The sequence below is a fragment of the Dromaius novaehollandiae genome, chromosome 11, assembly GCF_036370855.1.
Source record: "Dromaius novaehollandiae isolate bDroNov1 chromosome 11, bDroNov1.hap1, whole genome shotgun sequence".
Lineage (NCBI taxonomy): Eukaryota > Metazoa > Chordata > Aves > Casuariiformes > Dromaiidae > Dromaius > Dromaius novaehollandiae.
Genome location: NC_088108.1, coordinates 23,540,862 through 24,660,885, shown reverse-complemented (window position 1 = coordinate 24,660,885; position 1,120,024 = coordinate 23,540,862). Strand labels below are relative to the sequence as shown.

At 50.4% G+C, this 1,120,024-nt stretch overlaps 47 protein-coding genes, 3 long non-coding RNA genes, 5 other non-coding genes and 1 pseudogene across 120 annotated transcripts; 27 read left to right on the top strand and 29 right to left on the bottom strand.

Moving 5' to 3' along the window:
- Nucleotides 1–10,110: 10,110 nt before the first annotated feature.
- Nucleotides 10,111–107,629, bottom strand: LOC112989772 (uncharacterized). 5 transcript variants are annotated; one of them, XR_010391106.1, is made up of 6 exons: nt 107,464–107,629; nt 50,230–50,322; nt 34,815–34,979; nt 20,303–20,367; nt 17,339–17,471; nt 10,111–11,332 (listed from the first exon to the last, which is right to left on the bottom strand). It is a non-coding gene; the product is annotated as an uncharacterized LOC112989772 (long non-coding RNA). The 5 variants fall into 5 exon arrangements; XR_003260902.2 differs by lacking the exon at nt 107,464–107,629 and adding an exon at nt 80,412–80,530 and having other exon boundaries at nt 50,234–50,322; XR_010391108.1 differs by lacking the exon at nt 34,815–34,979 and having other exon boundaries at nt 50,234–50,322.
- Nucleotides 107,630–108,577: 948 nt separating this feature from the next.
- On the top strand, nt 108,578–111,387 carry POU3F4 (POU class 3 homeobox 4). The gene has a single exon (XM_026111020.2). It carries the CDS (start codon nt 108,631–108,633, stop codon nt 109,711–109,713), a length of 1,083 nt encoding a protein of 360 aa, XP_025966805.1. The 5' UTR covers nt 108,578–108,630; the 3' UTR covers nt 109,714–111,387.
- A 56,065-nt stretch (nt 111,388–167,452) lies between these two features.
- Nucleotides 167,453–215,105, bottom strand: RPS6KA6 (ribosomal protein S6 kinase A6). Of its 4 annotated transcripts, none has more exons than XM_064518444.1 (22): nt 214,755–215,105; nt 205,029–205,088; nt 199,649–199,765; nt 196,537–196,618; nt 195,609–195,689; nt 193,879–193,958; nt 190,819–190,925; nt 190,473–190,510; nt 188,369–188,511; nt 187,412–187,482; nt 186,241–186,329; nt 185,484–185,548; nt 183,444–183,546; nt 181,767–181,891; nt 181,352–181,477; nt 180,656–180,745; nt 179,559–179,717; nt 178,969–179,130; nt 178,484–178,560; nt 176,572–176,689; nt 174,471–174,611; nt 167,453–172,885 (listed from the first exon to the last, which is right to left on the bottom strand). In XM_064518444.1, exons 1-22 carry the CDS (start codon nt 214,833–214,835, stop codon nt 172,760–172,762), a joined length of 2,241 nt encoding a protein of 746 aa, XP_064374514.1. In that variant the 5' UTR covers nt 214,836–215,105; the 3' UTR covers nt 167,453–172,759. The 4 variants fall into 4 exon arrangements, with proteins under 4 accessions (XP_064374514.1, XP_064374515.1, XP_025966743.2 ...); XM_064518445.1 differs by having other exon boundaries at nt 176,641–176,689; XM_026110958.2 differs by lacking the exon at nt 214,755–215,105 and adding an exon at nt 205,603–205,623.
- LOC112989727 (uncharacterized) lies at nt 214,124–219,282 on the top strand. Its single transcript, XR_003260887.2, has 3 exons — nt 214,124–214,316; nt 216,551–216,646; nt 217,386–219,282. It is a non-coding gene; the product is annotated as an uncharacterized LOC112989727 (long non-coding RNA).
- Nucleotides 219,283–266,856: 47,574 nt separating this feature from the next.
- On the top strand, nt 266,857–287,892 carry FRMPD3 (FERM and PDZ domain containing 3). Of its 2 annotated transcripts, XM_026111124.2 has the most exons (15): nt 266,857–266,961; nt 267,835–267,989; nt 268,077–268,179; nt 269,365–269,410; nt 269,557–269,661; nt 270,188–270,295; nt 270,395–270,526; nt 270,648–270,767; nt 270,880–271,016; nt 271,605–271,731; nt 271,814–271,903; nt 273,154–273,333; nt 277,320–277,464; nt 281,413–282,234; nt 283,055–287,892. In XM_026111124.2, exons 2-15 carry the CDS (start codon nt 267,842–267,844, stop codon nt 285,916–285,918), a joined length of 5,127 nt encoding a protein of 1,708 aa, XP_025966909.2. In that variant the 5' UTR covers nt 266,857–266,961; nt 267,835–267,841; the 3' UTR covers nt 285,919–287,892. The 2 variants fall into 2 exon arrangements, with proteins under 2 accessions (XP_025966909.2, XP_064374513.1); XM_064518443.1 differs by lacking the exons at nt 266,857–266,961; nt 267,835–267,989; nt 268,077–268,179 and having other exon boundaries at nt 269,403–269,410; nt 269,580–269,661.
- Nucleotides 287,893–295,188: 7,296 nt separating this feature from the next.
- Nucleotides 295,189–309,308, top strand: LOC112989673 (ribose-phosphate pyrophosphokinase 1). Of its 2 annotated transcripts, XR_010391102.1 has the most exons (8): nt 295,189–295,506; nt 298,254–298,437; nt 298,777–298,875; nt 300,765–300,889; nt 303,758–303,931; nt 304,665–304,824; nt 305,089–305,578; nt 307,202–309,308. XR_010391102.1 is itself a non-coding variant. In XM_026110988.2 (7 exons), exons 1-7 carry the CDS (start codon nt 295,385–295,387, stop codon nt 307,292–307,294), a joined length of 957 nt encoding a protein of 318 aa, XP_025966773.1. In that variant the 5' UTR covers nt 295,189–295,384; the 3' UTR covers nt 307,295–309,308. The 2 variants fall into 2 exon arrangements, 1 of the variants encoding a protein (XP_025966773.1); XM_026110988.2 differs by lacking the exon at nt 305,089–305,578.
- A 7,809-nt stretch (nt 309,309–317,117) lies between these two features.
- On the top strand, nt 317,118–324,549 carry RAB9B (RAB9B, member RAS oncogene family). Of its 4 annotated transcripts, none has more exons than XM_064518437.1 (5): nt 317,118–317,200; nt 319,949–320,018; nt 320,190–320,308; nt 320,396–320,507; nt 321,221–324,549. In XM_064518437.1, the coding sequence occupies exon 5, from the start codon at nt 321,266–321,268 to the stop codon at nt 321,869–321,871; it is 606 nt and encodes a 201-aa protein (XP_064374507.1). In that variant the 5' UTR covers nt 317,118–317,200; nt 319,949–320,018; nt 320,190–320,308; nt 320,396–320,507; nt 321,221–321,265; the 3' UTR covers nt 321,872–324,549. The 4 variants fall into 4 exon arrangements, with proteins under 4 accessions (XP_064374507.1, XP_064374510.1, XP_064374509.1 ...); XM_064518440.1 differs by having other exon boundaries at nt 320,369–320,507; XM_064518438.1 differs by lacking the exon at nt 317,118–317,200 and adding an exon at nt 318,002–319,172.
- A 3,541-nt stretch (nt 324,550–328,090) lies between these two features.
- PLP1 (proteolipid protein 1) lies at nt 328,091–332,201 on the bottom strand. 2 transcript variants are annotated; one of them, XM_064518435.1, is made up of 7 exons: nt 332,074–332,201; nt 331,504–331,690; nt 330,518–330,779; nt 329,607–329,775; nt 329,396–329,469; nt 329,245–329,310; nt 328,091–329,164 (listed from the first exon to the last, which is right to left on the bottom strand). In XM_064518435.1, the coding sequence occupies exons 1-7, from the start codon at nt 332,075–332,077 to the stop codon at nt 329,093–329,095; spliced, it is 834 nt and encodes a 277-aa protein (XP_064374505.1). In that variant the 5' UTR covers nt 332,078–332,201; the 3' UTR covers nt 328,091–329,092. The 2 variants fall into 2 exon arrangements, with proteins under 2 accessions (XP_064374505.1, XP_064374506.1); XM_064518436.1 differs by having other exon boundaries at nt 330,623–330,779; nt 332,074–332,200.
- Nucleotides 332,202–337,600: 5,399 nt separating this feature from the next.
- Nucleotides 337,601–341,615, top strand: LOC112989725 (glycine receptor subunit alpha-4-like). 2 transcript variants are annotated; one of them, XM_064518430.1, is made up of 9 exons: nt 337,601–337,703; nt 338,552–338,685; nt 338,775–338,842; nt 339,058–339,281; nt 339,361–339,443; nt 339,588–339,728; nt 339,816–340,030; nt 340,118–340,261; nt 341,065–341,608. In XM_064518430.1, exons 1-9 carry the CDS (start codon nt 337,621–337,623, stop codon nt 341,338–341,340), a joined length of 1,368 nt encoding a protein of 455 aa, XP_064374500.1. In that variant the 5' UTR covers nt 337,601–337,620; the 3' UTR covers nt 341,341–341,608. The 2 variants fall into 2 exon arrangements, with proteins under 2 accessions (XP_064374500.1, XP_064374502.1); XM_064518432.1 differs by lacking the exon at nt 339,588–339,728 and having other exon boundaries at nt 341,065–341,615.
- Nucleotides 341,616–343,339: 1,724 nt separating this feature from the next.
- GLA (galactosidase alpha) lies at nt 343,340–350,479 on the top strand. Its single transcript, XM_064518433.1, has 7 exons — nt 343,340–343,562; nt 344,183–344,357; nt 344,808–344,985; nt 346,549–346,640; nt 347,577–347,738; nt 348,299–348,496; nt 348,719–350,479. Exons 1-7 carry the CDS (start codon nt 343,378–343,380, stop codon nt 348,980–348,982), a joined length of 1,254 nt encoding a protein of 417 aa, XP_064374503.1. The 5' UTR covers nt 343,340–343,377; the 3' UTR covers nt 348,983–350,479.
- A 319-nt stretch (nt 350,480–350,798) lies between these two features.
- RPL36A (ribosomal protein L36a) lies at nt 350,799–353,192 on the bottom strand. Its single transcript, XM_064518442.1, has 5 exons — nt 353,055–353,192; nt 352,744–352,849; nt 352,544–352,611; nt 351,174–351,296; nt 350,799–350,870 (listed from the first exon to the last, which is right to left on the bottom strand). Exons 1-5 carry the CDS (start codon nt 353,055–353,057, stop codon nt 350,850–350,852), a joined length of 321 nt encoding a protein of 106 aa, XP_064374512.1. The 5' UTR covers nt 353,058–353,192; the 3' UTR covers nt 350,799–350,849.
- Nucleotides 353,193–354,260: 1,068 nt separating this feature from the next.
- BTK (Bruton tyrosine kinase) lies at nt 354,261–365,498 on the top strand. 2 transcript variants are annotated; one of them, XM_064518428.1, is made up of 20 exons: nt 354,261–354,797; nt 356,745–356,812; nt 357,007–357,180; nt 357,248–357,346; nt 357,439–357,507; nt 357,708–357,789; nt 358,530–358,658; nt 358,747–358,814; nt 359,164–359,345; nt 359,741–359,803; nt 360,057–360,111; nt 360,416–360,498; nt 360,584–360,711; nt 361,484–361,558; nt 361,937–362,108; nt 362,408–362,624; nt 363,294–363,358; nt 363,843–363,961; nt 364,096–364,253; nt 364,407–365,498. In XM_064518428.1, the coding sequence occupies exons 1-20, from the start codon at nt 354,272–354,274 to the stop codon at nt 364,476–364,478; spliced, it is 2,604 nt and encodes an 867-aa protein (XP_064374498.1). In that variant the 5' UTR covers nt 354,261–354,271; the 3' UTR covers nt 364,479–365,498. The 2 variants fall into 2 exon arrangements, with proteins under 2 accessions (XP_064374498.1, XP_064374499.1); XM_064518429.1 differs by lacking the exons at nt 354,261–354,797; nt 356,745–356,812 and having other exon boundaries at nt 356,937–357,180.
- Nucleotides 365,499–365,574: 76 nt separating this feature from the next.
- On the top strand, nt 365,575–366,951 carry TIMM8A (translocase of inner mitochondrial membrane 8A). The gene is made up of 2 exons (XM_064518441.1): nt 365,575–365,838; nt 366,104–366,951. Exons 1-2 carry the CDS (start codon nt 365,590–365,592, stop codon nt 366,263–366,265), a joined length of 411 nt encoding a protein of 136 aa, XP_064374511.1. The 5' UTR covers nt 365,575–365,589; the 3' UTR covers nt 366,266–366,951.
- A 1,167-nt stretch (nt 366,952–368,118) lies between these two features.
- On the bottom strand, nt 368,119–372,336 carry LOC112989679 (magnesium transporter NIPA2-like). 2 transcript variants are annotated; one of them, XM_026110995.2, is made up of 5 exons: nt 372,138–372,336; nt 371,702–371,758; nt 370,855–370,945; nt 370,543–370,703; nt 368,119–369,448 (listed from the first exon to the last, which is right to left on the bottom strand). In XM_026110995.2, exons 1-5 carry the CDS (start codon nt 372,274–372,276, stop codon nt 368,814–368,816), a joined length of 1,083 nt encoding a protein of 360 aa, XP_025966780.2. In that variant the 5' UTR covers nt 372,277–372,336; the 3' UTR covers nt 368,119–368,813. The 2 variants fall into 2 exon arrangements, with proteins under 2 accessions (XP_025966780.2, XP_064374504.1); XM_064518434.1 differs by having other exon boundaries at nt 372,142–372,162.
- On the top strand, nt 372,325–379,097 carry TAF7L (TATA-box binding protein associated factor 7 like). Its single transcript, XM_026110996.2, has 12 exons — nt 372,325–372,478; nt 372,691–372,771; nt 373,450–373,528; nt 374,677–374,810; nt 375,210–375,336; nt 375,516–375,574; nt 376,631–376,703; nt 377,107–377,223; nt 377,463–377,651; nt 377,738–377,850; nt 378,167–378,226; nt 378,619–379,097. The coding sequence occupies exons 2-12, from the start codon at nt 372,706–372,708 to the stop codon at nt 378,661–378,663; spliced, it is 1,062 nt and encodes a 353-aa protein (XP_025966781.1). The 5' UTR covers nt 372,325–372,478; nt 372,691–372,705; the 3' UTR covers nt 378,664–379,097.
- Nucleotides 379,098–385,951: 6,854 nt separating this feature from the next.
- DRP2 (dystrophin related protein 2) lies at nt 385,952–414,998 on the bottom strand. Of its 4 annotated transcripts, none has more exons than XM_026111106.2 (24): nt 414,498–414,998; nt 405,744–405,897; nt 401,376–401,504; nt 400,632–400,788; nt 399,289–399,409; nt 398,258–398,526; nt 397,598–397,744; nt 397,029–397,107; nt 396,129–396,189; nt 395,651–395,712; nt 395,278–395,352; nt 393,312–393,513; nt 393,018–393,103; nt 392,127–392,284; nt 391,827–391,993; nt 391,088–391,199; nt 390,570–390,706; nt 390,212–390,277; nt 389,373–389,438; nt 388,934–389,077; nt 388,016–388,253; nt 387,753–387,873; nt 387,523–387,609; nt 385,952–387,408 (listed from the first exon to the last, which is right to left on the bottom strand). In XM_026111106.2, the coding sequence occupies exons 2-24, from the start codon at nt 405,818–405,820 to the stop codon at nt 387,302–387,304; spliced, it is 2,868 nt and encodes a 955-aa protein (XP_025966891.2). In that variant the 5' UTR covers nt 405,821–405,897; nt 414,498–414,998; the 3' UTR covers nt 385,952–387,301. The 4 variants fall into 4 exon arrangements, with proteins under 4 accessions (XP_025966891.2, XP_025966892.1, XP_025966893.1 ...); XM_026111107.2 differs by having other exon boundaries at nt 385,952–387,121; nt 401,376–401,509; nt 414,498–414,997; XM_026111108.2 differs by having other exon boundaries at nt 385,952–386,710; nt 401,376–401,509; nt 414,498–414,997.
- Nucleotides 414,999–425,388: 10,390 nt separating this feature from the next.
- Nucleotides 425,389–444,199, bottom strand: CENPI (centromere protein I). Its single transcript, XM_026111102.2, has 21 exons — nt 444,097–444,199; nt 442,111–442,437; nt 441,688–441,825; nt 440,202–440,320; nt 439,530–439,637; nt 438,140–438,188; nt 437,783–437,829; nt 436,908–436,997; nt 435,496–435,624; nt 435,065–435,229; nt 434,671–434,791; nt 434,373–434,464; nt 433,913–434,030; nt 433,752–433,816; nt 433,163–433,260; nt 432,564–432,699; nt 430,503–430,627; nt 429,348–429,396; nt 428,955–429,188; nt 427,353–427,394; nt 425,389–426,562 (listed from the first exon to the last, which is right to left on the bottom strand). The coding sequence occupies exons 2-21, from the start codon at nt 442,307–442,309 to the stop codon at nt 426,431–426,433; spliced, it is 2,256 nt and encodes a 751-aa protein (XP_025966887.1). The 5' UTR covers nt 442,310–442,437; nt 444,097–444,199; the 3' UTR covers nt 425,389–426,430.
- A 1,525-nt stretch (nt 444,200–445,724) lies between these two features.
- TMEM35A (transmembrane protein 35A) lies at nt 445,725–450,135 on the bottom strand. Its single transcript, XM_026111058.2, has 2 exons — nt 449,739–450,135; nt 445,725–447,325 (listed from the first exon to the last, which is right to left on the bottom strand). Exons 1-2 carry the CDS (start codon nt 449,856–449,858, stop codon nt 446,939–446,941), a joined length of 507 nt encoding a protein of 168 aa, XP_025966843.1. The 5' UTR covers nt 449,859–450,135; the 3' UTR covers nt 445,725–446,938.
- Nucleotides 450,136–451,842: 1,707 nt separating this feature from the next.
- Nucleotides 451,843–460,035, bottom strand: TRMT2B (tRNA methyltransferase 2 homolog B). 2 transcript variants are annotated; one of them, XM_064518425.1, is made up of 12 exons: nt 458,979–459,923; nt 458,444–458,498; nt 457,856–457,975; nt 457,406–457,505; nt 456,977–457,047; nt 456,389–456,535; nt 455,551–455,645; nt 454,767–454,981; nt 454,540–454,641; nt 454,026–454,145; nt 452,739–452,838; nt 451,843–452,105 (listed from the first exon to the last, which is right to left on the bottom strand). In XM_064518425.1, the coding sequence occupies exons 1-12, from the start codon at nt 459,170–459,172 to the stop codon at nt 451,979–451,981; spliced, it is 1,446 nt and encodes a 481-aa protein (XP_064374495.1). In that variant the 5' UTR covers nt 459,173–459,923; the 3' UTR covers nt 451,843–451,978. The 2 variants fall into 2 exon arrangements, 1 of the variants encoding a protein (XP_064374495.1); XR_010391101.1 differs by having other exon boundaries at nt 452,057–452,105; nt 452,739–454,145; nt 458,979–460,035.
- Nucleotides 460,036–462,347: 2,312 nt separating this feature from the next.
- Nucleotides 462,348–464,077, bottom strand: LOC135329571 (40-kDa huntingtin-associated protein-like). Its single transcript, XM_064518426.1, has one exon. It carries the CDS (start codon nt 463,977–463,979, stop codon nt 462,906–462,908), a length of 1,074 nt encoding a protein of 357 aa, XP_064374496.1. The 5' UTR covers nt 463,980–464,077; the 3' UTR covers nt 462,348–462,905.
- A 1,453-nt stretch (nt 464,078–465,530) lies between these two features.
- LOC112989659 (probable G-protein coupled receptor 34) lies at nt 465,531–469,876 on the bottom strand. The gene is made up of 2 exons (XM_026110949.2): nt 468,505–469,876; nt 465,531–467,836 (listed from the first exon to the last, which is right to left on the bottom strand). The coding sequence occupies exon 2, from the start codon at nt 467,817–467,819 to the stop codon at nt 466,806–466,808; it is 1,014 nt and encodes a 337-aa protein (XP_025966734.2). The 5' UTR covers nt 467,820–467,836; nt 468,505–469,876; the 3' UTR covers nt 465,531–466,805.
- Nucleotides 469,877–473,945: 4,069 nt separating this feature from the next.
- On the top strand, nt 473,946–475,680 carry LOC135329569 (40-kDa huntingtin-associated protein-like). The gene has a single exon (XM_064518421.1). It carries the CDS (start codon nt 474,053–474,055, stop codon nt 475,130–475,132), a length of 1,080 nt encoding a protein of 359 aa, XP_064374491.1. The 5' UTR covers nt 473,946–474,052; the 3' UTR covers nt 475,133–475,680.
- A 177-nt stretch (nt 475,681–475,857) lies between these two features.
- On the top strand, nt 475,858–487,961 carry DKC1 (dyskerin pseudouridine synthase 1). Its single transcript, XM_064518420.1, has 15 exons — nt 475,858–475,969; nt 476,174–476,235; nt 476,660–476,746; nt 477,326–477,417; nt 478,015–478,199; nt 478,733–478,797; nt 479,380–479,506; nt 479,886–480,016; nt 481,041–481,184; nt 481,626–481,746; nt 483,194–483,312; nt 484,486–484,589; nt 485,030–485,096; nt 485,855–486,013; nt 486,567–487,961. Exons 1-15 carry the CDS (start codon nt 475,954–475,956, stop codon nt 486,633–486,635), a joined length of 1,548 nt encoding a protein of 515 aa, XP_064374490.1. The 5' UTR covers nt 475,858–475,953; the 3' UTR covers nt 486,636–487,961.
- On the top strand, nt 478,902–479,147 carry LOC112989776 (small nucleolar RNA SNORD17). The gene has a single exon (XR_003260908.2). It is a non-coding gene; the product is annotated as a small nucleolar RNA SNORD17 (small nucleolar RNA).
- LOC112989780 (small nucleolar RNA SNORD83) lies at nt 479,709–479,784 on the top strand. The gene has a single exon (XR_003260911.1). It is a non-coding gene; the product is annotated as a small nucleolar RNA SNORD83 (small nucleolar RNA).
- Nucleotides 480,178–480,312, top strand: LOC112989782 (small nucleolar RNA SNORA36 family). Its single transcript, XR_003260913.1, has one exon. It is a non-coding gene; the product is annotated as a small nucleolar RNA SNORA36 family (small nucleolar RNA).
- LOC112989775 (small nucleolar RNA SNORD17) lies at nt 482,124–482,369 on the top strand. Its single transcript, XR_003260907.2, has one exon. It is a non-coding gene; the product is annotated as a small nucleolar RNA SNORD17 (small nucleolar RNA).
- Nucleotides 483,626–483,701, top strand: LOC112989779 (small nucleolar RNA SNORD83). Its single transcript, XR_003260910.1, has one exon. It is a non-coding gene; the product is annotated as a small nucleolar RNA SNORD83 (small nucleolar RNA).
- A 459-nt stretch (nt 487,962–488,420) lies between the features above and the next one.
- On the bottom strand, nt 488,421–505,051 carry MPP1 (MAGUK p55 scaffold protein 1). Its single transcript, XM_026110947.2, has 12 exons — nt 504,747–505,051; nt 499,813–499,956; nt 499,391–499,469; nt 498,249–498,334; nt 497,201–497,269; nt 494,233–494,429; nt 493,507–493,613; nt 492,768–492,848; nt 492,335–492,415; nt 491,898–492,100; nt 491,303–491,377; nt 488,421–489,780 (listed from the first exon to the last, which is right to left on the bottom strand). The coding sequence occupies exons 1-12, from the start codon at nt 504,858–504,860 to the stop codon at nt 489,604–489,606; spliced, it is 1,413 nt and encodes a 470-aa protein (XP_025966732.2). The 5' UTR covers nt 504,861–505,051; the 3' UTR covers nt 488,421–489,603.
- Nucleotides 505,052–512,332: 7,281 nt separating this feature from the next.
- Nucleotides 512,333–540,386, bottom strand: F8 (coagulation factor VIII). The gene is made up of 26 exons (XM_026110981.2): nt 539,840–540,386; nt 536,496–536,620; nt 536,074–536,196; nt 535,299–535,511; nt 534,128–534,199; nt 533,522–533,629; nt 531,492–531,713; nt 530,972–531,212; nt 529,599–529,773; nt 528,514–528,607; nt 525,767–525,978; nt 525,268–525,418; nt 524,841–525,050; nt 520,934–523,391; nt 520,243–520,408; nt 519,161–519,367; nt 518,356–518,584; nt 518,036–518,218; nt 517,697–517,813; nt 516,707–516,778; nt 516,262–516,347; nt 515,630–515,785; nt 514,677–514,821; nt 513,613–513,761; nt 513,078–513,254; nt 512,333–512,813 (listed from the first exon to the last, which is right to left on the bottom strand). The coding sequence occupies exons 1-26, from the start codon at nt 539,986–539,988 to the stop codon at nt 512,658–512,660; spliced, it is 6,396 nt and encodes a 2,131-aa protein (XP_025966766.2). The 5' UTR covers nt 539,989–540,386; the 3' UTR covers nt 512,333–512,657.
- A 4,518-nt stretch (nt 540,387–544,904) lies between these two features.
- FUNDC2 (FUN14 domain containing 2) lies at nt 544,905–552,706 on the top strand. Its single transcript, XM_064518408.1, has 5 exons — nt 544,905–545,042; nt 545,785–545,935; nt 547,136–547,211; nt 548,730–548,864; nt 549,529–552,706. The coding sequence occupies exons 1-5, from the start codon at nt 545,024–545,026 to the stop codon at nt 549,604–549,606; spliced, it is 459 nt and encodes a 152-aa protein (XP_064374478.1). The 5' UTR covers nt 544,905–545,023; the 3' UTR covers nt 549,607–552,706.
- A 719-nt stretch (nt 552,707–553,425) lies between these two features.
- On the bottom strand, nt 553,426–564,781 carry LOC112989747 (cx9C motif-containing protein 4). Of its 14 annotated transcripts, none has more exons than XR_010391092.1 (7): nt 564,711–564,781; nt 563,967–564,022; nt 560,434–561,574; nt 560,162–560,332; nt 559,957–560,008; nt 559,693–559,875; nt 554,788–554,926 (listed from the first exon to the last, which is right to left on the bottom strand). XR_010391092.1 is itself a non-coding variant. In XM_064518410.1 (5 exons), exons 2-4 carry the CDS (start codon nt 560,539–560,541, stop codon nt 559,961–559,963), a joined length of 327 nt encoding a protein of 108 aa, XP_064374480.1. In that variant the 5' UTR covers nt 560,542–564,022; nt 564,711–564,777; the 3' UTR covers nt 554,805–554,926; nt 559,957–559,960. The 14 variants fall into 14 exon arrangements, 3 of the variants coding, with proteins under 3 accessions (XP_064374481.1, XP_064374482.1, XP_064374480.1); XR_010391094.1 differs by having other exon boundaries at nt 560,434–561,421; nt 564,711–564,773; XR_010391097.1 differs by having other exon boundaries at nt 560,434–561,376; nt 564,711–564,773.
- A 314-nt stretch (nt 564,782–565,095) lies between these two features.
- BRCC3 (BRCA1/BRCA2-containing complex subunit 3) lies at nt 565,096–571,997 on the top strand. The gene is made up of 8 exons (XM_064518407.1): nt 565,096–565,254; nt 565,520–565,640; nt 566,343–566,429; nt 567,382–567,470; nt 568,124–568,179; nt 568,791–568,922; nt 569,520–569,563; nt 570,505–571,997. The coding sequence occupies exons 1-8, from the start codon at nt 565,150–565,152 to the stop codon at nt 570,654–570,656; spliced, it is 786 nt and encodes a 261-aa protein (XP_064374477.1). The 5' UTR covers nt 565,096–565,149; the 3' UTR covers nt 570,657–571,997.
- Nucleotides 571,998–581,078: 9,081 nt separating this feature from the next.
- Nucleotides 581,079–596,939, bottom strand: GCNA (germ cell nuclear acidic peptidase). 2 transcript variants are annotated; one of them, XM_026111032.2, is made up of 10 exons: nt 596,697–596,939; nt 595,432–595,478; nt 594,739–594,802; nt 593,719–593,795; nt 592,545–592,988; nt 590,639–590,810; nt 587,886–588,030; nt 585,792–585,930; nt 583,366–583,570; nt 581,079–582,329 (listed from the first exon to the last, which is right to left on the bottom strand). In XM_026111032.2, the coding sequence occupies exons 1-10, from the start codon at nt 596,867–596,869 to the stop codon at nt 582,077–582,079; spliced, it is 1,719 nt and encodes a 572-aa protein (XP_025966817.2). In that variant the 5' UTR covers nt 596,870–596,939; the 3' UTR covers nt 581,079–582,076. The 2 variants fall into 2 exon arrangements, with proteins under 2 accessions (XP_025966817.2, XP_064374476.1); XM_064518406.1 differs by lacking the exons at nt 594,739–594,802; nt 595,432–595,478; nt 596,697–596,939 and having other exon boundaries at nt 593,715–593,795.
- A 930-nt stretch (nt 596,940–597,869) lies between these two features.
- On the bottom strand, nt 597,870–625,365 carry OGT (O-linked N-acetylglucosamine (GlcNAc) transferase). 2 transcript variants are annotated; one of them, XM_026111061.2, is made up of 22 exons: nt 625,130–625,365; nt 621,265–621,445; nt 619,996–620,239; nt 618,265–618,333; nt 615,182–615,298; nt 613,721–613,800; nt 611,443–611,638; nt 611,033–611,173; nt 610,733–610,833; nt 610,386–610,539; nt 610,183–610,284; nt 609,761–609,940; nt 608,304–608,462; nt 606,507–606,596; nt 604,760–604,885; nt 603,833–604,003; nt 603,514–603,630; nt 603,250–603,417; nt 600,684–600,836; nt 599,835–600,087; nt 599,541–599,664; nt 597,870–598,920 (listed from the first exon to the last, which is right to left on the bottom strand). In XM_026111061.2, the coding sequence occupies exons 1-22, from the start codon at nt 625,164–625,166 to the stop codon at nt 598,746–598,748; spliced, it is 3,138 nt and encodes a 1,045-aa protein (XP_025966846.1). In that variant the 5' UTR covers nt 625,167–625,365; the 3' UTR covers nt 597,870–598,745. The 2 variants fall into 2 exon arrangements, with proteins under 2 accessions (XP_025966846.1, XP_025966847.1); XM_026111062.2 differs by having other exon boundaries at nt 621,265–621,415.
- Nucleotides 625,366–625,816: 451 nt separating this feature from the next.
- TAF1 (TATA-box binding protein associated factor 1) lies at nt 625,817–664,563 on the bottom strand. Of its 4 annotated transcripts, none has more exons than XM_026110976.2 (39): nt 664,383–664,563; nt 663,258–663,375; nt 662,531–662,647; nt 661,360–661,479; nt 660,657–660,898; nt 658,299–658,517; nt 657,646–657,867; nt 657,259–657,460; nt 655,795–655,911; nt 655,235–655,402; nt 653,258–653,385; nt 653,053–653,160; nt 652,025–652,198; nt 651,750–651,923; nt 651,561–651,665; nt 649,997–650,197; nt 648,120–648,261; nt 647,165–647,295; nt 646,530–646,610; nt 646,002–646,151; nt 645,722–645,841; nt 645,373–645,548; nt 644,448–644,689; nt 642,347–642,560; nt 640,506–640,671; nt 640,126–640,337; nt 639,766–639,874; nt 639,462–639,560; nt 637,997–638,174; nt 636,482–636,549; nt 635,956–636,078; nt 634,656–634,748; nt 634,496–634,580; nt 633,923–633,990; nt 633,727–633,843; nt 629,346–629,444; nt 628,909–629,059; nt 627,924–628,101; nt 625,817–626,782 (listed from the first exon to the last, which is right to left on the bottom strand). In XM_026110976.2, exons 1-39 carry the CDS (start codon nt 664,506–664,508, stop codon nt 626,566–626,568), a joined length of 5,760 nt encoding a protein of 1,919 aa, XP_025966761.1. In that variant the 5' UTR covers nt 664,509–664,563; the 3' UTR covers nt 625,817–626,565. The 4 variants fall into 4 exon arrangements, with proteins under 4 accessions (XP_025966761.1, XP_025966763.1, XP_064374474.1 ...); XM_026110978.2 differs by having other exon boundaries at nt 660,657–660,730; XM_064518404.1 differs by lacking the exon at nt 629,346–629,444 and having other exon boundaries at nt 628,909–629,055; nt 633,723–633,843.
- Nucleotides 664,564–664,704: 141 nt separating this feature from the next.
- On the bottom strand, nt 664,705–677,718 carry LOC112989758 (rho-related GTP-binding protein RhoG-like). 2 transcript variants are annotated; one of them, XM_064518403.1, is made up of 4 exons: nt 677,579–677,718; nt 677,252–677,342; nt 671,068–671,138; nt 664,705–669,210 (listed from the first exon to the last, which is right to left on the bottom strand). In XM_064518403.1, exon 4 carries the CDS (start codon nt 669,187–669,189, stop codon nt 668,614–668,616), a length of 576 nt encoding a protein of 191 aa, XP_064374473.1. In that variant the 5' UTR covers nt 669,190–669,210; nt 671,068–671,138; nt 677,252–677,342; nt 677,579–677,718; the 3' UTR covers nt 664,705–668,613. The 2 variants fall into 2 exon arrangements, with proteins under 2 accessions (XP_064374473.1, XP_064374472.1); XM_064518402.1 differs by lacking the exon at nt 677,252–677,342.
- Nucleotides 677,719–678,393: 675 nt separating this feature from the next.
- ITGB1BP2 (integrin subunit beta 1 binding protein 2) lies at nt 678,394–683,361 on the bottom strand. Its single transcript, XM_026111099.2, has 11 exons — nt 683,156–683,361; nt 682,935–682,984; nt 682,791–682,847; nt 682,404–682,552; nt 682,200–682,309; nt 682,046–682,104; nt 681,862–681,932; nt 681,597–681,699; nt 680,788–680,907; nt 680,483–680,545; nt 678,394–679,451 (listed from the first exon to the last, which is right to left on the bottom strand). The coding sequence occupies exons 1-11, from the start codon at nt 683,217–683,219 to the stop codon at nt 679,197–679,199; spliced, it is 1,101 nt and encodes a 366-aa protein (XP_025966884.2). The 5' UTR covers nt 683,220–683,361; the 3' UTR covers nt 678,394–679,196.
- A 5,322-nt stretch (nt 683,362–688,683) lies between these two features.
- On the bottom strand, nt 688,684–704,382 carry NONO (non-POU domain containing octamer binding). Of its 2 annotated transcripts, none has more exons than XM_064518418.1 (11): nt 704,226–704,382; nt 703,852–703,981; nt 700,936–701,156; nt 699,613–699,914; nt 697,456–697,551; nt 696,131–696,327; nt 695,771–695,855; nt 695,037–695,139; nt 693,737–693,779; nt 692,949–693,058; nt 688,684–689,709 (listed from the first exon to the last, which is right to left on the bottom strand). In XM_064518418.1, exons 1-11 carry the CDS (start codon nt 704,346–704,348, stop codon nt 689,572–689,574), a joined length of 1,548 nt encoding a protein of 515 aa, XP_064374488.1. In that variant the 5' UTR covers nt 704,349–704,382; the 3' UTR covers nt 688,684–689,571. The 2 variants fall into 2 exon arrangements, with proteins under 2 accessions (XP_064374488.1, XP_064374489.1); XM_064518419.1 differs by having other exon boundaries at nt 700,936–701,129.
- Nucleotides 704,383–705,141: 759 nt separating this feature from the next.
- Nucleotides 705,142–736,954, top strand: ZMYM3 (zinc finger MYM-type containing 3). 4 transcript variants are annotated; one of them, XM_064518416.1, is made up of 26 exons: nt 705,174–705,297; nt 712,471–712,701; nt 715,155–716,051; nt 716,778–716,821; nt 717,222–717,294; nt 718,126–718,417; nt 718,834–719,011; nt 719,425–719,637; nt 720,295–720,445; nt 721,017–721,132; nt 723,142–723,228; nt 723,582–723,732; nt 724,309–724,481; nt 724,905–725,070; nt 728,918–728,976; nt 729,569–729,737; nt 730,337–730,452; nt 730,638–730,812; nt 731,373–731,519; nt 732,334–732,437; nt 732,850–733,018; nt 733,140–733,291; nt 733,716–733,830; nt 734,869–735,123; nt 735,210–735,327; nt 735,754–736,954. In XM_064518416.1, exons 3-26 carry the CDS (start codon nt 715,169–715,171, stop codon nt 735,950–735,952), a joined length of 4,305 nt encoding a protein of 1,434 aa, XP_064374486.1. In that variant the 5' UTR covers nt 705,174–705,297; nt 712,471–712,701; nt 715,155–715,168; the 3' UTR covers nt 735,953–736,954. The 4 variants fall into 4 exon arrangements, with proteins under 4 accessions (XP_064374483.1, XP_064374487.1, XP_064374486.1 ...); XM_064518413.1 differs by lacking the exon at nt 712,471–712,701 and having other exon boundaries at nt 705,142–705,297; XM_064518415.1 differs by lacking the exons at nt 705,174–705,297; nt 712,471–712,701 and adding an exon at nt 705,700–705,890.
- Nucleotides 736,955–738,910: 1,956 nt separating this feature from the next.
- LOC135329570 (gap junction alpha-3 protein-like) lies at nt 738,911–739,761 on the bottom strand. Its single transcript, XM_064518423.1, has one exon. The coding sequence runs from the start codon at nt 739,749–739,751 to the stop codon at nt 739,005–739,007; it is 747 nt and encodes a 248-aa protein (XP_064374493.1). The 5' UTR covers nt 739,752–739,761; the 3' UTR covers nt 738,911–739,004.
- A 309-nt stretch (nt 739,762–740,070) lies between these two features.
- Nucleotides 740,071–742,283, bottom strand: GJB1 (gap junction protein beta 1). Of its 2 annotated transcripts, none has more exons than XM_064518422.1 (2): nt 742,173–742,283; nt 740,071–740,922 (listed from the first exon to the last, which is right to left on the bottom strand). In XM_064518422.1, the coding sequence occupies exon 2, from the start codon at nt 740,908–740,910 to the stop codon at nt 740,071–740,073; it is 840 nt and encodes a 279-aa protein (XP_064374492.1). In that variant the 5' UTR covers nt 740,911–740,922; nt 742,173–742,283. The 2 variants fall into 2 exon arrangements, with proteins under 2 accessions (XP_064374492.1, XP_025966793.1); XM_026111008.2 differs by lacking the exon at nt 742,173–742,283 and adding an exon at nt 741,200–741,331.
- Nucleotides 742,284–744,270: 1,987 nt separating this feature from the next.
- Nucleotides 744,271–787,265, bottom strand: NLGN3 (neuroligin 3). Of its 4 annotated transcripts, none has more exons than XM_064518401.1 (8): nt 787,214–787,265; nt 764,953–765,705; nt 763,777–763,836; nt 755,541–755,600; nt 753,530–753,679; nt 751,659–751,844; nt 746,559–747,348; nt 744,271–746,199 (listed from the first exon to the last, which is right to left on the bottom strand). In XM_064518401.1, the coding sequence occupies exons 2-8, from the start codon at nt 765,428–765,430 to the stop codon at nt 745,362–745,364; spliced, it is 2,562 nt and encodes an 853-aa protein (XP_064374471.1). In that variant the 5' UTR covers nt 765,431–765,705; nt 787,214–787,265; the 3' UTR covers nt 744,271–745,361. The 4 variants fall into 4 exon arrangements, with proteins under 4 accessions (XP_064374471.1, XP_025966874.2, XP_025966875.2 ...); XM_026111089.2 differs by lacking the exon at nt 787,214–787,265 and adding an exon at nt 769,676–769,832; XM_026111090.2 differs by lacking the exons at nt 763,777–763,836; nt 787,214–787,265 and adding an exon at nt 769,676–769,829.
- Nucleotides 787,266–790,625: 3,360 nt separating this feature from the next.
- On the bottom strand, nt 790,626–828,892 carry MED12 (mediator complex subunit 12). Of its 4 annotated transcripts, none has more exons than XM_064518399.1 (44): nt 828,600–828,889; nt 827,492–827,596; nt 826,427–826,618; nt 824,492–824,651; nt 822,969–823,144; nt 822,586–822,696; nt 821,763–822,017; nt 819,377–819,523; nt 818,991–819,090; nt 818,376–818,512; nt 817,375–817,506; nt 816,792–816,918; nt 815,898–816,127; nt 815,354–815,434; nt 814,274–814,447; nt 813,820–813,964; nt 812,763–812,881; nt 812,468–812,611; nt 811,506–811,669; nt 811,118–811,249; nt 808,606–808,833; nt 808,257–808,401; nt 807,861–807,981; nt 807,102–807,203; nt 806,271–806,384; nt 805,826–805,989; nt 803,680–803,859; nt 803,426–803,497; nt 802,966–803,126; nt 802,715–802,876; nt 802,518–802,629; nt 802,183–802,272; nt 801,629–801,738; nt 800,874–801,009; nt 800,450–800,611; nt 799,512–799,889; nt 799,021–799,171; nt 798,627–798,832; nt 798,108–798,188; nt 797,641–797,858; nt 796,868–797,030; nt 793,921–794,025; nt 793,594–793,675; nt 790,626–791,071 (listed from the first exon to the last, which is right to left on the bottom strand). In XM_064518399.1, the coding sequence occupies exons 1-44, from the start codon at nt 828,696–828,698 to the stop codon at nt 791,028–791,030; spliced, it is 6,417 nt and encodes a 2,138-aa protein (XP_064374469.1). In that variant the 5' UTR covers nt 828,699–828,889; the 3' UTR covers nt 790,626–791,027. The 4 variants fall into 4 exon arrangements, with proteins under 4 accessions (XP_064374469.1, XP_064374467.1, XP_064374466.1 ...); XM_064518397.1 differs by having other exon boundaries at nt 793,840–794,022; XM_064518396.1 differs by having other exon boundaries at nt 793,840–794,025; nt 828,600–828,888.
- A 684-nt stretch (nt 828,893–829,576) lies between these two features.
- On the top strand, nt 829,577–834,016 carry IL2RG (interleukin 2 receptor subunit gamma). Of its 2 annotated transcripts, none has more exons than XM_064518394.1 (8): nt 829,577–829,743; nt 831,946–832,036; nt 832,142–832,326; nt 832,403–832,545; nt 832,635–832,797; nt 832,917–833,025; nt 833,098–833,182; nt 833,278–834,016. In XM_064518394.1, exons 1-8 carry the CDS (start codon nt 829,641–829,643, stop codon nt 833,476–833,478), a joined length of 1,080 nt encoding a protein of 359 aa, XP_064374464.1. In that variant the 5' UTR covers nt 829,577–829,640; the 3' UTR covers nt 833,479–834,016. The 2 variants fall into 2 exon arrangements, with proteins under 2 accessions (XP_064374464.1, XP_064374465.1); XM_064518395.1 differs by having other exon boundaries at nt 832,907–833,025.
- A 116-nt stretch (nt 834,017–834,132) lies between these two features.
- On the top strand, nt 834,133–834,705 carry C11HXorf65 (chromosome 11 CXorf65 homolog). Its single transcript, XM_064517943.1, has 3 exons — nt 834,133–834,157; nt 834,241–834,327; nt 834,413–834,705. The coding sequence occupies exons 1-3, from the start codon at nt 834,133–834,135 to the stop codon at nt 834,703–834,705; spliced, it is 405 nt and encodes a 134-aa protein (XP_064374013.1).
- A 1,670-nt stretch (nt 834,706–836,375) lies between these two features.
- LOC112989718 (sestrin-3) lies at nt 836,376–840,629 on the top strand. Of its 2 annotated transcripts, none has more exons than XM_064518393.1 (9): nt 836,376–836,582; nt 837,516–837,725; nt 837,812–837,994; nt 838,082–838,318; nt 838,406–838,517; nt 838,744–838,847; nt 839,287–839,477; nt 839,572–839,716; nt 839,810–840,629. In XM_064518393.1, exons 1-9 carry the CDS (start codon nt 836,517–836,519, stop codon nt 839,897–839,899), a joined length of 1,338 nt encoding a protein of 445 aa, XP_064374463.1. In that variant the 5' UTR covers nt 836,376–836,516; the 3' UTR covers nt 839,900–840,629. The 2 variants fall into 2 exon arrangements, with proteins under 2 accessions (XP_064374463.1, XP_064374462.1); XM_064518392.1 differs by having other exon boundaries at nt 838,744–838,862.
- Nucleotides 840,630–843,759: 3,130 nt separating this feature from the next.
- Nucleotides 843,760–866,600, bottom strand: FOXO4 (forkhead box O4). Its single transcript, XM_026111001.2, has 3 exons — nt 866,024–866,600; nt 854,173–855,414; nt 843,760–849,169 (listed from the first exon to the last, which is right to left on the bottom strand). Exons 1-2 carry the CDS (start codon nt 866,423–866,425, stop codon nt 854,191–854,193), a joined length of 1,626 nt encoding a protein of 541 aa, XP_025966786.2. The 5' UTR covers nt 866,426–866,600; the 3' UTR covers nt 843,760–849,169; nt 854,173–854,190.
- An 892-nt stretch (nt 866,601–867,492) lies between these two features.
- On the top strand, nt 867,493–872,181 carry SNX12 (sorting nexin 12). The gene is made up of 4 exons (XM_064518391.1): nt 867,493–867,723; nt 869,320–869,415; nt 869,627–869,751; nt 870,357–872,181. The coding sequence occupies exons 1-4, from the start codon at nt 867,559–867,561 to the stop codon at nt 870,457–870,459; spliced, it is 489 nt and encodes a 162-aa protein (XP_064374461.1). The 5' UTR covers nt 867,493–867,558; the 3' UTR covers nt 870,460–872,181.
- A 2,162-nt stretch (nt 872,182–874,343) lies between these two features.
- On the top strand, nt 874,344–879,885 carry SLC7A3 (solute carrier family 7 member 3). 2 transcript variants are annotated; one of them, XM_064518390.1, is made up of 13 exons: nt 874,344–874,564; nt 875,099–875,430; nt 875,851–876,259; nt 876,543–876,701; nt 876,811–876,991; nt 877,075–877,187; nt 877,563–877,785; nt 877,890–878,029; nt 878,118–878,220; nt 878,304–878,518; nt 878,623–878,789; nt 878,998–879,106; nt 879,239–879,885. In XM_064518390.1, the coding sequence occupies exons 3-13, from the start codon at nt 875,890–875,892 to the stop codon at nt 879,370–879,372; spliced, it is 1,914 nt and encodes a 637-aa protein (XP_064374460.1). In that variant the 5' UTR covers nt 874,344–874,564; nt 875,099–875,430; nt 875,851–875,889; the 3' UTR covers nt 879,373–879,885. The 2 variants fall into 2 exon arrangements, with proteins under 2 accessions (XP_064374460.1, XP_064374459.1); XM_064518389.1 differs by lacking the exon at nt 875,099–875,430.
- Nucleotides 879,886–881,011: 1,126 nt separating this feature from the next.
- On the top strand, nt 881,012–882,106 carry LOC112989715 (serine protease 23-like; annotated as a pseudogene).
- Nucleotides 882,107–884,475: 2,369 nt separating this feature from the next.
- LOC112989714 (nuclear cap-binding protein subunit 2) lies at nt 884,476–887,448 on the bottom strand. Its single transcript, XM_064518388.1, has 4 exons — nt 887,247–887,448; nt 886,877–887,058; nt 885,910–886,048; nt 884,476–885,237 (listed from the first exon to the last, which is right to left on the bottom strand). Exons 1-4 carry the CDS (start codon nt 887,331–887,333, stop codon nt 885,139–885,141), a joined length of 507 nt encoding a protein of 168 aa, XP_064374458.1. The 5' UTR covers nt 887,334–887,448; the 3' UTR covers nt 884,476–885,138.
- Nucleotides 887,449–887,524: 76 nt separating this feature from the next.
- Nucleotides 887,525–928,485, top strand: TEX11 (testis expressed 11). Of its 7 annotated transcripts, XM_064518382.1 has the most exons (30): nt 887,525–887,632; nt 887,712–887,824; nt 889,866–889,950; nt 890,824–890,868; nt 891,167–891,246; nt 891,730–891,810; nt 891,892–892,011; nt 893,486–893,566; nt 894,895–894,980; nt 896,847–896,904; nt 897,756–897,851; nt 900,226–900,307; nt 902,192–902,270; nt 903,805–903,956; nt 904,621–904,706; nt 909,027–909,164; nt 909,897–909,999; nt 912,632–912,756; nt 913,448–913,533; nt 914,193–914,246; nt 914,968–915,008; nt 916,271–916,357; nt 918,045–918,115; nt 918,649–918,765; nt 919,643–919,715; nt 921,279–921,428; nt 922,406–922,514; nt 923,533–923,653; nt 925,314–925,478; nt 926,364–928,485. In XM_064518382.1, the coding sequence occupies exons 1-30, from the start codon at nt 887,605–887,607 to the stop codon at nt 926,433–926,435; spliced, it is 2,784 nt and encodes a 927-aa protein (XP_064374452.1). In that variant the 5' UTR covers nt 887,525–887,604; the 3' UTR covers nt 926,436–928,485. The 7 variants fall into 7 exon arrangements, 6 of the variants coding, with proteins under 6 accessions (XP_064374452.1, XP_064374453.1, XP_064374455.1 ...); XM_064518383.1 differs by lacking the exon at nt 890,824–890,868; XM_064518385.1 differs by lacking the exon at nt 891,892–892,011.
- A 9,997-nt stretch (nt 928,486–938,482) lies between these two features.
- On the bottom strand, nt 938,483–1,003,464 carry DLG3 (discs large MAGUK scaffold protein 3). 5 transcript variants are annotated; one of them, XM_064518377.1, is made up of 24 exons: nt 1,003,317–1,003,464; nt 1,000,944–1,001,075; nt 998,300–998,427; nt 997,867–997,989; nt 976,730–976,783; nt 968,440–968,490; nt 966,964–967,088; nt 966,715–966,884; nt 965,458–965,594; nt 965,219–965,363; nt 964,845–965,004; nt 959,568–959,724; nt 959,372–959,474; nt 953,579–953,693; nt 949,610–949,786; nt 948,430–948,505; nt 947,675–947,774; nt 944,690–944,731; nt 944,203–944,253; nt 943,453–943,554; nt 943,179–943,351; nt 942,483–942,592; nt 941,393–941,484; nt 938,483–939,634 (listed from the first exon to the last, which is right to left on the bottom strand). In XM_064518377.1, exons 1-24 carry the CDS (start codon nt 1,003,330–1,003,332, stop codon nt 939,528–939,530), a joined length of 2,646 nt encoding a protein of 881 aa, XP_064374447.1. In that variant the 5' UTR covers nt 1,003,333–1,003,464; the 3' UTR covers nt 938,483–939,527. The 5 variants fall into 5 exon arrangements, with proteins under 5 accessions (XP_064374447.1, XP_064374448.1, XP_064374451.1 ...); XM_064518378.1 differs by lacking the exon at nt 947,675–947,774 and adding an exon at nt 945,351–945,396; XM_064518381.1 differs by lacking the exons at nt 997,867–997,989; nt 998,300–998,427; nt 1,003,317–1,003,464 and having other exon boundaries at nt 1,000,944–1,001,077.
- On the bottom strand, nt 992,582–994,887 carry LOC112989693 (uncharacterized). Its single transcript, XR_003260884.2, has 2 exons — nt 994,479–994,887; nt 992,582–993,607 (listed from the first exon to the last, which is right to left on the bottom strand). It is a non-coding gene; the product is annotated as an uncharacterized LOC112989693 (long non-coding RNA).
- A 307-nt stretch (nt 1,003,465–1,003,771) lies between the features above and the next one.
- On the bottom strand, nt 1,003,772–1,021,190 carry GDPD2 (glycerophosphodiester phosphodiesterase domain containing 2). 3 transcript variants are annotated; one of them, XM_064518376.1, is made up of 16 exons: nt 1,021,106–1,021,190; nt 1,012,630–1,012,779; nt 1,011,575–1,011,678; nt 1,011,405–1,011,498; nt 1,011,094–1,011,153; nt 1,010,433–1,010,531; nt 1,009,961–1,010,054; nt 1,009,360–1,009,505; nt 1,008,853–1,008,935; nt 1,008,176–1,008,326; nt 1,007,386–1,007,601; nt 1,006,312–1,006,463; nt 1,005,795–1,005,942; nt 1,005,461–1,005,543; nt 1,004,997–1,005,025; nt 1,003,772–1,004,656 (listed from the first exon to the last, which is right to left on the bottom strand). In XM_064518376.1, the coding sequence occupies exons 2-16, from the start codon at nt 1,012,741–1,012,743 to the stop codon at nt 1,004,604–1,004,606; spliced, it is 1,626 nt and encodes a 541-aa protein (XP_064374446.1). In that variant the 5' UTR covers nt 1,012,744–1,012,779; nt 1,021,106–1,021,190; the 3' UTR covers nt 1,003,772–1,004,603. The 3 variants fall into 3 exon arrangements, with proteins under 3 accessions (XP_064374446.1, XP_064374444.1, XP_064374445.1); XM_064518374.1 differs by lacking the exon at nt 1,021,106–1,021,190 and adding an exon at nt 1,015,608–1,015,806; XM_064518375.1 differs by lacking the exon at nt 1,021,106–1,021,190 and adding an exon at nt 1,014,341–1,014,472.
- Nucleotides 1,021,191–1,120,024: the final 98,834 nt, after the last annotated feature.

Below are 1,120,024 nucleotides of genomic sequence, written 5' to 3'. Positions count from 1 at the left end.
TAAGACACTGAGGATTTCAGTGAGAGATTGAGAACTCGGCCAAGGAGCCAAGTGTTTCAACTGGCCCCCTCCGAGGAATCAAACTTTCTGCTCATATAAACCTCCAGAAATATGAAGTGAAACTGCATGTCTGCATGGTGCTTTCCAGAGGTACTGAAACAGAGTTTTTCCTGTTCAAATTGTGCTTTGAGGAAATCTCATCATACTTCGTCAAAATGGCAGTGAATATGGCTCATGTCAATCCAAGCACCTACAAACTACCTTGAAGGAATGCACAGACTTCTTTGAGTGAACTTCCCATGCTTTGTTGTGCCCACTTAGTCGTACACTCCTGTTAGTCTTAGGCTGGAAAGTTAGTTCAGAGAGCACTGAGGAAGGTGAGGATAAACTTTGAGGTTATGCCTCTCTTGCACCATGTGACAAAATCCTTTAGAGTAACAAGCACTAAGAGTGAAACCCAGTAACTTCTCATATTAGCATCCTAAATATTGTTTGTTATTTGCTCTTTGATACATTGGTTTCTCTTCCCAAATTTGGGACAACATTTAACCAATAAGCCAAGCAAGTTGTGTAAGTAAACAAAAGGAAAAAATGGTGTCATCATTTATCTAGGTCTAGAAAAGTGCAACTCCTACTGAAATTAAGGCCTGGTAAGAGATCCACAACACAATTTATTTAATCACTTCTCCTAGGAATGAAGAAACAGCCCAATCCATGTTTTGTTGTACACTTAAGCTAGTGAATGGGTCATGCTGTAATTGTGTTAATACACTGAAACAAGTGTGGTGATTTTATGCTCTTCCTCAGGTAGTAAAGAGCAACAAGAGATGGAAAGCAGTAGATTTGGTTCACTGTGCTTGTTAGACTACTTGACATTTAGGTGGTGGTTAGGGTCTTCTGCCTAAAAGGCACAATATACTTTTCCCTTTCCTATGACAAAATAAGGGGTAATTTAGTCATCTTTGACAACACATGGGATTAGGTGAGAGGAAAGTTTTTGCACATTAAACTGGCATTTGCAGCTTCAAAGGAATTTCAAATAAGTCACAAAAGCAGTTCTCTGGAGATCACCCATCCCTTCCTTTGGGTGTGCTGTACAGTGCTGCCTGTTACATACAAGGACATATGCACAATCTTTGCTTTGTACAAAAATATTTGCTGTACAGTTCTCCTCTGGCAGCATAACACAGCCACCAAGAATGATGCTTGTAGCACTGCATCTGGGCAAAAAAAAAATGCATCAGTGCCAGCTGATCCAAAATTTGTTCACAGTAGTGAGTTACACTAAACCTCCCTTTCTCATGGCTGCTCAATGAAAGGAGTAGAAGAAATACAAAACCTTGTCTTACCTCTCAGGTTTTGGTACTACTCCATTGTTAGAGATAAAGGACACTAAACTCGTTAGCATTTGTGTTTGCTAAATAGGTTGCCTCAGTTCCACTTTGAGCCTAATGGTCATTTAAAAAAAAAAAAAAAAAAGACAAATGTCCTTATTTCAGTATCTGCCTTAGTTTTACATGTATTTCAGTGACTAAGGTGAGCCATTAAAAAGTTAGATATGTGCCATGTGAATCTTTCTTTGAAGCTGGAAACAAACAGCAGGCCTTTTACCTCATATGCATATTTGTGTTTAATAAGTAAAAATACCTTGTCTTTGAAGGCTACATAGCTTCCTTTCTGCTGCCACTAGAGGGAGAAACCTATTGTTGGGATCTCATGGCTTCTGGTCTATATTTGGAATAGAATCAGAAATATTTCTGTTATATGGAAAAATCTTGTCCCCTATGTGATAATCATGGATAATGCAATAGAGGTCTTCCAAAAATGAGGTGGGATGAACTCCCCCCACGCCTCCCCAAACAAACTCCAATTACAATTCTCAAACCTTGCAAATGTAAACACTACTGCAATTGTTCTTGCTTTGCTGGTAGTACAAATCCTTCCACTGTGTTTACTCCCATTGCATGCAGGGGTGGGGAGTCTGAACAGGAAGAAATCAGAATAGTGGGTTTTCTATCAATATAGGAACAAAGGATGTTTTCTACTGGCTTAAACTAATTCTGATGGAAATACTATAAAGTTAGCAGTAAGGAACACTGGAAATCCATTCTGGACTGAAAAAGTCCTGAAGTAGTTTATTTTAATGAAATAAATATTAAAATTCTGGATTTGTACCACCCTCTCCTTTTCTCATCCTAGTACAACAGAAAGATGCATATGAATGAGTACTTCTAATGTTGCTGTATTTTAACTACTTGAAGTAATAATGATTACTGGTTTTGATGAGTATTTATAGTAGTAACAAGGCCATTTTGGTTTGGAGTGCAAAACATTCAAACATGGGTTCCAAAACCATCAAATCCACCCTTCCCTGCCTAACTATGAAGTGTCTCATCTTCATACACTGAGTAACCACAGAAATGCACTTTCAAACATGGGCTGCTGGTGGCTAACAACGAGCAGCCAAACCTGGCTCTGGCTTCATGACGCACAGAACAGATATTCTTAGCAAGAAAAGAAATTCCTAGACAACAGAGTATTTACAGACTCAGGGCTTGACCACATTCTTCCTGGGATACTCACTGGCCTTTTTCACTACAGTGAGGAGCAGCACCACTGACCATGAAGCTTATGAACAAAGAATCTTTGCGTATCTTATGATTTAGTTGAGCTGCAAATGAAAGAAGTGTCACATTCCTAGAGAAAAACATACCCCCAAGTTAATTCCTTCCTAGGCATTAATGGCAGTCAAAGGGGCCCTGTTAATTAATCAGGGAATGCTTTCATTTGGAAAGGACCTCTGGAGGCCATCTGGTTCAGCCACTTGTTCACAACAGGGCCAACTTTCAAGGCAGGACCTCATTCAGTCAAGTTCTGAGTGTCTCCAAGGATGAATATTCCACAGCTGCTGCAAGCAACCTGCTCTAGTGTTTGATCACCCTCACTTTGTAGGATCTACTCTGTATAACTAATTTAATTTTTTTTTTGACACTTGTGTTTGTTGGCTGTCATCCTTTGCTGTCCACCTCTAAGACCATCTTCATCTTCTTTGTAATCATCAATAAAGTAGTTGCAGATAACAGCTAGATTTCCCCACACACACTCTAGCTCTTTTCCAGGCAGAAGCAGCTCAGTTCTCCCAGCCTCTCTTCGGTATCATACTATCCAACCCCCTGATCTTGGTTGCCCTCCACTGGACTTTCTCCAATACGTCTAGGTCTTTCTTGCACTGGAAAACCCAAAACTGGGCACTCCAGATGAGGTCTCATGTGCTATAGAGAGGGAAGTAACCACTTGAAATTATTGCTGACTATGCTCTTGCTGCTGATGTCTTCACTGCAAGGGCACATTTCTGGTTCATGGTCAGCTTGGCCACCTGGACCCCCAGGTCTTTCAGCAAAGCTGCTCCTTAGCCAGTTGGTCTCCAGCCTGTACTGTTGCACAGTTACTCCAAACCGGGTGCAAAACTTGGCACCTGTCTGTGATGACCATCACAAAGCTTGGGAGTGCATTTCTCCAGCCTGTTGACATTATACTGGAGCACAGTCCTGCTCTGACATATTGTCCACTTCCCCCAATTTGGTATCATCCCTAAACTAAACAAATTTACAGCAGTAAAATGAGAGGGACTGGATTAGAGCCATGTCATCTACTGCGCTCTGGATCCCTTAGTTACTGTGCAAGGGCCACTGAGGCCCTGAAGGGGGGAAGAGCTTCCCACCCCTCATCCCTCACTTCCCCAGCAGCTGCACATCCACGGAGCCAAGGCATCAAGCACCAGCAGCAGGAACAGCAGAGCTATTTGAGACCTGCTGCAATACCTCCCTCACTGAATGTGAGGTCCTTTTAGCACTATTTCTGTAAAAGAGGCTGGAAACTAAAATTGTAGCCATTACTAAAACTTTTTAGAAACAGTATTTTTGTTGTTTTCATCATTGTGAGGATGATTGTTTTTGATTTCTGGATGCTAAAAACTGCAGGTGTCTTTGTTCCAGCCAAGTAATTTTTTTCCTCCTGCAGTGGTTTTATATCAGAAAGCTTAAGACATCCCAGATTTTTCCATATATATATATATACACACACACACAAGATAGAAGACATTCCAGAGTAACTTTTCCATTCTAAAAGGATTTTCACCAGCCTTAAAACTTACCACATATGCAGTATGTCACTCAAACATTTCCTTTAATTGCAAAGTTTCTGTGTCAAAATCTGTTCCAAAACAACTCTACAATATGTACTTCATATAACCCTGAATTACAGGTTAGGCTACATTTTAAGTATGAAATATTAAATGAGATCATGATAGTTAAATCATTCCATTGTCATTCCAATACTGTAACTTGGGTTGGCAGACCTCATACTGAATGATGTCACCAGTTATACCTTGCTATAGTTTTGAACAGAGTCCAGTTTGTATAAATTAGCTTTAATGGATAAAAAGTGTTAACTTTTTTTTACCTCGGATCACACTGAATTATGCATTTTAAAAACACTAAAAAGCAGCTGATACCAATGAGTTAAGTGGCAGGTTAAAATATCCTGCAGTGACAAATGACTGAAATAGGGTTAGCAGGGTTGCACCAATGTGCAAGGCAAAGGGACCAGGCAGTGAGGGACACTCCTCAGCCCGCTGCACTTGGGGAATGACCGCAAAGTGCCACCGTGCAGGCTGGACGGACCATCCGAGCTATCCCTGAAACAGCAAGGGCAGCTGTAGGCTGGATTTCACCACTCTCCACACATTAAGTACTGTCCTACTTTGCACAACTCCCAGTGAAATAAATAACTCAAGAACCATGCAGCATAAATAACAGCAGAACAGTTAGAAAAATCATCTCAGCCTTCTAAAAATAGCTTATTTTTGGCAAAGCTATTCCTTCATGTCTTTCCTTGAGAAGTAGTGATGAACAGAATACTGATAGGAAGCCGCTAATAGAGGGTGCCTCAAGAGCACCATTAAGAGGCACATTTCTCCCAGAGCCTCCTGCTTTTCAGACAGCGAGTATTTCCCATCTCCTTTTCTCAAGGTTACAGCGGTGACTGCCCACTTTCTCCATTTTGCCCAGAAAGGTTTGCTCAATTCTGGTGCAGGCCAGGAGCCTGGCCAAATTCCCAGGCTCACATGGTGAATTGCAGCACAGCCCCGGCTCTCATTTTGGCTTCACTGGGAACGAAAACCACCGGCTCCTGACCGGGCAGCTACGCCTACCCCATGCCCATTGCCTTTCCTGGCTCATCTTGCAACTCTGCTGTTAACTTGCACATTCACAAATGCAACAGTTAACATCCTGACTGGGATTAAGCTCAGAAACGCACATCCTTGATATGCAAGATTTCCAAAATGAAGTTTCTTGATTCAAATGAAACTGTCCTCCTGTCAGCACAGGTCTCAAGTCAGACAGTCATACTGACTTCACACAAATCAGCTCTACTCCACTAGTTTGAGAGGTTTCAACAGCTTTCCTCCAAAACAGAAAAGACTTGAGATTCAGTCTATATCCAAAATGCAAAATAAAGGTTAGTTTCAAAGGCATTCAGGGTGGAGATGGGGAAACAAAACATCCTCCTTTCCTCCTGTGCACTGAAGCCACTGAGATTTTTAGTGCTGTCGGGACTTAACCCACAGACTGCTACAGGATGGAAGTTGTTGTCTATGCAACATCCTGAGCTCCTCAGAGGAGGAGCCTGGGCAACCAAAGCATCTTACCATCCCATGTTGTGCTGTTCTCTGAGTTCCCCGCAACATATTAATATGGAAAAAGTATCTGCACTGGTGATGTTTGAGCTACACGGGACATCGGGGATGGGAGTGACAGGAGTCAAATGCTGTGCTAAGCATACACATATAGCCAAATAAAAGGTCAAATCAAAGACTATCCACATTCAAGGTTTATTTCAGGACCCCTTCTTCCATCACTACTAGGGGATCCACGGCCCTTTCAGAAACAAGCTGTTCCTGCTATTGCTGGCTTTGGACAAAAAGCATACTGCTGCTAACCTCTTACATAAAGTGAGCAGACAAACAGCTGAATTGCTGACCCCTAATGGCCTTTTCCCTGGGATTTGTGGGTTTGCACAAAGACGCCAACATTTTACATGCGGTCCTTGATGGAGTTTGGAATTGTGCAGCGACGCTGTCTGGAGTGCACACTCTTAACCCAATTGTTTGTGTACAATGTTCCTCCTCTCCGATGCCAAACACTGTAGGTCTCCGGGTTTTTTTTTTGTTTTTTTTTTTTAAGCTGCTTGGTAATACACAACTTCGAAACCCTGCATATATCACTGTTGCCATTAACACTGTGATATAAGTGCAAGCTCATCTTTGTTATAGCCGATCCCGTTTTGGCTGAGCACGCAAAGCTCCACGGATCTAAATGCCCACATTGTTACACACTTCTTTGCAACCAACATGCAACTGTTGGGTGACCATACAAAAGAAAAAGGTACACAGCAATATGCATCAGGTTTACTGTATAAATGGAACATACTTAGCAAAATAAGTTGACTCAGCTTGAGTTTTGAAATAGATAATTGTCTTCATTGTTACTTGCAAATTGATTTATATATGTTTTTATAAATATTTATAACAGATTTTTATAGACTAATTTATTAATTGTCAACAGATAAAAGGTAGGTAAGCAAGTACCATTTTCCTTTGAGAATACATCTGAGTTTGCCAGTGGTTCTCTAGTGTGTCCATCTGCAGTGAAGTGGCTCATTTCCATCACTTGCAGGCTACGCTGGCCTGGCTGGCGACAGCCGAGACCCCCATTTCTGTTCAGCAAACCATGCTGCCTCTAGAGCTGCCCCCCCGCCCCCCAGGAGATCTGCTAAATCTACTCAGATACTACAGTGAAAGCACATACTGCAGCTGAGCATTTCAAAGACCACAAGCAACCCGTTCCTGACTCACTGAACATCCTCAAGTGTCCCTCCAGTCTCGTATCTAGGGAGAATCAGAATAACGCAAGTGATCCGGTAGTCAGAACTGGTGTATTTGCACAAACATGAAACAAGCTAAGGATGAAAGCACCAAATGCTACAATACACTAATTCAACAACAACAAAACAGCATTCAGGCATAACAGCAGGCACAAAAATCACCATTGTACTTCTGGTTTCCACCCATTCCAGCTCTGAGCTAAGAACTACAGTACATATTCTTCTGTGTTCCTCAACTGTACTAAATCCTACCTATGAATTTTTGTTTTAATTCAAAAACATACTAATTGTTGTGAATACACGAAGTATTACCTGGGATAACACTTCAAATGCAAATTAAAGGCTCTGTAAAATTATTGTAATGCAAGAGTACCATGGTTTATTAACAGCAGATTTGCAAGGTTAATTTTCAATTATGTATTTCTTATTAGTTTCCTAGCTGTCTTGCTATTATTAAATTTAAAGAGGAAGATACTTTCAATGTGTCCAGCTTCAGTGGCATTATTACTGATAATTATTCCTATTTTCCAATTTGTGTTATTCTCGTGTCTTGCAAAATTTGTAATTAATGAGCAAATAATTATAGCAGCACTTATTAGAGCTGCTTTAGTTAAAGCTGTGTCAGCTTTTTGCATTAGGCTCCCCATTTTTCAAGGGTTTATAACTCAAGCATAAAAATTCACTCAGGGCAGAGCCTTGTCATAAGAGCTGTCTGCTGAGCATGATTTTTTGTTTTTAAATGTTTCTAAGCAGCATTATGTGGTTCCTTTAAGTTATTGGACATTTTAAAGTCTTATACTCACAAGGGCATGAATTTTATAGCTCTCATTTTTCTGCACTACAATGCCTCTAAAATAAAGACATTTTATTTTAAGGTAAAGGCATTCACCTTTAAAAAAAAACAATGAAATAAGATGCATCGGCATCTCCAAAGACCAGAACCAGGTTTTTAGTGCCCAATGGTCATTAGCCTTACAAAGTAGACACAGAAAAGAGCTTGACATTCAGGGATGTTTATGCTGATCCCGACTCATTCATGCACATACTCAATTAAGGCACGTGAGTGGCCCTTCGGAGTCAACAGGCCTGTCCGCACACTGAGATGCGCACGCATTCACTGCCCAGATTCAGCAGAACAAAGCATTTCTTTGGACACAAGTTCTCGGCTGTCCCTATTCACTGGGAACAGTTGTCTACACGCTTTGGAGAACTGAGCCACCAGGTTCAGCTCTCCAAGATGCCGAGGGCCCTGACGGCCATGCGTGGCCAGGCTCTGCAGCCCCTCGCAGAGGCACCCAGCGGTGCTCAGTACCAGCCTGGCACCAGCCTTAGCCTCAACCTGCTGCTTCTCATTTGTCCGCAAGAAAAAACCCCAAAGGGGAGGAGCACAGACAGCAACACACAAGGTTACGCACACCCATGTAACCACCACGCTGACTTCCCCATCCCTCCCCACGCCTAGGAGCTCATGGACACCAGCAGCTGCCGCAGGAAGCACTGCCCCATGCCTGACATGGCACAACCACCCCTTCATCACAGCCCCTGACGGCTACTAAATAACAGGAAGGTGAATTTGGCTTTGCGGTCATTTTTGTTATGCTACACACCCCATGTATTCTGTTGCTTGCTCCTTTTATGGACTGCTAACAACCATGAGCACCTGACAACTCAAGTAGGGAGTAACAGGCCTGGAACAAACAGGTCCCATAAAATGTAGGTGCTACTTCACACTTAAACAGGGGTACACAAAAGCAGAAAGCCACAGGGAAAGAACAGATCCATTAGCAACCACACTGCTGTCACCAGCACTAGCAGAAGGGATAACAGGAGCCAGCAACAGGTCACTGCACAGGCACAGACACCACATCAGAGAGCACATACAGGAGAGCTCATCACAACTGCTTCCTCAAACACCCAACAGCACATCACCCTCCCAAACACTGTCAACACATGAGTTCATCACTACGCATTTTTCTGTATGCTTCCTCCTGGAGAGGTTTTTTGGGAAAATTGCCTAGCTCCTGGGCTCTGGGAAGCCAGAGTCCTGGAGCTGCTTGACCTGAAAACCAAGTTTAATTAAAGCAACACCACTGTAATTCAGCAAGCAGAGAATAGTAACCACTCAGCAGTGCTGCACTTATCAGGCTCAATTCATTTACTTAAACTTTAAAGAGCAGATTAAGACCCTTCCAGCTGAGGGCAGGGGGAAGCCCAACTCCCTGGGAGACACAGCCCAAGAAAGCCCAGCACAGCAAACACGGAGGCCTACCTGCATCAGCCACAGCAGCTCACAAAAAAGAGTGAGGCCCTCTTGCAAATCCGTGCAACTCCTCCCTTAGGCCTGCTCACCAGCAGACTAGCACATGGACTCCACACACCTTCTATTTATAGTCTTTTTACTAATGTTAGCTGAGGCTCTTCACACCCCTATTTGTATAATTAGCTCCTCATCTCCAAATTAATTCCTGCTGAGGGAAAACCATTTCCTCCTCCATTAGCCAATGCAGAATCACCATGCTGGAGCTGGCAGCTGACCCAGGTGGATGGGGGTGAAGGACGGTGACCACAGCTGCTCCGTGCTGGGTGTGAACCTTTCTCTTTGGTGTAAAGAGAACTTTTTGCCATAATGACTAAGGGGATGCAAATGCGCTTTCTCACTGGTGCAATTCTCGTATTTCAAGAGCCCAGTACTACCGTTAGCAATTCCACCCGTAGCACTTTGCAACCTCGGTGCATTACAGGAACGCTGATATCTTTCTTTCTGCAGAGCACGCATGCAGAGCATGGCCAAACTATGGCTGATGTTTTTATTCTATAATAAAACCTTGCTATATATACCAACTGTTCCTCCTCATTCTAGGTGCCTGTCTATCTTTTAGGTAAATATTTTCTCTTGCTGACCTAGTGTCGTGAGCTTCCCCAGTTAAGATTAGTTTGCTAAATCTAGTCAGAGGAATCTATCTGTGCTGATATTCCCTAGCTGCTGATGGCCTCACATTTTGACTGTAACCATGGTGCTGCTGGATTTATCATGGCTGCATGGCACAATGTGTATCTCATTATTCTTTCCTGGCAGCTTTGTATAGCTTTTATTTAGCTGTAAAAATAATTTACATTTCTTGAGCATCTGAATTAAAGATAAAATAGAACTATGACATCGAGGGCTGGAGATTTTATGCAAATTTATTTATAAAAATAAATCACACTACAAAATTACACAAATGTCTTCTACAAATTACCCATCTATTAAAAAATTAAATATTTTGTATCTTAAAAACAATGTCTTAACACATTATATAGTTGCAATGAGAATGGAAACAGCAGAAAACCCAAAGTGAAATTTAGGTCTGTGGGTTGCTGGTAAGATCAGTTATGTGACATGGAATTTTTTCACTTCTACATCACTGACTTGAAATTGCCCTGGGTCAACAGCACACGGTTCTCTTCATCAGCTGCTGCTGCTGACCTGAGAGGAAATTCTGGCTCCACTGATGTCAGTGAAACTCCTGGTTGACTTCACTGGTGCTGAGATGTCACTCTACAAAGTGATGTACGTGAAAAGCATCAACGTGACTAGTCCATCTCATAGTGACCAAGCATCCCCATCACACACACAGCCAGTTGGTTACAAATTTGTATTTCTGCCATCTTTGAAGTAACTTACCCAACTCTTTCCGTGTGCAGTGCACTCCCAGAAACAACCGAGGCCATGAAAAAAGTATCCAAATCTTTCCAGGATCCCAAAGCACGGGAACTGTTTAGCACTTGGTCCAAAAGTTGTGTTATTCAAATATTCTGAAATAACGTTTCTGGAAAGCCCTAACAACTTCCATCTACTTGCAGTACACCAAAACATCAGACATCCAGGTATCTTTTACTGTCTTTCAAGATTTCAGAATGGAATTGGATATATTTTAAAAAGTGGGATACAGGTTATGAGGGCTTCCCTGACTATAAAGCTGCTTTGAGCAAATAATTAAACACAAGTCAATTTGATTTCAAAATAGTCATCGATTTTGAATACAAATATTTCCACTTCATGAAACTTCTCTAAAAACTATTGACACTTTCTTTTTGCTCTAACATCACTCTTTTTTAACTCCTTCAGGTGCTTGGTTATTTTAACATTTTCTCCTCTTACACAAGGTTTCTGCATTATATTTGTGAAAAAACTGTAGTTGTTTTCTTGACTTTCCAATAAATTAATCCATACGTGTTCTCAGCTTTGATCAAGTATTTCAGTATGACAGCTCTTCTGCTTGGTGACAGCGGTATCCAAACCATATCAGAAACCTCTGTCCTTCTCATCCTTCTGCCACCACGAACTCGCCACTGTGCACTTCTGTTCCTGTTGCGCATTGTCCTAAAAAGGGTGGAGAATTATTTCCTAAAAAAAAGAAACACAAAAATATTAACTGGCAACAGACATGCAACAAATCGCCGAATGTTTTCATACTACAAATGAACTCCTGCAAAGATGGGAGAACTGCGCTACTACATTGCTTCTCTTGCTCACTTCAATGCTAACGCAAATTACCACACTCCCAGAAGCAGCACCGCTGAGAACGGATGGTGCAGCGCAACGCGCGCCCGCCAGTACCGCACGCGGAGCAGCCAGCCGGGACAGGCGGGAGGAGCGTTCGTGCCACGCGCCTCCAGCCTCAGCTCCCAACTCTTTCAGCCCAGTCTGTGTTTCTCCATCCACTTTTAACTGCAGATACTAAGGAATGGCTGGTGCCTTGGTGATCTGCTCCTCACTGATCTGCCGCGACGTGGCTCCTCTTTCATGAGTCCCCTCCGCACGCCGAGAAGCGCTTTGTGCAGAACCTCTGCTGAACGCTGCAGGCGATACCATGTGCTTTCTTTTGCTCTCCTTCCATGTGGAGGCCAAATATAACTCTTGAATCAAAAATAACACACAAAATGCCTTCTCCTTTAGTTAGAAAGTAGCTCTGCAGGGTGTTTGCTACACTGAACCTGTGTAAGCTGCATCACCCAAATTTCTGAGCCTCTGCCCATCATACTGGATATAAAAGCATCCAGCAGCACAGGATTTTGTTAAGTCTTGCAGAGCACTTGTAGACAGACAGAAAGTCAGCTGTACTCTCAGGCATGGTAAAATAGTTCTTCAAGTATTTCATGCTAACTGATGTGCAATTTTATTTTGTCTCTTGCCTGCCACAATATGTTGCTTGGCTTTCTCTGCATACAGCTGGGGTGAACCACAGGACAAAACCGCTCCCGATTTGCATTTCTGCCGGCTGCAGATTGCCTGCCATCCTGGGGGAGAGTCCAGGCAGCTGAGGAGTGCTGCTTACCGAGCACCCGAGGAGCTGTTTGAGTTTTAAAGATGATTTTTAATTATAGAGTGGGTGATTCAGCAGTTAAAGTACCGGGAGCAAAAATGATAACCAGAGAGCAACATTTATAAACAAGCTCCCTTCTAAGCCTTGCTCCTTTGCCTGGAAACTGCCATATCAGACAGGGAGGCAGCACTTTCGGGCATGCTTTCCTAAGGGCTGCTCCTAAACATTAAAGCCAGCGATTGCCAGGCTGGTTTGGAAACCCACACCGCTAACCCCTGGGGAGAGTGGGCGCCAGGTTTAGCCCAGGGGAGGACTCCTGTCCCTCAGCTGCTCCTAACCTGGTCTGTCTCTCTCCTTTCGCGGGGAAAGTGGCTGTGCAGAGCCACGCGGTGCAAACCAGCACCGCCATCAACCTGAAGGGTGGCAGGCGAATCCCGCTCCAACATCCCAATTCTGCCCTTCCAGTTCAGGCCACCGATCACGCTGATCTGCCCGCTCGCCTGCTTTCAGTTACTACTAGCCGATACCTCACAACTGCAAAGACCAACTGGGTTGGATGTTTGCTCTGCTTCTTCATTAACAGTTACGACACACTAAGTAAATTTGTTTCTGTGACATGACACATCACAAACACATGTGAAAAATGTAACTGGTTGCATCAAACTAAAATTAGGAAATAACATTAGCTGTCTTTGTTTATTTACTCATGCGAAGTTCAGACCTATCATAAGGAGTCTGAGTGCTGCACTGCACTTCAGAACGGCTGTAGGGTTTTCTCTTGGTTCAGTGCAGACATTGATTCCACTATAATTTATAAGAACTTAGTAAGATTGAAAAACTCGGTCATCTCCTAAATGTTATCACATATTCTACCATTACGGGGCATCTTTACTTGCTTGTAAGAAATGATACCTCAGTACTGCAGTGAGCAACAGATTCGGAAGCACAAGGAATACAGGCTCAGGTAAATATTGCCTTTGAAATTATAATAAACATCACATTATTTTAAATTTGTTGTTTTGAACTTCACCTTCTGAGAAATTATGTAGGATTTTATAGGGATGAAGCCCTGTATTCCAATAGACAAGATTCATAAAACAAGCCTCTGGAATTTACAAGGCTTAGAAATTTTCTACGGGTGGTTTTCACCATCCCACAAAATTCCGTAGAAGAAATGGAACATAATTCTCTATTACAGTCTATGGAACCATCTAAAACACAAATAAAAAGGGTATTATTTCTATACATTCTGGTGGATTAGCAGTGAGGGTGTAATTCTAATTTTATACATTTAGTTTATCGCAGGTATGGTATCTTTTCTAGTCAATTATTGTTCCACCAACATAACCAGCAGATACTGCAGTGTTATGGACAGTCTGATTCCCCAATACCACATTAATCTTGACATCTTAAGAGCAGCAACAATTAGCACAGAGTGAAAGAAAGCTCGTAGCTATTGATGTTCAACTTTGCATCCTGGCTTGTACTGGCCCAAAGATGAGGGCATCTAAACTATGGAGAAGAAATGGGGGGGAAAAAAAAGGAAAGAAAGTGTATGAATTAGAAATGTCATAATTAAGAAGAGACATGTTAACTGGAGACTGGTTTAACGAATATAGAATAGTTTTACATCTCAGGAGGGAGTAATACTGCTACAACCTCAGACAGGGCCTGAGGCCCCAGTCAGCGAGGACTTTATACGCCGAGCTCCCAGCGCAGACAGTTGGATTTAAGCACATGTTTAAGTACGTGGCTGAACAGGGATGCTTTGCTAGATCTCTATAAAAGCACAACCTTCCATTCTCCCAAACCATATGGGTTTGACTTCCCATATGGAGTGACAAAATAAAAATATATTCTAAAAATAGCTTTCAAAAAATGCACTGGCTGAAGGCTGTTTCCTGTGCTACAACTTGATTAGCCTTGTGTTTTATTTCTTCAGCAGCGATTTCAATTTATCTCCGATTTGGAGCATGAAAAGCTGCTTTTACAGTTGTAAGCAGAGGAGAAAAAAGCATCCGGGAAGCAAATATCGAGAGCTCTTCTGGCTTTATAGGAGCTGCAGGAACAGGGAAAATTATTTTAGAGCAGCAGAAAACAAAGTGATATTGGGAGATGATCTATCTTCGTAATCTATATTTACATTCTCTGTTAGACCCTCTGCGAGTGTAAAATGTTACATATTCTGTGCCAGGTAACCTAAAGGAGCCAAAAGGGGTCCGCGAGGACATGCTGTGCAGCAGGAGTCCCCACCAGCCCAGCGCCTGCCCCCATGAGCTGCGCACCGCTCGCGGCCGTGGCCCTGCCGGCTCCTCCTGCCACCCTCCCCTTGGTGGCCGAGTGTCGACTGATAACATCGAATGCAAAGGATTTGGCAGTGCTGGGAAAAAGTTGCTGAAGGTCTAGGCATTCACATTTGGACTCTGTTGGAATTTGTCTTCTTAAAATCATAATCTTTAAAAAAAAATACTGGAAATTTTAAATTCTCTGCCTCTCAAAACAGCACAGTGCCTTAATCCATGTCAAGAAGGGTCAGAGAGCAAACTGGCAGCGAAGCGCCTCGGGAGCTGCAGGCAGCGTCCGGAAACGGGAACTGCTGCCTTGGAGGAGAGGAGCAAGGAGAGGACGGTGCTGGCGGGAGCCTCTTACTGTCGAGTTCTTACATGAAGACTCATGAAACAGGTATCACAGCCACACTGAAAAGGTGTAATTTTCTCTCTCTCAGAGTGGGAGGCAGCAGGGGAACTGCACCATGGCACAAGCACAAGCCGCAAATGGGCCTCCCTGACAGCAACTGGGCTTTGAGCAAAGGGCTGCGCAGCCCTACACTTGCTACGGGGATTTTTTCATTTGGAGTCTGATTCCACAAGTTGTCCCAATAAGAAATATTCAGTTGGGGTCTGATTGATACAAAGCTGCTAGGACTCAAGAGGTTTCCCACGGATGCACAAGCTCTGCTTCTTAGCATTTTAATTTCTTTAATACCAGTGGCAATAAGAGCAAGGATGCCTGTCATTTATTATTCTACACTATACAAGTCTGCCCATATCGTACACATCACTGCAGCTCCGGAGAGCCTGGCAGCATGCTAACACGGGAATCTCAAGGCAAGGTAACCGTTCTGGTCACAGGCATGCATTTCTCCTTATTTGTGTCTTATAAAATACATAGATAGATAGACAGACAAAGATAAGTAAAAACAGTTGTGGCCAACTTACCAGGATAATACAACAAGTCAGGGCATCATTATGTCTTATTTTTACAGCATTTCAGTTTTTCCACATTTGGCAATCTTGCTTGTTTTTATGCAAATAATAAATGTGGATTTTATTCAGGCCTCTGACATTGCCTTAATAATGCACCCACCGGCAGAGCTTTCTATCCTGTTTGTGGGTTAGTATTTGTTGCTGTGGTGACAAAAGTAAAATAAAACAAACAAAAATTTTATTTGATAGAAAACTAGACTCCTCTTGTCGCACCTCGAGGCAGCAGAGCTCCTTAGCACAGAGCGGAGTAACGAGCACTGGTGGAGCTGAGATCTAGACGACAGAGCGACTCGCACCTCACAGTTAATGCAGAGAGAACGAGTAATAAGGAAAGGGCCAGCTCCTCAGCCGGCTGCTTGCACCAGCCACGTATCCGGACCAGGAAAAAAAGCAAGATTGATGGCAAGGACTCCAGCTCTGGATAGTGGTCAGGCGCTCTCAGTCTCCCATCTCCTCCTCCTCTTCCTCCTGGGTATACATCCAGGCAGCAGCTTTAACAGATGCTGACAGGCTGACAGAGTCCGGTTAACTTACTGCGCTCGCTGACACTCATTTCCAAGCTGCGATGCCAGGATGCATGGCAGTTAGAAATAAAGTTCTTTTTTTCTCTCTCTCTTCAGTTTATTAAAGCTTTAGGAATGACTTTTCAAATCTGAGTAAAAGCTCAAGATTTACCCTTAAGACAGACTTCTATAATATCTGTCTAAGAAATATTAAAACCCAAAGTGGGAAAATAAAAGAATATCAAGAGTGGGGAAAAAACTGATCTGTAAAAGCTTTGGAAGAGAAAGAATTAGAATCCAGCTTTTCACCAAAGATTTTATAGGAAACAAAATCACTTAGGAAAAAACTATTTACAAAATTCAAAGTATATGGCATCTGCTGTCTTGGTATAATAAGGGGTAATAAGTAACATCCACAGTCACAAGAAGTTAGTCCAGATACTTCTGTCAGCAAAACTAATTTTGCAAAAAGAATATTTCTTCTAGGAAGAATACTCTTCTTGTTTAAGATTACTTTTTACATTGCTAACAAGTCTCTTACCAGTAGATCGTAAGTGCCTCTTAAGTCAGGAATATGTTTAATGCTCTGAGTGCATTCCTGCAGTCCCTTCTCAGGAAAAACTATTATTGAAGTTCATGAGGATTTTGCCTGAGGAGGTTCACTGCAGGTATTTGATTCTGTGTTTGTAATGTGCATCATTACAGAAGCTGTTAATAATTATTATACAACACCAATCTTCAGAAAGATGATATAGGACTACTCTGACCTTTTTACCTTCCCTTCCATCTAGAAATGAGAGTGTGTTTTCAGTGCTTCATGCCCAGATAATAGGAGAGTCTGTCTGCCTCACAGGATTTGTTAGGTCCTCTAACTTCAGGAATTTGTCCTCCGCTCTTCCAAAAATTATCTGATACATCCTAAACCTGGGACCTACTCAGTTGGACAAATTATTTAAGACAATAAAAGTACAGAAGAATTTAACTTTAATAGCAAAGCAATGGATGGAAGACAAAGGCAACCAAAAGCGGCCCTCCCCAGACAGCACTGAGGGGTCCCACTTCTCTAAATGCTGCAGAGGAGGCAGATTTCCACAGGAGATGCTGGAAGATATGGGGCTGCGCTCTCTGACGGCGAACAAGAGGAGGAACTGCACGAGGATCTGGTATGGGAGACAAATGGAGAGCAAAAACTTTCTGACAAGTCACCAGAACAATCTGAACTGTGAAAAAGTCTCTATCGTCCCCTCAAAGATAAATCCAATTACATCAGCTACAGCTGAAGTTAATGACAAGCCTTAAGCTCATTTTGGCACCTCACCTGTACAGTCAAGGACCATCTGTCCTCCACGAATGTGCGTCTGTATGCTGCTGCTGTCAGACTGCATTGGTGCTGAGCCGCGAAAATGCCAGTCTTGAACAAGAAAGGCCCAATGATACCCTCTTCTGTGTTGCTGGGGAAGGAAAAAGAACAAAAAGTGCTTTTAGATCTAGTAAGAATTATACAACTGACAATTGGTAACACCTGTGTGAAACAATAAGCTGCTGGGAGGGAGACTATTGTCAAATATTGCCAGCCGACCTAAGCAGGCATGGGTGTACGAGAAAGAGGAGGAGAGAGGGCCCGTAGCCTTCGCTTAGCACAGCACACACCCAACGTCACACGATGGAGCCGAGGACGCACAGCCCTTCATTGCCGCGGCTGGATCCGAGCCACAAACACTCCTGCGAGAGGCAAGCCGCTGATGCGCACCGTCGGCACGTCCGCTTGCTCCGTGCCGCTTCCCGCAGAAAGCCCCACAAACAACCTGCCCCTGAGAGCTTCCCGCAAAATAAATACGGACTCCTAATTCCAACACAGTAATGCTCACTTTTGCAAAGGAAATATTTCAATGATGAAGAAAAAGGATGAGCCTCTAGCTTGGGATATTTCTGGGCAATTCTCTGATTTCTTTGTGCATAGGCAGCTCACTGAAAAATAGAGATTAGAGGTATCTCTATTGAGTTTGTGCATTATGAGAAGGTATCTGACAAATTTAAAAATCTAAATCCGCACCTAGAAAAGAGGTATTAATTCCTCACTTTTCTCTATTCTTTGTTCTAAAGGCTTCGTGACAATTCATGTCAAAGAGCTAAGTAAATATTTTCTTGCACTTTGTAGAAGATGATGTCAGGCAGTGATGGAAGTGAAATACTGACTTTATATAACTGTTTGTACCTCAGATAGAATTGACTCATTTTGTAAGATTATAGAAAATGCATTCTGTGATTATATATGCCCCTAGAGGCCTTGTGGAGGTGAGATTATGCATCGCACAATGTTATTTTATCAGGAAAAAAATGGACTAAGTAAATAAAAAATCTGCAGGATGTGACTTCATCATGCACTGTCGACATCTGCTTATATGATTTAAAGGATGTTACTATGAATATTATAGTTGCTAATGTAAATGATGAAGAAATCATAGGTCAATCATATAATAATAAATATTAGCATAGGTTTCCCAAGGCCAGAAATGGCTGAAATTGTGATTGGAATTATGATTTTAGTCTTGAATTATATGATACTGAAAACACTTTGGTCGCTGCTGCCTTCCTGGAACTGTTCCATTAAAGCCAGACAGATATGTTCTCCAATCTTTCTTATTCCAGAAATAACGTCACCTTTTCATAAGGATTATTTTTCTTTTATCCACATAGGCACCTACCTCATCTTGCACCCTGTGCTAAGTGATGACAGTAGAGCGGTAGGCTGAGCTGCACACGGTCGGTCCCTAGCCATTGCCACACAAGCCTGGGTGTTGGTCTAACTACGCAGCATCCTAGCGCTGCCATCTAGCTTAGACGCTTGCAAGTAGGGCAGAAAAGGAGGTGCACCTTTGCAAAGCCTCCTAACTCCGTACCGTGGGCACAAAACAAGCATCTAACCCAGCACTCAGCCGCGAGCCACTTTCCTCTTAAACACCAAAATAAAGTGCTCTCAAAATGTGTTAATGCAATAGATGATATATTACGTTTGATGGTCCAAACAATTTGGTTTAAACTGACAAAGTAACTGAAACTCACGGCACTATTTATGACCCCGCTGAATTACCCTGGACATACAGGAAGGCACAAAAAAAACGTGGCTGAAGCTTTAGCATAATTCATTTGGGAGTTATCTGGCAATACCTTATACAGCAAAACATCACTGCAGCCAGGCTGGCACTGCAAAGCAAACGCTTTCTTGGTTTTTAGCCCAAAGCCTTGAATAAACCCAAAAGCTAGGCCATGAACTGGGAGTTGCTTGTTTGTAAGAAATTATGCCTAGAGCTCAGGGACTGGCCTGAGAGACCTTCCCCCTCTGCTGTGCAGACGCCAGGGGTATCTAAACAGCTCCTGTCTCTCCCCCTCTAATCATTAGAAACTGGATCTTAAGAGGGTGAAGAGGCTGCTCGTCACTTTAAAGCATTACCTGTCATTTCTTCCCCTGCTTCCCTGGCTTCCTACAACCGGCCCTGCATTTAAGGCTGCATGAATTTGTCCCAGAGCAGTCTGAAAGTCAGAAGCTGCAACACGAAAATATTTTAAGCGATAGCAGTTCTTGGGTGATTACTGTATTACCTGGGGATTCCTGCCAACCAGAGCATAAGGGGGGCTTTGGAAATGCTGTAAAATCGTATTTTTACAGGGAAAAATACCCACAATATAATCCCATAATCCTATCTGAATATTGTGGTGGTTTTCCTTTAATGCTTGTTACTACTTACTGATGGCTAGTTCATAGTTAAATGGCCATGGTCTATCTGTTGTCTAATCCTGAAACACTCCATACAAAGAAATCTAGATATTCCATGAGTATTTTAGCAGAGTTACACAAAAGTCTAAAATTAGGTCATAAATTATATAATCTTGCAAGGAAACAACAAATTTAATGACTATGCCAAAGCAAAGATAAAAGCCGAGGAAGGAAATAGCATCTTTCTCATTAAATATTAAGGAACAGATCCTTCAAACCTTTCTAGTGATGAACTCTGTGGGAGTCTGGCATCTGTATTTGTGTATATTCTATAGAATATGCTTAAACGTCATATACAAGTACTAAATGTGATTTAGGGAGGACGCACATAATAAGTATATTTATAATGCATAAATACACTCCATCAAGACCAGAGAAGGTGATTAGTGACAGGTTCCTAAGAGGTTTAATCAGATATTGTGATGGCTTATTTTTAGTGTTGCTCCAGAAGGGTTTTTAATTATAGGACACTCAGAGCAGGTAGAGGCATCTCTTTTTCACACTTACAGAGGCAGCAGATATCACAGACTTACAGATCAGCTCTGTTCATTCTCAGTGGGATTCAAGAAACTCTGTAAAAGAAGAAAGATTACTAGGTTACAACAATGGATTTGACAATTCTATGCAACCTTTGAATCTCTTCCCTGATGCTACTGTGCAGTAGTCTTTCTTCTAACCTTATACAAGACAAATCGCTTTTTCATGATTTGATCTATTTAAACTAATACAGGGGTGAGATCTCGTGCATATTCCCCTTAAAAGTTTTACACAATTCCTCCGGGACTGATGGCCCACACTGATGTCCTCGGTATGTTAATTAGGCTGAACAAGAATCTCTGATGGAATATGCCAGATAGCGCTCCTGTCCTTGCTGTTGTCAAAGCTCCTCTGATAACCACGGCCGTTTTTTCAAAGATTTAAGTCATCTGTGGATTGACTATATAATCCGTGTTCTGAAGCCTGGGAAAACTGCTGTTGATGCCCTTGGCAAATTCTTATCCTAAAAAGGCATGAAAAAGAGTACCAAGTAATTTCAATTCCATAAAATATATTAAATGCATCACACAGGTATGTAAATGGGAAACTCCACAACTGTAATTTGCCCATTTAGAGCCTGATCTAAAGGCTATAAAAGTTAATTTGAAATCTTTTCATTGATTGTAATGGGCTTTAGATCAGGCCCATATTATTCTCTGCATATCGTGTTTGTTTCAGTGCAATACTGCATTTATCTAAAACATGAATTATGTGTATTATAAAACATACAGATCCACAGCCTATTTTACAAAGACAAACCTTGTGAAGTTAACTGAATTTAGCAACATATGTAAAATCTAAAAACCAAAAGAAACTGTCCCAAGTAATGCTTACATTTCTAAAATGTGAGATAAAAAATGGGGAGCCCTTCTTTTCATTATATACTAATGCAGTATCAATGTATTTTAAACGTCACAAAATCCAAACAGAATTTCTCATGATTTCTCATCTCTGACTGCAGTAGTTCACCAAAAAAATGACAAGCAAATGATTCAAAAGCTCTTGAAGAAGCAGCATTTTTTTCTAATTTGCACAGAAGAAAAAAAATATTGCAGCGCACATTGAGCAAGGGATAACAGTATTACAGTCGCTGCATGGAGAATTTAGCCACTCATAATTCTAAATCCTTCTCAAACACGTTATTGCTATGAGGTGGCTAATACCAGCCTCTACACAACAGGGCTCCCATAGCATTAACCATGAGAGATAGGCTTCCAGAAAGAACCTATAGCAAAGTAATTGTAAATCTCTAATGATGCATAAAACCAAGCTGAATCGGTCCTGAATTCTCAGCATAAAAGAAATGAACCATCGGAAGAACCAATTGTGGTGGCACTATAACATACCCCAGTGTGGAAACTGTTTATGGTGTTTGCTGCAGTGAAAATATTCCTACTAATATGCAAGCAATACGAATTCATTAAAAATGCCTGAATGATACAACTTCTCATGATACCATGTGTGACATGAAAAACAAATCATTAGCCAAAAGAAAATCGGATGTGTACCAAAACAATTTGCTGTCTTCTTTCTCAGTCATAGCCAGTATTGTGTAGAACAAATTCAGTGGGGTTTGCATGTTCGTAAATCAACATTACAGGACTTGCATTATGATACGGTGATTCTGAAGGGCAGGTAGGACCTTACAGAGCTGGGCTGCAGTGGAGCTTTACCCCACCAAAACCACCTGTCTCTCCCCGGAGGTGCCGACGTCCTGGCGTTGTTCAGGGCACACTCTGCGCTGCCTCTGACCCAGGCTGGACGGCGCGGGAAGGGGAGCAGCCTCCAGCCTCATCCCCTTCCCTGGCTTTGCTCACTCGTGGGAAAGCCCGGACGGGAGCCGGGCTTCGAGGAGCAGCACTCGCGTGGGTGGTGGCACAGCCACATCCGGGCAGGGCTGTCCCTACCAGCGTGCCAGTGTAGACCAAAAACCTCCCGTTTTCTCAATTCCCACTGGCTAAGCGGCCAATAAAATATTTACATCTGTAACTAACAAGACTATTTAATTCATTAATGATGCAATCCAAAAACTGTAACAATCAACCCAGCTCATTCCAGCAACCTCGGTGCACAAACCTGGACCTTCACCCATTAATCCACCGCTGTCTGCGGCAACGTGCTCCAGGAGCATATCAGATTGATTATCCGAGAGACCAGAAATCACTTACTCATGCACAGACAGGGACAGGCAGGCAGAGGCAATGCAAGTTTCACCATGCAGCTTTACCCACGGGCTTCGCAGGGCCATAAACAAGACTTTTATTTGAGATGAGAAGCTAGTTTTACTTTTGCGTCTAGAAGATCCTAAGCTTTTTCTAGACACTGCCTAGAGGTGTTGCATGGGATGACACTTTTCTAACGCCGGGGCACCTGTCCACTGAGAACTAGACTGACAATACCGAAACTGTTGTTTTTGTTTGTTTTATCATTTCACAACTCTAAGAGCCAGACATCTGAAAGCTAGGATACATCACCACACTGTGTCAAAATCAACAAATGCACAGATTTGAAATCTGCATATGTGGACAAAAATAGGGTATATCTGAAATTAATTAAAATTTCTAGGCACTACTCAGAGAACAGTATTTATCCATAATAAGCATGCATTAATATATATCATATTTAGTGCATGGTTTTCTGTGAAGGTGCAGTTTTCAAGTCTGAGGTAGGAAACGAAAGCTTAGCAGTGACTTTTTTATTTTAAAAAGCATTTTTAAGAATTCTCACATGAAAAATAAGAAGTAAATGTCACTGATTTAAAGCCAAACTGAACTGAAAGAATACGCAAGTGACCCCCCAGGGCTTTCTGCAGTTGCAATTGCAGCTAGGTGCATTACAGACTGCAGTTGCAGTATATGACGTACCATAACTACGTACACGTGTTACAGCATTCTCATAAGCCCTGCAGAAATTATGGGAAGAAAAGCGAACCAATTTTGTGGGGTATTTAAAAATAAGTAATACTGGTCTGACTCTGTTCCTACTGCAGTGAATGAGATTTTTTAACAGTGACAGCAGTAGAAAAGCAGTCAGGATAAAGATAAAAGGTGAAGAAATTAAATTTCCCTATTAGTTTAAGCATCCTCCTTGCACATATATGTAACAACAAAGTAATGGAGGAACAGATGAAAGAAGGGCAAAGCAGTGCAGACACGAGGGTGAAATGAGCTAGTTCACACTGCTATAAACTTCACTCACACTGGGGAGCTGCTGGCACCATGAGCATCCTTTCTATTTACTTCCATGTGAGGGGTCTTACCCTGTGTAACAGCCACCAACCACCTCTCCAGGTTTCAGCCACAAACTAAGAGCTAAGCTTTGTCCACTTGTGCTGGGGCAGCAAGGAAAAGCAGGAGCAAAACTGCCCACGGTGCACAGCCAAACACGCACAAGGCAATGAGCTGCCCCCTCTCCACCCCCAGCACTGCAGAGGCTCGAGAGCTCCACACACCTCTGAATTTTGGGCAGCATACAAGCTGCCCCAAAAATAAGCATTTGCCCTGCTCCTTTCTCTATCACACACCCAGATCAAGTAACTTTGAGAAATGTAAGAGAAGCTGGACAGTCACTCCTAGATTTCAAAGCCCTGGAAGTTTTTGCGGGTGTTCATTTGGAAAAAAAGTCCAAACTACTTAACCCATTGCCCCCCTAAGTGCTAGCAATGATACTCCATTTGACACCTCTATATTCAGAAGTTCCTCAATTTTTTCCAATCAAATCAGATCAGCTCTAATTAAATACAAACAAGAAACTAAAGTGAGATGACTCCTTTACAGGTGCCTACATTGATTAATAGATAAAGAATTCATACCTCCACCAAATTAGTTGACAAACTCTACTGTAATTTATTCCTTGCACATGAGAATCTGTAGCTCAGTGTGCTCGCATCAAGACCGAGCTCCAACTCCCTCTGAAGGCATTTTGTGCTGATTGGCTGCACCCACCGGGTATTTACATCCCACAAATCCTGTCCTCACATTCAAAGTTCCTCAATATGGCTTTCAGTTTAAAATAAAGAAACAATGATTATTCCTGCATAGAATACCATTATCCGTGAATCAGGTAGGCAATGCTGGCAGTTGCAAAAGAGCCACGTTATTTCTTGGTGAACTGTTCTGTTGGTTTTCTTTTCCCTTTATTTTCCCTTGATGTTTTCCTGCATATTACCCTGCTCTGGAAGACAGCAGCAAGTGGAACTTGGTTTCGCATATGGACTGGATTTTGCTGCAGCCGTGCACGTGTCGCTTCAAAATCAGGCTCTTCAACCCTGCAGCTAACCCAGAACAGGCCTGTCCACTAAGCAGTGCGTTGCAAGGAGAGCAGGACCCTCCCTGTCAGTCCCCAGTGAGCTTCCCAAGGAAATTCGGGAGGTCAGTATTGACTTCAGTTCAGAGAGACTTGGCTTCTCTGCCCGCCTGCCTGCTCTCTGCCATGCTATGCCAAGGCGTGGACCATGGCAGCTGACCAGGAGAACCAAAGCTGAACTCTGCTGCCCACGAAAAGGGAATTAGACCTGGGACAGAGACACCACTCTGCCATGGAAAAGGGGCAAAGCTGGGATATCCAGGTGGAGTAAACCCCTTAAAGAGGTGGGCTTGGAGGATCCAAGGCTTTCCAGGGGTCTGGCACAACTAGCGTGTGCAATAGCATCATGATTAACCAAGAAATGCTCCTGGGCTGGAGCCATTCAGAGATGGGCTCATATATTTGGAGATGGGACTGACTAAGATTATTTTCAGTGAGTTTATTTTTTAGAATAATACCGCCCAGGTTTGGGTATGAACCAGCAGCTGGCAGGATGTATATGTGGTTTAATCTGACTCATTGATTACTCTGCAGCTCAAATTTTGCGAGGGGCATCCAGACCTTGAGATGGATATCCCTGTGTTATATAAATGGAAATCAATAAATCTATTCAGAAAAACATAATTTCATTTTGCTTCTTAATCACAAATTGAGATACATGCATTTCTCCCTTCCCATTCCTCCCTGACTTAAATATATCCTGTGTTATATAAGTAATTGTTTTGAACCCACCCTAGGACACAGTCAGAGACATGACTCCAATATTATCAGTAAAACAAAGCAAAACAGTTCCATGTCCCTGCTGAGTTTGTATATACACTCTTAAATGAGCAGATTCTCTCATTATTCACTCTGATCTGGTCATTGCATGCTTAGTCACAGCTGCCACAACAGGTGTCCAAGCATCCTCCACCCTTTGTGTCACCAAATTTGCTTTCTAGAGTTTGTTGTCAAATTCCTCTGCTGCCTTTCTAGGGTGGCTTTGCTGTTCTCTCAACAGTGGCTATTCCCAGGTTCAACTTTGCAATTACTTCTGAAATCATCCAGGGCTGGCGGACTTTGGATGCAACAACTCTTCATCTTAAGCACCAGTTTTTCCCTACAATCTGGTATGCATCATCTCATCACACGAAACCAGTTTATCCATTAGCTTTGGCCATTCTGTTTTTGCCTGGGTCTTTCTCAGTTGTTTCTGAAATCTCCAGTGATCGCTTCTCCTAACAATTGCAATCTACAACCATGTATTGTAGAAAATATGTGTGACCTATACAGCATTTGGGATCTGACTCCTTCACTAGACCTGATTATCTTCCCTTATGTCAAACAACATCATGAGTTTCCACTGACTTCAGGGTTGCTAGATGAGGTCATGCCCTGGGACATACATTGTATTTAACATTAAAAATTCTTTGGAATTAACATTTATGGCCCCAAATACCCTCATCTGTTCACTTTTGCTTCTTTAACATCCTTGAGCAGTGGTTTGGGGCTCCCAAAATTCATTATGGGCTGTGGGACTGCTCCTGCCCAAGGCCCTTTCCTCTTACTGTAAATGTAGGTACTGCATTTTCCCACTGAGCCTACCACTCACCGAGGACCTTTTGCTGTTGAAAGCCTGGGAGTTCTTAAATTATCAGCAACGAACCATTGTGCATTAACAAAGTTTACCTGATACAATATTATATCAAACATTTCTTATTCTGTAACAAATGCTTTCTTAGCTGGAAGCAAGTCTCCTCTGACATTAAAGTACCTCTGCATAAAGAGACAATTTTATATGATTTTTTGCTATTGTCTTCAAAGAATATAGTATAGTTTGAGGGCAAAATATCCACAATTCAACCTCTTCTGTGTTTTGTAGGCACCAAAATTTAGGGCCTGATTTCCATGGTGCTATAATCCATCGGTCTCATTGATTTGCAAAGTCTGGTGAAGGAGAAACTAGAGTAAAAGCCAACTATGTAACTTACATCGATCCCCTGAAGTACTAAAAAGATTGGGCTAAAATACTACAGCAGAGGCTTTCTATAATTTCACTTCAATAAAATTACACAGGAGCAAGGAAAATATTCAGCTTTTGATTCACAGAACAAATAGATTCAATACAGCACTAATAGCATGTAGTTTGTTTTTTCCCTAAAAACCTACAGTGCGGGGATAAGACATGCATTTACGGCTCAGGTTTGATCCCTTTCAGATCAAATTTTTTTTAGCATACACTTACAGTACTGCCTTCCCTGCCCTACAGCATAGCATAACATCTCTATAGCAATTATAATTGCTTACATGGACATACAGTATTACAAAGATCTTTAATGCATCTCCCCCACTTTTAATGCAACTTATTAGCTGACAACCAAAACAAGAGGCAGTATCATGCATTTACTCAGATTCCTACTGGCCACCTACAATGTAAAGAATTCATCCTCTATAGTGTCACACTTTACAGTTCTTTGGACATATTAATTGTTTAACATGTGGTAAATTTACTGAAATTCTTGCTGCCTTAAAACTGAATAGAAAATTCATTTCCTCTCTTTGCTTATTTTTTCCTTGTTTCCTGTGTTACTTTAAAAGCAAAGTAATTACTGTTGACATGTTCTTCAGAGGGTTTTGCTACTCACTCTCACTTAAGTGTCCAACAGTAACAGTTTCATGATCAAGAAGGCAGGGGACTGTCTGCAGCTCCCGGAGGATTTCAACTCCTGTTTTGAAACTTCCCAGAATGGGAAATCTCGATGACTTTAATTTGATCACTTGCTAAATCAGAATGGCAGCAGCTCATCTCCTTTGCTACATGGGGCGAGTCTGACCATTACATACTGATCTTAAAGAAAACATAAATCTACAATAGATAAAAGGAAATGAAGAGAGGTGAACAGTGATTTGGGGGCGGGGGGACTGGAAGCCAGTGGACTCCAAAATCAGTAGTGCAGAGAATGTGAAGGAAATGAGCTGGGTGATAGCTGCCTCTTACCTCATTCTAATTGCTTTAATTTATGGCTTTACTTAACTTACTTTTTCCAGAAATCATTGGACAAAATAAAAGAAACCTTGAGGTGTCAGATGTTTCTTCCTCTATTCCTTGTCTCCTGAACTGCAACTCATCAGCAGACAACACTTAAAAAAAGGCAACAGGATAAAATCACTCCCATGTGATAGAAAGCAAGAGTTTTGAACTGACTTTCCATTTCACACTGCATTTCTATAAATGTAAAAGCTCAATGTTCCATATTATTAACCTCCTTCTATTCAAGGATCCGGAAAAGGTGGCTGTGTCAGCGACCCAACCTAAAGTTCAAGACCCTTACGGATGAAGCGATATTTTAGAGCACAATAACTACACAAAATCCTTATCAAAGACTGTCACAGAGTTGGAATTACCAGTGGTTATCAGTCAATAATTGTTAGAGTAACTGATGGGTAAGCGGCAACCCTTCACATGCAATTCTTCTGTGGGAATGAGAAAAGCAGCTGGAAAGAATTCATAACAAGAATCTTGTAGAGCTCAGAGAAATGTGATGTATAAACAGATTATTATTTCCTGTGGATACTGATGATAAATGAACTGGATTTGGTATGTCTAGGAAATATCACTACTCTCTAAGCCATCTGAACTCCCTGTGGTTCAAAGTAAAAATCTTTCCTGTAACTTATGAGAACTCAGCATAAAGCAAGCACTAAATATCTGGGTCACCAGAAATAAAAAGTTGAAAATACCTCTTACGTGCTTTTTATTCAGTTAATCTTTTCTGCAAGTTTTTAATGCAATGACTCATTGATTATTGCAAGGGGTGCTTTATAGGGCAAATTAATTTATATAAGAGAAACAGTAAGAAGTGCTAAGTAGCCAGACAAGTAAACAAAATGCTAAGTGTGTTGGTCATCTGGCTGAAAGGCAGCCCCAGGGGATTCCCATTTCTGTAAATCAGCTATTCCAGTGAGCACTACTAATACCTGCACTTCTCTTTCCTGATCTTTACTTATGCCTACAGCTTTTATAAAGTATGAAAAATCCAAATCGAAAAAGCAAAAATAATCAAGACTCTATTCTTTTGTCAGAAAGGAAGTTACCTATAAGATGATGATAGCTAATTATACGAGAAAACATAGAGTAAATGGGTTTTCCATTTAATTTAAAGAAAACTTCGATTCAGAGCATGGTCAATCGGTTCAGTGTAATGAATGGTATTTCTAGTACGACTGCAAAGCAGGAAGAGTAGAAAACCTATGTTTATGGTTAAACAGAGAAAAGGCTGATGTTTGGAAAAGCTGGCTGTATCCACCAAATTAATGTTAAGATGCTTTTATGGGCATGGGATATATCTAAAGATATTACCTGGCTTTTCACAGTGCCTACAAAAAAACTAAATTCTAATGAAACAGACATCAAAACATGGAACACACAGTGAAAACAGAGATGAAAAAGGAGCCCACATCCTCCTTGGCACATCTCCGGTTCTTCTTTAACTGAAGTCACGCAGGGTATATACCAGCGTATTTATGAACTCGGTTTACCAGTTCAGTCAGCAACAAATAAGGTTGCAGCTGCCCTTCAAGAGCTGCACACAAGGGGAGAGCTACTTTAAAGAAACAATATAATTCCTCGTGAGCTTACATTAAGACTAGTCACCTTGCAAATTATCTTGGATCACAGAAGACTTTGCACCACTAAAAGTATTCAGGAGATGGTGGAATCATAGCTTATGAAGAGCCCAGCCTCCCTGCAGTAACTGAATTGCACAAATCCAGAGTAAATGTTACCTCATATTTTGACCATACATGTAGCTACAGCACACAGGTATATCTTAGATCCTGTAATGGTTTTCAACACTGGGAAGAGTTCCTATCATGCTCATCTTTATGCAATAAGGATATAATACATTCTAAGGCTGTTTATCTGCATTAGTCTCATTTTATCTCTGTGAGACATGCCCTTTGTTGTTGACATCCTTGAAAGCAGAATTTTAGACTTTTGCTAGAAATACGCCATGAACATCAAGGAATGGTAACAGCCACCTCAGTTTGCAAATAAATATTTCGTATCATAGAGAAAGAAAAAAAAAGAATACCTTTATACACGAAAACTTTCCTAGAAATCACAATACCTCTAAGAAGGGGAAGATGCTAAATTCAAAAAATAAATTGGTCATTCAGATCTAGCCCGAAAGGTGCTATTAATTCATTTCACACTGCAAACCTCTAGGGACAACAGCCACATCTTCCACTGTGCAACTTGTACAGTCAAACTCCAAGCACATTGATGGTACTCACCAAGCACTAATAATACAAGACAGCCTGACTAAGGAAACTGAGACACGATGACCTTGGATAGAATAACTTCCATTTATGTGAGATACTTCTTACAGTAATGGACAGTTATCAGGCTACATAAAAACTGAATTAGAAACAGCAATTTGAAATATGGCATTTAAAAATAACATGGAGTTATTTCATTCCCTGGAGATCACTGGTTTCCCGAACAACTGGATGGATGATAATAAGCCATTGTGCATTCTTTTCCGCGTGTCACTGACCTAGCCCCAGTGGTGTCTGTGATACTTCTGTGGGAGGCTAATGCTGGTGGGTAGATCTTCAGCTGGAGTAATTCAGCCCTGCTCGCTGCATCAACATAAAACAGGCAGAGATCATCTTCCAGTGGAGACACACGAAACTCAGAAAGTTTCATTTGTTGATTTGAATAAAAAGAGAAAGAAAGATCCCTTTGCAACATCAACAAACAGGTAAGTAGGAACATACCCACAAATAGGAATTTGGGGATGACTTCAAGGACAGGAATTTGCTTGTTTGACCACATGTAAAGATTTCAAGGCCGAATTCTGTGATGAATGCATGAATTTTAATTTTTGACCTGGGACTGATTATATGATGAATTTCAAATGGCTGATGTCACACAGTTTTTTTCTTAGTTTGTTTGATTATTGCAACTGAGTGTGTGGTGAAAATATTCACAAAAACAGCTGCATAATGTGTTATTATTACATTGGTAAAATACTTTTAAAAAGTTTTAAATTGTATATGTTGCACTGTTGATCCTTGCAATGACTTACAAATAATGCATTTATACATCATTTAAATCATGCATTATAATTTATAGATTAGTTATTTTGTTTTGGTGTTAATCAAAATCTGAAGCTGTATGAATGAGCTTAGGAGATACAGATTTTTCATAATACGCTCTAATAAATTAATGATACTACATGATCTATCACAGAAAAAACTGCCATCTAGTAATACAATTGTACCTGTTTATTTAAATATTCCACCTCGTTCTTGTTTGTAAAAAGTTAGCAATTACAACACAGTTAAACTTGTGTAAACAGACAAGTCTGCACTGGATAAAACCTCCCACACTGAGCATCAGCTCAACCTCGTCCACTGACAGCGTAAATTCAGAGCCTTCTTTATTACAGCACAAAATAACATCCTGAGGAAGAGGTATTTAAGATTTTGTTCAAATAACTCTTGTAAAATTGGCAGGACGAAAATGACTGCCCCAAAATCCATCCCGACATAGCCACAGAAACGGTGTTTAGAGGGTGCTGCCTTTGCAGCACACGCAAGCAGCGATGCTGCTGGCTCAGCGCAGAGCATGGCACGCACAGAAGCCGAGCGGCACGGCAGAAAAGGAACCGCACTGCACGGGAACTCCCTCCTGGGTCTGTCTCTCCCTTCCTCCCAGGCTGGAAGCTCACACATGGTGTCCTGCGGCTCCCAGCCATCCCTGGAGGACGCACAAGGGCTCTGTGAGATGGTGGCACTCCTGTGAGGCAGCCATCTGCCTTGTTGTCCTCCAGAAGCTGAAATACATTCACAACTTCCTGAATTTAACATTTTTATTTAGACTTACTTTCCCATAGTTGTCACAGAGATCTTCTCAAAGCCCAATGGATGAGAAATGAGCCACCAGGTAATGTCTCCATTAATGCAGCGATACCATCAACAAAGTTTTCCTCATGTATACAGTTTAGGGCACATGCTGGACAGAATTAGCCAGGAGTTAATTGTCATTGGTTTGCCTTTGAATTGTGGTCAAGCAGCTTCGCTGTCCCCATACACAGGCTACGCTTGAGGAACCACCATCTGAACCTCCTGAACCCCAAAACGTAGCTGCCTGCCCAGGCTCCGCGTCAGCACAGTCATGTCGACTGCTCCTCACTGAACGTGCCGGAGTCACAGACTCCCGGAGACCGCAGGACAACGCAACGGCTACTCGCCGCCTGCTTGCTGCACAGTGCCATCTTAGTTAAATGCTGACACTACTTAATGTCTTTCTTATACATGGAAGACCTGCAGCAGCTGTTGATGAATGCAGTTACAGGATGGCCCATGTTAAATCTCAGATATTTGTATTTGTAAAGCTGCCTCCTGCCGTGATCCAGCTCGCTACGGCCATCTGGATTGGTGAGAAGGCCACTGACGACACGTGCAAGGGCCATGCGGTCCATGCTGGCAGCGGCGATAGATAGCAGGACACCGCGCGCGCGGGGTCCCGTCACTACCTCCCGGCTGCCATCAATCTCTTGCACAATCTGGAGGCCGTCAGGGCAGGCTGGGCGCTGGGTCCCCCGGTCCCGGCGGGGCAGCACAGGCCAACAGCGGCCCCTCTCCACCGCCCTCAGCTTAGGGGAACCGGTCTGCCTCGCCTAAAGTCAGGTTTTTTGGATAGAGGATGCACCTGCGCCTTCAAAACCAAGACACTTTGGAAGCAGAACTTCCTTCCTACAAAGAGAGAAAACCCCTTCACCTCTCACACCTGCCACTTCTAGCATTTTTGCTGCCTGGAACAAATTGTTGTTGCTGTTTTCAGGCAGAAAGGAGCAGTTTAGCCCAAATGATTTAGAAATATCATCATTTGCCTCCTTCCCTACAGATGGCAAACTCTTTGGTTTCTGCCACCACTAAACATACAAATAAATCATCAAGATATGATCTGCTAACATATTCAAAATGATGTTTGGCCTCAATTTTTTTTAGCTTCAAACATCAATTTCATTTCATAATGAATACATGCTTCATCTCATAACATTTCATTTTTCATACATTTAGCAAAATTGCTTAACTGATACATTTTTTTTTCCAAAACAGCTTTATTTCTACCCTAAAAACATGCAAATCAAAGACTCACACACTTACATAATGTGCAGAATTCCCTACTGTCAGTTCAATCACTAAATTATAAAATATTCATAATATCTACATTTTTTTACAAAATGAAATTGGTAGCCCGACTTTTTTATGTAAATCACGTTAAGATATATGGACAAAATTTTACAGGCATCTCCATGTAGCTATTTCCATTTTTATTTGCTTTCCTCTCCAAAGGACAGCCTCCCCACCACCCGCCCGCCCGCCCGACATGCAGGCAGCCTTATCGGAAACGTTGGCTAGGCACATCCCGCACTCACTTCATAAGCTTAATGCCCTTTGCAATTCTTGTCTGAACAGTTGTTAGTTGAAGACAAGAAGACTTATTTCTATTCATTCCCTGCATAATCCACCTTACGAATTTACACCTCACCTATCCACACATTCAAGGACCTAGAAATACAAAATATTTCCTACTGTGTTTTAAACCCACATCCTCCTGGATACAAGATAAGAGCTTAATAGCTTTGACACTGCACTGTTTTCATATTCATGCATAAGTTATGGATATAGCAACAGATCAGCACTTCTTTGTGATTCTCATTGGCTCTGGTTCGCTGCCTTAAACTGTCTGAGTCAAGGCCACGTTTTAATGCCATAGACGCTCTATTCAAATACCAGTATGACCACATTTTAAAAGCCACCCTGTACCACTTCATTGCCGCAGATGTCCTTTACATCTGGCAAGGGCCGTTTCTCTGCATGTCAACAGTAATTCAGTTTAACAGCTGTCTCTTTTGACAAGCTTAGTGTCAGACTCTAAAATGACAGGGTGACAGTTTTCCTTTTCTTTAACAGAACATAGTGCAAATTAACCATTTGAATGCAGGATCACTGAATGCGTTCAGAATACAGTTTTTAGAGGGAACTGAATAGGATTTAGGAATTGTTGGTATTATAACCAAAGCTGAAAACCTATAGGGTCTGACAAATCAGGGCACTTCTCGTGAAATTGAGATTTGTACCTGAAATCTAAGTGTTCAAAGCCCAGAAAACCTTAAATTGAGATGAAATAGACATCTAAGGTAAACACTGGGTATTTGCAAACTGGTGTGATAAGTACTTTTACTGCACGGCATAAATACACAAGAGAATTTTCTGTATATTTAGTTAAAGTGCTTGTTAATGCAGCAGCTAATGGTATCATATGTATCAGCTTTCAAACGTAGGCACACTATTTTCTACAAATGCCATACATACAAAAGCATCTCTCAGCATAATTTCTCCAGGACTAAAACTATGCCTGAGATAATACTGTACATCTTAATGATTGAAACCTTTAGCACAAAAAACTGCTTGTGGACAGTAACAAAGTGCCACCGTGATTTATGAGCAACCAGTAAACGTTACAAAGACACCACTTTAATCTGGTGCAAGAGTGAGCTTTATGAGGCTGGCTGTATTAGGCTCGCATAAAAGTGAATAAAAAAGATATAAACATTACACTAAACATATTTAAACTGCATATTGATGTAACTTGTATGGTGAGCCCCTTCACTGTGTTAATGTTATAACATGTCTGCCACAATGAGGATGAATGATATGCCCCTGATTTGGAAAATACAAAGTCCTAGCCTCATTCTATTGAAACCAATGGCAAAACCCAAAGTAATTTCAGTGGGACTAGACTCCAGCTCATAGGATTTATGTTATTTTAAAGAACTATCAGTATCTTTCTGCTGTTTGTTCCTGGGTGAGCAGTTATACCTAAAGCACTGCAAAAAATTGGTGATGAGAAGATGATACAGAGCGCTTAACATTTAAGTGCCTTTAGTAATTGTTTTTGTTTGCTTATTTATATGTTGTGATAAGTATTTGTATGTGTTATCCGTTGCCACAACATCTGGGCATCTCATAATATTTAGCAAGATTCACACTCAAATGCTTATTACTATCTCTAAAAGGCATGCACGTTTGTACGAGCTGAAATGGAAAATTTTCACAAACTGCTCAGTCTCACAATACAGCCATGTTCTTCCTCTTTTCTTCAGCTCTCTTTAACACATACCTGGTCATTTCCTGTGGAAGAAACCACTTATTCTCAGGCACTCGATAGCTGGGCCACTCGTAGTCGTGTGCTCCCACAGCAGATCTTGGTGGTTCCTTCAGCAGATCCCATGGGCTCTCCGTGGCCCAGCTTGGCCCAGCCACAGCTGGAGCACACCACCAGTGCCTGCAGCCCGGAAGACACAGTTGCATCAACAGCACTACTCTTGCTGAGCAAAATTTGGTAAAATTACCAGTTGACCTCCATAAGAACTGAGTGCTCTGCAGGAGCTGGGACAGACACGATGACCCAGCCAATCTCCTAGTGACTCATCTCACATCTGACATGTCCTATCTGTCCATTTTCATGGAGTTCATACTCTCATAACCAGAGGTAAGCCTCTCTAAAGAGGAACACACATCATTAGTATTTTATTAATATACCATGAAGCTAAGTCAGCTCCAATCACATATTTTTAGAGCAGCATCAGCCCCATGGGAGCACACAGGTTGTTAGGTTTGGAGGGGTAGGTTATTACTACTACTGCACACTTGTAGCTCAGCTAAACAACGTATATATAATCATTTAAAATACTTAACCTCTCTAGAATCTACTGCCTGAAACACTAATAATTCTATAACTTAAGCTAAACAGAGTACTATTCAGTTGTAAATTTTATGTCTACTATCTCCACCTCTTATGAAGTGTGAAAAGAGGCTTCATATCTGTCAGTCTTTTCTCAGAAATGACTTTCCCTGATTACTTAAACTTTCGTTAAATAAGCTTTCCACAAGCTGTAAAAACAGAACGCAGTAGGGAAAAAATTGGCTCTCTTTTAAAAGTGCTGCAAAGTCTCTTTTTGAATGAGTAATTAGAAATGTGTAAACTCTTTTATGGATATGTGAGAAGCACATACAAAAAATTTGACATTCCATGCAAGTATTTCTGTGTGCTATCAAATTTCATTGTATTTAGCAGAGACCAAAACTATACAGACCCAAAATACACATGCATTAGTGGACATGGGTTATTTGCCAAGAATGAATTTACATACAGTACAAGTAAAACATCCTAATTTAAATCTATGACAATGGATACTCACATTCTTAAAGAGAAATCAGAGTTGTTTGTCTTTCCTCTCATATTTATACAGATTGCAAAGCTGTTGACAGAGCACGATTTGAGCTGGGCCTTTCCAACTGCTTACTGTTATTTTTATTACCATTGTCAGCTATCTTTTTCATATCAAGAATCAAGCTTAGATGAAGATGTTCTGATTTTTTGAATCCATAAACAAAAAAGAGATGCGGCGTGACCTAGCAGTCAGGCACTGAGCAAGCAATAAGGAAACCTGGGTCCTATTAGCGGTCCTTGTCGGCTTACAGACCTCCTAAAAGGCCTTAGCTAAATCAGTGCTCTTTTCCATGTCCTTACTTCTCCTCAGCCCTTTGGCTGTCCTGCCTATTTACCTGCGAATTCCTCAGGACAGAGGCACACTTACTGTGTATGCACGCGCCCTGAGCTCGAGGCCGGTGTCCATGAAGGGCCTCTAGGCCACTCTGCTGTAACACGAGTCATAAAAGCAACTTTCATAAATTGCCACCATCCAGTCTCCGACAAGGTATCTGCTATGAGAGTACCTGTATTCAATCACAGGCGGGACTGCAAGAATATCTTTCAGTGCCTTATGGCATGGCATGAAGGCCTTATGGTATTGGAAATATTGGATAATAAACAGCAAAGCAGCAACATTTTTGCTGTTTTGACATCAACTGGACTGTACCTACACAGGCACCATGAAGGCAGGAGTGAAATACCTACCTAGGAACACAGACTCCTGCCTGGAGGCAGGTAGGCAAATGCAGTATTTCTGGAAAGGTTTGTCCATGCTCTCACCATGGACAAGTAATCCATCTCCAGATCAAACTCTGCAGCAAACACCTTCTAACTTCATTGCCTTAAGTCAATCCGTCTCCCTCCCCTTGAAGTCTCACTTCATCTGTGAGAAAACATAGCTGCATATGAATAAACATAACTACCTTTGACCCTGGGCCTTCTGATCAGCTCCATGGCAGGGGGAAATTATATTAATCTAAAGAGAAGGCGAAGACTCCTGTACGCGCTGCGAGGGAAGGTGGGTGCTACCACGGCACGCGCTCCCACACGTCCCCTCTGCCCCAGCCGCCAGACGGGCCAGGGTGGCTCCAGGACAACTGTCTCAGCGGAGGGGCCAGAGCCGGCTACAGACACTGCATGGAAAGCCTCCCCCCTCCAAATCGGTAGGAAGTTTGCTGGAAAAGCCAGTGGGTGTCATGCTGGGCACACGTACTGTGCACTATAAATAGTAATGTCTTCTATGCTTCTCTCCATGGAAAAATCTGCAGGAGGGGAAATAGTCTCAAATCTGTGTCGTTTTCAAGCCAAAGAGAACCAGACTCATTCTCTCCTCGGTGGGGAAGCTGTGGGTAGGGGGTATGCCCCCGTAACCCCCCGAAGCCCGCGGAGCCTCACGCATCCAGGTCCCCCACGAGCAGAGCTGCCCTGCCACCCCAGCTCCCCTCCGGCACGCGGGTCCCGCAGCCGCTGGGCCTCCCCCCACCGCTGCAAACCGGCCCCCTCTCCGAGGAAGGTCACCGCCGCGGAGCAGGGCCTACGCTGCGTCGTTAGGCAGGCGGCATTAAGCACCACATGGCTCCTCGCTCCCCGATCTGCCAGTGCTAAAGGGGAGCATGCCCCGAAGAGCAGCTGCTTCCCGGCGCCGTGCCCCGCAGCTCCACGCTCCCCTCTGCATCCCGCAGATTCACAGCACGGAAATATTTCCGCGGACTCCTGAGGAGAGCAAAGAGCACCACGATGTTCTCTCCCTTCTTGCTGTAAACATATTAGTGCTTTTTTTCCCTCCTAATCCCCAAGAGAGTGATTAGACGCACAGGACCCCACCTGCAAAGTTCAACTAATAAAGCTGACACTAAAGCAATGCCGTCACTCCTATTTCTCCACAACCCTAGTCCAAATAAGTTATCTGGCAAAGTACTCATATGTGCAATTTTGTACCAAGTCTGTCATAAAACCAACCACGGTGTGAATGTTTTCAAGCAGAAGAACAAAAGTGTAAGAAAGGAAAAGGCTTCACACATCTCAAGTGTGGATAATGTACTTAATATTCCCAGAAGCTATTAGATGGAATGATATGGGCAATTTATTGTTTTGCCAATGATTTATTTTGGTTTAATAACTTACAGAAGCCACAGCAAATCTGTAGTGCAACTTCAACTTCCTTTAAAGAACCCCACTTAACTTTCAAACACTTTAACTTTCAGGTCAGATCTCTGTCATATTGATAAATGGATCTATTTAAATTTTTATCACTGGAGAATTCTCTCTCTTGTGTCTTTTTGACTATCAGATTTCATGCACAAAATACAGAATACTTGTTATTTTTTGTTATCCACTACAAAAAAATAAATTGAGTCATGACAGAAAGCACAGATGTCACTGCAAAACATCTGTAATTTGTCTGAGGACGTGTGTGTGAATGCAGGGAAGGTCTCTCATTTATAGGGGTAGTATATAGTTTATATTCATTATTAACTTAAAATAGAGACATATCAACGCTCAGTTAAATTGTACAATTTCACTACTACCACATATTTCAGTTTTGACAATATGGTTGTCCTGCAAAACTTCAACTGTATCATTCCTACAGACATTTCATATGAAAAGAGGTATAATATTTCTAGGATTAATGTATAAAAACAAAGGGTGAAATACCCTATTATAGAATATATATACTAATTGCAGACTATCCCTGTGTTAACAAGTAATTAAGTCAAAGTATTTTGCACTCACCCTCATAAGGTATTACTATGCATAATATACAAGCCTCAAGTGAAGTTTAATCTTATTTGGCTATCTGACTTTCTTCATTAAGCAAACTAAGAAAAACTGATGCAAAGTCAACAAATTTTTAGATATTATTCTAAATAATCGCCTGGTTTTCCTGCCAATAATCAGGATCAAAAATATAGTCCTTATAGCCTGAAGTATGCTATATATGTTTAACCTTTACTTTAAAATGGTATTAAATGCTGAACGCTGTGGCTACTGTACAGATAGTAAAAACAGATACTGTAGGAATATAACAGTGTTTAATGACAAGTTACAAAGAGTTCTAGTGAAAGAAAAGCAAGAGCAAGAAAGGTTAAATAAACAGAAACAACAGTGCTTCCAATCTTTCTTACATTAACGTCAATAACTAGAAAGTAAAATTTATGCTATATATGATTTGATTTCCTGATCTGCGCATTAAATATTTACTTCTAACTATAAACTTATGTGAGATCCAAACAAAACCTAATTTGCATTATTAATGATGCAAGAAATGTGATGCTTAGTCTCTTAAGATTTGTAATAAAGAAGAAAATATGTTAGAGATTTACTTTGTTTTTCATTTTAAAAGGCAAGTTAAAACGATAAAACTTATTTAATTAACAGAGACTCTATTTATGAATTAGTTGTTCCTGCCAGCAAGAATGTTAAAAAAAAAAAACTGTCTGAAACGAGGCTGAGACTACAAAGAGTCCATTTTCAGCTTCAGAGTCTCAAGGGAAAAATCAAAGGGTTTCTTTCTTTCAACAGTTTGGGTGAGATGATATTTTGAGATGTTGACAGCTGCCAAACTGCAAAACCAGTGAAGAACTACCAAACTGAAATCGTTTTTATCTTTTTGAATTTTTCTCAATATTCAACTCAACCTTCTTTTACAGCTCACGACTGAATATTTCTACTCTGTTAAAAGGTTTTTCCCTGTTTGGTGCCTGTGTCTATTGCTTTGGGCCAAAAATGAACTCTCTCTTATCTACAAAATTGACCCAAAAAATATGGTTTCACTATTACTAGCTATTAGTATTGTTGCTATTATTATTGTTACTTTCAAGGGTAATGCTACAGTCTCTAAATCCATGATCACAGTGCCACCGTGTAAGGTAGCATGCACAGATAATAAATGAGCTAGTACCTGATCAAGGCAGCGGTTCTATTATTTAATGCCATAATCTCAACACGCATTGCAAGCAGGAAGAGCCGCGTACCCTTGGGAAGCCTGGCTGACTTCCTAGCTTTCTGCCTATGTGCCAAGCATTGTAAGATCAAGACCTGAAATCATGTACTTTCAAGTGCAAAATAAAGTAATGTATTAACTGCCATCCTTTTCTTATTTCTTATGTGCTGAATGTGAAACTAAATTTTAATGGTTAATCATGTATCTTTTTCACATTGAAATTTTTCCACTTTGTTTACCTACAAGATACTAGTAAAATAAAACTAGCCATCTTTGTTCTAATAACCAAAATAGAAGTTAAAACCTACTTTTAAAACTTGCCTTCTACTTTTTATAATAGAAGCCATTTATAAGATATAAAACAAGCTGGTCTTTAGTAAGTAATATCAATAATGTTCTTTGTACAGTTCATATTATTTTCTATTTCTCACTACACTGTTTCCGCTTCTAAAACCATTCTTTCTTTTGTAGTTCCTTCATCTCTATTGATCTCATGACCAGCCATATGGTGACTTCTCACCTTCTTCAGATGTCTGCCCCGCACTTCCTCTTAAAGCCATCTTCCCCCTCAACCTGTGCATTTCTTACTTCATCACATATATTCATTAACCAAATCCAAGCCCAGCAATCCCTCTCCTCTCATTGCTCAAGCTGTCAGCCTCAGAAACAGCCTCTGCTTCAGCTTCCCCTACTCACTTCTGCTTTCTTCCCAGTCTTCCCTCGTGTCTTCTCTCTCACTGTCACACCTGTCTTGAACATCAGCTCTTTAATCTTTCTCCAAGCAACCATTTCCCTTTCTAAACTAGTCCTTTAAGAATATGTCCCAGGGACCCTTCTGTTCTGGTCTCCACTTATTACCTGGCATCCTTCTTTACCTGTACTCTGGTAGCACCTGTCTCTTTTTGGTTTGTTGGGTCTACATCAAAGCCAGTTCACCCAACACCTGCCCAAAGGCATTCAGTTTAATATGCAAATCGTAAAGTGAAGTTTTGCCATTCAAGAATTGCAGAATTTGACCCATTCATATCACATCCCTTTTGGGGCTTTCTTGTTGAGGAAATTCAAGAGTCATTCTTTGGTGCAGGGAAGGCCAAGGTCTGGTGGTTGATGGGCCAACCATGGAGCACTGCGTTAGCAGAAGAACTTATTTCTGCTGTATTTTGCCATGATAGCACTGAGCAGGAACAAACATCTGAGCTTCTAACTCTAACCACTCTACAGAGAATATTCTGGATTTCTGTAACAGAGCAACTCTGTGCTCTGCTCCATAAGACCTGATGAAAATATTATTTGGAAATAGAACGAATGACTTCTGCTGACACAGTTCTGCTCCCGCTCCTCAGAACGTGCATCAGCTGTGCTTCAGGGCTGTTTTATAAAAACATTTAACATGTAATTAAAACATCATCCAAGAACCAAGGTTCAAGTATTGGTCACTGCCAACATTCACTATCTTTAAAAATCAAATTTATGTAAGAATTATCATGAGAACTTAATTCCCAGCAAAGTGAGTGATGTGAGAGAGAGGATAATATCCCCAGCCATACTTGCAGACCTATTCAGATCAATGATCCAGGAACTAACTCACAGTTACATGACAACCTAGAAGGAGTTTATATCAAAAACAAACTTTTTTTTTAAGTTTGTAAGCACCGAAGGCAGAACATAACTGCTTTGGGAGAGTTCCTGTCAACACTGAAAGAAAATCCAAAACACTCCCCTTACAAAGAGATCTATTCATATCATTAATCTCCTAAACTAGTAAGATACAATATACAAGGGCTTCCTTAACTCTGAAAATAATACAAATAAATACACAAAGATCACTAATTCAATACTTAATAAAACATACCAAGACTCTCAAAATGTTTCTCATTCAATACACACACATCTAACTAGGCAATCCACACAAGCGAAGCGGGTGTCACAAGGAGACAAGCATCAGTGGTGTCACGAGGAGACAATCGCCTTGCCCTCTTAACTCGTTGATTAAGAATTTTGTAACATGTTTGGAGGAAGAACCTCACATTGGCAGAGACTTGGCACAAAGCACAATGCCTGAATACTGCTCTCCCTGGGATCAACAGAAGCATTGCCACCAACTTTAGTGGGGCAGAGGATGGCCACTGGGTGCCCATCAATGCTGTCAGCTCATGGGCAATACTCACACAGCCTTCAATAGGTCAAACGAGACTTTTGTTTGCCCTCCACTATTCCCACAGCTCTTGCTCCAGCAACAGCCATTTACATTTGAAAATAAAATCTGTCACTCCCACAAACCAGGTACTTTTTTTTTCCTGTTTGAACCTGAATGAAAAAAATCCAAATCTCTGGATGTATGACATCAAAGCATGGTAGAAGGAAACTATTGGGATGGTGTTCTGGCATTAATGCAGAACTAGAAAGGAAGAGCAGATGGGCAATGAGGAAGCAAATCTTGTTGAAATATGATTAAGTGACACTGAAGATAAGGCAAACCATGAAAACTAAAGGGCAGGTAAGGGGATTTTAAGTGCAATATAAAAGGGGATTTGTGGCACATGTAATTCCCCTTTAAATGTTGATTAAACATAGATTGTTTTTTTGTCTCTCAGTTATAGTTACAGATATTTCACTCTGTCTCTGCTCTCTGCAAGCATCAGTGAAAGCTGAAGGTGCTTGGCACATTTGTATCTACAGTATGTTTATGTTTTACTCTTCCTCACTAAGTACATTTACAACTAAAGATGAAAACAGGAGGCATAAAGAGAAGAATATGCCATAAAGTATCTTTAGCGTTCTATGAAAAAAAGTTCATGATATTCTGGAAGATTAACATTTCATTGCAACCAAGCTCCAAATCAAGATTTATCAATTCATTTATGGCGAAGCAAGCCTGGCTTTAGATCACACCATGTTACTTACATGCCATTTGCCAGAGTAGGAAGTCTGTTGCAAATATTATGGGATTGAGGAACTTATTTTTTTTCTGTAAAATTCTTTGTGCTGATGCAAGCAATTGCATATTTCAATAAATTATTAATTGTGAGTGATTCACCATTCTTAGCATTAAGAGAAACAGGTTTATTCTACCTTTTCTGTATATGCTGGTCTCCATCAAATCTTGCTTTCACAATGTCATTTTGGTCTGAGGCTCATTTACAGAACATAAGTGGAACAGAGCAAACAGCCCTCCCGTTCCCTGATGGAACAGCCTGCTCAAGAGGTAGCATTTCAAAGCGCTTCGTCTCGTCATTTCTATTACTTCCTCTGCCTCTCAGAGAAAAAGATTTAAATCAACTCTTAAATTCAACAGAATCCATGTGAGAGAGAGGGAGAGAGGTATGGAAGACTTCTTGTCTCTTTGTTGGCCAATGCCACTGACTTTCACTGAACTCTTCTGCAACCTAAACTCCAAAGAGCTCCTCAGATACACCTGCTACCTGGGAACCTCTGGGGCAGCACAGCACGAAGGCAACCCTTGTCGGTAGATCCAGAAGATATATTGCTCATTCTATTTGAACAGGAACTTGAGAGGAAGTGGGAGCTTCTCTGTTTGCATCAGCACTCTAAAAAAGGAGCCCTCTGTACCAATCCTGCAAAATCTTTCAGCGAGACAGTCGTTACGGGGCAACAAGCTTCACAAATACTCCCCACACACATGCACAGACCCTATGCAAAGAGCGATGCCTGGCTCCCACTAACATTTCACCCTGCAGTTAACCTTTCAGATAGTTCAGTAAACAGAGATGACAACGAAAAGATGAAGAATTCTGATCATGAATAATTGTTTTTACATAAACTTTTCTTATAGCTCACCTAGTGATGTCATGAATAACTGACATCTAAGAGGACACAAAAATTAGCATTATACTGAGAGAAACATGTCATTCTTTGGAAATCAAATCTGTATTTTTTATTTTATGGGACATTGTGAATGAAGCTTATGGCTGAGGTTGAGCACCTGTGATGTGTACAAATCTAGTACTGCTTATGGCTATTTAGAAAGTTACACAATCCACCACAGTTTTAAAACAGAATTTAAATCTGTCAATTCTCATAACTTCCAAGAAGGCAAATTTACCATAAAGAGAACGGTTTCCACTTACTAGATTTTATATTCAGATCTCTGTTGCATGGGTTGCCACCAAAGAAGCCTTTTATGCTAGCACTTGATCAGTTGAAGCCTTCATTTTCATTTTGGTTAGATTTAACATGATAATGAATATTCCAGTGTTAGTTCTGGGTAAACCGATAGGGTTTCACCTCAAATACCCTCCTTTAAACATCTCATGCAGGCACACATTTGCCGAATGGTAAATAATTTAGCAGCAACAGCACAAGGACACCTGAGATTTATTCAAAATGCAGGCGTATCTGCCTCATTCATATACTGACCCATGTTTCTGGTCTTGTAAACAGCATCAGTAGTGCAGCAAAGAGAGTAAAGGCTTTATTACCTATTTATATCTGCCCCTTGCAGCTGAGAGCATTTAGAAAAAATGCACAGCTTCAGCAAACCGCCTGCCAGCTCTGGTGAAAAAATCCCCCCTGGGTGCACCACAGTCACCCATTAAGGCTCCATTAGGCTCGCCACTGTCCAGCCATTTAAAGTGGGATATGAACCAAGCCACTGCTCCGAGATGTGTGCGTTCAGCACTGGAGCGGCTTCATCACACACCAAGCCCAGAGATTTGAGGAATCCACTGGAACAATAACAAACACTGCCAATTACCAGTGTATTTTTCTTAAAATTTTTTGAAACTACAGATAATATTTTGCCTTTATTTGAGAATCTGGGTCATTTACAAACATTTACCCACCCTGTATGAGGTAAATTGTTGCATGCTCATTTTATAGGGCATGGAATGTGGATGAATTAATACCACTGCGAAAACAACTCGATTTCCTGACCTGTATTGCCGTATTTCACTCTCTATTCATAGCCCAACTAGGCTTGGGGGCAAGGGGGTAGATTTCCCAACATCATTGTTAGGGATCTGCTATTTCTTTACGCTTTTCACTGATTTTGCAGTTATTTGCTGATGTTTTTCTCATATTCTTCTTTTTGCCAGTTTCAAGTTTCCATTCCAAATACCAAATACTTTCCTCTTTTTTTACTGCTGTTAACACTATGCAGATCAAACAAACACAAAAGTGTTTCTTCAAAAAATAATCCTTAAGCATATCCTGTAGTTTAGTTCAAGTGACAGCTGAATATTTGTTTCATTAATAAGTAATTTGCAATTAATTCATGGAGTCATTTCTAAAAGAACATTGTGATGTTTCCATGGTTTTAAATTGGCAAAACATGAAAAATTTCAGTACAAATTGCTCATACGCATCCACTGGTATCCAACTTCTGATGAGGAGTGTCCCCTTGATGTGGGAACACAGCTGCCATTAATGGTAATGGGGAATCACTTACATACAACATGCAAACAATTGCTGTACTTTGGATTTTTCTTTCAGGTGCATGGGTGCTCACACTGCTTCCTTCAAATTATTATTAATGATGTTACTAAATTTAAATTTTTCCATTAAAGGCTCATAAACAACTCTTCCCCACACTGAAAGATAACACCCAATCTGCAATACAAATTGTTCGACTTATCTATTTTCAGTCAAACGGCTGGACAAACAAACGTGTGTTCTCCTGCCATCTGAAACCAAAGATGCTCCGGCTCGCGAGGGCTCTTGAGCTTCTAAAATCATTACAGGAGTTATGAGCTGCTCCGCTGCCAGCCGCAGGTGCTCTCCATGGACATCCAAGGGGATCCATTCTCAAGCCTACAAAGGTCAATCTCTGCCCGTGATGGGAAAGGTGCAATTCACAATGACATTTTATTAAGAATTAAATAGTAGTTTGACACCTTTCACAATGTTCTCTCAGACTCTTACAGACTGGCATAATTTGTGTGTAACACAGGAAAGCGTCTTTCATCCTGGACACCAGCACCACTTCCACTCTAACTCCCAGTACCTGATGTCTGGCCAACAAAGACCAAGGACATTTCTAAGCTAAAGAAACAATTATAATTGTTGCCACATCACCTTCTCGATAACCTTCCCCTAAAATTGTAGGTTAGAGAGTTGTCTGTAATCATTAATTGCCTGAAGGAGACAGACATAGTACGAAAGCAACAAACCTCTAATCAACAGAATGGTAGCAGTGCAGAAGAGAAAAATAATTCCTTAACAAGCAAGTTGCAATAGTTAAAAAAAAAAAAAAAGGAACATATAGTTAATACCTTGCAATTGCAAAATTAAAATATTGGAAAAAGTAAACATGATGAGTTTGTGAATACTTGGCAATGTGATTTGCTGGAACTATGCTATTTAGATGGAAGCATTTTCAGGTTTTGGTATTCAGCAGAAAGCAAATCATTTATATTAACAGATTGATATAGCTCTGCAGTGACACAAAACCAGTAAAATATGTACATATATATATATATATATATATACATACATACATATACATATATACATATATACACAGACACACACATATATATAATCCCAAATGTTTTTCAATTAAAAAATAAGAAAAAAGTTTACTAAAAAAAACGCCCAAAGATAAGCGATTCTAACTGAGATACCTAGATAGCTTACTTGTTGGTGTCTGAAAAGGGAAGTTCTAGTCCCTTTTATAAAAATCTAACCGGAAAGATGAAGTTAAAATTAGCATTTGAAAAATCAGTGCGATGCCGTAAGTTATGAGCTAAAAAAGTAATAAAGTTGGATAAGAGAAACTATAAATTATCTGGCAACAAAATCTGGAAACAATCAGCTATTTTATATCTTCCATCAATATACAGTGCTTTGTTACACAATGATTTCAATGATAAGATGTGGCTTTGCCTTGAATGCAATTTGCAACCTATTAGCTTGATCCAGTTTCCACTGAAGTAAATGAAAAGATTACCATTGACTTCAATGAGAGCTGGATTACACTGTTCACATTCACAGTGCAGAAAAAGATCTTAATGATTATTTATGCTAGAAACTCCAGTGTAAAAAGAAGAACTGGTGCAAATAGGAAGAATTTGAAGAGAAAAATGAGCATAGTGGATATAAAATATGATTCCAATAAAAATTGAGATTACTAATTACTCTGAATAAGCTTATAGAAATGCTATAGATTTAATTAAATTGCACAAATATACTTCCAAATCCAATTATAACAATGGAGCAATGATTACACAGTTGCATTAAGAGTTAAAATAAAATATTATACTAGATAAATGGGTATATTAGAAAGGCATTATTAGATTTTCTTGCATTTATCCACTGTAGAGTGCCACCAACCCTTGAAGCTAGGGACAGATAGAAAATAACAGATAGAGGAGAAAGACTGAGTTCACTTGCTAAATATAGCCAGTAACATCCAAGGTATTTCTGCTAGAAAAGATAAATAGAGTGATACGAGATACCAATACATGACTTGCACAACAAATCAAAACACTGAACCTTATTCACAGTCTTACAGCTCTACCAGAATTAGCAACACTTGTAAGTACGGGACCATAGCAAAAGTAAAACTGAAAAGGATTTACTGCAGAAAGTGGAAACATCCCAGAGAAAACACAACGTACCAAGAAAAAGCCAATTATTACAGCCATCAATATTCTGCAGTGGACTATCAGAGGACAAGAGATGCCGATTCAATTAGGAAAAAATACAATCATGCCTATCATTTGGCAGAAGAGCTATGCTTACAGATAGGAAAAGGAACACTTGCTTTATTTGTATGTTTCAATAGTAATTTGATACTTTTCCATCACGTCAAGAAATTAACACTCATTTTAAAATATGAATGTTTTCAGGCATCTAATATGCTGGAAGCTCATCTTGCCTCTCAGAGAAGATTAGAGGAAATAAATACACACACAGTTTCACAACAGGTCCTCTTCAGATTTAAAACTAAAATAAGTCCTCTCTTGCTTTGCTCTCTCCGCTCCTTTAAGTTTATACTGAACTTTAAATTAAAAAAAAAAATGTATAATATGCATCAAGTTTGCCAACTTCTGAAATCCATGGGAAATATTCACCAATTGCCAGACACTTGCAGGTGATGCTTACATCACTTACAACTTTACCTGTTTAAAAAAAGAAAAACAAACAACCAAAATAAAAGCTCACCATACAAATTGTATGGTTTTTTGTAAGAATTCCTCTCTGACAGATTGGTAAATGCTTCTTCGGGAGGTTTTCTATTAATAAACACCTGCACCTTACCCATATTTTGCAGTTAGAGGGAGGAGACTATGAATGAGTTCACTTTACACTGTCACATAGACTGTAGCTGCCCCTCTAGGTACATGCTGCAAACCAGCCTGATAGCATAATAAAAAAATAAAAATAAATATAAAAAGAAAAACAGCCTTTTATTCTGCTTTTACTGTAATATCGTAAAGACAATCAGAAACATCCACATGCCAGGATCTGCCTCTGCTAAGCAAATCTCATAGATGCCTGAATTTTCCAAAATGGACAGGATTTCTAGATATAGAAGGGTGAAATCTTTACCTCCTTCTCAATTAAAAGGAGTCTGTCTCCCTCCCTTCAGATGCTGAAATAAGGAAGACAACTATCCCTCCGACAGCTGTATTTTATAACACTCGGATGAAATGCCTTTTGATTTAAGGGTTGCGTGAAGGAAGAAAAAAATCCACATAAAGATTGCCAGCTCATCTAACCCAAATTTAATCACTCACGGTGTAGACAGCTATATTTGAGCTAGTCATCTAAAATCCCTTTAAAGTCAATGGTGAGAAACAGATGTTTTTAGGATGCAATTAATTGACTGGAAGGAAGGGGAATCTCTCATATACGGAAAAGAACTGTGGCCCAGAAGGTTCTGCATTTCTCCATTTACTTTACAGGGAGTTCAAATGTTCATACTGTAGTCATCCAAAGGTAGGTGAGAAGAACACCACCTAGGACATCACTGACTATTAATGAGTATCAATAATTTTTATCTTTCACTGTTCTTCCCTTCTATTTCTCCACCTAGTCTCTCCTGAGGTATCAGTTCAGTTTTTCATATTATAAGCCCATAAGCCCATGCATCAGTAAAATTAGCATTCATGTGATGGTAATGAAAATTTTTTGATCATGTATCACCTGGGCGAGAAGAACTGAGCCATCAGGTTTAGATAACACATCAACTGGTAGTTTCATGCCAATTGTCACAGAAATATTCAGAACTGAATAGATAAAACTTCCTACCCCTTCGCCACTCTCCCAAAGATACAACAGCCCTTCAGTTTCCAAGACTCTACGTAACGTCAAAAATGTACAAGAAACTTCTGATGGTACCATATATCCTAAGGAGCTGTGCTTCCATGGAGACAAAGAGAAGTGTTCCCCTTCAACAGGGCACGGAGTGCCTGTTGACTTGTTCTGCAGGTACTTTCTGAAATCATACAAATGAAATGCACTTTGCAAAGTTTAATCACGTTGCTTTAAGTAGAGGGGCACCAGCCAGTGGAGTCCCACAGCTGTTTTTCAGCCAACTCGTCCTGTCTCAAACGGCTCCCACATTTGGTAGCCACAAGACCCCTGCAGAGGTGACCTATATACTGTCTGAGGCAAGAACGAGAGGAGGGAAAGAACGGTTGATCTCCAGGTACTCAAATACTCCCTCCCATCCTCCTATCCCAGTCAGTATCTACAGAGGCAGGATTTGGTGCCTTGTCACTAGACAACATAGCAGGCTTTCGGGGAAAGAAAAAAAAAGAACAAACAGTAAGTCTGTGTTCATTATGCAAGACCCACTGAAGTCAAATTCAATTAAATTTTGCCAGACTTGAATAGTTTGGAGACCCCCAAATACATTTCTTTTGCCTGATCTACCACCCAATGGATAGCCACGTGCAATTTTGTTCTGCTGCTTTTACAAGCTGGTGAACCAGCCTGTTTCCTCTCACCCACCAAAGAGCGACCATTGTACTGAAGATCTTTGAGAAACGTGCAGCACTCTCTGACATAAGGGAGTAAGTTTTGTTTCATGTTTTCCTTATGCTGGGGCATTCATCTTCAAAGTGCCTCACACACAACCAGGGAGCCTCAGAAGCATATCAGGGGCAATTCAAAGAGCTTTACACAGAGCAGGAGGGGGTTCCTGTTCAAAGTTGCAGCTTTGCATCTGCCAGAGAAGAGCAGATTCAAAACCGAAGAGGTCACTTCACCTACCTGTAGTGGGCTCTCATATTCAGAAGACTCCAACTAAAAATAAGGGATATTTAGACAGTGTGGTAACCGAAACCCTCTAGGCAATGTTCTTTCTCTCTCTCCCTCACACACACACACACACACACACAGAGAGCACTGCCTCCCTTAGAAAAAAAAAAACAAAACTGTAGGAGACATAATGGCCTCCAGAAAACTTACTCACAGATTAGCTCCATCTATAGTAACCTCTTGGCTTGAGCATAAAAGTTTCCAAAAAGCTGGGACATCACAGATCTCCATTGTTCAAACCACCTGAAACAAAGAAAAGATATTTAGTAACTGTTCAATATATATTAGAATAGCAAAAACACTGATTTCTTTTAATTACTCAATTTAATGCCTTATAGAGGAAATATTCCACTTCTTTCATAAATAGCAATGATTACCTGTCCTATGGTTGGACCTGGAAGCCTCTGAAATTAAAGGCTCTGTGAGGATGGGCACCATCCGAACACAGAGTAAGACAGAGCTTCTTTTCCCAGAGTTTATGATCTACACAGGTAACACAGAAAAGTATGGAAGAAAATATTGTTCTCCTCATTTGACACGTGCAGAGCAGAGGCAAGGAGAGACGTAGGGTTCCTGTGCAAGCAGATCTACAAAGGTTTAATGATATCGATGATGTTAAGGAAATCAGAAGTGGATTTTTAAGTGAAGCAAAAGTATAGCAGCCTTGAAGATTCTCTACAAGGGTATTGCACCAGCTACTTCACTTGGGTTTTAAAACAATTTAGATGGAATCTTCCTAACTCCTACTTTTAGATGAGTTGTAAGTAGCTCTACATCTGCAAGGAAGTCTCATATTTGCTACTGACATCAGAGGGCAGTTGCATCTTAAGAGTTTAATCCTGTTGTCCTGAGCTGGAGGGCTCAACCCTTGTTTCCTCTGCCATCACAGGTCTGGCCCTGCCACCTCCCTATTCCTTCACTTACTACTGCAGATATTAAAAAAAAAATCTTTGTATACAGTTTCCCCCATCTGTAATAGTTCTTCAATATCTAATCTCTCCAAGGACGCTTTTTTCAATACCAGGTTAAAATGTGCAGCATACTAGATACTGGCCTCTAGTCTCTGTTCTCATACTCCTCTTATTTATACTGCAGGTATCTCATTAGAATCTATGAAGCCTTTGGGACAGTCTTTGTCTGAATGCTACTGCACATATACAGTTACACTACCCCCTGTATCAATTTTTTATTTATTAGAAGTAACTTTTTTTAAAAAAATGTATATCTTAAACATTGCCTCCACTGCCACATGCTTCATTTTACTGCAATGCTGACTGTGGCATTTCAGATTCAGTACATTTACTTCGTGTTGAGTTTATAAAAGCAGGCCAAGATGGATCATAAACGTTATGTCTGATTCCTCTTCTTATTTAACATGTTTTCCTCTTCTTATTTAACATATTTGGGGATTTTTTCCTTCTTCAACTTTTCATTTCTATTCAACAGTATACATATATTATTCCTTTAAAGCACCTGATCAAATATACTGGGATCTGGGAGATAATTTTCAAAGAGCTTAATGTACTTTTAATATAATGCATGTAATACATATATTCTATTGTCATGTACAGTTTAATTTGCTATGAGGCAGCTTTCAATAAAAACCAACCATATCAAGACCCTTCTGTGTTTAAGGCTGCCAGAACACACACTATACTATATAATGCACTTTCAGATTGTTTTAAAAATATGTATTTGCAGCAGAGTGCATGATTTTTTTCCATATTTTATTCTCACTCTGGTTGTTCTTGCAGTGACCTCACCTGGAGCAATGAGGCTGCAAGCCTTCCGTAGGTCTTCGCAGAAAGAGCAATTGGTTTATGCCCCATATGTTTCCCAGGTTGTGAAACAACATAAAAGTACAAATGAAGAGCCTCATACTATTTTTCTTCCTGCTGTGTGCAATGAAGTCAGAAAGTATCCCTTACTCAGAAAGTTCCTACAAATTACCTCAGTATACCTGAGCCACCAACTGTAATACAACATTAGAACTATTTTCTCCCCCCACTCACATTGTCGGCACAGCACTGCCTCTCTTCTCCTGCTGAGCTCCTCCAGCAGGTCTGTAATACTGTCTTTCTCCATGATGCCTGGTTTGAAAGAAAATCCTGAATGTGAATGAAACACGAACCTTTGCCACTAAAATACATGAGTTATTTTTTGCATTATCTTACATATTGCAGAAGTGACCCAATATATTTGGGGAGTCTAAAACTGAAATAGATTTAACACAGCTAAGGAATAATCACAAGAAAGTGTTCCATATTCGGTTAAGTATGAAGTAAAGCTATCTGTGTTTTTTTCAAAGAAAGCTGAGGCAACCTTCCATTATATACAACTACATCAATTATACACAGCTTTACTGGAAAAGCATTAACAAGTACGAAAGTAAAAACACAGAGCATTATTATAAAGTCCAGCAGGATGAAACTACTTCCTTATATGTTAGGTAAAATGACAGAATTACTAAAAAGAGGAAGATGGGAAGGAAGGAGGAATGGAAGAGGGATTTCATGGTGATATGTAACTTGATCAGACTCCCCGAGACAGTGACTTTAATCCCAGGACACTGTATGCTGCACATACATTTTTAGAAATCAGCCTAGCACCCAAGTCCGCATGACCTACCTAATTCTTAGATCCCTGATCTTAACTCGGTATTTCTATATTTCATATTTACTTCTAATGAGAAAAAACATTATTTCATAAATGTGAGATTTTAGAAAAAGTTGCTTTTCTTAAAGTCTGTTTAAATTGTTTCTGTACTACCCCAGATCATTTCAGACTATTTAATTCACTCTAGTTTTGGCCATATTTTCCTTTGCATGATAGGTGTCATTCATCATTATATTCCTTAAAAGTTTGATATCAAGTTCTTCATATATCTAATTTGGGTGTAATTCAAAGCTAGGGTAAATCATTACAACTCAGATGAAGTCAACAGAAGCACAGTGACTTACATCAGCTTTATGTCAGTAAATACTGACAAGATTGATCTCAAACTTTTTCAGAACAAAAGATTTTTGAAGATGGATTAAACAACATAAATGCTGAGCTGTTTTGCTAGACTGCAAATGGCATAACACATGCTTTGTGTGACATCTCTGAATTATCCCTTCGTGGTAATGTTGACATTACATGGTATTGACTCATGGAAGAAGCTTAAATGCCCTTTTAAGTTTTCAAGACTCTTTGACAAAGCACTATTTCATTAACAAAATGTTAATGGAATCTAGGAAGCTTGAATATACACTATAGCCTGCTGGTTTCAAGCAGCTCTATTCACTGACCAAGAGATGCGACTGCAATAGAGCAATATAATTCTTATTTTTAGGTCAAGAGAAAAGTGTGGAGCTTGAGCAGAACACTCATCAGTGAGCAAGGTGCTCCACTAAAGGGCTACCACACCTTCTGCTGGAGAAGGTCAAAATAGCACTACCATGAGAAAACACATAACACGGGGTAAGCTAGGATGGAGAGCAGGGCTGACTTTGGCTTGGAGCTAAGGCTTTTTGCTTGTGAAAAGGTGGAAGACGCAGAGTTCATCACTATGCATAATACATGCTCCGGAGTCACGTTTGGGAAAAGGGTAATTACGTGCCTAGAGCTAGAGCTGGTGCCTCTATGTATTCTGCTGATGACAGAAATGGCTCCCGAATAAGCAAAGGGTTTTGTATTTGACTGGTCTACCTCTAGGAATAGATCCCAATTTTCAGGTTCTTGATCTGACCCAGAGCAGGGATTGAGGGTGAGATTAGGGCAGCTCAGATCGCTGGACTGCTGCCTAGCTGAAGAGGATTGGCCTCTCACCAGTTTGTACTAGAAGACAATAAATACAACGAAATGCAACACTGAGCCCCCTCTCGTGGAAGCGGGGACTCCCGTGTTTGCGCAGTTTATTTTCAATAACATCACTCTAACAACTTTTTTTTTTCCTCGAGAAGAGACCTGCCCATCCGGGCAGGAAAGCTGCGCGTGGGGGCTCGCAGTGGTCAGCCTGCTCCCGCGTCCCCCAGCCGCAGGGGAAGGAAGGGCTCCCCACGTGTCCTGCGTCACTCACCGTGCTGACAGGGAAAAGGCTGCCGTGGCAAGGCGACGGCACGCTAGTGATTGATTTTCACCACTGCCAGAACCTTTCACCTGTGAACAGCTGCAGACAGACAGCAGATCCCGTCCCGATGATATGTGCCTGGCTGGCTGCTAGAGGCGATTTTCATCACGGCACGCAGCCTTCAGCTGTGGCTACATGCAGCCCGAAGCTGGGAATACCTGAGCACTGCTGAGCAGTGTCCTGCCATCCGAGAGCAAACATACTGTTGGACTCTGGGAAAAAAAATTTTTTTTTGAAAATGTGTGTTTTCCAGAGTCCAACAGAGCAACAGGCTGTCTGTGAACAGCCACCCAGGGGTCCTTTCACTGATACACTTACAACCATTTGCAACGCACACTGCGCATGACTGACTACTTGCTCACAACACCTATTTAACATCGGTAGATACCTACAGATACCCTGTAGATGCCATTTGTAAAACGAATCTTTGCAGGAAAAGTGACAGAACTTTTCAAAGGCAAAGTTCACATTCACGCACTGAAAAGTGTTTATAAAGTTAAGTGTTAAGAGCAGTGTTTATAAAGCTAAGCTCTTCTGCTGTTTTCTATATCTGCTGTTGTTCTAAGCAATAAGGAAGGTTGCTCTTACCAGAAGAGAATGTAAGGGAGGGGCAGGGAAGTGTTAAAACTACTTCCATTTGCTTGCTCTATGCGTTTGACAGCATTTTGTGTACCACCCGTTCCCACACTTCCTCCCGAACGCTCCACTTCCTTTCTCACACGGGCTCGCTCAAAGAAACAAGGGTAAGAAAACTGTAAAAAGAAATGAGAAAGAGCATAAATGCACAACCTGGTTGGGGCCCTCAAGGGCCAGCCTGCTACCTGAAACGGCTTTTTTTCTTTTTTTAATTGTTTACGTTTCAAGCTGACAGAGACCCCTAAAGATAGGCCAGCGCAGTAAACACAGACCTATGCGACTGCCCAGGCTGACCCGGAGCCTCCGGGGACCCCGTCCCAGCTGGCCGCCCCGGCGCTGCTGGCAGTGCTGCCTCCAGCCTGCACGGACTCAGGGCTGAGGATCAGAAAAGAAGAGAGACGTTCATACTCCCATACTCATACTGCAGGCTAATACGCTGCAAAGAGCATCTTATTTTGCTAGGTTTTTTTAATTTGAGTCAAATCACCTTTGCTTTTAGCTGTGTAGAATAACTACAGTCTTACTAACAGTCTGACACCCCAAAAAGAAGAAAACAGTCTTATACAAAAGGGTGGCGGGGAAAAAGGAGACAGTACCAGGCCAAATGCAAAGCACAGACAATTCATCTTTCCAAATAACCTTGGTCGCATTCACCAGGGGTGGAGGAAAGCTGCACCACCTGAAGAGCGCATGGCTGCACGGCACTGATCCAAAGGAGCACTGCAAATCCCCTGGTCACAGTGTTTTCTCCAAGCAGAAAGAAGTTCATCTTTTAATTCATCACCAAAGTACAAGAGAAAAATGCAGAGAGCATGGCCTTGGCAGGCAACACAGACAAAGCAGCACTCTGCTCTGCCCTACAGATGTGGCTGTTAGAGGACACTGCTTCAGCTGAGTTTCCCCAAGATTTTGATATAACTAAATTAAAAATAAAAGTTTGAAGCTCTTCAAGAATAAGTAAATAAAGTCCTAAATGGTTGCCATGGTAATAACAGGCATACCAAAACCAGTAAAGTTTAACCTCTGCACAAAATGAACAGAAGCATATAAGCAAAGGGTCCAGGTGAGCTTTTAGGGCTCAGAAGTCCTACTCCTATGGAAACGTGCCTAATAAAGATGAAAGAACATGTAGAACATTCCTCAAAGTTTTCATGCAGAACATCACATCTTTCAGGATAAAACAGCTGAGAGGATGCATGGAACAATCTAAATTCAAGGGAATTACAGAAAGAAAGACATTTCCATCTAGACAAGTATTCACTTAGCTGAGAACACTGCACTTTGTGATCTCTCTGGGGCAGTGAATTATCCACATGAATTAACAGAACTCCATTGAGCTCCAGCAACCAAGCAGGACTGGGACTGGCTGAAGATCTGCCCCATCACGTTCACGTCCCGTTGCCAGGAAAGCATCTCCCACCCTCCAGATAGCATTGCTCAAAACCCTGTGTGAATAACCACTTTATAACGCGAGACACTTATTATGCAGTGGGTCACTAGTAGCAGGGTTGAAAAAGGGACATTCAGATCTAAAGTCACAAGCCTCTATAGTCAGTGCTGAAAAAGTTAACTCTGTCCCAGGGGCTCTTGTAGACTTAGGAGTATCAACATGTTCTAGCATTCAAAGCAGAACAAATTGCCGCAGTATGTTAGATAGGGTTAGAGAAAGCTGAAAACCTTAAGGTCTTGCAAATCAATCTGTATATTACACAAAGGTTTCTCCTCTTTCATACTTGAGACAAATCTAGATTGCATTCTTCTTACCTTTAGAAAATGGTTTAGTGAAAATCTCAGGTATGTTCTGATAAAAGCCCCAATGAAAGCAGTAAGCACGGAGGAAATATGCATCTCTGACTGACCCCGCTTTAAAGACTCCTGTATTTTCCTGCCTCTGTACAAAATAACAATACTCTAGAAATATAAAGACAACTGGGAGGGAGAAGTTCTGCAGAACAAGCATTTCACTTCTAACTCTCCACTTCAGCCCCCTCATGATTACACAACTTTCTAGCATCCTGACAACTCAATATAGTTATACCCATACTTCCATTCAGCTGCCACATTTAGTCACAAGTTCTGTAACTGTAAATTAAAAACATTTTTTTTTAATTTCCTCAACTACATCTGCAATGGCATTAACATCAAATTCACCAGATGCAATTGGCACTACATGATAGGATTCTTCTTTTGCATTCAAAGGAAGGAGCTGAGCAGCAGCACGTGCCTCAGCCTGCCACGGCAGACAGAGGAGAATGTGGCTGGGTTACACTTGCGCCAGTGACCAGGCACCCATCTCACCTGCTGCTCTTCAATGGAGGGGGGCCTTACTTACTCCAGAAGAAAACCACCTGTGCAGCACCAGGCAGAGCTGATTTTTTCATATGATAAGAGGGTACTTACTATCTCTTTAGTGAAACAATTTAGTAAACAGCTTTTTTCTTTTAGTATCTGGGTAGGTCTTTAAGTCAAAAGATCAAAGAACTGAGAAAAGTTAAACAAAAACTGGTAAACCTAACATAGAGACCTTCCAATCATAAATATTTGTTATGCTTAGCATAATAGGCAACCTTCAATATACTGTTGTGTTTTGAGCACATTTAAACACCCTATAGGAATTCCTTTATGCTGCTGTTATTATTCCAGAAGAACTTCAGATGAGTTTGGATCCATCATCATTCATCATGTCAGCCAGTCTACGGATAGTTACACACGCTTGTCTGCTCAGTTTTATCAAATAGCTAGCCCTAGGTTTTATTAATTTTCACTGTTTGCAGAAATCATAGAGTTCTATGTTTATATTACATCCTAACTTACATCCATTTTCCATGAAAATAAAGCAGTGTTTTAAAGGCACATTAGGCCTTCTGGTACTGGTACTTCCATAAGAAGGGCATTGCAAATCTTCCATCGCTGCTTGTAGCTTGTATTTCTCCACTGGTTTTGTTTGCTGTTTACTGTTTAAACTCAAGGAGAAACATCTTTTTGTTGTTAACTGCATTCCCAAGGGCAAACAAGTGTTTTGTACAGTGGGTCTTTTTCTTTTTGGATGTCCAGCAATCCAAATCTTTTACTCTTCAAACAGTTTTACATTTGTGGGATCAGTAAATATCCCTACTCATCATGGATAAGCACTCCAAAAATTTGAACTTCTTTTGTCACAAGAGAGAGGGAGAGAAAACCAGTGGCAGCATAGTTATCATCAGCTGACAGTAAGTCAGGCAGCATGGGATTTTGCTCCCTCTTCCTTAAACCACAAAATTTTAAGAAGAGCTGACAGAATTGGCTGTCATGGAAAGAGGCATACTAAAACCAAATTCACGCATTCGTGGGCTATCCAAGCTTGATCCGTAAGGCTGCTGGTGAACTGGAAAACGTGATGTTCCCAGGCACAGGAATTTCACTCCAAAACATTTCCCGTGCAGTAATACCTGAAGCCAGGTAGAGAAAATTACAGGGTTTTAGTAGGATATTGCGGCAGTTCAACAAAGGTTTAAAAGTAACTATCGCCACAGACGCCACAGCTTTGTGCAGACGAACTGATACTGTGCAGGGAGCTGCAGTTAGGCAAGGTCTTGACAGACATGTTATTGCTCATATACACAAGGTTTTTGCAAGAAACAGGCTAAAATTTTAGAGGAAGGATGGAGCCATAAGATGTCTGATATCAGCAAAAGACTTTCGAACACCAACCAGCATGTGACTTTTCATAGTGTGCGTTTGGTGCAGCTCCAAACCTGATCCAGAAGGATCCCCAAAAGGGCTGCAGCCATATTCTTCTTCTCAGCCAGGGAAAAGTGGCTTTATTAAGGATATCATGTGGCTCTCTTGAGGGTACACAACAATCTCCTAACATCATTAAGACAATAGGCATGACTAATTAACTGCTAACCACAACAGCTTTCCAAAATGTCCTCCCCTCCCATAATTTATTTCATGTACGGTTTAGATATTTATACAAAATATCAATTTATATAGCATGCATACAATACAATTGTTTTTATAATATATATATATGAGCATATGTATGTTAAATCATTGTGATTTTACTTTTTGTACTTTGAATGGAGCCCCCCCTCACATTATTGGCAAAGCCACAATTGTTAATTTAGTATTTCTACTACAAACAGAGAAAAGGGAGAACGAATATTGTGTACATGCATATATATATATAATCATTGTATACATTTCCTTTAGAATATTATTTATTAGATTATACATAGCACTTCTTTCTCCCTCACTGCGTTTTCGCACTGTAAAAGTTGTGTAGAAGAGGCCAAGTGCAAATCAGAGCAAACGCTGGCGTCTGAAAGAAAGGCTCTAATTGCACCCAGACGCAGCACAGCCCTGCGAGCCCCATGGGCACATGTGGCAAACACAGCACCAGTCACAGGAGCCCACGCTTCAAAGAGACAGCAAAATTGGTGCAGAGGAAGCACCTGCTCAGGACATCAGCTCTGCTGGAGTGGCTCGGGGTCTGCAGCTCCAGCAAGCTGCATTTCCACGTGGATGGCTGCACCCTCGTTCCAACAGAAGGGATTAATATGATCCTGACACCCGCATCTCCAGCCTTCACAGTGGCCTCTGGCAAGTGCAAAACACAGAGAGAAATGCAGTGCTGCTCTCCCAGCTTTACCCACAGACCTCTCTCTTATCAGAAGTCCAAAATGTAAGGGACTGTTCCACTGTTCAAACCATGCTCATGCGTGCTCTCTTGGATTTCGTAGGCTTGTCTGCTTGTCCCGAAACACACACTCCCATGAGGGACTTAGCTGCTCCTTGGTGGTGGCCTGCTGTCCTGCTGAGCTGATTCCCGAGAGCTGACTCCTCCGCGTGAGCCAGCAACCCTGCCTGGCTGGGTGGGATATGCTACCCCTTGGCATGTCTTCGTGACCCCTGGAGCTGTTTCTCCCTGCTGCCTTGTTAGCTCCATGGGTTCCTGGGGGAATCTGGAGGTAGTACTGGTTTTCAAACACTTCCATTTGTAGCACTTTAATGATCTGTTGTACCCAAATCTGTGGAGATATTTACAGCATGAACATCCCTTGCTATTGCAATTCCTGTGATTCATTTTCAACTTGTTAACACTGGTGCCAGCTGCAACAAATTTTCCTTGGACAGTGAAAATAGGGGTGTGAGAGCATCCGTGTGTTCAGAAGCAGCAGCAGAAGCGACGGAGATGTGCACAGGGGTGGCAGCAGCACTGACACGGGTCTCAGTGCAGAATTGCAAGTGCAGGGAGCAGGTTTGAGTTCTGGGGGCCAACAAGGCCCAGTAACGAAGAATGAAAAAGCAGGTGATGAGCAATGGGGGAACAAGCACATCCGATGCCACGGCGTATGGACAGGTATTGCATGCATGGAGTCACTTGCACCCCCATCCAGGAGCCAACTGTGATAAAAAACAGCGATGGTGTTCAGGGTAGTAAAATACCCAATCCATTTAATGATGCTTTCAGTAAAATAATTTCTTTGAAGTCCCTCAGATTATGACAGCAATTAACTGAAGACCTGTCTTTACTTTTGTTGTTTTACCTACTCATATTCAAGATCAACAACACCACTGATAGTGCAAATTATTTCTCTGCATAAGCAGTAAAAGAATGTGTGTCACATATAACCATTCGAGTGAGCTTGCAAAATGACCTTATTACAATTATAGCCACAATGTGCAGTTTCTTCAGTGTGCCTGGACTTACCCTGATTTTTTTAATAGCTTCCATTTTGCAGACGTAAGACTGTAAGGCAATTCATTGCATTTACTACTGAGAGCATTTAGATATCTATCCTAGTGTACCTACAGATCAGACAGGTAAGGATTTCATCACTGGAGTACTTGTTCATAGAGAACAATACACACAAATGGAATTGTGAACTGTGGCTCCTCTTAATAAAACTGTTCCCAAAACACATCCCATTTCTGTACTACATATACATTCCCATATTCAAAAATCTTTATCTAAATGTACACAATGTATATTATTTATATTGTAGCTTATACATAACAATGCACATAGAAAAGCAAATATGACATCAAGTGGAGTAAAAGCAAATGTAATTTTTAAAAAGCCTAAAAATCTAACTGAGATATGAGTGAGTTTCTCATTAGAAAATGAGAAAAATAAGAAATGAGGAAGATAGTAACCATGAAACTAGAGATCGTTAATCTAAAAATGCCCTTGCAAAAAACTTTTTCAAGGTTTTTTGTTTGTTTTGTTTCTGTTTCTGTTTTTTGATTTGTTTTGTTTTTTGTTTTTAAAGTGAGCAAGAACGAGGATAAAAGGAAACTAATTCCACACTAAAAGGGCCTCCTACAGACCAAGCACGATGGCCTGCTGACTCCGGACACAGAGCTGTAACCTCTGCAAGAGTACAGGCATGTGAGTGCACACAGCCAGTCGAACAAGGTTCAAGCTAATGATTTCACATGAAGGCAGACACTGAGGATGTCTAAAAAAACGCAGCTGCAATTTAAAATCAACATGCAACTTCATAGCCGACCTCCGTAAAGACCGTAAGGAGGCCGCGAAGCAGGCAGCGACAGCCCCAACCAGCACGTACCTGCGGGTGCGGCTGCGCCCTGCCTCGGCCGCAAGCCGCGGGGAGCACCGGGACGCGGCACAGCCCGGCGCAGGGAGGGCCCTACGCGGGAATCCACTGGCCAAGACTGCATCTCCAGACCCAAAGAGGGCACAACAACACGCCCCTTACAAGTGAAAAAGAATGGAGAAATAGTCAAGAACTGGGATTTCTCTCCTTTGAGATTCTGGAATTTCTGTGAGATATTCCAATATTTTGACAAGTGCTTTTGTGCGGAAGGTAAATGGAATCTAAAGAAGATTCTTGCAAAACTGAAGTTACGAACACGTTTTATGGAAATATTTCATTTTAGTAAGATAAAGTTGTCATAGTCTGAGAATGCTGAAACAATCCAAATGTAACGATATATAAAATTAAACATGTAGTAAACATGATAACTACACTATAAATACAAAATGGAAGCCTGAACGAATTAAAACATTTCAACATCATTAAAATGAAACATTTCAACATTACACCAACGGAGATGAAAGTCAAGTGATTCATTTGAACACATTTTGTTTCAAAAGTGGTAATAATCAACAAAATTCCTATAAAAGTTTCAGTTTTATTAAAACTGAATTTGGATTCAGAGCTGTTGAAAATGTTTTGACTACCTATACCAAAGAATATTGCTGTCGTCCCCTCCTCCTCCGCAAAGGCAATGTAGGTAAACAGAACGGTGCTACTTAGACTTGCTGAAGGAAATACTAAGATCTATAAAATTTTCTGTAAAGCTGGTGGTCTAAGCCTATTTCTCAGCAACACTGTTATAAGGAGAGGTAAAGCAAAGCCATTGTTACCAAGACTTTCTTACTGTAAAAAAACATACTACCGTGCATTTACTGGTATGCTATGAAATATCATAAATCATTCTGACAACGTTATACTTGTCAAAATAAAGGCATAATATACATTTTGGGATAAAATAGCCTCAATCTTATTTATTTGTTTGCTCGCTTGTGCCATTTGGCTTTTCTCAATGGGTTTCCCAATCGTGAATTAGTGAGACTCTGCGGTAAATACATAACCATGTGCATATTCACAGACTTACACACCAGGACTATCTGCATATAGCACTGTACATTCATTCAAGAGAACTAAAAATAAAGCTTTCAAAGGACACTTCCATTTTCCTGCAATATTTTTTCTTTTTCAGTATTTTCCCCCTCCCCCCCTGCCAAATATTTCACTAATGCTCAACAGTGGCATGGTGTAAGGGAGTTCTGCATGGAAAGCTCCTTCAGCTGCTTAGCCCAACAGCATAAATTTGATCTCGTAATTAGTATTCAGCTCAGCATCTTGGATAGAAACCAATGTTACAGCCAAGAGGTGGTTTAAATCACATAAATCATAGATCAATGACAGAACTCTAAGCACTGGATAGATTACAAAAGTAAGCTTTAGTTAAAAATAGATTAACCATTTCCCTGCAGGAATTCCTTCAAAAAAGCCCTGAATATAAAACAAATAAAATTAAATCTGATAATTTTTTCTAATGTATGCATATACTAGATGAATTGTTCTTTCCCTTGACAGTTACACACTGATTAAAGAAATGTGTTAACATGCTATTTCAATGGAAAATATTGTAAATTGTGGAGACTTTAATTTTTTTAATGAGCCTTTAATAGCCAGAAAGAACATACCAGAAATGTTGTGTATAGCTAAGTTTATAGTAAATATCACAGCAACTAACAGATACCTCTTGACTTGCTGTTTTTATAAAAGGGGTAAAATTCCATCCCAAGCTAAGGAAAACGTTTCTGAAAAACGTTTTTTGAAGTATTTCATTTTTTTCTTTTTTAGCAAATAAAGTGCCCAGTCCTAAGAAGTGTCACAAGCCATCTGCCATCCTGGTTTAAGCACCCATCGGGGATACCCAGCATCCCGAAGGATTGGGCCCAAGATCACCAAATGATTACAGGGTCAGTAGGACAGGAGATACAGGGCTGAATCTCTTCCCTTTGACTAAGGAAGGAATGCAGGATTGGGTCAAAATCTCAGCCGGAGTAAATTAGCTTTACCCCAACGGGGAGGTATACTGAATGTACGCAGATTATGCCAACCAAGAATCTGCCCCATCTGCCCGCAAACTAAGAATATCATGATGCAAATAAAAGTATGTGCTTGCTTCTATATATTTAACCGTGTTTTCCTGCTCTGAGGTCAGACATCATGGTATTCATGAATAGCACGATGAAATTCAAAAGCAAAAAACTTTTCACCATATTGAGGAAAATTTGCATGTCCGTTTTGTTAGTTGCTGAACTCAAAACAAAAAAAATATATGAGCACCACCTCAGCCATTTCTCAGGTTAGAGAATTGTAGGACTCCAAGCCATTAAGGCTGGAATAATTTATCTGAATTCCTCACGTTGACTGGCAGGCACACAGAAGGAAGACAGCTTCTTTAAACACACACACGCTCGCATGTACACATGCGTGCGCGCACACACACACACGCACACACACACACATGCACAATTTGAGGCTGCTAAAACAACATCAAATAGATGAAAAGCAGCCTGAACATCAGGTACCTAATCCTGCCACCTTAGACACTCTTTTTACACTATTTAACTGCGAGTTAAAATTGGTTATGATAATCAAACAAATGATCAAACAAACCGAGAGAAACTCAAAATTTCCTAACCCTGGATTAACAAATTTTGATCAGATGGAGAACTGAACGGGAATTCACCTCAGTAAAAGAGCTGCACAGTACCTGTACTGGTAAATAACTATTTCAGCCAGGATACAGTGAAAACAAATTTCCTGAACATCAATATCTGGTTCTATATTTAACTCCCCATAAATCACAAAAATGTGAATATAATTGTTATCATCGTATCTAGAATTATAAAAATAAATAATACAGTTTTCATATGCTTTCAGATGTTTTCAAGTACTCTAGATCCGAAAAGGAGACTGTTTTTAAACTTTTAGTGCTGTATGGAAATTACTACCTTCAATTTCCACAGACTTGTTTTGTCACAAGATGAAATAAAAAAGCAAGCTGGTGGATGACTATGTGCGAAACACCACTCAGATTTCTGAACCGGAAGCCTGTGTGATAGAAGACTGCAATATATGCAATCAAGAGACGGATTCAGACAATAATAACTAGCACAGGCTCCAGGGCATAGCAGAAAGCGTCATTTACTGCAGACCTGATCCTTTAAACACCAGTCCTATGAGCAGTCCAGTGGAAAATAGATGGGACTGCTCATGTAAGTATAGACTATTCATACAAGGAAGTTTCCAAAGAAAAGACACTACATTGCTGTTTTCTAAGGTGCTGAAAAATGCATATGAAGTTTAGTATAACTAAAAAAAAAGAATCTCTTTTAATAAACTAAATTGTCAGTGAGATGTCAGGGTTAATTTTTAAAGGCACATTTCCCTCCAGCAACAATTCTTTTTAATTATTTCAATGTGAAACACATTATCAGGCATGTTTGTTCCCTGTTCTCAGCTTTTAGCGGCTGACACGAGATATGTGCAAGATGTTACATCTTCTCCCCTCACGCTCGCGCCCATAGGTGCTGAGTTCCCCCGGTCCCGGCCGCAGCGGCGGGTGGCCAGCACCTGCCTCCCAGCACGGCGGCCACGCTGCGCTCCAGCAAAACCCTCGGCTTGGCCTGCCGGCCTCTGGGGCCCCCCGCTCACAGTGCTGGCACCAAGGCCGGCCGGAGCGAAAGCTGCGGGATTGCAGAGTATGGCCCTGCACATGCAAGCGGAGTCACTGGACACAGCGCGGAGCCCGCGCTCATGTTGTTTTAAGGAGTATCGAGTGACTGTGGCCGGCTCAGCGAGGCCGTAATCCACCTCACAGCGTTCCACTGGATTTGCATGGGAATTTTTCCAGATTTTCTTTTTCTTTGAGGTTTAATAGTTCTGTTAATAGGTAACACAAATCAGACAAAGTCCAGTGAGAACGATGCTAATACACTCCAGTGCACAGGGCTAATGCAGGACAGGACAGCACAGGCTATTTCTTCAGGAGTTTATGAGAAGCACTTTTTATTTTCCTCCCAACTAGTAAGAGGCACTGTCCATAGACTCAAAATAAAATACCAGCTCAAAAATATGAGTGACAGTAGAAGAAGTCTAACAGTGGTTCCAAACTTAGGCATGCAGAAGAAAGTCTTTGATCAAAGGAAGGAGTGCAGCGTCCCACAACGCAGCACGTTTGACCAAGTATTTCAGACAGCAAAGTAGCTTTTCTATCTTCTAATGCAATTTCAAACTTGAGAGAAATTTAAAGAAAAATTATTCTAAAGTTCCGTAATATTCCAGAACTTCCGCCGATCTATTCTACCCTCACTTTGGTGGGAGGGAAGGCTAATCCTGCTCCTGAGGGTGAGGGGGAGAATGAGGCTGGAAAGCAAAAGGCTTTGGACCAACTCTACCAGATCGGCTGTAATCTAATGGTCTTTTTTATACCACCTACAGTAAAACCCACTATATAGCTAGTCATAAGATTAAAAGCTTTTCAAGTTGCTATCTTGGGAAATTTCTTTCAAGGAAATTACTACAAAGCCTTGTTTTAGTGTGTTCCCCTACTGTGCATCCTACTGTGTTTTTTTAATAAGGAAAGCTATCCATCCATAGAGGTGTATCCTGTTCTCCATGCTTGAGTGTCTAACAGCAGGCACATACAGTAGACACTCTGATGTTTTGCCTCTTTAATTTTCACTCCATAATGCTGGTGCCTGGTTTTCCTGACTGCACCTTCAGAGTAGTTTAATTATGGGTGTGCACAGAATTTTGAGAGGGGATTTCCAGTAAGAAGATTCAGCCATTACAAGCGTGCTTTATACATAAAGATATTAAGAAATTTATACCATAAAATAACACCCTAATATCCAGTTATTACAGGATGGAAGTGCCAAAAAATTACCAAGAGAAAAAATACAAATAGCTCATGACTAAAGCAGAGGTGAGTAGATATGGAGATGGTTCATTTGAGACTTTAAAAAGACAACCGTATACTAAATACAGAAGTATGGAAGATACACAACCATGCTTTCAAGTAAACAGGACACAATCATACGTTTCGATACACAAACTCCTAACAAAATTAAAATCACTCATGGCACTGAATTTATTAGGCCAGGGAATTTACCACTGACTTTGACGAAAATTTAAAAAACAAGTCAAGCAGCTCTCTAATAAAAGGTTACTGTACCTCTCAGACATCAAACTTGAAGCATATTTTTAAAACAATGGAGCAGGTACAGGTTATAAACGAGCACTGCTCCATTGACTTCAGCCTGGATATGAAAATTGATTCAGTGGAGCACCAACAGTTCTCACCAGCTGAGTATCTGTCCCTGTAATCACAACTAAAAAGATTTTCTTAGTCAATTAAAGGCTTGAAGTCTTTACTCACTCACACGAAATCCCCGCTGAAGTTGGTGCTAACAATGCATTCATTTCAGTCTTAACAAACTGCAGTCCATGTATCGCCTAGTGACACAGCTAGTGCTATATACTGGGATAGGCGCTTCCGCAGTCCTAAGGCATGGACAGAGCAATACGTACAGTTCCATACTGTCTCGCGTGGTCAGGAATAATACCTGACTATCCTCCGCTTCGGTTGCATTTCTTTAGTAGCTGACAAAAAAATTAGCACATTCATTATTTTTGCTACCGGGGTACGAGCTATACGAAGAAAACATATACCTACACTGACAGAATGGGAGTACTTTAATTTCCAAATTACATACATAAATAAATCAAACTATATAACCTGATAAATGAAAGATTATGAAAATAGTAATATCCTGCAAAATCTTGAAAGGCTTCATAATTCCTCAAACAATTATCTTCTGTCATATATTTGTGAGTAGCCCATGTAGTTCAAGAACAGAAAATACAAATGTGCTCCTTTAAAATTCATGAAACCACTCATTCTGTCATAAAAGCAGGCATCTTTCATGGCTACTTATTTCACACAGTCTCATAACTAATACTGACAGATATTTGGAATGCAAAAAAATGAGCACTGGACAAAGAACATTAGCTGCTCAATTCTTACATTTTAATGTTTAAAACAGAAAATAAAATCGCATATTACATACAGTTAAAGAATTTCTGGTGTAATTAAATTAAAATTTGTAGATAAAAATGAGATTGTACAAAGACTGGTGGTATACTGCTACCAGGATTGGGCTGTGCTGCATCCATGACAACAGGATGGAAGGTTGCTTTTAATACTATTATCTTACATACCCACAGCTGAATGCTAATGCAGCTATACTGAGGAAATCAAGTTTCAGATCTGTATCCACTGAACTTACATCCACTAGGCAGGGAGTTTAAAAGCCAGGCTAGAATACAAAGACTAATATTATAGCTCTGTCAACTCTCCAAAGGTCAGCTATTTCAAAAGGTATACACAAATATTAATTGTCAGGTAGTTCTGTACTGAAGACCAGAACCGAGGCAAAAACCATGGTTGTGACCGTAATTTTCTTCCAATTTTATTTTCTAAAATGGAGGTGCAGAAGGGAACAGAGAAGATTAACTCAAATTAGTTTATGTTCTATATACTGACACATGATGATTCTGCTTCATGTAAACACTGCCGCCAATAGGATTTTACTTGTTTTCCTCAACGAAGAGGGCTAGGAAATGTGTGGCAAAGCAGCTATGCGGCTTGCCCTTATTTTCCAGTGGAAACCAGCTGTTCAGCTGACCTGTCCTTATTCTGGCCAGGGAGGTCAGCTCCTGATTTCGACCTGCCCTGTGCCTTCGCAAGGAGTCTGTGCCTTATCCTGGGTAAAAGGAAACACCCCTCGAGGCAGCTCAGATACCTGCCCAAGCCCCTTCTAGCAAACATTTTTCCTCTAACTTCTTTATTCATCTTATTTTGGCTTTTAAAATACACAGAGGTTTTTACAAGATCATAAAGAACAAGTTATTATTGGGTTTCAAAATGGGCAGCTAGTTTAAAATTTCCCAAATAAATGAATTCTGCAAGGATCTCAGGGAGCTGTCTTGTAAAATCAATGCGTCTCTTTCTCATTGGTGCCAACCAAATCAAAATGGTTCAGTAATTCCCCAGGCTAAGAAACCCCCTAAAGCCTTGTTCTACTAGAAGTGATATTGTGTGAGTGGCAACACTGATCCATCTTACACAAGTTAAAGACAGCCTCACAAAACACCTCACACTCGCCATAGTGCACAGGTAATTTTCAGATGTCCTTACACTACCTATTTTTCTTCTCCACCCCTAGACACCTCTGGATGAAGAACAACGGATTATTTGAGCCACTGACCACTTTCCTGCAACAGGCTGTAACCCATTGCTACCCAAATTCAAATCCAACTTATTTATAAAACACTGGCTCATACCATACATTGTACAATTCATTTTTATGCGCAGTGTGAGATCGTTGCAGGAAACTCTCGCACCACCTCGTTTCACTAAAGTGTGAGGACACTTTGGCAGGAAAAAACGGTCAATTATTTTGTGAAAGCGGTCTTAGAGTTGCAGAGAAACAGAGAGAAAGAGAACAGAACCAAACAAAAACAATGAAAGGAGACATTTCTAGTGAAGGCTTCTTCAGAAAAGAAGGTACTACTAGCAGGAGACCAAACCGGCCACACTGGAAATGAGAATTCACTAACAAAACACTGCCAAAGTGCAGTTCTCGGGGAGGTCAGTTGTGCTAGTATCCACAACACTACGAAGAGTATCCCCCTCTGTTGAAAAATATGGCCTCAGTAGTGCATCAAAAAAGATGTTTTATTTAAGAAAAAGGAGGTAACAATGCTCAGAATGACAAAAGCATTGGCTTCTAAGTGGCAGAATGAGACAAAGTTGTAGCATTTTATGAAATTGTAATTGAAAAAGTATTCAGTTGTTAGTGGAAGTGTATTTAAAAAAAGCCCCCCACAGAGCTGTAATAGAAAATTAATCCTCAGAGCAGTAAAAGTCCCTGAGGATGTAGAAGGTACCACAAAGTTACCTACTGTCCCAGATTTTCTTGTTGCTTCCCTCTGCTGACAACAGTCGTCTTTTCTTTAGAGTATCTGATATCAATTTACTCAGACACCAGGGGCAAAAAACGATTTCACTTCCCTCATCTGAAAGACACTGATCCCCAGAATTAGTACTTCGAACAGATGCCAAGGTAAAATAGTGACACATTTTCTAAACTAATAACCACAGGTGGCCATAGCAAATTGTCCAGAGTCTCTCAGGGCTGCCCAGGCAGCTACTACTCTGCTGAATTTCTGATGATTCTGGTAAGGGCAACATCCTTAAGTGCAAAGTTATCTCCCGCCAGCCAGGTCTTGCTGTGTTCGTATTTCTAGAAGAACCCCATAAAGAAATGTCATTATTTTTAATGTCCTCTTTCAGATAATACCCATTCGGCTGCAGCAGAGAATGCAAGGGAGTAACTTCTGTAAGTTCATTTTCAGGTTAAAAATCTCTTAAAAGAAATTAGCCCCCATTTAGACATGTATTAAGCACTAAATTAAATTCATGTGCTACAAGAAATAACTTCAAAGAATGTATCTACACCACTTAATTTGGCAAGAGAGTCGGTCTCATTCCGCTTCTGTTTCTAGTTCTGGGAGCACCAATGGTGAAAAATGCCCACGGAAGCTGCCATCTGACCAGAAATGAACCAGCTGGCACCAGGGTATCCTACAGGTTCTTACTTACTCTGTACGTGATGAAACCTGCAGCTTCAGATAGGGCTGCCACCCTTGAACACAGTGTGAAATTTTGCCCAGCTAACAAATGTTTTCACGGACTTCGGTTCATTTGTTTTTCAAGAACTTTTTGCGTATTTTGATTATGCTGAGGATTTATCACATGAACACTTGCAAAAATGAACTCCCCAGAAGTGCCTGCTTCTACGCAGAGAAGAGTGAACATAAGGAATCTAATTTAGGTGCTCGGGTTGCAGCCCAGTCTCCCGATACAAGCCCTGGCAGAGGAACGGTCTTGCCAAGATGTCCCAGAGTGGCACTGACTCCAGGCAGCCTGGGCTTCCGACCACGGTTTCTGTTCATGCAGAGTTATGCTGAAGCAGCCCAAATCCCTCCCATTCGCAGCCCAGCTGCTTGTTCACGTCCAGCACCACTCTGCATTGACCTGGCACAACCATTTGGACATAGTGATGAGCCAGACGGGGGAAACAGCTTCAGCTAAAAATTCATCTATCTTGCTTTTTTGCAGGACATTTTTTGTTCAGCCAAAGCAGTTTCCTGCCCAGTTCACCACCAGTTATGCAAGCAACTGTGCCTGCACTACGAACAGACAGCAAGGGGAGGAGAAGAAGGAGGCGGACAGATAACGGAAGGGGAGCAGGGGCTGCTTAAACTGCCTCTGCAGTTGTAGAAATGCTTCTGGACTTGCTGCAAGCAGAGGTAGTGCTCTGCTACAGCCAGAGGCAACCTAAATTGGATGTCTAAAATTAGACAGCATAAATTTCCTCCCAACTTGGTGGAACAGTATAAAATGAAGGTGCCAATCTGACAGCAGAAACAAAGCCCCCTGTTTATCAGCAAGGACACCTATACCATGGGTAAGCAAGCCTCTATACTTTGTCCATCACATCTGACCTAGAATGATCACTCAAATGCAGCAAAGATCTCTCAGGCTTTGGACTGGATGAGGCTACTAACAAGGTACAGCAGACCATCAGCATCTAATCAGCAAACTTGGAGGATTGAACTGAGACCACCAATTTATTCCAACATAAACCACATAATGACCAAAGCACATGAGCTTGTTGCAGCCTATGAACCAAAAGAGCTGTCAGACCACTTTATCAGAGTGGTACTGACCAAACCAATTTATAACTTGATCAGCTTAACAGTGACATTGTATTAACAATTTCCCCATCTTCTCCAGCTACGTGGAGATAAGCGAACCTGGTATGGGTACACTCTTGCTGTTGGCTTCACTCTGCCCATCAGTAAGTTTGCGGAGCCACCAGAAAGGTGTCTTCCTCCCTGTGTTGTAGTAGACACAGCCCTGAGCCCAATCCGAGGCCAACGACAACGGTCAGCGTTGAAGCCACACACTGATCAGCTCACCGAGAGGCAGCTGGAGCAAGAACCACCACTGCCCTTCAGGGGTTCAGCTGCTACTTCTGCATGTGTCCCCACCTCCTGGGAATTAAAGGCAGCCTCTGTGTGCAGGTGATGCTGGGAGCAGTGCACATGGGGTGGCACGCCACTCACCTCCCTCTCCCCGCCCCACGTCTATTGACCCCTTCCCGCATCCCTAGATTTCTGTCTTTTTGGTTGCAGCGTTGCTGATGCTGTCGCTACTGGCCTCACCCTCACAGACACTGAACTCCCTCCTCCTTCCTCCCCAGAACAATCACAGCACCTGTGAAGACTTCCACAGAACATTTCTTTCCAGCTCCAAAAACAGAGGAAAATGAATGGCAAAAGCATCTAATATTGCCGTTAATCTATCATTTTTTATCATATTACTTAGATGCTCGAATGAGCTTCCTCACTCGGAAACTCCCCCTCTCAGGGCAGGTGCGCAGTTAATCTGGTTCAGGATGCAAAAAGCAGCCTGCAAAACTGTGAGACACCAAGCAGAACTTCACCTTTGATCTTCAGCTACTTCACTCCCATTACCACGGTTTCAGCAAAGACTGAGCACAGAATCCTGCTTTCTGCCTACAGGGGAAACTGGAAATGCTCTTTTTTTATCCCACAGCCTTTTTGCAAAACAGGCAAAGACTGAAAATATTAATGCATCTGAAAAGCTTCTGTCCTCCCAGTCAGCCCTAATTTGGGACCTGATTCATGCATGGAAAAGGACACAGTGGATCCTGGTGATCCTCCAAGGGGTGCGAGGATCTCCCCAGAAGACAGCTCTGGTGACAGGCACAGGGTGGTCCCCAAGCAGGTCACGCTTGGGGAATGGGACTTTGGTACATTCCCAGCTCCCCCTGTTTGAGCACTTTTCCTGACTGCTACAGGGCAGGCAGGAAAATGCACCGCAATTCAATGTGTTCTGGCAACACATCCAGCAGATTTCATTTCAGCCAGAGTTTCTTCCACTGATTATTAGACTTGGTACCTTTTCCAGTCAATTCTGTTCTTTTGGAAAATGAAATATAACACTAAACAAATTCAGCAACTCTTTAAAATAAATCTGCAAAGCAAGTTGTGTTCTGGATGCCAGTCTGATCGGTTGGAATAAAGATGCTCAAACCAATCTAATACTTCCTGTATTTGCATAGTTTGGGTGTGCAAATATATCATAGTCTGGCTATTTTTACTGGATGCTTTAAAATATATGTATATGATTTGGGTACGATTCTTTAGTGTTTACTTCAGAAAAATTCTGAGGTCGTACCGTTGCTTCTGAAAAAAATCATATACTCCCAGTCCAGTTGTTTTCCAGTTGTCATCAGTTAATGTTGTCTTCAGCTCAGGGGTTCAGGTTTCATTTAAAATGGTCTTGCTCACATTTTAGTCTTCTTTTCCTTAAATAGATATTTCTGTTTTGCCAAAGACTCACCAAAAATTACTTATATTTCTCTTACTAACACAGAAGTCTGACAAGACAGAAAAGTTATGACAGAAGAAGGTGAGACAGTCCACTGCTCGAGCTGATGCTGAGTATAACATCAATATTGTTATAGCTTCATAAAATCACAGAGTCAAATCCTGTAAATGTGGTAACACTCAGGTTACTCATCTATCTACGTCTGCAAAAGCAATCACTTGTTGCTGCGCAGCACTACACTTCAGTTAATAGAGCTAGTGCACACTTCAGCCTGCACAGCTATGTTTCTTACTTTCCTTGCCCTGCGTATCCGAAGAAGAAGGACATGGGTAAGAGGTAAACTGGATTCAACCACCAGCCACTGAGTTCAGATACATGGTTCCCATTTTTGACCAATTCTATGTTTTCCAATAATTTCCTGGCACGCTTTTCTCAGGCTGTTTGTAGTGTCGAGCACTGCTTTCCCTCCTTCCCCAGCTCCACGTCAAACATCACATATGGCACCCATGTGACAGCATTTGGTATGTGGGATCTGGCAGAAAAGTGCCACATTACCAGTAGCAATCACGGCAATAAACGGCACAATGACACACAAAGAAACGATTTCCAGATTTTTTTTCCTGGGATGTGGAGAAAGCATATGTATAAAACATCGCCTCTTAACTGCAACTCGCTGTGGTGATAATATAACATGAGTTCGCAGTCATATGTTTTCTTTAAGCCACCCGTTCCTCTCAGAAGGCTTAACACTGCCAGGTCTTGCGTAACCTTGACTCCCAGCGGCATCTCAGTGTACAGTGCTCCGTAGCGTACGATCTAAAGAGCAGAGAGCATATATCTGCTCCAGCTAAGTTGCCGCAGTTGAGAGTTGTTTGCGTTTAATATACACCCTTTAGCATTCTCTGCATTACGGGGGGGAAGGGAGCTATAAACACACTTGAAAAAAAAATGCATTGCTCACATTTTTTAAAAGCTGCCTCGGGCAGTTATAAGTTATATAAAGTTGCTCCTGTTCCTGTTGTAGCTATGCCAAAGTTATCTAAGGTGACTAGCATAAAATGACAACTCAAAACTTTGAAAACAAGTGTTTCTAAATGCAGCCTTTTCAAATACATAAAACTGGAACGTAACTGACAGCCCACAAACTAAGATATGATTTCCAAATTTCATTGTAACTAAGAATGCTATTTTAAGAATTTGTTTAAAAATACACAAAATATCTACACTTAAAAAGAGAGTAATTACTTGCAGGTTAGCAGAGTCAGAAAGAAACTGTTTTTGTTACCAGTAGCTCCACCGATGGACCTCATTTAGCCTGACACTTGTATAAAAAAAATGATGTATTTTGTTTTACTGAGCATTTATTTGCTGCACTCATGATTTCTAGAAATCCTTCATAATATATCACATTAGAAAGAGAAGATAAAATGAGAGATATTCTGGGGAAAATTACCTGCTTTTCTTAACATTCTTCTTCCCACACACACACGTATTCTCTATTTCCCACACACATTCAAAGCGCTGCAACACAAGTTTCAGGAGCTAAACTACAGGAGAAATCCAAAAGAAAGTATATTTAAAAATAACAAAGACAAAAATAAAAGTCTTTCCTAACCAAACGCAATGGTAAAAAGTTGTGCATTCTGTGTGTCTTTCATGAGAGAGAGAGAGAAAAAAAAGACAGGAATGATTAAAAATGTACCAAGAGCCATGAATGCCATTTTACTGTCATTTCCTTTGATTAACCTTCACCTGACCTCAATCCCTAAGGCAATTTCAGTTTCTTTTTGTTCTTCCATTTAAATTCTGCAGTACACCAGGTGAGTACACCGCTGTCACTAAAGAACATTCACAGAGAGCAGATTGTTTTTGGAGAGGATTTCATAGAAAATGCTTGCTCTGGAGAATCATCTGCAAAACCTTAAAAGGGACAATAACAGGTCACATCTACTCCAAAACTGGGATTTTACAATCCCCACAGAAATTACGGGATGACTTTTTCTAGGCGTTAGTTAAAATGCTGGTCAAAACACACCAGTTTAAGCCAAGCAAGGATCTCAGTGTTGCTGGCTGGCGCCGACTTACCAATGCTGTCATGGTGGCAGTCCTGACTAACCTCCGCGCTGCATCCGTAACCATGTCAGCTGCCAGCCCAGTCGAAACATGTACGTAACCTGTCCACTAGAATGGGAAAAAACACCAGCCAGCATGATTATAAACTCTTTGCAGAAGAAGTAGATCCTGTGTCTAGCGTTTGCACAGAAATCTTAGAGTGTAATTTTTAGTGCCGTTTTAAATCTCTCTATTTTTGTATGAGTCTCAAGATCTTGGGGGTTGAGTAGAAATCATGAAATGTTTTCATACTTAGATCAAGTTTGTTCATCAAACTTCAAATTGTATAATAAAAAATGGCAAAGTGGGAAAGGGGCAGAATGTATCTACAAAAATTATGTAAGAACCGTAAAATACATTTGATAATGCAATATTAAGGAAGTCTGACCTATTTAGTTCATCAAAAACTGGATTAAGGGACAAGCTGATCATCATCCATAAGAACTGATATGATGCTCAGGGTTCTCATAACACATTTTTAATCTCACAGAAAAATACATGATTGAAAGGTCAAAGCCTAGAAGCAAGGTGCACAGTTTTAGCTGTTAGGAACAACTACGAGCCACTGCAACACCTTTGTCTGGGATGTAGAGATACTCCATCACAAACAGTCTTTAATATCATTCCAAAAAGTATTCTACAACATAAGCAGAAACTACGGATTCAATGTAGGCTTTGCTTTCCATTGCTGTCAGCCAAATATGTGATCAGACTGGTTCCATAATAGCCAGGTTTAATACTATTTACCCCAGAAAAAATTGGGGGATCTTAAAAAAAAATTTTTTTTTTGTCCCAAACTGTGACACAAAGTGTCAACATCTTTTGCAAACTGATCATCCAAAAAGGTTCAGTTTGGATCATCTGACATATATAGATACAGATCATTTTGAAGTGATTGGTTTGGTCTGGCCTTTTTAATTTTCATTTTTTTAGTACTTATGGATTAAAATTTGAAATTAAATACCAACCTGTTGGGCTTCGAAATGCTACAACAGCCTAGTCTGGCAGTTTTAAAACTCTACTGTTCTAAAGGAGACAATTCATTAATACTGATGCTTTCTTGTTAATAATTTTACTCTCCGCAAACTGTCATTCCCTGACAACATGAAGAAGTTGCAACAAGAAAGTGCTGTTTACCTCAGTCATGATCCTTTTCTGAACTTAAATATTAATAATGTATTCATAAAATACTTAGTATCCCCCTCTCCCCAAAAATTCGGCTATCTTCTAATGCATTTATGAGAGTTATGCTTTCTTGTCATTTGTAAAGGACACATCTGGCTATTTAAATGAGCTCTGTGCACGGGACTAGGGTGTCTATTCAGTGAAAGAGTCTGCACACAGTTTTCCATCACAACATCTATGCTGAGTTCCAGTAAAATGGCCAGCGCTTTAATGACAGATGTACTCACCTGATAGAGCGCAATACTTAAATGGAGGAACAAAAGGATTTGAAACTGCCTTAGGGAGCGAGGTCAGGTGAAGGTTAATCAAAGGAAATGACAGTTAGATGGTATGCACGGCCCTTGAGATTACATATGTGTATTTTGTTGGGAAATATTTTACTGCGTTTTGCCTTCTATTTAGGAAGAAGCCAAAATAAAGTGCATGTATGAAAAAAATGCAGGAGAATCCAAGCATCCTCTTAGCCCAGTAGCGCTCTCATTGGTGTGAGTCAAACTTATCAGCTGAGAGGTGAGGAAAAAGAAAAATGACAACCACTATTACGTATGCTTCACTAGTATAAAACACAACTCACACCCCAGCTGGGAGCTAGGGAAATACAATAAAGCTGTTAATGATTAGAACCTATTACCTCAGCTCTCATTTACCTTGCTCCCATATTTATTCCCAATATTTAGTGGTCTTCTCTCAAAATGGGTGCCTGAGCTAATGAGGAAAAACTACAGCTGGAAAACACCGCAGAAGTCGTCTACAGAAATGCGTTTGTGTCTTGTAATGAATTTGATTTGGCCATATTCCTGACTCATTTGCATTTCCTTTCCAATAATTTTCATGCATTTGGATTTTTACTTTCAATAATACTTGCTAAAACTGTTTTTAAGGTTGCATGCATGTGAAAAGGAATTTTTAAATACAATCTCCTCAAATATTTGTGTAATTTATTATAGTATTGGTCCTCAATTAATTAGGGAATTAAACCAATACCACATGATTTATCCATCACAAATAAGCAACAAACCTTGAATTCTGATTTCTAGTTTTGATTAGAAACCCAAATAGTCAATAGGTCTCATGAAAAATTTTGACAACTATTTTTTATTCTTCTCACAGAATAAAAGGCAAAATTCATTGAATGAATTATTAATTATGAGTTATTCATCCAGCTCTACTAAAAACTAATCTGTTTCTTTTTTTAAGCATCAAAAAGGTCTTTCAAATATAAGTTGCAATAATGAAATATGGCAGCAGATCTTGAAATGTGCCCTTACCCAGTCTGCAGATATGTGAAAGGTTACAGTACCAGAGTTATTAATCCCCCATCACTCTGACAATTGATTTTGAACACAGTCTGTTGCAGTCTTTATAATGCAAGATCATAAACGTTCAAAACTAATTTATTGCTCTTTGTTCCACCTGGCAAAAATATACCATCAAACTGAGTTGTGTTGAAGCAAAGATGCAGATTAGTATTTAAGTCTTTTATTTTTATCCACATTTGTAAATTTCTTTGTAATACCTGTGTGTAGCCAGAAACATTCACAGAGAAGCAAAGAAAGAGGAAGAGATTATACTGTCTTTAATCAATAGAAAATATTTGTACACACAGCAATAGGTCTTTATTTTTTAATTAATAAGAAAAAGCCATTATTTAGATTTGTCACCACCGATATTTTTGTTTTGCACTCTTTGTTAGCTGGTATGTTTCCGATTTTCAAAGATACACTTGTAGAAGCACTTGCTCTATCTGCATACGTATAATACGTACCAGGCAAGGAGTCTCCACAAAGCAGTGAGGAATATGCAAGATCTGCCATCCTAGATACTTTTTAAAAATGACTGTTTTCTAAGCCTGAAGCAATTATATTCATACTGAAAATTCCCTAACCTGTATTTTCTTACATTCACCTATATATGTGACAGCTGTTACCTGTCATATTCATGCCAGAGAAGTATTAAACTCCAAAGTGGGACAAATCAGAAAAGGGAGGGAGGGAAGGCAGAAAGGAAGAAAAGGGATTTTGTGAGGTACTCCAAGCAAAGTGTAATAGGGTAGATATACTTCTGAAAACAAGGAAAGGAAAGCAAGGCCGCACCTCACCTCGGACAGATGCTTCTAACTGCCTGTATACTTTGTACCTACAAACTCAGCACTTAGAGAAAGGAAGCCCAAAACCACCATTGCATCGCTTGGGATATCTTTGCTATTTCTGAAGCATGCTCTATTTTTCTGCAAATGCAGACATTTTTACCAATATTTATGCGAACTTCTGGGACTCTCACAAGGCTTTAAGAGAACAAAACATGTTTTCATAAATATTTCTCTACTAATACCTCAGCTATATACTGTATTTTTTCCCGCTCATGTTCTTAAGTTTTATATACATTGCTCATTTGGTTTGTTCTTCACTTAACACTATCTAGTTTCCACGATTCACTTTGCACTGACGTAACACACTGGTTTGTGAGGATGAAGGGTTATTTTTTCAAGGATCAAAAATAATATATTACAAAGAAGTTTATTTTAAGAATAAAATCTTGTCCCATAGACTAAGCATTTCATAACGAACGAATTACAAGTTTTATAAAGTCTACTACTGAAGTAAGAAACTGAAACACAAAAAAGAGAGAGACATGGAGGAAAAACAGAAGAGTGTTTCAACATCAAAAATATGCCTATCTAGAAGTCTCTGTATCTCATAGCTGCTAAAGTAATTTTTCTCACTAGAAAGATAAACCTGTAAAATTACTGGTCTTTTCAAAATAAGTGTTATGACACTTTTTAATTTTACCTATTTGATAGTCCAAGAGTATAAGCTCCCTCTTTCCATTATCTGGAGGCAGCATCATTTAATTGTCCTGGCAAGTTTACTCCTTCTGAATTAATATTTTTACCACGATTATGAAGCGGGAGAGCTATCTGGCTGTCTGCTAGAACTGTTGCATTCATGACTTGTAGACATCTGTATGATATTGAAATTAATTTCCAGTATAAAACAGTTAACAGAATAACCCTAGATAAAGGCAACTATAACATTAATTTCATTCTTTTTGTTGGCAATGTTGTAAAGTCCATTGCTCAAGTAAAGAGCACTCTCCTGAGCCAGATACAAATTAATTTTACTATTCTTCTTCAAATACAGATTTTAAAAGTCAACTAAAGGCTACAACAGCTTTGAAACATTTCAGTGATTGTTTTAATTACCTACCATACAGCTGTGAGACACTGAAAAAGGGAGGGGTTGAGAGAGAAGGGAGAACAACACCTGGTGTATCAGCAATTGTTTTTCTGACATAAAGAAAAAAAATAGGTTGCAGACACTAAGACCAACAAAAAGTTCGAAGTCAGCACGGGTTTTTTGTAAGTACATTAATGTGGTATTTTTATTCTGGACTAAATGTTTTTACTCTGTCAATAACTAGTTTCACTGTCAGATAAAACCACCAAATCTCCAAACTTCAAATATATCAGTTCTGACATGTTTTAAATCTTGCTTTTCAACCCAAAATTGATGCACAAGCTGCAGTAAGTTCCTAACAGCACCTAAAGGGCTTTTTCCTAGGGTCTCCTTCTCTAGCAAAAAACTCACTGCACTTTTACATGCAACTACACAAAAAAAGCATATCTTTGCCATTCTGACCCTTGATAGAATTGGGATCTAAAGGCTATTAGGGCCTTCTGATGGCCTTTGACATCCTGGCTTCCAGCACCTCAGCAATCAGTCAGTGCTGAGGTAACAAAAGCACACTAAAATGTACAGTTGTCAACTCTATGCTACATCTGTTGGCCACGCTGTTAGGAAGTGTTGACCCCATCATTTCACTGTAAACAGTGCAGAAATCAACAACAACAAAAACATAAATGAAAAAGGAAACTGGATGTCAAAAGTCAGGTCAGCAGATTTTATTTGCACATGTGTCAGTAAAGATAGAAGGAATCACTGAATTAAATTAAATCAAAGCAAACCTGCTAATTAAAGCAGCTAAAATTATGTTTGGGAAGATGTGTGACTGGTTTCCTGCTTATCTGCAAATAAGCCTCCCCATAATATAAACATGTTTGTATCTCCGCTTCATTTATAATAAGTCTTTAGGCAGATTGTAATTAGTAGTTTGGGTTTCTAATAGAAGATCTATTGTGTTATAGAGAAATATTTTCCCTGACCACCAGAATACTTATTAGTTCAGCTTCGTTCTCAAGGGTTCTCACCTGTTCTTCACACACTGGTCAAAATCTTGTCTGAATCAAATTGTTTGAGTGTGTGGCTGAATACCATCATCTTCATAATGCATTGCTTGCAGCTAACCACAAATGCAGGCATAGTATTCAACTCCACCTACAAGCCAAATCAGAAATTATTACCAGTTTTGGTTGGATTTATTCTGTAGTTCACTGTTCACTTCAACTTTGAAAGAATGATCAAAAGGATCATGTTAGGGAGTAAAAGAACAGGTTCAAAACAAAAGTGTTGCAGAAAAAAAGATGAACTACAAAAAATGAACTTTCTGTTTCTGTTTTACTTATTCCCAAGATCATGATGCATAATTTTATACAAACCCAATTACATAGCTCAGTGGTTTACTGGCAAAGCTGTCCAGAAGAAATTACGTGGCTTTAGCTAATGTGTATGCCTACTTACAATCAAAATAAATCCATAGAAAATTACAAAACGGCCACAAATAACAAAAAAAACCTTGATATTAAGTCAAAAACGTATCAAAAGTGACATAGTATGAAAGCTGAAAAATAGTTCACCTTACATTCTGTTTTCACTGGATAACTAATAAACCATGGTGAGGGTATGGATTTGGTCTTTCAGATCACGCACTAATTATGCAGGCCAGGATTTAACATTAAGCATAAACATAGTTTCATTGGCTTGAAAAGCATGATATTTTCTTTTTGCCCTTTTCATAATTTTTTAAGGATTAGTTTGTATTGTTAATGGATGCATGGATTGAATTCAATGGGATTACTCAGATGCTTACAGTTACTCATGAGTTTGAGCACTTCTTTTAGATTCAGGGCTATAAGGCATTAGGCCACAGAGCTGCATGTGCATCATATTAATAAATGGCTACACAAATGGACTGTGATCTGTTACTGATACCTTGAAAAAGAAGACTGTCACCAATAATGTTGCAAAAAATGTCTGCATATTACTTAGCCTGAAAAATATCTATTTTTTGTTGAAACATTTCTAAACCAATAAAGAATGCCCTGGAAGGAGCACAGGCTCTTTTTGATATACATAGCATAAAGTGAAATTTCTAAACCAGAAACATAAAAAAAAAGTTTCTGGTCTTTTTTACTGCACAATAAATAATTACAGATTGTTGCATATATTTTCCCTGAAACAACCACTGGGCACAACTCTTAATCAGAGATTTTATTTGACACAGCCCAGAGTTCATATACTCACTTACCTCAAAGCAATTGCCTCCTAAAAATACATCAAATTGCAAATATGTTAAAACCCAAATTTTGCTGCAATTGCATGTGCCAGCACTAAGTCCTACATCAATAAGAAACCCCACTGATGTCAGCATGACTTGTGACAACACAAGATTTCCCTCCCCTCAGTACCGCTATAAAACTGGATCCTTGGTGAGTATATTTGAATTATGTGGATTATATATGATTAAACAGATTTGGATTAAATCACGGAATGGGCTGGCTTATCAAGAATATACTGAGGGTACCACATTGATGCACAATAATCAAGGTGACCTTATAGACTTATTATAGCCCATAGTAAACTCCCATCGACTTCAGAGGATGAGAATTTTTACTCTGCAAAGATCAGGCTGCAAGATGTAAGGAGTTAAAATGCTGCTTTCCTGATGAATAGTTTCCATGCTTTAAAATTATGATTCAGGCAGCAAAGAGCAATCTTTCTTGCAGTGGAAGCCGGTCTCAGCTAAACTCCTTGAGCTCTGTTCATTCATCAGCATGGAAAATATGGCTGACTGTGCCCTGTCCTAACATGCAAGAAAATCTGAATAAAAGAGCACAACATTTGCAAAAACATATATAAAACAACACCCACCAAAATGCCACCCAATCCAAGTCCGCCCTTCATTCTACTGTTACATTATCTTAACTATTTTTTTAAATGCTCTGAATATTGCTATGAAGCCTTACTTTTTATTACTGGTATTATGTTTAGTATTCATTTAACCAAGAAAAATAGCTTATCATTTGTTGTATAAATGTACAGTAAGGTTAAACATAAATGACAGACAACAAATTTCTTTCTCAGTGGAGTAGCTAAGAAAAGATCTGATGAAATGATTCTACAATAACTTTCAGCTAACTAGAGCTAAACTGTTAACTTCAAAAGCTTCAGACAATTTACAGGCTGCTGCGACAATATAAGGGTTTTTACAACTTGGAAGTGTGCGGCTTGTGGATGCTGATACACATACTCATATTTAATATGGGTAACATTTGGCAACCATAGCTACGGAGGTCATTCTGAGGGTAGGGAGTAAAAAGACCTAACAGATATTAAAAAGCAAAAAGAGCCAAGCTGCCAAAGAAGTCTGGGGGTTTGGCAGAGTAACGAACGAGTCATCAGCACAGCTTTCCTACAGCACGGCTTTCAGCTTCCCGTGCAGAATCCTATGCCTCTCTCCTTTGGATTAAGTAGCCCAGAAGTTCCTGAACCTGTATATAACTTTGAAGGGAAGGAGGGAAAGAAAGGGAATTTAATCGTAACAGTTACACTTTTCTGAAGTTTGCTGCAAGTTATGTATCTGCCAAGAAAGATTTTTAGCCCAAGATACCATATAAATTTTTCAAAAGGCTTGCTGGGGGTGGAAAGCTGTTATATAACCTTTTAACGCTTCAACTGTTGGGTACTGCGCTGTATCTCATATGATCGTGTGTAGTAAACATTATGTTCCGAATCTCTGCGTCAGCCACAGCTGACACAGGACCTGTCTTCTGCAGTCAAGCTGTGGTGAAGCATAAGGTCTGGGAACTTGTTCCCCTTTAACATCCATCCTCTAAACAAGTCCTCCACCTCTTCCTCTCCTCCACCAAAGACATTTTTAGTAAGATCACTATGCAGCTAATTATATTACCATGGCATCCAAGTACCACACAGTCACGAGAGCTATTTATTTTAACAATCCTTGGTTTTCTAGAGAAGAGTTTATAGAGAAACATCTTTACATTTGGAGAACTGCGGCACAAGGTCAAGTAATTTGTTCAGCATCACTGCAGAAGATCCACTGAGCAAGGGACTGCCCGGCGTCGAGCAGCTGCCAGAACGGACTAGATGCCACGGCAGCTGCTTGACCACGTGTGAGCCCACCATCATGCTTTCAGAGCCAGTTCTCAGGAGACAGTGCTGCGATTCCTGGAGGTAACCTCGAGCAAACTGAACTAAGTACCTATTTCTCACCTGCGCTCTGCAACCTCTAGCTATGCCCCTGCCCTTGCAGCAACACCAGGCTGCAGTGACAACACCAGGGCCTCGCCAGCTTCCCAGGGACTTCCCTGGTACAGTCCTGGTGTCTTCTACCACAAAGGCAAAGGAGATGTTGGGCAGCCTGCACCCAAGCAGGACTCAGCCTCAGACAGGAGCAGTATGGATGCCCAGCGCTGCATGTCGCTTGGACCCAGAGCGCTCCTGGCAGTGCTCTCTACCACAGTGTAGCATCTTCCACTGATTTACTAAAAGACTCTTCCAATCTTTCCATTCACTTTATCATCCCTTTTCCAAAAAGGTCTCTTTTTGTTCTTCTCATCTGAAACTTCATGCAATAGCTACTTAAAGCCCTGATACTCACAGAAGAATTGTATCTCTTTTAAGTCTACACAATTGAACAGTCTCTTGGGAACTTCTGTATGTATAAAGTAAACTGCATGGAAATAATGACAGGAATGAGAGCCACCGTATTTCTGTCAGGTTCCCAGAGTGTCCTAAGCGTCTGAGCAAAAGTGTCTCTTAGAAATGATCTTACCTACCACAATTTTTTCACAAACTGCTCTCTTGCAAGAATTATTTAAAGATGCGTTAAATAGAGGAAGTATGCATTAGCTATTCCTTCATTGATATAATCCTCTCCTTATCAATATGCTATCCGCTGAAGAAGTGGGGAATAATTACAAAGACAGAAGTCCCATGTTATTTGAAACATGAAAAGTCATATCTTATGTACTAAAAACACAAAATACGTTTTAATCAGCTGCTTCCTCAAACAAGAACCGCTTTAAAAAAAAGTCATGTAATTGTGATTTTATGAAACACTAGAATCTGATGACTTAAATGGTTCAAGTAGCAATCACACACACACACACACACACACACACAGAAAAAACAGAGGAACATAGCTGGCGATAGCTAAAACTCTGTAAACACAACCAGTTCAGACTTTGCCATGACTGTGTTGAAGCCTCAGTCCACACACTCAGCCCTTCTGTGTCCCCAGCGAAGCGAGGGGCAGGCACTTCGGCTGCACCACGCTGCACCCGCTTGACAAGGGAGCTGCGGACAGATACCTGGCTGGCATCAGGAAGGACAGAAAGCCGCGCCTGGCTCTTTCGTACTCCACACAATTGATAAAAAATACTGGCATTTGAGGAGAGAGAGAGGATTCAGATGCAGGATACCAGTCTCTGCCAATGGCTCACTATAGACAAGCTAACAAGGTCAAAATTGGGGGTATTTTCATTCGTAATAGTTCAAGACAGATCCAAGCATTTGATCGCCATTCTAGGTCACAGACCACGTGTCCATTTGCTGGGCAAAACACAGAATTCAGCAGCAAACGTCAGGGAATCTGGATTTTTCAAAGGGCCAACTTCACCAGTTCTCTTCTCCAGCCTTAGGCTGCAGTAGCACTGTGTGTTATTCAGACGGCATTCCTTTACTATGAGCCTCCTATACACGATGGTCTGAAATGAGCTATTATTTGCATGTATTTCCCATGTGGCTGAACTCCTGTGACCTTGCCTGAAACCTGACTTGCCTGAGATGGTTACTGGAGGGGTCTGATCCCCATTAGCCCTTGCAGAGGTGAGCGCTAACTCGAGGGCTCTTTTCTACACGCCATTCCTCCATGCAGAACCGAATTACTTCTCAGTTCCAACGCCTCTCACCGGGTTCCCTCATCTATTTCCATTTGCTCCCTCTAATAGACTCTTTAGTCACATCTGTGCTACTCGATGAGTTTGGTCATGACTTACTGCAGCCTGTGGTTTATGGGCCTATTACCTCTATTAGGTCAGTTTAAACCCTGAAGAGTTGTGTGTAATTCTTCGGTGTTGCTGTCTCTCACTACTCTGATGCTAAAATGTTTCTTTATATGCACTTGCACAGGATTCTCAGGAGATACTTACCAAAAAGCAACCATAACAAAAGCAGCAGGTCTAAACACACAGTGGAGGGTTTAGGTGGCACTTGTGGACAGCACACCGAGCTTAGTCTCACCTCCAACCACACAACCATCTCAACAGGCTTTATGGTGGAAACCGGCTCAACCACAGCAGTTTGACAAGTTCTTAATTTATTCAGTTAACATAAACTCACAGTACTGCCTCCTGCACTTGACGATCAACCAGCTGAACTACAACAACCAGACACTTATACCAGCATATCTTAATACTAAGATATATTCTGCCAAAGAAAAATCTTACTATTAGAGCTGAGGTCTGTTAAAAGTGAGAGTGGACTTCAAATAGTCAGGAGTAAAGGAGTCTGGCCAAAGGTGTTACCCATTAGAGAGCTCCTTTTTATGATAAAACTTGTTTAAACCTTTTCCACAAAAACACAGACATGTTATCAGTCTGCTCTATGGTATTTTATGTGCAATACTTGCAGTAGTAGAAAGATGACTTAATTAATATAGATAGCACAAAAAAAATAGCATATAATCATAAAAGAGAGAGCTGAAACCACAAAGGACAAGGGTTTTGCTACGGCTCAGCAATATTTTTGTTAAGTTTCCAGTCCCTCTTCAACAGTAGTTTTAGAGGAATAGCAGTATGCCAGATACAGTCATGGAGAGTCAGTGGTGGACACTGAGAGTAAAGAAAAACCTACCACAGAAAATCAGCATCTACATTTTAAGCCGCAGCAGAAATAGCTGCCTAGCTATTCATTAGAGATGGGATTTGCCATACACACTCTCTGATGCTCTGTTATGCAAGGTAGTACTATGTGCATTCTTTTCTTCCACAGAGATGTAGTCTAAAAGCATTCATATTTAGTCCTCCCATCCCCCTAAATCTTTTCCACAAAGGACACTGTCACCACCAAAGCTCTGCAACAAGGATCATTTATATATCTGACAACCTTTAAACCCCCAAAGAAAGGAAAAAGGAAGCAGTAAAGCTCTCTGTAGAGCTCTTTGGTGGAACAAGCAGAATTATGAGCAGCAGGAGAAATATGAGTAATTAAGACAACAGTATATCTATATCTTACAGCTGACAGAGTGAAGCTGCAAGTTAGCTCTGGGCAAGGTGTTAGCGGAGGAAAGAACTGAGCACAGTGTTTCTAATGTTATTGTTGAAAAGCCAGCCCAGGAAAAAGGCTAAAGGGACAATTTCATTAAAAAGAAGGAAGTAGGTTGGCTTAAGAGAGCAGTTAGATGCAGTCTTGTAACATTAAAGGAACAGGTCAACAGCCATCCGTAACAAGACAAGCAATCATTTTGGGAGTCAGCTAATGTGGCACTCTTACTGTTCTTAAAAGGAATGATCTTAAATTATCTATTGGTGGCTCATACAGAAAATTAAAGCTACAGAATTGCAGTACAGCACAAAACAAAGCACCAGGGTGGATCAAGGAGAGCAGAGGAGAACAGACACAACTTTGCTCAGCGAGCAGCCCAAAACTGGTTGTTTTCTGGCAGTCAATATTTATACAGGGACAGCTTACTACCGAGGATACAGCGTAACTACCACCAGTGTTTCAAACACTGTGTTACGGGGGTAACTCAGGTGCAAGTACCCGAGCTTAAGGATGGTTAGTTGTTCTTTCCGTGTGTTGTTTCAGCTCCAACCACTATTCGCGCTTCAGCTCCACGGAAGGGGCTAGATTCTCTCCTGCGCTGCAGCTTTTCTGACAAGTGCATAAACTCTATTTCACTCCTCCTTCGGGCCCCCCGTGCAAGGCATGCTCCAGTGATTCCCCAGCTGGCAGAACGGTCCTTTGTGGCTACAGCAGCATAGTTTATAGCAGCCCTGAGGCTGTGTTTTCCATCTAGTATATATAAGTGAATTAGTGCAAAATTTGAGCTTACACAAATCACGGAGCCAGCGCACAGTTTGTCATGGCAAGGCAGCCTTTTCTCATGACTGGAGCAGCAGTAATGAGGTGCGGTAAAGAAACTGTGGGCTGCATCCTTGGTTCCTGTATTAAAGCTGTTTTTAGAGCTGGGAAGGGAAGTGCTTTTAGTTGAGAGGAAAAGAAAAGACAAACAGCAGCTCCCATATGTACATAGATCGAATGTGCGGCCTGCTTAGTCACCTGGGGCCCGCAGCCAAAAGATCGATGTGTGGATATTCAGAGGAGAAGCCTTCCTCCCCTGCCTCCCAGGCTCCATCTGCGTGACAGAGGAGACGGGAATTACAGAGTGCAATATTTATGCTCAAGAAATTGCAGAGGGGTTGCTCCAAATTTACATTATGGTAAACAAGAGCAGCATTTGTCCAAATGATAAGAGCTGTAGCAAAGGCAGAGCCAGAGGGCACCAAATGCAGGTCACCAGCTGCATCTGCTGCTGCCACCCAAGAAGAGGAGCTGTGTGTCAGCAGCACGGGTGGAACGACACACGGGGACAGGGGACACTGGGAGGTGCCAAATCTCTTCCTAGTTTCTCAAGTGGTTGCCCCTGTGTGCATCTCACGACCGTTTAGTACAGCCAGGTTTCTTGCCACAGTCTTGCTGACTGCCCCTGCAGCTCATTCTTAGTATACATTTATTTGTTTGCACCATGCAGGTACCTAGAATTCCCAGCTCTTCTCAAGCATTTGTGTGGCCCTATCAACAGCTGCAGTTCTCCAAGCAGCACTAGCTTACCTAAAAAATACACCTGTAATGGTTTACAATGAAGCACAGCGTGGTGTATTCCCTGCTTTTTCCTTTCCAGCTTTGTCATAAATCTTAGCTGTGCAAGTGATGAATCATGCCATTCCTGACTATCGCTTATTTGGTGGAGAGAGTCTGAAACTAAGGGTTGTCTGGCTACAGACTATTCTGCGCCATGTTCTCTGACATAAAGAAGTACGTGTGCTTGTGTGAGGAGCTTGCACTGTCCTCTGCAACACAACAGTGGAGGGAGGCCTGCGCTTTGCATATTTCAAATCACAAACTCTAATGGCTCCTTAAAATACACACTTATATTCAGCCCATAAATCAAAACAGATACAGTCAAATCCTGCTTATAGATCTAAATCCTTTTTACACTCTTGTGTAGCTCCATTATGTACCTAAGGTGTCACACTGTTTATGTATTTCTGCCTCCAGCTTCAACCACATCCTAGCTCTGATTGAGAGCACCAGAGTGTGCAGCCCTTAAAAACTCAAAAATCAGCACTTCTATTTCCCACTTTCCTGAGCACTAAAATGCATCTAAAATTAGGAAAAATGACCTCCTGTCATTTTGTTGACTTGCCAATGAGTTTATTTACTCACTCATTCCACAGAGCAATTGTTTCATGGAAATGTAAAAATGTTTAATATTCCAGTGCGACACTAGACAGAATACCTGCAGCTCACCCCCGTGCCAAGCAAAGATAATGTCAAGACTGAAATCTCTCATAAGCTTCATTTTGTACAACGGTATCACCTTTAATAAATACGTCACAATTCTTTGGGATATAGATTGCTATAAAGTGAGTACAGAATTTCATATTATTATCATACTATAGATAGCATTGCCTTGATAAAGGATCAAAGATCAGGAAGACAAGAAAAATAAGGAAATAAAACCCAGCAAGAGTCAGTTCTTTAGCCAGCATAAATGGACACTGAAGTCCATGGAACTGTGTCCATCGGCAGGAGTTGATGGTCTGACCCATATGCTTACTGCTTGCAAGGATGAAAATTAAAATAATATGCCTAAAAACAGAGATGGGCTTTATTACATCTGAGAGAGGTTTGGATTGCCTAAATGTCTGGAGAAATTTTCAGCCTGCCATCATAAAGGCTTCAAGGCTGTTTACTCAGACTTTCCAATAGCTCCTTCTAAAAAAGGATGATGAGCAACCATCTTCAGTACCATAGATTTTTAATGTAATCTGTTTACAGTTTTAGAACAATTTCCAGAATAGCACGTTTTAAATGTCCTGAGCCTTTAGCATTCTCACTTTGATCATCTCCCATCACACTATGGTTCAGAACATAACGTGATGGAGCCGGGCTAAGGAATCTGCCAGAAATGACATCATAAAGCCAAGTGACCTGAAAAAAAAGTGTTTTACTTGAGCGCCACGGTCTTCTTGAACATTTTCCTTTTTTATTTTTTATATGTTGTAATTAATGTTTTACTTTCGCTGGATTTATTTTGCTTGCATGAAAGCTCACAACTAGTTCTCAGAAAAAACTCCTATTGCAAATAATAGGAACCATATCTGACCAAGGCAACCCTGCAGGGGGTCCTTAAATAACAACATTAAATGGTTCTTTTGGGATTTGGACAGATAAAATACTTAACACTTTCTTAGGAAGTTAACTCTAAACAGTAATTGTGGATTTTGTCGTGTGTGGAAGAGAGAGACTGGTCTTTGACAGAGTTTATATTACTACCCTGATATGAGCAGACAGCTGCAAAAATGAAGTGATATCAGTGATAAAAATATTCTTACTACATTTAAGCAGGAGGAATTGCACAGCAGTAAAGGGAAAATCCTGCTCGCCTCCAGGTATGCAAGTAGCCCTTATACATGAAGACAGTGACTGACTGAAATGTCACTACTGACCAGAGGACATAATTACGTAGTATGTGACTGCTTTAAATATTTTTAAATGTCTCACATTAAATTTAATGTATATAGTTTACATTCATTTTGAAAATCTGATCTACACAACAGCATGTATTGCCCTTTTAATTCCAGCCATGTTAGAACTGGCAAATAACTTGGCAAAAAAAAATGTTGTAATGATAGCCCCCTTTCCCTCTATCTGATGTAGAAATACAGAATTTCTAGTATTAAAAGTGATTAAATTTGGTGCATTTCCAACTTGTATTTTAACAATGCATTACCTCCTGAATTGCTGCATAAATATTAATAGACAGACTGATATGGAACTTTTGCCCGTAATGCCCTTGGAGAACCATAATCATGGCAAGTGGAGCAAAAGAGATGAGAGAGTGTACTGAAGATGGTGGCTCTATCCCCAAGCTTCACAGGGCTACCCTGGGTCAGCCACTTTCCATGCAATATCATAGCTAAGCAGTATCTCAAAGCCTAGGCTTTGCTTAGTAGGAGATGAAAATCCTATTGACATTAATGTGCCTGATGCTCATCCGAAATACAATAGAAAATTTTCCACTGATACCAAGAAGAGCTTCACTGATTTTTATCCAAATTAGCCATAGACTTAATTTTTGCCACCGTGCATTTTTAAATTTCCTCTGCAGATGTCTGCTAGTCCAATCACCTCAGGAATGATTATATAACATTTACCTACCTGAATTTCAGCCCTGCAATATAATCTCGTTAAAAGTCACAATTGTACTGACTACCACTTAAAAGAAGCCAGGTGGATACAGACCCACTGAAGTCATGTTCAGCCTTCTTGAAAATTGGCCAATTATTTAGATCCTGAATATGGGCTTAGGGGGCTAAAACTCAGGATACCCTTTTGGAAAACCTTTTTGGATCACCTCTGACAGCATTCTAACCCACAGTAAAACATGTTTGTGTTTTCTGAGAAGATGACACTATTGATGTTTGTCACTTTATGCGAGAACCTTACTTGAAACGTCTAAATGCTGCCAGTGTGAAGGGCAAGGAGAAAAAAGTTTTCTGTCTTACAACATCTATTACATAGCTGTATTTTGGACACTGGTGGACTACGCTAAGGGTTAAGTTAATTTAACTTTCACCAAGTTAGAAAGCTATGAAAGTTTAATCACAAATGAACTCCAGTGGGCAGCTGGTAGCTCACAGACAAATGTTCTCATTTTTATTCTTTATAGGCAGTGCTCAAATCATCATAAACCATATTTAAGGAGGGAGAAATTTCATGAGGGGAGGGAACTGTTCTATATGATAGAATAAGAGAAAAAGGCAACCTACTGTTTTAAAATTTAAATCCAACAAAATTACCAGAAATGCGACTGGAAATAGAACACAGAGAATTCATTATTTTGTTTCAAAGTTAGTTTATCATAAATCTGCCCTCTGACATGTAATAACTAGTAACGTTTCGAAGGTTATTTGATAGTAAGTTCAACAGTGTAGGTGACTGAACATGTGAGCTGCATGATAATGAGTCCCAAGGGAAATCAGGCTTTAGGATGCAGGGTGAAGCATCCCTAGGCTTGTATTCAAATGGAAAAAACATATTCAAAAGTTTATTGTTTATCTCATAAGAACATCAAATAATACACAGTCCTTCGACTCAAATCTATAAAGCACACTAGAGAACTATTTGCTGGGGGAAAAACGCCTGATTTGATCCAAATTCAAAATACCTAGAAGCTTGTACATTGAAATGCATAGAAGGATTTTGATATAAAAAGTGGAGGGGAATATTTTGGTTTGTTCTTTTACAGAACTGTGAACTAAGAAGTAGAGCAAGTCAATTTGGTCTTGCATGAGAACCTAAAAAGAGGAGCTGGAGAACATTAAAAATAGTTGTTTTCAAATCTTCTATATTTCACTGCAACAAATAGAGTTCTTTAAGTATGACAAATACAAATGGTACTGCTCATCCTAAATTTAATTTTAAAAGTATGTCAACGGTAATTGATTAATTCTTAGCATACAAACTAATTTAAAGCCAATAATGAGAGCAAAAGATTTTACTTTTTCAACGAGGAGATGTGGTGTATACATCACACTTCAGGAGTATAACAGACCCCACCTCTCAGTTAGTTAAGCTCTTAAATAATGAGTCTGATGCTGCCCCTACTGAAGCCCATGGTAGTTTTGTCATTACTGATAATAGAAACAGAATTGGGCCCATTAGCTGTGCTGGAAAAGCATGTAAGACAGAACTTTTTTTATATAAACTCTCTGTATCGCAAATGCCAAGGGCAGCCAGCATTCCAAGCCCTTAACTACACAGCTGCTGGCAGGCTGCCACCCAGCCTTACATAGCGATGCAGAAACCACCACAACATGCCCCGCGCTCCCAGCGAGCGCTGCGCGCGGCAACATGGGGTCACTTACCTTCTAGCTGTTTTCTCCGGGCACCGCAAATTTGCTACTTTAGTATTTCCGCTGATCTCTAGCATATGCATATTTCCTGACTTGGAAAAGTTTATGGGGAATGCATTGTGTTTAACGATTGCTGTTTGTGTTTGGATGTATCACGCAGAACTCTCTTACCGGATTTCCATCTTAAAAGAAACATCCGAGGTATTAAAAGTAATCAAATACGACTCATGCTGTTTAGGTGTACAACCCTACCTGTCAAGCATACTGGTTGCCTTCTTTTACCATAGTTACATATTCCTCTCTGTTCCAAGAGGCTGTTATTTCATAATACATTTTGGACATTGAAAGCAAAACTCGACTTTACTGCCAAGGTATCTTTCAATAACCAAAATCCATTTTCTGTAAGTCTTTTCAAACTGTCCTCTTCTTTATTCATTATGTAAATTGTTACATACCCTATACTTAAGTGGTGAAAAGTTAAGCAGCATGTATCTTACTTTACATCACTCTTAACAATTCTTAGAATTATGATGGCATTTTTCAGAAATATAACTGACAAAGGTTTGCTGACACACCACAAATTATAATTATCATTAAAACTCTAAATTCTCTATTGACAAAAATCAAGCGTTGAAATGCTCTTATCTTGACAAGCTCTAAATATACAAGGAGTGTTTGTTTATTCACTCGCTGTGCTAGTATATATTTCCAGCATGAACTGTAAATACCGTTTTCCATACCTTAACTTTGGAAAGACAACAGCACTTAAATATCTGAATATACGCACCAAAGGCAAGCGTAAATAAAAACAGACAAACAGGTAATAATGTCCTCTAAAATGCTGTTTACTATTCTTAATAGGGAATCACTACATGGAAGATGATTGGAACGAAAAGCTAAGGCAATTTCAAAAGTTACAAATATATATATATATTTAGCACTGATGAGTGCAACTTTTTTAGACTCATTCTTTGAAATATTGTTATTCAACATATTGTTATTCAACTTTTTAAAATGTTTATGAATGTAAGAAGTACCAAGAAAATCTGAGCTATACTAAAACACAGAAAGACATTAAAACATGGTCATGGCACTATTAGTACAGATATTAAATACAAATAGTATAAAACAAGGTGGCCAGACTTGTACTGAACTTTTATTATTATTCTGGAAAAGAGTTTAAAAATGCCCGTTACCACATTAAGTGAGTTCTGCTCCGTGCTGTAATATCAGAACGTGCATAAATCAGTGTGCTCATTTTCCTATCAAGCATAAAGCTTCTGTCTGCTAGTTATCAGAGGTATTTGCAGATATACACAGAGCAAGCCTATTCGGGGTCCTTCCTCTGTGTGGTCTTTTAGAACTGTCGTTATCAGCTTTCTGTTTATTATTGTGCTCAGTTTAAAGGGAATTTGCCAAGTGATCCCTGGACTCCAATCTTTAGGCCTGTTGTCAGGACAAATTAATTTCTGTGGAAACCCACTGTGCCTCAGATACCATCTAGGAAATGTAGGATTAATGGAGTCCCTGTACAACAAGCTTTGTAGTGTGGCGGCTGGGGGAGGGGAGCACGCATTGTGAGGAAGTGGGAACTAACACAAATAAAGCCACCGCACCTCGGCTTCGCTTGCGGGGGGCTGTACATTTTTTATTACAGAAACTAACATTAGTAATATTGGAAATACAGTACTGCAGCTGACTGTGAACAGGCAACTTTTTAAACAAAAAACTGCAAATGGAAACTATATACTGCCAAAGATGAGGGCACTGAGCTCTAATTAACAATATTTAAAATTTTACAAACTCAAGCTAGTCTCTTCAGTAGGTAAAAACAGCATATTCAAGGAAATAGCCGCCTGTGCATCTTAGTAGGAAATAATGAAACTCAATACATGATCTTTTGGAAAAGGGGTACTAAAGCAGGATTTGCTATAAGGCCAGGTCATAACTATGTTAACTGACATTTGAGGGTTTTTTTTCAAAATGTATATATTTCATTCTTAAAAAAATGTTGAACTGACACTGTTCTTGAACAAATTATACTTAAAAAGAGACTTTCCTATCTAGAAAAAAAAGAAGTAATCTATTTTTTTAATGATGCCAAATCAGAGCTGTTTACAGGTAAAGCAATATTCTCCTTCAGGTTTTTCCTTTGTCCACAATGTGGCATGAGAGAAGAGAAGAGCACTGATACATTTTTATGGATCCTTTTCTCATTTTCAGAAGGATGGCTGCCTGTGGTTAGATATACAGGTTTAATATCTAGCAAATTGGGAATCCTTACCCTTATTCTTTTCTCTTAAAAAATAAATCAGTTGAAAATATACGGGCTGAAGCTACTAGACACAGAGGGCCACATTCTACCTTGTATTACATCTGGTGACTCCCCTGTGCAATCAGCCAGTTGTAAATCAGCCCTGAAGTTAGCCTAAAGTGGCACTAAAACACCTAATGGATTACAAAAAAAATATGAAAGATACTATTCCTTTAAGGTCAAACGCTATACGCAAAATTTCACTTTCTAACATAGTGTTGTTATGCTATTAAGCTGTTAGCAGCAGTGTTAATTTTGCCACACAGAACAATCCATTTCCAGTGCACCTCTAATATCTTGTAAGACTGACAGATACAGATGATGAAGCTGCACCACAAGGCTCCTTTAAAATCTCTCTCCAGTTTCCAAATACCTCAGCATACACTGCTTTTCCTTCACAGGGCAAAAATAGGAGCAGTGTGAGAAATCACATCTTTTTGCATGTCACCACATTTCTTTGGAACAGCATTTATGGAGGAGATTCATTTTGGGAGACTATTTTATTAAGCTCAAACTCACCTGCTTATGAGACTGCTTTCTTTATATTAAATATTCCAAATGAGTGTATTCTTCCATAACTAAAACATTTAGATTAATCTTGAGAGACTTTTTATATGCCAGTTTTTACTATTACAGAAATTCAATTAACTCCATAATTATGAACACAATTACCATCGAGTGTTACATGTGATTTGGTGGTAGTAACTACATGGCACACAAATACACATTGTTTCATGTTTCAAAACTTATAGTAATGACAATAATGGGCAAATATTTCCAAAGATCATTCACGGTCTTCAGGTTACCTGCACTGTTTTACGTGAACAAACTATTTGTAAATAGACTGTTCACATTTTGGAAATTAAGTGTTTATTGCAGTAAGCATGTTATAGGCAACCAGTGGGCCAGATTCCCAGCTGATGGAAAGTTGCCCAAACTCTGACGATTCACCTTAAGTGCTGACCTGACTCAGTTAACTCATTCCACTACAAACTCAAATCCACAGCTAAAGGCAGCAAATTAAGCCCTGGTGATTTATGCATGTTTAAAAAAAAAAAAAAAAAAAAAAAAAAAAAAAGTAAAACATGCTGAGGGGAAGAAGGGAAGCTCTATAAAGTCTCTTAAAACTTTACATAGGGTCACTGCCAAAAAAGAGCTTCTGTGGGCAGGGGAAAGGCTGTATGCGATTGCCACAGCACTGCTCTAAAAGCCCTTCACAACAGGCAGGATGACCGGGTGTTTCAGGGTGGAGCTGAAGGGTCAAGAGGCATGATCTATACGCTGGTACCGACGCACTCCCGGGCAGTAACCATCATACCAACCCCCATGCAGGTTATTCTCGCAGCAAGCAGGGTGGCTGTGCGCTGGACCGCTGCCAGGCAGGCCATGAGAGCACTTTATTGCTCCTTTAGAAACGTTAAAGTGCGCCTGCTCTTATCCCACGTAATGAAACACCAGAATGTGGTCAGCAAGGGGCCTAAGGACATACATTTGGCTTTTTCCGATTGAGGTTGCTGAAAGCAAAGTTTAAGAGGTCCCCTGTAAAATGCAACCATGACATCGCCTTATTCAGAGAGATGGAGAGTTCAAAGTATAGCGTCACTCTCTCAGTAGACCTGTGTGTATCTTCACCACTTGCTAAGAACAAGCGCAGAAATACATCAGGTATCGTCACCACACAAAAGTCAGCATTCCCTTGCCGCTGTCACACAGAATTTGAATAGCTGTGGCACCTCCTACGTCACAGACATTTGTTGACTCCTCACTGGTAATCTGTTTATGCATGCATTGTAGTAGGTACCATACTCCTTCTGTACAATGCGGCTCGGGTTGCATCATTACCATACTATATTATAAAGAAGGCAAACTGTGTTTTTATCTGAGCTTAGATTATTTCAGGCATTATGCAAAATAATTCTGCTATCCTCCATGCAATCTTTTGCTCAGACCAAAGCAAATCTTTAGTTCATGTAACTCATCCTAGCTTCTTGAATATCCGTACTACTACACCAATTTACATCAGCTGAAGATTTGGCCCCATATACTCTTCTTAATCTGATAAGAACCCATTTTTGTTTACACAGTAACATCTACAGTGATCTCCAGCTTCACCACTTCAGTTCTTTGTATAAGTCTTTTCCACCTACAAGTAAGCACACAGATGGGCAAGACCCCTTCGATACAGCAACTAGGGCTTTATCAAGAGACAACTTTAACTGCAAAAGAAATCAACAGTGTTTTACTACAATTACTGCTCAAATAATTTAAAATCAGAATTACCCATGTGAGTTTTCTAAATAAAAAGTAATATGCAACCTACAAATCTGAATTCAAACCATGTTCATGTATAACATTCATAATGTAAAGCCCAGTTACAGCTCAGTCCTTGGTGGATACTAGTCAGTACTGCAAAACTATCGCACATATTATGCTAAAAAAAGGTAATGGATATAATAAGAAGAGGAGTCAAAACATTTCCAGACTTGCCAATGGTTAGGTCTTACCAGTGAAGTAAAACATTTAAGCTTTAATGGAAAACTATAAATGCAAATATGTATAAAATGAACCATAAAACAGGCTTCTTATGGAAGCATAACAATGTATGTTCTCATAACAATAATGGCACAAGTATTTCATAACAGGTGAAAGCCACTGTATCTTTGTACACATGCTTTCCTCACTCCTGGCACAATAGCCACGAAAAGGTCACCGATAACAGGAGTTTTCCAGACCTTGGGATATGGAATCTGCCCCTCATGAGCCTGGTTGCATCTGCAATCTTAGTCAACGAGTGAAACCAGCAGGGCAGACAGGAAGACGGCCAGACAGACAGACAGAAACAGAAAATACCACTGGGAACTGGAGAAAAGGTGCCTGATGGAAAGAAGACTTAACTGCTATATTTTGCCATATTTGAGGTTACACAGGATCGAAAAAGCTCTCAACTACAGTAAGGCTCCCTTGTCTTGCCATATGCAATGACTGTAACATCAGGCACACAAAGCAACCCCTCGGTAAGCCACGGCCCATCCATTCTCATAAGCGGAGCCACCTCACAGCACTGACGCATCCGGCCCACACCTCAGGCCTCCCGCCAGAAGGGACCCCCAGCACACGTCACGCCTGGCCCCGCACGCTGCCGACCTGCAACACACCACCTGCCACCACAACACGGACCTGGACTGTCCATCGCACCGACGTGCAGCATCAGAGGGCTCAAACCAGCAAGACCACAGTGCAGAAGCTCTCATTCAAAATCTGTGAAACCTTCCTCATGCCCAGGAGCCTCAGACATCTTTTTAAAATGCACTAGAATCGAGCTGCCATGTGATTTGTTTTCCAAAACAGTATCTCACTCTACTCCGTTGTGTAAGAAATGGAGTCCTTATTCCTCTTTAATATTAATAATGTGGGGAGCTACATTAACAGCTAAGTTTTAATTTCAGAAACATTCTGACATTCATATAGAACAGATTACAACCCCTCCAGACTACTTTTGTTTTAATTATTATTGCTGTTAGTAGTATTAGGATTAGTATCATTGCAGGAGTGATTAAAAGATCCTGGACATGTTATTAAAGTAGTCTAGAACTACTCCCTTCTTCAGCATCAAGATATATTCTGCAATTCTATAAATAAGAACCATCTTTTTTGAAATTAGAATTTAAGTATTGCCCATTCTCCTAAACAGAGGTACTTTTGGTATTAAATTGTACATAATAATTATTCCACACATTTGAAGCAGAGGCAAAAACATTTACTATTTAATGCTGAACACCTTCCAGATCTGCTCATAAAATGTGAAATTAATAGAAGGCCAATAACAAGCCAAATCCTCAAAATTCTCACGGAAGTCAAGGAGAGAGATATGTCATGGAAGCAACAGAATTAGTCCCTGCTTTCATTTTAAGGTGATTATTTGTGAAGCAGATGCACAGGGCTTATGAGTTTACAGAAAGGGCTGTTTTAGCTGTAATTTTGGAAAATGCATTTTTGTTTACTGAGATAGCACAGCAGTTTAACTACATATGTTTGTGCATCAGAGCTCTTTTCCATATTGTTCACTAAATAGAAATTCAAAAGAGTCTTAGGCATAGATTAAATGCTTTCAAAATCAATTCTAGACTGGCATATAAGTTAACCAGTCTGACCTTGTAATTACATAGTAAACACTTCTGTAGGAAACAAACTGTAGGAATATTTTATGTTTCAATAATTATTTGAGATAGTACCACATATAAAAATGAGAAACCATGGCAATATTTAAGGAAGTTTATCTACAGATAATTGGATGAGGTATTAAAATAGCACTCATTCAGGGTTTAGGGATACTATAATATTAAAATACATTAACAAAAGATGATATCCAGTACACAACTCATCCAAACTGTAACAATCATTTTGAATTTCACTTAGCATTGCTAAGTAGATAATCATATAATCTATTTCCTATCTGATTACTCTGAATTTTTAACTCTGGAAGCTTAACATCAAGACATACAATAGTCAAGAAAGCAGTATTAAGATACACAGTTATTCTAATGGCTAAAGAGCACCTTCCAAACTAACTTAGGAACGATACAAAATAGCGATAATATAGACCTAGTTGATTATATATTCCTGTGGATGGAGTGCGTATTTTACGCCCAACTACTAATGTGCCTTGCAACAGATTTTTTTTTCTTTCTTACTAGTGTCAACAGCAGTGCAACCCCAGAGCTTTCAAATAAGCGTTTGCATTAGTTTGATCATATAAGTGTGCTATCCAGTAATTAAACCCAGTTTGTATTTTGAAAGTGCACAGTGAGCGATATTCCACACAGAGCTAAACTGTATTGTATTTGTATCCATCATCTCTCAGTTCTGGGAAATCCATAAATTCATTCGTCAAAGGTAACAATACTCGCACAAAATTCCTTCTAAATCTTTTGAAATGGTTTGTTCAAACTCTTGACATAGCATTTTGCTCTAAACAAATTTCTAGACAACCTTGTGATTTTCCATCTCTGAAATAATACTGTTTCCCCTCCATGAAACTAGAACAGAGGGTCTGAGAGAGAGGAAATTATTAAGCATTCTAGTGGGTTTTTTCCAACAAAAACTAAGATAGAGGTCAATGAATAAGTATGTGCAGGCTGGAACTTAAATCCTCTGGGGTGACTGTAGGCTAATTAATAATTAATGCCAGAGACATGGTGTTTGAAATGCAGATGTGATAACTGGAGGCCTGGCAAAGCTGTTCAGAGGAAGCAGATTTGGATGCTATGGGGAATAGGCACTCCCTTGCCGGCTGGCTCTGAAAGCAGACCTGGGTGCAAAGCAGGGCCTATGGTTTAGATTATATTCCCCTCAGCTGTTAATTACCTGAACCTACTTTGAAGTTTTTCTCTTTTTATCCTCTGCATGAAAAGAGATTGGTTCAGCCAAGGGACTTGAAAAAATGATCAAATACACGGAGTAGAGGAGGGGAATAGAACTTCAGATATAAAAAAGATAAGGAAGAAAAACACTCAGTGAAACATACAGGAACATATTAGGAAGTGCATGAGTGTGGCTCCATGTTTCAAGCAAGTTATGCCGCTCTAAGTTATTTCAGCCATTAAGTAAACCCCTGCGCATTTTATGAATAGATCTGTTACAAGGGATCTCTCACTGTATATATATAGTTTACATTAATTATTTGACAAAAGTACCATAGGTGATTTTCTATGCTATTTTTAATTCAATAAAGTCATTTAAACCTTCTTATGTTTGGGGCTATTTAATGAGGTGTGCAACATTAACAGAATCACCAATGAGCTGTTACGACCAGAATTAAGATTTTGCGAAAATCACTCATTCTCGCGAAGCAGGGAGACGCACACGCGGAGACCCAGCTCTAAAACCACGCGGGAGCCTCGACTGCCGCGGAAGCCCAGGGGGGTCAGGTGCCTCCTAGCATCCTCTGCCTGGGGCTCTCCACGGGGGACCCCACGGCGAACATGCGATTTCCGTGGCAAACGGGGAATGGGGGTGGCACGCCGGGGCCCTTTACACGCAAGACACCAGAGGCTGGGTCTGTGGGGAGAAGGCAGGCCTGGGGGAAGGAAGGGAGGAAGGAAGGGAGGGAAGGAGAGCACTCCTGGTCGGGGGAGGCCGCCAGGCCCGAGACCTGCTGCTCGTGCGCCCTCCCCACTGGGCCCTGGCAACGGAGGCGAGCGGCTTCCCAGGGCTCGCGCACCCCCCACGTCCCCAGCGCCCCCGGGCCCCCACCTCCCGAGCGGCCCGTACCTCTGCACCGGGGACCTCGCCACCACAGCCAAGAGCGTCCTCACCGCCACCGCCGGCCGCAGCGGCGCCGGCCCCCGCCGCCCGCCCGGGCAGCCCGGCCGAGGGGCTCAGCCCGCCGCTCCCCGGCGGCCCGGCGGCTGCGGGGCGGCAGGGCGCAAGGCCGCGGCGGGCCGGGCGCTTCCCGCCCCAGGCGAGGCCGCGGGAGGGCGGCGGCAGCCCCCGCGCCGTTTGCCACCGTTGTGCCGGCGTCCGGCCGAGGAGCTGGGAGCGGAGACGGGGCAAAGCCCCCTCCCTGCCCCGGCTCCTCGGGGAAGCGGCGTCCCGGAGCAGCGCAGCCCTCTGCCCTCCGGTCAGGGACCTTGGGGCTGAGGGAGGGGCCCGCGGCCCTAACGGTCCCAGCCGCTTCCCACAGCCCCTAACCGCCTCTAACGGCCCCAACCGCCCGTAGCCGCTCCTAACCGCTTCTAACGGCCCCAACCGTCCCTAACCGCTTCTAACCGCTTCTAACGGCCCCAACCGTCCCTAACCGCTTCTAACGGCCTCAACCGTCCCTAACCGCTTCTAACCGCTTCTAACGGCCCCAACCGTCCCTAACCGCTTCTAACCGCTTCTAACGGCCCCAACCGTCCCTAACCGCTTCTAACCGCTTCTAACGGCCCCAACCGTCCCTAACCGCTTCTAACGGCCTCAACCGTCCCTAACCGCTTCTAACCGCTTCTAACGGCCCCAACCGTCCCTAACCGCTCCAACGGCCCCAACCGCCCCTAGCCGCTTCTAACCGCTTCTAACGGCCCCAACCGTCCCTAACCGCTTCTAACGGCCCCAACCGTCCCTAACTGCCTCCAACGGTCCTAACCGCTTCTAACGGTCCCAACCGTCCCTAACTGCTTCCAACGGTCCTAACCGTCCCTAACCGCTTCTAACGGCCTCAACCGTCCCTAACTGCCTCCAACGGTCCTAACCGCTTCTAACGGCCCCAACCGTCCCTAACTGCTTCCAACGGTCCTAACCGCTTCTAACGGCCCCAACCGTCCCTAACTGCTTCCAACGGTCCTAACCGCCCCTAACCGCTTCTAACGGCCCCAACCGCCCCTAACCGCTTCCAACGGTCCTGACTGCCTCTAACCGCTCCAACGGCCCCAGCTGCCGCCCAGCGGCCCCCGGGCGCGGGAGGCGCCGCCGCCGGGACACGACGGCCCCCGGCCGGGCAGCGGGGGGCGACGGCGGCTCTGGGGCGCCCGCGGGCGGCGGCGGCGGCGGCGGGGCAGCAGCTGAGGCCGCGGCCCGGTAGCCAGGGGCAGCCGGGGGCTCGCGGAGGCGCCTCGCCCGTTTTCGCGTGGCGGTGACAGATCGCTCCCTTTTCAGAGCGTCCCCAGAGGCTTTTTTTTTTTGACGGTCTTCCCCGCTCGTTAGGCTGCCCTTTCCCAGGCTGCCCTGACTGAACTTCCCCGCAACTTGAGTGAAACCCTTTGAAAAATTGGGGATGGGGGGGGACTTTTTAGGTTTTTTTTATCATTATTATTTTTTGGAGCGCAATCTCACATGAACTCAGGGCTCGCTGTGTTTAAAAATTACTCCGACGATGCCCGGGTGCACGGCGCAGGCATCCTGCGTTCAAGCCCATCGGCTCGGCCGGGCCCCCTCCAAACCCGGGGGTCGCTGACGTTCCCCCTCGCCGCTCCGTGACCTCCGGGAAACGAGCCCCGGCACGGCGCTCACCCACGGCTGCACAAAGCCCAGAGCGGAGTTAATGACTCCTCAGTGCTGAGGGAGCCGGGGAAAAACTGCTTCATCTCAGCCCAAACGTGCCTGAAACGCTGGTCCTAGCCCAAACATGCCGGCCGGGGGGTGTGCGGGGAACCGCGCCTGGGAGAGCGAGAGCGCGACATCGGAAGAGGATTTTAATGAAATCATAACATTAAAACAGTTTTATATTAAATCCTGCTAATTTTCTAGGTGAAGGCTGTGAAGTGAATGTGAGGAAGCATTAAAAGGGAATTGAATTTGCATTCCTTATGCTACAGGCACATGTTTACATGACCTTTAAAACAGAATTAAAGCTGTATCATCAGCAGCTGTAGGCAATTCACATTACTAAGGCAATCAAATCAGAAGGCTAAACTAACTATAAAACATAAATTAAACTGATAGAGAATCATCCTAATTCACTAGGTTTACTCGCAATTTACTTATCCACTACTAGTAATTTCTAAACAGTTTGCGGAAGAGGCGAAGTGGAAACGCTCGAAGGCGGCAGCTCGGCGAGGCGCTGCCCAGCGCGGCGGGGCGCGGAGCGAGGCGGCCGGAGCCCCGCGGAGGGGAGCGGGGCCTGCGGGCTGCTCCCTGCGAGCCCCCCGCCGACGCATGCCGGGCTGTCCCGAAGCTCCCGCAGCCCCCTGCTCTCTCCGGGACTTTCATAGCCGCCGTTTATTTTCTGAAATATGGAATAACGCGGTGGCCAATAGGTTGCACCGCTCCCTTCTGCCTCCCCCCGTCCCCAAAGGGGCACTTGCAAACGTCGGAAGCACAATATAAAAACCCAAATCGATACCGCCGGTAATTTCATTAAAAGTTTGCAGAGCGCCGGTTCCCAGCTCTGCTCCACCGCCACCGGTGCGGCGGCAGCGCGGGGCCCCGCCAAGGCCCCGCGCATCTCCCCGCGGCCCGGCTGCGCTCCCGCGGCAGCCCGCTCCCTCCCCTCCCCTCGGCACGCTTTGATTTATTCGTATTTATTTCTCCGAGGCAGCGGGAGCGCTTGCGAGGCGCGCAGCGGAGGGGCTGCGGCTCCCCCCTGCACGGCCGCGCTCATTTCGATGTGCGCGCTGCGTTGCGCCGGTTTAGCGCTCGCTGCGCTCTGCGCCCGTTCAGACGGGCTTCTCCGCCCGCTGCCCGGGCTTTAACCGGGCTTCTCCGGGCAAAAAGAGCTGCCAGGAGATGCCCGGGGACGGCGCGAGGTGGGGAGCGGGGGGGGCAAAGCCGCAGCACCGTCCTGCTGCGCGGCCGCCGGGGCACGCGTGGGCTGGGGCGCAGCCGCTGCACCTGCCCCGCGGAGCGGGCGCGACTCCCCCGCGAGAGCCGCGCAGCGCCGGGGCGCTCCGAGGTGCGAGGCACTGCGGGATCGCCAGCAGCGCCCCATCACTCCCCCCCCGGAATGGTAAAGCTGGGGAAATATATAGTTAAAACCCCCCACGCATTGAAATTACTCAGCGAGCTAGCAAACAACAATGCAGGTATTTGTCACCCCAGGACCAGAGCTGTTTGTCTTCACTGTCTCATTAGGCAGCAGAGGTTAAACAGCGCGCCGGTTAGTGCGTTTCCAAATCCGATCCGCTTCCCTTTGAACATGCCTGGACAGAAATCTGTGCGTTCAGGAACTGTGTTTTAGTTATTTTTAAAACCTACGCAGAGTGGCCTTCGATTTCGAAACGGAGCCAGGGTCTATTCCCGCCGTGTATAGGAGTTATTATTGCCCGCACATTTACACTGCTCCCTGTATCGATTCTGTTCCCTCGCAGAGGTTTCGGTGATGTGTGAACGCGCTTCGCGAGAAGCCCCCAGTTTCCCTCCGCTACGAAACAGCCGCGCTGCTACAGCCATGCCCGGTCCAGCCGCCCGGTGAGCAGAGTGCAGACGTAAAGGGAAGTGATCTGCCTCGTCGTGCACAGCCATCAGCTCCCCCCGTGACCCTAAAAACGGGCACGCAGGGAAGCAGCCGCCGCGCCCGCCGCCCGCCGCCCTCTCGCCCTCCATATTTCTCGCCTAAGCACAACAAAACCCGACGTTTCAAAGCGTGGATTTAGCAAACGGCAAGACCGGCTCCGTGGCAATAATGTGCGCTTTGGAGAGACTGCCCGGAATATTTTTTTGCTCTCAATTGCAAATTAACCAAATGTTCGATACGATACCTGCTACAAATTAACCAAGCCAGCAAAATAACAGTGACCTGAGCATGACGTGGTAGTGCACAAATGAACGACATTTCTTCCCCAGCAAGTACATTTTTCAAACATTAACAATGCACATGTGGAAAAAAAAATAGGAGATTCGAGCAGAGCAGCGAGGAGTCGCACGAAAACGATTTGGAAAACGCAGCGGTTAGAATACAAATGCTATTTACCTTGTGATTTTCTCTGCCCGTGACTTGCTTTATTGTCCCTCCCTAGCCTCTCTCCATAACGCAGAACCAGCCCAGGCAGCAGCAACGCTCCTTCAGCGCCGGGCTCGTTACTAAAGGGCTCGTGTTCTTAGAGATTTGGGGGGCTGCATTAATTCTTACATTAGGACTATTTTAATTTGCAATCTGTCAGTCCATCTCCTGGCTGCGGCTCGGAGATGGCAGTGTGCTGTGGCTCTCCCTCTCTGCACAGCGTTTACTCACGTTCAAGAACAGCCAACAGAGACCCCCCAAAAAAAAAAAAAAAAAAAAAAAAAAAACTAATTGAGCTTGTGTCGGTATTGGCTAATTTCTGCTAATACTCTGTAAATTCCTCTTTTCCGCCTAACCTTCCCCCATGCAGGTTGGCTTTGCACAAAGCATCTCCGGAGATGCGGAGCGCCGCGAGCCGGCGCGGGGCTGCGCTCGGCGCGGTGGCAGCGCCTCGCTGCGCGCAACGCGGCCGCGGCTCCTGCCTTCCGCGGGGGCCGGCGTGCCCTCTCCCGGCCCCCCCCCGCGGAGGCTGACTCGGCTTTTACATTTGCACTTGTTCCCACCGAGCGCGGGCGAGCTCGTCCTGGCGCTCAAGCGAACTTGTGTTGAAGGTGAAGTTTTCAATATAGAGGTCATGACACCGAGGCACCGCTTACCGCTCCGCGCTTCATGCTGTATTAAACACAATCAAAACGACCCCCTTTTAGGCCGTTTTTCCCCCCTCCTGCAGATGAACAATGAGGAAAAAAAAAAAAAAAAGAAAAAAAAAGTCTAAAATATAACAGAGTCAGATCCGCGCCGGTGGCGATAAACGCGCTCCTCGCGCTGCGCGACCCGCGGACGCCAAGCGCCGCTGCGCGGGGGCTGCGCGGGGGCTGCGCGGGGGCTGCAACCCGCCGCCTGCTCGGCCCAGCGCGGGGACTCGGCACAATCGCAGCTCCCGCGCCTCCACGCCGGGGCTTCTCGAGAGCGACTTCTAGCTGCCCCGAGACGGTAGCTTCCCCCAGCTATTGTGGGAGCTTTGTCACGCCAGGGCTTTAGCAGGAAAAAAATAATATACATATATATATATATATATATAAAATCCATCTATCTGCTGGGGAAACGTGGGTCTCCCGAGCGCGAAGGCACCTGGAGCCAAAGGGCCGGAGAGCACGGTGCAAACCCAGAAACTTTTTTTACTTTAATGGGTTTCAGTCTATGAAAAATAAGTTACAAATTCTTGCAACAGTAGCTTTGCATGTACTTATTTTTCTCCCATGTCCAGACGGGGTCGTCTATTGAATAAGGCTCTTTTATTCTGCATGGGGCAGGGGATTTGTGGCCATGGTCCCCCTTTTATTCCTCTCTCTATGGAAACCCAGATCATGGGGAGAAATATGCGAGGCTGAATAAAGAAAAGCAGCAGAAAGGACCGCTTGAGAGCGGCATCTGTTACACTTGGGAAGTTAGACTGACAGGAAAGAGCTAAAGAAACCCTCTCCAGCAGATTAGTTAGAACAGCAAGAAGATTTAACTATATGCAGATAAAAACACTTTAAAATAAACCATACTCTGCTATAGGCGAGATCGGAGCCTCCTCCGCCAGGAGCGGAGCGTCACGGCGCTGAGCTCTGCCTTAGACCCATTTGCAACAAATATTAAAATGGGACATTCGGGGTTTTATTTCCCTGCTAGAGACTCTGCCTTAATTAAACGGCGGATCCCAGCATCTATTTTCACGGGCAATGGGATTTGAAAAATTGTTTCGGAAGTTAAAGTGCAAATTAATTTTAAATAATTTAGCTGCGTTTTGAGATAGGGTGGATTTTTCTTTTTTTCTTTCCTTTTCTTTCTTTTCTTTTTTTTCCCCCCCTCCGGCTCCGGTGATATTTATTTCGAGACGCTCGCGAAGGCGGAGGGGGGAAAGGATGCTCGTAAAACCCTCCGTCTGCCCCCTCGCAGCCTGCCCCGCGCTCGGCCGCGGCCAGCAGCGCGGCTCTGCGCGCAGGGCCCGCTCCGCGCCCGCGAAGTTCGCTCCGAGGCGCCGGCGGCGGCGCGCAGCCCCCGCGCAGCCCCCGCGCAGCCCCCGCCGCCCCGGCCCCGCGCTGCCGCCGCTGCCGCACCCGCGAGAAATTATCGCGATTATGATTGTAATGAGGGAAGCGGTGCTGCTCGGCGCGGGAGGGCTCGGCGGAAAAGCTCACCTTGCCTCTACGCTTTTCCCCCATTTTTCCCGAATTTTCTTCAGATCTGTCTTCCCGGGGAAACTAATGCCTTAATGACTTTCTGGTAGCTGCAAGCCTTCTTTTATTTCTGCTAAATATATGAAAATGTATGCAAATTTAAATCAAGCTTAACCTAGGAGCTCTTGCAATATATTTAATGGAATTTCAAACCAATAAGGGGACTCTGATGCAGTCTTCTGCAAGTGCAAATATAATTACGCAGCTAGGTTACCTCCGAAATTATGCACGGAAAGGTCATTTTTTAACGGGGGGATTCGCGGAGGAATGAGGTGCCGCATTCGCTCGGCCCGGGCGCCGCAGCAGCGCCAGCGGCCCCCGCGGCGCCGAGCCGGGGGCCCCCGGGGCGGCGCGACCTGCGCGGGCGCGGAGAGCCCGGCCCGGCCGCGCCGCTTTGCCGGGCAGCAAATTAGCTCGGTTTTTTTAATTTTCCCATTTTTTCCCCTTTTTTTTTTGGGGGGGGGGGGGTAAACCGCGCACACCTGGCGCTGCGCGAAGCCGCAGCTCGCTCGTTTCTCCTGTATTTCCAACTTTGACGGGCGCGGGGCGGCGCCGGGGCGGCCCGCGCGGATTTTGCAGCGCGCTTTTGGGGCTGGTTCGGGTTTTTTTCCCCTTTTTACCCTAAGGGGGCGAATCGCACCCCAGGGCCGGGCCGCCCGCGGAGGACGGCGGTGCGGTGCGGTGAAGCGAGGCGAGGCGCGGCGCGGCGAGGCGCGGAGCGGGCCGCGGGGCAGCGCCGCGCTCCGCCGCGCTCCCGCCTCTCCCCGCGCTCCCGGCGGCGCCTTTAAGCGGCGGCGGCGGCGCCCCCCGCCTGGCGGCGCGGAAGGAGTTAAGCGGCGGCGGCGGCGCCGCGGCCCGGCCCGGCCCCCGCACCCGGCGGAGGGATTCACTTCCTGCTCCGGGCCCGCGCGGCCCGCCCGGCTTTCGCACCCCGCCTCGGGCCGGCGCGGCCCGCCCCCTCGGCTCCCATTGGCCCGCGCCGGCGCGGCCCCGCCGCCCGCGCGCCGCCATTGGCCGGCGCGGCCGCCCGTCGGCGGCGCCGCGGCCCCGGCTGCGGCGCCTGGTGGATGTCAAAGGCTGAAGCGGCGCCGCCGCCGCAGTATAACTCGTAGGGGCTCCTCGCCGGCCATGGCCACAGCCGCCTCCAACCCCTACAGCATCCTCGCCTCCAGCTCGCTGGTCCATGCCGACTCGGCGGGCATGCAGCAGGGGAGCCCCTTCCGCAACCCCCAGAAACTCCTCCAAAGCGACTACCTGCAGGGCGTGCCCGGCAATGGGCACCCGCTGGGGCACCACTGGGTGACCAGCCTCAGCGACGGCGGGCCCTGGCCCTCGGCGCTGGCCTCGGCCCCGCTGGAGCAGCCGGACGTCAAGCCGGGCCGCGAGGACCTGCAGCTGGGCGCCATCATCCACCACCGCTCGCCCCACGTCTCGCACCACTCGCCCCACGCCAACCACCCCGGCGCCTGGGGGGCCAGCCCGGCCCACAGCGCCTCGCTGGCCTCGGCCGCCCAGCCCCTCAACGTCTACTCGCAGGCCGGCTTCGCCGTGGGCGGCATGCTGGAGCACGGCGGCCTCACGCCACCGCCCGCCGCCGCCGCCGCCGCCATGCACCCGGGGCTGCGCGACGGCGCCGAGCACGGCGAGCTGGGCGGCCACCACTGCCAGGACCACTCGGACGAGGAGACGCCGACCTCGGACGAGCTGGAGCAGTTCGCCAAGCAGTTCAAGCAGCGGCGCATCAAGCTGGGCTTCACCCAGGCCGACGTGGGCTTGGCCCTGGGCACGCTCTACGGCAACGTCTTCTCGCAGACCACCATCTGCCGCTTCGAGGCCCTGCAGCTCAGCTTCAAGAACATGTGCAAGCTGAAGCCGCTGCTGAACAAGTGGCTGGAGGAGGCCGACTCCTCCACGGGCAGCCCCACCAGCATCGACAAGATCGCCGCCCAGGGCAGGAAGAGGAAGAAGAGGACCTCCATCGAGGTGAGCGTCAAAGGCGTGCTGGAGACTCACTTTCTCAAATGCCCCAAGCCCGCCGCCCAGGAGATCTCCTCGCTGGCAGACAGCCTACAGCTGGAGAAAGAGGTGGTGCGGGTCTGGTTTTGCAACAGAAGGCAAAAAGAGAAAAGAATGACTCCGCCAGGGGAGCAGCAGCCGCACGAGGTGTACCCGCACAGCGTGAAAACGGACACAGCCTGCCACGACCTCTGACTAGCGGGCCGGACTGCAGCCGCGCGGATTTGCGGCCGGGGTTTTAACTTATGTTGAAGGAGGGAACGCGAAATAACGGGAGACTTCGAGCCGGGGGCTTCCCGCTCACCGTCTGGGCAATATTTTTTCTCTCAAACCTTTTCGCTGATCAATACGTATTGTTTACTCGCAGACAAGGTTTGTTTTCGGTCTCCGCTTAGGAAGAAGAAAAAAAAAAAAGAAAACCCACGGGAAAAAAAAACAACAAAAAAAAAGGAAAGACAGATGTGTGCCTATGAATAACCTTCCAGCGCCTTGGTTATATCAGCTGTATTTCAGGTGAATCTGTTTTACAATAGACTAGTTTTGCATTTTTAAAGACTTATATAGCGTTTTTAAATGTCTGAGGTGTTTTACTACAAACTGTACACAATATTTGTGACCTAATTTGTATCGAATTGACCAGTCAGACCTTTCTCCCTTCCCCGCGCCCCGGGAATGTCAGTGAGCGAGGAAGAGGGGGCCGCCCGGGCCTTCCTCCGCGCCGGCCGCCCGCTGCCGGCGGCTGCTCCTCCGCCTTTTCGGGAGCTTCCTAAGGCGGTCGGGTTACAACCCCGACCCCCCTGCGCCCCCCAACAACGACAACTCCCAGGGACAAATTTTAAAGCGAGCCGAAATTAAGCATCGCAAACAAAACCGCGGCACTTGCCGGTGCTTCTCTTTCCGAAGATGGGTCGCGCTTTTTGCCCAGCGCCAGACTGCGAGGTCTGTAGTAAAACACCTTTGTAATCCCGCGCTTTGGCTTCGGAAATCAGTTTCTGTGTTTTGTTTCGGTAGCGAGGAGGAACGAGGGGGCTGATGCATTGCGGGGGGGCGGGGGGGGGGACAGAAAACGCCCGCATTTGGTTCACGCTGAGCTGCTTTCCGCGTCACAGGGAGCTGCCGGGGTCGTTGCAAAGCTTTGCTAAAAACGAGCAGGGAGGGAGAAAAAAAAAAAAAAACCCAACCACCAGGACGAATAAGTCAATAAAATGCGAGCGACATAACCATTTTTTGGCATAGGGAAGCGCTGAGCCGCGGCCGCCCCCTCTCCTCCGCCCGCCCGCCCGCCCGGGGCTGCGCACTTTCCCCTGCGCCGGGGCCCACGGCCCATGGGTGCGCGCAGCCCCGCGCAGGCAACGCGCAGCCCCGGGCCGGGCCCGGCGCGGCCGAGCCGCCAGGCCCCGCGCCCGCCCCGGCGCTCAGATTTTCCCTTTCGACATTTATATTTTTCCAGTATTTTTCAGTAAGCGCTAAAAGAGAAAAAAAAAAAAAAAAAAAACTCGACACTGAGGACCTGCCTATTTCTGCCAACTTTATAACTGTACAGTTTTGTATATTAAACGTTTTTTGGAAGTTATTAATTTAAAGAAAGATCATTTAGTTTATTCATTTAGTAACTGATGTATAATAAACGCTATTTTCATTAAAGGTTGCTTTTTTCAACTATTTTATCCAAAATTGCCTATTGCAGTTGCCAACAATTATTTATTTTCAATAAATTCCGCATTATGTTTAAAAAAAAAAACGTTTCAGAAAGAGAAAAAAAACCTAAATAGGTGTCGGAGAAAAAAATAACGAAACACCCGAGTCGCTGTAACGTTTGGTTGTCGACGAGTTTTAGTCAAGGGGTTTATATTGACGCAATATTTTATTGTTGTAAAAGGACAAATAATAATAATAAAAAAAAGGTTTAAATAAACATTTTTACAAAAAAAAAAAAAATGTCGCGTTGTTTGTGCGCGGGGAGGGGGCTCTCGGGGGAGGCCGGGGCTCCCCCCGGAGCCGGACCGCGGCCGCCCTGCCCGCGCCTCCCGCCGCCGCCGCGCTGCAGCCGGCCGCACCCGCGCAGCACCCGCGCACCTGCCTGGGGCCCGGCCGGGGCTGGCGGCGAGCGCAGCGGCTGCAGCGTAACCCGGGCTGAGCCGGCATACACGTACCTATATATATATAAATATATATATGTATGTGCATGTGTGTGTGTGTATATATATATAGTTCAGTATTTTATATACGCGCGTGTGTATGATGCTGGCAGGAGCAGCGAGCCGGAGCCCAGACGCGCTTTCGCGCAGGTCGAGCCCTGCCCGAGCGGGCGGTAGCCGCGGAAGTCCCGCGCCTGCTGCGCGCAGCCCCCGGCCGCTCCCCCGCGCGGGGCGGTGCTGGCTGAAGCCGAGCAGCCGGAGCCGCCGCGGGCAGCGGGGAGCTTTCGTCCGCGGTGGCTGCCGCGGAGCCGGGGAGGGTGCCCGGGGGGGGCTCCGCGGCAGCCGGCCAGGGCGGCAGGAGAGGGAGAGGTGCTGGGCGGGCGGCAGGGAAACGGCGAACTGCACTGCATCGCCGAGGAAATGTCCCTTTTCTCCCCTCTAAAGCCGGACCCGGGAGGAGGCAAGCGCAGGCCGCTCCGGGAGCGACTTAGGGGAGGAGAAAATTATCTTTTCCGACACGCAGCACCGTCCTCAAAGAGCCCCGAGCGGGGAGGCAGCGCTGCTGGTCTTCAGGGAGCGAGGACCGGGTCCCCGCGAACCACGAGCGCAGGCAGACGGGCGCTTTCCCACGTCCGGGGCGATCCCCACGCCGACGGCAAACGCTACACCCGGGCCTTGTTAGCCAGAGGGATCTGGAATGGAAACAGTGAGCAACGCTTTATTTTTTTAGCCATAAAACCTGATTTAATTTTTGTAAATCTTTGCAACTTCCAGCACAGCGCTGATGCCACAGTCTCGGGGATGAGTGGCCTGATCCTGCTCATGCACTGAGGCAGGAGACTCCAGTTGCCTCTGCAGCGGTCAAGGAGGGTTTGTTAGGCCAAAGCCCCGTGAAGGGGTCATGAGTGGGTTGCTCGAGTACAGACTGAGACACCCAGCCCTGATCACATCACGGGTCTTAAGGCGACGCTTTTTGCTGCCAGGCTCCTGCCAGCGCTTCAGCTTCACGCTGCTGCCTGCTCGCGGAGGTAAAGTCGCTCACGCCACGAGCTAGGCATCAGCCTGGGACAGCAAGCTACAACGATTTCAGAAAAGGATTAAAACAGAACAGGAAGGAAATATAGCAAAAAAATCACATTGCTCCAGTCAGTGCCAGGAACAAAATAAATGTGGACCAAGTAGCCTGTTTACCAAACCATGAGTAAATGATTGCTGTTTGTAAACACCCCCAACCCCAGCATGAGAAAACTCTTTGCATGAGAACATGCACTGAGTAGTTATGCTTAATCTTGAAATTCAGGGTCCTCAGAGGTAAAGCCTAGCTTTAAAACTAGCACTGGTTTGCAGGAGGGACAGAAGGCGTTTTACTGGAATTAGCTCGTTTTAGAGTCATTTAGCTGTTGTGTAAATACAGCTATAGACTGGTTTTGGTCTTGCGGGTTTCTTTAATAAATTGTGTTAAGCGTCAAAAGAGATACAATGAAAGACAAACAAACAAATTTACAAACAGAAGTACTTTCAAAGACTACCTGAAAGCCGGCAAAAAATAAGGAAGGAAAATTCCGTTTCAAGAAAATAAAATCTCTGCTCATTATTCCCTGTCTATCTCAGTAGTCCTGTGAGCAAAGGAAACTCTTTTGTGCCACCTAATGTTAAGCGGAGATCACTGTTGCCTTTGCTCTCCTGTCGCACACTGAGTGCGGGCAGAGGCCTGATTTCCGAGGGTGCTGAGCGCTCCGTTTCCATTCCCCTCCGCACGGGAACGCGGAGCCCAGCGCTGCATCCCCACACGCTCCCCAGGAGACCGAGCTGATGCTCGGAGTTGCCCCAAACCAACAGCAGAAGAGAAACTTCAGATCCACACTCACGGGCCATGGGCACTCCTGGATATATGAAATTATTTTAAAAAGACATCTAGAAGGGGTGGAAGGGACCCAGGGGCATAATCTTAAGAACCAGGTCTTGGCTGTAATAGTGTAAATCCGGAGTGAGTCCATCCAGGCTTTTTACAAACTGCCCATCACCATGCGTCTGCCAGAGCACTGGCTGCAAAACTCGGATTTGCAGCAGCTCCTCGCTCAGCTCTGCTCTGCGCCCTGATGAGGCCTTGTCTCCGCCGTCTTTCCGCAGGCATAGCTCCCAGTGAAGAATTAACATACCAAGAATTTATGGTGTGTACTTAGCAGCCATTAACACTAATGGAAGATACTAATTTGGTACTTAAATATCTCGCACAGTCCTTTAAAGAAGAAAGGGCTGAAAGAAAGTATTTCTCTGATAACAATGAATTACATTGCTTTTGTGATTTTAATGGAGAGTGTTAAACATCTTTAACAATTTTTGAGGCTGAATCTCCTTTGCTTTTTATGTTATTTGAAAAGAAGAGAACCTGCGACTTCCTTCATATTTAAATTTCAGATATTCTCAAGCTGTGTTCTCCTCCCCTTTAAAGAAGGCCGGTACCATATGAAGCTGTTCACTTGAAAGTAAAATTACTAAAAGTAAGCAGAGATGCTGGCCTCCCTTCATAGAGGTCCTTAGAGATCATTCAGAATATAGACCAATAAATCCATACCTAGATTGCATTTGACCAAGAGACTTTAAAAATCCTTCAAAGTGAAGTAGTTAGAATTTTTCTTTCTTTCTTTTTCCTTTCTTTTCTTTCTTTTTTTTTTCCTTTTTTTTTTTTTAAGTACTAATTCCATAGCTTCAGGTAGAGCAGACTGGAGCATCAGGTCGTAATGGGCCCTGCGTTCATATACCACTGATTTTTGTGGCAGATCCCCATCTAGACAGAGGTACATTTAAACATAGCTCATTCCGTCAGGAGCTAGGAAATGCGCGTGGTAGGGGGTGATGCACATTGCAGCCAATTGGCTAAGGGTCCGATCCCAAAACACAGACATAATTAATCATTTTACTCACGAGAGCAGTTTCCATTTAATTTAGTGAGATCATCCATGCAAATTAAGTTATTCATTTGTATCTTTGCACAATCAAATTTGAAGGCTCCATCCTAGAAAACTGTATATACAATATTTTAGGCAGGTGACCAGTCCCACTGAATGGCTGATATTCCTGAAAATACTCACAGAGATCGGGGCCTAAATTTGTACTTGCTTCCCCCTTTTTCTAAACTAGCATCCTGTAACCAATAGACCAGAAAGGCTCCACAGCAATTACATATTTAGGATATGTGATAGCTGTAGTTAAGATCTTTATGACTGATTGCAGGATAAAATTTACTTTAAATGTGCAAGAGCCCATTTTTAAGCCACACTCTTTCAGCTGGTTTTCATTATATATATTTTTAAGGATCAAAAGCAATTAGAGTGTACAAAGTCTAAATGGTAAATAATTTCCACATCAAGAACCTTATTAAAGCAACAAGCATCTATTTTTGTTAACACTGTAAAATACAGAAAGGGCCAAACTAAATAAATCTCTGTTTTAACACGCTAAAAAATAGCAAGACTTCTATTTCCACCCTGAGAACCTATATGTCAAATTTCCAACCCAAGATAGGTTTTGGTTGAGTTTTTAAGACTCGGGAAAACAGGGTAAACAAGGGGATTAAACTGCCCTATTATGCGGTGGGGATGTGAACGGTACCATAGTTTAAACACTTTGCACTTCTAAAGGGATTTGTATACAGATAGCTATATGCCATTGAATTTTACATCAGAGGGACCCTGCGTGGGTAACTTTGCTGATTCACAGTTAGTGCTATACGCTGTGCCGGGCTGTAAATATCTGTAGAATCAAGTCCTTAACTAAAATGGTAAAACAGTATTAAATCTTGGGAAAAGACAGAAAGGAGAGAGAGAGAGGCATAGCTGCCATTGTTAAAAGCCTGTCAACAGCAAGTTAAAAAGCTAATGGTAAATATCATTTATACTGGCCCTCTTTCTACTGTGGTATTGATTTCTAGATTCTGGCTCTGCAGCTTTCTGCTCTTGCTGCTCGATTTTATGTTAGAAAGTGATGCTTTAGAGCAGCGTTAAAACTGCACTAAGAAGTCTGGTTCTGCAAAAGTGTTTTTAAAAATACGAATATTTCAAGCAGGGAATGTCAGAAGCAAGGCAGCAGCCTTTCTCACCATTCATTATTATTAAGGCACCATAAATGCTTCTCCATTATTCTGCCACTCCATTTTTTTTTTAATTATGCCAGTCCTTGGCTTCTGTACCTCAAGTACAAATAATATTTACCCAACATAGAAATGACATTTTTGAACTGCAGTTGTTTTCTTTTTGGCCAAGGCATGAAGTTTTGTTTTTTGTATTTATCTTCAGACTTTGGAAAAAAGAAAATCAACCCACAGATCTTACTAACCATAAACTGCAGAAGGGTGAATGACTAAATCTTAACTCTTAGCTTCCCTCCCATTTCGGACTTGGTGCAAGTGGCAGGTAATATGAGCTGTGTGCAAGACCTCCCTCCCTGTTCAGGTTTTGTAGTTCTGTCTAGATTATGGGATTAGGCTCTGTTACATATATCTACAGTTAGGAACTTGTGATCTAGTTAAACCAGATTGAAAGCCTCTCAGCAGGTGTTTGGAATCAGACTCCACAACAGAAATTCTCCACAATTACTGTGGAAAACAGTAGCTTTCATTGCAATGCCCAATACTGGAGCAGGAAAAAAGAGAGTAAAATCAAAATCCCAACAGAAAACTCTTTCAGATAGAAAAAATTTGCCACATTTTTTCTTGCTAACACAAAAACAGACGCTGGTGAAACACTATTTCATTATATGTTGTTTCTGCTTGCTTCATTCAAACTGTATGAACGCATTGGATCCCTTAGGCCTAAGAAAGGCTAACCTCGTGCTAGAATTTGAGTTTGTACAAACCGTCCTGTACGTTTCATGAGGCATTACTAAACCTACAGGAAGATTATAGTTCTACACATTTAGACTCTAATGATTTAAACCTGTCTTACCTTTAATAGGCTTCCTCACGAAGGAAACTCAATTCACCAATGGCAGCTCTGTCCAAGCAAAGATTTTGCAGGGTCAAATCCTCCCGTACCATACGCTTTTGAAGAGAACAGAAAAATCTCTCAGCGTGATATACTGCACAAAGTGAACAAATAGAGGAATGACACACAACCTTATAAAACTGGGGGCAGCACTTACGTCCTGCCAAAGCCTACTCGTATGTCCAGAGGTTCTCGTAACCACGAAAGAGAGAGGATACAACACATCCCGAATTAGACAGCCATGATGACTTTAAACGGAAAAAGTAATACAGTTATAGTAGAGTCTAAGATAATTTGTTTGTCTTTGTGAAAAGATCGATATAGAAGTGAATACAAGATTATGTGACTGGAAATGCTTTTTTTCAGCAAAAAAATGCACTTGCATAATAAGACAGCTATATCAGGATTAGATTTAGAGTACAAAGCTTAAATTCAAAGATTTTTGAGGACTGGCATATGAGAAAAATGTCAGCCTGGGATTTCTGAGCTTTCACTTGAGCATGGTGGAGAACCTTTAGTTAGAGTTAGCATCACTTCAGCCTGTTCCAGCTGAAACAAGGAAAAACAGTGGCCCCTGTTTTGCCATAACTATCGCAAAATTTTCTGATTCAGATGAGTATATTACATAAGAAGCATAAGGTCAAGGGTTCCCCTTTCTGCCATCCCTACTGTCTTGTATCTGGCTCTGTGGATGTTCTTTGTTTTTGAGTTACAGCAGCTAACTCCAGACTCCTAAGCTCAGACAAAGCCTGAAGTGGGATGCTTGTTCCCCTCTCCAAGCCCATCCAGTCTGCCCTGCTGTAGCAGAGAGCTCCTCACTAGTGCATGCACTCTTGACCCTCTGTGCAGGTATTCTTTCTTTCCTAAGCACAAGCAGTGTTGAATCACTCCAGACGTCATTCCTGGCACAGAAATAGCATGCGTAGCAATTTAAATCCAATTCAGTAAAACACAGCGCCTGTTACAGTACCTTCATCCCAAGTCTAGATTAAAAAACCTAAAGTTTTTACTGCCTGATGTTTTATCCATTCGCTGTGCTGTGCACAAATTTCAGATGATTTCCAAGTGCAGCACATCTGAAGTTTCAAATCCATTGGGCACATTCCCGCTCTGTAACATCCTTAATCCTTGACTGTAAAATATTTTCTGATGTTTTATACAAAATAAAGCATGTAAAGTAAAAGAATACTGAACAACTATTTTAGCAGAAAAGTCTTGACAGAGTTTTCCTAATCTCCTAAAGAAAAGGAAAACACACATAGAGAATTCATTCTGGCATTGCTGCTTTACCTCTTGTGTATATTTTGCATAGGCCAAGCAGTGAAAAGCAGAGAGAGGAGAGTAGAAACCTAGTGTGGCCATAAGAGAGTTAAAGGAAAATGAGTTAAGTAGGTACTACTTTCCATCCACATTAGAATGATTGTCTTAAAAATAGATTTATGTCATGCCATTTCTTCTTCTTGCCCCAATCTAAGCCACAAAAACGTGGTATCAGAATTGTAACGCCTCATATATTCTAGGGAAGATAATAGTAAACTGCACTACTTTGACCTTTTCGGTATTTCTGCTGTTGGATTCACTAGCCATCCCCATCCTTCCTGTTTACAGCCTTGGTAACCTGTAGGGATGCAGTGCAGTGGGTAGCCAATGAAAATACAGAATATTGAAAAGGTTAAAGTCTATGTTTATGAGTCTATTAAATGTTTATAGTCTTTCACAAGCTATACTGGGCATTAAAATTATGATATCTCATTCTCATAACAAACACTGTAACGAGAACAGAAAATGGCAAAACATGAATCCATTCTGAAGGCAAAATTTGTAACGAGAGTACAAAAACAGCACAGTATTAATTCACTCCTTTGACAACAGTCGGAATGGACCAGATAGCACCACAAGCCTGAACCACACACAGTACAACTCAGAGACAAATTGCCCTGCTGGAACATACCGGTGGCCCATTTCATTCGGCGGCAGATCTCCAGCGCTGACCAGCAGTGGATGCTTCGGTGGAAATGATGAAACTTAAATGGAGGCTGGAAATTTCCTTCAGTCCTCAGAGTTTTAAACTAGAATATATAAAAAAAAACTATTTAGAGACCACTGATACAGAGCAGTGCTGCTGGGGATATCACTCCTGTTCCCACAAATTCCTCTAATCCCATTCAAACCACTGGGAGCTATCCATTTTGCTCTTGCACATAACACTGAGTTTTATAGGCCAATTAAACACTCTGCAATTTTTTTCCCCTTTTTCTCCATCCTAAATATATTGCATCTTAATTTCCACTGTGTGTTGTAAGCTCGCCACAGTACGTTACCGAGTGCCTATGAACATCGAGAATTTACATGACTTTCGGCAAGGTTCAAAACACACCTTCCATCCCCTGGCTTAGACCGTGTTATTAGTCCCCTGTACTGATCCGATCACATGAACACATGGAAAGACCTCTACCGCAAGCAGAGTTTTGGTAACCCAAAGAGGAGCTGGGACACTAGGGGCTTCACTATTCCTAAGCAATTTTACATGGAAATTGGTCAAATACAATTATTATTTATTAGCTCTGCAGTAGCACACCCCAGTCTCGGCCACGGAAGGGGATCCCTTTGCCAGAAGAGGCACAAAGATGCTGGAACTTCCCATCACATGTGCAGACAACCAGACGGACGGACGGACAGACGAGGGAGCCCGGGGAGACCGCGAGGCAATGCTGGCTGACACGAAAGGCAACAGTCATAACATCCCAGCTGTTTAGTCACCGACAATTTTCCTCTAGCACCACAAGGGAGAAATTTAAAGAGAAATTTGAAGACAAATGCTGCTGCTAATGACCAGGAATTTCTCCCCAGTGTGAAGGGCAATGCAGGAGAGAGTAATGGAGAAAGATGTTTCTTTGAACTACAACGGATAGTGATATCAAATCATAAATAGACAGGCACACATAAACATACGGAGGATCAAAGGAGCCACGGAAGGGCAGGCAGCAAGCTAGCAGCCAGGAAGGAGCTTGGAGGCAGGCCAACTGGCGCTCGCAGTTGTTTTAAAGGTCCCCTGAAAAGTGGGATAGCAGCAGGCATCAGTTCAACGCACCCCACAAATGAACAGGCTTTGATGGCCAGGGAGTAGCCAGAAGCCTCAACGGAGAGAAACAAATCTTTGTGTCCTGTTGGCTGGTTCTACATCTCAAAGTTTCTCTCAACAAAAGAAAGGCTAGAAGGGCTACCTAAAAATACAAGTGAATACTACTGCAGAATCCCCAAATCAGAGAACGCTACAAATGTTGTGGGTCCCACGGCTGCTCTAGACAGCTCTTTGTTCCCCAGAAGTCTATATTATGATATGACCAGGTATGAACACAAAAGACCAACTTCTCTGATACCCATGTAACTTAGGTACATCTATCATATTTCCTCTTACTCCATTAAACAACATCCATTTGGGGAACTACCCTCATTTTGCAAAGCTTCCTACAAAATTAATCTGTTCTGATGAATCAGGGTTCCCTAGCACTGCCTACTTGCATTTTAAAACAAATGCAAGGCAAGAGTTCAAATATGGAGAAGAGAAGCTGATGAACATCAGCTTTATCTGGATGATCCTGGCATTTTGCATGGTTGATGCTACACCAAGAAATAACAGAGCTGCTTCTCCACAGCAGGCCCTTGGGAAGCTAGAGGCTTCCCAATGACCTCTGGTGCCTGGAAAGGTAATGGACACTTGACAAACGTGCCATCAAAATGAGAGCTAGTTAACATGAAACAAAGCACTATAAAATAAATGAGGAGGGAATAAAATGAGTAGCACTTAAGTAGGATGACTGATGAGGGAGAAGCTGGAGGAATACTGAAGCTTGGGAGAAGAGCAGCAGACTAAAGAGCAAGGAGGGTTTTCAGACGGGGTTTTTTGAAAAGATCAAATGAAAAGAAATTTGTCAATCAAGTTACAAAAGGATACCTTTAAGATAGGCCCCAAATGGGATATCTGCTAAGAGGAAGCAGTATTCTGCAAAAGCATCTCTTGAGACGCAGAAAGGTATGACCCTACTCCCTGTCACTCTCCATTCACATGAACTCAGACATGGTACTGAACAAACAATGGTAATAACCTTAATGGTACACTCACGGGTCATGCAAAACTCAAAGTAGCATTTTTATTCGGAGGGCTGTCAATGTGAACCAAATCACAACAGCTCCGACCAGCATTCCATTAACTCTTGTCCTCAAGAGCTGCCAGCATCAGATTTTTTGAAAAAAGCAAGAAAATCATAATATATGATTGCAGAATAACTTGTTTCCTGAGGATGTTTCTTTCTGATCCCCATGACTCATATTTGGCATATGCTACACATTTTTTTTAAAGTCTATTCCAGATAATACCAAGAAGTGTTTTTAATAATAAACCATCAAGGTCTGTCACAGACTTTGGACTGGTTGAAACTTTTCTTTTATTTTCCTACTGGAGGTGATACCTGATTTACATCAATAACCTTGCCTCTGGGGCATTTTGGACCCACTGGTACTTCTAGATACTCTTGTGGCATCATGGCACGCTGTAACATGAACACCAAGAGCCACCAAAGTCTGTGCTCTGACTCTCCAGAGTTAATAGATTCATGTAAAAATGACATCCACATTTAACTGCAGGACTGATTTAATGTGGTACATCCTTCTGGATGTACCTTCTTGAAAAAGGATGTGCATTCTTGAAAAAGACTTGGAAACATCTGTGAGTGAAGAGGGTGGTCAAGCACTTACCACCTCGCTGTGGCCAAACAAGAAGGTATCACGCCTGCTCTCGATGCTCTTCCCTTCTTGTGTTGGATTGCTCCTTTCCTAGTGTTTCTCCCAATATGATACACCCAAATCACTAAGCCACCAGGCAGTCTGGAACTTGTCATCTGAGAAATTGTTTCTCTGCACACATCTTGCTGCAGCACCAGGACATTCAGAACTGGTCTCAGTCTCTGCTTCGGGCTTGAACTTTTCCATAATCCGCAGTAGGACGTGCACATATGAAAGCTGTTTTTTTTTCCCCAGCATTTCACAGTTGAAGTGCAATGCAGTTAGTTTTTTCCTAAGCATGTCATCAGTTGTGAGGAAGAAAAAACACAAATATTAAAATCACAAATATTGCTTCCTGAACAGCAATATGAGCTAGCCCTTACTCAGTTCTAACACTCATTTGTATTCGGTTTTAATCCAAAGAACTGTCTTTATTTGGGGGGGGGGGGGGGAGGGTCATATTCCAGCTTGAGCTTATATAAAGCAGTAAAGTTGGAAGCAGTCACAAAAGAAAAAGTAATAACGAGCAAGAACAGTGTGTCAGTCTCAGATTTTTTTCCTAACTAGTCTGCGTTGAATTAAATTGTAAATGCAGAATTCCTATTTCATCAAACAGTTTCAAAGACTTAGCAAGGAAATTTTCAGTTGTGCATAATCAGTTCAGTTTTTAGATAACTATAATCCCATAATTTACGAACTCAAACAAATACGGATGGAAGTATAAGTGAACTAATGGTTACTCTGTCAGATGTATCAAAACAATAAAATTCAAAACAATGAATTCACAGAAATACAAGTAATTCCCTCTAAAATTCACCTTTTTATTTGCCGTGCACGGTGCTGAGCAGATTTCTTGCTTACAGACGCCTTTGCGTTGGTGATATTGGTGAATTCTTTAAAGAACAGTGCATCATTATCAATGAACTTGCAAGGAAAGTTGAGTGCATTGAGAAATGAAAAACCTTGAAAAACAAAGTTACAGGAATGAATGACCGTCAGCTTTTCACTGACGGTCACACCACCTTTCACCGCAACCCAGCAGGGCCCTGCTCCTCCAGAGGGGTCAGGCTCCCAAGAACCATGAATCCAAGCAGCCTGAAAGGGCTCGTCCTACTGCCTAGAAAACTTTAAATTGTCACACTGAATCAATGTATTTACACACAAATTCTCCTGGCAAAAGAATAAATGTGATGCTCCTTTCTCTTAGTTGCAAATGTTGAAGATATCCATTCAGGAGGCAAAAAACCCAATCAAACAAAAAGCTTTGTGCTCTTATAGATAACCCAAAGAACACACTTCCCTGAAATACATTTTGTTTAAGAATAGCTGTGAAAATAAAATATGTAAAATCAGTAAAGGTATTATTTGCTACTATTATCCTCCAACAAACTAGTCAAGGAAATTATGCTATTTTTTCATTTTAAAAACACTTTGATAATTGGTAATGAAAATAACAGGTCATTTAAAATGGCAGTTATTACAAATATATGAAAGTAGTAAAAACAAGACATCAAATATAATGACGTTTGATATTTATTTTATTATCTATTATAGCACTAATATGCTTCTTTGTTTGTTTTATAAGAAAGCATTAAAAAACTATATGCATAAAATATTATATGTTGCAAGGATTAAAAACGTACCACAGGCACAAAAGCAGGATTAGTATCACTTAACTTTAAATTGCACATTTCTATTTAACTAATATGCTGTATCCAGCAGGGACTAAGTGAGACATGTAGACACAGAAAAATGGAACAGAAAGAATTACACACTTATAGAAGAAAAGGCACATGGTTTAGATAGGCTATTGCACATCTTAGGTGCTTTACCTCACCAACGCCTTATGGAAACCAGCCATTTCACAGCCATTTGGACCCAATCCCAAGAATCCAGTGTTATTTTTCCAACTGCATTTGCCATTTACCCCTTGCGCTGAAATACTGTGACGTTTCCCATGGAGGTGAGGTCCCTCCGTGGGGTTCGCTGGTGACTGTGGCTTTGCGGATGGCTTTCGTGCCTTCGCCACTCCGCCGGTCTTGAGGTGACACCTGAGATGTTGCTCAAGGGCAGTGAGAAGTTGGTTCAGGGAACAACTTTTCCGGCTAAGCTACTTAGCGTACTTGGAGCTGCTGTTTGTAACACTGGTCGTTTCTGGTTTTCTGTGGGTTTAATGGAGGTTTTTGTGTCCCAGCATCATCAGAATAGGAAATTCATCATCATTAAATGTGCTTTGAGAAGTAATTACTCTCACATTTGAGAAAACCAGCCTTTACAAATTTAATTAATTTTAAAAAAGAAAATAAAATCCCAAAGTAGGAATTTTCTTCCAAATGCCAGTATAAGAAAGGTAAAACTACCACTCCTTTCCATGCTTATACGAAAATATTTGGTCTCAGTCCTAGCACACAAATATTTTTGCTGTAAATTTTGTTTTCTTCAGCCTCTCCCGGCTTGTCACCGAGGCATGGAGAAGTGCAGACTGGCCATTAATTTTTGCCATCCTACTTGAGCATGAAAGTATTAGCACAATACGTCCTCACAGAAAATCAGTATACTGGTATGAATCAAAGCAATAAAGAGAATACAGCATGGCACTGAAAATGAAGAGTTGTTGAGCTGAGTAGACAAGCTTATGATTAGATAAGAATTGTACTCTCTGAATGGTGTTTAACATCTATGCAATGTATCCGAGCAATATATTTGCGCAAACATCTTGTGTTCCAGTAGTGAAACATATCATGTGAAATGAAAGTATGATGAAAAATACCAAGCCTCACAGCTCTTCTGTTGGCGACGCGTGGCCTCGCAGCAAACTTGCATATTCCTGCTTGCTCTCGCTGCTGAGCTATTGATTTTGAACCACTCTGATTCCCCCGGCGTCTGCCTGCAGATGCAGAAGAGAGGAAGCAACTGGGAAATCAGCAAAGCGGCAAGCTGAGCAGCACAAATTGGTAAAAATTATTTAATACTGGGAAGCTGATCTAGCCACCCCTTGGTAATACTGTCAATTAAGCATATGGAATTAATATTAATTATCAATAATGAATTGATGGCAAATGTAATAGTGAATAGAGAAAATAAGAAGAAACAGCACATTTATGATGCAAAAATGTTGGCTGTGACTGAATATTTCTTCTCTGAAATCTGTTTTGGTTCCATTAGGAAGTACATTCATAACTATATTATCTTAATATTTTAGTTGCAAATCAGCCTAAACAGATTGGTAAAAGCCATAAAACAAATGTATACACTGAAATTGTCTGATCCAAGAAGTTATACTCTTTCAAAAAAAGCAAATCAGAAAGAGAACCCATAGAAATAGTCAGCAAAAGCAGTCATCTCGCAAACAGAGGAAACTGGCAGCACTTGGAGAATACTTTAACGAGAGGCATAGTAAAATATCACTCCTAGCCCATGCTAATATGTTTATGCCTGCTAACAGGTTGCAGTAACTTTGTTCTTATGTTGGGAACAAGGGCCAAAAGGAAGAGGTAGCTGCATTCTATAAGCAAACAAATATTAACCTCTGATACAGGATTTGTGATGGATAAGCTATAATTAATGTTTTAAATCCATTTCTGAGTTCACTTCTGCACCCAAATTGGAATATTTGAAGCTTTCTAATATAAATTAGAGTAGCCCTGACTCTGAGAACATGGGAAATGGAGTGAGGTATTGGGGACTGTGTCTTTAAAAGTCTGGACAAAATGCTATTAAGCTCTTGTTAGCATCATACTGTGAAGAGTAGAACAAGACACAGAGCAACAGCAAGTTCCCGCAGGAAGCCCCATCACCGAACAAGCGCCGAACACTGCACACCAACGCAGGCAGAAGAAAAGAGGCACAAAGCTTGAAAGTGAAACAACAGAATGGAAAAATCTTCTTCAAAGGTGGAAAACAACTGGAGAAGGTTTAGATGGTGCTGTGTTTCGTACCTGCAAGAAATAAGATGCCAGCGAAGAAAAACAAAACTCTCCTGAGAAATAAGGCACAGCTGGGGTCTGGGACATGGAAGCTGGAGGCAGACTTGAAACCAAGGAGTCATTTCAGATCTTTTTCTTAAGAGAGCAACCACAAGTGGCGAGCACGGGGCACGACCGGTGCCCCAAACACGGGCCTGGGGAATGCGGCAATGTCCTGTGGGCAAGGGACCGGAGATGTCCCGCTGGGCACCAAGGGCTTGTGGCCCCATGCCCCACTCGGGGAGGCAGCTGCCTCCAGTCCCCGTGCTGCAGGCCTTGCTGTGCTGCAGCTGGGCAGAGGCAGGCAAGGAGGCTGCCTTTTTTTCCCAACATACAATGATTGAGAAAGCTGCATAAACAAGTGTATACATTTGTCTATGTATATATATATATATATACGTGTGTGTGTGTGTGTGTGTGTGTGTGTGTGTTTATACATATATATAAAAACTTACTGCTGCTGTGCTATTTCTTCCCCTCGCTGTGCTTCCCAAGGCAGCATGCTCATGCACAGCCTCTTCTAGCTTTTTTCTTTAGGGTCTGGACATGTTCACTGGAGGGAGGCAATACTGTGAACTTTGTTGTCATCCTCAAATTCTTTCCCAAATGCTTTGGCCTCTCAACCACGTGTACCCCAGCAACAGCAGCTCCTTTCCCCAGCAGAGTCGTGAACAGGTCTTCTCCCGTGCAGGCGGACATTCAGTTTTCCAAGCCGAGGTGCGGATAAGCTCACTGGTGTAAACCCTGGTTTTATCTGCCTGCTCTCCTTACGCATTGCATTTTCTTCAGTTCCAGTAATGCTGGTCTGGGCTCATATGTGCTGCTTCTAACTCTACATTTAAAAACACTGAAACCTTCAAATCTGTGAAAGACATTTTCTACTGCATATAGAAGATGACATTTTGGAGAAGATGCTTCTTCTCCAAGATGGTTCTTTCCTATTTAGAAAGATTTTCCATGTTTGTTTAACTAAACTGAAAGGTGACACTACTTTATATGTTAGGAAAGTATTTAATAGGAAAATTTTAACTACATTTCCTGGGTTTCCTAGGACTGCTCTTTAGCACATTAATGAGAACTCTTTGACCGACCATGTTTACATGCAGAATTTGAAAACAGGATTAAACTAGACTGAGCTTTTTGGATCTAGCGTTAATGTGGGAGACGTGAACTGGAAAAGAATATTCAAACATACCTGTTAGACCAGCTAATCAATCATTTCTAAAATGATTGTTAATGACAAAAATTTTATCTAGGCAATAGACTGGTTTTAGAAAAATGTTCAAAGTTATTCTAGAGCTGCATAGTAAAAAAATCACTGTGGTCAACCTGAAATGGGAATTTTGTTTGCTGGGTGCCCAGGACTAGTCAGCAAAGGATTGATAAAAGTGTATGGGGACTGCTGGAAGGAGTTCAGGGAGCCCCCAGACTAATTCTTCTGGGAAGAAATATGAAATCGAGATGGGCAGGGACAGTAGTCAAAAAAGGGATACAAGCAGCTTGTCTTTTCATTTGGCTGGGGTTTTAATCTATGTGCAGTAAGTAAAGAATGAATATTAGTTTAACCACTAGTTTTTCCAAAGAAGAAGGAAAATATCAGGGAGCCGGAAGGATCTGCATGTACCAACAGAGAAGTTTATGTTTGTCAACATTTACCAACCCTAAGAAGAGCTGAATGTACAGCTGGTAAAACAGAACATAGGCGCATTCTCACAAAATTGCATGGTCTTTGCCAAAATAACACCAGCTGGTGGTAACTGAAGAATTTACTTTCTTCTGGAAAAAAAAATAGAGTAAGACTGAGAATAATGATGATCTGACACAATGCACATCTGACTTTACTACAAATCAGAGCTGTGACTTCTTAGGTAACTTCTTTTCAAAGCATGTATCCTACTGCCACTCCAGCATGTTCTCCACTGAGATAACGGGGTCCTGAAAGCACAGCCAGCCATTTGAAAGTGAGAGAATAAAATAGCCAATTTTTTTCTAAAACACAACCCATCTCAGGTTCAAAGGAGCTGTTTTGAACTGTCAGACACTTAACACTCAATCCTAGATTCCAAAATCTACAATTACAGTAAAAACTTAAGTGAGAAAAATTAGGCTGCAAATATTCACTTAGCTAATTCCCTGCAAAATGTTTATGCTTACTTTCTGCAAATTATTCTTCTACATGAGCTCTCCAGGTCACACCACCAAGCTGGGCTGATCAGCGTCTCTAGAGGAAGCCGTAACCTATCTTTGGCTTTTGCAAGTAACAGGGAAGGCATTTTGGCATTAAGACTGATGCAGAGCTTAGGAAACAGCTGAATGAGGTTAGCTCAAAGCCATTCCATATCATGAAAATCTAGATGTACTTGCATCAGTCTCCTAATACAAGTCTCTGTACAAACATGTGGTCCCTTTCTTGAGGGACTTGCATACAAATTGAAGAGCTGACGAACTTCAGAAACCTGCGATCTCATAATCAGCATTATTACTTTTAAAGGCCTGCTCCAAATGCTACCCTCCATTTAACAGGCAAAGTGATACTACTGACGGTATTGGATGTAAGCTCTTGAGGATTTCTGGTGGCTGGGGTGTAATCGTGTAACTCAGGGTCAAATACTAGCTAATGTGAAAAGTTTTTAAATTAAAAAAAATATAATATTTTTGGGTTGTATAATAAAACATAAAAAATACAATTAAAAAACCATACCATTTCAGGATTGCCATTTCACTACAATGTTATTTAGAGACTGTGGGATACCAAAGGCCTGGTGCCTCCAGCGCTCATAAAGGGCATATATCTCCCAGCAGCAGCGTGCTCCAGCGATGCAAGGCCACTTACACACTTTTGCTTTTACAGGTTTTTAGAGCAGTGTATTAAAAGATGAATTGATTACTTTAGTTTAGTGCATAATTATCATTAATGAGACAATCATGGTTAGTTCTTTACAATATTTCTTTACAGGAACAATGAATCCCAACCAAAGCCCGGACTTAGGCTCATGCTCACCCAGTACAGAGCCAGACTCCTCATTCCCAAATTGTACATGAAGTGGAGAACTCTCCTGCACAGGGCATTTTTGCTTGAAATGCATAGAAACCCCCCCCCCCCCCAAAAAAAAAAGACTAGGTTGTCTGGGGGCTTAAGCTTTTCCACACCCTCAGTGTAAATCACGGATTTAGTCAAGCCACATACTTGGACTTTGTAGTTGGAACAGCTCTGGGGGAAGCTGCTACACCAAAAACAGTTGTTTAGGAGGGAAAAATTTCTCCCAAGTCATGGAATGAAAAAGGTCTAAAAAGAGAAAACTCCTCTTTAGTTTTACAGTGGAGATTTAAATTAATCACAGTGGCTATTATTATGAGCTGATCTGTGGCATTCTGCCCATCCTCCAACCTGTCCCAAAAGCAAGATGTTCAGGGTCACTTACTCAGACAAAGAAAGATTCTCATGAACGCAAAACCCAGATGAGGTGCTTATTCCTGCAAACTACTCGTCTGTTGTTGTTTAAGAAAAACAGTAATGCAAACTGAAGTATATCAAACTCATATGATACACACAGTAAAGAAATACATGCAAATTACATGTACTATTTTCATTTTGCTATTAGGGCTTTTTACAGGGAGAACCAACTAAAACACATTTTAAATTTAAGCCAGATTCTACCCAAAGCCCTTTGCAGTTTTTTGCATAAAGTAATTCATCTGCTATTGAAGTGTGCCCATAAATAGGTGCAACATACAAGCTATTTTAAAAGCAGTCAGCAAAATGACTTAAAAGTTTAGGATAGAAATTGAATAAGAATGTCATATCCAGTTCAAGTGGTGAGGGAAACCGAGATAGAAAAAATGTCATAATGGGATTTGAACAGGAGGACTTAGGCAAGCAGCAATTCCACTGGAAAAAAAATATATTTTTAGTAATGAATGATAAAATCCTTACTCTGTGACTTGTTCACAAAACATTTTCCGCCTGGCCGAGACACCCCTCCTGCTGCCCCATGTCCTTATCTCCGCCTGACGCTTGGGCGGGATCTCAGTGCGATACACCTTTGCGTGTTGCAAGTACCACTGGTTTTGCAGGAGCCTGGCAGAGTTATTGGTTGCAGGGGGAGGGAGCGGGTTGTTGCAGTAATTTTCATCTTCTCCCCTTGTACTTAGGAGCATTGCAACAGGTTACATTAGGCTCTGCTCTAAATAGAAATTATTTCTAAATTAAGCTTGTCAAAAATGCAAGTGTTTTACTAGCCACATTTATATAGTGTGAGAGAAAACGGCCATAAACACCTGTTTGGAATTCACCTTTCTCACCCAGATCGCAAAACAAGAAATTTTAGGCATCGATACCAAAAGGTGAGTCCTGAGCTGCCTTTGCAGAGAGCAAGAGCTCAGCCCACTACATTCCATTGGCTCCCCCTGTTGTTCACACAGACACAGGCTAACGTGGAGAAATGCAGAAAACAGCAAAGATTTTCCCTGTCTTTTGCTTTCAAAATGTGTATGTTTTTAAATAAAATCTGATTCAACATTTAAAAGAAAATATTTCAGAGCATCAAAAGGCAAGCGAGCATTAAAACCAAAGTTCGTAGGAAAAGCCTTATCTTGTACCAGAAAAATAGGAATTTAAAACTGGTCAGGATACAGCTTCACTTTACCAGATATATGGGCCAGTTTTACTGAATGTTTCAAGAATCAGAAGCTTCAGACAGAAATCAGTTTGCGCATTAAAAGCGGCCACAATTCTTCAACACTTACATGAGGCCAAGGGAAAATAATTCTAAAAATACGGGTGCTTTGACATTAACTTTAAATTATTTTTTAAGTAAATTGGTTGTAGGTTTATTTATAGCTCCAAGCCATTAGTAGCTCACACCACATGGAATAAAAGGGGGAGAAAAAAAGGCCTTCAGCTGGTGTAAACTGTCATAGTTCGAATGGAAAGGAATCGGGACCATTTATGCTTAGTAAAGGTCTGCTCTGGAGTACTGTTCAAAAATAACATGAATCCCTTCTCTTTAAGGAGAAGGACTGTCTGACTGTCATTCACATTGCCCTTTATTTTTATCCGTTAGACAAACAGAATGAATGATCACATTTATGCTGTAGACGGAAAGCAGACCCCACAGGCTATATGTTGGGAAAAGGACACTTTCTCTGGAGCAAGATAATACTTGAAAAGGTGAATGAAAGATTTTAGTAAAGGGGAAAAGGTCCCCTTAGGACCTTTCCAAATTCTGAGCTCTTCAGTAAAGTCAGCTTCATTAATCCATAGCTAGCTGTGAGTCCAAATGAAAAATTCATTAATTTTGTGTCCTATAATTTATTAGGTGTAGCAACACTCCTCCTCAGTGGAAGAACTGAAAGGAGGGGACAAGCAGTGATCCTTTATTCTCTTGGCAAATGCATGGGTTTGCAGAGGAAGAGCTGTGAGAAATTACACTTGCCTGATGAGAACAGCCCTTGTTTGCTCTTGCAGGGGCACCCTGAGTTGTCCAGAGGAAAATGTAAAAGTCAGTCAAAGACCTGAAATGGCCACAGCTGTAACCATGCCAGGACCAGACAACAGCTGAGACGCCACAGTGACCATTTCACTCCAAAGTGGGACATAAAAAGGGAATACACTAGAAATAAGGACAACAAAGTCTTTTATATAGTGAAGTAAAACACCACAGGACCTAGGCACTGATTTGTATCCAGCGTGCCAAAACTGCTAGATAGCTTTTATGCCAGTGTGATGGCATACTACAGAGTTTTTCCACAGTAAACTACATGAGAAAGACGAGTTTGGGTGCAGGAAGTGATAAGGGGCAGTATAAATGATTCTTTTCCTTTTCAGGAAAAATCTAAGCACTCCCATCATTTCACATGGCTGATATAAGGATTCAGTTTTATTCCCAGTAATACAGTATTTTGTCCTTACATGACCCTACCCTTCCCTTCCTGTTTGGAAAGGAATAAATAATTTTCCTTACTTTCTGCCAGGAAATGCAGCTCCTGAGTGAGGTGAGATGGCCCGTAGCCAGGGCTGCATGTCAGGCCAGCGGCAGAGCCAGAAGCAGAACGGTATCTCCAGACTGCTGGTACCAGGACCCTATTAACATTAATGGTTAATTAGTGTTTACATTTTCAAAGCAAAGTATAAACACATATCTGCATCAGCCAATACCAGCCACGATGGGAAAGTGAGGTTATTCAAAAGCAATTTCCTTTTCTTTCAGAGAGGCATCTCTAGTAGGTAGCACCATAAAGCAGAATCTGAATTGTCACCTCCCATGCTGTAAAAGTACAAAGCACAGTAGCAGCATTGTGTCACCAGCTACGCAGTAGCACCAGTGACTGTTCAGACTGACACGGAAGGTTAAATAATAGTAGTTAAAAAAAAAAACCCAAAACAAAAACCCAACCCTTCTCGGATTCTGCAGCAGCCGTATATGATTTCAATTATGGAAATATAAACTGCCTTGATAGCCACATGGATAAACTGTTTGAAGAAGCAAATTATTCATACCAGAATTAATTGTTCTTTGGAACACCAGAAAACTCTGAACAGCTGTAAAAAATGTTCACAGTGAAATCTGAGTCTAGTTGAGGTTAATCTGGGTTTAAGTTTCTTTACAGAAATTAAAATGGAGTTCAGATGAGCCAGAAGTCCATGAAATCAGCTTGTTTCTCATGCCTGTATCTTGCTTGCAAAAGCAATGCAGATGCTCTGGCTGTCAGCACCCTCTCTCCTCCCAACCCTTCCCCCCCACCAAAGAAATCTAAGGCAACCAAAAACCCCTCCTGGCCTATTTAACTAAGGCCTAGGATTTCCCTCTTTCTACCAATGGTATCTTCTGGAGACTGGCTAGCAAAACATCTCATTCATTCTGGGCCAAGTTATTCCACTTCAGGGATCACATAGATAAACAGTTGGAGGAAAGAGACACAGATCTGAGGATTTTTCTCAATTACTCAAAAAAAAAAAAATTACTGTGGGGGAAGAAAAAAAAACCTACAAACATTATTCTATCATGGATATTTCCAAAGCTTTTCTCATGTGGGTATTAGTATAGCAAAGTCTGTTCAAGGTTTCTTGCTGGATGGCTATGATAGGGAAAGAACAGCTTATACCTCTCATCAAGGGCTTCTTTCAGATGCTGGAAGTTAGGGAAATACTATGCAATCTGTTGTATGCCCCAAAAGACTGAGAAAAAAACCAGTCTCCTCCTCCCTAGGCCATTCCTGGAAGGAGACACTAGGGACCACAGACGGAGAGCAAGTTTCTTGAATAGCAGAGTTGAAGCCAGAAGACTTTGGAGTCTGGAGTAGGGAGTTACATGATCATCTATTTCTAGCTAGCCAGGTACCACTCTGAAAATAAAATATAAATATTGATTTTGCAACCCTAGCCATAAACTGAGTTCCTCTGGGCTAGTGGAAAATTACTATTGGGAACAAACAGAGCTGATACTGAAAAAAACCCATAGCAAATTATTAATTGTACCTATGACTATCAACACTTACAAAGAACATCTATGCAAGGGTTAGTGGGTTATATAAGGTGCTAATTCAGCTGCTTTAAGGAGGGAAACTTAAAAAAAAAAAAAAAAAAAAAAGGCATTCATCTGACATGGAAGGAAGAAGCCTATCCCACAGTGCATAACCTAAACTGTGCAAAAGCTAGAACTGTAAGTACTAGTCTCATTATTTGACAAGAACGGGAGATCATTCAGGCTCAGATGAGCATCACAGGGAAAAAGCTGGCAAGATAACACACGGTATACTGATTAAGCATAGAAAATACCACAGTAATATCTTTATTCCTTCTTCTCTTACAGTGGAGTTCAGGTTTTGATACTGTGACAAGGAAACATCTGAATGTAAAAGGCACCTGGGAAAACAGAAGTTGTCACTGTGGCTTAGATAATCCATCATAGTAACTTTTCTTCAAATAGAGCCATACACATATATATGTGTGTGTATATATATATATATATATATAAACACATACATATGTATATACATGTACAGTGTAGAGGAATTCCTCATGTAATTAAGAACATATTCATGACCCCTACCTATGTCCAATGTTTCTTTGAATCCTGCCATCGCTTAAACCCCACTGACCTCTTGGAGCAAGGCGTTCCAGAAGATAATTATACATTAATTTGAGAAATTACTTCCTTTGAAACTTTTATATTTATTGTCTTTCACTTTCCCTTTGTTGCTAAATAAGAAACTAACTAAATAAAATAACTTTAGAAGTTCTCATCAGTCACAAGCCACTTTGAAAGTGAAAGATCCAAGTTTAGTGATACAAGATGTGGAATCAAAGCTTGGTAATTTCAGCCTGTGCCTTTGGAGTGCTGGTACTGGAGACGATTCAGTGTGAAGTGTTTCATCTCAGCAGTTTTTCCTGTTACATTAGGTTCACAGTGTCCATGATCATGGGCTAGCACAAATTACATCTTTTGGAGCCCTGCGCTGAGCTACGCTAGAGACACCAAAAATGCCACTTTCCACCCAAACAAGTTTGCAGTCCCTGGAAGCAGGACACGTGAATGAGTGATGTACTAGGACCATCCACTTAGCAGGCAAGGTCGGCATTATCGTGGAATCATATGCGGGTACATGCTAAGATTTTTGGTAAAGCATAAATCACAGGAATTACTATGCAAATAGACTACATATGATTTTAAGCTGCACTTGTATTCTTCTCTGAAAGCTTAAATTGGAATTAAGTTTTGTGCCTGTCCTCTGTGCAAGGACAACTTTTAAACATAAAACACAGTGTATTTTATCATCAAAAGGATAAAAATATTCAGACTAAATAAAAATCATGAATAGAAAATTTGCAAAGATTGCCTTAGTGAAACACAAAGATAACTGAGGAAAACAAAACAACATGCAGATGTCGTTATCTTGCATCCATGAGGAAAGCCTCTGAAAACATACATACCAGTGGTAATGCCCTTTGGAGATTTATTGCTGTTCGCAGATCTCATCAGAATATTGCAAGTGCTACGCCTGTATTGCCTGCCTATAGCATTTTAATCTCCTGGATGATTTTCTCAAATGTAATTTATTTTGTAGTGTCCCACAGCCCTGAAGTTAGGTGATAAGTGCATTTCACAAAGTAGGTCTCACCTAGGGAAGTTATACACAACACTGTTTGGAAATGACACCCACACAGCAGCTCAGTAACTTGGATATTGTCACTCCCCTTAACTCTTAATCCTTTGCAAATAACAGCTTCGAGTTACAGTTGCCTGATACAATGTGAAGCATTTATTTGTATGCCACATCAAGCTAGGAAGGTAGATTGTGCATATGTGAGGGCACAAAGGTTGAAAATTATTTATTATGAAACGCAACTTTGCAAAGGCTTAGCCAGACACCTTTGATGTTTTTGAAGAGCACAGTCTAAGCTCATTTTTGGAATAAAGCAGCTAGCTCAATGATATCTTCATTTCTTGAAGACAGTTGTTCAGTCTCTTTTCTATACTGTATGTTCCGCATTAAGTCATTATCTATGCTGTTCACTCCATTAATTCTGCTAGTTTTATTAGCAAAGTTCTGCTGCCTGGTCCTGTAGCAGTGACAAGCATTTCTAAAAGCTAATCTGACAGATAATGACTCCATTAAGTGTTGAATACTAATTGGTTTACATCAGGGGCCTGAAATTAATTGATGTAAATAAATTAGCACCTGAGCATGCATCACCCCAGCTTTGGATTTTCCTAAATACCAATGATTTTTAAAGCTTGTATCTTCAGCAAAATGCAATGGAATATAAACAGACAGGATGAGTAATTAAAATGTGGCAACAAAATAAGACTATCACGATGAGCTTAACAAAGATTGTTTACCAATTGATGGAAAGGGTAGTGTCTGCCTGCAGAGTCTGTTTACACTGTTCTGACTTGTACAAAAGCTACTTTTTGACAGCTTCCAAAAGATATAATTATCATTAGTACTAATAATAGTGAAGCTGACCCACACACCATTACTAAGATTTAGTAAAGTTGTGTGATATACAGCGAATGTATGCTATTAAATGCAACAAACACTTCCCCCCCCTTAAAAGTCAAGGCTATAAGTCGTCAAATATTCAAGGAATTAATAATAGTTACTGTGTTTTAAAAGGAGCAAATCTCATTATAGAGGAGATTTGTCATTAGAATGATACAAATAATGACTTGTTTCTAAAGCTTAACTGTCCTGAGGCATCAGAGAGTAGCTACATATGTACTTTAGGCATTTCCAAAGCAGTTCATAGGTTGAAAGACACCAGCAAAGAGGATCTATTTTCATCTGCTGAAGTGCTACATTCACTTTCACTTTTATAACAAAAATAAAATCCACTATAAAGCCACAAAACCCTGTGGAGAATCCATGTGTCTTGGGAAAGCAGATAACACTTGGAGCAGTAAAGCAAATACGGCGTAAGGCAATATTCGGTTGGTGCGAGACGAGGCCAGGGCGTGCCGGTGTGTGCTGCAGCGGCCATGCAGAGCTTACGCGAAAGCCACTGGAGCCGATTGAAAGACACCGGTTAACTTCAGTGCGCTTTGTATCAAATTTATAATTACTCACATAAATTTCAGATCGGCTCCACAGATTATTTTTACATGCACCAAAGAAAGCTTTGTTTTGACAGAGATATCACCGCTATGAAAAAATTAAATGACTTAAAGTTGTCCTCCAAAGGATACAACCTAAATTTCCAGAGGCTGGCGTTTTCTTCCTGGGGGAATTGGGAAACACAAGGTTATGAGGAAGAAATTTGTTGAGGAAAATCTGTAAGGAAATCAATGCGCGTGTTCTTGAGATACACAACACGGTGTCTTCTATGGTAAATAATTTTTGGTACGATTTCATTTTAGTGAAAAGTAGAAAAACTGCTGTGACCAACCAGTGGGGATAATTTCAATCACACGCTACCGTTTTAGAATATTTGACTAACAACGTTAAGACGTAAATCATCCCCTGGAAGGACGCGTGCGTTGCGCCCGCAGAGCCGACGAAGGAGCCCGCTGCTCGCCCCGGGGCGCTCCGGCAGGCACGAGGACGGCCGCCCTCCCTCCTCTCCCTGCCATCCACCCGAACACCCCCGGCTGGAGCCAGGCCTGACCTTCCTCACCTGCGCTAAGGCCAAAACCCGGGGCTCGGCGCCTGCCTGGCTACGACGCTCCTCCACGACCCGTTGTTGTTGTCTTCCCTGCTGCATCCCTCCGACAGCCCTCTTTGATTGCGTGTCAATGGAGCGAGTCGTCGCAGACAAACAGCCCCAGCGCTGCGCTGCGGAGGTAATAACTAACCACGTGAGTTTGGTGCCCTACGCGCCGTTTGGGGAAGGGACTCCAAGGGATTATTTGGCGGGGGAGTGGTGGCACCGCACACCGCCATGGCTGCCACAGAGGCCGCGTCACACGCGCCACCTCGGCCATGGGGGGGACCCTGGCGGCAAGGCTGCCTGTCCCCCGCACCCCAACGAGCCCGCTGCGGCTCCCTTGGCCCCCCGAGGTGGCCTTGGGGACAGGGCGGCCCCACACCTCCCCTCCAGAGCACCTACCAGCACGGGGTCTCCTCAGCCACCCCCCTCCTGCACTGCGGCATCTCCTTTACCACAGGCGGCAGCGGCCATCTTGCGGCGAGGAGCCTCGTGCGGAGCCGCGGGCTCACAGCTGCCTCGTCGTCTCACCCTCTGAAAAGCAGCGGTCATAAAATCAGCTGTTTCTCGGGGGTAACACCCCGAAAGAGTCTCTTTCAGAGCTATTAACCGGTTTTAATAATAAAGGTAAAAAGGATTAAGGCATGAATAACCGTGAGGAGATCTAAGAACGTATATCCCCTTTGCCACTTACAATAATAAAACCAAGATACGACTCTGAGTGATTAAGCAGCTTTCAAAAGTTGCCTTAAGCTAACTAATAAGCCAGAAACGTTTAGTAATATCGTGTCTTATGACACACACGTCCTTCAAAAACGTCCATCCGAGAGCGAGAGAAGACAACTGGAAGCGTTGCCTCTTGGATAACACCAGGCAGCCTCTATAACCGTCCAGGTACTGGGCCCAAACCCGCTCCTTCGCCTCACGTGATTTACCGTTTACAACCCTTTCCGCACTTAACAAAGCAGCAGCGTCCACAGAGGCACCAAGGGTTCCTTCATTAAATACAAACGAACAGGGAAGAGCATCAGGTTTGCTCATGTGGTATGTTTTCCCCCCTGTTTAATAGTTCTGTTTGGACAAATTTAGTTAATCGTCATCATCCTCATGACAGAGGTGTACCGAAAGAACATGTTTGTTTTGAATGGAAGAAATACAGGTATGTAAAGATAGGAAAGCCAAGAGCACAGACGATGTGAAATGGTAGCAGAAGTGTTGCTGCTGTACCACACAGAACGCTCGCTGCCAGAAACAGTGATTTGTTTTTCTCTTCAGAGGTCATAGGATGTGATGAAATGTCATCTAGCAATAAGGTTATGGCATATGATGATGTGACCTCACTTGATTATCACATTTAGGAAAGAAAGAACTAATTTGTTAAAAAAAAAGAGCCAGCACAACAACAGCACTCTGCTGCCCACTCTTAAGTGAAAGGACTTCACGTGGACAAGTCAGAATCGCTCTTTATATAGCTGAGAGGATGCGTATAATCCTGCCGAAAAAAATCATCGGAAAAAATCTTGCACCACAGTCAGTAAAACTTTTTCCCAATTATTCTGCACACACAAGCGATCACAAAGCAAGAAACACATTATAGACGGCTAGAGGAAAGCTTTCCGTTTGTGAGGAAGGTGAGCGTCTAGGGCAGTGGTGGGGCAAGAAGGGGGTTGGTCTGGTTGTCGGTATTAGCTGGTCTTTGAACATTTGGAAAGTTTCTAAATTTCCTGCCTCCCTTAATAAAGGGCTCCGGAAGTCCAGAAGTGTTTTTACAAGAGACTCAACAGGAAAGAAAAAAAAAAGCAAAAGGAAAAATACAAAGAAGATAACTTCCAGTCTTGAGCACAAGCAGTAGATACCTTACAGTCTTATACTATCATCAGCCCTGTTTCTATTTTCCTTGCCAGCTGATAAAACTGTAAATGGACCAACTCAATTTAGTAGCTATCCCAAGCATGACCATCATCACAGAGTACCTCCACACGATGACACAGGACACCACAGGCGACTGGACCACGCACCTCCTGCACTGGGCAGTTCCTATCTGGAAGAGGGCACCAGTAGTATCAGCTAAAAGACAAGGAGTCATCACACATGTCTTTAGAGGCTTTCCCAAATGGCATCAAGCAGGAGAGAGGACATCCCATCAGAGGGACGAGGGTAGTTTCTTTTAAAGTCCCTGCTGGAGAGGACAGACAACATCATGCCATCTTTCAGCAGCCAAACCAGCAAAACTCCATCATTAAAAACAAAATTGGACATTTCAGTTGGGCCTGATGGCTTGAAAGCCATCTGCCCGGAGACAGAAAGAAGAATGACACCAAAGGCTTCATTTACCAAAACAGTTACGCAAAGGCACTGAAGATCTCGGTTTCTCTCTGGGTCCTGGATGGAAACACAACCCATGATACCTACCCTCAAACAGGGGCCTCCTAGCTAGAGCTCTAAATTTGCTTAAAGCAGGAGGTAAATTGAGCAAACGAAGGCAGAGAGTCGGAGTCCTATTCTGCAGGATCACAGTAAAAGGAACAAAAATTTGCAGATGAAGTCATCCTGGCTGGTACACTTGGTGGCTCTGCTGCTTAACCGAAAAATCTTCACTTTCTCCAAAATGGTTTCTTCCCCACAGTAAAGCGGCTTTGGTCGCTCACACTTGCTTGCACCTGGGCTTGGTGCACCTCTTACAGCTGCCACAAAGATGCCCGCGGCTCCTGTGCTGCAGTGGACGTTAACGTGGCAGCAGGTCACCCCAGCACCCCGAACACCCATTAGGGAAGGGGCCAATTAACCAGGCCGCAGCACCCGCCGCCTGGGCGCAGCCCAGCACCTCAGTGCCTCTCTGCTCATCGCTGCCTCCCACATTGAAACGAAGGGGATTATAACACTGCATGTTCTCATTGGCTATTGGCAAGACAAGCAAAGCAATTAGGCTGTTATGGCAATTTTATGGTGCTTATAAAATTCATTAGTGGCCCATTAATTAAATTTTGTCATTAATATCATTATTATTATCTTCTAATTCTTTTTCTGCTCAGGTTTTATTCACTTGGTCCTTTCCTTCTTGCTTTGCCTTTTTTATTTGCTTCCCAACATAGATGGCCCAGTGCAGGCCAGCATCAGCAGGAGACACCTTCTTCCAGAGACACACGTCTTCCCTGGGGAGATCTGAGCACAAAGGGCCTTAAAAAGGGGCTTCTGGACAGCTCTGGCATGCGATTTATCTGCAGCTATCTGCCCTGGACAACACATGTTTGTTCAGTTGCAGGATGAAAAAAAAAAACCCTTTTAAACAAAATCTCTTTTGCATGAATTTGTGTTTTGAATCAATGGATGACTTCTGCTCATTTCTCTCGGAAATTTGCAATGTTTCAAAACGATGCTGCTTTATTTATTTATTTACTTACTTATTTTTAAGCAGACATGCTGCAGATTTAAAACTATCATCTTGTGAAGTGGAATCCTCCCGCCTAGGTGATTTTTGGAGGATTATTCTTATTCAGAGGTTAGGAGTGAGAACACTTTTTCTTTGCAAACATTAGCCAGGGTTCTTTTTCTTGTTTGCCTGTTTGTTTTTTAACTTCACATTGGGAATAATCTCCGAGACACAGTTTCATAATGTTTTACACTAATTTAAGACTGAAATGTATTTTATTTGTATACTTGCCAGTATTTTGAAGTCTCCCTCCCAGGCTCCTGTCCTCTTTTGAAAGTCTCCCGAGACCCCTTTGATGCTCCTAGCATGAACGATCCCACACCCCAGAATGCAAGAGATTGTCTGAATTGGACACTTTCCCAGAACAAGTTTGCTGGTTAAAGGGCTCTGTTTATGATGAAATATAGCTTAGTCCACAGGGTCTTACCTTCAGTATTTTCAAACTGTTGACTTAGACAATATTAGCCAGTATCTTGCTTGAAATATCCCTCTTTCTCCTGTAAGAGAGACCAAAAGACTTTGTTATTTTCAATAAAATCCCTCCTGGGGCCCAGTGTGGCTTTGTTTATTTTGTCCTAGGTTTTAACTGAGTTTTGAAGCCTAGAGTTTACAGCCAGATGGTACCATAAATGGGGCTGTCTTGCCCAAAGATTTTGTCGTTGGATGCTGCCCTGCACCAGATGGGAGAAAACAACTGGGAGGTCCCATGCCACCATTGCGGGGCATCCTGCGTTTCTGCGCACACGCAATTAGCCACGAGCCATTGACGACGAAGCACAGCACCCAGGGATGCTCCGCTGGATGATTTCCGAGGCTGCCGTCCCCTGTGCTGGGAGCAGCAGTGATGCCTCGCTCCACACCCAGTGCAGAAAGGATGAATTTTGAAAGGAGCTGGTGCAGACATGGGGACCGTGCATGCAAGTGCTGGGTCAGGCCCTCAGCTGTACATAAAGAGGAGGAAGGTCATTTTGGTCAGGTTTGGAGCTTTTCATTCATTCGCTCCTTGCTCAGATAAAACTTCCATTAACCTTGCAAGTTTGAGTTTTTATTTTTCTGAAGCTAGATAAGCAGACCCGTTTGAATGCTCAGGGAGTCCTGTGTCCACTGCGCAGTGGCACTGGCTGTAATTCCTCACCGTATCCCTTGGCAGTGGTTTCTACTGAGCTATAATCCATTTTGTTCGCTACTTGCCAAGTGCCGGGCCCCAGAGCTCTGCAGAGGACTAGGGGAATCTGCTGGGATTTTCCCCAGACCGCAGAAAACTCTGGACTAACTTTCCTGCAAGCACTTACTACCAAACGAGCCAGTTATGAATTTGTTTTTGAAGTGTATTCCCAGGGTCTGAGGTGTTGTGTTTCATCTGCGTTGCAGGCATCATGTTACTGCAACCAATTAATTCAAAGTGGCCTCTTATTATGGCAGGGAAAGAGTTTAAAATCAAATATTGAAGCATACTAGCTGACAAAATCATATTGGAAAACAACATTTGGGCTCCATAAGCCTGACTCCATTCTTACACACATCATCAAAGGATTTAATCCTAATACGTATAACTTGCCAGTGCCCTGTCTCCGACACATGCCAGCAATATGGGCTTTGGAAGAAAATGTTCAGACAGGAAGCATTAAGTTGAACGAAAATCTGCTCTTGTAGCTGCTCAGCTTTTATCAATTGACATCATTCCTACAACCTCGCAGCCGCGGCGCTTCAGCAGAGAGGAATTGCCGCTCCCTTTTCAGTCCCAGTAAAGATGAGGCTCAGCCTCCACAACGCTGCGTTACGTCTTTGCCTGCCTCTTGGACCCACCTGCGGCTCGCGGAGCCTTCCAAGGTCTTGAAATGGCTGGTGGTATAAAAACAAAACCCATTCATCTTCATTTAGCCACTCCTAATTCACATTTGTACAGTGATTGGAAAATGAAAACTTGTTTCCCATAGCAGATTTTCTTCAGTAAGCAGAAGTTTAACAGTATTTCCTTTTGCTTTGACAAATGTCGCTATTAAGTTTTAAAAAGATAAAAATTATGATATGAATGCTGCTCCATCAGCGAATTCGGGAAGAGGAAAGTGCATGCGTAGGAGGGCGAGTGCTGCCTGTAATTCAACATTGTTGTTGGTAACATTTGATAAATCTTTCTTATATGTCATTTTAAGGGCAAGTTAAGGGGCCATGAGACTATTAAAGCATAGAGTGCATAACTGTTGATGGTAATAACAAAGTCATCCTTTTGACCGAAGTCATTTTAATATAATGCATTGTTAACTCAAAATCATTTGTCTTTGCAAACGATGACCTTTCTTTTCTATTAAGTCTTCATTGTTTCTAACTTTCTTCAAGATTAAAGCTTCTTTGTATTTAAATAATAGACAAAAACTGCGTAAAGGTTATTGCTTTCAAGTGTGGTTCTTTTAGGTGACTAATAGCATTTTTACCTATCACTTCATGTAAATTGTGAACTTATTGCATTATATTACTTGAAAAATAAAATTTCAGGAACAGAAGACGAGACCTGAGTTACGTTAACTTCCCCGCTCCTGGCGTAGCTGATGAGTAGCTGGCTGCACTGGGAAGTTCATTTAATGAATGTGTGCCACCGCTGCCGCCGCTTCCCTTCCAGAAAGGCCTGGTTGCTGCGGCCGGAGCAGCCCGCAGGAATTACAGCCCGGGCAAAGTTTGCCTTACGGGAATTCCACAGCTGCAATTGCCTTCATCCTTCATTTTGCAAGGCTGAATTGCACCAAAGGTGGTAATACAATAAGCCTCCACTGTTATAGCAGAAAAATTAAATTTGCCATTATTATGCCTTCACACAAATCCTTGTGGAAGAGCTAGCTTTTATTTGCATTACGCAACTATATTTCATATTGCATTGGTTAATACCAATGTCTTTAGAGGTCATCAAACTCAACAGTTAAAAAAAAATCTAAGAATTTACAGCAGTTAAATACAGCTAAATAATTAATGATGAAGAAATTGAACTTACCATTGAGATTGGATTAGGAACCAATGTGGGACCCCACTGCTGTAGAGCTGGCTTCCCCGGGGAACCTCCCAGAAAAAAAAGGCAGACTTTTTATTGCTTTCCATATCACTAATAAAATATGAAAGCAGAGAATACAATAAGATTTTCATATCATATTAATGACCTTCAGAATGCAATCAGACTAGCAGCTCTCACTGAGCAATTTGCTAACATAATATAAAATTGTTAATATGATATGAAGGTCACTAAGACAGTATAAAAATTAGTGTAATGACAGCAACTAACCTAGGCCTTTTGGCAGCAGGAACAATTAACTTGCAACTTCATTTTTGCAGCCTGTGCCTCCCATGCATGTGTCAAGCACAATATCAACAACATGCACTGCAGCCCCATGAGATTCAAGGGAATTCGCCTCTGCATGCCTTCAGCTCTCCGCAGCGTCGCTGGCTCAAAACCTAGTGTATGAAGAGGTGCCTCATTCTGCCCCTCCAGAACACAGTCTCAGGGTGTACAGACAAAAAGAAAGAGAAAAAGAAATTTCCTTCTGCAAAACTGAAAGAATCCTCCTAATAGGCCCTGTCATGCTGACCAGGTGCCTTGAGCTCCTTGGAGGGACAGCACTATGGTAATATAAAATACACTTCTAGAGGAGAAGACAGAAAGCTCTAGAAGACTTGCCACTGAGGAAAGCTTTGATTTAAGGAGATTTATGGGAAATAAAAGAATAGCTGTGTATCTAATACAACCAGGTATTCAAAAATGAAAATATTTCAAAATTATATTAAAGATTTTCTACTGAATAAAACTGTTGTTTAGCTCTGGTTTTACTACGTAAAGCATGAGAATTTCCATCAAAAAAGTTCTGAAGAACTTCAAAATCAAGGGTTTTTTTTAAAGCACTTCACTCCTCCAGAGTAGGATAACTTTGTTTTTCACCATGTAAACAACACTGATGAAGTGCTATGGAGAATGGCAGGTGAGCATTTTGAAAACATTCTTACGAGGTCTATTTAAGAAGTAGATCCAGCTGGAATAGAAAGTCTACCCGTAATTTCCTATGTAACCTTTAAGACTAAGGCCTCTTTTTTCAAGACTGTCAATTTGGTCTCAAACTAAAGGCTACCAGCAGAGGAGCACAAACTCCATACATCTTTGTGAAACTTAGGCATTTGCATCTCAACATTTGCTGTCACCATTTGTAGCACGCAGGAATGGAAGTGGCAGTGGAGCCCAGCACTGTGAAGCCACAGGTGTCCCCAGGGACAAGGAAAAACATAGGACTGGGACAAAACCAACAGGATTTCTTTTACCACGTAAGACTCCTCTTCCAGATCCTCCAGAGCTCCTGTCTTCACTGAAACCCACCTAAACTACTGGCATACACGACGTCCTACCTCAGGCCTTCCACAACTTAACTACTTGTTTCATGAAGAATCATCTCATTTTGTTAATTTTGGACTTGCTGGCTTCGTTTGACACCTCTCTTAGTAATCAGTCCTTAAGGGACTTTGGTGAGGCACCTTGTCAAAAATCTTTAGAAAATATTAATTACAGCACTTCAGAGTTTTCCTGTCCTCAGCTGGAGTTGTGTGTGTTATGATGAGGTAGGTGTAACTAAAGTAAAGACTTGATTGAAATTCCTGGGGTCAATGGGAAAGTCTCTAAACAGCAGGAATACGGCAAATCAGGGCTTTATTTCCATAAACATCACTTTTATATGTTTTTTTTTTTTTTTTTTTTTTACTGGCACGCTTTCTCCTATGTGCTGCAATCATTCTTCAGCTGTGCAGCGTGCAAGAGGAGGTCTCTTCTCCTGGAGACTCATTGTACTGAGTCAAAGCCCCTTTGTATGTATTTTATGTAGGAATTGATTGGTATTTAATTAACCTACACTTTATGCCATAGCCAATCTTTAATTAAATGCATCCTTAAGCATAGAATTTAAAGTGTTGCTAGAATGACTTTAAGTGCAGAAAGCTTTTTTATGTTTTCCTCATAAATGGGAAAAAAGGAATGAAGTAAATAGCTGCCTGAAAGAGGAGGTCTCTTCAGTCAGACGCAAAATTGTTTGAAGAGAGCTGCCCACCTACAGAAGGAGACTTCCAAACATTTCCCGTTGGATATGTGAATTTTCTGGAGGGTGATTCTAAAGCAGTAGCAAAGCTTTGAGGGAGGGAAACCCTTTAACTTCCATGATCTCTTTGAAACCTCAAAGTATCGTGCAGCCTTTGAAAAACAAGCTGCAGTAAAAACCCACGAGATATTACCAAAAAACTTTGTAATGCTAAGGAAAACTGTAGTGATTACTTTTAATATCTTAAGTAGCTAAAAAAGTATTTTTCAAATAAAAATACCTGTGAATGAACAGAAAACCTTCATTATAAAATAACTGAGAAGGAAAGCATCTTTCCACGCAAGCCAGTGTATGCTTTCTTTGCAAAATTCTATGCCTTTTTATAGAAAAACTCTGACCATGACAAAGTTTAGAGTCAGCTTATTTTCCATTGCCTTATAATTCTCATCTGCTGCTGCTTATCTGAACTATACTCCCCAAATACATGCAAACAGGTGTAATATTTGCTGTAAATGTAAAAATGCAAACATTTGTCCATAGCTTACGGTCAGAGAGCTTCATCCGCCGGCTTGGCCGGGCTGGGCTCCACGGCTTGGTGACAGCACCGCGCCGGAGCTTGGTGGCCACCTTCCCCCTCTCCCGCTTCTTGCTCAGGGAGAGACCCTTACATGATGTCAAGGCTGGGGAGAACAGCATTTTCATTAAAAAACCGGAAGGTTCAGCAAGCCTTGGCTGCAAAGCCAGAAGGCTTTCCCTGGGGAAACGCTGATGTGTGGATCATCCCAGAGCATCTCACCACCTGACTGCTACAGGACGTGAGTTATCTGGGGATTAAAGTAATGAAGATTGTCTGGAAAATATGTTACGCAGGTGAAAACAACGGTAATCAATTTCAATAAATTTTGAACAAGTGATCAAATGAATGATTTACAGATTTGGGCAAACAGATAGACAGGGACACAAGCAGCATAAAAACTACAGGAAAAAAAGTCTTATTTAAATCAATGCTGTTAATAAAATTTACAGTTATTCAGGTGCAGTCATTTTCCAAATCTCATTTATTTTTCAGTATCAATGCTGCTCATTGCACTGTACAGTGAAAATAAATGAGCTACCCTGCCCTGCGATGCAGTGATGGGGTCCAGGGTTTCAAGGATTATCATATAAATGTTTCTTCTTCTTTGAATAGAATCACCTCTTACAAGAAGTAAGATTTAAAGAGAAGTTTCTGCAGTTATAGCAGGAGCTAGATACGATCACCTGATTCAGGGAGAAGTTTAACATCAGAAAAATGTTAAAGTAAGAGAAATGCTAATTTTTGAAAGAACTTAAAAATATCCCAACAATGTGGCCTGCAGAATCATGGGCTATAGGCACAAAAGGTATCTATAGTCCACGATGGAAGAGATGGAAAAGATGGAAGAGACCTATTGAAGTGTCAATCATCAGTATGACACATCAGCGCAGCAACTAGGTTCAAAACATGACCTCAGAATGAAGCATCAAATTCTTTCAGTTAAACACAGTGTCAAAGAAAGCACTTCTTTTTTTTTTTTTTTTCCAATCTTCCACCCCATTTGGGGGGATAAAATCCATCTGCCAATTCTAGCACAAACACCTCATTCAACCTAAATTTTTCTCCACCTCTAAGGCAAAGGTGCAATAAGGCACAGTTAAAACGTGCATATGAGATGCTTTCCCATAGAATAATGTGGTGGCTGACGCGGGGCTGCAGGTCTACAGCGAAGCGCTTTCCTGACTGCCTCCTGGCAGACGTTGCCAGACATGCCAAGCACTTTTCTGTATATTTATACAGCAAAAGAGCTGCCGAAAAAGCAGCGATGCAAAGCAGTCTGCTATCCCTGGCTAGCCAGGGATCAGGGAAGCTGCGCATGAACCGTGGTTCACGCAGATGTTTCGGCTTTCGGGCATTCAGAGAATACCTAGGCATTGGCTAGAGCTAAGCTCCTCTTCTACCAATGAAAAACAGAAAAGTTAAGCATGATGTCATAAAAAAATTGTGCTGTCGTTTAATGATGCAATAGCGTCGCCTGTGCCAATTAAACTGCCCTCGGTTTCAAGTCTGTTCACAGGATTCAAGTCTGCTGACCAAAGAGCCACATATATATGATGGAGAATCCAGAAGAGTAAGTAATAACTAGAAATACCTTTCATTACTATATTTGTGAAGAGTGCTTATAGTTCAAAGTTTTCACTTAGGAAATTAAAATTTGCTTTTTTTCCATTTCATCTGATATAAAAAATAATTTTCACATACTGTGCTTATTCTATTAAGAACTTATCTATAATAGAAAGCAAATGTAATTTATATTTACATGCAGCAATGTTACTCTTATCAATATATGGACACACATGCACGTGCACAAACTTACGGTATTCTAGTTCATACAGCCTCGACAGAGTCCCTTTTTCTAGGATGCGAACGCCACACAGCAGTCAAAAGAAACGCAGCTCAGAGCCATGCAATATCACAAATAATCTATAGCTGATGAACGTTTCAAGCAGGCCAACGGAAATTATCCTTTTCAGAGGAATTTCAAGCAGCCCTATGTAATCCATCCCAACAGATCTGCACAATTTAAAAATTTCTAAATGGAAACACCGACTTGCAAAGTCTCACGCTGCCACTCCAATGTGAACACCAGAGGACTGAAAGCAGTGCAGCAACATATATTTTTAATGCTTGCAGTATTAAGGCCCTTAGCCCCCAGCCTAGACCTTACGTTGCCAACAAAGGCTTATTCTAGAAAGCCTATTTGAGCACAAGACCTAAATTACAGTCTGCTTTTTTTCTCCAGATATGGCGATGAAGTTTACGAGGCTGATGCAGAAGAAGAAATCCGGGATGAAGAAATAATGGGAAAAATGATTAAAAGCACAAAAAAGGAACCAGACATTTTAGAAGCATGCAGTAAGTCACCTGCTGCAGCCGGGTTTGATTCTTCTGAAGAGTTAAGAACACAACCAGAAACAACAGAAAAAACATGTATGTAGTACACTAAAACCACAGCTTACTATAGTCTGACAAAAAATGTAAAATTAGAATAGGGATGTATTAGAAAAAGAAAGAACCTTAAGTTTCTTAGAAACCAGATCAACACTATTGCAAAGCTCCTTGTGAATATCAAATATGTTTTGACCGTGTAAGGCTGAGTGTGCATATGCAATTCATAAAACATATCTGTATAAAATCATACCCCTCTCCCTGTTTCATTAAACCCTCGTTTTGTTCCAATTACCTGACATACAAAAAAGTCTCAGCAGCCTCTCCCACTGTTTTGCAGTACTTTGGGGTAACTCACCCAAAACTCAGCAGAGTTAAAGCAGAGCCCATTGAGCTTACCTTGGCAGCAATGCTGAGGCTTTATACAAATTGGGGCTTTCTTCTACAGCAGTGACTTTAGCCTCACTCATAACCTGCTTTCTATCACCATTTTAACTGGTTAGAAAACAATACAATTAGACAGTACAAATTCCAAGGATGGGCACAGTTAAGTTGGTGCAAATAAGCAGGTATCAGCCTACATTTCCCTCTTTCGCTTACCTCCCTTTCCCCAGTCTGCAGCAACCATCTCCAACTGAATGGTTGGATAAAATAATAAATACTTCCATTTAGATGGGACACAACCCATTTGCAGAACTGCTGAAAAATAGTAAATTTGATGTAAGGTGAGCAGGTAAGAAAAATGTTCAAAACAGCTGTAAAATTGCTGCAGTATCACTGGATTGTTCTGCCTCTTTCAGCTGAATTGTTGGGAATATTGTGGTGAGGAAAAAATGAAAGAGGAGCTGAGAGAAGAAGAGCTACATTAAAGAAAGGGCCCCAAATAGGATTTGTTTTGTTCTTTGTATGAAATACTCGCAGAGGACATTGTCTAAATTTTAAAGACTGAACTTCTAAGAGTATGAATTAGCCACGTATGTCTGAGCGTTGACCCAATAACTGTTGCAAATACAGACTCATGAGTACTCTTAGAAGCCTCCTCTACTGCTTGACAGGCTACTTTTGGATTTCTTTAGAGTTCTTAGCCTGTTCATTGCAACGATATATTAACATTGCTCCAGTAAAAAAATTTGTAACATTCTCTCAAATTGAGACACATTTTATAAAATGACGGTCAAGATGCAATGGTGAAAGAAACACAGTTATTTCCTCTTTTGAAAACGTTATTGCTTTCCAGTCCTAGATTTGTTTTTTGGTGAGCTGCCACCAAAGTCCCTGATCAAGACCAACCTCCTCTTTGCAAAACCTGCACATCCCAAACGCAGACCACAGACAAGACATTTTCCTCTTTTCATTAATAAGCAGGTATGTAGCTAACACAGAGCTTAGGTACTGTTTAGAGGAGCAGTATTTCTGTTTGTTTTCCTCTAAAGCTGATCATGGTTTGCATTAGACCAGAGAGCAGCCAGTGGCAGGATTTTAAGCAAAATGTAAGCAAAGTTCTGAAATTATAGATCAAGCTTCTCCTCCACCATGGAGAAGGTAATGCCTTCTGAAAACTCATTGCCATTCACTTCTCTCAAATTAGCACTGAAAAGTTAGTACTAATGGAAATCCAGGTCCTGCTATAATCTAAGAAACACCCACGATGTCTTTTAAGGTATATAATACAAGCAACAAAACATTGATACTGTGTGCAAGACAACATCTTTGGATGCAACTATATGGAAATAACTATTTTCTCTTCCTATAATGTAATTAACATTGCACATGCACGTTTTGCTAAAATGAAAAGTTTTAATTAACCAAAAATTGTTCCAGTGCTCAAAAAAAAAAAAAAAGAAAAGAAAAAAAAAAAAAGAGGAATGGACGAAACTGTACTTTTGAAGACATTTGTAGCAGGTCACTGAAGGTAGCAAAGTGGTCAGTTTGGGGAGGGGAGGGGACATAGCCAACTGCCTGAGCACCTTTTCCCACTCCGCTGTCTTCGAGCTCGAGGAGGGTGGTCATTACAGCAGCGTCCTACGCACAAGCGAACGGCTGCTGCTGAAATTCTCTCCCTATCCACAGGCAGCTGATTTTGTGATCCATGAGTCTCATCAGGCTCATCATCATCTCAGACATGTTTAGAGTCTGTGCTTTTGTCGCCATAGTAAACATTTTGCAACTGTCAAATACCTGATCTCTAGCAGTGAAAAGAGACCCATTAAATTGTCTTGAGGCACATATCTCAGCAGTCACCATTTTCTTTAAATGAAAATAGCGTACTAAGAACCTCCTGGATACCATTGTAGGTCCCATAATGCACACTCATTTCAGGGTATACTTTGTAATTTTCTTTGTATGATAGAAGGAAAATAATCACTTGAATTTTAAGCCCATGACAGCTCAAGTTTCAATATCTTATTATATTCCTGATAGACTTTTCTTTTCTGAAATTGAAGATCTTTATAGCTGATGAAATAGGAGAAGCGAAAGTTCTGGAAAAGGCCAATAAGGACGAATCTGCGAGAAAGCATTTTGTGCGTGTTGGTGGGATGCTCGCCCTGCCTGTACCCGTCCCAGGCCCGCTCTTCACCGGAGAAGAAATGTAGCTTGGCCCGTGCTGTAAGCTCACGGGTGCAGCAATGAAAGCAAGAAAGAGAATATTAACTTTCCTGTGCTCCCCGTTTCACTGCTGCTTTCTCCCAGGAACGCTGCCAGGGAATTCTGAGGAAACACCATTTAATTCAAATGTAAAGACTCTAAATAAATGAAATTATCTACATTTGTGAAGGGTTTTGTCATGCTATGATGTTGTCTGTTAAGCATTAACTGTATGCAATTCTGTATGAGATATAGACGATTTAGACAAAATCCCTAGCAAAGGGTGCAGATAACTCACAGGTGATCCCTCCAGGTTGCTATTTTTGGGGAGACACCATGCCTACCTGCGTGGATTAGACATGACTGTCAAAAGCTCTGATTTGTGCTCCGTAGGTGGGCAAAGCCCAGTGTTCAAAGCTGAACCTATCAACAGGCTGTCCGAAATCGAGCAGTTAAATGTTGCTAAGAGAGCGTGAAGGTATGCCGCTCACAGAGCTCGGCTGTGAGGAGTACGTTGCACGTAAAGACCTGCGTGCCCTTTTGCTTAACCTGCTCCTCGACGGCCAGCCCGCTGGCAGGGCAGCACTGGAGGAAGCCAGAAGTCACCAGCAAGGGGTTGGAAATACCTTAATCTGAGGGAGCTGCAGATGTAGCCAGCTTCCCACACCAAAAATCTTCAGAGGACAGAGACATGAGACTTCCCTGAGCAGAAAGGCTAGAGATAGACTTATTTTCATTTCATATGAAACATCTGAGGACTACATTTTGCTCTAGGAGAAAAGGGGAAAAAAGGAAAATAGAATTGGTAAGGAAAGGCAAAGGAAATAAAACATAGTTACGTATCAAAAGAAGTACGACAAAGACTTTGAAAGACGACACAGCTCACAGAAAGTTGCCAAGCGCTTTACTAGTGTTGAAGTCTTCCTTCCCAGACGGTCACCCTTAGGGAAGTGCTTCACGTAGCTCCGGTTTCATATACGACACCAACTTCAGGGTGTTCAATATTCTCATCTATGAAAACCACTAATCTTAAAAGTTGCAGAAAATATTATTGTTATACTATATTGCTCCCAGTGAGCCGTACCGCTCATCCCAGACAAGCCGTGCCGCCGCGCCGACTCTGCGGGAGGCTCAGAAGGAAGTCCCCGACCTCGCTGTTTTTACCCTAACTGCCTTCATTGTAAAGAGCTTGCAAAATTATGACCACGATTTGCACCTGACAGACAGCTGAAGACAGCTTTATTTTCCTCCGTATAAACGAGCTGCACTGTGACACCGCACGACGCAAACGGATGTAATTTAAGTGACAGAGAATTAGTATTCAGACTATAAAACTCCAAGGCAGAGGTTGCTCATTTTTCTCATCTACTATTAATTTCAATCTACCAGCATATGCTTAGGAGAAGATTGTTTTTTCCTTATGAAAGCTAGTTCAACACTTCTTGTTTAACCAAGAACTGTGAAAGTGTCTTCTGTAGCCACCTACTCCAGGGAAGAGCAAATCCTATTAGTCACAATTCCTTGATTAAAAACCCCAATCTGTTCAAATTACTTTCCATTTTAAAGCAACGTAAAAACGGCAAAACTCATTTTCCTCTGAGTGACACCTTCTGCAGAGTTCAAGAGTAACCGCACAGATTTTGTGTCATTATTTGCCTACTTACTAACATAGATGTGATGATTTAGGAGGAATTAACGTTACAGATGTACGAACAAAGCGTGAGCAAATGACGTTCTTCCCTATAAATCCAAACCAGGACATTTCCAACTGAGCCGAGTCGCTGCTGGAACGAGCACACTAGCTCACACAGAAAAGCGGCTTTCATATACAGCAGCGTATTCCCTGCATTTTCATATGGATTTTTTTTTAAAGGACATTACACAAATACTAATTGGTAGAAACCTAAAGACGGGCATTAAGTCACAACAAGCAAAGCGCCTCTCTTCTCACATTGCCCCTGTCGGCGTCAGAGGAATTGCTGAGCTTGGTAGGTTAATCTTGCTGCACTATTACTTGTTAACAAAATTCTGCATGAGGGAAGAACTTAATTTAATTTAATTTTGTCTTTAAATTGCTCTGTTGCTCGGGAAAGGTGCGTAGCCCGCAATGCAAAGGATTTACAAAGCTGCAACGCCCAAGCGCCGTGGGCTGGCTGTGCACGGGCTGCTGCGGAGCGTCACCGGTGCACCCTCATTTTATGACGTCATCTGCCGAGCAGTGATGTCATAACACAGGCGAGCCACGAGGAGGATGTCCGCAGTAGGAGCGTGAGTACCCGCCAGCGTGGCGAGCGGGGAAGCGTGCCCCGCTGGGGAGAGCGCTGCAGCCTTGCAGAACGCCTTAGGACGTGTGGCTTCGCGAGGGTGCCCTGCTTTAAGAAATAGCAGAAAAAAAGCAAAAAAAAAAAAGCCAAAAAACAAAAATCAGGCTTTGGACAGATCATTGATTATTGAGTACTCAAAATGACAAGCAGAAATTTATAGTCTTTCTCAGAAATATGTGCTACTCACTCATGTGAGCATACAGATCCATCTATGGTAATGTGATTCTTTTCTATACATGCCAAGAATGGGGAAAAAAAGTCAAAAAAGGGTAATTCTCAGCTTATGTAACTATTTCTGCAGCACAAAGAATCGCCATTTTTTGGCCAGTCTAGGATGACAGGTTATCAGACATAAGCTAGGAGATGCTTATGTGTCACCCTAACCCCGGAGTGTGACCTGACCGAGGAGCAATGCTGCACGCAGCCCCAGGGCCAGCCTCCGCCAACAGAGGAGCGGCATTCGGGGCTGGTAGCCACGTGTTGTAGTTGAGTTGGGACCTGGGCATTTTTCTTCCAGATTACTGTATATCATTCCTGAAACGCAAGTCCATCAAACCAAGTTCTCCTATAGAAAATTTTTCATACTATTAAATTTTTTTGCACTATTGAAAAGATATTGACAATACTTCTAGAAAAATAATGTTACTCAGAGCTCCCCTCAGCAAAGGCAAAAATGGTGCATCAAATATATTCCTTGTAAGAGACCCAAAACTCCAGGTATCCCAATTTCACTTAAGGAAGGGGTAAGATCGATGTGTACCAGAAAATCTGCTGCTCAAATCTAGTCTCGTTGTGGTTCCAACAGAAGATTTTTCCTAGGAAAGCACCTCGAGTACAACCATTTCTTTTCAAAGTGATGACAAACATTTCCATGGTTCCTGACAGCAGTAGAAGGTCGCTGGCTCCGTCCGCACTGTCCTGGTCTCTGCCACAGCTGAAAGGTCTCACTGAGCCGCTCACTTGGACACAATGATCCATGAAGAGACTCACGGCTTTCCTAGAAAATAAAGTCTGTCTAAATCATTTAAGCAGGATAACGCCTTCTTCCTTCACGGAAAAATGCATCTTTCAGGGCCTGTCTTATCTTTGTTATGAAAAAAGAAAAGAGGGTAAGAAAAGAGCGTTAAGGCAGCAGATATGGCAGCACGTACCCCACGGCAGGTATTTCAGCTACGGTTCCCGTCGGTCACTGGAGAAGCTCTGACAAGGGGCTTCCAAACTCCCCGGGTCCCAGTGTCAAGGCATCCTCCTGCCTGTCTCACCCAGCTGTTACCGTCTGGGGAAAACTTGTTATGTACAACCGGACTCATCGGCTGTCACACTCTTTCTCTGTGGCCACATCCACCTCCGCTTCATTCCCTGATGTTATGTCATGTATTCAGCCTTCGTCCCTCCTAGATGAACTGCGCAAAGAAGCCATTTTTGGCAGAGCTAACGAAGGGAGGATGAAAATATTTGGGGGGAAAAAAAGAAAGAGCGTGATTTTTCCCGATCCAAAGAAGCTTTTACTGAAAAGTAAAAAGCACATTTGCTCGGTTTAACCTTTCCGTGCTTCTTCCTCACTGACACACACAGCCCGAAGGGACGAGGTGAGTCACCCAGGGCATCCTCAAAGTCTCCACCGCTTCGGGAGGTGCCTCTGCTCCTCCTGCCTGGAGACCTCTCACCTCCCCCCAGACACGAAGCCCAACAGAAAGCTGTGTAAATGCTTAGAAATTGGAGGTCAGTTATTATGGACTTCAGATCATCCCTGACATACTTAAAAGAGTAGCCGGATATAAAAGTTCATCCCTCTCAAGCTGAAGGTGGTGGACCAGCAAAGAGGGGCACCCAGGAGTCTTGACACTTTGACATCTTACCTACAACTTCTCTTAAATTTAAAGGACAGACTTAATTCAACCAGGAATTCATTTCTTGCCATAAGAGATACTACTGAATTCAGCATCATCTTTCTGACAGATTATCCCTCTGGCCTTAAAGCACATCACACGTGAGAGCTGCAGTGTCAAGGCTCTACTGAAAGAGCTTTTTCCCAAGCCATCACCGGGTGTCGGGAAAGTCTTTGAGGACCAAACTGCAACAAAACAAAAACTTCCTGCCTCAAACGCATGCCCAGGCTGAACTCCGCTCATGTTCTCAGCCTGCACAGTATAGTCAGTTATTTACCTTGTTTTCTTGATATTTAGGATTAACTTATTACATTTCCAGATATTTCCCCACAGACATTTTCTTAAATAGCTTACGCTGAAATAGTCATAAACCTTTGGATGGTCCAGCTGATTGTTCACCGGATTTCTTTTCACTAGGGTAACTCTGTAAATTAGGTCTCCCTTCTCCAAAGTTTGCCTGGACGAATGGTTTCATTAATAAGAAAAGAAACAGAAATCGATTCAAGCATTCAAAAGGCTTTCAAGCAAAATAATTTCAAAGTAAAAAGAACTTAGGAAATTTCAAAAAGTAGAGAGAAGACTTCAGCTCTTTTCTATAAATCCTAAGAGTTTAAAAAATAAGGAAAAAAATAGAGCAGGTTAGAGAAACTTGCCACGAAATGCAAAGTTTCACAGCTGGATATAATGAAAAATATTTTTGCATTGGATTTTCAAGTGTTTTTTTCCCAATAGAATGATACCTGTTTACTTTTCCTCTAAGATTACTGTATAGCCTCATCCATCAAAAAACTGTTTGATGTTTTAAGTTATATTCCCCTTCCCTAATTTTATCCAAGTACTAAATTGCATACAGCTTTTTGGGCCCGCTTCCCAAATAACCACCTCTCCTTGGCATTTACACCTTTGGAAGGCTTTAGGGCAGGGATCCTTTCGTTGGTCATGTAGCCCCCTTAACGGCATCCATGCCTAGTCCTCTGCTCCTGATAACACATGCCAGTTATGAACCCTAAAATCAAGGACCTATGAGTGATGTATCTCCTTGCAGAAGAGCAGATGGGATTATATAAATGCATGTCTAGTTTTGCACATTAAAGGAAAGGCAATTTGGGAGGTGCTGCATTGAGCCCAGCGACTGCCGGGGCACCCCTGCAACAGGGTCTGTGAGCAAACGCATCTGCTGATACCCTATAAAGCGTCACAGGTAGAAAAGCATCCGATTCTTGGCTCCATCTAGTTTGTAAGGACGTTTGAAGGCACGTACTGGAGCATAAATCATTTACAGTATACCACTGATTCACGTGAAATTTAAGTTAGTTCACTCTGAACTCAAAACAATTACCACCGTGCTGATTCTGTACAATGTCTCTTCCCCTGGGAAGAAAGCATCTAAATCAAGTTCAAGCTTCAAGTCACAAAAATTAATGATGGATATTCTCATCTCGACGTGCAGGAAGTCGCACACATAAATCCCCACGTCCTGACGCGCTCCGTGTAATCTTCAGAATTACACGAGCCCCAAATTCAACGTTTAAATTAAAAGCTCACTTAAACTAGGAAAACCTCTCCGTTCTTGCGACTTATTCTTCCACTATTAAAGAAAAACATTAAAATGGGGAGAAAAATACAGGTCCAGATCAATTTATTTGCATCTGGTTCCTCTTCAAATGCTAACCACATTAATTTGGCACAGTTGCATTTTTTGCATACAAAACCATCACACTAATAATTTCAGATCTAATGATTTACAGGGGAAAGGAAAATATTTCTGGGAGAATGAACTGGGCTTGAAACAGCTCCTGTTCTCCATCAATATAGTCCTTAATGTGGATACTCGGATGCTATTTCTGGACCTAGTCATGAAGCCATGTGATGGGCAGTAAAAAGCAAGAAGCCTACGTTGTTTGGAAACTTTTCACCCGGCTGTTTTGTGCTTCGAAACTTTGTGAAACTTGTGCAAGTTTGTATTTCATAGCTTTTAGAAAGAGTTTTAAATACAGAGTGCAGACACGGGCGGCCAGAGCAAGCCAATAAAACCAGCCACTTGGTTTTAATGTCTCCTTTTTATGTTTTTTCCAGCCAAAATGCAAGATTCGCACTCCGCGAGGAAGAGTATGTTGCAGGTAAGAGCACGAGCGAAGAGCTGTGCTGAAATCCCTGCTGCTACCCGAGAGCAATAACGGCTCCACGGCAGGGGCTTAATCCTGCACGGCTTCCTACCCGCGGGCTTTGCCCTCCTGGTTAGGGCCACGGACTGAATAGAGGCACAACAGGCTCCAAAAACCAGTAAATAATTGGCCAAGCCGATGCCTATGGCTTGGACAAGACCTGATTTTCCAAGCGTTCGGAGTCCCAAGCCTTTCCCTCCTGAGGCAACATTACCGCTCGCCCCCGGGCCTTGCTACTACTTGAACTAGAGCAAAAGAGTTTAAAAAAGCATCTTTTCTGTATGGACAAGGTATTGCCTGCCACAAAAACATGAAGAGTCATTAGCCAAAATCGTAACCAAGCCAGAGCATGTGTAAGGGCTGCTATATTTATTTACAATATTATGCATGCATTACTATGCATTAGCAAAATGTGACTTACCACTTGTCTTAAGCACATTAAACAAGAAAAAAAACTTTCTCCAAACAAGCAGAATTTTTTTTGCATTGATTTTAAAAGCAACAAGAAATTTTTCACCACCCAAATACACCCAGGCCTGATCATTGTACACAAGTTACTTTCTTTGTCTACACCAGGCTCTATCTTTCTTCCATCTACATTTCAGATGATACTGAAAGTTTTAACTTGATGCCACAGCCCGGGATCAGCTTTCCTCTGGAGTTCCCGAAGCCGCGCCGGCCGGGCACCAAGCCCAGATCGAAGCCATCGGATTTGCAAGCCCATGAAGCCAATGACGTGAGTATTTAGGAGGGTCACCACATCTCCCCAGCTTAAAGGTCAAAATAACAGGGGCCACACGTGACTCCAGCTACTCTACGGGCTGGGTGTCGGCATTTGACTTGGGCATCCCAGATGGTCCAAAGTCGCAGAATTTGTGTTTATAAAACAAAGATAAATTTGGAAAAGCATCCGAGAGCATCTGGGTGGTGCCTTCCCCGGGGTTGGTGCAGCCGAGCGGTTTTCCCGCAGTAGACGGTCGGGGAAGCCGCGAGCCCCAGCCCAGCAGGGAGCCGGTTTAGGGAAGCCCGGACCCAAACACAATTCTGATTAATAGGCTATGGATCAAGAATAATAATAACCCACGGGTCATCTTTCAGCATCAGGACACCCCTGTGCCCCCGCACACCCGATCCGCCACTGCCAGGGCTGCCTTTCTGCCGAGGCCACCGCGCCGGGGACATGCCAGCCCCCCGTGGTCCCCGTCCTCGCCGCCGGCCCCCAGCAGCCCCCGGCCGCCGCTGCCCACCGCCCGTGGGAGGCACGCGCTCTTCTCCCTCTTCGGGCAAAAAAAGCCATCTCCCGCTCCGGCCACCAAGACGACCACGATTTCAGCTTTATCGCCGGCTGCTGCCAAAATCAGGCCCCTTCCAGCATCTGCTTCTTCCCAGGATACTTCTAGGACAAAAACTTCAGTTGCTTTAGAGAAAAAGAACAAGCCGAGGTCTCCGCAGGCTGAAATCGAGCCAAAGCCCTTTGCTCCTCAGCTTTCCCGGCCATCGCCGGCGTCTTCTCCCAGGACGCCCAACCAAGGCTCGGCCAATGTCCCAGCGCCGGCGGCAAAGCAAAGCCCGCGCAAAGGGGGTTTTACGCAAGCGTGGGGAGCGCCGGCTCCCTCGGCGGCGAGCGATGAGACCCGGCCGACGTCAGCTGCCTCCTCTCCGTGCCTCAAAGTCCTTTCGCTGAAGAAGGGATTCGCCGTGGTGCCGTTCCCCAGGCCGAGCCGAAACCCCGCGGCCGGGGGCAGCGCCCGCCCCGAGCCCCCAGCTGCCACCGATGCTGCCGGAGAAGCCACGGACCTGCCCGGACCCCCATCCGCTGCAGCACAGCAGAAGAAAGCTTTGAGGTCCGCACCCTTGGTAAGGATATTGTATCACCATATTATTAAGAAATTTGATTGAACTGAGGACTTTAAGCTTGTTTTTCTCCACGGGTGACCCCGGGTCTGCTGATAAGCGTCACCTCTCCCAAGGGTCCCGGCCCCCGACAGCAATAACCGTCCTGCGTGGAGACCGAACGCGGGAGCTGGTCCATCTCGCGGTCCCGTGGTTTGTGCTGCTCTCACGAACCCTCGGGACGGGCCGTCCCTTTGCCAGCTTAATCCTGCGTCTGATAATTATCAGGATTAATTTCTCCTCCTCCCCCAGCCACATTCCACGGTGCCTGTTCTCTCCTTGTGCATTAACACTTTTTTTTTTTTTTTTTTTTTTTTTTTAAAGACTTATTTCGCTTATTTTGGAGTAATGGAGAAAAGGACAACCCTGTTTTTCTGAAAGTAGCAACTTTGGGTGGGGGATGTCTCAGAAAATTTAAAGAAAGTTTAAAAGCTATTTTTATCATGCAGTTTTCAATTAAATAATTGCAAAATTTTTTTTTAAAGTCCAGCCTGCCGCTGGCTCCTAAGTGATGGGCAACAGCCCTGCAAGGCGCAGGCACGCGCAGCAAGGAGCTCAGCCGTCCGCAGGCACCAGCTCCTGCTCCTCGCAGGACGTGGGAGCAGGGGCAGCCCGGTGGCATCCAGCGGTCCCCTCCGTTCATTAAAACCTTCATCATTTGTCCCCCCCAAGTCCCAGTCCCGTGCGGGCAGAGCACCATGGTTGCCGCCAACGCGAGCCGCTGGCGCCTGGTCCAACCCTTGGCTGGAAGAGCCCAAACCCACAGCTATTCACCCACCTGGACGTTCATGGGGTTGGGAGAAGGAAACGCTTTGCCGTGAGGGTAGCAGAGCCCGGGAGCAGGTTGCCCGGAGAGGTGGTGGCACCTCCATCCTTGGGGCTGTCCCAAAGCCGCCTGGACGGGGTCCTGGGCAGCCCGCTGTAGGTGACCCCGCTTGGGCAGGGGGCTGGGGCAGGTGACCTCCAACGTCCCTGCCACCCTCCGCCGCTCCGCGCTCGAGCCCGACCTCTCTCCTTCCACAGCCTGGAGCCAAGTGGGTCCAAAAACTCTTGTAGAGAAGCGTCATGCGGTGGGAGCGTCGTGGAGGACAGCACAGCGCCGGGATCGCACGGCCACCACCGCCATCCAACGCCGGTCAATAAACCCACCGGCAGCGGCTGTGCTCCACCAACACCGCTGTTCCCATGTGGTTTACGGAGGGGACCCGGGTGCCGGGCAGCTGCCCGGAGGGTTTCCGCGGGGGAAGAGCCGGGGATGGGTGGGATGGGCGGCTTTGGGGAGGAGCACGCGGGATTCATGTCGATCAGCTCCTTCCTGCAGTTCTGCTTGAAGAGTTACCACCCAAGGAGGGTGGGAAGGGGGTTGCTCGGCCGTCGTGAGCTCGCGAATAAGAGTTGTGCCGTTTGCCTGGGCACGAGGCAGCTCCGAGGGAGGGAAAGGGGAGTTTTACTAGGAACACGTGCGAAACGTGCTGAGGGTATTTCCGAAGCGGAGAGCTGGGTACGGTGTTAGATAAGTCACTTACCTCCCCGGTGCTGTCCTCTCCAGCGGCTGCCAGCGGCCAAAGCTGCTTCAGGAAAAAGCGCAAGGCGAAGCGTCGCTGATGATCATCCTGTTTGCAAATGAGCTTATTGGGGAAACAAATTAAAATTCAATATCATAAAACACAACAAAGATAAAAATGAGAGAAAAGAACTGCTTGTTGAAGTTAATATTATCCTAAACATGAAGTTTCTCAGGGTCTGCCTTTGCTTCAGAGCCACTTTCTGAAGCTATTTGTTAATACTGAAATATGAAGATCTTGTCTCGAATGAGGCATCGGCAGCCCGGGGCAAGCAAGCATCCTCGCAACCGCGTTTCTGCCTCCAGCGCTTGCTCGACTCGAGCCAGAACTTACCAAAACCTGAATTCAAGAATTGCTCTGTAAACTTAATTTGGGCTTTAGCGGGGATAACACGACTTGTCCCACGCTGTAGCTGCAGGTTTGTGCTGGGGGGGGGAAAGTCGCCAAGAAGTAAGAGACACCCCAGACCGCAGCTCTCGCCAAGGCCCCGCAGGGAAACGGCGCTTGAGCAACGCCGCGCGTTGGGATCCAGCGAGGAGCCTCTGCATCCCGGGAAACGCCGTGCCGAACACGAGCGTTATCCCGGGGAAAACTGAGCCCTGGAAACAGCGCTGGGCAACTGCCATAGATCAGGGGCTGCTAATTAAATCCAGGCCTCTCACAGAGCTCTGTCGCTATATATACTATATATATATATACACACACGCACACATATACATACATGCATAGTATATATTATACTGTGTTAGTACCAAAGTGAGCCGCAATCTCACGCACAGAGGGTTTATCCTCATCCAGCCACCCCAGGTACCGCAGCTCTGGTTGCTTTGCTACTTCTGCAGCTAAAAACCAGTTTCCAATTAGAGACAGGTCAAGTTAGGCAATAGGTAAAACGGGACTCACGACCGTTTTCTTAAAACTAAGTCTTAATTTTATGCAAATAGGGTTTCAAACGCAGTAAAGCCGCAATACCACCAACACGCACCACGCCAAGCCCATCCGGCGGCTGCGCAAACCCACGGACTCTTTGCAAGTTTTATCTATACAGACTAAAATAAAGCAAAGTAAATAAACAAATAAATTAAAGCAAAGTAAATAAACAAATAAAATACCTTTGGTGGCAGTATCTCCATTCACTTTATAGCTTGGTGACAGAATCCAGCCCAGAACGAGACAAGTGACTTCACTGATGAATATTTTTTGCTCAACCAGTTTCATTCTGTACTTAATTTGATCACACTTAGTAGCTGCGGTGGGCGAGCTGAACATGTACATCATATTAAAATATAACCCTACCTTGAACAAACCTGGGGGAAAGGGAATCCTGTCTTCACCAGGAGAAGGTCTGGGAATACGCTGCCACACGCCTCGTACGACAGCACCCAGGGCTTGCAAAGTCCTTTTAAGAAAGGATGTGAAAAAGCAAGGTTTCTGCAACACCCAACTCTGCCTAATCCAGCCTTGCCACAATCAAAACTTGTATTTTCTTTGTATTTTCTTTTCCTCTACTTTCAAACAATTTAGGGCCAATTTCAAATTAAATTCAAAGGCCTTTCCCTGTTTCAGAAAATTAATCACTTTTGGCATTTATTAGTTATTCATTCCTGTTTAAAACACGTTTTATAATTCATTGAGCTACCTCAAAAATTAAATCCTTAACAGCCCAAGGCTCAAAATACGTTTAAATAAGAATATTAAGCACAGTAATAAATAGCGAAGAATTCTGAAATATTAATTTGGCCTGTAGCATTTCAAATGTTTATTTGCAATAATTAATCAGGGACCCAGTTTACGTTGCCTTTGTCAGGAGTTTGCTGGGAACTTTCAGCTCCGTTACTAATTTCCTCAAATTTGCCCTCCCCATGGCATACTCCATCAGCGGCGACTGTTTCCAGCACGTTTGAATTAATTCTTTTGGTTGTTTCCAAGTGCGACTGTTTTCACGGGACAGAAAATTGCCCATCCTGGTAAGGGAGAGAGAAAGGGCCATGGAGAGATGGAGGAGGAAGGAGGTAAAGGAAAATCCTCCGCGGATGGAAGGTAAATGGCCAGAAATAGTGCGGGACATTTGCTTCCCATGTGATGGATGGGAAAACGCCTGGACCAGGCGCTGCTTCCCTGCAGCGACATCCCGGGTGCAACTGTGCAACGGTGCCATTGCAGATAAATTATAAAAAGCAATTAAATTCCAGGACCATCCTCCTTGTTATATAACATCTCGTAATAATTTGTCTCTGATCATTTTCGTGTTTAGTAAGAATTAACAAGGTTCCTAAAAATCTCGGTCTGGCTCTTCGGCAGCGAGGAGGAAGGTTTAGCTGCCGGGGAGCAGCATGGTGCCGGGGGACCGGCGCGGTGACGGCGGCGGTGGCGGCAGCCCGGTTTAGCCGGGATAATGTCACCATCTTACGGACGCGAAGGGAAAGCGCAGCGGCGCGGGGCCCGGGGACGCCCGGCAGCCGCAGGTGCAGCGCGGGGCTTCGCTGCTTGCTTTGAGGTTAATCAGAAAGTACTAAGTCCTGAGGCTAATTTAAGTCTTTCTTAGATTATTTTGTGGTATTTATTGTAGTTCTGGAGTCACTGTAGCTATTTTTCCTAGTAGTAATTTTTCAAGAGAAGAGTGATGGAGGGATCACATCCTTTTTGTGCAGCAGCCCTGGGCTGCGTGTGTCTCAGTATTACAGCTTTCTCACCTACAAAATTACTAAATTCAGCCGCAAATCAGTGGAAGATAAAACATTATGTGTTTCTCACCCACCTGCTCGGTCAGATTTATTACAGAGATCCCCCCAAAAAGCCTCAGGGCTTTCAGCGTGTCCTGGTGCCGCGTTAGCAAACGCTCAGAGCCTCTGTGCTCTGTAATTCCCCCTCCAAAAAGCCTTTAACATTAAAAGCAAGCATAAACCCTCTGAATTATGAGGAATCTAGCTGTTCACAGCCACGAAGTGCAGCCGTCTCAGCAGGGCTCAGGACCCAGGGCTAACGATTTTCTCCGGCTCGGCCACCGCACACCTCCTGCCCTTGGTGCGAGGAGCCGGGCCAGCGTCGTGCAGCCAATGCACGAGGTATTTGGCCCTAAAGGCTGCTCCCGCAAGACCAGGAGGAAAACGAGCCGAGTGAAAGCAGCCGCAAGCATTTCCCAGGAAATCCAGGATTCCCTCCGCCGCCGGGCAGCAGAGCGGCTCCTAGCAAGCAAGCTCGGAGCAAAGCAAGGCTCAGCTCAGCTCTCCCGGCAGCGATATATAGTCACAGTATATAATCAGCAATATAAAACTGCAATATACATATATATATATATATAAAATTGCAATATGAAACTGCAATACAGACTCGTTGCAGTATATCCTGAGACTGATCCTTCTCCTCTTAGCAAAACTTCCCTGGCGGTCCTTGAGGTAGCGGTGGTGGCTGCCACGTAAAGCCACCCTGAACAATATTTTCAATAAAAATGGACATTTCCCATAGTCAACAAGTGACCCGCTCGCGTAAGGTGTCCGCGAAGAGCAGCCTTGCCTCGGCTATGTGTCACCTGGCCTAAGACAGAAACGCCTCACTAGACCCCGTCAAAGCACCGCTGCCAAACACCAGCGCAGTCCAAAGCCACTAAATTCAACGACCTTGTGGGAATCAACCGAAAAATTCTGGGGGAAAAAAAATGTTAAATAAAAATTTAAAAGATACATCCTGCCAAAATACTGATTTAACTGTCATTTTCAATGTGTGTGCTAGCAGACACCCAACATCACTTAATGCTATATGCTCATGCTAGGGCAGAGATGCATTTGAACGGGAGTGTGATACGGTAGCAACCAAACACACTGACCCCTTGTCCAGCTGAAACTGTGCTAAAAGAAAACGTTTATCGCCACATCCAATAATAAATCTTAACATCTACTTTATAACGACGAAGATTTAAGGTGCAGGAGGATGCGACGCCTCTTACTGCTGGGACAAAAAATTAAATCACTTATCTTGCAACAGCATATTGCGTGTGAGAGGTCACAAGCAAGCTGCGGTCTCCCTTCTCGGTCGCCTGTGATTTTATCATGTGGAAGTGGAGAAAATTGTGTGAAGCCACGCGAAGCCTCGCCTTGCACGCCTGGAGCGGCACTTTCGGGAGTGTACTCCACTACATTTTAAGTGCTTTCTCACTTTAAAACCTTTTCCCCATAAAAGAACAAAAAGTGGGAAAGTGCCTTTAATCTCTTAAGCTTTATGACTATGTCACATACAAAACAGCTTCCTCCACTTCTCCCCCAAAAGATGCCAACGCTGGCAAGAAAAGAAAACAGTACAGAATGCGTCTTATTTAATCCATTCCTAGTCTCCTCCTTCCAAACACTCTGCTTTTCCTTGTCCTTCGTTTCTGGAAATAGACTTTCACTGGTATCTCACAAATAAGTTTGGTTTTTGAGTTTTTCTTTTTTAACTCGTGCCTCGTCCCTTGGGAGCACACGTAGCCTGATCCCACATGGGCGAGGAAAATCCCCCGGGGTTTTGCTACCAAGGGTGCTCAGGGCTGGGGCGGTGCAAGGCCAAAGCAGGGGTCATGTCTCATAGTCGGTGTTTAGGAATTTATCACCGGCAGCTTTAGAGAGATGCTCTCACTCCCGGGAAAACGGCACCACGGCCAGGTACCACCGCCGAGCGGGGCAGCTTCAGGGAACGCCGTAGCTGCACTCGAACGTGCGGCGAGGAGCCCCACGGCCCCGCGGGGACAGTGCCGGAGCCGCTCGCGTTCGGGGCAGAGCAACACGCTTCTGCGGCAGCGCCTGCGGCTGTGCGTCCTTATACACACGCACCTATACGCACGTGCGCGTGATTAGCTGTAGTTCAGTCAATTCTCTTCCACTGGGCGCACCACAAGGCTTTTTTTTAAACAGACCTTCCCCTACAGCAATAAAGAGTTCAGTCGCTGATCAGGACGCTGCTGGTATCCGCTCCGGAGGTTGGAGCCCTGGTCCTGCATCCCCAGAGACATTGCACCTACCTGCCGCTGGGTCTTCATGGGATCCTGCTTCGCTTTACACCGCGTGTGACACCCACCTTCCCCACGAATCGCTCGGCTGCGGCATACACCCCGGGCGCACGGCTTTCAGCCCGCTCGAGGAGCCGCTGCATCGTTCAGTGCAGCTTCTACGGACTGGACCTCGCTGTCAGCACAGCAGCCCAAGATATTCTTTATTCAGTCTTTTTGTTAAGGGATATTAAGGCAAGTTTTGTACCCTACGTATGTATCAGTTCAGAAAAACTACATTCAATCCAAGTAAAACTTGCTCTGAAACTTGCCCGTGGTTTGGGCTGCAACGTTTATTTGCAACTGGGCAAGCACGAAGCCCGTGCACGCAACACGGGCAGCACGTGGCAGCAGTACCTGCTGCGACACAGTCCACAGAAAAGCCTATCTGCTGGGGCAACCATCACACCACCTTACAGCAGCCATCAGCTGAAGAGGAATTTAAGAGCTGACAACTGCAGAAGCAGCTTGGTTTCTCTACCATCTGTGTCCTGCCATCTTCCCACCAGGTCCTCACCACATCCCCCATCTTCTCCTGAATTCCCACGTTTTCAGCTCCACATAACCAGCCTGCCCCACTCCCCGCAGTTTCACAGTTCCTCCCGTCTCACCCACACACCTCCACCATCTCCTCCTCCGTTTCATCATGTCCCTCAAGAAGGGAACAGATGCCGACTGATCCGACCCCCCTTCGGGGAGCTTGCCCCCCCAATCTGCCAGCCGCTCAGCTGGCTGCAGGCGGGCAGGACAGCCTGGCTCACCTTTGCAAGGGACAGTAATTCGGACCGCTTCCCTCCGCAGCAACCTTCACCGCGCGCAGAGCAGGAACTGGGTAATCGCTCGGGGGTCAGCGCACCCGGGTCCCTCCTGAGCGCGCAGCCCGGACCCGGCAGGTCACCGGGGGCTGTCGGGGGCTCCAGCCACCAGGCAGGACGGGAAGGGCTTTAGAAGGGCCTTGCTGGAGCAAACGTAGTCCACGGACACTAGAGGGAGCGGGGTTACTTCATACGATTTTGGGAAAAACCTTTCTGTGCATTTGGAACAATACAATAACTGGAAAACAAGATATCTATAACCCACTTTGAATACAAACAGCAATACCAGTTAATGAATACCTTAGAAGCATTTTAAAACCATGTATTGCTATTTAACTTAAACATTCTTATATCCAAGTATTTCATATTCGTGTCCTGTAACGGGCATTACTAGCTATATATTGAGATGTGCAGGAACCTGGTAGCAAGGACGCCTGCCTCTGCAGGACCAGCTCACGTGGAGGACGGACAAGCCCTCGATAACCTGCAGCATCCATCAGCCCGGCTCAGGCGAGGGGCAGCGTCCGAAGGCACAGCCCGCTATCTGAGCGCCTACAGCCTCACATGGCAAACGCACATGCACATAGCTAACTTTCAGCGTTTGTGCGGGACGCTGTTTTTAATGCATTTACTCATTCCTGAAAGTACCACCTAATTTTCCTTTGCAGGAAGTCTATAAACAGTAAGCCAAAGCTGCATGAATACCTGAAAAAGAACATAGAGGAGGCAGATCATCCCACCCTGAAGTAATACATCAATCCTATCAGTGAATGTATGGTTTATTGAAAGGGTGCCATGAAACACTTTACTGGGAATATAAATTTATGAACAGCTCTTGATGTATCTGAGACTTTTGGCAAGGTTTACCACGTAATGCAATTCACAGTATATTCTAATTTAGGAATGTTTGCGTAATGTTTTTATATTAATTTAAAAAAAGTTGTTGAATTTCCAAATCATAAATGATCAATTTTTGTTAATTATAAAATATTATGAATTTGCAGACTTTTTATTCTAGTTCTCAAGGAACTGCCAGCTATTTAAAACTGTATCTTCATCATTATTCACAAAGTTTAACAAAAATAAATACAATTTTGAGGTTGTCTTTGGCATGTCGTAATTCAAGGCAATAGTATCTTTAGTAGCACAGTGCAAAGAAGGACAACATACCATACAATGCACTACTAGATTCAGCCTTACAAGAAGAAGAGAACGTAGTACAATGCAAACTTTAATGTCAATATATACAGAGCTTTAAAGAAAACATTTTTTTAAAATTAATGAAATAAATACAATATGATACAAAATCCACAATATGCTTAGAGAAAGAAATGACAGTTACAATATCTGTTAACGGGGACCTTTTGTATAGTTTTGTCTTTGAAGTACCTCAGAGAGCATGTAATTCATTGCACACTGTTTTCAATTAATGCCCTTTCATATATCGAGATTTATAGCCAGTCATGTGCCAGAATAGTTTTAGCTTTAATCAGAGTATCAGTGCAAGAATGCCAAAGTGCTTGGGATATTACGACAATGCAATTACTTAGCAAATGCTGCTCATAAACCTAATGCGAAAAACACAAAACAGGAACACTTTGTCCTGCAAAGGAGATCCACCTTCAGCATCTTTTCAGTTCACGCACACACATACACACACTCCCAAACAAACCAGGATTCAATGTTAATTATTCAACCCCCCTACTGGTAATAAGTTATTTCCCAAATCTTAATTATTAAGAGACATAACCAATTAGAATATAAAGATCCTCTAAAGCTTTCAAAACTAGAATTTTTATGAAAAAACCTGTTCATATTTAGGGAATACGAAAACCTCAAGGAAACCAGTAATTGATTAATCTGGGGGGATTTCTAGTTAGGTAAGTTACCGAAACGTTCAACTCAGCTTTAGCTGCACACAGGCTTTTTTCTTAATTTGTATTCATCCTTCCAGTCCCAAAGGAAAATGCAGGTTTATCAAAATTAACAAGAGAATAGTTTGGGGGAGTAAACATTTGGAAGAAAATACACTGAAATAAGGACAAACAGGATTCAGAGTGTACTTAACTGAAGAGGCGTTAATGCAGAAGGATGGAACATTACCAATGATAGCACATGCATGTTACCAATAGATATCAATATATACTCAAGAACATTTTTGAATAAATTTTCAAGGATCAACTTTTTTTTTTTTTTTTTTTTTTTTTTTTTTTAATAGAGAGTGCTCCCACAGCATTACATAAGGACTTTATCCTACCTAATGGCTTAAGACGCCTTCTGAAAACTTTAGAAAAAATCTGTTCCTTCCATCCTCCTTTCCCTGGCACAAATATTTGCAAACTTTTAATTCTGGATAGGACTGAAAAAACTTAAGTGCTACAGAAGTACATAAAACTCCATATCTGCAGTGATGTCTTAGCCTAATTCCATTGATACAAATCTGGATAATTATTGTGGTATTCTGTAATTCATTCAAACTCCACCCTTGCAAGCTATCTTCACTTTTCATTGCAACATTTGAGGACAGAGAGAAGAGTACTAGATGTAGCAATCTGTCATTGCAAACAACCTGTTTATAAGTATACTGCAAGCAATTTCCAATGGTTAAAATTGGCCAGAAATATTTTTGACTTTTTGATATTTTGATCAGTTTCTTCAACACATGTATAAAGTTTAAGCTTTGGAAAATAATTAAAACATGGAAGACAATTTGACACAACTGACCTGCGTGAGGCTTTGGATGCTTTCTCTAAATGCAAGCGAACATTTAAGCCATACAACACAGGCCTCAGTTAGACAGGATGCTTAGACCACCTACACCTTAGCGTCTTAGTGTGGTCAAAAAGAATTTACTACTTTCAAGCATAATGAAAAAAATACACAACTACCGACAACAGCGTTCAGACCGCAAAAGCCACAAAACAGTGGCTTAAATCACCCCACCCATGCTAATGCTCTCTGATACAGACACTCCTCATTAAGCACCACTGGCTGTTGTTGATGCCACTGCATACATAGCTTTTGAATATAATACAGGAATACAATAGAGTTCTTAATTTTTTACTGAAAAAAAAGATTATTTGAACATAACTGTAGTATCCACAGGGTGAAATGATCAAAAATGTCAGCTGCCTGCTCCAGCCACAGTTGATATGCATGGGAATCACCTTACTGTAGTGAGGACTGTATCAGGCTCTTTGTGAACTCTAAAACTAGCACTGATTTGCAATAGACATCACCAAAATTAATCAGAAGAGAAGCCATTTTGCTGGCAGTAGTAGAGGCCATATCCAAAACATTAAATCCTTTAAGATAGTAATTAGTTCTCTGGCAACTCCTCTAAATAAGGAGCATGCCTTCCCAATTTCTTCGCAACTCTCTAAAAATTTCATTCTTAAAGTTAGTATAATACTAAGGTGGTAACTAGTTTGGAATCTTTAACTGTGCAGAGACCGTAACAAAATGAAACAAAATTACACTAACCTTTTGCTCCAGCCAAGAGCACATTCAAATAAATGTAATTCCATTTCAAGTGCTTAACTGATCACTCAGGAGCAGATCATTCTACTTTTAATTACTTGATTGAACAAAATCTATCTTTGAAAAATAAAAAGATGGAAAATATGCATGGAATTCCAAAATATGAATGAGAAGATTGTTAAACACTATAGTAACAGTAGCCTGTAAATGATGGCAGACCTCTTCTGTATTCCTGTATATCCAAAAGATTCCAAGACTGACATGCTGAAATACTTACAGCAAATGAACCTTTCCCCCAAGACTAAGCATTAAGATTGGCATACCAGGTACACTGATCTGTTCAGACAAAGATGTTTGACCACGTGTTTTCCTCGTGATAGGACAAAACTTTGTAATGTTGCAGTGACCAAAACCTTACTTTTGTTCCAAGAGTACCACTTACACTAGAGGCTAGTAATGAGATAAAAACCAGCAGGGATAACTTTACAGAAGATGTTTTGAATTCTGTGCTAACAATCAGAACATCCATCCTGTCTGTGCATTTTTCCTCTTACCACCTCTGTTTTGCACACTGAGAAGAACTTATTATCTTCAGCTGCTTACAACTGCTTTTGTGCAAAATGCTTCTAAGGTGCTTATAACGTGGTGCTTCCGAGCAAGCTAAAAGAAAATACCAGTGTAAACACTGTTAAATGATTCATGAATAAAGCCATTAAAGACCAGCTGCTACCATATGGGAAAGCTGAAGACAACTCAAGTTTGACATTTTAGTTGTGTCCTACTCCTTGCATTACCCCTACCTCCAACCCATTTCTTTCTTCCTAACGTTTCAACCTACGTTATACCTTGACCAAGGGCTCTATTTTCACCATTTCTGCTTTTTCTTGGAGGGGATTCAAATTCTTTTGGCATTTATAAACTTACAAACAAAATTATACTGATAGGCTGCCGATAAGAGGTTTACACACATTCTTGCACACAAAGGTCTCTAGTAATGAAGAGAAGGATGAACCAACTACATAAGAGGCAGATTTCAGACTGAACAATAAGCTTTCTATGTAGCAGCTGTGTTCTTTGATAACTTTCAAGCATTTCAAACAGGCACCTCAAAATTAGGCACAAAATGGCCCCTAAAGCTTCCAACATCTATCGAACACTCAAGAAATTTAGTATGGGGTATGTTCTGCATGATACAAATAGCACACCTACGTTTGCTATATTAAGTCTCAATCTACATATATCCATACCTAACTATTTGGCCAGATAATTTCCATCTTCCCTCACCACAATAAAAGAAAGCAGCTTATCTAATAGTCCAATGCCATCAAGTACTTCACAGGTATAAGCAAAAGCCTGCCAGCATCCTCTGCATTTTAAGATCCGAGTTTGTTGCTGCTCTTGGTAGTTAGGCCAGAATTCTCCCGAAAGCTTTATTTTTTCTGTCTTAAAATGCAAAGTTATACCATTACAGATTTCTTATGATTGACTACAAAAGGGATTTGGGACTGAAATTCAATAATGAATCAGATCAATCTGAACTACATTTGATTTTTGGTCACTTGGATTCTCTAACTGTTCACAATCTAACTGTTGGTCACTAATATACTTCCTAATATTTTAAATGTGCATCATCCTACTATATCAGTACAATTGTACAGTAATGTCTAAAAACTGTGAAAATGCTTTATTTTAAGCTCATTGTCTCTGAATGCACTAGTTCCCAGTCTACTAGCAGATGCAAGTCACCACTGGTTTTGAGTCAGAAAACCTCACGATGATTCCGGCCCTGAGATTCGCTTTCTCTCTAACACAGCATTTAAGAACAGCTAAAGCCCTAACACCAAGACAGAGAGAGTGAGTGAGTGCTGGCAACAGGATATTTTCAGTAACTTGTGCAGAACTGAAATCTCTCTGGTCAGAATTCCCTTAACTGGGCACACTGCAAGTCTTATTTATTTTCCCAAGCTACCCCTACAGTTAGGCATATAGGATTTTGTATTTATGTTCTGTAATATTTGTACATGCGGCTAGAAATTCTGATAGAAGCAACGTTCCATAAAAATCAAATAAATAAAAAATAAAATCCACACGTGCCAAGTTTGCTATAATAAAGTGTCAGCTTGCCTCATATGACGACCAGAATTAATATTGGATATAGTCAGTAGAAATGACTGCCAAGGCAGCAGTAACATAGTCATCGTACAAATGGACAGGCAATATTATTAACAAAACATACTGGGTTGCACGGTGTCGTCTTGAAGTGATATCAATATTATTTAGATCCTTAATTTTGACAATTTACACACATACCTACTTTCTCCAGTTCAGTGCAGAACACAGTACCGTTCATGATAACCACTAGAAACGTTCATCTTATATGAGACCATTTGTTAACTAGTATTTCCTCTGGGCCACAAGTGATTAAATTAAGTTTATGGGTAAAGTGCAAAAAATTACACATCCTTTTTGTTTATATTTTCACATAAACTTATCAGTTATTGGCACCATGCAAACACAGACCTCCCAAATTAGCACTAATGCATTTAACACTGGCACAATACATTGGTCAGCTTTTCATAATAGTAATGAACAAGTTAAATGATTTAAGTTGAATGAATTAAGTGCCCAATTACAAAATAAAGAATTTGTCCTTCACAGTAGGGTCTAACGGTGTAAAGAAAAAAAAAAAAACTTACACTGACACTTTTTTATGTACAACTTGGTCATTGGCAACGGTCCCCATTTTTATGAACCCAGCAGAACTACACAGAATGAGAAATAATATTTGCAACAGATCTCAAAGGACAGTGTAGAGAAATTCATTATGATGTACCTGATGGTTAAATTAATTTAACAGATACGGCCTGTAAAACAACACAGTATGAACCTGTGGATTTTTTTTTCTTTTTAAAAAAAGGACTTTTACAGAATTCAAGTAGTGTAGCAGGAAACCGTAGATGCCTCTTGATCACAGGTCAGGCAAAATAGAGCCACTTATTGGATTTTTCCCTTGCTTCTGTTTGCTAAGGTGTCCCAGTGGATCTATAAGTCTGTTGATGTTAGCTTTTTCATGCTCCGTCGCTGAGCTAAACTCGAGGCTGCAACAGGCTCTAACACTGGCTGAAATGTCTTGTGATTCAGTGCAGAATATGTGGCAGCCATGGCTCCCTAGAGAACAATAAAATACATAAAGGCTGTAAAAATCACTTTTATCAGGAAATAAAGCAACAGAATATTAAATTCTTAATGAACTCTAACAGAAAACACAAAACTTATGACAGGTCAGAAATATTTTCTAAGGTTTGTTTCGAAAAAACATTTACTGCTGAATCCTTCAGGTTTCTAAGCATGGGTGTCTAACATTCCTTTTTATTCCCTCTGTATTTCTTTCGCATACCTTAGATGTAGCGATAACCTTTTAACGTGGGTGAGAATTAGTATCTTCTAAACAATGTTAGCATCAATTTATCAAAATCAGCCACTTAACTGGATATTCAGGTCCTGACTTAAAAACATGACAGAATTAAGACTAGCTATCACAGGTCCTTGTTTTTGAATCCAAAACTGAAGAATTCAGTGTGAGGAAAGCATGAGACAAGACAGTCACTAGACTCAAATCCGAAATGATTTCTTGAATAAGAACACCTGGAGACCTGTAGAACTCTTTCAGATAACTTTATCAGGTTATCATATGGCATAACCTACTCTAATCTTTGAGAACAGAAAAAAACCAGTAGTCTTCTCCCTTCCACATAGGAAAAAAAAATTTGTTCACCAATAATTTGTCAGCTTAACGTAACTTAAATGAGTATGTATGTACAAGTGAACAGAAAGTTAATTTCAAGAAACGAGTTCTGCCTATAGTTCCAAATAGGACCCAATTCATTGCATGTCGAGTTCTCTCTTTATCTCCTTATCCATTATCTGTGACTGGGAGGACCAATGCCAGGAAAAACTCTGACTACAACAGAAACAAATTTAAATGAAGTAAATTATATTTAGCAAGGAATTAATGAAAAACAGCCAACATCTGAGCTGTGATTAAACTTCATTCTTATTAGTCAAAATGTTGAACATAGAGACTGCAAATGCACTGATCGGAGTGTCCGTGGCTGCACCCAAGAGAATGCAACGCAATCTTTTGAAATCAGAGAAGAGTTTTTGGCAGCACCGGCTGGTTATTCTGGCATTAGATAGCAACAAGGAACTCGAGGATAAATAAGCGGGAGGAACTTCAAGAACAGCTACTATCCATACTACTTGCACTTCTCTTCACAATCTAGCAAGACTCCAAGCCCACAAAGTTAAGGCAAAAGTAACTTCTTTAGACAAGGAAATAGTTTATTAGATAAGCATGCCTACTTCATATTTATTTCCACTCACTTTACAAGGGTTTTCTCCCCTGCACTATAAGGAAGTGAATATTAGCCTATTAATCCTCTGGCATCAATGCAACTACGTAAAGAACAACTTCAGACACAGTCATTACATTAAAATAGATGCACTCCTTAACAGAAGTTTCCTAGTGCTATAAAAGTGTTCTTTGTAACATTTTCCTCCTTCATTAATCCATATTTACAGCTGCAGGCACAAAGCAAAGAATATTACACCCAACTGAAATCAGAATGGTAATTCGGCAGTGTTAATTACCAGAGGGCAGGGGAGGGCAGAGAGGGTGTCCTTTCTTAACTGGAAATTAAATTCATAAGTAGCAAGAGGAGGGCGTGGGGGAAAGAGAATTGGGTTGTTTTACCTTTACTAGATGCGGTGCATCTTGCCTGTTTAGCTGATAATGCGGCAACTGATCCCTACAGGCTATCCATGAATGTTTTAATACTTGCTCTGCTGTATACCTCTGATGGGGATCTACATGAAGCATATGGGATAACAAGTCCTAGATAAAAGTGAAAATATACGTACTATTCAGTTAAAATAATCTTACCTCAGATTTTAAAACATTAATTATTGTCAACAATGAAAAAATAGCCTATGTGGCAGGGATTAACACAATGCAAACACACACACAAAATCAACAGATGAAGTGGACCATTCTGTGCCTTGACACAGCAGAAGTCTGAAAACAATGTGTTGTACTATTTAATCAGTTTAACAGAGCAGGCCTTTATTGTAAAGAGACTTACTGTTGTTTGTGCTTCATATTTCAGTTTGTTTATAATTGATACCATCTTTAAAAAAATGATACCATCTAGCCTGATACTGGGCTAGAAATCCTGATCATTAAAATTCAGCAGAAAGATTTTATGGGAGAGAATTATCACTTGCAAATAGCCCTCATTTCTACTACACACTTGGTGTCTTATGACTATATAGTACAAATCTAAATCTCATATAGTGATACACTACTGAAGATTTTTTCCTTTGAGAAGCTATACGAAGAATAAAACCAAACAGAAATGAATACTACTTTTTGCCTATTTAAAAGCATTAGTAGTAAGCTATTAATTTCAATGTTGGTCAAAAGAAGAGCTGTATGGGAAGGGCACAGAATAAAAACAGGAATAGCTTGAAGGAAAACAAAAAGTGAACAAGCTGACAGAACGTCCCCTATCTGTTATGTAAAAGAAGTTAAGCATTCATAAATACACAGAAATGAACTATTTGCGCCAAGACAGAATCGCCCAACAAGTTTTCTGAATCACTCATATTGAAATGAACAAATACTGCAGTTCCAAAGGATTGGGAAAAGATCTAATATTAATGCCAATATATATAAAGGTAAAACCAGTGACTAAGAGATCTACAGACAAGGCCAACATCAAACCCAGAAAATACACACAGTAATTGATGTGCGATGCAGTCTTTAAATAAAGGGACAGCAGCATAACCAGGCTACCAAAATTTTTGGCAAAAAACATCCTGATATATTTGATTATTAGAATACTAGTCTACTTGCTGAAAGCAATAACATCAATATAATAGACATACTGTAAAGCACTTGAATTTAGTGCAGTAATGTTTAAAAGAAAAACTGTACTACAAAAAAATTCACCTATTTAATGGAAAACGAGCTAGCTATCAGTCCTAACAAAAAGATGCCATCCACTGACAGGATTTGTAAGAAACCTCACAAACACCTGGTTTCTGTCCAGTAAAAACAATGAATAAAAAAATACTAATGAACAGAAAAGCCTGTATTGTGACCTATCCTATTTAAAATCTTTATCATTGACCTGGAAGAGGCAGAGGGCACGCTCATCAAGTCTGCAGATGACACCAAACAAGGGGGCAGTAGTTGACACATTCAAAGGCAGGGCTGTCAAAGGGACCTAGACAGGCTGGAGGAATGGGCCAACGGGAGCCTTATGAAATTCAACAAGGACAAGTGCAGAGTCCTGCACTTGAGAAGGAGGAAACCTATGCCAAAATACAGGCTGCAGAGCAGCTTTGCTGAAAAGGAAGTCTTGGTAGACAGCAAACTTAACTTGAGCTAGGCTTCATCAAGTAGACTGAGGGAAGTGATTATCTTCCTTTAGTCAGCATGGTTGAAGGACTAGAGACAGCAGACAAACTGAAGCAGAGATGTTCCAGTTTGAAATTAGGAAAAATCTTTCTTATCATTAGGACAGTCAAGCATAGGAAAAGGCTGCCCAGACAGTTTGTACAGTCTCCATCCTTGAAGGCTTTCTAAATCCAATTGGATAAAGCTCCGAGCAACAAGGTCTCATCTCACAGCTGACCCTGCTTTGAGCAGGAAGTTGGACTCGATTACCTTTACTGCAGTGAAGCTTACAGATAACAATAGTAAGCAGATGTGTTAGACTAGGCTAAGTTAGGTACAAGTTCATTTGAATTCTACAAAAATACAAGGGGGAAAAAAAATAATACATTTACACCTTTGCTGCATCTGAAACAGTATCCCAGTTGCCTCCACTTAAAGAGAATTTTCCACTGCCTATCCGTACCAGAATCTCCTCAGGAGTATCATTAGGACCATTGGCAAATGGAGTATAGCTATTAAAAGAGAAGAGAGAGAGAAAAAGAGAAAAAAAAATCATATTATAAAGAATAAGAAACAAGAAATAGGTAAACACCTCATAAATCATTCTGCCTAGATATCCCACTGCTGACAGAAAAACACTACCTACTATTAAATACTTCTTATATCAGCTTTTCATCTTTGAAACTTTATTATTTTCTTTTTTCCATAACTGTGGTTATTCAGATAGAATAAACTGAAAATGAAAACTAAAAAGATGTTTTAAGTTAACAGTATTACAATAATGCATTCTAACCAGCAAAGGCCATCAAATAAATGCAAGTGATTTATAAACAAAAGTTAGGCTAAACTGCCAGAGTATATAAAGTAATACAAACCTAGAGCAGTACCCTAACAAGATGGCCTAAAAAAGTTGGAGTAATTTAGTGTCTGAGGTTACATGCACACATGTGCATTTAATTAGAGAGAATGAGCACAACGGACATGCACATGCATCTGTCTCATTTGGGAAAAACTACAACAAAATATTCTGGTTAGTTTTTACTAATTGAGTTTGGGAGGCATAAACCACAAGGTTGTTGGTTTTGGAGGCTTTTAATAGTTTACAGGATAACCTGTAAATTCAGGTTATTTTCTATAAATCTTACTGTGAAGAACACGAAAGAATTAAATTGACAAATCTGAAAACTTATCTTAATGACTTAAATACACCTTTTAACAATGCTGAAAGTATTATGATGCCTTGGTATCTCCTGTGGTCACAGGCTAGTACCAAGTTCAAATTAACTATATAAAAACTCCTTACTCACATTAAGTAGTTACATTGTAAGACCCTTTATATTTCAAATTAGCGTGACAACAATAATACAGCTCAGTGCATTTTATCTTAGTACTTTGAAAGTTCTGCATAAAACAAAGATCAGTCAAAATCTTCAGCAAAGGTTTAGGAACTATCCCAACTAGTTTAAATCTAGTACTTCAGCTGATGAACTTAACAGTGAACACAAAGGAAGGATCTGAATACATGCTGGACCACCTCCACCCCATACTTTTGACCTGTCATATCTTTGGTTCAGTTCATGATGTTTCTCAAGTGTGCAGGCAGTATACTGCCTAACATCTGCATGCTTGGACCTGAATCATGTAGAAAACTGGATTTTCTTGGCAAAACTGTAGTGGTGGTGGTGATTTTACATGGAAAAGTACAATACAATCAGGAAGAAGAGTTTCCAACAAATTGTATTTATCTATAAGACTAAAAGTCTGGTAATTCTTCTGTTGGATGGAACAGAATTCAGTGGCAGACTGATAAAGGTATAAATTCTATAAGTGCTTCACAGTGATTAGTGAGAGTTTAGTAGTGCTTAAGTGGCTGACCAAAGACTAGGTGTTTGGAGGTGACAGGCCAGTGGCTCTTATTAGGCAGCCACAGGTCAAGCCTGTGGAAGGAGATATGAGAAGGTGGACTACATGAGAACTGAGATGGGGAGGACAAAAGGCAGAAGGAGAAAGAAGAAAACCACTGTATATTTTCAGAATAAGTTCTTTTTCCTAGACTGGGGAGAGGCTATGGCATCCCCTGGTCATGTATTATAGAAGAGAGATGCCTTGAACCTGTAGGCTAGATAAGCCTAGTATATGCAAACACTTACAAATTAACAGGTTCCTCTTTCTTCCACTACAGTGTCTCTGTCATTCTGCATCCAAATCAATGATGCAGTATCTTATAATTTTAATAAATGCATGGATTCATGCAGCATGCTGGAATTTTACATATACACATGAAAAATATAAAAAATATTTCTCACCCTGCCAACATTGTGTAAAGAAGAACACCCAAGCTCCATATGTCGCAAGCAGCATCATATCCCTGTCGCATGAGAACCTATAAAAAAAGAGTTGAAGTTTTTAATCTATCTATATAAAAAAAATACCCTTACCTCTACACACATAATTTAAGGAAGGATAACTCAATGTCAGGATAATTTCAGAGGTTTGATCATTTGTTGCTAAATATATGGATTACAGTAGCTATTGACAGTAATTCAGGTTCCCAAAACACGATCTCTTAAGTTTCTTAGTAGGCTTGCATCTTATTTTTAAGGGTAGATTTTGCTATACTTAAAGCAGGTTTATTATAAACACATGCACCAGTCAGTGTTTTTGAAGTATTTATATTTAAGGAAAACTAGCAGAGTTTATTTTATGTTATTTTTTTAAAACAGTGCCACAAAGTTTAATTACTTGACACATCAAAAACAGGACAAAGAAAATGCATGGCAGCTTAAGATACCTCTGGCGCCACAAAGTTTGCAGTGTAGCAAGGAGTCAGAAGTAGTCCATTTTCTCCTCGAAGCTGTTTTGCAAATCCAAAATCACAAATCCTGATAGAATCAGCATTATTTGAATCATCCGTGTACAAAATATTACTAGGCTTAAGGTCTCGATGCACTACCTTTAAACAAAGAAAAATTTTAACATCTGTCATCTCAAAGTGCATATTTTACAATTCATAAAAACTACTCTCTAGTTTACTATACTTAACAGTTCTACACAATTACATCACTTTTTGTTTCATGTAACACAGGAATTCTATTTTAAGCAATCTCATTAAAGAAAATAAAAGCCTGACTTACAATGCATCTGGAACTAACATAAGTAATGTCCAAACAAGCAGAAGAGAACAAGTATCTGCTGTTTCATAAACTGTAAGAGTAAAAATGGTTGCCAGAACAACAGGATCGGTTGTTTATATCATTCACCTGTGTTAGACTCAGAAATCATCTTCTGCCTTAAAAATAATCCAGCCGAAGCACATAACAAAAAGCATTTGCTAATTATAAGAACTGTGAATGCAATTAGGTCATAAAAGAAAACACTCACTCCTTGGCAGTGCAGGTAGTCCACAGTCTTAGTTATAGTATATAATACAGCACTAGCCTCTCTTTCCGAGAAAAACTTCTGTCTGAGAATTCGATCCAGCAGCTCTCCTCCTTTCATCAATTCAGTGACAAGGTATATGAACCTACCATCATCATACACCTGAAGAAATTAAACAAGCACATACATATACCACACATTCATCCAGATCCCCTGTAATTATATATCCTGAAAAGCATGAAAACTACAGACTAGATTGTTAACCTATTCACTTACATGAATATAAAGCACAAACACCAAGCACTGTCAAATTTAATTCTGCAACTGAAGAGTCTCAAAGCATGAAGTATAAAAAAAACTTGTATGTCATCCTGTGAGATGGTGAGATAACAGATTACTAAATCATCGAGCCAGAATAACTCTTCCCCTCCATAAACTATTTCTAGCTGCTGGCATTTCGCATATACATGCCAATATGCAACTGCTTGTTCAGCATCAGATTACCAATACATTAGCTAGTAGTATTTTAAAGAAGAAGAAATATGACAGTCTCTAAAAATTACATTTCTCACATCAAGTTCATTAAACTTTCTTCAGTAATATTCTTCTACTTTTCCAGATGCTTACAAAGCCTTCAGGACGAGCACAACAAACAAGATCTGAATTTCAAGCCCAGAAATGACAAAAGAACTCCTGCAAGAGCAGGGCAGGCAAAGAAAGCCTTAGAAAAGTAGTCAATCACAGACTTTTCCTTCACTGGTCCCCCTGAAAGCCTTCTGTAGCTTGGTAAAACACAGGGCAAAATTTAGTTTCTTAGTTTGTTTTTCTTTTTTTCCTCTTTGTTCTTTTTTTTGGGGGGGGGGGGGGAGAAGCTATGGGGAGGGTTGGAGTAGAGAAGCTTGAGAAGACTAAAAACAACATTCAGAAAAGACTAACACCAAGTTAATGGTATATTTTGAAATACTCAATACACCACATGTGGTGTTCTTCCAATTCACTTCTCTGAGAAAAAAACTTGCAACCCCAATACATCACTATACATCTATATATAGATTGACAACTGTATAATAAGAGGTGGTGGAGAAAAGAGAAGTACATACATCTTTTAAAGTAATAATATTTGGATGTTGTCCATAACGCATCAAAATCTCAATTTCTTCAGAGGGATCCCTCTTACTTTTATCAATTATCTGTAAAATATAGTAACAGGAAAAATCTTGGCTAAGCAAAGTCTATTTCATGAAGAAAACTAATTTTTTATTTATATTCTCACTTCAGCAGGACAATCAAAATTCTCAGAGTTCATCACTTCTTACTAACCATGACTAATTCATCTACCAATTTCACATCCTATCGTCTTATTCAATTCTTTCTTTATTGTTACTATCAGTTAAGCCTGTATCATTAGCACAGTCTACGCTGCTCCAAAGGACAATGCAATTCACTGGACTGTCTGAAGTGTCACTGCTTCCCTGCAGCCCAGTTCCCACCTCGTACATCTCACTTATTTTACTCCAGGTGTGCTCATCGTTGTTCTATACTTTCAGGCTTCAAGCTTATAAACTCAAAGCCAGCATACTTCATATAGTTAACACACAGTTCTTCAGTGACAGAACTGCAAACACAAAAAACTATACAAGACCACACACAGTTTCAATGAATGAAGAATACCATGTTTTTCATTTCTCACAACATATAAGCAACTACAATAACAGAAAATTAGTGCATTTTAAAAAGTTTATTAATCCACTGCATAATAATTTCAGAAGTGTCAAAATGAAATTTATTTCAAGTACCTTTACAGCAAACTCCATATTTGTAGCTATGTGTATACATCGCTTGCAAACAGAGTAGGAACCAACACCGATGTCTTCTTTCAGTTCATATACATCAGTAAACTGTGCACTGTTTCCATGAAGTTGCTTAAAGCAAACAAAAACCACACAAGCTGTCAAATAAAGCTACAAAATGCTCTTTGCCATACTACTATTTCCAGCAGAAAAAGTTTCTTCTGCTTGCCCATGCTTTTTCTTTTGAATTCTGCCTACGGAAAAATAGAAAGCTGCTTTTTTAAACCTCTGGAATCAAAGTACCCTGTGAAATTATTTTAATAACACACCTTTTATAGTAGTCTTCCTAACAAGACAGCAAACACTAAATATTGGTCAGTCTTTGGCATTTCAAAATAAGGTTTACTTAAAAATGTTTTACCTGTACTATTGGCAGTATATTGGTGAGTGGTGAGATTTTATGATCTTCTACAGTAGTAGTTGCAACAAAACTAAATCCTTTGAAGAGCTGATGTGCATTTGCACTAGGTGGGACTCCTGGAGAATCTAATTACATATACATTTGATTAGCATGACACATCTGTATCCCAGCAAAACTTTTTTATTTTTAATTAATGTTCACAACAAGTATGTTCAAAGAAACATTTTGAAGGAAGGGAGGCAAACAAAAACAAAACTAGATGCTGAACAGGATTTCTATTCAGTTGCCTTTCTAGCTTCTCTTATTTCAATATCGCACACAGAATAAGTATTCCTGTGTTTCATTTAAGAGTTCAACATGCTACAGAACCTAATGTATGAATATATGTTTTTAGGAACACATTTCTTGAAGCACAAACACCTTTTATGAGAAAGAGCTAAAGATCATAGCCTAATGTTCAAGAATAGCATAATAAGGAAGAGTGCTAGAAATTTCAACTTCAGTGATGTAATGTGCAGATATGGCAGAAGTAAGATAATACAAGAATATTCAATTAATATTACTGAAAAACTAGAACCAAGTTTTTCCTGGATTATCTTACATACACCTCTGAAGTCACTGTTTGAAACTTCAGAATGTAAATAAACACACTGGATAATTCTGTGTACTCTATTAGAGCATGAATTGTAAACATTCGCCAAACAAATGGGATACCTCGCTTTAAATGTTGGATGCAACAGTAAAGATAACATTACATTCCCCCCCACTTCTCTACCTTCACATCAACACCCCCCGCCTTTTCTCAAGGGTAAAGTCAAATTCAGGGTGGCTAGTGGGTGGAGGAAGAGCTCAATGAAAAATTATTATAATGTTAATTTAAGATTTAATTTTAATAATAATAATGAATAGGCTCAAGAAAGTTATTTAGAGCAAGTCATTTTCAGAGGAATAGTGATCCTGAATAATAATCACTGTTGCAATCAAACCTAGTTTACTTTTAGTATTAAATAGATTTCTTTAAAAAGCACTGCATTAAAAAGTATTAGCACATGTCTAACTTTTGACCATAACTAGGAAACTACATTTCAGCTGGAAGTCTTCCTCTTTTCCTCTTCCTTCTTTCTTTGTGAGCAGAAGTTTAGCAGGATATCCCATTCCATTAAAAAACAAAGTGAAGAGGAACCCGCTGAGGAGAACACTCTCCTGCAAAGTACTGGAAATCTGTTGCAAGGTGTTTCTTTTGTTGTGTCAGTGGCTTTTTCCTCATGCAGACAAAAAGGAAGTTAATACTCGAGATTCCCATTCAACAAATTCTACTAGGTATTGACAATAAAAGGAAAAGGAAGCCTGGACGGATTAAGACAAAAATTAAGATTAAACCCTCTTCTCTTTATAGTAGAACTGGACTTGTGTTCTACTTCTCTCGCCGTTGCATCTAGGGAAGATAAAAGTAAGGAGGAGAAAAAAGAGGAAAAAAACCCCTGTACAATGTGATAAATGTCACAGTAACTTCTAGAAGGTCTTAAGTTTACATATTTCAGTTTTTATTTCATATAAAATTCAAACATCAACCATTTTAATTTTCCATTCCAATTCACAGATACCAAATTAAAAATATTAATTTGTCCCCTCTATCTGTGAACGTCATCAATTCATAACTAGAATATGTACGATTACCTTTTGGTGTTTTTGCTGTGAATTCTGGATCGAAACAAAAGGTATCTTCTGGTTTTCCAGAAGCAGGTTTAAATGGAGGTTGAATTTCTCTTCTGAATAGTTTCTGAAGTAGGAGGACAAAGTCATATAATGACAAGTGAATGAAACTTGCACGGGCACTGTCACTTTGCCAAGCTAAAGGCAACTGAAATGTCATTGTTATATTATTTACTATTCCAGAAAACTATTTTAATACAGAGTGAGTAGAAACAACACAAACACATTTGTAAAAATGGACTTATTTTTATGTACCTTTGATTTGAAATGCTAAGTAAAGGAGATGTTACCAAGCAAGTCAAACACGATACAGGGCACTTTTTTTTCTTTTGAATCTGCATGATCTACTAGATCTGTACTTTTTAAACTACTGTAACAGGCTGCCACTTGTCACAGCCCCCAGCAGCTCACTTTCAGCTTATTACAGAAAACATGGAACAGCTATTGTGCACTTTAACTATCATCATTTCAGACCTGGGTCACTGCTATTTAGGAGAGTTGTCAGCATCCTGAAAAGTCCACCCCAAGGGGAAGATATGAAAGACAGTCTTTACCTTTCTATTGTGTGAGAGACTTGTCCAACCAACTCTCAATACTATTCTAGTGTTTTCCAAATCTACTGAGTTGGGGAGAGGGAGTGGAAAGGCAAACAATCACTCCTCCTTTTCTTTTCCTTTACCCAATGTATGTTAGAAGAATCCTTTGCCCAAGAGATATCAGCAATACAAGTCTCATTTATAGTTCAGGAAGAGAAAATCTCATGTCAAACAACATCATGAAAGCCTCCGTAAAGTTCAGGGTATTTTGAGAACATATTCTTAGTACTTCTCTCATTCTCACCTCTTTCTTACTGTTCTCTTTATTTAATCTCCCTGCACAAGAACAAGCAACACATCTCAATCCTAAAAATCAAAGAGGAGGGACACGAACTCATCCCGAAGTAATAAGATAAAATATGGAAGCAACCATTGACATCACCATAGCTAATTAAATACGAAGCACTGTCAAACACAGGAAAATAAAATTGATGTTAAAAGTATAAAGCCTTTGAATTTTCCTGCTAGTATTTCTTTCTAATTCAGCCTCCTAAAATCAGTAAATAATCTTCAATCATATTAAAACAGCCTTCTCTTACTAAAAATATCTACATAAAACAGTAAAATTTTCCTATTACTTAACACACTAATGAGGAATTTGTTATGGTAAATGCTGTATAAACACAGAAGTCCCCTTTCTCAGAAGTAAATACAAGAAAAAGAGGAGGATAAGGACAACATGGTTTAAAGAAACAGTTAAGCACAGTATCAGTTAGCACTGTAGGCAGTCGTGTCAGCACAGCAACATCCTATTCGTTCTGTCTGGGTTTTTTTGTGGGCATTATAGCAAAGGAAGGTTTTCGGAGGGGATTTGATATAGGGTATCCTGGTTTTCTGAATGTTTCTGAGCAACATATCTCAAAAGCTTGGAGAATCACTGAGGAAAAGCATCAAGATGATTGTTAAAAATTTAAACAAGCAAGCATAGACTTAAACAGACTCCTGATCATCTTAGAACACCAGAGTCAATACTCAACTGTGAATAGAGTACGACTGATGAGACAGGAATATGTTATAGCTCTCAACAAAGAAGTCCAAGAAAATTATAGTCACAGTGAGTTTTCGTGCCCTGCACAGCAGCATAAGGCATACGCATAGTAGATGGACACTTATTCAAGAGAATGTTTCTTGCACACTGACGCACACCAGGACTGTCAGCATCCTCTCCTAAATGCAAGGATTCTAACAGACAACATTGCAACTCCAATTATTTAAAAAGTAAATGCACAATCTATAATTGTCTTAATACTCCCTACATCACAAATACTACAGCTCAAAAAGCCAAGTAATGTCATAGTACAAGATAGAACATAAGTCAGCAGTGTTACAGGGTTTGTGCCCTATTCAGAAACAAGTGCCTATATGCTGCAACATAAAACAGTGATCATTCAGATCATTGTGTACTTACATTCCAGTCAACAGTAGAAAAAAAAGGATGTCTCTTGATTTCTTCAACTCCATCTGAACCAGCGCCTGAACAAAGAAGATACTGCATTTAAAACACTTTTGGCTACGGTTTGCATGATTTGGCTATGTGATTGCATTAAAAATTAGCTTTTTCATTTTTAAAAACAATTGCGTAGACACAGTTATTCATGGTAATCAGAAATACAGAAATATTCCAAGGACGTAAAATACTTCAGTGTATGCCTCATCAGGGAGACGAACCAAAGCGTAAGAAGCCCACAGAGTCTCAGCAGTGTTTTGCTCCGACACTGTCAAAGCAACATCTCTCAGCAGTGAGACCGCTAACAGCTCTGTTTAAATACTTGTCATAGCCTCAGTTTTCATTAAACATATTATGTGCATACAGTACACTCAAACTGAGTGGAAGAAAGTTCAGTGAATTCCAATTTCTGAAGATCCAAGCAGTTTACAAGATAAAAAGAATGCATTTTAAAACCCTTTTAGAGAAAAACTTCAGCTGCTGAAGCTTAAGCAAGACGGCAGAATTCTGCATCCAGCACCCCGAAGAGTCACTGGCCCAGGAAAGTAGTCATTCATCAGACAAACCAAGAAGACATGATCTAAGCTAACAACAAATAGTATATAAAGTCTTACTGACCACCAGCATCAGGGCCTGAGAGTTTCCAGTGGCTATTTTCTTCAAACAACAATTTCAGCCAACGTGTTTTTATTTCAAAGATTCAAATAAATTCACCAACCTAATCTATTTGATGGGTTCCTTTTAAACAACATCCTCAGAAGACTTTGTGCCTCAGGGCTAAGGAACTGAGGCATTCCAAGCTTTGCTCTGTGGAAAAACAGAAGTAGTCAAAAAAGAAATGTATTTTACTAAAAATGCTCTACGTCGACTTAACTGTACAATTTGATCTATCAAGGATCTGTTCCAAAGTCTTGGACAGTATACACGTTTTAAATTGTTAGCTTTTCCATTTCACATTATACATGAGTGATTTTCCAATAAAAAAATGTATTTTCAAAGTTGTCTTCATAACACCAGTAAGTTATCATCAAAATATTTTTACCAGAATCAAGTCCCAGAAGAGACTCACCAAACCCCCAAATCCTTCTATTTTTTTAGTCCCTGAAGTTCCTCCTGAAGAAAGAGCTTCAGTGAGTAGCTCTTTAAGCCATTATAAAGCTGGTGCTGGTAAACATTACCAAATTTGTTTTGTGAAAAAATTACACTAAAGCCAGGAAATTACATGCAGAACTGGATGTTACATCATCTTTCACAGGTAATATCACCATAAACTCACATTCATGGTAAGTTCAAACTGTCTTTTGTTAAGAACGGAGCTTCTTTCTTGTTTCCTTTCTCAGATACTACCCCCTCAAAAGGCCCATGGCTCCCCACGTGGTCTAAACAAAATTCTTTTTTAGCTAAGCATAAATAAAGACCAGTAACTGTTTGCCAAACAGCTTTATTTACTAATGACCAGTTTACCCAGTTTGTCTCGTTGGACAGCTTGTGTTGTAACAGAGGTAATTTAATACGAAAAATGTGAGCACATTAGTATGCTCTTCATATACACAAAGCAACACGACTAACTATTGCTTAGAAAATAACGTATGCTGTAACAGCAGGAAGACAGTAAAGTCGTAAATAATGCTTTTCTAATCCACTGTACTGTTTTCATCTTTATTATAAACCTACAGTGAAAATACCAGTTTATCCTTACAATTTTAATTCCTGCAGATATTTAACAGTATTTCCATAATCTGGGATCCAAACACAATTTGTGTGGGGAGTTTTGGGCTCTTTTGTTTCTGTTCTAGTCTCAATGCACTCAAGCACATGGAGTTACAAACTTAAAACATGTTTAAAGTTACATTTTTCTGACTTTCCAAAAAATAAGAAAATATACTTACTTCAGTATCATATTCATAGTTTCATTTCGATCTTTACCTTGAAATGGTAGTGTACCAGTAAGCATTTCAAACTGAAAAGAACAAATGTTAATCTAAATCAACACTTTTTCCCCTAGTTACTCAAAGTGTAAAGTACTGTAGTCCTCCATATCACTACATGAGACATTCAATTGAACTCTTAAGGATTATCCAAAAAGTTCAGGTCAGTTTTTTTCCCTCACAGATAAATTACAAGATAATAATAATAATGGCAAAAATAATGTAATGATGATGTAGGAAGATTTTACAGCTATAACCTGAAAACCACTTAAATTAGAGAATCATAAAATCCCCTCTATAACCTAGTTTTATATGTTGCTCTATCATGAAAGCAGCAAGAAGGAATTCTAAAGCAATACTCTGGTTTGAACTGTAATGTCAGTATGCATATTTTGGCCTGATGTTAGACCACCAGCCTATCTAGCTTATGGGAAAGGCATAGGTGCTAGCATTACTGACTTATTTCACTATTCCACTCAAATATTCATTCTACAGACTTATACTGTAAAAAGTAAAAATTGCATTTTTACAAAAATGCAATTAATACTCCATCAAAACCAAGCCTTCTGCTTTTTTTCTTTTACTAAAGTACCACATGAAATAAATATACAAACTAAAGTTTCATGCTTATCATTGGCTGCAACTCTTTGAAACTGTTAAAAGAGTTTATATACAAACTCTGAAGTTACTAACAAGTACTCCTTCCAAGGCTGCGCAGGCAAAAGGTAAATTTTGTTCATATTAGTTACTATTTCAGCAGCAATTCAGTTATCAACTTCTCTCCTCCCTCCACCCAAGAACTGAATTCTTAGTTAAATCTGGACAAGCTTATTATGAGGAGGTTATTTAACACCCGCTTTCGACACCGGGAGCATATTTCTGCCCTCTAAGCACGGGAAGCAAGGAAGCATACAGTACCATGAGCACACCAAAGGACCACCAATCGGCACTCTGGTTGTGGCCTCGCCTGTTTACTACTTCAGGTGCCATGTATTCTACCGTACCGCAGAAAGAATAGGCCTTCTTTTCTTGATCTACCGATTCTTTGCTGAGTCCAAAGTCTACAACAGCATCACAAGAAGAGAGCAAGTAAAGAACTTTAGAAAAAAGTGCTGCATGCAGTATTGCAAAGTGAGAGCCTGACAGGTGTCTGACGCCTGACATCTAGAGATGTCAGATGTACTACACATCAAACCACTCTAAGTCATTAAATTGAGGATCAGACAACATTACTAGTCAAAATATAAGCAATTCAATAGTTAAAACATTATACATTTAGAACCTCGTGATAATCGAGAGTTCTCATTTTCTCTGTGTCTGCTAGAACACGCTGCCCACTTTATTAATGCAAAAAACCCTGCATACAAGTGAAAGCGAGTTTCAAAGAGAAGGCAGGCTGCATGGTCTGGTATTACTGAATGATGAATAAGTAAAATCAGACTAAAAATAATGTTGTTACATAAGGCAACACAGTTCTGCAACCTGAATCACAAGTTCAGTAAAGAAAACAGTCTTGCATGTCTGCTCATTTTATCTTCAGAATATTTTTTTCTCTTAAACGATGCTATTGAATAGATAGGTCCTTGTTAACCCAACTCTCAAGATGAGTCTCAAGGTTCCCCTTTGCAAAGGGAAAGCTATTCCTAATGAATAATCCTCTCAATTCTTCTTTCTACTTTCAGGAGGAAGTGAGAATTTTAGGATTCCTCATTGACCCAGAAAGCTGCCTCAGAAGCGACTTCCAAGCACCAACAGAGATGGAGAAAATAAAACAAAAGCAAACCCCCCAAAACTAATCTTTCATTTTAGTTCAAGTTGAATTCAATTTAAAAGTACCATGCAGAAAAAATTACGTCATTTAATCACCATTTCCTACATAACCCCTTTTAAAGCACTTGTGGACAATAAAAATCCTGCATTGATAAGGTTTCTGCGTGACACCAGGAAAAAGCAGTAGTTTTATACCTTGGTTTTGAATATCAGCATCATTATAACTAATATTCAAAAAAGGGGGGGGGGGGAGAGAGAAAGCAATTCAGATGCTAAAGTAGTCTAAGAGAATTTTAACTAGAAATCAAACATTTTAATATGAGTTTAGATGCTTTAAGATTTTTAAAGGAACCTCACAACTTAAAAAAAAAAAAGAACCTGTGATACTTATAATGAATATCCAGTCACTCCATGTTAGAAAATATCTAGGTAATAATCAGCTGTTTACAAGTAAAACTACTGTGTACATATATTCCAGTAAGTCTGTGAGACTTTAAATAACTCTTTCTAACTTGGGATCTAATAGTAATATTTTGATATCAGAGTACATAATGAATTTTACAATAAAAATATACCACCTTAATTGCAATTTTAAGAATTCAGTAATTCACAATAATTTATTTTTCCAAATACAGCATTCAGTCTTAATTTGGTAAATAAAAATACATCTTTCCTGGGAAATTATAACTGTTTCTATTTCTCCTACAAACTTTTATGCATTTAAAAGTAATAAAACAGAAATGCAAAAAAAAAGTTAACATTTCAGAAGTCTTATTGCGTGCTAAAATCTCTTCTACATCAAAAACATGTCTAAGACTTTTAAAAAGGAACAAAGTCAGCAATTTTTAGCCAGGGTGAATAACCTCTTGATCTTCAGCTAAAGGCATTTAACAGTCAATCTCGATACAGGTCACGTTCTGACCTGAAGAGTGGACTGTTTTTAGTTACTAAAACATCACCTAACCTCAATGGAATCTGCTTGGACATAAGGATCTGCTAAGGGACTAGGCTGCACAATCAGGGCCTGTAGCAGATATTCTAAAGTACTTCAATAAAAGTACCTGGTGATAGATAAATACCAGTTAAAAGAAAGGGATACAGATTTATTATAAAAAAGCTGACAAATAAAAAGCTTTCTAAACAACTAAACACAGGCTTTATACATACTCCAATCATCACTATTCACATCACTGCTTGTAAATATAAGCTTATACACAGATACTAAAGTGCTATGCTAATAAATGCTACCTACCTGTTAACTTGATATGTCCTGCTTCATCAAGCAAAATGCTGAAAATTAAAATTGACATTCACCAATACACATAAACAGGAATGTTTACATACAACATATAAAATATAATAGTTAACAGCTTGGATCTTGTCCAACAAAAAATACATCTTTTGACTTAAGTGTAATAATGTTGGCTTATTACATTAATGGTTTATTTTATTTATTTATTTTTTTTTAACTTTTTTTAAGATTATGTAAAAAACCAAGGGGTTTTTTTAGGTTTTTTTTTCTTTAACATCTTTATAGTGGAAAATGCAAAGCAATAAGCAAAGTACATGTAATAGTGGTAAAATACATTTTACTTTACTTTTCTGGCTTCAGGTCCCTGTATACAATTCCCAAGCTGTGAAGATGATCCAAAGCAAGGGCCAGTTCTGCGAGGTAGAATTTCACATCTTCCTCTGTAAACATAACCTAATAAGAACTGTATAGATTTACCTTCTGATCTTGTCTTCAGTTTTTAAAACTGTAATCTAAAAGAAAATACTTCTGTCTGCCTAAATTTAAAAAAAAACTTTCACACGTACCTTACGCACTGACAATTCATGAATTCGCCTAACACAAGTGATATGCAAGAATGGGCTAATCATCTGGTATACAAAAGAACTAGGCTTAATACTTAAAAGCAAACACATTTCTGCAGTTACTGCAAACCATTAACTTTCAAGGTAATAAATTTAAATTATTATATTTTGTCTTGCTGACCACCAGTGCTCCTTCTGGCACTACGTCCTACATAGACTGTTAGCTACCACCGCTTCCCACTGCATCATAAAATCTGATACACAATTCCTTTTATTGTGGCATTTTCAGTGGTTGACTGTCCCTGTCAATTCACATTACCAATATTTAGGAAAAAAAGGACACAAGATGAAACAGTGAAAATAATCATATGAAGAGCAGCAGTAAAAACTGCAGACCACCTAATTTGCTCTTTTCAGGAAAAAAAAAAAACTTAAAGAATGCTGTGAGATAGCAAAAAACTGACTGACCTTGCATATAGGACACTTTATAGAGCTGCATTTCTGCCCCATATACCCAACAGGTTGCTTCTAATATTCATATACATGAATCATAACTGCTTTGGCTCTTGTCAGGTTCTACAAACTATACAAATTAGCAGAGAAGCTAATCTTTACAACTCCAAATTTTAAAAAAGAAAAAAAAAAAAGAAAGAAAGAAAAAAAAAAAGGACACACACTGATTTATTCCTTATTTGCTGAAAACACCAGGAACAGGGAGAAGAAACACCTCAACTGCACAGTAAATAGTTAACAAGGCTTTTCTATAAATTAAGGTAATTGGATTTAATGGTTTAGAAATACATTGATTAGTTCTTTGAACTGCACATAAATATGCAATCTGCTTTACTGGCAACAAGAAATATTCCCAATTTCCATAGTAACAGGAATTAGTGCTGTGTGAACAACAAAGCTGTTATACAATAGAAACAGCACAGAAAGTTTCACCTTGATTTTATAAGAGCAAAGGTGATACTGCTTTTTATCTATGTGCAAAAGAGCAAGAGGAAAACTTGGATAGCATTAGTCCTTGGAACAGCAAAAATGCAAATAAAAAAATGCTAAATGGTGATCTGCAACCTTACAATAATAACTAACTTCATTTAAACTACCTTCTGTGTCAAATTAAGCACAATATAAATCAACTCTGTTAGATTTTACCCAAGAAATGAAAACTTTACTATGTATTCACTTCAATTCCACTTCCACAGCTGAAACTCTCATACCCACATTAAGACCAACAAAACTGTTCTAATAGCCTCATACTAAACCCATCTAATTTAAAACAGTCCTTGCGTGGCAAGTATAAAAAGCCATAGGGAATTTACCCTCACATGTACTGTCCATTGTCCACTGCGCATTATCATGCGCCTCCAAAAAACTGCTTTTCTTCCTACTAACAAGTAAAAAGGCCCTCTTTTTCCCTAGATATACACAGTGAGTCCTTAAAAGCCATCACAGAAGCTATCAGAAGTCTCCCAAAAACCATGCAGAAACTTAACAGTAAAAACAACTTCACAATTATTGCTTCTTTATTCCCAAAGGGAACACACACCTCTTCCAGCTGCCTAGCCAGTACTACTACAGATAGACTTGCATCCCTTATTTAAGGATCTTGCACAGTCCGTAATCCCAGATGCATTATTGCCAAAAGACTAGGTCCTGTTATACTAGAATTCCTCCTGTACTTAGACATCCTATACCAAAGCAGAGACTGACCTCTTCCCTACATAATGTTTCAAAACCCCTTTACAATTTTGCCAGTTCCCTTAAGACAGCTCTTAGCCTTTATTTTAACAGCTCATAGTTGATGAATTTTGAATTCAATTCTTAGAGAGAAGCACTGTTTCACCAAGGTCAGCTTTAAAAAAATTTTTTTTTGCAATTCTTCCTTCTGTTTTGCCTGTCCCCAAAATGAAGCTTGATTTTTTTTAAAAAAAGATATACAAAAACCCCCAAACCTAGTTCATGTCTTACAGATATGGGTGATACAACAATCTCTTTCATATCACAAATATCAGTCAGACATCCAGTTTTGCTGTATTAGAAAGTGTCCTTCTCTATGCATGAGAAATAAATGCACTTACACTAATGAAAACACTGAAAAGCTCTCTTACTGCGAAGTTGCTGAAAAAATTACCATTAAAAATTTAGAGCTTTAGGAAAGGTTTGCAGAAAGAAAAAAAAAAATCTTATTAACATGTTCATAATATTTAAGCTAACATATAATGAATATTTGATGACAAACACTTAAAAATAAATAAATAAGCAGGCTGCATCACATTCTCTGCCCTGAAGCTACCTCCCCAGAAATCAAAAAGAGAAATGAAAAATTACAGTTCCAGCAACATGCCAATACTAAGTAAAGAGGAAAGAATGCCTTAAAAAGAGTCAATATTCTCACTTTGTGAGATTGTTAAGATTTGTATCACAGCATTATGAAATTTTACAATGTAGCAGAAATCTCCTATATATATGGGCTTTCAGGATCACCTAAACCGACCATGAGCTTTGTATACATCTGCTTGCTTTATTGCTAAATCTTAACTTACTTCAGTTAGGTTTCCAAGCAACAAAGCATTTTGAGACAAAAGAACTGGTCTATGTAGATATTATAAAGGAAAAATTCAGGCTACTTATCAATACGCATTGATGATATCTCTTAAGGTTGTAGCCCATTATTCTAGAACACACAAGAAAAGCCCAGCTAAATTGCTAAAAACTTGACTGTGACAAGAATTACAGGGGAAACAGCTATAGAAAACAACCTTGTATGGACAAAAATAAAAAATAAAACCAAAAATCCCCATCTAATATTGAGTTGAGATAAAATTTTAGGTACTTACCTCTTTGGATAATCGTGTGAATACATCTCCTCCCCTGAGAAAATCCAATATTAAATATAGCTTCCCTTCAGTCTGAAAGGCTTTTTAAAAAACGCAAATCAATAGTTGTACATGACAAAGATGATCTACAAAACAGATTCTGAATGCTCTTACAACCTGAGGATTTTAGTATAATAGAATACTTTGGTTTTGCAACTGAAATAATTCATGTAAGTTTGTCATGTGCAGCTGAATTACTCAGTTTTATGAATGAATAAGCACTTCTTCACAAAAGATGATCTCAGTCATAAGAGATTATTAAATATTAGGAATAACAGGAAAACACCCAGACATACGTGAACTACTGTATTGTGGTTTTACTCAGTGAAAAGTAAAAACCTCTAGAAAATTCTAACAAGCTTTGCGCAAGATTTTTAAGTACAAAGTACCTTATCTACAAATTTTAAACACAGACACACATATTCATTCATTTACATTCCTTTTTAGCCATGTGATTTGAAGTAGACAGACCCTAATTTGGACACTACAAAAGTGAGAAAGACAAAGATTTTCTTAATGCAAGTTTTGGGTGGCATATTTGAACTGAGGGTTTGGGTGTCCTTTTTTATTTAAGGAAACTTCCACACAAAGTTGGAAGTCAGTCCATTAATTTATTGCAAATTCAATATATTTCAAGCTGATCACACTCTTATTTTTAAACAGGGGAAGCTATTAGCAAAGTTAAAGACCATCCCTCAACCAGCTAGTCACTAGATACCAATGCAAAAATTATCTATCAGTAGAGAATGCAATTGTAGAAACGATGGGGCAGTTTGCTAGTATAAAGACTGTGAAGTAAAGAATAGAAAGTAACAGATGCAAACTCCGAAAACCCAAAAGTGCCATACAGCTCTCATAGTATTTTGAAGTGTACTGCTAAGAAAATAACAGATCTTTACATTTTTCTCTGTCAGTAAAGACTCTGCATAGGCACTTGCATAGGGGCATATAATCATTTTAATAAGAACTTGATTTCATATTAACCACAAATGCATTTACAACCCTTCAAAAATGTGAACAAATTTTCTTGCTATTCGGTGCACCAAGAACATGTCAAATTAAACTTTCATATGACCAACTTAACATGTTCTTTAGTCTTTCACTGGAAGGAAGACCTGATTGGAACTCCATCTGAATAGAGGAGTATGTAGGTAGTGAAAACATTCCTAGAGATTTGCAGTTAAACACCATATATATTTGCATCCTAGTGGCAACTGAAGTGTCAAGCTACTATATCTATACAAAGGGAATCAGCGTGAAATAGTTTCAAAAAGACACTCAGAGTGGTCCGGGAATCCTAACACCAAAACTAACATACCATTGTAAAAGAAGAAAAGGTAGGCCTCAGGCAGAAAAACACTGGCTCTGTTAAGTTTTGCAGAGGCTATTCAGAAGAGCTGATGACTTTAGTGAAGAAAAAGAAAGTCTGTGTTCTGTACTCAAGTGCCATCATGGCAGAACGCTTCTTCATACAGCTTAGTGTAGTAACATATACTGGAAGCCAGCAATATCTAGCTGTCAGTGTCTTGTTTTCTTATTCTTCATGCAATCTTTGTATTAACTATATGCAGTCTTTCTTAGTTATACTTCACAAAAAGCTATGGTTTAATGCACACCACTCCAACATCAAGAACAAGATCAGTAATACCTTCAAGCAATGAAAGAAGCTGTAGCAAAAAATAAATACCAACCATAGTGCAGTTTGACGATAAAGGGATGATTTACTTCTACTAATATATCTCTCTCCATTTTTGTACGAACTCTATCTCGAACTGAGAAAAAAGATAAGACTCGTATTAAACAAATTTATGAGGTATAGTACAAATGGAGGAGAAAAACATACAGAAAGTTTTAACTATCTAAAGAAGAATTTTTTTCCTGTATGTTGCCTATTTTGTACTTAATTTTTACTTTTCCCACAAAACATGTTTTCAGACAGCAAAACTATATTTTGTTCCTCACCTGCTCCAGCTTTTTTTATTGTCTTCATTTTTTCAACATATCCCAATATTTCATGATAAATCACATTTCTTTCACATAACAAAAGTTCACATCTACACATCTAGCCAGATAACTTTAACCTCTGAATTAACTATTTCAACTGAATATATGTATGTTTTCAGTCTTTTAAGATCACTTTTTCCTCTCCAACTAGGAACATTCCATGTTTTTACCCAGTAGAGTTGCCTCCATTAAAGTGCCCTCCAGAAGCCAAAAACATAGGTTAGCTTGCTATGGCTCCCATAACGAGAGTGAATGGCTCAGCATTTTAACCACTATAGAGCACTAACCTAACAAAGATAAAAGGAAAATTGTTTATGAAATTAATTTGCTCTAGTATAATGAAAAAGGCTAAGTAGAATTAAAGAATGCAATTTAAACTATGAAAGAGTACACTTTATAATTAAAGCTACCTGACCAGATTTAAAATAATTCTTAAATGTAAATGTACAAATTATTCTAGAAAAAAGTCAGGCATCAATGAAAAACTATGAACTCATCGAGAAAAGAGATTTAAGATAGAAAACTACTTTAAAAAGAAGCATCTACAGAACTCATTTAAGAGATACATGTGCCCCTAATAAGCTGCTTTCTAAAGTTCTAATTAGATATGCATACCTTTTAAAGAAGCTTTTTTCAAAACTTTCATTGCATAAAGTTGCCCAGCATCAGGACCAATTATTTTCCTTACAAGGAAGACCTAGGAATATAAACATTGTGTCTCAAATCACTGCTAAAAATATTTTACGTAAAAACAACCTGACAAAAAAAACCTCACACAAAACACACATTAGTACATCTTTACTTTTAACTTCACTAATGCAGACAAAGAGATAGCATGTCCTCAGTCTCATCCCGTTCCCCCAGAACTCTGCACAATGAAGACTGCCAAATATTCACAGTAGGTCTTTTTGCATAAACAAGCTTGGTAATCAAATAAGCAAGTATAACAGAGCACTTGCAAACCTCCTGTTGGTTTCACACAGCTTTCAGCGTTCTTTCCGAAGTGTGCATCTCTAAAGAAAGAGCAAAATTGCATTTCCTTTTCTATCAGTAATGAGATACAGTATCTGACACAGGTATATACCCCAGCAAGTTCTCCTAAGCAGCGAGATGGGTCATAAACAATCTACACGCTCTTTTCTACAGTGAACAGTCTTAAAAGAAAGCATTTATCAAACAAGTACTCACATATCATGTGTTTTTTATATTATTTTCTTGGATAAAGACAACAGCAGGACAAGTCAGCCCAAGGCTGTTACCACTCATACTAACAGACTTTTGAGGTTTAGGGCCAGAGTCTCAAACACGCAACAGGTTATACTAGTGAATTCTGTAAGAGTGGCGAGACAAGGGCAAGGAAACCTCTCCATTTAAGGGCAGAGTACCCTTCCCCTCCGGAACAGCAACCCCAACAGGTTTTCCTACTCTTTTCTTTCCAGAAGAATTTTAAAGACATTCAGTATATGATTTGACACTAAGAGAAGCATAGCATTAGAGAGAATAATGCAGTATGAACACATGCATCTCCACTGACTAATATTCTAAATGCTACCGCTCTCACTTTACAAAACTTTTGGTATGTGTTTCTGTTTCTGAATTGTTATTAGAATAGCAATTATTATGAAAAAGGGGTTTGCAGTTAATATTGACAAGTCAAGAGAATGCCAAGAGTTATTTGAAATAGTCTCTCTGATCTTATTTTTATTCAGATTTTCATTAGTACTAGATTTATTTACATATATACAATAGAAATTAAGTATCTATAAATACATACACATACATGTACACATAAGTGTGTGTGTGTATATATACGTACATTATATATATTTTTCTAAATCAAAAGCTTTTGCATTCAAGAATTAGAACTTCATGCACTGCCACCAAGTTGTTTGGGGTCAGGGGGAGAAAAAAATATATATAATCATGCTTCCTGGTTATCAGTTGTTCTGTTTTTGAAGTTTTGCCAAATGACTGATCTACAGCACTGCTCTCCTGTTATCGTAAAGGGAACAATTCAAACATCACAAAGTAAGAAAACATGCAGATTAATCTACTAGCCACTGATGAATTAAAATGTAGCTAGTAAAGTAAAAAGCACTGGCAAACATTTAAACGCACAACAACTAGCAGCTTGTAACAATGTAAGGCATCCATGCACAAATTATGAATTCTAGCTAGTAAGGATGTAAATAGCTGCCACCGAAAGCCAGCAACAAACAGCATCTATTTAATCTGCAGTCAAAGTCCGCGTAATCCTACATCCGGCAGAGATGCAGTGGGCGGTTGTTCAACCGTTGACACGGAGCACATATTAAAGCACAATCGACATGGACACATACAGGCACAGTGATTCACCTAAGCTAATCAAAGCCCATCTGCAGCAGACTAAGCCCTCGAACGTTATCAAAGGCTGAACAAAGGAGCTAAACTAAGAGACTGGAGGTTTAATACCACTCCGCAGAAGCAAAGTAAAAACGGGTAGAGATGGATTGTAGTACTACTAGGTCAGAGGAAACAAACAATGTGTTTGCTAAAAACCCAAAGGGACATCCTTGGGAAATACGAGCTGGAGAGAGAAAAACAAACATCACAAAGGAAACAGCCATTGATCTGTATTGCTTGTTTTATCTTTCAAATAGAAAACAGCAAATATTATATAAATACAGCTCTGTTCAGAAGTGCTGCAATTCTTAAGCCTGATTCTTGAACCAGTACAGCCAGATTTTCAAAGCTCTGAAACAGACGGCTCAGCGTGCTGGTATGGTCCTGAGCAAAAGTGTTCCTTAAGCTCCAAAGTAAGAATCACTCTCTGGGTAAAGAATTAGATGTCTGCACCAAATATGCTGAAGCCTGGCAGCTAGCTTAAGACACCTCAAGTCAGGAGTAACAAATGCACAGAGCCTTTTAGTGTCTGAGGACCAGAAGCATACGCGGGAGTCAGCCACCAGCTTTACCAGATAAAGAAGTTTTTCTTAAACTGTACGATATTAAGAAAACCTTTTAAAGGCTATTTTTAAATCTATCACTTATTCACAGAATGCCTAATGTCTAACAATTTTTCCTTGTCATACAACCACATGCACAGGTTTGTTCCTGCCATGAGAAAGATCAAACCAGAAGAACAGACCAATTTATTTTACATATTTTTCCAAAGGAGGAAACAATTTTATAGATGTTGCAAAACTGTCCTAGGGTGGTTTAAAAAATAAATTAGCTAGTTATATGTTATGATTAATATTTTAATTAGTGTTTCAAAACCGTGTGAGACATTTGATTGCTAATTTCACTTCTGCAATGTAACATCAAGTAGCACATTACAAAAAAGTAATTATCACAACAGAAAAAAGTCACCTATCTTCTACAACCTCTTTGAGCAATTTTCCACTTAGTGTCCTTAGCTGTAGATAATCTTCTACATACAACAAAATAAAACATTGAAATACATTTCCCAGGTTATTTACTTTACTGTTACTTTGGATAAGATAAAGCTACCACAATCATTCCTCTGTATCTACATCAGTACAGTTTCCATATATTGAAAAAATAGTCAAACATTCACACTGTGTCAAGTACAATAATTAAAAGAGAAGTAGAGAAACCATGATCTCCTCCTAAAATGTCTATCCATGCTCATTACACAGCTGGTGGGTCCCAAGCATCCATCTAAACTAAAGAAGATGGAAGACTGTATTTTGGACATGAGATGAAAACAAAGTTTGTATCTTACCTTTCCAAATGATCCCTGACCAAGAACCTTAAGTAGTTCAAACTGTGCTGGATCTGCTTTCTCACATCCTTCTTTCACATGATGGGTAATAGGAATTTCTTTCACACTTCCCTCATCCTATTAATATTATTTCAAAAGAGGAAAAAAAAGAAAAAGAAAAAAGAACAGTCCCAAATTAATCCACTTACTAGAAGTGCATATGTCTTCTTTTTACTCTTTTAAATAAAATACTTAAAACAGTAATGAGGCCTCCAAGAAGCTGTTCAAAAACATTTTTCCAAGCTTTTTTATAAAAAAACAAAAAAAGGTGCATGTCTAAAATTTCAAAACTGAAGTCAAAGTCTCATCCAACTGAATAAAGCTCATTTCCTTCTGCTACAAATCCTGCAGCTAAAATAAGCAGGAGTCTTCTTGTAGGAAAGGAATAAACTCAGATTTTTAAACTAAGCCTGAGATGACCTTTCATGCTCCACCTTTATTTCACATGCCTTTAGTTTTCCCAGTGACTGCTTTCCTCATCCTTCCCTTGCCCAAGCTATTCTTAATGAAAGCTAAATTGAATTTCGTCATTTAAAGTAATTATTGCTTTTCACAGCAGCAAGTGACAAATATGGTCATCCACTACTGTAGCTAAAGGAACATGCATCATTTGAAGATATTAAATAATTATGAGCCATCTTAAGAACTCCAAGAATTCCTTTATCTAGTGGTGGAAACAGCTCTGAGGTGCAGCACCCATGGAAAGATGATCCAGTGTGAAGTCCTGCATAGAGCCGAGTGCAGTTCTGTGGTAAGGAAAAGATTTAGGGTTCTGCTGATTTTTGCCTGTTACTCTAACCTTTCGCAAGATAGGGCACAGCAGCTACAATTATGAAAGCACAAACATCCATGATGAAGACAAATCCGATGATGTACTGCAGCTATATAAAATTTATGGTGTACAAAAGAAACCTCTGGGAGCCAAAACAACCAAGATTTTGAAACAAGTATCCTGACGTGCTAAGGTCTACAACAGCAACAGCAACCTGAGCTGGAACATGGAACAGGAATGCTATCCCTCTGCCTTATTAAAAATATCAATCAATTTCTTGTGCAGAGCAAATACAATCCAATGACAACTGAAAATCCTGCCTGATCTGCACTGCTTCCATGTCTTTAGGGGATCCAGGTCACTACTAAGTGTCCTCTCCTTAGGTCTTCGCCTCAAAGTTCTCCTAGCACAGAGATACCAGACAGGGGGGACCCACAATGAATCTCTCTTCCTGAATGAAGAGAACAAAACCCACCAGCCTTACTACTTGAAACAGTTTGTGCTAGCAGAGAACATCTTGCTATACTCAGGCTTGACATAAGATTATGCCTAAGATCATGTTAAAAAAAAAAAACGCTTCTGATCAGTTATCACTTTACACAGGAGTACCTAGATGAAATCCTCTAGTTGGTGCATTACACAGAAGATCAGAGTAGAAATCTGACTATCTAAATGTGTATGTACTTACAGCAATAACAGAAAGGAAATTAAAAGAAAGCCTTTTGCGTATTGTGTACAAAATAGCATTTACCCATCTGATCCTCAGCATTCATCTGCACACCTGAGCTCGGTTTCCTGCAGGCAATGCACTTGCACTGAACAGGAATAGGATCTGTTAGAAGAGCTTGGCAGTTATAACTAAGATATGAGAAGACAGTACTGTTCCTCACTCACACAGCAAATTAGTTTGTAGGTGTACTAGATATGAAAAAAGTCAGTCCAAGCCATATGGATTGTTAACGACCCAATGGCCCACAGAAGAACGGTTTCCAAGAGCTTCCTGACCAGCAGGTAACATCTCGGTCAGGAACCGGAGGGCTCCAAGACAGGGCAGGATGGCTGCAGTGACAGGCTTCACGGTCGTGAGCAGCTTTTACCTGCTGTGCTCTGAGAGTAACTAACTGATTTTGTATAGAGAGAGTACACACTTCAATTTTACATCGCCAAGCTTACAGAATACGGCAAGGGGAAGCTTCATATTCCAGAAGAGCAAGCAGCACTACTGGGCAATCTCCACACTGCATTAACTTTCTGCACATTAATTGCCTTGTTTGTCTAGAGGAAGGAGGAAAGAGTTCAAACTAACATTAACATATGCACAAACTGCAGTCCAGCTGTTACTGCACATTAGTCCTTTCCCTCCCCTACATTTCCTATTTATCCTCTTTCCAGAAAAGCCTATTCCTCCTGCCCGATTCCCATGAAAAGGTAGATATTAACACAAGCAGCTGCCTGGATAACAGATTTTCTAATTCACACTCCAAACAATTGTTGCTGTTGTGGTCTTCCAGTAAAATATTTCATAATGGCCCTAGAACGGCTTTCTGGCCATGCAAGTCACTGATACATTGCAACTGTCTGGACATAGATTTATCAGCCTGAAGGAGAGAAATGGAAATAGAGGCGCATAAAGGGTGAGGAGCAGAGAGGCATTCAAAATAGCGGACACTTGAAAACATCCTTCACAGTTTAAAGATAGCAGTATTACCCCCTTTATATGATAAAGGTTCTTTATCACAACATCAGCTGAAGCTTACAAACAGCACAGGTGGAGTTTGTTTCTGGCAAATGACTCAAAAATTTTGAGTTCCAAATTAATCAGAGAGTGATCTGCACACTCATAGTAAGGTTAAATGATAAGTGTCCTGTTACAAACCCAGAGCAGAAGGATTCACATACTGTACAAAGGAGAGCTCTAATTCTGATGATCTGGTTTGTAAAGTTTAAGGAACAGAAAAAGGAGATAGGGATTACCTATTTATCCATCAAAAAGGTGTCATACTTGTACTGCTTAATAAAGACACAGTGGAGGTTTCTGCCAAAATTTCATTTCAGCAAAACATACTATTTTGTCAAAGTCTGTGAGGATGCATCAGTTTCTGAAAAAACTTTTTTTGGAGGGTGCATAGGGAGTGGAAAGAAACTGCAGCTAAACTAACATATTAACCCAAGTTGCAGCAGACTTGCATCCCAATCTGTATTAAGAATAGATTTAACTATTTCAAATGAAGAGACCAGTGATCAACTGCTTAAGCATCCCTCTTTTCTTTCTCATGGGAGCTAATACTGCAGCACCTAACGAAATTCTCTACACATCTCATCCACCTCCTAATGTTTTGATGGGAAACAGTAGAAAAGATATTTTATTTTTAAGCTACTTTATTTTGTCTCTTTGTTCAGGAAAAAACAGCTGACATCTAGCAGTGACACATGGTTGACATTCCAACTTAATCTCTTCCATCCATTCATCTGACTATGTTACATGTAAGATACACACATCCCTTCCAATTTTAACATGTACTTGGAATTTAAGGCAGGTGAAAATGCTAGCATTTCAAGTCATCTGATGACAGACAGCAGCAATTCCTCTCTTGCACACTGAGCTGTACAAGTCTTAACTGTAGATTCTTTCTGTGAAATACGTGAATACTCTATTGAGAAGCCTTTTTACTTCAATATCCTAATCTGTATTCCCTAACACTGTGAACCTCTGCATGAGAGGAGATCTTTAAGAGTTCATCTGCTCTTCTGTTTATCACCCACCTTGAATCATTAGCCTGTGACATCACATCTGGTTGCTGTGGAGACTGACAGAGTATTTCTAAATGTGAACTCAGGAGAAAAATGTTTTCCATGCTAATAAAGAATAATTTGAGATATGTATTAAATGAGGGGGTTTTTATAACAAGTTTTAGCTTTACAAAAGATGTTTATGTAATTTCACCTACTTACCTACCATTAAAGTGCTAGAAATTGGCATGACTGAAGTACAAAAAGATGTCAGGATCATCAACAAGGAATGAGCAGATACAGAGCTGAATGGATATATAAGCCCGTTTCATTTTTATTTCCAGTTTAGTCTCCATAAATTGCAAATGTGGATATCTATGCACGGCTGCTTGGGCAGCAAGTCTATTCCAGGGCTCAGGTAACAGCTGTCACCTAGCTGCCTTGCAAAAGAGGCAACCATTCCCAGCAGATTAAACAGAAGGGAATAAAGCACTGAGAGAAATGCCACAATCAGTTTTGGCATTTTGCCATCTTTCTTAGTTGCAGCTTGACTGGTTTGTAGCTCCTAGCGCCTAACAAACCAGCTCTGCAACATCCTTTTGGTTCAGGTACACTGAAAGATTGAGACACAACCCATTGCTCGTCTTTGTGTTACATGGAAGACAACTACCATGCTGAAGGCTTACTTACTTACTCCACAGCATGAGGAAATACACAAGCATTACAAATTTCTGTCCCCAAGAGTTTACCCTCTGAATCATTTACTTAAAAATTATTGCAATACACAGCAGTGGTTATAGCTGGTAAAGAGATCTACTTGACCCCTTCCACGATTCTATTCAAAATAGATGGATATATGTGTTGCAAAACAATGATCAATTTTTCCAAAGTCAGCCTCTTCATCACGTGGAGAATTAGCCTGAAGTTTACTCTAAGATTTAGCCAGCATACAAAATACTGATCTTCAGCATCTAAAAATACAAGTTTTCAAGGCACTGGATAGAAATCCATGCTTAACAGGGCTTATCTGGGGTATTTCTATATAAAAGTCAAATTAGTATACTGATGTAAAAATTCTGTTCTAAGCTGACAGAAATTAAGTACATTTTACATGAATATACAGCAACTACATAAAAAAGTCATCTGTTCTTCCTTCCTAACATGAGCAACACTAAGCACGCTGGTCCACCTAAATTTTACTACCAGTTTTGATCAAAAAAATCATTTTACAGAAGTAAAATTAGAAAAAATGTTTTTACCACAGCCTTTAAACGAGAAGGCACATCTGCATTCAGCAGTTCTCCCAGCATTGTTCTTGTTTGTTTTGTGTTTCATGAAGTAAGGGCGACAACTCCTGAAGCAGGCAATTTGTACGAAGATGGGCATCCTCCCTGAAGGCTATCCCCATCCTAGCTTTATAAACAGAAGTGGCACGAAGCACTGAAAGAAGTGAGGAGCACTGAAAGAAGTGAAAGCCACTCCTGCTATAGAAGCATCTCAACAGTGATGGGCCTTGGTGTCTAGAAGGTTGAAGGTTGGACTGAGCATCTCCCTGAGGTTGAAGGATCCATAAATGCTCCTTCCAGCTTGGAGACACTGCCATAAAGCACCACCCTCATGCCGCAACCTTTTCCAAACAAGGCACTTACTACCCAGCTGTTAATTTTCAAAAACTTGTGGGGAAAAAAAGTCACCTCTGAGACTTGGAGCCTGTCCAAATCTAGTCAAATAAAATGCTAGCTTCAAAAGTTATTAAAGAACAGGCAATGCATACACTTTGTTTTAAAACACAATCATGCTAATGAACTTCTAAAGCCAACACATATCAAATGTACCTACATGGTAGGAATATGGTTCGCCTTCTTCCATGGGCTCATCTGCCATTTTAAGGCCATTCAGCTGGAGAAGGGAATGCAGAATAGAAAAAAGAAAAGAAAAATTAGCAACATTAAAACCAAACAATTTCAAACAAGTGCCAAAGTTCATAATTTGACAGAATTACATTATAAAGCACACAAATGAAAATCAGTGGGTTTTGTTACTCTATCTTAAAACTGTAGTTTCAAACAAAAAGTTACCACTTCATTTAGCACATCCCTTTGTAAATATTGTTCCATAGTGTTACTTAATTGGACTTAATTTAAAATACTTTCTCTCTAAGAGCTACAGATACAATTCATAAAGGAAGACACTGACGTAAATGCTTCCTTACACAAAATCTATGTTGCAGACATTCTTTGAAAACCAAAACTCTGTTGCTGAAAATTAATTTGAAGTTTAAGGAGAAAAGATTTTAAGATGATTTTAAATTGTGGGGGATGGGGGTGAGGGGAAAGTGCAAGAGAAGGGAGAATGGAGAACACACATACCCCAGAATACTTTTTACATACAAAAATATTTAAGAATTAATTACCTATTTCCTTTAAAAATGATGTACACCTGGACAGAAGTAAATGCCATCCATGCCATCCTCTTTATTAAGAATACCATAACACTTACAAGCAGCTACCTTTCTTTCCCCCCACTTCAACCAACAGCAAAAAAAAAAGATTCTAAGCCCACAGTCACAATAATAAAAAAAAAATCTTAATTTATAAAGTTAAGTTCAAGCTCTCCTTAAGTAATAATTCAATGCAGTCTAACAACTGAAACTTTAAACATACAGAAATAAAAAGGACATGCTCTGTTTCAACACGCAAAGTATTAAGACTGGAAATACCTGATAAATGGGTGAAGCCAATTATGGATTTTACTAGTGATAACTGTTAATTTATTTATATGTTAACTGCTCAGTATCTCCACCTTCATGTGGCATAGATCCCACACAAGAAAATACTAAATAAGAATATCACAAAGAAACTCAAACTACTTTTTTTCCTGAAACAAACAAAAGTTCAAGCAATAAGTTCTATAATCAAGTAATAACATTTTTTCCTTTTACTTCTCAGTTTACCTAACACATGGACCAGTCTAAGACACTGAAATATGGCACGATCATCAGTATGCAAGTCAGTAAAACACAGGACTACAAAGAATGCTGAAAGGCCACACAGACTCTATTAAAAGAAAATAAAAAACCACCACCACCACCCACACACTTGACAAACTGGTAGGGCAGCAGGGACAGGTTTAGGACACCGCAATTGCATTGTTCAGGCAAAGCCTCTACCACCTGCACTGCTGCCTCTAGATGAGCTCTTGATTTCAAGTAAATCTTGAGACCTCAAGTCCTAAATTAATAAATTTAATAAATTTCAAAATTAAAAAAATAAATTCAGATACAAAATTTTGAAAAGTAATTTTACAAGACACTAGCACTTATTTTTGGACTATAACTTCACTTCCAAAAAAAGAAAGTAGTACAGGGTGTTGATTGTTTTCACTGCTTTCTAAGTTTTTATTTATTCCCTACTTTCTCAAGACCAAAAATCACTAACCCATTACCCTAGATTCACAAACTTCAAATACACTACAGAAACCAATATATTACTTTGAGGCATAACTTTTGTTTTTTGCATAAAGTTTTGCCATATTAGATACCTGAAAGGGGGAAAACATACCATTATGCTTTGTATTGTATGAATGAATTGAATACATCAAGGCACCATAACCCCAAAGTTCAGACCAAATGTAAACTCCAACCTCACTTCCAACAGTTCACTGCTACGTGATCACTCTCACAAAATTACTAGATTACATTCAGGTGAGAATTAATGCAGAGTTAATCCAAGTTTGTTCATAAAACCGGCTTGAACCTCGTAAGGAAAAGCCTTTGCGCTCCGGATGTTCAGAAACAGGATACGATTCTTCTCTCATAGACGTTACCAAACTTGGACAGCATCAATTTGCAAGGAATTCAGTGTGCATTTCTTTCTTTCCTTTAAATATAGTCAACATTTTCCAAGTTTTGTTATTTAAAATTAAGATCTTGAATTTATATTACACTAGCCAGCAGAACTGCAGATAAACTACTCTTTTCAGTGTAACTCCAGGCAAGCAGATATAGACAGCTGTCACTGCCTGAATGTCCAGCATGTTATTTGATCTACCGCGTTCCTCAGCGTACACTGTAAGCATACTTTCAGCTTTCTGGCAAATCATATATAGTAAGTTATTGGATTTTTATGGCAGGTAATCAAATGTCATCTTAATTAGCAATTTCCTATCATACACTTTTCCCCTTCATTGTTGTTTTTTTCCTGTCCAGTCTCTCCATAATTACAAAAACTGGGATGTCTGCCAACTTTTGGCCCAATAAATTTTGTGTTTAAGTGTGTAACTCTACTTTTATAGTCTGACATGTGAGACTATACTTTTAGCTCATTGATTTGTGAACCCTGGTCACCGTTCGCTAAATAAATTGTTGGACTGGAAGCCAAAATCTAGTAGTTTTAAAGAAACCACAAACTTGTTAATCACTCGGTTAAAAAAATTCGATGACAAAAATGAAGTCATTACTATTTTCTATAGTTACTTATATTGGCCAGGTTTCAATAACTGGAACTATCCATTCATATATTTTACACAGAATATTAAAATTCATACTCAATTCCTACCTTAATGGAAAACAAATACAGAATTCTGCTTCTGCAGATGACTAGGACCCCTTTTAGTGATTTATTCAAACATTTATGCACAAACATATATTTAGAACTATTTTAACCTGTAAATAATAACTCACTAAATATCTATGAACACACAAATTTATTATTGAGAATCAGAAAACTCACACATCTCTCTACAGTGAGCAGGTGAAAGGAGATGAGTGCCATTATCCTGAAAGAGATTCTTTCATCCTCAAATCACTTAGCTGTTCAATACTTCTACTCTTTAAAGTTTTCAGTTCATTGTAAAAGTTTAGTTTGCATTTTAATTAAACTGAGACATTTAGACAAGCTGTATCAACGCTTTCCAAATAAAATTTTTGAAAATTAAAATATTTCACACTGTTAATCAGTATAAGTTAGCAGAAACTACTACATAAAAATGTGGGAATAAAATTAAAGTAAGAGACCATCCAGCAGATAAAAAACAAACAAAAACACCTTACTTTTCCAGAGGGGCAGGCTAAAAGACCCAATCCTTCAATGCCAAACTGCCTCCGAGGTTACAGAGTGCAAACTGCCTTCTAATTTAAACACACTGCAGTAGCTGCAATGGATCCCATGACTGGCTGGGACTCGACCATATTACCTTGGGCATGTTCTTCCTCTAATACTTGTGACAAAACAGAGGAATCCCAGTATTACTACAGATTAGAGGCTTTTCTTTTTTTTTAATATTAAGGATGTCTCAACTGTTTACTTGGTAAATGCCTCATCGTTTGGTGGGCCAAAAGGTTTCGGCCAAAAGAGATGAGACAAACGGTCAGCCAAAGTGCCTAATCCACTGGTGCATTCTGCCCTGCTTTTACAGGCTGTCATTTAGGTATTTGAACAGAATTTAAAATTAGAAGGAAAAAACAGAACTAGGAATTTTATAATCATAATATTATTAGAAGTAAGGAAGTAATATTTATCATCACTCATGTAGAATCTAATTTGGCTTCAAAACAGGTAAAATTTTACATACAGATAAACAAAGGCTTCTGCATCCTCTAAGGTACCTCCTTCCGTGCACTTAATTTGCTAAGTTAGTAAAACTAAAATCTCCAGACCTACAGCTCTCATAATTCTTCCAAACGACAAGACAAACCAGTTTGCTTCCCCATACACGACCGTATTCCTTCAAACACACTTTAGCATCTTGAAAAAGTAAGCTTATATTAAAAACTCCAATTATTTTGACAAGACTTTGAGAAGATACTTTGGGAAAAAGAAATACTGTTAAGAAAACTCCATTTGCTCCTCATTTGTTTTGAGCTACATCTGTGGAGAGTTTGCATCATTAATTTAATTAGCAGCATATTGGCCTACTGAATCTTATTTCCTGGTATTTGCTTGGGAAAGTTTTGTTTTCTGCACTCACCCAAACAGGTGAGGGCTTTTATTATTTTTAAACAACATCTAGAAGTCACTGTAAGCATAACTGAAGCTTAAAGGAATTTGTTCTTGCTATAAAATATCCACAATTTCTCTCCATGCAACAGTTTTTTAAAAAAATACTATAGCCATTGTTATACTGTTATACGGGCCGGCCTGCTTTCAGGAAGGAACAGCCTCTCATAGCACAGCGATCAACCACATGAGGTTAAAGACAAAGCAATGTCATTAGGGTGACACGACACAGTGATATCGATTAAAGCTGATTTCCATTCTACCATGAAGTGACCAGAAAATAAATAAATGTCACTTACAGATTACAGTTCCCACTTGGGACTCTAGAGGCCCATGCTTAATGTCCTTCTCATAAGCTCACCGCACAACCCTATGCAAGTCTGAGGCTCTTTAAGCCTCAGTTCCTCTCACAAAAAGGAGAGGCCACATAAGCCATTCACGCTTAGATATATCAAGTACAAGAGGAAAATAAAGGCATGTATCCTACATTAAGAAAAGGAGAAAATAAAATTGGAATGATGATGACAAGTACTCACTGCTAGTGCTCAAGTGCCTAAACCCACAGTCATTTATCAAGGAATTTAAAGTTATTTTCCTGTGGTAAATAAAATGTGCAATTCAGATAGGATAGCAAACCTTCAGTAACGTACAAGTACTGATTTTAAAAGAATCACAGAATGACTGAGGCTGAAAGGGACCTCTGGAGATCATCTAGTCCAACCCCCCTGCTCAAGCAGTCACCCAGAGCAGGCTGCCCAGGACTGCCCAGATGTTTTGTTTAATATCTCCAAGGATGGAGACTCCACAACCTCCCTGGGCAACCTGCTCCAGTGCTCTGCTACCCTTACAATACAGGAGTTTTTCCCTTATGTTCAAAAGGGCAGTGAGATCCCTTCCATCCTCAGAGATCAAGGGAGAACTATGTGTGTCTCACAGCAGTTACAGCTGTAACAAGATATAAACCTAACCACAAACACCGGGCTCACTGAACTAGCAAAGGATTTGATCTTTTTCCGCTACTGACAATCTGGGAGAAGACTGTAGTTCCATAATGAAAGTGTGTAAAACAGCACTCCAGAAAGTGTGTTTGATGACAGATAAGAGTACACTAGAAAAGAGTACAACTTAAAACTGACAAAAACAATATATTTCAAGTTTCATTCTTAATGTAGTAAAGAATTATATCCATGTAAATAGTCAACATCTATATACTGCGAGTTGATAAGTCATAACATTCTTCTAGTTAGAGTTATTGAGAAGTTTCTCCAAAGCTTTGCAGGAGGAATTCAGGTTAGCTATCTTGAACAGAACATTCCCCCCCCCCCCCCCCCCAGGTCATTTCAGAGATTCACAACTCCACAGCAGATCTCTAAAACTACCCTCAGAAGTGGTATACCAAAACACAGCTATTATTACATTGCAGCACTTTTCAATGCATAAAGACACTCATTGTTTTCTGTTTAAGAGTATTAACGTGCTTTTTTTTCCTTCTCCTTCTCCTAAGAGAGCTGGTTTTCATAAGTCTTTATAAAAACTGTACATTGTTGCAATAGCTGAGTGCACTTAAATCTCAATTTCTCAACTGCATGCATCTACTACTACTTTTATTTTCTTAGCATAACAGCACCTAACTGTAGAGATGTTCAGAGATGCACAAAACTAGGTGGCTGAGTCATCCACGTCACTGCCAGTAATTACTCACAAAGGCGTTATGCAACTATGACAAAACTCAGTGGCCTTTGACAGACCAGGCACAGAACATGCTTAAGAGGATGGACTACAAGCACTGGTGAAAGTGAGAGACGTAGTTATTTAAAATGGACATGAAAAACAGATTGGTACGTACAACAGCAGCAATGTTCAACACATGAGCTTGCCCTTTGCAAGGCAGCTGCTTCTAATACGGTAAAGTTTTACAGCTGAATACTTTCATCTCTAGTCACTTTGTTATCCTGACCTTGTCATTTCCCCATCAGTTTCAGCCTATTAAGCAACTGTTTACTGAAGTATGCATTTATTTGGGAAATACTTGGGATTGCATGTATGCATTTCACAATACTCATAAGTAGCAAACAGCATACATTTTAATTATTAAATATATTTTCCATTTTAAAAAAGGCATACAACACCACTTTATTAAACAATACTACCACCTTTATCTAAAGACTATTTGCATGTTCTCAGTAATCTTTTTTTCCCTTAACTTCCCTTTGTCTTTAAAAGCTTCACAAGGAGTAAGAAAAGTTAAGTTTCAATTTTTCTCTCAACTCCTAGGCAAAAAAATCCAAAGTTACTGTAATCTATACAGTTCTGAGTATTTTTGCATTTGATTCAGTTTGGTCACTAAAATGTTAACATCTACTTTCCTGATTCTTTGAAGATTGCAATCACATTTTAGTGATCTACTACAGTTATTTATAAGCAACACCCTTGCTATATCTATTTTTATTACCATGAAAATACTTATTCATCCTACATTCAGGAGGAAAGAAGTTCACGCAACATCTGAAGCTTAAACTGCATGACAGAGACGCTTTCTACCTATGCTTAAGGAATTCCAGTGGTCACAAAATTGCTTCACAAGTGACATTTTGTCACAGGAACATAAGAATTCCTAACCAGATGAAGAACTGGACAGCGTACAGCCAAGGATTTAATCTCAGCACTTCAAAGAAACTCAACATGAACAAATGTAAAATAATTAAATCCTAAACTTCTTCCAAAAGTTAATGTTGTTTTTATGCCTTGAAGCGTGAAAATTTGTTCCCTACCTTCAAGATCACGTTCTTCTCTTGCCAACTGTTTTCAGTTCATCAATCCGACACAAGTACTACTTCATTGGAAATGCACTTATTTTTAATAATGTAATTCTAAATTTAGTCAACAGGCAGATTCCCCAGAGAGAATAATTTCTTAATGTTTACCTCCAATGATACAACTAATGGACAAGAGCACTAATAAGTGCAAGTAATTTGGCCTTCAAGATGCCGGATGACTACCTCAGTAATATTACTGACTCTCTGTAGTTGCAGAGGTCAAGGTCACCTAGACATATCAGACTGCAAACACGGGGTTGCATTAAGCATAAGATACAATTCATTCTATGAACTTTAAATGAGGAATCCAAACCAAACAAAAACTCATTTTAACATAAAATGAACCATTGCTAAATCCCAATAACCAAGTGAATGGAAACTTCCACACAAGTCAAAAATACTACATGTCCCTGAGATCCCTTTAATATAAATATGTTATGACAGTAATAAGTACTTGCTAATGTAATTTATGCACTTCATATGCAACTTGGAAATGTTTTTGGTATAAATGAAGTCTTAAACACTGCTAGCCACATGCAACACAGATGTAACAAATGTGATGTCTCATTTTAATTGGAGCACAAACAAAACAATTATACATAAATACTGTCAAGTAAGTAGCTCATGTACAAACTTGAGGAAAGCATAATTCAAAAAATGACTGTTGTAACATCTGAAGGCAGCTATTTGCAAACACAGAGCTGTTTCAGTTGGACATCCATCATCATATGCTCTGTTGGCAATATGGGCAGAACTTCAGGCTTCTACAGCAGCTCGTTGCTAACCTCTTACTTCTTGAAGCATTTGAAGATGACTCAAACATCGTGTCCGAGATTTGCTGCGTTGGAGCTCACACAGGTCCTCCCTCTCCAGCCACTCTTGCTAACTGTTGATGCCATGAGGCAAAGACTACACAAAAGTGGCACAACTGAGTGGCAAAAGTAGTAACAGCCTTGGCAGAGGGGTATTTGCCCAGCCGAAAAATACTGCAGAATTGTTAGAGAAGTGCAAAAATAATGAATGTTTACATTTTGACTACATGACTTGAATTATTTTAACACCGACATATCACACTACTCCTTGAGAACTAACGAATGGTGCCACATAAGTCTTCTGAAACATGCAGGAAGTTTCATACCCTGACTACAGCATTGCTGTTACAAACTGTAATATTAGCACTAACCTCTGATACCTCTGCTGACTTTTCATCCTTACTTGTAGCTTTGCCAGCACGATTAGGATTTTTCTAGCATTAAAGTACATAGACTGTGGTTAAGTATTAGATTGCCAGAATAAAAGCGTAGCAGCCATGGCGCAGAAATGCATGTCCAGTAATTACAGTGCTTGGAAATGGCACTTTGTAGACAGCAACAGAAAGTAAAACAAAATAGTAAGAGATTTAAAACCTCCCTCTGGGTTTATTCCTATTGTGAATTACTGTATATGTATAAATAGACATTATCTGAGACAGTAATTTCAACAAGATCCTCTAATGGAGATTCTTTCATTCTTCCCATAACTTTAAACTAGGCCTATTTTGTGCACTTTGTACTGGGAGACGAATTTGCCAAAGACCTTTTCGCTTATGATAAGAAATGCCTAATGCATCATAGAAAGCAAGTCTGACCAGTTTTGAGAAGCTTTATTTAGATAACATCTCATGTCCCTAAAACACCTGGGTGTAATCTTCTATTTGCAATAACTGACAACATTGGATACATAATCTTAAGTTGCTGATTTAGAAGTGCGAAAGTTGTAATACTTGAGCATAATGCAATACATTGTGTCGAGATACACTATGTCGAGATACATTATTAGAGCAAAACCCATTTTACCTTTTTTTTAAATTACACCTGGCACTTGCTTCTATTAAGAGAACTGAGCGATACCTCGAAGACGCTCTTGGAAGTTGCCTGTTCTTCTAAACGTTTAAGCATCTGAGCCCCAATCACCCCCACCCCAGTTCTTTCCGTTAGTCATGTGTATGATAATTATCATATAGTTATTGAATGAAAAACACAGCAACCTCTCCTAGTGACAGTCTGGCTGGATGCACACCCGGATCAGTAAAATTAAATTTTGAGAAAAAGTTAAAGTTTTCACAAGAGACAGGGGAACCGAGAGAGCCCACAAGGAGCCCTTCGCCGGTTGAAACCCGGTGCTACCGGTAACCACGACGGAGGTGGTGGACGGGGCCGGGGGAGCCTGCAAGGCGCTTTCTTAAGCGTTATTCCTCTCCGCCGAAGTTTGCCCCGCCGTAACTTCCCACGTGCCGGTTCTCCCCGGCAGCGCTCGCCCGGGAGGGGAGAGCGGAGGTTTGTCATCACTTTCTAAGCTTAGAAACCGCGAGCGGCGGAGCCCCGGGGTGCGGGAAGCGGCGCCGACGGCGGGAGCGCTGGAGCGCGCCCGGGGGAGCGGGCTCGGGCGGGCGGCGGCGCCCAGGGCAGCTCCCCCCCCCCGGGGCAGGGCCCGGCCGGTGCCGAGGGGGCAGCGGCGGGCGGGAAGGGCCCCGGCGGGGCGAGGCGCGGGGCCGCGGCGCTCTGCTCGCCGAGGCCGGGGGCGTTGCGGTCGCCGGCGCGGCGGCTCGCGCAGGCAGAGCCACGCGGCGGCCCCGGCGCGGGGGCGGCGGAGGGGGAGGAGGAGGAGGAAGGAGGGGGAGGAAGGCGGCAGGTGCCCGCAGGGTGCCCCCAGCCCGGCCCGGCCGGCGGCGCCGCCCCGTCCCCCCCCCGCCCCCGCCGCGGCCCCGCACTGACCTCGCCGCCGCTCACGTACAGCTCCATTTTGTGGCAGGGCGCCGGCTCCTCCGCGTCCTCCAGCGGCGCGAACGGCACCATGGCCCGCGCTGCCCGCCGCCCGCCCGCCCGCGCTGCCTAGCCGCGCAGCCGCCGCCGGCCGCCGCGCATCCCCCGCGCCGGCTGCGGACGCTCAGAGGCGGCGGGCGGCCGAGCCGGCAGGTCCCCTCCCCCTGCCCATAGAGCGCGGCGGCGGCGGCGGCGGAGCTCGGGCTACTGCTGCTGCCGGCCGGCGGGGGCGGCTCCGCTCTGCGCTCCCCCCCACACCCCCCCCAACATGGCGGCCGGCGGCGGGGCGGGGCCTGCCCAACACGGGGGTGACGTCAGGGCGGGCCGGAGGATCCCCTGCATGGGGAGGGGCGGGGCGGGGCTGGGGCCGGTGACGCGCGGCCGCTTTGAACGCTTCCCCCCCCCACTCGCCCCCCCCCGCCGTGGCGGCGCGCGCGCACCCGGGCGGGGGGGGGGGTGCAGGGGGAGGCGGGCGCGCGGCGGCGCCTCGCTGAGGGAGAAGCCCTCAAAGGAGAGGAGGGAGCGGAGCGGGGCGGCCGGGCTGGCGGCGTGCGGCGCCGCACGGGGCCACCCCGCCTCGGCCTGCCCTCGGAGGGAGGGAGAGGGGCGGGCAGCGCTGCCGCCTGAAGGGCCGCGGCGGGCCCACGTAACGGTCGCTCCTGTCACCGCCGCCGCATGGCAGGTTCGCCTGAGGCTGAGGAAAACCGAGTGAAGGCCTCGAGGAGCAGCACGAGGACGTCAAAAAAAGAAGAAAAAATAGGTCGATCCTGTTACGTCAGTGAAGCTACCCTCTAGCTAAAAGACGGGAGACTCATTGTGCCTTTGTCCCACAAAGAACATACCTTATGTGTATAAAACTTCAAATACCTTGAATTCCTCTCATAAAAGCTGCAGGCACACTTGGGACGCAGCACGCCGGCACCTTCAGCAGCCTGGGCGTTGGGATGCAGGCTCTGCAGTGTCCAATGAAGTCATAGGGGAAAAAAAAGTGGGTTTTTTTTCAAGATTCAGAGGTGGCAGGATATGAAACATGGGCAGTTAGAAATGGCAAAACCGTAGTCACGTTCCTCCTCAGTTCTTTGTAACCCATGAAAAGCCTGATGTACGTATAGGTACGAGCAAGAGACTCGAAATGCTCTCGCTGTGGTTACAAACTCCAAGGGGATGAATTCCTTTGTTTCTAAGGATGTATGTTAAGAGAAATACTACGGTATTTCCAAACCTGAGGGGGCATATAAAAGACCATGGATGAAAAAGTGAGCTTTTCCATCACTGTTTGATCTTAAGAGCTGGGAAGTGTTACAGTGTGAAAAATACATATTTTTAAGGATAGAAGACTGCCTCGATGACACTGAGGTTTTTAGTTAAACACTCTGCAGGACTTTTACTAAGCCCTGCACTGTAGATAACACTAGCAAAGGAAGTGCCACACTGTTCTTAATGGCCAAATAATTTTGATGGAAATAGCTTGACCAAGGGAACAAGCTGGTACACTGCATAGTCCACGATGCTTTTGCCTTCCTGATGTCTTTTCACCCAGAAGTCAAGCATCGTATGAACAAGTGCACGGTATAAGATGCTGTGGTGCTGTAGTCCTTGATTAAATCAGAGCAACCTGTTTCACAAAGCTAACCTCTGCCAATAAATTGTAACGGTGCCTGCTGAAGAGAATTGCCTATTGTGAACGTATCATTACAGCAACTGCCAGCTATCATGTCAGCATTTCCACTGTAAACCTGTTTTTGCAGGTCTGTAACTCAGCCATGGGAAACCAAGGTTTTGGACTGAAGCAGGGAATAGGCACCAGGAATGTTCTTCCATCATGAAAATATAAAGTATACAAGGTAATGTAGGACCAAAGTCACCGGTACTTAATATTAACAGCAAATTAATTTAAATTATAAATACAGAACTGTTTAGGCTAGGTAACTTGCAAACATTATTTTTGTCGTAGTAGTATCGTGCACATGTGGGGCTTTTAATGTGGTTAAGTGACAGGAGAAAAGGGGACTCCACAGATCCTCTAGACAAATACAGGCAGTACCAGCCAGCTTCATGGGCCTCCAGGTCACACGCTGCTCCCTGCCCTGGTGCCTCTGCTGGCACACAGGCATGGTTAGTGTCATCCACGTGCATCCACAAAAATCCAAATGGCCATATCTTCTCTGTGAGATTAAATGTGTATGCATTTGAGCAGTGTCGTGAGGCAGATCTCAATTTAAATATAAAGGAAATCAACTGAGAAGTGCCTTATCTTTTTTTGAAAGTGCTTGAGTGCTCAGCAGGAACGTGTATGGAAAACTTGTCTTGGGATGCCATTGTCCTGCCCCAACCTTTTCTTTTTTTTAATGCTACTGAGACTTTTCCTATTATCTCAAAAGATAACAGGTTGCAAGCAAATGTTCTCCATCCCCAAAGACCTAACACTGTAATATTTGAGGAGAGCTCAGAGAGAAACAACAATCAAAGAAATGAGGATTGTTATTAATTTCTTATCAAAGGTTAAAAAAAGAAAATTATGATACATGTAGATATAATAATGACTGATTCGGTAAAAGTAAATTCAAACCTTTTTTTCCATAGGTCTCGCAACCAAAGAACCGGAAGCTATTCAATAAAAAGTCAACAGTATGTCACTGAAATTCATAACTTAGCAAGATCCAGAAAGAAATGGACTTTTATAGAGATCTAAAGTATCAAAAATATAATAGCAAGTCATTAATTTAGGAATAGTTCATAAACCTCATGCCTTGGGTTTTAAACCAATATCTAAATGATAGATATCTGGACATATTTTGTACCCTTTTCAGGAGCATCTAATCTAGCCCGTGTCCATGACTGCATAGATGTCAATTCTCATTTAGTGTACAGTTTTCAGATGAGTATTTTTTGCATTCTAGTATCTTCATTTGTACAGGAATCTTTACGTATTATATTCCTCAGCATGTCATTGCATCATCAGCATGACATAACCAGTTTTTCCTCTATCAGGTACAGTACTGACTTTGATTAGATAAAGATTTCAGAATAACCGTTTTCTAAATATTTGTTCACTTTAAAACTAGCTCTACGACATGGCAAAGTTGCTGAGAATGCTCTTTTGCCCAGCCCTGTCGGAAAGGAACTACAGGAACAACAAACAGGTTCTGCCGCCAGGATTCAGCTCGCGCAGTGTCGCGAGCATGAACTCGCACCACGCAGTTGTCCCTTTTATAGAAATCGGCTGGAGCTGAGTGACAGCAGCCACGTTTCGCTTGCTCGTTCAGTTTCCCCGGAAGTATCAGTCATACGCTTGAAAATATGAACAACAGATTGCCTGTGAGGTAAACAGCGTCCCTGCAAATTTCCTGCCTATCATTACTAGCAGTGAATTTTTCTGAGAGCATATTATTCAGCATTCCTCCCTAAGTTTTCTGTCAATCTGTATCAGCCTTGTCCCTAAGCAAGACTATTTCAGAAGGATCCTGCAAACTTCATGTTCATTCATCCATAAAGTTTTCCAGCAAAGGAAAAATAAGAATATTATCATCAGGCCAGCTTCTTCGGTTCCCCTCCGCCCCCAAGTTAATGATACTGGAATCCTAACCATGCTAACCATGGCCAATATAGTGCAGCTCCACCCTGGAAAACAAAGCAGAAAAACAGTGTGAATGTAGGAATATGTGAATAGTATCTAGTTCAGAGAGATCTCAGGAAGGAAACTATTTAAAAAACAAAGCGTGAGGAAACTGCCCAAGCTGAGACTAAAGCTTTTATTCTGTTTTTACTACAATGGTAAAACCCCCGAAAAGGAACAGATGCAAATTAAGTTTGTGCAGATTCTGTTCCAAGCAGAATGTGAACTCTGCATCAACTGATACCAATTGTGACGGTGGTTTCGGGGGGCTATAGTTAATTTCTAAGGGCAAGTTTACTTAAGAACGTAATTATATTTCACCTTTGGTATTTTGTACAATACATTGAACAACGCTTGCAGAGTTAGAGCAGTACAACTCTTTCTTTTCTATTGTGTGGATGAATTTACGTGGGTACAAAGCATTCTTCTATGAGTGTGGCTCATTCTCATACAAGAAGGAAAATAAGCTGTCCTGATGCATAGAAAATGTGTAGTCCTATGCTCGTGTCTACTCCAGATTTGTTCCAGAGTAGGAACCGATTTACCTGGAGGGTGACGTACTGTGGAGACTGTGCTCCCACACTGGTATAAGACCAGTACAATATTTTCATTTTCAGTCAAGTGTCACGGTTGTGGCTACTAAGCTGTGGGGATCCTTTACACATAGCATGAATGGATCTGGTCCTAATAAGGTAAATGCTACAGAAAGATTTACACTGTTCTAAAAAATAGCATCACAGTACTGAACATTTGTTTGTATTCAGATTGTTACTGAAAAGTATCACGACAAAATCTTCAGTCACTGTCAAATTATTCTGAATATGAAATAAACATGAGAGTCCATATTCCATCCTGTCTATACTGATATTTTAAAAATGCAAATATAGCCATGTTTGCATGCGTTATGTCTATATTTACAGAAATGTGGTAGAAAATATATAATAAACAGTTCTGGTTTTGTTAAACTGTTTGTTATGCAGTTTGCCCCCTTCTACGGAGGCCAGAGAAGTCACTTACACAAGCTAATGGCAAGAATATTTTTTATACTCACTTATGGTTATGTTGGATATATGAAGCAAGAGTGAAGAGGCCCTTACAGAATCCCTGCTTCAGATTTATGAATATATTTTTCCACCTACATCTTTTGTACTTTTGTCGTAAGTTTTAAAAAACCTTGTTGAAGGTTAAAAAGTGAGCCAATTTAAGAGATGATCACTGCATTGAGAAAAAAGATCCTCGATGCTCACTGTTTCACTCTGATCGTTGAAGCAGCACTCTTGTCTCAGGCTCTAATATGAGTAGCCACCTACGACACGGGACAAACTTAGCAGGAAATTTTGGCATGTTTGTCTAAGAGGAGCTAAAGAGAGCTCTTAGACATATGGAAAATACAATGAATTTATCTGTGCTGATCACATTACGTGGACAGTAGGATGTGAAAACTGCGGATAGAAAGGGAATGAAACTCCTGCTAGAGTTTTTGGTGCTTACCTAAATAAAGTTTTCACTTAAAACTTTGGAGTTATTCTTCATTCCAAAATGCATTTTGGATTCAAATATCCTACAATATAATTAAGGGATTTTTTTTAATCAAAACTGAGTGAATACTACAAACCAGTCAAATGACAAATCTCAGAAGTTGTATACAGTCAAACGAAAAGCTACATAGCGTTAAATTAAAGGTCCAGTGTCCTGTCTCCAACACTGGCCGGGAAAGCAGATGCCAAACAGAAGATAAAAACAGGGTAAGCAGGACCTAACAATATGTCTCCAGAATTTGCTTTCCGCCTACAGCAATTCAGGTTTCCTGAGCCATGGATGGTATCTATATGTGATTGTCTTGACAGATATTTCTTCCATGAATTTGTCCAAGCCTCTCTGAATCGCTAAAATTTTAGCAACCACAACATCTCTCAACAACTGCCACAGCTATGCCTTGTCTGTAAAGGTATCTTGCTTTGAGCCTACTGCTTCTTAGCTTCATTTGATGTTCCCTAACCTTATATTGTAAGAGAGAGTAATTAATCACCCTCTCCACATGCGCACGATTTTGTATATGGTATAGTCCCCAGCTCCTCCATTCTGCCTCTCCTCAGTTTTCGAGGCTGAAGACTCCCAGGTTATTCAGCCATTCATGAGTGAAGGATGGGGAAATTCCAGTTTCTCTGTACACATTTTCACTAGCGATGTGGAAGTAAATATAAAATAACTACCAGTAGCATGCACAAATTACAAAGAGAACGGAAAGCAACAAGGAGAACAGAGAAGTCATAAGCTATCAAAGTCATTTGGGAAATGACAGGCAACTCAAAGTAAATTACAGGCCTACCCCAACGGGTGGATGAGCAAGCTGTGATCTGGGAAGGAGGGAGCTGGTTTCGCCTCCATGCACAACGCGATAGAGACCGATACTTGTGCACTGCGTACAGGTGGGGAATCTGTGTCTAGAAAAGCATGGGACAGAACCACAGAAGTACTCGAGCCTAGACTTAATGACTTACTGTGAAAAACCTGAAGGCCCAGCTTTATCAAACCTTATTTTAAGCACACATCAACAAGAATTTCTTTGGTAGTTCAGTTCTCTTTCCAAAGACTGCAGAAGAAAACTAAAGCAAATATATTTCTCATTTGAACACCTAAGGTTTGCTGCACCAAATGCAGGTCAAAAAAGTAATTAACTATTGAAATAAATTACTACCGCAGTGTGAAGACATTAAGAGATGGCAAATCTACACAAACAATTGATTGTTTTTTAACTAAATCTCACATAATTTCCTGTTTTCCAAAACTTACTTCATTATTTTTCTTCAAACCTGTTTAATCCTTGAAGCTGAAACCGAGCCTGAAAAATTCAACTTGAATTCACAGTGAATTTTGCCTCAGAGCACAGAATAAACCATCGTGATATTCCAATGTGCAAATATATCAACAACGATGTATACTTTAGGATTTGATATGGCATCTAAAATCCTCATGATCTCAATCTTCAGGGAAGTTTTTATGGCAGCAGAGGGTGTTACTTTTGAAATGCTGCTTCCTAACTTAAGCTAGGAACCCACATATCTTGCCTCAAACTAGTACCCTAATCGTCTCAGGTAAAAATTCTTCCCATTTCAGAAGATTATAATTAAATTATTACTGAGCTATGTTTAGAAAAATGTCTCAGCCTGGAAGATTAAATAGGGAGTTAGTATCTATCAGAAATAAGTCAGCAGTAGCTGATTGTGTCTTGCAGTAACAAGATACTGAATTAAAATATTATATTTAGAATTTGTTTTGTCCTTACCATGGAACAAAAGGACTCGACTGCATGAGTAATCTTACTGGGAATACAGAGCAGATCGCTGAATGCCACTTGAGTAATATCAGTTTAGGTCTTGAGATAATTGCTATAATACCCAATCTTGGAGAATCCGCACTCTTGGCGAAACAGAGATCAGCATCCCTTCCCCATCCAGTACTCCTCTTGCAGTTTCTAAGGGTCAACGTAACTTGAATTGATTGCTGTTTCTTTTTCACTCTTGTCAAGGTTATTTTCAAGCCATCTTGACTTTGCTTCTGTTCCAATTGGACACGACTTGACTCATCAGTTCTTTATTTGGAACAGACATCACATTTCTTCACTTCATCAGTTCTCCTCCCAGTGAGGTCACTTGTTTGTGGCCATGCAATACTTCCTCCAAGTTCGGATTTCTCGGTGTAACTCGTTTTCACACTATCCTGTGCAAAGACTCTTTCCTAAAGCCACAATTCAGCCAAGGGTCTATTCTGCAGAAACATGACTTTGAATTCAGCAGGATATAAGCAAATGGTAAAAACTGAGGACATTCTGAAATGCGTTTCAGAATCAGTATCTGAAGCCCAAATTCTTTTTGCATTGAAAATGGTGACAGTATTCATAATAATTTCAGCGGGAGCATGATCACTCTGTAAGTAATTGCTATCAGGAATTTAATTTAAACCCCATTTGACTGACATTTCTTGTTTGCAAGATATCTATTTTAGGAACAATGTCTTGCTAGTATATCTCTCTTCATCTTAGTCATGACTGATAACAGAATAATCATCTCAACTACTTTCCTTTTCTTTTCCTGAATAATAGCTTTATTGAATTTTTACATACCAAACATACAGGAATAGAAACAATTAGACAAATAACAGTAATATATGCAGATGAAAAGGTAAGTGAATAGAACTTGCTTGAAACTCTATCGTATACTGGATGTCAGGTTGAGAAACCTTTTCAATCACATATGATTTGTTTAAAAGACTGAGAAAAGATGCAAGTTTGCCTTTGAAGCATGCCTATAAACTCACATTACTCTAAACTGGCATTGCACGCACGTATTAAATACAGAAAGTCTAAGTATCATAACTCATAGCTGCTCATTACTTCTGTTCTTTTAGTTTAACACACCGCTCTACAAGAGTTAACCGTTCAGTCATGTCAGTGCCATCTGACAAGAAAACACTACCACCAAAGTCAAAACTACTTATCCCAGTCACATTGTGCTCTTCCAGGGCAAATCTGAAAGAGCAGTTACAACTGTAATTTATTTTTAAACAATATCTTCCGTACAGGGAAATGTCACAGAATGCTTCGCAGTTCATTTCATTATCTTGTTTCTTCTGCTGCTTTAATAAAGGGCAGTAATCACAGGGCAACTGAATGCTCAGACATTATTGTGGCTGTTCCCAGTTCTTTGTAATATTTTCTCACTTGCCATCAATCTACGAGGACAAGAGATTATAAAGATTTTTTCAACAAGTTGACTGTGACACTGAAAGAGCTGCTTCTCCTGATGACGAGCTGTCACCGACATCGATCAGGAGCCATGACAGAACAGCTGAAAGCAGTAAAAAACGACAGGCTAACGGACTTCTTAATGATACCAAAAAAATGCAGTCCAGACCGTCGGAGAGGCAGCTTCTCACTGGCTTCAGTGGGAGGGGTTGTTAGTAAACGTTGTGTATTGGCTTCAGCGAGAAATGCGAGCACTTGGCAACGCAAGGGAAGCATCTACTAGAGTGAGGTCAGACTTTTACAGAGTGGATGTTACCCAGCAAACCAGAGCCTCAGTAGATCACTAAAGAGTAAACAATATATAATCTTCTATTAGAAGAAAGACGCTAGTAGAAGATACCTTGAAAACCTCTGATAAAACTATGAAGGGTCAACTCCAGCCTGGTCCGGGTTCATGTAATTTCACCAATTAGTGGAGTTTCACTGAATTTAAGCCAATTTTAATTGAGCCCTACAGCTGACATGACAAGGCTTTAAAAAATACAGCAGAAAGGAGCTAGACCCAGAGCCTTACCCCGCCAGCCTTAAAGAAAAGCTCTTGGTACTTTTTCCTGCAACCAGCACAGTCTAGCACCATCTTTGTGAGACCCTCAAGGGAAGGACAGCAAAAAGCAGCAGGGCAGGTCTCTTAAAAAGAGGAGGAACTAATTTCTTAATATAAAAAAGTAATAAGAAGACTCATTTTTTTAAATGTGCTAACTGTAATATAAAGAACTGAAGAATGAAATAATGCTGGATTTATGTGGGAAGGAAGCATATTTAAATATAAAATGAATGTATCTTGCGATTACAGGAACTATTGAAAGAGATAGAATTAAAATAATTCAAACATTCAGATTTAAATATTAATTCTAAAATTTTGAAGTACGCATAAATACACACAAGCACAGGCTATTGAGAGGGGGATGAAGTTCAGATCAACTCAGAGGAAAAATCCGAGCATGGCTTAAGTGAACGCTAAGATCATCACTGACCTCAGGATTAGCAGTAGGGGCTCTGGATTGTGTGCCGCTGCAGGTGACAATTCTGGGACATCACAGTTAAGATTTGCTAGATTTTATGTATGGAGAGTACCCTAACTGTTTCCCGATACTTCTTTTTTAAACCACATGAACTGTGAGAACTCACTAAAATTTAAATCAAAACACCCTCCTCAGTTTTGAATTACTAAACAATGGGTGATTAAGCGTAATTATTAAGCTTGCCGCAACAGAAGTAACAAATTTCTTCTGTTATGACAAAGTCCTCATTGCTTAATGCATTTTTAAAGGCAGTTATAAAGTATTTTACGTGCAGTCGTTTTACATCCACCTATTACTATTGTTTACTTAGCTTACTAGGTGGAAGATATTTTCACTCAGAGACTATATTATATTTATATTAACGGCTGCAGACAGCCCTATGGATCCCTGCCGTGGTGCTGTATGGATTCTATAGGCAGGGAGCGATGCTGGGACGGGCGCAGCGCTCCCACTTCACTGGCACCCCGTTGCAAAGGCCGGTCGGGCTTCAGGGGAGCGTACGTGCTGCATTGGTTTCCTACGGAGCACAAGAACTTGTCATAAGGGTTTTCGTTCATAAAACGTCGGACTGAGGCCATGGTGGAGGGCAGATGGGAGCAGGCCACCCCGGCGCAAGCGAGAGCCTCGCCATGCCGTTGGCCATGGGCCACCCGTCTTGGACACCTCTCCTTATCTCACTTGCCTAATGACAACAAAATCCTTCCTAAACAGACCTAGTTTTGATCGAGAAGTCATGGCTGGAGCTTTCACTGGGGGCCTGAACCCCAAAACCGATAAGAACATTGACCGGCCCTAATGCAACACAAGCTCTTGTATGTCTTTGTCCTCATCCCGCTCTCTATGCAAAAACATCTTTCCTCTGTTTTTTTCCATACGAGTGCCATGCTTCTCAATTTTTGTTTTAATTTCTTCTCCAGCCTGCTGGAAATTCCTGAGTTCTCCAGAATCAGCTGCTTTACCTCCAGAGCGTCTGTCCTTCAGCTGGCATCCGTTTCCCCCCGAGAGCTGCACAAACATTTTCGTGTTGCCCTGAGAGATTCAGACCCCTCTGGGACTTCAGGAGCTCCAGTCTTACACGTGGGTTATTATATTCCTGGTGCATCATAGTCAGACATCGCTCAGAAACAGCATTTGACAAAGATCTGCTTTTTCTTTTAAATACTCACCATTGCTTCCTACCAGCACTGCACAGCATCAGCTCCACGGGGCCCGGCTGGCTCCACCAAGAGCTCCTGAGGGGTACAAGTTTCTCCTTTTACTACAGATAAGAAATACATATTTATAAGCTTACAGTTTTTTTTAAAATGACTAACAGATTGAAGGAGTCACCAAAAAATGTCTATTAACATATCAGGTCAGATCTTGAATACAAAAAGCTAGTTTCAGTGTATGACTTGTATCCATTCAAGATCTCTTTCCTTCAAGTAAGAAATACTTTTAGAAAAAATATTCATGAATACCGTATTGGTCTCTGCAAAATTTTTAGGATATGGAAAATAGTATGTAGCCCAACGTTATTATTAGATAAGGGTAAAAATAGCCTTTAAAACTCCTTTTGAGCAGGAGAATTTTGGCAAGATTGAATTTGAATTTCTGCTTTTAATTATTTTACTGCTTTTAATACAAATTATTATTTTCTGCACAGATTTGGGGGGTTTTGCATGTAAAACAGTCCTAAAATGTTTCAGTGAAAAATCCACAATACATAGCTCATCGTTAGGATATAATCAAACAGAAAGGGTTTTTTTTTCCGTTATTGAGCCAAAAATCAACCGTCATTTCATCCCACTGCTACACCTACAGGCAGCATTGTCGGAGCGGCGTACTGCACAGGAGTTTGCACCATGGATTCTGTTCCTGCCGAGCCGGTGCCAATCCGAACCGGCATGATGCAGGATGACAGGCTTCTATCCAGGTGACCTTCCCAATCACATTTTGGATTTATTAAGTGAATTTCACTTCAGGATCATAACCGACACCTCCATGTGTTCAGCAGTTGGGTTTCAGTGTTATTAATTAGTTTCTTTCAAAGAAGGGTTGATAAGGGATGTGCATCAGATAACGGCTTTGCCACTTAGCTCTTAAACACTGTCTGTTGCTTTTTTTGAATGCACTGATAAAGATGACATTTCCCTTTGCACATCTCCCCCATTTCCTACTTTCTGTCTTCCGTTTCTCTCTGACATATTACTGCTCTCCCTCTGCCATCCTGCTTTCTGGCCTGTGTTTTACCAAAGTCAGTAATGCCCAAAGTTGAACCCTGAGTTTTGGGAGACCAGTTAGCTCTTCAGGCTTGGTCCCCATTCCCTGCTCCTCTTTCTCTCTGCTCTGAGACTTGTATGTGTGTTTTGGGCATCTGGTGCATTTGCAGCCTTTCTCTGTTTGCAGTGAACGTTAAAGCAAACACTTCATTTCATTTACAGTGCTCTAGCTCTTCGGTCAATAAACGGCACTCTCTTCTCCTGCTCTTCCTTCCGCTAGTCTCTTTATGCACTTAAATCCTCCCTTTTACTGCATTTGCATGTCTCACACACTTAACCTTTCTTTACAGGCTTACCTTTCTTTTATTATATATTTAGACAAGCATTTTGTTTATCAATTTAATCTCCTTTTACTGCCTGTAGTTTCAAGCTGTAGTGGCTCTGCTCATTTACGGTTCCTCTATGGTCTCCTACTGCTACTTGTGACCAAGGCGCAGGCAAAAGCAGCGTTCTGGTGATCCTGGATCCACCGACGTTAAACTGTGATGCTCACAAATCTGGGAGCATATGGAGCCAAGCCTTTGCCTTATCTCCATTCTTAATAAAGATATTTTACACCTTGTCTTTGCCTCAAAGTAATGCAAATTCTGCATTGCCTACATTTGGCGGCTAGTGGCAGACCTCAAAATTTAAGTAAGAGCAACTCTTGTGCTAGAAATGCCAACTGGGGAGGAGAGGAGATCTCCCCATCTCAGTCCTTCCCCTTGTCCCTCATGAGCGCTGCCCTGCAACCACCCCGGGACGAGGCACGCGAGGCGCGTTTGCCCCAACCTCCGCGTACTCGCGGTCCTTCTTTTCATGCGTTCAAAAACACAGTGTGGGACAATGGATGTGCAGCCCCGGGGCTCATAACATCCAACCAGCATCAGCCCCTAGGAGGGATGTTGCAGGTTCCTGGGACAACCCTCGGTGCGGTACCTCGTGCCCTGACCTGACACCCTGTCTGGGGTTCAGCACCCAGACGCGGTGTGGCAGAGCTGGAGGTGGCACCCGCTTTCCCCTGCCGCCAGGGACCAGGACGCGGCAGCCATCGATAGATATGTATATGTGTATATATGTATAAGTTTATATATACACATACACATGCAAATGTATGTGTATATATGTATTTATATGTATATATATATTTTTATAGACACATATATTTATTTATATTATATATAGCTCCTATGTTAATGTTCTCTTCTCTGGAAATTATCTTTATCCAGGCAGTCAGTCTGCTGCTGCTGCAGGGCAGTCACCCCGCGGTGAAGTCTGGCTGCACGGAGAGCTGGGCAGCCCTTTGGGGCGGCAAGCAGCAAGAGGGAGAGGAACACGAAATAAACCTGCCAGGCTGGAATTTGGTCACTGCCTGCGTATTTTCGGGAAAAATGCAAAGTTGGTCATTAATAACGGTACGTGGTCAGGATGTCGGTTCGAGCTAGACGTGGAAAACCACGGCGCAGCGGATAACAGCGTAAGCTCCAGTGCCGTGCGGGGACACTGCGTCAGCGCGGCCGCGGAGCAAGGGGCTGCCGCCGACACCGGCCGCCGGCAGCAGTGACGGGCACCACAGCGCCCGGCTGCGTGCATCATGCAGCGACGCTTAAATATAATATCCTGCCAGCTTTGTGATTTTTTCAATATCTGGAGGACGTGGTATCTTGGAAACCCGCTGCTTCGAGCTGCCCGAATCAATCAGCCGGTGAATCAACACATTGCTGCAGCACGGGAGGGGAGAGCGGCGCCGGCAGCGCTGCCCCATCCCGTCGCCCCTGGGGCACTCAGTGACCACCTGCAGCCCCTGATTTTAATGCACGTTATCTTATGAGATGGTGCCTTTAAAAGAGGCTAAAAGGGAGAAGACAGGACTGAAATGCAGCATACAAAGGCGATTTAACTCTGCATTATGATATGTGCACAAATTTGTTTTTTATTTGTCTTTTAGGCAGAGCAAGGCTGGTTTCTGAGTCCTGTTTTCTACATATGCTGTGTGGACGAATAAGCAGCGCGCTCTGCAAGTGGGGTCACGTGTGTCCCCCCGCTCCCGAGGAAGAAGCAGGTCGTGCGAGGTACGAGTGAGCTCACAGCTCGCTGACGTCAGCCCGAAATGACATTTTCAGGGAAGCACTCAGCGTTTTATAGGAATAAATTTTAGCTAAATTAACCTTTTTAAGGAAGCTAAAAACAGAAAGCCGTATTTCTGAACTGCAGTCACAGAGCAATCAGTTATGCTAAGCCTTGTGCATGCAAATCAAGCATCCCTCCTCTTCCCGTGGACCTCGGCTCAGCAGAGGGATGCCCTCGGGGGGGATTTGCACTCCGATACATGGAAAATAGTGGAAAAGAGCACATCAAGCTATTAGTGTGCTTACAAAAAAAAAATAATAATCTGTGCTTGATTGAGAAAGCCAAAGCAGTGGGAATTGCCAAGTGCTGCTGCCACGAAGGGTTAACGAACGGGGGCCTTGCACCAGGGGACCGTGTCGCTGTGATGAAGAAGAGGACGGGAGCCATCACCGAGGCTCACGCAGCTTTGGCTGGTTAGATTGAAACCCTGCTGCTTGGTGGCCCAGCAGGATGGCAGCATCATTAATCCATCAGATTTCATGTAATCCATGAATAATCTGATCCGCAAGCCAGAGCTTAACAAATGCATCCATTTATTCCTCTCAGATGAGTTTTGCTTCTTTGGCCAGCCCTTCAAAAAATGCTGAAATTTTAGATAATGGTCCAAAAATGGGATTATGTAGCTAGGAGAGTGTGGGTTGCTGAGAGAAGAGATTGCTGAGCTAAATATTTGGCAGAATTAAGAAAACCAGGAAAGACATGTGGGCATAGAGAAATAATTCAATATTAAAATTCTGGCAGAATTCTTAAAATCTGTTTATGGTTCAGATTACAATGAACCATTTACTCGCTGTTATTGGAAATAAGGCCCAGTGTCTAAGGGATTTTACTTGCAATGATTTTGCAAATATTACAGAGTGAAAATTATTGATAGCGTATTTAAATATAGACAAATTAATTTACCATACCAACTCGTCTTAGCATCATTTGTAAGATCACCAGAAGGAAACAGCCACCAGTTATACAGACATACGCTTGCTTTTCCAAACTAACATATACTGAACATATACTGGTTTTAAGGAACAAATGAAGCTTTCTGGAACAAGGTACAGTTATGAATCAACAGGAGAGAGAATAACCAATGATTTCTGTTGTTCTTCGAAGCTGCCAAGAAGAGGGATGAAGCAGGGCACGGGCAAGCGACTGCTGCTCTCAGTCTTGTACTGCACTATCGAGAACCGCTCAGAAAATACAATATAAAACTGTTTCTTGGAGCTTTTCAAGAGAAGTAATTCAACCAAGTTAAATAAGCCTCTGCCTAGAGAATCCCTCAAAGCTCTCATTTAAGGTTCTTCTATTTTAATACGTATATGTGGGGAAAAAACATGCGCAAGGGTTGCAAGACACTTGTTCTTGCAGTGCTGTTTGGTTTATTGGACTCATACAGCACAGTTCGGAGTCTCTGTCTATTTGCAAAGCAATCTTTCTCAGTGAGACTCATAGCCAGACAAACTGGGTAAAGAACAGCCTGGTTCTCAGTTTTCTGAGAATAAAAGAATGACGTATTTGGATCAAAAACAGAACCACCCCTGAGACTGGGGGTCTGTATGACCCAAGTCAGCCGTGCAGAAAACCAGACTGAGATGCACTGCACTCATTACTATTTTAGTACAGTACCTATCAATTATTTAAGAACAGCTATGTTTTTCTAGGGAACATTTTTTCCTTGAAAACACACATCTCACTTTAGGAATATTTTTTAACTATTACTTTTCCAAATGCTGGCATTTACCTCTGTTAAACTGTGGCAAAACCATTCTATGATGGTTTTGATGCAATTCTTATAGTGGACATTAGATTTGATATTTCATTTTTTCAAAAACGCATCTCAACAAAATGCGTTTTCACCTCCCTTTTTATAGAAAGAATGACACAAGACAGTTCCTCACAACTAGGGCACCACCAACCACGCTGCAACAGAGCCAGGCACCAATGCAGACGAATGTCACCATTTCTTTTCCCCCAGCGTGACGGGGGAGAGGTGCTAACACGAAGCTTTCTTACTTGAGATGACATTTCAACCAATTCTGCCTCACTTCCTTTTTTTTTTGTATTGGGTAGAAATCTGCTCCATCCAATACATACACAGAAGACTATACTCACTAAACTTAAGCCAGGCTTAAAGTTAGGCCAGACTTAAAGTTAAGCCAGGCTTAAACTTAAGGAGAAGGTAAAGGGAGGCTTAGCTTTAAGCCTGGCCTAACTCAGTCTCTATAGCACTAAATTAAAGACACTTTCCTACTAAAGAAATCAGACTGGAAATACTAGAGTTCAAACCAACTTCCTCTCCCTCTTTCTTCTGAAACAAATGAAAGCAAGTAATAATTCAAAACCGTAATATCAGTCTAAGTTTACAATGTTAAGAAACTGCGCCAGAGTCACCCTAATGTCCAGGGTGTCCCCAGGGCATCTCCAGCACCTGAACCCTCAGGGGCATCTGAGCCTGCAGTTGTTGCTCGGCAATGCAGTGTCGGTGCTGGCTGTCCTCACCAACTGCCCTTTAGTATGTGTTATCCATTATCAAGATAATACCAGGAAGACAAGAATGTTTAGTCGGAATTTTGGGGAAAAAAATGGCCATAAAGAGAGAAAAAAAATGGCCATTAGCTTAAGGACTTTGTAACTCTCTCCACCGTGTCCCCCTTTTACCCTCAGCCCAGGCTGCCAGAGCCCATTGCTGTGAGCTTGGAGCAAATCAGTAAAATCCCTGTCGCAAGGGAATGACATCTATAGCCATGCAGCCCTATCGCTAGGCATCGATACCTCCCGATCTCTAGAGGCACCTATAGATGTCGCTCTGAGACCGGGTTTGCTCTCGGTTGGCATCCACGGCTCTCGGCATCGATACCTCCCCATCTCCCCAGGCAGCGATGCCTATCGATTTCCATACCTATCGATAGGGGCAGCATTGGGGGTCCCTAGGGCCACCCCTGGGGCTGTGGCGACCTATCAAAATCGATCCCTATCGAGAGGTATGGAAATCGATAGACATTGATGCCTGTTCATATCGAGAGGTATTGATGTCGACTATTGTCGATGCCTTCTGAGGGGAAAATTGCTACAAGAGCGAAAGCTGCAGGTGCCTCTTGAGATCGAGAGGTATTTGTGCCTATTGATAGGGCTGGATCGCTATAGATGTCGTTCCCTGGTGATACGTCTGGAAATGGATACTCATGGAGGCCTCTTGATGTTGAGAACAATCAATGATGATAGTCATTGGTGCATATGGAGAGCAAAATTGGTCCAAGAATGAAAGCTATAGATGCCAGTCAAGGTCAAGAGTTATTGATGGCTTTAGGTAGGAATTGGTACTGATAGTTTTCCATAACTCCCAATACCTATCGATATTGATCCCTCTCGATAGGTGGCTACATTTGATACTAATAAGGTTCTTTTCAAGGGTGAGTTTGGCTCATTGTGCCTCTCTCCAATGTTTTAGTCTGGTCTCCAAAGGAAATGAGCATACACCACTCTGGTACCTGTGTCCTATTCTCTCCCCAAATATTTTTTAACCCAGGGGGCCATTTCTTCTGCATTCAGGAGACAAAAATCTCAAAGATAAATATATTTCATGAGAGTTGGCTGCTGAATGGAACAGGGACATCCAAAATAGTGCCCCTTAGGGAAAGTGCTAGCATGATCTGTGTCACCTGCTGGCTGGCCACTCATTCCTACACCTGTACTCAAGACTGCAGTAGATCATGGCCACCAGTTAATGGGAGGGAGTTGGGAAGCTGGTGATATAGCAGAATAGGGGAGAGTTTGCAGGGTAGGGGAGACGTGCTGGAGGGGGAAGCTGAAGTCACAGTGTTGGACAGGGAATACGAACAAACCCATAGGAAGCTGGGCTTCATATTTTCCACTGCTCAAAAGGACCAATTCTATTGCTCTTTTGAATAGAATAGGAACATCAGTCTGGGGGCCTCGACATGCGGTTTGGTGTTCTGATTAGGTGCATTGCCTGAACGCACTGTCACCACCTGAAGAGCCTCTCACATTCCCACTTTCTTCCTATCGAGGAGACACAGGCTAACCTGGACAAAAGGGATTTTTTTCCATAGACCATTCTGAGAGAAACCCGGTCAAAGGGACACACAGGCTGCCAGGTTTCCAAAATGGCTTGGGGTACTGCTGGTTACAAGAGAGTTAAACTTTTTGCAAGGGCTTGAAGGCAATTTTGCTTCGCTGAACTAGCACTGGCAGAAATCCTTTTGAAGGGGATGCAAAACCCCCTTTGCCTCTGAACATCAAAGCCATTGCCTAAGTACCACTCCAGCACCTGCAGGCATCTTAATTAATCAAAATTATGAGCCCAGTTAAACAACCCAGCCATTAAGTCCCAGCCATTAAACATCATCAAGCTTTATTTGGTTCCCTAAGAAACATCTTGATTAAATGTATTGCAGTTAAGCAGAGGGTGCTGTAGCTGTGGAAATGAGATAGAAGCTGTTTACAGCTGTATCCCAATGAACTGCAGGTTGTTGTCTTGCCTTGCCCATGCGTTACGTCCTCCAGCTGTGGTCGTGGAGTCACTGTTGCAGACTACACCCTCGTTTTGACTTGCTCCTGCCTTCTGTCTGCACCATGGTATTGCACCACACTAGCTGCTTTGTGGTTTTTTACCTCTCCTCACTTAGATACTGTTTCAAGGTAAGATACCAGTCTGCTTTATTCCTGCCTCCCATCTTCCCAACATTGCCCTTAATTGCTCATCCCAGCTTGCACTACTCCTGCCTGTCTAAGGTGTAGTTCTGATGTTCACATCATCTTGATATCCTTCCTAAAGTCCAGTCTGGAAATGATTTTTTCCTTCCTGGAGGTCTGTTGTATTCTAGTCCGTCTCTGTCTTCACTGTTAGAACCGTTTTTTCCTTCAGTTCAGTTCTTTCCCCAGCCCATCTCAGCCATGGGAGTGGGTCAGAAGCTGGCAACCATCACATTAATATAAATTCAGAGTAACTCTCTGTTGTTCTTTTATTCGTACTCGGTCTGAGGACTCCGGCTCCATGACAGAAAACTTGCTCCATGTGCATCCTCTCTGCCAGCCTCTCTTAATTTCCGTGGGATTTCTTGGTCAATGACAGGAGGTTTTTTGCTGTGGCCACTCTGCCTTGTCACCCCCACAACAGGCCCAGTCTCTGCACGGAGCGGGGTGACAGCAGACGAGGCTGCGGCACTAAGGGAGCAGCTGGCAGGTCCACAGCTCCTCGGAGAACCCGAGAGCAGGAAGAGCCCAGCTCTGGTGAGACTGCGAGTGGGAAAGGGAGCAAGTCCGGAGGGGCACCTCCCGGACACGCTTCTCAGCCTTTAGCCATTTCCAGAGCGTCCTCTCGCTGGGTTTATGTGTATTTTTACAAAATTTATTTGTATGTTGTGTGTGTTGTGGTCCATCTTTCGGCTTCCCCCATTTTATGTTAGCCACGACCATTAACAGGTATTCTGCAGGGTATTTGGTGTTACAGCTGCCTGGCTTTTATCTGTACAGATTTGAGTCTGCTTACACCCAGCTCCCCAATTTGGGCCACCTCTGCTGGCACCGGAGGCAGGAAGACGTGCCCAGCTCCTGTGCATTACTTTCTACTCATTCCCACTCCTTAAACATGCTGTGTTGGACAGGATCTGCTGAACTGCGCACAGTATTAAGCCTGCTTGCCCAAACAAGGCTTCTTTAGCAAGATCTGACCAGCAGCGAAAGCTTACAGAGACCATCTGTGATCAACAGTTGCTGAAAACAAGACTTACTCCTTGAAATGCCAGGAGAACAGGCAGAATTAGGGTTCAGCAAGCAGGAGAATAGGGACAGGCTGCATTTTAACGTGTCCCAGCTCGGGATGAAGTTTGGATAGGTGAGGAAGAATCTTTCCTTGCCTTGAACTGGTTTATCAAGGAAAGGGTTGGTATTTTAGTTTTTGGAACAGAAAGCTCTGTGGCCATCTTGAGTGAACTGCTTATTTCAGTGATATAAAGACAGGCCTGTTCCACAAGAGCTTTCATTGCTTGGGCAAGTTTGTGGTGGGCCCCTGTTACCATGATGTCTCATAGACTTTCGATCTCCCTTGTTTTTGTCCTCGTATCGACCCACTGTGTCAAAGCTACTTTCCCCATTCTACGGACTGAGAAACAGAAAAACCAGAAGAGTTGTTCCATATCAAGCCTAAGACAGAACTGGAACTTAAATCTAGATTTTCCCAATTTTAACCCTGCGGTCTAGGTTCTGGGCTGCTCTCATTCCCGTGTTTCTCTAAGTCTGTTCTTAGTCTGGTCATCCCAGTGCCACTTAGTTGTTTTGAAAGGAAGAGTGCTTCATTTTTATACTGATCAGTTTAAAGCCTGGATCCAAAATTTCTACGTACTCCTTTCTCTCACTGTGTGAAACGCAGTTTTATCAGTATCTGCTTCCCTCCAGATAAAGTTTATCTAAAATAACTAAGCTGTATCTAAACTACTTTCCTGTATTCAGAAAGATCTCTTTCACTCCTACAGCATACAGAGTATGTAAGGAGACAAGAACGGTATCGCTTCTATCTTTCTTATCTAATCTCGTGCTCCAGCGTTCGGTGCACAAGACTAGACTCCTGTGAGCGAAGCAGATGGAGCTTTCCAGCGTCCCCTGCCAACCGCAGGGCCGGTACTGGCAGTCAGAGGGGTGTCAACACACCAAGGAAATTATCAGTGAGGTAAACTCTGTCCCCAAGATCTCCCAAGATTTGCTCGTTCTGGTAGCTTTTAGCACTATCTTCCCCGACTGTTTGGCCGCCTGGGCTGCTGGGTACGAGCAAACCAGGCCAACGGGCAAGGGCAGGCACCAGCACCAAGCTGGATGTGCAGCGGCTCGAGTTGGCTCAGCAGACGCAGTGCAGTCACGCGGCAGCTGCCCATGTACCGTCCCACACTGGAGTGGGTGCTCTGGGACCTGCTGGTTTTGGCAGACCTTTATCCCTCTTCTCTGCAGCACCTGCAGCTTGGATTCATCCCGATTCTCTGGAATCTCCTTCAAGAGCTGTTGCCAAATGCAGTTAGTCACTCTGTTGTCTGCCTGTCGTCTTGGCCCTGGGGAAGCTGCCTGGAATCTATTGGGGGGAGGTTATTTTGTTCCGATAATCACCACAAACAGGTGGCGATTTCTCTTTTTGTCTCTCTATTCTCTCTCTTGGTCTTCTCCTTCAAATAGATTTTACATCTAACTTGTGATGCAGAACAGCCAGTCCCCATTTTGCTGTTTTCCTCCTGATTATTTTTTCCATTCCCATTTCAGGGAGCTCTGACCTCTTCTCTCTCAAGTGCTTTTTCTCCCTTTCCTCATTCATTCTCCCATTAGAACAGTTCTCACCAGGGTCTCCTCGCAGGTGGCAGTTAACATATCTGACCTTCACTGAGCATGCTAAATGTTGGCAAAGTGTGTGTTTCATCTCCTCTCAGTCAGCTTAATGCAGGGCTGAAGTACTTAATCCTTCCGTACGATGGATCTAGTCGACGTGCCCGGGAGGGGAGCACAAGCAGGAGCACTGCAGCTCCGAACCTGAACTCCATCAGCAGAGTAATATCAAAGGACCCGGGTAGAAAAGCAGCAGATGCTGCGGGTCAAGGCCAAGCTGCGTGAGGAGCAATGGCAGAACTGGGAAGGAGACTCCTCCAAACAGGGAGAACTAGCTTGAGCCTATTCTTCAAACATGGCCAGGCCCACAGCTCTTTGGTACAAATAGGGCAGGTTAGAAAGGGAGGAACTAGTCCAGAAAAAAGTAGGAATTGTTTAGAATTTCAGCCTTTTCCAAGGCTTGAACAGTCTCTTTCTGCTCCCTGGTTTGTCTCTGTGCTCCTGTGTCCCAGCTGGGTAATTTAAGAACTTTTGGAACTCCACATCCAGCCCAGGGAAACAGTGACAGAAACAGAGGAGAATCTTCGGATGCTTCTTTTGGAAATTTATCTCAATGCAACCAAATCTTTGACCATCTTGTGTTTACTCATCTCAAGGTCTCCTTTTCATCTCTTCCTTCCATCTCCTCCTTTCATCTCTTCCTGCATTTAGGCACTCGTTTCTGAAGAGAAGATGATAGGGAGTTACTGGTGTGGTAGCTGATATTGCCCATCTACAGTCCTTGGAGACCATCCCTCTCTAATTCCTGAGCATCCTTTGTAGATCCTAGCAGCCTGTCCGCTCACTTCTGGTAGATCAGCGTTTTTCTCAAGACCCTTACCGTCACACCACTTGAACCTGGTGGCATCACAGCCCAGCCAAGACTGCTAAGGCAGCTAAGTTGCATTTGGCCCCCAGTCCTCTGCAGCTGCTATGCAGAGAAGAAAAGAGCCACCGACCTCTTCTGGGAAATTCTTGTTGGAAAGGGGAGGATAGGAATGGGGATGGACACAGTTGATTTTTTAGCTGGTAAGGAGATGATGTGGGCAAGCCAGACATCCCCTAGAGAGCTGCAGGCTGGGAGCTCCAACAGAGGCAGCTAATAATGCTTGAGCTTCATGATGCTCTGAGCTTTGGATGGGTTGCCCCACGGGTTACAGCCGGCGCTGTGGCAAGCTAGCAAGCGTATAAAAGGGGAGCTAGGTGCTAACCTCACCTGGGATAGTCTGCCCTGCCTCTTCTCATCTGACCTGGCCCTAACTGCCTGGGAAGCGGAGGGCTGCACCTGGGAGGACTGGAATAGTTGCAGAGAGATATTGGGAGAGGTTAGGTGTGCAGGGGAGCTACCAGTGACAGCACACACTGTGCTGATGGTATTCCTAGGGAAAATAAAGGGATGTGAGGCCATATGGTCAGCATACAAGAAATAATAAGGTAGCCAGAAGATGGGTGATTCGTGCTGCCTTTGGGACTGTCTGCATTGTGCCTGGGAGATTCAAGAGGCAATTGGCTGGTGGCTGGATGAGGGAAACTCTGACAAGTTGAGAAATATTTCTGGTTCTGTTCTGGAGCACAGGTATCCTGCGAAGGCTGGAGTGTCGGTGTGATTTAGCTGGGTGCACAGCTTCTTGGTCAGCAGCGACTGTCAGAACGGTAGCAAAGCTCTGGAGGGAACTGGAGGTGCTGAGAGGAGCCACAGGAGGTCACAGGAAAGCACTGAAAATGCCACCCTGGCCACCACTACCACTTACATCATGAGTCGCCTGTAGCAGCTTGCCATCAGGCCTGAATGGTGCATCGGTGAAGCAGCTTGGAGGCCAGCGACTGACGCGGGTGAAGGTGTTGCAGGCCCTGGGTGAGGTGTGCGGTAGAGCCCTGGGCAATGCTGGGCCTGCCGTGGTGCGGAGGCCAGCGGTGAGATCAGAGGGTGCACGTCAAGCTGTGTGGGAATTCAGGGCTGGTGTTGCAGGGAGTAACGTAGGACTGGAGCTGACTGTAAGCCAGCAAGAGACAGGCTGAAGAGTGTGCGCAGCGGTGGAGTGCGACAGTGAGAGCGGGGGAGAATGATGTGCATTGTGCAAAAAGCACAATAGGGAGGAGAAGGAAATTATCAAAGTTTCCTGAAGATCTCCGTGCCGAAGGGAGAGGTCAGAGCAGATGGATGAGCACCCCAAGCTGAGTGGACAGATTAAACACCTCTCTCAGAATGTCACCAGCGCCAGAAACGCCGGGCCAGAAGAAGCTGGGGGAAGGGACCTGTGCCTGGAATAGCTATGAGGTCTCCAAGAGAAGCCGAGCGCTAAGGTTGCGTAGATGTATTGAGCTGGGAGCCCTGCCTCACTCCCGGGGTCAGCCCGAGGTGGCACATGGTAATTACTTCTCTCAACAGGGAAGGGGGAATCAGTTTGGAGGAGTAGGAAATGTGGCTGCAGCTCATGAACCTTCTTGAATGCTTAAAACAGCTTGACTTTCTGTTTTGTCCTTGCTGCGCCTGTCTCTGGGTAAGCAGAGTCAGCGTGTGAAGCTCACGGGTGTCAGAGATTGCTGTGCCTTGGACTTGGGCAGTGAATGTCGCACCTGCTTTGGGGACATACACCCATACGTTCTTACCCCTATTATTTTCCCCATTCTGAGCAGACCTTGCAAAAGAGCCCTTGCTCTGGGAATAGCGGATAAATGAGAGGACTAGAGTTGCTCTTAATCTGCAGCAAGGGTCTACCTTCAAACTAGGGTCAAGGCATCCCTTGGATGAAGAGCCAGGGATGAACAGCCATCACCCAGAAAGATCCCTCAGGGTTGTCCAGGACCGGTGCTCAAGTAACAGGGAGATGAAGTCGACTGACTGTTTGCTGTCATGTGGGTCATGAATGCAGAGGATCGCCGAAGTAATACAAAACTGAGTCTGCTGTTCATTTAACTGTGAATTCCCCAGCTTATACTCTCAGAGTTTATTTAAATCAGACCTTTGCTTCTATTTGGAAGCAATTTTTTGTTTTCTTGAATAAAACATCTTCCCCAGTGCTGCTGCCCCTCCCCAAACCATAGTGAAGCAGCAGCTAGTTCAGTCAAGCAGCCTAGTTCCTTAAATCAAGAGAATTGTTTGTGTCCTTGGAGGCTGGAATAATAACAACCGAAGAAAGCCAAGCGACGCGGGAGGAATTCATTTGTAAGTTAATGAAGGTTGTGCAGTGCAGTGGAAGGATGATCGGGGCTGCTCCTGGGCAGCATTTAGCAAGCTGGATCTCTTGCTGTTGGCATTGCTCTCACTGGAAGCATCATGGGTCAGTTTAAGTGCCACTCACATACGAGCTGATAGGAAGCATTTCTTGACACAAAGATGTGCACTGTGTCTTAGGGCTGTATCCAGCACTATGGTGAAGATGGGAGAAAGTGTGATGTGGATCAAAAGGGAGAACCTATTTGCTGGGTATATGCCGTGCCAAAAAAACCACTGATCATCCAGGTAGTGTTTTTTGGTTTTTATATAACAATTTGTCACATTGAAGCAGACGAACCCTCTGTTGATATTCACTGGAGGGAATAAAACTTGCCTGGAGATGGGGGCTGACCCATGCGCTGCCTTTCCGGTGCTACAACCTGCTACATGAAGTACAGAATCAGTTGGAGAAAAGTGTTGGTGACCCTCATCTGAACTAGGACTGGAATCAGAGTGCCTGTGGGGCAAACCACCGAGCAGAGGAGGTGGCAGACTGCGGGAAGCAATCCCCTGGGCAGCTCTTCCCACTCAGCGTTTGGTTTGGAGGAGTTCTGGTAGGCTCCAACCTTGTTCCTTGGGACTTGGAGCTTAGGTGCAGAGACTATCTGCTGAGAACGTTTTAACTCGCAGGCGTGTTATGCACCAAGGCCTTCATTTCCCATGGATAAATATCTTTGCGGTGGGGAAAGAAGGGTGTAGTGTCAGCCTTTGACATGATATGAGAACAGCCTTTACGGCAGGGTGACCAGCTGCCGTCCCCTGCACCTGAGCTTTGATGCAGCCCGAGCAAGCTGGTTACACAGTGTTAGGAAGCAGCAAAATGTCTCAATTCCTGCTCAGCAGCCACAGAGGCAGGACACAGCATGGCAGAGGACAGGACGGGGAAGAGGAGATGTCACACTCAACCAATCTTATTTAAAAGAGCTCCCTGGCTTGGAGGCGGCAGTGGGTTCAAGATCCACTGCTGACGCTGGGCAGAGAGCCTGGGGTGAGACGCCCAGTTAAATCCAGCCGACGTACTGCATCACACCGCCAGAGAGAGCCACACCGCTCCGGCTCTCAGAAACCTTCTTGCACGCTAGACATGCAGACTCCGTTTTATCTTAAGGAGTGGGGATTTTGCTACTGGAAGTTGCAGGATAGAGGATTCCTGTCTTTGGGCTCATCTCTGCATAATTATGGTGCAATTAGTTACAGATGCTTTTCCAAAACACCCTGAACCCTCTCTGGATGTTTCTTTGGTGATTTATTGTATACTTGGGTGTAGAGGTCCCAGTGTGCAGCCTCCCAGAGATGGGAGAGATGGATGGGTATGTACAGAAGAGAGTAACTTACTGAGGTCATGGAATGGGTGAAAAGGGAGAAAGCTAAAAGCAGACACCAGCCCATTGCCTCTGGTCACAGCACCCAACCTAGGAGACCAGACAGTGGCCCACTGGCCTGGGGGGGTCTCAAAGAGAAGGAAGCTTATTCCTCATCATCCAGTCAACTTCTGGCACTCGTGCTGAGTCTGACAGCTGATTGCAGTTGTGGCTTCTGGCATGTCGATGCCTTTACAAGTGCAAATGGACTTGGTAGGCATCAGATGGTAAATAGCCATCAGGTAGTAAATGGGGGGCTGCAAATAATTCATTTCCCCCTTCAAGCCCAGCAGCCCAATTTTAAAATTCAGTTTGGATCAAAGAGGAAATAACACTTGAGTTCTTCTTTCCTTGCCGAAAGGAACTTTTCTGTTATTGCTTCCTGCAACTTAAAATTCTTCATTCAGCCTGACGGAAAATCACCCGAGTTCAGGTTTCTTAAAGAAAAGCAAGTGAATTTGGAGGCTGGACTTGTGAAACTGGTAGTGACAGCTCTTCCACCGGCTAGTGTGCTTGTCCAATGTAGAAGTCCTCAGTTTCCACCTTTGGTGCGGAGGTTGGGACCTGCAGCTGACACGTCCTGAAAGAGTGTCCTATGTGCCCTGCAATGGGGCTCAGAGGTGGGGGCTGCACGTGCGTTTTCTCCTGCTGATGTTGGTGTGTGTATCTGTCCGTCTACGTATGCCTGAGGAGCAGGAACCCCTCACCACCAGGCAGGAGCACCCTTTTCACTCATTCTTTTGTTCAGAAAATGTTCCAGTATTTATCTACCTACTTTCTGAACACGTGTACCAACTATGGACTATGGCTGAACGGAGAGGCTGATGGCAACTGCATTCCAATTTACACAAGCCAGAATTCAGCATTAAAACCAAAAAAACCCTACACTTTTGCAGCAAACATACTGCGTACTGAAATAGTAAAACTCTTGGTTGTTTGCACGTAGTGAGTTTAGGAATCAGCCATACCAGGACCAGCTCATGGTGAGAATCTGCAGGGGACCTCCCGGAGCCAGTGCGACCTTCCCACTCCCACATCTGGGGTGGGCTGGACTGGCTTAACAGGGGCTGGCAGGAGAGGCACTGCGGGTGGGTGGGGGTTTCTACCTGTTCCTGTCTTTTTGCATGGCTCTAGGAGTGAATCACAATGGATTCTGTGGCTTTGATGGCAGGTCTGATTTGTCTGGATCAATCAAATCTGCAGAGTGTGTGTGTTGGCTTTTTGGCTTTTTTTTTAATGGTTATCGGAAGTATCAGTCTTAGCCCAGGCAAGCTGCCCCAGCACAACAGAGTGACACTGTGGGGATTTTGCTGCTTTTGTTGTTGATGCAGTCCCTGCTTGCAAGGGGAGGGGGCAAAAAGAGAGCTACTGGGGTCGTTCATATGGCGATGCCCCTGTGCATGTGTCTGGGCTCTTTAGAGCTGCATATCGGGGGTTTTCTGCAACGCTGCTAACGCTGGCGGGTTCCTACTCGAACGCACCTCTCAGACCAAAGCACACAGTGACACCCCAAGCACAACCCAAGAAATGCTGGTAATCTTTCTGGGAGAGAAAGAGCAGGAATGAGTTTGTGGGCAAAACTGTTAATTGGGACGCTGGCTGCCAGTGTAAGCAAGGACAACTCCCCTAGACTTGGATCGCCCTTGTGCTGGAAAACGGGATCCTACAGCAGATACGGGTGTGAACGCCGAAACTCTGCGTCCGTGCCCAGGTGGACGGAGCAGGCCATCGGCGGTGTATTGCAGCATTGCCTGTGCTATGAGTCAGATCCAGACTCGTCACCATCATGTGGCTTTCCAGTCACAAGGACGAGTTTGTCCCCTCTCATACTCGGGTTGCTGTGTGCCTTGAAAGAGTAAGAGCGTAAACTCAGCTCTGTGCCTGCTTCTGCCACGGGTCTGCAGCAAGACCCTAGGTGCCCGAAGGAACGGTCTTGACTGTTTTCTCCTATTCTTCTTGTCGGCTCAGGCCTTAGATCTTCGTCCCTGAGCGCATCCTTCTGTGGGTCCCCTGCTGCCATGCCGGTGCGTGTGAGCGGCTGTGCAAGCGCGTGGCTTCCCGTGGCCTGGGAGCTGCCAGCAGACGTGCTGCACTGGTGGCTCTCCCGGAGCCCACAAATACGGGGGTTCAGGGGTGTGCAGCTCATGCGATGGCCGCAGCGGGAGAACTAAGCTAGCCGGCCCTACCACTTCATTTTAAACAGCAAATCAGAGACTTTGAAGGCTGCATCCCCTTTTTAACACCGTCCCTCTCCTCTTCCCATTGCTGCCTCTTTTAGTGTGCAGCATGGCAAGGGTGACAGTAGCGTCCCCAGAGTGTTTCCTGAGAAAGCCAAAGCTGGAAGTGCTTGATAACAGGAGAGTCAGCTTGCGAATCCAGCTCGCAGCGTGAGGATTGAGGTGCAGGCAGCCTGTGGCCAAGCGTCCTCCTGAGTCGCAAGCAAGAAGAGCCCCCGGGGTAACCAGCAGTGCTCTTGCATCCCAGAAGGGTCCCCTGCTCTTTCCCGGCTATGCAATGCCTAGGAAAAGAGCTTCAAAATGCATTTCAGGTGCAGTTAAACTGAGTCTGCTTTGCTCCATATGTGGACAGTTTGCTTTAAATGAGGGCAATGAGCTGAGTTAAAGCCCGGTTTCTATAGATTTGCCTTGCAGTTGGGTGTAAGGGAACCCAGCACGGACCTGTGTGCGCTGCTCAGAGCTCTCCTGCAGGAACAGGATGTCCTGCTGTGGTCCTCATCCGTGTGGCTCCTCTGCTGTCTGCTAGGTCTGAATCCACACTGGGGGATTAGTAGGCTTCTTTCCTCCACGTAGTTGCTTGTTGACATGCAAGGTGTAAAAACATAATTCCAGCTAACGCTGATAGAGGCAACGAGGTCTCATAGTAATTAACCACGAAGCTCAGAAGTTGCTGAGAGTGGGAGGGGAGAGGAGCCACAAACAGCACAATTGTATCAGCTGCCTTTTCTTTAAAAAAAAAAAGAAGAAGAAAAGGAAAAAAACTTGCAAAACAAATTAAATTGCTTTGAGAGCTCTGGGAATGGGGAAACAAGACTGAAATTGCTTAGGGAGAGGAAGAGATAGGCAGATATGCAGCACTAGAGCAGAGCTGCAAAGGACCCAGATCAGGGTATCTGGGGGTGATGTACATCACGCTTGCAATGACTTAGCAGACTTGAAGGGACTCCTACAAAATCAGCACGTTGTTAACCTTTCCCTTCCCAGCACCTTAGGCTGCACGATAAAGCTGGGTTCCCAGAAAACACCCGTATTCCTAAATTGTCTGCAAATGTGGACAAGGCAGCTGTGAGCTGCAGTTTTTGGTTTGAGGCTGATCCTTGCAATGAAAACCCGAGGCATCAATTCTCCTTCCCAAGGCATCAACACTCCTTTGAGCATCAGTGGAAAGAAAAACTCCCAGCACCTGAAGCCCCTGTGTTAACACGGCAATAGGAGTTACTGGCTTCTCCATTCACTGCGATACCCCTTTGGGGGGAAGGAAAGGTTAGTGGATTTGCTTGGGTCGAACCTAACAGGGTGGTGAGACGACTCGCTTGGACTCTTCCCCAGCACCGGGCTGTGATGCGGGGGGGGAGTCGCACGGGGGTTTAACTGCTGTCTCCTCCGGTCCAGAGTGTCCTGGCTGGTCTCAGCCTCGCAGACTCCCAAGATGCAGCTACACATAACGCAACAAATGAGGCCTCCTAAAAGACAGTGTCTGGGGCAGGTTTCCCCCTCTTTCTCTGTTTTACCTTATCGAGATCTGGTGTCCTCAGCTCTGGCCCGACGCTGGCTGTGGGCTCGCTCGGGTTGCTAAGGGAGGCAGAAATTCCTCCCGAAGCCTCAGCTCCGTTTGCTGCTGCTGCGCCTGGACTCTGAAGCAGCGTTTGATTAAAACAACGGACTAGTTGGGCAGGGACCACGGCTGGCTTCTTGTTGACGCAACGCCAAGCGGGCTGCGAGCTCTCAATAAAAAGTAATTAATGGTAGAGCAGACTCCTGCAGAGGCTCTTCTATTTCTGTAACTAACTCAGGCTTTTAAAAGGCAACAAGACCACAGCGGCTTGATTTTCTTCTCTGGCCAAAAAGAAAGAGATCTTAATTTAGTGACCTCGCATTTATCTTCTGCCCTTCATTAACGCCATCTGTCTCCCTTTGCCTGTTAAAAGGCTTCTGCACCGCTCCTCATTGCTGGGACAATACAAATATTGCTCAATTAAAGCAGTGTTCCAAATGCAACTACTCCATTGCAATGTTAATTGAATTATTTGAGTTTAATTATTCCATTAGGAATCCTGTCAGTGTGTCCTAGGTTGCCTGCTTTCTCTCTGGGCCAGCGGCACAATGCAGCATCTGGCCACGCAGGGAAGGACCTTTTTACTCAGACAGCCCTAATTAGGCTGGGGAAAGTCTGGAACTGCTCAGAAATGACTCAAGTTCGGGGACAGGTGTCAAGGCTGCAGGGTCCCTCTTTCTTTCAGTCAATGAATTTCCAGGCACAAAATTACTTGCTGGCAGAGAAACAGTGAGTATTTATGCAGAAATAATTCTGCAGGAGAGCTGATGTCAGAAGCACTTATGAAAATGTTGGTGAAGAAACCTTGCACAGAGGAGGAAGGCCTGGCAGAAACCAAAGGGGCCAGCTGCACGCCACGGACCCTGTGTTCAGCAAGACAGATGCTGTAGACCGCTCCCAAGCCTTGGCTGGGCTGACGCAGGGCTGCTGGCCAGCCCTGGTGATGAACTTACTTGGGCAAACAAAATCTCATCCTCAACAGCTCCCAAGAGCAGTAGGACAAGGAGAGTTAGGATTACCAGGGCACGGGCCTTTGTCCCCTTGAACCCCTTTGAGATTCCCAAGCCGAATGTACACGATACCCTGGAAGCTGCTCTCCTGCCTGCCTGCAGCTATGACAACTTCCTCCTTTTTCCCGGAGAAGTGCTGATCCAATATCCCAATATGCCACAGGCCCACCAGGATCTTTGTTTCTTCTCATTCTCATGCTCCTCAGGAGCCCTCGCTTCTTGACTCATGGGACACTGTGATTAAGAAGGATACTTAAAACAAATCCCTTTCTCTCCTTTCATAAGAGCTTCCTTGGTTCCTCATTAGAGCAGCAGCAGCTCAGAGCTCTGGTCGAAGAGCTGGAAATAACCCTGCCTGTCCTAGCAGGAGCTGCTCGTTCGGAGCCTTTTGTCCTACCAGTGCAGTTCAAGTCAGAACACTTCTGTCCTGCAGCAGCCCAGGGTTTTGAGTACCACAGATGGTCCTGGGCTTTGTACTTGAGGCCTGCACTGTGTTTTATGTCTAAAGACCCTGTTCTTGTAACTTTGAGTAGAGCAGTAGGTCCTGAGATTCACAGGTTCAGGTGTTGCCATCCCAAGAAAATTCCTTGTTAGGAGTGTTTTCAGTGGATGTGAAGGTGGGTTGCTCTTGGCCTGTGGCCCCGAGACTGAAGGAAGCAGGAGCCTTTCGAAGGCCCCTCTGCATACAGCAGTGGTGGACACTGCAGAGGTCTCCAAGGTGGAGGGATGGGATGTGCGGTGTGGTGTGCTGGATCGAGTCCTCCCGGCAGGGCAGCATCCCCTGTGCAGTGCGGGTCTGGGGCTCTGGGTCACGGAGGCAGCATGCGATGGATCTGTGGATGGCTGGTGATCCTGGTGACCCCTTCATCCGTTTAGTCCCCCTTCTCTCCCTGTGCCTACATCCTCCTGGACCTTGCCCTGTCCTCTCCCACTGCTCTGTCTGCTATGGCCTTATTTCTCCCCCCCACTCCAAAACATGGCCTTCATTTGCCCTGTTCCTCGTTAACTGAAGGAAGATGCTGGTGCTTCCATCCTGGCTGCTGTGCTGGGAAAGTCAGTGCAACGAGGAGAGCAGCAGTTGGCCCTTTGGGGAGGGTGGCAGCATCTCCTGCGGTTGCTGCTTCGCAGTCCTGTTTCTTGAACGCTCTCCTCCCTCCTGCTTTGAAGGAGAAACAATTTCCTTTCCAACATCCCAGACTGACTCAGCCTGGGTGCGGAGCGGCTCCGCCAAACCCTGCTGGGGAGGGTTTTGGGCAAAGCCCTTTGGGGCTGGGGCGTCTGGCTGCAGGCGTGGGTGCTCGCTCTTGCGGGGCCCTTGGCCTCGGGGCAGACTCCCCTTGCTCTGCACTGCTGCGCGGCCGATGGAGCTGGTCCCGAAGCAACGCCGGGGCTGACCGGCCATGTCCTGCACGGGAGGCTGCCGCGTGCGGAGGAGAGGCTGTGGCTTATGCAGGAGGCAGATCTGTCTGCAAAGGGCGGGGAGACAGACGCCGGCTGCCTGTCTCAGGCTCCAGCTGTGAGACTTGACAAGCCCGTGGCAGCGGTGACGGTGAGTGCAGAGCTCTGAATTCGGGTTCATGGGGTGGGTTGCTGCACCAGCCAGCGGCCCGAGCACCCGAGCTGCCAGCAGAGATGGAGATATCCGTGCCTGGCTGAGGTCCAGAGCTGCTGCGGAGACGGGTGGTCTCCTCTGCCTCCAGGACGTGGGTTTGTGCCACGTGTCCAGCTGAAAGGTGGCCATCCGTAGGACTCGGGTACAGGAGGCTGTGACGGCAGCCTTGCGCGCTACTCAAGGACACGAAGAATACTGTATCCAGCCGAAGCCACCCCAGAGACGGCACGGAGCAGAATCTAATTACAACTCCCGGCTCTCTGCCAGGATGCTGATGGATAACAGCTCCGTGCTCCCGCTGTGACAACAGGGGAATGGGATTATTGTGAATTAAAGGGTTGCAAGATGGGCCTGTTGTGACACTCCTGGGGCAGCGGCCATGGAACAAGTGCAGCTGGTGTAGGGACAGGCACAGCCCCCTCCTGTCCTCGTCCCCAGGGATGAGGTTGGAGACCTGCCTCTGGGTCTCCTTGGTCTCTGCTGCAATAGCAGCACGGAGCTAGTTGATGGTCTGAGGCTGGGAAACTCGCATTCCTGATGGCCACGTGATCCAGGCCCCTGTCTTCTCCCTCGAATGACTGGAGAGGATCTGCCAAGAGAAAAGGATGATTCTCTCTGGGGCAGGAAAGGGGACTGAACATCTTGCAGAGTAATTGCACAGAATTGCAAAAAAAGCTCCTAAAATGCCCCAGAAGCTGAGTGTTCCTAGTGCATGTTCCTAACATCCTAGGCCTCACATCTCCCTGACGTAACTCCGGAGCTCTCAGCAGCTCAGCGCTGAGGATGCATTCGGTCCACCGTGCGGTACTGAGTATTTGAATTTCCAGAGCTGCTTTTTGCGTTCGTTTCCATATTCTCCAGTATTGCTCTTACGGGCTCTCTCAGTCTTCTTCCTCTCCCTGCTCATGTGTATACACACGAGTGCCTTTCTGCATCTCCAGCCCGCAGCCTCATCCCTGAGCGATGCTACCCTGTCGGCATCATCTTCAAAGCGCTGCCATTTCCCAGTTTAACAGGGAATTGGATTTCCATAGCCTGCAGTTTCTCAGCATCTCTCCCCCCCGCACCCGCTCCGCTTTCCTGCCCGTTCTCCGGGATGCCTTTGCTGTTCTGGCAGAGCCTCCTTATTGCCTTTCAGACAGATAAGGTCTCAAGCTTGATCTTTCAAAGCCGCTCGGGTGCCAGAAGGTGCAGCAAGGCCCTGACCAGGGCTGGCAACTTTGAGCATCGTATGAGGAACCTGGAGGAATCTGTGGCCCTTCACGGCCAAGAATGGAACAGAACAGCTTATTTTGCTGAAAGCTCTGGCCCTTCCTCTGCCTGCTTCTTTTCTTACAATTTTCTCCCTCTTCCCTCCTCTCTGAGCCCTGCAGAGCCTGATCTCCCCAATTGCCCTCCCGCCCCATCCCAGCAGCAGCCCGGGGCCCGGCCCCCGCACACGGCAACTCTTCCAGCCCCGGGCCGGGCTCTGGAGAGGACCTCTCACGGATAGTCCTGACTTGGGCAACGGACCTTCACGGCAGCCCAGCCTCTACGGAGGAAATAGATACACGACGGAGCTGGGTTTAGGTGCAGCCCGGGTGCCCTGCAGCAAGCTGAGGTTTGCTGGCTGCTCCCGTGGCAAAACCAAATGAAGCTGGGGAAGATCAACAACCTGGCACTCAGGACGCCTGGCTCCTGCGTCGTCCGGCATCTCCCGCTGCCTCAAACCCTGTGGATGACCTTGAGCATGTTGTATAAAGAGCCCCGAAAGCCCCAAACTCCTGTTAGGAATTAGGGAGCTGGGGGACTCTGAATGTCCACGGGGACAGCAGTGCAGCAGCGTGCGTCGCACGGGCCTGGCTGGAAGGATCCGTGGACGTGCACTTGTCTGGGGGACGGAGGGAGAAGCCACCTCCTGCTCCCTGCCAGCGCTGGCGCCTGCGCGAGGGCAGCTTTGCTATAAATCCACACGCATTTACGTCAGAGCCGTTTGGTGCCAAAGCCTGAGGGTGCTGGAAAGTGGCCTTCGGATGCGTAATTTTGTTCTTTTGACTCTGGCTCCTCATTTAATATTTCACAGTCCTGGCGAGGCATTACCGTGCCGGCGACGCCTGCAAAGGCCAGCTGGAGAGTCAGCAGCTGACATTTGCACTCGCGCGCGGGGGGTCCTGCGCTCCCGCTCGTCGGGGCGAGCAGGGCTGCTCCTTCGCCTTTCTGCCTGGAAATGCAGCTTCTGCAGCAGCTTTCAGCGCTGGCGTTCAGCTGCGACCTTAAGAGAGGTGTTATGACAGCACTGCTTGCAGAAATGTTGCCGGGGTTTTTCCTTAAACCAGGGTTTCGCTGGAGCAGGGTGAAACCGTGAAGAAATGTGTGTGGCCCTGGATAGACATAAACCTGAGTCAAAAGCCACTCCGCAGCGTTCCCGTTATGAACAGCTTCCAGGTTCTCTGAAGATATCATCAGCTTAAATAATTGCCCTTCAGTTTGGAAATACTGGCTCTTCGCTTGTGTCAAATAACACCTAATGTCGCTGTTCCTGAAAGAGAGCAGGATAAAATTGCCTTTCTTATTCTTCCCAGTGCGGTGACTGTTTGGCAGCATCTGGAGTCACATCAACCTCACTCTGCTCGCCTGGACGGGTGCTGAGATTGCTGAAGTCGGGGCAGAGCTTCCCCGCAGGCAGGGGAGGGGAAACGAGCCGTCACTTAAACGTGGGAAAGGAGGACTGCAAAACCCCGGGGGGGTTCCCACGAGGGAAGCTTGAGGCTCCTGTGCGAATCTGGGACAAGCAAACTTGCCTCCGGTTCCTGTCTCGGCTACGGATTTCCCCTGGGCCAGCGGCTCTGCTCGAGGTGCTTGTGCACTCTTGGGCCTTCCTTAAGTTGGGTTAAGATTTGCAAGAGGATTTAAATGCCTACGGAGGTGCTTATCCAGGCTCCGGGTATCTGCCCTGGCTTGCAGACTGTTTGAGGCCCTCTATGTGTCTTGGGGTCAGTGTGACCGAGGTGATGCTCGTGTCTGAGAGTCCCTGGGCCGGGGGGTGGACAGCGTTTCTCCCCTCCAAGGCAGCAACCCAGACCTCTCCATGGCCAGGGCAGCGGGAGCAGCTCTGTGCCTCCGTTTCCCCGTTCAGCAAGCAGAGATAACACCACTGCCTTCTGCAGAAGGGGTCTAGTGGAGACCTCGAGGGCTTCGTTTTGCAAGTCCTGGGTCTAGCGGAGACCTCGAGGTCTCCGCTTTGCAAGTCCTGGGTCTAGCGGAGACCTCGAGGTCTCCGCTTTGCAAGTCCTGGGTCTAGCGGAGACCTAGAGGGCTTTGTTTTGCAAGTCCTGGGTCTAGCGGAGACCTCGAGGTCTCCGCTTTGCAAGTCCTGGGTCTAGCGGAGACCTCGAGGGCTTCATTTTGCAAGTCCTGGGTCTAGCGGAGACCTAGAGGGCTTCGTTTTGCAAGTCCTGGATCTAGCGGAGACCTCGAGGTCTCCGCTTTGCAAGTCCTGGGTCTAGCGGAGACCTAGAGGGCTTCGTTTTGCAAGTCCTGGGTCTAGCGGAGACCTCGAGGTCTCCGCTTTGCAAGTCCTGGGTCTAGTGGAGACCTAGAGGGCTTCGTTTTGCAAGTCCTGGGTCTAGCGGAGACCTCGAGGGCTTCATTTTGCAAGTCCTGATGACTGTGAGATGCCGAGATCCCATCACGCTTGGAGACGCACACACTTAAGCTGGCAGTGTGTTTTCCCCCCGCATCGAGAAGCCATTCCTGTTTTGCAGTTAATTAGTTTTCAAGTGAAGGGCAGCAGATGCCCTGGAGAAGACTGTCCCCTGCAGCAGCTCTTCACTCAAGCACTCGGTGAGCTGTGTGGCCTCCTCACCCCCGGATGGGTGGCAGAAGCGGGTCCCTCGCTCGGCTCGTGTCACGCCGCGGGACTCCCACCGCTGCCAGCGCAGCTTGCACACGTGCGCAACGTCCCGCCGGTTTCCGAGCGTCTGCCCAGCGCGGCGGCTCGCTAGCCGTCACATCGTTCCTTTCCTCCTGCGGCTCAGGCACTATCTCTCTCCTCCATCGCCGCAATTATTCCTTTCATCCTCTTCGAGAGGCTTCCTGGTGCCGCTTAGATTTTTTCACTTCACCTCATTTAAATATTGCAGCCCACTCCGAAACCTGAGAAGGCTGAATAAGAGGAAGATTACGTCCTCAAGGAGTGTTTGGAAGAAACGCTTTCCTTCTCAGCCGGGAGGCACCGGGAGTTGCTCCAGCTATTGGGATGGTGAGACTGGGCGGATCGGGGCCGCCTGGCCCTGCTCCCCCGGCCAGCGTGGGCTTCGCCAGGGCACCAGCATCCTTAGGAGGCTGCTGCGTTGCTCACCCGCCTCTGCACGGTGCTTCCTCAGCCTTTAGGGCAAAACCGGCTTTTGAGGGCAGCCCCAGCACCGGGGCGCAGGAAGACGCCTCGGGCGAGGCTGCCAGCACCAGGCTTCGGGGCTCATCGCAGCTGCAGCGGCCGCTTTTCGCCGGCACCGAAGAAATCTGCCTCTCCCACGCCTGCTTTCGGTGCAGTCGCAGCCCAGCGCTCCCTCGCACGCCCGGCCGCGGAGGAGTGCCGGTTTGCGGTCGCAGCAGGGGAAGTGTCATCTCCCTCCGCTGCTTTATTACCGCTGTAACGACTCTGGGCTGCAGTTACCTTTAATTACTGCCTCTGCCGGGGCTGGTTGTGCCTCTTTCAAAGAACAGCTTGGAGGTCCTGGCTCCCGAACAACGCAACCACTTAGCATCACTTGTCTTTTAGATCAGAGCTTGTCTTTAGCGGGTGCCTTCCCTTCAGCTGGCTTCTCGGCAGTTATGCGGAGAAAAGCCGTGCAGGCACGTCCGGATCTGAGAGCTATTCCCCGGTGGCGGCACTGTGCGCTGGTTTAGGACGTGATGTGGAGGAGAACATCGTGTCCCGTCGCGTTTGCCTTGCTCTGCTGCTTGGCTGTGGCACTCGCTTGCCTTTGCTTCGCACGTCGTTGCAGAGGGATGGGTCTTCCCAGCCCGCACGGTCCCGGGGAACGGGAAAGCCGGCTCGAACCCGGCAAAAACTGCCGGGAGGACTGCAGGGCACGGCGAGGGGTAGCTCCCGAAGGTGCGGAGGCTGGAGGGTGGACACCAGCTTATGTGGACCGAGTCAGGACTTCGACCCCAGCCCTGGGGTAACACGGAGGACGACCGCACCGTAAATCCCGTGCTTCCTATATAGAATAGTAATTCTTAGTAATTCTTCTTCTTCGTTAATTAGTGCTCGTAAAGCGCCCGTGGAGAGCAGCTGAAGTCGTTGCGGTGCACGCAGCCACGGCGCAGAGGAGAAGGCGGCTGAGCATCACTTCTACTGCGGGAATGCGGAATTCCGCTTCGGAGCTCCCTCGCGCGGGGAACGGCGAGTGGAAGGCAGAGATGGCCGGGAGAGGGAAGGAAGTGCCGGCTCGGGCCTTTCTCCCGCGGCTCCTCCAGCGGCTCGTCCCCAGGACCGGGTCCCTGGCAGGGCTGGTGGCCCGGGAAGGACGGGTCGGTCCCGGAGGAGGACTGGGGCCCGTCACAGCCCCGGGCCGAGGTACGGGGGGGGACCGCGGTGCTGGGCTCTCACGCTGGCCCTTTCCCCCCAAGCCCGGCCTCCCTGCCTGCAGCGCAGGCACAGATCGATTTGAGGTGATAGCAGACAGGGAGCCGCTCACCGCTATCGATCACCTCCCGATTACTCCAGCACTTGCTATGCAGCCCGTAAACACGATTACAGCATAAATCTGAGGAGGAAGCGGATAAAAGATAAGCTGCTTCGCCTTTACAATAAGCTCAAAGGACTTTTCCCCCTTCAACCCCCTCCGCTTTATTAAAGACTCCAATGAAACGCCCCGGGGACGAGAAGGGGGAGAGGAGCAGTTCGAAGGCAGCATCAGAAGGTGCTTCAGCCGTTTCAGTCTATAAAGGAGCCGGCGCGGAGAGACCGGTCACTGTCGGACGTTTTGGCGGCTCCGAGCACGGCACCACGGGAAGGCCCGGCTGCCGAGGCCGCGCCGGTCACTGGGAAATTTTAATTGCTGGAGAAATGTTGCCTCTTTCACTGGGCGACCACATCAGGGCTCTCAGGGCGGCCCTCACCCAGATTCCAGCTCCATCCCAGGCAGAGCTTCCCAGAAAACACCTCCGTTCCCAGAGCAGCAGCCGGGATAAGGCTATAGGGTATCGCTATAGGGTATCGCTATAGGGTATTGCTATAGGATGTCACACAGATGCTGCCTGAGACAAGCAGGCTCGTGAGGATCCTCCGGGTCTTCTCCAAGGGCCACCGCTGCCCAGAAGAAGGGAACCATCTTCTTGTTTTGTGTTCACTTAGGACCCGGCACCACCCAGCTCCGGGTGCTCCCGCAGCACGGATATCCTTCCCGTGGGACTCTCCCCTTCCCAGAGAGGCTCGCTCCGGGTTTCCCATAAGCCAAGGAGACAGGAGCAAACTCAATCCAGATTCTGCCCTTCCCCAAGCGCCTCTGGGGTAGTCTGCGCCGTGCAGGATTGGTGCCACCCATAAGCCCTTAGAGGCGCCCGGCCGGCTCGGGCACCGCGTGCCGGATGCTGAGCGCTCCCGCAGCGAGCGGCGGCGGCTCCGGCACCGGGCTCTCACATGCTGCAGCCTTGACTTAACCGCGATTCATTTAGTTTTAAACACCAGCGCCTGGATTCTCATCCTCCGGTTCTGGGTGCGTAGTCTCACGCCTCCCTGGGCGTTTATGAGAGCTCGAAATTTAATCCTTACAGAAGACATTAAAAATGCAGCTCTTTGTGCAGCCCTGTGGTTTCGGGACTGGGGTCCGACGGGAAGAACGAGCAGCATGAGATGCATTTCCCGTGGGGGGGGGGGAATCCATCGGGAGACCCTGCGGAGCCCGGCGCCGGAGCTGGCAGAAAGCGCCGGGGGGATTTATTTTAATTAAAGCCGAGCGGTGCCGAGCGCCGGGAAGCTGCTTCCCCATCCCAGGTCCCCTCTGCCCCAGGCCCTGCCATCAGCGCTGCTGCTCTTCCCGCATCCCCGCCGCCGCAGCAGGACTCATCGCGCAGGCGGGAACCGGAGCGGGAGTCTGCCAAGAGCGCGGACGCCGATATCCGACCGCCGCCGCTTCCCTCTGCCCAATAAATCACCGCACGACGCTAATGACTGCGCTTGCCCTGGGTGCACACCGGCGTAATACGGAAAATGAGTGTGGAGGATTTATTGCTGCCGATGCCTGAGCTTTCATTTGGGATATTAAAACATGTTTAATTCATTGCAGCACGGAGGCGAATAAGGAAACGCCCAGGCAGAGTCCAGGGGCGCTTGGGGCACTTTGGCCTCCCGGCTTGGCGACCCCGCTCCGGCATGGGGCTTCCCGGGCTGCTCTCCCGTCCCTGCCTAGCTCCAGGCTCCCTAAAACCTGGCCAGCCCCAGGCCTGGGTGCGGTTTTGGTGGCCTGGTGCATTTTTGGGAGAGGGGAACCACCCTTGTGTTTTGTCTCTGAACCGAACTGTCTTTCAGGACAGCAGTTAAAACGCAGCCTTTCGCCTTCCGCAACACGGGATTGAGCTGCTGCAGGAGCCGGCAGCGTTTCAGCCGTGGCGGGATGCTTCAGCGGAGCCGGGATGCAGGAGGAGCGGAGAGGGCTGGGGCTGGCACCCACGGCTCCTGCAGCCCGGCGTGAGGCTGGCAGCGGGGATGGGGATGGGGATGGGGATGGGGATGGGGATGGGGATGGGGATGGGGATGGGGATGGGGATGGGGATGCAGCCGGAGCGGTGGAAGGGCTTCACGTTGCCATGGCAACCCGTGCAGGACCACGCTGCTGCCCACAGCTGGCCGGTGGGGCCAAGAGGGCGAAGGCATCGCCCGGGCGGGAGGCGGGAAGGGGGGAGCGGGGCAGAGCCTGCACCGGGCGGTCACAGCCCTCGGCTTCCCCGCCACGAAACGGGCTGCAAAGCTGCTATTTAGGGCTCGGGGGAGCCCTGGTGCCCCAATGCACAGCCAAAGCCTTGCAGTGCCCAATTCCTCACGCCGAAGGGCAATGCCAGGTGCTTAAAGTTAGCCTCCCCCCTCCTAATTTAGGTATTTAAATAAATGGGCTGGCTGCCCTCCTCTCCTCCCCTGCAGAGCACCCTGGGGTGCTGCTCTGCTCCTGGGTGCTTTGCAGCAGCCGGGCAGCACCGGGTGCAGGCAGCCCAGACCCGTGTGCGGCCGCAGCCGGCTGCCTGCGCCCGTCTCGTGACGCACGTGCGCCGTTAAGGAAAAAGATCAGAGTTTCCAGCGGCTAAAAATAACAGCAGGCAGCGGCCGGGCGGCGGAGCGGGAGGTGCGGCTGCAGCGCGGAGGTAAATCACCGCCGGCGACTCGCCGAGCAGCGCGTGCTGCTGATGCAGCTCCCGCCCAGCCGGCCGGCGCGGGGTCCCCGGGGGCGGCGGATGCAATATGTCCCCGTGCCGCACAGCGTGTGCCTGCCGGGACGTCTCCCAGCGCTAAGCAAACGTGCGAGCGCAAACGCAGCCTCTGATTTCCGCTGTTCCCTGGGTGCTGGGTCCGCGTGCTCTCCCCGGCTGTCGGATGCTCTCCAGCACCCGCCTCCGTCCTTCCCGTGGCCAGCTCCAAGCTCTTCGTTCTCCCCCAAGCATGGGCTTGAGGAAACCCAAGCAGAAGCTGCCCCACGTTGGTGTGGGGACGTGGAGCTCCTGGCCCTCCTGCTGCCCGGCTGCTGCAACCGGGGGTGCTCCCGGCACCCCTGCCCCTCGCAGCCGCAGCCTTCAAGTTGCCGGTTCCCTGTGCCCCCCGGCCTGGCCGGCTGCTCCCTGGGCGTCCCGGAGCATCTCCAACGTGCCCGGAGGTGCCTGCTGCCGTGCCCTGCCTGCGGGCAGATCCCTCGGGAAGGCTCCTCGGCTGCTCCCGCGCCTCGCTCGGCTGGCGACCCGCTGCCGACGTGAGCTGCCGGCTCCCGGGAGCCGACGGAGCCCCAGCGGGCTCCACAAGCTGGTTTTGTTTTTCCTAGGCTTAATGGGATGTTTATTCCTCATGGCCTTCCCGCAGGAGAATGCGCCACCTCCATCTCCATCCAGGGAGTAAATCCGGGCGTGAGCCCAGAGCAGATGGAAATAGCCCGCGGGGGTGTGCAGGGTCCGGCCCCGTGGCCACGTTCTTCTGCAGCGCCGGGGCTGGGACGCGGGTCCTGCCGTGTCGTGACAGCGCAGCTATCGCGGGGCTGGGACGCGGGTCCTGCCGTGTCGTGACAGCGCAGCTATCGCCAGGCGACAAGGATGCGCCTCGAGAACCGCCGGGCTTGTTTCCTGACAGCCGCCAGCAGCCCGTCAGGCAGTCGTGACTTCTCCCACTCGCGCTGGCTCGGAGCCACCCGAAGGGACGGAGTGGGAGGGGGCTGCTCTGCTGCTCCCTTGTAGCAGGGAGAAATCCCGGGTAGGCGCAGATCTGTCGCGTTCACCTGTCCCCGGGCATGGGCGAGACGCTGGCTGTCGTCCCACCTTCCGCCCTCGTCCACTCTTCCGCGTGCAGCTCCCGGGGCAGCGAGGTCGGTGCCAGGGCCCTCTCGGGGCAGCCGCTGTCGTGACGGCAGTCGCTTCTGCAAGCGTCACGGCTTGGGCTGGTGACCACCCTCGAGCTCCGCGTGTCCTCTTGCGTTGTCCCCGTGCCCGTTGCCTGGGAGGATGCCGAGGTGCTCGCCAACCTCGCCTGGCAAGAAGTGCCGCCGGGCGCCGCGGTCGCGGGCTGGCTACAGCTGGAGGCTTCCAGACAGCCGTGCTTGAGCCTGCGCCTGGGGCTGCCGCTTGCGAAGGGGAGGAGGAAGGGCTGCGAGATGGGGAGAGGCGGGACTGGTGCCGTGGGGCAGCTCCTGACGCCCTGCGGGAGCTGGAGAGCCGTGTGGGGACACGTCCTCGTGGAGAGGAGGGGGTGGCATGGTCAGGTCCGTGCACGATGCACACGATGGCTTGGTCGACCTGGCCTGGGAATCCTGGAGCTGCTCTCCCACCGCTCCAGCTCTGGCTCCTCGGGGGAACAAGACTCCCGTGAGGTTTGCTCCTCGCTGCCCGCGGGCTCTGCGCCAGCTTGGCGACTCTGAGACTGCTGGGAGGGCGATAAACGGGGGATAACGGGGGAGACGATGCAGCGTAGGGCATTTTTTATCTCTTTTTATGGAATAAATTCTGATATTAAAATCTAGAAAACCATGTTACCTTTGTTACGGCTGCTTTTCTTGTCAATCCTCATGCTGGAGTACTTCTAAGGAGTTCTTCTTGCAGTTGTGTTTGGTATAAAGGGTCAAAGAATGCTAACAAGGCTTTTAAAAAAAGAAGAATAAGGTCCCATAAAGGAAGCGTGGAAGTCAACAGACCGCCCTCAGAAGATGGATGTTGTGTTCAAGCAAGAAAAATAGAGAAGGACATAAATTTTTGAGGTGAATGCAAAGCTCTAGGACAAGTTTTGAACCAGGACATGCTGAAGGCATAAAAAATAACTCCAGAAACCCTATCTTGACAACGTTGGAAGGAAGCCAGCCGGCGTTGCGTGGGCTGGTGATCCTGGGGTTGTGAAAAGCTCCCGTAAAAACAAAATTAGTTTCTTAACATCGATATCTGTCATGGAGAACTGGGGAGTTTCACACGCTAGAGCCTTTCCAAGGGCAGAGGAGTCTGAAGAAGCCCCTCTCCCTGAAGCATCGGAGGAGGTTTTTGGAAAATAGTGATGAAGTAATAGTAATAAGAGTAATAAATTGCCAGGATCGGGTAGGATTTACCTAAGGGATCTGGAGGAACAGCAGGGGAAAGCACTGGCCTGCCACGTGGGCTGCGTAACCCACTGTTCAGGTGAACATTGGTACCCCAGAACAAGCCCATTTTCACAGAGATTGGAGCCAGGAACTCGTAGATGAGTAAATTTGTCTTCTGCGCTGAGCAAACAAGCTGCTCGAAGCTCAGTCAAAGAATCGAAATAGGAGATCGGGAAAATGATACCATGGAAGAAAGTCGGGGGGATTTTTGAAGGAGGAACGCCTGGCTCGCAGGTCTATTAGCGGTTTTCTCCTGGGGATGTTATCCAGCTAGTACAGCACCCTCCGATTCCCCCAGATCCATGGTAACCCCTCTCCTAGCCCTCATTTCCTGGGCTTTTAATAAGAAACGCACGCAAGCCTCCTTTGGTGCCTTGACAGCGTAGTTTCCCTACGAGCTTTTGTTGGGTTTGCAGGCTGGAGGGAGGTTACCATGGAGTTACCTACGGATGGGCGAGCAGAGCATCCACCGCCTCGGGGAGGGAGGACGGCGAGCAAGGTGGCAGCGCTTGCGGATGATGCGTAATTACTAAAAGCACTCAAAAACAGAAAGGAAAAAAAAAAAACAAGAGAGGGGAGAACGGCAGCGGGGCCTCACGATGCCGAGCGAGCGGCCGGCCCCGATAGCGAGGGAGAGGTGTCGGGGGCACGGTGATGGGCTGCGATGCCGAGCGGGACCCTCCGCCGCTGCTCGGTCGCCCGAATATGCGTTCAACGTTTAGCAGCGGCCAAAAAGGCACCTGGAAGGGGCGAAGCGACCGGTGCGGAGCCTCGGTGATGATGGGGCGCAACCTGCTCCCCGGGGCCGCAAATCGCCCCCAGGGCAGCGCGGCCCGGCCGGGGGGGGGGCAACGCGCGCCGGGGGCACCGGGGGGGAAGGGGGCGGCTCGGCGCCCTCCCGCAGCAGCATCCCGGCGCCGGGGGTCCCGGGGGCTCCGCCGCCCGCCCCGCGCCCCGCCCCGCGCCCCGCCCGGCCCGGCCCGGCCCGGCCCCGCAGGGCGGCGGCGGCCCCCGGCTGCGCGCTGAGGGCGGGCGGAGCCGCCGGCGCGGCCGGGCGCGCAGCCCCGCGCTGCGGCAGCGGGGGGGCCGGCGGCGGCGGCGGCGGCGCCATGGGGGGGGCGGCGGCGGGGGGCTGCGGGGGCCCCGCCGGGGCGCTGCCCGCCCGCCCCGCCGCGGAGCCGGGAGCCGCCGCGGAGCCCAGGTGAGCGGGGCGCGGGGCGCCGCCGGCCTGTTGCGCTTGCGGCGGGGGCGGGGGGCGGCGGGGGGGGGGGCCGCGGCAGAGCCCCGCCGCCGCGGCGATGCGCCGTCCGGGCGGCCCCGGCCCCGCGGGGGGGCTGGTGGCGGGGCTCCCCCTTGCCGCAGCCGGCTCCCCCCGCCCCGGCCCCGCTCGGCCCCCCCCCCGGGCCGGCTGCACCCCCCCGCCCCGGGCCGAGCTCGGCCGCCGCCGCCGGGTCACCTTGGCCCGGCCGCCGGGGAGGGGGGGGGACCGCCCGGTGCCGTGGCAGCGGCTGCCGCGGATGGAGCCGCAGGTTGCTGCAGCGGCGGGAGCGGAGGGGAAGGCGCCTGGGCTCGGTGCGTGCTTGTTCGTGTGTCCCCCCCCCCCCCCTTATTTTCCTGTTTCGATGCGGTTTGGACGGGACAGGTTTGCTCCTCGTCAGCGGGGGGGGCTGCGGGAGGCTGGGGCTGGCGGCCGAGCGGGGGCTGCGGGGGGAGAGGGCCCTTTGGGGGTGTCTGTGCCTTCCTCTTCTCTCGGGGCGACCCGGGAACCGTGCGCCGCCTCTCGCCGTCCCGTGCCTCAGTTTCCCCACGGTCCCCGCGGCCGCTCCCCGGGGACGCGATGGGGGTGGTGAACTGGTGCCGTTGGGGGACAGAAAAGCCGCTTCCCACTGGAGCGGGGCGAGGTGTTGCCTGGCGTACAACGGCCTCGCGGGGTCCGAAACTGCCTCGGGGCTGAGAGCGGCAGCGGGCCGGACCACGGGGGCACCGAGCCTGCGCCTCGCTCGTCCCGGCCGGGAGCAGGTGCCTGGGAAAGGGGGAGGCAAATGGTGCTGCTGGCGCTAGAAGGGAGCGGGACCGACCGGCCGTGCTGCCCGCAGCCCGGCAGCTCCGACGTCCCCCGGCCAGGAGGTAGCTGTACCCGGCGCGGCCGCCGCTGCTCTTCCCTTGGGCTTGCCGACGGCCGCCTGCCTGCTTCCAGCACTGCCGGCCGCGCGGAGCCCTGGAGCTGGGCTGCTTTCCGTGGCCGGGGAGTCGGATGTGCCGGCTGCACCTCGGAGGACCCTCCTCGCAGAGGCTCCCAGTGCTCCCGTCCCGTGGGAATGGGCCACCCAGGGCTCAGACTTTGTCCCTGTCTCCGCGAGCCGAGGGGCAGCTTGCTGGAGCTAAGGCCGGCGCGGGGAAAAGGTGCCACCCGCAAACTCCTCGTGGATGGAGGCCCATCAGCCTCCCGCGTCCCTGGGTGAGAGGGAGGTTTTGTGCGTGCAGTGGACGGCGGTGTGCTTGCAGCGAGCTATGGAGCTCGTTGCCTTCTAGTTCCAGCTTTCAGCTGAAGCTTAAAAGCGGAAAGTCCAGCCTAGCGTGGGGGGAGCGCCGGGGCGGGATGCCGTCTGGCGCGAAGGCACCGTTCCTACCCGCCTTCCTCGTGTTTTGCCGTATCTCCTGCAGTCCCGCCGGCAGAGCTGCGCCCTGGGGCGGAGGGGCCGGGGAGCAGGTCTGTGGGCCTGGCTCGTGGTCTGCAGAGGTCAGGTTTTGCCTCAGATCGTGGCCCCACGGTGTCTGGAGGATGCTTTCGGGGTCTGCGGCGCTATCCGTCCTTGAGTCTTCCCGTACGGGGAAGCGGTGGTGTCGGCACGGAGGACCAGGAGATGCCCGCTGGGTTATTGCAGGGAACATCTATTTCTCCAGCTGATGTAGCCCCGTCTAAAGCCGATGGCATCTTCCTTCTCCCATGACTCCTCCTGGGAGTCTGCTCTGGATCTTTGCTGCCTGGAGGGCTGGACTTCTCCTCTCTGGCTGAAGGTTGTTTCTGGATGGTCCGGCGCTGGCTGGTTTGTGTGGCAGCAGCATCCCCTTGGTTGAGCAGTGCTTTCACCTGAGCCCGTCTCGCTGGGGTCCTTGCAAGGCACGGCTGTCCTCCTTCCACGGTCCTCTTTGGCCGGGCTGGGCAAGCTCTGCTCATCTCCTGCCACGGCTGATGGTGGGGAGCCCCTTCCCTGCCTGTTCTGGTGGGAGACCTCCTGTCCCCAGCACGGGGGCCTGGAGAAGGCTTGGAGGAGGCCTTGTCCTCCTTGGAGGAGACTTCTGCTGCAGGCTGGGACTGAGACGTGGCAGACAGGCACCACCTTTGAGGGCTCGGCAGCCAACAAGCCCCTTTGGCCAGCCCTGAATCACCATGAAATCATCTGGGATGGGAGTGGGATGGTGCAGGAACTTCAACTCCAGCATTGCCACAGCTGGTCTGAGGGAATGCAACATCTGCCTTTCTGTAAACAGCACAGCGGATGCTCCCACCCGTTCACAGACGTGTACGTGCTTTCTCTTCTCCAAGGCTGCATGGATCCTCAAAACCAGCATGTCTCTGCCGGCGGTGGTGGATCCAGACTCGCTGACACCAGAGCAACCCAATCTGCGGAGCTCTCCCGGCTTCTCCCCATGTCCCGTCTCCCTCCAAGGGCGACCTGCCTCCGGCAGGGACAGAGGGTGTTGTAAGCTCAGGCCTGTGTGGGACTTTCCTGGCCGTGACTTTGCTGTCCCTGCTAGGTTTAAAGAGACTCGAGGCTCTGGTCTTGGGTGGTGGAGGTGTTTGGTGATGGAGCTGCCCTTCCTTCCACCGCCCCATCATGTTGTGGCCGGCTGCGGCACCAGAAGGCCCATCCCATCCCATCCCATCCCATCCCATCCCATCCCATCCCATCCCATCCCAGGCATGCAGGATGGCTGCCTGGTGACGATAGGAGCGTGCTGAGCTCCTAGGCATTCGCTCTCCTTCTCTTTTTCTTTCAAATTACTCGGCAGCTGGCCTCAGCAGCCAGTCGATAGTGAGATTTATCTCCTAAATAGCGTTATCGATTGCCTGGGACGCCGGTTCTGCGCTGATGGATGTGTCCACGTGCGGACGCGCTCCACGCCGGGTCGTGGCGGTGAAAAGCACAGGGTGGGATGCAGGGAAGCGCTGGCGGCTGCCTTTGGGGAACACCGCACAGTTTTGGGCGCGAATCCTTCTGCGTCTGTCCGGAGTCACTGCACTGCTGCCCATCGCTTCCTAACGCGCGGCATCGCGGCCAGCCCGCATCCAGCCCGCAGCACCGCTGCGCTCGGAGGTTGGCCGCCGTCTCCTCCCTTGGCCGCAGACGCAGGCATCGTCCCCCGAGAGGGACCGCGACGCCCTGGCGGCTTTGCCCTTGCTTGGGGCCCTGCTGCCCGAGCCCTCCCTGCTCCAGGGCAGAGGCTTCCTGCAATATTTCTTTGTCGTGATTTAGCTAATGGATTAGATGGGAAGTTCTGGGGGCCGGCCATGCCTCTGTGTGTGTGCACGTACATATATATATATATGCACACACACGTATGTGCTGTGCATGCAGCACCTTGCACTGTGGCAGCTGGACGTTGCCTGGAGCCCGTCAGCGGTTTCGCAGGCGCCCGGCGAGCCGAGCCGCGCGCAGCCCGGGGAGGGAACAGTCGGGGTTTTGTGAAGCTGGCATAATTTACAGCTCAGATAGCACGTCCAAGCCCGTCTCCTTTGTAATCTTGTTTTCATTTAAGCCTGCAGGGCCGGGGGGGAAGCGAAACGTGGAGGGAGTTTATTACCCGCGTCGGCGAGGTTTGCTCGGTGCTGCCCGGCCCCGACTCGCGGAGGCTGCAGAGCTGCCCGGCTCGGGGGGCTCCCGCTTGCCCTAAGCCCCATTGCAGGCGGTTTCGTGGTGCATTTGGGACCGCTCGCACCGTGGAGCGGGTCCAAGGCGGCTCCCGCAGCCGGGCAGCGAGAGCTGTTGCAATATATCAGCGGCCGTGGCGCCTGCCTCGTCCTGGCCCGCTCCCCGCCGAAGGGGACGGCGCGATCTCGCTGCCGGGCTGCGTTTCGCTCCGGGTTTCCAGCCACATAGTGTCCCGGGTCCCCTGCCAAGAGCAGGGAACTAACTGATAATGCAGCTGCTATTAATAAAGCAAGTGTTGTTACATATTCATATCAGTCACATTTCTAATTCGACAATACTTAAAAAAAGAGAGAGAAAAGGAAAGGCAGCGTTTTGCAGGGCCGAGGGAGGGAGATGCTCAGCAGGACGGCGCGGGAGACGTGCTGCCCCGGCGCTGGCAGGGCCTGATCTGCTCGTGTTCCTCCAGTTTGGGCTTCCAAACTGGGAATTGCAGGTCTGGACACCAAGGGCGACCGCGGGAGCCCCCGGGCACCGCTGGGAGCAGGAGCCGTGCTAAACCTGCGAGTTCAGGTGGCCGGACTGAGTACTGTCTCAGCGCTCATCTCCATTTTACATAGGAGATTACACATATTACGTAAATTAAAAGCAAAGCATAGACAAATTTGAGGCCATAAATCCAGGATATAGATATATTTGCACAGCCATTTAAGAAGGAAAGTATACCAAAGAAGCCTGGCCAAGGGATAAATATACCTACGCTGCCGTTCCTGCAATAAAACATGCTCTTTGTCATTGCTACGGAATTAAAAAAGTAATACTCTCTCCAAATTTGTAGCAGCGCTTTATGGTAAGCCGTAAATTGGAGGAGTTACCTTAGTATTCACCGAGTGTTATGGGGATGTCGGTAAATGCACCGCTAAGGCCGCGCTGAGACTTGCACATAAAGCAAAACCCGCGCTCTCGCTTCCGAACGGTTGCATTGAGTTTCCCGGTTTGGCCAAATAAATGGTGGGGGGAAGCGTGCGGTGCCGGGGGCTGCGGCAGCAGCTCCTCCGCGCGTCCCGGCCGGCAGCGCTGCAACCCGCGGCGCTGGGGCTCGCGCTAAGCCGAGGCAGCGTTTGCACGGAGGCCCCCAGCAGCCCGGGCGGCTCTCCGGGACCCCGAGCATCCGCGGAGCAGCTCCCTGCTCGGCCGGGAAAGCCGGCGGGATGCGGGAAGGGCTCGGCGAGCGGAGCCGGCTCTCTGCAGCCTGGCGAGCTGCCGCTTCGGTTTGCTGCTCGTTCAACGGGGGGAAGCGGAGCCTGTTCTGGCCTCGAATTATTTCTGCTTCTCGTGCAGCCCGTGCGTGCTGCCAGCAGCTCCCGGCGTGCCCGCGCGGACGGCGGAGCAGGAGGGTCCGGAGGAGCTGCTGGGAACATCTCACACGTCTGCTGCCTGCGAGCTCCCGCTGGCAGCTGACCCTTTCTGCGGGTTAGGCTTAGGAAACCTTGAAGAAAAGAGATGCAACACCTGGTTGGTTGTTTTTGTGGTCCCCCCGCCTTTAATTTCAATTGCACTTTGTGCCCAGAGCAGCGGATCGTTCTGCTGGATGCTGTCCTGTTCCTCCAGCCGGTCTTGCGCGGGGAGCAGCTGGATGCTCCGGTCTCAGCTCAGGGCTCCGGCTCTGCTGAGAGGACGCCGGTGCCTCCTCGGAAGAGGATATCCTCGTGGCAAGGTCCTCTCGGGCTGGCTGCCGTCAGGCCGGATCCCGGCTGGACGGTGTGTGACAGCGCTGATGCTAATGGCCGGCCGGACGTCGGTGCCTACCTGTCCCCGGCGGTCGTCTTGCAAATGAGGCGTCAGCGGGGAAGCGGGCGGACGCCGGACACCGCGTGTGGATTTTACAAAAGCAATAAAGCGACGCTGCAGCGTGTGACGAGGAGCTGCTCCGGCGGGGTGCCAGCGACCTGGGATGGCCTGTGACGAGGCCTCGGCCTCGCTGGCCTGCTTGAGACGGCCGTGTCCCACCACTCGCTCCTTCAGCGGGCGCTTGTTTGGGGCGTCCTTGTGGAAGTCGCTTGACGTGGGCACGTGCCGAAACCCCGGCTCCTGCAGGGTCTTCTGCTCAAAAGGGCAGCGCTCGTGGGCTGAGGGTCAGCTCCAGCTGCTTCCCCGGGAATCGCTGCTTAGCGTGAGGAGCAAAGACCTTGCGTGGCATCTGCGGGCTTGGTGGCTCTTCTCCGCGCCTGGGCTGCAGCACCGTCTCCTCGTCTGGGAAGCACCCGGAGTCGCGGCGGGCTGGAAGAGCTGCGTTCGCGCGGTCTGGTGCGGCGGGTGAGCTGGCTGCCGTGGTCCACGTCAGCTCCAGCCTTCTCCTCCCGCAGAGCCGCTGCAGCGGCAGGTGAGGTCAGCGTTAGCACGGCTTAATTAATGGGAAGGATTTTATATGAGTCTGTATGAGTAGCACGGAGTAGGTGGGCCTGGAGACCAGCCCCGCTTAGCTGGCACGCAGCACCTCTGCCGGGCTGGTGGCTTCTCTGAGCGAGGAGGGTTTTGGGGTGACTGTGGCTGATCTTCTCCTGGGGTGCCCTTCGTGTCCGTGGCCATCCATCTTGGTGGCCTTCTCGCCGTTAGTGCTTTGCTGCGTAGGGCTGCTAGGAGAACCATTCCCTGGCCACAGCTTCGGTCATCCCAGTCAATCCGAGGGCTGGATTTGAAGCCACAGCCTGTTTGGATGTCGGGTACGTGAGGATGGATCCCCACCAAGGTTGATCGCGTTTCTCTCGCTGTCAGGAGCGCGTCGTCCTGCACAGCTGGAGCGGGGTGTGGTGGCACCGGGAGAAGGTGCCGGCTTGTCCCAGGGCGGGAGGGCTGCAACGTCCCTTCCCAGCGCCGCCGCCCGACGGCCCCGCGGTTCTCCGGGCTGATTCCCGACGCCGTCCCGGTGCCGCTCGCGGGATTCATGACGCGCGTCGCCCGTGACAGCGAGCTGCTTGGCAGCCGGAGGTATTAGGGACCAGCTGGCACGTCTGCGGAGAGCGCTCCGGTTTTTCTGTTCTTCTCATTACCTTTTTTATAGGCTAGCAGAAGGCTTTGAATCTGGACAGCGAAGTGAAAAAAAGGGAGATGCTTTGCACGGAGCTTCCCCTGCCCGGGCGGAGGGCTCCTTCCATGCAGCAAGCAGGGGCAGATGCCTCCTCGGGTCCACGGCTCCTCCGGGAGGTCGTCTTGATGCTCTTGGCCAGACTAGGAGCACCGGGGAGAGGTCGGCATCGCGGCTGGCCAGCGTGTTCCCGCGCCCGGTGCTGCCCGGTCCCGCTCTCACCGGGGCAGCATCGCTGCGGCCACGTTCGCCGTGGCTCGGGGGAGCGTGGGGCCGAGCCGCCTCGAGCTGGGAGGGTGACACGGGAGGAGGAGGAGGAGGAGGAGGGCAGAGCGCCTTCCTCCCCGTCGCGGCATTTTCATTCCTCCACTGCTCTTCGCCCAGGTTATTTTAGCTTCGATTCAGCTTCGAAATTGCCTTGGCTGCAGCTCCGTCTCTATTGTTTTCGGTCTGCAGGAGCAGCATTGAACGTGTCAAAAAGATAAATTGGAGCAAGGGAGAGGGAAAAGAGGAGGAGGAAAAAATAAAAGGGGGGAGAGGGGCGCGGCGGTGGCAGAGCTGTGAGGTCCACGGCATCCCGGCGAGGCCGCCCGCCCCGGACAGTGATTTGGGGGTTGTCGGGGCGGCTGGTTGTTTAAGGTGCCTGGGGGGCTCCTGAACCCGGCGCCGGCGAAGCAGCCCGCTGCCTCCCGCGGGGACGGCACCTTCCCGAGACGTCTCCGGTTAAACGCGGGTGGTTTCGCCCGGGCGCTGATTTGCATGGGCTGATGGAGCTAATTACCGCCGGCTGCAGGCACGCGGGAAACCGTCGGATCCCTGTGCAACGGGCGGGCTGAGGCCTGTTGCTGTGAAACTCGGTGCGTGAATGACCCTGGGCTCTACGGGGCGGTCGGGAGGAGCCACACTGCCGCAGACCCCCGTGGCCCGCTGCAGGGAGCTCGCCCGGCCGTGCCCCCTCGGCGAGGGGGGCGAAGCCGGTCGGCCTGTTTTGGGGAGGCACCAGGCCGCTTGGGCATCCCTGCTTTGGAAAAGAGAGGAAAAACATCCGCAGGGCTGAGCTCCGTCCCAGCAGCGCCGGGTGCGGGGTCCCCCCCCCGGTGTCCGCGCCCCGGCTCGGAGGCTGCAGCGCTTTTCCCTCTCCGCAGACGCTGCCGCCCGAGCCGGTGAGAGAGGGGCCGCGTGGAAGCATCCCCGCGCCCGCCGCAGCGCCCCAGCGGCCCCGGAGCAGCCCGTGCCGCGGCCAGCCGGTGAGTGGGGAGCCGCCGCGCTCGGCCTCGCCGCGGGGGCCCGCTGCTCTCCCAAGCCTGCCGTTGTGCGCGCCTGCAGCCGCCGTCGTGGCTCCCCGGCGCCGGGCTCCCGGGGCTGGCCGGGGAGCAGAGCCTGACCGGGGAGCTGGGGCATGGAGCAAATCCTTCCCCAGTCTCCTGCTTCGTTTGCTCTTCCTTATATCTTTGCTGCTGAGAGGATCAGCAAAATAGTCATTTGTAGTCATCAGTAGGTTTCAGAGTGAACAATGAGTGACACTCTGAGCTGTTCCAACCCTGTCAGGAGGGATGAGAAGGGCAGGTTTTCTTTTAGCTGTCACCTCATGCTGGGCAAGAGGGGAGGTGGGACAGAGTGAGGCCAAGAGATCTGCAGCCCGGCTCATTCCTGTATCCGGGAATCAGACTAGGAAAAACAGCAGAGCTGTTTCAGGGAGCAGGTGACTCCCTGCTCTTGGGGTGGCCACCGCGCTGCGATTACTGGGTGCTTGGAGGAGAGCTTGCCCGGTGCTTTGGGGGCGGACACGGCCCCTCGTCCGGCCCCGGCCCCGGCACAGGGAGCGGATAAGTCCTGCTCACCCAGACGCTGCTCCTCATTTATTTAATTTCCTGCTAACGCTGCTGCGGCATCAACGGCTTGTCGGGAGCCGGCGGAGGAGCTTTGGTGTCGGCACCCAGCACCCGACTCCCCCCTCCCCTTCGCGGTGGCCGGCAGCCCCGGTTTGGGCGAAACGCGGGCGCTTTGGGGCTTTCCGCTGCGCTTCGGTCCGTGCTTTGGGGGGGTGGGGGACGCGGGGGGCGGAGGGGCCGGGACCGGGCTGGGGCCCTCGCTCACGGCCGCCCCGGCGCGCCGCCCAGCCATGTGATGCCGGAGGCGCGCGGCGATGCTATGGACTGTGGGCAGCTGCCTCCGGACGCGCTCCGGCAGGTGACCATCCAGCGCCACCCGCTCTACGGATTCGGCTTCGTGGCCGGCAGCGAGAAGCCCGTGGTGGTGCGCTCGGTGACGGCAGGTACGGGGGTGCGCGGGGGCACGGGGCGGCCCGGCTCCCCGCCGCCCGGGGAGCCCCGGCCCCGCTCTCACGGCGGCCCCCCGGCAGGCGGCCCCTCCGACGAGAAGCTCCTGGCCGGAGACCAGATCTTGGCCATCAACGACGAGGACGTGAGCGAAGCCCCCCGGGAGCGGTTCATCGAGCTCGTCAGGTGAGGCCGCCCCGCCGCGGGGCCAGGGGCCGAGCGTGGACCCGCGTCCCCCCCCCCCCCCGGGGACCTCCTGAGCCACCGGGCTCAGCCGGACTTGGGTCACACCAAGCCTGGGCTTGCATGGACCTTGGTGGCCGTGATGGCACGGCTGGTGCCCACGGACCATGGCTGGGCTGCATGGACCTTGGTGGCCGTGATGGCACGGCTGGTGCCCACGGACCATGGCTGGGCTGCATGGACCTTGGTGGCCGTGATGGCACGGCTGGTGCCCACGGACCATGGCTGGGCTGCATGGACCTCGGTGGCCGTGATGGCACGGCTGGTGCCCACGGACCATGGCTGGGCTGCATGGACCTTGGTGGCCGTGATGGCACGGCTGGTGCCCACGGACCATGGCTGGGCTGCATGGACCTTGGTGGCCGTGATGGCACGGCTGGTGCCCACGGACCATGGCTGGGCTGCATGGACCTTGGTGGCCGTGATGGCACGGCTGGTGCCCACGGACCATGGCTGGGCTGCATGGACCTTGGTGGCCGTGATGGCACGGCTGGTGCCCACGGACCATGGCTGGGCTGCATGGACCTTGGTGGCCGTGATGGCACGGCTGGTGCCCACGGACCATGGCTGGGCTGCATGGACCTTGGTGGCCGTGATGGCACGGCTGGTGCCCACGGACCATGGCTGGGCTGCATGGACCTTGGTGGCCGTGATGGCATGGCTGGTGCCCACGGACCATGGCTGGGCTGCATGGACCTTGGTGGCCGTGATGGCACGGCTGGTGCCCACGGACCATGGCTGGGCTGCATGGACCTTGGTGGCCGTGATGGCACGGCTGGTGCCCACGGACCATGGCTGGGCTGCATGGACCTTGGTGGCCGTGATGGCACGGCTGGTGCCCGGCACCTCCGGGCTGCAGCCTCCAGCTCTCGAGCGGCCGGGGAGGACCTGGGCACATGAAGGTGGCCATGGTCTCCTGGTCAGCAGGACCACCGTGGGGCTGGGGGCACAGCAGAGCCGGGTGGAGGAAGCACGTGGGCACCCACAGCACGAGGACCACCTCGAGGAGACCAGGAGGTCCCGGCCACCACCTGGGTGGGGGGGGGGGGGTTGATGGAGTTCCCACCTCTTGGTGGCCATATGCACGTGTTGAGCAGCCCCTTTCTTCCCCTCCCCTGTCCGTCGCAGGAACGCCAGGGATTTCGTCGTCCTCACCGTCCTGCACACCCACCAGGTGAGAGGCAGCGTCCCCGCGCGTCCCCGAGCCGAGGGCCGATGCAGACGCGCCCGGGGCGGGCGGAGGGGACAGGGACCGGGCGGCATCCCGGGCAGAGCATCCGCGGCGGGCGGGCGGCCGCTCACCCGGTGCTCTCTTTCCAGTCCCCCAAATCTGCTTTCATCAGCGCAGCCAAGAAGGCGAAACTGCGGTCCAACCCGGCGAAGGTCCGGTTTTCCGAGCAGGTCACGGTCGGCGAGACGGACCCAGTAAGTCCTGCCCCGCTTGGACGGGGGCCATGCTGGGCCAGCGCTCGGCTCGGGGGGTCTCTGCGGTTTCGGACCCAGCGCCGGCGGCTCCGACGCGGGGCCCGAGAGCGGGGCAGGTTGGCGGCGACGTCTCTGCGGGGCAGCGGGAAGCTGCTCTGCTGCGGCAGCGTTGCAGCCCGGCCGCATTATCTCTTAATTGCAGAAAGCTTTCATTAAGCAGCAACTAGTACAAAAAAAAAAAAATAAAAGCCGTAAAGTGCTTCTAGCAAATTCTATTTTTAAGCAAAATCAATTAAGCAATTATCTGATCCGAACGTCGCTCGCTGTAAAAAGTCAGCCTTCGCTCGGCTCCCCGCGCGGGGGTGGGAGCGGGTGAGCGCGGGGCTGGCGCGAGCCTCGGCCGGGGCTGCGGGGCCGGGATCCGTGCGTGATCCCGGGGAAATGGAGGATGCTGTAACTGCTCCATCGCTGACATCCGCTCTCCCTCCGCTCCCCGTCCGTGCCCCCCTCTCCCCCCGCCGGCCAGGACATGCTGAAGAAGGAGGCTCTGCTCCTCATTCCCAACGTGCTGAAGGTTTTCCTGGAGAACGGGCAGATCAAGTCCTTCACGTTCGATGGCCGAACCACCGTGAAGGTGGGTGCCGGGCTCGCGGGGGCCGGCCGGCCTCGTCCCCCGCGGCGGCGCTCGGCCGCTGCGGCGACGGTCACCCGAGCGCGCCGGTGGCCTTTGCAGGACGTGATGGTGACGCTGCAGGACCGCCTGTCCCTGAGACACGTCGAGCACTTCGCCCTGGTGCTGGAGTACGGCAGCCCCGAGCAGAGCCGCCGGTTCCTGCTGCTCCAGGACAAGCAGCCCCTGGCCCACGTAAGGCTCCGGCGAGGGGACACCGGGGCCCCTTCTCGCGCGGACGCTGCCCGCGCGGCGCACCGAGGCCGCGGGGATGGTCGCTCGCCGCCGGGCTCACGGGCCGCCGGCTCTGCCGCAGGTCGTGCAGAGGACGCACTACCAGGGCATGAGGTGCCTCTTCCGCGTGAGCTTCTTCCCCAAAGACCCCGTGGAGCTGCTGCGCCGGGACCCCGCGGCGTTCGAGTACCTCTACATCCAGGTAGGGCACGGGGACCCCCCCAGCCCCCTCCCGCTCCTCCCAGCGCTCCCCAGTCGTTCTGCGAGGGCACCGGGGTGCTGGGCACCCTCAGCAGCCCTCTTTGCACCCGCAGAGCCGCAACGACGTGATCCGGGAGCGCTTCGGGGTGGAGCCCAAGCCGGAGATGCTGCTGGGGCTGGCCGCCCTCCACATCTACATCACCGTCTCGGCCACCCGGCCCAGCCAGAAGGTCTCCCTCAAGAACGTGGAGTGAGTGCTGCTGCCTCTCCCCGAGCCGTCCCCACGCCTCGCTGTGGTGTCCCCTCCCCGGGCTTTCTCCTCCCTCCAGGGATGCTGCAGATGTGCTCCCGTTTCAGGGTGCTGAGCGTGAGGTGCCCCAAGGCCCTCGCTGGGGCTGGCTGGTGGGACACAGGCTGGGCGGTGGGACACCCGCTCCCCAGCCCTCCACGGGGCCGAGCGCGGAGGGGTGCAAGACCACGCACGCTGCTTTGTGACCACACGCCGTGGCCTGGCCGGGCTGGTGGAGATCTTGGGTGCCAGCCCGGGACCAAGCCCGCGGGAGCCTGGCTGAGTTTTCACGCGGCCTCCGGAGCAGGGACAGCCGCGGGCTCTGCACCCCCCGCCCGTCACCTGGGCTTCACTCCTGCTGGGTTCCCGGGCGAGCCCACCCGCAGGCAGCAAGGGAGGGAGGTGGCAACTGGGGGGCACCACAAAACGAGGGGTTTCGGGTTCTGCCCGGCGTCGGGGGGGTGCAGCCCGGGCGGGACGGGCTGGCGGTCCCCGGCCGCGGCTCCCGGGACGCGGGTCCATGCTGTCCACCTCGGTGCCCCGCCGCAGGAAGGAGTGGGGCCTGGAGCCCTTCCTGCCGCCCTCGCTGCTGCAGCTGGCCAAGGAGAAGACCCTGCGCAAGGCGCTCTCGCAGCGGCTGAAAGCCCTCCAGAGCCAGCCGCCCGGCAGCCCCAAGGTGAGTCCCGCCGGAGCCGCCCGGTCCCGGCCGCGCATCCCGGTCACCCCGGTGCTGAGCCCGCGCTGACGTGTCCCCGCAGGTCTCGGCGGTGCAAGCCAAGCTGCAGTACCTGAGGATCCTGAACGAGCTGCCCACCTTCGCCGGCGTCCTCTTCAACACCGTGGGGCTGGTACGGTAATTCTGGCGCGGGCCGGGGGGGTGTTTGGCCCCGGGTGCGTGTGTGGCTGGTGCGAGGAGCCATGCAGGACATGCCCGTGATGTCCATGGAGATGACAGCTCCATGCGATGCTTCCCTCGGTCTCCTGCTCCCTGGCCGGGATAGGAGCCCATCCGGAAAGGTCATCCAAGCACTGCGGTGGTGGGTGGGATCCGCAGCCCCCGGGAGCTGCCGCTCTCTCGGTTTGGGCAGCGAGGTGGTCCGCGAGGTGGGATCTGAGCAGCTTCAGGCACACGCTGAAACCTTCGGGTTCTGCACAGTCCGGCTGGGCTGCTCGTCACAGCCTCCTGCATCCCGGGGGCCGGAGCATCCTGCCGCCCGTCTCGGAGGAGGGGGATCCTGGCAAAGGCCAGCACGGTCCCTGCCTGGTCTGTGCAGGGAGCAGATCAGGTGGCCGTCACGTCTGCCCCGGCAGGGACCCAGCCCGGCCGCTGCTTGGTGGCTCTCGGGAGGCTGCCGCCGGCATGGCCTGCTCCTCCCTCACCTCCATCAGAGGCATCTCCGCCCCTCGCCCAAGCCACCTCGCTTTCTCCGTGGCAGGAGACCATCTCCATCACCTCTCCATCTCCATCCTCCTCGTTCCACCTCCCATCCAGGCAGCTCCACGCTGCAAGTGCCACCTCTCCGCCATCGTCCCTCTGCCCCACGGCCAAGGTCTTGGCACTTCCCTGGCTTCCCTTGCTGGTGTCCCGCCGGTGCCGTGGCCGAGCGGTCAGAGCGGCGGCTCCGGCACTGCCGGGGTGGGGAGCACCGGGCAAAGCATCGTTCTTCTGGGAGCTCTGCTCCTTTCATCCCCTACACCAAAGCGGTGGCTTTGAGCCAGCCGAGCACATCAGTTATTCCCTTACTGTCTCCCACCGCGGTGGCCCAGCTTCCTGCTCACCTCCAGGTCTGCCTTGAAGCATCCTCGCTGGGCAGAGCAGGACGAGAAAGGCTCTATTTGCAGCCAAGGCTTCTCGCTTCCTTCTTTTATGAAATTCATTCGCTCTCTCCTGCGCCTGCCTCCCTCGGAGGCGATGTCAGATCGGGCAGATTTGTAACGCGCTCTCCCTTTCCCGTAGCAGCACCACCGGGCCTGAATGTTTCACGCGGACGGGCAGTTCGGTGCTTTGCGTTTGAGCAGCCTCGGGGCGCGGGGTCGCCGGCTGCCTCCGTTCACGTCTGTCCGTCTGTCCCCTCTCTCCGCCCGGTCGTGCCCGCAGGACGAGAAGCAGCCGGCCACCACGCTGCTGGTGGGCCCCCGGCACGGCATCAGCCACGTCATCGACCTGAAGACCAACCTCACCACGGTGCTGTCGGAGTTCAGCAAGGTCAGCAAGATCCAGCTCTTCCGGGAGAACCAGGGGGTGGCCCGCGTGGAGACGAGCATCCTGGATGCCAAGGTAGGCCCGGCTCCGGGTGGGGGCCGGGAGGCAACCGGGAGGGCTGCGGACGCGGATGCACCTCGGTTGGCTGGAGCATCTGCTCAGAGGCATCAAGGAACCGTGGGCGAACGCTGGTCCTGGAGGGCATCGGTGGCTTTTTGCATGTTAGCAACACTTGTGGAGGTCGTCAAGCCAACGCGGGGGTGTGCAACGAGCTGGAAATGTGCCGGGCATGGCCGTGCCGCGCAGGGGGTGCCGGGTTTGCTCCCGCCGCGTTCCTCCGTGGTGGAGCTGAGCTCCGCTGCCGGCTCCCCCTGCATCTCCCCTGCCCTCCCGGGGTCTCCGAGCCTCCGCGCTCGCCGCAGCCCTGCCGGCTCCGTTTGAGCCGTAGCCTTGGAGGTGCAATTGTAGGGGATTGATTTAGGATTCTCCCCCCTGCGCCGGCCTTGGCGCCGGAGAAGGTCCCGTCTGAGAGGCTCCGCGGTGCCCTGCCGATGGAGAGGCATCTTCATGGACCTCATCCATCCCAGGGCTGGGTTCCCACGCCGGAGCGTCTGCTGCAGAACGAGGCGCAGGCTAATCCTGCAATGGGTGCAGCAGGCTGAGAAAAGCTGGGAACACCACGGTTGCCATGAATCGCTCATCTGCTCTCTGCAATTGCTGCGCTGCACCGAGCACCTCGCCAGCTTGGACACCGCGGTGCCGACGACCCGCGTGCTCGGCGGTGCTCCGAGGGCATCCCGGCTCCCGCGGCCCCCGAGCTAGCTGCGAGAGCTGCCACCACCGCCGCGCACAGCCGGCCGCCGCGTTGCTGTGGCAACGGCAGCTGCGAAGCGGCGGCTGCGGGATCGGTGCAGAAAAGGCCATTTTGCATTGCCAGCACCCAGTGGGCGTGCGGTGCCGGAGTGGCCGGGGCACCGCGGCGATGGGCCGCCCGGGAGGGAGCCCGGCGGCGTTTGCAGGTACCGAGGGAGCCGGAGAGCTCGGGGGGGAGGCAGGAGCGGCGCGCTGCCGAATTGTTTGCGGGGCGGTAGCTGCTTTGCGCTGGCGCGGGGGCCGCGGGATGCAGGGCTGGTGCCGCCGGGGGCTCTGCAGCCGCTGCGCCGCGGGGGGGCCGAGCCAAACGCGGGTCTGCAACTGGTGCCGGCCCCGACCCGACCCGTTAACTCCTTCGGGCGATGGCCGGGATGGGAAGCGCCTGAGCGTGCCTGCGGTTTGCACCGCGCCATCCGTGCATCCGTGCATGCATCCGTCTGTCCGTGCATCCGCCGGCACCGCTGGAGCAGGGGCGTCGGGGCAATCGGCCCTGCACCTCGCAGCAGCGTAGCCTCCACGGGGGAAAGCGAAGCAGCACCATTTTGGGGGGGTCCCGGCTGCCGCTGCGCCCGTGGGGCCGTGGATGGCGGTGGGGGCCCGTGGGCTGCGTCCGGTGGGAGTTAGAGGGAAGGCAAGGTGCTGCCTTAGGGGAGGCAGCGCAAAGCCCGGGTGCATTGCAGAAGGAAGAGATTAAAGGAAGCGCATTTAAGCTGAAACATTATAGCCTGCATAGGTATAAATCATAAATGAATTTGAACGGGAGGATGTAACGCTGGCTGTAAAACTCGGTGCTGACACTCTTCCCAAAACCATCCCCTCTGCCTGAGCCGGAGCATCCCTGCGGAAGGGCGTCGAGCTTTGATTTAAAGGGAGCACGTAACAGGCAAAGCAGCGCATCCTTAATAAGCTGATGTAAAACTGGTCTCTTATATCTGATATCAATTTATCTCCTTTCACTTTCCGATTGGATCGGTTGGCAAGCAGGAAATTAAGTGAAAAACATCACTGTTTCTCATGAAGGCTTGAAATTCCAGAAAACCGATATGAGCGAAGGATCGAAACATGAGTAATCCCAGCCTGGTGTTATGCATTTAGCTCCAGAAAGAGTTTTTCTTCTTTTGGCACTGGCCTGCTGCAGGCCTGAGAGCGGCTCGTGCCTGCGCCTGTCCCGGGAGCCGAGCTCCGGCGCTTTCGGAGGAGTCGGATGTCCCCAAGGAGTCACGGGCGGTGGCAGAGCATCTTCAGGTGGCACCGGGAGATGGGAGGCTCCTTCTTGGGGACCGGGCTGATGAGGCGCACGGACACCCGTCCTCGCTGTCCCTCGGGGAGCTTCCCAAAGGAACGGGGGGGAAACTAGTCTCGCTCCCTGGGAGTCTCCTAAAACTGGGACGGATATCCGAGTGGAGACAGAGACCGAGGTCCCTGAGTCGGTGCGGCCAGCGAGGGCCGGCCGCGCGTCTGGCACGACGCCTCCGCCGCTTTGCCTTTGCAAAGAGGCTTCTCGGCGGGTCGCGGCCTCTTAATTTAATTACCCTTCGGTGGATAATCACCAGCCGTTCCCTCTCTCACCTTGCGCTTTGCTTCGTTCCTTGTTGTCAGCACTCAGACTCGCTTTGCTGCGAAACAGAGGGAGAAAAAAATGTGCAAATGTGCCTTCATTCAACAGATGGCTGGAGAAACGCGGGACGGCTTCGCCCGGGGCGGAAGGCGCTTGTTTTGAGAGCGCTTCAGATGGCAGCGCGGGAACAGGCGGTCGCCTCTCATCACCCGTGTCGAGGCTGGAGCTGGCCCAGAGGCGCCGGCCCCTCCTCACCGCTGTCCCCTGCCTCCTCCGAGCTGCACCACGAATCCCCTCCTCTCCCTTCGCACCATCTCAGCGCCTCCCGTGTGGTCTGGGTCTGCTCGGGGTTATTTGGGGTTTACGGGCTGGTAGCACTCGCGGAGAGCTGCTGGCCCCGCTGCGGCTCGGGGCGCTGCCCCGGGCTGCTCGTGTCGCCCGGGCCGCACGGGGATGTTCGGCGAGGGCAGGTCTGCTCCCGGCGCGGGCCGGCGTTTGCCGATGGCTTAGGAAAGCAGCTGCTGCAGGGAGCACGGAGCTGGCCAAAGGGTGCTGGAGCTCTCGTGGCCTTGAAACGCGAAAACAAAAATAGCCTTAGTGCCTTCCACGCTGCGTGGGCTGAAGTGGTCTCGGCTGGGCCGGGTTTTGCCCTGGACGTGACAAACACGTTCTGGACGTCGAGCTGGCTGTTGCAGTTAGAAGCTGGGAGTCGCAGCAGGAGCGGGGACCTGCCAGCACCACCCGTCTCTTCGTCGGCGGCAGCAGTTTTCCGCGTGGGAAGCGATGGACGTCGCCGCGGAGCCCGGCGGGACTCGGAGGCAGAGAGCGGGCAGCGGGGACGGACCGCTGGTGGCCTGGGGTGACCCGGGGACGCAGCTCCGCTTGTCCTGCCTGCGTGTCGGCACCATCGGGGCCAGGACCTGTCCCCAAAGGCGGTGGTGGGCTAGAGCTGCCGTGCAAACGGCATCGAAGGCACTCTGCAGTTTTTTCCGTCTCCCTGGCCTGCCTCGGGCCTTTTTACCAGGAGAATAAATGCTCTCCTAGAACAGAAGACTCCATCTGCTCCTAGGCACGGCTCTAATTTTCCAGAGGGTTGGCTTTAAATGAGATCCACCAGGCTCGCAGTGGTGGCTGGGGGGGCCGTGATGGTGTTTTGCCCCTTCTGCAGCTCACTGGAGGCAGATGTCCTGGTTGATGGAAGGGGCATGTGATGTCTGCCGTGGAAAAGGCCTGGGATCTGGGGCCTCCTCAAGCTTCCCGAGCTCCCCGGGGCCCGGCCGTTAGTGCTCGTGGGGAGGTTTGGGGCATGGACACGCAGCAAATTCCCAGGAGCCGGTCGCATCAGGGCCGGTGCCGCGCAGGGAGCATACGGTAGCCTGCACCTCCTTCACCGCTGCTGGAGGAACAAGCCAGCAGGGACTTACAGCGGAGGTGAGGCACCTCGTCGTGCACGGTGATTTGCTGGGTGCTCTGGAGCAAGGACGCACATCTGCCTGGTTTTTCCCGCGTGGGTGCTAACGGTGCCGGCCGGCTCACCGGCGACGCCGGCGCAGGGCCACGAGCACGGCCCCTTTGGAGCGCGTCTCTCGTGCCCGCTGAGCCCTGACGCACCTCATCTCTTGCCTTCCAGCCGCTGGTGCTGCTGATGGAGTGGCCTGAAGCCACCAACTTTGCCTGCCTGATCGCGGGGTACTGCCGTCTCCTGGTGGACTCCAAGAAGATGATCTTCTCCAGGCCGCCCAGCCAGCCGCCGCCTCCTCAGATTATCAAGGCAGGTATGTTTAAGCCTCTGCTTTCCGTGCAACCCCTTGCCCAGCTCCCTCCTCCCTCCCTCCGCCCGGGGCTCCGTGGGGGTAGAGGAGGAGATGGGTCACTGGCATCTCCCCCCTGCTCCCGTTCCCCTTGGAGGACCTGCAGCCCTCCTGCTGACCGGAAAGCAGGGAATAGGGAGGCAAGGCATCGTTTTGGACAAGCTCTGGCTTGTGGCGTGGGCTTGGGCAAGTCCCTGAACGCCCAGAAGTCGCTGGCTGCGAGAGAGTAGCCAGAGCTGCTCCTGCCTGCTGGCAAGCGCAGAGCCGCGCGGGTGTCGTTCTGGTGGCTCCCGCGGCAGATTCGGGCGTTGCCGTTTGCAACGTCCTCCGACGCTGCCAAGGAAACGCTGGGTCCCCGCGGAGCAGCTCGCGCGTCCCCGCAGAGCCGCGGCACGGGCTCGCGTGAACGCGCGACGTAGGCTGGGGCTAGAGCAGCGTGCAGGGAGCCGGGCTTTGCCAGCCGCCCCGCGGGGTTGTCCCCAGGCTGCCGGGCAGCTCTGCAGCTCCGGGGAGCCGTGACGAGCCGTCGGGTGAGCCGGCAGCGTGTCGGCGCGGTCTCCTCGGGATGCGCTGGTGCGGAGGTGGGAGGAGCGCCCGGCGCCGGGGAAGGGCCCTGGGGTCCGAGGAGCGCGGCCGGACCCCGGTGTCCGGGGGGGGGACAGACCTCGGGAGGCGTCAGGGGAGCGGTGCTCACAGGGAGACCCGGCCGGTGACCTTGCCGTGAGTACCGGAGCGTGGTTTCCCTCCGCTTCTTCACCTGCGTCTCTTATCGACAGCGGTCCCTGTGCTCTCCGCTCTGCGCATCCTAAAAAAGTGCATTTAGTCCCGTTTTGCTGGGAGTGAAGGGTGTTTTCCAGCGAAGTGGCTGCCATCAGAGCAGCCCTGCACCAGGACATGGCCAGTCCGATGGGCCACCAGGGCCCGTGGGACCCGTGGTCGGAGGGGTGTGCGTGGGGCCAGGCTGGCACACGCTGGCGTAGGAGCTGGCGTTTCGTGGGAGGTGAGGAGGAGAGGTCTTCCAGGGCCCGGGACAGGCAGGAAAGCCCCCCCGGCATGCAGCAGGAAAGGGAGAGCATCCGAGAAGAGTTCCCACCATTGCCAGTGGCTCGGGGGCCCCTCAGCATGTCCAAGAGGTGCTTCTCCTCGGTGAGACTTTGCTTCTTGACGTAGGGCATGGTCCAGGCTTAGGTCAGAAGGGGTAGTAGATATTGCCCTTTTCTTAGCAGTCACGAAAAAGCAGTGCCGGTTTGCATGGGGGCTGGACTGAGCGTGATGGGAAGTCTGAGCACAGGCAGGACCGTGATGCCACCACGGACCGTGCACTTGGTGTCGGAGAGCCGGCCCCTCTCCGGAGGGCCGCCGTGCCCTCAGGGCTACCACAAAAACCTCTCTGCCCTGCACAGTGAAGCCATTTCCCTGCAGACCTCGTGCACTCAGCCCAGCTGCTCAGGCATCATTCAGGAGGAGTGAATTTGGCTCGTATCGAGAAAACAACGTCTGCCCGCAGTTTCGGTCTCGCTAGAGTTGCAGACCGAGCTGTCAGGAGCTGGGCAGATCACGGCGAGCGGGGGCTGTCGATCATTAGCACATCTCCGCAGGAGCGATAGGAAAGCCCCGCTGGGATGAATCAAGTTAGCCCAGGCTTCGACTTTGCAGGCTGCAGACAGGCTGTGCCAAAAATCTTAAATGTAAAATCAAGGCGCTTTTCGCCCGGGAGAGGAGCGCATCCATCTTCCCCGAGGCCCATTAAAACCTCCTGCCAAGCCGCAGACGTTTTTGGGAATGCGTGCCCTGTCCCGATGCTGTCAGTTAAATCCGTCTCCCCGCATGAACGTTGCACCTTCCTCCCCCCTGCTCCCCACCAGCAGAAATCATCAGTGAAGCAGCTCGGTGCCCGGGGCCGCTGCCTCCGCTCTCGCTGGGACTTTCTGCCCCGGAGCATCCGGCAGCGCCGGCAGCCGGGTTGCAGAGCCCGGTGTTTTGGCCGTAGCACGAAGCAGGCGCGCTCTGGCAGGCTGCAGCTCTGCACGGAGCAGCCTTTCCCTTGGCTAAACCGTTCGGCAGCTTATCCCGAACGGGGCAGGCTCCCGGCGCGAGCCTTCGGGGCGGCCGGCTGCGGACACGAGGGGCTGCCCTGCTGCCGCAGCCCTGCACGGAGTCGCAGAGCTGTCGTTTCCCGGCGCCGGTACGTCCGCAAATGAGAGATGTATTGTTTTCAGTGGGGTTTTCACATTGCAGGTGATGAACAGTGCAACGCGAATGTGTGTTTTGGGAGACAAATTGTCCAATTTGTTGAGCTAATGAATTTAATTAGGATTTATTTGATTTAATTTATACTTGGGAAGATGGAGCCTGCGTCCCCCTGGCACCCGTTCGCAGCACAGCTGCGCGATTCAGCGTGATGCAGACAGCCGCCGCCGCGGAGGGCCGGACCGCCGGCCGGGAGCTCGGTGTCTCGGCTGCCTGCCTGGCGCGGGGACGGCTGCTGCGGGGAAACGCGTGACGGCGGCAGGCGAGGGCTGATTCTGAGCGAAATGACGCGCGGGAAGGAGTCGCGGGAGCACCCGACCGGGGGTGGAGTCTCCATCGCTTGAAGTCGGTCCAGCTAAGCTGGATGTCTCCCTAAAAGACAGCGATTGCACCAGGTTTAGCAGTGCTCTGCTGGGCTCCGGAAAGGTTAACGGGATTTGGTGTGGCTGGCCCAGGAAGGAGAAGGATGAGGAGGTGCAGAGGGACGACCAAGACCATCCTTCTGATGTGCAATGGTCATTTATAAGTGGACAGTGATCAGTTGTTCTGCAGGTCCAAGGTGTCACTGATCTAATTCTTAGCAAAAAAAAAAAAAAAAAAAAAAAAAGCTTTAGGATCTATACTTCATTATAAATGTCATAATATTAACTTTTATAAAATTTATCTGATTTAACTCTATAACATGTATCATTCTGGGAACACAGGAACAAATCACATGAGGAGGTGGCCTGCTCCTTCACTGGAGCTTGTGAGAGCAGGTCCGGGTCAGCGTGCGCGGGGCTTTTGCTGGCTGAAGTTCAGCTGCTTCCTAAACCCTTTCGATCGACCCTTTGGGTGGTCGGTGCCTGCAGGCTCCTCTGGACTCGGCCATCACGACGCCCCAGCCACACCGAAGGGCCTCACTAAAATGCTTTCAACAACTCTGTGTTGATGTGAATCCAAAATTTACTAATTTAGAGGAAAAGGCCACTTCTTCCACACCGCGTGGCCTTTTCTTGGAGCTGCAGAGCAAGGAACGACTCTGGGGCCTCACAGCACAAGCTCAGCTCAGTCCAAGTTGAGTTCAGACTCAAGGCTACAAGCAGCCTCCAGGAGATTTTCACTTCAGGGTCTTCTGGTTCTTTCTAGCAGGGACATGACATCTTCCACAGCCACCAAATCCATCTCTCTGTGTCTCTCTCCCTCTACTTCCTTCAGCTCTTCCCTTTTCTCCTTATTGCAGGGAAGAGTCAGAAACTCCCTTATCTTCTGTGTCATCACCCCCTTCGTGGTCTTGGGGATGATGAGGTGTAAATGGGTGGTGTCCCTCAGGGCTTAACCCTTTCCTCTAGTGACAGACAGACACACACACCAAGGTGGAGAGGTCAAGGCAAGTCTGAGGCCACCCAAAGGAAGGTGCTTCCCTCCATCACGCGTGTTTATGAGGGAGGGTTTGGTTATAGTGTTCCTGCCTCAGAGCAGTGGTATAGGCAGGACTCCCGAAATCCCTCCCAACCCATGGTTTCCTCATGCCGGACTCTTCTTCTTGCGTTCATCAGTGGCGGACAAGCCCAGCAGATTGCAGAAGACAATATCTAGGTAGGAGGTACGTTTCTGGAAACGTAAATGGCTTTCCCATCCCCTTTCCCTGCTCCTAACGTTGCAATTGTGGTTTCGGTTTAGATTACATCAACGCGCACAGTCTGCACCGGCCCGCGGCAGCCGGGCCCGCGGGGAAGAAGGAGAGCGGGCTCGTGGGCGGCACCGCCTCCAGCCCCGGCGAAGCCAGGGCTCGGACCGCCAGGGCCTCGGACTCGGAGCTCCTCAGCTTTTGTTACCTGCACATGCGGGAGCAGAGGAAGGAGAGAGAGAGCAGGACAGATATCAATGAAAACCTGATCTTTTTTGAGGAAACTCGTCCCAGGACCAAATCTGACCCCACTTCCAAAAGCTCTGGCCAAGGCTATGATGGTGTCGCAAACGAGTACGACCCGGATGGCCTTGACCGAGACCGCCGTGCAAGTAGGGCCAGGGCCCACACCATCGACACCCACCTGAGGAGCGATGCCTCGCAATTCTACTGTGATTCCTGCAAAGCCAAAATCAAGAGCCGGCTGGCCTCGCGCAAGGGCGGCAAGCCTGGCAGCGCCCACGACACCGTGGTGGACTTGATGTCGCTCCCCCCTCCTGGGAGTGACGAAGAGGAAGATGAGACGACGTCCCTGCTCCCTGCCATCGCTGCCCCCCCGCCCGGCTTCCGGGACAACAGCTCGGACGAGGACGATCCCAAGCGCCGGGCGGCTGCCCAGAGCCAGGAGCAGGGCCGGCACCTCTGCGGCCTCCTGTACGATGAGATCCCCGTGACGCTGATAGACAGCGTGCAGACGCGGACGGTGCGAGACCATGCCCAGGAGCTGGATGACGCCCTGGTGTCCACCCTGCAGGCTCTGGAAGCCCTGGCTGCTTCAGAGGACTGTCCGCATCCCCCGCCGCAGCAGACAGCAGGTACTGGAGTCACTCCGCCTTTCTTTCTCCCTGTAGCCTTGCTATGCAATATCCTCCCCGTTATTCTCCTCCTTGATTTTTCTCTTCTCGACCCTCCCCATAAGTGACTGTGGGGCAGTTTCTAATGAAAACTAAATTGTGGCAACAGGGTCCAGCATGCGCAGCCGAACTGTTGCTCAGGTTTCTAAGAACCGGAGATGGGAATCCTCCTCTTCCTCGTGGTGGCTGAAGGAGTCTTTTGGTTACCCCCTGTCCGCAGTAGTCCCCGTGCCACGCTGCTGCAGTGAGGCACTAACGAGTCAGCGCCGTCAGCCCAAGTTTTCCTCCCTGTGACCCCACTGAGTTGGTGTGTTTGGCCCTTGGTCTTCTCAGGTTCACCCCCAGGTTTTGCAGCCTGTGGACCCTTCACAGCAAACCTGCTCTCCGCTGGGTTCCTCCGGGACCAGCCGGCTGGCTGCCCAGCCCCAGGACGTCCTCCCCTAGCTGCCTACTCACTACGGCGGAGCAGCTGCTGCCAGGTTTTCCTTTTTGCTCCACACAACTCCCTGTAGCTGTTCCTGACCCTGGGACCCTTCCCAGGGCCTTTTCCTGGGCCAGGAGCTCTTGCTGAATTAAGCCAGCAAGCCAGCTCGGTGCTGACAAACGGTCTCTCCTGAACGTCCTGAGTCTTAGTGGGAGGAAGTCACTGCAGGTCCTCTGCTGCGGTGCTGTGTTCGGCACTCCCGGGTCCCTCCTGCCGCGGGGAGCTCCTCTCTGCTCCCCACAGCGATTCACCGTGGACGTAGCATTGGTGTGGGTTTTCCCTTGTGTCCCTCCTCAGGTCTTATTGTCCTGGCTGCCATCACTCCCGAGTCATCTCTGGATTCTGGCCACGAAACCAACTCTTCGGAGCTGACCGATGTCTCAGAGATGGTCTCTGCTATGAAGCAGCATCAGAACGCAGCCTACTTCCTCGCGCAGCACATCAGCAAAGAAAACCTCCTGGCGAGAAAGGACTTGCCCTTCCGAATCCAGAGCTGTGCTGCCCCGGCTGTTCTCGCCTCGCCCTACGCCCTCAGCCCCCAGGAGCCCAGCCCTTCGCTGAAGCCGGATTTCCCTCACCAAAGCCCCAGTCTTACCAACTGCAAGAGCAAGCAGGAGCAGCAGCACGCTGAGCGGAGCTACGCCTTGGCTGCGCAGCCGGTGCTGTCCCCCCAGCTCGGTGAGCAGGACAGGGCGGCTCCCGTGCCACCCTCTGAGTGCAGAGGTGCCGGCCACGCAAAACCTGCCTTTGAAGTGTCCCTGCACACCGCAGCAGCCTTGAGCGGGGAGCGGGCACAGGATTTACGAGAGACGATGCCCAAAGAGCTCCGGCCGAGCCCCAAGCTCCTCTTGGATCAGAAGAGTGGTGTGACCCCAGCCTTGATTACAGCTGCTCTGCAGCAAGTGGCAAATGCGAAAGGCTCGGCCTCCCAAGTGGCAGCAGCTCCAAAAGAAGAGAAGAACATCAATGGGACCGGCAGCTTTGCATCATCCAGCAGCAAGGCTTTGAAACTTAAAGGAGGTCAGCAAAGCGAAGACACGTTCTGCAACTGTCAGCAGCAGCAGCAGCTCTCTCAGCAGCAGCACAGTGAAGTTGCTGCAAGTCCTAAAGAAGCTCCTGGCAGCAGGCCTGAAGCGTCCCACTTTGCCTCCGCAGGTGAGGAAATGATGCTTAGTAAGACTTTTCCCTCTAGAAGCTACCAGCAAAAAGTGAGCAGAGATGCCCTAGGAAAAGCTCCGAGCGCAGAGCCAGGTCAGAAGGCGGAGGGGGAAGCTACAAGCCTTGTCTTTCAGAGGCACACGGCTCCTTCAAACCTAGGAGAGAAAATGCAACAGGAAAGCTCAGCCAAAAGTTTAAAAGTCGAGAGCGGCAGTCTGCACTCTCCATCACCTGGCAGCACTTTCAGGAGCACCAGTGAGGATCCCAAAGGGCCAATCCAGCTGGTGCCCAGGCCTGAGAGCCTGCAGATCAGCACCGTGCCTTCCAAAAAAGTAGAAAAAGTCCTGGAGGTGACCCAGCAAGATGCCGATGTCCCAGCTAAACCCAAAGCTCCCAAGGCTCCCTTCAGGTTGAGGAACCTATTCTCTGCAACGTTTCCCACCCGGCTGAAGAAGGAGACTGACGAGCGGCAGGCCCAGCTGCAGAAGGTGAAGCAGTATGAGCTGGAGTTCCTTGAAGAGCTGCTCAAGCCGAAGGGCAAAGGCGACCTCCCGCCGCAGGAGTATCTGCATCCTCCCGCCCCTGGGCGCTGCAGCTGCCAGCTGAGGAGCAGTCCTGTGCAGAAAGTGCCGGGTATGTCGAGGGAGCAGAGACGCAGCTGTGACTGCAAGCGGATCTGCAGGGGGGTGAGGCCACCCCCTAACCAGCTGGTGATGGCGGAACTGGAGAGGCGAGGGAGGGAGAAAGCTGCTGATGACCAGCAGCAGGCAGAAGCGATTAGGCTGACGAGCGTGAGCAGCCCTTCCAAGGGCAAGCGGATACGATCTACCAGTTTAGAGTCCAGAGATTACCGGTCAGATCCGGAGAACAGCGTGTCATGTTTGACCACGTGCACTTCCCGGGGGGAATGCATGGGTGCTCCACACTACAAGAAGCTCATGCGTCGCTACAGTGTCAGTGAAATAGATAAGACTGATAGGACATCCCTCTCCTCCGACATCTACCAGAACATCTATACCATAAAGCAGAAGGGCCTCCAGAAGGAGCCTGAGCCCAGCACCCATGGCTCTGTTCTGAAAAGCAAAATCCAGGAAGCCTCTGGAGTGGCTGATCCATCTTATGTCCAAATAGCACAGGAGAAAAAGAACCAGAAAGGTTCGGGAGTATTCTCTGTCCAGGAGGAGATGTATCCAAGTCCTGCCGAGCTGCGAGATGAAGATATGGAGGATGAGAAGTGTTGCTCCATCCGGTACTGCTTCTACTACAGGAAATGTGATGTTGCGGATGATGGGAGCGAGAAGGATGAGCTGTCCTACTCCATCCCCATGCAGATACTCCCAGGAATGAAGCTGGACAATCAGGTGGTCCCCGTCATGAGCAGGACCCTTCAGGTTCTAGATGCGACAGCCTGCAGCAGTCCCAACGGTAGTCAAACCCAGGAGATAGATTTAAGGACCTCCACGTTTGAGGGGAGCCTGGCAAAAATCAACACCCTTCGAGGCCACGCCTACAGCTTGCCGGATGGGTTTCTGCAAGTGCAGCTGGACACCAACGAGCTCCTGACCATCCTGCGGCAGTGTGTGGTGAGCCCCGAGGTCCGGGACTGCAAACCCTACATCTCCCAGCTGGCCGAGTACAAGCAGGAGCTGGCCCTCAAGTTCAAGGAGTTCCGGGCGTCCTGCCGCCGCGTGGCAGCTGTCGACAAGAGTCCTACCCACATGCTCTCCGCCATCACGAGCAGCTTCCAGGTGCTAAGCAGCCTCATCGAGACGTTCGTGCGGCTGGTGTACATCGTGCGCTCCGAGTCCCAGCGCCAAGAGCTGCTGACCAAGGTGGAGGAGGTGGTGAGAAACTACACCTTCCTCCTGCGCGCAGCGGAGGAGTCCACGGCCAGGACGCTGAGCCATCAGCAAGCGGTGGAGCAGCTCGCTCGGCAGTCGGCCACGGTCGCCACCGTCATGAGCACGCTCACGCGCTCCCTGAAGACGCTGATCAATAAGTAAGCCAGCTACGAAGACCGACGAGCCAGCGTGTGCCAGGCCGTGTGTCGGTGGTTCTCACGTCCCGTAGGTCTGGTGAGGATGAGTGTCTGGAAAGCCCACATCTGCTGGGGTTTCCAGTGGCCAAGACGTTCTTTTATTTCTCCGCAGGATGAATGGTTATGTTGGTGGAGCTTTTGAAGGGTAAATCCAGGCCCCGTAGCGAGCTGTCCCACCGGCTCGTCCGGGGGCCCTGCTCTGCTTGCTCTCCCATGCTGGCTTCTCGGTGACCTTACTCGGGAGGCACGGCCACCCCGTCTCCACGCTGGTTTGGTGTCGTGCGGTTCTGGGCCTCCCTCATGCCAAGACCTGACACTGTCTCCCGCTGTCCCGGTGTGCCGGGCCGGTGGGTTAGCAGGAACCGAGCTGACATCTCCTGGCTTCACTCGGGCAGGGGTCTAGCCCGGAGCCAAACCGGTGTCTTGCCACGTAAACAGCTCTTCTGCCTCCAGGGTCTCCCCGGCCCGCAGATGCAACGCAGTTCGCAGCAGAGGGGATCTCTGGGGCGAGGAGGTAGTCCGCGCCTGGGGAGGAGGATGCCGTGGTCCAGACAGACCCCCAGCAGGCTCTGTTGTCCCCGATGACAGGCACCGACTTGTGCGAAAGGTGACAGCTTAACGCGTGCGAGCAGGGAGCCCTCCTCTTCCTCTGCTGGAGGCCGTATCCCCGTTAGAGCCCGCAGGGACCCGACTGCTCTGTGCCACTGCAAGCCACAAGCTGGGCTAGCGGCTAAGAGGAGACCCCGTCCCCAGAGGCAGGTCCGTGCCCCAGAGGCTCAGCCCAAACCCCTCCGGGTCCCTTTCGCAGTGCCCGTCGCAGGGAGCCCAGCGCGGTTTTGTGTGAACCACGGCTGCCGTCTCCCGGAGGAGCTGCCCTCGGGGCGAGGGGCTGCGGTCCTCCTCCTGCCTCTGCTGGACTGACTGCCTTGAGAAGTGTTATTTAGTACTGCGTGATGGATGGTTATTTGGATTTTTTTTTTTTTTTTTTTTACTTTCAGATGAATGGTAAAATGAGTCCTAATTGTTTTTTCTTCATACCCGGAGGTTCCCCTCCTCCTCCTCCTCCTCCTCCCATCTAGCTTCTAGACCTAGTGAATCAGACCGCCTTAACTGGTGCTTCAGGGCACCTACCCACCTCCAAAACAGAGCGAGGAGAAAATGCAAGGTTACGCGTTCAGCCCTTCCTGTGCCGCTCACTGCGCTTCATCCGCGCCCGGGGAGAGCAGGTCCCGCGGGGACCCCCGCGTCGCTCCCCGGTGCATCCCGAGCCCAGAGGGAGATCACGGCATCCACCTCGTGGGGCCGGACATCGGAAAGGAGAAGGGTTGTCACGCTCGGCTGGCTTGCCCCGTCGCTGGCCGAGCGCGTGGAGCTGAGCAGGGATCTCCGTACGCTCGGTCACCTCCCATCTCTTATTTTTTATAGAATACGCACATTTGAAATCTCTCGTTCTTCCATAGGAGTTATGGAAATGCACAATGTGCTTTTAACATGCGCATCCTCTACTGAGTGCAATAACATCCCCCGGCCCGTGGCTGTCCCGGACTTGGCCATTGCTCAGCGAGGCAGAGGACCTTGCTGTGCGGCCAGAGCACCTCTTGCCTCCTGCTCTCGAGAACCATGTAGCAAATCTAGCGTGGAAGAGCCAGTTCGGATTTCAGTCCGCGGTGGGCGAAGCCTGTTACGATGCTGAAGGCCGACAGGGAGCTGTGTTTTTCTTTTCCCGTGAGTTATCTATTAAGAAACTATGAGTTTCCTTGAGCTCCCCATTATGCCTCTATCATTCCTCCATAAATCTCTCAGTCTAATACAGAGGAAAATTTTTTTATTGTCTGTATATAGTATATATAAATAAAAATATATAAATTATATATATACACAAATTTATGTCTTGTTTTACAAACAAGAAAGATTAAATATATTAATCTTAATATCCAAACTAGCACTTTGTGTCTTTTTTTTTAAGAACTTTGCAGAGGAAGAAGGTGGGGGGGGACGGCAGGGCTGCTGCCTCCCTCCCCTGTTCTGGGCAGCCCCTGAGCCCGGGGGACGTATGAACAGCGCAAATTGGCTCCTAGCTACAGGTGACGCTTCCGATATCCCGTTTCCCCTGGGGACATGTTTTGCCTGATGCAATAAACTCTACTTATCAGAGAGGAAAGCACCAGTGTGTGTCCTCTCTACACCCCAAAGCCACCAGGAATTGTGACAGCCAGCTCTGACAACGATGCAACACAAAAATCTCAGGAACGGGGCCGTTTTCTGCAGGGGGGTTGAATGTGCTGAAAGTGGAGATGGCCGCAGCCTCGGCTCACGCTCTCGCTGTGCCTCCCGGCTGCTTATTTCCATCTGCATCACCCCATTTCCCGAGCTGAAACAACTAACGATGCCTGACATTGAAGGGGACGAAACGCCTATTTATAAAGCTGGGTATGGATCAAAAAATGGAAAAGCCAAGGGGTTTTTACTGCCGTACAGATCCTGGAAACACTATTGACAGCAGGCAGCCCAATGCACGATTTCAGAGCTTTTTGTGAGCTCTCTTAGTACCATCTAGTGGGCAATCAGCATCCGGACCGGAGGAGTTATTTCCTTGTAAAACGCTGTTATTACTCGTATAGCAGTGGTGATGTGTGCTCCGGGGACGCTCAAAGGCCCCTGCTTGAAAGGAGGAGCTGTACCAGCACGTATCAGGGATTAATCCCTGCCTTTATTGCTAGTAATCTTTATTGCAGTAATTTTTAGGTGCTGTCCTGTGGCCTTGCTGTGTTAGGCACGTGTAAGGTCTTGTTGAAGGAAACGATCCAAGTAAAATTTTCTCCTTTAAAGGTTTTGAACGTCAGATATTTTTTAAGAGCTTCATCTCAGTTACATGACGTAAAGAATTAGAAATAAATGATTTTTTCCCAGATCCAGTTCCCTCTTCACAGGAACGTATACGGTGTCTTTACGGTTCCCCAGCTGCTGCTAGCGCTGCTCAGCCCCGTATGCATCCATGCCCAGGCGGTACGATCACACTCAGGTAGCCTCCTGCCTTCCCTTAATCTGCTCCGAAGGATGTGCACGCCTGGGGAGTCCCGATGAGCACTCCGTCAGCGGCAGAGGATAGAAAAGGAACGAAAATTGGGGCACTAATGACCCTCTAATGCGCACGCAAAAACTGCAAGACCCGGCTTCAGGGTTAGTGTTTCGAAACCAGGCGGTGAAAATTAGCAAACCTGATGCAGTATTCCGGGAAAGATGGGTATCCCAGCTTATTTCGATTTCCTACCCATATTCGGTGTATGTGAAAACAGGCAGCACACGTGATGCGGTTTCCAAAGGCTGCCTAATTCCCTTTTAGTGCATGGGCAGACGACGAGCCGGCCAGGGGCTCATCCCTGTGCTCCGGCTGGGCAGAGCCATCGCCCTTCGCCACCACCCTCGCCCCCCCAGAACAGAGAGGGGTTTTTTCCTGCAGCTGAACTATCTTACTTTATAAAAAGTCATTAAAAAGCCAAAATGCCGTGTTAAGAGCGGTGGAAACCCCAGCACCGCCTTTCTGCATTCCTGCTCTCCATCCTCCTATTTTAAAATCGGCTCTGCAGAAAGGCAGCACTCGCGTGCTAGAAATGCTGGGTGGAAAGATTAGGAGCTTATTCACAGGGACTGGTCACAACTCTTTGAAGAGCTTTTAACTCTTACCTCCATTTCTAATGTAGGCTTGAAAATACCATTTATTCCCCACAGTTTAGTCTTCTTCCTGAGAGATGGTGGACGTGCGCCGGTTTAGTTAAGTCCAGCTTAAGCGACTGCGTTTGCATTTACACCGCTGTCACTGAGCAGCATATGGTGAGCTTCATTCCTAAATACAACTCCTCTGAAACCAGTGGGAGACCTGTGATTAAGTGATTTTTCTCTTCAAAGGAAAGAACGGGGTGTTGTAATGGTCTCAGTAAAGATTTGGAAGCAGGATGTTTCTTATTGGATCCTAGTGGTGTTGATAGTAGCAGAGATGGGATTTATCTAAAAATAATTCCTGTGAAAAAATGATAGAGGCAGAGAAGCCAACAGAGAACAAGCAGCCGCTAGAAATGCTTCCAGGACTCATGGTCAGTGTTTCTCCTGCAGCCACAGAAAAAAACTCAGTTTTCAAAACCGTTCAGTGAGTACTGGAAAGTGGGGTAAAATCCAGAATATCATAAGACTGGAGCTAGGCCCTAAGCCACAAAGGCAAACGCATTCAACATTGTGAATTCATGCATCTAAAGGGCAAAAGCGTTGTGCTATTCACATCAAGTGCCATTCATTAACAGGATGGTCTACCACCAGCCATTGCCGTCACAAGGCAAACAGAAAGAAAAAGGCTCCCAGCAACACACTTTCTGCATGAAAATAGCTCCTTGATTAAGTGGCTGGCGGTAATTGAGTGGCAATTGTATGTAGGAATGTGCCAAGAGACCAAAAAAGCTACTTGTCTTGACATCACTATGCAATTTGATAGAGTTAATGTGCTACTTAAAACTTCCTGGAAAATATATTCTCAGGCCATGAAACACAAAGGCAGTTTTCATTAAATGAACCTCCATAGAATCAGATAAATAAAAAGGGAGGTTTGCCATTCATGTACTTTCAGGTACATGAATGTCCTTAGGTGGACATTAATTTATTTCTTAATTCCCAAAACGTGAGAGAATGGAGCAGCTCAGACTATGAGCTAAATCTTTCCAGTACCAAAATTAAGTAGTGCTTGTCCTCATGACAAAACCCGGGACAATTAAATTGAGTTTCTCAGACTGGAAGCACATAATGCAATTTATCCCATTTGGCTTTCAAAATGAAGCAAGCCGAACTGAATGAGATGCTTTCACTCTGAATGTCCACACAAGAGTTAAGACGCTTCAATCCCGTCTCACAGCTAACCTCTAGTTAATCTGCACTCATTTTCCTGCGCATCCTTCCACAGACCACCTGGATAACAGGCCGATGGTTTTCAACGACAGAGTCTCTCCCTCCATCCAAAGCAAGGCGAGAACCAGATAAACATCTCCCTCTTCAAAGCTGCTTCTCCTTGTCCCTGCTCACACGGTAAATGGAAATGCAAGCTGTCGATAGGCGAGCAATTGCTGGGGAAGATCATGAGCAAGCTTTTTGGATGTGTTTAACTAAGACATTGCATATCGACTAAAAGCTTTTCCTCAATAAAATCTCTGCTTATCCTGCCATAAGAGCTCCACTAGCAATAGCAATAAATCATTAAGGTAGACTGACTTTTGTCCTTCTAATCAAAGTGTGGTCTGACCCTGCAAAGACATTATGGGAATGAAAACACGGGGAGGGGTACTGGAGACTTTTCCTTTATTGCATTTGTATAACATCAGCTAAGGCAGCAGGCGACGCATCCGCGAGCGGCCACAGCACACGGCCCCGGCTCCCGCGGCTTCGCACCTCGCCTTGGACGGAAAGGTTTCACCCACCAGCAGCTCCGCAGCATCCGGCCTCACGGAGGGCAGTATCTGCTGGTTCACAGGGGCTCCTGAAAGGATATTTGACCTCTAGCTGGAGAAGAGGGAAAAAAATAATCTTTTTACTGCACATGAAACTTTGCCTGTCCCTGGCTTACAGGATTAAGGACCTAATTTTATCTGGTGTTAAATTTGTTACTCCTGCAAATCCTGTCTCCATGATCCCAGGAGGAAACAGATAGAAATGCTACTTCACAAATCCTGTGTAGGGGAAGCTCCGAGGCAGAGCCTGTAAATGAGAAGCTTAATTTGCACGTTTTAATGTACTTTCTGCTGCCTTCGTCCTCGGATTCTCAGAGTCTGGCTGATGGGTAGGTTGGGAAGGGGCAGGGGCGCTGGTTTCAGGTGGGCGCATGGACACAGAAGACACCGCTCCTGCATTCCAGCACAAAACTAGAGTTTAAACTAAGAGCAAAGCAAATGATTCAGAAACAGAAACAAATATTTCAAACTGGCAATAAGTTGTCCGTCCCCCAAATTCTTCAGACTGTAATAGCAGGAACAAATCTGCTGCAAGCCTGTGTTTGGTAGGGAGGAGAGGCCTTGAAGTTATTTTTAGAGTATATAGCTTTAATCACTGGAAAATATGTACAGAACAAACAGCCGTTACGAGACATCCAAACTTGCAAATAACACAAGCTATCATTTGAAAAAAATTGCTGTGAACTGGGAAAGGCCCTTATCGTAAGAATGCCAACAAAGTCGGGCTTTTTTTAGGCGTCTTTCAGACAAAAGTAAAATGGCCTGTTTGTGGTACCAAAGTACATCTGTTCAGCGGAGATGTGGCAGCAAAGAGCTGCCAGCAGCAGATACGGGAGAGCTCCGGGCGCCTGCAGCATGTGCACGGAGCAGACGGCAGCAACATCCGTTTCCCAGCACTATCTCATCCTCGTACCCCACCTCTGATGCGGACTTGCCATTTTTTGTGTGAGAAAGGCTGATTCAGACTAAATGGTCCAGGCAGGCTTGGCTGTTGCAGAGACCAACCAGAACAAGGACAAATGAAGTATTTACAGGTGCTCAGCTACTAGGAATTTGGGAGAGGCCCCCAGATCCTTTCACTTGAACCACCAAGCCATCTGACGGAGAAGGTTCTCCTGTATTATTAAAATGAGCAATGTTCAGAACAAAATTAGAAATAAAGGGCTGCATTCTTCTCTTCCCATTCATTGGATTTATTACATGTCACAGCATTTTTCAAGCTGCTATGGTAACACCCAAGTATTGGGAATTACCATCAAGATGATATTCCATTTCTGCATCAGTTCCAGGTATGGGAATCAGTATCTTTCTAATCCAGAGGGATCTCAAGTTTAATGAAACCCTCCCTGCAAAAGGTTAGAGGAAACCTCCTCAAAGTACAAGTCTATAATCATTAGTTTATTAGCCTTTGGGACCAGTAACAGTAGCCTTCGGGGCCAGAATATTTGCAATAAGAGGTAAAGACAATGTGGCCATCCTACATTAACTATAGACTATTTCTTCTGTTAAATTCCCAAGAACTCAAAGTAAAGACTTATCAATGCCAAATGAGTTGCAGAAGTTTGCTATCTACGAACCAGCTACATAAAACTTGTGAGAGTTACGTCATTGCATGCATATTTTGAAGAAGCTGCTTGTGGCTTAGTTTTTATTTTGTATAATCAAAACTACAATGTTTATTTTAGCAAAAGCTAAACTAATATACGTAATTTAATCACATACGATTGAAAGCTCACAGGAGATTAATTACTGAATTAGGTACAAAAATACCTGATCATATAAAAAAAAAACCATCAGAAATCAAATTAAACAGCCTGTTAAAATAATACCCATGTCAGTTTTGACACTGATCCAAGAGACAGAAAAAACACCTCTGTATTTGCAGTAGAGACTATCCACCACAACTATAATGTTTTTAATCTCCAGATGTGGCCAAGAGCTATTTGCATCAGAAAAATAAATAGCAGAAAGTATGGCTGAAAATTTTGAGGAGAAGAGCAAAAAATGTTGATTGGGGGGTATTTTTTCTTGTGGATTTTGCAGGGAGACTTTGCACGTGAGGAGTCAGGGACTCTTCCCGCGTGAAGCCACGATTTGCCCATTGCAATGGGATCAGCTCGTGGTTCTGCCAAGGGAAAGGCGAGAGAGCAGCCTATTTTGAGGAAAGAGCAAAGAGAATCAATTATTAATACTTTTGCTGTCCAGGAAGGAGAAATTTGGAAAAAAAAAAAAAAAAAAAAAAGCAGAAGGTGTATCTGGAGGGAGATGAGCATTATTCTTCAGAAATCAAAACTTGCTGGGCTCAATAGCTCCGGTGCGGGGTCCCACCCGGCCTTTGAAGTCCGCAACCGGAGACAGTGGCCCGGCGAGGTGACACCAGCACAGCGTTACACAGGGGCACAGCAGCTCGGCAAGGTGACACCGGTACAGCTTTACACAAGGGCACAGCAGCCTGGCAAGGTGACAGCAGTACAGCAATAGACAGGCACAGCGGCCTGGCGAGGGGACACCGGTACAGTGTTGTACAAGGGCACAGTGGCCTGGTGAGGTGATGCCAGTACAGGGTTACACACAGGCACAGTGGCCCAGCGAGGTGACACTGGTACAGCGTTATACAGGGGCACAGCAGCCTGGCAAGGTGACACCGGTACAGCACTACACACACACACAGTGGCCCGGCAAGGTGACACCAGTACAGCATTACACAGCAGCCCGGCAAGGTGACACCGGTACAGGGTTACACAAGGGCAGAGTAGCCCAGCAAGGTGACACCAGTACAGCATTACACAGCAGGCTGGCGAGGTGATGCTGGTACAGTGTTACACAAGCGCACAGGAGCCTGGCAAGGTGACACCAGTACAGCATTACACACAGGCACAACAGCCTGCTGAGGTGACACCAGTACAGCATTACACAGCAGGCTGGCGAGGTGATGCTGGTACAGCGTTACACAGCAGGCTGGCGAGGTGACACCGGTACAGCGTTACACAGCAGCGTGGCGAGGTGATGCCAGCACAGTGTTACACGAGGGCACAGCAGCCCGGCGAGGTGACGCCGGTACAGCATTACACAGTGGCCAGGGCGGCCGTAGCCCGGACGACGGAGGAATGTGGCAGAAGGCCGGGCGGCCCCGAGGCGCCGCAGCCGGGGGCCGGGGGGCCCCAGCCGCCCGCGGCGCCATGCTGAGGTAAGCGGCCCCCAGCCGGCCGGGGAAGCGTGGGCGTGTAACGCAGTCCCTCAGGCACAGCACAGGGCTGGGCCCGGCGAGTGAGAGGGGCCATTTTCCATCCACCGCCCTCCCTCTCTCCAGAGCAGCCCCTCAGCGAGGGGGAGCCATCATGGCCGCCCGTTGATGGGGGGGGGGGTTCTCTTGCCAATCACGCGGCCAGCGCACCCCCCCCCCCCGGGCCACGTGGGGCAGAGCCTTCGGCCAGCTCCGGCAGCGGCCGCTGCCGCTCTGGCCAATAGCGAGCCAGACGGCCAGAAGCTGGCCAATCGCCCTCCTCCTCCTGCCCCTCGTCCCACCTCCTGCAGCGGGTAAGGAGCACGCCCAGGACCCGGGCGGGTGTCACGCGCGGCCGTGCGCGCTCACGTCCCTCCCTCCCCACCAGGGGCTGCTGTGTAGGCGAAGGGCGGGGCAGGAGGGAGCCCCTTCGCGCCATTGGAAAGCCCGGCTGGGCCCCGCCCCCTGACCCCGAGGAGCCAATGGGGGGCGCACCAAGGCGTGGCCGCGGGTGCGGGGAATCTATAAAGGTGGCGCGCGGCTGGCGGGAAGGGGTAAGATGGCGGTGTAGGCGCAAGTCGGCGTGTCCTGCGCTCCCCCCTCCCCACCTCAGGCGCCCGTGTTTCTCCTGCCGGAGGAGGCGGCTGGATCCCGACTCTCAAGCCGGCCGCGGTGTGAGGCGGGAGGAGGAGGACAAAGCCTCCGCTGCCGCCCGCGCCGTCATGCCTAACATCAAGATCTTCAGCGGGAGCTCGCACCAGGACCTGTCCCAGAAGATCGCGGACCGCCTCGGCCTGGAGCTCGGCAAGGTGGTGACCAAGAAGTTCAGCAACCAGGAGACATGGTGAGGGAGCGGAGCGGGAGGGAGGAGGGGGCGGAGCCGGGCACTACAACTCCCAGCAGGCCGCGCGGCGGCGCCGCGCTGGTTCCTTGCGCGAGCGTCGCGCGGGGGCTGTCGGGAGCTGTAGTGCGGGGAGCTCGCCGCGGTGGCCCGGCGGAGCGGGGCCTGGTGGGGGGCTGCCGGGCCCGGCAGCGCGGCGGCGGCCCCGGGTTGGGCAGGTCCCTCCCCGCCGCCTGGCCCGCGCGGGGGGCCCCGGGGGGGCGGGTGCGTGTGGCCCCGGCCCGGCGCCGCCTGCCCGACCTCCCCCCCCGGGGCCGCGGCCTGGTGGCGGGCAGCGCCCTGCGGCGGTGCCGGCCCGGGGGAGCGGGCTGCGGGGTGGGGAAGGCGGCCGACGCCGCGCCGGGTGGCGGGAGCCACGTGCTGCGCCGCGGGTGCCGCTGCGCCCATCCCTCTAGCGGCCTTCCCTGCCCAAACCGCGGGGTGCCGGCTCTGCCCGGAGACCTGCTGGGCTTCCTGCAGGTATCTTTAATACTTACGCTGGAATAATCCATACCGCTTAAACAGGACGCTGGAGGGAAGTTTCTGTCACAGGCAGCGTCTGTTGCTGAGGTTGGATCAGCCCAAGCCACCACCTGGCCTCGTGCCCCCCATCGGGAAGCTGCCTCTGGGGTGGATGCACCGCTGGGGTTTCACTGGCTCCCCTAACACCAGTCTTTTCCATGCTTAGGCTAAACTCTAGGCCGTGATGGCTGGAGGCTGGACTGTGCAGTGCTTAGGGTGTGGCTGGAGCTTTTGAACTGTTCTGAACAGCATCAGGATTTTGAAGTGCTTAATAACATTATTCAGGAAAGATCAGACAGGGACATCACCCAGCAGCCCACGAGGCACTTCGGGAGGTTGGCTTCCCTTCCCTGCGTCGCTGCGCCGTGCAGGAAGCTGCAGTGATGCCTCAGGTTTATTCCCCCCTCCCAGCTCTGAAACCTAACATTTATTTTGTTTTCTCTCTGTATTCTTTATGTCTTTGCTGTTGTCATCCTACTCAAAGATGTTAGGAGAAGCTAAAAAGTTAGCCAGGGGTCTTAGAGCTTGGTCTAGCAAAGTACAATAAATATGTATCTTTCTGAGTATAATCCACAGAAACTCAAATGATTGTGCCAACTCACCACTGTTCTGGAGACAGGTTTTTTCATGAAAATCCAGGACAGAAGCAGGAGGTAGAATATCACAGATGCTTCCCTTGCATGGGTATACACTGTAATTGAAAACCCAAGAGAGTTGTAGAGGAAACCAGTAAAAAGGCTCTGTTTATGACTTACAGTTGTTGCCATTGCACTGTTCTCATTACTATTTATCAATTGCTCTTACCTGTCACATTGGCTAGTCAAAGTCTTAATGTCAGCAGGTGGCGTGACTGTCAAAGATCTAATGCATCCTATGTACCCTAATACCTAACTGATGGCAACTATTTGCCTGAAAAAGGAAAAATTGTTAAAACAGCTGACTAGTATTTTGGGCAATAAATACCAGAGAGAGCTCTTGTATTAAGCTCTGACTGTTAGTAGGTACAATTGATGACAATTGTATGCTGACAACTGTTAAGTCAGTGGAAAATCCTTATACTGGCTGAAATTCTGCTCGAGGGATTGGTGTATGCTGTAAGCCAGTGTATAAGATAGCAAAATGACTGAATCAGCAGCTTGCCTGGTGCAGCTTGAGCAGCAAGACTGTAAATGCGTAGTGGTCATCAAAACCATGTTGAGGAAGGGTGGGAAGTGACATGAGAGAATGAAGTATTATTATCAAAAATCTACCCTAAGGGTCTGTAAAAATGGAGCAATTAGGAGCGTGTTGGGTGACTGTCCCCTTGCTCCTGGAGATAGCTCAATGACATGGCAGCAGTCTGCAGAGTGGGTAAACATCTCCAGGGCAAGAAGAAATTTTGTCCCCTGTAGACTAACTTCTGGTTGCCTTGAAATTGTGACATGCTTCTCTAAATTGAAATGGTGGAAGTAGTTAATTTGCTCCTACAGAAGTGCTGCCTTTTGCAGCACTCATGTGTATGAAACCCCAGAGCTGAGACTGCTGCTTTCTTTCCAACTCTGCTTTTGGTGCAGGTGCCTCAGCACATGTACTGAAGCTTTCTGGCCGTTTGCTGCTGGCAAACAGGACCTTTGGCTTGTATTCAGTCTCTTCATCAGCAGGGATTAGTGTGCATTACATCCAGGAGGAAATTAACCCCCAAAGCCTTTCCAAAGTGAAATGCTGGAGGCTTGTCTGTCCAAGCCAGCAAATAGCTGTTATGATTCTAAATCTAATAATCTGCTGCAGTGTAGCTTCTGTTGGAAGTTTGGCTCAGCTTTCTCTGCTGACTGGTCATCACGCTTGCTTCCTTTATACACCAGTTCTTTTAACAGAGATGGGCATAAATCTCTGATTTGGGGCAAACAAGGACTCTTCCAGGATGTGTACATGCTCCGATTGTGCTGAGATTGAAAGTGCAGGCTGAGTGCTTTTAGCCTTACTGGCTGAGCCATTAAATCTGATCAGTGAGCAACATAAAATAGTTACTGAGCAAATAAGCAGCAGTGTTCCTGCTCAACACCCTTGATTATATTATGTTCTCTCCCACAGATCCTTGGGACTGTAGTCCCATGAGTTGCAGCCTTGATTGCTCTGCAGGCATATGTAATGGCTTTGTTTTTAATTAATTTGTGTTTGGATACAACTGTCCTTTCTCCATCTGTCCCCAGTGTGGAAATAGGTGAGAGCGTACGTGGGGAGGATGTCTACATTGTGCAGAGTGGCTGTGGTGAAATCAATGACAATCTGATGGAGCTCCTTATCATGATAAATGCCTGCAAGATTGCCTCAGCCAGCAGAGTCACAGCTGTCATACCCTGCTTTCCCTATGCTCGTCAGGACAAAAAGGACAAGGTAAGGGTTTCAGTGAAGTTTTTGGCTGGGAAGATAAATGCATGTCTTGAAAGTCCTGGCTGCTGGCTAGGCATTTGGTGAAGTTGAATATGTAGAAGGGGAGATGATAGGACTTACTTTAACTTCTTAAACATTGGGGCATTGGACTATAAAATCATCTTCATAAAAATCTAGTTCTTCTTGAAAATGCACCAAGCTGTAATCACTGTTGGTGAAAAGATGCAATGTTAATGAGCGCTGCTTTTAGTAACTGTCTGTGAATCGTTGCCTGGAAGCAGAAGGCTGACATCTTGATGAGGGAGTTGAACTTGTCTTAAATACTATTTTCTCTTGTACTAGAGTCGAGCCCCGATCTCTGCCAAGCTGGTTGCGAACATGCTGTCTGTGGCAGGTGCAGATCACATCATCACCATGGACCTGCATGCCTCTCAGATTCAGGTAGGAGCTGAAATCGTGAGAGCGAGTACTTATCTGCTCACATCTGAGTCTGTTTACTGCCCTGCAGGCTTGCCGGTGACCTGCTTTTTATTGGACACAGCAGCAATCAGGACTCGAGAGCACAGGACTGGAAGGAACTTGTAGGGCCATCAGAAGAGGATGGGGGGATGGCTAATGGGTTCATCTGCAAATGAAATTATAGCTGTTGTTGACTGGGCTGAATGATGACTGTTTAGATGAATGTTGGGTTAGTAAATGGTCCATGCAGCTTTATCACCTTACAGTGACACTGCATTCTCAACTGGTGCTTTGAGGAATTTGAGAAATGGAGAATGGTTTGATAGTCTAGACTGTTCTTAAATATTGAGCAGGATTTTCTGATACTGACCTGTCAGGATGATGTGAGCAGTGCACTGAGGCACTGGCATCTTGTTAGTTTGGCACAGTGGCTGCCAATAGTGCTGCCCCAGGTTAGCTCCCCCGAGATGCACTGGCACAGCTGCTCGTGAGGGTGCCGTTGACCAGGGCAGTGATCTGCTCTGAGAGCTTCCTGCTGCTGCCGGGATGGGCAATTCTGCTTGGATCCATTCACTTCCACCGTTGCTCGTAGGTTGGCTTTGGTCCTCTCCCAAGCTGCTAGTGAACTGACTGAGCTGGTTACACTGGTGGAAAAGTATTCGTGGCTCTTTGCTGGATTAGTGAACTGAAGAGTCTCACTGAGAAACCAAAATGTTCACTAGGACTGTGTGAGAGAAGCAGTAGGAGCATGTACCAGGAAGAGAGGAGGGGCAGCAAGCTGCTAAATTGGTAGTCTTGTCTAGCTCCATCTTGAGCAAGCTCTGAGACCAGGAAACCAGCTTAGTGCAACTGAGAGGGGTGGCAGAGGGGGGATATCCATTGTATTGCTGTAAACATTTTGAATCTAGAGTACTTACATATCTGCTGTCTGGGTGAAGTAGATGGACTTGCTGTCATTTTAACAGTTAAAAATGCAGCCACTCACACTTCAGTATAATTTGTCCAGAAATACTGTCTCAGATTGCGGATCTCTGGGGGTGCAGCTGAGAAGACTTGCAGAAAGCTCATGAAATAGAGGAGCAGAGCTCCTCTTCCTTAAGAGGCTTGGAGTCATGATGTGTGCCATAGGGTTGAGCTTTCAACAGCAGCAGTGGTGAGATTGCAGTTGAATAATTAATTTTGTGTAGATCATCTCCAGCATCTGGCTGGTTCCAGCCAGCTTCTTGTAGGAGCTGGGCTACATGAGCCCAGAAAGAAAAATGTTAGAGATCAGTGTTACCCCTGCACCTTGAATGTAAGGCACGACTCTTTTTGCGAAGGACTCCTCTGTACCAGCTGTCCTGTCCCTTACTCCCTGTCCAGGATTAACTTCTGGCTTTTAGTGACCTTTGAGGTTTACCTGCAGGAGTCTGCTGGGTCAATGTAAAGTTGTGGAACCAGCTGCTGCATTAGTTCTAAAGGTAAATATTACCGAAGCTTTTTTGTAGGTTTCTGGCTTCCTGTAAGTGCAAACAGTGGAGGTAATAAGCATTAAAGATCAGACTGACTCTGTAAACAAGCAGCTAGCTGCTCTGGAAACAAGTGCTTTGGATATTTTCTGCACCTGTTAGGCTAGAACTAGTTCCATGCTGTGAAGGCGTCAGATGTAAAGTGTTGTTTATGTTGCCAAACTAGTTTCAGCTCTGAAGATTTCTTATATTACTGTTCTGTGTATCCCAAAGGTTACTGCAGTTCTATTAAGGAAAATAAAAAGGAAAGCTGAAAATGCTGTAGAAAAGCAGTGGCTGCATGCCTGACTAGAAGGCTGCTTCCAATTTTTTTGGCGTGTGACCTTCAGCTACATTGATCTACTAATGTCTTCCTCCTTGCAGGGTTTTTTTGATATCCCTGTTGATAACTTGTACGCTGAGCCTGCTGTACTGAAGTGGATCAAGGAGAATATTGCCGAGTGGAAGAATTGTACCATCGTTTCACCAGATGCTGGTGGAGCCAAGAGGTAAGCTGCCAGACAGCAGGCGGAGATGGTTCTTCATCTGCTTGAATTGTTAACACAGCGCAAATGTAGTTGTGATGCTGTTCTTAAGATGCATATTCCCTCTCTGCCAGCCTGCCTTCTGCAAGACAGTCTATGGCAGATAGATAAGAATTGTCAAATATTCTTCCTAGAGGATGTATAGAAGGTCCCTGGGGCTTAAATGGCTTCTGGCATCCCAACTGCATAGATAGAATTGAGCAATCTTTACATCCTTTGGACTAAAGCTATTTTTGGAGAAGTGGAATTATTCAGGTTGGTGAGGAAGGGTATCCTGCAGTTCATACGCCATTCCAAAACAAGGTTAGCCCTGCTGGTTCAAGGTCATTTTTATTCAAGGTGTTTGTATTAAACTCAGTTTAACAAGGCATTTTCTTGCTTTATTACTCCTAATCTGAATCTCTTGCTGTGACTTAAGCCCACTGCTACTCCTACTTTTCCCCATGAGCACAGAAGATAGATGTTTCCTTTCTTAGCAGCAGCGTATGTGAGCACCTTTCTGTCTTGTCTGACACAGGAAGTACACTCCTGTCTTTTTGCAGATAAACACACAAGCTTGTGGGCAATTCAGAAGGCTTCCAGGTGCTCATTAAGCAGAAACAGGCTCTTTGTTGAAGGCTCTGTATAATGGCTACAAGTGATAAGCTAAGGGAAGCAGATGTATTCTGTAATCCAAGAGACTTTGTCATATGAAAATGCTGGTGCATGCTGACCTGATTCACATACTCTGGAGTGATTTAAGCTCACTGTTACAAATGGCCAAGCAGTACTACTGCTGTGGGTCGCTGTTTGTCTTACTGTAGCTTCTTTGTGATCCATGTACCAGACACGACCTTTTGCATGTTCAGCTACTTCTGTAGCTTGTTGCATAATGCAGCATCTTGGATGGCAAATCAGCCAGATACAATCTGATTCCTTAAAAGACCTTTTTAAAAGCCCCTTGAACTGAAATGCAGTGGTCTTAGCTGGTACAATATTGCATGAAGATGCTGCAGAACTAAATACTTTTCTGAGTAGTTGAATGTGTCTAAAAAACCTTCTTAAGACTGTTGGGATGATGAGTCTGATCTACTGAGGCCAGGACTCTGCTGATCTCAAGTACAGAACTTTTTAGGGGCATGTGTATTTTGTTCCTTCTGTGTGTTAATGCTTTTAAATTTTACCATTCATCAGTATCTATATATAAAGTCTGGGTAACATTTCCTTGGTCACTCTATCTGACGTAAATGTGAGTGGACTTGCTGGAGTACGGGTCCAGGGAATGCGCCTGTCCTTGTGCCAGTGTTCATATGCGTTTGGCCCCATGACACTTGGATACTTATGAGTGCAAGTAAATCCCTGTCAGAATCTCTAGTCCTCCAAGCTGGGTTCCAATTCGTAGTCCTCAAAACTTCAACATGACCAAAGAGCTGGAAGCTTGATCTACTGGATAGTAAAACTGGCCCCTGCTGCTGCAATGAGCTGTAGGAGGCTGCTGTCCCAAAGAGGAAAAAGGACAAATCTGAAGGAAAAGTTCAAAGTGTGATGATTCTGCACTGACTTCTGTGCAGGTGAATTCAACTCCAAACTTGTCTGAGTATTCAGAAGTGCATTGAATTATATCGTATTGGGTATAATATGCATCAACTTTAAATTGCATAAGGTGCCCTCATTCTAGTGGCTACTGTCACTTGTTGAAAGGCGAACTTGGGCTGTCTTCACTGCATTGCAGTCTGGGATAAGTAGGGTTTTCTGTACTCTTAAGTAGACAGTGTAGATCACTAACATTAGTGTTGAAGGAGGAGGGATGTACTGACCTGTGCTGGAACCTGAAGACTATGTTGCCTAAGATTTCAAAGGCAAACCGCTTATCACTGAATCTTGCTTAACTACTGTTGTAGATGAGATAGTAAAATGAAGCAAAGACAAAGACTTTCTGATCTCCTTATCCTTTGCATCTTCTCTTTGCAGTTCTTTTCTTAGCCTGCAGCTTATTGTGGCTGTAATGAACACAATTTCTAGCTGGCACTTTCTCCTGGAAACCACTCCTCTTTCACATATGGGTTCAAAATTTAAAAGTAGCTATGAGATGAGGAAATATGCCTGAAGTCACAGAGCAAGCCAATTCCCTTATGTGCTGTAGATGACATGCCTGTGCAGAACCGCAGGTGACTGTCTTGCAGAACTAAATTGATTCCATTCATAGCTGAATGGCAGTAACAGGGAAAGTACTAAAATGTTACACAGAGTAATAGTGAAATGGCATTTCCAGTGACCAGTTGCATAGTGGGAAAGAATAGTTCTGTATCATTGTTTCGGATTTAGAAATATGCAATCAATTGCCACTTTTTATTTGCTCCTTATTCTTATTCCTCTTGGTAGTCTGATTTTAATAATGAAAAATTCAGGAAGTCTGGTGTGGCTGTACTACTCATACTTCCAGACTAACTCCTCAATGTCATAACATAGCTTAAGCCTTTCCCGTGTCTTGTTACAGAATTGACAACTTCCCAAGCATTCTGCTCACTTGAGGTTTGCTGAGCTTGCTAGTTAAGGTTTGTTTTGAGCTTTAAATGCAAATTAGTTTGCACCAGTCAGGATGGAAGACTTTGATCTTAATCTGGGGGCTGTCATCGAGAGAGTAGATCAGAGGTTTCACGGTAACTGCTTGAAAGGAAATTACAGTAAGGTGGCAAAGTGTCTTCTGTGAATTGCTTGGGAGCAGTTAACAGAAGTGGTGACAGCTTCTTTTGTTGCAGTCTCAGTTTGTGCTTACAGTTTTGGAAGAGATTGTCCTTCAACTAAAGCTGCTATGTGGAGTTAAGTGTGGTTTGGAAACTATTCTCTCTTCAGAGTGACCTCCATTGCAGATCGATTGAATGTAGACTTCGCCCTCATTCACAAGGAGCGCAAGAAGGCCAACGAAGTGGATCGCATGGTACTCGTGGGTGATGTGAAGGACAGAGTGGCCATTCTGGTAGATGATATGGCAGACACATGTGGTACCATCTGTCATGCAGCAGACAAGTGAGTAGGGCTGACTGTCTTTCCTAAATCAGACTTGCTGTTAGCGAACACTATGTAGTGAATTAATCAAATATTTGCATGTGAAGTTTCACAAAGTACCCTGAAATTTCTTGATTTTTCTATTTCATGTCACACAAAAGCCTAGTTAAACTTCTTTCTTGAAAAGTTTGTGTAGAAGGTATGCGTATTGGATAGTATATATTCTTGATGGGTTGGCTTAGTGATGCTTGACTGCTAACATTTAGTGATAGGTCATAGTGAGACTTAACTGTCCTTCAGATGTCTTCCACTAGACCATCACTAACTTAACCCTAGGTAAGATTAGATGCTATCTGGTCCAGCATAACATAAGGTCATATATCTGCATTTCTATTAGCAGCAAGCTTTTGAAGCTCTAAAGCCAGCCTTCTGCACCAGAGAAGCCATCATATACAACTTTCGTTATTAAATACCTGCCACTTTATGTTGGCAAAAGCACTGAAAGTGGATTTGTATGATCTAGTCCAGATGTTCCAGGACTGAGAACAACGTTCTTCCAATGTGTCGCTTGCTGGTAGTGGATTGTATGGTACTTGTTAAATTTTTTCCTTCCCCCAAATCAGGGATGATCAAAGGTAGTCTGTACCTTAAGCATATGGTATTCTCTCCTTTGCTGTTTACCCCTTGCCCCACACTCGTGTCACTTTAGGAAATATTCTTAGCAAGTATTAATCTGTCTCTTTCTCCCTCACAGGCTTGTGTCAGCTGGAGCCACCAAAGTTTATGCTATCTTAACTCATGGGATTTTTTCTGGGCCAGCAATTTCTCGAATCAACAATGCCTGTTTTGAAGCAGTTGTTGTCACAAACACAATACCCCAGGAGGACAAGATGAAACATTGCCCTAAAATCCAGGTAAGCATCTGTTTTCTCTTCTCTCAGCTCTTAAGAACAGCTCCTAGGACTTGTCTGTCCCTGTTGCTGGGAAAACTTGTAATACTGTCCAGTGCTTACTGCAGTATTACTAGACATAAAGTTTCATTGATATTGGATTCAGTGGCAGTGCTGACAAGGATTTCCCTTATTCCTATTGCAGTGGGATAACAGACCTGTTATACTGATGAAAATGGAGCTGCTAACCAAGATCATCTCAAACAGTTCATTTAATCTTTTTTGCAGGGCTTGTCATAACCTAGATCAGATCACTGATCTAATGGGGCCAGGATGTAAGCAAGCAGTTCTGTCAGTACCCTTTGGAGGGGTGACATGCTGATGTGTAGCACTGAAGCAGAAATGGGTAGGAACTTCTCAAGCCAGTAGTGATGCCAGCTTCAGTTGTGGAACTCACCTTGGTGTGCTGTCACCACAGTAGATCATCTTCCTGCAAAACACAAAGGCCAGAAAAAGCTATCTGGAAGGATTTCTGCTTTCTGTCCTAGAAATCTGGCTCTTGCCTTTCCTGTTCCTCTTGGAAGATTGGAGATGCTACTGAATCCGTAACAACAGATGCCAAGAAACATGATTTGAAAGGATGTGACTACTTTAAACATTGGATGTCCTGTACTTTCTCCCAAGCCTTGTGTCTAACCTTTTAACCAGAGTTCTTTATCCACATGTCCTTTCCTTCTGAAGACCTTTTGTGAAACAAAGCAGGCCTGGTTTGGGAAAGGTGAATGTTTAATGTCTGGTCATAATAACAATGAAAATGACCTGAAAAGGGAGCATAGTTTCTTTTCACTTACATGTCCTGCTGGTTTGACTAAGAGCAAGTGACACAGCTCCATAATGCAGTGTTCACATACTTGACAACATTAAAAAAAACCTTTGCCATCCATATCAAAGCTAAAAACCAGTCTTGACTTCACTCTTTATGTTGGCTTTCCGTTTAGGGAAAGTAGGCAGGGGTTTTGTTTCCCATGCTGAGGCTAACTTTCCTAAAAGGAAAAATTGCCCATAGAACTAAAATTAGGCAGAACTTCAGGATTTCTTCTGTTAACAGACAGATGTGGAATCGTAGCTTTACCTGAGAGTGCAGGCATAATAGCTTATTCAGAAATTTCAGGTATGCTGCTAGAGCATATGCACAGTCAGGGCAACCTTAAACACTAGCTTTGCAGCACATAGGTATATAGGACACATGCATTTGGGGAAGTTCTGGAAAGAAACAGTCCTACTGACCACCTAGTCTGGAAAGCGACTGGTGCTGCTAAGGCTCAGCTAGTCCTTTGCTGTAAGTGTAGCAGGTCCCACAGCAGTGGGGTTCTGGTGAAAAGGAAGCTCAGCTGGCTGAATCGAGTGGGTTTTAAGCTGCTTCTGGAGGCAAATCATGAGCTGATTGCAAATGGTTATTGGGTTGCATTTTTCAACACTAACTTCTGGAAAATACTTCTGTAACTCAGCACATCTAAAAGATGTCTGCTTGCACTGTCTATAAACTCCGTGCTACAGTTAATGTAGGCAAAATGTTAAAATGGTAACTAGGATGTAAATAGTCGTAGCCAAGGATTGCAGTGGAGAAATTTTTCAGGCTCTCACTTACACCTCACTCTTCCCAACACTGAACATCAGATGTTAGTATAAATACTGAACTAAAGGATTTGTCATAAGAGTCCCATGCTCTGTTTTGCATTCCTTAAGTTTTTTTCTTCCTTCTCGAGAGGCAAACTACACAGAAGGAAGAAATGCTAAACACGAATTTCACTTAATTCACAAACGGTGAACATGCTGGTTCTCACTGAGACTGCATTAAATGTAAATGCTTCAGCTGCTGGGGTTCAGAGCCAGAGTGTTATTGAGACTTTAATTTCTCCTCCATTAACTGGATTGTTCCACCAGGTGGAGCACAATAACTGGAAACTGAACTGCAGCACAGTAGCTTAATCTTTTTTTCTTAATGCTGGTAGCAGTGAGTAAAGTCTCGTTAAGGGAAGCAGTGTGATCTTGATGTAGACTTCCTGACTTCTGTGTAACCCAGACAAAGCAAACAAGACAGCTCTAGGGTGAGGAACGTACTGCCTTTAGGGAGTGTCAGGAAAGCAGAGTGAGAGTAGATTGTGAGCCTGACAAAGATCAGCAGTGAAATATTTCTTGCAGTACTATACACAACTGAATGTCTTCAGAAGGATGTGGAATGAAATCCCTTTCTGGCCTGGAACTCATTTTTCTGCGTCTAGCATCTTACAAATTTAGGGTGCGGGGTTTGCTCCTTGAAGTTCTTCACTGTTTACCAGCTGTTTTGCCAGCCTTGATATTTCTTCTTGGTGATGCTGATGTATCTTTTTTTCCCCTCCAGGTGATCGACATCTCAATGATCCTTGCAGAGGCCATCAGGAGGACTCATAATGGGGAATCTGTCTCCTACCTATTCAGCCATGTCCCTTTATAACAACAGATGCCAGCTGCTGCTTGTATGGCTTTTTTTAAAACCAAAAGTTGTTCAGCTTGTTATAAAGTTCAGTAGAAGACTCTGCTTGTTCCAGTGCAGTTCTCCACAGCTGCTCCTGCATAAGTCAGGCTTACTGACTCTGATCCCAGCACTAGGAGGTTGGGGGGAGGCTCATCTCTGTCACACTCCAACTCCACCAGCAACCTTGTGCGTTGGGGCTCGTCAGTAGCATTGACTCAACCCTGCAGATCTGTGGAGAGCAGGACTGACACATGGCTAATTGCCACAACTATTTTTGGAGGGGGGTGGGGGAGGGAGAGGGTTTGTCTGGGCAGGTTTAGGTGATCTGGCATGTGCACCCTGAATTGCTTGGGAAGTAGAGCTCCCTAGGACATGTTGGTCTGGATCTACAGCAAGAGCCCGAGAGAATGCTGACTGTCTTACCACTCTATACCTGACAGAGGCCCTCGAAGAGGGGTGGGGAAGGCTTGCATCTTGGCCAAGCTTAGCCCTAGGGCACACCTCAGGATGGGAGGTGGTTCTGCTACAGCTTCTTCCCATGAAAGGAGGTCAGTGTAGCTTGCAAACTTGAATTAATCTGAATTGTTAAAGAAATGCTATGCCCTTTAACATGCTACGCAGCAAAACTAAGGTGAGAGCGTAGTATGTTCAGTGCTGCTTTGCTGCATCAACTTAGTGGTCAGAGGTGCATCCTGGACAAGCAGTCTTCTTCCTGGCTTGTAGGTGGAGGGCTCCTGGTGGCTGTGTGCTCTAGTTCCTAGCATAAGCTAAAACAAATGCCTCATCTTTGCAGTTACTGTTAGCCTTGCTAGAGACTAGAGGACTGCTGTCATGTACTGTAGTTGCACCTTGATTTGCTGTGCAAAAGTACCTTGATCCTTTTTTTACCAGTACATTAGTAAATGGAGCCTCTTGACCCTTAGTAGCATGGTTGTTGCATCTAGCAAGTGCCTGCTCAGTAGACTGATACGGGGTGGCCTAATGTGCAACAGCTTTGTGTCCAGCTGTCTTTGCCTCTGAAGGCTGTCTGCAATCCTGTTGTCCCGTGAGTTACTGGCATGTTCTCATTGCTTCTCCTGGACACTATCTGCCTTGCCTTGAAAGTGTTGCTCATTCCAACCACAACTTTGCAAGGGATCTTGAGAACCACAGAGGATGAGAGGTTGCAGGACTACAGAGCCTGAAGAAGCCTCTGCAGTGCATCTGATGCAGCAAATAATCAGAAGTGCTTGTGGCAATGGGTCGAAGAGGCTTGTGATATGTAGTACTGGGAAAAGCATGGATCTAACTCCAATCCGACAGGCAGCAAAGTGCCTGAAAGAAAAATACCAAAACTAGAGCTGGCTGAGGCTCCTGGATATAAAATAAGTATCATCCAAAACTTGAATGCATGGTAACTGTACCAGACAATCTTAAGGTAAACTGTTAAGTCTCTCCTGGACTCTTATAACCTGGACGGGGGTTATAGACCAAGCTGTTTTATGCAGTCTGGTTTTTACAAGCACTCCTCTTTGATTTGTTTTTGATATGAGGGAAGGGAAAAAGGGTAGAGAAGGAACTTGAAATTGCTTGCTAGGATAGCCAGCATGGCTTTGAGAGGCGAGGGGCTGGGGAATAAGTGGAACTAACTGAGAAACTTGGTTAAGATCTAGGGAAGTACTTCTTTAGTCGTGCCTTTTAATGAAGACTTCTCCCCTCTCCCTTCCTAAAACTCCTGACCTGTGGCAACTTTAACACTTCTATTACAGTGTAGGGCTTTTTCTTTTGTATAAGAATCGGTGTTTGTCTGGAAAGTGTGTGCGTGTCTGTTCTGCTTCTTTGCTTTGCATCCTGCACTGAGCTCTGAGAGTCTGATTCCTGCCTCCTACCTTGGAGCCCCTGCTGCTGCACTGCCAATGCCTCGAGAGCCAGGACATCAGCGGCGTGAGGATTTTCAGCAGCCTTTGTGTTAAACTTAAGACCTTGATGAAGGAATTAAACTTTTATTTAAAAAGCATGGCCTCTGTTTATAACTAGTTCCGAAACTCTACAAAGGTGATGTCCATCTTCTGAGGTGAGTCCCTTGTAAGGTAGATCATAGAGCAGTATAGTTTGGAAGGAACCTTGGGAGGGTTTATCCTTTGCTGTGCTCCCTTTGCATGGAAGAAAATACTTAGGGCCAAGCTGTTTTCCTGGAGGGCAGTGGCTCTTGTCTCCATCTGATTTCCTGGACTTAATTCTGTTAGAGGTGGTCATGCAATTTTTCTTGAACTGTTCAGTTAGGTATCTGAGCTGATCTGTTCAAATAATGCCCAGGTAAGGGAAAACATGAATAGTTTAGCAAATTTGAAGTATTGCTAAGTATCTTGTACAAGAGACTAATGATTTGAAGCAGCAGGTTATGTACTGAAGTGCTTGTTTTAACTCAACCGTGATCCTTTTGCATTGCACGTTGTAGACCTCAAATATAAATGAGGTCGAGGGGATGAGATGGTGTCTCTAGAGAAAGGTCTTTTGTCTTTACGATAGACTCTGGCATAGGTTCAACCCTTGTTTTGAGAAACAGGGCCATGGGGACCTCTGCCTGGGACTGCCACTGTCATTTTTATGTTAAAACATACTTCAGAACTGTCCCGTGAATTCCTGAATTGTACATTTTCCCCCACAAACATCTGGAAAGGGAGGGGGACGGGACAAGGGTTGATGTGGGTCTTGCTGCGGTGGTGTAGCAGACCTCTTCATCCTTAGAGATGAAACAGGGAGAACATAAGAGCTTTATAGCCAAAGATTTGGTTTTTTTATGGAGGTGACTGCCACTACTATTAGTGCGTATATTGTTTTGTATTAGTACACAGCTAAAACCTTTTCTTGGGGCTGAGGAGGGCAGAGGAGAGCACTTAAAATCCTGTATGATAGCAATGCCATCGCTTAAAAGCATGGCTGATGCCCAGGGTATGAGAACTATTTTTAGGGGGTAAAGCTTCCCTGTTGGACTTCTGGACCCCAGAAGTGTATTGCTTAAACTAAAACATTCTTATGCAAAAGCGCTTGCTGTGCTAATGTGAGATGCTTCCTGTAGCAAAGACGCTTCTCCAGCCTCCTGGGTTTGGAGCCTGAGCATCTCCGGAGGGTGGGGACTGCGGGGTGCTTGAGGACAGCTCTGGAGGTGAATCGCGTGGTGCCTTCTCAGGCTTCCTTCACCGCTGCTGAGGAAATGCAGTAGAAAGCAAAACATTTAGTTCTGCAGCAGGAAATCCCCTGCGGGTGGTGCCACTGGAGCTGATGGTGAGGGGAGGATGGAGCTGGGCATTCTCCGTGCCGGGACATGCCGGGAGCGCCTGGGCGGGTGCAGGCCGCTGGCTGCAGGCACGGAGCTGCTGGCAGAGGTGGAGGTTGGTGCTGGCAGTGTCCTGTCCGACAGACGGCTGTGCTGTAAAAGCAGCAGCAGAAAGCATTTAGCAGCCATGTTTCAGGCCTGTGTCTTAGCCCTGCTCTCCTGCCTGGGTAGTTTGAGCTAACACGTAGGGTGGGAAGACTGTAAGCTGCTGCAAAGCTGTTTGTGCTCTGGGCCAGGCTCCGACCTTGCAGGTGGCAGCGCTGGTCTGCTGCGCTTGGTGGAGCGAGAGGAGATAAGTCTCCGGCTCCTTGCCCAGCGGTGCCTCTCCGGGTGCTGCTCCTGCTCCCCGCCGGCGCGCGGGAGGGCTTTCCCGTCCCCCGGGCACGGCGCCGCGGCGAGCTGCGGAAATCATAGCTCGACTGTGCAGCTCCTGCATAACGGGAAAGCGCGAAGGGTTAATGAAAAGCCCTTCTCAAAACTGCCTCCTCGGCGGGTGAAGCAGAAGTGAGATCTCGGGCAGGAATGAGCTCGCGCCCGAGCGCAGCGCGATGCTCGTGTGCTCCCACCGCTGCCTTCCGGAGGCGGCCGGCGCGTCCCGGGGGGCAGAGAGGACCGGGGAGGAGGCCGGGGTTAAAACGAGCTGGAAAAGTGAACCGCGGTCCCAAAATGGGGGGGGGGCTCAGCAAGGGGACGGGCCCCGTCAGCGTCCAGAGGCTCAGGCCACGGCGGGCGGCCGACGGGCACCTCTCCGTTCTCGGTCGTTCACGTCAGCCCTGCTGTTGCATTTCCCCTGTTCGAAATCACCGAAAGCAGAAATGCCAAAAAACATGGGGGAAAGGAGCGGCAGGGGACGGAAGCTGAGGCACGGGGAAGCTGGGGCACGCGGAGGGCAGACGCGTGGAGGCCTGCGGGCTTTGCTGCTTCACCCCGGCCACTGCTTGTCGGCAGCCCCGGCGGCTCCCCGGCACGGAGCGGCGGCCCCTCGGGCCCTCGCCGGCCCGCTCGGCCCTGCTCGCCGGCCCCGTCCCCCAGGCCGTCCTCCACCATGCCAGCTCCCCCTGCCAGGCCTGCGGCACCGCGCTGCCGGTGTGGATGGCCACCACCGCTGGCCGCCATGGCCTGCCACCACCACCTGCTATGACGGCTGGCCACCAGCACCTGCCACCACCGTCTGCCACCGCAGCTGGCCACCACGGCCTGCCACCATGGTGTGTCGCCACCACCTGCCACCATGGCCATCCACCACCGCCTACCACCACTGCCTGCCACCACAGCCTGTCACCACGGCCTGCACCATGGCCTGCCCCCATGTCCAGGCTGGGCAGTGAGGGTCCGGCCACCCCCAGCTCGTAGGTGCTGATCGGCCGCCCCTCGCCCGGTGCCCACAGCCCTGCTGGGTCACCCAGGCGCGTCGCGCTCGCTCAGCCAGGCTGGACCAGGCTGTGGGGCTCCTGCCCTCCCGCTCGCCCCCGGGCCTCCCCCGAGGCGCTTCCGCCCTGCTGATGGGCCCTGTCGGGGTCTTCACACCGCCCGGGGCCCAGGTCCCTCCCTCCGCCCTGGGGCGAGCGGCCTCCGCGCCACGGGGTGAACGGCGGCACGAGGGCCGCGCTGTGAGTGCGTGTGCAAGATGTGCGTGTGTGCAAGGGCGTGGGGGTGTGCAGGGTGTGCGTGTGCACAGGCTGTGCTGGGGGGTGTGCAAGGGGTGTGCAGGGCTGGGTGTGCAAAGCAGTGTGGGTAGGGCTGGGTGTGTGCAGGCCGGGGGTGCATATGCGCCGGTGTGTGCAGGACTGGGGGTGTGTGTGTGTGTGCACAGGGTGTGTGTGTTGGGCTGTGTGTGCACAGGGGGTGTGTGCAGGGCTGTGTGTGTGTGTGTGCACAGGGGGTGTGTGCAGGGCTGGGGGTGTGTGTGCACAGGGTGTGTGCCGTGCTGGGGTGTGCATGCATGCAGGGTGTGTGTGCAGCACTCTGTGCGCCTGTGTGTGCGCAGAGGGGAGTGGGCAGGGCGGGGGGCCGTGCAGGCTGTGTCCATGGGTGCCCATAAGGGTGTGTAGGCACCACCCACGGCTGAGTACACACAGACACGGCTGTACACACACACACCCACGGCTGAGTACACACATACGCACACCAGTGCGCGGCCCCGGGAAGCGCCGCGCCCCCCCACCGCGAGGCATCTCGGGAGCAGTAGTTCGCTCCCAGGTGCTCCCCGGCGCGGCAACAGGGTGAGGAACTACATTTCCCAGCAGGCTCAGCGGGCAGCCAATGGGAGCGCGCGGGCTGGGCGGCGGCCGGGGTATATAAGGCGCCGCCCCACGCGGCGCGCTCCACACTCACCTGGGCGAGCGGCGGAGCAGCGCGCCGCGGCGGCACCGAGGTGCGGCCCCGGGCGCGGCGGGGGCTCCCGCGGCGGGGCCGCCCCGGGCCCGGGGGCTGCGTGCGCGGCTGGGGCGGGGGGAGTTGTCCCGGTTGCGTGCAGCTGGGGGGGGGTCCGTGTGGGTGCGGGTCTGGCAGGGCGGGTCCCGGTGTGCCCCGAGGGTGCAGGGCGGGGGCTCCCGGTGTGCCCGCGTGCACCGGGGAGCGGGGCCGGGGGGGGTGCGTGCATGCATGTATGCACCGTTGGGGAGGGGGGTGCATTTGTGCCCCGGGGAGCGCAGAAGGGGGGGGCTCCCGGGGGTGCCCGCCCTACCGGGGAGCGGGGCCGGGGGGTGCAGGGCGGGGCCGGGGCGGCGGCGCGCTCCGCCCTGCGCTATTGTCCGCGGCGGCGGGGAGGGGGGGGGCGCCTTTGTCTGCGCTGCCGGCCCCATCCCGCCCCCCCGACCGCCCCGGTGCCCGCAGGCAAGATGTGCGACAAGCCGGACCTGTCGGAGGTGGAGAAATTCGACAAGAAGAAGCTGAAGAAGACCAACACGGAGGAGAAGAACACGCTGCCCTCCAAGGAGAGTGAGTGCAGCGGGGCGCGGTGCTCGGTCCTGCCGGGGTCCCATCGCCCTGGGGCCCCCTGGTGCAGCCCCCGGGGCCGCTGCTGGTGGGGGGGGAGCAGGGGCTGGAGCTGGGTCCTGGCGAGCCCCTCCCTGGGCTGCAGGAGCCCCCCTCCTGGGGGAGGCATGCCTTGCTGGAGTGGGTGTCTTGTGTGCTGACCTCACTGCTGAGGAATCCAGCAGAGAGGCATTTTTGGTCAGTTTTACTGTTTTTTCCTCTGGGTCTGGAGCCCTGGAGAGGCAGGACCGGGCTCTGTAGAGCCTTCGGATGCCCGGGAGGGCTCTGCTACCCCCACGGTGGTGGGTCCCTCCTGGTGTGCAGAGCAGCTGCCCCAGGCTTGTGTTGGGGCTTGACTTCCCTGAGGAAAGCAAGAGGTGGATGCCTATCTTGCTGTCACCCATGCCTGTGTCCCCTGTTGCCCTCTGACTGGTTACCTACATGTTGGGGCCAAACTAAAATTGGGTGCCAAAGGCTGCAGTTGCTCTGCAGCCTTCTCCAATGGGCGTTTCTCTGAAAAACCCTGAGGCTAATGGAGCTGTCTCTTCTCTTTCAGCCATTGAGCAGGAGAAGGAGTGTGTGAAGTCTTCCTAGAGTGAGATGGCCTGGCAGGAAGAGCCAACACTTAATTTTTTTGCTTTGAATTAAATCATCTGTTTTTTTAAATTTACATCATGTATGTGTACAGAAAACAGCTGTGTCTAACCCACTGTCCCACCTTGCTGGCAGCCTCAGCAGGTGGAGGGGGACAAAGCATGGTCCCCTCCGAATCCATCCATTGCCTGACCTGACCCAGCCTTGTCCTTGCTGCCCAGCAGACTCCTGTTGTCAGCGCTGATCTTGCTCAAGTGTGCTGGGGAGATGAGCAAGGGCTGTGGAGCTCATGGGATGGACCCCTCCAGCATGGGGGAGTGGGGCTCCTTTCTCATCTGGCCTGTGACCTGGGTCTGTCTCGCATACTCTTCACTGGTGGTGTTCTGTGGCCTCACTCACAATTTGTCTTCCTTGGGGGAAAAAAATGAAAGTTTATTATAAAATAAAAAAAATCTAATGACCTACCTAAGGCTTGTGGCTTCTTTGAAGGTGCAGGCTTGCAGCCTGGCTTGCCTGGGGGGTGGGAAGGTCTCTTGGTGCTGTGACACTGGGGCCTTGGCGTTGCCCAGAGAACCACAGATGGTTCCCTGCTTGGTGAGTCCCAGCACTGGAGTGCTCTGGGGCTTTTGCGGAGGCTCCTGTGTGGCTGTGGGAGGGTCTGGATTGGGCTCGGGTCCTGGGAGGCAGGATGGGGCACTCCCTGTTGCCTTCCTGCAGTGGGATAGCCTGGCACAAGGCTGCTGCCTGCCCCAGCAGCCCCCCACCACAGCACTGAGTGCACCCTCGAGGAGAGGCCATCACTGTGCTTGGGTGGCCAGCTCCCTGGTGGGTGCTGCTTGGCTGTTCCTCCTGCTTTAGGGAGCAGAGCGGTGTCCTCTGCCTGGAACATCGCGCTTGGACCTGGGCTGGCTTTGCCTGCGAGGCTGGGTGTGCTGGGAGCATGGCTGCTGGCCCAGCCTTCCCTTCACCTCGAGCCAGCCTCAGCCCTTGCCTGGGGGAGGCTTTTCCACCCTTGCAGGGTTGGGTTTGTGGGCTTGACCCTTGGGTGCCTCTGGCACTGCCGGGAGCGGGGATCCCTGGGGCAAGGCTTTGGGCTGCTGGTGACCCCCCGCGACTGCACGCTGAGGGCTCCTGGTGCCAGCAGGGTTTCCTCGCTTCTGCGTGGCTCCAGGGCGGCTGAGCAGGCTGCTGCGCCCTGTTATGGAGGAGGTGGAGGTGGATTCGCCAACCAAATACTTTGGCTGGTGTCCCGGGAAAGCCCGGTCGGCAGGAGAGGAGCAGGGAGCTATTGCACCTGGCTGCTCCCAGGCCGAGGGGGCAAAGGCCGAGGGTTGCGGGGCTGCAACCGCGTTTACCCTTTAAAAAGAAGAATTGAAAGCGCTGAAGGCTGACGTTCGTGTGGTTTTGCCGGCGGGTTGTAGTGGCCTCTCCACCGCAGCCTCCGCGCCCGGCTCGGCCGGAGGCTCTGCTGTGCCGTGCCTCCCTCCCGGCATCCGCCGCCGTCTGCCAAGGAGAGACAAGGGCTGGAGCCTGGCGCGGGTCTGAGTCGGAAAAATTTGGGGGCGGCAACGCGGGAAGGAATTTTTTCCCCGTCTTCTCCGACCGCAGCCCGACGTGTGCAGGCAAGCGCGCCCGGGTGAGGTGCTGCTTCGTCCCCTCCGGCGGGCCCGCGGCACCGGCCCGGAGCAGCTGCCGGCCGAGGGGGGCCGGGATTTTCGGGAGCAGCTGCCTCACACAGCAGACATTGTGCCTCGCCTCCCCTGCCCGGGGCTGCGCACAAAGGATTAGGCCATGAAAAGCGGTTTTGTTGCTCCGCTCCCCGCTGGCGGCCCGGCCCCGCGGTTGGCTCCGCCGCAGCTGCGGCGCCCGGGGGGAGCGTGCCGGGGGGGCACCGCGGCTCTTTGCTGGCCCCCCCGAAACCGTGAGGCGTTCGGGGCCGGCCCGGGCGCCGGGGGCGCGGAGACGTCGTGCTAATGAATAATCGCTAATGAATAAGTAACGAGGAATAATGGGATCGAGCGACTCCGAGGCCTACGTGGGACCAACCTGGAAAACCGTCCTGGGCGTCCCCCCCGCCGCGTCCTCCCGCCCCGCGCAGCACCCCGGGGCGCCAGCACCCACCGGCTGGACCCAATTAAGGAGCTTTTTGTAATTAGCCCGCGGTGCGCTGGGGAGAGCTCCACCGGGGCTGACGTCCCTCTGAGGCACCTCAATGCTTCACCCCTGCCCGGTGGTGGCTTTCTGTGTCCCACCCGGCAAAGCGGCAAAAATCCCCCCTTCAGGCTGCTCACACGGCGAGGGAGAGGAGGGCCACCGGGAGGAGGGCCACCATGAGGGTGAGGGCCACCACGAGGTTGAGGAGGGCAATGGCCACACCTCGCCTGGGACAGTGTGAGGACATGATGGTGACAGTGAGGGGACAGGAAGGGACATTTGGGTGACAGGGAGGGAAAAGAAGGAGAATAGGAGGAGACAGCAGCGGGCAGCAGGGTGACAGGAGGGTAAGAGCTGGGGACAAAGTGGGACAGGAAGGCGACAGGAGGGGCCATGGGGGTGACGGGAGGGGGCGATGTGGGGACAGGAGGGGCCATGGGGGTGACAGGAGGGGAGGATGTGTGAATATGACAGCCATGGAGGTGACAGGAGGGGGCAATGGGGGTGGCAGGAGGGGACATGGGGCGGCAGGAGGGGACATGGGGGTGATAGGAGGGTACGTTGGGGTGACAGGAGGGGCCATGGGGGTGGCAGGAGAGGACATAGGGCGGCAGGAGGGACCATGGGGTGGCAGAAGGGGACATGGGGGCAGCAGGAGGGACCATGGGGGACAGGAGGGGACATGGAGGCGGCAGGAGGTGACATGTGGGGCCGGGGTGGGCGGGAGGGGCCGCCGGGCGGGGCTGGCGCAGGGGCGGGGCTGGCGCATGCGCGGGGCGTGGCCGGCACCTGCCCCCGGCGGGTCAGGTGGGCGCGGCGGCGCGGAGCGGCGACGCCGAGGGGAGGTAAGGGCGGGCCGCCGCCGCCATTTCCCGGCCCCGCCGCGGGCTCTGTCCCCGGGCGCTCTCTCCTCGGCCCCCTTCCCGCTCGGGAGCCGGGTCCTGTGGGGACCGGGCCCCACGGCACGTCTGAGGGGTGCCCCCCATCCCCATTTCCCCTCGGGCAGGGCTGTGGGGTGCCCCCCCGTCCCCATTCCCCCCTGGCCAGGCCTGAGGGGTGCCCCCCCATCCCCATTTCTCCGCAGACGGGGCCGTGGGGTGCCCCCCGAATCCCTGTTTCCCCCTGGGCAGAGCTGTGGGGTGCCCCCCATCCCCCTTCCCCCCGGGCAGGGCTGTGGGGTGCCCCCCATCCCCATTTTCTCCCGGGCAGGGCTGTGGGGTGCCCCCCCCCCATCCTCACTTCCCCCCTGGGCAGGGCTGAGGGGCTGTGGGGTGCCCCCCCATCCCCATTTCCCCCTGGTCAGTGTTGTGGGGTGCCCCCCATCCCCATTCCCCCCCAGGCAGGGTTAAGGAGCTGTGGGGTGCCCCCCCATCCCTGTTTCCCCCTGGGCAGGGCTGTGGGGTGCCCCCCAATCCCTGTTTCCCCCTGGGCAGGGCTGTGGGGTGCCCCCCAATCCCCATTCCTCCGCCCAGGCAGGGCTGAGGGGCTGTGGGGTGCCCCCCCATCCCTGTTTGCTCCTGGTCAGGGCTGTGGGGTGCCCCCTCCATCCCCATTCCCCCCTGGGCAGGGCTGAGGGGCTGTGGGGTGCCCCCCCATCCCTGTTTCCCCCTGGGCAGGGCTGTGGGGTGCCCCCCCATTCCCTCCCCAGGCAGGGCTGAGGGGCTGTGGGGTGCCTCCCCATCCCTGTTTCCCCCTGAGTAGGGCTGTAGGGTGCCCCCTCCCTTCCCTGTTCCCCCCCCCACCCGGGCAGGGCTGTGGGGCTCTGGGGAGTCTCCTCAGCCTCCCCCACCAGCACCCTGTGTTGTAGGGTGTCTCAGTCCTCCTTGGCCCCATTCCCCCTTCCTTTCCCCCCACCACATCCCAGGGGCCCCATCCCCCCTGCCCTTCTCCACCGCCGTGGCATGGGACCGTAGGGGCACAGCTCGGCCTGGCGCTGCATGGCCGTCTGGCTCTCCTCGCAGGAGCTGGTCCTGCTGTGGGCCGGCAGCGCGTGGGGCGTTGGATGAGCACCTGGCAGCCCAGGCAGGGTCCTGGGCTCCTCGTCGTCCTCCTCCGAGCTCTCGCCTCCCGTCAAGCAGGGAGCCAAGGCCTGGAAGCGGGGAGAGCCAGGATCCTTGATACAGCTCCTCAACACCCACACGTGCCCCCTTCTGATTTCATGCACAGACAAGTGCTGGTATCCTGCACTAAGGATACGTTCACTTGCTTGTTTTGTGTTCTGCTGGGAGCTGAGATTGTCCTTACAAATAGCTTGTAAAGGGCTAATAATCTAACGCAGGCTACAAACATTGCCACCGCTGCAGGTGTGGTGGAGGGCTGTGTGCCCATCAGTGTCGTGGCTGTGTCACGTCCGTCAGTAGTCTGCTGACCTGCCAGACTTTGGAGTAATCTGTAATAACCCGTTAGTCATTTTTGAAACATCTGTGACTGTTAGTCACTGCTTATCTGCTGTAAACCTTTTCTAAATGGAAACTCCTGTCGGGGCTGATGGCTTATTTCAGGAAGGACTTTGGCACGGGCAAAGGGGAGACAGGGCAAGGACCAGCTTACGCCCCCCTTTAGCAAGGGCTTGGGATGGGGAGAGCAAGGGGTTTGAACAGCTTGCCTACGTAGGGGAGAGTTTTCCAAAGTCATCAGCCCAGAGGGAGCTATGCTGCAATTCCTGTTTGTCTCTTGTGACGTTTGTCATTTTGTTCTTTGCCTTAGAGCCACTTGGTTGCACAGATGCTTCTAAAATGTCCCCAGACCCATCGAGTCAGTTCAGCTGTGCGGCAAGGCTTGGACTCGGGGTATTTTTGTGCAGGGGAAGTGAAATTGGTGAGCCTTTAGTTAGCTTCTGTGCTGCCCACAGAGTTAAACAGAAGTTACTGATTTTAGCTTTGTGGCAGGTGCTGGCTGAAAGAGCTCTGAACAGAGAAGAAACAAAGTAGAGCAGGGCCCCACTGGGGTTAATGCAAAAAGTGGTTTTTGCCCTGGAAGGAATAGGAGTGCTGATCCCACCAGAGGCAAGTAGTTATGTTTCTGTCAGGGGTTGGTTGGTGGTGTCATCACGAAGCAGCGCCACATGTCCACACCCCTCCTAGGAATGTTGCTAGCAGGTGTAAGCAAGCAAAATCTCTTCGTCTTTCATACCATGCTCGCACCAGCTGGCTCATTCTTCTGATTAGCAGATTTAGGTACATGTCCAATCCTCAGATCAGATTCCAGAGTGTGTGGGTAGGCAGGCCAAGCAGTTCAAAGCAATCAGCTTCCTAGAATATTAACTTCCTCAGGACTGAGATGAGAAACAGGTTATGCAGCCTGTGCCTTCATGCCAGAGTGCCTTCAACTTATTCCTCTCTTATTCAGGTTTAGCATCTGTGATGCACAGTCTCTGCCCTGGTCAGAAATGAGATGTGTTACACTTAAGGCAAGAGAAACTGTCCTCAGCACCTTGTTCTTGGCTGTTTTATTCCTGTCATCAGTAACTGCGCATTCAGCTTCCTGGAGCTCTGCTGCTGTTCTTCCACCCTGGCACAATATTAAAAATTCAGAGGCAGTGCACTGAGCCCAGCTCTGGCAACCTCACTGACTGATTGTTCTTTTTTTTTTAGTGACTGTTATGCTGGAGGAAGGTGTTCCCTGGACAGTTCTGGAGACAGAAGTGCTGTTTTTCTAGAGCAGGTACAGTACAGCCAGCAGCAAAACAGGTCTCTCATTCTGTGTGAGGCCTTTACCCTGACTTTTAGAACACCCCTGGGAGGGAGCAGGCTAGTCTGCACTTAGCCTTTCTGTTGTGGCTGCTGACTAAGGAACCTGGGGTTCTCGCAATGTGAGCTTGCATCTGTTTCCTAGCAAACTGGACTGCAAAAAGCATTGCCAAAAAGAGCAGCCGAGAAGCCATCTCTGTGCCCGGGAAACCCCTTCAGAGCTGTAGAGATCACACAGAAAACGAGCGCTGCTCCACTTGCAAGGTGAGTCAGCATTCTGGGGTGGTTAAGAGTGGTTTGCTGGATGACTTACGCTGATATTAGACCTGTACGTGTTTCACATCCTTGCAGTATAGCAAGTCAGACAGAACAAATGAAATAGCTAGTGACTGTATGACGAAAAAGAAGGCCTGGTGATGGAGCTCCCCAGTGATATTTTGCTGTTTCTGAGGACATAGGCAAGGTAAGATTTTTAACTAGTGATGATATGTTTGGAAAAACTAGATAAGCTTTCAGGAGCACAAAACTTTCTCTTAAATTTAATGTAATTGATACATATCTACCTAAACTCTCAACAGTTGTTCTCAACTTGCACTTAGTTTGGAGACCTGCTGCTTCCATTTCAGACCTGATGGAAGACTTGTGTGCCTGAAAGCTTGCCTAATGCCTAATTGCGCTGCCAGTTGCTCTGATAAGAAAGATTGCCTCCTATTTACAAAACTTGTTGAGACATGGGGATGGCAATACTTTATTCTATTCAAGATCTTTCCTATTTCACCCCCAGCAAAATCCAAAAGTTGGAGTTTTGCTTTGCGTTCCCCAAAATAATGCAAAGATAGGATAATAGTAGAAAGATCCTGTTAATATTTTACTTGAAATCCAGAGTGGACTTGCAGTTATTTCCTAAAACTCCAGGGAATATCACCATAACTGTGAGGAGCACAAAACTTGCGTTCTTTGTTCCAGCTAGCTCCACAGTCTCAGTGTTCTGCTGCTTCATTTCTGAAGAGGAACAGAACAACTGAGGGAGATTTCAGGGACCGAGGGTTTTTTCCTTCAGCAGTAATAAGTACCCCTGGAGACAAGGTCACTGTGTTGGCACAGGAGCCCTAGGTACTGAGCTGAGTGGCTCTCTGCAGAATCCATGATTCAGAGAGCTATTTTGTACTGTTTCAGAACGCTGTAGGTTGCCGTGGTGCTGTGCCCCTCCGTCCTGCTGCCATGAGTGGGAAGTCCTTGCTCTTAAAGGTCATTCTCCTCGGGGATGGTGGAGTCGGGAAGAGTTCCCTCATGAACCGCTATGTCACCAACAAGTTTGACTCTCAGGCTTTCCACACGATTGGTGTGGAGTTCTTAAACCGGGACCTGGAGGTGGATGGACGTTTTGTGACCCTCCAGATTTGGGACACTGCAGGGCAGGAGAGATTCAAGAGCTTGCGAACCCCCTTTTACAGGGGAGCAGACTGCTGCCTGCTGACCTTTAGCGTGGACGACCGACAAAGCTTCGAGAACCTCAGCAACTGGCAGAAGGAGTTTGTCTATTATGCCGATGTGAAGGACCCCGAACACTTCCCATTTGTAGTTCTGGGCAACAAGATAGACAAACTTGAAAGACAAGTGAGCACAGAGGAGGCCCGGACCTGGTGCATGGAAAACGGGAACTATCCGTACCTGGAGACTAGTGCCAAGGATGACACCAATGTGGCAGTGGCCTTTGAGGAAGCCGTGCGGCAGGTGCTGGCAGTAGAAGAACAGCTAGAGCACTGTATGCTGGGCCACACCATTGACCTGCACTCCAGCTCCAAATCTGGGTCTTCCTGTTGTTAAGGGTAGCTGCCACTCGGGGCAATTCCCTCGAACCAGCGGCTGGAGCAGAATAAGCACGAGCAGCTCAGGGCACTCTGAGGAGGGCGGCCACGAGGACAATAGGTGGGTTGCTCACCGAGGAGTTGCAGCCTTTCCATGCAAATTCCAGCTAGAGTTTTCATGCACGGGGGATGTAGCTACAGGAGGGAGCTGTCAAAGAACACGTGAATGTAGTCCTGCTTCCATCTCTGCCTGTTTTTAGTGGGTTTAAAGGACTGGGTAGAGCTGAAGAGAGTGAATCTGATCTTTACCAAGAACTGCCTGCAGAACAAGGCACTCCTCGAAGTATTCTAGTCCTGAACTGAAAAATAGTAGACCCACTAAACTCATGACCTTACTGCCAAAGGAAAGTCTGCTCAGCATACTGAACAAAACCTGTTGGGGAGACTTTAGCCTGTGCAACTGTGAGAATGCCAAATACCAGAGTGACTGAGATGTGTGTATCTGTTGCTTTGGAGAAGTGCATCCTGTCCTGAGACTGAACTGTGCTGAGCGTTTAGTACTGTGATTTGAAGCAGCATATGAAGGAGAGGGAACTGTGTTTGAATGCTGCAGCATCAGTTCTTTGAAGCTGGCTGTTTCTGGTCTGTTTTTCCCCCCCTCTAACTTTGTCTTGTTATGGGTGTTACTTTGTGGAGAGACTGGCTCCTTCCTGTTTAATATATGTTTCCTTATCTCTTCCGGAGGCTCAACATCAGGTGTTGCTTCTCACACCCTGGATAGCCCTGGATGGAAAGGACCTGTGCGGACACCCTCCTGGTCATGTCAAAAGGTTTAGAGTGTCTCAGGAGCCCAGTAGATTGGGAGCACGAAGCCTGACCAGCCGGCTGGCTTCTGTCACAAGCGATTGCTGTGCCGAGACGATGAGCTCTAGCAGGCCGGGTGGTGGGTGGGTGGGATGTCTCCTGGGTGCCCAGGTGGCTGGGGGAGTCACGCACGGTCAGCCGTTAAAGCCGCTCATTCTGTGCGTGGGGCCGGTGACCACTGTGCTTCGTTAGTTGACGGATCGGTGTCTTCAGTCGCTTTAACTTGGATGTTTCGTTCTGGATGCGGCACATAGGACTGTTCACCTGCTACCTGCTCTGTCGGGGACGGCGCTGCTGAGCGCAGCAGCCGTGCTGGCTCTGACTGCCGACAGGGGAATCCAGTACGTTTTATCTGCAGCTCATCTGACAGACATTATTGGTAGAGAGGATCCACACGGTTAATTGGCCTTTGTTAATGGCTGCTTTTTTTCTGTCTGATGGGGAGAGATCTGGACTGATTCCACCTTTGTTCAAGGTTGCTGAAAAATGGTATGTGAGGGGCAGGAAACCTTCAAGAAGGGATCCCAGGCTTCGCTAATCCCAGCTCCTGCCCCTGCTAGGTTTCAGTCCCAAGCTGTCTGTGCATAGCAAAGAGGTCAGTGCTTGCTAGCTGCTGCTTTTTCCATTATAACCTCACATCCTGCGACTTCCCGTGCATATGCTTGCCCAAGACTCTGCTCTAACGACCTTGCCCGTAAGCACCTAGGGACCTGTCACGGGAGAGCTCCCCTGAGTGTGTATCAGCTAGCCGCTGAGCGCAGTTCCCCCTGCGATGAGCTGCTGGATGCTGCATCGTGCAGCTCCGATCCAGCAGCCTCATTTACTCTGTGCTTTAGAGCAAAGCAGCCTCTGCCTGTGTCCCATGTGGAAGGACCTGAAGCTTTACAGCAAAATACACGTTGGAGGGGTCTGGTTTGTAAGCAGGGCTGAACACCCACTGTGTCCGCAGGGTGGATGGGGAGTGCCTGCAGCCTCTGGAAAATTGGGTCCCTTGAAGTGTGAGAGAAGGCTCTGCCTCCATAGGTGCAACAGATTTTTAGAAGGTTGTAAAATTGTTTATTTAATTAAATTTCTGACCTCTACAGGCCTCTGTAGATTTTTCTTCAGTTTAACACTGCTTGATGTTTTCTTCAGGTTCCTAAACACTGTGACCTGTGGTTCTGGTTAACAGCTCCAGATACAGACATTCCACTGGAGCTGGTTTGTGCAGGGGTCTAGAGGGGCTGGACAGGCTCAGGCCCTTGTTTGCAGGCTGTTTTTGAGGGTATCCACTCCCGCTGGAGTAGACGTTGAGGGAGTTCCCTTCAGGCGAAACCGTGCTGCTCTCCCAGCCTTGTTCTCGCGTGATCTGCGAGAGGACTGGCACCTCCTGTGAGGGGGCAGAGGCTGGACAAGCTGTGACATAGCAGGGACACATGCCGCGTGCTCTTTGCAGGACCTGGGGTGCACGTCGATGCTGATTGCTGACGCTGGAGAACCTCCCAGTGCGGAGGGTGTTACACAGTACCTTGTCTTCATTTCCAACCAACATTGGATAGTTGATGTTATTTTTAAAAACTATTTTATTAGGCCTATGTATTTTTAAAATGCGTTAAAAAGAGTATAGTGTTTTGTATTGCATTTAAATAGTTTAATTTATTTTAAACTGATACACGCACAATTTCCAAAGGAGCACGGATCTTGAACTCTTCGTCGCAAAGTTCAATGCCAACAGCCATCCCCTCTCTGTGTCCACTCGTGCTGCTGCGGTCGTTGCTACTGTTACAGAACTGGAATTGTAAAACAGATTCTACCTTTATTTAAGCAAATAAAATGTGGTTGTATTCAAGCAAATTCAAGAAGTGGCTTTTGGTTTTCTACTCAAAGTTCAAGCCAGCTCCTGTTTTCCTCAGGGATGTGGAGCTGTGCTGGTTATACCAACTGGCAGAGAAGAGTCACCAATGGATCAAAGCATTTTGTTTTAAACAAAACTGTTGGTTATTCCTGGATGTATCTAGCTAGAATAGTAGTTAAAGAAAAATAACTCATTTACAAGCTGAATCCAGTGACCAGATTTGTCTGTTCAAGAGTATATCAGAAAACACTTTCCTAACAAATATTTTGCATTGCTTCCCTCTGTCACTGCAATTTAATTTCTAGCCTGGGCTCACAGCAACAAACTGTGCTCTCCTTTGATTCCCTCCTGTGATCTTGGAATCAGTCCCTCGGTCTCCAGGGGGTTGTAACACAGAGATAATTTCCATAGCTTGCTGAGAAAGAAATCGCCATATGGGAACTGTTTTCTTCCGCTTTCCTACCAGCAGCCCTGTCAGCATTCCTCTTTTGCAGATGGTCACCTGGTCTTGGAGGCTTTCTCCGTGTTTGCGGAGTCCTCGCCTGCTGTTTGCCTTGGCAGAACCTCGAGCTTATTCTCCTCTCGCGTCCGCTCGCCTGGGGGTTCCTGCCTGTGCTGCCGGAGGTGGTGACCTGGGGCTTCCAGCCCTTGGAAATGCTGCTTTTTAGATGTGCTGCTGGAATATCTGAGGGCCTCCAGCATCTAATTTCAGCCACTTCAAAATACAGCTGAAAACAGAAGGCTGAAGTTACCTGGTGGGAGATGCTCCCAGCCCTGGAGAAGTTGCAGGGTTGAGCAGGGCTGGGCCTGGGGTCAGCAAGGATCTGATCTAAGGCCACCATTACCGCTGCCTCCTGTGATTTGAGACATTTGGGAGAAAATGGGGGGCAGAGGCAGGAGAGGGGAGAGGCTGTCCCCTCGCTCCCCATGTGGCCGTTGCGAGGAATAGCAGAGAGCTCAGTGGTTCTTGGCATGAGCAGTCAGGGAGAGGATGGGTCCCTGGAGGGCAGAAGAGCATCTCTAAAGGAAAGCGCGTGCTGCTTCGATGTGCAACGGCGGCTGTGAATGTCCCTGTCTGCTTGCAAAGGTGTCGTGGTGGTGGGGGGTCTCCTGGTCCCTCCCTTCTGCAGCCCTGTTACTGGTGGGCATGGCTTGGCCCTCGCTGTTCGTTGCTCTTAACGTTGATACTGCCAGTTGGTCTTAAATCCTGATTAAGATTTGAGGATTTTGCTGCCTGGGGGAGCAGCAAGGCCAAGCAGCTGCTCGGCGGGCTGAGGAAACTGAGATCTTCTCCAGAACCGTTAGCCAAGTGGCCCCGAGCGGCTGCAGGCGCCGCGGCACTGCCGTGCACCAAGCGCCCGCGTCAGCTCACGCTGCCTGTGTTCTCCGAGCGCGGCTCTTTCCCTTCGGAGCCGTCTGAGGGCCGGCTCCTCTCCACGGGACAGCTGTGAGAAGGTGCACGCACTCTCCAGCGACTGTTTCCATGCGTGCATGCAAGGATGAGGGAGAAGAAGGGAAGAGTCCAAAGCTGTCCTTTCGGAGGCTTTCCGTGAGCTCTGCTCAGGCTTCGGGGCTTATCTGGAGCTGCCTCGCAGCCCCGGTGCCGGTGGCACGGGCACGCTCTGCTCTGGGGTGGGGAGCACTCATGGCTCTGCTGAGCAGGATGCGGTGGTAGGTGATGCCAGCTGACAGCGGTTGCCCACAGGTCTCAGGTGAGTCGACTTGACCGGTGCCCGGCAGTCTGTGAAGCTGAGGAAACGGTGGTTTAGCTGCCGAGGTGGTTGCGGGGTCCAAAGCAAACAGAGACGGCAGCGTGGCTACCCTCCGGGCCCCAGGGCTCGCAGGATGGGGCAGGGATTTTGCATGTCTTCCGGTGGCTTCGAGAGGTCCCTCAGGGACTGGCGCAGGTGGCCACGTGCAGACGCCAGGCTCTGGTCTCCGGGGGCTGCTCGTGCTGCCGTCGGTCCTCCCCGCGAGGCCCTGGGCATCGCGCGAGCAGCTCCAAACCTCGCAGGGAACGGAGAGCAACCAGCCGGGTGCCCGGGAGGCACGTGAGACCTTCCGGCAGCCCAGCTGAGCCTGGCCTCCGTGGCACCAGGCCTTGGCCCCGGCGGGCAGGGCCGCTCGCCAGTCGCAGCCCTTCTCCCGTCCCTACCCAAGCCAAGGGGCTCGGCGGGGCGCCGGGGGGGGGTGGCTGTGCCTGCTGCCTGCTCGAACGGGATTTCAAATAAAAGCATCTGAAAATTGAGGACAGCCTTTATTTTGCTGCTCCCTCGAGTGGCCTGAGCCCGGCTCGGCCGAAGGCACCGGGGGGAGATGGGGGTTATTTTCCCCATGCACGGCTGCTGGGTTTGCTTGTTTTTGGGAACTCCCGGGGCACTTTTCGGAGGGGGTGCGGCTTTGGGAGCAGCGCGTTTGCCCCCACTGGAGAAACTGGATTTGTCCTGCTGCTGCTTCTGCCCGGGGCGGGATGCCGGCTCTGCAGCCCGGCTGGCGGGGGGCTTCGCCGAGAGAAGCCCCCGCCGTGCACCGTGCACCATCATGCACCAAGCACCATGCACCGAGCACCGGCCCCTGCGAAGGTGAGGAGCCGGAGGAGGGCACGAGCGGCAGGGATTTGGGGCTGGGGGCGCTTGGCACCCCTCCCACCCCCGCGGTGTCGCTGGGTGCTGCTTTCCTGGCTGCAGCAGCCCCGGGCGGCACCGTCCTGCGGCCGGCGGCCACAAGGAGGAGATGGAAGACTGGAAATGATGGACCAGATCCATCCGTGCTGGAGAGGGGGCCAGGGAGAGCCGCAGGCCCGGAGGGGCTTCGCCCTTGCAGGCAGCCCCTGGGCACGGTCCCCGCAGCCTGCCCCCCGCCCGGACCCTGAGCCCCTTTCCCCCCATTTGCACCTTTGCATGGGAAACATGCGGGGAAAAACCCCTTTGCAAAGCGATTTTTATGGTTTTCCACCTTGGCCGTCCCCACGCGGAGGCCGGGAAACTCCCCCCTCCCGGAACGGTTTGCAGAGATGCAGCCGGGCATTGGGCAGGTCTCGGTGCATCCTCTCCGGGCTGGTTGCTCCGGGGTGCTGGGTGCTGGGGAAGGGCCGTGGGAGCAGGTCCCGCGGGGGGAAGCAGCCGGGCAAGCGGCCGCGCGGCCTTCGGCACCGCCGTCCCCGGCCCTCGCTGCCACCGGCGGGGGGGGCGGCCGCCCCGGCAGCCCGGAGAGCCGGCGCTGTGTTCCCGGCCCCCCCCAGCCGCACACAGGGGCCCTTTGAGCGCGCCGGGAGCGAGGCCATGGCATCTGCACGGGGACAAAGCGGCCGATTGATGCCGGCCGGGGCGTGGAGCAAGGCGGGGGGGAACGGGATTTGGGCCGCGTCCCGCGCGGGGGGAGCAGGGAGAGCCGCTGCGGACAGGAGGCGGTGACACGGGGGGGTCCAGGGGCTGGGAGCATCCTCCCGCATCCTCCCGCATCCTCCCGCATCCGCCCCGCGCGGCCGTCCGGAGGGGAGGCCAGTGCAACGGGCAGACGGACAGACGGACCCGCGTCTCATTCAGGCTGTTCTTAATTTTAATTTATTTTCCTTAATCTTTATAAAACACATCTGGTAAGATAAGGCTCTAAAAACTTGCTCCTTTTTTTTTATTGCTTGTTAGCAAGTTGAGAGTCTGGGTGGGGAGGGAAGGAGGCACCGGCGGCTGATTAACTCTCTCGTGTGCGTGTGTGTGTGTGCGCTTGAGGCCGGGGAGGCGGCGGGGGGGGGCAGGAGCTGGTTACTCGCTGTTAAATCGACACCAAAAAGAAAAAAAAGGGAAAAGAAAGGCACCGAAAAGCCCCACGCGGGTCCCTGCGGCTCGCCCGACCCTGCCCGGCCTCTCGCCCCCTCCGCGCGGCGGCCTGGCCCTTGCTGCAAGAAAATAATAACACAGACCCAAAAAAGGGAAAAGTGCAATAAAATAAATCCCCGCGGGCTGGAGCGTGCCGCCGGGAGGAGCCGCTCCGATAAATAACCCTGAAGCCGGGCGTTAAGGAGCGGGGAAGGACGGGCTGGAGAAGGATGCGGGGGGAGAGGATGCGGGGGGAGAAGGATGCGGGGGGAGAAGCCGGCGGCGGCTCCGGCGCCGCGGGAGGATGCAGCACGCCCGGGCTCGGCCGGCAGCGGGGTCAGCGCTCTCTTCGCCACGGGAAGATCCTTGCCCTAAACCCCCTCTGCCTCGGCCGCAGCGGGCAGCTCGGGGCGGGGGATTCACCTTTTTTCGCTAGGGGATGGGGAAAATCCTCCTCTCGACGGCGGGGGTGTCTCCGGGGGGGCCCGGCGCGAGGCCGGCTTCCTTCTCTCGCTCGGAGCCGCTTTGGGGGACCCGGCTCGGTCCCTCCGAGTGCACGGGGGGGTCACCGCGGGGCGGCTCGCCTCGGAGCCGGGGCGCCGGGGAGGAAGAGGAGGGAGGCGGCGGCGAAGGCCGGGTTAGCGCGGGAGGCCTGGCGGCTGCGGCGTTAGCGGCGGGGGGTCAGCGTGGGCGCTGGGGGGGGGTCGCCGGGCGCCGGCCGGCGGCGCTAGAACTTGGTGCCGCGGCCCATCAGCTTGAGCACGGCGAAGTTGTAGGTGGCGGCGATCATGAAGGTGAGCTGCGGGGTGGGCAGAGCGTGAGCGGCGGCTTCGCACCGTCCCACGGCCCCCCCACGCCGCCCCCCGCGCCGCGACTCACCAGCGAGACCAGCGTGGCGGCGGCACCCACAAAGGCGGCGATGAAGAGGTGGAAAGTCATCTGGAACTGGGGGGGGAGGCAGCGCTGAGCCCCGGCACGGCCACGGCCACGGCCACGGCCCCGCGGGGATGCCCGGCCCGGGCGCACTCACCTCGCTGGTCTTGCAGATGGAGAGCAGGTTGGTGCCGCACACCTTGCCGGGGAAGGCGTTCCAGGGCAGGACGCCTGGGCGGGATGCGGGGGCCGGTGAGCCGCGGTGGCCGGCCGGCTCCCGCGGGACGGGATGCGGTGATGCCCTATGGTGACATTCCCGCGGGCGGTTCCCCCTTGGGGGACGCGGGGAGGGGGCAGCGGGCGCTCACCGTACATGCGGGCGTCCGCGCAGAGCGTGCCGATGCTGGCGGAGGTCTTGCTGGGGTTGGCGATGGACTGGCAGGTGGTCCAGGTGTTGAAGTAGATGTAGACGGGCACGGCGGAGCAGGCGAACACCAGCAGCCACACGATGCTCAGCACGTAGGTGATGCCCACGAACTGCGAGCGGCGGCGGGGCGGCGGGGGTCACGGGGCGGCGCGGGGACGCTGCCCGCCGCTCGCTCACGCACGCACGCACGCACACGCGCCCGGGGCCGCAGCGGGGCGGCTGCGCCTTTCCGTGTTGGGGGGGATTTTGGTGGCAGGGTCCAGCCCCCGCGGGAGGGCAGCGGCCGGACCCGCTGGGGACGGGGACGGGGCGCTCCTGCCCTCCCTCCGCGGTGTCACCCCGACCGAGCCCCGAGGGAAGCGCAGCCCTGCCGAGGGATGCTGGCACCCACCCGCCGAGGGATGCTGGTACCCACCTGCCAAAGGATGCTGGTACCCACCCGCCGAGGGATGCTGGCACCCACCTGCCGAGGGATGCTGGCACCCACCCGCCGAGGGATGCTGGTACCCACCTGCCAAAGGATGCTGGCACCCACCCGCCGAGGGATGCTGGTACCCGCCGAGGGATGCTGGTACCCACCCGCCGAGGGATGCTGGTACCCACCCACCGAGGGATGCTGGTACCCGCCGAGGGATGCTGGTACCCACCTGTCGAAGGATGCTCACCCCAACCCAAGACAATTTTGCTTGCTATCGAAAACCGAATTGTTTTTGGAGGGGGGGGACCCGGCAGGGCCAGGGGGAGGGCGGCCGGGCTGCGCTTCCCTTTGGGCCATCGCGAAATGCAGGCGGCCGCGGCGCCCGGGGGCCGGGCCGGCGCAGGGGGTGGGGGGCGAACCCCGGTTAAGATCACCTTGTCAGGATGTCCTAGCCACTTTCCCAAACACTGACACACTCGCTGCAACGAGTGAGCGCGCTGGGGGCCTCGCGCTCCCCTCCCCTTCGGGCCCCCGGTTACCGTTGCGCTCAGCCCCTTGCCGCAGATGGTGGTCTTGTAGTCCCCGAAGATTTGCCGCACGGCGCCGGTGGTGTAGAAGCCTTCGGCCAGCAGCAGGGCTCCGTAGAGGAAGAAGAAGGAGGCCGTGCCGTAGATGACGTACTGAAAAGCGTGGATGCTGCCAGGGACAGAGAGGAGGAGGAGGAGGGAGAGAGGCGGCGGTGGCTGAGCGGCGCGGCCCCCCTGCTGCCGCGCTGGCCTGGCCGCCGCTGACCCTCCCGGGCACCGCGCGGGCACGGGGCGAAGCGGAGGGGCCTCCGCCGGCTGCCCCCCTACCTACCGCGCGCGCGGGGTCCGGCGCTATCCGTGGCACCTAGCAGGGTCAGATAACAACAGGCGTGAACAGGAAAAGGAGCCGCAGGTGGGGGGACCCCCCCCCCTGCAACTGCAGCGTGCCTGGGGGCTGCAGCACTGCTCGGGGCTCTGCGTGCCGGACTGGAGACAGGCCCGAGCTGCCCCACGGCCTGGGGGGGCCGCAGCACCGGCCGCCTCCTCCTGCCACGGAGACCTAGAGGCAAAGGTGCCCGGTGCCAGTGCAAGGGTGATGCACCGGAGGCAGGGTGCTGCACGGCTGCAAGGACAATGCATGGGTGCAAGAGCAATGCATGGGTGCCAAGAGCAATGCAGGGGTGCTAAGGGCGAGGCATGGGTGCAAGAGCAATGCGTGGGGGCAAGAGCAATGCGTGGGTGCCAAGAGCAATGTGTGGGTGCAAGAGCAATGCACTGGAGCCAGGGTGCTGCAAGGACGCTGCACAGCTGCAAGGAAGCTGCACGGACACTGCACGGCTGCACGGGTGCTGCACGGGTGCCGCACGGGTGCTGCACAGGCGCGGGGTACTTACACATCGATGAGATACTCATAGTCCTGGTAGTTTTTGGAGAAGTAGGTCTCGATGAGCTGCTCGGTGCCCGTGAGGGCTTCGTGCCCGCAGCCGCAGAAGAGCGCTACGCCGAAGAAGCAGAGGCCGGTGGCCACCAGCGAGGCGAAGGGTGCCCCGACGAGGCACCGGGCGCAGCACTCCAGCAAGCCTGCCGGGGGGGGGCAGAGGGGCGGCTAGGCCCGGCGCAGAGCCCCGGCGGGCTCGGTGCACCTCCTGGCAGCGGCAGGGCCGCGGGGCGATGCCCCCCCACCCCGGGCACCGGGGACAATGGCGCATTGTGCCCAATGGCCGGGGCAGCAAACAGGGAACAAAGGCAGCGCTGTGCTGGGGTGGGGGACGGCTGCGCCTGGCACCGGCCCCCCCTGCCCGCCACCCCCGCGGGGCCCCGTGCAAAGCCCCGCGCTGCCCCGCGGATAACGCACCCATGGGGAAACTGAGGCACGCGCGGCGCCCACCTACAAGTGTCACGAGCTGCCGGCGGCCTCAGCGGGGAGGCCCGGGGTGCAGGGTGCCCGCCGCCCCCCTACTCACCCATGGCGCGGGGCCTCGGCGAGCTGCGGCGCGCTGCGGCGTGGGTCTGGGCCGGCGGGACGGTGGGCGCCTCGCTCCGCGCCTGGCCCTCGCTGTCCCCTCTGGGCAGCCGCCCGCTCGCCCGCCGAGAAAAGGGCTCGCTGATTGACAGCCGCCCCCCTTAAAGGGAGAGGCCCCCCCTGCCTCCTCCTCCTCCTCCTCCCCCCGGCCCCCCCCACCCCAGCGGCACCCCTTGCCTGCCGGCTGCCCGGCGCTCACCCAGCGCCTTTGCGGGGGTTCGGGGGGGCGGGAAGTGCTTTTGCAATAGGGAAAAATGCCGTGGGGGCTCCATGGGGCGCCCTGGCCGCAGCGCAGCCCCCCCGAGACCTGGGGTGGGGGCCGGGGTGCAGGCACTCCCCGCTGCCACGCTTTGCCCACCTTGCTGCCAGTGCTGCTGCTGCTGCTGCTCGCCCCAGGGCTGGTGGGGTCCCCGGGGACAGTCCCCAGCGCCCACAGATGTCCCCCTTGCCTGTGGGTGCTTCTGGCTTCCCTGGGTGCTCCCAGTTCCTGTGGATGCCCCTAGATCCCCTGGATGCCTCTGGCTCCCCTAGATGCCCCGAGCTCCCCTGGGTGCCCCCGGCTCCCATGGATGTCCCCCATGCCTGTGGGTGCCCCTGGCTCCTCTGGGTGCTCATAGATCCCGTGGGTGCTTCCAGGTCCCATGGGTGCCCCTGGCTCCCCCAGATGCCCCGAGCTCCCCTGGGTGCCCCCAGCCCCCATGGATGTCCCCAGTGCTTGTGGGTGCCCCTGGCTCCTCTGGGTGCTCCCAGCTCTTTTGGGTACTCCCAGCTCCCCAGGTGCTCCCAGCTGCTCCCATGAGTGCCCCCAGCCCGCTTAGGTGCCCCCAGTTCCCCTGGGTGCTCCCAGCTCCTTTGGATGCTCCCAGCTCCCCTGGGTGTCCCCGGTTCCCCTGGGTGCCCCCAGCACCTCCGGGTGCCCTGTCCCCCCCCAGCACCCCGGCCGCGGAGCCGGCACAGGGCCGGGGAAGCCTGCAGAGGGCAACAGGCCGCTGGCAGCGCGGCGCCGGGGACAAAGCACCGCTGTGCAGTGGCACCCGCCATGCCCCGCGCTGTGCCAGGCACTGGGCGGCTGCAGGCTGGCACCCGCCGGCTCTGGCACCCGCCCGGGCTGGCACCGGCCCCCTCCTCGCCCCACGGCTCCCCCCGGGCTGCCCCTGCCTGGGGCTGGGGGCTGCACCTTGGCCTGCCCCCCCCCCATGGGGCAAACGGCACCCATGGCCCAGGGAGGCTCCGCCACCGCCGCGGCGGCCTTGGGCAACTCCCTTAGCCCTGGGGGCGGCACGGGGGGCTTTGCTCCCCCAGACAGGGGGGAATGCATTTTACTACAATTTCTAAGAAGTTTCACCCTGTTTGGGGCAATTATTTTCATGCACTTTTGAAAATCGCTGCTTCTAGGCGACATTTGCATGGCCGGGATTGCAAAATCTCTGCAGGCAGCCGCACACGGAGGCACCTGCTCGCCTTGGACTCCTTTTTTTCCATGTGCTGCGGGTTTTCACCAATTTTCCCGTGGGTTTTCCAGCAGCTCGGGCCGGGTGTCTCCCCGCGCACGGGGAGAAGAGCCAGCCGGTGCCGTCACGCCAGCACACCTCGCCTCTATTTTTAGGCAGCCGCTCGCCGAGCGCAACGCCGAGTCCTCGGCGGCTTTTGCTGATGCCGGCCGTCCTTCGCCCGCCTCGCTGCGCCCGGCCCGTGGTAAAAATACCCGGCGGAGGCGGTGGCCACGGCCGGGCACCAAGGACGCCCGGGAGAGCCCGGCTCCGGCGGCTATTTGTATTCCCCGATCGCCGCAAGGCTGCAAAACGTGCTAATAAAAATTAAATTAAAAACAAAAAGTTGGCAGAGCGTGCCGGGGGCCGGGAGGAGAGCTGAAGGGCGGACGGGCGCGCAGGTGTCGGGGAGGGCAGGGGAAGGGCTGGCTGTGCCGGAGCGGAGCCGCGGGCCGGAGCGGGGACGGCAGTGCGGTGGGGAGGAAAAGCCGGGGGGGGCTTTTTTTGATTTCCACCCCCACCCCAGCGAGTTTGCAGCAGGTTCGCCCTTCACGGCCCTGCCTTTCTCCTTGCTTTTGCACCACGGCAGAGGGCGAGACGGGCAAGGGGCTGCAAACGGGCTGCAAACGGGCTGCAAGGGGCTGCAAGGGGCTGCAAGGGGCTGCAAATGGGGGCCCGAGCTGGGATGCTGCCGTCCCACAGGAGCGAAGTGCCTCCGCCCCGGCCCCCAGCACCCCGGCGGCTCCATCCCGGGTGCCAGGGCGAGAAGGCGCTGGATCGGGGCATCTGCTGCTGGAAGCATCTCCTCGGGCCGGTTCCGGACCCTGGCAGCGGGGCACATTTTTTGGGCGTCCCCCCACCCCGAAAAGCAGCGGAGCAGGACGAGGCGGCACAGCCTCGCGCTCGGAGGCCGGCCGAGCCCCGGCGGCGCTGGGGGAAGGTGCTGGGCGGCCCTCGGCTCCATCCCACCAAGCAGCAGCAGGGGCTGAGGTGGGGGCCGGTGCCCCTCGCACGGACACGGGCTGTCCTGCCCCCACCCCGGCCCCCCCAACAGCACTGGTAGAGAAGAGAAGAAGAAGAAGAAGAAGAAGGAGAAGGGGAAGGAGAAGGAGAAGGAGAAGGAGAAAAGGAGGAGAAGGAGAGGGAGAAGGGAAGAGAAGAGGAGAGGAGAGCAGATGAGATCAGAGAAGAGAAGAGAAGAGAAGAGAAGAGAAGAGAAGAGAAGAGAAGAGGAGAGGAGAGAAGAGAAGAGAACAAGACAAGACGAGACTGGTGGCCTGAGTCTTTTCTCCTCCAGAGCCGCCGGGAAGCCAGGGCTGGAGCACCGCAGAGGGAGCAGCCCGGAGCCGGGCAGGGGCAGAGCCCCGCGGGGCGGCAGCTGATGCAGCCCGGTGCGCGGTGGGGACATGCCACCAAAGGGGACGTGCTGCCGATGGGGACGTGCCACCACTGGCCCTCGTCAGGCTCCTGTGCAGCTCGGGGTAGAAAATGCCGACGCGAGGCCGTGCTGCTTCCCTGCGGCGCCGGAGGATTTGGGGCTTTGGTCATGGATTTGCTGCTTCCCCTAGAAACGGCAGCAGTGCCCAGCCTGTTCCCACCACCCTGGAGCAAAACCAGCTTGGGAGGATCGGGAAGCCCAAAGGGAGCTAAACAGCCCCAAACCGAAGGCCTTGAGCCCCCCCGGGAGCCCTTCCCTCCCAGGCACCCTTCGCCTCGAGCCTTTAAGCCATCGTCATGCAGAAGCAGCATGCCGGGAGCTGGGCCAGGGGTTAGCGGAGCTGCCGCGCCCTGTGCTCCCAGCGCTCCCAATGCTCCCAGCTCCTGCGTTTGCAGGGATAGTGGAGCTGCTGCTTCCAGTGCTCCCAGTACTCCCAGCTCCTGCATTTGCAGGGATAGCAGAGCTGCTGCTCCCAGCACTCCCAGTGCTCCCAGCTCCCGTGTTGGCAGGGCACGCCAGGCGCTGCCGGGAAGGGCGGTGAACGGGGGGGTGGTGAGGCTGGGAGGACGAAGAGCACCCACGGCCTGCTGCTCCCCAGGTCAATCAGGACAAGCAGCCGCCCCCCAGGGCGTCCGGTTCGGCTCCCCCAGCCAAGCCCGCTGCCGTGGCAGGGCCCCATTGCGCCGTTCTGCAGCTCATCCAGCCGTCCCCAAATGGGTGCACGCACGTGTGATGCACCCATGGGTGCGCAGGGCCCTCGCGCCTGCTTTTCCCCGTCCAGCATCTCCCGGTCACACACAGCGCTGGGGCAGGTCGCGCAAAACCCACAGCGAAGCTGAGCCCATGGGACCCTTTTGGCCCTCTGTGCTTCGGCCTCTCCCGGCTTCACAGCCAAGGGGAAACTCTGGTCCGGCCCCAAACGGGGGCTCCGGTGGCGGGGACAGGGAGCAAAGCCAGAAATGTTTGCAGGGGCTTAAGCAGCTTCCTCGTGTCACCACCGCGCTGCTTCTCGGGCAGGGCGAGCTGCGTCGTGGTGGCAGCCAGAGCTGGGCAGCTTGGCACGGACTCAGCCCCGGGGAAGAGCTTGAGGAGGGCTGGGGGCCCGGGGGGGCAAGGGGAGCCCGGGGCACAGCCGCGTGCCGGCATCTTGCTGCCTGGCGCGTTGCCGCTTGCAGGGGAAAAAAAAAAACGCCTGAAGCTCTGAATCAGTGAATCCCGGGAGAAGCCTGTTTTCAGCGCTCCCAAAATCCCCCGGGCAGGACGCGGCCCCTCGGACACTAATGGCGATGGTAATCAGAGGCGACGTGTCCACGCTCGCGGTGCCGGGTGAGTCGAGGAGCGCGGCGAGGCCCCTCGGTGCCGCCATCCCGCCGCCACGTCTGCCCGGGGCAGCGAGCTCGGCAGGGAGCCCGCAAAATCCCGCTCCGGCTTTTTTGCGAAGGGGAAGCTGATGCTGAGCCATGCCGGCGCCGAGGGCTGAGCGCCTCCAGGGCTGCATGTCCCATGGCCACGCTCCCCACGGCCGGCACCCCAGGGCCGAGCCCCCGAGCTGGGGCAGCCCCCCCGACCATGCAGCCCCTGGGCAGGCAGAGGGGGGCAGGACCCCAGCTGCTCCCCCCGCTCAGCCCGGCAGCACCTTCAGGCCCCTCCAGCGCATCCCTCCACCCCAGAGCATCCCTCAGCCCTGGTGTCTCCCTCAATCCCTGAGCATCCCTCAATCCCGGAGTATCCCTCAGTACTGAGCACCCCTTCACCCTGGAGTATCCCTCCACCTCGGACCATGCCTGGACCCGGAGCATCCCTCCTCCCTGGAGCATCCTTTGATCCCAGTGCATCCCTCCACCCCAGCGCATCCCTCTGCCCCGGTGCAGCCCTCAGCCCCGGGCCACCTCTCCTCCCTCGTGTCTCCCTCCACCCTGGAGCATCTCTCAACCCTGGAGCATCCCTCGACACTGGAGCATCCCTGGATCCCAGAGCATCTCTCAGCTCCGGAGCATCCTTTCCCCCCTGGAGCATCCTTGATCCCTGAGCATCCCTCCATCCCTGAGCATCCCTCCACCCCTGAGCATCCCTCCATCTCGGGGCATCCCTCGATCCCTGAGCATCCCTCCACCCCGGCAGACCCCGGAGGGACCGGCCCTTCCCCGCCAGCCCCGGGGTCGGCTCCCGGCAACGAGGCCCCGCCGGGATCCCGGAGCCCGCGGCGGCGGCGGCGGTGCCGTGTCCCGGAGAGGCGCCGCGCGGCTCCCCCGGGCCGGGGCCCCCTCGGCGGCGGCGGCGGCGGGGCGGGGGCGGCGGCGGGCGGCTCCCCGCGCCGTGCCCGCCTCCCGCCGCCGCGGCGGGCGCAGGCTCCTCCCGGCTCCCGGTGCCCGCAGCCTGCCGGCGCCCACCCACCCCGCGGCGGGCTCCCGCTCGCCCGGACTATGTGGAGAGGGGCCGGGCTGGGGGCAGCGGCACCGGCCCCGGCCCCGGCAGCCGCCCCGGTGCGGCGGGAGCGGCGGCGCCGCCGGCCGGGTCATGCCCGTGCGCCCGGGCCGGCGGGGCTGCTGGCTGCGGCGGGATGGGCGCGCTCCGGGCCGCCGCCCTCGCCTTCCTCCTCCTCCTCCTCCTCGGCTGCCTCCTGCCCCGGCGCGGCCCGCTCAGGTGAGCGCTCGGCGCGGCGTGCTCGGCGCTGCGCATCCCCGCTCCGCTCCCTGCCTCCCTCCCTGCCTGCCTCCCGCCGCGGGGGAGGGGGGGGCGACCCGGGCCGACCCCCGGCACCCAAATGCTCCCCCGCCGGACCCCGACGCCCTGCGGCACCCCGACCCCCCCCCCCCCCCAGACCCGGAGCCCCTCCGGCATCCCGAGCCAGATGCTCCCCCAGGGACTCGGACCCCCTCCCCGGACCCAGACCCCCCTCCGGCATCCCAGCCATCCCTGGGGACGTGGACCCCCCTCCGGCATCCCGACCCATCTCAGTCCTGGACACTCTCCGGCATCCTGAGCCGGATCCTCATCCAGGGACCTGGCCCCCCTCCAGGACCCAGAACCCTCCCCCCGGCACCCCAGCCCCCCTCAGACCCAGACCCCCTCCAGGAACCCAAGCTGAATCCTCTCCCCAGGGAACCACCCCTGGATGCCCCTCCGGCATCCCAACGGCCCCCCAACCTGGACCCCTCCAGCATCCCGAGCCAGATCCTCCCCCGGGCACCTGCACCCCCTCCAGCATCCCACCCCACCTCCCCCCCCGAGACCCCTCCCGACCAGATGCCTCCCCCGGGACATCCGACCTTCCCTGTCCCGCACCGCCCAAACCCCTCCAGGAGGGCTGGAGCCCCCCCACCCAGCCCCCCCACCCCCGCTCCCCGGGACTCCCCCGGCACTGGGGTCCCGGCGCCCTGGGGACCCGGGGAGAAGGGGGGCACGTTCGCACGGCCACGCGCGGAGGCGGCACCGGGCCGGGCAGCATCGCCGCTCCCGCGGGGCCGCTGAGCCGCTGCCGTGGCCCGCAGGCTGGCGGCGGGGCGCAAGGAGACGGAGGCGGCCTCGCCGCGCGCGCCCCAGCCCCTGTCGCCCTCTGATTTCCTCGACAAGCTCATGGGCCGCACGTCAGGCTACGACGCCCGCATTCGGCCCAACTTCAAAGGTGAGGGGTGGGCGCCGGACCTGGCTCGCCGCGGCGGGGCGCGGGACCCCCCCCCCGGCACGCTCCCACGCCGCCCGCTTGCCTTGCAGGCCCGCCCGTCAACGTGACCTGCAACATCTTCATCAACAGCTTCGGCTCCGTCACCGAGACGACCATGGTGAGGCTTTCCCGGCGCCGCAGGAGCGTCCCAACGTGCTCTCGCCTCTCCTTAGCTCAGGGCATCCTGCAAGCAACCCCCCCCCCCCCCGCCGCATTTCAGCTGCCCCCATCTCTCCCCCTGTGCATGGCCGTGATCCTCCCGGGTGGCCCGGAGCGGGATGTGCCGCACATCCGTCCCGCTCCCGGCCCACGCGCCGCCCTGCTCCCCCCCAGGACTACCGCGTGAACGTCTTCCTGCGGCAGCAGTGGAACGACCCGCGCCTGGCTTACCGCCACTACCCGGACGACTCCCTCGACCTGGACCCCTCCATGCTCGACTCCATCTGGAAGCCCGACCTGTTCTTCGCCAACGAGAAGGGCGCCAGCTTCCACGGCGTCACCACCGACAACAAGCTGCTGCGCGTCTTCAAGAACGGCAACGTGCTCTACAGCATCAGGTAGGGCAGCGGGGCCCCGGGCTGGACCTTCCCCTGCCCGCCGCCCCCCAACCCCCTCCTCTCCCGCCGCCCCGTCCAGGCTGACGCTGATCCTCTCCTGCCCCATGGATCTCAAGAACTTCCCCATGGACATCCAGACGTGCGCCATGCAGCTGGAGAGCTGTGAGTACCTGGGCGGCTTTCCAGCCGGGTTTCACCCCCCTGCCCCATCCCTGCTGCCGGGGGGAGCGGGACGGAGCGGGATTCGGGGCTGGGGGGCAACAGGGCGCCGGCCCCCCCTTTCCACCGGTCCTGCCTCCCGCGCAGTCGGCTACACCATGAACGACCTCATCTTCGAGTGGCTGGAGGAGCAGGAGGCCGTGCAGGTGGCCGAGGGCTTGACGCTGCCGCAGTTCGTCCTGCGGCACGAGAAGGACCTGGGCCACTGCACCAAGCACTACAACACAGGTGAGCGGCGGCGGGGGCCGCGCCGGGGGGCCGGGGGGGGGGGCACGGGCCCCACGGCGAGCCCCACGGCGCCGTCTGTGCCCGCAGGCAGGTTCACGTGCATCGAGGTGAGGTTCCACCTGGAGCGGCAGATGGGCTACTACCTCATCCAGATGTACATCCCCAGCCTGCTCATCGTCATCCTCTCCTGGGTCTCCTTCTGGATCAACATGGAGGCGGCGCCGGCCCGCGTGGGGCTGGGCATCACCACCGTGCTCACCATGACCACGCAGAGCGCCGGCTCCCGCGCCTCGCTGCCCAAGGTGGGTGCCGGCCGGGACCCCCCCCCCAGCCGCCGGGCGCGGGGCGGGGGCCCTCTGCAAACCTTGCACCCCCACCCACCCGCCCAGGTGTCCTACGTGAAGGCCATCGACATCTGGATGGCCGTGTGCCTGCTCTTCGTCTTCGCCGCGCTGCTGGAGTACGCCGCCGTCAACTTCGTCTCCCGGCAGCACAAGGAGTTCGCGCGCCTGCGGCGGCGGCGGCGGCGGATGGTGAGTGCCCCCGCCACTGCTGTCACGACGCCTGCCCGTGCTCAGCTGCCCGGGGGCTGCCTCGAGCACCTCATCCTCCGAAAAAGTGGAGGGATAAATAATGTTGCAGCACGTTGCAAGACGGCGTTGCAGCAGATGCCCCAGCCCCTCGCAGAGACCGGCCCTCCGTGCCTCAGTTTCCCCTGCTGTAAAACGGGGCTAAGAGCAGCCTGGGCCTCTCCGGCAGCCCCATGTCGTCGCAGCATCCTGCCCCCCCCCACCCGCCCTGGGGGCAGCCCCTAAGGGCCCTGAACCTCCCTGTACCCTGCACCCCCATGCACCCCACATGCCCTGCACCCCAATGCTCCCTGCACCCCACACCCCAATATTCCCTGCCCCCCCATGCACCCCACACCCCCATGCATCTGAGGGCACCCCACACCCCTGCACCCTGCACCCCAATGCTCCCTGCACCCCACACCCCATGCACCCTGCACCCCAATACTCCCTGCACCCCCATGCACCCCACACCCCCATGCATCTGAGGGCACCCCACTCTCCATGCACCCTGCACCCCAATACTCCCTGCACCCCCATGCACCCCACACCCCCATGCATCTGAGGGCACCCCACTCTCCATGCACCCTGCACCCCAATACTCCCTGCACCCCCATGCGCCCCATACCCCCATGCATCCTAGGGCACCCCACACCCCCTGCACCCCAATGCTCCCTGCACCCCACACCCCCTGCACCCCAATGCTCCCTGCACCCGCAACGCGGGGCCGGCGGGTGCCCCCGGCTGACGGCCCCGTCCCCCCCCAGGAGGAAGAGCTGGTCCGCGAGAGCCGATTCTACTTCCGAGGCTACGGGCTGGGCCGGTGCCTGCGGGCGCCCGGCGAGACCCCCAGCCTCCGCGGCCCCCCCCCGCTGCCACCGGCACCCGGCGCGGACACCCTGCGCCAGCGCTGCTCCGACCGCGCCAGGCGCATCGACACCGTCTCCCGGGCCGTCTTCCCCTTCACCTTCCTCGTCTTCAACGTCTTCTACTGGGTCGTCTACAAAGTGCTGCGCTCGGAGGACATCCGCCCGGCACCCTGAGCGCCGCGCCGTGCCCGGACGCGGCCGCCTTCGCTCCGGCCTCGGTGCCTGCTGCGGGATGGGGCCTGGCACGGGCGGAGGAACCCCCCCCCGGGCCTTTTGGAGCCCTGTTGCCTGCCCCCCCCACCAGCCCGCCCCGGACGGGAGCATCCTGCATCTTGGCTTACGACCCCGGCGAGGCTCCCAGCCCCGGGGCCCCTCCACGCTTTGCGGGAAATAAAAGCAGTAGGCAACGTTTACGTAGGTCCTACAGAGAGAAACGTGTTGATGCTCTGCTTCCCCCCCCGCTCACAGCCAGCCCGAACAGGGCGTCCCCTTTTCCGCGTCCGTCTTCCTACGTGAATAAAGCCCGTCCGGGGTTTTCCGCGGCGTGGCTGCACCCGGGGTGTGGGTGATGTCCGCCAGAGGCGAGCCCCCTCCGGGTGCCCAGCCCGCCCGGCCCCGCACCCCTCCGCCGGGACCCCCGGCACTGCCGGGGGGGCTCCCGAGCATCCTCCACGCGCGGGGGGCCGCGGGAAGCGGGCGCGGGACCGTGCGGCAGGCAGGAGCGAGGCCCGGCCGGCCATCGCGCCCTGCGAGCGCTGCCTCCATCCGTGATTTTTTTTTCCGACATAATTGGCAGCGGCTGTCACGTCTCGTTAGCGGTGCCCCCCCCCCCCCCCCCAGCGCGGGGGCAGCTGCCAGCTGTGCCGGGCGCTGATGCCACGCCGCGGTGCCACCCGGGTCGGGCGCCGCGGTCCCCGGCCGGCGCGGGGAGGGCCGGGCTCGCAGCTGCCACGGCCGAGCATCAATCCGCCTCTGTGCTGCCGCCAGCCCCGTACCTCGCCGCCCCGGCGGCCCCGGCCTCCCACCGCCCCCTTCGCACTGGGAGCACTGGGAGATGCTCCATCCTGGCCTCCCACCGCCCCAGTTTGGACTGGGAGCACTGGGGGACACGTGGCCCCTGGCCACAATTTTCCATCACCCCAGTTCGGACTGGGAGATGCTCCACCCTGGCCTCCCACTGCCCCAGTTCGGACTGGGAGCACTGGGAGATACTCCATCCTGGCCTCCCACCACCCCAGTTTGGACTGGGAGCACTGGGAGACATGTGGCCCCTGGCCACAACTTTCCATCACCCCAGTTCGGACTGGGAGATGCTCCACCCTGGCCTCCCACTGCCCCAGTTCGGACTGGGAGCACTGGGAGATGCTCCATCCTGGCCTCCCACCGCCCCAGTTCACACTGGCAGACACTCAGCCCTGGCCTCTCACCACCCCAGTTTGGGCTGGGAGCGCTGGGAGACGCTCAGCCCTGGCCTCCCACCACCCCAGTTTGGACTGGGAGCACTGGGAGATGCTTGGCCATGGCCTGGCCTCCCGCCACCCCAGTTTGGACTGGGAGATGCCTGGCCCTGGCTTCCCACTGCCCCCTTCGCACTGGGAGCACTGGGAGATGCTTGGCCCCCAGCTGCGGCCTCCTACTACCCCAGTTTGGGCTGGGAACACTGGGAGACGCTCAGCCCTGGCCTCCCACTGCCCCAGTTTGGACTGGGAGCACTGGGAGATGCTCAGCCCTGGCCTCTCACCACCCCAGTTCACACTGGGAGATGCTCCGCCCTGACCTCCCACCACCCCAGTTTGGACTGGGAACACTGGAAGATGCTTGGCCCCGGCCCTGGCCTCTCATGACCCCCATTTGGACTGGGAGCACTGGGGTGATGCTTGGCCCTGGTCTCTCACCGGCCCTGTTTGGACTGGGAGCACTGGGAGACACTTGACCCCTGGCCGCAGCCTCCCACCACCCCGGTTTGGACTGGGAGATGCTCCGCCCTGGCCTCCCACTGCCCCAGTTCAGACTGGGAGCACTGGGAGACGCCCCCCCCCGCGCCCCCCGCGGCCAGGCCGCGCCCCGGGCAGCGCCGCCGGCAACCCCCGCTGACGGCCCGGGGAGGGGGCGGGCCGCGGGCCGTCCCGCTGCCGCGATTGGCCGAGGGCGGCGAGGGCCGCGCCGCGATTGGGCGGGCGGGCCGCCCGTCTGGCGGCGGCGCCGGCGGCCATGGCGGCGATGGCGGCGGCGGGGCGGCGGGCGCTGGGGCGCTGGGCCCTGGCGCTGGCGGCGCTGGCGGCGGCGGCGGCGGCGCTGGACAACGGCGTGGCGCGGACGCCGCCGATGGGCTGGCTGCACTGGGAGCGCTTCCTCTGCGGCACCGACTGCGCCGCCGACCCGCGCCACTGCGTCAGGTACCGCCCTGGGCACCGGCACCGGGGGGGGGGGGGGGCGTTACCCGGGGCACCGGGGGTGGTGGTGACCAGGGCACCGGTACCGGGGGGGAACGGTTACCCGGGGCACCGGCACCGGGGGAGGGGTTTCCCCAGGGCACCGGCACCGGGGGAGGGGGTTACCCGGGGTGAGGATTACCCGGGGCACCGGCACCGGGGGGGGGGGGGGGTTACCCCGGGGACGAGCACGGTCCCCGGGGACTCCTTGGGGTCCAGCACCGGCCCCAGGGCCTGGCCACAGCCACGGCACCGGGGCATCATGCCAAGGCCGCAGGCGGTCGGGCCGGCCCGGAGGCCCCGCTTCCCCCGTTACGCAGCCGCTTGCCCCACTCCCGTCCTGTCCCCCCGCACCGGCTGTGGCCCAACGCGGCAGCCGGACCACCGGCGCCTTCCCCTTCCGTCCTCCGGCGGCGAAGCGCTCACAGTGCCGAGGCGCCCGCCTGGAAGCAGCGCCCAGGCAGAGCCCCGCCGCCGGGGAACGCAGGTTGGTTGTAACATCAGCGCTACAAAACACGCTGCCACGGTCTCCGTCCTGTTCCCCGGTGGCGGGCCTGCACGGGGACCGTGCCTCGGCGCCCCAGCGAGCAGCTCTTCAGGGACATGGCTGACCTGATGGCCTCCGAGGGCTGGAAGGACGTGGGCTACGAGTACCTCTGCATTGACGACTGCTGGATGGCTCCAACGCGGGACAAGCGCGGTAGGCTCCAGCCGGACCCCGAGCGCTTCCCCAGCGGGATCCGCAAGCTGGCAGACTATGTGAGTGCCAACCCGCCGCAGCTCGGGGTGCTGCTGACAGAAACCTGCTTAGAGAAGTGTAAACGCCACATCTGCCAGTGGCTTACACCAAGCTTAGTCTGCAAATAAGATTAGGGAACTGGTTTCTAACCTTTCTGCATAAAAATTTTCTAAACTAGCGCTAAAGGGGATTACAACCTTTGCAGAAGGAGACAACGTCCTTGTTTATACAGTGCTTTGAACCGTGAAGCGTCAGGGTGATGACGGCAGATGGGGATCTGACGAGCAGTCACACTGGTCTCGTCTTGGGGGAGCAGAGGAGGGAGAGGAAGGGCTGTGTGAAAGTCAGCTACATAGCTGCCAGTTAAGGCCCTGCTTCCTGAAGTGGGCTTTTGTTTCTCCTGCTGTCGCAGCTTTGCCTCTTCCTGCCGTGTGGCTGCTCAATCCCCAGTTCTCTCTCTGCAAGCTCAGGTCCACTCCAAAGGGCTGAAGCTGGGAATTTACAGCGATGTCGGGAACAAGACTTGCGCTGGCTTCCCCGGCAGTTACAATCACTATGAGCTGGACGCCCAGACCTTCGCCTCCTGGGGCGTGGACCTGCTCAAGTTTGACGGCTGCAACTCTGACACACTGGAGCTGCTGGCAGAAGGTGCGTACTGACTTGAGAGCGTGCCGTGTCGAAAGCTGGGAACATTCTGCAGTCAGCAGGAACTCCGGCGAGGGGCAGGTTCCAGAGAGCTGCTTTTCCCTCACGGTAGTCATTAAGGTATTTGCTTACAAAAGCAGTTACAAGGTTGTGTTCCTGAGCCCAAGGTAGCTCTCTCCAAGGTAGCAACTATTGCCAGAAGCCACTTGGGCTCTCTACCCCTTCAGCTTTCCCCCTATTGCCTCCCGGAGCTTTCACTTGCATGTACGGCTTGAAAAAGCAGCCTTCTCCCCCCCGAGGCTGCATCACGCTGAGCAAAGAAACTTGACTGCATACTCTGGGGGATCTCTGTGCAGGCTGCTGCATCAGCTCTTAAAACAGCAAAGACTTTGCCCTTGCAGAGTGCCTTTATTGGAGAGCTCAAAGCACTTCGCACAGTTAACCCTTAATCCCTTTGGTAAGGCAATGTCATAATAGATCAGCTTTAAGCTGAAACAGCTTGCATCAGCCATAAAAAGGGCAGTTATCAGGTCTCTTTAACAGACAGAAGTCAAGAGAATTCTGGCATGAAAAACCTACTGGGATTTTCATTTTGAACCGTGCCAGTGCAAACGCCAATTTAGAACTTATTTACGCGCAGGCTGGCAAATCAGAAGCTGAAAGTTCAGTAACTTGCTGTTCTGGGGGGATTCAGCTACGGCTGCTCCGTAAGTAGCAGCACACCCCAATGCCACGTGAGCAGAGCTGCAGGAAGAATAACGCAGCTCGGAAGATGGCTTTCTCCTCGCTGGGCTCTCCCTGCCGGCACAGTCAGCACCACAGGGTTTGGCAGCAGGAAACCTGCACACACGGTCCTGCCTCTGCCTGGCAGAGAGACCCTGCCCAAGCGACAGTCCCGTCAAGGCCAGTTGGTCTGGCGTACGCTGGCTGCTGCGGCCAGGAGCACAGTGCAGACAGCACCTGAAGCGACAGTTAAGCTGAAAGCTCTTGGTAGAGCATATCTGTAAGCTAGATAAAATCCAGTTGTATCAAAGCAGTTTGAGGAGAGAGCAAAGTCTTCATTCTCTCTGCGCTGATTAAAAGGGACTTAACAGGACTCCCTGGGGACAAGGGCAGGATAAAGCTATCGTTTTTGCATTCCTGCCCAGTCCATATGGCATGCATGTCTCATAAGGACATATGCCTGCAACATTAACCACCAAAGCTGTACCCAGCAGCTTAATAAATACCAACTTGTATTTGACAAGTATCTAGAGGAAAAAACACCAGATAGTAGAATTGCAGCCTCAACCCGCAGCAGTATGTGCGGGGAGATAGCCGTCCCAGAGCAACAACGCTGCCCGTGACCTGCAGCAAAGCCGTAAAGGCGCTTGCCTTTGCTTGACAGGCAGGAGACCGGCTGCAGATGATGAACTCCCCATCTTCCTTTTGTTTTCTCAGCCACTAGCATATGTTGAGCTTTGATTTTGCAGAAGTTGAACTCAAACCCAAACCTGTGACACTGGATCAGTTCCCCTCTCTCTGCTCAGGCAGACTGCGTAACCCCTGCCTGTCCTGTTCCTGTAGGTTACAGAAACATGTCTCTGGCCCTGAACAAGACTGGAAGAAGCATTGTGTACTCCTGTGAATGGCCTTTCTACCTGAGGCCTGTGCAGCAGGTAAGCAGTGTTTCTCAGGGCTCATCCTGACAATAGCAGTATGCCAAGTGGGAAGAACAGTTCAAAGAAAAGCATTAAGACTGCAAAATTGCCTCTTTAGAATTTTTTTGCTGCGCTCTGGTCTGACAAGAGGTGAGTGCAAGGTGGAGGAAAACCCACGCTTTTCCTCCAGAGTCCTGAAGTAGCCTTGAGGCTGAGTCAGTGCTCTGCTGGAAAGGAATGAGCTCCTCAGGGGCTTAGTAGGATCCTACAGCATGAGCACTGCTGCAGGCACAGCCCAGCTGGAGCATGCTGAAGAGCACAGCAGCATCCATCTGCTTGCTGTCTCTGAGGAACTGAGCAACAAGACTCACCAGCTCGCTGATAACTCAGTATTATTCCTCCAGGACACTCAGTCGTACAGAGCGCTGCAGACTCGGAGACTTTAGAACAGCATATTAAATGCACAAAACAGAATATCTGGGAGCTCTCTGTATTGTTTACTGACAAATGTCTGCCAGCGAGGGTCCACCATTGACATACTGCTCTCCACCCACAGCTGGCTTCCCCAGGGTGTCATGCAGGATGCAGCCACCCCCTCCCACAGAGGCCTAAGTGTGTTAATGAGGGCAGGGTGTCCACCCAAGAAATGACAGTAATTACCAGGATGGCACAGTTTCATCCCACTTGTCCCATTACACCTTCAATTAAATAGCATCCAGGAGGATTTTCTGGCAGAGGCGGGTGGCTGCAGCTGTTCTCCCAAGGGAAGCAATGGGAATAGCACTGTCTGGTGCAGGATAAGACTGGAGTCATTCAGTGCAAAACATGTTTTAGAGAACCAGCATGCATTAGATCATCCAGATAACTGGCGGCAGAAGAGACTGCCACAGCTCTCCCCCAAACATGCCTAATCTGGTCTAGCTCTCTGGCTAAGCACGCTAATTATTTTGGCAGCCCAATTACACAGAGATCAAGCAGTACTGCAACCACTGGAGGAACTTTTATGATGTCTATGATTCTTGGAGCAGCATCAAGAGCATCTTGGACTGGACAGCAATTCACCAGGACAGCATTGTGAAGATAGCTGGGCCCGGGGGCTGGAACGATCCTGACATGGCAAGTACTGCAACACCCACCTCTCTCGCAGCACCAGCAAAAAATCCTGTATCTAGCTGGGATGGGGAAAAAGAGGCTCAGAGGAGAAACACTGAGGGCAAAGGCTCTGATGGGGTCCTGGGATCAAGAACTTTGCGAAAGGGACCCTTGGCTGGGAAGGTAAAGAGCACTGTAGCAGAACAGCATCCTCTAAGCATGTGGCACTGGAATACAGTCACCACAGTACTGAGAAAGCACTCTGTGTAAACATAGCCACTACAGGCAGTGCCGATCCAAAACACGCATGTGACACTGGGAGCAATTTTCAGAAGTGCCGATCTACCACCAGATAAGGATCCTTCTTTACTTCCGCCAGGGGTTCATCCTAAATTGTCACCTTGGTCATCTGTCTGTCCTTTCCCAAGCAGCTGGTCTCACTGACAGAGCATGGCCTACCTAATCAGGCCGCAGAGTAACAGGGTCCCACCCTCAGCACCCTGTCACTTCCCGGGACTCACCCTGGTGACTCAGTTTCTCCTTGGCAGGCAGCGTTACCAGGCGTTCTTCTTGTGTCCTTACAGCTAGTGATTGGGAACTTTGGGCTGAGCTGGGACCAGGCGGTGACCCAGATGGCGATGTGGGCTATCATGGCAGCTCCCCTCTTCATGTCCAATGACCTGCGGGACATTAGCCCCCAGGCCAAGTGGCTGCTCCAGAACAAAGAGGTGATTGCCATCAACCAGGACCCGCTGGGCAAGCAGGGATACCGCATCACCAAGGTACAGCGGGGCCTGAGGCCAAGGGTGCTGTCTGGGCCATGGGAGGCCACCTCCTTGGGGAGAGGACCCTGGGGACAAATGGGGTACAAAGCAGAGCACCCAGGGTTTGGGAACACAAGTCCCATGAGCCCATTTGTTCCTCAAGCCTGCTTAAGCAGACAGGCATAAAGACCATCAATCCCGTCTCCCCTAATGCAAGCCCTGGGCTTTTCTTCTTGGCAGGACAAGAACTTCGAGCTGTGGGAGCGGCCTCTGTCAGGCAGCGCCCATGCCGTGGCAGTGCTGAACCGGCAGGAAATTGGGGGACCTCGTAACTTCACCTTCTCCCTCACTTTCCTTGGCAACGGGCTGGCCTGCAACCCAACGTGCTCCGTCCAGCAGGTCCTGCCAACCAGCAGAGACTGGGGATTTCACAGCTGGGTCTCCTCCCTGAGCGTCGAGGTGAACCCAACAGGCACCGTACTGCTGAAAGTAGTGGCGTTATAGGAGGTACAAGACGATCTTCCTGTGAGCCTCCATCTCTCTAGACTTCTTGTCACAGGGAGAGTGTCTCCTGCTTCCAAGTGGGATGCCTGTGTTCCCCCCTCAGACATTCACCACTCAAGTGCTTCTGTGTGCACCTCGAATCCTCTGCCTAATGCACCAAAGACCCATCACTTCATTGTGAAGAGAACAGAGAAGCAGTTGCTGCTTGACTTCTCTACGCTTTCTCTAGCATCTCACCTAACTCTCCTTTCCCAAGGGGCTCCAAGGGCCCCAGCAGGGCAGCAACTCCTTTGTTAATAGCCAGTGCCACCAGTAACTGAAGAGCTGGGAAGTACACATGCAGCATGCTACAGCTCTTCTTCATCATTTCAGGGACAATTAAGGAAACGCACTCCTGCTGCCTTGTTCTTGCTTTCTCAAGATGGGTGATAATTACACTCACTCTGAGGAAGGGGGGGGAAAAAAAAAAAAAAAGACAGACACCACCCTCTCCTACCCCTGCTGAAGAAATGAAGAAACCCAACCCCCTCCTCAGAGTGTGGCCATCCCCTTCTGCCTTCTGACAACTCAGGGACAGTCCTAGCTCGCTGCACTGAGCAATTGCCTTCTCACTAGTGTCTGCTTTGTATGAACATGGCTGAAGTATCATGCCTGAGAACTGACCTTCAGGCATTCCTCCTCCTCCCAGAAGTCTTGCCAGGAAAATGGCAGTCACTCCCTTTTGGGAAATAATTCCCCCCCCCTACCCTCCATGGGGCCAGGGAGGTCACCCTCCTTATTGAGCTCCCCTCCAGAAATATTTACGTGCCTTCTAGGGCTGGCAGTAACCTTTAGGTTAAGTTACACAGGTCCTGCTGAGATAGGAAATGACTATTTAATCACTTATGCAAACAGCATGTACAAGGGTGTTCCCCTCTGTTACACAATCAGGGTATCTTGATTTGTCCTCACTTTTGTGATTTAAAAACTTGAATTAAAATGCCCCTAAAAAGGGCTAAGCTTTCTTAATCATGCTATAGTACAGCCTGGTATTTGGCCTTGTTTCCTAAAAACAGATTAATTTCACTTTGTAGTAAAGAAGACAACTTTCACTAGAGCTTAGGTACTTGGACAACGCTTGGTAAAGCCACAGTGCTGACGCGATGCAGCTACACAGATCAAGCCACAGGCAGAACCCACCAACACCACTGCTGCAAACGGCTTAAGCTGCAGAAGCTCCAGCCACGTTAGCCAGCAGTACTGAATAAGCAAAAATGCGAGTTGTATTCCTGCTCTGTAACTTACATCTCTCAATCTCTACAAAGACACAAGGAGGCATTTTCCATCCTTCAGCTCTATTCCCACTACAGAAAAATTACTCTAAGTTCCTTGTGCTCTCAGCACCCAGTAACAGCAAATTTCCTGACTTCAAACCCACCATAGAGATTTAAAGTAATTCTGAAATAGTACTACAGAGATATAAACTGTTGTAAATGAAATAAAAACTGTACAAGTTTAGAGGGGACATCTTTTGAAGACACCTTCTACCACTGAAATTCATAATTCATCTGGAGAACTACACCACAAGGCTCTCAGAGAAAAAAACTGGTACAAAAAGCTGTCAGAGCCGCAGACCCTACATTTAGGCACACCACCTCTTGGAAATGCAGTAAGAGGATCTTTCCCATTGGCTGAATTTCTCTAAAAACCCTCATAAGCAGTCAAGACCACACACTGTTCATCTATTAAGTAGCTTAGCAAAAACATCTTCCTGTTGGGTTGATACACTTACAAGTCCCAGCCCCAACAAGAGGAGATATACAAGAAGTGAGCAATGCAGTGTTTCCAAGTACTTTAATGTGGTCCATGGCAATGAGTAAGACAGAGCTTAGAACTGGATCACCTGGCCCTGCAAGGAGGAAGACAGAGTGAGTACATTCACCACTGAATCTCCCCCTCTCCCCAGCCACAATCAGCTCAGAGCAGCAAACCAGCTTTGGTCTGTCAGCAGTACTTTTCTACAGCCATTCCTCCAGCAACAGGCAGAGGATACTGATGCCCCTCAGCTCAACACAATCTTTCACCCAGGAGTTTGGGAGTGCCCAACAGTTGCCTACGCTGGCAGCAGCAGCAGCTCTCTCCCAACACACAGCTGTGTTCATCACCCCCCAAATTTCCATTTTTATCAACCACTCTCAGCACATGAACGTACCTTTCTCTTCTTGTCTCCTCCCAGTTCAAAGTGCTTACACCTCTTAATGGCCAGCATCCTCTTGGACCTGCAGTTGGGCTCCACGCACTCCAGCCTTAGCACAATCTTCTTTGTGGTCTTGGCCTGGGAAGGGAAGAGTAGAGGTGTATCAATGAGGAGAACACCCAAGAGCAGGCAAGCTGCCTCTAGCAGGGAAAAGCCTGTTATTTGTATGCTTGAAGATTCAACGCTTTATGCTTGAAAATTAAAGGAAAAGACCACCAACACAGTCAGGCTCATTCATTAAAAACAAAAAGGTACCTTAAAGATCAGCATGAGAGTAAAGTGGATCTTTACCTTCTCACAGTGCTTTATGATAAGGAACGCTAGTAAAATACCTTGTAAAAGATAGTAAAAAGATAGTAAAAGCATTTACTGGAGGCCTCCTGGCTGGTCTCTCGCAAGTATCAGTAATATTGAAGGAAAGCCTGTTCAGGGAGTGCACCTAGGAAAAGGCATTGCTTTTGCAAAGCATGGGAGAACACAGCCTAGCAGGGGTTAGGAGGAGCTCAGAAAAAAACCCCATAAGCAGCACCACTGACAGACTTTCCCGCGAAGGGGCAGTGGCACAACGTACTGAACGCGGACCTGCGCCTGCTGAGAGCTTCATGAAACCCAGAAGGAAGCATCCGAAGCTGTGAGGCTGTCACAGCAGCTGGGCAGAGCCGTAGCCAGGTACAAGCCGTGGCTAGTGATCCACATGATATTAATGGTGGAAAGAAACAGAAACAGGGATGGCACCTGCAGGTAGGGAACGCAGGAAGCCAAGCTGCGAAAGCAGGGTGGCACCTTAGCGTATGCTGCTTGCATAGGCGTTTTCTGCAAGGTACTCCTGGTTTCTGATGTAGTCTACTGGAAAAAACTGCTGCCTGATTTTCTCTTCTTGCTGCAAGACCTCCTGGAAGCCTTCAGCAGAATACCAGGGCTTTCCAACACTTAGCTGAAGCAAGTTTATAAACATAGCTTGTAGCAGCCTTTGCGTAGACAGTTTAATGTTTTACAGCTCTCACTTCCCCACTGTGCACAGCACAGGCTTTGCCCCCACCCTGTCCTGTCTTTGGTAGGGGGTGGATAGGGAGCAGAGGAGGCACCACGAGAGACAAAAAGAGAAATTTTGCGGTAAAACTAGAATCCCGGGTGCCCCACACACTGAAGAGGAAGGACAACAGCTAATGGGTCTCCCTAATTAGTCTGCACCGCCAGCACAGAGCTGCCATAGCGCAGCACGAGGCCGCAGCATCACCAGGCCGCAGCAGCCTGATGCGTTCCCCGAGCGGGGCACGCAGGTGGCCGAGGGGGCCCCGGGTCCTGCTCCCGCCGGCAGTGCTCACCTTCTTGCGGAAGATGGGCTTCGTCTGGCCGCCGTAGCCGCTCTGCTTCCTGTCGTAGCGCCTCTTCCCTGCGGGAGAAAACGGCTCTTTGCAGGCAGCAACTCCGAAAGGGCGAAGGGCAGCCGGTGCCCTCACCGAACCCCCCCCCCGGCCTCCCGGGAGCCCGGGCCGGGCCGGGCCCGCGGCGCGCCGGTGCCTACCCTGGGCGTAGAGCGAGTCCTTGCCCTTCTTGTACTGCGTCACCTTGTGCGGCTGGTGCTTGCCGCACTTCTTGCAGTAGGTCCGGCGCGTTTTCGGCACGTTCACCTGCGGGCGGCGGAGAGGCCCGTCAGCGCGGCCCCGCGGCGGCCCGCTCGCCTCCCCCACCCCCGCCCGGCCTGCGCCCCCGCCCCGGCCCCGCGGTCCCCCCCCGCCGCCCAGAACAGGCCCGCAGGCGAGCGGAGCGCGCCGCCGCCGCGGCAGATGGCGGCGGATAGAGCCCAGCCCGCAGCGCCCCGCCTCCCGCACTCACCATCTTGCCGCCGGCGGCCCGAAGAGAAGGAGCGAACCGGAAGCGGAAGCAGATGGCAGCGGGGAACCATAGAGAGGAGGCGACTGTCTCCTCGGGCTGCGCGGCGCAGCGCTGCCTCCCGGCGGGAGGAGCGCGGGGCGGCGCTGGGGGCGCTGGCGGCCCCTGGCGGCGGGCGGGGGCGCAGCGCGCGGCGGGCACGGGGGGTCCTGGGGGGCCTGGGGAGGGGGCCTGGGGGGTACAGGGGGCTGGGGGGCTTGGGGAGGGGGGTACAGGGGGATGAGGGTTCGGGGTGGGGGTATGGGGCTGCAGAGCTGTTTAGGAGTGGGGGGTTATGGGGGGCTGGGAGGTTGGGGGGCCCAGGGGGGTCCTAGAGGGCTGGGGGCACGGAGGGTTGTGGGGGGCAGGGGCCGGGGGGTGGGGGAAGGGGCTCGGGGGTGCTTGGGGGGGCGGTGGGGAAGGCGCGGGGGGAGCCGGCTGTGCAGGGGGGGCGGGAATGGCTGTGCGGGGGTGCAGCGGTGCAAGTCTGCAGGGACGTGTGTGCGGGGATGCGGGAGTGCAGGGGTGTGTGCGGGGATGCAGGAATTCAGGGATGCGGGTGTGCAGGGAGGTGTGTGAGTGTGCAGGGATGCAGGAGTGCAGGGAGGTGTGTGCGGGTGTGCAGGGAGGTGTGTGCGGGTGTGCAGGGATGTGCGGGTGTGCAGGGATGTGTGTGAGTGTGCAGGGAGGTGTGTGCGGGTGTGCAGGGATGCAGGAGTGCAGGGAGGTGTGTGCGGGTGTGCAGGGAGGTGTGTGCGGGTGTGCAGGGATGTGCGGGTGTGCAGGGATGTGTGTGAGTGTGCAGGGATGCAGGAGTGCAGGGAGGTGTGTGCGGGTGTGCAGGGAGGTGTGTGTGGGTGTGCAGGGATGTGTGCGGGTGTGCAGGGATGCAGGACTGCAGGGAGGTGTGTGCGGGTGTGCAGGGATGCAGGAGTGCAGGGAGGTGTGTGTGGGTGTGCAGGGATGTGTGTGCGGGTGTGCAGGGAGGTGTGTGCAGGTGTGCAGGGATGTGCGGGTGTGCAGGGATGCAGGACTGCAGGGAGGTGCGTGCGGGTGTGCAGGGATGTGTGGGTGTGCAGGGAGGTGTGTGCGGGTGTGGAGGGATGCAGGAGTGCAGGGAGGTGTGTGGGTGTGCAGGGAGGTGTGTGCGGGTGTGCAGGGAGGTGTGCGGGTGTGCAGGGATGCAGGACTGCAGGGAGGTGTGTGCGGGTGTGCAGGGATGCAGGAGTGCAGGGACGCGTGCAGGTGTGCAGGGACGTGTGTGGGTGTGCAGAGACAGGCGTGCGGGTGTGCAGGGCTCTGGGCACAGCAGGCAGCAGCACAACCGCCCCTGCCCGCCGCCCCGGCAGCACTGCTCTACCGGCCCCAGCGCCCGCAGCTGCATCCGGTCCCGGCTCCCGCGGCCCGGCCGTGTCCGGCCCCGGCTCCTGCGGCCTGGCCATGTCCGGTGGCGGCACGGGCGGGCGCCGGGCCCGGGCGGCACACGACGGCTGGGGGCACTGTGGAGGTGGCCGCGGGCGTCTCCAGGAGGAAACACACTCGCTGCTTTGAGTCAGAAACCAAAAAAAAAGGGGAACCGAAAGGGTGGGGCCGGCCGGCCCCCGTCCTTCCTCCCCGCCGGCGGGAGCAGCGGGGCTGCGTGGCGCCGGGCAGGGCCGCCCCGAGCGGGGGGCGCGGGGCAGCCGGCGGCGCGGGGCGCCCGCACCGGTGAGCGGCGGCGGCGATGGCGGCGATGGCGGCGCGGGGGGCGGGGGGCGGCGGCGCGGCACCGCGTGGCGGCGGCGAGGCGAGGCGGCGGGGCGCGAGGCGGCGAGGCCGCCCGCACGGGGCCGAGCATCCCCGGCGGCGGCGGCGGCGATGGCGGGAGCTGGGTACCGGCGGGAGCGAGGCGGCGGCGGAGGGAGGAGGCCGCGGCGCGATGGGTGGCGAGGCCGGCCTGGGGCCTCCCCGTGGCGCGCGGCCTGGCCGGGCCTCCCCGGAGGCCAGCGCGGGCCCCAGGGCCTCCCCGCCGCCAGCCTTGCCGGGGCTGAGCCACGGGTGAGCCGAGCTGGGCGGCCTCAGCTTGGGCCCTGCCTGGGCCTGCCGGGCACCGGGGCTGCACCGGAGCAGGGGATCGGGGCGGTGGGTGGGTGCCGGGGCCCTGGGGCTGCACCAGAGCAGGGGGTCGGGGTGGTGGGTGGGTGCCGGGGACCCTGGGGCTGCACCAGCGCAGGGGGTCGGGGTGGTGGGTGGGTACCAGGGGCCCTGGGGCTCCACTGGAGCAGGGGGTCGGGGTGGTGGGTGGGTGCTGGAGGCCATGGGGCTGCACCAGCGCAGGGGGTCGGGGTGGTGGGTGGGTGTGGGGGCCCTGGGGCTGCACCAGCGCAGGGGGTCGGGGTGGTGGGTGGGTGTGGGGGCCCTGGGGCTGCACCAGCGCAGGGGGTCGGGGTGGTGGGTGGGTACCAGGGGCCCTGGGGCTGCGCCAGAGCAGGAGGTCAGGGCGGCGAGTGGGTGCTGGAGGCCCTGGGGCTGCACCGGAGCAGGGGGTCGGGGTGGTGGGTGGGTGCTGGAGGCCATGGGGCTGAGCTGGAGCAGGGGGTCGGGGTGGTGGGTGGGTGCTGGAGGCCGTGGGGCTGCACTGGAGCAGGGGGTTGGGGTAGTGGGTGGGTGCTGGGGACCCTGGGGCTGCACCGGAGCAGGGGGTCGGGGTGGTGGGTGGGTGCTGGGGACCCTGGGGCTGCACTGGAGCAGGGGGTCAGGGTGGTGGGTGGGTGCTGGGGGCCCTGGGGCTGCACCGGAGCAGGGGGTTGGGGTGGTGGGTGGGTGCCGGGGGCCCTGGGGCTGCACCGAAGCAGGGGGTCAGGGTGGTGGGTGGGTGCTGGGGGCCCTGGGGCTGCACCGGAGCGGGGGATCGGGGTGGCGAGTGGGTGCTGGGGGCCCTGGGGCTGCACCTGAGCAGGGGGTCGGGGTGGCGAGTGGGTGCTGGGGGCCCTGGGGCTGCACCGGAGCAGGGGGTCAGAGTGGTGGGTGGGTGCTGGAGGCCGTGGGGCTGCACCGGAGCAGGGGGTCAGGGCGGTGGGTGGGTGCTGGAGGCCGTGGGGCTGCATTGGAGCAGGGGGTCGGGGTGGTGGGTGGGTGCCAGGGGCCGTGGGACTGCGCCGGAGCAGGGGGTCGGGGTGGTGGTGGGTGCCGGGGACCCCGGGCAGCAGCAACCGCCCCCAGGCACCAGGGTTGGGGTCGGGCGGTGGAGCAGCCCGGGGGTCGCTCCAGACCCGCCGCAGGAGCGAGCTGCCGGCCGGCCCCGGTCGGGGGCCCAGGCGCACCCCTGCCTCGCGGGAGGCCGGCCGCCACATCCCGGCACGCTTGGCCGAGGTGTGACAGCAGCAGGAAGTCACATCAGCCGCCCGGGGGGGGACGGGGACGCTTCCACCCACCCGCTTGCCACCGCCGCCGTCACAGCGCAATGGCGATGGCTGGTGGTGGCGGTGAGTCCCGGGGACGGGCAGGGACGGGGCGAGGTGCCCCCGCGCCGGGAGAGGGGGCAGAAAGGGAGCCACCATGGAGGGCGGTTTTGGGGACGGGGAGGCCGTTTTGGGGACAGGGAGGTGGCATCCTGCGGGCTCCGAAGGGCTCCCCGCGGCCCTCACGCTGCTCCCTCCCCGGTGGCCGTCGCAGAGGACGCGGCGAGGACCTGTCCCACGTGCCCGACGCTGCTGGCCGTGGCCCAGCTGCTGCGGCTCAAGGTGAACCCGTGCACGGGGCCGCCGCGGTGGGGACGGGGGGGGGACGGGGCCCGGAGGCAGCTTATTCGGGACGGGGGTCCCTGCCTGCCCCCGGGCTCCGGTGGCACCGGGCTGCTCCGGAGCCGGGCTGCCGGGGTGCTCGGACGCAGGCGAGGCCTGAGCCGGCACCGTGCCGGTGTCATCCCCGTGCGCAGCCCGCCGGCAAGGGCGGCGCGGAGGTGGGCGCCATGGCCAGCGTCCTCCTGGAGAGCATCTTCCTGAAGCGCTCGCAGCAGAAGAAGAAGACGTCGCCGCTCAACTTCAAGAAGCGCCTGTTCCTGCTGACGGAGAGCAAGCTCTCCTACTACGAGTACGACTTCGAGCGCGGGGTGAGTGCCGGCAGCGGGGCGCCGCGGGGGGCCGGCGGCAGGGCCCCAACGCCGCCGTGTCTTGCAGCGCCGGGGCAGCAAGAAGGGCTCGGTGGACATCGAGAAGATCACCTGCGTGGAGACGGTGGTGCCCGAGCACAACCCTCCGCCGGAGCGGCAGGTCCCGGTGAGGCGGGCTCCCCGCGTCCGTCCCCTCCCCGGGACAGCGGGCCGGGGTCCCGCGGGGTGCCAGCGCCCCTCTCCGCCTCTCTCTTCCAGAGGAAAGGGGAGGACTACAACAACATGGAGCAGATCTCCATCATCGAGCGGTTCCCCTACCCCTTCCAGGTGGGTCCTGCCGCCGCGGAGGGCGCCCGGCCCGGGGGGGGGGGGGGGAGCAGCGTGCCGGCGCGGCCCCCGGCGCGCCGAAACTCGGAGAGGGAAGTGGAAAGTCTCGGGGGACGGGGGCTTATTTATAACGCGGCCGTCACGGGGCGGCGGGTGCCGTGCGGGGCGGCGCGGGCGCTCAGGCGCGTGCTCGCCCGCAGGTGGTGTACGACGAGGGGCCCCTCTACGTCTTCTCCCCCACCGAGGAGCTCCGCAAGCGCTGGATCCACCAGCTCAAGAGCGGTGAGCGGCCGGGCTCCCACGCCGGCTCGTGCCATGGAAGGGCGAGCGCCGATCGGAAACGTCCCCCGGGGCCGCGGGCGCCCTCCGCAACCCCCCCGCCGGCTCCCGGCGCGGCTGCCGGGGGCAGATTAGCCGCGGGAGCCGCACGGGGAGGCTGCCGGAAGGAGCGCGGGCCGATAAGGGGGAAGTCGGCGATTTTGCGAGAGCCCCAGCCCCGTGCTGCTGCTAGCGCGGAGGGGTTGCGGGGCTGCCGGAGCCGGTGCGAGACCCCCAGGGATGAGGGTGCAGCAAGCACCGGGCTCTTCCCACCGGGATGCCTGCGGCACGCTCTGCGGGAGAAGGGGCTCGGTGCCGATGCGCTGGGGACCAGCACGATGCCGGGGGCATCAAGGGGAGAAGATGCTCGGGGGATGCAGCCAGGGCTGGGGTTGTCCCCTTCCAGAAAAAGGGCTCGAAAGAGCCGCAGATGGGGGGTGCTGGGCAGCAGGGCCCATCACAGCAGACCCTGGTCCTTCACGCGTGTCCGGGTGCCCTTGCGGAGCTGCTTGAGAGCTTCGATCCCATCCCAGAGGGCAGGACCGGCCTCCCCACGGCTCGGAGTGGGCTGGCGTTGGGCTTGCACCGGGGCACGGCGGCATCGAGCCCAGGGGCACCCAAGCAGGGCTGTGGAGGGCGAGATGGTCTAACGGGGCATCGCGGGAGGGCGAAGCCCAGGCTCACGCCGCCCTCCGCCGCCGCAGTGATCCGCTACAACAGCGACCTGGTGCAGAAGTACCACCCCTGCTTCTGGATCGACGGCCAGTACCTGTGCTGCTCGCAGACCGCCAAGAACGCCATGGGCTGCAAGATCCTGGAGAGCAGGAACGGCAGTAAGCCGCCGTGCCCGGCCCCCCGCGCTCCCCGCGCCCCCAGAGCCGCGGATTTAGCCTCACTTTCCCCCCTTCTCCTGTTCTGAAGGTTTAAAAGTCGGGCGGTCGCACCGCAAAACGAAGAAGCCGCTTCCCCCCACTCCCGAGGAGGACCAGGTAGGGACCCGCGGTGGTGCCTCGTGCCCCGAGGGTTCCCCGCGCGGGAGGACTTCCCCGGGGGAGCTGGCGAGAGAGATAGGCCCTGATACAGGGTGGAGTCACGAGCTGATCCGAAAGGGCTAGAGACAGCGCTTATCTTCTGGGAGGATCAGCCTCCGAGGAGGAAACCTAGCAATGAAAAGCACGGGGTGGCGGGGAGCGATAGCCGGGCGGAAGCGGGTGTGGGAGCGGAGAGGACCTCAAGGGCTGACGTGGCCTGAGCCCACCGCCCCGCCGTCCCCGGGGAGGGTCTCGCTCGGGTGGCGGCGCGTCCCCGTGTCCCACACTCTCCCTCGCTCCGGCGAAGATGGTGATGAAGCCGCTGCCCCCCGAGCCGGCCCCCGGCGCAGCGGGGGAGATGAAGAAGGTGGTGGCCCTGTACGACTACTCGCCCATGAACGCACAGGACCTGCAGCTGCAGAAGGGCGAGGAGTACCTCATCCTGGAGGAAAGCCACCTGCCCTGGTGGAAAGCCCGCGACAAGAATGGGTAAGAGCCCCCGACTCCCATGGTCCTGGGGCCAGTGCACCTGTAGGAGAAGGCAGCTGTCCCAACGTCCCCGCTGGGACAGCCTCAGGCCCCCCGTCCTGTGCCCAGGGGTCCCTCCTGGTCTCGGGTCTCAAGGTGTCCAGCCCTTCGCTCCATGGTCAAGATAGGCCACTTGCACGTGTGCAGGGCTCCTTCGTTACAGAGCACGTGAGCAGGGTGAGGGAGACTGAAGCAGGCTGGAGTATTGCCAAGGGCACCGGCCCTCCCCAAGCAGGGACCCCCAGACAGTCTGGGCCAAGGTTTTTTGGACCATTTCCACTCAGCTTGCTGGTGCAGGCACCTGCTTTTCTGCTGGCCTCCTCCACCTGTGCATGACCAACCCCTCTTCCCCACAGGAGGGAAGGCTACATCCCCAGCAACTACGTCACCGAAACCAGCAACTCCTTGGAGATCTTTGAGTGAGTAGGAGAAAGCACAGGGACGTGGAGAGTTGCACTGGGATGGAGACTTTTCACGTTCGGTTTTGCTAAGCTCTGCCTGGCTGGGTCGCTCTGCCTCTCGCACACCCTTCCAGAGCCTCCCGGCCCGCGAGAGCCGCTGCCGAGAGCCCGCACACCCTCCTGCCCCGGCAGTGGTGGGGCCAGGATCAGGCTGGGCTGGGGATGGTGGTGGCTGTGGGGTCCTCTCCTGACCACCATGTCCCCGCTGCAGGTGGTACTCCAAGAACATCACCCGGAGCCAAGCAGAGCAGCTGCTGAAGCAGGAGGTAAGCGCTGACGCCTGGCGCTGGGTCCTCTGCAGCCCTTCCCAGGCTGCTGGTGCCCAGTGTGGCATTGAGCCCCACCGGTCACATCTCGGCACCAGGGCTGCCCGTCAGACCACCAAGCTCCTCCAACAGTCACAGCTGAAAATCGGAGGGAGGGAGGAGGCCCAGACAGTGGCCTGATCTCTGGGGGGATAAATCCGACATCCTCCCCAGCCATGCTGGGATCTTCACTCACTTCCAGCCTTGCCTGCTGCAGTCACAGCTCCCCGCAAACACCCCGTCCCCTCTCCCCTTTCTGTTTTAGGGGAAGGAAGGGGGCTTCATTGTCCGAGACTCGACCAGCAAGACAGGCAAATACACCGTCTCTGTCTACGCCAAGTCCGCTGTGTAAGCAGATCCCGGGGGCCCCTCGGGGCACGTCTCGCCCTCTGCCCGTCCTGCCATGCCGCTGACCCCCGTCCTGTCTCTGCAGGGACTTCCAAGGCATGATCCGCCACTACGTCGTGTGCTGCACCCCCCAGAATCAGTACTACCTGGCGGAGAAGCACCTCTTCAACTCCATCCCGGAGCTCATCACCTACCACCAGCACAACTCTGCCGGTGAGCACGCAGGGGCACTGCGCCCCGGGCCCTCCATGCGTAGTGTCTCCCCGCGGGGCTCGGGCGAGCGAGCACCCTCTCCCCCCCGCCAAACCACCGCAGCCCGGCGCAGGCCCCAAGCAGCTTCAGCAGACCGCAGGGAAGTGGTGCGCCGCACTGCAGCGCTCAGCGAAACACCGCCGAAACGAGCCTCTGCTTTGCTGGGCGCCAGCACCAGGGACCTCGTGCTCCCTGAGCACCTCTTCCCCCGGCTTCCTGCAGGGCAGCGACTGTCCAACACCCCGCCGCACCCACCCCCAGAGCTTTTAACAGCCGTTTGCTCTCCCGTGCGCAGACCTCGCCAGCGGCTGTAGCAAAGGGCTCTAAGCCTGGCTGGAGGCAGGTGGAAGCAATGTTGCTTTCTTTTACTGATGCCGTTTCCGTCAACTCTGCTCTGGACGAAAGCAAAACACAAAGCAATCCGACTCGCCCAGTGGGCAGCCTGCATTCACAGGGATAAAATGATAAATGACCTCTCAAACAGGGAACAGGCAGAGCTGGAAGCAGCCCAGAGAAAGCTGGAACAAGAATGCTCTTTCGCAAGGAGACTCTGGGACAGGCTGAGCCAGAGAGGGGACAGGCGCCCCGGGGGACAGCGGGAGACAGCAGGATTTTTACTGACACAACAGTATTCTGCCCTTGCGCTGAAGGCAGGAGGCTCGTGCTCCCTGCTGGCACCGTGTGGGTAGTCACGGTGTAGAGGTACCCAGCAATGTCCTTCCTTGTGTTTCAGGCCTCATATCCAGACTGAAATACCCCGTGTCTCAACACCAGAAAAGTGCTCCTTCCACAGCTGGCCTCGGCTATGGTAAGCTGGCCTCGGCCACCTCCCCGTCCCATGGAGCCTGAAGCACAGGCTCTGCCTGCGGTAGCTTGCTGGGCTGGATCAGGGCTTCTCCCCCTGCAGCAGGGCTCACAACGTCCCCAGCAATCACTTCCCAACCCTCACAAGCCTTCTGGGGACAGCACTGACCATGGTACACTGCAAGCTACTTTGCTCCCCACCCCTTAGAAGAACTGGTCTTAGATTTCATGGATTTTGGGGGCAGTGGTAGTGATCTTTTGGGCAGCACATGCTTGGGAGCCGTGGAAGTGAGGTCTTCTGCAACCAGCTAGGTCAGACGGCTGGGAGCACTCTGCACGGAGGGCTCCTGCACCCACGTCACACTTGCACTCTCTATCCCAGGGTCGTGGGAGATTGACCCGAAGGATCTGACTTTCCTGAAGGAACTGGGGACAGGGCAGTTTGGAGTGGTGAAGTACGGGAAATGGAGAGGCCAGTACAACGTCGCCATCAAAATGATCAGGGAGGGCTCCATGTCCGAGGATGAGTTTATCGACGAAGCCAAAGTCATGATGTAAGTGGTGACCAGCCCCCAGGTCTGTGCTGGAGAGACGCCTCGCTGGAAGGACTGCGCTCTCGGAGAGTTTGGAGGGGCAGTCGGGGGCAGCCACAGGCAGCCTCACACACCGCAAAGTGCATTCCTACCGCAGCAGCCTGCTCCCTCAGGGCTGAGCTCCCCAGCAAGTTTTTCCATTGGCTGCTGGGCCAGGAGCACCTTCCCTTGCCAAGTTCTCCCGCTCCTTAATCAGAGATGCTTCTCCTGCTGCTTGGCCTCCTAGATGCTCAGAACTCCCCTTCTTGCTCCCAACACAGGAACCTGTCTCATGAGAAGCTGGTACAGCTCTACGGGGTCTGCACCAAGCAGCGTCCCATCTTCATCATCACCGAGTACATGGCCAACGGCTGCCTCCTGAACTTCCTGAGGGAAACTCGGCAGCGGTTCCAGCCCGCCGAGCTGCTGGAGATGTGCAAGGATGTCTGTGAAGCTATGGAGTACCTGGAATCCAAGCAGTTCTTGCACCGAGACCTGGTAGGGATGCGGCTGAAGGACGTATCTTTGGCTTAGGGACAACCACAGCACATTCTAGACAGGGTTCAGCTCATCTACCAGCAGGAGGAGAGGCAACTCCGCAGCCTTCTGCTCAGAGCATCCCTCTGACCACCTCAGCACGGACAGGATGCCCACCACGGCATCTCTGAAGCCTGTGCTCTGCGGCGGGCGAGCAGAGATTGCAGAAAGGGCAGCACTGCGCAGTTTTCGAGGACGCATTCTCAGCGCGTGCGGGGCTCTGGGCCAGGCAGCACAAGCAGGCATCGCTGGCGCAGGCATAGATAGGGAGCGCTCAGTCTCCACGGAGAGCTGAGCCTGCAGTTTGCACAGCCAGACCGCCGGCTGGCACTGCCAGCTTGTCCTGCTACGTGACGTACCCAATCTCCTCCTGGCGCTGCTTTGCTCAGGCAAAATCCTGATGGGGCAGCTGCCCCGTCACGGGCTAACAGGATGCCTGGAGGCTTCTTCTGCCATTGTTGCAGGGAACGTTATAGCTTGCCCCAGGTCGGGTTAACTGTCTGGAGCAGCCTGCAGGATAAAGCTGGACAAAGCACTGAATCACTGGAGGCAAGACAGTTTCAGGTGCCACAGGGGGAAGGGAGAGGCAGCAGCAGGTAGGAATGACTGCCTCCGTCTCTCCACCCACAGGCTGCTCGCAACTGTTTGGTGAACGACCAAGGAATTGTGAAAGTCTCAGACTTCGGCCTTTCCAGGTCTGGTTGATGTGTCACTTTTTCTGTCTCAATCCCCTGTCTCCTCCTTTGGTCTCTTCTGTATTTTAGTCTTCTCCCCCACCATCCACCAGCTCCGTTCTTCTCTGCCTTTTCTTGTCTTTCCTCTTCCATCTGCCTCAACCTTCTGCCTGTCCACTTCCCACCCTCCCTTTCTTACTTCCCTCCTCTGTCTTTCCCCTCTCCCTTCCCCTTTTGCTCCTTCCTTCCCCCATCTCTGGTCTCCTGACTGCAGCTTTCTTCCCACGTGCCCTTTCTGCATCTTGCTATGCTCCTTTGTCTCTCTAGCCCTTTTCCCATCTTGCCTAACATACTTGCTTGCAAAGGGATGTTTTTGCCTGTTGAACCACATCTGGAGTGCAAACTGATCGCTCTGAAAGCCGTTCACTCCTTTGGGGCTTGGTTGCATGGGGGGGTGAGATGTGGAATCCAGCACAGGCTCCCCTGATCCATTTCCGTGCTGCAGGTATGTTCTGGATGACGAGTACACAAGCTCCATGGGGTCCAAGTTTCCAGTTCGGTGGTCGCCCCCTGAAGTCCTTCTCTACAGCAAGTTCAGCAGCAAGTCTGACGTCTGGGCTTTTGGTGAGAGCACTGCATTAGTGATCTGGGGGTCTGGGTGAGAGTGTGGCCCAGCGACAGGGAAGCTCCTCTACAAAGCAGCTCCAGATGCAGATATTCCTGTGCCGTGAATTGTCCCCGGCTGTCCCCCTGAACAGGCGTTCTGATGTGGGAAGTTTACTCCCTGGGAAAGATGCCTTACGAGAGGTTTAACAACAGCGAGACAACAGAGCACGTCATCCAAGGCCTGCGCCTCTACCGACCGCAGCAAGCCTCAGAGCGGGTCTACGCCATCATGTACAGCTGCTGGCATGAGGTAAGTCATGCCAGGCCACCTCCGTCCACCCTGGGACCACTGAAGTGGCTCCCCAGCTCACCCTGGGGTGGGAGAGGGTTTGGCACTGGGGGGAAGATGGGGGCAGACGGGAGCCCAGCAGCTGCGGCATCGCTCTCCCTCCCCGTGTTGCAGAAGGCCGAGGAGCGTCCCACGTTCACCACGCTGCTGGCCAGCATCATGGAGATCACGGACGAGGAGCCGTGACCGCCCGAGTCAGGCCGTCACTGCCCACTCGCCCTGCCTGGCGCCGGTGGCTGGTACTACCGGGCCGGCAACACCTCCCCACCCTGAGCACAAGACAGCAACCCACTGCTACAGTCCCCGGACACCCCTGGTCACCAGGACGGCCCCGGTCACCAGGACAGAGCCTCATCAGCCATAACCAGGACGGCCCCGGTCACTGGACAGAGCCTCATCACCTGTCATTGGGACAGCCCCGGTCACCAGGACAGAGCCTCATCACCCATCACTGGGACAGCTTTGGTCACTGGACAGAGCCTCATCACCCATCACCGGGACAGCCCTAGTCACTGAACAGAGCCTCGTCACCTGTCATTGGGACAGCCCCGGTCACCAGGACAGAGCTTCATCATCTGTCACTGGGACAGCCTTGGTCAGTGGACAGAGCCTTGTCACTGGGACGGCCCCGGTCACCGGGATGGAGCCTCATCACCTGTCACTGGGACAACCTCGGTCACCGGGATGGCCCTGGTCACTGGGACGGAGCCTCGTCACCTGTCACTGGGATGACCCCGGTCACCGGGAAGGCCCCAGTCACTGGGATGGAGCCTCGTCACTCATCACCAGGATGGCCCCGATCACCAGGATGGAACCTTGTCACCCATCACCGGTATGGCCCCAGTCACCAGGATGGCCCTGATCACTGGGATGGAGCCTCATGATCCATCACCGCGATGGCCCCAGTCACTGGACAGACCTCATCACCCGTCACCAGGACAGCCCCAGTCACCAGGACAGAGCCTTGTCACCCATTGCTGGGACGGCCCCGGTCACCAAGATGGAGCCTCAAGACCCATCACCAGGACAGCCCCGGTCACTGGACAGAGCCTGGTCACCCATCACCGGGGTGCTGAGGAGCCCCCACTGCCGCCGTCACTGGGAAGACGCCGCGGGCAGCCCCTGGCGGGCCGGCCGGCAGGAGCCCCGCTCGGCGGCAGCCCCGCAGGCCGCTGCGGCGTCTGTACAATAAATGGCTGCCCGAGACCGCGGCTCCGCGCTGCCCGCCGCCGCCATCCCCTCCTCCTCCCCACCCCGCCGCTGGGGGCGGGGCCTAGGCCGGGGCGGGCGGGCGGGCATGCGCAGTGCGGGCGCGGCGGGCTGCGCCTGCGCGGGGGCGGGCGGGCGCCTGCGCGGGGCGGGCGCGGCGCATGCGCAGTGGGGGGCCGGCGCGGCACGTGAAGGTCGCGGCGGCGGCGGCGGCATGGAGGCGCCGGGCGCCGGCGGGCTGGGCGTCGCCGACCCGCAGCTGCAGCGCTTCATCGAGGTGGAGACGCAGAAGCAGCGGTTCCAGCAGCTGGTGCACCAGATGACGGAGCTCTGCTGGGTACGGGCGCCGGGGGGGGTGGAGAGGGGGGCGGCCGCCGCGCCCGGGCAGGCCTCGGGGGGCCCCGGCGGGGCTGCGGTGACGGGCGGGCCCGGGGCGACCCTTCCCGGGGGGGGGGTTAAACCGGGACAAAATGGAGCAGCCCGGGAGGAGCGGGGTGCCTGGAGGAGGGGGGACCCCGGGAGCTGGGAGGGGGAGCCCGGCGGTGGTGGTGAGCCCGGGGGGGCGGCAGGCCCGGGACCGACGGTGGCCCTGCTGGGTGCAGGAGAAGTGCATGGACAAGCCCGGGCCGAAGCTGGACAGCCGGGCGGAGACGTGCTTCGTGAACTGCGTGGAGCGCTTCATCGACACCAGCCAGTTCATCCTCAACCGGCTGGAGCAGACGCAGAAGTCCAAGTCGGCCTTCTCGGAGAGCCTGTCCGACTGAGCGGGCGCCTGGGCCGCCGGGGCCCGGGGGCTCCTGCCTGTCGCCTGCCACCTCGCCGGGCCAGGAGCAGCTCAGGGAATCAGGATTTAATCAGAGGCTAGTTTTGCGAAAGTTGCCGCCGGATGAGAGCCCCCTCAGAGACGCGCGCTCGCCGCTCTGTGGGGTGTCGCGCTGCCCCCGTCCCCCAGGAACAATCTTTGCCCCGAGCCCACGGGCCTAGGGCTGCCCGTGTTGTGCGCGCAGGTGGTGGGAAAGTATCCGTGGGGCTGGAGATGCTCACCCCAGGGGGATGCTTCCAACACTAATGTGAATCTGAAACGTGGGTGAAGCAAACCTGCATCCGCTGCCTTCAACGGTGCCGCACATGCGTTCATTGCTCACAACTAACCCTCCCTGGGAGACGCTAACGAGCCTTGCAGTTCCCAGCAGACTGTGCAGGGTGACGAGGAAGAGCAGCAGGACTGCACCAGCACAGCTACCCGTAGTGAGGAGAGCTCACTGGGCATGGCAGACATCCCATGCAGTGTGATTACTGGAAAATACTTTAAGGTTTCCATAGGGTAAAGTCATTCCTGTGGCCAAGTGACAAATTTTCAAACTGCAGTGCAACTCTGTTAATACTGATTTGCTCCATTAACAGCTTTCTCCTGGTCAATGTAATAAATATTAATTGGGTCAATTTTTAACATGAGATTCTCCTTTGTTCAGGTAGGTGACCCTGGGAATTGAAAATCTGACCTTTACTTCTTGTCACTCCCCCTCCTTCCCAATAATCCTGTTTATTGCAAAATTAGTAGCAGGGGGAGTAGCTGTCTTCTGGCTAAAAGGTCTGCTGTGAATTCTGATTTCTTGCTCACTGAATTTGGTCTCATGAACAAAGCCTGACCTTTGGGAGAGAGGCTGTGGCCTTTAACTTTCTTCCCCAACGAGTTAACAGTCCATGCTCTCCTGTAAAGGACGAGCTTGTTCACAAAGACTCTAAATGCAGGAAAAAGGTCACCAGCTACTTTATAGCCAGCTCTACCTTTACTTGTGGAGATCTCTGGAGAGAGGGCAGTGTCCGTGTCTTCCAGACCTTTGCCCCTAGGAATGGGACTGGAGCGTGTAACTTATGCAGGCCACTGGAAAAGCAACAGACCTCTACTTGTGTACCCTCTGGAAACTCAGCGGAGCTTTTCAGGAGCGCGTGTGTCGCAGCATGGCTCTGTGAAGCACAGCGACCCACGTCGCTAACGGGCAGCAGCTCAGAGCTCTGCACAGGAAACCGGTAAATCAGTTCGGCCCCAGTTGAGTTGCTTTGGGTGCCCGGTCTCCACGCAGCTTCCAGGAGAGGCGGTCACAGCCGCTGCCTCTCTGGAAGACGCGGTGACTGCTGTGGTGCTTGACAGCTCACCTCAAAGCACTGCATTTCAGGGCATTTAGGCAGGGCAGCCCTTGCCCGCGTTCACCCAGCTGCCTGTGCCATCCACCAGGTCCTGAGCAGCCCAAGGAGACCAGTCTGCCCAGCCAGTTCTTACAGCCAGTTCTGCCTGGGAGCAGGATGGTGGGAGATGACTAACACAGGTGTCCTGCAGCCAGCAGCCTTCCTGGGGATAAATTCAGGATGTGCTGAATAGAGCTATGCTTCCTCTTAAAACCACAAATACAAATGCCTGTAAGTGAGGATACAGCTGTCTAGTCATCTTTCAGAAAGTAACCTCAGTAGCTAACTATTAAATCACTCCTGTTCCCACAGTAAGTGATTCCCCCACCTCGTGCCTATCTTGTGTTTCTCCGTTCTGCCTACCCCACAATCCTTCGCACCCCTCAGTACTCGCCCAGCTCTCAGTACAAACGTGTCACTGGCCACTTGGTAACTGAACAGATCTGTTTTAATAGAATACCGTAAGCAGGTGCGTCATCTACCTGCACAACAGACAAGATGCGTGAAGAGGTTGCTTCTTCCGGAAGAGCCACAGCAGCGTGTGGCAGCACCATTGAAGTTTTCCAGTTTTGGCTGTGTTCTGGTGAATCTGTAAATAAACTCTAGCAAAGTGAGCAGAACAAGTACTTTACAGAGGAGTTTTTGGACTAATACTCTGGGTATGTCATCCTTAAGACCAAGGTACCCATCTTCTCTCCATATAATCTTAGCACCATGTTAGATTTTAACTGTTAATCTATTTAAAAAATGCTTCGATGCCTCCCCAAACGCATGGTCTTTACATTCAGTAACGGTTAGGACTGTGTTAGCGCTGCAGCCCTCTGCACAGCCAGAGCCTGCGTCCTGACAAGGGCAGATTGATTATTCATGTAAAGGAACAGCAAAGAGGAACTAGCCCCCAGCCGGCCGCGCTGCTCGCCAGGCTCGTGGCTGTAGCTGCAGGAAGCTGCCGTCAGCCTCTCGGGCAGTGGGAGGTCACGGATCACGCACACGAGGCAGGTAGCAGAGAACCGCTAACTCCCACCGGCACAGCAGTAGCTCGCAACATCTGGTGCAGCAAGCTGAAACCTGCACAGTGGAGCTGCTCGGTGGCGGCAGCAGAGAGCTAGCAGTTCAGAGGCTTCCTCACACATCTTCCCCTTCCTCCTCCTCTTCCTCCTCCGCACTCTGAGAGCCTTTGTCTTCTGAGGGCAGAAGGGGCCGGTGTTGACACGACTGATGTCTGTCCGCACTCCTCCATGAGGCGTGCAAGTCTGCCCTGCTTTGCTGCAGGAAGAGGGGCAGCAGATCGGGTGGGAAGGGCATGTCCCGGAAGGCGTGCAGGAGGAAGATGCCGCACACGATGGTGAGGAAGCCGCTGATGGTGCCGATGATGTTGTCGAGCACCATGTGCTGCCACTCCTTGAAGAGGATGGCAGAACACGTCATGACTGCCGTGGTGAACAGCACGTAGTAAACGGGTGTGACCACAGACGTGTTGAAGATGTCCAAGGCTTTGTTCAGGTAGTTGATCTGGACACTGATGCAGATCACGAGGCAAACCAGGAGCACCCAGCTCAGCGGCTCTTTCAGGACTGGCTTCCCAGCAAACAGTTCTTTCAGGGCGATACCCAAGCCTTTGACGCAGGACACGGAGAGCGAGCCGATGGCAGAGCAGACCAAAACATAAACCAGGACGTTACTCCGCCCATAACGGGGTCCAGCCACAAAGATAAGGAGAAGGGAGCTCACCAGTACACACACAGCAAACACAATGAATCCTGGGAGAAAGAAGAATTAAGAGCTATATCAGAGGGGCGAACAGTAGCTGATGTAACAGAACAGCAAGTAGAGGGGGAGGACAAGCTGAGGGGATTGGGGGGGGGGGTGGTAGACCAGGAGGCTGAATTATGGCACAGCTCTGCGGGAGACCCACGAGGGCAGTAGAAGGCTCAGTAAGGCCTAGCAGAACTGCGCAGGTTGGGGTGGAAATAAGGAGGAAAAGTTCCACAGAAGTGAGACCCTGCCGGAGCACTCTCTCAAATGAACAACAGTGCTTACCTGTTACTCTGCTTTGCTCTTCTCCGTGTTCTTCCTTTTCTAATCTCTTGTTACTTACTCTGCTGTTAATGCCATTGCCCAAATCATACCCTTGCAATCTGATTCATCCTCTGATATAAATACCAGGGACAACTTGATCTTGGGCTTAGCTCCCTGCATCTCACTCATCTTCACCCGACGTTCCTTCTCCGACCTCCCTCAGCCCTGCCGCTGCCACCCTCAGGTACTGACAGTTCCCTTTCCCACCCCAGCACCGCCTCAGGCCAATCCTGCCTGTTGACCGGTAACGCGGATGTTCTTCTCTTTTCATGTCCATACCTCATGAACGGACAGTACGAAAAACACACCTGATAACTGTTAATGACCCATATTCTCCTCCTTGCTTCAACACAGAGCCAGTGACTTGGGAGCATCACCCAGACTTTCCTGTCTGTAAAGTGGGGTTCCCATCTGCTTCCTACAGCTGGAGTCAAACGGACTCCGCAGTCCTAGAAAGGCATCCTGAGGCTGAGCGGTCCCCCTTATGTTCTGAGTTAACTACTAAGGTGTAAATGCTCTGAGTGCCTGCATGAAATGCTAAGTTTGACCATCACCAGTCTTTCACACTTAGGACGTGCAGACCCCACAGAGGCCTTCTCCGAAACAGAAAGCAATCAGCCAGCTACCCTGGGTGCAGGAAGACGTTCCCTCCAATGCGGTGCAGAGCAGCAGAGAGGGCTCAGCTGCCCTTTAGTTCAGTCCCTCTCCACCTACCAAGTTGAATCCTACCTCCACCGTTGTTTCCACGTCTGAAGCTTAGACCCATTTTAAGTACCTGGATCTTTCAGCTTCTCTGCCATTGACTCCAGGCTGGAAACCTCCTCTTCCTGGGGGGCATGGATGACCATCACTGTGGAGCCCAGAATACTTAGGATGCAGCCAATCTTGCCATGGACGTTCAGCTGCTCATTCAGAAAGGTGGAAGACAACACTGCACTGAAAGATAAAAAGCAAGAATAAAAAGACACCAGAAACCAATTAGGCCAAGGGATGGAGTATCTGAGGGAAGGGGTGGGGGAGAGCAGAGCAACTGCTTTCACCATTAAGGGGCAGTAGGCGAGGTACGGATGTCTCCAAGGTTTCTTACCTAACAAGAACACTTAGTGCACCCAGTGGAGTTACCAGTGTCGCAGGGGCAAAGGCATAGGCAGCAAAATTCGCTGCTTCTCCAACTCCCACTGCAAGAGAAACTCTGTCAGTTCTCAGAGAGCATCAGAGCAGAAGCAATTCAGCACGAGACAAGTTTGAGCGCAGTCAGAAGAGAGGCTTGGTCTGCATCTGAGCACAGTCTGTTTCTCTAAGGTATTTTGTGCAACAACAAAAGGACAGTACTAATGAGAACAAGCAAAGCTCTGATGTCAGTTGTCTTGGAAAGAGAAGGCTCTTGGTTACATGTCTATCCAGCTAAGCAGCAACAACGAGAAGGCTCTCGGTTACATGCCTATCCAGCTAAGCAGCAACAACAGAAAAATATTTCCACATTGTCCTCAAGGCTGAAAGAGGTTTTGGCCCGCTACCTATTTCCAAGTCATGCTCCTCTCCTAGACAGCTCCCGTAAGGGCTAAAATCAAATACAACCGCTCATTAACATCATATTTGAGAAACATAAATATGAGCTGCTGAAATCCCTGTAGCTATAGTGTGGTGAATGTGGCATGATCTAACCATTCCTGCGTGGACGGGCCATTTCAGAAGCACTTAACCCAACCCGGTCAGCCCAGTTCCTCAAGTCCCATTTGGCAGAGAGACCTGGCAACACACAAGACTTTGGAGTATTTTAGAGTTGTGGTTAGATCAACAACACTCTGAGGACACTTGGAGATAAAAATCAAGCAGTTAAGCTGTGATCAAAATAACAAAACGTGAAAGCCACTGGAAACACCGCCACACCCAGCATTTCCTGCTCCTGCAACCGTTCCACGGTGGCTACTTACTGCACAGCAGCCCGGCCCACCACAGCCACTCCCGCAGGTACGCGTGGCCTCCTTGCCCTGGAAGGGAAGAGCAACAAGGAACCTCGGGTGAAGCCGCAGAAGCAGGACCGCCGTGCATCACCCTGCCAAACCGGCCACTGCAGGGGAAAGCACGTGTTCCCGGGATTGCGCCCTCGAAGCGCGAGGCTCCCAGGCTCCCGCTCCCCGTGCCAGGGGCTGCTGCAACGCAGGCACGGGCAGGGCGACGCTCAAGGAAAGACCTCGTCCCGGGCCCGCCTGCGTGCGGGGGATTCGGGGAGCAGCAGCGGGGGCCTGCGGGAAGGCCTGGCCTCCCCGGACCAGGCAGCCGCCTCGAGGCCCAGGCGCAGCGCAGGCCCCTCCCGCCGGTCCGGGCCCCGTCCGGCCCCTCAGGGGCGACTCCCGCCGCCGCCGCTACCTGCCCGGACACGGCCGCGGCGCGCCAGCCGCAGCAGCCCCTTCTTCTTCAGGATGAAGCTGCCGCCGATGAAGGCGCTGGAAGCCAACGCCAGCCCCAGCCCCACGTAGAAGTCGGGGCGGCCGCCCGCGCCCCCCATGGCGCCGCCCGGCCCCGGCCCCGCCGCCGCCGCTTCCGGTGCGTCGCCAAAACACTTCCGGGGGGGCGGAACGGAACGGAACGGAACGGAACGGAACGCGAGGCGGAACGGGAGCCGCGGGGAGCGCTGAGCCCGGCGCGCACAGCCCGGCTTCCGCCCGCGCCCGCTGAGGGGGGAGCCGGAGCGCCGGGCCGTGGCGGCGGTGGGTGCGGCGGGGCCGGTCCGGGCCGGGGGGTGCGGCGGGGGCTCCCTGCGCGGTGCCGGAGCTGTAGCGCCCGTTTCCCTGCCCGCTGCGCCGGGGCAGCGTTTCCTAGCCGCAGATGCGTCGCGGCACCGCGCCGTTGCGAGCGCCGGGCCGCGGTGGCAGCGAGGCGGGCGCATCCCGCTGACGGCGCGCTCGATGTCGCTTTGCAGGCGTGAGCAGGCAGGATGAGCAAGAGCAAGGACGACGCGCCGCATGAGCTGGAGAGCCAGTTCGTGCTGCGGCTGCCCCCGGTAGGAGACCCTGCGGCCCGGGCGGGCGCGAGGTGGCTGCCGGCGCGGCCCCGAGGCGGTTCGGTCCCCTCCGTTTAGCGCGGTGGGCGCGGGGAGGGGATTAGCGAGGCTGGTGAAGTCAGCGGGGAACCTGCGTCCCTGGTAAGGCTGGGTGCTGTTGGCCCTGGGTAGCCCGTTTGCTGTAAGTAGCCCTTCTTTGGAGCAGGTTTTCCACAGCCTCCTGTCAAGATGTACTCCTGGAACGGAGCAGGATGCTCCAAAGGCAAAGTTACAGGATTGGGGAGAAAATCCTTGCAAGGGCAGAGCTGTTGCAAGTGATGGGTCATCAGTTTCCCTGGCCACTCACTCGCTGTCAGCGCACTTAATGCCATTTAGTGTATGTTTAATCCGTGACTGTCGTGCTGAAACCATGTGAGCTTGGTGAGGGGAGCTTTAACTTCTCCTAGAAGCATCATCCTCTGCTGGATATCGCCATCAGGGGCCTCATGCCATTGTTGGCTCTCTCACGCTGTGGGATGTGAAGCACGCTGGCAGTAGCAGGGCCGTGAGGTTATGTTGTGGCTCTGGGCAGAGGGTGCTCTTCTTGCCCCTGTTAGAGTGGTTCTGCAGTTGTTTTTCTACCTTGGGGTGACAGCGATGTTTAAAGCTGGCTTCTCACACCCTGTCCAATGTTTCCAGGAGTACGCGTCTACTGTGCGAAGAGCTGTGCAGTCTGGGAGTGTCAACTTGAAGGACAGGCTCACCATTGAGCTGCACGGTGAGCGAGCGGGATCTGCTGCCTTTAGTCCTCCCGCTGAGGAAGATTGTGAAGTAGGAGGCCTTTCTGGCCCTGGGCTTTACAGTTAAGCCTTCAGGGCTCCTGTACGTGTCAGACAGAGCCCGCTGGGGAGAGCGGCGCCTGGCATGCTTTGCCGGTACCTGCTTTGCTGGACAGCCTTGGTGGCAGAAACTCCTTTGCCCTCGAGTGAGGAACTGTCTGCACGCCTGGCCCCACAGCCCCAGAAGCAGAAGTGTGCCTTAGTAAAAGCTGCTTTCGCTCTAACTGGCCTGGTTTTCACACCTGCTTCTGCTGTGTCGGGATGGAAGAGCCTGCTTACCTTACACACTCCCCAAACCGGCCTGGCTTGATAGAAACTGGGCCATGCTGGGCAGCGCATCTTCGCCCCCGTGAGGCCACCAGGCCTTCGTAGCCCCTCTTGGCCCAGTCTTGCCCATTTCTGCAACCTCAGAAATGTGTCACCTCAGCTTCCCACCCCCCATCAAACAGGCTTGTGATTCTGAGGCAAAAATGTCAGTTCGGGTGAAACATCAGCTGTGCGGTGCCGCTCACTGCCGCGCCAGCGGGGACGTGATTGCTGGTCTAGGCTGCGGGGCGATGAGCACAAACTGAAACACGGAAAGTTCCACGTGAGCTGAGGAAACACTCGGTTGCTGTGAGGGTGATTGAATATTGGAGCAGGTTGCTGAGGAAGGTTGCGGAGCCTCCATCCTTGGAGGTGTTCAGAACCGACTGGAGAGGGTTCTGGGCAGCCTGCTGTAGTCAGCCTGCTGTAGTCAACCTGCTTGAGCAGGGAGCTTGGACCAGATGATCTCCAGAGGTGCCTTCCAACCCCAACTGTTCTGTGATCCAGTGAATGACAGATACCAGGAGAGATTTTGCGTGCCTGCCCCAGCATGAGGAGGCTCCTGTTCCATCTGTAGGGTGCAACCCACCAGTCTGCCCTCCTGTTCTGCCTTGAGACCCCATTACTAAGGGTGTCTTAAAACTCCTGTGTGCCCACAAGTGAAACTGCACAGAACTTGGGTTTTCCTGTTTCCTGCACGTGTTTTCCTGTGAAATTTCCTTCCCAGGAATATATTGCTGTGTTTAGCTGCAGCACTAACTTCTTCTTTGGCTTCCCGCAGCGGATGGGCGCCATGGGATCGTCCGTGTAGACCGGGTTCCACTGGCGGCCAAGTTGGTGGATCTGCCCTGCATCATTGAGAGCTTAAAAACCATTGATAAGAAAACCTTCTATAAGACAGCGGATATTTGCCAGGTATGGGCTGTCCTTTGTACCTGCCCCAACAGCTTCTTCGCTGACCCCTCTCCAGGAAAATCCTGGTATGCTTTGGCAGTGGGACACCTTGTATAACACGGCTAATTTCTGTATTCTCACAATATCAGCCATTTAAAATTCCCCACCTCTGCCTGGTGTTTGGGAATCTCCCTTTTCTGAAGCATGAAATTTCATGTCCTTATAACAGCTTCACTGCAGCCGTGCTTAGTCATGAACTGAGCTGGCTGTAAAACATTGTTTTTCTCATCCCCCCATGCCTGTGAATCCCTCTGGCTAAGTACGTGCAATAGAAGTCACTGTTTGTTTCCCTGAAAAGCTTTCACATCCTTTTGCCCTCCTGTTGCCATAGCAAGCTTTGTGTTTATGGGGGGATTTCAGATGCTTGTTTGCACGGTGGATGGTGACCTCTATCCCCCTCTGGAAGAGCAAACTGTGAGCACTGACCCCAAGGCGAACAAGAAGAAGGACAAGGACAGAGAGAAGAAGTTCATCTGGAACCACGGCAGTGAGTAGAGGTTCTGCCAATGCCACCACGCCAGCATCCCCAGCTGCGCAGGGTGCTCGCCACCACCGTGTGCTGGCAGTGCTGCTGCACCATTTTCAGTGCTCTCTTTGAGTCTGCCAGACCCAGCTCTTCCCTTAGACCATCTGCCTGACGCATGCAATCTGTTTCCTCTCTCACAGTTACTCTTCCCCTGAAAAATGTGCGGAAGAGACGATTCCGGAAAACAGCTAAGAAGAAGGTGAGTTGTTTCTCTCTCACGCTGATACAGGTGCAGATACAATAGCCAAGGGATAGAAAAGTGGAGGCGTTAGAGCTCTAGCTGTCTAACAGTCCGGAAAACATTCTTAACTTTGCTTTACATGTTTCCTTGCCAGAGATGAGGGAGAAGGGAGACTAGTACCTTTGAACAATTCCTTGGTTGCTTCCTCCTCGTTTTCCAAGATGCCCCTGAGGTGGGAAAATTCTCTGTGCAGAGGATGGGTAGACTCCATTCCTGTGGCTGCCTTGCCACAGCGCATCTCTTCCTGCTCGCAAAGAAGAAAGGAAGAGTCACATGCACATGAGACTTCCCTCATTGCTGCTCTTCCAGCTGAAATCCTAACGCTATGTATGGCCCGATCACTTCCCCAGCAAGTAACACTACAAATAGAATAACCGTCATTTCAGCTGGGGGAGTGGGAACAGATGGAGCTCCGAGGCTGTGTCTCTGCGCGAGTGCACGAGCCAGGAAAGGTGTTGGGGAGATGCAGCACCGTGAGGCTGGGAAGACTCAATCTTCTTGCTTTGCACTTTCTTTCTGAGAACACGATGGAGCGATATTTTGCATGACATTTGGGAAACAAATCACTTCAGACATTCTTATAGCCCACAGAAAAGGTGTGGTGTCACTAATTAAGATCCCTGGCTTATTTAAAAGTTAAAAATGAAGCTGTCTTTTGACAGAGAGGGGAAGGACTTGTGTTGACTCTCCATCAGTGAATTGCACCTTGAGCACTTTCGTGTACACACAGAATGTCTGATTTCACAGGCAGTATTGATGGTTGCCAGAGTGAAAGAAAAGTGAGAATATGCAGCCCACCGTGGAGCTCTGTACAGAAAAAGATGGAGCACTTTCTAGAGATGCAAAAATAACTCCTTGGGTGGAGCATGAGTGAAGGCCAAGCAAAAAGAATAAGAGGAAAGATGCTCAAATTAGGGCTCTGCCCAGCGGTGGAGGCTGGGAGCTGACCGGCGTGCAGCAACCTGCACGAGGTGTTTAACAGCCTCTCTGTTGCCTTTCCCTTCCCTGGCCCAGTATATTGAGTCTCCTGATGTGGAAAAAGAGGTGAAGCGTCTCCTGAGCACCGATGCTGAGGCCGTCAGTGTCCGTATCCTTTTAGGAGAAAAAAAGCTCAAGTGGGGGAGGGGGCAGTAGGTGTGATCTGGAACTGCGGAAAGCAGAGACAAGTGCAGCTTTGCGTGTGGGTGTAAGAGGTGGGGAGATGAGCACACAAGAGACACAGAAGTTAGAGCTTTACCTTTGCCTTGTTCAAAGCGTGGTGTTTCTCCATGGTGACCTTCCTTGGGGCCTGTGCTCATGCACTGAGCCAAACTTAAGTAACAGCAGAGGACAGACCTTCGAAGAACAAACACCAGGGTGGCTCTGCGTGGGTGTCCGCAGCTGCAAGGCTGGAGGGGGCAGTGATCTCCTGCAGAGTTTAGCTTTCTGTTGTTACACTACATCTTCCATGGTCCTTTTTTTCCCTTGACTCGTTCTGTTCCTGCCATCAGGCTGGGAGGTCATTGCTGAAGATGAAACTAAAGAAGTAGACAACCATGGCTCCCTCACCAGTCTGGACATCTCCTCCCCGGGGATGTCTGGGCATAAACAAGGCCACGGCTCCTCAGGTACAGTGCGGAAGGCTATTGTGTTTTTTCGCCTGTAGTCTGCGGGAACAGGTACCCATTTGCCTTAGCAGTAGGTAACAGCTAGGAGAAAGACCCTGTGTGCACTGCAGTCAGTTTGGGTAGAGATGTCTGAAGGATAGTGGGCTGAATGGAGACAGGCACCATGTACTGATGCGGTTCGCTGATAGATGAATGGTGCTGGACTGTCAGCTGTGTTTTTCTTCTTTCACACCACCTAGAACATGATGAACTGCGGGAGATATTTAATGACATCAGCAGCAGCAGCGAGGATGAGGATGAGAGGGATCATCATGATGATGAGGATCTGAACATCATGGACACAGAAGAGGACTTGGAGAGGCAGTTGCAGGACAAGCTGAATGAGTCTGATGGGCAGCAGCAGGAGAATGAGGGGTCCAACCAGATAGGTGAGTCAGGTGGCAGAGCGCAGCCGGATCCCCAGTGTGCCGGGCAGGCTGTGCTGCTGCGGGTCTGAGCTTGCTCTCTGTTCTAGTCATGGGGATCCAGAAGCAGATCGACAACCTGAAGAGTAAACTCCAGGAGACCCAGGACAGGAGGAAGCGCCAGGAGGATCTCATCATGAAAGTAGAGAACCTGGCCCTCAAGGTGAGAGCTCTCTGGGCCTCTTCTAGTCTTCTGTGTTCTGCTCAGCGCCAGCTTGGCATTAGACCCAGCAAACTCATTCAGCTTTTGCCCTGGAAAAGCCGGGGGTCTTTGTGTGCTGAGTTAAAAATAACTGCGGTCCGGCCATACACTCCAGCTTTCCCCGTGGAGGCAAGGTAATCCTTGAAACTGTGCAGGAGATAAGGTGGCTGGCAGTCAGCACAGTGTGGAATTTGCTGCACCACTCAACACGTTGTGCCAATAACTGTTCAGCTGAAAGCACGTTGGTAACCGTGGTCTGGTGTGTTTGTCTCTGCAGACCCGTCTCCAAGCCGTGCTGGATGAGTTCAAGCAGCAGGAAGAGCGGGAGAAGCAGCAGGTGAGAAAGCTCCCACAACAGAGTGGGAAGTACTGGGGCACGAGGCTCAGTTAAAAGACAGAGTTTGAGGTTTGGCCTCTGACACAGTTTCCTAAATTTTGTACGACGTCACCTGCTTGTGAACTCCAGCGCTACAAGCCAGGCTGGGTTGTACCTCATCCGTAGCTCTATGGAGGTTCTGCCCTAGCGGTGGCTGCAAGGCAGCTGTGTGCCGGTCCGGTTCTCCAAAGCAGGCCCTGCTGCACCAGCACAGCTCCCTGGGGTGTGCGAGCGAGGCAGTCGCTGGTAAAGGTGGAAGGTCCATGCAAGCGTAGAAGTGCTGTTACTGTTTGGACTCGAGGTGCAAGGAGTCCCACCGTGCCTTGCTCTGACACCTTGCTCCCTCTTCCCAGATGACCTCTCTGCAGGAGCAGCTGGAGTCTCTCATGGAGAAGTGAGGAGCAGTCCTGGCCAGAGCAGCAGGTCTTTGTACCGCCGAGCAGGCCTGCTGCCGCGCTGGAAGCGTCCCTCATCCCCTGTGCCGAGATCTTTGTTCTAGTCCTACGCCTCTGCTGCCAGACGTGCTTCTGGGCAGTGCTAGCGTCTCCGTGTCCAGCGCTGCTCTCACGTAGCTTGTGCTGGGTTCAGCTGGTGGGGCTACAGGAGAGAATTAGACTGTGCCTGTGAGAGCTGCAGAAACACAGGGGTTTACTGTAAATATTGAGGACTGTTCTCCCAAAGGGGGTTAGTTCCCGCTGGGCCCATGCAGTACAGCTTTCTGCATCTCACTGACTGTTGGACTTTGGGCCCTGGCCTGGTGGAAGCTTGTTTCCGTGTTTGGGGAGTGTTTGTGTCTGCAAACCGGACTCAATAAAACACCGTTTACACCCTCTTCTGTTCCTTCACGTTCTCCAGGAGGTGGGTGAGCAGTGCCGCTGCTCGGCTTGTGCCTGACCCCACCGAGCCCCTGGCTGGTGCCTGCACCGCCATTGCTGGGCTCCTGCCAGGGAAAGGCTCCGCGCGTGGTCGCGTCAGAGGGCGGCTGCGTGCGAAGGGGCCCACGCGAGCGCTCGGTCAGCTGAAGGAAGGGAGCCCTCCTGATTAGGGGGTTTCTTTAATTCCTCGCAGACTAGGCAGGCAAATCCCAGATTAACCTGGCAGGGTGGGAAGAGGATTAGAGGAGCAGTTCCAGGTGGCAGCTGGCGGAATGCGACGGAGGGTGTCACGGGCTGCAGCGAGGGGGGCCGCAGCGTGACAGCTCATCTCGCAGCCTGGGGGGGAGAGGAGGGAGAAGAGGCTTCTGCGTGTTGCCCCAACAGTGGGAGCACCCAGCCCCCTGCGCAGCAGCGTAAGGCCAGCGGTGGCTTCCGGAGGTGGCACACGTGACGGTGTAGTCCAGAAAGGGAGATGCCCTGAGGAAGAAGCTCAGCTCGGGAAGGGCCAGCGTGCGTGACCTGTGCCTGGGGGCGGCAGGAGCTGGCCATGGAGGAAATCTACCTGCTGAATGTGGAAGGCGTCAAAAAGAAGATCTTGCACGGAGGCCAGGGGGAGCTGCCCAAGTTCCAAGATGGGAGCAAGGTAAACGTGGGTTCTTGCCTCAAAGCCTGGAGAGAAAGGAGGGAGGTTGGACACCTCCGTCCCTGCCCATGACCTGAGGGTTGGGCCTGTGGTACCGGGAGACCCCGGGCAGGGTGAGGGCACCTTGCTGACACCTTCCTCCTCCCTGCGAGGGATGTGGAGCTCAGCGGCCACGGCAGCTTGCTGGAAAGCTGCCTGCCTCTCCTGACACGTCAAGCAGGAGCAGAGGTGCCAACATCAGGGGGTTCCCAAGCCCACCAGCCCCTGGGTGCAGCCAGCTCCATGTGGGCACCACGAGGTCCTGGCTCCGCGAGCGCTGTGCTGGCAGATACGGCACCGACGGGCGCTGAGGCGCTCCGCCATCTGCTTTCTGTCTGAAGCAAGCTGGTAGCAGGCACAGTCCCCGCGCTGTGGATGGAGAGCTGCCGTCAAACCCGCGCTCGGCTGGGCGCAGGCTCGTCCCGCCGCCTGGACACGGGGCCGAGCGGGGCTGGGGCTGGCGCGGGGCCGGAGGGCGCTTGCTGCAGCGCCAACCCCGGGGGGCCGCGCTCTCTCCGGGGCAGATCACCTTCCACTTCCAGACGCTGAAGGACGACTTCGAGCGGACAGTGATCGACGACAGCCGGGAGGCCGGCATCCCCATGGAGATCATCGTGGGCAAGATGTTCAAGCTGGAGATCTGGGAGACGCTGCTCAGCTCCATGCGGGCCGGGGAGGTGGCCGAGTTCTGGTGCGACGCCATCGTGAGTGCGGGGCTCCCGGGTGCCCAACCTGGGCGGGGGGGTCTCCCCCTTTCCATGGGGCACGGCCGTGTGCCCCAAAGGCCGAGCTGCTGGGTGTCCGTGCCCTGGCCACCACGGGGTCTGCCCCGGGGATGAGGGTCCGCGCGTGGCTGAGCAGAGCATCCTCCTTGCAGCACACGGGCATGTACGCCCTGGTCTCCAAGGGCATGCGGCGGATCGCGGAGGGCCGGGACCCCCTGGAAGGGCAGAAGCACCGCTGCGGCATGGGCAACATGTTTGACTACCACAGCACGGGCTACGCCGACCTGGACGAGCTGCAGCGGACGCCGCAGCCCCTCATCTTCATCATGGAGCTGTTCCGGGTAAGGGGGGAGGCGCGGGGCCGGCGGCGCGGCACAGCCCAGCCCGGAGCGGCCGGCTCAGCCCCGCTGCCGCGCAGGTGGAGGAGCCCTCGGCCTACAAGCGGGACACCTGGGCCATGAACAAGGAGGAGAAGCTGGCGGCGGTGCCGGTGCTGCACAGCGAGGGCAACCGCCTCGTCCTCCGCAAGGAGTTTCGGCAGGCGGCCGAGAAGTACCAGGAGGCCGTCATCTGCCTGAGGAACCTGCAGGCCAAGGTGAGCGGCACGTGGCCGTGGCCACCAAACCGGGGCTGCGGTGGCCCCTCTCCAGCCGGCAGCTGCCCAGCCACCTTCCCTGGTGGGGCCATCAGCCCCCCACCCGCTGCTGCTCTCGGGGCAGGAGAAGCCGTGGGAGGACGCCTGGCTGAAGCTGGAGAACCTGGTCACGCCGCTGGTGCTCAACTACTGCCAGTGCCAGCTGGAGCTGGGCGAGTACTACGAGGTGCTGGAGCACACCACGGAGCTGCTCCAGAAGCACAACGGTACCCGCGCCCCGGCCCCGCCGTGCCCATGGCCCCGGGGACCTGCCCGCATCCTCCAGGTGCCCCTGCCCGTGGTGCTGCTCACCCCAAGTCCCTGGGTCCCACCTCCACCCCCATGTGCCCTGGGTCCCCCTGGCCAGGATGGTGCTGGTGTCCCCATCCCCAAACCCGTGATGGTGCTGGTGTCCCTATCCCCAAACCTGTGATGGTGCTGGTGTCCCCATCCCCAAACTCATAATGGTGCTGGTGGCCCTGTCCCCAAACCCATGATGGTGCTGGTGGCCCTATCCCCAAATGCATGATGGTGGTGGTGTCCCTGTCCCCAATCCCATGATGGTGCTGGTGTCCCCGTCCCCAAACCCATGATGGTGCTGGTGTCCCTGTCCCCAAACTCATAATGGTGCTGGTGGCCCTGTCCCCAAACCCATGATGGTGCTGGTGTCCCCATCCCCAAACTCATAATGGTGCTGGTGGCCCTGTCCCCAAACCCATGATGGTGCTGGTGGCCCTATCCCCAAATGCATGATGGTGGTGGTGTCCCTGTCCCCAAACTCATAATGGTGCTGGTGGCCCTGTCCCCAAACCCATGATGGTGCTGGTGTCCCCATCCCCAAACTCATAATGGTGCTGATGGCCCTGTCCCCAAACCCATGATGGTGCTGGTGGCCCTATCCCCAAATGCATGATGGTGGTGGTGTCCCTGTCCCCAAACCCATCATGGTGACAGTGTCTCTGTCCCCTTGCCCATGATGGTGCTGGTGTCCCGGTCCCCCTGCCCATGGTGGTGTCCGTGTCCCCGTCCCCCTGCCCATGACAGTGCCCGTAATGGCACCCGTGCTCCATGTCCCCGAGGCGGCTCCCGCTCCCTCCCCGGGGCCGCGGGACCCCAGCCCGGGCTCCGCTGCCATCGCAGGCAACGCCAAGGCCCATTTCAAGCGGGCGAAGGCCCACGCGGCCGTGTGGAACGAGCGGGAGGCGCGGGAGGACTTCGCACGCGCGGCCCACCTCGACCCCGCCCTGGCGGCCGCCGTGAAGAAGGAGCTGAAGCTGCTGGGCGAGAGGATGCGGAAGAAGCACGTGGAGGAGCGGAAGCGCTACCAGGGGCTCTTCCAGCCGGGGCCGAGGGCCGGGCGCGGGGCGATGCCGTGGGGGCAGCCGGCCGGGGAGCGGGGGGAGCCTGGCAGGGTGGCGCAGCCGAGTCCTGGGGCCGGGAGCCCCGGGCACGAAGGGGAAGCGCCGGGAGGAGAAGCGGAGCGAGGGGAGGCAGCGGTGAGGGACAGGATGGGGACGGGGGAAGTTGCTAATGGAGGTGATGGCGGGGCCAAGCTGGAGAGCTGCGGGGCAGGAATGGGGCCGGAGCAGGAGGCAGAGGAGGAGAGTGCAGCCACGGAGCTGGGAAAGGGAGACGGGGAGCAACGAGGGCTGGAGGCAGCCGGACTCGGAGGAGCGTCAGAGACAGCGGCCAGGCTCGGAGGGGTGCTAGAGGCGGCAGCCGGGCGCGGAGGGGCATCAGAGGCAGCTGGGCTTGGAGAGGTGCTGCAGGAGGAGGCCAGGCTCGGAGGAACACTGGAGGAGGAGGAGGCCGGGCTCAGAAGGGTGCCAGAGGCAGCTGAGCTTGGAGGGGCACCGGAGGAGGCAGCCGGGCTCAGAGAGGTGCCGGAGGAGGAGGCCAGGCTCGGAGGGGCGTCGGAGGCTGCTGAGCTTGGAGGGGTGCAGGAGGAGGCTGCCGGGCTCGTAGAGGCGCTGGAGGAGGAGGCCGGGCTCAGAGGAACAGTGGAGGAGGAGGAGGAGGAGGAGGCCAGGCTTGGAAGGGAGCCACAGGAGGCTGTCGGGCTCAGAGGGGCACCGGAGGCAGCTGGGCTTGGAGAGTTGCTGGAGGAGGAGGCCGGGTTCAGAGGGGTGCTGGAGGAGGCAGCCAGGCTCAGAGAGGCACTGCAGGAGGAGGCCAGGCTGGGAGGAACACGGGAAGAGAAGGCTGGGCTCAGAAGGGTGCCGGAGGCAGCTGAGCTCAGAGGGGAGGCAGCCGGCCTCAGAGAGGTGCCAGAAGAAGAGGCCAGGCTTGGAGGGGCATCGGAGGCTGCTGAGCTTGGAGGGGTGCAGGAGGAGGCAGCCGGGCTCAGAGAGGTGCCAGAAGAGGAGACTGGGCTCAGAGAGGCACTGGAGGAGGAGGCCAGGCTCGGAGGAACATTGGAGGAGGAGGCTGGGCTCAGAAGTGTGCCAGAGGAGGCAGCCAGGCTCAGAGGTGCCCTGGAGGAGGTAGCCAGGGTTGGAGGAACATTGGAGGAGGAGGAAGCTGGGCTTGGAGGGGCACCGAAGGAGGAGGCCAGGCTTGGAGAGGTGCTGGAGGCAACTGGCCTTGGAGGGGCACTGGAGGAGGCAGCCAGGCTCAGAGAGGCACAGGAGGAGGAGGCTGGGCTTGGAGGAACATGGGAGGAGGAGGAGGCTGGGCTTGGAAGGCTGTCAGAGGAGGCAGCTGGGCTCAGAGGGGCACAGGAGGAGGTGGCTGGGTTTGGGGGGGCACCAGAGGCAGCCAGGCTCGGAGGGGTGCCGGAGGAGGAGGCTGGGCTCGGAGGGGTGCCGGAGCAGGGATACCACAGGGCCAAGCAAGGTGCCACCGGGGCAGAGCCAGGCCAAGCCACAGGGCCGGGGTCTCCCCGCAAGGAGCCAGGGCAGGTGGATGGAGGCTGCAGCAAAGATCTCATGGAGCCGGAGCCGGGGGCAGAAAGCAGCGTGGGGCGTCACGCAGGAGCAGGCTGGGGCAGTGCTAGCAAAGGTGAAATATCCCCCAAGCAGGCGGCTGTCACCGCTGGGACGATGCTCCCAGCTGGGCCCCCCAGGCTGGACAAAGAGGCAGCTGGTGGGGCAGAAGAGCCCCCCTCCTGCCCCGAACCAGCCGGGGAAGGGGCCAGGGCACCCCCAGGGGATGGAGAAGCAGCCCTCCCCGGGCAGTGCAGGGGGATTAGGGCCAGCACACCGGGGCACAGCCTGCCCTAAGGGGGGGTGGCTGCTGGACTGGCTGCCCCGCGCCAAACCGCCAGCGCCTTGCAGCCGGGGCCCTGCTGAGCTTCACTGGCTGAGAAATAAAAGCTCTTTGGTGGCAGCGTGTGCTGGATTTGTTCCTGGACGTGACCAGCATCCCCGCTCGCAGCCCCCCACCGCCTGCCTGGCCCTGGAGACCGCAGCGTGGGCCCGGGGCAGCTGGCTCCACCGCTGAGCACGGCGGGTAAAGGAGAGGCTGGATTTGACCCCCATTTAAGGTCTCAGATCTTTGCCCCAGGCCTGAGTGCAAGCGAGCCTCCGTGCCACCGGTGCCGCAGCCTCCAGGCTGGCACGTGGCTCCTAGCCGACCTTGCTGGAAGAGGAAAAACAAAAGTGAAGCCGGGGGATGCCCGCGTCCTCCTGGGAGCAGTGAGCCAGCCACCCCGGTGCCAGGGGAAGCGCAGGAGCGAGGGCTCCACTCGGAGCTGCTGCTCTCCCCGCCACCGGCCCAGGGGCAAAAGAAAACGGCACAGAAAGAAGAGCCCAAGGCAGCAGGCCAGGTCTCGGTATAAATACAAATTTATTCTCTTTCCAGAGCAGAGATGGAGAGAAGCAGTAAGGACAGCAGCACCACAGTACATGGTTACCAGAGCGTTAGCCAGCCTCCTCCCCTCCCCACCCGCCCGCCGTGGCCCCTGAGCACAGTCGGAGCCCCCTGCACCCCGCCACCCTCGCCCGGGGCTGCTCCGGCCTCGACCAAGCACGTTACGGTGCTCCTGCCGCCCGCCTGTGCCCAGGCACGGTGCAGGCCGGCGAGGAGGGCGAGCCGCACTGCTGCAGCCACAGGGACCCCGGCGCTTGACCGCGGCACCGCGCTGCCGACCCGACGCATCCACGCGGAGCCCCGGCACCCGGCACGCTGCCGTGCTCCAAGCCTCCCCAGCCGCTCCCGTCGCACCCCGGCACCGCCAGCAACAACAGCCCCTTCCTGTCCCCACAGCCACCCCGGCCCGCTCTGGGGCACCCCACAGCACCTGCCTCGACAGCTTTCTCGACATAACGCAGCCCTAGACAGCAGCCTGGGGGAGCCTTCGGCCTCAGGAGCCGCTGCCACCACGCAACCCTGCAGAAGGGATGCGCCTGCCTCCAGCGAGCACCTCCAGCCCCTCGGCCCAGCTCGAGGCCGGGGACGGCGGCAGCCCAGCTCCCTCCTCCTGGCCCAACCACACCACGCTGGTCCTGCGTCGCAGCCCAACATCGCGGCAGCGCCGGTGCCGGTGCCGAGGCCGGGGGGAGCGGAGCACACAGAGCCCGGTACTGGCCCGCACGGGCTACGGCTGCAGCAATCGTGCCTGCTCCATGCAACCCCGAGTCCTGCAAAACTGGCTCTCTGTGCACAGCTCCCCAAAAAACAGGCGGGACTGACTGCCCGCGGCTGGCCTGGCCCTCGGCGAAGCTCCCCTCACTGCGTCCCTGCTCCGAGGCAGCCCGGGAGCAGGGACGGTGCTGGTCCTCGCGGCAGCACGTGTTGGGCTGGACTGAAACAGTCAAGTGCAACCGCCGCTTAACAAGGTATTAGAATTTAATGGAGTGAGTCCATGAGAATATTTAAGTACAGAATATATATATTATATAGAAATATATGCAAATTAAATGATAAGGCTCCGTTACAAAGCTCCTCTCGAGATAAGGCTACTAGCTGGGCTGAAGCTCTAGCATGGACTCCTCCCTACCCCGTAACCCTCGCAAACTCCCCCACCGGACGGTACGTGCCCAGGCGGCCGTGAAGCCCTGAGCAGAGGTGAGTTCGGTCCGTAAAGCTGGCAGCTGGATGCTGTAAAAGAGTTTAAAGACTGGGTGGCTGTTTGGTGGCTGCAGGAGCATCACGGTGCCCATGAACCTGGGTGGCACCGGGCAGAACCAGAGAGGAGCAGGATGCCAAGATCTGCATCCTCCAAGGGCTGCGGCCAAAGGCAGCAGCCCATGAGTGCTGAGACACACGCGTAGCTCTCACGGCTTCAACTCTTTCTTCTCAACCTTTCTGTGCAGTGTGGTGAGTCCAAGCCTGGATGCTATGGCTGAGCGACTGAGCCAGACCCCAGAGGAGCCCACAATCCCGCTCCCACGTGGCCTATGTTCCCCTGAGATCTTCTGGAGCTGGCAAGTATCGTGCGCAACCAGCCCAGGGCGCTCCCGAGGGAGTCCAGGCTAGGCCTGCCGCAAGGGGAGCGTGGCAGGTAAGAGGAAGGGGAGGAAAGCAGCCAGGTAGCTGGTTAGAGAAAGCTTCTGGCTCACAGAAGGTGTTAGATAAGGGAGGTCATACCTGAAAGAGAAATGGAGAGGTCAGGAGAATGACACCTGGAGCCGCCTGGTTAGAACAGGCACGTTAAGGGATGGCAGAAAGCGGGCGAGGAGGTATAGGCGGAGGAAGCTTTGCCACCGCGTTAGTGCTGGTACCAAGCAGCGTCTCCCTCCTGCGTGCGCACAGGCAGCCTGGGCAAGGGAGGGTGTCAAGCAGGGAGCTGCAGAGCTCTGCCCCGGGCTGACAAAAGGGCCAGGCAGAAAATGACAGTGGGGGCCACTGGTGCAACACCAAACCCCACGCAGGAAGCAGGGGGCTGTTCACAGGAGTGTCCCCTGGTCACACTTCTGCTGGGAAGAGCCATCCATGAGCAGCTAGGAGAGCTTGCGCCATTTCTTCAGTTTTGCCAGGTAACCGGTGCCTTCATCTTTCCTGCAGGAGGGGGGTCCGGGCAGGGACAAAACAGGGAGGTGGTTTGAGGTGATCCCTGCAAACTCAACGCCGTCAGGTCTGCCTGTCTTCGCGGGGAGGAGCCCGTGGGGATGCAGGGCCCCGAGCAGGGTGGGAGTCTGCCTTGCAACTCGCCCGGTAGCATCCAGTTGGTCAGCACCCTCAGCAGCTCTGATCTTCTTGCAGGTGGGAACCCCCCATCCTCTCCGCACCCAGGCTGCATGCCGGTCCCAGCGGCGTGGTGACAACGTAGCTCTGGGCTGCAGGTGCTGCAGGGGACCAGCCGTCGCAGGGAGGGTGGGATCGGGGCAGGGCTCCGTGGAGGTGGAAACCTCATCTGAGGGAGCAGTAAGAGGCCAGAGAGGGGGACTTCACTCGAGTACCTCGAGAGTTGGGGAAGGCGCTCCGCAGCTTCTCCATGATGTCCTCCAGGCACACGCTGACATCCTGTGTTTTGGCCTCCACCTCATCTGCAGCAGGAAGAGAGGGCAGAGCTGGGGCTATAGCAGGCTCTCCGGGCACGCAGAGCTGCCTGCTAGCTGGGGTCTCTGTGGGGTGCCCTGGAGCAGTCAGACTGAGGGAGCAGGGCTGAGAGCTCAGCTCCAACCCTCACCTGCAGCTTCAGTGTCAGGGGTGTTGTGCTCCTGCTCCTTCACCTGGCTGCCCTCGGACTGGTGGGGGGATGAAGCCAAGGAAGAAGCTGCCGAACCATTGCCATCTGATTCTGTTGGAGGCTGGAAAGAGAAGGGGTTTGTCACAGTCCTCTGTCCTTGTCCTGCACCTTCTGACCATCCCTTTCTGCCACTGCCAAAGCTGTGACATGGCAAAGCCCACCCCCAAGGATGTGCTCTGCCCCAAGCCTTGCTCCGTGGGTACCTGCAGCAGCAGCTCTCTCAGCCGGTGCAGCTGGGACTCCAGCTGCTTGTTGTGGTCCTCCAGAATTTGCATGCGGGTCTCCAGACGGCTCTTGTGCTGCCGAAGAATTCGCGCTTCCGCGAGGAGCTCATCGTTACGTGGGTCTTGTGCCGATTCAGGGGAGCCCGCAGCCAAGGTTGGAGACTCCACAGCCTCATCATGCTGCCATTTCAAACGTCTCAGCTCTCCCTGGAGAATCCTGCAAGACAACTCGGATCAATGCTACCATCCTCCTTTGCACAGGCTGCTGGAACCACCCGATGGCTGTGCACTGGGAATGGCCAGTGACTCCGAGACAAAACATCCCAGGGGGCTTTACCTTGACGCGTGGGAGGACCTGCACCTGCCTGGACTGTCCTGCACTGTAGGGTGACCTGCCTGCAGCTGTATCCCATTCGGGCAGTATAGGAAAGACATGCAAACTACTTGCTAAGGGATTAGGAACAAGGGCAAGGATAGCAGTAACCTCCTCCCGAGCTGAGCTGTGCTGCTCAGAGCCTCACTGCGCATAGTCCACAGCAGCACTGCCTCTGTTCACAAGGGAGGCCAAGAGGTGGAAATACCCTGGGTTCAGTTCAGCCAGCTTTTTAAGAGGGGAACACATTCTGGGAAGGGGGCAGAAACATTCTGGGGGACAGAGCCTTCTCCCTTCTTGGGGAGCACGCCCTCACTGAGCCTTGGGCTCTCACAAAGGCTTGTTAGGGTTCAGCCTAGATATCCTCCAAGCCAATCCCACTCAGCTCTTCCCATCTGCGCCTCTGGCCCTGGCAGCCATTCCACAGCTCCACTTGGAGCTCTGCCCTTTTGGCTAAGCCAGGCTTTCTCCAGCTGCTTCCCCTTAGACCAAGACCCCGCTTTGAGAGTTGCTCATGTCCCTACCTGTTTTCATCCTCTAAGTGGGCCAGGATTCGCTCCAGCTCCCCTTTGTCTTCCGTGTTGAGGCCACCCGGGGCCTGCTGGCTGCTCCCAGGCTCTCTGTCGGTGATGGGGCTGGAATGGCGCAGCAGGTACTGGTCCTCATCCCTGTTACGGCAGGCGGAGGAAGCATGTTAGTGAGGAACATCGCTCAGGGGCTTGCTAGCCCTCGGGGAAGGGCAGCCCAGAGGGAGGTGGTTTTGTATAGGAATTAATTCTGGCTGCTCCAGGTTTAGCGCTCAGAAGCAAATCAGCATCCCTGGGTAGCTGGGGGTGCCCAGGAGCCTCAGACCCAAAACGGCTGAGAGGGCAAGCATTGCTGTGACCTGGGCAGGTGGGGACAGAGTCACGGGAGTCCTGGCTAAGCAGGCACTGCAGAGCAGGGGAAGGAGGCAGGACTCACAGGCTATCGTCAGGGGACAGGCTGTCATTAAAGAAGGAACAGTTCTGGCTTTCCATCTCTGCAAGCCTGGAGGAAACAAAAACAGGTTAAGACATGTTCAGAGACACCCTAAATGTCTGCTCAATGCACCTCAGCCATGGCAGCCCCTGCAAGGGCCCTCTCTGGTAGAGGTCTTTCAGCTGGCCTGCACTAGCCTGTCCCTCTTTACAGATTCTTGCAGAGTTTTCCTTTTTAGAAAAAAAAAATACTGCTGGTCCAAGGCAACAGTCTGTGAAATAAAGGGGACAGGGTAAAAGTATATAACAGTCACTACCTATGTCCTGGCCTGCGATACAGACTGCTGGCCTGCCTCAGGTCCCTCCCCTGTCTGGGCCTGTGGTGAGGACGGAGGCATTACAAAGTTACAAAACAGCAGCAGTGGGGATCTTGCAAGTCACACTGGCAAGTGCACGGGAAGGTCTAATCCATCAAGGGACAATCCTACTGGCCCAGCCAGGAGTTCATACCGGGAAGAGCATGACAGTAAGTGGAGGCTGCTCTGTCACTAAGACAAAGAAAAATCAAGACCTGTTGTGAAAGCATCAGCCACGTCCCAGGCAGGAGCAAAGTGGTGTGTGCAGGTGGAAGCAGACAGGTTTGCCCAGCTCTGCGGCTGGGGCGCTGCCCTCTTCCCAGTGAGGGTGCAGCCCCGAGCTGCCGGAGCCAGCCTGTGTCTGCTGCGCAGCGCGTGGGGAAGCACGGCAGGGGCTGCATGCAGCGGGGAGGTCATCGTGCACCCGCCCCGAAGCCTCCCTGTCCCCCTTGGAGCCTGGCGTGACAGCAGTGCCTAGCAGTGATACCTGCTCGCAAAGTGCTCAATCCGGGAGTGGGTGTCGGCGTGTGGTAGCATCGGGGATGAGGCTGGTCTGGAAGAGACGCACACTGGTCAGCAAGGCTTTGCAGTCCTCACTTAAAGCTAGGGGTTGGAGAGGCTGCCCTGGTCCCACCTGGGCCAAGAAGAGCCAGGGACAGGCTGGAGAGGGAGACCGAAACTTCTGCTCCTCCAAGATGAAGATGTTTTATCCGCCCCCAGGGCAAGCTACCCTCTCTAGCCCTCCCCATGGGAGCCCTGTCTTGCAGCTGAGATGCTGCTTCCTCCTATGGAGCCCGCGCCAGGCAGGGCTGAATCGCATGGCACAGGGCCCAGCCAACACTCACGTCTCAGAGAAGTCGGCCTCAAGCACAGACTGGACGGGCAGGTACCCTCTCTGTGGGTGCTTGCTGAAGTACTGCTTGGATCGAAACTTGTTCTTCAGTGTTGTGGCAAAGTCCCTCATGTTCTCACTGGATGTGGTCTGCAGAGAGACAGACACACCGAGGCCATGGTTAACAAAAAGCAAGGCATCATGAGCCAGCAACCACAGAAAAGAAAACCCTTGAGCTGGTTGCAAGCTCAACAGAGTTCCCCCAAGCAGACACAACCAAGAGGCAAGGTGAGCACATGGCTGCTCGGTCAGCCCTGCAAGGGGCCTGGCGTGAGCCAAGTTGAGAGCTTGGGGGATCTGGGCATCATGCTCACCACAAGCTCAAAAGCAATTTCTGGTATGCAAAGAGGGACAAAAAATACAAGGGAGCCACTTTTGTGGCTGCACCAGCCTAAGCACTGCAAGGCTGGATGCGTCCAACAGGGGACCTGCCCAGAGCCAAGACCACCCTGGGCCAGCCCGGCTCCTTACTGTGGTGTAGTACTCCATGATGGGGTAGTGCAGCTTGTTGCCCTTGCTGGCTCGCCCTGTGAGGAAGCAGGTTTGGCAGATATCCACGTTGAACTGCTTCAGGCTCCGATACCTGGAAAGAGGGAGAGGCCATTGGGAGGCAATGAGAGTCAGCAAAGACATCATTTCAGAGCCCAAGGAGATCTCAGCACACAATGCAGGGGACAGAGGTGGCTTATGGGTGCTATCATACTCCACTGAACCCACAGAGCTGATTGCTGAAGTCTCCAGAAGAGCATTAGGCTCCTTCCCCTCTCCCAGTACCACCAGAAGAGCTGGTCTGACCTGCCCGAAACACTGCTGCTGCAGGGATCTAGGCTCCCCCAAGAGCATGGTGCAAACCCCGTTCCCTTCCAGGCCGGGGCAAGGAGCCCTTACAGACAGCAACCAGGTCTCTGGGACAGCCTGCACCCAGTCAGGGGGCCATGACCAGCCACGCTATTCTGAGAGGATCAGCTCATGCTCTGGAGCCTCATTCCAGCTCAAAACCCAGGCGAGCATCTCTGCAGACCCAGAGGCAGACCCTAAAGTGACAGCATGGCAGCAAAATGCTCGGTAGCTGTGTCTGTGCCCACCCCAGGTCCTGCAGCTCCCCACGGCCTCCGTAGGGAGAAGAGAACCATACCCATCCCAGCTGCCATAAGACACCATGCATTCCCCTTGGGAATATGGGGCTATGGCCCCATATTAGATCCCCTACCTGAAGCCCTTGATGGGGCACTGCCGGCAGACAGAGCACTTGGTCTGGTGCTTCACCTGCTCCGCCATGGTCACCCGGTGCAGCACAGCCAGCCACACCATGGACTGCGGCTCCAGGTTGGCCCACTCCAGGAACTGGGATGCCTCGATGGCAGGCTTCCCGTTGCTCTGGGGAGGGGAGAGCGAGAGGGTGCTGCTCAGAGCCAGGGCCCAGCTCCAACGGGCTGCGAACTCCTCACCACCTCTGAGAGCCTCTCCCTCAGCACGAGGGGATGGCACGGGCCACGGGCATGGTACTCACGAAGCGGAAGCAGCTGCGGATGCTGGGCTCCACGTTGCTGCCCCCAAACGCCGCCACCTCCCCCAGCTGGCGTGGCACCTGGATGGCCTCATGGAGCAGGACGCCGAGGTGCCGCTGGTCACACAGTCCCCCAGGGTTTGCCACTTGGCTGAAGAGATCTGCCAGCCAGATGGACATGGAGACATCCACATTAGAGACCCACCCGATGCCCTGACAGACAGGGCAGGACGTGGGCATGGGAGAGGGCTGCACAGGTCAGACCAGGGGCCCAGCTGCCTGTCTCCAACAGGGAGCTTAGTCAAATGCTTAGGGCTGTGGGAAAGAAACTGAGCTAGGATTAAATGACCTTTACCAGTATCCTTCTAGCTCTCAACAATCAGAAGTTTAGAGCGTACCTGAGACAGAGTTACATTTACCTCACTTCTTTAATAGCCTTGTGAATCAATCTGAGCCCTTTATTACACCCCTCAGCACTTTGGCCTCCACAGTATCCTGCAGCAGTGGATTCCATGGTTAAACATGGTGAGGAAAGGCGCTTCCTTTAATTTGTCTGAAACATGCTGCCCAGCTACGTGCCCCCACGTTTTTTCTTATGAGAAGCACTGAATAACTGTTGTCTATTTGCCTTCTCTGCAATGTTCCTTATAGTGCCATGCAAGCAAGATCACTGCAGCACCAGTCAGTGTGCAAAAACACCTTCTAAATCAGGCGGCGTAGGCTTGGGAAGGAGGAGGGGGGGCAATGCAAGCAGATTAGTCACTGCATGAAAGCTGCTTCTCTGCTCTTTCTGGGCAAAGAAGGTTTAAGCCAAAAAACCTCTCACTCCTGCTTTTCCCAGGTTACTTCAAGGAGCCCACACTGGGCCTAGGGGAAGGAGACGAGGGGACTCACACTGAAACTTCTCCTTGACCTCCGTCCCGCACAGACATGCAATGCCAGTCTTGAAGGAGAGGGCCCTCATCTTCCCACTGCGGCCACTGCAAGGCGAGACATTGCATGGGTTTGCAAGTTGTTTTTGGTGCTGGGAGATCAGCAAGGCAAGCCTGCACCAGCCAGCCCTGTCCCTAGCAACCAGGGCCTCTTTGCAACACCATCAGCTGGCAGTGCAGCACGGAGGTTTCCCTCCAAGCAGGGCAGCCCCACAGATCAGCTCCAGGGAGATGGGAAGTGCAGAGGGACCGGTACCTGTCAAAGACGTTCAGCAGCCAGTTAAGACTCATGTCCACGCAGAGAGGCACGTTGACCAGGATGCCCCGCTCCTCCTCCAGCCTCTCATAGAGAGCAGTCAGGCAGTGGATGACTTCCACCACATCCATCGCCCGGTCGCTGGGTTGCAGGTCATGCTCATTGAAGATTTCCAGGGCTGTGGCCAGGGTCACCATGTCCACTGAGCAGAAAGAAGAGAGGGATCAGAGACAGAGAGGAAAAACAGCAGAGGTGAGAACTGAGAAGAGGGAGATGCAGCCCTGACCTGATCTGGGGCAATCCCAGTCCTGCTGCAATATGGAAGCATATGTACAGGATGCTGGGAGGAGAGGCACTGCTCCCAGAATTGGTCCCCCACTTGTAAACTCCACCTGAAAATACCCATGTCACCACCTGGATTTGACTTGAAGCCACCTTTCTGTGTGACTGTCCTTTCCTGTCACCATGGCCAAAATCAGCCACAGAAATACTATCCACGAAAGGCTCCTCTTTCCAGCACATCTTGGGCTGTGCAGAGCCACAGATGCATGGACCCAGCCTCTGCACACGCTGAGTCCCCGTGGAGTCACTGTGGGAAGCAGGGACCCCAAATTCACGCACTAGTGAATATCATTCCCACTCACCCTCACACCCATGCTACCCATGACTGCATATGGCTCTGCAGTGTCCCCCACCATCTCTTTTCCATGTGGCAGACTCACACCTCCCATCAGAGGGAAGCTGCCTTGGCAGCCTCCTTGCCCTTCTCGAGTACTTCTTAAATGCAGAGCACTTATTCAAGTTCTTCCACATTGTTTCTGTGCTGGGGAAGAGGGGCCAGAAGAGTACATGAGACCCAAGACATGGGCAACCAGAGATCTGCAAGTGGCCTAGAAAAGGGCTCTGTTTTGCTCTGTCTCTTTTCTAGTTGTGCCTAAGGTTGTTTCTCTGACCACTGCTAGGCAGTAAGCTGACCAGCACTACGGCAGAGAACTTTGCAAAGTGGCCATGGCTAACACGTTTCCTCCCATGTGCACAATATCAGCACTGAATTTCCCCAGGTGTGCGACAGCCTGGTCACAAAACTCCTCTGCAGCCAGGGCCCAACTTTGCTGAGTACTGAACCTCTCCTCTCACCTCACTCATCACCTTCTTCCTGGTGAAGAAAGAAGGTTGTTGTGAGAACACCACAGTCGAGCAGCAATGGTCCTCCTGGGACCCCACTGCCAACTGGTGGCTTCTCCTCCCCATTGAGTCAGAAAGGAACTCTCCCTCTCATCCTGTGGTTAAGGATGATAAAGTCTTAGGTGAAAGGCCTTGTTAAAAGCTCTATGGCAGTCAAGCGCCCTGTATCTATCAGATCCCCATCTGTCTGCTCACTGACTCCCCCAGAGAGTGCTCATCAAATTCTGTGGAATAGCTTCCCTTCCGAGAGCCATGCATCATGTCGAACTCTTAACGCATCCTATTCACATGCCTATTAATCTTACTTTTTTAATTAAAAGTTTTACCAACAGTGCAGAAGCTAGATTTATTGATTCCCTTCCTCCTCTTTAAGTAACAGAGTCCTATCTACCCCCTACCAGTCCTCTGCAAGCAAAGCTGGTTTCTGCTCTTGGTTACATTCAGTGCTCCCTTAGGCTCCCTCAGAGCTCCTGGGTGAGCCCTGTCTGATCCCACAGATTTGTTACTCTGTGTTTCACCATTTTCTTCTCAAATCCCTTCTGTTAACACCTGCCCTTGAGGCAGTTCCACCCCAAGCTCTGCAAAGGAAAGCTCTGACACAGAAACCTCGCCAGTGAATTTGCTTAGCTTTTCAGCTACAGTCTCATCTTCCTTGGGCTTCTCACCTTGGCTACCTGTTCTCTGGCAGGCTCCTGCCTTTGATGTGCTAGTAAAAGACTGTATTAGTTTAATGCCTCTATCAAGGGAGACCCAGTATGAGGGAAATGCCTCCCACACTCACATCGCAGGGCTTTCTGCAGCCGTCGCAGTTTCATGGCTGTCCGATATGCCGAGAACTTGATGTTGTTCAAATCCGCTGCCAAAACACAGGAAAAGAAAAATGAAACCACAGCTCAGTATCTTTATCTTCAGGACAGGAAACAGCACTTGCTGCTCCCAGACACCGGCCCCTACCAGCACAAGCACAGGCCTGAGTGTGTGTGGGAGGAAGAGGGGCAGAGTCTGGCAGGGTGTCACCCCATTGCACTGGGAGGCTGAGCGTGAAGAGCCCCTGCACTGCAGAGGGGAGCAGATGGGCTCAGGGGACCTTGTACAGCACCTCACACGGAGGAAAGGCAGATGCTACTCAAGCAATTTTGTGGCAGCTTCCTTACCCAGCGTTTGGTATAACTCTGTCATCTTCGGGTGGTCCCAGCATGTTGTCTGGGCCTGGTGGCTGGAGAGAAAATAGAAAGGAATCAAGAATCAGGCTGGGGATTAAGCAGCTGCCATGGGAACAGACAAAGGACCTGGGCAGCCGGTCCCCCGTTGTGTGCGCTGCACTTCCCCAGCAAGCGTACTCCCCAGCCACAGCAGAGCAGAGGGTGCCCACAGGGCTCTGTCCCCTGCTTGCAGCCAGCCCTCCCTGCCTTGGGGAACCACGGTGCCCCCCTCTCATCTGGGGCACCTCAGCAGGCAGGGAAAGCCTGGCCCTGCCGGGTTAGGAGCGACACACTTCGCACTTCCTTGGAGATCAGCACTCAAACCAGTCTGCTGATCCTCCACCCTCCAAATCAGTCCACAACTCCTGCTTCTGCCGGGCTAGAGAAAAGTCACAGGCAGCGGAGGAGCTGCCTTTGGGCGACCACTCACTTGATGTAGTATGGCACTTTGTTGGGGGAAATGGCTCGCTCCCAAGGGACTTGAACAGAGGCTGCAAGGAGAGAGATACAGATGTTAGATGAACACCAGATGCTCCTTCATGTTGATGCTGTCAACTCAAATTCTGCATATCAGCTGAAGGGTCACAGGCAGATGAGGACTCATCTCATAAGGTTGCAGACAAGCAGTACAGTTATCTTCCTTATCTAGAGGACGGAAGCCCTTTTATGACTCTCAGTTATTTCTGCTTGTCGCAGGCAGCTTATCAATTCCACCATTCGTAAACTCTAGCCTTCCTTTCAGATGGAAGCACTTGATTTCAAAGAAACCAGGGCCAAACAACCCCACTGACCTCCAGAAACCCTGTGGGGACCGGCATTTCTGAGGATGGACCCCAGTCTCTGGAGCAAGAATCTGCTGCATGTCCTTTGCAGGTCTGAGAGCCTCCAGCCAGCAGCGGCTTGGCTCCGTAGGAAGCCAAGGAACCCCTGCCTTGCCTCGCCAGGGGAATGAAAGCCTCCTGAACATGCACGTTCTTGACCCCTGAATGACTAACATGGATATGGGGAACTGCCTTTTCTTGCCATCTGTCATCTTACCCACACAGTCTCTGAGACTGGCACAGTCCCAGGATCACCTGGGAGCTGCTGCAATTGTCTCAGCTCTGCACTCCAGTCCCTGCACCATAGGCGAGGCCCACAGGGCACAAGACGTACCACTGGCCAGGGCCCTTTTCTAGCCATATTTATGGCTTTGGGGGCTGCTGGGCTACAGCCAAACACAGCTACAGCAATAAGACTCTGCGCCTTGCTGTCTTGTGCCACAGCCTGTGCTAAGCTGTCCTGCAGAGCCACCCACCAGCAGGGAAGCTGGGACAACCTGCTCACGTACAGGAGAGGAAGTGCTGGGAGCCTGGTCCAAAGTCCCGGTGGGCATCTTGGAGCTGCTTCAGGCGTTCATTTATGGAGGCCTGGAAAAGGTGACACAGGAATTTAATGGGAACCTGTCAGTCATTTCAGATCTACATTTAGGAGGGAATGTAGATTCATTCAGACATGCCCTAGTCACCCAGGTCCTCTTCCTTCCTTGCCTCCCTTGGTATTTGCATACCCCAGACAACTCAGCCCTCCACACCTCATTCCACAGGCTGGGGCAGCACAGCTCACCTGCATCCATATTTTCACAGAGATCAACAAAACCACATCTGGAAACCAGCCACCAGCAGACCCTAATTCTCCTCCAATAGCTTCCTTTGTTCCTCCCATCACCTTTTCCTGCCCCAGACCTCCGCAGATTTACCATCCATGCTCACCTGATGCTTCCCTCAGATGATGCCAGCTGTACCCTCCCTGCCATGCCAAGCCTTACTTCAGTATCCCTGAAGCTCCTCGGTAGTAGCCCTTCCCCAGTGTCCCCCCGTCTGTGGGGTATTTGTGCTGCTTGGTCTTGGCCCTGCCCACCTGCAGCTGTTTCCACCGCGTGTTGATCTGCTCCAGGGTGCGGGAGTTTTCCATGGACAGGTGGACATCTGAGATGGCGAGCTGGTGCGCAAGGTCATTGACCACTTTCACCCCATCCTTCATGGGAGAGAGCTCCTCTTTGAACAGCTGGAGCCCCCACGCCCGGGGGAACAGGCACAGGGCAGGAGAGAAAGGAAAAGAAACAGGCAAGCAATCAGTACGCTGGGGTCTGATCCCTCTGCTAAAAAATTGGGTGGGTTAGTGGTGGGCATGCTGCAAGACACTGCTGCCTAATCCTCCTGCAGGCCAAGCTAGCTTAGCAGGAAAAAACAGGTAATAGCAGCAGCCAGGATGGAGATGACTCAAAGCTCCTGAGAAGCAGAACGTGGACAAGAATATCCCGCCTACACTGAGCCATTGTAGGTGTATAAAGGCTCTGCCACAACAATGTACTCAGAACAACCAATTCCTCAGGACACTGCAAGTCAAATCCACCCTCGCAAGCTGGGGAGCTGACCAGGGCATGACCTGGCCCTTGGGACCCCAAGGAGCGAGGCTGTGTCAGACTGAGCAGTCAGGAGGAAAAGCATTGCACTGCTGGAAAGCGGCATCCCGTCACCTGTGGGGCCAAGGCCGGAGCATTCTCAGAGTCAGAGGTACCTTGGTTGACTGGATGTGTTCCAGTAGGGAGTCAATGAAGAGGTCCCCAATGGGTTCCCAGGTTTCACGCACACTTTCAGCCTGGTCCAGCGTTGAGCTGAGCTCCTCCATGGCCCCTTTAATCTCCAGCAGCTGTTCCAGCGTCCGTTCAATGTGACGGTGCTGGTCCACACACCGGGCTGTGAGCTTCTCCCATAGCTCACTGGCCACATTCGCCTGCTTCCACACAAAGCGGCTGATGTTCTGGATCCGGTGCCGGGGAGAGACATCTGTGAAGGCAAAGCAGCAGGGGAATGGAGAGCAAAAGTGACAGCCCAGCCCAAAGGGGAGCAGGTAAGAGATACGGAGGGGTGGCAGGGAAAAGAGAGAGAAAGAATCTAGGGAAAACTGGAAAGAGGGAGCAAAACCAAGCAATAACTGTATCTGTCTCTGCACCAGCTTCTCTAGGAGTCCAGCCTGCTCACAGATCTCTGTCTTCACAGGCAGAAGCTCTGCTCCCCTTTGCAAACGTACTCCAGATCTGCACTGATCCAGCCTTCCAAAGGATCAGAAACAGCCCATTGCGTTACAGCAAGAGGCAGAGCCCTGAAATCCTTCCCCCAAACTGAAAGGGAGCTGGGCCTTGTGGGTCAGGGCTAGGCCCACTAATGAAGTCCACACCAGGATGCCCCAGGGAGAGAGAAGACCCCCGAGTGAGGGTTGTTCAGAGAAATCCCCAAGATCCAAAGTCTGCCCTCTGTCAGGCTCCTTGGCCGACAGGAGAGTGAGGCAGTGCTTAGCTGAAGGACCCTGATCTTGTCGATCCTGAACAAACACCCGCCTAAGGGAGATAGGAAGGGCTCGGCCAGCATGCCAGGCACGCTGTGGCCTCCTAGGAGGAAAGGCCAACTGGCATCTTGTTCATTCATGCTGCCACTTTGTTCCACACCAGCCACCTGGGCTCCCTCCTCCCCAGCCCAGCCCAGGAGGAGAGCAGAGGCCGAGAGCTGAGCTCTGCTATGGAAGGAGAAGGAAGGGGGAGCTCCACAGACCTTTGCTTTCTGAAGCTGGTTCTTCTAATTCCTCAAATGGATGCTGGGAAAGGAAAGCTTGTGCTGACTCCAGGACAGAGTAGATGTATGGCCCCCGAGACTTCACTTCTTCCATGAAAGCCTGGAGAGGGAAGCAGAGCATAGAAATGAGACAACAGGCTGAGCCAGAGAATTATGTCCCTGCCACCTTTAGCCAAGGGCTACAGAGATTTACTCACTCCAGTGCCCAAATCAGCTACCAGCATGGACTTGTAAGCAGCATCTTAAGGAAACGCTGCCAGAGAAAAAGTACCCAAGCCTCACTGGAAATGCAGAGGGAATTTAACAGAGAAATATTTTTGCAGTTCAGGGAAGGAATGACCTCTTGCAAGAAGGGCAGTGTGTGCAAAGGCCTGGGCCTTGCTGGAGGGGGCAGCTGAGCAGCAAGCCCAGGACAGGGACATGCTGAGTGAGAGCTGCACAACAGGAACTGCTTTATCGATGCTGCTTTCACAGGCACTGCTTGAGACATTCCTTCCTCTCAGTGAGAGCAGGGTCACGCAAACAGTTGTTCCAGCAACCGGTACAGCTGTTGGAGGGACAGAGGAGGGAACAACAGGATGAACCAAAGCAGAGCTCCCACCAGGGCAGCCTTTGGAGGCAGGCTGGTTTGGGATGTCCCCTCCTCCCCTCCCCCCGCAGCCCCTCGCTGGTGCTGCCTGCTTGATCAACTGCTCACGCGCTGCGGAAGTGGTTAGCTTTGATGAGGAAGAGGGACAGCAACAATAATCAACCCTTCAGTTTTGTTTTCAAGGCAAAAACAACCAAAACCCAACAACCACTGACAGTGAAAAGGAAATGCGCTGGTCAGGGGGGCAGGAAGTTGTGATCTGTCCAGTTTTGCCCCAATTTCAGATACGTGTGAGAATCAATCATGTCCTCGTTGCAAGGTCATCTTTAGACTAACCAAAGAAACAACCCTCCTAGGCCCCAGGATCTCCTAAGTGGAGGCCAGGGAGAAGCAGTTCTCTCCATCGCAGAGCTGGGACACAGGGAGCAGTCCAGGAAAGAAGTGATGGTGACAGGGGTCCACTACCAGCTGCAGTACCTGCGGGCAACTTGAGGCTCTAATGCGGATTTATTGCCTGAAGCCAGGTGGGCTCTGGCTGTTGCACGCCGTGGGGAAGCACTGTCTGGATATTTCCTACAGGGCTGCGGCTTTGTCCTTCCATAGGAAGCAGAGATGGAGGCAGGCGAGGACTGGTGTACTAATCACAGGCTGCACCAACAGCTGTGGGCATGGGCAGCGACATGGCTGGGAAAGGACAGCAGGGGATGATGCCCAAAGGCTCAGGGGAACATACCGCGTGCGTCTCTTTTTCCTGCTGCACCAGGAGGACATCTCCCCGGAGCGGTAGCTGTGCCGAGAGCTCCTCATCCTTCTGCCCAAGCCAATCTATGATCTCCTGAAGAGGCACCTGCAGCTTCCCACTGTGGTCGGAAAAGGCCTCCAGCCGAGCCCTGGAGAGAGTGGGGACAGCACGAAGGTGGTCGGAGACACAGCCCCGGAGGAGGTGCCTGGGGAGGGAAGACCTTGCACCACAACTGTGTCGGTGCTCTGCCCAGGGTGACCACAGGACCCCACCGGGGTCAATTAACGTGCCCCAGTGAAGGTCTCTGCCATGCTGGCTGTGGAGCTGCAACCTCTGAAGGCCTGAGGAAGGCCTGTTTTCCCCCGCCCAGTTGGAGAGGGCTCCCAGCAAAGGGACAAGCGCAGAGGAGGTGGTGGGAAGGCCACAGGGGTAAAACGAGACTAGGTGCAGAGACAGTGGTAGTGAAGGGTGGAGAGAGTGGCAGAGAGAGAGCAGGAGTGAAGGAGCGGGGGGGAGAGAAGGAAGGAATCAGTGGAAATTGGAAAGGATATTCTTCAGGTGTAGAGAGAAAATCGGAGACTCCGATTTCTGCACATTGCAGGCCAAGAGGGGAAACTAAGCCAAGGTCACTGTGCACTTGGGTGGAGTGAACAGACTCAAAAACACTCCTGACAAATATATGCGGCAGGCAAGACCAAGCCAGCCCAGGGGCTTGCTCCAGGCAGGGACTCTTACCGAAGGCTGTGGGATTTCTTTTTGATCTCATTCCAACAAAGATTCATCTCCAGGGGGGCCTGGGGCCCGGCAGCACTGCTAGGAGCCTGGGGGGTCAGGCACGAAGGTCCTGCGCCATCCTGAGAGGCTCTAACCTAGGCAGAAACAGACCCAGCTGACACACTGCATCCAGGGAGCACTGCCTGGTGATTCCAGTGCCTCAAATCATCCCCTCTGCCTTGATGGTGCCTTACTTTTCCAACTCTCAAGGGGACCGTCCTTCTCCCAGAGGGCTCTCTTAGCTGTTCCAGCGAAACACATGGCCATGTCCAGAGAGGATTTCGTGCCAGGAAAGAGCGAAAGTGGCATTTCCTGGGAGAAGAGGCTTCCTGCACATCTGTTCTGCAGGATCTCTGCACTCCCCAGTCATTCTGCCGTGAACTGGCTGAATTTTATCACTGCTATTTATTAGCTCAGAGCTGGTTGTTGTGTGTCACGGTCACTGCAAGGCTAACGGCAATTTGTCTCCGTGCCACGCAAGAGGCTCTAGTGCTTTGGGAAGGGGCAGCACAGCAGGCCCCGCTGTTCCTAGTGACCAAGGGGACCCGCCAACCTCCTTTATGCCACTGGCAGTACTCTGAGCTGCCACCAGCTTCTCTACAGAGGAGCGAGGATATTCCCTGCCTGCACGGCAAGTCTCCGAGATGCTGCTTCTCCTCCGCACCTCTCCAACGGGAACAGTGGCGTGAAGGATGCTCTGAGAAGCCTTGGAGCCGCTGGCAGCAAAACCTAACGCAGTCATGCAAAGGAAGCGTGCTTTGCACTGTGGACAACTTCAGCTGGGGCCCCGGGGCACCGCGCAGCCGACAGTCAAGGCAGGCATCCTCCGGAGAGGCACCGCGCCGCTCACAGCCGGGGAAACGGGGTGCTGGGCACTGAGCAACAAACCAGCAGGGGAAGGAATCCTGCCCGAAGCGCTGAGCGCTGTACCGCGCTCCTCCTTGCGAGGAGGGTGAAGGCATCGCTGCGCTCGCTGGCAACACCAACGCACGCTAGCGGGACTGGAAGCATCTCACACAGCACTTGGTGAACGAGAGGGGACTTCCCCTCCGAAAAAATCATGTGTTGCCCAAAACACACAAATGCATTGTGTTTTCACAAGCGAGGCGTTGCTGTGCTCTGTTGGGGAAACGGCAGCGTTTCACTCCAATTCTGCTTTGATATTAGAGCTCATTTGTGATAATTAGCCCCAGGTGATTAATCAACCATAATTAACTGCATTAGCACTTCAAGCAGTGCATCCAATAGGCACCCCTTTGCCAGAGAAGGGCAGCCTCATCTACAGGAAAACAGCAACTCTTCCAAAGGGAATACACAGGTCCTCATCGCTCAACCTGTCTGAGGGCTCCCGGAGGTGTCCAGGGGACAGATCCAGGGCAGCCAGGTCCCTGCTCCTGCCAGAGACCCCTTGGTACTGTGACATGGCCAAGCCAGAGCGTGGAAACAACAGCTTCTGCTCTTAGAGCCAAGGAGAACAGGCAGGAACAAACTGTCAAAAGAGGAGTTTGGCCACATAGCTAGAATAATACCCCTCCACGCTGGTTCTCAGGGAGGAATCAAATGCTCACTAGGTCTGGTGTTAATTTTCTTTCATCTAAAAACATCTAATGCCAGGCTGTTCTCTGCCTCCCCATCCTGACGCTCCAGAATCATCACAAAAACAGAGAAAATCATCACCCACAGAGTTCACAGGAATCTCAGGACCATGAATAATAAATCACTCAAGCTGAAACTGCGGCTTGCACATAGAAGATCAATACCCTGCATGTGCACATCCTCACGGCACCAAAGTGGGTTAGCCCCACAGCACCGCCCAGGAATACCCCAGAGCTCCCCTCCGTCCCAGCGGATGCCAAAGGAGAGGACCAGCTCTATCCAGACACAACCGCAGCTGCAGCACAGTTCAATGGAAAACACGGTCCTCAGCCTAGCTTAAGATGATGTTAAAAGTCCACAAAGCCTGCGACTCACTGACCACGACCTGTATATGAGACAGTGACAGTGGCCAAGCACTGGCCAGATGTTGAACATCTGCTGCCCTAGAACAAAACCCCCTGCAAGTTAGTAGAGCAAAAAACAGTGCTTTCCCTATGAGTATCCCTTAAGCATCCCTTCCCAAGAGCTGCACCAGTGACAGCCTGTATCCACACTCCCCCTCCACCTCCAACAAACAGTTTTATTTTCAAGCACGTAACACTCACGCACACGTGGGCTCCAGAGAGCCCCTCTACCTGCGCTGAGCCACAGATCCGCAGCAGGGCCGCTCAGCTCCGCCGGAGGAGCGGGCATCGCCTCCCACCCCTCCGGGTGCCGGCAGGCAGCACCCGGCAGGGAGGACGGCGAGGGCTGTGTGCAGGGAAGAGTGGGGCCGGCGGGCAGGGCCGGTGGTGACTGCCCCGAGCACTGACCCCCCAGGAATCTGGAGGGGGGCGGCAGCGCTGCATCGCCAGCCTCAATCCCAGCTTTGTCCGGAGGCATTCCAGCGGCCTCCGACCTGCCTTAACCCCGGGGATGCCGTGGCAGCTGCCCGCGCAGGGGACAGGGATCTGCCTGCCACAGGACACCTTGGCGTGGAAAAGCCCCTCGCGAGGAGTTGGCCGCAGGCAAAGGAATGACTCCAGGCACCAGGGAACCTCCAGCTCTGGAAGGGCACAGCAAAGGCGATGCTGGTGTGGGAGGGGGTGACCAGGAGAGCAGCAGAGTCCCCTCGGCCCACCAGTGCGGGAGTGCACAGATGGCAGCTGGGTGTTTGCCAGGGAAGGGATTTCCCCAGAGAACGGTCCCTGCAGGCTTTGGCTACCAGGAAGGTGAACAGTCAGGTCCTCAAAACCTAATCCCCAAGAAGCCAAAGGTGTCCTGCTTGTGCCCCACGCGCCCAGCACTGGGTGCCCTAGCCCCCTCCTAGGTGCCAGCACGGACACTCCTGGCCACGGCTCCTGCCTGCCTGGGCTGGGTGCAAAGAGTTTGTTTTTGCCAGAAGGCTCTAGGCTGGCTCCTTGCATCCCCCACAGCGTTCTCCGGAGTCCTGCCGCCCAGCATTGTTTCCATGCTCTCCTCCACCTACAGGGAAGGAATGAAAAGCTCCCTGTATCTCTCCCTCTCTTCCCTCCTTCCCTGCCTGTGCATCTGACTGCTGGTGTCTCTCCCCAGGAGCAGCCCAGCCAGCCTCCTCTCCCCGCCACCTCGTCCTCTGCCCGTCTTGACATCTCTGCCCCGAAAGATGCAGGACTCGTTTGCAGATCAGAGGAGGGGGCTTCGGCAAGGCCAGGGCACAGTTAAGGGTGGGTTGTCCACAGCCTGCTGGGAGCTTTCAGGACAGCTGAGCACAGCAGAAGAGGGCTGCTTCCTAGCAGGTGACACCTGCCCCTATGACAAGGAGGGCATGGCAGACCCTTCAGGCAAGGCAGGCTGTCACTTCTGCCAGAGCCAGCAGCCTGCTAGTGCATGGCACTGGACATGCTGCTACTTGCACAGCAGAAAGCCGAACTCAGGCAGGGAGAGGTGGAAACTTTTGGTGGACATGACCTGAGCTGAGTGTTTGCACACACCCTGCATGCCAGCCGGCAGCATGAGCACAGTGGGTGCCGTGGGGTGTCCTGCTCCAGCTCCCTTCCCGTCCCGGCAAGCCATGCAAGGCCCTGACCCCCCTTGGGGATGCTTGGACTGCTCAGGCAGCTCAGGAGGGAGCTTGCTCATCTTGTTCTATCCCTCTTGCTCCTTGCTTAGTCTGCCGGGCTGTTCATTAACCCACTCAGATGCATTACCCGGCAGCAGTCATCCAACACCCACCCTGGGCTGATGAGCCCTGATGCAGCTAGAAGAATTCTGCCCAGCTGCAAGCCTACCATTCACCCAGGACTCCCAGAAACCACAGACCATCATCCCTGTGCCCTGCTCAGGTAAGCCTTGCCTGCTGGCTCAGAAACACCTGGCAGAAGGAGCAGGGAGAACCACAGCATGAGCACTGATGCTCCATTCCTCCAGGAAACTAGACTAGGAAAAGCTCAGACTCCTCCTCTGCCTTGTGGCATCTTAGCCCTTAGCATTCACCAGAGACGTATTTCCGAGCTCTTCCCTGCAACCAGAATGCAGAAGGAATTTTGAAATCCACCTTTGCAGGTTGTCTCTCTTGCTCTACTTTGGGAAACACTTTAACAACAGATATAACTCATGAGAAGAGCTAAAGTTCTCATTAAAGGCAAGCTGATGGGGGGCTGGAGCTAACCGCCTTTCCTACCAACAGGAGCAGAGGACGTCCTGTTTGCTCTACACGCAGACGTCCGCGACCACTGCAGAAAGCTGCCATGAGAAAGGCCCCCAGACTCTTACCTGAGACAGCGGGTGGGCAGTGCTGCTGTGCTGCGCCTGGTCTGCAACATGCCACTCAGGACACCGCGGGAGGACATAGGGCCATTCCTGCATGACCAGGGGCTGCATCAGAACCGATGTTCATGGGGATGGAGACGACTCTGGGCACAGGCACCTGAAACGCAGCATGAGAGCCCCTAGATCAGCTCACACCTCCTCACGGAGATAACCTCTTCTCAACTGCCCCCTGTGCTTCCTTCATGAAGCATGAAGACTAGGGCAATGCAATATATATTTTTTTTAATTTTAGTGCTAACATTACAATCTCTTTTCATATAAATGCCCAACTCCTTTTTACACCTAGTTATATAATTTGCTTTAACAATAATCTGTGGAACTCACTAACACAGGATATGCTGCATCTTAAAAACGGTGGGGATTTTTGAACTACAAGAGATGCCCAGAGATAAAAGCATAGGAGAAAGATCTCACTGCCCTCCGGGCACTGTCATGACTATTTATGTGTAAACATCTTCAGACATGTTATTTTTCCCTTTTATGTTCAGAAGGAACATTTTCTAGAGCTTCAGTCATCCATACATGCATCTTGCATGATCAGCTACCTTGTGAGGAGTTCTTACTCATTATGATTTATAAAATTTATTCTTTTTATTCATTTTTAAAACTGTATGAGCCATAAAGCCAGTTAACAGTGGTCCCTTGTCTACTCTACAGACCTGAAACATAACCTCTGGCCACTGTGCTGCTTCTTTTGGTTTTCACCGTAACAGAACTAAAATAGTGAGCTATCCCAGTGCCAGCATCATCTCAGCTTCTCAGAAAGCCGTGAGAAAATAAAGCCTGGAGAGAATGGTGCAAGGTAATGGGTTACCTGAATCAGACAAATCTCTAGAACGATCATGCAGCTGGTCAGTGCCAACACCACAAGAGGAGCTGAGCACAAACAGGTTCACAGCAGGTTGGAGACTTAACATGCAAAAGCTGAACACTACACAGGCCCTTGCCCATAAAGGTTCAGCACTTCCAGGGTCAAACAGATCAGCAGCGATGCTCAAGTATTGCCTGTGAAGGGCTAAGATGCAGTGCTGAGGGATTCGGTGATTGCTTTTTGGCTTTTAGCAGGGGACCATCGCCTGGCTCCAGCCACCAGACCTCATGTTAAAGCGGAGGGAGGGCTGCCTCCGAGGTACAGGCAGAGCGATGCTGTTGGAAGATGCGTTGCTTCCTTCACATCCAAACCACTTGGATCAGCAGAGACACGTTGTGCTTGGTCCTGGCAGGGCAGGAGCAGGCAGCATGTCCTCCCCAGCCAGCAATTGCAGCGGACAGCCAGGTGAGAAGAAAGCCCCCAGGCCCCGGTACACGCTGCCCGTCTCTCGCACGTTCCCATCCCTCACTGCCTTGCCTGTGCTTTCACTGCCTCTCCCCACTCCATTACACACATTAAGAGAGCAGCTTATCCTGTTATGATTTTTTAATCCCTTAGCAGTTTCTAGAGCCATAATTCTCTCCTTCTCCAGCAGAACAGCCTGTGCTGAGCTCTCCAAATATGCTGATAATCCCAAGGTCCCGTCCTCTACTCTTCCTGCCCATTTGCACGAGTGAGTGTTACAGATTGTGCATCACAGCATCCCCCATCCTCCTCCTGTCGCCAGCAGGGTTATCATGATACATTAACGGTTATAAATTCCAGGGTCTTCAGAGCCCAACGATGTTAATGGGGCAAATTCACCTCATGAAACTCCAAGGGAGCAGTGGATGATTTCTGCATTTGGCAGAAGATACTAACGAGCCCTACATATGCCTTATTCCCCCAGCACTTAGTCCATTATGAGGTCTGAGCTGTTGCTGAACATCTAACTAGCATAGATGAGGTTAGCCAAGAAGTTCCATCTAGAGCAGATAAAACTCTCAGGGCACGGAGAGCTCTTTTGCCTCAAATGTGCTGCCAGAGGAATCCCACTGAGCTCTACTACGTGGCTGAAAAATTCATGGCATTTTGCTGATGAGATTCCACAATGTCTCATGGTAGCTACCATCCCAAGGCCCTCAGTTTTCTGAGTTTTGCTCAGGACAAGCCTCCATGCACAGCATAATTGTGGCTCTGAAGAAGAAGGGAATATCATATCCTACAGATATCTGCACGTAGGATGAGGTGGGTGTCCATGCTCCCTAACAGTATTACGGACAGGAGCCCTTTCAGCACCTCCTGGGTGCTGGGCTCCTGAATTCCTTGAGTGATGACAAAGTTTGGGAGGACACAGAGTGCACAAAAGCCTGTCTGAGGCAGCAGTTGTGGAACAAGAGCTGGAAAGCTAAGTGCTGGCTAAGGCTTTTGCCGCTACCTCAAGCATATCCTTGTTCCCACAGGAACCTTCCTTACAGGTTTGGTGGCAAGATCTGAGCTGTTCTTTGTCACTCTGAAACAGCAAAGAAAGTCAAGATATGGAGAACCCAAAATAACTTGGAACTAACTAAATACAAAGATCCTCAGTGGGAGAGACAACCAGGCGATGAGGCACGGCTGCGAGTAAACCAACTACATGTGATCACTTGCCAAATTCCCTGCTGTTGCAGAAGGCGAGGAAAAATGCTCTTGATCTCTGCTCCTTTGCTGTGGCACACATAATAGCTCTGGCTCTTGCACTATTACTTTCCAGCTTCTGTACAGTACACAGTCTGGGCACCGCAGCATGCAGAGTAGATGTTCTGTGGATGCTTCTGGACTAACTGCCTATTATAATGAAGAAAACTCTATCTGACTATCAGCTAAGAGGGAGGTGAAGGAGGCCACAATGCAGGCAACCTAGGGAAGGGAGAAGCTCCAACTCTCTTGATCATTGAACCACCTGGACAGAACAATCTCCTGCAAATCCAGTCCTGTGCTGAGATGCAGCACGGCTTCTTATCAGCTGTGATCCCTCCGTAGCCAGGTGCTGTGGGGAAGCATTTCTGCCTGCCATGCCCCAAACGAGAGGAAGGTGAAGCTTTACTAGGCTTTCAAAAGGAAAGGCAGCTGCTGATGGAGATCAGTATGGTCCTGCACGTGTAATGAGAGATGGAACCATCTCCCAGGAGCTGAACCACGGTCAGGGTGGGACAACCATAGCGCACAGAACAGCTGATCCTGTTGTGCTTGTGCAGAAGCACATGCACAAGGCAATACTAAGCAGCCTAGAGCTTCCCCTTTCCAGATCAGTCCTGGGGCCATATGAAAACATCATATTGACGCTGCACTTGCATTAGACTGTAGTCACTTTCTAAGCCTTGCTACTAGCTCAATGGAGGCTCTAGGAAATGACACCCACTGTACAAGCAGCTTTCCCAAGCAAGGAGAAAGTTCACACCTTCCACAGTCACCTTTCACACTACCCTGGGCAAAGGGAACTGCAGGCACCAGCCCCATGCTGTGCAGCCAGAACACCGCTTTCCACAGCTTATTACACAAAATATTCCTTCTGGCCCTGCCGAGGACTGGGGAGCTATGTGGCTGGGCACCCCCACCAGATTCAAAGCTAGGTTGATCTTCTGGGCACATTTCTGTGCAAGAGGGAAAAATCCAAGCCCTACATAACGAGGAGCTGGTGAAAATTTCTGCATGAGCTCACCATGAGAAACGGCCTCGTGGTTCACCACAAAGCAGGCACTGGGGCACTCCTCTACAGTGCAGAGGGTGTGCAGTGAAATCTTTCCCGCTAGTGTCTCTCACATGGTACCTGGTCTTTCTTGGAGGCATCTGCTCCAGGCACAAAAGGTGATCAGACTGCTCTAGAAATGCAACCTCCTTACGTGTGGGAGATTGCTTAGCATCAAAACATCACACACCACATCAAAAGCACCCAAAACATGCCTCTGCTCTTAGTATAGTGTTACACGTTTCACACTGCTGTGTTAAAACTTCCACATTAGTAACCAAGCCACAACCATTCAGCCTAGAGATGATCCCCTAGCTGAAAAACAAGAGAGTCAAAAGTCTTGATGTTATATTTCAACAGTTTAATGCTCCTGCATTAAGGAATACTTAAAACAAAGTGGCTGCCTTTTTCCTCTTCCCGCTTGAGCTGTACCTGTTACAAAATCAGCACTGGAGAGCCTGGCTCATTGCACTGCTTTCCAAGCTGTCTGACAAAGGCAGTTATAATGGCCCTTGTTCAACCAGTTCTGCTTCAGCTCCGCAACATGACTTATTGCTCTGCTCAGGGATCTCTACATTGCTCCTATTTACAGCTCCATTGCAGCAGCAGTGCTGACTGGCTGAGAGGCAGCACTCGGGTACAAAGACTGCAGCAGCTTCTCCACCCCATGTAAGAGAAGGGACAGCTTACCACAAGAGCATGCCCTGCACAAGACTATTTCTTCCTTCACCTTTTTAGGTACTGACACCCAGGAGCATTTCACTGTCATTGTTAAAAATAGTCCCGATACAACCCCAGATCCAAAGTCTCCTAAACTTCAAGGGAATTCATGTTGCAGGCTGACCCATATCTCTACAGTCAACTCCCAGGATCAGGCACCTTCCGTGGAAACTAGAATCTAATGCCAGATTTGGCATTTGCAGCTCTCTACTCCCTATAACAGCAGCAAATAGGTCAAGAAGGTCTTTCTATCACAAGGCTTTTGCTTTGAATTGCTAATTTCCTCCAAAATGTTCCTTCTAGACTGAAACTTTCCACTTCAGTTCTTGGCCCATAAGGAAAAAATATGGCAACATTACAAGGCAAGGCAGCTCAGCCTTTATCCCATGAGGGGAATGGAAATACAAACACATTCCCTACTGCTGGAAATGTTAACGACTTTGTTGTTGTTTAACTTACTGAACAAGAGAAGTAATAACATTTTAGCTCAGCATGCTCTGTGTCCTTTAAGGGGAAAGGTGGAGGCCTGCGGATACTTCAAAGCTCAGCTCCCATGTATAAGCTAGCAAAGGGAGCATTCCCAAGCTGGCAGAGACAGCTGGACTCCCTTGATAGGGTGATAGCACATCCTGTTCCAGAATGAATTGCCTTCTGCACATATAATTAAATAATTTAAGCCTGGAATCTAGGGTCAGCAGACCTACTTCCCAAGACCTCACTAGGTCAAGGTTTGGTGAGAGAAGGAAGAGAAGGTTTTGTCTCACTGGGACCAAGCCTACAAACACCACACATCTCCCTCCTGGAGCATGGGCTCTTAGTCCCCACCTCTTTACAAACCAGGAATAGATAGCCAAGCATTCTCCTTAAAATCACCCCACAGTCCCCCCAAATCTCACTTGTCCTTTTGCACACGGAAAGGGGACAGGGACCATCAGCAGTATTCCACATCAACAGGATTTAGAGGCATGGGCAGAAAATCTGAGGGCAGAAAGCCCAGATGCCAAAGCTGTAGCTAGGTTTAGCACCGCATGTGTTGGAGCACACGGAGCTGACAGGAACCACTACCTTCTCCCACTGCCTCTCCAGCAGCACCTCTCCTCACAGGCAGAGCAGGACACCTCCACCTAAGTACCCAGGTCCCCTTCATTAATTATAATGATAAGACAGCTGTCCTTAAGTAACATAAAATCTCTGCTGTATCTGGTAGTGACACAGTGGCACAGAAGATACTGTATTCACCGAACGCGCGTGAAGTGGGGCACTTGCATCTATGGAGTTGCATCATTAAACGACCACTTGGAGTTGGAGCTCATCACCAAAATGAACTTTTAATTCAAAGGATAAATAGGTGGCACAGGTCCTAATAAAGAAGGGTCTCCTCTGCTTGCTCACTCAATCTCAATTTTCCCAGGCAAAAGAATATATATACACACACAGTGTCTTCTGTAAAAAGCCAAGCTGAAATATTCCACCAATTACATTCCTGCACCAGGAAACAGGGAAGTTGATGTCCCCAGCTGACCAGCTGAGTGTGGGTGCCTGCCCACAGCACGGCCATGCAGAACTGAGTGTTTCTCTCTCTGCTTAAAAATAACTTATGGCAACTTATTTAGGAAGATTGAAATCCAAAACTCTTTCACAGGCTCTTCCAGCTTCACAACTGGGTTTTAAGCTGCTCTCTCCAAAAGTCACTTTGTGTAGAAATTCTTCCCATCTCTTCTCCTCCTCCTTCAATTAGGCAAGTAATGCAAATAATTATCCTAGCACCTCGATGACCCAGCTGCAAACACAGCCCCACTGTGTCAGACTGAGAGAAGCTGCAGTCTAACAGACCTGCCAGACAAAAGGAAGAGGGGAAGGTGCAAGCATCCTCCCCACCCCACCCAGGGAACAGCAGGGGAGCCATAACTTGCCTAATGACTGGAAGGAAGTTGCAGCCACCTTAAAAATTGGACCCAGTTCTTCAGAGACTCAGTCATGTTCTGTAGCCTTGAAAACAGTCTATTTAACCCACTAAAAATCCTGAATCTTGTCTTTCTCCTCTACCAACCTGAGCTCTCCCTTCCCTGCTGTCAGAGACAGGAAACAAGTCTTGCTGCATTGTGAAAAATGCATCATCCATTTGCCGTACCATATAAATGATTAGCAGTGATGGGAAGAGCACACCAACCATACAGTGTAAAGCAGGGTAATGTTGTGCTAACTTTTGGCTCCCTTGATGCTTTGTTTCTCATTCTCAGTGTTAATTTAAACATATGTCTATGTGCCGAATATTCTGCCCCGCACCAAAGCATGGCTTTTTAAGCTCCCAACCACAGCAATATGTTCTCTGGCCTTGTGAGGCAATGCATTTTATAAGTGGATTGTGTGCTGTATGAAGTCACATTTCCTGTCCTTTCCTGAGATGTATAAGAGCTACCTTATTCTTACGCTAGGGAAAACGGTAAAGGAAAAGGGATGGAGCTATTTCGGCTCCATTCTTCAGAACTCAGTTTGATCTTTATACACTTGTGAAAATGACGTTGTTTGAAGAGTGAATTCTGTCTGCTCAGTACGTCCTGTTACATGAGATTTACAATTCCACTTCTGTGCTTTTATCATTGGCACCTAGCCTAAAGTGGAAGTCTTGAACGTATTAGTCAAAATAGTATTATAGTCAGAAATTCACCATTCATCTCAAGAACTCAGGGCTTTTGTTTGAATCCATTTATCTAATTCCTTCACTAACCCATTTTGTTTAGTTTTGAAAAGAGCTGATCTGAACAACTCCATTCATGGTTACAGTCCTGGCGATTTTTAGTGAGTGTGATTTATCTACACCTCAGGTATTAACTTGCAGAGAGACTGTCCTCATCTTAATTTCTTTAATTAAGCAAGAAAACTTGGACACAGCCTTACAACGCAACACCCAACCACCTTCCCACTCCGACACTCAAGGCACATGTGCTGCTGGACACAGCACTGCAAAACAAGATAGTTTGAAATTCCCTGGCTACGTGCCGTTTCCTTTCAGGAGTCCCGTTCCATGCTCGTTCTCACCAGGGTCCTGCCTGGCAATCCACGCAGCAGTCGAGACAAGCTCTCCCCACGTGGAGCTGGCCGGTAACCATGCCAGATGGAACCAAAACCCAGGACAGGCACACACACACGCAGGTCTCTCAGGAGAAAGGAATCCCTCCCAACATCACTAACCCCTACAGCTGGCACTTTGCATGGTGCATTCAGCTAGGGTGCTGTAGCAGAGCAGTAAAGGTCATTAAAAAGAATAAAGCAAAAATTCTCATGGCTCCAGAGAGGTCAGTGAGTGGGAGGAGGGAAGGTGTGAAAGACCTAGTGTAAGGGCACAATAAAACACAGACTTACGAAGGTTCGATTAGAATTTTTTTTTTCAAATGATGACCAAAATCTAGCTGTCAAACCTAAGTTCTCCCACAGCCAGCACAGCATTTAAAATCACAAGAGCAAATGCTTCACACCCTTGCCACAGCACAAGAAGTGTCTCAGCCAAGAGACCCTGTTAACAAAGTGCTGATAATTTCACCATCAGAGCTGCATGCCTGCCGCGCCGTGGAGAAGGGCAGGGACTGGACTGGGGACCAGTAATATCTGTCGTGCCAAGCAATACTAAATCTTCATCGACTGCTCCCTAGACTGCCCTGTCTGCAAAGGAGAGGGAGGCAGAGCGCTCAGCCTCGGAAAGCAGCAAATGTCCCACATCTCCTCTAGATGGTTCTGTAGCAGTTCTGGGCTGCCCTCCTCAAAAGGAAGGTCAGTGGCAAGATAAGGCCTTGGGAGAGGAGGAGGAATAAGTGAAAGGGGCTGGGAAGAAGCTGGGGAGAGGGAGGGCAGAAACACAAAGGGAGCAAGGCTGGACTGGGCAAGGAAGTGAATGCAAAGGGCAGAGCTGGGACTACTGCCTGATCCCAGCTTACTACTCAAAAAAATATTTCAGGCTCTGCTCTGCCTGCGGTCTAATCCTTTCAGGAGAATGCTAGAAGGCCACCATATACCCTGCTTTAAGCAGCCCTTCAGCTCAGCCAAAAACACTGCCGGGATAAATAAGCCTTCAATGTGAGCAGAATCAAAGCTAGTGATAACTGGGATGCTTGTTACTATTGCTCGCCTTGGGAATTTGCATCGCTTGCCAGTTCTTGGCCTCTCCCCTGTGGAATCAGTCTTGGCTACCTTTCTCTCTCCCACTGTGTCCTCCCCACCCATTTTTTTCTCCTCTGCAAGTTTCCTTGCCCACACATACATGGACGGTGTTACTGTGAAGGGATATACACATGCACATACGCACACAAACACAGTGTATTTCCGAGGTTAAACCACCTTTGATATTTTCCCCTTTCCAACACAGCCAGGATCTGAGTGGGAAACAAATTTTGTCATGGCCTACCTTCCGATCCCGCCAGGTCTGAAACGCAGGCAGCGGCCGGGCTTCGGGAGCAGGGACTGGGGCTGCCTCTGTGAATCAGCAAAGAAGTCCCTGTGACAGGGATGCATGCTGAGGCTCAGCGCTGCCGGGTGCACGCTCTCACTGTCTCTCCTCCTCCACCGCCCCGTGCTGCCGGGTTGCTATGCAATCACATCACCAGGAGTAACAGCATCTCTCCAAGCCTGGGAAGAGATACCCTTGACTCGGCAAATGCGGGAGGAACAAGGACAATCCCGCAAAGTGCCTGGACCTTTTGGAGGTCCCTTGGCTAATGATCGATCCAAAGGAGGGGAGGGAGAAGAGTGGAGATGCAAAGAAAGACACACGCATAGGAGGAGGAGGAGACAAAATACACATGGAGAGAGAGAGAAACAGACAGAGAGACGGGGAGAGAAAGGGTGGGGGGAGAAACACAAACACACACAAAAGGCGCTGTAGCCTGACCTCCGGAGACCTGACACAAACTGCTGGACTCAGACACGCTTCCTGCTGCTTGCTGATGCCTCTCAACTGCATTTCAGGGCTGGCAGCTCTCATTTTGTGTTAGGTTCAGCCATGTGTATGCTGGAAAATGCTAGACACTTTCACCTTGTTTCGGAACAGCAATTTGGATGTCTGGCACAAGATTTAATAACTTAAAAATAGCCCAATTTAAATTTGAAGTTAAAGCGGAAAAATAAGATAACCACTTAATTTGAGATATGCTTCCTATTCTCCTTAAAAAAGGAAAATAAGAAGAGCCAATTCTCCAAACTGGGGAGAAATCCTGATCCAAGATTTTTTTTTTTAAATGTCAGGGTATTTTGTCTCAGCTCACCAGAAACAGAAGGATTTGAGCTGCTAACTTGGCTGAGGACACAAGCAGACCTAGAGTTTGGATTCCAGTTCATCCATAACAAATAGTTTGCAATTCTTTAGATCCTTCCGTCCAAGGATTTCAAACTCTGCTTGAGATGCCAATGATATTATTCCCACACTACATAAAAGGAAACAAACAGAGAGTTCAGCAACTTGGTCAAGACAAGTCAGAAAGAGGATACAGATCTGATCCCAGTCCCATGCTTTAGCTGCTAGACTGTCTTTGCCTCTCCCTGCGAAAATTAAAACTCAGGAAACACTAACTTCATGTTCCTTTTCAGAACAACTTTTAAGGAGCCCTAGCCCCTATCTTCACAGGGCTCACAAAATAAGGATGTTAATTTTCCACTCATATAGTCATGTTCTACAGAAATATCACTGCTTTCACAGTCCCTCTCTTTATAAAGGACACCCATTTTCATGTATTTAGTCCCCACGACTGGTAATTCTACTGTAACTCCAAATGAAGCTCTACTTCATTCATAAGTGTTCAAACCTATCAGAATGAATATCTAACCAACTCTTCTCAACTCCGCAACAAGTGATTTCTGGTCAAGACACAAATGGCAAACCATTCCCAGTGACACATGGCCTTCTGTGGGCTATATATTGATGTACAGTGGACAAGAAATGGTGGTGCATACCGCAGCAGTGCCCTACCTGCCTCAGGTACCTGTTGCTGCAGTGAGTGTGATGGAGAGGTCAAGCTTACATTTCAGTCAGTTTGGGGACCTTTGGAACAAAATTTTTTCCAATCCCACAGCACTGTGGCAAGGTGGATACGAACAGGACCAGAAGTCTTTCTAGGTCACCAGTTTAAATCCGGAGAAAGCAGTCAAAATATATCTGATATTCAGTAAAACACTTCGGGGACAGTCCTCAAGAAACCAATGTGCTCTTCACAGTGGTACCAGCTAGAAGCTCCAGCACAGGAGCTGCCAGCTCCAAGGAACCTTTCCTTTCTTCGCAGGTAAGTGAACAAAGAGTCAGGAGCAGAGTCCATCAGCACATAGTGAGGCAAGACATGAAGAAACCTCACATAACTATACTGAAATGAGACTTGAGTACCAACCCGAGACATGGGCATACTCCACACCTTCTGCTTTTAGAAGCTGCTTCAATAGCTTCTGTTTCCACAACAGCTGTACTGATGCAACAAACTTGCTCTGAAATGCCATATTTAGACAAAAAAGACTAGGTAGGGATAGGAAGCATAACAGAACTGAGTCTCTTCTGGGCTATTTTTGCACATATATACACAGACACAAATAATAAGTCCTGGGTTAACTAAGGAGAGTGGGGGAGAGAGAGCCCTGTACTAGAAGAGTTATCCAAGCAATCCCAAACACACTGTTCAACAGAGAGACAACCAAGTCAAACTGCTGCATACATCTGTCACCAACGGTATCTATAAGGAACATGACAACATAGATGAACAAAGTGAGTATCTATCAAGCCTAGTTACACATGCACACGAGACAGACCACAGCACAGAGACATTAACAGACAGCATGGACCACAAAAATAAGGTACTTTGCAGTACATGCAGCCTAAATTTTTGATAGTTTAGGGACAGCAAAAAGAAGCAGGAGAAAAAAAAATCTAATGTCAGTTTAGTTTAAATTTTGAGACAAAACAGAATCTCTCGTGAAAGAGTTGCTTTCATGGCTGGGAGCATCATTCTTGTCCCCCCGGTACCTCGTGTTTCAAGAATATAACTAGGACAAACAGCCTAACAATTCAGAACTCAAAGGAAATCAGGGAGATAAAGTCAGATTTGTCATAAACGCACCCTTTCATGTAAACACTACAATTGTGTAGAGTGTACGGGAAAGTTTATGAGAGGAGATGCTAAGCTGTATATGCTTTGACTTCTGAAGATAACTTAATCTCACAAGGAACTCCAAGAATCCAGCTTCCAAAAGACACAGTGGTGCCCACAGCATGTCTTTACCTGACAGTGCATTTCAGACTTCTTAGGTTTTACTAAACAGCAAAGGTATGACTTGTTAGCAGAACTAAATCTGCACATACTCAAGAGACATTGGAACACGCACAATGCTAAATACAACATAAAAATATACACTAGATAAAATTGAGCCAGGTTTTACATGACATAAGAGTGAAATTGAAGTCAGATTCTAATTTACATCAGCGTAACTCCATTTAAAACAGTGGAGTTTAAGCCAATTTAAATCGCTGAAACAGACTCCAATTTACACTTGTGAAATCAAAATCAGCCACGCAGAATAAACACACCAATCTACAAAATACAAAACACCCTGGATACGAATGAATATGCCCTGAAAATGATTGGTGAGAACTGCGCTATATGAAGATATATTAACACCATTTTAGTATGAAAATGAAAACAATAGAAATAAGAGTTGTGTATGGCCTGACCCCAAAGTTTTTATTACTTTGCTTTGTTCAAAGTCAATGTTAATTTTGGCCAGATGGCTCTTAAGCTGGAACATCCATAATGCTAAATATCTTGTATTACTACCATATTACTACCAATAAAAACATTAACTAAAATTCTAGCATTCCCATCTGTAACACAACACCTTTAGCTGTCGATACAGTTAAAGGCTATTACCTTTGACTGTTTCGCTTCCCATATCTCCCACTTGTTACGTGCTCTTCTAAAATAGTCTGTCTCAGAGAACTGCCTTCTGAAATGTAGTCTCTCTCTCTCCTCACATGCTGCAACTTCCTTCCTTTGAAATCTAGTGTCTCCTGAAAGGCAAGGATCATCATCTTATTTGTATGGAAGAAGAGGAAATGTTGTTGCCACCCTTTGGAAACTTCACCAGATTCTTTCCCTTACTAACTTAAGGACAGAATCCTCCCCTCTGGCCCCCCAATTATTGTTCAAGCTTCCTTCAAAATAATCCTTCTTCCCTGTAAAAAATAATATCCTCAAAATAGATGTCTTTATGGAAGTACAGGAATAGGAACAATGGGAGGCAGAACTTTCTTTTTGTTTTGTATCTACTGCGATGCTAAGACCCTCTTCAGAACTCACATATTCTTTCTTAGCTTCCACTTGCTTTAATGAAATACCAGGCTCAGAGTCAGAGGTCAGTTTAACTAGCAGCCCTGCCCTTGCCTTGTCGAGGGAGCTAGGACAAGTCACAAAAGCTCTCCCCTATTTCCCGATCTGAGAGATGGGACTAACAACGGTAGGCAGCATTTCCTCAGCACTTTGGGATCTGCTGATGAAAGCACTGCGCAAGAGATCGGTATTATTATTATTACTACTACAAGAATTTTTCAGTTTTTCTTGATTCAAATAACCAGAAACTATTCATAAAATGTGCTAAATCATCACAGTAACGTAATTCTGAGTTAAAGCCGAGGAAGCAACCTAGGAACCAACTGCTGGACAACATGGTCTAGAGAGGTCTAGCATCCACGCAAGGAAGAGATGCTGATTCAGTTTGCCACGTAGAAATGAACTGATTTAGAACATGAGAATGGGAGAGACGTTTGGGACCGTGATTTGTTTCAGTTAAAGTATTTTAAAGAATGATACTGTTTTCTTGGGAAAAGATCCTAGAGAGTAGATTGCAACAGGAAAAAGATTATGATTTACTAATGCAGAATAAATTCTCAAAAAATCCCTCATATAGAGCGCTGCTGTGAACATGGAGAATGCAAAGAGAAGAAAGGCTGCAGAGAGCACAAGCACAGTGCAGCAGCAGTGAGGAAGGCAGCAGTTGAGAACATGTTCGTGTGCCTGTATTCAGCTGATCTTTGGCTTGCACATGGAGTGCTGCAGCATTTTGTCAAGCAACCTTTGATGAAGACTCCACATGACATTGCAAGCGGAGAAGCAGCTGGTGGAGCCTGATGGGCTTAATTCCCAAACTAGGGCTGGAGAAGCTTTTGGAGATCATGAAGTTCCTATATACAGAAACGAGTCATTGATATCCTAACAGCCTCCAAACTGAATGCCTATGCCTCCTGCTAAAACAGACAGACAGAGCTAAATATTGACTGAGAATATATGTTAAAGTGCATACTTGCTAAAAAGAGAATACAGGAATAGACAAAAAGAAGAACGCTTTCCCTAGAGCTGTACACTTGCAGTGTACTTGTGTATCCAGCTGCTGGAGAACGGTTTGGTGAAAGGCTTGTGAGCAGGGAAAACATGCCTGACGGCTTGAAGGAATCCTGTTTTTCCATGAGATCCTACAAAGCCCTGCTTTCTGGAGACACATGACTCCATCATCTGAGTCCTAACTGAAGTAACAGATGGGACTCTGAATTCTGGCACAGGCATCCATGTCAAAATGACAGCAATATGGTTTTGATGCAGGATCACTGATCGCACTGGTTATATTGTGCCTACCTGCAAATGCAAAGCTGGAGGGAACAGATCACACACAAAGGGACAGACCTGCCCATCAGTCCCAGCACATTAGACAGGCAAGCGTGCTTGTGAGCAGAGCACAAAGAGCCCTTTTTCCATGAGAAGGAAGGAAGCTGGAATTAGAGGTGCTAAATTCAGCTTGCGGAGAACCAAGAATGGTTGCCCAAACATCACACCATACCGTTCCTTCATTTGTTTAAAAAACTGACGTCAAGTAAATAATTGCACCTCCTTTGCTAGTATCAGTAAACACAAAAATCTTCCAAGCACAGACTCTACCCTGCCTACCATTATCAAAGTGCTTAGAAAAACAGCAGGGTACTTTCTAAAAGCCCAATACCTGGGGTGAGGAGGAAGAATAGCTGGGGAACTGATATAGGCAGACAGGTTACGTGTATTCAGAAACAGAATGAATCTCCCTTTTCATTTGTTGCTGCATAAAGATTAAAACAGTTGTCCCTGAATGAGAAATGAGAAAGACTATAGAGGAGAGAGGAAACCTTTTCAGAGCAAAGTGCACCAAAAGAAGGAGGGGTGGATGTGAAGAAGAGTGTAACAGAAATTGGGGGAGGGACAAAGAAAGAAAAAAAAGAAAATAGGAAAAAATGGTAGAAAAGAAAATAAATACATGTAGGAGAAAAGGGGAGGGAAGACAGTTTTCAGGGACCTTTTTGTTCTTTAAAGGCTGTCAACATGTTTATGCTATGCCTTTCCATCCCCCTCCCTACTTACTGGGTTTTGCACACAAAGGAGCAGGAAAACGATGGCAGAGGAGCTGCTGAAGATTCACTTAGACACAGAACAGAGGTGCCCTAAGAGAAAGCAGACTGCTTAGTGACCCGTGCACAACAAACCATGATGGGAGTGTTGCAGGCCTAGAAAGTCCGGAGAGAGGGTTGGGAGAAAAGCTGCGGAGAGCAGCCTCTTCCTGCAGGGATCACACTCGAGACTTGCAGACAGTGGAGGAAAGCAACTCGCACTGCAGGAGCATACAGCCTACATATTAAAAAAACAGACAGCCAACAAACTTAATCCTGTGTATTCACTGTGTTAAGGGAAGAGCCCAAATGATTTAGGCAGAGAGTAAAATTTTCAAAAGTATCTGTTATGACTTGTATCTAAACATAGTATCAGGGCTCAGGAACCCAGCCGCGTTACGGCGACTTCACATCACATCACCTAACTCATACTAGAGCAGTCCATTTTGTGTCACATTTCTGGCTGGTACCAGAGTCAGGCCGATGCACGTTAACTCATTAAAGCTGCAAGAATGGGATCACGTGTCTGAGCTACAGATTTCTAAAAGCTGCCAAGGCTAAAAACATATTTAGAGCCTGTGTATAGTACCTGCAGCTTAATTTTTTTTTTTTTGAAGACTGACTACTTTAACCTATATGCTTTTACAAGACTAGTCAGTCTGAAAATGGAATTTAGACACCAAAGTAATTAAGGCATTTTAAAAAATCTTACCCTTCGCTATGCAGACTTTCTACTCCTACAAGACAGGAAACTGCAAAGCAGACGAATGAAGCAGTATCACAAGATATGCACCTTACTGAAGTCACCAAGATAGTTGTGCACCTCAGCACCTGCCTTGCCATCTGCAAATACTTGAAATTACTGGGGCAGGTCTAACAGCTGAATACAGATCTCAGAAATCCTGTGCCTAACACTCTGTCACCATATGCTTTTATCATCTTTAGTCAAGAGCAAACTTTGGCAAAAATCAAGCCAGCATCAGATCAGAACCACTACTTTTTTTCTGATAAGCAGAGCTTTAATGAGGGACAGTCATTGCTGCAACAGAAATCATCTCTAGAAGAAAATATCTTAAGACTTTGCTCTTTCAAGATATGCATCCTTCAGAGCAAGCTCGTTACTAATACTTGTTGTTTGTCACCCAGACTAGATGTCTCCTCTAATGAAAGAGCAGAAAAAGCTCTCTCACACTTTCTCTCAGGAGCCACACTGCTACAGATAAAAGGAGTCCACTGCATATTATTAATAATGTATTATCAGAACGTCTACTGCCACAGCCAGAGAGCAGAGTTTCACTGTGCCAAAGATTCTGTAGAGAAAATTAACTCTTAGCCAGGTCAGATTCCTCGATTTCCCTTATTTTCTCCTGTGTGCAAAGATTTGTGACAAAACATTTTGTCACAGCGGGCAGGAGGTGGCTGCCCACCCTAGGGCTTTAAACTCAAAGGAAGCAGAGTGAGGAGACAGTGATATGAGAGTTTAAACTGTATTGATAAAGGCTACTGAAGCGAATTTTACCTTAGTAAAAGTTAAATGTTATTAGAGGAGCGCAGAAGCACGCATATTGGCAGTTGCTAGAGCTGCAATACAAGCCTCAGAGGTTCAGTTTTCTGAGTGGCTACAGCTGTACCACCTTCTAAATCCCTGGGTCCTGATTTATTCATGGCATTAGGAATGCAAAATGCAAGCAGAGGGAAGTAGGCCAACAAGAGAATAGAAAGCAGGGACACAGAGGAACCAGTTTCTTCATTCCAGCTGAAAACAGGTTGAAATTGTTAACTCTTTCAGAGCAAGCCGTCTCTGAAAGGGTAACGCTGCCTGACAAATAAAGATGCACCAGTGATTCCCTCCTCATAAAATCAAATCTTGATTAACAGAAACACAAAGCAAACATGGCTTCAGAAACAGAATTCAGCCTATCTCTAGCCTGAGGCATCTGCAGTTTCAGATACGTTATGTTCAGGCCAATGTGTCTGCAGTGGAGGGGTTAATGGCTTTGGTTCTGTGAACTGTGAACCAGATGTTCAGCTGGTGCAACTCAACATAGCTCCTTTAGAAAGCAGTGGAGCTATGCCAGTTTACCCGAGACAAGGCTCTGGGCCTGTACTTTGAAATCCTATCTAACACCTACTCAGAGATTTTCCTAAAGGGAAAGGCCTCACTGTCTGGAATCATCTAAACAGACTGCTAGAAAAGCTGCAGAATGCAGCTCAGAACTAAAATGACTGCTGCTCTGGCCTGCTTGTGATATTACGGATCCCCTAAACTGAAGGCACGCAAGTGTCCTGGGAAGGCAGAACATGCAGCTATTGGAGCAAGTCATCAGTATTTACTCATGGGAACAGACAGGACGTAAAACGGCATTCCCTGAGATCAGCAGAACCTAGAAGTCAGGACACAGAAACAGCATCCCCTAAAAAGAAAAAAACACTCGCAAGAGGAGACTCAACTGGCATGAAAGCAAGCACTTTCCTTCTAGACAACACCTATCAGAGCTATGGGAGGAGGAAAAAAAGGTAATGAGTGAAGTTCAAGAACAGTTTAAACGTTAAAAATGTTTCCAGGCACATTTAAAAATGTTTTTTGTTTGTTTAAAAAGTGAAATATGTCACATATAATTATCTCCGGGAGAGGCTACAGGCCTGAGCTAGACTTAAACATTCTGCGGTGCTGCAAGCAGCATTGTTTCTACCAAATTGTACCCCAGAATAGTTGTTTCTGCTGCACTTTAATGGTGAATACGTACAGGAGGCACTTAACAGCAAGAAAGGGCACTGTAGGCATATCATTAATTTCTTTCGTCACTTACCAGAAAGTGGATGGGGCGAGACAGTCTCCCCTTCAGTCCTCACAGCAGATGCTGTGGTCAGCCAAGTCTTTGAGCACATGCTGGTATCAGAAAGTGGTCTACAAAATTTACCGTGATGGTTAGATGAAGCTAAAGAAACAGCTAAGAAAAGAAGAGATACAGTAGCACACTTCTCCCTTAAAAGCTCATTCTTCCGTTCAAGTGAAATGTTAATAGGAAAAAAAGTAGACATATTAAAGAAAATAAAAGGGAAAGGAAAAAAAGGAGGAAAAAAATGGTGGTTCTCTTTCTCACCTGGACAAGGCACACAAAGAGGCTGAAAGCCATCTCAAATGCTCATTTACACTTGGTACATCATCGCTGCACGTGAAGGATTTTAAACAGCCATCCCTACCAACAAACCTGCCATTAAGGGAATGTTACCTGCCCTGTTACCGTAGTTCTGTACCTCTAAGGATCCAACCGTGCACTTGAATGACAAAGCTGTACATGATTTGGTCAACAACTTTCATAACATGGGATACAACAAAAGACTGGTGACACAGCAATAACTCTTGTCCATAACGTGATCCTGTGGTTTATGAACCAGACACCCACACACTGAGCTCAAGGACCTTGGGGACCATTAACTATATAACTTTCAGTATTTGCTATAATCTTTCTTCTATAGGCCTCTCTATATACATCTACATACATCACACTCATAAGTACCTAGACACCTTTCCTAACTGAAAGGAAGCCTCTGGCAGCACAGGAAGGTTGCAGAGCTCTGTCTGCTCCTCACACAAATTCCAAAGAGCATTCAGGTAACAAAGTCTTTCTTCCTGGCTAGAAACTAAATGCTCCTTTGAGATGTTCTGCTTACATGACTGTTACATCCCAACGGAATGAACATGCCCTACGCAGGCAGCTACAATGGCTGTAAACTTGTGTTTATGTCTTCACCTTAGATTTTCCAGGGGCTAACAATCCCTCCAGTCCTACCCCCATAGAGAATCCCAGTGTAGCAATACAGAAGTACAAGTCTTTGGATAAGTTTGGTCAACATTTGAACATAATGTACTTAAGGAATGTAGTACACAAGCTTTCCAGCATAAGCACAAGCATTTCTCAGATCTTTGACGACTGTTTCATAGAGAAATGATAAAAGCAATTACATAATGCTAGCTCCTCATTGAGGACTTAGCTGAAACAGGAACATAAAAAGGAGTCTAACAACTAACAGGTGACACTATCATAGGGATTGCCAGCCAGAGGTGCTGGGGAAGAGGGATGCTAGCATAGTCCCAAACTATTAAGCACTAAGCTAGTCAAAAAAAAAAAAAAAAAAAAGAAAGAAAGAAAAAGAAAAAGAAAAAAAAAGCAGTACCAGCCTTTAAAAGAGAGAACTAGCGATGTTAGGGCCACACCTTGAATCACATCCAGTTGGAGGAATCTGTGAGCAGTAGAGTTGCAACTAAACTCTGGATTTTCAAAAAAACTGTTTCTCTCAGAAATTATCAAGCAGCTTCTACACTAGCCAGAATAACATAGCCAGATACTAAAGAAGAGTATTTTCTTCTAAGCGAATCTCCCTGTAAGGATTGCAGAAAGCAGTAGAAGATGGCCAGCACACTGACTGAGTAAAGGGGGAGGGGGAGATAAGCACCTTTCAAGTGAGATTGAGTGCCTGAAATCTGGAAGATAGGAAGAGGTTCAGTGTCAAATTCAAAGAAGATACTATTCAGCAGGAGTTAACATCTCAGAGGAATAAAAAATTATTTTCTCAAAGTTATTTTCAAAGTCTTCAGTGAAAGATTTTCTTATGCTCTGGAGAGACAGATGATTCCTAAAAGCCATGTAGGATCTATAAAGAATAAGGTACCTAAATATTTAACTTAATAACTATGACTGTTAAGATATCTATAATGCATGCATGTATATATTTATCAGATCATCTGTTTGAGCTGAAAAGTGTGACAGTCTACAGAACCTAGAGCCAGGATGATTTTAAGAGGATGAAGAAACCATCAAGATCTTTCACATCCTTAGGGGCTCTGGAGTCACTGTCAGGAACTGAAGTAATTCCTTTTATTTGATCAAAAAGTACAAATTCACAATGTAAAATTCAGTATTCTCTACCCATCTTCTGAGTGGTAACAACCTCATTTTACAGCAGTGAAATAACGTCCATCCAAATTCTGGAGACCTGAGTTCATCTTTTCCTGACTTCTACTAAGTGCTCAAAGGAAATCACAAGAGAAGATACATTTTGTAGTAGAATCCTTTCAAAATGGCAAATTGGAAACATTTTACAGAATATAAATTATACATATGTACACATAATACACAACATGTACAGAACTAAAAAAAACAAAAATGAAAGCTACATTAGAACTTATCGAAAGAAAATAGTGACCTGCTGGCACCACTGTTCAGGCACTCAAAGCATCAATAAACCATCAACTGAGCACCAACTATTCCAGATGCATTACAAGAACATTACAAGCAATGTTAGCAAAAATGTATATTTTGGAAGCTTCATACTGAAACAAATGTTTAAGAGGGTCAGTCTGGCCTGCCTGTTATAGATGCTCAGACCCAGGATATACATCATGCAACAGGGGATTCAGGAAGCTTGTAGTCCCCTGATCCAGTATACACACAGTCTCCCTGAAAGGCTGATTAAGCTGTTCCTTATTACCTCCTGAGGAGAGAAGCAAAGCAGGTCAGATAGCAGACATCACTTCTAAATGAAGCAGCACTGCTCATTGCAGTTTTGAGATGGAAAATGTTTGTTCCTCAATCAAAGCAGCTATTACATTATAAGAAAAGTGATGATGAAAAATGTGGACATCATACACCATATGAACTCAGTAGCTTCAGACCAAAGAAGTTCAGCAGAGACAGAGGGGTTTGGTGTCAGTGAACCAAACCAGCCTAATCATTCTTTCTATGTCTTCAATTTTCTAAAATAGATGTCAGTATCAAAATGCAAACAAGTGTAATTGCTCTATTTCCTTCCTCCAGGGAAGAAAGCATTAGTAACACAATCCATTATATTCTGCTTTCCTGTTTCAGGTGATCAAAAGGCTCCAGCGAGTCCCAGGGTCACACTTGCACATTTCCTTCTTTACGTTGAGAGGCCTGAGAAACACGATTGATGCTGCTTTCAATAAAGAGTTTCAGGCCTTTTAAACCTTGTGCATAGAGATATTCCAGATACCAGTTCCACTTCCTTCCCTATAAAAACAAAAAGGGTAGTTAGATGTGCAGGACATAGCTTTTTCCCTTTCTTGAGGCCATCTGAAAGTGTCTGCAAATATCATCTGCCACAGTTCTACATCCATCCTACTCCATAAATATCCACCAGTATACAGAGGTCACATCCTCTTCCCTGATGCCCAAACTTTTCACTCATATTACATGTTCTTAGCTTGAACATGGAAAAATCATGATCTTTTTTAATACTGAAGATGCAGATAAATCCCAATCCTAAGAGGGCAAAGACTACTGAATCACCAGTGGAGCCAAGGACCAAATGAACATACATGTTGAAGTCCTCCTTCGATCACCAGTGGTGATTCCTCCAGATCAGGTTTGAGGTACACTGTGATGCAGAAAGGGAAACTGCTACCCTACTTACTCAGTGGAGGATCCCCATCTAAGCTATGCTTAAGTTCTAAGTTCATTATTAATAATTGAAATTGTTTTACTTGCACCAAAAATAGAATATTCCAGAATTTGCACAGGAGAGAGGCAAACAGCTTTCTTGTCCTGTACTGACTCTTGGACAGAATATATAAAAATCTCAGATGACTAACCACAGATCGCTAGATACTAGATAGTATCGCTAGGTACCTAAGTTTTCCAATGCTGACGTACTTGCGTTTGGCCATGCTGGGAGCTGGAACCCATGTCAAAATTTCTGCAGAGCATTTCTGAAGTCAGTGAATAGTATCGCCTCATCTTCTTCTGACTAAGTAGTTGCTGAAAATAGCCTGTTTTCATTTCACAAAAAAAGAAACCTTACCTTAATTAAACTGAAGTTGAAGGTGTTATCATCTGGCCAGGCCTTGATGAGAGGGAATAAAAAGTGTCAAGTCAGATAAAAGGTATGTCCAGAATTGCTTGATCCCCTCCTGTATCATGAATTTTCCAGGTGTGCAAGAAGTTCAGGGATTTTTAACCATGCTTGAGAACAGACTTCCAGAATTTCACTTAAACCGGTCCACAAGAGCAAGACAACATGGAGACCCCTCTTGCCCCCTGCTGCAGCATTTCTGGATAGCAACACAGAACATTTATAGATATCTTTAACCACTGTCTCCCTACAGTGTAGAAGCCACTACTTCAAAACATTAAATAGACGATTCCCAACAGTGAGACAGAGAGGATAAAACCTGCTGACATTTAGTTTATTGCTTCTGTTCTCAGTGTGCTGCAGAGCAGTGCCCTCTGGTGCTCAGCACTGAAGTGTTTAAGAAAAGACGGCACTGCAGCTTAATATTTTTTCCTGTCTTAAGATCTGTCTGTGGTAGCTACTAAGCACAACCTCTTTCTTGATCCTACAGCAGGAAGAACACAAAAATTCTCCACCAGCAGTTTTCTACTTGCAGAAGCCAAAAGGAGAAATTAGAAAGCCTCAGAACAGAAAGGGAACTAGACAGAAAGAAAATGAAAGGCTAATCCTGCTGTAATAGCAGAAAGAGCAAGGAAAAGAACTTAATTCTACCATTTAAAAGATATATTTAATAAAAATAAAACAGCTTCTTCTTGTTAAGACAAAGCTTGGGTTTAGGTCAACAGTAACAGACAAATTACCTGGATTCACAACACTGAACATACAAACCAACTCAAATTTGTGACATATTCCTAAGCAGGATTACATCTGCTTCAGCTTTTTGACCTCAGGTTTCCTCAATTCGTTCCAGTGAGCCCAGGAGCCCACACCTACACATTCCTTAAGTCTGCCAGTGTTCCTTGCAGCAAGGAGACAGTTTGTACACCCCTTGGACATCTATAAAACCCGATTTCTGCGAGCAGCATGCACCTCGCAGCACAGTAACAGCTGTGGCAAGCTGCTCTCTTTGCTATTCAGTAGCTGCATTGAACGCACAGTGGCACTTGGAATTCTACTTGAAATAGGTACTTTTATATCTTTTTTTACTGAGCCATTCTCAAAAGCTACTGCAAGAGCCAGGAAGCAGTGCTAAAAGTTCTACTGGGGGCATTTACACACACACTAACTCTGTAGTTCTTGATTTTCAGGAGTTTAAAAGTTTACATCACACTCCATATTTTGTAGGGCAGGATGCACTTTTGGGAAGCTTCTACTGGATTAGTCTATTTTTGCATTATTTATCTATTTTAGTTCTATCCTCAAAGTGACCATAAGCACAAATTCACATCCTAGAACTGTTACATTCATACTTTCATACCATGCAAACAAAAACTATTCAAACTGTGCCACTGCTCTGACATTTGCACAGAACTCCATGCCAGCTTTTGAAAGCTCTGTTGGTTCCGAAAGTGCCAATTACTCAGCCAGCGTACCAAGACACTTCTCTAGAGAAATTGCTAAGAGAGAACATCTGGTGCCACCAAAGGGCCGAGCATTGGCCTACATCATTACCTGCTGCAGGAAGAGGAGAGCATAACCCATCATGGCGGGGTGGTAGACAATGTTAAAGCCGGTTTTGAACTCCTGCACTCCAGTTTTCTTCAGCACTTCATCATCCAGACGAATACCTTGAGGATGAATATCCTTTTGGAACGCACTGGATGTCCACAGACACCCCACCATGGCTATCAGATACTGGTTGTACTCTTGGTAGGTCTGACTACTGAACTTGAATGGCAGGATTTTCTGAGGAACAAGAAAATAAATCAGTAAGCTGCATCCTCAAAGCAGTTGTGTATTCCCTCTAGTCCTTAAAAAGGACACTGTTAGAACACCTTCTTTCTATTCAATCCCAACTCCTTACTGAGGTCCATTCTAGCACACGGCCAGATTTGTCCACAATACCTTTTTAATCAGCTCATTTTCTTTTGCAGCTACCAAGTTGGTTCGGTACCTGAGAAAACAAAAGAGAACGTTAGATGCCTGTGAATTTTAATATAGATTAGTATTGAAAAAAGCTGGAGGAATGCTTACACAGAGAATTAGGAAATTGTTTTTCCTCCAAAGAGACCATCAAATTCTCTACTATGGGTAAACAAATAAAAAAAAAAAAATACAAGCAGGAAAAAGGTGCTTTATCACTTGGCACAGACCCAGCCTCTCCTGGGGGAGTAGGAAGACACCTGATCAGCCATCTCTTGGATGAGCAATATGCGACTGGTTTGCATGGGACAAAGTCACCTTCATAAAGGCTACAGGCAAGAAGTGGCACAGAGCCTTGAAACCAGCAGAAACATGCCGTGTATCTTTAAGAGGGGGGTCTTCCATTCACCAAGTAGAGAAATGGAAGCCACTGGAAGTAATGCAACCTGACAGTTGTTCTATATAATAAGCACTAGCTCTTCTTATTTCCCAGAGACCATCCTGTCATGTTAATTACCCTGCAGTCTCCTTAGAGAAAAAGGCACATGGTGAGCCCTACGCCAGCTGTCAGCAATTGGCTACTCTTCTTAGATGCAACCACTGGAACTAACAAGGCCAACAACAGCAGCCCTGTTCATGGATCCTGCAGAGAGCTGAACAGTGCCATCTTCAAACTTGCAGGCAGCACAAGACAGCCCCAAATTCCCACAGGGTTTGGAGATGGCAGAAGTGCTTTGTACTTAGCACATTACAGAATTCAGAAGAAAAGCCTAAGTCTAGTGATCAGAGCACAGGAGTGAGAAGTTTTAAGGTTAGCTACCAATGATTCCAGCTCTTTGTTGCTGGCTGACTTAAATTTTCTTAAAACGATATGCAAACTTCTTCCTTCACATGTCAAAGATACAAAAATGATGCAAGGAGAGAAGTCAGAATCCTCCTATTTGAGATAACAGATTAAAAAAGAGTAGGAACTACAATTGTAAAAGACTATCATGAGAGCTGGGCACAGCCTGAACATGTCACCTTTGCCTTGCACAGTGAGAAAAAGCAGATTTAAGATTCTTATTTTACACCAAAGTAATGTTATTTCCAAAAGATCAAAAGTGGGGTCCCTACAGCCCACGACATTTGTAGTACCTGTACATAACGTAGCAGAGCTGATTCAAGCTGACAGAATCCATGCTGAGCAGTGCTGGATAGAAAACTCCAGGAGGAGGCATTATCAACAAAGGCAGATTGTATCTCAGATAAATGTCACACACCTGCAGGAAGGAAGTAAATCTAGGCAGACTGTTACTGCCATTAACAAACCCCCAAACATCTACAAAACAAGAGAGATCACGACACTGCTTTTCTGCCAGCTCCATCAGCTTCACCTTGGAGGGACCGCCAGAGTGAAGCAATTCCATTTGTTTTCTCCTCAATAGGAGACAAATTCAGCAGCACATGTCTCAGTGCCTGCTTTAACCATTTAAGCACACTTTATGTTCAGACATGGTTACTTGCTGGGTTAAATCTACCCAGATCCCTGTTAAAAAAAAAAAAAGAAAAAAAAAAAGCAGCAGCCATTTCCCCCCCCCCCATATTTTATATCATTTTTATACATGAGGCTTCTATTGCGCTTGACCAGACCTGTCTCCTAGCCTAAGTCTGTCAATACCAGCAAGTCAAACAACAGACCATATAACTCCTCCCTATGGAAAATTAAATTCTTCTATTTGACCTTGCTGGAATTGTATGACTGCACAATAAAGCTTTGCTCTAAGAAAAGATGATATGGCCATAGAATAGAGGTTTTTGATTAGACTTATGTTTAGAATTTAAGGTTGAGTTACAAGGAATAAATGCATTTTATAATTTGTGCAGATTCAACAAGATCTTCAGCTATAACGACAGTCTTGAAGTATGGATAAAGCACTGAAGCAGTATTGCTGAGACTTAACACATTATTATCCACCAGTTTAGCTACAGTAATTGTTCTCCAGTCCAGAATACCCCATTTCTCTTCAGAAAGGTATTTTAAACTAATGCAGCTTACTTAGAAACATGGTGGGCTAAGAATATGAATACCTAGTCACTGCAGCTCAGATCATAGACAATTAAGCTATGGCAGCCCACCATCTGGAAGTTGGATACTTTTTCTAGTATGTTAAGTCGGGCACCACAATTGTTTTAGGACCCCCACCCCCCCCACCCCAACTCATAACAGACTTTTCACCAAAAACAGATAGCTTGTGAGACCTACACCTTTCCTCTTGCCTTCAGTACACTTACACTAGCTAAGGTATAGGCAGATATTTTTTATGTAATTGAGTTACTGATACTTTCAGAAAACTAGACTCTTTACTTAATGTCTCAACTGCAGGATTTTAGAAATATCTAGAGAATGAACAATTCTGAATATGTAAGCAAAGAGTCAAGGACAAATTCAAATCTTAATGGCTAATATCTTAATGGCTAATGTCACTTCCTTTAAAAACATTAAAACTAACCCACAAGTGAAGCCTGCATGATTCTCTGTACATTCCCACAAAATGAGCATTTATTTTAAACACACTATCTTCTGCAAATTTTGTGACCGTTTGTTATATGCAATTTTGTTATGGATGTTTTAGCCACAAGCAGATGCCAGCACTTGATAAGTTTTCATTGTTTCGTTAACTCTGCAATTTTATCCAAACTGTAAGCAAAAAACAGCACAGCTAGAGTTCACATGGCAGTAGGCACGCGCCCACAGAGGAACTGTGGAAGCTAGACAGTAGGCTTAGGCCTATATGAGGCTGCTTAGTTTGTCTACAGACTAAACTGGGAGAAAAAAAAACCCACTCATTTTAAGGCAACAATTAAGGAGCAAATCAAGGTATGTGGTTTGAAATTGAAATGAATGTTGTTCTCTTCTATAAATTAGTATTAAAAGAGGCTTCAGCTGTTCAAATTACACCAGGTTTTTACTTCCTCTTCTGCAACACACCTGTGACTGAAATACAACTGCTCTCTGGCAGCAGTATTTAGTTCTGCTTATTGATACAACAGCAGCAGCGATAACCTGCAGACCTACTAGGTATTTGGAAAGTTCTGGCATTTAATCAGAATTGAAATTCCATAAACTCAGGAACACAGTTTCATGCTCTAGCTTAAAAAAATGGAAACAGCCCTCAGAAATGGAATTTTGAATGCCAAAATAAATGGGATACATACAGTCTCATAGAAATCCAGAATGAAATACAGCAAGAAAGTAGCGTTGCTTTCCAAACGCAGTGCAATGGTAGAGATCCATCCAACAAAGTGGACCAGTTCAGCCACCACGTTCACTAGTCCAGAAAGAGTGGTATTCCTGCAGCAGTAGCATGATATACAACACTAGTATTTGTACCTCTTCACAAACAGTACAAAATAGGGGTGGTAAAAAGGAAACTGAAGGTCATCCTTCTGCCCCACTGCCCCCCACACCATTCAGCAACATTTTTTTCCTCAAATATATCCAGTGACATATTGTTATCCACATTATTTTAAACATGGCCTAGCTGTCAATGTTAGAGGGATCCCGAGTTCTGGGCGTTTCAGTTTTCAGTGTCAATTAAAGAGTACTTTTAAAGAGAGAGTAAAGAACAGGATTGACAAGGTAGCTTACAATAAAGCAGAAACATTACAGCATTACTGACCTTCTAGCCAATTTTTGTACTAGATAATAGAGCTAGAATATCTGCCCATGCACACATACATATATATAATGTATAAAAATACATTTGCGAAAAACGCAGAAAACACAGTATTACATTAACTTCAGATAAGCTTACAAAGAATAGCCTTGAGAATCAGATTCTGAATCCAGCTGAATCACAAGCCAATTTAACCAGTTCTGCAACAGCTCTTTAAGGCTCTCAAGAACACTGCACTGCAAGAGACAAAAATAAAACAGGTTGCTGACAGTTTACATAAGTGAATAAGACTAAACAGAAACATGCCCTCAGAACAGAGGCATACAAGGAAAGTTACAAATAGTTTCTCAGGGCCACGAAGAGAAGTGAGCTAATTGCAATGCCCCCTTGAACCGAATGTGTGTTACTTAAATTTTCCTGGACAACGTGAGTTTCAAACACTAAGTTAAAAATGACAGTAAAACAAAGCAACTATTGTCTTGCATACTATCAGAGAGTTATTTTTACTTCCAGTGCCCTAGTTTAATGCAGTCAAAAAAGAAGATATCTTAAAGGCATTCATATTCCCCAAAAGAAGTTACATCCCAAGTATATACTTCACCCTTACTTAGGCACAGACTTCCCCAAAAGTAGTCCACCATACAATCCCTCAGACTGTTACACCTTATACAAGTGGAGATAGCTATACCACCTAGAAGTAAATAGCCAGCGTGCTCACTTAAGTTACCTTAAAATAAAGGGATGATGTGAAAAAGAGCTGTGCCAGGGGATCATAGAGATGTGACTTCATTTCTGAAATAAATGAGATAGGGTTGAAATCGATGCAGAAATTCTAACCCCCGAGATCAGACACTGTCCAGCCTCATCCCAAGGATCTGTATCACGTACCAGAGAAGCTGCGGAGGGGGATCCAAGTCATGAGTCTGAGGACTTGTGATCGGCAGCAGAAGCCATCCCAGAGAGGAAGGCTCTTATACAGGAACTCTTCACAGGAAGAAAATCCCTCCTACAAAGAGGAGCATTCAAGAATTCATCTCATATGCCTGAACCTTGCAATATTCACTAACACAATTCATCCTGGAGGAGGGAGAGGCCTACATCTCCTTCCCACCATGCAGTTCATCCAGACACTTGCTAATGAAGTGCATTTTCTCAAATCATCAATCCTGCAGTAACCAGGCCCACCTCAAGAACATGGACTCACTAAAGGAATACATATTTTTATTGCTTTTTTGGTGACTTGAGACACTGTCACCTCTCAGCATTGCTGCAGGAAACAGGTAAGTCCCAAACACACTTTAAGGGAAGACTTAATGAAACCCTTGGCTTCCACAAAATAGACACTTACCTGCAAGAAACACTCTGCCTTGTAGACAGTTTCCAGGAAGTCCTTGAATTCTTCTTCATATTGGTAACTCTCAACCACACACCAGGTGCATTCTAAATAGGAAAGAATACTGTATTTGAGCATGAGTACAGCAAGAATAAGTACAATCAGAAGCAAAAATCCAAATCATTCTTGAGGATTTGTTTTACTGCTATATAAATATCCCTGTAAACCTGCATAGTTAAGTACCATTATTGAAAGATGAAAAGTGTCAGACATCCTTTAATTCCCTACATGCAAGGTAATGCTAAGTTTTCACCTTCCTGAAGAGTCTGGCCCATCCAATAGTAGAGCCTCAGGTAAATTGATTCATCTTTGATGCAATTCATGTAGTGAAGCAACAAGGGGTTTGTCAGCACTGAACCCATCTGTGAAGGAAACTGCAAGAGAAATCAAGACAACTAGTTATTCAGTGTTTACTTCTGCAGATTGCTAGTGAAGCTCATGCTATCATAGCTGTCCAGTTACTTTGCCAGTGGACACACAGGATCTCTAACCAGCAACAAAACCATCTCCACTACTCCATCACTTGACTAGCTACTCTGTCAGAACTAGGTAACAAATCACTACTCACATATAAAGAGGGCATAGAGATATGTCCATTGATCTCTCGCCAACATTCAGTAAGCTTGTGAGACCTTCCTGACACTCACCTCTAGATGGTGGATATTTTGTAGGAGCTGGGAAAAGGTCTGCAGCTGCTCCACTGGAAAAGATTCACTGGTGCTGTATAAATCAACACGGTTCTTTTCCTTGCCCTCTGCTAAATTATTCACGCTGGCACTGCTTGCAGGTATAATCAACTGGGTATTCCATTTCTGTAAAGAAAAAACACAAACGAATAGCAGTGACTCAGTTTCCAATGCAATCAAGTACACACTGCATACACTTGTGACCAGTGTTCACACAAACACCCTTACTGTTTTGCCAAAAAGGCATCTAAGCTATCATTATAACAGGAATGTTACATTTCCATATAGGTATCCCACCTTTCCTGGTGATGAAATAAAGCCTGACTTGCATTATTGGACAGAATTCAGCATGAAGAGAGGTGCTTGGCACCTCCTAGATTCCCATAACCTACTCTCTTCCGGGACTGATGTTGGGCTGTGCCTAGAAACAGCAGCTGGGAGACTGGAGAATTTTCCCGGTTTCTTTGCCTTACAGTGTTGATTGCCGCTTTCCATGGGCCCTCCGAATTCTTGAAGTAAGTCTGAAAACATAAGTCAGATATCTATGTAAGAGGCTGAACTAAGAAAAAGGCGTCAGAAAGATCTGTTTCTATTCTGATACATGTCACTGCAGAGATGTATACACACACGATCGTCTCTGCTTGACAGATCAAGAGGGTAGGTTTTGACAGCACAAAACTGTATTCATTCCTCAGTTTTATTACCTTTTAAATATTGATCAGAAAAAATATAAAAGTGTAGCTGTTGAAATGATGTCCCCTTTTTCCAGAAGTCACAGGTCTCCAACACTTCTGATTTATAATCGTCTTTAAGATTATTTTTCCATTCAGAGAATAAATCTCAAGCATGCATTAAAATAAAACGTGACCAAGGTTGGTTTGGGCTTATGTATGGAAACTTTTAATAAAGTATGTTAACTGAAATAGTTGAAGATGAATTTGGTTTTTAGTTGTTAGTTCTATCTGCTTCACTTCCATGCAAGGCAAAAACTGTAAATTCTACAACAGATGAATGTACATCACAATGCAGACTATGAATTTGTAGTTATAACACAGATTGAAACACATTTGCTTTCATGGAAGCACAACAACTTGCCTACGCATAGACTCAGTAAAAGATCTCTGCTTTTTAAAACAAAAACTTAAATCTTTCCCATTGAATTGTTTCAGAAACTAAGAAACTTTATTGCAGAATTTAGGTCTTATCTACCACTGTTTTCTTTGTTATATGTTCTGTTTCTATTACATATATTCTGCTTGGACCAAATGACTATGCATACACATGCATATAAGCCTCTGTAAAATTAAGCCATAATTAAGCCACAGACTGACAAATCCACTGACATTTTTCCTACTATTCTCTTTCCTATGAGGAAGACTTCAAGTGGGAAGTTACTGCTTACTGAATTCTGCTGTTATAATATAATAATATAATACTGGAGAAAATAATAAATAATAATATAATACTGGAGAAAGTCAGCGGTTTAGACAATGCCTTGCACAAATAAGACCGTTCTTTTCCTGCAGAACTTAACGTTGTATAAGTCAAAAACAGCAAGCATACCAAAAGGAGGATAAAAGCAATCCTAATAAGGATAAAGATATACTCCATTCTATTCCAAATCATCTCATTGTATTGGGGAGAAAACAAAATACAAGGCAAAAAATCCTCACCTAAAACTGATTTTACTCAGTGAAGAGAAGAAACAGAGTTAATCTTCACCATTGAATCATGCTATAGCTTAAATAGAAAGCTCAGCACAAATAATGTCATTGTTCCAAATACAGTAAATCTCATTCCTTACCTTCATCTTCCCAGGAAGGGTTATGGAGACCAGTTCAGGACAGAAGAGCTTGTAAAGCGATAGCAGAGCCTGCAAATGAGGCTGCATTCCCTGTCAAGTAACAGAACAAGAATAAAAGTGTGTAGTATGTTTTTAATATAGAAACTAAATATTGTATTGAAGAAGCAAAAAATCCCTAGGATTACTAAAAGCTTTCTAAAGCTACTTGTCACAAAGTAACCAGAGATGAACAACTGAAAATGAAATGAAGAAAAGAACAGAAACTTTGTTAATGAAATACCATAGGAAGGAGATTGGAAAAGGAACTTTGTCATCATGACTCTAACACGAAAGGAACTAAACAATCAAAACTATGAGAAATAGAATTCTATCTGTGCTGCCCAAATGCTCCAAAAAACCATTACTCAAAGGTAGCTACATAATATTACCTATACTTTTCTATCAACACAGCATTGTTTAGTATTACAGTGATTTTGTGGGTTTTTTTCCCTCCTCTTACAGAAAAGGGAGTAAGATCCTATATGATCTTGTATTTCTCAGCCACAGGTTTGATGCTGCTTGAAGAAGGAAGGGGAATATAAAATTAAAGGAGGAAATAAGTGAAAAGGAACTGTTTTTAAGTTTACATATTCTACCATACCTAGCCATAAAATGTACAGCTTAGTACATGTCATTGCATGTGCTCATAAGGAACATATGAGAATTAGGGATGCACATGCAGACAAACTTCTGATGCTACAAAGATCAGAACGTACACTTCCAAGTCTAACACCATCCTGAGATGCCAAACACTTCTCCATCCTATAAGGACTTCATTATTAAAAACTGCAAGCCTAACTACAGTTCAAACTCTACAAGATTTGAAATAAACTCACCATTTTTGCTTGGAGGTCTAGCAGTCTCCTAATACGAAAAGGCTTGACTGGAAAAACAAGAGCATTATGGATAAAAACCCTATACCAGACATTTAGGTAAAAATGAAGATATCACTTTTATTATAGAAAGTCATGGCAAAGCAAGCAGAGTCAGCCAGTTTTATTTCTGGATGAATAGATGGGTTTCTGATTCAGAAGCTATTACACAAATCAGACTGAACTACCAGTCATGCTTCCTTGCCTTAAAAGCAACAAATTGCCTAGCTACTTCATTAGCTCTGTTGGAAGGAAAGCCAGAACGAGCAAACAAAATAGCAAATAAAATGGCCTTCATCTCATACAGCTGGATGAACTCACCACTTTCTTTCCTGGTCAGCAGGTAGAGCAGGTGACAGACATAGGGGCACTGCAAAGAAAAGGCAGCAATTAACTATCCCACTGATGAAGACTGCTACCCTCATAGCTAAAGTGATATACTGCGCTCGTACACTTGAAGTGACACTCTCCCCATACACGCTTCGCAAGCTGATATTGTTGCATTCAACTGGCTGCCTCAAGTTCTCACCACATCCCCACCGGGGCAGAGCATAACTTACAGCCCTTGTAAAAACATGCTGCTTCCTAAGATCCAATGTCATCTGGATGCCAGATCACACATTGCAAAGCAGTATTAAAATGGATGGCATGTCAGTTTTATTTAGAACCATCACTTTCATTTTGAGCCATTCCTATAGTAATAAAGCTATACAATGAGGTTGGGGCTTGGGTTTCTTTTTCTTTTTTTTTTTTTGGAACAAGGGATGGATATTTCAGGAATAAGCAGTAAAAGGACAAAAGCATCCTTGAGTCAGAATAATTTATTAGAGCTTTTAACTACAGTTTAGGCTGTAAGGGTCTTAAAATAGTTTCATACCAGTTCTGCTCAACTTTCCAATTGGCCCATTATGTCTGAAAATGATTATCTTAGATAATTAGAATTTAAATTCTAAGAATCCAGTTTCCCAAAAAGATTATAACCAACATTAACCTATACTCATTAGAAACATTACAGAAAATATAACCCAGAACTTTTGGGAACTTTAAGAGTCTTAACCACAAGAAAAACCTAAATTGAAAGATATTAGCAATTTCCTATTTGTCTAAAACAACTACCGAGATCATCTGAATCTGAACTGAACCTAAACACTTTATTTTACAGCATCTGGATTTTTACAGTTGCCATAGAGCAGAAGTCTCCTGACTGCTTGTTCCCATTTAACTACATTTAGATCTATTTAATGATGAGAAATTAAATGCTGTTCTATTTAATTAACACTGCTTTAAAAGGGTTTTCTTTTCGCCCAAGGTATGCAAGTCAGCTTCTTCCCAGGAGCAGAAGACTTCACCTGCTGATGTCTGACATCAAAGGCAATTCCAGAGACTGCAGGATCACAGTGACCCTTGGGAATTCAGAGAGAATATACTGTCACTCTGTTCTTGTTACAGAACATTAGTTCTTGGAAATATGTTTAAACATCCTGACTACAGTATTCAAACCAAAATAATCCTATGCTACTTCCCTGCTTCCAAATCTAAATTATCCAGCAATCTCAGAAATCCAAAAGGAAAAGGGAAAATAAATTCTAGCCTTATAAAAATGATCTCTAACAATCCGCTACCCCTGTCCAGTTCCAGCCTTAATATGCACACTACCAATTAGCATTCAGGCTTATTTTGTCAGTTCCGTATATTCTTCAGCACTTCTTACCATCTTCTCATCTTGCAGGAAGGAAAAGAAGAAACCATAGAGGGCATGAAGCTGTTCCTTGTGATCAATGAAGTCAAACATTGCAATCAGCCATCTTATAAAAAGCAGCTGCAGAAGAGAAAGCCATCCTACAGTAAGTGAGAGACAGGAGCAAGACAGACCAGCCACCAGCCCATTCAAGAGAGATCATCATTAAAGTTAACACGCTATTTTCAAGGACAACAAGATAGCTACAGATAAAGTCTTTAGTAATTCTGCTATGAAAGAAAGCCTGCCAAGAACATAGCTACTATACCAGGATAGGAAAAGCAGCTCTGTTCTGACTACATGCTAACCCTCAGATATGAGGCAGACTTCTGAGCAGTCTGCACAAAGACCAGGAAGACTCTTCCCCTAATCTTAAATCATGTTGCCATGGTCATGACATAGAGAACCTCAGAAACACCTTGCTGAATTTGGTGAATAATGCCTCACACAACAGAGATATTTCATGGAAATGTTGATGTAGACAGCATCCCTGAGGAAATCAGAGATACAAAACGAGCAGGAATTGCACAAGTATCTACTCAGGATTCTAGGTGTTTCTCAGTTTCCAGTGCTGTTCCAGTAAATAATCTGTCCACACCATCCCACTGCAAAAGCAGTTACTATCGCAAACTTTTATGAAGTTACCTGGATGCTGCCTGAGCATTTGCTGACACAGAGCCAAGATACAGATGAAACCACAGAAGTTTCTGGTATTACTGAGGCTGGAATTAGGCTCTTCAGTAACCGAGTATTTACTGCATCAGCTGGAAAACAAACAGTTTTAAATGGGACACTGCTCATGTTCTTCGATGTGCTTTTGCAGGCTAAGTCAAAGTCCTCGCTGGACAAGATTATTCAGAGCTTTAATGCTTACAGTAACGATGCATAAGAATCCACCAGAGATTCCTCTCCCTCTCTCTCAAAAACGATGGGAAATTTTTCTTTCCAGATTAAGGAAAAAAAATGGACAATCTCATTTTCTAGTACTGAAATAGTCTTCAGACTCTTAGCAAGTCAGCCAAAAGTAACACAAGTTTGTGGTAATATTAAGTAAGCAGTTCTTCAGTAAAACTTAAGAAAAATAGGGCAGAACACATACAGTAGTATATTTCATTGTATTGCCCAAATTAATAATTTGCTGGTACAGGTAAGATAATTTTGCTTCTAATTCAACACAATAGATGAAGTACCAAAAGCATAGCTGAAAATACTGTGGAAGGTAACGGAGAAATCAGATGATCTAAATTTACATTTTGTAGAATTTACATGACTTTTTAAGCCTCAAAGACTTTAACTCTAGTTAATAAAATGTCTGAGGAATATAAATGTAAAGCAACTAGTGTTATTCAAGCCAACATTGAAATAGTCAGAAAGCATAAGAGAAGAGCACAGTATGTTTTATAAAAAGTTTTATCCTGATTTCTAACCTAGTGTGGTATGGATTAAGACCTCCCTCCATTATGTTTAGATGTTAAAAAGAGTATAAGATTGTCAGTTAACATCAGCAATTTAGTGTTTTGGATATAAGCTAATAATTTTAAGTCAAGAAAAGTAATGAACTAATATACATAATGGGGAAAGAATCCTGTGTGCTCCTCTTTGCTTTGAGGGAAGGAAAAGTTGAATATATTTTTAACTGAATAGTTCATTAATTTAGAAGTATAAATGGTGTCCATCATTTCTAAAAAAGCAGCATCAAGTATCCACTGACACTGCTGAACTGACTGTCAGTATGACTTATTGTTTAATTTTAGCACTTTGATTTATACAACTATGCCAGTTTGTTCAGTTATTTAGCTTCTGGGAAGAAACCTACACAGTTACAACAAGGAAAAGATACAACGGTTGCTAAGAACAGACTTTGAGCCTTTAAGAGACCTGCAATTAAGAACAAAGGAAATAACAAACCATAACCTAATATTAATCTGGGTGTCACTCACCTGTACCAAGAGCTAAGGTTATTTTTGGCATGAACTCAGAATTTACACTGCAGAATTATAGAAAGACTAATTTTACATTAAAGTGTCTTATGATACAGTCACCATGAACACATTTTCTCAAATTAGGTCTGATTAGAGGGAAGAGATACACATTCCCAGGGGACATGCTAGTAGTATATAAACATTTTTACCAAGCTTGCCATCAAGTGCCACATTCAGCAACACATCAAATACTTCAGGGGGCAATCCTTTTTGCAGGGCAATGCTTTCCACCGTGGCCAAGTGTTTCTGCAGAACTTCACTCTTTTTCAGTGAAACACGATTTTGAACTAAAAAAGACAAACACAAGGATAAAACAATTTCTGAACCGTAACTGAACTGCCTGAAACTTCTCTGAAGGTCCCTATACGTATTTCTCTTTGTTGAGTCCTTTACATAGCAACAGAAAGGGGAAAACATTTTGAGACATTAAAGGATGTTTACAAATCTCAGAAACTAGGAGACTGAATATGACAGGTGAATACAGTTGAGGGGAGTTTTGTTTATTGGTCTTTTAAGAAATCAGTGATGGTCTTTTCAGTCCTAGATATCTAATCTTAAAACTGCTCTCTCACCTTTCTCAAAGTAGCTCACAGCTTGCTCAAGGGAGTCTTGCTTGCTTTCATTCACCTGACTGTTACGAGATTGATGATTCTGGAGGCTTTTTTCAGGGTCAGTTCTCCCTCCTTTTCGCCATGCGGAGAGATCAGTTTGATTACTGCGGGGAACTTGCAGAGGCTGCTTGGAATTCTTAGAACTCTGCCTTCGCTGCATCTTTTCAGATTCCCAGTCGAGACTGGAGAATTTTACTCATTTGTAATACAGTTTCCAATCCTTCGTCACAGAGACAGAAGAAAATAGATGAACCTCCAGCAGCTGCAGAACATCAGGGAGCCAGTTGCCTGCAAAAAAAATTTTTTCATGACAAATAGATCCTAGAGGGATGCTCCATAACGTAATAGAGTAGCTTCATGAGAAACAATTTAGAGCAGCCTGTCCCCCAAAAGATCAGACAACATACTCAGCAGATGCACAAACAACTAGATGTATCAAATATCAATTCTTTCTTGTGCTAAAACGGAGGGAGAAAAAAAAATCACAAGTAAAGATTAACACAGACTCCTTTCAACTTGAAAATTTTCTGATAAAGTTTTTATATAGTATTTTAATCCAAAATTAAGATAACCAGAAAATTAGCAAAACCCAATCAACAGTTTTTTTTATTAGTTTATTTTGTGCTTTATCAGTTTATTTCCTTGCACTGTTTATACTAATGTAATCAGTGAACGGGTCACGATATCCTGAAAAGTAGTACACAGATTTTTAGAGGATCATAACATCTTTCTTCCTATTTTATGAAATTTTAAATAGAAGCATGCTTCCAGCCTTGATAAGGAAATAACTTTTTGTATACATATCATCCAAACAGCTTCACGCAGAACTTAACATACAGTTTTGATGTACATAAAAAGTTTTGTTTAAAATTTTTTTTGCTTGGCAATACTGTAAATGGGCCAGTTTACTTTCCACACTTTTAGGAAGTACTGTATTGCTTCACTTTTTTAGGCTTTTTCTTCAGAATGACCTCCCTAAAAAGAAGTTAGCATTCTCACACAATCTTTTAACCCAGCAGCTAGATTTCAAAGAGAAGATGAAAACTGCATAGACTTCCAGGTGAATCACAAGAGCTATCAATACAGCAAACCCGCCTAGCTCTGGCTGAAATGCAATCACAAAAAACAGCCTTTTCTCCTCAATATGCTACAGATGCCAACCTTCCTCCACAAACCATGAAACTTTGCTACAAGTTCCTGGATTTTGTACAGTGTGCATGCATATCCCTGCATTGCAAGAAGCTATCTTTTCCACAAGGAAATGGAATGAATTTGAGTTCATACTCCCTTCTCAGCTCTCACTAGCTCAAGATTTCAGAATTATCCCTATTTTCCCATGGCTTCATTACTCACAGACCTCCCTATGCAGCATTATTTGGACCAAAATGTTTCTCCGGCTAGCTACACCAAGATCTCCTCTGAAGCATGGTGACAGCTGGCTGGATATACCCAAGGCATTCGCGTTTACAAGCGAAGCCTTCTGATTTTCAAGAGGAAGGTACTGGCTCTGCCCTGAATGGCAACACCGGCAACAGGAGAACTCGCACCGAGGTACTGTGCGTGGCGGGGACTAGCAATAACCGAGAGGCTCCAAAACAGCGACAGCTCCGGGCAGTCAGCTTACTGTGGCTAGGCGACACGACGTGGGCTGAAACACACCGGTGCCAGGGCAGAAACCCCCGATGCTCCATACTCCTGTTCACCCCCCCGGCCCGCGCCTCCCCGCAGGGCCTCCCCGCACGCTGCCCGCCGCCGCCGGCGACTCTGAGGGGAAGCAGGGACAGCGGGCCCCGGGCCTGGCCCCCCCAGCCCCGAGGCCCCACAGCGGCGGCCGAGGCCGCGGGGGAGACGTTGCCCCCTTCACGAGTGACCCCCGGGCCGCGCTTCCCGCCCCCGCGCCCCGCACCGGGCTGTTGCCATGGTTACAGCCCGCCCCGCCGCCGTTACCTGCTGCCTGGGCCTCCTCAACCGCCCCGCAGTTCAAACCTGCGCGCCACGCCCCGCGCATGCGCGCCACGCAGCGCCGCCGCCGTATATGGGCGCGCCGCCCCTCCTCCAGGCGCATGCGCAGTGCGACAAGCGCCGGGAGCAGTGAGGCAGCGGCTCCCTCCACACCCCCTCCTCCCGCGGGCTGTAGCGCGCGCTGTGCGCAGGCGCCCTGCAGGGGTGGCGCCTGCGCACTGCGACGCTCCCCCGCGGCTTCCGGAGGGGGGGGGGCTGTGGGGAGGGGAAGGCTGCCCGGGCGCTGCTGGGCGCGCTGCGCGTTTGGGGCGTAAAAAGTTGAAAATGGCGGAGCTGGGCGGTGCGTTGGGCCCGGTTCTGCGCGGGGAGAGGCGCCCCTGGCGCGCCGCCCCGGCCGGCCGCGAAGCTAGGCTGCACCCCGACCGGAGGGAGCGAGAAAAGCAAAATAATAATAATAAAAAAAAAAGCAGGAAGGGAGAGTTAGTGTGATGTGGTGTTGCGAAAGGACTAAATTAGTTCCTGGCGCCTTATCACCTCCACCGAGCAAAGATGACTGGTGGCTTCCAAAAATAGCTTCCTGATGCTGGGGGCAGCGACAGAGGTCAATCCAATATAGATAAATACAGAGGTCTGGTTACCGAGCTCCCAGAGCCGTGTCTTCCTCCCTAATAACGAGCAGCTGCTGCTGCAGATCCATAATTTCACTCTGTCATGGAGGAGGAGAATTTTTTCAGAATTCACTTACAGTCCAAAGTGCTTCCAGGCTGCCTCTGGCTAACAAGGTGTTTGCAGGAATAAGATTTGCTACACTGCATATTTCACATTTATTTTATTACTGCGGCAGCCATACAGGTGTTAGTGGAGAGTGTTGCAGAAGACAAACACAAGCATTTTTTCCCAAAAGGTCACTGAGTTAGGGATAAGGTGCGCTTGAGTGGTAGCTGGCCAGAAGGTTGCAGCGATACACCCGTGAGTACTTTGTGTAGGAGTGTACACCCTGATGGGTTTTTGAGCTGGTGATATTTTTAATCTGTTTTTGAATGAAGAAGTGACTATTAACTTCAGCCTAGTCTTTCAGGAAGCATAGGAAAGCATATATGGATTTGGGGTGACCTTGAGGTAGTCTGTAAAGACAAGAGATTGACTAAAAAGGCGGCTTCTTGAAGTTTCTCTGTCTGGGGTGCACATCCGATGTTTGGGGCTCCAAGAGGAGGATTTTGCAGCCTATTTGGGCATCTTTGTGTCTCAGCAGCAGCCTTGCATAAGAGGAAAACTAGAGGATCAGAACTGGATATGCTGCATGTGAACATCTGTCAATTTTATAGAAATATAATGTCAACATTTTATCGGGAGGTTAGGTCTTTTTTCATTGACACATTGTACTGAAGCAGAAATTTATGAGGGACATTTCATGGAAGTGTTCAAACATTTCTCTTACATGCCTGTAGTTAAGGCACAGTCCAGTAATGTTCAGATGATTTCCATCCTGCATTGCCTTGTCTTTCTCGGTGGATTTCCCCTAACACAATTCTGCCTGTTTTAGATGCAGGTTTTGAGCCCATGAAAACTGTTTTCATATGCATCTCTCAAAAAATTTCGCTACTGTGGAGACATTTTCCTCCAAATTTCAAAAAGTTTATTTTCATGAATAATTAAGAAAATAAGGAAAAACTGAAAACAGACAAACATCGAGAAAATAAACAACTTCAAACACACTTCTCATGACACTCCATAAGATTTCGGATACAACACACAGGGATTCAGGCTCTTGTGACAGGACTCCCCCCAGCTCGCTCGAGCTGTATGTGGGATGCACAATGAGGTACCTAGGCAGGTTCAGACCCTTACCTATTAGCAGTAACCAACATTTCTATAAAGTTGCAGTAGTGTAAAAGGGGATTCCCCCCCCCCCCCCCCCCCAAGGAAATCGGGAGCATGATGCTTTTGCCAGCAGCAGGCACACATTTTGGAACTTTGGGGTTTATTACTGGGTAAAAACAGTTCTTTGGGCAGTTCTCCCCGTCCCCTCGGCAGGGAGCCTTGCTGTCTGCTGAGAGGATGAAGGGGTACCAGTGGCTCATGTGAAGCAGGGAAAAACAGTTACTGTTGGCAGGGCATTGCCCCAGTTTTAGAACCTCTACAAAGTGTGGAAATCCAGGAAGAGGCAAATAGTGGCATCACCTGTTTTCCCTGGAGAACCAGTCTGCACACAGGACTGGTCACAGAGGCAGCAGAGACTAAAGATCCTTCCCTCAAACACAAATACTACTGTTTATGCTCAGTAAGGTCCTTTCCCCCTGACTATGTAAAAGAAAACATGTACGTTTGCAGATCAGATAGCTCTACGAGGTGGGTTGCACAAGCCAGCGCAGAGATGCGTGCCCTAGACACTCTGGTTATGTTCTACACAGCAGTTGCTGCCAAGGTTGCAATGTAGCAGAGACGTATTCAAGCTAGGTTTAAACTGCCAGCTCAGGGACTAACTGCTCCCCTCTAACAGCACTGAGTTAGCATGGGCTAACTGCCCAGATATTTATTTGCCCATGCTCTCAGACTGGTTTTGCAGCTCCTATTGAGGCCAGTGCTCCTCCAGCCAGGCTGCTCACAGCCTCCAAGCTACCTAGTTTAAAGCCAGCTTGTATTTTTCTGCCTTACAAGGCAGCAGCAAAAGCACAACTACAGTGTAGACGTACCTTGCGTCTCTCAGACCCCAAGTGCAACTTTATTTAGACAGCCAAAAAATATAAATAGGTAAATAAAAAACAAATTTTCTGGGTGCTTTAGGAGAGAGCTGCCTCATGGGTCCGTATTCCTCAAATGCACTCAACTAGGATACCTTCATTTTGCCTGTCTCAGGAGCTGCCTCGTGGACAGGCGGCTGCTCGTCCCCGTTCACCGAGAGGATCCTCTTCTCCGGCGGCTGCTCCTCAGGCTGGCGGGCGATCAGCAGGCGGCAAGTGAGCAGGATCCCAAAGACGAGGGCATGGGCGTAACGCTTGAGAGGATCCCCCACTAGCTGGTGGAAGAAGAGCACAGCCAGCACGAGGAGGAGGAGGAGAAAGTTGGCCACGTCCTTGGGGCGACCAGGCACCAGAGTCATGACAATGCCACATGCCACTTCCAGGGCACCGATGCTCTTGCGGAGAAGGATGGAGCTGACTCCGATCTTCTTCAGCATGGGAAGGGCCCGCACGTAGCTTTTGTAGGCTCGTTTCTGGAATCAAACAGCAATAGTGTAGAGCACCGTAATGCGAGCAGGTAAAAAGGCTTTCAGTGAAACAGACTGATCTGCAATACGATGTAAAGATTGCTTCAGTCACCACAGACCCCTCTGGCCCCTTAAAGCTTCTGTTGCAAAGATATTCACACCATCGGCCTGCAATTCCCCCTTTATGGGGGAATAGGTTGTCTCCTGGCTGGAGGCATCTCCTAGCTTTATACACTGTCTCCTAGCTGGAAAACAGCTCTCCAGGGTAGCACCTATCTCCTGAGCTAGGTACCTTTTCCTGAAGTCTGACGTGACCATTGCTAAAATTAACAATGCAGAACCAGGTTGTTAAAAAATACCTCTCTCCAAAAGTAGCATGCCCTTTACAATTAAATAATGCAACCAGTCCCTGCAAAGCCAAAGGACAAGGCAAAACCAGGAGTCCCTTCCCACCTCAAAGCAGCCTGGAATATCCCTGTACATCAAAGCTGGGATTCACCAAGCCTACTCCTCTTCTTACACAGCTTTGCAATCTCTTCTTTCCTCTGATAAAAGCAAGCTGACTTTTCCATCCTCACTGTCTGGTCTCTGCTGGATTTAGAAGCAGTATAGTTACAAGACAACCTCCTTAAACAGACACCTCATTCTTACAGGGAAAAACAACCCCTCTCCTTACGTACATTCAAGCTGTTGCATTTGAACGTTAATTACTGGAGACCTTTTTTCTTCAGCCAAGTCTTTGCTTTTCTTTCTTGTTTTTTAACAGTGCTCCTGCTTACTTGCAGTGTCTGATATTATTTCCATTCACACTTGAATATACTATTGCTGCAGATATTCCTGCTGTTGTGCTCTCTGCTGCCTAATCAGGGAGAGAAATGGCAGCCCTGATCCCAGGTACACGGCTGTGCAGATCTCACGCACACCGATTGGAGCGTGGGTCTGCCTCCATATAAGTGTGGAAACGTGCATTACAGGCACACACAGCTTCCTCACTTCTTTATGAACTTTGCTGCTTCCTCCTTAGAGAAGCTGACCAAATGCTTCACCTACAGCTAAAAAAACATTCAGCATTCTTGTTACTAAATAACTGAAGATCCCATGACACTTCTACTCTGAGTACATGTATTTTAAGAATGCGCTTTAAACCTTCAGCGAGCAAAACCTCTCCTCAAAGCACCAGTTGTTTTAACCTCTTGTGAAAAATACAGCTTAAAATGAAGCTTAGTAGTAGCATGCCCTAAAGCACTCCGATGTTTTCAATATTTTAGTACACAAACTAATGCGCATTTTTTCTGCTGAATGAAATCAACTGCAAACTTGGTGGTGCGAGTAGGTGACAGAGAGCAATGCTTGCCAAGTTTCGGTGCTTTTTTCCTTATTTTTATGCAGCAGCAGCTTAAGAGCTTTGTTTTCTAGACGCTTTGCCGTCCCCTCTTGCCGCCCGGCGATGCCCCCGCCGCGGTGCCCATGTTATTCGAGAGCTTGGGAAAAGCAGCCGGGCAGGTGCCCAGCCGGGAGCGAGCAGAAGGTGCTGGAAACTTCCAGCACTGCTTCTTAGGGCCCCAAAATAATACCAGCACCTTTCAGCCGTTGCAATAAACGTAACAAAAATGGGGGACGGAGGAGCAGGGGGGCAGCAAACGGAGACGGGGAGGCGAGTGCAGAGGCTGGTCCCTCGGGCTGCCGGCAGCTCGCAGCAGGCCAAGCGCTGCGGCAGGTCTGGCCCCGGGCAGAGGGGAAGGAAAACTTGCAAACCAGCTGAAAAATGCCCAGAGCGGCTTCTCCTTCCTCTCCTCACCCCTTTCCTGTTTGCAGGGGGAGGAGGAGAGGCTGCAATCTCAGGCTGCAGGGAATAACAATAAATAATAACAATAATGCAACTATTAATAATGTCTTCTTCCTCTAGCTAAGGATCTCAAAGCATTCCACGGTCACAAATTAATCCCTGCACAAGTGCGGCGAGGCAGGGACAGTCTTTGCCATTATCCGTGCTTTAAAGCATGGATCATTTTGAGCATGATTACGTGGCTTCCAAAGCAGGCAGGTTATCTCCTTTGCTTCTCCTTTTCCGGGGGGGAGGTATCCCTCAGGACCCCCAGGATCGACCGTACCTCCCTGCTATGCCCCCCCTCAGATTTTGCTTTGGAAACCTTCGTTTCCCTGTGTTTTTGCAGGCATCGGCGTGCCTTCGTACCCCATCTGCTCGCCTCCCCACCCGTCCTGATGCAGGGCAGGTTCCTCCAAGCAGAGGCCCGCGGGTGTCCTCCGCGCTGCGTATCATTTGCTTCCCTCCGGCTCCGCCAGATACAGAGGCGGAGAGGCTTCGCTCCGGCTCCGTCGCCGGCTCCATCTCCCCCGCAGCCGCCGCTGCTGCCCGGCTGCTCCCGCCGCGGGGCCGAGGGTCGCCGCACGTACTCACCATCTCGTTGTAGGCATCTCTGCTGAGCCGCGGGGTCAGTTTGATGGTCCCCATGAAAACGAAGAAGAGCCCCAGGGCCACCGAGAGGGCGACGATGGTGATGGTGCGGGGGGACGCCATGGGCGCGCGGGGACGCGGCGCTAGCGAGGCCTCGCTGCGGCTGGCCGCCCGGGCGGGAGGTGCTCCGTGTGGTCCGTCACCATCGAAGGAGATGGGGAAGAAGGCTGCGGGAGCGGAGGATGACAGCAGGAGAGGGATTCGGCCTCCTCCGCTCAGCAGCCTCCGGGTCCTAATGCCCCGCAGCGATGCCGAGCTCCGGGAGCGCCCACCACTGTCACGCTTGGACAGTCCTCTGCTTCCTCGCACGCTCCGCGGATTACACACACAAAGCCGAAGCAGAGCCAATCCTAGGGATGCGGGAAGGCAGCCGAACGCCCAGCACGGTTGCTCGCTAGTGGGAAAACGAGGACATTTTAGCAGAGGGCACTGGAGCAACCTGCTACGGAGGAAGGGGTCTGGAGATCCCTAGTACACAGCCTGGGTACACACACGCAGGTTTTTCAGATACTCCATAGCTAATGCACAGGAAACCATGTATCGCTTAATACATTTGCCCCAGAGGAGTAAAAGAGATGTCTTGTCCCTGTGCTGGTCCCAGACCCTGATGTCCAAAAGGGGCCAGCCAAGCTGCCGTGCCCCTGCACGCTGCAGCCGAGCTCCGTCGCTTGTCCCCTGTGTTTGGTCTCCAGAGATTAGGGGAACAATTTCCTCACCTTCTGATTTAAAGTCATCATCTCACAGCAAGAAGCCAGGATATAACTACACAAACAGCACTGCTGGAAAACCGCATCCCTCGCTGTGAACTGCAGACAAGAGGCTGTAAAAATGTGCAAACATCTTATGGGGTAGCAGAAGAGACGAGTGAGGAATCCCCCCCCTTACCTCCCTTTCTGGTCTAGCATCTGCCTGTTGCAGCCGACCCCGTAGGTTTTAAGCTTACGCAGTCTGAGAACTGACTGGTGGCAGTCATTGTTTTTTCCAAGATTAGCATTTCTTAGCCTGTGAAAAATGCCTGGAACTGTAGCCCTTAGGCCAGGCTGCTGTCCCTGCATCCTTAGGTAGTTTCTTAACCCTTTATTCACCTAAATCAGTTAGGGAAATCCTCTTCCTGAGTCAAAAGAGTCAAATTCAATGGCTCAGTTGCCTATGTGTATTTTCACTACTGTTCTGGCATAGATGACCAGGATTAATCCAGAAGGTAACTTCAATACAACGTAAGTGTCACAAAAAAATGAATAAATAAATAAAAATGGAGCCCTTGAAACAACACAAAGTTCACAAAACAAAAGGGAAATCTTTGCTCACCCGGACCTACCTGCAGTCTGTAGCAGCTTCATCTTTTGAAGAGCTGGTGAGAACTAGCAATAAAAATAGCCCTTCAGGTAGCAGCGAGGTTGCCAGCATGGCAGGACAGATTCAAAGTAAACCAGATTTCTGAATTAGCTATTGCAGCGCAACCTGATAAGAAAGCAACTTGTTGCTGCTGACTTTCTCGGAGGCATTTCATATTTAGGTACCAACAAGCATTAGCAAAGAAAGGGGATGGGGCTGTGGAAGAAGAGAAGCTGAAGTCCGTTCCCTCTTTATTTCAGTTTATAGAAATAGCTTTCTCATTGTCCCCTTATCCATATGACTGGCAGCGATTCAATGCTGCTATTGAAATTTATTTAGGAACTATTTTCCTGACCCCAAAATTGATCATTTTTCCCCATGAAGCATGAAGATTTCTAGTTCCTAAAGTTCCTTCATAGGAAGTTCACTATCAACTTTAAAAACACCTGAAATAGCCTTGAAGCAAGCAGAGAACTAATGACACGACAGTATCAGAAAATACAGTGGGAATTTTAGTGGTTCATATTTGTATGTGGGTGGTGAAAGTCCACAATAGCAGGGAGATGGTGAAGAGTTTTCCAGGCTGCTCTGACCAGCAGCCAAGGAAGAGATTTGAAGGGGAGGAAGGGATGATGAAGTGATACCGAGAATCTTTTCACTCCCAGAAATCTGAGTGTTTCCATACAGAACAGTGTGGTCAAGCAACCCCAGGTAACAGCAAGAAGATTTTTTATTTCTATACACATTTCAAGAAAATAAATTAAAAACGGAACCGCTTCCATTCCAGCCTCCAGCACACGTGGCGGCCGCTCCCGCAGCTCGCGGGGCTCCCGTGCCTGCCTGGCTCGTCAGCGGGCGAACAACAGCACCAGCTCGCAGTGAACGGTGTGCGGAAACATGTCGAAAGGTACAGCCAGCCTGGGGGCAAAGGGCTCTCCTGCCAGCTTCTTCCTGGGGTCGGGTGGGCAGCACAGTCTGCAGAAAGCAAAACGTTCAAAGGACGCACTTTAGACCAGAAGCAGAAGCTTTCCCACTGCGCAGCGATGCAACGGCGCAGAGGATGCACTAAAGAGGTGTCTAGTGTTTGGCTAACGTCCATCCGAGTCTGCAGCTGACACTGATATAAGGTCTGGAACCCCCTATCCTGAACCCCAAACCAGCCCCGAAAACCTCGGGGAGAAGCTGAAGGGTTGGTGGCAGGTTTAAGGCTTCGTTTCTCACGAGCCATCTGAGCTCAAAGACACCTAACGCCATGACTAAACGATCCTCAGTCTGGCGGTACCTTCACACGATGTCTGCAGGCAGTTTTATCATCTGCAAATGCGTCTGCCCCAGAAAAACACCTAATTATTTGATTAACCTTAAGCAGGCGACTAATCCCATTGACTTCACTTCTTTGGATAGGGGCCCACGTTCCTGCGTTGAACCTAGGGGACTCAATATCCCCCGACTGGCTAAGCCTGGATCATGCCTGCAGAATGAATCCAGTGCAGTTCAGTCACAATAAAAATCCTCCTGAGCAACGGTCAGATGTTCGTGTCTTTGTGCTCAGGGCACAATAAGGTCCCTCACTAATGTCAGCGGAAAGGAGGGGAGCGGGGTGCTCACTCAAGGAAGTTCCTCATGGCTTCGCCCTCCGGCTTGCAGGAGACGTAGAGCAGCCTTCGGATGGCCTCGCAGTTTCGGATGGCTCGCACGACCCTGTAATCTGCAAAGACAGAAAGACACAAAGCTTGGCTCGAGAGATACCATGACAGCACGTTCTCCAGAACAACTACAGATCCAGCACCGCAGACCTTCGCTGCACGGACAGAAATAACGGGAAAGAGAATACTGCGTATTTTGCCATGTCCTGTCTCAGATGCAGCGTCTCAGAAAGCCAAGGACGTGGCTCAGGCTGCCAGCACCCCAGCCAGTTCTGGCAGGGTAGAGCCGGGGGAGAACTTCCTCTGCTTCCAGGGGGATGAAGGATTAGAGAAAATTTAAGTGAAACGGAGGCACGTAAACCCTTCCCTATACACTTATGGGACCGCATCTGCACGCTGTGTCCCATTTAGGGCTTCCCAGGACACACTGGAGCGAGTGCAGGGAGGCCACCAAGCTGCTCCGAGGGCTGGAGCACAGCACGTGTGAGGAGAGTCGGAGAGCTGGGGCTGCTCAGCCTGAAGAGGAGGAGGAGAGAGAGGATCCATCTACTGTCTTCGGTGGCCTAATCGAAGGGTCGTAGAGAAGATGGAGCCAGACTCTTCTCAGAGGTGCACGGTGACATGATGAGCAGCAACGGACACGTTGCAGCAAGGGGAAATTCTAATTAGATGCATTAGGGAAAGCGTTTTCAGAAAGGAGATGTATTCCAGCATTGGGACGGGGCCAGGAGAGGCTCGGGGATTTCCATCCTTGGAGACATCCAAGCCTCAGCGATAGGAAGCCCTGCACAACCTAAAATAACTCTGAAGTCAGCTCGGTTTGGCTGGGGGATTGCACCAGAGACCTCCAGAGGCTTTCACTCCTCAAATACTCTCCGAGTCTGTGAAAGATGGAAAAAGATTAGAGCTGTCTGCTTTGAGGAGAAAGCAGACTCCGCAGAAAGGACGGACGGGCATGGCCCGCTTTCCACCTCCTCACAAAGCGAGGACCGAAAGCAGCCCAAACGCCTCGTTTCAGCCGCATGAGAGGACCGGCTCTCTCGGAGCGCGCCACGAGCCTCCTGAGCTCGGCGGGCAACAGCTCCTCGGCCAGGCTTGCCCACCGCGGGATTTCTTACCCCTTCTGGAACAGCCGCTTTCGGCTGCTGTCGGCAACCAGGTGAAGAACTAGACACCAAGCGAGCAAAGGGCTTGACATTCGCATCCCAAATTCTCTTTTTAAGATTGAGAATAAACAGCACGTTCTTACGGAGCCCAGCGCGGGACGGGTTCACCACAGCAACGAGGGGCCGGTCGTCCTTCCACGACGACAGCAGCCGCGGTAACACGGTCTCTGCCTTCCCGCCGTGAAACTCACAGTTTGAAATTCCTGTGAAGCAAAACAGCAAACAGGCGGTGCAACAACAGTCAGTCTCACCAGATATAGAGAGAAAGGTGGCCAACTTAGGCAAAGCAAATATCAAAGTATCTTATCTTTGAGAAATGCGTGTGTTACAGAAAGATGCTACCCACATCAGCACCGACCATCTCACCCCCGTGTTTCTCCACGCTGTCCTAAATCATGTATTTCCTACATGATCACCCAGCTCCAGTCTTTTACTATCACATCAATAAAACAGTGAGGGAAGGAGCACGGTTACAGCTTATGAAGGTAAGGATCCTGAAGTACCTTCCCTGTCTGGCACTGCTGACTGCAGGTAGTCGTTAGGAGCCCTGCCCTGACTTTTGCTTCATATTTTTCAACAGTTTGAGCCTGAACTCACCGTTGAACGCCGCGTTCCACCTGGCATCCTCCACTGCCTTCTCCACTATCTCAATACCAATAACCTTGGACACTTGGCGAGCCAGAGAGAGACCGATTGTGCCTGGAAATGAGGGATACAAAAATACTCCGCAGTTCCAGGCTGAAGAAACAGGGATCTGGAGAGCAGGGGTACATTCGGCACAAGCCTCGTCACAGCCAGGCTTGTGCCACGCGGCCGCTGCTCACCCGTGCCGCAGCAGACGTCGAGGAGGACGGTGTCTCCAGCAGCCCGGCTCAGCTTCCCAACCTCCTGGTACAGCACTTCTGCTCCACGCGTGTTTACTTGGAAAAACGCGTCCGGAGAGATGCGGAACTTCAGGCCAAGCAGCTCCTCAAAGATGTGTGGTTCTCCGTAAAGGAGCTGGTAGGGCGACTGCTCGTGGGGACAGCGGGTCATGGTGCTTGAGGAACAAACACGACGAGCCATTAGAAGACGGGGTTTGCAAGGAATTATTGTATTTCCATTTTTGCTCCTGGGGTGCTTGTCTGCAGGGGAGACTGGTTCTCCCCACATCTACTTTTATTTCCTGTGAACGTTTCAACAGTAAGGGATCTGTGACTTGCACAACCTAAAATTCATCAGCAGGGTCAAAATGACTGACTATCAGGCAGGACTTCCAGGATCGATTCCCAGTTCATCTGCTACCTTGATTTGTTGTCTTGGGAAAGCTCCTTTAGATTTTTTTTCTTCATTTTCCTAGGGTCAAAACTCCCATGAAGTGAAGCCAGAGTGTATTCAAGTATTTCAAGTGCTTCAAGATAAAGAAAAGATGTGGCCATCTCAAAGGCATGTTGGCAAGAAAGCCATCCAAGCAGCTGTCATTCTCTTGAAGTGCTCCCTGAATTGGTAGAACTTGAGCACGATCAGGGATGGGTGAGAAAAAGGAGAAAGCTTGTTTTCAGCCTTCTCCTGGGGCCTTTCCTCCATACCACAGCCCACTGCAAGTTTCAGAGGTGACAACACATTTACCTCTCTTGGAAATAAAGTGAAGTCAAGGTGCAAGCTGCTCCCGGTCCACAAGTGAAGAACTCCTTCAGCGATGCTTTCTGAGCAGCCAGTGCCTCCTGTCAAGAGCAAGAAAGGAAAAACTGTGTCTGGGTGATCTGCTTGGACACCTCTCCCCAGCTGTACACCCAGCCAGCAGGTCCGGCGCTCCCCCGAAGAGCGTGGCCATGGCACCGCGCTGTCACGAGCCCTGCGCGAGGCTGAACGTGGCACGGACAGCGCAGTTTGAGCATCGTCCCTGACGGGGGCTTTATAGATCTTGGATGGGTCCTGCCATTATTTCCTCTGTGCCCGATGTCCGGGCGGCTGGGGGACCCCGATACTGGCTTATCTCACTGAACACTAGATTTGTCCGTTGTGTATGGATACAAAACTGCCCATCAGCAGCTTTTTGTGCATGTGAAGCCTGCTTTAGCTGTGTAGCAGTGAAGTGATGCTTAGTTCAGGATAGCTTTGTAATCTTCTGTGTAAAATGGCTGCACGCCATCCTGAAACCTCTGGTCACGGTCAGGCTTCGTGGATGAGGAGAGAGGAACAGCCTCTTTTTCCACCTCCGTTTCGTGTAGAACCAGCCCACCCTCTCTGGACCACCACTGGTCCTTGCCGGGCTTGTGCCCGTTGCTGGCTAGGACACCTGGACGAGGGTGTCACCTCGGGCACCTCTCAGAAACCTCAGCTCCATCTTCAATCTCCCCCGTCCTCCCCAGAAGGACGCGGGGAACGAGGACACACCGGCAGCAGGACCTCCAGGACCAGGCAGCCGATGTCCCCGCTGCCGGGTCCCCGTTGCCCACGAGCTCACCTGGCCCAGCCGCTGGGGGTGGAAGGTGACGATAGCCATGGCGTGGCCGCGGCTGTTGGTGCGGACGACGAGCTCCCGCCAGTGTCCGCCGCGGTGGAAGAGGAGGCAGGGCCGCAGGGGCGAGCGCCGGAGGAACTGCTCGTAGCGCTGCGGGAGGGAAGCGCGCTCGGGGCACAGCGAAGGAGCCCTCGTCTGCCGCCCTGGGCGTAACGCCGTGCCCCTCACGCCGGTGACCGCCCTGCCGCTACCGTCGGCTTTTTCTATCTCCTCGAAATACGCTGAGCAAAAGCTCTGCCAGAGTTAAGTTACTGCAAAGCAAGGCACTTGGATCATTTCAATTTGTGATTTTCACGCGTTTTGGTAGATTTGCAGGATTTCGTCATCGCTCAGTTAACCTCATCCACCAGGACGGTTCTCACGCTAAGTTCTCAAAGATGCTTGGGTGAGGGCTGGACGTTTTCACAACACGCAAACAGGCTCGGAAGCCCCGCGTAAGCACAAGCGTAGCCTTCCCCCAAATAAACGTTATCGCAGCCTCCCTCCATTCCCCAGCCTAGCCATAGGTAAGACGTTTGCTTTGTTTTTCACCTGGGCGACTTGTTTGTGCTTTGCGGGGATGTTCTCCATGCGGTCGGCTCTCACGCAGACAATGTTTCTTGCTGGAGAGAGACAAGCAGGTGTTTAGTTGTTTCCTCCCAGGGAACAGCAAACGACTGTAGCATCCGACATGATAAACTGTAGGAAGGTCTGCCCCAAGAATCGTCCCCTTGTAAAGAGAAAAAAAACGCTCACAAAAAAAAAAAAAAAAACAGAGATCTGCTCGACCCCCAGATCTTATTGACTGCTGCATTTAGCAGATTAGAAGCTGGGCTTTCTTCAACTCATAAACTGAGGTTTTGAAGCTTGGCCGATGCCTGCTGCCCCGGGCTCAGGGGCGTTTCTGTCGGCACGCCACGGGATCCGGGCGCTTTGGGGCAGAGCCGCGGCTGGGACCCCGGTGCCGTGTCCCGCACTGACCTCTGCCGGTTCCCACGTACAGCCCCACGGTTTTGGGGTTCCCATCGGGTCCTCGGTTCACCGAGAAGGAGGACTTGTTTCGGTAGCCATTAATGACGGGCTGCAGGGAAAAAGGAGGAAAAGTAAAGCTTAGGATTAAAAAAAAAAAGATGAAGGAAAGCCAAAACCTAGTCTGGGGGTTCAGTGAGCAGCACAGGAAGATGCACACAAGCGTGCAAGGTTCAGAAGCAGTAGCAGAAGCAAAGCTTGCTGGAGGCTGGGTTTGGACACAAAACCGGGGCTCCTAATCAGCGGGCCCGTTTCGTGCTCCGGCAGGCACTGAAGCCAGCAAGGATGGCAGCTGTCCTGGCCATCGCTGCAGCCAGTTCATCCCCACCACGAAGCTCTTCAGGAGCTGAGCTAAGACCCGCCAGGGCCTCGGGGCGGACGGCATCTCTGCGAGACACTCACCGAGGGGACGATGGGGCGGAGAGGACAGCAGAGTCCCCCAGGTTTCCGCACATCTACGCCCGCTTCCTCGAGACGAGATGCCAGCGTCCGCAGCGTCTTCCTCTGGCTGTCGTACTTCACCTGCGGAGGAGCCGGAGCCAGGAGCATTCCCGCGGGACCACGAGGCAGCGGGAAGCTGTTGGTGACCCGCAGGGGACAACACTGCAGGTAGGACGGAGCCCGAGAGCAACGTGGCCTTTCTCATGGCGCTGTGCACCGCCGCCACTCAGAGCAACGGAGGGCGAAAACCCGGGTCCGTGTCCCCAGAGCCCTGGGTCCAAGGGAGAGTCTCTGGCTCCCATCGGAGGCCCCTAAGCCACAGCACGGCTGTCCTGTACTGGACAGGACCACCGCGAGAGAAGATGCTCCTGGACCATTCGCGATCGTGGAGGCCACCCGTAGGGGACCTCAGGACCTTCTGACCTTCAGGATAACCGGGGAATTAAAGCCAGAACAGGCTGCAGGATTCAACGGCAGAGGTTGCCGGAGGAGGGATGGGAGGGACAGCCGGGGCGGCGAGGCACAAAAACCCACGCGAGCGTGTCTTACCTGCAGCTGCTCCTCGTAGGGAAGTCTCCACAGCGGGGTGGCCGCATCCGCTAACCTGGAAAGCGCAACGCGGCGGTAGCGCCCGGCACCACTCGCTGAGCCCCGTGCAGCAGGTTGCCCAGCGATGCCTGGGTGTCTCCCAGCCCAGCTGGATGTCCTGGGTGTCGGGGGGGCCCAGGCATCTCCCCGGCCCCCCGTGCGGGGCAGTGCCAGGAGCAGCATCTCCCCCAGGCAGCGACCCGGGGGCTGAGGCCACTTCTCCTGTCCTTGACACATCCCTCCCGCACCATCTGCATGGTCAGGTTCCTGGCCACTACTATATCTTTTTGCTAAGACTGCACGAGGTCACATCCGCCACAGTGGACCACGCGGTTTCTGCATTTTAGGAGGGGGAGGACGGATCGCTCACGCTCGCTGACCTGCTGCCCAGACCACCAGCACGCGACCCGCAGCGAGGGGCTCGTTCCCCTTCCCAACCCCAAAAGCACCCGGCCGGCGCGCGCTGGCCGCCCGCCGCGTTTCCCACCGGCCGTACCTCTCCTCCCAGGAGCAGCCTGCCAGACCGCAGCCCTCCCGGGCCTTCCTCGCCTCCTTCATCTTCATCGTGTGGCTCTCTGACGTGAGCGTGCCACGGTCCCGACGCAACGGGCTGCTCGGGGGGGCCCAGCCCAGGCTCCCCGGCCGGCGAAGGCACCGGGGCACCAGCCCCAGCCCCCGGGGCAGAGCCATGCCGGAGGGGCGGCACGGCAAGCCACGGCCACCAAGAGCAGGACACACCGGCCGGAGATGCAGGGGGGAAAAACGCCACACTCGTTATCTGCTCTGCAAACTGACGGTTACCTGCTCTGCAAACTAAAGCCTGGTGCTGGAAAGTGAAACCCGCTGTTCTGACCCGGCACGTGCATCCTCGCTGCACTTAAAGCGGATCCAAGGCGGCTGTGGCCCAGCGTCCCGTCTCTGCTGCAGCTGACAGCAAGAGCGTGCGAGAAACTCAGAAGCAATTAAAAGGGATTATTTTCTCGGCCGCAGGCCTGACCTGCTTGTGCTCAGGTCTCGCCCCGTCTCGCGCAGCGAGGGCCGTGCTCCGGCTGGTCTCCCGTGCGGAAGCACAGCCCCACGGCTCCCCGGCGCTGCCGGTCTCGCACCGCGAGAGGCGGCCGGTAACCGCCTCCGCCGCCCGCCGTGACGCCCCTCCGCCGCGGGCCGTGATCCCACCAGCGGCCGTGATCCCGCCGGCGGCCGACCCCCCCGGGCTTTTGGCCCCGAGCAGAGCGGTGCAAAATGCAGAGGTCCCCGCTGGGCTCGGCGGGATGCCTGCAGCGCAGCCGCAGCGCCGGGCACGGGAACAGGCCGCCGCGGGAATTCTGGCCTTTCCGGGAATTCCGGCCTTTCCGCACTCTGGGAGCACCGGGGGGATTTCTGCTGTCTGGCACCTCCAGGGCATCGCTGCGAGGTCTCACCAGCACCAACCCCAAATCCCAGCTGCCTGAAACACCCGGAGCGGCACCGGGAGCGCTTCGGCTCAGACCCCTTTGGCCCTAGGATTTAGCAGCGCCCAGGAGAGGAAGATTTGCTAAAGAGAGAGCAGAACAGTCTTTTTTTTTTTCTTTTTTTTTGGACAGCCACCACATAAGAATATTTTAATAACAGCTTAATATAATTTTAACTGAAAAGGACAGGGTCACAACTGCTCTCGAGGCACTTTTTTGCTGCACAGTGCATCACATCTATAGCTAATTTAACGATAAAATCATATCAAATGCTGAATTGAGCACTTATCCCTTGCTGGCCGCAGACACTGCAACTTTCTTTAGGCAAAAGAAACCTTGCGCTATTTAGGTCTTCATTATTTTTCTTAAATATAGGAATTAAACCCCCCCCCCTTTGGGTTCCAGACTAAAGATACAGGGGTCCCTGCCTCGAGACTGCACTTTACACTGTGGACTTTTACTTAGCTCATAGACAAAGACGACCAAAGAAAGGGGGTTATTTCCTCTCTGATCTGCAGGCTGGCCCCCCTCACTGAATCGCTGGGAAGCATCCCAGTAAGCACAAAAATAAAGGGCAAAAGCAGCCAGGCAGCGGATGGGAAGAGCTGGGAACCGAGCTGGGAACAGCCCGTCCCAGCGAGGCAGCTCCGGCTCCACTGCCAGTTTGGCTCGCGATCACCCCCAGCCACTCCCGGGGCGACCACTGACATTTGCCTATGAATTACTACTTGTTTATGCTAAGGAAAAATTTATATAAAGAAGTGAACAATAAAATAGAGAATATACTGGCGCAGGTTGCGGCTTAAGAACAAGCGTCCTGTTAGCAGCTGTAACAGGCTGTGAAGACAGAGCTCAAGAGAAAGTCTACACACTTCCAGGGCAGTTTCTTCTTCGTCTCCAGCAGCCGTGTGTTTGCAAACCTGCCTCCTTCACCGGCAAGGCCGTCTTCGGAGGCAGAAGCACAAAACCCACCAGCTCAGCCACTGATTTTAACTCAGCAGCACAAGGAAAGCCATTACCTCCTGCAGCCTCGACGCTCAGCTTCGCCCGTCTCTGCCCACGAGGCCCCGAACCCGGCGCCGAGGGAGGGAGAAGCTCCTCAGGACTGTGCTCGAGCGAGCGGGTCTCTTAACTCGCACAACATTTGATATTCAGCCCGTCGGACACATCAGCAGGAGAGGGCAACAGCTCACTGCTGACCAAGCTCCACATAGGCAACAAAACAGATCTACGCAAGCCGAGTTACCAGCTCACGAGCCAGCATTTGTCCCGGCTCCTATTGACAAAATCCCCCAAGATTGCTGCCGAAGCATGATTCACCTCGGAATCACTTGTAGCCTTTCAATTTCAGGGTGACTTTACCCAAAGATGTCCTGAAATAGCGAAGCTTTTGTCTTGAAAATATTCCTAAAGCACAACAGGGCCAGGCCAAAGACCCTTCTCACCCAAAGCACTGGGAGCATCAACTGGAGTATTTGAGCATAAAACACTACATGCAACAAGGAAATGAATACTGCTCATGTTAAAACGTTTCCACGATGTTTCTGAGGTATCATGAGCGAGCAGCACTATTATAAGGGATAGCATACAAAAAGCAATTTCCAAAGTTGAGCAACTGTGTTCTGAATTAAACATTTATGCTCTAATTGCTCTCTGTGATGTTCTCGAGATCAGAGCGCGGACCTTTTGGCCTCAATTTTACTGTTGAAAACAGTGTCCCGAGAAGAGTGTCCTTGGTGCAATTACAAGGCATTATTTTAACCTGCTGTTCCTCTGGTGCTTACACACACTTCCATCTATACGTAATGTGTTTGTACAAACTTTAACATTTCTGTTACAAACCTCTACAATCATGAGGCCGAAAAATGAAAATATCTACTAGAAAATGAGAAGATTCAAGCACGAAAAAAGCCTCTCCACCTGCGAGCATACCTAGAATGGGAATTTATCCAGAAGCAGCAGCAGATGTGCAGATTTCACGTGATCTCCTGCCAGCTGTTCTCCGAGGTGGGACACAGCCCTGCCCAAGGGTGCCCAAGCCCCACGGCCCAGCGCTGGGCCCCCCTCTCCCCCCGGGACCCAACGCGGCACCGCAGCCCTGCTCACCTTGGGAGCGAGGCCCCGTCTGCGGGGATACGTGTCTCTCTCCATGATCGCTCTCTTGATCTTCACCCCTTCCCCATGTGCCCCTCGGGGACGTGGCTCCTCTGCAAGGCGAGAGGACTCCCGGCTCCGGCCCACCCCCCCGTCCCGGCACCTCCGTGCTCCCCACCACCCTCAGCAGCCCCGAAGCGCTGCCATCCCCCAGCAGCCACCACGGAGACCGTCCCCACGGGGCAGCTTCTCCAAGGGTCAGAGAGGCCGTGCTGCTCCCCCATGGCCGCAACCCAAGAAAGAGCCCGGAGCCTGGGAGGTAAAGTGCACACACAGTCCGTTTACTGCAACGCACAGGGCAGGGCCTTCCCGCCGGCTCCCGTAACACCGGCTCCACCGCTCGCGCACACGCCGGCCCTCGCTGGGCACCCGCGGCCGGGCAGGCACCGCTGCAGCAGGGAGCCAGGAGCCGCCCTGGCCTGCCCGGGGCTCCCGCGCGCTCCGGGGTCTCCTCCAGGACGGCTTCGTCCTGCAGCACGAGCGGCCTTGGGCCGAGCGAGGGCGAAGGAGCTGCTCCCCATCCGTCGGGAATTTGGCACCAGAAGGAAGGCCGGGAGGGACGCGCCGCATCGGGGAGCGCTGCTCAGGGCGTCCAGGAACGGCAGCGGGTGACGGGGCTGCAGCTGCCAGCGCCAACTTGGCCCCTGCGGCGACCGCAGCAGCGCGAGAGGGTCTCGCCACAAAGCGCCCCGCCGTCGCACGGGCAGCAGGATCCCTCTCCGGGGAGGCGGCGGGGAAAAGCGGCGCAGCGTCCGTGCCGGGGCCACGAGGGCGAGAGCGGCTCCCGCCGCGGCGGCCGGGCCAGGCCGGGCCGGGCCTCAGAGCCCCTGGCCCGCGGGGCTGGTCATCTCCTGCAGCACCAGGTGCAGCAGGTGGTTCTGCTCGGCGCTGAGCAGCGGCCAGAGCTCGGCCTGCAGCGCCTTCAGCGCCTCCAGGTCCTTCTCCTGGCAGGCCAGCACGGCCGACTGCAGCAGCAGGAAGAGCTCGGCCGGCAGGCAGCCCGCCGCCGCCGCCGGCCCCCCCGCCCCGGGCCCCGCCCCCGCCCCCGCCGCCGCCCCCGGCCCGGGCCCCGGCGCCGCGCCGCCCTCGGGCGCCTCCCAGCAGTACTGCTCCAGCGTCCGCGCGTGCTCGGGCAGCAGCTTGGCCGGCGGCGGCTGCAGCAGCAGCAGCAGCAGCACCCGCGACACCTCGCAGCGCACCAGCGCGTCGCGGAAGGCGCCGCCGCCGCCGCCCGCCCGCGCCAGCGCCTGCGCCCGCGTCAGCGCCGCCAGCGCGCCCGCGTAGTCGCCGCCCAGCAGCAGGCAGGAGGCCAGCTCGCCCAGGCAGCGCAGCGCCTCCAGCGGCAGCCGCGCCGCCGCCAGCAGCTCGGCGGCCCGCCGCAGCGGCGCGGCGGCGCCCGCCGGCCGGCCCGTGTCGCGCAGCGCCGCCGCCAGCTCCAGGCAGAGCCCGGCCGCCAGCGCCGGCTGCCCCCGCTCCAGGTGCAGGCGGGCGGCGAAGGCGCCGCAGCTCTGCGCCGCCGCCGCGTGCTCGCCGAAGCCGCCGCGCAGCGCCAGGCGCTGCCGCAGGTCGCGCTCCTGGCGCAGGAAGAGCCGCGCCGCCTCGGCCAGCGCCGCCGCCTCGGCGGGCCCGTGGAAGAGGCTCTGGGCGCAGCGCGCCACGGCCAGCTGGCACCAGGCCGCGTAGGGCAGGCTCTCCTGGGCGCGCAGCTCCCGCGCCAGCGCCGCGAACTGCTCCGCCGCCTCCGCCACGTTCGGCTTCCGCAGGAACCGCCGCCGCAGCTTGGCCGACACCAGCCGGTACCGCGACAGGAAGTCCCCGTCCCCGCCGCCGCCGCCGCCGCCGCCGGGGCCCGGCCCGGCCGCCGAGCCGCCGCCGCCCGCCGCCGCCAGCATCGCCGCCGCCGATGAGCGCCGGCTGCCGGGGCGCGCGGCGGGGCCAATGGGCGCCGGCTGCCGGGGCGCGTGGGGTCGGGGCGGGGCCAATGGGCGCCGGCTTTCGGGACACGCGGGCGGGGCGGCGGGGCCAATGGGCGCCGGCTCTTGGGGCACGGCGGGAGGCGGTGGTGTAGAGGTGGTCGGGGGCGCGGCCTTGGCCGCGCCACGCCCACAAGGGGGCGGGGCCAGGCGGGCGCGGCGCGTCCTCCTCCTAGCAACGGGTCCCCGCGGGGGTCACGGGGCTGCGAGTGGCGGCGGCCGCGCTGGGCCCTGCCGGGGTGGGTCCCGGTTCTGGTCCCGGTGGGGACATAGCGGGGGGGGCGGGGGCAGCAGCACCGGGAAGCGCTGCAGGCGTCAGGGCGGGAGGATGCCGTCCGGGGCAGAGCTTGGACACCCGCCTTGGAGTCTCGTAGAGGCTCGGCAGGGACCCGCTGATCTTACAACGTCCTGCCGCGTCCCCTGAGCGCCTCTTCCACGCGCTCCTCTTCCCCCGGGTCACCGTATCGGCCTCGGTGTCTCCTGGTTCAGTCCCGTGCAAGTGCGGGTGTAAACACCGCGGTTCGTCTCCTGGTGTTGGAGAGGACGGAGGCCGCGTTCGGCAGGACAGGGGCTCCAAGCCTCGCGCGGCCCCATGGTCCCGGAGAGGCGGCGGTGCCGAAGCTTGGCTGCCAAACCACGGGGATGCTGGGGGGACGCGCTGCTCCGGTCCGGGGCAGAGGAGCTGGCCCACCGCGCTGCCCCAAGGAAGGCGCCATGGGGAGCGGGGTGAGCGGCCCTGAGGCTGCCGACCGCGGTGCAGAGCTGCCGGCCTTGACCATAAAGGAAACAGGATATGGTGCAGGGCACCAGCTTCTCGGCAGCGAGCATCAGCCCCTCGGCCGTGTGGCTTTCTCTTTCCGTCTGCTCTGCTGCCAGCCCTCCCACCACCACCTCCTCCCAGACCTGCCGCGAGCATCGCGAGTCCCTGTCACCTCTTGCCCTGACCGCAGTTTTTCCCCCCAGGCAGGGAAACGCGCGCCAGTACCGCGTGTCCCCCTGCTCCCGGCACAGCCCACGGGCCAGGGGCAGCGCTGGGCTGCAGCGAGGATTTACGCTCTCTGTGATACTCATTTTCTCTGGCAGGAAGGTGTCAGGGCCTCCACTTCATGAGGGGAAACTCGACTTAAGGGGTCTCCTCCAGGCTGCGTGGCGCACACACGTACGCCGGTGTCGCGATGCTGAGGCTCCTGAACCACACGTTTTGCTTTGACTCCTGCCAGCGCTGATCGGAAGAGAACAGCTTTGTAACCTTTCGTTGCAGCTTTCCACAGGAAGAGCTTGCCTTTTGGCGTTTCCCCCCGCCCACATGAAAAGGAAACGCGCCCCTCTCCCTTGCTCTCGGTGTGTTTATTAGCGCTGACGACAGAGGACAGCGAGTCTTGTCCTCCCCTGAGTTTCAGGTCCTCCCTTGTAACAGAGCTAAAGTGAGAGTTGGGGGTTACTCAGACCTTGACTGGAAAGATCAGAGGATTCGATCTTTAACAAAACATTTATTCTCCCAAGTATTCCTCAGGTGTTTGAATTCGGTAGCTACTAAAACAGTTCACAGTCTGAATGAAAATCCTCCCCAGTCCTAACTGCCCAGGCTTTGCTGGCCTGACGTGTGAATCAGTCCGTTTCTCCAAGCCTGAAGTCTTCTAAAAATAAGTGAACAGATGAGCTGTGAGCATACGAGAGGGAAAAAAAATCCAAGTAAGGAAATATCCTCTTCTTTGGGAAGAGGATGGGCAATGAAGAATAATAAAGGCCAAAAACTTCCTTATCCCTTGCAGGCTCCATTTCGAGTCAGTGCATAGTGAGTGTTGACCTGGGGACATCAAAGTCAGCACTCATTCCTGAGGTCCACAGGACTCACGAGCCTTAGGCGCTTCCGTGGCGCATCCCCTTTGGCCGATGGATCCCCGCTGGAGCAATGCTCCTGGCGTGGTCCGAGCCCGAAACGAGTGCTGTGCAGCGGCCAGGCAAGGAAGCTGCCAGACCCGTGTGAACATGCCAGTGAAAGTGGCAAAGCAAAACAGCTAAAGGAAGCCCAGAATCACCTGTTCAAATATACAGAAAAGAGAGACTGACACAGTGTTACAAGGACTGCAGTAAAAATGAGAAAAAAAGCGTGCGTTGTCTTAGTTTGGGGTTGCAGGAGTTGTGATGTTTCCTCACATGCCTATCTTCCGAGCCCAGCAGTGCACATCTCTGAGCTCCATCACAGAGCAAAATATTCATCTGCTCCCCAGTAATGCTCTGATCAGCTTCTCCCTCCCCTTTTCCCAATTCTTCTGCACTTCATCTTCTCATTTTCCCATTTATTGCTTTCTCTGGTGGGGAGGCGATGCGGAGGCAAAGATTCACAGCAGATTCCCATTCCTGTTCTTCCCCTCACTCCTCTTCCTCCCATCAAAGCAGCCTTTCTCTGTCCTGGGCTCTGTCCTTGTCCTTCCCTAGGCTGGGTGGAGGTCCTAGGCCAAGGTTGTTCCTGTGGCACACCCAGCCTTCATTCTTCCTAGGAAATAATCTCTTCAGCGGTGTGCGCAGAGCTGGTGTGGATAGGTGAGGCCTCAGCTATTCTTTTCCTCTTCATTTACCCCCATGGGTAGCTCTAGCCCTGACGGTGCCAGTGGAGGAAACATGAAAAGGTTCCAGTTTCTTCCTCCATCTTCCTGGCAAGTCTCGTCTGGTAAATACCAGCAGTCAGAGCAAACCCTTGATGAGAAGGTCGTATGCCCAAGGCCTTGGCGCCCGCTGGAAGGCCTAGGCCTCGGTCACGGATCTGCTGTAGCTCAGCGCTCCCTGGTTCCGCAGGAGAGCTCTCTTCAGCCTGCCCTGGATGGTGCTGAGCACTGCCCTCCGGAAGCTGCTGGACAGGAAAAAGAAGATCACTGGATCAAGGCAGCTGTTGAGGGCGGAGATGCAGAGCACAAGCTCATTAGCGTGATGGAGACCCTGCTGCCAGGGCAGGCTAGAAATGACCCCCACTTGCGCGAGGACGTAAGGAATACGGACAACGTGGTAGGGGGTGAAGCATACGATGAAGATGATCAGGACTACGAAGGTCTTGGTGATGGCTTTCATGCCAGTCCTCTTGTTCAGCTGCTGAGCATTCACTGAAGAGACTCTATGGAGCTTGGCAAATATCTTGCTGTAGAAGTAGAGGAAGAGCAGCAGCAGGATAAAGAAAGTGGCTACTGCAACCATGTTAAAGGCTGCTGCTACAGTGCTTTTGCTCCTGAAGTGGAAGCATTTATGGTCACAGGATCCTTTTCCTTTTGTCTCAAAAAAGAAAGGTAGCATGAAAGCTGAGTGCACCAGCCAAACCACCCCAGAGGCCATGGTGCTACAGGACGTGGTGTGAATCTTAAACTTTTGGAGGGGCCGGATGATCTTCAGATAGCGGTCCAGGCTGATCAGGCTGAGGAACGTGATGCTGACGTACATGTTGAGATAGAAGAAGGCCCCGACAATGTTGCAGAAGATCCGGGGCCCACTCGTGTTTTGATAAGCTATGCGGAAGGGCAGGCTGAGAGAGAGCAGCAGGTCGGACAGAGCCAAGTTCCTCATGTACACGGTGATGGAGGTCCTCCGCTGCACGCTGCACGAGAACACCCAGAGCGCCAGGGTGTTGCTGAGCAGCCCGATGACGAAGATAAGGGAGTACATCACAGGGAGCGTCACAGACAGGAACCCATCTTGGATCTGGCAGCAGGAATTGCTCTGTCTGTATTCCGTGACCTCGGCAGCGGGAAGGGGAGTGCTTAGAGAGTCCATGATCTAGAGCCAAGGAGCTGTAAAGAGAAACACAGAGGGTGTTAGAATTGACGTCTGCACAAACTGGCTCCACAGAAGCATCATTCTTTTTATGATACACCTGTGTGGTACCTGGGTGCCCCAAGTCACTGCAAACACAACCTTGCAGTCCCCCAAACTTTTATGCAAAGGCCACCAGCACGGCTTATATGCGGAAAACCACCCTGGGGACCTAAAAGCACTAGTCTGTACAGGTTGACACACTGGTTTTTGGCCAGAAACTGGCACTGGCTTCTCTCCTATGTGGTTCACACCTGTAGGAAAAGATCCACAAAGAATCTGCGTGTTAAGCACCGGAGAGAAAATAGTCCCCTGTCCCTTAGCAGGCTGGTCCAGGAGGCAGGCAGCACTCCCCCGTCCCAACTGCGGAGCCCAACTTTTCTCCTGGCTCCTTTCATGCTGTTCTGGGCTATCAGCTGTTAAGGAAGGATGTCAGATTAGACTGGCAGAAGTTGTCTGCTCTGTACTAGATAAGCACAGCCCCATCGATAGCAAAATCTGGGGTTCCTCAGGAGGGGAAACCACCTTTTGGTTGTACATGGGCTCTCTGGGTATAGCAGGTGAACTAAGGCTCCATGCAGGGAAAGAGCTATGGATATCTGGACCTCGTTGAGGGATGATAACCAGATCTATGAGAGCTCCTTACCGTCACCGTTGAGGCTGGAAAATCAAGCCCACGCCTGGCTGTTCTTTCATTTCCACTCTGCTGTTTTCAGATACTTGGGTTCCCTGGAGAAGCAGGGCCTCCTTTACCAGGCTCTTCCCCATCCCCTGCCCAGCTTTCTCCTTTGTGCACATCCCTTTTCCCGCAGTGATCCCAGGTGCGTGCTCCTCACATAACGCAGGATGCTGGGACAAAGAGGCTCCAGCCAGACCCACCAAGGTGTTCCCCAAAAGATCAGTACCCCTGGGAGGTATCTTGGGGCTAACGTCAGTGTGACTGTACTGCCAAAAACCCCGGTCTCCCCCTTCCCGAGCCTGGGCTGTGCTGTGGGCCCGGCCGAGCCCTGAGCTGCCTTGCTCAGCGCTGATGCCACAGCCAGGGCTCTCTGCAAGGCAACCGCAGGAACCGCCGTGCAGGGCTGCGCTGCTGCGGCGAGGCTCTTCCCACCGCCCCGGCTGGGGGGTTAAAGCCAGCTCTGCCGCGTTCGCGTGGGGCTGGTGCAGGCTGAGCATGGAGCAGGGAGCGAGCATCTCCAACACGGTGCGTGTGCTCGAATGCGCCGCTCTCCGCGTGCTCCCTCGTCCGCCAGCCCCTCTCCCGGGGAGCGAGAAGGGATGGGGGCATGCCCGGGCCTCTGCGCTCACCTTCCCCGCCTGATTTGGCTCCCTGCGGCTCCCACGGCTACGGCCGTGCCCGAGCTCGGCTGGGGCTGGTGCCTTCGCCCCAGACCCTGCCCCGGTGCCCACGGCTTCGGCAGCGGCCTCCCCGTGAGCACAGCCTCTTCCACGCACACGAGCTCGTGTCTCCACCGGGCAGGGGCTGCTGGCCCGGCTCCTTCCCAGCCCCCTCGCCCTTTGCTCCCTTTCCTGCTCTCTGAGATGCTGAGCGACCCACAGCTGCAGAAACCTCCAGCTTCCCCCCACCTGCTACAGCTTCCCTCATACCCTTCCCCGCTCCCTCCGCACACGTCCCGGCACGGACCGCAGGGCACCGCCAGCCCCAGGCCCGCTCGGAGCGGCAGCACCAGCTGGGTTTCCTGCTTTGGGTCGCAGCGCTTTAAAACCACTGCGATTAAATGCCTGAAATTCAGTGCAAGGTTTCTGGTTTGCTGCACAGAGGTGCTGCCGGCAGGACCTGGTCGCTGCGTACCTGCATCCTTGAGGCATCGGTGTGCAGCTGCGTTGGGTACCCGCCGCTGCCCGGGCGGCCGGGAGGGCTTGCTCGAGCACGCACAGCCGCGCCAGGAGCGGGTCAGCGGAGACACCGTCCTCCCGTGTGCCTTGGCGAGCCCAGGTGCGCCTGGTCCCGCCTGACCATGCAGTGCCCGGGTGCGGTGGCGGACGTGTCCCCGGCTCCTTCTCCCTGCCCGGCCCCAGGCTGTGCTCCCCCCCCCCCCCCCCCGCAGCTCCTGGCTGCAGTGACCCCCGAGCCCTCTCCCCCCGCCACTTGCACAGATGACAAGCACTTCCCAGTGACTCATAACAAGAAAAGCCACCCCAGAGTCACCTACCTCGGCGCCTCTCCTCTGCTCCCTCGCCCGCCGTAACCGAGGCTCCTGCTCTCGCCGGGGCCACTATAAGCCCTTGGCTGGTGACGACACCGCCCGCCCGTGACAAGCGTCCCGCTGCTCTCCCCACTCCTCCCACGCGGGCGGCTTTGGTTTTTCCCTTCCCGGCGAGGGAGGTGCGTCTCGCAGCGGTACGCCCCGGCGCGAGCCTGGCAGCGCTCCCGGCACACCTGCAGCCGGGCAGGCGCTGGGCACCGCGGCGGCGGCAGCGCGGAGAGGGGGACAGAAAGGGGCTCTCACGGCAGCTGTGGGGTGGCTGGAAACACCGCGTGCGGCTTTGCCGGGCGGCTCCTCCGCGTGCCTCCGGAGAGCACCGCGGGCCGGGGCGCAGCTCTCCCGGCTCGGCTCCTGCCCTCCAAACGGGTCGGCTCCCAGCCGGACCCGGCACCCGCGATGGGGCCCCGCGCCGGGAGCCGGTGCCACGCTGCCGGATGCAGCCCCCCCGCCGCTGCGGGCCCGGGTTGTGCTGCAAGGAGCGGGGAGCTACCCCAGCCTTCGTCCCGTGCCTGCGGAGCGGGGAGCAACGGAGAGCTGAAGCTCCCTGAAATCGCAGCTTTTCCCGCAGATCCCTGGCCAATGCTGGCCCAACAGAGCCGGCTTCAGCCCTGCCCGGGCTGCGTCCCGGCGCCGCTGCCCCAAGCCCCTCGGCCAAAAGCTGCCGGGGAGCTGGTGTCGGCCCTCGAGGCGTGGGAAGTCGGGGAGGAGACACGTGGGCTGGCCCCAGCCTCATCCCAGACTCCAAGAGGACGAAAGCCGCATGAACGGGGCAGGTTGTTTTGCAGAGAGTTTCCACGTTGCCGGATTTAGCTCGCGAAGCAGCCTGACGTTCGCCCACACAGATGCAAATTGCCGTGATGGGCAGGGAAGGAACGCAAAGGTGATGGCAGTGGAAAGGAGAAATTGTTTCGTAAGCCGTTCTCCTCCACTGGCCACAGTGGCCGGATGGAGCGAGCGGAGCCGTACGGAGACAGGGCCCTGCCCTCAGCGCGGTCCGCTCTGCTCTGCAGCCCAGGAAAGGGAGGCCCCAAGAGCGGAGGCTGCTGAGCAAAGCCGGGGCAGAGCTGCGGAGAGCTCGGGGTCGGGCTCAGCGCTGCTCCCAGGACAGCCGGGGCACGTGGGCACTGCCTCGAACCATTCTCCCTCCCCATCTCCCCACCTGCGCCTCGCCGCAGGCCTCTGCAGCCTGCCAGTCTCTCCGGCGGGGTCACCGTCACCCGTCCCCTGTGGCTTGTGTCACCCCTCAGCCCTCGACAGGCATCGCATCCCCTGCGGGACGTGGGCAGCTCTTACCCTGGGCATCCAGCTTCCCCTCCTCGGCACCAGCTGCAGCAAAGGGGGAGCAAAAAGTTAAAGAAAGCAGAGATTAGGCAGTGCGGAGAGGAGCAGTCTGAGCAATTTAGCCTTCAGGGCTGAACACGGGCTTGGGCAGGGTGCTCAGCCCAGAAAAGCATGGCACAGACGTTAGGGTTGCTCCATGCGGGTTTCTCCCAACACAGGAGCGTCCCGCGTGCCAGGATGGGACCCAGAGGGTCCTGGCACCTGTGCTGGGGGTGCCATCACCGCTCGTGAGAGGTGCACGCAGTTTGGGATGTGAACATTCAGAAATTAGAATAGAGTCCCCTGGAAAAATAAGCTATCTATGGTTTACCCCTCCTGCTTTCCGCCCTGCAGCCTCCCCTCTGACATGCTTTTGATCTGGTTATTTTTAGAACATCTCAAAAGTAGGTCAAGCGACCGTTCGCACGGGGCACAGAGAAAACCATACTCGTACTTATCTGTACATTTACCACTGGGAAGGGACCCGCTCAGGAAGCCCGCGGGCCCTGCTGTGTCAGCAGCGCAGCTGCCTCCCCTCCGTGAGCCCTCCCAGGCCCCGTCCCACGTGCGGTTCCTTGGGGGACGGCTCCTCCGGTCCGTCCAGCGAGGGCCGGGGTGTCCCCTGGGCCCCCTTCCCGCTGCAGGGCCCAAACGTTCCTCTGTCCCCTCCCAGGAGAGACCCCGCCGTATGACACAGCAGTCTGGGCTGGCGGCCTCAAGCCTGACCCCGAAGCCCATCAAGGCCTCGGACGGGCGAGACCCTCGCCCCCGCCTCAAGGCACGCTGCCACGTCACAGGCTCGGGGAAAGGGAACTGAAATCCAGACCGACAGCGCGCTGCGCCGGCGCATGCACGTGCCGTGGTTTCAGACACCTCCACTCGTCCATCGGCTGAGACCTGGCGGGACGGCTGGGCCTGCCGGGGCCGGGCTGTGCTCCCCAGCACGCTGTGCCCCCCAGCACCGCCCCCAGTCTGGGCCCTGCCATGGGGCCCGTGCGTCGCACAGCCCGGGAGCTCAGTGCTACTCCCCGCTACCGCGAGAAAACACAGTTATGCTGGAAAGCACAGGCGAGAAATGAGTAAGGGAGAGGGGTTTGTTCCAGCTCTGGAAATCCCAACGCCTGGACAGTGGAAATCATGGGCTGCCCAACTTCCTGGTTTCTCCATTTCGTCCTGGTGTCTTGTGCTGCGTCGGCTTCACCTCCAGATCCTGCTGAGTAATTACGTTAGAAAAACGGACCCAGACCCGCCAGCAAGTACAGAAATAACTGCAGCCTGACGCCGGTGTGGAAGTTCGAAAGTGCATTTCCACAATATCAGCTAGCTGCTGTCAGTCATCTGTTAAAGGCACAAATATGTGTATTTACACACACACTCACACATGCATAAAATACACACAAGCAGTTCTGCTCCTTGCAGCTCCTGCCTGGCCCTTCTGGAGGCACCTGGCCTCAGAAGGTGACTGCCAGGAGGGAACTCCGGTTCCTCTCGTTGCCTGTGGTAGCCACCGGAGCCCAGAGGTCTGCGGGGGAAGGACATCTTCCAGGCCGGCTGTTACAGCCGGGCCCGCAAGCAGCTGGGCTGCGCCCGTGAGTCCTCCTGTGCGGCTGAACAGCAGCTGCAAGGCTTAAGCTCAGGCGAGGCCGCGATGTCTGCTTAGAGCAGACTGTAGGTTTGGTCAGCTCGAGAGAAAAAGGTGGCTGGGGGAGCAGAGGGGTCCACTGGCGGCGGGAGAAGACAGACAGTCTTCAGTGCTGAAGGACGGAGATTCACGACCCGCGCTCAGTCTGCGATCGCAGCGAGCACAGCGCGCGGCTCCCGCCCGCAGCCCGTCTCGGGGTGCCGCCAGGCTTGCAGTCTGCGCGGCTGGCCCTCGCAGGAGGCGGCTGGTGACTGCGAAGCCGCAGCATCGTTGTTACTTCAGGGAGTTTTTTATCGAGAGTCATTCGGGGATGAGCCGCGCTACCCCTCACCTCTCGGGTGCCCTCGCCAGCGCCGCGGCACCCCCGCGAGCTGAGGGATCAGCTCAGACGGGGGTTTCATAAGAACCGCGGGGGCGTCTGTTACGTGAGCTCAGCTCCGAGCAAGGTGTGAAGGCCGGAGCCTGCGCAGGGGGCCGGGACCCCGCGCTGTCCCCCGGGACCGGCACCCACGCCGCAAAGCGAGGGCCGCAACGTGGCCGCAAACGCCGCCCACGCTCACCCGCACCAGCCCCGGCGGCTGCGCGGGGAGCGGCACAACGAGGCTCGCACAGAGGGCCCGGCCCAGCCCCGGGACACCCCACGGCCGCTCTTTAGCGGCAGGAGGCGCCGGGGCCGCCCGAGTCCCCTTCGCGGCATCGACCCAGCGCCCGGGCAGCCGCCGCCGCCGCCATCCCGCACTACCAACGGCCGCCCCAGTCACATGCCCCGACAGCCGACGCCTATTAGCCCCGCCGCCCCGCCCGCGTGCCCCGACATCCGGCGCCCATTGGCCCCGCCGAGACCTCACGTGTCCCAAGAGCCGGCGCCCATTGGCCCCGCCGCGCAGCCCACGTGTCCCGAGAGCCGGCGCCCATTGGCCCCGCCCCGACCCCACGCGCCCCGGCAGCCGGCGCCCATTGGCCCCGCCGCGCGCCCCGGCAGCCGGCGCTCATCGGCGGCGGCGATGCTGGCGGCGGCGGGCGGCGGCGGCTCGGCGGCCGGGCCGGGCCCCGGCGGCGGCGGCGGCGGCGGCGGCGGCGGGGACGGGGACTTCCTGTCGCGGTACCGGCTGGTGTCGGCCAAGCTGCGGCGGCGGTTCCTGCGGAAGCCGAACGTGGCGGAGGCGGCGGAGCAGTTCGCGGCGCTGGCGCGGGAGCTGCGCGCCCAGGAGAGCCTGCCCTACGCGGCCTGGTGCCAGCTGGCCGTGGCGCGCTGCGCCCAGAGCCTCTTCCACGGGCCCGCCGAGGCGGCGGCGCTGGCCGAGGCGGCGCGGCTCTTCCTGCGCCAGGAGCGCGACCTGCGGCAGCGCCTGGCGCTGCGCGGCGGCTTCGGCGAGCACGCGGCGGCGGCGCAGAGCTGCGGCGCCTTCGCCGCCCGCCTGCACCTGGAGCGGGGGCAGCCGGCGCTGGCGGCCGGGCTCTGCCTGGAGCTGGCGGCGGCGCTGCGCGACACGGGCCGGCCGGCGGGCGCCGCCGCGCCGCTGCGGCGGGCCGCCGAGCTGCTGGCGGCGGCGCGGCTGCCGCTGGAGGCGCTGCGCTGCCTGGGCGAGCTGGCCTCCTGCCTGCTGCTGGGCGGCGACTACGCGGGCGCGCTGGCGGCGCTGACGCGGGCGCAGGCGCTGGCGCGGGCGGGCGGCGGCGGCGGCGCCTTCCGCGACGCGCTGGTGCGCTGCGAGGTGTCGCGGGTGCTGCTGCTGCTGCTGCTGCAGCCGCCGCCGGCCAAGCTGCTGCCCGAGCACGCGCGGACGCTGGAGCAGTACTGCTGGGAGGCGCCCGAGGGCGGCGCGGCGCCGGGGCCCGGGCCGGGGGCGGCGGCGGGGGCGGGGGCGGGTCCCGGGGCGGGGGGGCCGGCGGCGGCGGCGGGCTGCCTGCCGGCCGAGCTCTTCCTGCTGCTGCAGTCGGCCGTGCTGGCCTGCCAGGAGAAGGACCTGGAGGCGCTGAAGGCGCTGCAGGCCGAGCTCTGGCCGCTGCTCAGCGCCGAGCAGAACCACCTGCTGCACCTGGTGCTGCAGGAGATGACCAGCCCCGCGGGCCAGGGGCTCTGAGGCCTGGCCCGGCCGCCGCGGCGGGAGCCGCTCTCGCCCTCGTGGCCCCGGCACGGACGCTGCGGCGCTTTTCCCCGTCGCCTCCCCGGAGAGGGATCCTGCTGCCCGTGCGACGGCGGGGCGCTTTGTGGCGAGACCCTCTCGCGCTGCTGCGGTCGCCGCAGGGGCCAAGTTGGCGCTGGCAGCTGCAGCCCCGTCACCCGCTGCCGTTCCTGGACGCCCTGAGCAGCGCTCCCCGATGCGGCGCGTCCCTCCCGGCCTTCCTTCTGGTGCCAAATTCCCGACGGATGGGGAGCAGCTCCTTCGCCCTCGCTCGGCCCAAGGCCGTTCGTGGTGCAGGGCGAAGCCGTCCTGGAGGAGACCCCGGAGCGCGCGGGAGCCCCGGGCAGGCCAGGGCGGCTCCTGGCTCCCTGCTGCAGCGGTGCCTGCCCGGCCGCGGGTGCCCAGCGAGGGCCGGTGTTTGCGCGAGCGGTGGAGCCGGTGTTACGGGAGCCGGCGGGAAAGCCCTGCCCTGTGCGTTGCAGTAAACGGACTGTGTGTGCACTTTACTTCCCAGGCTCCGGGCTCTTTCTTGGGTTGCGGCCGTGCGCGGCCCCTGCGGCCCCGGAGACACCAGCCGGGGCAGCCGGCACCTCTCGCCCCGCCCCTTCCCCAGAGCCGCGCCCATTTCCCCGCCCCTCGCTTTAGCCACGCCCCCTGCCTCGCCTCTTGGCCCGTCTTTTCTTCTCTGGCCCCGCCCCCTCCGGGTGCGCCCGCGCGGGGCATGTCGGGACGGGGGCGGCCCTTCCGGTCTCTGCGCGGCGGCACCACGCGGCGCGGCCATGGCGGACGGGGACGGTGCGTAGCGGCGGGGCCGCCCCGCCTTGCCCCGCCCGGCGGCCCCGGGGTCCTGCGCGGGAACGGGGAGCGGGTCGGCGCCGCCGGTGCGGTCGCGGCGGGGTGGGCTGGGAGCGGCGGCGGCCTGTGAGGTTGGGGGGGGGCTCCGTGGCGGCGCGGCCGCGGGCCCGGTGTGGCGGGGCGCTGACCGCGTGTGTCCCGCAGGCTCCGGCGTGAAGAAGCGGCGGAAGAAGGAGAAGCGGCAGCTCCCCGACGCGGACGTTGCGGTGAGCCCGCGCCGCCGGCCCGCTGCCCTCCCCGGGGTGGCCGGGCGCATCTCGCGGGGCTCCGGGGCCTGCCCGGGCTCACGGCGGGGATCGGCGGCGGCGGCGGCGGGCCCAGGGTGGCCCCGGGGTCCCCCCCGCGCTGGGCCAGGCGCCCTAGGGCAGCACAAAGGCCGCGACCTGCCCCGCCGCTCCCCGATCACCAGCGGGCTCTTCCCACCCCGGTAACGGGCCCCTCCCGGGTGTCCCCGGGCGGCCCCTGGGCCCGCGGCAGCGGCTGGAGCGCTTTAAGCCCGATACCGGGGAGCAAAGTGCAGGCGGTGCCCGGGAGCCGCCCGGCGGGCGCGGAGGGGCGGCACGTGGCGGCGGGCGGAAGTGCGGCGGCGCCGTTCAGCCCCCTGATTTTGCCCCTTCCGTCCCTGCTCAGGACATCCAGCACACGGAGGAGTTCTTCATCAAGCCCGAGTCCCGCGTGGCCCAGCTGGACACGTCGCAGTGGCCGCTGCTGCTGAAGGTAGCGGGCGTCGGTGGGCTTCCCGTGCGGGGGCTTTCTCTTTTGTTCTCAGTGCGTGCAGCGCTCTTCCTCAGGGTTTCGCAAACCTTCCCCCCAAAAGCAGCGTATGTGCCCTTCAAAGCAGAGGCTACGCCGCTGCATGCAAAAATCATGCTATAAAATTTAACCAACATTATCGTTTGCATGCTACTTTGTAAGATTGTGATCCCTTGTAAAGACCACACAGAATTTCTTCAGCTGCTCTTTATTGTGGTCTGAGAGCGGCCTGTGGCCTACGTGGGCTCCTGAGCTCTTTGCACAGAGGTGCTGAGGCACTCTGGATTTATTTTGCTTTTTGAAGCTTTGCATTCTGCTCCTTTGACATCTTCTCCTGTGGAGGTTTTTTTCCTTCTCTTTCTAAAAAGACCTTGTGGTTGCATTCCCAGATCATTTTTAATTTGGAAGAGACGCTTTCAGATACATACACAAATCAGACGATGTATAACTGGTGGGTTGTATTAGGGCAAAGCACTACTGAAACTGAGGCACAGGGAGCTCGAGAACATTTTACTTATGATGATTTTTGCTTGGACTTTGTAGAACTTCGACAAGTTAAATGTGTTGACAGCACACTACACACCCCTTCCTTCTGGTGCTAATCCCCTGAAGAGAGAGATATCCGACTATGTCAGGTGAGCGTAATAACTGTGAGAGTATTTTTATCTTTCATGGTTAATATCTTCAGGTGACTTTGTGGTGGTGGCAGCTGAAACTAAGTGGCAGTGACCGCTTTCGTCTGTGATGTTTTGTGTTCTGAATTCCTCTTGTACCTTTCTGCTTGCCTTCGTATTTTGCTGTTAGACAGTAAATCTGGAAATAGGACCCACTGGTCACTTTTTGTGGAGTTTGTTTCGTTCTGGGCTTGCAGTTGGTCTGCCAACAAGAATGCAAATGCCTGAGAAATTCTGAGGGCTCTTACGGGAAATCATGGAGACTGCTTGGAGTTTGCGTGTGGTGTTTTGGTTGGATTTAAGTACTTAGTAGCGATCAGCAGTCTGAAGAGATGAGAATTGCTTGATCTTGGAATATACGACCTGCCTTTCAGAGGAGCTGTGGGCAGAGTAACTGCTTGGGGTCTCGATGGGAGCAGCTGTGGGACTAGGCTCTTGTTTGGCTCTTCATTTAGAAATACCTTTTTTTTTGGCAAATGTGACAAGTCATCGAGGGTTCCACGCTTGCTCTGTTTGCTCTGATGCTAAATTTCTAATCTCTGTCACCTTGCACTGCAGGTCGGGCTTTATTAACCTCGACAAACCTTCCAACCCATCTTCCCATGAGGTGGTTGCGTGGATCCGACGCATCCTTCGAGTGGAGAAGACTGGACACAGTGGCACTCTGGACCCTAAGGTGACTGGGTGCCTGATTGTGTGCATTGAGAGGGCGACACGGCTGGTCAAATCGCAGCAGAGCGCAGGTACGTTTACCACCCTGGGACCACTTACAGGCTAACTGACCGGGGAAGTGCGGAGTTCTTCTGGAGACAAGCTGGCGATTTCCATTCCTGCCTACAAAAGGCTGCTCTTGGTCTTGAGTGACTTAAATTCAAGGATTGTTTATCCATCTTGCTCCAAGTCAGTGAGGACACGTACATGCCGTTGCATGTGTTTTGATCGTTTTTCCCTCTATGAGGGGCTTGTACTGTTTTAGGTCAAGGAAAACATTTCTGAATGACTGGTTTTGTGTACTGACTGGACTCATGGCTATAGGTGGCCTCAGTCTACAAGTTCAGTGAAATAACACTTGGTAAAGAAATACACCTGTAGCTTGGATTTTTTCTTTTGTTGGAAGAATAAGCAACTGCATAGTAAATTACTTGCACTGTCTAGGAAAGGTGCTTGTGAAGATGTCTGGTGGGCTTTCTGGATGTTTGACTGTGTAGCAGTGTGCACCTTGAGGTCAACATTAAATGCAAGTGGCCACTCCTGACTGCTCTTGTCGTTCTTTTAGGCAAAGAGTATGTGGGAATTGTTCGGCTGCACAATGCAATTGAAAGTGAGGCCCAGCTGGCCAGGGTAAGTCTCTGCACACTGTTAGCTGTGCTGCCACTTGAAACGCAAAGCGTTCAGCGTCCCTGGGAGAGGAGAGGGTAGGAATGGAGCTCGGGTGTGCTCTGTATGTGAGGTGATGACGAAGTTTATCCATTCTCTGAGTGCAGTGGTGCTGCCCTCCTGCAGCACCCTGATTCCTGTTCTAGGGTCTGGGTGCTGTGCGGCCTCCGGAGACCCTGCAGTCTCCCAGTGTCCTACTGGGGGCTGCTGGGGCCTGTGGCTGGCTGCCTGCAGGAGTGAGGCGTGCTGGCAGGGTTGGAGCCCCCTCCGTGGGGGCTCCATCCCCACCGAGATGAGGGATGATGTCTGATCACGTACTACCACCTGATGAAAAAGCCTAGCTATGCCTCACTGATGGCTGGGGCAGCATTTTGACCACGTCCCTGGTTCATTTTGGCTTTTATAAATGTGACCTAGCCAAACAGCAATGAATCTTGTGGGTTCTTACTCATGGAAGTGGTCCTAATGTCTGGAGACCCAAGGCACTTCTATGCTAGGTGTGTTAATGGGAGAGGTGTGACCTGTTACTTCTGCTTCTGCCCTCAGGCGATAGAAACTCTGACCGGCGCGCTGTTCCAGCGGCCGCCCCTCATCGCTGCTGTGAAGCGACAGCTGAGAGTCCGAACCATCTATGAGAGCAAGCTAGTGGAGTATGACCCTGAGAGAAGATTAGGTAAAATAGCACTGTCTTCTCTTTTTTCAACCATCCGCTGATAAATTCCCTGTGCAAAGGGCTGCTTCCTGTTCCTTGCAGATGTCATAAGACATCTTAAATTCTTGCCACTGTCAAGCAGTAACTGCTTCTTGCCTTGCTTCTGTGCGCTAAGAGGCAAATCCCATCTGTTTGTCTGTAGAGCCAAGTCCTTCACTGAGGAGCCAAATGATGTCAACTAGATGGCATTAGCACTCTGTGCAAAGATGACCTTCATCTATCACCCAATGCTGATGGCTCTGTGAGAGGCTAGACACAAAGCTGCTCTTAGAAAGAGCTTCTAGACTTGGTTCATTTGTAGATACATGTTTAAATGCTCTTTGCCTGGCTGGTGTTTCAGGTATCTTCTGGGTGAGCTGTGAAGCAGGCACATACATCCGAACACTCTGTGTTCACCTTGGCTTGCTCCTCGGTGTTGGAGGACAGATGCAAGAGCTCCGGAGAGTGCGCTCAGGGATTCTGGGAGAGAAGGTAGAGTGACGACTAACTATAACTGGCAATTTTGGAATTGTGAGAGTTCCTTGGAACTTTGTCACTTTTACAGTGGTGGAAGAAAGTATAGCTGCATGGTGGCTGGGAGAAGTTATGTTTGTGATCAGTCCCCAAAATGTGGGAGCTTTTGCCATAGTCTGAACCAAAGTGTTGAGTTCAGTTCAGGGTGGTTGCCCCTGTTCTGGTAATTAAACTTTGGGACAGTGAGTGGCTGGGAAGTGCACCATGGTGACTGCAAGTTCTCTTAAGCCACCTGTGTTTCTCAGCCTACAAGCCAGGCGTGTGCCGTGAGTTCAGGAATGTGAGCTGTCTGCTTAGCTGTCTGCAGCCACGTGGTGTCGCAGCACAGCACAAGGCACGTGCTTCCATTGAGGTGCTCTTGGGGGATGGCAGCCTTCAATGGTCCTGAACTCTTGCTTCTCAGTCTGGGCATAGCTGCATCCCGCTGCCAGTCTGGACTCCAGGGCCAATCTCTCCCTGTAGAGCAGGAGTATCAGAGTGCAAGTGGTTCCCCATCCATCTGTGCTCTTATCGCAGATGTAATCGTTTGCAGTCATTTTTGAATTCCAGGTGCTGGATGCACAGCTCCTTCAAGAATTTATTGCATGTCACAGTTTGAGGAGCTGGTTAATTTAAGCTTCTACTCCCGTTAATTTAAGCTTCTACTCCCTGATCTCCTTTGTCTAGAAGTCCCGGGTATTTGTGTAGGCTTGGTCACACTTCAAGTGTTCCGTGTACCTCATGTACTAGAACCAAGTGCAGTCGGAAGTTAGGATGGTTGAAGTCTGCAGTAACAAAAGTCAGGGCCAGAGGGGTTCAAACTGTTGATGGAAAATACTTGTTCTTGCCTTTTTAGGTTGCTTTTTTGATACTTCTGAATTCAGAATCTGTTTTCTGCTCCCTTTCAGCACAGTATCTGCCATTGGTCTTTAGCTGTGTTCTCTTGTGTCTGTTTTGAGTTGGTGGCTGATAGGAAAGTTTTAGAAGGGTCGTGTCTTTTCAGGACAACATGGTGACTATGCATGATGTCCTGGATGCACAATGGCAGTACGACAACAACAAGGATGACAGCTACCTGCGAAGAGTTATCCTGCCGTTAGAGAAGCTGCTGACTTCACACAAGCGGCTCGTTATGAAAGACAGTGCGGTAAGTTGCTGAGTTGGTGCCAGTTGTCATCTGGAGACTGCAAAGTGCCCTCCTACGTGTATAACCAGTAAAACAAATGGGAGATCAGGATCCTCGTGCTGTATAGCACCATATAGGACTTAGTATGGCCTGGTGCCAGATCAGCAGTAAGATACAAGAGCCCAGAACTGAATGGCAGAAATGGTGCTCTCCTCGCTTGAGGAGGATGTGTGATGCTTATGAGAGATCTGTCTCAGCTTGTTTGCTGTGGCAGGTGCTTTCCTTTCCTTGCTTTCTCCAAAGCCCTCAAGCTTGTTTCTCATTGTCCACCATACAAAACATATGGGCATGTTATTGTTGGGACAGTAATGTCAAAGGGAAGCTCAAGTGGTCTGAGGCACTTCTTAAGGTGCTTTGTCTTCTGCAACAGACTGTAAGACCTGCTGTTCCCCACCTCTTCAGGTTAATGCCATTTGCTATGGAGCCAAGATCATGTTGCCTGGTGTCCTGAGGTATGAAGATGGCATTGAGCTGAATCAGGAGATTGTTGTCATCACCACAAAAGGAGAAGCCATATGCCTAGGTATGAAGCTCCCTGTTCTTGCGCCTGGCTAGATGCAGAAATAAGACTATATTCCAGTGAATGTTTGACAAATGAGTTCCCATATACAGAAGGCTTAAATAACACTGCCTGCTGGGAATTGTGGGGTGCCTTGGCCTAGCAAGCTAGGATGCAAGGCAGCTGGCATTGAGCCCGAGGTTAAGAAACAGCAGCTGCATCAGAGCCAACTTACAAGCTGGGTAATCCTTTGCTTGTGTTAGGGTCATCAGAAATCTTTGCACTCCTATTACCTCTTATCGCCTGGCCTGTGAGCTGTCTTTTGGCTTCAGAGCCAGTCCTTGGCAAGGTGTGAGGGGTTCCTCTCTTTCAGCTGCGTGAGGCTCAGGTGTGCTCTGTATGTGAGGTGATGACGAAGTTTATCCATTCTCTGAGTGCAGTGGCACTGCCCTCCTGCAGCACCCTGATTCCTGTTCTAGGGTCTGGGTGCTGTGCGGCCTCCGGAGACCCTGCAGTCTCCCAGTGTCCTACTGGGGGCTGCTGGGGCCTGTGGCTGGCTGCCTGCAGGAGTGAGGCGTGCTGGCAGGGTTGGAGCCCCCTCCGTGCGGGCTCCATCCCCACCGAGATGAGGGATGATGTCTGATCACGTACTACCACCTAGCACATCGCACCTATGGAGGAGATCGGTGTAAAGGGACTTCAGTGGCTACCAGCTTCTGTGAAGTGACCTGAAATTGTGCTTTTTCTGAAGTGGGTGCTTGGGAAGAGCAGGTGGCACGTGCTGAATGTACCACACAGAAGGGTCTGTCTGCAGCAGCGCTCGGTGCCACGTGGCCGGGTGCTCTGGGACTGAGGGGCCTTGGAGGTGAAGCACTGCAGTACAGCTAAGCCGTTCCACCCTGTTGTCGGTAATGGCTGCACCGATTGTTTCAGGGAGCTAGCAGCAAACACTTAACGTATATTGGTAGGATTAGTCTCCTCCAGTTTGCCACTACAAGCTGTTGGGAACGCTGGCGGGAGCAGCACTGCTCTTTCTGTAGTGGCTCTGTTCAGCTGCATCTTTACACACACTGCATTTCCTTGACGTAAGCAGAAGCGCTGTGACAGCTAGCAGAAGTGCTCCGACGTCTGCTTATGGAACCCTGCTGTGGCCGGTGATGGGCTCACCCTGCTTGCCATCCAGAACAGATGTTCTGGCACAAGCCCAAGGGTTTGTGCCTCTGTTGTTGTTAATCCCTGGCTCTGACGCGCTTGCTGCTTTGAACAGTGTGACTCTCTGAAGGGCTCGTCCAGAAATCCCCTCCAGTGAGGTTTCGGGAGGATGTGGCATTGTTGGGGGCTGGGGGGGAAGCCGTCTGATGGTTGTGGTGATGCAGGAGGAGCAGGCTAAATGCAGCAGGTTTATGCATCTGAGCTGTTGTGGCTTGGCTGGGTTTTAAAGTGTTTGTGGATTCTCTGCCTGTTCCTGCAGCGGTTGCCTTGATGACCACTGCGGTCATCTCTACCTGTGACCATGGAATAGTGGCGAAGATCAAGAGAGTGATCATGGAGAGAGACACATATCCCCGCAAATGGGGCCTCGGTCCCAAGGTGAGCAGGGCTGTGGTGCCAGGTTGGATCCCGGGGAGGAGAGGGGGGCCCAGCTGTTGGGCTATGGGGCTTGGGCACCCTCGGGCAGAGCTGTGTCCCACCTCTTCTCCTGGGCCCCTCTGTAAATCCCCCTGTGCTCATCTGGAGCTGCGATGGTGGCACTTCCCGGTGCCGGGGCTGTGTCAGCTCAGTGGCGGAGCAGAGCCCGGCTTTCCCTGCTGTTGTGGGCTGAGCTGTGTCAGGGAAGTGGGCAGTTGCCAATGGTCAGGTTTGGGCTTCTCAGGTTTGCGTGTGAACCCTCCTTCTGTAAAGAGCCAAATGATGTCACCTAGATGGCATGAGCACTCTGTGCAGAGATGACCTTCATCTATCACCCAATGCTGATGGCTCGGGAGGGGCCAGAAAGGAGCTAGTCTCACGAAACTGTGACAGTGCAGAAATGCAAAACTGTGTGGAAAGAGACTAAACTCTGCCTGAAGGACAGGAGCCGTAGGAACAACTTGTGCAGGTTGTGCACCTCGGATCCCTCTCCCCTCTCATGCAGCTGGGGGTCGTGGGATCAGGCAGGTTTGTAGCAGTAGTCAGCTCTAGCTCCACCTGACCTGTAGTTTCCCTTCAGCCAGTGCTACAGCCTAGGCTTCAAACGTGGCGCGAAGCTGCTGTGGCATGTGATGTCACCCTGGTTCAGGAGAAGGGCAGAAGGTCCTGGGGATGTGTCCACGCTTATGTCGCAGCAAATGTGATGCAACCTAGTTGGGGTCTCTCTGAGCCTTTGGCAAAGGGGTCTTGCCTTGCCTGGGCAGTTGCAGTGGTGCAGCTGCAATGTGGTGGATTGTTAAGCTGCAGAAAGCTGGTTGAGGATCTGAGCGCAGGTGAGCTAAGTGCTGGGCAGAGTCCTCTTTCTCTGGCTTTATTGCTGCTGCCACCAAATTAGCTGTTCTTTACTGATGAGAGACCCTCAGCAGGGAGGAAGCGAGAGGTGGGAGGCTGCTGCACAGGGGATGCTTTCTGTTAATTGTCAGGAGGTCCTTGGGCAAGTGGCTAACGAGTGACGATATACTTGCTGGCTTGGCCTGTTCCTGGGATACCTGCTCTCGCGCCGCGTGGCTGAAACGCACGGCGGGGTTTCTGCGCCTCGGAGCTGCAGTGTGAGTTTTTGCGCTTTGCTCTCAGGCCAGCCAGAAGAAGATGATGATCCAGAAGGGTCTGTTGGACAAGCACGGGAAGCCCAACGAGAGCACGCCGGATTCGTGGAAGAAGGAGTACGTGGATTACAGGTGAGCAGAGGGCGGTGGGCTCGGAGTGACACGCCAAGGGGAGGCTCTGTGCAGCCAGTGCTGCCCTGGGTGTTGCTGCTTGCGCTTAGACCGTGTTACGCCTGGCAAGGTGTCTTTGCTGCCTGGCCCCGTTGGGTGTGCTTGTGTCTGCTGCGGTCACAGGGGAGCGAAAGGTGTGAGCAGACGGTTATCCCTCTGCAGCCTGGTGCTGTGGCTGCAGAGGGAGTCAGTCTGCTAAATGGAAGAGGGGAGGTGCTGCCGTTGTCCAGCCCAGCCGGGCGCTGGTGCGGGCTGCAGGCCTTCCCTACACTGAGCATCTGCCCCTAACGCTTGGCCTGGGCTGAGGAGCAGTTGGAAGGGGGAAGAAGGGGCTTTGTAATTGTCTGGGCTGGTACGAGGCAGAGACAGTCCTGCTCAGTCTGAGATCTCTTCTCTTTCAGGGATATCATCAAGAAAGAGGCAGTAGCAGTCCCCCGAGCTGTCTCAGAGCCAGAGAGGGCTCCAAAAGTGAGTATCGCCAGGGGTGTCTGGTGTAATCAGGTCTGTTTTGGGCCTGCTGAAGATATTTGAGATGTGCCTTAGCCTTGGGCGGTTGGCATCAAGCTCTGAATGTTTTGCGACTTAAACTGGTTGTAGCCCTGGGGGGCAAAGCTGGGGCTGTGGGAGCCTAGAGCCCATCTTGTGGCCAGGGCTTAGTACTGGGGTGACCTGTTAAGGGGCCTCAGTCCCTAGATGTTTTTCTCTTGCTGTTGGTACTTTGGGTGTGACTTGTGTTGCACAGTCAGGGGGTATGAGGAGCTCTGACTTGAGCTGTACATGCTGCGGCATCCAAGGCAATGTGTCTCATGGAGCCAGAGTAGAGGAACGTTATTCCAGAGGACCTTTCTGAAGACCGTGGGCAGTTTCTGAAGTGTGCTTTTATACTTTTGTCCTTAAACCTTTTATACAGCTCATGCCTCCCATGTTCTCAGGCAGGGTTTCTGCATGCTCTTAGCAGGGTGCAGCTGCATTTCAAACTGTGGAGACTATGGGGTGCGGGGAGCACTGGGAACTGTAGTATACAAGCTGAGAGAGGGGAATGCTTGACAGTGTATGCTGGAAGGGACCTCTGGCTGTTGGTAGCTCGCTTTTCTATTCAGAATGGGCTGAGGAGTTGGATTGAGCCCGTCAAGGCAGTGGCGTTTGGGCTTGCATCAGCCAGCTGCCCTTCCATCGCTTGTGCCCTTTTGGGAGATGGCCTGTCTGACTACATGTTCCCCTAACAGAGGAAACGAGAGTCGGAGAGTGAAAGTGAGGAGGCTGTGACCCCATCGTCCCCTGCCACCCCACCGCCAGATGAGCCGAGCAAAAGGGAAAAGAAGAAGCGGAAGAAAGAGAAGAAGGCCAGAGAGGCTGCTGACAGTGGAGGAGAGCCAATGGAAGTGGTACGTAGCTGGGTGCTGCCATGGTGTTGGTCCAAGCACTGGGAGAGATTTTGTTCCTAGTGCCTCTGGGATAAACACCTCAGCATCCTGCTGTGTATGTCCTCAAAGTACCAGGGTCCCCAGGGGCAGAGGGAAGGTGTCTCAATATAGGCTTGTCCGTGAGCTGGCCTGGATGAGGGTGGGTGAGACATACTGGGCAGGGGAGGCTTGGGATGGATCTGCAGTGGGGAAGGGATGGAGCAGAGTGTATGGGTTGAGCATCCTTGTGCCTGGGGCATTTGGAGGGTCCCCCTTCCTGCCAGGCCACCTCTGGTACCCTGTAACAGGTCCCTGCTGCTTGGGTGGGGGGAACTGCAGCCACGGGGAGCGTGCCCGGGGTCTGGAGTGGGGCTGCATGTTTGGATACCTGGGGCTGTGCGGGTGGGAAGGGGAAGCGAAGACGCGTGCTGTGTGAATGCCTCATCAGCCTTCCAGTGGTGCCCGGTGCCCCCTGGAAACGAGCAGTAAGTGATTCCTTTTCGATTTCTTCCTGATCTCTCCAACCTCTTCACAGACCAGCGAGGCCAGCACCAAGAAGAAAAAGAAGAAGAAACAAAAGGAGGTGGAAGAGAGCTCGGAGTAAGCGACTGGATCTGTCCAAAGCAGGCGACCTCATCGGTGGGGAGGGAGGAGTCTGAGGCCTTCACGAAAAAGAGGACTGGCCATCTGGCAGCCGGGCCAGCAAGTTCCAAGCTCCTTTTCCACGGTGTATATGAGCGAGACGGTGTGTTTGCCCAGGGTGTGCCCTGTCGAGGTACCTCTCCTCATCCTGTTTTAAGGGTAGCCAGAGGAGAGGGGTGCCCGCCTGCCTGCCCCGGCACTGGACTGCTCTGTGAAGCTCGACACCTCGATACCGATAGACATGTTATATTCAGGGAAGTTGCAGCTCCTGGCTCACGGTGTCTCCATTTTCACTATGCGAGAGAGGAATAATGCTTTCCCCCTCTCTTGTCCTGCCTCTTTCTTCCTTCTCTTCCAAGGTCAGAGCTGTTACCCGACAGTCGCAGAATGTGTTAATGCCCGAGAACTTGCCCAGTCATTGCCCATCTGAATGGGTTTGGCATGGGAACGGTTGAATCAGTTATTTTAAGGGCTCTGGTTTTAAGCTCACCATGTGCTTGGCTTGACCCTCAGCCAGCAGAGATCAAATATTCCACCAAAGGCTATTCTTTGGTGCTTTTTTAAGTTTAACATAAAATGATTAGAACACGAAATTCCTGCTTTTTCGCTTTGTAGTGTGGGGACCTGCTTGTTAGTTGTGCTGTCTGTTCCCCAGACCCAGTGCCCCAGCGATGCTGCTGGAGCCTACCTCCTGCTGGCTTTTTTCGCCCTTCTGTGCCCAATTGCTCGGATGGGACTTCAGTGCTCTCAGCTGCCTTCCCTGTTTTTGGTACCTAATATGCTCCAAAGGCAGGAAATAGGGACGCTGCTGGGGAGCAGGGCAAAGTGCCCAGGCAGCGGTGAGCCCGTATGCTTCTCTAAAGAGCTGTCAGGACTTGGAGGCCTTCAGGGCTGCAGCTTGGCCAAAGGCAGCTCTGTGAGGGGCACTAGGTGCGAAGCTTCAGTTGTTTTGGAGCGACTTGTCCCAATTTCCTGTAGCTGGGATGGCTCACTGGGAGCAGGAGGTCTCCTCTCTCACAGGAGTAGTGCTGAGCTGGGATTTCAGCGCTTTGGTGGGGAAGGATCCGGGCTGTTTTGTTCTGAGTCTCTATCCCTGCAGAGACTGTAGTGTTGTCTTAGCACTGCTTTTGTCTAATCGTCTTTCCTGGTCTGACTTTTCTCCTCTACCACGCTAGTGAGGGATGTGGACAGTGGGGCCAGCAGCTGGTGGCTGTCAGAACTGAGCAGAAAAAGTTGATTTTTATTTACTCCTTTTTTACGTGAAAAATAAAACAACCCCTATTTTTCAGTGGGTGATTCTTCTTGCTCACCTGGCCCCTAGTGGAGGTCAGTGTTCCCAGGTCGGCTCGTGGGGAGGCAGTTAACACACGCTGCTGAAGAGGTAGCGGCTGTCCCTTCGCCTGTCCCTGCACTGCCTGCCCGAAGGAGCTACAGGCAGAGAGCAGTGGTGGTGTCAGCAAGGGCTGTCGCTGGAGGGGCCCTTGTTGCTGATGAAGCGGTGACTCTACAGGTGTTTGGAGGCTGCCCTCCCCGTGGGTACCACCCGAGGGGCGCAGGCCTGGAAGTTGGGTATTTTCTTTCCTCCTTTGCCTGTGCCGGGGTGAGCTGTAGGAAGGGTCCGGCAGCGGCTGGAGAACCTGTCTGGTCCTGGCCTGCCTTACCTGAGCGTGCCCCGCTCAGGGAGGTGGGAGCAGACCTTCAGCTGTGAGCAAGGGCTGAGCCTAAGATGCAAAACACGAGCCGCAGCAATGTTTCAGCACACGTTTATTGCTGCTCATTGTTTCCCTGCAGTGGATCAGAACAAAGGTCCCTATTGCACGTTAACAGATTTTATTTTTGGCATCCTTAAAAAATTGCACAAGACTTCGTAACCCCCTTCCCCTCTCCCACTGCTGACTGCTGAACACGCAGATGAGATCCTTTCTCCAAAACGATGGCTATGGTTTGCCCAGGAGCCATGGTGGAGCTCCCTGGACACGGTCAGGCTGGGACTTGTGCGTCAGTACACTCCGTAAGAAGGAATCCCGTTGGGTGGGTGGCTTTTATGTTTGCATACAGTGTGTGAGACACCCTAGACTCCAGAAAACATGCCTGGATGATCTTTGTAGAGACACTGTTTCTACTGCATGCAATGGATAATTCACTGGCTCTAATTTACTTAATGAACTGTCCCTCTGGGGTTTGGTCTGTGGGACTTGCTCAGCTGCTGCTGAATTTCTCTGTCCAGCCTGTAACAACTGGAGTTGCAGTGAGAATTTAAATACAGGGAGTTTTTTACAAGTTACAGTTGCACAGGGTGAGCCAGAACCCCCAAACCTCTGGACGCAGGGCTGAGCCCTGCCTGGGGAAAGCACGCTCCAAGCCTCCCTCGTCAAATCCATGTTCACCCCTTCTCTGTCCCTGCCTGTTGGTGAGGGGAAACCCTTGCATGTGGGGGCTCTGGGGCAGTCTGTGAGGAGCCTCCCAAGCTGTGGGCTTCCCCGAAGCCCTGCAAACCTGAGCCAGGCTTGGTGCAGCGTGCGCACCTGCGATGGCAGAGGACGTCTTCCTGGGAGGCCCTTGTGCTGCAGCTTCCCTCAGGGCTGATGCAGAGGCCGAGATCAGCTGGGTGCTAGGGCAGGATTGTGCTTTTTCCCCTGCCCGGCGAGGCAGGGAGCTGTGCTCTGAGCTAAGGGGAGCCCCGGGCCCTGCTGCAGCCTGTAATCAGCACTGGCATCTCACCCCTGGGGCAGGCTCCGAGCTGCGTTCCCCAGGAGAGGGGACCTGGCGGCCCTGTGCGTGATGGAGCGATGGAGACTGTGTCCATGAGACGGCAGAGGCAGGGAGCGGTGTTGGGCTGTGTGTCGATCGGGGAAGCTGAGGAGAAGGCTTCTCTTCTCCCCGTTTCTGCAGGACGGGTTGGTGGGAAGCGGCTGGGGTGGGACGCGCGCTCAGTACACCCAGGAGACGGGCACCCACTGCGGGGAGCTGCAGGCCTGCTCAAAGGCGTCCTGCAGCAGCTTGAGGCTTTCATCCACCCCGTTGTTGACTAGCGACAGGTCGAAGTAGTGTGCGTATCGGCTCCGGATGCTCTCTGAATCCTTCCGGAGCTGCTGCAAAGCCTCTGACTGCAAGAAACGGGAGGGTGCTCAGAAGGCTGGGCAGGACGGGATCTCCCAGCCCAGTTACCGCCCGGTTTTCTGAAGCTGTTGAGGGAGGGGGTGGCAGGCAGGGGAGGCATTTCACAGCTCCCCCCAACAGACAAGCTTCCTCTCACCCGCAAAACATCTCATCTAACTTGTTGCTGAGTATCAGAGCACAGGGTAGCCCTGCATCTCCCCTCCGACGGGCTGAGCGCACTGCTGCAGTCTCGCAGGAGCAGGGGTCTGGGGGTCTTTGCTAGACTTTTAGCAACGCTGTGAGCATCAGGTTACCCGCTCGAGTGAGGCCAGCTCTGCTTGGCCTCGTGTTCACCTCTAAGGTGTTCTGTAGAGCTCCCCAGGACAAGCAGGTTCACCTAGCAGCAGGCTGCTCCTTGCTGCTGCTGCACGGCCCGGTCGGCTCGAGGCCCGAGGCGGGGTTGAAGGTGCAGGCTGGGCTGCAGCGCTGTTCCTGGGTGCGAGCAGCAGCCGGCTGGCCCTGGGTGCAGGGGTGGGGGGGCTCAGCTTAGCAAAGCCGCCTGCCCCCCGCCAGCATGGCTCCTCTCCTGCAGCTAGCAGGGGTGCTCGTAGCAGCCTCCTCTGCGGGGTTAATGCCCTCGACAGGGAAGGCCAGGCCGATCTGCTCGAAATGCATTGCAGCTCCCTGTTTCCGAGCCTCGGGGGATGAGCTGGGGATGATGTGATGGCTGCAGCTCTGCTGTTGGTTGCTCAGCAGCTATCGCGGGGGGAGGACAGTGATAACCCGTCTGCCTGGGTCATCCGAGCTCTGCTCGGTCACGCTTCAGCCCTGCTCTGTCCCCTCCAGCAAGCCAACACCTGAGCGGTGCCAGATGGCTAAACATAGCGTCTCCGTCAGCAGGGCTGGCCCTGCCCACTGCGGCAGGACTTCATTCCTCTCTCCGGGTCTGCGAGCGGTGCTCGGTGGCTGGATCGCTCCTCCCGGGGGAGGCTGGCCCTGCCGGGGGCATCGGGGCCGGGGGCTCCCTGGGAACCGGCTGGGGTTGCCAGCCCGCCTCGGGGAGCGCGGTGCTGCAGGGGTTAACGGCAGCATCAGTGCTGCTTTCCTCCCGATTTTGGAGGAATTAGCATCCTAATGAGCCGGAGAATGGAGCGAGCTGCTGTGTGTGCCGTCTGCATAGCTGATGACAGCAGGAATCCTGCTGCTGCTGCTGCAGCTGGAGACGGGGCCCTGGGTGCCGCGCTGTGCACCCGGCTGCGTGTTAGTGGCTGATCACGGGCAAGGCTTGCTGGGGGGAGCCGAAATCGGGGGAGCGTCGAGGGCTGCGGCAATCTCCGATCCCTATTTCTCAGGCTTGGGCTGGTGAAGCTGCCCTGTTCTCAAAAATCAGTGTAGAGAAGGAGGAAGCTGATCCTAGCTATGGAGCAGGGAGAGCCCCGGGCTGCTGCTTGGCTCCTGCCCCCAGGTACCGGGCCTGAAGCCTGGCAGAGGGGGGGGACAGCCGTAGCCTCATGGCAGCGCGCCGCTCACCTGCTCCGCCTTGTCCGTCGGGGCGATGAAGACTATGAACGGGGAAAGCTCGGCCGTGCGGACGATCTTCAGGGTCTGCAGAGAGAGCGGTGCAGTTACAGGAGCGCGGCCGATCCCGGGGGCAGGAGCGAGCGCTCGGGCTGGCTGCTGCCCCTCCTGGTGCACTGCTGAGCCTGGGGGCAAGCGGGTGACGCAGGGGCAGGAGTCCCAGCCCGGGTACCTCCCCCCCACCCCCGAGCACCCTGTGCTGTGAGCTTGCAGCCCAGCAACGGGGCTGTTGGACAACCAACCTCTTTGCAAAGCAGCACCGACGCGCTTAGGGGCGGAGGGGGCAGCGGGTCCCTGTTGGGGCCGTACCCCCACTCCCACCGCAGCCGGGCCCTGGCCTTTGCTGTCAGCCCAGCGCGTGCTGCAGCTGTGAACACCCTCACCATGCCCACATCTGGGACCAGAAATGTCCCCCCCGGTCTTTGTCCGTCACTTTGCGATGGACGTGCGTGCGGCCCGCTGGAGAAGGTGGCACAGTCACGGCCAGCACAAGGTAGTCGGAGCCAGGGCAGCTGTGGTCCTGCCTGGCCGTCCCCGTGCTCCCTACCTGGGGCTCGATGTCCAGAATGGCAACTTTGTCCTGCTGGTGGATCTTGTGCACCGTCTCGAACTTGGTGCCAAACATGTTCCCTTGGTAGCTGCCGAACTCCAAGAACTCGTTGGCTGAGATGTCCCGAGTCATCTCTTCAGTGGAGACGAAGTAGTAGTCTTTCCCATCCACCTCGTTCTTCTTCTGGGGGCGCGTGGTGTCTGGGGAGGGAGGGGAATGCCGGGTGCCCTCAGACGGGGGCTGGCCCCCAGGAAGGACTGCCTCCCGGGCAGGGCTCGCGTTCGCACGCTGAGCACTGGGGCTGGGGCAAGCAAGAGCACAGAGGACCCCGGCACCTCCACGGGAGGAGGTGAGGGGGAGCCCGCCGTGTGCTCTGCCCCACGGCGGGTGCCGGGGCAGGGCCGCGCGCCCCTCGCCCCAGCGCGGTTACTTACACGGGGCCGGGTACATGAACTTGTCCGGGTTGCTGCTGAGCAGCGCGTTCTTGATGTGGCTGCGACCCACGCCGCTGGCTCCTGCGGGGAAGGGGGGACGGATGCAGGAGCCGGGCTCAGAGGAGGCAGGCGGGAGAGCCAGGGCCCCCCTGCAGCCCCCACCCGAGCGGAGGTGCAGACCTCTCCCGGACCTTGCCGGGGATCTGCGTTCTGGGCTGGTTTGTGGCATTTCCCAGCCCAGCCGGGGACTGTGCCGGACTCACCGCACGCACAGCGGCACGTGGAGGCTGGGCGGCCTGCTTGGCCGTCGCTGCAGGCAGAGGAAAGGCTCCCCAGAGCTTACGAGGCTCTGAAGGGCAGCGCTGCCCCGACCCATGGCAGCCCCGGCTCCCCAAGGGACCGCGACGCAGCCCCAGCACGGGGCAGGACCCACCTATGAGCACCAGCGTCTTCCTCTTGAAGGCAGGCAGCCTCACCACCTCCTCGTAGGACACCACGTCCAGCTGGTCAAAAACTGGGGCAGAGGACAGAGCGGGTGCTCAGAGCGGGTGCTCAGAGCGGGTGCTCGCACCGGGCTTGCCCACGACAGCGGGAGCGTGTGTGTGTCGGACTGATCCTTCGGCAAAATCCAGGGAGCAGCCAGGGCTGTGGGCGAAGCCCCGGCTGGCTCCTCCGGGAGCAGGTCCCCAGCCTGAGCAGGCATCAGCAAGCGGCTTGTGGAGGAGCTGCTGAGAAGCTGGTCCAGCCGGCCCAGGAGGAGAAGCCGGAGCTTTTCTCCCCAGTAATTCTGCTCAGCACAGTAGGAACTGGGAGCAGGGGGTGAGGAGGCAGCGGGAAGCTGCAGGGAACTTATTGCTGGGGGAGCTTTATTTATCCTGCTGATTTATGGCCTTGTTTGTCAGGGCTTGGAGCTGCTGGCCGGGCTAGGAGCCAGCACGTCCTCAGGCTGCCGCCTTCGCTGGCCCAGCGCTTAGCTCCGTCCCGTTACGGGGCATTTACGCGGTGGCCTGACGGGCACGCTTACCGCCGTGCTGCCCGGGTGCCGCGGTCGTGTCCCGCTGCCAGCACAGCCGAGCTGCTCGGTCTCACCCCCGCGGCGGGGACCTGCCCCTGCCCAGACGCCAGGGTGAAGGCCAGGGCTGCGTGGTGCCCAGCGCCCTGCTGGCACTTACTTGAGCTGTGCTTGGCCAGGTATTTATCTTTGCACTTCTTTTTCTTCCCAAAGGGGCTGCAGCTCTGGGCTTCGCTCTGGCTGGACTGGGTGACGCTCGCCACGCGCCTGCCGAGAGAGGAGGACACTGCGGTGGCCCACGTGCCGAGAGAGGAGGACACCGGGGTGGCCCACGTGCCGAGACTGGAGGACACTGCGGTGGCCCACGTGCCGAGAGAGGGGGACACTGCGGTGGCCCACATGCCACCCTACCGCCCCGGGGAGCAGCGGGATCGTCCCCCAGGTCCTCTCACGAGGGCAAGAGGAGCAGGACGAGTGCTGGGGCAGGTAAAGTCCCCCCTGGGGGCAGCTGAAGGGACGTTTGTCGCCTTTTCCCGGCGGTGACACCAGTGTTACCAGACATGGTCACGGTCCTTTCAGCATGTGCTGACCGGTGGGTGTGGGGGGGTGACACCCCCCAAATCCAGTGCTCCAGCCGGATCCAGCGACCGTAGCCTCATGGGGCTGGTGGATCACGCTGGTCCCCGTGAGACGGCACGAGCACCCCTACCCCTGCGGCACGTACCCAACGCCCGCCACGCTCAGCAGAGCATCTCCACACCGACCCCCAGACGAGGCCACGAGATGGGGATCCAGCCACCAGGCCCGGGGACACCCAGGGGCAGGGGCACGGCCGTCCTGAGCCACGCGCCCGTGCCTGGACCAGGACCCCTGCCCGGAAACCTACCACTCCTGCAGCTCCGGCGAGGGGATGAGGCCTGCCGCCTCGGTGCAGGACCCCTCCACGCGGCCCTGCCACCAGTTGCTGTCGTCCTTGTTTATGATCTGGATGACGTCGCCGACCTGGAACTTCAGCCCTGCCTCCTTGCAGGGGATCAGGTTGTCCTTCTTGGGGTCGTAGTCAAACTGGGCCCTCATGAACATCTGCAGGAGAGAGGGTCGGGGTCAGCGGGGCTGCGCCGGGCGGCCGAGCTTGGCCACGTCGCATCCCGCAACGGCAAAGGCGCAGCCCGGGCTCGGGGCCCGAGGCGCCGGCTCTGGAAGCCCCCCCAGCACCAGCGTGACGTGCAGCCATGAGAAAGCGGCCTTTCCCCACCGCTCCTGCTCTCGGGAAGGGAGGCTGAAGCAGCTGCTTCCACCGGAGCAGCCCAGCGCCGCTGCTTCCCACCCTCAGGGCCCTCCGGGCACCTCCAGGCTCTTGCTGCCGCGGAGCAGCTTTGCAAAGGCAGCAGAGAAACGCCTCGTGGCTCTCACGCATGGACCGTGTTGTCCAGGAAGGTCGCTCAGGAAGAACAGACCGTCACAGAGCAACAGGATGGATGAGAGTCACCTCTCACGGGGAGGAGGGCAGACAAGGCACGCAGCTTCCAGGGCGCACTGCCACCGGTGCTTTCTGCAGTGCCGCTTGCTCTCAGTGCCTGGACGAGCAGGTCTTTGGCTGAAACGCTGCCACGATTTGCCTCTGGCCTGTGCACCGGGCAGGATAGGACTAGGACAGAGGCAGGGTATGGAGGAAAAGAGGACGGGGCATGAAAGGCAGTGTTTAGGGGACAGAGGCAGGCCGTGGCTAAGCATGGTCCTTGCACCACCCTTCTTCTCCTGGAGCTTTTGCGCTATGGGTCCAGACCTGCCAGAGGGTGCTGGGCGCCCGCAGTCATGGTGCAGAAGTCTGGCTCCCTCGGTAGGACAGATGACACTGTCCTTGTTAAAACAAGATTGCCCACACCTTGTCCTTTGATGGTGCTGCCGTGGCTGCAGGAAGCTTAGGGCCAGCAGGACATGACCATGCTTCCCTTTTGCTGCCGGAAAATCACAGCTGAAGCTGTGCCACCTCTCACCAGGCATCTCCTGCCAGGGTCGGTCCAGCCACCTCCTCTGGACCTGCGCTTGCTCTGAAAGCGCTCGCCAGCACCCAGGAAGGTGGTCTGTCAGCACAAATGCATGCGGGACGCACAGCGAGCACGGCCAGGCACCTGCGTGGGGGCCTCCCCCCCCCCCCCCCCAGCCCTGCTACCAAGCCAGGCACAGCGCGTTCGCTCTGCTGTCGAAAAGCTCCTGCCTTGCACAATCTGAGTTAGCCTCAAACCCCTCCCGCCACTGCCCGAGTCCTGCAAGGGCCCAATCCTGCTCCAGATGCAGGCTATCTGCCTGCCCCTTCTCTGGGGCCTGGAGTACAGGTGCTGAGCAGGCTCCTATGGAGGAACCTCCCCCCCATTTAAAGTCCAAAACCTGTGGTTTGCATCTGGGCCCAGGCTGGAGGTGACTGTGACGGACCTGAGTGCTCAGTGCTTCTCCTTGGGGTCCTCCCAAACAGGATGGCCCCAGAGAGGCACTCGGGTGCCCTCAACGTGGCCAGCAGCCAGGCGTGATCCCCATCAACAAGCAAAAGCCCAAGCTGCTCCACTCTGGGCACTGGACCGCGACCAGCAGAGACTCAGGTTGCCCATGAGCTGCGGTTCCCGGTGGCACGTGCCACCACAGTCCTGGACGCTCAAGCAGGGCGACAACGGTCCTGTCTGAGGCGTTTGTCCCCGCGTCCTGCCCGGAGCCCACCGCCAGCAACCCCACGTCCCTTCCCTCAGCGGTAGCTTTTCCCCAGCGCCGAGCTGGCCTGGCTGACCGCAGCTGGCCGGGACAAGCCCGGGAGGACCGACAGCGGGGAAGGGCAGACACGGACCAGCGCTTAATCAACCAACACGTGCAAGGCGGGTTGAGGTGGAACGAGGACACCAGAGCATGCGAGAGAAACAGAGGCAGGTCTCAGTCTCAGCCGAGCGCAGGGACTGTGGCTCTTTGGGATTTTGCGTAAGGGACTACGGACAAAAGGAAGGGGGGTACCGTGAGGTTGCCCCGGCGCATCCCAACCCCGTCCTTGCGCCGGGGTCCTGCCCCCACCCCGTACCCCGGGCTCCTCTCCTGCTCCTCGTCCTCGCGGAGGGGCTGTGCCCGGGGCAGGACAGCGTCCCAGCCCCACGCGGAGGAGCGAGCCCTCCCCATCACCCTAAACTGGGCGCTTGGGCAGCCTCTCTGACCGCAGCGGGGAGCAGACAGCAGGACACGGGGGGCAAAGCGAGCTGGTGCCCGTGCTGCGAATGCGGACGTCCCCCACCCTCGCACCGGCAGCGGGTCGGAGGAGCTGCCTTCCTCCTCCCCAGCGCTTCCTTCCTCCCACTCGCTCGCTGCTTGCAAGCGGCTGGCGGCAGCCGGAGCTACGTCACCGCTGCCTGCGCTGCGCGGGGCTGCAAGCGACAGCGCAGGAGCAGCGCGAGCCGAGGGCTGCGGGCACCGCGGTGACCTCGCAGCCGGGATGTGGCTTCAGGGCTCGGCAGCGGCTCCGAGGGAGGCAGGAAAGTCCCTCGTGCTTCCCGGCTGCTGCTTTTCCCATCGCCGGACACCGCGCGCAAGCACCGCTGGGCTCCCTGAAAGCTGGGGAGACGCAGGCCGGGTTTCTACGTGCGCATCGGGCGACAACATCCACGGCAGGGCCCAACTCTGCGCCTGCTTGCGCTGGGGCAAACACAGGACAAGTCCCTTCATCCTCCAGCAGCTCAGGCAAGGCAACAGGCAGCCAGCCCTAGCTCTCTCCCCAGGCTCCAGACAGCCCCGTCTCCCTCTCCCCATCTCCGGTCCCCCCGGTCCCACCCGGCCCCGCGGCCACGTCACGGCCTGGGTGCACGTCTGGAGGCTGCACTTACCTGGAGAGCAGGAAGGCGGCTTTGCTGGTTGGGAATGACTTTTATTGAGACCAGCCCCTTGGTTTCTTTCTAGTGAACAGAGGAAGGGGAGAGAAAGAAGCGTTGGAGGAGGTGGTGCCTGGAGCCACCCTGACAGCAGCAACCTGCCCCAGGGAGCTGGTGTCGGCAAGGACCCACAGAGGAAAGGCTCCTGGGTGCTCCCGGCCATGCCGTGACGCTGGGGGGTACCGGGAGCCCAGCCAGAAATAGGTCTCCTGGGGCTGGGCTAAAAGCTGCGCTGGCTTAGCTCTCCTGCACTTGTGCCCGTCCCCATGGGGTGACACCAGCACCCCCAGACAGGGCTGGCTGTGGGCCCTGCTAAGCTGGGGGCCCTGCTGAGCGTCACCAGCATGACACCGCAGATCTGCCCCGGATCCAGACACAGATCGGGATGGCCTCGGTGCGTGAGCCCAAAACACGGCTGCGACCCGGCTCGGAGGGGTCTGGTCCTGCTGCCTCGCGAGGGTCGGGCAGGATCACCATGACCTGAGCAGCAGGGACGTGGCATGGAGGTGGCCTGCAGGGGCAGCTCAGGTGTCTGTCCCCGACGTGGTCCCCTCCATTCATCCCAGCCCTTCTGGGGCTGGAGGGCGGCGATGGTCCGGCCGATACCCGAGGCACGGCCCTCTGCTCGGTGCTGCGGGAACAGCCGGCCTCCACGCTCAGCAGCCGAGCGCTGCACGCTTCGTGAGCAGAGATGGTTGCCAAGCACCCACACACATCGGGACACGTCAGGGACCTGGGTGATGCTGCTCAGCAAACAGCCTTTGCTGCTGCTCTCAGGAGGCCCGAAACGAAGCTGAAGCTGCGTGCAGGGCCTCGGCTCTTGGCCTTGGAAGAGCCTTATTAAAGCACCTCGGCACAGCGGTCCTGGCTCCTGCTGCATCGCACTGATGCATCGGTGTTTGGCTCTGGTACATAGCAGGGGGTTAAAAATCAGACAACATGCATGTTTGCAGGACAAAAAGGTCCTTCCTTGAGAAAAGCCCCACCAAAACCAAATACCTACCAGCATCTTCTGCAGCTGGTCAACTGAGTGGTTGCTCACGCTCTGCCCATTGATTTCTATGATTTCGTCACCCACGTGAAGGGACCCTGCCGGCGATGGGAGAAACAAACCCGTGAAATGCGGGAGCGGGCACGAGTTGCTCGCCAGCCCCAAACCGCCCAGCTCCAGCCTCCCGCCCCCAGCCAAGCGCTGCCCCCAGCGCCGCGGGGCTCGGGTTCCCTGGCAGCGCTTGCGGAGACACACGCATCACCGAACCGCAGGGGACAAAGCGGGAAGGGGGACAAAGTCTCCCCTGCCGCACCCAATGTGCACACCTCATCCAAGCTGAAGGTCATGGGTTGCTTTTCTCTGTGTGTCCTCCAGTGCTTTAGGCTGCGGCTAAAGCATCTGCTTTAGAGGTAACCAAACCCAGCCCGGAGGAGCTCAGCTGACACCAAATGACGGTCTCCTTACAGAGCCCTTGGATGCAGGCATGCTTGACTGTGGGTTTTCAGCTAACACATCCAGCCACTTCTCAGCCTCGGATATACTGCTATAAATCAGACTCCAGTAGCATTGCTAGAATGGCTCCGGGGTTATCTCAGCAGGGGTAAGCTCAGCCTTCCCACTTGGACCCAAGGCTGGAAAAGGGCCTCTTGCTGTAAGTACAGAACATCTCATTTCCATGCCTCCTTTGCAAGTGCCAAAACCAGAAAAATGGCACCTATTTATTTCTTTTGGCACCTGCCTTTGGTTTTCGGAGCCAATCTATAGCAAGCCTGTCCCATCCCTGCACTTTAGGAATGGGAAGAGCTTCCTGCCCAGTCTCTGAGGTATGATCCATCTGTCCCAGTGACCCCATCACGAGACAGACACAGACACAGACAGTCTCGGGTCCCATTTTTGGAGATCCCTTCCCCCAACCCCTGATTTCTCCCCAAAAGCCTCCAGTGCTTTCACATGACAACCACGCAGAAAGAGAGAGGTCTGTGTCCTGGGTTCCTGACATATTCCTGGTGGAGGAAGAGACAGACTTGACCATGTGATAGGGAAAAGCCAGCAGTGCTGCAGAGCTGCCTTATCTCTGCACAGGAGGAAACCAGCTGCCAAGGTGCACCTGGTACGCTGCCACTGCTGCCAGGCGCCCCGGCCCCTGCCGTTACCTTGTCGGTGAATCATGCCCCCATGGAAGATCCTGGCCACCATGCAGCTCTGCTTGTCGTTCAGCTTCAGCGTGATTCCCTGGAAGACAGGAAAATCCATGACTGCCCGCTGGAGGGGAGAGCTCCCGTGCTCCCAGCAAAGTCCTCTCCAGGCCAGTGTTGATGGCAGGCTGCGCGGTGTCTGGGGAAAAGCCCTCTGCTTGGCCAGTCCAACCTGCTGAAGCTCCTCTTGGCACAAGCATCACCCGCTGATGAGGCTCCCGCCAGGTCCCCGGGGAGGAGGCAGTATCCAGCCCTCTCTTCCCATGGCTGAGGTCTCCAGGGATCTCCAGACTCCCTGCGGCCAGCACGTTCGCACGGCTCTGCCTGCCCCGCCGCCCCCCTCCAGTGCCACCAAGCTTTGGGACCTTGCCAGCTCTCACCATGGGCTCCTCCGTGACCTTCTCGAACTGGATGAGGCGGATCTTCCGCACCTCGCGGCCATTCGCGTGGGAGGGACTGCCCAGCGTCGCCGAACCGTTGGTATAAATGTCCTCAGTCATGGTGTTCAGGGACGGAGGGATGGCCTGGCAGGGCGAGAAAAGACCGGGGTTTAGGGGCTCCGCCAGAACGGGCAAGGGGAGCCCTGGGACTCCCAGCTCCCCACTGTGGTGCTGAGCTACTCCAGCGTTAACGTTCCTGGGGCTCTGGTGGGGCACGGAGGGGAGGAGAGGCCTGTGCACTAGTACAGTGGACAGTAAGAGGAAGAAAAGAAAAAAAGAAGTTCACCCGTGAAGATGAGGGCTTGATTAGCAGTTTTCCAGCTTGGGAAATTCTGGGAGGTACAAAGACTTTGGAAAAGTACAGGTACCAGAAGTCAAAATTGTCCACAGCTGGTCATCTTCTGCAGCAACGAGTCCCAAACACTGTCCATGAGCCACAGCAGACTTGGCCCCAAAGCTGGCTTGTTGGAGACCGTAAAGGCCAGGACAGCTTCATGGAGTGAACGGAGCAGTTTGGGACTCACCCAGCGGGCACAGGAGCAGAACTGGGGCCAGGCTCTACTCACGCCCAGTTTACAAGTTCAGCTTTTCCTCATCTAGGTCAATGCGTAACTGACACAGTCCAGAGCCATGTCCACATCTGGAGATGTCCAGCAACCAACAAGCCAGGGATCCCTTCCACAGGCAGCTTTCAAGAAGCATCAGCCAGAGGTCAGATCCCACGAGGCGCCCCAAAGCCCTCGCATAGCTTTCCTGGCATCAGCACTGACAGCGCACGTCTAACACACGAACCGCTCCCAGCAGAAGACAGCCCACCCCAGGAGCGAGGTTGCAGCACACAGACGGTCAAACAGCCAACGCCCGAGCCAGCGAGGAAGCCCGGAGCTGCTCCAAATAGCTTCCTCAAAGCCCTGTGCATCCTGTGTCCCTCAGGGTACAGAACTGCAGGGGAAATCTCCGTGTTCTTTGTCCCTGGTTTGAGGCAGGTGCTGGGACCGGGGGCAGCTGGAAGGTGCATGGGGTCCCAGCTGGAGACCTGCCAAAACCAGCCCCCCATGCAGCGCTGAGCCCTGCCGAGCCCCTCAGACACCGCGCGACGTCTCTGCACGGCCGGCGGACCCGCACCTTCGCCCCAGGTGCAGCGACCCGCCTCGAGCCCCGGCCACCACAGCTCTCCCGAAGCAGCGCTGCGCCAGAGCCCAGCAAAGCCCACGCCAGCGTCTGCACCAGCATCTCTCAGACGAGCAGGGAGCTGCACGCCGGGGGAAGACGTGCCATTTATTTATTTTTAACGAATTGTTTCTGAAAGACCCAAACAACCTCCTCCTCGGAGCAACAAGGCGACCGCCTGGGTTCTGGCTGCCAACGGCTTAAACACGGAGGTGGTGGCTGAACCGCAGCCCAGAGCAGTGCCCGGGACAGGGGCTCGCGGGGCCGAAGGAGGAAGGACTCGCAGACCCACTGGACCGGCTCAGCATCCCCACGCAACCCCTTGGAGGCAGAGGGACCCATCCTGCAGCGCTGGTGTCTCCCTGCAGCTCCCTGGGCTGCCCCGGCTCTGCTGAGCAAGCGGGAGAGCAGGAGGAGGAGGAGGAAGAGGAGGAGGAACTCCTCCAGCCTTGCCCCGAGGCCAAAGTGCCCGTGAGGTGACTTGAGTCAGCACAGCTCTTATCGCCTCCGTGCCCTGGGAAGGCACCGCACCGCACGGTCCCGGCCCCGAGCCTCCAGCTCAGCAGAGCCCGGCGACCCGGCACAGCCCGCTCCGGCCACGGGAGCCCCCGGCCCCCTCCGCCCTCCCGCCCGGCGCCGACCTTTGCGTTTTGCTGAGGGCTGGAGAAAACACCCAGCCCCGGATGCTGACGCAGCACCAGCGTCGCCCCGGTGCATCCCGGCGAGCGAGGCTCACGGCGGCACGCGGGGCTCCTCCGCCGGCCGCGCTGGCTCAGCGGGAGCCCCGTGGCCTCGGGGGGCCTCGGTTGCATCCGGAAAACCGCCAGCACCGCTCCACGGGAAACACCCGCGAGCGCTGCCGGGAGCTGGTGCTGCCGCGGAGCCGGGCAGGATGGGGCCTCCCTGCCGCGCGGGTTGGGGTTGAGCCGTGCAGCGGGCTCTGCGCAGCACCCAGCACCTCCACGGGCGCATTGCAAAGGGCTGGCCAGGACCTGCGCTGAGCTAGGGGAGGAGAGGCAGGAGGGGGGGACAGGGCCACCAGCCTGTCCCCGGAGCCCCGGGGACACTTCGCCCCACTCAGACACTTCCCAAACGGCAACAGCTCCCTGCAAGACTCAGGTCCCTCCTTCCATGCAGCATCTGCTCAGCTCCCACTGGGACAAATCCTGCTCCAGACAGCAAGGCACACACCAGCCAGCAGCTGCACGAGCGCTTTGCTCCGGACCACGGTATCCCGGGGCCAGGCCAAGGGCACCGGGCCCCTCCCCGGCCGCGCGGGCCCTGCCGCATCAGCGGGGAGCTTCGGGAGGCTGGAGCAGCCCTCGGCGAGGACCCCGGCGCCCTGTCCCCGCGGCGGGGTCGGCGTGGCCTGCCGGGCTGCAGCCACCGGGAAATCAAACATTAACCGGGTGCCTCGTTTACAAGAAGCTGGAGCAGCACTTGGAGAAAGCAGCGCCCTGGTGCAAAGGGCACGTGCGGGGGCTTGGGAGCTCCTGGCTCTCCTCGCTGCCCAGGCCGAGGGACTGCTGGTGGCCTTGGTCGACCAGGGCTCCCCGGCGGGCACGTGGAGGCCCCGAGGAGCGGCGGCACGGAGGGATGCACCCGGGCAGGGGAGCGCCGGAGCCGGGTCGCTCCCGGGATCACCCTCACGGCAGGGAGACACGCTCCGCTGCCCATGGCCAGCAGCAAAACCCCGGCTGCCTCCAGGGACTGTCGCCTCGCTTGGTCCAATCCCGACCCCGGGAGCATTTAAGCCAAACGGGATCACATTGATTAAATGAGGCTAAGGAACAGAGAGGGCGAGCGGCGGTGGGGAAGGCGCTGCTGGGGCAGGCGGCTCCGCGCGTCCTTGCGCTGGCTCCAGAAACCGGGAAGGGGCAGGTTTCCGAGCAAGCTCCGCTCAGTTCTGCTGAGGTACCATTTTCCTGCCGGGAAAGATTGATGCAACCTTCCAGATGTGAAACCTGCCACCTCCAGGGCAGAGTCACCGAAACCGCAGCACCAAGGGACACAGCGTCTGGAGCGCTCCCGACCTCCCCACCCAGCCCCGCAACGCGTCACCGCCGCAACGCATGGCCTGGCACAGCGCAAAACACACCCGAGCCCAAGACGGGGAAATCGGCCCTATCCACTACGCTCTTGGTCAAAACCAGTTTTGCTCATCACCTGCTAGTTTTGCCCCTGGTCGTGTCAGGACTCGGGGACTCCAGGCTCGGTCTGCTCTGGAGCAGGGATGGTTGGACACCACGAAACGCTCCCCACGGCGAAGCACGCCGTCCCCCGGCCCCCGGCCTGGCAGGGATCAGCTCCCGGGTGTATATGGCCGCTCCTGCACGCGCTCTTCCAGCCTTCCCTCCCCGCTCTCCCAACGGGCAGATTCGCTCCCATTTTACAGCCGGGGGAACTGAGTCACGGCAGATAAGGTGACTGCCCAAGGTCGCCCCGCCGCCCAGGAGCGGGGCCGGCGGTGAAGCCCACACCTCACTGGCAAATCCGCGTTTGCCAGCAGGGAGATAAGCGGAGGGCGCACGGCCGCGCGCTGGGGCTCCGGGCAAGAGGACCAACGGCTTCCGCCGCTTCTGCTCCTTCTCCAGCCAAATCAGCCCTCGCGCGGGGCAGGATCGCCGGACCGCGCTTCCCGGCGCGCGGCTCTGCCGGGGAAAGGGGAAGAGGAACCTCCCGCCGGCTCCGTCCGGCAGCGGGCCAGGCCCGGGACCCCCTCCCCGGGCTGCGGGGTGGCGTCCCCCGTGCCCAGGCCCCGCCGGCCGGCTCAGCACCCTCTCGGCTCGCAGCGGCGAGCGCCCACCCGGGAAGCCGAGGACACGTAACCCCCCGCCGCAGACCCCCGCGACGCCGCGGGAGGCGAAGCAGCCCCGTGCTGCCCCTGCAGCCTGCCGAGCGCCCCGCTCCAGCCCCACCGCGGGCTTCCCTTTCCCATGTCCCCCCCTCCCCAGCCCCACAGAGCCCCCTCAAAAGCTCCCACAGCAATCCCAGTTCCCTTTTTTTCTTTTTAAGCATTGTGCTAGAGTTGAGCCATAAAAATGCACAAGCCAGCAGCGCGGGCCAGATCTGGGCGAGCCTCCCCTGGACGCTTTGCTGTCCAACAGGATGGGCCAAAAGCAGCGCTCCGGGGAAATTTCCTCCCTTTCAGAGGCTCCTGGCAGCAGCAAGGAAACCTCAGCGTGAGCCAGACATGCTCGTGCCACGGCTCAGGCGGGGGCTGCTCTTCTGTGCAGAGCCAAACGTCTCTGCCGGGAGGGAGGAAACCATGGGGCTGCTCGGCGCAGGGAACTGGTGACCTTCTCCCAGTTACACCCAGCAGCCCCAGCCACCACGGGTGGGGGAAGGAGCCCTCCCTGCATGGCAGATGGCTGGTGCAGGCTGCTCTCCTGCCACCGCGACGCTGCGTGTCTGGTCCCCCGGCCCGGGCAGTGCCGGAGAAGGGCTGGTCGCATCCTCCCCCGGGGCCGAGACCCCCCGGTCTGCGCTGCGGGCCCGGAGGCAGCTCGGCAGCCGGCTCAGCGCCCGTGACGGGCGCTTCCAGCTCAGACCAGCCCCACAACTTTGCAGCAAAACCAAGCGCCGTCTCCTCCGCGGCAGGATGCTGAAGCCTCCTTCCCCGCCGGCCCAGCTCCCCCCGGGGACCCCGCGCCCCCCCCGGCCCCGGGCGAGCGGAGGGGCCCGGGGCGGCGGGGCGGGCTCACCTCGGGCTTGGCGCGGTGCTGCAGCAGGTGCTCCAGGTAGAGGTCGGAGAGCGCCGTCCTCATGCTGCTGCCGCCGCCGCCGCCGCTGCCGCTGCGGCCCGACTTGAGGGTCATCGCGCCGCCGCGCCGCGCCGCCAGCAGCCGCAGCCGGTTCCGCTGGCTCCAGCAGAGCGGCCCGGCCCCGGCCCCGCCGCCCGGCCCCGGCTCCAGCCCCGGCCCCGGCTCCGGCCCCAGCAGCGCCGCGGGCGACGCGCTCGCTCCGCCCGGCTCGGAGCGGCGGAGGAGGCGCCGGCGGGCGGAGCTGCGGGCAGGACGCCCCCGCCCCGGGCAGCGCTGCGGCGCCGCGCCGGCCTCGCCCGCGGCCTCGCCGGGCCCCCCCCGCCCCGGCTCCTCCGACCCCCGCTGCTCGGTGCCGGGAGCGGGGCTGAGCGCCGGGGCTGCCCCCCTCCGCAGCCCCCAGGGGTGGGTGCAGGGGACAGGCCCCAGCGGTGTCCCCAGGAGACGGACGCGTCCCCCGGCCAGGACCCGGCGGGCACCCGCGTTCGCATCGTCTCAAGCAGATGTACAGCCCGTGCAAGCCGCGCTGTGCATGCGGAGAGGGGATTCTTCCTCCCTCCCTATCCCCCGTGCCCCATGGCAGACACCCCTTCCACCACGCCAGAGGTTCTGCATTCCTCTTCCAGAGGTTCTGCGTTCCTCTTCCACCTCTGTCCTGAGCTGACTTCTGCTTCCGTGACCGGGCAGAAGAGCTTGGCGCTGAGGGCGGGTGGCCAGAAGGCCGATCTGAGAACAGACCGGTGCAGCAGCCGTCCCCGCCTGGCTGCACACAGCGATGGCTGGCCTGGAGGTTGGAAGCTGAGGCTGGAAGAGTTGTGACAGCAATTAACCCCCCTCTGCAACGCGCTGAGCCTGCCCCAGCTCTCAGACTCGGTAGGAGATCTCGGGCCCAAGCCAAGCTACCCCAAGCCAAGGGGCAGCAACGGGGAGCCCTCCAAGGCCGTGTGTGCTGGGCTGGTGCTCGGAGCAGGAGATGTGTCCAGGCCCCGGGACACCGACGCCTTTGCTGAGTGTGAGATAACCCTCCCGTGGCGGGGGGGGTCCAGACTCCGTCGGTGGGACCAGGTCTGGGAGGAGAGGCGCGGAGCCGGCAGGGCGTTAATGCGTGCAGTTCATGGAAGGTGCTAATTGATTTACGGGCAGCAGCAGGCCTGGCGGGAGCTGCGCAGCGCTGAGTGAGCCACGCCAGGAGCCGCAGCAGCCGGCTTCCCTCTCCGTGCCCACCCATCCCGCCGGTGCCGAGCCCGCTCCGTCATCAGACGGGGGTCCCCGCGCCGGTGGCACGTCGGCACGGGCAGGTGCAGCGCGGGGTCTCGCTGGCGGTCCTTCCGAGCGCCGGCGGCGTGCAGAGCGGGGATGCTCGCAGCCCGACTCGGCGCAGCCCCGGCTGAGGCGGCCCAGGGATGTCTGTGCGCTGCAGCCGGTTGCCGCGTTGCCTGTTCCAGGTTTTTCCGTCCTCTGGGATATTTGCATCCTGTTGCACCCCACACACCTGTGCTTCATGTGGCCATGGGTGGGTCTGCAAGTCCCTGCGTTCGTGACGTGCAGAGGAAGGGCTGTTGCCGTTTTATGGTCTGGGTATGAGTTATATTGACACTGGAGCCTCAGATAAAGTTTAAACCTTATTTGGGAATGGGAGAATTCATTCTGGGGGGATATTTTCTTCTTTAGCACAGCCACTGAAAGGGAAAGGACAGTGGTCCTGCTTTTGGTCTTTCCACAGCATCTCTGGGTACCTGGTGTTTCCGAGGAGGCTCCTCTGCGCCGGCCTCCGGGAAGGCACCAGCCTCGCCTGTGCTGCAACACTGCTCTCCCCCCGCGGTACCCGGTCACCTCAGTCTAAAGCTATCCTAAGAAACGAGGAAGAGGAGGGTGTAAGTCCCTAGAGACAGGGGATAGGGAAGTAGGGGGCTAAGAGAAGGAGAAAAAGAAAATAAAATCCATCTTGTTTTGATAGCAAGTTTCTCCTGCCTCGGGGGAATAAAACCGCTTCTGGCCGGGCTAGCGGAGAGCCCAGCGGGCTGTGAGACGTGAGGAAGAGGAGGTGTGGGGCCACAGGCTCTGCCACCCCGGGCTGCTGGTGGCCCTTCCAGGAGGACAGAGCCAGCAGCGCAGCCAGGGGACAGACCGCGTCGGTGGGAACCTGTCAGCCCCTCCGTCCCCTGGTGCGTGTGATTTATCTTTGTATACACGAGGAGCCAGAAAATTCGCTTAGGGAGCAGAAGCCCCAGTCTGGGAACTTGGAGAAAGTCCTCATATAAACTCTGTGCTTTGGGGCCCTGGGTGTTATTTCTTTGTTTTTCTATTTGCTTTTCTCCATGGCTCATAGACTGAGGACCAGTTTTTGGAGAGCATCCTCCACTGTGTTTCTTACTCCTCCTGCTGTGTCTCACACCGGGGCCAGAGGTGCCCTTCCTCACAGCCACAGTCTTGCTCGTGAAGGTGGGGGGGTCACAGCTGTGACCACGGCAGCACAACCCACCAAAGCTAACAGCCTGCCCCCAAAGAGAGGGACCGCCAGACGCGCCCACGTACGTGACGCAGCAGAGCAGGAGCAGGACCAGGAGGGTGACGGGGAGGACGTAGAGGACCGCCTCGGGGAAGTTCTCGCGGAGGTGGGACCACAGGTCGTCCAGGTAGTCTGCCAGCCAGGCCCGGCGGACGCCTGCGGAAGGGACCGTGCTCGTGAACGCGAGGAAGGGCCGGGAGGGGGGTGACAGCCAGGCTCCAGGCTCTCGGGAGGCTCTTTGCGGGACAGGCAGTGTCCAGGCTCTTGCTTCCAGGAGTTTCTGCCGGTGGCAGACCTGGAGATGTTCAATCCTGGCTCAGATTTCACATGCCCGATCCCGCCAAAATGAATCTCTCTGATCCCAGAGGCCATTTGGATCTTGCAGCAAAACTCCCCATTGAGGAGAGCAGAGAAACACCCTAAAAACCTGTTGCTTTTCCTTGGATTTGAGAGTACTTCGAAGCAGGGTCAGACCCTTCCTATTCCCTGGGCTGCCTGCATGGGGCTCGTTGCATCTGGCTTCTCTGGCTACACACACGGGTGCCCCTGCCCTCGCCGGGGACACAGGCTCGTGTCCCTCGCTTGGACGCTGGGGCCACTGCCAGGGGTTTCAGCCCAGGGACGGAGTCAGCGCCCTCCACGCAAGCCGCACGCGTGTGAGCTACAACCGGAGGCGGGGAGCCCGCTCGTGCACCCACGTGCGCAGAGGACAAGGGGGTCCTTTGGGGCGGCACAAACAGTGTCCCACGGTCTGTGCCGGTCGGAGCTGCGGGGCATCCCGGCGGCAGCCGCTGGGGACTCACGCCGGATCGGCTGCCTGGAGCCCTCGCTCTCCCCCGGGCGAAGAGGGGGCTCGGGCCCCGGCTCCGTGCGGTCCAGACGGCTCCTCGGGGCCGCTTCCCACCTTGCCCTCAGCCTCAGCCTGCCCGGCTGGGAGGGGGCCTTGGGCTCGGAGGGACGGTGGGAGACCAAGGCGGTCAGGGCAAGGAGCAGAAGGGCAGCTCTTGGCACCATGGCTTCTCGACGACGCAGGTGGGCCCAGCGGCCCAGCCCTCGTCTGCAGGGATCCCTGGAAAGCCTGTAAAGTTAGATCATGGTAAGAAGCAATGAACTAGGCTCAGAAGCTTAAAGCCATCCCCAGGTGTCTGCACGCAGCACCCACGCACGTGCCCTCCAGGCTGGAGGGTGCTGCTTGGCCCATCACCGCCCCAGCCCTGGCCGACCAGGATGGACCTGCGGAGCTTCAGCTCATCCAAGTCATCCAAGCCCTTGGCAGGGCTTAGAAATGTGCTGCGCACCGAGGCCGACCGTCCTCCAGCAGGAAGCCTTGGCTCCCGGCTCCTCTGGTGCTGTGAAACCAGCTGGTAGCAGTGAGGATGCCAGGGTGGGAGACCAGAAATAGGGAGAGCAAACAGCGGCCTTGCAGTTAACCACGGAATAAACAGCGGGAGGGAGAAATGTGAGAAGAGACATCTGGCAGACAAAAAGAGGGAGTCTGCTCATTCCCTCCTGGTTACACATGGAGAAACCGAGGTGGAGGATGGGATGAGCAGCTTGGCCATAGCTCTGCGGCAGAGCTGGGAATTTAGCTGTCCTTTCTGGAGCTCGCTTCAACCCCTCTTGGCCACGGTCCCTGTTGGGTGCTCTCCTCAACATGCTGCTGCCCATTTCTGTCACGTGCTGCCAGTTTTTCTGAGGATGGTGCCCATTTGCCCGGCTGTGCTGCCTGCCTGCATGCCCCGAATCTGGCCCTGGGGGGCTGCACAGTGGGGGTCTCAGCCCAGCACAGGGGAAGCCACGTTCAGGAGCAGCCCCGGCCTGTGGTTCATCTGGCTCTGGCTCAGCACTGAAATGACTCGCAGACGTTGGGCTGCAGAATAATCCCTGCTCGGGCTGCACGAGAAAGGACATGGAGGGGATGCGTTTTGTCTCCCTGGGGACACCACAGAGCAGAGCGACTGCTGGGTCACCCAGACTGGGCACTGCTAGGAGCTGAGCCCTGAGAGGGGATGCGATCCCCGCGTCCAGGACAATTCGGGCACACGCCCTGCACCGCAGCAGGGCTTTTTATGGGGGTGGTAATTAAACAGGACATCGCCCAGCCGAGAGGCAGAGCACTTTGTGCTGGTTTGAGAATCTGGCCCTTCTTCTGCACAGAAATGTCTGTGGCTCGGGGGAGGCTGTGGTGCATCTCAGATCTGCGTCGCACTGGGAGGAAACAGCGTCTGGTCTCCATTTCCCACAAGATAAATGTCAAGAGACACTTCCAGTAACAGATGCCAGAGCTCGGCAGGCTCTGACACATCCGCCTGCCTGCCCACAGCCTCTTCCCAGCACTCCCAGGGGCTCAGCACAGCCCCTTCGCCGAGAGGCATCTGTGTCTCCAGACCTGGGCAGCTGGAGAACATCCTGCGGTTGCTCAGGGCTCGCTGGTGAAGGCTGCTTGGTCACCTGCGGAGATTTCAGCAGTCTCCTCTTCGAAAATGATCCCCGGAGGTCCCTGGTGCATGCAGCTTTCCCCCTGACCCAACCCATGGCTACGCCTGCGGCTGAGCCGATCCCGGGAAGGGCTCCTGGTCCTGACCGATCCTGTATGCCAGAACCCCCTGCTCGTGACCAGTCCTCATCATCCCCCTCACCCCAGCAGGTATTTAAGCTTCAGCTCGCCAGGCCCAGGCTGGCCTGCGGCGGTAGTAAAGGCCACGAGGGCCTGCTTGGGGCTGAGCAGGGGTCTCTGCTCTCCCTGCTGTCCCCTCCGCCCTCGGGGATGCTCTTCTGCACTGGTGGTCCACAGGCTGCAGCCAGCTGTCCTCGTGCAGGGCTGGCCGCTGCGCTCGGGAGAGACGTGGCTGCCTTGCAGCAGAGGAGGGTTGCCTTGAGAAGGGCCCGAGATGGCAGGTTTTGTCCTCCCAGGCTGAAGATGAGACCTTTCACCGAGTCCGGGAGCTTGAAAGCAATCCAGGGGCAGGGTATTTGTGGAGTCACCCCACCCCAGGTGGGGACAGTCCCTGCTGAGAAGCTTATGGCCCCAGCTTCCTCTCTTCAGGCCAGCTCAGGCCAGGCCGTCTCCCCTCACATCTGCTCCTGGTTATTGTCAGAACGCAATTAAGCCAAAGGGTAATTGCATCTCCTGCTTGGGGCTGTAATGTAATCACTGCCAGGGCCACCGCAAGGGCCCCTTGTACAGCAATGTGGAGCCAGGAGGTTGCACGAGGTTTCCAGCCCTGCTTCATCCGAGACATCAGCTACTGATCTCTGCCGGGTGCTGGATCCGTGCCGGGCCACGCTGCCGGGCTCACGTGCCGTGTGCTTCCTCCTGGCAGGGGCTGCCGAGGGGAGCATCTGTGTGTGCCGCGGTCCCCTGCCAGGAGCACCCAAGGGTGGCAGGAGGGGCACGTGGCTGGGCTGAGCGCTCCAGGGGGGTCCCCTGGGGCTGGTGGACGCTGCGTGTCCCCTGTCCTGCTTCCGTGGGGCTCCGAGTCCGGCTGGGCAGTCTGGAGACGGCTGCGTCTCCTGCACCCAGCTCAAACTCCCAGGAGCTCGGCAGCCTGGCCAGGAGCAGGGACGTCCAGTTTCAGGCGTGGCTTTGCTTTCCTCTGAGAGCATCCTTGTTCTCCAGAAGTGCTGGTGGCCTTGTCACATACCTTGCGCCCAAGATTGTCACGGTTTGAGACCAAATTGACAGTGTGGAGACTAAGCGGACTCAGACACCCAAACACTTCTAGCCACAGTCACCTCCCCCCCCGCCCAGGACTCACGGCACGGGGGAGACAGGGCTCAGGAGCCTCTGGCGGGTGGTGCAGGCTCCGACTCGCCTGCGTCCACCCCACAGCTGCCCCAGACGAGATGCACTCTCCCTCCGACACGGGTCCTTGGGAACACCCTGGTTCCGGAGCCCGCAAGGAGCTCCGAGGCTTTCTGAGGTCACTGTCACTCCAGGAGGTCCCTGTCACTCCGGGAGGTCCCCACGCCCAGGACGATGCTCCTGCTCCCCTTGGCGGAGGGGAGGGCAGAAGCCCGGTGGTCTCCCTGTGCCAGGGGTGTCCCCAACCCCTGGTGCCTGTTGCGGTTGGAGGGTGCCAAGAAGGGGAGAGCAGAAACCTTCGCCTAGGCGAGGCTGCACACCGTGCTGGTGGCTGCTGCGCATCTGGGAAGGTGACACCAGCCCATGAAGTCCTTCAGAGAGGAGCTCTGCCACCATGGTATCCAGTACCCACCCTGAGATCCTGCCAGCCTGGCTGTGGGCGCTACTGGGGCTCGGGTGGCCCTTTGGGGTCCTCACCCGCTGAGAAAATGCTACAAAAGGAGGGGGGAGCAACCAAAGGCTCTTTCCTGGCCTGCAGGGACAGGTTCAGCACCGGAGGCAGCGTGGTGCTGTCACCTTCATTGGTGGGAATAGGGAAGGGCTGCATCCCGAGGTGGGTCACCAGCTCTGCAGTTGACACTGGCATCTTCCTGCATTCTCCAGCTCCCTGTGGCACACTACTAGCTTCGAGGAGAGGGGCACCAGCAGCCTGGCTGTCCAAGGGGGGAACTGCTGCCTTTCCCAGCAAGCTGGCAGCTCCTCCGGTGGGAAAAATCCCACCAGAGCCCCAGCAGGCACCAGGATCAGCAGAAGTCTTCCGGCGAACGGGCAGAAAGGGCTTCGCTTGAGACAGCCAGGAAAAGCAGAGCGGTGACATCAGGCCCTGACAGCCAGAGCACCACGGGGAAGAGATTAAAGGGAACGGGAGGGCCAAAGCCCAGAGCTGAGTCAGGCCGAGCAGCTGCTGCTCCGGGCAAACCAGCCAAACCCCGGCCGGTTGCGAAACGTGCGCTGGGGAGGACAGCAGGGCCTCCTCCCCGGCCCTTATCGCTGCCGAGCCCTCCTCCAGGGCTGTGCCCGGGCCGAGGAGCTTGTGGAAAATAATGCTGAGAATCTCTGGGGCTAATTAATTATTAGCTGCTGGTAATGCTGACTCCGAGCCCCCGGGGACCTCAAAGCTGGAGAAGAGGAAAAAAATGCAGAGAGAGAGAGAGACACTGGAAAATTACTGTTTAATTCTTCAGCATCGCATCTGACTACATGGCAGGTGGTGTATGACAGACAGAAAGGGACTGGTGACCTGCTGCCCACCCCGACAGCTCTGCAGGCCTTCTCCTCCCCGCCAACGGGAGCCACCAGCATGGCCAGAGCCAGGGGAGATGGAGGAAACTGTGCTGATGCCACCGGCGCCCGGTGGCCCTGTGCGGCGAGGGTGTCCTTGCGGGGCTGCCGCGGCAGTGGCGCTGGCCCCGGTGACAGTTCATGTGTGGTCGGACGTGGGTCCGTGGGCCGGTGGTGCCCATGCCTGGCCCCGCAGCCATCAGTACTCCTGCTGCGTGTCACAGCCCAGGAACTCTGTCCGCAGGGCGATGTGGTTGTGCCACCGGCGGGGGTGTATCCTCACGAAGCGGGCAAAAAGCGGGGGCTCCAGGGCGTTCATCACTGCGCCAGTGTGATCTTGGTTTGCCTTAAAGATCTGGAAAGGAGAGAGGAATCAGTAGTGCGCTCTCCTCTGCTGAGCTCTGGTGCAGTGAGAGCCGCAGGGCGTCCATGCCTCGGGGACAAGGGCAACCCGGACAAGGACCTCTCAGGAGTGGTTTGGGGAGAAAAGAGCCCAGCCCAGCTCACTGCTCTTGCAGAAAACCCAAGCTTGCTGGAAAGGGCCGTGCTTGTAGCCTGGGGGCTGCTGGGGGGGAAGGTGGCCGTGGGCTGCCCCTGGCTGTGGGGCAGCTCTGCCTACCTTCTCTTTGCCGTCCTGCAGGACCGGGCTCCAGTGCACGCCGTTCTGGCTGCTGGAGACAGCAAACTCCTTCACGAACATGTTGGTGAAGACAGCCTTGGCGCCTTGGGTTATGACTGCAGTCACCTTCTTGGTCACTTCAAAGTCCACCTGCAGCCACTCACTGGGGCTGTTGATCTGGGAGACAACAGACTGCCTTTAAAAAGGGCACGCTCGATGCCACCGACGCCAAGCTGGCCCTGCGCACAGTCCTACGTTTCACCTGCCCCATCCGGTGTCCGGTTTGAGCTGCTGGGGGTTATCAGCATGATAACTGTCCTCCCTGCGTGCTGGCAGCCTGCGCAGTGCCTGCGGCTGTACACACTCCCCGCACAGCCCAGGACCACCTCGTCCCCCGAAAATAGCCGTTGCCCGTATCGTCCCTGAGCTGTGCCCATCCTGACCCTGCCAGGAGAGGCTGAGCGGGCCAAGCCTGCCCGCTGGGACCCTGCCCATGCCCCGGCTGCCTGCCCAGGCTTCTCCTTGCGTGGGCTACCTTTGGCCTCCACGCGTTGGTCCTCCCCTGCCAGTTCAGGCGGGCCTGGGAGGGCGACCAGCTGGAGAAGACGCTGGTGCTGTAGGAGGATGCTGAGATGCGCTGGCTGGGGATCCCTCCGTTCTCCATTCCAAGGGGCATGGAGCAGCCTGGAAGAGAGGAGCGATGCTTGTCAGAGAGGACAACAGACCCATCAGGGAGATGCATCCTGGTTGCCCACTCCTCTGGCTGGGTGGCCCACGGGCCAGCTGCCCTGCATGCACTTTCCCTGCTAACAGGATCTCCTGTGCCTGGCTGCAATGTCACGGTCCCTGTGCTGCTCAGGGCTCCTGTCTCCAGCATGGGTCTGGCTGGGGGTCACCAAGCTACACCTGCCACTAGTCCCAGCCTCTTTTCTCCTTGGAGATTTTATCTTGGAGGAATTTGAAGAATTTGTGCATCTGCCAGGACGTACAGAGAACCTGGACATGTCTCCAGGCAAAGGATATGGCAGGAAGGCGTGTGATCAGATATGCATGTGCGTGTGTGTGCACAGGCTATTCACAGCTGCCCACGGGCAGAGGTGTTGTGCAAAGCAAAGCACAGCCACTGCAGCTGGAGTGTCCAACCCTTCTGTCATGGAAAGCTGAATAAAAGAGCCCAAAGTGCCACTGCTCTGGGCCATGCCACAGGCCAAGGGAGTTGTGCCTTGGAGTGGCAAAGGCAAAGGAAAAGCCAAAAACGTCTGCCCCAGCTTGTTCCCTCCTCCCCCAGACTGAGCCAACAACGCTCCAGCCACCCCAGGGCAGCCTGCTCTGTCCTGGTGGATGCCCTTTCCCAGCTGAGCTGCTGCTGGAGGTTTCCAGTGGTTTAGGAGAGGAGCTCTCGGCCACGCAAAGCTGTGATGTTGATATCTCTAAGCCCAGAATGAGATTTTCCAGCACTGCTCCTCCTACATCTCGCTCCCATCTCCAGCCTCCTCCTCGCCCCTCCAAAGCCAAGCTTGTGCTGAGGAGTCCTGAACACATAGATGAGGCCTCGGCTTAGGTGCTTAGCATCAGGAGGTCCCTCTGGGTAGGACGTACTGTTCAGATCACAGCCGATGAGCTCCATGCGCAGCGTGGTCCGGACGTTGTAGTGAGTGGGGTTAATGCGGATGTAGCGGGCGATGATCGGAGGGTTGAAGCGATTTTCTTTCACTCCAGTAGCATCCACATTTGCAAAGAAGAGCTGAAGAGAAAGGGAGAGAAGGACTGTTGTACCAGTAGAAAGAGACCTGTACAGGACTCTGGAACTGGCAGGAACAAGGTCACTTTAGTTTGACACTTCTATATTTTGCCACCATCTTTACAGGAGACCAGCAGCTCTGGGAAATTACCTCAGATGCAACTCAAACCAATGAAATATGAGTGGGCCAAATCAGGGTGAACCACTGAGAAACAGGAAGGGGAGAAACTTAGCGTCTACCCAAATTAACATTTTTTAAATTTTCATCAAACCAAAAAGATGAAAAGGTATCCATCCTGGGACTTTTGAACCTGGGAAATGTTTTGACTATAGCTGGTGGAGGCTTTTTAGACTTTTATGGATTCTTCTCCTGCTGAAATGACCAGTTTATGCATATTCAGGTTGTGGGTTTTTCTGACGAGTAGAGATCCCCCAAATCATTTGAATCTGCACGGTGTTTTCAGGGGGCCAAATTTGCACTTGGGGTCAAAAAAGATATTCAAGAAAAATCTTTTCTCTATCTCTAAATAACATGCATCATATTGTTAAGTGGTGGATCTCACAGCCACATGTGACCACGGAAAGAAAGAAGTCAGTTAATTTAAAATGAGACAGGCAGACACAGACAGAAAGCCCCTTGCAGATCTGTGAGCTACAGTTCAGTCATCCCAGCAGTGAGCGCTTTCTCTTTCTGTCCTGCTCCTGGGCTCAGGGAGATCTAAACCCTGTGCACTGAACTTCTCAGCGCTCATCACCCCAAGAGACCTCATTTTGGGAAGACACCGTCTTTCTCAAGGCCCGTTCCTCTCACCATCTGGGTGCTGGTAGCGTTCCCCTTGTATCTCCTCCACCTGTGCCCATCGAGGCTGTAGAAGACAACAAACTGGGAGATGTAGAGACTGGAGAACTTTTGTCGGGCCCCTTGGGTTTTTATGCCGTGGATGATCATGAGATGCAAAAGGTCCACCTGAGAACAGAACACAGGGATTAATTTCTGAAGGAAAACACGACCCATATTCAGGCAGTGCATCGTAAACCCGTGGGACTCACTTCCTCATGGTGTAACTGAGCACAGGTTATGAAACTAGTTAAAGTAGTCATTTATAAATGCACAAGTCAAGCAATAGCTGAGAGGGGACAGGGGAGAGCTCTCTCTTAGAGATGAGCTATTCTCACTTGTCCTTTGGGGCATCTCTGCACACTCTTCTGCTGCAACTGGACCATTGAGGCGGTTCCTCTGCTGCACTGAGGATGGGTCCCCTGGTCAGGCTGGCTCAGTGGTGGCCAGAATGACTGTCATTCCCCGAAGGGAGAGCAGGGAAACAGCAGGACTTTGCTGGGGAAACACTACCCGTGTGCCCGGTCCTTCCGCAGAGCCCGTCGGCCACAGGCAGGCCCTCCCTGCACCCCAGCGATGCCTCCAGCCACAGCAGCAGCTCTTACCTGGATCCAGGCATCGCTGTGGTCAGTGCTCCAGGCATTGATGGAGCCAGTGTTGTCCAGCCTGGCCAAGTGAGGGGCCCACTGCCCTACGAGGAGAGCACACAGGGAGGTAAGAGGGTGCTGCTGGCCCCAGCTCGCTTCCTGGCACTGCCTGGCCCAAGGTGGTGAGAAATTCATCCACGGAGAGAAGAAGCCAAGGCATTCACAGCCAACAGCAGGGCCTGAGGATTGCTGCTCACCTGGGGGTTAGTAGCCACGTGCAGGGCCCCGACATGATGGACCAGGCAAGGTCCAAGGGGGATCCTGAGGTGGGCATGCATAGGAGAATGACCCTCCCGGGGACCCCAGCGTAGTAGGGCCTTGGCTAGGGAAATCACCCGAGTTGCGCTGGCTGAACGTGGCCCCAGCTTAGCCTTCCTCCTTGCCGCAGCACCCCCGTACTCACCATACTGCCCCGAAGCCGTGATCTGAGAGTCTGCGATGTGGCCAGAGGCCAGGCCAAGGGCACTCTGGCAGTCTGCAGCCAAACGGGAGAGGAAACGGGAAAACCAGGGAGAGTTCATCAGATAATGAGGCTTTCAGAAGAAAAGCCTAAGCTGACGAGCAGCCCGCAGCCTTGGGGCAGGTGTCTCCAGCCCCCAGAAACCCCCCAGGCCTGTTTGTCTTGCACCGTGCAGTGGGTTTTGGATGCCTCCCCATCCATCCCTGCATTTTAGGGGTGCTGTAAGTCCAAGTGACCCCAACACCAGCAGCAGAGAGGTCCCAGTCCCAGCCAAAGCAGCCTCTTGCCAGGCTGGTGCTGCGCCCTCCAGTCCCCCTGACCCTGATCGCCCATCCCCATGTCCTCATCTCCCAGCTATGCTGACAAGTGTCTCCTATACCCGTGTCTTGCTCCTGGGCCTGTTCGTTGCTAGGCAGCATCTTTTAAAAACAAATATCACGTCGTTAAAGGAAAGCCTGCCTGACAGCCCTGTCTTTCAGTGTTTCTCGTCTGGTCTCCTGAGCACTGGGCTCCTTCTCTCTTACAGTAACTGTTATTTTCAGAGGTGCCACGTCTCGGCATCGTTGCCATATGGGAAACACTTCTGGGGAAAATGTGAGTTTGAAATCTTAACCAGATTTTTAACTTCTGGAAATATTTTCTGGCTGACATTTAAGGCTCCTTAAGGAAGAAGAGAGAGTCTGTCATGGTGTGAGGTAAAATATTAGTCTCGCAAGCCATTTCCCCCAATGTTTAGTTAAAGTGAGGGAGAAATGGGTTGATTTTGGAGTGAACGGAGTGAAAGGTTTCGCAGGGGAAACTCTGAGAGCCCTGGGGGACAGGGGAGCCCCAGCGCCTCTCGAAAATGTGCCGTGTTGGGGCGATCCAGCCCCTCTGCCGCTGCTCCCTGGCCAAGGCTGAGCCAGCGAGCGGGGCACGACGAGGGTCACTCACTCAGGTTGTACACGAGGAAGAGGGCACTCATCCCGGCTTGCTGGTGCTCGCCCACTTTGCACTCCACGCGCCAGATCCCGGCGTGCGAGGGCCACATCTCCACCGTCCCGAAGACACCTGGCCGAGAACGGGGAGCGGAGCAAAAGGCGGTTGGTTACTAGCCGTAATGGGGTGCCGTGGTGCCAAGCACGGTGCAAGCACAGAGCTAGACTCCTCCAGACCCGTTTCCCCATCCTAGCTCTGCCTCACCAGGCTTGGCACGTTCTACCGGGCACCGGCATGAAGCCATCGCAGCCGGGGTGCGCACGGAAAATGCCCGGTTCCCACACTGCGGCTCACCGGGATAGAGGTTGTAGACGCCCATGCGATACTCCTGGTTCGTCCTGACGCTGAACAGCTGCCCGTGGAAATGGACGGAGTGGATATCCTCTGTGCTGCCCATGTTCAGGAGGTGCCATCGGACCCGCTGCTGCTGAGCCATCACCAGCCCGGGCAGCGTGTCCCCCACGTAGCCGTTGATGGCTGGAGGGAAGGCAGTGGTCAGGGACAGCCAGCTCATGGGACGGCTCAAGGTCCCTGACAGGAGCTGACCGGCTGCTTTCCCAGCTCAGCACAGATCCTGGGATGGGAGGGGAAGGGGAAAGGGGAAAGGTCCTCACCATGGAAGGAATGGTTTCTCTTAAAGTCAGGGTTGTCCTGCTGGATGCGGCAAGGAGGGCGGCAGTTCCTCTCCATGTTCTCCTGGAAGTACCAGCTTTTGGTCTCGTCAAAGATGGTGAAGAGCAGGGAGAACTCCTGCACAGCCAGCTGCCGCCTGAAAACGGAGCTCAGCACCCCGCGGCGGCAGATGATCAGTGGCCCAATGAGGCCGGAGTGAAGATCCTTCTCCTGCCGGGAAGCCAGGGAAAGACAGGTTTGCCTCAGAGGGGGAGGTAGGGCTGACGCCAGCAAACTGGCATAGCACTGGGGAAACTGGTGGACCTGTCTGTGTCCTGGCTCCCACCGCAACTGCCCCATGCACAGGGACATACCTGGCTTCACTGGGGGAGCCCCTCCCTGTCCCCAGCTAAGAAGGGCCGCATGGTGAGGGTTTTCACCTGCTTTCAGAGGAGTTGGCATCTGTGCATCTGTCCAACTGTCCAACAGGGCCTGCCCTGCTAATATTGGAACCCGAGGGCCAAATTCAACCAGATTTGGCAGAGGGGAAATGGACTCAAGAGTGCTCATTTCCTACAAGTCACAAAAATTTGCAACTAGGGAAAGGGAAGAAACACAAATAGGGGAAGGGAAAGCAGCAATGGAACTTCATCACAGTGTTAGACACTCGAGAATCCACGCTGCCAGGGGCTGCTTTGAGCACACCGCCATAGGAAAAGCCGTGACCCCCACAGCGAGACCCCCAGGTGTGCTGCCAGCTGTTCACAGTCTACGCAGGATTGCCCCGCGGCATGGGTTCCCACCCACCAGGTCCATGTTGGAGAAGTAAGCCCAGGCCTTGCAGTCGAACTCCTGGGTGGTGGGTGCCATCTGGGGCAGGACTTTCCAGGAGTACTGCCGGAGCTCGCCGGGCTGCACTGCCTCCTGGCCCTCCATCGCCCCGTGCGTCTCCTCATAGGCTTGCAGCGTGGAGTGGAAGGAGAAGGGCCGTGAGGCCAGATTCTTGAATGAAACCTGCGCCAAAGGGAAAGGGAAGCTGAAGGAGTGTGGGAGAGGGCTATGCACAACTCTTAGGGAGCCCTGGTCCACAGGACGGGGCTCAGATCCAGGCCCAGCCAGCTGGTGGGAAGAAGGCAGCCACGTCCCTGGTGCCCAGACCCACAGCTGGGCCCCATGCCTCAGCCAACCACTGCTGAACCCCAATCTGGGTCTGTGCAGTGTGATCCTCAAAGTGCAGCCCAGACACGTCAGCAGGATGAGGCTCTCCCTTGGCTTAATGGGAGCCCAGCAGAGCTGAGCCAAGGTCAGCTACACGAACTGACTCCACAGCCCAAAGGTGCTGAATCCATCCTGAGGAAGATTTCAGTGAAAGCTGGGCAACTTCTCCAGGAATATGAGTCCTGAGCCTACTCAGGGGCCCTTCACCTGGTCCCTGGGTTGATGCTGAAGGACCTTTGATGATGAGTGAAACCAGATCCTGCTCTCACACAGGGACCCCGAAGGAGCTGTGCTGAACCCTGTTTGGCTCAGTCACCATTTCACAGTCTCTTCACCCAAAAGGTGGCAGAGCCCAGGAGCTGCCTGGGCTGTGCTGCTGCAGGCGGTGGGTCTGTCTCAAGCACAGGGCTTTGCAGCTGCTTTGCTGAACACCCCAAGGTTCCTGTTGGCCCATTTCTCCAGCTGCTGAGGTTCTCAGAGTGGTGGCCCTGCCTCTGACCTGGTGCCATCCATGTGCCACACGGGGTGCCAGCGGGGCAGCTCCTGCCCCCGAGCCCTCGAGATGAATCCACAGGAACCACAGAGCCCACAAGCATACCTCAGTGCTAGCAGAGGCGGGGGGGAAGGGGAGAAATTTCAGGGTTAGTAGGGAACGGGGACTTTCAATTCACCATGATGACATCTTCAACTTCTGCCCTGATGTACGGCCCGAGGATGCCCAAGTGCTCGTCCAGCTCCCCGCGCACCAGCGGCTGAGTGAAGGAGCCGTCCAAGTACTCTCGGAAAACCACCTTGCGGTACTGCCGGAAAGGCTTCCTCCTGCCGCCCAGGGGGTCCCTGCAGGGATGAAGGTGGTTACGCAGGTTGGGACACTCCCCTCGAGGGAGGGCAGCCGTGGCAGGGCTGTGTGGGACCCCAGGGTGAAGCCACGGGCGCCTGTGCAACGTCTGCACCCCAGCATCCCACACAGCTCCAGGCCTGCTCCCTCCCCCAGGAGCACTTCTGAGAGTCGTCGATGATGGCCTAAACACGTGGGCTCCCCCAAAGCCCTGACTGCATGGTCCAGGCAGGAGCCGCCAGACCATTCTCATGGGTGCCCCGGGACAGCCCTTGAGCTGGCTGCAAAGCTGAGCGATTTGTGGGAGTGAATGGAGCAGATCTAGAGGATCTCTGACCCATTTGCAAGGAAGCTCAAGGTCACGAGATACAAAGATCTCTGTGTGGACAGATGGCTCTGGGAGCATCCTTCTACCAGTCACGTTGCCCACAGATCTGTGATCCCACCTGCCAGGAGCCACCGACTCACACATCGAGCCATGCCATGCAGTGCTGGGGGAATGCACAGGGGCCAGTGGCACTTACGTGGCTTTCAGGAAGTGCTGGGGTCTCTGATTCCCATATTCCCACATCACCTCGACCGCCGCAATGAAATACTGCCTGATCTCTCCCTGGAAGGAACGTGGGTCATGCTCCTCTTCCCCATAGATGTCAAAGTCCTCCATGGTCTGCCCTGTGTCACCATACTCATCGTAGTCTGGCTTGTCAGTCTTTGGCTTCGAAGTGCTGGAACCAGTCCTGTTGTTTAGAGCCGAGCTCTCCAGCTGGTCTGGGGCATGGTTCCTCTTCTCAGCTGGGCCGCTGCTCTCTCCATCCTCCTCAGCATCTCCCAGGCCCTGGCCCTCTCTCTTCCCAGCTTGTCTGAGGACATCTTCCCCTCCAAGCACCCGTCGTGCATCCGAACTGGCTTGTGCATATTTGTGTGGTTTCTCAATAGCACTGTGGTTGCGAGTGGGGTCACTTGGAGACAGGGAATAGTTCTTCTTGGAGGCCAGTTTCATAGGGATTTCTGCTGGGCTTTGCCCAGATGTGCTCCCAGGCACATAGTCCTCAGCATTGGCCTCGAGCTGCCGAGGCTGGGGCCCGAACCAGCTTCTTTCCTCACCTTGCTGCTCCACCGAGTTTGTCTCCTCCTCCATTAGGCTTCTGTTCTGAGCCTGCTCACTCCAGGGAGCCCTCCAGGCTGCATCTCTGCCCTGCTGCCACTCAGCTAAAGCTGGGCTCTCCACGCCCCCAGCGTGCCCCACTGCCCGAGGCAGGGCTGGGTCCCAGTTTGAGGCCAGGTCTCCAGCCACAGTGACAGCCTTCATTTCTGAGCTGCTGGCAGCAGTCGCCTTCTTGTTCGTTGGTGTTCCCAGCACAGGGAAGGGGCTCCCATGGGGCTGAGCCCCCTCGCTGCTGCTCTGGGCACCCCTGCCTGGGTCCGACCACCCCTTAGGATGCAGCATCTCGGGGGTCTGGCCGGACAGATCCTGCTCCACTTTGTTACCCTCAGAGAGGGGTTCTCTGCTGCCAGGTGAACTGGCTTTTGGAAGACCTGGACCATGCATCAACCCTCCTGCCTCAGGCCGAGGCACTGTCCCTGGGACAGGAACCTCCTCCTCGCTCTCCACTGACCTGGCTTGTCGGTGCCTCAGATCAGGGCCAGCCAGGCTCCGGTCTGGAGCTCCGTGTTTAAACCTCTCCTGGCTTTTTAAGAAAGCATTTTGTGAGTGCCTTGTTTCATTGGCCACGACATTTGATTTGGGAAAGGCATGACTGTCCATCTCCGGCAACCCCTTGGACACTACAGCATCTTGAAAAACTGCCTCCAGAATCAATTCATCTGTCTCTTCCGTCACGATATGAGCAGAAGGCTCAAGGTCATTGCTGTGCACAAAGGCAGTTTCCAGAGGACTTTTGCCTTTGGCAGATTTGCTGGCCTCTAGTTCTGTGGCATCTTTTGCAGGCAAGGAGTTACTCTCCTCCAGGGAGATTTGACCTTGTACAGATTTGCTGGGCCCCACATCTGACAAAGAACCATTCTTCACTTCAAAAAAGCCTTGTGAAACCACTTCATGAAGTCTTTTTTCTAGCCCAGCATCTAGCTCCTTTGAAGAATGATTGCTTCCTTCAGTGTGACTCTGAACTATAGCTTGAGAAGTCCTGTTGTCTTCTCTTTTGCCTGAAGATGCTGAAGGATTAGGCAGTGTGAAAGAGGAATTACTATCAGTACTAAAGGTCAGTTCTGTACCGATTGTTTCCCTTGACTTGTATAGATTTAAGGATACTTTATCAGTCCCTTTTAGTGACTCGTTTTTAGCACCCTCTGAAGACATGCCTGGAAGTCCTGGATTGTGCTCCAGGTCATTTGGATGGAATGAGCTCCTGTTCTCTACAAGAGGAGCTCTGCTAGCAGCAGAGGAAATCGTTTCCCACAAGCCTTTTGCATGTGACTCCTTCTGCTCTCCTGGCTGAATAGCTGGTTGAGGCTCTGCTGCCAAGATCTGTAACGTACTAGTAGAGCTTTCTCCAGGTGGGAGAGCCCCAAATCCTTGAACCTGGTTGATGGCTTTTGATAATTCTTCTTCATCTTCCAGGAAGGATTCATAAGACACTGGGTCATAGTTTGTCTCTGGCAAAGAGGACATGGAGATATCAGCTGGATGTGGGATCGTTCCTGAAAGTACTGATGAAGGGGTATCAGAATTACTGCCATTGCTCAGCAGGGCCCCGTGCCTGGGTTTTGTTAAGCACAATCTTGGCTTCTCTGTCTCACTGCTTGAAGACGTGACATTGTTTGGCTGCTTATTCACACATGGCCTGCGCCACCTCTTTCTCTTAGAGAAGCCCCTGGGCTGTAATTCGAAGGTGTCCTCTTCCTCATAATCCACGTAATCTTCCCCATCAAAATATTGTTCATGCTGGCACTGAGAGACTGTGAACTTGGCGTGCATCCCCCGGTCTCTGAAGTCAGGGTTCAGGCACCCCAGCATCCAGACGCCTGTCTCAGGGGAGGACAAGAGACCATCAGCAGCCTGTCGCCCTGGGAAATCGAGAGCTGCCACCCCCACGGCATTCCCTTGCTAGCACATCCTGTATTCGGAGGCAGCCTCCGACTCATGCTAGTGATTTCCTGTTTTCATAATCCCTAAAATATCTTCCACCCAGACTCACAAGACATCAGGGTTGTTGGCAACGTTAGAACTAACCCTGGCAAGTAATGTTGGCAGGGTCAGTGTTTCCTGACAGAGCTGGAGAGCTACGTGCACCTGCAAGTCCTCAACAACAGCTTGGCATGAACCGGTTAATACCATGGGAATCTGCAGTGCCTCCAGGCTTATTCCCAGCAGCAGGGTAATCACCATCCTCCTCCCCCAAAGACAAGCCTGTGCTGTCAAACACTCCTCTCTCCCCGACCCAGTCATCATGTCTTTCCCACTCAGGGAAAATGAAATGAATACCCAGCCTCTTGCTCACATCCCCGGCCAACGCATTCGCTCCGTACAGCACCTCTTCTGCAGACGAGAGCAGGTGAGGAGGGATGCAATAACCAGACTCTGACGCTGGAGTGAGCTGCCATCTCCTGCCAGCAGAGCTGCTGGCTTTGTTTGTATCAGCAAGCAAAGTCAGAGCTCAAATGGATGAACTGTTTGGCTGGGATGTAGAAAGCTGCCTAGGCTGTCTAGAAACCGTGTCAGCTTGGCTCAGCAGCAGCACTCCCAAGCCTTCTCAAGGCCACAGCCTGCGATGGTCATCAGCGTTACCCTTAGAGCAGGGCCCTGCTTTCTCCCCGCAGCAGCATCGGGGTGTGGGGGGAAAGATGGGCTGTAGCTCTGCGGTGCCCCAGCTCTCCAGCGTGCAGGGGCATCAAGTCACTTGCTAGTGCTGTCCCCAGCAGCACTGCGGCCACCCTCCGTGGCCAAGGCTCCCGTTTTTGACAGCCAGCCCCTGAACAGGGCACGTCGGAATCCATCACCACTTGGGTGCTGGGACCCACAGCCATGGGGCAGAGAGGGCTTAGACAGGAGTAGACACATGACCAGCACGTCGGCGTCTGCAATCCAGCCACAAGCCGAGCTGAACCCTCAGCGAGGACAGCACTGCTGCCCCGCTCAGCCTCTGATCTCCGAGCCAAGGGCACACAGGCACAAGGTCCACGGGACTCACACTACTGCAGCCAGTTGATTGGCTTGACGTTGCATGTGTCCTTAACACACCCTAATTACGAAATCAAACACAGTAATTTAAGCCATTTCTTTGGTTTAAACTTGGGGGAGGATTTTAATCATTGCCTTTCACTTTGCCATTGTGCATCCTTTGCTCACAGGGCTGCTGAAAAGCGACCACTAGATCTAGTGCTAGAGCCCAGCATCACCATGACTGAAGATGCTCGCTTGTCTCTCCTGTCATACCCAGCCCGTAGGTTTATAGAACAGCCCATGTTACTAACCTGGCTTTTCCAAGCTCATGAAGACCGTTTCTCCAGAAAACGGGAAAAGGGTAAGCACGTCCTCAAAGACCATGTTGCGTTTGAATGTGTTTCCAGTGAAGAAGACAGAGAGGAAATCTGTCTGGGCCCCAACGCTTAGGATGTACCAGTACACGACTTCATTCAGGCACAGGTTCAGTTGGAGGTTGTCAAAGACAAAGCCGTTAATAGCTGGAAGAGACGAGGGGGGTGAGAGGTTTCAGCAGGACTCAGCCCTCTCATGGTTGCTGCACTGCTGCATGGTCTCTGGTTGCTCACTGCACATGAGGGGTGGCTTGGGCAAGTGTGTGGGGCTTCAGTTCATCACCCACCCTCAAAGGGAAGAGAAGCCTGTGCCCTGGGGCGGAGATGGAGGTTTTTGTGGGGACACCCTGGCTCAGGCACTCACTGTGCATCACATTGGAGGCGTAGAACTGGGGATCCTGCGTGTCCACGTGGCCTGGGTCAGTGCAGAACCTCTGGATGTTCTCCTCCAGGTACCAGCTGCGATTCTCATCAAAGACCGAAAACAGCACCAACCTCGTCTCATCCGACATCATCTGGGAGGCAGAGAGGGAAGGAGTAATTCCTGGTCTGATTAGAGAGGCCCACAGGTCCCAGCGTGGCTGCTGGGAGGGTGTGGAGTGGTTTACTGCTCTTTCAGAGGGGTTAGGTCCACGTTTGGAGAGAAGAGGCAATGGGAAGGAAGATGGGGAAGGCAGGGGGACTGGGACTGAAGATGGGGTTGAAGAGGGCAGGAAGAGGAACTACAGGCAAGTTTGGTTTCACCAAAACATTCCACCCACCACAGTTATTCCAGCTTTTTAGCCTGGCAGTTGAGGTGACAAAGCATCCCCCTCTCAGAGGAAATGAGATGCTCTCTCTCTGCCACACCTGGACGGACCCACCTGATTTCCCCTCTGGTCCATGGATTTCTTGAAGCAGATCAAGAGGGGGCCAATGAGGCCTGAGGCTGTGTCTCGGGTCGGGTTGATGGAGCTGTAGTAGAAACGGGTGAGGCAGCGAGGATCCGCGTGTGTTGGCCCGTCCTCGGTTGTGACCGTCCAGCTGTAGGTGAACGACTGGCCAGGGGGGACAGGAATGTCCTTCACATCCCGAGCTGGTAACACACAGACAAAGGGCAGATATGTAAGGTCCGGGCTGTTCCTGCAAGGAGTGATCCCACTCTATAAAAGAGTTCATAAAGGAGGTTTCCCAACCACACGAGTCACATGAAAAACTACTCAAACAAAGGCACTGCGGTGGCACAAAAGGGACTTTTCTTTGGATGCTCCTGAAGTCACTCGAATCCCAAGATAGAGCTTGAGCAGGAGGGACACGTAACACAGGTTCTGCCAAGCAGTGCAGACACGCTGGTGCCATCATGCGATGCAGGAGCCCAGGGCCCCCGGCTGCCATGGGCACCGAGACCACCCGGCATGAGGGACAGCAGTGACAGTTCAAGCTCCCTGGCCACGGTGGGAGGCACGCTGGCTGCCAGCTCCTGCAGCAGCCCTGGCTGGACAAAAGGAGCTCCTGGGGCCAGCTGAGGATGGAGAGCTGTGTGCCTAAGCTTGAAAGCCCTTGGGACCAGTGCAGACTGCAAAGTTTGCCTGCTCTGGCCTGCCTAGGGCAGTGTGCAGATGAAGGTACAGAGCTGAGCAGAAGGAGTAGAATGGGTGAAAAACAAGGAAAGGTAGAGTTTTAACCAAATACAGCCTAAGACCCTAAGAAAAGGAGGGAGGAGATGGGAAGAAATAGAGGGAAAATTCAAATACAAATAAATCCTGGACCACTCTGAGCACTCCTGCACTGACACGGCCTTACGAAAGACCTTTGTCTGCTCTAGATGCCCAGCCGAGCTGTGAAAGCATGGTTTCCCCAGCTCGCACATCAATCAGGGGTAGGAACAGCCCTTTTTGTCTAGACACCCCAGAGAGTAGCGTCCCCCACGGCTCCAGGACCACGACTCGCCCACCTTCACTGAGTGGGTGGCAAAGCTGGCGAGCTGTGTCTGGCTGGGGGGACATTGGCAGTGGGGCAGGGAGCTCCCTGCTCCCTTGCATGGCTTGACTCCCTGAGTGCTGCCATCCGATGGGCCCCTCTGCCCTTTTGACTCTCCTGAAGGAAAACCTTAATTTAGATAGTAGTGGGTCACAAAGATGAACTAGTTCTCTGAACTCCTTAGCGGCTGCCGTCCCGGTTCTGCCACTTCTGCAGCAGCAGAGGAATTTGTCTCCGGTCTCTGCAATTGCCCCCATCGTTGTGATCCTCCAGAAGGGGCAGGTATGGGGGGGGGGGGTACGGTTCTGCCCTGGCAGGACGCAGTGTGGACTTGCAGGAGCAGCGTCCTTGGGAGCACGCTGGCAGGATGCGGGATGGCCTTGTACAAGCAGCGTCCCTGGGAGCATCCGGGCAGGGGACAAAAGCAGTGCTGGGAAGGGGCGGTGGTAACTCAGCAACCCCGGAGCAAAAACTACCAAGCCACTCTCTGCCATGAGGGGTAGAGAGTCTGGATCACAGTGAAAACCCCGCATCAAACAGGGCAGGAGGGAGCCCAGGGAAGGAGGACTATGAGCAAACTGGCAAACGCTGGCAGGATCAGCCAGGGTGGTTGCAGCCCACAGGTCAGCTTGCTTTTGAGCTCATGATAGTTTTATGCCTTTGACACCATCAGTGTGGTGGAGAGGAGAGTCAGGGCCATGGAGAAGAGCTACCGTCCACAGTGGTGTCTGCTCTGTGCCCTGGGGATACAGGCAGCAGGACTGATGTGTGGTGGCTGCAGGAAGCATCCTCTGAAGAGTATCAACTGCCCCAGTTTGTCCAACAGTGCCTCATCAAGCCAAGCAGTGAGCTGGCACTCAGGCCTTGTTTCTGATCCCACCTCTGCCACCGCCTTGCTGGGTGACCTTTGGCAAATCTCCCCTTGCACCTCGGTTCCCCCGCAAGGCACACCGAAGGATGCTGGCTTCCTCTGCGTTGCACCGGGATGTCAGGGGGATGCAGCAATTCCAGGGAAAGTCATCTTGCACCAAATGCAGGTGCACCTGAGGGCAGTCACTGGGGACGTGCGCGGGTGCCGGGCCAGCTCTGTCTGCCATCGCAGCAGAGCCCCGTGGTGGGCACATGGCTCGGGGACCTCTGGACTGGCACTGCGCAGGGGAAGCCTGGCAGGGCTCTCTCCTCAGTCACGGCCTATGGGGGATGCTGGTGGGGCTGGTCCGAGACTGGGACGAGCCCTGGGCAACGACTGCCCTGAGGAAAGGCCTGTGCACCAGACGGTGATTTTGCTTCAGGCTCCTCTGCTGCCTGGGGGAACACCAGAAGATAGTACTGGCCAGGAAGCAGTAATCTCTGTAATCTTGGCAGAAAATGGAAGCCTCTGCGATGGACCACACAACATGGCCCCAGGTCCTTGGCTGACAAGGCCCCTCCTTGCAGCCCATCACACAGCCTTCCCTAAAGAGGGGGTTACACAGCACCAAAGGGGCATTAACCAAGAACTGGCGTCATCTCTGGGAATAGCAGGGCTCAGGCCCTGAGGGTGGATGAGTTAGCCAGTCCATCACAGGCTGCAGGAATCTCTCCTGTCCCGGGAGAAGGGACGACTGGCCACCTGACCGCCTTAACTCCTGAGACCTCCCCGCAGCCTTACCTTCAGAGGCCTTCATGGCGTGGTACGGCCTTACGCTGGTGAGGCCATGAGGGTAGATGTTGTAAGGCCGGCTTGCCAGATTCCTGAAGACGATCTGAAATGAGGATGGCCAACAGGAACATTTAACACTTTCTGAATGTCATGAACCCTTGAGGGTCCCCTCAGGACCCTTGCGGGGAGGGAGCTTGACTCTCGGGAAACGCTGGGCAGCTGCCCTCTGGAATCAGCTACTTGGCAATGTCCAGAGAGGATGAACCCAGATGTGTCTGGGACCAAGAGGGAGGAGGCAGAACAGATGACATGACTGTGTATTTCTTTACCAGTCTTTCCTGGAGGTGCCAATTTCAGGCACATTTTGGGAGGGCATGAAAACAGATTTATTAAAGGGCAAGTTGCTATTCTTAGTCCCACTTTCTGTATGAGACAGAAGAGCTCTTTCAACTCAGAAGGCATCAGAGGACCTAGACACTGAGCATACACAGCAGTCAACAGCATCAGGGCTCTCCACTTCACCATGTGAAGCTCTTTATTTGCTTCCCTAAATAGCTCTGCCAGGGCTTTACCACAGGCGTTACCTCCAGCTCCATGCCCACAGCCACATAGGAAACCCCAGGCAGAGAGCAGAAATGCCAAGCTGCTGGAAACCATCCCATTCCTCCTAGCAGCAAACACGTCAATAAAGGGATATGGGGAGATACAGGCAACAATCCCCAATCCCATATGGTAAGAGCACACAGATGGAGAAAAGTGGAGGGTGAGAGGACACTTTTTTCTTAGAAGCAGGTGCTCAATATCATGTTCCGTGGATAAATGCATGCAATTTTTAAGATGCCTACAATGAAGTCAAATAAAGGGAACTGGGCCAAATCCTGTACATCCCTGCTGAATTTACCAAGAGTTTTTATCCTTAGATTTCAACAGCATCTTCCCTTCTGATGAACTTTGGACATTACCAAACACAACAGATCTCATCAAGGATCTATGCAAGACCACAGCCGTGAACAAAGAGCTGTTAGGAGGCATAGCACCAAGCTCTGAAGTTCCCCCCTCCAGTACCTCTTTGTGGAAAGCAATCTTTCTCTTACCTTAAGCTGATCACCAACCTCCCCCTTAAGGACAGGCCCCAGAATTCCCTTGTCCGGTTGAGCCGACACCTTGCGCTTCTTGAAGGTTGCATCCTCGTACTCCACAAACATGACTTTCTTATACTTGGAACCAATCCGCTGAGGGCCGGCCTCCAGAAACAGGCTCGTGGTCTTTCTGCAGGCAAGACGGAGAGAACAAACGGCCACATGCAGGATGCTGTGACACAGGCGCAGTAAGCAGCACGGTAACGGTCATATCAGGAGCAAGAACCTCCATCTTCTGAGGGCCTACACAACCTGTCTGGGGACTGCCAGTGCAGACACAGGAGCACCCACCCACCTGATCACAATATGGATTCTGCTCAATAACATTACAAGTAATGCTCATCGGTGTTGTAGGAGCCTCAGGGAAGGCCAGCTGCTGTAAGAAGGTGGAACAAAAAGATATTCCCTTCCCAGCAGGACATTCCAGCCCCCTAGAAACAGTACCCAGTGTTTAAGGAAGGAACTCTAACCTCAACTAGGCTGCATACTAGCAGCCTTGGGCTCACCCTCTTCTGTCCTGGCAGGTTGTCCCTGTGTCGGGGAGCACCCCAGGTGCAGAGATAACTCAACAGAGCAGCTGTCTTTCCTCGATCAAGCCAGCTCCTAGGCCCAGCAAGGCCAGCCCCAAGCTGTAGAGGACCTCTCTTCCAGCTGTCCACCTTGTCCTCGCTTACCCTGAGAGGGGCTGCAGGCTGTAACTTGTGCAACGCACACCCCAGTCCAGCTGAGATCTCCATGTGGCGAAGAGCCCTATGACCCTGCTACCGAGGCAGCCCCAGCCACACAGCCTGCATCAGCAGGGTTACAGCGGGACTGGTGACAAGTGTCATTGCCACACAGTGCTGACTAAGGTGCTTCTGCTGAGATATCGCTCTTGCATCACCTCTCCCCAGAAGGAAGCGGGGCAGCTTCAGGAACTGATTGCCTGTGCTGTCTAGAGCAGGTCCTTCCACAAAGGGGAACTCGACCCACATCCCCGGGCTGCGAAAGCACAGGCAGCGAGCACACGTCCCTGCTGTGCGGGGCCTTCTGGTTAGCAGGGTAAGACGATTCACCCCCTTCGCTCCCTGCTCGGAGAGGGCTGGCCCTGGAGACCCGGGTGACAGAGCTGCCTGTGTGGGGCATGGACAGTGGCTTTGGGTAAAATGGAGCAACGCAGTTCCTGAGTTCCCATGGCCTCCCCAAGACCATCCTTCTGAGTCCGCACCTTTAGCATCAGTGAGAAAGGCCAGGCAGAAGGAAAGCAGACTTCTGGGGAAAAGGGGAAAAGATGGCAGAGCTGTCTCGAGGAACAGCCCTTTGTGGTGGCCACACGAACTCACTCTCACCTGTCAAGAGATGCTGGCTTCACTGGGGCATAGTCCCAGTCCATCTCCTCAGCCGCAATGTAATGAGTCCAGGTCACAGGTTCCTCCTTGGCAAAAGAGCGCACTTGGATGACGTGATAAGAAGTCTCCTCATCTTCTTCTTCAGGGTAATCCACGTCCTCTGGCTCATCTGATGGCTCCCCCATCTTCACGAGGCGCTCCTCTGGGCACTCTTCCACCTTCACAAAGGCCTCCATGCCAGCTGGGTTCAAACGAGCCAGGCAGAAAGGGTTGCAATGACTTATCTGCACAGGCATTCATTCCCCCAAGCTCTCTGCTTGGGATGTGTCCTGCTCCGCTACTATCCCCATCAAATGTGCCATCGAATGGTCTGAAATGTGCCACCTTGGTCCAGGGCCAGATTCCATGTGGCTGTAACTCTGGCAAGCAAGAATGGCCTGGGAGTGGCATCACTGCACAGAGCCCTGAGGCCAGGCCATCTCCTGAACTTTTCTCCCCCATCTCTTGCAGAATAACTTACCTTGCTGGTGGGATGGTATCTGGCAGAACATCCGAAACCAGCCGGTTGTCCCTGGCATGGTCTGGGCTGTGCGATACGTGGCAGGGGAGATTTCTAGGCTGCTGAGACGGTGGTTCCTCACCAGGAACGTGTGGCCTTCAAGGAAGATGGAGTGTACTTCGGGCCCAGTGCCCAGCCCAATCACATGCCAATAGACCTGCTTCTTGAGGCACAGCGTGAGACCTGGCAGGAGAGAAGGAAAGCACCCCCAGGGTCAGCACTGCATCCCTCCCTTCTCACAGCTCTCAGTGGCGTGAGGACGCAAATCCTGGAGCCTGGAGCAAATCCTGAGCGCAGCCCCCTGCCCCACGGGGTGATGGCTTCAGCTGGTAGGGGTGGCTGCCTCTGTGTCCGGGTGCTGTGCGTACAAATTAAGGAGGTACAGGTGACCCCAGCTATCTGGCAGCTCCCACCTGTGAGTTAGCTGACAGAGGTGTCTCTAGGGAGGACCCAACCTGATGCTTTTCCAGCTTCAGCAGCCGTCTGGAAGTAAATACAAAACTGACCGCTGCTAAAATTGGGGAAGACCCACCGAGTGGCACCATCAAACGTGAACAGGGACTGTCTGAGCAAAAGACAGCCAAAGGCCCCATCATCCAGCTGAAACAAGGCCAAATGCAGAATGGGGGGCTGGACCCTGGGAAGGGACTGAGGGCAGCGTGCTGGTGTCAGCTCACTGCAAGATGCAGAGGCGAGAGGGGTAAATGTGGTCCTTGACTCTATAAATATGGGAATAGGGAACTGGAAAAAGGAAATATTTGTCTGGTCACAGCACTGGCAAGCCTGATATTAAAACATTGCATCTAGGGCAGGGTTCCAGTATGTCTTCAGTAGCAGCTGAAATACCCAAAAAAGGGCACAGAGAGGTCACTAGTTTTATTTGAAGGCTGGAGAAAATTCCTTCCTCAGACAGATTCAAAGAGCTCAGGCTACTTAGCAAATGGGAGACAACTTGACTGTGTTGTAAAAGTATTTTCCTGGTAAGAAACAACTGTGTGCCAAAGGGCTCTGTAATCTAGTGAGAAAGAGAATAACAAGAACAAGGAAGCTGAAGTGGGACGAAATCAGATACAGAGACAACCACTTGTTTGCAGCACTGAGCACCACGTGGCTGGAATAATCCCCAGCAGCCCAGGAGGAGACAAGGTGGAGGCCCCACTTCTGGGCCATCAGTCAGCTTTCCACTGACCATCTTTCAGGTCGGGTCCCACAGCCAGATGGGAGTCGCTGGGTGGAGGAAGGCTGCCTTGGTGAGGGGAAACCCACTGTGCCTGGGCGGCTGACCAAGAGGTCCGCTCAGCTTTTAAGCTCCACAGATCCACCAAGCTAGGGAATTTAGGGGACTTCTGCTTTTGCCTTTTATTGGAGAAAGGTCAGATGCAGGTGGGAGGTTTCAGGGTGTGCTTCATCAGGGTTGCTGATGGTAATGAGTCTCCTGACAATATTTTCCAGTTTGTCTTGGAGATTCTTTACTCCCAGGCAACTCTGGACTTTCTCCCAGAAGAATACCAGAAACTTTGCCAGTGGCATCAATGAGAGCACGACTGGCCTTCTCTTTTGCTTGATGGGAGCTCTCCAAATCCCATGGAGGTGTGCTGTCAGAGCCAGGCTGGCTGGTGCTGGATTCTCCCCTCTCCCCTCTACCTCCAGTAAAGAGCAAGCTCTTTGCTGTCCCTACAGCTTGTGGTGACCTCAGAGGAGGTCAGTATCCACCACACCTTGCAGCACAGGCAGGAGGAAAAGGGTTCTGCCCCAGAGAGCTTCACTCTAAATGGGAAAGGCAGATAAAGGAGGGAAGGCATGATGTTCCCTCCAGGGGTGGACACACAGCCTAATAGATCCACCACCTGGAAACCCCCCCTTGATGTCCCATCCCACAGTCTTTCACAAGCCACCTCGTCCCCTGAGGTTACAGACCTCACTATATCCCTGTTCCCAGGCCCCGCACCTCCCACGTCCTCCTTCCCTTTCGCTGGCACATGGGTACTTACCAGGCAGTGAGCCGTTAATGTAGCCATTGACGGTGTGCAGCTCCGTCCTGTTGTGTGCCAGGGGCTGAGGAGCTGCTGGGGAGCCGGGCTCGGAGTACCAGCTTTTCCCTGCGGGGAGAAGACAATGCAGTCGGCTTTCGCTTGAGAACACTTCGAAGAATTACGAAACTTTCCTGCCCTGGTAAGACAGTCTGAAAACCCAAATCCAGGGAGATCAGTGATGCACAGCGCTTACTGCAAACCCACAGCAGACCTGACCACGGCCCCGTGCGAATGCGGCTGCGACCACCACATGCGATGGGGCATTACCCAGCACTGGGAGCAGCTCATGCGATGGGGACAAGGCCAGGGTGGGAACCAGAGAGGGCTGCAAGCTCCCCACACCGGGGACATGGAGGAAGGAGCTGCAGCGTTGCACGAGGAGCAGAGGGACTCCTGCTGCCGTGCAGGAGCTTGGCTGGGGGCCTGTGCAGGGCTCACACAGCGTGGGAAGCGGCGTGGGAGCGGAGCAGCTGCGCTCATGTCGTAGTCAGAACTTGGGCCCTGGACCAGGCTGAGTTCAGGGGCTGACACAGGGTGACAGCCAGCCCACTCTGGAGTAGTTACCTTCATCAAACACTGCGAAGAGCATCACAAACTCCTGCTGTGCCTTCTGCGTCCCATCACTCGCCAGGGTCCCTGCAAGACGCAACAGGAGCGCTTTAAAGGCCAGCGTGTGCCATGCCCATCTCCCCAGGGAAGCCCCTTTCTCCCCTCCCAAGGACAGGTAAATGAAGGCCAGGCTTTGCACGGCTTGTTTTGTCCCTCCTCACGAGGTCATTGACTGACCCAGTGCTGTTTCCAGCCTGCACTCCCCAAAAGCCCACGGCTGAGCGGCAGCTGCCCTGGCAGGCACAAAAGGTCAGTTTGTCCTGCCTTGGCCCTCGGGATTCAGTTAGTCACCTAGAACAGCCCACGGTATCTAGCTCCCTCGTCAGCACATCATCTGCATTAGCCCAGCCCATCATCTGCATTAGCCGTCTAGACTTTCTTCAGTCAGCGGAGAAACTCCTCGTGGCGAGTCATCGGAGCCACGGCAGACGCAGGCGGCTACCTTGGGAGCAGATGACTCGTGCCCTAGAGGTGCCCGTCCCTCTCCGGTGACTGCGAAGGGGGTCTGGACTCCTACCTCGAGGAGACAGCTCAACCAGGGGAGACTGATCGCACCCCAGGATCACATCTGGGTCCATTGCATCCCAGAGAGTATTACCAATCATCTCCACATTCACCAAAGGAGAGGACTTGGGAGGAGAGCAGGCACAGGTATCGTGGACTAGGCAATGTCCTGCGCATGCAGCCTCTCCCCTGCCTGGTCCTTAACTCTTGCCAATACAAACTTTCCTTTGTTTGTTCCAACACACCCTGTTTGGCAAAACAGCCTAGCTGACACTGAACGATCGCAGCTTGGCGAAGCTTTGAAGGGAAGACAGACAGATATCTGTGCTTCTGTACCAGTTCATCTCATGCATTAATAAGATTCTGATACAAGACAGAGGATTTTAACTGAAATCTTGTAAAGGAAAGAAGAAACAAGGTTCTCTCCAGCAGTGAAAGCCAAAGGTCATTTTGCTCGTGGGCAGGGAAGGGACTCTTTGGGGAAAAGAGCCAATCCCCAAATGTGCTGCTGTTGACCACAGCTTACTGACCCCACTGTCATGTTCAGCCTCTGGAAGGGGGTCTTCAATTTTTCCAGTTTTCAATCATGATCATACTTGACCTGCCCCTGCACTGCCCTTACCAGGTCGGCACACGAGCAGGGCTCCGATCAAACCGGAGTTGGTGTCCTTCACGCTGTCGGTGTTGGAGGAGTAGGAGTGGGTCAGGCATGGGGAGTCACCATCTGTCGGGCCCTGGTTTTGCTGGATTTCCCAGATGTACGTGTGCGTCTTCCCCGGATCCACCCTGTCCCCTTCCTTCTCCAGCTGGCTGGTCTCATCCTCATACCCTGCCCCTGAAGGCAAAGCAACAACCCAATTTTACCGAAGCTTCATGCCCTTGCGTGGCGTGTCTTGCCACGAGGACACAGACTCCATGTCCCCAGGGACAGCCGTCCCCAGGGGCAGCCCCACTTCCATTTCACCAGCAGGGCTTTTGGGGGCCACATCCCTGCCCCGGTGCTGGGCGGCACAGGGAGTCATGGGCCCAGCGCTCCTCCTGGACCTAAGCATCCAAGCTTAGGTTTAACCTGCTTGTTACCTGGTCCTGGTTTGCTCTGGGCTGCTCAGCTCAGCCTGTTTCTGGGCTGGGGAGGCTGCTGTTCCCCCATGCTAAGCAGTCTCTGTGCCTGTCTGGATGCAAATACCCGGGTCTCGGAGAGATGTGCTCCCTCCGGGGTAGCAGCAGCAGACTGGGAGGTGCAGCACGAGAGCTTGCTGCTATCGCTGCGCTTATCGTGTTGGAGAAGGTCACAGGCTTTCCCCATTGCCCTGAGGGCACTGAGCTCCCCCTTTGCTCCTCGCATCCTTGTCGCATCCCTCCCGGCAGGCAGCAAGCATCCGCGAGGCCCGACTCACCCTCCGACACCTTCCAGTAGGACACGCCGACGGCGTGGAGGTTGTACGGGCGGGAGGCCAGGTTCTTAAAAGTGATCACCACCGTGTCATAGACTTCTGCTCGGATGGTGGGGCCCAGGAGACCTGCAGGGGAAGATGGTGGGGTCAGGCTGGCTGCGCTGTCAGCACTGGAACCAAGGGACGCTCACACCCGGCTGTGGACCCCGAGGGCTCGGGCTTTCCACCTGCACCATCAGTGGTCGTCCCCTGCACAGCACGGCAGCCTCAGCTGCTCCGGCACCCCCAGTGCCTGAGCCATACTGGGAGTTTTCCAAACTTTCCTAGAGGAATGAGACTCTAGTCTCAGCCGCCCTCTGACCCAGGATGAATACGGCCACTGTCGAGGGAGAGCTGGGGCTCACCACGCGGCGGGTGCTTCTTACCCATCCACGCCGGCTTGCGTTTGGGCTGCGTGAACGAGGCATCGGGGTACTCCACAAACACGGCTTTCCTGTACCGCGGGGGCACGCCGGGCATGGGGGGCTGCGGGTCCGGATGCCCCGATACCCTGCGAGAGGAAGGAAAAGCCAGCGATGACTGCGTGGCCTCATTCACCGAAGGGCTGCGAGCATCCTCTTCCTCCCCCTCCCCACAGCTGGCCGCTGCCGTGCCAGCCGCAGGCATCGCTCACCCTGTTGTGTCCCCTGCATTTCCTGACAACCATCAGGTGTGCTCGACAACGTTTTGCTCAGCTCATTGATGGTAACGCGGCGCTGATTAATGTCGCGGCATTAGTCACGATGGAGTAAGACGCGATGCCAGGAGGCACCGCGCCGTGCCCGGCGGATGTGCCGGCTGCAGCGGGGAGCGTGCACAGCTGCGGGCACCGCCGCCTGCCAGAGCTGCCTGGCTTCTGGAAAAGCTGGAAAACGGGATGCCAGCCAGCGCCGCGGCCCTGCAGCAGCCCTGCCCGCCGTCGCCTTGCACCCGCGTGCGTGGCAGACGCCTCTCGTAACCCGTGGCTTCCTCCCCGGCTCCCCTCCGGAAAAGAGACGGTGCTGGGCTGCACGGCAGGTTGCTGCAGTTTGCTCTGTGGTTAGAGCAACCTCCCCGGATTCATTTCTTTTCTGACCCAACTGGGATTTACAGCCAGTCCCTAAGAAACTGCTTCTTGGAGCGGGAAGATAAAGGAGGCTCCAATGTCTTTCACACCCCACCTATCTCTGCTGGCCGCTTTCTATCTGTAAGCAGCTTAGCAAACTCGTTTTCCAGCAGGAATCCAGCACGTTGATCAGGATAACAAAGCTATTAATTTCTCCGGGGATTTTGCAGCCTGCCTTATCAGTCCCAGCCCGGGACTGAGAGCATTTCCAGTAAGCAGACTTCCAGCCTTGTTTTGTTTGGAGCGAAAGCCAGGTGGTATTTTCTTCTCCCTTCAGAAATAGCAAGGCTTGCTCTCCCCCTATGACTAAGCCTTCATTCAAGTAGCAGCTCCCTGTTTGATCCTTCCTCGAGTGGAAGAGGAAGGAGCCAGGGTGACTCAGAATTTTAGGAAAGGGCAACGCATGCACTCGCCCCCGGGGTGCCGGTTCGAATCCCGCCTGCGGCAGGTAGGCTGTGAACGGTGGGCAAAGCCGGCTTAGAGCTTGCTGAGCCCCAGCTGGGCTCGAGCCTTTCCCCTGAGCGTACCCAGCTCCCGGCTTTGCCGTCGAAGCCGTAACCCTCCGTCCAGGCTTGGACACCGCGCCGGTCTCCCGGGCCGAGCCCGTGCCGGGAGGCAGCAACGTGCCTGCGCTGGGGTTGGCATGCAGCAGGAGCACAGCTCGGGGCTGTGCGCTGCCGGGAAGCTGGACCTTAACCTTTGCTCGCAGAAAACCCAGCTTTGGCAGTGCACCTCTGAGCTGTGAGGGCCCGGTGCCACTAATTTGGAAGTAAACAAGCCAAAAATCCTCCTGAGCCAGAAAGTTTCGCTGGCACAGAAGCAGTCCCATCCCCTGCGATGCCGCCAGGCTGGTTGGGAGCAGGTCCTGGGACGAGGAGCCGGAGTTCGGGGCAAGGGCAGCTGATCCGAGCGCTGCTGGCAGCGACTCAGCGCTCCAGGTCCCCGCGGACGTCCTACCCCGAGAACAGCCGCGGCCGAGGCGGGGAGACGAGTTCCTGGCGCCTTCGACGCGCATTGTTAGCTGGACTATCTGTTCCTCTCGCGGGGCCGGGGACGGCCAAGGGAAACGGGGACCGTCCGCCGCTGCTTGGCCGCCGGCTCCGAGCCCGGCCGAGGTCCCCGCGGCCTCGGAGGACGTGCTGTTCCCGCGCTGACCCGCCGTAGGGTCTGCTGAAATGCACCACTGTCCTCCAGCTGGTAAAAGCCACCGAGCGCAAGGCCGGTTTCCCACTACGGCTCTCCCGGGAGCGGTGCTGCCCGGCGGATGATCCCGGGGTGGAGCGCCCCGTGGCTGCTGCCCGTCGGGAGAGCTGAAGTTAGCTTTTCCCGTTTCGGAGAGCGGCGAATGCCCTCGGCTTCCCTCCCTGGGTATCAGCCGACGGGGGCTGCTGCGTGGTGCTGGGAGCTGCCCTTGGCCGAAGGGCAGGACATGCGGGTGCACCAGGACCGTGTGGTCACGCAGCTCCAAGGAGAGGATGAAAAAGGCACAGAGGGGATTGTGAGGTTAGAACGGGGGGAGAGCAGCGGTGCGAGTGGGCAGCCATGAAAACCACTGCTAAAACCAAGAGCACAATGACGGCTTTGGAGTCCGAGGCCCCGAGGTCGGAGCCAGGCGCTGCCGCAGATGCTCCGCTCATCCCTAGGGCTGACGCAGGTCTGTGGGTCAGTCCTGGGTCAGAAACGGTGCACACGTGTGTCATTAAAGACAGCATCAAAATGCAAAGCCAAGGGGCCAAATTAACAACCTGGGAAACCTCAGCTCCACCGTACCCTCCTATTTTCGAGTGCAATATACGGGAGGTGCTGGATACGTTTTTCCTCCTGAAGCGACCAAGGTGGAAAAAGCCGTAGCTGATACAGCGGCTACGGCACCTGGGTCATCGCCAGAGCCCGGCTCCTGGCTGCCCAGCACGGCTGCTCGCGGCTCCAGCCGGGCGGGCTGGGACGGAGCTGCGGGGGCACAGGGCAGTCAGCGGCCCGTCTCCGCTCCCTGCGGCTAGTTCGCGACGGCACGTGTCCCAGCCAACTCTGCACGTCCGAACAACGCCATCCCGACACCGAGCGATGCCACTGCCGCGTTTTTCCTTCCTGCTCGCAGAGATCCCTCCCGGATCACAACGATGGGCAAACCAGCACACCTCTGCCCTCCCGTTCTTGCGTACGGACATCGGCACTTGCCAAAACGCTGGAAACTATCAGTCCGAGCAATGTGACGTGGGCAAAGATGCAAACAGCTAAGAGCTGGGTGTCCCGCGGGCAGACGCGGCGGTGCCCTGAGCCAGGGCAGGGCAGCACCACTAAGCTCCCCTGCAGCGCCCGGAGGGAAAGCACGGACGCTGCCTCCCCGCCGGCACCCCCAAAGCAGCGTGGACAAACTGTTATAACCAAGCAGCGCAGGGCGGCAGGGACAGCACAGCCCGCAGCTCTTGCTATCCCATATCCCACGTGCATCGCGAGGGATTGCACTTAGGGACTCCCCACCACGCAGCAACCTCCGTCCCCTGCCCGGCCGGCAGCCCAACGCACCCGCTGCCCGCCCGGGCGCCGCTTCGCTCTGCCACGCGCGCCGGGAGCCGGCGGCATCCGCGGCGTGCCGGCTGCCGGAATTGCAAAAAAGAGCATTACCCTGCCGGCGCTTGCAGCGTGGGGAGCAGGTCGCTGTGCACGTAGTCCCAGGCGCTCTCCGCCGCGGCGATGTAGTATCTCCGGACGCTGCCCGCGCTCCCCTCGAGCAGGCAGAGGAGCACGAGGCAGCCCAGGGCTCCCGCCGGCATCGCGCCCGCGGGCCGGGAACCTCCGCGGCTTCAGGAGGGAAAAACGCAAAGAAAGCGAGGAGGAAGGAAAGAGGAGAGAAAAGGCTTTATCCTCTCATCCAGCTGTCGCAATCCGCAGGGGAAGGTGGTTCGAAGGCAGCAGCCACCGGCTGAGTCGGAGCGCTGGAAAGTTTCCCACAGGCAGCAGGAGAGGAATCGCTCGGGCGGGTTAGCGCCAAGAGGAGCGTGCACGGGACGGGCTCTCCCACCCGGGTGACAGTGACAGGAGGAGAGGAAAAAACAAAGGGAAAGGGAGGGCAGAGGCAGCCCGGCGCTCCGCTGCGCTGCGGGAGCCAGCTGCAGGGCCTGGCGCAGCGTCCTGGCCCGCCGCCGCGGCGAGGTGAGGAAAGGGAGGGTTTCAGAGGAAGGGGAATTTAGGTGCGGTCTCTGCCTGGTCCCACCTTCCCGCCGGCTGCACGGGGAGAGGAGGAGAGCGGCTAGAGGCCGGCTGCTTTCCAAGGCCCCGGGGCTGCGGGAGCCGCCTGCGCCGCTTCCCGCGGGGCTGCGGGAGCCGGGAGCCGACTCCTGTCCCCGCGAGCCCTCGCAGGCCGGTTTAGGGGAGCGTTTGCCTTCTGGGTGCTGGGTGCCCGTGCACGGGGCGGGCGACGGGGCTGGAGGCCGAGCACTGCCGGCAGGCGAAGCCCGAGCGCCCGGGAGCAGCGGGGCCGTGCCGGTGGGACGGCCGGGAGGGAGCACCGTCCCCGGGACCACCGTGCCCCGAGGGAGATGCTTCGGCCACGCGAGCCCACGTCCGAGCACCCGGCGGCAGCAGGCTCGGCGAAGGCTCACCCAGACGCCTTGGCGAGTTGCCCCCTGTTTATAAACTCACGTCTTTTGGGCCTTTTGTTTTTTTATTTTCAATGGCTAGGAAATCCCCCCGCCTTTCCCCAGATATGTGCACGTGAGCCCGCGCACACACGCGCCCGCACCCGGCCGTCTCGCCCGCTCCCGGAGGCAGGAAGATGGGGAGGAACGCCCTGCTCGGCCTTGGCGCCCGCCGAGGACACCGAGCTGGGGAAACGGCCCGTAAATCACGCCGCCGGGCCGCCGGCGCGCGGGGCGGTGGCGATTCGGTCCCGGCGTGCGCGGAAGCGCGGGCCACCCCCCGCTTCCCACCCCATTCCCTAGGTCGGCCCCGGTGGCCGGGGGTCCCACGGCGGCAGGGAGGGCCGGGGGGCTCCCCGGGGGCCCGTGTAAAACCCTGGGGGCCTGGGGCTGCCCAGCGCTTCCCCGCGCAGAGGGGCTGGCGAGGCGGCAAGGCCCCCCCGCCGCGGCGGGGGCACAGCGCCAGCCGGGAGCGCGTTTCCTCCGGCACGGCCGCGGCCCCGGGGGCTCCGTGTCACTGCGAGGAAGAGGAGCCACCGCCGCCCCACGGTTTCCAGCAACCGCCGCCGGGCGAAGCAGGCGGTGCGTCAGCAGCGGGGATGCCCCGGCCCCCGGGACCCCCCCGGCCCCATCCTGCCGGCGGTGGGAGGGGAAAGCTGCTCCCGGCGCTCCCCGCGGCGCTGGTCCGGCCATGCCGCCCGGCTCGGCCCGGCAGCAGCCACGTGCCGGCAGCAGCCGCCGCCGGTTTCCCTGCCTCGCGCCGGGCTCAGCTCGGCGCTGGGGCGGGTAGAAGTGACTCAGACCGAAGCGAACGGCGTCTCATCCCTCCCGGGACTTTCTGCGTGTGCGAGAAGAGGAGCGTGACTCACGGCGGCTTCTCGGGAACGCGGAGCGGTGCAGCGGCGGCGGCCGCCCACGGGGCGCTCACGCCGGCCCAGCTCCTCCGGGCAGCGGCTCCCCTCCGCATCCCAACGCGGAGCAGCCCCAGGAGGGCGGCCGGCCCCGGCTCTGCGTCCGCAGCACCACCGTGCTTCTCCGGTCGGAGGATGCTCCCCGCCGCCGCTGGCTTCGCCCAGCTCCTCCGGCATCAGGCCAACCCGGGGGAACCAGAGCAGCCTCCGGGCACGCAAGCCCTTCCCGAGTCACCTAATTACCGTAGCTCGTTAAATCAAGCCGGGAGCGAGGAGTCTCCCCTGGGCTGACTCCGCAGGCAGCTCTTGCTGGGTCAGGCCCGGAGCAGGGATCGTGGCTGTCCGGCTTTTTCGGCCCCTCTCGCACCCCCAGCCTGGCTCGTCATCCCAGGTGTCCCGGTGTGCCTCCCGCATCCCGCCGGGATCCGTGTGCTGCCGTCGCAGGAGCAAAGCCTCGGCCCGCCGCACCCCACAGCACCCAGGCGCCAATGCCCCCGGTGCCCCCGGTGCCCCCGGTGCGAGGGGCTGGCGGCCGGGCGCTGCACCCAGGCTCGGCACGGCTCACGCTCCGGGGGCCCCGGCGTCCCCACGCCGACGCAGCCAGCAAAGGGGCTAAATTTAACGAGGTCTGATGCAGCTCCGCGGGGAGCTGCTTAAAAGCGGCGCTGTCCCAGAAAAACCCTCTCCCGAGCCTGGCAAAGGAAGAAGCTGTGGAAGCGCAGAGCGGCAGCCGGCTCCGGCAGCCGCAGCCCCACGCCTGCCCGGTTCATCCCGGGAAAATCGCGGGCAGGGGGGCAGAAAGCCCCTTCCCTGGGCCGTGGAAGTGGGAAAAGAGGCAGCCGGGGCGGCCAAGTCCCCGCGAGGGAGAAGAGCTGTCACCCCCGCAGAAAGTGGCACCGGCGCCCGAGTGTGTTTCGTTTCCAGAAAACGAGAAGAGCGCGAGCCGGGGGGAGAGAAACCCCGCCGAAAATCCCCGCGCTCTCGCTCTGACGGGGCCGGGCAGCGCGTTTCCTCCCGGCGCGGCGGCACGTCGGGGCTGTCCCTGCGCTGCTGCGGGGCTCCGGCGCGGGCGGCCCGGCCGCACCGGGGGAATTCACCCCCGCCCCACGCCGGGCTAAAAGCAGCGGCACCGGCGCCGCCCCGGGGGGTTTTGCACCGAGCGGCCGGAGCAGCAGCCTGGGAGCCCCGGGGCGGCGCGGCGCGGCGGCTCCCCCCGGCAGCGGGACGAGTCCGGCGGCGGCGGCCAGGTAGGTGCCCCGGGGGGGCTCCACGGGCGGCGGGCGGCGCGGCGGGGCGCGTTTCCGCGGGGCAGCGCTCGCCCCGACGGCACCCCGGGGCCGTTCCCCCCCCTCGACGGTAGCCCTGGGCCGTTCCCCCACCCCGACGGCAGCCCTGGGCCGTTTCCCTCCCCGACGGCAGTCCCGGGGCCGTTTCCCCCCCCTCGACGGTAGCCCTGGGCCGTTCCCCCACCCCGACGGCGCCCCGGGGCTGTTTCCCCCCCGCCCCGACGGTAGCCCGGGGCCGTTTCCACCCCCGACGGCAGCCCCAGGGCCGTTTCCTCCCCCCCCCCGACGGTAGCCCGGGGGCCGTTTCCCCCCCCCCGACGGCACCCCGGGGCCGTTTCCTCCCCCCCGACGGCAGCCCCGGCCGCTCCGTGGACCCACGTGCGCGGGGGAGCCGCGGAGGGAAGCAGCCCCCATCCAGCCCGACAGCAACCGGGGAGCCGCCGTGCACCGGAGCGGCGGAGCCCGGCCCCCGCCTTTCTCTCCCCAGGGGAACCCCGGACCAGGCCCGGACCAGGCGCCCTTGGCCGCTCAGTAGTCGGTGTAGGATCTGTCCGACTCTCTCCAACAGCTACATCTGATTACTGGGTCACCAAAGCCGCCGGCGCTGCGCCCGCGGGACGACGCCGGGGACGGGGGCGGGCGACAGCCCACCGCTCGCAGAGCAAGCAGGCCAGCTTCCCCCTCGCTCGGGGGTAAATAAACCCTTGCAGAGCGCAGTCTCCTTCTCCGGGTGGTTATTAGAGCAAAACCTCGTTTGCGGCGCCCCTTGCCCGGCTTCACTCCCACGGGATCCCCGGGATGCGCCCGGCTCCCTCCTCCTGCACCCGGCCGCGGCCTCGCTCTACCCCGCAGCAGGAGGTCCGAGCCGCCTCCTCCTCCCGCTACCGTCTCCTCAGCGGCGTTTTTTTTATTTTTTTAATTTTTTTTTTGCCTCTTGCGGCTCAGCTTTTCCTGCCTCTCGGCTGCTCTCTGCGCAGCCAAGTCCCGGGCGGGGAGGACGTGGCTTTTCCTTGCTCTGCGAGAGCTCGAACGAGCAATGGCTCAAAAATTGAGGTTGCGAGGGATCATGGGTTCGAGGGAGACCAAACCCGCTGGGCGGGCAGGTGGGGTGCCCGAATCGGCCGGGGGCAGCCCGGGTGTGTCGCGCGGGACGCAGCGTGGCGGGGCCCACGCCGGTGGCCCCGGCTCCACCACGTCCCCTCCGACAGCGCGCAGCCGAGCAAGGGATGCCCGTTTCGGAGGGAGCAAACCACAGCGGATGTTAGAAAGCCGTTAAAGTGCCCTTAAAGCCCCGCTTCTCCCCTCGCCCTCGATGCCGTGCGCCCACAGATGCTGCGCTACGGCCTGTGCGCGGCTGGTCCGTGCCCACAGGTGTGGTCTGTGCGTGGCTGGTCTGTGCCCACGTGTGACCTGTCTGTCCCCACGTGCGTGACCCGTGCATGGCTGCTGCGTGCCCCCACACGTGGCCTGTGCATGGCCGGTCCGTGCCCACGCGTGACCTGTGCACGGCTGCTCCGTGCCCACGCGTGACCCGTGCACGGCCAGTCCATGCCCATGCGTGACACATGCATGGCTGCTCCGTGGCCACACGCGTGGCCCACGCATGGCCAGTCCATTCCCACACACCTGACTCGTGCGCGGCTGGTCCACGCCCACGCGTGACCCGCGCACGGCCGGTCCATGCCCACGCGTGCTCCCTGCATGGCTGCTCCGTGCCCACACGCGTGGCCCGTGCACTGCCGCGCCCGGTCTGTCCCCACCCCCAGGACCCGCGCACGGCCCCACGCGCGCGGCCGCGCCGCCGTGACCACGTGACCCCGCGCCCCCCCGGCGAGGGCTTTTCTCATCAATGAACGGAGCCCGCGGGACGCGCCGGGGCGTGGCCACGTGGGGCGGTGGCAGTGCGCGCGCCTGCGCGTGGGCGGTCACGTGCCCGCGGCGGCGAGCGGAGCGGAGCGGAGCGGAGCGGGCGCCATGGCGGCCCCGGGCGGAGGTGGGGGCGCGGGGCCGGGGCGCGGGCAGCGGGGCTCGGGGCTCGGGGCTCGGGCCCTGCGCGGCCCCTCTTCCGCTGGCGACGCCTCGGGCAGGGCGGGGCGGGGGCCGTTGCGGCCGGTAGTGGGGCGCGTCCCCGCCTGAGGGGCCTGACCCTGGCGGAGGCCCGGGGAAGGGGGGCCCGGGGCTCCGAGGGGCCCATGGGCCCGGGGGGGGTTCAGAGGGGCCTTGGGGGGGTTTATAGGCCCTGGAGAGGGGAGATCCGAGGTGCCCCGGGGGGGTTCAAAGGGGCCCGAGGGGGTCCCTAGGCCCCGAGGGGGGGTCCAGAGGGGCCCTGGGGGGTTCCTATGACCCGAGTAGTGGGGAATGTCCCTAGACCCTGGTGGGGGGCTCCAGAGGGGCCCTGGGGGGGTCCTAGGCCCGGGGAGGGGGGTTCAGAGGGTCGCTAGGGAGTCCCTAGGCTTGGGGGGGTGGTCCAGAGGGGTCCTGGGGGGTCCCTAGGCTCTGGGGGGGGGCAGAGGGGCCTGAGGGAGCCTAGGCTCTGGGTGGGGGGGTTCAGAGGGTCCCAGGGGGGTCCCTAGGCTCCGGGGGGGGTCAGAGGGGCCCCGGAGGGTCTCTAGGCTTTGGAGGGGGGGCATCCAAGGAGCTCTGGGGGGGTCTCTAAGCCCCGGGGCAGGTCTCAGGGCTCGAGGGCAGCCCCGAGGGCCCCACAGCCCGGCACTGAGCACCCCGGGTGCCCGCAGGGAGGAAGGAGGACTCGTACAACGTGCTGGACCTGGCGGAGTACACCAAGAACCGGCCCTGGTGGCGCAAGGTGTTCGCCCCCAGCTCGGGGTCGAGCGCGGAGAAGTACAACGTGGCCACGCAGCTGGTGATCGGCGGGGTCACGGGCTGGTAAGAGGTGCTGGGGCCGCCTTTGCCGCGGCACATGAGCACCAGATGGGTTTTGAGGGACATCCCGACAGGAACAGGGTGTTTATTTAACTTGGAACTGAAGAACTGTGACTGTCTCTTAGGGGAGGAGGGGAAAGCAGCAGCAGGCTTTGATTTTTGAGGTGAGATCGTTCTCCACACCTTCTGGCATAATGTGCTGGTGTTGAGTTTTAGGACGGACAAACGTGTCTCTTGGAACAGAGATTAATTCCTCCCTTGGGCTGTGGAATCCGTGCACAAAAACCTCCCGTGGAGGTGGCTCGCTGCATCTTGCGCACTGGCGTTCGTGTGCGTGGTCCTTGGGATCGTGCCACTTGTAACGCTAGTTGACTTGAAAACTTAGTGTGATCGCACCACTTTGCTGACACATCCCTGCTTCGTGCCGTGCCTGCCCTCTCCTGACCCAGGAGTAACCATTTAAAAGAGAATGACGTATCCTGTTAGTGTTCTAATAAAAATGCGAGCTGGTGACTTCTCTCTTGTTTCGGCCAAGTGCATCTATTCGGAAACGGGTAAGAGAGAAGGTTGCTGTGTTGTTTTGCAGTATTGATAAGGAAACTGTGGTCAAAGTAAAGTCTGTTTGAGGTGACATAACACTCCAGCCCTTTGCTGCATGAACGAGCGATGGGGTGGTGCTTGTTTGAGTTCTGGCGGCTGCAGTGATGTTTAAAAGTTAAAGTGCATCACGCTGCTGGAGGTAGCCGTAGCTTTAGACCTCTGCCGTCATCTTATTTCAGCCCTGAAGAATTGAAATGGGAAAGCAAGCAAATGTTTGAGGTCATTCAGGCCTCAGCAGGTGTGCTGCTTTAATCTCCTGTTAGAGATGATGCCATTAAAAAAAAAAAAAAGTTAATTCCAGTGAAACCTCATGTTTCTGGTGATGCTTTTGGGAGGACCAAAAGGGTTTTTGAAGGGAAAAGAATCAAATCTGTGAAATGCTGAACTGTAATAGCGAAGAGTAAAAAGTTATGAAGCATCACGTGTGGCTGGGCACAAATCCATTCTCCTTTGCTCTGATCCTGTTTGGCTTTCTTCTTCTCCCACTAGTCAGGCTGTCTCAGTTTTGTGTGATGAATGCCAAACGCTGCCCTGTTTGTGGAAGCATGCTGAAGCGTGTGTTTGGTGTCCCATCCTCCTGACTGGATCTTGGTTGATTTGTAGGTGTACTGGATTCATCTTCCAGAAGGTTGGGAAGCTGGCAGCGACAGCAGTGGGAGGTGGCTTTTTCCTGCTTCAGGTATGTATGCACAGTGGGCTAGGCTTTCCAAGAACTGTGTGTGGTGGAAGGATTGTCTAGTGGTTATAGTAATTAACAACTGTGGTTGTGATTCAACAGGTGCTTTTAATAATCAAAAAAATTCAGCATGTCCCAACAACTTCTCTGTTGTTTGGACACGTGGATTCAGTTCCCTACTCTGCCAGGAGCTCTCTGTGCCCGTGGATGTCACGTGCACATGTTCCTCATGACGTAGATTCCCCATTCCCATGGGTAGTGTAAAGCATATTAGAACCAGAGATGTGTGCAAGTGCCACTTGCGGAGTTGCATAAGAACATTTTAGAAGCACATTCGATCACCTCGGTGGTACTTCTTAGCTTGTGATAGCCAGAGATGAGTGCAGTCTATAAAGACTTTGAAGCTGTTTTTGGCTTGGTGTCTGTGTGCTCATGATATGCGGGAAGGGACAAGGCTTTTGTTCCGATCTCTGAATAAATGTCTTCTCTCTGTAGCGGCAGCAAAGCAGGAACAGTGTGCACAGCTTTGAGGCTCTCCAAGAGGTGCTTTTTGCTTACGGACTGCTAACAGAAGCTGGGCCAAAGGCGTGTGGGGGCTGTCGTTGCAGAGGCACCTGAGTGCAGTGGGAGCAGGAGGCAGGCTAGGCCATGGTGAGCTCTGGACTGTTGCTGCCAGAGCTGGCTACTGTCATTAGTTCTGTGCTGGTGGAGATGGAGTCCCTGGAGAAACAGCTCTTAATGTCAAGGGGGTGGTTATCCATGTCTGTGATGTGCTTCCCTTCAAGCTGGCTTCCTGAGGAGTTGGGCTAGAACAGATGAGGATCTTTATAATGTACAGGGAAAGAGGAGGGAAACAGAGATCTCTGTGTCCTCCAACTATGTTTCTTCTGGTTTCTAAGAACCCTGGACTTGAGAGGAGCATCTTGGATGCTGAAATCCAGCTTGTACGTCCTGCAGAAGGCAGAACAATTCATAGGCCTCATGCAGCAATCCTTCATTATTTGGTTTCCAGTTTTGTGTCTTGCGTAGCTCGTTCTCCCTGCTCTTCTGGTTCCACTTGTTCTGCTGATAGCCCAAAGCTTGCCTTGAGCAGGGAGTTTCACTGTTGAATCATCCTGACCAGATAAAATACTTAGGGAGGAACAGCCTATTAATAACTGTGTCCACCCCCAGCAGCAGGGGAGCTGAGTCTCAACAACGCACGTGGCAGTTGTGAGGGGGAGGGAATGCCAGCTTTACGTTAGAGAAAAGAGGCCAGTACATGCTAAGCTGGAGTGGTGTGCCCATGTGTTAGAGGATTACTGTGGCAGGCAGATGTTGCAGGGTGGTTAATATAAACTGTGGGGACGGTGCTTTTTCCAACTCTTAAGATTGTGCTCAATCTCTTCTCTCTGAGCCTGCTGAACCAGTGTGGGGGGTGGCTTTGGTTTGGGGAGGGGTGGGATGGCAAGGGGGTTTTGTAATCCCTAGCTGTGCAGGATTTCACTCCAGGAACTTTCTTTCCACCCCTCAAAACTGTAGATTGCAAACCACACAGGATACATCAAAGTGGACTGGAAGCTAGTAGAACGGGACGTGAACAAAGCCAAGCAGCAGCTGAAATTTCACGGCAGCGGTAACAAAATGTCTCCAGAAGTGAAAAGCAAAGTGGATGAGGTGAGACAACTCTCCCAGGTATTTGCAGGTGCCCAGCTGGATGGACAGCAGGAAACAGGATCAGCTTCTGGGCTCTTAGGGATCTTCCATCATGGGAGTTCTTGTGTAACAGCAGAACAGGAGAGGTGGCAAAGCTGCCCAGGTGAATTTGAGACAGCCAGGGTGGCTTCTGGGCATGATGCCAGCTCCCCATGTGTTGTAGCAAATTCCTTGATGTTGGAAGAAAACTTGCTGGGATTGTGGGGAGCTCAAGGAGAATCTCTTCAGTCTGACAAGCATAGCTAAGCAGATCTGGTAGCAGCGTGGTTTGGTCACCCTCGGCTCTGCTGTGTCCTGGTCTGACACATGCATTTGTTATGCCCTTCTGTCAGATTGACAGCGCACTGATCGTAACCAAGCCCCGGGTGTCTGATGCGGGGGTGCGTAAGTTCTGGCTGTGCGGCAGCTCTCGCAGGATCCGGGCTGCTCTGGGATGCTAACTGTGCAGGAGCCGTACGCGGGGATGGGAGCAGGGAGGTCGTTAGGGAGGCTCGTTTCCTAGAGCCAAGCAATGGCCGCTTTCCCAGCTCAGCTCGCAGCCTGAGAGGTACCTTATTACGGGGAGGGCGGGTGAGTGACCTGCTGCTGTTGGAGAACGCTATTGGCTCTTCTCTCCCATGCTTAGGTGATCACGTTTCTGAAGAAGAATGTTATCCTGACCGGAGGGTTTGCTGGAGGATTTCTGCTTGGAATGGCGTCATAGGAACTGCACTCGACTCTCCTTTCTTGCCAACCTCCCTGTCCTCTCCTTCGTTTTCCCTCCCACTTAGAAATCAGTGGCTGTTGCCAGCAGGCTCAATCCCTTCTGCTCCCAGGTTCCAACCCATACTTCTTACAATGCTGCTCTGATTTCCAGCTTTTTCCTCTGTCTGGGCTGTTTGGGTGCTGGGATTGATCTGAAGCTTGTGACCCCCAGCATATCAGTGTGATTCCTTTCTCCACCCAATATGCCCAGATTTTGGTGATTTGCAGCCTCATAAATACGTAGGGGCAGAGAACTCTCTAAACAAGCTTCTTCGCAGGTGCCCAGGACTGTTACATTTGTTTGTCTACCAGTATGTGTATACAACAGCTATCAGTTGTTCACTGCTCCTTGGCTTGTACTTTCTCTTCCGTGGTACCTGGAAGGCCTGTGCTTCCCTCTGTGCAGAGGTGGTGTGTGAAATCCAAATATGCCCGGCTGTCCTTCGGTGGAGGCAGAAGTGTCAGGGGGCAGCTTGGGCTCTGTGCCAGAATGGACTTCTGGGCTGGTGGTTAAGGAGCCAGTTCACGCTCTGTGTGGGGCTGGGCCGTTCTCCTGCCTTCCCCCTGCCATTGCACTACACGTAAATGGCCATTTTGGCTTCTCCTCTGCTGTTATTTATACCCCTTACTGGAACTGCAGCGCTGGCACTGCTGATGGAAACTGAGCACCGTGTGTGACTCTCCAACCCTTTCCTTATCATGTCTTCTGAAAGTCACTGAGTTTCCTGCACTGCAGAGCGCAGTTGTCTTTCTTGCTTGCCAGGTGGCTGCTCAGCTTCTGAAATGTGCTGAGGCACTCTTGTTTGCTCGACCCATCCGTGTCGGGCCGGCTGGCTCAGGTAGCGTGTGTTTCAGCTGTGCTGCTTACTGGTGGCTCAGACTGGTGTTGCTAGGTCTAGCATGGCCTTCCCTGGCCAATGTGGAGTTGGTGATGCCCATAAGAAGGTAACTGTGTGGGACAGGATTGTAGATAGGAGATGCATCCCGATTGAGGGTACATTGTACTGGTCCAGGATCCCTGTTGCCAGCTCAGTTGGAGTGGGGGGAAGGATATGAAATCTGGCTAGAACTGCTTTGAGTGCAGTCTTTTATCTGCCTCTGCAGAGTACGAATCCCATCTCCCTGGTGTCTGCAAACTGAATTATTTAATCTTCCCAGCGTCTGCATCCTGGGGGCTGCTGTTGTCAGAGTGGTTCAGCTGCCCTTCTCTAGTGCATCTCAGAAATCACGAGTTCCTTTGAACGTATTTGGCAATAACTCCCATTTCTTTTCCTTCCCCAACCTGAGACTGTGGTTACAGAGATGCTACCTGGAGCAGCTAAGGCAACCTGCTTACCATCCTGTCTGCTTAGGAGAACAGGGTCCTTAGGCCTAGATGACAAAGATGGTAGGAAAACCAGGGTGTATTCCTGTGGCAGGGGCCACTTCTAGCTTTCTGTTTTGGTGGTGTTCCTTCCTTCTTTGAGCTCATTAGTTTTTCCCCATTTCCACAAAAAGAACTATCCCCTTGCTTCCATAATTCCTGTATCTGCAGCCTTTTCCCTGCGGGTAATGAGGCAGCCAGGATGCAGAGCCTTGCTGTTTTTAGCCCCGTGCAGCTATGTGCAGAGCAGAACTCTAACCTACAAGAGAAAAGGAAAAAAAAATTCTACAAAAAAAATTCCTTAGAGCTGTTCTGCATTGGCTGGGGCTGGGTTGGCATTGCCTCTTTCCAAAATCTGGGGACTCGTGTGACAGCAGGGTGATGATGTCCTCCAGCAGGTTACGTGTAAGTGTTCTTGCAGAGAATGGGTCTCTTCTGCTGGAAGTCATCCCATCCGACCTGGGAAACACGCTGGAGAATGGCGAAGCATGTGGGTGTTGAGGATGCAGTGCCCAGGGCAGCAGCTGCACCCTCTCCTGCACCGTGTAACGCCATGTTGCGTTGCTGGCTCTTGGCATGGATGGAAGTGGGGGACCTTCCCCAAAGAGAAATGCTAGAAGAGCTGGAACTGTGGGTTCTGCCACCAGAGGTTTTGGGGTGAGCACTTGCAGTTGATTTTGTCTTACCCTGTGTTCATTGAAGTCAATGTAGCAGCACGTTGAGTTAGTTGAGGTTTTCTCACCTTCTTCATCCTAAAAGCAGCTGCGGGTAATCAGGAAGCAGAAGTTGGTGTCTTTGCTCCTGTCCTGCCGTACGTGTGAGCAGGCAGGCTCACATGCCTTCAATGATGGCCTTCCTAGAGGCCCTCAAGGGCTGTGGGAATGCTGTGAGGCAACAAATAGGTCCTCAGTAGATCACTGGGAGTGGAATGACAAAAGACTGCTTTTTTTTTTTTTGTAAAAGGAAATGCAGCTGAACGTGCGTGAATTCATACATATGTATTGCAGGATCTCCCTTGTTCCTGTAGGGAGAAAATTTTTACTTTCCCTCTGCCTGGTGTGTTATCTAACACAGCTGTCTACTGAGGCACGTTTCGGTCTCCAAAGCTTTCTTCAAAGACAAAGCTCAAAGTAGATAATTAACAGACCTTAAGGCTCAAATAAATCCCTGTTATTTCTGCCCCAGCCTAGGGAAGAGTGTACTGGGTCCTGTTCCCCAGGATCCGGAGTTACTGCTACGGAGAGAAATGGCCCAGAGATGGTCCTAATTGAGCTAAAATGTCTCGATTCCTGCTGGAAGGAGAAACAAGTGGTTGAGACAAATTCATGTTGAGTTTGGTGTGAACACAGGCAGGGAGTGGGCAAGGACATCAAAATCTGGCAAGTGTTTTTGCTGTTCCAGTGTCGGTCTCGGGCTGGCACCGTTTGAGTGCTGCGTAGCCGCACTGGAAGCCTTGATGCTGAATGAACAATCTCCGTGGGGATGCACTTGCGTTGCTGCAGGCGCCAACATGAATGTCCCACCCCCCATCACGCGCGTGCATGCACACGCACTCCCCTTGGACTGGTTTCAACGACTTCTGGTGCCTGTTCCAGTACGGGAAGGTTTAAAACACACTAGGCTTGTAAAGTCTTTTTATATATTGTATGTAAATGCTTGTTGAAGTGATATTTTATTAAACAGTTTTGCTCTAATAGCTTCTCCGTGTGAGGTCTGTTGACTTCTTGGGAACCAGCCTCTCTTTGCCCTACGCAGCATGCCGTGTTTGACTCGCGGGAGTTGCAGCCCAGAGCGTAAGGCTCCTCCAAGCACGCCAGCTGCCTTCCCTCCTCTCGGCAGGTAAAGCTGGCTAAGAGTGGGCTGCCTGCCTGAGTCCCTCTCCCTGATGGTCCCGGCACCCATCAGCCGTGCTCCCAAAAGTTGGGATGTCTGGGGTGGACAGGGGGTTCTCCTGCCAGCCGGGCTTCAGAGCCAGCCTCCCTGCTGAACAAGCTGTATCTGCCTGCACAGGGGTGGGCGTGGACTTTTGCTTTCCTAATGGGTGCAATAGAAGCCTAAGTACTTGCTTCTGATCATCTATTAGTGATCGTCTTTCTGCCGCTCCTGCTCAAGACACGGCAAGAAGGAAACATGAGCTTCTCATCAGGTGTCTGAGCTGCCTCACTGCTTTGTTGGCATTTTCCATGCTCTTCAAGAATGCTAAAAACCCTATTTTGTCTTAGGGTTTTTCTGGGCAGGAAGGGAAGGCTAGCTCTGAATTATTCTGATCTTGAGCCCTGGATATAAAAATATCAAGCAGCTCCTATTTCAACATGGTGTTGTCATATGCAGCCCTGGACTGCGAATGGCAGCCAAGCTGCCTGGGTCTCTACAGCTATGTTGTATTCTCAATAAACAGCCAAACGGAGACTGCAATTTGTTCCAGTCATTTATTTGTATCATGGTATTTCAGAGCAGTGAATACAGATGGTTTGCTCTTCTAGGCTTCAATACACTCATCTATTGTGCCTAGACTACAGTGGTCTGTTTATAGAAGCTGTATTTAATAATTAAATTGTACTTGATCACAGCACAAAAGTCCTTTACGGCTAGATCTAATGACAGAGTTAGGAGCCTAGTGGGTTCAAAGTCTGATATTGAGGTGTCTGGGCCCTGTTATGGACTTGGCACCCACTGAGGTGCCTGGACTCCTGCTACAGTGGACGGAGAGACTTAGGCAGCTCTGAAGGGTGATGCAGGAACCTGTCTACCAAGCTCTGCCTACAGGTCACAGGAAATTCTGCTGCACGGGTGAGAGCATCTGAAAAGCCATCTCGCCCTGGGGTCCAGACACAGCATGCCTGCAAGTGAGAGTCTGGAGTGCTCTGTGGAAAGTGAGTGCCTGTACCTTGTTCAGTGAGGGCACCTAAATCAGTTCTTGGATCTAGCCCAGGGCTTTGTGACAGGCCTCCGGGTACCAGAGCATTGAATTATGCTGGGTTCATAACATATTGCTTAAAGGTGTTCATTTATACATAACAAATTTATAAATTCGTTTTTATATCAACAGTCAGATTTTCCAAATGAATATTGCTCTTTTAAAAATCCTATTCCTGTAGCAATCCCTGAAATAATGTTCCTGTAACATCTTTATTGTCATGCAAATAGCAGCGTGTAGGCAATCCCGATATAAAGTAATCAAAACTCTATCCAGTGGGAAGGTGAGGCACTTAGGCAAAGTGACTTGTAGTCACTCAGGATCTACATCAGAACTAGGAACAAGCCCCAGATCTGACTCCCGTTCTTGAGCTTGAGCCAGTGGACAGGTGAATGTTGTCTGAAACTACTGCAGGATGGCAGCATTACCTTCGCTGTGTCAAGATGGTCGTTTCATGTGTCACATTTAAACTCACTCTTTTGAGCTTGTTTCCTGTACCTCCCACTCCAGAAGCCAGAATGAACGTGGTTCCACCCCTGCATTTTGATACCGAGGACAGATTAGAGGAGGGTAAGCATTCTAAAAACATCAAATTGGCTTTTCACAGACACAGGTGCAATGCTAAGACAATGTAGATGATGTTTTGGTACAGCAAGTAAAGTCTGTTAACCAGGCCATCTGTTGGTACTGCGTTTTACTTTTTGGTGCACGGGATGGTGTGTTCTAGGAGCGATCTGGCTTTCCTGAAAGTCTAGAGAAGGACTGAAAAAAGCACATACGAGCTCTGCAGGTGAGTCCGCGCTCTGGCACCTGCTGGAGCTGCAGTGTGTTACTGAGGTGGTGGGGGAATTCCTTTCGAAGCAGCCTTAAACTTTTCTCTCTCTCTTTCTTCTTTCTCAAACCCTGAACAGCAGATGGATCTGCCCTTGGGGTACCGGGCACAGCACTTCCGCATCTCCTGAAGCACGGCTTCGCACTTAGACTCCACGTAGTTGTTCGCTGGAAAATAAAAAAAAAAACAGAAGGGTGACGCTAAGTCTGCGCTGCGGAGCGAATTTTGTCCCCAGAGGGGCCACATCCAGCCCAGCCCTTTGAGTGCTGCGCAGCGTGCTTCGCTGAAACGCCAGAGCTGCTCACAGACAGTTCATCGCTTTCCCTGCTCTACAACATCTCTTTTAGCTGCATTTGTCCAAAGCTGCACCAAGCCAGCCCTGCTGTTGCCGATGGGAGCACCGCACCGTCGGGCCCCTAGCTCTGTAGCTGTCACATGTCACTACAATGAAGTTTCCCTTGCTGCTGCCCTGCAATCCCTGCTTTCTTTAGCCTTTTAAGCTGAATCTTGTGATCCTCATTCTCAAGCCCAAGTGCCATGTTACTGTAAGGTTTACAAGTGATACAAGAGCATCCAAGAGGACTTGGTGTAAGTACGGACGTGTGCACGCTTCATCGCTGTGGGGTTTGTAAAAGGCAGGAGTGACGTATGACTGAAAACACCCCACCAGTGGCCTGTAATTTTGGGGGGGGGGGGGGAATAGGGATGCATTTTTGCAAAGTAATTCTAGCTTCCCATCGCAACATGGCACGCTAGCAGGAACGCTTCTCCAGGTGCCAGCAGCTGAACCCGCACTGCATGGAGCCGGGGGGGTGACCACCTTCCACACAGAGGTCCCACCTCTAGCTCGGGAAGTCCTGAAGCCAAATAACTTGCTTGTCCTCCTCTCAATCTGCCCTAGGTGCCTGCTCTCAGACGCTGTTGCTGATGGGCCACCGAGCAAAAATGAGCTGCTAGCCTGGGATAACTGGGTGCGTGCAGCACTCATCCAAGGGACACACCTGCACCCCTCTACTGCCACCGTATCGCCTTTGCTTCCAGCTCTGAGTGACTGCAGCTGCCCCGGCAGGGTCGAGCGCTGCAGCGCACAGACACTTTGTCCAGCATCCCTCCTGCCCCAGCTCGCTGCGTGCTGCCGCTGTGCTCGGCAGTGTGGCTGCGTGACGCGCTGCGTCCCACAGTGCTTTGCAGGCCGGTCACCGGGCTGGCGGAGGGCTACGCCGGCCGACTGCGGCCGGTGGCTCGACCGAGCAGCTACCTGCCTGCCTGCCGAGCAGTGCCGCGCACGCAGAGCTGCCGGCCGCTGCCTCGGAGGAGCCGCGCCAGCGCTACGCCGCCGCGCTCGCCACCACCCCCCCGATTTAGAGAGAGCAGCACAACAGCCAACCCAGCGTGAGACCAAGCCTGGGTCCACTGGCGAGCCCAGCGAGAGCCAGCGAGACCTTCCCAGTTAACGAGCGAGCCAGCCAGGGCTCGTCTCTGGGCTACGAATTCCCTGACTGAGTTTGTGAGTGATGTGTGATGAAAACATAGCGGCCCCCCCGACAAAAAAAGCCTGTGGTGATGTTACTGCTTGTACCAGCTGGCAGCTTGAGTCTGCCCAGCGTAGGTGATGTTTTTGCAGGCCTGACTGGCCACTGTCACCTCCAGCTTGCTCTGAACATCTTACTGTAGAGGAGCTTCAGCCACAGTGACCAGCTGTGCCAAAGCTTTGCCTCTCCCAGGCCCTAGGAAACCAAGACTAGCAAATCCAGGTAGCTTGGGAAGGATACCTTCAGCTCAAAGCCTCTGCTGAGCTCCCCGGCTTAGCAGAGAAGGAAAGTGACAGCCTGGAAGGCACGTCAGGCCCTTGGGAAAGTCAGCTAACCTCTCTCTATGATAATGGTCCCATGAGGAGTGCTCCAGGGGCTCTCTCAGCTGCTGCTTTGCCTGTGCAGGTTTGTTCCTAGAACTACTGCTACACGCAGGCACACCCTACCATCCATCGAGGCTGCGTTCCTGGAAAGCACAACGGTTAGTCATCCGAGGGAGAGCAAAGCACGAAGCGATTTGCAGTGGGCATTCGGTCTCCCAGAGGAAGCAGCCACGACCTGTTAGCACCACGACCCTCTCCAAAGGGGCAGCCTTCGAAAAGGCAGCATCTCGCCAAGGTCCCGCTCCTGCCCCTCCATCTGCCACACTGCATACATTGTCCCTGGGTATCAGTCAGTTAAACCTCTGTACCCATCCCTGTTATTTCCATCCTCTATTACATTAATTCTTACAGGAAAAATTGCTTTGCTGTCTGTCTAACTCAGCTGCTTCATCTGTACAGCTCCATAACAGGATAATATATGGTCAACAACAGAGCTCCAAAATGATAGCTAGAGAAGTGGCGGGCAGCGGGGTGTGTGCATAGCAGAGCAAAAGCGCTTCTGTGCTAACATTTAACCATTCAGATGAAATCTGGACACATATCTACACCAGTAAAACATTTGGAATAACTTCCATGAATGCTATGAAAATAACACTGTCACAGATGGGACCAAAATGGCTTCAACCGTTAGCTTTTAAGTGCAGTTATTATGGGGAGAGAAGTCAGCCAGCCCTTTTCATGAGAACGCTCCAAATTTCAAGAGCAAGAGCAAAGCAGGCATTATTTCCACAGACTCTGGGGGCATGGAGAGCGATTTGTTTGAGCCCTTGCCTCAAGCTGATCACAGCTTCCAAAAAAAAAAAAAACAATCCTGGGAAAGACAGACATCTACCAAAACCTGACTGTGGCTTTTCCCTCATTTTTCCACATGCTTTTCCTCCTATGCTCTTCCCCAGCCCATCAGGGGCTGTTGTGCTACCTGCAGATTGCAACCATTAGCTTTGCTGAGGGTTGCAGAGCCGTCTCTTGACTTCCCCAGCAGGACTTCGCCCACACATTACATTTTAGCTAACCCACTTCTAGTCTGCACAGAAACTAAAAGCAGACATGAATTTCTGTGGCACTGGCCTGGCTGCATTTAGCAGGGTGTCATTAGCCTTCCCTCTCTCGTCAGCCCTGAGTTATTTCCAACTGAAGCTCAGAGCATGCTGGCTAAGGGCACAGCCAGGTGAGTTAGGAGGAACTCTGCCACGCCGCCCAGCTGCTTGGGCACAGAGGAATGCTTTCTCCTATTCATTTCCTACAGCAAGTTCTTTTCCAAAAAGCAAAGAATTTTTGTTTATATATTTTTCCCTCTATGAGTAACAAGCCTGCTCTCCCCAACTCAGGCTACTAGAAGCCTTCTCTCAAATGACACCATCACATAACCTCCCTCTTCCCCACAAATACTTAGCTAAGCTAATACAAAACAGCTGTTGCAGTTCTCCAGAAGACATCAAACTATATCAGATCTGAGGGCAGACTGCATACACCTAATCCATTCACTGACAGACATCCAAGTCTGACCTGCTCTTAAGACACCCCTAGAGCTAGAGGCTCAGCAGTCTTCCCGTACAATCCCCCCAATGCTACACTACCCTCTCTGTGAGAGAGCTGACTATAATGTTTAACTCCCCCTGCCTACAGCTTAGTCCCAAGACTCCCAGGCGCTGCCCAGAGCATAGAGAAGACTTTGTCTGAAACAGCACATCACTGCCACAAACACTTTTGTGTTGTACTAATGGTGTCTCGTTATTCAAAATCAAACACAAGGAAAAATCTATTAAAACAAGACATTGTTTGCTTTGCATCCAGCTCACACTAATGGCCTTGCTTTCTTTCGTCTCAAGGTGAAAGGAGAACAGGGTTAATTAAAAAGAAAAAAGCTCCACCAAAAATCAAGACACCAAAAAGACAAAATGACACTTGGTACCTTGCAAGCATTTCTGTATTTCACAGGCTTGTTTCTGGCAGGGATCCTTCTGGGACATGCTCAGAGAACTAAAATGATAGGAAAATGTTACTGTAGAAACAATGTGCTTTTTTTTTTTTTGGTAGGGGGCAAGGCATTCCCCTAAAGCCAAGACTTCTGAAGAGCTCCCAATTTCCCTCTCTAGCACAGTATGATGGGCCACAGCTCAGAGAACACCTACTGCTGCTTGCATACGACTGCCAACATGCACAAGAATGCCTCAATCGCCCAACGAACACACAAAATCTTCACAGCACACCTCTCCCAGGCAGCAACTTGTTAGATGCCTCAGTACTGAACAGCTCTGTGTCTGGCTAGAGGATGAGAATGCAGATAACAAATACGGGAAATTCCATGTTACTAAGCTTGAAAGCCTTTTTCTTTTTTCCTCGTCAAAATGTGTGCTTTTCCACTTAGAAACACAGAATTCCCTTCTCTGAACAAAAACTCAAATGAACATAGATGATTTTTGTTATAGTTCTATGCCTCCAAACCTTATACTAAAACATATATTTGAGTAAAGGCCTACCCTGTGAGTTCCATATAACCAGGGGCTTGGTGTTTGTCATACAATTGCATCCGGAGGAGGAATTAAAAAAAAGATAGTTGTGTATGTCCTGTAAAAATTATGAGGGTTTGGTTTTTTTGTTTTGTTTTTAGAAAACCTCTTGGAAATCTCCCAAAAGAAACACATTGGAGGAAAGCTCCATCGCATTCAAATCACTGTAAAGCAGGATTCCAGACACTGTCTGACTTTCTGCAGCTGTGACACCTGCAACACGGCTCTCTCGCAAAAGTTCAAAAGATGAGCAAAAGCTTGTGGGACCAGCAGTTGGATGGGAGACCTCTGCGGAAAGCGCTGCTGTTACACAAAGTGGTGCTGGGACATCAGCTCCCTCTGAGACACTCCTCAGCCCCTGCCCCTGCCCAACGCTAGGAAGCTGCTGCCCATCAAGCTTCTGTTCGTGCTTGGACTTGCGCTATCCCACAGCACTTCTCAGTGCAGCTAAGGCATTAGCTCCAGCATCCTGGCCAAACTCCGCTCGGGGCGATTATATTCTGCCTACCTAGAACTCCCCCTGACGTTTCAATTGGACACGATACTCTTCTTCACTGCCTGTCCTAAACTCTTGTGTGATGTTGCTGTGTGTTGTTTAACTGCTTCCACCTCAGAGGTGGCTGCATTTCAGTGGAGAGAGAATCATTTATTGTACAAAACATACAAGGACATCTTCCTAGAGCCACTGCTCCTGAAAGACAAAAATTCATATTAAAGAATGACCAGGAATAAACAGAGCACAGTACAAAAGCAGGGTAACATCTACACGTACCAGATTAATCACCAGGCACGAGTTTAAGCAGCAGTTCTTCAACACCACCAAGCTGTAAGTGACAAGGAAAAGTTCAATACGTCTACAGTTACCCTGGCCGAGCTAATGGACTTCAGTAAAATAACAGTCCTTTGCCGTCCCTCAGGGATCTCAAATGACTTCACAAACAGGAATGACTATGGTCTAACGTCGCCACCATCCTTACCATGAGATGGTGCTCTATCTCCCAAACGCGAGAGTTACTATCCCTGTACTGCTCACCCTGGGACAGCTGCCACATATGAGGCAGCCGGGATGGGGGGAGCTGGCTGGGTCGCAGCGCCTCACCCAGGGGAACCTGAACTCTTTGGATCCGGGCCCTCAGCATACCTTCCTCCTGGGGGAGAGTAACAGAAAGAGCAGGCAGTTACCGGCAAGGCAGCAGAGGCAGCTGCGTTATCAAAGCTACAATCACTGGGAAGCTCGAAGGACACTTGCCTCTTCCGCAGCCACGAGCCACGTTTTGCGGTGCTCATCGCAGTAAACACCTACGCGTCGCACCCACAGCCGGACAGGAGGAGCGCCAGCGTGCCCTCCTTCTGCCATTCCCTCCGTTAGGTCACGGTGCTCCCGTTAGGTGTACGGCATCAACACGCACGCGGCGCGCATGGTCTCCTTAGCTCTGAACGCATTCACGGAGAAAGCTCTCAGCTCTGAAAGGCACCTTTGGACGGTGTCTGACTCACTGTATGAGGTGCTATTTGCTGAAATGTCCCTAACAGTCAATTTGGGAAGCTAAGGTGGTGCCTAAGTGAAAGGAAATGTCATGACAAGTTGCACGCTGGGACGTGCGTGCTGTATGGCATTTGTAAGGCATTTTGGGACAAAAGGTGCTATAGGTACACTGTTAAACCCTGTGAATATTGGCTTTGCTTATTCCACTAATAGTTCTATTAACAGTCTTGTGTAAAATAGGGGGGAAAAAAAGAGAGAGAGAAAAGTGATTTGTGTGAGACTTCCGTGGCTAATGATGGTCTAAATCCCAAAAGCGAAACTTGTGACAACAGGTGAAATTAGCCTAACAGGAACGAAGGTCATTCTGGAGATAAAGCGTAAAACTCCATGCGCACGAGCTTCTCGTATTTGGAGCTTGCAGAGCTGTCATTGTGAAGGGTCCTTCATCTCATCTCTTTTAAGAGGATGGCAGAATTGTCCGTTTGTGTGCAAGCTTCTCGTGAATAGCTCTCGTTACTTTGCGTAGTTCAGATTTTAGCTGCTTACTAAGAGCCACTGATACCAGCAGGGGCAAAGGAATTTTAGACATTGAGACGGTTCTTCCTACTAGAATTTTTGCTTAACAGCACATTTATCTGTATACTGGTTAGATCAAGCTGAGCCATTAGCAAATGAAGGTCAGGGAAACTGATTCTCTCTTTGAACCCTAGAAGAGGTAATCAAAATGGTACAGACAGTCTTCATTCTTTATCTAGGTTTAAAGTAGAACAGAATTAAGCTGTAATACGTATAACATCTTCCTGCTATGAAGCAGATGCAATATTCCTATCCCAGTGAAACACAGTGATCTTCTCCTGAAAACTTGTGAAGTTATAAGGCAGATTTCTGACAGAAGTAAGAAAATCTGAGTACAAAATAAAGTAGGGAAGGTCAGGGAGAGAAAAAATTGTTAAACATCGGGGTACATACATAATAGGAAATACATTTCCATGTAGCCTTCTATATCTTACATCAGAGTTTTTCTACCTTTTTTCCAATCAAAAGATCACTCTGCCTTTTTGAAAACTAAACACCAACCACGGATCAGCCTGAACGGCACAGTCACAGTATTCAATTTATGAACAAAGAAAATTTCGAATGGTCTTTTATTTCTTTTTCTCCCATTCTGTTTGTTTCCTTGCTGAATGTATGGGAATGTGTATGTGTGTTATAAGAAAGTGCACCTGTTCTGAAGACATCCTGCGATGTCTTATGAACTGCAATGGTTCACAGCCCCAGACTGGGCAATGTTGCCACAGCCACTCCAAGCAATGCCCCAGCAGTTGGATCACTGGCATTTAAAGGAATGCAACAGCAAACTGACTAGCCTCACAGGGCCTTCAGGGGGGAGTTGTGAAGGTTAAAGTGACATTTCTGTAAGTCCCATTCATTCTGCTTTGTCCTAAGTCGCTTCACAAATTTAAGCCCATGTGTGAAGATCATTTTGCCCAGCAGTGAAATGCAGCAATAACCGCTGCTCCATTTCAGTCAACAGAATGTAATTACCCAGGTTGGAATTTGGCCAGGATACTCTCCTACTCTGTGGTAAAATGCCAAAAGCCCCATCATGACCAAAAACGCTCAAGAATTTGCTTTCATACCCTATTCAAAGCTGGAATTTCTACAGCTCATCATCCCCAGAACCAGGAGACATTGTCATCTTAATACTGACTTCAGTACTCGAAAAATATCACTCAGTAAGTGAACACCACTCTTTTCTACAGCAACTAAACTTTCCTGGAAGGTCTCCTATCCAAGTACTAACCTTGTTCAATCTTGCTGAACTACAGATAGGAGGACTAAAGCACAATATATCTGTTTGTATTTATTGTGTGTGAACATGGTAGTAATGCTAGTACTGGACTGACAGAACAAGCTCTCATGCAGAGGACACTGTGCAGAATGGGCAGCAGTTAACATGTGCTTTTGCTCTTTGTCCGACTAATTTGTCCCAAACTTCCTCCAAACTCCATAGCTCAGAGTTCAGTTGCCAAAGCTCGAAGGCCCAGTCTGGCCTCTCTTTTCTCCAGCCTCTGAGACTATTATGAAAGTATCCAGTTAGTGCCATGAATAAATATCTGGTGGTCAGGCAAAACCGTCAATTGGGTTTGAAGTGAGACAGGTTTGGTTTTAGTACTCAAAACATACAAGAGAAGCAGAGAGGATCTGAAAAAGCATGCGCTTAGACATTTGCACCTAAAACCTTAAAAAGGGAAAAACATACACAACACCTATTTTTGCTGACTTTATAAGGAAATCAAATGAGAGCCTGGAGGAAGAAATGGTTGAAAGGAAAAGTAAGCTTACTTATATTTAAAATAAATAGTAAAAACTGTTCCTTATATTAAGTTTGCTCCACAATCTACACCAAAAGACCCAAGCCAACAAAAAACAATCCATCTTAAATTGGCAGGATTGCAGTGTCATCCTATGACACTGATTTCAATGTTCTCATCAATACAGCTGCAGAAGACTGAGCTGTTTAAGGTCCTGAGGGGGGGAGATTTAAAGCCCAGGCCCCGCTGACATCAGCACGACTTGCAGGTATCCTGTCTATCTCAGCACCAGGCCTTAGACGTTTAACATTGTTCTGGGACACGGGTGGATTTCTGAGCCATACAGTACATGAACAAGCGTGAAGATGACCGGGAGGAGGACTGCATCTTGTAACGAAGACAATTTATTTGCTTTTAAAGCATTAGACATTACATTAAAATACTTCACCAAAACAATGAAAGAAAGCGCTCCAGCTGCAGCTTGGACCATTCCCAGAGCTGGAGCTCAGCATGCTGAACAAACGCCCCCTCCATTACCTGCTATTTTAAATGGGGACTGGGTCAGATGGTTAGAAGAGTTCAGCTGCCATTTAGTTACCAAGGAAAAAAGCGATGCTAAAGCTGAGCGAATTGGGCACAGTATTGTGCTAACATAGCTACAAGGCGTCTGGACCAAAGCTGGCTCAAATCTCACCAGTTTGGCCTTCTGGTGGAGAGAGCGTGCAGCTGCCTGCGCAGCTCCATGTGCACAGCCTTCAGGGAGCTAAATGGGAGCTGAGCTTTCCTGAAAATCCCAGCCTGCATCTTGCAAAGAGTCAGGGATCAGATGAGCTGTCCGCTGATGTAAGAGCATGTTGACTCACTCTAAAGCTTCTTCTCTGCGTTTTGGACTCTACTCTGCCCAGAGCACTCGCCCCCAGCAAGCCTGCACGACTCAACTCTCCACTCTGCCCAACCTACTGAGGGGTAGCAGATGCTCACCAACCAGCCGGGGCTGTCCAGCAGCTAGGGGAGGGAAGGTCTAGCTTTGGTGGGATCTAAAGAAACAGGAAAACAAAAAGAGAAGGTGGGAGCCCGGGTGAAAGACGGGAAGGAGGAGAAAGGGGTGTGGAAGCTAGAGCGAGAGAATGGCCGGCCCAGGACTGGGTGCAGAACCGGGCCTGGGGAGGGGGGGAGGGAGCTGGGGTAAGCAAAGAGCCAGTGGAGAAGGGGGTGTGGGGGCCGGGCCGGGGAGGGGGGGGTGCAGATGGTGTGCGGGCCAGGCCCGGGAAGGGGGTGTGGGGGCCGGGCTCGGCGGGGGCGGCCGGAGGTGGTGTGCAGGCCAGGCCCGTGGAGGGGGTGTGTGAGCTGGGAAGGAGGCGCAGCGGCCGGGCCCGGGAAGGGGGTGTGGGCCTGGGAAGGGGGTGTGGGCCCGGGCCCAAGAAGGGGGGTGTGGGCCCGGGCCGGGGGTGCGGGGCCGGGCCCGGGGAGGGGGCGTGGGCCCGGGAAGGGCCCGGGGAGGCCGGCACCGGCGCTGGCGGCGGGGAGGGGGCGCAGCGCGTCTCCATGGCAACCGCCTCCCACCCGGCCCGGGCCTGCGGGGCGCGGCAGCGGCTGCCCCGGCCCGGCCCGGCCCAGCGCGGCTCGGTCCGGCCCGGCCAGCAGCCCCTTGGCGTGACACGGCGCCGGGAGGGACCGCGCCGCCCCGGGCCCGGCCCGGCCCGCGGCCGCCGCCCCGTGACCTACCTGCAGCCCCCACGCAGGTGACAGCCACCGCCGTGTGCACCGGCCAAAGCCTTCCCCCCGCCCGGCCTCCCTCCCGCGCCCCCCCCCAGCTCCCCCCGCCGGCTCGCAGGCCCCAATAGCCGGCGCGCCGCGGAGCCCCTCCCCGCCCCGGCCCGCCCCGCTCCGCCGCCCGGGCCGCCCCCGCCCTCCCGCCGCGGGGAACCGGCCGGCGCCCGCGGAACCAACGGGCCGCCGCTCGCGTGGGCGACACGGCGCTTCCGTCTCGAGGGACCGCCCGCCTCTCCGGAAGCCGGCCTGCCCCTCGGGGGCGACGATTGGCTGGCAGAGTGGGGGCGCTGCGTGGCGATTGGCCCTTCCCGCAGAGGGCGGTGTGGGGCGCGTGCGGGGCCCCGCCCTCTTCCGGGCGAGGCGGGGAAGAAGGCCGGGCGGTGGCGCCAAGATGGCGGTGCAGGCCGTGCACCTGGAGGCCGACGCCTTCCTCGTGTGCCTCAACCACGCGCTGAGCACCGAGAAGGAGGAGGTCATGGGGCTCTGCATCGGCGAGGTACCGGCACCGCGCACCGGCGGGGCCGCGGCTCGCTGCGGCGGGGAGAGCGTGGCTCGGCCTGGGGCGGCTCTGTCAGTGCGGGCTGGCGCCGCTGGCTGCTGCGGCAGTGCAGGCCGAGTCGGGGAGCCTCGCCACAGCCCGATCTGGCTGAGTTTTGACGTGCGCTTTTGCTCTACTGAAAGTGCAGCAGCAGATTCTTCCTTGAGGCTGATTCTTTGGCAGAGAAACCATTAATTTTTCTTCTTTTTGTTTTTATCATTAGGTTGATACCAGCAGAATTGTCCACATCCATTCTGTGATCATCCTGCGCCGCTCTGATAAGCGGAAAGACCGTGTGGAAATCTCTCCAGAGCAGCTTTCAGCTGCTTCTACTGAAGCAGAGATATCCTTTCCCAGAGGTGACAGCAAGTTTACCAACCCCGTGGCTTAGCTCAGACCTCTTTCTGCGTGTAGTTGTTTAAAGCTTATTCTAGATTGCCTGAGGCTGTCAGCTGCTTCCCTCCTGCAGTTCAGATTAGAAGGCTGGGCTGGCAGTCACCGTTCTCTAGAGCCTGGGTTGGTTTCAGCATTTGCAGTGGAGCTGTGTAATCACTAATTATTATAATGGACTTTTTTTTAATTATAAATAAACTCTAAATTACACTTTTAAGGGGGTAGCAGTTCAGTTTACAGATGCAAGTTCTCCTGTGTTTCCAGTTAGCAACAGCTAATAGATATAACAAGGAAACTTAACAGAAAGTAAAACGTTAACAAGTCTCTGTTTCCAAGGGTGATACGTGGTAGGGCTTTTTCCGTACCTAACCTTAAGGATGGTGTTTTAGACAGTTTACTTCCATGTCACCTATTTCCATGTGCAAACAAAATGCATTTTGTTTCTCCTCAACAACCGAGGTATTCTACCGATGACTGGGAAAGAGGCTTCCATCAGTTTCCTGTTAGGTGTCTTGTCACTCCTCTAAAATTATCTGAAGTCACATTGAGTCTTGGGAAACTCTTAAACTCTGTCCTGTACTTGCTCTTTTGCTTGTACAAAGAACGTCTTCCTTTCGCTCTGTTAGTTTCAGAAGGACCTTGACTGACACACAGGTTGGCTGAGATGACGGGACGTCCCATGAGAGTTGTGGGCTGGTATCACTCTCATCCTCATATCACTGTCTGGCCATCGCATGTGGGTAAGAGAAGTCTTGGACAAGGCTCTGTATGAAAACATACAGCTCGCTAACTGCATTGCTCCAAATCTACTGCATTTTGATTGTGCACTTCATAGCTGTTGAAGTTGCAGCGTTCCCTGGGTTAGTGATGTGGGTTAATTCTCCTTGTAGGACAGGGCTGCTCGGCCTTCCTGGCTTTGAGCTTTGTCCTGAGGTTCTTGTTAGCTCAGGAACCATCACACGCGCTTAACAGACCTGTAGAGAAGGAGAATTCCTGGAATGGTTCACAGGTAGGAGATGTTGGTTTCCCAGAGGGCCACCGTAGGATGAGGTTGTCTTGATGAGATTTGGGAAAGAGCCACGTGCTGGTTTGTGGGATGTAACCCCAGCACAGGAGCTGTGCTTCAGGCACTCAAACTGCATGTGATTCAGTAGTCACAGATTAGCCATCATGATTGCTACTGTTCTTCCAGGCAAGCAGAGCTGCAAACAGGAGGCATGGGAAATGACAAAAGAGCTGTGAGAGTGATAGTCTTGCTGTATTGTTTTTTGACAGCTGTGTTGATGCAAAAATTTCTTTTAAAGAACCATGCAAGTAACTTACATGCATTGGATGTGCATGGCCGTATGACTGATCTATGGCTCCAGGCTGATGCTAAGACTTTTTTTTTCCCCTCCACTTCATTATCTCTATTTTAAAGATTTGCTATTTAGTTCTATTTTTAAGTTGGATCAAGGTGTTTCCGCATTCTGTGGAAAAAGGCTGCTTTCCTTCAAAGCTGGCTCCCTTTTGTTTGTCTTTTAACTTAGTATCCTGAAGTTCTTTAAAATAAAGCTTGTGTTTGTTACCAAATTTTAGAGCCGCCCTTCAAAAGGTAGCAAGTCTTTTTCTCATTTGTTCAGATGACCAGTGAAATTCTGCTTGTCTTTTTTATTTTTTTATTTATTTTTTTTCCTTCTTCCCTGTCTGCAGATGTCCGCACTCAAGCTATGTATCAGATGATGGACCAGGGTTTTGTCGGGCTTATTTTCTCCTGTTTCATTGAGGACAAAAACACAAAGGTAGGCAACTTAAAAATGGGGATAAGCCCTTCAGGTACTCATGAAAACATCAGCCCCTGGGCAAAACTGAAATCCTGTGTTTGCCCTTGGATGCAGCCTGCAGTGAGGGCTGTGCTGTTTGCAGCAAGGTCAAAGCATGGCTAGAATGCTGATGTTTGGGGCGTGATCCTGATTCACAGAAAAATAAGTTATTACTCTCTCCTGACACGCAGACTAGTTTGATAGTAGAGCTGTATGGGAATCAGGTTCTGGGACTGAATCAGATGGCTGACTCAATATATGCATGCATTGAAAGAATGAATGCCCTTCATCTGTTTGGCAGAACTAGCTTATTTCATCTTTGTGCCTGGGGCCCCTTGTGCTTTTTTGGAGCACTTAAATTAACTGAGATGCTACTAAAGTGTGAGATGAGCTGGCAGTGGTGCGTCTTGTCTAGGTTTTTCCAAAAAGCTGTAAGGTTTTTTTTTTTTTTTTTGTAGTTAGCAGGTCTATCAGTATCTGCTTGTTAATATTACCAATCAAAGCAGAATTTGCTTACCTTTGCAGCCTGTTAAAATGCTGTTTGAAAGCATATTCTGCTTTCTAAAGGAATTCTCAATTTTACATGATTTTTTTTCACTACTTGAAATATGACTTTCTGCTGACTCTCTTAGACAGGCAGGATTCTCTACACCTGTTTCCAGTCCATTCAAGCCCAGAAGAGCTCCGAGTAAGTACAGCAAGAGAGTATGTCCAGCTTCAGGTTGTATTTGATCTCATCTCTCTTTTTAATAATCAGCTTTCTGGATTGTCTCAAATGAGTGGCTTCAGGTTCATAGCAAGGAACAAATATCATATAGAGATGTGTAAATGAGATGTCATTACTTCTGCTAATGGAATCTGCTCGAAGAGAACCTGAACGGTAGAGCTGACTAATTTAGCCTAGATAATTTAGGCACTTAAGACCTGATGTAGAATTTGAGTTGTGTCTGAATTTAAGTTGTTATCTGTTTAGTGCGTGCCTGAATCTGTGCTGTAATCTATTGTGTAGAAGGGCTTATCTCTTGCTTTTAACTCCAGGGCCTTTCCTGAGTGGTACACTCCAGTGTCATGCTCTGTGTCATGCTGTCCATACTGACAGTGCAGTCACTGTGGGGTTATATCATTAAGCTTTGAGACAAGAGTGTGGCTATAAAAGGCTTCCAGTTGCCTATCAACACAGGCATGTGTTCCCAAAGCTAAAGCTGTGGTGATGCCATGCGTTGGACAGACTGTTGTAGGCTTATCGAGGGCTTTTTTGCTCTGCTGCTTTGAAGTTAATTGCATCTGATACCTTTTTAGATATGAAAGGATTGAAATTCCTATTCATGTTGTCCCCCATGAAACCATTGGGAAAGTGTGCCTGGAATCAGCTGTAGAGCTGCCCAAGATCCTTTGCCAGGAAGAACAAGATGCCTACAGGAGAATTCACAGGTAAAAATGCTGGGGCTACACCCCTCTCCGAGACTGTGTTTGCTAACAGTTTCTACAGTGGCTATACTTCAGAGCACCACAGTTTTAGCATGGATGTGAAAACTGAGACGCATTAGCACTTTATGTGCCTTTGTGGGAGAACTGTCTGAATACCTTCATGTTAAGGAGTTCAAGCACTCTCTGCCTTGCACACTATTCCTGTGGCACAAGAGCTAAGTGTAACTGCTCTTCTGCCGCAACAGAAAAGAGCTAGAGTATGTATGAGCTTGTGGTGGCACTTCAGTGGTGTTGCTGTGTGTGAACGTAACTAGTGTTTAACCAGTGTAAGAGTGCTGAGAAGAGCAGCCTGAAAAATGAGATTAGATGTCAGCTGGGTGGCTTTTCTTGCCTCTGGCACTCCAGAGACTGTGGTGTTTTTGTGCAGCAAGTAGCTGGTTTGTTATCCTTGTGAATGTACAGGGCTTCCAACAAATGAAGAGGTTTGGAAGTACCAGTAGTGTCTGTGACTCTTAGGTAGCTGTTTCTGTAGTTTGGGTTTGCCTAACGCATAATTCACTACTGTCTTGTCACCAATCTGTATTTTGTTTGTTCTCTTAGCCTCACCCATCTAGACTCCGTAACCAAGATTCATAACGGCTCAGGTAAGGTTTCCTCTTTTGCCTGCGTGAGTGCTGGACGAGGCTCTGTGAGCTGAACCTTAAATAATGGCACAATAGACCACAGCTGTATAACAGTCTTTGTGAGCTGCAGTGCCTGCCTGGTTATAAAGGGCATTTGTAAATAACCATAGAAGTACTTTAATCTTTTTATTATTTTTTTTTAATCATAAAATTTGTTTCCAATCCCAAACACTTTGTAACCTGAAGAACTCCCTGTGACTGTTATCTTGTTAGATAAAGTCTGGAGGAGGGATAGATAATGTAACTAAACACCTTGAAGGCAAATATCAAGGGTTGTAAAATAACCTAATCCTTGGGGAATGAATGCCATTGTATCCTTTGGATCCCTTAAGGAATTCTTCATTGAATTGTTTAAAACTCACAATAGAACTTTTTTTTCCTTTTTCCCACTCTTAAAACAGCAAGGGGTGATTGTTTTGGTGAGTCTTAAAGCATGTGTACAGATCAGCCAGACACTACTTATTTCTTCTGGCACTTCACACATGTTATGCCCCGTGACATCTTTGCTCTTGCCAGTGAGTTAGACTGGATCCTAAGCCCCTTTCGGTTGTAAGATAAATACTTTGTCATCCATCCTTATGTGTTCAGTAGATGTGGCATTCTTTGCTTCTGCATATGGAAATGAGTTAGCATCGATGATTGCTTATACGCTGTTTTCCAGATTCCTTTTGTAGATCTGTCCTCCCTCCCCCAGGTGTCTAAAGATGAGGTTGAAATAAGTTGTTTCCCTCTTTGACAAGCTGCTGATTCTGACTCTTTCCTGTGGGAATCTCCAGTTGCCCTGGGCAGGATCCTGGAGAGCTTTTTTTGGCAATCCATAATGCTCTTGGCTTTGGGGTTTTTGTAGCGCACGGAATTGTTTGTGTATTTGCACTAACATCATGTGTTCTTGCTCTTTCCAGTGTTCACGAAGAACCTCTGCAGCCAGATGTCTGCCATCAGTGGGCCGCTGCTTCAGTGGCTGGAGGACAGACTGGAGCAGAACAAACAGCGCGTGCAGGAGCTGCAGCAGGAGAAGGAGCAGCTTTTGGAGGAACTAGCTGCTTTGGAGTGAAAGAGGAAACGGACCTTTCAGAAAAGAGACATGAATAAAACTCTGCAAGACCTACCTGTGGCGGAAGGGTGGCCCCGTATTGCCTTCTGGTGAAGATACTAGCTGTGCCTCTTGTCTTGCTCCATGCAGCAAAGAGCACTCCTGCGGGATAAGGGCTCCCGTCTGCCCCAGCTTGATGGAGAGCGTTGGTGTCTCTCCAGGTGCTCTGTGAAGCAGTGCAAGTCTAGCTCAGTGGTGGGGTTAGGCAGCATCTCTTGGTAGGAGAGACTTCAGTTCTGGAGGGTGTGCACCTGGGGAACATGTTTCCCCTTTCTCTATGTTTTGACAGAAGTCTTGCTGCTTTACATGTATGCCAGGAGCCTAGACCAGGAGGATGAGAGGGGAAGGGAGTTAGTCTCTCTGCAGTCATTTCTGATGCTGCCAACTTCTGCCTTCTTTTAGTAGCTTCAGTCCACCGTGATCTTACATCTAGTAATGTTCTGGATTCCAGGTTATCCACCAGGCAGGTAAGAGGTGGGAGGGATCTCTGTCAGAGGGTCGATGCTCTGTGTACTTCAAACCAAATAAAGAATTCCAAAGCCGGAGCTGTTTAGAGTAGAAATGAAACGGATGCTGCATCAAAGTGTCACTGCCTGCATTTTTGGAGCCTGTCTCTGTTTTCTCCTGTTTCTGTATTGCTGTTGCATACCCAGCACTGAGGTGCTCTACAAAATGGATTGTTTCTGCTGGACCGAGTTTGAGAAGTGTAGCTCTTCCCAGGAGGGAAGAAAAAGATGCTGGGAAGAGAACTGATAGATATGTGAGCCTTTCATTCCTGTATGCTGCACTTCGTTGCAGAAACTTCATTGGCTTGAAACGGAAGAAAATACCTATGTTGTTGAACTGGTTCTTTAGATGCCCTTGCTGTGGGATTTTGGAGTAGCCAAGGTCCATGTGTGTTGTCATCTGCATCCAGTTGTGTGACGTCTCTCCCGTCTGAGTGCAGGACCTAACAGCATAGTTAAACTTCTGTTTCAGCTCCTTGTTCCTGTGTATATTCTCAATCTGAAGCCTTACATGCTCAAGCAGATGAAGATGAGGAGCTGCCCATATTACTGCAGTGGAAGTTGTTGCTGATTGTGATGTTTCTCACAACTTACTGGCTTGACTGCTGGTTTGGAAGGATGAAAGTAAAGTACCTGAGAAAGAAATGTTCCCTTTCCTGTAAACAGCTGATTAGCAACTGTAAATTGCCCTTGGCTTTGGGATTCCAAAGCAAAAAAAGTCAGGATGTTCCTGTCAGACTTCTTTTCAATCTCTGGTATAAGCAAAGTCCAAAATAGTAAAACATCTTTGAAGGTAGCTCAAACTTTAGCTTTTTTTTTTTTTTGTCTCTGTGTTTAAAAAATGCATTTTATGAACGACCAACTTCTGTTCTATTTTTGTTGTTCTGTTTCCTATTTAAGTGCTTCTTACCTTGACCTTCGCTGTGAGTGATGCTTCACTACACCTAGGCTTGAGGAGGTGCTCCTTGGAGATCACGCAGCACTCCTGGGCCCTGTGGCCCTCTAGGGCAGCCTTCCAGGCACATCCAGGATCAACTCAAATCTGGTCTCTGGCAATCCAGGCCTGTGATTTTTTGCTGTTTGTCTTGCTTCACTTCTCTTAGGATCCCAACCAAGATCTCTAGATTTTCACCCCTCTCCAGGAAGGCTGTGAGCAAAGAAGTTCCCTGGCAGAGCTAGGGTCTGTCTCAGCTTGACATTGCTGATGGCCCAGGATAGGAACAAGCTAGTTTGTTTTTTGAAGGTGACATGTGCCTCTCCCTCTCCAACCCCTCCACAACACACTGAAAACACGTCAGGTGTTTTGCACTTTGGGATTTGCAAAACTTAAGCCACTTCCCCGCTCCCCACCATGCTCCCACCAGAGCTCTGAGCCCCCTCAATAGCTTCAGCCGCTCCTGCCTTCAAGTAGCTTGGTTTTGCCGTAGTCAGAGGCTGCAGTGCCACAGGGTGAGAACAGGGAGTTCACAAACTCCTGAGCCGGTGGGTTTACAGCTCCTGCCTCTCAGTTCCCGGCCAGGCCCTGGCCCTGCGTAGGTGCAGTCAGGAGGTTTCCGCAGAGCTGATTCCTTTGTGGCTGGAGGGAGCAGACCTCTGGGAGAGAGCTGTGGCTTTGCAAGCGCATCTCAACACTGTATCCGGGTTAGGGACAGCACCCCATGGTGCAGGAGTCCCCAGGGCAAGAGACGGGGAAGGGCCTGTCCCTGGGGGGCTGGCAGAGCTGTCAGTTCTCAGACCCAGACCCAGACTGAACAAGCCTGGGGGCTGGAGGAAAGAATGACTGCTACAGCATCCAGTAAAGGGGGAGTTTTACCAATAAACTCTGAAAGGGCTGTTGCTGCTGTGCCCAGACTCTGTTTGGTCACTAGTCTCTCACCTCACTCTTTGGCAAGGGCCAGGCTGATTCCCTTTCAATAGAGCAGGGAGAACAACAGTGCTGCCCTGGAGCATTAGAGAATGCCATGTACCATCAGGAAAGCCAGACAGGAGGAGAGCTTCCCTTCACAGGGTGATAAAGGAGCAAAATCCTGCTCCTCCCAGAGATTAGCCATGAAATTTGAAAGAGCTGTGTAATTTGTCCAACAAAAGCCTGGTAGGAAGTGCTGATGTAAAAATTTGCCTGTCTCTTTCAAGGGGTTTAAGCTAAAAACAAACTAGCTCCTGCCCTGCCCAAACCTGAACACAGGAGGCTGCAAAGGTTTCACAGACATTTGGAATTGACTCAAAGATCAAAGCAATGTTGTCTGAACTCAGAAATTGTCTCTTTTTAAGGACTAATCCAAAGGATAGAGACTAACAAGGCTCAAATAGAGCAAACCATTTCTCTGAAGAAAAAAAGGAAGGGGTGGGGGGGGCAGGCAGTTTGTGATGCTCTTGCTGTATCAGTCCCTGGTCTCCCTTTCCGGGCCACAACCTTCTCTAGCACCACAACCAGCTGTGTGACTGTTGTCAACGGTTTGGGTGCAAACGGGACTTTCTGGCAAGGGCTGCCCTGGCCTTCAGCAGGACGTCAAGGAGGCATCACAACCTGAGGGTCCAGCTCAGCTCCTGAATCCAGACCCACGTGCACACGGTACAGGTGAGGCACTGCTCTAATCCAAGCAAGCACAAATGAAGTTGTTTTCTGTCCTGTCGCGGCCCTTCAAGCGCGCAAGGCCAAGGTATAACGGAACATTTGGCTAGTCGAAGCCTGCTCTGCGGGGCACAGGGCGGCACAGAGCTGGGGAGAGGAGAAGTCGTCCCGCTCCCCAGCTCCAAGCTGGGCCCGGAGGGCTGGAGGCAACGATGGAGGGGTCCCAGGGCATTGTGATGGCGGCTTTGCACGGTGCCACTGCGATGGCAGGGCTGGCCCCCCTGGTAACTGGGTCCCTGCTGGGGACAGAGCCCCCCCGGCCCCCCACTCAGCGGCAAGCGGCTCCAGGGGGAGGGAGCAGCTCGCCTCGGTGCCAGCTCTCCGGCAGCAGATCCCAGAGACGGGCATGGAGGGGGAGGCCAGCACCCGCTCCCGGCTGGCGGGCAGGCGCCCAGGCACCCAGGAGCACGGCAGGGTGAGCGTGGGGCTGGAGGGAGAGGCAGGCAGTGGCGACGGGACCCACACGGAGAGCGGCAGGACGGTGGGGGGGGGGGCATCCCACCAGGACAGACTGCTTCTGCTCCCCAAGCCCACCAGCCTCCAGCCACGGCAGCGTGAAGGTGCGGCGCGTCCCTCACCCCCCAGAGATGAGCCCTTTCCCTGGCCAGCTGCTCCAAGCAGGGCGGCAGTCACCTGCATTTGCCACCCAGGACGGATGGAGCGCAGCCGGCAGGACCACGGTAACATGGCCTTTCTGGTTGGCTTCTCTTGCAGCAGGACGGGATGGCAGAGAGGAGCAGGGAAATCCAGAGCACCCAAGGGTTCGTCTTTGCAACTGGAGAGAGAGCTGGAGGCGTTAGGTGCAAACGGGAGTCTTTGGCAGCCCCACACTTTCAGCAGAGCTTTCAGGGCAAGTTTCCTGAAATGGGGAAACTCCCAGCTGAAAATCTTTCTGGTTCAGCCCGTCTGCCATACTTAGCACCTCTCCCAGCCAAGGAGAAACACAGGCAGACGTGTCCCTGCATGCACTTACAGGTAAAATGCCAGGAGCTGCAAGTCAAACCAAGCTGTCCACTCTGGAAACATCCCCTGCATCTTCTCCCAGAGACAGGGCACATGCTGGGGGTGCAACGGATGATATCCAGCAAGAGATCTCCCAGGAGCAGCAGCTCAGGTTGAACATGAACCTCTTTGCCCAAATTGCAGCAGCAAAATTGCTGGAGAGAGCGTCCAAAGGACTAAAACAGCCTGTGAAGAACTTCAAAGAAGCAGACCCAAGAGAAAACTTCCAGGCTGTTAGTGGTGCTGCAATGGCTCCGAACTCAGGAAAAAGATTGAAAAAGGAGCAGCAAAAGCCATCTCATCTTCCTCTGATTTCCCTTCAACTATCCAAGTGGGATGCTTGTGCCCAAGCCAAGGGAATCACAGAGCCTGTCCACTCCGTGCCTGTGGTCAGGCCTAGGTCTTGGGGATCAGGATGGGGAAAACCTAGGACACGGCAAAATCATGGCACCAAGGCTACTCATCCAAGCAGCTGGCAGCTTTCGGGCCCCTCCTGCTTTCCCCTGGGAGCTGAGAGCGTTGCTAGTGGAGAGCTCCAAGGCGGGCCAGCCTACAAGGAGCAGGGTGAGTGCTTGCCAACTTGCCCAGCAGTGCTGAGCCTGCCACAGCCCCCCACCAGGGCTGATTTTGCTAAATTTTTCGGAGAAACATGCCATGAGCTGAAGAGCAGGAAGCTTCCAGCTCCCGGAGAAGTCTCTGCCCAGGAGGCCAAGGCACAGCCCCTGGACATGGCAGCGTGCAGCTGTGACCTGGTGATCCACAGCGGAGACCTGCAGCTGCCCGAGCTGCAAGCGCCCCTCACCGTTATGCCTGTCCTCACCGCCAAAGTCACTCCCTTTGCTGAGGTCCTGGGAGAACACAGCTCTGAAGCCCCTGAAGAAGCGGACGCTGGAAGAGCCAGGGCTGTTCAGGGCATCCTTGGTGCTCCAGGTGTGGCAGCAAGGCCCGAGTGCCGGGGTCCTGCCCTGCCCGCCGCGGCTCTGGAGGACACGGTCCGGCGGCTCGTGACTGCAGCCTGGAGCCATGCCGAGGATGCAAGCCCAGGACTCAGCCGGCAACCGGTGCAGCCCAACGCAGACAAAACCACGGAGGACCGGCGTGTGGCCGTGGCACAGGGGCTGGTGGCCCACACCAACGGCCCAGCGGCACCAGCCAGCGGAGTCCCAGAGCGGACCATGAAGCCTGGTGAAACCACATCCCCCGCGGCTCCACGAGGGCCTGACCCACATGCTCATGGCAGCGACGGGGCTGGTGGGCCGGGGCAGGGCCCACAGGAGCAGGCTTTGGCCATCATCCCCTGCATTGGGGGCAGGCCGCTGAACGTCCATCCGGACGTCATGTCAGAGCATCTCTCAGTGCTCTCTATAAAAACGGAGCCCATCGAGGAGCTCGACAGCAGCTGCCTGGCCCGCACCGGGCAGAGCTTGGCCCAGCTCCGAAACCTCCATCTCTGGAGGAAGCAAAGGCAGAAGGCGAGCAAGGTCCAGGGACAGGAGGGCGAGGGGGGACGCTTCACCCTGACAGCGTCAGGGAGGCTCAGTGTCAGACCCAAGGAGGTAAGCGCGAAGGACTGGCTCAGCAAGGTGGATGGGAGAAAGCTGACCTCTCTCAGCATCGGTCCTTTTGGCCTGTAACCTCCCCTCTGCCTGGGGCCGGCTGCTGCACCACAATGTGACCGCCTAAGTGTCCCCTGCATCCCTGGGCCCAGCGGCTGCTGCTGGCTGACCCCAGGAGCCATTTGCTGTGGGAAATGAAGCTGCCGTTACACATCTCCCCCTCTGATTCCAGGTCTTCTGTAGAAACTCGTTCTCTAACCTGTGGAAACCTGAGCTCACACGAGTGGAGCTCCTCAAGGATGTAAAGACCAAGCGGGAACTGATAGAGCGTCTCGTAGTCCACAGTGTCGAAGAGGAGCAGAGCATGAGAGCGGAGAAGAGAGGCCTGAGTGCAATAAGAGGTGTGGAATTGGAAGTGGTAGAGGAAGGTGAGGAAGATGATGATGATGATGAGGATGCTAATGAAGACATTTTAAAAGTGGAAGACTCGCTGAGCTGTAAGAACCACGTGGACCTCATGACGAGCAGGCAGGAAGAGACAAGACGTGCTCGGATACCACGTGGGCCAAAGGAAGAAGCCTCCACCTGCACAATCTGGGCAAGACCTAGCTTCCTAAGCAAAGGCACTTCCACGCGCACACGCTTCCCGACGACACCCCACCCGTCCCGCAGGATGCTTCTCGCCACGCCAGCACCTACAGTAGCCTGGCCGGTGGGTTCTCCCTTGGTCAGAGGCCTTTGGCACCAGGTGAGCCAGGAGCGTGGGGTCAGCACCACCCACCAAAGAAGCCAGATGCGTGAGCTGTCTAGGAGGTGGGCTCCTAGAGCTGCCCCATCCATGGGCCACCCCCTGCCTGTGGTGCCAAACTGTCACCCTCAGCCGATTGCCCTCTTTATGATCACCCACTGGGGAGATGCCCCTTGCAGTCTCCAGAGCAGCCCTACGGCCCTGTGACGCGTGTTGTCTCGTTGGCACGCCAGCCACAGACCCCCTCCCTTCGGACTCGCGGCTGTTCAGAGCATCCCCAGGCCCTGCACCGCTTCCCCGTTCACCCTGGGGTACTGTTGTCCTGAGCGTGGCAGGCTCGTGACCCACGGATGGCTTTCTTCTCTCCCGCTGCAGTTTGCCCATGAGCACGTAGCTGATGAGAACTCATCCTCATCCTTCACCGACACCTCAGAGGACAATTCAGGTGTGTACGCAGCACCGCTGAGGCAAAGGCTTCCTGGGGACAGTGGCTTCGAAAGCCACCAAGCTCAGGGATGGCCAGCCCTGCGTCTCACAGGAGTTTGGGGCTGGTCACAGTGACCCAGCCGTGGTCCCACCAGCCTCAGCAGAGGCAGGGATCGAGCAGGGGCTCCCTGGCCTCCCCGCCATCCCTCGCTGTCCCGTCCCCATGGCAGCAGTGTCCGTGTGGGGCCTGGCCGTGCCAAGGCCGTGATGCCTTGGGGAAGCCCTGGGTGGTGGGCAGTAGGCAGGTATTTGCCCTGCACCCATGCAGACCCTCACCCAAGTCTCTCCTCCTCCCCACAGACACATTTACCTTCCTGGACGCCCCAGCTTCCAGGCAGTGGCCCTTGATCCTCAGGAGGATGCTTCAGGCTGGGTGCCGAGCTCTTTCCTGCAGCTGTGAGCGGTGGCAGTGAGAAGCCCTGCACGAGGATACACGTGCCAGACAGGCCCCTGAGCTCGGGGCTGGCCCCGAGGATGCGCAGCACGAAGAGGGCGAGCAGCGGAGGGGAAAACACTCATGCTGGAGATCTTCAGCGAGCCCCAGAGCACGTCCCGCTTCCTGCCTTAGCTCATGGCACGTGAGGAGGACCCACCTGCTCATACAGGCAGCCAGAGCTACACTCCCTCCCGGGTCCTACAGGAACACCACCCTACAGTGCTCCTTGCATTAGGAAGGACTAACAAAGGTTGTTAATAAAGACATAAAACAATTATCACCTCAAGCATCAGTTGGCCTTGCTACCACTGAGCATGTGTACCACTGTGTACCAGCCCACGTCTCTACTTTTGCTATCAAGAAACTGTAGAGGACTGGGCTAAAAGCCTGGCTGAAGTCGTGGTGCACAACATCCACGGCTCTTCCATGATCTGCATGGCCAGGCACCTCGTCAGGCAGAAGCAGCCATGGCCCATCAGGAAACCCAGACAGGAGCAGAGCTTTGCCTCACTGGGAGAAAAAGGAGCAAAGTGCTGTTCCTCTCAGTGCTCAGCCAGATGCAAATGGCCATGTAATTTGTCAAGCAAAAGCCCAGTAGGAGCCCCAGTGTAAAAACCTACCATCTCTTCCATTTACAGCCCTAAGGAAGGGGTCTGAGCTAAAACCAAAATAACCCCCTCCGGCCTGAACACAAGGGGCCATAAAAGGTTTGTGACAAAAGAGGCTTTTGGGAAGGGACACTCAATCTGAACTCTTGGCAAGATCACATCAGTGCAACTGCTCTGTTCCAAACTTTCCTGTTGTCGTGGAATAACTGGAATACAGTTCAGGCTCAGGTCGGAGCAGTTTTACTACTGCAGCTATAGGAGAGACCCCCAGAGCAGCAGCGTGACAGACTGCTGATAGGAACTTGGCCCAAGTGAGGCAGTTAGTTACAGAGCTGATTATACCTTCGGGTCCTACGCCTTGTCCTTCACAGACCTGCAGCTCTGCGGAAAAGCAGGAGCCGGGAGTGAATCCCTTCGGAAGTGTAAGCTCTGACGCTAGAGAGCACCTTCTTTTGCAAACAATACAGTCCTTCAGAAACTGGGTCATGCTGACTTCTGCAAGGCTATTGCAGATATTTGTTGCTAGATAGGCCTGCAAAGGCCGATAAAACGTTAACTATTTTGTTTCCACAATGTGCTTTAAAAAGGCACAGGGCTTTTTCTTGAAAACGTTGCCATTCCTTCTAAATTTACAGTAGCTTTCCCTTGCCAGACTGGTCAGCTTGCAGGCGGCAGAACCAGAGGGAATGGAGCAGAGGAAATACCAGAATTGGAGCTTCACTGCAGGCACCGAGGGTGGGAGGGCAGCTGCCTGAGGAAGATAGGAACAACTCTAGCCTTAACCAGCAGCCCCCAAAAGCAGGAGGGGCCCAAGTCCTGTTGTGTTTGTGCACACTTGCTTTGCGGAGAATGAAGATGTTGGAGAGGCTGGTGACAAAGCTATTTGCCTTTGGTGTCCTACACAAGAACCACATCCAATGAGTCAGGGCGTCTATGCATTTTCTGCTTTATCAGCTCTGTGTAGCTGCTTTGCGCACAGTAACTACTACACTTTGCAACTACTTTGCATAGTCAAGATAAGAAAATAGCTCTACGAGATACAAGGGGCCCTTAGGATACACAAAGCGAGTCCTGCCTGGGCATCCAACCAGCAGCCTCCCGTCAGCCACCCCCCTGCACGCTTCCCAGAGCTCCCTGCACAGTCTGGAGTGCAAGTCCTTCACTAAATTTAATTCATTTAACCCCTCACAGGCCTTGAGTGTCTTTCTGCACCAGTATCCAACCCTCCTCTTCCAACCTTGCGGTTACACCTCTGGTGGGAAATCTTCAATGCCCTCTTGAAAAGCTATCTGTGATGACAGAGACTGACACCTTCATTAATTCAGGGCAGTTTATCCGCATCATCCATTTGCAGTATTTGCCAGGGTCCACGGCTTCTCTGATGCAACAGGGGTGGGAGCTTGGTTTTATTAGCTTGCTTACAGAAGTCAGTTCAGTAAAGAAAATGAGACCGAACAAAGCAGCCCACACAGTCCAGAGCTCCACTCCGCGGCCGCCCTCCCCATCCCCACCTCCAGAAGACCAGACGACACCAGGAAGGGCACACCTTGGGATGCTCTAGGAGAACACCAGGTTACCCAAAAGCAGCAACACATCATCCCAAAGATCCTGTTTCCAGAGGGAAGCACCGCAAATTCCCTCCTCACTCCTGCCTTACCACTGAGACACACACTGAGCAAGCCCCTCCATTACCAGAGGGGCTCTGGTAAGGAAAGAGATGCAAAGCAAATGCACAGCCAGTACAGCGCTCTGAAAGAGAAGGCATTACCCAGATGCAAAATTTCTTGGAAGTTAAACTACTTTTGCCTAGATGTCCCTATAGCAAAGGTGTTCAAATACAGTCCACTAGCAACTAGCACTGGGGCAGTTCAGAAAAGTGGGGAAAATAAAAAGGTTCTGCACAAGCAGAGTAAGAACAGGGGAACCACTGTGAAAATGACAGGAACTCCCTCAGATGTCCTTTCTCACACTTTAGTGCAGCTAGCAGGAAACAGGCATTCGGAACAGAACATTGCAGGCACGAAGAGTATCCAAAACAGCTTGTGCTCCAAGCTGACCAGTCAGAAAGGGCCCTGGCAGATGATTTCTCCAAGCAAGCACTGGCAGTCCTAAGACTACCTCTACCAATGTGGGCAGATGTACAGTGAAGAGGAAGTTACATTCCTTGACCAGCTGCCACTCAACATTGCAAGGGTGTGATGGTCCTGGGGCAACATGATCCGTGCAGAGGCTGAAAGAGCATCAGTTCTCAGGTAAGCAGCGGAGAGCAGGGAGAGGTGTACTCCGCAGCAGTCAAGGTGACCTGCTGTATGTGGAACAACTAGCTAGGAGAATTTGGGACCTTTCAGGTACCAGTTACACAGTGATGGTTAAATACTAATAAAGAAGATGCCAACTTCATTGCCATGGTTGGTATAAAAAGACATTTATTAATGATGCAAAATTGCTGATCACCTGAGCAATTTGTTCACAGCAGACAAACATTGCAACTCTAACACACATTCACTCAAGTTCTACAGGAAAGATTTAAGTCAGCTGCCTAGGCTTCTCACTCTATTGTGGGAAAGCCGTTTGAATTTGCCCCCCCCCCATCTGTCCTTTTGCATCTATTTCAGTTTCTATGAAATCTCAATTGTTGAGGAACAATTGCCATCAGAATTTAACCAGAAAGATAGCTTTGATCTCATTAGGGGCCAGAGGGCTTTGGAAAAAGCTAACACTTTTCTAATAAATTTGAGGCGTCATTTTTCCTAAGCTTACTTTTAAAGAAAACATTCAAGAAACTCTCCTTGGGAGAGCACCTGAACCCAGGGTCAAGTCTTCCTCAGATCTGCCCTTTTCCTGCCTGAAAATCATCCAGACAGAATCAGAGGACTTGGCTCATGTGCCCGAGGTTTTTTTTTGCATCTGGCAATCCCAGATATACACATAGCCGTTCTATAGCACATACGTAGAGTCTAGTATACCGCCAGCTGAGCAGATCAGCTACCCAGATGACATACACAGTAAAACTACTGCTCAGTAGAGTCACTGAACACATGCTATGAAGCACTATGTGTAAATAGTGTTCAGAAAATTCCAGACAAATATGGCAACGCTGTCCCATGAAGGGCCTAGAACTGCATCTTTCCAGGCACAGTAGCTGTTTATCTGAAGTGTAAGGAAGGTGCGCAAACCAGTCAACTGCAAATGAGAGTACTGTTGCCACTGATTCTCTATCATCATTACTTCTTGCTCACTCTGTCACTCGTTTTAGAAAAGGCCTCAGGATCTTAGACTGCTAAGCTATTAAAGTTATCTGGAATCTTCTAAAAAACTTTCCTATATATATTCCATGTTAGACTGATCTTTCTTTATTGATACATACAAAAATTAAGCAGCCTCAAGAAAGTATGAGCACTGAGATTTTACAAGGAATCTTGAAGCCTAGTTTTTAAAGCAAAGTCGGCACTGAGTTTCCTCATAACTTCCACATGGCTCAACCCACGCTGCTCTTTTTTAGCAGATCCATAGTTTTCTTTCACATACTTTGCAAAGGGTGTTAGATGTGTCCTAGCAGGAGTGCCATCTTTCCGAGTGGGCTGACTCAGGACCAGCTGCCCCCCACAGCGTGCGCACACAAAGCGCTCCGTGTCCAGTGACTTGGAATGACGTCCAATCCTGAAATGGAAAAATAAGTACTTTAGTAGGCAGTACTTGTGGGACATGGCTCCCTTCTCCTCTGCCAGACTACTGAAGTCAGATTTCTAAGCTATCATTATATAATAGGAAACAGACTGCATCCTTTACAGAGTGAAGTGATCAAATCTGTATTAACACATTTCTCGGATAAAACTTTTTCCACATTTTTAAAGATTTGATCAAATATTTAGGTGTCCAACTTGAACTTAAATCGAAATTCAGATAAGCATTTTCACAGCCTTATTTTATATTTACAGATTTCATGGAACAAAATTCGACAGCAGAGACAATCACAGGCCACCTGGGACAATGATTCAGGGGTGCTAACTGCACATTCATTTGCAGATTTTACTTTTGAAATCTATGTGCATTTTACTGATTACAAAGAGTTTGGAATGCCTTATTTCTACCTACTAATACAGCAACACATCCTAGTTCTTTGCTCACATACATTCTATGGGGGTGAGCCAGACCTGGCCATTGCTTCCCCAGGACAGGTTCACATGCACTACTCCTGATGCCAGTGCATACTTACAATTGGAGGTACTGTCCCCTACTGTAAAGCCTATAATAGTAGCAGTGTTGACTGTGAAATTGGAGAGAGGTGATCCAAAAAATGCACTAAGTTTACTCAAGCTTGTTTCATAGGCCTTTAGTAGAGGGAGAATCCAAACTTATGTCATTTGAGCAAAGTGTGAAAAATGAGAGTGGCCTTGCATTTTGCCCCCCATGGCCCTTCAAAGTTGAGGCAAGTGCTCTGACATTTTACTACTTGGTCACTGGAAGACAATTCTGCCTGTCCTGACCTCCTGACAGTCTGGAAGTGGAACTACTGGGAAACAAACATATGAAATTACGTAGCAAAATTCTGCAGGCTCAGGAAAGGGGAAATGACAATTCAGATGACGATCCCAAGCACTTCACAGTTTAAGTGGTTCATAATTTCTAGCACAGGAGACTGTCAAGAAAAATTAACAGATAACCCTAAGTTATCACTCATCAAAACATCACTCACGTGGTTTTGCACAAAACACACTCATAGGTGAATTTGTACTTAATCTCATAGCTATGGCATCGTGTCACCACTGGCAGCTCTGGATGAATCACAGCTGATTTCTTGGCATAAAATCTCCAGAATCGTCCGTGTCCATCCCGAACACCGTTGATCAACCAGGTGGCTGCATGGCAAACCTCATGAATTAGGGTGTCTCGAAGACGGTCTTGAAGACAGACAGACCAAAAAAAAAAAAAGAAAAGAAAAGAAAAGATCAGCCAGGTGTAGAGAAGTACAGCCTCCCGTCCTTAACTCACTGCTCCAGTGCTGCTAAGTGCCAGCTATACATTCCCTGTAGCAGCTAGCTCCTGGGCAGAGACTTCCCAAGGTAATACTGTTCCGTCCCAAGTCTTAAAGACAGTGCTGCCTTAGATACAAAGAACGTGACTATAAGCATGGGACAGCTATAAGCAAAGGACAACTAAGCTGTTACACTCCCTTTTCAAATGTCTGCTTCGCAATTCAGATAGCTTTAATTTGCTGTTAACTTGCAGTTTCCAGAGAGCTGTCTACCCTGATTCTTGCAGTAACTGAAGGCTCAAACTGAAGACTGAGACACCACCATCATCTCAGTTAAGTACATTAGTCATGTTATGTGCGATCTCTTCAGAAACCTGGCAAAATCCACAATTGTGAGAAGTTAAAGTTTTGTCCAGACTGTGCTTTCATGCAACTGTCAAGCTGTTACAAAATGTCACTGCAAGACACCATATCTAGGAAGAGAAAAATTGTATAAACTGGTGATTTACCTGCAGGGCACACTGACAGAAATGAGCCTCTCATACTTTTTGAAGTATAATCTATATGGACAAGCCAAACACTGCATTTATATTCTAATTCCACAGCTAATACAAGCTGCAAATACTATTATTCCTAAACTGATAATAAAAAGGAAGGAAAAAAGGAAGCTTCAGGGATGTTTTGTAAATAAAGCCAGAACAAAGGCTCATTAGCTTGCCTCCAGCAGTAATCAATGGCAGATGTCTAGGGAATTGAATGAGAGCAGGGAAAGCACATAGCTGCAGTTCTTCTAACTGCTCTCCCAGCCTCCAAAAATAAATGACTCAGGTTTCTGAGCCAGAGATGGTATCTTTGTATTTAGTAATCCTCTACAGACTTCCTATCGCATTTGAATCCTATAAATTTTCAGCAACCACAGCATCCTGCAGTCAGGAATTCCGCAGCTTAATAACACATTCTGCATTGGTGGTACCTCTTTTCTGTGTTCTAAGCTTGAAACCTCTTAGTTTCCCTTACCGTATTAACTATTCCCTATCCAAACTTGGAGGTTTATGAAATACTGCCCTTCAATTGTTTTCCCTTCCCCCTTCTTTTTTCACCCTCATCCAACTAACAAGAATAGATGCACAATAGAGTCTGCTCTGAAAAATCAGGTCCTTCAAGCAAGGTCTGCTGAGCTGACCTATACCTAATGAAGCTTAGTCTTAATATCCTAAGTGACAGCATAGGAGAGGTTAGCTCTGACATCTAGTTTTGTAATCAAACTTGCTTCAGAAGATTTTAAATTTGTCAGTGCAAACAGTGAACTGAACACGTATTACACGTATCTGTTGAACTATGAAAACAAACTAGTGCTGCAGATCTCTATGGTATCTGCAAAATTAAAAGAAGTCTGGGTTTTGGAAGATTTGGGGCTCGTTCTTCAAAAGGTGGAAAAGTCATTTTGGAAGTCAGAATTATGAATACCTGGATAAGAAGAAGGTAAATGCTCCAACAAGGTTTTACTCAATGCACTTCCACCAGTTCTGTGATTAACCCCACTAATTCTGCATCCTAGTCACTTCCCCATGTTCCTAATCGGTTTCATTTCTCCAACCCAGCTTATTAACCCTACTCTAGTAGAATTTAATTTCAGAACTAATTAAAAGCTACTACAGTAGCTTTTAAACCTACGATAACAGCAGCATTCATTTTCCCAAGTTGAGGGAATGGGGAGTAGAATGGGGGGGAATCTAACAGTTACAATACCACCAAATAATAGAATGTAACTTGGCACTTATCTGTTTTTATTCCAGCTTTAAATTTAATCAACAAGGCACCTGGCTACGATGGAAGAAGTCAGATGTTACACTGCAATATAGTAAATCTGGCCATTAGATCTTTCAGATCATTACAAAATATAAATGTCAAACCATATTCTAATACTGAGGTTGGCATGAACAGGTACGTATTGGCGTTTTCATCCAGCCTCTTAGCAGCACCTGTTCTTACAATCCTTCTATCTATGCATTATTTTTAGTTGGTTTATTTATTCAAGGTGACAAGAAATTTCAGAGTAGGGGCTGTCCATAGATCTCTTAGTTCTCAGATTCATGTAGTTATCTCTAGAACATGCTTTCACAAAGGATCAACATATCTTTACTTACCTGCAGAGTCACAGACTTTCTCAGAGAGTTCTATTCGAGCGTAACGCTGTGCTTCAGGACTTTTTATCTGCCCAGTTACACAGTATCCTGCTGTTTTTCTCATTTTCTTATTCCAGATTATTTCCATTTTCTCTGGTAACTGAGAAACAAAACAGTGCAGGTGATCTGCCCTCTCCTACCTCCCATATCTTCCTCAGGCCTTCTGGCTTCCCCTGTATGTACTGCACGGCCCTTTAAGCACATCTCTGCTCGTGTCCTCAAAACTGCTATCACTTAAGAGGCAGACCCACCTTCTACAGCTTCTCAATGCAATCACCAGTGTTTCTATTACCAACACTAAGAGTTTCACAGGCAGGATCAGATCAAGAGTCCCTTAGGTCCACTATTCTGCCTCCGACTGTGGCTAGTCTATTGCTTAAGGGGAAATACAAGGACAGGTCAGGCATACCACAAAACTTTCTTTTCAAAGTATACTTCTTAGCTGCTAGTCATTTGAAAGACAACACCTCACTGAGCCGGAGGTGGTTCCTTCACATTAAATAGCTCTCAATTTTTTAAAAATGTACATGAATGTTTAGCTTACACAATAGTCTATGATCAGAAGTTCTACAGCTTAATTTACATGTCAAATATCATCGTCTTTTGATTGTTCTGAATCTGTAACTTGTCATTTTCACCTGATGTACCCTCATTCTCATACTGTGAAAAGGCGAATAATCACTGCCTGTTTATCCTCTGTGCTGCTTCTGATTTTATAAGCCTTCATCATATCTATCTTGGTTAGCTTTTTGTTGTTGCTAACAGTTTGTCATCTCAGCTAGTTAAATGAGCTCAAGTAAATGGTCCAACAATAGTTAAGTGCCAGCACAGGGAAAGGGCTGAAGCAGTGGGGAGTGTATCTTTCCATTTCAGCAGCAATAAGCCCTTTCAGCTTCGCTTTATGTGAAATCATGGCCTCTGCCTCTCTTTGGTCAGCTCAGCAATATCTTCTCAGATGCAGAGACATTTTCCTTCCTGAAGAAAGGCCAGTGGGAATTGCTGAGGGCAGCATCCTTTACTTCAAGAATATTTCTCTTCAGAGGAGGTTCTCAAGAACCATCCCAGAAGATGCCACTTAAGGTCAAGACAGCAATTTTCTGAAACTGAACTTTCCGTTTGAAACGCAACTTATAGCTTCAGATTCACCCCAAACTGTTATTCAAAGCATAAGCAACTTTTCTGTTTTGCAATGACAGGAAGGAACATACAGTAGCAATGCACAAAGACTGTATGTAGCATCACTAAGCATGACACAACAGCCCCTGTCGCCAAGGAGAGGTACTCTTCATCTTCAGGTCCCTGCTCCTGGATATACACTCCCACCTTGTGTCAGCAAACAGCATCTCCCCCTCTAGCAGCTGTGAATCGTAGGATCAAGTTTCATGAGTGCGCTGCATTAATAAAGGTTGCATTTCTAAAGCAGCTCGAGTCAAGAAAATCATTGTCTTCTGTGGACTTGTATCCCCAAGACACGACAGCCTGCAGACCAGTTTGTGCTACGCTCTAGCTATTCCTTAGGCTGTGGTAACGCTGCGGAGTCCACTAGCACATGCTATTCAATAAGGGCTGACTGAGCAGTGGTAGGAGATGACCTCAAGCTTATGTCAGCAGCAAGAGGCCATAGCTGCCCTGACTGGGGCCTGGTACCACACAGGCAGCAGCAGAAACACTCCTAGGCTACCGAGCTGAGGGGCATGTGAATTCTAGAAAATACGGGAAGAGAAGTATCAGTCACTTCTTCAGAAATGAAACAGACCCAAAGCCTTTCATGTACTAATCTGCCTAATCAAGGACTCTTCTGGACACCATCCAAATTGTTCTCTTAAGGATGGTACACCGTCACAGCTGGGAAAGTAAGCTGTCTCCAAGTTAGGAAACTTCAGAATCACAGTGGTGATAAATCCCCTTTGAAGAAAATGGTTTGACCTAATGCAAATATAAGCCCAACTCTACCAACTGAAGAGGATAAAGAGCAATCACATCAAAAGGTGAGGAGCGACATATTAATCAGCATTTTATCACTGCAGAAACATGATATTTTGTTTTAAAGCCAACCTTCTGCTCAAAGATGGTGTTGTTATAGAGACGGTAGAGCTTCAGTGTCAGGTCCTCTTTATTTTTTTTGAAATACTTCACATATTGGGATGCTGGGTTTGAGAGATCTTGCAAGAAACAGCCAGGCACAGAGCACAAATTACACCTGCAAGAGAAGGCATTAAAACAAACAAACCATCCAAACATGCACAAAACAAAACCTTAATTAAGTTCAGAAGCATCACATCAAAAAATAAAGGTCACTTTATAGCCACTAAATTTCTCTGGAATGCTGCCACTGGCACAAACTGTTATTGACTCTTTCGGTTAGCAATGCTCATGAGGGCAGTGTGGTGTATATGCTTCTGTTTCCTTCCCTCTTCGGGGACACGAAAGGCAGAACTGTTGCAATAGTCTTGCAGTTGTTTCACTGGCTTAGAAAACTAGATGAGTACTCCTACATGGGAAGAGGGGATGGCTCAAATGTTCATCATGGCACAGGGAGCAACAGTTATACCAAAAGTTGATCAATATATCAACAGCCCTAATGTCACCACTCACAATAAAAGCATATTTTCAGAGACATGACCACAGATGTTCTGGGAATCCCAAGAAAAACTATTCATTCAGGGAAAGCAAATATTCCACTAGGATAGCTAACTCCACTTCAACACCCCAGAGTTCTCATATAGCATCTGCTCTGAGGACGTCATTTAAAGGTTTAGTATTTGTACACAAAATAAAATGACTACAGAAAATGTTGCATGGTTAAGAGGCAGAATAAAGGCAGCTATTAGAAAAAAAGGCATTTCTCTGAAAAACATAAGTTGCATCCACATACAGAAAAAGAAACAACATGAATTCTCCAACTTATAATGATGCAGATCAAAAAAAAAAAATCTGAAGAGCAGCTTGTTAAAAGGTAAGAATTACTAATAAAATAGTTTTGACATATACCAGAGGCAGGCAGCCTTACAGATAGAAACTTTGGGACCAGTGCACATTAGAAGTATGCTCTGCCAAGATAATGAATAGCAAAATGCTCAATGAGATTTCTTTTGCACGAGCATGAGCTATTGAAGAGCTCAGTAAAGCCAAGTGGAACTTTTTAATAGATGTTAAATCTAAACAACTTTCCAACTAAAGATCAGTAGAAGAGTATTTGGAACCAATTAACAAGGTGAACACTGAATGACCATGACTACCTAATATTCATTCAAAAAGATCAGCTAGAACTCAGATATGAAACTGCTACACTACTCAAAGGGTCAAAGAGCCTAGAGTTCCTGAGAAGTCATTAAACAATGTGAAACGTTGTATGGCAATACTTTACAGTGATGAGAGTTCACCACTGGGATCAGGTTTTAGGACATGCTTTACAGAACATTTATGTAAGGAAAAGGCTTCAAGCAGCAAGGTGCCAAAGACTGCTGTTCCAAAGTGTTCAAGACTGCCTAAACTGACTGATTTTGAATCGATTTTTAAAAACTGACAGAAGTCATTACTGTAAAAGTGAAGTAGCACGAACAGGGAAAGCACTTCAAACAACACTGGGTTATATATTAGCTATCACTATGCAGGAAAAGATCTTGAAGTCAGCACAGATTAAGTGCCTCAGAAAAATTCAGATCTGAAAAAAGGTCTGTGTATTCAAACTTGTCTAATACTGGTGCAACTGTATCAGTTGGTCTAATAAGATTCCTTTTACAAGGAATACTACAAATTTTGTCTTGCAAATGCAACTAGGAAAACTTGATTAGAATTCTTAAAAAGTCATTTACTATACAATTCTTTGTTTTGCATTTCAAAATAGGTCAGATGAAAATATAACTAGCTCCTCTTCAAACCTTATGATGTATTCATATTATACATATGTCTGCATCTAATTTTTTTTTTCTCCAATTCTAACTCTTCCCATCTCAGGAAAGGGCCAAAAGGTGTCATTGATAAAAGTTATTAGAAGCCTAGGCAGACTGCCATTTGAGAATGAACTGCAAACAGTGTTTAGAGACCAGGCAAATAACGGATGACAGAGTAACGTAAGTTGCATTTAAAGGTAAAAAAGGGCCCCTTGTTAATCTCTCAAGCATGGAGGCATAAAAACAGTACTTCGTGTATTTGGAAAATAAAAAGCAAAAATATTGTTCAGTGGAAAACTGGTCTCCCATGTCACTGTTGCAAGATGAGGCTGTAACATTGATAAATAAGATCTGGCATTTGTAGCTCTGAATTGTGCAGAAGTTCCAAAAGATACCCAGAACATCTCTCAAACTGGTCCACCAACTGCTGCCAGGTGAGCAAAAGATGGCTTATGTATCTTCGAAATAGCAGAATGTGAAACCACAATGCTGTAATTCCTCACACACTTGCTAATTACCATTAACAAAGGTTCTGCAAGGAATCACCGATTCCTACACGATGACTGTGAGGACAAGGTAGTGACAGAGAGAGAACTAAACCAGGGAATAATGTATCATGTACTAGCTGTTCACATACTCTGTATTTTAAGCCTGCACTTATCCTACTATTCCACCCTCACTTACTCTGCAAAATTAATCTTAATTTCTTTAACTGGAGATTAGGTTATACTCTCCCTGCCATACTTGAGAATAAAGCTTTAATTTCCAGTCTACTTAACAATTTAAAACTGATCAGTAGCAGAAGTTTCCAAATAGAAGGAAAATCAGAATGTCATCCTAGGCAAAAGACTTCTCAGCATCTCTTCATCCATCTATCATAGTCCTAGAACACAGTATAGGTGGAGAAACACTTACTTTTCCTTTGTCTGTGCTAATGGTGAGTAACTGACCGACTGACTCCTAGGAAATCTCACAGAAGACATTATCCTGGAAGGTGTTTCTTTAAGTAAAATGGAGTTTGACTTTGGTCTCTTGCCTCCCTCACTTTTTGAGGGCTGAGCACCTTCACAGGGTGACTTGAGGTTTTCTAATTCAAAAGAAAGTCAAAATATTACACACCGTCAAAGAATCAGGAGCATAGACATCAGCAAACAGACAGCTATGAAACAAGTCATACATTCCATCTCAGCACACACCCTCCTATGGGTCTGGTCATACTTCGATGCAATTGATAAAAAAGATCATTCACTATTATATATTTAAAAGTTGTCACTCACTCGGAGTGGCACTCCAAAATTTCAAACACTTGGCTAGGACGAAAGGGAAGGGAAAGCATTTGTGACTTCTTTTTTCCTGTGACATTTCACTAATTTAAAATCCACCATTTTGCACATCAAGAGCAGTAACACAGAGATTTTTTTTTTTCAAATAGTATATTTTTTTTCAAACTTCTATTGTGTTTGTTCCTAAAGAAATAATACTCTGCTACATCACAACGTAAGTAGATTATTGTAATGACCAGAATACCCTTTATCAGGAACTAGCCTCATTAACAGTACCATATAAACTCTATAATCTTTATAATCTCTACCTTTAACCCAACAAAACCAGACAGACAACTTGTGAGGGGAGCAGGGGGAAGCCAGTAAGCTACAGTGATTACACAGCCTTCCTTCCTTTTCCAGTTCAGACAAAAGTTGTCATGCTGATCCAAACCTTTGGTGCAGTTTCCCTATGACATCCATAAGGTAACTCAAGAGAAAGGTTTAAGAAACTGCATAGAGGGGAGATACGAGATATGTTTTCAGTAGCTTTTCTTCCTAATGCTGTCTCACAAAGAAGTTTGAAGAAACAGCTGCCTATTTTCACAGTCCGCATCCAGACAGATTGTGAAGACTGGCCCTGACAGAAATCAGTCACTTCTTCAAGGTTTACAGTTTCAGCAGATGTTATCTCTGCTGGCTCTTCTACAACTGTTCAGAAACAGTTTCCTTTCAGTAGTTAATGATATACAGAGAATTCACACACAGCTCCCATCTCATCTCTAGAAAACAAATACCATGTTGTCATATCCCACCCCCCTCTCCCCCCCAAAAAATACAGATTTGCTCTTTTCCAGGGCATCTCTCCATGCTGTCAACTAGCCCATTCCAAACTCTTCCATAAGCCTCCTTGCCTTGAATGAGTACTTGTGAGGAAGTCACCATATGTTTAGCCTTCTAGAAAGAGATTTGTTTTTATCTGCCCTTTCTCAGAAATAGCCCTTTTCCAACAAGTCTTTTTCCTCGCTGCAGTCTTTCAGCTGGAGCTCACTTCAGTTAGTCAAAGGACAGAAGAAGCTATTGATTTATCAAAATCTCACTGTAAACTCTATTTAAATAAAACAGCAAAGTCAATTACAAATCCATGTAAACACTAAATTAACAGCACCCAAACTGTTCAAAATTTCAGTGTTACCAAAATGACAGCTGCATGTTAGCTGCTATCATGTGTTTAAAAAAAATAACCTGACATCATTCAAAACTACAACTTAACTTTGTCTTCAGAAGAATTTTAAAAATAAAGCTAAGAAATGCCTAGCAATTATAGGAATTATGAAAACAAGTGACAATGAAAAACTTAAGTCGTGATACCATAAGGCTGGTAGAATCACTTTTCAGAATGCTCAGAGAGGAATAATTTCTGCTTGCATCAAACTGAAGTGCAAGAGGCTGGGCTGCACTTCTAAAGCACATGCCACACACATGAATAGAATTAGGCAGTTAGTATTAACACTGCTCCCAAAAGGTAACTCTGAGGTTAGCCAAGAATGATTTCTTACCTATTGTGCTTGGCTGGTAGACAGTTTTACTTGTACTTAAGATAGGTTTTCGAGGCAGACTTTGTTTCCTTATCCATTCTATTAAAGATTCAAATTCACCATCTGAGCTGTCTGATTCAAACTCTGTACTTTGTCGGAATGCTAAGGCTGGCATTTTATCTTCTGTATTCTCCTTTTCACAGTTTCTTGCTTTCCCTCTAACAAGCAAGTCTGGACTACATCCGGAAATCAACTCTTTCCGATTTTGTGGAGAAGGGAGTTTTATGCACCTCGCACTCTCCTCCAAGCCTTTCGCTCCCCTTTTTTGGCAGTCATGCCATGAACTTTCTACAGAGGCAGAATCTTCACCGTCACTTAAGGCATCTAGATTCGGCAATTCCTGGGAGCAAATATTTTCTTTTCCAGAACTCGTTGACTTCTTCGGGATCTGAAGATCCTTCCGTGCTGCAATTCAAAAGAAACAGCTTAAAGTCTTGGTAAATTCACTTAGGAGACCTGCCTTTATCTTAAAACAAGAACGTTCCTTGAATGTTAGGAAAAGACAAAAGGAGAGAAAGACATCTTTGTATTTGCTTTATTACACCAGGCTCATTTACCATTATACTAAAGTCATCGCAAGAACTATTAAACACTATATATACACACAGGGTCTAAGTTACATCAGCCCTCTGGCCTAGCAGTCCTGAAGGGGGGTGGGGGTGGGGAGAGGGATGTGAATAGCTAGCTAGCACTGGCATAAACTTTATCCTTGGTAATAAAAGCTACATACATGTATGAGTATAACTGAACATTGAATATTCAATTTTGAAGAAATATGCAGCAAGCTTGTACTAGAAAAAAAAATTTCACTCAAGCTGACCTAATCAAAGCACACAGTAATCTCCTTTTAATGCCAGAAGTAGCCAGAGAACATCTTTGCTACTTCAGATTCAGGACACAATAAGGAGGTGGACAAAGGCATGCCACTACTTGGAGTCCTCAGTTGTAGAGGAAACATTACAGAAGGACTGGGATTAAAAGAAGAGTTTAATCAGTCCTCTGTTACTCCACAAAAAGGATCCAAATGATCTTGTATTTAATAAATTCTCCCCAAAATTTGTTAACTCAGCAACATATACTTTCTTCCCACCCAACAAAATTCCTGCTTCGTATTTGCTGTTGGATGATTACTTGCCACTCTTAGTTGTGCTGTTTCTCTTTTTAAAGTCCAAGAAGAAATCATCCACCGAGTCATCAATGAAGTCCTTCAAACTGTAAAACAAGCAATAATATGAAACACCAGTAGGCATGAGCAGGAAAATAGAGTAAGTTTGCCTTGCTAAAGCAAAGCAAACCAAACCATCTAGCATAACTTTATCAGCTGCTCACAACAGATGTTACCAACTACTTCCCTTAACAGGTATTTTCCTATTATAAATTTCAACTAAAGGCTCAATTCCACCTTGTCATAGGATGCTTTCAAAGTTCACAGGTCTAACAGGATAACGTGTCAGTATTATTTCACAGATGGATAGCAATTTATCCAGTAACTGCAGATAAGGAATCCTGAAGATGAAATTTAGAAAGCTCCACAAGGAAATAAACTCATGCTGCTGTACAACAGAAGATTGCTTTGAACATAAACTTGCCAACTTGTGCAAAGCTTTCAGTGGTTTTAAGAGTATTTTATTGACTATTCTCAACTATTGTAACCAATGCTGCCAATACTTCTCCAGGCAATAATTTCTAAATTAGGAGTCTAATCTGTTAGTTAGGAATTGTTCTACAGCACGTTGAACATGTAACGCCTCTTCCCAGACTGATGAGACCATTAGTAGCAGAACCAGAGATGGAGTTATATTATGAACGTCTAATGCACACAAAATTGGTCAGGGGTAAGTCAAAACAGTATGAAACTGCATCATCCGACAAACCCTGCATTTAAATGGGTGAAAGATGAAAGATCAGTTCTCCACAAGCTATACTGCCCTCTGAAACAGCAACGAAGCACATACGCTTCCAAACACTGTTTTACATTTGACCTGAACATACACAGAATGAACACGGACCAGTTCTTCTGCCTGCATTCACTTCTACACTCTTATCAGCCTACAAATCTCTAAGAAACTTTTCCTCATTCTTCTATAGCCAGAGTAGTAGACGTAACACAGAAAACATACACAAGTACCGGAAAGACATTTAGTACAGCACCAACCTCACATCCTCCTTTTTGGAAATTTGACGTGTCAGGGATTTTGGAGTTTTCATTCTAGCTAAAACTGAAACAATAAAGATTTATTAAGAACAATACTTCAATGATTAAGTTATACACTAAGAGAAAAGCTTACAACTAGCAAAAATTCAATCCAAAGCCTCTCTCAAAACACCCCCCCAACAATCCTTTTAATACAATTCCAACCCTCAGTTCCTCAAAGGTGACAGCTGTCTAGTAATTCCTTCATTATTCAACTCTTGCCCAGCATGAAACCAAAAAGAAAGTGCTGTTATGCATCTTACAGTATCCAGTATAGCCTCCTCTCAAAACATGGATCGTTCGGAGAGACAGAGATTGGGACACTGAATGTGTTCTCAATATTTTCCTGAAGCATTTCAATGACTGTAGCTAGCAGTTTTCCTAGTGCAAAGAGATGTCCGTATGCTTGTTCCACTAAGTTACTCCAAAGGAGCGTTCAAACAAAATGTTAACAATAATATCCCACTGCAGAACAACAATGCTGCACGAATACAGAAAGGCAGCAGCACTGTACAATGCTTAAAGTGACTCCTGAGGCACAGAGGAAATGCCAGGATTTAGTGTATGCTCCTCATTGCCAGAGATTCAGGCAATCCAGATCGAAATGCATTCTTTTCACATTCCTTCAGAAAGCAAGTATGTGCTATTACTTACACGCTTCAAATTCATCATCACTGCTTGAAGAAAAGTGCAGAGCATGGCTGAAAAATCAAATGTAGAATAACATCAAGAACATTAGGTTAACAGCACACAGATCCGCATCTCATCTGGTCTGAAATACCTGTGCACAGTGAGAACCAAACACACTAAAAACCACTGAACTTCTCAGTCTAAACTATTTCAAAACTTCAGAAATAGAAATATTAAAAACTTGTCTATTAGAACGTATAACAAGAATACATATTCAATATTGAAAAAGGAATTTATTGCTACCAAAATCTGAAAGACTGAACCATTTGGAGACACTAGCTTAGCGCATTATGCTGGTTTAAGTTCAAATTGGGTGTTAGAAGTGATAGAAAGCTTGTTTCTCATCTCACATACGGTATATAATTGGGTAGAGGACACTGAGTTGCATTAAGTCTGAAATCCGGAAACATGCATCAGTGAGAAACAAGTTGTGTTTAAATAAAGTGTGCTTTAATATGACTACCATGAATATCTTTATTCAAGCTAATGCTGTATGCTAGATACTTTAAAATGCAGAAATGATGCATAACCACTTGGATTGCAATTTCCAGGCAAACACACAGGCAAGCCACAATATTCTGTTTCACTGGATGATATATTCACTATTTTCTGACAAAACAAATGCTAACGACCTGAAAAATACACTATGTGATGGCTTAAAAACATGAGGAAGCCTCTTAAGTTATATTAAAATTAATCACAGCTTAAGGGCTATAATTAGTTAGGAAACATGCCTAATTAATCTTTCATAAAGTAATTAGGGATGTAATCCAAAATATTTAGATTGATAACCAATAGCAGTAAATAAATAAAATAAAATAGCAGTAAATAAAATAAAATATGGAAATTATAATAGGTATATTGTTTAAAATAGTAATAGCAAATGATGTAAAATATTAAAGTGGTAATAGCTGTGAAATACTACTTAAAATAATAATGGCTAATAATAATCACCACTGGACTGGGACAAGCTCAGAGAAGGTGTATTGCAGAGAAAGGAGAGGAAAGCGGCCAGTCTTTTTTCTGGCTTCTCAAGCCCGAGCCAGCCGCACAGCTCTCCTCTGCGCCCCAGCTTCCCCCAGCATTGGGGGCGGCGCAGAAAGCCGCTTTTCCCTTCGAGGCGCCAAGGACCGAGCAGCGCCCGCGTTAGAGACGACAGCGGTGTCCACAAGGGCACCCGCCGGGGGACCCTGCGGGGACCGGCCGCGGCCCCGGGGCAGAGGCCTCACCTGCCGCCGCCTCCGGCCTGGCCTCCCGCCGCCGCGCTCCTCGGCCAGCCGCCACCTGATACCGGAGCCGCAGGCAAAGGGGACACCGTCCCGCCGGCGCCGCCCCGGGCCCGAAGGCGCCTCTGCCGCGCCGCGGGGGAGGACGGCGACAGCGGCCCCGCGCCCAGCTCCATCCCGCCGCCAAACCGCCCGCGCAGTCGCAGCGCTTCCGGGGCACGACCCCGCGCCTGCGCACAAGGCCGCGCGCAGGCGCCCCGCTTCGGTATTTACGGCTCGCGCGCTCCGCGGCGGTATTTACGGCGCGCCGGGCGGGAGGGGCACGGCGAGGCCGCGGGACGCCGCTGCCAGCCAAAGCGACACTCGACACGGGACTCCAATTTAATAGCAGATTCAATAGTTTGCAACCACAGCCTCAGACCGTAAAAAGGAAGCTGAAAAATTCCCTAACGATATCGGACAACTGTTAGAAACAGGACAGGGTATAAATGTGCAAGTCGAGAATTACAACCAAAATTTCTTACTCATGTTTTAGGCAGTGATAAAACTCTACCAAGAAATCAAGGCATCGACACCAGGTATTCATCAGTTAGGATACATTCAAGCATCATTGAGCTCTAGATGACAGGTGCACCAAAAAGCAGCAGTTGGCAGAAACAGGAGTCTCTAGTTCAGTACCAATAGGAGACAAATTGTTACCTGTTACTGATCAGCAACGCCTGCAGCACAATTAGCAAGATCGACACTAGTTTTAAATTGCAGTCCTTGACCCTCTGTAGAGACTTAGGATGTTAGGTAATATTATTCTTGCTCATTCAATACAAAAATATTAATTTACATATAGGTCATGCCCTTCAAGGTACCACATAGTGTGAACAGAGATGACAACAACTTGAAGAAAAGGAAAAAAAGCTGCTGTGAGGCCCCAGAACATTTCAAGAATCAAGTATGTACAACAGCCCTTTAGAGCTTTCAGTTTGGATATTTTTAGCCTAACATACTGGAGACAAAAGTACTTAAGTAGAAGATCTATACTTACCTGGGAATACTTCTGCTGAAACAAACAGAATTACTTAAAACAAAGTTACAGAAATAAAGTTAAAAGGCCAGCAGCCCAGAATACTTTTCTGATAGCAGCACAGGAAGGGCAGTATAAAATGCGAAACGCTGGTCAAATCGGTCAAACTGGCAAACCAAAGCTTTATTTTTTGTTTAAAGTCTTTGCTACAGTACCTAGGACTGCGCCTCTATACATAATTAACAATCATTCCTGAAAGATCTGTATTTGGCACCAGTTTGTGTTTACCTCAAACACTTGTGGGGAGGATTAATTTCAAATCAAATTTGGTTTTTCAACAGAATAGGAGCTGCCATCATGAAGCCAATTAGCTGAGTTATTGGAGAAGCTTAAAAAAAACAAAACAAAACAAAAAAAACCAGAATCCTTATCTAAACCAACACATTACAGAAAGCTCCAAAACAGAGGTCAAACATTAAAAGGCTGATATAGGCTCAAGTGGTTTATAAAACCTATAAAAAAAGACTACACCAGCAAATAGGCCCTTTCAGTCCGCACAGTTTAGAAGTTAATGCAGGGAGCAACACTCGCTAGCTGGAAATCTTGTCATGGGAGAACCACACACATACCAACAGGAGTACCCAAAAATCAAATGTTAAAAAAGCTCCATTCCCAATCCACATCAGAGGAGAGAGATTCATAGGAAGATTGAATCAATCCATGAAAACATAATTGGTTGGGCAGTTCAAACTTCCCCCACCAACCACTAAGTCTCACGTACATACAGCACATGTGCATGGCTCAATCCCATTCAAATTCCTCATGGAATAGAAGGATCCCAGGCTCTACAGAGTCTTTCCCTATCATGCAAGAAATATGTCCGACTGTGCTCTAATCACCATCATGTATCACTTCAGCCACGGAGTACCAGGCAGATTAAGTAGAAATGCACAGTTTTTAGCTCATCATCTCTGCAGAAGTGTTTGAGAGGCTCAGTTCCTGGAGAGTTCTGGGTGGGCACATAGACAGGCTCTTCATGCAGATTCATTGGCCTCTACTGGCTTAATCATGTGGTCTGGTTTGTTGCCAGCAGCATAGTGATCCCACATCTGAAGATAAAGCCGCTCCAGGTCCATTGTATATTGTTTGGTGTTGAACAAAGGACTGGATATTCTCTGCTTCCAGACTTTGCCACGTATTTTTTTCAGGCTACAAAAAGAGTTAAAGTAGTCAGGAGAGGTTTTAAACACTTTGTAATACTGTTTACTTCCTGAAATCTGCTATCTCAGCCAATCCAGAACTGCCAATACAACTGTTTCAAAAATATCTACTACTCCCTTCCACCAAGTTCACGTTGATGGTACATGTCTTCATCATTTCTGATACAGATCACTATTAACACCTGCACTCAAACAGCCTAGACACATTAACAAGTTAACTTGTTGCCAATTATCTGTCCTGTAGTAACTTTCTACAGCATGATTTTAACCAGCAGTAAATGATAAACAACTTAATCCTCAATTTAAAAAGAAAAAACATGTAGCACACTTCACCTTTTAACAGTTAAAAGCCCGCACACAAGCAATTTCTGCAGAACAGGTAACATGCAACAAGTTGTTGTCAACCAAGCTCCCGGTTGCATGGAGTAGTTTACCATAAATGCAGAAGCTGAGCTAGCTGCAAGGTAACCTCTAGAGGAGAAGCATCTAGTTATTTTAAATATTTAAGTAACTGTAAGGTTAAAACTACTGACAAGTCTCACAGCTGTGCCCAACAACAGCACTTCACATTCTTGATGTTACCTTGTTACACAATATAAGTTTACTTACTATTCCAGATCAGTTCCCAGTTTCACAGCAATATCCTCATATTCCTGCCTACTTTTTGCAATGAGCTCAAGACAACCGAGGCAAGTGAGCTGGGAGGCAGCAACTCGTGATGCCAGAGTCTCACCTGTAAACATAAGATAGGTAAGAGCAGTCAGCTTATCAGGTAACATACGACTGATCATGAAAAGTTACCTTCCTTCCTCCTCCACAAGAGGAGGCAAGCAAGTTTGTCAGGCTTGCTAGGTTATTTAAAAAAATTCAAACCCCTCCACTCTAGGTTCCCTGCTGCGTTACCTGGCATAGTGACCATAGGAGTCCCAGCCCAGAGTACATCCATCCCAGTTGTGTGCCCATTGCAAAGCGGAGTGTCTAGACAAACATCAGCCAATTGGCCTCTCCTCACATGTTCCTCTTTGGGGGCAACAGGAGAAAAGATGATTCGGTTTTGGGAAAGACCCAAGTTTTGTGCATATTGCTGAATATTGGGTTCTCCTACAGCTGGGAAACGTAATAGCCACAGCACGCTATTTGGAACTCTTTTTAGGATCTACAACAAAAGCAAGAAGCAGATACAGGAAGAGGTGTCAGAAACATTTCTTTTTCTGAGTAACAGCAAAAATTGCCACAAACCAACATGAAGCGAAAGGCAAAATCATTCAATACTTCGATCTTCTGAAGTACAGGGCAGGAATAAAAAAGAAACCAAATTTGGAGTAGAACAACACTAGCACTGGAATTTCATCACTGAAAGAGCCAACAACTCTGAACAATAATTCACACGATACTTAAGGAGGAAGTTCTGAAATTTAAGATCTCATTTACATAACTTAATTGTGCAGACTAGAAGACTGAATTTATTTCACAATGGAGTGTATGCATATTCAAACTGTTCAAAATGTAAATTTTCACTGACTAGACGCACAGATATGATTTGAACTCAATCTAAACAAAATTCTATATCCTATTAATACCAAGTCCCACAACACGAGCATCGTCAGGATTCAAGTGGTTCAGGGTTACTATATTTTCCACAAAACAATCAAGATGAAGTTTTCACTTGCAGGAAGTTTCTGCTGACTTGAGAGAACAGCTACATTCCAGAGGTCTGACCTTAGATTTCCTACCAGATACACAGATACTCACGTTAGCCCACATTTGTAAAGTGGAAGGGTCAATCTTATACAGCTGGTTAAAGTTACAGTATACAACAGCATCCTCTGGTAACCCATACTGGGAACGGGTAGTAACAATGATAGTTCGTGGAACTTCTTCTCCAGTTGCTGCTTTGTTGTTAATCTAAGGAAAAACAAAACACCCAGCTATTGGAACACTAAAATTACAGGAAATAAAGCTTAAGCCCTATGATTTTTTTTTTGAGTTAGAATGTGACATTTATTAGGATCATGAGTTACCTTAAGCATACCTTTAGGTTTATTATATTTAGACAAAAATGCCTACCTACCCTTTGAAAGAATTTAACTGGTATGCATTCACACTTGTGGATGCCATGATGATGCAGCCACCATGGAACAATACACTGGGCATTTTCACGCCCTGGCTATGTTTCCCTGCAACTTCAAGTAACTGGAAAGAACTATATAAAGTGGCATAGCACATGGACCCCTCCCCTCCTTCAGGTCACTTCAGTACCTCCTGAGATCAAAAATGAAATTAAGATTTCAAGGAAGGAGAAAAAGTATGTAGAGATCAAACTCTTTTTGTTTCATTTTGTGTTGTTTTTTTTTTTAATAAAAGACAAAAGCACATAACAGAGATGGAGTCAATAAAGATTGAAGTTGCAGACTAGTGAATAACTGAGACTGTAAGGAACTGCAGTTATTAATAAACATTCTAAAATGAACGATCTCATAGCCTTCACAAAGAACGGGAACATGCATATAAAACAAAACAAAAACCAAAAAAAAAATGGCCACAGAGGACAAAGTTGGGAGAACTCAGCAATACACAGAGAGAATCGGAATACCATGCAAGTAGAGTTTATGGTCCCGAGTATTAGTATCATAAAAGTATGGTTTAAAGACATAATGCTGCAGTTTAATTCTTTTTGTGTTAAACAATGGTAGGACCAGTTGAAGGTAGAAGAAAATAACTTCCCCTAGCTGTACAAGTTAGACACTTACAGGCTATATATATGTATATACATATATATGTGCGCACACACACATACGCACACACATACATATGCGTATACATGCACACATATAAAATATGTAAGCTTAGCTCATTGTCACTGCTGCCAGCCAGAACAAATGTACTGTTGAAAAACTCGACATTAATGAAAACAACTTGCTGTCACTGACTGTATTAGAACACAGAACCACTACGTGGAAACTGTAAAGACAAGAAGACAACATGTGCAAGCTAAGCTAGTTTCAAGAGAAGTAGATAAACGTGCTATGGATCCAAGCCACCAATGAGACCTCAAACAAAATACACAGTTCCAGCCACATATACCCAAGGGAGCTGACAGCAAATTAGAAACAGCTCAAGAGAATTATAGTAGTATGATCAAAAGATGGAAATCCTGTTTTACAAGGGCATAAAGAGAACTTAGACCGTTTCTCTTGGTAGCAAAGATGTAAGACAGAAATTCTCCATTTTTCTCAGGGGACAGTAGCTTCAGAAAAAATACTAGTAATTTGACTGACCAAATTCAGACAAAACTTAATATCAGCTTATAGGAAAGTTTAAGCTGTGCACAAAAGAACTTAAAAAGAAACCAAAGCATGAGATTATGGACAGAGCAGAAGTAATAAAAGCTCTCTCAAATGAAGAAAAAAAAGGTTTCTTATAGGTTCCTAGGAAGGTTCCACAAACACAAGCTTAGAGTTGACATTTAATGTGTAACTTAAACAACAGATCAGTTAACTTTAAAAATCTATTTTAAAACATGACATTGAATGTTTTGTTTTGTTTTTTAAAGTTTGGCTTAGCTCTGATTAGCCTGGATGGATGCAAGGTACATTTTTATCAGAAATGTATGCTAAGTATCAGAATTGCAGCTGCATATGCAGAAACACAGATTAATACCTTCAGAGCACTCATATGACTGCACTAGGAAACCAATGCTTCAGTCCTTCTCTACTGACAGATGGTAAACCAAAGAAACAAGTCAAAAGAAGTTAATTAAATATCATACTTCAAGATTTACATAAAAAACAACAACGAACTGCTCTACAAGGGAAGAGGTGTTAAACACTGTCACTATCACTAAAATCCCAGAAACTGAAATCACAGACAGGTGGTTATACAGAGCATATCTCAACAAAAAGATAAAAAGCATTGAATAAGCATTGCCAAAATACAGCAAAACAGCTTTCACTGTATTACCCAGCAGACTTCTTCTAAAGGAAAAAAAAAGCAACTGAAACTGGGCAGTAGCCCACGAATATCCCTACAGGCTACAAGGAACAACCTAGTCTTATCTTCCAGTTCTAAACAAGCAACTTCTCTCTGTGCAATGAGATTAAATTTCTTTGGACTTTAGGTAGCTCTTGATATAACCTCTCTATCTTTGAGGGGAAGATCATCTTCCAACACATGTGTGGCTTCAAGGAGTTGACTTCAGAAATAGTTTCTGTCAGTACAAGAACTAAACTAACCAACATGACAGAAAAGTTACTGTTCTTTGTTATGTTAAAACATACAGATACATTAGAAAACCCATACATGCCCTGAATTGCCTCACCTGAGTAGTTGCTAGTCCGTTACTAATGTTGAATCCATTGATCGTTATCTGAATTTGACCACGATTTATCATCTCGATCACAGCTTCTGCAATGGTATTCATAGGAATGACTGGCATACTGAGGGCAGCGTTGCTATCTGTATTGTCTCCACTATCAGGACACTTCATCTAAAAAAACAAACAAACAAACACACACCATGTAAGAGTCAGTGAAAGTATTATCTTCACTCCCTAAGACAGAACACCCAAAGAAGCAGTTCTCACCTTAACAATTTTCACATCAGGGAGGCTGTCAAGGAAAGCCTTCAAATCAATGCCGTTCAGAACAATTCTGTTATCATAAATATGACCATTGGACTTGAAATCAATGACTGCTTTTTTCTGTTGAGAGAGAGAGAGAGAGAGAGAGAGAGAGAGAGAGAGAGAGAGAGAGAGAGAGAGAGAGAGAGAGAGAGAGAGAGAGAGAAGCGTCTTTAAAATGTTACAAGATCCCTTACGAAATACTATAATTTTATAAAGATAGCTATGAAAAACAACAGCTATTAACATCTAGTTTCCTTGCCATCTCTATCCTCTCACCTACCTTCAGATGGGGAAACATGTTGGCATGGTCTCCAATAAAGAAAGTGTTTGGCATGTAAGCTAGTTTCTCAGAATACTGCTCAGCCACCTCAACTGGGGAAGTTTCTTTATCTGTGATGATATAATCCATGAACAATGCCCCACTGGTTCCAGGGTACCCTAGCCACATTGCCTATAAAACAAAAAGCAAGAATACAGTCTTAGGTGTACTACCAAAATAAAGCAAGTCAAACCAACATATACTAACTTAAATTTTCTATCCACAGATTCAAGTACCTTCTTATGCTTTATCAACTGAAAAGCAAGCACTACCCCCAAACTTTCACTACTGAGACAGTGGGCAATTTGAGGGTATATTACAATTGATCCCTCACACTATGAGGACTACTGACCGAAGTACCCAACCTGTGCAGTTATAAACAGAACATTAACTAGCAGTCATTTCAATTTCTCTTAGCTGAGACAACTTCTGTGGGCTAGAATGAGTCTGATTCAGGCTTCTCCTACTCCCCATTCCATAGATATTTTAGAAACTTCATAGTCAAAATATGTGTTAACTTAATTCTAAATTCTAACTAGAATTTCACTAAGCCTAGAGAGATTAAAACTCAACATCTCAACTGATTTCCGTAATGCTTTAAATAAACATTCGTTGTTCTCACCCACGTAAGAAAGCAGGTAGTGTACACGAACCTCAGAATTAAAGAGCTGTCCCCTTTCAGTGCATAGTCAACTATGCATAGAATTAACAAAGGAAGTATTGAGTAGAATAATCCTATTTGTCTCACACATGCTCATTGCTGACAAGCCTCTCTCTCTTATTGATCAACCTGAACGTTCAAAAGTTCTTTCACTGTGGCAGAAAAAGTGGAGACTCTCCTTGATAATGAGTGTATTTTGGAGATACAGAACTCTTCAACTTAGTTACCTGAATAGGTGCTGGTCTCAAGGCAAATAATTCATTGCGGGCTCCTTTTGTGTAGCCGTTCATGTTAATGAGAATGTGTATCCCATCCTGGTGAATGCGGTCTGCTGCTTTTCCATTACATGGTATCTGAAGAATAAAAAAAGGGATTTTAAAATCTTCAGTCTTTCAACAATAATAGGATTAGTGATTGGTGTACCAATGAATAAATGTCAACAGCATAATTCAATTTAGGCAAGACTTAAGTCTTGTCATTCCTAGTTTTATGGACATTTAAGTCACCAACTCAAGGTAAAACAAAAACAAAAAACACAGCACCCTCACTGTTCAAACAGGAAAAACTTTACTATGCCTAGCTGGAGAAGACACAGTCATCGACAGAAATTGTAACTGTGGTACCTTAAGAATGCTTCTGCATATTCGAACCAGAGGACTGACACCCAATGTTGCCAAGCTCAGTTAAGCCATGCAGAAAATACCACAAATGGACAAAAGAACAACCTTCAAACACCACTGGCTTTAGTTTTTTGGCTAAATCAAAGATTCAAAGAGCAGAACTCCACAAAAGGTATTACTAACGCTTTCCAAGAAAGAGAACAGCAAAGCCACGGATACTACAACATGACCTCTTCCTGTCTAATATTGAAAGGTAAACAATTTTCAACAGTTTAATTTCCTATAATTAATTATGAAATTAGTCACTATCTAGAAAATATTTCTGATAGATGCCTCTAGTTTAGCAGCAGCAGAACAAAAGTCCATGGCTAGTAACTGGGGCACACAGGGAGTTACCTCTGAGCTCATAAAAAGAGTTCCCCCCTTAGCCTATCTTTCAGTACGTTACACAGCTAATGCAGCTGTTACTAGGAAAGAGTTTCTAACTGTTTGACCCTCCTGCTTTAAGTACAAATCCACAGGAGTTGCATTGTGGCCTTAAAACATGAGTTGGTTTCCTCAAGAATTTCAAATCAAAACTCAGTGTATCACTCTGGCCAAGGGAAAGAATTCCCCCCCTCCCCAACAGCGATAAGCGTGACAGCAAATACAAAATTGCTGCCCAGTGTTACTTGGCCCAAGGCTTTCAACATCCAATCCTGCAAAGAGGAAAGAAAAAAAAGTTTTTCCCACAAGCACAGCTGAAGCTCATTCTCTCTAAATGTTTTAAAAGCTCAACTTTACCAAAACTACTTCAAAGAAGAGCAGTTCTGCTGACATCAACATGGCTGGACTAAACAAGAAGTTTAACTAAATGTAAATTTTATCCATCATCTAATTCTGGGACAGTCCAAGTGCCAATCCAGTTCCACTAATATACACCGACTATCCCATATTGCTCTAGGGTTTTGCCAGTTTTCTTGAGATACCGTAACAACTCCTTGATTTCTGTGTGTACTGAAATCCTAACCACATCTTTTTCCACACAGAATATAAACAACCCTGGACAAGCTTAAATATATTTGCAGTTGCGGCATCGTAACTTATTTGTGACATCGAGATATGGCTATTATCTTAAGACCTAATCAAACAGTTATTCAGCATTGTTAAAATTGCTTTTTAATAATCATGCAGACATCACACAATAGCTACCGCATCGCAGGTTAGGCATAATATACAATCTCCAAACCCCAAAATTCAAGACTACTCTCACAGCCTGATTCAAGAAATCATTACAACTAAAGTCTCAAACCACCGGCCGAGATTTCCATTTAATTTTGGTTTTCTAAAAAGTCAGTGCATTAAAAAAGCTCACCTGAGACAAGTCAATGAAGTGATTTGCTTCAGCCATCACTTTTACACGGAAGTTTGTACCATCATCAGGACTCAGGGCATAACAGAATACCTAGAAGAAGCAGCACAAGTTAGATATTTGTGACACCTCACAACAGAACACCTTTGCGATAAATGTATTTTTAAATTACCATAGCATATATTGGTAAAACTACATCTAGTTTCAGAAAATTGTACTTTATTTACTTATATGGCATTTATCAGTTGAGAAAGAAGCCAAAAAAAAAAAAAAAAGTGTTGGGGGCATGAGATGTTCACATCAGGTCCTAGTTTTACCTAGTTCTGGTACTAGCGTAAGGCACTGCATCTGGCATAGACATATGTATCACCTTCCCATCAGTGCAAGGCTAAGTAATTTTAATAGAGATCTGCATAAACATAACATTCTCAAAGAACATTTTGTACAAGACAACTTTGAATTCAGCATTAATGAGAACTGTAATTATGACTCAGCTTGAACAGGTAAGTTAAGTCTTGGGGGAAGCTTTTTAAACAGATTCTTTAAACAGAGTGACTAGTTCTACAAACGTGAGCACTTTCCTCCCCAGTTAAGAAGCCGGTAACGTATACACTCTGTAACCAAAGGTTGACAAGATATGCACACACACATCTTTAGCTAGCCTAGCATATACAGCCTACAGACAAAATAACCAATCCTCTGCATATTGGTTCCATCTTGCAGTACAAAAGGCCCAATTTTAGTAAAATAATGGATAACTAAGTATCTAACTTACGTTCTATAAAGCTTTATAAATCCAGAACAAGACAGACTGCTCCTTGTCTCAATCTGACTGAAGGGTAAATGGCATCCCCCTCCTCACCTTCTATAACATACACAGATCACCAGTCCAACAGCTTTGTGAAAAATAACTGTTTAATAGTGACACTTCTGACAACAGCAGAAGCACACAGCTTTGCCACAAGGATTTTGGACTACAAAGACTTCATGAACAAGAGAAAACATGGAGGGCAGGGCGGGGGGAAATCAATTACAAAATACTTTGGATATAGGGAAAACTCCCAACCCTTTACAAAGGTAAGCAGCTTCTCCTGTTTTGCAAAACACAAGCTTGAAACAAAGAGACAATTTACAGAGTCATGTAGCAAATGGCTGGGAATAAAATCTAGTTACAGCTTCATTCCCCCAGCATAACCCTGAAATAAACATACACTTGACTCTCTTTAGCCATAAGTCTCTTTAGATTCTCTCTGAATTACAAAACATTCCTCCTGGAGAATAAAAGTTGTAGTCAGACCAATCTGAAGCTCATGTTCATAACAGATTCAGGTATCCCAGAGAAAAACACATCTGAAAAAACAGCAGTTGAGAGTGAACAGAAAATGGATGTGCAGCCAAAAATGAGACATAATCCGGCAGTAGCCTAATGTTGAAACACATCATCTAGTCTAACGTCAGTAGCTGAACCTAAAAACAACAAAAAGACCTCCAAGATCTTAAGAAGTTTTCCATAGGTCACAAGTCCTTCCTACAATAATTCTAAGGGGAATATCTGATTTTCCTGCTTTCTAAACACCACTTCATATGGGAAAAGTGCTCCTCCTTAGGACACATAACTCTTTGTCCTGTTTAAAAACAAAAACAAAAAAAAACCCAGAAAAAAGCAGCAGCTCTCCAACCAAAAACCACCAAAAAACTAAAAAAAGTCCTTCTCCTCCATTTTACCTGCCTGCACTATGATACATGAAAGAGCCTGCTAAAACTGTATTTAAAGTTTCAGCATGCTATTCACATTTTTACCTCAAATTTGTCTGGGTTATGCATTCCTGGGATTGACTGCATTAGGTGGGAGGTCGGATGGTTTCCAAAATCAGAGCTCACATAGCCAATACGAAGTCGACCTTCACTGGCCTTCAAATCCTTTGGATGCTCATATGGTGGCTTATGCAGAACATTAATCTGTCAAGAAGACATGCAACTCTTTAGAAACCTGTGCACCAAAATAAATGCTGAATAGAGGGCCAAAATGATCACGAGTTTATTGGATTAGTCTTACCCCATATTCAAATAAGCTGTGACATCAGTTGTTTGAAACTTGCAATATGTATATTCCACTGCAGACAAATGCAATTTCCACAAGCCATGTTACTAGATGCCACACGCCCACATTTGGCCAAATAAAGATAAACATCGCTATTGAAAGTTGGTGACATTTCTGCTTTTCTACCACGTCATTTTCGGAAGAAATCCATCCCCAATTATTAAATATAATACCACACTACTATAAATGAGGAAGTTCTAGAACTTCAAGCTACTTGTCACCAGATCAGTATTCCTGTGAAGCATCACAGCACGCTTTCTGTTCTTATGCTCACCAACTTCCACAGGCATCAGCTTTTAACCACTACCACTGATAAGATTATCAGACTACACAGACCTTTAGTTCAAGGCAGTTTGAAAACTGCACATTATCAGTTCTGAAGTTTGAGATCTGTACACTTCATCACTCATGCTAACCAGACCCTTCCACTAGCTGTCGGAATTTTCAATTATAACCGCCAACCGGCTCAAGTAGTCTATCTCAACTTACACAAACTCCATGATCCTCTGGCTGAAGAAAAAAAGTCACGTCAATTTTTTTATCATAAAATTTGCCATCAACCCCAATAAGACTCCTGGCAGCTTGAGGTGCTTTGGCATCTCGTGTAAGTAACACAGTTGAGAAATCACAGCAAGAAAAGATATGTTTAAGTTAAACACATCAATTTTTGGAAGAATCTATGCTATCGTACACAAAGTACTCCAAAACAGAATCACAATACACATTTAAATACTTCTACTGTGATATATTACCCCTGTAATGTTGCTGCCACCACCACCAAGCGAAGGATCTTGGAAATCACAAGCCCAGGCAAACACAAAGCTCCCATGTTTCAACAAGGATTCTCCAGAGGCAAGGTCAGATTCCAAGCCCTGCGGAGGCTGGGCAGGAGCAGATTGTCACATGGCTGCCTAATGCTTTGTTACTGTTATGGGAATAGTCATTTATTCACTCTGGGCTTCTCCAAAACACCCCTCACATGTACTTTGCAGAACTAGATGAGTAAACACTATGCCCTAGCTCTCTACGTGTCCATGACTCAGAAGCCTTAAAAAGGCTAACATATTAAAAAACAAAATCTGTTACTCAGATATAATTGAATTGGAAAAAGCATATAAAGTAATTCAATCACAGTAAGCCTGTATAAAACTCCTACCTTGTCCAAGCAGAGATTTCCATGTCTCTCAGCAATAGCCTTCCTGAAACTGTGAGAAAGGGGATACAGCATACTATGATGAGGGTGGACAGAAGGCAGTCTGTTTTTCTCCAGCTGATCAGCTACAATGCTAACCAGCTTCTTCATTCTTTCATCATAGTCTGTCCAGTCACAGACAATCTAGAAAAGAGAAAATTGAAAAATAATAGGGTAACAGCTTCATCTGATTCCAAGAATTTGCGACCAGCATTTCTTCCAAAAACGGCAGCAAAAAACAGTAATTACTGTGAAGACTGTACAATCTTATCTTCTGATTTAAGCCTACTCTTAAGTTTTCTTATATACTGACTGGTTGAAGTAACTGAGCTTTTTTGCTGCAGAAGAATCTTTAAAAATTACAATCAAAGCCCCCTTTTCCTCACCTGTAAGCAGTGGGCCAAGTTGCAGTAGGCATCTGGAAAGTCAGGTTTCAGTTTCAGAGCAGTGCGGTAAGAGGCAATGGCTTCTGGTATATTCCCTGAATCCTGTAAAAACACAGGAATGAGTCAGCAGATAAAAATATATTCAGGATAAGTACTCACAATGCCCCATCATATTATAAGAGTGAATCATTCCCATGTGCTACCTTGTGAATAGAGGCCAGGTTGCTGTGGGCATCAGCGAAAGCTGGATTGATCTGAATGGCACGAGTATAGCACTGTAAAGCTCCTTGAACATCCTGCATTTCCTTCAAAGTATTTCCCATATTGGAATAAGCATCTGCAAACGTGGGACTGATCCTGAAAACCAAGATAACACACGTCACGAACAATAAAAGATGCTTCCTCATGAAGAAACCATACTCAGACTACTGTTTGGTTTGCAAAGCAACTATCTGAATTACAATATGCTATCATAAGACACTTTCTGTACAGATCTATGGCACCTTCCTGTTACAAAACGTTGAGAATATTAGAAATAGCATCCATTTACCTAATAGCCTCTTTGTAATGCATCAGAGCTTCCTGTAACTTTCCTTGCTGTTGCAGAACGCTTGCTAAATTTGAATGTGCAGCAGCAAACTCCGGAAATACCTGGAAGAAAAAAAGTAGAATCTGTCTCTCAAATCCTGCAAGCATACTGTATTATAAAAAGGAGGGTAAGAAATGCAAAAATATTTTGTATGACTCAGCAGAGTTTCTTCCCCTTACAGCCAAAGGGGAAAAAGACTATGCTGTATTACATATTCTCCGCCTTAATTCCCCATCTCTCCCCTACCACGTTCAACTGTACCTCAAGAGCTTTCCGATAAAGGCGAACAGCTTCTTCAATGTTCCCCTGTTCCCGCTTGATATTTGCTAGATTATTGAGAGAGTCTGCATGTGTGGGACAGAGTCGAAGAGCTGTATTGTAACACTCTTCAGCTTCAGCCACCTTTAAGAAAAAATGGAGTAAAATAAACATGGGAACTGGTTAATATGGTAGCATTTCCTGTAAAATCACTCCTTATGAGAAGTTATTCTACAAACATTTTAACACGTTCAGAGTGGAGATGTCCCATATTGTTCTTCCTGATGAAGCAGAAAAACAAACTGAGATGACATCCCATTTTAATGAAGCTGACTAATAATTGTGGTCTAAAATAACTGTTAACTGAACTTTTAAAAATTTAGACAAAGGAAAAAAAAAAAAGTACTCCTTACACTGCCTTTCTCCTTCAAGGCGTTGGCCAAGTTACAATAGGCATCAGGGAAGTGGGGCTGCAATTCAATAGCCCTCCTGTAGGTGTCTATTGCCAGGTCTATCAGTCCTTGCTCATAATACACACAGGCAAGGTTACCGTGCACAACTGCGTGATTTGGACTCAAACTCAAGGCTCGTAGGTAAGCTGCTACAGCTCTGTAACAAGAAAGAGAAGGTTAATGATCACCTGTGCAGTTACCTTGTATATTTAGCTTGGTCATCAAAAGACCTACATAAAAAGAAAAAAAGACCTCCAAGGGATACATATTAACAGACACACAAAATCTATCCTGTAAGATGTTACTAGAAATCACAGAAGAGTGTACCACACGAATTAGAAATCCAATCAAGAAAAGACATGATTATTCATGACATTTCAAAAACTTTGCTTAATTTTGCAATGTTAGCAGACAAGAAAGACAGACTTGATTCATTTTAATTAAACATCAAGAGTTCCAAATCTGTGTGTTACTCATCAACATCCACTGCCCTACGCAAGACAGCTAATACTTCTGAAATAGCCTTGGGCTGGTAAGATAAGCAGGTCTCCTGTTCAGAACTATTTAACAATGACTTATATTACTAGAACATTTGTGTCATCAATGTAAGACTCTCCTAACAAAAAAACTCTGCCAAAATGAAAATTTTGTACAAAAAACTAGCAAAACAAGAAAACCCACAACCTTCTGCATTTATTTCTCTAAAACAGAGAACATAAAACGTGCAGAATTTTAGCTTTTAAAATGCTTTCTTGGGGTGGTCCAAGAAACTGGCCCCATACTCATCCCAGGCCATCACTCCTCTTCATTAAAATGCCCTTACCAAACCCTTCCTTTTCCCAGGGATCAAGACATTATCAAACTGAATAATTTGTTATTATCCCTGGATAAACTTTTGTCAGTAATGATATTACATTCTTATGTATATCCTGTCTTCTGCCAGCCCTCCTTCTCCCAAACCAAATCAGAACTAGCTTATTCGCAGATTTCCCACCACAGAGAATAACTGATCACATGCAGTTCACAGCATATCCAAATATTTTAAAATGGGATTTTTTCCCCCCCTCACCTGCTGCTGTATAGTGATTAACCTAAGTCTTCTGGGAGAAAGGTAAAGCTTTTTTGTGTTTTTTTTAAACATTCTTCACTGCTAAGAAAAGCACAAGACCTTTGCTCCAAACATTTCATTTTTACACTAGTTCATTATTGGATCATAACAACATAAACACAACTCAGTCTTATACTATATTTTTTTATTCTCTCTGCTAACCTAACGCATTTATCCCGCTTTACTTATGCTTCTATCTTCACCTTGTTCAAAGATACATCCTTAATTATATGCACCTATAGCATCATACTTAAGCAATTCTTGTGGTCAAATTTGATTCCCAGAAAAAAAAAATCACCACACTAGTACTTTTAATTTAAAAAAAAAAAAAAAAAAAAAAAAAAAAAAAAAAAAAGATCTCAAGAAGGTATTGTAAACTCCAAAAGTGACTAGTGAACATGTCCTTGTTCAGCCCATTAAATTGTGGTTAACACAGAAATGATCAAATGATTTATACTGGGTAGGCAACACAACTAGTTAGAATAATTAACCTGTTCCCTGCAAGCCTTTATTAAATTTTGAGCCACAAACCACAGCTGCCAGAAACTGTAATCCAATTAACAGACACAATATGGTACATTGCAGAGAGACAATACAGCCTGGATCTTCTTCCAGAAACAAAAGTAAGATTCATGGATCAGATCAGATGTCTCAGAACAAGCTAGTTTGGAAAGACAGCAACAGTACTGCAGCAACATGTAGTAACATGATGCCCATCCATAATAAATACATAATATTTAATTAGATTCTTAATTGAAATTCAGCATTTCAGCTTGTCTTACACAGAAGGAAAATGTTAAAAAAAAAATACACATGTAGATCAGATCTGGAATCACATAATGAAAAAAAGAGCAGCCAAGGATACTTGCATGCTTTTCTCAGACACATCCTCTTTATTTTTTCCCAGCCTTAATTTCAAGCTTGTTTTCAACACCTTCAGAAACAGTGTATTTCACAGGATGTTTGTTTGAATTCTAGCATCCTGCTCTGTATATGTTCCAAAGCCATTTGCTTTCCTACCTTTGAAGCAGGGGTCTTCACTATACTATCCAAAGAGATTTTACATCAGGAACCTAATTTATACCTTGATACCTCTGACAGGCTGCTGACAGTGACACTACTTCTACTTACCTGTCGAATATCCTTGCCTCCTTCAGGACATTCCCCAGATTGATGTAAGCATCCAAAAAATTTGGGTCAAGTGTTACAGCCTGAAAATATTTTTAAAGTAACAGCTTTGAGCATTAACATATAAACATTCTCTATGAAACTTAAAGTTTTTTTTTTTTAAACTGACAAACCCAATCTGTAAATATTTAAGATTTTAATCAACCACCTAGTGAGGAAGGAAAACTTAAGTTAAGCAAACCAATCATACAGCAGTTACACTTATGCCTTCTTATGAAACAATGCACACAACAGGTTTTTTCAATTTGCAGAGAAGACAGAATATACTACCTTCAAATTCACTCATTTGCTTACCTAAGCCATGACCTAGTTCCCTCCAAATTCATGCATATTAGAATTGATACCAACTGACACCTGTTGTCACTACAGACTAACATTAATCCCATGTTAGGTTAATCATCCCTAACTACCCACCCATGCTCTTCTGCCTTTGTTTTAGGGGAGAAAACCCTGAGATATTGATCTGCATCCTTCATCTACTGTAAAATTAGTGTTTTCTAGCTTTGGCAGTTCCAGAGGAGCAAGAAAAGAGTGCTTGTGTCATGTGTGTGGAATATAATTGTTCTGGCAAGCCAAACATTGGCATGAATCACACCTACAGTTTTTCCCATGGGAATTATTATTTCCAAATTAAAATACTTAATCACTAACTAAAATACAGGAACAACACTCCTCTCCCCCCCCCCCCCCCCCAAAAAAAAAAAAGCTAAGTATTTTTCTGTAGATCTTTAAGTCGTAAATACCAGGAAGAAACTGCCCACCACATCTCAAATCTGGTTTTAGGTCACTTAGAAGCTTAGAAATCAGTACAAACTGAATTCATATGCTAACCAGAAAACTATGTAGAAGATATTAGACAACACATTACAGTAAGAATTAACCAAATCAATCTAATCTAGAGAAGCCTGAAACACTAATGGTGAAAAAAAAAATCCTGGAGAAGAGGAAATAGTGTATCCCTTTAAATTGTTCTCCTTAGTTACTCACAGGAAAGCAAGAATACCTGAAACATGATCGCAACGAAAAAGAGATTTTAAACAAAGTTGTTTCTCTTACAAGCACACAAAACAACATACATACTCAAATACAATTCCCATCAGAATTAGATTTAAAAAAAAAATCTATTCCGGAAAAGGACTGTAAAACAACTTAATGAATTTTCTTATCTTTGACATGTGTGTGAAGTCCTTAGGGCAATTCTAAACATATCTCTTTAGTGGCATACAGGCAGTCTGAAACATCAGGAAGTAAAAAAGGATTAACATAAGATGTTAACTAACAGGATTATAAGAAGTTCTCTGCTGATCAAAATATATCTACCATCTACAAAAGTATTTATGCATAAGTAGGCAATTGTATGTGCATTAAAATCTACTAGCAAAGCTGACGGGTTTAGATAGTTACCTTCTCAAAGTGATGAATTGCAAGCCAGATTTCTCCTTGGGCATTGAAAACACAGCCAAGATTACTCCAAGCCACTGCAAAGTTTGGTTGAGTCTCAATTGCTTTTAAGTAACAGGCCTTGGAACAGTTAAAGAAGAGAGATACAAGGGAAGGGGAATATTTGTAAAAAAGAAAAAAAATAAGAAAAATAATTGTTAGTATGCCTTCTCTAACCAGCCAAAAGTGACCCTGCAGTATAGGCTAGCTTGCGCCAAAACTAATGCGCTGCAAACGCTGTTGATCCTGCGCCAGCGCAAACCAAAACCCAGGTGCAAGCCCACCATTTTTCAGTTATGCTGATAACAAATTAACATGCCTTCAGACACCAGGTTACCTCAAAAACAGTCTTAGAAATAATTCAAGTACTACAGCAGAGTTATCTGCCACCATTAAGTGCATAAAAATAAAAAAGTATGTAGAAACAACTTCTTTCCATGAGGCAGAACTCTTAAATTGGGTAGTATTCTAAAAGGGACAGAAAATAAGAATTAGAAAAACTACTGAAAAAGAGACACAGCCATTCTTCAGTTTTAATTGTCCTTCTCAAGCAAGATGACGTACCCAATCTCATTTCCCGGCTTCTCCAAATACATTTAATCATCTACAGCTTCAAAACCTCAAATGACAGGATTGCATGAAGGTTTAGGTCCCTGTAATGCAAGCGCAAGAAATCGCTGCGCATCCTAACAGCACGGCGCCACGCTATCGCTTGCGAACTGCTGTGCTATATTGATTGCCCCTAGATACAGTGAACGGCCAACCAGAATCATTAATCTACCAGACAGGCCCATACAGAAACTTGAACGTTAAATTTGATGTCTGGACTCTAAATGCATTTCAACCCAATTTTATCCAAAAGGCTACAGCCTGGAGCTTAGGCAGTCACCCAATCAGAGATTAATCATCTAGTCAACCGTTCACAAGGGCTTCATCACACGCAATGCGCGTTACCGCTGCGCAGCCTTTGCGCTACTGCAGGATCACAGCGCATCATCAGAAGAGCAGAACGCTGCAATCCAAACAAAGAAGAAAAAAGGAAAAAAATGAACAACCAGAAGAGTTAGAAGCTTTTACTATTAACTATCTCCAATTATTTCTTTAAAAAACATCTTAATTTACTTTTACTTTATTTCTTTGAAAGAATTTGTGGCTACTAGTATAAAACATTCTTACATTACTTGCTTGTAATTAAATATTTTAAGCTGTTTCTGAAGCCACAAGACAGAAGATTCAGGCATGGAGGCAAATGGTTTTGCTGTGGCAGTTACAAACCCGTTACCATATTTCTCATCATGTGACTTTTCGGTGCGTTCCTTGCTGGAAGAGGAGGAGGAGGTGTGTGTCTGCCCTAGATCCAGGCCTCGAGCTCCCTTCAGCGAGGCACCTTACGCATGGAATAGGAGGTTTCACCCACCTGAAACCTTCTAAATACAATATCAGTGGTGAAAAACCAAAAACAAGAGAGAAAATAAAACAAGATCATTAGTAAAAGTTCAACAAAGCAATTGCAATTTTTTTGGATATGTCTAACACATGGGAATGAGGACAATCTGTCTGTAACAAGGGAGACATGCAGAAGGGAGAGGGTTAATCAGGGCAATTGCATACAGCAGGGACTTTTTTTTTTTTTTTTTTGGAAGAAAGGCTCTGAAATATCTACAAAGAAATTAAATTTTAGTTCAAACTGTAAGGAATTTGCTGGCTTGATCTTTCAAATGGACTGATAACCAAAGAAACACATTGCAATTTACTCAGGATGTTTTTCTTGTTTATTAAGTTCTCACAAAACGGAATAACACTTTCAAACTAGGTGTCTCCAGAGCTCTGAAACAAAGAAGTCAGCAACCTAAGGCAGGCGCAGTGTCTTGGCCTATACCAGTCACACTAAAGCTGCAGTGAAGTGCAATTCATGTTAGCTGTCCGCTTGGTGGGCTGAGAACCAAGTGTCTCAAAGACTGTTCAAACTGTAAACACTACTTCAAAATATTTTCAACCTGGATCTGACCAAATTACATTGTTCTACGAAGGTACACACATCCAAGCTGTTAGAGAAATCGAAAACCAATAAACTTTGAACCTGCATTCCCATTACCCCATGAAGATCTCATCCCTCCCCAAATGGTGCTGCAGCCAAACAGACAGCTACGCTGTTCATACACTCCACTTTTTAGCATGCGCGTGGGGCTTGGAGTGACAGATGTGGAGTCCAGAGCGTTTCTGATTTCTCCACGCTCCTCACCCCTGCAGCGCGGACGCGTAAGGTGGCTTGTAACAAGACAATTTCATCGCGCAATCGAAGTTTTAACATGCCAAGAACTTTAAACTCATCTTGGTGTTCGAATTCTTGGTTTAGAAAACACAGACTGCTAGAAGCCACCTTTCCACTACAGCAAGTTTTCTTTCGATCAGTTCATTTCCCAAACAAACCAGCTTTGTCCTTCTGATTTCTTTATTTTGGGGGAAGGGAGTAGGGAAGACATGAAGAAAAGTTATTTGAGGGGTTCGCATACGGCAGCTATTGATCATTTACTAGCCTTTCTTCCACGATCAAGGGAAGGGAAAAGTTAAAGAATAAAAATCTTTAAAAGCCAATATTACAAGATAACATTTGGATAAGTTTCTTCTCCACTTACAAGCCACAAAGGACTTTAGAAGAGCAGCATTTTCAATAGCACCTGCATCGTACAGGGATCTCGAGCTAATCACAGGCTCTCTGCTTGGCACCAGCAGGCAAGCCTCAGATTTGAAGGACTGTTACTTATTTCCAGATAAGAGCATGGTGGAGCCCCTGCCCAATACTTCAGAATGGTTTCGGATAGTCTAGTTCAGCAGAAAGACTTGGTAATGTTCCATTTCTTGATTTAAACCAACTTTTAAACATGGACATGCCATAGCTTGCCCTGCTACTACTCTGGGGTGATTCAGTGCCTTCAGTTTTCAGCAGTTTCTCAGACTGTCTGTAGATCAACGCAGATCTGAAGACTTGGTGCAAAGTTCAAGTTTTCAAAACACTGACGTTTAAATGTATTGTACTGAACACCTACCTTGGCTTCTTCCAAGCGACCCAGGGCTTTGAGCAGGTTCCCCAGGTCACTACGAACACAGTACAAGTCCTGAAAAATCAAATCATGCCATCAGCACTTAAACTTCAGGACTTCACAGACACCCCAAAGGTCCACAAGGAGACCTTACAAAGTTCTTAGAATTCAACAGTTCTCTCTAATTTTAAAGAAGTAAACACATCTCGAGTTTGAATGATTTTTCTTGACTTATTATTTCTGGTAATGGAGAATCATATTGACTTTAGTATCATAATAGTACAACTGTAAAGAAATAGAAAGAAATAAACAACCAACCCATACAACTCCTGTTTATACAGAAATACAAACTTAATTTTGGATTTCTTTTAAGTCTCTGCCCTCGAGGTAGCTTTAATTCTTTTTGGCAGAGGAGAACACACACATTTTAAGCCTGCCTCCCCCCCTCCCCTTAAAGCCTGACTGTCTTCTCCCTGCAAGGCCTGTATTCTTAATTTACAGAATTAATAATCTGATATCATTTTAAAACTATAAATATTAACAGTGACCTTGCTTCCTCTGTCCCCAAAGCAGGAGTTTTCTCCTTGTTTTTCCACTCAACTGTCTATTTTCAACAGCCTTGCCACTTGCTATTTTTCTACTTTCATTTGTAACCGCAGCACAGACTACAACTGCAGTATCTGGCAGTACATGGGAAGACCATAGGGGACATTTCTGTCAACACTAACAAAAAAGTTTCTAACCTAAACAAGACTTGTATAAGAAAATACCATCTTACAGAATTTGTGTGTTGCCTAGCAATACCACCTGTGACACCACTTAGCATAATGAAGTTAAGCAAGTTCACTTAGGCTATAGAACACAGCGAAACAGGATTCTGAGCACTTGCTGAACTTATTTTGCATCTCCTTTTTCAAAGGAATAGGAATTTAGGCACGCTAGACCAATGCTGCTTTGTAAGTATTTCTGGCAAAAAACACTGACACTTATCACCAAATAGCAAGCAATTAAGACACTCCCGCCGTGCTGAGTAGTGCTATACAAGTTGAGTACAATGCAAAATAAATAGAAGATATCAGTCTATTTCAACATTTTTTAAAATGTAAATTCAAAACAGTTACAACCAGAGACTCCACATAGCAGATCAATTAGTTCTGTACAACTTAACTATGCTTAGACAGATATACAGTTGCAGCCTATAAGACATAAATCAATGTTTCTGTAAACCTGTCCAGCATGGAAATCTAACCAATGCAATTGTAATCACCATTAAATTTGTGATTTCATAAAATAGTACCTGATGATTTATTAAGATTTAGCATGTAACTGTGCATCAGCGCTTCTCTCTCTGCAATAATACAGCTTTACAACACACTAAACCAGGTAAGAGATTATTCACTGATACTTCTGACCTTAAGAACTCAAAAAGCACTTTGTTTTCTGTTATTCTCAATAATACAGATAACATAACCAGCAGCCCTTACAGTATTCCAATGTAAAGATTTGTGACAAAAGTATTTCACGCATTTTTAAGAAAAATGTATTAAGCAGATAATTAAATTGATGGTGGGCATGTTGGGGTGGGGGGGGAAGGGCTGTTTGTTGTTCTTTTTAACTAATGGTTGGTGTTTAAATAGCCTTAATTCTTCCCACATACATGGAAACCTGTTATTTGTCCATCTGTCCTGGGGCAGCAGTGAAGTACGGAGCTCTTCCATAAAATAAAGTGTTACTTACAGGATTGTACTGAAGGGCAGACACATATGCCTGTACTGCTCCTTCCATATCACCTGCAGCTACCAACGCAGCAGCCAGATTAATATATCCATCAATGAAATCTGGTTTGAGGCGTAGTGCATGTCTATAATGTTCAATAGCTTCTTGTAGCTGTCCACGTTCCTTGTATACATTGCCTAGGTTCGAGTAGGCTTCAGCCAACAACGGATTTTGTTTGATAGCCAAAGTGCTGAAGTGAGCAGACCTGGAGAAAATAAGACAAATTAAAAAAAATTTGATTTGTTTACCTGTCTACTTACTTAATGAACATTCATGCTCAAGTGAGCCAAACATACAGCCAACAAATCTGAAGTTACAGAGAGCAGTCTTAAAAGTCTAGCTTCTCTTAGCTTAAATTACCAACTCCCTTCCATTTTAGATTCTACTGAAGACAACTCTAGTTTGCAAGAGGCAGAGTTTTGCAAGCTTCTTGCTAAACTTGAGCTGAACACAGTTTAAAAGAAAATTACTGTAGAATTTCTGTTAAGCCTCTGCCAACATCTGAAGGCTTTTCTCTAAGCAATGTTTTACTTGATACTCTTTTCAAGAAATAGGATATAGCAAAGACATGTAGATGTAAAATTCTGTCTCCCCCTTACTTTTCTTGTATCTGAATTATTACAACTCTATTTAGAAGCCTACATAAATTAAATCCCAGTCACAAATTACTTCCATTGCCAGGACACACAGATTTACAGTGAGAACAGTTAATAAGGTTTGAAATGCTTGAGGCACAAAAAGCAAGCTCAGGAACAGGCAGAAAGAGAACATGGAGACAACTTTGAGAGGACAGAACATTCAACTAATCATGCCACTTCACAGCAAACAATCATCTTGTCACAGTCTTGCCACTAAAAAAGAATTCCCCACAAAGCCCCACTCTACAGGTGGAATGAACAATTACTTTTGTTTACAGGTGCAAATGCTTCTGGTACATACAGCGTGGCTGATATCCTGATATTAAAGCGTACAATATTAAAGTAAAACATGAGTAAAAACATCTGTTGTTTGCTGCAAGGCTAGCAATTCCAATTTGGACTCCTTTTGCCCTAACAAAATTCAGAAAGAAAGAATATTTTTGGACCAATCCTTACTGCTGCCAAGAAGTTAGTCAGCGTTCACGTTCAATGATAAAACTACAGTTATAACAGAACTTTTGTCAGCTGTGCTCAATATTACGAGAGGTGCAAACTATAAGTAAAGCTTGACAGGACACCTCGAGTCTCCTACCTGTCCAGTCTGCGACACTGGAAGTGAATGGACGATAGTAATAAAAGCACACCAGTATTATCAGGCTCTTGTCTCCAAAGCTGCATGCAGTGTCTCTCTGCTGCTTCAAAGTCTCCTGCCTGATATTCACGATGAGCCAACTCCGCTAACCCTTGGAAGGAAAGCATACGTTTCGTTGGTTCTGGAGAATCACCAAAACATTTAAGGGGGGAAAACAAAAAGTTAGATAATGGAAACAAAACAAAAAAAATGTAAACAAAAAAAAAGATGTATAAAACTAAAGGATGAAAATGCTTGAAATTAAGTATTACAGCACGTGACATTTTAAACTCAGATCTTCACACCTCAGTCTATCGTTATGACATTTCTAACATTATGGGTACAATAGTCTGTGACCTCATCAGTTAATAATAAGCATATAAACACAGAGAGTCATTACAAGTCAATCATTCTCCATGAACCTGAACAATATCCGAAGAGATTCCGGAAATAATATTGTACTTTGGTTTATAACACCAAAAGCGCTAATAACAGAACAATGAATCTGCTTACTCTTCCCCAACTATAAATCTTATACTCCACAGTATTAAAAACAAGGTCTAAAAACTATTAATTGAGAAATGAAGGACAGTAGACAAAGACTTCAAAGGACTCTAACAAAAAGTTTTGCTGTACCAGTAGATTTGTATCACGTAAAAGCCCTTAAAAAGAAAAAGAAAAAAAGAAAGTGTAACACAAAACATTTCCCCCAGCCTCTATTATCTGTTATTAGCCTGCGTCATCTATAATGAGTAAAATTCTTCCTTCAAAAAAAACTCCGGCCTCAGAACGATAGCTGTGATTTTTATGTTGTTGGCCTACAGAAGCAGTCTTTACAAAGGACAGGAAACAGAAAAGGATCCACTAATTCTGGGTGTCTAGCTGGAATCAGAGTGACAAAGTGCTTTTAGTGTTAACAACATATTCACAGAGAACAGAAAACTTATTTATCTAAAACAGATGATGTTTTACTTAAAATTGTGAAAAATAAATTGTCTTACAAAGTACAGTTCTATACTAGAATACAGACGTGGTAAGTGCAGCTTGGGAAAAAAACTGTTCATCCTAATAAGAAGGATCCATCCTCAAATTCTGTCTTTATATTTTATACTTATATTTTATACTTTTAATAATAAAAGTAATTTTATATCACATTTCAACTACTAAAAATGTCTTATTTGCCCTTCTTCAGTCCACAGTCACTTTTAATCCCACTTATTAAGCAACATTTCCCACCATGACCTAATGAGTTTTACATTTTTGATGAAAGGAAGCACAGATAAATCCTTCCTAATACAAGGAAATTTGCTAATGCAATAGAAAAATAATCACAAGGAGATTAGGTACAGAGTTATTAGCTAGTGTTTCATGGATTTGAGATTGATGTAAACCATTTAAATTCTTTTAAAAATTAGCTTTTTAGCATTGCTGGGTTTTGAAGAAGACTGCAAACACTACAGGACCTAACTAAAGCTGCTATTCCAGACGCATTGGCTCTGCAGGTGTTGAAAACTTTAAGGGGTCCAGGGTACGCTGAAACTAGCAGCTTTCAAAGACTTCACAAAATACTGATCAAGTATCTTCACACAGATTAAGTCCTTTTTTCAAGGAGCCTAGCTTAAGAGCTTTCCAAACCCAGCCTATGGAAAAAGTGGACTTCTGTATCTGGTTAAACTTACCGACAGTAAACATACACAAGTGTTATTTAACATGAAACGACAGCATCAGCTACCAAAATTTGAGGGGGCTGACAAGTAAGAATACTAGAGTACAAACATGCTGTTCCTCGCCTCCCTGCTGTTGTTAACAATCACATAGGTTTAGCTCATCTGACACTTGCTGTATTTTCAAGATCTGCTGATGGTGCAAAAACGGGGAAGCTAATGCATGCTCCAAGGACCTAATTCAGTAATCTCTTCTTCAAATAAACTCCAAAGGTGTTACTAAATTCGAATGCTAGCAAAAAAAATAATAATAATAATTTAGACTTAAATTCTTATCACCACTTGGAAAGAACCTTCTAGCTTACCTAAATGCTGTGCATTACCTATTTAAGCAAAGGTGAAAAGTGAAATGAAGTTACAGATGCAGAGGCAACAGACAGAAAACAGAGTATTTCATATAAAATCCACGAATAAGAATTGTTAATGAAAGCAACAAAATGAGTGAAACACTAAGATCTTTTTCATCTACCAAGTCCCTTTGCAAAACAAACCCTACCAGTTGAGATAAAGACAGCCAGCCATCTCTCCCGAGACATGTTTTAGCAGTGATCCTCCTCAGAAGCATATAGGAGAGTGGGAAGCGGACAACTACCACAGACTTCAAGATGAGCTCAACGTTTAGCAGCATTAGTACAGAAGAGAAATCATACTATCCAAAGAATCCATAATACTGCCACTGACAGCTGCTCACAGAACCCATTTTAAAAGAAAATAATTCCAGTGGAAGAGTCACAGCCAAAAGAACCGCTTACAAGTCTTATAAACATTCACCTGCTATTTTATATGAACTTGTGTACCCGTGCCAGCATGTATTATATGCTTTAATTATGACCTTGGAAAAGCATAGTACGTGCTATGACAATGACCTTTCCCGATACTTTTGGAGAACCCACGCAAAATAAAAACCTGCGCAGAAATATCACGACTGCACGCAAACAAAAACTCTCCAGAAATAGCAACCAAAGCACTTAATGTACGCTCACACCCACCCTGACGTTTGGATAAAATCTAGACGCAGGCAGGAATAGTTGCCACCTCCACATGGGAGGCGGCGGTGGGGAGGACCAGGGAATGCTCCCCAAATACGCACATGTCCTTGTCACCTCCACAGCTCGGGGCCCCAGGAGGATGCTGCAGATTAGGGGACAAGGCGAGCGGTTCTGGCCGAGGTGGGAGGCAGCAGCAGTACCGTACGCAGCAGCCAGCCACCCCTTCTCCATCTCCACCTCTGTAGCACTACCAGCTCTCTTTGCATCACTCCTGCTGCTATTGCATCTCTTTCCCTGTTTATCCTTTTCTCCTACTTTCCCCACATCCTGTTCCACCTCGCTGTAACCAGAGGGGAAGGAAGGGTCTGAGAGCCCGAAAACTCCAGCGGATAGAGCTGTGTTTTCCTTTCATCCTCTCAGGATGCAGGGTCTTCTTGCTCTGAAGGGAAGAAGGCAGATTTCTCCCCCCGCATTCATGTTTTGGATCTATAAACTGAAGAGAGCATCTTTCTCAGCAGGAGTATGCTGTCTTACTAGCCAGGAAAAGTTGCTCTCCTATGCTATTCCAGGAGGGACCTACTGATTAAATATATGGAGAGATATTCTGGAACAATCAATTTATATTTTAGGTCAGGCTTTCATCCCCTTGCGTCCTCTGCAAAAACCTAATTACCAGATAAATATAGCCGTGAGAAACCACCCCGCTCGGAACTAATTATCCCGGGCTTCTGAGCAGCGCTGTCCCACGCAGCCGCCGGGCACCGCGGCACGGCACGGCTCCCTCCTGCCAGCGGCAGCCAGCGGCAGCCAGCGGCGGCGCCGCGAGGCGAAACACGAACAACGGCGGCGGCGCCGCGCCGGGAGCCGCCGCCGCCGCCTCCTCCTCGCCCGGGGCCGCGGCCGGGCCGCGCCGAGGCGCCGCTTCTGGAAAGTTCCGCTGGGAGCGGGCCCCGCGGGCGCGGAGCGCCGCGCTCCCACCACGGCCCCGGGCGCCGCCCGCCGCCGCGGCTCCGGCTCGCCCCGCGGGCAGCACCCAGCCCCGCAGGGCGGCAGCAGCGGGGCCCGGCCGCCGGCGCGCCCCCGCGCCCGTCCCCGCGCGGCAGGCCGCAGTACCTGTGCTGTCAGCTACGTTCCCCACGGAGGTCGCCATCGGGAAAGGGGGCCGGCGAGGCTCGGGCGGAGGCAGCAGAACGGCCGCGGGCGCGGAGGGGGTCGCTGGGCTGAGGCACGCGGAGCAGGACCGATCTCCCCGCGCTCCGGGCACGCTAAGGCGGCGGCTCCCGAAATGGCGCTGGCGGCAGCGGAGGCAGCACACAGCCGAATGGCCGCTGCCGGACCTACCTCCGCTCACGAAATAGTCCGGGCGGCGCGAGAGAGCGGCGCTGGACGGCCCCCTGCGCGGCGGAGGAATCCCTGCCGGAACTGCATGCGTCTCCTTCCGCCACGCTCCGCCTCAGGCGGCTCCGCGTGAGGCGCAGAAACACCTTTGTCACTGATCCGGTTATCCTTCCGCGCGAAGCCATTGCGACAAACGGGGAGGAACTGCGCATGCGCGCCCGCCCGCCCCTCGCGCTGCTCCCCCGGCACATGGGGCGCGCGGGTGCATCCGGGTGCCGGCGGCGCGCGGGGCCTGCCGGGACGGGGGGCGCCATGGGGGCCCGGCCCGGGGCGCTGGGCCTTGGGGCAGGAGTTGCTCCTTTTGCCGCAGTCCGAAAAGCGCCGCTGAACGGTGCCCCGAGAAGGGGTTGCCCCAAAGAGACACAAGCACAGCAGGGCAAGGGCACCAGCAGTGAAAGGAGCTCGTTTTTAAACCATCTTGAGTTTTATTTACAGTTAATTTAACGAGCAAGTACAGTACAAAACCTTATGCCGGTCTATGCTTTCCTCTCACTTGACTAAAAATAAGGACTCTCACAGCCATGAATAATGAGAACTATTTTTACAATACAAGCAGCCTGAAAATTCCTGAAGACTCAAATTAGCAAATTTTGATTTCTGTGACCAATTGCAACTTAAAAAAAAAACAGGGCAACTATTCACTGAAACATTAAGGGTAATTAAGCAGTTAGTAGAGAACACATTCATAGTGTATTCCCAGGTAACTGCCATTTCACAAACAGAAAGTTCTTATTTTACAATTGTTCACCAAATGAACAGCAGGCATTTTATTCTGAGCAACCATTTTTCCCTGGCAGACATGCATGAATCCAACAGGCTACTATTTCTGATAAATTACATCTATAAAGAACGAAGAACAAACCGTTACAGGTCTCTCCAGCTGGATTCTAGAACTAGTGAAGATCACACCAGCCAACTACCTCAGCTAGGCATATTTCTCTAAAGCTTATTTTTCACCATTTACTCAGTCACATAACAAGTTTTAGAACTGATAAAAATTACTATATATATACATATATATAAAAGCTGTTTCATATTAACACAGCCTGCACCATGTTGTTTCTTATGCCAAACCAGGACGATAGTAATTAATGAGCCAAGAGTAGCCCAAGATGACTGCCATCCCAGGGAAAGGGAGTTTCCTAAGAAGTCTATTCATCTGAGTCCAGGTCACTGTCTCCTGCAATGGAATGAAAATCCTCGCTGTCTTCCTCATCCTCAGACAGATGGACCTGACTTAGTACGCTCGGCCCACAACGCTGCTCTTCTTCCTCTTCCTCTTCTTCTGAGATCTCGTAGCCTCCAATACTGCTGAAACTAGTGTCTCTTGTGTTGGATTTTGGGTCTGGTTCTTCATAGCTGCCATAGCTAGAAGAAAGAATATACTCTTATTATACTGGCATTTCAAATCAGTTGTTGGTATCAGAAATTCTATATGCAACATTTTTACTCCTGTAAAAGGTCCGTGAGTTGAAGTGCTTGTGAAACCCTTGGAAGCATTGGACAATTCAATCTGATCAGTGGCCAGTGTTGTTAACTAAAAAGCAGCTCTTCCAATGAAACGATTCTCTATCAACATCCTCACCCCATTCTGAAATACTCAGGGCAGAAAAAACAATCGGGAGTTCCCTGCTTGCTCCAGCACCTTCCATGTGTCACCTTTACCAGAGATAGAAAGGCAGACAGCACAGCAGTTACCACCAGAGCACAGCCCATTCTCTGCTTCTCTAGCATCTACTGCTGGCTATTGCCACGGTACTGGGCTGGGTGGACCATTTGCCTGACCCAGCATAGCTACTCTTTTGGGCAAGTCTTCTGTCTATTATGACAGTTTGCCTGTAAAATAATTTATTAGGCAAATACCAGTAACATTATGGGAGTGAATTCTATTAGTAAAAAAAAGAAGAGAGAATCTAATCCTAACAGATCAGTATTTTATCAAATCAGTGCAGAAAATAAAGCTATTATTGCTGCACTTCCCATTTTCTAAAAATGGAACTTCTTCCAAAATACAGAATATGCATATTCCTATTCTTTGCTATTCTTTTGGACTTCAGGTAAGCAATTTTCTTTCAAGGAAGGAAATTATTATTCTTAAAGAAAAAACCTTCAAGTTCATCAGCTATATTATCTTTTAGCTTCAAAGGCATTTAATAATTTCTGAGACAATCTATAACAAGATTCATTTTCCTTGCTTTCAAAAAATATTATGCACAGAAAGTTATTTAACTTACAAAAGCTTACTCTTCATTAATCACTTTTTAATTTAACAAATATTTTTCATTAGTGATGGTCTAACAGCAAAACCAAATTCCTGTCAACAAGAACTTCAAAAGTAAATTGCAATTACAGTCGCAACACTAAAACCAGTAACAGAGTAACTTAAAAAAAATGTGAAATTGTGAGACATTCTCCAGCTCTTTAACACAAACACTTCAGAAATCTCTAACAGAAGGGATTTTGTTCTGAAGAAAGAAATATTTTAAACAACATCTTTAGCTCTAATTACCTGATATTACTATCCTCCATGACATGAGATGTCTCCCCACCATCTCCTTCATAAGACATCATACTTTCTTCGTTGTCCATGCCCATCCGTGTATTCTCTTGAAGAACATGAGGCTGTTTGGGTCTCACTGCACTGGACTCCACATCTGAATCGCTGCCACTCTCACTCAGTTGGATAGCTGTACAATAAGCCAACACTTGTTCATAAATCAACAGTTTTGTTCCATCAGTGACATGCATACCATCTTTAGTTGTTAAAAGGACACAATATAGACTGTAAGGAATATATAGGAAGTAGTGTTTCCAAAATGCAGTAAAAAGGGTATCTAGGAGCTGATAATGCTTACTGAGTAGCCATTTCTGATGTTACTCAAAAATAATCTAATTCTACTGTTCAAGTACTTCTACCACCTCTTTTCTGTGTCTGCTCCAACCATTTTTTCCCTATAATAATTTTATGAAGCCATATCTAAATACCACCATATGCTTTTCTGCATGGACACCACTTTAGCAAAACAGGGAAACAATCTGAAGAGCCTTCAAGCTCCTCTTCCAGCTCTTGATAACAACACGGATCACATGGTTTCCTATCAACAACGTTTTGTGCTCTTGGTAATCTCTGCCCAATCCTGCTCTGCACACCAAATCATAGTTCCAGTCTTTTCTGACCATTTGCAGTTTCACTTTACGAAACAACCAACCAGATCTTAACTGCTTTCTGCTGTGCCCATACTTTTATATAGCACTCCTATTCCACTTTGTCTCCAGTTCCATTTATGTTCATCCATTTTTTTCATCTTGCCCTTTTGGTCTCTTTTCCTTTGTGACTGCTAGATTACTTGGCCTATTTATCCCAATTAGTAATTAATTATTAATTAATCCCAATAATCCCCAATTATGTTTTTGTGATGGAAGGACAAGAAGATTGCTGGGTTTGGGAACAACCAGTTCCTACTCAACCTTGTTATATAAAAAGAGAAACCTACACGAGAAGGGATTATCTCCTTCTTCATCACTCCCATCATCATCATCCTCTCCATCTGACATGAGCAAATCTTCGTAGAGGACACTGGCCTGGGGCTGCTGGGCTGATCCTTCTTCTTCATCAGCAAGGTCACCATCTGCATCTTCAACTTCCTGTGTCATTCAGAACAGGAATCATTAAGATCAGACATTGTATAAACTACTGCCATTTCCACCATATGCCTATTTTTTATCTCACAGTTCAGTTTGATGTATTCATTAATTTGTTTCGTAATGCTGACATTTTAAAACTACATTTAATTGTCTAACTACTACTATGAATACTGCTGCCATTCAGGGTGCCAGACACAGCACACATCCCTTACACTATGGAGACTTCTACCACAAGGATACAAGTCAACATGTGGACTGTGGATGGGATTTCTGTAAATATACTCACTGGGGCTGGAGTCTTAGGTTTCCCATCATCATCCTCATCAAACCCTTCAATATCTACGTCAGAGTCTTCCTCGCCCAGCCTACCTCGCCCCTGGCGCATCTGAATGGGGAACACAAATAGCAACACCATTGAGGAAGGCACTAATGGACATAAGCCAAAGGTATGACTGACATCCAGACCACAATGATGGGTGGGGGGAAGAAAGGGGAGGGTGCAGGGAGCAAGGATCCCTTCTCCCTTCATTCCAAGATCACAGAGCACACAGTCTCCACCCACCTTTTTCCTGATGTGCTCATCTGTGAAAAGGAAATCTCCAGCCTCAGAGCACCCGACTTGTTTACCTAGCTATTGCTGGAATACACCACTAGATCTTAAAAAGTGCTTATTTTCACAAGGTATTTGCAAAGCAGTCAGCAGTTTGCAACAAATCTTTTCCTGCCCTTCTCTCCCGTTCTTCCCCCAGTCATCATGAGTACAAGGTAGAGAAGACATGCAGATTCTCATCCAAGGACTGTGAATTCTAAGCCTACAGAAAACTTCAAGGCTTCCATTCTCAAAGCCAGAAACAACAGCAATCTAGACAGAACCATGTACATTCAAACTCTGCTGGTCTGGATTGCTCAGAGTAGCTCTCATTAGTCTTTCTGGTACCAGCTTCAGCCCTGGGGCTCTCCTCACCTTCTTCCCTCTCCCAGTCATTTATTTTTATGCTCATGTTACTGTATCACCTTCTGCTGTGCCTTCTCGTCCAAACAACTTTTTTTTTGTTTAACGTGGAATAAAGACTAAGAAAAAAAAATACTCTGTGGTTACTGCACCAATTGATTTATAGTGATTTAACACCTTTAATCTTGTCTTTTTCTTTCTTTCTTTCACAGCTCCAAGGTAGCTACAATGCCAACCATCTCTTCCTGAGAGTTTGTATAGCTTCTAATGATCACTGAATACAACCGTAATAAACTAATTATGATCCTCCAAGCCTTTAGATACACTTCACCATTTCCCTACTCAGAAACAAGGAGGGATTGCATATTAGCGCTTCTAAGCATGAGTCACCAGGTTTCTACTCCCAGAAATAGTGAAGCAAACAAATATCCGGCCTTAGGCAGATTCTCTTGCAGCTTTTGATCCTTAGGAATCAGAGTAGTAGATTTTGCAAGTGTCCAAACTCCCATGGCTCTTTAAATTTGTCTTTTTTCATTAGAGCAGTCAAATGAAGGAAAGCACATAGCTTTTGAAATGGGTTCCCTTCTCTGCTTGGGAAACCTGCTGGTTTGTCACTTGTTTCCTACAAAGTTATTGCCACCTTTCAGTAATTTGTTTATGCAACCCAACTCTGCAACCACATGAGAAAATGGAGGATTCTGACCTGCGTTCCTCGCTTCTCTGGGATAGCGATGGGAGTGTGCAGAGCAGACAAATTGCTCTCATCTTGATACAGTGAAGCATCACGTGACATACTGAGGGAAGTGTTGGTGTCATACAAATCAGGTGGCTAAAGTATATGTGGAAACAGGAGACAACGTTCTCCGGCGCTGAACTGAGACTAGAACAATACTTTGAGAGGCAAGACCAGGATTTCAGGACTAAATGCAACATGCGTGTTTGGCTCAGTGCTTATGTTATCAAACACTGTTTAATCAAAATAGGAAATTTATTGCTAGGAACAAAGTGGTAAAAGGCAATGGCTCACAACCTCAGGCCTGAGGTTTGTCAAACAGCAGATTTTAAAGTGGAGGGCAGTACTTTCACCCAGTGCAATCCTGTAGAGGCCAAAATTGTAAATGGACTCTGAAAGGCTTTTGGAGATTCACAGAGAATATGTCTCTCTGCAGCTCATAAACACAATGGTCCAGGTACAATGCCATTTTAAGGTGCCTGAGCTGCCAATTGCCAGAAGCAGAGAGGCTTCACCGTAAGAAGGATCACTGCATGCTTGCATCCACTCACTTCTGCCAGGACTTGATTATGTCGACCTGTGCTTTGACTCAGCATGGCCCTTTTTATGCTTTTACAATGGAAGTAGCGTTACAAGCACAAATGCCAAAGAACTGCTGCTGTCAGAACGGGACAAAAACTACTTTATCACGTATGAAATAGTAAAACATCAACTTTCAATCATTTCTGTGTAAATCACTGTCTCATCAGGAATCCCTAAAACTGACAAGAGGGAGAAAAGCGGGAGGGGGGTGGATAACGTGCTCTAAAAGCCAGCCTGTAGTTTGCATCCCATTTGATCTCTGTGAAGAGTTAGTGAGGAACTACAGATTAGGATTTTGATAAAATGCCTTTATAACACATGGCTTAAGTATCATGACAATCCTGAAAGTGTTAAAGAGCAGGAGCCATACTGTTTAAGTTAGGCAAAACAGGCTTCCTAAGAATCTAAACAGACATGTAAGCCATAAACAGCTTTCTACTTGCTGTATTTGCTTTTTATATCTCAGAGTCCAACTCCTGAAGATGCATATGCGGAGCGGTATTTTAGTCATCACAACTACATTTGACTAAAAGGAGGATCTAAAGCCAAGCAACCATCAGCAGACCTGCAATCTGTGACAAGTTTGGGAGTGTAGGAAGCGGGAGTGTACCCCCAGCCAAGAAGCACAGTGAAAAGGTTGCCAGATGATCAGTTTAGGGGAAAAGTTTCCTTCAACAAGCACAGAGAAGGCACAGACAACCAACAGGCAGTTCACTCTTCTGACCTCTTTTCCTCCTGCCTTATCACCAGCTTGGAAAAAATTCAGGACGGGTAACACTGCTCTTGGGAAAGGAAACCATCAGAGACAGAAGGATATTTTTGTCACTCTTTCTCTGAGGAATTGGAGTGGTCCTCAATTCCACCTAATCTTGTTTTAAAAGTGTCAAGAGGCAGTTTCCAAACCAAATCTCCAAAGCCTCCCTTTGCACCCTGACACCTCTCCTTGTTAAGGAAGGTCTTTTTTTCCATGATACTTAGTTTCATTATTTCCAGCCCCTTAACTCTACATCATTCCTAGCAATTTCCTTCTAGCTCTCTAAACAACTGTTACATCTGGGTTTTTTTCTGGGGAGGAAGGAAAAGTGTTAAATATTGCCCAATAGCATTTGTAGCCAGTTATCCTGGTGCCAGCCCTGTAATCTTTGTGTAATTATCGCCTAAGCACATTTTAAATTCATTTTTCTAAAAAATAATTTTGTAGGTCCTTAAATTGTCCCTGAACTTCAAGCCCCTCTTTTCTACTCTGTCTGGACTAAAATTAAATGCAGCTTTCCAGATGTAATAACACCAGACTCACAAAGGAAGAAAAAATTATTGGTCTACAATTGGGAAGAACAACTGCAAAGAATTTGCATTGAAAAAATTTGCATGAAAAACATTCAGAGTTTGATCGTTCAGTTGTGAGCAGACAGATCTTTCCCAAGGCTTATGAACTTCGGCAGTTTTTCCAAAGAAATGAAAGACACACCTCAGACACTAGGATGAAATAGCCTAAACCATTATTTAATTTTTGGGGCAAATTCCACATCATAGAGCTAATGAATATTTTCAGTAACATGAATTCAAGCTCTCTTTGATATTGCAAAAGCTATTGTTATTTTTCATTGTCATTCTTAATGAAAGATAAAATCTTTTTATTGATGTTTTTAAAGAAAAAAATCCCAAGGCAAGAATAATCATGGAAAAAAACCCAGCCTGAATGGCTTATAAAGCTTTGCCAATTCTGTGAACACTGAAAACACAGTCTGTCATACAACCTTCAATATATATTATGCTTCCAACTTGGTCTATAATATGCACAAAATAACTCTCACTCTGTTGTTTCCTAAAATAGTAAAACCACGAAGAGTCAAAAGCATTATTTCGACTAGGAGGCAAAATAGATAGTAGCTGAAATGAAAAGAATCCCATCAAAGAATGTAGAAAAGTCGTATTTCACTGACCATACTGGCAGTTTCTTTGCTCAATAAGCTTCTTCAAGAATATCCTCACTAAACAGCTCTCCTGGCTTCTTCTCAGCACTACGCTACTGGTGTTTTTCCTCAAATTCTCCTTACCTTTTCACTGCTTGCCTTCTGAGGGTTTAACTGCTACACTTACATAGCCTTTGAATTTGCAATGAACATTCAGCTGAACCTCACTACCCACATAGCTCATCCTGAGACCAGTTTTGCAAGTGGTCTGGGAAGTGACTTTATTTTACGTATCTCGCTCTAAAGCAAGATAATTGCTTCTCCTATTTATCCTTAAGAACAGCTGTTAGCACACCACACAACAAGATAATATACTAAAAGACAACCTGCAGACAGATGGGGAACAGTAAATGAGGTACCTCTTAGATCAAACATCCAGCAGATCAAAACTAAAAAAAGAAAATGAAAAATTTGCTCGGTCACTTGCCTGTGGTGTGTAGGGACCTGGGGTCATAGGATCAAGACTTTCCAGATCTGCCTCCTCTAGTGCTGCTTCCTTAGCAGTAGAGATGTCTCTCTCAAGTTGAGTCAAGTGTTCATCATACTAAGAACAAAGCAGCTTGTTAAAGTTGCAGAACAAAACTTAAACATGCAAAAATATTACAATAGACATGTCCACATACCTCTGCTAAGGTTTGATAACAGATGTTAACAATCTCCTGGGCTGTTTTTGTGTACTGGCTGTCTGACCCTGCAATAAGAAACAAATCTCTGTGCTTTTGGACGTTCACTCAGGGCTGAGACTAAAGACTGATTTGGCTATACAACCCTCAAAAGTCCGCTAAATCCCACCTTCTGATCTGAGGATAAACATAAAGCAGGACTTGCATTCAACTAGCAAAGAGCAACCAGTTTGTACCAATGTTAAAAACACAATTTTGGAGATATGAAAGCTGTTCCCTGTCAATCTCAAGGAAATTTCCAAACACATGGAACAAATCATTGAAACAGAGACGTGTAGCGAACAGGCAGAAAATCCTCCCCAAATACAATTGCCCCATTCTCCAGAGCAAGATTTTGGCACCACATGGCAGTGAAAATATCAGTGTTTAAGCATATCTTTTCTCAGCAAGAAAGGAAAGTAACAATTAAGCTCAGGATTCACACCTTCAGGCCTTGACAGCACTGCAGAACAGCTGCACAGATATATTTATTTAGGGATAGAAGACGGTTGAAGCTTTATTATCACAACCTACCATTGTACTTAATGCTGTTGGCAAGGATAAGGTTAACATCATCCAGGAAAGTCTCTCTGTTCTGGTACTTGTGTTTGGAGATATTCTGGAAAAGATTGTCACCCAGTAAGTAATCAAGTCTAAATGTTTCTCAAGTGCCTGCACAATTCAAGCTACACACCTTGCGGATAGTCTCCAGATCCATTGGATTAGCAATCACCTTGTAATAATCAGGAACAAACTTTTTATTAACGGGATGATGAAATGGCCAAGACTAAAGGAAAGAAAACAGACAAATTTAGAAAGCTTCCATGTAGAATTTGTTATAGCTACAAATTTCATTAAGCAATTCTTCAGAACAGATTAAGATTCAGTAAGTACAGGAAATATTTATTACATGGCATCTTGAATCCAATTACTTAGCTTCAGAAGGGGCACAGAATAAATGATCTACCAGTTAAAAATTAAGTAGACCCTTCACCTGTTGAAATCTGTTTGAAAGAGGAGCATGTAATAAAAATTTCTCAATCATGCAGAAGATTTTTGTATTTAACATCACTGTTTCTTCCAAAATATAACTGCAATGTCTATTAAGAACACTCACTGCTTTGTTTAATATAACAAAGAACAAAAATCTAAGTCTGATCTCACGACAGGGGCTATATACACTGATTTGACAGTTCAGCGTGGTGTGATGGGATTGGAAAAAAAAAACTTTAAAATCTGTTTCTAAATATCAGAAAAGAGAATCTGATGAAAAAAGATGATGAGGCTGTCATTAAAGGGAACCGGCATTAAGCCCTCTTTCTCATGCATAGTCAAACCACTGGAGTCTCTTGCTCCTTACTCCATTCAGACACAATATACTTTATAGATGAGCAGTGCTGAAGCCCTTAGCTATACAGTTTTATTATTTCAACTTTAGGGGTTTTTATACTAATGCAAACTAGTACAACACCGAGTGAACTTGATCCACTAAAAATCAACTTGTGTTTGGTTTGCACCTATGAACTGCACCTTTGCAGGCTGCTTCGAGTGCTACAAAAGCACTATATACAGTGAGTGAAGAGTATGTTCCATTCCTGTAATGCATTTAAAAAAATCATTTTCATTATAGCTCCCCAGCACCCTTAAGAGGGCAAAAATCAGTGACTTTCTTCTAATGGGAGGTTGACACGAACATTATCCAGGAGCAAGAACAGCAGAAAAAGGACCGGAACCCAACCTTCACTTCCAGACCTTTGCTCTGCTGAAAAGGGGTGAATGCAGGAATGTCTGTGGCACTCAGAAAATCACAGCCCAGCATCCTGACACAGCACTCCTTTTTGTACAGTGTAATAACAGCCACAAGATGCAAACATTTCCCTCCAACATAAGGCCACAGGACTATAATCAGCACATTTTCCATATCTCCATTAGTAGAAACTGAATTTACACATACACACACACACACACACACACACGGTACTCAAGCTACATACATCTGGAACCGCCATCATCTTTTGAGTGACAATGTTATCCAAAATGAAGGAAAAGGCCACTTGGTCATCATCATCCAGGAGGGGATTAATTGCTTTTTCTAACCGAGCCAGTTTATCTTCCTTCTGCAATAAAATTCAGGAACATCAGCAGCTGATGCTACATTCATAACTGTTAAGATCCGGTTACTCTATCCTAAAGAGATTCTCATTCACATTTTTATGAAGACACTTGCAAATAAGCAGGGATAATATAGCCTAGATACAAGCCTACATACAAGATAAAGTAACTAGCATAGCAAATAGGCATCTATTTTTTGAATGAGAATCCAGTGTGAACTGCTTAAAATTGTAAAAACTCAAATACACCGGGGGGGGGGGGGGGGGGGGGGAGAAGTTCCCTTATTCTTTCTACTCTCCTTCTTAAAGCCCTGTGTTCTGTCTACTACATCCTCTATCCTCAAACTCCTCAACCACCCCTACCATCTCTCCCTCTCCACTCTGATCAGAACTCTTTCACAAGACTTGCCTCTTTTAGCTTTTCATCACACAGGTCCAGCATGGATTGAGATATCTGTGTCAGGGAGTGCTTTGGTCCTGCAAACACACAGCAAGTACAATTCAAATAGGGAAAAAAACCACCCACCCAAACAAAAAACCCCCAAACATCAGTGAACACATCCTGATGCTGTAATACTTGAAAGTATTATCAAGACCAAGTACACAACCACGTGAATTAATCTTTACTCCTAAGCATCACTGGTTAGATTTCTACTATCTTTGGGAGTATATTCTCAATATACACAATTACTCAAGTTTAGTATGGGTTTTATATGAAAAAATGTTACTTGTAGCAAATATTCGCATTTCTGGTATACATTCTGTTAAGTTTTGGAAACTCTACAGAAAAGCAGTTGTGCCTATGGAAGCCTGGCCTCTAAGTAGTCTAACTGTTCCAAACTTTCAGAGGATAAGTCATGAAATTTCTGTTTCCTTCATTAGATCCAGTCAATGGGGCAGGGCTGTCTAGGAAGGAAAGATGGACTTGAAAGGTGAATACTCCGAGAACCACGGCTTTAGAAAACGTCATGATTCCTCAGTTTCAGAAATGAGTATTTGTAACAGAACTATGAAAAAACATCTTTAATTAATTAGAATAAAACAGGGACTCCATTGTCATAATAATAAAAGAAACAGTAAAAGCACAAAACCAGTGCTCTCAGAATCACCCAGACTGCTGCAGAGTCCAGAAAGACTCAATGCAGCTGGGAGATTTTCGCTGTCTAATACATACTTTTTGGATAAAGACTTTTCTTATCAGCAGTCAGAATACAGCTGACCCATATTTGCTCAATGAATCAGCACTTTCCCCTAGCAGCTGCATGCTGTGCTGCAGAATCTATGCTTTCAGTTTTTTAAACTAGCTTTCTGACTTTCCCAATCAGGGAAAAATTTATTGCAACTAGGAACCAAAAAATGCAAAATCATTACAGTTAACTCTACTCAAAGCTGCATGCTCCAAGGCAATGGTTCCAACAGGTGTGAATTATTCCTATTTATATTGAAAGATTCATTCACTAAATCATGATACTGAGAAAATAAGTTCACAAGTATTTCCCCACTGATCCACATCTGAAAGAAGAAACGAAGGACAGTCAGTCTACTGAAAATAATGTTTTACTCGCCTTCACCTATATTAGGGGATATGCAGCTCTTTGCTTCAGCACAGAGTTTGACTTAATACACGCACCAATTTCCCCAGTAATCGATACACACATAACTGAGCTTCAATTACTACATCACAGTCATCATTCAGTTACAGTTAAATGTCAGAGTTCACTTCTTTCTCATCTATGAATTAGCTCATTAACATTTATACAATATTTCACGTATATCTGGAAAAATACATATTTATTGTTGCCACCCGACAGCTAACTTACTCTGCTTTTCTGTTGCTTTTAGTATTTCTAAAGTAAAAAGATTCACCTCTCACACACAGCACATTAACGGAAACAGAGATTCCCCTCCTTTGTTAAGGACTCACCGTTGTAAGTCGCACTGTTCTTAACAATCAGCTCCAGGTGTTCTCGGAACTCTTCCCGGGACGGGTACTGCCGCTTACGAACATTTTCACGCAGGGTCTGTAAATCCATGGGCCGAGTAATAATCTTGTAATAATCCTTGACAACTTTTGGATTTACAGGTGTATGGAAGGGATATGTCTGAGGAAAAAGGCAAAAAGAAAAAGAATGTTTATTAACATAGTACTAGCACAGTTAATCTCAATTTAACCTCCACAGTTGAATGGACACTAACATACAAAGCCTTTATACAATCAGTTCCCTAAGCGTCAAGGAAAATATGATAAGCATCAGCCCCATGCTGGATTTTGTTTTCTTCAACAAAATGTTCTTTGATATCATCACAGAAAAGAGGAATCTTACAAAGGATTCTTAGGTAGAATTTTTAGGTATGTAGCGCAAAAGTCAAGCAATTTAAAATTCTCATTTCAACTCAGACCTTATCATTTCAACTCAAATCTTAACTTTAAGTTCTCGCTTTTGCAACCTTTGATGAGTCAATTGTGCCATGCAACTTTTGCTGGTTTTGTTGAAAAAAATCACATCCCAGATGTTGAGTATGTATCCACACAGGATTATTCAACATTATTTTCTGATCAGACATTCTGAGCTGAAATAACTTACAGTGTGGTACACACCAACTGGAATAAGGTGATCCTCTAATAAACAGCCATAAAGATGTGCTGTCATCTGAGCAATTTGTTTTCACTATGTACCCTACCTTAATGTGAATTAAGGCTCATGTGTAGGCAAGCCTTATTCTTATATTTAAAAAAAAAAAATTCTTGTCCTTACAAATGAAAAAATAATTCCCTTAACGTGAAACAAATGTAGATCTATGCACTGACATCAGGAAGTCAGTGGCTTTTCTGCAGATGGAAGATTACAATGTGAATTGCATTTACCAACAAGATTTAACAAAGATGCTTAACAGGAACGCTGTAAATCAACACTAAGAACAATTCTTCTGTCAATTGCCTTTGCAGTAACAAACTCATGTACTTCATGATAGCAGACAGCAATCTGAAAAATGCAGCCTTTTGAGAAAAAGATATTTCCCAAATCTATCCAAAAGACACAGGGGAAAAGTAAAGCAAATACAAGATGTTTTCTGTGCTAAAAAGCCACAACTGCTTTCCCAGAACTCAAAAGCCTTAGCTAGCACACAACGTAGACAACCTACATGATTCAGTTTTAAAACCAAACACTACTTGCAGTGCAATAAAACACAAAACTGGGAATAAAAACATCAAGGGATACTGGTTTGACTAGACTGCCCATGAAAAGTAGAGCCAGGGTGGGGGAAGGCGTTGTTGGAACACAGCTTATCTGAGGGCAGTCTAGCATAATTTTGGTATCTACAGCACACTTCCTACTTCAACCATGTTGCTTAAGATGCAGGTTTTTGGTCTCATAGCCTAGACTTACATTAGGAAGATCCCTCATATCATTGATGATGCCCTCCAAGATGGATGATAGTGTCACCATAGGGTCTGTTCGCCGTCGGTGGATGGATTTATGAGGACGCTGAAGAAATGAGAGGCAGAAAAATTAAGGCAGTTCCAAGACACAAAAGAGTAATCTACAGAAATCCTAGGCAATTCAGTTTATTAATTTCCTGAGCAGGTGCCTCTGTTGCATGCTGAGGAGCACAGATGTAGTAAAGGAACCAGCTAGTTGGTACAAACAGAAACAAAGACAATAAAATCAGCTCAGTAACAGCTTGACTCACGTTCAGATAATCACAGTGAACAGTTGTCCCTACTCGCCGCTTCTTCTTTGGAGGAAGCTGCTGTTTAGGGAACTTCAGGACCAGAGATTTCCTACGAACCTCATCTGCACTAAATAAAAAGAAACAAAAATAACTCTCTTCTCCAGTCCTCTTGTGAACAAGTCCATTTGTCCCTTAGTATTGGCTCTGGTCCCATCTGCCATAATACCAAACATACGATCTAAATACTGTACTAATAGCCTGTGTAAAGCCCGGTCACTTTATTCCTATGATTGCTATACATAATGTGATGAATACTCTGCACTCAGTTCTAAATCAGTTTTTCTCACTACCAATCCCTGTCTCTGCTTCTTCCCTTACCTCTCAATCAGTTGCTTTCCCAGGACAATCTTCGTTCCTTCTACTTTGATGAGTTCTTCGTTATCATTGTGAATGACTGTTTTTTCCAGCTCTTCCTCCTGCTCCTCTGTCATGGCAACAGGATTAGAAGGCGGGGCATTTGTTTGGTAATAAAGAGGGCAGAACTTATTAGTCCTCATGTGGCCAATTGCACCACAAGCTCCACATTTTAGCTACAAAATATGAGAGAGAGATAACAGATCAGAATTCATACACAGACTACTAGCGTAGAGACAGATTATGATAAAATTCCCCTAGTCAGACCTTTCACAAAACACAGAACAGAAAACTTCTCTGATACGCAAGTCTTGTTAGCATGGTCTATGTATGGATATGCTTACTTTCAAGTCTGGACGCTCTTTCATTTTCTTGGGCTTCTTTTCTGGAGGGCCCTTAAGTTTCTCTTTTTCTTGGTTTCGTTTTAACCTTCGTAACTGTTCCTGGATCCTGCGCCGCTCCTTCCGCATTTCCTCACGGTGCTGTTCATCAAACAGAGCAAACTTTCGTCTGAAAAAACAAAAGTTCTTCACCTGAATCGATGATTTACCAGGTGCTCTTCCATCAGTCCAATTTTCTTGGAACTTGAATCTCCATCACAAAACTCTGGAGGAGCCAGAGAATATAAGGGGCTGGGTTCTTTTGCTACAAATACTTTTCACATTATTTTAGGACTCCATTTAAATACATAGCTTTCTAGAATAAACATATTACAAATAACATTAAGGTTATGAAATAAGTTTGTCTATTCATCCTTAATTCAGCCCTTTTACACATTACATTATACAAAACAACCGTATGGTCAAACGGTATCTCTTCCCCTCGGAATCATAGTTAATTAGTCCACAAAACGCATAGTACTCTCTAAATGCACAGCCATTAAATCTCTCTCTCTCCACACAATTACAGTGCCAGGTTTCCGTACACAATTATTTCAGACAATTACTTTCTGGGGTGGCCTTTCTACAATTCTCACTAGCATGATTTCCAAATGCCTCACTAACAGCAACATCACATCATTTCATAGGTCTGAGGATCAAAGTCATGAACAATTTAACCAGATCTGCCTGTAGTTGTCACTGGTTTTAGATGCCAAAAAATAGGATGCCTAGTACCATTCTGCACAGTATTTTGAATTTCACAGATTGAAAGCACAGACTCCAATGACTTCAGGCATGGAACAAGAGAATACACTTCTAAATCAGGCTTCCAGTATTTTAAAGTTGAGACATAGCTAAATGCTGCCTGAGTGAATGGAGTTCTTTCTGTGTTCAGACAATTTTAAGTGACTTTTGTCAGAAATGCAACTTCTCATAGAAGGCTGCTGCAAAAGCCTCATTCTTCTGTCTTGTTCATTCTTCTCTTCCTGTGGGCACCTATCTTGCTCACCAAACACTCTCCATACATTGAAAAAACACACCCAAAACCCCAAGAGTCAGTCTCTTTCACAAGACAATCCTGCATCACACCCTTAATGAAACAGAACTGTGACTGAACAGAACTGTGTTCTGTGAACAGAACAGATCCTTTTCTGCACATATCTAATAGTGCTTATTGGTGTGACTGCATTCTGCAGATGGCTTTAAATCTGGCACTTTTTCCATATTTTAGTATTCATTTTTGCATGTTACTATCTTTTCATATTGTGGACTATCTCAGAGAGTTTTAATAAAGCACTATGAAAATAAGATGCCATTGTATGGAAGACTACTGATGACCTAGCTCATTGGTAACATGAGGTCCTTTAGATGGTTACCAAGGAAAAAAATCTGCTATGCATAGAAACCAGGTAGAGACAGTAAACTGATGCTATAAAACCAAACCAGTAGAAGGGAAGCAGAGTTTTGCTGGGGCCTTTCAAATTTCTGTAGCCCACAGAAATGCTTGGATTTTATCTTGGATTCTGTTCTCTATTCTGATAGCCTTCTCTCTTTGGGACATTTAAAATTGAACCCTACTAAAGTTTGCTCCAAAGATTACAAGAAATAATCTCTCCCTGCTATACAACAGACATCAAGCATTTCTGCCAGTAGCCAGAAAGGTGGCATTTCCAATTCAGTTATACCAGACAGCATTTTTCAGCAAATATTCCCCACAGGGCAAAGGAAACTATCGATGTTTCTTCCTACTGCCAATAGTATAAACTAGTCTGTGGGCAAAAGAAAGAAAAACATATAGGTCTTACATGAACTCTTCATCCTTGGTAGTCCGTATTCGGCAGTAGGCATCAATAACAGAGGGCTTTCGAACTGTCTCACACCTCACATATTCCTTCCCATCCTCATCTCGAAACGTGCGATAGATTTTGAGGCGGCGGCCAGTGGCAGACGAATTAAGGCTGGTTACAGAGGCTGTGTCATCATCTTTGTGAGAATTTGCTGAAGCTCCAGAAGTTGATGCTACAAGAGAGTGTTTTATTTACTTTTAATTTCTTTCATGTTGTAGAATCATTGTTTATATACAGGAAATAGTTTTGGCTTAGAAATTTCCAAGACAAATTCAGGAAAACCTAAGGCAAGCTCATTTGTTTGAACACCCGAAAAAACTAATCTCTGGAATCCAGAACACATAGAGAAAGTAAGCAAACAGCATGGTGACAGAATTCACCCTGTTCAAGATCTTTTATTGACAATACAGTGATGGATGCCAAAATGTTAAAAATAGTTTGTCTAGTTGTCTTACTTAGCATCTACCTTTCATTACAAAATTCAGCCTACATATTCGCACTAGAGGACTGGTCTGCTCAAAAGGAAGAAAGATCAAACAGAAATACTTAAGAGACAGAAGCAGTTGGTTTGTCATTGATTGAAAAGCAAGACCAAGCAATACTAGTCTTTTCCTTGCTTGTCCACATTCTCTTATCATCAATCAATCCATCAATCTGAAACAAAGGCAGTTTATTGAATTATCCACATCTAAAAGAGTTTACAGAAACGACTCTGTTAGAAAGCCTGGAAATGTAAGTTTCCAAATTAAGGAGCCTTTAACCACACCTTGGTAGGACAGAAACTGCAAACAGATAAGGAATTGTCTACAGAAGATATGGTAAAGTTTGTTTAAACCTAACCGTCAGCGGGAAAGAGATTACAAATAAAGCTTCTCAATGACTGATCTTATTAAATTAAATACGTTACGTGATGAATGTTACTTAATACAGCAGGTCTGCACTAATGAAATCAGGTGACAATAAAGGTAGGATAATCACTGTTGCAGAGGAGAAGGGAAAATATCTTTTGAGGAGAACATTTCGAGGACTGAACGAAGAGAACGACTACAAAAGTTGTTCCAAAAGGAACAACTACAGTCAACCAGGATCTGAAGTTGCTTAAGTGCAATCTGTAAGCCACTGCAACATGGCCCTGCAGACCATTTACAGTTACAGTGGTTTTGATTATAAACCCAGAAATCTGGCAGAAACTGAAGGCCAACAGTTGTCCAGTTTTCCAAACGGTGAGCTAACCTTGTCTTATGTCCATATCAGCACCATCTATAATTTTGTTTGAGGGATTTTGTCCTAAATAACACTGGATATCTTTTCATAACACTCATCAGATACTCTTCCACATCCTTGTTAAACGGATTTCCAACAGCAACAGTAACATTGATCCAGATTTAGCAGAGCTCAACCTTGCTCAGATACATGCAACACGTAGCAGCGCTCAGAGCACCCTCACACAGACACTCATACAGTTCACTCACAGATCAAACACTTATACTCACTAATTAGGGACATGTCTAGCTCTGTTGGAAAGCATTTTACATACACACGTCTCCAGGAGATCCAAGTCTGACAGCTGCCCAACTACCCCCTGAAAACACTGCCACAGCACAAAGTGTAAGACACTGCTGTCAGCCTGCATACTGCGCACATCTGTTTAACATACACAGCTGTGTGTACGCACCAGATGCAATCAGAGTGCCAGGAACTGCTTGCAAGAACACTGTTTTACTCATGAACACATCTTGAGAAAATTACTCAAAACAAACAAACACAAAAGAAAAAAGCAGAAACTTCAGCATAAAGCAGCAGTGAATATCTAAAGAAATACCAGAGTAACTTCATAGTTCAGAATAGTCAAAGCTGTGGGCAAAGGAGACATTGTAAATATATTTTCAGTCAGTAATTGCTCAGGACAAGGAAGAAGCTCCAGATAAGCACACATCTGTACATTCTCCCCATGAGGAATCTGTGCATTGCTCCGAGAGGCCAGACCAGCACACTTTGCAGCCTGACACAAAGTTCTACACCCCTTCCCAGGCATGTTCTAGTTACAGCAGTTACTTACACAGCCCTTTTTTGTCTCTCCTGTCCTTTTTGCTCCTCTCTTTGTCATTGCCACTGTCTTCTCCCAGAAGCATCCTCTGCAACTCCTTTCGTTCCTGCTCTTCTCTTTCCCGAGACAGCTGAGAACTAGTTTTCTTGTTCTGTAACATATTCTCAATATTCTTCCCCATCTCTTCAAAGTCACTGTCTTCAGCTGAGCTGCTATCTGTGTCTGTTGACAAAATCTCAGTGGATTCCAGAACTCTGAAACAGGAGGCACCTTGAAAGTCAGTTACTTAAAAAAATCAGCCCGTCACCTTCCCAGAAATAGAAGGCAAAAATGACACAAAGGTCTGAAAATGTTACAAATAAATGCTATTAAAAAAAAAAAAGACTAACAGGCATAATATATTCCTTTCTCAGTCTTTCTGTAGTTCCCATGTCCAAAAGATCAACCGTCCCAAGCCTATGGTCTTCAACAAGTCACTTTCTTCCTCATCAGCAGTATTATATTCCCTCCCCCCTGCCAGCTCTTGAGCAAGAACAAGGAATAATGCACGAATTCTTCTGGAGGTCCCAAAGAATAGAGCATAGGATTGGTAGTTGCTACCCAAGAGAGTTAGGGCAAACTGCTATTCCGAAAAAAAGAAAGGAAATAGGGTGGTAAACTACTCATCTGTGAAACATCTCATGCCATCATATACGGTGGGCTACACAACTCTTTCTACCTCTCCTGAAGGTCTATGATGAGAAGACACTAAAGCCACCCCATTAGTTACTATAAACAGCCAAAGCCCTCTTTCTCAGCAGTATATTTTGTGGGCCCAACTAGAAGAATCAACATCTATACCACTACATATCAGAGGGCCCCAGGCACTTATAGATCTGGACTTTTAAGGTGGGGGTAGGGTGGGGTTCAAGGCTGTAAACATCCGATAAGACCTTACTTATTCTGCAAATCAAAGATGCGCTGACACTCCTCTTTGTATCTCTCTTGATGTTCTGCCACAGAAAACCGAGATCCACGTGCAAATTTGCTCATAGGACCTTCCCCTGAACGAGCCTGCTCTGTCGACATTGTGCGTACCACATCAATCACTTCCCACCGGGACAGCTTCTTTATCTGAAAAGAAGAAGTCGGACTAGAAAGGGCTTTAGAGACTCACAGCTGAGGAAACTGACTGTGAATTTCAACTTCTCCAACAAGGCCAGAGCAGAAAAGAATACATCCCTTCCACCAGTTGCTGAATCCATCCATGAAGAGAACTGTATATTTAGATCCAGGCTCATGCTCACCTCCTCTTCAGGCACTCCAAATTTACGCAGAAGCTGTTTGGCATTTTTGAGAGAAAGTCGGCGCAGATCAGCATCTGTCCCAGTTACTGTCTTCTTCACTGGTTGCGGCTCCTTATCATCCTGTTCAGAGAAAAATACAGCCTATGAATGTCATAATGTATTAGTCTTTCCTAGGCTCACCTTCCGATACTTTCCTCATCTAATAACCCATATTTATTCCATTTCTCCTGCCTGACTTCCAGTTATGGCTCTGTGTTCAGCCCAGCCTTGGGAACAATACCTTTTGCTGAGTTGGTTTATTTGGAATCTTCACGTAAGAAAATCCTTCACCACATCCAGTAGGATCTGCTACACCAGTCACTTCTAGAAGACACTTGCCCTTCATAGCAGCAATGAAGGCTCTTGTGGTGTTCCATGGAGCCGTGCGCACCTGCCACCAAGAAGAGAAACACGCCCTCACAATCCTGCTCCAACCAAGGAGAGCACCAAGCTTTTTATTTTGGATTCCCCCAAACTGAAAAGTTTTCAGATGACATAACAGAGCAGCTGAAGGAGCAAGCAGTGGAATTCACCCTCATTAAAATCCCCATGAAGAACCAAAGTGCTAAATAGCCCGAGGGGAACTGGCATGAAGGAGGCCGGAGCACAGGTTTAAGCCTGGCAGAAGAGTGCCCAGGAAAGGCACAAAAACATTTGATCTGCTGAATCCTACTTGAAATTTGTTCTTTGTTTTTAAAAGGCCTCATTTTTCTCCTGCCATGTATATTTATATATTGACATGCATGCACACACATTTTTCTAACAATACCTCATCATCAATCTTCATTTGGAAATCCTCTTCATTCTCTTCTTCTGGTGCAAAGAAAGACTTCTCCCCATAACCTGCATCCTGCAGAGAAATATTAGAAAAAAATGAGAACCTCAAGTCTTGAAAAGCATATTATCAATCCCCTGTGGAGACCTGTCTTGCTGAACAAGCGCACTTGTACAGGCAGTTGCGTTTTCAAGATTCACTGTGAGCCAAGAACTGAACCACAGCATCACAGGTCTCAAACTGCCTGGTGTTTTGACAAGCTCCATAATCAAATATTGCACTCAACTTCAAAAAAATAACCAGTTTCTCTCAGAGACCAGCCCTGTCACACACTGGTCACTTTCTTCAGCTCTTTAGAGCTCCAGGTAGAAACTTAAAGCCCCTGCTCACACCTTCCATTTCCTACCTTCGAGCATGGCTACCTCGACGTCTACAGAATACGTGGTAAGAATATAACAGCTCTTTCTTTAAGAACTTAAATCCCTTCCTACGCAGCAGAAAATTTAGCAAGTTGCTCAGTTGTCAGGGTTCTACTTTGCCTAACTATATAGCAATAGCTTTAGGCAGAAGGTGTTTCCTGGCCTCATCCTTCGCAGTAACTTGCCCTGTAGCCTAAAAGCAATGTTTACCTTCAGTCGCTGTTCAGCTGCAATCATGCTGTAATAAGCACAGCACTGTTCTGGGGACACCATCGCTCTGATCTCTTCCTCTGTCGGCAATCTGAAATCTGGCTTTAAAACCCACCAATTTGAGTCCATCCCTGAAAAATGCACAGAACAAACACTGAGTAGTTTCTAACAAATGTTCGATGGCACCATCACTCTAACTGTATTTAGGGACTTGGCATCCTGCTGCAATGCAGGCTAATGGAGCGAGCATGGCAAATCTGTGACCATTAAACCACTAAGAGTGCTCAGTGCTTGTGTTCTGCATTTGTCTAAACCAATGCTTCCTAACTCAGCACCATTTGTATCAGTCTTATACACTCATGCCCAGTCAATGCACAAGCTACATTCCAAAAGCATTTAACCTACCTTTCACTTCCTTCTCTCTTAAATTTTCCCTACAGCTAGCCTAAAGAACTTTGCACTACTGCCTGTTAATTATTCTGCACACGCTAAAATCGGAACTCAGGCTCTTCGAGCACTATTAGACTCATGGGAATGGGACAGGCTTTTACTGGTGTGTATTTGCTTGTAAAAAATAACATACTCATTACACAGAAGGAAGGAAAGGTATATGAGCTGGTGTAACACTTGTACATCGCTACCATACAAGTCAATCATTGCCCAGAGTTACAGGAAAAAAAAAAAGAAAAAAAAGGTCCAAACTGCAGTCATTCTTCACCATCAAGAAGAACAACTGTGCCAGAAAAGAAAGTATACATGTATACATTGGAACAAAAATCTCCCAGATTATATCTAAGTTTTTTAAACACATTTTTTCAAAAATTGTTTATCAGTTCAGGAGGAGATGTTGCCTCCTCCTCTGGAGCTCCTCCTGGAACTCCAAAAGTAGCAAAGGAGGGGTTGGTTTGCACAGCTGAAAAGCAATTAGCAGCCTCCATGTGACACCTTAAAATACCTGTGCGTTTGAAATCAGCACAAAGCTTTAGCCGCTTTCGGATGCTACTCTCTGAGTGTGAGGGAAATGCCTTCTTGATATCCTCCATGCGAATTCTTCGAGGACGGTCTCTGCTCTTCCAGAAGAGGCGATAAATAAAAACCTAGAAAACAAGAGTCATTTGTGATGTCTGAGGGAAGATTACAACAAAACTGCAAAGACTATGTAAACAATGCTGTTTCTACAGCGACTAGTCCAGAATTCCTACTTAAAACCCATTCTTTCTTATAAATTTACCCAGTAAAGATTTCTAAGCCACATGTCTGCTTTCAGGTTCAGCCATTTTTGAGAATGAGATGTGGGGAAAAAGTCTGTTTTGAAAATGTGTATATTATCACATTAGAAGTTTTAATGCTTTGGAACAGAAAATTGAACTCTGAGAATGGCAGGCCTAAGGAATGCACTTCTTTCTGACTACATGAAAAGGGCCAAGATGAAGCTAAGTTAAAAAATCTTTTTTTCCTCTTTTTTGAGGGAGGGAGAGGAACAGAGGTGGGAAGGAAAGTGAGAAGAATCACTGATTCAAAAATTCAGAGCTGAAAGGGATTTCAAAAGGTCGTGCGGTACATTTGCAAACTGCAAAATATAAATTACACTTTCCCAGTAGACAACCAACTAATTTGTGAAGGAGTGGGAGGGGGTGTGGAGTGGGAGAGTCTTGCTTGCAGCTGCTGTTACCAGATTTTAGAATCTATGATCTCCATTTGCAAACTCCTCTTTTGGGAGATAACTTGTACAATTTAGAAAGAAAGAACAGAAAAACATAGCTACCACAGCACCCTATGCAAAACTTATCCAAATAATTCCTTTCTAGGGATCAGTTACAAGCTGAAACAGACCTAAAATGCACACCTGTACAGCAGTTCGAATTCTTAAACAGTAAAACTTGAAATATTTTTCATCCCTCATACACAGAAACAGTTGAGTAATATGTTAGGTCAAATACTTCAGCAATGATCTGTATTGGAATCAAGTAACAAATGTATGTTTTACGAATAAGAGTTTAAAAGCTGAAATAACTCAGTATTAAGCCTGCCTACTGCTATTCGTGGCAAGCAAAAACTACTTATCTGCTTCTATGACCACCTCAAACATTTAACTGTGGTCTAAAATGACCTGTTGTTTGTCTAAAAGCTTTCAAATTCTTGACCACATAAAGAGATCTCCGATACTACTGGCAGAAGCTAAAATTGTTTCCGATAGAGCTACTGCCTTTCAATTGTTTGGGATTACTCCAGTAACTGTCACCATCTGTGGCTGCCAATAACTCTTGGGTTATAATTTTTAATTAAACTGACAGTAGATGATTAAAAATAATTTCCAACATCTAAATTTTGGGATACTTATTTGAATGTTCACTGACAATCCCACACTTTAACTGCACTAAGACCTATGAAATCAAAGACCCGTGAATCAACTCTAATTCTGTGCCATGTAGTAAGACTAGGATCAGATCCCTTAATTATCTCTTGGTATAACCCACGTAAGTGTAATTTTATATTGTATAACCACTGCAAAGTTCATTCTAATTTGTTTAGTTTCCTACGATTTTATATAATCTTATCAGCTTCCATCATGGCTAATAAATGCCTCAATCATATACCTATCTGACTAGATATAAACAAGCAGGGGAAACATGCTACAAATCAATGGCTAAATGACGACCAGAAAAGTCCGTATGATTAACAATCAACTCCTGTAGCGTTAGCTCAGAGATAAAGGCAGCCATAGCAGGGCAATGAGCTTCTCAACTCAAGGCTGTTCACATGGTCCAGGGCTAAGCCACGGGCTTTCTCCAAAGACCTCTCAGACCCTCAGACTGTATCTTTATCACGTACCTGCAGAAAATCTCTGATGTGGGTGTTAGCTCGTTTAGAGTTGGGACCAGGAACTTCATAGAGAGGGCACTCCTGGCCAACTACAAAAATATCCACTAATTCGCGAACGTAATAGCCTTGTCGTGTCCGGATAATTAGGAAATCTGTTTCAGGCATCTTATGTAAATAGATAGGGGCCCGGAAAAGGTTGTTTTCAAATGCCTAACAAGAGAAACAAATAAAAATTTTAAAGTCAGATAGTGACCAAAACTTCTGTAACACATAGACTTTGCAGGAGAGCTTAAAAAAAACCCTGTCATCAATGGTACACCATCATTTATGTCAGAATATATCGAGATGTGCAATTCAGAGAATAGCCAGAGATGAAGCACAAAAGCATAAGAAAGCCTAGAACAAATGCAGAAAGACTTTGAAAGGCTCTTTGGACTGACCTTCACAGAGGCAATTTAAAAAAGGACAGAAAGAACAGATATGCAGGAAAGTACCATAATCATAGAAACCAACGAGGATACATGCACAGCCTGGGAATGGGAGAAGGCAATAAAAGCGAGAACTGAAGACTCTGTTCAGAAACTGAGGCGGTAAGAACTTAACTAGAAAAGCACAGTGGCAGAATTGTTCAGTCTTTAAAGGTAAGGAAGTTGAAACTGGCACCAAGAGGCACTAGACCGAGCGAAATTGGTAAGAACATCCTCTGCTCTAAGGGTTTCCTCCATTCGTAAGGCTTCCATGAGCCTCACCCATTGCTACTCTCCCAAGCTACTCTCATCAACATTGCACAGCTTTCCCTGGGGTGGCCCTGTCCTCACTTCAAGGCTTCCAGAAGTCCTGCTTTATCCCTGATCAAGTCCTTTTCAGCTTGAACAATTAGCATTGTCAGTTTTGTTATGAATCTCCAACACCATTCTTCAGCCTACTTTTTTTCTGTGGTACAGCATGGACAGAATAATTGCTGCAGCAACAGCAATTAGCATTAACTGGAATGGATTTATCTTTTTATTTATCATGGATTTTGTAACCAGATGGTCCTTAAAACATTCTTAGCTTCTCCCATCTCAACCAAACGTCTTTCAACACCAGAGAAACCTGACTAGTAACTTGCATCCAGCAGACCTATCCAATTAACAATGCAACTCTCAGAAAAAAAATTGAGGTTTTGCTCACTTCACACACCCTAGACCATAATGCAGCCATGCTTTTTGTCTCCTCCAACACCTATTGACTGAGTTCTCAGCACTGAAGCAGCTCCAGCCTTCTACTAATGAAGTCCTCTTTAAGAACAAGATTTCTAACCCCACTACAGTGTAATAATTTACTTCCTGAAATACTACCATTTCCTACAACAACTTAAAAAAACATACAACAGAGAGATATTTAAAAAACATTAAAAGCCAAGAACTGCAGTATGATCAGTAAGCAGAGAGACTTAAAATTGGAAACGAAATTGAATCTGCTTGTTGAAAACTGGGAATCATTTGTGATGCAATAAACAATCAGGGCATGTAACGTTCTACCTATTATCCCATGTTCAACTCTTCCATCTTCTTATTCCTGCTTTTCTCACCTGCAGTAACTGGCCTGGATGTAGAGAACCCAGGAACGGAGAAGTGTGACAATAAACAGTCTCTCCATATTTACAGTCTGGAGCTCCTGGATCTTTGCCAGGTTTCTGCAATGTGCAATGAAGATACAGTTAAGACTCAGTGAGAGGCAGAAGAAAATCACTGTGCAACAGCAGAGCTTACATACTCACCCTTTTGTAGTAATTTTTTATCTTTGTTGCCATGCCAACCTGCATCATTAAAGGGGCATTTTCCTCACTGTATTCAGCAAGGATGAGATCTCCATCCTTGCCAGTTAAGTCCTGCGGCGTGCGCATGAAGAACATTTCACCGCCCCCGGAAGCCTGACGCTCCTGCTCTCTCATCTGTGCCAGCAAAAAGACAGCATTAGGGAAACAGCACATCAAGCATATACCATGCAAATGGAGTTACAGCAGACACCAGAAAAAGACAAAAATAACTGCACCTTGGCTTTCTTCTTTATATGCTTCAGCAGAGGTTGCACAGCATGGGGTCCTGGTTGGGACAGGGCACCAAAAGAGTATTTCTTCAGCGGAGGCCGATGAAATTGTCGGAGCTTCATAGGACCCATATGGGTGGGAAAGAAGGGCTGGCGAAGTTCTACCGCTGGGATAGAGTGCTGATAAAAACAAAATACGTGTTAAAAATGATGCATAGCATCTCAAAACAAAGATCATCCTCCAGTCCTGCCAACCCTACCTTATCTAATAGAATCTAGCAGCATTTTTATGTCTGCTAGTAATAACAGCAGTGCATTCAAATTCATGTGTTATCACACATGTTGCCCTTTGACAGGAAGCACTTAGGCTTGGCTATTCAATCCTTTCTCGCTGTGCAGAGACTACTTCTCATTTACCATTCCACAGGGTACCCACTGAGAAGAATTTTTATTACTTAGAAACATGCAAACCATTATCTTTGTCAGTGAGAAAGAAGCACATTTTGAATTGCATACATTTTCCCCGTTACAGAAGAGGCTGGAAGCAGCTGAGGTTTTAGAAGCGGACATTCAGTATCACAATGAAGTAGGAAAAAAGTACCACCTCTTCACCAAGGCCTAGGCCAGCAGTAGCTTAAATTAAAACCTTTTTTTATTACATCCAGATTAAAAGCACACCAGCAGCAGAAGCACAGCCTCACTTCTGCTGTACTGCCGCCACTTATTCCCTCACCATCACTGCTTCAATAAGAGTAGTGCAGAAAGAGACACCAAACGAAAGCAAGACAGACATGGTGCAGTAAGACCTAGCACATACTTCAACACCTCTATTTGATGGGACAGTCAGGAAAAGTTAGTTCACATTCCTTTCTAAGCATTTTAATTAAACTGTATTAAAATTCTCTTACATGAACACTCAACTGACCCACTGTAACTTGAATTTCTATTTTTCTACAAATCCTAAGTCATACTCTCCGAAACCTTCTACCAAGATATTCTATCCCTAACTCTATATCCAGCAGTACTGTCACTACCTGGATGATGTTGCCTCCAAAGGTTCCTCGAAGTCCCTGCTGTTTGGGGTAGTAAAATTCATCATTGGAGAGGTTCCATGGATCCTTCACTTCTGGCTGAGACATGTTCTAATAGTACAGAGGGTCAGAGAGAGAAAGATCAAAAAAAAAAAATCATTCCTTCCAGGTCATTCCCAACCCCCAAAGTGCTAAAGCTCATGCTGACCTGCTGTGGTTCTTCCTTGATGACACCTGTTTTCCCCAGCAGTATCCGACTCTTCTTTAGAGAAGATTCTTTCTTGTTCTCCTTGGATGGAGAGTTCAAAGTCATCTCTTCCTTTTCATCAGGAATTTCTAAAAAGAGAAGCAAACACACGCTAGGACACTGATCCTAGAGGTTCCCTTCTCAGCACCACAGCTTCCCACTAAGCTGGTGATTTGTCAAGACGTTCTAGCCTTTCTGTTCTGTTTCTGGGGCGATTCTCCTCCTCCTGCGCTCCTCCCCCTTTTCCTCTGTAACCCCAGTTACCACAATGTATAAAACTGTCCTCTCTAGAACACAGAGAGTCGGCACCTGTAGTACAAATGCCAGAGATATTTTCAATATATATTGTTTCAGATAAGACCCACAGAATATAGTACGACACTGACAAAGTGCCCCTGAAGACTGACCGTCTCAGCTGCCACAAAGTGCTTGACTACCACTAGATCAGATCACGTTAAAGGGCTGCTGATGCTAAACTGTATTAACTCCATGTGCATAGTTGCATCAAGTACAAGTTATCAACGTACATGCTAAGATAAAACAAGCTCAGCACACACACAAAAGCTCCATACTTGAATCTCTACCTTATCTTCTTTAGCATTATGTAGAATTGGGTGGGAGGAAAGTGATTGTGGGGATGGTTTGTGGTATCCATTGCTCAAAGCATAATTTGCTAATAGTCTAATCAAGTAAAAGAAATAGCATCTGTTCTCCCAAATCTATTCTAAAGGGCTGAAACTAGTCAACACCGGGGAAAGAAGTGCCAATATTGTTCCCCAAATACATGGTTTAATAATGCTTTTCTTCCCCATGTCTCTACAACAGGAAAGTGAGTCTGAATCCAAAAGCAATATGGACCTGAATCCAAAGGGGATTCCTGAAAAATTCCAGGAAAGTAGTATAAATAAAAATGTTAGCAATTTGTGAAGAGCGTATTCTCTTGCGTGATTTCCACATGAGAAGCAGAGCCTAGCAACATGGGCTTGGTAAGCATCTGTGTCAACTTTATGCAGAGAAAGAAACCTACTGCATCTCATGTTACTCTACATAAATTAAGAATGGCTTGCATCTGTCATCCATTTGTAGAAGCATGTTAAACAGTGTTACGTACAAGCAACCTTGAAAATCACTCTTAACTTGAGGTCAGTTGCTGGCTAACACCAAAACATTTCGTACTACAGATACAGAAATCCTTATGACTGCTTCACTTTTCTGAGAGCTTATACAGCAATATGCTTGTCCAGACCATATAGAAGTGTAGCAAGATACACCCACCCTTAAATTACATAAGGCTGTTTGAAGGTTACCAAAATACAGATCTAAGAGAAAGTGGTGATTTTAGTGGTCCAAATCAGATAAAAATCTCTCAAGCTTGCAGCAATATAAGCAGAGAGTACGCTCAAACCCCAGAAGTCCTGAGTAAGTTTAGAGCAGTAATGAAAACGCTGATGGGTACGACGTAAAAACATTCCTACGTGCAGGTAATGTAGCCCAGAAGAGGCTTAAGGAATCTGCTCCATCAGCCTCTGAATATAAGCCATGCTATGAATGGCACGGGCTAGCTTGTTGTTTACTTCCCTCCCTGCTGTCTTCAAACCAACATGCCTGCAAATAAAGCTAAGACAGTCATTTCTAAAACACAGCAGAGGTCAGATTAATTATGTTAAATTCAAGTCTGAGGGCATTAATTTTTACTTTTCTGTTAGTGCTTTCAACTTAGAGCTGAAAGCATATACCGCACCATTAGAGTTACCAGGGTTGCCTCCTTCTGCTAGGTCTTTGATCACTTGCGAACTGTTTTCAAAAGTCAGGACAAAGAAAGGCCACATGCATTGGCCCAGTCCATATCTTTCCACTATGGTGTGACTATAAATCCTTGCTTCTGCTTCCACTTCTCTTTTCCCATTTGAGTCAAATTTCTGGATGCTGTAAACATACCTAGAATTATATTTTCATCATTTGGATCAAGTGTCAAGACAGGGGGGTCCAAGAAGGTTTCCATTGCCTGATCATCCCAGATGATATTGTCTTCCCAACGGCCATATACTAATTCCTCATTATCAATTGGAAAAATAGAGTACCAGGGCTTATCTTCATCCAAGGAAACTGCAAAGATCATAAGGCAGAAACTTTGATATGTTAAAACACTATCCATTTCAAAGCTCATCCCACACTACATTTACTCAATGTTCCCCTTCTCTCTGTGCCTTCTGAGGCAGGACCTTTAAAGGGCAAAGAAAACAGAGCTTTGAAGCTAAAAGAAAGAAGAGCCTCTAGTCTCAGTTTCACCAACACTGAGAGATTTTGTTCCACTGAAACACAGGGAATCTCTTTAAGAATGAAATAGTAGGTCCTCTAACAGGTTTTGGAGCAAAAACACATTCCTTTTATCTACACTTTGTTACCAAATAGGACCTTGCTATTGCACAGAACCCAAGTCTATACAGAAACGTGTAACGTGCACATATTCAAAGGCCAAAGATTGACACCCTTGTTACCTTGTTGTTCAGGGGCCTGCTTTTCTTTGCCCTTTGCTATACCTAGGACTCCTGCAACACTGGGTTTCTGCGCTAGTGGAATGGGTGGATTGAGCAAAGAGCCACTTCGGTTCAACCCTAGAGAAAAGGGAAATAAGGTAAGGTTAGTTTGAGTTGGAAGATTGAAGGGGGTGTTCCATTGCCTTAAATCCAAACTTGGAGTTGGGTGGAAAATGGTTTCCAGTCTGAACCAGGACGGTTCTGTGCCTCCTATCACAGAACCTAGACCCAAAGAGTGTCATGTTTCATCAGCATGGCTATGACCAACAATTTACAAGAAGGTGTTCAGCCGCAGCTTAGTCCTGAGGTCTGCAGCTTCTTGAAAGTTATATTTGGCTTGGTCTGCATATGCTGCATAATGATGTGTGAGATGCCTTTCTATCTGTTCTCCATAAAAGTGAGAGGCCTTGAGCAGACTGTTGCCACTGACAGAACAGTTGGTCTGACCTCTAAAAACTTCCTGTCTGATGTGAAACTGTCATAGAAAAAAAAAGATGACCAAGCAGACCTGAAGGAATTGTTCTGTGGAGGCTGCTTGCCCCCAGCCACCATCCATCTCCCAACCCACCTACGTCTCTGTGCTACATATGTCAATGTCATTATGTCATATATGTCAGTTAAGTCAATGTTTCTGGAAGGCACGAAACCTGCTGCACATGAAAAGACCAACCATGTTTGGCATGTACTGTAGCTTTTGAAGGGACTTGCACAGCGAGATCTAACCTGAACTGGTCAGGCAACAAATGTTCTAAAATAAAAACTGTAATGAAAAACTACGTCCAATCCACCTCCCCACCTCCTCAGGGTGTTTTGTACCCATAGCTGAAGAGCAAAGGATTGAAGCCAACTAAAGATGGAAAGGAGTGATATAAACTGACATTTCCATTAGTCTTTCCTTGTAAAAGCAGAGCAGGACATAACAAATAGAAAAAAAAACATTAATTCTACACAAGTAATTTAAATTTAAAATGCAGTTGTGTCTAAGAGAAGTCTGAGGCTTCTAAGAATTGTGATCCCTTACCTAGAAATAACAGAAGACCATTTTTAGTTCAGGAAAAACTTCAGAAGATCTTTACACAATTCTTCCAATTAAAAACATATACAGAAAATTCCATTGGCCCATAAAGGGCAGATATTCTAAGTGTACCATTCCTTGATACTAATTTAGACAGATCAAGCATCCTCTACTCCAGATGGAGAGAACAAAGCCAGAATTGATATATTCTTCAACAGAAGGGACCTACTCTGTTTCTGGAAAGAAAATAAGAGGCTGAGAATTCTGCATGGATCTGCAATTTAACCAAAAACGTTTCCTGACAGAAAGAACTATGTTCTGTATTTGAGGAGAAAGCATGCAATGAGTCAGCTCAACTACACCACGTACAGTGACTCAAGATCTTACCAAGACCTCAGATCACTGCTTACCTTGTTGGGCATTGTATGCAGTGGCATTTCTAGTCATGCTGGATGGCAGCCAGCCTGCCAAACTTGCCCGCTGTGTTTTAGTCCCTTTGTGTTTTACATCTTCTCCGTTCCAGATAACGTCATCCTCCCACTGGAGCTGCGTCACCATAAGGAAGTGCTCATCAGCTAGCAGATCATCCCTCTCATCCATCAACTCTGCGTCCTGGAGAGGAAAGAACAGTTGCTCAGAGACTTTCAATGACTTTATGCTTTTAAGCTAAAGAAGGAAAATTAAAAGTCTCATGTTATCTATTGCACAGCCAGCCACCTGCCCACAACCAAGCTCTCATTGTGCAGCAATCCCCAGCGCCGTACAAACCCCACTCCTTCCCCCACAGTTCCTCTCACCCTCTCATCTGCATGTCCTTTAACTTCCTGCTCTTTCTTCTTCTCTTTCAGCTTGAAACCATAATCAAATCCACTGCCATCCTCAGGGATCCCTAGCATGTCATACCAGAGCTGTGCTGGGCCATAGCGCCATTCGGCCACCTTAGGTTTTGTATCTGTTACTTTGTCTATATCACCCGTTGACTGGGAAAATTTGGATTCCACGGGTGCCATCATGGTAATCTGAAGCAGAGCAAAGGAGAGAACGGTAACACTGATGGTTTAAGTGTCAGAAACAAGTTTCTTCCTTCAAATTTCCCAGCTCATTCTCAAAGGAGAAAAGTATTTCTAAAAAGTGCTTTTCCATACTTACTAGCTGCCTTAAGAACGTTCTGCAATTAGACTTCCAAGAACACACAGATTTCTTCTTGATACAAAGAGGATAAGCTCTCCTATTGATCCCGTACCACGGACGCAGCCTTCTCAGTGAGAAGCAATCACCTGACGTCACTGACTAGTGTCTGGAGAGGAGCCTCTGCACAGCTGGAATACAAGCCAACCCTGTCCTCCAGTTTTGCTTTGGAGGAAAAGCTCTTTACACTAAATGTCGCTGTCCAATCCTGTATTACCCCCAGTGCTAGCTGGCGACCCTCTCTAAGACTCAGATATCCCACCTCATCATCTGAAAGGCACTGCTCAGGAGGGGGAGGAGCAGCAAACTCATATTCCCAGGGAGATTTTCCTTCCATTCCACTCTCAACTACAACTTCACCCTCCTGTATCTGCACTTCTTGTGCCAGCTCCCGATGTTTCTTCTTGCGTTTCCTTCGGGCACTACGCCAGACTGAGGGAACATTCTTTCCAGGGCCAAAGAGACGGAGGAAACGCAGCACCTACAATAGGAAAAAACAAGAGGGTCAGAAAAGAAAAGCACTGTGGAATGCCTGTCTTTCTTTCCCTCTCTGAAAAGCAATAACGAAAGAGGCATTCTGAAATCCTGTATTTGACCTGCACTACAACCCCAATCCCCAAAGAAGGCAACAAGCTCATTGTTATACTTGAAAAAAGTTTCTGATCCATCTGTCTGACATCAACTGTTTTTCCAAAGGGTTTATTCTTAATTTCAGACACAAAGAAACTTAAAACAGGCAAGAAAGAATGCCTTTACACCTTGGGCATGCGGTGAGACAGTACCTGGAAATAACTATTTCCATATTGAACAATTCATAACCTTCAGCAAGACACATGGAGACTGAAGATGAGTTGATAAAATGATTAGGAGAACAGACAAAGTTAGAAGTTATACAAACAGAGATTTCTTAAGCAACCAGATAGAAATAGACACCACAGACCAGAAATACTACATTTCTTTTCATCTCCAACACAGTTCAGTTTCCCTACTTGTCTACTGCACACCTCCAAAAGCTGCACTAATGGCAATGACAAACTTTCCTTTCTGTATTTTCTATGATGATGATCACTGTCTTTTAAGCACTGACAAATTTATCTTCCAAGTACCCTTGTAAAGAGGGAAAGCATTACTCCCAAATGAACTGAGAAATTTAGGAAACAGGAATCAAGCCAAAGATTTGCAAAGCCATCTACTTATTTGTTGCCCTGATCTCCAGAGGAAATAATGTTTGCACGATCACACTGTCCATCTCTGCCCACATCCATGTTATCCTTCTCCCCAAAACTCCACCAAATAACTTCCGAACCCTTTTGCCAGTTTCAAAGAGGTTTTACCAAGGGCAGAGGTCTCAGGCATAGTTAAGCTCCTAACAGTTCAGTGAAATGCAAAGTCTGCTTCTCCACAGGCTATTTTAAGTGGTTTCACCAGGATAAACAGTACTACGTAAACATGCACCTTCTCAGACATCAAAATCTATAGGAATTCAGGCTTTGCTAGCTCTAGTGCTCACGAATTATGAGAAGTGCTGAGCATTAACAGCTTGCACTGATTTCACTATAGCAACTAGGCACTGTCAACAGTAAATCAGTCCAGAAATGAATATATTAATGATAGATACAAAAATACAGTAACACAGGAAACACCGAATTTGCCAAAGCTGAGACAGCAGCAAATGCTTCAGAGGGAGATAAGGACTAACCTCTACTTCTGTGTTGACACTCACCTAGATCTCTAATAGCTAGGGGTTAGCTAAATCATTAAAACATGACATTTAATTATGCAAGTTGCTCAACTCCTTACAGAAAGTCTATGGCACATAAAGCCAAGTTATCTTAGCTGACACCAACCGTTTGGTAACGTTAAGCTTATTACCCTTTCCCTCCCATGTTTCCTCTCCTCTTGACAGTTTTAAAACTTCAAAATTATTGAAATTTATCATCTACATTCACTATTTGGTACTGATCAATTTTCAGTCATAATTATCTTTTTTTTAAAAAAAAGAAAAGCGAGGCAAGGCCTATAATGAAGAGTTCTTTGGCAATGATTAGAAAAGTTTTGTAAATGAATTCACTTTATACAAGAATTATGATTTGCCCCACCATTCTTTCAACCAAATTGTATATAATATAATTGTAATATAATCTCTGATCCATAATCACAGTGGTTTTGAAGGAGAGTTAAATAAAGGATACAGGGCTTGCAGATTGTTTTAGGAAGAGCACACTAAGTTCAGAACAGCATGTGAGGAGCAAATATTTGGCAGAAAAGCGAGAAAGCAAGCAGATTAAGTTATCATTCCACTTTTGAAACATCTGACAAAAGCATTCTCTACTCCACCAGAAAAAAACATCTTAATAGATCTGTGCATTGATTCTAAAGAACATTATTTCACACCCTCATTTATATGACTCTTTTTAAAGAGCGTCCTACACATGGTAGGAAAAGCACCGCATGTAAAGCGGTCTGGAAACAGCAGCCCACAGAAACTAAAACAGAAGAGAGTGAGATAAGCCAGAACACCTAAGTGATTACGGGCTGCACACCCTTAATACTTTATCATTCATTCTTAGAGGGCTCATATAATAGAGTTTCTGTCGCTTCCCCGTGTCTCTTACAATACCTTTCCTGGCCGAAATTCCGGGAAGAGGTCTGTAACACTTGGCAACTGTTTGGTAGCATCTCGCTGCATGATTCCTGCAAGAGGAAGTGTGAGTTTGCCTTCCTTGGATTCTGCCTGCCTGGCTTCTTGAGGTCCCATCTCTGACTCAGAATCAGAGCTGCTGCTGAAATCCACCTTGTCGGAGGCAGCAGAGGAAGGAGCAATGATGGAGGGCAAAATGATACCGTCTCCATCTTCAGATACTACAATAGAACAAGCACCTTATAAACAAACAGGTTTCCTCCCTGTCCCCTAGCACAACCCCACAATGCCACATCTACTGTTCATATCAAATTATGCAAAGCTTAAGCCTCTGTAATTGTTGCGAGTACCATTCTGGTTTAACCTGTCATTTTATCCTAAGCGTTCCAGGTGAATTTCCCAGCCACAACTGAGAGGATGAGATAAAAAAGCAGTTTCATTGTGAATGTCAGTATTTTAACAGTCACTAGCAATATAATATTTCACTCCACATTTTACCTAAGAGCTCACTTCAGACAGTCCCATTTCATTGCATATCAGGACAAAGACCCACCTTTGGACGCAGTCTGCAGACAGAACTTTGATCACGCGTCGGTGGATGCTGCAGAATGAACTGCTATGCAGCAGTGTTTGCTTCCTTCAGACATTTCATACTGTCAGAGAGAAGAAAGTCCTCACTCACCAGTGGCAGCTGCATCCTTTTCATCTTCTTTCTTTCCAGGTACTGGAGGAGGTGGTGGTGGCGGCATCAACTTGGAATCAATATCTTCACAGTCAGCATCATAATCATCCTCATCTTCATCTAACCAGCCAGGAGACAAGAATGCTATTAAGCTGATAATAAAAGGGAACCTGATACCCTTCCCCAGCTATATCATCCCCAGCTATATCATCCCCTCTGTCCCAGCCTCTAGAGGTGATCATGTCTCCACACTAGCTTAGTAAGATGACTGCTTTTTTTTCCTAACTAGACCGAAAACTCTCACAACTTCAGCTTTCCTGCACAAAAGCATTTGCAAAATTGGAATTGAAGAACAAGTGGAACGGGGGGAAAAGGGTAAACTGACAGCAAGCAGGCTGGAGCACTTTAGAAAAAAAAAAAGAAGAGAAGAAGAAAAGAAACATACTGTCACCACCTCTCTTTACTCAAGCTTTGCAGAGCTAGTAAAGCTGCTAAAGAAACAAGAAAATAAGGTTGAAAAGTCCAGATCAACTTTACATCCCACCAGCAACAGTATGACAACAGAAAAGTAAAGTATAATGCAACTTTAAGAGATAAGCAAAAGATTTAGCAATTGCACTAGCAACTACCGAAAGGGAAAAGCCACAGATGTTTGAAGATTTGTTTCTGCCACAGAGCTTGGGACTGACAAGAGAACCAAAGTGCCTTCTGGAGAGCAGTAATTTTTGACAAAAGGATGCAGAGGCAAAACAGGAGAGAGATATGGTTGAAGTGACTCATTAAGGGATCAGGACCTCAAATCTGTCTTATATTACTCTCTGAGGAGCTGCCTGCCTGCATAGCCCTGTTCCTAAGAACACAGGTTAAAAAAAGATCAGCAGGTATCAAGTATTCTCTGCAGGGGATCCCATGGCAAAATAAAGAACCTGGTTTCTCTTCTGAGTATAATTTAACTTTACAGAGCAACTCAGCCATTAAAAAAAGGACATATCTAGCAGAGCCTTTATCCAGTGAACGAGGTTTCCCAAAAGCTTATATTCTTGAAGCAATGAGTGAGAAGGGCACAATAACACACTCTTAAGAGAACCTGTGTCAAGGCCAATTGCCCCAAACATATATCACTAGCTGCCAGTCACTCAAGCCTCTTTTAAGTAATGCTTCTCCCATTTACCTGGTCTTCGAACTGGTTGAAGGCTGCCCATTGCCTGCTTATACCTGCGGCTCTCATCTTCTGCCACTTCATTAATATCTGAATAATCAACAGCATCTTCTGTGCTCTTAACCCAACCTGAGAAGAGAAGAAAAAATCTAGTCATGCAACAGTTCATTTTGATATATATTGCTAACATCTGACTTCACTATGCACATATGACTCCTTCTCTACATTTCCTTTTCTTAGAGAAACAAAGCATTTGATTAACTTCTCCCATCAGAAGATTTTTTCCCTTCATTCCAGCCAACAGCTCCAACACTTTTCAATTTCCTATAAAGACTGATAAGAAGTAACCAGCTTTAACACAAGAGACACCTTTCACTCAGTGGGACTGTTCAACAAACTTGGGAATAAAAAGAAATAATAACAATAGACTGGGCACTGAGTAGTGTTGTAATAATTTAAGATAGAGAAAAACATAGAATAAATTTATTTATGAGGAAAAAGAGACAAGAAGTGAAAAACTAAAAAGAATAAGAGAACACGTGCAAAAGGGACCAGGAGATAAAGTGGGATTAACCCTAGCAAGAAAAAAGAGGTGAGTCCTTTGTCAGATGAGCTGTGACCAGATAACATTATGGTTTTCCCTTCAGCCCTAGAGGACCCGGGTGTTTCTTCTCCTCTAATAAGAGCTCTGATCCCACAGGTTCTCCATCATTTAACTCTAACTAACCCAGAGCCTCACCTTCCTCATCCAGATGGGCTCCGTCAGCCTCCGCGTTATCGTCCTCGCTGGCTGTGATCTCAGTGATCAGATTGCCCAGTCCCAGGGCACCCAACCCAGCCAGATGCTTCTTGGATTCCTGGAGAGACCAAAGCCATAGCCCAACTGGGAGAGTCCTCCAGCTCCACCAGCCAGGCTGAGCCCTCAGTGGTGCTGCCCATCCCGGAGCCAGCACGCACTGCCTGGTCCTGCCCTGGAGCCCAGACCGCTGGGACCTCCCCCGCTCTGGTGCTGGCACGGAGCCTGCACCACCAGGAGCCCTTCTCCCCCCAGCCTGGCCCTTCCCGCAGCCCGCACCCATGGAACCCCCGGCCTCAGGTCCCGTCCTGCAGCCCCCACCACTGGGACCTCCCACTGCTCCTGTCCCATCCCATCCCAGAGCTCGCACCTGCGGGAACCCCCGTCCCAGAGCCTGCAGCCACGGGACCCCCTGACTCAAGTCCCATCCCAGAGCCCGCGGTCACGGGACCCCCCCATCTCAGGGCCCGTCCCGGAGCCCGCAGCCACAGGGCTCCCCATCTCGTCCCGTCTGGAGCTCGCACCACCAGGATCCCTCGTCGCAGAGCCCGCACAGACAGGACCCCCGTCTCAGGGCCCGTCTTGGAGCCCGCATCACCGGGACTCCCCCACCTCGTCCCGTCTGGAGCTCACACTACCGGGACCCCCCTTCTCAGGGCCCGTCCCAGAGCCCGCAGCCACGGGACTCCCCACCTCGTCCCGTCTGGAGCTCGCACCACCGGGACCCACCGTCCCAGAGCCCGCGCCGACGGGAACCCCTGTCCCGCAGCCACGAGACTCCCTGTCTCGTCCCGTCCCGGAGCCCGCACCACCGGAACTCCCCACCTCATCCCGTCTGGAGCTCGCACCACCGGGACCCCCCGTCTCAGGGCCCGTCCCGGAGCCCGCAGCAACGGGATCGCCCCCAGGCCCGTCTCATCCCGTCCCGGAGCCCGCGCCACCGGGACCTCCCCTAGGCCCAGCCCGGAGCCCGCAGCGGGGGCCGGGTCGGGCCCAGCAGAACCGCCGCCTCCGCAGAGCGAGACCGCCCTCCCCGGCGCCGGCACCCGGGAGCGGCGGCCGCGCTACCTTGTCCAGGACACTGTCCCCCTCCAGCTGCCCCGCCTCGTTGATGTTGCCGAAGAGGAACCCGGCCAGCGAGAAGGGCTCGGCGCGGCCGCCCTCCGCCTCCTCATCGCTCTCCGAGTCCGACATTGCGGCGGCGGCGATGCACCCGAACCGGAAGCGGAACGCGAACCGGAAGCGGAAGCGAGCCGCGGCCCCGCCGCGCCCTCCTCCTGCGGGGGCGGGGCCGCCGCGCGCCACCGCCTCGAGCTAAAGGGCGCCCCCGCGCGGCCCGCACCGCCGCGCAACGGCCGCGCAACGGCCAAAGAAGGCGCAGGCTTCCGGGTTCACCGAAAATCGTTTATTGCATTTAAGAGAGCGGATCCGGCTTTCCACAGGAAAGAACAGCTACATTATGGAGGGAAAAAGCAACAAAAAAAGGGGGAATGAGTTAATAAGAGAGCCAGAGAGATGAAGGAAGTTTTATTACAATTTAATTTCGCATAATTTAAAAAAAAAATCTTTTAAAAACTGTTAGCTGTAATACAAATTTTTTATAGTATAAAATCAAGTTGCCAGTGTATGCATCAGTACCACACTTAGAGCGTGGGGCTCCCGCTGCCGGAGGATGCTCGCCCCAGCTGCCCCGGCCGGGCAGGGGAAGCCCTCCGCGGGGATCCATCCGCTCCTTCAGGTTAGCCCAAGCAGCACCACGATTTCTACACAGCGAGGTTTAGCACTCGAAGCACGGTGAGGCTCTCCTAGTTTTAATTCCATATAAATAGCTACAGCTGTAAACTGAACAAAGCATTTATACATCTAACATGCTCCATAACATCCTTTGGACACAATTCCCGGACTGCTCAACTCGGTGTGGATGGCTTGAATGACATTAAAAGAAATCCTTACGTATTTGAGAAGTTATTCACATGCTGAAAGATTAAAGTCGGTCTCTTTGTCGAGAGTCTCTTCTGCGAATGGCAACGCGCGCACTGCGTTTCTCCTCGGTAACAAGAAATCTTGAGCAGTTTCGGAAATCCTCGTAACTTCACTCTGGGGTATTCTGGTCTTGCGAAAATAGACAAAAATCCAGCTGTGTGATTGTTTAAAGTCTGTATTTGTTACCTGTCCACAGGAAAAAACAAAAAGTGGGAGGAAGGGAATGGATTGTAGACTGAAGCACTGGACTACTTGCAATAAAACGCGTTAAGAATTACAGAAAAAAGAGGGAAGATGATAACTGAGAGAATGCCCATTGAATGGAAAAGTTCATCGGATCTGTGCACCCCTGGAGTCCATTCTCATGAAAATCAGATGCTAGAGTGAATGAACTGTCAGACCAGCAGGATTTTTGCTCCTCTTGACAGAAAGAGGCAGAAATACAAGGCATTTGAATGAGTCTGTTAATGAGGTACTCTGAAAACAGGAGAAGTTTTCATAGTTCTGTTCAAAGTTCACTTTCTGCTCGTTTTCATCCCAATGATATTAATCTCTTCAGTACTGTTGTGCAATCTATTGATTAAGTTATCTAGATGGGGATAAAGTGTTCTAGTATAATGTAATCAATAATGTAATCAATTCAAACAAATCGATCAAGCAGTAGAATTTTCTCTCTCCATACCCTCTTCCAGTTAACACCAGGATGGCTGCACTGTGAGCCTACAGAAACAGGAGGTGTGCAACAATATTTGCTCACGGGACTTCTTCTCCATACAATTATTGTCATCCAGTTAGGAATATCCACAGAAGATGCAGAACTACAAGATTTCTATATCTAAAAGAGTAAAAACTTTTTAAAAAAAACAGTAGTAGCTTCAGTACAAAATTGCAAATTTGTGTAGCAAAAAAAAAAAAAAAAAGAGGTGCCTGTTGTTGAAATAAAAAGTCTATTTAAGAACAGTTCAAACATATCACAAACTTTTTAAAGTACATCTTTGAATTAAGCAAAAGTTATGGGCTTGCACCAGGGTAACTAGACTGTTGATTTAGGCCTGACCTGCATTAAAAAATGTGCACTGCCTTAAATAAATATATTTTAAACAATGATAAACTATTTGCTCAGTTACTGAAATTTACCTACAGAACAATAATCTTGAATTACAAGGCACAGAATTATTGCTGCCTGCAAGTCAAGCCCGCGTTAAAGGCCTACCTACTAAAGCAAAGGCAGAAAGTGGTGAGTAGAAGTTACATCACTGCAATACTCCCCTTACAGCTTGCAAAACGCTGCAGTAGGAGCCACATCTGGAACAGCACTTCCTCTACAAGTGCAAAAGATGCAAAGACACTCCAGTCAATGGCACTTGGTGAAGGAAAATAAACAGAAGCCTGTAGGTTTCTACAGACATCAGGCATTATGGATATTTTGGTGTTTTCTGCAATCAGGCAGTGTTTGGAACTCAGTGTTGCTTCACTAGCTACACATACCAATATTTGGATAAACTGCAGTTTTTAATTTCTGCGTTGCAGTTTCCTAAAGCAATACCAGGAGGAGCATACATCAGCTATATAGAAATTGTAGTTAGTGTCAGCATCAGTTACACTAGCTGAAGAAAGGCACATCCTCTTCAGAGGGGAATGATGGCACAAATATGAATATGTCTCTATCCACCTAGTATTTCTGTCTGCATCAGATAAACCAAGGTTAATTTAACACAAAATCCCTCATAACCTTGTTGATGTATTTTCTGTTATCTTGCTAAAATGAGGCTTTTTTCTGTCCAGGGTATACACAGTACAGTTTTGCATGTGTGGGAATCATAAAAAAGCAAGTTCTGAATAACCAGTTTAGGCTGTATCTGGACAAAGACAGCACTGTCAATTTTAGGCAACAAAGCCCAAGCCAGCACCACTGGTTTCATACAAAATATCTTTGAAGCATGCTCCTTTCATACCGCCAGGCTCTAAGGTTAAGTCTAAGGAAGGTTCCATGCGCTCACTTCTCTGCTGGTCCCAGAATCACACATAGAAAACAGTGCACATTCTGAAAACAAAAGCCAGCAGCCATTCGCTGTAGCTGCTAGAGAAAGTTAAAAAGTACATAAATGGAACATGAGTTAAAACAGTTTATAATATGTGACCACCTAGTAGACGAGAGAAAACTGCCCAGGTAAATCTATCCAGTGACTGGCTAACCATTAAAAATTTAATTGGGACTATCAGTGAGTTGCCAGGAACAAACAAGGGTTCCTGATTCCTGTAAACAGAGCTTCCAAATTTTCTGTCAATGATCTGCCAGAAGAACAGCCAAGGAATTTGCCATGAAATCTCATGTGGTGACTCCAAGAGCATTAAGAAGTGAAGCCATGAATTCCTCGAGAGCAAACAGGCTTCTACCAAGTCTCTGGAATTCATCAAAGGGAAAGTGGGATCACACCGAAAAGCTTGCTTTGAGAAGCGTCATCCCAATTACCTCAATCCGTTCAAGCAGATAACTGTAACTTTATTCTCAGAATGTAAAGTCTCTTTGGAGAGTGAAATAAAACCTTAACTCAGTTTAGAAGATTATGGAAGACTTCTAACTAAACTACTCTTCCAACTCTCCATTCAACAGCACAAAAATCACTCTTTTGAGTATTCACCATTATCCTAAATTCTTTACATTAGGAGAAATCAGTTCCTGCTTCTATTAATAAAATTATTGCAAGTGTTCCCTGTCTTGCTCATTGGATTAAATACGCCATATGTTATCTTTTCATATAAATGGTCACAAGTTCACTATAAAGTGAAGCTCAGTAATATTACAGGCATTTTTGCATGTAAACAAATGGTTTTCAAGCTTTAAATCAACAAATTAAAACAATTGGACAGCCAGACTTCTGTTTTCTAAAACCAATTTGATCAGTAAAGAAGAGATAGGAAAAGCAGCAGCTACACTTAAAGCAAAGTTATCAAAATTTGTGCTTTTCAGCAAGTCCAGTAACTGATGGTTATCTAGTAAAGAAAATTGGCTTCAAAGAAGTCCCTTCTTTTTTCTTCCTCCACTAAATAAGAACAGAAGCCAAGTGATCCCTGGAGAAGCTGGAGACTAGAACTTTAGAAATTAAGTAAATGGTTGACCTCTCAGTTGGAAGGAAAAAAAAAAAAAACTCTTCTGTTTCAGTTTCCCTGAAGCAATAAGACTGCAAGAATATTCTTTGCATAAACCATTTCTGCTTAGAGCTGTTAGTGCAAGATGCAAATCTTCAATGTAACTCAAAGAGCCCTCCAAGATTCTAGTCAATATTCAACTTCGAACACCCATTATCCGAGGTAACTACAATAGGACACATTTCCTTGTGTTCTTCTTTGTCACAGGATACAGAACTGCACGCACAGCTTCAGCAAACACCTCCCGAACACCCTCCTGATTCAATGCCGAGCACTCCAAATATTTGACTGCTCCAATTTGTTTAGCCAGCGAAGTCCCCTGTTGCGGGGTAGTGGGAGCCAAGCTTTGCTCTTTCAATTTTTTAACTGTTTCCAGGTCATTTCTCAAGTCTCTCTTGGTGCCCACTAAAAGAATGGGAACGTTAGGACAGTGGTGAGAAACTTCAGGATGCCATTTGTGCCTCACATTTGCATAGGAAGAAGGGCTGCCAATGGAGAAACAGATGACAAACACATTGGTTTGAGGATAGGATAGTGTGCGCAGGCGGTCGTATTCCTCCTGGCCCGCAGTGTCCCAGAGATTCAGGCTAACTGTCCGGCCATCGACAGTCATTTGGGCACTGTAGTTGTCAAACACGGTAGGGATGTACTCTTCCGGGAAGGCATTGGTGGTATAGCTGATGAGAAGACAAGTTTTTCCCACAGCGCCATCTCCAACAACTACGCACTTTATTGTCTGCATTCTTTACCCAGAAAAGAAGTCCTGCACAAAGCAAGAAGAAACGTTAGGAAAAGCATACTCAATGATAGTGATTTTAAAGATAAACTTAAGCAAGTGTTTTTAATATTGCTAACAAATTATTATCACAGCCAGATGTCACAAAACCCATTACAAAGAGCGTATAGGCTAGAAAGGCAATAGTGGAATGGAGATGGAACAAGTTGAGAACTCAGTGGCAACTGGCTGCATTCCAACCATATGAGTAAAATTAGCCAAATTCTCAGTCTCGCCATAATCAGCCAGTTTCCCACAGGCAAAAGGGACATGTCTTTAGAAGGTATCTGCAAGCGGAAAGGGGCTGTGGCCTCAGGCACAACAAAATACTCTGTCATTTGTAGGTTACACGCACAAGCATACACTCTGAACTGACACTTCTTGTCTACATATTCTACTATCTAAACAGTTTAGCACAAAGAAGCCTCCAAGAATTCTGTAATAAACTGAGATATCCATTGCTGGGCTGCAGTAATACTGTTTGCCAGAAAAATTCACTCAACTCAGCATCAGCTTGACCTCAAGAAACTACAGTATTGAGAGGACACCAGATAAAAGGTTCAGGAAGTAGCACTTACAAGAAAAGTTGTTCTTTGAAGTATAATTAGCCATCATAGCCAGATTAGAATACGTAAAGAATTTTTCTAAAGAAGCCAAGAACAGATTATTCTCACTAATCAGTGACAGAACAAGCAGAACTTAATAGGCTTGAGCTACAATAAAGAAAGCTTATACTGAGCATTAGAAAAACACATGCTATGGGAGACCAGCAATCGAGCAACTTTCCTAGGCAGGTTGTGGGATTGTTACTGAAGATACCTGATGAGTAAAGGCTTCCCTGTCCCTCCCTGATACCTAAGGAGTAGGAGTGATAATCAAATAGATATAGCCTAAAACTCATTTCATTCTAAACCTTTCTCACATGAACAGCAGGGACTTTGAAAATAGCATGAAACAACTACAAGCAGACTCATTTGTTGCACATTTCCATGCTGGAACTTCCACTGCTAGCCCAAACAAGAAGGAACTTGCATCTGCCTTCTCACCCAAATGCCTCTGAGGTACTATCTGTAAGCCCCAACTCGCAACCAGCAGAAATTACCCTGCTTCAAACAGGAGGAAAAAAAACAAATAGTGGGAGGGACTACACTGCACATTCCAGAAAAATCACAGCTCAGACACCACTGAAAGAGCAAAGGGAACATATCAAAATGGGCACTAGTGAAGTAATCCATTAATAAAGTCATGAAATCCCTTTCTGCCAACTTCCCCTTCAAGCCCATCCAAACAAACTGATAATTTCCTACTGTTTAGGTCTCAGCCCTGTCTTTTTTGACATAGTCTGTACCTATGTGCTGCTGTCTTCCCGCTGTAAGCACAGGTAATTCTTCTGTACTAAGTGGAAATAGCCTGCCTTAAGCTTTGGGACAAGGTTACTACAGGCAACGAGTGATATTGACTGTGTTCACATACAGTGCTTTAGGATGTATCAAAATATGTACACACAGATTACTGAAAATCAATCAGTTGCGGGAAGCAGTTCAGGGAAACCTTGATCCTGAAACACCATGCAGGGGAGGAAACTGGAGGAGACAAGCAGGAGGAAGATGCAGAAACAGTTTTATCTTTTGTGAAAACGTCAGGAATTAAATTTCTATAACAATGTGAATCACCTAAAACGAAATCTAGCAGGTACTTCTGAGTTTTGGCAGAAAATCATACATGTGAATTCCACCATGCATTAAAAATAGCAGTCAACCCACTTCAAGGCTACAGTCAAACATAAAGAGATGCATGCAACTGCAAATCGTAAAGTTAATCAGTAAAATGAAGAACATCACTGACCAGCAAAAACTGACAGCAGGACTGCATGTAATATTCCAGGATAGTTGCACGAAGATTTTCATTTAACAGGGCTAGGAGAAAATAAATACATAATTAAAAAAATAATAAAAAGGTTAAATCTCTTAAATTAGAGGCTTCGAAACATTTGTTGCATTTTGCAAAACCCGAAGTTGAAACCCCTTTAATATAAAGTTACTTAAAGCATTACAAATTAAACATTTTTAACATTTTATTATTAATCAGGGTTGAACACTGTTACTGACAACATATAATACGGCACAGTATTTCTGAACCCAGAAGGTCTAGCTGTTGCAAACAACAACAGAAGAGTGGATGTATTTTAATGCCGTAACGCTGTACATCTAAAGACACGACTGTAACTCACCATTCCAGTCCCTACTTCTGTTTCCCCTGTATGGCAGATCACTACCTGCCCTGACACCCTGGTCCACTGTCTTCAGATGTCTCCAAACGCTGCCTCCCCTTCCCTCCCAGGCAGCCTGCTACCTCTGCAGCCAGGACCACGCATACAGAGGACTGGAGTCATCCTCCCATCCAGTTCACCGAGCAGGACCACAGTCAGTTGCGTTGGTACAACCAAGCCAGAGGCAGCACGTGGTGGGAACAAATCACACAGGGGTGGAACATCATAAGCTGACATTGCTGCCAGAGGCAATATTACTGAACTGCAGCATAGAAATAGCAGATTTTAAAGCTTATTCTTGCATTTAATTCAAATCTCTGGCTTAAATACTAAAGGATCTGGTGCTGCAAACCTTAACGGCGACCAACAATTCCAGAGCAACTTTTCCCAAATGAATTAACCATGCAACGGACAGCTGTTCTGATGAGTTTATAAAAAGTGACATCGCGGAGATGGCAGATGTTAGCTGGATACTCGCATTATAAAACTCACGTATAGCAACAGAAGTCATATGAATAATGAGCTACACAAAGTCTTTTATGTCCAGTTCATAGTTTCTAAAATAAATAAATTGCAAAGACTTGGGAAAAAAAAAAGGTTTTAAAACACAAACCACGAGCTCCCCCAAGGGCTCATATCTCGATTCATTTCTGTCCATGGTTTTCCACAGAAACACGAGGTACCGCAGAATTGCACCCCTACCTGCACACAACAGACATTGATGTTCCAGCGTCATCACACCAACGTCATAACGCAACACAGGCAGTTTTATATATTGCTGCACTGTAAAGCTACACACACCCTGAACCATGGGTAGATTAAATAACTTGATTCAATCTGTTCCAAATTTTTCCAGCAAAAATATATTTTTCAGAGCTTACTTATCTTGTTGAGGCTTTATTTAAGAATTCATTAGAGTTTTTGATGGGGAGCATAACAGTAAGGTAACAAACAAGCCTGGAATACAACTGCTCTTTTACAGCATTAATATCATCAATCACTTGACTAAGGCTTGGATTTTAGAAGAATCACGTTTGCAGCAGGAAATAATTCCATTCAAACATGCCAAAACATCAGACTAACATCAGACTAAACATGAACTACACACACGAATAAAGAGCCTGTAGGCTCTGAAGCAGGCTCCTCTGCAGGCCTCTTAGCTAAAAGGAATAATTTGTGGCAAATGCCGCCTAAGGGGAGGGAAAAAAAAAAGATTCCTACAATTAAGCACAAGAATGCAAAATTTAGAGACATTAACCAAAACAAAGACTAGAAAGACGCTCCTACACTCCAGGTCTGTAGGCTGCGAGCAGGTGTAGCTGGGTTACAGATTTACATATGGAAGACAAAGGATTTCTTAATTTAAGCCACAACCAAGCAAACAATATTACCTCTGTCTAACCTTCTGCTATTAAATCCACAAATCACTTTGCTCATAATATACAAAGTCTCTATTTATTTCTTCTTGTAAACAATTTGCATGACAATAAAACTCTCCTAAGACAGCAAGGGGCTGGGATTCAAATTTCTGAGTGGAAAATTCCTCTTTTTATTTCTCAAGCACCCTTGACTCTGGCACTGCATATTCTATGAGTTTAAATATATGCTTAAAAAAAAAAAAACCTCTCCAATCAATCATCATCAATGAACATGACCAAAAGCAGGAAGATTATTATAGATCCTCTTTTTTTTTTTTTTTTGTGGTGGGCTTCAAAAGAGCTTTTAGGAAGAATTTAAGAGAGAGTAAAGATACAAAGTAGGACAGTTCCATGTATACTTCCAGGTACAACAGGTAGTAAATCAAAAAGAGAAAAATACAGATTAACACCCTAACACAATCAAAAACAAAACTGGGAATTTAGCCACGGAAAGCTGGGCATAAGCTTCAAGGACAAGTTTAAAGGTTACTCAGCGAGAGACAGGAGCCAACAAGAGTCCAAAGGAGTGAGAGAAGTAACTCTGGTTGCAGAGGTCTGGATTTTGACAGTCATCAGGCCACCGGCAACACGAGACAACGGACCTTGATTACGGCTAAGGTGGGAGATCCTCAGAACACGGATGAGAGCTCTAGCAGTCACAGCAGAATGGGAATTATTTTCAAATAATAATTTTAAAAAATCACAAAGAAGTATTGTGCAAAAATACGTAGATGAGAGTTATTTCTGTCTCGTCCATCAGAGCCTTTGAATGAGAAAACTGGCATTCCAGTTTGGGTTCGGGCGCTGCTCGGAGGATGCTGCAAAGTCGGCGCTCGGTATCCGCACGCCTGGCGCTGCCTTTGGAATGCGCGAGATTTCTATCTGCTTGTTGAGACATTGTCTGGAGAGCTGCTCCCCTTCTGACCTAATTACACACTTGATGGTATCATTGACGTGGACAGTTTGCTCTCTTGCAGCACAATGGGACACTGGCTGGAGAAATTCACTGTTTGGAGTCTTCTTCCACCACCCTCAAGCTATCGTAAGTGAAACCGCACTTAATGTTACGTCAAAATATTTTTTGTGGGGGGATAAACCTTCTAGATTTTCTCCTGTAATACTTCCGAAATAGAGCTCCCTGTCTGTTGAGGAAGGGGAGAAAACAGTGACAGGAAATCAGGGAGGAAACACAGACCTGATTTCTTCTGGGGCTTTCTAGATTTTCCTTATACTTTTTATACTTCCTGTATGTTGAAAATTCTTGGCAGAGGAACTAATTCTGAGCAGGATATGTTTCTGCCCGTACAACATTAATGCTAGATGCCTTTTCTCTGCTGGGGGATTTTAGCTTTGATATTGCTCTTTGATTAACTCATTTTGAAAGGGTTTTTCAGGTCTTCCACATCTCACCTTCCAGTTTGGATAGGCCCATTTTGGCCAAATATGAGCAGAAAGAGCACTGGGAGTTCAGCAGAGGTCACCTCCAATGAGCATAAAACCTGCGTCGTTCTGTTCAGCCATCACCTTTGATCTATCCCTCCCAGTTTTGCAGGCTCAGAAGTTTGATCCTGCTTTATCAGGAGCAAAGAGAAGCAGAAGTTAAGAAATCTAAACAACTTAATTGCTCATCTTCCAGCAACAAAAACGAGATCAGAGATGATTCACGCTGTCCACCTGGCACAGAAAACTCAGCAAAGAGCTGGAAGGATAACGCAGCTCTAACTCTGTCCTACTGACTTTGCCCATGCAAAGGAGTTTAAAAGACTCTCGATTCATGCAGTTTAGCCACCGGAGAGAAAGGAGCTTTCAGCAGTTTAATCAAGACTGTGTTACTATTCCATAATAGCTCAGCTTACTCTCCATTTTTTTATTCAAGCGCCAAAGCAATGAACAAGTGCCAAACTTTCAGAATGTATCTACACATGCATGCCAAGAGAGAGCACTGCAGTTAAATAGGGGACCTCATCCATAACACTCGCACTATTCCTCCAGCAATGAATGATCTGCTGGAACTCCTGAATGCCTTTCAACATTTTCACACCGATTTCTGCCCTGACCTGTATAGCTTTCTTACCTGTATAGCGAGAGAAAACACACAGCAGCCACAATGGCACCAGAGAGAAAAAACAATGAACAAGACAAGCCTGAGTCCAGCCCCACGGCAGGAACTGCACAGTCCACGTCACAGAGCCCCACGTCCTGCAAACGGGGGGGGGACCAACGGGGCTCGCTGTCTACAGAGCTCTGCCTGGAGGTTGGGCCCCCCGTACACATTCTCTGATGCCTAACAAGAGCCCAGTTTTCACCAGTTCTTCCATCAGTGCAGACACTTTAAAGGCCTTCCTTTTTTGGCACAAAAATTTGTTTCAAAAAAAAAATATTTAAAAATCCAAACCCTTTAATGTAATGTTTTTAAGATATCTACTCCCTCAAATTTGGCTGAAATGGGTTAATCGTTATTTGCATGGGTGATACGCACACAGCGTTGCTATATAAACAGTATTTCTTAGGGAATCATGGTGAATGTGTTATGCATGAGATGATCTGGGCATCTCAACCACACAAACCTCAATACTCTAACACTTTTACTACAGGCACTCATACTCCAAATTTTATCGGAGAATGGGGAAATTAGTGACCAAATATCAATGGTATCAATGATCTTAAATTCTATGAATCCAAGGTTATAGTCTTTGGATTATGAACATTTTCAAAGGACATTAGACACAAGCTAGTGAAACGGCTGCACAACTACGAAATAACACCACACCAAGGTGCATCTGTACAAATACAGTCATACTGGAACTAAGCACTCGAACGCGAGTAGGTACCTGAGTCCCCAGCACATAGAAAATGCAATGGATCCTGCCGTAATCAAAAGCTGCAGAATGTGAAACTTGATTTTCCTTCCGCGACCACGTGCAAAAGCAGGGAATCGTCATGACGGGTATTCTCAGAATTTCCGTACACACGAATGACCCTAACGCGCTCTGAGGGTGACGAGACTGGAAGTCAGGACTGCACCATTCCACTCCCGGACCCGCTACCTACCTCCTAGGTGCTACAGGCAACTTCCACAGTTCCCCAATACCTCAATCCACAGTTTATAAAAGTGAGTAATATACGTCCTTCCTACCTTCTAAAGATTCTGGCAAGGTCTTATTCATTACTGTTGGTTTTTTTTTAAAAAAAAAAAACACACATCTCTGACATCAGGTTCTGTTAAGAAGAGCATTAAAAAAATTACAGTGTGAATGACAAGTCTGGTTAAAGTCCTTCCAACTTCCATTTGAGGTGAAAAAAACTAGCAGTTTACCGTTCTGTCACCTTTTGTCACCTGGCATTCACTGCCACTCTAAAACAGTACTTTTAAGAAAAGTTGGAACAAAGCCACTGCTGTATTTGAGGAGCAACGTATATGCTGGGAAAGTCTAGATTTTTTCCCTTCAAGAGGAGAAAAAACCCACACACTTTCAATTCTCTTTGATTTCTCCCACTCTATGCCCAAATTTCATTGGGAGGAAAAAAAAAAAGATGACGAATAAGACTCTTGGTCATTCCATCAATAACAACTTTCAAAAGACTCTTTAAATAGTTTTGATATGATTAAGACACAAGCATGCACTCAGCATGCGCTGCACGATGGTGCGAGCTCTAAGACACTGCAAAATCCGCCAGCTGCATTTGCACCAAGTACTGCATCCGTAAAAACTGAGCAGCAGTTATCAGCAGTCCATTACACTGACACACGCAGACATAGGATAGCAAAATGAAAAAATACAACACGGATTTTAAAGATAAGGGCCTCTGTAGTATTCGATACGCAGCCATGTGAGAACACTTGGGGCTCCAGAAGAACCGCAGCCGCATCATGTGAGCAAATCAAACAGCACACTCCATTTCCTCCCGGCACGGCTCTGCAAAGCGCGGCTTCATTGTCCTCCCAAGGTCTCCGCAAAGTCCCCTCCGAGCACAGCGTTAACAGCGTCGCGTGGAAAGACTCCAAAGCTGAAACGCCAAAGGCGTCTCGTAGCTTTACCTTCTCTGGGGGATCCTGAGCGCAAAGCGAGCGCCGGCACGCAGGCCCAACGCCGTCCTCGCGCTATGTAGTTTAGATTTGGCACAAAATTGGACAAAAAACTTTTGCGTGCTGGAAAACAAGCTTGGGACAAACCCAGCTAAGGAAGCAGGCGCAAGGACAGCATGCTGCAGCGCGGGACGTGCCAAGTGGGCACAGGGCGCGTATAACCAACAACGGCGCTTAGAGTTTGCTTATAACCCCGGGTAAATACGGCTGAAACCACAAGCGCCTATAGAGAACAAGCGGACGCCGGCTACTCACCGGTTCTCTCGGCGGAGGAGCACGGTGAAACCGGGAGGGGAGGCAGACCAGGGCGCCCGCCGCTCCCGAGGTGCCGGCGCCCGCCCGAGAGCTGGAAGCCGGGAGAGGCGTTAGGACGCCATCCCGCGCCGCCCGCCCGCTTCCGAGAGACTCTCCCCCTCCCCCCCGCCCCGGTCCCCGCGGCGGGGAAACGGCGCCCGCGGGCCTCGGCGCCGCAAGGCGGAAGGAGGCGCCGGGCCGCGGCCCCTGAGGGCAGCGCCCGCCGCCGCCGCCGCCAGGCCCAGCCCCGGCCCCCGCCGCCCGGCCCCGCGCCGCCGCCGCGCTCACCTCCCGCGCCGCCGGCGGCCGCTGCTGGCGGGGCGGCGGCGGACCCGCGACCCGGCCGCACCCCGGCACCCGCCCCTGCCGCCGCAGCGCGCACGCGCCGCCGCCCCCGCGCACGCGCGCTCGGCCCCGCCGCCGCCGCCGCCACCCCCGCCGCACCGCGCGGGGGCGGCCTTGGGCCCGCGCCTGCGCCTCGGCTTGGGCCTGGGGCCGCCCCGGGCCTGGGCCTGAGGCCGCGCCCGAGGCACCGGGCCTCCCCCGGGCCGGTGGTGAGGCGGCGTCCGGGCCAGCCGCGCTTTTGTGTGGTGAAAAGCACAGAAACCCGCCAAAGGGGGGGGAATGGGGGGACACAGAGGGGCCCTGGGCCCGCAGCAGCCCGCTCTGTGCTTCGGCTCCTCCCCGGGAGCGGCGAGCGCGGCCCGGGCACACCACGTCCCCGCTGTTCCCCTTCCATAGTGAAGGAGCCCGTGGCGGTTCCCTGGTCTCCGCAAATATTCCTCCAAAGTGAGGAATATTAGTGACACCCGGGCTCCGAGACCGGCTAGCGTGGGGGTGCAGCCCCGGGCTTGTTCTCCCCGCTCTCCTTCTGTGGGAACCGCATCCAACCTGCTTTTTTGTGGCATAAGCACAATGCTAAGACCCAACCCCTTCACAAATACCCCGAGTCTGCAACAAAATGGTTTCTCTTCCCCAAAAAGCCCTGGACTGACCACTCTGGACATGGCGCGGTCTTGGGCCTGGCGCTGAGCCTGGGAGCACCCTGAGCGAGGAGCCAGCATGTCCCGAAACAGAGAAAACGTCCCAAAACGAGCCCGGCACGGGCACCCGCCTGTGCGAAGTGCACGCTCCCCGCACGCGTCATGCTTGCGATCGGCGGTAATTTAGTAATAGCTGAACTTTTTCGCACAATCAGCAAACAGTACACGTCATTTTCCATCCACCTTCCCAGCTCTGTGGAACATGTTAAACAGCAGAAATGGTTGGGAATTTCCCCCTGCCAGTCTCCTCCCCCTCCGTTACAACAGTCGACCTCTGTTTCCTGTCTTCTCATCAGTTATTAACCTCTTACCCCGTGGCAGCTTCACTTCTACAAACAGCTTTATGAAGGGCTTAGTCAAAAACCCCCGGGAATGCCACAGGCAGCAACAAAAATTTCCCTCCTGCACATGGACATCACCTCTGTCCAAACACCTCCCAGGCTCATGAGACGGAGGGAGGCAGGGAAGGCGGACGCGAGAGGTCCGGGTTAAAGCTAGTCTCTGACCATGCAGGTCCAGAAGGGACCCAGCATGGGTGTGAGCTGCCTCCCGCGCAGAGTGAGGCTCCTCCATCGTCCTGCCCTGGTCGGCGGCAGGAGAAGGGAGAGACAGACCGGGGGGCTCGTCCCGCTGATGTTTCTTAAGCACCTATGAGGGATATCGGACTATAACCTTTGCTCTGTGGTTTTGTTGCTTGTCCTTTCAGCCAGGGGCAGGGTGCCCTGCAGCCGCACACGCGGCGCTCGGCTTGGTCTGGGAGGTTCGGTCTGCTCCACCGGAGGTGGTGCCACGGCCCCCGGGCACCTCGGGAAAACACGTACGGGAGGAAGCTGGCACCTCTCCTCTGCTGGAGCACTTGCACATCAGTTGCTTGGTGTTCCCATCTCCATCTCCTCATCTTCCTCCTCTGACCAGCTCAAGCTGTCGTCCGAGTCGTCCCCCTGGGCTCCCGTGGGCTCCTCCACGCTGGCGACGTCCTCCTCCGCCTGCTCCCCGCGGGAGCGCGCCCTGCTCGGGGGGAGCTCCAGCCTGCCCCAGGGCACAGGGCTGGCTTTGCTGAGCGTGATCTCCACCTTGGTGGGGACCATGCTCACGAAGCTCTGCTCTGTGTCGATCACCTGGAGGAGGGCAGGGCCCCGTGAGCGGCGCGGGAGCGGGCAGGTGGCCGAGAGCAAGCTGCCTCCCCCAGGACCCTGCAGCGGGACCGCGCAGGGGCAGGGGCTGGGGACGATACAGGGCCCTGCTGGGGCCTCTGCATGAGCCATTTTCCTTTTTCAGCCAAGGTCTGACACCAAAGTGACGGATTCTGTTGCACGGTTTGATAGCTTTTGAGAAATGGTCACTTCCAAGAGCGCAGGGACTAACCTGGGGGGCAACTACTGGCTGTGGAGGAGCTGAAAACCAGAGCACCAGCACGGCCAGCAGCGGCAGCCGGGTCTGCTCTCGCTCGGGGTCAACGGGAGCAGCCCCAGCACCTTCCGAAACAGCCCTCCTCGCAACCCGCCGTGCCAGGACCTGGGGGACCAGTCTGCCCCACGGTCACAACAGCAGCAGCAAGCCAGCGCTGTGACGGGGTTTCAAAGAGCGTGGCTGGGGTGCTCCAGGTCGCTGCAGAGCAGTCAGCCGGGCACAGAGCCCAGGCACAAGGCTGAAATGGCTCAGAGGATGCTACCGGTGTGGGATGCACAGAGAAAAGCATCATTTCCCCATCTGCCTCTGCTGCTATGGAGAGCTGGAGCTCTGCAGACGAGCCGGTCCGCACTGCTGCAATCCCTGCAGGGCTTCAGGAGCCAGCGAGGAAAAACGCCGAGGGAGGGACTGTGAAATCACTGTTCGCTCTGCAGCTACACCAGCCTATGCACGGGAGCGAGCGAGTCCCGTGGGTCACACCATTTCTACACGCTAATACAATTAACGCCTGCCTCGTGCTGCATGACCAGGCAGGACCGCACAGAAGTCGCACCGGCAGCCGTCTTGCTGCTTTCTCAAACGTCTGAGGTTCGTGACTACCCAGAGAGCAACGTTATCTGCTGGGAGCCGGTGCTTGGGGCTGCACAGGCTTCCCAACAGCGTCAGCTGCTTCGCAGCATCTCAGCTCGTCGCCCCATGGATTGCTGGAAGTGGGATATCGAAGTAAAGAGGCTCTTACCCCCCAGAGATCCAGTTCTGCCTGGAAAACCTTATTCCCCTCAAAGACGACGTGAACCTCAAGCTGAAAGACAACCCAAAGAAAAGCGGCTCAGCGGGTAGCGTGCCCAGAGCTGCTCTCCCGGGCGGTGCAGCTCTCCCAGGCTGCCGGCTGCGAGCGTGGACACGGCGGTGGCGGCAGCCCAAGCGGGCTGTCAGCGTCCCCAGCACGCGGCCGGCTCCCAGCTGGTACCAAAATCAGCCGTCACGAAAGCGAGCGGCCCCAGCACGCCACGCGCCCACCTCCGGCTCCGCCGGCCCCCTCACCACGGTGCGGTTGGCTTTGACGGTGCTGAGGGCTGGCAGCGGGTTCCTGGCGTAGACGGTCACCACCACGCGGCTGCCGGTTTGGTGCCAGTCCTGCCGGCAGGACACCGCCTTCTTGTCCTGCGGAGGGGAGGAACCTGTCCGGCGCCACGTCCAGCCCCGACGGCGGGGGGACGCCTGAGCCGGGGAGGAGGTTCAGGAGAAGGTGGGACAGGGGCGTCTGTGCTGTCCCAGGGTGGTCCACGTGTTCAGACCGGGGACATCCCCTGGTCATTCCCGTGTCGTTCTGCTACGCCCAAGCTCCTGCGGGAGCAGGGCGCTGTGCATGGCCAGCAAGCTGGTCTTAGGGCAGCATGGGGCTCTGCAGCTGGACGTAGGTCACGATGACATGCTAAACTCGTGGGGCAGTGCAGCCCCAAATGGCCACATTTCACCTCCCTCCCGCGGGAGCTGCTGCTCATCCGCACCATGGATGGCCTTGGCCCCGGACACAGCCCCACTCTGCAGCGTGATCCAGCCAAAGAAACGCCCCAGGAGACATCCCAGCCCCAAATTTGGGTGACAGCTACGCGTTTGCATCGCGATTCGTGCACCGCGGTAGGGACAAGAGATGCTGCCCTGGTGGAGCCACCTCCCTCCCCTCAACTTCGTATTTTTTGCTCCTGGATAAAAACTGCCCCGAGCTCAGCGACGACTGCTCAGGGCGTCCTGCAGCACCGACCCAGGGGACCGCGGCGCCCCTGCCCGACACCCCTGCCCGTCTCTCCCGCTCTCCCCCGTTGCACGAGCTTTCCTGGGAGCCCCCTTACCCCCTTCTCCGCCCAGCAGTGCCGCCCGGTGCTGCAGCCCGGCTGCTCCAGGAAGGCGCCGAAGTCCGTCGTTCGGACCGCGCAGCAGCTCCAGTACTTCATCCTGCGGGCAGGGCAGCATGGCTGGGCTGGGGGCGAGCAGGAGGCACGGGGCCGCGCGGGTGCTGTGGGGCTGCGTGCCCCATGGCTGCCCCCCGTGGGGCCCAGCACCACGAAACCGAGCAATGAGGGGCCGTTCGTCGCCCCGTGAAGGGTCGTTTCTTACCCCTCGTGGAAGACGGGGACTCCGGGGTGGAAAGTGCAGGTCCCTGCGTTGCTCTCTGGCCCCTGGTAGATCTGCGGGACGAGGAGCAGAGGGGTGGCTGGACTGTGGCCGCGGAGCCCCTGCCCAAAGGGGGACCTGCTTCTCCCCCGTGGCCGTACAAACCCGGCGCCCGCCGCGGACTCACCGCCTTGCAGGCCGCGTTCTTGCAGGCGGTGCCAGCTTTCACCGGGGAAGCGGCCTCCCCTGCGAGGACAGAGCACGGTGTCACGCCGGCCCCGGCCCCGCACCCGCTCCCGCCCCGTCTCGCAGCCTCCCCGAGACGCAAGCCTGCGGTTTACCACTGTTGCCCTTGGGTGCCTCATCCTTGGCAGACAGGTCCAGTTTCTCCAGCGCCTGCTCCAGAGACCGGGATACTTTGACTGGCAGGAGCTGCCTCGGCTCATCCGAGCTGGGGAACGGCAGCAAGCGTGAGCAGTTTCTGCGGAGGTGCTGCCGCCCGCTCCGGCGAGGGAGCCGGCGCACGGGACCCGCTGCAGCCTCACCTCGGTCTTTCCCGCTGCATCTTCTCCGCTGACGCTGGTCCTTGGAGGATGAGCTCCACCGCCGGCTTGGCCTTCGGCTCGCCCGAGCTCTCCTCTTGGCCGGGCGGCGCGGGGGGCTTCTCGGTGCTGTGATACCCCTGCGTGCAGCCCTGAGGAGCGCAGACAGCCCCGTGCCCGCTTCGCTGTCCCCGACATGGAGGATGCTACCGAGCCCGCAGGTTTCCGTGGCCTGGTGGCTCACGGCCGCGGGGGCCCCGGGAGCAACGTCGGCCCCTCCGAGGGGCCGGTGGGACCGTCGGAGCGTGGCTGGTGCTTTGGGCACGTGCATCCACCCGGCGAAGCCCCGTGGGATCCCGTGGGGAAGGGGGGCCGGCACCGGCCGCTCACCTTTATCGCGAGGAACTCGGAGAAGTCGGTCGTGCGTTTCCGGCAGCAAGACCAGCCCTGGGCGGCAGGACACGGCAAAGCGGGTCAGGCACCGCGCAACGCCCGCCGCCGGCAGCACCCCCGGCCCGAGCGGGCCCCGCTCACCTTCAGGGCATCGTGGAAGATGGGGACGCCCGGGTGATACACGCAGGAGTCTGAGCGGGGAGAAGCCCCACGCGGAGCCCGTCAGGAGGGGAAGCTCCTGCCACGGCCCCCGCGTGCCGGGGAGATGCCGCGCGCCGCGCCGCGACCCCCCCGGGAACCACCGGCAGTGCTAAAATGCAAACGAATTATCAAGTTAGCGAAGCTTTGCCGAACCCCCTTACCCGGGGAGTTGCGCTCGGGATCGAAGCGCTGCCCGCAGCCCGCGTTGTAGCAGAGCAGTGCCATGGCCCCGGCTCCCGCAGCACCCGTGGCTCTGCCGGCGGCACCCCGCGAGTCCCAGCCCCGGCAGTGCCCCTCGGCCGCGGTTTTCCGCACGGCGCCGCTCGGCCGGCCCGGGGGCGGCTATCTTCGTGGCTGGTAATCGGAGAGCAGCCCAAAGATGGACATGTCGGCTCAGCAGCTGCCCCGCCGCCCCGCTATCTCCGCAGGCATTTCTGCTCCGGCAGCGCCGTGCCGCGTGAGGGGCTGGCGCCTGCTGCATCCCGCCGGGAGCCTCTTCCCGGGGGCCGTCGGCTGCTGGCGCCTGGCTCCAGCCACCCCTGTTCCTGGGACCGGCCCCGCTGGCTGCAGCCACAGCGCTCTGTCGCTCCGTATACTTCGAACATTAAAGAGCAGGAATAGGGGGACGGGTTGTGAAAGCCAGCGGATAGATTAAAAACAGCTGCAAAAAAAGCCTGGCAGAGCGCGACAGGCTGGGCATTGCTTCACTGCTTTGCTCAGACCAGCAGTTAAACGCTGCCAAGGCGCCGGCGGCTTCATCTGGCCCAGGCACAAGTGAGGACTGTCACCTTGGAGCAGCCGGCAAGCTCGGTTCAGGCCCTGCCTCGCGCCTGTGCAAAACCCTCTATAAACCCACGGCCGACACAGACGGCAGAAGACGAAGGCGAGTGCGCTGGGGACCCCTTGCAGAAGCACAGGCAGCCTGGAAACACCTCAAAAGTGCAATAAACGCCCCAACGATCTGCGAGGGCAGGTGGAAAAGGGCCCCCAGCACCCCGGGGCTGTGCTGGGTCCGGGGGATGGCACGAGGGCAGGCAGACCCGGTGCGGGGAATGTGCTGCCCCGGGGCTGAGCGGGGCCGCGGGGCTATAGGGTTTCAGGTCTCCTTGTCCTCGCGGCCGGGCTGCAGCTGTTGCCGTCGCCGTGCCAGCAAGAAGACGGAGGTCGCGTTTCTCCGCGGGCCTCAGAGGCAGCACGGAGACACCGCCGTGATAGCGGAGTGCGCCGGACCCTTTGCTGCAGCAGCGATGCGAAAGGCAGCGTGGTTTCCGCAGCCCCCGGCCCCGGGGAGGCACAGGGTGAAGGTTTGGCGAGCAGCCTCGCGCAGAAGCCATTTGCCTGCACAGATCAGTGGGGACGACGGCCGAAATGCAGCTGGTGCTGCTGGGCTGAGTGAGCAGGACCTGCCCTGGCTCGGCCCGCGCCCTGGGCCAGGCTCTTGCCACCACTGAGCACTTTCGAGGCACCTCTTCGGCACAGTGCCGGGAGAGCTCCGGTGCGTTTGCACCACGGGGTTACGTGCAGCGTCCGGCCCTCCGCAGGGGCAAAGCTCAGGATGAAGGACCAGATCACAGCGCTCCCCGGCAGAACGTGGTTAGCTGTCATCGACGGCTACAGACAGCTTGCAAGGAGCAGGCTGGCCGCGAATGAAAACCAAGGCCTGCTCGCTTTGTGTGCACTTGCTTTGACCTAGAACAAGGGGGAGCCAGAAAAAAGGACCAAATGGTTTTCAAAACCCACAATCTTTGCAGGTGGAAAAAAGCCACATCTCCACCCAAAGCAGAATAGTTTTCCTGGGAACTGTAGTGCTGGCTTGAAACAGGAGGACGGTGGCACTTTGGTCTAACAGGATAAGTTTCACGTGAGTGGTGACCACGGACCTTCCCGCGGGTAACCGTATAACGGAGCAAGCGCCGAGAAGGGTCGCAGGAGATGGCTGAAGGTTGACCACCAGGTTCCTCAAGGCTCCCTGTTGCAGTCACTGCTTAAAACATTTATTATAGTCAGAGATGGAGCAGCCAAGTCACAGCATTTGCGAATGACAGAACTAATTATGCAGAGAAGATGTAGGAATTCCAGAAGCTCCACGTTAGGCTAAAGGACAAGGGGAGGGAGGGAGGGAGAAGGAGGTGTTGAGGATACCGTCCCCATCAGACCTCTGCCTACAGGAAAGCAAGCGTGACCTCTCAGGATAGCGCAGTGTCGGAAGGGACACGCAGGTCTCCAGACATGGAAAGAGGAGAGTTAAGAAGGCAATTTGGGGAACAGGGTAGGCGGAGCCGGCAGCGACGCTGGAAAGCAACCCCTTGAGCCCAGGAGGGCGAGGGAGCCAAGCCCGGCCTCGGCACCAGCCCTCGCACAACCCCGGGAGGGGGAGCGGGAGCGAGACGGCGACGCGGCAGCAATCTCGGTGACAGGTACCTGCACGGGCAGATGCAGAAGGCACCGAAGGGCTCTTTGGACGGGGAGAGAGGAGCACGGGGGAGAGCTGAAGCACGGCGGATTTCCATGGAGTTAGAAAGCCTTTAGCGCAGACCGCTCACAGCAAATGTGGGAATCTTTTCAAACCCAGAAGAGATTTCCCACTGGTGACAGCAGCCTCAAGGAAACGAAAGGAACCGAGGCTGCCGTCCCTCACGCAGCCCAGGGAAAGCAGCATATGCTGGTCAGCAGTAGATGCATTCACTCTTCACAGACAACAGTCCTTTTCTAAAGCAGGGAGTAGTTCCTCCTAGCAAGGCATGGATTGCTACTGCTGCTTAGGATAAAGAAAATCCCCACCCTGCCTATCACCGCTGCGTATGCTAGACAAAGCTCAGAGGCAGCATTAATGTTACAAGCGCAGCTGCAGTCCTGAGCAGGAACCAGCCTAAAAGAGCGCAGTCCACTCTGAAGACTCAGTCTTCTTGTCATCAAGTAGCATCCAGCAGCGAAACCTACTGCCAGAAGGAGCCTGAACTAGCAAAGAGTGTGGGGCTTTATGGGTTTTCTCCTGGAGCATGTAGTCACTAGGAGCATCAGGTAGAGCACAGTGGCTAGGCTGTAATAGGGGAAAGCGTGTCCCAAAGGCATCCTTTCGTGGCTGCCGGAGATGTCTTGCTTTCATCCTGTCCTGTTTGGCCAGCTCTGACACTCGGGTGACTCACCAGGCATGCAGGTACGTAGCCGTGACCAAGAGGGAGGAAAAAAAGGGAATGATGGCTCTCTTCAGCAGGGCCACACAGAACCGCATCTTCCTTCTTCAAGCTCCTGAGGGCAGCCCCGTGGAAAAGCAGTTGAGTATACTCTGCCATTTGTAGCTTTCTCTGATGGATGGCAGCTTCTAGTAAGCTACAGCAGGCCAGAAAAAAAAGGAAATTTATCTTCTACTCCTTTGATGTCACAAGATTATCTAGATACCAGATGGATTCTGCAGTTACTCTGATTCTTGCAAATGCAGTCACTGTTGCTCAAGAGGAAGCTGCATAAAAGCACAACTTGTAACTTCGGAAGCCTACAAATGACTGGGGTTTAAATCTAAGAACAAACCGATAAGAACCAGACAGATCATCAGTCGTTTGTCTAAAATGCACTCATGCAGTATCAGTTCATAATAAACGAGCTGATCAGATATGACAGCAGACAGCAATGATAGTCAAAATACTTTATCACTCTGCAACTCTAACAGCCAGTAATCTCAAAAACCATGCTGTATCCTCCTCTGCATACTGGCTGCATTTCAGCACATCATAAAGTTGCTTGTACAGAATCCCACTTCTTGGGTAGCGTATCAGAGCTGTAATTCTGAATTGCTGCTAAAAACTTTAGACCCTGCAAGAGCTGCACTAGCTACCTTATCCAGGCACACACGGCACCCATAACCAAATGCAAAGAGCTTCAGCAGACTCCAGGATCTGGAGGTGCTCTGGAATGAGAGAGCCCGGCTTGCCCAGCCTTACACATTTCTGCACTACCAGCAGTCCCTGCTGCCCTTTCCTCCTGCTGAATGCATCTGTAAACTCTAGTAACAGTTTGCTTTACAATTCCATTATCGGAATCTGCGTCACAGGTTTTTAGTCTCCTCCTTTAAAGCAAGTGAGAATAATCACCTCTAGCAGACGCACCAGATTGCAGTTTTAGCCCCTTCCTCTGCTGTCACTGGACTTTTGATTTCCATCTTGTACCTGTCTTCTTGTTAGATGAACTCCGAGCAGTGCTAAATCCCTCCTTCCCCATCCTCTTTACACAGCCTGTTATTATCTTCAGTTTTCTCCTAGGAAAAGAGAGCAATCAGACCAATCCTTACCTTACACTTGAAAGGGATTGAGGCAGTTGCTAGAGCACTGGCTATTCGGGCTCTGCTGTTTCCCTAAAGCTGTCACTTCTGTTTTGACTACTCGCTAACAGGCAAGCTGGCTGAGAAATGGGCAGAATGGGAGACAATTCAGACACCCGAGTGCAACTTTACAGTTTCTTCTCCTAACATTTCAAGCTTTGGAATTAAATTACATACTCACCAACCCTCCATGGCATTAAGGAATGTCTGCCAGTCAGGTTTTGGACACAGGAAGCAGCAATCACAGATGCATCCCCTTCACAGGGCGGCTGAAGAGCTAATTAGCGCTCTAGCCAGCTTAGCTCAATGCTGCAAAATCTCAAATATCTGAGCCAACATGACAGATGAAAAACATCACCAAACTCCCTATACTGTACCTACAGATAAGTCATAGTCCCTCTGATAATCAACAATAATACCATATCAGCCAGGCCTGACAACTATGGTGTTGATGCTGTCAAAAGCTGCAAAGAAACAAGCTGAAGAAACAAGAGCAGCTGCTTTAGTCTCTCCCAGATACATCCTCCTATCAATCACCCCATTAGAGGCTAATAATAAACCATCAAATGACAGAGATAAACCAGTAAGAACCTAGAGTGACTAACTCATCTTTCTCTATTTAAATGAGGTACCTACAGGCCAAACCCTACCTTGTCAAGCTTTGCCTTGGTAACATTAGGCATCTGAAAATGTTCTGATCTTCCCTGTTTTAAGTCTGTACAGCAGCTCCCTATGCTCTCAGGGTGTAACTCATCTTCCTCCCTCCCTTTCTCACCCTTCCTAACCGCCCTCCTCAGCTTAGCCCACGCCAGTCTCAGCCCAAGAGTATCCTCACACTGAGGCAAGTCATGGAAAACTCCTGTCCCTACAGATTGCAGCATTTATTACACAAGGTGAAGTATTGCTTGCTCTCCACCAGCAGCTACAAGTGTTCTGCTTCCTGCCCCAGCAGAGGAGCGTGGAGAGCTCCACAGCAAGGTCTGCGTCGCGGTCAGAGCCAGCTGCAACACAGCACAGAGACACACACAACTTTGTGCCATGCAGATTAGTCGTTAACTGAACTCCAGACTCCCTGCGAGAATCATGTGAACAGCTCTGTGCCTGGCTTCTCTGCACCTGCATAGGATATAGACATATCCTAGGTGCATCAGGAGTTCCCTTAATTTACTCTGAAATGCCAAGGTTGAAGGTGTCCTTCCAAAACACAAATAAAACTTTCTGTGCCAAGCAGAATTGTTGGAAAACTCCAGGGTTAAACACACTCTTTACACAGCTATGTAAAAACAGCCTTTGCTCCATAATCTGAAGCCCAATTTACTTCAAGTTGTATGTACCCATTCTTTTTCAGAAACAGAATAGACAGCACACCAGATAAAAAAGGCTTAAAATCCACTTTAATAATGCATTCCTGTAACATTCCTCAGACAAACTCAAACTTGTTAGTGGGACAATTACAGCTTGTGTTCAAACAGTTTACACTAAATGAAAAATCTTGTAGTACTTCTACACAAAAGACAGGCAAGGTTAAGATTATACAAACATTTGTTTCAGTTAAATCTTCAGCATGAGATACAGTATCTTTGTCCAATAGATTGTACTTTACTACCAGTAAAAATAAACAGCGATACAACACGTTATCAAAAAATCCATCCAAACAAGAGCCTTCCAGCCATTCAGGCTGCACATGACGGTCAACTACTTTAAAGAAACAGATGGTCCAGAGAAAAAGAATAACTACAGGTTAGGAGGAAAGAAAAGAAATAAAAGAACATAAAATCTCCCCAATTCACTACATGATGGATCATTTGGAGCTATATAAATTTACAGAGTCATGGGAACTGCAAAGTACCCAGATGCTGCCCTAGTTCTCCAGAGACTTGCCTGTGCTTTAAGCAAGGTTCACTACACTAAAAAAAATGCCAAGACATACTCCAATTGTATCTAGTTTAGTCTCAGGACTCCGGCTGCAAATAGGAAACCTGGAATGGTCAAGGCATTAAGGTCCTTGTCAGATCTTACCGTTACCGAACAACCACGGCAGCCTCCCAGAATCCATTTTTCACATTGAAATTATAGGAATGCACCACATGAAATTTTCTAAAACCTTTACCAGTCAGACTGCACTCCCCTTGTCCTAGAGTGGCTTTACCAAAGCAGGCCCTAATTAACTATTTTGAATATCCACCCCCTGAGTAGAACCCTATATGGCCTGCTAAGATTCGTTTCCTCTTTGGGGTGTGTGCAGGGGGTATTTTAATCCTGTTAGTATCTGCGACGCTTGTTAGGGCCAAAGTCACCCCCCGGATTTCCTCTGTTGAAGGCAGGCGGGTTCCCTCCCATAGCTCCAAGTCCTTCCATTGCGCTGCCCTGGCCAAAACGATCTGCGGGCGGTGGTGGAGTCTTGTGAAGAGCAAAAGTGCAGAAGAGGCAGAAAGAGAGAGAGACAGGAAATAAAAAAACACCGTACAGTTAAAAGACATTTCAGTTGATTTGAATCCTATCAGTATTCCACAGTTCCAGCTGATCTTTGCTATAAACCCCCACCCCACCAAAAAATAACCCCAAAGCCCGATAGGACTCTAGTAAGATAAGTGTTACGGCCAGTCCCTTTCCCCTCCTAACTTGGAGCCAGGCATACTGGGATACAGCCTACATCGTCTCACAGACTAGTGCCCTGCCAGGGAATATCTGAGTAATGCAGACTGGGAAAGGAGAACTTCCCATTTCCACCACACTCCTTCACCCAAACCAAATGCCAGCGATGAGCAGTATGCTGATACTACAGCACCATCACAGTCCCAGTGTACATAACACTGATTCCAAAACAAGTCTGCCATGCTAGTCTCGTGCCCTAGCTGTCTCCTATTATTTCCATTCCTCTGGCTCTCCCCTTCCCTAGGTGAGGCATTGTTATCGCACAGCCTCTTCCAGCAGGGAGATGATCAAAGGATAATTGAAGTTGGAAAGCACCTCAGGAGGTCTCTAGTCCAACCTCCTGCTCAAAGCAGAGTCAGTTACGAGGTCAGACCATGCTCGTAGCAGCCTTATCCAGTCTGGTCTTGAAAACATGCAAGGATGAAGACTGCACAGCCTTTGGGCAGCCTGTTCCACTGCTGGCTGCCCTCATGGTGGTCACAGTACTTCCTTATGGGAAGTACTGGAGCTGCAGGCAGCCACCACCTCTTCCTTCCCCCTGTACCGGAGCTAAGTGACCACGTGGAGCAGAGCTGCTTTACGTCAGGCTCACGAGTTCATTATTCTTTGTCCCCAGCTTTACAGCACTTGTACACTTTTTCTGTATTAGCACTGTAGATGACTGAATCATATTGCCTGGTACCGTTTCCAAAAGGAAGTTCTGGCCATAACAGAACTGACTTGTCACTTTTTGGTCTGAATAGTACTATTTCACTGTACTAACCTAAACTCCCTGGCCTTTCCATTCCTCTCTTCAGCTTTCCCCTTAATTTCTTTGCGCAGCATCTATTCCCTCAACCTTTGCTGCTCCACTGTCCCTACCCATAGGTATGAAAACCAGTAGACAAATAAAATGCTGTTTTTTATGACCAAAAATTTTACAGGATGTAGCAGCCATGATAGACCAAGAAGTCTAAGCGAGAAGGTTTGCAGGAGGGTTTGTGTTTTTTTTTTTTTATTAGACCATTTGATATGAACTGAAAAAGGAAGATCAGCTTTCTGGACAAACTTGACTTTGCTGCTGTTTCTATTGCTGATGTGAAATACTGATACTGAGTGGATCAATCCTCTGTACCACAGACAGGAATGACAGATGCCACAGACGTAATGGTCTGCTGTGAGGCTCCGCAGTAAAGCCGTACGTGCGTATCACTGAGGCTTGAGCTCCTCAGGAGTCCCCCGAGTTCAGGTGCTACCAGGTCATCCCCATTCCCACACCATTTGCTTTACAAGGTTAAATTTCACATGCAAAATAAAGAAACACCCAAAACTGAAAGTTACAAGTTGCAGTCTACAGCAACATAAACATTTAGTTTGTGTTCCTTTCGTTATTTTGAAAGGGACACATTTTTTAAAGAGACCAAGTACCAGGACTGTAAAAACCTATCTGGCACAAGCAGAGTCTGGCGAAATATCACAGTAGGCCACAAGGACTGTTTCTGTAACTAGCTGCAGACTAACCCGACTGCGAGAAAGATGTTTCTCTCACAATACTAGCTTGCATTGTTTTCACACACTTAAACAGCCTGGCCTGTGTATATGCTCATCTGTACACAAAGCCAAACAGATGATTGCAAACAACTGAGTTATTTCACCTTGACAAGTCATTAATCACCAGAGTAACTGGCTATGTGTAGGCCCTGGGCCTCACTGGTGTCTATGTAAAACATGTCACCTTAAACAACTTCTTTGGAAGTCTGAAATAGTATTTTATTTCACTTTTGTGACAAGCTAAGAACATATGCACAGCCAATTACCATTCACCAACTAAGTCACAGTAAGTCAGTAAGTTATTGTAACTCTTGTCTAAAACCCTACATTTTCCAACTTATTCCACTGGTAGCTCATTGACCCTTAAGATAAACACTATTCTTAAAAGTATTTTTCCTTCTTGCTCATGGAGAATTAATAAACTGACTTTCTGTAAGCTGGTTGCAGCACGCAGGGGAAAAAAGTTTGTACAGCTACTATATATTTCACAGCAATACGTTTCAGTTCATAAATTTAATTCTAGTACTGACTGTGAAGAATTTTGTTTCTCATGTCCTGTTATTGAAGCAGAGATTGGCTGTGAGTTTTCTAAGCAAAAAACTTAATCTTTTAAGAAGGATTTTTAAAGGATTTTCTAGCTTTCCATTAGCTATATTTAAAATTTAAATTCGCATTTGGAATTTTCCTTAGGACTTCCAATTCTATGGTGACATATACTCAGTGAGGAGGAGGACACCTGAGAAGCTGCTAAATTCTGTAAGGCTCATGAAGGTGGATGGTATGGGGGAGTGTAAAGCTGAGGAACTGTCTGGTTCCAAAGCTTTGGAGATAGCAGCCTTGACTCCTGCTGAACAAGCATTTAAATTTTCTTTGCTTTACTAGAAAAGTCACAAGGACTCTCTGTAAAGATACTGCTTAAAATTCAGTTAAATATAAAAATTGAAAGAAACAAGGAAACAAGCATAATCTCCACTGGTTCTTTGCTCTTTACTTCTTTAAACAAGTTAGCAGAGTTTGTTTTAGCCTACTCATTTACTATTCCCGTAATTATTTTGGACTATTAGCTTAGAAAGCGATTCTTCATTATTTTCCTAAGTTGGTGATGGACAAGGTATTCCTGAAAGCTTGGGCATTCTGCTTGCAAGAACCTAGGTCTCCAAGCACTCTAATTCAAAAGTGCTGCCCAACATGCCTTTTTAGTAGCCGTATGTTAACACTAAGACCTTTCCAATAAGCATTTTGGCACTAGTTATTTTTGAAGTAAAGTATTAGGCTTGGCTCAGTTTCCTCAAAATTACCAACACGTATCAAGGCAAGATTAATTTCTAAAGATTTGAGGGGGAGCTAAAGATCAGGTAAACACCTTTGACTTCAGCAGCATAGCTCCTAACAGTGGAAACAACACATCCTACAGTTAAGGCCATGTGCACAAATAGCAGATGCAGATACATTACCATTCCCATAGCTCCATCAGGTATCATAGCTCCAGGACCAGCTGCAGGAGGTGCAGCAGCTGGGACGTTGGTACCACCCATGGCTCCTCTATTGTTCATGCCAATGGTACCTGCAAAAGAAATCTGGAGAATATTCCTGGCAGACACAGGGAGGAAGCCAGTGTCCACTCATCGCTCCAGAGCCATAAAACACCACACAAGCTCCTCCCTGCAGTGTTATACCCAGGGACAGAGCCCTAATCTATCAGCTAGTTTTGCACTATTAGGCCAAGACAAACTGATCTTGCATTCCAGTATTATCTAAAAGTATAGCAGATTATAATGCTCACCCTCATCACTAACCACTGAACACCCACTTCTTCACTGGCTCTTTTCCACGTGACCTAAAACTCTAGGTCGTGTAGTCAAAATATGGAAATATAGTAATTGAGATTGCTTCCTGGGCTCAAGGTCTAGTATTACATGTTGTACCAGTTTCTGTATCAGTACAAACTTCTATGGGAACTTTAATCACATCATGGCTCTGACAGCAACTTCAGCTAAGTCTTCCGCATACTGAGCAGTCTTTCACATATGTACAGTATTGCCTCAAGCCTAATTTTTGATATGTTTGTCATATGAATTCTTCCTGTCACTGAACTGGGAGAAAATTACTTGGAGTAAGTTTCTAAATAATGAGCTAATAAAATAGACTATTCAAAACAAAACAAAAAAACAAAACAAAAAAAATCAAATTTTGCAGAGAGGAAAATGAACATGTATAGGAAAGATGGCCACAGAAAACTTACCTCCCATACCCATCTGCCCCATTCGCATGTCTGGTGGCTCCCTCTGAAATAAAAAATAAATAAATAAAAAATAAAAGAGAGAGATAATTCATTTCAAATTGATAAAACTTCAGGCATTCTGCTTTTCACAAACATAGCACAACAACATCCAGGAGCAAAGCAAAGCTGTGTGTGCAGAATTTACCACAGTGGCCGCATAAAGGAGATATTTGCTGTCTGGATGGAAAGATCTGCTGAGCAGCAGTAATGCATTAGAAAGAATTAGTTTTGCTACTTCCTCAGCATAGCTAAGAAGCTTTGCATGTTGAAAGGAATTCAAGCTTATATAATGAACACACAGGGCTAGGTGGCTTACATTAAAATTCCAGTTAGTGATTCAATTTTTCTTTATCATTTGAGCACAGGACACACACCACAGATCTCCCTCGCTGCAAAGCCAGGAGTACCGCCTCACTTCGGTGAGGGTCATGCTTTTTCCACATTGGAATTTGAAGAACAGATTTCACTTTACTTCACCTGTAATCTCAGTACCACTATTTATCATATGAAGGCACTATTATTTAGAGAACTCAGGAGCTCTGCTATGCAAAGTAATATTCACATGTTTAGGTCAGTCACACAGTTTTGCCCTTTCGGTTTTACACATATTTAGCTATTTTGTTTAGGGGCCAATTTCACATTAATATGCATAAAACCTTGACACCCCATTGCACCAATGCTATGATACCACCTCCATAGCACTACAGCTGCTGTCACACTAGAAAGCTGATGGGATTGGAAATGATTTATAAGACAGATCAGTATAGAACTAGAGTTACCGCTATTAAAAGGCAGATTACCATGCATTTTACATTCTGAGAAAATATTGATCAATGCTGACTTTTAAGTACAACCAAAATATCATGCCTGCAGTACTGCCTCAAGTTGGAAACCTTTTATCTAAGCAGAAAGACTGCAGGCTAGGGATATAACTGAGCATATGCCCATAACAGGGCTCTGCAGCAGTAGTTCAAAAAAGTACATCTTCATTACTGCTCTTAGATAAAATTAGTTTCCATATATTCTTCTGAACAAGATGACTACTGGGAGTTCTACATGAACAGCAGTAGGAAAATGACTAATCCAATAAGCAGGGTATTTATATTTCCCAGACAAAACTGTGTTTGGATTTAGGATAGAATACACTGAGAATGTAGAGTGTCCCAAACAAGTTAAGTATCCACAAAACGCCCTGTGTTATGGAAGGGCAAAACTCTAACGCCAATGTCAAGATGTAATGGGAAAGCAAGAATACTCATACCGCATCAGGAAAATTCCCTTTAAAGCCTTCTTGCTGGCGTCTCATCATCTCTTCTTGTTGCCTTCTCATTTCGTCCTCACGGCGCCTGCGTTCCTCCTCTTGCCTGCAAAAAAGAGTCCAAAGATACTCAGCACAACACAGACTAGTCATCCGCATCACAGAGCTGCTCTCAATTTTAAGGAGTTCATTATAAAACCCTACCAGAGGACACCCATGTGCACAAGCACTCCCAAATACATACTGACTCCATGTAATATAATGGACAAGAGCCACAGATAGTTTGTCAAGTTCCTTCTATATATAGAACCAGTCTGGAGTTTCTCACAATGACCCTGAGACAAGGAAGAATGGGAATGGCAAGAGAAATCTCTGAGACTAAGTTACCTCTCAAACAGGAGGACAGATGCTAGAATGGGGTTTCCCAACTTGCAGCACTAAAGTCACTGAATCACTGTACACATACTGATTGATTGCCTCAGTCAGGATGCTAAACTGAGACACCAAACTGTAAAAGAACAAATACTAGTCAGTGTCCTTCAACATCAGTGGAAGAAACTCCTACCTCCTGCATCTTAAACCAACTGTACACTATCCCTATGAACAAAAAAGCCTAAAATAACAACCACTCTTTAGGTAGTAATTAAATTGTCACCCTGAACAATTAGGTACACTGAAGAAGGGCTTCAGTTCCAGAATATCATAGGTTCACAGAATTTCAGAACCTGCCCCCTTACCTGAGTTCCAATTGTTTACGTTTCTGTACTTCCTGATTATGCAGTTCCTCCATTCTCCTCAGTTCTTCCTGGCGTCTCATTAAATCTGCAAAGATGACAGTAAAAAACAATCGAACTTGTCTCCTCTGCCGCCTCTCATCAATTTCTGAACCAGAACTGTACCACAGAAGAGAGTAAGGTAACAGAGCTGCCAGCAATACAGTAACATCTCTACATTTATTTGCCTCTGCTATGGTTGATTACAAGTCAAGTAGCTATGTCACAATTCATCTTTAGCCAGCTCTAGCCTGTCTACTAAGCTATGCAGCCCTGAACTCAGCAGGGCCTTGTTCTGATATCGTATTTATCTTTGACTGGTACCTTGCCGCATGAGCATAACTTGGTGCTCATGGCGAGCTGCTTCCATCTCCATTTCCAGCTTCTCTCGAGCTTCCTTGATGTTACGGTCTACCTGATCTTGCTGCTGCTTCTCCATTTCTATTAGAGCCTTCCAACGCATGGCATACTCATACTCAAAGCTGCCAGGCTGTGCGAATCGAGGAGGTTGCTCACGCTCCCTGTCAGACAAGGAAGAGCTAGTGAATGCTTCAACAGAGCAAGGAGGAACGAGGAAAAACACAGTATATATGTAAATTCAATGGCAGATTCTTTCAACAATTAGAAATGTATTTCTCTCTGTAGCAGATAACAAACCACTTTGTCCTCCAGTTTCTCATGAAAAACCATGCCTAAGATGGCCTCAGGAAAAAAAACTTACTGAAAGGAGAAATTTAGGTAGAATCCTAGTCACACTCTCTTCTTACCAATACACAGACCCTTCTACTGCAGGATTAATTATGCATGGAAACTCTGTCCCATCCTCCCCCACACCAAACAATGACAATGCTTTCATAAGACACCAAAAGTTACTGGATAACAGACATTTAGGAATACTCTGCAAGAAACAGCCTTTGCTCCTGCTGCACATCTTATTTCACCTACAGATCCACTCCAGAAATAAACCAGAAACAGACCTGCCAAACACACAAGCTTATTTCACTCACCTCTGCAGCCCCTGCCCCTGGAACATCCCACTATTCCTAAGGCAGCTTCCCCGCTCCTGCAGTACCATCTTCCTTACTTGAAAAATTCATGAGGTCACATGTTTACTAATTCCCACTACTCTGATCATATGATACCTACTTAAACTGAGAAGCCTTCAGAGACCGTGGCTTTATACCTGGATAGCTCTACAAACTCTTAATGCTATCCACATAATTCCTTATACTTTCACTGTGGGTTCAAGCCTGTTTCCTCCATAGACTTTCTACAGGACTTAGAGCAAGTAACACAAGTCATTGTCTCAGCTTCTCACGTGTCTTCCCCTTGCACAGATATCTCAAATTTTGATATCAATTTTCATTCCAGCAATGGAAGCATACAAACACTTATGATAAATATGTGGATGCTGCCAGCCTTATCCAGCAAAGCTAAACAGAAACATAGATCCACAAGCACTGCTTTCTTTCGGCTAACCATAGCAAGAGAACAGTGTATGCTATTCTCTTTCCAGAGTCAGGTCACATCTACAGAAAAAAGGAGGAGCTTTTTGTAGCACTGATGAGCCACACTCCTAAAGACTGAGGCACCAGTCAACGTCCTAGGCCACAGATAGTCTCATCTCCTCTCTCATGGTAAGCACATACTTGTGATATTGCTGGTTTTTGATGACCAGTTTCTCTGGTAGTCCCTCTTCATCATCATACTGATCCATGGGCTCCACAGTGACAGGCCGAGGGAATCTATAAAGAAAAGATGAGGTGCTTTCAGGACAACTCAGGAATAAGCTTGCTGTGCAGAAAAGCATGTACAGTTTTACCTGGATCTACAAAATACTGCTTTGGCACTGCTCAAAGAGATACAAAGTAGCCAGGGGTCTGAACCAAACAGAAATCACTTAGAACACTTTTTTTCCCTAGAACAGGAACTGAAGTGTTTCCTAGAACAGGAACTTGAAATCCTTGCTGAAGCCAAAACAAACTGCACTGAAAGAAGAATACTTCCAGTTACTGGTTCAAAGTGACAGCTTAACTGAAAACTGACATTCCTCAGTAGGATCTACTCAGCACAAGGTCCCTTGGACCCCAGCGTCTGTCTTTTCTCCCATTCCTCCCTTGCTACATGGCTGATCACCAGGTGCTACACAAGCCCCTGTCTGTCTATTTTCAGATGCCCAAGGTGAGTTCTAACTACACTGCACCTCGCTGGAGGATCGTGGCTGCAACACTCACTCCTATTCTCTTGATGAAGCAACCATGCGCCGTTATTGCTAAACAGCAGTGCTCTGCAGGTGCCTGCTGGGCCCTGTCCAAATTTCCCCACCAGAAATCCACTGGTGCACTTCACAGCACAGACACTGCATGTGTGCTCTGTCCCCCTGGTCTCTGTGTGTACAGGAATGCATTTTAAGAGAAAAGTGGGCTTTAATCTCCTATCTCTGAATCAACTCCCCCACCACAGCACTTCTACTGCTCATGTCCTCATCATGAAGCGGCACCACCGCTTCTCTTTGGTGCCTCAACCCCATTTGACAGAGTTGGGGAAATAGGAAAGAAATGCTCATGCTTTTCCAAAGTGCGAGTGGTGCCCAGACTCCAGCAAGAAGGCAGGATATGGGAGGCTATAGCTTTCCTCAGCTGAAGCTCCACAATGTAGTTTTTCCACCATGATATGTTCCATCCATAATGGTCTTATTTTCCAAGGTTCACCAATTTCAACGAGTTTAAGGTTACCTAGCTGTTACTATCATTAACTAGGGCCAGTCAGAACTTTAATCAGAACCAAACCTTAACTAGAACTAAACAACATCCTGGTTTGGCTCCCTTATATAATCAGGGACTAATGCACTGATAGCTAGAACAAGTGTGAATGTTTCCCTCTGAGCCACTCAAAATCGTATATTGGTAATGCTTACTGTTGCATAGTGACTTTTTAAAATTTGTTTTCATGGTTCTTTCAAGATACATACTTCTGAATCAGCAAGAGCGCTGGGACTAAATAATCCTACTAATCTAAGAAAGCCCCGAAGTTCCCCAGCAGCAATGTTGCTGCAGAGCACTAAACACAATCATGGCTATTCCCAAAGAGTCTGAGGAAAGAAAAAAGAAATGAGGAAAAAAACCTGAGCTGCTTTTTGAAACTGAATTTGCTTGTGTACTGCTGTGTCATACGCAGCCCCGGGGGAAAAAGGTGGGAAGTGAGAAGGCACAAAGCTTCCAAGTTACTTCAGAAATTAATAATATAGCCTCAGTTTCAAGAAGTGTTCCATTATCAAAATCTATGGGCATGTATACAAAATATACAGTATTTTTTTTAATTCCCCAAAGGTCAAAAAAGGTCCCCCCTTAATTGTTAAAGCAACAAGCCATGCTCTGTGGAACAGGTCCTAGAATTAGCCATTTACTTGAGCACATTCATATGCTTTCCCAAGAGTCTGCTTTGCTGCCTTGTGATATTCAAGCACAGTGAAGATAAGGATGGTCTCTAAACTAATTCCTGCTTCTTGAAAGCTGCTTTAATCACCCTAAGAAGGCTTTAATCAACAAAGAGCTTCTTGGACAGTTTTATGCGCTTACCCCACCAGCGGCCTCCCAGAATAAAGTTTTCAGACCTGAGTTTCAGCACAGACTTACTTTTGTCCGAACAGAAGCTAGGCAAAATTCTCCTTGGGCAAAACCACCTGCCGCATCCTGTCCCATGTCTCACATGCCCCACTCTGGCATTAAGAAATGTTGCTCACAAGCCAGTGCCACCCCTCAACCTGCACGCATGCCAGAAGAGCGCCTCTCACCCTCCACACTTACGTAGTTAGCAGGAAAGACCCATCACTACATCTATCCAGGGCTTTCCTAGCAGCAGGCTTCCCTGAGAACTCCACAATGCCTTTCCCAGAGGATCGTCCTCTGTCATCCACAATAACCACAGCCCTTTCCACCTGGCCAAACACAGAGAAGGCTTCCTCCAGGAGCTCATTGGACACAAACTGAGGCAGGTTCCTGACTGTCAGCGATGCGCTGTGGCATGCAAAACGCACTCTTAGCTGTTTCCCACGTAGAGGCATGTTGTCTAGTTCCACCTTTGCAATCTCTGCCAGAGTGCGAGTTTCCTAAAGATAAAAAAAGTTATCATTAAAACTCTCAATGCAGGATGGAATTAGCCAGTCACAGACACAACAGAGGGTCAAAAGCCTATTTCCCCTGAACAAGTACTTCACAGAGAGGAACAAATAATCCTCCCACAGCATGGTAAAAAATGCCCTGACAAAACGTAGCTATTCTGTATTATCAATGACTCTAGCTGAATAGGCACGTACAGAGTTTGGGGGAAAGAAAACCGTACCAGACATAAGCTGAATCCAACAGTCAGCACTAACTAAGCAAGCAATTAACCGATCATCATCTATCGGACTTAATTACATTAGGGCACAAAGCGAGCCATTTTTTTCAAGATTCAACTATTAGCCAAGTCTGGTAACTGTAAAAGGAAATGCTCATTATGTAAGTGCTCATGAAAGATGCCCCCATACCTCTTCCCAGTTTCCTACCTTTCCACACATTGAGGCTACTGCCAAGCAGCTATGAGACAGCTAGGCACCCCCAAACTTTGGTGTGGGAACCTCATGCTCCACCCATTCACTTCAGGGCTCTTGGAAAGGGAGTACATGAACCAATGAAGTTGAGAACCGTTGCTCTGTGTTGGTTTCTACCTAGCCATGCTTCAGTGCGATCATCTGGAGATCTCCTGCCTCAAGAGCATCTGTCACCCCAGTAGTACTGCATGATAATCTATGCTCACAGAAATCTTGCCTTCACACCCTTCCAGAAAGTGGAAGTCTACCTTCCCTACAACAGCATCGTGTCCATGTCTTCCTTCTGTTTTCTACCAGCTGATTTCAGAATGACTTTTACCAGATACCTCATAAGTCCTGCCACAAGCTACCTTCGTTCCCATTCACATTCCTTATAAAAGGCTCTAGCTAAGCCACTTGTAGAAGCAGATCCCATATATTCCAGGAAAACCAACAGCAGGCAAGATACCTGAACAGCTACTACTTCCAATTAGCAATACCGCTCCAGTGTGAGAATCATTGCCACAAAAACACCCCAAAGGCAGCAACAGTCACTCACCAGCCTGATAAAGCCAAAGCCTTTGTCCTTGTGAATGAAGACTTCGCCTGCCTTCCCATACTTCTCAAATAACTTTCTCATCTCTTCCTCTGTAATATCTGGGGGCAGATTCCCCACAAAGAGGCGGCTTCTTTGGGTGAAGGTCTTTTCACCAGGTTTCCGGAAGTTCTTCAGGTCAATAGTCAGGCCTTCATCTGAGGGGAAGAAGGTACACAGCTGCTCTACAGTTGGGGGGATAAATTCCATTAGGTTACATCACAGTGAATGCAGAGACACAGGATAATATAGGTAATGCCACTCATTCACTCAGTTCTCAAACCTCTCCAGCCATCTCTAGAGCAACAAAGGCATGTTACTTCAGAATGGGCCAATATTCTCCTTAAAAACATGTGCTCGAACTCCAGTGCTCATTAACACCAGTGAAGGAAAGTCTAGAGCTGGAGAAAATAGAAACACTGCGGCTTGGGATGATGTGAGAGATTTCACTCAACTTTTGGAGCTCTGGTCAAGATGACTGGCCCACAATAAAGGCAGGAGTGGTCACAATACAGGATTCTGCTATTACAACCTGAACAATTGTAAGAAAGCTGCAGTTTTGCCAGCAATCAGATTTTTACTGTAATGGGATAAATCTAGAAAACAGAGGTCTAGAAAAATGTTAAAGATATGATGCTTTGTCCAGACAGGTGATATTGTAACTAGCAAGGATCCTACTGGATGGGATTTGGGTTCTAGAGACTTGGGTTCCAAGCTGAAGAGAAGGCTGGAATGGTGAAAATACGGAAAACAATAAAAACAGCTACATAGGCAAGACCTCAGAAAAATTACAAAGTTTGTTATAAAATTTGTGTTCAGTAAGCGATGCTATATCTAACACTGATAAATAGCGCTAGCTGTAGGACCATCCTCAGATCTCCATGCTCCCTTTATACATCCTATACACTCTTCAATCTGCTTCTCAGCCAGTCTTTCACCTTTAACCTTCACCTCAACAGCACAACCTTGGAAGCCCTGTTAAACTGCCAGGCACAGCCATGACTTTATCATCAGTTTATCTCCGTGTCCCCTTTCCTGAAATTCATGCAGAGCCTACCCACACAGGACAGCCACCCACAGAAAGCGATTCCACCATTTTCTGTTTCTGTCTTTTGTTCTTTCTGAACCCATTTTTTCTCTCTTCTATTCATCATTGGCCCCAAGCAGCTTGCCAATCAATTCCTATTGAAATTATGCTTTTCAAGTGATGCATCTCGTGGCCACGGGTACGAAATAAACTACAAACGTGAGTGGTCTGATTCGGGCTACAAGCATGATACTGATGAGGAAAGGCAATTCATGGGAAGACGATGGCTAAGGACAACCCTTGTATCAGTGTAAGCACACCTCCAATGGCTAAGACCAAAACGAGACGGATGATACACCTATTACAGACTGATGAAAGAAGAGTGAAGTTATCTATGTAGCACAGCAACAGTGCATAGGTGAAGTGTTTTTCTTGTGAACTTTTCAGGCCGTTATCAGAAGTATTTGGGCATCAATTTCAAGGCCTGCAAATATACCAGGAGAGACTTAAGGCAGAGTTATACCAATGTCACTGGTTTGCCTCAATAAGATCCACTCAAAGAAGTCTTAGATATAGTCAGTCACTAAAGGCAGATCCCTGTGAGAATACAGCAATATAGTTCTTGTAGTATTTTTCCCAACCTGACTGGAAATGGACCACTTTATTCTACCATCTATCATGAACTGATAAAGAGCCTATTTAACAGGGTTGCCTAATAAAAATATCTAGAAATTTTGTACTAGCCCAGTACGTGCATGTTTGGGGAGCAGAAAGGTCTAGTCAAACCTGCAACTAGGACAGAAGAAAAACACATAGAGGAAGCATGCAAAAGAAAAACAACAAAAAGTGTATTCAGCTCATGGGAAATTTTTGAAAACACAGCCAAAGTGCACATATAACTTTTATTTTATTTTATTTTATTTTTTTAAGTCTTGGCACTTAGACTTTTCAAAACAAAAAATAACTGATTTCCTAACACAACAAGGCACCTCCTTTCCCCCTGCGCATGAAAAAGTTAATGGCAACGCCCTGGTGCCATACTTCTGAACTAGTTAGATCAGTTAAGGCCTTAGAACTCATTAATGCATACTGCCTGAGCTCACAGTTGCTATCACTGAATCCCAAGTAGCAGAGAACTACAGCCCACACACACTGAAAAAGAACAAACTCAGGAAAACGCCAATTAGAGTAAAGGCCCTTGGATGCTGAAGTATAAGCAAGTAAAGCTAGGTATCTCCCCGTTCCTCCAATGCAAAAATTTGGTCCTAAAGAGTAACTAGAGAATCCTGTAACAACCTTTTTACTAAAACTGCATCTTTACAGATAACAGAATAGTATTTAAAGAACCTGTACTGAGAAGTGCTCCATTAGGGTTAGGAAAAAAAGGAGAGAGCCAACTGAAAATAGGCCATCTCACGTTTGTAGTTTAAACAACACTATTAAAAAGTAAGAGACTTCCAAACTCTCCAAGCGAGTTCTCTCGAAAATCAGAGAGCAAATCTCCACATCAACACCCAGTTTGAAGAACATTAAGCACTTACAAACAAGTCTCTGTGAAAACCTACAGGAACTGCCAGTGCTTTGCACTTCTGCCTCGACAGAGTACAAAACTATCTGCAGCGCAAACCACCACCTCCAGCAATGGGGGGTCTGCCTCTTGCAGGAGGACGGTGAATGCAAATTACAGTTTGCTGGGAGACTCGAGTTTTTATTGTTTGCTATGGAAAGAACCGATTCTGTTCGTTTCTGCCGAGACCGGTAGCACACACGAGCGCCGGCAGGAGCCCGAGTTACCCCCCGCAGCAAGGGCGACCGCGCAGCGCCTGCCCGGAGCGGGGCCCCCCCGGACTCACTCTGGCTGTTGGCCTGCTGCCCGTTGGCGGGGATGGACGGCGGCGGGTGCTGCTGGTGCTGGTGCTGCTTCCGCGGCGCGTGGTTCTGCTTCTCCATGTTGAAGCCCTTGTTGCCCTGCATCTTCCCGACCTGGGGGCAGACACGCACGGTCGGCCGCGGCCCGCAACTCGCCGCCGGCCCCGCGCCGCCGGGGGCCGCCCCTGCCGCCGGCCCCGCCTCGCCGGGACCCGCGCGCCCAAGCGGCCGCGTGCCGGGGCGGGGCGCGCAGGCCGCGGCGGGCCCGGGAAGGCCCCGGCGGCGGCGGCCGCGCCTGCCCCACGCGCAGCGGAGCGGAGGGACGCCGCCCCACGCCCCGCCGCCGCCCCGGCCTCACCTGGTGGCGGACGCCGGCGCCGAGACGGATCGCGGCCTCCTCGCCCCGCACAGCCCGGAGAGGAGCGCGCGCGCGGCCGGAACTCGCGCAGCCTAACCGGGCGCCCGCCGCCCGCGCTCCCATTGGCGCATCGGCCGCCAGCGCCTCGCCGCCACTGGCCGCGCCCGCCGCCAGTCACCGCCTGGCCGCGGCGGGGCGGGACTAGCGGCGCCGGCCGCCCTCCGCGCGGAGCCGATTGGCTGAGGCGCGGCGGCGGCCCGCGGCGCGCGCTGCCAATCACCGTCGCGGGCATCACACTTGGGTGAGAGGCGAGCGAGGGACAAAGGAGCCGCGACGGTGCGCGGCGAGCGCCGCGCAGGCGCAGTGAGGCGGAGGGGGCGCCGCGCCTGCGCGCGCGGGGCCGCGGCCTTTAAAGGGACCGCGGCGGGGGCCGAGCGCGTGCCGCGCCGCGACGCCCCCTCCCCCACCCTTGCGCTCACGAGCGGCGCGAGGCCGCTGGGGCCCCGCGGGCGGCACGGTAACGGCAGCCGCCCTGTGGTGGGCGCCGCGCCGCAGCCCTGTACCCCCGCGCGGCCCCGGTCCCGCGGCCGGCGCCTCGTCACGTCTTGAAACGCGGCTTTGCGCCGCCGCAGCGCCCCCGTGTCCCTGCCCGGCTCCGGCGTCGTCCCCCGGGGGAGGGGCGGGCGCCGCGGGTGGGGGGGGCGGCGGACCCTGCGGGGGGGGGGGCAGGTGGGGGCGTGGCCTGGGGCGGTGTCGCGGGTGGGGGCGTCGCGGGTGGGGTGGGGGGGGTGTGTCGGCGTGGGGGAGGGGAGCCGGGCTGGGGTGCCCGGGGGGCGGGGCGTGCGGGGGGGAGGGGAGCCCGGGGGTGTCGCGGGTGGGGGAGGGGAGCGCGAGGGGGCGGGGCGCGGGCAGGGGGCCGGGGCAGCCCCTCCCGGGGGCGGCGCCGTGTCCCGGGCCCCCGCGGAAGCCCCGCCCGGCCGCGCTGTCACTCACCGCCCCGGGGAGACGCTCCAGCTCCAGGGAGGCGGTGGTGGCGGCGGCGCCCGGACCGGGCGGTTCCCCCCGCGCGCAGGTAGGGGCTGTGGCGGCGCGGCCGGGCCGGGCCCTGCGGGGCGGCGGCAGGGCCGCCCGCGGCGGCGGCGACAGGGTTAAAGGGGGGGGTGGGAGCGGGGTGATGAGCCCGCTCCGCGGGATCCGCTCCGCACTTTGCGGGTGGCCGCGCGGGCACCGGCGGGGATTGCGGGCGCCCCGTTGCCAGCCCCGCGCCGCCCGCCGAGCTGCGCACGCCCCCCGCGCCGTGCCGGGGTGCGGCCGCTGCCCCTGCCCGCGCGGGGCTCCGCGCTGTCGGCTCCCGCGGCCCCGCTCCGCGGCGCCGCGCCGGGTTTTTTGGGCCGCCCGGTGGAGTCCGGGCTGCTGCGCCGATCCCGGGCTCGGGATTCCACTCCGCGTTTCCTAGGCCGCCGCCTGCAAGCGAGTCTCGCGAGCCCAGGCCCTGCCGCAGCCAATGGGGAGCTGTCCCTCGCTTGACACAGCCAATAGGGAGCTTCCCCCGCCCCCCCTCGGGCTGCAGCGCGCTGAGGGCTCCGAGCGGCGCCTCCATTTAAAGGGGCCGCGACCCGAATTGGGGCTCCGAGTAGAGCGGGCGGCGCAGCGCCGGGGAGCCAGGTACGAGCGGCGCCGGCCGCGGGCGCCTCCCCGCGGGCGACGCGACGGCGCGGCCGCCCGCCCGCTTTCTGCCCCCTCCCCCGCCCCGCGGGGCGCCGGTGCTCGGGTGGGGGTGGGGGCGGGGCGGGAGCGTGCGGCGCGGGGCCCGGGGGGGCGGGGCCCCCCCGCAGGATGGGGGGCGGGGCGGGGCGCGCGCCCCGGCGCCGAGGGGGCGGGGCCTCGCCGCTCCGCGAGGGGGCGGGGCCGGCGCCGCGCGCCCCCCCCCCCCGTGGCGGCCGCATGGGGGCGCCCTTAGGCGGGGGGGGCAGGCCCTGGTGCGGCCCCCACCCCGGTGCCGTGGTGTGTGGTGGTGGGGGGGGTTAGGCCGCCATTGCGGGGGGAGCCCCGGGTATAAAACCCACTCCCGTTGGGGTGGGGGCCAGGCACTGGGGTGGCCCTCTTTGGGGGGGGGGGGGGCAACCCCGGGTGCAGCCCCCACCGCGGTGCCGTTTGTGGGGGTCAGGCCCTGGGAGGCCCCCCCGGTGCGGGTGGGGGGCCAGGCCTCGGTGCCGGGGAGGGGGGGGCAGGCCTGGGTGCGGCCCCCCCCCAGTGTTGGTTTTGGGGGGGGCAGGCCCCGAAGGGGGGGCTCCCCCGCTCCGGGCAGGGGGGCTGGCCCCGCTGCGGCCCCCACCCCGGTGCTGCTTATGGGGGCCAGGCCCCGCTGCGGATGGGGGGGGGGCAGGCCCTGGGGTGCCCCCCAGCCCGGCGATGGGGACAGGCCGCAGCCCCCCACATCACCACCGAGGGGTTGGTGCAGGGCCAGCGTGGGGCAGCGCTGCCCAGCGGGGGGGGGGCCCTCTCCCCTGCCCCCCCGCAGCCTTGGCCCGGTCCCCGTCCCCGCCGTGGGGGGCTGCGCCGAGGAAGCGGTAGAAAATGGCCTTCTGGCGTCTGCGTGGCCCCCAGCCGCGCCGGAGCGTGACGCACGCCGAGCCGGCGCGCCCCGTCTCTGCCCCGGCCACCGGCCTCCGTCGGGGCGGGCTCCACTGGTGCCTCCCGGCTCACCTGCGCCGCGGCCAGCGCCTCGGGCGGGTGCTTGCCCAGCCCTCCGCACTGCCCCGGCCGCACGTAGCCATGGAGCATCAGGAGCTGGCTGAGCGCTCTGCTGGAGCCCCGGGGCCCGGCTCGGCGTGCTGAGGTGGAGGCAGGATTGGCCCCGGGCACGAGGCCGGGAGCTGGCCATGGCGTGTCCCCAGTGCGGGAAGCAGTGGCAGGGCTGGACGTGGTCCGCGTCGCGCGATGGCGGGGGGCCGGCTGCTCAGCTGAGCCCTGGGGAACGGTTTCTGGAGCCCCTTTTCCCAACTGGGAGCGGAGCTTCTTCGTCTGTGCCCGTCCTGTCCCTTCCCACGGTGCTTCGGTTGTAATTCTGCTCTGGGCTGTAGCTGCTTTCTCTCTTCCCGCCGCTTCATCCCCCAAGCGTACTTTTAACCTACGTTTTCTCCAGCAACCCTGCCCAACCCAGGATCAAAGCCAGTGCTCAGAGCATGGCTCTGTCTCGTTGTCCTCTCCTGCAGGGCCACCACCTGCAACGGCCCCTTGCAGCTCCCGGCCCTGGCGTGCTTGTTTGCACGATCCCCGTTTCCCTCCGCGCCTGTTGCACGTGCCCGTGCTTTGGAGGATGCAGCTTAGCAGACCCGTAGTGACGCCAGGTTAGCGGCAGTAAGTCACAGCAGACCTCGCTGCAGCTCTGGCAGCCAGAGCGAGGGACTAAGGTTAAGTCCATGACCTTAGCTGGGGAGCAAAGTCCCATGCTTTATTTCTTTTATGGGTATCTTATGGTCGGTGATGATGGGATGCGTGACCCTGACGGACACAGGTTTGCTAGCAGAAGCCTCTAGCGTGAAAGGTGGTGAAAGCAATGTAAGGGAAGTACGGAATAGGCTACAGCCATAAAAATGAATTTTGTTAGCTTAGAGAAGGTCACGTCAGAAGTATTTCACTGCTATTGTGTTTTAATTGTATAGTGTTAAGAGTGTCTTAACTTCTGCTCTACTGGCAGCGTAGGTTGGGAAAGGGCACTGCTTGAGGCCGTCTTTGCCAGCCTTGTTGGTCATGGGGTCTAGTGGTGTCTTCTGGCCAGTTCCCGTAAGCTGCCCTGCTAGCTCAGGCTTGTTCATCAGCATGAAAGAAAAAGAAGCTGAGTTTCGCTGGGCTGGATGAGAACGCTGGTCTGCTCAACACAGCGCTGCTTGTGGCCGATTCCTACATCTGCCCGTGAGGTGAAGCATCCCGGTGCTAGAACTCCGTTTTGGGGACCCAGGAGCAGGGACCTCTCTGGGAGTGCCAGCAAGGCCTAGTACACTGCTTACCTTCCTCTCCCAGTGTTTTGGCTCTGTAAGGCTACCTGAGGAAAACTAGATGTTTTGCACATCCTCCCTGAGTTTCTGCCCTGTGGTCTTGTCTCTCTTCCCTGTGTGGTAAGGTTTACCCAGAGAATTGTGTGAAGATTTAGGTTGGAAGGGACCAGTGGAGGTTTCTAGTCCAGTTTCTTGCTCACGGCAGAGCTTGCTTTAGATCAGGTGGCTCAGGGTCTTGCCCAGTTGAGTTTTGACCTCTTCCAGGTCTACTGTCCCTTTCTGTCTTCTAACCAATGTCTTAACATCGTTAGGTCCGTTGCAGTAGATGCTGCCAGAGTGTGCTGTGCACCTCCATAATTGTTTGTTAGGCTCCAGATAGCACTCACAAAGCTCCTTGTCCACTTTACTTTGTGTACAGCAGTATTTTGGCAGGCGTTGCCACGTGGCAAGTGTTTAGTCGTGGAAAAAATGCTGCTTATTCATTCTATAGACACAAAGCTGTACAAGCAGCAGGAGAGTTTGCTCTTTGCCTTGATCTTTGAATGGAATTGGTTCTTGAGGCTGAATTGCTCTCTAGACACCACGCATTACTGCTAAGACCTCTGCCTTAATGTGTGTAAACAAGACAAGTTGTGTTCGAATGTACCTGGACTTGCTGTTGCTGACTTCTCTGTTGCAGAGCCTTGACGCTTGCTGCCTGGGGGATGTTGGTCTTAGGGAAAAGGTGTGAGAGTATCCTGGCAATTTCAAGCTGTTGCCAGAATGGTGTCCCTGATGGATGACCATGCTTCTGTTGGTCATCTTGGAGTTTACTGCTAGTATGGAGGTGTTGGATTATGAGCAGCTAATGCTGGAACCCAACGAACGTTTCAAAGTACCTTTGAAGTGTTGCAGGGAGCCTCCTGGCAAACCTCATCCCAGACAACTCTGCAAGAAGATTCCTGAATTTTGTCCTTCCTATTTGATTTTCTTGGAGCTGAGGTGAAGTTTCCGGGCTTGCAAGCTCGAAATGTAGTTTGGTCAATTCTACCTTAGAGGAATTAACGGGAAACCCATGGATTTGGATTCATATTTTGCAGCACCATCTGCTCTGTGTTGGAGAGTTTCAGCTTCCTTGAATTTGGGTGACTGCAGTACTAAGTTTGAGGCCATACCCTAAGCTGGTGCTCCTGACGTAGAAAAATTTAGCTTTGGTCTTGGTACTTCTGGCTTTGGGGCTGTTACAAAACCATTGCTGATGATGTCCTGTGAAGGCCCTTCTTTTCCCCATCTGCCACTTCCCATAGTGTAGACAATTTTGGCCACTTGTGAAGGCTGGCCCAAAGGGGACACAGTGATAGGTACTGCTGTTTTCACTCCATGAATTACGGAATAATAGACAATAATACGTTCAGAGATCAGAAGAGATAGCTGTGTTCATCTACCTTGACCTGCAAAGTGCAGGCTGAGGAACCGGAGCAGTGACATTCGTAGTGGCTGTAGTGACTTGAAGATCAAGTCACTCAGTGGCATTGTAAAATCTCCAAGTTGCGGAGGTCTATATATCCCTGGGTCACTTGTTTAAATAGTCAATTACATACAGCTTTAATCTGGAAATATCCTATAGCTTTAATCTGGAAATAGACGCTTCTGACTTGGTCCAGCTTTGACGTCCAGCCTTTAGAGTCCTCCTGTGCGTTTGTCTGACAAGTCTTTTGCTATCAGCTTTTCTTCCCTGATAGGGTTTTTGAGACAGGTCATGTCATGTCTCCCCACTTCTTTTCAGTGAATGAAACAGATTTATCACTGGAAAGTGTTTTCTAAACCATGGCTGATTCTTAAAGCAGTGGGATTCTTGCCAGATATTTTTTTTATTTGAAACAGCCGAATTCTTACAGTGCCTGTCTTCAAGTGAAGGCACTAGCCAAGAGTCGGGTGGTAATGATCTAGCATGGTGCTCTGTGCAAGCGGTGCTGTATTGAATGACACCAATGGATATGGCTTTGTGCTCTCCGAGCGCGGTGTCTGGGCTGCCAGGCTGATGGGCAGGAGCTCGGAGAGCTGCCTCTCCAAAAACAGCAGTGAATAATGACAGGCTTTCTGCTCCTTTCCAGAGCATTTTGACTAGGCTGAAACCTGGTCCCTAGCAGTATGCTTTGGTTACTGGTGATTCTTCATAAATTAATGTGCTTCTAAAAGCAGTTCGCCAATCTGTAATAAATGTTTGCAGTGCTTCAATCTGGAAAGCTATAAGCTGCCACATGCTTTAGTAAACTCAAATACATCATAGCAATGAAGTTAGCCCTTGCCATATTTGTCACTCAAGGTATAATATTGTTAGTGAAGATCTGTTGCGTAAAACCATGCTGGTGAGGCATTATGTTACTTCCTTAATGCTTTATTGATAGAACCATGTATCGACCACTGTTATTTTTGTCAGGAAATATTAAGTCAGGTGTTACTGTTTATTTGAGATTTTGGCACAAAAATAGGAACTTTCTTCCGAGCTCTCTGTTCAGTTCTAACAGAACTCTTAGATAAGAATTATCTGGTATGTTGATCTAAATGTTTCAACTGTAATATATATTGTTTAATGTCTTCCATATTTCAAATGCTTTCTAATATCCAAGAGAGAAAAAAGGTAAATCCTTTAGCCTTTGAAAATCTGAATTAATATCCATTGACAAAAAAGTCTAGGTTAGGTACCCAGACAGCTGCTATTCCTTTGGTTGAGGCAGGCGGTCGCTGTGTGGCTGTGCTCTTCTATGGACAGTGGAGACTTCCTAAGTATCTGCTTCATTGTGAGGGAGTAGCGACAGGATTCGTTTTGTTGTTTTATTTTTACTGTGTGATTTAATTAAATACTTGTTGGTAGCTGCTCATTTTTGCAGGTAGACCACATTCCCCTGCCGGTGGTTAACTGAGTCAGGACACTTGTAACTGCATAGATCTTCCATATCGCACAAGCAGCACCGGCAATGTCCTCAATAACCCATAGAAAGTCTCAGCTAGTCACTTTTGGTACTGGAGTGTGCTGTGAGAGATGTCTCGCTCTGAGCTTCCTGCTCTGAGAGAAGATCCGTGTCCCCCCCAGCCTCCCCTTGGCAGAAAGGGCAAGTCAGATCTGGTAGTCTACTCATGTTGCATTTGCGGCCAGTGTTGTGTTCATGCTGGTCCTACACGTTCATGAAGGGCCCTCTGCAGACCCATCAGCTACTTGGAGGCTCTCACACGCTATCTGAGAAGCTCTCTGCTTGTGATTGTTGCGCTGAGGACTTCACAGTCCTTGAACTCGATCTTCCCAGGATCAGCAGTTACTGAGTGTTCTGGAGAGGATGGTGCCCAGTCCAAAGTAATGAGTTTCCAAATGTCTGATTGAGCAGTCACATCTTCTGTAAACGTGCAGGATTTCACCACACTGTCTCCTCTGTGTTTGGCTGAGTCGTGTTCCAGCATACTTTCCTTGCTGCCAGATGTGTGGCTAGAAAAGAGGAAGATTTCAGGCTGGGCTGTGACCAGAGCCCAGTAAGTGATCTGTGCATTAGATAGTCCTGGAATAAAAAAGATGATGAAAAAAGATGTGGTGGATCATTTCAGCATCTGCAAAAACAGTAAGCTATTACTCCTCTGTTAGAGGTAGTGAGAAGAGACCAGGAGGAAAAGTGCATGTTCAGTTGGCAGCAAAACTCATTGCAAAGTTCAGCAGGAAGCCCAGGTGATTCTGAAAGTCCCGGGTGAATGAGATAAGTGTGGTTTTCCTCCCACAGGGCAGTCTTCTTGGTTCTGGTCGTTGAAAGCCACTGCAGAGACTTCACTGTCAGGGGAACAGCGTTGCAGTGATGTGTAGAGACGTTCCTTGCTTTCCCACCCAAACTGCATGTCAGTGTCTCCTGTTTAAGTCCATCCTCAGGACTACTCCGTCAGCTTTTCCAGAATGCTGCAAATACGTCAAATGTTAGCGTCCATCTGTTTCCGTGTCTCATTGTCATGGAGCTCTGATGCAGCAGGTTTAAAGTAAACAAAAGGAAATGCTTTATAAAACAAAATGTTACGTTGCAGAGCTTATTGCCAATGGAATCTGTGGAGAAAGTGGTTTGAAAGGGGATTTGGCAAATCCGTGGCAGATTTGCCTATTAGAGTCTTAACAATGATAGTCCCAATGCAACTCAAGCAAAGCCATTCCTCAGCTCTTGATTTCTATTCGGTTGGATGATGCACTGAAGAAGAATCTTCCTGTGTCAGTGATGTTTCCTGTATTCTCTCTCCAGGTATCCATTCTTGGCGTCAATAGAAAATGGGATATTTGAATAGACGGACCTTTCATTTGACTAACTGTGGCAGTTCTTAGCTTTGCACAACCTAAGAAGATGTTTTGAACTGTTCACTAGAACACATGAGGTGTTCTGCCAGGGGGATTCTGGCAAAGCTGATGAAAACTAACAGGAATTTGAACACGTGGGTTCACAGGAACACGCTGTGCTTCCAACCAGAACTTGCAAGTGAGTGGTCTTACTGTGGACTCTTAGATCTTCCTTATCCACGTATCTGTCCAAACCACAGAGCAATATTTTGGAGTCAGTTTAATCAGCAGAATACTTGTTCTCTTTAAGACTGTTGTGTTTGTCAGTGTCATTGCCGTTAGGTTTATCATAGTCTTGTCTTGCATCGTAATGCTCTTGTGGCCAAAGCTTGAAAGCAGTGCTAAGGTATACGTTGTTGAAACTGGATGCTTTTGTCTGTAGAGCACGTGAGCAGAACGTGCTTTCATGGACTGTTGCTTGCGTTGTCCTGTAGCAGGGAATGCCAACCTGGATTCCTTAAGCTCCACAATTGTTCCTGGAGTCTCTTTCTGCCAAATGAAGACTAGGCCAGCTGAAAATGGCAAAGACTGTAGGAGTATGACCTCTGTGGATTCACTGCAGACCTGTGCAAAGTATCTGAAGGTGAATTTGAGGAGCATCTTAGTACTCTGTTAAGTACGTTTATAAATAAACTTTTCCTATTCATCAGCATCGCTTGACCTCTCTGCTGCTTATTGTTGTAAGGTCTGCTGTCTTTCCATACAGGCGTGGAAACTTGGCTGAGGTGTGTATTTGAGAAGGAGGTATCGTTTAATGTTCAGAGAAGCAGAAAAACATGTTTATCATCTTGGAGGGATTCTTACCTGCTTTCAAACCTTTACAACTTCTTTCAGAAGCCTTTATTTCACTTTGTTCTTTTTTCTGTTGGCCACCCTAAAACACATATTAGCTATCACATTGATCTGGAATTGGCTCATTCTAGAAGCTTTGCCTACTCTGTAAAAAAAAAAAAAAAAAAAAAAGAATGGAATAACCAAAGTCTTCATTGCTGAGAATCCCTGAAGATTACATCTTCTGTAACTTCTGTTTGTGACTGTGGGGACAGTGCTTATCTACCATTCTGAAACAGAAAATGCAGCTATGTGATAAAAATAAGAGGTAATGACTTTGAGCTCCAGCTCTAGGTATGATTCCCTAAACTCCTGCTTAAGTGAGTTTCAGAAGGTGGCTACATTCTCTATCCAAATATTTCCTGTCTAGTTCTGAGTAAACCATTTGCAAGTGTGGCTTTGTCATCTTTTCAGAAAGAAGGATGTACAGAAGGTATTGATCAGCCATCATCAGTGAAATTATTTCAGGCTTCCTTCTTCGTCTGTATAGATGAGAGTTATACCCGCAGTAAGCCCCGATAGATTGGAAAACTGAGCCTTCTGCTTCAGGGCTCAAAACATACCCAATTTAGCATTAGAATGACTCTTAACATGGAAGTGGGTTGGTGCCACATCTTTCAATTCTAGTGTCTTCCCTGTAGTGTCTAGTTACAACCTGCTTTGGGGACCTGATGCTACATCATGTGTTATTCTGCCTGACCACTTAGGGACTCCGACTCCCTCTTCCTTCTCCTCTTTAGATTTTCACCCTTTCTCTGCAGGGATATAACTCGTGATTAGCCAATGCGGACGTGAATGCTTTTTTGCCTCACCTCATGGTCTTGCCCTTTCTGGTGTTTGATAATGATGACCTCACTTGGGCATGAGAAGCTGGGCTGTGATTTTGTCCCTCTGATGTTAGCAGTCAGCATCACCTCTCTCTGTGCGAGTGCTCTGTCTGTGCAGTGCAAAGTCACGCTGGTCTTTTTTCCCAACTCTGCATTGCACACTTGGGGCTATTTTGCTACCTTTTCTTCCTCTCAAGACTACTTTTAACATCATGGGCTTTCGCACCTTTCTTTGTGCCCCTGTCCACAATTCCCCCCAGTTCTGCCTTAAGTTTTTCCAGTTCTTCTGTGTCTGAGTATTAGCCCACATGGGTTTGGGGCTATAGTTATAGTGTAACATAGGTTATTTCTGTCTTCTGACAGAATTCCTACATCTTGTCGTCCTGTGTCCCTTTGGGGTGGTGCCTGGTTCACGGTGCAAGCTACAGAGCAAACAAGGAGTTCTTTCAGCCTCTGTATGCTTAGGGGAAAAGATGCTTTTAAAAATACAAGATGAGTTAGCTACATGAGAACAGCTCAGAAGAACAGGATAAGCCAGATTTTTTGGGTCAGGTGAAATACAGGAGAAGGCAGGGAAGAGGGTACGACACACCACAGAACAGCTATGTGAAGCCTTCCAGATTAATACTTGGGTCACTTCTGATACCCAGTGTCCTTTACGATAGCGGGTCTGTTGGCCATGCCATGGAGAGGTGTGTACGTGATATAGAGAGCTCCCAAAGGTTTGCTGCTGTGTCCCATGCCTGCTGTTCGGCTTCAGAGGTTTGTAACTTCCAGGGTAGGAGTGATTGACTTTTTGGTATCATGGTTATTGCAAGCAGCCTTATGGGGTCTCGTTTTACTCCGACGGTGTTCAGAAGAGTGGACAATGCCATATTCATGCACTGTGTAACGCTGCTTTTCATTAACTTGCGAGTCTCTTTCTCATTTCCAGTTGTCATCTTCTAAATGGATTCCAGTGAATTTTCGGGATCTTTGGACCCACTGTCCTTGCCTGACAAACCACTTATTGGTGATCTCCCTGCTGACATGGAGTTTGGGGAAGATCTCCTGGGCTCCCAAACAGCTTCTACCCAGGAAGTTTCAGTTCTTCAGCCCCCGGACTGGGATCAACCCAAGCAGATGACCGCAGATGGGGACTTGGACCTTCTAGTGAAAGCAGACAGCCTGTCTGAACTAAACAAGTCAAATGATCTCGATCTAGATAAACCTAGTGTCTTGGACATGCTGGAGAAACCTGATGTCTTGGATGAGCTGGATAAAACTGCTGACTTGATGGAGCTGGATAAATCGGGGGATCTGGATGGGCTATATAAGGCACATTCTTCCCAGGATGTGGAAGATGGGCTGGGGGACTCCTCTGCCCTCGCTAGGGAAGCCCTTGTTCCAGAAACGTGGAAAGAAGGGGAAGATGCACCAAAAAGTGATTCTGGGGACATGAAGGATGACGGTGCTGCTGCTATTCCTGCGCTGTCTGATGACAATGCCCCTGAATCGCCCCCACAGCCTGTTCCTGACTCAGAGGAACTGAGCAGTGCCCCAGCCACAGAAGAAATCACAACGCAGTCCTCGAGTCTGCCAGTGTCCCCCCCACAGCTCAGTCTTAAACAAACCAAGAAGACAAGGTTGAAGGCACCAAGGAAAAGCTCACCTGTGCAGAGGGAAGGGCTGGCAGTGGAACCGGGGCTGGAGCTGAGCCCAGATAACAGTGTTGCAGCCTTGCCCCCTGAGCACATGGATGAAAACCAGACAGAGGAAGAGGATGATAGTGGGAACAACTCTCTTAAAGAGAGCAGCATACTGAAGGCACAAGAAGCTTCGCCACCAGCAGGTAGGTAGTTATCTCTGCAGAACCTTTTTCGCAGAACCAAGCTTTCTCTTGCTCGGTAGGCCACCCTGCTGCACATCTCTGAAGTTAGAGGCTGTTTTGAGCTCCAAGTTTTCCCATTCTCCTCTGCCATGGAAGTTGTCAATACTGCTGATGGGCTAGATGTGAGGAAAGCGGCTTGCTTATAGGGAATAATGCTCTGGAAGCTGGTCCACTGGTGCACACAAGCTCTCGCTCTGGCTTTCATAGCTTTAACATTGTTTTTCAATGTTTGCGTCAGCTAGAAGCTTGCCTACTCAAGCTGCTGCTGTGTATCAGCTTAATTCACCCTCCTGTTCACTGGCATCGTTACAGGAACTGAGTGTCACCGGGAGATGTTTCCAGTAAGCAAGGACCCCTGCCCAAGCTGGCCATCCCTGGGAGAGGTTCAGTCTCCACAGTCAGAACCAGTTGGAGGCACCATTGCATCCCCCCAGACCCCTGAGACCCTTAAGGTCTCCCCCTTAAGGAACCTTCTCCCAAGCAGTGCGTGTGGCTCTCTAACTACATTTGATGGGTTTGGAAGCTTTTGTGTGTTGGAACACCAGCAGAGCTGAGCTCGTTAGCTGGGACTGAGGCTTCCTAGGCAGACAGGCCCAAAGGGTGGCTGCATTTGAGCAACAGCTTTCCTCTTCTGTTGGAGAAAATCAGGGTACTGGAGTCAAGCTTTCTTCTCCACTTCTGTTGCAGGAGAAGGCCTGTCTGGGAAGGGAAGCGAGCAGCCAACTGAGAAGGTGAGGAGAATGCAGTCGAGTACGTACTCTACAGGAGTATTGAGGTTGTCTGTCTGTTGCCAGACGCGGTGAGGGACCCTGGCTCTGTCTTCGCCCTTTTGGGCAGGAGTGTGCATGTCTCCTGTGACAGTGGTCCCTGTGCACTGCCACTGTGCTGTACCTGTGGCTTCAGTATGTCTCTCCCTGCCACCCCAGGCTGGAACTTCATTCTCATAAGCCTGCTTCCCCCTCTCTGCCCATCTTGCTAACTCTGGTCAGGTATCCATGGAGTTTTATCCCTTTTCAGCCTAGCTATTGTGAAAGCAAAGCCCAGAAGTTGGAACTCCACCATGATCTGGGATATTTATCTATGGTTGTCCCAGCAAATGGTTAGCTTAAGTATTTTGTGAATGTCTTCTAGGAGCAGAAAAGAAGTGAACGAGCCAGAAGATCAGAAACTGCCAGGCCTGAAACTGTGAACTCCTCTGAGAGCAGTGAGTAACAAGGGCTGGCCAAAAGGCTGGTCCATTTTTCAGCCAGAAAGCAGAGCCCGGGCCCAGTGTCAGCAGGCAGTTTGTGATGCGAGTAGGATGGATGCGGGAATTCTTGAGCTTTCATGCAGACTGTTCTGTTATGCAGGACAGGTCCCTTCACCCCTGTGGATCTTCATATCAGGGTCCTTGTCTTGCACTTAGGATGAAGAGAGAGTTGGTAGTATTTTTACAGAGGTTTGTAGATACCAAGCACCAAGTAATAGGATGAGAATCTGGGGATGTTCCCCATGAAATCCATCTTCCATTTCCTCAGCCAGGAACTTTGTTCCTTTGCCCCTAAGCCAGCAGACTGTCTGAAGGAGGGTTGTATTTTGGGGACTTTCCTGTCGAAGTACATGAAGTCTCTGTCCTGTGAGATGTTGAGTGTCACACTGCCATTCCCTAGTACTTGTCTGTTGCTCCTTCATTGTCTGCCTGTGCAGCCTGTGCTGGAGAAGTGGCTGGTGAACCAGCTTGTTCCCTTTAAGGTCTATAGGTTCTTGGAGGGATTTCTGCTATAAATGTTGACACTTCAGGCTTCTGCTCAACCTTCACTTCCTAGAGAAAAATTGTATCTAAGTCCAGTTTGCTTAAAGACTTCCTGGCTCATCTCCAATTCCAACAGAATATCTTTTAAGGGTCCCTTTATCACCCCACCCAGGAAGGTACAAAGCATGTAGTAGGTATCCAGAAAGGTGACCCCAGAAAGCCCTACCATGTCTCTCGTGGCTGAGGTTTTGTCTCAGTCCCTAACAGGGAATTTCTGTGCATCTTCTCTCTGTTCCTTTGCAGTTCCGGTCTCTGATGAAGACTCAGATGCAATGGTGGATGATCCTAATGATGAAGATTTTGTTCCTTTTCGTACCCGACGCTCAACGCGTATGTCCTTACGCACTCAGATGGCTCAGCGAGCCGCCCGCTCCACTGTTACCAAGATGACTTGTGCCAACTGCCGGACCCCACTGCAGAAAGGACAGACTGCCTACCAGCGTAAAGGACTCCCTCAGCTTTTCTGCTCCAGCTCCTGTCTCACCACCTTCTCAAAAAAACCACCTGGCAAAAAGATATGCACCTTCTGTAAAAAGTGTGTGATTGTTCCCCTTCCCTTGGTGTTCCTGACTCTCACACTTGTGATCCCCTTCATCTGCCCCAAAGCCATACCTGCCAGTCGTCATCCCTGTGACCCTCGTGCTTCATCTGCCACATCACTCCTGTACTGCTTCCCTATGTCTTTCTTCACGCACTGCAGATCCCATCCTCCTTACTCCCGCTTCACATTATTGCCCTTCCCTGCCTGTCCCTAAGCCTAATGCACTTTGTCCCTGCCTCCTCTCAGAGCAACCTCCTGCATGCTGCGCCTTTGGACACCGCTCCTCTGGGTCGGACAGAAGCTGCTATGAGACAGCTTCTGCCACCCTCTTGCATTGCAGCCTTGCATCCCGTCCCTTCGTGGCAGGACTGGTGTGTCCCTGCACTAATACATCCCTTCCTTATCCCTAGGGAGATCTGGAACACCAAGGACTCTGTGGTTGCCCAGATCGGTTCAGGCGGCTCTTTTCACGAGTTCTGCACCTCCGTCTGCCTCTCCCTCTACGAGGCCCAGCAGCAGAGACCAGCACCTCAGTCTGCGGAGGCCTCAGACACCAGCCGCTGCAGTGTCTGCCACAAACCCGGCGAGGTAAACAGTCTTCATCTTTTCCGTGTCCAGGCTGAGGTGCTTGGCTCTGCCTGGGATTGATGCAGGGTGTTTTCCAGGTACTGTCATGGCCTGAGGCCTCAGCCCCTGAAGTGGTTTGGGCTCTCTGCCAGGTTCTTTCTTGTCCACTGTGATCCAACCCTCATTCCCAGAAATAATGCTTCAGCTTCCCCCTGCCCTGCAGCCGATTGCCTCCTGCCACTCTGCTTTCCTGACCGCTCTGCCAATTTTTGGCGAGAGAAGCTGGGCTGAGTACACAGCAGCTTCCAGTATGGCTCTCGCCTGAATTTGTTAGCGTAACAGCCCATCCTCCCAAGGGCCATGGAAGTGGTTCACGTGCATAGGAGGGAGTCCCGTGATGGTTTGAGGGAGTGAGAGCAATGATGTCTCTGCAGATCCAGCATGAGGTCAGCAATGGGAACGTGGTGCATCGCATTTGCAGTGATGCCTGCTTCACCAAGTTCCGGGCCACCAAGGGGCTGAAAACCAACTGCTGTGACAACTGTGGACTCTATATCTACAACAAGGGCTTGCCCCTGGAGTACCTCTTCCATGAAGGCCAGCAAAAACGCTTCTGCAACTCTGCCTGTCTCAACAGTTACAAGAAGGTGTGTGGAGTCAGCTGCCTGGGGCAGGGAGGTCTCCATGGGCACACCTCTCCTTTGCTCAGTTTGGCACAGGACACTGTTTGTGCAATATCAGACAGCCTGAACCCTCATGGCCTTTTATTCCTGACAAAACATCTTAAGAGATTGCTGTGGAGAAACTTTGAAACTTAAGCAAGTATACTCATTCTGCTGGGACTGTGACCCCAGGGCCCATCTTGGACCCAAGCACGGGTCAGATGCTTGATAAGCTGGATTGTCCAGTGGTGTTGGTACTTAGAGTTAGCATGGGCTGGCTTCTTTTGGATGTCTACCAAGAGCTTGGCTGTATCTGTTCCTCTGTGGCCTGAGTAGGCTTCACTGAACTGTCCCAATGGTATTGCCAGGTTCTGCGTTCCTGCCAAGGGTCCCCAAGAGAGTATGTGCGTACCCTTGATAATATGAAGCTGAGGTGCCAATGAGCAAAGGCAGCTTTTCTTTACTACCAGCTATCTGAACCTGTGGTCTGTGAGCTTGGCTCTCGCATGAGGTGTCCATGTGCTCCCAGCCCGAGAGCCACCCTGCAGTGGATGCAGTAATGGGATGGAGTATGAGGGTGGGGGATAGGACTTCACCGGGTGTAATGGGCTCTCTGACAGCTCTGTTCTGTTCTGCTTGCAGAAGAACACTAGGGTCTACCCATGCATGTGGTGCAAGACGCTGTGCAAGAACTTTGACATGCTGCCCAACGTGGACCGCAGTGGCAAGATGGGCCTGTTCTGCTCCATTTGCTGCACTACCTCCCACAAAGTGAAGCAGTCAGGCTTGGTTGGTAAGAGCACTCACGTACAGCGATTCAGTCAGCTTTCCACTCTAACTCCTTCTTTTGTACTCTTGCTTGTGGTTGAGACTGGAAGGAAGGCATGTTGCTCACATGGGAAGGTGTCTGGGGAGGAGTCCAGGGAGATAAGTGGAAAGATATTTGGAGAGGGAGGCACCCTTGCAGCATGTAGCTATTCTAATGATGAGGGGTGTTGTCTGTTGAGAACGCAGGAAGCAATTGTAGTGCTGTACTGTGCTGGCATTGCCCTTTCCACTACATGGAGCGTTGGGGTGCCCAGGAGTGGGAATGGTCTCTGCTGACTGGTGCAAGTATTGTAGGCTGTTTTGTCCAAATTCCTGTAGAGCCAGGGTCACTTCTTTGAGCCACTCTGCTCTCCATCCATGTTTAACATTTCTGTCCTAGCAGAACTTGGTGCTCTTAGTTTCCTGGAGTTCTTGTCCCTTCCTTTCTGGTTATAGCTTGACAGACTGAGGATGAGTGAGTAGCTTACATGCCATCCTCAGGATCCAGTCCCACGTCCTGTGCTGCTGCCCTCACTGATTCCTGTCTGTTTCATCAGGTCCCCCTAGACCCTGCAGCTTCTGCAGAAAGAGTTTATCTGAACCCTGCTATTACAACAAGACAGACCGGGTTGTCTACCAGTTCTGCAGCCCCAGCTGCTGGACCAAATTCCAGGTACTGAAACATCCTTCATGCTGGGCTGGGCCCTAGAGCCTCCTGCCTCTTTTCCCACTTGGCAGAGGCTGCAGCTTCCTCAGGCTTCTCAGGGAGGGTCTGTAGGAAAGTCTCTGCTGGAGCATCTGAGTTCCAGTGCTCGTAGCTGCCAATTATTCAGTCTTGGCCTTGCCTCCCCTCTCCTCAGCTGGGATAAGTCTGACTATAGTTCTCTCCTGTCTGTCAGCTTACACCTGGCAGGAGTGCTGTACAGAGCTGTGTTGCATGAGCAGTTGTGGGATATAGCGGCCTCACACAGGCACAAGCCTCGCAAAGCACAGTGGGCACCCGCTAGCATGGTGGAAAGGAGCAGAGCTGCCCTCTGAGCCAGGGATCACCAAGGAACAAAAAATTGCCTAGAACATTTCTAGAAATTTAAAATCAGCAGGCCTGGATGCATCACGTCTAATAGTCCTTAAAGGCTTGGCTGACAGTTTTTATCTTCTGGTGTAAAGTTTTAGCATATATGAAGTCTTAATGGTATTCAAAGGCAATTTAAAGAACAAAGCAACAAGCAGGAGGACCAGGAAACTTAGGCCAGGACATGCGTTGGGCAGCTGAGAAAATCTGCAGAATCTAGAGGTAGAGATTTAGTTAATGGCAGTTGCAGTGTTTTGGGTTTTTCTGTTTTGGGAGGTTGTTTTTTGTTTTTATTTTCTTTTTTAAATCCTTTATGTAATCCTTTGCTGAGATCACAGATCGTGTTGGTAAGGGTAGCTGAAGAGTTGTTACAGCTGTAGACCTTCTTAAGACACTTGAATTATTGCCATGTAAAATCAGCATTGTAAAGTATGAGAAAAGCCACACACAACCTGGATTAGGAACCATCTTATTGACAAATCTCGGGACACCCTTGTGAAAGAGAAACCCTTGGAGGAAGTATTTCAAGATGGCTTCTTGGGGATCAGTATTAAGCCCAAAGAGCTCAACAGCTTCATCAGCGATCTGGAAATAAAGTCAGCATAAGCATGCTAAAAATTTTGCAGATGAAACAAAAACTACTGGAGTGTTAACTCATGTTGAGATCAGGACGGTCATAAAAAGCAGTTGGATTGCTTGACCAGATTGGCTCCTCATAACATGCACTTAAATACAGGTCAGTGCAAGATCCTACATCAGCCTTACTCAAGTAATGTGGGGGTGTAAGGCCCATAAAGTAAAGATTTTGAAAAGGCTCTGGGATTAAAGCAGATAAGCCATTCAGCATGAGCTCCCCATCTTAAAACTATAGCAGAAAAGATTAGTTAAATTATTGGAAGTACTAGCAGGAGAACAGGGAATTAAAGTTTGGGGGCGAGGGAGCAAAAGGGCTACTGAGAATACTGCACAGATGGGAAGAATATTCATCTGATGTCCACATTATTTTTAATGTTGAAGAAAAATTGGAAGTGTGCTGAAAAAAGCCACAAAAATTACTTTGGGGCTTGAAAAATGCAGTACACTTGCAGAGCGCCTTATCAGAGGTTATCAGAAGGAAAACCAAGAAGAGGACTCTATTAATAAATCTATCACTGAGGACAAGACACCAAGTGCTAAATGTCACTCTAAACTAGCAGAGAAAGGTGAGATGAGAACAACTGCTTGAATTCTGAAGTTGTTACCCTGAAATTAGAAACCAGGCACATTAGCTTATAGCTCTTTTCAAGAGCTTTTAGAGAAAGTCTAAGGAAAGATAGCAGAGCCCCCATCTCCTGGTGTTTTCAAATCCGGAGAGCTGGCAATCTGAAAGCTTGCTTACCTGGCAAGGCCTGAACCCAGTATCCTGGAAGCAAAGTGGAATTGCCCAAGCCTCTGCTATCCGGGAGCTTGGTGCACGATCTGGTGGAGTGACCCTGAGCCACTGACCGTGGGAGCAAGGGCAGAGCGAGGGCTGTGAGCGGTGGAGGAGGCAGGATGAGCAGCGGTGGTGCAGAATAGGTGCTCCTTGAGCTCCGTGCACTCCCTCCATGCACTGTCTTTGTATTCTGCAGCGCACCAGCCCGGAAGGTGGGATCCACCTGAACTGCCATTACTGCCACAATCTTTTCAGCGGGAAGCCGGAGATCCTAGACTGGCAGGTGAGGCCTTTTCCCCAGGGGTGTGTTGAGGCTGAGGGCAACCCTGGGGAGGACTGCAGAGCTTCTTCCTTTCCCAGTTCAAGGGTTAGAGCTCCTTCTGTGCCAGCGCTTTGAACTGCTTAGCCGTAGAGACATGGCTGGAAACCATGCCTTGAGCATGCTGTCATGTGCAGTGGGAGGTCAGCAGGGCAGAGCTAGGACAGGAGGAAACCTCCTCTTCTGCTAAGCTGCATGCCAGGAGAGCTGGAGACTTGGAGACTGTCTCCTCAGCCCCACAGTCTTGCTCCTGGTGCTCCAGGAAGCGTTGGGACCTCCTGCCAGCTTGGCTGACCTGGCGGCGGTCTCTTTGACAGGACAAAGTGTATCAGTTCTGCTGCAAGGACTGCTGCGAGGACTTCAAGCGGCTGCGTGGGGTAGTGTCTCAGTGTGAGCACTGCAAGCAGGAGAAGCTGCTGCATGAGAAGATCCGTTTCTCTGGGGTGGAGAAGAACTTCTGCAGCGAAGGTACTTGGGGAAGGCGTGGGAGAGGCAGAGCCCCCCTGCCAGCCCATGCTGGGGGAGGAGAAGAGAGCATGGAGTGGAACAGAGGGGAGACTGGCCAGGCCCTGGGGCGAGAGCCTCACCATGCAGTGAAGGGAGGACTGTCGTGGGGATGGCTTGCTGTCCAGCCAGGCCCTAGGGCAAGATCTTTACCGTTCATTGTGTCCTTGGGGAGGGCTTTCTCACAGCTTTTCTCTCTCTGGGGGCTGGGGAGACAGCAGGTGGCAGCTCCGCTCCTCCTGTCATCATGCACTTCTACGCTCTTGCGTCTGGGCTGGCCTGACCTGGCCTTGCCCTGCCTGCTGGGTTCCTGCACACAGGAGGTTGGAGTCAGACTCTTCCTAGAAGCATGGAGGTGAGAGATGGCAAGTCCCCATGAGGTCCCATCTTATCCCAGCCCCAGGGGCCAGTGCTGGATTGTTCCCTACAGTGTGTTGCGTGTGCTCTGTTGTCTCCGCAGACCTGGATTCTGGTCATGTTTGGGTCAGGGAGGCCCCCAGTTCATCCTGGGAAGGTTTCACTCCTATTGTTTCTCCGCAGGGTGTGTGCTTCTTTACAAACAGGATTTCACCAAGAACCTGGGCCTGTGCTGCATCACCTGCACCTACTGTTCTCAGACCTGCCAGCGGGCGGTCACCGAGCAGCTGGAGGGCAGCACCTGGGACTTCTGTAGTGAAGACTGCAAAAGCAAATACTTGCTCTGGTACTTCAAGGTCAGTATTGGCACTGGCAGCTTGTGCTAAGTGCTGTGGTGGGCACGGCACCCAGATAAGTGGGCATTGCACTGACGAAGTTCGCACTGCTGGAGTCTGGCTGGCACTGCTGCGGAGAACCTGGCACTGCTGGAGTCCTGCCTGGCAATGACGGGACACTGCTACGGGGAAGCTCACGTAGCTGGAGTCCCCAGCTGATCCTGCCAGAGCACTGCACTGAGGAAGCTCACAGTGCTGGATCCGCGGCTAGTGCTGCTGTGAGAAGTTCGCACCGCTGGAGTCCCCGGCTGGCACTGGCAGGGCACTGCTGTGGGGAAGCTCACAGCACCTTGCCATGTGCACCTTTCACTGGAGAGTTGTGTTGCACTCGGAGGGGGTGTGGTTAGTTACTCGTTGTTTCTCTCCTGCTGATGCGGGCTTTAGGCAGCTCGGTGCCATGCCTGCAAGCGTCAGGGGAAGCTGCTGGAAACCATCCACTGGCGAGGGCAAATCAAACACTTCTGCAACCAGCAGTGTCTGCTGCGATTTTACAATCAACAGAACCAGCCCAACCTGGACACGCAGAAGGGGCCCGAGAGCCTGCTGAACAGTGAGTAGGAGGGAGGGAGGGGACCTGCATAGCTCAGTCCAAGAGACACAGGGAAGACCGAACAGCAAGGGGTGGAAGCTTCCTGCCTGGGACTGGATGAGACGCTAGGGAACAATCCTGCACTGGCCCCTGGGGGGGAAAGGACGGAGTGGGACGTAATGGGGCTTCTCCATCTCTAACGTCTATGGTTCTATGACACACAGGGCCCAGACGGGAGGAGCCGGTGCCAGCGTGCTGCCTGTAGCTCACACTCTTAGCGAGGATACTCAGGGATTTAATGGGCGACTCCATCCTCATGTTGCCAGCGGAGAGCTCGATTTACAGGGTTAGGGGACAGCGTGGTTTGGCATGATAATCCACCTGCAGCCCCACACCACCTCCGAGCTGTGACCTTCTCAGATCTCATAAGCTAAGCAGGATTGGGCCAGGTCAGTGCTTGGATGGGAGACATTCAAGGAAAACGCAGGGTGCTGCAGGAAGTGGTGCTGGTGATGCTGTAGGTGGGCTCTCCTCAGTCAGAGCTGAACCTGTAACAATCTTGAGGGAGCACTGAGCTGCTGGAGGCACTCTGTTTTGTGATGGTAGATTGAAGTCCTACCACTTATCCAAAGATCCCTGGCAGCTTTGGGGAGTTGCCAACCCCGTGTCCCGGATAACCCGATTCTGCATCTGTGGAGTTCCAGCTGGAGAGGAGATTTTCACTGCCTGTTGCCCCATTTCCTATCATTGACTTGAGCCAGTTGTTTATGGAAGATTGCAAAGTGCTTTGGGGTCCCTCAGGATGGAAGGTGCTCATAGTGACAGTGACAAGACATCGCTTGGCCCTCGGACACTCGCTTAGTCTCATTCTGCTTGGTCTTTAGTAGGCCAGGATCTTCTAGACAAGAATCTTCTAACCAGATCTGATCTGGTTAATAGGATGCCCACAGATGGTGGTGTGGTTCGCTTTGGTGGCTCAAGCTGTGACAGATACCGGTATTGCAGGCTCAGGGCTTTGCTGCCCCCCTGGAGTTCCACGAGCTCTGAAACACTGGCTAGGATGGACCAAGGAGGGGAAACCAAGACAAGGACCTTTCATGAGACACCCTGTTCGCAGTCTCCAGACCTTCTGGTTCCTCTCTCCTGACAGCAGTGGGCTAACTGCAAGATGGGGAAAGCACAGGATGTCAGGACTGCTTAAACAGCGAGGCAGAGCTGCTCTGCCAGAAGTGGCAGGTTCCCCCAGCTAGAGGAACCCTGGCCTACCATCCAAGAGCCATGCCGTGTAAATGCCGTGCGAGGCAACAGCCAGGCATGCTCGAGTTGTAGCCCGCTGGAGTGACCTGGATAAAGAACTGTTGGTTTCTGGTGGCACTGGGTGCCCAGAGGGAGAGTGCTTGACGGGGCACAGTGTCTTGCTGCCCCAGTAGAGGAAGAGGTGTTAAGCTTGTCTGTTCCTGTAGCTAGCCCAGTGATTCCACAGTCCTAGCCACGCTGTTGGATTTGTGCTCTTTGCTTTCAAGGCATATCAAATCCGGGGGACCTGTAATGCTGCCTTTGGGACACAGGCACAGCAAGCAAGCTATTACCTGTTGAAGGAAGCATCTATTTCGCACCCTTTGGCCATTGCCCCTTGGAGCTGTGGACCACAGGACTCTCTTAAGTACACCCTCCACCACCACGGACCATGGGAATTCCCTGAGCACCCTCTTCCACCACATTTCTGGAGACAGCTGAGATCTTTTCTGTTTAGTGTGTGGGGCACTGCCCATTGCTCTGCCAACGAGGCCTTTGCATGAGCCCCGTGAGCCAGAGGACTTCGAGGGCAGCCAAGGAGATGCCCTGTCGCAGTGGTGAGTGCTTGGCTGAGCACAAATTTCAGGCTGCTCCAGCAGCCATGAAATTTTGTAAAAGCAGCACTGTGAACATTATTGATGGCGCTGGGCCCTCTGTGTGTCCTGGCACATCTGTCCCCTGCGTGTTGTGGGATGGCTGTGGACATCCTTGTCCCTGGACCTGTGACATGCAGGTCAGCTTGCAGTGAAAGGGTACTGGGAGCCAGGGCCTGCTGTGTGCTTACACAGAGAGGTTTTAGAAGAGCCAGCCCAGCGTACTGTGCACGGGAGCTGGGGGAGAAGCTCATCAGCATGTGGCATGGCATAGCTGCTGCCTGGTCCAGCCAGGGTCTCCTGTGGACCTGGCAGCAGGCTTGCCAGCTCACAAGGGACTACCTGGCTTTCAGCCCCATCCTGGGCAGAGCTGCTGCCTACTTCTTTTGCTGCTAGTGGTTGTCTAAGACTGTTCATTCCTGTGACCGAGTGGCTGCTGCCAGCCTGGTGATCCTGAGACTGCTTGCTGGTGATAAAAGTAGCAGTTCCTTTAATGGGAACAGAGTCTGTGTAACAAAGCGATTGAGGAGCTTCTGCTACAGAACTGTGCCCAAAGACTTCCAAGAGGAACTGACTCTGCCCAGGGCCATACAGCTGGAGAGGAAAGAGGGCCAGAAGTCAACAGTTGGTGCAGATGATGCCTCAACAGCTCCTGGCTGGTTTCAGCATGAGAGCCAAGAACAAACTGCAGCTTGGCTGGAGGCCTGGATACGTAGCACATGGACCTCTGTTGGGGAAGATCTTCTTGCCCACAGTCCTAAACCTGTGGCTTGTGGGACACTGAACTTTACTTTTGATTGCACTGCAGCAGAGACTCTGCTCGCACCCCCACAGCCTGTCTTTCCCCATTCAAGTCACTGATGGTTTTTGTCTAGGCATGCTGCCTCTCCACTTTGAACTGGTCATGGGGACATCTTGGACCTCTTGACAGAGTTGCAGATGCTGTAGCTGAGCCCCCAGCTGCAAGCCAGGGAGCTTTCTTGGACTGGCACTTATCCGTCCCCATCCCCCCCATAGCATTCATCAAGTGAATCCTGGTGCTTTCGTTTGCTCAAGAACTGTCCTGCATTTCCTCAGGACAGAGGAAATCTGCATAGTGCAAATGCCCTTACGTTGGTCCTTTGGGAGTCTGGGTCCCACCTGTGAAGAGCCTATCGCTAGGAGATGGTCAAGGACCTGCAGTTTCCTTTGGGTGCTGAGGCTCTTTGCAGGTGTCTCCTTCATGCATGGCCCACGGTTAGTCAGTGCTGTGGAAGGCAGTTCTTTCTCCCGGCCATGTGGGTAACCAGGGCTCACAGGACCCTTGGAAAAAGGTGCTCTTTTAGTGCAGCAGCCTGTCTGTGAGATGGGTGCGGGTTCTCTGCAGACTGAGCAAGCTGGAATCGTCATCTGAGCCTGGATGATACCATTATCACAGAGACCAGGGTCTCTGCCACGCGCGCCTTTTACCTGCTGGTGATCTGCTGTTTCCTTAGGGGGAATGGACTGGGTTGCCAGTGCTGTGGCAAAGCTGTGTCTGTGCTTTCTGGGGTATCTCGTAGCACTGCTACTAGCTCTGTCACCTTCTTCCTAGGGATCTCGAAGCACTTTGCCAAGATACTTGTTGCAGGGAGATGGAGGCACAGGGAGGGGCCATGGCTCGGTACAGCAAGCCAGTAGGCAGAGCTAGGAATAGGGCCCTGGGTTCCTCTCTCTACAAGGGGCTGGGATTTCTCCTGACCTGCTGTGATGGGGATGGGGTGGACAGTAGGGGAACACAAAATGACATGAGAATGACTTGATTTTGGAATTCTAGTGTCTTTTGAGCTGCTAAGACTAGAGATTTTGGAATGACTAACTGTTCCTGGAGTGACCCAGGACCGGTTTCTGGAGAGCCTGTCCCTGCCCTCTGGCCTGTGGCTGCTGCCACCTCCAGTCCCAGCAGTGGGACCTGTTAGCCCGGGAGCTATCTAACGAAGAGTCATTGCTTTCTCTTACAGGTCAGACTTCTGAGCCAAAACCACCTGCCTCTTCCCCACAGAAGGCAGAGACTAACATGGTAAGGCCTGTTTGGGGTAGGCGCTCTCAGGGTAGCACAAAGGGGCGTCCCCAAAAGAGGATGTGTTTGCTGTTCCTCAGGGAGATTCTGTTCTCTTACAGCCTGTGGGTTTTAAGATGGTGGGAGCTGAGGGGGGCTGCTATGGAGGGCAGCTTAAGCATATCTCCTGCCAAGGGGGAGAATAACCATTCCCCAGGAATCAGACATGAGCACCAGAGCAGTCTGCCACTGTGGCGCTGGCTCGTCCTTGCACGGTGCTCCCCTGTGCCTGGGCACGGGGTCACTGTCCCTCTGCGTTCCCCTCTGTCCCATGGGGTGGGAGCGGCTGGTGCCAGACTCCCTGCTGGCTGCTGCAGGGCTTGCTGGTTGCCAGGATCAGCTTTGCAGTCCTTTGGCCAGATCTGACTGTGGGAGCATGTGGGCCTGGGAGCACTGAGCAAGTCTCAGACCAGAGCCCGTGCGCTGGGGACTGCCAAGCTCCGGGAAGCGCTTTGGCCTAACGTCTGGGAGTGTCTCTAGCTGCACCTGCAGATGGGAAGAGGTGGTGCTGCCTATCCTGGACACCAACCTATTGCTTTCTGGATTTTCTCAGTTGCCAGCGAAGACCTCCTCAGCCCAGATGTCTCCAGCTGCACCGCCTCCCCCGCCCCCTCCAGTTCCAGCCACCCCTCGGAAGAACAAAGCTGCTATGTGTAAACCACTGATGCAGAACCGGGGCGTTTCCTGCAAAATAGAAATGAAGTCCAAAGGATGTCAGACAGGTAGGGAGATAAGACGCGTCTCTGCTGGGTTACAGGTGTGTTTCTGTTGGAGAGGCAGGCAGCACGTCCGTGCTCCAGACCGAGTGTTGCTGTGCAGCACCCCTGGGTGTTTGGCACCATGCCGAGGAGTGTCCGGGCAGTGCAGCGCATGCTCTGCAGGGCTAGATGTAGGGAGCCCATTCCCGTCAGCAATAAAAGGAGAACTGCGGAGAGCACTGCAGCATTATCCTGCTTCCAGGCAACCTTTCTCCTCCTCTTGCATGCGGGACAGTTCCTCTTTCTCTGGAGATCCTCAGCTTGCCTGAGAGGCTGCCTGCCGAGCAAGTTCTACTGCGTAGCTGCTCTTGGGCATGTGTGTAGCCTGTAGCGTGTGCAAGGGAACTAGACCTTTCGAAGGGGCAGGGCTTGCACCTCCGGCTAAAGACAAGCCTTTCCTGTTGCCAGGGTGTTTTTGGCTTGCTGCTGCAGCTCTGCCTGTAAGCTATGGTGGCTGGAAGGGCTGTGGCACTGGACAGCTGTACAGGCATGGCAGTGCACAGCTGGACTGGGTGGAGGAGCTGTTGGGAGCAAGCTCACTGACATACTTTTGCTCTTGTCAGAGGCTGACTGGAAGCCCCAGGTGATTGTGTTGCCAATCCCCGTCCCGATCTTCGTGCCTGTGCCTATGCATATGTACTGCCAGAAAGTACCTGTGCCTTTCTCCATGCCTGTCCCGGTAAGCAACACACTTCACCTGCTCCTGTTCTCTGTTACTGTCTTGACCCTGCCATGCCGCAGCCTCTCTTTGCTTCTTTGTCCGTCCTCTTCCCCCGCCTCTGCTTTTACCGCAGTCAGCTGTGCCAAAACCCCTTCTGGGCACAGCACGTGTCTGATGTCTGCCTGCTGTGCTGCTGCCAACAGGTGCCTGTGCCAATGTTCTTGCCCACCACACTGGAGAGCACAGATAAGATAGTGGAGACCATCGAGGAGCTGAAGGTGAAGATCCCCTCCAACCCGCTGGAGGCTGACATCCTGGCCATGGCCGAGATGATCGCGGAGGCTGAGGAACTGGACAAGGCCTCCTCAGACCTGTGTGGTAGGTTCTGCCATGGTTTGGTCTGGCCCAACAACGGGGATAACGTGGGGTTTGCCCACCCCTGGAGCCAGACCCTCTGCCCTTATTGCCACTCCTCTAAAAGCTTTAGAAAAGCAGCAGCAAAGAGCGAGTGCTAGCCTGCTGTTGGGGAGGCACCAGCGGGCAAGTGTCACAGCAGGGAGTGGTGTCTGCCACTGTCCCTTTCAGAGGTGCCAGTGCTGTGGCACACATGCAGCACCATTAGTTTATTCACCTGGCTTTTCAGGCTCTTACTTAAAGTGGAGCTGCCCAGCAAGAAGACTGGGAATTTGACATCTTTTTAGTTGGGGGCTGCCTTCCCCAAGCCCCAGTAGGCTGTAGCTGGAGAGAGAACAAAGGTCCAATGTCTCACTGTCCAGGGAAGGCTGGACAGTGCAGCCATCATGGGACTGCTCTGTGGGATTGCTCTGGGCACAGGACAGTGCCACGCAGAGCCTGACTTCATTTTCTAGCTGTCATGGGGAAAACAGCCAGAAGGATTTCTTTAAAGTTGGGTTTCTTGATCTGCTTTTGCATTGCAGACCTGGTGAGTAACCAGAGTGCAGAGGGACTCCTGGAGGACTGTGATCTGTTTGGGCCAGCGCGGGATGATGTGTTGGCTATGGCTGTCAAGATGGCAAACGTCCTCGATGAGCCTGGCCAGGACCTGGAGGCTGACTTCCCGAAGAGTAAGAGCTTGGTGAACTAGGCATGCAGGGCTGCTTGTGCTGCAGTGGGATCTTCCTGCTGCGCTTGGTCCAGCTTTGCCAGCAGCACTAATTGCTGCATGCTGTGAACTCCCTACCCCTGCCCTCTGACTGACCAGGTCTGAGGCCAGGAACTGAGAGTCTGGCAGGTGATTGCTCACAGCAGTGGGTAGGAGATCATGGCTTTTGAACAAGTCTGTGTTTGCCTAGACTAACTGACCTGCTGTGGGTATATTTCTGCAGAGAAAAGGGAATGGGAAGCTGACTTAAACATCATAAAGGTGCTGGGGGTGCTTATGGGTAATTCCAGGGGATCCAGCAAAGCCTAAGAGAGACCTGGACAGAGCAGAACATCTGGGAGATGGCAGGGTCGCTGTGCGTGTCCTTCAGAGGGCAGAAAGTGGAAAGGAAGGGCAGGAGCCATCAGGAACACAGCAGTGCTGAGGCAGGATGCTAGCAGCGAAGGACAGAGAATTGGGATGCTTGTGCCAGGCTGCCCCTGGTGCTGGCAAACTGTCAGAAGGGGGAATTTGGGGTTCTGGTTAGTCTAAGACAGCTTAGCAGCTCTGGCAAGTGATGCTGTTTCTTTTGTTGGGCTGTGGCTAGAAGTTCATGCCAGGCACAGGTGGAGGCTGTGAAGTGGTGGGTTGCTTGTTCTCTCATCCCACTGTAAGAAGCAGGTGAGAGAGGTCCAGGACAGAGCTGTAACCTGGCTTAGACTCCTGCCTGCCTTCTGTCTCGGCTGGGGACAGAATGAGATGTCTCAACTGAGCCCTTTGCTTGTGTTTCTTGTCAGACCCGCTAGACATCAACCCCAGCGTGGATTTCCTCTTTGACTGTGGGCTGGTGGGGCCAGAAGATGTGTCCACAGAGCAAGACCTGCCTCGTGCTGTCCGAAAGGTGAGCTCTTAGTGGGTGCTGCCTGCTCAGGGCTCTGCGGGTTTGGAGTTGGAGCTGGTATCCGGGAAATACTCCAAGGTGAAGTGTGTTAGAGGCTTCGGTGTGCTGGGGAGGTTGTGCCCTCTCCCTTCTGGGCATGCCTGGACTGTGGGCCGCTCCTTGAAAGGAGATGATACTTGCCTGTTACTTTGGAGAGGCCCTGAACGCCACGGGCCCTGTGGGAGCTGGGCTTTTCAGCTGTGGTCCTCGTAACTAATGGGCCTTGTTGGCTCGGCTGTCAGCAGAAGGCTGCCTGGGGGCATGGACACAGATGTGCTGAGAGGGAGCTGGCTGTCAGCAGGTTCGAGGGGTGGCCAGGACTCTCACATCTGTCCCAGGTACATGCCTAGCCTCACAGTACGCTTCTCTGCAGGGGCAGAAGCGCCTGGTGCTCACCGAGAGCTGTTCCCGGGACTCGATGAGCAGCCAGCCCAGCTGCACGGCGCTGAACTACTCGTATGGTGTGAACGCCTGGAAGTCCTGGGTGCAAGCCAAGTACGCAGGGGGAGAGACCAGCAAGGCAGAGGAGCTGCGCTTTGGTCGTAAGTGCCCTGTCTGTGTGCGGTGGAGTGGCAGAAGCCTCCCCGCAGTCGGGGCTTGGGGTGCTGAGGTGCTCCTGGCCTTGCAGGCTGCTTACTGAGGCTGCCTTGTTTGCTTCCGCAGCCAAGCCCATGAGGATCAAGGAAGACATCCTGGCCTGCACAGCTGCTGAGCTCAACTATGGCCTGGCCCAGTTTGTCAAGGAAATAACACGGCCCAATGGGGAGCGCTACGAGCCAGACAGCATATATTACCTCTGCCTCGGCATCCAGCAGGTGAGGGAGGGCTTGCTGCTCTCAAGTCCTCCGCAGCCGAACCTGGCGGTCAGATATGGTGAGGGGAGCTAATACCCTTTATTCTGCTTTCTGGGGACCCAGGGATGTTCATTAGCCTCCGATCTTCAATGCCTCACCCCAAGATAGGAATCCACCTGCTTCAGTCTCTGTTCCTAACCCCTAGCAGATAGGGTGGCAGCTATTCCCTGGCCTTGCGCCTTTCATGCACATCCTTGAGGAGGACTGGGAGATCTCCCCGAAGTCAGTCCCTTCTTCAGCACCAAGTCTGCTTTTCCAGGCTTTGAGCCTGCCCCTGCAGCACGGACTGCTCAAGGAGGGCTCTGTGTGCACCCCGGGCTCTCGGGAGGGTTTGTGCCCCAGGTGCTGCCATGTCTCTCTTGACTGTGTGTTCTGTCCTTTCTAGTACCTGCTCGAGAACAATCGTATGGTGAATATATTTACAGACCTTTACTACCTGACCTTCGTACAGGAGCTGAACAAGTCCCTGAGTGGCTGGCAACCCACAATCTTACCAAACAGTATGTGCTTCCAGATTATCTTGGGTCACCAAACACACACATGGTTTCTGCTCCTGGCCTTGGCTCCTCCAGCTGATTGTGCTCCCCCAGCCTCTGCTCTCTTCCTTGGCATGGAGACCGCTGTCCTGCTGTGCGCTGGGGACACAATGAACTATTTCTTACCCAGACCAACAGCAGAGCCAGTCTGGTTTACACCTCAGCAGCTTCTCTTGCCGAGAGTCAAGGTGGCTGGGAACAGAGCATGGCTGCTTTGTGCCCTGGTACAGCTTGAATCTTTACAGCATTTCACAGCAGTCTCTCAGCCATTTGGCAAAGAGGACACCGAGCCAGGAGGCCTGATGGCCCATGCCCGCTTTGCGTTCCCAGCCCACGCGTGAGCCCCGCACACGGCCAGGGCTGCTGTGCTGCTACCTGTCTCCTTTATGAGCAAATTACGTTAGGGCTCTGCAGAGCCTGTTTGGGATGCTGTGATCTGGGCTCCCTCTCCCAAGCTGTCTTGTCCAGCCTCTCTTCTGCATTCTGGCTGTTCCAAACAGACGCCTTTGGCTTTGAACTTGTATGTCTAGGCAGGAGCTGGCCATGTCCATGCTGCCTGCTGCTCTTCCTTTATCTCCCACTGAACGTGGTGGAGCACTGACCTGGAGTTCACTCTGTGGCCACCTATACGGATAAGCTGTGAGCGTTGACCTGGGTTCTGGCCCATGGTCTGGCCACACTCTGGGATGGTTCATGGCTGGGCAGAGCCAACATCTAACTCTGTGATGGCTCTGGGGAAGTAGCCTGCTAGAGTTGTTGTTCTTGGCTCCCCAACACTGCCCTGTGCACACAAAATGAGTGTTGTGAAGTACAACTCGCTTTATGCTGCTTAGTTGTGCTTGTCTGCCTGGGGTGAAGGGAGAGCTCTGGGTGCACGATCCCCAGCTGCATGGAGCTGGATCCCAGGCAGGCACATCATTCTTCTTGTTCCCTCCTGAAAGAGCCTAGAGCCTGCACAAGGCCGCTGTGGGTGTCACCTGATTGTTCCTCTGTGTGTTGCAGATGCAGTTTTCTCACGTGTCGAGGAGGAGCACCTCTGGGAGTGCAAGCAGCTGGGTGTTTACTCACCCTTTGTGCTCCTCAACACCCTCATGTTCTTCAACACCAAGTTCTTTGGGCTGCAGACGGCGGAGGAGCACATGCAGCTGTCTTTCACCAACGTGGTGCGCCAGTCCCGCAAGTGCAACACAGCCCGTGGCATGGCGAAGGTGGTGAGCATCCGCTACTATGCTCCTGCCAAGCAGAAGAAAGGCCGAGGTAGGGTCTGCCTGAGCGCCTGTGGCTCCCTCCCCCTGCCTCCCCCGTCAGGTCCCAACCTGATCCTGCTCTGTCCCCCTCTGCAGATGGTGGTTCTGGAAAGCGGAAACGCGAGGAGGAGATGCCGATCCTGGAGCAGCGGGAGAACAGGATGAACCCTCTCCGATGCCCCGTCAAGTTCTATGAATTTTATCTCTCCAAATGGTGAGGCTTTCTTTGGAGATGGGGCGCATGTCCTTTGGGGGCTACCTTTCAGTTCCAGTGGGACCCTGGGGAGTGGCTGCTGCTTTCCACACATGCAGAGTTAGTCCTCGAGGGTAAAGCCTTGCCTGGGGTCTGTCCTGCTTACAGCCCGTGGCTGAGGAAACAGGTGTCTGGCTCCCTCCCCTCCTCGCCTCTCACGAGGCATGCGGAGGCTTCGAGTGTGCATCTCGGTGCTTGGCTGGCTGAGGAGTTTGATCCTGAGTGAGCAGCTCCAGGCCTTGTCCTGCTGCAGACTGAGAGCTGAAGCAAGTCTGAGCTCTCCTTGATAACCCGGAGGTCGTGCTAGGCTTTCCAAGGCCCTGGTGGGGTGGGAGGCCCCGAGCCCCACGCTGCTCTCCCAGGGCTCACCTTCCTCTCTCCCCCCAGCCCCGAGAGCCTGCGGAACCGCAACGACATCTTCTACCTGCAGCCGGAGCGGTCGTGCATCGCCGAGTCGCCCCTCTGGTACTCGGTCATCCCCATGGACAGGAGCATGCTGGAGAGCATGCTGAACCGCATCCTGGCCGTGAGGGAGATCTACGAGGAGCACAGCCGCCTCGGGGGCCTCGAGGACGACATGGACTGAGCGGGGCGCTGCCGGGCTGGCTCCCCTCCAGCCCTGGACGCCTCGTCTCCCCGTGCCGGTGGCAGGGCAGGGGCCGTGCAGCGTGGCGGGGGGGCCGGTGCCGAGCCCCGGCTGGAGTTGCAGCAGTGCTGTCCCCTCGTCATTACCGGACTCGGCCATTCCCCCCCCGGCTCGCAACAGGCCTTTCCTCCGCGCGTGGCCCCCAGGCTCAGCCCTGCCTCTTGCCTGGGCCAGCTTCCCCGGGGCCGGGCCCTGTGGCACGGCGGGGGCCGAGCCCCCAGGGCAGCCGCCCTGGCCCCGTCCTCCCGCCCCGTGGGTCGCAGCCCCCTTCCCCTCACCCCAGCCCCCCCACCCCGGGGCAGTGACTGCACAATTCTGGGACCAGCAGCCCCCAGGCTTTTACCCCCCCCCCCCCCCGGGTGGGTGGTGGGGCAGGAACGGCGGAGTCTCTGGCCCAGGAAGAGCAGCTCCAGGGCCGGGGGGGGCCAAGACGAGGCAGGTGTTGGCGGGCCGCCAGTTTTGTCCGTGTTTTTGGAAGCGGTGCAGAGCACGCTGACGGATGCGGGTTGGGGCCAGTGCCACTGCCTTGCATGTTGTTCCCCCCCCCCCCCAGTGCTGCAAGCTGGTTGGGGCTTGGGGCAGAGGCAGAAGAGCAGGGTCTGGCCAGCCTTCCTCCTCCTCCTCCTCCTCCTCCTCCTCCTCCTCCTCCGCCTCCTCCCCTGACGCTGCGAGCCCCCGGCCTGGGGCGAGCTTGGCTCCGGCTTTGCTGTCCCCCCCCGCCTCCCCCCTCCTCGTGTCCCCTTCGGTTTCCCCGAGCTGTACATGGGTCTCGGCGCTGTCTGTTGAGCCTGTATATATTGTCCTGGGCCCTGGCCCGGGGCCCGTCCTCTGTGTCCGTGTGGAGTGAGCCGCTCACCGGTCTTGTTGTAGTGCTAACAGGGCGGTAGGACTAACCCTGTGTCTCTGGAAACCATTCATTTCAAATAAAGATGCGGAAACCCATGGGTGGCCCCTGCTCTCTCCGCGGGTGCGGGGCACTGCTGGGGGTATGGGCCCTCCTGCCCCGTCCCGCCGGCCACCCGGGCCCCAGCTCAGCACCTCTGCCGCAGGAGGGGCAGCGGCAGGGCAGGCCTGTCCCCGTACGCCCTGTCCCCGTGCACCTTGACCCTATGTGCCTGTCCCTGTGCCCTCTGTCCCCATGCACCTCAGTCCTGTGCACCCTGACCTTGTGTGTCCATCCCCATGCACCCCGTCCCTGTGCACTCTGTCCCCGTGCACCCTGACCTTGTGTATCTTGCACCCTGTCCCTGTGCACGTTCCTGTCACCCTGACCTTGTGTGTCTGTCCCTGTGCACCCTGTCCCCATGCATGTCGTTCCTGTGCACCCTGTCCCCATGCACTCTGTCCCTTTTCATCTCGTTCCTGTGCACCCTGACCTTGTGTGTCTGTCCCTGTGCACCTTGTCCCCATGCATCTCATTCCTGTGCACCCTGTCCCCGTGCACCCTGTCCCTGTGCACCTCATTCCTGTGCACCCTGACCTTGTGTGTCCATCCCCATGCACCCTGTCCCCATGCACCCTGACCTTGTGTATCTGTCCCTGTGCATCCCATCCCCGTTCACCCCATCCCTGTGCACCCCATCCCCATGCACCTCGTTCCTGTGCACCCTGACCTTTTGTGTCCGTCCCTGTGCACCCTGTCCCCGTGTGCTGTCCCTGTGCACCCTGACCTTGTGTATCTGTCCCCATGCACCCCGTCCCCGTGCACCCTGACCTTGTGTGTTTGTCCCTGTGCACCCTGTCCCCATGCACCTTGTTCCTGTGCACCTCGACACTGTGTGTCTATCCCCGTGCACCCTGTCCCCATGCACCTCGTTCCTGTGCACCCTGACCTTGTGTGTCCATCCCCATGCACCCCATTCCCATGCACCCTGTCCCTGTGCACCTGGTTCCTGTCACCCTGACCTTGTGTATCTGTCCCTGTGCACCCTGTCCCCATGCACCTGATTCCTGTGCGCCCCTTCCCCGTGCACTCTGTCCCTGTGCACCTTGTTCCTGTGCACCCTGACCTTGTGTGTCCATCCCCATGCACCCTGACCTTGTGTATCTGTCCCCGTGCACCCTGTCCCCGTGCACCCTGTCCCGATGCACGTTCCTGTGCACCCTGACCTTGTGTGTCTGTCCCTGTGAACCCCGTCCCCAGGCACCCTGTCCCCATGCACTGTTCCTGTGCACCCTGACCTTGTGCACCCCATCCCCATGCACCTCGTTCCTGTCCCCCCTTCCCCATGCACTGTCCCTGTGCACCTGGTTCCTGTCACCCTGACCTTGTGTATCTGTCCCTATGAACCCCGTCCCCAGGCACCCTGTCCCCATGCACTGTTCCTGTGCACCCTGACCTTGTGCACCCCATCCCCATGCACCTCGTTCCTGTGCACCCCTTCCCCATGCACTGTCCCTGTGCACCTGGTTCCTGTCACCCTGACCCTGTGTGTCCGTCCCCATGCACCCCATTCCCATGCACCCTGTCCCCGTGCACCCCGACCTTGTGTATCTGTCTCCGTGCACACCGTCCCCGTGCACCCTGTTCCCATGCACGTCCCTGTGCACCCTGACCCAGCATGTCCGTCCCCATGCACCGCGTCCCCGTGCACCCTGTCCCCGTGCACCCTGACCCTGTGTGTCCGTCCCCGCACACCCTGTCCCCGCGCACCCTGACCACGCGCATGTGCCTGCACAGCCGGCGCTGCGCCGCTCGTCCTGCCTGGCCGCCGCACGTGCCACCCCCCTCCCCGCGGCCGGCCCTCGTGCCCGTCCCCCCTCCCCACGCACTGGTGGCCCTGTCCCCCCCGTCTGAAGGGAGCCTTGGGACCCCACCGAGCCCCGGCGGCTGCGGTGGCACCCGGGGGCCCCGGGGGCAGAGCAGGAGGCCAGCGAGGTGCCGCGGGCGTTTATTATCCCCCCGCCCGGCCGCGCTTGCGTCCCACTGCCCCAGCTATGGGGGCCCAGCCCCACGGCGCGGCCCCGTCCCCCCCGCGCGCCCCGTCCCCGCTCACACCGCCAGCACCGCCGCCGGCCGCTTCGCCCGGGGGCTGCGTCCCCCGGCGCCCGGCCGGCACTTGGTGGTGGCCAGGTGGTAGATCTCCGCGAGGTTGAGCAGCAGGGACACGCAGGCCACCGCCAGCATGAAGAGGATGAAGATGGTCTTCTCGGTGGGCCGGGACACGTAGCAGCTGACGGCGTTGGGGCAGGGCCAGCGGCGGCAGGCGTAGAGGGGCTCCAGCGCGAAGCCGTACAGGGCGCACTGGCCCGCCATGAAGCCCACCTCCAGCAGCGCCTTGCACGCCACGCTGCACACGTAGGTCCTCAGCACGGCGCCCCGCAGGCGGCCCCGGCCCCGCGCCTCCCACCCGGGGCGCCGCCGCCGCGGGACCCCGCCGCCCGCCCGCGTCGCCGCCGCCGCGGTGGCCGGGCGCCGCCGGGTCTTCTCCTCCCGGCGCAGCAGGTGCAGGACGTGGCCCAGGTAGAGCAGGCTGGGGGTGGAGACGAAGATGATCTGCAGCACCCAGAAGCGGAGGTGGGAGATGGGGAAGGCGCTGTCGTAGCAGGCGCTCTGGCAGCCGGGCTGCCGCGTGTCGCAGGCGAAGCCGGCCGGCTCGTCGCCCCAGGCGCGCTCGGCGGCCGCCCCCAGCACCAGGATGCGGAAGACGAAGAGCACCGAGAGCCAGACCTGCCCCACGGCCGTCGAGTGCTCCTGGGCGCCCTCCAGCAGCCGCCCCAGCAGGCTCCAGTCCCCCATGGCGCCGCGCCGCCCCGGCTCCGTCCGTCCGTCCGTCCGTCCGGCGGCGGGCGAGGGGGCGGCGGGCGGGGGGGGGGGCACGCCGGCCCCATTGGCTCGCTCCGTGAGCGGCGGCTGACGCGGCCGCCGAGAAAAACCTTTCCCCCCTCTATTTTTGGTCTGGGCGCTTCTGCTAAATATACTCGGGGCTGCAGGGGACGGGGGCACGCGAGCCCTTGGCCGCCGCTCGATGCCGGCGCCGGGCCCCGACGGCGAGGGCAGAGCGGGAGCAGCGCCGGGAAGGCGGCTCTGCCGGCAGGGGCGGGCGGCCGCGGCGGCTCTAGCAAGCGGAGCAGCGGTCGCCCTTCTCCTGCAGCCCGGGGTTGCGGCGCAGCATGTCCTTGAGGGAGCCGTCCTGCTCCGTCAGCAGCTGGTTGATCTCGTTCTGCTTGTACTCGGAGGAGAGCTTGTGGCCGTAGAAGGAGCCCTTCCCCGACGGCGGGTTGGAGTCCGGCCGGCCGCGGCGGGCGCAAGCCCGCACCACCAGGTAGACCAGCTCGGCCATGTTGAGCACGATGCAGATGCCGGAGGTGACCAGCATGAAGACGGTGAAGATGGTCTTCTCGGTGGGCCGCGACACGAAGCAGTCGACCGTGTTGGGGCAAGGGTAGGCCTCGCACTTGACCAGCCGCACCATCTGGTAGCCCGGGTAGATCATGTAGAAGATGTACATGAAGACGGCCTCGAAGAGCAGCCGGAACACCACGCTGCAGACGTAGGTCCACCACAGCGAGCCCGCGATGCGCATCTTGTGCTTCTTCACCTCCTCCAGGTGCTTGGCGTCGCCGTGCCCCGTCAGCACCAGCAGCTTCTTCTCCTGGTGCTGCTGGTAGGCCACGTGCATGGCCACGAGCAGGGCCGGCGTGGTGACCAGGATGAGCTGCAGGGCCCAGAGGCGGATGTGCGAGATGGGGAAGAACTGGTCGTAGCAGACGCTGTTGCAGCCGGGCTGCTGCGTGTTGCAGGTGAAGGCCGACTTCTCGTCGCCCCAGACGCTCTCGGCCGCCACCACCAGCACCATGATGCGGAAGATGAAGATGACGGAGAGCCAGATGCGGCCGATGGCGGTGGAGTGGCGGTTCACCCCGCTCAGGACCGTGTAGAGGCCGGCCCAGTTCATCGTTCCTCACGTCTGCGGGAGCGAGCAGCGAGAGGCGGCGTTAGGGACCCCGGCGCGGAGACCCCCGTGCCCGGAGGAGCCGCGCAGCCCGGCGGGGAGGGACCTTCTGCCTCCACCGTGCGCCGGGCACGGGAGAGCCGGCCGCAAGCCGCCTCCAGCCCGCGGGGCGGCCACGGGCGGGAGGGACCCCGAGAGGCGCCAGGAGCCCACGGCGGCCGCGGGGACGAGGGTGAAGCACCCGCTGGCACCCCGACCCGCCCGGCGCCGCGCTCCCCGGCGCAGACCCTACCTGCCGGCGAGGACGGGTGCCGGAGCCGCCCGCAACGGCCCCTCTAAGGGCTCATGTCGCCGGCAGCGGAGCGCCGCTCCGCCTGCCCTCGTCTCTGTGCGCCACTGCCCTGCACTGGAAGTCATATGCTGCTTTATAAACGATTTGCATACAAAGGGGCCTTTATGGGCCCCGAACAACACGCTTTAGCATTCAGCTCCAACGCCCCGACTTCCGCCCACCCCGGCCAAACAAAGTGCCTGTGTGCTGCCTTCCCGCGGCCCCGGCCCCGCGCCCGCTCCCACCTGGCCCCCCGCACCGCTCCGACGCCGGCTCCACCGCCGCAGCCACCGCCGCGGCCACCGCCGCCCTGCCCAGCGGGACCCGGCCCATCGCTGTGGGCTGGGGGGGCTGGGGGGGCTGGGGGGGCCCGGCCCCACGGGCATCGCCACCAGCCACCCAGAGCTGGGTTTTGGACCATGCCACGCTGGCCTGGCACCCTCCTGCCTAGGAGGGACCATCCTGCCTGGGAGGGTCCCCCCTGGGTGGGGGGCACCCTCAGTGCGGGGCTGCCCCTGCCTGCAGTGAACCCACGGCCGGGTACCGCGTCCCAACAGCCGCTGGGGTCCCACCGCCTTCGCCCCCGGGCGCCCCGCTGCTGGGGGCCGTGGGGAGGCTGCCGGGGAGCGGGGTCCCGCTGGTGGTCCCGCCGTGGGGACGCCCTGCTGCCGCGTCCCATGGGGTTCCCCCCCCCCCCAGCCCATGGGGAGCAGCGTGGGCCTGGTGCAAGCCACCCGCGACGGACCCGGTGGCATGCGCGGGGGTCCCCGGCCGCCCGCCCCCCCGGGGGTGCCCATAGCCGGGGGCGCCAGAGCCTGGCGCGGGGGGGGGGCACCGACCCGAAGCGAAGCGGGGTGCAGCTCCCCGTGTCTCGCCCCCGACCCCGGCCGCCGGGGGGGGGTCGCGGCCCCCCCGGCGCTGCCCCACCGCTCACCTGCCCGCGGGACCGCGGCGCCCGGGCCTGCGCCGCCGCCGCCTGGACTTTATACCGGCCGCGCCGCCCGCCCCGCCGCGCCGAGCCGAGCAAACACGCGGCGCAGCCCGGGCCCCCCCGCCGCCGCCCCCCCGCCCGGCCCCGGGGCCGCGGGGAAAGGGCAGCTCGCAGGGCGGAACAGCCCGTCACCCATTAACCGGCCCCCCCGGCCCGCGCCCCGACGGGACCCCCGCTCTGCCCCCTCCGCCGGGCCCCTCACCGTGCCGTCGGGGCGCCGCGGGGCGGGGGGGGGGGGGGCGCGCCGGGGGGCCCCGGGCGCTGCAATCTCAGCCGCGATAAGGCCGGGGCTGAGTCAGCCGGGCCGGGCGGAGCGGGTCGCACCCTGCCCCACACCGGCGCCCGCCGCCCCCCAGGCTCTCGGGCAGGGTGGGGGGCGCTGGGGGGGGGGCGGGCAGCTGGGGCGCTGCGGGTGAGGGGGCACTTGGGGGACCAGGCTGGGGGGGGGGAGTACGAGAGGGCCGGGCTGGGGGGGACTCAGGGGAGCTCTAGAAGACCAGGCTGGTTGGGGGGGGCACTGTGGGGCTGAGGGGGCACTGGAGGGGTCTGGGGGGGGTCAAGCTGGTTGGAGGGGTCTGGGGGGGGTCAGGCTGGTTGGGGGCACTGGGGGTCAGGCTGGTTGGGGGGGGCTCTAGGAGCCCCGGGGGCTCCCGGCTGGTTGGAGGGTTCCGGGGGGGCGGCAGGGCCCGGGGCTGGTTGGGGGGGGCTCTGGGGGACAGAGGGGTCCCGGGGCCGGTTGGGGGGCTCCGGGGGGGGGGGGGCCGGGGGCGGCGGCGCGGCGCGGCGGCAGCAGGTGGCGCTGCGGGGCAGCCCGGAGCCCCCGCCGTCCGCGCCGTCCGCGCCGTCGCGCAGAGCCGCGGGCGCCGCCCGGGCTGCGCTGGGGCTCGGCCCCGACGGGGGGGGGGGGCTCCGCGAAGCAGCGCCGGGGAGAAAGCCCGGGGCGGGGTGGGGGGGACTTGGACGCGCTCCTATCTCTGTGCTCGGCGTCGGGCCAGATTCCTCGGGGCGGGGAGGGCGGCGGGCCCCCCCCCCCCCCGGCCCGGTCCGGCCTTGCCCCGGCGGGAGGCCAGCGGTGCCGCGGCCTTGGGCCGGCGAGCTGGCCCCGACCTTTGCACCCGCCGCCGGACGGAGCGACGTGGGTGCAGGGGCGAGAGGAGGGTGCAAAAGGCAGCGGGCAAGGACGAGCCGTACCGAGCAGGAGGAGGTGGACGCACACACGCACGCACACGCACGCACACGCACGCACACACGCACGCACACATGCACACACGCATGCACACGCACGCACACACGCAGTAATGGCTTGCCGGCAGGGGCTGGGGTCTGCCTGTCCTGCTGCCCCTGGCCCGCGGGAGCGGCGGGCACCGTGCCGCCCCGGGACCTGCCGTGCAGAGCCAGTGCCCTGTGCTCCCACCGCCTCCAGTGCCTGCAGCCGGGGGGGGCCATGGGGCACTATTGCACCCCCTCCGTCGCGGGCGGTGCAGGAGGACTTCACGGTTCGGTTCCCCGGTGCGTCTCTTTGCCGGCAGCGCTCAGCCCGGCGCCGGGAGCTGAGGCCGTCCCACATCATCACACAGCTGCACGTCCCCGCCGTACGTGCTCTCCCAGGGCTTTTCCAGGGCTCCAGAGAAACGCTGGTGACGATCGAGGGCTCGGGCACCTTGGCCGACTTGCGCGGTGGCAGCGATGCCCCCTCTGCCGCCGGGCTCCCCGTGACGCAGCTGGGACCCAGGGGAGCACGCGGCGGTGTGGGGGGGCTGCAAGGGCAGGGCCAGCACCGTGGCCCCCGGGGGCCCCGCGAGGCCCCGCGGAGGGATGTGCAGGGGCAGAGCGCCCTGCATCCCTGCTGCCCGCCGGCTCCAGCTGGTTTCCATGGCAACTCGCCTTGAAATTGCATTGAAATAAATGAAACCAGCCACCTTCCCGGGTGGCAAGTTGGGGGGGGAGAGCCAGGGACCCCAGCCCCACGGATGCAGAGGGGTCCCGCTGCTCGGCCCCGGCCCGCGCGTGCGCCAAGAAGAGGGGGGGCGACACACCGCTATTAAAAATATCACTTCTGTTTTATTTGGAATTGGTTACTCTGCGCGGGTGACAGGGTATAAATACATTCTCCGATCGGCGCGCGGGAACGCGCCCGCCGGGATGCTGCTCCGCGGCAGCGCCCGGGCGCAGGGGCCGGAGGTAGAGCGTGAGCCCGCTGCCAGCCCGCGGCCACCCGCTCTGCCGCCCGGCGTCGGGGCCAAGCGCCCGGCGTCGGGGCCAAGCGCCCGGCGGGGCACGAGGAGGAGGAAGAGGAGGCCGAGCCCCGGGGAGGATGCCAGGGCGGGATGCCGGGCGGGATGCGCTCCCCGACGGCCGAGCGGGCCGCGTGGCCGAGCTCCGCGGGCGCCGGAGGAGGGAGAATATCAAAAGTACAAAAGAGCGGGGCCGGGGGGGGCCGGGCCCGGCCGGGGGCGGCGGTGGCGGGCGCGGGGCCGTGCCGTGCCGGGGCGCCGCGCACACACGCTGGGGTTCGAACTGGCTTTTTATTTTATATCAAGAACACTTGGTTTAAAATCTTTACAAAGGACAAAACGCGGCGACTCCGTTAGTGTGTAAAGAACTAAAGATCTGCTTAAAAAACGTCTCTGCAAAGAGAAACGACCGACACAAAAGAGATTTCTCTGCAGCGCAAAGAGGGGGGGGGGCGGAGGGGCCGAGCCCCCCCCGGCGCGGGGCCGGCTGGCTGCGCCGGGGCCCGGCGGTGCCCGGCCCAAGGCCCCGGGACCAGCCCCAAACCCTGGGGCGCGGCGCGGAGGAGCCTTTCCCGCGGCACGCCGGGTGCTGAGCATCCCCCCAGCCCGCGGCGATGCCCGGCGCCGCTGCTCCCGCGTCCCCCCCCGGCGCAAGGAGCCGCGCAGCCACCGGTCCTCGGCCGGCGCTGCCGGAGAGTCAAAGCACTTCCCGAAAGTTAGAAACGAAGGAAAGGAAAGAGCCGGGGAAGGGGAGCGAGGCCCCGCGGGTCCGGGCTGGGGGCCGCTCCGTCGCGCTGTCCGGGGGCTCCCGCAGCCCGCCGGTCCCTCTGCCAGTGCGTGCGTGCGTGCGCGTGCGGGGGGGGCGTGCGCGGGCGTGCGTGCGCGGGCCGCCGGGCGGCTATACCCGGGTGGTGGAGTGCGAGTGCGGGAGCCCCGTGCTGTTGAAGCCGGCGGCGAAGGTGTTGTAGGGGTGCAGGGTCTGCAGCCCCACCAGGGAGTTGGGGATCATGGTGATGGTGTTGGGCGTCATGAGCGGGATGTCGTCCGGCGAGCGGCGCAGCGTCAGCGTGTAGTCGGGCAGGGCGGCGAGGCGCAGGGCGTCGTGGGGCGGCACGGCCTCGCACTCGCGGTGCGCCTGGCTCGCCTGCAGCGACGGCACCTCCTCGTCGGGCGCGTGGGCGATGTCGTTGGCGGCGCCGCGCTGAGGGCTGGGCTGCCGGTGCGTGTCCTGCCGGCGCTTGTCCTTGCGGTAGTAGAGCGCGGCGAAGGCCAGCACGTTGAGGAAGAGGAGGGAGGCGCCCACGGCGATGGTGACGCTGAGCTCGGTGGAGTAGTCGCGCGGGTTCTCCAGCAGCGTGCCCGCCTCCTGCTCCGGGCTCCACTTCTCCTTGCCATTCTCGCTGTTGTAGGCGGGCGAGATGGCGGGGCGCTTGGTGGTCCAGATCTTGCCGTTGGGCCGGCGGGTGATGTGGGAGTTCTGCGTGGTGTCGGGAGGCGGCACTTTGGTGGTGGTGGAGGTGTAGTGGAACATGTCGTGCAGGTTGTACAGGTGGGGCACCAGGTGCTTCCAGAAGGCCACCTTGGTGGCCCGGTAGTGGTCGCGCACCCGCGGCTTCAGCCCGATGTGCAGGTACAGCTGGTCACGGGGGTTGTACTTGGACCAGGCCACCTCCTCAAAGCGGTTGGCCTTGGTGTGGATGAACTTGGTGTCCTGGGGGACGGGCTTGTTGGGGTCCCTGCGAAACACAGGCAGAACAGAGCGATAGCACCGGGGAAAGCCAAGAGACAAGCGCTGCCCCAGGCTGCGGGAGACATGGGGCCACCCACGAGCAGCAGCAAGGTGAGACGGGAGCCCAGGGAACCCCATCCTGGGCAGGCCGTGCCCTCAGCTCTGCAGCTTCTCACTACGTGGCTGAAGCCCTGACCCTGGTGAGCATGAAGCTCATGGACCTCTGAGCAGGGAGATCCGGTGTCCCACACCGAGCCCGACGCTCCTCCTGCCCCCTTGGCACAGCACGTTCCTGAGGGGGAACTGCCACGAGTGCAGCTCACCTGGCGCAGCACCAATCCCCACCCCGGCCACAGCCCTGCTCACCCCGTCTTGGCGAAGTTGGTCCAGTAGGTCATCACCACGGCGCTGAGCATGACGTCGTTCTTGGAGAAGTTGCAGGGAAAGAGGTCTGTGGGGCCGATCATGGGGATCCCGAACACGTAAGGCACCTCATCCCCGTGGGCCGCGTCGGACCACGCAGGCTTCATCAGGCTCTGGCAGTGGTGGTAGAAGGCGTAGAAGTAGGTGGGGGAGCCGTAGCGGGCATGCAGGTCAGCCGTCACCACGGATGGCTCTACCCACTGGTGGTCGGTGAAAAGGGCCACCAGGGTCTTGCGGCGTGTCTCGGGGTTGTCCCTGTCGGCCCAGTCCGTGTACATGAACTTGATGGTCTCCCGCAAGGTGTCCTTGCCCTCAGGGTAGCCATACAGGTTGTCTACAAAGTTGGACACCGAGTAGTCAAAGTCGCTGCCCGAGACACCGTCCTCGGGGTCCACCACGCCCTCCACGAACTTCAGGCCCTCGCCCTGGTTGACGCCCAGCATAATATCGTAATTGAGGAACTCGCCCTGCTCCATGAGGATCTCCGGGTCGTCTGGGATCACGTCGCCGTCAATGACCGGCCCAAAGGCCACGTGGTAGCGGGCCGGCTGGATGTCTTGCTCCACCAGCTCCTTGGCGCTCTTCTGCCGCAGGCAGTCCACCATGTCCACCGTGTCCAGCACGTTGCAGCCCACCTTGTCGGCCAGCATGCTCGTGTACTTCACGGGTTGGTAGTTCACTGCCCAGCTGGACAGTGCCGAGCCGCTCTGGATGATGGCTCTCTGGAAGAGACCTGCGGAGACAGGCAAAGAGCGGCGGGAGCTCGCAGCCGGCTGAGCCCAGAGCCGCCCCAGCGCCGCAAGCCGGGACACCGCGGAGGAAGCGCTGGGGCCTGCAGACTCCTGCCGGGACCCAGCACGCAGGAGCAGGCCCTGCTGTGCCTTGCCGTGCTCTAATGCTCCCTGGTCCCCAAGGCTGAGGACACGCGGAAACGGTCCCTCCGCAAGGACGGGCCTCTGCAGATGCTCCTCTTGGGGCTGCAGCCAGCCCGGGGCCCACGGTGCTGGTGGCAGTGCTGCAAGGAGGGTCCTTGTCCCACCTACCCTGCCCTGCCCACCCCACCGCGGGCGTTCGCCGGGGACGGCGCGGCCTCCTCCGTCCCGCGCGGAGATGCCGGGGCTGGCGCGAGCGCGGGAGCCCGCTGCCTTGCAGCCGGGCTGGCTCTGCGGCACAAGGACGCGCTGCCACGTTGCCGGCCCCCCGCGGCAGCCCGGGGTGGGGACGGCCCCCGCCATCCCCGGAGAGCAGCCGGGCTGCAGCCTGGCAGCAGCGGGAGGGTTAAAGCCTCCTGCGGGGCCACTTAACCCTGCGTGTCCCACCCCGGCGCTTTGTCAGGGCCCCCTCGCCCCCTCCCCGCCGCTTCCTGCCCAGCTGGGGCTGCTCGGTGCCAATCCGGGCCCGGCAGGAGCGGGCTGCCAGCCGCACAAAGAGGGCCTTTCTGCCACGGGAACACAGAGGGAGTGGACTTTCGCCCTGGAAAGCGGGGCCACAAAGGCCCTGGCCCAGGCGGAGGAATGCGTGGCTGGGCTCCAGCCCCCGTCAATGGCGCTTGTGCTGGGAACACAAAGGGCTCCGAGGAAACGGAGCCTCCGGGGCGGTGAAAGGCGGGCCGGGCTCCGGGTGCACCCCGGGGTCTCGGCTCCCTGGCCTGCCCCGTCCTGCAGCCCCAGCGCCGGCTGCACCCGAGCACTCGCTCCCTGCGGCTGCGGGGCTCTGCCCCACGCGCGGGCGATGCAGCATCGTTGCCTGTGCGGCGGCAGCAAGACCCTTTGCAGCGGCAGCTATCGTTGCCCAAAGCAGCCGCCGGGCTCCTCCTCTGCCTGCCGCTGCACGGGGGGGGCACGGGCGGCCGGCCCTGCCCAGAGCCGGGCGCATCCCTGCCCGAGCCCCTCTCCGGCCCCTTCCCGCAGCCACGTGCTGACGCAGGACCGCGGCCGGGCGCATCCCGCATCCCGGCGAGCCGCGGTGCCATGGTTACGCCGGCGGGTGACCGCGCTGCAGGCTGCAGCCGGCTGCCGACCCCCCCTTCGCCTGCAGCCCAGGCTGCAAAGCATCTCTGGGGCGGCGGGCGCGAGCCCTGCTCCAACCGAGCACCTCCGGGGTGGCGATGCCCTTGGCGAGGACCCCCCCGCCTGCGAGCCGCGGGGCTCCCCGGCAGCCAGACGCTGCCTGTGCCGCGCCAGCCCCCGGCGTCTGCCTCGCGCGGCGCCTGCCAGAGCCGGCGCAAATTAGCGGTTTCATTAATAGCTCTCGATCGCTGCGAGTTTTATTTCGATCCAATAAAAACGCGCCCGCCCGGTCGGCATCGCTCCCCCGGCGCGCTCCCCAGCCGGCTGCCGCCCGCTCCCTGGGGAGACGGGGGCTCCGGAGCAGGGGGCCGCCTCCGGCTGTTTTACGTCTGCCTGTTCTGGGGCTGACGCTGTAGCAGCGGAGGGCTTCACCCATCTCGCTGTAGTGAGAGCTGCTGCCGCGCTGCTGCAGGTGAACTGCAGCTCTCCACCGCCGCGTGCAGCCGTGCTGCTGCAGCCAGCGGGGCCCGTCAGGCCCGTGCAGCCCCTGGGGAGCCCGGGGGGGTGGAGGGGAGCCGGACGGGACCATCTTCCAAAAAGTCGTCACCGTCTGGCCTGGAAAACCAGTCTGCAGCGCCGGGTCTGCCCTGCCAGAGCCACTCTGTCCCAGAAAGGAGACCCCCCCCCAAAGCCAGACCACCTTCCCAGGACCCCCGCCTGCCTCCCGGACGCTGCTGTGACGGAGAGAAGGACCCTAAGGGGCACTGGGGGTGCATTACCCATGCCTCCCCCCCCCCAGCCTCTCAAATTCGGCACGGGCACAGAAAACCCTTCACATCTCCCGTGCAAACGCAGGTGGGCATGCCGAGCACCAGACACGAGGTCTGCACCTGGTGAAGCTCTGCCCTTGCCTTGCCATCACGCAACACAGTTCACCAGCTAACCACACGCAAAGCATCTTCTGGCTTCAGCAGTAACACACTCGCACAACTCAAGCTTTCTACAGTCTTGAGCTTATGATAGTCTAACGCCTGCTGATGCTCGTACAAGGCACCCGAAGAGGACGGGGCAATGTCCCCAAGAGCCTCCAGCGAGGAAGACGCAGAGGAGGAAGCAGGAGCGCGAAGGGCTCGGCAGGGCAGAGGTGCTGAACACGATGTCTGGGCTGAGCACAAGCGTCCTGATAACTTCAGCTTTACCGTCTGCGTTTCCCGACCTTGCGCCTCTGTGTCTGGGCTTTATCAGCACCGCCGTCACCCTGCTTTACTCACACACCCGCTTGCGGCAGGGCACCGATGATGGTGAGGGCAGAGGAAGCAGGTTTACGGGCAGCCCGGCAGGTCCTGTGCCCCGCAGACCCAGGACTGCTCACAGGGCAGCGGCTCCGGGAAGCTGCTCCTGGCTTCGGAGACACCCTCACCAGAGCCTGCTGCTCGTATCCCAGCAGAGGAGGCACAGGAGCTCCTCTGCTTACTCCGATTAACGGGTCGTAACCAAGATGACACTGTGCCATGAGCAGCGCAGCCAGGACCCCGCAAAGGCCAGCGTGCTGCAGGCACCCCTGGGTGCAGGCACCCTTTCAGCCTCGCACCGCAGCTGCCTCTCTGCCCAGTTGGCCAAGCTAGCGCGTTTTGGCCTTTCCAGCCTCCCGGCCCGGCCAAGGAGAGGCTGGCAGCCAGCTGTGCCAGCTGTGCACCCCAGCGACCTGCAAGGCTGAGCGCACAGGCACAAACAGCGCGTTAGGCGCACTCTGTCCCCGGGGAGAGGCTGTCACCTGGGAATGGAGACCAGCACAGCCAGTGTCACCGCACGGAGCAGTGCAACGCTTCCTGCCCCAGCAGAAGCAGCGTGGTGATGCCGCCGGGCTGCTCCGAACGGGCCGCGCGTGGCCCCAGCCACGTGGCATCTGTTTTAGGAGACTGACTGCAGGGGAGATGTGGCAAGTCATTCAAGCTGGACAAATCTGGGAGAAGGCAAGTTAAGACAGCTGCTTTGGGGTTGCTTTGGAATTTACGGTGAGCTGTGAGTTTTCTAGGATCATGATGCCTGGTTTGGGATTAGCAGAGCGGTTTGCTCTCCACTCTCGGCACGTGCTCAGACGCTCTGCCATGTGCTAGAGCAGCTACCAGCAGCGTCGTGGCGGACGCAGCGTGCAGAGGCCACATCCTCCGAACCCAATGCTGCAAATCAGCCCGCGCTGCTGGTGCTGACGCAGGTACCTCCGTAGCAGCCCGGGCTGAGATCGCTGCTGCTTTAAATACCAGGGCAATCAGCGCATCTGACCCGCTCTCAGGATTGGAGAGGCCGCCCAGCTTCGGCAGGCAGCCGGCCTGCGTCAGCCTCCTCCCATGCACCCTCCGCCATGTGATCGGCCGCGCTGCCTTGCTGAAGGTTTCCTTTATCCGTCCAGCAGGGCTGGAGCACGTCCCAGCCCTCGCCGGCGTCGCTTCGCTTGCGCTCGCCCGTGTCGCTGAGGCACAGGCTCACCTTTGTGCCCACGGTGCCCGCGAGCCCTTTGCCCTTCCTCCAGCAGGGGAGGAAGAGCGCGGGAAGAGGCGATTGCAGGCAAACTCATCGCACCCCCGGTGACCAAGTCTGCAGTGTCCCTCGGCATCCCGGTCCCCGTGCACCGCGCTCGGCGCGCAGTGCAGGCTTCGCCCCTGCTGTTTCCCTTAGGAAGTTTCTCCAGAACTGTGATGGTTAACAATCTTTTTTTTTTTCCCCAATTTTCAATGTAAATTTATTCACAGGTGGTTTATATGCATTTGCTCTTATGCCAACACAATCTTTCAGCATAAATAATTCCTTTCTCTATCTAGAGTAAACACTCTGCTATATTTACAGCTCTCAATCCATCACATCTCCCTCCCTGCGCTTCGCTAGCCGGAACAACGCCAGCTCTCCCAGCGCTCCCGCCCCTGCTCCCGCCCGCGTCCCCTTCCCGCGCACCAGCGGCCAGGCTTGCGAAAAGCCCGTCCCCGGCAAAGCGCCGTCTCCTGCCCTCGCTCGCGGCCCTCGCCGGGCCGGCACCTACCTTCCGAGTGGTGGGAGAGGGTGAGCAGGCTGACGCAGGAGGCGCCGATGCCGGAGCCGAAGACGGTGATGCGCAGGGGGTCCCCGCCGAAGAAGGCGATGTTCTCGCTGACCCAGCGCAGCGCCTGTATCTGGTCCAGCAGCCCGTAGTTGCCCTTGGCGGCCTGGTCGCCGGTGCTCAGGAACCCTGCGGCACCAGCGTGGGCCGGTTAGGGAGCAATGCGGGAGGCAGCGGGTTGCTCCATCTCCCGCCCTCCTCCCCAAGCCTGGTGAGCTGCTAGGGGACAGTGTCCTACCACACCACGAGACCCCTCTGCAAGAGTCCTGCAAGCTCTGCGGCTCAGCGGGACACCCGGTTCCTAGCTCCAGGGGCCCTCTCCACCGCTCACCTTGGTGCAAAAGGCTGTGACCCCAGCTGCAAGCCCCGGGGGCCTCTCCAACGGAGAGCAAGCAGGGCTGGCGCGATGGGCTGTCTGCACAAAGCGCTGTCCTGCCGGGACCACCACCCGCGCTAACAACGGGTCAGGACGCCCCATGCACGCCCCGAGGAAAGCCGAGCACGTGCCAGGGAGGGCAGGCAGCGCGCGCAGGTGATGCTTTACGTGGCCCAGCGTGGCCCGGAGGAGACTTTGTACATGGACGGTGGTGGGCTCGGCAGAGAGGAACCCACGGCAGCTTGCGAGCAAAAGCTCCGAGTGCGGAAGATTTTACTGAGCAAGACGTTGAGCGGCAAAGGTAACACCCAAGATAAGCTATCAGTGTTTCATTTGCATTGACTCAAAGCAGGAAGCCCGAGCCGTGTTACAGAGGCGAAACCCCACGCGGTGACACCGGCACACAGGGAGTGGTGTGACCTGCCGCTCCGGCCCAGAGGTGCTGCAGGGAGGTGCAATGCAGCACCCAAGGGGTGATGATGATAGCACCCTTCCAGGCGTATTTTCTATTGTAATGTATGTCCCTCAACTTGCACCTATCAATCCTAAAGGCCTAACCTTAAGGCTTCTTAAAGAAATTTTTGTTCGTTTTTACTGTAAAGCCTATTTCATACCGGCAGCCCATGTCAATCCTGACAAAGCTGCAGACCTCAGGCCATCTTCTCCAACATGGTACAAGGTATGCAGGGTTGCAGAGGGACGGGCTGCCCCAAATACAGGGCGGGAAGCCCAGCTGTCTATGGAGAGCCCTGTGCCAGTCTGGATCTCCAGAAAGAGCCTACGCTGCCAGCGTCTTGGTTTGGGAGGAGCTCTTCCCCAGGCAAACCTAAATGCACCCCTTTCCCCAGCTGCTAAGGGAGGCAGCAGCCAAGTGCCCCCACGGGTGCAGGCAAACACTGCGCAGCCACAGCCCCCGGGGAGTTTCGGCAGCAGCGGGCAGGGATGCGTGATGCGGAGGGCTGAGCGCATCTCCGCTGCTGCGCCGGGAGCCAGCTGGGCATCTCATGTGGTTCCCAGGCACGAGCAAAACTGCCCTTATCCCCCTCCGGTGCCTTCCCGAAAAGATGCATCGGGACACATGCACATCCCGTAAAGGGCAAAGGCTGCTCCCAGAGCCTGTCCCCACGGCAGGCCAGGGCTGGCGACATGCACACATGCTGTCCGGCCGCCTTTGACGGCATCCATGGAGCGGTGGGGACTGAGCCCTCCCGGGAGGAGCTGCTGGGTAAACACATTTATTATTTATTTAACCACAGACCAATATTTGCTCGCAGCCGAGCCGGGTTGTGCAAATGTGCCAGCGCAGCCCGTGCCAGGAGGCAGAGCGCCCGGCGAGGGCCCGTCGCCGGCACTGCCACGTGGCACCCGCCGCTCCGCCGCCGGCGAAGGGGCAGCGCGGTCCCCCCCCGGCCCCGGGACTCCCCCCGCCAGCCCGTACCGAGCACTCCCACGCGGTAGTTGAGGGTGATGACGATGACGTTCCCGTAGCTGGCCAGCACGCTGCCGTCTATCATGTTGCCGGTGCCCTCCATGTAGGAGCCGCCGTGGATGTAGACCATGACGGGCTTGGCGCCGCTGTCCCGGATGTCTGCAAGGAGAGGCGGTTAAACGCGGGCCCCCGCCGACGGGGCAGGCCGAGGGCGATGCCAGCTGCCAGGACCGGGGAGGGGGCGGCCAAACCCGGAGCCCTCCCGGCGGCCCCGTCCCGGCGGCTGCGCCCCTGCGAGCGGCCCGGCACGTGGCCCGTGTCCGGCCGGACCCGCGCGCTCCGCTCCGGGAGTCCTGGAAGCTGGCATTGCGGAGGGGCAGGGCGGGGAGGGTGTGCAGGACCTGGCGGCAGGGGGACACTGACGGATGCTCGGACCCCCCCCCCCCCTTTTTGCGCTTCCTTGGGAAGGCAGAGAGCTGCGGCTGCCTGGCTGCAGCCCCCCGTGCCCAGACACAGACATGGCGATGAGAGGCAGACAGTGCGTGCGCGTGGGACGGGGGGGGCCGCGTGGGGACGGGGCAGGAGGGATGGAGTGAGGATGGGGGAGCGGGACCCCGTCCCGTGCTCGTGTCCCCCCTCCCCGGGTCCCCGCGGCGGCTGTGCAGGCGAGGGAGGTGCCGATGCACCCGCCGGGCATCCGCGGCTCCTCCGCAGCCCGGGCACCGGGGCTTCCCTGCGCGAGACCGAGGCGAGGGAGAGCTCTGCACCGGGACTTCTACTGCCCGACGGTCACGATGCGGCCAGGCAGGTGCACAGAGCTGGAGAGCAAAAAGTGCTCCCGGGTGCTACAGCAAAGACGCAGCCCCAGCTCGTGGAGCAGATCCCGGCGGGAAAGCACTTCCCAGGGCCCAGACCCGAAATCCCAGCGAACACGAGCACCAGTGCCCGGCCCTGCGGCCTCTCCTCCCTGCCACGCGCCAGCACCGAAATGCAACGTCCCCAAACCGGCACAGCAACAACGTGCACAGAAACAACCCGGGGAATAAACCGCTCCTAATATTTGCAGCACATCTTATGGTGCAGGGATTTACCCTACTCGAATCACCTCGGCTGAATCCCAGTTTCTGCCCTGCTACGAGCGATCCTGGGGCACAGGTTATAGGGGAAAACACGGGGTTTTGACGCTGCCCACGAGAAAGCTTGCATCCCTTCCCGGCTCCGACACGCTGCCCGCCAGGACGTGCCCGAGCCGTCCCGGGACTCCCACAAACCGGGAGGGTTTACTGTGCCCGACGGCTGCAGCCCGGCAGAGCATCCCTGCTGCCTCCTCCCGTCCCTGCAGCGGGACCGACCGCGGCCGGACCCTGCGGATGAGCAACCCGCCTTCTCCGCGGAGCAGCCTCCAGGCCTCGCTTGCAGCAGGAAAAGGATAAATACCACGAGCCGCATCGGAACGAAGCCTTGACACGCGGCCGGGGTGCAGCGGGGCTGCCACCCACGCGGACGCGGCTGGCTCCGGGTGCCCGGCGGCACTCGCCCTGGCTCGCCAGCCCTGTGCTGGGAGCTGCACGTGCGAGCATCCCGTGCCGCGGCACGGCGTCCCCAGCCCTTCGGCCGGTGCCACCCCTCGCTGCGCTGCCGCTCGTCCCCCCGGCACAGTGTCGGCGAGGGAGGGTGGTGGCACCTCGACGAGTCCGGAGGGATGAGGCTGGAGGTGGAAGGTGACCGGGCTCGGGGTGAAATGGGCCCAGGTGTCCTCGGGCTCTGCTGCGCCCAAGCTGCCATGCTTCCTCCGAGCCCTTGCTCGAGCCGAGCGGGGCGGTCAGCAAACCTCGCCTAAGCGACCCCCCGCATCCGCCCCCCCAAAAAAAGGAGGGGATGGGCCTGCGCGGCCCTGCACAGCCGGCCCCCCTGCCCCGCGGGCACGCACGCACGCGGGCTCCCTGGCAATGGCAGCGGATGGCGGGCAAAGGGAGTTGCTTTGCGTGTCATGCAGTGGCAGCCTCGAGCACACAAATACCTTCGTCTTCATCCCCGTCATTATCCGCTAAGTCCTCGCCCTGTTTCTTAGCGCTGGCTCCTAGGGACCAAACACGAGGAGACAGAACAAAAAAAGAAAGAAAAAAAAAGAAAGAAAGAAAGAAAAGAAACAAAACAAAAAAAAACAAAAGAGAATTCAAAAATAGCATGATAGCAGAGACGGTGGGGCCAGGCCGGCGCCCCACAGCACTGCTGGCTACTCACACTGCACCTCTCCCAGCGCCAGCGCCGCCGCCGCCGGGCAGCTCGGGGCCCGGGAGCTGCTGCACCCGGAGCTGCTGCGCCCGGAGCTGCGCCCGGAGCTGCACCCGGAGCTGCTGCGCCCGGAGCTGCTGCGCCTGGAGCTGCACCCAGAGCTGCACCCGGAGCTGCTGCGCCCGGAGCTGCACCCGGAGCTGCTGCGCCCGGAGCTGCTGCGCCTGGAGCTGCTGCGCCCAGAGCTGCACCTGGAGGCTGCTGCACCCGGAGGTCGCCGCACCCGGATCCCTTCCCGGCTCCTCCCGGGGCAGCGGGAGCCGCGGGGCGGCCGGCAGCAGGAGGGCAGGCTGGAAGCCGCGCGGGCAGGGAGAACGGCTGCGTTTCCCGAAGCCCGCGCCGGCCACCCGGTCCCCCGGCCTCGCTCTGCCTTTGGCGGCCTCTTTGCGCGCCCCGGCCTCCGAGCCCGCCGTGGGGCAGAGCCCCCCCGCTGCTCTCCTTGCACCCCGATGACAGCACCCGCACAACGGGCTGCCTCCCTGCCTCCCGCCGCGCCGCTGCCGTCGGGGACAACGTCCTCCCTGGCCGCGGAGCCTCCCCGCCGCCCCCACGAGCTCCAGCTGGGGCGGGCGGCGGAGACCTCCACTGATGGGGTCTTCCCTGTCCCGCTTGGCTGCTGCCTGCTCGCCTCCCTCCTGCACCCACTCGCTTCTTAAAAGAGCAATTATACGGCTCGCCTAGGACTTGGAAAGACGACCACCGGCTTTCCCTGAGCAAGCCCGTTCCCGTAACGCCCTGAGCGCCTTTCGGCAACGGGCCGCGCGCCCTCGGTGCGCAAAGACAGCGCTGCGCCCTGCAAAACCAGCTGGGAAGCCAGACTCGGAGAGCTGTTCCCACTGCCGTGCCGGAGGGATGCGCGGAGCAGCATCCCGCGAGCAACAGGGGCAGCACCTGCCCCACCACCACTCAGACGGGAGCTGGAGAGGGGAAATGGTCCAAAATGACCACGGGCAGCTGCATCAGGGCAAGCGCGAAGCCGCGGCGGGCAGGACGGAGCAGCTGTGCCGCAGACGCCGGGGACGCCGGGCTGGCAGCAGCGCGGCAGAGCAGACCGCGCCGCGGCACAGCAGGTCGCCAGCTGGCTCGGGCCAGCGACCCGTCCTGCTGAGAAGCACCAAGGCAGGACACAACGCGGGAGCACGGCGAGGCACACACACTCCTCCCAGCTCGAGTACGGGCTCGGCCCCGCGGGTGAGTTACAGGCTTGCACGATGCATGAAGCAAGGTGGCCTTTGGAGAAAGTCCAGAGGCCCAACAACCGCAGGTCTAGAAAATCCAGCAGGCAAGAAAAGTTGGAAGGAAACAGGGTCATTCAAACCCTGAAAGCAGAAGACTGACAGGATCCACAATAACAGTCTTGCGAGGCACAAAAGGGCACTCCGAAGCGGTGAAGTAGAAGACAAGCTCCTTCTCCGCGGTGCAGAAGACAAGCAGCTACAGAGCTACGCGAGATGGATTTGAGCTGGACAAAATGAAAACCTTTCTGGCAGAAAGGGCAGGAAAGCCCTGGAAGAGAGGGCCTGGGGAGGTGTTTAACAACAGGGCTAGGCAAACCGGTCAGGAAAGAGGTTAGGTAGCGCTGCTCCTGCCCTGGGGCAGGGATGAGCTGGGTGTCTCAAGGGCCATCCTGATGCTCTGTGACCCTCCGAGGTCACGTCCGCAGACGGGTGCCACGGCGGAGGCTGTAAGCTTGACCTCCTGCGTCTTCGTGAGGAACACCTGCAAGCCCTGCCAGCACTTAAATGACTAAGTACCCCTGCAATATTTGCTAACGGCGCTATGCTCCGGCTTCCTTGGTGCTGCTCGGGCAGCGGGATTTTCTCTAATGAACGCTGCAGGCAGCAGCCCTTATCCACGCCGTGCCTCAGAGCTGGAGACGACCGCAGGCAGCCGGATCTGCCTTTCCACATCAGAGAGCCCTTGTGCTGCCAGACCCCGGGGACCAGCCAGGCTGCAGCCCTCGAGACGGGCTCCTTCCGGGGGACGGACACATCCATGCACAGACTAGAAGCTTGCAACAGCTAACGAACTGGCGTTGAGGAGCCATAAAGAGATGGAGGTGGACCACTTCCCTCTGACCTGAGCAGCAGGTCAGCGGTCCAAGTGATGCTGAGCAGGGAGGAAAGTGGCCGGAGAGGCTGGAGACAGCCACCCTGGGAGCTCAGAGGGTGCTGCAGAGACCGGAGATGGCAGCCTGCAGTTCTGACGCAGGATCAAGTCTGGGACAACCCGAGCTCCGCACACCGCAGCAGGGAGGAGGATTTCAGAGATGGTGGAAATGAGCAACAGGAAGCTAAGCAGGGGGGCACTAATCCAGGCCATGGGGATGGGAGAACTGAGACAGCAAGTCTGGGTGGCAAATGCAAAGCATCAGCTTCCCTCACTCTAAGGAAGGTCCAGGGTGGCACTCTGCCCCACGGCCCCCCTGAAGTGGGAGAGGCTCCTCCGGTCGCAGCAGCACTGGTCAAACACTGCTCGTACTGAAAGACGAGAAGAGCTACTAGACAGCAAAGGGACCTGGGCCGCTGACCTAGGCTGGACCCCAAGCAGGAGCTGATGCGGAGGTGACCAAGGGCAAGGGGACTTGGGCAGGGTCTTCGGGTACAGCTTCAAGCAACCACCTGCAGGTGAACAGGAAGAACTGGGGCAAGATTCATGAAATAACCCGTAAGAGGTGTCTGACCATGGAAAGGGCTTCTCAGAGTTAGGGTTGCCAGAAGCCAGGATAGCACATGGGCTGCTCACAACAGCCCTTTCCAGGTCCTGTGTATTTGCCTCCGGAGGCATTCAAAGTCACAACTCCTGGGAAAGACACGGGAGAGTCCTGGCTTACGGGGTCCAGGTCCTGCTAGCAGAGGCCGCTTCACGTGCTGATGAAGCTCCACTTGGAAGCCAGTCAGGGCTTTTTGCCTCTCAGTGCTTGGTGAGAGGCTGCCCCAGAAACCTCCCAACTCCTAGGCCATGCTTATCTGTGGATAGCTCATGTTCATTCACCCCTGGGACAGTGTCATCCCTCACCTTCGACAGGTCTCCCAGCAAGAGAGCAGCACTGAAGGGTGCTTACCTGCCGGCAGGCACAGCGAGCAGCCAGGGCTGCCTGGCTGAACAAGCCAAGCTCTTGCAGTTTCATTAGCAGGTTTCTCAGCTCCTCTGGTTGCCCTCATCGTTCCCCGCCTTTGTTCAGCCTGAATCCGCTCTCATGCCTTGGTTGCCTTGCACTACACTTCAGAGGAGGCTTCACCCCTGCTTTGTGCAGCAGCGCGAGTGCTTCTCGAGCGTTGCAGGAAATAAATACCTCCCAGAAAACTCCCTGCAGCTGCCGCTGCCTCTTCTGCAGCCACTCAGCACTGGCAGCTAACACTGCCGTAATTAAAACAGCTCCGCTGCTCACCTCCCCAGCACCTGCCCACTGCTGGCCCCCAGCTCATGCGACAAATTATAGATTAGACCCTCTACCATTCCTTGCACTTTGCTGCGCATCTCCCTGTGCCTATTAGTCCAGTCTCCAAGGCCATCCGTTTCAGGAGACCTTCCTCCACGCCGGTGAAGGCTGGTACGCAGAGCCCAACAGCACCCACCCTCATGGCCAGCATGGGGAGGACAACTAGTCAGGTCTAAGGTTGTTGATTCACACGCAGAAAGAATAAAGGACTTACAGCTTTGATTCTCCTCACCTGTCAAGAACTTACTGCACTAACTTGGTGTGAACGCCTAATGAGTGTTTAATTTAAAGCTGACTGTGAAGTGACATCGTTTAGGCAACAGGAAGGATGCATATGCTCTTATCTCAAATCTCTGAGAACTAAGTTTAAGCTCAAGCTCAGTAAAAAAACAAAATCACTTTCCTTAAAACAGAAGCGTCCACACCGGATTTACGCTATCATAAGTAAACCATTCCAACAGTGGTGACGCCAGTGTAAACAGAGATAAAGAAGGGCGAGGATACTATTTCCTAGGAACCCTTTGGGCTTATTGCACCGCGCGGATAAAAGAGCGGACTCTGAGCTGAGATTTTTCGAGATCCAAATCTCCTCTGTGGGGCAGAGCCAGAGCGTGTCCCTGCCGCGAGGTCCTGCCTGACCCGTGCTGCAGGCTCGTGGCTGACTTGGGCTGGGACAACCTGCCCAGTACCACCGTGGCACAGCCCAGGCCGCGGCAGGAGGACTTTCCTCTGACCATCGCAAGCGGCAGACTAAGGCATTGCAAACCCAGTCAGCCAGGGCTCCAGAGAAACTGGGCTGCAGCCCAGGGCAGGGCTGCCCCTGGGGGGGCCCAGCAGAGCGGTTCCAGATCTGCTGTGATCTCCGGGGCTATTGCCCAGCCAGAGAAACCACAGCAAGCCATAGGTGTGGGGGGACAAGCAGGAGGGCAGGGAGATGCTGCAGCTCCCTTGCTTTTTCCTATCTAAGAAAGGAACAGACATGGTGGTCCATCAGGAGCTCTTGAAAGACCACCTCCAGCAGCCTCTCCTCAATGTAGCATGGACACAACAGTCCCAGACGGGCTGTAGACTTTTCTTGAAGGCTCCCAGGTAGGCAGCCCTAGGACTGCAGCTGCAAGGTCTCAGAGGGGAGGACCCACAACGGCACCGTCACTGTATTAATGGCCAGAACTGCACCCGTGCTGTGGCCACACTGGCTTAGCTGCTTCAGCTCCTGCCTCTGGAGGTGACCAGAAGCAGCACCAGCCCCGACGACAGCTGTGGATCCTGCCACTGAACGACTCTGCAGCTCCCACGGCTAGTCCGGCCTCCGGCTTTAGCTGCAGGGCTGCTCTGCACCTGGGTGCTGCCTTGTCCCATCTCTGTCCCTGGCTGATGCACAGGAGTTGTCTCCCTCCCCGAGTGGACTCCTCAAAAGCGTCAGGTCCCCTCATGCTCTGCTGACCCTGCCAGCATGGACACCCGCCCTCGCCTTTGCAAATCGTTCCCCAGAGCAGGAGCACAGAGCAGGGGTTCCCACCCCGATGGAGCTCTGCAGGGAAGCAGGCACTAAGGAAGTATGAGGAGGAGACACAAAGAACTGGAGCCACTGTAAGCCAAAGGCTGCGAGGTGCTCTGCCTGGAGACCTCAGCTCAGGGCTTATTGCGAGCACTTGGCTAGCAGTGAGAGATCCCGGGAGACGGAGGCTGCAGGAAGGGTGGTAAGAAGCCCTCCAGCAAGGAAGAACTACAGAAGTCTTGCGGTCACTGGGACGCAACTGGCACTCAGAGAAGTTACCTTCTTGGGGTTCATTTGCACAGAAGCTGCAGCACTTCTCCCGCAGAGCAGACAGCGCAGCACCTCCTGAGCACAGAAGCTGTTCAGCGCTCCAGCCGTCCTCGCACAGGAGAGCCAGCAGCAAGGCTGCTGCGCGTGTCTCGGCAGCACCATGCGCTCTGCATAGCCGTGACCATGCTGCGGGATGCCAGGCTACGCCAGAAAGCGGCACCAGTAAGAACTGGGCAGCTCGGATACGTGCAGAGTATCCACGTTGTTCCCCTCCAAGAAATAACATCCAACCCCTTGGGCCCCAGAGCAAGGCCTGCCTCAGACCAGGGCAGCAGCAGTGGTGGCCGAGGGAAGGGGGAAGCGTCCTAGGATCCGTCAGAGCAAAGCACGCGCTGGAAGCGCAAAGCAAACGGCAGAGCCGAGTTTTGCACGCACACGCTGGAACGTGTACAAGCACACGCTTTCCTGCTGAGCAGCTTTATTTTCACTAAAACTCGAGCATCAGCTGAGCCTAATCACTCTCGGATCCTCCTGCACAGCGGTTAATTATTCTCAAAGCACGACTGCCCTGACTTACTCCAGGAGATGGGAGCTGTCTGCACCCATGCGGGAAACCAGGAATCCACCTGATAAATTCTCATTGCTTTGGCTGCTATGAAATAAGCTGAGCTTATGGGGGTCTAATCACAAAAGCTACAGTGAGGTGGGAGCTGAGGCATTTCGAACCGTCAAAACCACCGCACAGCTGTCTGACCTATGAGAGCTTCTGTATGTTCATGTATGGAACAGTCCTAGCAATAATAAGCAAGAATACTCCAAAACAAGTCAACAGGTGAACACTGAACAGACACGCTGCAGGCAGGTTATCTCCACCCTAAGAGCTACTAACCCCGGAAAGTCAGAGCTAAGTTGAGGGGCGGGGAAGCTTCAGCATCTCTTTACAAGTCGTTCAATTAATTCAAGCCAACAGGCACCGAGGAGCGGCCTGAGCTGAAGGGCAGTCGGTGGCTGGGTGCTCTCGTCCTCCGCACGTCACGCCTGGGTGCTCAAACCGCTCGCGCTTCGGACCCGGCCACTGCACTGCCCAAGCCAGCGGCGCCCAGCGCGGGGCAGAGGAGGCCAGAGGCAACCACCGATGGGCTGCAAAGCAGCCGTCGCCACCGGCAGAGCGAGCCGGGGGGGCAAAAGCAGGTGACCAAGGCACCTGAGACGTTTCCCGGTGCCTCGCGTCATCCCCCTTCGCCGGCCCTCAGCCCCGGCCCCCAGCTCCGAGCGCGGCGGGGGCCGGCGAGGGCCGGCAGAGGAAGCGCTTTGAAGTGGCTCCATCTCGCTGGCACAGCCCGCTCCGGAGGCGGCGTGCCGAGACTCCCTAATGCGCAGCCCTTTCAGGGGCAGCCTTGGCGCTCGGAGAGATGGCGTGTGAATAGCCAGGGCAGCGACAGGAAAAGCAAAAGCGAAGGAACGAAACAACAGAACGCAGGGAAATCGCCGGGAGGAAAGCGCTCCCCGAACCTCCGAGCCCGGCTGCGACAGGCCCCGCAAACCGCAGGGGCGCACAGAGAAGAAAGCGCGGGAGACGCGGCCCCCGCTGCCGCGGGACCCCCGGGCCGGCGATGCAGCCCCCGCGGGGACACCCCCTTCCTGCACTGAGCCTTTCAGAAGAGCTTGTCGGCCCGGCCGCGCCGGGGCTCGCGGGGCAGCCCAGGTTGCTTAGAGATGCCAGAAGCAGCCAGGCCTGGCCTCTCGCTGCCCGCCGGGACGGGGGGGGGGCAGGCGTGGGAGCGCCGATTCCCGCATCCAGGCCTGCGCCGTTGATGCTGGACGTGGAGCGCGGCGGCATCGCGGGGGAGCCGAGCGGGAGGCAGAGCCGCGGCGCGGCGGGACGAGCCCCCGCGCAGCCCTGGGGACGGAGGCGAGCCAGAGCTGCGCTTGAGCCGGAGCTGCTCCGCCGCCTCCGGGGAGGCTGCGGCTCGGGAAGGATGCGGTTCGAGGGGCGGGGAGCAGCCCCTGGGCACGGCCGCGCCGCTGGCGGAGGCAGACGCGTGCAAGCACGGGGGCAGCAGTCCCGGCACGCGCAGCCGAGGGAAGAGCACAGAACGGGGCGGCATCGGCACAGGCAGGCAAGACTCGCGCCGTGATGGAGGAACTCGGGATGCGGAATGACACGGGAAGAGACCCCGAGGGCACTGGGAGAGGGCAGCCCAGGAGGGGCCGCGTGCGTCCCTGGGGGGGTCGATATGCCCTCGAGGGGGGCGGGAGGGAGGCCCCATCCTGCTGCGGACAGAAGGGGTGAGGCCCAGCCCCACCAGCCCCAAGGGAAGGGGTGCGTTTAGGCGTGACACAGGACCAAAGGCTTTCTCTCCCGACTAGGAGCCGGCAGCCCGCTGGTGACGCTGGGATGGAGGCGGGAGCGCGGGCTCTCGCCCGGAGCAGCTGTTCTGAAAGGCCTGGAGCGACACAAGCGTCCTGCTCTGATCTGCGCCCAGACCTCCAGCGCGGCCCGGCACCCTCGCAGCGCCGGCTCCCGGGGCGGGGAGCGGAGGCGGCCGGAGCATCGGAGGGTTCCTCGGGGCGGAAAGCGGGCAGGCAGCGGGCAGGCTGCCCGGAGCGCCCGCGGCCTCGGTCGCGGCACGGGAGAGGCGCCGGAGAAGCACGCCGCGGGCCTGGAGAGACCGGACAGGCACCCTCTCACTCTCTCACTCTCTCTCTCTTTCCTCTCTGTGCCTCTCTGCCGGTCGGCTTGCTACATACCTCCTTTCCTACATATTTTCTTGTTGGGCTTTCGGGTGCATTCCTTGGAAATCCGTTTTACTGTAAAATGAATAAAAGACTACAAAATAACAGGAGGCTCCACTGGCCGGAGTGGGCATGCAATCACAACCACGCTGCTGCCCTCCCGCCGCCCCCGGGGCCGCGGGACGTGGGCCGGGAGCGCTGCTGTGGGAGGAAAACTCTGGGCCAGCCGCGCCGGGATGGAAGGAAGGTGCGGCGCGTCCTGGGGCCGGGAGCCCCGAGGACGGGGGAGCAGAGCTGGCAGGCCTCGGAAAAGCCACCTGCCCGCAAGTCTGCTCCGCGCGCAGCAGGTCCCGCTCCGGCTCTCTTCCATCGCTGGCTTTCGCAGCCCGCGTGGCCCCGGGGCTCCCGGTGTGGTGAGGCTGCTGCAGCCGCGGCGGGCGCTGCCTCCTCCGCCCCTCTACTTACGGTTCGGCTGGAGTCCCCTGGGAAGGAAAAGGTTAGACAGGAGGCACCCGCACTGCCCAGCCTCACCACAACGGGACGGTGCCCGCGGGTCCCCGGCACCCGGCGCCCATCACCGCCGCCGCCCGTCCGCCCGCCGCGGGCGAGCCGCGAAGCGATGCGCGGGCCGGTGCCCCCAGCCTCCCGGGCGGGCCGGGGCCCCAAAAAGCAGCCGGCCCCGGCGCTGGGCGAGCGGCCGGCCACACCAGCCCCCGGGGGCAGGCGGAGAGTGTTCCTCCCAGCCGCAGCCGCAGCCCGCGCCCACCGCTAGCGCATGGACCTGAGGGTGGGGAGGGGGCAGGAAGGACAAACCCGAACCAACTCAAGACAGAACCTGGCACTCGGCGCCTGGGGAGCACAAACCAGCTCGTCGCTCTGTGGATCTGCGGTCAGAGAGTCTGATTCAGATTTAGCAACACAAGAGAGGAACCGGTGACGATGCCATGGAGGTGGAGGGGGGAGCCGGGAGGTGTGGAGGGGCAGGAGCACGCGAGACAGAGATGGCAGCTGAGGGCAGAGCTGAGTGGCCAGAGAAAGCTTTCCACAAACAGACAGCATGCTGCAGGGTCCACAACCACATGCTTCAAACACGACACCCAGGTGAGACCATCCGCCGCCGGGGAGGAGCGGAGCGGCCTCGCCTGCCCTCCCAGAGTGCACGTTCCTGCGGGCACCCCGGTGGGGACTCACCATCCTCCGTGGGGATGTAGATGTTGAGGTACAGGCAGTCCTCGTTGGGGTCCTGGATGTAGGTGGCCACGATATCCAAATTGGAGGTAAACCAGATGGGCAGCATGATCTCGGGAACGGCGTTGTGGATGTTCTGGGGGCAGACCGGCGAGAAGTGGGTGGCGTTCCTGATGCCCGACCAGGACGGCGGTGGCTCGGGGGGCATGAACCTCTTCTCCCCAACCGGGGGTGCGGCGTAGGGCACCCCCAAGTACTGGTCCACCGGCCCCAGAATCTCGCTGGGCAGCGGCACACGCACCCCCCGTAACTTCCCGTAGTGAGTGTTGACCGTCGGCGAGTAGACCTGGCCCTCCATGCGCACGATCGCCGAGGCAAAGCTCAGGACCCAGAGGGCGAGACGCAGGTCCCAGCCGGCCACCAGCTCAGGCACTTGGAGAACAGGGGGCAAGAGAGGGCTTCTCCAGAGTATCAGCCACATCGTCTGGGAGGAGCAGCACCAACATCCAGGCCTGAAGCTCCTGGGGTGCGGGCTCAGGGCATCCCCATCACAGCAAGCCTCCGATCTGTCCACCGGGAAGAGCCAGATCCGTGCGGTAAGACAGCCAGGAACCAGCAACGCACAGCCCCGCCGCACCGTCAGCCGGGAGACCCAGGAGCGCTGATCCAGGGAGACGCGCAGCTGCTCTTCAGAGCCTGCGAGCTGCCCGCTGCTGTCCACCTTCGAAGGGCACGGTCCTGGTGGGATCGCTGACACTGTGGAGAGATGGAGGTAGTTAACAGCAGACCCACTCTGGAAAGAGTCAAAGGACCTGCGGCACACGAAGAACCAGCGTCCCTGAGCAGGACCCTGGTCGGACTTGGCCAGGCCCCCCATCGCCCTTTGCCTCTGCCTGTTCCGCTGCGCAGGTGGGCAGCTGCAGGAGCAACAGCGACGCCAGGGACTGAAGGAACAGCCCAGAGGACAGCCGGAGCAAGCAGGGCACGAATGTCAGGGCGACGGACCAGGCTCTCCCATGTGGCAGGTCCTACTTTGTACGCGGACAGCTGGGCCGGGCCGAGGGAGCAGGAGATGCTCAGGTGCCAGTGGGGCAGGAGCCCCTGCTCAGCCGCAGGCGGGAACATGCCGGGGAGAGGGGGAAGAGGACCCCTCATCCCGCGAGCACCAGGGGAGCACAGCTCGCGGGCCAGGCTGCTCCTGCAGCAGAAGCCCCGCAGGCTGCAAGGACCCCCGTGCCACGCGCTGGACCCCGGCTGCGCTCGTCGTGGCTGCGTGACCTTGCGAAGGACCTTGCGTTCACCTGCCCAAGGTGGGAGCCCAGGCCGTGGTGCCTGGAGGACGCCCCGAGACGATACGCGAGACGGCAAAGGCGAGCGTTGTCAACACACGCGGAGCACGTGCGGGCGCGCAGACGGCGGCTGTCTGCACAGGCAGCGCAGCGGCGGGCAGAGCCCCCGCGCCGCGGGGACACATCAGCGGTGACTTACAGGGTGCCAAGATGTTGCATCAGCAGGACAGAGCCACTTCCCTGGCACAGTCCGGCCCCATGGCCCACCCATGCCTTTCCTCCCGGCGGAGCGTGAGCTGCCCGCGGCTCCCGCACTGCACACTGTGCTCCTTCCCTCGGCTCCATCCCCAGCATCGCTCCCCGTCCCGGCGCCTGGTCCAGCCTCCCGCTGCCCTGCGTCTGCAGACGCTTCAGCCACCCTCGCCGCCTCACACGCCAGCGAACCAGACCCACGCGCTCGGCCCCAGGCGCCCGTCTCGCCGGCCCACGTGCTCTCCGGACGGCTTGCTCCCTCAACGCACCGCTGGCCAAAGCCCGGAGGAGAAGCGAGGCACGGCGCGGGAGCAGCCGGACGGCTCCCGGCAGCATCCCCACGCTGCAGCCCCAGCAACGCCTCCCGGACCCCCGTGCCAGCCCCAGGGCTCCTGCTCCCGCTCCCCACGGCAGGGTCTCGGTGGGGGGCAGCAGATGCTGCAGGCCCCACGTTCGCCCCCCGCCCGCCGGGCCTGGGGACGGGGAGGGAGCCGCAGAGAGGCCGGGCAGGCGGACGGGGAGCTGCGGACGTGTGTCAGCACGCAGAGCTCCTGCGCCAGGGAGCCCTGGCCGGAGGCTGCGTGGATTTCCAGCCCTCTGCCCTTCCCCTCCCCGCGCCGCCTGCCGCATTCGGGTCTTATGTAAGCGGCGCCCGCCCTCCCCCTCGCCAGTGCGGCTGCCTCCCCGGGGACGGGGGCGAGGGGAGGCGGCGGAGGCCGCGTCTGCCCGCGGACGCGCAGCGCTCGCCCTCGCAGCATCCCGGGCGGCAGGGGCGAGAGCGGCGGCAGCTCCTCGCCTCGGCCGGCAGCTTTACAGCCCCGGCCCCGCTCGGGGGGCAGCTCAGAGGCTGCCAGTCCTGCGCCAGCCGTGCGGCCTCACCCTGGGGGAGACGACGGCAACGGCGGGGCACCTCCGTTTCGCCCCCGAGCATCCTTGCGTGCCCACCTGGTAAATCTCTCCAAAGCTCGGAGGGGAGCGGAGCTGCCTTGGAATTATTGGAGCACAAAATAAGGGCTGTATGCGGAGGGAAGCAAGTGGCTCTATTCAAGGCTCAGCTGGGCAGGGACTCCACCGAATGGAGAACACCTCATCCAACGAGGAAAATCCGCAGAGAAAAAAAAAATACACGAAGGGCGTCTCAAATCTGCACTGCACATGTGCAGGCAATTCGCTGCCGGTCATTAAGGAAATGGGCCCGTGCTCTGCCTGCCCTCCCGCTATGCCCAGGGATCACAGCAGGCTCAGAAATCAGTGTATGACAGGCATAATAAGAGATGCTCAGCCCAGAAAATCACGTTACTGCATCCAGCCCACCCAGTCTTGCAAGGCGGGGGATGCAGACACGTTTCCAGAGCTGGCAGAGACGGCAGGTAGTTCAGGACGAGGAGGGTCCTGGAAATGATGGGGAGAAGCGAAGTGCTTGTGCTCACGGCCCCATCCAAGGCCAGGACACGGCACAGGGACACCCACCTGGGAACGACCTGGAGGAATGAGCTATTGCAACCCAGACCAAGCAGCACTTTCCTCCTCCGGGCACGGGGATACAACCCACAGGGGCTCCTGCCTCCACCCGATGTCCACAACCCCTGCGCACCCTCCGTCCCCCCTCTGCCTTCTCCCACCTCGCCACGGGGCCGCAGAGAGAAGCAACGACACCACCACGTGCAACGGGAGAACGACACTGGCACATCTCCCCCAAAAGGTGCCAAAACCTGGAAAACGAATGCAAGGGCTAAGGAAGCGTATCAAGGGGCAGAAATACAGCCAGGACACCCCGATGCGCCAAGCACCGCTATCACAAAGCTGCACAACATCCCTGCCCGCTGCCTCCTCAGACCGCTGCCCCGGCTGCACCGCTGTCCTTCCCGCTCCAGAAGCGAACATCCATCCAACCCTCCTCGTAGCAGCTCTCCTCCTCCAGCAAAAACCCGAGCTTTGCCTAGCAGCGACATCGCGGGGTGCAACGAATGGACGGGGACACCCCGACGTGCGTCACAGTCGCTGCCCTCTCCGGTGGGATCTCAAGCGTGCTCCGGAGCCGGCGTTGCTGGAAGGCGACCTTGCACGCTCTTCGTTTTCTGATCTGCCCCATTCAGATCGGCTGCACGGCTTCCCTTTGGAAACCATAGGTTAGGATAAAGTCAAATTACTAACAACTGTCATATCTGATTTGTACGGCTGGAAGCTACAGCCAGGTTTGATAGCACCTGTAACTCCCAGCAGAGCCGTTTCAACTGACCAGTCGTCGTTCTTCCTCCACGGAAACGCGCACACCGCAGTCCTGCCGCCTGCGGCTCGTCGGGTGGTTTCCCGATCCAAGGTCTTTCTCCGGGCCGCGGCCACACATTGCCTTGGGTGCTACGGCTCCAAGAGCTCCTCCGGCCGAGGGATTTGGCAGCACCGCGCGCCGAGGCGGCACGGCTCAGCGAGCCCGCAGCCTGCCAGCCGGGCTGCGCGCGCAAGGCGCTGCAAAACTGGGGCCGGATTCGCCACCCACTTCGCCTCCTCGGAGCGGCTGCAAAGCCTGTGTAACCGCCGTGTCCTAGCACAAGAATGAATCTGCCTTGCAAAATAGAGCCCAAATTGGATTCGCGCTGCAGAATTATATCATCACGATATTCCTCTGGGGTTTTGCTTAATCCTCACCCGTGGACTTTTAATAGTTTTCGAAAAACAGGGAAATTCAAAGACAAAAACCGTGTGTTAAGGTGGAATTCAAGTTCCAAGTACACATCTACAACCCGAGGAAAAACATGTTGCAAGATACGCGATTGTCTCAAATTAAAAGCTTTACAACGCATAGGACATAGAGGGGTGAGTGACACTTGTGACAGCCAAATATGTGCACATACGGAGATGCACAGTCAAGGTACACAATAACCCTAATGTTACCTCGGAGAGCCACAATGTGGCAACAGTAAAATTCAAATCACAGTATTTTCACATTTGCAATACCAGATTTGATTCCATTGTTTTTCAAAGACTTTTTTCCTCCATCTGCTGATGTCCCTGCAGCACAGAGTAAAGGCACCCAAACAACCTCAGCAACACGCTTCCAAGCCTTCCTCTGTTTGGCTTGTTTTTCAATTACAAAAACAAAAGCCATGCAAACCCTAGATGCGGAATTCCCTGGGTTTCAAATGCCTCATTTGGGATGATTACAATATCCCCCAAACACATCTTACCCTCATATTGCTGTTCTGCGCGCCGTGCTTTCTGCTGTAACTTCATGTTAACATAACATTCAGTACGGGAATTTAGCCTTAATTTAATATTGACAGAGTGCCACGAAAGGCAGAGCTCAGCCCTCTCCGCGGAGGGCTCGCCAGTCGGCCGCACTCCCGGGGGCCGTTGCACGCGCCTTGCATCGCTGCCTGCTGCCTCCGCTGCACGCCTCGAAAGGCTTTAATGCAAGGCTCCCCTGCTCTTCCCAAGCGTTTAAAATAAAGAAGCGGCGGATCTGGGAGAGGACACTTCATCCAGGGAAGCCATTCCCCCAGGTTAAGCCGCCCACGGTTCCCCCGATTTTGCCCGCAGAAGCGAAGCCGAGCGCGGCCCCCGGTGAAGATGGCTGCTGCCTCCCTGCAGCCTTTGCGAGCGGCAGGAGGATGCCAGGAGGAAATAAAGGCTGCCAACTGGAAGTGAAACCAGGCCAGTCTGAGCAGACACGGCCAAAGCGGGGACCGAGAGGAGCGCGCTGCGAGGAGCCAGCGGGATAAAGGCACCGCAGGCATCCCGGGTCATTCTGCCAGGCTGCTGAAACCCGGCGGTGCAAGCAGAGGAAGTGAGGCCGTTAACTCTTAATGATTTTATTCATGCGTCTTAGAAAACAATTGCTCTATCGGTATTTCCACGACGGTGCTGTCTGCCAGCCTGCTCCCTCCCAAACAACGAGGCACTCTCCATGGAAACCTGAGCAGGCGGGATCCTGTGGAAGTCTAAATTGCAGATGCACAGCAAGACGTCTCAACACCAGCCAGAGGAATCGGATCCACACCTTTTCTGGCAGCGGACTGAGGAGTTAGGAGCGAGCGGTGCCAGGCCAGACTGAGGCAGCCAGCCCTCATATGAGAGGAGGTATCGGTCTCGAAACAGCCGCTAACCCAACAGATAACCAAATCCGGGCCAGCCCCTTCATCCCAGCCCAGCGTGTTGCTGTCCAGCCTCCCACTCCCGCGCGCTCAGGCAGATGCCAGCCGCAACCAACCCTGGGCTTGTCACGTTGATGTGCTGGTTCTAAGCCTGGCGCGGGCCGGGTCAGACAGGGACCTCAAACCGCCCTGCAGGCACCAAAGGACGGTCTCATCCCAGCATCAGGTGGAGGAGACGTCCCATCGCGCCCCGCAGCCGCTCTGCGGCACGCGACTGCCGACCATCAGACGCCGTTGCGTCAGCACGAGAGGTAGCGGGGGCCTGGCCCCACACCCCCACGCAGACATGCGCCCAGCAAGCGGCACGAGAAATCGCTGCCCCTGCTTCCCCCGGGCAAGCTCTCGCCGAACCTTTCCCCCCGTCTGTGCTCCCAGGCCACAGGCTGCCGCTCAGCAGCTCTCACAGGCAGAGCTTGCCACCCTGCCAGCTGCTAGGCGCTGCTCCCCTCCTGCCCGGCAGCGACCCGGGCTCTTACAAACAGCCGGTGCCCTCCTGCCCGGCCTGCAGAGCTGCGAGAACCCCGGAGCAAGGCTGTGGGCCCACAGAAACACTGGGGAGCACAGAAGGTGCAGCACGACCGGGCAGCTGCGCTTGTGTCCGGCTGCCCTGGCGGCTCCTGAAGAGCATCCCGCTGCCAGCAGGTCTTGGCCGTCACCCTGCGGTGCTCTTGGCCTGGACCGGGGCTTGAGGCTGACACTACGGAGCAGAGGTGGTGGTGAAGTGCCATGAACCGTGCCCGGCGGGTCTTTCTGACCCCAGGCTCCTGGGCCATGCAGGAGGCAGACATTTCCCGGCAGGACACAGCGCTGTGGAAGCAGTTCCCAGGGATTCAGATCCGCCAGAGTTCTTGCGCAGTAACAGACAGTTACCAGGGGCTCACGGTCACACTGAAAGGATATGCATAGGGTTTCAGAAAGGTCTGCCTCGCTGCTGCTACCACTCAGCATTTTCATAAATGACCTAAGTGACAGAACAGAATATGTTTTAAAATCTGCGCGTGACACCCAGCACTTTGGAGGCCAGGATCCAAACTTGATGTGCTCCTGACAGACTGAAAAAAGGGCTGAAAGATGTTGGCCAGAGCTGTAAGTCACTGGTAGGAAAAAAATCAACTGCACAGACACTGATTAGGGAAGAATAAGGCGACAGCACTTCTGCCAAAAGGGTCATAAGAGTTACAGAGGAGTACAAACTGAACGTGAGCCAGCACGCCATTGTCACAAAAAAAAGGCAAATATACTAAAATGTACAGGAGGACAGCTTATAAAGACACACAGAGTAATTACTGTGCTCGCCTCACAGATTATAAAGACACATGAAGTAATTATTCTGCTCTCCTCCACAGGACTGCTTCAGGCCCCAAGATTTGGGCCAACTGAGAGGCCCCAGAGACCCAGAGCAAGAACACAAAAAGCCTGGAAAGCATAGCCTTGGACAAAATCCTGAAAGACTGGGACTAGTCAAGATGAGACAAGACAGAGGACAAGTCTTACAACATGTGAAGGCTACTGCAAAGATGATCAGAACAGTCTGATGTTGACACTCGTGCTAGGTAGGACACACGATCATACTAACAAAGGAGATTCAGGTAAACAGCAGAAAAGCCTAAAGCTATGCCAGCAAAACTCAGCAGCAAATTATCCAGGAAAGACTGATCGCTTTCACTGAGGCCTTTCAGTGCAGGCTGAGTGCACGCCTGCAACGGATGCTGCAGGGCAGATGGACAGACCGAGTGACCCCTCGGAGTCCCCTCCAGCCCAGTTTCCTATATTTCTCATCATCCCTGGCTGGCAGCTCTGTTCCTAAGCTCAATTATTCAGCCTTTGTCACTACTTGGCCAGACTGCAGCCATGCAACAGCCTGGCCATGAAGCCTTCAGCACTTAGAAAACTCCAACAGAGCAGAGCGCTTAAGAGACTTCCCAGCACCATGGAGCCCATCACATCTTTTCTCCACTATCTTCAGAGGTCTCCACAGAGACCATTCGCCCCAGCCTCCCCCCTCCTTCCAGTGGCACATCTGCAATGCCTTTGATATCCAGGCACCACGTTCACTCTGACAGCACTGCGGGGGGTCAGCAAGGAGTGGACAGCACAGGGAATGGACCATCCACAGGCCAAATCCGGGGGAAGGAAACAAACTCCCTGAGCAGAAAAAGCAGTCACAGACCTCATCATTTTCTGCTTCATGTGCAAGACACGTCCCTGTGACTTGCCTTCACAATTTCAACCCATAGCACCACTAATATTTAAACAGAGCCAAACTCCAGAAGTCTACCAGATGCTCTGCTGCACATCCATGGTCTCCGAGGAGAGGAGAAGAGATGATGTTAGAGGTGTCAGTTAAGTTTCTCTATGCTGCAAGAACACATGTGGTGCAGAAGTTCTTTGGCAACTCCCAGACGCATGCTAACATATCCCTGAGAGCTCACATTCAGATTAGAAAAAGGTTATCCCAAATCCCTAGAAACAGACCATTTCAGTGCCACTTCTGCTGTGGTGCCAATGACCTCTGCTGCAATAGGGTCTGTCCCCATTTCCTCCAAGCCCTTTAACAAATCTTTCGTGAAGGAGCAGAATCTGCCTGTCTCGGGAAGGGTGCCAGGCATGGAGACAAGAAGAAAAGCAGACCTTCCCCTTGCGCACTCTTCAGTCCTTCAAGACATTTTTAGTGCTGAATGCCAGCACAACGGCTTGACGCCCCCCGCTCCTGCCTGCTCTACAAGGCACACGACCCAGTAGGTCACACGGAAATGAGCCAGACTACCTCCCACTTAGCATTAAAAGCTCCAGAAATGCAGGAATTTTTCAGCATCACTGTGCTGAGACTGGCGGTGCTGCTGAGGAGCAGCCAGTGAGTGCTGCAGCAGGGATGCCATTGGGGTCAGCAGCCGAAAATGCCGACGCAAGCAGAGACCTGCCTCCGTATAGTACCCAAGCACGACCGTGCTTGAAGGCCCAGGCTGTTTCGGAGTGGGCCACACGCTCACCTTGAGCTGGTCCAGATTTAGCATGACCTTCCCACTCGCTGCTTCCCAGGAGTGTGGCAGAAAGCTGAGGCTGGGCCACGTGGCACAGCGAGCAGCTGCTGTGTGAGCAGGAGGCTTTGCCGGGACGGATCCCTGGCTGTGAACAGGGCAGCGGCAGCCTCTTGGTGGGCTGCCGGGACTCCACGCGGCTGACAGACGGCTGCTGGGAAGGAGGCTGTAGAGTGCCACGTTCTGGATAGAAATAATCTGGATTATCTCACGTCGCAGCTTCCCTGACCTCAGAAAGAAGAAACAGTGGCAGCATCGCCCTCCCTCACCTTGCTGCTTGCATAGATTCAATTCACAAATGTTTCCCTGCAGGGGCAGAGGCTAATAAGAATCACTGTCTAAACAGCAAACGCAGTGCCCTGGTCTTGGCACAGACACACACACTTGCTCCCCAGCCAGAACAACTGGCAGCAAAGGAAGAGAGCCTGACCCAGCCTGCCAGATCAAAGAACCCCTGAGGAGACTCTAGAAGCCCCCTGTGACAGGGTAGCCACACACGCTGCCTCCTGAGCCCTTGGCAGTAGCTGGATGTGGCATTGCTGCACCATCTCCTGAGTGTGCCTGGTCCACACTGGCAAGACAACTCACCATGGGGGATGATGCTCTGTGCTGCTTCTTGATGATCCTAGGGGATGTAGGCTGCTCAGCGCCTGCAACCCCATCCGCACATCGATCCCTTCCTGCTCTTACCACCCAGCAGGGGTGTTTAGCCTGTTCCTGCCTCCTCCCTTCTCTGCAGCATTCCCCGCTGACTTGGGGTGTGCACCGGCCAGCAGAAGCACTAAGCGCACCTCGGGGCCTCGGTAGAGCCCACCCAGAAGAGATGGACTGAGAGCAGCCGCCCAGCCCCGACCAGGCGCCTCCAGCAGCCGGTGGGATTTCTCCCGGCCAAGCAACGGGAGGAGGGTCGGAAGGCGGGTGCCCGGGCGGAGCGGGAAAAGGGCTCGTCTCGTCCTTGGCCCCGGCCGAGAAGTCCAAGGCGGGCGGCGGGGCCGGGGCGGCGGGGCCGGGGCGGAGCTGTCCCTTCAGCACCGCGCCGGCTCCCGCCCCGTCGCGCCGCGCCGGCCCCGACGGCAGAGCCCCCCTCGGGGGCGAGGAGACCCCCCGGGGCCTGGGGCTGGCTCCTGCCCGAGTGCCCGGCGGCGGCGGGACGTTGGACACCAGACGCGTCCGACACCAGACGCGTCCGGCTGGGACCTGGCGAGGCTCCCGCAGGACCGAGTCAGGCTCTCGTGTTCGAGCAGAAGGGCTTCTCCGGGCAGACCCAAGCCGCAGGGCTGCAGCGAAGACTGTTTAAAAGATCTAAAGTACTTCTGAGAAAGGCACTTGATCTCTCAATCTCTCGTGGACCATTTGTCTGACAACTGTACGTGGGTTCTTGAAGGAAACGTGGGGAATATGTTTTCTCCCTCATAACCCACAACACAAGGATATCTACTGAGCAAACTCTACATCATCTGGACTACAGAAAACAGCGCTTTGTAAATGGCAGAATTATTCCAGCACTTGCTTTCTGAAACCAGGCAACTGACAATGCAAAAGTGCTTCTACAGCCCAGAATTTCCAGACAGATTCAGAAAGAAACCGGCAGACGATCTACTTTCAGCAAGCCCTTGGCACCAGCACAGAGTTCACACTAAGACAACTCACCCACTTCCAACCCATCACAAACAAGCATCAGGCACCTAGTTTAAAGCAATATAAGCTCACTCACAAATCTGAGGTCAACACTGCACAGCTAGTGACAGGAGTGAAAAATCTCACCCAGCAAAGACAGGACCGTCTGCACCAGCAGCACTCCCCTCGCTTCCTTCCCTAGCTCAGCTGAGCTGCAGGCTGACATGATCACAGCCGCTCATCGCCATCCCCCTCGCATCTGCCAGAGTAAGGGGTTGTGTGATCTCTCCCAAACCACTGTCTCTGAAACAACGCTGGCTAGCAAGGGTCCTCATTTTTAGGTTAACATGGATCGTTACGACTGGACCGTGTTATGGAGCAATTACACAGTCACCAGGCAGTTTTCAGAGTTTCAAAAGCCCGTTGCTCTAAGTCTTGAACACGTTCAAATTTCTCAAGTTAGCAAAAGCAGCTTTCCAATTTCATGAAGGAAGGAGACTTCAGTGTCACAGAGAAGCCAGCTCCATGTAATGACACCCCTATTTCTGAAACGCTCACAATTAAGCAGCAAGCATGAAAACCAGCTGCTGATGGAGTGTCCATCACCACAGCTCTCTTGTCCCCTAGCTACTCAATGTGTTTGCTGGGCACCCTGCCACACGAAGAGCAGGAACCCCTCCAACCGACACGGTGATGGGCTGCTTGCACAAAGCACTGTCCTACCAGGGCCACCACCTGTGCTAATAACGCTTCAAGATGCCTCACGCATGCGCTGAGGAAAGCTGAAAAAGTACCAGTGATTGCAGGCAGGCAGAGTGTGTGCACAGCCAGTGCTTTTCGTGGAATAGCGTGGCCTGGAGGAGGCTCTATAAATGTAAGGAGGTGGGCTGGGCAGAGAGGAACTGACTGCAGCTTAAAATACAAAGACTTCCTGCAAATGTGACTCGAGAGGGTGGACAACAAAATCCAGGAATGCATTGAACGGTAACAGCTACACCCAAAATAAGCTGTCAATGTTTCAATTTTACTGACTCAAAGCAGGAAGCCAAAAATCACATAATCACAGGTTGGGATCCAGAATGTGGTTGTATGAACCTCTGGTTTCAGCAGCAGAGCTGATAGAAGGATTGTTTCCTTTACCAGCACCTCTCCCAACCACCTATTTCTGCCTGATGCGACTGCCCACCACTAATCCTCAGTTTAGCAAAGTTTTGTGGAAGCGTATTGTAAACCAGATCATGGAAATGATCCGGATTAAAGGCAAACAAGAACAGGGCAAAAAACAAAGATGAGAAAAATGGTTGGAGAGAAGCAGGAACTTCTTAAACCAGTTTTTCTATGGAAGCCAAAGCACTATATAATTATACAGTTTCCCTGTGCAGAGATAAGGTTGCAAGTTATCTGGCAACATAAGAGCATCACCTCCCTGCAACACCATTTACCACCCTGTCTTGTACTGGGGGACACCTCGTCAGCCAGCACCAAACCAGCGAGTCCACAGCGGCTCCATGGAGACAGCAAATCCCTGTGCAAGGGGAAGTGCAGGCTGTCCTGATGGATAGTTTTCTCACCACAGGGTCCTACTTGGCAATGCTCAGGAAAGCTGTTCCAGCCAGACTTCTGAGCCAGCATTGCCTCCACCATATGCATCACCTCCACCTCATTAAAAACAGGCCCTATTTCCAGTTACAACATCAAGCTTCAGCTTCCAGACACTGCAGTCCATCTTGTCTCCTCCAGGGACCACCAGGTACGATCAGGCTCCAAGTCCATCTCTGTGCTGGTCTGCACTAGCTACAGCCCATCTTTCAGCAGCCCTGTGCAATGGGGAAATATCCCCAGTGTCCAGAGATGGTCCTTGCCACCTCCCTGCTCCGACTCTGCCCTCTCGCCCCGCAGCACCGGCTGCCCTCCCCACACCCCCAGCACCACACGGCCAGCCCCCGTGCAGACCCCCGCACCCAGAACCAGAGGGGCTGGGCGGTGCCACCTCCCGCCCCAGCGACGCTCGCCGCAGCCCAAAGAGCAGCAAGTCCCACCCCACACCAGAGAGAAGGTCCGGCTGAACCCCAGCCCTTCACCCCACCTGGGGACGTGGGTGCCCCAGCAGAGCCTGCCGGACACAAGCCATTCCGCCGTGTGTTAGTGCCAGGGACCGGGCCCTTAGGGTAAACCAGACCTGTTGCTCTGTCCATCCCACCAGAGTCAAACCAGCTCCAGGGGTCAGGGGAGCGGTGCTCTTTGCTCAGCGAGGGAATAGCTTGACCATCCTGATACCACCACGCCGTGCCCATCCCAGGCCTGAGGGTGCTGTGAGTGACCCACCACTTCGCGACACGGTGGCTTTCCCCGGGACACGGTCCCCTAGCTGGCAGCCACCACAGAGCATCAGAGACTCTGACTGGGTCCCAGCTCTGCCGCTGCTTGCCTGGATGGCCACGCTCCCCTCCCCACAGCACCGGGCTCATCACCGGCAACGGGACTGCGTCGCTGCCCTCCCTCCAGCGCACGGTGAGACGGCAAGTCCAGAGAGCTACGGACCAAGGCAGGGGCAGGAGAAAGGGAGCCACAACCACCGCTGCCAGCACACATGAAGAGCACAATACAGGCCAGCACAGCCAGCCTTTATTAACCGTACAATGCCCATTCCTCCTCTTCCCCGCAGCAAGCACAGCTCACTTGAAACACCAGGAAGGCAAGATCAGAACACGGAGGTGGGAAAATGCCGTGCTCTGCTGGGAAGCACCACCAACACTTCCGTTCCCAGTCCCTGTCCTTCCAAGCTGTCCGGCTTGCAAACTGCTGGCAGACAGCACCAGGCCCTTCTCGCTTCCAGACTTGCCCTCCTTGCCCCTTGCCTCTGCGCAGGCTGGGAGCACCGCGGGGAGAAGGCGACTAGCCCCGGGGCAGCGTATCTCTGACAGGGCTGCTGCTGGAGGCAGAGGCTGCACACCCAGACGGAACATGACACAGCTTCAAGCAGCCACGTCCTGCAGCAGCCACCGCTCCGCCGAGGTGACGTCAGCCTCGCCGAGAGCTGGCAGGCAGGACACGCTGTGCATGCAGGCCATGCTGCTCCCAGACGCTGCCTGGCTCCAGCAGACGCCGTGGCCTGTGTTCCTCACCAGCTACGGCTTATCTACAAATTGAATTTCACACTTGTGTGCTCCTGAATAAGGCACAGGTGCCGGAGGAGCCGGCCTCCCCCGCCACATCTGTCCTCCCCCTCGCCCCACCTCTGCCGCGAAGCACAGACCCGGAGGATAACGGCTGCCTGGCCGTGATCTCTGCAGGAGCAGCTCCGGCAGGGACGTGGTCCCACGCCGACGGCACCGGCTCGCGGCGGAGCTGCCGCTGTGCTCACAACACCCTCCACGTTTCCACGCCCAGGGCACGGAGGGGGAGCACCAGCGAGAGCGGAGCCCTGGGACCGACTGCAGCCCTTGGCGGAGCCGCCATCCACCCGTGCCACTGGCACAGCAGGGCGTCTGGAAATGCACGTCTGCAGGTGAATAAAGTAAAAGCCTATCTCAGAGTTACCGGTTTTCCCAGAAACCCTAAAGGCTTTCCCAGGAACTCTAAAAATGCTCAGATTTGCTGCATGCTCCAACGAGCAACCGACAGAATTCATGCAGTTTCTCCAGACAGCTGGTATCGCGCCAAGAGATCACAGTCATCGCAGATCGTGTAGCTGACATCCTGGACAGATGTGGTACACCAGCGACCTTGGAAGGGCCTGAAGACAGTTGGATGGTCCAGCTCAAGCGTACGACGGCCTCTACTCAACCAACCATCAATACAGCAAGACAAGCAGCTCCACAAGCAGCAAGGCCTGCCCTCAGCAAGAGCTACCAGCTGCACACGTTCCCAAACAGAACCAACGCCAGCGTAGCCGAGCAGAAGGCCACCGAAAAGACCGGGTCTAGAGCGCCAGTCTGCAGCCAGGGCAGCTCTCCAACGATGCAAATCCCGACTCTTGCTCATGCAATTAAGGCATGCTAAGGACTCGAGGCCAGGGCAAGCCAGCAGCTAGGAAGGAAGTCTGTTTAAATTTAATCCAAAAGGTATTTTTTATTTTCTCTTGCAGCTTTTTCCTTCCATATTTTCTATCTACAAGCACAAAAAGCAGGAAGCCTAAAAACTCTGGAAAAATTCTTTAATGTGTGTTACTGCAAAGGCTGCCTAGCGTTAGGAAACAAGCTGAACCAGAGCGAATCAGGCAGCCTGTGAATGCCCCATCTCTCCAGATGCAGTAGACTAATACAAAGCAGGACATACAGGCAGGCTGCAGTGACAAGCAATGCCAGGAAAGGCATCCCACAGTGCCAATAATGCTCCCATGCTCCCTGCTGGGTCTCAGAGGTCCCCGAGCACACGTCTGCCTTGGCAGTTGCCCACTTTGAAGCAGTGCTCCCTGCGGGCACGGGAGGAGGTCTTCGCTACAAAGAGCGGGTAACTACTTGGCTCCCCTTAAGGCTGTGAGCATCAAAGTACAGCAGCTCTCTGCCCAAGTCTGTGGCCTCAGATCCTCATTAATAGAGCCCAGAAACAACAGAGACCAAAGCGGCAGATGCAGACACAAAGAGTCCTATCCACATCTTCACAACCAACAGCCAGTGGCATGGACAACCTCCTGCTCCAACGGCAGGTCTGAGCAACGATGCTTCAAACGGCGCCCAGTCCTACCTGTCCACGGGATTAGGGAGGAAGACGCTCCAGAGTCTAAGTCGGGAGCACGGCTATGGCCAGGCCAGGCTGGCTACCCGGATACGGTTCAAACAGGCTACAAGGAGGACTGACAAGGCAGCGGGCCACAGCAGCAGGGACAGCACTCTGTGACCCCAGAGTCAGTCCTACCCCTCTGCTCTCACCCCGAAGGGGTCAGGACCAGCGGCTGAAGAGGAAGGTGCCAGCGCTCTCTAAACCAGGAAGAGTCACACTGCAGCTGCCATGCAGGTCAAATGCTGGGGACACGTCCTGTCCGCGGTGGTGGGCTGTGCTGGTGCAGGGCAGCTAAGTGTCCAAACTCTCAGCCTTGGAGGAGTGACCCAAATGGGTCACTGACAATTACACACGGTCCACCCTAAAGGCCAGCAGCACACCCACTCTGTCCTGGAACCAGCGCTATCTGCTTGTGAGTCACCTCGGGCAACTCAGCCCTGCGCCCTGCCCTTCCTGAGACACAAGGTTTGCCCTGTTGTGCCTCTTAGAGGAGGGAAGATTTATTTCTGAAGTTCAGAGGACTAGGGATGTCGGGCCCCTTCGTGCTGGCTGAACACTTCCCCCGGTCGGCCTTTCCTGGCTGCCTCCTCCTGGAAGTGATTTGCACAGGTCAGTCATCTCCTTCTTGAGTTTCAACCTCATCCTGCTGCCCCCGCCCAAATCCCACTAGAGACCCAGAGATCCCAAGCTCATCCTTGCTCCTTCTCCTCTCCAAGGCTAACACAGGCCCTGCTTCTCCCACAAGCAAGCCTCTCCCAAGCTGAACCTCCCATCTCCCTGCTGTCCTCGAGAGTCTTGCTAGACTGACCGAGAAGCCTGGAGGACAGCATTCTTGCACCCCAATACGTTGAGGTCAAGTTGAACGTGACTCTCACTGATAGCAGGATATGAGCCTTTTTTCACCTGAGTGTAAAACCAGGAATAAATCTGAGACTGATATCTCCTAGCACGTGCATGTGGAAGAAGAGACAGAGCCAGGGGACTGGAGGAGGGGGAAGAGATGAAATTCAGACCCTGCATGATCCCACAGTGCCCACCATCTCCAGTAACTCCCAGGGAATCAGGGCAATGCCAGGACAAGAGCACCTTGCACAGGGAACCAGAGGATGCGGAATTGCAAGGTAAACACCGACAAGCTGACCCTGGAGGGAAAGGACGTTTCTATACATTTTCAAAACAACTCAATTAGCAGCTGTTCAGGGGACAGTCAAATGAAGGCCGACTTGGAGTCAAAGTCACTAGCAAATGGTTCTGTGATCTGGGCAAGACGGGAAGAAGGCAACTGTGGGCTGGAGGCCAAAGTGGAGGGTGGGTGCTTAGCCCGGGCTTCTACCCTTTCCGGGGGCTGCACCATCAGGGAGAGAGCCCTGCATCCTCGGGCAAGCAAGGGGGACGGCAAAAGAGCTGAGGGGCTGAGCAGGCATCTGTCACCCTGTGCCAAGAGAAGTAACGCCGAGCCAGATCAGGATAAACCCTCTTCCAAAGCCCAGTACTCCCTGCTGGCTCCGATAGGCACAGCTTTATGGGAACAACGGCTCTGGCTCAGACCAAGAGTGCGCCTAGCCCAGAATACTTTCTTGGCAGTGGCCTTAAGTGGTGCCCGGAAAGACTCTAAAAGCATGGCAAGCATGTAGTGATACTCCCAAGTACTCTCCCAGCCTCCGGTAATATGCAGCTCAGCAGCTGTCCAAGTCAGAGGTGTATCTCTCTGTATTTATTGGTCCTCAGGGAACCTCTTGTCCTTCTTGAAATTGTCCCATTTCTCCTGAACCAATGTAAAGTTTCACGGTTCACAACGCCTTGTGCCACGGACTTCCACGGTTTAGCGGTACCCCGCCTTCTGTTTTGCACCTGCATCCTGCTGGCTTCACTCGATGTGACCTTGTGCTGCATCAGAAGCAGCAGTGAACAGTTAACCTCTATCCATTCTCTCCTGGCTGCCGGTGATTTTTTTAAGCTATCATATTCATCTTCTGTTGTTTCTTTTCCAGTCTGAAGAACCCTGCCTTATCTAGCCATTTTTCTGTACAGAGGCCATTCCCGATCTCTAACCGTTCTTGCTGCAACTTCCAGGCATTTGCCTCCGCAATGATCTCAACATCCAAGCGCTGTCACTAGCTCCTTCCAGGCAGGCATCTTTAATGACAGAGACAGAGAGCAACCCCTGCCCCTCCCTCCTGTATCACTGTCCCGCGGGTTCTCATCCTGCTCAGCAGCCGTGCCTGGATGTCATTTAGGGGTAGGGGAAAGGGTGAGGACAGACTCACAGCATCGCCTCCACACCCTGTGCTCCTTTAGGAAGCTCTGGGTCTCGTCACCAGAAGATGGACACAGTTGCCACAGAGAACGACCTATTTTGGCTACGCTACAGATTTGGGTATGTTTCTCCCCACCACAGCAACTCTCCGCAGAGGATTACATCAGGCCAAGCCTCTGCAGCGCCCTGAACGCAAACGAGCATGATGCCAAAGGACATTTTCACAAGTCCCCTTCCCACGCCCATCACGACCAGCCTCTCCCAAGCATCCTCACCTCCAGAGAGCCCCGGCAACCAAGGCCCGGACCCAAACAAGGCTCACACACAGTATGGGCCCTGTAGCACACTCTCTCTGCAACCTTTCCCAAACTTTGCCACCTGCTCTGCCAGCATGGCCAGAGCATCTGTCCACAGGCGAAGCCTTGGCTCTGCTTGCCAGGCACCTTGCAGGATATGCTCACATTGAGACGCAGTTTGAAAATAACAGATGTTACTACACTGCTCTGCATTTTGCAGTGTCAGGAACAAGGCTTCTTTTCCAGCAATCCATGGAGCTCCTTGCCAAAGCAGTCCCAGCCCAAACAGCACTCCCAGCACAACGTCTTGCTCACAGGCAAGTCTCCTCCAGCCATGTGCTTGCTTCCCTGCAGGATGGGCACCGCAGCAGAAGGAGGCTATTGCAAGGGCAGAGCTTCCCCAGATGACTGCAAGGATGAGCAGGAACGCAGCTTTCATCATGCACTGCAATGGCACATCTTCACCGAATCCAGGTAAGTGTTCAAGCAAATGGGACATGCCCTTTTAACCAGGGAAAACTTCTCAAGAGCCACACACACACCAGACAGGAACCGGCAGCTGCAGCCAGAAGCCCCTGCCTCTTTCCACAGCTCTTGCTTGACGTCAGTCCTCCCTCAGCCAGACTTTCTCTAGGGTCTAAATGACTTGGGTTCAAATTGCCAGCTCTGGCAATCGCAGGACCTTTTATCCATTCCCCTCACACACGTTGCAGAATCCTGCTGAGGACAGCAGCACGCAGAGAGCAACGCTGGTCACAGCCCGCTCCCTGCCCCCAGGTCGAGGGCTCCTCACCACCAGAGCACTGGTCCGCTGTGCAGCACCAAACAGTCCTGCCACAGCCCTCAAACACGGCTCTCCTGCATCCTCGTACCAGGACGCAGCCTGCCTACTTCTGCTGGCACGTCCTTGCCAGCCAGCTTTCGCCAGAGCCCCTCCGTGTCACGCCAGAGCTGGGCACACCCCTCGCTTTGGCTCTGAATGAAGGCACAAATGCCAGACCCTGAACAAGAAGCGCCTTCCAAAATGCTCTGCTAGCAGCAGCAGATAACCACAGAACATCAGCAAAGGAATCTCTGTCCAGAATCCAACAGAGCAGATAACTGCCCCATCCCAGAGGCACTCAAAGTCCTAGGGACAGAGCCAAGCTGTCCCTGCCCCACGCTCTCGGATCCCCATCTTTGCACTTGTTTCAGCGCACAGGGTGGCAGATCCTCTCGTGCTCTGCTTTGAAATTTCACAGGTTCATCTGTGGCTCCTTGAGAGCTTGCGCCCAGACAGCAGCGAGCCACGCTCCATGTTCCCTGTCCGCACTGATTCCCACCCTTTTCACACTTCCACCCTCCTCCTGTTACTGGATTCCTCACCACCACAGCTGCCACAGGACACAGCAGAGAGACACCACACACGTGCCCGAGGCCACTGTTGCTCTTGGACAGCTTCGAGGGTTTCCCTTCTCGCCCACCTGCTGCGTAGAAGCAGCTCCTGGCAGAGAGGACAAGGACAGACTGCAGCAGAGTGCTTGGGAGGCTGCAGAACCGCTGACACTGAGGAGGTTTAGGAACCGGCTGAGCAGATGTCGGTTAGGAATGGTTTAGATGGAGCTGATGGACTTGACGACCTCAAGGTGCCTTTCAAACGTGTCCTAGTACTGCTCCTCCCTTAACACGATGGCAATGATAAGGCCAACCTGCTCCAGACAGGGTGACGGTCCCAGGACAGGGACCCGTCAGAGGATTTCAGCAGTCACTGTCTCCTTGCTCTCTCTCAGACCCTCTTTCGTGAGCCGACTCAGCACCATCCTGGTGTCAGAAGGAACCTGGAACGGATCCCTGTCCGTCCTGGCTCCGAGCACATGGAGGAGACCCTGGAGGCAGCCAGAAGCGATGCAGTCTCCACAGCTGGAGCCTCAGCAAAGCACCCTGCCAATTCTCACACTGCCTTCTGGCGCTTTGGCAGGCTCCGACCCGCCGGGCAAGGCACTGCCAGCCTGCGCAGCAGCTCAGCCTCAGGCGCCGCAGGCATCGCTCTCCCTCGCTGCCCCGCTCCGGGGTACCCTCGCGCTGGCCCTTCGAGAGCGGAGGGTTTACACCAGGTCTTGGGAGAGGAACGAACCCCGACCCAAGGCCCAGCGCAGCGCCCTTGGTACGGGTTCAACCTGCCTCTCCAACACCGCTGCCCTAGATGCACGTTGCACAACTCGCGTGTGCATCTGGAGGCCGTGCAGGGCAAGTCGCGCCCGTGCCCTGCTGAGACGGGCGCTGCGGCCCCATTTTCCAGGCGCGCTGTCACGCACGGCCCAAGCGCCCGGGTTTGAAGGCTGTCCTGCATCCCAACGGGCGTTCGCTCACGCTCATGCCCCGGCGCTCTAGAGGTTCAGCGCTGCATGTTTGCAGGTGTCCAACCGAACTCAACATCCCGACTGTACATGTAACCATGGTAACTGCACATGCAAGTGGCAAACCGTAGATCTGGGCTAACTGCAAATGCAAATTAAGCAAACACATGCACAATGCTAAAAGTGTGACCTCTAAATGTCAGCATTTAACCATTTCGCAGACGCCGGCTCTGGCGGTTGCTGCCTGCAGCACTCGGAGCAGGAGCAGGGCCACGAGGGCTGCGAGACCTCAGAGCGCCCAGCCCCTGCCCCGAGAGGGCTGGCAGTGCTGCTCCGGTCCGGAACCGGGGGAGAAGATGGCACACGGTCCCCAGGGCCAGGAGTAACCTTTGCTTTGGCAGCCCTGCAGCTCCCTGCCGGGGACCTCTCTGCTCCTTACCCAGCTGGCAGAAGCGCCCGTCCTCGCAGAGCCTCCTACATCCCGGCTACCAGAGGGAGGAAAAGCACAGCGCGCACGGCCAGCGCTGAGAGCTCCTGGGAAAGCGGGACCGATCTCCACTCGTGCAGCGACGGGCCCCTGCGCGGCAGCTGGGGCACCTCAGGCCCCTCTGCCCCGGCCCTCAGGCATCATCTGCCGAGGCTGCCTCAAAGGGGGGAGGAACAAGTGGAGGGAAAGCGCTGCCATCGCAGGGACTCCACAGCGGAGCCACCTCCCTGAGGGAGCTGTGCAGTCGTGGGGAGTGCTGCGAGCGGAGACGCCAAGCGATGCCACAGTCTGGGAGAGCGTGAGCCAGGAGGAGACTGGACAGTCAGCGGCCTCGCTATTTCTCACTCCTTCTCCACCTTTTCGGGAAGATCCCGGCCTTGCAGGGCTCAGCCACTGCCTTGCGTGCTCTGCTTTCGCTGCTGACAGCTCCTCCACCTCCAAATGGTGACCGACCTCAGCACAGCCCTCAGCAACGGGAGCCACGGCTGAGCACGCCAGGCGTGAGCGCTCACCTCCTCCGGTCGCGGCACGCGTGCTGGCAGAGCCACTGACAGCTCCCGGAGCCATGTGCTCCACCGCCCAGCTCGCAACCCCACATGCGGACGCTGTCACCGGCCCGGCCCCAGGTGTGACAGGGGGCAAGGAAAGCCCTTCTGCTCAGGAAGCCCCATGACCGACGTTATTTCCGCAGGATGCCAAATACACCAGGTCACGGGGTCCTGCTGTCTGCCCTTGACCTCGGGACACGTGTGTCGGTGGCCTTGCGCTGGGCTGTGCAGTGCACCGTGGACATCCCACGCTGCAAACTGTCCCCACCCTGTCCTCAGAAGGGCCACGTGCCTCCGCCGCTCTCCTGAGCCCACCTGGCACCCAACACCAGGCGCGGGTCCTGCAGCTGGGCAGGGCTCGCCCAAGGCTGCAAGGGGAACGGTTGCCACCTTGCTGGACCCAAGAGGAGGACGTCGCCTTGCAGGCAGCCCCACCGCCCCACGCAGCACCCGGGGACCGCCAGCGACTGCCGCGGGCCAGCACGCCTCATCCGTCCACCACCCAACCGAGCTGCTTCTCAGGAAGCCTCTCAAGGAGCCGACGCAGCTTTTCCGGCTCCCCGTCCCTCCGGGGAAGACCCTGCCTCCGCGGGTCTCCGCGCTGGGAGCGTCTGCGGGCACTCGCTCTTGGTGGCCCTTCCCTGCCGGCACCCCATCACCTTGCCTTGGCGGGCAGATCCTCCTGGGGCCGCGGCGGCTCAGCCCCATCCGCCTGCTCCGGAGAGGGGCCCCTCTCCCGGGAGCCCCGCACCGCCCGCCCGCCGCGGAGGCCTCCGCCGCCTCCCCGGGGCATCCCACGCCCCGGGGCGCCCCGCCAGCCGCACCGAACCGGGCCGGGCCAGACCGAACCGAACCGGGTCGGACAGAACGGAACCGAACTGAACCGAACCGAACCGGGCCGGGGGCAGCCGCAGACCGCGGGGCAGTGACTTGGGCCGAGCCGGACCGAGCGGCCCCGGGCCGAACCGGGCCGAACCGAGCCGGGCGGGGCCCGCGCAGCTGAGCCGGGCGCACAATCCCCCTTTCAGCGCGTCGCCATGGCAACCCGCGGCTCACAGCGCCCGCTCATCCGGCCCCGTTAACCCCCGCCGGGCCGCCGCTGCCCGCCGCCGCCGCCCGGGTGCCCCCGCCGCGCCCCCCCGCCCGCGCCGCGCCGGCCCGGCCCCGCCGCGCCCCGCCGCCCGCCGCCGCCCGCGCCCTCCCGGAGCCCCTCGCCCGCCGGGGCCGGGGCCGCGCCGCGGGAGCGGCTGCCGGGCCGGGGCCGCACTCACCCGGGGCGGCGGCGGGGCGGCTGGGCCATGCCGGGGCCGGCGGCGGCGGCGGCGGCGGGGAGGAGGGTGGTGGCGGCGGCGGCGGCTCCGCGCCCCGCGCTCCGCTCCGCTCGGTCCGGCCCGACCCCGCACCGGGAGCGCGCGGCGCGTGCACGGCGGGGGCGGGCGGGGAGGGGCCGCGCCGACACCCCTTCGCTGCCGCCGCCGCCGCTGCTGCCGGGGGCGGGGAGCAGCACCGGGACCGCACCGCCCGGGGCCGAACCGCCCCGGGACCGCACTGACCGGGACGGCACCGCCCTGGTGCCGCACCGCCCCGGTACCGCGCCGCCCCAGGAGCACAGAGCCCCGGGACCGCACTGACCGGGACCGCACTGACCGGGACCGCACCCCGGTACCACACTGACCGGGACCGCACCGCCCCGGGACCGCACCACCAGGGTAACAACAGGGCTGTGGTATCACGCTGACCGGTACCGCACTGCCCTGGTTCCACAGAACTGCGGTACCGCACAGCCCTAGCAGCACCCCGCCCCGGTACCACACCGCCCCGGTACCACCCCGCCCCGGTACCGCTTCAGCTGGGTATTGCGTGGCCCTGGTACCACCCGGCCTGCTCACACGCAGCCCCGGCACCGCATCCACGGGGTACCACGGGTACCACATGGCCCCGGCACTGCATCAGCCTGGTACCGCATCCACGGGGTACCACAGGGTACCCCGGGTACCAGCCCCGGCACTGCATCAGCCCAGTACCGCACCCACAGGGTACCGTGTGGCCCCGGTACCACATCAACCCGGTACCACACCCACGGGGTACCACGCGGCCCCACTACCACACTGCACGAGTGCTGCAACGCGCTGGTCCCCCATGGGGTACCCCCCATGGGTGCATCACACGGCTCCGGGACGGCACCGGCCGGGGTGTTGCATAGAGAAGAGTGTTGCACCCACTGGCTACTGCACAGTCCCCTACTGCACCGGCTGTACCCTGCACCAACCATAGCCAGCACTGGCTGTACCCTGCGCCAGCTGTACCCTGCACCGACTGCATCCTGCACTGTCTGGTACCCTGCACCAGCTGCACCCTGCACTGCCCCAGGGGTTACCCCACTCCGACCACACCCGGCACGGACTGTGCGCTACACCGCCTAGGACCCTCACAGGCCATACCCGACACTCCCGGGGTGCTCCCTGGGCCGTCTGGGTGCCCTGCGCCAGCTGTGCTCTGCACTGCCGGGGTGCCCTGCGTCATCGAGGCACCCTGCACCGCCAGACGTCCGCCCGGGCTGGGGGTGCCCGGAGCTGCCCAGGCGCCTGGCACGGCCCGGGCACCCTGCACCACCCAGCACCCTGCCCAGTGCACCCTGCACCCCCGGCCACTCTGCACCGGCCCCACAGACCCGGGAGCAGGCGCAGCCCTGCCGTGCGCAGTGCCGAGCGTGGGCTCCGCGGTGGGAGCAGCCACCGCTCCGTGCTCGAGGCCCCGGGGCGGGCGAGGGGCAGGCGTTTCTCCCGGCACTCTTGCACGTCCACGGCATGTGCAGCGGGTTGGTGAGTGCGGTCAGTGCTTCCCCACGCCGCCTGGCCCCGGTCCCTCTCCACAGCTGTGGCTGCTCGCTCACACTTCACGGCTTGCACCGTTTTATTCCCGGCCTGCTGCAGGCAGGGATGGAGCCCCTTGCGCCAACGGCACAGCCCAGCGCTGCACCTGCTGCGCCCTGCCCCGAGCCGCCATCGCCTCGGCCGCCCCGCTCCGGCGCCGGCTGATGCAGGCGGCCGCCCTCCTCCCGCCTCCGGCGCGGCGGCGATGCAGAAGGCAGCATCCAAGATGCCGCCCGGCGCAGGCTCAGCTGCCTCGCGGGGCTGGCGGAGGAGGGGGCTGCGGGCAGCCGCTCCGGTAGCCTCCACGCCGCGGGGACATCTCCCTCCCGGGGACGTGGCCATGGCCTCCCAGCGCAGGAGGGGATGGGGACCCCGGCACGCTGCTCCTAACAGCCAGCTGGAGCCCGCGCCCCGGCCTGATCCTGATTGAAGGGGACAAGCAGCGACGCGCGGAGGAAGCAGCCCTGCACACGACCGTCTGCTCCCATTAGCGACGGAGTCCGTCTCCATCAGCCCCGACCGGTCACGCAGGCCCGGCCAGCGGCACCTCCCAGCTCCCGCGCACCGCCGCGGCGTCCCGGTGCGGGCAGAGCGCAGCCGCAGGCTGGGGCCAAGCAGGACACGTGCAAGGTGGCCCAGCTAGGTAGAAGGAGCAGCTGCCAAACTGTAGCAGCATGCGGGGTGCCAGGCAGAGAAGCAGCACGGCTGCGGCGGCAGGGAGGCAGCCTGCACTGCCGGAGGCGTTGGGCAGCGCTGCAGGGAGCAGAGCTGCTCTGCTTGCAGCAGCTACGCGCAGAGGAACGGAGCAGCGGTTGGGGTCGGGCACCACATCGGCGCAGTTATCACCCTGCCCTAAGAAAAGGCGGGTGGGTGCAGAGAGGCTGGGGCTCTGGCCAAGATTGCTCCAAAGCAGGAGGAGGAAGAGCCCCCATTATCACCCCATAATGGTAATACGCTGTTTCGGTTTATTCACCCTTAGATTGAGGTCCCAGGAGCCCCTGCAAGCCTCACACTACCCCAGATGGGACAGAAGGAAGACAGTGCTCCGGGAAAGCTACTGGAGCCACCCCAGGTGGAACGGGCTACGAGAAAGCTGCTGAGGGGGGAACCAAAGAAAGGTGCCAGCCACAAGAGTTTCCAGGTTTGACAGACAGCAGGAGCACAGAGCGCCTGGCTCAGCGTTGCTGGTGCCCGGTGCTGCCTGCTGCACAGACACAGAGGCTGGACGCGGTGCCAGCAGGCTCCATCAGCCAGGTCAAAAGTTTAGAAACCAGACATTACCCATCCACAAAAAGCGCGGTGGCGGTCAGGAAGGAGCTAACACAGAGCCTTGGGGCTCATCAGCAAAACCATGCTGAGAAGCGCTGTGCTGAGTGCGTTTTGTCTGCAGCTCCTCCTAGACTGCAGAGGTACCAGTTTAGGCATGGCAGTTACTGCTGCATTGGGGAAGCTGGGCTTGTTGATGCTCCGATTTACCCTATAACATGTTGCTCTCTTTGCTTTTAACCCTGTGCCCTTGTGGCATGTGCCACAGACCCCTAATAAAGCTCTTAATTGATGTACGAACCCCACCAAGCTGGTACAAACCCCAGGCAACATGTGAACGCCAGCTGATGAAAGAGGGGAGGAAAAGCTTTTCTTTCCCAAAGCCGACAGCTTAGCCTGATGAGCACCACTCTTTCAAAAAAAGGCAGAAACAGATCTCAGTTCTAGCGAGAAAGAAATGCAGATCATGCACAGAGGTGCTGCGGGGCTGTAGTGGGAAGCTGGGAGGAGCGCCGAGGAGGAAAGGCAGGCTCTGAATACACACTCCTTTTGCAAAGTAAGCTCTCTGTATTCATCCGAGAATGTCTGCAGTACAGGGATCATCTGGTATAAATAAAGTACAAAATTTTACAATGTCTTAATCATTATTTTAACAAAAATACTAAAAACTGAGTAAAAACTGAAACAAAAGTGGGAAGGGAGACTATCAGCCACAAGGGATCTCCATAAACGTTTGTAGAAATCGGATAGTAAAAACACTTTCTCTGTACAATAAAACCATCTTCCTGGCATCTCCCCGTGAGACGGGCAGCGGCAGCACGCAGCACGTGGGGCACCAGCCCAGAAACAGAGGTTGGGAGCAGCCCTAGCTCGTAGGTCAGGCTGAAGAGGCTGTAGCCGGTCCACAGTGATGTCTCCCTCCTGGAGCAGGCTTAAGTGCCATGGATCAGTAGCGTCCAAATGGGTTGTTGTTCTGCTGTGTCTGTGTATCTGTTGAGATGAAAACAGAGTTTAGACAGTCATAGGTTTTCTCCAGCAAGATTTCTCTCCCCACATCATCAGCACAGAGTCCTGAGGAGGGTGGTACAGGTATGAGAAGACAACTACGTCACTTATGGCACTCCTTGCTATGCTCATTTGCCCGAGGTTTTACGCAGCAGCACAAGACCCCACATACTTTGCCAAAGACATAGATATCCTAAACCCAAAGGCTCTCCAGAGGAGACCTGTTCCATTCCTTTTGGTGGAACTGGCGCACCATAATGAAGACCTGAAAGGTGGCAGCTAGCTGGAGGATGAGGCTTAGGTGCAAGATATTTTTCTGTATTTTGAAAGGAAAACAGCCCTGTGTGTCTGCACAACACCTGCAGCCACAGGAGCTGCTCAAACAGCTAATGTCAAACACTTATCCTGAAGAACACCCATAAACCAGAATTAGCAAAGGTTTAAGAGCTCCAGAGGTCACACCAGTGCACCAAGAACTAGTCTGGCTCCCTGTCAGTATCTAGGTACAAATCAAGACTTATCTGGCTTGAGTGCTATTTGCCTTCGAGCTCAACACCCTTCCTGTATCTATACAGAGCAGTCCACGTGATGGCTCCTTTCTACCAGGACTCTAGCTCAGCCCAGTCAGAGGTCTACAGTTTATTGATTTCTTGAGCTTTAGACAGATCTGAGCTGATATTTTAGCAATGGGGCAATCTCTATGCTTCCACTGATGAATCCTCAGCAGCAACCTATCTCCATAAAGCAAGGGAGCAGCAGGGGTTTCTGCTGGATGCAGGATATCACTTTGGGCAATAGAGTCTGCATGAAGAACATGCCCAGAGGACCTTCAGGTGGCACAAAGAGGGCTGGAAACATTGTAGAGTTATATTCGAGAGCCTCAGGAACTTGCAAGTGGCAAAGACACACATGGATTTTCTCCTGAAACCCAAACAGCATGTCTGGAACTGCAGATTCAATAAAAGCAAACCACTGCAGCCTGGCTAGTCCTCTCTCCTCCTCAGCCCTGCAGCACAACCATATATTCAGCATATCCTGGGCCTAAGGTATTCTTGTCCCGCTCCTACAGGATGTTCTTGGTTTATGTCCCGCTTTCCACCCCACCCCAGACACTTCGAATAACTCCAGATGGTTCCTGGGGGAACTGATGCAAACCCAGCGAGGTAGCACGGAAGCTGCATGCTGACACACGGCTGCACTGGGCCCACGCACCCGTTCCCTATAAAACGCCACTCCATTTGCTGTACAGAAAAGATAAAAAAAATACTCTGCTACATGCAGATTCTTACATGAGGTCTTCCTATACTTGAATGTCCTGGCTAGGACCCTTGCACAGGCTTGTGGCCTGTGAATCAGACTAGCTGGAAATGCTTAAGCAGCATTAAAATTCCTGTTTTTTGTCCCAAGCGCTAAGAATTTGCTGTCAGGGAACAAGTGTAAGCAGTATTGTTTGGCCATTATTTATTGTAGACATTTATCATGTGTGAGTGCTATACATATGACAAAGAAACACCTCCACCCCCAATTGTCTCCAGCATTTCCCAGGCACAAGCCCACTCTGAGAAACACTTAAAGAAACTGAACTAACAAGTAGATAGAACTGAACAACAAGCAGATAGAGCAATCCTGCCAGCTGTATTTTCACTTGACACTGAATTACAAGCCTCCAGATCCTTGTCTGCCATGGAAATGACGGCCCAGCAAAGAAAGGGTCAGTTCCCAACCACCGAGTTCCTAGCTCCCACCCCACACATTGTTACGGCTGGCACAGCCTCACACTTAATGCACTGCAAAAAGCTGTGCAGTCTAGCTGTAGGCACTTTCATAGCATCTCTACCATTTTTATGGCAGAAAAGCCACCAAGGTGACAGTAAAAACAGCAGGCGGTTCAGAGGGGAACAGCACAGAGACTGGGTTCTGCTTCTACTCCCCCCGCCAGCAGTTCAATACGGATCGTAATAGCTGTACAGTGCCAGCCCAAACATCAGCTGTCACATTACCCCAGCTGTGGCAGCAGCCCTGGACACCTGCCCAACACCGCAAACACAGCAGGGGTGCCACGACGCTTCTCAGAGTACCGTCTCTGCCTCCTGACCACGTCCTGAACACAGCATCTCTGTGTAGCCCACCAGGACCCCAGGATTAGGCCTCCCTGAGCCCGTCAGAGATTGTAAGCAGCAGAGGAAACAACTCTGAACACGGTAAAGCTGCAGACTGGATGCTTTTGGGAAAGCTGCCTAACAGCCACTACAAAGGCTCCCCGCAGCCCTCTGCGCACAGCAGGTCTGGGAGGCTGCTCATGTGCTGGCAGCACTGCCAGTGCTGCTGCTGCGCGCTCCTGGGACAGGAGCGCCGAGTCCTGATGCCCTCTCCCTGCCAGCATCACTTATGGCCTCAGGCAGTCTGCCTTGGCTTGGCTTTGCTTCCCTACCTCTCCGCACCAGGGTACCACAATGGAGGATGGCAGGGGAGGAGACTAGGACAGGATCAAGAACTGTCAGGCTTACTGGAAAGCTGCTGTTGAAGCTGTCGGACCAGAGCAGCTGTTTGCTGCTGCTGCTGCGTCTGCTGAAGGCCCTGGCGCTGGAACTGCAAAGAGAGAAATGCGGTTATAACCACACGGCCCGGCTGGCGGTCTCGGCACTCACGCAGCCCTGGGAAGCGCAGGAGAGGGAGGAGGGGGGGATGCAGGTGGAGCCCCGTCGGATTCGTGCTGGGCTGTCACGTCCCTCTGCCTCAGAGGGAACACTCACAATGGGCTGCTGGGGGGGAAGAGCCTGCATCCCCAGCCCCGGGGGCTGGCCCTGCGCCTGTGGCTGAGGCACTGTGGAGACCTGGGGTTGCTGCTGTGGCTGCGGCTGTGGCTGCTGTTGCTGCTGCTGTTGTTGTTGCTGTTGTTGCTGCTGCTGCTGCTGTTGTTGCTGCTGCTGTTGCTGCTGCTGCAAAAACAAAGAAGCGAGACCATCAGGGACACATCTGGACAAGGCACACAGCAACGCAGCACACGAAGGGCAGATGGGGGAAGGCTGTTCCACCACAGTGACGTGCCCTCCTTTACAGGTACCCAAATTACCTAAATTTCACAAGGACCCTGCCCCAGCCTGAGAAACGGAGTGAAATACAAGGCCAGTAACAGAGTATAAAATGAGGTCTCAACAGGTAGGAAAAGAGCTACAGGTCTGCTGATCAGCCAGGACCTGGCTAGGAGCAAACAATACAAGAACAGCAAACAGGACTAGGAGCTACCTCGAGAGGCTGGCTAGTCCACCTCCTGCCTCCAGGTAAGATCACCAGTACCCATGTCCCTGGGTATTTGTCTGACTTGTTCTCAAAAGTCTCCCAGAGATACCAACACAGCTCCCATAACTTCCCTAAGCAATCTATTCCCGATCAGAGTTACTCCTACTGCTACAGTTTTCCCTAACCCCTACCTTGAATCTCATATGCTATGATTTAAGGCCATTTCTTGTCCTACAGCCAAGGAACATGAACAGATTTTTTTTTTTTCTTTTAAGACAAATGCGGTGACTTGTATCTCCCCTTGTCTCTTCTCCCCTAACCTGAAGACCAGCTATTTCAGCCTTTCCTCAGACACATTCACCAGCTTTTCAACCTATCCTGCTGCTCTTTTCTGCCCCTCGAGCCAGCTGGTGCCGTGCTTCAGTAAGGATGCGGCTCAAACTGGATGCAGAGCTCCAACCTAGATGTTGCCAGAACTGTTTATGGCAAGAAAACTACTCAGCGTGTTCAGGAAACATTTCTCCTTCCTGTAGATGCTGTTTTGAACTCACTAGATAAAGAGAAGAACTTCTAGCAGAAATAGAAAACTACTGTTATCATACAAAGCATAGTGATACCAGCTACAACTCTGATCACCAGCTCAAAAGGGTAAGGTCCAAACCTTGAACAGACTTAGAAAACAGACAAAGATGATCAGGAAAAGGGACAATTTCTTATGAGAGAAGGTTAGAAAAACCTGACCTTTGGAGGATACAAGTGCTCCCTAGGAATATATTGGGCAAGCATCTGAGAGAAAGAAGAGCCAGTAAACAACAGGATACAGACGATAATAACAATTGGATAAAAGAACTGATCACAAATACACGGAGGCTTGGGTCAAGGATTCTACCCATCAGAGGGCGTGAGTTTCTAGAACAGCCTAACTTCTATTTTAAACCAGTCTGGCCACTTAGGTTTCTGAAATGGATGCTATAACCTGGGTACACTAGAAAGCAGACGACTAAATAAGCCAGGAGACCCCTTCTGACCTCATGTTCTACCTTCTTAATACTGACCATCAGTCAGGAAAGGCTGAATTAGCTGGGCTTCAGGTTAGAGGAGAAGAGAAAAGGGGAGATCCAAGTCTCCACATTTGTCTTAAGAAGATTAAGCTGCTTGTGTCCATTGGCTGTAGTACAAGAAACGGCCTTAAATCATTATGGGTTGGTAGTCAACTCATTATCAACCCATGCAAGACTAACCAAAAGGCCATTCTTCCTTTCCACAAGCCACTGCATCATGACAGTCAACCCGAGCACCAACAGTGTTTTGCATCTGGGCTTCCCAATACCACAGCAAATCACCTGTAACAGGGGAGACTTTGCCACCTCCCCTCACACACACGTTTTTTTTGAGCAACCAAGCAATGTCAGCTAAAAACCAGAAAGTACACGAAGTTACTGAGCCAGGACGAGTGCAAGCAACTTGCCTGAGGAATGTTCTTTTCCTAAATATGAGTGATGGAGAATGCTAAAAAAGACCCAGTGAATAGTCAGGAAGTGCTACTCATCAAAAGGACTAAGAACTGCTGACCACGCTACACGCGGTCTCTTGTCCAGTGCAAGGCAGCAATTCGCAAATTCTGCTGACAGGAGCTCTCTGCAGGAACCACTGCCTCGCGCAGGTACCTCGCAGAGCGCCCAGCATTGTAACACGGGGCGTGCCTGCTCTGTGCCACTTAAAATCTACCCATATTTTACAGGTTTGCTAAGCTTCGTATCCGTTATCACAGTTTGCCAAGCAACCCACAAAATTCCTGTCTAGTGTTTCTCTTTCCATTCAGTCCATTCCTATAATTATAAAAAAGTGTATTCATATCTGTATTACTATATCATATGGGTATTTAATATTCATAAGACCAGTATGCAAATCCATGGGACACTCTTCTCTGTTGATAAACGTCTGCAAACTGCTCTGTACCTAGAGAGTTAGGTCTGACCACTCATTTTGGATCAGCTTTCCGCCATCCACCGTAAGATGTGGAGGACATGTACTGATTCATACCAGATCTCTTACCACTGGGAATTGTGACTGATGCTTATTTTGGTCCTGTGAAAATGCAGACACGCTCCTAGAAATGATCTTGTAAGGAACAACTCTACCTGCCCTGGGGTGGAGAGGGGGATTTTCACTCTGTTTCTAGCTACAGATACACTGGACTCTGAGACAGCTAGCTTTCTGCACAATCTTGTGGGCTCAGCTGGAGCTGGAAGAAATGGGATGCAGGTCACAGGGTACTAAACAGACCTTTGCTGTTCTTAACTTTTCTTCAGTTCATGCTGGGTGACCAGCAAAAGGCAGCACAGCAGGTCTCTCCATCAGGAGTGGACAGCTCTAAGGAAGGGATAACTGCCTAGCAAATTATTACAGACAGCCCCCAACAGAGCTGACAGCCCTCCTGGCATAGAGAGGCAGAGCAGAGTGTTGCTGATGCAGAGGTAAGCAGTGCTCAGCAAGCCTCCTCTGGCTCCAGGAGCCTTCTCCGTGTCACCAGCCACTCACCCTCAGCATCTGCTGCTGCTGTTGCTGCTGCTGCCTCAGGTACTGCTGCTGCTGCTGATCAGGCAGTATCTGGCTGGGTCGAATTCCTGAGGGGACTCCTTGTGCGCCCAAATGGTTCATCCCACTCATCATGGGGGCCTGCTGTATTGACTGGTGAGGAAATCTGCAAGGGACAAGGACATTCATAACCACGTACTACGAGATTCATGGGCTATCTTCTTTAATCCAAACCCAGCTCCTGCCATCAACACCACAGCCCTGACAGCCCCTTGTAGCCCACGCTACCTCTCTGCAGAAAAGGCAAGGGACAGCAGGGCCCTTCAGGGCTTCATCCAGCCTGGTTTAAGAGGCTCTGAATAATGATACTTAGCCCACTCTTTGCAAAGTTTCCCTGCTGGATGTATGCCTGCCCAGGAGCAGCGGGAGTCCCAGATCTAGCCTCTAGTGAGTGATCAGCTGGCCAGATTCAAATGGAAAACACTTTCCCCAGGTCATTTGCCTCATACTTCCCAATTTCATCTTTTCTGGCTGGTAACACTGTCTCCTGCCTGCAGCTGGCATCTCTCCGAATTTCCTCCTGTCTCTCTGTTTCTTCCCAGGACTGAAAGCTGGAAAAAGACGTTCCCTTGAGGATGCAAAGGACTCAGATGCTGAACCACACAGCATGGAAAACAACAGGCTTTTCACAGTTTGTTATTAGGATTGTCTAAACAGAGTGGGGAAGGCCCTGACGAAATACAAAGTTTCTTAGCATCCAGAAGGGTGGGAGGTACCTCTGCGTGTTGCCCAAGGTGTGCCCGTAGCCTGGGGCCTGCTGGTGCACATAGCCGCTCGGTCTCTGCTGCATCTGTCTAACAGGGTCCACCAGGGCTGGGTTAGAGCTGGGGTGGGAATTCTGGTAGGGCTGGCCAGAATAGGTAGGAGGGACCATCGTGCCTGACTGGGACGGGTGCTGCTGAAGGCCTATGTGGGAGACGTAAGGTGTGTAACCCTGAAATGAAACAAAACAAAACAAACAAACACAAAAGCTTTGTCAGCAATGAGGTACAGAAGAGAAACGGGAGCAAAGGACAGCAACCAGCTCTGTTACAGTGCTGTCACGAGGCTGCTCACCTCTGGGATTCACATTTGTGTTGGCAAGTAAATGAGGAGTGAAAAGAACTGAGCTATATCAGGATTTAGGAGCACTGTCCTGTGCAGGAACCAGATCCCAGTCTTAACAGGGGTCACTACCACTTACCTGGGAGGGCTGCAGTGCTCCATAGGACGGGGTTGGGGCCATCTGGCGCACTGGCTGCTGCCCCATTATGCCCTGGCCCTGCTGGAAGGCAAGAAAAACTTTTTTCGGTATCACCAACCAGACAGGTAGTTTCACTGCAAACCCAAACCCACCAGGCTGCTGCACAGCATGCAGTGTGCAGATGCTAATGGTATCTGCTTCCCCCTGAACTGGGTGAAATAGGCCACTAACATCCCTGCCACCCCTCAGCCAGGATGTGCCCCTCTCACTGACCAACAGCCACAGGTGTCCCAGGGAACTTCTGGGACAATATCCACCAATTCCATTAGTGACATGTACCCAAAAAGGAGGTAGCAAACAGAGCTACCCCAGAGGTACAGACTTGAGAGACAACAGCTTTCCAGGGCAAAAACAGAGACAAGGTTGGAGAGTTCTGGCCAGAAGGGACAGCCTCAGTGCACAGCTAGGCCCTGCTGTGCCACAGGGTCTGGCGAGAGCAGCAGCACAGCTTGGACTTACCAATTTTGCCTGAAGCTGCTGCCTCAGGATCTGCCCCTGGGATACCGGGGGCTGCTGTCTGTACACTGCTGGCTTGTAGGAGGGGTCAAGGCCCATCATGCTCCCCATCCCTGAAGGCAGCACCCCACTATAGGGAGGACGACTCTGAACAAGTTTCCCCAGTGGCATGCGCACAGGTCTGTAGGATGTATCCAGGCGAGGGCCACCTGCAAGAGGAAGAGACTGACTAGTTACGTGCTATTGCTGAGCCTTGCAGCTCTGGAGTGGCAGTTCATCACCATATCTGGATACACAACAGGTAGAAGCAAGAGTGTGTAGGACCATCTTGCAGAAAGCGTTCTCACAAGAGAGTTCTGAAGAGGTGCAACAGGCTCACCTCCTCCTCCCCACCTACCTGCTGGAAGAGGCTGATTCTGGGCATAGAGACCCATTGGTGACTGCCCATATGCCAGTCTAGACACAGTGCTTCCTGCCTGGTGATGCAAGAGATCTGTAGGCATGCCAACTCCATAAGAAACCCCTCGGCTAGGACCCAACACAAAATCCTGCAAGGACAAGGAAAGGCATAAGAAAGGTCAGCATACACTGGGAATTTACAGCTGGATCAAGTGTATGAAAGGGCTGCAAAGTCCACAGGAGGAAGTACAGGGTGCTATCCAAGCTGGGCACTCTCTTTCCCTCCCATCAGGGTTTAGGGAAAGATCTGCCCTACGCCAGGGCAGAGGGAGAAAGACAGAGCTCCAGCACTCTCAGCTGAGAGGAAAAATTCCATCTCCATCACTACACTGCTCTCTGCTCACAGGCTCCTCTGGAAGACCCAAGGGAGTTCCCTGCGACCAGCAAGCCTGGACAAGGGACACCCATAGCTGTTGGGCAGTTGATTACCTCACTTTTGCTGGCAGACTGGTTGCGTTTCTTGGCTTTGCTCTGTTTCTTCTTGCGTTCTTCAGTAGAGGTGGTGGGATTGGAGCTTGTTTTGTCAGCTTTGGCTGGTTCCACAGCCTTCTTTTCGGGCTCCAGAGCCACAGGTGTGGGAGGCTCTTCCTCTTCAGGGGGCAGTGGCAGTGGCTCTAGGTAGTAACTACGGGGCTTGGGTTTTAAGTGCGTGTGGTACAGAAGCAGCCTCTGCTGCTCCTCAAATCTGGACACCTTGCGATCCACCCGGACTGTCCCAAACCATCCCCAGGAGAGGGGGGCCGAGTGCTTCAAGCCTTCAAACAGATCCCAGGGAGAAATCTTCTGCTTTGTAGAGACTTGCAAGCCCTTTAATCAAAAAGAAATAAGAACCTACAAGCCTCTGTTATTTCTCCAGCTAGGGTACAGAAGACTCTAGGCTTCCATCAGACCTCACTGAGTGTGTCCCAAACAGCAGCCTAAGTGCTTCCTACTGGTCCTTGCTCTTCCACACAGCAAAGCAGTCATTTCTAAAGGCTTTCATCAATGACTGCTCCTCTCTCCAGCAATGAAACATTTTCTCTGCCCGTGTCCTGTCACAGGCTGGCATTGCCCAGTAAGTCATGCAACAGGGATTATGGGTTGCTCTTTATGTTTCGGATAGGCATGAGTACAAACCCAAAATTTAAATAATTTCTCAGGTGAGAGCAGCACATATCACTGAGCATTAGCATGCATTAACACCTAATTTTGCCCCTTTTTGGACAGGGTTAGGTGCCAGCTTGGCCGCGTGTAGCCAGCCACATCAAGCTCAGCATACAACAAGGTATGCAGCACACAGAGGCCTCCCAAGCAGTGAAGACTCAAGGTTTCAGATGACAAGCGACACCTGCACACAGCCATGACACAGAAAACACAGCTTCACTTACTTCCTTCTTGAAGATGGAGTCAAAGCCAGCTATTTTATTGCCTTTGGTGTCAATGAGAGATCCCTGAGGTTCGCAGGTGATGACGTCTCGGGTTTGCTTGGGAAGGGGAAGTAGCTGTCGCACCTTCTCCAGGCTGTCAGACTGCCGGTCCCCCAGCTCCTTCTACACAAGGGGAACAGAGAAGACTTCAAGAATTGCTCAGAGAAAAGCATCCAGAGCCCACCTGTGCCTCTACCGGTGTCAACTTCCACCCCCTCATTATCACTACATATCACCTTTGCACCCTTCACCCCAGTGCAACCATCATGGCCTCTCTAAGCAGCAATAGGACAAGTATCATATGTGAGAGACAGATAAATCTGCATAGTTGGGCCACTGTGACATAGCACTCTCAGCATCCCAAGCAGGGCCCAGCGTCCCTCACCCTGAGTTTCTTGACCAGATTCATGTACGCCCGTTTGTTCTCCTCCATGCTGCCCTGAGAAATGCTGGACATATCGGCAGCCAGGGTGCCATTGATGAGAACACTCAGCATGTCCAACACCGTGGTGAAGAGTTCGCTGTTGGTCAGAACAGAAAGGCTAAAGTCACAAGAGAAGCAGATACAGAGCTTCTGCCATCACAGTAACAAAACGTTATTAGGCTGTTGAGAGTTTTGCCTGTACACAAAAGTGTCAAGCCCCTGAGCACAGGGCTTTTCATGGCATGCTATGCTGCTTTCAGCTGCTTCTTCTTCCACATGGAGGGAGCGCTCTTCAGTCTAACCTCCCACACCTAATCCTCCTTTCCTTATACAACCCAGAGCGTTCACATTTCAGTCAACTGCAGTATCACAAATTAAGACTGGTCTCCTGGCCACCCATTCAGCTTCTCCAAAAAGTTGTCCCTGCAGGTCCCAACTCAAGGGCATTGAGCTCAAGCTCTTCCCAGCTTGCCTGTTTGCATCTGGAAACCCAGGTTTGCTGTAGATATATCAGAGTGCACTTACACGACAAGACCTAGGTTATAGCCTCCTATTACTCCAAAGTCTCTTTCAGCGGCCACAGTATTTCTGACAGGGTGTCTAGAGAGCCAACTAGCTCACACAAGACAGGGGCTGCCTCCCAACAGCTAGCTCACACAAGAAAGGGGCGGCCTCCCTTGGGAAGTGTACTGATCAGAAGCCAGCCAGAAAGTTACTTGTTTGACTGCATGTCCACAGTGCCACTGCTGATGATGTCCAGGAGAAGCACAGCCCATTCAGTTGTCTGCTGTGTACTCCGTTGAACTGTGTCAAACATTCCTCCCACCTGGCAGGGAAGAATAATTTAGAGTCACAGGTACAGCAAGAAGAAATGCTAAGATTAGAAAGTGAGACAGGAGCCTAAATCGGAGCAACTCCTCTGCTACAGCAACTCCTACAGAGGACTGAAGGAAACTGCTGTCAGCAGAACAAACCTCAGACATAAGCAGTAGTGCTGTGGACTCCAAAAACATTGAAATGGGAAGGCAATGCTGTGACCAATCTGCACAGCACATCTCAGAAAGAGAGACTGAGGCTGTGGATCCCATCCTGGCCAAACAGAGCAAGTGAGTTTCTCCACCCGCCCTATCCCACACAGGGCTCAAGACCTAGAAGCAGCTGGGATGTCTCTCATCAGGACATAGATAGCCCCCTCATTGTGTGCTTGCTCAGAAAAAGGGGAGAGGACTCTTCAGCCCACATGGTTAACACCCCCCTTTTGGCTGCTCACCAAATTCAGTCGGAGTTTCAGGGCCTCATGCATCAGTTGCTTGGCTTTGCAGTCATCTTGGTACTGATCTTCCCGCCAATTTGTAACAATCTAAGAGGTTTAGGAGAGAGGACAGACCTCAGAAGCTGGGCCCTGAAGTGTGAGAGCAGCTTGTGTTGCCCACTATCTAGTGACTCTGAGGAGGTCAACTGAAGCACCCTGCACTGACTGGGGCAAGACCTTCACCTTATTGAGCACACACTCAGATAGACAACACTCATGGAGGACATGCTCAATAGCCAGCCTGCTGAGGCATGAGCCCTTGAGGAAAATGAGGGGAGAAGCAGGACACCTACCTGCTGGACTTGACTGTACAGAGAGGTGAGGAGGCCTTCCCGCTGCTCATCCTGTCCTTTCAAGCATGTTAGCACCAGTGACAGAAACGGCTGCTGGCTCAGGAGGGACATGCTGCAGAGAGAACAGCGAAGGAGCTGCGCTGCCAGGCTGGAGGATCGGCATAGCCAGCATTACCTGCCCTTTCCCCAGGACTCACCTTTTCTGCTTCTGGCGGTCCCGCTCTTTGCGGGATGACGACCCCAGATGCTGTCCTTTCTCCAGCTCCTCTCCAGCAGCTTTCAGCACATGGCCCTGCACTGATGTTGGAAGCTTGGCAATCAGAGGGGCTACCAGCCACACTCCTGACCTCTCCAGGGAGCTGTGACAACACAGCGGGGAAAAGCAATTTGTAACCCAACCCATGATCCAGACTTGTCTACAAGGCAGCCTCATGCTGGGCTCACCTACCTGAGGATGGGTTTGGATTTGTTGCTGGCAGGTGTAGCACTTGCTGAGCTGCTGATACTGTTGACTCCGTTGCCAGCAGAGCTAGCAGAGCTGGTCTCTGCTGACTGCTGAAACACCTCAATGGTGGCCTTGGCTATATTTTCTAACAAGGAGTTCATTTCCTGGAGACAGGGCAAGGGAAGGGAGGAGAGCTAAGCCTTTCTCTGAGAGCACCCACTGACACACGCACATCTGAACACAACGCAGTCCAAACCCAGTCAGCTAATTCCCCCAGGGCTGCTGCTCTTGGGGTCTCAGACTCCCCATATCTTTCTTATTCTTAGCTACCACCAGACTCACCCATACATCCTCTTTGTTCACTTTCTCACTTCTGCTAGGCCACCTCCTCACCGCCTCACAAGCAGCCACTTCAACACTAGCAACACACATCCCTGCATGCTTCCACTGAGCAGTAACTCACATTGTTGGCTGTCTGCTTAATCATGAGCTGCAGCTCCAGCGAGGACTGCCTCATAGTCCACTGGTCCAGGTTCTGCAACACACACACTTCAGATGAGCCCTTGTCTCAGTTCAAACCACGTCCTGAACCCACACCCTCAGCTCCCTTGGTAACAAGCATCAGATCCCTCAGAGATCTGCGTTTTGGACAACCACATTCTAACACCACGTTAAGCAGTTACTAGGACGCTCTCGGACTCTGTCAGGACCCTGCACCTGTAGGATGCGTTTAATCCTCTGCCGCTGAGGATTTTCTCCCTCCTCGTTGTCCAGCAGTCGGTGTGGATAGCAGATCAGCTGCATCAACCTCTGAGCCTGGGTGCTGCTTAGGACAGGATCTTGCAAATCATTGCTGTCTTCACAGAGGGACTTCAGACATCGTTCGCCTACCCACTCCTGCGAGACAAGCACAGGGAGGCAGGGTCAGCACAGACTCACGTCTGATGCCAAACTGGTGCTTCTGCCTTCAGTCTCAGGGAGATTAAGGGAACACACCAAACTCACAAGAACCTTATTGGAACAGGGTAATGCCTGACAATCATTTCTCTTCATGAGCTGTACTGTCTTGATTCAGCAAGCATCAGGTGTCACTACACCATTCTCTCTCCCTTGCTTGTGTATGTAATATCCATATCCCTGGGAAGGTTCTTTTTGTCACTTGCCCAGCTTTCCACAGGAATTCAGTAGGACTTTGCCTCTGACCCACTTTATATTTAGATAATCTCACAAGTATGAAGTCAGCTACCATCTTTGCCCTTGAAAGACTATCAAGCCTGTCTCTCCAACATTTCTTTTTGAGCATATAGTTATCTCCTCAGGCTCCGTATCACTGAAACGGAACCCTTCATCTGTCTCTTCTCAGGAGAGTACAAAAAAAACTTTTTCAAGCATTATGGACAACTTCGCTACACCAACCATCAGATTCAGGTTAACAACTTTGACTCTGGTCTCCCTCAAAGCTCTGACTTGTCACAGATCCATGAAATCAATCCTTTCACAGGGCCAATCACGGTTATGTTTATTAATTTAGATAGACTAAAGGGCAAATCAACAATTAAGTCATAATCATTTGCACCCAAGAAACCTTTAACCCAATTCTGCAGTCTGCTCCTTTGTCCCCCTCTCAGGATGAAGTCTAACAAAGAATGCACACCTGAATGTGAGACGATATTTTTCCAAGTTTGAGAAATCACCACATGTGGTTTAAGGCATTCTACAGACATTTCAGAACTCATAGTGCCAACTCTGCAACATCTATCACTCGGACTAGAGGTGCTGATGATAAACACAGTTTTGCATACCTTTTACAGCTGCAAGAGCCCTGACACAATTTGGTGGCACTCACTGGCATCTACCAGAATACTTGTTCCTACATATCCAGGGCTGCCAACAGCTGGTACAAGTTGCAATATCTGACACTTTGCTGTTTCCTCCTGCACACATACGCGCACACACACACACACACCCACATTCTGCCTGCTGCGCATCCTTCCTACGTAGACTGGGACCAGCAAGGGAAGATCTACTTCTGTCAATGCTACAGTCAGGTTTCAGCATGAAGTAGGTTGAATTTATACTCATAAACAGGCAGCTTCAGTTCTTCTGTAGGCTGATAACACTGCTGTATAATGAGCCAATTAACAAACAACATCACAAAGCACAAGGCTGACACAGCACTGAGTGGAATGCAGGTTTTAAATTGTGACACTGCATCTTCCCTGCTGACAGAATAAATTTGTAACCAAGGCCAAGGACACCCTTCATCACTCACTCAATTTCATATGGTAATGGCAACAGCCACTCCAATCTGCAACTAAGTACATTATTAGCTAGGTTTCGGTTCCTCAAATGTCAATTTTCCACAAAGAAACAGAGTTACTGGTGCTGTCAGATTAGGGCTGAGCAAAAGATTTTTGTTGTTGTTCCTTTAATTAACTAAACAGGGCACTGCAAAGCCTAGGGATACATTAACAGCCTAGCTGCAAGCAATACTTAAGCTACACTCTGAGAGGCACCATTTATCACTTCGACGAGCCGTCTTCCTCATGCTTATCTTCTCTGCCTTCAGCAAACATCTCAGCAAACCACTCCCAGCCCTCCCCTCCTCGGTTACGAGCCCCGTGCCATTACCAGAGCAGAGGGGATGTGCAGTCCCCGCATACTTCAACACTCAATTCTTGACGCTGTTCAACCTTTTTGCTGGTGATGAGCAATCCTTAGCGCCATCACATGGCAGAACCACAGCTGGTTCTTTACTGATATTTCAACAAAATACTTGCCAAACCCAGCCTGAAGAAAATTGTATGGAATATACCTATCTGCAGAAGGGACAAGGACAAACCCAGAGATGGGACAGACTCACCTGTTGACAGATACTCCTTAGTACATACTTCGCATAAATATCCAAGCTAGCTGTTTCTATAGTTACTACCCGACCACCAGCTTTCCTGGTACCCAGCTCATCATCCATGAGATCATCGACGCCTCCAGGGTGGGAAAAGCCAGAGCCTTTCAGTTCTGCATCTCCTACAAGGAAGGAGCAAGTGTCACTTAATCACCAACGCCAAACCCAAAACCTGACCCACAACACAGCTTGAACTTTTGCACACTCTCCCTACGATCAGCAATCTCTCTGCAGATGACAGAGAGATGAAGCATACTGATAGTTCAGCCAGAGGGCTCCAGACAGACCAGCTACATATCCACCACAGACCTCCTCTGCCTTTCTATAAAGCCAATACATCTCTATCATCCATCCCACTAAAAACCATTCTTTCTTACAGGCTCGGGCTAACATAGGTACATACCCAGAACAAAGACAGCCTTCAGCACTGCAAAGACTGCTCCATCCACAATGCGATTCTGGGAAGCTGCCAGTAAGTGACGGTCACAGGAGGAACGGATTCCCACCGTGGGTTTGTCTGTGAAGAGGACAACGGTGAAGGGCAGTAGCCAGCAAGTGAAAAGGACTGAGGCTCCGGAGCTGCCTGAATTATATGTCAGCCAGTTTAGCAGGATCAAGCTCAGAAAATCCTGAGGCTAGTCCTTTCCCCCTCTGTAACATGGGGTCAATTTAATTAAGTATAGCATAGCACAGGGACAATTATGCTGTGACAACTGAACCATGAAATCCAAATGGAGGAACAGTGCCTGTGTCATGAACTCCAAGCTCCAACAGTACCCTAACGTAGTGTACGGGCTGGGTTTGGAGATCCGAGCAATCAGGATACTGATGAGGAGCCAAGAACAGAGCTTCCTGGACTGGTTCCATCATCGGACAAAAAGGGAGTGCTGTGAAATAGCAGCTTCTGGCACCAAGCTAAGAGGCTGTACAAAGCTATAGACCAAAAAAAGATGTGATCATTACTCCAATGGCTTAGTGACAGCAAGGCCACCTCTACTCATGAGTTCCCGGCCTCCTGAGCCTCCTCTCCAAGATGCCTGGCTACCATGGAATGAAATAAATGGAGGGATATTGTTCTTTGTCCTCTGCAGAGAGCAGCATATCAGACTAGGTCTGCTCTATTCACAGTAAGCAGGGCATGATCTCTGATCACAGGGTCCAGCATCTCTTTTCTTAGGGTGCAGGAGCCTCAGTGCTCTCACAATAAAGAAAGGCTCTATTTTCATTCACTTACTGCCATCTTGCTGGCATGGGTTCAGCTGTGGAGTCTTAAACAGATGGAGCAAAATCCGGCAGGTCAGACGTGCTCCTGGTTCTGAGTCCTGTTCACTGCAGGCTATGTAAAGACGACAGTCAACTTGAAATTTCTCAAGTACTGGGACAGCTGACTCTCAATCCAAAAGCTATTTACACTGCATTGCCCTGCAGCAGCCAGTGGAGAAGCTGCAGCAGGCTTACTGTATTTACAAACACAGAGCACATGCAGCAATTAACATGCAAGTGACCAAATAAATCAGTATTATTCCCAAAGACATGCACTGCATTCTGCTCACTCCACCTCCCCAACTTCACCCTGTCAGTCTGGATGCTGTAATCCCCAGAGCAAAGCTGGGAAGGCGGCTGGCAGAATAATGGCAGAGTGACCCAGACACCATAAGGCCAATTGGTCAGCTGGCTGCTCCAGCCAAAATGCTAACCCAAATCATGTCAGCAGTGGGAAACGCACTGCTGGAGTTCAGAGCTGAGTACACTGGTGAGACAGTGTGGTTGGTGACAGCTTCCTGTCCTTGTATCAGCTTGTTCCTGAACTCCAGGAAGTGAGACATGGAAACCAAAAGGCCAGAAATGCTCTAAAGCAAAAGATTCAATTCTGAAGTACAGTACTGTAAAGGAAATATTGGAGGCCTGTTTCACAGCTATGGGGTTCACAAAGCATTCAAGGAGCTCAGGCCTTTGGCCAGCACTGACAAGCTCTCTGCAGGGATGCACTTACCGGCATTGAGGAGCGAGGGGATAGCAGCACAGCGGATCAGGTCCTCCAGCAGCAAGCACTGCCGGGCAATGAGAATGGCAACAAAGGTGGCCAAGGAATCATGGAAAGATAAGTCACTGACCTGGAAGAGAGGAGATTAGCCAATGATCGCAACAGGCTCTGCCTCATTCCCACCGTCAGCTTGACTAGGAGCTGGGGGACAGGGGGGCCATAACCCCAGGTCAACATCCGCAATCAGCCCAGGCAGCAACAGTACTAAAAGGTAGCCCCAATACTCAAAGCCTTTCCCCCACCCTCAGAAGACAAAGCTCTATCCCTTGTTCATCTCTGCCTCCTCCCCAGGGATCCCTCCACTCCTGGTTCAACTCCTTTTCCCCTTTGGAGTGTTTCACTTGCATCAACATTGCAGAGGAGATCATTGAAGCCACAGGTCCCATTATTGGAGGAGCAGCACAAAGCTTTGAGCACACCCAGCCACTCGGCACTTAGAGACTTGCAGTAGCCAGTCAGCTCAGCACACAGGATAGCAATGTCATTCACCCTGTATTAAAAAAAAAAAAAAGAAAAGAAAAGAAAAAAAAAGTGGGGGTCAACATTTTAGACACACACACAGCTGGGTCAACAATTCTTTAAGGGACCCAGCTTTGACTCTTCTTCCAAGGAGGCCAAGCATGAGCTACTGGCTTTCTTAGCCTCCCTAAGAATTTTACCGTCTCAGTAAAACTCTGAAGGTTTTGCCTCTCACCTGTCTGGATCATGGTGTCCCACACACACGTGCATAAGTGCATTACAGACGAAGCTGTAGCGGTTGGCCGGGTTTTCATTGAGGCTCTTGCCCAGGTTGGTGTACGTAAAGTTAAGTGCAGATGGATTCTCAATAGTGTCAATCATGAACTCAGGTTCCCACAGCATGTTGGAATCAGATGGCTCAACATTGCAGTAGATTGTGTTCTTCACCTTGGAGCAGAAATCACTGAACAGGACAGGAAGGAGGGATTAGGAACACAACAGACATGTTTCCCATTGATGTGTGTAAGCAAAGCAATTCTGCGCAAGATAAGCCCAGCCCTGGGCAAGAATACATTGAGACTTAAGATCGGTTTGTATTACAAAGCTTCTCTCAGAGGAGTGAGGCTGGTTCTTTGCTGTGGAAGCACCTGGAAGTTGCCAGGGGGCTCAGTTAACATGGCACGAGAACGGCCATTCCGGGTCACATCCAAGAAACACCTAGTTCAGCCTTTGGTGCCAAAATAGGGGATGCCCAAAAAAGAGCATAAGAGCAAAGCAGGCATGTGACAACACTGCCCGAACATCCTTCCCACCCTAAGAACTTGTGGCTCAGACACTTTCAGAGCACAAGGTAACGCTCTTCTCAACAGATTTTCCTCCCACAGATTTGTCCACCTACTTTTTGTATCCAGCAGGCTTTGAGTTCACAATATGGAATGAGTTCCACAGCTGAACTAGAAGCACTACGAAGAAGGATTCCCTTTTGTTCTGAACCTAACATTTATTATTTTCTATTCACACCTCTTTGAGTTTGTATTGTAAGACATACTGAACACTCAGTCCCTTTTCCATAGGGATCAGGATTCATAAACTTCTGTCAAACTCCCTCAGTTTTCCTCACGAGGACGAGATCCACTCAACTATGCCTCATAAATAAGCCACTCCAGACCTCTGGTTACACATCTACTCACCCTCCTCTAAACCTTTCTAACTCCACGATGCGCTTTTTAAGCCAAGGAACCTCAAATCACAAGATACAGTTGCACCCTGAATTATATGGCAGCATAATGATGCCCTCTGTTCTGTTCTCCATTCCTTTCCAAACAATACCTAATATTTAGTTTGCTTTTTGACTGCTACTGAATACTATGATGACATTTTCATTGATGTATCTATTACAGCTACAAGATCCTCTATCTGAGCAGTAGCACATATCCATTGCTATGTAAAGCTGGGAGGGGAACAAGAACAATCCTTTGTGCACTATTTTGTATTTATCAACACAGAATTTCATCTGCCAATTTACTACCTAGTCACTGGGCCCTGCTACACCTATCTACAGTCACCTTCAGTTTTTATATTCTGAATAAAGTTACATGAAAAGTTTTGATATTACTACAACTTTGATATGTTGAACAACACAAGCACTAGCACAGACTCCTGTGGGACTCCTCAGGGAGAGAGTCACCCTTGAATGAAGCTTCTTCCTGCTCCTAGTCCCCAGTCCCTGTTGTTTGCCTGCGAGGGGCTGTTTACTTTAAAGACTTGCTGAATAGCTTCTGGGAATTCACTTAAACTAATATCAGGTTTAACACTTCCACGTGTGATGGCTCCTCCAAAAAACTCCAGCACACCTTTGACTACATCACTTCCTCTTGTTCTCAGTTTCATCCGGAGAGAGACTTCAAAGGCGCTCGGCAGCTAGGAGTTCAGCCAGCAACTGTCACAGTCCCTTGGGACACTGACACTTAGTGCCAGACGTCCCTACTGCACACCAGCACGGGAAACACGAACAGGGAGAACGGGCCGGGAGGGAAGACAGCAGAGCACCGCACTGGGAAACGGGCTTTAAGGAGAACCACCCTTTCACAGGATCATGTAAGTAAAAAACCAGTGAGACTTGCAGACTCTGTCGACGGGCTGCAGAGGAAGGAGCTCCGCAGGGGGCTGGTGGGGCACAGCTCCCTGGAGAAAGCAGAGGGCAGAAGGCCACGGAGTAAAGCGAGGCCACAGGTCAGAGCGCAGGGTGGGCCAACATCAGCAGAGCAGAAGTCAAAGAGCCAGCAGGGGCAGAACAAGGCCAAGGAGGGCAGGGTGGCACGAGAGCAAACCCAGAACCAAGCAGAAAAGGTTCAGAAGCAGTCCAAGGATTTTTAGAGCGCTGAACAAGGGCAGGGAACAGTCTTTACAACAAGCTGCTCAGTCAGCCAAGGCCCCAGACTGAAACACAGCAGTTTGGCAGCACTGAACCTCTCTACTTCTATCTTCTAGGAGTGGGACAAGAACAAACCTGTGGAGGTGCAGAGGACTACTGAAGGCAATTTACCAAAAACTACCTGAAGATCTAAGAGCCAAGATGGTACAACACTGGGTCATTATTGCCTACAAAACAGGGACTAGTCCCAAGATTTCGGTTCCCCATTGAGAGGATCTCAGGGACAATCTCATCAAACAAGATCACAAGCAAAGCTTAAGCCAAGGTGCCTCACTGGTCAGCACCCACTGCATCCAGCCTGCCTCAGACTCACCTAAAGAGCTCCCCAAATTTACTTTTGAGGTGACTGCAGGAGGTATACAGGTCGTAGAGATAGGCCAGGATACAGCGCTCTGCTGAGGAGCCATCTGAACGGTTCATGCCATGTTTCACCACCCCACACAGACTGTATAGAGACAAAAAATGCTGCAGCAGCATGAAAAGAAAATCTGAAGGAAGATAACCTCATTACATAAATATCACCCACACCTCCTGAGCACGCAGCAACATGCCCACTGGGTAACGTACCCCTTTCCCCTCAGATTCTGTGAGCTGAATCCTCAGGCACAAAGTTGTTGCCTTTTAGGAAATATTCCTGCCCCTTACAAGTCCCAAACAGATACCTCGTTTCCTTCCACACGGTGAGGGGAAGACTTCCTTACCCTTCGAAGACCTGAGCCATCTGGTCCTGGTTCAAGATAAGGCAGGAGTGGTAGTGCCGCAGCACAGCCACGATGCACAGGCACAGGCTGGTGGTGTAGCTGCCAACAAGGTCGGAGGATTTCAGCAGCAGTTCTGCCTCCACCACGCTCAGTTCATTCAGCAACTGCACCCAATGACAGAAAAACCCTTCAACAGCCACAGGGGTAAGGTAAGGTCAGAAATGGAGCAGGCACACCACACCCACAGCCTACAGGACCTGCCAGGACAGGGACTGGCAGGTGCTTTTTGCCTAGAGATGTACCCCAGGAACAGGTAATGCTCAATACTTGTGCTGCCTGAGTGAGAAATTGTGCCTAAGAGGCCTGCCAGCACTTGGCTATCAAAGGCAAATTATGATTTGAGCACAGATGGTAACAGGCAGTTTGTTTGGTACTTCTGTCCTTCCACACAAATCTCACTGGGCTCTCTTTTTAAGGTTAACATCCTCAATTCCATCAGTACCCATAGCAAGGCTCCAACAGACACCTAGCACAGCCAGCCAGAAACGACAACTGAATTTTAGTGGGATCCAGAATGCAGCCTGCACTGCCACCTGCCAAGCATCCTTGCAGGAGAGCGAGGTGGAGGAGCCACCAGAGACAGATGACCCCCTTCTCACTCAAAGCAAGGCCTTGCTACAGCCAGGGACAGAGATGCAAAGCAAGTCCTTTAAAGTCAACCTTGAGCCTCTGCAAAAATAATCCCCAGAACAGGACATATAGGACTACCTGCCACAAACAAACTGCTTCTAACAGCTGCAGCTCAGGAGCACAGCAATGACCACCTAATCTGACCACTTTCATGACACAGGTCAGAAGGCCACCAGTGATCCCAGTAGCCAGCCTTATCAAGGCAGCACAGCGCTTCTGCCTTTCAGGCTGATGAATCCATCCTCAGAAGCGCTTGGGCACTCCATGCTTACCTGGATGGCAAAGTCGATGAGACCGCTGATATTGAGTGAGTACTCCATCAAGTCAAAGATGAACTGCACATGCTGTACCAGAGGCAGGTGGTATGACATTCCCAAGGCAAAGCTGGTGATTTGTTCCAAGACATTGCGAGATACCTATGAGTGCAAAAAGATACATGGTAGTAACTCCCCCTGCAAAAGTCCCAGATCAGGCCCACCTCCCTTTCCCTCCAGGAAGCTGCTCTCAGTACTGCAGGGAGACATCGTCAGGGCCCAAGGAGGAGGGGCATTCTTGAGAGCCTCATACCTGAGATGTGACTTGGTGCTGATCAAAGTGAGAAAGGTGCTGGAACTTTGCAAAGATATCTTCAGCTGTTGGGAACGCTTCTGGCTTGCTCTTTTTCCTCTTCTGGCCTTCCTCTCCACCTGCCAAAGTTGGGAAGGCCAGAAAACAGTATTAAACCACCTTTCTCATCATGAGATGACTAGAAATTAGCCATCAGCACCTGCCAGTCCCTCAGCAAGACCATTTCCTGACACGCACCATAGCCAGAGAGCCCAAGTCTGGTCCTTAAGCCAATAAGCACCTTCCTGAATTCACAGCAATCAACTGCCCAGGAAGGAATTTCTAACCTGGGAACAACAGTACGATTAACATCTAGCTTATTGCAAGTAAAGGTATCCCCTGGAGGGGAACTACATTCTCTTCTGATTTAGATTTACACAGTCTCCCTGATGACAGCTAGATGTTCTAGATGGGATGTGCTCAGCCTCAAAATTTCTTTGCCAGAGCATCTCATCTTTTAAAGAATTATCCTTCTACCACATTTCAAGTCGCCTTTCAGGAACCAGACTGACCAAGAGAGCAAAAAAAGCATAGCTAGATTCTTAGCCGATGAAAATAGAGGTTCTCTATGATTTTGACACAGCTATCCAAGTCTCCTATCCTATGCCTTGTCATGCCCCAAGCATGACAGCATGCTATGTTTAATCAAGGTCTTTGCCTAACGTGCACAAAGTTCTCCTTGCTTCTGTACAATGGTCTCACTGCAAGAACTTAAGAAAATAAAGTTTGAAAACCGCAAGTTTTAGCCGGGTTCTCACTCTGAACCTGGTATGTCTTAATCCCCTTCTGAAGAAGGGGAGTTCAATTAACCAGATATTGTTAGCAGGAAACCAAATCTTCTTACTTGCTGCTCAGTATGTTTGGGAACAGAGTGTCATTTCAGACTGCCAGTGACTAATACAGCTTACCAGGCACTGTAGATTAAATAAAATCCTTTCACTGTAAGACTCAAAACAAAGGAGCCAGCCAACTGCAAGGTGCTCTTTGCTTAGACAGGAGAGGCTCAAGCTCTACTAACCTGTCTCTGCAGTGCTCTTTCTGTTTAAAACTTTTAGAATATCTTTGGTTATTTTCTTGATCGTATGCCGAGCATCATCCCGTTGTTTTCCAACCCCAAACAGAACTACCAACCGTTGGTTACATTCGTGACTGCATGATTCCTCCTGGGGAGCCAAAAGAGACAACTGCATTAGTAACTATTAGGCTGGATGGCTTAATTTCGTTTTATAACGGCATCTTTTAAAAGCAAAGGAAAGCTTCATCTCAGAGGTTACTCTGGGAGTAATCAGAGACATCTTGAGCAGGTCGCTCTCCTGCAGCAGGGCAGAGAAGCATGACTGTGCTCCTTACCCACCAGTACGGGAACAGAAGGGCACCAGGTTCAATACTGTTCAGCGAGGCTCATGCTTACAGCAGTACCTCATGATAGGAGCACAAGGCAGCAGCACGGGGGTTATAAGCAGGTCTTGTACCTGAGGAATAGGAAAGTGCGTTGCATACTGGATGTGCCGAGGCTGGTCGTATAGGGAGGCTAGCATTCCTTCTGCACACTTTTCCTTCAGCAAAGGCTTTGCTTCCTTTTCAGGATCCGGTTTCTCAGGGGAAGGGCTGGCTTTAGATTCACAATGCATTGGAGGAGAAAACATCTAGGGAGATGTAAGGACAAGACAAGGCAGTTACGGAACACGTTCACGTGTGCACTGAAGACAGATGAAGGATGCTACGTCTGCTCAGGCCTAGAAAGGAGCAGGAAGAGTGAAGGTTTGAGAAACATACAGTTCTTCGGGCACTGGGCAAGGCAACGTACTAAGACATCATTTACATTTCAGCTTCTGGTCCACCTTCTATACTGAGTTAAAAACAATGGGAAATAAATAACAATGCCTTAGGATTTTGGGAGCCTCCACAAAATGAGCCAGGATCCTGTGAAAGCAACATAGCTCTGAACATCACAACAGCCAGCGTGTACCTTGAAAGTATAGAAATGGCTGGAGGAAAGTAAGTACTCAGGGATTTTCAACCACCACACATCATTTTTGCATGGTTGCAGAATGCTTTCAAGCATTCTGCAACCATGAACTATGCCCACGAATATACTGAAGAACTGTAAAACCAAGGAAGTACTGAAGGCTACACAGTATGATGTAGGACATCCAGTAGGAGATGTGTGTCTTGTCCCACGTCACCAAGAATCTCGCTGCCAACAGTATTTGGCCATCGTCACTCTCCTGGTGTTATCATGGTCATCCATTTCCTCCCCACTCCCAAGCAGCTGTGCCCACCCAAGCATTGGGCTGGCAGCAGCCGCAAGGCAAGAGACCCCAGGAATGACCAAGATACATTCTACTCTGATGGATCCTAACCTGCAGAAACAGGTTATAAGGACCTTTTAGTTGCATCAGCTCCCTTCAAACGCAGCCACTTTCAGCACACTGGCACTATATCAGAGAACGAGGACTCACACAGAAGTGAGGCGTACGCAGTCCCTGGTCCCAGTACAACATACTGACCTATTTATTGAGTACCAGGTAGGAGAAACAGCAGGGACGTACCGAAAAGTCCGTCTTCTCCATGTCATCAAAAAGCACACTGGAGTTGTGGTCAATGTCCATGGACTCAGAAAGACCTGTGTCCTGGGAACAAACAGGGCAGCTTTATGTCTCAACGGTACACCAGGGAACGAGACAGGACTCCTTCACTATAGTGCTTCACTTCTATGTTGGACAGTGACAGCACACTGCTTCACACCAACACCCATTGCACCTGTTAAGGGAAACCCAATTGGAGCCAAACACACTGCGGAGCCCTGACATCAGGAGTAGGCCTCACAACGCCTCGTGCTATGCTGCTCACCTCTGAGCAGCGCAGGACTTTCTCATCTACCCCTTTACATTCTGCAGGCCATTTCCCACTACTTAGAACATAACCTTCTACTTCGGAGACTGAAACGCTAGGGAAATAGCCCGGGGGAAGAAAGACTATGAGTCACCAGTACATCCTCTGGCAGGCAATAGCAAGAAGGCTGCAAAGCTGGTAAGAATGGGGAAGCACAGCACAGGGAGCTGCAGAGGGAGGCCACGGTGATTGTATTCTCACCTCTAGCTTGATGCCACTGTTTCCCTCCGTCTCCTTCCTGTCATGCTCCTCAGTAGGGTCATCGAAGGGCGAGGGCGGGCGAGGCCCATGAGAGTCCATGGCAAGATCACCCCGGGAGATGAGCGTGCACATGTAGATGTTGTGAGAGAAGACATCATGTCGGATTAATTCACAGAAGAGCAGCACCAGGTTAAAGAACTCCACCTTCTCATTTTCCTTCCCAGGATCAGCTGGAAGGACAGCAGAGACGGTCAGTGTTATCAGAGTTCTTCTGTAACACTGAGCCTCATCAGACACCTGGTCTAGGACCACAGGTATTTCTGGAGATCTCAATATGGTCAAAATAGCTAATACGCAGTTCTGAGACTACAGCAGGGGCAGAGACCAGAAAGCTCAGCCTGAACAGGCAGCAAGTAAATAAGTAAACAGCGCGCTAGATAGTCTCAGGGACCAGAGGAACAGGATTTTATATTGGAAAGGCCATTCCTGGGTGTACATACATAGTCTCTCAACATTATTCATAACCATATCCTCTCCCCCTTAATTCGTTTGCAGTATGTCTACTGAGAAGCTATTCCAGAGCTTTGTGACTCACTAGTTAGAAACCACACCTTCTAGTTCTCAGCCTGAATTAACTCCTGACTAAGTTATACTCGTTCATTCTTGGCCAACACTCTGTTAACAGGGATGCTTCTGCATTCCCTTCCTGTCATCTGGCTCTTCAGGCTGCTCTCCCTCCCTCTCCAAGGATTGCTCTGGATTGCAAGGAAGCCAGAGAGAAAATCTGGGTACAACCAAGACCTACACTACAAAAGAGTAGCATGCAAGTCCAAAATTTTGCAGGAGAGAGAAAGCTAGTGGGAAACTGGGAGACCACAGGTTCTTATTACATACTTAGCATAGGAGCTTGAGTGTCAAGGAACTGCATAAGGACATCCTGAAAGACAGGAGCGCTGGCTGCCGAGAGAGAGCCTGAGGAGATGGAGCCCTTCTCATCCACGACTTCAGAGTCCCCACACCTCTGTCGAAATAGAAAAAAGTACAGGCTGCTGCCCCAGAGGGGAAACTCACTACCCATAAACACCCAGACCCTCAAGCCCTCCCTCCCCCCCCAAAAAAGAGATCCTCTCAAGACTATTTTCTATCTTGCACTTACAGGAAAGCCACCGTCACACAGAGATTTCTGTCAACTACTTCACAGTGTCTACGAATGCTAGTGCTTCTGCACTGCAATCACCTGTCTCCAGAAGTATCCAAGAGATATACACAAAGGGATGTACACAAAACAGCACCATGCCACAGGTTCATTTATGACCTGCTCTGGGTTAGATGAAGCAAATGCCATGGTTAACAGCAGCAGTGTTAAAAGGTATTGCACAGATCAGCCTTAGCCTGTCAGTGTTGCAACAAACTGGCAGTCAGATAACCACTGCTCTCCTTTACTGCTTTTAGGCTTCCACCAGGAATAAGGACTTACCTCAGCCTCTATCTCTGCTTGACGCTTTTCCAGCAGTTTGGCCACGACCATAGCCCTGTGGCGTCCAGAACGCTTATAGCTGACAGCCCATTCACACAGCAAGGCCACCACTGCATCATCATCTGGGGAGATCTGTTGAGATATAAGCACAATGGTGAGACTCTGAGCCAAGTAAGAGAGATGAGCAGCCCCAAGGCCTCAGGCTGGATACCACAGGGAGCCTACTGCAGTCTGCTACAGGCGCCTCTTCCTAACATGGAGAGGAGATGCCAAGGCAGAACCCTCCTGCTTTGTCTCCGCTTTCCAAAGAGACTCCACTTTGGAACACGAGGTGAACTACAGCCCTTAACAAATCTCCAAGCTGGAATTTCCTCAGGAAGTTCATCCCCTTTTCAGCAGCACATCTATGGGCTGCTAATCTTAGCACAAACTGGAACACAGTTTCTTAACAGCATTATAGCAAATAGGCAAACTACCAGCCTTGCAGCTCATTTCCAGGAACCAATGCAGCATCTGTTTCACTGAGGTCTTACACACCATAAATGTGTCACCTCCCAGGCTAAGAGGAACTTGAACTGTGAGCTCCCAGACTTCCAGGAAGCAGCTGCCAGCCCCAAATCTGGCAAGGCCAGCATTTACTATTCTCAGACACACAACATGTCTTTACCATTAATCTTCTATCTGGACTCATGCCTTCCATAAGGAGACTCCTCAGCCAGCTGTGTGGATTGCCTCAAGCCTACACACATCTGTTCACATAAGCTTAGACTAGCGCACAGACCTCCATTCTAACTTCAGTGAGGCTGTCTCCCTAATACATCTCTTAAGTTAGTTTCCCTAACTTAAGGCTGCACAAAATCTGTTTCAGCGGGGATCACATTTCTTGGCCATGCACCACTAGCTAGGCAGCCCTCTGCAGATACAGGACAGTTACTGTGGAATATAAACAAGAACATAGCCACTATCCAAGACCAGGACCCAGCAGCAATGTCCCAAGGCACCTCATGACTGTCTTTGGTTGGACCCAGCCCAAATATCCTGTTATATAAGGAATCCAAAGAATTGCTGAAGTCAGATCTTTCAAAGCTGTGACTGTCCAGAACTTCTAAAGTGTGCAAGACACGGCCAATAGTGAAACCTAAAACAGAACAAAGAAGAGAAAGGTATGCTTGGCAACTGGTACAACAGACTCTGGAGCCAAAAAAAAAGAAAAAAAAAGAAAAAATTCTGTGAGCTCATTGCTCAGGAGACAGCCTAGGACAGCTTAGGGAAAGCTGTACTGGTGAAGCAAGGGTCCATCTAGCTTAGTATCCTGACTCGCACAGTGGCCAATAGCAGATGTTAGGGGAAAGTATCGGAGCATGGCAAGTACACAGGAGTATAGTTCTCTGGTGCACATTTCCAGCTTCCAGTAATAGATACTCCTACTATGTCCAGGGGAGTTGAACCATGCAAGATTTTGCACTGGAAAGAAAAAAGAGCCATTTGGTTCTCTTCATTGCTGAGAATAAACTGAACACCAGCAAATAGGAAAAACAAAGAAAATGGCCAGATGGGAAGATTTTCAAGGTAACACACAAAACAGGGGAGAGAAATTTTAGCCTACAGCAAGTTACCTGCTGTGGTTTCCTGACATTTGTCAAATGACCAGCGAACCTCCACAGCCTGGCCACGTTCCTTTATCTGCTGCTCAATTTCACGGAGCTTTGCTCGAACCTAAAAAAAAAGACTTGCATAAACATACAATAGGATGCCTTAGAAGTGCTGTGCAAGAAACAGAAAACAAAGAGCATGACAGTAGTCCTACTTGATGTTAGATTTTGTCCATCTTCCAAGAACATCACTGTCTTGTTTATAGCAGAATGGGAGCAGTTAACTCCTCAGGAGTGAGACAGCACCTCTGGCTATGCTCACCACACAGCATGAAAAGAAAACCTTGAATGAACTAAGATGTAGCTAATACCCTGGGCCACTCTAGCTCCCTTTTCTGAAGGCTGCTCACCTGCTGTGTAAAGGCTGAATTTCCCCCTGGCATGGGCAAGTTGGATGGGGCTATCGGCAGGTGGTCCAGCGGAGAGCCAGTCTTTATCCTGCTGTCAGTCAATGAGTAATGCCACACCAGGGCACTTGGGCAACACAGAATTATACTCTGCAGCAGACAGAAAACCAGTATCATTGAACAAATCCCGATCAAAACACTCAAAATTAGGTTACTTCTTACAGAAATAACCACTCCTCTATCCTACTGTCCAGAGATACACCAACTTGTACAAATATTTACTTTTGGGGGGGTGTGGGGGGTATTTGTCTCAAGCTCCGAAAGAGTCTTCAGGCTAAAGACTATACTAGGATAGATAGGACTAAACTAGTTTTTTTGCTGTATTGACTTTCTTGGCCTAGATACGATTAAGAAGCCAAGGCCTAGGTTATCCAAAAAGGTTCTAGGTTATCCAAAAGCAGCAACACGTTGCTGCAGAGTTCCCTGCTGCTTCTAAAGTGAAGTTACTTTCTACAACTTGCATTGTCAGTGCGCTATCCAATCCTCCTGGCCCAGAAGCAGCATTTAATGATTTATAGCACTCACCAAGGTAAAGTGCAACAGAAATATGAGTCAACAGCTCTAAACTCATTACATTATTCAATAGTATTGTTATTATAATCACCATTATAATTATTATACATGTGCTTTCATTATTTTATGATCTTGTACAGACACCCACATAAACACAAGACAACTTCGCTGAACAATTCCTAGGAAACACCCCTACAAGCTTCTGGCTTACAAGGAGACAGACTTGAAGACAGACAACCAAGGCTGCTGTAAGCACTCCAAATCGAAGAATTCATAACATCTCTAAGACACTTGAGTAAAAGTTAATTACGCACACTGTTAGAAATGCATCTCTACTTCCAGCCTGACTTTACCCAGCTCCAACTTCCAACCACTATATCTATCTGTCTTAGCCTTATCTACTATCTGCAGGTCAAAAGATCTGCGGATCTTCTATCAGAAGTGTTCTTCTGATATATACTAAGACGAGACCATCACTAACCAAACTTTTCAATCAGGTTGTATTCAGACCCTAAGTCAGCCAAATCTTTGAGGTGTATTTGCCTGCATCTTTTCCCTAAAGTAAGCTCCCTAGACAAAGAATTTTTATATTCAAAAAGCCATGTTTCGCCACAGAGAAACTAGAAAAAAAAAACTTTTAAAATTGAAAGTGACTAAAGAAGACTTAATAGAAACAAAAAGGGGTTATAAATAACTCCCCATGCCCCTTGCTCTCCCGACTCTTACAGACAGATCTTTACTTCTAGCCAACTATTCCCTGGGAAGGTTCTTTCTACCCTGTTTGAGAGCTGGCTGGCTGCCTCTCGATCCTGCCAGTGCTCCTTGGTCTCAGTTTCAGCCTCTCTGTTGAGCTGCAGGCTCCCAGCTCTTTGCTCTCTTCCTCTCCTTCTGCTCCATCCCGCACTCTCTGAAAGCTTCTGTTTTAACAAGCTCCTTTGCTCCCCAGGAAGGGACAATCTCCACACCCTCCACAGGGATCCACCTGACCCAGTCACTCTGCTCTCGAAGGAGAAAGACACACAACCATGAACAAACACATTAAACACTACTCATCCATCTCTCTGATACAAAAGACTGGATGGACTGAGTCCCACAGTGACACAGTAGTGTTTGCCCTTAAACATCTCTTTTCAATAAGGCATCTGTAACCTTGCCCTTTTACGGCAAGGTATGACTTTATCAGTTGAAAATCTACACCTTAAGAGTTTGGAGTCATTCCTTTTCGTAGTCTGCCACCACTCCAGAAGAAAGTGGTCTGCCCAAACAGTAAAAGGTCAACCACACAAACGGCATTACTTTCTTTTTCTTTTTTTTTAAAAAAAAAAAAGAGGAAAAAAAAAAGGGACTTACCAAATTACAAAGCATTCTTTCATTTCTGGCATAATTCCTTTCCCTAGATGACAACTATTTACTGACATATAAAACAGTAAATGAAATGTCCCTTTCTCAATTCCTCTTCTGCAAAACTTCCCTAGGCATCTAAGGTATCTGAACAGAGCAAAAAGCTTACCAGGCTCCCCGCATGGGATCATAAACCATGACCCCTTTTAATTCATTGACAGTCTCTTCCCAGGACAGCATTCAGTACGCCCAAACCATTTTTCTCATGCAAGCCAGTAAAGGGCACTACTGTAGCACTGGAGTTTGGTACCAAAGCTCTGAAGCACCTCAGCAAGACTTACCGTTTGACAGTCAGGGTTTAAGACTTCCCCTCTCAGGAAGCTCTTGACTCAGCATGCAGTGATTTTTCTGTGATGGCATACAACATAAACTATCCCTGCCGACTCTGCTGTCACCAACTGTTATTCAAGCCTACCTGGAGGATGCAGCTGAGCCCATACACCACTGGCCGGTGCTGAGGGCACAGCAGTAAGTCACTGAAGGGGCTGGGGGGAGGATTCCCGGCGGCTGGCTGAGGGGTGGGAGTTGAAGGAAGAGCATTCCCTGGCTGCGTGGACAGGATGTGGGGCGGGTGCCCACCAGCACCATCCAGCTGCATAGCAAGCCTGCGGGTGCAGAAGTAGGCCAGACGTCTGGACAAGTACGCAGACTGCACAAACTCTCCAGAGTACTGTAGGGAAAAAAGGGGAAAACATCCTAGTTACAAACAATATAGGAGAAACCTCTGACCCTCTCAAAGGCATATATTGTGTGGCACTGCCTTACAGAGACGCTGCCTTTTACAGAGAGCTCCTTAGCAAAACCGTCATTCATTGGCTACTAAGCACCAAAGAAACTCTACAAATGCTCTGCCATGGCAATGACTCCATGTACCTCACTTTGCCCACACCCAGCCTTCCCTGGGCTTGGAAGGCCTGGCTAGAATATGTTGTGACAGAAGGAAAGAAAAGCCATTTCCCTGCAGTAGTGGGCAAAGAATCCCAAGAATCCGACTATCAGTCATGACATGGGCAGGGATTACCAGGTCTAGAGCAGGAAAACATGGTAAGGAAGGAAAGAAACAAAAAAGATCAGGACAAAGACGACTTCCTTGCATTAGCTGCCAAATGACAGTCAAATAGAAGGTCACTCCCTAGTGTTCTCAGAGCAAAATAGCTCATCATCCCTTAGGCAACAGGGAGGGGACTGACGACAGAGGAAGTTAGTGCTCTCCTAAAGCCAGATGGGCAAGTTCTCACCCGCAGCAGCAGGGGTAGGAGCATTTTCAGAAATTCATCTTCTCCTGATCGTATCTTCTCAAAGCACTCAAGGACCCAAGTCAGGAATTCATGTCGGTCCAGCATGCCATCCTGCACACAGACAACGGCAGAGCAAATGGACAAAAGCAACACTCAGCAAGGTCGGGCAGAGCAGCAGCAGCTGTGTGCTTTCTGAAAGCAGAAATACTCCAGAAGTTTGCACAGTTCTGTACGCTGTTCCAGCATTGAGCTCAAAACTACATCCAGCCCCGGAAGTCTACTCATAAAAGGAGCATATTCTACACAAATGAATCCCTTTGCATACTTCCTCCCTAGTGCCCCTCTGCCACACGCCCACCCAACAGCTCCCTCCAGTCCCTCACCTGGAACATGAACATAGCTAGTTTCTCATTGTAGTCCCACTGCTTCAACGCTTGTTCCACCTCTTGGGGCATCGGCCCAGACGGTGAACCACAGCCCTGCCCCGGGAGCTGCCTGTAGAACTCGGCAATTTTTTGCAGCTGCTCCGACAGGTACTTGGTGATGATCTGCGTCCATTCTGGAGAAAAGGAAACAGGTTAGCAATGAGTACAGGGGCAAGAAGAAGCAAGGCAAGAACTTGCTACCAGCCAAGTAAAAAAAACCCAGAAATCTCCTATGGTTTGAGAAGGACAGAAACACAAAGACAGGAAAGTAAGTGTCAGAATACTAGCTTTGCCTGTGAGCTGGAGGTGGCAGGGAAGAAGTGTGCACTGAAATAGGGAAAAGCTTCTGTGTCTGGGGAGGAAAAAAAAAAGTCACTTTGTCTTCGTACAAGAAAAGTTAGGAAGAAAGATTCCTTCACAACTGTTGCTGAGAATCAGCAAGTGGGGAGAAAAGGATTTCCAGCAGGGAGCAGCATTAGGCCAGCCTGATTTAGCGTCCTCAGTAATCTGACAGACATCAGAAACACTGGAAACACTTCAAGTCTGAACTTGTTCCTTAATCTGTTTCAGACACCAGGGTAAAGCCATGATCAGCTAATCTTCCAAATAATTACTTTCACTAAAACATAACGGTGTAAGAGACAAACTTAATACACGAAACAACAACACAATTACACTCCTCTGGGACAATGAAGATGACAAAGCCCAGGATAAAATATGCAATATCCTGAAACAAACAGTACTCAAAGGGTCAGCAGTAGGACAAACATCCAAAGACAGAGGAGATTAAATGGAATAAATATATCTAATAAACTGATCAACCTCCCATAATAGAATTAAGAAGCCTGTGTAATTTTTATACTCAAGATAAACAAGTAGAAAAAAAATCCATGGACCTCAGCTGCTAATACTGCTTTTTAAAGGAGTGTGTGTGGTCAGATCCTGTGGTGACAGCCATACAAACCAGGAAACAGACAGAGGAGGTCCTAGACTGCATTAATCTGGAGCAGGCCAGAACACAAAGGACATTAGAGAGAGGACCCAGTGAGGCCTAAAAAGGCCAGAAACACGAACAGGCAACAATATATCGGAATTCTCTGGGAAATATACTTGCTCACTCCAGAAGAAACTAATCTACCTAAGTGATACTTCACAAAAAACTGGAAATCTGTAAACGTTAAAAGAAAACCAGTTTATCGGGCACAAGGGAAACAGCACAACTAAGGGGGAGTTATCAGAAGGGAGGTGGAGAAAGAAGAGGTAGGCTGTAAGGAAGTATTTCTTGCTACCGAGACTTACTTTTCAATAGTGCTCTCACAGGTGGGCCCTGTTGCTTTAGACAGTTACAAATCAGAATTCTAGCATTTATCCGGCAGGAAACAAGTTCACATTGATTTCCAAGCTACCTTTTACTACTCAAGAGCAGCCTGAGACGGGAACAGCAAGGATGAACAAACTAGTGCTCCAGAGAAGGTGCTTACCAATGAAGGGATCAATGACATGCCGCTTTTTCACCTTGGTTTCTGTGATGGCAGCATAATAGGCACAAGTCATTTTGATGAGCCAGGCCGCTCTCATCACCGGAACAGTGTATTTTGCCAAATATCCGAAGACCTCTTCCTTCTTGCTAAAGATGGGCACCTGTAACAACGGGGAGGGGGAAACCACAACCAAGGACTTAGATAGGAACTATTCCAAAACAACCACATATACGATAGGATCCACGAGCTGTGCAGGGAAGAAAAAAGTACTGCGTTGCTCTGTGTTGCAAGAAACCCACTGCAAGAATTCATTTCTGGTCAGAAAGCAACAGTACCAGAGCTTCATGTCAATGCAATCAGAAGCATTAAGAAATAAACTGAAAGAAAACAAAAAACATAATTACGTCACTGTAAATCCACACCCTGAATCCTGCAAACAGCGCTGGTTATCCAGAGAGGACGTGGACAACAAAGAAAGGTACACACTACGGACTGAATCAGAAGCACAGAGTATCTTCTAAATGAGTGCAAACTGAAGAGATGGAACTCTAAAGTTTCGTAACCACTCTGTTTTGTTTACAAAAATCTTAAAAAAATCACAAGTGGCCAATAGAAGAGAGACAGAAAAAGGAAACTTCGTATTTATAGTAGGAACCAATTCATTAATCCAAGTTTCAAATTTCAAGATACAGTATGGGGGAAGTTTGAAGTTATCAGTCTGAAGTTATCAGACTGCAGATTTATAAAACAGAAAACAACAACACGTCAAATAAAAAAGTACAAATATGGAGCTTGTTTCCAGAGGGTACTATAGAGAGCAAAAGTATGGATGGATTCACAAAGGGATTAGATACATTCACGGAAAACAAGTGCATTTGGTAGGTATCTCAAAGTCCCTAAACTAACAACCGTCGATTCACTCATTTGCTGTTTCTTACATTCTTCCCCAATTATTCTCTGATGTCTCAGAGACACAGGGACAGATTGTTTGGCTATCTGAACCTGCAGCTACTGACTGCAGCACTGTTTACGTCCAATTCGATGAAGACTGATGGAGCAGATTGTCGGAAACTGGGGAAGGCCCCGAAAGGCTCAGGTTTTCACAAAGACCTTAGGAAACAAACAGCCAACAGGCAAGGGTGCAAGTACTAAGAGTTTACAGAAGGAGATTCTGGGGAAGCCTGACTTTCTCAAGACTGACTCGAAATCCCAAGGGCCAGGCAATCTCCAGCTGCTAAACTATGTCCTCTGCTGCTATTCCACAACAGGGAATTATGTTTCTCCATGAGACACAGTGGTTTCCCAAGTCCGCTGTTTATAGGCCCACCTTGATAGAGAGTTAGCTCCCCTATAAAATGGCAGAGTAAGACCCTTCTTTCTTCTTCCATACCCCAAAGAATTCAAAATGCTACCATGGCAACATCTAGCCCTAGATCCCAGAGCACAGAAACATTTTATAGTTTGGTCTCAACCAGGCTATCAGACAAACTTGCTCTAAGTTCAAAACCTGAAACACGTGCCATTGCAACAGAAGTCTGGGAAGTTACTTGGCTGCTTATTTCCAGTAATTCTCACTATGGCTTTTGAGAACTTGGAAACCCCCCACTACAGGAATGGTCCTAATCTAAACAACAGGCCAGCTGAGGGCAACAGCAGCTAGCTCCTCTGAAAAGGATCAGAGTCTCAAAATAAGTCAGTCATATTATACAAGCCAAAAGACAACCTCCGAATGACTGACCAGAAACCAGTTCTTTGGGTGGGGAGACTGCAACTACTGCAGTACAAGTTCTGAATCTGTTCTTCAAGCTGAAAGCTTCAAGCGATGTGCACAGAAGAAACTTCTCCAAACAGTAAAGCCTTCTACTAAACGAAAATTTCAGAAATAAGCATAGATAATATCCTTTGCCCTGCCAGGCAGCCTCCCCTGTAACATACCTTTTTGGCGAGATGAGTGAGGGGCTTAGTTCCAGCCAGATCTGTGAACCAGTTGTTTATGGCACTCTGAGAACGTGCTGTTACCAGCCAAAAGTTATCCTTCTGATTCACCTGGGGTTTCCGTCTTCCCGTGTCAGGCAGTGTATTACAGCGCAGCTTTTCTGCAATAATACTACTAAAGTTTGAACTGATCTGAAGGCAAAAAAAAAGAAAAGATGAATTACATTTTATACCTCAAAGACCTGTTCTACATGCTTAAAATCCTATCTATCTTTTCTATCTGTCCTTCCTACCATAAGTCTCACTAGTGCGAGCTTTTGAAGCATAAAAAACCCCTGCCAATAATTCCCTTTGTTATATCTGTAAAGAGGAGCATTTCAGGAAGAATCCATACAAGACGACTGAACATTTTCAGCAAACGAGCAGGGACTCAGGTTCAGATGAACACACTCTTTACACAAACTTATGTCAAACCAGATAGAAGGCTGCTGGTATGGACGTCAGCCAAGGAAAATGGAAATACTGTGCTTACTGATTTCTTTCCATCCCAGTCCATTACTCCTCCTCTCATGAGGGAGACCAGGAAGTGAACATCTTGATTTCAGAGATAGGAAACATGAAGTTAAGGTCTGTTACGTAACTCCCATGTTTAAGTTGCCAGATGTTTCAAGAAATCCTCTCTTCGACCATGGCAATAATGTGACCCAACCAATTTGGAAGATGTTTCCCGCTACTGATACTCTAGTCTTCTGTTTTAATTACAGAATATAAGGACTTCTAGGTGCAGGTTTAACAAAGACTGCAGATAAAGATCTGCCACAAATGCACCTAGCAAGACAAGAATCTGTGCTCTCTGGGGGTGGGGGGGACCATTCCAAAAGAATGCAAATAAACACAGAACTCCGATTCCCTAGGGACAAAAGGTAACATCCTAAAATATCCATCCTAAAGAGAAATAGCTCCTAGTTACAAATGTATGGAAGGTACGAGATCCAGAACGGTGGAGGACCCATCCGCCCGCCCCCATGGGCGCCAGGCACCCGCGCTGCTCCGGAGGGCTCTCACCTTGGCGGGATTAAAATTGACATTTTTGGCGCTGCCGTGTTCGTCCCCGGAGACAGCCGGCTGGTTATTGAAACCTTGCTTGACATTTAGAGCAGTCAGCTCATCCTGCAGGAGAAAGATGATCAGCACCGCCCAGCGAGGCATCTCCTATCCCTGCCACCACTGCTCGCTCAGCGCGGAGGCAGCACGAGGCCCCGCCAGGTCCCACTCACTGCCCCGAGGCCCTCGCTACCAGGCTGTGCCCAGGACGGGGGCCTGGGGAGGGGAAGCCCCACTGACAAGGCATGAGGGCTGTGCACCCCTCCATGGGAGTTCAACTGGGGGGGTCCCTTCACTGAGACCCAAACCCAGCCAGAGGGGCTCAGGGGACCCCACTCTCCCTCCATGGGAGTTCAACCAGGGGGTCCCTTCACCAGGACCCAAACCCAGCCAGAGGGGCTGAGGGGTCCCCACACCCCTACCCAGCAGGGCTCAACTGGGGGGTCCCTTCACCAGGGCCCAAACTCGGCCAGAGGGGCTCAGGGGCCCCCACAGTCTCCCCAGAGGAGCTCAACCAGAAGGTCCCTTCGCTGAGACCCAAACCCGGCCGGAGGGGCTCAGGGGTTCCCACACACCCTTCAGGGGAGCTCAATCAGGGGGTCCCTTCACCAGGACCCAAAACCGGCTAGAGGGGCTCAGGGGACCCCACACTCCCCCCAGGGAAGCTCAACCGGGGGGTCCCTTCACTGTAACCCAAACTGGTCAGAGGGGATCAGGGATTTCCCCCTCTCCCCTCAGGGGAGCCCAACCGGGGGGTCCCTTCGCCGAGACCCAAACCCGGCCGGAGGGGCTCAGGGGACCCCACACCCCCACCCAGGGGGGCTCAACCGGGGGGTCCCTTCACCAGGACCCAAACCCAGCCGGAGGGGCTCAGGGGACCCCACAGTCCCCCCAGGGGGGCTCAACCGGGGGGGGGGTCCCTTCGCCGGCCCGGGGGCGCAGGCTCTCCACACCGCCAGCCCCCCCCCGCCCCCAGGGGAGCCCAACCGGGGCCCCTGCACCAGGCCGCGGTGGAACCGGGGTCCCCCGCGCCCCCGGGGTCCCCCCCGCGCCCCGGGCCGAGCCGCACCTCCTTCTGCTTGGGGTCCTGCGGGTAGACGTCGGGCGGGCCGAGGCGCGGGCGCTTGAGCGGGCGGTGCTCGTAGCTGAGGACGCCGAAGGCCGCCATCCCGGGCGGGCCGGCCGGCGGGCAGAGGCGGCCGGGCCACAACAAGGACCGCCGGGGCCGCCCGCGCCTGCGCCCTGCGCCGCCGGGGCCGCCCGAGCGCCGCCGGAGAGGCCCGAGCCGCGCGCCGCTGTCACGGAGGCTGCCGAGGGCAGCCGGAAACTCCCGAACCCGGCCCGAGAGCAGGCGAAGATTCCCGAGCGCCGCCGGCAGGGCCCGAGCCCGGCTGGGCGGAGGCGGAAAGTGTCGAAGATGGCCGGGACGGCCCGAGAGGCGCGCGGGGGCGGGGGGAATGGGCGCCCCCGGAGGAGCCAGTGCGCCTGCGCCGCGCCTGGCGGGTCACGTGACCGCCTCCATAACTGTCCCCCATGGCTGCTCCCGTCAGTGCCCCACATAGCTGCCTCCATGACCCCCCTCTCTGTGGCCACCCCCATAACTGACTCCCGTAGCAGCTCCCCATAATTACCCCAGTAATGCCCCCCACGAGCACCCTCACAAGTGCCCCCAAACCATTCCCCTGTGACGATCGCCCCATAGCTGCCCCCCCATGAACACACCCTGTCGCCATGACTGCCCCATTCCTGCCCCACTGACTGCCCCAGTGGCTCCCAGTACCGCCCTGCCCCGGGGGAGACACGGCCTGGGCGGTGGGCCGTGGGCGGGGGCCCACACACCTGCCCAGCTGCCTGCCAGTGGGGCGAGCCATGGGGCGAGCTGTGGGGCCCCGGCAGGATGCACCCCGGGGCGCCATGGCACCCCCGTGGCGGTGAGGCCCCGGTCGGTCGGCGGGGCGGCCCACGAGGGGGGTGGGCCCGGCGGGGGTGCCGTGGGGTGGGCCCCGGGGCGGCGCCGTGGGGCAGGAAGCGGCGGCGGGTGCGGAAGCCGGCGGCATTGCACGGTGGGCCGCGGGCGGGGGCAGCTCGCACGCGCCCCGCTCTCCCCGCCATGCCGCGGCCGGCCGCCTTCCTCGCGCCCGTCCTCCTCATCCTCCTTCTCCTCCTCCTCGGCGGGCTGGGCCCCCGCCTCGCCGCCGCCAAGAGCCCCCCAGGTAAGGGGGCACGGCTGCCCGGGGGGGGCGGGAGGGCCGCAGCGCTTCTCTGGGGGGCCGGAGCCAGCCGTGGGGACCAGCGACGGTGGGGCAAGGGTAGGATGTGGGCCGCGGGCGCCCCGGCCCCACGGCTCCCAGCCCCACGGCCATCCCACGGCAGGATGCTCCAGCCCCGGGTGGCGCCGCCATCAGCGGATGCATCTGCGCGCCCGTCTCCATCTTCGCCCCTCTTGACGCTCCGCGGCCGCTCCGGGGGTTTCTCGGCGCCGGGACGCCCCTCTGCGCGGCCTCGGGGCACGTTTCCTCCGTGCCGGGTGGGTTTTCGTCCGGGCCTGCCCCCTCGAACCGCGAGACCGCTTGCTGTCCCCGAAGAAGCCGACCATTTTAGATTAAAAAGCTCGATTCCGGATCGAAACGACCGCCTTTAACCTCGTTTTGCATTTATAGCTTTAGTTATTTTCCAGCGGAAAGTTTACTTCTTGGCTGGCAGTCAGTAAAATGCTTCATTTCCAAACAAATTCAGCCCTTCTGTTATCCGAGGGCTGCTTCGGCTGCTGGGAAGACGCACTCTGCTTCCACTGCCCTACTGAAACGATCGTAACGCAATATACGTTTCTTCAGTTTCTTTTCATTTTTGTTATGTTAGAAAATGGTAAACATGCATTTCCCCTGCAAAATCATGTTTACGGAAAGTAGAATTCAGCTGGAAATATCCCTTCAGCCCAGTTTCCCGTTAGCAAGATGCAGGTAATCGAAATGTGCAGGAGGCATAAAGAGGAGAAGCATTTCTTAATGCAGGCTTTGTGCTCTAAACCGGGCTGGCTTTTACACCGAGCAAGTGTGTTATTTGGGAGCAAAGCGAGCAGATTGTCTCAGACCTCGGAGGGGTGACGGGAACGAGGAGACCTCTGGCTCCCACGTCTGAGCTGAATCACTCGCTGGTGGAGGAGGACCAGCTTCCCTGCTTTTCGTGCCCCTTTTTTTAACTCCGAATGGAATCGGGATCCAGTTGCGTGATTTTAGTGGGAAAAAACTATTTTCTGTGAGCCTGCGGGAAAGGTCAGCGCCACTGCCGGCCGGTCCGGCCCTTTGGCAGCCTGGATTCACGGCTTCGGCCAGTGGCTTCCGCCGGAGCCGGGTCTGAGGGCGGACGTGGGGTGGCCGGACCACGCCGCGGAGCTGACGCCGTGGCCCGGGACGCGGCGCTCCTGCTGCGGGGCCGGATCCGAGCCAGCGCGCTGCGACCGCTGCCGCAGGAAGGAGGGGGCAGAGGCGGCGCGGGCCCTCCCGGAGAGGCTGTCGGGTGCCCCAGGGCTCAGCAGCCCGCTTCCTGCGGAGACGAAACCGCCAGGGCTCGGCAACCCCCCGGCGGCCCCCCTGCCCCACCGGTTACCTCTGAAAACAGGCACGAGAAGGGATGGTGCTGGAAAAGAGCAAGCGCCGTGTCTGTCTTTTAAAAGAAGGTGCAAGCAGAGGCCAGCACAACCTCCTCTCCCCGAAAACTCAGGGACACGCAGAGCACTTGCAAGCTCCTGGCTTAGAGCAGAGGACTTTAGCCAACATGGAGATGCCATGCTGCAATCCTGGCAGCCCCCCGATTTCCCTGCAGCACAGGGAGAGTAAAGAAAAGGGGTTGGTGAGCTGCAGCTTGGAAGCAGCGAGGGGTCTCCATGCAGCCCTTCCCCTTGGGACGGGGACGGGCTGGCGGGGACAGCCAGCGCAGGGCTCGAGCATCAGTCCCAGCACGAAGAACGGATGAAACCCATCAGGACAAGTTAAGCAGGAAGAGCCAAATGCACAGATATCAGATGGAGAGCTGCTTGGGTCGCAGCTCTTTGGAGGAAGCTTTGGGGCTCGTGTGGGTCGACAGCGGCGTGTGAGTCATTGGTACCAAGTGCTGCGCCAGCAAGCGCCCGTCGGCACTGCCTGTGCACGGGTGCTTCGGGCACGGCGTCGCAGAAACGCTGCACTGCAGCGCGTGCCGTCAAAGCTCAGCCCTGCAGAGCTGCATTTCGCTTAGGCAGTGGAAAAAGAGTGTGGAAACGGCCCTTGGGTGCCTTTGGGTGCTGCTGGGGGGGTGCAAAGGAGCTGCCCCCCCGTGTCACCGGTGGGCAGAGCGGGCAGCACTGGCCCCAGGCTGCGGCGGAGGCGCGGGGTGGGCGGCCGTTCCCGCGGGCGCTCCAAGCTCCGTGTCCCTCGCAGGGGTGGAGTGCGTCCTCTTCAACGAGGAGTACATGACCTGCACGTGGGGCAGCGGGGAGACGCTCGCAACCAACTACTCCCTCTACTACTGGTAGGTGCCCGCTCTGCGCGGTGCCCCCCGGACCGGGGGGCTCCCGGGGCGGCGGGAGGCTGCGCGTGGGGTCCCCGCGAGCCCCCATGACCCACTGTGCCGCAGGTACGAGAACCGGTCGCCCGTGGCGGAGTGCAAGCACTACCTGTGGGACCGGGGCGTCCGCGTGGGCTGCCGCTTCAACCAGAGCGAGATCGTCCAGTTCCAGCCCTTCCGCGTCCGCGTCAACGCCAGCCTCGGCGGCAAGACCCTCGAGATCGCCAGCGAGCGCATGGAGCTGCAGGACCTCGGTACGGAGGGGTGCGGGGGTCCCCAGCCGCCTGTCCGCGGTGCCGGGCTCACCCGGGCACCGCCTGTGCCTTGCAGTGAAACCGGAGGCGCCCGTCAACCTGACCATCTACAACCTGAGCAGCAACCAGCTGCAGCTGACCTGGAGCTCGCCGTACCCCAAGGCGCAGTGCCTGGAGCACGCCGTCAAGTACAAGAGCAACAAGGACACCACCTGGACGGTGAGACCCCCCCGAAGCCCCCGGGCACCTCCCCGGCCCCGCGGCGGTGCTGCCCGCCAGCCCTCACCGCCCGGCCCTCGTCTCTGCAGGAGCACAAGGTGAAGGGGGAGATCTTCTCCTTCCCCAGCGTGGATTACGAGAAGTACTACACCTTCTACGTGCGGAGCAAGATCAACAGCTACTGCGGCAGCACCCGGCTCTGGAGCGAGTGGAGCGTGCCCGCGGTCTGGGGCAGCAACGCCACCGGCAAGGGTAGGTGCGGGCCCCAGCGAGGGGACCTGCCCCGGGGGGGGAAAGGGGCGGCCCCGGGGGCTGCTCGGGCGCGGGGTGGGGTGCCAGCGAGGGGGCCGTGCCACCCCAGCTCTTTGCAGGCGCTGCGGAGGAGCAGCTGCACTGGTTCTGGATCCACACGGTCTTGGTCCCCGTTGCCTCCTGCTTGCTGCTGCTGGTCCTCGTCGTCTTGCTTGTCCGCATGGAAAGGTGGGTGCCGGGACGGGGACGGGGGCCGGCGCGGGGCAGCGCGTCCCCCTCCAACACCTGCCTCCCGCCCAGGGTGTGGGTCATCCTCATGCCCAGGATCCCCAATCCCAGCAAGAACTTCGACGAGCTCTTCATCACGCACAAGGGCAACTTCCAGGTAGGGCGGCCACCGGGCCGGCTCGGGGCACGGCGTGGGCAGGGGCTGCCGGCCCGCGCCCCGCCGGCCCCTCTCACCCGCTCCGGCTCCCGCAGGAATGGGCCGGGGTCCCCAAAGACGTCGTCGAAAGTTTCAAGCCCAACTACAGCGAGAGCATCTGCTACGTGAGCGAGCTGCCCCCCAAGGAGAGCCACGAGCCCCTCTGGGAGGGCGGTGAGCCACAGCCAGCTGGGCCGGGGGCCCCCGCCGGCCCCCGTGAGCGCGGCCCCTACAAGAACAGCTACGTGGGAGCCTGACGCCCGCGGGCGCCCTGCTGCCAGCGCCCCTGCTGCCCCACGGCCCTCCACCCCCTGCCCTCGCCCAGCCTCTGCCGAGCACCCCGCGCTCACCCCCAGCCCCACGGATGCGGTGGCCGCGCTGCACAGCGCCGTGGGTGCACTGCTTGGGTGCTGCTTGCACTGCACCGGGTGCTGGGTGCACTGCAGCGTGCTGGGTGCACTGCGTGGAGCACTGGGTGCCCCGCATGGAGCACTGGGTGCCCTGCATGGAGCATCGGGTGCACTGCGTGGGGCACTGGGTGCCCTGCATGGAGCACTGGGTGCACTGTGTGGAGCACTGGGTGCCCTGCATGGAGCAGCGGGTGCACTGCGTAGGGCACTGGGTGCACCATGGGGAGCACCGGCTGCGCCGTGCAGCGTGCACTGCGTGCAGGAGCGGGGCGGCGCGGCGGGGGGCCCAGGAGCCCCCACGGAGGAGACGCGGCGCCGGGCATCGTTTCCAACGCTGTAACGAGCGGCTCGGCCTCATGGCTGCAATAAAGCTCTGCTGCGCTTGGCCTGGGGCCGTGGTGCGTGCGGGGGCCGGGCGGTGCAGGGGGCACGGGGGGCACGGGGCAGCCGCCCGCTCTGACCTCACAAGCGCCGGAGGGGCCCGGCAGCGGCGGCGGCAGCATGTTCATCTGCATCCGGCACGGCGGTGAGGCCCCGAGCCGGGGGGGGGGGGGGGGGCAGCACCCCGGGGTGCTCGCTGGGCCCAGCACAGCTGCCCTCTCCCCGCAGACAACCAGCGCTTTCTGGCCAACACCGACTGCCCGGTGCTGCTGCTGCTGCTCTACGTGCGGAGGAAGGCAGGGGCGCCGGCGGGGGGTGAGCATCGGCGGGGGGGTGAGCAATGGCAGGGGGGTCCCCGGCCCCCCCAGGCCGCCCCGCACGCCCTCCCTGGCTTTTGCAGCAGTCATCGACCTGTGCGACGCGCTGGGCACCCCCAAGCTGCTCTTCCAGGCCAAGGCGCAGAGCGAACGGGCCAGCAAGTTCTTCCCGGTGCCCGGCGCCTGCTACTACGTGTGCCGCGTGGAGCTCGGGGCGCCCGGTGGGTGCCCCTCCGCGTGCCCCCCCCTCAACCCCAGCCCGGCGGGGCACCTGGGGCGCTGCAATGAGCGTGCCGGGGCTCTGCCGCAGGGCCGCAGCAGGAGCGTGCGTGCCGGGCCTTCGTGCCCCTCCTCAAGGACCCCAGCCCGGAGCTGATCGGTCGGTATGGGGATGGGGATGGGGATGGGGGGGCGGTGGGGGGCTGCCGTGCGAGTCAGCCCCCGGCCCCTCTCCGCCCGCAGAGGCGCTGCGGCAGCACTGCGAGCACCAGCACCGCAGCCGCCCCCGGGCACCCAGGACGCTGGAGGGCAGGAGGATGCCGAGCGCCGAGACGGTGCCCACCACCGTGCAGGCCTCCGCCGCGGTGAGGGGGCGGCTGCGGGCGATGGGCCCCCCACGCACCCCACACGGCCCACATGTGACCCATGGGGACAAGCAGTGCTGGCAGCTCGGCCCAGGGCCCTTCCCACCCCGGCGGGTGCCCGCCTTGTGGAGGGGGTCCCCGTGCCCCATATCCCCGGGCCTGTGTCCCCATGGCCACCACCCCTGTGCTCGCTGTCCCCATGCCTCATGTCCCCATGCACCACCATCCCTGTGCTCCATCACCCTGTGCCCCACGTCCCCTGCCCCATGTTCCCATGGCCACCAGCGCTGTGCTCGCTGTCCCCATGCATCACATCCCCATGCCCCATCACCCTGTGCCCCATGCCCCACATCCCCATGCCCCACGTCCCCGTGCCCCATCACCTTGTGCCCCATCCTCCATGTCCCCATGCCCTGCCATCCTCATTCTCCACATCCCTGTGCCCCATCGCCCCATGTCCCATGTCCCTGTGCCCCATGTCCCCTTGCCCCACCATCCCTGTGCCCCATTCCCCATTCTCCATGTCCCTATGCCCTGCCATCCTCATTCTCCACATCCCCATGCCCCATCACCCTGTGGCCCATTAGCCCTGTGCCCCACGTCCCCTGCCCCTCATCCCCGTGGCCACCACCCCTGTGCTCGCTGTCCCCATGCCCCACGTCCCCATGCACCACCATCTCTGTGCCCCACATCCCCATGCCCCACATCCCTGTGCCCCATCGCCTTGTGCCCCATTCACTATTCTTCATGTCCCCGTGCACCACCACCCCTGTGCCCCATCACTCTGTGCCCCACATCCCCATGCCCCACATCCCCATGCCCCACATCCCCGTGCCCCATCGCCTTGTGCCCCCCGTCCCCGTGCCCCTGTGCCCCCGTCCCACGCCCCGTGCCCGCCGTGGCGCCCCGGCCGGGCAGCGCCCCCGAGCCGCGGCCCCTCGCGGCAGGGCAAGGCGGCGGGACGAGCGGGCGCCGCGGAGGACGACGGGGCCCCGCGCAAGGCCGGCTGCTCCGGCAGGGCGAGGCAGGAGCCCGGCCGCAAGGAGCGGCACCGCTGAGGCTGAATAAAGGCCGGGGGCGCCGTCGCGTCCCCCCCCCGGGCACTGGGGCCCCTGGGTGCACGTGGCAGGCGCCGAGGGACGGGGACGGGGACGGGGACGGGGCGAGCGGCCCGTGCGGCAGGGCACGTCGGCGCTGGATGCCGGGGCCGCGGGGGAGGCCGGGGGGGAGGCGCGGGGGCCCCGTCGGGGCCGGGCGCCGCGGCCGCCTCCGCCCCCCAGTGGCGGGGCAGGCGCGTGGCCCCGCCCCCTGCCCGCGGTGGGCGGGGCGTCCGTGCTTGACCGACGGGTAACTTTCCACCCCTGCCCACGTGGTGCGGCCGGCGGCCGCCCCCAGGCCCCGCCCCTCGCGGCGGGTTGGCCGGCGGGTTGGCTTCGGCCACGCCCCCCGCGGCGGCGATTGGCGGCGGCGGCGCGGCGGACACGCCCCCCTCGCCGGTGCTCGGGCTGCCGCGGTGCCCGGCTCGGCGGTGCCGGCGGCCGGGACGGGCGGCACCGGGGCACGGCGGGGCGCGGCGCGGCGGGGCACACGGCGCGGGCTCACCATGATCGTGTGTCCCCAGAGCATGGAGCACCCCCGAGGAAGCCGCTGCCAGCGGCTGCAGGGGCAGGTAGGAGCCGCCCCGCCGCCACCGGCGGCCCCCACCGGGGCACCGGGCCCGGCCGTGCTCTGGCCCTGCCCGCCGGGACCGGCCCGGCTCGTCCGCGGCGCCGCCGAGCCGGGCTCTTCGCGCCGCCCTGCAGCGGTGCGCGGGGCCGGGGGGACCTCGCCGCGGTGCCCGGTGCCGGTGCCCGGTGCCGGTGCCCGGTGCCGGTGCGGCGGCGCCGTCCCCTTTGTGCGGGATGCGGGAGGCGCCGTGCCTCCATCACTGCCAATCAAACTTGTTTTTCTCTCTCCGCCTGCACTGCCCGCGCCGCGCACCGGGGGCGCTGCCGCCGCCGCCGCCCGCACAATGGGGCCCCGGTTACCGGCACCGGGCGCCGGCACCGCGGGGCCGGGGGCGGCGGGGGGGGGGGGGGGCTCTGCCCTGCGCCTTCCCCCTCGGGGCAGACCGGGGCTTTCCGCCCCGTTATGGTTTACTCGGGGTTTGGGGGGTGCGGCGGCCGGCACCGGGGAGGGGGCTCCGGGTACCTCCGGGCGCCGGTCGGCAGCAAACGGGAGCGCCGCCGCCTCCGGGGGCGGCTGCGAGGCTCAGCCGGGCCCCGCCGGGCCGGGGGCTCCGCGGCTGCAGAGAGCGGGGCCCGGGGCGGCCGCCGGCAGCGCCGCGACGGCGAGGCGAGGGCCACCGACGGGGCGGCCGCCGATCCCCGGGGCAGCGTCGGGCCGGGGCGCCGCGCAGCCCCCCCCGCGGTCCCTTCTCCCCGCCCGCCGGGGGGGCCCCGGGGTGACCCGGCTTTGCGCTGCCGTCGCCGGGCCGTCGGCGTCGGGGCTGCGCCGCCCCCTTGCTCGGAGCCCCGCGAGCCCATCCCCGCGCCTCTGGGCGGCTGCGGCGGCTCCGGCCTCACCGGGGCCGGGCAGCTGAGACGCGGCGGCCGCCCCGCAGGTCGCCAAGGCGTCCGGCGGCGGCGGCGAGGCCGAGCGGCCGCAGCTGCTCTTCGCGAAGGCGCTGGCGAGCCGGGGGCGGCCCGAGGCGGTGGCCCAGCAGATGGGCTGCCACCCGCGCTACCTCGACAGCTTCCTGCGGACGCAGCACTACCTGCTGCACCTCGACGGCCCGCTGCCCTTCGACTGCCGCCACTACATCGCCATCATGGTGAGCGGCCCGGGGGGGCTCGGCGGGCGCGGGGGCGGCGGCGGGGGGGGGGTGGCGGGCGCTGACGGCCCCCCGGGCTCTCGCAGGCGGCGGCGCGGCACCGCTGCCGCTACCTGGTGAACCTGCACGCGCGGCAGTTCCTGCGCGCCGGCGGCGATGCCCAGTGGCTGCGCGGCCTCGACTCCGTCCCGCCCAAGCTGCGCAACCTCGGCGAGATCAACAAGGTCCTGGCGCACCGGCCCTGGCTCGTCACCAAGCAGCACATCGAGGTAGCGGGGGGGTGGGCGCCGCGGGGGGGCCCACCCGTTTTCCCCCCCCCCTCCGCCGCTGCATCACCGCCTCTCTCCATCCCGCAGAAGCTGCTGAAGATCAGCGAGCGGAGCTGGTCGCTGGCGGAGCTGGTGCACGCCGTGGTGCTGCTGGCGCACTGCCACGCGCTCGCCAGCTTCGTCTTCGGCTGCGGCTGCGAGCCCGAGGAGGGCCCCGGCGGCCGCGCCACGCCCAAGCCCCTCTCGCCCGGCGCCCGGTGCTTCTGCGAGGCGGCCGGCGGCAACGGCTGCGGCCAGGAGCTGCTGCGCCTCGGCCGCAAGCGGGTGAGCGCCCGGGGCCGCTGCGCGGGGAGCATGAGGCCGGGGCCCTGCCCTGCCCTGCCCGCCGCGATAAAACGCGTTTCTGAACAGTCGCTGGATTCCTGCATGGAGCTGGATCCTCTCCGGGAGCGGATCCAGCGGATCCACCTGGAGACCGAGGGCAGGGAGGAGACGAGGCCGCCGCAGCAGGAGCGAGAGGAAGGTGAGAGGGGGCGAGCGGAGGTGGCGGTGCAGGACGGCAGCTCCCTGCCGCGGGGCGGGGGGGGGGGTCCCAAAAAAACACCCGTCCATCCATCCGAGGTGGCAACCACAGCTCCCACCTGCGAGGTCCCAGCCTGCTCGGAGGAGACGCTGCAGGCGGAGGTGGGACGTCCTCAGAGCCGCCCCCGGCGCTGCCCTGACTTGTCCCTTGCTCCCCCCCGCCCCAGATCTCTCCGGGGAGGTCGCCGGCGCCGCCAACCTCGCGTGCTACGTGCAGGACCCCGACTTCGGCTACCAGGACTTTGCCCGGCGCGACGAGGAGCAGACGCAGGTATTCAGGGTCCAGGTGAGGCTCCTGCTCTCTCGGGGGCGTAAAGCTGCGGGCCCGCAGCAGCCGCCTCCGCTCCTCCCCGGCGGCAAGCGGCCGCTCTCGCGGGGCCCAGGACGGCTGCCGTCGCCGGACGGGGCTGCTCCCGCGTCCCCCCGCCTGGGAGGTGCCGCTCGGAGAGGGGACCCATCCCGCAGGCGTCGGGGAGGGGGAGAGGAGCATCGACCTGACCTCGAGGACTTGTGTTTTCATCACATCAGCCCTCGGGGCCGAGCAGGGGTCAAAATTAGCCCAGTCCCGATCGGGGACGCTGATTTGTGGCAGAGCTGCCTGCAGAGCACCCCTCACCTGTGCTGCCTCCCCGCGCCCGGCAGCAGCTCTCCTAGGAAGGTGCCCCGGGCTCCTTTGCGCGGCGGCGAACGCCTCTGGCTGTGCTCCGCAGGACTACTCGTGGGAAGACCACGGCTTCTCGCTGGTGAACCGCCTCTACGCCGACATCGGGCACCTCCTGGACGAGAAGTTCCGCGTGGTGGCCGGCCTGCAGAGCAGCGCCCTGGCCAAGCGGCAGGGCTGCGAGCCCTCCGTCTTCAAGCGGGGCATCTGGAACTACATCCACTGCATGTTCGGCATCAGGTGCCTACAGCTCCCGGCCCCGCGGCGGTGGGGGGGGGGGGGGGGGGGGACCGGCGGGGGCCGCCCGTGACCGTCCCCCATGCCCCCCCCGCAGGTACGATGACTACGACTACGCCGAGGTGAATCACCTCCTGGAGCGGATGCTCAAAGTTTACATTAAAACTGTCACCTGCTACCCAGAGAAGACAAACCTGGAGATGTTTGACAGGTTCTGGAAGCAATTCAAGCACAGTGAAAAGGTAGGGCAGCGCCCGGGGGGGCTCGGCGCTGGGCGGGGGGGGGTCTCGGCGCCGGGCCGGGCCCCCCCAGCAGCCGCCTCGCTTCTGCCGCAGGTGCACGTGAACCTGCTGATCCTGGAGGCGCGGATGCAGGCCGAGCTGCTCTACGCCCTGCAGGCCATCACCCAGTACATGGTCTCGTAGGCGGCGGGGAGCCGCGCCGCGGCCGGGCCCGGCGCATCCTCTCCCGCGGTGCCGGGACGGACGGCGAGGGGTTGCTCCCTTTACTCTGACTGTCTCGTTCCCTTCTTTATTCCCCCCCCCCTTCTCCTTGTGGGGCACGCCGAGGGGCCCCGTTAACGTGCAATTACCAAACTGTGAGGCCAGTCCGTGCTGCTGGTGCGATGCTGGAGCCCCGGAGGCGGCCGAGGAGGCCCGCCGAAGCCGCAGGGGCACGGCGAGCCCTGCCTCGCGTCCTGCCTCGCGCCCTGCCGCGGGGCTCTACGTGCCAACCCCCCCGGGGCCGCAGCGCTGCGCTGGCCGCGGCGGCGTGAGCGGGCTCCGGCGGCGGCCGGGCGCTGGAGGCTGCGGCGGGGAGGCCGTGCCTCCCCGTGCGCCCAGGCACTTGCTGCTTAAAATAGTGATGGGGGAACCTGGGGTCAGCACCCACGAGCTGAGGGACCCTTCACCCCCCTCCGGCCTTGGCCGGGGGGTCCCTGGGGGTACAGATGCAGCTGGGAGTCCCCACGCTGGAGAAGAGGGAGGGCTGGGGCCACCCCCAGCCGTGGGGAGGCCGGAGCAAGGACAGCCGTGGGCGCCTGGTGCACGCTGCTTCAGTCAACCTGTTTACTGCGTAAATGTACGGGGAAAGAAAAACCTTGTGTATGGAAGCTACAGAAAAAGCCTATTTTTGCTATAAATATATTATGTTTGACATGGCCGTGTGTTTTCTTCCTCCCAGCTGTTGGGCCGGGGCTGCAAGCTTGCACAGCTCCTCTCCTCAGCCGGGGTGACCACAGTGCTCGGAGCGCTCCGGCTTCGGCAAACCTGGCTGCTCCCAGCTGCGCTGGGGTCTCATGCTCCCGGCTCTGGGCTAATGCCAGCAGTTGGCCTCTGGTCACGGGGGCCCGAGCCACCCAGCACAGCTTGTCCCTTCCCGTTCAGCCCAGCCACAGCCTTCGCCCCTGCAGCATTGCACGCAGGTAGGAAAAGCAGGGAGGTTTTCAAGGGACTGCAGGACCCCCATGAGGAGGAGGGTGCTGGAGGAAGGAGCTGGCTTCTCCTGAGAAAGCAGCATTTTAGTTGCACTGGGTGCAGCCCCCCCCCCAGGTTAGGGGTTGGGACACACTGCAAGCAGCACCATGGCCGGGCACTGCTGTAACATCCCCTAGCCCCCCGCGCTGCAGGGCTGAGCCTCCCCGCGGGCTGCTTGGGGTGCTGTGCTCATCACAGCCTCACGCCCCGATCACCCGATGAGCTGCGGTCAAGGCCAGGGAGAGCCCCAGCCTGAGCTCTCCAGCCAAAGCAGCATCCCCGCATGACCTTAGGGCAAGGAAGCAGCAGATGAAGCAACCTGCTCCCTCCCGAGCAGAGTCAGCCCATGGCTCTGGTGGGTTTTGTAGCAGAAAGTCTATCGAGGGGCATTATATCGCTAGAAGCCTGGTAAGTTATTTGCCCGATTCCTTAGAGCAACGCTACACGCTCACCCGATAACCAGGCTCAGCTTGGGAAGCACAACGTGAGCCCTGGGCCCCAGCCCTCCGCACCAGACAGGTTTGGCCTAGGGAATACCTTCCCCCCTGCTTTCGGGGCTGGGAAAGCTGCCAGAGCCCAGCGCACGCTGGTTTGGCTCTGCAGTAACCTCCCAGGTTTACAGCACCGGCTCCCGCGGGAGCCAGGCCACCACATTACCTGCAATCATCCGAAGGGAGGAGGTGGGCCCATGCCCAAAGCATCGCTGTGTCCCCTGTGGCGGCCCGTGGCAGGGAGCCGCGCTGGCAGGGGAGCCAGGACAGCTTTCGTAAGAGCTGAGCTGCTCCCGGGCGGCCTGGCAGGAGGGATGGCATGTCCCAGGCTGCGGGAGCAGCGCGAGCTGCAGCACTTACTGCTCGTGGAGCCCACGGCAGCCCAGGGAAAGCTGGGCCTGCGGCTGCTGGTCACGCTGCAGCGGCAGAGGGGGAAGAAAGCACATGGGAGCTGGGGCCAGCCTGCCCTGCCTGGACCTCTGGAGCAGCTCCTGGAGCAGGCAGCATCCACCCAGCTCCTTGCCCATGAGCCTTGCATCCCCCTCTCACCAGCTACTCCTTCATGCTGCTTTTGTGGCGTAGGGCAACACACATCCCCATGCCGTGATTTCACATGTGGTCCCATTACTGGTGGCACAGGAAGAACGTTAATCAACACGAAGCGTCCTGGAAAAAGCACATCTCTAGCCGAGAGCTAAGCAGAAAAGCTGGTGAACAGTTTTTACACTGGCTTCAGACACTGCTGCAGGCACCTTCTTCAGCTTCAGCTCTGCAGGCACCTATTCCCCAGGCCAAAATGCTTATGGTGACAACTGAGGAGAGCCAAGAGGTCTCCTGGGGTGAAAGAAAGGCTGACCTCCTGCCATGAACGTGCGCTAAACTAATCTGATTGTTAGGACAGGACACAGCAGGACATTAAGTGACAAGTGCAGATGGTGTCACACAAGTCAAAAGCAGCCCTGGCCCAAGCTGCAGGTTCCTGCCTGGGGTCTCTCCTGTGCTCTGCTCACCCTCACAACGCTCAAGTCTCACAGGCCAAAACTCAAATTAACATCAGAAGCGTAACAGCTACTGTGGGGAAGGGATGTTCCCCTGTTAAACTGCACCAAGTTTTGAATGCATCCGCTCCGCTCCGTTCAACAACTGCGACATTCACCCAATCCATCTTCCTTCTCCAGCAGGAACTACCATTCTGCGCGTCCAGGAAGTCCTAAGGAGCCTCACAGGAGCAGATGTGGGGCAGACAGGTCCCCTGAGGTGCTCCTCCTAATCCTTAATATTTGGAGATTGGCTTAAATCTTGAAGCAGGAGGCTTAAGATCCCCTCCAGAGTTATTTGCATCAAGTGTTTTAACAATATTGTTTTTCAGTGGTATTCTTTACCAGACATTATGGAATACTAAATATCCAAGCCTTTGAATGCAAGTTCCTGACCACAACATACTATTGCAATTTAGTGAGAATTTCTCCTCATTATTTTTAAGAGCATCCCCATTTTTGATTCCACTGTCTTGATTAGGTACAAGGAGAACATGTTCTATACCTTCTCTAAACTGCTTCACATTGTTTTTTCCATGATCTCCTTACCTGTATCCATTCAAAAGCAACATGACCAAGGGCAGAAAAGACCAGCACAGTTCTGCAGTGCAAGCCCAGCTGAGAGAGGGCAAACCTGCTAGAATGACATGTCACTGAGTAAAGGGCTCCATCACATTCCCTGCAAGCTGCTTCACTGGCTCCAGCTGTATCTTCATTCCGCTTGCCTTATGTCAAAAAGGAATTCTTGACATAGCTATCTGAAAGCCTTTTCCTTTCTAGAAAGGCCTCTTACCTGCTTATCCATCCTGGAGCAGATCTGCAGTCCCTAGGAACAACCACCTGCTGGCTTCTATGCTGGCTTCTATTAGGACATTCACATCCCCTTTGATGGGCATCTCCAAGCCTCTGTCTTTTAATATCAGAAAATGCTCCCTAGCTGCAGTAACTCTCCTTTTTCCTTTGAAAAAAGTCATCTCCTGCACTCGGGTCTAGAAGGGCAAGGAACAAACAGTTTAGGATGACTCTGGACTAGTCCTTCAACAGCCACAACTTCAGTGTCAGCTTTACAGCCATGGGCCCCTACACCCTGCCTGCAAGTTGTAACCAGGGGCTCTACGCTTCAGAGCGCCCAGGAGCCTCTTGTAGACTGTCACACTGTGCCCCTTCCACCTTCGGCCAGCAAAGGGGCGTTTCAGCGAGGGGGTGCCCCACCAGCTGAAGAAGGCAAAGAAAAGCCAGACCTCGCCAGCGAAACAGAACAAACTGCATGAGACACAGAGCAGAGGATTACAGGTTTTTATTTGTCAAACATTCCCCCCTAGTCTAGCACATTCTACAGTCTTGCTAGCACAGATGGTAACAAAGAGCCTGTAATGGTGCAGAAGTTACACTGCTACAGAGAGCAAACAAAAGCAGAGATTTATTATGTAAAAAAAAAAAAAAAAAAAAAAAAAAAAAAAAAAAAAAAAAAAACCTTTCTTGGGAGAAATGGGTAAAAGAGTGCAGTGGGGATAGGGGTGGAAACTACATCAGCTAGTGGTGCCTGCCCTGCGTGCAGCAGACATCTGTGCTAGCAATGCAGAAAACCTCCCTGCGACCACACCGGGTGGAGACTCCACTGTCCCGGAAACGTTTTCCCCCACAGAACCATCTCCGCTGCCTTATGAAGAAGGCTCCTTCCAGCAGAAGGGACCTGTCTTCTAAGCATCCAAACCCTTCAAGACACCTTGGGAGCACCACAGGTTAGCACCACCCTGAGCACCACAACACCAGCTGCAAACATCACCTTTCACTACACACCGTAAAACTGCCTTAGCTGGAGAACCATAAATGCAAAACTATCAGCTCTTTCATCTTCAGCTTCTGATGCCTCTTCGCCCTATTTTAAACCATGATATTATATGTGATTTTGATTCCATCAGATCATTTGCCATTGCCTGTATGTATACTCTGATGCAGGGAGAGATGTAAAGGCTACTTAAGAGAGGGGATCCCTTTCAGCAACTACAGTGATGGGTTACCACATGCTACCAAGCTTTCACATGGGTGGATCTTTCAGGCTACAGGCATCACCTCTTTCTTGCTTTTCCCCACCATTACTTTAATAAGAACAAGTTTTTCATTAGACACATAGCTGAGGCAAACCCTAAGCCATCCCTGTTCACGCTCATGTCCCATAGCTTTTTTTTGGATAATGGCTCCAAACCTGCACACTATTTTGGTGATAATCCAGGACACCACTCCCAAGGCACTCCTACCCATGGCACCAGACACAGGTTTCCCGGAGCAAGGCTAGCCCTGGAGCATTTGAGTGTGGCTATAAATAAGCACCTAAGTAAGAAAATGAACCAATCATGATCTATATAAAAGCTTTCTAGGCATTTCCTTTGGAAAAGCTGATTAGTGCTACTTGCTTCTAGTATGAGCCTCATTTATGAATACACCCAGGCTCTGGAACGCTCCTACTGCTTTCATTCCTCTCACTTACCAGAGTGATTTGACTGCTGTTTTTGAAGCAGCACAGGGTAGGGGATGTCATGTTTTTGGACACATCAGCAAGAAAAATTAAGAGCTCCAAGAAACTTTCGATATTGCAAACTCCCACGGGAAGCTGGGAATATAGTAAAATATACTGAAGTTACAAGGAAGGCTCAAGCAATCAGCTAAACCCGGGTGTAAACAAAAGCAACCAGCCTGTCCCCTGCTAGGCTCCATGAGTAGCTGTTAACAGAGTCCTTCACGGCACAGAGCTGCTCAGAGGCTCTGCACAGCGAAAGATAGCGTTTCATCCTCTGGAGATGAAGAAACTTGTCACCCAACCTCAACGAGGACAAGGAAAACACACACAGCATAATGTAAGGCTTCATGCCAACAGCCCTGAAAGCCCCCTGCCCGTTCCCCTCAGGCACTTATCCAGGAGTATCACTCCCAATTTCACTGGCCCCTTCCCCTCCCCACCATGCTCACAGCTGCTCTCAAAATCCCAGCCCAACCTCCCATTAGAGCAAAGGTAGCTCTAAGTACAGGATCTGCTATGCTAACTCAGAGCAAAGAGCCATCTGGACACTATCCTGACTCCAGCAGCAGCCAGGAGCAAACGCTTAGGGAAAGAAAATAAGAAACACGACAAGTACTGAATATCCCCTTCTAGGTATATCCTTTCAGCAAGCAGCAGTTTAGGAACTTTACAGTCTCTTGTGTCCTCTGAAAGTATCCCAGGCTAGAAAAGCTCAAGGTTTATGAGCAGATTATTTGAGAAGGGGCTGGAAAACTTCAAAGTTTGTTGCTACCTTGCCCTCCATGACCCTGATTCCAGCTATCCTGTTACACGTACAGACGAGGAGCTAAGCTGCCTGTATCTGCAGCGTTACATTCACTGCTTGTTGTGCATGCCGAGAGCACCACTCGTCTCCCAAACGCCATCCTCAGCATGAGTGCACAGGGGCTTCAGCCACTGCTGGATCCTGCTGTGGCAGCAGAAAGCACCTTGCACAGACTGCCGCAAGAGACACACGCTTGGTCCATACACTTGCACAGCAGGGCTCCTGCCAGAGGTGCTCTTGTCACCTGTGATGTCCCCAGGTGATTCCCTGGAAGTCTGGCACTGGGAGTAGGGAAGAGCATAGGTACACACTCTATTTCTTAATAAAAGGACAGGGTCTCTTATCAAGCCACACCGTTGGGCACCAACTATGATGAACCTTGCTGTACCTGGGCTGCAGCTCCTGGAGCTGGAAGAGAGAAGAACATGCACTAGCCAGGAGAGACCGAACTCCCCAGGGCACTCCACAAGCACTCAGGGCCAGGCTCGCGGCAGCTCACAGGCCAGGCCCCTGGGGCTGTGACACCCAGGTGACACAGTTTAGGAGGCCCTGAAGTAGACACCTCTTTTGCACAGACCAACCGGCCAGAAATGGCTCACCATGGATTTGCAGGTCTGAACCACTGGTAACCGATATTGCCCTTCCTATCGCTTTGGTCTCCGTTTTCATGATAAAGGCAGCGCAGAGCATCATGTGTTGCATGATCACACGTATTGGTATCCTGTCCTTTGATGCACAGCTGTGAAACGCCACAGCCAACGGGGCTTGCACTTGCGATTCTCAGCGCTGTGTCCGTGAAGCACAAGCAGCCAGTCAACTTGCTCTGGAGATGATGCGACTCATTTCCCCTAAGGGCTCAAGCTGACAGTGTGGCATGTTACATGCCAAAACCGCAAATCCTGCCAGATCTACTAAGCACAGCCTAGAACAGCTGATTCTTATGTGCAATATATGCCATATGTAGGATTGGGGGTTTGTGGAAAGGGTATCTATCAGTTTTTCTAATGAACTGCAGTAACAATGTGCATTTATGGCTCAAATCCGCAAGACCTGGGATCCCAGCATAGGACCTACCCTTTTTTTTCCCCTCGTTACAATGAGGTATGACCAGACACGCAGATTGTGGGTGAATTTGAAGCGTATCACCATGAGGTCTACAATGAAGAGAGCCTTCAAAGCTAAAGTAATCAAGCTATTCAAAGGCTGTAATGGCAGAACATGCTAAAGATAAGACTGTTGGGAGTTCTTGCTTCAGGTGACCAGATCAACCACTTCTGTCCCAATCTCCACCAAAATGAAAATGAAGTGAAACCCGTGAAAACACTCTGGGCAGATGAGGTGGTACCGCTCACTGCACTGCATGATACAAACCTGCTGAAGAAGAGCCACAGTCCAGAGACTTTCTGCCAGATCAAGTTTACTAGAACACCGTAAGAGCACCCACATCTCAGATCCGATCACAGCAAACACCAGAACGATAACAGGAACATGCCAGCTAACGCTCCCAACCAGCTCTCGACTCCTAGCTTCTATCACACAAGGATGAAGAGATGGGGCAGAATCCCAGGCACATCCTAAAGGGTGCAACTACAAGCCTCAAGTTCACGAGCAGTAACAGAAACTTCAGCAAGAAAACAAAAAGCTGCAGAAACCGAAAAGCCAGCTACCAAATACAACTGGTAGCCCTTAGGGAGGGCACTATCCAGAGTGTCAGCAAACCTAGCATGATCCAGTCCCGCCACCTTCTTAGTAGACTAGGGAATCTATGTCCGATGTATCAGCTGCAGTCCAGCTACTTAAAGGATTAGCTGAGAATGAGCGCGCTGTTAATGATTAGCATTCCCTAACCTCATGCTCTTGGCTCAGTGGGAGTGCCCAATCGAGGAAAGAGACGGAGGAGCTATGGCTGAATGCCATGCCACACAGGCTCTTTCCACCTATTTTGGGGAGAGCAGCTATTCCTCAGTTATACTGCGGTGCCCTTCCCACTTTTCCAATGACATCTTCAGCTCCTTGGCCCAAAATGCCCTAGGTCTGTCCCCTCCCATACTGTAGTGTTATCTGGTATCAAGGGGACAGATGCAGCAAATGTGTTTTTATCCAATAATCTCATTTTCAATTAAAATATATAATATATATTTAAAAAGGTTTAGAAAAGCTTCTATGTAATTTGCAGCTACTTTTACATATAGATTACAATAATGTACAACCCTTCCCCAAGGTGGTTTTAAACTGCGGGGACCTGCCAATTCTTTCCCCTCAATCATATACATTATCAAACATCAAATGTATTTGTTCCTAATACAGCTCTGAAAAAGAAGTCTGTCACTTGTACCTTTCTCAGAGGGAGAGTGCCTAATATGCCTAATGGGGACACACTCAACATTGGCTTCATATTTACTGTAGAAAGTTCCCAGATTAGTAAAAAAATATTTCATCTATAGAAAATGCCCTTCTGAAAAGCAACCAGGGCTCTGTTAAGGCCACACCCAGGCTTTCCATTTCTCCGCTGTAGCAAGACAGCTCAGAAACAAACCTAAGATGATGTTTTGATGTCCCAGAAACAGCTATTAGCACCTGTGCCTATTTTACAGCAGCCTGGTGTATCAGGAAAGTGCTGAGAACAGCATAGGGACTTCTCTAAACATGCTCCTGATTCAACGGGGCTCTGTTGGCACAGTGAAAAGCTGAGTGTCCTCCTGTTCTGCTCAGACAAACAAGAGGAAGCCTTCTACACCACCCTTCCCTGCGGACTGATGATGGATGCTAGAGAAGGGCACACTGAAACCACTGAAACCAATCCCCTGAAATAGCACACCCGCTTTCCACTTTCCACAAGGTTTCCACCAAAAAGCTCTTCCGATTCCTCTGCAAGTCTGTGGGATACCAAGTGCACGTCTGGTGGCTTAATGAAAACGTCCAACTACTTCACCCCAGAGGGCAAGCCAAGTGAGGACAGAGCAGGCCCCCTGCCAGTCCGAGGCACCGGGAGACTTCCTGCCATAGCAGAGATAGGATAGCCACTGAGATATTCCTCCAGCAAACAACTCTTCACATGGGAAAATGCTATTGCCTGGCACAGAAAACTCTGGCTGAGGTTTTTACCAGGCCTCCTCTTTGGATGTGGGTCTCCCCACAATGTCCAAGGCAGGGTCGGGTTTGTAGGAAGAGATGTGGCACATAACAGGATTATTATTTTTTAAACTCTTCCTGTTGCAGCCAGGTGCAGGTTGCCCCCTTCTTCCCGGGTAGGCAGCCCCTTCTGCCCAAGGTGTGGTGTGCAGGGAAACTGTATCCAACGTGCTCCATTCTTTTCTCTGCCGGGGTGGGAAGCGAAGTCAGAACCCGATGTTCAAAACCTGAAGGACACTAGGAAGAAGAAAAATAGAGTGAATGGTTAGATCTCAGCTTCAGGGGGAATCCTGGATACCCAGATAAGGAATTAATTACTATCAGTCAGCCCCGTGCTCCTCAAAGGATGCCCACTTCCAGTAGGGAACACACACAGATCACAACAGACCTTGATCAATGGAAGTGGAGGATGCAACTGCTCAGCTCCAAACTTTAGAGAACAATTTAAACAGGAAGACAAAACAAAAGCACAAAGGTCAAAAGTAAGTACTCCTCCTATAAGCTGATGGCACTAACACAGCTCTGCAAGATAAGCAGGTTTAAAGAAGAACTTGGCTAACACTAGCAGCACTGTGGGGAAAGCACCAGGGAAGAAAGTTGCTCTTCCCCTTAAGCAGCCACAGACATGAACTGGTAGGAAAGAGACTAAGGGTTTTTTTTAGAGACCACATACTAAAAGAACAGTTTACATGATCAACCACTTCAAGAAATCCCATATCTACCTACACATAAGTAAATATTTCCAGATATCCTCCCCCAAGTCTTCGAAGAAATCCCTTCTCAGGCTTTCTGCCTCGCCCTGGTTACAGTCAGCTTACAGTAGCAAGGAAGCAGCCGCAACTTCTTCAAATAAGCCTTGGAATAGGTCTAAGCAGATTTAAGACACTGACATAAAACCTCTGCTGGGCACCTATGATCTGCTTTGGAAGGCAGAATAGTGAGATAAATGTAGGGCACCAACTTGGTTACATCCAGCAACAGGACAAGTGAATGCAAAATAAATTTGTGGAAAGCAGCTATACGAGGGGGGAGTTAGCCCTTAGCAAGAAAAAGCAACAACCTGAAACAGAAGCCCAAGCAGCAGGCTACTTTGGGAAACTGCAAATGATTGGGGGGGTTGTTTGTTTTCTGGAAGATCAAAACACGATGTTGGGACCAAAGGGAATTAGATGGAGCACAGCAAAAACGACACAGGGTCCAGGCCAGGTTAGGCAAGGGATAAAGGGCTCTGCAGGCTATGAAGCCTTACTAAGTTTAACTGAACAACTCAAGAACGTTGACTGAACTCCACCAGAAGAACAGACAGATGGACTTCATGCTGACCAAAGAGGTACAAACTGTACCATGGTACAAAAGAGGCAATTCTATTCCCAGGTATCTCCTACTGACTTGCAGTGCAGCCTGCAGAAACATACACTGTGCAGATGAGATGATCAAGCCAGAGGCCCCTGAGCTGCTCAGAGGAAGCCAGATGGCCACCCACACTTCCCCCCTGACTAGAAAGGGGGATACTGACAGTATGTGCAGAAGGAAAGACTTATCGTCCACGTTTGCGCACCACGCACATAACAGCCAGATTCCACTTGCAGCTACGCTGGCTTTTTCCATCACCTTGTTCACGAGGGCTCCTGCAAGTCACCCTGCACTGCTTGAGCATCCAGTGCTTTAACCAGTGACCGACAGGCTTTCAACCGGAGTGAGACACTACGACCAGAGCAACAGCAGCAGAAGCTGTAGAATTATTTTCTCCTGGTTAAGGAAAGTATTCACACGCTGACTTTCTTCCTCTGAGACTAATAGCTAGGTGTGTGGGCGTTGCATGACTGCTGGGCAGAGGCAAGGTTTCAATGTTTGGGCTCTGATCTCTAAGTAAAGAGACAAGGGGCTCAGACAGACTCCTGGTGAAGCTGTGGACAAACTCTTTACCATTTATTCACAAAAAATGATCAAGTCATGTCAGCTTTGCCCACCGTGGGTAGCACCAATGAATGTTTTCTCAAGCACTGCACAGAGACTAAGTATTTATTTTGGAAGATCTTCTCTTGCCCACTAAGGGAAATACTTCCCCAGCTCCAAATTCATTGCAGCTATTCAAATCAGAGCAGGATCACTAGCATTTATTAACAGTTTTAGTGTTACACCCAAAACCAGCTCAGAAGGCTACGACTAAGCTAGCAGAGGACTACTCAGAAAGATGGCTTTAAGTTAATGAAAATTTACAATAGCTTTCATCAATGTGAGTTTAGTTTCACAGGAAGGATATGAAAGGAAAAAGCTTGGCGTACGGGAGCAGTACTTAAAGGCAGCCATGCTCTTCCTGAATGGTGATTTCCAAACACGGGCCCTAATAACTCACCACAGCAACAGTTTCAGAGAAAGGGGAGATGACACAACCTTGACCTCTTCACAGATGCTTATGTCTGTAGCTCATTTGATTTCTCGTAACTTCTGAATGAGAGAGAACATTCTGCCTTCTTCTCCCAGGTTTCCTGATACTCTTCAGAAAAATCTTCTGTTTCTTCCCACTTACAACCTGTTCCCCCTTTCTCACAATCCCGATCCACCTCTGTCTTAGCAGCATGTTACACGAGACCTGCTCTGCTCTGGGAGAAACACTCCCTCCCACCCTACCTCATGGATTCCAGGACACAGGTAAAATTCAAAAGCTTCATAAAACACAGAAAAAGCAAAGATACTCTAAGGACAGAAAAACAAGACTTGAAAAAAACCGCACTGAACAGGGGCATCGTCACTTCTCTTCTGAGTGCAACACTGCTCAAAACTGTTCAAAGAACCGTAGGAGTTGCACTTTCTGCCAATCTATGATCATGTTTCAGAACTTTTTCCAGATCTCACTCCTTTATTAGTAAGCATGTCTCTAGCACACGTATTTCCTGTAAAGTATCACTTCAATCTCATGCAAGGAACACAACAAATCCAAGGGTTTCAGCATCAAGCAACTGCTCTGATTAACCAATTCACACACCAAGTATCAAGATGGGACAAGAAAATACCCACGCTGTTAAGAACCTCATCTTCTCCCTCCTAAACATTTGAATTATAGCCATGTTTTTACCAGCACTAGATCCTCTCTGATAAGCATTCCTTCAGCTTCTCCATTTTATACCCTTAAAAATATATATACACACACACACACCTGGAATTCTATAGGCAGAGGTCTTGTGTATCCAACCCAGGGAATTAATGCACCCCAAACCACAGGACATTCTACAGCATCCATACATTTTGAAAACAAGCCCATGAAAAATACTCTACCCCTGCAGAGTGAATGTGTTCCCCAAGTACGATGGCCTGAGCTAGCGCGGTGCGTAGAATCACAATATCCGGTGGAAACAGTGCTGAAGAAGCCACAGTCCGTCACCAACTTCAACAGCCCTTACGCAGATGAAGAGTGCTGATGTCTTGTCAACAGAATTAGTCTTTGAAACCAAAAGTGAATTTCCATATCCGACCTGAAGCTAAGACATTCAACTTAAGCCAGCAATTCAGAAATCCAACAAGATCACAGGTAAGAAATGCACAAGAATGTAAGAAGCCCCATTAAAAAACAGGGGAAACAGTCTTGACTGATCCTCCCCTCTCTCTTTCTACAAAAAAGAGATCTTTTAAGTACAGACAGAAGAATGTTACTAAAGAAGGAAATTCGAAGCACTGTGTTCAGATTTGGATGGAGTAAGATGGAGACAAATTGTGTTTAAAAAAAATCAATGTATGACAGCACATCAATGCATTCGCAGCACTTAAGCAGCAGTGTGCTCACAGAGTTTGTGCGTCACAAGCCCAAAGGACAGCATTTCACTTTGTCTAGACCCTGGACACTTGTCTAGGATGGCTGTATTGGGGCAGAGCAGAAATATAACCTAATATTCTGTATCCAGCATGTCCATTAGCAATAGATATCACAAGAAAATTTAAGTTGGAAGGGACCTCCAGAGGTCACCTAATTCAAACTCCTGCTCAAAGCAGGACCATCTTCAAGCTGCTCAGATGCCCTGGAAAGAGTATTAAGGTTAAGTACATGAATATTTATTAGTATTCCCTCAGCCTCCAACATTTTGAAGCTCAAGAGCTTCCTGCACCTGAAGCAGTATCTGCAGTTTGCCCTCACTTCTGCTCAGCTGGCCGGTATTACTGGTTGAATTTGCAACATCAACAAATATCACAAATGTCTCCAAAACAGGAAATACTCTTGGTAAGGCTTCCACTTTCCAACCAATACCCCATCTACACTGTAGTCCATAATATAAATTGTCCATTTGCTGTTAGCTAACTGAGCTCCAAGTGTAAAACACGCTGTCAATTCCATTTCTCCAATTCTTTGACTGCCTCAGTGCTTAGAGAGCTACAAACTGATGTTTATTATTTACCTGTTTATGAGGGTGTCAGCCCCTTAAAAAGATATTTAACTCTGGTTCTCATATACATTTTTGCCAAGCCAGTTCTAAAAGCTTTGTGCAAATACAAAAGATTAGCGAAGAGACAGCTTTGCTGTTAGTGAAAGCAGATGCACATGACAGTACTAACCCATCCTTCCTCCTTCCACCTCCATTCGCACCTTGTACTCCCATTTCCTCTTCCTTTGCCATTCTAAAGGCTGCATAAGCAATTCGGTAGTTAAGACTGACCAACGGGCTTACCAGATTTTACAGCTACTATCCTGGAAGGAGGGTAAGCTTTAAGGGAAGGGCAGAAGTTCCGATGACAGAGCGATTGTGTCCTGCTGCATGAAGCACGAAGCAGGCACTCATGGAACAGGCATATTTTGCAACCACATATGCTAGAAAATTTTACAGGCATAACTGTAACCTGGATAGAAACGCAGTATGCCTTGCTCAGTTCAGCTCTTCTGTAAATATAGGATTTCTTTATTTATGGAATCAGCAGGTGCTCTCATGTCAAATTCAGAGCTATAAGCATCACTGAACAGACACCGTTGTCCTGCAGAGCAGTCATCTTCAGTAATGAAAGACAAAAGGAGCTTCATTCAGATTGCTGCTCTACTCCATTAAAAAGTTCACTACCCAGTAAGTTAAATCCATCCACCTTTGCATAGCTTTTTCTCCTTCTAAGATACTACAGTGCTCTCAGAAGCATTTTACTCAAAAAGTACCTGCACTTCCAAAGAGGTACCTTTAATTCACTAATGTTGCTGGACCCTGGAAACTTCCCAGACAGGGCTGTTCCTGCTACACAGCAGTATTTTACATAATTACACCTACCTTTTTGTGCTCCTGAAGTTAACTTGGTACCCAGGTATGGTTGGAGGCCTGTGAGGTGCTGGGATAGCTGGGAGTAGATAGAATGGGTTCAAAATTAAAGTCCAGTCCTTCTCCATCCATGAGGTCACTGTTGATTATGTAATCCATATCACATTCAAGGTTCTCCATGTACATGTCAATGTCCAGGTCAGTGGGCAGCCTGTCCTGGTTCAATCCCAAGGGAGCAGGGCTAGCAGAAGAAAGAAGTGGTGGAGTGCCCAGTTGGACTGACTGGGCAGTTGTTGCAGAAACTGGAGCCTTCAAACTGGCCATGCTGGCAGTGTTTTGGGGAGATGCTACTATGGGAAGTGTTGACGGCAGAACACTGGCACTGACTGGCTCTGCCTGCTGCTCCGTAGGCTTTCCTCGTGGATTACCTGGGCTCATCTTACTCTGGGCAGCTTGTCCGCCTAGAAGCAGAAGAGTTCGGCTACTCATCCTGCTACCAGTCTGCGGGAGAACTGGGTCCACCTGAGTCATCATAACATCCCTTGGAGGCGGAGAGCTGGGTGTCAGAAGAGCTTCCAAGGTCTGAGGGCCAGAGAAATGACTGACAGAACCCTGCAGCGAGATATCAACACGGTTAAACAGGGAATTGCCAAAAGTAGTGGTCTGACCAGCTGTGTTTGGGCTCCGCAAGGAAAAGCTGGAATCTCTCTGGATTGGACCACTCGAGGCAGATTGCTGGGTGGATAGCACAGATGAGCTGGGAGACATCAGATTTAACCCATCAATGAGCTCAAGCTCCTCAGTCACAGTTGGTGGAACATTGCTGGATGCACTGGAGTACACTAGAGAAGGGAGAAGCTCTTCATCATGGAGGTCATCCTGCTCGGTCAGGATAGGAGAAAGCCTGGCACTAATGGTGCTTGCGTTGGAACTGGTTCGAGGCCGGAAAGTATTCCACACATCAGAGTCCTCATTACTTCTTGAGGATGGGCTCCCAGGCCACTTAGGAAATTGGGAGCCAGGACTGTCAGCAGTGGCTTCTGAAGTAGACTGTAGAGAAGCCTTCTTTTTGGATGCTTTACCTCTGACTTTTGCAAGTTTGCTGCTGTTGTCCATGGAGGCAGCTCTTCTTCTTGGTGCTTTTCCACTTTTACCACCTTCAGGATTGAGCATCCACCAAGAACTCTTTCCTGTGGCTTCATTATGAACTTTAATGAACTTGCTGTGCAGGGACAGGTTATGTCTAATAGAATTCTGAAAAAAATACAAAATACAAAGTATGAGAACCTGACAGTTGACACCACACTTCCCACCTAGGTATAAATGTATTAAGGCAGTACCCAGAGAAGAAAACTATAACAAAGACCCACCCATACAAAACCTGCTAGTTCTGCTTGGACATAATTGACAGCACCAGCAAGGAATGCAATGTCTCACTGCAGTACCAAGGGCAAAACTATCAATACAACTAGCAGCTTCCCATTACCAGGGCACTGACACTAAAGAACTTCCCAAAACCATATTCTATTGCTACAAAATTTGTAACAATTAAACATATCAAAGAGAGATTAGGCAAATTCCCAAATATGGCTTGCAAACTCACCATGAGCCTAAATCAACGTAAGTCGATGTTGCCATGAGAAAGGGGCATCCTCGTCTTCCTTCCTGGTCCCACCCTTCTGCCCGCCCCAGTAGCCATACAGGATAAATCTGGCTGAAATTCTGAATTTTTGTACAGCTCAGAGGATCACTGACTTTGCATGGCTTTCAGCAGGATAAGACTATTAGGCCTAGCAGTGAACCAAATAAACAGACCAGGTGAAGAGAAATCCCAGAAGACTTCAAACTCAGTATTCCCATTACCATCTTTATTCCCAAAACAAATAAACAAGAGTGAAACTTTGTGGAGCAGGAGTCATGGTAAGCCTGGAGGCCGCCAGCCCCACTCTGCAAGAAGCCAATGTTTCCTCCATGTGCGTTTCTAGTGGGGTAAGATGTTCAAGTAGATACTGCACTCCTGTACTGTACATGCCACTCGTAGCCTCTGCCATCTTTCCATTTGGCAAGGGACACATTCCTGGTCTCTCCCAATCCCGCCCCCTTTTTTTTTGTTTAGCTTTGCTACAAACCGCAAGCTAACATATCTGTATACCATTATCAAACCGAATTTTTGTCCTGCAACTTTGCTGGTACAACCCCCAGTATTTTAGAACCAGCAAGCAATAATCTCATTGTTGGAGCAGATCTCCCATAAACTTAAGTTCCCCTTGAGATTTGTATGGTGCATTAATGTTTGCATCCGATTTGTCCAGAGGGTCAAACTGCACATAGTTAAAGGTGCTGCACTGGTAGCGCAGTGATCCAAGAGCTCTTATTCATATAAACTAAGCAGCCTACAGCTTTCATGCATACCATCTCAATTTGGAACAAAGTAAACTGTGCTTTTATCATCCTTTTCCACCACCTCTCAACAGTTTTTCCTGCCTAGTGCTTTCCTTCTCCCCACCCTTTTCCTCTTTGACAAGTCCTTACTAGGCTAATTTTGTCCACCTCACCAAAAGTACTGTCCTGAAATGAAGCAGATGCAGATAAACAACAGAGAAAGTGGAGAGTTGTCATGGAAAAGGAAGGACACGAGAGTGGTTCTGCATTAGCTCTTTTTAATCTTTGGCTGCCGAGGATTTGGAGAGGAGTGTGTGGCTGCTTGTGATCAGCATCAAAGGATAACGCACTCCTACTCAGAGAGTCCCCCAAGGCTCTCCGTGGAGTTCAGACCTGCCAAAACATGCGTCAGTCAATGTCCTTATGCAGTTACATGACATGAGTTCTTCATAGCAATACAGCATACCATCTGGCCTTCTTTTTTTTCTTTTTAAAAACAAAGATTTATTTTCTTTCAAATTTCAAGAAAAATACTTCAGTCTGGTACCTTGTCTCCTGAAAAGGCTGCTGCTTTGGTTTCCAAAGAATCATCCCTCCCCCAGGTGAATGTTCCTGATGCCAAATACATACTGCTGCAGCAGTAAAAAAGGTTGTCACATATTCTTCATATATCTTTGTGAAAGGAATCTGAACTTCTGTCACCAAGCCCCATCAGGAATGGCTCAGTAGCTTGTACACACGGTATATGCTTGGAGTTGTATAACTGCTGTCTCCTTAACTCCGCTTGCTGACTGAACTTTAAACCAATAGGTTCAGGATATCGCAGAACTTCACATATAACTATATTCCATTTTCTGCTAGATACCTTTTACAGCTAAAGCCAGGTTTTAATTCCCATGTCAACAAAAGCACACCACAGAAGTGCAAGCCTGGAGAAAAAGGACCATCACTTCTGGCACTGTAAATGGAAATTTTAATATCTAGTTTTTGAGCCTTTTGGCTGAAAAGCAGCTTGAAATAAGACATCTTGAAATAAAGCTAGCATTCACATCAACATGTATATGGGAAGCCTGGAACCTTTTATGCCATGAAGAGAGTCTCAAAGTGCTTTTACATGTTTCTGTTAAATTGACATAATGGCTAATAGCTGCAGAAACAGGTAACTGCTGTACCACTCCTTCCTTCCTCATCTCCTAACCCTCTGCCTCCCACTAACACAAGCATCTGCCTGGTTATAACCTGGTTCAGAGCACTAACCCAACCCCAAAATAGCCCTATTCTCCCTCAAAAATTACTCTCCCTGCCTGTTTTAGCTCCTTCAACTTGTTCCCTGTGGGGTCAACCACCAACAGCAAAGTAAGGAAGAGAGCAACGAATGGTTGGAGGCAAGAGGAAAAAAGCAGGACACTGTTATGGCTAACTGCTGTCAAAACTGCGATTCCTAACTTATCAGACGGGTTCACACCTCTCACACAAGCCTTGTGAGGCAGCTCACCGCTGCAGCTACAGCACCCACACCTGTAAGGCACCTGCAGGCCTGAGCCCTGCTGTGTACTAAAAGTACTAGAAGACCCGAGTCCAGATGTTCCCCACGTAGGAGTGAACTGACTCACCCAAAACCTTGGTGTTTTGAGAGAGCATAAGGGACTCTGCAGTGAATGACTCTTGACAACAGGAACAGACCCACCAGAGGCGTATCAGCAAAGTAAGGACCCCAGCAGACAGGAGCTGCTCCATTTCAGGAGGTGCTAAAATCCATGATGGGTAGCAGGAGGAAGACTCCTTTCCCCTCAGCTTCCTCACATCAGTGCACTGTATGCTCTCCAGCACAAGAGCGCGTCTCCTGGAACGATCTCACATGCCTAACGCACAGAGGGCACTCAACTCTCAGTAAGGAAATGAAAAATTAATTATGCTAAAATAATGGTAGAACTCCAAGTCAAACTTGACAGGGGAGGAAGTGACAGAATTTGGTCGCCCCGGCAACCCTGACGTATTTCCTTTCTCGATGTTAGGCAACCCGAGCCGAAAGTACAGGTGAAGCGAGCTTTTCAGATGTCCAGCTTCACACCGGTTGGGATTCTCCTGCACCGCTGAGCACTTACAATCCACAAGCTTTTAGCTATGCAACATCCATGACCGTAAAGCAGCGCGATTTGAAGGAACGAGCGTAGTCAGAAAACTTCCGTTCGGACTCCTCAGGAACTCCTTCAACAAGCGGTGGTAGGGGGACAGGACTACTAACTCTTCAAACATCTTACAGAGGTTCTGGAGGCTAAATCATCTTTCTGAGCTTATGACAGGGTATGCTGCCTGCTAAGTACTGTGGTGAAAAAAAGCCAGTCCGGGTCTCTAATCTGCCACAGATCAAAGATGATTCCTGTAAACCACATTCAGACAAAACCATGATGAAATTCATGACACATATTATGCAAAATTAAAGTTTGGCTAGAAACATTCACTGTACACTGAACAATCAGCCATTCACTCGACCTCAACCTCCTCATGCACAAGACAGTATATATGGAAGAGCCAGAGCAGCATGACTAACAGCATCCACAAACAATTTCCTAATTCCCAAGTAGTCACCACAGCTTCAAAACTTCTTTGATAAAAATCTCCCAGCCCTATTTACCAAAAAGGAACGCTCCTTCCCACTGCAATAGGCCTGTCCCCCGCGTCGGTGGCAGTGAGTAGGTGCTGGACCCTGTGCAACGCACGGGCGAGTAGGTCTGAAGATGAGGAATCGGCCACGGGAGCTGGCAGCACAACTAAGCCATTAGCACCTGGGCAATCCTTCCAGGCAGTTACTGCAGATACTGAAATACCATGCAGCAAACCCAAGCGCTTCGTATACAGGACAGCATACCAGCGACAGCCTTTCCAAGCGAATATACGGCTAGGTAGGTAAGCCTCAGGTTATTGACCATAAAATTGATGTTCTTCTCTCAGCAGACCAGAGTGTTTCAGCCAAGTACTTTGTTCAGATATAAAGGTCTCTCACATAAGTCAACAGAAACAAGCTTAACCTCACTCTCCTGCGACACACCTTTCTCGAAGAACTGATCTGATCGGAGCAAAAGAGGAGGAGGCTCTTTTATGCCTTGCCTGGAGCAGCATGCACAGGCAGCAACGGTGCGTGGAACCGTGCTAGCAGAGTGCTCCGGGCCAAGCCAAGCACAGGCTGTACCGAGAAACACTCGAAAAACAGCTATCCCTGAAAACTGTGCGCTTGCCCATGTCTGCCTGGGTTTCCACAGACTGACAGTCACCACTCCCCAGCACCGGGACTACCCTTCCTGGAAAATTTCAAGCTCCTGCTACAAATGATGGAAGCACCAGCATTCTTGGCAAAATACCTCTCTCGAGAATTAGTGACAGAAAACACTAGAAAATTTCGACATACAGTCGCTGCTGCTCCCTCCAACGCATTCCCGCTGCCTCGGAGGCACACAAAGAACGTGGCTGCATCCCGGCGCAGGGCCACGTTCCAGCGCTGGGCCTGTAATTGTGCTATGTTATAATTTGCCATGCCATTCTTCGGAGGCTGCGAGAGGAGGATGCCCCGCCTCGCACATTTGTCAGTGCCTGTCTCAGCACTCACCCCGGCACTTGGCTCCAAAGGCTTTAGGAAAAAGTTTTCATTGCAGAGATTTTGTAAAGTTGCGCTCCTCTGAGTAAACAACTGCTCCGGAGCCAGAGAGCCAAAAGATTTCTCCTTCCAGAAGGCGCATGTGAGCGGACACCGAGCTCAGGAGACAGAAGGCTGTACCTTATCAAGAACATTTTCCTTTCTGTAATCTCTGAATCCAAGGAGAGTTCAGAGGAAAAGAAAAATCCTAGTTCTCTAAATAGAACGATTGTGGCAATTTACCAGTTTGCTAAAACATGCAAGCACATACAACAACAGCTACTCTGGATTAGGCAGAGCAGAAAAAACCTGCTGGAACAAGTAATACCAGCATCCCAAGAACAGCCTTCGCTGAGAACTGCCTGAAAAATTGAGCTGTTCAGCAAAGCACCTTCTCAAAACAAACTGCTGGAGCACAGGAGAAAACAGCAGCAAAATCTTCAGGCAATTTGTCTTGCATTGCACAGTGCAGGTAGGCTTTCACCTAAAGGGAGAGCCCGCTCCCTCTTTTGAGGGGAACACCTCCACTCAGTGAGTCTCTTAAAAAATATCTTGCTCTCCCCCATGCCTATTCAGTGCAATATACCCAGGTGGGGTAGGGGGGCTAATGTCACTTAAAAAGAGGGTTAAGAACATGTTATAGTTGAGAGACTGCAACGCTACATTTTTAGTGTAAGAAAGTTTAATGTAGAATAGCATTACTTTGGGTAGATGAACTTCTCAGTAAACACCATGGCCTTTCTCAGCACACCCCACAGAAAGCAGCCTTCTCCTTCGCTAAGCGGTGCAGCCTGTGACCCCTTGTACAGCGGTCAGGGAATCAGACCCTGAACTAAGCCTCCCCTGTGTACAAGTGTGCATTAGACTGAAGGTCAGGCAGAATTAAACTTTGCTCAGTGCTAAGATGCTGAGTTTAAGTTCTACATTTCCTTTCGCTTTATGGCTTTTTGGGCTAAAGTCAGCTATGTCTCAGGGAGTGAAGAGAGAGAGAGACATTTTCAGTGTCTTCTCAAACCAATATCTTGATATTATGATTACCAAAAGTCAAAAGGAAACCTGTGCAAAGCCTTCCCCCCACACGACGCTCCTTTCCACCGAGATGGTTTCTTTCTGAAATACAAGGAGCTCCTTCTACTGGTTTGGGCCTTCACCTGCCCACGCTGAGAAGCTACAACTCTGACAAGTCTGAGCCAAAGCTCTTCAGAGATCCTGCAGAGCCCAGGTGGAGATGAACAAACAGCTAACGTGACTGTTCTAGGAACTGACCATTGCTTTTTGTAGATCTGCCTGCAAAACTGACTGGACAGGAGTCAACAAGCAAGTGAATGATAAACACTTCATCTTTACTAAAGCAAGTCTTCACTTAATTTTAGATCCACTGAACAGGAACTTATCTCCAAGGCATAAGGATAACCTAGCTAATACCACCAGCCCCAGCACAGTAAGAACAGCCCAGAACATGGACCAGGCTTGCTTTTGTCTTCCGGCTTATTACTCTTCCATGGAGGAACATCAGATGGCCACAGGAGGAGCACTCAGTCCAACACAATGAAGCTATGTTCTGCCAGAAGGTCCGACATCCTCAATTCTAGGAGGTGCCCAGTGACCTTCAGAGCCAGCACTACAGCTGTGGAAGCCAGGGAAGTGCCTGTAATCTTAAACACAATTGCAGGCTGCATGCAAGGAACCACCAGAGCCCTCACTTAGGTCTCCTGATCTATCTGGTCAACAGCTAACATCAGCTGCGGGCAATGTTCATACAACTCGAGAGTGAGATGAGGGCTGAATGGAACATTTGTAGGCAAAACGCTGCCCCGTATAACAAGGAGTAAGAGCTGGCTGATAGGTGACAGCTGCTGTTCCAGACAAGTAGAGCACCTAGCGATTCCTAATTAGCAATACATACATACATTTGAGTCAAAGTGAATGCAAAGTATCAGGAGGCAGAGATGTCAGCTAAACATCCTATAACTCATGCTGTGCTCCAGAATCAGTTGCTTTCCCTATATGTGCAACATAAAGGAAAAAGGTGTGATTTTTGCTAAGGTGAAACACCTCTGGTAGGATGATTTTAAAGTTCATTATATTCCTATAAAGACAAAGAAAACAGTTTCGGGAGAATACATGGGATGTTCCACAGAGAAAGACTAGTCCTGAACGCTGCTCATGACTGCATCAAGCTTGCTCATGCTCTTGGAAGCAAGGCATTCGGCAACCAGGGCACACGAACCGCTTCAGAAGGGTTTATGCACTTATGCTGAATAGAGCGTAGCTTTATTCCAAAACCTTAACACCTTCCTCCCCCAAACAATCTAAAAGCCAGGAAGAATTATCCTCTTATCCCAGGAGCAGCTTGCAGAGTACTGAGGAGAGGATTAAGAAGTCCAGGGACACATCCCTGCTGGGACACTTCTGCCTTTCTGCCCAGTTAATTCTTAACTTCAGTTGAAATATAGCAAAGAAAAGGCAGACTGCACATCCAGCAAAACTGTCACTTTACAAAGCATTTAAAACAGTTCAAGAACAGCAAACACCACCTTCCTCGAAAACACAGATTTTCCGGAATTCACACAGGTTACACCCTTGCGGTCTGTAACAGTTGCATTTCCCTCAATTGTATATGGGAGTGAAACAGCTGTAAAGCAATTTTGAAGTAACAATGAGTTTATGGATTTTATATTAACTAAAGTGGATAAAAATACGTGTTCCAAAGATGTGCTTCTTTTAATTTCAATTTAAAATTCTCTATCACACCTACGCTGCATACAGACAGAACATACTACCAGCAAGGCTCTGCCAAAGCCATACAGAAACTCCAGAACTGCAGGAGCTGTAGTGTCATCTTAATTAGCCCCAAAAAGCTACATCAGCATTTAGCAACAGCTCCGTATTAGTTTCCTTCGTCCAACCCATTCACTTCAAATTTGAGATACCAATAAACTAACACGACCCAAGAAGTTGTTCTTTTTGTCTACAAATTTAAAAGGTGCAAGCAGAGCGTCACAGCTCTAAAATACAGAGAACAGTAACAAAAATCGGCTTCACTTCTCAACTGAAAATAGATCTTTCATTTGTTCAGTTGGTCTTAAAAAACATACACCTACTAAGTTTACCCAGCCCACAAAATTAACCGATGACTTACTCAACACCTTTTAAACTGTAAATTTCTAACCTATCTTAACCTAATGCACCTTAATAAAAAGATGAAAAATTCTTCGTCACAAAAATAATTCTGCAAGCAAAAAAAAGAAAAAACTCACAAATCTAACCATATGTTAACATAAAGCAGGGCTAGAAACCAGAGCTGAGCAGCCACCCGCTGCCCCAGCCTCACATGCTCCGTCACACAAGCCAGGGCATGCATCCTGCCAAGCTATGCCAACAGGATTTGAGAGGGAAAGTAAGGAAGAAAATGGAGCAGAGGGAGCACCCGCAGTTCCTTTTGCTTTTCCTGGATACATAATTGCTTAATTACCAGTATACCATCTCTATACAAAACCAGACTTGGACAACATTTGTTAAAAACTAAAACAAGTTTTTAGGGGAATTTCCCCCAGCCTTTAAACAGCTTCAGTTGCATTTCCACCACAGTTCTCTCCTCACTGGTTAAAGTCAACAGTTTTAAGCTGCTCTGACCATAGGGTGGGCTGATTCCAAGCACAGCTGCTGTCATCCTGCCTTCTCTCATCTTCCCTCACAAGAAGTTTCTGTTCTCTTCCCTTGCGAAAGCCAGCCTGAGTGAGTCCATGCACAGGCTGCAGGACTGCCAGTGAACTTCATCACCAAAAAGTCAAACTACATCAAACAACTCCAGAAACAGTGCCAGAGTAGAGCCCTTAACTCTCACACACTTATGCACAGAGAATTCTTATATCTGCCTCTCCACAAGTTAAATCCAACCGTGCTTTTCCCAAAATTGATACATGATAAAAATCTTAGAGTAAAACCAAAGGTCTATGTCACATTAAGGACTACAGCAAAAGAACTGTCATGCTGAATCAAGCCAGAAGTCCATCTATTTCAGCATCTAGCTTCACTACACTCCAACTTCCCAAAAGGTATCTTGGGACATATTTAGGATGCCACACTGAACTTTGGTCTGTTATCTATCCCCAGACCTAGGTCTTGAAACATGTCTCAAAGTGTCTCAGTCCCTGTTTAACTCCATGTGCCAGCTTCACCAGTTGGAAGGACCGAGATGCAGCAGGCTTCATTTACAATCCAATCACTTCACATTCGAAACTACTAAAGGGTCTGGAAAAGAGTCTGCACCGCAGAGTACACAAAGGGAGCATTCCAGCTGCAAACTCAGTACCGCCAAACAGCGACATTCCCAAAGAGAAGATGCACCAATGTGATGACCTGTTTGACAAAATAACACGATTCCACACAGCAGCAGCAGCAGCAGGGCCAGCCCAGCTTGCCTTAGCCTAAGGAAGCAAAAACTGTCTGTCAGCGAGACCACCAGCTCTACTGAAGAGAAAGCAAATGTATTCAAGCACACTGTCTCAATACTTGTTAATAGGGATTCAATCTGCATAAAGAAGGAAAAAAAGGAAGAACAGTCAAATTTTAGTCAAACTACTTGCACTCTCTAGGAACCTGCAGTAAGCTGGACAAACGGGAAAGGTGAAGTCTTTTGTATTAACCTATGCCAGCCTCAGTCTCACCACGTTGCTACCTCCCCTTGAGCAAACACCAGCAGTCATGCAACCGCACGGTGTGCCACTTCAGAGAGCTGAGCCAACTGAAAGCTAACCTTTCACAAAAAACTATCAATTTTTCTGCAAATCCAACACTCCGAGCTGACTGGCTGCTTGGTCACGCAGGCATCAGCTCGCGGGCAGAGGAATGCCCAGCTGGAGTCAGGGAAGCCCCAAACCGTACGGGCTCAGGCTGCCACGGCACTGCACCACAGGCAGGACTGCTAACCGCAGGGAGAGAGAGGCCCTGCAAACGGGGAGCGTAGCCTAAGTGTAATTCCAGGCTGCAGCAACAGATCACACGCTTTGGATTCCAGTCACTCTGGCATCCACTGCGATATATTAGGACAGCACAAGGGACTATTTCACAAGTCTGTTCTCACATCTCCCTTTCTCTGTGCTCGAGTGCATTTGACTAACCAGAACGGGAACACCAGGCTGCCACCTGCAGAGGACGGAAATGGAAGTTAGCTCTTATAATAGAACCTAGCACGTGCCTATCGCCAGAGCAACAGGAGAAGATAATATTGAGATTTCGGAATGGTATATTCCCAGGTCTACTTTCCCTTCCCCTAACTCCAGCAGAGGTCCTCACTCACTACGCAGCAGAGCCAGCGCAGCTCTGGGACACAGCACCCTTTCTGAAGGGAGGTTCTTGAAAGCCAAGAATGTCTGCTATGAAACAGTTATTTATACTGAGCTTTAGCACAGTTGCTGAAGAACTGCAGCCTTGTATTGCAGAGCCCTTCAATCGATGCTTCCTCTCACACAGCCGCTTCGCTAGAGCCTCTCCGCTGTGACCCCCCGCTCCTTTCCTGGAAAACTTTCAGGACGCGAAGCCAACAAGGAGCAGCCTTTCATGGAAAGGCAGCGCCGGGGTGAAGTGCCGGGCTGACGCCCAGCGAGGCCCGTGGCTCTGCTTGCGGCCACCGGCCGGGGCAGGCCCGGACAAGCCGAGGGGACGAGCCCGCAGCTGTCGGTGGACCCACACTGACGCTCGGGGCCCGGAGCAACAGGTGAACACCGTGCTGCACACAGAGGGCACCGGCCTACCGGGGCCTCCCTCGCTGCAGGACCGGCTCTGCCCCCCCTCACCCCCCGGGGCGGCCCGGGCACCCCCTCCCGCGGCCCCCGGCGCGGCGCGCACCTTCCAGCCGGCGGAGCTGTTGCTGTCGCCCTTGTCCTTGAAGTAGGGCACGGAGCGGACCATCCACTCGTAGATCTGCGCCAGCGTGAGCCGCTTTTCGGGGGCGCTCTCGATGGCCTGGCTGATGAGCTCGGCGTAGGACTGGTTGCCCCAGGCGTTGCGCCGGGAGCCGCCCTTCCGCGCCGCCGCGCCGCCCGCCCGCGCCCCCTCGGCCCGCCCGGGCCCCGCCGCCGCGCCGCCCGCGCCCTCCTCCGCGCCGCCCGCCGCACCGCCCGCCTCCGCCGGCGCCGCCGGCAGCTCGGGCCGCGGCAGCGGCCAGGTACAGGAGCGCGGCCGGCTCTGCGGCTCGAAGTCGGGGTCGATGTCCAGCGCCGCGGCGGCAGCGCCGCCCGCCTCCGCCATGGGCGCCCGCCTCAGCAGCGCCGCCGGGCCTGCGCCGCGCTGCCGCCGCGCATGGGCCCGGCCCGCCGCCCCTTTGTGAGACCCGGGCCCCGCCGCCGCCGCGCCGCTCTGTTTACCAGGGAGCAGCGCCGCGCTCTGCGCCTGCGCGCGCGGGGCGCCCCGGGAGCCGTAGTCCCCCCGCGGCGGCGGCGCGCCGCCCGGCCCGGCCGCCGGACTACAACTCCCGGCGCCGCCCGCGCCCCAGGGGGCGGGGCGCCGCCCCGAAAGGCGAGCGTGGCAGGCAGCGCGCCCAGCGGACTACGCCTCCCAGCAGGCCCCGCGCCGGCCGCACTTACATAACAGCGGCCCCGCCCCAGCTGAGCCGCCTACCGCGCCCCCTCCCTCCGCGCTGTTCCCGGCGCCACCCCCGGCGGCCAGCGCCCGGCCCACGGCCGACCCCGGGGCCGCCGCCCCGGTCGTTGCTGCTGCAATGGCCGCGCTCTGGGCCTGCGGCTCCCCCAGCCCTGCCGGGAGCCTGCCTGCTCCTTCCCCGCTCCCCCGCGCCGCAGCCACCCGCGCCCCCTCCCCCGGCCGGGCGGCGCGCCAGGGCTGGCAACCAGGTTCCGGGGCCGCGGCCTCGCCGCGCCACACAGCGCCCAGGGTTGGCCCAGCCCAGGACGCTGCATAGCGGAGGCCTTATGTTTCTCTAGGGCCGCGCCCCGGCTCCGGTCCCCGCTCCCAGCGCAGCTGGCTCGGCCTCGGGCTCTGCGCGGCCCCCGGGTGGGGGGTGCCGGCCGGGGCGGCGCAGGCGGCGTGGGGCCACTGCCAGAGCGACCCCCCTGCTGCAGGTTCCGGGGCGGCGACGCCGCTCGCCCCGCACTCTGTATAAGTGCCACGGTTTTGCGGGCGGCGGCGCAGCGGGCGGGGCGGCACAGGCGGCCCCGGACCCTGGATAGGCAGCGCCGTTTTGCAGGCAGCGGGCGGGCGGCAGCGCGGCGTGCGCGGGCGGGGCGGCGGCACAGGCGGCCCCGGACCCTGGATAGGCAGCGCCGTTTTGCAGGCGGCGGGCGGGCGGCGGCGCGGCGTGCGCGGGCGGGGCGGCGGGGCTGCGGCAGCGGCCGGGCGGGGCGGGGCGGGGCGGCGGCACCACCACCATGTCGGAGGCGGCGGTGGCCGACACCCGGCGCCTCAACGCCAAGCCGCAGGACCTGACGGACGCGTACGGGCCGCCCAGCAACTTCCTCGAGATCGACATCTTCAACCCGCAGACCGTGGGCATGGGCCGCGCCAGATACACCAGCTACGAGCTCCGCATGCGGGTGCGGCCCGCGGCGCGGCCTCTGCGCGCCCGCCGTGCAGGCCGCGGGGGCCGGGGGGGGCCTGTGGCGAGCCCGGGGCCGGCCCTGGGGGCGGGGGTGGGCCTCGGGGCTGGGGGGGCGCGGCGGGGGGGTCCCCGGGGTGCGGCGCTGGGCTGAGGGGGCGAGGCCGGGCCCCGCGGAGCCAGGCCCGGGGCTGGCGGCTTGCCTGCGCCCCCGCGGTGGCCGAGGGCTCAAGGTCAGGGCGGCGGTGGGTCTGCAGGAGCCCGTCTCCGTCGGGGAGGGCTGGGTGCACTCAAGGTGGGTCCCCCCCGGCAGGCTGGTGCTCCTGTCCGCTCTCCAGCCCCCCCCCAGGCCTGGCGCTGGGGAGGTTGCTGAGCCGGGGGGTGACTGCGTGCAGCCGCGTTCCCCAGTGGGGAAGGCAAGCCAGCTGCCGATACCCTGGGACCTGATCGCAGTGCGGCCTAGCTACACGCTCCGAGTAAACTTGGTCCCTTCCTGAGGAGCGCGCAGCAGGCCGAGCACTCCTTGCAGGGCTGTGGGCCCTAACTGAGCCGAGATGGTGACTTCTTCACGGCTCTGCATCTGAGAGCTGAAGCAAGTAAAACTGAGCTTCCCCTGAAACGAGCTACCACTAGCGTATGTTACGGTGCTGGTGTTGGCTTCTGTTCAACAGCATGATTTAATTGCTGAGTCTCCGCTGCCTTTCGGAGGAGGATTGGGTTCTCTGCTTTTTTTTTTTTTTTCTGTCCTGATGCTTGGTTTCCTTCAACCTGCCAAGCGGTGTCTGGCAGATGGCAATGAGAACCTCTTAGTCTTACTGAGACTAGCTCTTGCACAGATGCTCCAAAAGCAACTGGTTTTGTTTTGCAGACCTGATGAGAATATAGCTATAGATGTGGCAGCAACACCTGTGCACATCTGGTGCTCACTTGTCAAAAGGTTTTGCTGCCTTAGTTCCCTGAGTGTTTTGGGATGAATAACTGGTAATGTGAGCGTGAAGTCACTGTAGCTGTCGGGCTTCAGACTCCAATGTGGGGGGAAGAAAGGAGGAGAACTGCAATTGCTATCATGGCACAGGCCAGATATGAAGAAGGCACTTTTCCATTTGGGTAGTCAGTGTGTTCTGCAGAGAAGATTGTAGCACAGGGTCTGGCCTTGGGCAGTTGCTGGGACAAGATTTCCTCCCTTAGTTCTTCCATGGAAACGGCAGTGCCAGATGGGAGGTTCTTTAGCTCTGCAAGCTGCTATGAAGCTTTCTCGAACACCAGTTCGAAATGGAGTGAACTCGGGAGGGGAAAAATGAGCCTTGTCTGTAGTGTGAGCCCTGGTTCCAGTGCGTGCCCTGGGAGGGGGTGTGCTCCCGAAATAGTAACTTGAGGGGGAGGGAAAGGCTGGCTCCAAGTAGCCTGGCAAGCGCTTGCTTGATTTTGAAGGGCTTCCGTGCTTGTGTCCTGAATAATGGAGCTGGGTGTTCTCGTGATGCATCCTTCTCAGGGGGCTTGGCTTTCTAAATGCAGCTTCAGGTTCCAATTGCATCTTGAAATACTATCTGGCTTCTAAACCAGCCTGCAAATTAACTACTTCTCTTCGTTACAGACAAACCTCCCCATCTTCAAACTGAAGGAGTCATGTGTGAGGAGAAGATACAGTGACTTTGAATGGCTGAAGAATGAGCTGGAGCGAGACAGTAAGGTGAGGCCTAGCTCGGACCTGTTCCTGCAGTGGGGTCATATGGGAACAGCTGTAGCAATAATCATGCCTTACCTGGAGGAGAGGCTGTGGTGGGCTGCTGCTGAGGCCTGATCTCTGGCCAAATGACGGTGCTAGAGAGGAGTGTCACGCAGTGAAGGACACCGTCTTGCAGGAGGCAGCTGTGCTGATGGGGGTGATTCTGTGCTTTCAGATTGTAGTGCCACCGCTGCCTGGAAAAGCTTTGAAACGACAGCTCCCATTCCGAGGAGACGAAGGCATCTTTGAGGAGTCCTTCATTGAGGAGCGGAGACAAGGACTAGAACAGTTTATTAACAAGTAAGTTTGATGTCCTGGGCTTACTGTGTGCCTGCTCTCCTGGCAGCTGCCAGCAGAAGAGGGCTGTGGGTTGAGCAGGAAGGAATCGTGATCGACTGTGTGCGAGGGCCACGCTAAAGGATGGTGCCTGCAGCTAGGTAATGAAGTCACGTTTCTGAAGCAAGTCCTGCCTCAAGTGTAGACTGTGTTCAGTGCTTCTGTTCCGAGAGTGAGGTGAATGTTAGCAGATAAGTTGTGCTGCAGACACTCGCTGACTGGGCAGTGTTGTTTCAGGGTGCTCGTGACCCGCTGCAGAGCTCGCTAGTGGTGGGATTGCTCTATGCTCAAGCCTCTCTTACTGGCCCTGTTACACACTGATCCAGTGACCTTGGCCTGACCCCAGCTTGGCTTTTTCAAGGTTTTAATTTGATGTTGGAAAGCACAAGTCCCTGGGCTTGTTCCCCTTGGGCTGGGCGAGTGTCCCAAGGCTGTGCAGTGATCGTGAAACTTTTGTGCTTGGCGCTGGTCTCTGTTAGTGAGGTTTGCCTTGTGCACTTGCTACAGCAGGTGGATTTGTGGGGCCTTCATGGCGGCTGTGCTAACCTCCACTTCTGATTTTCTTCCAGAATTGCTGGACACCCACTGGCACAGAATGAGCGCTGCTTACATATGTTCCTGCAAGAGGAGACTATCGATAGGAATTACGTCCCAGGAAAAGTGCGCCAGTAGGAGCACCTGGCACTGTCTTCCTCCATTCCACCCTCCCTCCTGCAAAAATGACATTTATTTTTACACTAAATCTGTCTCTTCTGAACCAGCTTTCCCTCTCTTGAACCTCCCAGTTTGTTCAGTATTTTCCTCTTTTGTAACTGGCAGCAGTCTGTTCTACTGGGCTGTGGCCTTGGCCTAAAGGTATGAAGATTTATGCAAGTGAATGTGTTGCCCCGCACCTAGCAGCAGGTGTGAATAGGTGTGGAGCAGGAACTTGCTTATGGCATTACGGTGTATGAGCTGCCTCTCTCCCTGTGCAGAAAGGTGTGAGATGACCTTCACTCCCCTGTCCATGCAGCCCCCAGCATCTCTGCAGGAGACTCTGAAGAATAGAAATTGTCATGTTGGTCAGTGAGTGCATCAAGTATTAGAGTTTTAGTAAGGCTTATCCAAAACAGCGAGTAGGTGCCTGGGTGTGTTGGTCCCTTGTCCACCCCGTTCACCCTGCATGAAACCCCCGTTCTTCACTGTCTGGAGGTGCTGAGATCAAGACTTACTCCAGCCCTGCTCTCGGCCTCCTGCATTACAGGCCTGTTTGCTCTATCAGTGTTAATCCCCCTCCTTTCTAATGTGCTGCTGGCAGCTGGGGGGGTTCGACCACATGCGCTCTCCCGAGGCTCTGCCTGAGCAGTTTGGTGTGTGGACGCTGGGATGGCCGGGGCTTTAGCAGTGTGTGCTGTGATGCCTTGCCTGGGATTTAAAAATGCCACAGCTTGCTCTGCCGCAGGCTGGTGCGGTGGCATTTCCAGCAGCACCCTGTTCAGCTGAGCTGTGGTGACCTTCTCCTGCACCCCAGTTGCGGAGGGGGAAGAGGCTGGTCTGGCTGAGGAAGAGCAGAGGAAGGCTAGCAGGGCGCTGTGGTGGTGTGCAGCGGGGATGAGGGCGGCTGGCTGAGGAGCCCAGCCCTTGGACCTAGGGCGAGACCACCTCTCCAGAAAGGGATGGCAGAAAGTGCTAGGTCAGTGCTGGCTTAGATGCTTGCTTATGCAACAGGATAAGGACTGATCACCCTTTGTTTTCCCCTGTCCTGTGATGAGCTAGGCAGTCACTTGTGTTGAAGGGAAGACACAAGACTAGTCAAGGAACTGTTTGGAGCTTGAGAGGGACCACGGGGCTGTGACCTGCTGCACCACAACTGCCCTTTGGAGACTCCTCCAGCTTTCACAACTGCAAAAAGAGGTTCGGCCTCTGCTCTGGGGTTCGTCAGGTCGATGTTAGCTGCTGACCGGTTCGTAAGCACTTGATTGATTTGTGGCAGCACAGTTGAGCCTGTCCTGGAGTATAGGTCTACAGGGACTGACCTCCTGCTCCTACCAAGCATGTCCCCTCAGGCCTCGGCAATATCCCGTGGGTTTTCTGGCAAGGAACTGGCACTTGTGGGTGAGAGGTGGGTCTGAGAGGGAAGGATAAGTCACTGAAACCAGGAGGGAACTGCTCTGGGGGCTGGCTCAGCCTGGGGACGGCCGTGGGGGGCCAGGCTGCCAGAGGCGGCAGCGATGCTTGCGGGGGGCTCGGCTTCCTCGGCCCGCGCTGCCGCTTGGCTGGGCGAGCTCTTGGCGCTGGCCGTGCCGCGGCCCCTCGTCCTGTGTATCCCGCTGCGGGGCTGTAATCCACCAAGCTGTCTACACCCTGTCCAGTGTAACGTCCCAGTTCCGTTCGCATTAAACCACTGTGAAGCCAGTCTCTGCCTTGTCCTGGGGCTGGGGGAAAGGGGCTGGGGGGCACTGGGGGGGCGGACACACAGGCGTGGGGGGCACCGGGAAAGGGCAGCAGGCTGCGGCGCGCCTGCTCTCGCTGCTCTCCCTCAGCCTCTTTGAGGAGGAGTGCCACCATTGCCAACTGCCTGCTCCTCACTGCCGCTGCCCGGGCAGTGGGACGGAAGGTAATTCTGCCCCTCGTGTGGAGCGGGGCAGCTGGGGGGACAGTGCTGCAGGTGACGAGGGGGGAGGCCTGGGATGTGACAGGGGAGAGGGACAGCGGCGGGCACGGGGAGTCCCCGGAGGTGGTGTGGGTAAGAGCGTGGGAGACCTGCTCGCGTTTGGCGGGCTGTGCTAGTGCCGCGTTGGCACACACTCGGATCCCGCGGGGAGGCAGAGCCGCTGGTGCCCGTGGGCCCGGGACGGGCGGCCTGGCCGAGCCGTAGGGCACCCTTGCAGGCGTGCAGCAGCCCCCAGTGCAGCCGCTTCACAGCGGTGACGGCTCACCTTCTTCCCCTGCAGCTGCTGCAGCCGAGGCCGGGGCCAGGCAGCCCTCTTGGAGGCCCGCGACGGCAATTCCCATCGTGGCTTCTCACTCCGGGCCACCGCTGCCAGGAAAAGTGGCTTCCTCCGAGCGCTTTTCTCAGGGCAGGAGGAGAGCTGCTGTCCCGGAGGAGACAACTCGGGTCTGCTCCGCTGCAGCGTGCGAGGATGCTCTGGAGGACAGGACAGGAGGGGGCAGTGCGTGCTCAGGGGAAGGGCAGCACCGCGCAGCGCAGAGCCCGGGGGCCGCGAGCCCCGCTGGCAGCGGCTGTGCGGAGCCGGCCCGGGGCCCCTGGGAGCTGGCGAGCACAGCAGCACCTTGTCCCGACAGCGCCTGGGCTCGGAGGTGCTCCAGCAACCCGGCACCCCGGAGCAGGTGACGTTCCGGGCCGGAGCAGCTCCGTGCCCTGCTCGAGGGGGGGGTCAGGGGGGCTGGAAATGCAAGTTATGTTCCTCTCCTGCGCGCGGGGAGTGCTGCAGACTTCTCTCCAGCTGGGTTTTTTGCAAGGGGCTCTGCTGAAAGGTGCACGTCCTCCACGCCTGTGCAGCGGGGAGGCCGCGGGCCTCTGCTGCCTGCCAAAACGCTGCTTCTCCACATCCTCTTCGGCTGCCTGCGGGGCCAGGCTGGGGGGAAACCAGCCCCCCGGCACGCCAGCACCCCACTGCTGCTGGTGTGCGGGTGCTCTGGCTTCTGGGGCTCCCAGGGCCCGGTCAGCTCCGCTCCTGGGGGCACCTGGCCTGGCCTCTGGCCCAGAGCCGCATCCGCCCCGTGCTCCCGCGCGGGCCCTCTGCGGTGCCGGCCCTGTGCCCCCCCCGGCCCCCGCTGCTGGCCTGAGCCCCAGCGAGGGCAACATGTAGCAAGAGGGTTTCTTGGAACGGGCGGGCCGCGGTGTCATCCCGCCGCAGGGAAGGTGTGAGCGGCCGGGGACGGGACGGGGGATTTCTCCCGCTTCCTCTCCCGCTCGCTTCCTTCCCGGCTGAGCGCACGGCACCGCACGGTTCCTTCGCCAGGCGAGCGCCTGCGTCACCGGCTTTCGCAGGCCGCCGCACGCCCTTTCCGCCGCCCCCGGTTCGCGGCCTGTGGGGCCCCCCGTCCGCCCACGCGTGGCTGCTCCTCGGCGCCGGCTCCGCATGGGGACCCCGTGGCCGCCCCGCTGTGCCGCTCAACGGGCTCCGGGGACCGGCGCTCGCGGCGCCCGCAGCTGCCTGTTGCTCGCGGAGCGTCTCCGTCCCGCCAGCCGCGCGGATGCTGCCGGTGCGCCCGCGCTCTGCATCTCCCCTTCGCTCCGGCCTCGGATGCTGGGCCCACCCGGTGGCACGGGGCATCGCAAAGAGAAGCAATATATGACTTAAAAAAATAATATCTGTGTGTATATATATATATTGACTTAAAAAAAAAAAGAGCGGTGGCTGCAGGCAGCAGCAGTGGAACTGGGCAGCCCGGTACAGATGCGGGGAGCCCGGAGCCGCCCTGCGCGGCTGGACGGCACCGGCACCGGGACGCGCTCGCCCCCCCCCCCCCCCCCCCCGCTGCGGTGCCCGGGGCCGGGCGGGCGCGGGGCCGCCGGGGCCGGGGGCGGCCCGGGGCGGGGCGGGCGCGGGGGGCGAGCGCCGGGGCCGGTTTCCGGGGCTCGGCCCGGGGCGGCGCGATCCGGCATCCGGCGGGCGGAGCCGCACCACCCTCCTACCCCCGCGGCGGCGGCAGCGGCATTCCCGGGGTGAGCGGAGCCGAGCGGGACCCGACCCGACCCGAGCGGACCGGACCGGACCGGGCCGAGCGGACCGAGCCGCACCGCACCGCACCGCACCGCACCGAGGCGCCGGTAAGTGGCGGCGGGCGCCGCTGGCGGGTGGCGCAACCGGTGCCGCGCTTGCATCAGCCGCACGTGGCCGCCCGGGGCTCCGCGCCGCGCTCCGGCCGCGGCCGCCGGGGCTCCGCGCTGCTCCGCGGCGGCTCCCGGAGGTGCCGCGCGGCTCCTGGCTCCCGGCGGCGGCCCCGGGCCGGGCGGCTCCGGTGCGGCGACACTTGTTGTTTTCTGGAAACCTCGCCAAAAGCCTGCCCGGAGCCGGGGGGGCTCCCGGTGGAGCAGGCCGGGTCGGGCGGAGGTTCCTCGGGAGCGAGCAGGTTCGCTGGCCCCGGGGAAGCAGCCGGGCTGGGGGCCACCAAAGCCACCCCGGCAGCCCCCCCCGCTCGGGATCGTGAGTGAGTTCCTGCTGGCGCGTTTTCACGCTGACACGTACAACACGACAGGTTATTGGTGACACGTACAACACGACAGGTTATTGGTGACACGTACAGCGCGACAGGTTGTCAGCGCTGCTGCGGGCACATGGCTGGAACATGTCCCGTTTCCCAGATGCCGAGGGAAACGCGGGAATAGCCGCCAGGAAGAGCGTGCCAGGAGGCAGCAGCGCCGGGCCGGGCTCATGCCGAGATGCTCCAGCATCACCGGCTGGGATTGCGAACGGTGCTCCCGGGAGCCCGCCGGCCTGCACAGCTGCCGCCGCTGCCTATCCGGCCACGCGTGCCCGTGCTGGGCGCAGCATGGATGCTGGGAGCGAAGGAGGACTTGCCGTGTCCCGGTGACTCAGCCCGCTGCCGAAGCTTCGCCGGCAGCTGCGGGAACGCTTGTCTGCCTGCCATCGCCTCTGCCCGCCCACGCGCCGGGCTGCCGGGATGTGCCAGCAGGCGAGTTTGGGCACCGGGATCGCCGGGCTGCCAAGGGAGCAGGAGTTGCTCGGAGACAGTGCTGGGACGTGCCCGGGGGCCCGAGGGTGTGGACCACACAGCGCTTGTGCAACCAGCCCGTTTCCCATGATGGCATTGCCATGTCGGTCCCCTGCTCACTCTCCCGGCACCGGGGACTGCGGCGAGACCCGGGTGGGTGGGGACCATGTGGCCCCCAGGTGGGACGGAGCAAGCCGAGCAGCTCTGCCCTGCCGGGGTGGCCCTGGCTCGGTGCCGATGGGGCAGCCGGGAGCTGCTCCTGCTCGTCCGGGCTGGCAGTGGTGTCACCGCTCGCGTCCCGGTCCTTGGGTCCTGCTGCCCGTGGCCCGAGGTCGGCACAGGATGCCGAATTTCATGCTCTCATGGTCCCTTCTCTTCTAGGGGTTTTGAACAGCTGAGCACCACCCGCAAGAGGACAAGATGTTTGGGGGAAAAATGACCAGCGTCGGGAAGAAGCTGATCCGCCGGCGGGTGGTGGATCTGAGCTCCGAGGAGACGCGTTTCGCTCGCTGCCTCTCCACGCTGGACCTCATCGCTCTGGGCGTGGGCAGCACGCTGGGGGCCGGCGTCTACGTGCTGGCAGGGGAGGTGGCCAAGGAGATGGCTGGCCCCTCCATCGTCCTCTGCTTCCTGGTGGCCGCGCTGTCCTCGGTGCTGGCCGGGCTCTGCTACGCCGAGTTTGGGGCCCGCGTCCCCAAGACGGGCTCTGCCTACCTCTACAGCTACGTCACCGTGGGCGAGATCTGGGCTTTCACCACCGGCTGGAACCTCATCCTCTCCTACGTGATAGGTACACGGCGCTGCCGGAGCTGCTGGGGTGGCCCAGGACCGTGCAGGCACAGCTGGGCCGGGCGTTGGTGGCACGTGCCCGTGGCGTCCTGGCGAGTGGCACGGTGGTGGCAGAGGCACGTGCCCAGGGGCTGTGCCGGGGGGCAGTGCTCAGTGCTGCAGGGGCTCAGCGTGGCGGGGGGGTTGCTCTTGGGACCGGCAGGTTGGTGCTGGGCTGGGGGTGGCCACGTGGGACGGCGTCTCACCAGGGCTCCGGGCTGATGCGCAGCTTTGCCGTTTGCCAGGCACGGCCAGCGTGGCCCGTGCGTGGAGCGCGGCCTTCGACAACATCATCGGCAACCACATCTCCACCTTCTTCATGAACAAGACCACGGTGCACCTGCCCGGGGTGCTGGCCGAGCGCCCCGACTTCTTCGCCCTGATCCTCATCGGGCTGCTCACAGGTGGGTAGGTGGGAACGCGGGGAGGCCGTGGGGAACGTGGGGAGGCCGTGGGGAGGCTGCGGGGAGGCCGCGCGGCCAGCGCTGCCCTGCTCACGCCCTCCGCCCCCAGTGCTGCTGGCTTTCGGCGTCAGCGAGTCCGCCCTGGTGAACAAGATCTTCACGGCGGTCAACCTGGTGGTGCTGGGCTTCGTCATCATCGCCGGCTTCGTGAAGGGACACATCAGGAACTGGCAGCTCACGGAGGAGGACTACGTGAACCTCTCGCACCTGGACGTGCCGGAGGACAGCAGGTGAGGAGAGCCGCCGTGCTGGACCGGGTGCCCTGTCCCGGAGGTGTCCCGCGGCGGCGGTGACCGCGGTCTCTCCCTTCCAGAAAAGAGGCCTTCGGCTCGGGCGGGTTCATCCCCTTCGGACTGGAAGGGATCCTGACGGGCGCTGCCACGTGCTTTTACGCCTTCGTGGGGTTCGACTGCATCGCCACCACGGGTGAGGCCGCGGGAGCAGGGCCAGCTCGCTGCCTGCCGTGGGAACGGGCTGCTCCGGCGGCTCCGGGGAGGTTTTGCCGCGGTGCTCTGGCATGAGGACGCGGCGGCTCTGGGGATCTGCTGCCGCCCCACGGTTATTTCCCGGCCTCGAGCAACGTTTCCCTTCTGCAGCGCGGGAGCCCTTGCTTTCCTCCCAGTCCCCCAGGAATCTGCTCAGCAGATCCCGTGTCCGTGCCTCCCGCGGGCAGGGGCTGGGCTCGATCCTGCTCCTCCGCCCCGCGCTGCCCGGGGACGGGACAGCTGCGCTTAACCAGCCTCCGCGGGTGCAGAGGCCCCGCGGGGCTGCGAGCCGACGGCGCCGCTTGTCTCCGCGCAGGGGAGGAGGCCAGGAACCCGCAGCGCTCCATCCCCATCGGCATCATCGTGTCCCTCCTCATCTGCTTCGTGGCCTACTTCGGCGTCTCGGCGGCGCTCACCCTCATGGTGCCCTACTTCCTCCTCAACAAGGAGAGCCCGCTGCCCGAGGCCTTCAAGGCGGTGGGCTGGGAGCCGGCGCGCTACGCCGTCGCCGTCGGCTCGCTCTGCGCCCTCTCCACCAGGTAGGGCCGGCCGCGGCGGCGGTGGCGGTGGCGGTGGCGGTGGTGGTGGCCCGCACGGGCTCTGCCGCCCGGGCGCCCGCTGAGCCCTCTCCTCCGCGCCGCAGCTTGCTGGGCTCCATGTTCCCCATGCCCCGCGTGATCTACGCCATGGCCGAGGACGGGCTGCTCTTCAAGTCCCTCGCCAGGATCAACAGCCGCACGAAGACGCCGCTGTTCGCCACCGTCGCCTCGGGGCTGCTGGCCGGTAAGGCTCCCCTCGGCCGCCCGGCGCGGGGCTCCCGGCCCCGCCGGCCGTAGGGGGTCCGTGCTCACGCCGCGTGTGCTCGTTGCAGCGGTGATGGCCTTCCTGTTTGACCTGAAGGACCTGGTGGACCTCATGTCCATCGGCACGCTGCTGGCCTACTCGCTGGTGGCCGTGTGCGTGCTCATTCTCCGGTGAGTGTCCCCGCGCGCCGGGGGCTCCGCTGCGGCCGGGGGCGGCCAGCGCCGAGCTGAACGCGTCGCCCGGTTCTGCTCAGGTACCAGGCCGGGCAGCTGAACTCGCCGAAGGCCGTGGAGATGCTGGAGCTGAACGGGAGCGAGGAGGAGAGGGTGGTCATGAACCCGTCCATCACCGCCACGGCGGGAGACAAGCGGGAAGAGAAGCTGTCCCTGGCGATGCTCTTCAACCCGCCCTCGGACACCCCTACGGCGCTCTCGGGCCGCGTCGTCTACGTGTGTGTCTCGGTCATCGGTGAGCGTGCGGGAGCGGTGCCGGGCCCGGGGGCTGTTGGAGAAGGCCCCTTCTGGAGGTGCCCAGTGCCTTGCAACGCGCCGTGACCGCCGCCTCTCTTGCAGCCGCGCTGGTCACCGTCATCTGCGTGGTCCTGACGCTCAAGGTGAACGAGCTGAAGGCCGGCAGCGCGGGCTGGGTCGTGGCCCTGGTGCTGCTCGTCGTCGCCCTGCTCATCCCCACCGTCATCGTCTGGAGGCAGCCGCAGAGCAACGCACGCCTGAATTTCAAGGTGAGTGTGGCCTCCAGGCACGCGGGCTCCTCATTCCCTGGCCCCTGAGATGTTGCTGGTCCTCTGAGACTTTCCTCCTGGAACGTCCGGGGACGCTGCTCTCCGAGGTGCGGTCCCGGGAGCGAGCTCTCCACGCCCGCTGGGCTGTGGCATGGCGGGATCCCAGCCGACGTGGCACAGCTGACGCGGCGCCTCTCGACCCTTGCAGGTCCCTTTCCTCCCGCTCCTGCCGCTCTTCAGCATCTTCGTTAACGTCCTGCTCATGGTGCAGCTGAGCGCCGGCACCTGGGCGCGCTTCGCCATCTGGATGGCCGTGGGTAGGTGGCCTGCGGCGCAGCGCGGTGCCCGTCAGCTCCTGAGCCCATCAGCCGTGTCCTCCTGGCCGGCTCCGGCGCTGGAGCGGCCGCCAGCCCGCTGCGGTCCCTCGCATTGCGGAAACTGTCTTGCAGGTTTCATAATTTACTTCAGCTACGGGATTCGGAACAGCGCGGAAGAGAAAAACGCCAGGCAACCCGGTGCCGCGGTGGATAAACCTCCACGCCGTCCCGGACTGGACCCGAGCCCCGAGGCTGCTGCGGTCTGAGCCGGTTGCACCGGACCCTGTGGACCTCTGCCAGCGTTTCTGCCCCAGGATGCGGCCGCTGAGCACGGGGGGGGACACGTGCTGGCAGCCCCGACAGCGGAGCCTGCTCGGCGCTGCCCTTCTCCCCGCGGAGCGGCGGTTGCGGAGACGGGTCCCCGGGCCGGGTGGTCCCCGCCGCGGACGAGCGGCACCGCGCCGGTCTCTGCAATCCCGCCGCCGCTGCTTGGCCCCCCCGCGATAGCGCAGCTGTATTTATTCCCTCTGTCCCCGTGGCTGTGGTGGCCGCCGTGCGTTTCCCGAGCGCCGGGCCGGTGCCTGGAGCGCGGCAGAGCCCAGCCGCTCCCCGGGTTCGGCCCCCGCGCTGCCCCGCGCCCTGCGTGAACGTCTCGCTCTGGCGCCCGCGGGAACGGCAGCAGCGCCGCTGTGTTGGTGTCCAAACTCGTACGCCTTTGTATAATTGGTGTTTTAATGTCGACTTTTTTTTTTAACCTATTAAACTAAGTGGTTTTTTAAGTGCTCGGCTCCGTTGCTCCTGCTGCAGCTTGTTCTCGTGCCCACGCGTGGCGGGGCGCGGGGGGAGGCGCTGCCGGTGCCCGGTGCATCCCGCCGCCCCGGGCGCTCCCGGCAGCTCGCGCCTGGGAAGGAGCTGCTGGAGGCTCCGGCAGCGGCTGCAGAGGAAGCGTGGCCGGGAGCTGGGCCGCGTCCATGCGAGGAGATGATTTCCCAGGTTCTGGTCTGGTCTAAATCAGCTCTGACAGATTATTTTGCACAATAAACTAATTTAGGGCAGATGGATCTTGCCTGAATTTGGCATCTCTCCCTGTTTCCTGGCAGACGAGCTGGGTCACGGCGCGGGCAGCGGCGAGGCCCCCGCGCCATCGGCTCGGCTTGGCCGTGCGCGTGGCCGTGCGTCCGTCCGTGCATGCCCGTGCCCCGTGCACGCTCGTGAGCAGCCCGTGTCCTTGCGTGTGCGTGCAACCGCGTGCATGCGTGAGCGTGCAAGTGTGCCTGGCTGCACACGTGCCCACATCCATGCGCCGAGGCCACCGCCGCCCCGGTGCAAGGAGAGAGCAGCCCGCAAACGGAGTGGCACTGGCACGGTGCGGGTAGATGCCCCCCATGGGGGACCCCCGGGGGGAGCCCCGGACACCCCCGAGCGTGGCTGGCTGCAGATGTGTCCGTGCCGCGGGGCTGCTAGGCTGGCGCGGCATCCTCCACACCAGCTGCGGGGCAGCAGCTCTGCCTTCCACGGGCCCCTATTAACTTTTTTGTACAACTCAGCACATCGGATGGGGAGGGGAATAACGAGGCGCCGGAGCCCGAGCATGTCGTGGGCGCCAGGGAGAAGTCAGCCGCTCCCGCGGCGTTAACCGCTGCCGTGCCAGGCACCCACGAGGTGCCTCAGTCGGTGTTGGGGCGAAGCGACCTCGGCTGCCAGGCATCAGGGACGGCGGGGTGGGCCTTCCCCTCCCGCACGAGCCCGGAAGGGGGATTTTCCCATTCCAGAAAATGCAGCAAAAAGCAGCGACCCAGAGCTTGGCTCAGGCTGGGAGTGCTCATCCCGGGCCCTGGAATCCGGGGAATCTGCCTGGGGGCAGACGGAGCTGCTGGCGTGCAGGAGGAGACTCAGCGGCTCGTGATGCTCCTGCAGCAGCGCTGGCTTCTGCTGCAGGGCCTCACCGGCCAGGAGATCAAAGCCGGCGCTGCCTCGGATTACCATCTCCCGAGAGCCACCCGGCTCGGGCAGGTCCTGACCCTCCTGCTTTCCGTGGCAGTGGCTTAAGCGCGAGCTGCTCGGTAGCTGGCGTGAGGCCACCTGCATCCGATAATCCCGCCAGCCCCAAGCTGTAGCAGGTGGCCGGCTTGCTAATCGGGCAGGCTTAATTGTCTCCTTGCCCTGCCTCTGCAGGTCTGGTGGGAGGACCTGCTGCCAGGTGGGTGCTGTGCTCCTGCTTCCTTTTCTTTGTGGTGCTGCAGCTGGTGACCTGACTCCCGCTCCTGCTCCTCAGCCCATGGTGCAGCCCGCCAAGCTGTGGTTCTTGGTGCAGCCTGTTCCTGAGCTGATGACATGCTGTGATGGAGCTTGTGCTTCTCTGTTACCATCGTGATCTCCCCAGGGGTGCTTGTGTCTGAGTGGTGTATCCTTGCTGCTGCATTCATGATGGCAAAGAGCTTGTGAGGGGGGCCAAGGAGGTCAGGGTGGGTTTGCTGGTGCAGTGCTGGCAATGGGATGGAGAGGCTGGTGGTGCACTGGGCATGTGTGCAGCACCTGCAGGTGCCCAAGGGCTGGATCAGGGCCCTGATTTGGTCAGCATGGCCTATGGCTATACCCTTTTGGAGGTGCACGGGCCACACTAGCACTTGCACATGAAGCTAGTGGTGGCTCCAGCAGTGGAGGAGATGGCTGGGAAGAGGACTCATTTCTTGGGCTTTGACAGTGACCGGCCAGGTGAGCTGGCGTACTGCTTTTGTGGGGTGGAAGGTGAGAGACCCACCTCATCTACCAGCACTGCGATGCCAGCCCTGCTGCATCTGGCTCTGGGATACATGGCAAAGTGTGGGACCCTGTACACCACAGGTGGGAGAGGAAGGTGATTGGGGTCTTCTCAGGACACCAGTGGCTGGGGAGCAGCATGACTATAACGTTGCTGTTCACCAGACTGCTTTAAAGTTTGCTCAGATTTGTTACTGGATCAAAGGGGACTATAAAACTGTCAGAATGAATGAGAACTAGAGCCTTCCTCTGCCCCTCCTCAGGGCAGAAAAGCTTTGCGAGAGTGGTGTGCCCGAACAAGCGTGGCTGAGGGCTGTGAGGAGGAGCAGGGTGCGACCGGTGAGTGAGGAGGAGGGAGAGGATGCCAGCACCATTTCCCGGCAAACTTCTACACTGCTAAACTTTATTCTGCTTTCTAGCATGGAGGAACGTGGTCTGCAGATCAAAAGGGATACAGAGGAGAAAGACCCACTAGAGACAAAGTCCTCATCCCCTGGAAAGGATGAAGGGTTTAAGCCTCCTTGGTGGTGCTAGTGTGAGCTCAGCATCAGGGTTCCTTGCAAAAAGAGCTTGGCTGCCAGCCAGGAAGAGTGGCCTCTGCTTGCAGCCCGTTGCTGCTAACGACTTGGGGAGGCAGCCACATGCTTGCTGCTAAGCTGCTCTGGATTCCTCTTGGGTCTCATCAGGACTCCAGGTTTGTTGGCTGCGTTGCCCAGCTTGGCACTGCCTCTGCTTTGAGGACAAAGGGTTTTCTCTTCTACCAGGACCTTTGTGTGCTGATGAAAGGTGCCTGAAAGGCCGCCCTGGAGCCCGAGTCCAGCGGGCACAGACTGTGCCACAGCAAGGCGCCTGGCCAGGGCGGGAGGGGTTGCTCCAGGATGCAGGCAGTCACTGCTGCCTGATCATGCCTGGGGCAAGGACACCTCTTCTGACTGATACGGGGTGGTGGGCTGTGGGTACCTGCAGCACAGGCCCAGACCTGGGAGCTCCCACCAGCTTGTAAACTTTCTCATCAAGTTCTGGTTGTTTGGGATTGTATTCTAGCGGGAAGGGACTTTGGCATTTAACGCAGCTGTAGTATTTGAGATGGATCCTTTCAGGTTAATGTACGTATTTGAATAAAAGGTAACACAAATATCTCTCTGCAAAGGTCATGTATGAAAGGGAATGGTGCATAGCTCGCCAGCCCTGGTTTGGGACTTGCTGAAGGAGATACCCTTTCCCCAAACTGAAGAGAGTGGAACAGGGAGACCTCTGTGTAAAGCTGAAATCTTAGTTAGCTTTTACAGAGACAGCAGCACGCTGATGCCTTCTCCAATAATAAAACAGTCCAGGCAGCCATTCAGACTGAACAGACTTCTGCATGTTCTGCCACGTACGTAGGACTGAGATGTCCAACAGGCCATGCCAGGCTCTTCCAGGAGCAAGCTGAAGGCTTGACTTGTGTACCCTTACTCTAGGGACTCTTCTGCTAATCCAACAGTCTAATGGCAGATATCCCTCCCCGTCTTCCTCACATTTTCCCTCTTCCTTGCTATGTTTGCCGAAGTTTTATTCTCTGTAACTCATGTCCTTCACAAAGCACCTCACGCTGGTGCTGCTTTGCCAGGCTGGACGGATGACTGCTTATGTTTTTCCCTCTTAAGTCAACTTCCTGCTCCTTCTTGCTGCATCGCAGGGACAGTCTGTACCACAGGTTTGTCAGCTTGTGTCATTTCTTAGATCTGCTGAAGGCTTAACATGCAGCTCCTTCAAAACCTGTGACAACTGTACAGATGCAGCAACCTGACTTGCATAAACAAGCAGGTAGGAGACATTTCAAAAAATTAAATGCAATCCCTCCACCCCTTGCTCCAGTTGTCAATGTCAAGACTCCAGGGTAACTTGAGTGTGGAAGTAATTTAAATTGTATGCCTGGTCTATATATGGGTGTGCAACAGGACAGACTGCATTATCTTGGGTAAGATAATGCAAGAGAAATTGTGATTATAGGTTATTGGGCTGGGAGCAGCTGCCACTATTTGCATGACACAAAACCAATTTACAGTTGGAGTTTCACTTGTGCAATGGAATTGCCTGACCTGAGAGGTGCTCGGGGGCAGATCAGGAAGGGTTTTCAGTTCCTCTGTGGTCCCTGTTCAGACCCTAGGCACGAGTAAGAGGTCAGCTGTGCTCTTTATGCCTCTCACAAAAGGGGACGAAAGCTTGCTATAAACACAGGGTAAGGGAGTTTTGGGTTTCTTCATCTCTTACGTGCACACTGGGCCTTTGTATTGCTTTCTACATTTCTTGGATTCAAGAACTAACTACACAGAGGATAGAGAAAGACTTCCTAGAATCTCCTGGTGTGAAACATAAGGACTTGCCTTATTTAGAGCAGCTGTATACTTTTTATGAGGAACTTCCTTCTGATTTCAGCCAGCAGCTATTGCAAAGCATAATGGAAGTGAAAGAAAAGCCAGTACCAAAAGGGAGGCCAAGAGAAAGACAGCAAGACTCATTTGTGTTCCTTTTTAGTGTTTTTCTGTTCGCAACTTTAAAATGCCAACAGGGCACGCTCCCCAGCTTCTGTCATACAGCTAACTTTTTGATGCACAAACTGCAGCAAGTACAGGACTCACTGTTTATTTAAAAAATTGAAACAAATTTTAACAAAATCACGCCGAACAGTGAGGATCTGAAAAGCCAGGCAGCACTGGGGTCATCACAAAGAGAAAGGCTCGGCAGGCCTGACCGAGCCAAGGGCTAGATGTGCAGACAAGCACCTCCAAGCGGACAGTAAGACCTTGTCAACCTTCTCTCATCTAAACAGCAATACTGTTTTTTGAGCAGACGGAGATTGTAAATTGGAGATCTGAAACTCTGGTGCATCTCTGGAAGGTGCCCGGGCACCCGGAGGGCTTTGATGTGGGTAAACGTCCCAGAAGTTCCATTTGAGAGCGACCACGGCTGCGGCAACAGCCTGGAGGAAGCCACCTGCTTAGCTGCAACGTGAAGAGTGTGCCGTGGCACAAGGTCAGTGTGACGTGCTGCATTTCTTCTTGCCCAGAGTCCTGCAGAGCTGTCCGTTTCTTCCCTTGTTGCCCTGTATCAGCACAGAACATCCTCTCTAGCCCAGAAGGAAGGGGGAATGAACACATGTATATCCACAGTCTAAGGAGAGTCACCTTTTGCTGGAACTTGTATCTCACTCCCTACCCCAATCCAAAATGCAAGAACAGGGCTAGCTCTGGAAGGACTGCGCCCTCTACGAGCTAGCACCCACGAGGCAATTAATAGATTGCGGGCTGATGATTTGCCTTCTGCATCTGAATGATCTTGCCAAAGCCGCCTCTTCCCACATCGTAGTCTGTCCGGTACTCATCTCGCACCTGGGGCACAGCAATAACACACACGTTAGTACCCTGTACTATCTCCAGATAGATTTCAGAATCATCATCCCTTCCCTGCTCCATTGGTGGGGAACTGAAATTTGGGTTACAAGCACCTTGACTTGTTTGAAATCTCTTTAAAGGATCCACCAAAAAGTTGCTGGTGGTAGTGAGAATGACAAACAAGGCTGTAACAGATGGCTAAGGTCTTTTTAAACGAGAAACAAAGAAGATCCAAAAATATTCTAATTAAACTTTGCAGTCGGCTTTCTGAATCATCAGAAACACTTACCCCCCACCTCACCCTCCAGGAAGTCTGCAGAGGAACCTCACCTTCTCGCTTGGGCATGCTGCTGGGTTATGAGATTGGCCTGGCAGCTATACTGCCCCCCCCTTTCAAATTCTGTATCACTTTAAGAGTACTAGCTCAGGAATAAGGCCAATTCTGTTTGCATAGCCAGAAAGACTGGAGTCCCAGCCAGAAACTGCCTTAAGCTCTACTTCGTGCTCTAAACACCAGGGCAGCTCAGTTACCAAAACAACCTGGGAGTGGCTAAAATTCCTTATTTGGTCTTAATAGTCTGCACTTTATCTTGATTAAGACAAAACTGGCAAAGCAGCACCCAATTTTAAGAAAACTAGACTCAAGGACTGAACTAGCAATCTCTTTACCTGTCCTCCAGTCTTTCCTCTCCCATACTGTCGCCCTTCCTTAAATCCTGCATCCCAGTCAGTTCGAATGATGCGGTCATCTAGTCGAGTGCCATTGATAAATCGCATTGCATGTTCAGCATCTGCTCTTGTGTAGTATCTGAAACATACTGTAAGGAAATCTAAACATGCTGTTTTGTTGGCTGCAGGAAAAAAAAAGAAAAGAGAGAACTACTGTATTTGAGAAACAGAGGAATCCTGCCTTCCAGCCGAAAACACTGCACTCTTCTATGGGATCAGAAACTGCATTCATATAAATGTAAGTTGAAAACAGCTTCGACTCCTTCCTAAGATGCTGCACTTTAATGTTAGTACCTGCACAGACAAGAAGTAGCTTTGGATCACTTATTTCAGAAGCAGATGAAACAAAAAAGCTTTGCTACAGGCAAGAAATCTGTAAAATACCTTTTTATATTACATGAAACTTGACTGAATGTGAACAAGATCAGCAGGCCTCACAGGAGAACTCTGCAGAGACAGCTCACAGTACAACTTGCACAAGCCTGTACTCTGTGCTTGGGAATAGCGCCATGGATTATTCTACTAGTTCATTCAGGTGTGAAGTTAAGGTGAGAAGATGAACATGTGTGCTTAACTTTGGCCACACAAGAGGTCAGACTGGTGATTTCTTCTTGGGCCCTAAAATCTGCTAAAGAAATTAATGAATTAAAGGTGCTCTCTGCCACTTCCAAAAAATATGGAAGTGACAGCACTTTTCACTTACAGTGCTGCAGTAAGACCTGTCTCTGAATGAGGATGGAAGGGAGAAAAAGCACAGAGGATGGAAGAAATGTGCTTGACAGGGAGAAGCTGAGTTTTGCTCCCTTCCAAGTTTCCCACAGCAGTGCCGCTAAGCTTGCTAGCCGGCGAGGGACTCGGGGTAGCACCCAGGAGCCGGCCGGCGGCCGCAGGGGACCAGGAAGGATACTCTACGAAGCAGAAGCCGCAGGGAGTTTTCTTGATCTTGTCCAGCCCCATGACGATCCTCTTGACGTCCCCGCACTTGGAGAAGAGCTCCTGGATCTGCTCCTCGGTGGTGTAGAAGGACAGGTTGCCCACGTACAGCGTGGAGGAAATCTTCAGGGACTTCTCCTGCAGCTGCCTGCTGCCCTGAGGGCAGAGCCCGGCACACGGCGCCGTGAGCCACCCCTGCCCCGGGGGGCGCCGCCGCACACCCGTGCTGCGCCACCCGCCGCCCCTCAGGCCCGGTGCCCCCCCCCGCTCCGCGCCTCAGGCCCCGCCGCCCCTCCCCCCCCGCGCCTCAGGCCCCGCCGCGCGCGCGCTCTCCGGTGCCGCACCCGGAAGTGCTGGTCGCGGTACTGGCTGATCTCGCAGTAGGAGTCGCTGTTGAGCCCGCTCAGCGTGGTGTGCAGCAGCCCCGACATCTCGCCCGCGCCCGGCAGGGCCCTGCTCCCGGGATCCTTCCAGAACCGGCGCGGCGCCCACCGGGCGGCAGGCGGGCGGGCGGGCCGGCCGCCGCGCGCTGCCTCATTGGCCCCGGCGCCTGTCACTCGGAGCGGGGAGGCGGGGCGGCCGCGCCGGGCAGCCAATCGCTGGGGCGCTGGGCTCCGCGCTGCGGCAGCGGCGGCGACAGCAGCAGCGTGAGGGGGGCAGCGCGCATGTGCGGCGGCGCCGCCTCAGCGGGGGCGGGCGGAGATGGCGGCGGCGGCGCGCGCCGTGGCAGGTAGCGGCCGCGGCGGGGGGCCCGGTTCGGCCCGGCTGCGGCCCGCGGCCCCACGCCCGCCTCTCCGCCTGTCTTGCAGGGCTGGTCCGCGAGCTGCTGCGGGAGGAGGCGCCGTCGCGCATCGCCGCCGCCACCGAGGAGCTCTTCGAGGCGGCGGGCAGCGTCGCGGCGGGGGAGGGCAGCGCGGCCGAGGTAGCGCCGCGCCGCCGCCTCACGGCGGGACGGAAAGTCCCCGGCTCCGCCGATGGCGTCACCTGGAGGAGGGCGGGTTGTCCCGCGGGGGAGGCGTGCGGCCTGCTGCGGGGCGCCGCCGGCCCCGCCGTGATGTCATGTCAGCGCGTTTCCATCTTCCGGCGGTGCCGGCGCGTCGTCTTTAATAAAACCCCGTCTTAGGCGTCTGTAACATCGTTACGGGTCAAAACTGCTCCATCCCCTCCTGCTTGCGGCTTCCCGTGCCGTTAGCAGGCACCTGAGGGAGAAAAACTCAAGTGTGTCATGTTACTTGCTTGGTAAAATCAATACCTAACATTTCAGGTGTTTATTTTATTTTCTTACATTTGAACAGTGATTAATTCACTTTTATAACGCTTTGAATTTTAGATTTTTTTTCCCCTTCTATGTAGTCCTTGTGCAGGAGTACTTACGAATAAAGTAGTAAACTTCTACTTTAAGAGAAAGTTCTACTTTGATGGAAACTTTGTCCGAAAGAGTTATGGTGAGGAATGTATGAATCTGGAATAAAAACAAGAGCAGCTGAGGTTTTGCCCAGCCTGGTGCTCTAAAATTGTATGTTGAAGGGAAATTTCATTGTGATTATCCTATATGACAGGAAGTCCTAAATTTGTGACAAGGAGCAAGGTAGGCTGGCAAGTGTCACAACAGAAAATATTTTCTGTGCTGTCTGCAAAGAAATACATTGGCATAACACTAGTATCCTTCGGTTCTTCCTGTTGGACTAAATGATTAAGAAAGGAGAAATCATTCTTTTGCAGTTTGTTCTCTTCAGTAAAAGGAGCCATAAAATTTCCGTGTGATTCTTGTATGAAGCCCAAAGTTCCTCGTTAAGCAAGATCATATTTTTATGTTTGATTTGGATTTTATGATATGAAGTGATGGAAAAAACTGATTTGGGCTTGTTCGAGGAGCTTACTGCCTTCATGTAAGACTCCATCATCTTTTTAACATTAATATCTAGTCACTAGCCTTTGTTCTTTGCTAGTATCAGAATTTTCCCTATGTAGGTATTTACCATAACTAAACTACTTAATTTTCTTTTTGATAGGCAAAAGAGGTACTATCAATGTTTGCAAACTTGATACAATTCTTACAGCTCATTTTTGATCCCTTCTAATTTGTCAACATCTGTTTAAAGTGTACATACTGTATTCTGAAAGCTGGCACTGAATCAGCTCTGTCTTGGACAGCGATATACTATTGCACAATTTTTGTATGTGTGTTTGTGAGAACACTTCATTCCAGATGGATAGGGCAAGTCAGGTCATATTGTGATAAGTTTGGAAAAGGATTAGGCAGAAACATATGTTAGAACATTTGAATGACATGTCGGATAAGTGGAATTTGTTTAGGAACATATTTTAATGAAACCAAACAAAGGATTCGGGATGTTTCTGAAGTCCACCACTTCACTTGCAGAATTCCTTGTGCACAATTTCAAATTAGAGCTGAAGGCACTGATGGATGACGTGACATGTATGTAGGTACTGCTAACTGTCTTAGGATTGATTAGTTCTTTTTAGTTTCAGGTCACATCTGCCTTTGATTTACAATCATCTTCTTTCTTACCTTGCTTCATCGTAGAAATGCTCTCAAATATTTACATATGAAATAGTCCTTTCTAAGACTAAAAAGTGTATCTTATGAAATATGCTTATGAAAAGAATATGTGATTCCTGCCAACTGCTTGTAAGTTTTCTGAAATGACTGATCCGTTGAAAAGAATGTTCCATACTTTTAGGTCAAGAAAGCCCATGTGGCCTATTCGGCAAACCTGTTTTTAGGTTACTGTCCCAGATCTCTCTGTGGAGACAGTCGGATCATGTAATAGTTTCACAGTAATCTCACACCTTTGAGTCCACTGTGAAGGGAAGTTACATGAACATGCGCATGGGTCATTAACATGATATACATGAAAGATGGTTCTTTTTCCAGTAGTACATTTCAATGTGATCCAAAGCGAGGAGAAAATTAAATCTAATGGAATTCTCCCTCTCAGGTCGAGGAGACTGCAATAAACCTGTGGAATTGGGCTGTGACCAAACACACAGCTTCTGTCATCAGTGATGAGCAAAGAGCTAAATGTATGTATGTGTTCTGTATCTTCCTAAACGTTTTCATTTGCTGTAGCGTGAAAAGGAAAAACTCTGCTGACAGATGCATATATAATGCTGTAGATTTGTTTGGATCTTTGCAGATAAGATGTAGACAGAGAAAATTGTACGGATGGGCTTATATAAACAGCTCAGGAAGGATCATCCTGGTGTAATAATGATCTCATGACACAGAATCAGTGTAGGAATTCTTATCACTCCCCATTTTTGTGCCAAAGCATCAATAAAAACATGCTGTGACCAAAGGAAGCTGTAATTTGCCTTCCAATGCTATTTTTAATCTGAAATTTTATGGAAATGACATTGATGTAAATTTTAGACTGTAAGTCACTTAATTGATGTAAAGTAAGACAGTTACTGTAAAGAAACAATCTCATCAATGATTACATACAGAAAAACTTTAAATCCTTTTTTTCCTACCCTGCTTTAGCCCAGCACACGGCTGATGGCTTTGCCTAGAACCAGGAGAATGCTTGGGGGAAAGCGGAAGGGAGCTTTTGATCTTTTTCCTCATCCTGTTCTTTATGTAGATCTGCAGGATTATAATATCTGGCCTACATTTTTGTCTTGAGGGATTGTTGTTGAAATTATGTATAATTTGCACGGAAAAAATGATGTTAGGTAAAGGGAAAAGGGTAAGTTTACACAAAATAAGTAATAATTGTTGTAGAGCGTAATGTTCTCAGATTTTATATCACAGCTGAAGGGCCAGGGAGAGGCTATTTTGAATACATTAAATGGTGCCTTTTCTATCGCTGATGTATAATGAAGGCCTGAAAATATTTTTGCTTTTTACTTTGAAAATGTAAAATTATTAATCTTGATTTCCCTATTTTGCTGCAGGGTATTTTGAGGCTCTCAAGATGTGTTACTGTCAGCACCTGCAATGTAATTAAGTTTTTGAATACCATGTCTTCAACTTAAACTCTCTCTCAAGTGTTTATTAGGAATTTTGAAGAGAATATCTTTTTTTTTCCCCCCTGTGATGCCTAAAAAGCAGTTTAAGCAGCTTGGCTAAAATTCACTGACTGCTTTGATTGCTGAAGCTTTCAAATTTTTTATCTTTTGTGATTTAGAATTTCTAAGCAGCAAACAGTCTTTCAGATAAGGTAGGGCTTGACTTTCTTAAGAAAAAACAACTACAGAGTAAAGGGAGCTTACGAATGTATGCACTGTTCTCTTGCAGTGAGATTTGTTGCTTGTAGGCTGGTGTGCCTATGTGAAGGCAGTGATCCTCCAGAAGGAACTATTCGAAGACAAATTTTGGTAAGAGTAACTTATGTCAGGTGAGCAAGGGAAGTACAGTGGATCACCAAAGGAAATCTTCAAAACCTCTTGGATTTGTTTAGGAAAGTGAGTGAAATATGTCTATAATTCAGAGGGATATCCATGCTGAAGGTGGGCCCATACTATCACAGGGATACTCTGCTGAGCCAGTGCAGTTATGAATTTGCCAACAGTATATTTTGCAGCACGTCTTTGTAATATGGTGCAATAAAATATTACAAGAGCATCGAATTCATCTATTTCAGTATCATATAGTGTTATCTATCTTGTAGGATATTGCAAGTCTTATGCTGCGTCTGAATGCTCAGGCCTTGGTTCAAATGTGAGGGGCATGTGTCACAAGCTGGAGGGCTGAAATAGCCCTCTCCTGCATTAATTTGTGCCTCAACAAGATGAGATCTAACACTGCCCTTTTTGAAAGTTACTAAATTTTCACAAAGCACATACCATTTTCTCCTTCAGATGTCTGTGAAAACTGGGAAAGGATGGATAGATATAGGGAAAGCTGAAGTTGCAGATGGATTTCTAGAGATTGCCATGAGGGTAAGTTATTTTCTAGTTTTCATTTTATAAACACACCTGTTTGTAAGTTCCATGAGTGATACTTAGTCTTTTGTTTTCCAGAGTATAGAAAAACTGTATGCAAAGTTGCTTAAGAGGAGTAATGATGAGGCAGATATTCATGTGCACAAAGCTGATGTGGAGAAGGACCTCTTCAAAGTACTCTCTTATCAGGCTGAATCAGTATGTGTTCTTCTCAGCTTTCTTTATAAGTCACTAGGAGTGTAGAGGGGAACTCTGGCCCAATTATTAGACGTATGAATGCTTGGCATTGAAGACTTGCTGAAGGATGTATTTCCTGAGCTTAGATGTAAGATCTCAGATCTGATGTTTGCATTCTGTGTTGCAATAATTTAATAATTTTTAATTTGCCTAATTTTTCTCAGTCACTTCTGCTGTATTGTTTATATCTTCTAGTTCAGATTTGTTGCTCTGTGATTTGGCTAACACAGGTGTTTATAAAACAAACAAACAGCTGCCTTTCTGAATCATAAATGTGTCAGTTCCAAAGGTGGCCTGTGCTCGACTGAAGAAAGAGGGATAGATAAGATTGATTTAGAGCCTGGGTCTCCATATCTGCAGTAGGGTAACATATACACAGCAAGATTGGTCATTTCAGAGCACTCATCATACTTTGCTGGTATTTGTGGACAGGCTGACTGAAAAGTACATGAATGCAGCATTCATCATGACTGTAGGTAGTTGAGGTTAATATCTAACGAGTGGGTATTATAAGCCACGCGTGCAAAGTCTTCTATAACTTAAAACAATTTTCTTGACTCTGCAAACTCACAAACAGTAACACGAAAGTGTTGCATGCCATGAGATGGACATCCTTCTAAACATGGATACCCTCTCCTCCATGAACTCATACATGCTGGTCTTCACATATAAAAGCTTTAAACAGTGGGAGAATTGGTATAAAATCATAAGATCTGGAAATAGTGAGTTCCATGACATTTGATGTTTTCCTTGAAGTCTCAGTCTCTGGTATCATGCAAAGAAGTAAGAATCTTCATGATCGTTATCAAAAAAAGGAGCCTAGCTCAGTAAGAGGAAAGTTTGAAAATATGATGAAAGTATTCTAGAGGATCAATAATACAAATTAAAATAATTCAAAGGATATAATTGGAAAGTTCTATGTTTTTGCCAGGTGTGATCATGATTTTTGGTGCCTGACTAATAATTCACGAGTCAAAATAGTTCTGATCTCCATATCCAGAAAAGGAGTATTATCCCCAAAATTCTCAAGAGCTTCCCAAAGCAGACCAAAGCAGTGACCAGAATTTTAACTTAGCATCTAATTGATCATGGAGACAAGAGAGGATCCTAAATTGTTGGAGAGGTGTTGTAAGGTTTGTTTAACTGTTACAGCATCTTAATATTTGAATGAAGTGGTCCCATGTGTCTTGCCATTTCATACATTCTGCATAAGGACTGCAGTGTTTTTCTGGACGTCTTTATCATCTGGCAATATATAGAAATATACGGAATTACTGCAGGACTGTAAGAACAGATTTTTAATACCAAACCTGGCTTTATTAAATGTGGAAAAAAGCTTACTGCCTAAGCCCCTTTTTGTAGAGAATCAGTATATTAATGAATTTTTAAGACAGATTGTTCACTAACAGTTTATTGGCATGTTCTGCTTTCTTAGGCAGTTGCTCAAGGGGATTTTCAAAAAGCAGTGATGTGTGTGCAGCGCTGTGAAGATATGTTGATGAGGTTGCCAAAAGAGGTTAGTGAAATCATCCTTTCTGTATAATTCCAGAGTTTGAAAATCTGCTTTCCTCTTTGTATGTTGAAAAGCCACGTGTTATAGAAATTTCTGAAAAACATTTTGAGAACTCTTTGTATATCTTTTCTGTGGTTTTTTTGCTGTTTTTGTACTAAAAATATTGCATGAAAACAGTAGGTATTTTTCTTCGAAGTTCACTTTTTCCCATTGCTCACAGTTTATGACTCAAAATAGAAAAAGTCCCAGCATTTCATTTGGCATATTTCTTTTTCTCACTGGGTATGAATGAGCTATGCCACAGTATGCCTGCAGTGTTATGTTAAACACTTTACGTGCAGCCCTCTCAATGCAGTAAACTCTCTTCTAGGAAGAAACCATTCACAACTGAACTTATGAAAAATAAGGATTTCACATCTGAGAGCGATTATTTTATTGTTCATGCATAGTGAGTCTGTGCTTTTGTCTCTGGACTACAACGAGATCAGAAATAAATTTGTTTGAGACAAAATATTGTACTACCTGTCTCATTTTTGCCTGGGGGGTTGAAATTCTAACCTTAGTCCCTTGCGAGAAGCAGCCTTTATGGATGTAAATGGATATAAAATATTAGCAGTCAATTAGCATTTAAAATAACTTTTCAGTCTCCTCTTTGGACAGCTTATGACAGTTGCAAATCATTTGAATGGAAAGACAAGTTGTTATGAACAGACACTGTAGTGGGGCTGACCGATGAAGCAGAAGGCAGCAGTGCTCTGAATAACCAAGCATTCAGAACCCTTTTTCTCCTGAATTTTGTAGTGCAGACGATCATTTTTTAATCCAGTGAAGACATGCTGGGAAAAAGCCTGCTGTGGAAGAGGTGGAGTCCTCTTCATTTAACTATGTAAAAGTAAAACTAGTTTTACAGCATTTATGTGAGACTCAGGACTTTGGGCGATTTTTCTTTTAAAAATTAAATTTTAGTCTCCAGTTAATTTTTTAGTCTCTCCAGTTTTTCCTCTTATTCTTTAATTTTCATTATTTACTTTTTACAGTTCTAGTGCTTTCAGTCTGATTTCTTGAGGAATTAGTCTACATCATGTGTTTGTACAGTTCCACTGTTGTATGTGTCCTGGAGAGACTGGTTAATGTTGCTTCACTTTTCTGCAGAACAATGTGATTCCATTTTCGTTATGTTCAGTTTCCTCTTGTATAAGGTCAAATGTGATAGATAATAGTGGATATATCTTTAAAGTAAAAAGCATTTTAAAGAACCTGAGACTGGAGTACCGTAGATGTAAAGAAGTTTCTGCAAGATCGTTGTAGAAGAAGGACTCTCTTTATTGCAGACCTGTTACCTATCAATCCTCTGTTATAACTTTGGAGTGGAAACCTATGAATGGAAGAAGTATGAACAGAGCTCCTTTTGGCTCAGGTAATGTGAAAAGACAAACAAAATCTGGCTTTTGAGATGTGAAAACATGTGAAGGAAGCGGAAGGCGAGGGAATATTGAGGTTTATTGAAAAATGTAAATATGAGAATACAAGCTTTTAACTGAACTAAGTTGGCTAAGCATATACTTACCTTGGTGACATTTCTTTAGTTTACAGACACATTCTTTTGGATCTGCCTTAGTCTGTTGCTTGACACTTAGGACTGTTCTTCATATAGGTTTTCATGTCATTAGAATGAAAGCTTTCTTTTCATGCGGAAATCATATCCATGGTTCCTCCTCACCACTTACTACTCCTCCTTTTCACCTTGTCACTTCTTCTTCCAAAGAGATTTCTTCTATGAAGGGGCTGTTCTCAGCTCTTGTGCCATTCATAATACAGTAGTGAAGGGATTTGAAAGTTTTAGGATTTGAAAGCTTTAGAAAAAAGTAGAGGTATCCTCCTGGCCAGTTTTAAATAGATGTGTTTTAAACAGGATTTGAATTTCTCAAAAAGGAGGTGCTTCACTGAGAGCAAGTCCTTGGCTGACTAAAGACACTCTGTGCTGCAGTGCTCTTATCCATTTTCCTAGGTTACAGCAGCAGTTCAAGCAGCTGCACAAGCTGGCAAATGTATTTATTGTCTTCCCAGAGTGAACCTCTGAAGTGATCTTTATAGATTTTTTTTTTGATTTTTCGATGTCGACTGACTAATTAAAGACACTTCAGAAAATCGCAGCAAAAGTAATTAATGTGCTGAAGGGATTTTCTTACCAGAAAAGGTGAAATGAGTAAAATCTGTCTAATTTGGCAAAGTGACAATGTACTAATTATTTACAGATATGTGTGGACATATCGAGTAAACCTCATCATCATGGATGGTTGGGTAGGATCCAAATGAGTGACATGGTATTATTAAGGAATAAAAAATTTAGGCTATCAGGAAGAATATCCTCATGCCAAGGCCATAACTCAGCTCACAAAGTTTGTTTTTATTTCTTCTTGTTCTTTTTGTTTTAAATACTTAGATTAGCTGAGAAATCAAATGACTTCACGTCTGATTGAGAATATTCATGGTCACATATGGTATCAAAGAGGATTTGTAGAAATGCTTAGAATTAACTATAACTGGTGCTTTGGAAATTATTCTTTTTATTTTGTTCTTGTGAAAAAAGAAATACTGAGTCCTGACATAGTCATGACAAAATTTGAGGAAGAAATTAACCTTTGCAAAGTGCAAATATTTTTCTGGAGAAAGAGATTTAGCTCCATCTAGTGGGTTAAGATTTCCTTGTACTGACAATGTATTAGATCAGGAAAAAAAACACCCAGTCATTCTGTTTTTTTCTTTTTAATGGTTTTTTATTTGCAAAGTTTGAAATCCAAGCTGATTTTGTTGAATTTTTGTTTTCTCTTGAGTGATCTTCTGTGCCGTCATTTAACTTTTAGAAAAAAAATGGGGAATCATGACTCCCAGGTTCTGTTTATGGCTCTGCTACTGACTTGCTGTGATATAGGGAGCAGGTCATATATAGCTTTTGTATATGACTGTATTGTATGGCAAGTGAGAAAACCTAGTTAGTTAAAACTGATAAAGCCTACTGAAATGGTTGAATAGAAGATGTTACAGAAGGTGATGCAACAGGTTGAAGAAAGTGATTGAGCACAGTTTTTGATATGAGGATTTAGAAAGAAAGCACAATCTTGTGTTCCCCAATAAATGTGAGCACCAAGATTAGGTTGTGTGGTTTAGGTGGTTTCTAATCGCCTGTGAAGTGGGAAAGGATAGGAGCATTGCACATACCAGAAGACTGGCTGAATTTATCCCTTCATCCCAATTAATTATAACTTTCCCTTATCTTTGATAGCCAGAGTTATGAAATTGGGAAGATGGATATGAAATATTCTACTGGGAAAGAAATGCAGGTAAGAAGTATAAATAATAGGAGATTTTTGTTGACGTGACTTCACTGCATCATGTGCCTCTACTGTGCCAAACCTGACAAGTGATTCTCTGACCTCTTCTTTAGCACTGTCTGCTGCGAAGTCTGGCAGAGTTGCAAGTCTGCTTGCTATGAGTGTCAGGCTTAGAGTTGAGTCACTGATGGGTGCCCTTAATCACTTTTGAAGCTAGTATTTCACAGAGATTATACTATAGAAAATAAGGCTGAAACAGACCCTAAGAGGTCATTTCTCCTTCCTTTCCCCCTCTTCTTTCAAGGCATCGTCTGTTATAGCTGTGTCATTTCTGACAGATGTGTCTCTGTCTTGTTCATAGGCCCATTACTGCTAGTACTACCCACAGTGGATATGGAGATGATTTTATTCTCTTCCCCTTTATATAAACCGGTTACATATTAGAAGACCGTTTTCATCCATGTTTACATTCTTTCCCTCAATGAAGTAGCTAGCCCCAGTTCCTTCAATTTCTTCTTTCATTTTGTTTCTCCAGATCTCTGATTTTGCTTGTTACTCTTCTGCTGTCCTCTAACTAGTTGATTCATATTCTGTTTGAATTACATTGTTAAGACTGGACCCAGCACTTCTGCTTGGGCTTTAGAGCAGAGCAGTCACTTTACATGTCTGATGCCAGGCATAAATAAGGCATTTGAAGGCATTGAAAGTGCCCTAAATAAGTAAGGCATTGAAGGCATTTCTTTGACTCAGAGAGGTTTTATTTTTCATGTCCTTAATTTTAAGACATTTTTTGTAATCTGAATGTGTTTTTTTCTTCCTATTAGATGAGGTTTAAACCTTTAGGTTTTTTTTCTTTCCAGGCTAAAGTGCTGCGATTATTAGCTACTGCCTATTTGGAGTGGGATTGCAATCTGTATCTTGACAAGGCACTGAAAGCTATAAACTTGGCAAATGAGGTAGTAGTGTGTTACAGTATTTAAGTTGTGCAATAATTGAAACTCAAACACTTATTAACATAATCATATGGAAAGTATTAATTACTGGTACGGTATCCTTGAAATCAGATAAGTTAGGGACTGAGGTGTGTTTGCCTTGCTTTGCTTTGGTTTTCAGACTCATAAGTATGTTTTGGGGTTGGCAGCTTTCTTTGTAGAGAAGTATTGCTGAGCATGCAGAACTAGAGCTGTCTTGCTTCTCTGTACTTTTATTTGATAGTGGGGTCCTTCGATAATGATATGACTAAAATTTCTCTGGCACGTATTCATGAAAATTGTACAAACTGGATAAACTTTAGTGAGGTTCATCTGAGGTTTAAAGCACCTGACTTTTTATGTGCCAAACTTTTCTTTTGCTTCTGGTCTGCAATGGACATGTTCACACTACATTTTGAGTCCCCATCTCATTATCCATACAGATGTTTGAGCAAGTGCCAGATAGGTTGAATTTTGGAAGCTTTGTAGCCATACCACGTCAGTCTTATTTCGAATAAATAATTTAGCTATAACACTTCACTAACACAATTCTGTTTCTTCTGAGACCTGGAAAATGCACTGTACCAACTAGCCTGAAGATACATAGGTATATACACACACATATATATACATATATATAAAACCAGTCACTACAGCAAAGTCTTCAATAAAATAAAATATTCAATAAAATATTACACCTGTACAAAGTCCTTTTTCAACATGAAGATTTGGATAGATTTTATGCTTCTATCTCTTCAAGTTAGAGTAACTTAATTTTCAAAAGCATTTGTCTTTTGTTGACCGCTTTTTAATTCCCATAGGCTGTTTCGTATAAAACAAGTTGTAAGTATAAAATACTATTTTAAATAAAAGTTCAAATTTACTTTTTTACATGGTCTTAAAACTTTCAGGCAGGTGCTGATGCATGTGCTGATGAGATCAGGATAAATGGCAGTGTATTTTAACCATTCGTATAGCATACTACTACAGTATCTAAGCCCTTTGCAACTTTTATTATATTTATCTTCACAAAACTCTTTGACGTGGAAGAATGTTATCTTCATTTTTGGTAGCATATATTTTGATAATATATGAGGGTATGGGAAACTAGAAGAAAATTTGTATTCTGGAGTCTGAAATACGCAGTGTTTCAGCGAGAGCTGAAGTGTACAGTCTTCATTGTTTCCATTTGCCAGAAGGGTGCCCTAACACTTCCTGCTTTGTGAATAAAATCGCCTAGATGCAGTAATCAGTCATGTTCATAAACTGTCCTAGACATAGTCGTATTGCACCTTCTTTGCAGAATTTTCATGTTTCATGAATGAGAGCTGTCCTAAGCACTGATATTAATATAAAATTTTATAATTTATATTTATTTTTATAAAAGTAAAAAATTTCCTTATGGTCAGTTTTTTAAAAATTTATATCCCATATTCTTACTTGACCTATCAATGATCTTAGAACTAGAATTAGTAACTTGCTGGAGGAAGCGTGATCTAGTGAATTTGATACATAATTGTCAGCTAAGGAAACTTGAGTTCAATTCCAAATTTGTGTTAATGATTTGGTGCATGACCATTTTGAAAATGAGAGGAAGAATAAAAAAGATTTAAGAAGGAAAAGGGCTATAACAGTGGCTGCTATTCGTGTCATTGGTTAATTTCACTGAGGTATATTTTCTGTGAAACACATCAGGGCAAAGCAATTTTATTTTCAGTGAGTTAAACCAGTGAATTTTTCTGTCCGGTGCTTGTTTGGATTGGATTTGGTAGACAGTGTAGTTTCATTTTGATTTGTGTGGAAGTTCAACAAAAAATTTAAGAACAACAGTTCAATACCAGTATGAGAAAAAATAATGATTTGAACTCTTATTAAAATCTGATTTCTCCCCTTACTTATTTCTCTAGAGTTTTATTTTGGTCTCGTTGATCTCACCTAGACACTAGATTTCATATTATTATAAGCTACTTTGAATTCTACTCATATGAATTCTAGAGTAATTCTGGCAGTTCGCACATAGAAAATCAGGAGATGTTTCTATCATTCAATATTTTTCAGCTTCTGTTTAAAAGTATTGGAAGTGGACCACAGCAAAAAGAGATTCATGTGTCTCTTGCTTACATTGTCCTCAGAGTCTTTTGGCCACATAAAAATGAATAATAAATATGTACATTGCATCTAAGAAGAAAACATTACCAGTTTCTTATCTGTTGCTTCAGTCATTAAAGTGGAACTGAAAAATGCAAGGGAGCATATACAGTTTTTTGATTTTTTCTGTGTTATGAATGTGCTGGACTCTCGTAGGATCTATATTCTACAAACAACTGTCTAAGTAATGTATTGTTTTTTCATTGTGCAGGAGAGTTTGCATCCAGCAGGGTTTTTTTTGAAAGTTAAAATTCTTCTTAAAAGTGGAGCATCAGATGAAGACATCAATGCAGGTATCACACAGTTCTGTATAGGATTCATAGCAAGGTCATACTATTCCATATGCAAGAGGACAGCCTGAGTTATGAATAAAAAAAAAGAGAAAAAAAACCCTTTCTTGTGTGTTTTAGAGGAATCTCCATTAGCTAAATGTCACAATCCTGGTTTTGGAGTGCAGGCCATAGCAGTCAATGTTAAGACAGGACTTATGCAGAGGTGGATGAAAATTTGAATTAAACATAAGTTTATTCTGTTGCTGTTCTGTGAGAGTTTAAATAGGCTTGCTGGAAATGGGGAGGGGGGAAGACCCTGAAACCTGTTAGAATGAAGACAGTGAAAATACAGCACATAAATTACGGCTAATTTTAGACATAGGCCTAAGATTACTTAAAGAAGTTGGAGGTGCATTGTCTCTTACACAGTCAGTATAATAGAAAGGCTTGTGAAACACTGCTGTTCTGCATCTGTGATGGTGCAGATTCTGGGCAAGAGGTCAAATGTATATTAATGTGTTAGTATTAACCTGTGTTACCACAGTTTAGATGGTTTGTATGGGGCATGTAAACTCTTTTCTCCTTATTCCTTAAACTTGTCATTTGAAATGAATTGATTTTTCTGTTGGCATGACAAAAGAAGAAAGTTTTCGGGGAGATTTTAGAATAGAAAGAGTAGTGTCTCAGATAAATTTTGTTTCCATAAATAACGAAATCTTAAGGAGAGGGGCTTCCTGGTCTTTTTGGTTGGAGAGCATAACGTATATGACGATCGCTCTGAGATATAAACGTACGATGAGATAAGGAATTTCTTGCACAGAACAGGATGGTTTGAATGCTGCCAGGAATGGAAACTCCACTTCAGACGGCTGCTGGGGAATCTCAGCCAGCTTTCAAGTGGACAGTTATTCAAAGCTTAACATTGTAATAGTTGGCTTCTTTTTTGCAGTCTGAATTGTTCTGTCATAGTGTTGCCCATCAAAACATGCTCTGATTGTACATAGTGTTGCCCATCAAAACATGCTCTGATTGTATTTTGTAGAAATGAGAGTCCAGTCAGTTTTTTTAAGCAGGTTAACAAGTAGTTGTACAAACACCAAACAGTTTTTTTTTTGTTGACCAGTTAGAGTTACCTAAGCTGGATGTCTGTCTTCTCTTAGATGGCTGGCAGAAAAGAGACTGTGGTGTCCATGCACTGCAACTTCTCTTTATTTTGAATGAATGTTCCTGCTAAGTTTTAGGCATTTGACTAAAATCCTCTATTGTATGGCTAGAAATGCTTAGAAGTGCACAAGTGCCATAGAAATGCACCCTTTGACAAGTGTTACAACCGTGTCTCTGTGTTCCTTCTCTGATCTCATCCAAGCTACAGCTGTTTAAAATCTCACCATTAATTTTTTTTAAGGCATTAATTTTTAAACTTCAGCTGAGTGATCCCAAACTGATACCTACCTATGAGCACCAGGCAATTCAACAAACATTTTGTGGTTTATCTAAGACTACTGATGCTAAAGGCACTAGGTTTAAGTAATTCCAATTGCAGTGTGATGCAAACCACGCAGCCTGAGCACTGTCCTCAGTCATTTAAGTGGTTCCATTTAGATAAGGATGAGACCTATTGTTAGAGAACAGCTTGAGGCAAAAGTTTGTGCTATTAATGCCTATTCTATTCCTGTTTTAAAGAGACAGAGGACTATAATTCCAGGGCTATGGGCTGTCAGCTTTCTGTAGTACTAAATTCATTGAGACGTGAAGAAAGGAAAGTCAAAACACAATGAATATGTTTTATTCTTCTTTAGTTTTAGAATTATGTTCTTTTTTCCCAAAGAAGCTGTAAGACCATAAAGTAAGCAGTTAAGCTTTTAAGTTGACTGAATAATTTCAATTGCATTATGTTCTATCTAGCTGTTGCAGAATTCCTGCACTGTGAGGTGTCTTTAGACTTTTGCTTGAATGCTGCCAAACTGCTGCTGGAACATGGAAGGTATGAAAGCGTTGCTAAGTGGAATGAACACGGTATTTGAGCTTTTGAGCGTGCATGTTTTTTAAATATATGCAAAAAAATGCTCAAGTGACCTAAGTGAAAGAAATAGTATGATCAAGTGTCTCCAAACTAAAGTAACTAATAGCAACCAATGTGACATAATAAAAAAGAAGCAGAATTACTAAATACTACAAATCATTAGAAACAATCTGTAATGTGCAAAGAATTTCGTAACGTTGTCAGGGAACAGCAAGTGCAGGGCTGCTCTATGAGGGAAGATGAGCCAGGAGCCTAGGGTGATTGCAAGACCTCACCAAAAAGGACACAGTCCCACAGCATCTGAACACAGCAGGCAGAGCAGGGTGCCAGGAACAGGGTTCATCAACAGTCTCAGACATGGCAGAGTGATGAACCAGGTCCAGAGTCCATCCAGGGAGTTCAGTCAGGAGCAGCAGGAGATGAGGCTAGAGACAGGACTGGAGACAAGCTGCCTGCGATCCAAGGTGTCTCTCCAGGAGACAGTGCTGGGGACAATTACACCTATAGCTCAGGCAAGGATTGGAGGATGAGGCCTGAGCTTAAACAGAGCTGCTGAGCACTCAGAGGGTGTGAGTGGAGGTCCCAGGTGAGGCTGGTCAGGGCAGTTAAGGCCTACTGGTGCACTCAGATCCTGACAAGTCTTTACTTCTACTTTTAAAGATGTAGAGATCAATGTATTCCTTGTAATATTTTTTGTTATTAAATATACCATATTTTGTTATTAAATATACCATATTAAATAGACCTTTTTTTATTAAATACACCATATATTTTATGTGTATACTGGAAGAGAGAAAGGCTGAGGAATACTTTGGTCACTAAACCTAGCAAGAGAAAGATGGCAGAGAACTCCTGTTACACAGTGAAACTTTATTTTAAATAAAAACTGACAGAGATAGGTCAACAGTTTTGAGAACCAGCCTGTCCTTTCTATAGCAAGGTGACACAGATTATGACAGCTGCAGAACAGGTATCAGATAAGGTTGAGTGGCAATTTGCAATGCCATAGCCTTACTTTGGAAAGATTAGCACTGTCCTTGTGTAATTTTAATATATATTGTGGTCAGAAATTATCTGTTCTTCCATATTAACTTACTAACCCTCAGAATGAGAGAGTTTGGAGTCCTAGAATCATTCTTATGAAAAAAAATACAGGGAAGAACAAGCTTCTACAAAGTAAGGCATGACATTTCACCCAGTCAGGTACTCCATCCTGATTGCCTATGTATACACTTTTACCTTGCTGTAAATTCCTGTTCTTTCATTTTGAGGAGTAAGCTGTCTTACGAATATTGTGAAACCAGCATGTGCTCGTAGGAAAGTACTGGTGAATAGATGACCTGCAGTAAATTCATACCTTGACTTTGTTTTAACGTGACTGTGTGTCAGTAGCACTAATGAGAAACATGCTGTATGGTGTGAATACATTAGTCTTTATAATTGAAAATTAACAGCTCTTTCTGTGCAGCCTCTTAAAAATGCATCTGTTGAACAGGGAATCAGTGGGTTTTGATTTTCTAAAATCTGTTGCTGCACAATTTGAATCTTCACCTGACCTTGGAAAAATCACCCTGCTCCACATTGAGTTCCTGTTGCAGAATAAGAGGGAGCTGCTTGCCAAGCAAAAGGTTGAAGAAATTATTATAGGTCTGTATCCGTCTTTTGTTGAAGCTGGATTTAGTTGGCTTAAGTCTTTAATTCCATTTTTCTTTCTTCTTTAGTCTTGTTCTTTTTATTTGTGTCTCTTTTTCCTTCTGTTTCTATTGCATGATGACTCTGAACTTCTGTAACAAATGAAAATCATCATAAAGCTCAGGGTTGAATTCAATTGCTAGTACAATTACTCCTTCTTAGTGTAGCCTGTGTGTAACAGATATGTATGGGATTAGAAATATTCACTAGAAGATCTGTGTAATGTTAATACTTTGTCCATCCAGGCCAGTGTGTTTTAGTTTGTCTGTATTAAAACTGGTTGCAAATCCATGTTTGAGCAGCTGAATTACAGGTCCCTTTTTAATGTCTTCTGCACTGTAGTATTTTCTGTCAGAAATGCTGGAAGTCAGACAGTGTTTTATGTAGCATCTAGCTGTAGGTTGAAGAGACATACTATCATCGTTCAAGCATGAAAATATCCTTTTGCTCACTACTTTTTCTTTTCAGAAGCAGGATATGAAACACTGGATCCTGACTGAAGCTATTGCTGTGTCAATGTTTCTTAGCCGCGGACCACTCTTTCTCGGATAGTTCTTAGGTGCTTCCCACTGTGCTTCTTAAAGTTCATGTAAAATGCTGATTTGCAGTATCTTTTCAGGTCATTATACTGGGAAACAGCTGTTGCCTGAAACCTTGAACCAACTGCACATCATTTTGTGGGACAGAGCTGCCAAAAAATATGAGGTTTGAGACCAAGTAGTGTTGTTTTTATCTGTATTAGTGAAAATGAAGAACTGATTTTCCTGAGTGTTTTGGTATGTCTGTTTTTGGTTAGAGGGTAAATTACGACTAAGATTCCTGTTCTAGTTGGAACTAGTTTATTTTCATCCAGCTAGGTCTTCTTTTCCATTGCAGCTGCAAGCTTCATGTAGTCTCCTCTCAGGGTTTGTACATGGACACGCTGTTATGGCCAGGGGGCCTGTGTAGTCCATATTTTTGGTTTTGTCCTGGGAAGGATGCAAAAATATTAAAATATGCTTTACATTGTACTGTATTTTAGTCTTTAGAGGCGCCGATAATCAATTGTCAACTGCCACTTCCTGTCTGGTTTCTGAACTGGCCAGACAGGTGAGTTATGTGGGGAGCGGGTTCTGGAGATCATTTGCTGTTTCTCCAAATCAGCTATGACTTCAGAAATGCCATTTTGTGCCACAGCAGAAATTGGCTATTGCAGTACATTAGTATTTTGGAATCGGAGAGTGCAGGGGCTGCGTGAAGTACACGCACTGTAGCCTCCCTGTTTCTACCAGGGCTGGGGCCCATGTTTGAGCCAAAGGACCACACACTGCCGTTCGGCAGGCGCCAGGTTCGTCCGCTTAAAACAACGAAACCTAAAATATTTTCATAATGATCTTTAATTGTAAAGCCAGTAGTTGACATGCGCTTCTTGCCCGGGAGCCATAAATTCACCTTGGCAGTTTGGCACAACCACTTGCTCCGTTCACACCGGTAATCTTAACTCTTTGCCGTCCGGATCGTACACCCAGCTTCTCGGCATCTTGTTGTGTTCATATTGACATTTGTGCTCCCGTAGCTACTAACAACTTCACCAATTCTCCTTGAGGTCCAACTGGAATCAAACTATATGGGCCATCATCGCTAACCCACTGGTAAGCCTCCACTTGCCGGACAGGCAGACCCAATGGCCTTCCGGGCATTAGTCATTTTTTTGCTTCATGCCCTGCAATTCCTCCCTACAGGGGAGGAAGGGGTTGTCTCCCTCTCTGGGAACTGGCACCGGAGGAGTCAGAATACACTCCCTGCCTTCACCGTTACCTCATTTCTGGCATGCTTCAATCAGACTCAAGGTAATGCCGGTAGGCTGACCTTGAATCGCGGCTCTGGGAATGCCTAGGGCTAACGCTCTCCTCCATCATTCATTTCTCCGGTCTCGAGATTCTGTTTGCAGGTTTTTAGATTTATTTCCCTTTGATTTAGTTTCTGTTCCCTGCTTCCTGGGTCTCACCTTATGGTCTCCTCCCCGGGGCTTCAGGTTTGGTTTTTCAGCCGGTGCATCGTCCCAGCCCATTTCACGGCTGTAGTTAACAATGCCATGCATTAATTCTGCCCATGTAGGGAGTTGCCTGTGAGAGTTATTACCTCGTCTTTCATTATATTCTGTGTCTCTTTTGATCTCATCCTGTTTTTCAATGAGAAAGGGTTTAAGAATTGCTGGGGTTTCTTTCATCAGTGGTTTTAACATTGCAAAATGTACTGTAGCAGATAGTGGGACATTACTGGGTACTTTTTCATGTGTGGCTTGCATGCAAGTGGCTTTTGTGATGGCTGTAGAGAGCTCACTTAGGATTTAACGGGGATTATTCCCCCAGCCCAGTTAGCTACTCGGCTAGTGATAGAACAGGGTGTATCTGCGGGGTTGGATCCTAAATGTAAGTAAACTCCCAGACCCCAGTAGCTGTTTGCTTCGTCCTCAGTCAGCATTATTTGGTCGCTGCCATTTAGGCATACTCGCCACAAGTATCCAGTTTCAGTATCACCTGCTTTTGTGCTCTCTCTCTCTTGCAAATTTGTCAATTGTAAGGGATCCCAGGGAGTGGTTCACGTAGTATGTTGCAGGACACCACCCTGAGGTCCCTTGGTTCTTTCTGTTTTAACAATGGGTCTAGCTTCATATTCAGGGGGATTTGAGGGGAACAAAGGATCATTTTCTTCTGGCTCGCTATTCTTGGGATCACACCAGATGCTCCATCCCAGTCTTCAGGGGATACTGTTAGTTTCCTAATCTGTACAATGTCAGGGGGACAGGGAGTCTGCATAAGCATCATCTCGACCTTTTCTGCTAACTTTTGTCCTTTTTCCTTTTCCTCCTGTAACTGTTTCTGTAGCTGTTCAATTTTTAAGGACAGTAACAACTCAGTTGCCTTCCTACCTTCTATTTCTTTCTTTAGGTCCTGCTCCTTTCTATTTCTGTTCTCTCTTTCTTGATATGCAGCTTCTAAACAGGTACATAGTATCTTGCAGATAACTCCTTTCCCTTTTCAATCCTTTGTGTGGCCCCTAGTTACTTCTGGTGTTTTTCAACAGCTTCCCAATTATGCTGGTTGTCACAAGCCCATTCTTCTGAGAAGTTGGGACTTGGGTTCACTCCATGCCTCTGTAAATAATCGATGATACTACTTGCCATCCTGCCGACTACACCAATTTGTTGCGGATGAGTGAGGAGTGATGCACTTCACTCGTAAGAGAGAAGTAGCAGTATGTTTTATTGAGGTAAGAAAGTGATTTACCAAAGTTCAGTCCTAAATAAGACAGTGATTTAACAACGGTCGATGGCAAGGTTCACTCGGTTATTTACTGCGTGGAAGACAAGGTCAGATGAAAGTGTCAAGGAGACCCTCCCGTTGCGTCATGAGGTCCAGAACGAACCTCCTTGCTTTCCAACCTCCTCCTCAGAGGAGTCTGGGTGCGGCTGGATCCAGTCCTAGTCCCAGACTTGGCCAGTGGTTTATGTCTAGAGGATTATGTGCACAATCAGTCAGAGCTGGAACTTGGCAACGTTTGCAAAGTTTCAGTGTGTTATTAGTCACTTAGCGAGGCTCTGCTGTGGGTAAGGAATCCCTCGACCTCGAGGAGTGACCTTGAGCGGCGCCCCTGCTCCAGAGGAGGTCGTGCGGCGGGGCCCGCTGCCGAGCAGGAGAGCTCACTGGGCTCTGGGCTGCCCGCTATGTATGGGGTGAGATGATTGACTCATAGTCATATTTGCCTGCTAGATGGGTTTTAGTTGGCGCCTGCTCAGTTAGCCCCTGCGTATGTGCTGTTTACGGCGAGGTCAGGTTGGGGAGGGCGTATATTGGGGGGGGTAGGAAGGAGCACACCATCACAACTTCCTACCCTCTGTTGGCTAGTTGTTACGTTATGGATCATGAAGGGTTACCCTGTATATATTGCTTTTTTGTTTAGCCTATATAAAGTAGTTTTGGATGCTTATATTGTGTCTTAGGTTCACATATCTTTCATACAGTGGGTTCTCTTCCTATTACCCAAAACCAGATACCTTTTTGTTCTTGCAGTATTTGGAGAAAATGAGCTCATGCATCAGTCTTGTACTTTTCTCATTTGCTTCGTTCCTGAGTATATAAAGAAAAACACATATTGTGACATTTTATTACCTCTCTTCTGCTTAGTCAAGGAGTACATTATAGTCAGAGCTTTGCTAATGACACAGCTTCTCTCCTCCTCATTTTCAGATAAATTCTTCCCCTTTCTTTATTACTGCCATTTTGACTTCTAATCCATCTGAGTTCACTTTTCAGCTGCGAGTCCCACACCAAAGGCTTCCTGTAATATGTTCTGCTTTGTGATATATGGGAGGACCATGGCAGTAAGTCAAAAGAGAAGGTCTAGAAAAGATTCACATTTTCTGTTTCATGCCTTGCACTGAATCTTGCAGACTCCTCTATGACAATACCCAGCTATTGCCAAATAGTGTCTTGGCAATGAATTTGTCATGTATGGTGGCATAGAACAGATCCTGTCTCCATTTGTAGCATCAAGGGACCAGGGGATATTGTTTGAGCCAACTTCTTATTTTGTGTCTTTAATGCAGACTGTCATATCAGCGATACTGATTTTTGGCACTAATCTGGGCATCAATGAATGTCATGTTCTTGAACACTGTTAGGCTCCAGCTTCTGGTGCTCTGTTTTATGGTGCAAGGGTTCGTATCATGGAGAGAGTCTTTTATTTTTTTTTTCCTTTTCTGTTTTGTATTTAGTCATAAGAATATCCTTTTTGGGGTCAGACCAAAGATCCAGCTAGTCCAGTGTCCTGTCTTTGATAATGACCATAAGAATAAGGGAAGAGTAGGAACAGGGAAAGCATCAGTTCTCCAAATGAATGTACCTGCATTGTAGGATCAATGATTGCTGTTTTGGGGCAAAGGTTACACTACTATTCATTTTCTAGGTTTGTTTTGTTTGATTTAAGAGAATGTAGGCGGTTTAATCCCCCAAATAAGGACGATTTTTAAAAAAAATTTCCTAGGCAAAAAGCTATTCTGAAGCTCTTCAGTGGTACAACTACTCTGTCAGCTTCTACACACCTGGGCAGATAGATCAGAACTTGGCTAAACTGCAGAGGAACATAGCTTCTTGCTATCTTCATCTGAAACAGCTTGATAAGGTATATATATATTTATTTCCATTGCTGTTATTTTTATAGCTATGTCATTGGGACTTGGTTTACCTCCTTGTTATTGTACCTACTTTGCTCTGAGAGAGAGGGAACTGTCTTTCCTAGCTTGCGTGATCCAGCAGGAAGATGTCATTCTTCATCTTAGCTGCTACTGGGATCTTTTTTATCATCTGTTATTCTAGTGGGGGGAACCATCCACAGGTCGTGTGACCATGCCTGTATATCAGATTTCTTGTCAGATTAGGAGCCCTCTTCTTTTCTAAGAAAGGTGAGCCCTAGCAGGAAAAGAGTCTGACTACTAGAACTTCTCACAACAGCTTATTAGCCCTTACCTCTGCAGTGAAGAAGTGCATCTGCTTTCCCTGTATAGGCCTTCTGGTTTGGGGGTGTTATTTTTCACACTTCAGAGTAATAGAAGGGAGTTGAATTTCTCAAAATCTTCAGGGCTTCTCATGTGGTTTAATTCTGTAGCTCTGATTCTGAGGAATCAGTTGTGTCATTGTCAGCCTTTGGTGCCACCTCCTGCTCTGGTCACTTTTCTTTTCTTTCCAGGGAGGATGCTGCCAAACCAAGCCTCTTGGGGAACTGTATAAATATCAATAATGTAGGCATTAAAATTTTGTATATCTGTATAGCTCTCTCCTCTTGCAACATATATTACTGATTTCTAGATGTCAAGTTGTCATTGGACTAAATTGTTTTAATCTTTTCTGTTAATAGGCTAAAGAGGCAGTAAAAGAAGCAGAGAGGTGTGATCCGAACAGCGTTTTTACTCAGTTTAGTGTCTATAAGATTGCAGTGCTGGAGAATAATACTGACAAAGGTAGAAGAAATGATGAGCATAATATGTCTCAGTATGAGTAATTTGTTATCTCTTTTTGCTTTTAGAAACAGTGGCTCTTTTAGCCTGCTTCTCATGTTCTCCCAATTTCATGCTTCCTTTCCTTTCTGAGTTATTTTAAGTTAGTGTCTATATCTATCCCATTGACTTCTGTCTTCTGACTCTGTCTCAGGCCTTCTCCAAATGAGGTTTCTTTCTCCCTTATTCTGTGAAATTGCTCTTAGTGTTCTGACCATTTCTTTTAGATAAAACAGTTAGTCTGAGCTGTATTTCGGTTTACCTTATATCTTTCCTACTTTTGACTCTGTTGGTTGTCTTTTTCTCCTTAGAATCTTATCAATCCTGAGCTCCCATTATCTTCTTCTTTCTGTGCTCATTCTTTCAAAATGTTGTAGATGCACCCTCTTTTACTTTTCAGATGAGATTTTAATATCTGGCTCTCCCTGTGCTCCCTTTTTTCTCCTGTCTTGTGTTCTAAATAGTGTAATCGATTCTCAAGACTGCTATCTTTATTCTGTAAAGCACAAATCTTCCTCTGTATTTTTGCTTCTGTTTCCAGTTTGACATCTTGCTTTGTGACATCTCCTTCTCCATGATTTTCTATCAGCTTAAATTTAAAACGACTAAACTGAACTCAGTTTCTGCCTTATGTCCCAACTTCTCTCCTTTCCTCTGCAGTTGTTAGAATCAGGCAAGTTTATTTTTTCAACTGATACAGGCATTTTTAACCTAGCATATGTGTTTGTATTCTTATTAAAATGAAACAAAACCAGCCATCTTCTCTACAAGCTGTGTATAATGTCTGCATGGGTCTTAGATTTATGGGGAAGCTGAAAAGGACAAGCATAATTCTTCTTTAAGAAGAGGGAAAAGTAAGACATCTGGAATTATAGGCCAGCCAGCTTTATTTCCTTTTCTAGGAAAATTCTGGAATAATCAAAACATTTGTAAGCACTCATAACAAGTGGGTGAATAAAAGACATGGATTTATCAGGGCCCAATTGTGCCAAACAAAACTAATTTCTATGGCGTGGACTGGAACGTACGGTTAGAGAATAATCCAAGGGAAAGAAATCTCATACTTATTATGACTAGTTCTCTGAAAATGTTAGCTCAGTTCTCAAAAGCAGCTAGGAGCCTAAGAGCGAGAGCAGATGAACTAGGTCAAACCAAAGACCAGTATCCTCGTTCTGGCAGTAGCTGTGAGTGGATCTAGAGAAGACTGTAAAAATAGGGCAAGCATATGATATCCTCCTGAGTACTTTCCCAGGCTTCAATTATTTGTGGCTGAGGATCCTAAATAGCAAGTAGAATATTAGAATTATTAGGAAATAAGTGGAAAGCAGAAGAGTAGCATTTCTAGGGCATTGTATAATTCACAGTTCAGCTACATGCATTTTTGTGTGTTCTATTTCAACAAAGATTAGTCTTGAATGAGGAGCAGAAGTGCAGAGCAGATTTGGACTGTTTATCTTGGCAGAGACATAATGGGGACAGGATAGAGGAAGGGTCTGTAAGATCATGACTATTATGGAGAAGGTGGCTAGAGAGTGTTTAGTTACTGTTTTTCATAACACAGAGAAACACAGTATTGGAAGGACAACTATCAAAACTGTCAGGTTACAGGTTTAAAACAGTCAAAGGAGGATACTTTTTGCATATAGAGTATAAATTATGGAGTTCGTTGCCACTGCTGGATATTTTCTGGATGGATCCTCTGGCTAGGAAGTCTCTAATCTTCTCATTGGCAGAAGTTAAAGTAGTATTCCAGGATGAGAATGATTTTATACTTACCATTTCTAACATTCGTTTGTAAGCATATACTGTTGAAACAGGGTACTGAGCTAGATGGGCCTTAACTGAAACATTACTGCTGCTCTTAATTTCTCTGGTCAAGTTACCAAGGCCTGAAGTTAGCAGATAATACCTGAATTAGTGAGAAAGGTTACCAGAAAATACATGAATTACTGAGGCAAATTACAGACTGGCATGTCTCTGTAGACTCTTTCTAATGAGTTCTGCCATTTCATATTTTAATGAGAATCTTAGCTCAAATAATGAAAATTGGGGAATATAGTCTGTACTTATTTAGAATACAGAGTAACATGCTGGGCTTATAAATAGAACATTTTCCAGTGAATTCTGTGCCAGTTAATTATTCTCTATACATCTTTTTAATGACAGTGTAATTTGTTCACATAATGTGGAGTGGAAACCACAGCACAGTGTGAACATAAAAGCAGCAGCACCCTTAGCATGAGCCAAGATGTGGGAGCTTGGAATCATGCCCAGACCATGTATTAGAGAAAGTCCTCTGTCTTCTGTGACGAACAGATATTTAGCAGAACAAAATTAAGGATGTGAGATAGAGTTTCATTTGTTTTATATCCTCATTTCCTTAGATTAGTAGCTTGGAAAGCCTTAGTAAAGTAATGCTTAATTGTGGAGAAGCGCTGGCATGGTCAGGATTTTTTTGTCTTGATTTTTCATATTTTAAAAAAAGGATTATAGCCTTTCATAAATCATTTTGAAAGCCTGGTTAAAACAGTAGAACTTTCTACATTCAATTACTTCTATGAAAATTTTCACTAATTTTTCCCTATGTCTGTTTCAGCCGTGGAAGCAGTTACTGCAATGGGGAAGCTAGCAGAAAAGCAATCTCAACATGAAGACAAGGTCTTAGTGGATGGAATTACAGGCACCGACCTCCTGAGTTTAGCTGCCCAAATTGCTTTAGAGGTAACATTGTCTTTATTTTGCTTTATTAATATAAGTAGGACAGTTGTCCTACTTATAGTATTTCTAGGTATTTCATGCATTTCTAAGTATTTCAAGCTTCAGGGACCAGAGTCATACTATATGTAGTCAAATTGGTGTGTAAAACAAAGTAGAACGTGATTTCACATGAAAAGAAATTGTATTTTTTTAAGATTTGTTCAGGAAAATAATGGCCTATTTCCATAAAGTTCTCCTCAGCAAAATGTTACATTTCTTTTCAGCTTCTGAGGTTTGCTTTTTGAGGTGCTAGGGGAACCTGTCTGCAAAATGCACAATGAAAGACTCAAAAATCAATTGTCCCTCCTGTTTTCCTGCGGGTGGTGACTGAGTGACGCCTGAACTGGCTGATTACGTTGGCATAAGTAGAAGAGACTTTTGGTTGCCTTTCAGGGCTTTGTTCACAGCGTTGTAAAGCATGAAACCATTGCCAAACTGCAGTGATCCCATTCTCCCCATCAGCTCTTTGTTCATAGAATCATATGACCTCTTTGTATATTTTTTTCTTGATGCTGAGGCTATTTCTGTGCAGAGTCTTCTGGTCTTTCCTGCTGATAGACTGGGCAGACCTTTGCAAAATGCTTCTTTTTTTTCTGGTGAGGGTGGTAACTGAAGTCGCATGGTTTATACAAAGCTTGTTTTATTTTGTTTTCAGAATGAACAGCAAGTTGTGGCTATCAAAGCTCTGGAGTATTTATCTGAACATTCACAAGATTGCCAGCAAGTATTTGCAGCTTTAAAGTAAGAATTTGAGATACTTGCAAGGAAAGAGAACTAAGAGAACTTTTTCTGACTTTTTTTTTTTTTTTAAAGAATTTATGGTGTTGAGGAAGGTGGAGAACAGAGTAGATCAAAGATTAGTCAGTAGTCTTTTTGGTGCTGCAGTTATACATCAGTCCTGAACTCTAGCATCTGCAGATATTTTAGTTTTCTCCCAAGAAGGTAGTATCCATAGCTCTGAATTTTATGATTATATTGTGATGTGAACAGATGACCAGGGGATGATGCTAATGAGACTGCAGCAGTGTATCTGATGAAAATAACCGTTTATTTGTATCCTCTGATCCAGTAGTATCTTGTTGTTGAACTATTCCATCACTTTTATAAAAACAAATATTATGAAACAAATATATTCCTTCCAATATTTCCTTAAAGTTTTTCTCACAGTACATTTATTTAGCTACTATTTACTTGATAGACAGAATGAGGTAGACTGAATAAGGCAAAAGGGTGGGAAATAGTATAATCTTACTCTCATTGTGACACTTCTGAGTCCTGTGAGTTATATGGACTGACAGCATAGGAAAGAAAAGTAGGCTTCTTCCTGGAACCTGAGGACAAAGTACATTGTTGCAAAATTTTTTTCTAGTCTTGTCACTGTTTATTTTTCTCATATTTAGGTGTTTGGTTCGTCTTACGTTGTCAAAAGTCATGGCAGAAAATGAAGAGAGAAGGTGAGTCCATTTGCCAAACTATTTTCTTATGGTGGTTGTGTTGCACACATAGTATAATATATGTACAGGGCTTACTTTCTTACAGAATAATCATGAGATTAGTTTTTACACTGGTTAAAGATCCACCCAGATCACTTCCTGGCTTGACCTAATGGCATCACATAGGACCATCTCTTCCTCTTGCGTAACCTTTTCTTTACATTCTTGCTCTTTTCCTTCCTATTTCATTAATGCATAAGACTGTCAGGTGTTTTTGATGGGGAATGTGAGCTAAATAATGTTGACAGTAAGATGAGATATCTTTCAGAGGTTCTGAGTGAGAACTTCTGAAGGTGTGAGATCTTTCTTGCTGAAGACTAGCCACTTAATAGGGTGCTGGCCTGGGAGGAGGAGAACTGTACTGTTGGATTTTGACTGACAAGAAAACAGGGTAATGTCAGTGAAATTAGAAGTTTAACCTGCAACCCCAATGACTGGGAAAATCTCCTACTACACTTCTACAGTGATGTTCACCACTGTAGATCAGTAAAACTTACTGCAAGCTTTCACTACTCCTTCTACAACTTCAAATGCTAGAAGCTTCTAATGCCTAAAAGTTTGTGAGGGTAAGAATGATTGTATCCATAATTACAGAGCTATTGTATTCCATCATAAATAATGTATTTTGTCATAAGAAAATAAATGAAACATTTTCTAAAACTTTATTTTCCCTCCATTTCAGAGATAAAGATATTGACTCAATGCTGACTTACTTGACCTTGGGTATGCTTTTGTTTTGTTTACATTTTCTGTAGTTTTTCCATTTGTGAGCATTTTACGGTGTGATTAGGTCCATTCCAACTAAACGTTTAGACTCCTTATTTCAGTTTAGGTTCTCAACTTCTCACTAAAATCAGTAAAAGTTAGGAGCCAAGTTAGACCTGGAGATCAGGCAGTGTTGTGAAGTTGGACCTCATTGCTACAGGTTTTTGCTTTTGAAAACTTGCAGACTCTAGTAGAGCCTGTACTTGGCAGCTTCTGTCAGATCAAAGGCTCTTTTTTCTAGGCATTTTCCCTTTAGGAAAGAAAAGTAAGTCTTCCGTAAGGCCACACATGCAAACAACAGATATTTGTGTGCAAGCCACAGTCTGGGTGTCCTCAAGTGACAGTCTCATACTCTGACTGCATTGGCAAGAACAAAGTTAGTATCTTTAGCAGCAGGGCTGCCTAAACAAAAGGAAGAAGTTTGGTTTTGTACTCTGAGTTAGCAGTGTGAATTTATATTGGCATTAATTAAATGCCAAGTAGCATGTTTTTTGCTGCTCTAGCTGGTTAAAAGGGAGGATTTCTTAGGTTAAATTGATGCTATTTTTTTTGTCCTGGACAGCTTAGAAAACTGCAAGGAATAATAGTAAATTGCTGAAAGACAGGAGAGGCTTGTCAGAATTGGATTGCCACTTTTAGTTATATTGTCCTTTGAAAAAGAATCTTCTTGTTTGAACTGGAAAAGCTGCAGGAGTTTTCCAGAGGCCTTTTCTCCATCTGAGGAAGTATTCAATCTCACTAAATCTTTTCACTTCTGTCCTCCTTTACTGGACAACAAAGTTGAAATTTTAGAACTTTTTGCTACTCTAGCCGTTCTGCATGTGACTGAGAGAAGACAGTGAAGAACTGAACTAAATGAAATAAGGGTTCTTCAAAGAAAGGCCCTAAAACAGTTGTTATGTTTTAAAAAATGGAGTTTTATGCTAATAAAGTAAAACTCCTCTGCATTAGCCTTCAGTGTCAATAAACTTTTTTTTGAAGGAGCAATACTTGTTGGCAGCCTTATATATCTTACAATAAATGCTGCTTGAGGTTCATTTTGATGTTTTTATAAGCCTCTCCGGTCAAGCATATTAGATTTAAGTTGTGAGAAGAACTTTTTGTAAGGAATTATATGGGAGTTTTGGGAACCTGTGTTTTGTAGTTGTAGTTCCTATGTTTGGAAATGCTTTTATTCTGCTCAGAAAAGGCTATTTATGTATTGAACAACACATCTGCAGCTCACAAGAGACTTGCTGAGCCTTTCACAGAAGAGAATTCGACAGGAGACAGAAAGATCCTTGAAGCTCACTGGTTTAGAAAAGTTGGTAGGTTTCACTTTCAAAATCTAAACTAAATCACCTCCAGCTCCACTCAGCCAGATGTTAAGGAAAAAAAAAGTGTGTTAAAGATGTGGTAGGTTTATAAAACTTGGTACCTTTGGCAGTCCCTACCTTAACTAGTCTTACGATTCTCCTGCTGTATTTTCTGTCTTATGAAACTATCATGTATGCCTCATGCCTTAAGTCAGTTACCAAGACAAATACTCACACAAGGTCTGTATGACTGTTGGGTTAGCTAGTACATTATTCACTTCACCACAGGAATTGTCATATATCCGTGACAGAACTGTGAACAGTTCATCATTTTTCTCTTACTTAGCCCTTTGCTAACAAGACTTTGCTCTGTGCTATAGAATCAAAAATTAAGATCAGACAAATAGAAAGGATATTGGTTTTTTCTTCAGTATCTGAAAAGAATGCTGCTAAGAGTAATAAAATACCTTAGTGCCAAATACTGGGTATGCACATTCTGTTGTGGACAAAATGAGAACTGTGAACTCGCATGAATGCACCAGTATGATTGGTGCATGGTATCATCGTGATGCAGGATGAGCTTAACTCTGCCACCCAGACGGACAGTCTTGATTACTCCCTTAAATCAGCAGTCCTTGAGTTTACCTTGGACTGTGCATATGAAATCTAAACTGAAAACATTATCACAGATAACGTTTTCCAGCAGGAAATGCAGCTTCTGTGCATCATTCATAAGCACGATCCATAATGTGTCTCTGGATCATCATTTAGCAGTCTTTGTTACACCATTTTGGTAAGGGCATCATCAGTGCATTTGTTGTCCACGAATAAAAATACGAGCATAGGATAATGGATTGAAATCATTTTTCAGATTCATGCTTCACCCAGAACACACAGGAGAGAAAATAGTTGAAATGAATAACATAAGACACCTGTCATGATGAGCTTATGCATACATCCTCACAATGTGGCAGTGCTGCAAAAAACAGTAGCAAAGGAGGGAGAGAAGCAACAGAGGTCAACAGTAGTAAACACCAGTGTGAATGGAACTGATCTCTGGTGACTGCACTCTTTCCAAAACAATGTTCTGGCTCACAGAATAAACAATTTAGAGAGACCACAAAAACATGCCTGGGAAGAAATTACTGTGCAAGTTAGAATCTGCAAAGTCACTGCAAAATCTAAACATTTAGTTAGGTCAGATTCTTGTGCATAAAAATCATATAATTGTCTTTAGATGGCTACATCTGATTCATATACTACTAAGCACTGTATTTTTATTTCTCCTTTATATAACCCTGCTGGGGTAAAATGGAGAATGTTTCAAATTTTTTTTCCTTTCCTTTGGATTGGGAATGTTATTGAACGTTTTTATCCAGATTCTGATCTGGTTTACCAACATAAGAAAGTGTTACTTTCCATTCATGCTCTTGTGGAGAGGGTACGTGGTAGAATGGATACTTGATTTTGATAAAATCATTAAAACAAAGGATTTGAAAGCATAAGTAATCTATTTTTAATCTAACAAATCACAAGTAATGGTATTTCTTGTTGTTGTTAAATGAGCTGGTGATGATACTTTGTTTAAGAAACTGAATCATAAAATGTGTGAACCACCTATTACTAGAGTTTTTATGGGCATAGCCTGTAACATATAGAAGATTTTTATTCTTGGCTCCTGTTTTCATGTTTTTGTTAGCTTGGAACTTGGCTGTACAGTTCCAGAATTGCCCTGAAAAGATGAGGGACTTCTTTGTGCTGTCTTTCAAGGTATGTACTTTCAGTAATAGTATTTTTGATTGAGGAATACTTTCATCCATCTAGTTCTGTTAGAAGTTGCATCCATGTATCAGATATCCCCTTAGAGACATGCTTGCATGCTCTGAAACATGGAACACTTGTCAGAAGGAAATTGGCTTGTAATACAAAATCTAGGCATTATTGTCTTATTTTGTTGCTTAAAAATGCCATAAGAAATTTAGAATTAAATGATAACTTTCTAAAATAAACTGATTCTGAAGTTTGGGAACTGTATCATTAGTATGAACATGTTACACAGAGATATACTCGAGTCCTAATCTCCATACAGAACCTACCACCACTGTGTTCTTTGCATATGTTCTTTGTAGGATGGGCTCCAACACTTTTTGTTTAATTATACAAGCAGTATCGCAATATGAACATATACTCTTTATGACTGATTACTAAAATGTCATAGGTGAGACTCAGCAACCGTCCATTTAGGAGCAATATTGTTTTGTATAGGCAGAATTCTCATTACTTGTTTCTGTTTTTGGTTTCAGTTGTCCCAGTTTTGTCCTTCTGACAAAGCTGTCCTGATTGCTCAGAAGACATGCCTGTTAATGGCAGCTGCAATTGATCTGGAGATGGGGAGACAACAAGTAACACCTTCTGAGCAGGTAAGGCATTGTTCTTTTAACTCATTCTCTAAGTACCCGTGAAATCAACATTCAGTATAGCATTTTCTTCTTTTGATTTTAAAATCTTGGTTGTTTCACTCAGAACAGATTATTGAAAGTATGGGAACCTTTCAGAAATAATTAGAATCAATGCCCCTAATGCTTTTTAGACAATTGAAAATAATGGGTTTCTATAAATAGGTTCTGAACAGATCTGTATGTAGCAAGGGATCAGGGCAGTACCCTTTCTTAAAGGAGTTTTAGCCTACCTCATAATACGTAAGGAACCTGTTGCTAAACATAGGTTGAATGGGCAGATGATTACTGCATCTCTGAAATTCTGCAGTTGCTGAAAATAGTTATCGATATGGTTAGGATCAAGTTCACAGTTTATTTGTTGTTATGTGTACACACTTTTTTCTGGCACTTACTGTGATAAGGAGATTATGGAAAGCTACTGTGGTTATGGAGGAAGAACAAAAGTCTGCTGCGCGGTGATCACTGTAGAACCTTGCATTGCTTTTGTAGAGAGCAATGCAGAGCGGAGTGTTCTGTGAGAATTAGTTGTCCGTCAGTCTCGATGCTATTTTAAATTTGAGAGCTAAAATAAGTGATGTCCTGTAGGGACCTGTACGGTCCTTTTCTGGAACAGTGGAACTATCAGTGTGAAGAGGGTTTGCCTGAGATACAGAGGTCTTTGAAAAAGAGAGAAAAAACACAAAGCAGTAACTGGTGTAGATGATAGATGTAGGCTGGTTCTTCATTTGTTATATAGCTGGGTATCGAGATGTCTCTACTGCTGTCATTTGAGATGCATATTTCTTTCACTTTTAAAACCGTGACCTAAAAATAGCTTTTTGAATATTTTGTAAAATAGGCAGACCTTCTGACTCAGGCCCTTCAACATCTCCAGGCATGCAAGGAGATCTGTAAAGTTCTGAAATTAACAGGTAAGCTAGAAAACGTGTCTATTCAGAGCATTTAGCTCTCAGACTTTGTCACTGTAATCATGGAAAATACAGGGCATATGGAATTGCTGTCTCAGTTGAAGAGTGTTGAAGCAGATGTGTGGCAATATGATTTAAGAACTGGCAAAGCCATCTGTGCTTTTTTTATATGTCATTGCCAGCTTTTTATTGTCTAGATAGCATGAGATGTGGAACAGTTTTTCAGAGTGAAATTTGGTTGACTTTTTTGTCTCAAATGTTAAATTCCAAGCTTTTTGCTCTGGAGTAGATGGGTACTAGATTTCCAGCTGAATCACCCAGGTTAAAGATGTTGTAAATACTTTCCTTGACTCTGCTCTTGCCCTGAAGGAAGACGAGATACAGTTTTAATATTTTTACTAGCCTCTTTATGGATAGGCATTTCAAAATACAGGAAGTCCTAGTAATGTATTTTGGGTGTGCCAAAACCCATCCGCTGTTCATTAACTATTGCATGTCAATTTAGGTCAGACTTATCCCTGGAGACTGGAGCATGTTCAGCCAACAGCTAAGATGCTGAGTGACCCTTAGGGCTAGAGAGTACCTGCTTCCTCTTTCAGTATTATATTGGTAGAAAAACTCATTAGGCATTTCTGTCTGGCCTGTGGTCTGGTTTCTCTTCAGTGATAGGTTTGGGACCCCACAGAGTTTCTATTCTAAGTTGCATTAGTGTTTAACTTTAGTCAAGAAATTTACTTGATGTTCTTTTTTTTCGCTTTAACTTTATTGTTTCAGAACTAAAGGTTTGTTACACAGCCTGGGTTTGAGATTCTCTTTGCTCTTTTGCAGGGGAAGGACAAGAGCACTCAGGAAGACTTCTCTTTTTATTTCTGTCCTGAAAATCCTAAGGGGTTGATTATCTCAGTATAGGGACGTTTTTGCTAGATAGGAGTCTCTACTGCAGAGATTTGTGGAAAGGCAGCAAGGTCGTTCCTTCACTCCTTCACTACACCTTGGCTAGTGTGTGGACAAGCCTGTTGCCCTGGAAGAAGCTGAGAATGTGTTTAGCACTAAACAGAGGTCTTTGTAATAGTGCAGTAAAGGTTTGGTAGTTATCTTGGGTTTACATCGTCCTAGAGATTCTACTGTTCTGCCACACTTTTTCAGTGTGTTTAAGGATTTCCTGAAGGCTTTTCTACTAGAAAGACACCAAGTCTTATAGCAGAATTTGAAGCTAATGGTAAGTTCTTTGACAGGTTGATGCTTTGAGCCTGTGGCCTTCTGTTCTCTCTTTTACTTGTCTATGAAAATAGCCTTTTTAGCACCTATACCTTGCCTAGGAGAATTGCATGAATTCAGCCAATTATAAACAATCCAGATTTGGGAGTGGGGAGGTTGGCTGGGTTGTGCTTTGGACACTTGAGGTTGCTATCCAAGCCAGTTTCTGAGTTCCACTTGCTGTACTGTTAAATCTGAGTACCTTAATGATTTTCCTGCTTGTTGGAAGCAAAATTTATACCTTCCTGCATACCATATAGCTTTAAGTAAACAAATAATTATGTACAGGCAATTCTGTCTCTCCTGTAGGAGATTTTGCTAAAGATCCAACAGACACATTGTTGCTTCTTTATGAATTTGAAGCAAGAGCCAAACTGAATGATCCAACACTCAGCAACCTTATGGAGTCAGTATGGGAACAGCCACAAACAGAGATCAAGACACTGGAAATCATTGCATGTAAGGACTGCATTTGTACTTTCATAGTTCTTCAAGCCATGCAAAATAGCTGTTCATTTAGGGTGACTAGAATTACTGTGTATTGCGCGTCATGCATAAAATCAGTCTAACCATATATATCTTGTCCTGAAGCAAAGATGCTTAGGATCTCAGCAATATTCAGAGATCTGTATTTTGAAATGCCGTTTCATTACATGGATGATGAACTCACAGCATCCTTCCATTTCTCGAACCTGGGACATTTGTCTAAGTTGTGAGTTCAGAAAGGACTGTTCACATGAATTGTTACAAACTCCAAACTAGCACAGGCCAGAGAATGATCCTAGTTGATTCATGTACCCACACAGAGTTTTTAGGGTGTGGCCTTTGGATAGATGTGCTGTTTCAGTTTAATGTAGACACTTGTAAATAGCTCTTCTCTATACTTTATCATGCTTTCATCACAAAGTTCTGGTCATGCTTTCTTGAGAATACAGTCTAGAATCTAAGGAAGATGTGTAAAATTTGGAGCTGCCATGCAAATCCTTGGAAGGGAATCTGTAGGATTAGATAAACACTTACTTACATCCCTTGTCTTGAGGGAGTACACACCTGGACTTGGAAGAACCGTACTCAAATCCCACTCCTGCCTAATTTTTCAACCCAGATTTTCATGTTTCAGGAGACAAAAAAAGAGAAGGGAGGTAATACATTACTGTAGAACTTACTAGTCTTGGGTTACTGCAACAGAAGAAGACAGCAGAGGGAGTACTTGTTAATTATTAAATTTACTGCGCTTCTGTTTTGTCCTCATTGATGATGCTTGCAGTAAGTAAGCAGTAAAGAAGCACTAGCTTGTGACTAGCACAGGCATTAAGCAAATCTCTTTTTAGTTGTTTGTTGCAGGATCTGGCAACGTATTGCAGTTTAGTGACTAATAGGAGAAAGTCTGGCTTCAGTCATTTCTTCCTTCTTCTCTGTTTCCTTTTGTTTTCAAGCGTTAGCCATGGAATCTCCAGCCCGGTATCCCTCACTTTGTAAGAAGGCTCTCAAGAGTGCGCTGAACCTTCACAGAAAGCAGACTGCTGTTGACGCTGTGAGATTTAGGTTAGTGTTATCACGTAGCTTTGCAATGACCCTGTGATTGAGAATGTTGACAGGTAATAAAGCCTGCAGTTTGAAAAAAATGGCTTTTAGTTTATGTGCAGTGTTCCACTTCTTGCTGGCCAACCAATATACCTCTGAAGTATGACTGACTAATAGGTGTTTAAGACTGTAGTAACTGAAATCTATTCACTAAGCATATTTTCCCAGTCATATTTCCAGTAAATCTACTGAAGAAGAATATTGGATCCAGAACGGGTCTTTTGCTGTTTCTTATGATGAACGTGTTCATTCCAGGTGTTACTCTGCAGTAGTGAACTAGGTATTTAAAAGAAAATGAAGCGAAGAGAAATCAAAGGCTGAAAAGAAAGCTATGAGTTGCAAGTTAGGGATATCATGCCATAGTACATACATGATTTATTTTGCTGGGTAACAAGCCCTGTAACAGTTATTGCTTATGGAATGTGAAAAACAACCTGGTATGTCCTTCTCTCTCAGCTGTATCCCATAATGGATTTTTTCTCCTGAGTTCCATGCAGTAATTGCTGAGCAGAGGTTACCATTAATATTGCCTTTCTTCCTCTACACTGAGAAAGAGAGAACTGTTTTCAGAATCCATGTATTTGCTACCAATTTTCTGAGGACAGCTGAACAAGCAGGATGCTGACTACTTAGTTATCCCATGGTGAAATAAGTATCTTTCTTTTTACTTGCTGTCATGTATAGCACCCCTACAGTATACTGTAAGTCTATCCCTTTGGGTTACTATAGAGCTCAGCAATGAAAATAAGTAATTAATTGTTACTCTTGTGTCTCTTTTTGCATCATTTGTACAAATGAGGTCTGATACTAGGAAAATGCATGTTTCTGCAAAAAGAATGTGAGCACAGAAATCATTGAGATGGACATGCCAGGCCGGCAATTATGCTGGCCCAAGCTAGTGTGCTAGTGATACTAAAATGTAGCTGTTTGCTCTGTGCATGTGCTATTAAATATGTTTCCTCTTTTGCTCTGTTCCCAGCAAATGCTTACATAGTTTGATTAATCTCTCTCTGCCGTCCGGAGTAACAGACCTGGATGCCTGTGTACTGCAAGAGGTGTGGGGCTACTTTGAAGATGCTCTGAGCATAGTCAGCAGTACAGTAAGTTGAACAGAAAAAAAAAATTGGGAAATGATCCTGAGCACATTTAAAAACATTCTCATTAGAAAGACAATAATTAGCAGACTGACATTATATACTGTTACATGTGGTGCAGCTAAAACTTCTTCAGTAGAAGATGCAGTGAAATTATCTCAAAATAAATGGCTCTTGGATATTTATGACAGAGGTGCATATTTCTCTAGATTTTATAAGATTTTTTGGAGACATTTAAGGACAAATTTTCAGTGCCTGTTTTAGAAACATCTTGAGCTGGAACATCTATCTTTCCTCCTCTTTGCTTTCTACATTTGCACACTGAATATGGTTTTGTAAATGCAGATTACTTTTCCAGATCAGTTTAAAGCAGGGTAAAATTTAGATATCATTGTTGCTTTTTGCTCAGCTCTGTTTTGTTAAATTTCTGTGAGTATTTGTTGCAGTGCGTTTGTTCTTGAACTTGTTTCTATAAGGACAAGTGTATGGAGAGTGAAATCTTTCTTTTGGTAAGTTTTTGCATTTCTGCTGCTCCTTTCAGGCCTGAAGCATATGCTATACAGTGAAGGTATTGTACTGAGTAAGTTAGACATTTCTATGCAGAATTTCAAAGATAACAATAATTTAAGGAGTATTCCTCTTACTCAGAATTAATGAAACCACTACTACATTTCATAGCTTCATCCCAGTGCATGACTATTTCTTCAGTCATGTTTGAATGTCTCTTCCTTTATAAAAATGACATAAAGATATGTTTCCCCAAAAAAAGAGTGTCCATGTTTGTGTGTGTTCTTGTTGAGAGATATGATTGAGATGTTAATGTGGACTGATATGCATAAAAGCATAATTTCATCAGCACTAGAAGCCTTTTTTTGCAGTCTTGCTCATGGCAGTAGATGATAATTGGCACCACGCTAAGAGAAGGAGATCAGAGCAGCACATCAGAACATTATCAGTTAGAAAACTCATCCACCACTTCTGATTTGTCCCTCCTATTCAGAAATGGATGCCACAGTTCAGAAACTTTCTCTGGGCCCTGTTACTTAGAATGAGAAGTATATATCAAATGCAGGAAAAAAAAGTCCTTCCAGGCTTCCCTTAAGGATTCACATAACAAATTCATTGCTCGTCCTTCGCTTCCCCAACTGAATCAGTTCCCCACCAGTTCAAAGCTTGTTGAGTACTCCAGCTTCCATTCTACGGCTGTCAGCAAGGGCAGCTTTCACTCTGGCAAACCACTGCTGCAGCTACTGAGAACATTGAGAACTGCTTCTGATCTGCAGTGAGCAGGCAGGTTTTGGGATATTCAGTACTGTTTGGATAAATGGGAAAGTAGTGCAGCAGCAAGTCCAGTCTGTCTATGGATAGATTGTAGGAAAGCATGCTTCCATTGTAGCATCGTTCTCAGCCCCAGAAAATTATATTTCCTTCCTATCATTAGGTAAGCGCAACATTATTTATCCATGTTGGAAACAAACTGTTTGATAATGGTGGAGATGAACTGTGAAGTACGGGATGGCTCAGAGGGAATTCTGTCCTCTGCTTAGAAGAAAAAAATATTCGTGTTTTCCTGCTGTAATATTAAACTCTAATGCACTCTTGATTAGTCAGGTTTAAAGTGAAAACTCTATCTTCTGATTCGCTGTAGCTTTGTTTGCTACTCTAGGATGGTTACCCAGAGATGGAGATCCTTTGGTTGATGACAAGAGCCTGGAATACAGGAATATTTCAGTATAGCATTGGTAAATACAAGGAAGCTGAACAGTGGTGTGGACTGGGAATGCGTTTCCTCAATCACTTAGGATCTCTGAAGAAAAGCTATGAAGGCCATGTAAGTGGAAGCAGATGGGTATGAGGAGGTGGGAATGGATTTGTTAGGAATAGTTAGTAGTGGAGGGGAGGAAGTGAATTTTTTTTTTTTTGAGGTTATGGATTTGGGTGAAGAAACCACTACATATAATCCTTAAAGAATTTCAGGGGAAGCATAATGCCTAAATAATTTGGGGGAGCTTGATAGTGAAAGATTTTTTTGAAAGCGAATCCAGAATAGATTTGATACACAGCAAAGAGTAATGTGGTGTCCTTTGCTGGAAGGATTATGCAAATAACTGACTGGAGATAAACTTCTGACTATTTGTGGCCGTGAGGGTATCCTTGTGCCTGTTCACTAAAGGCAAGATGCTGTACCAGTTTAGTTAAATCAGCTTTTGTATGGATACTTTTAAGCTTGGTTTCTAGTATAATCTAATCTACTATAAATTGGGTTTTAATTTATGTGACTAAAATTATTAAAGTACATCTTTCCAGTTGTTGCTTAGCCAGTTCCTGTGAGGGAGAAATTTGGGGTACGATACCTCTGTAGAAAGCAACAAGACATGTTCTTACTGTGTCATAAGTAAGCTGCTCTCTGTACAGTTTTTGGTTTGGGTACTCCTATGTTGGTCGCGACAAAGTACAGCCTGGATGATGTATGCAGTTATCATTCATTCTTATATGCACAAGTCATTCAATCAAGAGCTGGTTGCAACTTCTGTACCAAGAATAGCTTTATACATTGATGTAAGAATCAGCTATAAGCTATGTTTTGTATCAGTACAAATAATCCATCTTTGATAGGTTGCACTGATTTGACTCTATCTTTTTCTAAACCACTGTGTTCAGATCTGTGTAAATATATTTACATCAACCTGAATTTTTTGGTGCTTATATTCTCCAGATGGTTGGTCTTTATAGTGAGGTGCTGGATAAGTTGGACAGAGCAAAGGGGCTTCTTCCACGTGAAGAATAGTGACAGCCACAACTGCAAAAAAGGAGGACAGTGCGGTCCCTCTTGGAAACGTTCTGCTGAATGAAAGTCTGTTAGCTCTGCAGGGGCATGGGGTCACAGGAGTGTTGGAAAAGAAACCAGGACCTTGCTGGCAATTTAAAAGTTTTGTACTTTTCAGGAAGTATTTATTGAAGAAATGTAATTGTTTTCCTCTAGGGAATCATTTTTATTCTATAACAGTTGGAAATAAATACATAGTGTTCTCCTGAGATGGGCCTGCTGCTGTATAAATGGTTAGTTTAAATGTCTGATTTTAGTGGTAGTGGCATTGTGAACAATAAAAGTATTTCAGGACCATGCATCTCCTCTGGATGCCATGGCTGTCTTGCTACAAAAGTATTTATCAGATGATTGTTTACTTTTCAGTCCATTTCAATATGTGCAAGAATTCAGAGATGTTTGCCAGGATCACAACTTAGAATAAAAAAAGAGCTGGTGCTCTCCAGCTAACAGAAAAAAGCTAAAGCTTTGACTAGGCACTGCTGCTTATAGACCACTAAATGTAACACACCAGCCATAATTCACCATGAATTATGGCCAGGATGGTGGCCATAGAAAGGAAGAAATTGCATTAGTTCTACTTCTTTCTGAAAGACTAATGTGCTCTGGAATAAAAGCTTCTACTTGTGATGTGCTTAGTGGAGTGGTCTGGGCCTGTCCCAGCAAGAAGTAATTAAAAAATTCAGCAGCACTGCGTTCTTTTAGCAAAGCTACAGGGCTGTCGCCTTTTGTCAGTTGAGTAAACCACGTACTAGCGATTTCTGCTTTCGTGTGCACCAGGCACCACGTTGAGTCCCGCTGCTGAAACGGGAAACCAGCCCTTATCCTATCTGGCACATCCTCATGTCTGTTATGCGGCTGGATACTGGCTCATTTCCTAAAGGCAGATACATGCAGATGCATAAGTCACTGTGGCTTTTACAGCAACGTAAGTAGGAACATATTGTATAAGGTATTTTTTAGTACTGCACAGGTCAGCATCAGCTTCTGAGCAATAGTGCAGGAATGAGACTTCCTCCAGGAGCGAATTTCATTGAAGACAGCAGCCAGGGAAGTTATCAGGGAGTTTATAGGATATGGTGCTTCTGATAACAAGATACTGGGCACTGTGCCCGAGGCTGGTGCTGCCTGAGCTGTTATGATGGGGTGCTCCTCCCCCCCCCCCCAACAAATGTGCTCTTCTTAAACCCTATCTCGTTGCAAAACAGGATGAGATCAAAAGAGACACAGAATATAATGAAAGACGAGGTAATAACTCTCACAGGCAACTCCCTACATGGGCAGAATTAATGCATGGCATTGTTAACTACAGCCGTGAAATGGTCTGGGACGATGCACCGGCTGAAAAACCAAACCGGAAGCCCCAGGGAGGAGACCATAAGGTGAGACCCAGGAAGCAGGGAACAGAAACTAAATCAAAGGGAAATAAATCTAAAAACCTGCAAACAGAATCTCGAGACCGGAGAAATGAATGATGGAGGAGAGCGTTAGCCCTAGGCATTCCCAGAGCCGCGATTCAAGGTCAGCCTACCGGCATTACCTTGAGTCTGATTGAAGCATGCCAGAAATGAGGTAACGGTGAAGGCAGGGAGTGTATTCTGACTCCTCCGGTGCCAGTTCCCAGAGAGGGAGACAACCCCTTCCTCCCCTGTAGGGAGGAATTGCAGGGCATGAAGCAAAAAAATGACTAATGCCCGGAAGGCCATTGGGTCTGCCTGTCCGGCAAGTGGAGGCTTACCAGTGGGTTAGCGATGATGGCCCATATAGTTTGATTCCAGTTGGACCTCAAGGAGAATTGGTGAAGTTGTTAGTAGCTACGGGAGCACAAATGTCAATATGAACACAACAAGATGCCGAGAAGCTGGGTGTACGATCCGGACGGCAAAGAGTTAAGATTACCGGTGTGAACGGAGCAAGTGGTTGTGCCAAACTGCCAAGGTGAATTTATGGCTCCCGGGCAAGAAGCGCATGTCAACTACTGGCTTTACAATTAAAGATCATTATGAAAATATTTTAGGTTTCGTTGTTTTAAGCGGACGAACCTGGCGCCTGCCGAACGGCAGTGTGTGGTCCTTTGGCTCAAACATGGGCCCCAGCCCTGGTAGAAACAGGGAGGCTACAGTGCGTGTACTTCACGCAGCCCCTGCACTCTCCGATTCCAAAATACTAATGTACTGCAATAGCCAATTTCTGCTGTGGCACAAAATGGCATTTCTGAAGTCATAGCTGATTTGGAGAAACAGCAAATGATCTCCAGAACCCGCTCCCCATATAACTCACCTGTCTGGCCGTTCCAGAAATCAGACGGGAGGCAGCGTTTGACAATTGCTTATCGGTGCCCACATGCTAATACAGCCCTGCTAACAGCTGCTGTACCAAATACTGCAAACTTAACAGCTACTTTGCAAGCAGCTGCACACCCATGGATGGCAGCGCTAGGTGTAAAAGATACGTTCTTTATGGTTCCCTTGGGGCAGAGGGGGGGGTAAAGAGAAGTTTGCTTTCCCTTGGGAGGGAATACGCTACCTCGAACAGATGCCCACAGCTGTATTCACCCACGACTGTTCACACCGCACTTGCTGAGCTTTTACAGACAGTCTCACTCCTCCAGCTGTGAAACTGTACCAATACATAGATGATATTCTGATTGGGGGAACTTCCCCTGAGAAGGTTGGGGAAGCGGCAGCAGCAGTATGGCAAGCGCTAAATAAAGCAGAAATTGAGATTCCACCTGAAAAATGCCAAGGACTGAGAAGGAAAGTAAAGTTTTTGGGTACTTGGTGGATAGCAGGCCGTGCAGTGGTTCCTCCAGGTACCTTAAGGAAAAAAAATTGAAGAGCTGCAACAGCCCCAATTGAGGAAGGAATTACAACAATTAATGGGAACTTTAGGATATCGGAGGAAGCATGTACCTGGATTTTCTATCATTTCTGTCCATTATAGTCACCCTTATGGAAAGGCAAGCCCTGGGGGTGGAAATTAGCTCAAAAAGAGGTGGTCGAAACTCTAACTGAAGAATTAAAACCGTATCAGTCCCTGGGACCAGTACACCCTCACAACCCCATTATGCCCGAATGGGGTTTTGCTGAACACGCTACTTACTGTAACCTGTTCCAAACTGGCCCCGATGGACCAAAAGGATCTTTACTGTTTAGCTCAACTGCATTTAAAGAACAGAACAACGATATTCTGAATGGGAAACAGAGACTTCTATCTTTAGTCCAAGCAGTTAAACAAGTTGAGAAAAATACCTCAGGGACAACCTGTGCAAACTAGAGGACCATTTAATTTACTAGAAGCAATCCTAAAGGGGACTGCTCCCCCAGGAGGAGTGGCACAAAAAAAAAAAAAAAAAAAAAAAAAAAAAAAAAAGAAAGAAAGAAAAAAAATTAAAAAAAGAAAAAGAAAAAGAAAGAAAACAACCACAAAACAACCCCCCCCCCCAAAAAAAACCAACACCCCACTATCAGAAAATGCTATGCCTACTTAACAGGAATTGCAGAAAATATGCAATTAACTGAAGGACACACTAACATTTCCAGTTTGCAGGTGCCCATAGACACAGACCCTTTAGCATTACAACAACCGTTTAAACCTCCAATTCTGAATGCACCAACCCTCACTGAGGGTGCACCAACAGAAACCCTTTGGTTTATGGATTCTTCAGCAAAAAAAAGGGTAAACGGTAGATGGCAATTTAAGGCTGTTGCACTAGATATTACCACTGGCAAACAAGTAACAGAAGAAGGTGAAGGCAGTACACAACTAGGAGAAATAAAGCAGTTATTTTAGCAGCACAGAATGGAGCAAAAGTCCTCTATGTAAACTCTTAGGCTGGGTGGGCTGGTGCCACACAGTGGCTCTGTCAGTGGGAAACCTTGACTTGGGAAATAACTAGATCCCTAGTTTGGAGAACCCAAGATTGGCAATTATTACTGGCTATAGCCAGGAAAACACCTTTCAAAATGGGATGGGTAAAAGCTCATGCCAGGGATAATCAACCAGCCACAAAGTGGCATCAAAAGATAGATGAGTTAACTAAAAATTAGAAAAATCACCCCAAATCCTGAATGGTGTCAGGAGAGTGGTTACATCAAAGCCAACGTCACACAAGCAAAGCAGCGCTTTACTTCGCTGCACAGAGTAAGGGCTGGCCCATAAACAGGAAACCTTGTGAAACTATTCTTACAGAACGGCCCCAGTGCAGCTTAAAATTACGAGCAGCTGATCCTGCTACAGCACCACCTCTACATAGCTATGAAGGGAAAACATTATGGTCTACATGGCAAATTGATTATATCGGGCCCTTCAAACCCTCTGCGGGAGAGCGATACGTCCCCACGGGAGTGCAAGTAGTCTCCGGCTGGCTTATGGCAAGTAAGTGTCGGAAAGCCGATGGGCAAAGTACGGTGCGAGGGCTATCGGTTTGGTTCTCAAATCTACCTGCTCCCCATGTGATCCAGAGTGCTAACAGCCCACATTTCTCATGTAAGGAAGTGCAAGATTGGGCAAAACAAGAAGCAATTCAGTGGATATTCCACACCCCATCCTAGCCTCAGTCAAATGGGATGGTAGAAAGAGCGAATGGCTGTTGAAAAAGACTCTCAAACCACACGGGCCTCAATGGGACACGCGACTTCCCGAAGGACTCCATCGATTAAATTATCGCTACGGGCCTGCGGGAAGCCCTGTAAGCCGAGCTTTTTCTGCAAGGCCCGAGCTTAGTGCTCCACCTGCTGGGAGAAGAGCCCGTCCGGCACCATAACAGCCAGGACAGCCTGCGATGGGCAATTTGCCATCCATCGGTGCCGTGCCTGTGACTTCACACCTCGGGGCCCACTTGCCTGGGAAGCTACCGACAGCAGCAGTGCAAAACACAGAATTAGTGCATGATGGATGTTTTTTTCCTTCCTTTTAACAAGGTAACCTGTCTGGAAGACCCCACTGAGATGAGTCTATTCTACTTTTGTTTTGCAGCATCCAACAAGATGAAAGGAAGATCCATAAGTCTACTGCTGTTGAAAGGTTTGATGGTACTAATCAACTTAACTATCAACAAAGAAATCACAGCTTGGCCTTGGTCCCACGCTCATGTAAAATAGGCAGGAAGCGTGGGATTAAATTCTAACAAAGGCCTAAACTTGTCACCAGTGGTTATGCATGGGACTGAGGTTTACCTGGAGAATGAATGGAGCTGGGATAGCACAAACAGGATTCCTCAACTGCTGGGACAGGTAGGACACGAAAGAAAAATAGGATGCAGAGTAATTAATGGATCCAGTCATGAGCAGGTAACTCACATCTCTGTAACTGAAGCAAAAACAGGGACAAAGCAGAGGAAAAACTGTGCCATGGAAAAACTGGATTGTTGTTGGTACAATTTTACATTGGTCCAGCCAGTTTTTGTGGTCTGCCTCTGGGCCCGTCACAGTGTGGGGCTATCGTTTAAATTCAAGATTAGCATCACTGAGCTTAGGACAACAACATCTGCCCCGACTGTACTTGTTTCCCCCAGCATAAATACCTCTACTGTTATAAAGGCTAAGAAAACTCTATCCCCACAAATTTCTGAAATTGGACCATATGTGATCAAAAATACAAGCCAACAATGAGTGTTATTTAAGCCATCATGGTCTCTTAAACGAGTAGAACTATTGATGCAAATTAATATCTCTACAATCAAACCAACCTGTTCACTGTTCCCAAGTAGGTCCTATGCGGGATGGTCAGCGTGGTTGCATAGGTGAACGCTCACCTCTCCAGACCCAACAAGGAGCGATGTGACCGGTATCATAGGAAGAGGACTGGGAGTCTTAAATAGTATAGATGCCCAAGTGCTCGTAAATAAACTGAGCACAACAACAGGTGATTTGCACAAGTTAGAACATCCACTGCGGTCTTCTCTGTCAGCACTGGCAACTAACCAATGGCTCTTATCAGATATATTGCCTCAATGGGAAAGAATTAATGAAGGAGACCGCCAATTAATTGTAAATGCACTTGGTGTGGCCCAATATAATGTTTCTCTAGCTCTTAGCTGTATCCAAGCTCAGCTGTGGAGGCAATCTATGGTAGCAGCAATTATAAGAGAAGGAGAAGAGGGCACTTTACCCACTGAAATTCGAAAGGTAGTTTGGGATAATGCAGCTAAATTTGAAAAGGAATTCCAGTCTTGGTGGTATTTAGTCAATTTTACCGATGACCCCATCAACAATAAGGCTATAGCTTTTGTCTTAATAATACACAACGCTTTGGTATACACCATATACCCAATCATTGCGCTGGGATTAAATCACACCGGAGCTATACTCCATCCGTTAGAGCACAGAGCGTGGGCCCAGCAAAACGGAAACAGATGGCAAACTTGACGTTAACGCGTGTGCTGTAGGGGAACAACAAGGATTTGTTCGTGAAAGTACCACCACCAAAGCCCAAGACATTTGTCTTGACGCTGAACAAAATTTTTGTCATTTTGAAATACATCCTGCTGAAACCCCTGAAACTGTGCTTGTATATCTTGGAAAATGGTGTGTGTGTTTGAGAACTCCTTGTGATTTTTGTATTTATAGATAACATCACTGTAGATACAATCATTAAATCTTTGTGTTCGTAATTTTACCAAAATTATGGGATGCGACTTTACTTATTCAGCTCCTGTTACGTCTTAACAATTGTTACAATCTAGTTATACATTAAATCGAGCCTTAGTGCCTACCCCCATCAGACTGAATCTTACCTTGATGAAAAAAGCTGCTACAACACGATGACCTGCGTCGGCTGCTGAAACGCATCCGAAACAATGGACAAAACCCTCTGATCCTGGTTCATCATGACACAGAAGAAACACACCATGTTCTGGAAAGAGCGAAGAGGGGTGGAGAGCACCATTGGTGGGAAACTCTGCTTGGACGGTCACCGACAGCAATGGGAATTTTTAATCTCATGCTTCATCCAGTTGTGATTTTACTCACTCTGATACTATTATGTCCATCACATATATTGTATATAAGGGTCTGGTACATGAGGAAACAAAGAACCCGTGTTCAACTACCCAGAACATATAAGTCGGTACAGAACTAATAGCAAGACCTTATGCTGAAACTGTTTACTTGCCGTGGACCTGTAAGCGCATCCATTATCAATATGCTATTAATGGCACAGAGGCAGGAGGTGACCGTGCCACCACTCTGTGAAGGATAAGAGGGACTGACTCCAGTCACGGGGTGGAGTGTGACGGTGTGCTTCTCCCCCCCCCGTGTGCTCCCCCCCAACCTGACCTCGCCGTAAACAGCACATACGCAGGGGCTAACTGAGCAGGCGCCAACTAAAACCCATGTAGCAGGCAAATATGACTATGAGTCAATCATCTCACCCCATACATAGCGGGCAGCCCAGAGCCCAGTGAGCTCTCCTGCTCGGCAGCGGGCCCCGCCGCACGACCTCCTCTGGAGCAGGGGCGCCGCTCAAGGTCACTCCTCGAGGTCGAGGGATTCCTTACCCACAGCAGAGCCTCGCTAAGTGACTAATAACACACTGAAACTTTGCAAACGTTGCCAAGTTCCAGCTCCGACTGATTGTGCACATAATCCTCTAGACATAAACCACTGGCCAAGTCTGGGACTAGGACTGGATCCAGCCGCACCCAGACTCCTCTGAGGAGGAGGTTGGAAAGCAAGGAGGTTCGTTCTGGACCTCATGACGCAACGGGAGGGTCTCCTTGACACTTTCATCTGACCTTGTCTTCCACGCAGTAAATAACCGAGTGAACCTTGCCATCGACCGTTGTTACATCACTGTCTTATTTAGGACTGAACTTTGGTAAATCACTTTCTTACCGCAATAAAACCTACTGCTACTTCTCTCTTACGAGTGAAGTGCATCACTCCTCACTCATCCGCGAGAGCTGTGCCTCTGCCAGACACATTTTTGTGCAGTGTCTTGTTGCCGTAGCGGCTCTGCTAGACAGAAGTATACCCTGGTGGGGACAGGGATGTACCTTTGTGGAAACAGTCACGTAGGAGGCAAAAATGAAAGCAAAAGTAATTATCCTCAGCTGGACGTTATTTATCTGCTCTTATTCCTGAGCGCTCGCACAGGGCCTTTACTTGTCAGACGGAGATAATATAAGCAATTTCCACTGGAAACCACTTCAGCTGGCCTTGAGTGGCATCGCCTTTATGGTATCCAGACAAATCAGCAGGGCTAGCTGGTTGCAGATGACTCTTGTGAGAAAGAAATAGGAGGATGAATCTATTTAGAGCAAGTTCTCCACATAGTGTGCTCAGCTCACTGGGTCTGACGTAGACCTCAGTGAGCAGCTGGCTTGCAGGTCTCTAATGAAAAATGTGCCGTCTGTTTATCTAAGAAACACCTTTGAACCCATAAAAAGCCAGGCCTCAGCTGTCACACAAGCTTTCGGAGTCACAGTTTTGGAGACAATATGCTCCGGCACCTTGATACAACAACCATAAATGATGCCGTAGAGCCAAAGGCATCCACTGCTGCCTGTTGTACCTCTGGTGCCTGCCGGGCCGCCTTTAATTCTGGTTCTCACTTCTGACATGCCCAAAAGGTAAACGGTCAGAGGTGTCAGACGGTACCAGATGAGGAGATCATATTTGCCTAGGAAGTACGGCAGGTAATTACATACAGCTGTAGAAAGGCAGCACTATATGTGGCTTTGCCTATGGCCAGAATTGCTTGAATTCTCTTTTTTCCCTTGGAGATGCTCGGTTTGATTTCCTGTACTATAGCACAAGCCACCTTAAGCCAGTAACAGCAGAGCTCTGCTAGGGAAACTAATGGACCTCACCGTACAGTTAGTTACTGAACTCTTTAGTTCTTTCCTCTTACTACACAGGAATATGTATTTTCCTTGTCTCAGGTAGTTTATATGCCAGGGCTGGGGTGGGGTGAGTAGGAGAAACCTGCACAACACCTGGAAAAAACCCCAGTTCAAGTCTAGTCTTCTCATGAAGCAGCCCGGTTCCAGGCTGCAGGATCGGGCTGCTCATCCCGAGCCATGAACAGGCTGCTCCGGAGGGTGGCAATGCTGCAGCATCTCCCGGGCTACACATCGCTGGGAACTACCAGGCGCTGAACGTGCTCTGCAACGGCCGCGTTCCTCCCAGCTTCTGAGCGCACGAATGTGTCATCCAGTGCAGCGGCTCACTTATCCTGCCCCCGGCCTCTGTTTCATGCCCTCTCTCTTTCCTAATCTGCCATTTCTTTTAACTGTCTTGGGAGCAGCAACAGTCTAGAGGAGCAAAGGAGATGCAGGGTGCCTTGGAGGATGGGTTGGGGCAGAGGGTGTTTCACCCCAGAGCCGTAGGAGTGGGGCTGCAGGGAATGGGGTTGGGGAAAAAAAAGGAAAGAAAAAAAAAGTCCTTCCTGAGAAGGTTCTGGCAGGGGGACGGGACAGGACAGAGCCGGGAGAGCCGTGCTGAGCCCCAGGGCCCCTTCTGCCACCGCCCCTCCAGAAGCCCCTGCGGCAGGAGCACCGGCCCTACGGCAGCTCCCGATCTCCACCCCGCCGGGGCTGCCCTCGGCTGACTCCCACCGTGCGGCCTGGGAAGCGCTTTCTGTCATCAATATAGCGGCTACGGGGAGCATTTGGGAGGGGAAGGAAGACGGAGAGGCTGGTCTGGCAGAAGCTTTGGCCAGGTGGTGCACGGGGACTAAGAACGGGGAGGACGTACCACCGGCAGCCCTGCGGCGCGGCAACTGCGGCCCCGACAAGATTTTGCTGGTGCCAGTCATCTCCTGCACGCTTGTACCATGAGCAGAAGCTACACTAGCTGACCCAAACAGTTTAACATTTTTAATGAGGGTTAAAAAAATTAAAATCAAACATTGGCCCTCATTCTGGAGCAAGGGAAACACTAAAGGACGGGGTAGATGAGGTTCCTTCAGTGACAGACTGCTGTCACACAAGAATAACATTATATTCTTCACCGCAGAGCCTTCAGTGCCCTGCAACCTGCTGTGAAGGTGGAGGGAAGCAGAGGAGAGCGGTCCTCGAAGGCCACGCGGCATCTGCGGCCGCCGCGCCAGGAGCAAGGAAGGCCGCGTGCAGGGCAGCCACGCAGGTGCCTGCATCTCGGGCACCGAGGGGGAGAAACGCTTGGAGAAAGCCGTTAAATTTCTTTAAAACCCTCATCCAGTAGCCTCACCGATTCCGTACTTTTCTTTGGTTAACGAGGACCAGACAGCTAATTCAGCAGAGGAGCAGAGGGACAGAAGCAGAGACATGTTTCTCTATAGCACAAGCCGCTTACGGTCTAATTTCCTACAAGTGGCTTAGGGCAGATTAGTTTCCTGCCTGTTGCAATCACATCTGCAGCAGAGCATCTTGCAGAGCGAAAACAACCACCACCCCACCACCACCATTTCACACCCGGACACTGCTCTGCTGTTTCAAAGTCCTGCTGAACCAGGCGAAGCTCCCGGTAGGCAGAGCAGCTCGTCCTTAGCCAGAAAAGCAGCTGTGAAAAGGCTGCGGAAGAGCAAGCTCTCGTGCGTTCCGCAGCATCCTCCTGCTGCTAGCAGGGCTGTCAGCCCACCTTCTACCCTTCCTTCTCCATCACTCCACGCGAGACGGCTGCGCTTTGAGGGATGCTCGCTGCCCTCGCAATCTCCCTTTACTCCTCCTCACGCAATACGGAACGGAAAAGCCCCAAGGTTTACAAAAAGCAACCAACCCTCTCACCTTTCCATCACCCCAGCTCAATGAGGAAGCAGATCCCGCCAGGAACGTGCAACACACCAGTAAAACCAGTTGCCTTCCCGGGAGCACTCCTGCCAGAGAGCAGAACGAGGAAACCGGCACAGCGCGGCACCGCCAGAGCCCGCTGCTTCTCCAGTCCCTGGGCATTTCCCCAAACCAACTACTACTACTACCTTAGAAAACATATTTTTTTGCTTCAGCCTGACTCGTTTAACACTTACGTTTACCGTGGCAAGGCGGCATCAGCAGTCGCCAAGAGCAGCGCCAAAGCCTGGGGCCAGGCGCACGACGACGGACTCTGCAAGAAGGCCTCGAAGACAGACTTCTTTGCAACTCTGTTTATTAAAAATATATGTCTCCTTGGAAGAAACACTGGTAACCAACTAGCGCTGTCACGATTGATTCAATACTGTCGGCTATGCCACTGAGTACAGCAGTTTCTTTCCTCCCTGTGACTTGATGAGAGGGAGACAGGCTATTAGGAGAAAAAAAACAAAAAAAGCCCCAGAAAGCTGGGGGAGAGGTGCCGGGCGACCAGCAGCTTCCAAATTTTTGTCTCACCTGCGCCACTTCTGCAGGGAACGATGCTCAAGGGAGTCGGAGCAGGTTTCTGGACGCGGAGCAGGACTCTGCAGCTGGAGCTGGCTCCGGCAGGACACTTTGCATCGGCAGCGGCACCGGGCTCGCCCCAGCGTCTCCTGCAGCCCGTCCCGTCCTGGGGCAGCACCAGCCCGTCGCGACACAGGACGGCTTTGGCCAGCCGCGGCAGGGCTCGCTCGCGCTGGTGTTACCCGCGGGAAGGCTCGCGGCACCCCTGCCCACCTGGCTGCACCCATCTATCGCTAGGTAAAAGCAGGGCGACCGGGCCGACACTTACCTGCGCCCGGGGCGTCCCTCGGGCGGGCGCGTGCGGCTGCGGTGGCCTGAGCGTGCACGCCGGGCGGCCGGCTCGCCTTCCCCAGGGTGAACGTGGGAGAAGGCGCAAAGCCCGACTTCGGAAACGGGATTTAGGCAGAGACATCAAAGAAATGGGAGAGGGGGAGCAGCGGCTCGGAAAGCGCGCGCGTGCATCCAAGGCGCAGCCGGGGTCCTTTCCCTCCGACGGGAACGCCAGCACGGCACCGCCAGCGGGAAGGGAGCAGCTCGCCCGCGGCTGCGGGGCCGGCCCATCGTGCCCGCGACAAGGACAGCCGGTACGTTCACTCCGGGTGGCTGCTAGAGCTACTTCCTAACCAAACACCACAGATCTAGATTCTATTCACAACAGAGCCAGCTTGAAAAATAAGTTAAAAAACTGGATTTTATACCCGTTCAGTTCATTATTAACAAGAGGAAAAAAAATGGAATAATGGAGGAGAAAAAAAAAAAAAAAAAGCCAACACAGCAACACAATATGGTTTTGGTTTAACATCAGCTTAAAAAAATAGAACCAAAAGGAAACCTCTCATGCAAACACAGAGGGTGGTGTGTAAAACAATGTGCAATTTAATATGTAGTATCATCCATTCTCTTGCTCCGCAGCCTCCTGCTCAGTCTACGTCTCCCCGTCTCCCTCAGCTCGGCGGCTGCTGCTCGTCCCCGGGCGACGGGGCACCGCCGGCCCCTCCTGCCCGCGCAGCGGCCCCGGCAGCGAGCCGAGCGCCCGGCAGTCGCTCCCAAAGCCCGCGGTACCGTTTCGAGCGCGTCCTGCCCAAGGGGACTCCCTATGCGCCGCCATCGGGACAAAGAAACTGAAAGATCCTTGCAATCACACAGTACCATTTAAGAGGTCCCTCAGGTTTCCTGGTCCACATATATATATATAATATATATATAATATCTCTCTCTATATTATATATAAATTACATATACAGATAAATAAAATGCTTTCTGCTGCCTTTCTGTCGCGCTGTTCAGAGCTGCTAGACAGTCACACTTGGAAAAATGCCCCTGGAGCTCTGGCACTAGCTCATGTTCTCAGAGTCCACTGCGTCACTTGTTTCTTACATCAGTCCTTAGCCGCCTCCTCCCATCTTGATTCTTGGTTTAGTTAATAATAATAATAATAATAATAATAATAATAATAAAAAAAAACGACTCTTGAATGGGTTCTCATCTGTCTCTAATGGAGCAATGGGAAGGTCCATGCAGGAATGGTGGGAACAGTCACATGATGAATGAGATCAGTTCATCCCAACAAAAGAAACAGGACTAGAAAACTCAATTTTGCGACGATCTAAAAAAGGGGGCAGGAATAGTTTTCACATCCCCCCCCTTGGGGCAGAGGGCTCGGGTGGGGTGGGACTTCAGAGATCTTCTGCTCGTAGGGAAGCAGATGGGGGACATCTTCAGAGCTTCTCGGGGGACGGGACCCAGATGTAGTGCCCGGACTGGTCCTCAATGATCTGTTTGATTTTGCTGTAGATCTCCTCGAGAGAGTCTCCTTGTACGATGGCTGAAAGAGGAGAGAACAAGCAACACCCTGAGCCTCCCGTCCGCAGCGACGGCGCCGCGATAGCGCAGCTGGTTATTAGAGAACGAAACAAGCTATGTCACAGGAGCTATAACAAGCACGCGGTGACACAGAGGATTCAACCAGCGTGTCCGAGAGGATTAGAGTGAGCTCGCGCTGATCTCGCGCTGGCAGAGCTACTTGCGTGTACGAGGTGCCAGCCAGGCCGCTAATCAGCTTTGCAAGCCATGTCACACCACCGCGCCGAGGCTGCGGGCAGCCGGACACGGCGCAGCAGTGCAGCACGGGCTGCGAGCTCCAGCTCATCGGCCAGGCCCAGCGATTGCCTCCCCGCCACGCCGCTGCGAGGAAGGGCAGGGCCTTCCTCCACACGCACCAAACGCGTACCCGGAGGCTGCATTTGTCCATGCGGTCTGGCCCGCTGCTGAGGACTCCTCGTGTTTGCTACTTCATCCACCGTGGGGTGGGAATTGCAGCACTGTCACACGCACCGGGACAGGCCAGCTCACTGCCCTCACTGCCAGGATTAACGCTTTCCCAAAGACCAGCAACAACCTGACTGCTCATTAGGGGTGCAACACTAAGGACTTTGCTGTGCCTTCCACATCAGCAGAGGAAGACACACACGGGGCTTTTCGGTAATTCAGGCTGTCTCTGCAGCCAAGCCAGGACCGTCCTCCAGTATCGCCGTTCCCTAATTGCAAGCTCCTGGCACAGCATTCCCTACGACATCCATCTCCGCACCTCATTGACTACTTGCAACAGCGCGTTTTACCCGAGAGCGTTCCCTTCCTGGGTCAGCTCCGAACTCACTCTCCAGGCGAGACCGCACGATGTTATGCCGTGGCTTCGGCAAACCCGCAACGTGCATTTCCTTTGCAGTTCTTGAAAAAGCACCCTACAGCTCTGGGAACTGCTCCCCGGGACAGAAGCTTTGGGGAAAGCTTTTACCCTGTTTGTACAGATCCATTTTCTCAGCTGAGATCCATTTTTGGTAAATGTTTTGCCTGGAATTTTTCGTGGTAGCTGCTAGGTGGGTAGTACGGTTTTGGGCAGGATAATTGCTCCCCACTTTAGAGGAAACAGTGATCACATATTGAATTGAAGAACAGCTTCTCTGCCCCTTTGCCTGCTCATGATTTTCCAGAATTAATCATGTTACAAACATTAATTCCTTAGTACACAAGGATGCCTGTGTCATGAGCTGCTCCTTTGTGCACGCACAAATTGCCAGGCAGCCCCAGACTGACTCTGCTTAGGAAGTCAGCCAAATTTCCAGTCTTTTTTGGGAGATGTTTTGTAATAACCCAGGACAGTCTTCATCATTTATGTCACTTCTTATCTTGTTCCTTTAAAATGATTCTTCTCTCTTTTTCTGAATATGCTCCCTTTCCCCAGTGCAAGGGGTCTTATTCCCTGCAGCTGTGTAGCACCATGAATATATGCTGTGCTTCTCCCGCCCTTTTTTTCTTTTTTAATTAAAGTTGGTGACAGGCTTTCACCAACTCAGAAAATCCTGCCTGACAACTTGCCTCCTTCTCTAGAGCAGGTTTACTCTTATCCACTGATCTCTGAACAGTCCCTTCGCAGAGCCACGTTGGCAGAGGGCCATTTCTTTTTGCTCTGGTGAAGCTGGACATTTTCCCATGACCCAGCAGTACGACAGTGCTGGTAAAGAGGTCACAGCTGACAGCTTAGGAAACAAAAGAAAACAGGCACAAGCCTACTCGGGACACTCACCTGTAAAATACTCTCCAAACTCTTGCTCGAGTTTCATGGCTTTGTCGAAGACCTTGTTGGCCTGTTCGTACGTCTGCCTCCGGTTCATCTCCCTGCCGTGCACAAAAAGCAGAAGTTCAGCCCTTTTTCTTAGCAATGAACAAAAGCAAAAATAGGCCCCACAGACCAAGGGTGCCTGGGCACCCTCTGCGCAGTGGCAGCTGTGCAAGACCTAGCTCAGAAAGGCGGGACCCATCCCCACATGCTCTTTTGCTGCCCTGGCAGTTCATCTGAAGTTCCTTCTATTGCTACCATCCTTTCATTTCACCATAACACAGACACGGACCAAAATTCAGACAACCCTCCAAATTTTCGGGACCACTGCAGAAATCTCTCTGCTTTTCCAGAGTGTGTCACCACCCTCCTTGACTAGGTTCCCTCAGATTTATACAATACCAAAAATAAGCAATTCTGCAGTGCTAGGTTCTGGCTCAAGAAGGGGTTTTCCCAGTCCCTTTGGTGCCAGCAGAATCGATTCTGATCTTCAGAGTCCTCCTCTAGCCACAAAATTTCCCCATAGATAATATCCTCTGTTGCTGCTTCAGAGATTTGTAAGCTCAGAGCTCATGTCCTCTCTGCCTTGTGCTTCCCGGGGCTGCGAGCAGCAGGACAAGCAGAAGGTCTCCCTCGGGCACGCAGGGGACGTCTCTCCTCTGCAGTCCCCCGGGGCTGTCCTTGGCTCTGCCACCCCCAGCTGCGATCCAGCACTACGGACGATCGGCAGCTCTCCCGGCTGCACTCAGGGCCTAGGTGAGCCGGCTACCTCGGCCGCATTTGTGAACATTTTTACATCTCCTGTCCTCTCTGGTGCAAACGAAGGGCTTTAAGCCAGAGCAGAGCATGGAGACAGGATGCACCACGGCATTAGACCTGCTGTGGGACATGGAGGGTCACCAGAGACAGCAACAGGCCCAGCTGCTCTTACGAGGGACATTCAGCACCAGCAGCAGCCTCTGCTGCTTTCTAAGAAGCAGAGGCAGCAGAAATACAACCCCCCCCAACCGTGCAGGGCTAATTGTCCCGAGAGGCTGAGAACACACGTTGCACTTACATGAGAGCTTCAATGGATTTTGGTTTGATGAAAATGGCAATGGGATAAAGTTGTGCTTGTTGCAACCTCTTGATAGCATTGCCAGATACATCCAGGATGCAGTGCTTCCCCTGGAAAGGAGACGACCAGCATCAGACCTACCCACACAGCCTGCTCTGTGCACAAAGCAGCTTCCTCCTACAGACGCGCTTACAAAAGAGAGGAGACGGGGAGATGAAACACTGGTCCCGAGACACGAGCCAGCTCCCAGTGGTCTTATATCCCTGCCTGCTTAGGGCAGGGCAGCAGCAACGCCAAAGGACTGACTCTTTCTCTGAACGCTGAAGCATTATTTACGAGCCATCAGTACACTCCAGTACACCTGCACAGTGTTTCTGCTCCTCCCAACCACCGCTGGGCACCTTTGCCCCGGGAACTCCCGAACACGAGGCTGGTGCTGCTGGTGCCAGGCTTTCGGGTGGAGTTTGGATAAGGGAGGCAAGACTCCAAGGTGGAGCGACGCAAGTGAGAAAAGCAGCCACGCGGCTTGGCAGGACTCTGCGGGGAGGAGGGGCTCGTTCCTCCCTTGCTTAACGTGGTTACGGCCTCTAACAGCAAGGGGAGAGGAAGAGCAGCACGAAGGTGTCCAAGGTTTGGGCCAGATGCTGCCCGGCACCGCGACCGCCCAGGCACGCAGCCGTGCTGCTCGGCACTCACCCTCTCTGCGACCGCCCGCACCGACTGAATGCTGGTCCCGTAGAGGTTGTCGTTGAACTGCCCGGCCTCTATGAACTTATTGTCCTGAATATCCTTCTCCATCTGTTCCCGGGATACGACGAAGTGGTAGTCTTGCCCGTCCACCTCGTTCTCGCGCCGAGGCCTGGTAGTGTCTGCAGGAGAGCAGGCATCGTGAGCCCTCCCTCCCCACGCCGCCGCGGAGAGCCACCTCCCTTTTCCCCGCCAGAGCTCCCGGCGGCCCGCTGGGACTTACGCGGCACGCAGGAACCAAACTTATGCGGAAACTCGGAGATGAGGTCGTCGTTAATCCGGTCCTTGGTCGGCCCCAGGATGATCACCGGCCTCGCGTAGTGAACTGCAAGCAGAAGCCATGACCTGAGACCAGATTTGCGCTGCGGGGAGCTGACCCTGCTGTCAAGCCGTCCCCTGCCGTGGTGGTCCCATAGCTCCCGCCGGAGCACCCATGGGTGCAACCTGCCTGTGGGCGCTAGGAGCTGCCGGCGCCAGCGGCTGGGCCAGCCCAGAGAGGTCCCGGCACCACGGCTGGCCAGGAGCCTGCCACGCTGGGGTCCGTGCCCGGGGCTCAGCCCCACGGGGACGCAGCAGCCCGGCCCCAGCTCCTGCTCCTCCTCTTTGCTTTCAAGATCGGGCTAACGGGATCATGCAAATCTGCTACGGCCTCTGCCAAGGAGAGGCTGCCGAGGCCAAGGCTGCTCACCCTGGAAAAGGGACGATGGGGAACGAGCATTTAACAAGGGTTCGACAAAAATCAGTGCTTTGAGAGAGCAAAGTAACAGGTATTCGCTGTGCTCCAACTCGACAGCTCGGAGTCAGCTGTAGAAACGACCGCACAGGAGGTCGGGGATGGGGGACGCAACGCCCGCGGCATGCCGGGGCCCCCGGGGATGGGGGACGCAACGTCCGCGGCACGCCGGGGCCCCCGGAGACGCAACGCCCACGGCACGCCGGGGAGGAGGCAGGGCAGCTCGGTGCCCACACTTACTTTCTTGCCGCGTCACTGGCTCGTACGACAGAATAGCGTCCTCCTGTCCTTCTGCAACGGAGCCAAGGAGAGGCGGGTGAGCGCTCGCACTGGTCCCGACAGCTCGCGACCCGAGGCGGGCACTCTGCTCGCAACGAGCCTGCTCGCGCCCCAGCCGCCCCCCAAAACGAGGCACTTTGGGGGTCTGACCCGCATCTTTGGCCCACGGTCCCCCTTCTCCACCCCCACGCACAGATCCAGACCGAAGCGGCGCTGGAAAGGCCTTTCCCCCTCTCCGACGCGCTCCGGCACTAAGTCCTCCTCCCGACGCGTCTGGCAGCGCCAGCAGCACCCATGCAGGGTGCTGATTTTTGGAGGACCCGCTGGGGGCAAGTGCCCGTTTGGGGCTGGCAGGGCCGGCGTTGGGCCAGCGCATCCCGCAGCGCGCCGAGGACGGGGGGCTGCCCTGGGGGACGGGAGCACGGCCGCAGGACGGGCGCACACTTACTGGAGCTGCTCTCGCTGTCGCTGGTGTTGGACGTCACGCCTTCTGCAAGGCAAGCGGAGAGAGACCCGTCAGAGCCGGCACCGCGCAGCGGCAGCCCCCATGCCGGGCACCGCTGGAGCGAGCTGCACCGCTCTCCCGCGGAAACCGGGCGCCCGCACCGGGAGCCCCATGCTCGGCTGCTCCGTGACGGCAGACGCTGCCCGTCCCCCACGGCCGGTGGCTGCAGCACAGGCCCGGCCCGGGCTCTTGGGGCCCCAGCGCGGACGAGGCAGGAGGGGTGCTGGGGGCGGGGGGGGGAGCCGGCGTAGCATGCACACGGAGCCGGGGAGGGCCAAGGGGCTCCAGGTGGGGTTTTGGCAGCTCTGGGTCTGTGCACAGGCGGCCCGGCCGCCTCCGAGGAAGCTGGAAGCACCGTGAAGCGCTTTCACCTGCCCCCGAGGAACGAGGCCCCCGGGCATCGCCGCCTCCCGCCCGCACCGGCCCCGACTCTCCGAAACGGCTCGCAACGCGGCCCGGCTCCGAGCGAGGGAGGCCCGGCTCGCCCGGGGTCCCGCAGGCGGGCGTCAGCGCGGGCGCGCTCAGGCCACGGCCGAAATCCGCCGCGGCACCTCCCGCGCGCCCCGAAAGCCCGGGCCGGGGCTCCTCGCCACATTCCACTTACTCAGGTTCTTTGCTCCATAATAATCGTCACTTAACCCAGGGAAGTCCTGATTTCACAGACAGCGAGAAGGAGGAGAGGGGAGAAGAGAGAGCGCAGGAGAGGGGCAGAGGGAGGGGGAAGAAGACAGAGCCAGGTGAGCATTAGTGACAGAGTGCCCAACGGCCCAGAGCTGCAACCGCACGTGGGGTTAAGGATTTTTTTTTGGAGCCAGCCCCGGCTGAGCACCCAGCCGGATGCTCCGGAGGGAAGTGCGGCCTGGGACATCCACTAAGCGAGCGCTTCCAACCCGGAGCCACCGGTGAGCGGGGCCGCGGCGTTGCTCCCCGATGCCTTGCTTGGCTCCTCCTGTGCGCTTTAGCATCCCATGCCCCAGCGCTTGCACGGGGCACAAAAACACGGAGGAAGGTGCTCTGGCCGCCGGCAGCACACCGGGAGCAGGCGGAGTGGCACAGCACAGCACGGGAGCCGGCTGCAGGTTTCCCCAACGCGGACCGGCAGAGCAGGACCTGGCCTGCCCCGTCCCCCACCGCACCCCTCGTCCAGCCTGGGCTTTTCTATTCCCTGCTTCAGAACCACCTCAGTCTCCGCAGCACGGCAGCATGGGCCGTGGAGCATCTCATGCCCCCAGGTGAGGGATGGGGGCAGCTCTGCAGCCGCCTGGCTCCCACCCCTGCGCGATCCCCCCGCGGCAAGCCCAAAAGAGCCGCCGGCAGCGATGCCTTCGCTGCCCCGGCACAGCGGTAAGGGAAAGCGCTCTGCTTTGCCCCCCCCGGGGCTGCAGCTCTCCCCCAGGCACTTGCTGAAGGAGCAGATGCAATGGAGCATCTGGGAAGAGGAGGGCTGGGCTAGGTGAGCAGCCGAGCCTGGCACGGGCAGGCTGTGCTGGCCCACAGGGGACAAGGGGACGACTAGCCCTCCCCAGAAGCGTGCCATCCCCCCGCAACGAACCCTCTCCTCTGCAGGACCTGGCACAGCTCCTTCGCAACCGCTTCCTATCTACTGCCTTTCCCCACTGGAAAAAGGTTGCAGCCACTGTACGGATCTGGGGTGACAAGCTGCATGTCCCAGAGGATGAAAGGGCAATTCTCAAGCCTAGAGCTGTCCCCAGGGCCCTGCCCGCCCTCCCTTTCTCCTGTCCTCGTTTAACACCCAGGATGGGCCCGTGCACCCCCTCGGCCGACTCGCCGGCAGGAGCGGAGGGAGAAGGCAGCTTCCCGAGCAGACACCGGGGAGCTGCGGTGGATCTGCCTTTGCCGGGAGCCCAGGGGAGCTGCCAGATGAGAGAGCTGGGTATTCCCCCGGGTCTGGAGCCAGCTACCAAAGCCAGGCCTCCGTCGCCTGCGCGGCAAGCCACAGCTCCCTCACGCCACAGCGTTTCACCCACGGGAAGGGCTGAGCCGGTCGGGAAGACGCAGCTCGGAGTCTCTCACTTCCATGGGAGGCAGCAGGCACAGCCAGGACACCCGCAGCCCTCACAAACACAGGGGACAACCCTGGAGCAGCTCAGCCTGCCCCGTGCTCTGGGAGGGAAGCAGCCCTTGGCAGGCGGAGGGGAGCGGAGGGAGCAGAGCCCACAGCACACGGGAGAGAGCAGGAGGAGGCAGAGCGGAGGTTGAGGCAAGTGTGAACTCGTGAAAGGATGAAGACAGCAAACATGAGAGACAGAGAGAGAGGGAGAACCTGTGCACATGCCCGAGGCTGGACAAAGACGTGGCCAGAGGCGGCTGGACGCGCAGCAGCTGCGAGAGCCTGCCTGCCGCCAGGTCTCTCGGCTGGGAGTTCGGCGGGTGCAAAGGGACGAGAACAAGTGACGAGGTCCCTCTCGCCTTGGCATCTGCCCCAAGCACTACGGGAGTCGCTGCTTTTATTTCTAGCTCCATTTTCTCCCTAGCTGAAGCCGTGACCGGAGAGCACAGAACCTGATCCAAGCACTGCGCAGCCGCTGAGGGGAAGGCAAGGCAAGTTGCTGATACTTCTCCCACCAGCGTTCAGCAAGGGAGGGAAGATGCCTTCTCCCCAGATCTCCCAACGGAGAGAAGCTGCTCCTAGGGTCAAATCTGTGACTGATTATGCCTAGGAAACCACTGGCTGGGAGTAAAGCCTGGGGAGCAGGCTCCGAGGAACCTGTTGGGACTGCACAACACGTGCCTGGCCTCTGCCTGCTGGGGGAAAAGCCTTGCAGAAGTCGTGCAGTTTGGCCCAATGCAGGCAGGTGCCAGGCTCACTGGCAGCGAAAACGTGTTGAGCCTCTCCTGGCCCGAGGCAGGAGGTGGGGGTCTGGGTGGGGATCGCACGCTTGCCCTCTCTGGCCAGCTGCTACTTACGTTCCTGTCCGCTGCTCTCCTGGGCCAGGTTCTCTTTGCTCTTGTAAAATGGAAACTTTCGAGAGAGGCGGAAACTCTTTTTACGTTTCGTTTTGATCGACTGTGAAGAACATGGAGATGGAAGGGAGGACAGAAAAAACAATGGTGTTTAACGCATGCAAGAAAAATTAAAATGAAGAGACAATGAGGAGCTGTGTCAGGGCAGTTACCCTTAAATGAAATCATGAAGATTACATGAAAACTATAATGCAGGAGAAAAATTAAGCGTAGAGAAAAATGTGTTTTTAGGGATGCTGGGAAGCTGACCAGCCAATCAGCAGTTTTGCAGGAGCAAGGCCATTTCTCCCTTTCTCATCTCTTTGCTCAAGCGCTCCATATGTGGGAGGTTACGCTCATCTGCACGAGTCGCCTGCAGTCAGCTCCGAGCCACCGGTGATGTGCACTGGGCCGTGGTGGCACGTGCTCTGCTCCCTGCGCCACTGCAAGGACGTTCTGCCACAGACCTGGGTGACCTTCACCAGCGCTTTCACATCTCCTCCTGCTCAAACCCCTGCGCAGTCAAGGCAGATTCGTGCTGGGCCAGGCCAGGCGGGTGGACGCCTGAAGAAAGTCCGGTTGCTCTGCTCTTTGCTCTGTTTTGGTAACTCTCCAGCTGCCACCTGAGCGGGGAAGGCTGCACTGGCCGCTCGGATTCATCCTGCCCCCACTAGATACAGGCTCAGGACCACCTGCCGCGTCCCACCTCCAGCACTTACCCTGTTGGACTCTATCATGCCAGTCCTGGCGTGGAACTTCACTGTTTTCAACCGCGCTCTCTCCTTCTTTTCCACCCTGATTGGAAGTTAAAAGGGAGAAAGATCTGCTAGTCCTGCGTACGTGATCCTCCCCCTGCCAGGCCCCACGTGGTGCTCAGCTGCCCGGGCAGTTCAGAGCACCCTTGGGTGGTGGTCCCCTCTGCAAAGGAGGGCTCCTTTCCTGGGACGGACTGAGGTGGCAGCCTGCCCTGGGTCTGACCTAGGCCAGGACCCAGGAGATAGAAGACCACACTCAGTCTACAGGAGCAGGAGAGGGAACAGACCAGCCTTCCTGGGAGGGGGAGGGATGGAGGATGAATGAAGATGGGGCACACATGCGTGCGAGGAACTCCTCCTCAGCTCTGGGAGCAGTCCCAGAGGGGATGAAGGCCAGCTCACCTTCCAGACAGCAAGGATGAGCATATACTTTGGAGAAGCAGTGTGGAGGGAGCAGGGCTCTGCCCAAACCCTGCTCCCGTGTCCCTCAGCTTGGCTCTGCCAAAGGACATGTTAGCACTGACTTCTGCAGCAGGCGATGACTGCTGCGCCCACAGAAGCTGTGCAAACAGCCAGCAAGCTGCAGGCAGCAGCAGGGGACAAACTCCTCTGAGTGACAACGCCTGTCTGACCCCCCAGGATCAGTCTGAACCGGGGGCCCACCAAGGCTGCAGACCTGCTGGTGGTGGTTAGCCAGCTCCTCTGCTCTCTGGGCTCTACAACCGCCCATTTAACGAGACTTGGCTCACAGACCTGGACAGACTGTCGGTGGCTGCAAAGAACAGCCTCAAACTTGTGTTACTGCTGTGACTTTGCTCCCGCTTGGAGCCCAGAATTGGCTACCGCCAGTTCTCCCTCCCCACGGGCGCCACGTGCCTGAGGGCTCCGCTCTGCTCTAGAGTCAAGTCCAGCTCTGGAAACCACCTCGAGGAGACCCGTGCACAGCCCCACCTTGCAACCCCGGTGCCCTTCACGTTGCACCGCCGCAGTGGGGCAGATGGGCTCCTAGTGCCGAGACCACAGGGAGCGTCCTGCCATGTGGCACCGCCTCGAGCAGCTCCAGGCACGGGGCCCCGACGGCTGCCAGGCCCCTGGAGCAGAGTCAAGGCACCGCGCGCGATGGCTCCTGCCGACGGGCACTCACCTTTTCTTGCTGGGGATGACCCCGATCTGCTCGCTCTCGCCATGGGGCGTCACAAGCCTGGCTTGCCACCACTCGTCGTCGGAGGCGTTGATGACATGGAGGATGTCCCCGTAGGAGAAGCTGAGCCCCTGGCTGGGCAAGCAACTGTCCCGGGTCCTGTCATAGTCAAACAGGGCTCTGCGAAGGAGCAGAGAGAGGAGTGAAGCCTTCCCCGACAGCTGAGCAGCGGACAAGGCAGGTGAGGGCAACACACAAGCACCAGCACTGCAGACCTCCTCGGGCACTGCCACCCCAGGATCTTCAAGGATTTCAATCATCCTTTTGGAAAACCTCCTGCTGTGGTTAGTTGTGCTGCACAGCTAATAGCATACCCCAAAAGTGCACGATACAGAAACAGTTCTGGACCAAGAAACTAGCTCTTGACCTTAGCTGCAAGGTACACACGAACCACACGTGTGCGGAAAAATGCTGTGGTTAGAAAGCAGGTCAGCACTCAAGCATTCAAAGTTCCCGCGGTCTCAAGATGTCAAGCAGCATGTGCACGACATCCCAGGGCGCACTTTCCAAAAGCCACCCCAGCTCCACGTCCGCCCACCTTCCCTCTGCAGGAGCCCCGCAAGGAGCCCTCCCACGCTCCCACCACGTCCAGCACGAGCAGTCTCTGTCCCCAGCGTGCGTGCTGGCCACCAGCTCGCTCCCCTGCAAACACCTCCTGCCCGGCCGGCCACGTGTCCTAGTCTCAGTGAAGGCTGCAAAAGTGTTTCCCGGGAGCAGAGGAACGGCGCAGAGCAACTGACCGACCCGCCATCCCGCCTCGGGGACTAAGAGGACTTTTAAGAGAGATGGGATATCCTCTTGCCCTGCTGCTGGTGGGCAGCCACACAAAAATAGGCTGCAGGGCATTTTTAGAATTGGCTTTTATTTACATAGCCAGGGATTTTATTCCCGAGACTGTGAATTATGAATCCCTCAATGTTTATCTGCCCTCCTCAACTGTTCCTTTCCAGCCTTTTAAATACTTCCCCTAAGAACAGTTTATTTAGTTTACAACACAGGAGCTTCATCTTCAATATTAAACTATCCAGCTACAGAAAAGATTAATTGCTGTGGATTTTTTTTTTTTAAACTAAAGGGGAACAGTAATATTCTTCCTGCACAAGTGACCAAGGCTTTAGCAGGCCGTGGCACTGCAGCTCTGCTGCTCGTGGTGGCTTCCCACGTAACTAGCTCTAGCAACATCAGACCTCAAAACCAAGCGCGCTCGTCTTCCTCAGACCAAGCCCTGCTGAGCCCTGCTCGAAGCAGGCGAAGAGCGCGCCGGTTCGCGTGCGAGCAGCCCCAGGCAGCCACCGCTGCACCGTCCAGCCGCGACGGGAAGCTGCTTCACTCCGGGAGCCTTTTCAAAATCCTCCCTTCTCCTTCGCCTTCCTCATCTGCACCAGATCAGTCTCCGCAGGACCTTTGCAAGGGACAATAGCAACCTCTAGCTCAGCGTTTCGGGTCCATCCGGGGGTCGAACTTTTACAATCTTGTTCCCTCTGCCTGTTGCTGAGACTCCCCAAGGAGAACAGCAGCAACCAAGCACGCAGAGGAAGGGATAACCCGGCTGAGACACGGGGGGCTGCCTTCGAACAGAGGGGGGGGAACACACCAAGCAGCACCCCCTGCCCCACTCATTGCACCCTCCCAGTGCGAGGAGCCCTCGGGGGCCTGGAACAACACAGCACCTTTAACAAGAAACCTCTCCTCGCCCTGCACTGCTGAGCGCGGGCTGCCCCATGGCGGGTCACGCAGCTCCGAACGAGCTACTGCTGAACCAGCTATCGGTCCTGCAGGAGCCTCTGGAGAGCAGAAACCTGGCACAAGCCCTCTTCCTCCCCGCTCGGCACGCAGGAGCCGACTGCGGAGCGCTGCAGGGCCCTTCGGCCGGAGGCGAGCAGCCCCTGGAGCAGCCCCGGCGGCCTCCGCTGCGTGCCGAGATAAGGCTGCCGCCTGCGTGGCCGGCACGCCCCTGCGGGAGCCCGGCGATTAGGAACAAAGACAGAGCCGGAGCCCCGGAGAACTGGTCAGGCAGGTTCCAAAATAAACGCCAAAACAAACGCGAGCGCACCTTGCACGGACGTGGGGCACTTGGAGCCCTGAACCTGGACTGGCTCCGTCCGCGTGCCGCCCCAGATGAAGGCACGAAAGGCTCCGGCAGCGGGCACGGCCCCGGCCTCAGCAGCTCCGCGCGTGCCCCGCAGGGCCGACTCAAGCGGCTCGGCAGCGAGCGCCGTCATCGATACCCCGTCCGCAACGCCGCCACGGCGCAGCCGGTTTCAGGCAAACCGTGCTCGAAACCACCCCGCCCAGCCGGGCCGGCGGAGCCCAGCGCCGCTCCCGCGGCGGCTGCTGCCCATCGCTGCAGCTCCTGCCTTGCACCAGGCAGCAGCCGCCCTGGCAGAGCAGTTCCCCACCACGCAGGGGGCTGCAGCCGAGGCCGAAGCAGCCTCAGCTCCCGTCATCCTCGGTGCAGGGGAGGAGAGGCTTTCAGTGTGCAGCAGCCCTTGCTCCTGCCACCCCCCTGCAGCAAGGCTGCTTGCTCCCTCCTGCAGCAGGCTGCGCGGGGTGAGGCTTTATGGGATTATTTTAATTAATGGGTTAAAATTAGTCGTTAGCCAACGCTCTGCTGGTTCTTATCTAGAGCGGAGGTGCCGCGGCGAGCCAGGGGAGCAGCGCCCGGGTGCAGGATCCCGCGCGGCGAGCGGAGGCCTGGGGCTGCAGCGGCGCGCGAGCGGCAGCAGTTACCGGGCTAGCGCTGTGCTGCTGCTTAACCCCTGTCTGCCCCGAGCCTGGCCCGGAGCCAGAAGCGCATCTAGGGATCAAAGCAATAATCTTCCTAAGAGCTCATCTCCCCTCCAGCCAGATCCTGCCACGGGAACAGCTGGGGAGGAGACGGAGAGAAGCCAGTTAGCGGAGAGCAGTTAGCGGAGAGTGCGCTGGCCCGAGACGCCGAACAGGGCGCGCGGGGCAGAAACAGCACCGCACGGGGCGGCTGCTGCAAGGGGAGACCCCAGGGCTGCTGCCAAGCCCAGCTCAGGGAGAGCGACCTGCTGGGCCACCCTGTCCCGGTTGCAGCACGGGTGCACGGTGCTGCCCGGCGGGGACAGGCACCGCTGGCCTCAGGACTTCAGCTCACGCCAGTGCCTGGCGTCTTCCCTCAGATCCGCTCGTTTGCTGCGTCTCTGAAAGCTCATTCACCCCGGGAACGGGCTGCAGCACGGCCCAGCTCTGCGCAGGGGAAGCAGCACTTTCCCAGGCACAGTGGCTTTGAGAAAGGCATTCAAATGCAAAGCACTCGGCCGTGAACAAGTGGTGCAAAATAATCACTGTTCCCTCCAACATCCTTTTGGCCTTGTGCCTTACTTACACCACCTACTTCTCCTGCCCCACAGCGGCAGGGAAACTTGCCCCCCAAAGGGGCAAAGCACCCATAACGATGCTGCAAGCGTGCAGGGACGCGAGCAAGGCTGGCGCGGGAGCCCGGACCCAGGGACGAGCTGCTCATCGCTACGACGGCTCTGGCGCGTCCTCCTTCCTCATTCCCGCTGCCAGGCACACCCACGGGAGCCACGGATCCCCGGGAAGCACCCCGGCGTCAGCACCCGCTGCCGCGGCCAAGGCCGGCACAGCCCTGGCGCGTGCGGAGCCGGGCTGCCCTGCCAGCGCCGGCGCAGAGCCGAACCGCACCGGCAGGTTGGCATGCCAGGGCGTGCAGCCAGGAATCCCTCCCTCGGGAGGAAGGGTCACCTCCTCCTCCTCCTCAGTGCAAAACTGGGAATGAGATCACCGGCGGCACTAGCTGCCCACAAAGCCAGGAGGTGCGGGGCGATACCCTGTCCCACGCGCCCACCGCCGGCTGCCCGGAGCGTGGAGGCGGGCGAGACGGGCGGCAAGCTCCGCAACGGCGACGGGGGCCGCGAGCCTTACCGGACGTAGAGGGATCTCTTCTCGCTTGTCCGGAGCGAGCCGGAGCCGGAGCTCATGCTGCTGTTCATCATCTGCTCCCTCAAGTCGTGGATCTTCGACTCGAAGCGGCTGTACTCTGCGGAGAGACACAGTGTCAGGCCAGGCAGGAGCAGCCCGGGAGCCGCCACCACCCCCGGAGCATCCCTGAACCAGCGAGCTGCCATCAGGTGCCGCGAGCACCGAGGGGGCAACCACAGCCTGCCCGCGAGGCGGCTCGGCCACCATCCCGTCCCCCTCCGCGTACAAGCAAGGCTGAAACCAAAGGGGCTGCGGTGTCCTGCGTGACCTGGGCAGAGCATCCGGAGCCGGGAGGGCACCGGCTGCTCCCAAACGCACCACGAGCACCCGCCCGGCCGGCTCGTACAGGGAGGCTGCGGACATCTCCACTGCCGCTGTGCTGCAGCTCTGCTGGAGAAGGGCCAGGCAGGGCCACGGCCGCCCGTCCTGCACACGCTCCCGTCCCGGGGCAGCGACTGCTGCCTCTGAGCAAGGCGCTGCGTGAGCGCTTCAAATGCACAGAGGAGAGAGGGACCTTTCCGGAGACTGTCACCCGCTTGCCGAAGCGGCACGGCACGGCTGCAGCTCGCTGGGGAAGGCAACAGCCCCTTGCAGTAGGTCCCCACCCATCGCTCTCCAGCAGCGGCACGCAGGGAGGAGGAGGAGGAGGAGGAGGGACTGCTGTTACTCTGCCACCAGCGCCGGGGACAAGGCAAGAGCCCCGCACACGCTCGGCCCCGGCGCGGGAGCCAAAGCCGCCTCTGCTTCCGCATACCTTACCCCGGCAGCAGTCCCCGGCCCGGCCCCGGCTCGCAGGGATGCGGAGGGCATCCCAGCAGCGGGACCCGCTCTCAGCCTTAGGAAGGAAGGGGCAGAGGAGGAATTCACCTTTCGTCGCCTACATGCCGGGTGACGGGAGCAGCGCGCGGCTCGCTGGCGGCAGACACCCGCGGCGGCGGCCGTGAGACCCTCCGGGCGCCCGATGCAGCCTCGGGGCTGCCGGGAGCGAGGGAGGGCGGCTGCGGCTGCCGGCGGCTCCTCCCATCCCCGACCTTCGGCTGGGGGTAAAGGTTGGGGAGCGGAGGGTGGAGGCACCGCTCCTGCTCGCCCAGCGCGCACCGGGGAAGGACGGTTCCCACGCAGCGGGAGGGCAGGGCGGCAGTGACCCCGGCGCACGGCGAGGCCGGGCTGCAAGGGGAGGCTGCCGCCAGCGGCTCGTCCTCAGCCCGCTTCCCCGCCGCGAGCGCGTGGGAGACTCGTCCCACGCGACGTCTCGCGTTCCTCCACGGCTGCTGCTTTTCCCCCGCCGCGAAAGGAAACCACAGCGCTCGACATCCCGCTCGGCGAAAGCCGACCGCAGCTCAACAGGACCAGCGATGCCCGGCTCGCCATGCCGCATCCCGGGGGCATCAGCCCTTAAAGCTCAGCATCTGCATAAACACAAAGTCTCTATTTTACCGGTGTAGCCCAAAGCTCCCAGGAGGCCCGAGAGCCTCCCGTCTAAGAGGGACATCCACCAGGAGTGGGCACGGCTGCTCTGCAGACCCCCAAAGTGAGGTCCGTGTACCCACAGAGCTGCAAAGAGCTGGCCCAGGGCCTCGGCAGGCTGCGGGATGTCCCCCGCGGGGCCGCTGCCTCCCAGGAAGGGGCTCTCCCGGCTGCCCGAATTTTGCTGGGATAGCCTCACGGCTCAGAGGGGTCGGGAAAAAGTCACCTGGAGCAAAAACCGCAGTGGCGCAGTGGAAGCACCGGCCCCTTGCACCCGGGGCTGGAACAGCCTCCGAGGCGGCAGATAACCTCCAGCGAGCAGCACTTCTATCTTTGTCCGCTGGCTCGCGTCCACCTCTCCTCCGCATCCTGCGTGGAGACCTCCGGCACAGCACGCTCCTGCCCGGGGAGCCTGCCCGCTGCTCCCCTCTCCCTGGTGCCGGACATGCTCGAGACGTTTATCCACGCCAAAAATGTGGAAACAGGTGAACTTGCCTCTTATTTCACTGCTGCGTGAAGCGCCCTGCTGCAGGCCCAGGGCAGGGAGCTGCAAGGTGAAACCTCGCACGGGGAGGAGCAGGTTTATTATTGCACCTTGCAAGGCGAGCAGGCTGCCCCTCCGCCCGCGCCAGCCGAGCCGGCTCCTCTGCCAGGGCTGCGCCGTGCCAACAACACGCAGTGCTCCGGGACGCAGACCTGAGCTCGCACAGCGCAAAGTGGCTCCTCAAGGGCCCAGGCGATCCCACCCCATCCCTGCCTTACAGGAGCCTCCAGAGCCCGCAGCCTTTCAAGGGGAAGCAGAAGGGATTTGGGCTGCCCAGGTTTCGAGGCTCTGGGATGAGCCATCCCTGGCCGCTGCCTGCTCCTCTCGCTGCCTCCGAGGACGGGATAACGCATCCTGCGTGCCGAAAGCACCGGCTGCAATCCCGTGCTGGCCAGTAACGTTCACTGCGATCCCTGTGCTCATTTCCCTGCAGACCCGCTGTTTCTGCGGCAAACGGAGCCAGCCCGCAGCAGCGCAGCCGGACGGCAACCGAGCGACCCGAGGGGAACCGGCCCCCGGGCCGAGCGCCGCAGCTCAAGCGGGACGCGGGTTGCCCCGACTCCGTACGGCTGTGAGCTGCGGGGTTGGAGTACAAACACCTCCCGACCACAAGCCGTACGAACTCGGGGCACGCGGTGCCGTGCGCGTAGAGGAGTGGAGGCGAAGCTCAAAGCTGAAGAAAGCTGTGCAACCTCTAAAGCGCTGCTGCAGGGCCCCAGCAGCTTCCTTTTAGAAGGCAGCTCTGAAAAAAGCCACCACTCCAATTTGCGTGTTTTAGAGTAGAGACTAGCAAGGCTTTGCTCCACAGGGATTTACTGGGGGGAATTACCCTGACCCAAGCATTTGCGATAAGAGCAGACAAAGTTCATAGCAAGCAGTATTTAACGGGAAGGGCCCTCACGGACTCAGCTCAGGAGCAGCACCACGCGGAAGCGGCTTCCCTGCAAGAAAGCTTGCGGGAACTGCAGGAGGATCTGCCCCGGGCACAGGTACCTGGAGAAAAGGGAGAACTGTGACTTCTCTTTCAATCCTTCCCTGGTTTTGTCTTTGTTTCTTTCCTCTCCTCGATGAGGAGGAGCGCATGCACCTCACTGGACCCCCGGGAAGGGCGCCCAACCTGCCGAGGCTTAGCAAGCAGCTAGTTTCACCACCCTTCGGAGTTTAAACTCTTAAACAGAGCAGCTAGGGAGCTGCTCCCTTCTCTAATGCCCAGCGAGGTATTTGTCCCACAACGGCAAAGGTGGCTCCCCAAAGGGCTACAGCCCATGTGCAGGGTGTTACGCGCACAGGCGCTACGAGCCGTGGCAGCGGGACCTACCGCCTGCCACACAACCCGAGAAAGCCGTGAGCTACGAACCACTGACATCTTAGCCAGAGTCTAAAGGGGTTTAAAAACAATCTGCCCTCTCTGACATTTAAAAGCCTCTGTCCGCTCTTCGCTTGCTTCTTTGCCAAATCTCAAGTGGCAAACGGAGCCAGAAACGCAAGAACATTAAGTGCTTCCTGGAAAAAAAGCAAAAACCCCACCCACAGCACACCCCAGAGCGCCACGAACGGCTCTTCTCCCAAAACGGCCCCGCTTCCCTTCCCGCACGGCACGGAGGAGGAGGAGAAACGGCGAAGGGGAGCAACGCTTCCCGCAAAGCGCTGGAGCAACGGGAAGACCCGAGGCGGAGCAGAGAGACTCGTGGTGGCTGAGTTTGCAAGGACAACTGGAGCTGTTACAGGCACAACAGGGCCGACAACGGAAAAATACTTTGGAGGAAGGAGATGTTGGAGCTGCAGTCCTCCCTCGGGATGCTAGGATAAAGGGCCATTAAAAGAGAAAGATATAAAAACAAGCAAAGGGAGGCGAATTTGAGTATCACGACACCTGGCACAAGCCTCACTGCTCGGCGTTGCATCAGCGCTGCCAACCTCGCGGCCACCGCGGACCTCTGCGTGGCCAGCAGAGATCCCGGCCCTCGGACCTCCCGGGTCCTCAGCACGAGGCCCACGGATGTGATGCTGCCGCAGCGGCCTGCACCCCTTCCCGGGGCCACGCTTAGGCCTCGCGATCCTGAGGAATTTTTCGTTGGATAACCACGGCCCAGGCAAAGTCCCCGGCGCCGGAGGCTGCGGAGCAGGACGCGTGGGATAAGGCGCCTTGGCAAAAAGCTGTGCTTAGCCTGACCCGGGCAGCGCCAACCAGCAGCCAACACCTTTAGGAAGTGAATGAAAGACAAATGCTAATTAAACGCTGTTGTTATGGTAATGCACCTGACAGATCCTGCACGGGGCCCTGCCCACACCTGGAGGCCCCGGGCCTTCAGCTAACAACTTTCAAAGGGAAAAAACTAGGAAATGCCACCTGGGAGGAAGGGTCCTCCATGCCACCGAGCGGAGGGGAAACCAGGACCATGGGGACAGCCACCTCCGCCTGCTGCACGGGAAGGGGCCCGGGGGGGTGGCAGCAGGCTGAGGCCCTGAGCTCCGTCGTCTCCGGCGAGCAGCAGAAGCACTGCGGACCCGCGCGCTCGGGCCCCGAGGAGCACATGGGCCCCAGGTTTCAGACCCGGCTGACGACGGTGGGGACGGTCCTGGTGCAGCGCTGCCCGCACCGCTCTGCGGGGCCGCAGTCCTGCTCCCCCCGCGGCCTCGCACCACGGCAGCCAAGGGGGATTGGGGACCCCTGGCAATGCCCTCCAGGACCCTCATGGCCAGAGGCCCCACGGTGAGGCCCCCCTGGGGGCCCCAGAGGACCGCGCAGCCCGGGCCCCCAGGACCCCAAGGCGAGGCCGCACGGGGCCCCCCAGCCAAGGCCCCTGGCGAGACCCCAGGAGCCCCCCCAGCAAGGCCCCTCTGGGGGCCCCACAGGACCGCACAGCCAGGGCCCCCAGGGCCCCACAGCAAGGCCCCCCGGGGGCCCCACAACTTCACAGCCAGGGCCCCCAGGACCCCACGGCGAGGCCCCACAGGGCCCCCAAGCCAAGACCCCTGGACCCCCCCCCCCCTCAGCGAGGCCTGCCCGGACCCCAAGCCCAGGACCCATAGAGAGGCCCCAGGACCCCAAGCCCAGGACCCATAGAGAGGCCCCAGAACCCCCCCCCAACGAGGCCCCAGGACCCCTCGCCCAGGGCCCATAGAGAGGCCCCAGGCCCCCCCGGCCAGGCCCCCCCGGCCAGAGCCCACCTGGCTTCCCCCCAGGCCCAGCCCCTGGCGGGGCCCCCGGCGAGGCCCGAGGCACCGGCGCTCCGCGGCCCGGGCGCTGGGGGCACGCGAGGCCCGGCCTGGGACAGCCGCAAGCGCCGCGGCCCCCTCCGCCCGCCCACGGGCCGCCACCATGTCGGCGACAGTCGCCGCGCTGTCGCGACAGTGCCGGCGGCGGCCCGCGCTCACCTGCAGGCCGGTCGGAGGCGGCGCGGCGCCGGCGGCAGCAGCCCCGCAGCCACCCGGCCCGCACACAAAGCCGCGCAGGCACCGCCGGCGGGACGCCGACGCCACGCCCCCGCCGCCCAATCGGCGCCCGCGCCTCCCGCGGGGCCCCGCCCCGCGCGCAGGCACAGCCCCGCCCCCTCATCTGCATGCGGTGTCCCCACCCCTTCATCTGCATGCGAGGCCGCGCCCCCTCATCTGCATGTGGGGTCAGCACCCCTTCGTCTGCATGCGGGGCCCTCCCTAATCTGCATGCGAGGCCCCGCCCCCTCATCTGCACGCGAGGCCCCGCCCCCGCCGCCATGGCCTACCTTCGGGCCGGTACTGCGCCACGATGGTCACCGCCTGCCCCGCCCGCTTCAGCGCCGCCGCCGCCTGCTCGTGCGTGGCGTTGCGCAGGTTGACGCCGTTCACCTGCGGCACACGGCGGCTCGTCGCACCGCCAGGGCCCCGCGGCCCCGGGGCGGGCAGGGCAGCCCAGCCCGCGCCCCCCGCCCGCCCACTCACCGAGAGGATGCGGTCGCCGCGCCGCAGCTCGCCGCTGAGGTCCGCCGGGCCGCCGGCCAGGATGAAGGAGACGAAGATGCCCTCGCCGTCCTCGCCGCCCACGATGTTGAAGCCCAGCCCGGTGGAGCCCTTGTGCAGCACGATCTTCCGGGGCTCCCTGCGGGGCGAGCGGCGGGCGCTGAGGCGGGGGGCACCCCCGAGGCCCGGCCCCGGGCGCCCTCCCCTCCGCCGCCACCGACCGCACCGTGAACAAGGCACACGGACGGACACGGCGTGGGCCCGGCTCGGCAGCAGCGCGCTGCCAGTCCCGAATGTTTCCATGATGACTTAATTCTGTCCCAGCTCAAACAATAGGCAGGCAAAGGCCGCCCGGCATCGCAAAAATCCGGGGTTGATTTTCAGCTGCGAGCAAACAAGTCTAACGGGAGCTGCAGCAGCTCCCGCGCTGCGTGGAAATGAGGGGGAACGAAAGCGGCGCCCGCCCCGGCAGCACGCGTCCGAAGACGTGCCGTCAGCGCGTCCGCCGCGGTGACCGGCTGGGACGGGGCTGAGCCCCGGGAGTCCAGCAGGAACCGCGGGGAAAGACGACTGCCGGGGCGCTCAGCAACCTCGACAGTCTGGAGCTGGCCGGGGAGAAGATGGAGCTGTCTGGGACCGCGAGGAAGGAAGCTGGAGCCGCGGCTCAGCGCTGGGCGAGGGCACCCTCGGCAGATCCTAAAATATCGGTGGCACCGCGCGAAGAGAAGCTGGGGGCGAGCGGGGGCAGCTCATCCCGGCCGCGGGCGATAGCGCGTGGAGGAGCCGGGAGTAAAGACGTTTTCCCCAGCAGACAAGAAAGCCTGTAGCCAGGCAAGATGCCTGAGCCCAGCGCCAGATGCCTCGCAGGAAGGGCTTCCTTGCTGCGCTTGTGCCCTCCTCGCCCGACCCGGCCCAGGGCAGCCGGGGAAAGCGCTGGGGGTAAATTGCCAGGGCTAAACCCGCCGGCTGGGCTCAGCGATGCTGAAGAAGGGGCTACGGCTGCAGCCTGCGCATCTTCCCCTGCGTGCTCACAGCGGGGCCGAACCCTTCGTGGGCAGGCGGCTCTGGGGGCCTGGCACCGCCACCCTTGTTGCCTACAACGTGGGGACAGCCCTGCTGAGGACACTGTCCCAGTAGATGTCCCAGCCCTCTGCATGGCCGGAGAGCACCGGCCCCTTGCCAGGGAGCAAGTCCGAGCGGCCTCGTGCCGCAGCGCAAGGGGCAGCCTGTCCGGCAGCGGCTGCGGCTCTAAACCCAGCTCACGGCACTGGGAGTCCCTCTGTCCTGCCGTCCCTGAAGTGGGACAGTCGGACATGCACCTTGGGGCTGCTCGGGGAAAGGCTGTGTCAGGGGAATAAGCTTCACCGCTGCCTTCTTCCCAGCCATGCTCCAGCACCCCCCTCCCCAAATTCTTTTACCGCCCTGCGTGGGTGCCTCCTCACCCCAGTCCCACGCTGGCAGGACCCAGCAGCAGCCATGGGGAACCAGCACATTTGTCTGCCCTTTAGCTACCCAGAAACACAGGGAGTTTAGGGAGGGACCTAAAAATCCAGACAGCCAGAGCTTTCCAGCACTGCCCCTCTCCGCCTGCCTCTGCCGGAGATGCTCCCGGCTCCCCGAGCCGCTCCTCTCCCTGTCCTGCAGATGCCTCGGAGCAGGCAAAGCAGCATCCCGGCACCGTACCTCTGGCCGCGTCTGCTCCTGTGGCCTCGCTGCTGCCTGGAGGGACACACGGCCGGCTGTCCCCCGTACGACATGGACGAGGAGACGTTAACGGTGAACATCGCTGCGCGGCGTGCTCTGCCCGCGGCGCCCTGCCTGCGTCCCAGCCGCGAGGCACGCGAAGGGCAGGAATGTACTGAATGCTCCCAGCTCCGTGCCCGGACCGCGTCGCGCCGTTTATCTCTGCCTGCTCGCTCCTGGGGCTGCTGCAGGACACACGGCGTCCCAAGCCCGCGCTCGGGGTTTTTTTATGGAAGCATCGAAAGGAGACAGGCTTCAGCACTCACTTCACTCTGCTAGACCTCACCGACTTAACTCCTTCCTGCCTTTGCAGGCACGGCCAGTGCAGTCCCAAGCAGAGGGAGTGCAAAAGCCAGGGGAAATCCACTGTGCACGCTTGCAATATCCTCGAACACTCCCAGAGCCCAGCTCTCCACGCTGTCGGCTCCACAGACACACCACACATTGCTCGAGCCCCTTTCCTTCAAATGCAGAGGTACAGAAGAGCCATAACTTCGGTCTAAGCCAGCTACGCGTTCCTGGTGTGGTTAGGGGCTGAATCTGCCTTGAAAATACCCCAGAAAATACAGATGGAGAGAAATGTGCTGCTCAGCTTAGTCTTTCACTGGCGAAAGGCTCGCTGGCAGGGTGCTTTGGACAAGCAGAAGGGACCTGGAGTGTGAGGTGAGGGCTGAAGTCCAGCCCACATCTCCTGGGCTCAGCAGGGCAGCTGAGACCTTTTGTGGTCTTTCCAGCAGCGAGGGGCCTGTTCCCTAACGCCAGACCCCAAAAGCGCCTACGCTGGGGTCATTTGGTCCAAATGAGGCTCAATCCCAAGTCCTAGAGAGACCCGTCAGCACTTAGGTGAGGTGCTACGTCTCCAAGCCCTAGACCCGAATTGCCTGTGCAGGGCTGGAAACTGAGGCACAGAGCCACGTCCCAGCAGGTTTGTTGAAGGAGGCTGCGGGCAGATACTGCCCTGTGCTAACAGCCTTGGCTTGATCCCTGTTCACCAGCTTTGGAGGTAAAAGCTGGTTTTGCTATTGCCTGGGAGTGAGATCTCCCAGTCCAAGTGGTCTCATTAGTGGGACAGAACCGGTCTGCAGAGCCGCGATCCGCCCTGAACCCAGCGCCGCGAGCCTGGCGGCGGTGAAAAGCTCGTGGCCTCGCAGAGCCGAGCCCTGGTACTTGGTCGAGGAGAGCAGCGCTGGGGGAGGCTGCGGGGCCGTGGCGGCGAGGGGGGTATCTGGGGCAGGTCTGAGGGCGCAGGGAGGACTGCAGCCATTAGTCCCTCTGCGGTAAACCCAAGCCTGGGGCTAGAGCTCTCTTCCAGGGGAAGAAATAGGTCAGATTTCTGGGTCTGCCAGCCTTGCCTATAACCAGGCACAGCAGATGAGCTTGGTTTCTGCTGCCTCCCAAGCGAAGCGCAGGAACTGCTGCTCCACCTTGGCCCAGCAGCCCAGGCCGTCTAGGAACCGGTCACCAGCACGGATGGGGACCAGACAGCTCGGTGGAAGGTAGAGATGCACTACAAGAACCAAGAGGGAGAGGAGATAAAGCCCCAGGTAGGCAAGTGTCTCATCCCAGGTCTCGGTCGTAATACAGGCTCCGCTCGTCAGTTCTGGTGCTGGGAGGCAGGATGCGATCCTTGCAGACAGACCCAAACTGGATGTTGTGGCACTAACACCTCAGCATGAAGCAAAAGCAGTGGGATCCCTCGGGGCTGTGCTGTGGCTCACGGGAAGGCGGATGCTCTGGGCCCGGGTGCTGCAGGGCAGCAGGGTCCCAGGAGCCACAGCTGCGTCTGCAGCGGCACTTGTGCCCTTGGGAGGGGAAAAGACTGGATGCTGGATCCAGCCATGGCTGCTGACGGGATTCTACTGGGATTCAGCTGCTTTTTAGGGGAGGCACTGCCTCTGCCCACACCAGTAACATGCACTTGGAGCACACTGGTCCCAGCGCGCGGTCTGGCCGATGCACAAGCCGGCAGGCCCCTGACAGCGACGCTGTCCTGGGGGGTGGGCGACGCATGCGAGGGCTCAGCACTGCTCTCCCCTTGCTCCTGGCGCGGGTGAGGGGGGTGCTGAGCCCGCAGCACCAATGATAAGCCGCGAGGGCGGCTGGGAGACCAGGGGCTGTGCCTGGGGGCGGCAGCCGGGCTGCGCTGAGCGGTGCCGGCCTCTGCAGCAGGCGCTCTGCGAGGCAGCACCATCCTCTAGCGGCCGCCGGCACGTGCTGCACGGGCGTTTCCAGAGCACGGGGAATGGTGAGCAAAGGCTCAGTCCTGCGGCGTGGCATGCTCCCCTCAGTGCCCCGGCAACACGAGAGGAATTAACACAGGGAACAGCCTGCAGAGCTGCATCTCGGACGCTGCCGCCGCGGTGGGAGAGGACCCAGGCGGAGCTGAGCGCTGCAGAGGTCACGGTGCGCAGCAGGGCCCTGGCCTCAGCTGAGCGCCGAAAAGCTAGAAATCAATACGCTGAATTCGATCTCTGATGTTCTCCGAGGAGGACAGTTTGCCTGCTGTCACCGCAGTGCCACCCACGCGGGCGGACAAGGCCCACCGCAGGCGGCTGCAGCCTCCGCACAAGAGGAGCCGTCGCGCAAGGTAACGCCGGCTCTCGCGCCCCGCTGCCTCCCGGCCGGCTGCTGCTGCTGCTCCCGGGGATCAGCCCCGCGCTGCAAGGCAACACCGATGCCGGAGGACGGGGCAGAGCCTCCTCCTCTCCCACCTGGGAGAGCCGGACAACACCAGCCAAAACGGGGACTCTGACATCTGTCACCGCAAACGCAACTCTAAAACCAGCTTCAAGCCATAACTGCAGAGCCAGTCCTAATCCTAACTTGGGTATCAGTCCTAAGCACAGCCTGAGTCCTAAATGCAGCCCTGGCCTTAAGGATACCGAACCCTAGAGCAGGCTCAACGCTGGCCCCACAGCTGCCGCTGGGTGAAAGCATGAGAAAAGCTGTAGGTCCAGGCAAGCGGAGCAGGCAAGGCAAGGTCTCGCTCCTGCATCAGCGGTAGGAAGCATCAGAAAGTTTTACACACATTTAAACTCAGCGAGTACCGTCCCCTTGTTGCTTCTCTTAAAAAAGCGTCTGCCTTTTGCTTCCTACATTTAAAACCGTGCTTGGCGCAGGAGCCCGTGGTGCTGCCTGCGCCGGATTTCACCATAAGAGCAGAAAGCGACTTGTATTCGCAGTATCGTCAATGAATAAAACGAGGGAAAGGACAAAGCTCAAGCGCAGGCATGCTCGAGCCTCAGGGACAGGCAAAGAGGGGCAGGAAAGGGAAGAGAGGGAACGGGACGATGCAGAGAGCCGCGGGCAGCAGCGTGATTGCTCAGGGGGAACGAGCCTGCCGGAGGGGACCTCGGGCTGCAAATGCACGGGACGGGCCCCGAGCACTTACAAGGAGACGCTTTTGGCCACCACTGAGGCAACTGCACCCACAACCCAGGGGACAAGGTCAATAAACCATCAAGAGAGAAGGCGAGGAAGGAGCTGGGCGTAGGGATGCCCAAGCCCGGTGCTCACCTGGTGAAGTCCTCGTCCCCGAGCATGTGTCGAGGGATGGGCGAGTACCGGGACGGAGTCACCTGGGGAGGGACGGGGTAGGCGGGCTTGCTCTCCACGGTGCCCAGGTAGCCCAGGCTGGAGTTATGGCTTATGTGGTTGTCAGCCAAGGCTGAGAAGGCTGCGGAGGGGGAGACGGGGATCAGGACCAGAAATCCCAACACGGCCGCCTTCATGCAGCAGAGCCCAGCCCGGCATCGCTCGCCGCCCAGCTCGCGCTCGTCCGTCAGTCCCCAACACACTCCATCCTTCCTCCTGCCCTCCGCCAGGCTCGGTCCCCCCCGCCGCCGCCGTCCCCCCGGCCCGGGCGCTGCCGCGGCCGGCGGCATACGTACTGCTGGCGTAGTCGGGGGGCGCGTACATGTCGTTGAGGTGGATGTTGCCGGGCTTGGCCACCTTCAAGTACACCATGTCGGAGGTGTTCTTCAGGGCGGCCACCGCTTCCTCGTGCCGCACGTCCTGCAGGTTCGTGTTGTTCACCTGCGGGAGAGCGAGGGGGTGACGCCGGGGACACGGGCAGGGTCTCGGCACCCGCCGCCCCCCCGCCGCCCCGGCGAGCGGGCACGGCGCCTACCGCGAGCAGCCGGTCGCCGATCTGCAGGCGCCCGTCCTTCTGGGCCGCGCCGCCCTCGATGATCTTGGTGATGTAGATGCTGTTGTCCCCGGGGATGTGCTGGTTCCCGATGCCCCCCGCGATGCTGAACCCCAGGCCTGCGGGCGACGGGAGGGCAGGGGCGAGAGGCGGCTGGCCACAGCCCCACGCCCGGCCCCCCACGGCATCCCACGCCATGGGGCTGTCCCACCCCCTGTGCCCGACAGCAACCTGCACCCTGTGCCCCATGGCATCCCACCCCGTGTGTCCCACAGCATCCCACCCCCTGTGTCCCACAGCATCCCACCCCCTGTGTCCCACAGCAGCCTGCACCCTGTGCCCCATGGCATCCCACCCCCTGTACCCCAGAGCAACCTGTGCCCTGTGCCCCATGGCATCCCACCCCGTGCCCCACGGCATCCTGCACTCTACGCCCCACGGCATCCCACGCCATGGGACTGTCCCACCCCCTGTGTCCCACAGCAACCTGCACCCTGTGCCCCATGGCATCCCACCCCGTGTGTCCCACAGCATCCCACCCCGTGTGTCCCACAGCATCCCACCCCCTGTGTCCCACAGCATCCCGCACCCTGTGTCCCACAGCATCCCGCACCCTGTGTCCCACAGCATCCCGCACCCTGTGCCCCAGAGCAACCTGCACCCTGTGCCCCATGGCATCCCACCCCCTGTGCCCCACGGCATCCTGCACTCTACGCCCCACGGCATCCCACGCCATGGGACTGTCCCACCCCCTGTGCCCCACAGCATCCTGCACCCTGTGCCCCACGGCATCCTGTGCCCCACGGCATCCCACCCCCTGTGCCCCATGGCATCCTGTGCCCCATGGCATCCTGCACCCTATCCTATGCCCCACGGCATCCCACACAGTGGGGCCATCCCACCCCCGTGCCCCACGGCATCCCACACCACAGGGCTGTCCCACACCCTGTGCCCCACAGCATCCTGCACCCTACGCCCCATAGCATCCCATACAGTGAGGCCATCCCACACCCTGTGCCCCACAGCATCCTGTGCCACGGGGACGTCCTGCACCCTCCCTGTGCCCCACAGCATCCTGCACCCTGGACCCCACGGCATCCCGCACCCCACGACATCCCGCACTCCGCACCCCAGGGCATCCCATGCCGCCTCTCACCCCGCAGCCTCCCAAACCGCGCCGCCGCCTCGTGCCCCACGGCATCCCACCCCGAGGGGCCGCCAGCCGGGCGCGGGCTTCACCTTTGGGGCCCTTCATCAGGTTGACCTCCATGACGGTCTCGGGCGGGGGCTGCCGGCGCCGCACCACGAGCCGCACCACGGGGCCCGCTTCCTTCAGCGCCTCCACGGCCTTGCTGTGCACCACCTCGGAGACGTCCACGTCGTTCACCCGCAGCACGCAGTCGTTCACCCTGCGGCGCGGCACGGCACGGCCTCAGCCCCCCGGCGCCCCGCGCCCGCCCCCCGCGGCCCCCGGCCCCCCGCGCTCACCCCAGGCGGCCGTCCATGGCTGCCGCTCCCCCGGGGATGATTTTGGTGATGAAGATCCCCGGGTCATCCGGCACGTGGGGGTTGTCGATCCCTCCCGCGATGCTGAAGCCGAGGCCGGAGTTGCCCTGCGGGAAGCGGCGGGGCCGTGGGTCGGCGCGGTCCCGGCGGCAGGGGGCCCCGCGGGAGCTGCGGCGCTGCCGGCTCCGCCGAGCCGCGGAGGCAGGCGGGGGCCGAGGGGGTGGTCCTCGGCGGGGAGACCTCCCCTCGCTGGCGGCTCCCCAGCAGCAGCCGCCGCCGCCTCCCCGGGCAGAGGCGGCAGCTCCGTGATGCCACCGCGGGTCCCCATCTCGAGGTCCCCATGGGTGCAAGGGAGGAAGAGCATCCCCAAGGATCCCAGCGGGTTGGGGATGGCTAAGTCGGGGACTGCCAAAACCTGCTAGAGGATTTGGGGCGCGGAGTGGCACACTCAGCTCATCTTCATCCTCATCCTTCTCCTCCCCGGGAGGCTGGCGGGAGCCGTGCCCCATCCCAGCGCTGCGGGACGGGAGCTTCCAGCCCCGGCGCTCAGGCTCCCCGGGATCATCTAACAACTGAGTCCTTCGAGCTGGGAAGGGGTGCGCGGGGCCGCGGGGGCTGGCACAGCTCCCCCCCACCCGGGACCTCAGCCTGCCAAGATGGTTGCAGCAGCACGGACCGGACGCCGAGTCCCCGGGGCTGCAGCCCGGCGGGTGCCAGCTCTGGAGGCGATGCCCAGGGCTTGGCCCGGATGGCACAACGCACGGACACGTTTGTGGGGCACCAAAGCTCTCCCTCTGCCCCCGGGGTGGCTGCTCCTCCTCTAACCCGGCCTTGGGCTACTCCGTGCTCAGCTGGAGAAAGCGGCTTGCTGCCACCGGGATGCTCCTCCCAGGGACTCGGAGATCCCAGCAAAGGGTGACACGCTACAGCCTCGACTTGAGGCCGAGGGGCTCTTGCAGATCAGCCCCCTTCCCTCCCTGGCCGTGAGCATCCGCTGCCTCTTCCCGGCCCCTCTCCATCCCTCCTTGCCTACGTGCATGGACGCAGTGGCCACATGCTGCGCGATGCCCCCCGGGAAAGCCCTGGCCCATCCGCCCCGGGCTCCTGCTTCCCCGGCACAAGCATCTTCCACGGGAGCTAATGTGGCTGTGCCGCCGGGATCCCGCCGCAAGACGGGGAAAGGCAGGGGCAGAAGCTCCCGTCGGCTTGGCTGGCAAACCCATCCCTGCTGCTCAGCATCGCTGGGGGCGAAGGAGAAACCCGCCTCCCCGCCGGGGGCGAGAAGGGCGAGCGGCGGCGGCAGCAAGGGGGCCAGGGTCCCCCGGGGGGGTGGCACAGGCGGTTTCCCCCGCGCGCGGGCTGCGCCGTGGGCGGGCAAGTGGGAGCTGGCGGCGGGGAGGCTGCCGCCCGCACTGAGCCCACGCGGCGCGCGGCAGATCCGGCCGGCCGAGCACTTACCCTTTCCAGCACGATCTCCTCGTACTTAAACATCCCATCGCTGCCGTTCACCTGGGGAGAGGGAGACAGCGCGTCACAGCCCCGCGCGGACCCCGGGGGTCACCGCTTCCTCGCAGGAGGATTCGCCTCCCCCTTGGATATCTGAATATCGAGACCCCCCAACCTCGTCCCTCCTGGTAACGAGAATTTGTTAATGCGGAAGTGTAACTGAGAATAATTTATTCTACTAAATTAGTTGGTCACAAAGGAAACAAGGTGTTAGGAGCCTAAAGAGTGGGACAGAATAACAGGGGAAAATATGGTGATGCCCTTATATTAAAAAAAAAAAAAAAAAAAAAAAAAAAAAGGCACAGACCATCTCGATGCTGCATGTCACACTGACCCTGAAAACGCAGGGACATGATTATAGGCTAAAATAAGGAATGCTAAATGTACAGGTCAAAAACGTGTTTCCCCATAGCCAAAAATGCATGGAAAAATAAGGTGGTTCCAGAACACATAGAAACACTTTTTTCCCATGCCCCAGGACCTAAACTGCTGCCAAGGCCTAAAATTTAGCAAGATTTGCAAAGCAATTGGATGTTTCTACAGATAACGAGAGCACGTGGAGGCGTCCTGCTCAACGCAACGATGCTGGAGGCGAATAAACTCAAAGCTCCCAAGCGAGGCCACCCTTGCTGCAACAAGGGGCCGAGGGTGGCCGGGTCTCCGTGGCCAGGCAAGGGGCGAGCGAAGCCGGGCCTCAGCCGTGTCCGGGGTTTGCAACGGGGCCCGTCCATCGGTTGCCGATTGCCGGCTCGCGGCCGGCTCAAAGCAGCCTGCCGCAAGCGCTCCCCACCCCAACGCGGCGGCTCCGCCGGGACACAGGTCCCCTTGTGCGGCGCTGGCGTGAATAGCTCCTCTGAGGGCCGGGAGCCGCCGACCCCGCCGCGCTGCGGCGTTCCTGTCACCGAACAGCTCCCGCGGAGATTGATAGAAAGGAAGCACAAAGGGACCGCGAGCCCGGCCAAGGCAGGCGCCGAGCGGCGCGATGGATAACCGCACGGCTGCTCCGTGCCATCTCCCCAGCCGCATCCCAGCTTCTCCGCCGTGCAACGAGCCTCCCGCAACCTGGAGAGCCGAACCTCCAGGCTAAGGGGACAGCGAACCTTATTTACACTGATGACGTCATTTACGCTCAAGACATCACCTGATACAGCAGAACGAAGCTTGGCGAAGCAGCTGCTGGGCCCTACTTATAGGTGGGAATCACTGGGGTGGAAGAGCAGCCCGGGATCTGACCCGGGGATGCGTCACCCCTGGGTCGCACGCCCTCATCCTCTGCTCCACCCAGCACCGGCAGGGCCTCGGCCAAAGAAGTCCTGCACTCAGCTGGGGGTGCCGCATTTCGGGAAGGACGAGTCCGGAGCCGAGAGACAAGATCAGGGCTCTAGAGAGCATCAGCTAAGGCAGGAGGCTGAAGAGACCTGGGTGGTTTTGTCCAAAAAGACAAGACGGAAGGAAAATACAAATACAAACGCTAACTATGGAAGGGAGGGCGATAACCTATCAGAGAGGCTGCAGAATGAATTAGGCTGGAAGGGACCTCTGGAGATCTCTGCCCAAGCCTTCTCAGAGCAGGGCCAGCTTCAAACTTTTTCAGGTCTTTTATGTCCACTATGGCCAAGACAAGGAGTCAGGAGCTTAAATTGAAGCAGGGTAGATTCAGACTAGGCATTAGGAAAGCTTTGGATGAAAAAGGCTATGCAGCACCAAACTGGACAGCCTGCAGGGACTGCGGCACCTCCTTATCAGAGGTGCGAGGAAAACGCAAGGAAGAGAGGCAGGAGGGGAGCAGGGCTGGATTCAGAGACTTTACAAACTCCTTCCCAGCTCTGCCCTCCTCCATCAATGACTCCCATCTTCCCCAGGCCGCTCTTCAGCTATTTGCCTTGTTTGCCACGTTTCCAACGCTGGCGTTTTGTGGGATTGCCTTGGTGGGAAGCCCTGGCAGCCCGACCCACAGAGCCCAACACAGCTTTGAGCTCTGCAAGCCCCACAGCTTGCACCCGTGGGAGCTCAGAAAGCAGCACCTCCTCCCTGGGGTGCTGGGCAAGGAGGGACCGTGCATGTGGCCACCTGATCTCGGCCATGAACACCCACGTCGCAGCACCACGGCCTTGAGCGCCTGGATGAGCTGTCAGCCTGCGAGCGTGCGGAGATGGAGCGCATTGGCTTGCCTTTGGGCAGAGGCGCAAGAGCGGTGCTAACCCGCATCTCACCCAGCCCATGGTGCTCTTGGTGCCCTCCCGAGCCTGGAAGCAGGTCTGCTGGTGAAGCCCCAAGGCGCTCAGCTCCGGTACTGCCTTCACAGCGAGTCACACCTGACCCTCCTGCTCTCCCGTCCTGCTGGGAAGCCCGAACTTCAGCTCCTCTTCTCGCACTCTGATCACATCTCTTGGGGTCTGCGGCAACCTCCCTCCATGTCTTAGCCCCCCACAGCTGCCGGGGTCTCTGCACGAGTGCCCCGAGGGGGCTCACTAACCTCCCACCATTGCAAGGGCTGGTTGCAGAGGGGCAGCCCAGCCCCACTGGTGCCCAGGGCTCCCTCAGGCCCCACTGACCACTCCTGGATGCCAGGCCCCACCACCTGGACACCTCTAACGGGGCCTGGGCGGCACAGCTGAGGTTTCCATAGCTATGAAAACCCGCGCTTGGCCTGGAGTTGGACAAGGCCACCCCACTGGAAGGGTTCAAGACATCAGGACATCCCAGCTAGGAACACTGGGAGAGCCCTCTCCTCCGTCTCCCCCTCTATCCGTGAATATATGGGGCACCACATGGCTGGATTCCTGCTGGGAACAGTGGGATTAGCCACAGTTCAAGGCAAACTTCAGCATGGGAAACTGTGTCCTCTCCTGCCACAGTAAGTCCCTGCAAAGTCAGCGGGACACAGGCCTTTCCCTCCTCGCATCCCACTGCACGGACTAATCCCAGGCTCGGAAAGCGGAGCCGGCGCTTTGTCCTGCGCCACCTTCGCAACCTCCCTCGCCCGAGGAGGCTCCGGGTTCGCCTCACCGCTGCAGCCGGGAGCCTCGCGCTCGGTTCACAGCTTTGCTTCTCCACAGCTTTCCAGCAGCTCGTATTTCTGGCAGCCTCTGTTACTACACACGTTGTCCTCTGTGCTTTGGCATTAAACGCTATTGCCACACAGACAGCCATATGCACACCCACGGGCGCAGAGGAACAGCACATACATACCTACAGGATGGGGATGCGCCGAAAACTTTGACAATCTGTGAGCCGCGGAGGGAGCCAGCAGCGCCCGGGCCCCAGCGAAAGAGCAGCAGCCCCCGGCGCTGCCTGGGAAAGGCGCGCGGGACGGACGCAGAGCCGGCCTCGGCACGCGACCCCGCCGCGGACCCCACGGGGATCTCCGGCAGGAGCCAGGCGGGGAAGCACGGGGACGTCCCCGCTGTCGACAACTGGGGACTGTCAACACCGAGCGGCCCTTTGGGTCGCTCCCTGCAAACGCACCGCGGCCGCGCTTCGCCGGCACGTCGCGTGCAGGGAGCAGCCCGGCGCCCCGAGGTCAGCCAGCGCCCAACGAGAAGTTTGAGCTTCGATTACGTTTCCAAAATCCACGCAACAGACGACGACTAATTGCCTAAGGAAGCCAAATGGAGAACTTAATATATACCACGTAACCAAGGTAACGAGCCAACAAAGCAAACGCTCCGGCGTCTGAACGCTGAACACTGTCGCTCCCTGACGGCAGAGCTGATCCTCGCGGCACCCACCAGCGTGGCCGCGGCCTCGGTTTGTCATCCCTGCTGACGAGCTGTCCCCAGGGCTCTGGGAAGGGCGCTGGGGACACCTCGCAGGGTCCATGGCTCACCGGGCGGCCGTGAGCATCCCCCCTCCTTCGGTCTCCCCCGAGCAGCATTTGCACGCTTCACTGAGGTGTCGGAGACTAATTAGCTGTTCCCAATCCTCATCAACAGCTGGTTCGAAGGGGAAAGGAGTAAGCGGTGTTTTTTCCAAGCCCTGCCCACACAGCAAGCCCACCTGAGGCCGCAGGAAGCAGCACCCCTCTCTGGCCTACTCTTCTCTGTCATGTTTGGAGCAGCAGGGAAATAGTTAGCAACGATGACATTTAAATCATCAACAGAAGGCTGCAGAGTTAACACTCATGCGATAAACAGAAGAGCGCACACCTTCCAGAGCTACTGCAAGCTGTCTGCAGGCTCAGCCGGCCAACACCGCGCCGTTGCACGTGGACCGCGCTCTGCAATTTGCTAGAGTCCATTTATGTTAAAAAAATAAATCAAATTTAGAAGATGAGGTTCTTAAAAACCAACCCAAACAGCTCAACAGTCTGCAGAGAAACAGGACACAGGGAGAACAACCTGCTCGCCTGCCCTCAGCACGCTTTTCCCCCGGTTTTTGGCCTCATGCAGGGAGTAAATAAATGCCGTGTCTAAGGCCCCCTCTTGCAGAGCAGCTTGCCAAAGGGCAACGGCTACGAGCCTGCTAAGCTGAGGCAGGAGGAAGGGGGCTGAATCACAGCCTGACAGCCTTCTCCATCAGCCCGCGCCCAGCCCACGCGCCGAGCTGCCGGCCGCGCGCTGGAGGGCCGCTGCAACGGCACCGGCACGCGAAGCGCTAGCCCGGGCACGGCGTTGCGGCAGCTGCGCTAACCTGCAGCGCGACGGGCGAGAGTGCGCTTGTGCAAAGCGTGGGGATGGCCATTTAGGTTTAATTTTCCTGCCTTTCCAGGCTTTGAAGCAGGTTCTGCCCTGCTGGTCCTGGCTCTGCTCCCACGGCCTCCGGGAGCCGGGTGGGCACTGTGCTCAGCCAGGCACAGATCCTGCTCGCGGCTCCTTCGGCAGGGATCAGGCTCTCCGAGGAAGCACTTCGCCTGCTCAGACCTGGCTTTTAGAGGAGCTTTGAAGCCGGGAGCGAGGAGGCAGCGGGGCACCGACTGGGAGCTCCAGGGAACCAGGCTACAAAGCCCTCAACTCCTTGAGGAGATCACAGGGCTCTGGAGTGACCTTCCCTGCTCGCTCTTGGGCTGCTTGGCAGCAGCCTCCGTGCACCCTTGGCAGCAATAAACCCTCCCAGCTTCAGAGAGGCAGCTCCGAAACACAGGGACCACTGTCTGCAAGGGGAACCCTGCTTCCTCGGCTCCCTCTATGGACCCGTTGTGCAAAAGAAGTGTCACTGGGTGCAGCATCCTTGAGCTGGCACAGGTGATCCCCCGCCAAGCCCATCCACAGCTCGGGAGGACACTTCTGCTCGGAGACACAGCTCTAACAGGGATGTGCATTGCACCTGGTTTAACGAGAAGTCTCGTGGGGACATGGGAAGGACACTGCAGCCCTGGCAGGGGCTGTCTGGACAGTGGGCATCGCGAAGGTCACTCTGCAAGGGGATCCTGGGCTCCCTCCCCTAGGAAGGGAGCAGCAGAGCCCTGTGTAAGGGCATTGGGGAGCCAGGGACACACAGAAAATGTATTCTCACTTACAGAGCCAGGTTTGCATGAACCTGCCTAACACAAGGACTGTTCTTCAAGGGATTCTTTCAATGCAGCAGGAATTTCACGAGTTGCACATGATTTTGTCCGGTTAACACATGCCAGAGGTGCTGGGCACAGGGCTGGGTCGCAGGCGAGCGGGGCCCGGCTCCACAGCGCTTACCTTGCAGTGCTGCTAGTGCCACACGCTCTTGGGGACGGAGGTGGGTGGACAGAGAGATTGAAACGTGGAGCAGACTTCTCGATAAACAGCCGGGGCCAAATTCAGCCCAGCAGCTAGTGCAACAAAATCAATGGAGCTAGAACAGGAAGGAACTAGACTACATCCATCTGTTTATCATTAAGTAAAACACTGAATAGTTAAGTAATTAAAGACTGGAAGAAGTGACATTAACTCTTCCAAATACATGCTGTACCAACAGGCTTCAGCTTTTGTTTTTGTAGAAGAAAAGGGCTTCCAGGCTTGCCATTTTAGTGTTCTCTTCTGGATAAAGCCCCTATTGTCACTCCTTTGCCGACCTGCAGAACTGGTCTGAATTTGGGTTTGAGCATTACTTTTCCTGGGATTCGAGGGAGCCTGGGTCCCTGGAGGAGACGGCAGGACCAAGCAGGGCTCTCCTGGCTCAGAGAGAGGGTACAGCCTCGTCAAACACGTTCTCCACAAGCCGCTTGACACCGCGGTTGCAGCAGGGGAAGCTCCTATCTGTGCTGTCATGACATGACAGAGAAGGGCGGGAGGGTTTCCAAGCTGGAGCTTTGACAGGAGATAAACTGAGGCTGGGGAGGTGCCTCCCCCGGGAGCAGGCTGGCCCGGATGAGCAGCACCCTCCGGCACGGAGCTGGCACAGGGAGCGTTTCCCAATTCAGTCTAGAGGACAACAGCCAGCGCAGCAGCCTCAGCCTTCCCCTTTCTTTAACATCACCCCTAAAAAAAGAGGTTTTGGGCAAGGGACCGAGGCAGAGCTCGGCAGGGGCTCTGCGGAGCCCCTCAGCCTTTGCCCACCCATCTCCCGCCGCGTCCCTGGCTCCCGCCGGGCACTGCCGCTCTCCCCTTCACTCCGTGCCAGCCCTGCCGCAACGCGCACCAGCCAGCACCCGCCGGGCGCTCGGGGTTTTGCTGCGTGGCGTGGAGGGGCTGCCGGCCAAAACGCAAGGAAAAGGGGCAACGGAGATGCAGGGTTTATGAGGGAGACAAGAGCCAGCAAGCACAAAAGGGCAGAAGAGCGAGGGCTGAGAGCAGGGCCAGGCTGCGGCGCAGGACCGCAGCGTGGCGGGGAGGATGCAGCTGCCGTCCCCGCGGGTGGGCTCGCGGCTGCCAGTTTCTGCAGGGCTCGAGGGCCGGCAGAGTCTGTCGTTGGCCCTGGCGCTCGTCTCTCCCTGCCCTTGGGATCGCAGGCCTGGAGGAGGCACAGCCTGCGCTCCCCTCTGCGCACTGCTGAGCTTGGGGAAGGACGTGGCACGGAGAGGAAGAGCTGGGCAGGGAGAGAGGGGCCAACAACATCCACCCAGGGGAGGGAGAGTGAAAAAACAGACAGGAATCAGACTGTCGATCCATAAATACCTCCCTGTCCTGCCCACGGTAAAAGCCTCACTCACCCTGCTCCAGTCTCGCGGTGCATTCCTCCCCCCCCGAGGACACCGCCCTTTTGAGCTCCCCGTAAAACGATGCTCGCTATGATCCTGGTGAGCACAGAAAGCAGGCTGCAAGGTAGCGCTTCCCTGCCCAGCACCCTGGAAGGAGTGCCCACCCCCACAAATACCACACCAAGCCATGGTTTGGAGAGAGAAGCCTTTGGGGAGGATCATTCTCTTCTGCCACGTTTGCTTGAGGCTGCTGGACCCAGGACCACCATGCTGAGAGAGGAACCATCTAGGCTCCTCCTGAATGCCAGGCGGTTTGGGTTCAGCATTCAAGGCACAATTAAACAGTAGTCAGGCTTGCAGAGGGTCCAGCTGGGTTCCCCTGCCTTTAGGTAGCCCTGACCCATCAGCCCAGCACAGATCTGACATGCATTGAGCTTACTGCAGAACCGGCTGCAGGCTGAAATCTGCCGTTCTTTGCGGGGAAGGTGCAATGAAAGGAAGTGACCTGCAACCTTCCACCTTGAGCCCAAAGACTAGTCAACACCACTACGGAGCCCTGGTGCCCCTTCATTAACATGGAAGGTGGCTGCGATTTGCTGCATCACAGGAAGACCGGGTATAAAACACAACCTTGGCAACCTGTCATTTGAGTTCCCTTCTGGGGAAAAACAGGAGCACTCCACGAGCACAGAGCCAGCGCTGCAGAGATCCACGCAGCTGTTCAGCCGCTTCCTGCCCTGCTCCCTCCTTCTCCCTGCAGGAATTGATTTGCAAATGTTCTGCTAAGGGATGCAGCAGCTCACAAACCCTCTCTGCAACAAACCTAGGAGGATTATCTTTACGCTAAGCCAAAAGCGCAAAATGCACTTTGGCTGTTAACGCTCAGAGCCACCAAGCACCGCTGAGCTGGACTCGTTACCCACAGCACCCGCGTCTCCTGCCTTGCACCCTTCCTGCGCCAGTGCCACAACCACAATTGCCCCCAGTCCAGGCTCTACTCAGCATGACGCAGCCGCAGAGCGGCCCCAGGGAGGTTTGCAGGCAGGGGTGCTGCAGGGACACAGTGCAGGTACCAGGCTCCCCTGCCACCCAAGCAGGGCCTCCCTGGGCTGGAGGAGCCATTCCTGCACCAGCAGGTAGGGGAAACAAACTGTTAGTTCAAAAGAAGTGAAACAAAACCAGGAGACTTACAGAGAGCCCTTGTTCCAGCGAGTCTGTGTTCACGATGATGGGAGCGGGGTTGGCCTGTGAGGAGACAAAAGCAGAACGTCACAGCTGAGCTACGAACCCAGCCCTTCGCAGCACACAGCCTCTCCCCTCACCTTGCACTGGGGCCCAGCAGGCCAGGCAGAGGAAAGCAATTCAGGAAGCGCTCTGCGGTCGTCCCTCCTCCCAGGTGCCTGGCTGCCAAGGACAGGTACATCGCCGCAGCACAGCTCTGGGCAAAGCTCCCCTCCCCTCCCCTGGTGTGGCCCCAAACACACCCTGCAGCCTCAGCTGCTGTGAGGGAGATTGGGAAGACTGGAAGCTCTCCCAGCCTCAGGCCAGAATCACACCAGCACTATAACTTCCTTCAAATCCACATTACTGAGGGCTTAGCAAACAGGAGGGCTAAGGAAGGAAGTCCTGAGGGAGGGATATATTGTCAGCAGACCAACCCTGAGGGCAGGTGCTAACGGTCTGCCAATTTAAGCAGCTGCTGCTGCCCCTCCTAAGCATGAAGCCATCATGCCCTGGGAGAGCAGCGTTTGCTCCGCCTTCTCCATCACCCTTGGGGCAAGACCTCTGCTCAGCACCTCTGGGTCATCCTCTGCACCTCCATGCACATGCCTGCTAAGCAACCATCACCCCTCTCTCACAGGGCTCCTCATAAATCTCCAGGCCTTTCTCCCACATCCCCCCATCCGAGCTGCCCTCTCTCCATTAGCTTGGTGCACGCTTTACGGCCTCCTTTCAATTTGGCTCCCTCTGGGAGCTGCTCCCCCTTAGACCAGCAGCTTCTCCCATTTCCCTGCAGCTCTGCTTTGCTTCCAGCTCTGCGTCCGACCAAGTCAGTACTAATGCCGCATGACGAGAGAGGAGGCAGAGCTGGCTCCGATGCCGCTGAGGCCATCGGAGCAAGACGGTGGCGAAGCGACAGCCTCCGGCTTCGGGGCGGCTGATTGCGCTCGGGGAGGAACCAGGCTGCGACGCAGGCAAACAGGGGCTGGCGCAGGAGAAACACGGGGAAAGGCGCACGGCAGGCACGAGGCCCTGAAGAGAGGGGGAGGCTCCTTCGGGGGAAGAGGGCCACGAAGGTGTTCAGCCGCGGAGCGAGGAGGAGGAAGAGGAGGAGGAAGAGGAGGCCCCGCCGCCGGCCGGGCCGGGCCGGGCCGAGCCGCGCCGGAGCTGTCCAGCGCCGCAACCTCCTGAAGGCGCCGCCGCGGCCCCGCGCTGCCCCCTCGGGCGCCCCTTCCCCGCCCCGAGCCCGGAGCCAGGGAGGCCGGGGAAAGCGTTTCTCCAACGCTTTTCTTCTGCACGGGAGCAGGCGTGAAAGGCGAGACGCTCACGCCTCATATGAGGCAGGCTATTCCTCGCTGGCGCATGAGGGCATGTGGCGAGGCGAAAGCCGGGAGGTCAGGGATTTCGCAGGATTTGCGACGTGATGCCAAGGCTCGCAGGGAGAACGGCAGCCCGAGGTAGAATAGGAAACGCTAAGAGATGTGAGCTGCAAGGGGAGGTGAACCCTCTGCCTTGGTGCAGCAAAGACATCAGATCCAGAGTCAGGAACAAAGAAGTCAAAGCACAGGCAAGTGTAGTAATTAGCAGGAAACACTGTCCATCCAGCAACGTGAGTGGTTGAACTGCATGGCTGGATGGGCTCTGTGAGTCTACTACACTTTTTTCAGGGGCAGACTGCTGCCTCACTGCCCTCCTCTGAGTATATACGCCTCCTCTGTGCCCCCAGCAGAGACTAGCCTCCTCAAATAAGGCAGAACAGCAGCTTCCACCTCCTCCTGTTTTAGCTGACTGTATTCCTGGACTTTTCACTCTCTTAGTATCACAGGTGGGAGAGCTAGCAGTCAGCAAGACTGTGGTTTTGATTTTACCCTGAAAGGTTCTCCTCTCATAAGGATGGAGCCGGAGGTAGTTAATTTGATTTATTTGGATGCTTTCTGATCTTTCCTGCAGCTGTAACTATTGGTTACAAAACCATAGTTTTTATGGCAATTAATTCTGTAGCTCAGGCAAGTATGACCACTTCCAAGCACTCCTGCCAAACTCCTCCCACGCATATAGGAGGAGAACCACAGTTTTCAGGTCCAGTGTCTTGGGATCTCCATGGCCCAGAAGCAGTGTTAAGCTGGGAATATCCCCTCTCTGGCAGTACACAGTCCTTGTATTTAATCCAGATAATTTGTGAGATAGCATATATTAAACCTGGCACTGGCTTTTATTAGTCCCCAATGCAATTCTAGGAAGGGATTCCACATTTCAAGGCAAAAAAGAAGCACTTCTACTGCCAGCAATTAACAAATGGTGGATGTTTGAACCTTGGTGTGCCAGAGGCCAGCTCAGATTAGATGAGTTTCCAGGAAGGATGCAGAGGAGGCAGTCTAAGTGAATGCAGTCTGTCATGTGCCCCATGATTTACGACATGAATTCAACCCCACAAATGATGCTTTGGATCCCTCCCAGGGAGAAGTGCTACGTATGATTATGTTACAGAGGCTCGTGCAGATCCAGCCTGCATCCTCCAGTGAGCCCCACTGCAGTCTCTTTGTTGAATTACTAATAGCCCACAAATCACACATCGCATTGCCTCACTCGCACAGTGGTGAGCCCTAAGGACATATTTCGTCTAGCCTGCTCACTGTGCACTGAGCATCCTTCACAGCCATTCCACACTAGTGATTTTTACATCTCAGAATACTGCTAGGAGCACAATTTCCCACTCAGGCTCCAGATGGGACCCAGGAGATGCTGAACGCAAGTGGCTGCTTAAAACAAAGTCACACATGGTCAGAAGGAATTCAGACCAGGAAATCCCTTTCCGCCTCCTGTGGCCGGCTATTCCAGTTACTATACGAAAGGTGTTTGGACATTATCTCTGACTTCCGCTTGCAAAGATCCCAATGTTTGCACCTTGCCTGTATTGCCACTGAGCCAGACAAGACCAAACTAAGACTCAGAGATGGACTGAGGCCCTGAAAATGAAAAGCTACTGCCTTCCCCCATCAGGCACCACATGTACCAAGCCGTCTGCTAGCCAGAGGAGGAGAGAGAACATTACTCTCTTTTTGCTGGGCAGCAGGAACATGCTGGTGAACTAACCATGCCCTCAACTCTACAGGGAACGGTAAGTAATTCCTACCCTAAGGAGCATGGTGTTGTTGCATGCAGGGAGGAGAGGGAACAGAGCTGTGCATTCGCGTCACATTCAATGGGGACTGTCAGATCTCCTCCATCTAAAATGCTTCATCACACTATTATTATTTACCAAGCTCTGTCTGTGCTGGGGGCTGTACGAATGGAAGAAGAGGTCCCTGCCCTGCGGCACGCATGTGGCAGAACACCCACCCAAGCCCAGCAGAGCTGGAGGTGCCCAGGACACCCTCAGGCAGAGGCACAAGGGGCTGCACAAATCCTCAGGCTGGCTGTGTGAAGGCTGCAAGGAAGGCGTGACTCAAGGAGGGCCTTGGGCAAGGGGACAGTCCCTCCACATATGCAAAGAGACTGATCTAGGCTCGAGGGAAGAGGGTGCAAAGCCGGAGAGGCAGAAGACAGCTGTTGGGAAGATCTGGGCCACAAGGGACATGAAAGGGAGTAGGGGGCTAAAGGTGGTGAGGGTTGAAGGTCAGGCCTCAAGGGACCCGCTCCTTGCAGAGGCCCAGGGAGAGCACAGAGCCAGCTTGAAGGCAGCTGGCACCAGGGCTAAAGCCAGGAGGAGGCTGCGGGTCTGTGCGCAGGGCAGGAGAGACGTCTCCTCTCCCAGCCCACAGCCACTCCAGGCTGCAGTGACTCTGCTGCTTCCGTGCAGCCCATGCAAGGAGCAGCAAGGCAGCCGGCAGCGCTCCAACACACCTAAGGGGCAGGACGTGCCCTTTCGGAAACGCCTTTGGATGCAGCCAGATATCACCTTTGAGCAGTCATCTGAGAGAGACAGCTATCATTTGGGCTGTGTTTTGAATGGGTGACTGGTCTCATCAGCTCGGGGTCACTAACATAAGTCACCTGCAGACAGCTGCGCTCCAACTATTTGCAGCGTTATCAGCCCTTCCCTCCCATTTCCTCCCATGTTATCATCTCATAGGACAAAGGTAGGATTGTAAAACACGCAGATTTTTCAGAATTTCCAACCAAAAGAAAAGCTGCAATTAAATGAAAATGGAGGAGATCTGTTAGCTTGTTTCAGAGGCAGCGAGCCCTGTCCCGCAGCATTTCCACGAGGACTGCTGTCACGACTGACACATCAGGAGCCAAGCGGGGAAATCCTGAACTGAGAGTTCAAGATATTCTCTCTGGAGCCAAAATCCCAAAGCTGTGTAACCGATCCACAGATCCAGCACAGCAGCCAATCCACAGAGGTTAGGGTCTCGTGTACCTCCTCCAGACAAAATAAGCTTGCTGCAAACATCTGAGGCCTACAGCAATCAGCTTGAGCCCACATATAAAACAGCTACTGTCCTAACAGGCATCAGGACTGAAACAGGAGCCCCAGGGCTGACAAATCCTGGAGCTGGTCTCTGCAGGAGGCCTGCATGCCCCCTGTGTCACATACACGGAGATGCGCAGCACAGAACAACTATTTGTCACTCTAGGCTAGAGCATAAGAACCAAAATACTGACCTATCTGCTTTATTGGTGCAAGCCTCCCAGAGTGGATCAGAGGGAGAAGTCAATCTGTCTTTTAATATCCTTTGCTTTATATCATCTCGGGTATAACTAGCAACACTCAAAAGGAAATGGCTCTGCAGATAAGTGCAATTCAGTCTTTATATCCCTTTAAAAGCTCTCAGGGGCAGGGGCCAAGCGGGGAGATGCTCAACAGAAGGCACATGAACCGGCTGGACATGCTGGGCTGCTTGCAGCCCTGGCTCTGCAAGCGTAGCTGTTTTAGAAGGGTGTAAAATCATAGAGAAAACTGTGCATTTACAGCCTTTAAAACAGCTGCTCGGTGGCAGGACCCTGCCGCGGTGGGCGCGAGCTGCGAACGCACAGGTACCGCACGGCAGCTCCCGCGGTGCGGCAGGGTCAGCGCGTGGGGAGCCCGCGGTGCCGGCAGGCTCCCGCTGCCGGGAAGCGCCACGTCCCGCTGCCAAGGGGAGCGGGTTCGCACCGAGCTAATGAGTCAACGTCCCAGGAGTGAGCCCCGGTCCTCGCGCAGCAACACACCCAGCTGGCTCGCGCTCTCGGGGCTCACCCTGATAAGCGCTGACGCGCCCATCTGCTTGGCGCCAGGCTTTCCTGCCCTTCTCGCAGATACTGATGTTCCCAACACTTGGGCTGCGCCAGCAGAGAGCCCGAAACGTCGCTGCCAAAGACGTTTGCTCAAAAAACACCTGAGATGACACAGTTCCTCCACGGTGACCCGAGCGAGGGCAGGTGCCACCTCTGAATTTGAGATGGCAGAAATCCCTCCGGCTCCTTCCCACTTCCCTCCAGCTCTTGAGGGATGTGAATGCAGCACGTCAGGCTGCCAAGGCCGAGCCGTGCCAGGTCCGTCACTGCGGACCAGCCCGGCTGGCCAAAAGCCCTGCTCCAGCGGCCAGCCCTGAGGAGCAGCTGCCTTGCTTAGACCCAACAGCTGCTTCTCCCAAGCGCTGGAGTCCCTCTGGCCAGGGGTGACACATGGCCCTGGGGTGAGGGCCCAGGACGCGGCATTGCCCATGCCATGGTGCGCGGTCCCAGGGCACTGGCCGCGTCGGCAGTCTCTCCGCATCTCCAAACGCCAAAGGGGCACCAGCTCTTCTCCATGCCGGAGCGCTCCCAAGCCCAGCCACAGGCCCTCACTCCCAGAGACGCTCCCCACGCGCCCTCCGGACCACGCAGGGCTCGGTGCCTCCCCCGGACCCGCACGCCCACGGGCCTCCCCCGAGCCTTCATCTGGCGGTGGCCGAGGGACGCCGCTTCGCCAGCCTCGCACTGAGAAACGACGCGTGACACATCCCTTCCTGGAACGCAGCCTGGCTCCCCAGCTGGCCCCGTGGCAATGCACGGGCTTTTCCAGCATCTCGGCATTAAATCCGTGCTTTGGTCTCCCTGCGTCCTCACTCCTCGGGGCAGAGGTGCCCAAGGGGCAGCGCGCGGTGCCACGTCCCCCCGGCAGCGTCCCCTTCCCGGGCAGCCGCAGGCCTCCTCCCCGCGCTCCGCTCGGGAGGTTTTAACGCCCGGTAATTAAAGGGCTGTGGTCACAAGGATCGCTGGCAAAGCTACTGAAGTGCCCCAAGTTTAATGTGAACACAAGCAGCTACTGAGGGTTTGATCTTTGTTTTGGTGCTTTTTTTTTTTTTGCTTTTTTTTTTTTTTTAAGAGTAGGCTTAAATAGGGCCTGGAAAAAGCCTTCACTCAGCGGGGAAGGAAGAAAGCTTCCCCGGACAGAAGCTCTGTGGACTCCGAGTTTCCATTTCGAAGCCATTAAGGCCAGTGTGTTCATACTTGAAAGTTAGACATCCTGTTCCAGGCTCAGGCCGCTAAAATAAGTGACCCAATTTGCAGAGGTGCTGGGCTCCAATAGCTTCCTTTTGACCCGACGTTGCCAAATAAAATTGACTCAATTCCTCTTTTTCAGGAGGAGTTATTATCATCTGAAAGACTCGCATGCTTTTTTTCCCCTCAGACAAATACATACATACAGAGGAAGAATGAGTGAATAGGGACAGTACTAAAATAAAGATTTCTTTGGTCTTTGGGATTCAAATATCCTCTTTTCTTCTCCCCTCTAATTTCCAGTGCACATCTAGTTACAAAATGTTAAGAAACATTTTTCTGTGGTGCAAAAGCAAACCAGGATCCAGCAGCAGAGCCTCAGACGAAATTACCGTTACCGTGAGGGCGACGAGGACAGTGCGGGCCTGGTCCGGGGTGCTCCGCAGTGCCACCTGCCACCAGGAACAACTGCAGCCCCCGAACCGCCCTTCAGCGGGCCACTTCCAACTGCACTTCTGCAGACTAAATGCTCAACTACATCATCTCAAGTTCAGGTATTTTGAACTCGATAAATGCTGCGTTAAGGGTTTCTCTCCCCAAGTTACTATCCACAACCATTCTGTGCTGCCCGATTTACACCAAGTGCCCTCGAGGGATCCCTGTATCTTCACGTTTGCTTGTGTGTTAAATCCAACCACCGGTGTCTGCACAAAGCGTTTCACCTGTAGCCCTCACACCACCTTACAGGCAGAGCGAGGGTTAAGCATTTTTCCCAAATTACAGCCGAGAAGGTGGCCACGAGGGGTGACAGGATGATCAGCACCACGAGGAAGAGCGCAACACATCCCAGCCCAGGCCCCTTGACACCCCACGGCCCCCAAATCGCCCCAACGCTGCTGCCAGGACTCGACCCCGAAGCAGCTCAACACCGGTGCTGCTTTCACCCCGGAACCGCTCGCCGGCATCCTGCGCCGAGCAACGGCTGTGGCTCATTAAGGCCTGATTAGTCTTAATCACTTCCTCTGTCTAAACGAGCATCCGCAGCGAAGGGAGGAGGGAAGCTCCTCTGCTACAACCATGTCATGTGAAGCGGCAAGGCTGGACCTGAGCGAGGGTCCCAGGGGGTCCCTCCTCCCTTGAGCCCGCCCCGAGAACAGCAGAGCCCGGCCGAAACCCGGACGGTTGTCACCGATGGACACGGGCAGGTCCGGCTATGTGACCAGCACCCGAAAAGGAGGGGGGTTGAGTTTCAGCTGGGTTGAAAGCCCAGTGCTTGGGGTTACTGAGAGCATCCCCGGAGGAGGAAGTCACGGAGGCTACAGATCTTCCTGCCACCACCGAGCTCTTCATCAGGAGCCCTCTCCTCGGCATTTGCCACATCCCTGCTGAAACCTGCTCGTGCCTGGCCCCGACTGCCTCACCACAGCGCTCTCCTCCTCCTCCTCCTCCTCCTCCTCCTCCTCCTCCTCCTCTGCAAGCAAGACGGCAGGGCCACGTCCTCCCATTTTCGGTGGGCACCTTCCTCTGCACGTAGCGCTGAGAGGGTCTCTCCTACCCAGGTGGCTTGCAGACGCTGCCTTTCCAGCAGCAGTTCCCAGCAGTTATGGCTCTACCCCGGCCCCTTTGCAAACGGGCTCCGTTCCCGGGGTCCCCGCGTCACCTCTAGGGCCTCCGACAGTGGCAGCAGCGGGGAGCAGCACCGCACGCTGCAGCCTGGGCATCCAGGCTCGCCCGCAGGCAGCAGCCGAAAATCCAGCTCGAGAGAGCTCAGCCGAGCCCGTCGGCTCCCCTCCGTAATGCCACCTTCGTCCCTCATGGTGCCACTTACTAACGTCATCGCTTTGGAAGGGTCGGCAAGCAAACATGCAAACGAGCCAGAGGATTTGCAGGGGAGCCGTGGCCCCACGTGAGGGTGCAGGGGGGCAGCGGGGACCGCGGGGAGGTGGAGGAAGAGGTGAAGCGACTGTGACTACTGCCATGAGTTGTCCCAGGAGACACCAGGGTGGAAGGCCACCCTAGACATGACTTCAGAAAGCACGAGCAGGACCTCGGTGCCGGCTGGGCGGCAGCAAAGGAAGGACGAGACCGACGGCCTCGCAGGTCTGCAGGGCACGGCGACGTGGCTGTCCGCGAGGCAGGATTTGGGGGGAAGGAGGAAAGCTCAGCTTCTGGTTGTACTGACTCGAAGATGACGGCAGGATCACCAGAAGGAGATGCCCAAGCAGCAAGCTGAGAGGTGAAATCAGATGGAAGGAGATATATCGGGAACAGACACGCAGATTTACACCTCGCGAGTGAGGAGGTGACAAACAGGTCTGTGGGCAGGGAATGAAACCCTCGCGACGAGGGAGCGGAGCGAGAAGAGGAGTGGTGGAGAGGGAAGACCCTCCCGGGACTCCAGCCGACGGGAGGACGTGCTGGAAGAGACGCCGGAGACGGAGGGGAGCCAGCAGCTCCCGTGCCGGAGCAGGGAAGGCACATGCGGTTGGGAACTGAATCGCACCGCGTTCAGCGAGGGCGGCAGAAGGAACCGGCAAGTTTTGCTACAGTTACACTTGAGTTGCCAAAAATATCTCCCACAAATGGGATGTCTTTAGTTAAAGGAAAGGCTTTCCCTGCTCCTGGCAGAGCTCCCCCCGGCACGGCACGCGGGGCTCTGCAGGGACCCGGCAGCCCGCAGGGGCTCTCCCGCGGGGCAGCTCGGGGCCGCGCGGCCGCCAGCCTCCCCCGGGCTCTGCCTCGCTCCCTCCCTGCGCCGGGCAGCGCGTTCCTGAATTACTCCTCCACGTCGCAGGTGCGGAGCAGAGGAGGAGAACCGAAGCCCCTTCCTGTTTTGGCTTCCCTCCTTTCCTCCAAACACCGAGACCGCCCTCCTCCTTTCTCCTCCTCCACCTTCGAGTGCAAAGATTTAGCTAATTTCTTCTATGAATAGCACGCGAGTAGCCATAGCAACATCACCCTGCCAACCTCACCACCTCCGCTGCCTCCGTGTCCCCAGCACCCCGCTCGCTCTCGCCCACCCTCGCACCTCCCCAGGGAACATCTGGGGCTGCAGCCCCTCTCCCGCAAAGTGACCCCCGTTGGGCTCCCAGCCGGCCCCCTTGGCGCTCGCCTCCTCCCTCCCAGCCGGGCCCTGCCCGCACGCGGGTCCCTGCATCCTCCCAAAGGCTCCCGGGGCGACGGGCGGCCCCAAGGCTCTTCCCATCCCCGTGTCCCACACCCCGAGCGCCAGGATCCCAGAATCCCGACCCCGCGGCACCCCACAGGAGGCTCTGGGCAATGCTGGCGTTTCCGCCGAGGCGATGCCGCCCCGTGCCCACCTACGCCAGGTGATTCCCCGACGCAGGGGAGGAACTAAGCCAAGCAGCGCTGGCGCGTGGCAAACACCGCTGTTGGCGGAGCGGTCGCGGGCCAGGACGGGGCGAGGACACCTTTCCCCATCCTCCACGCAGGAGGCCCGCGCAGGGCTGGGGGGGCAGCACGCGTTGGGGCACTTGCAGCCCCAAAGCTGCCACCGGTCAACTCCGCGGCGGCTCTGACGCAGCCCGCGTGCCCCCGGGAGCACCCGCCTTCGCAGGGAGGCAGGAGGCTGCAATCCGCGCTCGGCGGGGGCATTTCGGGCCAAGCAGGGCCGGCAAACCCCGGGCAGCAGCACGAGGCTGAGGGCATTCCCTAACCGCGTGCCGGGGACCGGCCGAGCCCCGGCCTGGGTCAGCGCTTGGCCGTGCCCGTCCTCAGCCCGGGGATGCGACGTGCCGCGGGGCTCCGCGGAGGGCACAGCGCTGGCTGCTGCCGATGCCCCTGGAGCCGGGGCTCCCATCTCGCCGCTCGGAGCAGCCCGGCCCGGAGCAGCGGGACGCCTCGGCGCTCCTCTCCCGGGAAGCCGTGGGCGTCACGGTGCGGCCGAGAGGAGGGGTTTCCAGCACCTCGCTCCTCTCGCCGCTGCGGATCAGGGATGCTTCCCTGCGAGGCGCTGCCATTCCTCCCTCAAAGCGGGGAGTCCTCTGCTCACCCCAGCCTGGCGGGGGGACTCGTGTCCCCGGCAGCACAGCGAGGGGGACGGGGAGAGCGCAGGGCACGGGGCCAGACTAAGGCAGCGAAGGAAACAACGGAGAAGAGCAAGGAAAGCAAGCGCATGGAAGATGAACTCAGAAATAGGGGACATCTGAGAGAGCAAGGGAGAAGAAATGAAAGATCTAGGAAGGGAGAAAGAGCAAGGGAGAAGAAAAGCAAAGCAAAAAGAAACAAGAAACCCTGAGCTCAGAAATTTCCCGTCTCCCTGTGGCCAGGATCAGGGGTTCTCAGTTACTGGCATTGCCTGAGCAAGCTGATTTGTGTCCTAGAGAAGGGAAGAGGGACGAGGAAAGAAGAGACGGGCCACGGGAGGTGGGAGGAGGCACGCTAACATCGGGACCAGGCTGCGTTGGGCGTGCGGGGTACGAGGGGAACACGCACCGCCATATGCAGCCGCGAGCACGTTTCGCCCGGCGGAGCGGCTGCACACGCGGCCGCCCCGGCACACGCACCGTGCCCAGCCTCATCTGCTCACACGCAAAGCGGAGCAGAAAGCGGCTCCGACGGGAGATGGAGGAGCTCCCAGAGGGGTGAACGGCTCCGCGGTTTGGTGGGGAAGCCTCTTGGCCCGCTCTTCCTCCTCTCGGCTCTGCCTGCGCATTCGTTTCCACCTCCATTGTTGGAAGTGCTTCCAGGGACATGGATATCATTTAAAGGGGCAGGCCTGCACAATGGCAGACTCGCCGCTATCCTGACGCTGTCGAGGACCGAGGCGCTACCTCTTCGTTTCCTGCAGAAAAAATCAGCTTTGCACCTGCAGCATGCGGCCCGCTCTGCCCCGAGCATGACATCTCCCAGGCTGCCGGAGCCAAAGCAGTCTCCTCCGTGCGAGCCGCGCACAGCTGTTTCCATCCCACCACCTTTTGTCCCTCTGCCCACAACCGGACTGCGAAGAGCATGGATTCCTAAAGGCTCCGGCACCTGGCACCTTCGGAGCCGGAGGGGAGCTTTGCCGAGGTATCGGCTGCAAGGCTTCACCCACCGCACACGTTTGCTACACACCAGGGAGCAATCCTGTCTGCTCCGGCACGCACCACACACACGTCACGCTACACACGCAGAGCCCGCTCTGCTCACGCAGCCTCGCGCACAGGCACCGGCCTCGCTGGGGCTGCCAATGCCCGGCGACGGCTTCGATTTTTTCCACCTCCAGAAAGGCTACGGCCGAGCAGAGATCCGCAGCGTGCGCTTCCCGAGCAACGCAACCCCCGGGGCTCCGAGGCAGCACCACAAAGGACACCGATTTCACCCCCACCGTCGCGAAGGCTCCGCTGCCCAGCCTGCCACGGCAGCGATGCAGCTGGCACTCCTCCCTCTCCATCCTGCTCGCAGTCGTCTTACCAGGAGCCCTGGGCTGGCTCCTTCGTGCGAGCAGGAGGGGAAGCGAGGGAACAGACCTGCTTCGATTGCTCTGCTCCCATCCAGCTCCCAGAGCTCGAGGCACTGGATGGAGCAAAGGAAAGCGATGGCAAAGGAAGGATGGAAAACGCTTGCTAGGAGTCAGCAGGCAGGAGAGAAACAAGGCAGATTTTGATGCAAAGAGTAGCAGAGAAGCAGACAGGAACCAGCACCAGGCTGACAGGAGGGTGGCTGGGTTTCGGGGTGCTTTCTGTGAGCATCATCTGAGCGTTGCAGCTTGGAATCAGATTAATTCAACCAGAGCTACAGATTTAGACAGTAATGAAGAAAAACACAGGGAAGGGAAGAAGAGGGTTGTGTTTTGTGAGGGGAAAGGAGGAGAGAATGCCAATTGATTCCCATGTATCTGCCTGCATACAGCATCTCGAAATAATAATTAGGAGGATCAATAAGAAATCATGTGAGGTTTGAAGATAATGAATGAAAGAGTCAGAAGCAGCAAATGGAAAAGCCTCCCCCCAAAGCTGGGTAAACTGTTTTTCAGGCAGGGTCTAGCCTCCATCTTAATGCTTTGCAAACAGCTCCAACCATTTTCTCAGCTGGCTGGTGGGTTCAAAGCAAGAATGGTCCCTCCATTTAGAGCAGAGAGAAGCCCCAGCCCCGCGGATCGGTCCCGCAGGAGAACGCGGACGCGACGACCGTGTGCGGGAAGCGACGGAGGCAGCGAAACGGGGCAGCGGGCGCCCCGCACGCCGGCGCCCGGGGCAGGGTTACGTAACGACCGAGGGCACCGGCAGCGGAGCGGCGCCCCGGGGCAGCGGGCAGCCGCCCCGACGGGGCTCCCGGCGCGGGCGGCCCGCGGGGGCCCGCACCCCTCCCGGCCGCGCCGCGGGCAGCGGGGGCCCGGCGGCGGCGCCCCCCCGGCGCTGGCCCGTACCTGCTCGTACCAGTCGCGGCTCGAACACGTGCACTCGGGCCACCAGCCCGGGCCGCTGCCGTTCACCTTGGGCGCGCTCTTCCCCGGCGGCGGCGGCGGCGGCGGCTTCAGCGCGGCGGCGGCGGCGTCGCGGGCGGGGGGCCCCAGCTTGGCCTTGCCGCGGGCGGCGGGCGCGGCCCCCCCCGGCGCCGGCAGCGTCTGCGAGCCGTAGCCGCCGTAGCCGTACTGCTCGTGCTGCCACTCGCCGTACGAGGGGGGCTCCATGCGCCGCAGGGCCGCCATCCGCGTCACCTCGTAGCACTCGGGGCACTTGCAGCAGTGGTGGTGCTTGTGCATCGCTGCCTCACACCATCGAGCCGGCAGCGAGGCGGGAGGCGGGCGCGCAGGCGGGGGGGGGGGGGAGCGATGCGCGGGGGGCGGGAGCGGCCCCCGCCCCGCGCCCGCGCCCGCGCCCGGCCGCGCGGTTACCTCCGCGGGGCCGCGCTCCGCATGGCCCGCGCCGCCGCCCGGGGCCCCGGCTCCGCTCCGCTGCTCGGCGCGGCTCGGCTCGGCTCGGCGCGGCGCGGCACCTGCGGCGGCGCGGAGCATCCCCCGCTCCCCCCCCCTCCGCTCCCCGGTTCGCCCCGCCCCGCCCCGCCGCGGCCCATCCGCGCCCGCGGAGCCGCCCCGCGCCCCCCTCCGCGGCGGCGCAGACCCCCGGCACCTCGGGCCCCCCCTCCTGCCGCTGCCGGGGGCGCGGCGGGGGTGCGGGAGCCCCGCGGGGGGAGCGGGGCCGGGGCCGGGGCGCTGCGGCCGCTGCAGCGGAGGTGCCGGCGGGGCGAAGTGCGGGGGAAAAAGGCACCCGCGCGCGGAAGGCCAGGGCGAGAAAACAGAGCTGGCAAGTCAGGAGAACCCAGCCCCGGGCGGGTAATTCCTGCAGGCTGTAATAAACCCTGGAGCGGGCGAAGAATTAGGGGAAAGACACATAAATACGTAGAACAACCGCGGGATGAGGGTAGAGCGTCAGGGTAGATGCAGGCCCAGGTGCTGCTGAGCACAGTGAGCTGCTAGCGGCACGGGCTAAGCCGGCACTGTCTCACCGCGTTGCAGAAGGGGCAGCGGGCAAGGCCTGGGACCGCCGAGGCAGCCCGTGACGCACCACGAGCAGAGCACGAGAAACCCCGCTCATCGGGACGCTTCATCTCCGGCAGACCGGTATCCACCAAAGACGAACCATCACTAGCACTTTTTGCCTGTTTTGGGTGACAGCAACTCAGCAGTAGGTGCTGGCACAACCATCAGCGCAGTTCAGGTGTTGCGGAGCCGTTGGAGCGGCTCCGCTTTTACCTGCTTCAGCAGCCCCACCCTCCTCTCCGCCGACCCCCCATCCCGCCCCTTTGCTGTCCAGACCCCGGGCACCCGGCCCGCACGCCGTGGTGGCCGCCCGCCCCGATTTCGGCTGCAAGATCTAAGAGCTCTCGCTGGCCGCCGAGCAGCTGGCACAGCGCGGCCCTGCTTGGAGGCCGGCCTTCGGGAGGGGGAAGCGGGTGGCAGCAGAACCAACGCCCCTGCCTGCTCCTTGTTTCCCCAGCTCTTACGCCGCGGCACACAAGTACTCTTGTACTTCACTGCTGCGGATGGATGGGCTCCAGCAGCGTTCGCTCCCAAGCGGTTGCTCCCAGGCGCAGGAGAAGGGGCAGAAGACCCCTGTCCTTGACACCCACGTTGTCCCAAGAGCCCCAAGCGCCGAGGTCCCCACCACAGGCGTCTCCTGCGCCTTCGTCGCCTTGGGGCTGCACAGGTACCTCCAGCACAGAACGGACATCACAACCATTTGCTGCTCCATGCCCGATGCCATGGAGCTGTGTTGCAGCTCAGGTATGTTCACGTGGAAATACCCCGGCTCCCAAGCTCAGGACACTCACAAAGCTCACAGACAGACCAGTTCAGAGCGCCCCGTTCCTCCACACTGGCATCCAGAGCATCACACGCTGTCTGAGCCCTTGGGGACCGGTTTTCTGCTGGAGAGTCTTTCTCAGCACCTGCTGCTCCAGCGGCTCTCGGTGGCACACGCACAGGCCAGGAGCACTGCACTGGGTGACAGACGCCCCGCGCCCTGGGCACACCGCAGCACCCACCCAACGAGCCAGGAGACACGGCAAGATGGAGCCGACGGCTGCAGGTCAGAAAAGGCTTTTACCCTGCAGAACTTGCTGCCGTAGGACGCTGCAGCCACCAAGAACTTCCTAAGGCAAAGAGGGATTGGAGGTCTACATGGATAACAAGCCCCTTCAGAGTTATTTTAGTCAAAGAAAAAGTGTGTGTTTGTGTATGTGTGTGTGTGGAGGGAAAGCTCGCAGAGCTGGAATTAATGGAGAAGTTTATACTTCAGGCTTTAAGCAATTAGGATCATGTCCACATCTTCGCCTCCCAAAGCACTTGCTGCTGACCCTGCAGCAAGGATGCCGGGCTGGGCCTGACGGTCCCTGCTCTTCGGGGGATGTCATGGGTGGAGAGTGGGCATCTTGTCGCAGCGAGGGCAGAAGCGGGAACGAGGGGTCAGACCGGGGCGCTAACGCAGCTGCCCGAGGCGGTCGTCGCACCGACGCAGAGCGACGAGCTGGGAGCCTTGCAGGAACAGGCGGGAGGCCAGCACCTCCCACGGAAGAGTCAAGGAACACGAAGTCCATCTTGGCTACCCACCACCTCCCACCCTGTGACACCTGCGAGACCTGATTCACTTTGTCATCAAAAACAGAGGTGCCCAAAATCTGTAACACAACGATAATTCATCACTGCCCTGACCGAGCTGCCGAGCTGCCTCCAACAGCAGTTCCCACCCTAGAAAACGGCACTTTCCAGCTGCCGGGACTGTGCGGTGCAGAGCCTCGCTGGCCGCTGTGGGTCCAGGGGCCCCTCCACTGCCATGAACGACCACCAAAGCCACCTCTGGGCCACGGTCGGACGGGGACCCATGTCTGGAAGAGACAGATTTGGTCTTGGTGGGGAAGGGCATGTGCCGCCCTTGTAACCCTGTCCATGCAAAAGCAAAGGGTGAGACCTGCGAGGGAAAAATGCTTTAATGAGGAGCTGAATGAACAATTAAGAGAAGCGTTTTATCTTTTTTCTCCGCGGCAGACTGGAGCGTGTCCCCCACCAGGAAGGTGCTCTGGGAGCCCACAGACAGCCCCCGAGTGCAGCATCACTGCCTTCGCCCCCCTTCCCTTGCCAGCACACAGCCTCGGGAGGGCTCCACGATCTAAATCTTCTGTTTCTTCTCCCAACTCTTTCTTGTTAGTGTCCATCCACCACCTGCAAACAGAGGGCTCCTGTCCTCATGCCTCATCTGCTGCAGCTCTTATGGATTTCATCCGAGCTTCCTACCAGCTCCTGGTTCCCTTCCTGAAAACCTCCATCTCCCCTTTTTGCTCCACTGCACTGTCCCTGCTGCAAGAGCCGTTTAATTCCCACTTGTTTACGGTGAGCTGCGTGTGTCGTCTGCTGCCCCAATTAAAAGGGAATCACCCCGGTTGCTGTTGCCTGTTTGCGATGCTCCCTAACACCGTGAGTGGCTTGAGACACACTATCGCGTGGAGAAGACTGGCTGTGCTCGACGGGAGGCCGGTGCCGGCTGGCCACACGCAGCTGCATCTTGCACCACTGGAGGCTTCTCCTGCAAATACCGGTATCTCCAGCTACGGGGAGCGGTGCTGGTACGTCCCGGCCTGGGCCCGGGGGGGCAGGCGCAGGGTCTGGCCCCCCCCAGGCAGATGTGGGCTTGTTGCCCAGTTAGCTGGGCATCGAGCACAGCTCAAGGCGCTGATTCCCAGACAGGTGCCTTCACCAAGGGGGGCATTTCGAGGCAACCGAGCATCCACTGCTCCCCTCCTCTCCCTACCAGCAGCCCGCCCGGCTTATTTAAATTCAGCTTTGGCAGCTGCTCTTTTTACAGGTGCTAATTTCAGCAAAGCGTCAAGAAATCCCAGGAGACGGTGCTATTTCCACGGCCCGAGGGCGGCGCGGAGCTAGGCTTCCTCTGGCGTTGCGGCATCTCAGCCCCGGCTGTCGCTCCCTCGCTCTCACGCCAGGTCCTGCGGGAAGAGGAGGGCAAGCGTCAGGGAGCGGCTCCGGGTGCAGCCTCCGTCCTCAGCGGCCTTTCAAGGTCGGTCGGAAGGAGGGAGCTCAGCCGCTTCGCGGGGTTTCGGTTGCATCTGCAGCTTTTCTAGGCACGGGGCAGGAGCGTTTGAGGATGAACAGCTTCAGACGCTGCTTGAGACCGACCGCTCTGAAGGCAGCCTGCTCCTCGCAGGCAGAGGACAGTGACACAGCGCTGTCACCCTGGTCCTGGTCGCTAGCACTCTCGGGGTGGTTGCCAGGCAAATTGTTCTCCTCCAGGGCAAAAACCCATTTTCGCTCTGTTAATGATCCCCGATACGTCGCCCGGCGCCACTGCGCAGGGCCCGGAGCCTCGCTAGCGGGAGCAGCCGCGCGACGTCTCCCGTAACCACCGCCAGCGCGCTCCGCGATGGAAGTGGCGGCAGGTGAAACATGTCCCCCAGCCGTGGGGACCGCGGCGAGGGGCAACGCGCCGCAGCTCCGTGATGGAGCCCTGCCTGCAGGTCCCGCGGCAGAGCCCGGCTCCCGCCCGCCAAGCAGAGCCCAGGGGCTCCATTTAACGGCAATCACCGGCTTTATGGGCTTCCCGACAGTGCAGGCTCAGCCCGGGGGCATTTCCGGACACCCAGGGCCGCGGGGAGCCAGGCTTCCCTGGCGGGGTGGGGGGGGCAGAAGGGGAGCTCGCTGGACCCGAAACGACTCGGGGCGGGGGCTCAGCTACGCTTCGATGCTATGCGCAGGTCTCTCCTGCAGCAGCGTGCCGGGGTGCCGGCGGGTCAGGGACGCCCCACTTTTGGGGCAGACAGCGCAGCACGTGCGGCCTCGGAGCAGGGCTTCCCTGCTGACCTGCCGGGGGGCTCGTCCACCCCCGAGCGCCCCGGGATAACGCGTTGGCTCCAGCTGCGTCCGGCTCCCGTTCATCCGCGGCCGCGGGACCACTGTGGGTCAAGATGGCCGAGACCCTTCAAGGGACAGCGCGTGGCAGGCCAAGTCCCAGGGCGGGATGCACGGGAGGGATGTCCTTGGGGACACAGCAGAGCCCAGAGGCGCCCCCCAGGCGAGGGAGGCCGGCGCCCGCCCAGCCCCAGCGGTGCTTCCCCCGGCTGCGGCGGCCCCTTTAAGGGAGAAAGCGCTGCTCGCAACTTTGTGAATGGCGGCGCCCGCCCCCGGCTCGCCTGCCCGGCGCGCAGCCAATCGCGGCGCCCCGAGCCGGCCGCAGCCAGCTCACGCGCCGCCCTTAAAGGCGCCGCGCCGCCGGCAGCCCTCGCCCTGCTCCTGCGCGCCGGCAGCGGAGAGCGGCGCCGCGGAGCCCCGGTGCGACCCGCGCCCAGCAGCGGGGCCGCGGCGAGGTTCGGCTCAGCCTGGCTCTGGCTCCAGCTCCGGCACTGGCTCTGGCATGCCTGGAGGCACCAGCCCATGTGCCACCTAGGCCACCGGCTGCAAAGCCCTTCCCGTTAGACTCAATACTGGGAATAATTCCTTAGGGACAGATGCCCCCGGCCCGCCCACGAGAGCCGAGGGTGACGCACCTCCCGGCACAGCTCGATACTGATCCCTCACATCTGGAAGCCGAGAAACCTTCACGAGCCGCCGTCGCGGCTGCTCCAGTTCCGCCAGCGCTGCCACTGCCTCTGCCACGGGGACGCTGGTCTTGTCCAGCCCAGCGCCGCTGAGACGCAGCGACGTTCCCCCAGCTCCCGCGGCCCGGATGGCGAGCGGCTGCCCTGCGGCTTGTTTCTCTAACTGCACGGTGCAACCCCCCCTCTGATGCCATCCAGGCAGCTCTTGGCTCCGCGCAGAGCCAACGCTGCAAGGCGCACGGTGCACTGAGGGGCCGGGCGAAGGAGAGCGCGCGGGCAGGCTCTGCTCGGTCCTCAGGCCCCGCAGATGCTGGCGAATGGTCCAGCGCACGGGGCTGCACGCTTGCACCAGCACAAAGCAAAACCGCCCTAAAGCAAGCACTCACGACAACGCAGGTGGATGGACGACGAACAACCCTCCCCTGGCACGGCTTTCCTGTGCGGGAGGAGCGGCGGCACCAGAAAAGCCTTGGGGCCCACTGAGCGTCTGCCTTTGCCGCTGATTTTGGACAGAAAGTCCCCAACACTGCAGTGACGGGTGGCCGCGCACGGCCCTTTGGTTAACAGCCTGGTGGCTCCATCGCATTTTTCACCCTTCGCTGAAGCTGCAGATTGAGCTGGGAACGGAGGTTTAAGCATCGCCCCGCCGGGCGCTGCAGTGGGAATAGCAGGAGCCTCTAGAAAAGCGGAGGCTGCTCAACCCCGAAATGCCGGCGCCGGCAGCAGTGCCACCCGCCCGGCCCAAACCGGGCACGCTGACAAAACCGCCGCTATCGGTCCCGCTGCATTTCCCCAGGATGAGCCGGGCTGGCGGCTCCCGCTTCCGCGGCGGGGCCATCCCCGCCGGCAGAGCAGCTCCCTCCTGCTCCTGGCAGCGTCTGGGCGAGCTGCTCCCTGCCATGGGCTTCTCACGCGTCCGGCGGCTCGAGCGGGTCATGGTGGCCTGAGCCTGGCCGCGGCCCTCGGCGGGAGCTGCCGGCAGGGCAGGGGACGAAGCCGGGACAGCAGGAAACTCCTTTACGCTGCGGGATGCGATAAGAGCGTTGCACTTACCGCGGCCGCGACGAGCCACTTCATCGCGCTTCCGCTCGCAGCGGCAGGGCGGCGGGCAGAGCCGCGGCCCCCGGGGCCTTAGCGCCAAGCATCGCCCCGCTGCAGAGCCTCCCTGCTTCTCCCGGGTGCCGCTTTCCCGAAACCCGCTTTGGAAACGCCAAGGAGCACCCACGGGAGCCGGGGACACACGTCGCCAGGGAGGTGGGTGCTTAGGCATCACCCAGCCCCGCTGCCGCTGCCGGGACCTTCGGGAACCGAAACCGGAGCCAGGGAGAAAACCCGGGAGCTGCAGAGCCCCCGACCACCCGCGGGGGTACCAGCTGCGAGAGGAGGAGGCTGAAAATACCGAAGCTTTGGGGTGACTGCGGGGCTGGGAAAACCTGCCTCACACGGAGAAAGCGAGGAAGCCAATCTGGTTTATCTACGAGGAAGCAGAGAGGGAAGTCAGGCGCATCTATAAATACCCGCACGTCGGGAACGCTCCTGCTTGCTGCGGCCCTTCATCCCGGCAGGCAAAGGCGGCCCGAGCCCCCGCGGCTGGGAGCCAACGCGAGGGAAAGGCAGGCGAGCAGCGAGGCAGGTTTTCAGCGCGGGGACGCCTAACGTCGGGACAACCCGCCCGGGACCCAGCAGATCCCCATCACGCCCAGCCCTAAAAGCCGGGCGAGATATCTGCCGCTGAAGGACCCGCTGCGGTGCACCCAGACGGTCGGGGCCTGACGCGAGAGCCGATGCGCTCCAGAGCCTGGGATGTTTAGAAAGAAAAACTAAAATCTTAAAATCTGCAAACATATCCTTAAAATCTGCAGGCCTGGGCTCTCCCCGCCGCTCCGGGTTCCTGCAGCCCTCCCCGGAGCCGCCTTCCCCTCCTCTGAGTGCAGCCCGCTCGCCACCAGAGACGGGAAGTTTGCTCCGGGTTTTTAGCTAAAAAGATCAGCTTTTTTCTAAAACAATCTTCTGTTCAAAATCTTCTACTCCGTGAGAATGTGTTTTGTCAAAACCAGTGTTTTGGCTGTTCCCCCTCTCCGGGCTGGGCCGAGCCTCCCGCCCCTCCCCGCCGCGTCCCCAGGACCCCGCTGCTGCCCCCCAGCACCCGCAAAGACTTGGAGAAAGTGTGAAAAAGACAGAGAGAAGCGAAAGGAAAAGGAGAAACGAAGCAGTAAGGAAAAACCAAAATGGGGCATTACCCATTTTATTGCAGCGCAGAACGAGAAGGGAAACATTCAGAAAGGAGAAGGAAGCAGCAGTGAAATTCTCATCCTTCCGGCGGTGCAGAAGAAGAGTTACGGCACAGACACCGGTCCAGGCTCCGCCAAGGCAAGCGCGGTCCGTGCCCCGCTCGAAACCCGTGTGGACGCCACTGCCACGGTCCCCCCCGGGCCCGTCACCCCCCGGCGCGGCCGAAAACGGGGGCGCGGGGCGGGGGCCGGCGGGGCACCGGGCTCCTCTCAGCTCCACTCGGCGCCGTGCGGCTGCGCTCCCAGCTCCGCTGCGCCCCGGGGGCCGGCGCCAGGCCACGGCTGGTGCTGATATAAAAAATAAGTGACCCCCCCGCGGTTTCGGGGCCGGGGGTCCTAGCGCGCGCGGGTCGCCTCGCTCACCTGGGGCAGGGCACCGCGCGCGCCCAGCAGCAGGCTGCAGACGCTGGCCGGAGCCTCCGTCCTCCGCGCCGTCACCCGCACCAGCCGCGGCCCGGCCTCCGCCGGCGGCCCCCGCTCGGCGGCCTGCAACGAGATGCACGGCGGCTAGCGCAAACCGATGGGGACAAGCCCCCACGTGCTCCCCGCCCTGCTTCCCCCCATGCATCTGCATCGGTCTCCACGTGCTTTTATTGAGGGTGGTATCACGGGGGGGTGATGGATTGACCAGGCTGGTGGGTTCATTGATACCTGCTAGAGCCACCTGCAAAAACCACCCGGGATCTCGCTGCTGGGGCCCTGGAAAAGCCGCTACTGGCTTTTCCAAAGAGATCCCGAAAAGGGAAACCTAAGGGACGGGAGCTGCTGGGCAGCAGCGGGGCGAGACGGAGCTTACCTCGGGGGGGCCGGGGGGCTCGGCCGGGGGGCCGGGTGCGCCTGCCCCGCGCTGCTGCCTGGCGGTGCCGGGGGCCGGGGCCGGGGCCGGAGCCGCGCGCAGCGTCAGCTCGTAGAACTCGTGGATATCTGCAAAACAGCGCCCGAGAGGTGCCCAGGACCGGGGAGGCGACCGGCCGCGCCGTGCCACCTCCCGGGAGCGCCGGGAAGGGCTGGGAGGGGGTTACGGACAGACGGACGGTACCAAACCCGGCAGCTCGGGGCGTTCGCCCAAGCGACCCGAGGACGAAACGCCGACCCGCCTGCTCCCGTGTGCAACTGCTCATCTTAACCTGCCCCCCCCAGCAGGGACTGCGGGGTTTTAAATGCCCGTTTTTAGAAGATTTCCGAAGGAAACCTGGCGAGGCGCTGGGAGAGGGTCCTCAGCGCGGCTGCGGGAAAGCCGGGCGCCTCGGCAGCCGGTCCAGAATGGAAACCGGCCTCCTCGACTCCTCGTGGGGCACGGCCGGCCCGGGGACCCGCCTGGCTCCTGGTCTTGGGGTCGCCAAGAATTTGCAGGGGCTCAAAAACTGATTCGGCAAAATGAACTCGAGAAAACTCTAAATTCACGGCTCAGGAAAAAACGGAGCTACAAAACCCTTGAGGCTGAAGGAATCGCGGGAGGACAGTGATCGGATGGGCTCCCTGCTCCAGCCGCGCTCCGGGGGACACCGCCGGCTTGGGGACACGGAGCCGCCGTGACCCCCGGCCGCGTCCCCCGCAGTCGCACGCCAAAACGCAGGCGTCGAAGGCGGCCGGCGCCAAACCACGCCGAACCGGCCCGAAACCACGCAGCCGGACAAATGGGACTTTGTTTCGGTGCAAAAACATCTCTCCCTCCGGCTTTAAAAACAAGCCGTTGCGTAACGGGATAGCGGGGGCTCCTCGGTGCACGGACTACGCGCGGCTCCTGTTTTCCCTGCGCGCGGCTAGAGAATTCCTTTAGTGCCGGCGCCGCGCTGGGCGCGTCCCGGAGCAGAGCAGCTCCGTGGATCCCTGCACACGCGCTGTCCCCATGTCCCGGCAGCGGCTCCGGGCAGAGCAGGGCTCCGGGGGGCCACAGCAGGGCTGCTGCATGCAAAAGCCCACGGAAAGCCGCAGCGGCAGCGGGCGTCCCACCTCCCGCGCTGGGACGGAGGAGTCTGCACACACACACGCTGCGGGGGGGGGGGAGGAAGTAATTAATGCGAATTCCTCCTTGGGTAAACACTCGTAGGGAAAGCTCGCCCTGGTAGGGGAACTAATATCCTGTTAAACCAGTTAAAAAAGGTCACCAGCGCTGCGGCGGCACTCCCGTGCTGGCGGGACGCGAGGACGGATGCCAGCCCGCCCGCACGCACGCTCTTCCCGGCTGCATTCCCTCCGCAAAACTTGCGGGCTAAAGCGGGCAGCGCTGCGCTGCCGTCGGATGCTCCCGGGGAGGAGGTGCTGCGACGGCCAAGGGGCAGAGAGAGGCGGGAGATGCAATTCCTACTTCTGCAAGCAGAGAAAAGGGCATCTGGCTGCAGGGGCGTGGAAAAAAAGCGCGAGCTGCCAAGACAGGAGAGCGTCGGGCTCCAGAGGAGCGCCGGGGCCAAGAGTGGGACAAAACATGCCGAGGACGGTGCAGAGCCCGCCCCAGAGCTCATGCCGCCCGGGCTGTGGGTCGTCCCGAGCCCTGCCTGCAAACGGGGCTGGGGGCACCGGCCGGAGCACGCGGGAAGGGAAGGAAAGCGTGGTTTCCTCCAACAGACCTGGGAACGGCGAGCTCGAGGGCTGCACGCGTTTCCCCCGGGGCCTGCGGGAAGCAGCACTTGGGAAAGGAGCAGCCAGGCGGCTCCTGCCTCTCACGGCACATCGGATCGCCTGTAAATCCTTCGCTGGGATTGTTTTCAAAACTTGCGCCCTGAGAGAAACCGCACAGCCGGAGTCTGGCCTGTTCCAGCAGGGAACGGAGCCAAGTGACTTCGCAGTCCAAAACATCAGATTTCGGGGTTTTTTTTTTTTTTTAAATCCTTCACACAGAAAGTGCATTTTGAAATGACATCATGCAGTGAGGTCGCCACGCATTTCGCACAGCGCTGTGCAGTCCAGCCAGGCTCCAGCTGTGTTTGTCTAATCCACGCACACAGTGCGACACTGTGCTCCGAACGGCGTTTGCTGGTCCCAGCCCGAAGACCAGGCTGGCCGTCGAGCCCGTCCCTTGCGTGAGACGCAGTTGCTCGCGCAGCGTGTTACGTGCAAGCGCTCACAGGTCGAAGTGTGAGAACGGCCGGGCTGCTCTGAGCAGAGCCGCGCGCGTGTGAACGCTCCCAAGCAAAGGCAGAAGATCTAGTTGCCCTTCGGGCTGGCAGCAAGCGTGGGAAGCAGCAGGTCGAGGTGGGCGCAGGAAGGACCAGGACCCCCTTGGGGACTGCTGCCGGCAAGGCGGCCCAGCCGAAGCACGGCGCTGCGCAGCCCGGCCACGACTGCAGACAGGAGCCCGGGTGTTTGCGTGGGACACCCCCAGCCCGGTCAGGGCACCGGCCCCCGGGCAGGATTGGGGCAGGCTCGGTCACCACCCCGGCATCTCCAGCAGTCAGCAGAGCCCGCTCACCACAAAGCTCCGGGGACCAGAAGGGACTTACCCAGAAGAGCCTGGAAGAGCTCGCTTTGGAAGATGTGCGAGACCTTTCTGATGGAGGCTTTCAGCTCCTGCTCCTCCGGAGACCTCAAGGTGCTCTGGTATCTGGTCAGAATTTCCACTGCCCGTTCGGTGTCTGCAGAGGTGACACAGGAGTAACGAGGTGTTAACGCCAAAAGTGAGACACGCGTCATCAGGGAAGGCTTAGGGGCACTGCCGTGGAGCAGTGCAAAGGGGCGGCCTTGGTAAGACCTCGAGTTGCCTTCCAGCTCCAGATTTTTAAGAGTCAGCCAGCAAGAAAAGCAGCCTCCTCGCACGCTCTTGGCAGAGCTTAGCACCTCTTCCTTTCTGGTGAGCTTCCAGGCACACCAGCGAAGTCGGTGAGCCCAGCTAACCTGGCTGTGAGCTGCAGACCACCCGTGGTGGAAAGCTGGACGTGGGCTTTGAAGAAGATGCTTTTGCCCACTGGCTCGCTCAGACCCTCCGAGGCTGAACGCCCACTGACTTACCTCCAAACCTTCGCAGTGCTGGGCAGTCTGAGCACAACCGCCATCTCCCCGGCAGAGAAACCACCCAGGAGCTGGGCCCGTCCCTGCTGCACAGGGTTATTAGTGCCACCATGAGGGACTCTGCACGGTCTCCCATGTGGGGCCAGGGGCCTGCAGCGAGGATGAGAGCGGCTACAGCCTGCCCCTTTTGTCCAGTGCAAGACATCGCAAACAGCTCCGCTACGCGAGTGGCAAAACCCACATTTCTGCAGGCTGAAGTGCGAGAGCTGCTCCACGCAGGGAGCTGGCCTTGGCTCAGCAAAGATGGGAGCTGCTTGGAGGGTTCCTCAGGCTATGGAAACCAGGGGGACCTGATGCCTTAGGGGAGCAGGAGGGAGGGATGCTGGCCAGGCAGGGCAGCCTGGAGCTGCGATAAAGCAGCGCTTTGGTTAAAGACTGGGCTCAGCCATGGAGCTGTAGCTGTGGGACCACCGCTGGCCTGAAACAGAGCTGTGACCTCTGCGCCAGGAGAGCTCCACGCTTCTCTGGGCAACGTCCGGAGCTGCCAGCCCAGCTCCACGGATGGGAAAAGCCAGTTCCAGCCCCAGATATGACCCATTTCTCAAACAAGAGGAAAACTCCCATGGACTTTGAACAGCGCCAGATGCGACCCATCGCTCCGGCGGGAGGAGAGCTCCCAGGGACCTTGGGCCCATCCCAGCCCCATCAGTGAATATTTCCCTTTGTTGCCGAGGCGGCGGCAGACAAAGGGCGTCTGTGCGAGGAGGCGGGAGAGGCGTCCCGGCAGCGCCGGGGACTCATCGCTTAACCCAGGAACTCATGCAAAAAGGGTGGCCTTACTCATCCCAGGGCTCGCGGCCGGGAATTCAGGTCACCGAACAAGGGGGCCTGTGTCCGCCGGGCCGGGGCGCGTGCCACCTGCTGTCCCAGCCCTCGGCTCCCCGCTCCTCCTCGGCCGAGCGGGAAGGGGTCCCGCCGGCGCCCCGGCCCGCACCAACTCGTTGCGGGAGCGGAAGGGGGAAAGGCGCATGGGGAAGCGCGAGCAGCCCCTCGTGCAGAGACGCCCTGAGCCGGCCCCGCTCGGAACGGGCTCCGCGCCAGCGCGGGAAAGGCAGGGACTCCCCGGAGCGCCAGCTCCGCCGGGCCGTACGGGCATCCCAGCTCGCGCTGGCGCGGAGGGTTTCCTTTACGAGAACAGACCAGGGCTTCAGACGCTGCCCAGCATCCCGCCAGCGGAGTTGAGTCATCTTCGCCTGGTCATTCCTGACCTTATTGGCAGAGGCTAAAGAAGCGGGTGGAGAGCGGGAGCCACCACGGCGGCGTGCCCGGCGGTCGCCAGCGTCCCCCCCAGCCCCGGCCGTGCAGAAAGGGCACCGCGGGCGCAGGGCAGCGCTGGCTCTGCACCACCAAACCAGGGACGCGCCGTTCCCCCAGCGCGTGCACGGGGGGGACAGGAGCGCCCTTCTTGCAGCACCCACCATCGCATCCCTCGGGGAGGAGCGCGGGACGCCCAGGCCCGTCTCGCCGCGCGCCCAGCAGCGCAGGGAGGGTCATGTCCCAGTTACAGGGGGATCGTGAACTCGCGGCCACCCTCCCCACGACACCCAAGGGTGCTGCGGCCGCAGCGTCCCGCGCTCCGGGCCACGCCGGCGACCGGGCAGGGCGCGAAGCCGGTGCTGGGGGGGGCAGCGGGGTCTCCCCGCCGGAGGTCCCGGCCCCGGGGGGGCGCAGGGCGGCCCGGAGGGCAGCGGGCAGGGAGGGGGCTGCCCCGCCGGGGGCGCGGGGCACCGGTGCCGGTGGGCGGACACTTGTTGAGCGCGGCGGGGCCGCGGTGCCCGGCGCTGCGGGCAGGGCAGGGCGCTCCTTACCTTCCCTGCGGATCATCGCTCCGCCGCGGCCGGCGGCCGCTCCGCTCGGTGCCAGCCCGCGAGCGGCCGAGCCGCCGCCTGCCCCGCCCAGCGGGACCGGGCGAGGAGCCGCCTCCCGCCGCCGCCCGCCTCCCGCCGCCGCCGCCCCCGGGGCGCTCCGCCGCCGCCGGCCCTGCTCCGCCCCGCCCCGCCGCGCCGCTGCTCGGAGCCCGCTGGGGCGGCGCGGCGCTACGCGACCCCGGGGCCCGCGGCGGCTCCCCGCTGCGCAGCGCTCCCGGCCCCGCCGGCGGCACCGCTTCCCCGCGCCGGCACTAGATGGCACGGACACGCCGCGCATCCCGCCGGCCCCGGGGCGGAGCGGTTCCGGGGCCAGGGCCCCCCCGGCCCGGCTGCTCCACGGCGGGCACCGGGCCGGCAGCGAAGGGAAGCGTGAGCCCAAACTCAGCCCCTGGGGGTCTGTCTGCCTCTCGCTTCATTTATTGACATAAATAGCTAGGAACAAGTCAAACAGTGCAAGGCCCTGCCGCAAAGTGACCGACCGCGACTAACACTGCTCCCTTCCCCGGCGCCCCCGCGGCGGCAGGAGCGGGACCGTGGCTCAGCCGGGGCTGGGCCCCAGGACACGCGTTCTGCTCCAGGACAGGCAGGTCTCACCCAGCCCAGCCCCAGCTCCACGGGCGCTGCGGGGATGGGTGCTGGCACCCCAGCCCACAAGCATGAAGGCGGCAGTGAGAGCAGGACTCCAGCACCCAGCACCGGGTTTGGAGGGGCTCTGCTCCATGTCCAGCCCTACCTGTCTTCTAAAAAGCCCCCTCCCCTGCAGCTCCCTTCCAGTCCCCCATGCTCCAGGGGAGCAGCACATTAAACTAGGTTTCCCACTAAACAGGTCACCACAGCCCCCGTAACGGGCTGCACGGCTGCTGGTGACAGGCAGACACTGCCATACCCCTGCACCAGCAGGGACTCGAATCCCCGCTAGCCTTCGAAGCAGAGCCCCAGGGCCGAGGTCTCAGCCCCAGCACTGCTGGACAAGCGCTCAAACCCCAGGGCACAAGCCAGCACCAGGAAATCCCTGCATAGGCACTGTCCCCTCTGTGCTAGAGGGACCAGGGAACCCCGCTCCAGGCCAGGTCTGCACCGCACCGGGAACCAGGAGGGCTAGGGGGAAGGGGAAGCTCAGGAGTCTGCAAAGGAAAGGAGCCTTGAAGCTGGCCAGGGGAGCGCTCCCCCCTCGAGCCGGGCACGTCTCCAGCGGCCCCTCCCCACGGCTGATGCAGGCCAGAGGGGTCACTCTTGCATCAGGCTGTTGATCTTGGTGAGCAGCACATCCGTCTCGGACTCTGGGGAGAGCAGAGAGAAAGAACACAGCCATTGCAGGCAGCTCTCCCGCAGCGGCAGGCAGCGCAGCTTGAAGAGCAGGTCCGGGGAGACTGGGGCTGTGTGGGATTCCCCAGCGCCGTCCCATGTGTCCCACCTCCCACGGGGATGTTTGCTGAGGGCTCGGCAGGAGCTGCCTGCGCTGGGATTCCCTTCCCACCCTAGCCATCCCAAACAGCTCCGTCCTGTTCAGCAGGAGAAAGCTGCACGCAGGGCCCGGGGGCAGCAGGCAGAGCCCCGCAGGCACAGCCGGGCAGGGCTGGCTCTGCAGGCAGAGGGCAGCACACGTCCACGCACTGTTACCTGCCGGCTGTCTTCTCCTGGAGCATCTCCTAGGAGATGGAAGAGGATCAGTGTTAGCAGGTCGGTCTGGACCCCCCATGGGCCCCATAGGACACCTAGTCCCCTGGGAAGCTGCTTTCAGTACCGAGTGGCACTGGTGAGGGAGCAGTGGGTCACGGCCCAGCATCCTCCACCCCCAACACATCAAGTCCTGTGGTGCAGAGCAGGCTGGTGAGTGCAGCCTGAGGCATCCGGCAGCTTGAGGAGGGGTCAGGCCAGATTTTTTAGCTGCAGCCTTGCAATAAAAGCTCCCTCTATACACTTCTCTTTCACTTAACAGCTGGACAGGAGAGGACTCCCAGGATCTGAGTCCAGAGATGGGCGGCAGCAGCCGGTACCGCTGGGGCTGGGTGCACAAACACCAGGGCACGTTGCAGCCTCCCCTGACAGACCTGCCCCAGGAGAGGGGAAGGGACCAGACTTACTTCACCAGGAGGAAGGCCCAGAGGATCATGAGGAAGGAGACACAGTCTGCAACGATCCAGATCATGAGGTATGTGCTGCTGGGCTGCGGGGCAACAAGACAGGTGATGAACGCCTGGTGTGCTGGTGGCACAGCCCACACTGCTCTGCGAGCAGTCCCGTGCAGGGCCACACGCTCCCATGCTAACGCCTTCCGGCACAGTGCTGAGCAAAACCCACCCTCCAGACAGCTGCCAAGGGCCACCGCAGAAGGAGACCCACAACTGCCTAGGGCACAGGACTGTGCCAGGCCAGAGCAACATAGCAAGGCCTGTGAAGGATGGAGGTTTCACTTACAAGCAGCCAGATGGGGTGTTTCATCTCCTTCAGCACCTGGCAGGCGTTGGTCGTGACAGAGCTCACCCCAGCACACCACAGCACAGAGAAGAGCCAGGGCTGGTTCACCACATACAAGTTGACGGAGATGTTGTCCTGGCGGTACTGCCTGCAGAGGGACGGTTGCGGTCAGAGCAGCAGACAATAGGGTGCCAGCACACTCAGCTCGCAGTAGCAGAGGCCTGTATGTCTGGGATGCGATCCAGCTCTTGCAGCCACATGGAGCAGCTGCTGGAGAGCCAGACCCAGGGCAGATTTGCTGGCAAGGCTAAGGACTGCGGCCAGCTCCATCCCTTGCACCAGCCCTGCCTGATGAGGCATGATTGTCCACTAGGCTCTAGCATATCCCCTGTTCTTCCCCACACTGTGCCAGTACCCGGCCTTGGCTGCTCACCTCTGCTGGACACTGGGACAGAGCTAGGACAGTGCCCAGGCCTCACTGCCCACTGCCCAAGGCTCCTAGATACAGTGCTCTCACCTGATCTCCTCAGAGCTCATGTCCTGGTAGGGCAGATTAACATGCAGCAGTGGCTCCTTCTCATTCTGGAGTCTCTTCCGGCCATAAACCTGCTGAACGCCTGGGACTTGCTGCTTGACCTGTTCCCTGAACCCATCTGGCAGCCAGAGGATCTAGGCAAGAGCCAGAGAAGAGACTATCCATCAGAGAGAAGTTTCCTCTGCTCACATGTTTCCTTGCAGATACAGGCACACATGGCCTGCTCAGACAGCTGCTTCCTGCCCCCTCTCCATGTGTCTACTCAGCTCTTCCATAAGGATCTCAGCCAGGACAGCCTAAGGACTTGTCCCAGCCAAGACATAAACACAACAGACGCCACTTAGGGGCAAAAGCAGTCCCAGCCTAAGAAAGCTGCAGCAGGACAGTTACATCCTTTCAGGGTCTTTACATGGATCTATAAAAGCATCCATTTGGCTCCAGTTCTACAGCTAGAACACGCCTTGGATCAGCAGTAGGGTACAAGCCTTTGCAATATCCCCTCCTGCCTGGAATTCCCAAAGAGCCAAGAGGGAAAGTGCTTTGGGTGCTAACTCGTCCCCTCAGGGCAGCACGTCTCGTGCTGCAGAGGTTGCATGAAGTGCAAAGGAAACACAGGAGGCTGTAGCAAGAGGCAGGGAGCTGTGGGCACAGGTGTGGCACAACACGAGGAGGTGGAAACCCCAGAACTATTTTCCTGCTCTCAGTAGCACTGTTCTCACCCTCCCTGTTCTGAGTCACTGTTTACATATCAGAGTGGCAAGCACTGGGGAACCAGAGTATTTGGAAGGGTCTGAAGCTTTGGGCATTAACCCTTAAAAACAGGCAACTTTTTCTGGCCTGAGACCTCCATGATCTACTACAGGAGATTCTGCAAAGTCTGAGACCGGCTAATAGCTGTTCCAGGATTTCTTGTGTGACAGGGTGCCCCAGCAGGGACCATGTATGAGAGGGGTATTTGGGGTAACAGGGATGCTCAGAAGGGTTGGCAGGGCAGCTCCCGCCATGACAGGAGTGGGACAACAGGGCCCAGCAGTGGTGGGGCAGTGGCCAGGTTACCTGCTGTAGTGCGATGCCCGACTGCAAGATCGCGTCCAGTGTGGCATTGACAAAGCTCTGGTAATCAGTGTGGTTCTCCGGCCGGAGGTCAAACATGATGGAGATATTGCTCTGCTTGGCTGCCTCCAGCACCTCTTCCAGGGATGGGATCTTCTGCTTACTCGCCTGGTTGCGGTCACCAGCAGAAAGACTCTGCACAGTGGAAAACGGCTTCCGCTGCAAGGGTGAGGGAGAGTTAGCCATCACAGGCAGAGCCTGCAAGCTCCCAGCTCCCAAACTGGACTCTGACCCTGGCTCCCCAGCCTCCCACACTGGCCTCCCTGCATGCTTTCCAGTGCGGAGAGGCAGAGGGATCCTTCCGCTGCACACCCACAGGGCACATCTCCCCTGCTCTCCACTAACAGCACTGTTTAAGCAGCCCCAGCACCTGTGGGCATTCAGAGCAGCTCAGCAGTCCATTAGTCACCTCTTGTGAGCAGTTGCCACAGCCTCCTCCAAGCCCAGGCAGGCTGTGCCGCTCAGAGCAAACTCTGGCTGAGCACTTGAGACATCTCCCCTCAGACCTGCCTCCTCCGTGACTCAGCCGAGGAGTCAGAACAAACCCCAGCTGCAGCAGCCAGCTTTGGGGTGTAACCATACCCAAGGGATTTGTGCAGGCGTGGAAGCGTTTCTGCACCTCGTCCAGGTGTCTGCCAAGGCGAGCGCTGCAGAGGGAACATTCCCCATGGCAGGGCTCTCGCTTCACTCAAACGCACCCATCCCCGGCCAGCCACCCCAGGGGCACCCTGACCTCCAGGAACCAGCTGCCAGCATCCAGCTGCTGCAGGTCTGTCCAGTTGAAGGCGGTGCTGTTGAGCGAGGCCCTCTCGGGGAACACAGCCTGCACGTTGGTGGTCCTGATGAGTTTCTCATCATGCATGAGGAATGGGACCCCATCAGCACTGGCAAAGGAGCAGAGACAGATCATCTGTGTTGCAGGTTCCTTGTTCCTTAACCCTGGCCCAGCCTCCCCAGGCCCTACTATCTTGAGGAGGGTGCTCCCTGCCATGCCTACTTTTGGACTTCCTGCACAAAGGCTCGAGTGTCTAGAAAGCATAGAGCACCGGGAGACTAAGCCATGAACCAATCGGTTCCTTGCTCATTGCAACAGTTGTGGGATTGCAAGAGATGAGTAAGAGCCCAGGGTCTGCTCTCCCAGCAGTGTCCTTCCCCTCCCAGTGCCTCTCTTCTGATGCGCTGGAAGACAACGTGGGTGGAGAAGGGAGAATCCCACCACCTCTGCCAGGTCACTGGGGCACCAGGCTGGAGCCAGGTCCATACAGGAAAAGTAGAAATGGAAGAGCCCTGTGAGCAGAGCTGTCTCCAAATGCAGGCTCTCTTAGTCTTTCAGATGTGTTCCAGAGTGCCCCGTAAGTGATGTCCTCGGATACATGCACCCCTTCCTCCGAGTCCCCGCTGTCCCCTTACCTCACCATGACGTCCGTCTCAAAGACTTGCACGTCACAGCCCACCGCCTTGTGCAGCGACATGAGGGTGTTCTCGGGTGCCAGCTGGAAGGGTAGTGGTGTCAGTGCAGCGGGCACAGGCTGGAAGGGGCAGGAGGCAGGCACTAATCCTGCCAAGCTGCACACAGCACCCAACAGCTTGTCTGCACCCTAGGGCACCCTATGACAAGACTAGGGTGACCCTGGTACGGTGTGGGATCAAGGAAGGCTGGCAGGGCTGGGCGCAGCCACAGCATGTCCACTCTGTGCTTCCCAGCCCCTGCCGTGCAGCCAGGCTTTCTGCAGAGAACTGCCGGCTCCGAGTTTGGCAGAGCTCAGCAAGAGGCTCTGCCCCGAGGGCTGCTGCACCCCCCCAAGCTGCGCCAGCAAGGGTCTGGTGCCATGCCCTGCAGCCAGGGACAGCCTGGCCAACCATGGCCCCCTCCACCCCAGCCACTCTGCCGGGATGCCGCAGGTGCTGGTCACTCACCATGGGGGCCCCTCGGTGGCCCACCAGCGCTGGCTTGGGGGGCAGCTGGTTCTCCTCCATGATGCAGGGGGAGGTAATCACCAGGGGAGCCAGATACACAGCGATCATCACTGCACAGTACACGAGCAGCAGGAACACCTTGAGACCTGTGGGCAGACGCAGAGAAGCCAGACGGGGTGAAGCACAGGGGAAGCATTTTGCAGATCCTTAAGAATAAGCCAGGGCTGCTTCCCCGGCATTAACCTGTGGGCAGCCCTAGATCAGGCATTGCATCCCCGGCATCAAGAGCACAGCAGACTCTTTCTTGGCCCACTGCATGTCCTTGCGCCCCACCCCAGGGCTTCAGTAGGACTCAGTGCCACCTGTACACCTCCTTCAGCTGCAAAGCAGTCAGGGCTGAAGCTGCAGCAAGGGCTGGGCATGAGAAACAGCAAGTAAGAGCAGGTGTGATGACATTACTGCCAGGCCATGAGCCCTGGGACCTGTTCCCACTGCACCCAGCCTCTCTGCACACCGCCACCACGGCACTGCTGGTGCCTCTAGGCTGGGTGGCAGGAACCAGGGTACCGTGTGTGCGTGTGGTGGAGACCTTGCGGGGTACCTGTGTTGCGGCTGCGGTAGAAGAAGCTGGCCAGCGGCCAGGCAAGGAGCGTCATTCCCCCCATGATGCCAAGGTGCAGGAAGGGACCCGTTGCCTGGGGAGGCAAAGGCAGCGTCAGCCAGCAGCAGCCTAATCCCGCCCCCCATGTCCATGTACTCCATGGCCAAGGAGCCATCACTGCAGCCGGCATCAGTGGAAGAGCCACAGTGCCAGGGAGGGAAGGAGGGGATCCCAGGAGGGGCTCAACAGGCTCCCCCCCTCCAGTCCAGCCACTGCTTCTCACCCCAACTGCGACAGCCCCAGGCAGGACGGCAACAGCCAGAGGGGCACCTTGCCTGGCCAGGCAGCAGAAGCCAGTCTGAGCTGGGATGAGGAGTTAGCCCCCAACAGCACACAGCCATGCCGGGGTCCCAGTCACTGCCCTGCGTCTTGTCCCCACAGCAGGGCAGTCCCTGGTATCGAGGTGACTCACCTGCAGGGAGATGCGGGCGCTTCTCCACTCCTCCGCCCACTTTATTCCCAGCCCTGTGAAGGCCGCAGCCACCACGAGGGCGGTTATGATCAGCAGGCTCTGTGGGGCAGGGCACAAGGCAGTTAGGGGCATGCAGGGGCATCCTGCAGGCCAGCTGGGCGCTCACTGGAGCCAGCTCTCCTTGGCAGGACAGGCAGATTCCTGGTCCCCTGAGCCCTCCCTCCTGAGCTCCCTGCAATCCTGAGACCCAGTTTCCCCCCGCTCCTGTTTTGTGGTCAAACTCCACACCACCCGGAGCAAGGAGAAGGTGGCCCTCCCAGAGCCATGTGGCCGGGGGACTAACAGCTGCAGCTCAGCTCAGCAGGGACACACTGAACCTAGGCACAGCCCCAGCGGGCTGGCCTCAGCTTCCCAAGGCACGAGGAGCAGGATCTCCGGAGGCTGCCAAGGAACAGGGTGCAGCAGGAGAGGGGGAAGTGCTGGAGCCAAGAGTGCATTCCCGCTGCACCCCCAGCCAGGGCAGGCAGCACCTCCCGGCACCCCAGCCCCTCACCTTGTGCACCCAGTGCAGCTTCAAGGGGGAAGTGCTGGAGCCAAGAGTGCATTCCCGCTGCACCCCCAGCCAGGGCAGGCAGCACCTCCCGGCACCCCAGCCCCTCACCTTGTGCACCCAGTGCAGCTTCAAGGGCTGTCCGCAGAGCTGCAAGCACAAAGCCAGGACCTGCGGGAAGAACAAGGGGATGTCAGGGCTGGGCCGCACCCCACGCCTCAGCCCTCTGCGGGCACAGGACCAGCCCTCCCGCGGGAGCTGCAGCCCTCCTGACACGGGCGGGATCCCAGGCCATGCTCGGGCCTGGCTGGCACAGCTCCAGCAGGCTGGATGCCGCTGGCTCCGCACAGGGCACGGTGGCCAGCTCGTGCTCGGCGCTGCTCCGCACCCGCTGCCAGCCCGGCGGGATCAGCGGGGCTCACCAGCAGCACGGCCGAGTAGGTGATCAGCACTGCCGTTGCTATGAGCAGGATCAGGGACCAGTCGAGCCACAGCTTCCTCTGCTTGAAGATGAACCTGCAAAAAGCAAAGGGGACGGTCAGAGGGGCAGGGGAGATGTGGGGAGCAGGGCTGGATACGGGGTGCTACTCACTCATTGAAGTTGTGGAAATCATTGAGGATGACAATGGCAAAGTACAGCCACACCAGCGTGAAAAGGAAGACGCAGAAGAGGAAGAGGAACCAGCTGCAGTCGCACTGAAACCAGAGAGGTGTCAGGACTCCCAGCTCACTGCTGGGTGACCGAGACCCCGGGGGCACCCAGCCTGCGCAGGGCCCAGGCCACAGCAGACACCAGCCTTGAGGGTCCAGGCAGCTGAGCTGCCCTGTACAGCCGGAACCGCTGAGCTCTGCCGATGCTCCGGGAGAGCTCTCTTGGCTGGACCCACCATGCGGGAAGATGGACCAGCATCTCCTGCCAAAAGCTGCCAGAGCCAGGCTGGGAGCAGCCTGAGCAGCAGCTGTGCAGCACAGACCCTGCGGCTGGGACTGCCTGCTCGCCCACACAGCACCCCGGCAGCGGGCTGGGGATTTGGAGCTGCGGAAGGGCAGGAAGCCAGTTCCAGTTCCCGGTTATCTGGGCAATCTGTGGGCTAAGGGTGGACCAGTTGCACCAGAGGGTCTGGGCAGAGAGGCGTGCCGTGACTCAGAGCCGCAATGACTCAGTGAATCTGCAGACACAGCTCCCGCCTGCCCAGCCTCAGCCGAGTCCAGCTTCGGGGTCTTCCAGCCCCCAGCCCTGTGTGTGCGGGGCAGCGAAGGGTGTCACAGGTGCTGAGCGGGGCACCTGGCAGCCAGCACCAGCTCCTGCGTTCCAGGTAAGACGGGACAAGCAGCGGCACAGCCGCTCCCATGGGAGTGGGAGACCTCAGAGAATCCCAGGGCCTCACCCCTCCGAGGTTACAAATTACCGGGGACACCCCTGCCAGCACCCGCGTTGGCAGGGGCCGCACCCGGGCCGGGAACCGTGCCTCCCACGTGCCTCCCCAGGGACGCTGCGCCCCGGGACCTGCCCGCGGCGCTCAGCCCGCGGGGAGCTGCCGTGCTCCGCTCCAGGCACGCGCGAGCCCTGCCGCGGACGCACGGGCGGGGGACGGCCGGGAGCCCCTCCCCAGCCCGGCCAGCGCTCAGCACCCCTCCTGGCATCACCTTGGTGGTCCTCAGGCCCTGCCTCTTCTCCTTCTTGGCGCCGATCCATCGGCAGCTGTAGAGGCACAGCAGGCAGGTGGCACAGGGACGGCAGCAGCCGGGCAGCTCTGCCATGGCGCAGCGCTGTCCCAGGCCAGTGGGTCGAGCGTCCTGCAGGGGAGGCACAAAGTGGGTCAGCACAGACATCCCCCGACGCGTGCCGAGCCCCCCAGCCCCATGGGGACGGGGCACCGCAGGGTGCTGGGCCCTCCGCCAGGCACCGCGGCTGCCCCGGAGCCCCGAGCCGTAGCGGCGCTGCCGGCCCGGCCCCAGGCACAGCGCAGAGCCCGGCGACGGGGAGCACGCGGTGCGGCCCAACCTGTTCGACGGGCTGCCCCGGGACTCTTTGCGCAGTGAGCCGCAGCAAGTCTGGAGCTGGCAAGGAGCGGGGCCCGCTCCCGTGCCGGGGGCTCAGCGCACCGCCTGCGAGCGAGGGGCAGGGCGCAGGCAGCCTCGCAGCAGCACGCCGAGCGGCACACTGCAACGCTTGCTGTGCGCCCCTGCAAGGTCCGCGCAGCCCCGGGGCTCCAGCCGCGCAGCCGGGGCGCATTCCCAGCCCTGCGACTTGCCCGGCTCCTCGCTGATGCAGGGCCGTGCTGGCAGCCCTCCAGCAAGCTCTCCCGGCGAGGGGTCCCCCAGGGGCTGCAGGAGCCGTGGCCGAGGGGCTCGGCACGGGTTGCTGGTCCATGCAGCAGCTCAGCGGACGGAAATGCCCGCTTTGACCCCGGCGAGAGGCTGGGACTGGCTCCGGCCGGCGGACAGGTTGGGACGGTTGCTACAGTGACGGCAGGCACTGCGAGAGCCCAGGCTGGGCCCCCACGCACTGCGGAGGAGAGTCGGGCAGGGAGGCTTCGCTCCGGTGCCGAGACTCCTGGTGCTCGACAGGAGGGAGCTGGGAATGCCAGACAGCATCTCCCTCTGTCCACCCCCAGAAACCCCACGTCCATCATGGCCTGCCCTGCTGCAGAACGGCTCCCCTCACTGTCCCACCTCTCCAAAGCCCCGGACACCCCACAGCCCTCTCCTCCCACCCCAAGCAACAGCGTCACTGCTCCTGCACCTCGAGCCAGGCTCACGTTTCCCTGCAACCACCTGACTCCAGAGCTGGACGTGAGACCCAGGAGACCACATCCTCCCAGCCCTGACCACCAGGGCCACATCCTGCCCAAGCTGGTGGCACAAGCACCACCCCAGCACGAGCCCTTGCTCCCAAATACCACCAGTGTGTGGGTCTCCAGAGCTTGGGGGCAGGGTCTCCCCCATGGCCCATGCAGAGCGGTGCTGCTGGGACAAGCACAGCCAGGTACCGGTCCACAAGCAGGACCCCCGCACTGCCCGGCTGGCCTCTGGGGCTCACCCCACCGCAGCCTGCAGCCCGCCCTCAGCAGAGGGGCCCGAGCCACCCCTCTGCACCAGCGTGGCTTTTCCAGGAGCTACAGGGAGGAATCTCCTCGGGCAACCACAGCCAAGCCTCAGCGCAACGTGTCCCCAAGCAAAGGGGAACCGCAGCCGCAGCCTCGCCGGGTGGCTTGGTAGCCATCCAGCATGCCCTGCCCAAGGCTGAGGCTGTGGGGATGCCCCGGCAGGCAGAGCCCAGGGACGCTCAGCACAGCACGGTGCCCACATCCTCTCCACCGCCCAGGGAGCAGGTTAGTGGCTCTGCTCTGCTCACCAGCTAGCTGTCCTTAATGCAAGGGCACGAAGCCGTGGGACCCGGCCATTTTCCTCACTGCTGCCCAGGGCCAGGGGCTTCGGGTACAGGCTCGTACCCCCACTGCCGTCGGGAGCAGAACCACCACCTCCCCCGGGCAGCAGCGGGCTCGCCAGCATCCCCCGGGACTTGCCGCTGTCCCCATCCAGCTGCTCGCGCAGGGCGAGCGCCGGTGCCAGCAGCGGCTCAGGGAAACCCTGCCACCACGCCGGCCGGCTCCCACGCAGGGTACAAAGTCCGGTGGGAGGGACCGCGGGCACCAACTGGACTTCAGCGTCGCCGTGGGGGCTCCGCAGCGGAGCCCGGCTGTGCCGCGAGCCCCGTGCTGGCAGGAGGCCAGGCTCCAGCGGCCGCTGCCAGGACGGGAGCCTGGCAGAGGCGCACAGGGGCCGGTCACACACCTCCCCCACGGGAGCTCTGCGGAGGCTGCGGTACCGTCTCGGGGGGGGGCAGAGGGAAAACGCCACCCTGCTCCCCTGGCTCGGAGCTCCGACACAGCGGCAACCCCCCCGCGCGGGGCAGAGGTCCAGCCGGAGCCGGGCTGAGTGCGCTGCACACCCTGCTCAGCTTCCACTACGGCTTGGAGGGGAAAAACACAGGAGGGAGCGGGGGGTCCGTCAGGAGCCCCCCTGCAGGAGCTCCTACCCAACAGCCCCAGGCACACCCTGGACCCCGGCACGAGGGGCACGGGGGCTTGGGGGGTCCCATACCTGTTGCTACAGCAGTCTGTGCACTCACAGCCCGGCAGGGACCTTGGTGTCCCGGGGTTCTGGCACAGGATGACCAGGTGGCCATGGGCCAGCGCTGGTCACACGGCAAGGTGAGACCTGCTCCCCTGCTGTGCTGCCAACCGGGATGTCCCCAGGCCAGGTGAGCGGAGCTGGCACCAAGCACTGCCCTGCCCTGCTGCCCCTTCACCCCGCGGGAGGGAGGGCAGAGCGCCAGGGTCAGCGTGGGTGCAGGGTAACCCCGGAGAAATTACACCAGCAGAGATGCCCCACTCCCGGCCTCCTGCCCCATACAGCCAGCCCTGAGCTCGCTGTCCCCTCTCTGGGGACAGCGTGGGAGCAGCACAGCCAGCCCCTCTCCTCCCCCGGCTGCCTGCAGAGCAAAGGGGGAAAATCAACCCTTTTGCTGCTCTTCCGCAGCTCTCAGCACTTCCCACAGCAGTGCGGGATGGGGCTCCCGGGCTGCCACGGCGGGGCAGCGAGCCAAGCGGGGGAAATACCTGCTCCCGGCGGGCGGACGTCTGGGTCCCGCAGCTGGGACGCCGGGCGAGCGCTGGGGCTGAGCTCTGCGCCGGGCGTCCTTGAGCGGCTGAGCCTCGCCGCGCTGCTCCGCTGCCTGCTCACGCCCTGCTGCTGGGTGTGTTAGTGGCCCGGCGGGGCTGCGGATGCCGCCTGCAGGTCTGCACAGGCCGGCAGAGGCGGGCGGGCGGCTCGCGGCGGGGCGCAGCGGGCGCTCGGGGTGCGCCCCGCACCGTGCTCGGCCCACCCCGGCGCTCGGGGAGGCCGGGCGCAGCCTCCTCTCCGCGGCAGCTCCGAAAGCGGAGAAGGGGCCCAGGGGGGCGTCACGAGCCACGGCACAGAGGAGTTTGCAGGCAGCCCACGCTCCAGGCGGATTAAGGCTCCCGGCAGAGCTCCGGGAGCGGGGAAGGCAGATGGAGGCAGGCTTCTCGCACTGCTGGGCCTTAAGGCGAGAGGCTGCGCGGAGCCCCTCTGCCAAAGAGCTTTCCCTTCCTCACGGGGAGCGCTAGGACACGTGCCAGGCCACCACGGCCGCCCAGGCTGATGCTCGCACGCCAGGCGTCAGGGCACATTTGAAGGGAAAAGCAGAGCGGCACTGTGGTAAAAGCAATATTTTGTCTGGGAGACTACTTTAGACGAGGGAAACACGTCACAGCATCCAAATTTTGCTATGGCAGCAGATGAAAGGAGGCTCCGAGACAGCGGTCTGATGCCATCTGCAGCTGGACGGGGCAATCCCCCGCCTCTCCCCAGCTGGTCCGGGCAGCCCCCTGCCTCTCCCCAGCCAGACGGGGCAGCCCCCGCCTCTCCCCGGCTCCCTGCCTGCGGCGAGCCAGGACGCGGGGGGCACTTGGGCCTTTCCATAGCCGCGTGGGACTGGAGCGTCTCCGGAAGGGGGTGGAACAGCACTCACTGCTCCCCTCCGCAAGGAGCAAGAAAAAAAACATCGCGATGACCACAAAAGCCACATGCTGCGAGGGGGCAGAGGCAACCCCAAATCTGGTCAGCTCTGAGCAGCCGGCAGCACAGTCCGCCTCTTTGCCCCCACATCCCGCTGGATCTGGAGCGGATTCCCGCTGCCGCGCAGAGCGCCAGTGGCCAAGCCTCGCCCCTTAGCCGGGCTACGCTCTTCCCAGCCAGACCGAGCCGGTGCTACGAGCCACCGGGACGCGAGGCCACGAAGAGCTGCTTTCACAGGAGACCAGAGAGGGTTGAGAACCGGGGCGAAGAGCCCCCGGTGCCGCCGCGCCCCGCGGCTCCCCCTGCCGCCCGCGCAGGCCCGGCGCCGCCGCCATGGCCGCCCCTGCCCACAGGAGGGCCCCGCGCAGCCCCCGCCGGCGCCGCGGCCCCGCCCCCTCCGCACGGCCGCTCTCGCCACAGCCGTGCTCTATGGTCACCCCGCCCGTCCCTCTCGGGGACCGCTCTGAAGCGGCCCAGGGGCGGAACGGCCCGGCCTGGCCGCGCCCCCGCACCGCGGAGCTCGGGGAGTTAGAGCGGACCTGCCGCCGTCCCCTTCCCCTGCGCTCGGGGCGCAGTTTCTTCGTGGGCCCCGCGCGTCAGCCATCTTTGCTGTGGGCTGCGCGGCTTCAGCGCTATGCGAAAGCAGGGGAGGCGGCGGCCATTTTTTATCGGGGCAAACCCGCCGCGCACTTTAGCGGAGGCGGCCGCCATCTTGAGTGAGGGACCAGCGGCCTGTGAGGGGCGGGAGCCCATTTTGAGTACTGGCGCGCGCGCGGCGGCGGCACCCGGGCCGTGCCCGCTCAGTGCCGCGGCGCTGCCGCCAGCGGGCGCGCTCGGCCCGCGCTGCCGCCGCTACGGGGGCCCGCAGGGGCTGTCCGCAGCCCTCGCCGGGAGCCGCCTCAGAGAGCGCCGTTCAGATCCCCTGGTGGTGTAAAAGTGACGTCATGCAAGAGGTGTCATGCGAGTGACGTCTCGTTCGGTGTTAGCCTCGTTTTGGGCCTTGCGGGCAAGCGGCCTGCTGAGCCGAGCCGCGGCTTGGGGAGGGCAGGAGCTGCCATGGGCGGTCTCACAGCGAGGGGCGACGGTCTCCTCCACAGCAGCCAGGGCCCCGCGAGGACGCGGGCCGAATTCTGCCTCTTGCTTTGGGGGAAATCCCTGGCAGCTGCCCCCAGGGATACCGAGCCCGTCAGGGGCATCCCAGCCCCTCTGGGGCTTGTCCCATCTGCCCGAGCCAACTCGGAGTTCAACAGACAAAGCTCACAAGCAAAACATGCGGTGAAGCTAGCTTAGCTCTACAGCCACGAAATCAAAAGTGCCACAAGCAGCTGGGAGGAAGGGGAAGGCAGGAAATCACGTCCTTGTTAGCACTGGATGAGTCAGCTCATGCACATGAGGTGCAGCATTACCAGGAGTAGGGTTCATGCCCTGCTTTCACTTGTGAGCAGAGTCATGTCTATACCTGGGTGTTCTTCTAGTGCTAGTAATGTTTTAAACACTTGCACAGGGTCTAAGTGAGCAGGATAGTTTATGTTGGTATATTACAATTCAGCTGAAGTTTATGCTTATCTTCCTAGGTTTGTTAACATGGAGACCAGAGAAGGTTTTTTCCACATGTTGAAGCGACTTTATGGATTTATGTTACATACCATTCTAACTTGTCAACTGGACCAGGTCATAAACCAATCTTTTCACAAAAAAATGTAAGCCACTATTTCCATTATACACTTCGTTCTCATTATACTGCTTCTAATCTACAAGAAATAAGGCTTTTAAGTTTGAACATTTTAGGCATTATTATCCCTTTGTTTACTCTCCCAAGGTACTCAGAAACTGAGATGAAAAGGGGAAAGGAACACAGGTTTCTGTAACCATTATGTCACACTCCCTCAACTTGCAGTGAACCACAAAAGTCCAATGTCTCACTATTCTGCTGCTGCCAACACCTTACCCTGAAAACCAGCGGCAAAGTGTGTGCTTCCACCCCATCTGGTAACAGACTTGCATATGGTAATAGGCCAAGGGGAAGACATCTCCAACGTGAATCTAAAAATCCCTACCTGCTCATAATCTGTATAGGCATCACTAATACGGAACTTGCTACTTTTTGTGCATAGCACATTAAAAATAAGTTTTAGAAGGAATTACTCAGAAGTAAAATGCCTACTTACGGGGTATATGCATCATGGTATAGTCTCAGTGATAGGACAGCTTTTGCTAAAGGCCAGAAGCCTGTTATGAACTAAAAAGTTTGTGGTGAGCAAACTCAGATACCTATGTTTTGTCACAGAAGCTACCTAATAAATGGCTTCTGGAGAGCAGATTATGCTGATATTATGGTTAAGGATGAGGAAGACCTCTCTGGAGAAATGTATTTGTTCCAGCTCCTAGCACTGAGTTTGTGACATCAGGCAAGTCACTTGACCCAGGCTTTTCACAGGTGGTCCCTTATAGTTTGCATTTTCAAAGTACTTGAGAACAGTATGGGGCTGGTTTTCAAGAGGGCTAATCATTCATTGTTGTAATTGAGATGAATGATACGAGCTTTGAGGATCAAATGCTACATAGTGTTAGGAGCTCATGCTGTATAGTAACAGGAAATCTCAGTTTGGGCACTAAGTTAGTGCATCATTTATCCCCACTGTTTTCATGGGAATCTAACACTGCCTCAAGGGTTTAATGGAGATGCATTTATTAATGTTTATAGAACACAGACTGTTAAAAGAGCACAATAGAAAAGCAGAAGGGAATCCATTCAGTAAGCATTATGCAGTATGCATACAGTGAAGAAAGTATCTTTTAGGGAACAGTATCATGATATATCTAAAGCTATACTAATGCAAATACACAAGAGTTTTCTGTGGCTGCCTGCAAAAGGGGATTCCAACAGGTAAATCTTGCTTTAGTTTACAAAAAAATTACAAAATTCTCTGATACTTGTTACAGACATCTGCTCAGTAAGGTTCATTTGCTCAGTAAGGTTCACTGATGCATTAGAGGACTGAAATAAAGCTTCATCTGAAGGAAAACAATGTTTTTTTGAACTTAAACTAGTTTAGAATTTCCAGATGTTTATCATTTGCCATTTCTTAATTGCCTTATAGTTGCAGACTTAACTTAAGCCAAAATATTAAGTGTTACATTTAAAATATGATAGAAGGTATACTCATAGTTATTGATCTGAAAAATGTGTAGTTTAAGGTCATCTACAAAGGAACCTGACTGGTAGAACTATAATCAAACTGTTGTTCTAGTCCTTTTCCTTCATATACTTCCTTCATAATTAACCTTATTAGAGGTTTATAGTATAGGCACGACTTTCTGAATAAGGCAATACTGATACTCTACACAGCTTCAGTTGCTCTACTTTAAAGCATATATTCAGAGTGGTAGCAGTGGTCTCTGCTATCTCCTGGCCAATGTTGGTGTCTTTCAAAGAGACTATAGTACTTCTCCCTAAACATAGAGACCTCCTATTTGCCACTTACATTAGTTCTATGACATTAACATTTGTATCTAGCCTTTTTTTGTTGATTTCTAACTTTTAAAACACACCATTATTTTGGCACAGGAAAGCATACCCTTGCAGTGAAATGTTTGCTCATGGCACATTTTTCCTTTCAGTTCAGTTACACTTACTATAGAATTGCACTTTTTCCTTTCCAGAGTATAAAATTGGCTATAAGGTCACTAAAATAAGGCACACTATAGAAAACAAAATCCATTTGTTGCTAAAGCTACCTTTCTTTTCTCATTATTGTTTCAGAAGCCTGCCATGAATTAGTTACAGCTCACCAATTTTACTGTTAAACCACAAGCCTCATTGTAACAACACTGAGGACCTAACAGCATTCTGGATAGAATAAAATTTGGGATCAGTGTTCATGTCAAGAGCTAAGCTTAAAAAAGTGCTTGACAAAGTAAAACTTAAGTGTGAAACTATAACAAAAAACACTTTTTAGGGATCACTCCCAGCACCTAGGCACCTAACTTACAGTGCTATAAGTTCTGTGCTTAATAAGCACCAACACAGATAATGCTTCAAGTCAGTTCTTAGTCTAGGAGTACCACTTCTGATCCCCTAGTAGCATCATCACTGATGGGATACTGTCCTCTCTATTTTATAATTCTAAGAAAAGAATACAAAGACCTATAATTCTAATTTATTATCATTTCCTTATTCTCAGATAGGTTACTTGAGGACAGGTAATACTTTTGAGAGCCATAATATGCTGCAGTTATTAACACTCCCAGCAAATTTGTAGGCATACTACATTTTTCCTCCTAGCACATACAAGTTCTTATTATTAGAAAAGCTTGCAGAACCATTAGAGTACTTCCTCTGCTCTTAGGAGAAGCTATTCAATTGTATTAGACACCTCTATTAAAGTAACTTTCCTACAAATACAGCTTTCTTATGCCCTATGTTTAGTAATTAGCATAATCTGTTAGCTTAGTTATTAGAAACCAAGACCCCCCCCCCCCCCCACACACACACACGCACACACTGTGATGCACTTACCAGGCAGAAGCAGCTCCTTGTTTCAAAATCCCTACTGTATATAAGCAGCAGCTGTTTGCCATTGCCAAATTTATATGACCAGCCTCTAGATCACTGTGCTGAGGGTAGGTTTATATAAAAGGCCCTTGCTAGGGAGGGGTGGCTAATTCAGTGAGGGGGGTGGTGTTTGTGTTTCTTTAGGTGGCTGTAGTATAGCTGTCCTGTGGAGAGGCTACGGGCAGAACTGTTAGAAGCTAGCATTTATCTTTTGAATCTAGGTATAGAATAGTTTTCTTAGGTTTTTTGTTCCCTAGAAGAGTTTTTTCTTGACTGTATCCATTTGTGGCTGATTCTATTTCTCATATCTATTTGAGGCTTTATCAGTAGTGAATATCTTTGTTTAGGTAAAGGCTCTACTTAATTCTCTGGTATAGCTTTAAGACTTTTAGTAGTAGTAAGATGTTTTGGTTCTCTTTTGTGTTTTCCTGCTTAGCCATTATAGATACCTATTGTGAGTTCCTATAATGCTCTGTTTAGATAACTTCTGTACATAATTGCTTCTGAGTATTTAACTAGTGCAAAGGGTTGTGGGGGATTTCTAGCTAGTGGTCTGTATTTGCTTTTTTTCTCCTTTACATTTTTTTAGGCCTACTTTGCAATCTGTATCTCTGGGGCTTGTTGTCTAGACATGTGTGGTTTTTCCTGTTCTGTGCTTAAGGCCAAACTGCTTTGTGCTTTGGGTAGGAAGGAAGGAGGGGAAAAAAGGTCTCTTAGACTGCAGAAGGTATTTTTGCAGTAGTAAGGAGAATGTTTTTTTGATTTCATATGCTGGGGGGAGACTTTTATTTGTCTCTTGAAGACAGGAAGGTGCAAATATGGCCTCTTTAACAAGCCTCATCTATGGTGAGATCTTTCTCTCTGCAACCCAGGCTGCAAGAGATGCTTGCTGGTTGTTCAGATGAGTGGCTGACAATATGGTGAGGCTTGGCTCTGTGGCTGAGCTGATCTAGCAGAGAGGTGCTGCTGGAAGGTGTAGTTTAGGGCTCTTTCTCTTTGCTGGCTTCTGCTATGCTGGCTTTAGTGCTTATCTGATACCATGGTCATCTGATTCAAGGAATTAAGCTAGCAGAAAACTGCTCATGTTCTTGTTATTAGTTACCTGAAAACAGAAAGCTTGAACTTGTGGTGCTAGAAGAAATGAGAGCATGTGATGAGCAGATGAAGGAGAAAGATGCAACCATTTAAGAGAGACTCAGCTGAAGGCAGAACTTCAGAATGTGAAAGAAGTGTAGGCTGCCAAAATGTTTTCCACAACAGTGCTTTGGCCTTTCCTGAGGCACCTGCTGTAAATGACTGGTTGGTTCTGGCAAATTGGAGCTACATCTTGTAGCTTGCACAGGCAAATACTATCCAAAATCAGAGTTTCTTTGCAGTCTGCTTGAAGTGGCTGAGCAGGTTTGAACTTTTAAAATAGCTAATACCCACTTCAATGAGCAAAAAGAACATACTGTGAGAATGTATTAATGTATTAAATTCATTGTACTATAATATTTGAAAGCTGTATACATATGGGCTATCTCTGTTGGAGGTGCATTCTTAGCTGCTTGGCATGGATACAATTCTTTCTTCTAAACTTATTAGTGCCAGCTTATCTATGAGCTTGTTCTAGCTGAGTTTCCACAGCTTTAATTGATAATAGGAAATAATGCTAAAATGAAAAGTTCATGCTTCTATGTTGTTCTGCTTTGACATAGTAAAGGAGCATAAATTTAGATGTTTCTCAGACTAGAAGAATAGTAACTTTGGAGACAGTAGTACTTAAAACATCATGTGCAAATCTTTGCGATTAAGCCAATGGATTTGGACAGGTAAGATATATGGATAAGAATAGAAGAGTTAATTCCTACCTATCCTGAATTTTATTATCTATGACATTTTTGCTTAACTGCTTCAAGAGATTGGAGGATTATAAGCAATTAATTTATTTTCTTCTCACTTCAAGGTATTCTTTCACCTTTCTGAAGCATCACTAGCCCCTAGTGTGTTGGCTAGTTGTCTGTTAGGTATTCATTTGCCAAATTGGTATTTAGCTTCTGTTTTGCTGGTGTTAATTGATGGCTTACTGTGGATCAGATGAACTTCTTGGTGATTTCCAAACAGCTGAAGTCATTGTTTCACTCTTGCATCTCCTGAATGGTGGCTGCCACTTCCTGTAGTCCTTTTTTCCCCACTGAGCTTGCTTATTTCAGTCAAATGTAAAGCTCATGCAGTTAACTAGCTTATGCAGTTTAAAAAAAAAGAACTGAATCCTTTTCCCCACAATGTACCTATGATAAGATCTTAATTCATTCTTATGCCTTTGTTAAGTTATCCTTAAGTTTTGCTCTTAAGCCAGGTGTTTGTGATTTGATATCCAGAACATGGCTACAACATAATATGCATGAAGAAATAAAAACAGACTTGTAATTCTTCTGTCTCCTATGTTGCAGCACACTGATATTTGCTAAGAACTTCTAAGCATCCCTGCAAAGTGCTCACTAGATAAATAGATTTCAGATCTCTAAAAACATAAGAAGATGTGTAAGTGCTCAGAAGAGATTCTCTTCTTGTCTGGCTGAACTGAACTAGTCCATGGTTTACTGAAAGTAGATGTGTACAGTAGGCTTAGTGTTTACTGTGTTCTCGAAGTGGATCCACTGCCTTCTTGACGACTGCAGGGTAGTGCTGATATGTGAGGATTTGTCCTCACCTCCAGCATGGGGAAGAAAAGAAGCACACCAGGAAAAGATCTTAGGAGCAAGTCCTAAGAGTACCCTTCAATGGATGAAATGGACACTGGAATGAAAAAAAATACCACTCTTCCTGATAAGCTTGTCTTGGATATTTATATTGCCTTTATAATTGCAGCTACCATCACAGAATTGTCTAGTTGCATTAGATATCATACAGCTATAGGGTAAAGGTGATCTTTGCCTCACGTACTTGCACTTGCTTATCTTGTCAGATACAGGCAGATGATTACAAGGAACCGAGACACGCATATCTCAGTATGAAGGGCATTTGTCTTGGCACTCTAGCTATTTAATCACTGTCATGCTTTGTTTATAGGTTCTGCAGAATTACAGAAGCCTAGTGAATGAGTACTGCATGTATTTGTGAGACACTGCCCATGTGTAAAGGCTAGCATGGGAGAAAACAAAACATGCTTGTCTGAAAAACAAAAGAAGTGATGAGGGCAGAGGAGAGTGTAGGAGAATGCATTTGGGAGGAATATGAATGGAATAAGTTCAAAGAAGGATGCAGCAGTGACAAACTTAAACTGAGAGTTCTAGTTGTGTGCCAGGATGTTAGGAATAAAACTGCAAAAGATAGCTGGGCTGTTGCCAGGGCCCTGTATCCAGACTGAATTGTCCGTAGTACTGTCATTCTGCTCCTGAATGCCAGTGATAACTGGTGATCTGAAAACAAACAAGGCTTGCAGGGAGCTCTGGGGTACTTCAGAGTTCTCCATGAGACTTTTGGGAATCCATGATTAGATTAAACCATGATCTAGTCTTGGGGTAGAGGAGGCTGCTGTGAGATTCCCACCACAATATGGTCCAAACTGTCCCTGCCATGCTCTGTGATGCTACAGGGGTGTTTGCTAGGTTCTCCTCATTGTCTTTGTTCATTTTTTGTTATCATGAACTGCTATGTTTCAACCAGAACTAGACAGTAGAATAAACTCTTCTGGGAGAATGTTATATACAGGTTTGGCTTAGGATCCTTTTAACAGTGCTAATTTCAAGCTCTGATTTCAAAACACTCCTGCTCTGCTGCAGTGCAAATACTGGTGCTAACTTGCACCTTTTTGACAATCACTTCTTCTGCAGTCTATAAGCTACTTTTTTAGGTGTCTAACTAAATATTACAAGTATCCTGATTAGAAATGTTTTAATCTAATGAAGATGCGACTTGAAGAGTTACTGCTGCTGGAAGTGTATTTCCTTGAGCTGAAGATAACTATTGTGGTGATGTCAACAGCAGGACTGCTAAACGCTGTTAAAGAAAACTCTTTATTTCTAAGCACAAGCACATTATCACATCAGTCCTATAGAGTCTCTAAATATTGAGAAACACTGACTTGTTGAAAACAGTAGCAGAGGTGAGAGAGAGAGACAAACCAATGCTGACTTCTGATAGACACATTGCCAATATTGAAGAGCATTGTTTGTGAGGATTAGATTTACTGTGAAAGCACAAGTCAAAGTATGTTATAGTGAGGAATGAGGCATAGAATAGAATTTTTGAAAGAGCACTGCCTGGCACAGAAACAGTCAGTTCACTGGAACAAAAGAATTAAAGTAGTGGAAGTGGCCAGCATCTTGTTGTTCAGACTGTGAGAGTTATTCCTTTGGGAAGCCTTACGGCTGTGTCCTGGCTAGTGGTGGGGAAAGCTAGTCTGTATAACTGATTATGCAGCCTCAGCGTATCATTTTGGAGGATGTAAGTCATAACCTTGAGTTAACTGGCATAGGTGGCCATGCTGTCCAGAAAGAAAGCTTACAGAAAAACACAGTTAAGAGGTAAATGATGTAGGTGTTGCTGTGTGTGACAGTGTAAAATAAGAACTACAGCATTCTTGGGGAAAGCATTTGGGTTCATTGCTTTGATTTTTGGCTAGCTGTGCACCACAACGCATTTAGCAAACTGAACAAGCCATGTCAACAGATCAGCAAGTAAGTAGCTAGAGGCCTGTCTAGTAGTCACCATGTGCAGTGAGGGTATGAGTAACCTTATAAGTGAGAAGAGCAATGCAATTGCAATGCCAACTTGTAAATAGAAAAGGCAGTAACAAAAGCAATAAAGGCTATAATAAAGTAGAAATTAAGAGCTTTGGACTTGGCTGAACTGCTGTAAGAGAGGAAGCTTGATGTCCACAATCAAACAGGTAACCCATTCTTGGGTGATGGCTGGCTCTTGCTCAATAGGATAATGATTTGAGTAACGGATCTTGGTTGTCCTTATCCCATGCTTGTTTTAGTCAGTTCTTTGCTTTGATAGAGAGGTGATCTGTCTATTCCTGCTGAAAGCATGGTACCTAAGCTGCCAAATGGGGTGTAGCAAGACTGCTGTTTGCTCAGAAAATGGTGTGAAGATTTTCTCTAAATTATTAGTTCAGCTTTATGGTGCTTCAAATTGAAGCATTTCACATGCTCTAGAACAATGCATGAGTTCTGCTTCAATGCTCATCTGTGCAACTCCCCTCCCCTAACTTTGCTGTCACTGAAATTGCTAGAGGTGTAAGTGAAGAGTCCTCCAGAGCAGACAAAAGTTTTGTTGCTAGAATTGGAAGTAAACAACTGTAAATGTTCTGACAACTGCTAGGCTGTACTAAGTTTTACTGCACAAAAATTACTGTCCTAGTTGAACCTTTCCTGCTTTTTTCTAATAAGTTGAAATGGTAATTACAAAAAGACACTGTTAAGAATGCCGGTTCTCTGTCAGGAAGAATCCTCTGTATTGGGAAAGAAGCAACTGTTTGGGAAAAAAAAAAAAAAAAAAGCCTCATCTGCAGCAAATGTTTCATTTACCTGGGAGAGTGTGTTTGCCTTGAAGGGCTGCCCAGCCAAATGGGCTAAGCAGCAGTGTGATGTTCCTTTTGCGTGCCACATTCTTTATTTTAACATTATTTAGCACACTTGGTTGAGTCAAGCAGGAACTGCAGTCCCATCCCATCTGGCATTATCCATTCATTTTCAGTGTGACCTTCTATGCTGAAGGCAATTCACTGGTTATATGCAGGTTTCATTTTACCTCTCTTCTTGTGTTTTGAGAGAGCATGCTGAATATGAAATTAATGAATTAGACTGAATAGTTCCCAGCTGAGAGGCTCTGTAGAGTGTTCAAAAGCTGTTGATGCTATAATCTTTTGGGCTAGTATTAACTAATGCAGAGACAGTAATTAAAAGTGGATATGCACAGACTTTAAATAAAACCCGAATGTTTCCTCACCCTAGCAACCTGCTCACCCACAGGAGGAGATTCCTTCAGGGTAGGAGCAAAACCTAGTAGTACAGAATAGAGAACTGCTCCTTGCTCTGCTTTGCTTTCTGGCAGAGGACTTCAGTTTAGCTTCTCAGTGGTTCCTGTGGGAAGTTGATTTTGTACAGCTTAAGTATTCACCTTCAAACATGGCCAAGCTACTTGGAAAGTATTTTGACTGGTTGATGACAGAGGCTAAATGTTCAATTCCATTCTATGGGCTCCATCAAACCTAAGATACAGCTTTCTTCTCAGCAGAAGTTTGGCATAGCCTTGCTATGCTGCCGGGCAGTGTAAAGGGCACTGCTAGACTGGCATGCCAGCATGGTCCAATTGTACCAGCCAAGTCTGAACAACCAGCACGGTGGAAAATGAAGGGGCTCTGTACCTTGTGAAAGGTTCTTCTTTTGGAGAATGCTGCCCTGCACAACCCAATGCTTAAAGTGCAGCTTGAGAAGCTTATGCTGTGACAGAAGGGCTGTGAAGTAGGTGGTCTAAGGAAAGCCAGCCTTTCCGGTGTGGACACAATGACTTTGAAAGTCGATGTGAGTGGATTAGATCCTCCCTTAGCAGGAGACTGTGTACATCCTCCAGAAACACTCTGTGTATACTCCTGTGTAGTTTTAGCAGTCCTGTTACATATACTTTGCAGCTTCCTCAGACAGTCTAAGTTCCTGCAGTGTGTGAATCTAGCCCTGTACTTTCAAAATCAGAGTTGCAAAATGTTTTGTATTAAAGTATTCTGCTGCTACATTGTTTTGCTAAATCTGTATTTCCGTATATCTGTGTGGAGGGAGGGGTGTTGACAGGCTTCTTTCATAAAGTTATTCTTGCTATGTTTTAAATGTGCTATACTTGTGAAGTAAGTTATAATACTGCCTGAAATTAATTAATGCAGCTTTATATGTACAAGAAGCAAAAATGTGCCAGAACTTGCTAAATAGTTTGATTCTAATAACTTAATCAATGTGGTATATTTTGTTGATGTGGTGTTTACCTGTTTATGCTGGGAACCTGAAGTTTTATTCAGTAGGGAATATTCTCACGCTGCCTGATAATAAAAATACCAAGGTCTTTTTTACAGCAAAAAGTTCCAACATGCTTTTCCTAATTATGTAGAAAAGTTATAGTGTCTCTTTAATGCTAAAGTATGTTTTCTCTAGAGAACAAACTACTTATTGCCTTGATTTGAAAGTCTCTATCTAGAGCAGGAAGGAGTCGAATATTTGAGTCCTCCCAGAACCCAGTATCAACAAGGTGAAATCCCACTGGTTTTAGTGTTGCAAATTGGCTTGTACTCAGAGGGCATTACAGCCTGAAAGCTTTGTGGCTAGAAATGATGGATGGTTGTGCAGTTGGATAAATTGTTTCTTTTGAGATGAAATGCAGTGCTTGTTATTCTAAACATGTAATGCTGTTATGCTAAGTAGGATTCTGCCCCTTTTTTAGCTCCTCTTTTCTGATGACCGCTATTTAAAGGTTGTGGAAGAGCAAATGATGTGGGCAACTAAGACATGCAGAGACACAGTGAGTTTTTAGGTTAACTTCATCTTTAGTGGACAATCCTGACTTTCAATATAGTAATAACAGATTGGCCAGGTCTGAAGGACTTCTTACAAGTCTGAATCCAGTGGTATAAAGAGAGCACATCTGGCACTGATAGATGTAGCAATATTAGCATAAGGAAGCAAGTCTGTGTCCCATGGCTGAGGAATGTAGTCATCAATTAACTCAAATAACCACAGCAGTAATATCAGTTTAAGCATCCAGGCTCTGCGTACCAATGTGATTTATTCTTCACTTCTCTTCCTTTCCTCCAATCTCTGCTTTGAAGATCAAATTCTTTGATGTTGACAAAACTGGAAAAGAAACTACTAACATGGAATTAGGACTTCAATGTTAAAGATAACGTCTTGGAACCCTATAATGCAAAAATATTTATTTTATACATCTTTACTTTGGAAATCTTTGCTACATGGTATTAAGTAGTGGGCAGAAGAAAATGAAATCATGTCTATGTAACTTAGATCATGTAAATTAAATAACTTAATTCTGCTATTTTGTCAAATATAAGAAAACCCAAGCTGGAGTGCATTCAACCTTTTGTGTAAGTTTTGTTTTAGGATTTCAAATGAGTGTTTCTGGAGTTTGTTTGGATTATTGCAGAACACTTGAACAATCTTAGGGGAAAAGTTGCATGGAAAACTTAAGCCTAGCTATTAGCAGTGAGTGTCTGACTTATGCCACGATGAATACGTGCAGGAGTAAGGTGCTATTCCAGATGGCTGCATTCAAGCCAGCAAAACGCTCTGCATAATTTGGAAGTGCTTGTTTCATCAAATGTTGCTTGGTGGTGCCTCTTTTGCTACAGAGCTTTCAAGCTCACAAAATGCATGCAGAGGCATTAGCTAGGGACTATTCTTTTTATTAGCATAAAATTTTATTCATAAACTGGGTCTTGCATGCTGAATGAGTAGTTAGAACTGCCTGAAGTAATTTGTTAATAAGTTTGTAGAAGAGATTGATAAAACCTTTCAATTCTCAATGAAAAAATATGCAAGAAGAGTTGTGCAAAACCTGTTAGCGTTTCCTTCTAGCTAGATTAGAAAGGAGCAATTCTGCCAGAATACTTGTATTTCAGGCACATTCAGCTGAGGTGGGTGGCACTTCTGGTCCTCCACCTTCAGCGCATTTTGGCTGGCAGGGAGCAGGTGAATGGCAGTGTCACTTGCAGGCCTAGCCAGGAGAAAGCAGAGCTTGGACAGCTGAGGTTAAGACCTTCAAATGCTGATTCAGCATCTTATGTCAGCTGAGATTGTGTGGATTAATTCAAATGGTTAATCAAGATGCTTGGTTGAAGGAAGGGGAGGAACTTCAGAACTCAGTGAAATTCTTTTAACATATTTCACTTGTTTTCATGTCAAATTTGAATGTTTGGAAAAAATCCTCAATTTTGTTACTGATACAATCTGGTAAACCCTCCTATTGAACCAGCCCACTCTGAGCCTGTGCGTTACTGCTGTGCATATTTAGGCTACATGGTTGTATCTCAGGGAAACAGTTCTTGATCTGGCTAGAAAATACCATTTTGTGGATGCTGAGGCCTGTGTATACCCTATGGAGTTACCTATCTTTGCATTTCTAGTCCCTCAGGAGCAAAGGTAACCCCATAGCATGAGTCTATGCAGCAGATCAGTTATAAGACTTCACATATATGCAAATTTCAGTAGTTAGCAATTACCATAGTGTGTAAGTTACCCTAATGTGACACTGAAGGGAGGTGGATAAAACAGTCAGAGGCTGTTTCTGCCTTGACTCCTGTGAGAGTAGGAGACACCGTGTGTGATGTGAAAAATAAAGAAATTATATAGGGCCGTGTTACCTCCTGATCCTGTAGGTCGGCATGCTCAAAGAGTTAAAGATCATAGTTATTTAGAAACTGTAGCCTATGGGCAATGCTATTTATTTTTGTGTATATACTCTTCTTTTACAGTATGCTTTACCTTAAAAAGCATTTTGAAAGTTCACTTAAAACTTACCAAAATTTGAAATAAAGGGTTAGAATTCTAGTGAAGGCAAACTGACATGGCTGAGGACTTAGCTCTGTCTGTCACCAGCAAGGTATCTCTGCCTTGATGCTTAGAGGAGAAGATATGTTGGAACAGCCTTGAATACAGCTTCCCTCAGCTGAAGGGATAAATCTGAACTTGCCTGCATAATGTAGAATATTCCTGAGAATTAAGGGTCTGAAAGTAATTTTAAAAAGCACTTATTCTTCCCTACAACTGTGATATTTGGAGTTATTTCCTCCTATAACTTTGAACAGAAATGCTAGTTGCAACTATACAAAGGAGTTTGCAGAATCCAGCAGGAAGCTGTGTTGTGGGGTTGGGGTGTTGTCTGCAAAGGAGTCCTTCTCAAATCAAGACTACTAGCTAAGGCACTTTTTTAGCTGTTTAGAGACATTTATGTAAATAATGTATGTATAACTATTTTAATTTGTGTGCATTTTGTAGGTCTTTCATGTTAATTTTTGAACCAGGCTCCCAGGATGTTTGGTCACTTGGTTAAGAATCCTAGTTAAACTTAATCTGACATTTAGTTCTGTGGAATGCTTTAATGGCTTGTTTATAAAAGATTTTTTCCTTTGTGTGAGGCATAGATAATTGTGTTGCACTTCCTGTTTCTTAAAAAAAAAAAAGCCCTCCAGATGCATAATGCTAATAAGAATACTGGAATATAAGATATACCCATTTCTGTGAGGTAAGCAGGTGGGAATTGGGTAGTTAATCCTGCAATACTGTGTTTTGTGAAGAGACAGGCTATAAACAGGGATACTTCCAAACCTGTGCTTAGCTTGCCACACCTAATCTGTTGTAGCATCACTGCCAACTGAAGATGATAATGTTGATTTATGTTGCTGGTTGGCTGTAATCTTCATACATCTAATCAATAAGCTGAGGTCATTATAACCTTTATTCACATTAGAAACCATTTATAATAAAATTGTCATGGCAGGAAGAGCAAGGCTTATGGAGCTTGTTTTGACCATATGAAAGGAAAATGGAAAAAAGCAAAAACTTGGATGTTGCTATCATAGGGTTTTGCTGTAAATACAGTATGTGACTTAAGTAGAGATAGTAGGTAACAGCCTCACTACAAGTGCTATGTCAGGTGACTTTCAGCTTTCAAGAAAGAATAGTTGAATTCAACAGAGGGATGAAATGTTTGAAATAGCTTCCTAAATGGCTTGGGGACTGGGAACCCAGGTGGTTCTTTCTGGTCCTTTAATTTGCTACTTCACTGTCTTGTGCTAGTGAAATACCACAGTTATCCTTCCCTGTTCCCTTTGGGCAAGGACTCAGCTACCCATTTTACAGACCTTGCAGGGAATCCTTTGAGGAGAGTAAATGGGGTTGTTGCTTTTTGTACAAGAGCACAGGACTTTCCTGGTACAGTTGGAAGTCAAAGGAGCGTTTTTGCCAGCCTGTGCTGACAGTAAATGGGCTGATGTTCCCTTGTTACCTCTTCAGTTGATAGTAGGGATCCTACTTGTGCACCAGGTCCCTTAAATATTAGACAGTTGGTTTTCACGTCTGTGTGTTTAAAAGTACATATGTAGGGGTTTGAAGGCCTAGGGCCTAAAAAAGTAATGACATCTGTGTATTAAGCTTCAGTCTGTGAATGTATTGCAAGAGATTCACCTGAGATTAAATGGGATGTGGAATAATGTTCAGTTGGGAAGGGTATGGTGATCAGAATGAAGACAGTATCTGATAATAAAAATAACACCATGTTGAGGACACTTAAACAGATAATCAATGGTTCTTCTGTATACAATGTAGTATGTGCAGATGAGATTGCCAGATGGCACAAGACAAACTTGCATAGATCCTAGCAAAATAAGTGATGCTTCTTGCAGTGAAGGTCAACAACAAGCAGAAATACTTATTATGCATTGTTTTACAGTAATAGAATACTCACAAACATATCACAGATTCCAGGCTAATCTATTGCTGCCAGAGAAGGAGGTGCCAACATTTCAAGGCCTGACAAAACTTATATCTGAGGGTATTTAATTTTTCAATTCATCATTAAACAATAACAATAATAACTCATGCTCTCATTTGTGGGAAGTTGTAACTTCTGTCTCTTCTTTGAATAGAGGCCCTCTAAACAGACATGGATAGAAATTTGAGACATAAATGATATACATAGCTGGACAGAAGTATAAGTCATTCTGAAAGCTGCTAGGACCTTAAATTAAAGAGATTAAAGAACGGAGATCCTTATTCCCTAGGCATCTGTACAGCATCAAAAGGCAGATTATATTGATTCATCTGACTCTGAGAAAACATTTGCTCTTAATGATGAAGAGAGGTTTTTTTATTCTGGAGCTCTGTGCTGTAAGGAGCAGCATACATTATCACTTACATTATCACTTGATTGCACTTGCCAGGGAATTAACAAGATGAAACCATTTAAGATTATACATACCAAGGAGGATACTTGCAGAGTTCAGTTATAATAATCTGTGAAGGAGCAAAGTGTTTTAGATTAAAAGAAATCCACTATCAAATCATGCTTTTTAGCATGGATGCTGTGTGGTAGGCTTGTGATTCCAACTGCATACTTTTGAAATTTTTAAGAAATAATTGCAAGTAACTGCAAAGGTGCTGTATTTGATAGTCTCCTCAAACACGTCAACCCCTTCCTCCTCCTCTCCCCCCGGTGCACATGGAGATGTTGTGCTGTCGGAGTTGGCAGGGTGGACGTGGTGTAAAGTAGCACTGCATGGAGACTCTTGTGCCTCCCAGCCAGCATGGCTCGAGAGGCAGAAGCTGGGCAAGACTGAAGCCCTTCTCCAAAAGGCAGAGCCCTGAACTCCTGGGGAAAAGAGTAAGAATGAGATGATATGGTGGCTGATACCCCAGGGCCAGGCAGGCAGGAGGAGCTATGAGCCAGGCTGGGAGCATGGGAGAGGACTTGCTGCAGGCTCAGGTGGCCTGTGTTTCAGTCAGCCTCCAGCTGGCCTGGATAGTCCTGTATACTCTGAGCAGTTCCTGCAGTTAAGCAACACTGACTCGTGCAACCTATTCTGTTTCATGGTGTGTCATCCCATCGGGGAACCAACTCATATCTCTGAAGATATTCAGGGCAATAAAAGAACCCTAAAATCTGTATGTGACAGGACCCCCAAAACTGGAAGCAGGTTTTGTGGTAGGGAGGTGCTGCATTGGAGACCTGATTAGGCATTTTTTTGTTCCCGTATCTAGTATCTTACCAGTAATTAGTGTGTGGTCTTTACTGAAAGCCAGTAGGTGCTTTCTTACCACAGGAAGAAACATAGATAGGCCTAAAGGCTTTTGGTGAGATAAACCAGGATATGTAGGAGCATATAATGACACATGCGTGCGGGCAGTCTGGAGGGTCCTGGACTGCAGAGACGTGCCTGGGAGTACAAGTTACTGCTTGTAGTAGGCCAGTGTGGGAACTGCAGTGCAAGCAAATAGCTTTTGGAAGGATACTGCTAGCAGGTGCAGCCAAGGGTCCTGCTGCAGTGGACAGATGGTGGTGATTCACTTCACAGATCAAAGTAACCATCAGGGATGCAGACATTATCTGAGATCTGTGTGCCGGTAATTAATATCTTAGGAGCAAAGGACCAAGTAGCTGATATGTGAATCTTGTTTAGGTACCTAAAGGTCAATTCTCTTTAATGGGATTTGGAGAAAAAAGAACAAGCACCTTAGAACAGTGTGAATCTCTTACTCATTGAAACTAGATAGACTGGGTGCTTTTTAGTATCTTAATCTAGTAACTAGCTTGTGGTTTTTAGCAAGCTGCTATGGTCCTTTCCTGTGACTGTTGTAGCTCTTTGGAACAAAGTGGTGCTACTTGACACTGTTCTTGTCAGGGTCTGTCACTCCTTTGTCTCTGCCAAAGTGACGTGAGCACAGAAATCGAGTGAGCCAGAATCATGGCACCAGCTGAGCGTTGTGCTAGTGCCAATCCAACCAGCTAGGTAATACACAGCATTCCTGAAAGCGCTAGAGCAGCTCGATAATGCGCATCCTGCTCTTCTGAGTGTGCTGTGACAGCCAAAGCTGTGGATGGCTTTTGGCTGGGCTTTTGCATCAGAGTTTTTCCACGTGCATGAAGAGGTCTCTCAGGACATATTTCTTCCTGAATAGCTCCATCCATACTGCCCAGGAGCTAACCTGTCCTGTGGTAGCTCACCCTGAGTCAGCAAAAGATTGAAGCTGTTTCCCCCACGGTTTCTGGGAAATGTGGAGACCTGGGGCCAGAAATGGAAGCTGAAGGACATGCTGCCTCCTGGGCAGCTGAGTTTTCTGGCTTTGCTCTCTGTTTCTCACCTCCTCAGCTGTCCTTCCACTTTCCTGGGTCCTGTAGGTAGCATGGGCCTAGAAGCACGTCCCTAGGTGTAGCGTTCTGTAGCTGTGGTTCCTTCCCTATGGGTGAGCAGAAGTCCTGGAGATCATCCATATCACCCACTAGACTGGAGATGATAGCTGCGCGCTACATAGTTGCATTACAGAGGTGCTCTTCTAGGATAAAAGCATGTGTATTTTTGCAGCAGGCAGCATTGCTTTCTGCAGGTGTGGCAATGCCCAGGGTAGGATTGCTGCTTTTGTCTCTCCAAGATCCCTGTGTGTCTCTGGTCCTGGGGTACATGCAGCAGGCAAACAACTTCTGCGCATGTTTTGCTGCCACTAGAGATGCAGCAGGAGCGTGTGGTCCACCCCTCAAGGGATGAATGACGTAAGTAGATTATTAATGACATAAAGTACTTTGAAACTAGCAGAGTCTTGAAACCAGTTGAATCCTTGCTGTATCACACTGAGGCCAGAACATGGTGGTGAAATGCGCTGTGTATTAATATGATGACAGTATAAAGGCTAAAAGTACCTGCAATGTACTGAAGTTCGTAAAGAGACTGTAAAGGAAAGGTAATAAACAGTGAAAGGAGTAGGGCCTACCTGTTCCTCTCCCTGGATTTGCTGTCAGTGCTGTGATGAAGCACCATGGCTGGCAGTCATTGGTTTGCCAGAGACATCAGGCCATCTGAGATCCACACAACTTTATTTTTTCCCTTCTTTTGCCTTTTAATTGATTTACCTCTTAACCTTGCACATTATGCCTGCCCTTAAGCACCATTACTCAACAGCAGTTCAGTTTACCTTGTTTTCTGCAAAATGCTTTGAATTATGTTGAAACTGTTCAGCAAAAGCCCTGTGTTTGAGCTTCTCAGCAGTGCCTGCTCCTGACTGGCTTGCAATAGGGGGCCAGATGCAGGGCAGTATTGATGCATTATTCCTTCCCTGCAAGGGAGGGAAGATGCAGTCAGGGATTTTAACTTCTTTTCTGTTAAGCCATTGGAAAATATGATGACAAACTTCAAATGCTTCTGGTGAGAGTGTCCCAGGAGTTTCAGAAATCAACTCTCTTGAATAAATTGTTGAGAAAACTGTGCTGTTGAACTACTGAATAAAAAAGCATGCCTATGTACTAGTTTGATATTTTTATTAGGATTAGCAAGAGATTTAGGAGCATTTACTTATTTGTCATTCTTTGTACTTTATTGTATGTTTGTGCTGCAACATACTGCAGTAATTCAAAAATCGCAAAGTGAATAAAAAATAATGTACTGCTTTTGCTAGAAGAGTCATTGTGTTAGGTACTGGACTGCTCCCGCCTGAGATGGTGAATGGGTCTGAGTCGCAAAATGATGATGAAAATTTACTGAATGGTGCCGAATTCACAGAACTAGTTACAAGGTGGTCATAATACCATGACTTGTAGGTCTCTTTTTTTTTTTTCCCCTTCTTGAAACATAACAAATGGAGAGGCTCCAGCTCTTTGAACAACCAGTGATTAAATTTACAGAACTGCTTTTACCTTTCTCAGCTCCAGCCACTGTCTCTGACTGGGTGGTCCCCCCAGTACTGAGCTGTTTGACAGGTTTGGGCATCAGGCTGGTGGGTTTTGTCAGACTGCATCTTCCCAAGGCAAGAGTTGCATGTAAAATCAGCAGTTTCTTGTCAGGGTATTTTGGAATATTGCACTTTTTTTAGCCCTGGATCAAAGTCAGTTGGAGTAACTAGCCCGAGAATCTAGTTATGGATTAACATGAGAGATTGTAGCTCTGCGTCAAGGAGCCTGGGGTATGCATTGCCTGAAGGAGATGCTAGTATATGTCAGTAGATTGGATAGGAGGGATTTCAAGTATGCATTTTATTTGTATTTGAAAGTCACTCTGCAAAGTTTGATGTTATTAGGGAGCATCTTCCAGAGATTCAGAAATACTGCTCAGGATAACAGTTCCTGGCCTGTTAGTTTTTTATCAAATATCTGTTGTTGATAACTTATTCCACCCCTTTATCATATGCAAAAATTGGAGCTTCTGAAGTGAATGCCTTGAATTAAGGGGCTGGTGACAGCGGAAAAGGCAGAGGGTCTAACGTAGCCAGCTCTCCTGCCCTGTGCGCGTGGATGCTCGAGGGAACGGCTGCACGAGCGAGCTGCTCGCAAGGTTCAGTAGGGAAATGGCACTCCGGCGAGAGCGCAGCGGAGGCAGATATTCTTACACTTCTTTGCTTCATCCTTCCAGTCCTTTGCTAGTCCTTGTAATAACTGCATTAGAGTATTCTGGTACCCAGGTTCCTTTTTTGTGTGAGATGAAGTGCCATGTCCACAAGTCTAAGCACCCTACTGTTATGCCCCGTGTGCGGAAAGTGAGAAAGCTTGGTCGGTACAGGTGTCTCTCAGTCTCTAGAGTGATACCAGTTTTCTGCTGATTAATGTCTGCATTCAGAACAGTGTGCAATTTCTAACCCATGTCAGCTGGGCTCTGAAAAAATGACTAAGGGCAAGGGGGAAAGCAGCTAATCCATGGCTTCAGTGAGAAGTTAACTGAAAACTTAGCGTGGGTATCGTTCCAAGTAGATTCAGTGGAGGCATGCAGATGTACTCTTTCTGTAGCTAGAGTGAATGTATGTTGCAACAGAAGACATCTCTCACAAAAGATAATATATGTCTGGTATAATCAGCAGTTCTGCCAATTATAGCTTGGAATACTAGTGTCTTTGGCAGCCTAATTCTCTATAAGAAACTTCTTGTACTGCACATCACCTGAATGACTAATTCTTTTGCAGTTAATTTTTCCTCCCTAAGGAGTCCTGTCTTCTGTGCAAAGCTTATAGATCATACAAGCAGGAGAGGAAAAAATGCAGAGTGCAAGTAGGAATTTCAAATAAAAGTGCAAATGACCTAGGTCATTTAGGAAATGCTCTGATCTAGTGGGCAAGATGCTAGCAGAAGTATCAGCTCGGCCTGTGTTGCTGAAGTTGCAGCTTGAAGGCTCTGTTGAAGTGCCAGTAATCAACACACATCCCGTCTGTGAGCGTGGTAGAGCAGAGCTGGCGCTGCACTGATGCCTCTCAACATCTCTTTGCAGTTTCTTCATTATTGTATTACTTCTCCTTCTCTCTAGGCCCAGTTACTTAGTGCCCCTTTTCATTTTTTTTCTTTTTTAATCTTCCCTCATTTTTCAGGTTTGTTCTAAACCTTTGCCTGTCTCCTCCTCTATCCCTCCCTATTGACTTTCTGTGCCACTCTGAAGTTAACTGAGGTAAAGCCAAACTTACAGCTCTTCTTGAGAGTGCTGGTTTTTAGGGGCTATTTATGGGAAACAAAAGCATAAGAGACAGCCCAAACAAGCATATGAATATTTCTCCTGGGCAAGGGCATGGTGTGGATAGGTGTAGGTCGTCTCGTGTCAGCTGAGCACGGTACCTTAGTGAGAATGGGGGCTGGATCCCTGGGTTTTGCACTAGAAGTGAGCAGCTCTTAAGCACTGTTGCTGATGGTCCCAGATCTAGGCCAGCTTGTGTTGACAAGCAAACACAACTGGGAGAAGCATACCAAGAGGCACTGTATGTGTGTATACGGGGAGTTATTGGGGTTGACCTGGGAGCAGACCTGGGCTGTCAAGGTTTGCTGTCTGGCACTTGGGCCCAAGTCTTCCAGCTACCTCAGTTCTCTTCTCAGGGCACCTGGGTATCAGGCAGCTCTTGGTTTTCTATTCCAGAGTCTGGCAAAAAGCCTTTTCCCCAGAGTGGGAAGTAGGCTATAGATTTAAACTTCATCTTGCTGCCATGACCATTGTTTTCCGTTAGCCCTAAGGGTCTGTTTTAAAATGATATGCATTATCTCCCAGGCCAGCAGCGATGCGTGGGTTACGTGGAATAGATTTTTGTTGCTGGTGCTCTGCTGCTCTGAATAACAAGAGGTGAAACTGGAAGAGGCATGGGACTGGGATCTGAGCCAGGAGGTTATCGCTGCAGACTACTTCTGCTGGGAGTCAGAGCCCGGGAATGCTAGCAGATAAGGAGGTTTTGCGTGGGAGCCCAGTGTTTTTACAGAAAAGAATTGCTGAAAGAGCACTGAGGTGCTGTGGCTGCAAGTATTAACAATATTCCAGGGGACAGTGTGTTACGGGGCTGTTTCTGTGGGCTGCTGGTAGCCCACAGTGAGTTTTTGGCTTTTCTGTGTTGCTGGGAGCAATGCATAGATGTACATGGTGTTATGAAGAGCACTGGGGGCTCAGCAGGGACTGGCATGCAGTCGCTCTGCAGCCCTATGGAGAAGACACTCGACTCTGATCTTAAAACGTGCTGTGAACCTGCAGCTCTGCTTTGGTTTGGTCGTCTTCTACTTAGAAAAGCTTCATGACTAACAGATCTCAAACTATATTTTAAAGCTTGTATTTTTACAAAGATACAATCACAACGTATAGTCAGCTGGTTAACAGGCAAATCGAACCCCCAAACTGCTCTGTCACTAAACAAGAATCTGATCAACTGATCACTGAATGCAGAATGCACATCCTATTAATTTTGACAGTGTGTCTTTTGCAGAATATAGAGAGGAGGTCTGTATGCCTCTATGGAGGATTTTCAAAATCAGTGTAGTGAATAACAATGGGATTTTTATAATCCCTCTACTTAGCATAATTCCAGGCAACAGAATTTGGCTGAAGCGCGCAGGGAGTGTTTTTCTTTCGGTTATGCCTCCTTGCATTACAGGGTGGTGTTGAATTCCTTAGGTAACCTGTGTGTGACAATAACTATTTCATGGGCTGGACAAAGGCTTGGATACCTGTTTTGTCCCTGCAAAGGTTGAGAGGTTTACTGCTTAGTGCTCTGGGGCAGGAATTTCATACTAAGGCTTTATATGAATTTGGAGGAGGGTGGAATTTGGGAAGTTGATATCAAGTCTCTCATAAAAATAGTAAGACAGAATTTCAGACAAACAATATGCATGCTTTAGAAGATAAGAGGCCTTCCTTCTCTTTGTCCATTCTATCAAAGTTGCTGTTTTCCTATCACTTTGAAGGATGTTGCAAACTTTTTTCACTTTTCACAGTGAATTCTCAGTAGTATATTTTTCTACAGTTTACAATAGTAGAGTTTTTGTTGGATAGTACTGTAGGCAAGTGCATTGTAAAAGAGAAAATCTTGACCTTGCTGATGTCAGTGAAGAAACTCACTCAGCACCATAAATGCACCTTGTACTCTGCCTGGGTACTTCTGTATCACTCTGTTAAAAATCTGTATTCTCTCTTCAGACGGCATGATGACACTAGCTTTTTGTGAGAGAATACTCAGTAGTTGAATAGTTTTGTTGAGATGCAGAAGTCACAAGGCACATATTTGTACCCTAGTTAAACTGATCTTAGGCTCAGAATTGGATTCCCACCTGATTTCTGTTAGTTATGTATGAATTTAGCATTTTGCAAGTCACTGAAACAGCAAATATGGCAGAGCAAAGTTGCTGCTGGCAAACTCACTAGTTAAACATTCACCAAACATAGTAGGTCATAGCCAAGGACAGAGTTGGTGTCAGTTTTCATTTATAATTAAAACATAGTTGTGAACATGCGTACTCAGTGCTTAAGTTATTAGCGGTGATCGTGTTGGCTGTGACCCCACAGCGAGTGCTTCGTGAACAGATCCTTTGCTTACCTGAAACCTCTTACAAAATTAGGAACATATCAGTCAAAGTCCTTATACTTTGGAGCATGTGAGCATGTGTTTAGCACTGGCCATGTGCATAATTCCATTTTTATTCAGTGGGAAACGTGTCTGAGGGAGATGCTTCGAAGTCGGAGAGCACAGGCTGCTTGACTGCCTGCTCTGCCTTTGGGAATGGCCCATGTGATTTTCTGAGCAGGATAGTGAGGTTTGGGAGCATTTATTGCTATCATTATGTGGCTGTGAAAATAAGCAGATGCAGCCCATCCGGTGAGGTATTTCCACTACACTGTGCTCTAGATGATGAGCTCAAACTGTAACAGGTACAGAGAAGGATGACCAAAGGAATGAATTGCCTGATTCACGAGAGACTGGAGGAGCTTGGCTTTTAAAACTTAGCAAAAAAGAAAGTTGAGGAATATGGCTGCTCTCTTAGGTACATCAAGGAGTTAAGTACCAGAGAGAGAAGAGTCAAATTAGAGGACGGTATTTCCACAAGCACAAATGGGTACAACTAAATAAGGCATGATTACTATTTGGCTGAGGAGGAAAAAAGATCCAAGTATTAACCCAAGGAGAGGTCTGGAAAAGACTTCTAATAAAGGCAATGGGGACACAAATTTAACTGCTTCTAGGATGTTACTTAATCCATGAAAAAGAGGGTGTGATATGGTCCCTGCAGGAACGGAGCCTGATCCCTAGGATCTGGGAAGTCCTGCAGCTCTTTGCTGTGGCAGGCAGCACGCAAACACTGGTATCTGTTGGGGATCTGTAGGCTGAAGTGCTCTCTCCTCTTGATCTTCAGTTCAGAGCTGAACTAAACTCTTTGGCTGGGGGCTGGAAGAAAAAAAATAATCTTTAAGTGCCTTGCAAATCCTTCAGTTACTATTAAAAGAGGCACTAAAAGATCGTTAACAACATCTGGCCAGGACAGTCGTGGGAGATGATTGTTATATCTTTTATTCCTAGTATTTTTTTTAAACACCAACGTAGAACACTGCTGCTTTGAGCTGTGTTATTCCTCCCTCATTAAACACAGCTGGAACCAGCTGAAGAGTCATTTTGGAGCCAGTGAGGCTTGCTGCGTGAGGGCCCTTTCAGAAACTTTGACAGAAGAGATTCGGCTTATGATACACTCCCCAGGCTCACACGTGCTGTCCGAGTGTCTGACGTTGGCACTGCACGGGCTGTAAAGATAAAAGAGGAATGTGGTGCCTTGGCCAAGCGTGCCGTGGCCTGGAGACGGCCACGCTGATGCAGTGCTGCTGAGAGGCTCTGATGTTGAAGATGGCCTATGAGCAAGAGATGGCCCCCCAGATTTTATGGTGGGATGTTGAAATGTTAAGATGATCACAGGAAAGGCACTTGGCCCCAGCGGATGCAGCAAAGGGAGGCCAGGAAGTGGAAGGAGGACGCACTTGCAGGCGTTTGTGCGCACGGGGCAGAAACTGCTTTAACTTGCACAGGGGCAAAGGGTATGGGCCAAGTGCCAGCAGCTCTGGATCAGCTGTAGCTGATATTGCTTTCTCTGAGCAGTGTGCTATGGGTGAAAGCTCCAGCAGACTTTGACCACATAGCTGTGCTCCAGTGAGAAGCTTTTCTGGCAGGGAAAGCTGAGATGTTGAAAGATTTAGCTTTCTCAGCTAGAATGAGGGAACTGTATTTCCTTAAAGGTGGTGTTGGGTGCTCCTTAGCCACCTTGTGTCGTGGCTGTGTATAGCAGAGCTGCATGGTAACTGAAGTTTTGCTCTTGTTCCTTGAAGTGATCTGTAAACATAGGCCTGCTGTGAGAAAAGGTGGCCTTGGGAATTGCCCCCATGATCTTGCACCCTCACCAGAAAGAGAGCTAGCAAGGGAAAATACTGATCTCTGGACATCTTGGCTCCTGTGGACGGAGTGTGTCCTGCTCTGAGGTCCAGGCGCCCGTGCTGTATGGTCCCCTGTCCTGCTGTCACCTAGCAGGGCTGGCCCACGAGTTCGATGTGGATGCTGGGGAGGGAGCACGGCAGGGCCTGTGGTGCAGCGTGCCTCCATCCCTGCCCGTTTCCAGGTGAAACAGTGCAGGAGCTCAGAGGAGGGGCTCAGCCTGCTCGTCTGTCTTGGGGCCCTTTGAAAAATGGCAATTCACACATCGTTTTTGACTATTTGCAGTTTTGTGGATTTTGTTAATGGTATTTTGGCTGTGGACTCCTTGTCCCTCCTGATGCCTACCTTGCTGTCCCCTGATGGTTGCTTTCACAAATGCATGCATTTACAGAATAGTGCATTTATCACCGTTAGCAGATTAACAGGTTTAAAGTGCAAGTCCACCACTCGCCTGCTACATGATTTTGTGCACAGCTAGACAAATAGCCACTGGTGGGAGTATGGGAGTACCTGTCATTGTGGATTTGAGGTCGGCTCCACAGCCATCACCTTTTGGCCAGGTCTGATACTGTCGAATTAACTCCTTCAGAAGAGAGAGATTCTCACTACCAGCCCAGAACTCTGAATTTCCTTATGAGAACAAAAGTCAAGCAGAGTCAGAAGTGACTGAAAACATTAAGCAGGAGATAATTTAAAAGTGAAAAGAAAGTATTGATCTGCAAGCTAGCAAGCTTATACAGGATCCTTTTTGCTAATGGCAAAAACCATTTAGCCTGGTCCCACAGGCTTAAGTGGAGAGGCAGCTTCAGCCTAAAAATGACTTGCTGCTGTTGGGGTCAGTCTGAAGTCCTTAGCTGGACAGACACCTGCGATGCCAAGCGGACGGCAGGACTGTTGGAGGAGAGCTGCAGTGTGCAGACGTGACCATGATTATTCAGCAGAAACTGGCCAGGAGGTGTTGATGCTTAATGCACTGCCCGCTTACTCTGTGTCAGAAAGACAAATACAAAGGCTTTGGGTGGCTTAAGTTGCAGATAGAAAATGAATTTTACAGCAGGAAAGTTGTAATCAATATGGAAAGCTCAAAAGCATTCCTGTGGTCTGAGCAGTGACTCCGTAAGAGCAGATACCCAGCACACAGCTAGGCTCAATGTGCTGCCCTGTCTCTTAGAGGAGAACTTCTTTCAGCTACTTTTGGCCCTACTGATTTTAGGAGCTGAGTTGTTGGCTTGTTATTGAAGGATTTTGCCATGTTTTAAATCTGCTGAAAGGCTTATTCTTTCTATTCAATGACTTAAAGAATTCTTTACACTTAGTGATGACATTGAGTTGTACCTGTTGTTTGAGGGCATGCGTGACATGAAGTTCCTGGGTTCTGTACCTCACTTTCATCTTAGCCATTAATTGTGTTTAAATTGCCTCTGAATATTTTGAGATTGCAGATCCTACCTTTACTGGTGAAACACTTTTGCCATCCACAAACATGAATATTCTCCTCTGATTATAATTACCAGAATATGGAATGAGTGAGGTTTTTCTCCATGTCTTCAAGACTAGAATCTGTTATCTTTTTTAAAGAATAGATATACATAAACATTATATATATATGCATGTGTATATACACATGCACACCCTCCTACCCCTTTCACAGTCAGATCAATATCATGCCATCTGTATATGCACAGTGAGAATGTGTGCATATATATGTGTGTGTATAGATATATAAAATATATATAAAACTTGCTAAATTCAAATTTCAAGTTTACCCACACAAACCACTTTCTTAATGTATAATAACCATGCTTATCCCTTGTGACACTTGGAGCTGAGGTGCTTACTCTCCCTGAAGGATCATTGCTTTTCTTCTCGCAGCAGGTTTCTCAAATACTTCCAAGGTGCCCCAAACTCGTGTGGCCTGGGAGGCTGCCCAGCACTGGGGTTTTCTCTATTATAGTGAATAGAAAAAGATATATTTACTGTCTGTGGCTTTTGCTGGTTGTCCTATGGCAGTATCAATAGAGATACTGCATCAGTGGAGAACTGCACGTCATGGGAATGTTGTTTTGCTTCTATAGTTATTTGGGCTTACGTGCTCCCTTGCGTCAGGTACACGGTTAGCATTAAGAACACTTAAAAACGCTTTTCCAGGGTTTTTGTATAATACCAAGGACTGCTATGTGAGCTTTTATTTTTTAAATCAGCTCTTGTTTTCAAATATGACCAACATTTTTCTAATAAAAGTGTGTTCATATTGAGTTTTGTGCTAAAGAAATGACTATTGGAAAGATGCAGTGTATTTTTGCATTCTGACAACTCTAGCTTTGTCATTGAGAATAGCAGAAAATAATTAATAATCAGCAGTGGGAGTCTAGCATTATAATTCTCCAGCTGTTGTGAAAAATAACTTTGTACATATCTGGTAGAAACAATTAGTGAAATAACAAGGAATAAAAATTACGCAACACTTCTGCGGGATCTGTGAAAAGAAAGGTAGGTAGAAATTGATAGATTCTTTTGGTTTATTGCCACTCATGTAAATGGAAATCTGAGAAACCTGTCAACTAAAGATTTGTGATTATTAGCCTGAAACTTGTGACAGATCAAGTATAATAGAGGAGCTGACTGCTCAAATGTAAGCGAAGAGAACATTTTCGTGGGGTTTGTGCGAGGTACGCTGTTTTACAAGCTTTAAGCCATTGTACAAATGACAGGATTTGCTTGGTTGAATAGAAATACAAATACTCTGAACTAGCAGGTATTTGCCGTAGAAGATCCGTTTGAGGTATGGTGGTGCTCTGTTGGGGGCGGCTCCTAGTCATGATACCCCCTGTGCACAGGAGATGGTTCTTTTTTCATCTCTTACGGCATGTTTTGTGACTTAGTAAACCAGCTTCAGCAGCGGTATAAGGTGGTGCTTTTTTGATGGTCAATGTGATGGACAGTTATTACTGCTTGAATAAAGATACTGTGCTACAGAGCTCCTAAAAACAGTCCTCTCTCAACTTCAGGCTTGCATGCAGGGCGGACCTCTCTTCAGCCCTTTAGCTTCACTGAAAGAGTTTAAGCTGTATTTCAACATAGCTGGTAGTAGTTGAAAGCATTGCATGTGTCAAAGGAAATGGGATCAACAAATGAAACAAAAAATGTCATTTATAAACAAAACCATAAAAAGAACTTGCCTTCTAGCTTATATGGATTGTGCCATGTGGGACCATATGTCATTTGACCTTTGGCTAAATAAATTCAGTTGTAATGAAAACAAGTTCAGAAAATGGCTCAGATTACAGCATAGTTTTGGTTAGACAAATCAACAAACTTTTTGGTTATTTTCTGAAATGTTCCTGCAATATTGTATTAGTTTGTGCTCTCTGCAATACTTTCTCTATGGCTACATCATCCTGCTTCAAATACATGGGTAATTTGAGGTTATAGATACATACTGGTGTACTCGGTTAAGTCAGTTTGGATAAATGTGGGCAAAATGGGTGAACAGCACCCCATGGTTAGAACCCTTGTAGTTAATACTCAGATCATTGAAGATGCTTCTGTTACAGGATTTTATGGTGCAAACGTAGTCCTAGGACCTAGGGAAAAGCTTATCTTCTATGTTAACATTGCTTAAAATCTCTAGTCTGCGATGTGGCTTGTCAGATCTCATTGAAAACCATGCAAAATGCCTAGTATGCCTCTGGCAATTTTGCATAGTGATAATGAACTGTGCGACATCTCACCTCCTCACACGCCCAGACATGCATCCCGTTCTTGCTTCTGCGTGGGTATTCGGTTGTGCTCCTGGCGCTACCTTAACTGACTACGTAAGTAGCTCGCTGCCCAAAGCGGTGAATGTGGCATGTGACCGAGATGTGGCTCATCTCCTGAGTTTTAAAAGTAGCAGGAAAAATAGACAAACTTTCCTGGGTTTTGCTGTCATAATTTTTTTTATTTTAATTAAAACTGATGCGTCTCTTTCACACGTTCTTCGCTGTATTTTATCTATGACTTCTGTCTGCAGCTATTTTTAACCCTATTTCATTCCACTTTGCTATCAAAGCAATGCCTGTCACAAGAAAACCTGATGCTGTGTTAGTACAATTTAAGTCTCCCAAAGGGGACTGTAATTTTGAGCTTCTAACTAGGAAGACAAGTCCTAATCAGCTCTAAATAGTAGGAGGAGAGATCTGCCCCCAAAGAGCAGTGTTGCGGTGATCAGTAACAGTGAGGGTACTGTGATGAACTTCAACAGACGTCCACAGAGACTTGCTCAGCTCTGGATGTGCTCCTTCCTCTTAATTCGTACAAAGCTGTTACGGGATTTCTGTCTGTTCCTCAGAGCATCATTGAGCGCAGAGGAATAGCACAGATTCTGGGGGTCTCGATCCCTCTCTGATACAGCGTGCATGAATGTCGTTACCTGTCATCAGCCTGCCACTGACTGCACTGAACTGCTGTAGCTGGATAATTATGTTCAAGGGACAGAAACTGTCACTAGTCATAGATACCTGGTGCTTTTGTGGAAGAGACGATGCATGTTCTTATGCAGAACAGTTTAAAGCTGTCTCTGATGCTTACGCGTTGCTTCTCAACTGCTGGGAAGCAATTGAAATGTCAGCAGAACTGTTGTTTATACTACTGCTTTGAGTCAGCATTTGTGAGGCCAGTTTGTGAGAAGGTGAAGCTCATTAGTCATCTGCCTTCCTGAAAACTTTGTGCCTTTGGAAAAGTAAACAAAGTACTTTGCGAGAGAGGCTGAACTGCCGGGCTTAAAGGTTTGCGATGAGCTGCATGAAATCCAGCCGGGGGCCATCCACTGGGGGTGTACCTCAGTGTCTGTATGGGCAACCAGTACTGTTTAACATCTTCGTTAATGACCAGGATGATGGGACGGAGTTCACCCTCAGCAAGTTTGCAGATGATACGAAATTGGAAGGAGTGGCTGATACCCCACATGATTGCTCTGCTGTTCAGAGGGACCTTGACAGGCTGGAAAAGTGGGTCAGTGGGAATTTAATGAATTTCAAGAAAGGGAGAAGCAAAGTCTGCCCCTGGGGAGGAATAATCCCATGCAGCAGTACAGGCTGGGGGCCGACTGGCTGCAGAGCAGCTTGGCAGAAAAGGCCCTGGGGGTCCTGGTGGACAGCAAGCTGAGCATGAGCCAGTAATGTGCCCTTGCAGCAAAGAAGGCCAGCAGCATCCTGGGCTGCGTTAGGCAGAGCGTTGCCGGCAGGTTGACAGGGGTGATGCTCCTCAGCACTGGTGAGGCCACCTCTGGTGTCCTGCGTCCAGGTCTGGGCTCTGCAGTACAAGGGAAAACATGGATATGGTGGAGCAAATCCAGTGAAGGGCCACAAGGATGACTAAGGGACTGGAGAATCTGTCATATGAGGAGAGGCTGAGAGAGCTGGGGTTATTCAACCTCAGGAAGAGAAGGCTTGGGGAGATCTGATCAATATGTACGAATACCAGAGGGGGGTGAAGGAGGTAAAGCCAGACACATCTTGATGGTGCCCAGTAAAAGGACAAGGCAATGGGCACAAACTGAAATACAGGATATTCCATTTAAATATATTTAACTGTAAGGGTGATTGAATACTGGAGCAGGTTGCTTGGAGAAGCTGTGGAATCTGTCCTTGGAGATAGTCAAAACCCTACCGGACACAGTCGAGGGCAGCCTGCTCTAGGTGACCCTGCTTGGGCTGGGGGTTTGGATGAGACGGTCTCCAGAGATCCCTTCCAGCCTCAGGTACTCTGTGCTTCTGGGTGCAGCTGTGTGACTGAGCTCTCCTGTGAAAGGTAGCAATCAAGGAGGTGCAGTAACAGCTCTCATCATCCTGTGTTACAGTGAGTAATCATCTCCACTTAGATTTGTAGCCTTTTATGTTCCTGAATGACATTAGCCTATTATCCTACTGCTAATCATTTCCACTTGGTAGGAAGCTCTGAGACTTATTTAGTTGGTTACCAGTTAATGAGCATTGCAATTAGAACCCTTTTAGCAGAAAGGAGCATGGCTTCACTATGTACAACACAACTGCAATGGGCAGGAGAAATGAGAATATGCAGAGAGGTTAGGCATGGAGGGGGCTGTAGCTGAGACCTGACCCTTTCTCATTACTGCATTAATGACTCCTGGCATCACATTTCTCCCCCTTACTTCTAGAAGGAAGTAATAAGATATTCAGCTGCTGGTGCATACAAAACCTGACTTTCTCCCTTTTTTTTAGTAATCACACATTTTTCAGTGCTAGTGAAGAGTTTTTCAAGGGCTTTGGGGTTGGTGAAGACAGCACTAGTACGTGTTCATGGTCCTCTGGTTGTACTTCTAGTTGCTTCGGCAGGAGCGTGGACTCTGGAAGCAGCCTGGATGCGCCGGATCTGCAGCGCTTCCCACTACATGGCTGCAGTCCGTTGCGAAGTCCAAAGAGCAGCAAGCACCTGTGCACTGAAAGGTTATTTCTTACTAAATTAGGCTCAAATTTAGGCTCACTAGATTAGATGAGATCTCTGGGGTTACTGAGCTCAGCCCTCGGAATTGCAGAATCTTCTTCGACAGCTAGCAACCGCACGTCTCCGTGGAACAGGCCTGTTGCTGTTGTGGAGGTGTCTGGCACTCCAGCACTCCCACTGCAGATGCCTGGAAAACTTTTCATAACTTTTAGGCTAAATGTGGTTAGTTTGTGTTGTTAGAGTCTTCTGCTATGCTGTTCATTAGCAGAACACTACTTAAACACTGCTTTTTCCTTTCTTTGTGCTTATCTCCTGGTAAACTTGAAGAGAATTGCGTCCCTTAAACAGTAATCTTGCCGAGATGGAGATTGGTGTGCACTGTTCCAGAAGAGGGAAGACCTGTACAAAAGTTGCTTTTAATCCCTCTTCCACTCTCAATTTCATCCCCTCACTAAAATTTAGCACATTACTGAGGCCGGACTAATGAGCCTGTAGTTGCCCATGTCCTTTCCCCGCGGTCATCACGATAGCTGTAAGTAGACCCACTGGACAGATCCATTAGCAAGGGGCTTTGACAGCTCGTACTTTCCTCTGCCATCTCCTCTGGAGCTGCAGTTGCAGATGATCTGGTCCCAGTGCTGAGCCTGGCGGGCTCTGGAGCTCTCCTTACACAGAGGATGTGGTGGTTGTCCCTCTGTTTTCACCACTGGGTTTGTAGAAGAATTGATAGTTGCATCCGGTGGATTTACTTAACCGTGTGAAATAACTTAAAACTATGTTCACTGTTCATTTGTTGAATGACTTCTGATATTTATTTTAAATGAGTCAAAGTGCAAATAAAGACTTGAAATCTTCTTATTCCTAAAGGCCGGATTTGAATAGTCATTCAGAATTAATATTTAAATGTGTAAGACTGAGACTTTGTAATATGTTGTCCTTTAAATTATTAGGAATGACATAAAATAAGCCATCTGGTTATTGCATGACTACTCAGGCATTCAGTCATCTCTGAGTTGTTTGCTTGCGCCAGAGATTGCCTCCTCAGAGTTTTTAAATAACGCTAATAAAACTTTCAGCTGTTTGCTACAAATCATTACAAAATTGAGGCTTGGCTCTGAACTTCGAGGTTTTTTCCTCATTAGAAAGATCATTTTTGTCTTTCAAATGAATTAAATTGCCACCATCCAAATCACTTAGGCTTTTAAAAAGTATTTTTAATATATTTTGGCTGGCTGATGAGAGTATTTTACTACATATAATAAAAAATCAGGAAGTACAGCATATATACATTTTACATTTAAAAATATACATGCTCACTTTTTTTGGAGTTTGTTTTTTTAATTTTAACCAAACTTTGTATGGGTCTTGTTATTCTTAGCAAAGGCTCAAATAACTGAAAAGTCAATGAACTTTTGTTAGTGAAAAAATATGCTACCTGTCTCAAAGGAGAGAGCTGCTATCTAAGTTAGAAAATTCCAGTCAATGGTGATCGACTGGATACAGAGAAAATTCTATTAAATTTGTCAATGTTAGTTTATCTAATTAATAACTTCCAGAAATGTTTTGAATTTGTGTTCAAAATCTTCCCCCCAGAAGAGGCATTTGTTTAACTACTTTTGCCTAGTGACATCTTCTAAATATAACTACATTCCTTAGAATTTGCTATGTAGCTGAATGATGCATCATCTACTGTGCTTTGTCACCCTGGAGAGAAAGGAAAAATAGCTTGGTGAAGAGGCATATTTCTTGTCATCTTTGTGCTCCTTTCTTTTCGTGCAGGTGCAGGATGCTGGGTGCTATTCCACTGTGGTTCATCTGAGTCGTCTGAAGAGTCTCACAGATGTCAAAGCAAGCACAAGCACGTTCCCGGGGAGAGGATTTGGGGATGAATTAACACAAGATAACTTTTGTCATCTGTCATCCCTCCTTTTTGCTTTGGATAATTGGCTGCAATGGGGCTAGAGTCAATGCCAGACGTGAAGGTGTTTCATTCTTACAGATGTAACCTGATGATACTACACAGCAGGAGTGTCCCTCTTTTAGAGGAGATGTTATTGGAAAATCTTACAGCTGTTGAAGTTCTAGTGTCAGTAGTTGTTAGCAAGATGGGAAGAGAAAGTGACTGGAAAGGGCCTCCTCGTTATTCAGTGCCTTTCCCCCATCGCAGGAAATCGTTGTCTGAATCCCTGCTGAAGGGATAAGAAGTTTGTTTAAAAAATGGATAGATTTCTTGCCTCCCTTAGAACTGTAGACAAGATTTTTAAGACCTTGATCCCAAAGTTCCAACATCTGCAGTCCCTGTGTGTTTTTAGTCACTCCTACAATTTTGGTACTCCTGAAAGTCCTATACCACTTGGCTTTTGGCTCAAGGCTGCATATGACCTTTGCATCTGGATTAGGCTTCACCATCTTTCTTCCATTATCCATTATTATGGGGAGATTAGATGAAGAAAGCAGCAGAGGGTCGCCTGTCTCTGGGAACCAAGATGGGGCAGGAAAAGTAGAAGAAGGTGCCTCCAGCAAGCAGGCAGCGGAGCATCTGACTTAACTGAGGTGTGTTGGAACCTGAGGCTCTCCCTATGCTTTTCTACAGCTGGGTGGCAGCATTTCTGCAGCGATTCATGTGCATGGTAAGTTAACTGCTTAAAGATTTTTTGGGAACAGACCTTATGTGCTTACTTTTCTCAGTTGTGATCATTCCTTTTAAAACAATGCCAAACTTACTGAATTTCTTGGGTATATGTCTGTGCTGTAGTGGTGAGTCCTAAAAATGCTACTGCAAGTATCAGTGGATTCAAGATTTCACAAAATGAGCATGAGTTTATAAAACTGAAGTGCAGCAGCTTGCCTACTGTCCATCCTCTGTCTCCTGTCATTTGGTATCTTCCCTTATATTCACAGTTGTGGTATGCAGGATTCCCCGGCTGTAGACTCTGATGCCAGTTTACTCCCTTTATACAGGTACTGAAGTTGAATTGAAACAAACTGACTGCCCCAAAGATCTGAAGTGCTATAGGTTCCTCCACCATGTTTCTGTATTTTTTTTGTGCTGTTCACCTCCCACATTAGCAAATTAGATCATACTTCAAGGTTGAATTTTTCAAGCTTTAGACTTTAAGCCATTGGGTCTTGTTGTTGTTTTAATCAGCCTGAAAAATTCCTCACCATCATACTTACTTCATTGTGAAATTATCATCATAGAGTAATCAAACATCCTCTTTCTGAGCTCTTTTGCCCCTCACTATGAAACTTGCTTCCCTGGATAATTTTTAATCTTTCCTTTGAACTTGTTTCTGTGTTTCTCTGTCCTTTGTGTAACTCAAATTTTGGAATGGATGCAGTTTTCTAGGAACGCTTTTACCAGTACGGTATATCTAATCGTGTTCATTACTCAGCTTCTGATTTTCCATTTTATGAATGGCGCTTTGGTGCTCCCTGAGATCAGGCTGAGCTGGTTACTGCGTTATGCTCTTTATTCCTTGAAGCACTACCTGCTGCTTGGCTGTGTTAAAACAGATTTAGTTGGATTGTGACTATTTCAGTAGGCAATTCAGACAATTCTGTATCAGTAACCTGTCTTCATTTACTATCCCACCAATGTTTGTGTTAATTGAAAATGTTATCCGCAAAGATTTTATATCACTGTCTGCGTCAACTTGTAACAATATTGAACAGCATTTGGTGAAGCACTAATCTCTGCGCCAACCAGTAGTGAAGTCCTTGTTAACTGAAGGTTTCCCACTATCAGCTCAATTAGAGACCTGTTACTGAGTCAATTTTTAGTCCATCTGATGTATCCTTTTACTACTACTTGATGTCTTAGTTTAAAAAAAAAAACAACTTGAGTTTTGTGGAACACCTAAGGTCGAACACCTTGAAGAAATTCAAATATAATACATCAAAATAGCTGCTTTGATCACCAGATTGGTAATCTTGTAAGCTATAGCAGGTTTGTTTGAGAAGACTTTTCTTTCAATAAAACCATATTAACTGTCAGTAATAGCATTTTGCCTTTTAGCTCTTTTCTGGTAAGAGACTTGGTAACTGTTCTGTGGGACAAGTATCATGTTATCTAGGCTGTAACTCCCTGGGTACTTGTCCTGCCATTTTTACATCTTGAAACTACAAGGGGAGTCCTCCAAGACATGTGAAATTCCCCAGTTTCTAGGATTTGTTAAAAATAGTAGTTTGGAAGGCTTTTCTGTTCATCTGAAACGGTATTTTTCAGATTCATAGATGCAAATTTTTTGGGTGTGCTGTTTTGGAAATGCATAGTTGAAGTGGGTTCTTCCTTCTGTTATAGACAAACTTGGTATTTCATGTGTGGTGATCATGCAGGATACACGTGTCTTCCTGCTTTGTTGAAAAAGCAGATCACAAGTATCTGCTGTACTTTTCCTTATTCTGTATCCCTGTTCATGTTTTTTTTCAACTGCACATAGCAATGAGCTGTATCAGACCTAAGACTCCTTTTGTTCTTGCAGTATTTTACAATGCTTTATTTCCCTGAATGCCCACTTCATTTTCTTTAACTGCATTGGCTATTGATATCTGATTGGTTTGCTTTAACTTCCCTTATTGGTTACGTGTGTTTGAACTTGTAACTTATATTCATCACTATTAGCTTTCCCTTTTCCCCCATACTTAGCGTGTTTCCATGTTTTTTTGCTGTTTTAACATCCCCCATGAACAGAAAGATTCAGTTGCCAGTTTAATTCTTTTTACATCGGTATATTCATGGCTTTTTGACTCATCTTCTGATTTTGGGGCATCCTTTTAAAATAAATAAATGACTCTTAATAGACTGCAGAAATGTAGTGAATATCCATAACAAAACTGCTCTGTTATCCTAATAAAAATTATATCTATTACACATGGACATATGATTTATCTTCATATTTGCTAACCCAGCAGGCTAGCATTATGCTTTCAATTAAAATGGCTTGGCTGAAATAATTAGAATTTGTTGCAAACAGTGAGTATAAACTTGATAAAGGAGTCTAAATTATTTCATAGGGTTTTGTCTGGCCTGTGTTTTTTGGTTAGCAAATCCTGCTAGAGCATTTGGAACCATTATTGCTGGAAAACGAGTTAGAGTGGCTTCTTCAAACTGCAGCTAAATATCGGTGCTGTGAGTACAATATTTAATAGCCTATAAAACACGCTTCCTATTTTCCAGCTTCTCTGTGATACCCTGGTCATCACTGGCTTTATGCAGTAGATTTCAAATAATGAACTATATGCCTTTTAGACTGACTCTTCCCCTGTATCCACAGGCTCTGGCTATGACACCATGGTCTCCAGCAGACTCCACGCCAGAGCAGCTTTTGCCCCATGAAGTGGTTACCCCGTCTGGCTCTTCTAGGCTCTTGCCCTTAGCTGCAGGACGGTGCTCGTGCTCACCGTCTGCAGGGTCTGGGTCCTTAAATGAGCGCCCTGGGTCTCCACCACGGCTGTCCGGGGGCTTCCCCGGAGGGGCTGCACGGTGGAACCGGCTGGCGTACAGACTCATGGCTTTGCAGGCTGGTGGAAAAATGCTTGGCCTTTGGCTTGGAAAGGTCTGCGTGAGCCGTGGGGTTCGCTCCCCTGGACTCCGGGCTTGTGCCTGGTCAGCAAGGTGAGGAACGGCAGCAGCTTGGGAAAGGAAAGCGTGTCTTGGGAGCATGGGGCGTAGTGGCTATGTTTGCCTTTGCAGGCCAGTGGGAATGGATATGCAGAGTGAAACAGCTCGTGCTGGGGTCCTGGCGTCCACGCTATACCCATTTCAAGTGTTTTTCATTTATTTGTTTTTAATACTTTGGACTAGCTCCAGTTAAATTCTGCAGATAGGACACCAGCTCACACGCTCTGAACCTCCAGCGTACGTCAGAGCACAGTAGGTGGGGATGTTTGGGAGGTTCAATTCAAAGATTCATTCCTGAGTCACACTAAACCACAAAGGTAGGGCCAGTGAAGTTTCTTGTCTCAGCTACAGTGCATGGGATTACTGGGACTAACTTCTCAAGCTGTAATAGATGTTCCTAGTACTCCTTCAAGGCAATTACAGTTCAGCACTGAGACTGCTCTGAAGGTTTTTCTGCCAGGGCCAAGGTAAACTGGAGCTTGTATTTGCTTGTTACTGTGTGAGTTAAAGCCAAATTGCAAGAACATAAGTATTTGGGCATGAGGTGAAAATTCCTCCAGTTCATAATCATCTCTGCAACCCACAACAATTAATCTGCTTAAACACATTTGTTCCGTAGATGTGCTAATATATACTGCTAAATTATTCTCAGTCCTACTCCTATAGAGCATTGTATCTATTTTTTTCCTTTTATAGCATACCTTAGTGCACAGGCATTCATGCCAGGTAATGCATTATTCACAAGTACCGGAGCTGTGTAGCAGTATATAACTGAGGCTGCAGTGGATTCCTCTCCCAAGTGTTATTTCTTGTTTCCTTTTCCATAGTAAATGAGTCCTTGCCTTCAACAGCTTGGGGGAATTGCAAGATGCAGCCAATGCTAATTGTGCAGGAAATTGGTGAATCAACACAGGCCTTTATTGGAGCCCGGTTCAGCCCCATGCCTCACCTTTGAAACTGCCATCCTGCTATAAAGGTACCATGCAGTGTGGATTATGATGAGAAACAGACGGTGGTTGTCAGACAAGCCCTTGGGGAAAAGAGTATCTTACTCTAACGTTGACGCAGGCTTTACCATTCTAATCACATACGCGCTTAGGGCTCACTAAACTCCCTGTATGTGCTTTTCATTTTATTTTTTAAACTGGTGCTTGAAAAACCTCCAGTAACATTCCCACACAGACCTGCCTAAATTTGCATAAAAATAGTCTGCAAATGAGGCCAAGTTTCTCTTCCCCTGACTCCTCGCAGGGCTTGGTCTGTGAATGCCTAAAATCTAATGGATGGTTGAGGAGAATATTGATTTGTATTTGATTTATTTTTAATAGGCTGTGGATTAGAGCTGCGCTTCCTTGTGCTGTTATCTCATCCATGCTCGTAAGCAAAGCAGCTTTTGTCCAGGCTCTTTTTGAACTTGAGCACAAGGATTCCTCGGCATTAACATGCTGTAGAAGGGAGTATTTGATTTAGTAGGTGCAGCCTCTCTTTTAAGATAATGTTTGGCATGGTACTAAGGGTCTTTTTTTTTTTCTTTCCTTCTGTGGAGTGCCAGACTTTTGGAAATGATGTGTTTTTGACTCCCCCCCCCCCCCCAAAAAAAAAAAAAAAGAATTTACCAGTTAGTCTTAGTACAAAGTCCATCTTGAATATTGCATCATGCCTACCTAACTTCCTGGCTTTCAGTTTATGAATATAAATAGGATAGGATATTTATAGGATAGGATTTAGGATATGACATTTGCTTCACTTTCTCCTAAAGTTATTGTTGAGGTGTTAAATATCCATTTTGCCCCAAAGTGGCTGGATTTCAGTATTAGGTTCTTCGTAATAGTCAGGATATATTTCCTTCTGAGATCTTGCTCTTTTAATGGTGCTTATGAACCCAAATTATTGTGTTGAATAGACACATAGGCAACTTATTATCAAATTAGCTTTTCTGATCATTAAAAAAAAAAAAATCTCTGCTTGGATGGGAGATCAGATCTCCTAGTCCCTTCCCTCTTTAATTTCTGTAAAATCTAGAACTGCCCTGGCTGGTTAGGGAAGAGGTTAACAAGGACAGATCTATGGAATGTAGGTGCTGATAAAACTAGCACACTTGGCTAACTTTTAAGAAAGTTTAGTTTCTGTAGGAATGCCAGCTATGTCAAAGTGTTACACCAGGGATTTATCTGTCTTTTTTTGAATGAGATTTAATAAGAATGAAATGAACCAAACTTCTGGTTTTGTGCAGTTCACTTCAGAAGTTGGTTAGTGCCATAAACAGCTTTAAATTTATATAGAATTTTATAGAGCAAATAGGATATGTGCTTTGCCTAACTGATTCTCAGATATTGTGATGTATCTTCAATACAAAAAGAATAGAATCAACATGTTGCTAATGTTGGACAAAAATCTTATTTTTATAAGAACTGAACAAATGTGTAAATGATGTGGCCTGGCCAACATAATTATGTTGCAAATTTGTAAGACAAAACCAGAATATATTAAGAGAACTGCAGAGGACACAATTGAAATCTTTTGAGGTCAGTGACAACAAAATTGGGATGGGGGAAAATAACTCTACTAAATTAAGGCATAGATTTAATTAATTAAAAAAAAAAAACACCCCTAAGATCAATTAATACCTCTCTGAATAAAATTTCAGGTATATGGTGCAAATCTTTGTGGTTATATTAGATAGGATGCTCTGCAAAGTGCACTCATTCCAGTTCCAAAATGGCAGTGTAAACAGAAGTAATAAATTATGGGCTCTCCTACTGCAAGGCTCTAACAAGCTTTTCACTTTATTCAGCAGGTTATTTCTGCTTGTTCATGTTAATGGAGTAGATATAGAATAGTCCATTAAAGAATTGGAGGTTGAACCTATTAACATTTTGAATATTTGCAAATATTGTAAAGTAACTATATCTCATAGTCCTACCCCAATATGAAAACTTCAGTCCTTTATTCAGTCCTTTAACTTCAGTCTTATATAAATAACAGAGCAGATTTTTATTTTCTGGTACTGTCCAATAGCTTGACTGTTTGCTTTGAAATCAAATTTCTCTTCTTTATCATATTGGTACTTACTACCACCCTTTACCCAAGGCAGAAGCTCCAGGAAAGGTGTTTTGAGTTGGTGATGCTGTCCTTCCTTGCATGATTCTTCAGTTGAGTATTTTCGAAAGCTTTTTATAAAAGAGTGTTTTTCTTCAGCTGAGATCTTTTTGTCCTACTTCTGATGATGTAATTTTTGCTGGTGTCACACGCTGTCTGTTCCCTGTCTGCCCTCAGGAGATATCTCATAGTGAGGATTTCTCCCTTAGAGCTGGCACTGGATGACACTAGGTCTCAAAGCGACCCTTCCAGCTTAATAGGAGGCGCTTTTAACTCCTGGGCTTTCCAAACTTCTCAGGTTTGACCTCCACAAAATAGACTTGCAGCACCATTCAGTTTGGATTCATGCTGAAGAAGCAAAACTATGAGAATTCCTTTGCTGATATTTAAAAACCAGATCATAAATTTTACTCTAGCCAAGAGGTTACAAAACTGGAAGAGAACTACAGAAGAGCAGCAGCATATAAAAACCCCAGTTCTGCAGAGAAATTGCCTGGTGTATTAAGCTGTTACATTGCATTGCATTTCTCTGCAGTGTGTCTTGGCTGTAGAAGCTCAGGCCTCTGCCCCTGTGGCTCCATCTTTCCAAACAGACTCTGTTCTGGTCTTTCTCTGACTGTTTCTCAGGATGCTGTCGAGACCTTATCAGCATGCTGCTGAGAGCTAATGATTCTTCAGAGCGGTAGGTAGGCACTTCCACTTCCCTTTGGTTCATACTAATTAAGTTAGGGAAAGTTTTATTGTGCCTTGATTAATTCTGGGAATTAGTAAGAATGCAAATGAAGCATTGTTTATCTGGGGCCCCTGAGTTATCTTTTGATATGCGAACACACTTCGAGATGCTGATTTCCGTTACCACAATTACCTTCCTCTTTGGGAAGGCAGTGGAATTACAGCTCCATCTGACTCCTCCCTTCCCAGATGATACGACTTCCACTGTTAAGTTTTTTCATGGTTTCATAATGTACAAATTCCATATTGCAGCACTTATCCGGACAATGTTTCTGCTACTCGAACAATATCAAAATATATCTTGCTTTCTATGAAGCTGTCTATGATCTGTGTTAATAAAACATGATCAACGTCAGCATGGATGCTCGTTAAACACAGTGTGTTTATGTGACTGAAGTTGTGCAGCTAACTGAACAACATTACCTGGTCTTCGCTTATAGTAATGTTTATTCTCGGACACATTTGGGAGTAAGGTAAATGTCTGCTGTGTGCTAAAATGTTCTGAAACAGTAATGGTGTATTTTATTAGCAAAGTAGAAATGTAAGAGGCTTTTTGGTTTGGAACAAGGTTTATCAGGTTTATACCCCTGAGGGACGTCTCCCCTGGAACACAAGTCTGCTTTTTGCTTAGATATTTGCACAGTGATTTCTGATGTAGGTTTCTACAGCTGGAAGGGGGCATATGCCAAACCACAGCAGTGAGTTCAGAGTATTTTTATCTGCTTGGTTCACAAGTTTGTGTGTAGCCCGTGCTTTTATTTACAGACTTTTGAATCCTGAGCAGAATTTTTATTCTGACCTCGGCAAACAGTACTTGAAGGCGTTGTGTATAATTATAGGTCTCGTCTGCATTGCTTTTAAGTGCAGTCTTACCAAATCAGTGTGGCAGGATTTCCTCCTAGCTGCAGTTAACTTTTCATTCATTAAAATACTGCTGTGCCGTTTTTAGCCCAGTAGCTGTCTTGCCGCTGTCACACCAATACGCATCTCCCTCATTTTCCACCACCTCTTGCATTTCTCATGTCCTGCACCGTTGGCACGCAGGTCTGGCGAAGGCCCAGCCGAGAGGGACACAGCTTTTCACACCTCCTTTAGGGTGCTCTGACCTCTTAGTCTCTCATCCAGCACCCATTTAAGGCAAAGCCAGTTTAAGTTAAACTGCTGTGGTTTGCACTGGAGCCAGGGAGGGAAACGGCTCCTGAGGCCGGCACCAGCCTTGCGAAGTGTCTGGCAGTGAAGTGGTTTGAGTTTGTGCAGGTTTGGGAGGCTGCACCTCTGTGACTCAGAGCCTGGGGCAGTTCCTTCTGCAGCCGCAGCGGCAGGGTCCATCGTGGGCTTTCCCCAGACACCCCCCTGGGCAAAAATGCAGAACTTTATCATGTTGTTCACAGTGAGGGTAATTACGTACATGTCTTTAACGCCCGTGTATGGATGTGCCTTTATGTCCTGGTATAGCAAACCAGTAACAAGCAGGTTTGTTTAGAAAGCCTCTTCTAATTTTCTGCAGAGCCATCTGCTAATGTCAAACCTGAGTATTTTCTCCCAGGTATTTGCCCCTCCACAGTCACCATGGTCCCAGGATATATAGAAATTATTTGCATTTTGCAGGCCTTCCTCTTGGCTCATTTGGCTGTTATACCCCTCAAATCTTCTCTTACAGGAGTCTTTGAGTTAAATATTCTATGCCTATATTCAGTGAATAACAGTTTTATAAATGTCATATTTATCATGTATTTGGTTATTTTTCATAAGCAAGCTGCTGTTGGGAGCTCCTAAAGGATCTGTTTAATGTTTGTCTAAACAGACAAGATGGGATTTGTATGTGGAAAAATACTCCCTTGGTGTCTCTATAGCTGACTTGCCTTTGCATGTTGCTTCTCAGTGGAAACATATGGAGGACTGTTCACGATGCTATTTTAATTCTTGGTTTGTCTTTTAGGATATGGTGAGTGTTCTATTATAGGGTACGGAGCTAGATAATGTGTTCAGTGTTGTGGATAAAATAAGGAAGGATCTTGTAAAGTTTTTGCCATCTAATTATATTCTGTCTTAGCCCACAATGTGTCCATACATCTCTTCCTTATTCTGAAAGGCACCCTAAACAGTGGAAAGTGCCAAAACAAATCAAAGCACCCTGTCTCAGTAAACAACCACATGGCAGAGTCCATATGTTCTAAAATTAGGCTCATCTTTGTTTATAACAATGCATTACTTCTGCATCTAGAAGGGGAAATCAAACCCCTTCTCTTGTGTTGAAGGGATCCCACTGCATCTTTAATGACTATCAGCGTATTAATCACTTCCTGCAATATTTTTCAATGTAGTCTTTTGAAGTCAAGGAGGAAAGGAAGGAAGAGCGTTTGCTCTGGAATAAAAGTATCATAAACTGTAAATACTTACTACTTTCTGTCATGCTGATGTACGTTTTAAATTGTCTCTTAAGTTAATGTGCTGCCCTAAAATGAACTCTGCATTTTATATGAGAAATCGAGATCCAAGTGCTGCATGCTTCGTGGAGAGGATCAGCTATGGAAAATGCACCATGCCACGAGTGAGTCCCAGTACGTCCCTGCCCGCTGCCCGGCAGTCCTGCATCAGTGCTGCAACCCTGCTCTTCCCAGACAGGATTTCAGGCGTTTGAAGGAGGTAAAATTGACCAAGGCACCTGAGGCAGAGGATGATTCTCCTTGTGCCTCTGCGATTTTGCTGCAATGCACACAGCGTGATGTTACTGACAGTAGTGAGGAATATGCTGCGGTTTAGGGTTTACTTACATCTGAGACATGGCCATTCCCTAGGAGGCAGAGGTTGAGTCTGTGCCGAACTCTACTGGTTCCTTCTGAAATCTTTCTCTGTGGATTCGAGACCCCAACTGCCTGTGCTAATGGTATCCTGTTATTAGCAGAATAAGGCAAAGTTGATGTTATACAGGTAGGAGTGGTGGTCCTTGGGTTTGGACTCTAGAAGACAACAAAAAGTGAACAGTGCTGAGAATTTTAATATTCCTCCGTGGAAGCAAGTACAGAGAGGTTTGTGACTTGAGCACGTCTGGGCTGTTGGCAGCTGGATCAACGGGCGGCTGTGGAATAGCGGAGGCAATGACAAGAAGTATGCATCTGGCTAACTACTTTGACCACTTTAGGAGTAAGGAGGGCTGTTATATTTGGATTTAGCTGGCTTATTTTATTTTCTCTAGGGGAGCTATTTTATGGCTGTAGGTGAAGTAGTTTAATCCATTAAAGAGCAAGACAAGTTTGGTGAGAGAAGCCCATGCCAATGGATGAGTTGAGCATTCTGGGATTTGTAGCGATCCACCCAGTAGCATTAGAAAAATCAAAATGTACCTGCCTATAAGTCTTAGCAAAATATACAGAAAAATCTTTTGCAACTACTTTAATTTTTTTGACCAGTTCTATTGCTGTGATTTCAGTGAAAAGCTAATATCTTTTGTAAGCAGTGGTTTTGGTGCCCTGGTGTCCCTTTTCTTGTCTCACATTATATTCAGCTTTTGGGAAGCAAAAGTCTCAAAGTGTCAGACACCCCATATATCTGCTTAACTGTCTGGGTGAGAAGTGCTCTCATCGTGAACCGTGACTCTGTCATGTCTGGCCAAGGTCCAAGAGTAATAACCGTTGTGCCAAGGTTTCCCTTGTGGTAGCTTTTGGGTTCGGTGGTGGATCTGATGTTCTGAGCAGAAGCAGCTGCTGAGCAGAAACCTAAGTGGTGCAGAGTGTTTTATGCTGGGAAAATGGGATTCAGAGAAGTGGTTAGCTAGAATTCTCCACCTGGAAATGAGGGGGAAAAATATTGAAGTTTAACTATCTGCTGATAGCACTCATAAAGCCAAACTGAACTGATCTGCTGCTTGTCCTGAGCTGCTTGAGTATTTGCTTGCAATCTGTTTTTGCTGAGAGATGTTTTCATTATGGCTAAGAAAGTATTACTGCCTAGGACTCTGCACAAAACAGTAGTCCCAGCATGGTTGTTACACTAGAAAGCTGTTAAAGCCTTCAATATCCTTATGGTCAGTTTTACTTTAGATTGGAGAGTTTGGATGTGGAAATAGTTACATGCAGTGAAAGATAGATAAAGCTTGCAGGTCCTAGATGATGACTCTTGTGTTTGGATGAATTACGATTTATTTTGTCAGTCTCTCAGGTAGACTTTTAAAGCTTTTCCATAAAAAAGTAAGCGATGTCTTAGTTCTCCCTCTGCTGCATACTCTGACCCATGTATTAATTCAAGGCAAGGGAGGAATAACCCGCAGGTGGATTTTTCAGAGAGTAACTTCTACCTTCCCAAGTCATTGGAAGGGAATTCAGAGCCCTGGGCCCCGCGGTGGGGGGGCAAGCAGGGTCCCGGGCATGGAGCTTGGCAGATGACACCCACTTCTCTAAGAGGTGATGCTGTTGAGGAAAAGCACTATTACAAGAAGATTGTCTTGGTCACTGCCATTTGCCTCAATTCGCTCTTCGGTTCTTACAAAAGCCTCTGTCAAGTGTCTAAATTTCTAAGATGATGAGTCACAAAATGTTACAGGTTTGAACTTCATCTTCTCAAAACTGTTTTTGCAAACAACGTCCTTTTTAAAATGCTGCTAAGGCATGATGCATGAACTGATACGCAGTCACTGAGACAGCAGTGCAGATCAGCATGCACCGAGTCGCTTAGATCAGACTGGTGCAAAACACGAAGGAATTGCTTGCAGTGAGGTGGAGCTGTTATTCAAAAGGCAATTTGTACTACAACCAAATACCTCTCAAAATGTCCTGTTGCAGAGCAGTAATGTAAAACCGAGCAAGGAATGCTCATTAGAAAGTTAACCTTTTGATGTTGGCCTGTTTTGAGCATGCATTTCAGCTTCTGCTTAAATATGTCTAAAATGAGAGCTTGTTACCTTCTGTTTAACATGCTATACTTTTTGTTTTACACTTGCTTCGCAGTACAGTGCTGTAAGTGCAGTGATGGATTCAGTGAACGTATACCTGTGAAAAGCTTTTTAGCATATTTAATCTGTCTCTTCTGAGGTAACTTAATTTATGTGATAGAACGCTTATGTTGTGGTATAAATTACAGTAAGGGGAAAAGTATGTGCAATGAACTCTGAAAAAAGTCAAAGATGGTTTATTTGCATATTTACGTGATCAGAGCAAGATGATTGCCTTTGCCGTGTGGCTGGAGGCAGCCAGCAGCACCCTTGGCTTGATCACTTACGCTAGGTGATTTTCCAGATGTCCAACGAGTGGAGGTGGTCAAAGATGAAATTAGCTTCTTTTTGACCTTTTTTGTTAGTCATTTAGTGTGGACATTTGGACTCTCCAAAACTGTGTTTGCTAGCTTGAGCAGTAGGTCCTTTTGTAGCGAGTGAAGTGAGCAGAGGTGCCTTGGGCTCCACCACTCTTCTGGCAAGGGATGGTTACTGTGACCACTCTCTTCTTCCCAGTTTCTTGCACTGTCCCAAGGAGCAACTAGTTCTTACGTAAATAAAATCCCCGGAGGACTGGGGTCTCTTCCTTTGTGCCCCTGTTAGCATCTATAAAATGTGCCAGGCAGCCGGAATTTAATCCAAGATTTTTCTTGTGTCTTCATCCACTCATTCCTTAATTGATCTAGCCTGCCAACTGGCTGTTCAGCCACACTGGCAGCTCGAGTGACATGCATGATTATCCACCAAGAACTAGGTGGGAACTGCCAGATGGTTTCATAGAGGTCACTGATTAGCCACCTGCTTACCATGGCTTTCCTTGCTGCTGAAATCAGGGTGGTGGTGGTGATGTGAAAACCTTCTGTAGAACTGCTGAGCTGCTGAACTCAGTATTTGCCCTCTGAACAGCACGTGTATGGCTGTTTTTTCACCACATCATGTTTGTTGTTTATCTTCAGCTGAAAGACGTCAGCAATATTTCAAGTGGAGAGAGAAGTGTTTGGGTTCAGCCCTGGCTGTGTAATTTGGAGCTCTGAAGGCAGGGTAGATGCTTCTGGGTTTGAATGAGTAATCCCTCTTGGCTGGCGAGAATTTACGCAGTCACCCAAGGGAAAGCATGTTGCTACTCAAACATAGCGCTGTAGTGTGCAACGCTGCAGCCTCATTTTCCTCTAGTTTATCGGCATCCCAAGACAATCCTTGAGGAGGATGATCCAGAAGTGTTGGGTACACAGTATATTTACAAAATCATAAAATTGTTATGTCTGCACTGAGTAAAGAAGCAGAAGTAGATTCTCATTTCTATTATGTACAAGAAAGCTCAGCAGAATACTCAGTTGTAGGTGTAGGATTCAGTATACCAAATGATGCCATTATTTCAGAATGTTATAAAGATTTGAAAAACAGATTAGTGATACCACTTGCACATGAGTGTCATCAAATGCAGATGAGATGCAGGTTTACTAGATCTGGAGGCTATAATGGACCCAGGGAATATTGCACCTGATAGCACCAGGTCAGGCACATAGTGGGTAAAGTGCAGTGTAGAAGTGTGTTCATCCCTTCTCTAATGGAGGCCCACAGATGGGACACACTGGTATTTGGTCCGTTTTTGCTTTTTTGTTTGTTGTGTTGGCTTTTAATGTTCACTTCTGAAGCTCTTCCATGAATCTTTTTGTAGGCTTGACGGAGCATTAAGTGGCTTCAGGAGTTCATATGCTATTTCCCTGAGCCTTAGTGGGTGTGTTGATTGTGCCTAATGCCTTCCATCTGTGTTCACGATCCAATCCTGTTATCTCTGAAATCAAAGCAAAAAATTGCATTTACTTTCAGGAAAACAGTCCTGCTTTGGTTTTTAGTAAAGCTCCATGTGTAAGCTAAATGCATATGAAGCATCTTCACATAGTCAAATAAGGTTCAAATATAGATCTTACTACAAATAGTACAGCTTTGATTATGAGATCAGAAACAGGTAATCTCTTCTAGCTTCCTCCGAAAATGATTGTTCCTCACTTGAAAGACATCAGGTGAAGCGCAGCCAGAACAAAAGAATTGTTATTCCTGTCTGAAATAGAGAATTATTGTCAGGCTTTTATGATCATCACAGAAATGTATTTTATCAAATGGTACAGCTGTCTAGATGATACACTTAGATCTGCTTTTTTAAAAGGTGATAATCATTTCCTTTAGTCCTCTATCATTTTTTTTCTGACAAAAAGTATGTTTATTTTGTTTTTGCTTTTTGACTATAATGAAGACATTAAAGGTCTAATTCTGACCTTGCTTTTACAAACTTCAGTAGAGTAGTAGTTTACACTGTAGTTTACACCTGAGAACAGAAACTGTTTCTCTGGGTGAGGAGGAGTGTTTTGAGATCCGTGATTAAGCCTATTGAGAAATCTAAATACTGAACCAGCCATAAAAGCCAGCTTTCAGAAAATGAAAGAAAATTCTTATCATTTTCAGAAAATTCATATATCCCAACCTGACAGAAAGCTTGATAGACTTCTGCATTCACTGAGCTTGTCTGGATGGTATCAGAAGGTGAAAAGCCTTTCTGACTGAGCACTGGGGCTTGTGCCTCTGCAGATGGAAGTGCTGCTGATGAACCAGTTCCTAATTGGATGAACCAATCCACAACTGCATCTTATTTCCTGGTGAAAACTTATTTTCAGTGTTTTAAGTGAGTATCTTGTTGCTGGGAATTTGGCTTAAGGTACGCAGTAAATTGTAATTGAGCTCTTGGGGGGATCTGATGTTCTGCATATGAACAGTAAAAATATTTTCAGAGCATGTTTATGCTAGCCCTGAAAATGTGCTAGTTTGTGCCCTCCTGGGAACAGGAGGAAACTGCTGGCTGACACATGCCATCGTGTGTGACACTTCACTTAAGAGCAGTAGCTTCTGTTATCTGCCATAGTTAAAGTAGTTTAAATGCAGAAGAACATATGACAACTGTGTCCATAAAATCTTCTTTTAACTTAATGCAGTTTCAGGAGTGTTGCCACCTGTTCACACTGTGTGCGTTTTGCCTTAAAAGAAAATATTCTCTTACTTTGCGTAAGAGCCTGAAATAGTTTCCGAAAACCTGCCCATCTTCCCTGTGCAGGGCAAGAAGGATTCGTTGCTCCTGACTCTGTTCTTGAAGTGGCTAAAAGGCACTTCTCAAGGTCTTGGTGAGGTGTCTTCAGACTCTTGATTTGTTCTTTGAGTCCCAGTGCCTTAGGCAGGCCCACATCTCTCCCCCCTTTTTCCTCTTTCTAAATGTGTGCTTAGTTCTTGTGCCTTTTTCTCTGAGGACAAAATTTTGCAATTCACATACTTGTAGTGTGAGCCAAGGGCTTTGTTACCCTGTGTTGCAGGCAGCAGCTCAACCACATCTTGACTCCCCTGCCTATCTCTCCAAATGATTTTGACTAGTAGAGAATATCTGATGCTTTTAAAAGCCATAAAATCAAGGAATTGTGGATTTTTCATTTCCACTGAAGAATTATGAGCAACAATATAATCTTTTTGTATCTGAAACCTTGCCTAATGATCACTTGCAAGCCCAGGTTCTTAGACACTCATGCTACATTTCTGTGCCAGTTACCTCTTCTCTCAAATCACTGCCAATGTTTACTTGATGATAAAAAGTCCTTTAAAACCTGGCAGCAACTCTTTTGTGTTCCCAAGCTTTAATTCAGCTCAGAAAGGTGAGCTAACATTTCTTTAGAAATTGTGGTTCTGGCACTGGTCCTGAAAAATTCACTGGTGTTTGCTAAGGCATGACTTATCTCGAATCTAATCTTTTCCTCCTTGTCGTCTTCCCATGGTCCTCTGTTGATAGAAACCAGTATTATAACAAGCATCACATTACTGAAGTTAATACAGAGTATACCAGAATTATTACAGAATATACCAAGACTCTTCATTTTCCTTGGTCATGATATACTGTAGTTTTATGAAGAGCAGAATTCTTTGTCTAGCACTTTAATTACTGAGTTACTATTTTTCTGAAATGCAGCTGAGTTTGAGAGTGAGGCTCTCTAGTTTAATTCCCTGTCAGGTGTCAGCATAACACTAGGAAATCTAGGTAATGCAACATGAACTAAAACTGCTGCTTTGAGGAAAAGAAGGCAGTGTGTTAAATTTGGGGCTGTATATCTCTCCATTGACTATGTGGCAGGTGAATAGAAAGCTGAATCTTTAGGAAAGTTGCCAGCTGTATTTTAGCGTAATCATTCTGTTTTTATTTCTGAGATAGTAAGCTGAACTTTGTTAAATCAGTTTTGAAAAATTAAGATTTACATCAGTAGGTTCCCCAGCCCCGGGAAGTCATGAGTGAAGTTATGAATCATACTATAAAAACAAACATGGAGTTCAAATCCTATATTAAACATAATAAAAAGAAATTTATTGTAGCTGTAAACTGTTGGTACATAGGTTTATTGTAGGATAGCAAATAAAAACTGAAGTGGGGCTTTTGGACTTGGTTTGCTAGCAGGGGTCTGCTGGGCATGGACTGCAGGATGGCTGCCCAAGGCTGAAGGACACAAGGTTATTTCTTAGAATGAAGTGCTGCTTCCTCATGATATAGAGCCTGTTTTAAGCCACTCCTGTGTGTTTTGCTCTTTATGCCTTCTGAAACTTTACAAAGCACAGTTCCAGCCCCTTGCCAGTGTTACGCCACGCTAGAGGCTGGCTGCTGGAGGCGTTAGGGGCACAGGAGCGTCAGCGCAGGACCCAGTGCTGCGGGAAGGGGGGCTGCCCTCTTTAGCCTTGTGACAAGAGCGGGCGTGCAGGAGTGGCTGCTGACCTCCTCCTTGTCCTGGGATGTGGTCCACAGCAGGGTCCATCAGGCTGGAGAGGTCTGTGCGTGGGCGATGCTTCCTAGACTGCAGCAAGCCTGTGTTGCTTGGGCTTGGGCAGATGTTCTCATCTGGTTCACCTTCTGCTGGATTTACATAGCTTTCAGCTGTGAATTTAATTTCCTCCTGTACCAGTGTAACTTTTCTGTTGAAGATGATAGTGTTTAACTGAGCATGAAAAGCAAATGAAAGTGCACCCTTTTACTGTGTTACCAGCTCCTCTTACCCTGATGTCACTTGAAATGTTTGTGCCTCGCAGTAAAATTTTGGTGAATATCTTTGGATTTCCAATTTAGCAACTTTGCATTGGGTTAAGTTTTGACAGTACTGTGAATGTATTTTACCATTTTCATTTGTGCCAAGATCTGTGTGGTCACATGTAATGTCCACAGAAGTCAATAAAAGGACTTTTGTTAATGCTTCCTGTTGGATTTGGGCACCTACCTTTGAGCGTAAATAGACTTTAATGCCTCATGATTGTTAGTTTAGGTTTTCATACTATAGGAGTCATCACATGAGATGAAGACAAGGTCTCCCTGTCTCTGCGCTCTGTCTCGAGCTCTGTCTCTAGTCAGGGCCAGCTCTTCGAAGGAAGAATGTGAGAAACTGCAACAGGCAGATGCAACCATAGCTTGTCCCAGCAGATTTCACTTCCTCCTTACATCAGTTAGAAACTGGATAAAGAGGCAAAGCAGGAGCACTTGGGCTCCTCAAAGTTAGAAAAGTTCTTGTTGCTAAAAATAGTTTTGTCTCTCTTAACTGGGGATATCTTTCCTCTGACCTTCCCCTGCTGCTAATTGAATCCTCTTCATCTGTCAGTAACGGGATGTGAGTGTTTGTCTCCTACATAAACGGATTAAATTCTGTTTTTTATACAATGTCCTGAATTGTGCTGCATCGTTTGCATTTTGATCTATCTTGTTTTTTTTACGCATGCTTTCCTTAATTGCTTCTTCGGCTATGTATTTTTTCATAAGCCTATTTTCATACCTCTTAGCTTATATTTACACAGCTTTGCAAATCACAACATGTTTCATGCAATCTGTCTCTGCTTCTGCTCGAGCACAGTTACTGATTTGATAAGAGGCCAGCACTCTTGAAGTGGCTGATAAAGTCAGGCTCTTAAATCTATATTTAAGCACCTGAATATAGGTTGGGTAGCTTCTAAGGTATTTGTGCTCCTGCTGATTTAATGGCAGCTCTGGCTGTGTGGAGGTGGAAGGGCTCCTGGTCTTGCTGCAGGCGAGGGAGCTTCGTTCAAAGGCTGGGGTGGAGGTGCCTGCCCGCGGCTCCTGCCCGGCTGCGCCTGCGGAGATGCCGCTGTGCGCTCGCGAGCGGGGTGGAGGCAGCTTGTGACCCGGTCTGTGTGCCGGGGCAGCAGCGCTTGTTCATGAACATCAACTGAATTCGTGTCCGGCGCTGAAAAAGGAGGTTTCATTATGCTACTGTCTCTCAAACAGCTCATCTCTGAGAATGGTCTGCAGTCTCCCATGTGCGTAATGGTTCAGTTTATTGATAAACCGAACGAATCCTAAGCTATAATTCCCCATAGACAATTTTATCATCAGCAGATGATGCTGATGGGAACCCGGTGGTGACCCTGAGAAGGAGCATCCAGTGCATAAGACAACTCAACACGGGCTGCTGCTGTGGCCGCTGCAGCGCGTTTCCATTGGCATCTCCCCCGGCTCCGTGCCCCGGCCGTCTCCTGTCGCATGCAGAAACGTGCTGCTCCTGCGGCTAATGAGGTGGCTAAACAACGGCTGCCCTCTGGTTTTTAGCTTGTTGCTGGTTATTGCTCATAGCTTCTGTCCATAGAGGGTGGAGGAGCCTCATGTAGCAGGGGATCTCGGCGTGGGGATCAGTTGCACGCTCATCGATACGGTGCCATTGGTATTTCGTATGGATTCTCAAAGGAGGACCCTGCCTGATGAAACCAGGTGGTGGTTGTTTTAAAACCAATTTCTGCTTCAGAAACCTTGTGTTATGCATTTTTCAGCTTGTTCGGAACAAATACATCACTTCTCCCTTTAATCCTGTTGTCATAGGCCACAATTCAAAATGTGTTTTCTTCCTGAAGGAAGACAAAGTTGATGGGAATTGCCTGAAAGTGCTGTTACATGACAGAGCAGTGCTCTGATCCTGTGCTGTATCTTTGTGTTTGGACACTGAATTCACCAGCCACCTGACCTCTTCTTAACCAGAACTGCAGATTTTTTTGTTTAATTAAAATAACGTCTTGGAGCTACATCACTTCAAAAAAGTCGCACTGTAGAGCTGCCTACAGACCTGCCCTGGACTGGTCCTCTCAATTCTCACCAGTCCTGTGGAAGCACCTTTCTTCAAGGAAGGGCAGAAGGTGTTGTATGGTCTCCTCTCTCTAACAGCGGGTGCCGTGGAGTCGAGCGGGGCGTGCCAATGGGCTGGTTTTGGTCTGCCAGCGTTGCAGGGAAGTCTGCAGGTGCTTGTGGACTGATCTGGGTTTGGGGGTTTCTTTCTTCCTTCTCAGCTTCCCCTCTAGGCTGCCTGGCGTTCAGCTGCACCTTGGTCCTGCTCCCCCGCGGAGGGGCCGGCTGCCACCCGCGCCCGTGCTGCCGCTCCGAAATCCCGGCCGAGTTGCTCGGCTCCTGCAGCCCAAGGCATCACCTTGGTTTCTTCTGCTGTCCAGGGAGGAGTTTTCTACCCCAGGTCTCGGGAGCAGTCGACAAGCTGATGACGTACAACTTCCCTTCCTGAGGTCGTTCATTTTCCCTTTTTGCGGGAGGAGACCACAAGCAATGGGCTTTTTTGGTGTCAGGGTTGCTCTTTCACCAGCTGTCTGTGGCATTTTAATTTGGTGCTCAACCCCATTCAGTCCTAGCTATGACAGCCTGTTTAGGAAACACTTATCCTTTATTTGTTTTGAGTGCATCAAAATTATGATCTTCGCTATTGCGTGTAAATCCATGGAAACTAATAGAGTTAAGAGGGTGAATAAGGGTCAAAAGACTGGGCCTGTTGCCTTGTCATAAACAGATTTTTTTGTTGTTATTTTTGACCTCCCTGGAGTTTTCCACAGGAATGTGGAGCATGACTTTTGCTTTGAATCTCTGTCCATCCAAGTTTTTTTATTCAACTTAGAATTTTGTAAGATAGGGAAATAATGCACAAGTAATTTATTCCGTTATCAAGTTTAACTCTCCTAGGGAATTAGTGAGCAAAGGCCTCAGCAGAGCTGTGAATCTGTTTATTTTTGCAAGATAATGGGAACAGCAGTCGGTATCTCTTCCATGCTTGAACCGTTTTGATTAGCAGCTTTCAGATGTGGATTATCTGCACTTGACAATAACGCTTTCTGGTTTTTGCCAAGTTTGCGCACAGGTTCATTGGGCACTATTTCTCTAATCCAACACAAATGGAAATTTTCAAATGCAAAAGAATATGACAGAGATCAAATTGCGGAGAAAAAAAATGTAATTTTAGCAAGGAGGAAATATCTGTTGCAATAAAAATTCCAGGTAAAACAGTGTATTGTGGATAAAATTGTGTCAATATTTAGCGTGCACTATATTTTATTTCCCTTCCTTCATGGCAATGAGAATATATTTGACTAGACAGCACATGTTGTTTATCACATTTATTTACCATTTCTGGCAGCCGGAGATATCAGTGATGTTAAACTGGCATGGGTAAATCAATGAGAAACATGTCACCTTCCAAGCAAATTTACGCTGTATCCAGCATGAAATAGGATTCTCTGAAGTTTGGAGTGTTTAATTCACTTTACCTGTGCCAGAGCTTTAGTGCAATTTCTGGTAAACTTACAGGTGAAAGATTATGGGCTACTATAGAGTTATGGGTTTATTTGGCTTTGTGGCTTGCTGTGCAGATGCCTTAGGACTGTGCTGCTGGTTTTGCAGTCATTCTGGAGGCTGCATGTTTCACAGATTTTAAACAGAACATGTTTGCATGGAGAGTTCAAAATTGAAAATATTACTATATATTAGTTTATCATTAAATTCATTACCCCAGTTTATTCCAGTCAAGAAAAAAAATGATTTCAAAAAGCAGAACAGCTTATATCAATAAAAATATAGTCACCAAGGAAAGAGCTGAAAAGCTGAAGTGATTAGAAGAAACATTGACAAATAGCTTGTCTTTGTTTTCCAAATTCTTCTTGCAACTTCTTTCTTAATAGTCAAAAGTGGGGAAGAGTTCAGTGGCTATGACTAAATACTTTGTTAAAAATGTGTTATGATCTATGAATATGGCAGCCGCACAATACTGTGTATACCGTAAAGGTGACACCAGCGTGATGTACTCCAATTTGACATTGCCTGTGATAAATTTACTAAGGAGTGTTTTGGTAGCTTTCTCAGAGGCTGTGATTAAAATGTTTGAGTTTTTTTTTCTTTTAAGTACAGAAAAGTAGTCCATCCAGCCAAGGTTGGCTGATGGGGAAAAAAAATGGGTTGCCTGTGATGAAGATGAATCCTTATAGACTGCAGCCGCCGGCCTGGTGAAGAGGCCAGCTGCCTCCAAGCCGGGAATGCTGCCGGCCGCATGAAGTGTGCATGGTGGCAAGTGTGCCCACGCATCCGGGAGCGAGGCAGCGCTCCGGGGAGCCGTCGGGGTTAGCCGGGATGCAGGGAGGCGAGGGGAAGCAGCAGGAGCTCCCGCCTTGGAGCCATGGCTTGCAATGCTACAGAACATGAATACGGTCTATTAAATGTTTTGATTCCATTGAATTGTCACTTTCTTATGGAAACTAGAGCGTTTCTGACTTACTCTAGTCCCTACTGCAAACTTGGTTTGCTAACATGGTGCAAAACAGGTAGGAAACGTGATATCTGCTGCAAATGACTTATCCTTGAATTGAATGCAGTGTACAGAGACATTAGTTCATCTCTTAACTGCTCTGCAGGGCTGGAAAATACTCCAGATGCCTGAATGGAACATTGGAGCAAGTTCTGCTGACAAAAACACATTGCTCTTCTTGTTTTTAATCTAATACTTCCTCTGCAACAGAAGGATACTTTTCCAAGCTGTGAATCCTCCGGAGGTAGAAGATATAAAAATCATATTTTTACTGGAATGAGGTCTCCAAAACATGTCAATAAATCAATCAGGAATAGTAATGGGATTTTTGTTCTAATACATTTGATCAATGAAGTGGAAAAATTCACTAAGTTTCTGTTTAGAATAAATCATCCTCTCCAAAGTCTGACCTTTGTGATGGAGCGATATTTTATCGTGTCAGGACTTTGAGTAGGTGCAGTCCAAGTGTTCTCAATCAACTTCAGCCGTTTTCTAATTTTGTAGACCACCACTGGGTCAACGTCACATTTATAATCATTCTCTGAAGATGTTTCTTCCCCTTGTCATCAGAGGAAGAAGTTAACTTCATAATATTTACATGATTTAATCTTTTAGCTTTGGACGGAGTAAGCCTGGACACATTACTCAGGAAAAGTTTGGGGGCTTGATTGTGGCTCTTGAGTAAGGAGCTCTGGACTATTGTTGACAAAGTGTTTGGAGCCTTGTGCCAGATAATGCAAACTGTGCTTTGAGGTTTTTATTTTTGTCATTTGTTCTAGCAGTCTTAGTTTTTAATAAATTGGATATGACTTTCTAGAGTATGAGTGGTGTAGTAACTCCATCTGCAATGCGTCTGGAGTTATCGTTGCCCAGGGTGTCCTACGTATCCTCAACAACGCCGCAGAAGTTCTTTGCCAAGCACCCAATGATGCAGTTTTGCCAAATTCTTTTTGTTCTCCTGATTATAGGCTTGCTACGTAGTAATCATAGCTTCTCACTGAAACTCTAGCATCTTTGAATAGCAGCAGGAAAATTCTCATACTGCCTGGTACAGGTCCCTGGTGGCTCCTTCTTGCCAATATTGTATGGCTTTATAGCTGTACTGTATTTGTCTTCAGAAAGAAAAACTCAATACTTATCTTTCATGAATGCTTGCGTTCCGTTTCCAAATCTCCTTTTTAAAAAACAGAATGTGTTTAACAGTCCTTCTTCGTGTTTTGGGCTATTGAAATATTGCAAGAGCTGTGGTTTATCTGAAATGTCTGGAATGTTTAGTTGTCTTCTCTGTTTTTGCTGGTACTGTGCAACCCAGCATGCTGCTATATTCCCTATGCATATTCCTTATACCACAAAGCTGTGGGCACGTGCTGCTGTGCCCCAGTTGGAGTACCGTGGTGCTCGCCACGCGCACGAGCTCGGGTTTGTGCAAGTAACTGTGGTGAAACATCGTCCAGCCTGGAGCAGTCCCGTCTTGCTGGCTTAGAGCACGGATGTGCCCACAATAACGTCAGTCTGTGTTTGCTATCTACAAATCTGATGGGGATTTTTGTGGTAAGAAAATATGAGTAAATGGAGAAACAGGAAAAGATGTGCGACATACAGGGAAGTGTTCTCAGAGGCAGAAAAGAGCTGTATTTTGGATCGTTTCAGGGCCTCGATGGAGATCACGACCGTTCGCTGCCAGAAGAGCAGGCTCTGTTTGAAAGCTAAATCAACTCTTCCCCTCTGTACCTGAGCCAGGCAAATGCCACGCTCAGACCAAGGTGCCTCAGTCATGCAGATGGACAAATAAAACCAAATAAAGAATAACAAGCGTTCATGAAGCGGGAATATGTGGAATTTCATGTAGATCTTGAAATCCTAGAAGGAGAAGGGGCAATGTGACTGGAGCGCGATCAATCCTCGCAGGCAGAAGCCAGCCAAGACGGAGGAATCACCTGCTGCTCGGCGGAGAGACTGCCACCTCAGTAACTGCGTTCCTAAAAATCTTCCATTCAATATGAGGTGCCAGATTGTCTTAAACTCTTTATTATTTTGGGGAATTAAGAGTCCTAGTTAATTATATCTTCTGTTCTCCATTTCTAAGCACTATAGGGTCAAACTACACAATTTTGACAGGAGGAGAGGAAAAAAGCAGTAAGATTAATATTTGGCACCCATATTCACAGCATTTAATAGCAGAAGATAGATGCTACATGCATGTGCGAGCTGGTGTCAAGGATTCACGAATTTAAACTTGAGAAGGACAAGGCTTCAAGCACGTGCGTTTGGCTCCGTTTCTTCTGTAATAGAAGTAGTTGGCAGCAGATGACAATGAGAACTGGCAAGTCTCTCAAATTAGCAAGAAATGAGGGAGAGCAGCTTCCTGCACCCATCTCTCAAGTTTGCACTCAGAATTTAAATAGTACTGAAGTGTTGCTGGGAAAGTACTTAAAGGAAAACGCTATTTCTAGTTGTGAAAACCTGCCTTCAGCAACAGTCTTGCATCCTAGAAGGTGTTAAGGGACAGTGTTGGGTGGATACTTACTGGGGCTGGGATTACACTGATAATCATTGGGGAATTACTCTAAAAAAGCTGCAGCTGGATAAGTGATATTGCTGGTGGCTCAGAAAAAGTTCCTGAAAGATGCTGCCAAATTTATGATGGTTCAAAGGGCTGCAGGTTTGGCAGGATTTGGATCAACCTCTGTGGAGCTGGAGATATACAGCTTAGGTTTGAAGTTGTGTTGAGAGTGAATAGACACTGCAGAAGATGTTTTGGGGGGCTTTTTTTTTTATTAATTTTTTTACTTTGCTGTGGAGCTGTTGAGTTTCTCATGGATGGAGGAAAGGGTTGTGTTTGGTTGAGTGAGTAGGGCTTGTTGAGCTGTCCTTTGCTTGCCTGCGGGCAGTTCTAGGTTGCAGTAAGGAACTAGGAGGAACTAGTGCTCAACAGCTTGGTGCATAAAAAGTGAAATGCCCCGATGTGATATTAATTGAATGTAATTTGAGTTAACAGAATATGTGTGACAGGTAGTTAGTGAACTGTTGTATTTCAGACTTAGTTGTTTCTAATGGGTTATTTCTGTCATTTGACAGAACCAGAGGGATAGGAGAGCTTCTACTACCTGTGTTTATGGTGCTGACTTCTGCAAGATGAAGTGTAATGATGATAAGTAACTTAGTTGTCTATTCTGCTTTGCTGGAAGGCTGTATTTTAGGAAGGACTGCTACGCAGAGGATTGTACCACATGTGTTACTGGGTAAGTCAGAGTGAAGCATTTGTACTCTGCAGCTCCATAAAAAAAAACCCCATGATTTTTACAGTGAACTCGGATTTGATATCTCTAACTCTTGCCTCTACTCCGCCTTAAAGGAAAGGAGGTGATGAATTATGGAATACCTGTTTCCTGGGCCGTAATGCATAGAGTCCTGTCTGCCTCTCCCTCCAAGTGCGATGTACTTGTAATCTCAATTCCCAGGGTGTGAGCAGACATCCAGCATGGAGTAAGTGACTCTGTGTTTGCAGGGAGGTCTGTCCACAGATGCTCCTTGTCCTCCTGTGGTTATGGATCATGGTCTGGATGATCAGCCCACTGGCTGGAATCTCCCTGGGCTGAGAGAAGTAGAAAAGAGAAGTGCCAGGGTCTCTTGCTGGGAACTGAAGTGATTGAGGAGTTTGCAAAGAGCCAATGGATCTAGCGTAAACTGCTTTTAGAGGAGGGGGTCATGTTTCTGGACTTCACCTCAGACTCTCTTTAGAAAACAAGCAGCCGCTATGCAAAAAAGGTGTGAAATAACAAGTCCTGCCTCCTTCTCTTGGCTGGCTTCATCAGCCTGTAAAGCTGCAACGCACATTTCTGTGAGCAATTTGCATCTTTCCTGCCCAAATACTGGGTTAAAGAGTGCAACCTTCCCCTGGGAAGCGGTGGATGCTTCCTGCAGTTTGCTGTAATCAGAGCAGCCTGCTCCGGGATGCACTGCTGCTTTCAATCCAGCCTTTGCCCTGCTTGCTTGTTGCTGGGGAGGTTTGTATCTGTTCTGCAGTGAAATGTTTCTATAAATGGCAGCTTTATGATCAGCAAAAGCGTGGGCTGGTCTGCTGGTGTTGCTTTACCCCCAGAAATGGGCTCTGCAAGTTTCGAAAGCTAAACATGGCACTTACCGTGATGCTTTTATTTTCAAGCAGCTGAATATGTGAAACCAGGTGTTGCATTTGCTGATTCTTGTGTTTGTTTTGGAGTAACTAAGTATGTGTTAAAGTGTTCATTGCCTTTCGGTGCCTCATGAGCTTTGCGACTTGTCCTGTGGCTCTTGTGCGTTTGCTAACTTCTGGCCTTTTAAAAAATCTGAAGGAAGACTTTAAGGGAAAAATAGGGATGTTCTGAAAATGATGGTTCTGCTATTTTTTTTTTTTTTTTTTAAGGGAGCAAGTGTCCTAGATGTTTAATATTGGCTGACTTATATAACAGCTCGGTGTAAATCCCCCTATAGAGTACCTTATGGGGCCCTTCTCTTATTTAAGTAAAGCCCAGAGCAGTGTTGTTGCATAGTGATGCATAGAAAAAAAGACAACACGAACTATAATTCTTCTAACTGAACTTCAGAGGTTAACTTTATTTCTGACTTCTCAGTCTATGAACCCGGTGCCATGGGGTACGGAAGACGCTTGGTTTCTGGAGTTTCCAGAAAATGCTGAGAATTCGTCATTACCCTCTTCAGGTCTGCTCAGCTCTATCCTCAAAAAGTATAATGAAGACATCAGTCCTAACAATAAGAAAATAGAAAGTTTGGAAATGGCATCTTATTAAAAAAAAAAAAAAAAAAAAAACAAACCTTCAGTTGGAAGGCAGCAACTGTTCATTGTTGTTTTAATATATTCCCACGTGCTACAGATCATGAACTCCAGTGGCTTTAGCTCTTGCCAAGTCTTTAACCTTGTCAGGTTGTTAGAACAACTACAGCTTGTTAGTACATCGTAATTGCAGCTCTTTTTAAAAAAAATTATAAAGAAAATAGCTTTTTTTTGCTACGGCAAACAAACAGTAGAGCAACTATTTGAATGAACTTAAAATTTCAGAGACACAGTAAACTAGGGTCAAATCCACTGAAATTCATTTGATTCCTGCCATTGACTTCAGTGGAGGCGTGTTCCACCCTCAGTGTCATCAGGGGTTTAAGTCAGCTGTCCGTACACTTCCGATTTTGGGTGTCATTTATTCCAGAACACTTTCAAGATTTTAGGGTCTCGCCTTACAGAGGCACCCTGCAAGGTCCAGGGCAGGCTCGGAGCTGTGACCTGCGGGGTGGCCGGGGCCGGGTGCTGCTGTTCTGCATCCGAACCAGAAAACCAAACCTGTTTCTGTTTTTGTTAGCGGTGCAGATGTTGCCTGCGTTCCTCAGCCTTAGCAGTCAATACAATCCTGGAGCTGTAATGAATAATTGCATAAAAATGGCAGCAGCAGCCAAAAAAGCAAATTGAATGTTAAGATTTATGAGGAAAGGAACAGAGAACATCCTTATGGCACTGGTGTGCCTGCATCTTGAATACGGTGTGTAGCGCTGGTCCCGTCACTGCAAACTGGGTATGGTAATATATCCTTCCTTGGAAGGTTTCCTCTAAAGAGATTAGGCAAACATCTGTCAGGAATATTATAGGCTTGAGAAATGACAATAGAAGAGACATCATGATATCATTCCCCCCCACCCGTTTTTAGCACAGATCTGTGGTATATATTACCGTTGTGTGGATTTCTATCAGTGCATTTAATGTGTTTTTTTTCCTTCCTTATTGTTTTGAGCATGCATGTATGCCCCAGAATACTCCTGTCTTGTCTTCTAGACTGCCTTTCCACTGCAATTTACTCTGTTTTTTGTTCTACAGCCTCAAAATCCCCTTAGAAATCTATTTCCTCTTTTGAGTTTGTAATTTGTTGTTTCAGTTCTGCTCTGCTGTCTAACCAAGTCTCAAAGCCCAGGACATGACCCAAGAGGACCTGGCAGGATAAACCATTGTTAAATTCAGTGGCCCATTATGTAATTAGTTAAGACTTTTAACTCTGATTTATTGTGTTTTACCTAATGTTGAATGTTTTATGTGGAATAAGCACCACCCTAGAAAAAAACATTGCTTATCAGACATGACTTTTATTACTTCATATCAAATTTTGAACTTACTGTAATATGGAGCTAATGCTCAGACAAGTGCTTTTGTTATGAGCTCCTGCTTTAGACTGCCTTCCTGTATATAAAACTGATCTGTGTATCTTTTCATGCCAGATATGTTATTGATAGCTCTGTCGCTTGTTTTATTGTTAGATTATGTGTGGTATAAAATAAATATAGCTCCGAATGTGGGTTTAAGAGATTCTCTTGCTATAAAATAGGGAAATGAGGATATGCAAATGTATGCAAGATATGCAAATACGGAGGAAGTGAAGAATAGTGGAAGAGCTGTGATAGCTATAGGGAAGGCTACAGCATAGCATACAGCTGTCATGGCTTGAGGGCCCATCTTCGCTGCTGAGAGGTGGTGGCAGCTGCCTTATGGTCGGTGGTGCTGGTCCCTTGTGAGAGCCCAAACCTGTGCAAAAGCCCTGCTGGCACTAGCGGTGCTGAAGAGAAACCTGGAACCCCTTCACCAGCCTGGCAGCTGCTTTTGGAGCTACAGGCTGGACTTCAATGAACCAGCCATCAGGAAAAAGTCAATTGGAGAATTATAGACCCTAAAAGCATCTCAGTCTGGAGTTTGCAAAGATATTAAGCCCTGTTCTGCTTCATGTACGCTGCAGTAAAAAAAAAATTGCCATCGCTTCCATGAAAATAGAGCAGTGATATGAGTGAAATGGGGAAATCTATCACCAGCCGCTGCAGTATGCAGCGTCCCACCTCTGCAGAGAGCGCGGAGGTCTCTGCTCTTGTGCTGGTTGCAGGGATGCTTGCATCCCACCTCTCTAGGTGCTGTTTTTGTCTTTGAGTCTTTGCCTCTTATTTTTGTCTTTGGTGCAGTGCTTTTGGACCTAGGCTGTCACGTATTTCGGGAAGATTTAGCTGCAAAGACTTCCTGGTAATATGACATTGAGGAAAGCCCATTTTCAGTGTTGTAGCTGTGTATCTTGTAGCAAATACTGTGACGCATTGAGCTGCAATCTGTGGTTCTTTGGCAGCAATAATAAGAAAGGAAGAAGTAGCAATAAGTGGATGAGCAATAATAATCCTGGTTACCTCCAAAATGAGAAAGGACCTAATTTTTTATTCTAGTCTTGCTGTCTTTATGGCTGGCAGTAAATGGTCACTGCTGATAATGATGCCTCTCACTGAAATGTGTCAGTTATAGGAAACCTGGACCTGAAAGTAGAGTTATTGTCTAGAGCGCTGGAACGAGCTGGCTGCAGACCGTGATTGCACTCTCCGTTCTTCCTTCTGCAGTCAGAATTACTGATTTGTGTGATGTCCTGAGTTATTACAAAGGCATTAAAACCTCTTTCCTCTGTTTGAAAACCTTCCTCCTTTAGCATGACTTAGATGCTTGCAGTGCCTAGGAAAAGTTCAGAAATGGTTGCTGGGTGGAATTTGTCTCCTCTAACAGCCATTTAGAAGGAAAGTGCTTATTCTCTGGATCCCTTCAGAGAAACATCTTGGATGACTAATCTCATCTATTTTATACATCTGCTGGAGGATGGGATAAATCAACCTCTGGAGATCTGGTGTTCCCTTTCAGCAATGCATTTTTGCAAGAGATTATATTGATGTACGATGAGGCAGATGCGCAACGTTTTCAAGGGTTTTTCCATTGTGTAAGCTGATGATAAGCAATAAACAAACTGCTCCTGTTTGGAAGGACCTCTCTGTGTGACATGCAGGCTGCAGATAAGGATGTGGTCAAGTTTTGCCTTGACTCCCAGGTAACCTCTGTGTCCATAAGCACATGAAAAAGTGAGTATTGTTAAGGGAAAGGGAATTGTTGGTTTGCTGGTGAGCAATCAGGGACACTCGCACTGTATCAATCGTTCTAATGGGTGTTCCTGCTATTTGCAGCATTGCTTAATATAGCCCATTAAATTGCTATCAGCATTACTTATTTTATGATGTTGCTTGTTGTCTGAAGTTTGCATGGAATGCCCCGTAAAAGGGGCCGAAACAGTTCTGTGAGTTGAGTCAGGCAGAAACCCCAAATACTGTCTGAAAAGTGTTGTGGGCAGTGGAAGGCCTTATTGCGGGTCCCCAGTGCGCAGTTTGGACGGCTACAGCAAATTCTGCTTTTGACACAGCTCTGGTACGTTCATATCGGAGCTTACTGAGGACGACTTTCAGTTACAGTAATTGCTTGTGAAATGCTTCCTTTTTGCGGTGGGTCCTCCTTTGCTGAAGAGGAAAAGCATGCTTTTATTAAAGAGTTATTTTATATTCTATTCGTGCCCGATAGTTATTGACAAACTAGAGTCCTCTGAAGGAGGAAGTGGAAGTGTTTGACAATAGGGAGTGAAATTATGGAAATAAATTCCATAAATATTTTATTTGGTTGCTGAAGCTTTGTCCCAGCAAGCTGCTGCTCTCCAGCTTCTTTTGTAGATCGAGTCATTGACATATGAAGCTTGTAGTCTTCTCTGGTTCAGACATGTAAAACACCTCTTAAGTGATGCTGATGGGCAACCTGAAGGGCAAAGAGAGATGGTTTTCCCTCTAGGAGTGTTTTCAGTTGTTTAAAACTTTGCTTCTACTTTTGCTCTCTGTACTCGAAAAAATTTCAGTTTTTTGACTCCTTGGCCTTCGCGAAGGTCAAACTCGAGCTGCAGTTTGGGGTCTGATTTCTGTTCCTTGTCACGATGCTGCACACGTTTCCTTTCAGTAGAGGCAAATGTTTCTCCTGGGGTCCCACTGGACGCAGTGGCTCTTAGCCGTGGTAGGAGGAGACAAATCTTATTGCTACCATGAATTTGCTGCTGTTTCCGTGCATGGGAACCATCGTAATCCGCTTGTGGGACAGTGGTGAGCCCAGCCTGTGTGCGAGAGCTGGTGCTGAAACTGTTTCTTGGCTTCGCCAGTTTATTCTTTTTAATTTTTTCCAAGCCGGGCAGGGCGATTACTGTATTTATGAAGGGAACCTGGAGATGCCTCTTGGATTTGTGCAGACTCGTAGGGGAAGAGTGGGAAGGATTGTGGAAATGAGCTGCAGCGCAGCACGAAAATCCCCAGCATATCCTTGCATTGGCAGCAGAGGCCCGCCACGGGCAAATACTCCCCTCTTTACAAGTGCAAACAAACCTCTCCTGTCTGAGAGAGTATTTGTTGGTCTCTTCAGTGGAGGGTGGAGGAAAGCTGGGATGTGAAGTGTTACAAGAGCTTTTAAATGCAAGATGGTAGTGCCTGACAGTGTTTTATCTTGGGGACAGATGAGGAGTCCTTCCTGCCTGTTCATAAGGACTTCATGGCTTAAAGACATTTCCTTTGCGAGGACATACTGTGCCAGAGCTGCAAGAGGAACAACCGTATTGATTAAGGTTTGAAGAGAGTGTAATTTTGGTGCAAGTGTGAATGAAGGAGTGAAAGCAGAAGAAATCTGAGTTTTCTCCTGTTACCTTGCAAGAGCACGTCCTGAGGGCAGCCCCATCGCGAAGGGGCCCGTGGTTGGAGAAGCTGCCGTTCGGCTCCGTACGCCCGCAGTGCTGCTGCTGACCCTTCTGGGAATGCTTTTTCTGCACATGTATATCGTGAAAGTTGCTAGAAATTATCATGCCGAAGCTGTAGCCGTGGTGCACTTTCTAACTAGGCGATTTTTTTCCCTGTGGCCTCTTGCTTACCTCCTCTTTCAGAGCTATAATTTCTCAGCCCTCTTAGAGGGATCGTTGCTCAAAATTGCTGTCAGCCGAAAACCGTAGTAGCGAGTTCTTCAGAAGATAAAGCCTTTGCTTATTAAATAATAGCCCTCAGCTTTCAGATTAGTTTAATTTAATTAAACACCATGTTCTCAGCCTAATTCGGCTAAAAGCCGTTTCCCAGCTGCTCTTTAACTGCAGATTGAATGGCTGTTCCTCCTCCTGGTTTCACAAGAGAAGATTCCACCCTCATCTCCCTCAAAAGCTTGGGGAAGGTTCCTGACCTGTCGCCTGGGTTTGGATTTTGGATCCCGGACGATGCCTTTGCTGCCGTAAGTGGCAATCCCGTTCTGGGTGCATCCTGCAAGGCGGGTAGTTCCACCACAAGTTTTGCATATTAAGTCAAAGTGAGTCGTTTTTTCTTTCTGCAGCCCCGATTTCCACTTGTGTCACAAGACAAGATTGTATTCCACTTGATCGACTGATTGAGGCCTGCGGTCGTAGTTTAATGTCCATCAAGATGAAAGATTATCTGAGCAATATGGCTAGAAAGAAACATGTCTGGGTGTTTTCCACCACTAGTTATCGCTCTTTGCTAGCTGGGATGGAGCCATCAGACATCTGAAAACATTTCCATTTCTAGGGTGCTGTTTCTTACCTGTGGATGCAGACTGGAAAAATGTATGATTAAAATGACATTCTGCTGGTTTAATTCTCTGAAGTAGAAAAGAGGCACTGCCGCTGAACAGTGTACCATGATTCTGTTAGAGAAGGGATTTGCTAATCTTTCCGAATGGGAACGGATGGGTAAAAATTTTCTGGAGAAACCTTGGAAGTTCTTGATCAAAAAGGCAGCAGTGGCACTCCTCGCCAGGACCCTTGCGAATCACGGAAGAGTGAGGTTGGAAGGGACCTGTGGCGATCCATCTAGTCCAAATGGATTTCGGCTATTTGTATCTGCTAGAAGATGGAGCTTTGCTCGCTTGGTGACCTCCGTGGGATCACTTTCAGTTTTGCAGGTATTTTGGAAAATCCTGTGAACTCTCAACTCCTTTTGAAATAAGTGGAAATCCTCAGGCTCAGCAGGCTACAAAACAGAAATCTGGAGTTTCCCAAGCACATGCTTTTTTAGGATTTTTATCTATCAGAATTTTTCCAAATCTAAGTGTCTTTTGCAGAATTTTGTTTGTTTTGATGAACTTGCCAGGAAACACTGGCAGATGTCCTTCAGCTTGTCTAGTAGCCTGTTGGTCCCCGCTGACGACTGCGGCGGACCCGGCCCTGAGCCAGCCGAACTGGTGTCGGAGACTAGGGCACATCAGCGCAGGAATGGAGGATGCTGCTGTTTCTGGGGGCAGCAAATGGCTCTGTTTTGTTTGGAAAAGCATCTAACGCATCTAAAAATTCCTAAAACAATAATATTCGTATTTTTTCCTTCTGCAGGAAATAAGTCATCTTTAAGGCTTTATTTTGATTCAGAAATCTTTCAAAATGTCAGAACTGCCCTTGGAACAGAAGTTACCAGCTTTGTCTAGAAGCCAATGGTATTTGTCTGTATGCTGTATCTCTCTGTAGTTGATACAGCTTTCAGCTAAATATATGTGTGTGTGTGTATATATATATATATATATATGTATATGTATATATATATGTATATGTATATATATAAATTTTTTTTTAAAATCTTACTATTATAAGAATATTGCCTTAAAAAAAGATCACTTTTCAGTGCTCTTTTTTTAGTCAATACTTTGCTTATGCTGGCTTCAGTGCTTGTAGCATCATCAGCCTTGTAAAAATAAAGATGCCTTAAAAAGCATTTTCATCATTTTCACACTGTTTGGGCTTTGTGGAGGTAGGCTAGTTACACAGTTGGTGTGGGAGAATTGGTGGAATCAGACTGAGGGCAATATTCAGCTCGATTATATAAATCTTGGGAAAGGTTGTTAGGGGTGAGGGAGGAGGGCACAAGAGGGCCTCTGTCCTGAAACTTTCTCCAGTTTCCTTTTTTCTAAGGAAAGCTCTGATGCAAGCTAAGAAGATGCAGCTTCGGCAGTTAATGCACGTTTCATTCCTTGGTAACTGTTTCCAGGCTGCTTTGTTACCTACAAAAACCAAATCAAAGCTCGTTGTAGCACTGGAAATTACTGGGCAGCTCTTTTCCTCCTGTTTTAAAGCCCATGCAGTGGGTTGAATCGGTCCTGCTAATGCTCTTTCCGTAGTAACTCTTGCGGCCAGAAGGGACTTCTCCCGCAGGATCAGGCCTGTGGCAGGCACCAGGCTCCAAAGGGCAGTGGACTCTGCCCGCTAATGAACACGAGCACCGGCCTCTCTCCGCTGCCCTGTGCCAGCAGCCACAGCACGTGTGCAGCAACAAGGACGGCACCCGCACACACTCCCCTGTGGCTCATGGTGTCACGTGAGAGGTGAGCTTGCAGGAGCTTTCTTGCCTAGCCGGCATCAGCTCCAGCTGTGGTTCATGGTGGAGATCAGCAGCTCATATGGATGTTTACAGTGGATTCCTCTGGCGGATGCTGTCAAGCATCGGCCGGTGAAAATTGCTCTCGAGATGGAGGAAATGGTCCCATTCCTCTGGGACGGTTTGTTTTCCTGAGTTTGTGTTCCTGAGTCTGGGATAAGGATGATTCCTAGCAGGGTTTCTACTGCAATTTAACTGAAGAGGTCTCTTGTAAATGCAAAGTTACCAGAACCAGCAGAGTAGAATAAATCTTTTTCTTTTTTTCTTGTTTTTTTCTTTCCCGAGTGTGTGGAGAGTTCTGAATTTAGTGCCAAGACTTATCTTTCTGTTACCACAGACACGCACCTGGATGCGAGGGTTTTGATATTCTGAAGGGAGAAGCGTGAGTGTTCAACAAAGGCAAACTGCGTTTGACGGTGGATGAGTGAATTTGCATCAAAGTTGTCATGTCTCTGTTCTCAAAGCAAAACTCCTTTTTTTTAAGCTGCCTAGATTCTTAAAACATCCTCTACCTTCTTCTATAGCATCTAGTGATCCATGTTTGCAGTCAGCTCATGATGTAGCTATAAAACAGACTAAAGGGCCTTTTTGAAAGGGAGGTGGCAATATGATGCTTCTGTGCATATTCAGGTAAAACTTGAGTTTATTCTTATGCAGTAGCACAGATATTATATGTGATAATTATATAATAGCAGGGTTTTCTGACAGTACCAGGGTGCCAAGGTACGGTTCATTGCGGAAGTTGTGATCTCTAGAGCAAAAGATCACCAACAACTTTAACTATTGGCCAAGGACTTCTAGTGGACAGAACATCCCTGGGTGAATCGCTGCACTGTAAGTCTCATGTCTTGAGAAATCTCCTGTGTAAAATCCTTTTTTTTAGAGAAATTCAGTTTAAGAAACTTATGAAGACTGAGCTATAGGTAAAAAGCTTCAGCAGCAGCGTCTGAGTGAAGGCAAACGAGGCAGACCGGCCGCAGCCCCAGCCTGCCTAGGGACCTGTGAGAGCTGGGTTACGGGCAGTTATTGCAAGCAGGGGACGAGCTGCTGGTGCTTGAGCTGCTCCCATGCCCTGAACCTTCACGGGCTGCAGGAGCAGGGCTCGAGCTGGGCAGTAGCTTGAGCTGCTGCCGAGGCAGCCGACACTGCTCTGCAAAAACCTCCCATTGCTGACCTGGATGCAGTTTGCGGGCACCCACGTTTTGAAATACGTGTAGGTAAAACCCTGCTGTGTAGGACTGTACCCAGTCTGCAGCCCAGACGTCACGCTGTGCTGTCAGCCTGCTATCGGGAAGTGAAAAATTCAGTGTGATGTTCTCGTATCCCTTATCGAATCAAACGTGGAATTTTGTATTTACTGACTGTCCAACTTCCCCAGGCCAAAACACTTAGCAGAGAAATTGGGTTTAAGCATTTTGTCTGTAAGTCTGTTTCTCTTCCGTGTAATCGTGAAGGTTAATTGGGGATCTTCCATCCCATCAGGAATGGTTTAGCCTTGGGGCAGGGGGTGGCTGAAAGGCCCCCTTATCCTACGATAAGAGCATATGTAGTGTCTGCTTTCAACTTGTGAAGACCTGTGTCTTTGAAGCCGTAGCTAACGAACTATTCTGGGACATCAGCGGTGATTTCGGGACACAGGGAGATGGAATCTTTAAACAACCTGAAGTTTTGCTGAAATCTCGCTGGTGCACCATGCTGAGTTACAAACTGGTATTGACTCTTCCTCATGGTGTGTCATTTCTTTTCCTTTGGTATGAAAGCAATATAAAACTGAGGAGAAGGAACAGGAGGCAATAAGTATAATGTTTAATATATTAATATCAAGTATAGAAGCAGCTTTCCTTCTTCAGGCTTAATTTTGTTAAGAAACTAATGTGAAGTCCATGTGAAATGAGTCATTCAGTTTGCCCATGCTAAATTAGTTGGTTAAACTTAGGAAAATACGTTTCAGGCTTACTAATGCAATTGTAGCTATGAAGCCTTTTGCTAACGAATTCTCAATGACACTGCTGGCAGCTAATTTGGAAAACATTTCCATGCGTGACTTCCATATGCATCTCCGCTGGGGAGGGGAGAGGAAAGCATGATTGTGTAGGACCTAGTCGTTTGGTCACGTTTTTTGAATGGATTGAAGCGTACGCTTAACTTTGAATAAAAATAACCCAGCTCTGCTGACTAATCCTAATGCACTTGCATTATGTTGCCAGAGTGTTACTTGTTGTGATTGTAGTGAGGTGCCTCACTGACTCCTGCTTCCCCGGTAAAAGGGGATGCTTTGCACAGAAATCAAAGAGGGCAAGAGCGCTGCTGCAGTTTCCTCCCTTTCCCGCTCCGGAGGAACGGGCATCCCAAAGGCTTTCCTTCTGGCTTTGGAGTCACAAGGGGAAGACGAGCTGAGTTGATAATTGATTTTTCTAGAGCACAGAAGGCCAGATGATGACTCACGAGCTAAATCCTGTTCGTGAAGCAGTTTTCTGACCCAAGGGGATGACAAATGAGTGGTCGCTGTGGGACTTACCAGCATCGCGGCACAGAGACGGCAGTGTCGCTGCGGACCAAGGCTAGACGAGGCTCCCAGGACTCCCACCAGCGAAACAGGGTCTCAGGGCAGCAGTTTGGAGATGGCTGGCAGCATCCTTCTGTGAAAATCGGCTGTACTGGGCTCACTGCGGCTTTTAGTGCAGATCTTCACTCTTGGAAGGAGATCTCCAAGCACTCACCTTTTACTCTTTCATCTTGCATGCAGTCAAGACCAAAATTAAAACAAAAATCTAATCAAACTATTGGTATTCAAAAGTGATTGCTCATAAAGAATCACTGATGCACTGAAACAGAAGTAGTAAAGGCTCTTTAATACGTAAAGAACATGGTGATAACTACAGCTGTCAGCTGAGCAGGAAGGTCAAAAGGAAAAGGAGCTACAAGAACTGCCAGAGCACCCAGTGCCAAAAGCGCCTGGTGCTGAGGGACAGCCTGCTGCAGCGAGTCCGGCGCATAAATCAGTTTGAGGAGTAAGTTGTCTAGATGTGTCTGGGTTTCCGAGCTCAAACTGTAAGTAACAATACTAAAATAAGCTCCATTTGTTATGGATCATTATTGACTAAATGATTCATGGTACAAGTGGCAGCTGCAAATGCAGGTGATTTTATGCTGCCTTTCTCACTGATTGGAATAAGGTCTCTTTGATGCTGTGTGATACCAGTTTGGATTAATTACAAACTCTCCATACAGTCCTTCAGCCTTGCAGTGTGGTAAGACTTCTTTGAGGTGGAATGGTTGATACCAAAGAATAGCAAAGGTAGTAGCAGCTTTTTGAATTGTGTCAATGAAATTGCATCATTCCTTGTTCTTCTGCAGGGCTGCAACGGGCAGATGACCTGGAGTTTGGGGGAATAATTTTAACATTGAACGCCTGAAGTAATCCTTCTAAAAGCGGATGTTGTTGCTGCATATTTTTGTGGTTGTCTGAGTAGCTCCTCTTCAGGCCACGACAAGCCTCTCTGCTCTCCATCTGCTTACCACAGCACTGTTCCAGGAGCAGAACTGGTGCTCCTGTTTAATTTTGCTGGCTAGCGGGGGGAAAGAAGTAGGTCCACGCCTTCATTCGTAACAACAAAATAAAATTAGCATTTTTGAGAGATTAAATAAGAATTGCAAAAATAAAACAATGCACTGCCATAAAGGACGACTTTGGAATGCTTTTGTCAAACATTGCCTAATCACAAAATTTCATTTTATTATGATAATATTATTTCATTTCTAAAATTACTGTGTTGCTTTTTAAAGTCTGGTCAGCGGTTTGTTAAATGAAAAATATTTGATATCTATGCACCTGATGTAAGCCATCCAAGGCATTACAATTTCTAGAAAGGAAAATGATTACTAACTGGATTTTTTTTCAACCTACAGAAAATTCTATTTTTAAATATATTCAACATAATTGCTCATTATGTAAGTATGTTAAAAAGTACAACACCCTTACCGTATCATCTTTCATTGAATGTCATGCTGCGAATTACAAATCTGTTAATGTAGATGTAGAACTTGCACATTCTGAATGCAAAGATCTATTTTTTTGTTCCAAGTCTTTTATGAGCCCATCTGTGATCACCAGTTTGCAAGAAGTGGATAGGAGCAATACGCACTTCCAGGCGGGTTGTACATAAACTCTGTGCTCTTTCTACCTACTGTAACATGAAGTTTGTCAGCTTAGGAACGCCAACCACTTTTTGTCTTAAGATATGGTAATTTATGCAGTATTTATGTACTGAAGCTTTTCCATGACTGCTTTCTGACTAAGAAACCATTAGGAGCCCAAATTATAAAAATCATAATTAACTGGGTATGTGGTGTAGTTGTCTAGCAGCAATCTCTTTATGCAAGAGATGTGATCTGCCTTATAAATGAGGATTTAATCGTTGGCTCTATACCAGATTAGCGCAGGAGAGAGAAGCTATCGCTACAGGTTAATCAGGCATAATTGGAGCTTTTTGACAACGGAGCTGTCTCATCGCGAAGCCTAGTGCTCTGCTGCTCTGTTGATTAAGCCAGCAGAAAGCAAGGTGTGAGGCAGGGGAGTCCCAGGGTGGCAGAGGTCCCTGTGGCTCGGTCACCTCTCTGGCACTGGCAGGGCTCAGCTGGCTACCCTGGGCTGCCACTTGCCTAATCTGCTTGCCCCGGAAGTCCTTGTCAAGCGGATTTGAAGTTCAAACTGCTCAGAAACACAAACTAATGGAGGGAGGGTTTTGGCTTTGTGGAAGATGGAGTTTTTCATTCCTTAAGAGCAAGGCTGGTGCTACTTGGCATAGGACGGCCAGTTTGTCCACAGTGGGACTGAGCTGGAGAAAGCCCTGAGGGGCTCTGACATGGCAAGGCTTTTTCTGAGTCCATCCAGAGGTATGAATGTGCTGCTCTCACCACCTGGTGTTTGCTTTTTGTCTTTTCCGCAGAAAAACAGTTGCAGTAGTGCCATGGACTGTCTTGGATTTGTGAAAGCCGGGGTATGTTGAGTGTTTTGAAGCAAAGGTTGGCTTAGGCTGTATTGCTGTTATTATCCACAGTCCAGTGCGTGTGTGCCTCAGGGAAGACCACTGCACCCAGCACTACCTAAAGCTACCTGAAACTGTGGTGTTTTGTTGGTCTGGGGTTTCTCTCCCTTCGTAGGGCAGAGCTCTCTGTATCAAACAAGGATGTGCAGCAGCATTCACGTGACACCTGGGCTGAGTTGTTGGGGCTCGTTGGTCTGGGACTTAAACTGTTGTGCTACTTGGTAGGAAACCGGAGAAGCTACTGGTCCCGTGATCGCTTAGCTTGGTGAAGACCGGAGCTGCCTCTTTGAATGGGTAAATAACTGTTGAAATTTGATTTGCGCATATAGCAAGGAGATGATTGCTCTGATGGGTGCAGACACTGGACGTATAGACCCTGCTGGTCTCTGAGGCAGGTAAGCAAAGCCTGCAAAGCCCAGCTTCACACCAAGGGACTTTGTGGGACTATGATTGGGCACGAGCTGAGCACCGGGGAGCAGGGGAAGCGAGTCCTTCCTCTGCTGTAGACTTCTCCTGGAGCTTTGTGGCAGTCAGTCTTTCTGGGCTTCACCTGCTTGCTGAGCTTGGACCCTGCTGCGTGGGTGCTTTGGTGAGCCCGTGCGGACAGTCAGCTCCATCAGACAAGCGGCCGTGCTCCTTGATGTGGATGAGTCTTCATCAGACCCCTGCTCAGGTCGCTGACCGGCTCGGCGGTGTCTCTGCGTGGTTTCTGCTGAAAGTGTTTTTGCAACTCTTTGTAAAACTGAAAATAGAATTCTACTTAAAACCTCTACGTTTAAAAATACATGAAGAAACAAAGCTCTGAAATATTTTGTGGCTGAAAAATGTCTCAATAGTAAGCCTGGTTTTTCTGGGTGTTTCACTGAAATCATGTGCATTTCTGTTTTTAATCCTGACTTTCTTCATCTGTTCACTCTGTTTCTTCTGGCGGCTTGGGTTTGAAGCAAGAATCTTTCTGGTGAAGCTTTCTGCTGCCCAATCTTTCAGAGAGGGTGCAGTGCCCAAAAGGCAGCCTCTTGTTCTGCCTCATCGAACCCATCCTTAGCATGATACTTCTCATGACAGAGCACAGGAAACTCAGAGTAAGATTCAGTGAAACAGATGAAAATCACAAGAGTTGTGTCTTCAGTGCAACTGCATGAAAATATTTGAAATGCAAGTGCACTTTTGCAGGAGGATACAAGTGGATGGTTAGAGGACAGTTGCTTGACCTGCCAGCTGGCCAAAGAACGGTGTGGGGTTTTGGGGGGTGTTTGCTTGCTTGTTTTTTCCCACCATTGAAATGCAAGAGGTCTTTTGTTGCCCATCACGGTTCTAATTTTGCTAGGGAAAAACTAGCAATCTGTGTCAACGATACCATAGTCTAAGCTATTACGAACTGCAGTTTTTTTGAGCGTTTCTTGATTGGTGTGGGTTGCCACAGATGATAATAGTGTCTTATCAGTTTTCCCCTGTGCTGTGTGAGATTGCTGTCAATTTTAGAGCCTGTCTAGTGCTTGTTGGGGGTTAGGAAAGAAAGTTAAATCAATGCAAACCAAGTGAGGTGAAGGCGAGCTTAGGAAGCATTTTGAACGTTTTGCCAAAGTTCAGTTCAGTCTTTTTGAGGATCAGGACACCTGACCTGCCAGCCCTACCTCTGCCGTGCCAGGTATGTCTGTCCATCCAAAGGGACCCTCCTCTCCTGTAGGAGTGTAGGATTTGCTCTGCCTTTGTCCTATAAAATCCACAAATGTTCCATGCACGGAAGGCTTTCTCTTCTTTTTGACTCCCCCCTGCTTCCTTCCTTGGAGCTGTTCTTGAGGTGGCTTCACTGGTCTGGACTCGGTTTTGACCCTGCTGCTAGCAGGAGGTTGGACTAGGTGACCGCGGGAGGTCCCTTCCAAACTTAATCGTTCTGGCGGTTATAGCTCTGTGTGTCTGTGTGTGTGTTCTTAATCAGACGTATGGATTATAACTCCTACTTTATCATTGCATGTTTTGTTTTCCTCAAAAAATCAGCATGTGTTTTTGTTACAACCCCCCCCCCCCCTTCTTGCACACTAGCGCTTTCCAACATCTGCTGTATGCCAGAATACTTCCATGAAACTTATGCAGCACGGCTACTGCAGTTTAATGAGCTTCAAAGATTCAGTTAAATTACAAAATACCATTTCCGATGCAGTTGCAAGGACACTTGGTCTGGCGACAGCGAGCTAGCAGGAAAGCGAGGGATGCTTTTTGCGTTGTTTTATAGCGTGCACCTTCGGTGCTGATGCTTGAGCCACCCTCATTAGATGGCTGTGACTGCTCCTGTGCCAGTCGAGGTGCTCCCATCTCGGCCCCGCGTAGGGAGATGTCGGAGATAAATTGGTTCCTGTGATTAGGTGCGAGCTCAGGCTGCCTGACCTGCGCTTGCGGAGCAGTAGCTAATGCATGAGGATAGTAAAAGCGTGTAATAGTCTGAGAAACAAGTGTGTGGATGTCACTGCACGTTGTTACCGTGAGAGGGAGAGGAGCCCGGCCGCGGGAGGCTTGTTGAGCTGCCGGTCCGCTGCTGCGGTGTTTTGACAAATGAACTGCTCGGGAAAGTGTAAGCTTTGAAGATGTTCGTGGAGCTGGGATAACAATTTTGCCAATCCTATTTATGTTTGTTTGATAGTAGCTATAAAAGTACATCAGGATCCATAACCTTCCTTCAGCTTCAGAATCTGTAATTGCGATCAGCCCAGGATGATGCTCTCTATTGCCATAGAAACAAAACCAAGTTTCTCACAGAATTAGTTTAGTGGTGAAATCTCTTTCAGAGAGACTAGATGCTTTTTATATTGATGAGAAAATGTTAGTGTTTGAGAGAAGGCAAAATGGGTGTAAGCAGTGGTAGGACATAGACCCCAGAAGATGATTTGCCAATATTGCCTCCCTTATTTAATAATAATTTTCCAGTGTTCATTGCATTTGAACTGTATTTTTTCATCATAAACTTTACAATGTGGAATACATTTTAAGCTTTTTCCCATGCTTTCAGGAGTGGTTCTGCATGCTTGATTGGAAAAGTGTGGTTAAGTTCATTTTAGAATGATACGGAATTAGGGGCATAAAACCAAACTGCCAAAACCATACAAGTTTTAGAACAGATTTCATTATTTTGAGGGCCTCTTTCATCAAATCCTATAGGCGGCTTCTGTGCCTTGCTTCACTAATGAAAAAGCCTTTATGTGGAATTCGGCTGCAATAATATTTGATGCCTGGTCCCTCAAAATCATAAAAGCAATGAAGAATGAGCATTGAAGATCTGAGCAGTTGTAGCCAGTGTTGCCATACTATCCTCTTTTTTTTTTTAGTTTTCTTTGGTTCTAGCCAAGCAAAGCATGAAACAGCTTGAAAGAGTCCTGGTTCTTTTGTCTGCTGTATGTAAACCCAGTGAAGAATGAGAAACCCAGTTTCGTACAGCAGACAATAATTTAAACAAATGTCCTGGGAAAGAAAAGATACTTTGCCATTTGCTTGCTCCCTTTTCTGGAGAGACATAAATCCATTGAGAAGCATCCCAAAACCAGAGTGAATAGATGGAGGGGCCTCTGAGAGGATATTTGTTTTTTAAATAGACTGTTTCTTTTAGATGTTTGTGTTTTCAGTAGACAGTACTTAATCCGTATGTTGTAGATGTTGCACCTTTGGTTCTGCAGACCTCAAACCAGTCTCTGCGATGATGGAATTTGCTTATTGATGAGTTCTACCCAAATATGATAGTCCTGGATGCTGTCAGTACCCGTTCCTGTTCAGGAAAGTTGGGTAGGGCTGAGACCTCTGCATTCCTCATGGCCTCGGTGTCAAACAGATGACATTTTGAAAGAGGAGGAAAGGAAAACTAGCACAGTTTTAAAGGTGTTTTTATGTGTCAGATAAGAAGACAATAAGGTTGGGAAGTGAATTCAGAAGAGGAACGGCGGCATTATCTGTAAGCACACATTTTTCAGTGCAGACTAAATGTGACAAAGGCCTTCTGGAAAAATGTAATTGCCTTGCTTTTCTTCTTAGCTCCTTGTGCTCTTCTTGGAAGAACTAGTTCATTTCTGCTTCTCGTAGCCCACTGAAATAGGTCTTGCAAAAGTCTCCGAAGAGCTCGTGTTAATCACACTTAAGAAATGACCTGCTGCCCTTTTCCTTTACCTGCCTGCTTCCTTTGACATAGTCGGGTGCTGTTATCGCCTCCCAGTCTTGTCTTGGTTAACTAGCGCTGTCTTATTATTTCCCAGCATTTTCTACTTTTTCTTGTTCTCAGATTGTCTCCACGTGCACTGGATTTTGGGCTTTCCTGAATATAAGCATTTTTTTTGCTGTCTATATAATTGCATTGTACGTGATTACAGGGGTCTTATGTATTATTATAATACAAATAAATAGAACATTAATAATTATATTGGAAGGAGCCAAAGAAAAAACGTTATGAATAGGGCTGCTTACTATCTTTCAGTTCTGTGATTCCAATTCTTTTTTCAAGCTGCAGAACTACCTCTGCAGTTAAAGCAGCCACTGTATTCAAGAGGTGTTTGAATAGAAAATATTTTGGCATATCACAGGAAAAGTGACACAAGTACTGTGAAAGGTTTGATGATGGTGCTATTCTGCAATGTGTTCATGCCTCCAAGGACCATCAATTTCTCTGATAAATGTTAAAACAATGAATCTGTCACAAGAGAGCGTGTGAAGTGCTAGCGAAAATAATTTTCATACTAGAGTTGATGTCTTCAGAAAGTGTTGATGTGTCTTGTTTGTCGTAGTTTAGTGCTTGTGATCTAAGTAAGCAGAGAATATGTCTAAGATTAAAGGAGGCTGTTCAAATTGAAGTTCTAAAGTGTTATTTAGACTTTATTATTGGGAAAGCTGTCTCCAGAAGTCTCTACTGCAACTTCCAACCCTTGCTCCTCCAAGCGTAGTGCTTTCAGCTGTCCGGTCGCTGTGTTTTCTAAACAATATCCTTTGTGAAATATTCCTGTTAAGAAACCTGAAATAATTAGTCACTTTAAAACATTTGGCCAGTAATCAAAGGATATCTGACAGATCAGCCTAGAAGGGTGACAAGAAACTGGAAGCTGGAGGAACATTCCTGGAGAAAAGCTGACGTAGTTCCTAGTGAGTGAGAATTCCCTGGTTCGTGAGGATTGGTCGTTGTCTCGCATTTTCTTCTTTCTTTCTTAACTCCTATGGACTTCTGCTCTTTCTCCTTTGCTTTGCATGTTCTACATTTGCTTGTATTGTAAAAGAATGAGCAAATATAAAAATACTTGGATATGCCGGATAGGGTTCAGCTTTGATTGCATCTCTTGTATTTTAGGGAACTCATTCTAATAACCACATTGTGCCTCCACACCAGTCAATCCAAAAAAAAAAATGTATGTATCCTTTAGTTACTGTGAATGCCATTTATCAGGCGAGAGCCTGATGGCACATTTTGTAGCAGGCCGTCTATCACCGTGCTGCTGGGGAACTTCTTCAGAGAGGCTCAGAGGTGCAGCCATGCTCCTGTGGGGAAGGTCTGCCTGCAAGAGCTGCGTCCATCCGTGCTTAGAGCGTTTGGGGTGGGCCAGGAAAAATAATGCAAGAGGCTTGCAGGCCCCTAGCTGGAAATACCTCCCTTCTTGCAGGAGCAAACATCAGGAGCAAATTCCCTGCACCTAACAGTAATGCCCGTGGCGGGGCCTTGCAAGGACAAGAGGTGTCTGCAGTCAGTGACCACAAGAGCTCGTCCCACGGACCGCCTCCGGAGCTCACGAGCGCGGCGTCTGGGGGAAGAGAAGCAGGGACCAAATGACAGCGTGGTGGGGCCTTGAGAGGAAAGGGGAAGACTAAACTGAAGGGAAGGTTGCCATCGCCAAAATCGGGCTCCTGTTCCAAAACAATTCTCAGAAGCGTTCACGTGTAGGTGCTGAGTTTAATACTGCGGTGCTTGTGGGCAAGGAGGTCGTGCTTTTTTATGCTGCAGAGAGTTGATCTCTGGTGTTGCGCTTCCCTTCAAGCAGGCAGCATGTCAGAGGGCAGCTTATAGGTATTAAAAGACCAAATCAGACTGAGACTCACCTAATGCAGCATCTTCTTTCCAGGACAGCTGGTACCAAACACTCCAGGTAAAGAAGTAAGGGAAGGCTGACTTGCCTTGAAGCCTGGAAGTTGACACTTTTCAAAATTTGAGTGTTTACTGTTTTAATTCTTGCTGTTTTGGTGAATCTTGCAGTGCCCCATCTCTCTCTGGTTCTTTTAAAGTTTTTAATCTCAGTGACATCTTGGAATAATGAGATTCACAGTTTAATTGCACTGTGCAAAGAAGTATTTTTGTTTATCAACTTAGAATTTTAATTTGAGCGACTGTCACATTTCCCTTGTGTTCTGGGACCTGAAGAACAGAAGATGCTGATCCAAAAATATTTTAAATTGGCTACAGTGATCTAAGAGCCAGAAGAGCAAGCCCCTACAGGTACACAAATGAGCCATCTCCTGAAGTGTTATTTAGGAAAATTTACTTTTATTTCTTCTTCAGCAGATAAAACTTTAGCCTGCATCTGATTTTTCTAATTATTTTGACTAATGCCAGCATAACTGTGCCTGCAGGCTAGAATAATGAAAGCATCTTCCAGCATCCAGCACCTGCCGGGCCCTTGCTTCAACGGCACGAATTGGTCCTAACTCCTCGCCCATCACCAGAATGGCAGCTCCTCTGTGAAACCAGAGAGCAGAAAGTTGAGTTTCTGTTGCTGCTCTGTTAATTTTTTACTTTCTTTGACTTACCTGATGCCTGAGTGAACCAGGAGAAACTGCCAGCCCATGGTCAAACATCAAAAGCAAAAAGGCAAGTGTGGACTGTGCTCTGTCATTGTGTCATCCCTTCATTTGGACTTAATTTTTTGAACAGAAAAAAGCTTTAAAATCAGTAAGGTTACTGATCTTAGTATAACATAGGTTACTTTTTTTTTCATTAGTTGAGGAATCAGATTAGCCACAGATTTTAGCTTTCTCCTTTTTGTCTATGTAACAATAGTGAAAAATCACAAAAATAACAGATGATGATAAATTGAAAGCACAAACTTATTTCTCTTTTGTTCCATTTATCCTGCCATAAGCATATGGAAAATCTGTGGGAATTCATTGATTTCTTTTTTTTTTTGGTGTCAAAAACTATTAGGTTTGATTCTTCTGTAGTTTTCTTATGCCAGTTTCTGTGAGATTTTTTTTTTCATTTTTTTCCCCTCTGACATGTGTTGGCGCAGAAGGATGAGTTAGACTTAATCCTAGTTATTTTCTCAGTGTGAAGTGAACACACACTCACGGAGTAACAGCAAACTGTTGTGCTGGTGAGATTTCTCCTGTCAGGGTAGCTATTTTAAAATACAAACCCTAATGGATGCGCAGGCTTCAGGTGGGTTGGGATGGGAGTTTCCCATGGAGTTAGCGTTGTCCGTATTTTGCTCTTGACCTGAGTTTGTAAAAAACTTACTGGGGTTTTCTGTGAAATCTGTAAGTCGAGCAGTATCAGCTCTGAAATTTCCACCTTCGGCAAAGTTTGACAGGCAGTTTCTTCAATTCTATGTAACAATTTTGTTACCTTAAACAAGTCATTTTGTGGTTAACATTTATACAAGTCAACACTCTACAGGAGCCAGCAGACAGCCACTGCCTGGGGACAAGATCTCATCTCATTTTAGAAAGGCAGCTCTCAGGGTCCACAGTCCGTAGTCATGATGGCATCCTCGAGCCTGCATTCCCGCAGAACCACCCCCAAGCTCCTGTAGGGTCAGGCACTATGCAGAAAAACTGGGAAAATGAATTTTCATTACGGAGGAGAATTCACTGGTCTAAGTAAATGTTAACATCCACAGCAAGAGATGGACTTTCTAGTGTGTTTTAATAGAAAAAAGATATACAGCCAATACTGTTGTTTTTAATGTGCATTTTTCTCCTAGAACTTTCTATTTAAAAAAAAGCCATTGAAAACCAATCCAAACCCCCCCCCAAACCAGAATAGATCAATAACCTCAAAATAACTTTGATCCAAATTTAATTTAAAAGCATCGTGTATAATTGCTCAGAAAACTCTTAAAAAATATTTTCAGCAGGTATTTTTTCCACACAATGTCACTTCTACCATAGGAAAAATGAACTAATTCTTTAACTCGAGAAGCCAGCCGGCTGTGCCTGGTGGTGGTGGTGGTGGAGACTGGCCTGGACCTCCTCGCTGGTGCTCCATGCCACCCTTCTGCACCCAGCTGGGCTCCTCGTCTGGCATCTGTCTTTAGGACTTCTATATTGCCACCTCCTGCATCTTTCCCACCTCCTTCCCTGGCTAAGTTTTGGGTAGCTAATTGTAGACCAGGTTCAAAAAACCTCTACCCAAGACTATATCTCCCTGGGTTTATTGCCATGGATCCAGGCAGGGCTGCACCTGGAGGAGGCTGTTACTGACACATCCATGCGTCCAGCTAATGTTCTGCTTTCTTCCTTTTTGCCTGATTCTTTTGCTCGATTTTTGCCTGAGAATCAACATGTTTTGGCTTGAATGCCATGGCCAGTTGTTTTACCTCTGCTCTGAGGTGTATTCTCACGCTCGCGGAAGCGAATACCTGTTGGTCTTCAGTGATCTGACCTGCAGCATCCCTCTGCTGCAGCCACTTGTGTGCCATTTCACCTTAAGCTCAAAACCAGGGTATCGATGATTTAAAAGTAATTTTCAGAGACGGGTGCCCTCAGTGTCAAGCCTTATGTCATCATCACGCTGGTACAGCAAAAAAGGGAAACCTGCCAAAGCGAATTCATCTTTTGAAGTTTGTTTTTTATACATTTTTTAAAAAAATCAAGTTCTTAATAATTTAATGCAGTCTCCTACCTGTGTAAAATTCACGTATGCTGTTTATATACTCTGATGTAATGACTTTAGGGCTATTGGCTTTTTAATTTGTAGCTCAGCCTCGGGTGAGCAGGGAACACAACTTCTGTGGGCTTTACACCGAGCGCAGCACGAGGAAACCTTTGCAGTGGTTCAGGAGAGTGTCGGTGCTGCGTTGGGGTGCTGCTGGGCAGCCCCGGCGTGCAGCCTTTTTCAGCTCAGCTGCAGGCTCTGATGCGACTTCGGCAAGTTACTTGCGCTGTTCCTTGGTGTCCTGCAGGGAACGACAGGGTGATAATTCTTCCTCTGTTTATTTCTCCTTCACTTAGTTGCTAAGCTCAGTGGAGAAGCAGTAGCTTCTTGCTTTGCATGAATATTGCAGCAGGGTTTTGGTCTCACTTGTGTCCCTAGCTTCTGTTATTAAATAGAGAAGATGCAGCCTCTACCACTAGTGCCTTGCTTGGTTTTTTGAAAACTTTTCCGAATTGTATCAGAGGGAAGCAGGAGAATATCAGCTGGTAATAGCTATTAAATATCAGGGACTGTGATGGATTCTCTGTTACTCTCAATTTTTAGAAGGATTTTTCTGAAATACCATCTCACTCTTGAGGGATTGTTTTCAGGAGGGCTTGATGCCCTTGGTCTTTTGCAGCAGCAGAGGCCAAGAGAAGGTGCTGGTGCCCTGCGAGCCGTCATGGATGGTAACATCAGGGCCTGGATGGGGGCAGCTGGCGTAGCAGCGGCTGCTCTCTTCTGTCGCCATAAAAATGTGCTGATTTCAAAGCCACAATGAATTCTGCTGATAATCCTTGGAGCTGCCCGAGCAGCAGAGCCGTGGGAGATCTGGAGAAGACTTGGCGGTGTCCCCGTGCCATGCTCACCCCAGGGCAGCAGCGCGTTGCACCCAAAGCGCTGTGTTAGAGGAGCGTTAGTAAGGTTCCTCAATCGAGCATTTAAAATTTAGGAAATGCCTCCCCCTTGTGCATGTGCATTATGATACAGCCTGTGTCGTGCGATCGCGCGCTGCGTTTCGGAGAGGGGGTGAGTCTCCTTCGTCACTCGGGAAGCAGCTTGATCTGGGGTTGGACCAGGGTTTTGGAGGAGCTGGTGGCCTGCTGGTCCCATATTGCTGCTGCTGGAGGACTTTGAGGGCATGCAAGGACGGGGTGAGGAGTTGCAGGAGGAGAAGGGAGGATTTCAAACATCTCTCTCTAGTCTCTGAGCTGCAATGTTTTAGTTGCCCTGAGATTTCATGGAGTTTTTTTCAGGTGTTGGGAGCTGATTTTGAGCATGAAAAGTATGGAAAGAGCAGCAAATCTTGGCTTTTTTTTTCCCTCCTCCTTGTCCCTGTTGCGGTAGTAAATGACACATTGTACTATCTGGATAGAATAATTTTAACTGTTTGCCTGGAACAGTCTTTATCACATGGACATTTGAAATATATGAAGAAAGTCCTTGAAACCAGGCCATCTCACTTTTGGAAGAGCATCCAGATTTCTAGAACTCCATAAATCTCTTTAGTATCTGTGGATGTTCAAGGCAGGTGTGATATGAAGACAGACCTAAATCTGCTAAAATCTCCAGAGCCCTCCTGGATCAACAGCAGGTACCTCTGTCCTCTGGGGCAGCTGAATACACACAAACATTCTGCGTGTTTAAAGAAATGCTTTTTCTAACATTTTTTTTTCCACAGAAAGTGTGTTCAAGTAACTCTTGTGACAGTCCTTTATAAAACACTAACATCTTACAAGAGCTGAGAGTTTCTCAGCGCTTTGAGTAATGAAGGCTGTCTGGGAAAACCCAGCCGCTCCTCACCAGCCCCTCTTAACTGTGGCCTGTGTGATAACCCTGCCTCAAACCCTCTGCTTTGGTCCATTGCCCTTTTTTAGTTTTATTTTTATATTTGATAATAACTCTCTGATCAGTTTTTCTCTTACAGAAGATGGAGAAGAAAGCTTGTTGAAAAAGGCTAATCTTTTCTGTGTGCCTCGGTGCATGGGGCTGTGATTACCGTAATAGTCTCATACTTCTAAATTTAGAGGAGCTTTGAAGACCTTGGCAATGCTTCAGAACGGGCACCGGGTGTCTTCGGCTTGCTCCGGGTGATACGGGGTCCCAGGAACGTGGGTGGTGAGCACGAGCCTGGCTCTGTCCCCAGCAGTCTTGGAGGCTCTGAGTTCTGGATCTTGCTTGCTTAATCCCCACTGCTAGGTGATATGTAACATAATCACATGCATTTTTGGTGTGCGTGAACATGTGTCATAATGAAGCAAAATGTCTGATGTAAAATGGAAGAATATTGTGTTTTCTTCTATAGCGACTGTAAAAGCTGTTCCTCGCAGTGGTGGGTCTTGTCAGGGTTGTATATTGATTTGTCTTCCTTGACCTAACCTGGCTGGACACCATTTTTGACTGAATTCTCTCCAGCAGCTCAAAAACCCTATGGTAGTTAAGAAACTGGCTGCATGTATGACTAGAAGAGGTGTTACTCTGTAGAAGTGCGTATTATTATTCTAAATAGCATCAAATAAGTGAATGAAATAATACAACACGTTAATTTTGTACAGTCCCCTCCTGTTTCCTTTGCCTGATAGGATTGCAGAAGCTCGTGGCTCTGCCCTTTATTCACTGTTTCTGCTAGTGAATTTTATATGTGCAAAAGAAAAAGAAAATATATGTTGTGTGTTTGTGTAGAGAATGGAAGCAGTATTTTCTTTTTTTCTGTTGTCCAGCTAGAGAAATGTCTTTTCTGTTGCAACTGTTTCCAAGAAGTCGTCTGTGGAGGAATAAGTCTTTTAGTTCCTATTACTTTTATATCACCTATTTGCACTTCCAAGTGCTTAAAGGTGTCAGATCTTTGGTTCTCAGTGCTGAAATTTCTGCATATCTATCGCATACGCGCTCTGAAACCTAGACATGTTACTAGAGGAATGTACTCTGAAATACAGATGTACTTTTTGCAGCAATGCTTTAATTTACAGAGTATGTACTTGAAGTGCCAGAAATATTCAATTTTAAAGACATTTTATATAACCTTGAAACACTTTTTGTGTATCTTAAAATGTCACCGCAGTCAAAATGAATGTAATTTAAATTCCAGAGTACTTAATGTCGTTGCATAAATAGAAACTTCCAAACATCATTGAGTTTATATTGATTCCATTTTTCTGAGGATTACATCCATCAATTTTCCACTTGCAAAGAGTCTTTTAAAATTAGTTTTATGTTTTCAGTGTGACATTAAGAAGAAACATAGTTTCTTAGCTATTGTGTTTTCTCCTCATTGATCTTTTTACAAAGATCAGTTGGGAAGGGCAAGAGTTAAATGTCGATACTGGACTTCCAAAAATATAGCGCAGACTTGAGGACTGCTCGAAAGGATGTATTTATCCCTTGTGTGCTCCCAGCTCATCTTTCCTGGGCTGAATAAAACCCAAGAGACCATGTTAATGAGCCTGCAGCAGTACGCACACGCTTCAGTCGTTTCTAGTAGCGTATCTCGTAGAGTTGAAACTCATATTTAAATTATGTCAAATCTGTTAAGGAAGAAGAAAGTTGCCTTTCCTTTAGCAGTGAACTTCGGCAGTGCATGCTGTCAGTGTGCAGTTTTCACGGCAAGCGCATCACAACTCCTTTGCAACAGACTTCTTCTCTCTTTCCCTGCGCTCCCCTCCATTTCTTGCTTATGCAGGACATTCAGTCAGTTCAGATCCTAGGTATTATGTAGCTGCAGAAAAAAAAAGTGCTGATGACAAACTACATCTCTTAGATGCCAAACAAAGCGTTATTGTCAGATCTCCTCACTAGACAGAAGGGGCATCAGCAGCAGAAATAAGGTTTTGGACCACCTTATCTCTGTGTTGAGAGGTATTTATGCAAGAATTAAACTTGTGCTGCAGTGAACAGAGCTGGTGCCTATGTCCCCATGTATTCAAAAGGGGACTTCTTTCTCGGGACATTCACGTCCACAGGGAGGGCAAGGGAGAGTTGCCATCAGTGATCCAGTCCCCACCAACCATTCTCCTGTCTTAAGAGCTGGACTGCTAATACCATTGGGAAAAGCTGTAATCGCCACCTAAACTATTCCAGCTGGAGTTCAGTCTGGTTGGAGTAAGAAGCCTGATGACTTTGTTCTGACCTTTAGTAGTCTCAGATAGGTATATATTTCTAGTAAAATAAAAAGATGCAAATATAGGTGCTTGGCTGCTTAAAATATAATTCATATTTCAGTAGAACCCCGGAAGCGCTGCAGTAGTAAAAGGGCTCTGCTCTATTTTTCAGACAAATGGCATTGTCCTTTTTTTCCCCCAGCCTTAAAGCTCATGGATAATAACCGTCAGCACTGAGATTTCATAGCTCACCTTGCCTGAGCACGAGGAGCTCCACAGTTCTTTGAAGGTCTGTAAAGATGATGCAAATATGTCAGAAAAATATTTTTCTAAGCATTACAAAATTGCATTGCTGTTCCATTTGTTGAAAAAATCTTTCAAATATAAAATATAATTTTAATGGTCCATATGTAATTAGGTACTATCAAAATATAATAGAAACGAGTGAGTATCATTCTTCCTGGGAATCAGTCACTCTTGTAATTCACAGCTAAATTGAAAGACTTTACAACTTCTTTTTAATCATGGGCTACTGGCATCTTTAGCCTAGATGCTGCAAAGTGCACCTTTTGCTTTCTATTCATTGCATATCTTGCTTAAAATGTTCTGATAAATTTTACACACTTAAAAGGGAATTTTCACTAGTTTGAGTTGTTGTGTTTTGGTAGCTTTATTTATGATCCCATTCTTTTCTGTGATTTTAAAACATTGCATGTTCCCTGTCACCCATTTTGCCATTTCCAATGTCCTGGTTGCAATCTATGTGATTTCCAGTGCTGAAATGATGTATTTGAGTTGATTGACACTCAACACTAAAGAGCTAAGTGATCGGTTGCCTGCTCCTAAACTTTAAAAATATCCATTAGCTGCCGGAGTGCTGTTTGATGGGATGAAGCATTGTTCTTCCTTCCTGTATAACAATAGGACCTGATACGGCAATTTCTTTGTCATTTTCTGAAATAACATGGATACGTTTTCTGAGATCTGATTCCCCGAAGACGCACTAAGATCTATTTTATTGGGCAGCCAGGCAGCTGGCTTTTCTATTTGTTCATGGTCTCTGCTGTATATGTTTTCTAGGATAGAATAATACAGGTTTCTGATAAATCTTTTTTGCACAATGAGGAAAGCATTTTACCAGTTGGATGCTTTCAGATATACACAAAACCATCTGTTCTATTTAAAGCATGGCAGAATTTAATTCTTCATTGTGGATAGAAGCTTGTTGCTGCCGTAGAAAAATGTATTTTACAGAGGGATAAAATAAATGCAAGAAAACTCTCTGAATTTTTTGTTTGTCTTCTGATGTTTGCAGATACTGTGCTAATTTAACTTCCATCGTGCGCCATGGGACAATAAAGTGTCACATCTCCCTACCACAGAAAACATGCCAGCCAGGCAGCTGCGGGGCAGCAGTCGAGTGTCGACGGCACGGCCTGAGAAATCGGACACACCGGTGAGCACCGACGGGGCCGGGGGTGCTGCCCGTGTCGCAGCGATCCGAGGTGCTCGGGTCTCCGCGCCGATGAGCTTTGGGACTGAAATTTTGGGCAAGCTCCCTCTGTGAAAGACGGCGTAACGGGAGCGTTCGAGATGTGTGCTTGCTATACGTGAAGAATATGCTGGGAAAGTTTCACTTAAATATTCAAGTTGTCATGTCAAGCTTTAGCAAATGCCCAGATCTTTTTGGCTTTCATTTGCAGAGACGTTTTAATGTACCGCTTAATTCAAACCACAGATTTCTGTTGCCTGGTTTAGATATCTGTACAGATATATAGATATAAAAATATATATTTATTCTTATATATACATATATAGAAATTCATTTTTAACCTTTCTGGTAAAATCTTCTCCCAAAGTTGCTATAGCAGGGTACATCTCATCAAAGAGAAGCTATTTTCAAGATGAGAACTTGATTTGTTTGGACTAAGATTATCTTGCGGTTCAGTGTTTCCTTCACTACTGCAGTGCCGGGCGATGAGGTGCCCTGTTAGCTCCGTGCCTTGGTGTTTAACGTGATTTTTTTCTTGTGGTGAGGAAACAACAGCCTGGCTGAAATCTCCCCTGCCCCACGTTTGAGTGGGCACTGGCGTGAAGTTTGCTGGAGGCCGATGGAGGCAGATCTGCTGGAGCTGACTGCACGGTGTGCCGGTGACCACGGCCGCTGCTTGCTTGTCACAAGTAAAGTTAGCAAAACTATACAGATGACAAAAAAAAATGTTCATAGACATATTCTGAGTCATAGTTCTCCCTTCTGGAAATTGCAAACTTCTTTTTTTCCTGCAGCCGTGTTCAGCCCCTGTGAATCGGAGCTGTTACGTTGGCGCGTTGATAAGATTTTGCCATCTTAGATAAGACTCAGTCAGTGTGTGTGAAAATAAATAAGCATGCAGGAAAGAAAAGAGGGGCAGAGAGAAGGCTGCCGGTTGTATGCACACAGTCCAGGGCGCATCTTCGTGCTGCCGGGCAGCAGAAGAGGTTTGCATTAGCCGAGGCGGGCTCAGCTGCAGCAGCCGCGCAGCAGCTGCTGGCCCGGGGCTCCCTGCCAGCCCCTCTGCCCCAAGGGCCCTGCCAAAAGGTGCAACTGCATTTCTGGCCTATGTGCTGATTATATTGGTACTAAAAAAAAAGAAACAAAAGTTCATGCTAAGGCTCTGGCTTGTGGGTATAAACGTTTAGCTTGCCAGTGGCTTGTAAGCTGCGCGACGCTGGGTTAGCGGTGCCGACATCCAGCACTTAACATGTGCAGTAATGCAAGCTGTACCTGTTTTACACTGTTTTTTCTGGCCTTCCTATTTCATGCTTGCATTTCTCCTTAACTCGAGTACTTGCACACTTAATGCATGCTGACAGTGACACGCAGTTAAAGGCAGATGGCTGTTTCTGGCCATTTTAAGGAAAACCCCTCGCAGGTCCCTGGTGCGGTGTGGCACCGCGGCTGTTATATTCAGCCTTGATGCTGCTGGCGGTTAGATGAGGAGCTGTTTGCAGGCCGCGGGGCATCGCGGCCGCCCGGCCCTGCCGGCGGCAGGGTGGCCGGGGCACGTTGCCGCGCGGAGTAAGCGGCAGTGGAGATCTGCCCTTTCGGAAGTAGCACGTGCTTTGGGGGATTCAAGGCAGCCGTGCGCATCCTTAGCATCAGCTTGTGAGTAATAACGTAGTAATACTTGCCTCCTGGTCGTCATCTGCCGAGACTTTGTCAGCATTGCTGTTTAGCTTCCTTACGTGCAGTGATTTCATTTACTGACACATGCCTTCCCGGGAGCTGGTGTCGGGCTGCGGGAGCGCGGCCCTGGCCTCGTGCAGCTGCGGTGCTGCCGCTGCCGGAGGCTTCCCGGCAGGGACCCCGGGCTGCTTTGCTTCCTTGGCTGCTCCGGCATCTTCAGCAGTTGCAGAGGGATAAATACCAGTAACGCTGATTATATTATAACACTGATGGATCTGGGATGGAAGCTGGACTCTTTGCTATGGGAGGATTTCTGGCTTGCAAATTTTGCAAATGCTTAGGGACAGGTATAGCATCTTTCCTCTGAGTAGTGCCTCTGCTTTTAATGGAATTACTTCCATTTAAGTCTGTGCATAAGTATTTGCAGGATCCAAAGGTCTTGGAGTGCGTGCACAGCATAATATTTGCGTTGCCATCTAGCATCTTGTTTCCATATAAGATTTCTGCTGTAAAAACGTTATTCGTTCACTGGGGGAAGTCTAGCCAGCGTGTGCATTAAACAGCTCTGGGGTTTTCTAGGGCTTGCTGAAATACCTTCCTGATTAACAGTGCAAGCTGGAGTTGAAGGGAAGAACACGACTGCTTTTCCTGAAGTACATGAAAATCATCAAATTCATGAGGCCCGAGCCAAAATTTCGCAGAGCTGCTCAGCGCTCGCGCGTGCGAGCTCGGAGCGTTGCCTCCCCTGATCAGCCAAAAAATCGCTTTGATTTTCACGCACTCGCAGAGCGTGAATATCACAAGATATCGCACCCTAAATTCAACTTAGCTGTGAAGCTTTTGCAGCTTAATTTTTGGTCCCATTGCTTTTATGAGTCTAAGTGCATGTACCGCGCTGCGGCTGTGCTGCGCGTGCCGCTCTTTCGGGGCAGGAGCGGCGGTGGAGGCTCCGGACACCCCGGAGGCTCCCTGCGAGCTGCCTCCCCTCTGCGCCAGGGATCAGTGCGAGGAGGTTGAGCAGGTCGTAGTGCCACTTGCTAGTTCTGCTCCACCCCCCCCCCCCCCAAAACACCTTTGCTTCTATCACTGTCCATACTTTTGCCAGCTGAAGCTGAAGGTCTCTGACAGTAATGCAGCTGGGTTATTCCGTTTTTGCTTACCTGTCCCTTACGGGCCCTTAGGGCATGTTTGGAAGTGCAGTGAAAAGCAAACCCGAGAACTAGCAACAAAGAAACTTGCGTGCAAAGGTTCACAGGATCCCAGAGCTTCACCGCCAAGGTAATAAATTTGAGAAAGTATTTGCTGCTCTCCTACTAAAGAAGATAAAGCGAGCACGCTGATTGAGCACACGCTCCGCGCTGTACCGCTACGGTGTGCTTTCCGACCCAGAAGGGCTGCTGAGGAGGGCTGCGTGCTGTAACCCTTCCTGCAGCGTGTTTACGTGTCTGCAACCCTGCCGGGTCTAAAGAATGATGCTTCCTAGAGAAGCCGGTGACTACTGTGATCCTTGTTCCAGGATTTTTGAGGTGGTTGGGATCAATTATCAAAAATGAACAAAATCAGCTGATGGAGCTGAGATGGAAGCTGGACTCTTTGCTACGGGAGGATTTCTGGCTTGCAAATTTTGCAAATGCTTAGGGACAGGTTTAGCATCTTTCCTCTGAGTAGTGCCTCTGCTTTTAATGGAATTACTTCCATTTAAGTCTGTGCATAAGTATTTGCAGGATCTGGAGGTCTTGCGGAGTGCGTGCACAGCATAATATTTGCATTGCCATCTAGCATCTTGTTTCCATATAAGATTTCTGCTGTAAAAGCTGCCAAGCAAGATGTATGGTGTTTGCCTTGGGTGGGTTCCCGTTTCTGTTCTACCCTGAGTGCAAGTTTGCAGTATCAGACTAGAAGTGGAGGGGAATGCATAGCAAATTAGCACTTGAAATGCAGTGATTTGTAGGTCACTTTGCCAGCAGGCAGTCCTAATAAAATAACTTGTTTCGTATAAACTATTTGTACCGAGGGATCCAAGTGAGCATCTCCCTTGTGAGGTGCATCTAATATGTGATATACTCACAAAGCTGAGAGTTCATCCTACCTGACCTTCTCCGTAAAACAGTTCTTGCTCCATGAAAGTTGCCACAGAGCACTTGGTTTTAATAGGAATCTAAGCCACACCGAGCAGTAAATAAACATCATCTGCTTTCTTGGGTATTTCCTCGTAGCACAAAATAAGAGGTATTCATCGCTTATTTATCTTTGGATGTGGAGAGAGAGAGGTGTGATAATATGTCTTGGAGAGGCTTTGAAAGAATAGTTTATAGTCAAATTAACCTTTTATGAGTGTTTTTTTCCTAGTTTTATGTACATACCTGCTGAGTCTGATATCTCTTCTAACTTGGAAACCAGAGTAAATGTTACAACAGCATTGATGTTCTTGCACCTCCATTGAGGTTAACAAGCTACCGGTGGGGACAGCAGTGAAGAGCATTTTGAGCAGCATGGGAACTTCTTGCTCTGCATGCAAATAACCCCGTGTTGCTCAGTGCAAAGCCCATGGGCAGCACTGGCTGGCTTCCCTTCACTGTGTGCTATAACAGCCTCTTGGTGCCATCACTGTTTTCTTTGGTGCCCGTGTCCTCTGAGCCAAGGTTTTGCCTCCTGACTGATCCTGGCTTCTGGATATAGGGGGTCCCGAGTCGGGGGCTGCTTTCCTCAAGAGGAACTTTAATCTTTCGGGTGTAAGAGGGAGGTCTGGTTTCAGTTTCACAGTGAGGTCTTCTGTGGTTTGATATGGGTGCATGTTGATTTAAAAAGGTATTTGTAAAATAAGGAAATTCCTGGGTGGGTTTTAAAATGCAAAGGATCTCTTTTCCCTAGGCTACTCCAGACTTACGGAGTAATGCGTAGTGATGTCTGGCTCTGGGATGCTGTGAATTCAGATCAGCCACAGCCCAGCAGTGTGCCCAGGTATCTCGTGCCTGAGCTTAAATCTGATTCACGGTTCTTTGATAACAGCAGAGAAAGACGGGCAAACCCAGAGCAGATAATCGGGTGAATTGCAAAAGAACTGGTACTCCCTGCCCACGATGGAAGTGGAAGGGTGTGATGGAGCTTCACCGCATCCCTGGTTTCAAGGGAGGGACATCCTAGTTTTCCTTCAGAGAGGAGTTTCCAAACTTCTCAGGATTTGCAGGTTATATGAAAATCTACATAACTATCCCAAACAGCTGTAGTTCTCCTTCGCCTGCCTGTGAAGCTCATCACAGGCTAGGACCAGCTGCTACTGCTGTTGCCTGCTGGCCCCCAAGCAAGGTAAATTTGGGAACCTGTTTGATGGAGGTGTCTCGTCTAATCTATGGGATAGCAAGCCTTTGTCGCTGGAGACATTGGAAGCAAATCCTGACCTTATCTTCAAGTAGTGCTACTGCTGGGTGATTGAGATTGATAATACAAGCCTGACATCTTTTCATGGTTAATTAGCGTAAAATGAGAATAGCTCTTGTATTCGCTGCTGACTATCAGAGACAATAATTACAAGACAATTTTGTATGAACAATCCATATCCTGTTCGCTTGGCCTAGTGCTGCTACCCAGCTAAACATTTCAGAAAAGACTATTCACTTTTCATGATGATCAGTAAAAATAGATTAATGGGAGAGTTCTCTCCAAAGGGTAAAAGGAGGACAGATTCCTCCGAGCAGCATTTGTCAGATAAATGCATGTGCCGAGTGGATAATGGTGCACACAGAGAGGTGGGATGCTGCCCTTGTAGTTTATTTGAAGGCTCTCTTTCCAGAAGTGATGTCGCAGTGCCAGGGCAATTCCTGGGTGAATCACGTGTGTAATAGATAAAGCCCTTTTCCTCTTAATTAGATAGGCTGCTGTACTAGGGCTGCCAAATTTCATTTGCTGCAATGTGATACATAAAATTGAACACGAGAAAGAAAGTTAGGTTTTATTAGGAGGACTTAATCCCACTTCTCGCCAAAAATTCTAAATGGAAATGTAACCAAGGGAGGAATAGATGGGAAATGCATTACATAGGGGAGAAAGAAACTTTATTAAGTGGGCAAAACAGCAGATGTCAGATCCTTTACCTATACGGGAAAAGGATATAAAGTACAAAATATAAAATAGAAGAATCCAGCTTTCTATCCAATCGTGCCTTCCTATTACCTTATTGCTGAGCCAGAGATATGAAAGCCTGCAGATGAAGTGAGCTTCAAACTATGCAGTGATAGCTTGTGAAGCGAAGCATACCGTGGGAAGTTGCAGTTAGCTTCTGCCTAGCAGTGTATTTTGGCCAGTTGTTGTCCAATAAATGTCCCAATGTTACTGCATAATTAGTGTGGATAGCTAATAGGAATATATTTTCCATTCCCTGAATGGGGATTTTCTTATCGTCCCTTTGAGTGATGGGTCTATTTATCATGCTGCTAAAGGGCTCTCTGAAATGAGGCGTTCTGGAGGAGTGCGTTTCAGCGCCAAGGCTTCCTTCCAGTGGAAGTAACTTCTGCTAGAAATGCCGTTTTTGCTGAAATAGGTCTCTTACATTATGTAAACAGTGCCAAGAAGGTCAGCAGTTTTAGTTGTCTATTAAAAAACCCCCTGCTCCATACTGTGAACATGTTTTAGTATTGCCCAGCCCGTGAGGGTCAGGGTGGGTGCAGCAAGGAGACGGGGGGGTTTCATGCCTGGCGTGGTGGGGGGTTTGGAGCACCGCAGGTCCTCAGGGAGCAGTTCAGCCCCGAGCAATCTGCAGAAGTCCTGAGCTCGCTGCAGATCTTTCTCAAGAGATGGGAAAACTCGTAATTGCTGCGTGTCTGTAGCCCGCTCTGGGTTCGCAGAGCAGGCGCGGGTGCTGCCTGGCTGAACCTCCAGCCTTGCTCATGCAATGTGCTACTTGGCCACAGTCTTGCAACAGCAATTTCTCATACAGCAAATGGCAGGTTTTCTAATAGCTACCTTTTAGCATGGCAGTACATTTTCCCATTTCTGGCAAAACCCAGAAGAAGTGGATGCCTTTTTTTTATTGTTGAGCCGTTTCAGCCCTGTTTCAATATTCACAGAAGAAATGCTCCTCAGAGTGCATTGTATACTCGGAGTTGTGTTTCCATTTAATCTAAGCTTGGGGAGTCTCCTGATAAAGAAGGTCCTGTGAAATCTTTGCACAGAATAAAATGAGATAGCTGGGAACCATTGGCATTTGAGAAATGAGGAAGGGGAAATGTTTGCTCACAGTTCTTTACTCCGGGAGATTGTGGGATTTGGATCTTCCAGATAACGAGAGATCTGGGAAACAGCCAATGAACTGTAACAATCAGAGGTGTTTTGCTCAGTATTTGTTTGTCTCTGGTTTCACGTAAGCCATCATCACAAAAACCAGAAGGGCTTGCAGAAAGAAATGAAACATTTCTCTCTTTAAACAAAAAAAAGCACCAGCAAGCAGACTGCTTGCAGACTTCTTATTCCCCCCTCCATATCTGCATTTGCTCTTCTTGGGGAGAAGATATAGATGAGACCATCTCAAATGGAGAGGCTTACAGTTTTAAGTATCTCCGAATTAAGCTTCCTTGTATGCATGTGTTGCTTTCTCGTGGGAAGGAAAGGGGCATAATCTCCACTGTTTATTCAGAAGCTGCCGTGCACTGATCATCAGCCGATCTGATATTCTGGAGAGCTCAAAAACAAAGTTGTCATTTTGATTAGAGTAATTTTGAAAGGAATCCGTGAGACACAGTATTGTTTCGTTTCATGAATATTTCACTTGTGAATTACAGCCACTGTTTTCTCAGCTTCCTCCCCAGTTGTAGGTAGGAATATAAAACCTGCTCCAAATTCCGCCCCCCCTTTGAAGGCTGGTCATCCTGCCGTGTTTCCAGACTGGCAAAGGGCTTTTGAGCATAGGATTTGGAGAAACGTACCACTCTGAGCGATGCAATCAGGGACTCCTGTTCAGTGCTTTTATAGGGATCTTTCCTGTGCTGGATCCAGGGAAAAGGCTCTTATCTGGGTAAATCCTTACACCTTCCGGACAGCAGTTTGATATACATCCTTCAAGGAGTTCTGTTTACTTCACAGTGACCCCATGGTTGGATTTGACCTGTGTTTGTTTTAAAACAAATACTGTTGTGATTTCATTTCAAACTGTCAACTAGTAGATGATGGATGAGCCTTTCAATTCTTTGCTAATAACTTAGGAGGAAAAAAAGACTTGACCTTTTATATAACATAGCCTTAAGAAAGTTCTCCATGGATTAGTATCAAGAGTTGACAAACAGCAAATTTCAGAGCTGCTTGTCGGAAGAGATCTAAGAACACTTAAATCCATCTGTTGCATATTAAAACATACCTCTTTGTACCGTAATATCATTGATTAAGGATAAAGGATTGTATAATTCTTCATTTTTCAGAATCGCAGGTCCATTTTATGAACAAACCTGATTCAGTGTCAAGCACCTGCATTAGGAGGAAGGCATGGCCTAGAGTTGCAGCAGAATCCCGTAAAACACGCTCTGAAAATATGTCCTCTGATGTCCTTTTCCCGACTGCCAAACAGAACTGGAGACAGAAGAGAATCCTTTAAAACTATTTTATATGTTGGACTATGAAGCGCCTTCTGAATATAATAAAAATTTCATTAAGAGCTGAACTGAACTCATAGAAGATTGTGTCTCTGCTGATCAAGTTAAGATTTTTGAAGTATGACAGCAGGTCACTGTATAAAGTAGCAATTTCTTTTTATTCTCTTCAGTGAGGCATTTGATATTATCCCTGAAGGCTACAAGTGAAAAGCACCAACCATTGGAGACAGTTCTGCAGCTCCATGGTTTCCTGATGCTCTTTTATTACAGTGGGAATAGCCCAAAAATTCCTCTAAACTTTGAGTCTTGGTCATTCATATTGAAATTTCAATTTCTACAGCTAAAGAAATTGTTTGCTTATTCCCCTTAGGTAGTGCTGCGTACACACAGCAAATGAATTCAGCTAGACATGATTTTACTGATGATGGTGCTGTCTTGGAGAGTAGCCTCAGTATGCATAAATTGCCTGGATCAGAGTAAAAGTGTAGCATAAATTGCTCTTCTGATTATTGAATCCAAACTAATTATACAGCAAATGTTCTGGCCAGTGAAACCCCCTCTTTAAACACAGCTGGACCTTTGTTTTGTTTTTGAACACCAATCTTTGATGCTTTCCTGAGACCTGGGTAATTTCTGAAGTTGCGATCCTCCAGAATTTCCTGCTTGCATTCATAACATGGAAATGCAAGATGACAGCAGGGAGTGGAGTCTTAACAACCCTTTACAGTATCATCTATGGCTGTACCAGCGAAGACTCGTTGTGATACACAAATCGCACTATCCTCAGTAGAATATATTTGTCACTGTTGGCTGTTCTGCATCCACTCAGCTAACACACTCTGTAATCTGCTGCCTAGATTTCCATGGTGATTTGCATTCTGACTATCTATATGCAGTGAGGTCAAATCTTTTTCTTAGCTTTTTATTTTGCGTGGAAGTATTGATGTAGCCTGACTGTAGACACAGAACTGCTAAGTTTATCTCTGGAGGGCCAGTTCAGAGCTGAAGGACAGCTGTATGACAATATACGTTCTCCTTTGTAATCACTATTGGGACTGGTGGATTTTCAGATGTATTTTTATTTACTTATTTGCATTTTAGAAGCCATTCAAATGGAATGGAAAAGCTCATTTCTAAGCTAGAGCCTGAAGGGTAAGAATTTGGGGATAGTGTGAGATAAGGCACCGAGGAAGGGAGAGGGAAACTTGTGATGCATGCGACCTTCAGTGCATGGTCAACATGGAAAGAGCTAATTCACTGCGTGCCTGCTTTGGGCAATGCCAACAGCCGATGTCTGTGCTAGAGTGATTGCTCTAGGAGAAACCCCTCAGTGATGCAGAGGGAGGACAGTATGCGGAGAGAACTGCCTTTGGGCTAAGCTTGACCCTTTATTTGTGCGAATCTGATCTTGGAAGGTCTCAAGAAGTATCGGTATGTTTGGACTGTTGAACTTCTCTCATGACTTCCCTTGTTGACAATCTACTGAATGAACCCTGCTGTCAGAAAATAGATGACTATCACAGGCAAACATGGAATGAGTCCATATGGTAACTGCTCAGCACGTTCATCTGCCCTGGAGACAGCTGATGGGTCTGACGCTTCCTGAACTGAGGGCTGGCAAGGGGCTCTGCACCTGAGCAGGCTGCTGCTCGCTCACATGGAGTCAAAGCTACCGAAATTGGAACTGCAGAAGGGTCGCCCATAGTTACTTTCAGGCTCATGCTTGCAAGGAGGACTGAAAATGCGGTGTGACTCTGTGCATGGTAAGGTGGTATGACTTTGTGGGAATAATTCGCTTTTTGGGAATGTGAGCAATTTGAGGGTCTTTTGGGAGATTATGAGATTTGGAACTGATTTAAAGTAAAAATACTAAGCTTCTGCAACTGCTTGTTTTTTCCTAAAACTAACCAACTACTAGTCACTGACAAACAGCACTGTCAGATGTGCTGGAAGCCCTCTAGGCTACAGAAAGCTGAAAAACCTTCACTCTTTCTTGCCTGCATGCTGATACAGGATTAAGCGGTTCTGAGGCAGGTTTGCCACGTCTCTGGTTGAGGGTGTTGCAGTTCCCTAGTTACCGGCTGCTTCAGCCTTCTCACTGCCTCCCTTCAAAGCTTCTTGCTCGCACCTCCGGGTGCCCCTTCTCTGCGGGTGGAGTCTTTCTAGCGACTCTTTCCAGCCTGTGCTTTGGGCAGAGACTTCTGGCACTCACTGCGGTCACCTCAGCGGGGATGGCTGTGCCATCCTGCTCCAGGAGCAACGTCCCACCCAGGCAGGGACAAGCCTGTACAGCAGAGTGCTCTTTGTTCCTGACAAAGCCTGTTTAGGATGAAGATATCTCAGAACCAAAAGGAGTTCATAGGTACGTTTAGGTGCCAGGCTGCCATCCATCTCTCCACGGAGACTTAGCAGATTTAATACCTTTGCCGTAGGTCTGCTTTGGACTTCTGCTTTTCATTTCTTGATTCAAACGTGACAGAATCACGTTTCCAAGTCCTGTTACTGTCTTGGCTCTCTTGAATCAATTCAAGCCCCAAACTTCCCCCTGCTAAGGGAGGGAAGGGTGTAAATTCCAGGAGACTTGCTCCCTGATTTCTGTCAGTTTGTGGGATTAACATTGCTTCTCAGGGACATTAATTACCAATGAGTTAGGACCACAGACAGCTGTGAACTGACCATGATAGATAAGGTATTTCTAAAGTGAATACAGTAGTTCTTGACTCTTCCATAACAGTGGATGTATTAGCCATGCTGGAAGTCCCTTGTCATTTTTAGGCAGTAGGTATATTAATGAAAATTCAGCTAAGGTGGCTTTTTTCATGTAATAATTCTGCAAATTTAGCTGCCACTGCATCACAGATTATGTTGGTATTGGAGCCAAGTCTAACACAGATTTGTAGTTTCCAGATTGCTGTGTCCTTCAGCTGTAAGGAGCGTTATATACTGCCCGCCTCATGGTATTCACACAAGACTTATGCCTGGATCCCTTGCCCAAAGAGAATACCTCAGCAAGCTCTCGTGGCAGTTGCCGCTCTGTGTTCCCTTAGTGCTCCTCACAAAGGCGAAGTCAGTGTGTGTCCCCTTGGCAAAAGAGGGTCTTGAACAGTCAGATAGATGCTAGAAAATGTGGCAATGCTTCCTCAGCAGAGTCCTTGCCACGGGAGGGCATGTCCAAGCCAGAAGGGTTAACTGCAAAGGCCAGTGCTTTAGAGCTGATCTACATAAAACACCTGCTGAGTGACGTTTTAACTTATGCATTGAAAGTTTCATTGGCAAATTTTTTTCTAATAATTATTATGGTAGTTCTGGAAGAAGATGACCCGGACATCCTGTCACTGTGGGTCCTGGCAGGTATCCTGGCCTCCAGCTGCTGCTTGAAAAGGTGACAAGTCTCCTTGAAGTCCTGTGTTTCCTGCGAGCCCCGTGCAGATGTCTTGGATACCATAGGAAGGCTCAAGCAGTACTGGACTCCTGCATGTTGACACTTGAATTTTGCCCATAGTTGGATCCAAGCATGTGGAAAGCATTTCTGGAGCTGGTGGGCTTTCTGCCCTTCCCAGCGTTGGAAGCTGAGAGCAGTTTGTGGCACAGGTTAGTTGATGTCAGCACTATCACTTGCTAAAAGGGCTCGGATTAGTATCATTACTTGCTAATACACTTTTGGGTTAAATCCTAGATCAGACTGCCACGGTCTGAAATCTGCTCCCAGGCTGCACATGTTATGCCTCTATCGAAACAAATCTCCCTTCTGCTCATTTCTAGATCTTATTTCACGGCACTGTCTGTCTTGCGATTTATTTCTGGTGCCTTTGTTGGTGACTTGTCCTTTTTTGGAAGTTTGTAGCAGATGTTCAGCTGCTGAGCCTCTGCCCACTTTCTCGTATTTTGGAAGCTCAGTGTAGTCTTGCCCCTTCTTGGATTTCCTGAAAGCTTTGAAGTAGAGGGCACTGGGGGCTTCACTTAATGGCCTTTGGCAGCACCTTTCTTCTGGAGGGGAAATCCCACCAGTTTCAGGCAGATCCCTGCCCTGGGAGGCCAAACTCTTTGAATACTATTTTCAGTTCCCCTTCTCTAAAGAGGCACAGATTGCCCTGGAGCTGCCAGCCATGTTGCATGACTGAGCCTACCTGCAGCATCATCAGAGATACTGTTTTGTCCTTAGATTCAGTCAGAAAATGTTGGTAGAAGCTGTCAGTTTTTAGAAAAGCTGGGGAGAAACCTATCTTAGAGGAGTAAACCAAGGTGTCAAGTGTCAAACCATTCTGAATAAGTGTGTGTATCTTAAAACAGAATAACTGGTCATTAAACAGAAATGATTTTTCAATATCAGCGAGGGCTTTCCTGTCCAAGAACCTTGCAGACCTCCTGGCCGCAAGGAAGAAGTATCGGGGCGCCTCTGGTACCATCTGCCTGGCAGCAGGCAGACAACCCTGACAATGATCTCCATCGCCATCAGTGGTCCCTAGACACGTTTATCTTCCACTCTGTTGCTGGTGTCATCTCAGGCATTGACTCCCATGATACCACGAGAAAGACCTGTTAAAATTGGAGGAAAAAGAGGGGGAGAGAGGTAGTTCATTCATTAGGCGTTAGGCTTGTCTGATCTTTTCCAGTAATAAAGTTCAGAAAGACTGCTAGGAAGCTTTAAAAAGGTGATTTCAAATTTCAGCAACTATCTCGAAAGTGAGGAGATTAACGTTGTTATTTGAACAGTATTTGCAGCTACTGTATTTGTGATGTGGGAAATCTGTCCGTCTTGTACGTCTGCCTGGAATCCTGTTTATAGCAGCGACAAGCTGAAAACTTCTTGAAATTCATATATCTCGGAAAGATTAGATTTTAGCTCTGACTGCTCCCTGACATCATTCTGTCTCAGTTGAAAGTTAATTGTCTCTAAATCAGATGTTGCTTCTCCTGCTGCCTTCAAAATGTGAGGGATTATCAAACTGCATGTCCAGAGATTCTGTGCTGAACTAATGATGTTGCTGTGTGAAAGCCTAACAGAACTTATTTCTGATGATAAAAGTTACATATCCTTATTACCTAACCCTTTCAATTAAACAGCTTCAGCTAAAATGTGTTCAGCATGGTCTGAGTTTAAATGAAATTAGAAAGTGACCTACTGCATCAGTGTCAACGTGCCTACTACGCGTCATGCACCAAGAGCTCAGAAATATGGACCTTGAGGATGACTGAGCTGAGGTCATTATCCCAAATTCATTCTGGGTACAATGTCGCGTTAGGTTACTTTTGTTCCTAATGTAGTGAATTTGGCCCCAACCAAAATCCCTGTAAATCTGAAGCAGCAGAAAGGACAGATGCTGCATCTTGAAAGATATACTGCTCTGAAAACTGTAGCTGCCTCTTTTCATCCCGAGGAAGCAGATGGTTTCTCACTCGCCCAGCTCTGGTGAGAGCACAATGGGTAAAAATAAAAGCTGCAGGCTGGATTGCAGCACTGGTAATCTGCATGCCGTTCCACTGACTGACGGGAACACAGGGAACAGAAATCGGTGTGAAGCGTAACCCAGAGAGCTTACAAGAGTATTTACCTGGTATTTACTGTTAGAAGAGTGAGGGAACATGCACGTACTCAAGAAGAAAAGTGAATTCGTCCCGCTCTGAAAGTGCTCTTACTGCTCCAGCAATGCTGACCACTGCGAGCAATTCTGAGCAAGTTGTTCTTCTCTAAGTGTTGTTATTCTTCCTCCCCACAAGTAGCTGGGAAGCTCCCTAACAAGATTTTAATTAACAACAGGTTTAATTAACAACTTGGTTTTTCGGCTGAATGCCTAGATTCCGGTGTCCATGGACATCCACTTCGGAGCAACACCCGGAAAAAAGTCTGCTCAGTCAAAGAATCAGCCAGCAAGGAAGCTCCATGTCCCGCAGTCTTCAAAAGAAATACGAAGAATGTCTGTCAGCGGGTGATGACGAGTAGTTCAGTGCCAAGCAGTGCTGTAGTGACCTACTTAATTTCTGCAGAATTTGGAAAAAGGCATGTAGAAGAGTTGTTTTCCTAAATGCGTTTTGTGAGGAAATACCTTTCTCTTTCATTTTGGCTTTTTTGTTTGTCTTTAATGTAAGGGGAAGTAAACTTGTCAATAACAATATCCTAATGATTAAAGTACACTGCTGCTCAGTACATTTTTGCTTTCCTAGTCTTCCCCAAAGCGAATCTGATGAATTTGTGCATTTCCAAGGGGGGTGCATTATTCGTGTCATCTTATGTCACATCAGGCATAATGGGATGTGACAACTCAAGGTAACGCATCAATTAGGGGAAGGCAGGAACAGAGATTTGTTGATGAAAGACGGGATGTATATCCAGCTTCGGGCATGGCTGTTTGGTATTGTGGGGTGACAAGGTTATTTTAAAACTTCAGAGCCAAGTTCAGAGATCATATACAATAATTTACATTGATTTTCAACCCTTCTATTTGTAAATTATACTAATTTACATACCCTAAAACTCAAGCACTTGCTGATATGACTCAAAACCTTCCAGTTATCCCGTCTGTGCTGAGCTGCACTTGGCCGTGTGCAGACCAAGGGAGTGGGGCTGGCCACAAATGAGGGAGAGGATGAGAGGCACTTCCCACAGTTCAGTGCCGGCATGAAGCCAGAGTTCACGAGAGTCTGCACACATCTGTGGATCCAAAAGGGATCCCCTTGTTCTGAGCTGCTGGTGGCGTTTTGTGATACAGTGGCTTGTTTTCATTCTTTCATTAGTTGTTTTTAGCAAATGAAATTTTAAATCAATATGTTATTGCTTCCAGCAGGTCAAAGGTTTTTACATGGCTTTTGTTAAGTTATTAACGTAAGTGGCCTTGGATTGAGAGTCAGTGAGGCACGAGCTTCAGAGGAGAAGCCTAAGTTGGTGGGAATTAGAGATCAAGACAAAAAGCAAGAATCTGTAGGAACGGAGAGGTTTCCAGATGAGTTCTGCATGAGAACTGGAGGAGCAGGAGCAGAGCAAGGAGTGGGGAGCAAGTAT

Excerpts from the sequence above, each read along its gene's own strand:
- DKC1 (XM_064518420.1), top strand. Across the intron at positions 478,798-479,379 it reads GTGAGGCCCAGCTGGCCAGG|GCGATAGAAACTCTGACCGG; the intron begins GTAAGTCTCTGC and ends TTCTGCCCTCAG. Across the intron at positions 484,590-485,029 it reads AAGGAGTACGTGGATTACAG|GGATATCATCAAGAAAGAGG; the intron begins GTGAGCAGAGGG and ends CTTCTCTTTCAG.
- IL2RG (XM_064518394.1), top strand. The coding sequence starts at position 829,641 with ATGCCGCGGCCGGCCGCCTTCCTCGCGCCCGTCCTCCTCATCCTCCTT. Across the intron at positions 832,037-832,141 it reads AACTACTCCCTCTACTACTG|GTACGAGAACCGGTCGCCCG; the intron begins GTAGGTGCCCGC and ends ACTGTGCCGCAG. Across the intron at positions 832,798-832,916 it reads CAGCAACGCCACCGGCAAGG|GCGCTGCGGAGGAGCAGCTG; the intron begins GTAGGTGCGGGC and ends AGCTCTTTGCAG.
- TMEM35A (XM_026111058.2), bottom strand. The coding sequence starts at position 449,858 with ATGGCGTCCCCCCGCACCATCACCATCGTCGCCCTCTCGGTGGCCCTG. Across the intron at positions 447,326-449,738 it reads GAGATGCCTACAACGAGATG|AAACGAGCCTACAAAAGCTA; the intron begins GTGAGTACGTGC and ends GTTTGATTCCAG.
- LOC112989659 (XM_026110949.2), bottom strand. The coding sequence starts at position 467,819 with ATGGACTCTCTAAGCACTCCCCTTCCCGCTGCCGAGGTCACGGAATAC.
- FUNDC2 (XM_064518408.1), top strand. Across the intron at positions 545,936-547,135 it reads ATCGGCGGGGTCACGGGCTG|GTGTACTGGATTCATCTTCC; the intron begins GTAAGAGGTGCT and ends GTTGATTTGTAG. Across the intron at positions 547,212-548,729 it reads GTGGCTTTTTCCTGCTTCAG|ATTGCAAACCACACAGGATA; the intron begins GTATGTATGCAC and ends TCAAAACTGTAG.
- ZMYM3 (XM_064518413.1), top strand. The coding sequence starts at position 715,169 with ATGGATTCCAGTGAATTTTCGGGATCTTTGGACCCACTGTCCTTGCCT. Across the intron at positions 716,822-717,221 it reads GCGAGCAGCCAACTGAGAAG|GAGCAGAAAAGAAGTGAACG; the intron begins GTGAGGAGAATG and ends AATGTCTTCTAG. Across the intron at positions 725,071-728,917 it reads GCCCGAGAGCCTGCTGAACA|GTCAGACTTCTGAGCCAAAA; the intron begins GTGAGTAGGAGG and ends TTTCTCTTACAG.
- FRMPD3 (XM_026111124.2), top strand. The coding sequence starts at position 267,842 with ATGCCGGAGGCGCGCGGCGATGCTATGGACTGTGGGCAGCTGCCTCCG. Across the intron at positions 271,732-271,813 it reads AGCCGCCCGGCAGCCCCAAG|GTCTCGGCGGTGCAAGCCAA; the intron begins GTGAGTCCCGCC and ends GTGTCCCCGCAG. Across the intron at positions 282,235-283,054 it reads CCCGCCGCAGCAGACAGCAG|GTCTTATTGTCCTGGCTGCC; the intron begins GTACTGGAGTCA and ends GTCCCTCCTCAG.
- LOC112989718 (XM_064518392.1), top strand. The coding sequence starts at position 836,517 with ATGATCGTGTGTCCCCAGAGCATGGAGCACCCCCGAGGAAGCCGCTGC. Across the intron at positions 838,319-838,405 it reads TGCGCCTCGGCCGCAAGCGG|TCGCTGGATTCCTGCATGGA; the intron begins GTGAGCGCCCGG and ends GTTTCTGAACAG. Across the intron at positions 839,717-839,809 it reads AATTCAAGCACAGTGAAAAG|GTGCACGTGAACCTGCTGAT; the intron begins GTAGGGCAGCGC and ends CTTCTGCCGCAG.
- SLC7A3 (XM_064518389.1), top strand. The coding sequence starts at position 875,890 with ATGTTTGGGGGAAAAATGACCAGCGTCGGGAAGAAGCTGATCCGCCGG. Across the intron at positions 877,786-877,889 it reads CTCTGCGCCCTCTCCACCAG|CTTGCTGGGCTCCATGTTCC; the intron begins GTAGGGCCGGCC and ends TCCGCGCCGCAG. Across the intron at positions 878,519-878,622 it reads CGTGTGTGTCTCGGTCATCG|CCGCGCTGGTCACCGTCATC; the intron begins GTGAGCGTGCGG and ends CCTCTCTTGCAG.
- LOC112989673 (XM_026110988.2), top strand. The coding sequence starts at position 295,385 with ATGCCTAACATCAAGATCTTCAGCGGGAGCTCGCACCAGGACCTGTCC. Across the intron at positions 300,890-303,757 it reads GATGCTGGTGGAGCCAAGAG|AGTGACCTCCATTGCAGATC; the intron begins GTAAGCTGCCAG and ends TTCTCTCTTCAG. Across the intron at positions 304,825-307,201 it reads AACATTGCCCTAAAATCCAG|GTGATCGACATCTCAATGAT; the intron begins GTAAGCATCTGT and ends TTTCCCCTCCAG.
- TAF7L (XM_026110996.2), top strand. The coding sequence starts at position 372,706 with ATGAGCAAGAGCAAGGACGACGCGCCGCATGAGCTGGAGAGCCAGTTC. Across the intron at positions 373,529-374,676 it reads GCTCACCATTGAGCTGCACG|CGGATGGGCGCCATGGGATC; the intron begins GTGAGCGAGCGG and ends GGCTTCCCGCAG. Across the intron at positions 378,227-378,618 it reads AAGAGCGGGAGAAGCAGCAG|ATGACCTCTCTGCAGGAGCA; the intron begins GTGAGAAAGCTC and ends CCCTCTTCCCAG.
- LOC135329571 (XM_064518426.1), bottom strand. The coding sequence starts at position 463,979 with ATGCTGGCGGCGGCGGGCGGCGGCGGCTCGGCGGCCGGGCCGGGCCCC.
- TIMM8A (XM_064518441.1), top strand. The coding sequence starts at position 365,590 with ATGCGCAGTGCGGGCGCGGCGGGCTGCGCCTGCGCGGGGGCGGGCGGG. Across the intron at positions 365,839-366,103 it reads AGATGACGGAGCTCTGCTGG|GAGAAGTGCATGGACAAGCC; the intron begins GTACGGGCGCCG and ends TGCTGGGTGCAG.
- DLG3 (XM_064518377.1), bottom strand. Across the intron at positions 965,005-965,218 it reads GCCCCCCGACTACGCCAGCA|CCTTCTCAGCCTTGGCTGAC; the intron begins GTACGTATGCCG and ends CCCCCTCCGCAG. Across the intron at positions 949,787-953,578 it reads AAGAGATCCCTCTACGTCCG|AGCCCTGTTTGACTATGACA; the intron begins GTAAGGCTCGCG and ends GCTCCTTCGCAG.
- RPS6KA6 (XM_064518444.1), bottom strand. The coding sequence starts at position 214,835 with ATGGTGCCGTTCGCGCCGCTGGAGGACGCGGAGGAGCCGGCGCCCTGC. Across the intron at positions 205,089-214,754 it reads TGTACGTGAGCGGCGGCGAG|CTGAATGGCCTTAAAATGGC; the intron begins GTCAGTGCGGGG and ends TCCCTTCTCCAG. Across the intron at positions 183,547-185,483 it reads TTTCTACTGTTGACTGGAAT|AAACTATTCAGAAGAGAAAT; the intron begins GTAAGTACACAA and ends CTCCTACTTCAG.
- OGT (XM_026111061.2), bottom strand. The coding sequence starts at position 625,166 with ATGGCGACCTCCGTGGGGAACGTAGCTGACAGCACAG. Across the intron at positions 606,597-608,303 it reads ATAACCCAGACAAATTTGAG|GTATTCTGTTATGCCCTGAG; the intron begins GTAAAAATGTGA and ends TGCTTCTTCTAG. Across the intron at positions 603,418-603,513 it reads CTGATGTGAAAATTGTTAAG|ATGAAGTGTCCTGATAGTGG; the intron begins GTGAGAACTGCT and ends TTGTTTTTTTAG.
- BRCC3 (XM_064518407.1), top strand. The coding sequence starts at position 565,150 with ATGGCGGTGCAGGCCGTGCACCTGGAGGCCGACGCCTTCCTCGTGTGC. Across the intron at positions 565,641-566,342 it reads TGCTTCTACTGAAGCAGAGA|GGTTGGCTGAGATGACGGGA; the intron begins TATCCTTTCCCA and ends GACTGACACACA. Across the intron at positions 567,471-568,123 it reads TTGAGGACAAAAACACAAAG|ACAGGCAGGATTCTCTACAC; the intron begins GTAGGCAACTTA and ends TGACTCTCTTAG.
- RPL36A (XM_064518442.1), bottom strand. Across the intron at positions 351,297-352,543 it reads AGCCCATCTTCCGCAAGAAG|GCCAAGACCACAAAGAAGAT; the intron begins GTGAGCACTGCC and ends TTCCCTTCCCAG. Across the intron at positions 350,871-351,173 it reads GAGGAGACAAGAAGAGAAAG|GGCCAGGTGATCCAGTTCTA; the intron begins GTACGTTCATGT and ends TCCTCCTTGCAG.
- FOXO4 (XM_026111001.2), bottom strand. The coding sequence starts at position 866,425 with ATGGCGGAGGCGGGCGGCGCTGCCGCCGCGGCGCTGGACATCGACCCC. Across the intron at positions 855,415-866,023 it reads ACAGCTCCGCCGGCTGGAAG|AATTCTATTAGACATAACCT; the intron begins GTGCGCGCCGCG and ends TATTTTTTTCAG.
- LOC135329569 (XM_064518421.1), top strand. The coding sequence starts at position 474,053 with ATGCTGGCGGCGGCGGGCGGCGGCGGCTCGGCGGCCGGGCCGGGCCCC.
- SNX12 (XM_064518391.1), top strand. The coding sequence starts at position 867,559 with ATGTCGGAGGCGGCGGTGGCCGACACCCGGCGCCTCAACGCCAAGCCG. Across the intron at positions 867,724-869,319 it reads GCTACGAGCTCCGCATGCGG|ACAAACCTCCCCATCTTCAA; the intron begins GTGCGGCCCGCG and ends TCTTCGTTACAG. Across the intron at positions 869,752-870,356 it reads CTAGAACAGTTTATTAACAA|AATTGCTGGACACCCACTGG; the intron begins GTAAGTTTGATG and ends ATTTTCTTCCAG.
- TEX11 (XM_064518382.1), top strand. The coding sequence starts at position 887,605 with ATGGCGGCGGCGGCGCGCGCCGTGGCAG. Across the intron at positions 889,951-890,823 it reads TGATGAGCAAAGAGCTAAAT|GGTATTTTGAGGCTCTCAAG; the intron begins GTATGTATGTGT and ends ATTTTGCTGCAG. Across the intron at positions 923,654-925,313 it reads TGAGCATAGTCAGCAGTACA|GATGGTTACCCAGAGATGGA; the intron begins GTAAGTTGAACA and ends TTGCTACTCTAG.
- GDPD2 (XM_064518376.1), bottom strand. The coding sequence starts at position 1,012,743 with ATGGCAGAGCTGCCCGGCTGCTGCCGTCCCTGTGCCACCTGCCTGCTG. Across the intron at positions 1,009,506-1,009,960 it reads CTACCGCAGCCGCAACACAG|GTCTCAAGGTGTTCCTGCTG; the intron begins GTACCCCGCAAG and ends GTCTGCCCACAG. Across the intron at positions 1,006,464-1,007,385 it reads CGGGCATCGCACTACAGCAG|ATCCTCTGGCTGCCAGATGG; the intron begins GTAACCTGGCCA and ends GCTCTTGCCTAG.
- BTK (XM_064518428.1), top strand. The coding sequence starts at position 354,272 with ATGCAGGACTGCAGGGAGGTGTGTGCGGGTGTGCAGGGATGCAGGAGT. Across the intron at positions 359,346-359,740 it reads AAAGCCCGCGACAAGAATGG|GAGGGAAGGCTACATCCCCA; the intron begins GTAAGAGCCCCC and ends TCTTCCCCACAG. Across the intron at positions 364,254-364,406 it reads TGTACAGCTGCTGGCATGAG|AAGGCCGAGGAGCGTCCCAC; the intron begins GTAAGTCATGCC and ends CCCGTGTTGCAG.
- LOC112989758 (XM_064518403.1), bottom strand. The coding sequence starts at position 669,189 with ATGCAGACAATAAAGTGCGTAGTTGTTGGAGATGGCGCTGTGGGAAAA.
- LOC112989714 (XM_064518388.1), bottom strand. The coding sequence starts at position 887,333 with ATGTCGGGGCTGCTGCACACCACGCTGAGCGGGCTCAACAGCGACTCC. Across the intron at positions 887,059-887,246 it reads ACCGCGACCAGCACTTCCGG|GGCAGCAGGCAGCTGCAGGA; the intron begins GTGCGGCACCGG and ends CTCTGCCCTCAG. Across the intron at positions 886,049-886,876 it reads TGCGGCTTCTGCTTCGTAGA|ATACTACACAAGAGCAGATG; the intron begins GTATCCTTCCTG and ends AGTATGTTTCAG.
- LOC112989679 (XM_026110995.2), bottom strand. The coding sequence starts at position 372,276 with ATGGGGGGCGCGGGCGGCCGCCCCGACTTCTACGTGGGGCTGGGGCTG. Across the intron at positions 370,946-371,701 it reads GTGGGCCGGGCTGCTGTGCA|TGGGAGTTGGAGAAGCAGCG; the intron begins GTAAGTAGCCAC and ends TTTCTCTTGCAG. Across the intron at positions 370,704-370,854 it reads GCACTAAGTGTTCTTGTTAG|TGCAGTGTTGTCTTCCACCT; the intron begins GTAAGAAACCTT and ends TTTATCTTTCAG.
- TRMT2B (XM_064518425.1), bottom strand. The coding sequence starts at position 459,172 with ATGGCTCTGCCCCGGGGGCTGGGGCTGGTGCCCCGGTGCCTTCGCCGG. Across the intron at positions 455,646-456,388 it reads ACCCCCAGCGGCTGGGCCAG|GAGGCACTGGCTGCTCAGAA; the intron begins GTGAGCTCGTGG and ends TGCTCTTGACAG. Across the intron at positions 454,146-454,539 it reads GTGGAACGCGGCGTTCAACG|GAATTTCAAACTGTGAGTTT; the intron begins GTGAGTTCAGGC and ends TTTGCTTCACAG.
- DRP2 (XM_026111106.2), bottom strand. The coding sequence starts at position 405,820 with ATGTCCTCCCGCGGTGTCCTGAGTGGCATGTTGCAGACCAGGCGCAGC. Across the intron at positions 397,745-398,257 it reads AACACATCCAGTCAACCAAG|CTGTTCAAAGAGGAGCTCTC; the intron begins GTACCTCTGACT and ends TGGGGGCTCCAG. Across the intron at positions 387,409-387,522 it reads CGCCTTCCCCAACTCTCGAG|CACCTGCAGCCCAGAGCTAC; the intron begins GTACTCGAGTGA and ends GGTCCCCTGCAG.
- PLP1 (XM_064518435.1), bottom strand. Across the intron at positions 330,780-331,503 it reads TATGAGTATCTCATCGATGT|CATCCACGCTTTTCAGTACG; the intron begins GTAAGTACCCCG and ends TGTCCCTGGCAG. Across the intron at positions 329,311-329,395 it reads CCATCTGCAAGACCAGCGAG|TTCCAGATGACTTTCCACCT; the intron begins GTGAGTGCGCCC and ends CTCCCCCCCCAG.
- GCNA (XM_026111032.2), bottom strand. The coding sequence starts at position 596,869 with ATGGAGCTGGGCGCGGGGCCGCTGTCGCCGTCCTCCCCCGCGGCGCGG. Across the intron at positions 594,803-595,431 it reads TGATGATGAATTTGAAGCGT|TTTTAGCTAGAATGAAAACT; the intron begins GTAAGTAATAGC and ends TTATTGTTTCAG. Across the intron at positions 592,989-593,718 it reads AAACAGCACAACTAAGAGTG|CACGGAAGGATCTTCAGATC; the intron begins GCAAGTAATCAT and ends TTTGAATTGCAG.
- TAF1 (XM_026110976.2), bottom strand. The coding sequence starts at position 664,508 with ATGTCGGACTCGGAGAGCGATGAGGAGGCGGAGGGCGGCCGCGCCGAG. Across the intron at positions 639,561-639,765 it reads TTCACTGTGATTATCTGAAC|CGTCCTCATAAATCCATCCA; the intron begins GTGAGTCAAGCT and ends TCATTTCTTCAG. Across the intron at positions 633,991-634,495 it reads CAACAGCATTAAGTACAATG|GGTCAGACAGCCAGTACACA; the intron begins GTAGGTTGTGAT and ends TTCTTATTGCAG.
- LOC112989725 (XM_064518430.1), top strand. The coding sequence starts at position 337,621 with ATGGGCGCGCTCCGGGCCGCCGCCCTCGCCTTCCTCCTCCTCCTCCTC. Across the intron at positions 339,282-339,360 it reads AACGTGCTCTACAGCATCAG|GCTGACGCTGATCCTCTCCT; the intron begins GTAGGGCAGCGG and ends CGCCCCGTCCAG. Across the intron at positions 339,444-339,587 it reads CGCCATGCAGCTGGAGAGCT|TCGGCTACACCATGAACGAC; the intron begins GTGAGTACCTGG and ends CCTCCCGCGCAG.
- RAB9B (XM_064518439.1), top strand. The coding sequence starts at position 321,266 with ATGAGTGGGAAGTCCTTGCTCTTAAAGGTCATTCTCCTCGGGGATGGT.
- LOC135329570 (XM_064518423.1), bottom strand. The coding sequence starts at position 739,751 with ATGGGGGACTGGAGCCTGCTGGGGCGGCTGCTGGAGGGCGCCCAGGAG.
- LOC112989747 (XM_064518410.1), bottom strand. The coding sequence starts at position 560,541 with ATGGCAGAAGGAGGGCACGCTGGCGCTCCTCCTGTCCGGCTGTGGGTG. Across the intron at positions 560,333-560,433 it reads GGCTCGTGGCTGCGGAAGAG|GAGGAAGGTATGCTGAGGGC; the intron begins GCAAGTGTCCTT and ends ACTCTCCCCCAG. Across the intron at positions 560,009-560,161 it reads AGATAGAGCACCATCTCATG|CTTGGTGGTGTTGAAGAACT; the intron begins GTAAGGATGGTG and ends TGTCACTTACAG.
- NLGN3 (XM_026111089.2), bottom strand. The coding sequence starts at position 769,721 with ATGAAGTTACAGCAGAAAGCACGGCGCGCAGAACAGCAATATGAGG. Across the intron at positions 751,845-753,529 it reads CTACCGCGTGGGAGTGCTCG|GGTTCCTGAGCACCGGCGAC; the intron begins GTACGGGCTGGC and ends CTGGTGCCGCAG. Across the intron at positions 746,200-746,558 it reads ACCAACTTCGCCAAGACGGG|GGACCCCAACAAGCCCGTCC; the intron begins GTGAGCAGGGCT and ends TGTGTTTCGCAG.
- NONO (XM_064518418.1), bottom strand. The coding sequence starts at position 704,348 with ATGGGAGCGCGGGCGGCGGGCGCCCGGTTAGGCTGCGCGAGTTCCGGC. Across the intron at positions 696,328-697,455 it reads AAAAACCAGCAATATCACAA|GGAGCGTGAGCAACCTCCTC; the intron begins GTATGTGCTTAC and ends CTTGTCTGACAG. Across the intron at positions 695,856-696,130 it reads AGTTATGCTCATGCGGCAAG|ATTTAATGAGACGCCAGGAA; the intron begins GTACCAGTCAAA and ends TCATCTTTGCAG.
- MED12 (XM_064518396.1), bottom strand. The coding sequence starts at position 828,698 with ATGGCGGCCTTCGGCGTCCTCAGCTACGAGCACCGCCCGCTCAAGCGC. Across the intron at positions 808,834-811,117 it reads AAATTTGGGGAGCTCTTTAG|TGATTTCTGCTCCAAGGTGA; the intron begins GTGAGTCTGAGG and ends TGTCCTGTTCAG. Across the intron at positions 807,204-807,860 it reads CCCCTCGCTCCTCAATGCCG|CCTGCAGTGAACAGGACTCA; the intron begins GTAAGTGCATCC and ends GTCTTTACATAG.
- C11HXorf65 (XM_064517943.1), top strand. The coding sequence starts at position 834,133 with ATGTTCATCTGCATCCGGCACGGCG. Across the intron at positions 834,158-834,240 it reads CATCTGCATCCGGCACGGCG|ACAACCAGCGCTTTCTGGCC; the intron begins GTGAGGCCCCGA and ends CTCTCCCCGCAG. Across the intron at positions 834,328-834,412 it reads GGCAGGGGCGCCGGCGGGGG|CAGTCATCGACCTGTGCGAC; the intron begins GTGAGCATCGGC and ends TGGCTTTTGCAG.
- GJB1 (XM_064518422.1), bottom strand. The coding sequence starts at position 740,910 with ATGAACTGGGCCGGCCTCTACACGGTCCTGAGCGGGGTGAACCGCCAC.
- GLA (XM_064518433.1), top strand. The coding sequence starts at position 343,378 with ATGGCGGCGATGGCGGCGGCGGGGCGGCGGGCGCTGGGGCGCTGGGCC. Across the intron at positions 343,563-344,182 it reads GACCCGCGCCACTGCGTCAG|CGAGCAGCTCTTCAGGGACA; the intron begins GTACCGCCCTGG and ends TCGGCGCCCCAG. Across the intron at positions 348,497-348,718 it reads AGGGATACCGCATCACCAAG|GACAAGAACTTCGAGCTGTG; the intron begins GTACAGCGGGGC and ends TCTTCTTGGCAG.
- ITGB1BP2 (XM_026111099.2), bottom strand. The coding sequence starts at position 683,219 with ATGGCACTGCTCTGCTACAACGCGGGCTGCGGGCAGCGCTTCGATCCC. Across the intron at positions 681,933-682,045 it reads AGAACGCGGCCTGCAAGGCG|ATCTACCAGGGGCCAGAGAG; the intron begins GTGAGTCCGCGG and ends CTCGTCCCGCAG. Across the intron at positions 680,908-681,596 it reads ACTGCTGGGCGGAGAAGGGG|GACAAGAAGGCGGTGTCCTG; the intron begins GTAAGGGGGCTC and ends TCCCCTCCGCAG.
- CENPI (XM_026111102.2), bottom strand. The coding sequence starts at position 442,309 with ATGCAGCGAAGGCAGAGTTCTAAGAATTCCAAGCAGCCTCTGCAAGTT. Across the intron at positions 435,625-436,907 it reads CCCTTCCTGGGAAGATGAAG|ACTTACTTCAAGAATTCGGA; the intron begins GTAAGGAATGAG and ends TTATGTTTTCAG. Across the intron at positions 429,397-430,502 it reads CTCTGCTACGTTATGTACAG|GTACCGAACCAACTTGGTAG; the intron begins GTACTACAAATG and ends TTGTTTTCTCAG.
- POU3F4 (XM_026111020.2), top strand. The coding sequence starts at position 108,631 with ATGGCCACAGCCGCCTCCAACCCCTACAGCATCCTCGCCTCCAGCTCG.
- MPP1 (XM_026110947.2), bottom strand. The coding sequence starts at position 504,860 with ATGACCCTCAAGTCGGGCCGCAGCGGCAGCGGCGGCGGCGGCGGCAGC. Across the intron at positions 494,430-497,200 it reads GCCGCCTTCCTGCTCTCCAG|ATGTTCATGAGGGCCCAGTT; the intron begins GTAAGTGCAGCC and ends TCTCTCCTGCAG. Across the intron at positions 489,781-491,302 it reads CGACGGACAAGGCGGAGCAG|TCAGAGGCTTTGCAGCAGCT; the intron begins GTGAGCGGCGCG and ends CGTTTCTTGCAG.
- F8 (XM_026110981.2), bottom strand. The coding sequence starts at position 539,988 with ATGCCGGCGGGAGCCCTGGGCTGCCTCGTGCTCCTCTGCCTGCTCGAG. Across the intron at positions 531,714-533,521 it reads CATTAACGGCTCACTGCCTG|GTCTCACGCTGTGCCTCAAG; the intron begins GTAAGTACCCAT and ends CTCTCCTGCCAG. Across the intron at positions 513,255-513,612 it reads CCAACGCGTGGAGGCCAAAG|ATCAACAGCCCCAGTGAGTG; the intron begins GTAGCCCACGCA and ends GTTGTCTCCCAG.